Source organism: Trachypithecus francoisi, unplaced genomic scaffold (assembly GCF_009764315.1).
Source record: "Trachypithecus francoisi isolate TF-2019V2 unplaced genomic scaffold, Tfra_2.0 Lachesis_group4, whole genome shotgun sequence".
NCBI classification, from domain to species: Eukaryota; Metazoa; Chordata; class Mammalia; order Primates; family Cercopithecidae; genus Trachypithecus; species Trachypithecus francoisi.
In genome coordinates, this window is record NW_022681469.1 from 26166371 (window position 1) to 27319803 (window position 1153433).

Sequence of the window (1153433 nt, forward strand, 5' to 3'; positions counted from 1 at the left end):
GTAGTCACGTGTCCTCGACTTCTTGGGCTGAGAAATGGACAATGTGTGGTTCTTCACTTGCTGTCTTCCAGCCTGCAGGTATAATTGCTTTTGCCAGAAACCCACATTTCAGTGAGCTGTAGGAGGCGACCCTTTTGAGATTTAAGAATTAAAGCAATAAAATTTCAGTTAAATTAGGAGGAATAGTTCAAGAGATCTATTGTACAACATGCTGACTATGGTTAATAATGCAATAATGTATCTTGAAATAATTTTTTTAAAGAATTAGCATTTGAACAATTGAAAAGGCAGCAGTAACTTGCTGTGCTTCAAACCAAGTGAGTTAGAAAATAGTCTGTTTAGAGTTACTCCTCTTGAAAGGCTAATGTTGTGAATGAATGAGTTGATAACTCATTCATATCTCACTGCTCTCCTCCTGGCTTCCTCTCCCAAGTTTTCTCAGTCTCTGCTTCCTCCTCTCTTCTCTGCCATCTTCATCCCCTCCTCTAACCTCCTCTGTGTGTTTACACTTTTCTCAGCCTCTCTGGCCTCCCTCCAGAGAAGCAGTGACAACGGAGTGCACAGTGCATCCTCCTGAGTGCAGAGTCCTGGGCCCTTGACCCAGCTGTGCTCCATTTGTCAGTGGGGACAAGTCACCTCTCTCTGGTCTCTCACTGTACAGTGGCCTGCACTGGGTCCTTTCCATTATGATTTGTGTTTTTTGATGCTTCCCTTCTTTTCTCCTCCATCCTCTTAAATCTTTTAGTCCTGTATTTAGTACTTCCTCTCATTTAGTAATTTCTTATTCTTACAGTTCTTATAAACTGGGTAAGTGGAATTTACCATTAAATTCCATTAAATTCTCTAAATGAAAACTATATTTGTGTTTCTTTCTCTGTACCCTTGATGGTACTTTTTCTACAGTCTTTGGTCCCCATTCGATTTTTGTTCTCCATCAGTGCCCTGAGGGATGTACTCTGTGGGCAGGCTGCATCTAATCTTGGAAGTCATCTTAGGACACGTAGCCCATTTGTGCTGATGACACCCACAGTCCAAACCACCCCCAGAATAGGGGACGTGGTGCGGGTGCTCCGAGGCCTGCACCGGCCAGTGAAGAATTCACGTTCTGGCTCAGGAGTCCACGGTTTAGTTTAAAACCGTCTTCCAGGCATCTGTTTTAGCTTCTTCCTCCCAGCCATTAAGAGCATGTGGAATGGAGCAGATTTCAGTTTTTACTCTCCTTCCATTGACCCACTTGATTTTGAGGTACCAACAATAACTGAAGCAACATAAAGGAAATAGAGGAGGGGGAGAAGGACCCATTTACTGACCATAAAGTAGAATGCTGGCTCATGGTGATCAAGGCTGTGCCTGGAGGGGACTGGATGTGATTCCCAGAAGCTCCTTTCACTCTCTAGGGGCTTTTCTTTCTCCTTTTTTTTTTTTTGAGACAGAATCTGGCTCTGCCACCCAGGCTGGAGTCTTGGCTCACTGCAACCTCCACCTCCTGGGTTCAAGCAATTCTCGTGCCTCAGCCTCCCAAGTAACTGAGACCACAGACATGTGCCACCACGCCAGGCTAATTTTTATATTTTTAGTAGAGATGGGGTTTCACCATGTTGGACAGGCTGGTCTGGAACTCCTGATCTCAAGTGATCTGCCTGCCTTGGCCTCCCAAAGTGCTGGGATTACAGGCATGAGCCACTGCACCTGGTCTTTAGGTACTCATTCTGACTGTACCATATATGAAAAGTCACTTTTAGTTATTCCACTGTAGGTGAGTCAGAGCTGTATCTGTTTTACAGTCATCCCCAGCCTGCGCATGACCCAGGGAGACTGGAGTGGTTGGTGATTTTTCAAGCTCAGTGAAATGGGAAACTTCAAGGCCCTCCTTGGGTACTGGGAGGTTGGCCCTGCCCATCTCCCCTGGACGAGCTCTGCTGCTCCTGGATAGCACTGCTTTATCCACAATGGAGGATCGGACTGGTAAACAAAAGACAAAGTAGATTTGTTCTCCCGTACCCAGAATGAGAGTCATCTTCCTCACCCAAAAAGGTTCCTTATGCTAGGAATTTTAGCCAAAGCACCAGACAGCCTCCGGAACTTTCAATTCCATTACCTTAAGCCCAGAGTCATTGGATCCTGGCTTTGGGAGAAAAACGACCAACCACCTAATTCATTCTCCTACCTCCAGGCTGATGTTTGAATGGAGATGGTGGAATTTTCTATTTCATGTTGTGCTCTCTCTCCTCTTGTCCCTCTAGCCTCAATATTGCTGGCAGAGCCCCTAAGAAGAGTTGATTTGCTTTAGTTTATGGGGAGAAAGCAAAAATCCCCCAAATCAAAGGTATCTTCCACTTTTCCTACCCTTCCTACTAGATTTATGGTCATCTCTAGATCGTGATAATATCCCCTTGTATTTCAGGGGACAAGCCTATGTTAAATCCAGATGTTTGTATTCAGAAAATATGGTCATCAAATTGATGCTTTTCAGTTAAGGAAGTTGGAAACTGAAACAATTTCAGTCCCTGCAACTCCTCAAACCAAGTCAATTCTGTGGCAAAGAGCTTTGCTTCAGTTTGATAGAGTACTTCAAAACTCTTGTGGTGATTTGGATTAGGTGAGGCCTCTAGACTCTTCAAAGGCTTTCCCATGCAGAAAAACTTTACTTACCTACCACTCCGCCCTGCACTCCCTGGCAGATAGTCTCTCTCCTGGGAGGATGCTTATCAGGCAGGCAGTGGCCATTGTCCCTTTGTTGAGAGGCCAGTCTGCTTCGAATATAACCTTGCCTTCAAAGTAAATTACATTTCTCTGATGGCTTTGAAATGCAAACATGGAAGCTGGAGGTCAGTGGTCAGTTGCAGGCGCTTAGCTGTGCGCCTTTCTTCCCAGACTTGCCCCAGCACAGAGCAGCCTGCCAGGGCTGGAGTCCAAGTGGCTCATACTTGGGGAGCCTCCTGCAGAGTCCTTTTCCCTGTCAGGTCTGCCCATCAGCCAAGCTACTGCTGGGCCCTCCTCACTGCCCACAGCACAGGTTGAAAGCCTCTGCTCACTCTCTCTCTCTGCCCCTCCTTGCAAATATATAAAGTCGAGGTCGAGGGCCAGATGACTGGGGCCAACTGCCTATTATCTGCTGCCTGTGCAGTCCAAGGGATGAGGGAAAAATCATTTTCTTCATTTCATAGCCACAGGCCATGTTTCTCAGTCAGCATCAAACTGGCAAAGCCATGCCAGCCTGCACATTTTAGCTTGACTTTGCATCTCCCTAAGGTAATGCGCATCCTGGTCTCAGAAGCATGACCAGGAAGTCATTGAAAACAGTATTCAGCCTCCAGTTGAAGTGGCATTGTTGTTTTATTTCAAGCTTGGAAGGCAGGCTGCGGAGCAGGGGCTGGGAACTCCACTTCAGCAGAGGGTGAATAGGATGTCGGGTAACCTGCTGGCAGGAGTTTATTTTCAGTCACCTCCGTGTTCTTAAAATGCCTTTGCAGCAGCTGCATGTTAAATGTGAACCCAAAATAAAAGAGCCCACACTCTTCACCCTCAGGTGCTTAACACAGAACTTAGACGTATCAGTGACTAAGGCGGAAGGTATTTTTCTTCTATGGGAAATGAATATATCAGTGAAGTTAGATGTTATATTTTAGAAGCAGAAGAGGGGTTATGAATCACCACTAAGGTGATGATGTCTCAGGAACATCAGAAGTTTATTGTCCTGAGTTTTTATAACCACTTTCAACTTCCTCCTCATTAAAGGAGAAGCTTGTTCATTGCCTATGGCTCAGCATGGACCACTTAGCTCACCACTCCTGCCTTATCTGGTTCCCCTGAGAAGGGGTTTTTAGCCACAGTACCGTGTCACACTGGCATTGCCTGAATCATTGCCTGAATTCAGCATAGCCTCTGTGCACCGGGTACTGTTGCAGGTGTCAGGGATATCGTGGTGAACAGGACAGACAAGGTCCAGACCTCATAGGTTGTACATGCTGGGGGGAAGAAACCATAACCATGTGATGTCTGGTAGTGATGAGTGATATGTGAGATACGAATGGGTAAAGGAATGGAGCGCTCAGGGAGGGGGAATAGAGGTCTGTGAGGGTGCTGTGCTACTTTAGATTAGGTGGTGAAAACACAGCTATAAGGTGGTCACATCTGAGTAGATTCTTGAATGTAGTGAGAGAACTAGAAGCCAGGTATGGTGTCATGTGCCTGTAGTCCCAGCTACCAGGAGGCTGAGATGGGAGGATTGCTTGAGCTGGGGAGTTCGAGGCTGCAGTGCACTATGATCATGCCTGTGAACAACCACCGCAATCCAGATGGGGCAACATAGGGAGATACCATCTTTAAAAAGGGGAAAAAAGATCCAAGCGAAGTGCATTCCAGCTTGGAGAGCAGTAAGCACAAAGGTCCTGGGGCAGAAGCTTGAAGTTTCATGGGTTAGGGGAGCAGTAAGGAGGTCTTCATGGCCCTAGCAGAGTGAAAAAGGCCCATTGCTCTGGGATGTGGGTTGACGGAGGTAAATCAGAGCTGGAACAGGCAGGACCTTTTTGTCTTTGATTTGAATTTTATTCTGAGTGCAATGAAAAACTATTGGAGGGTTTTCTGCCAGGCTGTCAATGTGATTGACATTTACAAAAGTCCACTGTAGGCTGGGTGCAGTGGCTCATGCCTGTAGTAGTGCTTTGGGAGGCTAAGGTGGGAAGATCGTTAGGCCAGCCAACACAGTGAGACCCAATCTCTAAAAGAAATTTTTTTCAATAAAAAAATTAGCCAGATGTAGTGACACACACCTGTAATCCAGCTACTCGGGAGGCTGAGGCTGGAGGATTGCTTGAGCCCAGGAGGTCCAGACTGTAGTGAAGTATGATGGCACCACTGCATTCCAGCCTGGGTGACAGCAAGACTCAGTCTCAAAATATCCAACCAACCAAACAAAAAAAAAACACTCTGGTTGCTGTATAAAGAACTAAAGAACTATCCAAAGTATAAAAGCGAGGCGAATATTAGGAGGCTATTACATTAACGATCCAAGCAGGAAGTGGTGACCCGGACTAGAGTGATAGCGTGGAAAAAGTGAGAAGTCGGATTTAGGAGACACGTAGACGTAGATAGACCCAACAAGACAGCCTACTGCATTAGATGTGGGACATCAGGGAGAGAGGAATAAAATGTAAGGACCCCAAGATTTGCCTGAGCAACTACTGAATGGTACTGCCATGTATTGAGATGGAGACACTTAACATCTACAAGAGTGGGAGCGGTGTGGGCAGGAAGCAGAGCTTCCGTTTTGATCATGTTAAGTTTAATATGTAATTTATGACCCCTAGTAGAGATGGCTGTGCAGGCCTTTGGATGTATGTCTGGGGCTAGAGAGAAGATTTCAGGTCCTCGTCAAGACGGCATGGAGCCTTGGCACTGGCCTTGGATGTGCTTGCCTATGGGATGAGTTTGTAAAGAGGAGAGGGCTGGGACAGCTCCAGCTCTCTAACACTGGGAAGCTCAGGAAGAGGGAGAGGAGCTGGCCAAGAGCAATGTGAGAGAATGGCCACTGAGGTGAGAGACAAACCAACGCAGACATAGAGACCAAGGGAAGGGAGCGTTTCAAGAAAGGGGGAATGGCCAGCTGCACTAAATGCTACTGATGGGTTGAGAAAGATGACAGCAGAATTAGCCAGTGAATTTGGCAACATGAAAGTCACTTGATGAGCAGGTGGTGACTGGGGAAAATGAAAGCCTGGTCAGAATGGGATTGAAGAAAGAATGAGTTTGGAAAATGAAGACAGTGAGAAGCAGCAAAACTTTTTTTTTTTTAAGGCAGTGTCTTGCTCTGCCACCCAAGCTGGAGTGCAGTAGTACAATCTTGGCTCACTGCAACCTCCGCCTCCTGCATTCCAGTGATTCTCATGCCTCCGCCTCCCAAGTAGCTGGGACTACAGGCATGCGCCACCACACGCAACTAATTTTCATATTTTTCAGTAGAGACATGGTTTCACCATGTTAAACAGGCTGGTCTTGAACTCCTGACCTCAAGTTATCCATCTGCCTCGGCCTCCCAAAGTGCTGAGATTACAGGCATGAGTCACCACACCCAGTCAGCAGCAGCATTTTTAAGAAGTTTTGCTTAAAGGGAGAGTAGAGAGGGAAGTAGGTAGAAGAGATGTGGGCTCCTAGGGAGATTTCTTTTTAAGATTGAAGATAGAGCCCATTTTATAAGGAAAAAAGCAGAAAAAGAGGATAAGTTCAGGGGAAAGTCCTTGAGTAGGCTAACAGGCTGGGATCTAGCCTTAAACAGAGCAGGGAGAGTTTATCCATTGTAAATAGGAGGAAAGTTCAGTTTATGAGCACAGATGCAGGCAGGCTGGTGGATGGTCCTGAGAGGATGAGGTCATTCTCTTCTGATGGTTTCCATTTTCTGATCAGCCATGTGGCGTATCCCAAGTTAATGTTTGCTAGCAATAATTAAAAGTAACTGAGTGCCTTCCTTTTCTCACTGCCTTTCTTCCTTCCTGAATAACTCAGTCCAAAAGCCCTTAGGTAGAGCCAAGCAAGGTGGGCCCCCACACAGGGGATGAGAGTGGTGGCGGCCAAGACTGGGATGCCTGAGCCTGAGCAGGAAGAGAAGGGTGTCCGTTCGTGGTAGGACTAGAACCTGAGTGATGGGAGGAGGGTGGTTATGTTGTCTGGGGGAAGAAGGGTGGCTGTAGCAGTGGAAGAGTGATGACATACAGAGGACACTGATCTAATAATAAACATTGAGGATAATGAGAGCCAGGTTTCTTATTGTCAGATAAGAAAGTTACAAACATGGAAAGGGAGAAATTAAAATGACCTCTGTAGCGCGGGCTTGGAATTGGAGATATTGAAGTGAAATTGTGGTGATAGATAGATACTGAAACAAATACATATATGAATGCATGCATATTTATATGTATCTATTCATACTCATATTATGCACATATGTATGTATGAATGTACATTCATTCAGATATTCCTTAGATCTGTCATTGAGAGGAGCTGGGAGCAACAGCATTCTAATAGCAGTGAGCTCACCATATGCCCAGATCTTCGATCTAACCACCATCCTTCACTAGAAGGAACAATGACTTCTTGAAGAAATGGCTAAGCCCTAGGTAGGAAAAAATACAAGATGAGAACGTACCAAAAGGGCAGTGCCATCTTGAAGGGGCTGTCACTGGCCGCAACTTGGGCAGATTTAACCCCAACTGAGTGACAAAGGAAGGGTCCAAACTGATACCATGGGTCCATGCTAATGTAATAAATAATGAATAAATAACTGGGGAAAGTAGAAAGCGTTCCCTTAGTATAGAATGCAAACTAATAAATGCTAAAGGAATGATAGAATTGTGAAATTATTATTTGACAACCACCATAGTAATAATTCAGCCAAGAAACATCAATTGGATGTTAAAACTAGGGGGGTACTTACTCTTCTGAGAAACAGGATGGATGTTTACATGTTAAATTCCCTTCCAACTTACGAACTACAAAACTAAACAGAGTAAATTCTTACAAAGAAGAAACCTAAGAGACATCACCAAAATCAAGTGATCAACATTAACATGACCAGGAATGGGCCACATCAAAATGTGATAGGATGCAGTGAGAACACAGCAGCAGCGCTTCTGAGACCATCCCACCAAAAGGATAGTTCAAGAAAGGGGACTAGCGTGAATCTAATCATAAGGAAAACATCAGACACGCCCGAGGGAGGCCCAGTCTACAAAATAGCTGGCCTGTACCTTCTGAAGTGTCAAAATCATGAAAGTCAAGGGAAAAACTCTCAAAGAACTGGTCCAAATTGAAGAAAACTAAAGAGACACAATGAAATACTCTACGTGACCCTGGACTGGATCCTTTTGCTATCAAAGACATCACTGGGACAATTGCCAGAACGTGAACAGTGTCTGTAGATTCGATGATAGTAATATAGCAATGTTATTTATTTGCTTATTTTGAGGATTGTATGGTTGTTATAGAGGAGATTGCTCTTTTGGGGAGTATTTAGGGCTGATGGGGTATCATTTTGGCAATTCACTCTCAAATGGTTCAGGAAGAAAAGTTTGTACTATTCTTGAAACTTTTCCATAAGTTTAAAAGCATTTCAAAATAAAAAAGAATTATATGTTTTAAAAAGCAGCAAAGGTAAAAGAAATTTACTTTAAAAATGAATTGAATAGCTATGACATTCTTAAAGAGCTAGAAGGGAAGACTTGCTCTACTAGAATCATTATAAAGTTACCACAATTAAGAGAGTGAAATGATATGGAATTGATGGATGGGACAGAATAGAGAGTTCAGAAACTGACCTATGCATATGTGGTTGGTTGATTTATGATGAAGTTTGTGCTTCAGGTCAGAGGGGAAAGAATGGCCTTTAAAAAAAAAAATGGTGCCAGCTCAGTTGGATATCCCCATGGAAAAAGAGGAAAACTAGACCCTCTCTTACTCCATACTTGAAAGTCAATCTCAACTGGAGTATCATTTAAATGAGTAAACACCAAAGCTTCTAGAATATAGTATAGAAGAATAGTTCCATGACCTCAGTGTAAGGAACTATTTCTTAAACAGCATGCAAAAAACGCTACCCTTAAGGGAAAAGACTGATAAATTGTATTCCTTTAAAACGGAGAATTTTTGTTCATCAGGACATTATGAAGAGAATGAAAAGGCAAGCCTTAAGAGGAAGATATTTGTGAAACAGCCAACAAAAGGTCATATCCAGAATATATAAAAAAGGCCTATAAATCAGTAAGAAAAAGACAGCTAAATAGAAGAAAGAGCAAGAGACTGAAATAAGCACCTCACACAAAAAAAACGCAAATAAATGACCAATAAGCATATGAAATGTACTCCATGGAACTGCTAATTAGGGAATGCAAATTAAATTCACAACGAGATGCTACCATTTATCCTCCAACGTGGCAAAAATGTAAAAGATGGAAAATACTGGGCGTTGTCAAGGATATGAAACAACTCGCTTCTAATACATTGCTGGTAAGATTACAAATTGGTACAGCCCATTTGGGAAATGATTTGACATTTTCTATGAAAGCCAAATCTATACATAAATTATGACTCAGCAATACCATTTCTAGGTACATACTTAATGTTCAGTAGCATTATTCATACTAGCTACAGAGTAGAAACAACCAAGTGTGCATCATAGTAAAACTGATTAAATATATTGAGGCATCTGGACTATGATGCAATCATGGATGACTGATTTATGGCTACACATAAAAACACAGACGATTCTTACAGTGTTGAGCCAAAGAAGTCAAATACTAAAGAATGAATATTGTGTAATTGCATTCATATAAATTTTAAGGCAGAAAAATGATAGTTTTTAGAGATGAATGCTTATGTAGTAAAAGTTATGAGAAGTAAGGAAGTGTTACTATACTATATACGGACGGCAGTTACCTTTCTTGGGGTTGGAGGGCGTCCTGATTGGAAAGGGACAGTAATGGGACTTCTAGGGTCCTGCTACTATTCTGTCTCTTTGCCTGAGTGGTGAATGGGTATATTTCATTTATGTTATCTGTACCTTGGTTTTCTGTACTTTACTGTGTGTTTTATACTTCAGAATAAAAAGGATTCAAAATAAATTCAAACAGGTTCAGGGTGATTCCTATGACAAAGTCATTTCCACTCCCTTGATAATACCTACCAGGAACTGACATTTGTTGAGGAGTATTCTGCACCAGGCACTGTATTAAACATTTCAATATCTCCTGTTGCCATCTGGGCACGGTGGCTCACACCTGTAATCCCAGCACTTTGGGAGGCCGAGACAGGTGGATCACTTGAGGTCAAGAGTTCGAGATCAGCCTGGCCAACATGGCAAAACCCTGTCTCTACTAAAAATACAAAAATTAGCCAGGCATGGTGGTGTGCACCTGTAATCCCAACTACTCGGGAGACTGAGGCAGGAGAATTGCTTCAACCCCGGAAATGGAGGTTTCGGTGAGCCAAGATTACACTACTGCACTCCAGCCTGGGTGACAGAGTGAGACTCCATCTCAAAAAAAAAACTCCTATTGCAATAATCCTATAAATTAGGTATTTTTATTATTCCCATTTTGCAGGTAAGAAAACTGAGGCTTGGAGGGATTAAATAACCTGCTAAGGATCATACAGTGCGTAAACAACCCAATCGGCCCTCCCCAGAAGTCTGGCTCTTAACTACTGCATGAGCTCCTCTCTATCCAAGCCCCACCTCGATACTAGATCTTTAGGACAACCGTTGTTATAAACCTCCAAGTTTCCCCCATCCCCACAGTGTCTAGTACAGTGCGTTTGTACAGGACAAGCCTTCAATAAATGTTGAGCTGAGTGAAGGAATAAAAGCCCCATTATTTTCATCAGCTTTCTCTCATGTACTGGGTGCGGTAGCACAAAGTATCTTGTCTGTGCAAAGTTACTGAGATTTTGAGCAGAGGAAAAATAACTGGAGAACCTCCTGCCTGTGGCTGATGCTAATTTTGCTCACTGGGGTCTGTCAGGCAAATTCCCCACTTCCTCTTTTGCTTTCCCTGCGCTCCAAGACATCTGCCTAACTCCGTGGTGTTCCCCCGCTCGGCCTGCCACCCAGGAAGTGGTAGAGGGGGAGTCACAGCCGGGCTGTGCGCGCGTGCACTGCTTCTGTCTCCGGAAGGTCCCAGGTGCAACCACTCAGCAGGCCCCAGGTGGGCCACTAGGGTGCAGGGCACAGAGCCCAGCCATTCTAAATAAATCTCCTAAGTCCATGTGATTGCTGGGTTTCCAAGGTCTCCTGAGGCAAAAAGATTTTGGAAGGAAAGTGACTGTTGGTCTGAAACTTTCAGGCCCTAGTCAGTGGAGATTTGTTACTTGTACACTGGCTTTGGAGCTGGAGCTGCTCATGAATGCAGATACAGAGCAGATGGGTGGGGCTCCACGTAAGGTCACCAGCTCAGCCTTTGAGCCTGCCTTTGCTAAGCATCCTCTTCCTGTTGCTAGTAGATTAAAAATAAACAACTGCAGAAAGGAGAAAATCAAACTTTGAGAACTCTACACATTCTCTCCTGAACATTTTTTGTTTTGTTTTGTTTTGTTTTGTATTTTTGAGACAGAGTCTCGCTCTGTCGCCCAGGCTAGAGTGCAGTGGCACAGTCTTGGCTCACTGCAACCTCCACCTCCCAGGTTCAAGCGATTCTCCTGTTTCAGCCTCCTGAACAGCTGAGATTACAGGTGCCTGCCACCACACCTAGCTATGGACATTTTTTTAAGAGACAGAGTCTTGCTTTGTCACCCAGGCTGAAGTGCAGTGGTACGATCATAGCTCACTGCAGCTTCAAACTCCTGGCCTCAAGCAGCTCTGCTGCCTCAGCCTCCCAAAGCGCTGGGATTATAGGTGTGAGGCACCATGCAGTGCCCCTTGCTGGATTCAACCATAATTTCAAGTTGCCCAAAACAGCTGTTTATTTATAATTCTCCTGCCTATCCCTCAACTCTCCCCAACTGACTCCTCTACCTCTTGACTTTATGACACCCCACTCATCCACCACATGTTTGTGTCATCTGGGCTTAAAGTCTAAGGTTCATGGACTCCCCCACTCACCCACCTGATCTTTCCAGCCCTCGGATACCATCCATTTGGCCCAGACAGCCTTTTAGAGCCAGGAGAACTTGGGTCAATTCTTGGTTTTATAGACAGTTTAAAGCCACAAAAATAATGTCCTTAAAGTGAGGATTACTAGGCACTTTAAAGGTTATAGGCAGTCTGTAATATCCTTCAGGAAGATCACTATAAATCTGCAGAGGATGGTATAAAAGGGTCAAGTCTCTTCCAGTTCTTTTTTCCGTAATATCTTGCCCTAGACAGTAGTAAATAATGGTCTCTGTGGCTTATCCAAGTGTTAATATCTTCCTTAGTGACAGACCTTCAGTTTGTCCAAGTAGCAGATGGACAAGTCTTTCAGGGTAAAGGAGATCCCCTTCCCAGACCCAGGGATAAATTCTGGTTAACTTAAACCAATCGTAGTAATTTAACTTCACTTGCCAGTGATTGGCTCAGGAGTGGGCATGTGACATGATTCTGGCCAATGAGGTGTGAAGGAAGTCTGCCCAGTGCTTCTGGGAAAGTTAAACGGCGACAGGAGTGATGCCAGGTTCTGTTTCCCCTGATGGCCTTTGCTATGTGAGTGTACAAGATCTGGAGCTTTGGTAGACACCTTGTGAACATGGAGTGACGGGTCTGAGGACAGAAACTAAGATATGGCAGATGGGAAGAATCTATGGGTTTTTTTGTTTGTTTGTTGTTTTTTTGTATTGTTGAGCTGCTGAATTAATCAGTTAAAACTGTTCTACCGTTAGACTTCTTATTACAAGAGGCAATACATTTTTTCTTTTTATTATGTTGGATTGGGTTTGCTGTTATTGTTAGCTGAAACCTCCTAACTGATACATCTGCGTTTAACAAAGAGGTGCTCTCCCTCTCTCACTCCTGTTCTCTTTCCATCATTAGGGAGCCAACTTCAGGCTAGCAGGGACATGGGTTTTTAGCGATGTCTTCATAATCTCTTACCGGAATCCCTTTCTCATCAAATGCCTGGTCAAGGTTAAGCTTCTAATTTCTAGTCATGGAATAGAACAGTGTTGAATGAAGAAGTCCTCAGCCAGGCGTATCAGAATCACATGGCAATGGGAAAGGATCTGAATAGACATTTCTCCGAAGAAAATATACAAATGGCCAATAAGCATATGAAAAGATGTCCAACATCACTAATCATTAGGGAAATATGAATTAAAACTTCAATGAAACACCAATTCACAACCACTAAGAGGGCTATGATTTTTAAGAAAAAAGAACAATAAGTGCTGGTGAAGACATGGGAAAGTTAGAACTCTCATACATTGCTGGTAGGAATGTGAAATGACACCACAGCCTGGCAGTTCCTTAAAAGGTTGAACATGGAGTTACCATATGACCCAGCAATTCTACATCTAGGAATATGCCCAGGAGAAATGAAAACATAGTTTTATACAAAAATTGTACACAAATGTTGACAGTAGCATTATTCATGATAGCTGACAAGTGGAAACAATCCAAATCTCCATCAACAAATGAATAAATAAATGTGGTATATCCATACAATCAAATATTATTTAACAAAAAGGAATGGAGGTCTGATGCATGCTACAACATGGGTGAGCCTCAAAAACATTATGCTAAGTGAAAAGCCACTCACAGAAAGACCACGTATTATATAGTTCCATTTATATGAAATGACCAGAACAGGCAAATCCACAGAAATAGAAAGAGAATGAGTGGTTGGCTAGGGGTTAAGAGAAATGAGGAATGACTGCTAAAGGTTTTCTTTTTTGTGTAAAGAAAATGTTCTAAAATTAGATTGTGGTGATTAATTGCACAACTCTGAACATACTAAAAACCATCAATTTCTGCTTTTTTTTTTTTTTAATTGAGACAAGTCTTGCTTTGTTGCCCAGGCTGGAGTACAGTGGCATGATCACGGCCCACTGCAGCCTCAACTTGCCAGGTTTAATCTATCCACCTGCCTCAGCCTCTGAGTAGCTTGGACTATAGGTGTGAGCCACCACATCCAGCTAATTTTAATATTTTTTTGTAGAGATGGAGTCTTACCATGTTGCCCAGGTTGGTATTTGTACACTTTAAATGGTTGAATTTTATAATATATGAATGCTATTTCAATAAAGATGTTTTTAAAAAGAAACATGATTAAACCATTTTTGCTTTCTGAATTTACAAGAATTGGAAACTCTATTAACTTGTTAAAAATCAACAGTATAGGCCAAAACAATTGCTATATAGGATAATAATAAATGTTACTTCTATGCATTTAACAAAAACCTCACATAGCACCTGGGGAGTTTCCCTGGCATCACCTGAGACCTATAGATATGACCTGGAGTGAGGTCTGGGAGTGAACAGCTCAAGTTCGCCAAGTTCATGCTCAAGTTCATGCTCAAGAACAGCTTAAGTTCATGCTCAAGTTCGCCAACCAAGCACCCAGAGGGAAGTTCTCGACTTCAGAATAGTGGCTCTCAACCAATAGAGGTATTTATTTTTCAGGAAGAATGCTGAGTGTTACCTAAAACTGTACAAGAATCCATGGTTACAGCAGAGTCTGAGAGTCAGAAAGACCTTTTTCTTATTTATGTACTTATACATAATAATTATTGATACATACTAACTGTACACATAATTGTACATATTTATGGGGTATCTGTGATGTTTGAACAGGACTTATTTTGACGCTGGGTGCAGGGCTCACGCCTGTAATCCCAGCAGTTTGGAGGCAGAGGGGAGCGTATCACCTGAAGTTATGAGTTCGAGAACAGCCTGGCCAACATGGTGAAACTCCATCTCTACTAAAAATACAAAAAATTACCTGGACGTGGTGGTGGGCGTCTGTAATCCAAGCTACTCGGGAGGCTGAGGCAGGAGAATCGCTTGAACCCTGGAGGCGGAGGTTGCACTGAGCTGAGGTCACACCATTGTACTCCAGCCTGGGCAACAAGAGCAAAACTCATCTCAAAAAAAAAAAAAAGAACTTATTTTGAATTCTTACTCTTAACCTGAAAGCTGTGTCAACTGTGGATAGTTACTCAAACCTCTTCAAGTCTGTTTCATAATCTGTAAAATGGGGATAAGAAGATCACCCCAAGGGGCTGATGTAATAAGACTTAAAAATTTGAAGTGCTTTGTACCACGTCTGGCACCTAGTAAGCTTTTATCCGAGTGACATGAAGGAGTCAACATTCTACAGTCTGTCCTGATATCAATTTAAGTCTTAGGAAAACATTGAATTTGAAGTATGTGAGCCCAAGGGCACACACAAATGCCTTTATTGAACTACTAGTCATATGGTGAGGTCCTTAGAACATAAGCCCCGTGAGAGCAAGGCTCTGCTTCGGGCTCTGTGCAGTGTCGTCAGTGTCTGGAGGTTAGTTGGTTCTTAAATATTTGTTGTGTGCATGAGAGGCATAGGGTTTTTCAGCAGTTGCAAGTGAATGTTCCGAGTCCCCTGCACTATGAGCAGCTCCATCTGCCATCTGCCTCCGACTGTGGACCCCTGTTGTATTAGTCTGGGATGCCGTAACAAAGTACCATGCACTGAGTGACTAAAACAACAGACATTTATTTCTCACAGTTCTGGAGGCTGGAACTGCAGCCAATTTGGTTCCTGGTGAGAGCGCCCTTCTGGGCTTGCAGACGCCTGGTTTTCCGCAGTGTCCTCACATGCAGAGAAACAGCTCCTTCTTTTCCTCTTCTTATGACGCCAATAAGCCACCGTGAGGCTGCAATGACCTTATGTAACCCTGATTACCTCTCACAGTCCCCATCTCTAAATACCATGCCATTGTGGGGTCAGAGCTTCAACTTGTGCATATGGAGGGGGCACCCCTCCTCCTGCTGCAGCTCACCAGCCAGTATCTGTGTTGCTTCCGACCTCCCCACCCCACCTGTCAGGACCAGCCTTTCGGCTCCTGCCCACTCCTCCTGTCCCCCGGGAGTGTCCAGCCCTGTTCAGCCTTTGTCTGTATTAGGGGACCTGTTGATGCTGGCCATCTGTGCTGTGCCCTACTCACTGACCCAGGATCGTTCTAGACCAACCTGGAGTAGGCACTCTGAGTACAGCCTCACCTCAGTCCTTATTCAAAGATGAATAAGGACTATAAAAGTCTTATTCATAGTAAATAAGTTCTGTAAAATGCCACCCAGGAAAATGCCAGCAAATGTAGAAACAGCTTTGAAAAAGAAGACTTTTGCTCCCATCATGGTAGGACCAAGATGTTTGCTAGAACAGTTGGCATGCCAGGCTTTCCCGGCTGGCAACATGCTCCAGATTGCATGGCCTTTCCCACGGCACAGCCCCGTCTCATTTGCGGGAGATTATCGCTACCATCTGAAGTCCACCCTTGTGCCTCCTGGGCCTGAAGAAACTGGCCTCAACTCTTTCCTCTGCCAGTGGCATTCATGAACATGCATGGATTTCCAACCCACCTCGTGTGGCTGGCTCTTGCCTGGGCTTCTAACCTCTCCCTCCACAGATTGTTTGCATTCTCTCTTAGAGCTGGTGTTTCTCGCACCTCCCAAATTAGTATCATCTGTGAATTTCATCGCTCACTGTTTACCCCGCTTCTCCCTGCTCATTAGCGGGGCTGGAAGAGGAAGATGCTCTCCTTTGCGGCAGGAGAGAGACAGCTCTGAGCTGCTGTGAGCCCTGAGGGAGCTGCACCCAGTGCAAGAGCTGTAGGCCTCTGCTGAGATGGAGGCGGCGCCTGCTCTGGAAGAGAATGTCGGCGCTCTTTAGAAGCGGGTTGGGAGGCCGCAGCATCAGCTGAAGGTAAGGAGAGGATCTCCCTGGATCTCCAGGTGTCCTGGCCTTTCTTCTTGTGAAGAGCAGCTCTCCAGGCCTGAGCTGGGGGATCAGAGGCACCGTCACATCCCCCTGCTCCTGTCGGGGAGGCGAGAGGCCGTGTGTCGTGGCTCCTGTCGGGGAGGCGAGAGGCCGTGTGTCGTGGCTCCTGTCGGGAAGGCGAGAGGCCGTGTGTCCTCGCTCCTTGCTCAGCCCGGAGGCGCCCACTCAGCTAAGAATCTTTCTACCCTTTATGTCTTCATCAGGCCTTAGGTTTTTGTCGTTATATAGCTTGCCACTGTGTCTTTTGTTTTTGTTTGTTTGTTTGTTTTTTGAGATGGAGTCTTGCTCTGTCCCCCTCAGGCTGGAGTTCTTGGCTCACTGCAGCATCCGCCTCCCAGGTTCAAGCAATTCTGCTGCCTCAGCCTCCTGAGTAGCTGGGACTACAGGGGCGCACGCCACCACACCTGGGTAATTTTTGTATTTTTAGTAGAAACGGAGTTTCACCATATTGGCCAGGCTGGTCTCGAACTCCTGACCTCAGGTGATGTGCCTGCCTTGGCCTTCCAAAGTCCTGGGATTATAGGCATGAGCCACCATCCCCGGCAGCGACCTGTATCTTAATGCAGTTCTCTCTCGTTTTGAGACAGGGTCTTGCTCTCCCACCCAGGTGGGATCACAGTGGCCCCTTAATGCATTTCTCTCTGACTTTATTTCACTGATGTTAACACAAGGCTTGACAGAAGGTTAAAAAAAAAAAAAAAAAAAAAAAAAAATCTTCGAATGTTTGAGTGAAAAGCATCCACTAATAGTTCCACGAATCAACTTGCAGTCAATATGAGACCTGCAGTATTTCAAAACTGAGGAGTTTCAGACAAAAGCACAATTTGCATTTAAGTTGGACTGTCCAGTTTTTAAAATGAGGTTATGGCTGGGCGCAGTGGCTCAAGCCTGTAATCCCAGCACTTTGGGAGGCCGAGACGGGCGGATCACGAGGTCAGGAGATCGAGACCATCCTGGCTAACACGGTGAAACCTCGTCTCTACTAAAAATACCAATAAATAAATAAATAAATAAAATAAAATAAAATGAGGTTATATCAATTTCATGATTTTTTTTCAAAAACAAAACAGCTTTATTAAAATATAATTCTCATCCCATGCAGTCCAGCTCTCTCAAGTGTGCATTTCAATGTCTTGTAGGATATTCACAGGGTTGTTCAACCTTCACCACAATCTGATTTTAGAACATTTTCATCACCCCAAAAGAAACCCTACGGCCATTAGTCAGGCTCCATTTTACCCGTAGTCCTCATTCTTTGGCAACCACGGATCTCCTTTCTGTCTCTAGAGATTTGCCTGTTCTGTACATTTCATAGAAATGGAATCATAGGATATGTGGTTTTTCTGGGATTGGCTTCTCACACTTAGCATGGTGTTTTCAAGGTTGATCCAGGTGGTAGCATGCATCAGTCTTCATTCCTTTTTATTTCAAATAATACAGCATTGTGTGAATATATCACCTGTTGCTGTTGGTCGTTTAGATAGCTTCCACTTTTTGGCTGTTATGAATAATACCGCTGTGAACATTTGGGTATATGTTTTTGGGTGAACCTTAGTTTTCATTTCTCTTGAGTACATACTTAGGAGTAGAATTCCTGGGTCACATGGTACCTGTGCTTAAAAATTTGAGAAACTGCCAAACTGTTTTTCTTATGTATTTATTTTTATTAAAAAAGAGACAGGGTCTCACTATGTTGCCCTGGATGGTCTTGAACTCCTAAGCCCAAGCCATCCTCCCGCCTCGGCCTCCCAAGTGTTGGGATTACAGGTGTGCACCATTGCACCCAGCCTCAAACTGTTTTTTAAATGGCTATAGCATTTCACGTTGCCACTGGCAGTGTGGAGGATTCTAATTTCTCCACTTTCTCCTCAGTACTTACTGACCTTCTTTCTGATCTTAGCCATCCTAGTTGGTGTGAAGTGGTATTACATTGCAATTTTGGTTTACATTTCCTTGATGACTAATGAAGTTGAGCATCTTTTTACATGCTTATTAGCCATTTGTATATCTTCCTGGGAGAAATATCTATTCAGATCCCTTGCCCATTTGAAAAATTGGATTGTTAGCCAGGCATTTTGGGAGGCTGAGGTGGGTGGATCACTTGAGGTCAGGAGTTTGAGACCAGCCTGGCTAACATGGTGAAACTCTATCTCTTGTAAAAATACAAAAATTAGTCAGGCATGGTGGCATGCACCTGTAATCCCAGCTACTCCAGAGGCTGAGGCAGGAGAATCACTTGAACCTGGGAGGCAGAGGCTGCAGTGAGCTGAGATCACACCACTGCACTCCAGCCTGGGCAACGGAGCAAGACTCAGTCTCAGAAAAAAAAAAAAAAAAAATTGGATGTTTATCTTTGTACTGCTGTCATAAGCATTCTTTCTAGATTCTGGAAACAAATCCCTTATCAGAGCTAATGATTTGCAAACATTTTCTCCCATTTTGTGCATTGTCTTTTTGCTTTCTTGATGGTATCATTTGCAGCACAAAAGTTTTAAATTTTCTGAATTCCAATGTATCTATCTTTCCATTTTGCTCCTGGTTTTGGTATCACATCTAAGAAATCAAGGTCATGAAGTTTTATGCCTATATTTTCTTCTAAGAGTTTTATAGTTTTAGCTTTTACATTTAGCCTGTGATTTATTTTATGTTGATTTTTGTATATAAAGTGAGGGAGGAGTCTAACTTTATTTTTGTGTGTGTGTAATCTTCTTGAAATCACAAAAATAACTCGGACCCCTTTCTACTAATAGAATGCGCTGTCAGGTTGCATCTGGTGCCCTGGCCCATGTGCACCTCCCGGAGCACCTGAGGGCAAATGAGGTAGTACCTGAGATGTCATTTTGCAAGAGATGTGTGTGAAACTAAGAACTAAGCCACAGAGGGACCAGCTTTGGATCTGAACTGGCAGCATCCCTTTTGCAGCTGCCCATTCCTCTCCCGGGTAGTAAACTGGGGGCACCATTACACTGGGGGGCACTCTGGCCTTTTAAAAAAATATTGAAGGTGAAGTTGAGCCTTTGTGTTCTTGTTCTTGGCAGAACACTGCCTGGAAGACAGCCTACCTCCCGGGTGCTGTTCTGGGTGTCTCACCTGCATGCCCACAGCATTTAGGGTACTCGTGGCACTGCCCCACAGTCCCCTGGCTGCACATTCTCAACAGCCCCAACTCTGCTGGCCTCCCTCTTCCAGCGAGGAGGGTGGAGACAGCAAGGAGAGGATGGAGAGTGTGGGGGAGCAGTGTTGGGAGAGAGAAGCCAGTAGAGGAAGAAGATGGCAGGTGTGGAAGAGTGTGGAATAGACAAGGATTTTCAAGGAGCAAAGCAGAGGTAGAAGAGACAGGTACAGGCAGACATTGGACCTGTAATGCTCCTCTTCCTCCTTTCAGTGTCGGGCAAGATGACCAGACCATGGCACCTGTGCGCAGCCATGCTCTTCTCCACCAGGACTGCCCAAGCGGTGCTCATGTGTGTGTCGGGGGCAAATGGGGGCTCCCTGGGTGTGTGTCTTCCTTTCTGGCCCCGGCTTCCCCCTGGTGCCCCTGTGTCTCCCTCTTGCCCAGGTGGCCCTCATGCTGTGGGCATCCACCATGCTCCAGTTCTTCAGGGAGGCCCCCCACCAATCCTCACTGATTATCTGAGCAAGTCCTCTAAATCAGCTGTAGGTTATCCAAGCCAAGTGATGTATTTGCATTTTGGTTTATCAGGCTTCAAGGCTTTCACTTTGAAGGAACCAATGTAAGGGTCTGCAAGAGCCTCACTGGGTTGGGGAGGGAGGAACATAAGGTGGGAGAAGGGATATTTTCTCCTTGTTGCTCCAACTCACATAGGCCTTTCAGTCCCAGCACCTTGCTGTGAACCCAGATGGGCTAAGCGAGTCTGCCAGCCCCTGGGCAGTGGATCTTTCTGATGTGACCCCCCAGACTCCAGTTGCTGCCTTCATCACGAATCTGCCCCAACCCTCTTAGAGTTGAATGAGGACCCAGGACACTAGGGCTTCAGCCCTGCTGAGTCACAAGCCACCTGTGTGACCTTGGGAATTAATTTGCCACCACCAGGCCTCATCTGCTTGGACAACATGAGAGATTCAAACTGGAGCCTTCCCCTTCCCCAGTCCCCAGTCTGATTCCCATGACATCATTTTCCAGGCAAAGCTGATTGCCCTTAATTCCGCACTGGGTGTCCACAGCCAGTTCCTATTCCTGTGTGGATAGCTGTACCTTTCTCTTCCTCCATTGGCAGGGCCTCTGGGGCCTGCTTCCCTGTAACCCTTTAGATCTGTCAGGAGAGCCAGATGCTGGGCTCACATCTGGCTCAGCCTCTTACTGGCTCTGTGAAGTTGGGTAATTCATAAAACTTACCCTGCCTCAGTTTCCCCATCTATAAAAGGGGGATGATAGAAGGCCCCTCCTAGGGTTGTTGTGTGGATTAAATGAGTTGATCTTAAAGCTCGATGAACGGTGCGCTTGGTAAGGGTATACACATGAGTTCCCATGACCACTGCTGCCATGTTCTCTCTGTTTCCTGCCAATCCCTGTGTACTCTGGAGGTGTTGCAGAGAGTGTCCAATCACATTGCAGTCTTCTCCCTATACCCCCTTGTGAACCCGAGTTTCTAAAGATGGAGTCTGCTCTTTGTCACATCTCCTCTCTGATCTCCCTGGTCTCTGTCCTTCTCCCTGGGTCTTCAGTCCATACAGGGACATACAGAGGTCAGACCTGGGGCCTCAGTCTTGACATGTCTCTGGCCCAGAAATCTGCTTATTTAAAACCAGTCCTTCCACACCTACACAACCACTCTTTAGCCCATAGTTTTAAAAACCTTGCATTGCAGACGGACACGGTGGCTCACACCTGTAATCCCAGCACTTCGGGAGGCAGAGGTGGGTGGCTTGCCTGAGCTTAGGAGTTTGAGACCCACCTGACCAACATGGTGAAACCCCATCTCTTCTAAAAGTACGAAATTCCCTGAGCCTGGTGGCATGTGCCTATAATCCCAGCTACTCAGGAGGCTGAGGCAGGAGAATTGCTTGAACCCGGGAGGTGGAGGTTGCAGTGAGGCGAGATTGCGCCATTGCACTCCAGCCTGGGTGACAGAGCGAGACTCCATCTCAAAAACAAGCAAACAAAGAACCCTTGCATCGCAGGTTATAGCTACACACGGTAGACCACGCAGTGAGGTTTCCCACAGTCTTTCTCTCTCCTCAGCTCTCCCCATTCTCCTCTGCCTACTCTTTTATTACATCTAAACTGTGGGATGGCAGATTATTTTAAATTATTTGTTTTGTATTAGCTTATAAATGATATATATTTGTAAATTTGGGGAACACAGAATATGAGATTAAATAGAAATAAAAATTGGTGTTTTATCTACTAATCCTACAAGGGGAAATACATTTACATACGAACAATGACATGATTTAATAGTTTAAAGAGATTTAGTTAATAGAGCATCTTAAGTGACAAGTTTTAAGAGAGAAGTTGAATGTGGTTATTTGACAATGATTGTAGTTTTAATCAATTTCACTTCGGTGATCTTTTATTTCTCGCATAGTGAACAAGTGTTCAACATACTCTCAGTCATTTCTACTTCTTGCATCACCTTCTCTCTGGACCAAAATGTTGCTAGGAAAATCAGTTTTGTTGTCAAATGCTGAATTAAGCAAATTTATAACAACATCTTCATTGCAAAACTTCTCAGAGCCTTTCATTGCTAATATAATTGCCTAAGAAGGCAAGACTGTGTGTGGCATTACCCAAACACAACTATACAACAATCCTATATGAAAACAAAAAGAAAGAAGTATGTTTTAGCATCTTTCTAGGAGTCAGGGTTCCTTGGCATTCCATGTGGGAAACCCATTTTTATGTTAAGCCACCAAATGGTTCATTTCACATCCCAAAGCCAATAGCAGAGGCGTGGTACCATGTATGGTGTGGGGCTGAGTGGAGAGCAGCTTGTGGCTGTTACTGATCTCTGGGGAGCAAATCTAGGGTGAAAGAGAATGCTGGATGTGGCCTGGAATGCAGGGGTTCCCATTAACTCGGCGAGTTTGGTTACTCACAGCTGAGGCCGTTTCCCTGCCTATAAACCAAGGATAAGATCTGCCTCCCAGGGTTGTGAAGAATAAACATTACTTACGAAAGTGCTTAAATATAAATGCTCTTGACAAGTGATTTAAAGGAGTTGGTTAGTACAGGAACAGACCCCAAAATTGTAACCTTGCTAATATTGTGTTTTATCAACTTGACTTAGGCTTAGTGCCCCAGAATTCCCACACCTCTCCAACTGGGCGCATCACAGCCTGGCCCGTGGACCTCCTGGTGAGGAGCAGAGAAGTGCCAGCTCTGCAGTGCCCAGCCCCTCCCCAGCCCGCTCTGGGACCCACTCCCATTTGCACTGGGAGGCCGACTGCACCAGGACACTCCCTGCCGGGCCATGAGAGCTGCTGCTTGCCTGCACGGCCCATCAGAGTGGGTTGCTATAAAGCCTGGAGATCCCTCAGCATTCCCCCTCTCTGCACATATTCACTTCCCCTATGACCTTTTGCCCTGTGTCATAATGCAGCAGGAAAGCCCTCGCCAGAAGTCAGGGCCATGCCCTGGAACTTCTCAGCCTGCAGAACCATGAGCTAAATAAACCTCTTTTCTTTATAAAGTATCCAGTGGCAGGGTTTTTTTGTTTGTTTGTTTTTGTTTTGTTTTGTTTTTAAATAGCAACACAAAATGGACTAAGGCAGGAATTTTTAAGAAACAAAAGTGACTGCTTTTGCTATAAGCAGGCATTTAAGTTCAGCATGTGGAGCAGCTTTAGTGACGGCAAAACTGTTGGAGGCAGGGAAATAAGTCCCTTGGCTGGCAGTGCGAATCTTTGCTGGCCTGGTCCCTCTAGCACCAAGACTGTTCTTGACTCCACCAAAGAACCAAGGGTGAATCCTAGAACTGTAGGCTATATCTGATCCCACAGCATCACTCTTCCTGCATCTAGAAAGTTCCCTGCACATTCCTATAGGTAGAATGTGTACACAAACAATGACAGGTGCAGACAGGCGAGCCCACTAATTATCACCATCTGGATGAATAGACTGAAGTAAAAAAAAAAAAAAACCTATGTGATGAAATTTTCTCCTCTTTGTTTTCTTATTTCTGGTGGCTTAAATATTGTGTTTGGTTTAAATACAGACATGATCCGACCACAAACATTATGGGCGGAAAAGCCAACACAGCCGACTCCATAGAGAGACTGTTGCTTTCAGGTATGAAATAAAAATAGTGTTTGCTGCATCTCCAGGTGTTCCTGTCTCTTCTTGGCACGTGTCACCTCACTCCTCCGTAGGACTTCTCTGGCTAGTTTACTCCCATTTCAGAGAGGAGTAATTGGCAGAGGAGAGTTTAAAAGGCTCAAGGTCACAGCCAATAAGTGACAAAGTTGGGAAGAAAACCCACATGGCACATATTAGCTACAAGCAGGTCTAGCCTTGGTTCCTGAACCCAGAGGCAGGACTGGGAAGAAGGACTGGGTTCATGGCCCCCTAAATAAAGGAAGTGTGAAGGGAAGTCTGGGCCACTGGGCTAGTCTTTGTTCTGATGATGAAGAAGGAGCATTTGAAAGGTAATCATCTGTGCCAAGTGCGTTCCACTCCTGTGCTGTGTCTCCTGGCCCTTGGATACTAGGTGTCTCTGCCCTCATGGCTAACAGGTGGGAGAGAAAGTGCTGAGTTCAGCTGCCAGGACACCCTGGGGACAAGTGTCCCTGATCCACGGGACCCCTTCAGCATTTGGGAAGATGAGATTTTCATCTTGAACATCTGGTGTTGGCAGATTGGCAGGCTTTACGCTGTATCTCTGGGGGTCTGCACCTGGCCTCTCCCAGGGTCTGGAAGATGGTGGAGGTGAGACCGACCTCATCCTTGGGAAGTAAGTGAGTGTCAGTGGCCTGCTTGCCTCTTTTTTTTTTTGCAGCCTGAGATGAGAACCAGGACTGGTGCAGCTGTGGGGTGCTGGCAATGCCATTCTTGTCTACTAAGCACTGTGGATGCCATTGTTATCCACAGGGCACTGTGGCACTTGGAGATGAAACAGATGAAGTCCCTGCCTCCCTCGTCGAACTTCCCAGGGTAATGCTGGGCTGGAGGACACAGGGTCTGGGCCTGCTCAGGCAGGTTTTGTGGGAGCAGAGGGCAGAAAGGTCCTTTTGCTGCTGGGGGACATGGCTGAGGCAAGGTAAGGCAGAGGTGCGGCAGAGGCAATGGGCCTCTCTAGGCCTCTAGAACCAGACTCTGCAATGTCTGGAGCATGGTACCCCCCCACCCCAGGTGACTTATGGAATCTCTTTAGCTTCTTTTACATCTCTGTGACTTTTGCAGGGTTCAGATGGCATAAAGCTGTTGGACTGGCCAATTTCTTGGAGTCTCTTTGTTTCTGTGGGCAGGGTTGGCACCAGGTAACTCCCTATGAAAGCAGAAGCATCTCTTCTGCCACTGGTCTCTTTCGAGGTCAGGTCTTGGAGCCTTGTTAAAGGGCAAATGCCATCTGGCAATGTTATTATTTGTAATGCCTTAGTTCCTCTACAAAGTGAATTTGCTGCTTCCCTACCAGGACCCTGGGAGGACGAGACTTGGGACAGGTCCTGTGTTAGTGAGATGGGAGGTGGAGGAAAGGGAGCCGGGAAGGTACCCTGGCCATGTGCCCTGTTCCTAGTGGAGAAAGGGAATTTGCTAGAGGACCTGGGCAGATGGTCAGCTGGGTCTGGAAGAGTCCTCACGCCTTGTGGGTAGTTTCCAGTGTCTGCCCTTTGCGGGGACCAGGTCGCTGTGCCTATACCTTCTTACTCACCCCTACACCAAGGCCTGTTGGGCAGGATCCCTGCCACTCCTCACCCCTGCCTCCTGTGCACCATCTCTTGCCACGTCTGCCTCAGTCACCAACCCTAACCTCTGTGCCTGAAGCCCTGCTCTCTACAGTTGTGACCCTCCTAGGATATGGGAAAGTGGACGCAAGGCTCGAGCAGCCAAGGAACTCTGGGGTCTTCATTTGTAAACATAGGTGGCTTTGCCCCTCATCTTCACCTTGGGATGTGGCAACAAAGGCTCATTGATCTCTCTCTACTTTTCTCCTCCATAGAAGAAATCAGACAGGATGTAAGGATGAGGCTGGGCACAATGACTTATGTCTATAGTCCAAGCTGCTTGGTAGGCTGAGGTGGGAGGATCACTTGAGTCTAGGAATTTGAGGTGAGCCTGGACAACATAGCATGACCCCATTTCTAAAAAAAAAGAAAGAGAGAGAGAGAGAGAGAAATGTGAGGATAGAACTAATTTCCCTCACCCCCACCCTGCATATTGTAAAGGACAGAGGAACTGGCCACCAATGTTCCTGCCAGCATGAGTCCTTGGGCCTTGCCATGACATGTGGGCCAAAGAGGAATCTGAGTGTCAGAAATGTGTAGATTTTGTAAATTTGGTTAGTTGTTAGTTACCTCTTCTGACATAACAAACAGGGTAAGCCAGGCAGTTGGAAGAAAAGACATTTTAAAATAAGGGAAGATGCCACTGTCTGTTGAACTAGGGTTGCAATACACAGAAAGGAACAGATCGGCTCTTGCATTGAAGCAGATGGGATTCTGGGCTAAGCCCAGAATTGGGGTGAATCTCTGCATAAGTAAGTGTACCAGTGGTGAAGGCAGAAGGACAAGCCACAGCACCCCCGGTGGACCTGCCATCTCATTAGATGCCAGCCATGGGGAAGACAAGCATGCAGTCACCCCAGGTCCCTCTCCTGGTCCTGAGACAAGAAGCTTGCACTTTCGAAAGGACCAGTCAGAGTTAGGAATATGGTGGGTGGCTGTAGGGTGCTGCAGAGTTGAGCTGCACCCCCAGTACACCATAGAGGCCAAGTGTAGTGAAGAAACTAAGCTTACCCCTAGAGAGGTCTGGTCTTTGCCTTCTGCTACTGGGAGGTGACCCCTAGGCCCTTGGGATGTCCTGCCCAGTAAGAGTGTCTTTGTTACATGGGCACCTTGGCCACACTGGACAATGTGACTTATGCTGGGGGCTTTGGGCCAGCTGGTATCCCCTTGACCTCTGGAGGGGTTAGAGATTAAAAATCAGCCACATAGGAGGTCAACCATGGAGCCCCAGTAAAAACTCTGGACGCCAAGGCTCAGGTGAGGTTGGTAGTACTCCATACATATGTCACATACTGTTGCTTGGAGCAGTTAACACCATGCATGACTCCATGGGGAGAGGGTGATTGGAGCCTCCAGTGTGGAATTCTCCTGGAATCTTCCTTATGGCATCTTCCCTTGGCTAATTTTAATCTGTATCCTGTAGCTGTGATAAACCATAACTGTGAGCATAACAGCTTTTAGTGAGTTCCATGAGTCTGTCTAGTAAACTATCAAACCTATGGGTAGTCTTGAGAACCCCTCAACCCTTGCAGTTGGCGTCAGAATCGAGGGTGATCTTGCAGATGACTGAGATGCCTGTTTCTTCAATTACACAGGTGGGTAGAATCATTTGCCACCTGAACGCCTTTTTAATGCTGACTTATCTGATGAAGCGAACTGACCATGGACAGAGAAACTAGATTGAACATGAGAATCTAGGAAACAGTGCTTGGGACACAGACTTTTAGCAGCAGGCATCACAGAAGCTCCCCATGTGATGGGCCTTGGGAGCCTCCAGTGTGGTAACTACCTGAGCAAGCTGGGCTCTGGTGGAAGAACTCACGGCTCCCCGGATGAAGAGAAATCCTAAGTGAAATATGCGAGTTATGATGACCACAGTAGGTTCTTGTTTGAGGGGGGACTGATTTCCCTGTTGAAATGGGCACAGCATCTGGGTGGAATAGGGGTGGAAAGATTGGTTGGTAACAGGGAGTCAGAGAAGGAACAGATGATGAGTCAGAAGCCTAGGATTTTGATCCTAATATTGCTGCAAACTGGTCATGACCTTGGGGAGGTTAATGATATTGTGGGTCTCCTTATTTGGTGCCTTGAATGTGGGAGCCCATATAGTTGATGGGGCTATGGGGATATATTCAAGTAGGATCATGGAAGAGAATGTACAATTGGGTACCTTCTCTGCCAAAGGCATGCTGGGACTTGACTTAATGGAATAATCAGGGTTTTCCAAATAAAAAACATAATTTTGTTGCATTTTTTTTTTCCTTGAGACAGGATCTTGCTCTGTCACCCAGGCTGGAGTGTAGTGGCGCAATCATGGCTCACTGCAGCCTAGACCTCCCAGGCTCAAGAGATCCTTTTGCCTCAGCCTCCCTAATAGCTGGGACCACAGGCACTCACATACAACTAATTTTTTTTTTAATTTTTGTAGAGATGAGGTCTTGCTATGTTGCCCCGGCTGATCTCCTGGCCTCCAGCAATCTTCCCATCTCAGCCTCCTAAGTGCTGGGATTACAGGCATGAGAAACTGTGTCTGGCCCAATTTTGTTGCATCCTTGAGGCAAAATTTCTCCTTCTTCAAGAAACCTCAGTCTTTGCTACTAAGGCCTTCAACTGATTGGAGGGGGCTCCCCCACATCATGGAGGGTAGTCTGTTTTTGGTCAAAGTCTACTGAATTAAAATTAATCACATTTAGAAAATTATTTAAAAATCATAAAAATTCACGGCAACATTCAGAGTGGTGTTTGACCAAACAGCTGGGCACCATAACCTAGGCAGGTTGACACGTGAAATCCACCATCACACTCTTTCATTTAATGCCCACAGCAACAATGCAAAGCTGGCAGCATTAGGAATCCGCAGTGCCGAGGCTGGATCTGAGGCGGCTATGGCTTCATCTTCTCATGGTACCATGCTGTATCTTGTAGATGATCCTGAAGATTTCACAACAGGGAGACTTCAACTCTTTGTGACTCTCTTTCTCCCCCTGCAACTATCTTTATTATGGTTGACTCAACATAAGATGCTATCATAATCAGCAGAATTATAAAATTGCACCGGAGGTACCAAAATAGGCCATTTACCATGGATAATGACCCTCACATCATCAAACTTTAAAAATACACATGAAAGTTGTACAGTCTAGATGTTTATAAAATACATAGCTAAAAAGAAGATATGGGGTTGCCTCTTTGGGAGGCTGAGGCCGGCAGATTACTTGGGCTCAGGAGTTTGAGACCAGCCTGGGCAACATGGCAAAACCCTGTCTGGACAAAAAAATTACACAAATTAGCCAGGCGTGGTGACATGTGCCTGTAGTTCCAGCTACTTGGGGGGTTGAGGTGGGAGGATCGCTTGAACCCAAGAAGTCAAGGCGGCAGCGAGGTGGGATCACACCACCGCATTCCAGCTAGGGTGACAGGTAAGACTCTGTCTCCAAAAAAATAAAAAAAAGATATGGGGTTCCACAAGGAGGATTATATTACACAGTTAATACATGCAAATTAAAGAGCCATCCATGGAGAAGCCACAATGGCACAAAATTTTTTTTAAAGCAACCACAGATTCTATTTTTTCTACTCTTCCTACCCCAAAAGAGCTCCCAATGTTGGCCCCACCTCCCTTTTTGTTCCTTTGTTTCTTTTTAGCAGTCAGTGTAACGATGACAAGTCCTTGCATGGTCAAGTGACACACAGGTGGCCAAGTGGCCACAGCCACACCTGAAGATACATTTTCATCACTCCAATACCCCCTTTTCAAAGCAAGGTCATGATCTGCCAGTAGCCATGGCCTTGGCATTGTGTCTCCCTCTGACACTTACCAGCTACTTTGTAACCTATAAGTTTGAATCTCCGCTGAATGGTTCAGGGAAAGCCACCATTCCCTTAACAAAGTCTAGAAGACATTTGTGAGGTACCAGGCATTGGTAAGGACCGAGGCTAAATATGACTGAGACACAGACCTGTTTGAGTTGCTCGGTGTAGCCAATCTTGAGAAGATTATGGTACAATGAGCAAATGTTTGGAAAGTGCTTTTCATATTGTGAAATGTAAGCTCTAAGTTTTCACATGTTCATTGTAGACACTGATTGTGCACACTTCCCATGAGCCGATGAAAATGATATCATTGGCTTCATTGTCACTGTGGTAGTGACTACACATTGTGTTATTGTCAGCATTTATTTGCTTCAAGTTTTAAGAGGTATACTAATTGCTTAACCACTTGTAAAATCTAAGGAAATGCAGAAGAAATGCTAATGAAAAATGTGAACTGAGACTTCACAAAGATTTTCACCAAAGAAAGGAAGGAAAGATTAGGAATGAGGGGTGTCATTAGGCAGGATTGATTTTTTTAATGCCAGATGCTAAAAATCAAACTTTTACGAGTGGGGAGAAACACGGTGTGGAAAATGCTGCGACTGTGAACCTGGAGATTCCTCTCACGCCCCCATCACTCGTATTCCACTTGGGAAAATGCCTTCTTCTAGGAAGATAAGTTCTGTCGTTCAGTCATCCCATGATTGGAGAGGGACGGGGGCAAATTTCTGCCATCCATTCATCACCTGTAATGTCACAGATGATTCATTCTCAGGAAAGTTATATTTGGGCCCAAGGGTTGAAATTAGAAAAATAATGTTTTCACCCTGAAATGTATGAATAAATAAAACATATATTTTGCCCATGTAAAAGGATTATTATTCCTTGACCAGTGATTTTAAAGATATACCGATGGCAAGAAAATTAGTTTTCTCACTTCACATAGGCTCTAAAATAAAAGTGACCTGGAATTAAAACAAACAAACAAACAAACAAAAAACCCGAATGGTCCCCTGGAAGCCTAAATTTTGGCCTAGGAAGAGATCAAGGACAGTCTTTGTTCAGATGTCTTTTTAGCAACTATTTAGCATTCATATCCCCAATACTCTCCAAAAAGCTAGTTAAGTCTATTCCCTTTAGTTTAAAAAAAGTCTGTAACTGAGCTTTTAAAAAAAATATTTAAAGTTAAAAACCAAAATAGACTATGGACAAATAAGTTTTTGTTCATGTTCTGCCCCTACTTCTTTCTTCTGGGCCTCAGTTTCTTTATCTGTAAAATGGAGAGGTTGGAAATGTGTAGGTTTAATCTCTTCCTGTTCCTTCCAGATTCCCGAAATCACAGATTCCTCACATCATGACCTTTCCCCAGTGCCACTTAGATTGCTCAGGCCAGCGAAGCTGGGGAAATCACAGTTCATTTCATGAGCTCTGCCTGGAACCAAAGCTTTTTACTCTCCTTCCTCTCAGCAGGCCCTGGCTGTGCCCAGACTAGTGTGGGCAGGGATGGTAGGCAGGATTCTGGGGCCAGGCAGGGTCCGAGGGCTTACCTTCATCCCTGGTAAGTGCCTCAGAGACAAACATTTGGTGAGGAGGCAGGGGGATGTGTGGGAAAGGGGTTGCTATGGCAACCCCTGAAATGTGCAGGCTCCAGACCCATTGCCTGCCCCCTCTGGCCTGGTGCTGCTCCTAGAGGTCTTTTCGGATGGGAGGGGAACAAATGTTGGGAGTTACATGGGGATCTGAGTGCATTCCCAGAAATCCTCCTGCAGCCCCCAGCCTCACTACGGCTTCCAGAGGGGGGATCCAGCGCCAAGACACCATATAGCACATGCAAGCATGCTGCAGCCAAGAAACAGCTTCTCTGTGCCTCGCAGTCTGTCTACAAGGCTCAACTCGAAGCCCACCTGCTCCCTTCCTCTGGGCCCCTCAGTATGTTTGTCAGCACTGATGTGCATTATTTGTGTGTAAGTATTCATAAGGTTTCTCAGCTGTTGAAGCCTGAACGTCAACAGAGTAGTTAGCCTCGGTAGAAACTGTTTACATGGTAAGTCACGTGTTTAACTATGCATCAGTAGCATCAGAAGAAATTGCTGGAGGGGGCAGAGAGATCTGTGCTCCTGCATAAGCTATGGATAAACCAGGGGAGGGGAGGTCAGCGTGGGACTCACCCAGAGAAGCCAGAGAACTGAAGGAGAGAGAGAGAAAGTGGGAGGGAGTGGAGAGAAGGGAAGGGAAGAGGGGAAGAAAGAGGGTGTGTGGAGAGAGGGAGAGGAGGGAGAGTGACATTGAATCGTGAGATAAAAGATTAGCTGATGCTTTGGAAAGGAGGTAAGAAAATTAGCGGCAAAGACAGGTACAATTTAATTAGGCAAAAACTACATGTAAACAACACTTCCTAGCTACAGGAAGGAAACGATTTTGGTTTCAGTTCCTGAGCACTGGGGTCTCCAGGTCTCCTGTGCAGGGCAGGCTCTCTGCGTTTTTCTCTGAAGCCCCTTGCAGACCCTGTCTGCTGCTGTCTGCAGTGGCTGGGGGGAACTGTAATCCGCTTGAAATTCATGAACAAGTCCTCAGAATGGCCTCAACTGCTCCCTTTACTCTTCAATCCCCAAGCCTGTTCCTGCTGAAAAGATTTCTATTCTCTCAGCCTCTCTGCTGCCACGGAGCTGTCAATGCCAGCAGCTGTTGGGCCAGGGTATTCGTACACATGTGAGTTCATCACAGTTTGGTGTGTGCGTGGCCGAGCTGATGCCAGCTTGCTTCGTCTTCTTCCATTCTGTTCCTTCGGCTTTTTTCTCAGACTCCCTTGCTTGGAAGAAAGTTCTGGCAAGAGCCTATACGTATGATATGAAAACAAGATTCTGTGTATGCTATATATAGTTGTGCACAGGTGTTACATAAGAAATTCATGTGCTATGGGTGTGAAACGTGGTCAGAAGACCCAGATGCATAAATCTATTTATTCACAGCCACATGCATTTGTTTGCAAGTAACCTGGTGGTCCTGGTCCTGGTCTAGAGAATTACTTAGGACCATTCAAAATGAATCATACTTGTCAACATGTTCGAAAAGCCAATTAATGAAAAAAGAAAATGTCAAGTTGCTTCCAAATCAATCTAAGTAATATTTTTTAAAAATGCTCCCAATGAAAGTTATTTATGAGACAGTTCCTATCATTTTACACACACAAAGCTTTAATGGCTGTTGTCTGTGGGGGAAAAAAATTCAGATTCTGGCTGGTCATTCAGGGTGCTCCACTGTCTGCACCTAGGATTATTCATCTTTAAGGCTATGTTTGCCCCTGCTCCTGCCACAGAGCTTATTTTTTATTGTATCTTTTGACCATGTAAAAACATCAGTTTCTTGGACGTATATCATTGATATGCATGACCAGTTTGCAGATGGGCCAAGGCTGAGAGGGATAATGAACTTATTTATTCAACTAATGTTGAACACCTAGGCTGAGCTGGGCTTGGTTCTACCACTGGGCATGCAGCAGGGAAGGAAACAAAGTCCCCCTGTTCTCATGGAAAGCTTGTATGCTAGTGGGGAGACAGACCCATGTTCTGGAGGGGTAAGTGTTATGGAGAACCATCCTGACTGCAGAAAGGTGGCCTCTCCAGGAAGGTGGTCTGTGAGAGGAGACCTGTATAAAATGAAGGGGAGCATCTGCTGAGATTCAGGAGACGGGTGTTTTTGGGCAATAAGAGCAGCAGATGCAAAGTCTCAGAGGCAGGAGTATGCTGAGAATATTTGTGCAGCAGCAAGGAAGCCACGTGTGGCTGGGGTGGAGTGAGTGAGGGCAAGAATGGGGGGAGGTAAGGGCAGGGAGGCAGCTAAGGCCAGATCGTGCAGAGCGTTCTGGCCATGGTCATGATTTGGGATTTTACTCTGAGTGACATAGGATGCCACTGGCCGGTTTTGAGCAGACGAGAGGTGTGATTGACTGTGTCTCATGTGATGACTCTGGTTGCCACCTGCAGAGGAGGCTACTGTGAGGGTCAAGGGCAAAAGCTGGGAGACCCGTTAGGCAGTTATTCTAATAATCTAGATTAGGACTGCGATGGTTTAGACTAGCTGAGTGATAGAGGTGGTGAAAATAGTAGGATTCCGATGATACTTCGCAGGTAGAGTTGCAAGAATCTGTTATGGAATCAGATATGGAATGGAGAGGGGAGTCAGTAATTCTAAGAATTCTGGACTAAGCAATCAGGAACATTGGGACTAGAACCATTATTTATTGAGATGGGGAGTAGTCTGGGGAGGGGTGGAAAACCAAGGGTTCTATTTGAATAGGTTTAAATGAGGCCATCCATTGTGCTATGAAGATATTTAATAGGCAATTGTATTTATGAGTCTGAAATTCTGGGGAGAAGTTAGGACTTGAGAAATCATGTTGGGAGCTGTTCAGATGACTTTAGAGAGTGGGGGTAGGTAAAGAAGGGAGGAAGTCCAAGGATCCAGCAAAGAGTGAGAAGGAATGGCAGATGGAACAGGAGGAAACCGAGAGGGGTCTTCCTCTGAAGACAATGAAAGAAAGCATACCTGGGAGGAGGGAATGACCGACTCTGTCATTCTGTCATGTCATCACGGGAGGTCACTGATGGCAGTTTCAGTTGAGTGGCCCAATTGAAAGCCTGATTATAGTGGGTATTATGGATTGAAAATTGTATCCCCCAGAATTTATGGGTTGAAGCCCTGACTTCCACGTGATGGTATTTGGAGATGAGGGCTTTGTGTGCTGCTCCCACTGCTGCCTACACAAGTGGAGGAAAGGCCACGTGAAGATACAGAGAGAAGGTGACTGTCTGCAAGCCGGGAACAGAGCCCTCACCAGAAATTGAATGTGCTGGCACCATGACCTGAACTTGCAGCCTTCAGAACTGTGAGACAATAAATGTTTGCTGTTTAAGCCACCCAATCTGTGGTACTTTTTATGGCAGACTGAGGAGACTAATATGGTGGGCTAGGAGACAATGGAATAAAAGTGGCAACAGCTGGAATTAACAGATTTTGCTAGAAGAGTGTGATCAGGAGAGTTAGGAGAAAACATTGCTATATTCAGAATTTTGGCTTAGAAAGTTCCTAACGATTATGATCAGTTTAGTGGGAATCCACATGTTTGTTTGTTTGCTTGTTGGTTTGTTTTGAGGCAGAGTCTCATTCTATTGCCCAGGCTGGAATGCAGTGGCGTGACCATGGCTCACTGCAACCTGCATCTCCCAGGCTCAAGTCTTCTTCCCATCTCAGCTTCCTGAGTAGCAGGGACCACAGGCACATGCCACAATGCGTGGCTAATTTTTAAAATTTTTTTGTAGAGATGAGGTCTCGCTATGTTGCCAGGGCTTGTCTTGAACTCCTAGGCTCAAGCAATTCTCCTGCCATGGCCTCCCAAAGTGCTGGGATTATAGGTGCACCATTGCACTTAGCCCCACATGTAGGTTTAAATGGTAAAGTTTTTATGTGCAGGATTTGAAAGATGTGACTTCACAGAGTTCATGAGAAAAGGCCTGGGATTTATGGCCCTTCATGCAATATGAACAGTTGCACAACGAGGATGTCAGAAAGGCCACGTGGACCCTGGCTTTGGCTCCTGGAAGAAGCAGAGCATCTGGAGCAGTGGAATTACAGTGTCCCTAAGGGTCACCCTGCTGGAACATGATGAGTATGTTACTATGCTGAGCCCTATGCTTATAAAAGAGAAGGGTAAACCAGAGCACCTTTGGAGAAATTTTCCAATAGTAAAAATCTACTGAAGAATGAAAGGTGTTCAGCTTGGAGAAGACGCAGGAGGGAGAGATCTGTCTTCAACCGTTTGAAGCTTGTCACATGGAAGAGAGCTCATACTTACTTTTACAAATTGAGTATAGAAGGTAAGGGAGAAGTATTTCAGTTATCTATTTCTGGGTGATGAACTGCCCTGGAAATGGAGTGTCACAATTTTGTAGGTTGGCTAGGTGGTACTTCTGCTGGTTTTGTTTTGCCTGGGCTGACATGACTACATTCCCATTGTGATTGGCAAGGCTCTGGGCTCAGTTGAGTCCCTTGAACCATGAGGCCTTTCATTCTCAAGGAGGAAAATTTGGGCTTCTTTTGAATGGTGATGGCTGTGAGCCAAGAGTCTAAGCCCCCAAAACAGGACTTACCAAGCCTCTGCTTGCATCATGTTTGTTCCATTAGCTAAAATGAGTTGTATGGGCAAGCCTGTTGGTCAAGGTTGCAGACAACAGAAGGTTATGGATTCCACAGATGTGATTCAGTGGGGACCATTAGTGTAAAATCTACCATTGAGATATTTCAACTCAATATAAGAGAGAACTTTTAAGCAACTATAGCCATGCAATTAGCTACCTTGCGGAATAGTTGGTTCCCTGGTAGTAGAGATATCCCAACTTGAATTCATGTGTTCATTCTGCCACTCATTTAAGCATTTTATTAAATACCTATGTTGTGTGAGACACTGGGTTACCTACTATGGAGAATAAAAGATGGCTAGAATAAGGTCTGTGAACTTATGACTTTTACAGACCACTGAGAAAAATGGGGGTGAGGGAAGGAGTTATTGAGAGAGACTTGTAGGTAAAGTGCAGTGGGAGAGCAGAGAAGAGAGAGAACTTCTAGATGGAGTCGGGGTATGGAAAATAGAGACAGTCACTAACATCTTTACAGAAGAGATAATTTAGCAGAGGAAAGGGAAATCAACTAATTCCCAATGAGCTCTACTGTGTGCCAGGCACAGTTCCAAGCTCTGTATGAATATTTCACCCTTTAATCTTTATGACAACTGCATCATTCCCATTTAACAAGTGAGGACACTGGATCTCAGTATGTTTACACAAGAATTGTCAGACCTAGAACTTAAGTCTTGCTCTGGCTGGTCCGTGGTATATTCCTTGCAGGAAGCAAGGCTGTCTCCATAACATTACCATCTGCATTACAATTAAAAAATTTGAAAGTACTTCATATACAAAAGCTCATCCAAGTTGGTTTTTACAGTATGAGGAAACTGTTATCCTCATTTTATAACTGAAGAAACTGAAACTCAGAGATGTTGATTCAGACAGAGAGGGGGCTTTTGTGTTAACTCTTCTCTCTGCCTGGAATGCTGTTTTCCACAACTACGTGGTTGGCTCCCTCCTGTGATTCAGATCTCAGCTTGAATGTCACCTGCTCAGAGAAGTCTTCCCTGATCACCAAGCCCAATATGGCTCCCAAGTCTTTGACTCTCACATCATCCTATTTAAATTCTTTGTGTAGCACTTGTTACTGTTTAGATGATGTTTTTTTTTTCTTTTTTTAATTTCCTCAATTGATGATTGCCAATTTCCCCAGCTAGAAAATGAACTTCATTGGTAAAATATTTCAATTTTTTTTGTTTTTCAATGCTCAGCTTGATTGTAATTCCACAAATCAGATATGCATGTTATACTTTATGTAGTCATATTTCTTTTTATTTTCACACATTTACTATTTATATTGCTTAATAGTCATTCTTATATTTCACCATTTTTTCTAGTATCATTTTTCCTCTTCCTAAGGTACATATTTTAGTTCAGATATTCCTTTAGTGGAGGATTGTTGTAATGAACTTTTTGTATGTCTGAGAATAGCTTCATTTTTCCTTTTTTCTTGAAATATAGTTTCCATGCATATATTTAATACAATTCTCAGCTGGCAGTGATATTCTTTTTTCTTTCTTTCTTTCTTTTTTTTTTTTTTATTGAGAGGGACTCTCGCTCTGTCACCCATGCTGGAGTGCAGTGGTGCTATCTCAGCTCACTGTAACCTCCACCTCCTGGGTTCAAGCTATTCTCCTGCCTCAGCCTCCCCAGTAACGGGAATATAGGCACGTACCACCACCCCCCAGGTAATTTTTTTTTGGTATTTTTAGTAGAGACAGGGTTTCACCATGTTGGCCAGGATGGTCTCCATCTCCTGACCTCATGATCTTCCCACCTCGGCCTTCCAAAGTGCTGGGATTACCGGCGTGAGCCATCATGCCCGGCTGACAGTGATTTTCTCTTAGCGTTTTGAAGATGCCATTTTACTATTTTCTAGCTTTCATTGTTGCTGTGGAGGTCAGCTGTCAGTCTAATCTTTGTAATCTTGATTCCTTGAGTAGTGCTTTCCCCTCTTCTTTAAAAAACTCCCTGGCTGTTTCTAGGATCTTCTTTTTGACTTTGGTTTTCTACAATTTTATTATGATGTGTCTTGCTTGGAATTGGTTGGATTCCCTGAAACTGAGAAGCAGTGTTGATAGGTTTGGCTGTGTCCCCACCCAAATCTCACCTTGAAATATAATGATCCCCACATGTCAAGGGTGAGGCCAGGTGGAGATAATTGAATCATGGGCGTGGTTTCCCCCATACTGTTCTTGTGGTAGTGAATAAGTCTCACAAGAACTGATGGTTTTATAAATGGAAGTTTTCCTGCACAGATTCTCCCTTACCTTCTACCATGTAAGATGTGTCTTACTTCCCCTTTGCTTTCCACCACGATCATAAGGCCTCCCCAGCCATGTAGAACTGTGAGTCAATTAAACCTCTTTTCTTTATAAATTACTCAGTCCTGGGTATGTTTTTATTAGCAGCATGAGAACAATCTAATACAGACATCAACTCTGAAAAATTCGAAGCCATTATTCTTTCAAATATTTCTTCTTCCTTTTTCTCTCTATTTGCATCTTCTGGGACCCAATTATACTTGTGTTGCATCTTCTCATTCTTTCTTTCCTGTCTTTTTATCCCTTATTTATATTTTTCACCTTTTTCTCCCTGGTGCATTCTGGGTAATTTTCCAGCTATATCTTCCAGTTTGCCAGATATACTTTTGCTGTGTCTAATGTGCTGTTTAACCCATACAATGAGTTTTGAATTTAATTTATTATGATTTCACTTTAAGGAGTTATATTTGGTTCTTAAAACTATTTGGTTTGACTTTGATAATCTCTTGCTCCTTTGTAATATTATAAATTCCCTTTTATTTCTTTAACTATATGAAACTTATTTAAAATTCTTTATCTGATAATTCAATACTTGTAGGCTCTATGGGTCTGATTCTGCAATTTATTGTTTCTGCTGATTCTTACTCATGTTGGCTTGTTCCCATGCATGTAGGGATTTGCTCTTTATTTGTAAAAATTACAAGAGGTCTAAGTTGAGGGTTCATTCCTCCAGTGAGGATTTGTGTCATTTTTGCTAGATGCTTAGAGCACTATCTATCTGGGAACACTTTAAACTAAGTTTGGAGTTTTTTATTTTTACCTTCTGGACCCACAGGTGGTATGAATTCCAGCCTTGAAACCTTATAAATATTAGCTTGTGGTAGGAAATATTAGGTAAGATGTTTTTCTCCCTGCCACCTTCCTACTCTAAGGGCCAAGGCTGAGTCAGAAAAATCCTTTTTTGTAGGGCCGCTGAGGTGTCATTTCATGGGCATTCCTGCCAATAAAAGTCCCATTCTACTCAGGTCCTAGGATTTTTCTCCAGTCTCATATGTGTCTCTTATGTGTCATATATGCTTCTAGGCCATTAGGAAATCCAAGGATTTCCTAAAGGAAAATGCTTCTGTAGCTTACTTATCCCCATTGAATTTTATTTCCTTATAGTTATTTCCTCTGATTGTTTTCCTTATTCTCCTGCTAACTCAGCCATGATCTAAAAATATGTTTTATGTTTTGCCAGTATTTTGATGTTCTATACTGGGAAGGTGCTCTCTCCTTATTTAGTTCAACATATTGCCAGAAGCAAAAGCACCTATTCTTATTCCACACCACACTACTTTGCCTTCAAGCCCAACGAACACATTCAGAGATGTGGCTGAAAGTCATTTTTGTAGTGAGCAGTGTTACCAGCATCCTGTTCCCCTGTTGTTAGAATTTTCCTCTTTCTCCTAGCCCCTCTAACAGTAAAGAAAATCAAGAGTCTTGGTGTAAAATGAAGGGCCAATATAGCTGCATCATGAAAAGAAATGAGAAAAGAGGAATGAGAATAAGTTCGATATGTAGATTGGAATCAGATTGTGAAAGACTATTTGGGGGGCACTGGTTTTTATTCTGAGTCAACTGGGAAGCCATTGAAGGGTATTAAACAGGAGAGGGATGTGAACTAATTTTATTTAAAAAATACAAATGTGGATGACAAATTCTTAAAGAGCAGAAGTGGGAAAGGGAGACAGGTTAGAAGGCTACTGCAGGAGTGCAGATAAGAAAAGAGGTAGGTTGAGGTAGCATGGTAATCATGAGATGCAAAAATGTAGATGGGTTCATTATCTGTTGTTGTGTAACTAATTACCCCCAAATTTAGCAGCTTAAAACAATAAACACTTGTATCTCACAGTTTCTGAGGACTAAAAATCTAGGAGCAACTTAACTGGGTGTTTCTCAATCATTGTCTCTTATGATGTTGAATTGAATCATTGGCTGGGGCTGCAACCATCTCAAGGTTAAACTGGACTGAAGAATTCACTTCCAAGCTCACTTGTGTGATTATTGGAAGGCTCATTTCCTTGCTGGCTGTTGGCCAGAGGCTTTCATTCCCTGTCACGTGAGCAATCTTTTCCTAATCTAATCTCTAAGTGAGATGCCGTCAACTCGGCCACATGTTATTGGTCATGCAATTCAAACCCTTGTACAATGTGGGAGGGGACTACATGTGGATATCAGGAAGCAGGGCTCTTTGGGGGCCATCTTGAGGCTGCCTACCATAATGAATATGAAATCTACTTTGGTTGTAGAACAAACAAGACTTTACTCATGAATTTGTTGTGGAATATGAGGAAAAGGGAGGAGTCAAGGATGGCTTCTGGGTTTTTGGTTTGAGCTACTTACTACCATGGGAGCCACTGGAAGAGAAACATATTGGAAGCTGGGAGAAATCAAGGGTTGTATTTTCAACTTTGGAAGTCTGTGAAGCATTTTAGATGCCCAGTGAACATGTCAAGTAAGCAGTTTGAATGAATAATTCTGGAACTCAGGGGAGAGTTCAAACAGAAGATTAAATTTGGGAGTCATAGCCTGTGGATAGATTTAAAACCTAGGCACTGGACAAGATCACTGAATTGCAGTCATTCTCAAGCTTCGCTGCCTATTAAAAGCTTTAAAACATTCCAACACCAGGCCATTCTCCAAATCAATGAAATCAATACCTCTGGGGGTGGCACCCAGCCACGAGTATTTTTAAAGCTCCCTAGTGATTCTAATGTACAGCCAAGTATGAGGACCATTGACAAGGGAGAAAATGTCAATGAGAAGAGAAGGGATCCCGGGACTTCTTCATGTGTGGGAGGGTAGAGGATCATAGTGTTGCAGAGAGACAAAGTGATGGCAGAAGGCACAGCGTCTTTCACAGTACCTGAGAATTTGGTTGATCCTGTGGTTCGTGTGCTCTTGAACCATTGAATTCCACATACAGAGGTTATCATTTGTGGCCAATTAAGAGCATAGATAACCTTGGAATTTCAAAATGTAAAAAGTCGAATACATTGCTTCCATTTTGCAAGGCAATCAGACTTAATTAGACCCAACGTATTTACCAAGCATTCTTCTGGCCTTTTTAATTAGGGATGAAAGTGAAGCAATTTTGAATCTGACACTCTTTAAGAGTGGATGATTTTGTGCAAAGACGTGGCTGCATTCCAGCTGGAAGTTTCTGAATTCAGGCTGTAGAGGGAAAAGAGTAAGTACCCAGCCCAGTTTAACTTCAAGTTAACAATAATGTCTCAGTTTTTGCATGTGTAAAGATTTTGTGCACTTCATTGTTAAGTAGGTATTTGGAGATATTTTTCCATTTTTGGAGATTTGTGCATTTGAGAGATTCATTTTCTAATATCAAGGCCTCTATTTGCTACCCCGTTACCTCAAGCTTTTGCAGACTGGTGTACTTTGGTGAGCTAAGAGATCAATGGTTTACAGCTATGTTCTCAACCATTCTTCCTGAGATGTTGAAACTGTGATCTTGACCCCATTAATTTATTTTCCATGACTCTTGACTAACAAATTAAGCAGGTCAAATTTATAACTATTTATAAATAACAAGAAAATTATAACCTTGGGAAGTATATGGCATATTCCCTCATCCCATACCTGCACCTCATTGGGATATTTTAAAATATATGAATTTGTCTATGTTTTTGTTTATGATTAAGAGGATTGTTAAAGGAACCCCCAAATGCTCTATAGCTGGAGTTCAAAGACCTAGGTTCAAGATTTAGCTCTATCACCTCTTGGCTATAAGCCCTAAGGCAAGCTTTATCTTGTTAAACCTGTTTCTCTCTCTGTAAAATGAACTTGATCCTTTTCTTACCTCTTTCCTGAAGTCATTGTCCACGTTGAATGGGGCAACTTGCTTTGAGGAGTATAGAGAAATATGTGGATATAAACAGCCTTATCTTCCTGATGTGAGGACTTGCTGTCATCACCATTTCCCCTCTTCTGGGCATATGTACAAGCCATTCACCTGCTTTGGGCATCTGCTTCCTAGCCTTCTTGCCATCTGGCCTTTCCTTCCTTCCAAATCTCATGGCACAAACCTCATACCTCTTCACAAAGTCCTCTTTGATTAACCCCATCTCACCTGGATCGTCCTTGATGTTTTTCTCCAACACCAGAATATGATGTTCTCTTTAAATTAAATACCATATACTTGTGTGTTTCTGCCAGGTCTTCATTCTGGCTTTTCATTACATTGTTAGCTTTTGGAGGGCAGTGACTGGAGATTATTTCCCAGGTTTGCAGTGGGCATAAACAGCAAAGTTCTATTCATCAATGTGGACCACTAACTTGTCTTTATCTCCCACGTGCATTTCTCACTGATTTTCACCAATTAGCATTGCCCAGAAAGCAATCAAGTTTAGGATGTTTGTAGACATTTTCCTGCATGTATAACTCAGTCTTTTCCTTATTAAAGCAATGCCTGGCTCTCAAAGTTTTATTGGTATCAAAGTTTTAATTGGGTATCAGCCAGTGAGGGAGGGAGCAGAAGCATTCATTTTTGATTTTCATTCGCAGGAGTGTGTCTCCATCAGCACACCACCGAGATTTCAACATCTCTATCCTTCCTTCCCTCTCTTTCAAGTTGTTCCAAGCCCAGTGACATTCGAAGGGATGAGTCATTGTCTAAATGTGGAGGCTGTCATTCTGCCTGCACAACTGTGCTGGGTTGGGTACCATCCCAGTCTGTGATGGGAAGCATGGCTCTGACCTCACAGGGAAGAGAATTCTGAATGTAATCCTCTGTAAACTTAGAAGTGACATAAATCATGATTTGATCTTTTTTGGGGACTCAAGCTGATGCTCTGGGGATTTACATAATGAACAGACTGCTGCAGTGAGTAGAAATAACACCATTCTTGGAGACAGGAGACTTCAGTTGGAGTCTTGCTCTTGCACTCACTAGTTGTGTGACCTTGGGCAAGCCATGTTACCCCTCTGGACCTCAGAGAGGAAGCAGGTTAAACTGGATCATCTTAAAGTTAGTTTCCGTGAGGACCCAAAATTCTACTGAACGTTATAAGATAATGCGGACTCAATCAGCAAGGACTTTGTAATGTTTTCTTGGTCTCCTAATGTTTCTGCTGACCTGGAGAGGTGGTGGGGAGAGGGAGACTCTGGGAGTGACTTTCTGGATGTCTAGCAGATACATATGTAACAGGTTGTGAAAGGAAACCAGAAATGAGAGTGCAAATGGGAAAAGAGATGAAAGAAAAGTAGAAAAGAGGACGTTCTGTGTTTCCCTCCACACTGCCATCCCTCTGGTTAATTGTAGATTTCTGACTGCTTCCAAGCTGTCCAGGGTGCTTACTGATACCATGCAAGGCACAGGGTGTGAACTGCATCAGCCCCAATTCAGGACTGGGATGATCCCCCAAATCATTGAGTTTCAGGGACAAATATTTATGGGCATTCTGTCTACCCTGAGAGGCTAAACCCACTGACCTGGGACACTCAGGTGTCGAGCCCTAGCCCTAAGTTGTGACTTTCTTGGTTATTACTTGTCAGGGTTAGCGTTTCTTAAACCCACCTTCCGAAAGAAGTGTCTCATGACAAAACCAGCCTGGAAAATAGGCTGGGTTGGATGAAATCAAACAGATGTCTACATTTCAAGGTTTCTTAGAGTCTTTTATTGCTAAATGTATACTGCTAACATCTAAGAGGGGAGTATAATATGCAACATTTCCTAAACTTATTTGATCATGGAGACCCCTCCCCTCAACCTCAGCCTCTATTTATTTATTTATTTACAAGACTTCTGATAGACCTCTGAGAAGCAGCTTTTTGGGAACTACTGCTCTAAGTTGATGGCTGTCTAGAACGTTCCACCCCAAACCTCATCCCTTTGGGAGGTCAGTCCTGATTAAGTCCAGGAGGATGGATGAGTCAGGGCTGACAGTTCCATTCCTGGCACCATTCCTTTTTAATTAAAACCTGAAAACCAAGAAAGGAGATTGGATCACATGTTCAAACAAAGGCTACATGAGTCAAGAGAGTGTTCTACTGGGGATCCTGCATCCATATGACTTTCAAAGTCCCAGATGCTTTCCACAGAATGAAATAGTTAGAAGCGATTTCATCCACTCCTAGGCCCCACCACCACCCCCTGCCTTGCCCTCCCCAGGCTCCATCTGAGATGTCAGTCACCAGCCTGGCATTCCCAACAGGCCTGTTTGTGAGTGTCTCAGTGATAGGAAGCTTCCTGTATTCATGACATCTTTGAATGGCTCTGTTCAGTGAATGCCTTGCCATAGACAACTCCTCAAAAGAATTTTGCTGCCTGGGAGTGACTCTTTTCCCATTCATTTCTTAACAGATATTTATCGAGCACTTACAATGCGTAGGAAATAATGAGTGATCAAAGGTATAGACCAGTATCCTGACCTCAGGTTTAAGGAAGACATTTGCACAAAGAAATACGAGGGTGCTTATGGCTAGAGGCGAGAAGGTGCTGGGAATATCAGAGAAGGGAGAGACCAATTTCTGCTGAAGTACCCAGAGAAGCTTTCAAGAGCCGGCAGCCTCTGAACCACGCCTTGGGATGGCTCAGAGACTGGGTGTGGTGGTCAGGGAAGGGCATTAAAGATGGAAGGAGTAGCCATGGGAGGCAGGACTGGGGGCAGGTTCCCAGGTGTGCACACACGTGAGTTGCCGATTTGGGGATGATAAGCAATAGCATCAAGTGGCTTCAGTCCCAGGAGGATTGACTGGAAGCACACAGGGGTTTCTGCCAGGGCAGGGAAGCACTGGTGACTCCCAGAAGCAGCTGCTCATGAACGTCCTCTTTCAGGCCCTGCCCCAGGCCCCTGTATCCCTGTATGTCTCTGAACATGCAGGTTCCCAGGAGAGAGAGCAGGATGCCTGAGGGAGGGTCATGAGGCCACCTCTAGGGTCTGTTGCAAAAAGAAGGGGAGGGTGATAACGAAACATGTGAAAAGTGCTTAGAATGGTGCCAGGCATCTAAGAATTGCTAAATGATACAATGTAAAGCATATAAATTATGCTGAGCAGTAAAAGCAATACTCCCCCAGAAAGCATCTTATCAATCTGGAAGAATCAATCTGGAAGAATAGTTTGGGTCAAGGGTAAGGAGGGGTGTGTGGTGGGGGGAGGGAAAAGGGGATGGCAGTGAAGGCTTTCAGCACAGGGCAAAAGGGTCAAGGCAGCAAGATTCTTGGAGGGGCAGTGTGGGATGGACTGACAGTGGGGATCAGTAGAAGTGTTGTAGCCATCCTAGACTTAAGAGCGGGGTTAAGATCACAGGTGGCAGCAGGAATGGTTTGAGTGGAGATGGACGGGCCTTGTTCTAACTCTCTGCATGGTACCGTGTGAATCCCCTCACTGGACAAGGCTTTTGACCTTCCTGTAGTCTATTTTTGACCTCGGAGCTATCTGACCTGGTTTCTCGTATCAACCACAAATTTTGCCTGGTAGTGAAAGTGTTCAAGGATACTTAGCAGCCAAGGCTGGGGGTGCTCATGGTGGTGGGAGGGGCAATTCCAGGAAGAGAAGTGGACAGTGTGGGTTCCTGGGGCAGAGGTTCCCAAATGCCAGTCCATAGAGAGGTGCCATGAGACAGGTGGCAAAGCTTTCATCCTTCTCAGTAAAAGCCCTGGTGTAAGATTAGCAGCTGTCCTTCTGATGGGCCATCCTTAGCTTGGAAATTGTGCTCTTACTTTTCCTGTAGATATATTCAAATGTCCTATCCCTTCACACCACTCACTCATCTACACCTTCTCTCTCCTTTTTAAATAAAATAATGGTCAAAGTGGATGGTAGGAGATTTTCCTCCTTAATTGTCCTAACTTAGCAAAACAAAGAACTGACAATTCCCATTTTTAAGTTGTGTAAGTCTATGGATTCTAAAAGTCTGGGAAAATTGATGGCAGACTAGACACACAGGTTTATCTCTCCTCCCTCCCCATATCCATGAAGATGACAAAAGAAACAGGAAAAAGTCATAAAGGTTTAAGGCTTGGGAGGGCTACCACTGAGAGAGATCAGAAAAGTGAAGAATATATATACATATTTTGAGACGGAGTCTTGCTCTGTCACCCAGGAGTGCAGTGGCGTGATCTCGGCTCACTGCAACCTCTGCCTCCCGGGTTCAAATGATTCACATGCCTCAGCCTCAAGGTAGCTGGGATTACAGGTGTGCGCCATCACGCCCAGCTAATTTTTGTATTTTTAGTAGAGATCAGGTTTCGCCATGTTGGCCAGGCTGGTCTCAAACTCCTGACCTCGATGATTCACCCATCTTGGCCTCCTGAAATGCTGGGATTACAGGCGTGAGCCACCATGCCCGGCCAGAAGAGTGAAGTATTTCTGAAACGTACTTAGGTCAATGAATGCATGGGGAAGTAACATAAAAAGAAATATGAACAGCCAGAGAAGCATGGAAGTAGGCTCAGTTTTCCTAATAATTAAATGCAAATCAAAACAAAAATGAGATACCATTGTTTTGGTCTTATAGATTAGCAAATCTTTTGTCAGTCTGATAAAAATGCAGTGTTCTGTGTGGTCAGGATGCAGAGAAACTATCCTTTTCATAGGTTGATGTTTCATATGTAAGTTATGAACTTCTGAAGGGGAATTGGGTAATTGTCTGTCAAATAAACATATATAACACACCTTTTGGATTCAGCGATTCCACTCTCTTAACTGACTTTCAATTACCAAGCTCCCAGTTCCTTCGGTGACATGCTCTGATAGACGCCAGGAATGCACTAAAGGCTTCATAGAGTTTCTTGCCTTCTAAGAATCTACTCTATTTATTCCCAAACCTGTTGTACCTGGTGATCTTGCAATTTAATCACAATTATGTGAATCTGAAATCTGAGTGGAAGTGGTTTTTTTTTTAACTACAAATACTGTGTTGAATGTATTTTTTGGAGAAAAAATAGACTTTTTATGTTCAATAGTGTGGAGATGGTTGATTAATTCTGATTCATCCCTGAGATGAAATATTATTCTGCTAATAAAATTATGTTGTCAAAGGAAAAGCCAAGTGAAAACAAAAAAGATATATAATTATGTTTCAGTGGGATTCTGATGTTATAAATATACATATTGGTTTACAGTGCCTCTGGATGGTGGTAATACAAGTGATTTTCATTTTGTTCTTGATACTTATTTTCCAAATTTTATATAATGACTACGTATTACTTTAGTCATCATGAAAAGACATTTAAGAAACTTATTTTCTGAACATACATTGATAATAATCATAATAAAAAATTGCTAGTACATAGCTAATAAACTAGCAATCTCATGCAGGGGAAATAAAGAACTTCCATGAACTTGTTTTCAATAGAGCCCCTGGCCTACTCTCAAGACCAGAGTCACAGGACTATCAGCTACATTATTGGTTAATGGGAGACAAGACACGTATAGCTCAGGATAAGACCAGCTACTGAGATGAGGGGCAGAGGTGGTTAACGTGGGCTGGACACATTAGTTTAGAGGGGCCAGGAATGCAAATGTGAAATTTTGTATTCCAAATTTTCTTGGTCACTGACTCCTTTTGGTTTTAAATTGGGAAATATTTTATATATTAAAAAAAAAAAATCCAAAGACTATCTAATGAATACTGACACGGGAAATGTTCCCTTGGCCCCCTCGAAGGGCGTGACCCCACGGCACTGTCCAGGGGTGAATGTTAACAGCTCCTGAAGCCCCAGTGGGCGTGTGTTACTGCGTGCTCTTTTCGTTTGCTGTCTATGGGAGGCTTGTGTTAACCAGCTCAGTTAGACCCTCTACCTTGTTGCAAGCACAGAGAGCTTTCTGTATCCTGGATTCTTGCCTTGGTGTACCGGAAGGCTTGGATCACATGTGGGCTTGGAGAATGAGTGCAAAGTTTTATTGAGTGAAGTAGCTCTCCGCCCATGGGGCAGCCAGAAAGGCGATGGTTTTTCCCTGGAGTTGGGCCGCTCGGCGGCCCCGGCTCTCTTCCGATTGCCCCGGCTAAACTCTGCCTTGTCTCGCCGGTTGAGACCAGCCAGAGTGCGGGTGTCCGTCTGTTGGTGTGCTCTTCTGCTAGCATGCGTCCGTCGATGTCCGGCTGCTTGTCTTCTTCCGGCGATGTGTTCCTCTTACCATCCAGCAGCTTCTGTCTCTGCTTTGCTAGGGTCTCAGGTTTTTATAGGCCCAGGATGGGCGCGTGGAGAGCCAGGGTGGTCTTCGGAAATGCAACGTTTCGGGAAAAGGCAGAAGAGCCTGTCCTCACCTAGGTCTGTAGGGTAGAGCCCTAACCATGGACCACGCCCTCCTCTACCCAGCACTTCCCCTCCCTTCTTCCTTTCACTTAAAGGGACCATGCCCTTCCTTTCCCAGCACTCCTGTATCAATACTATGCATCTTCCTATCAGTTTAAGAAACAAAATATGTAAGTATAGTTGAAACCCACGATGGTTATCTTGTCCCAAGATGAAACAAGTGTTCTAACTTTGATGTTTTCATTTCCATGCATCATGTATTTATACGTTTAATACCTATACTTTTTTTTTTTTTTTTTTGAGACAGGATCTTCCTTGGTCGCCCAGGCAGGAGTGCTGTGGTAGGATCACAGCTCACTGCAACCTCAAACTCCTGGGATCAAGCGATCCTCCATCCTCAGTCTCCAGAGTAGCTGGGACTATAGGCATGAGCCACCACACCTGGCTAATTTTTAATTATTTTTGTAGAGATAGGGTCTTCCTATGTTGCCCAGGCTACTCTTGAACTCCTGGCCTCAAGTAGTCCTCTGGCCTTGGCCTCCAAGTAGCTGGGTTTACAGGCTACTGTAATCCCATGGAGCCACAGCATCTGGCCACATAAGTCCTTAATATCTCGCTTCGTGTCCTTTTAAATTTATATAAAGGTGTCATACTGCATATATCTGCCTGAAACTTTTTTTTTGTACAATGGATTCATGTTGATACATGTAAGCCCTAGGTTCCTTAATTTTGACAACTATGCATTTTTCCATTGTATCGTTATTTATGTATTCTGTTGATAAACATCTGTGTTGTTTCCAAGTCTTTTCCTGTTAAAAGCGAAGCTGTGATACACATTGTTATGCATTCAAGATTTTTTTCCCAGAAGAGTAGATTTTTAGGTGCTCTTACTATATATAAAAAAATTGGGCAAATTTGTGGGAAAATGGATATTTTAATGCACTATAGTAACTATTAATATTTCATTCTCTATATATGTGTTAAAACATCATGTTATATACTTTATGTATAATAAAATTAAAACAGAAAAAGAAGGAATAATCTTATATTTAAGCCCATAAAAATAAAAAACTGCGTGTGAAAAAGTTAATAGAAATTAAAAAGTAAATAAAACATTGGGTTCAAATGTAAGCAAATAACCAAGGTTTATATCTTTGTAACCCCCCCGCCCCCAAGTGTTTTTCTGCATCTGTGGAGGTGTTTATCTAACATTTTAAATTGTCTTCCTGATGATCCTGGACCTAGGCAGCTAATTTGATGGAAACTATGAGATGAGGTAAAGATTCTTATAAAGACCAATTCCTTAAAGTTTTTCAGAACATCACCCTCCAAGAGGGCATTTCAAAAGTCGCCTCCCACAGTCAGGGGGTTGGAAAAGAAGGCAGGTATTGTCACACGCTGCCAGTAATTCATCATGTGGTAAATAGTGATGTGTGAGCTGGAGGGTTGTGATAGCTAGGGACTGTTAGAGAAGAACTGAAGAACAGCATGCTTAGCACCGGGTTATTTGAACAATATATGATTATTATGGGCCAATGCCTGGGGCTTGGGTATATTTTTGTTAAGGTGAAATTTTCTTTGTAATAGAATTGGTTATAATGGGATTTGATCTCCATTCATCTCACTTCCCCGTTCTCCCTCTGGCTGCTTTGATTGCTCTTGCTGTCTTTGCAGCAGTCAACTCAGCATGTCTAAGGACCCAAGCATGCCTCTAATTTGTGACCAAAAGCTCTCCAATGGGGCTGTCCTCGTAAGACTTAGATCTCTTTGATTTACCAAACATTCATCCATCATTGATGGCCTCACTCAATCTGCCTTACAAAGTGTTTATTGTCTTACTTAGCTTGTCCCCCTCGGAACTCTCCTGGCCTGTTTAGACGCATCCTGGCTTGTCGCACATTATGGATGATGAACAGTTATGTTCTGGAGGGTTCTGAGGTTTCGCCCCTGGCCAGCGTGAGTGCTGTGTCTGTTTGGGCGGGGTAGCAGGCAATTAGAGGATGATGCTCATTTGCTTCCCATCCCAGGTTTTGAAAGGCACATCTGCCAGCCATCTTGTAAGAATGTTTGGAGTTAAATTGCTAAGTTTGACCAAGAAAAAGGGTGGGCGTGATGCAAGATGCAACCCACCAAATTGCCACTGCAGCCTACACAATTCAAAGGTCATGCCCCATGGGCACTGGTTTTCTTGGCCAATGTTTGTACAAATAAATCATTTCTCTTCTCCTGAGTTGCTGTGTTAAGTATGTTAAACATTGGCTGTATCCGCCTAATCAGTTTCTTCCCTTTCTTGTTCTGTACATAGGTTGATTCTGCAAGAAGGTGAAATGCAGGAAATTGTCTAATGGCATTTCACTTGATAGGTGGTAAAGGGCTCCTCACTAGACATGTTTCCTCAGCTGAAGGGCCTGTGATCCTACCATTCGTGGCCTCCAGGAAAATGTGAGGATCACGGTTGGGGAATGTAAATCGCCATCACTTTGATTAATTAATTAATTAGCTTAGCCAGAGGTTCAAGGCTCACAGAAATTGCAACACGATGATTATTCACTCAGAAAATTTTTCATAAAGAGGGGGCATGTGCTCTGTTAGGGACTAGTGATCCAAAGATATCGCCCACATCTTGCTGTGCTCTGCCCTAGGTAGGGGCATAGTCTAGGGGGTATGTTTGAAAGAGCACTGAACGGGTGGCTGTGGGCCTTGAATTCTGGTGGCAATCCTGTACCAGATCTGAGAGCTGATTGACCCAGGGAGCCTTTGAGGCCACCATTTCCACATCTTTATAGTGGGGAGAGGGTGGAATAGGATCTCTAAAGTCCCTTTTAAGTTTGCCTGCTGTGAGCACATAGGTATTTATTTTTCTTGGGTAGCTATTACATCTGTGTGGTTCACACATCAGTACAAAATGTCCTTCCTTCCCTGTGCCTCACCTGCTCCTCTCCCTACTCAAGCAGCCACCACTGGTGTTAGTTTATTATCCTTCAGAGATTTAAGAAATGTAAGTAAAAGCTAACACAAGTCTAAATTCTTTATCCCTCTTTCTTTTTCTTTTTTGAGATGGGGCCTTGCTCTGTTACCCAGGCTGGAGTGCAGTGGTACAAACCTGGCTTCCTGCAGCCTTGACCTCTTGGGCTCAAGTGATCTTCCCACCTTAGCCTCCCGGGTAGCTAGGACAACAGGCATGCACCATCATCCCTGCCTTATTTATGTATTTTGTAGAGATGGGGTCTCCCTATGTTGCCCAGGCTGGTCTTGAACTCCTAGGTTCAAGTGATCCTCCTGCCTTAGCCTCCCAAAGTGCTGGGATTACAGGCATGAGCCACCGTGCCCATCCCTCTCTTTCATCTAACATAAGATATGGCATACTGTAAACACTGTTCTACATCTTGCTTTTTCTCCACCAATTAACAATGTATCTTGAATCTTTCCATGTCAATATAGAGCTTCTTCAATTTTTTATATAGCTATATAGAATTCCATTGTACATATGTTCAATACTTTAACTAGTTCCCATACAGATGACAATTTGCCTGTTTCCATTCTTTTACTGCTATAAGCAATGCCAAAATGTATAAGGTTGTATTTATATCATTTTGCATGCTGCTAAGTGTGTCAGTAAGATAATTCCTAGAAGTGGAGTTTCTAGGTCAAAGATATACATTCTGGTAATTTTGAAACTGTGATCGATTTTTTTCATCTTTTTTTTCTGACATCACCTCTGACATCAAGTATATGTGGGGTTTCCAATACCAAGTCTCTGATTTTCCGGCACCAACTGTGTGTACAACCATTCAATTCAATTTTGACAATAACTACTGAAAGATTGCACTGGACTCCACAGGTTTAAGGCCTCAGTCCCACAAAGCTGCCCCCACTTCAGATGCTACCTACAAAGGAGATGGCTGGGCTACCCACACTTCTGCCTGGCCAACTGTAAATTCTGGGGTTTCTGCAATGCCCCCTTCCTTTGCCCCAGAATGGCTCACAGAACTCGAGAAAGTGCTTTACTACTATTTCTAGTTTATTATAAAGGATAGAAGTCAGGAACAATCAAATGGAAGTGACTTCCATGGTGGGAGTGGTGGGCAGAGCCCCTGAGTCCTCAAAGTGCCATTTCCTCAACACATCAGCGTGTTCACCAACCTGGAAGCTCCCAGGATCTCATCATTCAAGAGTCTTTAGAACCTTGTCTCCAGACCCCTCCCATCCTGGAGGTCAGAGTGGGGTGGGGATGGGGCTGAAAGCTCCCACCCTCTGATCACATGTTTGTTCTTTCTGGTGACCAGAACCATCCTGAAGCTATCTAGGGGCTTCACCTTGCGTCAACTCCGATGTGGCTGACAGGGGACTCCTACAAACAACAAAAGATACTCCTAACACTCTGAAAACCCCAAGGATTTTAGAAGCTGTGTGCCAAGAACTGGAGACACAGACCAAATGCACTTTTCTTTCCTTCCTCCCTCCCTCCCTCCCTCCCTCCCTCCCTCCTTCTCCTTCCTTCCTTCCTTCCTTCCTTCCTTCCTTCCTTCCTTCCTTCCTTCTTTCTTTCTTTCTTTCTTTTCTTTCCTTTCACAGCGTTTCACTCTTGTTCCCTAGGCTGGAGTGCAATGGCGCTATCTCGGCTCACCGTAACCTCTGCCTCCCCAGTTCAAGTGATTCTCCTGTCTCAGCCTCCCAAGTAGCTGAGATTACAGGCATGCGCCACCACGTCTGGCTAATTTTGTATTTTTAGTAGATACAGGGTTTCTCCATGTTGATCAGGCTGGTCTCAAACTCTTGACCTCAGGTGATCCACCTGCCTCAGCCTCCCAAACTGCTGGGATTACAGGTGTGAGCCACCGCACCCAGCCATGCTCTTTTTATTATAACACAGAAAGTTACAGTCAAAATATCCTAATAATCCCACTCCTACCATTAGTGAATTAGAGGGTCTGTTTCCCCACAGTTTTGTCCGCACTGTGTGTTATCACACTTCCAGTCTTTTGCCAACTTAAAAAAATATATTTTATTTATTTATTTATTTTTGCAGAAATGGGGTCTCACTATGTTGTGCAGGCTGGTCTCGAACTCCTGGCCTCAAGCCATCCTCCGGCCTTGGCCCCTCCAAAGTGCTGGGATTACAGGCCTGAGCCACTGTGCCCAGCCCTTTTGCCAACTTGATAGTGATAATGGGATCTCAGAGTAGTTTTCATTTGTGTTTCTTTTGTTCTGAATGAGGTTGAGCATCTTTTTACATATTGGTGAGCTGTCTACATTTTGAACAGGTAGGTTTTGAGGGGAGGAGAATGGAAGGATCCAGAACATTATACTCCTTATGGAAGCTGAGAGGAAGGGCTGTGGGGTCCCACAAATGGGAATATGCAAGGGTTAGATATGAACCGAAGGTCTCTGATTTTTTTCTTCCATGTTTTTATTAGAGTCAATCCCATTTGCTTCATCTACTGCCCACTCCAAGGTTCCAACCTGACCCCCTCTGGGTGAGCCAGTCACAGTTCCATTAGTAGGAGACCTCAGGCTTCCTGGAAGATCCTCCGAGATGAGGTTCCCTGGGCAAGCCCAAGTGACCCTGCCTAAAGCCCAGCTGAGAGCCTGGTTGCTGGTCACCACGTTCTGATGCCCTTTGAATAATTGAAATTCCAGGGCGAGGAGTGCCCAGGACCTCATCCAGTGCCTGTCTCCACCTCCCTCTTGACACCAGAAGGTGGCATTGCTATGGTTGCCCGGACCTTTGCACATTCAAGACAGGAGAAGAAAAATCCATAAGACTCTCCTGTCCTTGAAATAGTGGGAAGAGGAGAGAGAAGAAGGGAGAGAAAGGTGGTAACCTTGTCCTGGGGAGTGACAGTCGCTGTCAGCCCCGGCCAGTACAGATGGATTTGTGTCCAGAGACCCCACATCCCAGGATGTGTGGCTGCCAACAGGCTGATGCCTGAAGGGCTGTCCAGAGAGGGACATCCTCTGTGAAGCAGCAGAGGCAGAAATGTGACAATGTTTACTCTCCAAGAAAAAGGATTTAAACCATGCCCATCCTTCCTAACACACACGCCTCACTTCTCCTGTCTCCTTTCAAGAGGTTCTCCCAACTCCTGCTGCTTTAGTCTCTGAGGACTCCTCCACCTCAGTGGCCTCTTGGCAGGTCCCCTTTTCTTCATCCCCCTCAGCAAAGGCTGCTTAGAAGCAGGCACACTGGGAACCTTCTAGCATAAACCCAGTGGTGCAGGTGGAGGAAGGTCTGGAGGGTTGTGTGTGTTGCAGGCCGGGGTGAAGGGGCTGTGAGATCTGCTAAGACCAGGGAAGCCTGGTTCTCTTTGTAACTTAGGGACCCAGCTTCCGAGAGTGTTTGGTATACGTCCATTTTATGGCACTTGACTCTGCTTCCCTCTCTGTAAAATGGTTGTAAGTGTTCCTGTAGCCTCCTCATCTCTGGAAATGTTGAAAATCCCAAAGACTCAAGAATTCCAACCAGAAGACCTCAGATCTTCTCCAAGGAGCACAGTGGGCAGGTGTGGAGAACTGTCTTTTCCCTGAAGTTTGAATAATCCCGAGGCAGCGTGTACCCCCGGGCGGTGATAGATGGAGGTCCCCGGTGGCGGGCTCTCTTGACAGCAGCCTGCCCTGCGTCTGACGAGCAGCCAGCTCAGAATGAAGATAAAGCACCATGGGGCTTTGATGGATGATGGGCTCAGCTTCTCTTGAAATTGGTCTCTCAAAACAATATACAAACTAATACACAAATCAATGCAAAGTGTTTCAACTGCCAGGAAAACTCAGTCCATCTATCACACTTAAGAGAAAGTGGGGGCTGTGGCACTCGGCCATAGCGTGAGTCCCCAAGGCCCGGGGAAAGGGATGCTTGGTCCCCAGAAACTGATTGCGTGATTGAGCATGTCCCTCTTGAGCATGGACCCCAGGTTGTCTTGAAATGAGAAGTGGGAGGGAATTCTTGGCCTCATCATGCTGCAGGACTAGATGAGAGGGGCCAACGTGCCTTTGTTTCTCTGCTCCCCATTGGCCACTCATGGATGGGCTGAACCTTTGAGGGTAGCCATTGGCTCAGGTCCTATGGGAGGGTAGTAGCTCCAGGCTTTGAACTAGTGATGATGCACAAGTGCAGGTCATAACTCAAGGTGACTAAGAGCTGGGCAGCCTGGGGGTCGGCTAACGCACTTGGGTTCTCCGGAGTTGTTTGCAAGATGGTTGCTCCTCAGCATCCCTCCGGCCTGTTCCTCCTGCCTCTCCGCCCATCTGGGAGCTTCACGTTTCATTCTTCCCCTGACTTTTTTTTTTTTTTTTTGAGTTAGGGTCTCACTCTGTCACCAAGGCTCCAAGCTGGAGTGCAGTGGTGCAATCACAGCCTCATTGAGCCTTGATCTCCTTGCCTCAAGTGATCCTCCCACCTCTGCCTCCTGAGTAGCTGGGAATACAGGCACATGTCACCATCCCTGGCTAATTTTTTTAAAAAATTATTTTGTATAGAGATGGAGCCTTGCTATGTTGCCCAGACTGGTCTCAAACTCCTGACCTCAAGCAATCCTCCAGCCTTGGCCTCCCGAGTAGGTGGGACTATAGGGGCACACTACCATGCCTGGCAAATTTGTTTATTGTATTAAAAAAATTTGTTTTTGTAGACAGGATATCGCTATGTTGCCCAGGCTGCTCTTGACCTCCTGGCCTCAAGCGATCCTCCCACCTTGGCCTCCCAAAGTGTCCAGCCTCATTCTCTAAATAATGACACTATCTGCCTTGAGTTATGCATTCTTCCACTGAAATCAAGTTCTTAGATTTATACCAATCTTATTTACTCTAGAAACTTCTTAAAACTTACATATATATCATGCCTTGCAGGTTGCAAAATCTTTTCATGTACATGGTTAGTAGCAGCATCTCCATTTAACAGGAGAGGAGATTGAGGCTCAGAGCGGTTAAATGCCATGACCAGGCTGCCAGAAGGGAAAACCTGGTAGGAATTTAGGAAATGTGTTGCAGTTCCAAGCCCTGTTCACAGAAGCTGGCCTCTGGCATGGACTCTGTGCCTCCATCTGATATATTTCAGCTGTGTGTCCTCACCCAAATCTCATGTTGAAGTGTAATCCCCAGTGCCAGGGTGGGGTCTGGCGGGAGGTGTTTGGATCATGGGGGCAGCTCCCTCATGGCTTGGTGCTGTCTTTGTGATAGTTCTCAGGACATCTAGTCATTTAAAAGTATGTGGCACTTCACTGCCCCACCCTGCTCTCTCTCTCTCTTGCTCCTGCTTTTGCCGTGTGAAGTACCTGCTCCTGCTTCACCTTCTGCCATAAGTGAAAGCTCCATGAGGCCTCCTCAGAAGTAGAAGTCACTGTACTTCCTGTACAGCCTGCAGAACCATGAGCCAATTAAACCTCTGTTCTTATAAACTACCTAGTCTCTGGCTGGGCGCAGTGGCTGACACTTGTAATCGCAGCATTTTAGGAGGCCAAGGAGGATGGATCATTTGAGGTCAGGAGTTTGAGATCAGCCTGGCCAACATGGTGAAACCCCCATCTTTACTAAAAATACAAAAATTAGCCAGGTGTGGTGGTGGGCACCTGTAATCCCAGCTACTCAGGAGGCTGAGGCAGGCGAATCACTTGAATCCGGGAGGCGGAGGTTGCTGAGAGCCAAGATCACACCACTGCACTCTAGCTGGGCCAACAGAGTGAGACTCTGTCTCAAAACAAAAAACAAACAAACAAACAAAACATTATCCAGTCTCAGTTATTTCTTATAGCAATGCAAGAACAGCCTAATACACAGTCTTCCAAGGACTCCAAAGAAGCGTTAGAAACTCCATCCTTCCCTTCCATTGTTAGTTTCTGATCTCTTAGTGACACTAGCCATGTGGCACATGGTGGCCGGCATGAGCATCAGCTCCTGTTCTTTAGTGGACTGGCAGTTTGCCCAGAGTCAAAGATGATTACTTTTTAAGGATTTTCCCCCCATGACTAAAAAAATGAAAGAATAATCTTATCTGCAGCCTTCAGAATAAAGACATGACTGGAGGTCCCGGTAAAGGGATTCTGTAACTCACAGGGTCAGAAGATCTCCTAGATCTTACCCATCCTCCTACCTCCCTCCAGGCTGTATCCACAGCGCCCCAGCCAGGTCTGCGGCTGACTTACTTGTGGGCATTTCCAGGGAGACAGAGATGTCCTTCTTCCGGAGCTTATCCAAACGGAAGTTCATCTTAAATCCCTCCATCCACAATTTGGATCCATGGTCTTTAGTTGGTCTTTGTCCTAGTTACGGTGTCTCAAACCTGTGAAGCCATTCCTTGAACCTGTGGGCTGTTCTCTGCGCTATTGGGGTCACCCCTGACATGTGTGGTCGGTCCTGGATGTCCTGCTGTATTGAAGATATGAGCAAACTGGAGGCCTCTGGAGGGGTGAGCAGGACATGGACAGGACCCATCACCATGCTACATTGAGAACAATCCAACAATGTGCATCCTATAGAAAAGGGAGTTGAGTGATCAACTGGGGTTCAAAGGGGATACACTTAGGAAAAGGCAGGGATATGTGGGGATTAGGAGCATGAAGATGGGGAGCTTCTGGGAATGAGGCTGGAGGTCTCACACGGGCTTGGGCATTTGTTCCTGAGGGCAGTAGGGAGCCAGTGAAGGTCGGTGCATGGCAGTGGCCTATTTGGATGTTGAGGAGAGGTCAGCAGGTGGCCACATGGAGAAGGGGCTGGAGGAGACAAGGCTGAGGCAAAAAGCATCTTAGGAGACTGGAGCAAGGTCTGCCTGTACCTGAAGCAGAAGCTCATGGCTCTTCTGTTGCTGGAGAGAAGCTCTGGGGATTACACGGGCTCCTCCTATCCCTTGGAGGGCCTGATCTCAGAGGACAGGGTTGGGGGGGGGTGGGGGGGTGGGGGGTGGAGGGAGTTTGCTAGCTGACTCCCATGAGGGGAGGGGGCACGCTGCTCTTGCAGCAGATCACATTAGGTGTGGCCAAGGGTAGAACTGCTGTTGTCAGAGTGTCTCCCCTCGTGGTGCTATCTAGGCACTTATTCAAGCTTCTGGGCCTCAGGGCTTCTGGGAAGGCCAGGTCCCTAGGGTGGAAAATTCTAGGCTTACTTTAGGGAAAAGTCCCAGAATGGTCCCAGAGGAGCAGATAGCGGTGTTTCTAAACACCTGTTCCTTGTTTCTGTGGCTAGAAAAACAAACAAACAAAACCTCTTATCTTTGCAGGAAAATAGAAGGCAGAGACTCAAGGTCATTCCAGGAAAGCCTTTGTGGGTCACCGCTCTGGTCTGAGGAGTCAAGTTTCATTTAGCCCCAGAGGCCACAGCCATGCACTGCCGTAATAGAGTAGGGCTCCTGGAGGTTGAAGCCTTTCCCTCTACAGACTTAAACAAAATTACAGTAAGATACACATCACCTATTACCATCTTAACTATCTTTCATGTTCAGTTCAATAATGTTAAGTACATTCAAGTTGTTGCACAACCGTCACCAACATCCATCTTTGGAACTCATTTCACCTTGCAAAACTGAAGCTCTACTCCCATTGAAAAACAGCTCCCCGTAACTCCCAGCACTCTGGACCCTGACAACCACCCTCTAGCTTCTGTCTTTATGTACCTATTCTAGGTGCCCCACGTCAGTGTGTGATTTCACTTATATGAGGCACCTAGAATAAGTACATTTCACTTAGCAGAATGTCCTCAGGATTTATCCATGAGGTAGCCTGTGTCAGAATCTCCTTCCTTTTTAAGTCTGAATAGTATTCCATTGTGTGTATGGACCGTGTTTTGTTTATCCAGTCACCCATCAACACATATTTGGGCTGCTTCTGCCTTTTGGCTATTATGACGAATGCTGCTATGAACATGGGTGTGCAAACATCTCCTCGGGACTTTTCTTTTTCTTTTGGCTATATACCCAGAAATAGAATTGCAGGATCATATGGTAGTTCTATTTTTAATTTTTTGAGGAACACCCTGCTGCCTCCATAGTGGCTGCACCATTTTCCATTCCCACTAACAGCCACTGCAGCGTTTTTACGACATGCCTGTAAGCTACAAGGCCACCATGGGAGGCTAGAATGAAGACTGAGTTACAGCCACACCGGGCACATAATTCAAGCCTCAACCATACCACTGCACAGCCCTGGGGCCCCAGGGGAGCAGGGAGCCGTGGAATCTCCCAGCCAACTGTAGCTCAAAATTACTTTTGTTCAATTTCAGAGTCTTGGGTTTAAATATAAAAATTCCCCCTAAATGTCCATTTAAGGAACAATAAAAGTTTTGAATAAGCTTTCTCAGATCCAGGGCTATATACTCTTTATAGGGCCAATTGCTTCACTTCACGGTCTTTCTTCACTTCCTTTTTTTGTTTTGTTTTGTTTGTTTGTTTGAGACAGAGTCTTGCTCTGTCGCCTGACTGGAGTGCAGTGGCACGATCTCAGCTCACTGTAACCTCCACCTCCCGGGTTCAAGAGATGCTCCTGCCTCAGCTTCTTGAGTAGCTGGGATTACAGATGTCTGTCACCATGCCTGGCTAATTTTTGTATTTTTAGTGGAGACAGCGTTTCATCATGTTGGCCAGGCTGGTCTTGAACTCCTGATCTCAGTCAGGTGATCCACCCACCTTGACCTCCCAAAGTGCTGGGATTACAGGCGTGAGCCACTGCGCCCGGCACACTTCCTTTTCTTATTGGGAGGAATTTTGAAATGTCTCATTCTAAACAGGACTTTGTTTCTGGGGATCTCAAGATGCTATAAGGGCTTTTTGCTACCCTATTCTGTGAGATTACCCTGAAGTCAGAAGATGCAAGAACTAATATCCCTAGCTATGACTTCTCTAAAGGAGATGTAGATACAGTGACCCCTCATTGAGGTGCTGTCTTAGACTCTCCTCTCTGGGAACTGCGCACCTCACCCCAGGCCTCCAGTGGCCATGTGTCTGCTGTGTTTTCCTGTCTCTCTTGTTTAGCAAATTAGGGACTGACTACTGACCCACACTGAATACTTCATATTTTTCTGAAAATCTGGGTTGTGTCTATGGCAGTGGCCAGTGATCCAGCCAAATTCTACCCATCGCCTTCCTGTTTTTGTAAATAAAGGTTTATTAGAACACAGCCACACACCCATTTATTTGCAACTTGGCCGTGGCTGTTTTTGTGAAACAATGGTCAAGTTGAATAGTCATACCAGAGACTGCAAAATTCATAAAGCCAAAAATATTTTCTATCTGGCCTTTATGGAAATTTGCCAGCCCTTGGTCTAAGGAAATGTCAGTCTCTGTGCATGGCCAAACCAGTGTATGTGAACCCCCATGGCTGTTTTTGTGAAACAATGGTCAAGTTGAATAGTCATACCAGAGACTGCAAAATTCATAAAGCCAAAAATATTTTCTATCTGGCCTTTATGGAAATTTGCCAGCCCTTGGTCTAAGGAAATGTCAGTCTCTGTGCATGGCCAAACCAGTGTATGTGAACCCCCATTCGGAGGGGTAGCCACATTCTGCCATGTAGACAGAAGAGAAGAGATGAGAAAGTCAGTCTATAGGAAGAGAGACACAGGACACAGAGAGAGCTGGATTTGGGAGATGAGACATGGAGGCAAATCCTGATAGCTCCCGATTCCTCAGTCCAATAGCCTTTCTTTTTGTTTTGAGACTAGGTCTCACTCTGTCAACCAGGCTGGAATGCAGTGGTGCAATCATAGCTCACTGCAGTCTTGACCTCCTTGGGCTCAGGTGATCCTCCCCCGTCAGCCTCCCAAGTACCACAGGCACATGCCACTATGCTCAGGTAATTCTTGTGTAATTTTGTAGAGACTGGGCTTCGCCTTGTTGCCCAGGCTGGTCTCTAATTCCTGGGATCAAGTGATACCCCTGCCTCAGCCTCCCAAAGTGTTGGGATTATAGGCATGAACTACCGTGCCTGGCCTCTACACCCTTTCTAAAGGCTGTTGGGTTCCATTAGTTACTCCCAGTTCTTTATGATAAAATCACCTTTTTTCCTTAAGCTAGCTCAAATTCATTTCTGTTTTGGCAGTTAGAGTCCCCAGTAATACTCTGGGGAAGCTCTGTGCCTCTGTTACCCAAAGATCAGCGGTGGTTCAGCACATCAAAGCCTAGTCCAGGGCTGGCCTTACCTCCTTCCTTTCTTCTGAGCTGGTGAGTCAGAAGGAAGCAGGTGTGTGCAAAGTTGGCAGCTGAGCTGACACAGAGAAAAAGTTGTTGGCGAAGAGCTGGGGGTCAAAGCCCTGGTGCACGCCTCTTGCTCTTGACTGACAGCTACTACCTCCTCCCGGCAGGAGCTGAGGTGGCCTCCACACCTTGTGTGCTCCAGCAGCTGCAGTCAGGGGAATGCCAGAAGCTGCCAACCCTGGCCTTTGTACCCTTGAACTCTTTGAAACTGTTCTCTCAAGTCTACTTTGAATTTTCTTTAGTAACTTTTTAATAAAAACAGACCCAATGTAATGTTTAGCCTAACAGTTTTTGTACTGGCGGCCTCAGAAAGACAGATACAATGCTTGGCATATAGAAGAATGGTGTTTCTAGTTGGAATTTGTGGTAGACTTCAAATAAATTTTTAATGAGAACTTCTGGTTCAAAATGGTGGGCTGAGTACATGCTTTCACCTTTGTCACTTCTGAGTTGTCTATCATGGCAAAGAGATTGGGGAGGAAGATTGTCGAATGCAAGAAATCCCAACACATTTCTGGAAGATGGAATGAATGGGATTTTGATGCATGCAACTGTCTGGAAAAGGCATAACCTGGAATAAAAGTGGCACTGCAATGGATGTGGGAATTCATATGCTTGTTAGAAAGCAAAAAGGATTCTGGGCTCAGAGTTGGCAGGTATACTGGAACACAGGAGTGAGAAATAGGACTCACAAGCGGAAGGACGGTTAAAGGTTGCTATGGTTGGTATGACCCACGTATCATACTTTGGTACAGATAATCTGGTATCTGCTTCAAGATAAAATGTAAAAGGCATACTGTAAATTTAAATCAGCCCTCTGTGGAAGGCTAAGGCATCCAGTGCAGGTTTTGGTGGTCCAGGACAGAGCCCTCCATGTTCTGGCATTTGGGGAGTTCTTGGCTTGGTTTTTAAGTGAGAGCCTCATACATTCTTCCTAAAGCCAAAACCACCAGCATGCCACCAGGCAATATTTCACACCCCACGGAGAGCTCCTAATCAGGATTCTAAGGAAGAGACCTGCTGGGAAAAAAGAAAAATCTCTTGGGTTCCAACATAATGCAGAAAAGAAATCCTACATCAGCCACCTTGTCCAATTTCACTATGGAAGGACAACCAAGAACCACAAGAATTGGAGAAGAACCAGAAGCATGAAAGAGACAGAACAAGATAGACAAACTGACCCCACTGGGCACCAAGTCCATCTCCAAAAAAATCTTGTAATTTATATACTCAAATTCAGTGGTATATTACATCCATAAAACAAGCATAAGATGTAATGGAAAAGGAACAGAAAGAGAAAAAGAGATACTTCTTAGAGATTTAAAAAATCTTGATGACCAAAATTAAAAATGTTCAAAACAAGCTTGAAATGTAAAGTCAAGGGAATCTCTCAGAATGTAGAAAAGAAATATAAAAAGAAAAATAATAGTGGAGAAAAAGTAAGGGACATGAGAACTCATCCTTTAAGTCAAATATAAAATGAAGATCAATCCCAGAAAGAAAGAATAGAAAAAACGGAAATTAGCAAAGAAAGAGTAGAATAAAATTTATCAGGGCTGAAGAAGGACCTTAATTTTAAAAGGCCCCCAATATCCAGCATAGTAAATGGAAAAACAAAACAAAGCAAAGCAAAACAAATGACCCAATACTTAGACATTTTTCTGTAAAATTCTAGAGCACCAAAGACAACTGATAGATCCTACAATTTCCTAGAGAGACAGTGCAAGTTGTCTCAAAGACACTAAACTCAAACTGGCAATTGACTTTTCATCTGTAACCCTCCGTGTTAGAAGACAATACAAGAATGCCTTCAAAGTTCTGAGAGAATAGGACCTAACTTAAAAAAAACTTATTTACCCAGCCCAATTGTCAATCAAATATTAGGGCAAAATAAGGCCATTTAATTTCCTTATACCCTTTCTCGGGCAGTATCTGAGGTTGTATCCCAGCAGCATGGGGAAGTAAACAGAAGAAGAGAAAGACATGGAATCCAGGAGATAGGAGATCAGGTCCAATCCAGGAAAATAACTAAGGAGACCCCAGAGTAACAGCCAGACTGATCCTGGAGGACGACCAATCCAGACTGGAACAGAAGAGCAAAGTGTTGTACAAGGGGGAGTGAGAAGAAAGAGCACTCCTGTGGTAGGAATATCCTCTCAAGGATGGAACATCCTAAAACATGAAAAATGACCATTAGTCAAAGGAAAAAATGTGCTTGGAAGCACCTAGATAAACAAGAAGCTGTACCACAAAGTCAGTATCCCAATAAGCAAAATGTATCATGATTTTAAGCAATTGCTGGAATATAAGAAAGAAAACTCATTGAGCTTTATGCTGGGACGGCCATTATTCTTTGAGTGGCCTAAGGATTGCAATTTCAGATTTGTAGAAAGGAAATTGACACACTGGCCCCACTTGTTTGGGCAGAGCAACGTGTGTATTGTGATCATAATTGTTGCTAACAACAAACAACAACAACAACATTTAGAGTGCATCTATGGAAGCTCAGAGGATGGCATTGTAGTTACAGAATGCAAATGTTAATATCAGCATTTTAATGTGAAATTTATCTGACAGCAGGTTGGAGACAGAAGGGAGAAGGATGGGTAGGGGCATAAATACTCCCATCTTACCTGAAGGAGAATCAAAATACTGACTAAAGTTGATGGACACAATAAATGGAGGTACTGTTATTTAATGTTATAAAAGTAACTAAATATATCAATAAAAAATATGAAACCACACACATTGAGCTGGGTTTTAAAGGAGAACATTTTAAGTTGATAAACCAAGAAATGGAGTTATAAATACCATTTGGATTAAGGTAATCACCACCAACATGGCAGCTGGAAGATCAGGTGGGGCCAGGAGTGGCGTGAGCTCCAGCCTGGTCTCTGGCTGCAGTCAGCACCTTCTGCTTCCCCAAATGCACTAAGTAGTATCACTTTCTATTTGTGCATTGAGCAGAGCAAGGTTAGGGAGCATTATGTTATGGAACCTGACTGACCTTCACCTCCTTTTTCTCAGCTGATGTATGGTCTGTGCTTGTTGCCTGACACTTGTTTGCAGTAGAGACAGACATCTGTACCCCTCAAGGGTTCTGTGTGGTCCACAGTGGCCTACAGGATACTGGCAATCTGAATAGAGGTGGGGAACCCTTCAGACCCACGGAGGGCCTGCTATCTACCACCAAAATGTCTCTCCAGCCGGGCCTGGAGCAGCTGTGCGGTCCTCTGCCAGTGATGTCTGAGCCCTTGAGCAAGTTCCAGTCTCTTTGGGTTTCCCCAGTAGATCTTGGTGTGTGCTGCTGCTAGGGTTGTTTTTATGGTAAAGAGCCAACACACTTTAAGGAGGGAAAAAGGCAAGGTGTTCCGCTCAGTTAAAGTGTGTGGAAAAGTCAGTGAGAAGATGGTGCTGATGACACAAGCCTATGAAGCCCTCAAGTCACCTGCGGTGGCGGCCAGTCTTTTGCAGTTACAAATTCTGTATTTGGCAGCACTGAGTAAAAATCAGAACAGGCCAGGCCTTCACCTGAGGACACTGTAGACTTTTCTGGAAAAGGACAGAAAAACCAGCTCCGTGAACTTTCAGTTCACGGACAGACACTGTCACTCAAAGATGTATCAAAATCCCTCCAATCCTAAGTGACCGATTCAAAAAACATCTTAAAAGCATTTTAGAACAATGGAGAGCAACATCAGAAGAGAATGATGGACAGTTTGAATGAAAACACTCATCTTCAGGAAAGTCTAGAACTGCTTGCCAAAAAAACCGTGAGATGGGAGCAAAGAGTGCAGGAACTGAAGGAACAGAAAACCTTCTTGAAAACGCAAATGCGGGAATGAAATAGGTCATGGGTGATAAAGTGGGCCAGTGAACATCTCCGATAAAAACCTTGCTGAAGATCGTAGGTGTGCCTGTCTCTTTAGAGATCACATGGCTGATGGCAGCTTGAAATTAGAGAAAAAGAAGAAAGCAGAAAGAACTGGAGATCATCAGGTCTATCAGTTGCAAGCTGATTTGAAGAGACTCCTGGATGCTGTTAACTTAAATGTTTTCTTTAGAAGATTTGAAGGGAAAAAGAAAAAAAAATCCCAGAAATTATGTGAAGAAAATCAAATGAATGAAGAGCTTCCAGGACAAGCAAAGTCTCCAAACTGAGCAAGCATCTCTGCCGACTGAAAATTCACAGCTTCAAAGTGAGATTCAGAAGCTTCCCCTGGAACTTGAAATACATCAAGAACATGTAAGGCAACTTCAGAGAAAATCAACGGAAGAGGAAATATACTACCTAGAAACAGAGAAGAAACATTCTACAATGTATGCAGAAACATGAGCCATACATATTGGAAGTGCAACTTCTACAGATGATGGCTGAAGATATGGACAATGGGTTGGACAGAACCAGTTCCTTCTTTCTTACTTGTTTTTTTTTTTTTGTTTTGTTTTGTTTTTTTGAGACGGAGTCTCGCTCTGTCACCCAGGCTGTAGTGCAGTGGCACGATCTTGGCTCACTGCAACCTCTGCCTCCCAGGTTCAAGCGATTCTCCTGTCTTAGCCTCCCGAGTAGCTGGGACTGCAGGTGTGCGCCACCATGTCTGGCTAATTTTTGTATTTTTAATGGAGGCAGGGTTTCACCATGTTGGCCAGGCTGGTCTTGAACTCCGGACCTTGTGATCCACCTTCTTTGGCCTCCCAAAGTAATGGGATTACAGGTGTGAGCCACCATGCCTGGCCCAGTTCCTTCTTTCAAAGCCAGATTGTCTTCTGTGAGAAAAGTACTCCAGAAAGTTGGATGGGTAGCTCTGTCAACAGAAAGAAGTCTCAACAAGCTCAGAAAATAAAATGATCACAGCAAATATTGGCTAATGCTGTGTCTGAGTCCCAGCCTCTCCCTGGTGGCCCTTTTGCTCCACACGCAGCCCACGGAGGCCTGGAAATATCAGGGGAGGACCTGGGCCTGGAGGTCGCCCAGGAAACAGGAGGAGAAAGCTGTGGGAGTGCAGGGATCTAGGGTCACAGCTCAGTATCATTCAACCTTCCCATCAGCCAACCACAGCAAGACATTTGCCTGTGTTCTTGCAGTAAAAGTTTTGATGTATCTCTTAGAGTTTAACGCTTGCCATTTCGTGGATGGCATAGTTGCTTTCATTAAAATTTGATAGCATTAAGAGAAGAAACCGGGCGTGGTCACGTGCAGCCATAGTCCCAGCTACGCTGGAGGTTGAGGCAGGAGGGTCGCTTGAGCCCAGGAGGTGGAGGTTGCACTGAGTTGTGATTGCGTCTCTGGACTCCAGCCTGGGCAATGGAGAGAGACCCTGTTTCTAAAAAAAAAAAGGAAATAATCACCAAAAGAATTAAAAATGGATTGGACTTAGGAATTGCCTCTGGGAAGTGAAGTGGGCGAGAGTGCGGAGACCGCTGCTGTGCATGGAAGCTGGAGGAGCGACTAATCTGCATAGCCCTGGGGCTCATTTCCTCCCTTTGGAACACCTGGTCCAGCCAGGCCCAGCCTCAGCCCACCTCTTTGAGAATGATGAGTGCTCACGAGACCAGATACACTCTGTTGCTTCTCTGACTTGTAAATGTTCCATTAATAACCCCTATTGTATATTTACACAACGTGGTGCTAGCTGCTTATGCCTCCACACTCCCTTTGCACAACACAGCACTTGTGTATGATTTGCTTTGTTCCCGTATGCATGTCCTTTTGAGAAAAAAATAAAACTGTAAAAACCCGTTTATCGAATTTCTACCGTGTGGCAGGCATAGTACTGGGTACTGATGATTGGAGGGTAAACAATAATAGAAACAGAAATCCTTCTTGAATGATGGGAGATCTAAGGGCTGTGTTTCATAGAGCTTCACTAACACTCACAGAGGGATGTCTGTGAGTTCAACTCGCCTGTTCTCCCCACCCAGTACCCTCTGCCCTCCTGGGGAAGGAGCTCTTTAGTAAGGGTCTCAGGGCAAGGAGCTTCTAAGGTAACCACACTTTCCATTTGTGTACATCTTTGACCAGCCATGAAATTTCAGGTATCGGGTATATGCCATGGCAGGAGAAAGGGCTGGGGGTGGGGTCGTAGCCTTGAGAATATCCTGAAAATGGCAGGATGATAAAGCTGATGATATGCCCTTGAGTTTAGCTTTCACATTGAAGGAGGGATATGCAAGTTGATGGAAAAAACAGGATTTAGGTTTGCTTTTTTTATTTCTTTGAGATGGGGTCCTGTCTGTTGCCCAGGCTGGAGTGCAGTGGCATGATCATAGCTCATTGCAACCTGGAACTCCTGTGCTCAAGCAATCCTCCTGCCTCAGCTTCCCAAGTAGCTAGGAATGCAGATAAGATAGGAATAGATAGGAGTTCCTATCTACCACAACCAGCTAACTACAAACATTTATTTTTTGGTAGATGTGGGGTCTTGCTAAGTTGTCCAGGCTGATCTTGAATTCCTGACCTTAAGCAATCCTTTTGCCTTGGGCTTCTGAAGTGTTGGGGTTACAGATGTGAGCTACCACACCTGGCCTGCTTTTTAAAAATTGAGTGCCTTCCTATTTTTCTAAGCTTGAATGCCCTTTATAAAAACAAAAATAAAACAAACTTTAAAAACCCAACCATTTATTTTCATTCTAGAGTAGTTGACTCATCCGGGGTCAACAGGGCCAAAGTGATGAACTCAACCCCTGAGATCTGTGTTTCTGTGTTGCGATTGTTAGTTGTATCTCTGGAGGACAAGGACTTCCTATCTTATTTATCCTCAAACCTCTTGTGTTCAGAAGAGTTCCAGGCACATATGAAGGGCTCAAACAAACTATTGTTTAATACAAAGTAATTTGTAGTGTTTCTTACTTTTGTACCAAGCTAATACTAAAATCACAGATGTCAATAAATAATTCACTAATAAATGTGTTCTTAGTTATAAGATTTGGTCCTGAATACATAGACCATGTGGCCCATCCCCAAAGCTGAGTGGGTGAATGTTCAGAAGTGAGTTTGCCATGAGAGTGCAGAAATTTAGCTCAGCCCACCCTCCATGATAGGTGAAGCTACTCGAACACTGTCAGCAGACAGAGGAATAGCAAAACCATATATAAATTTATCAAAACAAGACAGCATCTATTTTATTGTCAATACCACTTCAAGAAAATTAATTTCCTGTGCGGTTTTTGTTTCTGTATTTTAGTGGTCGAATGTAGTGCCCAGCACACACTAAATAATGGTTTCCTTCATTCTCTCATTTTTGTCTTTTTGTTTTTTTCAGAAAGCCCCTGATTGATTAAATGTCTCCCTGCATATTGCCCTTAATCCTATGCTCTTTTCCCCCAACCCCCTCTTCAGCACCCGAGCGTTCTAATTTCATTGTGCAGGGAGCTGGCTTGAACCAAAACAAAGCAGCACATGAACCCAGTGCCAAGCAATATGGCACACGAGTGCCAGCTCCAAAGGATCTGCCAACTCAGGAGAGAAGAGGGGCTGGAGGCGGGGAGGCCATGGGTCAGGATGTGATGACAGGATTAGAAAGGACTTGGAAAGGGAGAGAGAGTCAAGCTGCTCTGTGCTCTGGACTTGGATGAAGCTGTCATGACAAAGTGATACGGTTTCCTACCCACCGTCTCCTGCTCTGATCCCAGCCACAAAGTTATAGAGAGGCATGGACAGAGTGTTTTATTACAGTTGAAAATGAAGTCCTTTTTTTTTTTTGGACCTTATGGGCTGCAGGAAAACTCTACCCTTTTAGTCCCCTGTTTTTCCTATCTGTAAAATGGGTCTCCTAATGCTTGCTGAGGAAGGCAAAGAAGTGTCTTCACAAGCACTAGCCTAACAAAACTGACCTTATCACCTGCGGCACAAAGAAATGAAAAGCCATGGCCAGGCCAGCTCCCTTCTTGACTGGGATCTAAACCTCTGTGGGGGAGGTAGCTGAGCTGCCTCCTGCTCAAAGGAGAGCCCTTCAGAGGGATGTTTTATGGACACTGCTGGAAACAGAGGATACAGTAAAACACAAAAGCAAGTGTTTTGAGCTAGAGATCCCATTCATTCTGCTTGACAGACGTAAATTACTCACCAGACACAGGCATTTCCCCTCATGGTCATCACCCAGTGAAAGGGAGCGCTTTTATTTTCTAAATGATATATGGATCCAATAAAATTATTATTACATCATCTCTACTGGCCATCACGACTCACAGTGGGAGAGCATTATGGGAAAATGAATGCTTCCTCTGGAATGGGGTATAGAGATGTGCGTGGGTGTGTGCGAGTGTGCGTGTTTGTGTAAAGATTTCTGACAGGAGATCGAGACCATCCTGGCTAACACGGTGAAACCCCATCTCTACTAAAAATACAAAAAAATTAGCCAGGCGTGGTGGTGGGCACCTGTAGTCCCAGCTACTCGGGAGGCTGAGGCAGGAGAATGGCGTGAACCCAAGAGGCGGAGCTCGCAGTGAGCCGCGATTGAGCCACTGCACTCCAGCCTGGGTGACAGAGCGAGACTCTGTCTCAAAAAAAAAAAAATATTTCTGACAGAGAAAGATGGGAAGTTGTATTAATATTAGTTGATTGAGCTCCAGCACTCACAGGCAAAACCAAGCATCTTTCCTGGGACCTTCCTCAGGGGGTCACTATGGAAATAAGATGCTATTAGGGAACAGCTTGGAAAGGATATAGTAGACCAAGGCCCCCAGGGCTCAAGGAGTGAGACTGAAGGGCTCTTGTCAGACTCAATATGTCTTCATTTTTTTTTTTTTTTTTTTCTGGGACAAGGTCTCACTCTGTCACCCGGGCTGAAGTATAGTGGTGCAATCATGGCTCACTGCAGCCTCGACCTCCCCAGGCTCAGGTGATCCTCCCACCTCAGCCTCCCAAGTAGCTGGGATTACAGGCACGTGCCACCTTGCCTGGCTAATTTTTTTGTTTGTTTGTTTTAGCTAGAGACAGGATTTTTCTATGTTGCCCAGGCTGGTCTTGTACTCCTGGGCTCAAGTGATCGTCTTACCTCAGCCTCCCAGAGTGCTAGGATTATAGGAATGAGCCACCATGCTTGGTCAGAATCTATAATGTTGAATTTAAGATATCTGATATTTGGTATATGCCATGGCAGTGGGGAAGGGCTAGAAATGGAGTAGTTCAGTGCAGGGCTCTCAGACCCCCAAAGCCTCAAATCATCTTGTATAGCAATCTAGGAGGAGAGCCTCCTTCAATCACGTAAAGATCACAGGAGACTGTCTTCTCCAGAGATAAGTTATCGATGGGCTAGTGACCTTGAGTCAAATTGAGTATGTGGAACTATGCCCCTTTATATTGACAGAGGGCTGAGATTTGGTAGCAAGGTGGAGTGGTGAGTGAGACCCCAAAGCTGAATAGCTCTAACCACCTCACCCCTGCAGGTGGCTGTGTCTGAGTCCTCAGTTACTCCCTGGGTCTTAGAAAGCTGAAGATATTAATAGAGGATTTCTCTGACTTCAGTGAGTCGGAGGGAACAGCTGCACCTGGGGAGTTTTTCCACTTGACGAGATGGACTGCTTCCCAAAGTGTCGTTGCAATCTGCCATGAAGGCTTGGCATACCTAGGAGCTCTGGGATAGAACACAACCACACAACCAAGCCTTGAATAGTTTCAGTGCTGGGTATCCCAAAAGGCAGACTAGTTGCACGCCCATGCACACACACACACACACACACACACACACTCACTCTCTTATAAGATGTTTAGATACTTGACAGTATGAACTAGTCATCCTAGGAAAAAATCGAAACCAGGCTGGACTTTCCTACCCTTATAGTTTAGTGCTATTTTTTTTTTTTTTGGAACTTCACATAACAGGGCTCAGTGTTTTGGGCCCTGGATAATTTGGATGCCTTGTACCCAGAGTTCCCTAAAGGGAGGGAACTCTGAGAAGTGCACTGTCCTCTTGGAGAAGCTTGGGCTCAGTGGGGTTGGGTGCAGCCTGGTGAGACATAAACATCACAGCGACCTTTGGGGCTCCTCATCTCCTGAATTCTCATGAACTCTTCTTATGTTCAAGTTTATACTTTTGAAATGCAATTTAGTAGGAAAAACTATACCCATACAAGTTTAGGTAAAGAAACCAGCAGTGATGTACTCTCCCAGCTCAGGTTAGGTGAATTCAACCTTGTAATACTTAAACTGCTGCACAGGGCTCTGTCCTTTTAGGACCCTGCCTGCCCCTCAGAGGGGAGCCAAGAGGAAGGATAGATGGCCATGGGGACCCCCACAGTCCATGGATCACTGACCATCAAGAATGTTGCTATGGGTTTCTCTAGGAAGAATGGGGGCCACCAGGCCCTGATAAAAGGAGTCTATACAAGATGTGAGGGTAGTAAATCTGTCCCAGGGAATATCAGCTTTCCAAACTAGACGTGATTGTTAGTTGAAAAAAGAAAAAAGAGTCCTAGAAGGTGGGGAGAGAGTTTCTCTAGACCAATACCAAATATATCTTTCAACAACGGCGGAAGTGTGATATTACTCTGATTTTGGTCCACAAGACACTCAGCTTTCATGGTCTTACACCGTCTCAACATATCTTAACTGCACCATAATGCTTGTCTCTCTCTCCTCAGACTCCAGCTCCATCCCCTTGAGGACAGTCTCCATAGTGGTTTCCATGTTCAATTCAGCTCCAAAGTCAGACGGAATCACGTTGTACCCCGGCTCCACCCCTTGCCACCAGTTCCTTATCCTCTTTCATCCTCAGTTTCCTCTTTTGTAAAGTGGAGATAATAATTGCCCCTACCTCCTTAGCCTAGCTAGCACCTGGCCTGCAGTTAAGTGTTTGATCAATATCTGCTGCTGTAATGCACTCATCATCACCATCATCATCATCATCATCATCATCATCATGTCAACTGGTTGAAGAGCCCCCTGGTGGTGGTGATTCTGGAAAGAGTATAGGTTCTCTGCGATCACAAATGCAAAATGAAAAAAACAACTCTTTGATTATAGAGACAGGCAAAAGCACCTGAATGCTGAAGGTGTGCCACCTCAGTGGTTGTGCTTAACTGACAGGCTCCATAATGGTGTGAACACTGCATGCCCCGGCTGTCTGTTTTGTGTCAAACTTAATCCTTATTTTCACAAACCCAAGACTGTTTCAGAAATGGTCTTTGTGGCCACCATGGGAAAGAACAATGCAGTTACCTGACAACCTGGCGGTTCCCTGGTGCTTACTGACGTTGCTTTGTTTTTTAGAATCACCTTAATAACATTCTAGAGATGGTAGGGAAGGGTGGAACTCTGAAAGAAGGAAACCAACAGGGCGTTAAAGGGCAGAGTAAGAGCTTGAGAAATCCATTATCCATTAACATTATCTTGGAAGTCAAGACTTAGAGATACCCCAGGATAAGTTTTCTTTCTCCACAACAGACGGTTAATTACCCTATAGCTAATTTGTGTGGTTATAAGAGTTTATTTGAAACAACGACAACTCATAGCTCCAGTAACCGAATGTCACTGGAGGAATTCCTTCTTCTGATCTCTCTGCGCCACATCAGCTTCACTGATAGAGGCTCACGCACTTCCAGTGGGCACTGAGACTCCCTCCCATCCTTACACAGGATGGTCCTGTCGGGGCGAATCCTGGCGAAGTCTACAAGATTCTTGTGTTCTTTCTGCCAGATGCCAGAGTCATCTGTGCTCTCCTCACTTCCTCTCTTAGCAACTATGGTCAGGCTAGTTTTAGACTCTGCAAACTCATTCATACGGAGAAGTAAGTGATTATCGATAATTAAATCCTTGCAGTATGGGTGCTTCATAAGTTGAGGCCATGTCTTCCTTTAAAGGCATGAGTCTATAAAGGCGGATTTTCAGGCCTCAGGTGCACATTGTGGCAGGGAAAATGTGTTGAAGAGTAGGTGATTTAGTGAAAGTTCTTCTCAGAATTGCTCCAAATCATACCACACAAGTGACCTTTTACTCTACCCCTGGTTTAAGGATATAGCAACAATTATAGTCTGTGGAAAGCCTACTACCTTAAGGAAAAAGGTTTAGAAAATGCAGTGGAATCTTATTGTCACACAGTAGACCCTTGACATTCTTAAAGGCTGTGGCCTTGGACCTTAGTGAATTACCAAATTTGAGAATGACATCAAGTCGTGTAATTTCTACCCCACAAGGTAATAAAGTATAATTGAAAAACCTAATGCCTCTTTCAGATCCATAATGGTTCTATAAATACAGCACTTGGGTAATTCATAAAGCCACTTTCTGGCCTAGACCATCATGTGATTAGTTAGACCTCTTCTCTTCCCTGCCATGCCAGCAGCTGCCTTTGTTTCCCACCCAGTTTCCCACAAAGAAGCACAGGCTTTATCACCTCCCATGTGCTCCATGACAAATGGAGAAGAACAAAGCCACCAGCCCAGTGCCCTGTCCTTACACCCGGCTCTGAGTACATGACCGTGCCTTGGCAACGTGACAAATGACTGCACATTGCGTGTCGTAAATTATGGGGTCATTCATGAATAGTTAAAACCATGAATGCGAAGCCCTTGAATGCCAACGGCCTTCCGGGCTGATATCATGGAAATGATTTTAACACTTGAGCTGGAGGCTGAGAGACATCATTGCGGGCCCCTCTCTTCACCGGGTGGAACATCTCCCCCTTTGTGATGTCCCCAGTCATGTGTATCTGGTGGCCTCTGTCTTCGTTTCTTAGGGCTGCTGTCATAAAGTGCCACAAACTGGGTAGAATGGCAGGAATTTGCTGTCTCACAGTTCTGGAGGCTGGAAGCCCAAAATTGGTGTCAGCAGGGCCAGGCTTCCCTGACCCTCGATATTTGTCCTTCTGTGACTGGCTTATTTTACCTAGGATAGTGCCCTAAGATCCTTCCCTGTTGCAGTGTTAGTGGGAAAGCAAAACTATGCAGCCACTGTGAAAAACAGTATGATGCTTCCTAAAAATATTAAAAATAGAATTGCCATGTGATGCTGCAATTCCACTTCTGGGTATAGACTCACAAGAACTGAAAGCAGGGTCTCAAGCAGGTGCTTGTCCACCCGTGATCACAGTGGTATTATTCACAACAGGCAAAAAGTGGAGGCAACCCAGGGGTCCAGGAGGCCAGGCACCAGGGAAGGAGCTGTTCCAGATTTCTCCTCTAGTTTCTGGAAGCCTCAGGTCTTCCTTGGCTAGAAGATGGCTGCTTCCTCCCTATCTCTTCACACCATCTTCCCTCAGTGTGTGTCTCTGTCTCCTTGCCTGGCATACTTTTTCATAAGGACACCAGTCATGTTGGTAATATTAAGAGCCCACCTACTCCAGTATGACCTTATCTTAATGAATTACATCTGCGATGATCCTATTTCCAAATAAGGTCACATTCTGAGGTACTGGGCGTGAGGATTTTAGTATTTTAGTATATCAATTTTGAGAGGATGCTATTCAACCTGTAACAACTGCATACACTTCCTTGACGCTTCTGCTGAGTGGTGAGGGGGCAGCTTTCAGGAGTCAAAAGAGTGATAAACACCTAGTCTACCTCATTCTTTACCCATCTCACCATACCACACACACTCACACACCTGGATGCTTTTAAAGAAGCTCTGGCACCTCACACCCATTAGGATGGCAGTTACCAAACACAACAACAACAACAGAAAGTAAATATTGGCAAAGATGTGGAGAAATTGCACTGTAGGTGGGAAAGCAAAATTGTGCAGCCACTGTGAAAAACTGTATGATGCTTCCTAAAAATATTAAAAATAGAATTACCGTGTGATGCCGCAATTCCACTTCTGGGTAAAGACCGAAAAGAACTGAAAGCAGGGTCTCAAACAGGTGCTTGTCCACCCATGATCATGGTGGTATTATTCACAACAGGCAAAAAGTGGAGGCAACCCAGGTGTCCAGCAACAGATGAATGGATGAACAAAACATGGTGCAGGTTGAGTAGCGGAAATGTGTGGGACCAGAGGGGCTTTTGACCATATTTTGGAGTCTGGAATATTTGCATATATGTAATGGAATATCTTGGAGATGGGACCCAAGTCTAAATTTAAAATTCATTTACATTTCATATATACCTTATACACACAGCCTGAAGGTAATTTTATACCATTTAATAATTTTGTGCATGAGGCCCAGCACAGTAGCTCATACCTGTAATCCCAGCACTTTGGGAGGCTGAGGTGGGCAGATCCCTTGAGGTCAGGAGTACAAGACCAGCCTGACCAACATGATGAAACCCCATCTCAAATAATAATACAAAAATTAGCCAGATGTAGTGGTGCATGCCTGTAGTCCCAGCTAACTCAGGAGGCTGAGCCAGGAGAATTACTTGAATCCGGGAAGTGGAGGTTGCAGTGAGCTGAGATCGTGCCACTGCACTGCAGCCTGGGTGACAGAGTGAGACCTTGTCTCAAAGGAAAAAAAAATTGTGCATGAAACAAGGTTTGTGTGCATTGACCCATCTGAAGGCAAAGGTGTCAGGTATGGAATTTTCGACTTGTGGTATTTTGTGGGTGCTCAAAAAGTTCAGATTTGAGGTTTTGGGATTAGAGATGCTCAACCTGTATTTACCTACAATGGGATATTCTTCAGCTTTCAAAGGGAAGAGAATTCTGACACATAATCCAACATGGATGGACCTTAGGGCACTATCCTAGGTAAAATAAGCCAGGCACAAAAGGACAAATATCATGTGATTCCACTTAAATGTGGTACATAGAATTGGCAAATTCATAGAGACAGAAAGGAGAGTGGTGGGTAACAGGGGTGGCTGGGGGGAGAAGGAGTGGGGATGGGGAGTTTTTTTTAATGGGGTATGGAGTTTCAGTTTTGAAAATTAAAAACAGTTCTGGAGATGGATGGTGGCAATGGCGACATAGCAATGTGAGTGCCACAGAGCTGCACAGTGAAATATGATTGAAGTGGTACATTTATAGTATGTGTGTTTTACCACGGTTTTCTAAAAAGAAGCTTCGGAGGTCATTTTTAAGAGTCCTCTGCAGCCAGGTGCAGTGACTCACACCTGTAATCCCAGCACTTTGGGAAGTTGAGGTGGGTAGATCACTTGAGGTCAGGAGTTTGAGACCAGCCTGGCCAACAGAGTGAAACCCCATCTCTACTAAAAAAATACAAACATTAACCAGGTGTGGTGCTGCCCACCTGTCATCCCTGCTACTCAAGAGGCTGAGGCACGAGAATCGCTTGAACCCAGGAGGCAGAGATTGCAGTGAGCTGAGATTGTGCCACTGCACTCCAGCCTGGGTGACAGAGTGAGACTCCATCTCAAAAACAAACAAACAAACAAACAAACAACCATCTGCTTGTGCCTGGCCCTGGGATTTCATGCAGGTCATTTTCCTTTTCCAGCATCAGTTTTCTCGTTTCCATATGGGAACTGTGTGTCCCCCAGTGCCTCCCAGGATGGACCTGGGACCTGCCAGGGAGCTCACCTCAGAAGAAGAGCCTTGCCCAGTGTGTCCAGAGGGCCATGGGCTCAGGGGGCCTTGAGTACTAATACTGGTGAAAACTGCTAGAAAATACGTGGGAGCCCAAAGCTGGGTGCTGAGGAGTTAAATGTGGTCGACTGGAACCGTCCTGAAAGGACAGCATTCATAGCCTAAGTCCTTTGGGGAGACTGGAGACAAGTGTTTTGCCCCATTTCCCTCTTCATATAAGGCTGTGTCCTTGGAGAGAAGGAATGTGATCACCCCAGGTCTGGCCAAGTCTCCATGGACCACAGGGAATTGGGAACCAGGACACCTTGGCTGTGCTGACAGCCCATCCATTATCTGGCTGGAATGAATGAGCAATGAAGTCAAAGCTGTCTAGGTTTCAAGATAAGTCTGTCCCTATTCTCTTTTGTTTCTGACACTGAGAGGACATAAGCCTCTTTTCAGGGGTTCCCTTCTAGAGCTGCTTTTCGGAGCCACAGAGCCTGGCTAGGTCCCACTCCAAGGATCCCGGGTGTTGTCTGCAGCTGAGCGATGTGGGTGAGAGAGAACGCAGAGCTGAAATCTAGGAAGTGCACTTTGTGGTTGGCACTCTTCCTCAACCTCAAGACTCTGCCTGCCAAGATAGATTTCACGTTTGCCTTCTTCAGCGTCTTTGTTTCTGTTCTCACTCTTCTCCTTTCATAACATTGCGACCAATAAAGTAGAAACCAGAGCAGACTCTGAGCCTGAGACCAGCACCTTCTTCAAAGGGAGTCCCGCCAACAGAAGGATTTTCTTGTTCTCTTAGAAGAAAAGTGCCCCCTCTAGTAAGGGTATGAGCCAAGAAGGAGCCAAGCATGAACTTGGGGTCAGTTAAACAATACTGACCAAAGCCATCAGCGAAAGCTGCCATTTTCCCTGTACAAAGCCAACATTGCTGTCCATGGGCTGTCTGCACTCACAGAGTATTTGTCTTGCCAAGAGGCTTGTGGCTTTGTTTCATCTACACTCAACTCCGTCCTCCTGGTGGCCGGAGGCCTGGGAGTCGTGGACAGGAACCAATCTAAAGTGCTCATGGGGTATCAAACATGGAGTCTCAGAGGGTAACTTCAATGATCCAACTTAAAGCAAGAAGGACCGTACCACTGATGGGGCACCTACTATGTGCTGGGGTTGTGGGAGGGGTGACACAGGACAATCTCATTTATTTCTCACAATAAGCCTTCCAAGTAGAACGGGTGGCCATCATTCTTACAGAGGAATCAACAGAAGTTCAGAGAGGCTAACCAAGGTACTGGAATCACCTAGGGGAGCTTTCAAATGTTCATGGACTATGCAACTTCAGAGTCAAAGTGAAAAAAATGCGGCCACTATTTTGGGAATTACTCCAAGAGAATTAAGCACTAGGAGAGGAGGGAGCACCTAAAATCCAGGGACACCATTCCTGGCATTTACAATCTTGGCCAAGGAGACCTTCTGGAAATCTTCAGTGATGGGCACATCTCTGCCCCTGGCAGAGGAGCTGCAAAGAGGCAAGCAAAGTAGTTGAAGGCAGCAGCAGCTTTTGGAACAAGTGAGTCATTTACAGAGGGGTGATTACAGAGCCCAGAGGAAATTCCTGGGTGCTTTTTGTGAGGGTGATGGAGGCCTGTGCGGTGCACAGAGGGCGTCTCTACCTGAGAGGAAGAGAAAATAGCAGAAATAAGTGCCCAAGTCTTCTCCTCACTCCCTCTACACATCCTTAATCATCCAGCTAAAAAAAAGAGATCTAATATTACTTAGACAAAGAAAAGCAACCCAGGCTTCCATTCCTATGTTTCTTCTTTCCCGACAGCTTGTGGAGTGCCTGCTGTTAAGGGCAGAAAAATATCACCCCATGCTCTAAAACACGACAAAAATTACCACCCTGTGACTGCTCCAGTCCTTGGCAGGTGAGCTCCAATGTTGGCAGACCAGGGTTTTTGGGAGTGCCAACTTTTGTGACAAAAATCACCAACAGAGGCACCAGTGATGGCTGAAGGAATTCACAGAGGCTCCCTGAGATGAGGTGGGGTGGGGCCCTGTCTTGTCCTCAGGATCCAGGCACATGGGCGCAGGAGCCACAGATAGCAGAATGGACAGGTCCAAGTCAAAGCAGAAGCTTGGGCAAGCAGAGGGCAGGGGTGAATGTGGACATTAAACCCTGCATAAGGCCAGGGGCCATGGCTCGTGCCTGGAATCGCAGCACTTTGGGAAGCTGAGACAGGAGGATCGCTTGAGCCCAGGAGTTTGAGACCAGCCTGGGTAACATAATGAGATCCCATCTGTACAAAATAAATTTTTTTTTTTTTGAGACGGAGTCTCGCTCTGTGGCCCAGGCTGGAGCGCAGTGGCCGGATCTCAGCTCACTGCAAGCTCCGCCTCCTGGGTTTATGCCATTCTCCTGCCTCAGCCTTCCGAGTAGCTGGGACTACAGGCGCCCGCCACCTCGCTTGGTTAGTTTTTTGTATTTTTTTAGTAGAGACGGGGTTTCACTGTGTTAGCCAGGATGGTCTCGATCTCCTGACCTCGTGATCCGCCCGTCTCGGCCTCCCAAAGTGCTGGGATCACAGGCTTGAGCCACCGCGCCCGGCCCAAAATAAATTTTAAAAAATTAGCTGGGTATGGTGGTGTACACCTATAGCCCTAGCTACTCAGAAGGCTGAGGTGAGGAGACTCACCTGAGGCCAGGAGTTTGAGACCAGCCTGGGCAACATAGGGAGACCCTATCTCTAAAAAATTTTTTTAAAAATTGGCTGGCTGAGGTGGCACATGCTTGTGGTCCCAGCTACTTAAGGGGCTGACGTGGGCCCAGTGTGGTGGCTCACGCCTGTAATCCCAGCACTTTGGGAGGCCGAGGTGGGTGGATTATGAGGTCAAGAGATCGAAACCATCCTGGCAAACATGGTGAAGCCATGTCTCTACTAAAAATACAAAAATTAGCTTGGCGTGGTGGCAGATACCTGTAATCCTAGCTGCTTGAGAGGCTGAGGCAGGAGAATTGCTTGAACCCAGGAGGCGGAGCTTGCAGTGAGCCAAGATCATGCCACTATATTTCAGCCTGGTGACAGAGTGAGACTCCAGCTCAAAAAAAACCCAAAACATATATATGTATACATATATATATATATTGCTTGGGCCTGGGAGGTCAACGCTGCAGTGAGCTATGATTGCACCACTATACTTCAGGTTGGGCAACAGAGTAAGACACTGTCTCAAACAAACAAACAAACAAACAAAAAAACCAACAAAAGCACAACCCTGCATAAGCTTAGAATCACAAATGTGGACAGCGCCGGCCAACAGCAGTGGTTGGCAAACTCTGGCTATGTGAAGGCCTGTATTTGTGCCACCCTTGACGAAGCATGGTTTCTACGTTTTTAGATACAGTAGTTGGAAAAAAAGAACAATATTTTGTGACAGGTAAAAGTGATACGAAATTTAAATTTTAGTGTCCATAATAAAGTTTTATTGACACACAGCTCATTTGTCTACATGGGCTGCGGCTGCTTTTGCTCTTCAATAGCAGGGTTGGGGTGACAGAGCCTATATGACCCAGAAAACCTAAAAGATGTACTATCTGGCCCTTCCCAAAAGAGTTCGTCGATCCCCGGCTAAGAGGGATTTAAATCCAAGCTCTGACACTTACAGGCTGGGTGACTTTGGGTCAGTTCTCTAACCTTTGTGAGTTTCAGGTTTCTCATCTATAAAATGAAGGAATAGTCATGCTTTTGCCATGTGGTTGGTGGAAGGGTTACCTGAGACAGCAGATGAAAAGAAAGCACTAAGCAGAGACCTGGGACAGAGCAAGCACTTGGTAAAAGTTTGCTTCTGTGATTCTGTTTGTCAGGCTTCTTAAGGAAAGAGTTTGACCCGTATGACAGAGACTGCAGGTCTGCTAACCCTATGACTTTTCACAATAGGCTACTTTAGAGGCCTGGAAAAGCTAAATATTTGCTCACTCAGTCTCTCTTGCATCCAGGGATAATCATATGATGCAATCTGGCCAATGAGATACACATGGAAGTCTGCTCTGAGTATCCTGGGAAAGCTTTTGCTTTCTTGATTTAAAAAAAGGCATGTCATGGCTGAGCTCCACCAATTTTTCTTCCTGCCTGGGCTATAGGTGTGATGTCTGGAGCTGGGGGAGCCATTTTGAGCCCATGAAAGCAACGGTCAATAGAATTATGAAGACTACTGACTCTGAAATCATTAAACTGCCAAGTCAATGTCATCAGCCACCTACTTTCAGACCTTTTGCTATTTAGAAAAATAAAACTCAATGTGTTTAAACTATTGTTAAGTTAGGCTTTCTAACTGAACGCATTTCTGACGGATACATCATTTTGGAAGTTGAGTGGGATTCAGAGGAGCTGTGGGTCATGGGGGAGGGCTTCTGCTTGAGGGAATCAGAAGTGACTGTTAGAAACAGGGATGTAAAGATGTACCTTTTGAGAAACTGAGTCACAGACACAGGCACAGAGATAAGAGATAGGAGCTCAGAGTTCTGATCAAGCTCAGTTTTGGCGAAGAGAAATTTCCTTGTCATGGCATAGCAGGGACAGGTGAAGAAGAGGTTTATTGCCTTTCCCCAGGGGAGCTGTTAGCGAAGAACAGGGCCTATCAGCATTCCCGAGGCTGCCTTAGAGGGATAGGGAGGTAATGAAAATATATTCTCTTAATTAAAATGTACGTATGTCTAGAAAACGTACTCGTTATATTCCTCCTTGGAGTAACTTAGCAGTCTGAGTGAAGTCTACACATTGGATCTAAGCAGTTCTAAATAAGGCAGCCGCAGTGGCACTTGGAGAAGGAGCATCACTTGGTCCAGGGAGAGGTGATGCTCCTTTGATTTGGCCTTGACCCACTTAGATTTCCAAGAGCATAAAATGGCATGGTCTGTGGGAGGGGAGTGTAAGAGTAACAGCCTCAACAGGGTGGGAAATAAGTTGTCACTTCTCCCTGGGCCAATCTGGGAAGGCTTTGTCAAGGAGGGGAGGTTTTGGTTTAAATTTATATATATATTTATATATATAATTATATATAATATATAAATTTACATATAAATATGTATATTATATTTTTAGCAGATGCATGTAAGTGCAGTGGCTCATGTCTGTAGTCCCATCTACTCAGGAAGCTGAGGCGGGAGGATGGCTTGAGCCCAGGAGTTCGAGGCTGCAGTGAGCTATGATCATGCCACTGCACTCCAGCCTGTGTGCCAGAGAAAGACACTCTCCATTAAAGAAAAAATCAGAGGTTTTAATATATTTTCTCTTTGGAGAGATAGTGTAAGTTTAGTATAGGATATATTTTAATACAGAGAAGTATAAAAAAGAAAGAAAAACCACCCTGAAATCCCCCATCCCACACCCCAGGCAACCATAGATCTCCCTCTGGGCAAATGAACATGTATAATGAGAAGTTTTACACAAATGAAATCCTATCACGCTGAATATGCTTTCTTTATATTTTCTCCTCTCGCTCTCTTGCACCCTATTTTTTATTTGTAGATTTTTTTTTTTGTATTGGTGACAATAGCTAGGAATCACTGTTTATATGATCCACGTCACATTCCTTTGCATGGCTCCCTTGGGGAGGGAATTGGGGGAACTATTGGAATGGTGGAAAGGGGTTGTCTGGCTGGAGTTGAAGCATGGGATGATGTAGTAAAAGTTCTTGATGGATTTTCTAGTAAAGATGTAGGTTAAATTGGAGACAAGAGGGAGGTTAAGAACATGGCACAAGTAGGTGATCATGGGAAGAGCTGCATAGCCTCCTCCTCCTTCTGACCGTCTAGAGCTCTCTCGGGGATCCGCTGGCTGGCTGGATGCCCTCCTGCACCTGAGCACAGTCCCTGACCCCTGCTGTGTTGGGCAGATGCCCCGCTGGTTGTCTGGCCTGCCCAAGGTGGACAGAAGTGAGCCACAGCACTCCACTCACCGCAGAGCACCGGGAGGCTGCATTGCCAACCAGGAAATGAAGTGCATAAATGATCCTGGCCTGAGAACCTGCCAGGTTAATTGGTCCAGGCACAGCCTCCCCAGTAAACAGGCCCTTCAGAAAACCATGGGGCAGCTTAGAAGCTCATTTTAGGGATGCAGAGCCAGAGCAAAACATATTAGAAAATAATTTCCTAGATTCTGTGCTGACGGGAGGTTACTATTTTGACATGTCAATATTCCTTCTGGCTAGTCATTGAATTTATTTTAATAGTGTTTTTTCTTATTTGTCTTTCGTTCACCCTTTACGTCTTCCTGTGAGTGTCATCAATGTGGCAGAATAGAACACTCTGTAGGAGCTTGGGTCTGGTGTCCACCTGGCTTTCCATCCTGGTGTCATTACCTACCTGCTGTGTGAGTGTGGGGAAGTTATTGGACTCTTCTGACCGTCAGTGTCTTCTTCTGTAAAATGAGGATATTAACAGTGCCTGCATCACACCGGTGCTTTGGCCATGCCTGTATTTCCATGACCTTACTTAAGTGCACACTTAAAGGAAGTGTCCAGCTGCCTGGATTCCAAGCACTCCCTCCCATCAGCCTCGCTTTTCAGCCTCAGGCAATGTGCAGATGATGATGGCTTGGCCTTGCTCTTTCTAACTGTGCTTGTTATTGGTACTTCTGGCTCGGAGAGCTCCTCAAAAATCGCTTTGGCTTAAATGCTTCCTACACACACCATGAGTGACAGAAGCGAATACAACCTTGTGGCTCAGGTCACCTCAGGACTTCAGCCTCAGCTTTGCTTGAATATGTTAATGAGGACCAGAAATAAAATTATAACTAGAAGTAGGAAGCAGGGAGCGAGAGTGAGAGCCGATGAAGTAGTGCACCACAAGCAGATGTGAGTGGGAGAAGAGATGGAGACCTCTCCCAAACAGCAGGGATGGTGGGAGGGAGAAGGTGCTGTCCTCCATCTGCCTCTACAGAGGCATGTGTCCCCGTGGCATGCCACGCATCAGTCCAGGCTGATGGCAAAGTGAGCTCCCAGTGTGCTGGGTCAGTGAGCCATCCTCCCGCTTTGGAAGTAAAATGCTGCTGGGAAGAGACCAGAGAGCCACAGGCTAGGCTCTGGGATCCCTGGACCGGCCGAGACCTTCGGCTCTGCATCTGTCTTTCCTTTCTTTTCTTTTCTTTTCCTTTCTTTTCTCTTCTTTTTTTTCTTTCTTTCCTTCTTTCTTTCTCTTTCTTCTTTCTTTCTTGTCTGCATCTTTCTTTCTTTCTACAGAGTCTCTCTGCATCTCTTTCTTTCTCTCCTTCCTTTCTCTCCTCTCTTTCTCTTTCTTCCTTTCTTTCCTTCCTTCTTCTCTCCTTTCCTTCTTCCTTCCTTCCTTCTTTCTCTCCTCTCTTTCTCTCTCTTTCTGTTCTCTCTCTCCTTCCTTCCTTCTTCCTTCTCTTCTCTTTCTTCTTTCTTTCTTGTCTGCATCTCTCTCTTTCTTTCTAGAGTCTCTTGCATCTCTTTCTTTCTCTCCTCTTCTTTCTTTCTTTCCTTCCTTTCTTCTCTCCTCTCTTTATTTCCTTCCTTCTCTCCTTTCCTTCCTTCCTTCTCTTCTCTTTTCTTTCTTTCTTCTTTCTTTCTTTCTTTCTTTCTTTCTTTCCTTCCTTCCTTCCTTCCTTCCTTCCTTCCTTCCTTCCTTCCTTCCTTCCTTCTTTTCTTCCTTCCTTCCTTCTTTCTTGTCTTGCTCTGTCACCCAGGCTGTAGTGCAGTGGCTCAATGCAACCCCCGCCTCCTGGGTTGAAGCGATTCTCCTGTCTCAGCCTCCTGAGTAGCTGCAACTACAGGTACATGCCACCACCCCCAGCTACTTTTTGTATTTTAGTAGAGACGGAGTTTCGCCATATTGGTCAGGCTGGTCTCGAACTCCTGACCTCAGCTAATCCACCCGCCTTGGCCTCCCAAAGTGCTGGGGTTAGAGGTGTGAGCCACCGTGCCTGGCCCCTCTGCATCCCTTTCCCTTCTCCTTGCACATTCTGGTGGCCTGAGAAAGCCAAAGAGACAGAACAGAGACATGGAGACAGAACAGGCAGAGCACCTAAGGTAGCTGACTGGCTGGTTGCCTGCTACCCAGCACCCCAATTTTTACCCAGCTGTGGCTTCCTGCCACCCCAGGCTGTTCCTCATGCCCCTAACTGCCTTCCTCCGCTGCCCTGCTTTCCTACCTACCTCTGGGGAAAAAGAGGAAAGCTTCTCTTGAAAAAAAAAAAAAAAAAAAAGAGTCCCAGTGGACTGGCTGTAAAGGATAGATTAAGATGAATACATTTCCTGTAAACTTCGAATAGGAAGTGCTCTCCTAGATTCAGAAAAGGCCCCCTGCCCCTCCACTCCCTGGTGGAGCTCCTGCCATGCCTTGCTGGGGATTTGTGGGTGGGTAGCACAGGGATGCTGCTCCTTTCCCCTCGCTCCTTCCCCCACTTCTCCCTCCTGCCCATAGCCAGACCTCAGGCTAAGTCCTCTGCTGGGCTTGAGAGCCTGGCAGGGCGGTTCTAACTGCAGCTGAGCTAGCTCATGGGAGAGAATTCTGGCAAAAGAGAGCAGAATAGATGCTACTGTTGAGAATGAGATCCCTCCTAGCTTGGAGTTCTATGATTCCATGAACAATGAGGCATGAAAAAACACATTCAGCTAATTTCCACCCTAAGAGCACCATTCCCATTATGGGTAACTGTAAACATGTAGCACATTTCAGAAAAGGGGGCCCGAGGTGGGGGAGGGGAGCTGAAGGGACTGAGCCACTTTTTTTTTTTTCCAGATTACAGGAACCTCAGCACTCTGGCTCAAGTAAGAACAGCCTGAACCAGCCACTGCTGGCAGTATTTCCTTTTGTCTTAAAAAATAAACCGAATTCACTTTTGAATAGAAAATAAGCATTAAACACAACACTTAATAACCTAAATTTTCATCCATTATTTGTCGATAAACGTACTTTTTATGTAGTTCTAATCACCGTGTACATAGTATTTTATGTTGCGTTTCCACTTAACATGATTTAGAATGTGTGTTTTCCACGTATTGACATAGACTGAGTCTTGCCATTAGGTAGCTGTATGAGAACCCATTACATTCAGACCCTTTAATTTGTTTCTCCAAGCTATTCCCCTATTGCTGGACATTTGGGTTGTCTCCAGTTTTCACCATTATAAATAGAACTGGCAGCGACATCTTAAGATGGAGCAATAATGATGAAGAGCTGAAATGTTGCTGACTGTATTTGCATTGGCAACCAAATTTAGAGAGAGCCTCAATATTGCGTCTTCCAAATGCGGGAGTAATTAAACAGCTGCCTTGAAGGATGGCTGGATGATTTATAGGCAACGAGATGCGTTCAGTGGGTTTGTCAGTATCCTGCGGCATTAAGGATACACTTGTTAATTATCTGTGGTTAATATGATAATTTAGGAAAAACAACACCTATTAAAGTTCTTCATTAGGCAAAAAGACTTCTCACTTTTGAACAAACAAAGCCTCCAAAATTAATGAGATTCACCTGTGATCTGTCACTGGGCAGAGAGAGCAAAGAGTCCCATTTTTCTTTAACTTCCTCACAATGTCCTGGGTCAGAAAGAGGCTCCCTCTTGGAAAATTTTGCCAGGCCCTGTCCCTGCCTCTGTGGCTGCCTCTTTATGGAGCCACCAAATTAACCGTTGTGGGACCAATTCGTTTTATCCAGGTGTCTTGACAAATTTTGCTCCGTCAGTGGAATTGAGAAACCTTTACCTACTCTCTCTGGGACTGAAATGGAGCAAGTAGTGGTATTCTTGTTTTGTAAGTGAGGAAACTGAGGCCCAGGTATGGTGAGTGGCTTGTCTGGGGTCCCAGAGCCAGGCAGGGGACAGACAGGGTGACTCAGGTCTCTTGCTTCCCCACCTGAGTTCCTAGCTTCCCTTCCTTCCCTACAATGTGCCCTCCCTCAGGGGGACTGCCAGACCAGGACCGAGAGCGATACAGAGATTCTTGGAGTGAGCAGAGAAAAAGGTAATCATATAATGTGATGCCGGAGACACTATCAGGAAGATCTGAGGAGAAATAACCTACTCTTTATACTTCAATAAGTATTGAATGTAACTCATGGTTGTATTCAATCACCGCTCCCGGGTGTCACCCAAGTCATCCTCCACTGCCCCTTCATATTTCATTTTGGCCTGGACAGTGCAAACTCCATTGAAGTCATCAAGAATAATTTTTATATATGGGGTCTCTGCTGAGCCAGCATCTTGCTGCATAGATTCCCAATTATCCTGTTTGGTGGGGGCAGGAGTCACAGGGTAAATGTGGAGAGAGCTCGCCTAGGCTGGAGGCTCTCTGAGAATCAGCCAGGTCTAGTTCCTCCATCCCCTGGCTCTCTCCTTTCAGGCAATACCAGCTCCTATTCCTGAGAAACACCAAGACCTCTCCACATGGTATCCCTTTGGAAGAGTTAGGAGGTGGGAAAGGACAGAACACAAATTGCTGTGTCCTGGAGTTTTTGTTCACTCTTCCATTTACTTTTCATAATGAACCTAAGAGGTCTGTATCAGAAGCCTTGTCATATGGGTGGTGAAGGGAAGGAAGGCTGGAAAGGGTTAAATCCCTACTCGAGCTCACACAGGGATTAAGTTGCAGAGGGGAGGATTTAAACTCAGATGCTCTTTTCATTTGCCACTGTTCCCTTCACCTCCACTGTCCTTGGTGACTCTGACATGGACTTGGCCCTTAGAGGGTGAGGAGGGGTGGGGATAGCATGGTGTCACAGTGGAAGCTACAGGGCAGTGGCAACTTAGGGTCCCTGGAGGGGCAGCAGTCCGCCACTAGCACCCAGGGATGATACCTGTGGGGTGACACATTGATGCTGGCTGTGGGCTCCGAGGACAATCAGGTTACTCCCTTTTACAAATTCACCTCCATCCGTGTCTGAGTGCTGAATTGACTCCAGGTGAAGTTGGAGTGATGGATCAGTCCTGGTTTTAAATTCCCACTGCTGCGTAGCTAAATGTGTGCCCCCAGATAAGCCCCTGACTTCTTTCAGAGCCTCAGTTTCCTTTGTGAATCTGACATGAATAACATTTGCATGGACTGTGTCCTTGGGTAGCTTGGAAGATCAACTCAAATGAGTAGGAAAGTGACTTGGAACCTGAAGCATCATTTTATGACAATGAAATAATGCCAGGGCTGAGACCAGTGATTACCTTTTCTTTCACAGCTGCCCCTTCCTTCCTGACAAGTGTGTCTACTGATATTTCCTTAAATAACCGTCTTGCCAGGGGTTTCCAAAGAGTGGTCCAGGGACCAACCGCATCAGACACAACAGAGGGTGCTGTGACAAATACAGATTGCCAGGCCCTACCCCAGACCAGAGCCTGGGGCAGTCGGGAGCCCAGGAATCTGCATTTTAATTAGGTCCCTGGATGATTCTTCTGTCTGGGCATTTGCCGTTCAACTTTCAACTCACTCACAGACCACCTCAGTTTCTCTTCTCTGAGACTTGGGAAAGAAGGGTTAAAGGGAACGAGTGGGTGTTTGTGTTCCTTTGTCTGGTTTTTGTAGGTGGCCAGCAGACTGTGAAAACCTTTGGCTAGGCTTGGCTCCCGCTTTGTGGAGACAACAATCCCTTAACCCCATGTATTTCCTTTTAGCTTGACAAATCAAACCAGTGTTTAGCTTGATCAAGCAAACCCATGCTAGCCCCTTGGCTCTCTCCTTTCAAAAGTGGGCTCAGCCTCTTTCCAGGAGAGGGGGTGCTGACTTGGGAAATGCTGATTTGGGCCCGGCGGTGTCTCAGGCTTGCCGTGTGATGTTGCCGAGCCCTTTGAATCTTTGTGTTTCAGGGCCTCACTCACAGTCAGGAGAAGTGCCTGGATCTGTCCAGTGATGCTTGGCTGGAGGACACAGCGCCCCTTGGTTTTGTGTGTTGGGCTTCCTGGGCTGTCAACACTAGTTTCCACCAAGTCTTCATCTTTCTCCTAAAGGGGAAGCCTTGTATAGTTGTGTGACTTGAGGGGTCCTTTCGTGGGTCAGAGGGGCCCCCACCCAGAATGCAGGTGTGGGTGCAATTTTTCACTTCCTGAACAGTGTCTGCCTGAAGTGCACACTTTGACTTCCAGTTTGGTGCATCCTACCTGCTTGGAGTCGAATTCAGCATAAAGGCTTGTTCTCAGACCCAGGCAGGGAGAGGATCAGGGAGGATGGGGAGGGTGAGGGGCAGAGGTTAGTGTTACTAAATGATCACCAGGACCTCTTTCTAAAGCAATTTGGACTCTCAGGCCTGGGCTTGCTGTGCACACCTCTGTGTGGGATTAGAATAGTCAAGAAAGTGGCAGAGTTTGCATCAGGTTCCTTTCTCCTTTTTAGATAGAGTCCTGCTGTCTCGCCTAGGTTGAATGCAGTGGTGCCATCATAGCTCATGCAACTTCGACCTCCCAGTCTCAAGTAATCCTCTTGCCTTGACCTCCTCAGTAGCTGGGACTACCGGCACGTGCCACCACACCCAGCTAATTACAATTTTTTTTTTGTTTTTGTAGAGACAAAGTCTTGCTATGTTACCCAGGCTAATTTTTTTTCTTTTCTTTTTGAGATGGAGTCTTACTCTTTCGCCTGGGGCGGAGTGCAATGGCACAATCTCCATTTGCTGCAGCTGCCGCCTCCCAGGTTCAAGCGATTCTCCTACCCCAGCCTCTCTAGTAGCTGGGATTACAGGGCCCTGCCACCATGCCTGGCTAATTTTTGTATTTTTTGTAGAGACAGGGTTTTGCCATGTTGACTAGGCTGGTCTTGAACTCCTGACCTCAGGTGATCCACCTGCCTTGGCCTCCCAAAGTGCTGGAATTATAGGCATGAGCCACCATGCCTGGCCTCCCAGGCTAGTTTTGAACTCCTGGGCTCAAGCCATCCTCCTGCCTTGGCCTCCCAATGTGCTGGAATTACAGGTGTGAGCCACCTCACCTGGCCTACACCAGGTCCTTGATCTGGCACTCCACCTAGGACTCAAGGAGGCAAGAACCAGGTCAGAGAAGAAAACAAATGCAGCTGCAAGAGGTTCAGCAGGGAATGAAGAAAGGCAGACATTGTCCCATCCTGGCTGGTGAAGAAGAGATTCCACTGTCTATCCATGTGAGTTAACCCCTAAGTTTCCAGGAGCACTGCTCCTTCCCAAAAGTCTCCCCTGAAGACCCTCTGCTGTGACCTGGCCACATACAGAAAGCCATCCCCACTGCTACCTCACTCACCACCAACTTCACCTCCTCTCTACATGCAAGTGACAGGCAGTGAGTGACAGATTTCAAGGCTGCCCTGGAAGGTGCGGCCAAAGGAGGGTTGATTTCATACTTCGCTTATTTCATCTTTCTCCACAGTCTGTACCCCATTCATCTTTCATTCACAATTCTCCTTTTTCACCCTTGACTGATCTGGTCCTTGCCTAATTCTAGAATCTATTTTTCCCTTCCTCTGCCCCCTGATCTGCCACTGAATTGCATCCATATTACTGTCTATTTCTATATTTCTTTTGCAATTCAGCCTTTTCTTCGCCTGTCATATCCTTTAAGGCACAGCGTGTGGGCTTGTGAATGGTGGTGAGTGCTGGGGCCACGCCTTCTGTCTCTCAGACACACCGAGACAAAGGTCCACCTCTAAGAAGCTTTGACCCACACAGTTTACTTCTTTAGTGGTTTTTTTTTCATCTGTAAAATTGGATGATCTGAGCTGATCATCTCAAAGCTCCCCTTTATCTTCAATATTAGTCACTTCTGTGGTTCAGGGCACTTCGTTGACGGCAAATATTCACTCTACCTATGCACAAAAATCTCTGCGTCTAATTTTATATTTCATGATGACTTGACCAGGCATCCAACCACCACCAGATCAATGTGGGCTTGGGGGATGTAACATATTGGCCCAAACCTAACATAAATCTAAGATAGCAGTGGCCAAAGACCCAAATGCTAAGTGTTTATTGATTATTTTGTTTATTATCCAAGTGCATGCTCCCATCCTCCTTTAGGGCATCCATGAATCTTAGCAGTAAATCTTGTTTATTACAGAGCGGGGACTAGAACCCGGACCTCAGGTCTGAATGAATGCTGGGGAGGTCCAGCTTGGCTCTGCGATGTTGGCAGGATGGACTCGTTCTGGGTCTCTTGCTTGCCAATTGGATGCGTTTGAGCACATTAGCCAAAGGGTCCCCTCTGAGTGGAGGCAGACCCACCCATTGTTTATAACTTGACAAGTTTATGGCCCTGCCAGAGCTGTCTGCCCAAACTGAGGGCCATCTGCTGCGACAGTTACTTCCCAGAGGCCCAGTAGACCTGGACTTGCCTTACCCGGGATATCACTCAATGGCCTTTCGTATCAGGACAAGTCTCCCCTCCATGAGGACTTGCAGTATGAATCTGTACTGGCTTTGGTCCTTTTCTGGGTCTCATCACTTACACTCCTTTTTGGAAATTGGCGGGATATAAAAAAATACATTTATAAACATATCCTGAATTTCACCAACACTTGTATATGCAGCCTGTACCCAACTATCATATTAGGCCGGTACGAGAGCCGTTGAGGTTTTTTGCCACTACTTTTATGACAAAAACCACAATTACTTTTGCACTAATCTGATACTGATTTACACACGACTTAAAGTTCTTCAGCTTGTTGGTTTCTCCCTTAAGTCTTGACTGAGAGACTCTCCTACTAGTTGTTAATGCCCCAAAGGACAGTTGTTTCCAATTTAAAAACCAAATTCTCTTGGTTGGGTGTGGTGGCTCACTGTCTGTAATCCCAGCACTTTGGGAGGCTGAGGCGGGTGGATCATGAGGTCAGGAGATCGAGACCATCCTGGCTAACATGGTGAAACACTGTCTCTACTAAAAATACAAAAAATTAGCCAGGCGTGGTGGCACGTACCTGTAGTCCCAGCTACTTGGAGGGCTAAGGCAGGAGAATCGTTTGAACCCAGGAAGCAGAAGTTGCAGTGAGCCGAGATCGCACCACTGCACTCCAGCCTGGGCGACAGAGTGAGACTCTGTCTCAAAAAAAAAAAAAAAAAAAGCAAACACAACAACAAAAAAACCCCCCAAAAAACCAAATCCTCAAATTAGCACAGAGCTGAATTTGTGAATATGCTTAACAAATGCTGCTAAATTTAGTTGAATACAAGATGATCACCCTGGGAGGAGAGGACGGAGAGGCCGAAATCTGGCCCCAGGTGAAACATCCAAGACCTCACCATTGCTTAGGAGGAGCGGATGTCTTCCTTCTTCTCATTGGTCCCTTCCTCTGCCCCTTCTCTTCCCACCTTGGCTCTACCAGAGGTTCTGAATGTCTTTTGGGAAAACAGTTCTTGATCTTACTGCTAATGAAAATGGATAATGTGTGAAAAATTGACCTTTCAGATGACTGGCTAACTGCTTTCAGTGTTAAAGAGATTTTCCAGATGGGAAAGAAAGGGAGATGAACAGCTAAGAGGTTGTTTCCTGGAAGTGGCCTTGACAGCATTTGAAGGCCACTGGGACTTTCATTCCTTCCACAAACCATTGTGAGTGCCTTTGGTGGGGAGAATGGGACAAGAGGAAAAGGGGTTGATTGAAGGGAGTTCCCATGGGAGTTGTGACCACACCCTTTCTTCTCACCTCTACTCTGAGGACTTGATGCTCCCTGGTCCCAGGTAAATGCCTTTTCCTGAAGTAGCTGATGTAGCAATTCTCTTTAGCATTCCCGAGAGATAGCGGTATGCCAGCTGTTACACTTGTTGGCTGCTTGAAATAGGCCAGAATGGGAATATTTACACTATGGAAATTGTCAAATGCTACAAATAAGATCTTTTTTTATTCTGAGAGTGTGTTTAGGTTTACCAGCACATCACTACCTGGAGAAAGAAAAATCATCTCATGTCCAGACATCACACCCAAGCCAATGAGTTTAGAATCTTTGTGTGTAGGGCCAAGGCATGCGTGGTTTTAAACTCTTCCCAGGTGATTCCAACGCACAACGCACAAAAAGTTGGATTCACTATTCCAATCGAATCCTTGCATTTTACATGGGAGGAATTGAGATCAAAGGGGTAAAGTGACTCCTCCCAATTCCAAGAGCTCCCAGGGAGCTAGCAACAATAAGCAGATCTTCCTCCAAAGAACTCCAGATGGCAGAGACTCACCTCTGTGCCATTTTGTCAGTTTTTTTTTTTTTTTTTTTTGCTGACCTCTCTTCTTCCACATTTTCTTCTTTCTGTCTCTTCCTGCCAGGTCCCGAACAGAGCTCTCTAGGAACTGCCACCTAAGATGTGCTCCTTCTCAAAAAAAAAAAAAAAAAAAAAATGTGTTCCTTGCCCTCAAAGTTAGGTTTTTCTGCGGGGAGAAGGTTACCAGAGGAAATAGTGGTAGAGACAGTTTGTGCTTGCATCCCCACGTGAGTGGTGCAGGATTTTCCATCTGAGTAGAGGGGCCCAGAACTGAACAGAGCTGTCACGAGAGAAAAAGTTGATGTTTGCTGCAGAAGATCAACAAATCACTTACATTCTACAAAGTCAGATAAACCAGTAGCCTGGTACTTCTTAGGGTTAGATCTGGGGACTCCCCTCGAAAACTTGCTGGTCGTTCTGCCTGAGGACAGCTCCCTTACCTTCTGGGCCATCAAGTGGCTGCAGAAGGCAGTGGGGGGCTCTCCCCCGAGGAGGGAATGAGTAATAAAAAGAGTTTACAGAATGCTTTCACAGGCATGATCTCATTTGGGTTGATGACCCTGGGGCTCTTGAAAGGAGAAGGAAGTGGGGGGCTTGGGAATTCAAATTGCATCTCCATTGTCTTGGGAAACCCTTTCCGGCAAATAGGAGTCAGCAAATCCCCACCTTGCCTGTCCCTCCTTCTCAGGCCAGGAGCATTTAGAACTAATTGAATCACTAGATTAGCTAATGCAGCCTCCATTAAGACCACGAGATCCCAGGGGAGAGGCCATTGAAGAGAAGCAGAAAGATCCACACTCAGCCCCAGCGCCATCCCAGCCCCCAACACCACCGCCTTAGTCTCAGTTTTCATTAAACCCCATGGACTGCCTGGGGCACTTCTTCAGACTCTCCTGTGGCTCTAGCATTTGAGGACAGGGCTGATTTATGCCCTCCGTTTATGCCAGTTCTTGATCCTAAGGAACAACAAGTATATAACAGATGGTGTGTATTCCTTCTCTGGATTTTCTTTTAAGGTAAGCTCTTCCTATTGGAGTTCTTGTCCTGTGTCCAAGAAGAATCATAAAGGAAATAGCTGACCGCCCAAAGTGCGTGAGGTGGTTTGCTAGAAGGATAGAGATAAAAACTCCAGTCTTTGTACTAATTTTTCTTTCCACCCAGACTGACAGCCTCTTCTCTATGAGGTGGGATGCTAGTTGGATTTTCTGTTATTCAGTCCAGTTATTAGATGTCCACCAGTCACTGTGCCAACAGCTGTTGGGGGACTACAGTAAGGAAGGTCATTGTGGTCCTGAACACCTGGAGCTGACTGCGCAGTGACTGGAGCAGGGTTACTCCATCCAAATTTGTGGGATGAATGGACTAAGGGGAATTGGCCGACCTGGGACAAATACTCCTTTTCTCAGGACTCCAAGGTGAATGGAAATCTCCAAAAATGGGATGGCAAATGTTGCCTAATGTATTTACTGTAGCTTTGTGAAGGCCAAGATCTTGCCCATTCCTTCTAGAGCCCTCTAACAGCATCTTATTCAAACTTGAGTCCTTTCTGTCCTTAAATCATCACCACTGTCCCACAATTAGTGCACACTGCCCATGCCCTGTACAGTAACGGGGTCCCCATCCTTCTTCTCCCAGCCCCCTTTCCCACCCCAGGGCACCTGCATGTCTGGGGAAGGGCACTTTGTCTGACTTTTAAATCTTCCCTTCCTCCACGTTCACGTTTTCTGTCTTCTCTCTGTCCTCTGTCCTCTCTACTGTTTGGGTTTCCTAGGAAGTGACGGGCTTGCTGCTGGGATGGAGTTTTACATGCCTGCTAAGGGCCCCTGCTGTCTAGCAGTCAGTGTTTTACTTTAATGATAAATTCCCTCAAAGAGGTTTGATATGTTTTTAAAAACAATAATGCTTTCGCCTCTTACCAGGAAAATATCTCATTGTGGAAAAAATTAGAAAAGACAGAAAAACACACACAAAATAGGAATATCATCTGCTACCATCCAGGAATAACTACTGTTGTCGTTTTGCAAAATTTCTTTCGAGTCTTTTAACTACACACACACATACACAGACACGTTTGTTAATATGTATTTATGCACATCTATATTTACGTATAGATTTACACATATATATGTACGTTGAGTGTATGCATATATGTATATATTAACAATAGCAAAACAAAAATGAGTTCAAACTTTGAAAGGTTTATTTTCAGAGAGAACAGTTCAAGCACAAACAGAGACAGCTACTCAATGATTATGGGGTGTTCTTTATGGCCGAGGTGACTCCACGCATGGGCAGCCCTGTCCCAGCCACCTCCGTGAATGTGGGCTGTGGTTGCAGCTCCAAGAACCCCTGTCCTATGGACACACTGGGTGGGTAGACAATCACCCTTGTGATTGTTTTGGTTTTCTCATCTGTAAAATGGGGAGAATAATGGTATCACTTCAGAAGGTTTGCATTGATATCTGAAAGCAGAGCCCAAGACAAGGAGTTGGTGTGGGTAGTGACCTAGGAATTTTCTTGGTCACGTTGTAAGCCAGGACTTCTAGCTAGCAATGCACCTCCCCACCTCCCTGTCAGTATTATAGCTTGTACCCACATTCAGTGGTTCCCAAGCTCTTGTCCTGTGTCCAAGAAGAATGAGGATACACTGACAGTTGAAGGGTGACAATGGGCGGAGAATAATTTTACTGAGCTATGGAACAGCTCTCAGTGGAGTGGGGATGCAGAGCTGGGGGGAGGCGATCCTTCACCCCCACAGTTGGGTGGTTTTTTCTCAGTGTGGCTGGGTTTGGGGTTTTTTATGGACTCAGAATGGGAAGTGTATGCTCACTGGTTTGTGAGTATGCAAAAAAGTTTAAAGTGAAGACATGACTCAAAGGTGGGCACAACAGTGTAGAAAACCAATTAGGAAAGAGTAGGTATATATAAAATAGGTGAAGAGTGGGGATCAATCAGAGGAAAGTGCACCAAATGGGAAGACAGGTTCTCAATCTGGCCCGTGGATTTGTCTTGTAGCTTGGCTTTCAGGCTTTAAGCTGTCTTCAGCTTGGTGGTGGGGTTTCACTGGGGACCCACCCCTACCTGCCTAGGCATTTGGCTGCCTTCTGCCGCCATCAGTAGTTTATTTGGGAGGTGACTCAAGAAGCTGGAGGGGGCAGCAGAGAAAAGCAAGGCCATGGAGTCTTGGTGTTGCTGGGGCTTCTCGAGCAACTTAGTGAGGATGCCCCGAATTGCCTTCCTAAGACTGAGAGACTGAGGCTTTTTCCCACTGGCTCCTGTCCTGTTTGGTTGATGTTGCCCTGGGGGCATGAACTCCCCTGTACTTCAGGCTGCTGCTGCTGCTTGCAGGTCTAACACATGGTGACAGAGAAAGCCCTGGGGGCAGAAGGAGGTGAGGCCAGCTGCGAGCCGCTAAAGTAGGACACTGTCAGTGGGGTGAGTCTGAGCCAGCCTGGAACTCTGCACTGCAGCTGTGGCTGGAATCAGAGGTGGGCCAAGGAGGGATGCGGGGCACTGGGTTTCTACTGTATTCCCTTAAAGATGGCTTTGGCCTCTGGAGTGAAAATCCTAGCATCCAATTAGAGGAGAGAAGAAGAGAGCCAGAGGCCAGAGGCTGGGGACACACACACACACACATACACACACCCTACCTCTCAGGAGGGGGATTTCAAGTCATAGATTTTCTGAGGTCTCTGGTTAGACAGAGAAAGCAAGGAGCCAGGTGGGAAGGAAAAAGAGACTTCTCAGGCCATTCAGCCTCTTGAACTAAAATCAGATTGCAGGGGAAAGAGGAGCTGTCTTGTCCCCTGCCTCCCGGGAGGAAGTGGCCCTGCCCTCACCCCAACATCCCACACCTCTCCCTTCCCCAGGAGAAGGCACACATTCAAATGCAGTGTGTGGGCAATGGGTGTGGCTGCCTGTCTACCACGTTCCTGGCTCTGGCCCAGGCAGCACTTTTTCAGATCTGCACATCTGTCCATAGCAAAGAGGTGTAGCAGCCTTGCATCTATGGCCTATTGCTGGGGCAAAGGCTTTATCCCTTAGCTCGTGACCAAATCAGAACCATTCAGGGCCTGAGCTTGTTCAGTTGTAAAATGGGCTCAAATTCAGAATAACATCATGACCCTCACACCCACATATCTCATCAAGGACACCTCTTCCCAAATCTGCATTCAGTAGCATCTCATTGGTAGCTTGAAATTGGCATAGTGGGAGTATTTACACCAGGTTAATGGGCAAATGCTACAAATCAGGACTTTTAAATTTGGAGATCCAGAGGTTAAATGTTTATCAGCACAGCACTGCCCTCTAGGAACTTTATCCATTCTGCAGGGGACTGGGAGATCATGTAAGAAAGCAGTGTGTGGATGGTAAAGTGCCCTTCACAGGCACTTTGATTCTGGGGGCAGCACTGGGCCTGCCAGAAGAAGCCACCATGGTCTCATCAGGCCAAGCCCCTTCAGACACCCTGGAGGTTTTGTCTGTTGCTGCTTCATTTTCAATGTGTGATTCCCAACCACTTAGCTGCCTTTTACAGCAATGGGCTGAAATGTCCCCTTGGTCTCTTGCTCCTTTCCTTATTCCTCCCGCCCCACCCGCCAGGAGCCTGCCTGCCACTGAATTGCCATGCCAGCAATTTTCTCAGCCGCTTAAAAGGCCATCAAGACAGCATCAAACTGCCTGTGCATGCTAAACCCAAACGCTTATGGAGCAGAGCCCAGAGTGGGATGCTAAATTGGATTCTATCAAATCAACATCAGCTGCGTGCAAGCCGCTGATAATGAAAGGCTCCTAACGATGGCGTTCATTGCTGTAAAGAGATGACTAAGAGCTAAGAATGGATGACTGTTGGCTCTTGCTGGGCTGGGAAGGAGGCACCGGGGAGAGGCTGTGGTGATAGACTATCCCTTGTGGATGCTGGCTGGAGAGGAGAGGAAGGAGGAGTCAGATAAGGGATGTTCTCCATTTTTGGAAGGGGGATGGATATAGGAGAGACATTCACGTTCTCCTTTGTATTTTACACACACACAGGACCCAGAAACACATTGAGATCATGAAGGTGGGTCCAGCCCAGATGTGGATATAGATTCTAACTTCTCATCCAGAAATCACTTTCTCTGCATTAACACCCCCTAACCCCTCAGTTCATGAACTCCTCAAGCCTGGATGGTCATTACTTAAAGGAGGGAGGAGAGGCAGAAGAGTGAGCCCAGCAATTTGTCTGGGGTCTCTCCTTTTCTGCTGACTCCTTCCCTGTGCTCCAGGTTGCAAGAGGGCACTTTCTCTACCTGGCATGTGTATTAGTTTCTGATTTCTGCTATAACAAATTCTCACACATGTAGGTTTAAAATGACAAATTTACTCTCCTGCAATTTTTAAGTCAGAGGTCTGACTTGGCTGTCACCAAGCGAAGCTGAGGGTGTGGTGGGGCTGAGGGCCTTTCTGGAGGCTTTAGGGGAGGGTGGTTTCTTTGCCTCTTCCATCTTGCAAAGGCCTCCCTCATTGCTTGACTCTTGGCTCTCTTCCTTCATCTTCAAAGCCAGCATTGCTGCATCTCTCGGACCCTTCTTCTATAGCTGCATCTCCCTCTGACTACAGCTGGGAAAAGTTCTCCACTTTTAAGGACTTGGGTCATTAGATGGGATCTACCTGGATGATCAAGGATACTCTCCTCTTCTTAATGGCCTTAACAGTAATCACATCTGCAGAGTCCCTTTTGCTATGTAAGGTGACATAGTCACCGATTCTGGGGATTAGCACATGGACATCTTTAGAGAGGGCCATCATTGCCTACCACAGCATGCAGAAATTGAAGGCTTGCTTCTCAGAGCCCCTTCATTTGGCTGAAATATCTGGTGACCAGGATAGAGCCAGTTGTGATCCACTTGGGTGGATCGACGGTAAGGAACCAGCATCTGTGGGTATCACTGCCATGGTCTGCACCAGCTGGGATGGAAGGAGAGAGAAGCTTGTTGGATGGGAGCTGCCTTGAATCTCTTTCCTGAAAACAATAATGCCAGTGATAGTGCTGCACATTGGACAATGCTTTATGGTTTTCAAAGCCACGTTGAAATAGGATAACATGCAGCTGGTTGGGCTGGAGGACAGTAGGTCCATGTTGCAGAGAGGAAAACTGGGACTCAAGTTGGGTCAGTGCTGTCCCCCAGTATCACTGATGGCTTTATGATGAGGGTCTAGTGTTTAATTTTTAGTCCAAGGCTCTGTTCAGCAGGAAAAAGCATCTAGAGATGGAGTCAGTAGATTGGCTGCGATAAGGGCTCAGCAGATCAGCCTGAGGGCTGCAAGGAACATCAGAGAGCAGAGAACAGTGTCCACCTCAGACTCCCTCGTGGTTCTCTGCTTTCTGCACTTCTGGCTCACTGCTGCAAGACGGGGTTTCAGTTGCTCTCTCATGGGGAAGGTTTGTGTACCACTAGTCACACTGTCTTGCTGGGTCCTGTATTCTGCAGTCACCCACTTGTGTTTGCAGGGCACTCGCCAGCCTAGTTTCTGCAAACATTGGTTGTGACCAGCCTGAGAACAGAATCTGGGGTCTCAGGTTCAACTTCGCCACCTTCTGATCAGCCAACTCTTGCCCGATGTTTAAAGGCGAGCCTATTGCAGGTCGCAGAATGGACTTGCTTGAGTCAGCAGACTCAGCCTTGCCACTTAGAGCCTTCTGGGCCCAATCACACTGACCTCTACTGATGCTGGTGAGCGTAGAGGCCTATGACATCACAGGAAGAAAAAGCATTGTCCTAGATATCTCATCTAGAGAGAAAATAGTTCTATCTCTAGTATCACATCTGCATTATTTTTTTCACCAATGCATTTATATTTTGGTTGGCAAGCTTTTATGAGTACAAACCACACTCTCCCATGTTGGACCCTTTGCCAGCATGTAGCCTGTCCACTAACTAGCTTGTACCCCATCCTCACCTCTACCCAGAGGCTGCAGCTACTCTGGTGAGGTACTCTGGTGTAACTTGCCCAAGACCACTGCTGCCAGACTCCAGAGCCGATTTCTCTCAACTCCTCTCCACGCTCCTTGGACCAGTTATTTTACTTGTTCAAGCCCTAATTTCTTCATCTGTAATATGGGGCAATAATAATTGCAAGTATTTATTAGGTTTTATGTATTGGGAACTGGGCTAATTGGAATGACACATAGTTTTCAGGTATAGCTCATTTAATTCTCACAACAACATGATGAGAATTAACGTTACATGTCAACTTGGCTGGGCCATGGTGCCCAGTTATTTTGTCAAACACCAGTCTGGATGTTACTGTGAAGGTATTTTTTTAAAGATGTGATTAACCTTTAAATCAGAAGACTTTGAGTAAAGCAGATTATCCTCCACAATGTGGGTGGGCCTCATCCAGTCAATTGATTTATGCCTCCAACATTTTATCTTGTTAGTTTCAGTCCATTGTTCTGGCCCAGACCTTTTTTTGAATCTTCACTCTGTCATCCAACATACTGGCTCTCCCATCTAGCTTTGGTTTGTCTATCAATTTGTTAAGCATGCCTCTTACGTCCCCACGTATCTGAGGATAAAATGTCAAAGAAGACAGACCCATTGTATGGTTCTTTGGGGAAATGGACAAGCCTCTTGTGACGCAGCACTAGGGGCTTCTTTAACGTAAGAGAAAAGACTCACGTCCCTCTAGAGGAAGGATTTCTGCCTCCAGACTGCCCTTGCACACACGTCTGCAACATCAGCTTCTGCCAGAACTTCCAGTCTACTGGTCTGCCCTGCAAATTTCAGACTTGCCAGTACCACAATCACATGAACCAACTCCTTAAAGTAAATCTTTCTCTTTCTCACCTATTGCTCTGCTTGTGTGGAAATCCCTAACTGATACAGACATTATGAGGCAGGGAATGTTATTATGTCAATGACGTAGATGAGGAGTGTTCCCCCACCCACGCTCTCCACGTTTCTCAGCCTCCCAGGTGCTGAGATGGGTCATGTGACTAGCCTGGCCAATGGAATGTGGGCAGAGTGACATAAGCCACTGCACCTGTCTTGGAATTCCCCCACCTCTTTGCACTTAGGCTGAATGGAGAAGACCCAGTGGAGGCCTCTGAGAAGGAGCCACTAGATGAGAAGCCTCAGTCCCCAAACCATCTATAGGAGGTCACCCGTGGGATTGGACTGTGACATGAGCAAGAAATAAGCCTTTATGGTATTTGGCCACTTAGGTTTTGAAGTCATTTGTTGTAGCAAATGGCCCACTCTGGCAATTCACTGTCCACTGTTGTCCAGGCAGGAGGGTGCAGCATCAGTGCTAAAACTCAAGTGTCCTGGCTTGTCTACCTGCTCCCTTCCCTGCACTGCAGCTGCCTGTGGTGTTGCTGGGAGGGTTAAATGAGGGGGTGTGTGGTAGGTGTGGCACTTGGTAGGCCCCTCATACATGATAATGATTAATGTAGCAAGGGTTTTATTTGAGGCGTGGATTTGTGGTGCCTCTTGTAGTATTGATGTGGACAAAATGGAGTAAAGTAGGCTGAATGATGGCTTCTTCAGTAGTTGAACAACTGTCCCCAAGAAGTGTTGGTTAACAAGCCAGTGTCAACCAGGAAGTCCCTAGTGCTGGGTCACAGGAGGTTTGTCCATTACGCCAAAGAACCCTACAATGTGTCTGTCTTCTTTGACATTTTATCCTCAGATATGTGGAGACATAAGAGGCATGCTTAACAAATTGATAGATGAAGCAAAGCCAGATGGGAGAGCTAATTTGTTGGATGACAGAGTGAAGATTCAAAAAAGGTCTGGGCAGGCCAGAACAACGGACTGAAACTAACAAGATAAAATGTAGGAGGGATAAATCAAAGTCTTCCCTTTAGTTCAAAAACTAACCAAATGAGGACGAATAAGGACAGGATGAGGGAGGCTTAATGCACTAGCTGCTCGTGGATGAAAGTCCTAGGGTTCTCATTGTCTATTAGCCTGTTATAAGTCAAGATACTGACACAGACTCTTTAAAGATGAAGGACACACAAGCTGCATTAATACAAGCATCATGCCCAGACCATAGTCATCCACTCAATAAATATATACTGATTGCTTCCTGTATGCTGGGCATTGCACTGAGTGCTAGGGATGGAGCAATGAATGAAACAGACCAACACTGCCCTCGTGCCTCATGCAGCTGACAGTTAGGGACAGAATTATCCTGGGACCTACACCCAGATGATAAAGGGCTTGAAAACCATGTGACATGAGGAGTAGTCCAAGGAACTAGTAATAATGAGATTTACAGAAGCTTCGGAAATATAAAGGGTCATCTCTTCTAACAAGTGCTATATACTTCAGAGGGACAAAGAGGACTGATGACTGAGAAAAGAGGGCTGAGCCTTGACCTAGGCACTGCCGATATTTGGTCTAGGAACTGTATTCTTGCTCTTTCAGTGACTCCTCACAACAGCTCTAGAAGGTAAATATGATTTCCTCATTTTGCAGATGAGAAGACAGAGTCTCAGAGAAGCTCATGTCATGTGGACATGCTCACAGAGCTGGCAAGTGGCTGAGAAAGGTTCCAAATCCTGTCTGTCTAAATTAAAAGCCCCAGGTCCTTTTCCATTCACCACCCCAATGCAGATTTCACCTTAGCTTGAGGAGGACGTTTCTAACAACTGCAGCGAAGCATAAATGGACCACCTTGTGCTTCCTGCACTAGAAGTGTTTTGGCAGAGGCTGAATAACAGTCTCCTGGGATTCCCCACAAGGGGTTTCTCCATCAGTGCCTGGGAGGTGGGTGGGGTGGGGGAGGGCAGGCTTGGGTGGCATAGCCTCTGTGCCTTCATCTCTGGCCTCACTGGCTACATTCCAACCACACTAAGCCCTGGGAGCTCCTTAAATAGGCCATCTTCTTTCCCGTGGTAAGGCCTTTTCACACACCAATCCCACCATCCACTTCCCATAGCTAACTTCTGCTCATCTTTCTGGCTTTAACAAAAACTTTACTTTCTGCAGGAAGTTTTTCCTGATGCTTGACACTGGGTTAGATGCCCCTCTTAGAGGCCGTCCTGGCATCCTGCCTATGCTGTCCATGGAGCATGCAGCACGCTCCTCCTGCTGCCTGGCTCGATGTCTGTCTGAATTTCCCTGAGGAAAGGGAAATTCCCTGAGGGTCTGCCTCGATTCTGTCCTGTCCTCAGTTTCTAGCACACAGTAGGCACTCAAGAAAGGCTCAAAGAATTCCTGACATCCTCTAAGATCCGGCAATTATTTTGGTGCCCTGGGAATGGCCAACGTCCACTGGGTTTTCACCTTGCCTCCTGCCTTCTCAGCGCTTGGCCATGCCTGGGACAAGGCTGGATGGGTCACAGTGGGATGTGCAGTGGGGATGGGCCAGACAGCAGCGGCCACTGGCCCCAACCCTGCAGGCTTCTCTACTGTGCTGGAATCCAGGTGAGTGATGGCCGTGGAGCCAGGTCTGGCAGAGGAAGGGTAGTGAGCTTCCCCACTGACCTCAGCGATTACCCGGGCCTCTGTAGACTCTGGGCCGCCTGGCATTTCCTCCCTCTCCCAGTATCCCCAGGGCCCTGGCCTCTTTGAATGTGGGAGCTGCAACTCATTATTCCTTCCTCCGTGCGTCCGCGGCTTAACTTCCTGACCAGGAGGCAGCAGGGAGAGAAGGGGTTAATGATGAGTGGGGAGGTGGAGGAAGGGAGGATGATGTCAGCCAAGCTGCAAGGCAGAGACTAAAGCCCCTAATTGCTCTTTTCCTTCTTGTCAGAAGTGCAGTGGGTGACTCCATAGTTACTGTAATAAAGGCCCGTGGACAGGGAAGGCGGCCCACTAATGAGAGGGCCATTGTTCAGTGAAGAGGGAAGCAGGAGACAGGCCCATGGGACCAGAGCCCTGCTCCCCAAAGGGAAGATGGAGAAAGTCCCTGAGTCACCTGGCCTGGGCCATGGGTGGGATCATGCAGGTTGTGGTCAAGTTGCATTTTAAATGTCTTCAGCATAGAGCAGCTGGTCCTGTCTGTGACATAACAGACTTCCAGGACCTCACTGGGAGAATGATCTGAGGGAAAGAGACTGGGTCCTGATGGCTGTGTTATTTGGTTAGCAAGTGGGATGACTTCCTTCAGGCGGCAGGTTTTGAGAAGCTGTTATGTTTGCAGGGAATCACCCTGAATATGGGGTCACTCCATCTTCTGTAATAAACATGTCCTGATTACTCTCAATTGAGCAATTCTTCCAGAACCTACCTTAGTATCAGAGATTTCCAGGAGCAGGAGGGAGGGCTGTCCATCCACCCATAACTAGTTTTGTTTGATTGTTTGTTTGTTTGTTTGTTTGTTTTTAGCAATGCAGAGGGATTACTCCATGTCCTTGCCAGGCTACGTATGGTACGGAGGCTCTGCCACTTCCTCAGTGCCCGGCAGGCCGAGGATTTGGTGGACACTGTCACACAACTATGCATGGGCATCCCCTCAGCCAGTTCATTTCCATGTTCCTGAGAGGATCCTGTACAGAGCTGTTGAGTTTGAGTCCCCACCCTTGACTATCCGCATCTGAATTGTCATCTTCTCTCTCCTCCCCTTGGAAAACTTGCTTCCTGCCTTCTGCAGGAAAGCTACCCAGATCAACAACATGTGGTCTGTCTGTGCAATGGAATATTACTCAACCTTTAAAAGGAAGGAAATCCTAGCTGGGTGTGATGGCATGCCTCTATAGTTCCTGCTACTTGGGAGGCTGAGGTGGGAGGATCACTTGAGCCCAGGAGGTCAAGGTGGCAGTGAGTCATGATCGTGCCATTGCATGATCACACTTCAGCCTGGGCAGGAGAGTGAGACCCTATCTCACAAAAAAAAAAAAAAGGAAGGAAATTTTGATACATGCTACAACATGAATGAAACTTGGGGACATTCTGTGAAGTAAAATAAGCCAGTCTCAAAAAAGCAAATACTGAAAGATGCGACTCATATGAGGTCCCTCGAGTAGTCAGATCAACAGAGACGGAAAGTAGAATGGAGGTTGCCAGGGACTGGGGGCGGAGAGTGGAGAGTTAGTGGAGTAATGAGCATAGAGTTTCAGTCTGGGAAAACGAACAGAGTTCTGGCAATGGCTGCCCAACATCGTGAATGTATTTAATACCACTGGACTGTATACTTAAAAGTGGTTAAGATCATAAATTTTATGGTGTGCTTATTTTGGCACAATAAAAAAAGTCTTCCTGACTTCTCTCTCCCTTCTCTAAACATCTATAGAACCTGCCTCTTGAACCTCCCAAAGGAGAAGCCTTGCCCCTTCTTCTAGATTGTGGTCGTTTCAGAGACTGTGTCTTGAATTCACTACAGGGCTGAGTACTTAGTATTCAGGACATACTTGCTGCATTGGGTTAAATGGAATTCACATCTGCATCCTCACCAGAAATCCAGACTTTTCACTTTGGGTGCTTGGGGTGGCCCAAGTTTATACCAAACAAGTTGAACTGCTTAAGTACTTATTAAGGCTCCTGGAACTCCAGTACCTAGAGCTACCATAGAATAGGAAAACATGATGTCATTTCAGGAGCAGAGGCCACATGAGGACAGGAAGGAGGGCCAAGGTATGGTCCCCAGCTGTATCTTCCAAGGCCAGGTCTGTGAGGAAGTGGTGCTGTGGTTAGGCAGCTTTGGGAAGTGGCACAAGCCAGGTTGATACAGCAGGAATTCTCTGATCCTTTCAATATGAGTGTGCCGAGAGACCCACGTGGTGTGTGCTGCTTTGCACATGCGTATCACCCCAGAGTCCCTTTAGGGAAAACCATCTCCCAGGAGCTGGGCTTCATGGATCAGCCTCAGGGAACTTCCTGCGTGTGGGCTCCCTATAGAAGACTGAAGGGCCCACACATCCTTACATTGGATCAGGCCCTGGAGGACTGAACCTCTTGGGCTTGCCCAGGTCCTCCCCTTACCCTTCTTGGTGCCACCTGGTCATCCTGTCCCGGCTCACACCCTCACACACCCTTACAACAGGAGCTGTAGGCTCTGCCCATGTCGAGGGCAGCCTCTTCCTGCTCCCAGCCCTATCCCTTCCCATCTGAAGGCTCATTTATCTTGTCTTTTGTGCTTCTTCTGTTTCCTTTTGAACCCTACTCTGGCCCAAGGGCTATAATTTATTAACAATCCCACATCTCCACCCCGCTGCTCTGAGTCACTGATCCCATCCATATTCAGTCGTGCATTATTTAAATCTGGAAAATGTTCTGGGCTTGAAATGAACAGGGAGAGACTCATTAATATGGGTCCTGTAGATGTATTTTTTCCAACTCTTTGGAACTTCAGAGGGCTCTGCGACCATTATCCCAAATAGTTCTTTCTTCCTTTGAAGAGCAGAGGCCCACAGGCGGCCCATTGCGTTGATGGGGGGAGGGCTGTGGCTGTGGCATCGCAGTCGGTACCAACCCCGCCACACAGGGAGGGCTGCGGGGAAGTGGGGATCGGCATGTGGGTTCTGGCTGCCCATGCTGTCCCAGGGAGTCTCTTCCTCTCTCTGGGCCTGGTGTCCTCTTCTGTAAAGTGAGGCATCAGCCACATGGCCTCCCAGGTCCCTCCGAGTTGCTCATGTGCACTGTGAAATGCATCCCTGCCTCTCTGTCGCACTGAAGAGGAAAAGAGTTAAAGCCAAGCAAATCACACTTGTCGACTCATATATCTTTCAAACACCTCTTACAAGTCAAAAGAGCAGACCGATCACAAAGTGAGTTCATCCTTTTAAATCATTTCGCTGCAATGGGAAACCTGAGAATGCCCAATGCAGAAACTGTTTAAATCCATTGTGTTTATATAGCAACTTTATTTGCAAAGTGCTTGAAATACATTTTCATATTTGGTCTTTGCAGTCTATTTACAGAAGGTGTGTTGAGGAGAGTGACTATTGCAGTTTACAGATCAGGCACTGAAGCCCAGAGAGATGAAATGCCTTCCTCTAAGCCACCAAGCTGCACAGTGGCAGGGGGCTGTGACATGGACTCAACATTTCCTGGAAATTTCTCCACCAGGATACCCCCCAGGTTCTTGGGCTTCACCTGATAAGTAGAACCATCTCTTTCTCTCCCAAGCCTTGTCCTCTTCCTGGTCAGTCCCACCCAGGCTCATCTAGGCCAAAATCTGGTCACCAGCCTCACTTTTGGGACTTTGTCGTAATCCACATCCAATCAAGCACCAACTCGTTCTCCTAAGAATTCCCTAAAACCTTTCCCTTTTCTACACTCTAAAGTCAACTGCCCTCTGTCAGACCTCCATTGTGCCTCAACTCATGTGGACTGGGCCTTTTTTTTTTTTTTTTTTTTTTTTTAATCACAGCTTCCTAACTAGTCTCCTTGTTCCCAGGCTCCCTCAAACCCCTTCTCCAAAAATGCAAATCTGGCCACATCCACCTTCTTCCCCGCTCTTCCCACACTAGTTTGAAGCCCTTCATTGGCACTCATGATTTATGGAATAGCCTGTGTTTTCTAGCATGGTGTCTGGGAATGGCTGATCTCATCTGGTCCATCTATCTGCACCACACCTTATGTTTTCCTAATATTGGGCCAACAGTAATTCTCTTAATAAGCCATACAATTTTCTGCCTCCATGCTTTGGCTTGTGCTGTTTTCTCTGCCTCGAACAACCAGTGCAGTCCTGTTCGCCACTTCTTGGCTAATTCCTGGTCCTAATCTTTCGAGACTCAGCTCACGTGATGCCATGTGGCTGGATTAGGTGCCATGCTCTGGGTTAAATCTAATCGTTAGATTAAATCGTTAAATTAAATCGTCTAATACCCTGTACCCATTTCCAACATGGAATCTTCTGTGTTATAGGTAGAAATGATCTGTTTACCTATTTATCTCCACGGTAAAACTTCTGTTTTTTTCAGAGCAGGAACAAAATCTTCCTCATTTTTATAGCTTCAGTGCTACAGCTACAAAGCAGAACAAAGTATGTGTGTGGTAGGGTTTGAAGGAAAATACTATCTTTGATTTTATTCTCAGAGTTGTGGAAGGGGAGAAAATGCCTAAGGATGTAGGGTGTCCTAGTAAAGATGTTGTTTCTTCTTCTTTGTGCTGATCCTGGGGGCCTCTACCTAAGATACTTCACTGAGGTATAGATGCTTGGTCAAGGTCAACCATATCTGTTCAACACTGTCTCTAGTTCTGAGTCCAAGACTGTAACTCCAGCCCTAAAAAGAGCTATTTACTTGGTTTAGAGGAAACTTCTATTCCAAAGCCACAGATGTTCCAGTGATCCTCAGCAGTCATCTTGGAAATTACTGTCACTGGCTCACAAGGAAGAGCTGGTGACAGGTCATGCAGAGACCAAGGCAAACCCATTCTTTCGCCTTGTACAGGGGAGGAGAGAAAACTCCAAGGAAGCCTTCAGCATCACTGTTTGCTTCCCAGCAGTGGTGGTGGAGGAAGGGGAGGTCAGAGGGCAAGTACCATTTCAGGGAAACGTGTCTGTTTGTGTGTGTGTGTGTGTGAGAGAGAGATCCTTGTTTCCTCTGCTGCCTAGGGAGACTGAATAAGTGTTGGGACAGAGATGGGCAACAGCCAAGGTTGACCAGAAGTCAACCCCTGACCAATTGGCTTTCCCTCCCACGAGGACACTTCATCCCTGTCTAATCCATGGGCCTAACAAAGCAATCACTGTCTCCTACTGTTTCAATCTTTTACTCAATCACTTAATGATTTCTCAGGTCTGGGTGGCATGGCCACAGCCCTGTATTAACACAGAGAATAATTACCCACCCTATTCCTTGCAACTGTGCCTCCTATTTACTGCCCTTAAAAAGACCAAATTCCACCCCTCTTCTTGATGTGGGCATAAAAAGGACCTCGGCCTCTTATCACTGTCTGGGGCCTTGGAGCAGCCAGCCATAAACTGCAATATCTGCTCGTTTATTCCTGTTCATTCAATTGGCTCCAAATTGTGCTGAACGAATTCTTGGGCTATAGAAGAAGCTGTGCAGGCCTATTTTCATTAGCGTGGACACTGAGCAGAGAGAGAGGGAGAGAAAAGAGGAAAGGAGAGGGCACTGCAGCTGGGATTTTCTCTTCTCCCCACCCCTACCTTGCCCCTCAGCTCTTCTGGGCACACATTGCCCCTCTTTGCAGGAAACAGGCCACTCCAGCATGCCTGTGCCTGAGCCTTCTGCTGAGAACCCCGGGTCTTATTGACACAGACTCACCCCCATTAAATGTATAACTTAATGACTCCATGATAGGAGGGAGAGCCAAACCTGTCCTCCCCTCTGGCCAAGCTGTACTTGTTGGAGAAGATGGCGCTATCTGGCCATCTTTTTATCTTTCCCAGGGAGCTGGAGAAACTTGGTCAAGGGGAGACAGGGTCCCAGTGTGGCCAGTTGAGCAGGGATGCAGGATCAGCTCCACAATGATCTTAATGCATTGATATAGTTTGGATCTGTGTCCCAACCAAATCTCATGTTCAACTGTAATCTTCAGTGTTGGAGGAAGGGCCTGGTGGGAGGTGACTAGATCATGGGAGTGGTTTCTCATGAATAGTTTAGTGCCATCCTCTTGGTACTGTTCTTGGGATAGTGAGTGATCTTGGAAGATCTAATTGTTTAAAAGTGTGTAGCACCTCCTCCGTCTCTTTCTTGCTCCTGCTCCTTCCATGGGAGATGCCTCTTCCACCTTCACCTTCTGCCATGATTGTAAGCTTCCTGAGGCCTCCCCAGAAGCAGATGCCTGTGTAATGTTTCCTGTACAGCCTGCAGAACCATGAGTCAATTAAATCTTTTCTCTTTATAAATTAGCCAGTCTCAGGTAGTTCTTTATAGCAAGGCAAAAGTGGCCTGATATACACATTGATGATTTTCCCCTCTTGTCATCAACACTGTCCCCATAGGACCACCTCATCCCAGCACCCTGGGACTGAAAGGATTCTGAGGTCAAGACATTTGGTTTCCCTGCCCTGTGTTCTTTCTTGATTTCCTGCCTACTGCGTTTACAGTTTGGAAGTTCTGAGGGAGTATGACCTGAATCTTCCTTATATAACGAAAGCCTGTTTCTTTTTTTGTTTGTCTTCCCTTGGGGCGTCCGTGCCTATAACTCTTTTGAAACTGGAAGTCATTTATGAAAGTCTTGTCTCATTTTCCTCAGCCTCATGTTCTCCAGGCCAAACCTTCCCAATTCCAAGAGTCCCAGCATTATGTAACTTAAGAGTCAGAAGGATGCCTGTTAAACCAACCCTCCCACTTGACTTTATTACCCCTTCTACACATAAGTGACTTCCTTCAGATCCTGCCCAATTTAGCTGCAAGATTTTTAAAAATGTGGGTGGTCCACTTCTATTTCTAATAGCCCATTTGGTTCTGAGGGGCGGAAATGAGTACTTTAAAGAGGGGTTCTTGGTCTTTCCAGCTTTTTTCCTAGGTAAGTACTGGGATGGAAAAACATTAACCTGACTTCATTTTTCTCTTTCCCTAAGGACAGGGCAAAGGGGACAAGGTTTAGTAGGACTGTGGGTTTTCAGCATCCAGTTCCCACATTTCAGCTTCAGGAAGGAGGCCTGCCCAGAGGAGGTGGGGTGTGGTAGAAAGAGTAATTGGTTTGTGTCCAGGATGCATGGATTCTAGCTACAATTCTCCCAACTGTAGCTGGGTAACCTTGAACAAGTTGATTTACTTCTGTGGGCCTCAGCTTCTCTGTCTATAAAGTGAGGAAATTGGAGAGAAGGAATTCTAAAGTCCTCTCTAGTTCTGACATTTCTGAGTGAAGAGCCCTGTAGAGGAATGACCAGAGGGTGAGGGACACTGGCGATCCAGGACAGTGCTGCTGAAGACACCTGGGCCAAATGAGGCTCCAATGAAATAAGCAAGAGAATGTGATGGATGGGAAACAGGGTGGTGGTATTGACTCAGAGGGCTGGTGCAAGATGTGTGGTGTGGGTGGTCAGGCCCATGTGTGCTGGGGAGTGTCAATCTCCTTTTTGTTCTTCTAGAAACTCCTGCACCCATCCATGGTGCTCTTCATAGCATTGACCTCCATCTTTCTCCTGTACCCATAGCTCATGTTTGAAGTAGGTTGCTTCAGATTTTTCAGATCATCCGAGAACTGCTGTGTTTTCCAGAGTTTCTCTCCATCTGGTCAGTCGACTGGCAAAGAAACCCATCTAAAGGCTAGGATCATCTCACAGATAGTTTAAAAAAACCTGCCAGCTTCAAGCCAGCCTTTTCTAACAAAAGAATCCAATAACCAATATTTCCCACTGCTTTTTCTCTACTAATGCTATGGAAATAGTGCATTAGATACAGGAGCTGGAGTGGTTTGAAGAAGGATAAAGAATCTATTTTTCTGTGTCTGTAAACATTTTCTCCTTGAAATCTTTGACATGGTTGGGTGTTTGAATGCCTTGGGCCCTTGCAAGCGGAGTGTCCACTGTAGCAGGCTCCTTCTTCCCGGGCTCAGCCAATTGCCCCAGCTAACAGAGAAAATGTAGCTTTCTTGTAGTGATGGACGCTGGAGCAGGCTTGGAGCCCTGCAGCCTGCCAGATAGTGCCGGGTAGTGCCACCATCCGAAACAAGCTCCAGAGGCAAAGGCAGGGGAGAGAGCAGGTTGACTCATGGTCATGTCCCAGAGCCATAAGATTTCCAGGCAGCTGAGCCAGCTTTGGCTGGACAGTCAGGAGCAAGGCCTGGCCAGAGGGCTGAGGGTGGCATTTCTGGTCCCTAGTCTCCGCGGCATGCTCTGGGCATTTTGGCTCAGGACTGTTAGGGCAAGCTGCTTTGTCAGTGTCCCCAGAGCATTGGCCTTCTCTCTCCTTTTCCCCGAGAACATTCTGCCAACTACCAACATTGCAAAAGACTGAGCACAGATGAATCCTTCTGTAGTTTCCTGGTGTCTGAATCAATGGAGCTCACATGATATGTGACCTTGAACAAATGTTCTTGTTTTTTGTAAAGTTTTTCTAAAGTGAGGCCATCTCATCCCTGGCTGCTGCCTGCATCCCCTCTCTGCACAGTACAGAAAGGGTCATGGGCCTGGAGTGAGGCATCTGGGTTTCAGTTTCAGTTTCTGTTTTAACAATGCCACATAATAGCAAACTTGTGACGTCAAGCAACACGTTTAACCTCTATAAGCTTCCATTTCTTCATCTGTGAGATGGGTTTAATATTTGCCGTGACTGTAGGGTTTTGGAATCAAATGAGTTAACAGTGCTTTGCAAGAGGTGAAGATCTGTACAAGGGTAAAGTAGTGCTAATGATACAGACATGTGTAGCAAGTTTCATGTGAAATCCTTTGACATCATCATCAGAAACGATGTGTATAGGGGAGTGGCCACTGGAAGTGCTGTGTTGAGCAAGGAGATGAGCCTGTCAGACCATAGTGCTCAGAGCTCCATGCCATCGTCATTCACTTAACCATCTGAGAAATGATGAATCACTGGGGCTGCCCAAGCCCTTACTTGATATTCCTCAAGCCATGATTATGAGGACATTTTGGGGAAGACAGAAGAGAAGAGAATAGGGAAGGACCATGAAGTGAGGAGGGCAGGAGCCCAGGCTTCTAGGTCCTGGAGATTGGCACCATCTAGTCCCTATCCTGGTGATCTTCCAAATCCATCAGCAGCTTCTCCAGGCAGGCCTTAAGCTACAGTGGTAGGATTCACTTCTTAAAAAGGCTTGTTCACTTCTTAAAAAGGGAACTAACTGAGTCATGGGAACCATCAAGATTTTGACTAGGGTTGACCAACTTTGAGCTAATTCATTGGAGAAAGTCTCATGGGTTGTGGATATTTCATGTGAAAAAAGAACCAAGCTAAGGGCCTGTGCATGAACAGAGTTGCTTTTTAAGACATTATAGTGTTGCTAGTGCCGTGATAGTGCCTGCCTTTGCCTTTGCATTCAAGTGTGTCTAGGCCTGATCTATATCACATGGATAGGTATCTAGATTATCCTTTAAAATATTCTGAGATAGGAGATTCCAAAATTGCCCTTGGCAAGCTCTATAAGTATTAGCAAATTTAGCAATACAAAGGTCTGGATCCACATCTCATTTCCTACTGTAGAAGAGGATATTCTTGAGTTTCCAGGAAGCGAGAAATAAAGTTTATTGACCTCTCTTTGAAGATATACTATTATTTTTATTGAAATTTGTTCTCAAGTCTATTAATGCCAAGAGTTGTGAAGGGTCTGAGATTTTACTTTACTTAAAATGTAATAGTTAGCCTGTTATTGTTCAAGTTGGTGGAAGACATGAGATTCCTGGATCAGAGATGAAAAGCTTTATTACTCACAGCAAAAGCAGTAGCCAGGTTGTCAGCTTATTTGTGTTGGTTCCCCGGACCCAGTTCCCACAAGGTGGGAATGAAGATGGCCAGATAACAGCTGTACACAGAACAAGTTTTATTGTAAGAGAGAAATCCTGAGCTTAGAGAATCCAAATCTTTTCTAATGGCAGTAAACATTCCTGTTCTTCACTCTGGAGTGAGACCCCGTCTCTATCTTCCAGGGATGTTTGCTATAGAAATACTCTTGAAAAGATAATCTAGAACATAAGATAACACCTTGCTTTCAAGACATGCAAAAAGCTGAGTCCTATGGAGAAGTGTCTCCCAATATTGATCAGTTTTACTATGTTTAGGTGAGCAAATTCCAATTTCTTTAACCTTTTTCCCTGGGCTCTATTTCCCCACCCCTTCATTTGTTGGGCATTTATCCCCAGTGGTGCTCCATAGCTATTTTTGGGTCCTGTGGTTTCTTGCCTCTTAGGCAGCACCATCCAGACAGACCCTCTACTCTTCTGTAGGAGACTTCCACAGAAGAAGTTTACCTCCTTGTTCAAGGGTCCCCAAGGAAACTGCACCTGGAAGGTGCATTGCCATCATCTCTTCTGTTCTAGAAAGATGAAGACAAATTGCAGGCAATTCAGAGAAAAGTAACTTAGGTGATTAGGGGTGATGTCAGGGGAAAGATGAAAAGAACTGCACAGGCAAGCATCTGCTCATGTTGTGTTGAAGAAATTGGAGAAAGAGGATGTAGGGATGCTTCCAGTGCCTGAGCCGATCAGGCTCAGAGTACCTTTCAGGATACAGATATCTCTGACTCTCTTCCTCCCTAGCTTGGCCTCTTTGTGGATCTGTTTCCTTTTTCATAAAACAGGGATGAAAAGGATGCATTGTTGTTGGAGGTTAAAAGACATACTATGTATTTATAATCATCTAGAATAGTGCCAGGCACATAGGAAGAGCTCAAGTAATGCCTCGTGTTTTTGGAACACAGAAAATTCGAGCTAGAAAGAATCTTAGCCTCATATTCAGCTTCTCAGTCTACAGAGGAGGAAACTGAAGCTCAGAGACAGAGGTGACGGATCCATGGACACAACACTAGCTACAGGAAGACTATGACTAGCCCCAAATTCATCCTTTCTTTAAGACAAGATAATATATTATGGCTCCCTGTCATTTTAAAGGTGTTTTAATGGTTAATGTCCAGACAGTGAGCAAAAGTGGCACATATTTATTAGGCTTCAAGTTCTCCTTCTGAGTTTCTTTAGAGAGGGTAAGCGTGTTGGTGGTAGCTTTTCTGAGATGAAATGTAGCCTTCTCATTACAAAGGCCTACTGCTGAAGCTCACCTTCTTACTCTGGGTGTTAACACTATGGCTAAATGCATATGGGCTTTTACAACAACTTCGGGTGTTGACACCATGACTGGATACATGTGGGCTTTTTATTCTGGAGGCTGAGTAGAGGCAGCCACCAGCTCCTTAATTTCCAAGTTATCTTGTAGGTGTCTGTGGGTGTGGGTGAGAAAATGTACTCTAACTTCCCAAAAATAAATTAAGCTTCCTCTTGCAACATACATGAAGGATGCCAATACTTTTAACTTCTAAGTGATCTTACATTTTTTTCAATCAAGATACATTGATTAAACAATGATTATTATTCTATCTTATGTTAATCAAAATTTAACTGCCAATCAGAGCTTCTGATCAGTAAAATACCATTGCCATCCTACTGGGTTGACATAATTCTACGCCATATATTGAAACATAATTTTTTTTTAGTGTGCCTGGGCAAACCTGTCTCTAATACAAATTTCTGTTTCATTTTTGGAAATATTGAAAGATGTCGAAATAGTCCCATTATTACTTTCAGGAAGCGCTAGGGACTGCCACCATGAACCATAGGGTCAAGAAGCTAGGAGGGATCTCAAATAATCTAGTCAAATGTCTGGCATTTACAGAAGGAACAGAGGCCCAGGGACTGGGTAATGACCCCAAAACACGGGCAGAGGCCTCTTGGAGTGGCTTTGTATTAGTTCGTTCGCATGCTGCTAGTAAAGATATACCCAAGACTGGGTAATTTACAAAGGAAAGAGGTTTACTTGACTCACAGTTCACATGGCTAGGGAGGCCTCACAATCATGGCAGAAGAGCAAGGGACATCTTACATGGCAGCAGGCAAGAGAGAGCTCATGCAGGGGAACCCCCCTTTATAAAACTGTCAGATCTTGTGAGACTTATTCACTATCATGAGAACAGCACAGGAAACACCCACCCCCATGATTCCATTACCTCTCACTGGGCCCCTCCCATGACATGTGGGAGCTACAATTCAAGATGAGATTTGGGTGGGTACACAACCAAACCATATCAGGCCTTCCCAGCTCTACTGATGTCCCTCATTCCTGAGAATGACTGCAGTATAGGGGGAGGCCTCAGGGCCACATCTGGGCTGTCATTCCTCCTGACCTAGACCCCAGAGATAGCAGGTTTTCTCTCCTGGCCTCCAGCTGAGCTTATCAGTCTCTTTCTCAAGAGTTTGACATTTGACACAGGGACTCAGGCTGAAGGTTTCTTGAGGGTAGGTCTTTGAAGGGTGGCACAATTGGAAGGAAGTCCATGCTCTCCTAATGCTGAGTGCTGGAGCCAGTGTCATGTCCTCCCTTCACGTATCTTGGTTGTCCAACTCTTTCTTCAATTTCATACACCAGGGGCCTTCCAATAAATTTTTCATAAAAAATAAAAGATCATTTAGAGCTGGTTTCTGTTACTGGTTACCAAAAGAACTTCAACTAAAAGGATAAAGAATTAGTAAATAGCAATATTATACCTAGAATCCAGGTCTCATGATTTTCAATCTAATGCTCTTTCTGGCACAGCATGCTGCCACTCAGAAAAATCCATAAAGTCTTGATATAACTCATGCTTTGAGTGATATAATAATTATTAGACAATGAAAATTCTAGGGGGAAAAATGCAACCTTTTTTGGAATCTTTATTGAAAGCTCTTTTTCAAAGTATGAGATGGAAAAAACAAAAGTCACATATATACCTACATACTTGATTGCATTAAACTAGAATAATGAATTCAGTTTACTTTAAAATGAGATATTATTACACAATCTCTAGGGTAGATTTATCACACCATTAATATACAAAATAGAAAGACATTCTCTGAGTTTTGAAATATCTTTCACTGGTATGTTTGATACTGCCACCTGGTTTTCTGTGAGTTCCTAGAGGGATGCAAATGAGTATGCTCCTATAGACAAATGAATATGCTTCTTTTCAAGGTTGTGAATGAAAAAATAAGGATCTTCTATTTTACTCCTGCCCCTTTTTATGAATAGAGAAACCAAGGCATTGAAGCTGATTTAATTGCTTGAGGTCCACTGAGAGGAGGCAGTGGAGGGGTCAAAGGAGGAACTAGAATTAAAACCCACATGCTTACTGCTTTCTAAGCTTGGGTTTAGCTTCTGAAGTGAATTTTGAATGAAAGGAGAATGATGGCTTAGTTTGTGTATTACATATCTTTATACCTCCCCATGCCTACCATGTAAACAGGCACCTAATCAATATTGACAGAAAGATGAATAGAGGGAGGGAGAGGAAACAAAAAGGAGGATGAAAGAAAAGTAGGAAATAGGGAGGGAAGAAACACAAAGCTACCGATATGGTTTGGATTTGTGTCCCTGCCCAAATCTCATGTTGAATTGTGATCCCCAGTGTTGGAGGAGGAGCCTGGTGGGAGGTGATTATATCATGGGGGCAGATTTCCCCCTTGCTGTTCTCGTGATACTGAGTGAGTTCTCACGAGATCTGGTTGTTTAGAAGTGTGTAGCACCTCTCCCTGCTCTCTCTTCCTCTTTCTTTGGCCTGCTTCCCCTTTGCCTTCTGCCTTGATTGAAAGTTTCCTGAAGATTCCTCACCCATGCTTCCTGGACAGCCTGCAGAACCCTGAGCCAATTAAACCTCTTTTCTTCATAAATTACCCAGTCCCAGGTAGTTCTTTATAGCAATGTGAGAACACACTAATACAGCTACTGAGCTGGAGAGTGTTAAAGGAGAGCTTATTTAAAAACTGCCCCAGAAGTCCTGAGGACACATGTCCCGGTTAAGCTATGAGGCAGACAAGTTGGGAAACCTGTAGCCATACTGGCTGGAATGGGGATTCATATGTGTAGAAAGGGAAAAGATGCAGAATAGAGGAAAGAGAATCAAAAGAAAGCAAAAGATGAAGAAGTTGAGGTTGACTTTTGAGGAGCAGCTGTGCGGTGCATGGTGAGCTCCCTGTCCTTCTCCACTGCTGGGCTCTCTAGCTCCCTCTGGTTATTGGCCCCCTCCTCGCTCAAGGTGCCTACTCCTCTCCTGTTTTTGATCAAAGCCAGCCTCCAGGAAGCGGAGGCACATTCACAGCTGAATAAAACACTGACCTCTTTTTAAAGTGTTACCAAGACATTTGCATTTTAGCAGATTTAAATCTTGAGCTACAGAAATGAATTTGTAATGACGCAGTTTGTGTCATCAGCTGGTGGACTGGCAAAGTTTCACTTGGTGCCCCGAAATGAATCCCACTGAATGACTCTCACTGCTCAAGTCCTGCTTCTTCCCCAAATGCTCTTCCTCTTCCTACTTCCTGACTCAGCCCTCCTCCATGCACCTGGGCCCCACTTGTCTTCCATCTGCTCGGTTTCCTCCGCGCTTACCACTTGACTGGTAAGCCAAGTGTTAAGGAGTTCTAGTCCCAAGTGCACACACAGGAAGAAATTATGCACTGCATCCAAAAGGGGGTGTGTGTTATTCCTGCAGAATATGTGGCTTGTGCTTTGGGCCCAGGGTGGCATGTCCCCACTCCCTGAGATGTAATTTGTGCTCACCAGTGTCACAGGCTGGCCCATGCCGTGCCAAGAAAGTTTAGGTAAACAGGGGTAAGGAGGGAAATATGGAGATGGTTTGAGGCAGATGAAAATAAGAAAGATTAATGGATGAGGAGGGGTCCATTTGGCCACAGTGATTTGATGCCATACTCACAGATGTCCACCAGGAGCAGTGTTTCCTAGAGGGTTCCTGTATTAGGGTTCTGTAAAGGGACATAACTAATATGATATATGGATATATGAAGGGGAGAATTGACTCACACGACCACAAGGTGAAGTCCCCCACAATAAACCGTCTGCAAGCTGAGGAGCCAGGAAGCGTGTCCAAGTCCCCAAACCTCAAAAGTAGGGAAGCCAACAGTGCAGCCTTCAGTCTGTGGCCAAAGGTCCAAGAGCCCCTGACAAATCACTGACATGAGTCCAAGTGTCCAAAGGCTGAAGAACTTGGAGTCTGATGTTCAAGGGCAGGGAGCATCCAGCACAGGAGAAAGATGAAGGCCAGCAGACTTAGCAAGTCAGCTAATTCCACCTTCTTCTGCCTGCTTTATTCTAGCCAGCCTGGCAGCTGATTAGATGGTGTCCACCCAGATTGAGGGTGGGTCTGCCTCTCCAGTCCACTGACTCAAATGTTAATCTCCTTTGCCAACACCCTCACAGACGCACCCAGGAACAGTACTTTGCATTATTCAATCTAATCAAGTTGACACTCAATACTAACCATCACAGTTACTGTTTGGTGATCTGGGACCAGGGCCATTAGGACCCAATGGGAATCATTTGAATTTCACAGTTAGAAGGTTGAATGAATGGAGAACTTTAAGGGCAAGCAGTGTAGTTTAAAGGTATGAATAAACTGTGTGTGTGTGTGTGTGTGTGTGTGTGTATGTGTATGTGTATGTGTGTTTTCCAAATTGGTGGGAGACTAGCAGTTAAGACTTTGTTGAAGAGATCACTGTATCAAGAAACTGACATTTTAATAAATCCAGATCAGCTTCTGTTTCAACCATTCTGAATGCTCTGCTGTGGGTCTGAAATTAGAGCTTTTAAGGACCCATTGTACCCATTCTTTCATCTCTTGATGCCTCAGTTTCCCTTCCAAAGGACCATTTCATTATTGACATGCCTTCAGTTTTCTTTTGCCTTATCAACCATGCAGCAAAAACAATTTAAATTCATGCCTTAGTAAAATTGCAAATTACTTTGGGTAATGGACCTCCTGGGTCAAAATAGCAAATGATAAGCCTGTAAATGTCAATGTTCTGTCTACTGTATAAAGCTGGGCTCCAGAGGGAGGTGGTTTGGTTGGGTTCCCACTCAACTCAGGTCCACTTACAACTCTGAGCTCCTCTGTTTTGGGATGAAGGGAACGAGGTTTTCTACTGAGAGGGGAATCTATTGGAGATTCTCCTTCCTTAAAGGAAGGTTCTGGGGTGCACCATCAAGCCTGACGAACCAGCTGCTAGGGTTTTCTATCCTCCTAGGACTGGGTGGTGCAGTTGCAGCCTGCGCCTTGGCGGACCCTGGGTGAGTTGCTGGTGTTGGGATCTTAGCAGGAGAGGAAGCAGACAAGAAGAGCCCAGCACGGATGCTTGTGAGCAGGAAGAGGCAATAGTATCTGCCAAGTTGATAAAGAGTAATGCGCGGATCTTGAAATCGCTGAAAGTGCAGAGGGAGGGGCCCTCCGAGAGGGAGAGAGAGCACAATGTCCCACCAGGGAAGCCGCAGCACTTCCTCTCTGGTTTGATTCCCGTTATGCATGTCAGACAGACTTACTCAGAGAAAGAAGGGGGTGGAGGGGAGTAGAAAATCAATTGTTTTTCATATTTATTGATCTCTTTCAATGAATCGCTGTGGTAATGGAGTGGGAGGGGAGAAAGGGTCAGCTCCAAAGGGTGAGTAACCATCCACTTTGGCACTGGGAATGTCAGGAGCCCACTGAGGGTGCTGGGTGAGAAACTGCCACTGTGTCCCCAAGAGGCTGTGGGAGGGGCAAGGCTCAAGTCTACCCAGGGTTGGGGGAAGGACCTGAACATGCCTGTTTAAATATTTGGGGTTGGAGATTCATCCAGATGAGTTAGAGTACTCCACCCCCGTGTTAGAAAATATACACATCTAATTGCAGAACAGATTGCCACAGAAAAGAGTACATTAGTAGAAAGGTATGTAATTTCATGAGAGCATAGCAAACATTCCAATCTTTTCTCCACATATGGTTTATGTAGTTATGATAGAACTTACATGTACAATATCATATCTTGCTTTGTTTGCTTATCAATAAGTTGCATTTGCTACACTATTAAAAGTTCTTTAGAACATCCTTTAAGTAGGACTTTTTTTTGCTATAAAATAACAAATGACCATTACAGAAAATTTGGAATATATAAAAAATATAAAAAAAGAAGTAGAAGTATTCAAAATTTTACCACCTAGAAATGACTCCTGATGATAGTTTAGTATATTTCATTCTAAGCTGTTTTCTGTACATGTATATATAGTATATTTACCTCCATGAAATTTTGATCATTATATATATACATATATATATATTATATATATATATTATGTTCTACTCTTTCACTTATGTGATCAAATCATTTCACCTTTCCAGGTTGGGGATGGCTCAGTTGACAGGAGGATTTTTAATGTTCATGTAATATTCTGTCATATATGTCCAACAGTCTTTACCGGATTGGTCTTATTACTTCCAGTGTTTGGGTTGTAATAAACAACACAGTGATGGCTTTTTTACATCTATCTTTAACCTCTTCTCTCAGTACCTAGAAAATACTATTTTTATGGAGATGGAGCTGGATTTCCCCTCAGCTTCAGGTAGAAACTCCACTTTCCCTGGCCTGCTGAAACCTGGCCCATGCAAAGTTTCTAAACTTGGCTCAGAACCTGCTGAAAGCCTCTGGTGGTGGTTACCCCTCACTGACAACCCTCATTTTTTTTTTCTTTTTTTCAGTTTAGTTTAGCGTTTTTCTAGAGCTTTCTGTCTAATAGAGCAATACATATGTGGCTCTTCAGACTCAAATTAATTCAAATCAAGCAAAATTAGAAACTCGGTTTCCTGGTCACACTAACTACATTTCAGGTGCTCCAGAGACATACATGGCTACCATATTGGACATAAAATCATGGAGCATTTCCATTGTGGCAGAAAATTCTATGGGAAAGTTACCCTGGGCACTTCTGATTGACTTGTCTGGGGGTCTCTCTGAGTTTTGGGGGCTGTCAGTCTCTACTTGCAATCCCCTTCCACCATCTTCTCGGACAGACCCATATTTCAGTCTTCTCTATGCCTGCTTAATACCTAATTTTTGCATCTAAGTTGCAGCTTAGAGCAGGTTCTTTTTGTCTCTGGGTGAGTAAGAATTTACCCAGAGATCCAAATGATAAAAGCACAAGTAGGCTTTTCTAGTGCTACCTCCTCAGACTCAATGAGGAAGAAAATGGATATTCCTAGCCAAAAAAGGAAGTTAGCGGAGGTGGCATCTCACCTCTCCAAGCTGGGGGGCGCTCAGCTGACAGAAAGGGTGAGCTGTTGTTCCTATAGTCACCACTCTTAGAGGGCTGGAGCCTTTCTTCTCAGCACAAGGGAGGGCTAGAGCTTCTGTCAGTGTCTTCCAGGAAGGTTTCACAGCAGCAGCTGGGGCAGAGCAAGGCCATCAGTCACCACTTCCCCTTTATATAGGACTGGCCAGGTGTTGTCAGACTCTGATAGCATGTGGCAAGCAAGCAGGTATCGAGGGCCCTGGGAGACCATGTGTTCAGCAGTGAGCAAGTCGCTTAAACACACCAGGGTGTTGAGAAGGATAGGGCGGGACACAAGCTTCACACCAACGCTCGTGAAAAACAGAGCTCCAAGCCATTTACATTCACATTTCAATCATGGTGCCAGGATCCAAATTCAGACTGTTGCGGTCTAAGCAGATGGCATCAGCCAGGTGTATAGAAAGGCCTACAGGCTTTAATTACTTGGGGGGCGTATTAGTCTGTTCTCACTCTGCTAATAAAGACAAAGCTGAGAATGGGTAATTTATAAAGGGAAGAGGTTTAATGAACTCACTGTTCCACATGGCTGGGGAGGCCTCACAATCATGGCGGAAGATGAAGGAGAAGCAAAGTCGTATCTTACATGGCGGCAAGCAAGAGAAAACATGCTCAGGGGAACTCCCCTGTATAGAACCATCACATCTTGTAAAACTTATTCACTATCACAAAAACAGCATGGGAAAGACCTACCCCCAAGATTCAGTTACCTCCCACTGGGTCCCTCTCATGATACGTGGGAATTGTGGGAGCTACAATTCAGAATGAGATTTGGGTTGGGACATAGCCAAACCATATAAAGGGGACAGTCTAGTGGCCAAAGAAAGTCTAATTACAAAGTAAGATTTGTTTGGGAGGCAGATTCTAGACCTCAGAAGAGATTGTATTGAAGGCTCCTCCCAAGACAGGTCCTTGTCCCTTGTCCACTGCCTCTTCTCAGAAGACAGCAGCACTGTGGGGAAGGAAATGGAGATTACTTGTCCAAGAGGAAGTGAAGGAAGGAGACATTCTCCAGGACTCAGGTTAGCTCCTAGAGTCTTAGCTCTGTCAAAGTGAGAGCAAGAGCCAAGTTTGTCCTGCTCAGTGACCAGTCCTCAGGGCGGGCACATGGTAGATGCTCCATAATTTTTGGTAAATGAATGAATAAAAATGATTTTATAATTTGAATTGATCTGGCCTTAATCAATCTCAACATGCCCCCAAAGGGCAAATGTATTTCAGGGAAGATAATGAGATTTGGGACCAGAGATGGCTTTCCCTCACATTCTTTCTTAGTATTTTAAATTTTAGTATATAATATTTAATAAATTTATTAATAAGTATATGTAGAGTCTATATAACAATGTAACATATAAAGCATACTAATGAAACACACACTGCTGAAGCCGCCACCCAAATTAAAAATCAGAGTTTTACCAATAAGATAGATGCTGTCTGCATTGTCCTCCCCCAACAGATTCCATGGCCCTGCTCTTGCATGAAAACAACCACTATTTTGAATTTTATGTTTATCGTTCCCTGAACTTTTAAAATACCATTTCACCTCCTCATCTGTGTGAATTATTAAGCAATATGTTGTTTCATTCTGCTTGATTTTGAGTTTAAAAAAGACATATTGATGATAGTCCTTTGAAACTTGCTTTTTATTCAACATTATGTTCCTAAGATTATCCTTGTGTCTATATTTACATTCACTTTTCACCGTCACCTAATTTTCCATTGTGTGAAGATACCAGACTTACTATGCACTCTCTCACTGATGGGCGTGTCGGTTGTTTCAGGCTTTTGATGGGAACATTATGGTTGTGGATATCTTGCATATGACTCTGGGTACACATGTGTGAGAATTTCTCTAGGATGTGTACCTGGAGTGGAATCACTCACCCTATGGTAGATGCAATTTTAACTTTCAAGGTGTTTCCATATTATTTTCCAGAATGCCTGAATATACTCCTGACAAAATAATTATACTTATACTTCTGACATAAGAATCCCCATGTCTCCACATCCTCACCACCACTTGTTACTCTCGAGTTTCTTAATTTTTGCCAATATATTGAGTATGATATTATGCTCCTAATTTATATTCTCCTGACTATTAATGAAATTGACCTTCTCTTCATATTTCCTCTCTTTAGTTTTGTTGTTCGTATTTCCTCTCTTTAGTGGCATCCTTTCTCATACCTTTTGCTCTTTTTCTTTTGGGTTTTGTCTTTTCTTTGACTTTTTTTTTTGAGATGGAGTCTCGCTCTGTTGCCCAGGCTGGAGGGCAGTGGCCGGATCTCAGCCCACTGCAAGCTCTGTCTCCGCCATTCTCCTGCCTCAGCCTCCTGAGTAGCTGGGACTACAGGCGCCCGCCACCTCTCCTGGCTAGTTTTTTGTATTTTTTTGTAGAGATGGGGTTTCACCATGTTAGCCAGAATGGTCTTGATCTCCTGATCTCGTGATCCGCCCGTCTGGGCCTCCCAAAGTGCTGGGATTACAGGCTTGAGCCACCGCGCCTGGGCTTCTTTGACTTTTAAGAATTATTTCTGTGTTCTAGATACTAATCCTTGGGTGATTAAATATCTTTTCAATGTTTTCTCCAGTTGCTATTTACTTATTTAATGGTATCTTTTGATACCTCAAAATTCTTCTTCCTTTTTGAACAGAAGTTCTTGATTTTAGAGTAGTCAACATGTATCAATCTTTTCTTTTTGTGTTTTAAGAATCTCTTTCTGATTTTGAGTTTGTAAAAATACTCCTCTATCTTATCTTCTAAATGTTTCAAAAATTTTGGCTTTTTGTATTTAAGTCTTCAAGGCACCTGGAATTGATTTTTATGTGATATAAGAGTAGTGATTCACACATTTCCCTGGGTATCCCATTGGGATATCCAGTGGAGTATCTTTGTGTGGATAGACAATTGTCTTGGCACCATTTATTTAAATTAATCCTATCGCCAGTGACCCAAAAGTCACTTCTATATCAAGAATATGGGTCTACCTAATAAATCTTGAAATCTGGTAAGGCGAGTCCCTTATTTCATTATTCTTGAGTGTCTTTCTTTCATTCTTAATCTGGAGGAAAGATGGCAGTTCCCGTGCCCAAGGTCATAAATAGCAGGGACTTAGAACTCTGACAGTTTGTGTGTGATGCTTGTTTATGAGGGCTGCACCAAGTAGACTATGCCAAAAACATCTGTCTGTGATGCTGAAGTCCCCAATTCAATGTAGGAAATTCCGAGTCTCTTTTAGCCTTGGGCTATACTTTCAATATCCTTCTAAGTGCTGAATTCCTAAGACAGCGAAACCATCTGACAGGAATGTTAGGGTTTACCCAAGGACAGGATATCAGTGTTTGGCTTGTAAACCAGATGCGGTGGATGTGACAGTCCCGGGAGGGAAGCAGCATGGTCTCAGGATGGCTTGCAGCTGGTAGTACCATCCTGTCACACATTAGGAAGAGAAAATGAAGCAGAAGAAAAATGCTGCCTGAAATGTTCTCAGCAAAGCACTTTTCCATCAAAGCCTCTGCTTCTTGACAAACAGACTCTGAGATGCATCTAGGAATATCTCTGATGTAGAAAAATACAAGGTCAGAGACACGTTGGGTGTGGGAAGAGTCCATTTACTCATCTATACAATCGCTATTTTTTATTGAGTGCCTACTATGTGCCAAGCACTATTCTATGGGCTGGGATTCAGCCTTGAAGAAAACAGACAAGTTGCTGATGTTCGAATGGGGGAGAGCAGACACTAAACAGCTAAACCAACGAGCCAGATAATCTTACCTATGAATAACAGTTATCTAGAAAGGAAAACTGCATGATGCTCAGGGAAGGATTCTTTGGGGTGGTATGAATGGCAGGAAGTGGCAGCCTTGGCACAATCTGCTGTTTAACTTAGTCCTTCAACAAAGGCAGCTCAATAGAGCAGCTGGACTGAGGTGTTGTCACCTCTGCTCCCTTATCTTGCAGAGGCCTGGAGTTTTCTTCCATGCTCTTGGAGGTGGTCTTTCACTCACCAGTCTCACACCCTATCCCCCATCCAATCCCTCCTGTGGACTGTGGCGGCCTCCTTAGAGAGCTGCTGCCTGACACTTGCTCTTCAGAACTGCCATTGTGTTCTTCCTGACCAGCCCTATCTGCATGAGCTGTGGGACCATGTGCCCTCGGCTGCCCCAGCCAACCTGGCCTTTCCTGTTTTGCAGTGATGTACCAGGCTGTCTGGGGATTCAGGCTCCATTGCTGGGGCTGTCCTTGACCCATCTGGTGCAGAGAGCTCAGAAACAGAAGCCAGGGGACCTAGGTTCTCATCCTAACTTGCTGTGTGACCTCGGTTAAGCCTGTCTGGACTCCCATCTATAAAATGACAGTTTGTGTGTGATGCTTGTTTATGCACTAGTGGTTCTCTAACTGTTCTGTGGGATCCAGGTCTTTTCTCTCTGCAGAAGTGATTCAAATTTTATCCAAAAACTATTTTTATGGCTGTAATAGAAAAAACAAAACTCCAATGGGTTATACGCCAAATATCAATAGTTTAAAACCCAACATGTTAATTTGTTTTGCTAGGCAAACTCGTTTTTGCACAGCTCTTAGAATAAATCTCTTATTGCCATCTGTGTGTGTGTGCATATATATATGTAAGCTATTTATTAAAATGTCATTGATTTGGATGCTTGTAACTCAGTTCTTATTTGGCATGCCTGCACCTAATAAACAGTACCAGCAAGTGCATGACTACAGTGCATACCTTCCCTGAGCAACTCACCGCCAGGTCCGTGCTAGCAGCATGTTCTCAGTGAACATTGTAATATAGCCTGGGCCTGGCTTTTTTTTTTTTTTTTTTAAAGTTAAATGTTTTAGTTGGAAAGAACCTTACATTTACAGAAAAGTTGTCACGATAGTAGAGAGTTCCTGTATATTCTTCACCAGCCTCCCCTAATGTTAACCTTTTACATACCCCTCATTGCATTGGCAGAGGAGGGGAATTAATATTGGTAAAATACTGTTACCCAAATTACAGACTTCATTCAGATTGTCACCAGCTCTTCTACTACTGTTTCCAGTCCCCTCCAGGGTCCCACGTGGCATTTAGTTGTCAGGTCTTCTTAGTCTCCTCCAGTCTGTGATGGCTTTCCAGTCTTGTTTTTCATGACCTTGACACCTTAGAAGAGTGCTGGTCATGTATTTTGTAGAATCCCTCTCAATTTGGGTCTGTCTTGTGGATTCTCATGATTAGACTGGGGTTATGCATTCCAGAACCCAGTCTAATCATGAGATGCAGACTGCATGGAGATCTTAATGCATGGAGATCTTGCCCACGAGTAGCGTGACCCAGTCAGCGTTATGGAACACAGCCCAATCAGACCAGTATTTCCCCTCTGTAGCTGGATTGAGGAGGGAACATGGGGACTGAAACCTTGAATGCTTCTGCTTTAATTACCCCGAAAAGGTAAAAAGCATTGGGTGGAGGAGCCCCCTCATTAGGGATCACTGGGGATACTGAGCAGCATTACTGTTGAGAGTGTGAAGGCAGAGGAAAGCTGAGATACAGCTCTTAGTGATGTCCCTTGGCTGAAGCCCCATGGGAAATGGCCAAATTCTATATTTCATATCACTGAAAAATTGGTAAGAGTTGGAAAAGAGGAAGGTTCTGTAAGTCACTGGTCTCACTAATCAGGAATTATTGATACTGTCAGAAATGGAAAGCGTATCTGTGCTTAGAAGGACATATATGAAGTGTGAGTGTGTAAGTGGATGCATATGTGTGTGTGTGACATGGTGTGTGTATGTGAGTGTATGTGTGAGTGCATATGTGTGTATATGACACTGAGTTTGTGAGTTTGTGTGTGTGCATGAGTGTATATGTGAGTATATATGTGACTGTGTGTGTGAGTGTATGTGTGTTTGTGGGTGTATGACTGTGTGTTCATGAGTGTTTATGTGAGTATATATGTGACTGTGTGAATGTGTATGTAAGTGTGTGTGTGAGTGTATGACAGTGTGTGTTCGTGAGCGTATATGGGAGAATGTGGATATGTGTGTGAGTGTATGTGTGTGTATGTGTGTATATGACAGTGTGTTTATGAGTGTATATTTTGGATGTATGTGTATGTTTGTGACTGTGTGTGAGTGTATATGTGTGTACATGATAGCGTTTGTGAGTGTATATGTATGCGTGTAATTGCGTGTGTGTGAGTGTATGTGAGTATATGTGTGACTGTGTGTGTGTGAGTGTATGTGTGAGTATATGTGTGACTGTGTGTGTGAGTGTATGTGTGAGTATATGTGTATATGACAGTGTGAGTGTATAACAGTGTGTGTTTGTGAGTGTATATGTGAGTATATGTGTGACTGTGTGTATATGTGAGTGTATGTGTGAGTGTATATGTGTATTTGATAATGTGACTGTGTGTACGACAGTGTGTGTTTGTGAGTGTATATGTGAGTATACGTGTGACTGTGTGTATATGTGTGTATATGTGAGTGTATATGTGTATATGGTAGTGTGAGTGTGTACGACAGTGTGTGTTTGTGAGTGTATATGTGAGTATACGTGTGACTGTGTGTATATGTGAGTGTATGTGTGAGTGTATATGTTTATATGATAGTGTGAGTGTATGACAGTGTTTGTGAGTGTATATGTGAGTATATGTGTGACTGTGTGTGTATGTGAGTGTGTGTGTGTGTGTATGTGTGTGTATTTGATAGCATGTGGGTGTGAGTGTATGACAGCATGTGTTTGTGAATGTATATGTGCATGACTGCATGTGTGTGTATGTTAGTGTATGTGTGAGTGTATATGTGTGTACATGATAGCATGTGGGTGTTTGTGAGTGTATGACAGCGTGTGTTTGTGAATGTATATGTATGTGTGTGACTGTGTGTGTATGTTAGTGTATGTGTGAGTGTATATGTGTGTATATGATAGCATGTGGGTGTTTGTGTTTGTGAATGTATATGTATGTGTGTGACTGTGTGTATGTTAGTGTATGTGTGAGTGTATATGTGTATATATGATAGCATGTGGGTGTTTGTGAGTGTATGACAGCGTGTCTTTGTGAATGTATATGTATGTGTGTGCCTGTATGTGTGTGTATGCCAGTGTATGTGTGAGTGTATATGTGTGTACATGATAGCATGTGGGTGTTTGTGAGTGTATGACAGCATGTGTTTGTGAATGTATATGTATGTGTGTGACTGTATGTATGTGTGTATGTTAGTGTATGTGTGAGTGTATATGTGTGTATATGATAGCATGTGGGTGTTTGTGAGTGTATGACAGCGTGTGTTTGTGAATGTATACGTATGTGTGTGACTGTGTGTGTATGTTGGTGTATGTGTGAGTGTATATGATAGCATGTGGGTGTTTGTGAGTGTATGACAGCGTGTGTTTGTGAATGTATATGTGTGTGTGACTGTGTGTGTGTATGTTGTGTATGTGTGAGTGCATGTGTGTGTATATGATAGCATGTGGGTGTTTGTGAGTGTGTGACAATGTGTGTTTGTGAATGTATATGTGTGTGTGTGACTGCGTGTGTGTGTATGTTGGTGTATGTGTGAGTGTAGATGTGTGTATATGATAGCATGTGGGTGTGAGTGTATGACAGCGTGTGTTTGTGGATGTATATGTATGTGACTGCGTGTGTGTATGTTGGTGTACGTGTGAGTGTATGTATGTGTATATGATAGCATGTGTTTGTGAGTGTATAACAGTGTGTGTTCATATGTGTGGCTGTGTGTCTGTGAGACTGTAGAACCAGCATGTGGCTTGGGAATTGGGTCCTAGGTCCAGCCTAGTTTCATGCATTCAACAACTCTACATCTCAATTTCCTCTTTCGTATGATGAACCCACCGGTAGAGCTCAGACTGAGTGGTCTAAACAACAGGCATTGATTTCCCAAAGTTCTGGGGGCTAGGAAGGCCAGGAGCAAGGTATCAGTAGGACTGGTTCCTGGTAAGGGCCCTCTTGCTGGCTAGCAGACGGCCACCTTCTCACTGTGTCCTCACAGGGCAGAGAGAGCACTCTGGTCTCTCTTCCTCTTCTCATAAGGACACTAATTCCATCACTGGGACCCTGCTCTCATGACCGTATCTAAACCTGAACACCTCCCAAAGGCCCCATCTCCAAATATCATCACATTGGAGATTAGGGCTTCAACACAGGAAATTTAGGGAGCCAGAAACATTCAGTCCATAACAGGGAGGGAATACAAAAGAGACTTCCCATGAGCCCAGGTGTTCTGAGTGGAACAGACTGAGAGTGGAGGAGGAGCTTGGTGAGTCCAGTCCTTCAGCTGTATCCTTGGATGACTCATCCCCAGAGAGTCCATAGCTCTTCCAGGGAAGAAAACATCAAGGGGCTGACAGAGGGGAGATTAGCCTGTTCTATGAAGCTTGTCACCTTAATGGCCTGATGAAAGGAGGTGACAGAGATAGATCAGAATAATACCGTTGATCACTTAATGGATTGCCACTATCATTAACAGCCTTAATTAGTCCATAATATACTGTACCTCCACAGCAAGTGCCACTGTTAGAAATGGAAATCAGGCCAGCCGCTGGGGCGGCAAGCAACAGGAATGCAAATGTCCACCACCCCTCAGATCCACACAAAGCCTTCTGACCTTGGAATTCAAGGTACTGGCTCAAGCACAAAATTCACCCTGGGTTTCTAATCAAGCCTGTCTTTGGCTCCTCTCTCTTTACAGTCCTGTTCTCTTCCTCACTGCTCTGACCAATCATTGTAGCTCTTACTGCTTTCACTTCCCTTGATGGTAATGCCACCTTACGTGTGCACATCACTTTGCACTCTTCCCAACTTGTGTCTGTGAGACTGTGGAACCGGCAGCAGCTTGGGAATTGGGTCCTAGTTCCAGCCTAGTTTCATGCATTCAACAACTCTACATCTCAATTTCCTTACTCATAGGATGAGCCCCTACCAGTGGGCCATAGCAGCCCCAGCTGCCCAAAATGCGCTCCTAGTATTCTTATGGAAACTGTGTATTAGTCCATTTTCAAACTGCTATAAAGAAATAACCAAGACTGGATAATTTATAATGAAAAGAGGTTTAATTGACTCACAGTTCCACATGGCTTGGGAGGCCTCAAGAAACTTACAATCATGGCAGAAAGGGAAGCTGGCACCTTCTTCACAAGGCAGCAGGAGAGAGAGTGCACGTGAAGGAGGAGCTGTCAAACACTTGTAAAACCATCAAATCTCATGAGAACTCACTATCATGAGAACAGCACGAGGGAAACTGCCCCCATGATCCAATCACCTCCCACCAGTCTACTCCCTCGATACGTGGGGATTATGAGGATTACAATTCAGGATGAGATTTGGGTGGGGACACAGAGCCAAACCATATCAGACTGGGACCATGAAATGAGGGCAAAGGAAGCAGCTGCATGAGACTTGGCATCTGGTTACAGTGTAGGTTCTTAATGGGCATCCTTAGTAACAGATGGCTCGCCCCTGTGGCCCATGCTCAGCTCTGCAAACTAAGCTGACACACCTGAGAAGGCATCCCAGTACTTCCTGACCCAGAGGCACTGGGTGTGGTCCTAACCTGAGGGGAAACATCTGTTGGTCTCTCCAGTACCCTCAGGCTCTCAGCTGGGCCCATCTCTCTTGACCTGTACCTGAGCTGGGCACACAGGGTTGGCAGTTGGTTTGGGAAGTATAAGCGAGAGAGGGAGGTGGACCTTGAGATTTTTGTCAGATGAGGAGACTTAGAACCAAACCTCCCCGTGGTTCAGTCTGCCACTGGGAGCCAGAAAGGGTGTCTTCTTGTCAAAGGTCCTAATAAAGCACTTTCTCTGCCTCTCAGATATTGATTCATCATCTTTAAATTTTGGACAGGGCATGCACATCATATACTCTTTCCAACCACAGATTGGCTGCCGTTATTTCCTTCATCATCTTCCTCTTTAAATATATCATGAAGGAATTACAGTGGCTGGGACCATCTATTTCCCTGGAACCAATGCTGAAAGGGGGCTGGGATAACGAATGTCCTATTAGAGTAAAGTAATGTTCTCCCCTGAACTGAAATGTGCCTTTCTGGTCACCCAGCCCCTTTGATGATGAAGAGGCAGGAAGCAGTGGAGTGCTGTCTGTGGAGTGAGAAGGAGGACGCTAGGGAGAACCTCCAGGCAGAAGAGCCATGGGGTAGCCAGGAACACAGGCCATGACCAAGTTTATGGTTTGCTTTGGTGCCAGAGATTCTTGAGCAAGATGAAGGGCATATTTCTTGGTTGTGATAGTGATAGTGAATGTTTCTCGAGTGCTAACCATTTATCAAGTGTTAAGCCAAGATTTCAAGATAAGCCTAAGCACCTTGCAACCATCCCATGAGGTGGGCGTTGCTACTGTCTCCATTGTACCATGAGGGGAGGTTAAGTCACCTGCCAGGGAGACAAAATCATAGATGTGGGGTTTGAACTAAGCTTTGCTGGACTCCAGAGCCCTTTGCTCACTCACTCCTCTAGGCCACTGCCTTTCAAACACTTTTGGCTGCAACCCACCATAAGAAATATGTTTTACCTGTGACCCACTGTCCACACACGCATTTGAAATTAAACATTTTCACAAAATAATACTAATTTTTACTAGTGTGTGATATATTCTGACTTTTGAAAATTTCCATTCTTTTTTTTCTAAGAGACAGGATCTCCTTTTACTTAGGCTGGAGTGTAGTGGTGCAATCTTAGATCACTGCAGCCTCAAACTCCTGGGCTCAAGCAGTCCTCCTGCCTCAGCCTCCCCAGTAGCAGGAATTACAAGCATGGGCCATAACACCTGGGTAATTAAAAAAATTTTTTTTTGTAGAGATGGGATCTTGCTGTGTTGCTGAGACTGGTCTTGAACTCCCGTCGTCAAACAATCTTCACCTTGGCCTCTCAAAATCCTGGGATTACAGGTGTGCTCCACCTCGCCAGGCCCTCATTCTTTTTAAAAAAGGCTTGTTGGATTCACCACATTGATTTCACAACTTACTGGTGGATTGTGAACCCTCAGTTTGGAAACCCTTCCCCTTGGTGCCTGCGAAAGTCGTTTTAACCACAAAGAGCAGTTCTAATATGGCCTCTGAGACTGGGCTGGAATTTCTAGGAGGAGAGAATTTCCCCAGCTTGATTATGCAGCATTTGGGTCTGGGGCAGACTCCAGAGGCTGCTTCGTGTGGAGTGGGGGCTGGGGGCAGGTGAGCCAGCACATCTGGCAGCTGGAATTAAGACACGCTTTGCTGTGTTTCATGTGTGTTAGGGCACTTGTGGGGGCTCTGAACTTGCATGTGAAGATTCCTGCCCTTGAGGAGTTTATGATCTTTCTCAAAGAGCATCTCTGTGTGAAACAGCAGAAAAACAATACCAGACAGAAGGAATCCTGCAGGAAACTGAAGGAACATGGAGGAGCTTCATCATTACCTGTTCACACGCAAGCCTTCCCCCAAACAGAGCCACAGTCTTATATGAGCTGCCCTTCTACTTAAAACATCTTTCTTCTCCCTCCTCCTCCTCCTCCTCCTGCAGGACTAAAAAGATTCAATGGCAGACCATTGAAAGTCTCCCTCCCACCCTGTCCCCAGTCACCTAATACTCTTCTCTGGAGGTCACCAGCCCTTTTAGTTGATTGTGTATCCTTCAAGAAATAGTCTAGCACATATAAGCATGTGTAAATTAATTTTTTAACACAAATTGTATCATTTCATACTCACTGTTTTGCATCTAGCACTTTCTATCTAGCACATTTTGTATCTAGCACTTAATTTGTCTTGGAGACGCGGTGGCTCAAGCCTGTAATCCCAGCACTTTGGGAGGCCGAGACGGGCGGATCACGAGGTCAGGAGATCGAGACCACCCTGGCTAATACGGTGAAACCCCGTCTCTACTAAAAATACAAAAACTAGCCGGGCGAGGTGGCGGGCGCCTGTAGTCCCAGCTACTTGGGAGGCTGAGGCAGGAGAATGGCGGAACCCAGGAGGCGGAGCTTGCAGTGAGCTGAGATCTGGCCACTGCACTCCAGTCCGGGCGACAGAGCGAGACCCGCCTCAAAAAAAAAAAAAATTGTCTTGGAGAGCACTGCATAGAATACAGAGTTCCATGTTGGTTTTTTTGAACTTTCTAAAATTCTGTTTGGGTAAACCGTAGTTTCTTTAACCAGCCACTTATGGATGAAACATTGAGATTATCTGTAATCTTTTGCTGTTATAAAAACTGAAGCAGACTTTTTTGAAGATGGCCGAATAGGAACAGCTCCAGTCTCCAACTCCCAGCGCGAGTAACACAGAAGACCGGTGATTTCTGCATTTTCAACTGAGGTACTGGGGTCATCTCTCTAGGGAGTGCCGGACAATCGGTGCTGGTCAGCTGCTGCAGCCTGACCAGCGTGAGCTGAAGCAGGGCGAGGCATCGCCTCACCTGGAAGCGCAAGGGGGAAGGAAATCCGTTTTCCTAGCCAGGGGAACTGAGACACATAACACCTGGAAAATCGCGTAACTCCCACCCCAATACTGCGCTTTAAGGAAACAGGCACACCAGGAGAATATATCCCACACCTGGCCGGGAGGGTCCCACGCCCACGAGCCTCCTCACTGCTAACACAGCCGTCTGCGGGGATCTATCCGCAAGGCAGCAGCGAGGCTGGGGGAGGGGCGCCCGCCATTGCTGAGGCTTAAGTAGGTAAACAAAGCCGCTGGGAAGCTCGAACTGGGTGGAGCTCACAGCAGCTCAAGGAAACCTGCCTGTCTCTGTAGACTCCACCTCTGGGGACAGCCCACAGCTGAGGTCCATAGGGAAAGCAGCGGGGGCTGTGCAGGGGGAACGACTCTGTCTGACAGCTTTGGGGAGAGCCGTGGATCTCCCAACGCGGAGGTTGAGATCCGAGAACGGACAGACTGCCTGCTCAGGTGGGTCCCTGACCCCTGAGTAGCCTAGCTGGGAGACATCCCCCACTAGGGGCAGTCTGACACCCCACACCTCACAGGGTGGAGTCATCCCTGAGAGGAAACTTCCAAAGGAAGAATCAGACAGGTACACTCACTGCTCAGCAATATTCTATCTTTGGCAACCTCTGCTGCTGATACCCAGGCAAACAGGGTCTGGAGTGGACCTCAAGCAATCTCCAACAGACCAACAGACAGTCCTTCTGACTGTCAGAGGGAAAACTATCAAACAGGAAGGACACCTATACCAAAACCCCTTCAGTACGTCACCATCATCAAAGACCAGAGAGAGATAAAACCACAAAGATGGGGAAAAAGCAGGGCAGAAAAGCTGGAAATTCAAAAAATAAGAGCGCATCTCCCCCTGCAAAGGAGCGCAGCCCATCGCCAGCAACGGATCAAAGCTGTCAGAGAATGACTTTGACGAGATGAGAGAAGAAGGCTTCAGTCCATCAAACTTCTCAGAGCTAAAGGAGGAATTACGTACCCAGCGCAAAGAAACTAAAAATCTTGAAAAAAAGTGGAAGAATTGACAGCTAGACTAATTAATGCAGAGAAGATCATAAACGAAATGACAGAGATGAAAACCATGACACGAGAAATACGTGACAAATGCACAAGCTTCAGTAACCGACTCGATCAACTGGAAGAAAGAGTATCAGCGATTGAGGATCAAATGAATGAAATGAAGCGAGAAGAGAAAACCAAAAGAAAAAAGAAGAAAAAAAAATGACAAAGCCTGCAAGAAGTATGGGATTATGTAAAAAGACCAAATCTACGTCTGATTGGGGTGCCTGAAAGTGAGGGGAAAATGGAACCAAGTTGGAAAACACTCTTCAGGATATCATCCAGGAGAACTTCCCCACCTAGTAGGGCAGGCCAACATTCAAATTCAGGAAATACAGAGAACGCCACAAATACTCCTCCAGAAGAGCAACTCCAAGACACATAATTGCCAGATTCACCAAAGTTGAAATGAAGGAAAAAATCTTAAGGGCAGCCAGAGAGAAAGGTCGGGTTACCCACAAAGGGAAGCCCATCAGACTAACAGCAGATCTCTCTACAAGCCAGAAGAGAGTGGGGGCCAATATTCAACGTTCTTAAAGAAAAGAATTTTCAACCCAGAATTTCATATCCAGCCAAACTAAGTTTCATCAGTGAAGGAGAAATAAAATCCTTTACAGATAAGCAAATGCTTAGAGATTTTGTCACCACCAGGCCTGCCTTACAGAGACCCTGAAGGAAGCCCTAAACATGGAAAGGAACAACCGGTACCAGCCATTGCAAAAACATGCCAAAATGTAAAGACCATCGAGGCTAGGAAGAAACTGCATCAACTAATGAGCAAAATAACCAGTTAATATCATAATGACAGGATCAAGTTCACACATAACAATATTAACCTTAATGTAAATGGACTAAATGCTCCAATTAAAAGACACAGACTGGCAAACTGGATAAAGAGTCAAGACCCATCAGTCTGCTGTATTCAGGAGACCCATCTCACATGCAGAGACATACATAGGCTCAAAATAAAGGGATGGAGAAAGATCTACCAAGCAAATGGAGAACAAAAAAAAGCAGGGGTTGCAATCCTAGTCTCTGATAAAACAGACTTTAAACCATCAAAGATCAAAAGAGACAAAGAAGGCCATTACATAATGGTAAAGGGATCAATTCAACAGGAAGAGCTAACTCTCCTAAATATATATGCACCCAATACAGGAGCACCCAGATTCATAAAGCAAGTCCTTAGAGACCTACAAAGAGACTTAGACTCCCATACAATAATAATGGAGATTTCAACACTCCACTGTCAACATTAGACAGATCAACGAGACAGAAAGTTAACAAGGATATCCAGGAATTGAACTCATCTCTGCACCAAGCGGACCTAATAGACATCTATAGAACTCTCCACCCCAAATCAACAGAATATACATTCTTCTCAGCACCACATCGCACTTATTCCAAAATTGACCACATAATTGGAAGTAAAGCACTCCTCAGCAAATGTACAAGAACAGAAATTATAACAAACTGTCTCTCAGACCACAGTGCAATCAAACTAGAACTCAGGACTAAGAAACTCAATCAAAACCGCTCAACTACATGGAAACTGAATAACCTGCTCCTGAATGACTACTGGGTACATACACGATGAAAGCAGAAATAAAGATGTTCTTTGAAACCAATGAGAACAAAGATACAACATACCAGAATCTCTGGACACATTTAAAGCAGTGTGTAGAGGGAAATTTATAGCACTAAATGCCCACAAGAGAAAGCAGGAAAGATCTAAAATTGACACTTTAACATCACAATTAAAAGAACTAGAGAGGCAAGAGCAAACACATTCAAAAGCTAGCAGAAGGCAAGAAATAACTAAGATCAGAGCAGAACTGAAGGAGATAGAGTCACAAAAAACCCTCCAAAAAATCAAAATCCAGGAGTTGGTTTTTTGAAAAGATCAACAAAATTGACAGACCGCTAGCAAGACTAATAAAGAAGAAAGAGAGAGGAATCAAATAGACGCAATAAAAATGATAAAGGGATATCACCACCGACCCCACAGAAATACAAACAACCATCAGAGAATACTATAAATGCCTCTACGCAAATCGACTAGAAAATCTAGAAGAAATGGATAATTTCCTGGACACTTACACTCTCCCAAGACTGAACCAGGAAGAAGTTGAATCCCTGAATAGACCAATAACAGGCTCTGAAATTGAGGCAACAATTAATAGCCTACCCACGAAAAAAAGTCCAGGACCAGATGGATTCACAGCTGAATTCTACCAGAGGTACAAGGAGGAGCTGGTACCATTCCTTCTGAAACTATTCCAATCAATAGAAAAAGAGGGAATCCTCCCTAACTCATTTTATGAGGCCAACATCATCCTGATACCAAAGCCTGGCAGAGACACAACAAAAAAAGAGAATTTAGACCAATATCCCTGATGAACATCGATGCAAAAATCTCAAAAATACTGGCAAACCGGATTCAGCAGCACATCAAAAAGCTTATCCACCATGATCAAGTGGGCTTCATCCCTGGGATGCAAGGCTGGTTCAACATTCGCAAATCAATAAACGTAATCCAGCATATAAACAGAACCAAAGACAAGAACCACATGATTATCTCAATAGATGCAGAAAAGGCTTTTGACAAAATTCAACAGCCCTTATGCTAAAAACGCTCAATAATTCGGTATTGATGGAACGTACCTCAAAATATAAGAGCTATTTACGACAAACCCACAGCTAATATCATACTGAATGGGCAAAAACTGGAAAAATTCCCTTTGAAAACTGGCACAAGACAGGGATGCCCTCTCTCACCACTCCTATTCAACATAGTGTTGGAAGTTCTGGCTAGGGCAATCAGGCAAGAGAAAGAAATCAAGGGTATCCAGTTAGGAAAAGAAGAAGTCAAATTGTCCCTGTTTGCAGATGACATGATTGTATATTTAGAAAACCCCCATCGTCTCAGCCCAAAATCTCCTTAAGCTGATAAGCAACTTCAGCAAAGTCTCAGGATACAAAATTAATGTGCAAAAATCACAAGCATTCTTATACACCAGTAACAGACAAGCAGAGAGCCAAGTCAGGAGAACTTCCATTCACAATTGCTTCAAAGAGAATAAAATACCTAGGAATCCAGCTTACAAGGGATGTAAAGGACCTCTTCAAGGAGAACTACAAACCACTGCTCAGTGAAATCAAAGAGGACACAAACAAATGGAAGAACATACCATGCTCATGGATAGGAAGAATCAATATCGTGAAAATGGCCATACTGCCCAAGGTTATTTATAGATTCAATGCCATCCCCATCAAGCTACCAATGAGTTTCTTCACAGAATTGGAAAAAACTGCTTTAAAGTTCATATGGAACCAAAAAGAGCCCGCATTGCCAAGACAATCCTAGGTCAAAGGACAAAGCTGGAGGCGTCACGCTACCTGACTTCAAACTATACTACAAGGCTACAGTAACCAAAACAGCATGGTACTGGTACCACAACAGAGAAATAGACCAGTGGAACAGAACAGAGTCCTCAGAAATAATACCACACATCTACAGCCATCTGATCTTTGACAAACCTGACAAAAACAAGAAATGGGGAAAGGATTCCCTATTTAATAAATGGTGCTGGGAAAATTGGCTAGCCACAAGTAGAAAGCTGAAACTGGATCCTTTCCTTACCCCTTATACGAAAATTAATTCAAGATGGATTAGAGACTTAAATGTTAGACCTAATACCATAAAACCCTAGAAGAAAATCTAGGTAGTACCATTCAGGACATAGGCATGGGCAAGGACTTCATGTCTAAAACACCAAAAGCAACGGCAGCAAAAGCCAAAATTGACAAATGGGATCTCATTAAACTAAAGAGCTTTGCACAGCAAAAGAAACTACCATCAGAGTGAACAGGCAACCTACAGAATGGGAGAAATTTTTGCACCTACTCATCTGACAAGGGCTAATATCCAGAATCTACAAAGAACTCAAACAAATATACAAGAAAAAACAAACAACCCCATCAAAAAGTGGGGAAAGGATATGAACAGACATTTCTCAAAAGAAGACATCCATACAGCCAACAGACACATGAAAAAATGCTCATCATCACTCGCCATCAGAGAAATGCAAATCAAAACCACAATGAGATACCATCTCACACCAGTTAGAATGGCAATCATTAAGAAGTCAGGAAACAATAGATGTTGGAGAGGATGTGGAGAAATAGGAACACTTTTACACTGTTGGTGGGATTGTAAACTAGTTCAACCATTATGGAAAACAGTATGGCGATTCCTCAAGGATCTAGAACTAGATGTACCATATGACCCAGCCATCCCACTACTGGTATATACCCAAAGGATTATAAATTACTCTACTACAAAGACACATGCACACGTATGTTTATTGCGGCACTATCACAATAGCAAAGACTTGGAATCAACCCAAATGTCCATCTGTGACAGACTGGATTAAGAAAATGTGGCACATATACACCATGGAATACTATGTAGCCATCAAAAAGGATGAGTTTGCGTCCTTTGTAGGGACATGGATGCAGCTGGAAACCATCATTCTTAGCAAACTATCACAAGAAGAGAAAACCAAACACCGCATGTTCTCACTCATAGGTGGGAACTGAACAATGAGATCACTTGGACTCGGGAAGGGAACATCAAACACTGGGGCCTATCATGGGGAGGGGGGAGGAGGGAGGGATTGCACTGGGGAGTTATACATGATATAAACGTTATGCACATGTACCCTAGAACTTAAAGTATAATAAAAAGAAAAAAAGAAAAAAAAAAAAAAAAAAACTGAAGCAGTGAGCAACCTCCTTGCACTCTGGGATGGCCTAGACGTGGTGAGGTGGGCCCAGGAAGGCATTTGCCTGTATCCCTGCTCTGTGCCCTCCCGTGCCCCCCATCCCTCACCCTCAACTTCAAGTCTGTCTGCCTCTTCCCTAGTTTCTGTCTGCTACCTCCAGGACCCTGTGCATGCTGTTCCTTCTCCTTGGAATATCCCTTCTCCCTGGCTGACTCCTAACTCACCTTCTGGGGTCAGCTTGAGAAATCCTTTCTTAGGGGCAACTCTGTTCATCCCAGCATTCTGTAGACTTGTGATCAATCACTTAATACTATACAGGGTGACCCTAAGGTTTGTATGCTGTTGGGAATTTTAATATGTTTATTTCTATAATACAAACAATCTGCAAGAAGGAAAAGAGAGGAAATTTAATCATAATTTACTATATTTAATTACCGAAATGTTGGCTTTCGACATATCCAGCATCATTTTAGATATATTTGGATAGAACCATTCCGTATAGTGAAGGGTTTATTACCTAGAAAATTAAAGAAAGAAATTAGAACAAATGAATCATTAAAAATTTCATTGAAATCTTGAGTAAATTCATTCTCTGTCACACTTTGCAATTTGCTTATATATTATATAGAAGTGAATTTATTAAAAACTCAAACTGCACAAGAATTACATGGATATCCTAATTTATTTATTTATTTATTTATTTTTTACCATATTTCATCTAAAACACACACACTTTTCCCCACATTTAACATTTCTGAAAGGGGGATGTGTCTCACTGTTAAATGCTATTTTATGATGCTGTGGGTTGGACAAGAGCGTTGACTGCTGTGATCATTGTCTGAGCATGCACAGACTTGGTCATGGGTGCTTATGTTGTCATCCCTCCAATGGATTTAGGTGCATGATTGACATTGCATATCTGGGGTGTAGTTTATATTTAAAATACCTTTTAAAAAACAATATTACTCTAATTTGGTACCAAAACAAAAAGTTTATATAGAAAGAAAACAGAACAGCAGGGTGTCAATTTGATGCTAGCAAGCAAAGCAAATTTTTTATCATTTGAAAGTAAAAGATCACTATTCTCTTGCAAAGTAACAACAAAATGCTTTACAAGACTAGTAGCCTGAATTGTGTCCCCCTTAAATTCACATGTTGAAGCTCTAACCCCCAATGTGACTGTATTTCAAAATAAGGCCTTTGCGGAGGTAATTAAGGTTAAATAAGGTCATATGGATAGACCCCTCATCCAACATGACTGGTGTCCTTACAAGAAGAAGAGATACCAGGGATGTGTGAGCACAGAGGAAAGGCCATGTGAGGATGCAGCAGGAAGGTGACCATTTGCAAGTCAAGGAGAAGGCCTCAGGAGAAACCAAAGCTGCCTGCACCTTGATCTTGAACTTCGTTCTCCAGAATTGTGAGAAAATGAAAAGCTCTGTTGTTTAAGCTACCCAGGCTGTGGTATTTTGTTATGTCAGCCTAAGCAGATTAACATAAGGACAAAGAAAGAAAGAGTTCACAAGGAGATGAAGCTATGTTACAGTTACATTAGTTTGCAAGAATTGTGTATCACAGGCAAGCATGGAAGCATCAACATCCATTTGCATGATGAATGTCAAGAACTTGGAAGAAAGTCTTGGAAGCAATAGCGGAGCACACTTTTAGGAAATATGACCTCATCCATCATCCATCCAGGGTGCCATTTTCAAGTCTGAGTTGGAAAGTGATTCAGAAGACTTCGACACTGACTAAGAAGTTTTAGGGATAGTGTAATTAATTTATTTTGCTTTTATTCCCCTTTTTGCCTGTATAAGAGCAAGGCAAACTAAATGATTCTAAAAGAGTTTTTCAATGAATCTAAAAGTTGTAAGTGACCAGAAGTAATTGTGTTTAATTGGCAGTGCCCCCCGCCCTTTTTTTTTCTTCAGCAGACATAAGGCAATGGTGTGTCACAAAGTCAATAGTGTCCTGGATTTGATGAAACTTGGTGTAAACATGGTGTATTGGTCAGCTTGGGCTGCCATAACAAAATATTGCAGATTGGGTAACTGAAAAACATTGATTTTTCTCATACTCTTGGAAACCGTAAGTTCACGATCGAGGAGCCAGCATATGTGGTTTCTGGTGACGGCTCTCTTTCTCGCTTGCAGATGGCTGCCTTTTCTCTGTGTGCTCTCTTAACCCCTTTTCTTTGTACATGCAGAGATAGCAAGCTCTGGTCTTTCTTCCTTTTCTTATAAGGACACCAGTCACATGACCTCATTTAATCTTATTACCTCCCCAAAGGCCCTATCTCCAAATACAGTCACATTGGGCTTAGGGCCTCAACAAATTAATTTTAGGGGGATGCGATGCATTCTGTAACCTATGGTTATTTAGTGTAAGTTTTTCCTACCAACTGAAAAATCCGTGAAAGCCACAACTTCTTTGATTGTCGGTTCTATGCTGATCACGTCTTCTCTGGTCACTGTGTACCTCAGCACCCAGCACATGGTCTGGCACGCAGTAGATACTCCATGAACATCTGTTGGCTCACTGCAATCTCTTCCTGATCCTCTGCAAGAACAGAGCACCATTTCTGCTTTGGGAAGTAATAACAGAGATCTTTCATATATGCTTCAGACGCTGGTGTCAAGGTCAAATCCTGTCTTGGTTGTAATTACTTATCATAAGTGATAGTGCAATGCTAGAATGTTGGAGCTCTGCAGTCCTTAGAAATCTAGCCGAATCCCCTCAACTCACAGATGAGGAACTTGGGCAGTGTTCTTACCCCAAGCCAGTTAGAGAAAGGGCTGGGGCTGGAGCTTGGGTCTCCTCTGTGGTGCCCTTTCTACCCATGACTCTGATCAGTGGTCTGGAAAGTTACAAGTGTCACATGGAACTGGGTGCCGTGGCTTTTAAGACTTTTACAATTTGAGTATAGAAGCCAGGAAATTTATCATTGGAAAAATTGCATGCATTTTTTTCCTAGCTATAGATGAAAACTTTAACATTATTTTGGAGAAGATTAATCCTTTGTTCTGCAAGACCCCTTGAATGGCCCCTTTGGTTCCACCCATGCTGGAGAACTGGGTGGGGGTTGGCAGGGGCAGTGTTGACTCAACGCAGAGGTAAAGCCTGGAAAGATAAATGTTCTTTTTAGGAACATTTTACTACTGGTGATTGTGGGGGCGCATGGTTCTTGGCAGGGCTTCAGGGAATGAGGGACAAGCTGAGTGGCAAATATTATATTTTACTTTGCCTGAATTCTTGCTTTTTCTTATACACACAATGATGTCAGTGTATTCATGGTCATGATGGTGAGAGATCGGGGAGGTTGGGAGATGCTTTCAGGAAAATAGAAACAGAGAGAGGACACAAGAGCATGAGGTTTGATCTTCCCTTTGCACTGGAAGTGGAAACTGAGGCACAGGCTACCCTGCTATAGAAAATTAGCACAAAGGTCTAAGGACTGGAAGAATTGTCACTGTCCCTTTTAAATGAGAAGCCCTGGATCTGGGCACCCGGGATGTGGAGGAGATGGATCAGCACTGAATCTCAGGCAGAGAAGCTATTCTGGGTCCACTGACCTGGGTTATAAGGTCTGGGGGCCCCAGGCTCGGCACCATGAAGGGTGTTTTCAGTCCATCCTTGGATGGTGAACTTTGATATGACCCGGATGCTGCAGAGTTGCTGCTCTGGGACGTCAACCCCTAGAGCACCATGTGAGGGGTGCCCACTAGAACTGGGAAGTGCTCGACACTTGGGTGTAATTCCTGAGGACCTTAGAGATTTCTGGAGACTTGAAAAGATAAGATGTCTTGTGATTAAGCAGACTGGGGCTCAGAGTCATTGCTCTTTGTACGTTGAATGTCAGTGAGCATTTGTCCCCACAGGCTAAGACATTCTGGTTAGACACACACAGAGCATCTCTTGCTCCCTCTAAGCTCAAAATGCTTCCTTACCATTATTATTATTATTTTTTATTTCATGTGATCAAGGTAAAAAGGGTAAAAGAGAATGAAGATGTGATAGCCCAGAAACCATGGGTACAAATGGTCAGCATTTTTTTTTCTTTTTTCTGTTTTTTGAGATAGAGTCTTGCTCTGTCACCCAGGCTGGAGTGCAGTGGTGCAATCTTGGCTCACTGCAATCTCTACCACCTGGGTTCAAGTGATTTTCCTGCCTTAGCATCCAGAGTAGCTGGGATTACAGGCACGGACCACCACCCCGTTAATTTTTGTATTTTCAGTAGACATGGGATTTCACCATGTTGGCCAGGCTGGTCTCGAACTCCTGACCTTAAGTGATCTGCCTGCCTCAGCCTCCCAGAATGCTGGGATTACAGGTGTCAGCCACCATGCCTGACCCTGGCATTTTCTTGTATAGGAGTTTTACCAAGATTGTCTCAGTCTTCCAACCATCCTAGGCCTAGACCTGCTATGATGTGTGTTGATCTGCTCATGACCTCATGGGGTAAGCAGTGATGGGGACAGGGCTGTGCCTGGCATGACAGCTGCCCGTGATAGAGGGACAGATATGGGGAAACCAAACCACAGTCTCTCTTGCACACACAGCTGTGTAGGGAGGAGGCTGTGCACTGGGAGGGGAGGCTCCGTCATGGCAGACCCTGGGGGTGGATGAGAGCCCAGGCTTCAGCCTGGGCCCTGGTCAAAAGCTGTCAGGAAGCACTGCTATGAAAGACAGTGGAGCCCAGCTGACTGGGGGGCTGTGGGCAGACTCTAGTACTGTTGGAGGCCAGCAAACTCCTGCTTAGTATCTATTTTTGGATTTAGGAGTTGGAACCAAGGTAGAAAACTTTATAGTGGGGAGAAAGAAACTGAGCCACCGTAGAAGCTTCCTGTCTCAGGATGAGTTCAGGATCTGGGCAGGGAGTGGAGGATGGAAGTCTCTGTAGTCAGCCCATCGGAGATGGGGAGGCAAAGGTGTGAGAGATGAGGCAAAGCCTCCCACCTGCGGTTTTGGGATGTCTTGTCCTCATTTTCAGTTATTTGCTTGTTGATGGATTTTCTGCTGGAGTAACTACATCACAGGTGGGGAAACTGAGGCATAGGACGAGCCAATGCTAAAGCTGCCAAGGGTTTCTCATAGACTTGGAAGACAAGCATGGCTTCTGTCAGTCTTCCAGAATTTTCTTAGGCAGGAGCTGGGACGAGGGGCAGCTGAAAGCAAGTCTGGGGGCATCTTTGCTAATATTTTATTCCCAGTTAAAGAGTACTTCAAGTGTCTGAGAACGTCGTGTGGCCTTCCTCTTGTGCAGGTTGTGGAAAATTGCATTCTCCTGTGCTCAAGGCAACTAAGGAGAGCCTGGTATGTGCAGGACCCTGCTCTGGTATCTTTGTCAATTCCCCTGTGACAGCTGCAGATTCAGAGACCACACTTCAATTATGGACCCAGCAGGTGAAGGGGTGCTTGGACAGGGCCATCACGTATCGAGGAGGTAATTCATCCTTTTCATAGCCACGGAAAGGGGAAGGTGTGAATACAAATTGTGGTCCTGGTCTGAGAGTGGGATGGGGGATGAGGAACGGGAGAGGTGATAGACAGAGAAAGAGAAGGGTGAGGGAGCTGAGAGCCAATGGAATGATCAAAAGGCTCTTTGGGAATGGACTTGTAGAACCAGCTATCTCTGCATTCCCTCTCGCTCATCCTTGTCATTCCAAGCATTTCTACAAAGCACTGTTTAGGCATCAAACAATACCAAGAAGACTTGAGGCAATAGCTTCCTGGGAGGGAGCTCGTGCATGTTGGGGAAGGTGGATAGAGCAGAATTCTTCTTGAGTCCCTCCCCACCTCCTGCATCCTTTGCATGCAGCTAGCTGTGGTCTCTGCAGCCTCATTCAAATAGCAAAGGTGAGGGCTGGCTTGGGTTTGCCCAAGGGAGACGAGAATGATTCAGTGCCTGAGGCCAGTGGCATTTTGGGAAGAGAATGAAGCTCAGAGAACTGCTAGGCTGGGAAGTTCTTTCTCTGCTCAAACAAGGCCACCTTATTGCAGTGCAGTGGGGGAAGCATGTGGGGTGGCATCATATGAAATCTGACCTTCTATGGCTTTACATGAATCTGGAAGGGCAACAGCAGAGCAGGGTTTTGGCAGGTGACTGGCTGCTACTGCCTGGGCCTTGTATGGCTGGGCTTTGAAGCCCACTTGCTTCAGGGCATTTGAGCATTTGTATAGCAACCACGGGATGGAGCCGAGAGTGTGGGACAACAGCCAATCTATCACTCCTGGGGGATATTCCTTGATGAGGTCTCTGGAGCTCACAGATTCTTGGAAAACCATACTCTAGAAGCCCCATACCTGGAACATCAGACTATAGGGGATCTCCCAACCCATGTGGCTGGAAGTCCGGGATGCTGGTGCCTCAGCTTCCCTGCTTGACTTGGGGTAGCCCCTTCTCTCCTCTGCCCCCTGCCTGGTTTCTTGTGGTCCCTAATTCCTAGGCTCCTGCACTCTCAGAAGCCTCTTGGCTAAGGAGCTTTACTGGCATTTGGCTATGAAACCTTCAGTTTGCTTGGAGTTTTGTGCAGAGCTGAGCCAACCTGGGTGTTAGATGGGAGGCTTTGAACTGAAAGTTTCTTGCGCTCATTTTCCATCCTTATTGCAAGATGGTGGATGCTTTCCTCACACCTCCGTCTGCACATTGGAGTCTTTTGAAGGGGATGCCCACTCCTGAAGCTCTCTACCCTCTGAGTTCTGTTGAGAGGGCTTCTCCTAACAGATCCCTGGAGCCTCCTCCTCCATCCCCCAGCCTCCTGGAAGAGTTGCATCCTATCTTGGCTGCCTGCAGATAAATACTTGCCATTAATTTACCTATTTCAAGTTCAATAACCTGGCCCTTGGAAAATTCCTGTGTTGTTAAGTATTAAACATGGAATTTTCTGATGCTGTTGCGTGATTTTGCATCTTCTGGGGTTAGTTGGGGATTTGAGTCCAGCCTGATAGAGGCATGGGGCAAGGTGCAGGGCCGTGGGGTCATAAACAGCTCGTCCTAGGGAGCTGAGGAATTGTCACGGTATTTCTTACTCTTCAGTCCTCCAGGAAACCTCTTAGCAATGTCAGCTCACATTGTTTTTTCCTTCTAATTGCTGGGAACTTTGTGTGTTCTAGCTCTTGGTTATTTTGAATCTAATACTGTATTTTGTCTTAGAATGTTTCATCCTGTGGGTGTATCATCCAGCCAATTTACAAGCTCCTGGGGACAGGCGCTATATCCCTAAATCCAAGTATACAGTTCAAAAAAATCTATTCAAGTTCTTACTCTGTGCCAGGTGCTGTGCTGGCATTGAGAGTGCAAAACTAAGTATGCTATGACCTTTGACCCCAAGGAGGAAGCAATGGACACATGACTTCAGCAGAGCACAGTGACTGTATTAGGGTTCTCTAGAGGGATAGAACTAATAGGATAGGTATATATATAAAGGGAAGTTCATTAAGTATTAACTCACACCATCACAAGGTCCCACAATAGGCTGTCTGCAAGCTGGGGAGCAAGGAGAGCGAGTCCAAGTCCCCAAACTGAAGAGTTTGGAGTCCAGTGTTCGAGGGCAGGAAGCATCCAGCACAGGAGAAAGATATAGGCTGGGAGGCTAGGCCAGTCTCGTCTTTTCATGTTTTTCTGCCGGCTTTATATTCTAGCTGCACTGGCAGCTGATTAGATGGTGCCCACCCAGATTAAGGGTGGACCTGCCTTTCCCAGCCCACTGACTCAAATGTTAATCTCCTTTGGCCACACCCTCACAGACAGACCCAGAATCAATATTTTGCATCCTTCAAAGCTGAGACTCAGTATTAACCATCACAGAGGCCATCATGACAAGGCATGCATGCACATCCACACGTCCCAGACTACATGAGAGGTGGTGACCAGAGGGGGATCTCAGAGAGGCTCCTTGAGAAGGTGAGACCTGAGTGAGGCCTGCAAGAGTGAATAGAATTAGGTGGAAAAGGGAGAGGGCAATATTCAGAGACAGCAGCATGTACAAAGGCCCAGGGGCACTTGTTCAGTAATCTAGAGGAAGGTCTATGTTTCTGGAGTATTGAATTTAAGGCAAAGAATGGGATAGGATGGTGTGGATAAGTATAGCTTTCTGTATGTGTGTGTGTGTAGTGTGTGTGTGTGTTGGCACAGTGCTGCTGTGTGTGTGTGTGTGTGTGTGTTTTGTGCCAGACCCCTACTTACTTCAGTAGGGATGGAACCATGTTAGAGAGGCCAAAGAATAGACCTGGAGCCAGTGAATGAGACATAGGGTTTGTTGTGGCCTTACATACGCATAGACTAGTGGCAGTGGGCTGGACAGGAGAACTGCTGTTTGTAAAAAGCATGCAGTTTATATAGCATTTTCACTTAGCACCCTCCAGCCAGGAACCTCCACCTAGCAACCTCCGTTTAACCCTAAATAAAGGACCTTGATGCCCTGTGTGCCCTGCATTCTAAGGAATGGGCCAAGGGTTTAGATGACCCTCATAGATAAGGAATGAGGCTCCAGGCTGGCCACTCCTGGATTTCTTAGCTTGGAACTCCAAAACCAGCACTCTTCTTAGACCACAGGGCCAGTCTCAGGGTATGCTTAAGTTATTGCTGTCAGATGCATCTGTCATGCACTGTGTGTTTATTACTGTCAGGTGCAACTGCCACGCACTGTGTTTTTGTGTGTGTGTGTGTGGTACAGTGCAGTGCATGCGCGCACGCGCGTGTGTGTGTGTGTGTGATGTGCTGGAATTGCTGTATGTGCTTAGTGGGAGAGCCCAACCTGATTCCTTGGGTGACAAGGGAGAAGATTCTGATGGGAGGAGATGAATCACAGGTTTGCATTTCCGAAAACTCAGTCTGGAGAAAGATGGACAGGCCTTGGGGACATGGAACGAAGCTACTTCAGTGGTCCACCAAAAAGATGATGAGGGTCAGAGTTAGGGAAACAGCTGGGGGAAAACGTGAAAAATACTTCGGAGATAAAATGGTCTGGACCAGATCCTTACCTTTAACTATTCAGTGCCTGAATATATCCTTGATGACACAGTAGACTGAGACAGGAACAATCCGCACAAGAATGAGAACCTTGGTGGGGCGCGGTGGCTCATGCCTGTAATCCCACCACTTTGGAAGGTCGAGGAAGGTGGATCACAAGGTCAGGAAATTGAGACCATCCTCGCCAATATGGTGAAACCCTGTCTTTACTAAAAATACAAAAATTAGCCTGGTGTGGTGATGGGTGCCTGTAATCCCAGCTACTCAGGAGGCTGAGGCAGGGGAATCGCTTGAACCTGGGAAGTGGAGGTTGCACTGAGCCGAGATCGCACCACTGGACTCTAGCCTGGTGACAGAGTGAGACCCCGTCTCAAAAAAAAAAAAAAAAAAAAAGAGAGAGAGAGAGAGAACTTCAAGCCCCACTGTTTTCTCAATCACCTGGAGCAAATTGTGTTTGTCCTCCTCTGTCTCAGGCAATTTTAGATCTTTGTTGTCTGCAGCCCACTCAGAACACTGGCTTCATTGATTTAATTTCTCTCTCCCCATCTCTTCACCCACCTCCCCCTATATACTGACTGCCCTTGACCCAGGAATATTTTGAGTTGAAGGGAGTGTGGAAAGCCTGATTAGGATGGAGGATGCCTTGGATAAGAACAGACACAGATTTTCCCTCCTTGTGATGTTCCCAGGGTTGAAGCTGGAGTTCTGTCTGCCCACCTTCCACTCCATGTCAGCCTAGAGACTCAACTCTGTGTCCTGAGAACACAGAGATTAGAAGAGCTAATCTCTGGCACCAAATGCTGTAAAAGGACCACAGTGGGTCCCAGATAGTTTCCACTGGTCTTCAGCAAAATGGGGAAAATGTGGAGGCTCTCATATTTTTCATAAGTCTAAATTTACTCCGTTTTAAGTTTCTGCTTTTATCCTGAGATTATCTTCTTCCCATCTTGTGGTGTTAACAAGTCATTTAAAAAATGAAATGATAGGGATAACGGGATTTATTTTTAATGTGCTTATTTGGCAAAATATAAACTTGGCAATTTTGTGTTTATCTACCCTCCCCCAAATTATTTTGAAATTTTCTTGGCAGGTGAAATCTCAGAGCCTGGGAGCTGTTGCGATAGATGCTACATTTCTATCCTGGGAGGTAGATAATGAGTAAGAGCCTAACTCTGGAACCAGGCACATCTAAGCTCACACTCAGCTCCAGCATTTGCTCACTGTGTGATGACTTCTGGGCTTCAGGTTCCTGATCTGTAAAGTGGGAATAATATAGTAGCTACTTTATAGGGTTGTGAGGATCAAATGAGTTAATGTGTATCCTCTATTATTACTTCTAAAGAGTTCTATTACATGTATCATTTTCTTGTCTACCATGAGCTCTAATTTCAGAAATTCTACCCAAGAATTCTACCCAAGACTGCTCTTCCTTCACTATTTTTTTTTTTTTTTTTTGAGATGGAGTCTAGTTCTGTTGCTTAGGCTGGAGTGCAGTGGTGTAATCTCGGCTTGCTGCAATCTCTGCCTCCCGGGTTCAAGTAATTCTCCTGCCTCAGCCTCCTGAGTAGCTGTGATTCCAGGTGTGTGCCACCATGCCTGGCTAATTTTTGTATTTTTAGTGGAGATGGGGTTTCACCATGTTGGCCAGGCTGATCTTGAACTCCTGACCTCAGGTTATCCACCTGCCTTGGCCTCCCAAAGTGCTGGGATTACAGGCATGAGCTACCATGCCTGATCTTCCTCCACTAATTAATCCAATCTCTCTCATATTTCTTCAGCATTTAGAGTTTTGATGAAAGGTATAAGTAGAAAAGAAAGGAATTGAAAGGAGAGTGCTTAAAGTTGGAACATCTGACTATGTCCCTTAGTGTAAGATCAGCTCTACTTTCAAGCATGTAGCTTCTTGGCTTGGACACGTAGCATAGATTTAATCATCCCAGAAATAATGAGGAGAGGTGGGTGAGGAGCAGACGAGACCATGGGGTTTGGGGAGGGTCTATGGAGTTGAGTGTCAGGGTGAAGATATTTTAGTGAAAGGCTCATTCAGGGACATAGCTACCCTGGGATCTCAGGGTAAAAGATCAGATAAGAGCATTTGGAAAAGCTTCCAGTCTGGGGTACCATCTAGAGCAGACACTCACTAGACAATGTGCTCATTCCTCCCTCTAGAGCTTGGCTTAGCTAAATGGTCTACTGGAAATGCCATATCTCCCCACTCCCCATCCAAAAAATACCCTTCCTACAAGATTATTCAGTTCAGGTGATTCATTAAACACTTGTTAAGTATATTATCTTCTAGGAACCAGCTACTGGGCCCAGTTTTCAGGACTCAATAGGACTAAGGCACCTTAAGAGTAAGGGCTGTGCCTCTTAAACTGTATGTGTCTCATGGATACACAAAGTAATGAGATAAATTGATCAGTTTTTCAAAGCATCAATTTGAGTTGAAGATTGAAGAAAGAAAGTAAAGGAAAGCAATTTAAATGCCAAGTAATTTAAACTAATATTCTTATTTTAAAACAAACAGATCCATTATGGAACAGGGGCAAAATTTGCATGTATTTAAAAAATAAAATGTAAGATTTCAAAGAAATTTTACGCAAGTGGTTGAGTCTTTTGGATTACATCCCAGACACTTGGGAATACACACGTTAATTATCTGCCACTATGGGTGCTCTGGTTTAAAAGTCTGAAAATTCTTTCTGTGTGTCATGGGAAGAAGTTGAAGGGTTTTAGTTAGGGAAGAGTCACAATAAAGGTTGCAGTTTAACAATGTCACTCTTGAGGAATACCAGGTAAACTTACAGATCAAACACTTAATTTATTTCTACTCCCTCCAAAAACTCCGCTGACATGACCATGAAGAGTCAAATAAAAAAGCAAAAAACAAACAAACAAACAAACAAAAAACCCAAAATGGACAAACAATGTTTACAAAATTGAGGAAGCTGGAAAAACAACGGGCACATGACAAATGACTTAGCAGTGCAGAGAAAGTTAAAACTCTGCTGGGGAAAAACCAAGAATCAAAGTGATTTGCAGAAAGAACCAGAAGTCAGAAGCAATAGAGTCTGAAGTTTTCTGTTATAGACTGTGTGCTATGGACATTGAATTGTGTTTTCCCCAAACTCATATGTTGAAGCCCAATCCCCAGTGTGACTGTAGTTGTAGATAGGGCCTTTAGGAGACAAGTAAGGCTAAATGAGGTCATAAGGGTGTGGTCCTAATCTGATAGGAGTAGTATCCTTATAAGAACAGACACCAGGCTGGTTGTGGTGGCTCATGCCTGTAATCCCAGCACTTTGGAAGGCCGAGGTGGGCGGATCACAAGGTCAGGAGATTGAGACCATCCTGGCTAAAACAGTGAAATCCCATCTCTACTAAAAATATGAAAAAATTAGCTGGGCATGGTGGTGGGCGCCTGTAGTCCCAGCTACTCAGGAGGCTGAGGCAGGAGAATGGTGTGAACTTGGGAGGTGGAGCTTGCAGTGAGCCGAGATTGCACCATTGCACTCCAGTCTGGGCAACAGAGTGAGACTCCATCTTAAAAAAAAAAAAAAGAGAGAGAGAGAGACACCAGAGAACACTGTCTCTCCATGCATGCACAGAAGGAACACCATGTGAGGACATAGTGAGAAGGCGGCCATCTGCAAGACAGGAAGAGAGCCCTTACTGAAAATCGAATTGGCCAGAACACTGATCTTAGTTTTCTAGCCTCCAGAACTGTGAGAAAATAAATTTCTGTTGTTTAAACTCAGTCCATATTTTGTTATGGCAGCCCAAGCTAAGATACTGGCTGGCAATAGGAGAAACAGTCAGAAGTTGTTATAAGGAGCAGTTGGACTCATGGTTCCCAATCCTCAGTATGCATCAGTTTCACCTAGAAGAGTTAAAAAATATGCAGGTCAGGACCTCGCCACAGAAACTCAGAGGTAATGGTTCAGGAGAGGGTCTAGGCATCAGTTTTTTAAACTGTTTCCCAGGAGATCCTAATGTGCACTCAGCATTAGACTAACAGAATAGACCCTACCAGATGCCCTTTACAAGTCTGCATACTCAGGTATCTGTCTGTGACTTTAGTGCAGGAATGAAGATTTCCTCTCTAGAGAAGTCACACCAGAGAGTCTCTAGACTCAGAGTCATCAGATAAAATTGACGGTGAGGTTGAGTTAAAACCAATTTACTGAGGCCTCTTATTCCCCTTCTTCCATTCAGCTTTGCAGAATGCTGGTAGTTAGGTTTATTTGTCCAAGGCAGGAGTTCTAAGTATTCCTCTCTGAGGAATACATTCCATCCAAGAGAAAAGCTCTAAAGGTATTACCACTTGGGGTCCCCTTACAAAAGGGCCTGGGCATACCTGATCAATCAATAGTGAGGTTAACTAGCAGAAAAGACAGTGACAGAGCTTTCAATCAGCATTTGAGTGCCTCACTCTTGAACATAAATAGACAGCCAAGAACATAAGACAGCTGAAGAAATATTTTTAACATGAGACAGAATTTGAACCAAGCAAATCAGAAGGAACTCAGAAGAAATGAATGCGAGGCGTAGTGTACAAGGAAAACAAAAAATATCCTCATGATGAAAATGCTTTGAGATGTAAGACAGAATACTACATTCATAAAACAATAATAGAAGGTTGTAAAACAAGGAGTTTCAGAGAACAAGATCACATAAATTAAAAATAAGAGAACAGAAATAACTCTTAACAAAAAAAGTTACAAGATAGAGTTGAGGAAAGTCTAGAAATTAGATCAAATTAACTTAGAGACTGAAATGGAAGAGAAAAATAAAGAAAATCCAGGAGATCCAAAAAATAAAAGATGTTTTGAAAAAGAGAAGAGAGGAAATGAGGGAAAGAGAGAGAAGACATTTTTAGAAACAAACCCACAAAAAAGGCATGTTCAAAGAATATGAGTTTCCAGACTAAAATGATCTGTTGAATGTTCAGCATAATGAAGGAGAAAAAAACACTCTAGCAGAAAATATTATGAATTTTCAAAATGCTGTATAAAGAGCCTAAAAGCTGAGAGACAGAGAGAAAAACAGGGAGAGCAAGAGAGAAATACAAAGGAGCAGGAGTCAACACAGCATGGGTCTTCTTATCAACAACATTAAAAGTTGGAAGACTGTGGAGCCATGTCTTCGGAATTCTGAGAGAAAATGCTTTTGAACCTAGAATTTTATACCCAGCCAAACTACCTCGAGTACAAAGATAAAATAAATTTTTAGGAAGGCAGGTCTCAAAATATTACTGCCTGTATACTCTTTACAGGAAGCTGTTAGAAAATGTGTTCCACAAGGATGAGGACTATTGAGCAGGATTAGAAGGCTTCTGTCCATATTGGAAAAGGAGGAGAGAGAGCTTCAGGAGGAATGTTGCCAAGGAGAAAAATATTAAATGGATTGAACACCAGCTGTGTTTAAACATATTGAGAAGAAATGTTCTGGTGGAGGGTTTGGAGAGATATTAGTGAGAGTATCTGAGTCCATTCTAGTTGCTATAACAAAATACTTTAGATGGGGTTATTTATAAAGAACAGACATTTATGCAACCACAGTCTGGAGGCTGGGAAGTCCAACATCAGGGTGCCAGTGGATTCATTGTTTGGTGATGGCTGTTCTCTGCTTCAAAGATGGTGCCTTCTTGCTGAGTCCTCATATGGTAGAAGGAACAAATATTGTGCCTTCACATGGTAGAAGGGATGAAGGGCAAAAGGACCTAGTGAACTCACTTGAACACTTTTATAAAGGCACTAATCCCATTTATAAGGGCAAAGCCCTCGTGACGTAATCACTTCCTCCTAATTCTGTCATGTTGGGTCTTAATTCCAGCATAAGAATTTGTGTGTGTGGGACACATACATTCAAATGATAGAACTGAGGGCTACATAAAAACTAAGCAAATAAGACAATCAGGGAAAACAAACAAGCAAAACTGTACAGGAAAATAAATGTAATCATAGTATACACCATGGATCAGCTGTGAATAATGTTATATAGAATCAAAACAACAAAAGCCATGAAAATTGTGATATAAGAATCTCAGGAGAATGAAGACTGGAAAAGTGTGTGTGTGTAAAAGATCTAAACCTTCATCTTTGATAATAGGAAGTTGACAGATATCTAAAACTGAAAAGCATCAACAAACAGAAGCATAAGCATTTTATTTAGAAATGTAAAAATAAATGGCAGAAGGTGATGGGATGGGTGTTGGGAAGGATTACCATTCTTCCTTGTGAACCATGAGTTATATTTGGTTTCATAAACTGTAGTACTTTAATAAAACTAAAAGTTAAACTACAGAGATTGGAAATATAACTTTTGGAGATATTCAGAGGTGGGATTGATGAAGGGTTGAGCCAAGGTAGAGCAGGTAGTCAGGAGACATTGAAATTTTCTTGTCATCATAGATTGGATCCCAGCATGCAGCCTTTTTATTAAGGAGGGTCCTTGGGATCAACATCTGTGAAAGGAAATGGACAGAGTACCATGTTGTTCTGTGATACAGGCTCACTTGCATTCTCAGATGACCCCATAGGGTGCTCCAGAGCTAAATCCTGGGTTGGGCTGAGATGCATGCACCTTGAGTAAGACAGTTCTCTGCAGCTGAAGCAATCCCATTATGGATTGACAGATGTGTTAGGTCATTCTTGCACTGATATAAAGAAACACTGATATAAAGGTAATTCATAAAGAAAAGATGTTTAATTGTCCCATGGTTCTGCAGTCTTCTAGAGAGGGCTCAGGGAGCTTTTACACATGATGGAAAGCAAAGTGGAAGCAGGCACATTACATGGCCAGAGCAGGAGCAAGAGAGATATGGGGAGATGCTGCACACTTTTAAATGACCAGATCTCACGAGGGTTCACTCATGATCACAAGGACAGCACCAAAGGGATGGTGCTAACCCACTCATGAAAAATCTATCTTTGTGATCCAATCACCTCCCACCAGGCCCAACCTCCAATACTGGGGATTACAATTCAACATGATATTTGGGCAGGGGCAGATATCCAAACTATAGCAATAGCTGAAGGCTGAGCACTGACAGCACTCCCAAAGCTGAGGCAAAAGTCCTTCAGGCTAAATTGAGAGGGAATCTGGGCTGTGCATGACAGTGTCCACTACAGTAGGTAAAAAATGATGATGTGACAAGGACTTGACCTAGTTTGTGGCAATGGGAATGTGGAGGAGGGAATAGATTTCAGAGGTACTTAGAAGGTTAAGTCTACAAGGCCTACTTGATTGGTGGTGGTGAGTGAAAGGAAGGAGAGTGAATTGGGATCATCTGGTATACCACCAGTTTTCTTGCTTGTAAGGCTAGGTTCACAGAAAGAGGGTATATAAGGGTAAGGGTGATGAATTCAGTTTGGGATAAACTGAATAGAGAGGCCTGTTGGGGGAGAAGACCTGCTTAAAGCTTCTATTTCAGACCACTCAGATCTTTTCTCTTAATTACTGATGACTTTGTTTTCTGAATTCCACAATCGAACCCTGAAATACATTTCCTACAAGAATGTAAACTCCATGAGGGCAGGATTTTTGTCTGTCTTGGTCTTTGCTGTATCCCAGTCCCTAGGGGAGACCCTGGTATGAAGTATGCAGCAATATGTGGATATTTGTTGTTGATATAGTGTGATGTTCTCATATCACTTCTTTGTGTCTGACTTCCTCAATGAGAGTGCAAGTCTTTTGCAGTTATAGTATGAAAATTATTTTACTCCTCTACACCCTATAGCACCCAGCACAGTGCTGGCACACATGTGCCAAATGCTTGAGAATGAATGGATTGAGGAAGGCCAGGGAATCTCAGGCCTCTAACTGCCTAGGACTCCACACACCCTACCCTGCCTCCCAGACCTGCCTTCTGTGATGGTCTCTCTGGTACTTGATGTGACAGATGCTCTACAGGATCTGTGTGAATGGTGTGAAAAGATGGTACCTAGAGCGAGGGGGAAATCCCCTTGAAATATTGCACAATTAACCAGTTTTATTGGAGATGAACTCACATTATGTACATTAGCAGGGTAGGGAGGTAGTTGTTGAATTTTAAGGACACAAATGTCAGAATGTCAGAAGAGGAGAGTTAGGGATCCTTCATAATTCTGCTCCTTCAGGATCCAGCACTGTGCTGGGCTGGAGGGGCTTTCATCATATGGTTGCATGACCCTCAACCCAGAGAGGCTTGATTTGGCACTCTCCACCTCTCCTGGGCTGAAGTCATCAGTATGTACCCCATCAGGGGGTTTAGGTTCTTTCAAATTGCCTAGCCCTCACTTTTGAGATGGAAAAAGTAAGTAGAGGACAAGTTTGAAGAACAAAGAAGAAAAAATCATGAAGGCCAAATAGATGTCTTTATTTTTGGGGCTCAGAGTCCTGTGGGTGAAAATGCATTCACAGCATTGGCCATTTGTGGGGAAGAGTTATTCTATCTACTTTATACAAGGAGAATAAATTGGGCAATCTAGAAGCAGAAGAAAGTCCAAGGACTTGGGTGGTTTGTTCTCTCTTACCCAGGACCCTTTGTACACATGCTTCCTGTTCAGACTTGAGGACTTAGAGGTAGGTGAACTTTTGAGATTTATGGTGACATTGATTCTAAGGGTTGTGGCAGGTGGTGGGGAGCCTAAATAGGGCAGCCTTTGCAAAATTTGCTGGTGGGGCTGGTGTTTAACCCTAAGTTTACTGAACACTAAATCAGCAATCTGTGAGTTAATGTGGACCAAGTTTATGACTAATACCAGGACCCAGGAACTGTGGTTTTCAAGCTCATGCTTCCCCTTCCAAGATTGAGTAGCCCCCAGATGTGACTTTTCATATGAAGTAGGATTTGGGCTTTGAGTTGGTTTCTAGGTCATGAGGATGAGTTTGTGCTGATCTGCTCATTCTCTCTATTCTTCCCGCACACACACCCCCATGTGACCTCTGGCATAAACATTTAGACTATTTGGCATGGGCTCTGTGATCTATGCTCATGAGCAAGGATCACCTTTCTCAGTGTGAAGAGACAGAACCTATAGCCATGGGAGCTAACCAACCAGGCATGTGCTTATGGCCAGGGACTGGAGCCTGTATATGCTTTGCATGTTGCTGTGATCTTAATGAATAGTATACTGCCATCACCATGGGTACTACCATTATGATGGCAGCATCAGAGTCTCAGCAGTGAGGGTAGGATAAAGAGCCCTGGTACTTGGAACCTGAAGATGTGGTTCCAGTCTTGCAACTGCTTTGGGACTAGCTTTGTGGCACTGAGCATGTCACCTAATCTCTCTGAAATTCTGTTTCTATTAAATGACAATCTATCTTGACTACATCATAGGAGGTTCTGAATATTGAATGAGACAATATAAGGGAAAGTGCTATACAAACTGTGAAGTGCTATGTGGCCAATATGCTGTGACTATTACTGATGGCAATGCAAAGACTAAGCTTCCTTTATTCTTTCATTCCCCTGATATTAAGTGCCTCATATGTGATGGATACCAAGACAGGTACTAGGAGTACAACAGGCCAAAAGCAACTAAGCAGCACGGCTTTATGATCCAACGTTAAGATTTCCAGGTTCACATTTGGTGGTCTGCCACCTTTGGGTGAGGTGCTGTACACCCTGGGGGTTGCTTCCTGCTAGACCTTTGGATGGGTCACCTGTAAAGGCCTTTGGAGTGGTTGTTTTTAAACTGTTCTCTGTAGAGCCCCAGGGTCCCAGGGAGAAACTCACATGGGTATGGGGTAGAGCAAACAGGAGGGACTCTAGGCCCTCCTTCCCCTGTCTTCAGCCAGGCCTGCTCTCCTTTGACTGCTTTATATGATTGTTTGAAAACTGCTGCTATGGTGGAAGAAGCTGGACAGTCTGGCTCCTTGATCTTTTCTAACTTTTGCAGTGACTTATGGGTCAGTCCTTTTTAAAGTCCATTTCCTCCTCACTGTTCCCAGGGCAGCCAGAGGCATAGACTGCTGTCATTATTGGAAAGTAATCAGGGTATGAAGACCTTAATTTTAGTTTTTCTTTTTTTTTTTTTTGAGATGGAATTTTGCTCTTGTCACCCAGGCTGGAGTACAATGGTGTGATCTCGCCTCACTTCAACCTCCACCTCCTGGGTTCAAGTGATTCTCCTGCCTCAGCCTCCCGAGTACCTGGGATTACAGGCATGTGCTGCCACGCCCGGCTAATTTTTGTATTTTTAGTAGAGATGGGATTTCACCATGTTGGCCATGGCTGACCTCCAGACCTCAGGTGATCTGCCTGCCTCCACCACCCAAAGTACTGGGATTACAGTTGTGAGCCACCATGCCCTGCCAATTTTAGTTCTTATACCCAATGGGGAAGGGGCTGGGAGAGTCACCTGGAGAGGTGGGTTGGTTTCCTTTCACAGCCATGGAACAATAGTCTGCACAAATAGCTTTGACAGCCACCTGGCTGGGCAGCCGTGCTTCATGAGAAATGCTGGGCATGACTCTACCTCGGGCAACTTCTCCATGCCACAGAAAGTCAACTTCAACAGGTAACCTGGTAACCTTATGGTAGATTCACCCCTGGCCCTGAGCTCGAGGGCAGCTTCCTAACAGCAAATGGCATTTTAAATAGTCTTTGACCTTGGATGAAACAATTCTGCAGCATCTAGACTCTCTGCAGTAATTGACTCTGATGGCTGACAGGACATTTCCAAGGGAACAGGGTCCCCCAAGCCTGAAGCACTGACCAACAGCTGGAGTCATCTGGGAAGTAGTTCTTAGGTCACAGTGAGGACCAGAAAATGGAAGAAATCTCTTTTTTAGCTAACTTGTGACATAGGCCAGGGATTTTTTTTTTTTTTCCTTCAGATAGCTCCTAATTCTTTAGACAGTTTCTAAGATGGAGTATTTTGTGCTGGGAGGTATACCTATATGCACAGGATGACTCCCTGATTATTTTCCCAATGTTTTTATAGCATCTGCAATAATCTGAATGAGCTAATCCTCACTACAATACTGGTGGCTGCTGTAATAATAATAAATAACCCCACAAATGCTTGAATAGGAGAGAAATTTGATTCTTGCTCACATTAAACCCAAAGCACGTGATCAGGATTGGCGAATAGATCTTTTTCAAGTGGTGACCTAAGGACTCAGGCATCTTTCCTCTTTCCTCTGTATTTCTGCCATCCTCAATGTGTGGCTTCTAGGTTCATCATGCTTGTTTATATCCAGCCAGTGGAAGGGAGGACAGCATGGAAGATTGTATGTGGAAGGTTTTTATAGGCCAGTCCTGGAAGCAGTACATATCGCTCCATTTACATTTCAATGGCTAGAACCCAGTAACAAGTCTCTACCCAACCACCGAGAAGTCTGGGAAACACAGTCTAGCTGTGTGCCCAAGGAGAAGAGATTTGGAGGATAACTAGCTGTCTCTGCTACTACTATCCACTTAGGTAAAGTCTCCCTATTTATGCGGAGAAGAGGGCAAGAAATAGAGTAAGGAAAATTATCTTAAATAGCAGCAATGTAGTTGACTTTCCACATTCAGATACTCCTGGGCAAAATAAAACAACAGTGGGAAATCGTCTTCACTCATCCAATTTGAAATGATTTTTAAGTTTGGTGATGATGGCAGAGGTTTAGGAAAACTGGTTCTCTCATACCTTGTTTGTGGGAAAGTAAATTGGTGCAGCCACTTCAGAATACTATTTATCAGTATTTACGGCAATTTTAAGTGCTCATGTCCTTTGACCCAGCAATTTCATTTCTCATTATTTTTTCCTAGAGTAACACTTGCCCATGTATATGGTGGGGCTCAAATAAGATAGATTTGAAGCAATGTATAAAAACCAAGAGATTGGCCAGGTACGGTGGCTCATGCCTGTAATCCCAGCACTTTGGGGGGCTGAGGTGGGCAGATCATGAGGTCAAAAGATGGAGACCATCCTGGCCAACATGGTGAAACCCCGTCTCTGTTAAAAATACAAAAATTAGCTGGGCATGGTGGCATGTGCCTGTAGTCCCAGCTACTTGGGAGGCTGAGGCAGAAGAATCACTTGAACCAAGGAGCCGGAGGTTGCAGTGAGCCAAGATTGTGCCATTGCACTCCAGCCTGGGTGACATAGTGAGACTCCATCTAAAAAAAAAAAAAAAAAAAACCAAGAGATTAAAAACCACCTGAATGACCAGCAGTAAGGGACTAGGTAAGTAAACTCTGGTTCACTTGAATTATAGAATAGCATGGAATGGTGCTATGGACTGAATGCTTTTGTCTCCCTAAAATTCATATGTTGAAGCCCTAGTGTGATGGTATTTGTGGGTGGAGCCTTGGGGATGTGATTAACTCATGAGGGTCGAGCCCTCGTGAATGAAATTTGTGCCCTTATAAGAAAAGACATGAGAGAGATGATCTGTCTGCCCTGCGAGGATACAGCGAGCAGGAGGCCGTCTGCAAACCAGGAAGCAGGCCTTTACTGGAAACTAAATTGGTCGGAACCTGGGTCTTGAACTTTCAGCCACCAGACCTGTGAGAAATAAATGTCTGTTGCTTAGCCACCCAGTTGATGCTATTCTGTGATAGCAGCCTGAACTAAGACAAATGGTTAAAAATATAGGGTAGAGTTATATGAGTGGATGTGGAAAGGGCTTTAAGACACATTCCAAAGGAAAACAGCAAGTAGCAGAGCAAAAGGTATCATATTACATCATTTATAGAAATAATAGTGACAGCAAGACAAAAACTACAAATCTCTCTAAGTACATATATATTTACATACATCAAAGCACAGGGAAGAGTCTGGAAGGTTATAAACCAGGGCAATGTTGTTACCTTGGGAGAGAGGACTGGGTTTGACATGGTAGTTAAGGAGACTTGAGATTTTACTGTTTGGATTTTAATAACCCTAAAGCATCCTCAATGTACTACTTATATAATTAAAAACAGATTAATAAAAATAAAGATGTTAAATAAAATAAATTTTAAAACTCAAATATTTTGGACTTTGCAAATATAAATACCAATGGCGTTTATCATGTTTTGTTATTATGTTAATGTTTTAAGACCTTGAACAAAGAAACACAAACTAAGCAAAACAAGAACCCTCTCAGAAATCCTAATCAGAGGCAGGCCACTTATCCAGGGTGTCTTCAGAAATCTCAAGAGTAGGTGAGATTATGAGAACATGCATACTGAGTGTGTCATGACATCTTTCAAGACCAGTAGGTGATCATGTGACCCTGTAGCCTTAAACATAGTACTATCAAAAAAGAGCTTATTAAGAAAAATGGGCCGGGCATGGTGGCTCACACCTGTAATCCCAGCACTTTGGGAGGCTGAAGTGGGTGGATCACAAGGTCAGGAGATCAGGACCATCCTGGCTAACACGGTGAAACCCCATTTCCACTAAAAATACAAAAAAAAATTAGCCAGGCGTGGTGGCGGATGCCTGTAGTCTCAGCTACTGGGGAGGCTGAGGTAGGAGAATGGCATGAACCCGGGAGGCGGAGCTTGCAGTGAGCCGAGATCGCATCACTGCACTCCAGCCTGGGCAACAGAGCGAGACTCTGTCTCGAAAACAAAAAAAGAAAAATGGACCACAAGTAGTCCTGCTGTTATCTAGTACCTCTCCAGTTATGTTCCAGTAGTTTGATAGTTGGAGTGAGATTGGTTCTATAGCTAAAATCAAGTAGTTGGTCACACATCTTTGTTTAGCTTCTAGAATATGCCATACGCTAACCCGGAACTGAAATGGAGCCATGAATAAGACAGTCATTGCCACTTTGCTCATGGGGCTTGTAATCTAGAGATATTTTCCTAATTAATACAAAACATTTAGTCAATTCATAGAATTTTCTGTTTACATTTTTTCTTCCATAGATGTTTCCTTTGATTTTTGATTTGCTTACATACCAGCAAGCACAAATGACAACAGCAATAAAGCTGATAAGTATTAACAGAAAATAAGTATTAATAGTAGCAAATAAGTATTAACAGAAAAATTCAGAAATCACTTTTCATGTTTAATCTGACAGTTAATCTTTTTGGACAGGTAAGCATGGTTGTGATATTATATTTCATATATATGATATAATCTTCTTGGCCCCATTTAAAATGGTTGATTTGTATGTGGAATTTAAAATATCTCATGGGGACCAGCCAGAGAATGTCATGATTTCCAGGCTTGATACTATCTGGAAAAGTTTGAGAAACATACGTATATACTTGGCTCTTTTTAAGGGTTGGTTTTCCTAAGGATTCAAAACAGGCGGAAATCTTGGTTAAGAAGGTTTTTTGGGATTTACACTTCGCTGACATTTTCCCACTGTTCTGAGTCATTTCCTTCTGAGCCACAGCTTGTCTAGTTACCAGGCAGTGTCTGGGTCATAGAAATACAGTCTAATGAATTTTAAAAATTTCCAAATAATTTCTGTCCTCTTCTTGCATTTTTTAATTTCATAATGTCCACAGTGATACTTCTGAAATCTACTTTTCTTTCCTATCCACTTCTCTCATGGAGTCCAGGCTACCAGAAATCACTTTCTATGTTTAATTTGACAGTTAATCTTTTTGGACAGGCATGCATGGTTGTGATATTATATTTCATGTATATAATATAATCTTCTTGTCTATAATTAAAATTGTTGATTTGTAAATGGAATTTAAAATATTTCATGGGGACTATACAGAGAATGTCATGATTCTGTCCTCCCAACATAAACCTTCTGCTACTTTTCTCTCTCCTCCTTGCCTCACAATCTTGCATTACAAAAGCCCAAAGCACTTGTCTGGCCTGAATGAGCCTGGTCTAGAGAAGGAGGAGGAAAAACGGAGAGGCAGACAAAGTTAGGCAGAGCTAGAGGGAAGCAGGGAGTGAAAGGTAGAGAACAGTCAGAGGTTAATTATGATTATCTTTTCACATAATCATTTGTGAAATAGTTCACTTGGTCAACACATATTTATTAAGAACATACCAAGTGCCAGGGCCTGGAGATACATTAATAAACAGACATGGCCTCTGCCTTCATGAAGCTTCCCCTAATGGGACTTAGAGAGGAGTAAGCAGGTATTCACACAGCACCGTGATGAATGCTGAAGAACAGCAGTGCAGGAGTTCATGGGCCATGGTGAGGTAGGAGGAAAAGCTTCCTGAAGAAGGCCACATGGCTTGCTAGGAAGCCAGAGGCTGCTAGGTGTCCACTAATATTCCTTTAATAATAGCACCTAAATTTAGCTGACCAATGGCTGCCCAGCTAGGGACTACATTTCCCAGGCTCCCTTGCAACTGAATTTGGCCATATGACTTAATTCTGGCCCATGAGACCTCAACAGGAATGATGTGGGCAACTTCTGGTTTGCACCCATAAGATGAAGGGTCTGCCTTCCTGCTCTGATTCCTGTCTGGAAAGTGGGCCTGGAGGTGGTAACTGGAGCAGCCACCTTAGACAGTGAGAAGGAAGCTCAATGGTAAAGGTGGCAGAGGAGAAAGAATGAAGCAGAAACAATATTGTTGAGCAGAGTTGCCCTACCAGCCCAAGACCTGCAGATAAAAATATTCTATCTGGTATAAACTACTCTTATTTAGTTTCTATTCTGGTAGCTGGACAAATATTTTAGGTCATATATCAGGTTTAAGAGAGAGTTTTGAATTTCTAATCTCTTCTTATCCACTTGGGATCCCACAGTTTAATTCAGTAGCAGTCCTTGGATCAACCAGTCTGGGAGGCATTTGGGAAATGGGTTGTCAGTGTTTTAGATTTCATGGGAGGAAGCCTCAGTGATGTAGATACTCTTCCAATTTAATTACTGTGAAAATTTCTAAGAGACAGTGATTACTGCCTTATTTGCTGAAAGAATGGCCTGAAGGAAAAGAATTTATGTATTTGGTCTGAAATCAAACTCCTTACTATTAGGAAGACATAGGACACGCAGAAATGGAATACAGAGGCATTTTTCACTCTCTAGCTTGGAGCTCTTTAGCCCAGGGTTCAGGGATGGTCTCGGGATAAGAGTGGAAAGTGCCCTTCAGTTCCTGGAGCAAGTCTACCCACATCGTGCCTTCCTGTTCAGTCTTCAGACTCTGAGCCATTTCTTACATTTTGACCCCATCCCTCAAACCACCCTGTGCTTTTCCTCCATGGCACTGTGGCTCCCTGTCACTACTGAGAAGCGCCCTCTCAGTGTGACAACTGAGAGGGAGCAAGCCCAAGGTGGCACTCGGGTTCTTTTTTTTTTTTTTTTTTTTTTTGAGACGGAGTCTCACTCTGTAACCCAGGCTGGAGTGCAGTGGCGCGATCTCCGCTCACTGCAAGCTCCACCTCCCAGGTTCACGCCCTTCTCCTGCCTCAGCCTCCCGAGTAGCTGGGACTACAGGCGCCCGCCACCACGCCCGGCTAATTTTTTTTTTTTTGCATTTTTAGTAGAGACGGGGTTTCACCGTGTTAGCCAGGATAGTCTCGATCTCCTGACCTTGTGATCCGCCTGCCTCATCCTCTCAAAGTGCCGGGATTACAGGCGTGAGTCGGGTTCTTTACAAATAGGATCAGTCAAGAGAAGCTAGGTTGTGCTGATGTAATGAAACCCCTCAGATCTCAAATCCAACATGGCTGCTCACTTTATCCACTCAAGTCACCCTGGATGACTATCTTGACTCCACCATCCAACATGAGGCTTCAGGCTTCGTTGTGGTGAGAGGAGAGAGGGCATGGGAAGTTCTTGCTGCTCCCAATCAGAAGGGACCCATTTGCTGGACAGAGCAAGTCATGCAGCCACTCCTGACTTCATGGATTGGAGAGTAGGGTCCTCCTGTCTGTCTGGAAAGGAAGGGCAACTGGAAGGGTCAAAGAGCTGCACAGTCTACCATAGAGATGACCCGTGAAAGGGCTGGCGGGCAAACACCGTGTCTTCAAACAGGTGCATATTCCAGGAGACGCACAAGAGGATCCACTGGGTGCAGGAAGAACATAATAGAATGTTGAATTGTATTTATTCTTTATCTTCTCCTTTTACAGTTTCTATATTTTAAGTATGTCCATTACATCCACTATAATGTCTATTTATAGTATAAATAATGTTAGACATGTAGTTTATGTGATTATAATTTATAAATAAATGTGTATATACTGGGGGTGGATGCTCAAAAAGTTTTATGGATGAGGCAAGCAATTAAAAATGTTTGGAGGCCACTGGGCTGGAGAACAGGACCCAGAGCCTCTTAGATTGTATAAGTGCTGAGGGCTCTTAGGAAACAAGGCTCCTGCAGTCCTTGACCTCAAGTGACTCAGTTTCCTTGGCTATGAAATTCCCATCATGATTCCCTTTGCGGAAGCTTTTAGGATCAATACCCCAAAGGTCCTTAGAGAACAGGCTGAGACAGGATAGGCAGGTAGGGTAGACAGAGGAGGCTGAATACATTTTCTCCTCTCTTGCCTGCAGCCAGCAAATGCAGAAGCACTGCGAAGAGGCAACATGCTTTTTAAACTGTGCATGGCACATATAGTGGGTGTGTGGGGCGCATGGTTACTGTCTGTGTGTCAGGTAGAGAACGCAGCCTTGGACTGGAGAGCCAAGGGAAAGCATGACCAGGGAGTCTGGGCGTTATCTGCCATTGCTTTTCCTGGTGTGGCTGGAAATTTTTGAGGGATCCACTCCAAGGGAAGAGTGTTGCTAGCTGAGTCTGGCTGATTTGGGGATAGGGAGAAAGCAGGTGGTGGGGCGGGGGGCGGGAGAGAGAGAGAGAGAGAGAGAGAGATCCTTTATCTGTCAAAAAGTGTATTAGGTCTCCAGAGGGGAGACAGAGGGGAGAGGGGAGAGGGGAAAGGGGAGAGGGGAGAGGGAGGGATAGAGGTGGGGAGAAGGAGCGAATGCATGCATGTGTGTGTGCATGTGCATGAGTGTGTGTGTGCACCCACGTGCACGTTGCTGAAAGCTGATGTGGACAGAGTCTGTTAGTTTTTCTTCCTCTGGTTCAAATGAAGTCTCTCAGTTTTGGAACGTGGAAAGTGTCACTTCCCTGCTCACTCCAATGGCCCGCAGAAGGAAAGAAGAGCAGGGAGGGGAGTAGGAGCAGGGAATAAGGTAGCAGGTGCTACCGGGTGCGGAAAGGAGAAAAAGTGTCGGAAGACAGATCCCGAAGTGAACACCGGAAGTGACTCTTCATTGCGTCCAGAGCCCTCAACCAAAGGCTGCAACCCCGAGCTCTAGGGACGCCGAGGCCGCACACTGCGGGCCGCCTGCGGTGGCGGGAGCAGCTCCAGCCCCCCTCCCCTCCGCTAGGGGCGCGGGCTGCAGAAGTCCTTATGGCGGCAGTCCAGGCAGACAGGACGCGCGTGGGGTTCGTGCTGCACAGGCATCAGTTTCCCTTAGGGCCCTGCCCCCTCTGCCACCACTCCCCTCTCTGTGAAGGACATCATCACTTTCCCAGCTACAGGCTCAAAACCTCAGCCATCTCCCGAACCCCCCTCCCGCTCCACCGGTGGCCAAAGCCCTGGAATCTCAGCTCTCCCAGATCCCTCCCTTCCCGCCCCCATGCCGGGTCCCTAGGTCGGGAGGCAAAACCACAGTGCGTCCTAAAGCCCTGTGCTGATGGTATTAGGACCTTCTAAATCTTTTGTTCTATGGAAGAGAAACCAGCGTTCTAAAAGAGGGCGAGGGCTGGGAGGAGAGAGATTGATTACAGTTTAAGGGCAAGGGACATCTTGGGAAGCCAGGAGGCAGGATTTCAGAAGAGGCTCCGGAAGGGTCTGGAACTTGGAAGCCAGCGGGACACAGGCGACCTTCCCAGACACTCCTCCATCTCCGCCTCTCTGCACATCTGCTTCCTCCTTCTCTGCAGCTTGCTTTTCTCCGCGGCTCAGTTCCGTGGTGGGAGGTGTCTCCGGCATTTCCCAAGTATTTACATCTCCTCCATTCAAGAGACCTGAATAAACTGAACTAGTACCAAATTTCTTGGAAATTTCTCATTAGTCAAATTGGGCCAGGTGCCTCTGTCCCGTCAGCTGTGTGGCCAGGCAGTCAGAGCGCTACACACAGCTGTGGTTGCTGGGGCCCGTGTCTGTGCCTGCCAGCCTTGCCTGGGCACCCTCCCTGTGGGTCTGGCATTTATAAACCTCTGCTCCAATAGCACTCCTTGAGGCTTCAGTGCCTCCCCACCTTTGTGCTTTATTTCCATCAACTTACATGCTGAAAACAATATTAAATATGCTTGTTTCAACTTTACCCGCTGTCTGCTGCATCCTGCTGTCTTTCAGGGTGGGCCTGCTCAAGCCCACTCCCGCTATGGCACTAGACCTGTCCAGTATGAGGGCCTCTAGCCACATGTGGCTACCGAGAACTCGAAATGTGGCTAGTCTGAATTGAGATGTGCAGTAAGTCGATCAAACATTAGATTTTTAGCATTTAGAAAAAAGAGTGTAAAATATCTCAGGAATCGTTTATATTGTTGATCTGTTGGAATAACATTTTGGATATCCAAAATATTGGGTTAAAGAAATAAAATGTAATTTTAAAAAGTTAATTTTACCCGGTTTTACTTCTCTAGTGTGGCTACTAGAAAAATATGACTCTCATTACGTTTCTACAGGATAGCACTGGGTGAAAGCATATTCTCAGCAAAGGCCTGGGCTTTCTCACTTACTTCCTTTACTCAAGCTGTTCCTCCCTCCAGAAGGTCTCCCCATCTTCCACCTATGCAACTCCTATGCATCCAGCAAAACCTCCTTCTAATGTTGCCCTTTGAAGCCCCATGCCCACAGGCAGAAGTAACCTTCCCACCTTCAGAACTGTGGAACTTTTTTTCTTTTCCTTTTTTTTTCCTGGATTTAAAAATACACTCCTAGCACACTTTACATGTAATTATTAAAATATATTTTATCTTCTGTATTATATTGTAGGTCCTTGTGGCCATATTTTATTTTTTTATTCCAGGTATAGATAGCCAACAAATGCATATCACTGACTTGGAAATATTAAGTCTGTGCAAGAATATCACCCATGCTACTTTGCGTTTGTCCTGGTCTGTATTCCAGTTTTCTCCATCACCTCCTCGTCCACTCACTGACACACCACAGGTGCACACTGTCTCACCCCCATTGCCATATCCACTCCGCCACCAAATAATGGCACTTTCCTGTGCCAGGAGCTGGTGGAATATGGGTGAACACCGGTGAATAAAAAGACCAGGTGAATAAAAAGCCACAATCTAATGGGGAGAGTGATAATTAAAAAGCAAATAGACCCGCATGGACTTATGAACTGTGATATGGAGGATTCAGAGGAGGTGCCAGTGGGGGAGGGCAGGTTTATTTAGATTCATGGTCAATTGGTGGCAATGACCTTTAAGTAGAAGCTGGTGGGATGAGGAGGCAGCTATGTACAGAGCAGAGGAGGAGAGGCCCAGGCTGAGAATCTGATGCGAGAAGATCCCAAGATGGACAAGTGCAAGGTGTGCTAAGCCTAGGGAGGGAGGAGGAAAGCTGCATGAGACCAAAGGGCATTTTCTCTGCAGTCCAGCCTTTGTGTGCATGAGAGGAATCACTAGTAGGTCAATTTCCTCTCTGTCTTCTGAGTTTACTCTTTGGAACTTCAGAAGCATCATGGACTACACTGGGCTCTTAACCTCTTTTCAACAAAGCATAAAGATTAAGTCCATTTTTTTCTCATAGTGTTACATCTAGGTGACCGTGTAATATAGTAAATGTATATATATTTTTATGAAGATCATGTGTATAATCTCATTTTGATGCCCTTTTGATATAAATCAATGCTTCTCACTCACGGTTGATTTTGTCTTCCATGAGACATTGGGCTATGCCTAGAGACAGTTTGGGTTGTCACAACTGCTTGGGTGGGGTGTGTTGCTACTGGCATCCAGTGGATAGTGGTCAGGGATGCTGCAAAATATCTAATACACAAGACAGGCCCTCCCTGCACCCAATAAAGAATTATTTGCCCAAAATGTCAATAGTGCTGAGAGGGAGAAAGAGTCAGGATGAGGACTTTTTTTTTTTTTTGAGATGGAGTCTCTTTCTGTTGCCCAGGCTGGAGTACAGTGGTGCGATCTCCTCTCACTGCAACCTCTGCCTCCTGAGTTCAAGCGATCCTCCTGCCTCAGCTTCCCAAGTAGCTGGGATTACAGCTGTACACCACCACACCTGACTGCTTTTTGTATTTTTTAGTAGAGACAGGGGTTTCAGCATGTTGGCCAGGCTGGTCTCGAACTCCTCACCTCAAGTGATCTGCCCACTTTGGTTTTCCAAAGTGCTGGAATTACAGGCATGAGCCACCGCTCCTGGCCTGGATGAACACATTCTTGTGATAGGTAGAAAGTTGAATCTGTGACAGAGACTGCCAGATGCTACGTCACATCTGTTGTTCCTTCCATTCTTAGTAAAAGAAGCCCAATTTTTTTCAAGGTCACACAATGCATGCAGCTAACAGGTGCTATATCCCAGTGTCCTCTGCAGTTAGGTGTGGCCATGTGACTAAGTCCTGGCCACTGAGATGTAAGCGGACATGTGCTATCCTTTGGGAAGGTTGCTAAAATGGAGTTGACCTGGCATGCATTGCTGTCAAGGGGGCATTTTGCTCTTGTTTTTCTGATTTCCTGCTCCCTAGAAGGTGGTGTAATAGCAGGAGCTCAAAACAGCCATATTGACATACTGATGACCTTGAGAATGGAAGCCGTGAAGCAGCCTTGAGGTGACCTTGAAGATGGCAGAGCACAAAGTCAGCAGCCTTGGTCTCCAATGACTTCATGGAGCCCCTGGACTCTTTCCCTCCCTCCAGGCTTTTTTAGGTGAAAGAATGTGCCCTGCCTGTTAAAACTTCTGTTACTTTAGTTGCTTGTAATATGCAGCTGTGTCTATTTTTAGCTGAGAGCGTCACGGTCACAGAGAAGGCTGAAGGTCTAAGGCCCTTTCTACTGGTTCTCACTACAGGTATCAGCACTCCTCTTTTGGTACTGGTCTCCCTTGCTAAATTGTCAGCCTCAGACACAATTTTCAAATTCTAGGCCAGACTCTACCTGTGGGGAGATTTGTGTGTAGCCCATCTTGCAGGATCATGCCCCAGGTTGTTTAATAAATTCCACCACCTTTGGGTGCACATTATGGCACTGGCACAGCATAGTAGCCTCGCTGCCCTCTGATCTTTCTTGGAGACATTCAGAAGCTGTGAAGGAGCTGGGTACTGAGGAGTGTGCACCGGGCTTGGCCCCACTGCTGTCACTTTTGAAGTCTGAAGTTCTGTGTCGGAGCGTGGATTTGGAAGCGTTAAGATATGTTTGCCAAAGGCTGGAGTTTTGATGTGGAGTGGAGAAAGAGCTGTTACTTTGAGGGGGAGAAAAACACCTTTCATTTCTTTAGGGAAAGATAAGTAATGCAACTTTGCAGTTTCTCACTTCTCATCTTCTGGGGAGCAGATGTTTCTTAAGGAATGGCAGGTCCAGAGGCGACATATTTAAGTTCGCAAACACCACACATTTAGATGTTAGACATTTCAGTGTTGCTAAAGAAAACCACCAAACGAAACAGCCAACTCTCCCTCTTAGTTTGTCAAAGAGAGACTTTTAAAAATTCACTTGGCTGCTGGCTGGGGGGACCGGCTCACTTGCCAGTCTCAGAGATGGGGGAAGGGGGTGACTGTGTGAGTGGGGTTGGGGAGACCAGTGATTGGAGGAGAAGGGATATGGGGGTGCCTGGGTACACAGAGGAGCCTCCCTTCCTTGTGGGGACAAACAGGGAACCGCTCCATGGGCCAGGCACCTTCCTGCTCATCCACGTTACAAATGGCGAACATCTGCTCCTCCAAGAGGCAGTATCATGGCACTCAAGGGGGAATCCACCCCTGTGTTATGTGGGCAGTTATCTCCTAAGATGCTTTCTCCAGGAGACAGAAACTAGGAGAAGAGGAGCCTTAGGTAAATGAATGGAAAGGATTCCTTCAGATAAGAATGAATGACACCTGGGTTTTAAATGATGCACTTTTGGTTGAACAAATGGCTTCTCTTAGCCTGATGACCCTCTTCCCATGCATGCACATATTAGTTTTGAAGACATTGTTGGGGCTGAATGTTAGGGGAGGTTGCTGCAGAGAGCAGAGAGAGGGAGTTTTAAGCAGCTGTATTCTAGCTATGGTCTGAATAAGATGAAATTCAGCCTTTTATTTTTAGCAGGGATTGGGGGACCAGGAAGAACCTTCTAGAGGGGACTGAAGAGCTTCTTTTGGAGGATGAGGATGAGAAGGTTAGGGAGGCCCTCCAAACACCTGCCAGTGCAGCAGCAGCAACAGCAGAGCAGTCCTGCTGCACACAGCATAACTCCACTTCCCAGTCTCAGAGGCTCCTACTGCCAGTGCTCTGGTGGAGAAACTGAGGCCCAGAGGTTGTAATGACTTTTTTCCCATCTTCCCAGAAATTCCCTAGGAGGAGTAGGGCCAGCCTGGGGCTCCTGGCATCTCGTATAAGGGTTTTGTCTGCATGATTGCTTTGCCTTCATTATATCACTTTCTGCTCGGGTTCTTGGAAGTGTTCCATAAATGCCCGCTGTGTGAAGCTCTTTCTTAAAATAGGAAGAGGATAAACTCATCTAAAGGAAGGGAAGGACCTTGTGAAGAGAGCTGGGCATAATTACAACTCACCCTGGTTTCACTAGTTCAAGCAGGCAGATGGTGGATAGAACTGAAGCCAGATAATTTGCACTTACCAAATTAGCACCCGTCTGTTAGTCTGGAGAAATGGGAAAAAAAATGGGCATCTCTCTTTTCACCATATAAGGTAAATAAAAGCCAGTGTTCATGGAGTGTTGGCCCTACAGGATGCAGAGTCAATGCTGTCCCAGCTAGTGCTCTACAGCCCATAGGCTTCCCCCTCCCACTGCCAATGGGGGGGCAGCCCAGTGTAGAGGGAAAAACTTAGGCCTGGGAGTCAGACAGCCAGAGGTTCAAATCTTAGCTCTGGTACTTACTAGTTGTGTGGTCTTGGGGAACTTAACACCAGAGAGGCTGTTTATTCACCTATAAAGTGAGGATAATAATATCTATTAGTCTAATCAGTAAATAAAAGTAAGTGAGCAGGTTGTAGTTGGCCATCTGCAGTGATAGCTCATTGGTAATGGCCACCAACCCCCATTCAGTCATCACATACATATGACCATAGCCACAAGAAGGGTGGTGGAAGGGACTAAGGGGAAGGCTGGTCCAGGGCAAATTCCCCATCACTCCAGGACATTGCCCACAAACCATATGCTCTTGTGGTCGGCCATATGTGAAAGAAGGATGAGGCTTTTACTCTGCAGGACTTACAACCACATGATGGAGCAACTCACATACTTCTAAGCAGCCATGGACACATTTTGGAAACAGTTTGTCACTGACCACTCTTTCCACCAACTATTACTGAGTGACCCTACTCAAAGTCAGGCACTGCTCTGGCATTGAAAAGACTGGCTCTGCACTCAAGAAATTGTAAATCTGGGAGGGAAGGGAGATACACAAATGTAATTATTACAAAACATGTAAAATGCTATAATCAAGGTGTGATGAATCCCACTGGGAATGAGACGGAGATGGCTGTGGGATGTCACTCATGTGGACACTGAACTGGGCCTTTAGGGATGAGGGGTATTTCAGCAGGTAGTGATGGGGTAGGAAGGGCCCCCCAGGTAGAGAAACAACATGTAAGCAAGGTCTCAGGGGTGGCAGTGCCTGGCTCTCCCAGAGAGAGTGAGCAACACAGGGTGACCAGTGTCAGTCCCACCTGGGCATGGCAGAGCAGGGCTGCATCTGACCCTGAAGGGCCCTTTCTGAGTTTGAATGTGGGCCTTGAGACAAGGAGAGTTTTTAGTCAGTGGAGTGAGTAATCCCTGAGGGTTGCAGTTTGGGAAGATCCATCTGGCTGTACCAGAGAGAATGGACCACGAGAGGCAAGAGTGGAGGCAGTGAGACCAGTTTTTAGGCTATTGCAGGAGTGCGGGGGTGGGGGATGGGGGGAGGGGTTGAATGGAAGCAGTGGCAGAAGGAATGGATTGAAGTCCCCATAAGAGGAGAGACTGGGCAAACTTGGTGATGAATTGACCACAGGGCAAGTGTCAGAGGGCCAAGGGTGAATGCCTTATGACTTTCTTGGGCAGTTAGAATCTTGGGCCAGCTTTCTCTGAGAGCACTTTCATTGTAATGCTTGCAGTGTACTTCTCCTTTGCCATTGGACTGAGTGTTCCTTGAATGCAGTGACTCTGTGTTATTCATTCTACCTGTAGCCCTCATGCTAATACAGAGTACGGTCCCAACAAGCATAGAATTAATATGTTTGTGAATAAATGAATGAACTATTTATTCTGCCTTTTACTGCACACTCCTGCCTGGAGAGTGTGTGCCCAGTTGGCTTCTTACAGGTCTCAGCATGGGGTCTCATTATCCCCATGGAATAATGAGGATAATGGCGGTGATGGTGGTGATGTGATAGTGATGAGGATGATGGCGGTGACGGTGGGGATGGTGATAGTGATGAGGATGATGGTGGTGATGATGGTGATGGTGATAGTGATGATGATGATGGTGGTGATGGTGGTGATGGCGGTGATGGTGATACTGATGATGATGATGGCAGTGATGGTGGTGATGGTGATAGTGATAAGGATGATGGCAGTGATGGTGTTGATGGTGATAGTGATGAGGATGATGGTGGTGATGGTGATAGCAATGAGAATGATGGTGGTGATGATGGTGATGGTGATAGTGATGATGATGATGGCAGTGATGCTGGTGATGTTGACACTGATGATGATGATGGCAGTGATGGTGATAGTGATGATGATGATGATTGTGGTGATGGTGGTGATGGTAATACTGATGATGATGATGATGGCAGTGATGGTGATAGTGATGATGATGATGATGATTGCGGTGATGGTGGTGATGGTGATAGTGATGAGGATGATGGTGGTGATGGTGGTGATGGTGATAGTGATGAGGATGATGGTGGTGATGGTGTTGATGGTGATAGTGATGAGGATGATGGTGGTGATGATGGTGATGGTGATAGTGATGAGGATGATGGTGGTGATGGTGTTGATGGTGATAGTGATGAGGATGATGGTGGTGATGATGGTGATGGTGATAGTGATGAGGGCGATGGCAGTGATGGTGGTGATGGTGATACCAATGATGATGATGGGAATGATGGTGGTGATAGTGATACAGATGATGATAATGGCAGTGATGGTGATAGTGATGATGATGATGGTGGTGGTAATGGTGATAGTGATAATGTGATGCTGCTCCCCTTCCTCTTTCTAGAACATAATGCTTCTGTTCTGAATTTCCTTGGGGACTGCAGGAGGCCTAATTAACTAATGTGAGGAAAGTGATTTGATTGACACTTCTAGGCTGCAAAAAGGTATAGGCTTAGGGAACATCTTCTTTACACAGTGATCATTGCTCTTATAGCCCCTCATGAGGGGCCCCATTAAGGTGCTTCTATCAAAGGTAGATAAAACTCCAATCCCTTTAGCCTGGTTATTACATTTCAGAACTATCCATCTCTCCATCTATAAAGTTTTCCCTAGATTTCTCATTTGCTCAGTATGGATTTGCAACTGCTCTTCTGTTGTGCTCTGGGCTGCTCCTGGCTAGTTGCAAGGAGCCCTGGCTGCCCTCGGGGAGGCAAGAGGAGATCCAGGCTGGTGAGCAGTGAGGCAGGAGGGAGAGAAGGGGGAAGGAAAGAGAGAGGCTGCTTTTCCTTAGACAACTTGAGTCATACTGGCAATTGCTCTAGAATTTGAAACCATGCTCAGAAGGCATGTCTTCTGGTTGTATGTGCAGGTCAGCCTCTGGGAACTGGAATGCTCTGGGCATGGGTTTTCTGGTTAACTGTGGATTATTGAAAATCTTTTGTTTTGGTTAGACTCGTTAAACTTTTTCAAAGGCTTCTGTTCATTTTCCTTCCTCAGATGTTTGAATGTTGAACATTATTTACTTTTGATTTGGTGGTTTAGAAAGCATCCAGGATCATGATTCAGAAACCCCATTCTAAAAAGGCCAGTTTTTATTTTGCTTGACCATAGGTGTGGAAGGCTCAGGGGACTGTGTGAATCTCACTTCGGGATGCATTCCCGATGTTGTTTGTCTAAATTCTAGATATCAGCTTGTTTCTTGTGATTTGCTTCTACTGAAATTTAAGGCAGAGAATTCTAAATATGTGAGAGCTCAAGCTGCTTTCTGATGAATGACATTTTTGCCGTATATCAGGTGTTCCCTCCTCCCTAGTTTTTCTCAGGCTTAAAGTGAGGGGTGACCCTGTGAATCTAGAGAGTTATATGTAAGACTGCGTGGAATGGGATCTTAGCTCTGCCGTTTCCTAACCGTGTGACCTTGAATAAAATGACTTATCTTCCCCATGCTACATCCTCTTCATCAATAAAATGTGGATAAGAACAGTGCCAAACTCATAAGTTGTGAGAATTAAATGAGATGGTTCCTGTGGAGTGCTCAGCATGGGGCCTGCACATTTGTTAATTTTATTGTGAGTGCTGAGGACACTTGCCTTTTAAAAGTACTGCTTTTTAGGTTGATGCTGAGCCTGGACTGGTGTGCACTGCTAGGACTGGAGTCAATAAAGGAAGAGCCATCAAGGGCTGGGACAAGAGGGAAGTGCAGGACCAGGAGAGTTGAGTCCCAGGGAGAGACTGTGGCTAGGGGCAGAGTCTGGTGCAAGCAGAGTTGTATCTAGGGGACAAGACTGAGATATGTCACCGTCTGCACATGGAAACAGAGGTATGTCGTGGTCCCTGCGCCTGTAGAGAGAAATGGCTTATCAAATGAATGAATTATTGAATAATGATAAGTTTAGTTCAAAGTAGTTGTAGAAGGAGATATAGATAGGGAAGATGTCCAGTGAGTAATTATATCAAGTCAGATAGTTGGCTGGGCAGAGGTGGGGTGAGGCAGGAGAACCTGTGGCATCCCTTGGCAAATTCTTGTGTATTACATAAGTTGGTGTTTACTGTTTATTGAAAAACCACTGTTTACCAGATTATTAAGACTCTTTTCTATTTCATGTAACAAAACCAGCACAAGCTGATTTTCACAAGACAGGGAACCTTATTTTGAGGATGCAAGGGTCTGAGTTTCATGGAAGCCAGGGGCAGAGATGAATTAGAAGCAGAGCCTTGAATGATATCTACCCTGTGTCTCCTGTTTCCTCTCTGTATATCTATGTTCCTCTTCTCTCTCTGCATTTGAAGACTAGCTCCTCCCATTGTTCCAGGCTGGTTGGCAGAGCACAGGGTCCCCATCAGCTCCTGAGCTAGTGGGAGTTCATGGGCCACTATCCAGAGAGAGACTGATTTCTCTCAGCACTCATCCAGTGCAGAATCTTGGGGAAATGCACACATATTGGCCTGGCTTGTGTTAGGTGCCACCTCCCCACCACCCCAGAACACAGAGGGGTAGTGGAGTCAGGTACCTTAGCACCCACCCCTGCAACACAGGGAACTTCACAGAAGAGGGGTATGGACAGTGTTGGGCACAGCTGGGCAAATAACCCAATCGGATAGTCTGCTAGGCACTTTAGGCATGTTATCTTTTAAATCCTCACCACAACCTTGCAAAACATGCATTAACTTTCCCAATAAGGCACCACCAATACATAGTGGATGCAGGGTTTTAATTTAGATCTGTTTGAAACAAAGAACCCCACCCCAGATTAAGTTATTTGCTCAAGGCCAGAATTAATTGGTAGCTAAATATGCACTCATCAGCGTGATACAGTTTTTAAAATACAAAACCACACCCAAGGAAGAAGTATAAATAGAAACCAGTCCTCACAGCTGGGAGTCTAATATACCTGGTTGAAGTCCAATATCTGACTCCCAAGTCCTAAGGTTGGCCCTGCCCTTTTGCACGCTGTATGAGGTGGCTCCTGGGGAATGCAGACCCCCTCCCATAGCAGAATCTGTACTTTCAGCAGTGGCTTCTCTACTCAACATGTTTACCTGTGAGACTGAATCCTGGCCTGCAGGTGGTCAAAAAAGCTGATACATATTAGAGGCTGGGCTCATCCACTTCTTCCTGCAGGGAAAGCTGGTACCAGAATCCTCTTAGGGGAGGTCAATGAATCTTTTGCTTAGAGACCAGACACAATCACTGTCTGGATTATCTGCAACTCAGGGCTGCCGAGTAGCTGGGCAGAAGTGATTTACGGAGGAATAGTTCCCGACAAGGGACTCTGGTGACCTTATAAACCAAGAGACTGAAGCAGCTCGGCTTCTCTCTTCCCAGGGTGGAATTAATTCCACCTTAATCTCTGCAGTCCATTTGATATTTTTTTTTTTCAATAAAGAGAATACAGATCCCAGCAGTCTATGCTGCTTCTTGGAGACATTTAAACGACCAATCTCATTAGTGTGGGAGCTTCTTCAAGGAAAATTGAAACCAGCAAACTGGCTATGAGAAGAATAGAAACATAGTATGGAAAGGAAGAAAAATAGGGAAATTTGTAAAGGCTTTTATTTCCAGGCTAACAGCTCTTTTCTGGGTACTTTTGGTATTTCTTTCATTTTTTAATTGATTGATGGGTTGTAAGTGGTTGATAGGCATACTTATTGGAAAGTTTTGGTTATGGTAGGGGAGAAGTTCTCTTTCTTTTTCCGTGTTTCTTTTGGTTCATAGAATTGTACTAATACTTCCTGATGGCATTAGGGAGCTCTTTCCACTTCTCAGTGACTCCTCCATGGGTAGAGGAGAATCCACTGAAAGGTGAGACAGTGAGTCTGACAACCTTCTCACCATGCCTGTGTCTCTTCACGGTGCAGATCTGTATCATGGCTGATTCTCATGTCTCTGGTCCCCTCTCTTCCCTGGCTAAGATGGGAGGCAGGTCATTGTCATCCCTGGTAACTATTTTGATGGCTCGGTAAATGTCTTTTCTGCAAGCTCAAACCTTCCTTGTGTGGGAGGATCAGGGTTGCGGCTTGGAAAGAAAGACTGGAAAGCTTGTTGGGGTCTTGAGTGTAAACTTTTCTCCTGGTCACAAAAGCAAATATTTTTATTCAGTTTAACTCAGGTGATTTTGAAGTTGATTTTGAGAAGAACATGCTGAGAAACTCCCCATAACAACAAGGAAACCACAGGGCCATAAAGAAGCCGGTAGACAGAGACAACATGGTCTCTTGATCGTATAGGTTACAGAGCATGCAGCTGTCATCTGGGAAGCTTGCTCTGGACTGAGCTCCAAACCTCCCTGCAAAACCATGACTGAGAGAGTGGACTCCAAATGACAACTCATGAAGGAGGCGAAATAGCCCCTTGAGAGTCAAGCTCATTAGCCACAAAGAGTGGACAAAGTTCTCATATTTTGGTTCAATGGTCTTTGACCTTGAAAAGAACAGGGAGTCTAATTACCTCACTAGCTAGAGAGTCAAACCTGAGAAAAATCATACCAGAGTCTGAAAAATTTGAGGCTTACTTGGATTTTTCCCAGGCGGTCACTAGAACTGAAAATTATTCGGTGTTTACATGAGTAAACCTAGATTCTTCTATGAAGAACCTTTGGGACCAGCCCTCATTGATTTAGAAGAGGCAAATTTGTCCAACAAATTGAGATCTGAGTAAGAATGAGAGACAAATCTTAGTCTCAGCTCCCACACTGCTTTCCCCATGTGTGAAACGGGGATTTTAACATCAACTTCTTTCTTAGATCTTTGTTGTGTGTGCAAGGACATCTTTCAGAAAAGGATCAACATGTGCCCACTGAATCAATTACTAATCTAATTCTGTTCTAATCATTTAATATGTTCAGCCACATGTGACAGAAACCTCCATCTCGCCACCATAGAAAAAGACCCCAAACTGTGCCTTAAACAACAAAGGAGTTCTTTCATAAAGAAGTTCAAAGACATTTACATAGAAGGATAAAAACCCACCAACAAAGCAAGATCATAGGAGTGAGTAGAGGAACCTACCCTACCAGACTTTAAGACATATTAGAAACATGTGGTAGCAAAAACTGAGGTGGTCAGGCAAGAACAGCCAAAAAAATCAATGGAACAGAGTCAGTATAGGGAGTAAATACCCAGTTAAGATGAATTATGAATGATTGAGGGAAAGATGAATTATTTAATTAACAGATTTGGCTAAATCTACTTACCATACAGAGAATCATTAAACCAGTGCCCTACCTAATGCCACATATAAAGGTGACCTAGAGATGGATTAAAGACCTAAATAGGAAGGACTAAACTGTAAGGTTAAAAGAAGATTTCCTTTGAGACCTAGGATAAAGGATAACTTCTTTTTTTTTTTTTTTTGAGGCAGAGTCTCGCTCTGTTGCCCAGGCTGGAGTGCAGTGGCGCCATCTCGGCTCACTGCAAGCTCCGCCTCCCGGGTTCACGCCATTCTCCTGCCTCAGCCTCCCGAGAAGCTGGGACTACAGGCGCTGCTACCATGCCCGGCTAATTTTTTGTATTTTTAGTAGAGATGGGGTTTCACCATGTTAGCCAGGATGGTCTGGATCTCCTGACCTCGTGATCCGCCAATCTCGGCCTCCCAAAGTGCTGGGATTACAGGCGTGAGCCACCGCGCCTGGCCTGGATAAAGGATAACTTCTTAAATGGAATTTTAAAAGTGCAAAATATAAGGAAAAAAGTATTTTATTTAACCATAATCGTATCAAAATCCAGGATTTCTATTGGATGAAGGATACCATGGACAGTAAACAGAGCTGATGACAATTGGGAGAAGATATTTTACTGTGTTTAAAACTGACAGAGCACTATTATTTAGAATTCACAGGAAATTCTTGCAAATCAACAAGCAAAAGATGAGAACTCCAAATGAAACATGGACAAAGGTTATGAACAGGTAACTTATAAAAGAGGAAACCTGAACAACTAACAAGTATATGCAGAAATAATCCAAATCTCTTTAAAATGCAAATTAAAATGTTACTTTAATGTAGTAAACTGACAAAAATGTGGAGGTTGGATAATATTTGTTGAGGTTGTAGGAATATGGAAAATCTCATGCCAATAAGAATATATATTTTGGCCAGGCACAGTGGCTCAGGTCTGTAATTCCAGCACTTTGAGAGGCCAAGGCTGGCAGATCATGAGGTCAGGAGTTTGAGACCAGCCTGGCCAACATAGTGAAACCTCGCCTCTACTAAAAATACAAAAATTAGATGGGAGTGGTGGCGGGCACCTGTAGTCCCAGCTACTCAGGAGGCCGAGGCAGAAGAATCTCTTGAATCCAGGAAGCGGATGTTGCAGTGAGTTGAGATCATACCACTGCACTCCAGCCTGGGTGACAGAGCAAGACTCCATCTCAAAACAACAACAACAACAATAATAATAATAATAATAATAATAATAATAAAGAATATATATTTTGTTGTAGACATTCTGAAGGGCAACATAGCACAAGTTAGTCACATGTATTTGTTAACCATATGACCCAGAGATTCCATTCCTGAGTATATATTCCAAAGGTGCCTAATGGGATTGTACCCAGGTGCAAATCTGGGTGCCTATCAATGGGCAGTAACAAATGTAAAATGTGGTAGAAGCACACAATGGAGTGCTATTGAGAAGTTAAAAATTACAGATTGGATATATACATATTATATATAGAGAGAGAGAGAGCGCAACATGGATGGATTCTCAGAACTTAATATTGAGTGAAAACAATAAGGGACAGAATGAAGCATATGACATTATATACGTATGTAAATTAAAATTCTATATGCATGAAATATATACGCATTTTACAAAAATGCATATAAACAAAAGACCCCCATTAACCTTATCAGAATGGTAGTCAGTGGTCAAAGTAACAGGATTGGGAAAGAGAAATAAAAGGGAATAAATAAATACATGATTAAATGATGAATGAATGAATGAATGAATGGAGAGAGACAATGCTTGATTGAACGTGTCATGAACTAAGAGTATGGTTGACTCAATTCTCTGGCCTAAAGCCTAGTAAAATAGAAAAGAAAAAAGGGATGATTAAATATGGCCACTAGGTCTTACAATTTAGTAAAAGGACATAGACATATTTCATTTAAAGAGTAGGATGGAATTATTGAGATACTTTGGAACAATTCTGCTTGTGATAGAACAGTGACACAAATGATGATGTAGTGACTTCTACCTGAGTGGGGGCTCGGGAAATGAGAAGTGGTCTTGCAGAGGAGACAACAAACTATTGGGGGAGACTGGCATGAACAGAAATAATATAATTCAGAGAATGATAGGGAAAAATTCAAAGTGAATTATAAAAATAAATACAATGGGAATGCAAGGAAAGTCACGATAATTCTACAGAGAGAATTGAGGAACACACCTTGATCCTGAGCTAAGCCCATAACACCGGGCTGGTGACTCAGGCAATCAGTCTGGGGTCACATCTAGGTCCAGAAATGGCTGCTGACTTTAGCAGACTCTGCACGGAAGCTCAGATCAAAGCTCTGCACAATTGTACTCCCGATGTAGTTAGTGTGACCTGAGAACCAATCAAACAATTAGTAATAAAATATAGACTTCCATTCTGCTTCCTCAGTGAGGAGGTGAATCATTTTAAAACCAGGTTCCAATGCTGTTTTTTTTGTTTTGTTTTTGTTTTTTCAGGACCATGGCATTTAGATTCTGTTTCCAAGGTTGTAGATGTAATGAGATGATTTATCATGGAAAATTATTGCATGATCATCAAAAAGTAATGAAAGTTGTCACAACCTTCCTTCTTAATGGTATTTTTCCCTGACCTCCTTCTCCCTACCCCAATGAGCTCTAGGGCTCTAGCATGGAGCCAACCCAGGGATCTGATACTATTTAATTCATGCAAGCAGTCAACCATAAATGCATTTTTCAGAAGTAAAGACAACTTCTGCAACTTTTTAATTAAAGCATAAAAGCCCTTAATTAAAGAGACATAAATTACTGAGAAACCTTTAAATCTTCATAATCTTTTGTGGCATTGTATGTGTGTTTCTTGCTGTGCTCACTACAATCACAAAGGCAGCAGAGTCCAGAAAGGGACAGCACTGTTCTCCAGTGTCCTGGAGCAGTGGCTTGGCAGGACCAGGCATTCAGTGGCTATGTCATGGTGGAGGTGCTGGTGTGGACCCTGCACTCAGTGGAGAGAGGCCCAGAAGACCTTAGAGCAGGAACATCCAGCCCTGCTTTTGTCTTAATCTCAGCCCACACTCAGAGTGTTTGGTAGGTCAAGATGGCAGTCATTTCTAGGGGATAGAGGGACAAGTCAAACAACTCCAGGAAGAAGCAATCAGACAAATCAAGAATATACAACATTTATAAAACTGTCAGCCTGGGTTCATCAAAAAATCAGTGTCATGAAAGAAAAAAGTTGGAGGGCTGTACTGAATTAAAAGAGACTCAACAGACACTACAACCAAATACAATGTGTGACTTTTGATTGGATCTTGGTAATTGTGAAAAAAAATTCTATAAAAATATATTTCTTAAGATGATGGAAAAATTGAATAGGGACTTGATGTTAGATAATATAATGGAATATTATTAATTTTATTATACACAATAATGGTATTGAAGGTATGTAGGATAATGTTTTATTCTCAAGAGAGGTTTGCTGAAGGGTCTAGAAGTGAAATTTCATGATGTCTACAAATGTGACAAGATGATAACAATTGTTGGGTATAGGTGGAGGGCACCTAGTGTTCATTTTATTAATCTCAAACAGTTTATATATATTTGAAGCAACTTTGTCTTAACACTTGGGGGGAGAAAGAATGGCAACTTCTTTGTAACTTCTATTTGATCTTCCTCTACATGTGGGTCACCAGTGTATTGAGTGAACGAGAATCAGGTTGGGCCAGTATATCTGGACAAGGTTTCCTCTCTTGTGACTTAGTGCCTGGGTATTGCGAAAGTACCCCTTTTCCAGGTTTTAAAATAATATGGGCTTTAAGAACAAGGTAATTATTCAGGTCTTCCCTCTGGAGCACTCGTCGCTGATCCACCCGTATCTGAGGATTTAAAACTTATGAGCACAGAAGTCCTCGTTCTCCTGGAGCTCCCAGTCTAGCATGGGAGATAGATGAATAGTTAGGCAGTTAGTCCCCATGAGGCATCATCCCTTGCAGAGGCTTCTGACACCTGTGTCATCAAGTTTGCCATGATGCCTGGTGACCCTCCAATATTGGTGATACTATGCTGCTTCTTTCTCTGTTTAAAGATAGACATCAAGGGCATCATATACATCTCAAAGTGGTGTTTATTGTTCTATGTGGCATTGGACATCACTGCTGGGTGCTGGGGGTCTCTGTGGGAAGATGGGGAAGTGGCAGGTCATGGAAGCTTTCACATGGTTGGGTCCACTGTGGAACTTGAGATGGTGACTAGGTCTAGAATGGGACCGAGTCTCCGGGATCTAACAGGATCTAAGCCTGGCAAAGCTATCTATCTATCTGTCTGTCTGTCTATCTATCTATCTATCTATCTATCTCTCTCTCTATCCACCCATCCATCTATCTATCTAGCATCTATCATCTATCTAATCTCTGTCTGAATGGAGACACCACTGGACTAGACCCAGAAATCTCTGTACTTTCTAGCTCGTGTGTGAAGTAGCCACCTTCTCCCAGGGCTCAGTGCCTGAAGAAGCAGAGTGGAATTGTGTGGAATGGAGTCCAGCAGGGTCCCATCAAGAGACCAGCCTATCCATGCAGCTGGAGAAGAAAATGTCCCCCATGCAGTCTTCCCTAAATTTTGAACCGTTCTTTGTCAAAACTGAAAACGGCTTTAATTTAGAGAGTGAGAGCTGGAGGGACCTCAGAGATCGCACCATGGCTTTCAAAGGGTGCTGCCACAAAGTTGTGGGACTCTGAGAAAGTTCAAATGGAAGTCAAGACTCAAACAGTTTGAAAACTGCAAGTCAAGTCCATCCTACTCACCTTATAGAAAATGAGCCTATTAGTTTCCTAGGATTGCCGTAATGAAGTACCACAAACCGAGTGGCTTGGCAGAAATCTGTTTCACAGTTCTGGAGGCTGGAAGTCTGAGATCAAGGTGTCTGCAGGGTTGTGCTCCCACTGAGGGCACCAGGGGAGGCTTGTTTCAAGCCTTTCTCTTAGCTTCTGGTAGTTCCTTGACTTGAGACAGAATAACTCCTTATGGAAAACATGGTATTCTCCCTGTATGGGTGTCTGTGTCCAAATTTCCCCTTTTTGTAAAGACACCGGTCATGTTGGATTAGGGTCCCATGCTCCTCCAGTATGAGCTCCTCTTAATGAATTGCATCTGTAATGTTCCTAATTCCCAAAAAGTTACATTCTGAGGTATTGGTGGTGACCACTTTAACATATGAATTTTGGGAGAGACACAATTCAGCCCATAACAACGAGTAGAGAGGCATAGACTTACCTTAGCTCAAGTAGCCTTGCCTGGTCATGGCCCCATGCCTGGGTCTGGGTCTCTTGGTCCATCACCTGGAGCTCCCTTCATCATTGCAAACTGCTTCCCACCTGATGCTCGAGCTGAACAACAATGCCCAGGCACACTTTTCTCAGCCCTAGCATAGGAATCACTTGCCAGTATTGGGGTGCCCTCATTCAACCTCTTTTTATGAGTGCCTGATCTCCCATTTGGGGAATCCCCTATTGTATGGCCCTTCCATGGCAGGCTGCACTTGTTTCCCTCTCTGCGGATTGAAAGGGCAGACCCTCTTTCTCCTGTCTTCAGGGAGCCCATGTGGATACATGCCTTAGGCTGAGCCAGTGAGACCTGCTGCCTGCAACTTGGTCCCTGGAATGCGCGATGGCATGACGTGGAGGCCACATTCGGGTCTCAGTGCTGCAGCCACACCTGCACCCACCTGTCCTGTAAAGTGGCCTCGTGGGGCCTCCTCCCTAGTCATCCTCCAGGACTCCCTTTCTTCTTGCTTTTGCAAGTCCCTGATGTCCTTTTAGTAAGTTCCATCTTTGCCTAGGAAACACAGATGGCATCCATTTCTGTGACGGACACACCCAGGGTGTCACGGCTTACCTGGGGTGGTGTCACAAAATTAATTTTAATTTTAGGATGAGCCAGGACAAATCATGAGACCCTAAAGATAACAAATGATCATTATGTGGATTTTTTTTTTTCCTGAGACCTGAGACCTGTTCTCTGAGGGTCGGACTAACCCAACCAGCTTGGAGCTGGGGTAGGCAGGGAGAGGAGCTAATTTAGATTCCACATCAGCCCACGCTGCGTGTCAGTTGTGTGGGTAAACAGCTTCCCCACTGGCAGAACACCAGGCCCAGCGATTTTATCTTGTTAAAACTGAGCCTAAACAAAACAGATAAGCGTTATATCATCCTCACGAATTAGTCCACCTCTGGTTTATCTTCTGAGAGGCTTGCCACCCTGTCATTTGTATCACTGTAAACATAGGTTGGGTAGATCACTCTTAACTAATTTAATTTGCTTTCAAATGTATATGTGTGGGGGGGACCTCCCTTAAACCGAATTATCTGGAAAAATAGCATCAAGGTGGGTGAAGAAATGCAGGTGGCAAAACAGGGTCTTGGTTTTTTTTTTTTTTTTTGCTTCTGGAAAAAAAAAAACCACCTAGGGGTTTATTTTTGATTAAATGCCTTAGCCTTGCTTTGGTATTTATCTTTCTGTGGCAGCCCCTGATCTAGTCACAATGTGTAATTCCATTAGCATTATCTCTCCATTCATTTGAGAGGGGCTTCAGCCTGGACAGCCATGGCATAAAAGGGCTACAGTGTTCCGGAGGCTTATTTCTTATTTCTGCAGCAAGTTTATTCCTTTATCGGCAGCTCGTTTAAAGGGAGCTAAAGGGGACCCCGTCAAATCGTTAAACGAGAATTTAATGTGGGTTTTTAAAGGCAAACCCAAAAGCTTTACAGAAAAAAAAAAAAAAAGGTTAAATTAAATAAATGAACAATGGCCCACAGCAAGCATAACTGATGGCTGAGGATAATGCGGACGGGCCTCAGATTTATGAAGGAGGTTTTATCTTTGTGCTTTTAATGAGAAGAGTGATTTTGATCGGGTGTCAGGACTCCTGGGTGCATTCTAGCTGAGCCGCCAAGTGACCTCATGACTCTGTTTCTCTCCCTGCACCGCACTCCCATCTTTGTCTCTTGTCCACCGCAGAGGTGATGCTGGGAGGAAGAAAGAGAGGCTCTTTCTAAAGGGCTTTGAGTAGCTGCAAAGGAAGATGAGGGCAGATGGAATGTAGATACTGGCAATTCTCATTTGTCCATGCTAATGGGAGGCAGGGTTCCCAGGGAGAAATGAATTGCACAGAGAATGCCCAGACCTTGAATTTTAACTCTCCCTTCCCCGAGGGGCCTTTCACCTCATGGGCTTGTGGGTCACCTCTCTGGCTGGCTTTGCTTCTCCTTCCCTCCTTGCTGTTGTTCACCCCTTCACAGAAGTTCCCACCAGCCAAGACATATAGGGAAGATGAACAGCAGGTGGGAAAGAGGAGAAGATGCTGGGGGTTGAGGTAGCTATGTGATAATAGCTCCCGGGAGCTGCTTGTAGGACGCAGCGCCTGTAATCCTGTTTTCTGGGACAGGGATTTGAGGTGCCAAAAGAGTACATAACACTCAGCATTCTGAGAATGGAGTTGGGAGGGACTGTGACAGATGCCGACCCTTGCCATTAAAAATGGCAACACTAATGCATCTGAAAGGGAGATGGGGACAGCTGAAGACCCAATATGCTCCCAGTCCTGTGCTAAGTTCTTTATATGTGTTATGTTTTTAAGGAAGTGTTTCCAAGCTTACAAATAAAATCTGGATCCTTATCAGTAAATTTTTTGAGCATTTCCAACATATACACATGTATGTATTTATAAGTTATATACATTCTATTGTTGTAATGCATTATGTATTTTATATGCATAACTGTATATATTTTAAAAGAATGAGAAAAATAAATAGAAATAGAAGTTACAATACTTTTTTCCCTGCATTCTTGTGGAGTCACGGGCAGACACTAGGTGCTCAGAATTCACTCTGGCAATTCGTGCTCTTCACATCCTGCTTGACAGAGAAATATTGTCACTTCCACTGTATGGATGAAGAACTGTGGTGAAGATTGTTTGAGTGATTTGATCAGAACTGGGACAGTAATCCATGTCTTCTGAGTCCATCACAGTGCATTCTCTTTTTCTTCCCTCTTGTCCCCAACATGGTCCCTGTGTTTCTGTGGCCCAATCTTCCCTCCATCCCCTGTTCCATGGCTCCCCATGTTGATTGCATCTGCGGGGGATGACACCTTGACTCTTGATTAGTCCAAATCAGTGTTAGTGATCCCATGCTTACTTTCCAGATGCTCATTTTCCCAGCCTCCCTTGCAGCTTGGAGTGGCCAATTCTGGCCAATCAGACATGCAGGAGCACTCTGAGAGGTTTCACTTGCTGTCAGAAGGGAGCACTGGGAAGGAGATGCAGAGAAAGTAGGAAGAGAGACTGAGTCCTTGATAACCTCACTGAGTCCCTGAACCAAGCCAGGAGCCACCTACCTCCAGACTGCTCTCCTGAGATATTAAATGTCTTACCGCTTGAGTAGCTAGATGAGTGTGATGGTTAATACTGAGTGCCAACTTGACAGGACTAAAGGATGCAAGGTATTGTTCCTGAGTGTGTTTGTTAGGGTGTTGTCAAAGGAGATGAAGATTTGAGTCAGTTGGACTAGGAGAGGCACAATCCACCCTCAATCTGGGTGGGTACCAGCTAATCAGCTGCCAGCACAACCAGAACATAAAGCAGGCAGAAGAACGTGGAAAGGCTAGACTGGCCTAGTCTTCCAGCCTACATATTTCTCCTGTGCTGGATGCTTCCTGCCCTCAAACATCAGACTCCAAGCTCTTCAGATTTTGGACTCTTGGACCTTTCACTACAGATTGGAGGCTGTACTGCCCGCTTCCCTACTTTTGAGGTTTTGGGACTCAGCCTGGCTTCCTTGCTTCTCAGCTTGCAGACGGCCTATTGTGAAACTTCACCCTGTGATCGTGTGAGTCAATACTCCTTAATAAACTCCCCTTTATATATACATCTATCCAATTAGTTCTGTCCCTCTGGAGAACACTGACTAACACAATAGGCATTTTGTTACTTGCAGACAAAGGCCTTTTTAACTGACTTAGTCTTTATTCTAATCAGCACCTTCCGTCCTCAGTTCATTTCCTCAGTTACCTTCTATGCCTGTGCCTCAGTTAACTTTTGTGGAACCAGGCTTGGTTCACACGGCATAAGAAGTCAGATGACCCAGAGGTCTTTTTAGAGCTATAATATATTTTCCTAACTCTTTTCTGTGTTATCTTTCCCAATTGTATTACCATGTGTGGATTTGTGTGTTCTGTTTCTTTCCCTTGCATAGTTCTACCCACACTGATCCTTTCATGGTTCTTTGGAACCGAGTATTTTCCCTTCTCTGTGTCCCACCTGGAACTGAGTATTTTCCCTCCTCCGTGACCCAGCTCACAGCCTTTGCACAGCCACTCCTCTGTTTCGTCTTCTCTCATCTGCTGGCTCTTTCTTTTTCTTCCAGTCTCAGTTCAGACGTCATCACCTCAAGGATGTCATTCCTAGCCTGTGTGTCTCCACTCTTCACAACACCATGTTTTAATTTTCTTCATGTAAATTACCACTGCAAGAAGTCCTATTGCTAGTTTGTTTCACTCATTACATCTCATCCCCATTCAGAATGTACGCTGCACAAGAACAACCTTGTCTGCTTTGATCTCCACTTTATCTGCAGCACCTAGAGCAGTGCTTGGTACACACTAGGAGCTCACAGTGTATTTTCATAACAAATGAGTAAAAGAAAGAATGACTAGATATGAGGTGACTACTCACCTGAGTCCTTGGTTTTCTTCCTCAAGGGTATATTTGAGTGTTTATAAATGGGGATACTAAAAGCTAGAACAATCAGAGCTTCCTGGGCAACATGCTAGTTAAATAATATGCTATCATCAACTTTCTATAACTTAAAATCTTAACTTAGAAGAACATATATAACCATTACTATTTCTTACTGAGATGAGTCTTATTTTTAAAACATTGTAACAGCAGAGACAATATTAATAAAAATACATAGTTATAATAAATATAGTGTTATGATCAGAATCAAGAAGAATTGCATTCTAAATCGACACTGTCTCCCTTACAATCCCACACTACTGGGAGAATACTTATATCTTAGCATTAACAACAGACTACGACAGTTATTTGTTTGCTGTTTTGTCCCCTATTCACCTGAAAACCTCTAAGGGTAGCAACTATGGCTGAAACAGCTTTGGTCTGCAGCATGGTGACATATGGCAGGCATTCCGTAAATGTTTTTTTTCAATGGATGATTCTAAACATGATATGAGTTACATAAAATATCCTGTTGGTATATTTTGCTCTACAATTACAATGAAATTTTCTAAAATAAAAAATCTTTATCATCCCATGAAAATCTATACTATCTCTTTTGGTTGTTTGAATATACCTTTATTATTGTCATAATCACTCCTTCCTTCCTCTCTCTATTTCTTTCTCTCTCTCTTCCCTACCTCTTTCCTCCTTTTCTTCCTTCTCTCCCTCCTTTCTTCTTTCCTCCCTCTCTTCCTCCCTCCCTCCCTTCCTTTTTCCTTCCTTCCTTCCTCTTTCTTTCTTCTCTCTTTTTTTCTTTTTCTTTCTTTCTCTCTCTCTTCTTTCTTCTCTTTCTTTCTTTCTTTCTTTCCTCTTTCCTTTCTTTCTTCTTGCTTTTTCTTTCTCTTTCTTCTTTCTTTTCTCTCTTTCTTGCTTTTCCTTTTTGCTTCCTCTCTTTCCCCTCACTTCCTCCCTCCCTTCCTTCCTTCCTCTTTCTCTCTTTTTCTTTCTTCTTTTTTCTTTCTTTTTTATTCTTTATTCTTTCTTTCTTTCCTTCCTTCCTTCTTTCTTTCTTTTCTCTCTTTCCTTCTTTCTTTTCCTTTTTTCTTCCTCTCTTTCCCCTCCTTTCCTTCCTCCCTCCCTCCCTCCCTTCCTTCCTTCCTCTTTCTCTCTCTCTTTCTTTCTTTGTCTTCTCTTTCTTTCTTTCTTTCCTTCTTTCTTTTCTCTCTTTCTTTCTCTTCCTTTTTTCTTCCTCTCTTTCTCCTTCCTTCCTTCCTTCTTTCCTTCCTTCCTTCCTTCCTACCTTCCTTCTTTCCTTCCTTCCTTCCTCAAGGTGTGTTCTCTTCTGTAGTTTCTATGCCTGAATACGCATGAAGAATTAGGAGGGAAATTATGATCATGCCTGAAAGATGTTGATAAAGCCACCAGAGAGGAAAATACAGGTGCTTTAGTTTTATTTTCAGGAGAAGAAAATGATGGCAGTGTTGATAATACTGATTGCAGTACAGAAGGAAGCATAATTGGGAATGGTAAAGAGTTTAGATAAAATTTGGAACTCCTGCAGAAGAAGCAGCACACATTCTTTCACAGACAGGTGCATTGATGATAGAATAATTTCTCCCAAGGGAGAGATGAGAATGCCATTGTTCAGGTCATTTAAGACAAACTAGAGGAGGAAAAAGCAGTCATTATTTTAGTTTGAAGAATGTCCACAGTGTAGTTAGGCATAGGACAAAAACCTGTCCAGCCCCCAGGTTTACAGTCCATGGGATGAGATGATACTACCTGACACTGAGTTCATCACCTGAGGCTTCTTTGGGACATTAAGATCTCTGTCCTAGTTTTCAGGACCTTATTAACTGTTGAAGGCTTCAGAGGGTTAAGGGGGTAGGAAGGGAGAAATGGAAAGGGTCCCCCAAGGAAAGGGAGAGACCACCTAGTGAAAAGGGAGACAAAAGGAATCTGGACATAGAACAAAGAAAGACTGGGAACTCTGGGGAGTGTGGAATGGGAAGAAGATTTGAAAACCAAAGAGAAAAATAAACAAAAATTCAGAGCCCTGGATTATGTGAATATCCAGTAGGCAAAAGGAACATGGAAGATAAATTCATATGGACCAGCACCAAGTGGAAGATGGTGTATCTGGTGAACGAGGTGTACAGTGCAGAGTGGGAAGAGGCAGGGTTTAATTGAGTTCTGTGCCTGCTCCTTCCCTTCGTCCCGTCTTTGGCCTTAAGTTTCTGGCTTCATCCTTGACTTCTCTCCTTAGTAATGGTCTTGGGTGGGATATTGGTTCTCTTCCCAATGAATTACCCCCAAAGAATTCCAGTTCAACCTAATAAATATCTACTGAGTCAATGCAAAGCCTACGGCACCATAGGGCATACAATGATAAATACAGAATGAAAAACATCTCAAACCTCTAGAGATATCAGAAGTCATTCAATCCAAACTCTAGTCTTCACTTGACCATCCCCTGGTTTCTGCCTGACCACACAAAGTGATGGAGAACTCACTACCACTCAAGGAAATTTATTTTATCTTTAGAGAACTCTATTAGAAAGATATTCCTCACATTGAGCCAAAATATGTCTAAATAAGATAAGTTCCATTCTCTGATCCTACTTTCACATCTTGATGTTACACAGAAGGAATGCAGCAGCTCTTCTCTTTGACAGCCCTTCAAATATTTGAAGCTGTTATGTTCCCTTGAGCCTTACTTCTCAAAGCTGAACATCACCAGTTACTTTGATTGTTTCAAATTAATTCCCTTCTGGGCTCGGCCACTCTCTCCTGAATGTGCTCAAACTTATCATAAAGTGCTTAAAGTGTGGGGCCTTGAGCTCTATACAATAATGCAGGTATAGTCTACCTACCTCAAAGTTGAGCAGGACTGCTTCCTTTGGGACTCCATTCTCTTTCAATACAGCTTGCGTTCCCTTGACTTTGGCAATCTTTCACTATTGATTCATATTGAGCTTATTGTCAACTTCAGCTCATACTTGTTTTTGGTTTGAGACAAGGTGTCACTCTGTCACCCAGGATGGAGTGCTGTGGTGCAATCACGGCTCACTGCAGCCTGGACCTCCTGCCTAGGCTCAAACGATCCTCCCACCTCAGCCTCCTGAGTAGCTAGGACTACAGGCACATGCCATCACACCCAGCTAATTAATTTTGTTGTTGTTGTTGTTGTTGTTAGAGATGGAATCTCACTCTGTCACCGAGGTTGGAGTACAGTGGCACCATCTCGGCTCGCTGCAACCTCTGCCTCTCGGGTTCAAGTGGTTCTCCTGCCTCAGCCTCCTGAGTAGCTGGGACTACAGGTGCCCACCACCACGCCTGGCTAATTTTTTTGGTATTTTTAGTACAGAAGGGGCTTCACCATGTTGCCCAGGCTGGTCTTGAACTCCTGAGCTCAAGAAATCTACTTGCCTTGGCCTCCCCAGTTCTGGGATCATAGGTGTGAGCCACCGTGCCTGGCCTGAGAGTGCCATATATTTTCAAACGTAAATCTGCTAAGCTCTCTCACCTTTTTCATTCCTTAGAATGGTACCTCAAGGTAACACCAGAATGTCCTGTCAACACCCAGAATGCCTGACATTCGGCAAAAGTTTCTTTTTCTTTAAGATGGAGCAGAATTGTCAATACTCACATTTAATATGTTTCTTTTATTGCAATCATAGACAAATTTGATGACCATGTCTCCTCTATCATTATCCAAGTCATTAGTAAATGTGTTGAATAGGATTAATCTGAGAACAGAGCTCTGACATATACCCTAAGAAAACCTTCCTTCATGTTGTCTTTGATGCATTAATGAACATCTTTGGGGTTTAACCATTGAGTCAATTAATTCACCAGCCTACATTGCCTGGTGTTCTACAAGGATTTTATTAAAGAGTCTATTAAATGCCTTGATTCAGTTCAGATATTCTCTCTTACGTTTCCTTGATCTAAAAGCCTCACAGCCTTGTTAAGTCAGAGAGCAAGACCAGCCTAACCAAGTTTGTTCTTTGTAATTGCTATGGACTAAATGTGTTATCCCACTCCCAATTCGTATGTTGAAGCCCTAACCCCCCAAGTTGGGGCCTTTGGAGGTAATTAGGTTTAGATGAGGTCATGAGGGTAGAGCCCCCGCCCCTGATGGATAGAGTCCTTATAAAAAGAGAAAGAGTCGTTTGAGATCTCTCTCTGCTTGAATGAACCAAGGAAGAACCATCTGAGGACATAAACCAGAAAGGAGCCATCACCAAGAACCTGACCATGTTGGCCTCATCTCAGACTTCCAGCCTCCAGAATCATAAGAAAAAACGTTTGTTGTTAAGGCCACCCAGAGAGTGGTATTTCATAATAGCAGCCCCAAATGATAAAGATGGTGATTTCAGACTTACTCCTAGTGATCAATCACATCTTTTTCTAAATAATCACATACCTATCTTTTAGTGATCCAGTGGTCACTTTGGGGGCCACGCTCATTTGTTTGTGTTTTTCAGAACTCACATTATTTTCCCCTTTTGCAAAACTGGAATGCCATTTGCCTGTCTCTGGTCTTTCTTTGTCTCTCCCTACACAGTTCCTGATAACATTAATAACAATATGGAGCTTTTGACCATTGCTATCTAAATGTTTCCTGGCATCATCCTATTTTTGGCCTGTACCATGTCTGAGTGTTAGTTTCCATGAGTTTACTGACTCCAGTGTAGAAGGGTATTTCCTTTGACTTGATCTAAAGCTGCTTGCTTTAGCATGGAAAGGAGGTGCTGGAGCATCTCTGGAATCCCCCTATAATCAATCTAGTGCCAAACAGAAGTTCTCTGGCCAAGTAGGATACTGGCTGGTCTTTAGGAAATGAGAGATGAAGTCTCATTCTCTGGGACATTTACCGGATCATGCCTAGGCAGACAGGCTGCTGTGTAACCTTCATGGCAGCCCACAAAAGAGGAGCAACAGGGTGCATCTAGTAGGAAACTAGAACAAAGGCAAACTCGAATATGTTACAGATGGGGTGGAGGAGTGGTTGGCTGGATTTGAGAAGAGCGAGCGAGCAGAGGACTGGCGGTGTGAGAAAGATGTTTTTAGTAGCAGTATTTTTTTGTTCATTTTCAACTAGCTTTTTGAAAAATGGAGAATGTAGTACTTGCACGTGGTAAAATGTCAAAAAGAATAAAGAATATACAATAAATTAAGAAAATACATATCGTTCTCTCACTCTGAGGTTTCTGCTGTTTTTTGTGTATCCTTCCAAAATGTCCTATGTATGTACAAGCCTATTTTGTATATTCAAAATATGCAAAGATATACACGAATACACCGTTCTGCATTGTGCTGTTGCTTTTCAGAGCAGCATACATAGATTTACTTCATTTTGTTTTCATTTTGTTTTACATCTGCACCATGTTCTGTTGTATGGATATATGGTAATTTTAACAGCAGTGCTTTGAGGAAATGAAAACAGAATTTCTGCCAAACCCAAGGCATTAATCTTAAGTTTGAGGTGGAGGGAGTAAATGACAGGTGTTACCAGATGTATATTTCAAGCTTCTTATGCACCTGTGGGTCACATCAACATGCCTTGCCTCAGTTTACCTAGCAGGAAAAGAATAACGATTTGATTTTAGTGTCAAAAACCACAAGTAAAGGCTTCTTACCTGTAGGACTTGGAAAGAACAGCTAATAGAAAGATTCCATATTAATATTTTCTTATAATCAGAAGATGGGGTACGCACAGAAAGAAACTCTTATTCTGACCCTGAACTGGGCTGATGCAGTTCATGTATCTGATGGGTTCCTATGAACAATTATTTGAGAACTGGGCAGGCCTGGGCTGACCTACCTTATCTAGGCCCATCATTGGACCTGCCAGAAGTGTACTGGAAGGTGTTTAACAATCAGCCCTCCACAAAAACAAAAGTCCCGATTTGTAGCATGTGCCAATTTCCATGGTGCAAATACATCCACAGTGGCTGATTTCCAGCTGCTGGCCTGGCATCGCTGGCTGCAAAGTTGGGGAGAGATGGCACGATTGGCCCTCCCCAAGCCTCATGTGCTACCACACACCTCTGTGGACTTCAGGTTTCGAGGGTGCCTGCTCTCTCTGGACTCCACAAGGGACACCTCACAGCTGTGAAGGTTACAGTCAGCAGGGGTGCATTAGGAGAAAGCCCTTTAAAAATAGAGGAAGAATATTGGGCCTAGCCAGGAAAATGGAGCCAGAAGGAGAATGCGGCCAGGCCGCAGAGTCCTGGAGGCAGACACTAAAGTGGGGAGAGGTCACCTTGGGCCTAAACCCTGTCCTCAGAATCCCCAAGGCAACTGACTGCGGCTGTCTTTCTCTACTTCGCATAGGCACCACTGTCCCTTCATTCTTCTTCCTCTTTGCCTCTTTCTTCCCTTCTTCTTTTGTCCTAACCCTTGTATATGCCTTGGACTTGCTGATAGCCTACAGGCTCCAGTGAGCTCTCTGGAAGCTGCTGAGGGCACAGGAGAGAAGGTGATATGAGAAGTTCTCAAGGAGAATGGTGTGTAGGGAAAGTGGACGATTAGCTTTCAATCACATCTCGCTTCTAGTCTCTTTTTATACTACCTGCCATCTATGGGAAGCATCCTTGGGCCTCCCTCCTGCCCTGTGGTGCAGCACGGGTCAGGATCAGATGTAGGGAATGCTTTCTGCACCACTAGGCCTGGTGCTTGGCAGGTGCAAGGCCTCACCCTGGAACCCCATTCAACCTCACCTCTCTGGCAGAGGCAGGTGCCAGACAGCTTGTGAAAGTGAACAGGACCTGGCACAACTTTCTGCCTCTCTCTTGAATGTCTCTGATGGCCAATACCCTGGAACTGAACTGATGATGGCCCATCTCAGGTGAGTGCTGGATTTCAGTATTCTGTATGTGGATGCTTTCAAGCCTCTTCACTGGGTTTTCTCATTTCCGTGTAACACACAGATGTACTAAGAGGCTTAACCCAGGAGCTCTGAAGGGAGTGACTGGCAGGACATCTATTGGTGCCCAGTCCTGACCAGCATGAGAGACTATCATGCATCAAGCATGCCCCTCTTTGTCCTTCTCATTCTAAAGCCAAGTGGGCTCAGATAATAAGCTTAAGAGGTTAATGAGGTCAAGGTCAGAGGAATGATATCTTCCCTGCAAATCACTGTATTTGTTGTCTGTTACTGCATACCAAATCCCTGGTATAAATCCATATCTTATCTCTGCTCCATGATGTCTGAGACCTCAGTTGGAAGCTTCTGAAGGCTGAAATCATCTGAGGGCTGAACTGGGGCTGTGATGGGCTTCTAGGGTGGCTTGTTCATGGGGATGGCAAGCTGGCACTGGTTGGTTGTGGGTAGGCTCAGTTTCTCACCACATGGCAGGTCCAAGGGCCTCAAGAGACCAAGCTGGAAGCTAAAATGTCTTTTTTTTGACCTAGCCTTGGACACTGTCACTTCTTGGTCAGTTAAGTCAGCTCTGATTCAGTGTGGGAGCAGACTGCATGAGGGCATGAATACCTCTGGTTGAGAGTCACTGGGGCCATTTTGGAGGCTGGCAACCACAGTCACTTAGAACAGCTTACACTCAGACCACCTGGCAACCATCTTGTAAATGTGTTACCAGGCAAAAGCCTTCAACCCATCAGCACAAATCCGTCTTCATCACAAGGAAAACAACCTGAGGCCTTTCTGTTGTGTGCACCGCAGTCTGAGGGGCCAAGTGACTCATTTAAACCAGGCAGTGCTGAGAGAGAGGCACCATGTGGGAGACATGAACTGTATCCAGTCCTTGGAATTCAGGCATACTATGGGATCTTATGCCTCCCAGGACTTAACCCCCAGAAGTGTTACACTGAGGTATTTCTCCTTTCTTGTTGTAGCAAGACATGGCTTTGGCCAGATCTGGGACTCTGTTGTTTCTGGCCAATGGAGTTAGGTCACGTCACCTCCCTCCCTCCATCTCCCCTTACCTCACAATATCCTCTAACTTCTGGTTTCTGTGGTTAAAAAGACAAGTTTTGTTGTTGTTGTTGTTGTTGTTAGTTGAAAGAGAAGGAAGCATTCTGGAGAGGGGGCAATGGATGAAATGGTCTGGGGAAGAAGGGGGGTAAGACTCGGACCATGGGAGGCATGGGAGTTGTTTTGGCGCCCAGAGGATCAAGATCCACAGTGTGTGTGTGTAGGAGGAGAGGGGTGTCCTCCCTACTTAAACACCAATCCCCTGGTGTGGCTTGGAAAGCCATGGCACTGCAGCAGAGCTTGCCATGTCCAGCAGTGCAGCCTCATGGAGGTGCCCTTACAGAGGGCAACCACAGAGCTGGCAATGCAGAGATGTCCTTCCATCAAATGGCTCATGGGCAGTGGGTTTCCAAGAGGGTACTCGTGGTGAATGAAGTGGTCAGACTTGTTCCTAAGCACAGGGGGTCTCTGACATAATGGGAAGAGACAGGGAGGGGTTTCTCAGTGGTGGCCAAAGTCTTATCTGAGCAGAAAAGGCTGGGAGTTGAGATTCGGATGTTAATATCTCTGTGCTCATTTGCACCCACATGCTAGGGAAGCCTGGAACAGTTGGGTCTCCTAAGAACACCCAGCCACCAATTTCAACCTACTAGTAGGCACTGTGGTGACACAAGGATGTTCCTCCCCTCATCTTCCTCGAAAGGCAGTCACTTCTCCTTTCTGCTTTACTGTTCCGTGGTCCAGTCTCGAAGACAGAACCCTTGGCTTAGAGGCCCACTTAGTCCTTTAGGAGACAGAGGGAAGAATAAGTTAGTTTGAATGGATTGAGAATCTTGAGAGCTGCTGCCCAATGCCTTGAAGTGGCAGCATTCAAAAAGGATGCAGATTAAAGCCTGCTGGAGTGTGCTGCGGACATCTGGTGACACATGCAGAAAGCAGGGGCCAGAGGGGACCCTGGCCTCACCCTTGTCACTGCAGAAGTCTCCTCTTGCCTCCTCTGCTGAACCGTGGGATACTGATGATATTTCTGCTGTCCTGCAGGTGGCGCCACAATTTAGGTTTTTAAGCTGCTGCCTGCCTGCCTGTGGTTTCTGTCCAGTGCAAGGTACAAGACCCAGCCATGAGGGCAGCTCTTGGGGAAAAGGAAGTGTCTCTCTAGCACCACCAGGCTCTGGTGATTTATTTAACGAGCAAATCTAGCTTTTATCAACTTAAATAGCAGCACTGTTCCTAGGCTAATAAAATGGTGGTAGTTAAGTGAAGGGAAATTTAAGGGTTTCTTCTCCTCTTTCCTATTAAGCCGGTCCTTTTATTCAGCTGTGAGAGATGAACCAATACTTTTTCTGTCTAAACCCAGCAATAAACCCCAACCCAAGTCCCACAAACATAGCTTCTTTAGAAAACAGGACTCTCTGAAGCAATATGCCATTTAGCTTCTCCCTCTTGTGGCTGTGGGTCCAGGCAATGACATAACCAGCTTCATGACCAGGCAAGGGACAGAGGGAGTGACTCGCAGCGCCATTGTCAGTAGGGGACAGCTAGATGGTCCTACTTGTGTCTCCCTTAGCCCTCATCAGTTGGAGGGGGTAGAAGAGGTGTGAGAGCCAAAAGAACTTGTACTTAATGCAGAAACACATTTTGAACTGTGGTAAGGTCCTGCCTTTGCCTGTGTGTTTATTCATGGGGTGGGGACAAGATAGCAGAAGGCCTACCCTCATTGTATCATTCTATTTGAAAACAAAAAAGATACATTTGTCTGGAAAGTGACCCTAATTCCCTACATGTGTTTTGTACCTACCTTTGAGTTTCAAAGCACATTAATAAGATGGTATATCCTTTGAATGTCATTGCAACTCTAAGGGGCAAATGTGTCAAATGAGAGATGAAGTATCATTGAGAGGACGTGACCTGCTCCAAATTATAAAGCCGATGACAGGACCAGAAGTAGGACACGTGTCTTCTAACTTCCAATGTAGAGGCTCTACTCATCCCACCCCATTCCATTCTCCTAACTTAAGGGAGTCAATCCAATGGACCATCACTGAAAAAAAAAAAAAACCCTCTACTGTGGCTAATTTGACCCTTTCTGCTCCTCCTTCCGATAATATGATAACTGTCCCCTTCAGTATGCCTTTCACCGTGTTATTCAGTGAAAGGAAAGCAGGGAAAAGGCAATTTGAGATATGGCCCCATTAACAACGGAGAGCTGGCTGGGCCCCTCACCTGCCCATAGCTGGTCCAGCTTTTTGCTGTATGTCTTCCCTGTCATCTGGCTCTGTTATTACTCTTCAGGCACCACATGGCATTCATTTCTCTGAATGAAAATAAATGACACCACACACTAGGCAGGAGATAAAGAATAATAAACACATTTTATTTGCCACCTCTGAAAAAAAAAAAAAAGAAAAAGGTCTTTGACTTCCCATCTATCCATCAGGAAATGGACCTGGAACTCAAGCCATATTCACACACACACACACACACACATACAAACACACACACGCCTGATACGAGGAGGAAAAAGACAATCAGATTATATTAAAAATACATGCCAGAATGACTGAGAATGGAGACAGAGCTGTTTTCTCACCTTCCCCCCTTCCTTTCAGCATTTCATGGCATACAGAGTGGCCAACAGCTATTCAGAAGGAGTACCCCTGCCCTGCTTTTATGGCATACAGAGTGGCCAACAGATATTCAGAAGGAGTACCCCCTGCCCTGCTTTTATTGAACAATATTCCTTAAGTAACCTGTTAGGGACTTCCATGGGGCTATCTGGGCTCTCACTTCTGGGAATGGACTGTGATGGTCCCATGCAGCAATTTTAAAAGGGGCACCTAGAAGCAGTGCCAGGATCAGGTGATGCAAACCTTACATGGATCCGGGGGTGAGGGGGCCTCCTTCGATTTTGTATCCTCAGTGCCCGGCTGGCCTCATGCTAATCCCAGTCTTGCACAGAGAAACATTTGGCCCTCGGCTTCCTCCACCCCAGAAGGATGTCCAAGAGGCAGTAGCATTGAGTGATTTTGTTATGTGTGTCTCTGGACTTCTGAAACTAACCTGATATTGTGTGCTTTATCTAGAGTCTGGGATTCAGGGTTTCTGGGAAGAGTGGAGCCAGATCAATGTATTCACGTGAGCTTAATAAGATAACTCCTTGCTGCTTTCTGGGCCATGCAATACTTAGCAGAGAACCAGAGACTAAAAGGGCTCCACGCTGTCTCCTGGAATATCCTTTAACCAAAGAATCAAACATCTGGTTTACTCCTCATTCTGGCTTGGTTCATCTTCTCATTGGTGAGAGCAAAGTTTCAATGGGGTCCTCTATGGGTGGGCCAAGCCTGACCTACATGTGCTGCTCACCTTGGGGCTTATTTAAACGATCATCTCACAGTTCCTTTCAAAGGCTCCCCAATTCACACAACTTTGATTTCTGTGAGAATATAACCCATATAGGGAGGTATAGGAATTTATGCCATTATCAATCATGTCCACCTAATAAGGAGGCTCTGAGATGTTTTGATGGGAGGGACAGTAATGGGCAGGGAGTTGCTGGGTGTGAGGACAGGGAAAACTAAAGAAGGGACAGGAGAGAGGAGGCCAAGAGCCATTGACTCCTTTAGAGGGTCGTCCTTGATGGTTGCCTATCCCAGGGAATGCCTACTGGACACTGCTGAAGGTGCCACTTCCCTGAGACTATGGTGGGAGCGGGGATGAGGATGAGGGAGGTATGCACAGAGTTGCAATAACAGGTGTGGGAATCCCTTTGGGTTCTCTTGGTGGGTGGGCCCATTCCTAACGGGATCTAGGCAGAGGTTTGGGAGGTAGTGCCACCCACTCCCCATCTCCACTGCCTAAACCAGAACCACATGGTAATTTCTTTCTTTGGACTTCAGAAACCACCCTGATGTTGGCATGGTCTGTTTTGGATGTAGTCTAGGATCTAGGGTTTCAGAGAAGAGAGGAGCCAGGAGAGCCGCTCAGTATAAACATGACTGGAAAAGTCAGGTTACCAAGTCAGCTCTGGGGCACTGACCACTCATGTTCTCTCGTGCAGGCCTTGTGCCCTCAGTGTCCTCGGCCTCCCTGGGTGCCATGTGGGGGTGACTTGGTGGGGTGTTGGGAGGGGTTCTGAGTAGGAATGGGTGTATGCCTCGGCGTCAGTGTGCGTTCGTGTCAGCCCTGAGCACCTGAGGGTCCCTCCGACGGCCAGCGCCCAGAGCTGCACCTTCCGATGCGGCTGGGTGCCTCCCTCTGAGCGCGCGCCTTGCGCCCGGGTCACCCATGTATGCCCCTCTCTCCGCCCCACATCACCACCGCCAGGGTGGCTCTGTGCGGGCCGAGGGGACCCAGGGGGGTGTCGGCAAACATTGGTAGGGCGAGAGCCGGCGAGCCAGGCGGCGGCGGGTGGGAGAGTGTAGGGAGGCGCCCCCTGCCCCCTCTGCCGGCAGCTCTCCCTCGGTCTAGATGTCAGCCGCGAGCTCCGAGCCAGCGAGAGCGAGCCAGAGAGGGAGCGGCGGCGGGCGGCGGGCGGCGGGCGGCGGGCGGCGGGGAGGAGAGGAGGCGAGGCGAGGGAGGGAGGAAGGGAAGCAGGGAGGGCGGGAGGGAGGAGAGGAGGACCCAGAGAGCGCCAGGCAGCTGGAGTTTTTGCAGCGCTTGGCCGGGCTTCAATGCACAGCAGCAGCGAGCTGCGGCGGCAGCAGGCAGCCCGGGAGCTCCGGCGGCGGCCGAGCCAGCGGCGGCCCCGCTCCCTGCCCCCTGCAAACTTTGCTAGCAGCCTGCCCGGGGGGCCGGGGGCGCGCCCGGGAGGCCCGGCTCGGCCCGCGGCCGAGCTCTCCGCTGCCGCAGCGCCAGCCGCCGCCGCCACCACCGCCGCAGCCCCGAGCCTCCCCGGAGAGCAGCCGGTGGCTCCCGAGGCCCCCCAGCCCCGGCCCCAGGGCACTGCCCGGCGAATCCTCCGGCAAGGGTGGGGGCTGCAGCGGCGCGGCCGGCCGCGGGCTTCCGGGGGGCGGCCGCCGCTACCCAGAGAGGAGCGCAGAGGCGCCGAGAGCGCTCCCCGGCGGGTCCCCCGCGCACTCGCCGCGCCCGGGCAGCGGCCCGACCGGGCGAGCATGGGCGGCGCGGAGTGACGCCGCTGTGCCCGCTTGGCATCAAGGACATTCAGCCCGCGGGGGTGGGGACGAAGGGGGGCAGCCCCGCGTCGCCACCGCAGCCCCCGAGAGCCGCCGCCGCTGCTCAGACTCCGGGGCTGGGTGGAGGAAAGGGGTGTTCGGAATCGATCCCCATTTTCCGACCTTTTTGTTGGACATTACGCCCACCTTGGACGCCGCAAGAGGAGCTGTCAAGCCCCGCAGGCTCTGATTCGGCGCCCTCCGCGTTCCTGGGTTGCTCCCGGCTTCCCTGTGCCTCGGTGGAGTATTTGCGTTCGGGGCTGGGGCTGGAGGAGGCAGCCACACGCGCGCACACGCACACGTTCAGAGGAGGGCGAGAGGCAGCGGCATAGGCTCCATCTGCAGTGTCAATGCGGCGCTCCCGCTGAAGGAGGGAAACGCGGCGCGTCCAGGTAAGGAGCCGGCCAGCCGGGGAGCGGGGCCGGGCGGGCGGTGAGGGCAGCGCGGTCGGAGAGACCCGGGCCGGGCCGGCCCGGGAGTCTTCGGTGCCCTGGAGCCAGCCCGCGGCACACGCACACATACACACGCAGGCACACACACAGATCCACACCGGCACACACGGCGCTCGCGCACCTGCCCACGTCCCACCTGGACGCCCGCGGAGGTGCAGCGGCCGGAGCAGGGATTTCCCGGGTGCGTTCTCCTCTCACGCTCCCGGACTCAGACTTCTCTTTCCCGGGACTTTTGGGGTGGGATTCTGTGTATTCCCAGCTCTGCCTCCCACCCGAAGAGGTTGAGGGAGCGATTTTTTAGCTCCCAGCCCCTTTCATCCCTACCTGGGCTTTAAAACGGGAGAAGTCCTGGGAGGTCTCCGGAGACCCACCCAGTGTCATCGCGGCCCCGTGGCCTTTGGACACCCTGGGATTTCAACGGGAGACAGAACCACAGATATTCGGACGCCTATTTGGAGAGAGTGATGGCCCAACGCGTGGAGAGGAGGCCACATAGGCGGTTGGGGCTGCAGTTCTGTAGGGCGGCGCATATGGAACAGACACTGCGTTTCCCCAGTAAGAGGCAGCACAAACGCCTTTCTGAAGCATGGCACTGCTTCCCCGGGAATGCGCCGAGATTTCAGACAGAAAGCGGCTTAAAGCATCGCCGCGTATGTTGCTTGTCTAGGGAAGGTACGGGGGTCAGATCCTCCTTAAAAGGTATGACCTTATTCACAGCCTCCGTCCCTGCTTAGCAACAAGCAGACAGGGCTTGGAGACACAGGACTTGGGTCCCCTCTCACCTCCCTACCCTTCCTTGGCACATGGGGCTGCTTTCCCCGGTGCCTCCGGCTGGCGAACACCTGTCACATGCCTTTCGAGGTGTGTGTCTGAGAAAGATAACTAGAAATGGGAAGCAGGAGGGGTGTAGTTCTCCAAAAGAGGAGGCTTCCCTCCCTCACGACCGCAGCGGGCGGCGGTGCCCACTGGAGGAGGCAAAGTATTCATGGGTCTGCCAGCTTCCCCCAGAGCCCAGGGCTGCTCCGAGTGTAGAATCACTCCACAGAAGCCCGTTCTTTAAGGTCCTATTTCCCGAAAGCATTTTCATTCTTGTTCTCTCTGGCTGGAGTTTCACAGGCTGCTCGGTTTAACTTTTTCTGGAGGAGGTGGGAAGTGTCTGGGGTTCTAAGAGGCTTTTCCATAGTTCCCTTCTTGGGGTCTAAGAGCAACTCATTTAGGGTCTCAGTTGTCATAGGGAGAAGAACATGAGCTCCAAAACAAATTTGGAATTGAATATACATGTACAAGCTCCTGTGTTTCTGGAGCTGTCCCTTTGAGGTACCTTTCTGGGCAACCTGATCATATCATTCTCCCCCAGAACTGAATAAGCTTGTACCCTCTGTCCAAGATCATGTGTTCAGAGTATCCCACAAACCCACCAGTGGAGAAAATATGTTAGGAGTCTTCCAGAACATGATGGGAGAGGAGCAAACATTCTTTTGAACAAGGAGGCCTCAGTGCTAGGCTCAGAATTTGGGTTGTTTTTGTAAATCCTGAAGATGGGGGCTGAATGAAAGGGCTTTTTCAGCACCCTGACTCCGCTATTTCCAAACTTTTTTCAGCTCCTGCAAAGGTCTCTGGCTAGGCTGGGGAGAAGCGCAGACGCCCCGGGAGGGAGATTGTATTCCCGCTGTGTGCTGTGTGAGCTGCCCTTTGATTGACTGAAAAGCGTAGATGGAATAAAGCAAATCTCTCACAATGGGGAGACCCCAGTAGGGGGAAGAAACCTTATTTGCTTTTTAAGCATGGTGGGCGTGTGCACACACATACACACCCAAGATATATACCCACATGCGTTCTCAGAGTCTGGCTAAACGTGGTCAGGTCCCCCAGCCATGTGTGACAATGGGGTCCACTTCTGTCTTCCGGGCTGTGGAAGAAATGGAACATTTCTCCCCACATGCCCCTCGAGGGCGTGGACAGGTAGGTCCCACCTACGTGTACAGCAGCACATGGTTTGCAATAGAAATAATGAGCTCCAGCAACAGTGGGTGCCTCCCAGGTAAACAGTCCCTCGTGAGACCTGGAAGAGGCAAAGGGATAAGGTACAGGATCTTCCTGAAATGTCTGCATCTTCCCTGCAGACCTCCACTCCTTTCTCCGCTTTCCTCCCTACCCTCTTTCCTTTCTCATGTATTTGCAGCCTCAGGATCCATCATTTTAATGCAAAGCCAGCAGTCATTATGCTGGTTATAAGCTAAACATCTGGGTTCAAACAATCTCCGCACTTTCTGCACTTAGCATTAGGTACCAATTTGGTTTCTAGGACAAGGCAGGCATTAATTAACATCTCTGTAAAGCGGAGTATATATCACATTTTCCTGGCTGTCTTGCCCAGCCCTGGAGCATGCCATGCTGTCATTCACCCTCTCTGCCACTCTTCTGTGCCCTTCCTTTTAAGTTCTCTGAGGTTTTTCTCACTGGGAAGGGATTCACACTAGAAAAACTCCAGCCATGAATGCTTCTTTTCAGCAGACCCTCACTGCCTGGTAGATGGTGCTTAAGGCAGCTCTCCTGTGAGCACTAGGTGTGGGTCACCTGCAAGCTGCTCCTTCTTGCCCAATCACACCCTCCTGGGACTCTCCTCTGTCCTCCCAGGACTTCACCCTGGATGCCCACGGGGACACTGCAGACATTTCCGGAGGACTCCAAGGCAGTCAACTTGTTTCCTTTCTCCTTCTCTGTGCCTTTCTGTTGCCTGCTGCTGCTACTCCCTGCAGACAGGGAAATCTGCACGGCAGAGTCTGCCTACATACACTTGGCCTCGGGATCCTTTTCATCACAATGAGGGCTGCTGGGAATGAAGTGGGGGCTTTCTAGGATGGCAGCAGTCCTGAAGTGGGAGAGAGCTAAAGGGGCTGGGTCATTAACCGCTCTTGGTTCATAGTTATCATCAGGCTTTGATGCAAAGAAATCGCAGCGGATCTCTCTACTTCTAGCCAGCTAGGGGGCATTTCTTAGCTGCTTCTCCCCATCCTCACCTAGAGAAGGCATACGCAGACAATGAACATCAGAGACTTGTTGGAGTGGCTCTGTGGTGGGTTACAAGGGGGCGGCAGCAATACAGAAAACACGACCATGATCTTGGCTGTCATTAGACTATGCAACAGATGTGCCAGTGTCTCTTCTCTTCTTATTTGTGTCTGGTGCTACCCAATGTGAAACTGGCTCAGACCCTGGGCTGTTGAGTAGGTTCATTTCCCTCCCTTGACACCTCCCTTCCTCTCCCTCCAACCCCCACTTCTCCGCCCCCACCATTTGCTAATCTACCTCTTGGCTTTGTGCGCACATCCGCCAGCCCATTCGCCCTCAAATTTGCGGCACTCCAAGAAATCAATATAACATGAATTTAACGACAGCTGGATGATTAAGTGTTATTTATATTTAAGAGCGGCATTTTAAAAAGACGTATCACTAATAAATCAAACGGCTGTTTGGGAGATGCACGTGATTAGGATAATTGGCCTATAGGCTCTATCGAGCTGTGCTTGGTCCCCACAGGGCCCCGTGGACAGGACACTGTCTCCTTAAAAGCTGCAAGCTCCATTGCTCCCTCCCGGGACTCCCACCTGATCCCCTCTAGCTGCCCAGACTTTCTCTTTCTTCTTTCACGTTGTCCTCACTGCTCAGGCTGTACCATTCAAGTTGTGGTAGGAAGGTGGAGCCTGTAGGGAGACTGAAGGGGGCTCTGCTGCTAAGTGGTAAGAGATGGATCTTGAAACGAAAGACAGGCAGGAGTCCTGATTCCCACAGCCCAGGCGTGTTCCTGAAGGAGGAGGCTGCTTCCCTGCATGGTATAGAGCAGCCTGGAAGAAAAGCTTCCTGAGTCCCTGTGTAAGTCTGTGCAAGCCCCCACACCCCTGCCCTGTCCTGTGGCATCAGCCTCCCAAGGGAAGAGGCTGTGAGGATATTAGTATTGGTTTCAGTTCTTGTAAAAACAATGGAATGAAAGATGATAATTAATGAAGATGGTGGCCAATATTTATTGAGCACTCATTTGGGCTAGGCACCATTTAAGTAGTCTGCCTCATAACAACCCAGATAGGCTATTACCGTCCCCATTTCCTCCAGGAGGAAACTGAGATGCAGGAGGTTAAAGACTTTGTCCCAGATCACACAGCCACTTAGTGAGGGAGCCAAGTCTCACTTGTGAGCAGTCTGACCTTTCTCCTCATCACTGTGCTGGTTGCCTCCTTAGAATATATGTGTTCACTGTATTGCTGCCCCTTTGGGAGGTTTATGGGTGAGGGCTTAGGAGGAAGTTTAGAATATCTGGTCCTAGTCTCTTGCACTACCTCTGTGATGCCAGGCAAATGTATTTATTCATTGAGCCTCGATTTCCCCATGCATCGAGGGGGATGCGTCTTCTCTTTGGCTGTTGGTAGGTTATAAAATTGCATGGATCATTCTAGCAGAGTGCCCAGGTCCTGAGGGTGACTGTCACCCCATTTGGCAATTCCCATTTTCTCCCAGGAAAAAATAAGGAGTGAATGAACTAATTGAGTGAAGCCCCATCTTTACTTTAGACTCTACGAGGCTCCAATTCTGATAGGAGTCTCGTTCTCCCTGCTGACTGCTTCAAATTGCTAGTATTGTGGAATCAGCATTTTCTCATTTCATCTTTAAAGTAGCTGTGCAAGGTAGGTATTGTTTGTTCCCATTTTGATAGCATAGAAACTAAGGCTGAGAAGAGAGTTTAGGTGAGATGTCTAAGGCCCCAGGTTGCTAAGGGACGGATGGTTTTTTCACTCTTGGGCAAAGATTCTTACCATTACACCACTCACGGTAGGTGCTTGACATTTGTTCAGTCATGCATTTATTACTCCTAGAGTTTCTGACTTTAGGATCCAGAAGCAGGGAAGAAATCTGTGCCTGGGGACATCATGCCATGCTGGGTGCCTGGATCCTATGGTGGTTGGAGCAGAGACTCATCAGATGTTGGTGCCAATGGACCATGTCGGAGGATAGCCATCTGTAGCACTTAGAGGAATTTTGATAGGTCCCCATTTGCATGAAGAAAATAATTCAGACCTGAGATGGTGCAGGCTGAGACAAGGCATCAGGAATTATATCCTGATGCCAAAAGGTGTGGGTGTGAATCCCTGAAGGAGTCCATGGGCCTGGTTGGGTTCTGTCCCAATCCAAAGCCAGGGCTAAGCTCAGTCCCTCTGGTCCAAACGTTTTAGGAAAAATCCACAAGTGAGGCACTTTGATTACTTGCTTTTTTTCTTCTTCTTCTTTTTCTCCAAAAGACACACTTTTATTCCATGCATTATTTCTTTGACTTCTCTACACTGTGAGGTGAGTGAAGGTTGTGTCCAACTTGAGGTGGCTAGAAGGGGTGTACCTGGAATTTCATCACCTCCCCTCTGAGGCAGCAGCAGGAATGAGTGGATAAAACACTGGCAGGTAACGTCCTGTGCAAACTGAAACCAACAGGTGTTGGCGAGATCTCAGGCATCCTCTCTTTTCCTTCTGAGCTTGGATCTTCCCCTTCCCCTCTATGGTGTTTCCTCCATGAACCAGGATTCGCAACAGCAAATTGGATTTGGGGATGTTTTGTCACTCCAACACAAAACAGATCACTAGCTAAGAGGATAGAGCCTCCTCAGTCAATGCGCTGAACATAGCCTCACTGAATTAATTCCCAAGATCTTACAGTGTAGAGTATTTTCATTATGAAGTGCGAGGAGAGAAGCAGTTGAGGAAGAGGTCACTGGAAATTTAGAAAAGGAAAACCATGGCAGTTGAAAGGCTTTCCTGGTCTTTGCTCAAGATCAGTTCCTTATCTGACATACTCACTGAACTCCTCTCGAATGAGCACAGCTGGATTTCCCTTTTGGTAGTGTAGAGGCTCAAACTAGAAGGTGAACCAATCATTCCTTGGCTTTGGCCCAGAGGCCAAGAGGAAAGAAGTAAGCAAGGCATAGCTGGTGGATTGCTTCCGTCCTTGTGGCAGGGTTAGAGAGTGAGAGGAGACAGTAGCAGACTTCCGGATGTGCAACTGAAGAAGCAGCCTGCCTGGAATGTCAGCTAACGTTGCTAGAGTCAGTTGGAGTTCATTTTCTTCCTCTCCATCTCAGACCTGCTTTCCTGAAAGTAATACTTAAAATAGAGCAGAGTTTCCCAAAGTATATGCTGTGGGGGAATGAAAAGGCATTACATACAAAAAAGTTTCCACAGTCAAATAAGTTTGCAAAACCCTGGATGTAAAGCAAAGCTGAAGTTACTCCTTGCTGCAGGACTTCTCAGATCCTTTAATATACTCACATGGATTGCGAAATCACAAAAGTAGATATATTGTATAGTAGACCTGGAATCCACTGAGAAACACTGAACTAAGACAGGCACTTTCCTATGTCTACTCTCACATGTGAATAAAGAGGTGGCTTCTACAGTGAAAATTTCCACTGAACCTTTGCATTACGTAAACCAAGTACTGGATTCTGGTGATTGTGTAAGCATTAGGTTCTCAAGCAGAATTGTGCCAGGCAGGTAGAGAGGCCATCTCTGGCCTCAGCATTTGCTCAGCCTTCTTTAGAGCCTATCCTGCCCCTTGTCTTTCCAAGGAAAGAGACAGCTACTTAGGCACATGTCCATTTTCTTAGGTTCCTAGATGATTCCCCTTGCTTAAAAACTACTGTTGTGGAAAAAACTAGGCTTTGGATACAGATAATGTAGAAAACTCTAACTAAAGCGTCTTGGGAAAAATCATTTTATATTTCAGTTTATTGTTTATAAAATGAGGAGGTTAGTCTAGATTGATGATTAAACATATTTTAATATGTATACAGTGAAAGTCTTTGCTCCAGTGAAATTTTATATGGAATTCCAATGCACAGAACAGATGCAAGCAGGACTATTCTTGTCGAACCTATGGAAAGCCTGAGCCTTGCCCCCTCTGCCTGTCTGTCCTTCACCCTAGTCACAGCCTGGGTTCCCTAGAAAGTAGAGCTCAAGGCAGAAGCTGTGTGTTACCACTTTATTGAGAGGTGGGGTCCCAGGGAAGCAAAAGTGAAGCAAAGGAGGACAGGTAGGGAAGGAAGAAGAACAAATAGTGTGTTACCAAGCTGGCCCTGGCTTCCCAGTGAAAAGCAGCTGGTGGCTCAGTCACTCAGGAGGTATCCAGGGAAGCCTGGTGTGAACACTATATCTCAGAATAGTCTGTGGTGGGGAGGCACAGCCAGCAGTTAATCCACGGGTCCTTCTGGTCTGCTGTAGCTCACTGGTCACAGGTCAGCCCACGAGGCATCAGTCAACTCCTCTCACTTTGGGGTTGGGATACCAGGTCAAGCTAGAGCCTCTGTGGGTCAAGCCCTGGGGCTGGGGTTTCCTTAGCTCTCCCTGCAGTAGGTATGTCAGAGTTACCCCTGCAGGAGCTCAACCTTTGCCTCTGAAGGAAGAAAAGACAGCAAGAACTTTAGGATCAGAGGAATGGCAGAAAGCATCACTGGGGCCTCTCTTGTCCGTTAGATACTGACCCTGTCTTCCTCCCTAAATCCGTATGCTTGCCCCTAACCACTGATTGATGTGAGCAACTCACTGACTTAGAGACGTGGGTCTGCGTTAGGGCATCTGCCTGAGCGTTGCGGCTTCTAGAGGGTAGGGTCAGCCCCTGCTTCAAGGAGTGTCTTGTTTAATCAAGAGCTCAATTCATACTTTTTAATAATGGTGAAGAAGCTGCTACTGGCAGTGGCAATGATAACAAGGGGAACAGGAAAATGACTGCAGCTCAGAATTGGGGTGGGATGGCGTGATGTCAGGCGAGATTCTGCAGATTTGGGCAGATACATAAATTGGGAGTCTGGGATAATAGTTTCCATGCAAGGAACATAAAGTTCTTCAGAACAGTGTCAGATGGCAAGACAGGGCAGGGTACTCCAATTAGGAGCCCCAGAATTCACAAGTCTATGTCAACGCTAGCTGACGACACTGTGGGTTATCCAATTTAAACCCCAAATAGAAACCACATGAAGAATGGGTGCCAATCCGATATCTGGAGACTTTTCTAATGTTTTGGGACGTCTTAAACAACAGCGAGCCTTCCGCATAGTGGTGTGTGACTACCTCAGGGACAGCATGGCTGCTGGGAAGCAGGGAGAGGTAGTAATGACCTCTGCCACCCCCCTAGTTTTCAGAAATAATGAAAGCATTGAAATATAATGCAACAGGGGACATTTCTGCATAAACTATTTCCTATAAGTCATTGCCTTTAGCTAATCCTGCCCCTCATCAACATTTTTTACTACTCCTGTGCTTTGAAGGCCCTTTAGGGTCAGGCTGGGCAGAGGACTGATGGTCATGCTGTGCTTGTGACCTCTTTCCAGCTCTCTTGTCCATTAGATACTGACCCTGTCTTCCTCCCTAAATGCACTTGCCCCTAACCACTGATTGATGTGAGCAACTCACCGACCTAGAGACGTGGGCCTGCATTAGGGTGTCTGCCTGAGAGTTGCAGCTCCCAGAAGGTAGGGTCAGCCCCTGCTTCAAGCAGTTTTTGGTTTAATCAGTAACTCAATTCATGCTTTTTAATAATGGTGAAGAAGCTGCTACTGGCAGTGGCAATGAAAACAATGGGAATCATGTATTTCCTTATACTTTAGGTTGAGAGGGACCATTTCTTACTTATTGTATACTCAGTGCCCAACCCAGAGCCTATCTTACTGGAAGCAATGAATAAATATTTGCTGTAAAAATAGAAGGAATAAATGGAGCAGGATAAGGTGGAGAAGAATGACTTTAAACATATCAATACTAGGGAAGTGTGAACCAGGCTAATATGGTGGGTTCTTGCTCTGCAGCAGGAACAGAGCAGGGATCACATCAAGTCAGGCTGACTGGCTATTCTAGAGGATTCAGATGAATCCAGATGGGTGCAGGCTGAGCCCCTCAGTCACCCTCCAGCATCCTGGGTCATAATGGTCAGGGACAGGTAGGTGCAGTGGTCTTGCTCATGGATGCACATGGAATTAAATTATTTCTCTCTGTGCAAAACTCATTACGGGTTTAGGCGCTGATAGATTGGGGGGAAGACCAAGCTGAGTTTAGCAGAACATTCCAAAGACTAGTCTATAAAATCCTCCATGGAAAAAACATTCTGTGATCAAGTAAGTTTTGCAAGCATCCTCTCTTTGGTCCTCTTCATGGAGATGCACAAGGGCAAATTAAAGGCGAAGAAGACCTGTTTTTGGGAAACCTATTTATTCTTCGCCCACTGCTTTTCAGGTTATTGGGCCATGGGGATCCCTTTATGTGGGTATATTCAAGCCTATTCATGTCTCCTGGAAAGAGGGTTCCCTAGAAAGGCATTTGGGGAGATGGTGGCCTTCAACCGGAAGCTTTCAAGTTTTGGTTTACTTCAGAGGTGAAAAAACCGGAAGAATGAATTCACTGTACTGATGAAATAGGGACTTGCAGGGACTTGTGGCCCCAACTTTCAGAGGCACTGCCTGCCTCTTGTCCTTGTCATTTGCTTTTGAGACTCCCAGAAATGACTGCGAATTCTCATAAAACTTTAGCGACCATGGCCTTGCGATCTGCCTTCAGGTGTGTATTTCATAAAGAAACCATTTCAAGAAGTGTGAATGCCACTCTGACAGGTTTGTGGACATGTTTCCCACAAGTGGCACTTTTTGGTTGCACATAACAGATCAAGATGGATGTTTGCAAAATATGTGAGTAATGACATTCACCTTCTCAATTTTTTTTTCTCCAGCTATACTTCTTGAATAAGAGGCTTCAATATAACTGACAAAGATAAATGTTCTTTATCAAATTAACAAAGGAAGCTTGAGTTATTAAGACACATCTCCCTAAACTTTGGATAGTTGAAACAATTTTCTCTTGGGAAAAGAAAACTTTGCCATCCAAGAAAGGGCTGAGGATTTCTTTTTTTTTTTTTTTTTTCTAATTAGACTGTAAATCCATGGTTTCCACCACTGGGTAGTGACCTGGGAGTGAAGTTAGGCATTTCCCATGGAAAGCATTTTCACCACCTGGCATTCATCTAACACAGGTAATGATTGTGTGTGTGTGTGTGTGTGTGTGTGTGTGTGTGCGCGTGTGAGAGAGAGAGAGAGAGAGAGAGTGGGAGTGTGTATGTAGGTTGGGGTAAAAGGGGGTACCCTCTCAGTGGTATTTGGGTTTGAATCACTTGGGGACACTGGTAATTCACGTGCCCAATTATAGGGCCCCCCCATGCTTGGTACAGGCACGGTCCTCCTTTCCAGAGTGAATAACAGTTGCTAACACACACTAACAAAATTCCCCTGACGCCCATTCATAAAGCATTGCACTGGTGATTCTATCAGCATTAAACTGTTTGGTGACTGAGCTTAGAATTATAGGAATCGGAGAAATGAATTAGCAGTAAATCAAGTCCCAGCTGAGTTCGAACCCAACTGCAGTGAGTTTTAAATTAAAAATATCTTGCTATGATGAAGCAGTTATAAGTCAAGCACTGGAGTTCTGTCGCTCTTGACTTGGGAGAAGTGTGGCAGCCACCCTTTGAAAGGAAAACCCTGACAACAGCTTGTATTGATTCCCAGCCATGCTGGGAAATTGCCATTTCATTTCTTCTTCATAAACTGTTGACTTTCATTTTTTTTCAAAAAAAGGAATCCTATTTGCAGGGATACAGCAGGGCTCTGGGAGGAAGACAGGTGGGAGAGGGCTCAGGCCTACGGGGGACTATTCATGGCATTCTCTTTGGTCCTCAGGAAGAGTCCTGCTGAAGGGGAATCTGGGTCTGCGGGTGTCATGTGGTTTGTTTCCCTGCTCGGACCATATGTGATTCTTCTTTCTGGAGGATCTGTACAAAAAACAACAAAGAGAACACTTCAAGGAAGCTGCAAGACTGTCGTGTTGCAGTGACAATTGCGGTATAATAGGAAATCATTTATGTAAGTTACAGTGCCCTCTGAATGGAGCTTGTCAGAAATGTGGCTACGGTCTTTCCAGGCTTATTTTTGTTTCTTCCTGCAAAATAATCCTGAGGTTTTCATTTTCAGAGCAATTGAAGAAATATTATGTACTGGCCAGGGAATACAGAAACTGAGCTTCTAATCCTAGGTCTGCTGAATGTCTTTCAGCGAGTGCCCTCTCTGGGCTAGGCCTCAATTTGTCCTCTTTAAATCCAGGAATAAACCCTTGCTGTTTCACACCTGCAGCCCAGGAGGTGAGGATGAATGTGGCCTTGCATATTAAAGAGTTGGGTGAGCATCAGAAGAAAGAGTCTATTTACACACAAGGTCAAAGAAAATCAAGACAAAGAGAATGAAAACTGAGCTTAGGCCTCTCATCACACCTTTATTAGCTCCCGTGTGTTTGCTGAGCTGGCGAGGAGGTGTGAGTGATAAAAGCCACATGCAGAGGGTCAGAAAGGAGAATGTAGTAGGGATGGCAGGAGACAGTGGCAGGGAATGGTCAGTACAGGAGTCCAGAGGCCTGGGTCCCTGGGGAAATCTCTATCCTGGCAGTAGTAGGTTCAATTGGGGACTGCAGAAAAAGAAAAGGGTTCGTAACATCCCTCGATGCCTACATTTCACTAAGCTCCATGCACATATATTTGCATATTTTAGTAAGAGAGGTTGATATGATGTTATGAAATATTTAATCAATTAATTGATCAAGCAATTAGTCAATTCAAGCAATATTTATTGAGTGCCTACTATGTGCTAGGCACTATGTGAGAATTTGTGTAGAGATGAAAGACCTACTTCTGCCAGGAGGGAGTTCATGGCTAGTGTGTCAACAACATATGTGGGAATAGAGAATTTACATGCAATGTGACAGGAAGTGAGATTGGGGCATGAAGAGGGTGCTCTGGGAATAGGAAGAGAGGAACCCATCCAGTTATGAAAAGCAGGACATGAAGAAGGGCTCCTGGAGAAGGAGGAGGAGGAGCAAGAAGAGGGGGAAGAGGAGGAGGGGAGAAGGAGGAAGAGGAGGAGGGGAAGGAGGAGGAGGAGAAGGACGAGGGGAGAAAGGAAGAGGAGGATGAGAGAGAAGGATGAGGAGACGGAGGAGGAGGAGCAAAGGGAGGAGAAGGAGGAGGAGGAGAAAGAAGAGGTGGAAGATGAAGAGGAGGAGAAAGGAGGAAGAGGAGGAGGAGGAGAAAGAGGAGGAGAAGGAGGAGGAGGAGAAAGAGGAGGAGAGGAAGGAGGAGGAGGACGAACGAGGAGGAGGAGGAGAAGGAGGAAGCGGAGGAGGAGACGGAGGAGGAGAAGGGAGAGAGAAGGGAAGGAGAAGGAGTAGGAGGACAAAGAGGAGGAGGAGAAGGAGGAGGAGGAGGAGGAGAAAGATGAAGAGAAGGAAGAGCAGGAGAAGGGGGAGGAGAAAGAGGAGGAGAAAGAGGAGGAGAAGGAAGAGGACGAGAAGGAGGAGAAGGAAGAGAAGGAAGAGAAGGAGGAGGAGGGGATGAGGAGGAGAGGGAGGAGGAGGAGGAGGAGAAGGAGAAGGAGGAGGAGAAGGAGGAGGAGAAGGAGAAGGATAAGGAGGAGGAGAAGAGGAGGAGGAAGGAGGAGGGAGGAGGAGGAGGAGAGAAAGAGGAGGAGAAGGAGGAGGAGGAGAAGGAGGAGGAGGAGAAGGAGGAGGAGGAGAAGAGGAGAGGAGAAGGAGAAGGGAGAGGGGAAGAAGGAGAATGAGGAGGGAAGGAGGAGGAGGAGGAGGAAGGAGAAAGAGGAGGAGGAGAAGGAGAAGGAGGAGGAGGAGAAGGAGGAGGAGGAGAAGGAGGAGGAGTAGGAGGAGGAGGAGAAGGAGAGGAGGAGAAGGAGGAGGAGGAGAGAAGGAGAGAAGGAGGAGGAGGAGGAGAAGGAGGAGAAGGAGGAGGAGGAGGAGAAGGAGAAGGAGGAGAGGAGGAGGAGGAGGAAGGAGGAGAAGGAGGAAGAGGAGGAGGAGAAGGAGGAAGAGGAGGAGAAGGAGAAGGGAGGAGGAGGAGGAGGAGAAGGAGGGAAGGAGGAAGAGGAGGAGGAGAAGGAGGAGGGGAGGAGAAGGAGGAGGAGGAGAAGGAGGAGGGAGGAGAAGGAGGAGGAGGAGGAGGAAAGGAGGAGGAGGAGGAGGAGAAGGAGAAGAGGAGGAGGAGAAGAAGAAGGAGGAGGAGGAGGAGGAGGAGAGAGGAGGAGGAGGAGAAGGAGAAGAAGGAGGAGGAGGAGAAGGAGGGAAGAAGGAGAAGAAAGAGGAGGAGAAGGAGGAGGAGGGAAGGAGAAAGAGGAGGAGGAGGAGAAGGAGAAAGAGGAAGGAGGAGGAGAAGGAGGAGGAGGAGGAGAAGGAGGAGGAGGAGGAGGAGAGGAGAAGGAGGAGGAGGAGGAGAAGGAGGAGAGAAGGAGAAAGAGGAGGAGAAGGAGGGGAGGAGAAGGAGAAAGAGGAGGAAAAGGGGAGGAGGAGGAGAAGGAGGAGGAGGAGAAGAGGAAGAGGAGGAAAGGAGGAGAGGAGGAGAAGGAGGAGGAGGAGAAGGAGAGGAGGAAGGAGGAGGAGAGGGAGGAGGAGGAGAAGGAGGAGGAGGAGAAGGAGGAGGAGGAGGAAGGAGGAGGAGGAGAGGAGGAGGAGAAGGAGGAGGAGGAGGGGAGGAGGAGAGAAGGAGAAGAGGAGGAGAAGGAGAGGAGGAAAGGAGGAGGAGGAGAAGGAGGAGGAGAAGGAGGAGGAGAAGGAGGAGAGGAGGAGGAGGAGAAGGAGGAGGAGGAGAAGGAGGAGGAGAAGGAGGGAGGAGGGAAGGAGGGGAGGAGAAGGAGGAGGAGGAAAGGAGGAGGAGGAGAAGGAGGAGGAGGAGGAGGAGGGAAGGAGGAGGAGGAGAAGGAGGAGGAGGAGAAGGAGGAGGAGGAGGAGGGGAGGAGGAGGAGGAGGAGGAGGAGGAGGAGGAGGAGGAGAGGAGGAGGAGGAGAAGGAGGAGGAGGAGGAGGAGGGAGGAGGAGGAGGAGAAGGAGGAGAAGGAGGAGGAGAAAGAGGAGGAGGGAGGAGAAGGAGGAGGAGGAGAAGGAGGAGGAGGAGAAGGAGGAGGAGGAGAGGTAGAAGGAGAAGGAGGAGGGGGAGAAGGAGGAGGAGGAGAGGGAGGAGGAGGAGGAGAGGGAGGAGGAGGAGGAGAGAGACGAGAGGAGGAGAGGGAGGAGGAGAAGGAGGAGAAGATGGAGGAGGAGGAAGAGGAGAAGATGGAAGAGGAGGAAGAGGAGAAGATGGAGGAGGAGAAGAGGGAGGAGGAAGAAGAGGAGGAGGAAAAGGAGGAGGAGGAGAAGGAGGAGAGGAATATGGAGGAGGAGGAGAGGAGGAGAAGGAGGAGGAGAAAGAGGAGGAGGAGAAGAAGGAGGAGGAGAAGAAGGAAGAGGAGGAAGAGAGGAGAAGGAGAAGAAGGAGGAGAAGAAAGAGGAGAAGGAAAAGGAGGAGGAGAAGAAGGAGGAAGAGGAGGAGGTGAAGGAGGAGGAGGAGGAAGAAGAGGGGTATCCAGTTGAGTTTTAGAGGATATTTTGAAGGCTCCCTCAGATTGGCTTTGTGAACTCATAAGCAGAGGTCCCACGTGGAGGAAGTAGCACAGAGAGGTGAGAGCACAGCCCTCGGGGTCTGCAGGAGTTCAAGGCAGAGGTGGGAAGTGGGGCAAGGGGCAACATGGCAGAGGCTGCACCAGGACCAGTATCAGTGTCCAGCTAAGTGATTTATCCATCAGCAGCAGTCAGGCCTGGGGATCTCCAGGAAGAGAATCAACAAGACCAGATTTGTACTGTGCAAGGTTAAGCGGGGGCCATGTGGAGAATAACTGGAAGTGGGCTATTGCAGTAAATCAAAGCATCCTGAGCTGGGACTGATCAAAGGTGGTGGCAAAGGAGTGAAAGGGGCTGATCTAAGAAGTACATCATAAGAGTTAGCGCTGACAGATGGTGGATATGGCGGTGAAGGTGGTAGGCAGCAAAGAATGGGCAGTGGGGCTGTCCTGCAGGTGTCCTGCCTAAGCAGCTGATGGGAGATGATGCCATTCATGGAGCTGGAGAAATCTGGACTGAGGCAGGTTGTGGCGGAAGTGGTGGGGCAGGAGTACTGCATTCTTTTCTGGACAAGGTGAATTGAGGCACATGTGGATTTGCAGGTGGAAGTGACCAGGAGGCCGGTGGATAGAAGGCTCTTGTGTCCCTGGCAGCTTCAACTTCATGCTTACCTAGTGCTGTTTCCTTCTGGACCCAGTTGCAGACTTAGGAGTTCCTTTTGGGATCTGGCGGAAACTTGACAAAGAAGCAAGAAGATCCACATAGAGATTCTTTCATTTTTCAAGTAGTTCATGTTTCGATGTAAACATACTGTCTTGGACAATGTACTTGAAATTATTCTGAAAGCATCCCAAGTATTCACTTTCCCTTAGGAGAGTCCCACTACTTTCCAGTGGAAAAAGAACGATCCCTGGAGGTTGAGTAGCACCCAGAGTGCTACTTATGGAGCAAGCTTGGAACAGAGCACACCTGGGCCACTGTTCTGCTTGTTCCCTTCCTTGTCACATGCCTCCAACTTCAATGAGTGCATGCTCAAACCAGTATGGTCTAGGGAAATGAACTCCACCATGAACTAAGAGATTGGTAATTAAAATATTGACCTTGCCCATTAGGAATAATATCCTGTTGGCCTAATCCCACATTCTGGTTGGTCCAGAGTGTCCAACCAGACACTCTGGCTTGGTCCAGGAGTGTCAAGTGTCAAGGAAAAATTTTTATGATTGGAATGCCTTTATGTGGGGCAATCCCTCTCCAGGTTCTGCCCCCTGTTTCTTATATCTTTGCTTCACACATCTATGATGAAGGTATTTTTAAAATTCCAGACACAGTCTAGGGCTTAGTAAAACTCAAGCACTATCTGTTCTCTCTCTCTCCAATACATGGAGAAAAAATGAATGGGTTAGCATATTAGTGTCAGATGCTTTGCATTTTGCAGGGGAGCTTTATAATTTAGTGGTCTTCATTGTTGTAGGAGGTGTAGATAAGGGCTCCTGTGTTCCATTACAGAGTTCATGCCATAGGAACTGCAGAGAACAGGCCATTGGTTTGAGCAGTGCTAGAGAGGGATATGCCCAACTCCTTCAAGTCTTCCCAGATGCTTTCAACCCTCTGTGCTGCTGTGGAAGGTAGTGAGACTAGGGGATGGGGAGAGGTCCGAGACAGTGCTGGGCCTCTGACTAGCCCGGGCATCATTTAGACCTGTTCTTCCAGACTGAGGGACCCCGGGATTTCAGGCCCAAAGAGTGTCTTTACCTGCAAAATTGCAGTACAACATCAAGTGAAACAATGCATCTACCCTCTTCTCTGGATTACTTCTGGGTATCTCAGAGCTGCTAATAAAATTGGCTTGTGCTTTGGGCTGTCTTGTGGGGAGAAACAGGGGGCAGGGTAAATGTTTTTGAGCCCTAACCTTTCAAAAACCCCACAGAGGTGGCAGGATTTCTGCTCTTTCCTTCTCAAGCCTCTTTTCCCAGCCCTTGCACATTTTATCAACTGCTCTCGGCATGTAATACATTTATGGAGCTGCACTTTTAGTCTCAGAGAATTCAGCAGCTTCTCCCAGTTTATCTGGTGGCACATTGTTTCCTTACTAGGAGGCAGAGGGCAGGGCCTGGGGCTTTAAGAAGGAAAGTAACCTAACTGCAGTGATCTGTGGTCAGCACTGGAATAGAGCAGTTGATGCCATGGGGTTGTCCTTGTTACATCCCCTCACCATGCCCCTGTCCACTGCAGCTGAGGCCTTTGGGATTGGTGAGCTGAGACCTCTCCAAGGCTGTCTCAGAGCCTGCAACAAAGGTAGGGAATCCCTACGCTTTCCCCTTTTCTTGTACCACCTTCTTACATTTCATTTTAGAGACTACCTACTGACCTGAAGGCATCAGATGTCCTCAAAGGGGCTGCTGGCTTTATGCTTGGATGAGAAGATCTAAGAAAGGAGGCAAAGGCGAAAGAGGCAGGATACTGACCATGTGCATGATGTCAAATTGGACAAAGAATCTTGGCTGTCATTGGCTCCAGGCCGAGTGTTGGGGGTGTGGAGGAGAGAGAGTGAGCTTTGCTAAACCCAGGCCTAATTGCATGAAGTTGCTGTAGCTCATTTCACTCTCCTTTGTTCCTTCTCCCAATACTAGCAAGACCGAAGCCTTCTTGGCAAATACTTAAAAATAAACTAATTAAATAATTTTTCTAAACTGTATTTATAGTTCTGGCAATCATTATTGAGTGAAATGGTATTTTATTTACATCTAGGATTTGTGGCAATGTAATAGAAGTTCTCCTGTTTTAATTTGATGATGCTCATTTTTGGAATGTTCTAAAGAGTGTTTATAAAAAAGCTTACAGAATATCACATGACCAAATATAGAAAATTCGCTTTGAAAATATGTCATTTATCCAGCACATACTGTTTTGAAAGAATGGCATTTTCACTTAAAACTTATATTTGAAAACTTAAAAATATTGCTAGGCATGGAACAGCATGTTAACCAGGTAAAAAATTTTACAAGTAGACTTAGTCACATGCCAGGTCTGGGCATTTTTGTGTGCAGACAGTAGTATACAGAGAGACTTCCTGAAAACTCAGCCTGCCAAGAATTTCCTGGTAATATATGATTTATTGGCTTGTATTTTCAGTATTTATATCTCATATCCCCACTTAATTGCAAGCTTCTTGAAAGCAGGTATTGTCTTAGACACATTTGCAGTTCCCTTTGGACCCAGCATAAGGTTATTTGATTGTCTCTCTCTCTCCCTACCTTAAACTTGGTTTTCTGAGCTTGAAAAGAGAAGTATTTGAATGGTCGGACAGTAGAGGGCATACACATCCTGAAACAGCTGTGGATCTACAGGAAGTGGGAAGTAGCTTCCTGAGGAAGTCTGCAGGCAGTGATGTCCATGTTTTGGTGTTTATTCTTCCATATGATTATCATTTTTCACCAGCTGATGGTAAACAGAGCACTCAATGAGTTGGTCTCTAGACCACGGATGTACCATATTGCTTAGTGGGCACAGAGGAGCTGCAGATAACATCCTTTCCAAAATGAAAACTCCATTAAACTTGGCTAACTTCCTGTTGTCTTTGCTCAAAAGGTCCGAAGGTTTTGCAAAGGTAAAAACTTAAAAAAAAAAAGGTAAATTCAAGGAAAATTCAAGGAGATAAAGAGATTTTTATTCAAGGGCACACACAGTTGCTCCTTGATAATTGATTGCCTATCTTTATGTACCCCCTCCTCCCATTTCCTCCATCTTCTGTGAAGAAAATCTTAAGTTGTAGGTTTTGATAAACTCTCCTCCCACCTCTTTTGTCTGAGCCAAACATCCTGGCTGTGCTGGCAAGTTGGGAGCCTTTGCAGGGGATGGGAACAACTCAACTTCAGTAGCACGTGATAGCGGGTTCTTTCTCTTTTAACTGCTTTGCACATTGATGGAGAGCTCATTGCTGATCATGGTACAGGTAGGTCTGACTCCACATCTGATTTTGTGCAGGTCACCATCTACAGGAGGTGTAGATAGCAAAGCCCAATGTCAAAATTCATCCATGTGGCAGGGTTTCTGGGCAGCCCTTTAAGATCTTAGGGCAGTCCCCATCCCACTGCTGGTTCATAACCAGTGGGTCTCTAAGCTTCTCCCACGCTCATTATATGTGTGTCTTCTACTACCTTCTGCCACCTGGTACTTTATCCATTAACATTTTTTGAAGCCTAAAATTTGAATTTTTGTTTGTCACATTCAATTTCTTTTGGGGGGTCCAGTTTTGACCTGTTTCAGGCTGCTAAGATAGTCTTAAACTTTGTGTCATCCTCATCAATGGGTTGAGCCTTACTCTACTATTAAATGACTTCTCTCATATTATCTCATTTGACCTTCACAAGTCCTGGAATCTGTCAGTTGCAAATTTGATAAATGTGACTCTCAGTCTTCATTCAACTTACTGATAAAAGTATGAAACAGCACAGCACCAAGGACAGAACCCTTTGATGTGGCATTTTCTGAAGAGCTTCACTTTTGGGTTTGACAAATAACCATTGATTCACTTTCTTTAGGCTCCCGAAGCAGGGGAGCACCCAGGACCCAGGATAGACTTTGGAGGCACACAGATCTGGCACTGCAACCCAACTTATGCCAAATTGACCACGCCCGATGGGCAGATTGTGTGGGGACTCATTTCCAATGATTATAGGCAGGTGAGAGCTATGGGCCTTCTCCTCCACAACCTTCCTACAAAAGCAAGTTGCAGACTCAATTCTACCCTACCTACCATTCTTTGTTAGTAACCAGGCACAGAAATAGCCATACAGCCTGTTTTTGAAGCTCAGTGTGGATCCTGCTCTCTGCCTCAACTAGTGTCCCTGGAAGGGTCTAAAGATTTGCTGATATAGCAGGTCACCTCAACCCTGCAGGTGGACAGCCAGAGGACACGAGGGGCATGCAGCAGGCAGAGGCTCCCTCTCTGGCCCCAGGGTGTGGTAAAAATGTTGTCAGTTTCTGCAAGTATCAGGAAGTGAGAAAGTTTGAGAGGCACTGACTTAGTAACTCTGACAAGTTTATTTCAAGGAAGATTTATTTGAGGCAGATGTGGCAATGTGGTTGCAGGTTTCGGCTCACCTTCTAGTGGGATTAGAGGACAGCATCCTTTGAGAGATGAAATAGACCCTAGTAAGACCCCTAGGCCAAGAATGGAGCCACAAAGGGCTCTAGGCTTGCCAGATTCTTGTGCCCAAAGGGCAGAGATGCCTGGATGGCATTTCTAACCAATTATGCATATTCGACACTGCTTCATTTCTCGTTGATAAATTGTTTCCAACATCTCTTATGCTTTTTAACAAACAGTATAGACTCTGATGCAAGGCTTTCAAAGGCTAAGTCACCGGCCCTGGTTAGTTACAATACTTCAGATGCTGACTAACCATCCTTGGGTAAGGACTGGAACTAACTTACATTATACTACTCTGTTTAAGCTGGAGCATTTTAAAGTAATTTACAGACATCATCAAGCCTTGGCCACTCAGCTGTGTGGCATCAGCATGTTACCTGTCTTCTCTGTTGTTCAGTGTCCTTATCATTAAAAGAATAAATTAAGGGACTACTCTAACAATTAAGTGACATAATACATGGGAAATAGCTTGCACACTGCTTGACACATATTAAATACTCAATAAATGGAGAGGTGATATTATTGAAAATTGTTGCCTGTTCTTCAGATTCCTAAAGCTTGTCAGTTCTACTACTTGCCACCCTGTGTTGGATTAAAACACTTCAGTTTTCTTGGTTTATAAATAGTCATATCTGTTTCTAACACTGGGCTTCAACAAGTCTACTGCCTTGAGGTTCTATAAGCAAACGGGAAGGGAAGAAGAGCAGGTGGCTGGTCCCATTGCATTAATTCTGGCTCTCTGTCAGAGTATGACCTCTTAAAAAAAGATTTAAAAATATTTGTAGGGATTCCTTTATTTTTGGAAGACTCCGAATTTTCTCAGAGTCTAGATTTAACAGCCACATTTATATATTCAATCTGTGCTCAGATCAGCCATCCACATGTAAACATACATTATTTTTATAGGACCTGGAGTGATATCTTAGATAATGTGCTTTCTTGCCAGGCCATGGTGATAGTTACTGTTTTTCTTTTCTTTTATTTATTTATTTTTTTTCAGGTTTACCACCCAAGACTCTGAATTTGGTGTAGGGAGAGCAGATAGGAGACTCTTGGCTCAAAGCAGTGGCTAACCATTAGTGAGTAATTATTGCCTGGAGCCTACTTGATAATTATGCCAAGCATTGCAGGATGGGGCATCTGCTAATGTTTGCCTGCAACAAAGTCAGAAAGCTGAAGTGGTCCATCAGAGACCAGAGAGGTGTGTTCAGTGTACATGTTATTTGCATACTTGGATGTCCTCACCTGCCTCCAACAGGGGATATTTATGAGCACAGCCCATCTCAGCTGTCTTCAGCCCCAGGCCCTGGTTTCCTGGAGAGATAGCCTTAAACTGGCGAGTAAGGGCCTCTGAGATTCTCCTGTGTGATTTTCATCATGTACAGCCAGCCAGCCAATCAGAACCCTCTGCCCTGAGGTATCCTGGTTCAGAGCATGCTCGATTCTTCCAGGCACCTTAGCTTTGAAATCAGTGAAATCTCTGCATGATGACGGACGATTAAGCTGGAAACATTGCATTATTCCCAGAACACTCTGGCTGAGAGAGGAAAGACTCACTGGTTGACTGTGGAGAAAGGTGATTTGCCACTGTGGAGAGGGAACAAAAGCTCTGAGAGTCTGGAAACGGAGTGTGTCAGTGTATTTTGAAGATGATGAGACCTCTGTGAGCAGAGTCCTGCTCTGGTCTTGTGGAGATGGTCTTTCCACAGCATAGCACATCATGGGGAGATTTGCCATTGCTTCTCTGTCCCCTAAAGGAAAAGGGGCACCTCATTGTTACACTGTTCCCCAAGGGTCCTTGTCACTGCCATCCTCTACTGTTCAGCCCATCTACAGAATGCAAAAGAGGGACCAGATATTCTGTGCCATTGCTTGAGTGTGTGTCCTGATATTTTTGGGTTGAAAATAGTCATATATCTACATCTATATCTATCTCCAAATGGGTACTCTTGGGCAAAATTGAGAAGTAGTTGAATTTTGCCCCTAGTACTTGGGCATCTCCTCTCTATCTCTCTTTCTTTCTTTAGATAGGGCTTTTGGCGCTATACACTGTAGTGTGTATACCTGTGAGCTGGGAGCAAATAAGGGCTGAAATTCTGCTCATGTTTTATTGGCCAAGGCTTGGTGTATCTCTTTGCTCAGGAAGGGTTGCCCTTTTCTTGCCCCAAGATGCCTTCTGTTTACCAACTTCTGTTTACCAAGTTCTGGCCAACCAGAGAGGACAGCACTCCCTAATTCTCAGTAAATAGCCATGTAGACCAGTGGGGACCCTGTTGTTTGCACCCTCTCCACTCTCTTCTGTTTAGCCTTGGGCCACAGAAAAACAGAGGTGATGGAGGAGGTACACTAAGGTGTAGGTTGTTGAAAGAGAAAGCATGATGCTTGACCCAAAGAAACCATGTTCCAATGGTGGACTTTCAGCATGTCAGTGGAGGGAGTAAGATGTGGACGGTGCAGCGGGGCTTTGCTAGAACCTCTCAAACCAGACAGGAAAGTCCTATGTGTGGTCATTCTCTAGGTGCCTGTGCTTCAGATTGAGCTCGGGGACAGCTGTCTCTGGCCCCTCTTTTGCATTTCATTTTCATGTACCCTGCCAGGAAGCTCTCCCCCTGGGCTGATGACTGTCACCCCTTGGCTTTTCTGATGGGTCTGGGGAACCTTTTCTCATGGGTCTGGGGAATGGGGAGATCCTTCTGACTGTGTTATGAGCCTCCTGGGGGCAAAATACCATTCACAGTAATGTGGAAAATAGCCTAAGGACTGCTGAGAGCTGCCTCCTGCCATGTCCCCACACTTCCTTTATGTGTATGCTCCCTGTCATTCCAGGAAATGCTGACCTCTGGGTGAGCAGGTTGCAGGCCACGCCTGAGGCTGGCAGAAACGTATCTCAGGACGCATCTGCGAGGCTTCCAGATCATCCGTGTGTGGATGCCGTGCAAGAGCTAGGCTTTCAGAGCGGCAGGTTTTCTGCCTTTGAGGTCCGCCCAGAGAGACTGGCTTTTCCAGCAACCAGAATTAGGAGGAGCTTCAGTTTCATGGCATGGGAGCCCACAGCACCCCAGAATCCCCAGCCAAGCGTTCTAACTGCTAACAAGCCAATCCCCTGCCTCCTGGCAGAATCACCCCTAAGAGGGCTTGTGATGGGCAGTACTGGTCCCAAGACAAAATTTTTTTTGAGTTTCTTTTATCCTAACACAACTTCCACTTCAACTAGCATCACTGAGCTGGCTTTGGGGTGAGGGTCTCAGTCACAGAATTGATTTTATACAGAAGGGCATTTCTCCTGATATTAATCTTTAGGGAAATGAAAGCCTACTTTTATTCTGTCCAGTGTTTTGTGGTCCAAAGCGGATGTGTCTCCAGATGAAGGAAATGGAGTATCAATGCTAATTTGAGATCCAATGAGCAGCGGCTCAGGTAATCAGATACCACTTCAGCTGGAAACCTCACACCTGCAGGACTTTTTCTTCTCACCTTCCAGAGCCTTCTAGCTATGAGGTGTGCTACAGGAAATTGGGAGCTGATGAAGAAGCGGGCTGCCCCATTCCCACTCCCAGGGCTGCCTGTAGAGAGTCCAGGCCCTTCACTTCCCAGTGCCTACCATCTTGGGGCAAAGGTACTTACAGCTACTGCTTGTGAACCAGAATTTTTGAAGGGGGGTAAGACTAAGAGCCCCAAACAAATAACTCCCACTGTGGCTTCTTTTTGACCAAGTGTTTGCTGAGAACTAAATCAACTCTCCTAAGTGTGTTCTTTCTCAGTATTTTAAATCAAGGTCTAGGAGTCAGGGCTTTAGCACTGAGGTTCCGGGTAACTCTGCCAGCTATGATCCTGGACACCATGGCTTTTCCTGCCCCAATTAATGTCTTCCTTGCTCATTATATTAACTCTCACCAGGAGCTTTCCTGTCAAAGGAAGGAGGCGGAGCGAGCACTTAGCTTTCCATCTACTGTCAACTTCGGCTGCATCTTGGCTGCATGTGCGGCATTGATTTTACATGTCTCTCCTCAGCAAACCTGCTAATAAGATTATTTTTCCCTCCTCTCCTTCCTCCCACCCCCTTCAACCTGGCCCCGACTCCTGGTCAGACCTTGATTACATGTCTCATTGATTCCATTCAGCTATTTATTAATACACTAATTAGTATGTTCATTTAAAGGAGAGTGACACCGCTTTTTAAAAATAGATGTACAGAGGTGTAGGTTAATGGAAATCTCTGTTTATTTAACATTGATGTCTGCTGTGAAGAGGATTAGTTTTGGATGTTAAAAGGACACAGGGGTTTTTCTGGGGCTTAAATCACTTTAGCTGACAGTCAGTAACACCCTTTGAAAGGTGACACCTAGAATCATGTTTCATTTTCCTTCAGTGATCATAGACACTCCAGTATTGGGGTGGGGAAACTAGAGGGCAACTGAGAGGGTACAGTACAGGGCTGGTGGTATTAAGTCTGTTGCAGACAGCTCTGATTGTGTATGGGGACTGGCTGGTCCTTACAGCCTCCAGCAAGGTGTACTCACTACTCTGGCTATAGGACCTGACTGGCATTTTGTAATGAAAAGTTTGTGAATGGAAAAGCATTGCTTTTCTATTATAGCCTTGTTCTTTTTGTTCTTGAGTTGCTCACTATTAATCATGGCCAGTTAATTCTGTAACAAACCACCTCTGTTCAATATGGGTTAGTATGTGGGGGGATTTTGCTCCATGCAGTCATTCAGGAGCCCAGGTTCCTTCCATGTTGTGGCTCCACCATCCTGTTGAGGGCTTCTCAATTTCCCACTGGCTCTTCTGTATCTGGTCAAGAAAGAAAGGAAGAGAAAATGTGTGAAGAAAGCTGCTGAGTGCTCTGGGGACCTGGGTGTGCACCTACGCTCTCTGTCTCCAAGTTCGGTGTGCTGGGACTGTACTTTGAGTGTTGGGGAATTGTCAGGAGGCTGCTGCTGTGGTCCAAGGGAGAAATGATGAGGACTGGGCGTGGAGTACTAAATGGAAGGGAAGGCAGAGGCCCAGAAGTGGGTCTTGGTGAGAATTAGATGAGGCAGCTGAGGGGCACGGAGGACTGAGTGGGTGCTTATGCTCTAGCAAAGGGAGAGAATGCAGGAAAAGGAACAGGTGTGGAAGACCTGATGGGGCCTGTTTTTGAGGAGCTGGGTTTGAAGTGTCTATGGGACAGCATGGAGATATACTGGGTGTGTGAGTGGCCAGGAGGTCAGGGGGAGACCAGGATTAAGGTCTGCACTGCAAATTGGATGAGGGGCTATAGGTGCAGATGTGGTCATTGCAGCCCAATGGGGTGGGAGGACGATTAGGGTCATCAGCAGCAGAGGAGCTGGACTCTTCCTTTCCTCCTCCCACTGAGTCTTTCAGACAGAAGCCTTGAGGGAGAGGAGGACGGGGGAGGTTAATTGTGTATAGCAGACCTCGGTGCCTTGCAAATACAAAATAAAGTCATATTTTGGTTAAAACTCAAATTATAATGATTTTTTAAATTAGCTGAGCTGCACTCAGATCCTCTTTAAGTGTCTACTAATTGCCTCCTGCAGCTGAAGAAATGCTGACCCCTCCCTCTCATTGCTATTCTCCCTGTTATTCCAAGCCTGGAAGAAGTCCTTCCCCAGATTCCTTCCAGCACAAAGAGATCAGGCTGTATGTTTGAATCCAACCTTTTTTGATGGGTCAAGGATAGTAAAGGAAACGCAGAGAGTAACTTAACACTTCTTCAAAAGGTAGCCGCTGTAGGTATCTCCAGGCTTAAACCTGTCCTCACTTGTGGGTACCTCATGCCCCACCCCTGGGCATCCTGCTCCCTAGAGGAAGGGCAGGCTCACCACTATGCTGTGGGGTCGGGGGTACTCTGAGTTGCAATGAAGACCCACATTCCAGCCCTCATTGTCTTCCTAGGGAACGTTCACTTCCTTCAGGGTAAACCTTACCCTTGGGCAGCAGGTGGGGTATCGCCCTAGCCTTAAGGCACCCACAGAGCAACCACAGCAGAATAAGGTTACAACCCCAAAGTCTGCGTTGGTGCTCCAAACTGCAACTGGATCCTGGGCTCAACCTCTACTTTCTTGTAAAGTGAGGATCTCACCCACCTGCGCTGTCTTCTTCTGCCTAATTTTTAAACTATAGCTCTACCTTTCTCTACCTAATGTTCAAACTGTGGTTTGAACTATAACTCGTCTGCCGGTCTACAAAAATAAGCTGAGCATTCTAAAGTCATTTTAAGAAGAAAATCCCAACCCCCATGCTGTTCCCCAAGCAAACAAACAAACAAACAAACAACTCACCCTAAGGAAATATTAAAGATATAGCAGTAACTTAACTCAAATAGCAATTGACATGACTGCTGAGGAATCCTGCCCACATTTGATGTACTTTGCCATTTTCTAGAACACTAAGGAGGGTAATGACTCAGGCAAATGACCCTCCCAGAAGCAAAGAAATCTGTCCCCAGGAAGATTTTAGGATCCACTCACTTTTAAGGTTTTTCCTGCATTGATGGTTCCAGCTTTCAAAAATCTTGGGAGGGTCCAAATGTATCAGTGTCACCGGGGTTGGGACCCAGGATTTTTTTAAGTTCCCCAGGTGAGTCTCATGAGTAGCCAAGTTCGGAATAATTTCCAGTGTCTGAACTAAGTGGTTCAGGTCCTACCAAGACACCTCAAAGGGTGTGAGTAGTTAATCAATAGTTTGCACGAGGGGAAATTAGCTTCCCTGGGATTCCTGTTTTCTTAGGTGGGATAATGATAGGGGTGTTATCGGAAGAGGGTCCTGATCCAGACCCCAACAGAGGTTTCTTGGACCTCACACAAGAAAGAATTCAGGGCAAGTCCATAGAGTAAAGTGAAAGCAAGTTTATTAAGAAAGTAAAGGAATAAAAAAATGGCTACTCCATAGGCAGAGCAGTAGGATGAGTTGCTTGACCAAGTATACTTACAGTTATTTCTGGATGATATGCTAAACAAGGGGTGGATTATTCATGAGATTTCTGGAAAAGGGGCAGAGATTTCCTGGAACTGAGGGTTCCTCCCTTTTTTTAGACCATATAGGGAAACTTGTGGATGTTGCCATGGCATTTGTAAATTGTCATGGTGTTGGCATGAGTGTCTTTTACCAGGATACTGTATTATAATTAGCATGTAACGAGCAGTGGGGATGACCGGAGGTCACTTTCATCACCATCTTGGTTTTGGTGAGTTTTGGCCAGCTTCTTCTCCGCATCCTGTTTTATCAGCAAGGTCTTTATGACCTGTATCTTGTGCCAACCCCTATCTCATCCTGTGATTAAGAATGCCTAACCTTCTGGGAATGTAGCCCAGTAGGACCCAGCCTCAGTTTACCCATCCCCTATTCAAGATGGAGTTGCTCTGGTTCAAACACCTCTGACAGGGGTACATTTTACTCTGGAAACTAAGAAATAACAGATTAAGGTTTAATAGCTACATTGGGTATTTATTGGAACTTTTAGGAGAAACCTTGGTCTTGGTCTCGGATGAGAACACGCCTTACCTTGGGTCAGAGCACATTTCTCTTGGCCTGGGGCTAGGAACAGAGAACTCAGACTGCCTGGCAGCCTCTCTCACTGTTATCAGTGTTGTCTACCTCCAAGTCCCACTCCTGGGCTCTCTCCACCAAGCAAAACCCCCAAATGCATACAAAATGGTAGGACATTTTTAAAAAAGCAAATAAATAACTACCTTACTTGCACTTGAAATTGCCCTAGGCTCATCTGCTTATCATAAAAATCCTTTCTCAGTCATCTTGCAATAAGAATTAAACTCTACTCTGTTGATTTGTGACAAGGGCTAGGGGAGTCTAGAACTCCGCTTCCTACTATGGCAACTAAGTGCTGTTCAACAAGCAGGACTCCCCAAACCCCTCACCAACCCCACCAGATTTGGGATGTGGCATTCCTAGAAACTCTTTTGAGGCTTTCCAAAGCCAGGCTTTGTCTCTCTTCACTCTCTCCCCACTTGCAGCCCTGGAGTGAAGCCACCAATTCAAAGGACTCTGTGTGGCTGGGTGTTTTCTTCAGTTTCACGTTTTGTTCGACAGCATTAGATCTGCTCGTGTTCAGACTCCCCAGGGCCTGTGTGTGCGTCACTGAAGGCTTTCTGTCCTAATTTGGTCATAGTGGTCTTGGGATCTGTAGTTGTGGCTACAAAGAGAGGTGCTTTCTGCTTTCTTGCCATCCCCAGGGCTCTTTTGCAAGCTGCTGCATGAAGCTGAAATACAGAGCAGTCCAAAGAATAAAAATCTAGGCCACCAACAAACTCTCTTGTTGCCTCCACAGACCCTGATTCGATTCTCCCGGTAGGTATATTTTTGGGGTTCTGATGGCTTTGACCGCCTCCCTGTTTTCTCTGTGGTTCTGGTTTGCCTGGCTGTTGGAACGTCTGTCCTTTGATTCTTCTGCATAGTAGGCCAGAGTTGGAATCCCTGGTATAGTTCTGCACCCTACCAGGATATCCCAGGAGGAGCTCCAGACAGCTCCCAGCCTCTACTCTTGACTCCTACTACCCACTGTATCCTTACCCATGCCTGCATGCATTCAGGAGCATTGTAGCAAAGAAATAGATGCAACCACATTGGCATGGAGGGGATGCTTGTTAAGTAACATACAAAGACCTAGAAACTTAAGCAGAGATGTAGGTGTGGGAACGTTTAAGAAAGAACACACTGTAGGCTTCAAGGTAAAGACTCCGAAATCAGATTAAGGTTCAATTCACATCCCACCACTTTGTAGTTTGGACAAGGTACTTAAATCTCCTTGAGACAGTGACTTCATCTGTAAGAGGGGGGTGACGATGCCTTCCTTACAGATTACGTGAGATGACGTGTGTGAAGTGGTCAGCATCAGTACTGGGCCCAGAGCAAGCATCATTGAAGAGCACAGCCTATTGTATCTTCCTTTTGAAAAGCATTTTTCACTTTAAATTCTCTCTGTGAACTGGAATCAGGGGAAATATCACCATGGAGCTAGCTTGCTGTAATTCAGTTTACTATTTCAAGAGAGGAAGTATTTAAAACATAGATGTATTTTTCAGGCCACTTGTAACAAATTAGCATCCTTTTGGGCTCCCTTTCCTGGAATAGTGAAACCAGATGGGCCAGTTTGGCATTTGACTTGCATATTTTCATTTTGTGAATCTCAGGGGTTGGACCCATGGTTCCTAAGCCTTGCTTGTCCTCAGATTCACCTAAGGAACTTTTGAAAGTTACAGATTCCCTGCCCTCCTTCCAGACTGATGTAACCAGAATCGACCAGGGTGTTAGGGGCAAGGGTGGGGATGGAGAACCTTCTCAAAAGAGGCTTAAGGTGGATCTGATAATCAATCAGTTTTGTCAGTCCAAAACAAGATCACTGTTCACTAGTGGGGCATTTGTTTCAAGCATTTCCATTAATGCTGTTTCTTCTCCCCTCTGCTCTCCAGTGTACTATTAAAAAAGCTTAGCACTCAAGGGATCACCAGCACCTGCCCCCTTCTGTTCCTGAGTCTCAGTGAGTGTCTGGTTGTGAATTAACGGTGCCCACTGCTTTTGGCCACATGGATATATTAGATTCTGGAGATATGCTTACAAATGGCTTTCACCAGAGTTCTACTTTCTTTGGACTTAAAAAATTTGGTTGGTGCATTGGGATTTTTAGTCTCTCAGTTCCTACATCCCAACGGGGTAGCATATTGAACCGCTAAGACTGTCAAAGCAAGAGGGAAGATGCAGACCATATGAAAGGGATCCCTAATACTTGTCCCTTCTTAGATGCTGCATTTTTTGTGGTCCTGGAGGCATCTATTCCTGCATTTCCACATCCTAGCCCTTTTTCTGCTATGCTGCCATTGTTTTTCATTCTGAGGATTAGTTTTGGGAGTAGGTGAGCTACTATTCCTTAAGCTCTAGCTAGAGGCAAAGATCCCAAGTACTTGGGTGGTGGCCAGAACATCACAGAGGGGAACCAGATGTAGGTCAGGCTTGTCAAATGCACCCTTCTGTGCACCATCTGGGGTTGGTATTCAAGCCAGTCCCCTGTTGGACTCACTAGTGATGACCGTGGTTATCAAAGGTGACTGACAACTCAGCACTGGTCAGTTTTGGGAGTTGGTTTGCAACTGCGGGTCCCCTTCTTAGCTTTGAATGTGCACACTTATCCTATCAGTCAGCAGGAATACACCCAGCCGCCTCCTGCAGGGTCCAGGCCCACGGGTGCCTGATGACTTTGTGGTGGATGATGTCAGTTGATCAGTCAAACCTCTCCCTACTCCAGCAACACTGAGTTTTTCTTAGCCTCCTCTATCCTATTACACTTCTTAACACCTTAGTTCCGAATTTTCTTAATCCTCACTTTTTTTTCCTTTCCTGCGAAAAACAAATGAAAGTCATCCACTCACTGTTTTGCTTTCTTCTGGAATAAAGGCATTTGGAGAGGAAAAGTGAGCACGTTTATAGGGAGGATTCTCTTTGGGGCTGTGTCATGAGAGAAAAACCTTGGGTCAACCCATCGCCCTGCCTTTGGGTGGCAAATGTGTAAGGATTATTTGACTAGAAAGGGATGCCTGGCTTGTTTTTCTCATCCCAGCTCTCTCAGTTCAATAATTCAGCAAGTATTTATAGTGTGTTTTTATGAGCCAGGCATTGTGCCAGGTGCTGGGGGTTTGGTGTGAGTGGCAGACATGGTCCTACCCACAGGGAGCCGAGAGTCTATCCCTGGGACGCTTTTGTTCAACCTCATTCTGCTTTGATAGGTTTCCCAGGCCTCTACCCAAACCTACGTCCTGACTTCCACTGGGATAAATTAAAACTGCCCACAGGAGCGTGTGAAGTAACTGCAGGAGGTAGGGTCCTTTTGAGAGAATTAGTAGGAGCTTTCTTGGGACAGACAATAGGAGCCCAGAGGACACTGGGGGAGGGGTGGTTATCCTCTTAAACTCCAGGTCTGAAGCGGGAAAGGAGTCTTGGGATAGACCAGGGAGAAAAAAAATACATTGGCGTTTTGCAGATCTTATTACTTTGGTGTAGACAATAAGAAAGGCAAAAGCAAACAGGTTGTGTGGTGAGCTTTGCCTGGTGTGGCTGTACTACTCCCCTCTATTGTAGCACAGGTCCAGTTCAGATCAATGTCAACATCAGTCGTTTATTTATGAAATTAATATAGGCCCTTCCCCAAGTTACATTTTACTTTTAATTTATTTCATCTCCAAGATCTTTGCAGTGAAAGCGAAAGTTTTCTATTTTTATTTTTTACAGGTACCTACTTTTGACATTCACTCATATCCATGGAAGGGAGGAAAAATATATGTAGTACACGACAGACATCTAGGCCGAGAAAGCCATCGTTATTTAAAGGTTTACATTTCCACTCCATTCAGACCCTACCTAAAAACCTGGGAACTTAACCCTAATGGGCACCTTTTCATTACTCAGTAGAACCAATAGTGAGAATCCTAGGAGCCCCCATGGATCACCTGTCACATAGTGACAGGGTGTGCCCCCCTCACCCTCTGCACACTTAAGTCTATTTCTGTGTGCTCCCTTCTTTTCTATGGAACTTCCTGGCTTGTATTCCAATGCTCCAGGACCTCTATTACTAACAAGTGGCTCTGGGAGCTTTCTCCTTCTCCAAAACAAGAATTGTGCTGTCAGCCAATTTCACTTAGAGAATCTCTAATATCACAAAATGGGTTGCTCTCTGACTCTCCAAGAGGTTATCCCACCTGCCTGACTGTAGTGACACCATATCTAGATGTATTCCATGGTAGGTTCTCTATTCTCAAATGAAATCATCTCTCCTCTGGGAGGTTTTTGGGTTGGAGAGTGGCCACTGTCACTTATTTGAAACTGAGACCTTTACTTTGAGCTGTCTCGTGATTAAAGGAGGATGGGTGGGTTGTGGCTTAGCCCTCATGATCTCTTTCCCTTGTCTAAGCTACCCATGTTCAAAACCTCAATGTCATCTTTGATTCTTCTTTCTCTTTCAATCTCAGTCTCAGTTAATGGGCAAATCATATCATTTAACTTTTCTCCCTCTGTCCTTCATCTGGTTTTCTTTCCATATTCTGATTTCTGTCCCATCTTCTAGTTGGTGTGCCTCACTCATGAAATAACCCTGGACTTCCCATCTTTCCCTGTCTTCCTAGTGTTGCTGCCAGCATAGCCCTAGCTCAGATAGTTTGCCTTCTTCTCTGAAGTTTGATAAAAGGGGTCAACTCTCCTTCCTAATTTTGGTCTCATCCCCCTCTAATCAGTTTGGCATATAAGTGTCCGATTCATCTTCCTCAAGTATAGCTCCCCAGGAGAATTCCTTTGCTTGAGAATCGTCAATGGCTCCCCATAGCTTATCAAAGATCCTTCCTTTTTAGCCTAGCATGCAAGTTTATCCTTGTTTTGGAATTGGCCTGTTGTTTGGGTTTATCTTTCATGTCATCCCAAAAGCAAATCCAATGTTCCAGTCAAATCAAATACCAGCTGGGAGATTTTTGCTTCTGGTAAAGGCAGACTAGCTAATTCAATTGACTGACCTTCCTACTGATAAAAATTCAGAAAGTGGAGAAGATATTTTCAAAAACAAGCTTGAAGACACACGAAAGCTAGTAAGGTGGTAAATATTGATAGGGCCACATTTTGGAAGAAGCTGGAAATCCAGAGGTTAACTAATCAGAGGGATTAGACTTTTGCTGGCTTCTAAAGAGGCAGCTGAGGGTCTAAGCATTGCATTTGACAGCATCAGGGCATTCGAGGACACAAGCTGGAGTTCAGGGCCTATTAAGCATGGGAACATTTTGGGTTGAAACTACAAGTAAACCAGCTTTTGCAAGTTGTGAAGTCAGGCTTTGAATCCCTTGAGTAGCTAAGAAAAATGACAATTTCTGAAATGGGATTAATGTTACACTGTGTTGCAAGTCAGTTACCTGGTAGAAGCAACAATACTACCTGGAGGAAGATACCTTATCTTAGTCATCATATTATTTCTACAAATAAATCTTTGAATACAATGTCTAGCATGTAATCAAAGATAAGCTGGCACACAAGGAAATAAGTCAACATGACCAAGAACCAGCAGAAATAATAGATTCATGGGTTTCCTGGATAATTTCCAATGCAATTATCAGACCATGGATTTAAAATAACCGTGCTTACTATTTTCAAGTAGAAATAAGACAAGATTACAAGTTTTGGCAGCAAACTAGAAACTATAAAAATGACATAGTAGATTTCAAACAAGAACCAAAAAGAAATCCTGGAACTGAAAAAATACAACAACTGAAATTAACAGTTCAATGGAGATATTTTAAATAATTTAGAAATAGCTGAAGAGATAAATAATGAAGTAGGGCAGGGGGCAAATGAAATCATCCAAAATGAAGTATAATAAATACAGAAAACTTAGGTAAGAGACATCGAGGATACAGTGAGAATAGTCTTTATCTATTCAATTGGATTTCTACAAAGAAAGAAAAAAATGAAGAAGTATTATTTGAAGAGGTAATGGCTATGAATTTTCTAAAACAAGGAGAAAATATCAACACAGAGATTCAAGAAGGTCTGTAAACTCCAAGCAGGATAAATAAGAAGAAATCCACATTCAGACCTGTCACAATACAAACATAGAAAATTGAAGACACATTGTAGTATTTGTTATTTCCTGAGCAAGTCTTTAATTTTCTTGCATCTGTACCTTGGTCTATACTATTTCCCCACCCCCTCATCTTCATCTGTCCAGATGTTACCCATTATTTACCAAGCTTTATCTGATAATCCTCCTGTCTTTACCTCCAACTGGATTTATAATTAAAATTATCAGTAAAAACTTAATGTCAACCATATTAATCCTACTTGTTTGACTACTGCTATCATTATTAAGTGCTTACTTAGTTCCAGGCATTGTCCTGGGCACCTGTCATATATTATTTCTTTTAATTCTCATAAAACTCAGCAGAGATTATTACACAAGAAAACTCAGAGACCACCCACCTCTCCTCTGAACTTGTCTAGCATTTTACCTGTCATGTACACCTATTTCATTTCTTTAAAAGCACCTCTTCTTCTAGACATGTATTCGATTTTCCTGGAAGCATTATAATTTGTATGTAAAGCCCATTTCATCTAGAGGAAGTGAGTAGCAACTGGTTTGGCTCATGCATAGTAGGTGTTCATTCATTTGTTGAGTGAGTGTCTCACATGGCTTACCTGGCTTGTCCCTGAGATGCCTTAAATGCCTGCGGATCTGTTAAAATCTGAGCGGATGCACCAATGGAAACTGAGCCCATCCCCACACCTTATCATCTCTGCCTGCCTTAGCGGCTCCCGTTCACACGTTAAATTGAAAGCAGCAACCCATGCTCTATTTAAAGTGTCCTCGAAAATGGTACTGAAGTGTGTAACACAGCTATTTCACTGACATGGGCAAGGTATTTATGGAGAAGTTGTTTTTCTTTTGGATAGGGGGCTTTATAACCAGAAGCCATTATATGACACCTATGTGGATGTCAAAAGGAAAACAACGAAAAAACCTCTACTAGTTACTTCCATCTCTATCAAGACATAATCTCCCTGGTTATTTTCTCTATCAAGCCGTCTCTCTTCCATCAGCATCCAAAGATCACAAAATACAACCTGGGGCCAGTAAAGTTGAAGCAGGAATTGTCCAGAGCAGAAAGAATAATTGCGGTTTTCACCATTAGCATTCCAGCAGCACCGGCTATCTCTGGGTTTGTTCACCAGCTCAGCTTGACAGCTTAATGGTTTGCGGGGCAAGGAACATTTTAGCACAGTCAGTTGCTACTCTTATGGGGAGGGGGAAGCTGGTGAAAGCACTAGGTAGGAGTCTCTAGAGAAAGGGGCTATGTATGGGAAGAGAGGTGTTAAGTTAGGGGAAATGACCAACTTCATCCAAGCCACATTTCATCCAGTGCTTTGGGAAACCTGTGAATCGTGCATGCTTTTGTGTGCTGCTGTTACTTTTCTCCCCTCTGGTTCTCTGTCTGGCACTTTTTCCTTGGGCATCCTTTGAAATAAATCTTTATTGATTCTACTTATTAAATTCACTCCTGGCATTTTTGACAGCTAGGATTGTTAAGTTTCTGAACAGTACCAACATTCTCCTCTCATCCTTACCTCCCTCTCCCTTTCTGAGTAAAAATTAATAAATAGCACAAAGTTTTAAAGAACAGGCCACACTACACCTTCTGCTCTCTTGACCCAACATCCATTTCCTGTATGAGCTTTGGGGAAATTTGGGGAATTCCTATGAATACCGTGTTGGAAAATGTTTGCCTGGGTCCCTGGAGCTGGAGATCTAGCACAGGTTTGGTAAGGGGTGATCGGAGCCAGGGCAATTGAAGCAACTGCATGTTAAATGAGATTTGAAGCAATTGCGTGTTAAATAAGACAATGAAATGTCTCGAGTGAAAGCTGGTCCTCACAGCACCCACAGTAGGACTTGAGCAGGAAACGTGTCCCATGAGACTTCCAGCCCTCCACTGTAATTGTTGTGATTGTTTAGTGGATTCTGCAGGCAGAGACATGGTGCATGCTGTGGATAGCTCTGAAACTCTGGGGTGATCAGTGTTTCTCAGTGGAGATGCCACCGGCATTGTAAGTAGGATGCTTCTTCATTCTGCAGAGCCATCTTACACAGTGCAGGAGGAGCATTCCTGACCCTCTGGATCCTAAAAGCCAAGAGCACTCAGTCAACCACAAAGCCTCCATACATTTCTAGATGCCCATGGGGAAGGGAAATGGCCCCATAGGAGAACTTTTGCAAGTCAGAGAGAAGGAAGGGCATTGTTAACACCTTGCCTTCAGTTAACACTGTACCATTCTCTGGGGAATGGCCATTAAGATACCTTTGATAGCTGAGTGACCTTGAACAGTTCCTTTCGAAAACTCTCTAAGCCTTCACTGAGGTCCTTGATAGTTGCCTGGTGATCGTAGAACTCATCTCTTAGGTTTTTAGGAAGATCAATATTAGCAAATATTTATAAGTGCTTACAATTTGCTAAGCACATTATATGCAGGGTCTCATTTAATCTTTGTAACCAACAACCCTATGAAATAGGTTCCATCATCATTCCCGTTTAACACATGATGAAACTGATCCCACCTTAAGATGCAAAGACTTACGTGTATTACTCAAGGTTGTGCAGCTAGCCGGACTATAACATAGGTCAGTGGCTTTTCAAACTTCAGTGTGCTCCAGAACCTCCTGGAGGGCTAGGAAAAATCAGATTGCCAGAACTCAGCTCCAGAATTTCTGATTTTTGTAGGTCTGAAGTGAGCCTGAGATTTACAGTTCTAATAAGTTCCCAGGTGTTGCTGCTCTGGGGACCAATTGCAACTTGAGAACCACTGACTGGAGCCCTCCGATTCATAACTGCCAGTAATTTGGAATGTACTGTGAGCTCTGGGAAGACAGGTGGAGGGTCTGTCCCTCTCCCCATGTACACACAGCACACTCATCACGGGATACTGTATGGCTCTACGTGGCCTTGGACAGGGCACAGTCTTTGTGGCAGGGACAGAGTCTCACTTGGGTTGTACTCCACTGTCAATCTCTTGAGACTCCCTGTGTCTCACAGCCCTGGGATGGAGATGCGGGGTCCTAATTAGGCACAAATATGTCCTGGGGCCTTGTAGTAGGAGAGAGAAGAGCAAGGTGGGTGAGGGGGTGGCAGCAGTCACAGGGAAACAGGTGGGGGCTGGGAGGTTAAAAAGTCATAGAAGATGTGAGTTATTACAGGATCTGAAACCTGTATTCAGGAGCTTTAATTATTTCTACTGTGTTTGTGTTTTCTGTGACTATCAGATTTTCATTCTCTGCTTTTCACAATGTCAACTTGGGCAAACAGGAGCCAGGGAAAGGGATTTTCTTTCCCTCATGCTTGGGGCAGGATGTTAGGGGAACAACGTCTCCCTCTGGTTGGTCATGATGGCCACAGCTGGAATCAAAGTGAGGGGAGTCCGTAGAGAAGGGACAAGGGGTGGGGCAGCAGCCTACAGCGTCCTGGCTCTCTCGGCCTGGAGGTACTTCCAGTCGTAAAATGATACACACTGCTTGTCATGTGCAGGGGCAGATGCTAGGTACCTTATCATAATTGTGAGGGAAGGATTCTACTTTGGAAATCCATTTTATAGATAAAGTAAGTCTGAGAGATTCAGAAATTTGAGAGGTTTACACAATGAGCAAATGACAGAGCCAGGCTTGGAGTCCAGGGCAGCCTTAGGTATAGCCGGCACCCTTAATGCTTTTGCAGTAATGCTCACTTACAATCTTGGTGCTTGCTCTGTCAGAATTCCTGACGCTGGGGATACTTCAGTTCCATTCACCTTGCCCGGAAGCAGGTATTCCCTTCCTGTGAAGCTGGCGATGCTCCAGGCTTCAGACTGCCTCTACCTAAGACCTTGCCGGTGAACTTGTGCTGATCATATAACCTCATGCGGTCTGAGTGTCCCCGCTTAGGGAGCACCAGGACTCCTTTCCTCGCTTGCTGGGCTGCTGCGTGGACACTGACATGTCTCTGTGCTCATGAGAGGAAGGTGGTATAGGTGCTTATGGAAGCAGGCAAGGGCTCCACTGCCACCCTGTGTCTGCAAGCCTGGTACACGTTTCTCCTCCATGTGGGTGGCGGCATTGGGAGGACTGGAGACAGGGAAGCAAGAGAGGATAGAGATTGTCTGAGCCTTTTCTCGGAGGAATTGAAATGTGAGCAGGTTTGGGGTCAGGCAGGATCAGTGAAGCTCTGCATTTCACAGAGGAGTTGCTCTGTGCTGGGGGATTTTCCCCTCTGCTGGTTTGATAAATGATCCCAGGCTGGGTGTCCAGGCTGAGCATGCGGGTTGTCATGGCCCCCACTGCCCGTGCACTTCTCCATGAAATTGACAACAGAAGGTCATGGCTTGAAGAAGGGCTTGATCCAGATAAAGACTTTCTTTTTTTAAGAATTTCCCAGCTCCCATTCTTACCCAAGGCTTTGCTGTCATTGTGGATTTGACACCTCACTCTCAGAGGGCCTGGCTTCACTTCTCTCTTCCTGTCTGGCCTTCCTCACTCCCACTTCCGTGCAGCACAGTAGAGCATGTTGAGTAGATGCCTCCCACTCTCTTCGGGGTCTGGTCAGGCACACGTGCCTTAGTCCCGAGACACCCTGCAGTTCTGCTTCTGGTGTTTGTCTCTAACTAGGGAATCCTAGCTAAAGCCCTTAAAGAGGGTCTTAACTTTTTTGAAATAGGACCTTGGGTGCTGAAAATGGCCCCTTCAGGGCAACGTATGGACTTAAAGGATTAAGGCTCCTTCCCAAGAGGCTACTTTCATTGTGTCAGGCCAAAAAAGAACCACCAAATCTTATCATTAGATTGTTAATTCCATCCAAAGTTTTCATTTGTTGAGTGCTTGGTAGGTGCCACACACAGCCAAGAGCTCATTTTAGGCATTGCTTGCTCCAACCTCCTGCCCTAGCGGGAATTCTTGTGCACAGGAAAAGGGCACCTGGCTGCTGCCTGGATATGTCTGGGGTAGCTTGACCCATTGCCAGGCTGGCCTTATGGACGGTGAGGTCTCAGAGAGGATCAAGATCTCATCTTCTGACCTCCACTTGAAGGCCCTGCTTCTGCCCTTTGAAAGAAGCCAGAGAGAAAGCTCGCTCCTCCAGGCAGCAACCCCCAAGTGCAGTTTATACATAACCTGTCGCTTCAAGGCTTCCTGGACTTCTCTAGTTGCTTGCTTCCTTGCCATCTTTTAAATCAGCTTAATGCCCCTGGGAGGAAGGTCAACTTAGCAACACTCCTTGGTAAGAAGCAGAGGCTGACACAGAGTGGAGACTCAGCAGTTCGTTCTCAAAATAACCTGCTTTTCTTCAGAAATACTTTCCTCATGACTATCTCTTTCTGCCCTGACTTTTTGGAGTTGGGACTTTTGAGTTGTCAAAGTCAGCCACCTCTTTAGGACAGCATCTCCTCGCTTGGGGGTGGCGTATGAGTCGCTGCCACTGCCTTAGCTGCAGGCACCAGGCAACTCCATGGCTGGCTCTAGGATTACAGCCTGCTGTCCTCTCTCGGCAGCTCCTTGTGGCTGGGTCCTCTGGGCTGATTTGCCCAAGGACTGGCTGCCTAATTAATCTCCAGGTGTCTGGAGCAGCCTATATCTGGCAGGTTTACTCAGAGGAGAAGCTTGGCTGTGCCATGTGGGGGCCCTGCAGGGGCTGAAGGAAGCTTTGTTCAGAAGCCTCCTTCTCCTTCCTTCTGCACCACTGAAGTCCTCGTTCTATTTGTTGAGACCTCGATGTGTCAGTGGGGTGCATGCAGAGGCGGAGGTAGATTTAGGGACAGGAATTTAGTCTTTGCCCTCTGTAATGCACAACTTCTCCCTTGGTCTTTTGCAAGAGTCAAGACTGGGATAAAAGGATAAAAATTAGTCACAGGTGGCCGGGCGCGGTGGCTCAAGCCTGTAATCCCAGCACTTTGGGAGGCCGAGACGGGCGGATCACGAGGTCAGGAGATCAAGACCATCCTGGCTAACACGGTGAAACCCCGTCTCTACTAAAAAATACAAAAACTAGCCGGGCGTGGTGGCGGGCGCCTGTAGTCCCAGCTACTCGGGAGGCTGAGGCAGGAGAATGGCGTGAACCTGGGAAGCGGAGCTTGCAGTGAGCTGAGATCCGGCCACTGTACTCCAGCCTGGGTGACAGCGAGACTCCGTCTCAAAAAAAAAAAATTAGTCACAGGGAACAACAGGAAGACAAACTGAACTTACTAGGGAGAGCAATATAACACAGTAATGATGGCAATAATAACTGCAAACACAAATACAGCAGCTACTATGTGTACAGCACTGTTTGAAGCATTTACATTATTAACTCATTTAATCTTCACAAAAGCCTCATGCAGTATATCCTATTATAACCCTATTTTACACACGAGGGCCCGAGGTTTGGAGAGTAACTCGTCCAAGGTCATAAGACAGAGGTAAGTTTTTCTCCAAGTTTGGCACGGCCACTTGCTGTGGGAAGCAGAAGAGAGGTGGGGAGCAGAGTCTTGACTTTGAGTCTAGGCTGCAGCCTTTAAAATGATCTACTCTCTGTGAACCCCAGTTTTTCCCTCTGTCTAATGGTAATAAGACCTACCTTGTAGGGTTGTGGTGGGGATTAATGGAGATGATGGGGTCAAGTGTACAGCCCCGTGCCTGGCCTGTGGTAAGTTCTCCGTAATTAGCTCCTGTTGTGCAGGGGAAGACGCCTTGGTTTTTTAATCATCGGGAAAAGATCCTGCCTGTGTGGCCTGCAGAGGGGATCTTGGCCAAGGTATAAGGCATGAGTCTGGGAACAAAAGGACCGGGGTTCTATTCTCTTGGGGTCACACTTTCCTTTTGGTTTTCTTAGTGAATTGGTGGGTCAGTGAGGTGTGGGGTATGGGGCGGCTGCCATTGAGGTACATGAGATGAATCAGGGTCCTGAATACCAAGGGACCCCTTTCCTTTGCTCTGGAGCCCCAACTCGGCAGCTGATACGAGGAAGAGGGTAGGATGGAAGATAAGCTCGTTGACCTCAGCCACAAAAGGCCATTACCAAGAGCTGGGTCTTGAGGTTCCTGAGTGTGGTCCCCGCTTGCTCTTCTCCCGTGGAAACCCACCAACCAGACCACAGCCCATTCTCTGCCTCTGCAAGCCAGGAGAACCCTCAACAAAGTCAGGGAATGGCGTTTGGTCTCTGATGTTTTTGGCATGTGCCTCCATCCATTGGGCATTGTCTCTAAGTAAATCAGCGCTCACTGGAAGGTTCATCATTAATGATGGTGAATATAAATCCAGATATCAGAATAGTCTTCTTCATAATTTTGATTTCTTTTTTCTTTGGAGATGGGTTGATTTCTGGTCTGATGAGTTGGTCCTGCAGCTTGTAATATGGACGATGAAGAGCTATACTAGGCTGTGAAGGATCACATCTTCATTTTCTTATTGATTACCAGTGCCTGCATTATTTATGTGTTACATTCTATCCATATTCTCCTGATAGGAAGCCCTTAAAGCCACTTGCCTACTTTTTAAAACACTGGATTATTGAAGTGAAATAATTCAGTAAATCATAAGTTTCCTGAATTGGCTCAGGTATACTGTCATATCTTGCTAAATACCGATGGCAGACTAAGGAATGAGGGCACCGTGTCAGCCTCAGCATCATGGCGCTGTCTGCTCTCAGACACCTACAGGACCCACGCCCCGCAACACACCAGCCGGTCATGGCATCCATTCTCTATATCAAATATTAATAGAGCTGTTATATTTCAGTCTTTTGAGATACAAATAGATTTAAATAGAAGTTCTAGTATTTTCTTTCCATAGCCCTTCTTTTGGAGACCACTAAAATAAAAGGCTTTGGGTGCCAGCCAACCCAGTGTTCATCCCATTTGCTCCAACTTCTGACTGCTTTCAGGCTAGAGGCTCTTCGTGCCTCCTCACCCCATTCCGCCACTACTGAATCTGTGCACACACAACACTCGTGGGTAGGCCCCCGTGGATAGGGCCCCTGGAGCCAGGTTCTCAGTCTCTGCATCAGGCTTAGATATGTGGATGCGAGGGTAGGGAGGGCTAGGGTGGAAGGAACCTCAGGTCTCTCACTTGGCTCCTCTCACTTGGAAGTTGCTGCTATTTCGTGGGGCCTGCCACAGAGGGGAGAGGGTCTAATGGTGGAAGTAGTTAGTAGGGGCGGTGACCCTGAGGCTGGTGACTTGGGGAGACTTGGAGCAGAGTCAGGGAAGATCTGGAATTGCTGATTGGATTTCTCACCAGGTATCCCTGCTCCAGCCAAGCTGTCTTGTATCCTCTCCTTGTTGAAGCTGACCGGTTTTCTATTTCAGTGTGAGTTCCTGCTCCCCTCCCCTCTCTACTACGACACACGCTCAAGCTGCGGCTTCCTCTTCACTGGTCTTTTCTTTCTTCCTCTTTACTGGCCTTTTCTTTTCTTCCTCTTTACTGGCCTTGGGAGTTCTCATAAAGCAGCCATTTTATTTCCCTTTCTTCAGCCTTCGCTCAGCCACCAAGGAATGTCTCTGAATCTCATTGCCTTGTTGCCTGATGACTTGTTAACATAATAATAATAATAATAATAATAATATCCTTATTCTGTCCTTTAGAGCAACCCCACAGGGGTCTGGTTCTGTGGGAAGTGGTCCCAAACCAGAGTTCTTGGTTCTTTTTCGTGTGTGTGTGTGTGTGTGTGTGTGACGGAGTCTTGCTCTGTCGCCCAGGCTGGAGTCCTGCGGCGGGATCTGGGCTCACTGCAAGCTCTGCCTTCTGGGTTCACACCATTTTCCTGCGTCAGCCTCACAGGTAGCTGGGACTACAGGCACCAGCCACCATGCCTGGCTAATTTTTTTGTATTTTTAGTAGAGACAGGTTTTCACCATGTTAGCCAGGATGGTCTTGATCTCCTGACCTCGTGATCCACCCGCCTTGGCCTCCCAAAGTGCTGGGATTACAGGCATAAGCCACCTGACCCGGCCGAGTTCTTGGTTCTAAGATGAGAGGATGAGGTGGCCTTGTTCAAGGAGGTGGGTTGGTGTGGGATGGGTGATGGCTCCAAGGTGGGCGGTGAAGGGAGGAAGGGCTGGGTGCTGGCAGCAGGCACAGAAGGGAGAGCAGAGCTCTCTGGTCCTGCAGCCTCTGTGCTCAAGAAGCGCAGCTTCCACTGATCAGAGCTCCCGGAGGTGGGCAGGGCAGCTTCAGCTTTTAGACTAGCAGAGCAAAAGGAGAACAGAGGCCCAGAGCATCAAATAGAGAAAAATGGCTTTCTTGTGGAGCCAAGGTTTTTTGTTTTAAGTAAGCACAGGGGAGTCCTGATATGGACGAGAATCTTTGAATTATTGGAAGATGCTTGGGATGGAAAATTGGGCTTATGCTGGCCTCTGTGGATTCCGAGGAACCCTTTGAACAGGGGGGTGTCTGGAGACAAGTTGATTCTTTTCATGTTGGGGGTCTTGCACCTCTCCAATTCCTGAGTTTGTGTTCCACCCAAGGATTTGGCTACCTACGACAGGACCTCAGAGCACTGCAAGGGCGGCTCTAGGGGGAAATTTAAGGTGACACAGTGCTGATCATTTGTTCCTCCTACTTTGAGTGGGTGTTTACCCTGAGCTGAGTACTGTGTGTGAAACTGAAAATAAGAAATATATCTTCACCTTAATGGGGTTTCCTTAGCAGGAAAGGGAATACAGGTATAAACGTTATGGCAAGTGCAAAGTAGAACATGATAACGATAATGTATATACAGGTTCTATTATTCTGGAAATTAAGGGAAGGACAGAAATCCCTTTGGTTTGGAAGTTAGGAGGGATTTGTGGTGGTAGCACTCAGTTCCACTGATGTCCCTACTTATTCCTCATCGCAGCCTACAAGGAAGATCCTACTGTCCTCTCTGTTTTATGCTCAAAGAAACTGAGGCCTAGAGGGAATAAATAGTCTCAGGTCACATTTGTAAGTGTAGAGTTGGGGAAGGAAGGAGGAAAAAGGAATCTCAGGTAAAGGAAACAACTAGGTGAAGTTGTGACAACAGGAAAGCACAGGACATGCTTGGGCATTAGAGAGTAGTTCTGTTAGAGTGGAAACCATGAAGCCAGATGATGGAGGTCTTTGAATACAACATTAAGTCTGTCCCTCACTGTGTAGGCAATAGGGAGCCATTGAAGGTTCTTGAGTAGGAGAGTGGCATGATCAGAGAAGACAAATGGTTTGGAAAGAGGAGAATCTGGAGCTGTATAGAACATTAGAGGTGATGGTAACAAAACACAGGATGGATAATGCATTGTGCACAGAGAATGGTATGAGGTCATATTTTTCAAACAAGGCAGGAAAGAAAATTTTCTTTCACTTGCATAAGAGGCAACTGATTTCATAAGAATAAAAAAGAAGTGGCCCATATTCTAGTTCTTCCCATCTGCATCCACATGTTTGTAACTGGAAACTTCCTAGAAATGCAGACTCTCATATCCCACTCCAGACCTGTGGAACCTGCGTTGATGAAAGGCCACCAGGTGATTCTGAAGCATGGTCAGGTTTTAGATTCCACTGTGACAGAGTCCTGACCCCCAAATGAGGCTCTAGTTATTATTGTCCCATCCTTTTTCTGTCTTCTTACTGCATTTCTTTGGCACAAATGCCAGTTAGTTTTTTAGATCACTCTAATGCCAGTTTGTTGGAATGGGTAAAAACGTCTTTTATGTCTTCAGACCTGTGTTGGCTTTGAGGGAGGTTGTGCCAAGTTGGCACCTGGAAGCATCCGGATCACTGGAGGGATGGCTTTATGCTGTGAAAAAAGCTTTGGACTGAGGCTCTAGGCCCAGCCAATGACTAACCCCTTTTGTGGTTCTAGGATTTACAATGTCAGATTTTGAGTTACAGCATCTGTAAAATGTGGACAATAATGAGATTCTGTATATTAGTGATTCTCAAAGTGTCATCCCTGGGCTATGAGTGTTACCTGGAAACTCGTTAAGAATGCAAATTACTGAGCCCTGCTCAAGACCCACCAAATCAAGATGAGCTCCAGGTGAGAACCACTCCAGGTAAGAATCAGCTCAGGTGATTCTGATGCACCGTTAAGTTAGAGAACCGCTGCTGTTTGTTAAGAATAACTGCTGCTTGTCATAGCACTCAAAAGTTCAGGCTCTTAACTGAACTAGATTTTGGCTCTATTACAGCGGTTCTAAAACTTGACCATGCTTCAGAATCACCTGGCAGTCTTATCTACACAGCTTCCATAGGTCTGGAGTGAGGTCTGAGAATCTGCATTTCTAGGAAGTTACCAGATGAGAAAGATTATTCTATTACATACTAACTTTGTGGTCTTGGACAGATTTCCTGCTCTCCGTGACTCAGTTTCCTCATCTATAAAATAAAGATCATAATAGTGTCTACCTTATAGACTATTAAGATAAATAGAATAATTAATTCATGTAGAGTTCTTAGTGCATGATAGCTTCATAAGCCTTTTTCTTGTTATTAATCTATAACATGTTTTACAAATACAGACAGTAATTGTGAGAGTTGGGTGGCAGAGAACTACAGTGTGTCTGTATTTAAAAATTCTTGTGGTGGTAGAGTACATAAAACATAAAATTTTCCATTTTAACCATTTTAAGTGTAAAATTCAGTGGCATTAATTACACTCTTGATGTTGTGTAACTAACGTTGTCATCCATCTGCAGAACTTTGTCATCATCCCCAGCTGAAACTCTGTTGCCATTAATAACTCCCCATTCTCTTCTCCTCCCAGCTCTGGGTAACCAGTGTTCTACTTTCTGTGTAGGAATTTGCCTGTTGTAGAGATTCAGATAAGTAGATTCTTACAATATTTGTCCTTTTATGGCTGGCTTATTTTACTTAGCATAGTATTTTTAAGGTTCATTCATTTGTAGCACATATCAAAACTTCATTCTTTATATGGCCAAATAATATTCCAGTGTGAGGATATATAACATTTCGTTTATTCTTTCATCTGTTGATAGACACTTGGGTTGTTTCTATCTTTTAACTCTTGAACGTTGTCTGCAATGAACATTGTTGTGCAAATATCTGTTTGAATTTCTGTTTTGGAATATACCTAGGAGTGGAATTGCTGGATCATGTGGTAATTCTGTTTAGCTTTTTGAGAAATCACCAAATAGTTTTCCACAGTAGCTGAATAAACCATTTTACACTTTGACTGGCAATATCCAAGAGTTCCTATTTCTTCACATCTTCACCAATGCTTGTTACCTTCGAGTTTCTTGATTACAGCCATTCTAGTGGATGTGAAATTGTATTTTGTTGTAGTTTTGGTTTGCATTTCCCTAATGGCTAATGAAATGCATATTGGCCATTTATATATCTTCTTTAGAGAAATGTGTCTTTAAGTCATTTGCTCATTTTCAACCTGGTTTATCTATTTGTTGTTGAGTTGTAGAAATTCTTTATGTATTCTAGATATTAGACTCTTATCAGATAGTTGATTTGCAAATATGCTGTCTCTTTATGTTTGTTGCCATTTGGGTCTATTTTTAAATACAATTTTGTTGAGATATAATTGCTATTCCATAAACTGCATGTTTAGACATTTGAGCGAGTTTTGACCTGTGAAGCCATCACTACAATCAAGGTAATGGGCATATCCATCACCCCAGAAGTTTCCTCATGGCCCTTGGGTAGTCCTTCCTCCTGCGCTTCCTCTCTATGTCTATTAATAATAATGATCTAAATACCCTGGAATTGACACAGAAGCATGATGAGAAGATTCCCAGTCTGGGGCTCCGGAGATCAGACCCCGAGTGCCCTGACTTTCTTGCCAACAGATGCGTGATTTTGAACCCTGGGCCTGCTTCCTCATCTGCACGTGACAGGGTTTGGCTATCAGTGGTTCTCATCCACTCTGGCCACATATAAGAATACCCATTTGGGAAGCTTTTAAAATATATTGATGTCTGCCCTAGACCTTTTAGACCAGAGTTTCTGGGGGTGGGATGCTGAAATCTGTGTTTTTAAAAAAGCTCTCCCAGTGAATCCAATGCATAGTAAGTTGAGAAGATTTCCAACACAGCCTTCACATCCCAAATTCCATGATTTCTATAACACCTTGTATTTTTCATACTGATTTAATTTTATTCTTTCAAAAACACCACGAGGTGGGTAAGAAAGACGTAGCTCATTTAAAGACATGAAAGTAAGTATGCAGAGTAGGGAGGATTTGAGGAGATGTGAGGTAGAGTGGGGATGAGAAGGTAGCAGGTGTTTTCTGCTATTTCTGTTATTCCTTTTGATTGCTGTTAAGCAAGATGACACCAACCTGCATTGGAAGACAGCCAGTGGCTGCCAGGTAGGGCCTTCTGGGGTGGGGTTATTATGGACTGGGGCTGGCTTTGCTGGTGTGTGCACAGATTCTCAGGACTAACTCATTCTAGTCCCAAGGATATTGATATTTAAGATAAAATACCATCTTATTCATTGCTGGTGAATGGCGGTTGCTGTCCTAGACACCCTTCATAGTCTTCATGGTAGCAAGGGATCATCAGCGAGCACAGCTGTAGCCTGAGGGATTAGTGGGTGAGTCAGTGAGATGCTTTCACCTTGGGTAGGACCCAGTGATGGTGTGAACCATAAGTGAACGGTGGCCTCACACAAGAAGACCCAGGTTGGGCAGCTCCAAGATTGGTCATTCAGCAGCTCCCCTGCATCATCCTACTCATGGCACTTCCCTTCTCTCTGTTCAGCCATTGCAGGCACATCATTGGTGCCTCCCTCATGGGCACAAGAAGTCTGCCACAGTTTCAGGCATTGTAAGCAGGTGGACAAGTAAGTAAGAGAGGTGCTCCCTCACATGTGTCTCTTTTAAAGAGCAATAAAATTACATTCCTGATTCCCCTGGTAGGCTTCCCATTCCATCTCATTCTTCAGGCTTGGGTGGCATGGCTGTTCCTAAACCCATCACTGGCAGGGGAAAGGAGACCCGCATGATTGGCTTAATCCAATCACGACTGTTGGTTGGGGCTGGGAATCATTGGCTTATTCCAATCATGGCTGCCCGCTTCTGGGGTGCAGCCATGTGTGGAGGGTGAACTCCTGAATACAGTTGAAATATTCCAGTAAGAAAGATACATTGGTGGGTTAGCTGCTCCTTGGGGGAGCATGGATTGGGACCAGGAGGCTGGGTGTTCTTGAGAACAATGTCATCTGCACCGTGGAGAAGCCTTGTGTCCAACTGCTGCCCCTCCTGGGAGTTCACCTTCCTGGTGAGTCAACCACAGCTCTCTCTCCCTGGCTGGCATGAGATTAAGAACCAAGTGCTCATGCTGTTTACTCTGTTCTCTGAGCCGACCACCCCGAGTTGGTTAATACCTTCTTTATTTGAGCTGTTTAGATTATAGCCTTCTTAAGTTATATTCTTGTCCTGGGGAAGAAACCTTGTCGCCCTGATTGGGCTTCACTTCCCCGCTCTTTCAGTGGAGACCTGGGGACACCTTGCCCTTGTAAGGTGGTTTCTGCAGGTATCTGGTGCTTCCATGCGGATGTCTTGATTGTTACTAAATTAACTCTCAGAAGGTCACCTTATCTCCTTGTTCCAGGGGCTCTGTTCTCTTGCCTCTGTGTGCAGGCTCTATCAGTTACCTCTCAGGGCTGTTGGAAGATGCTCTTCAGATTGGATCAGGAGGGCACGTGCCTGGAGGTTGAGTCTGGCATGTGGGCAGTATGCTGGCAGGTGGCATGGGGAGTCTGTCTGGGCAAATACAAATATGACTGTAATGCAGTTGGGTGTCAATTCAGCTGGGAATACAGGTTATTGGTCCATTGCCTCATCGATTTTTGCAGGCTGAGTGTTTGCCTCATTGATTTTTCACTTTGGACTGAATCTTGTTCGTCCGTTCACTAGAGATTGCTTCATTTCTTTCCAATCCTTTTTTTTTTTTTTTTTTTGAGTCTGTTTCACACTGTGCTGCCCTTACTCACTGTAGGTTCCTAGGAAAATCTCTGTGATGTGGAGAAAGGCATTTAGCCTCTTTAAGCTTCACTTTCCTCATCTGCTCAATGGGGATGGTAATTCCTGCCTAAAATGCCTATAAGCTTTGAAGGCAGTTGGGTACCTGGGAGAGTAGCTCCTGAGAGGCGGATGGCAAGATTTTCTCAGTAACGGAATTCTTACCTTGCTGAGCAAAATAAAACTCAGACTCTAGACTTGGCAATGGAGGAAGAACCTCTACTTGAGGAGGTGCTGAGGTCCTGCAGCCTCAGCTCTTGTCTAAAGATTTCAATTTCTCTCCCAGTAACTGCAGCTTTGGCCACGTTGGGTCCAGAGAATGGAATGCTTCTTCCCAATAATCTACATCCTAAGTTGGGATTTACAACTGTCCATTAATTTCTAAGAGCATGGCTAACATAAGGCTAGACATTTAACAGATTTTATCCGGGGCCTGGGGGTGATAAAAGTGAAATAAATAGAGTTACCATAACAAGTCAATGGGCTTTCCAAGTTATGGTTTATTTTGCTTCATCGGTGTCTCTTGTAGAGTGGCCCTGTTTCATACCCATTGTGCCACCATGGGGGCAGGGTCTGTCTTTGACCACTAGCCAGACCCTCAAGACCCCTTAGAGTTTAGGCATGAAGACTATGCACCAGAGAGGGATGGGAGGTCCCTGTCCTACCTGTGAAGGTGTGCCGTCAGTCCTAGTGACCTCTTTGGGAGCCACCTGGATGACTGCCACCATAAATGTTCACCTTCTTCTTGAGAAGCCATGTCCAACCCTCACAAGCATAGCCTTACCCTATAGGGCAGGACAGAAGAGTCATTATCCCCAAATAAAACAGCAGCCCCAACAGGGGTTCCAGGAGTATGTGCACTACAGGCAGCAAGGAAGTGAGCCATTCAGGCAGGGCACCTTAGAAGTTGAATCAGCAATTTGGGTGTGAGGATTGGTGGGGCCCTAGAGTCTGGGAATGAGCTAGGAGTTGATGAAAGAGAAACCTACACTTTGTTCAGATAGACTTATTTTATCCTTCCTCCTTTCTCTACATTTTTTCTGTCAGATTTCTTATAATCAGAGAAAATTGTGGCCTCTCTCATCTGTGCTAAGAGGATCAGGAGAAGGCAGTTGTCACAGGCAGGCAGGCATCTGCCAGGAGATTAATGGGAGGGCTGCTGTGTCTCCATGGGGCCATGGTGATGGAGGATGCAATGTGTTACATGCATGAGCCTTCAGTGGGAAGGGAAGATCAAGGAATGCAGTCTATACCAGTCACTCTCGTTGCTTCTCCTCACCTAGAGATTTGCCTTCCAGACCTAAATCTTGAGAGCTTGGGTTTTTGTTTCAGTAAGTGAAGCAAATTGCTTTAAGTTTCTCAATTTGCTTGACAGGGTTTTTATAAAGATTCAGTGAGACAGTAGATGTGAAAGTCCTTTGAGGAATGGAAACCAACATGCCAGTATTTCCCAAGGTGTGTACCATGGAACAGTGTTCCCAGAGGTCATAATAGGGATTCAGCAAGAAAAGCTTCCTTGGTCAAACAAGTTTGAGAAACCCTGGTTCACAAACCTTCCATGGGTTTGCTTATCAAAGCACGACCTCTCAGGACTTTTAGTGAACTGACATGCATCATGGCTCCCCAGGAGGGTGATGCAGTGTTGCCCATACTTGCTTAATAGGGGACCTTTTCAGGGCAGAGCCTTGGGAGGGACTGGTGTTCTTCTCAGTGCTACATTATTATAATCCTGTGGGTCTGAAGATGCAGGTTGGTGAAAGGGACATGTTTTCACCCAATAAGGCTTGACAGACATTTGTTCACAAGTTTTCTCTAGGTCTTCCCTTTCTCATCTGTGTCCATGAACTGGCAACTATAAACAGGAGTTACTTAAAACCCAGAAGTGTCTGATGCCCCCGCAAAATGGATCTTTATTAAAAAGCATCTTACATGCCTGTAATCCCAGCATTTTGTGAGACTGAGGTGGGAGGATTGTTGGAGTCCAGGAATTCGAGACCAGCCTGGGCAGCATACTGAGACTCAACTCTACAAAAATTTAAAAATTTAGCCAGGTGTAGCAGCCTGTGCCTGTCGTCCCAGCTACCCAGAAGGCTGAGGTGGGAGGATTGTCTGAGCCCAAGAGTTAGAGGCTGCCGTGAGCCGTGATTATGCCACTGCACTCCAGCCTTGGTGACAGTGAGACCGTGTCTCTCAAAAACAAAAACAAAAAAACACCTTGTTGTCTACATGTTACCACATGAATGAACCTTGAGGACATTATGCTAGGTGAAAGCAGCCGGACACAAAGGAAAAAGACTGCATGATCCCACTCATATGAGGTACATAGGATAGTTAAATTCATAGACATAGAAAGTAGAATGGAGGTTGCCAGGGGTGGGGGGTGAGGGCATGGGGAGTTGGTGTTTGATGCATACAGGGTTTCAGTTTGGGAAGGTGAAATGGCTCTGGATGGCAGCGATGGTTGCACCATGACATGGATATACTTAACGCCACTGAACTGTATGCTTAAAAATTGTGAAAATTGTAACTTTTATGTAATGTGTATTTTATCACGAGTTTTAAACATGTTAATATGCTTTTTAAAAAAAGTCTTGCCCTTAGTCTGAGTTACTTTGATTTCAGCCTAATTTCCTTGAGACTGGCCTTTAGCCCTTCACTGGTTTATGTAACAGAGTACCCAGGACACTCTTTATGACTTGAGAGAAGAGAGGGCTCCTTGCTAAGAGGTATATGATCAATGCTATTTCCCCTTTTCATTTTCAATCCTTTAATGTTATTAACTTTGGTTGGGAACTGATGAAGTTTATAAAGTAGTCTGTACTGCATAAGCATCTGTAATTTCCCTTTGGTAAAATGGAAGTTTTGCAGTGGTAGTTCTTCCTTCACAAAAAATAAGCATCAAATTATAGGTTCCTAGGTAAAATACTTTCATTGACATCTCCTTCTTCCAGCCAAGGACCCTTGGTACAATCTCTGCATCTACCCAGGGCCCATCCCAGTTACAAGGTCCCCATCTCTATGGGGCTTTTTGCAGGATTAGGTTGGTATCTTAGCCTCACTTCATTGTAATTATTGAGAATCAGCTTCTCATCCAGAGAATGAGGATGACATTAGCATCCTCCTGGGAGTATTTACATGAGATGCCTTCTGCAGAACACACAGTGTGGTTCTCTGTGAGTCACCTCCGTTGATTGTTCTCTTGAGCATCAACCTGGGCCGGGTGGGCCCTCTGGACAACCTCACCCTTGACATCCTAAAAAGAACTCTTGCCTTCTCTGCTCCCCTGCCTGATTTCCCCATATCAGTTAAGTGGTACCAGCACCCACCCAGACCCTCAATCCAAAAATCAAGGAGGTGTGACTAAGTGCCTCTCTTCCACCCCCCTCATTTCCATCATCACCAGCAACCCCTGCTGGAGCAACCAGTCTTGTTTAATGACACTGTCACCTGAGTCAGGCTGCTGTCTCTCCTCAGTGAACTCCTCTTGCACCCAAAAACTGTTCTCCAGATAGCAGCCAGACTGAGCTTGCAAGCCATAGACCCTGACTATGTCATTCCCTTGCTTAGAAGTTTTTCATGGCTTTTCTGCCATTTGGAATATACCCTCCAGCATCCGCTGTCTCTTTTCTCTCCCACCCCATCACCCATCCTTCCATGCTCATCTGGGCCTTCCAGCCCCTCGGCCTTCTGCCTTTTCCGTGCGAAGTCTGCTTCAGTGTCTTTGCATTTACATTTCCTTTGGCCTGGAAAGCTCCTCTCCCAAATCTTTGCATGACTGGCTCCCCCTGGCCATTCAGTCCCCCTGCAAGCGTCACCTCAGAGATATTAACTGTGGCTATTCCAACTACAGAAGCCAGGGTTGGTCTCTCTGAGGTCATGCTTGCAACAGTTATCTTGTAGCAAATGACTTTCCTTCTTTTTTGTTTTAGGTTTTGACACTATCTGAAAATAGTTATTTTTCTTGTTTATTGTGTTTCCTCACTGTTGAATGTAAACTCCTTGAGACCAAAAACTTTGTTGTCTTACTCATTGCTGTACCCCCAGAATGCAGATTCCCGGTGTGGAGTCTAGGGAGCTGAATAAGTGTTGGTGAATGAATGCATGAAGACATGGGCCATCTTCCCTGCCTGCTGGTTAGCTTCCTCAGACTAGCACTTGGCCCTCGAGAGCTTGCCCAATGGTGCCACCTCCTTGAGCTCCATGGTGCATAAGTTTTCAAGGCCTACCAAGGTGACAGGCCAGAACAGGTTAGAAGGCTTTTCTCTCTTCCCAGTTAACATCTGTGCATTTATCATGGGCCTTCTAGACCAGTTTCCCTTCCCACTTTTGCTATACAATCCCCAGTGATGACACTGGTGAGTGACTTTGGGGTTTGTTTATTTATTTATTTTGAGATAGAGTCTCCCTCTGCCACCCAGGCTGGAGTGCAGTGGCACGATCTCAGCTCACTGCAACCTCTGCCTCCTGGGCACAAGTGATCTTCCTGCCTTAACCTCCTGAGTAGCTGGAACTGCAGGTATGTGCCACCATGCCTGGCTAATTTTTGTATTTTTTGTAAAGATGGGGTTTCACCAGATTGCCCAGGCTAATCTCGAACTCCCAGGCTCAAGCAGTTTGCCTGCCTCAGCCTCCTAAAGTATTGGGATTACAGGCGTGAGCCACGATGCCCAGCCAACTTTGGAGTTTATTAGGAAAGTATCAGATCAACAGAAGACCTGAGGTGTAGACAGAAGAAAGGTATGACTTTGGGCAAGTTAATGAGATTCTGTGACACCCAAAGTCACGCCTCAGCAATAATCCTAATGGGTTGGGTTGGGATGGTCCTGTATGTTTGAAGCCATTAGTGGTTTATTGCCTATGAAGGAGCTTAGAGAAGGCAAAGTGTTCCACCAATGAGAGGTGGTGATGGTTGTGTTGATGATGGAGTTTCGGGTGGCGTAAGAGGAGGAGGGCAGTGGGAGCTGGCAGGTGTTGTCCCCTCTGCATGGAGCATGCTGTGTTTCTGTCCATGGAACTGACCCACAGAGTGGATTCAGAAGAGCTACTGAGTCTACTGAAAGGCCTCCTGGGTCTTGCAGGGGATCTGACCCTTTATCACACCTCAGTCCACCTCATGGCCTCTCTTTCCCCATGGACACACAGCAGGTCCTGAAAGGGGGATGTCAGCAGCATCCAACATGAATCCCTCCTCTGCCTGGCCCTGCCCTGGGCCCTCCACCAACATGCTTCTTTCTGTATTCCTGTCACCTGAAAAAGGAAGAGGGCATGACCAAGTCATAGGGATGCCATGGGAGAGAACCTGTTATGTCAAGAGTATTGGTGAGAGGGCCTGGTGTTGATTTCAGGGGTAGAGGTTGGATTGTTGAGGACACATCTACCTTACAGTCACGGGTACCTGAGAGGATGGCATCCCCGGTGCCTCACCCGTCTGTGACCAGCTTTGTGAAGTTGGGGAGGAAAGGGATGAGACTTCCTGCTCCTTGCCCATGTGTTGCTGGCACAAACACAGAGTTAGGGTGAGGTTTCATCACAGTACAGGGGTGAGGGGAAAATGAGCTGGGAGATGGGGGTGTGTTAGTTAATTTGGAATCATTGCCAGAAACTGCACATCTCCTTGGCCATTTGACTCACAGGTGTGTGCCCAGTGGGAGAGGCAGGATGACTCGGAGACTGGGACCCAGAGCCTTAAAGCACGTGTTAATTCTTGGGAGTAAGGAATGAGTGAGTGGGCCCAAAACAATCTCTTTACGATGTATGACATGTTCTTCTGGCATGTACAGTATATATTACACTTGTTACTTGATCAATACTAAATATTTCTTAAATTTAGTGTTGTCATAGTGATAGAGATTATTTCCAAACTTTATGCCCTAAAATCCTCTATTCTGCTACCCCCTTACATATTCTCAGGTAGTAGTGCCTGGCTCCAAAACTTTGTTGCAGTCATTCTGAATTTTTTTTTTTTTTTTTTTTTAAGGAGCAAATATAGCTCTGTTCAGCTTCCGGCTGCAGCGGAGATTTCTGCCAAGATTTTCGGCACACAGCTGAAATATGTTTTGTATTTTATGAGCTTTGGCTCATCGTGGAATTAAATAGCACTAATTACATGAATATAGACCAGCAAGGGAGACAACTGTTCACTTCCTGATTTTCCGGGGAATTGAGAAAGAAGAGAGGGGGTACAGGGACAAGAGGGGCCTGGAGTGAGGCGCTCCCACTAGATGTTGGTGACAACAGAAGCACTGTCATTTGGCTGAGTGAGCTCCAAATAGCACGCTCCCCCGCAGTGCCAACGTTTGGTGGGATTATGGGATTCCTCGAGTGAAGGCTCTGTGGGGCTAGAAGGTAGGTGGCTGAGCTGTTGGGGAGGCTGTGACAGGGGCTGGTGGGGGTGGCCAGGCCTTTTAGGAGTGGAGGGGTGGCCGGAGAGTTGCTGAGGCTCAAGGATCTGAGTGTATGGACTCTCGACTTGGTTTTTCCAGAACTTTGCGTGTATTATTATCATTTCTAAACCCACTGACTGTTTTTACAGTTAGAAAAGTTTAGCTAGAGATTCCACACCAGTCTGCGGAAGGGAATATTTCCATTTCTTTTTCTTGCTAAGGGTAGGAAATGAAATGGGTCAGATTATGCTGGCAGAGTCAACCCGTCGAGGGGTCTAAATGAAGCCCGTGGGTGGGCGGGGGAGTTTCAATGCTTGGAAGCCTCCTGCTGGCCTCCTGCTGTGGACTGAGGTCCTCAGAGGCCGGAAGAAGCAAAGGCCCTTCCTGGAAAGATCAACTTGTTTGTCAGGCTCAGTGAAATGGACCAACACCTGAGTTGCTAAGAATGTGCTTGGTCCTTTTTATCTGAGGGAGAAAATAGACTCCAAAGCGTGTGACTTATGTCCACTTAACAGATGAGTACCCAGAGTTCTCTGAGGGCAGGCTGTGGAATTCAACCCTGGCAGGCGCTCCTGAGGCTCCCCACAACCTAGATTCAGGCAGCTAAAAAGGCAACTTAAGCAAAGATGCAAAGAGTCTTTGGAGAGAAACTTCAGCACCAGCTTTTTGTCTCCCAGTGAACACCACCCCCGGATGTTGTAATCATCACATCACGTGGCTCTGCCCTGCACCTCCACAAAGGCCGTTTGTGGAAACTTCCCAGCCTCAATGATGGCCTGTGTTCTGTGAAGCCACAACATTTCACTCTCACTTCTGGATTTAGCACAAGAAGAAACTGGGTGATCTCTCTTCCCCGTCCTATTTCCAGAAACACCATTTTACAGATGGGGAAACTGAGGCAACAAGAAAGAAGGGCTGTCACTTAGCAGGACTGTCTGGTTAGAATGACCATTCCTGATGCCTATAGTATCCTCGGCCATGGCGATTCTGAGAGGAGGCTTTTATGGGTGACACTGGCTGGTGCATGACTGGCTGTGAGCTAAGAACATCCCACTTCTTCCCTTGACCATGAAAGGAGAGCAAGGAGCTCATTTGGGTGAAGACCACTGAATGTGGTTTTGCCTACTGGGGCCAGGCCAGAGCAGCTGGAGAGGCTACAGGGAGTGTAGGTTAGAGTGGCAGGCAGGGATGCAGTGAGCCTTCTGTCCTGATGAAAATGTCAGCTGGGCAAGCCTCAGGCCACATGCATGAAACAGGGATTCCTGGAGAGGTGACTATCCCCAGCCTGTGGTGACCCCCAAGCCCCTTTTCTGTGGCCACAATGTCCACCCAGGTCTTGAGGCAGCAGAAGTGACAGCAAGTCTCCCTTTGCTGCAGCTTAGCCACTTTCCATGGTGTCCCCCCATTTCTGTGCACTCAGAGGCCAGTGGATCCCTTTGGAGACCAGGAGCCAGCACCCGTGGACAGACCCTGGATAGAGTGTTCCTCATGGGCTGGGTAGGAGACAGTGATCACATAGGTGCCAGGCTGTGCCATTTTGTAGAGCAGGTGTTGACACCAACTCCAGCTGGGGCATCGGACTCCAAATTCCTGGCTGGACTGTTTATTTAAGTGAGATGCTGGAAAGAAGTTGAGGATTCTATCCTCCCCAAGTCAGGATCCTATTGAGAGTGCTGTGTTTTTAAAGTCTCGCTGTCACACTTGGAGTAAAGAAAGCCATTTCCTAGCGACTCCCCCGCCCCGAGGCACAGTGCCTGGAATCTCAAGGCGATCTCCACGAGATAATGGAGAGTTTCACATGGGGCTGCCTGGGCCTTGGCTAGAGCTCCTGCTCGACTCTGCTGGGAATGGCAGACTTGGCCAGGGAGATGTGGTTTTGTACCCTGAGGGAACACCCTCCAGGCCAAGGACAAGAAGTCCTGGGGGAGGGAAAGGAAGGAGGGCATGGAAACCATGGATAAACGCCTCAGAGGTCCAGCTGGGACCTGATCTCTGAATGGAGAGGCTCACAGGCTCAGCCTCCTGCAGAGGCTTCTTCCAGGCTGGGTCCAAAGGCTCTGTCCATGGTAATCACGTCTCCTCAGCTCCTTTTAATAAACTAGGAAGTAAGGATGAAGGGAGCCCTGCGTAACTGAGCTTGGTGCTGGATTTCCCCGGGACCGGGCTTGTTGCCTGGCGGCGCCAAGACTCTACATCAGTGCCTGGCCCTCTATCGCTCCCTCTTCCCCATCTTTTATACTTTTCTCTAGCCCTCCCACTAGTCATCAGTTTCACAGTTCCCATCTCTCAGAATAGAAGCAGAGGCAGAGGGAAGCACACTGGAAGGAGGGCTCCCATGGCCCCTGCTGGACTGCTGCTTTCTGACCGCACGAAGCCCCACCCACATTGAGACTGTCCAAAGCCAGCAGTGACCTTCTCTTGGGAAAACAGTTGCTTTGACTTGACTTTTCCCCCTAGTGGTAGTGATGGGTTGTGCTGTGTCAACCCTACCCTCTGGCTCTTTCCTTTGATGAATGTGGCACTCATTTCTGAGATAGCCAGCAACAAGGGACAGGGGTGACAGTGAAGGCCGGGACGGATGGAGCTGCAGTGAGGTGGCCAAGTACATGGGGTCAGTTGTCTATCATGGGCCCCAGACTGTAGTGAGCTGCATGATTGGGCCCTAGATGGGTATAAATAGAATTCTCCAGGGAGAGATGTAAAATAATTCATGGCTCCTACTTCTAGAATCCAAGAGTTGAAAGTAAAAACAATGCAGACATGAAAAAATACCAATGTTACTGAAGATGCTATTCTGAATGCATGGATTGCGGATTGGGGTAGAAATCTACAAATAGTGTGTGTCCATTTTGTTTGCATGGATCAATGAGTGTTTAGAGTTTCTTAGATGAAATGGAAATGAGGCCTGTTGCTGCTCCCCAACTCCCTCACTGCCCTCAGCTGCACACACACTTGCCTCCCTGGGCCCCAAACTTGGAAATGGCCATCGAGCAGGAAGATTTCTCTATCCTGTATATGTTAGCTTGGACGTCTCCTCTCTCTCTGGGCTTGGCTATTTGCCATCTGGCTTTGGGAATAAGGGAGGGGGATGCTGACATCTAAAGAGAGCTCTTCCTAGGGCCGGAGCCTGATGTACCACAAAGAACAGAGACCTGCAGCCCCCCAGCGTTAGGTTTGAATCCCAGCTCTGAGTTGCAGTGAGCTTGCTATGTTTCTGCCTGTGAGTTAGGGTGAGGCTAACTGTTGTCATACACAAATCCACAGTTTCAGTATTATCACAGTAAAGGTTTCTTTTTTGTCTGATGTTCCTGGTTGGTACACAGATCTTTCATCTTGAGGCTCCACCATCCTATAGGGCATCAGGGTCCTTTTTATCCAGCTGGGTGGTGAAAGAAACTGTAGAGAAGACACACTTATTTCTTCCCTGCTTTGGCATGGAAATGTTACCATAACCTTGCTATTCACGCAGTCACACCTGAATACCATGTGGAAATGGAGAGGCTGGGAAATGTCATCCATCGCTGGTGGCCACCTCTCGCTGACTTCACACCATCAGCCTCATGCATAGAGAAGAGCATGTTTTTTGTGAAAAGTTAGCTTCCTGTTCCCAACCCACCTACACAATTGAGATGAAATGACCTGTTGTACAGTGTTGTAGGAAGGACTAAGGGAGATGATGAAGTTCTGGGTTTCTAATAGGAGCTGGGAAGGGGAGGGTCTGCAGAGCTTGCCAGTGGGACAGCTAGAGGGGCCTCAGCCCCTGGAGAGCAGGGACACTGTTTTTTTGTTTTTGTTTTTGTTTTTGTTTTTTTTTTTGAGATGGAGTCTTGCTCTTTCACCCAGGCTGGAGTGCGGTGGCGCGATCTTGGCTCTCCGCTGCAACCTCTGCCTCCCGAGTTCAAGTGATTCTCCTGCCTCAGCCTCCCGAGTAGCTGGGACTACAGGCATGTGCCACCATGCCCAGCTAATTTTTCTTTTCTTTTTTTTTTTTTTTTAGTAGATAAGGGGTTTCACCATATTGGCTAGGCTGGTCTCAAATTCCTGACCTCAAGTGATCCGCCTGCCTCGGCCTCCCAAAGTGCTGGGATTACAGGCATGAGTCACTGCTCCCGGCAGGGACACTGTTTTTTGCTCTGGAATGTATCTACCCTTTGCACCCAGCCCAGAACTCCTTATGTGGTATGTACTCCATCAATAGTCATTGGCTGAATACATGAGTGCATGCTGACTTCTAGCAACTGGCATCTCCTGCATTGTGGCTGTTTTCTGTTGTTGTCTGTTTTCTATCTGCAATTTTATTTTCAGGCTCAGCTTCTTCTATTCAACCAGGTCCATACTGATTTCCTTTGCTGCATAGGACGATGGGTCTCAAAGTCCAGTTTGCTAACACAAGACAACTTTTTATGATATTCCAGCTGGATCGGTTGGTCTCTATGTAAATCATATATGAAAGATGTAGTTTCTCTGATGCATTTGAACTCATGTTTTAAAAGGAAAAAATGGAGTATTTTAAGTATTTATAAGCCCTGGTATAGAAGAGGGTACAGCCACTTTTTTTTTTTTTTTTGAGACAGAGTCTCGCTCTGTCACCCAGGCTGGAGTGCTGTGGCCGGATCTCAGCTCACTGCAAGCTCTGCCTCTCGGGTTCACGCCATTCTCCTGCCTCAGCCTCCCGGGTAGCTGGGACTATAGGCGCCGCCACCTCGCCCGGCTAGTTTTTTTGTAGTTTTTAGTAGAGACGGGGTTTCACCGTGTTAGTCAGGATGGTCTCGATCTCCTGACCTCGTGATCTGCCCATCTCGGCCTCCCAAAGTGCTGGGATTACAGGCTTGAGCCACCGTGCCTGGCCGGGTACAGCCACTTTTTTAGATTGGTCCCTGTTTGAACTGACTGGCTCAAAAATTTACTTGAAGCACCAAGATTTACTTTGTACTTTAGCCGTACGTGATACCCACTGCCATCTCATATACTCTGCTATGGAGCATTCCTTCATTCATTTATTCACATGTTTCCAAACATCTATTATATACCTACTGTGTTTCAGGCTCTGAGCTTGGAACTGGAGAAAAGAGGGGTAAAATATAATCCTTGTCCTCAAGGAGCTCACATTTTTAGACTAGGGGATAGCATCAATGCATAAATATAACAGAGTTTGTAAAATGTGAGACTCTGGTGGCACTGGTTCCTGCACTAATATATAGTAGGGGCGTCTTAGACCAGTGGCTTGATCACACATGCACACACACTCAAACGTCACCTGGGGTTATGCCTCACTGTATGTAAAACCGTAGTTTATCTCTATGGGCAGTGTAAGGCACAGATCTGTTTGGCTTGCTCACTTGAACCTATGGAATAATAGTGTATTAAAGAGGTTGTGGTGGGAGACACTATACTCTTTGGGATTTTTCTCTGTGTGGGTTAGGATTCTTATATTAGCAAGTGCCAGAAAACCAAACCCAAACTGGCTTCTGCAAAAGGGGAATTTTTTTTTGAAAGTACAGGCATAGAGCTGGTTTCAGTGGACACAATTGAGACATTTATAGGATGTCGTCAGGCCTGGGACATAGTACTCTCTATCCTTTGGCTTAGTTCTGCTCTTCTCACTACGTTGGCTTCATTCTTCCAGGCTCCTGTCCCCTGCTCCCACCCCTGTGATTACAAGATGGCACCAGCAGTTCTTAGGCCCTTGCTTCTTCACGGTCACATCTGGTGGAAGAGCTAGAACTTTCTCCCACAGTATCCCCATCCAAAGCCTGTTGCTTGTCAGAGACCTGATTTAACCCGTTTCTCATTGCTGAGCCAATCACTCTGCCGTCCCCACCCCTGTTCTGTGCTGAGTGGCTCAGGCTGTGAACCACAGGTGGAGTCAATTCTAGCAGAAGTGTTTGGGCTGAGAGAGGGCAAAGGCACAGATGCCCAGAGGATAAAGGAATGACAGCAAAAACAATAGGTATGCACTGTCTCTGAAAGTGTGCTTCAAACTTTTTTGACCATGACTGTATCAGTTGGGCTTCTTCAAAGAAAACAGAACCAAGAGGATATATGTGTGTTTGTGCATGTGTGTGTATGTGTGTGTCCGTGTAGAGACAGAGAGATTGATTTAAGGAATTGGTTCACACAATTTTGGAGGCACCAGGTTCAAAACCTGTAGGGTAGGCCTGTAGATGGGAGACTCAGAGAAGAGCCAATGTTTTATCCAAGTCCAAAGGCCATCTGCTGGTGGAGTTTCCTCTTGCTCAGAGGAGGCCAGTCTTTTGTTCTATTCATGACCTTCAACCGATTGGATGAGGCCCACCCACATTATAGAGGGCATTCTGCTTTACTCAAAATCCACTGCTTTAAATGTTAATCTTATGCCGAGACACCCTCCCAGAAACTTCCAGAATAATGTTTGATCAACTATCTGTGCACTGTGGCCCAGCCAAGTTGACAAATAAAATTAATCATCCCAGGGACCCAGTTACATCACACATATTTACACCACACTCAATATGTACTTTGCTATATGGGTGGGTAAAAAAAAGTCTCACCAAACAGTGCTTATCTTTTCTATGTGACATACTAATATTTTCTCTTCTATTTTATTTCATTGAGAAGAGCACCTGGTCAGGTGTGGTGGTTCACGCCTATAATCCAAGCACTCTAGGAGGCCGAGGCAGGCAGATCACTTGAGGTCAAGAGTTCGAGACCAGCCTGACCCAACATAGTGAAACCCCATCTCTACTAAAAGTACAAAAATTAGCCAGGCATGGTGGTGGGCACCTGTAATCCCAGCTACTTGGGAGGCTGAGGCAGGAGAATCACTTGAACCCCTGGGAGGCGGAGGTTGCAGTGAGCCCAGATCACACCACTGCATTCCAGCCTGGTGACAGAGGGAGACTTCATCTCAAAAAGAAAGCACCTGAGACTCACCTAGTTCATGGTGTGTTGTGACGTGAATGTTGAAGTGCTATCCTAGGACACATTTTCTGAGAATCCTATTACCCCATAGCAAAAGGTCTGAGGACCAGGCCTCTGTCCAAGGGGCCAGGGAATGTATTGTGAATAACCAAGTGAGGCCTGAAGAGCTCAGCTCTCCAATGTCCAAAGTGACTGTGTATGACCTCCGCCAAGACCTGTACTTGTTCATGCCTTGGTTTCCTTATTTATAGAGGGCATACTTATAAATACCTCATCTACCTAACAGGATTGTCATGAACAAGAAATGCAGAACAAGGTAATATCCATGAAAACACTTTGTAAACTCTACAGTAATTTCACAGGGTAATTGCTATTTTAAACGACTCTGTAATAACTTTCCTTTCTACCACTCAGGAATCTGAGAGGATGGTGCTATTTCATGAAAATTAGTTTCAGTTCTTTGAAACTTGCTGCCTAAAACAAAGACAGCCCCAATTTCTTTAATCAAAATGATGATCAGCCTCTATAAATGAGTCCCATCTCCCACGAGACTACTCAGAATTAAAATCTGATTTCAAAGAAGGGAAAACTGTGGCGTGTTTGGGTTGGGTTTGGGGGGTCTTTCAGTTCTCCTGCCTTCTTACCCACCCTCCGTAGTTCAATGAATCCTTTGCGGCAATCATGAAGCTTATTTGGTCCCGTTACTTGCCTTTAAGAATCAGAGTTGGGCCGAATGTAATTTCCAATACTTGGTTTTGACACTACCTAAATGGTGACTTGAGAGCGAAATGGTGGGTAGGTTCTGAAATTGGGGTGGAGGTTTCCTAGGTTGGGGTTACCGCTTACAAGAATTGACGTCCTGAAAGGGAAACCCCCCTGGAAACTCTTGCTTTGCCAGATTGGATCAGCCTTAGACAGCTCGGGGAGGCAGGGGGCTGGTGGCTCTGCATATCTGTGTGTCCCAAGCTGGGGAGGGGTCACCTCTGTGGTGGTGCCTTGTGGGGTCTTTGGTGAGGCAAGCTGGAGCTCACATCTTATTTTCCCCCTTTCTCTTCCATTTCTCTTATTTGTTTCCTAATCAGTCCCTTTCTTGGTGTGTAAAATGAGAGGCTGGTTATTCCCAGTACATGTTATTGTTTCTGTGGGCCCCCCTCCTCTCTGGGTATAGTAATCTCACCATCCCCAGATGAGGCGATAAGTGTTTGAGATGCATAACTGTGTCTCATTTCAGTGCCTAATAGAAGATGCAGAATGAGCCATGGCACCTTTCTGCTCAGTAAATTCATAATTATAGGATTCTTCGTCTCGCCTCCTGCAGACTAGAGAGCTGTTGATTGGCCATGGGTCCATGTGTGTGTACAGTAAGGCAGGTTGTGGGGCAGGCACACTTTCTCCAGCATATGGCACGTTGTGATACAGAGACTGTGCAAAGTTCCCTCCTCAGAAAAGTTGGTGGCTGAGCCCCGACCTGCACCTGCCTGTCTGAAAGGGGGATTATCAGCCCTCTGGAATTTGGTTGTTGGCAGAGATGCTTTGAGAGCCCTGTTAGCCAGCAGAGCATATGGTGCCCAAAGAGCAGTCTCTTTCAGACAAAGGCTGGAAGCAGCTGCTGGAGTGAGTTCACATAAAGTCAGAAGAGAGGCCGGGGTGGTGGAAAGAGTATGGGACGGACAGTGTGAGACCCGATCTTACACCATCTTCAACTCAATGTGTGACCTCTTGCAATTTCATCTGACCTCTTGGATTTCAACGTCCTTGTCTCTAAAATCAGGGATTGGGAAACACTAAACTGGATTATCCCTTTCAGATAAAAAAGTATAGATTCGTCTTTGATAGGAATTTGACTTTGCACAAGAAATTCAAGATGAACCATCTTGACTCTTCATCACTCATCTTGAGATGTACCACCGAGTACCATCTCATTATCATAATCCTAATCTTTCTAATCCTATTTTAATCTTGCTAACGATAACAATGACAGCAACTATCATTTCCTAAGCACTTAACTGTGCTGGGCAGAGGCTCTATGTGGCTGCTGCTTTACAGTCATTAATACTTTCAGAGGTAAATCACAGAACTCACCTGATTGGTGTTATCTACCAGCTTAGCCCCTGAGGGTCAGAGAGGACTTTGTTTTTCTCCTGATACTGGTAGGTGATATCCCAGGATTTCTGTTTGGGGCTTACATGAGTTAACAAGGGCTTCTAAGTGCTCTGTCTTCTGGGCTCTGGAATTGTGCATTTCTAGAAAAGTATGGATTTTGCAGTGATTGAAACCTGGACTTCAAACCCAGTTCTACTATGTATTAACCAGTGTCCTTGCAGAGCTAAAATTTCCTCACCCGAAACAGGAATAAGACAATTCTGACCCCAGGGAACAGTAGTGAGGATTACGTGAGCCAAGCTATGTGAAAGTGTTTGCATGGGCTCTGGGGTGCAGTAAATGCTCCACAGATATTCCTCTATGCTTCCAGCCCCTCTTTCTGCCAATCAGGAAATAGTTGTTGAGCCTCCTCTATAGGTCCAGCTATGAATGTGTTGACAAGCCAGACAGACCAGCCCTGCCCTTGTGGTGCTCACAGACCCTCAGCTCCAAACTCTCCTTCTGCAAAGGCTAAGGCTAAATGGAAAGAGAGAGGCTCCTCTCTGGGGCCTTTGCTCTTTTCCTCTACAATTTCATTTCTTTCTTCAACACTTTGCCTTTCAGTCTTAACTTGCCAGTGATATCCTGGCAAGGCTGAAGCTCTCTCTTTTCAGCCTCATCTTCCACCTGATTCATTTGTGAACTGTGTTCTCCAGACATACGCTTCCATGTACACACCCTCATGTGATATGCCCATGCTTCTGCTATGTAGGCCCCTCCCCTAGAAGGCCTTTCCCTTCGTGCTCTGCCTGTCTTCTCCAAGTTCACGGCTCAGCCCAAATTCCATGCCCTCCCCAAGGCCTCCTGCAGCCTGCTCCTTGCTCTCTCTCACCCCAACTTAGAAGTCTTCTTCCTCCTAGGAACTTCCAAAGCACTCTCTTGTATGCCACGTGACTTTTCATCATGCGCATCAGTTCAGGTTCTGGTGGTATTGGCCTGATGTGACTACGTGTTCTTTGAGAGTCTGATCCTTGGGCCCCACAGCATCTCACACATTTTGTGCGTGTTCTGAGCAAACATTGACCACATAGGTGAATGAATGAAGGCCCTTGGCTTGCAGCACCGCTCTTGGTTGTGGTGTGCTCCACTAACCAGTCTTCCTCCTCGGATATTGACTGGAGAAGACCTGTGCTTTTCATTAGTTTGCTGACTGACAATGCAAAGTCTTGATTTGGTTTTCTTCCTTCTTCTCTTGGTTTCCATCTAACCTAGTGTTTGCTCCCTGTTGGGGAATTTTCTATTGCTTAGTGGTCTACCTCTTCTCATTCTCCACTTTTGAGGTGTTTGGGGGTGAATGAGAAAAATTCCGCAGAGCTGAGATACCCCCAGATAGGATGTTGGCTATTCCTGCCCTGAATTCTCCCAAACTGGAAGAAACATAAAGCTGTCCAATGGGAACACACACAGGAAGCATCTTGAGTAGAAAGAGACCCTCAGGATGAGAGGTGATCTTGTTCCCTGGGGAGTTTTGTATTTGTTTGTTTATTTATTTGCTTGACCGATTATTAAAGCATTTTTTCTCTCCCTTTAATGAAAACCTCTCAGAGGAGGCCCTGCTAGGGGAGGAAGCCAAGATCTGCCTTGTTAAAATGACATTAGGGCTCAGGGCTGGGCAGCGAACCCACAGGACCTGGTTGCCACCGCAGTGTGAAGAGACTGAGGATGTGGGTTTTTAATTTGGCCTCTTCATTCAGCAGAGGAGGCACAGAGGAAAGTTTCTCCTGCAGTAGTAGGTACGGACACAGATAACCAGAGGTAGTGGCTGTAATGGACACAGATAACCAGAGGTAGTGGCTGTAATGGACAGCCCCCACAAAGGGATCAACCTTAACTGTTCTGCTGCGTTTCACAGGGACCACGGTATAGCCCCATCTGTGCAAGGCTGGGGTGAACTGAGATGGTTTAGCAGTTAAGATTGTGAACCTGTGCACATTTACACTACTCATATTTGGAGCTACTCTACCACTTAAAGCTGTGCAAGTTACATGACTTCCCTAAGCTTGCTTTCCTTAGCTGTAAAATGTGGATACAATTGGATGTACTTTGGAGGTCTACCAGTCAGGGTCCCAGCAGGTAAGAGACAGCACACACAAATTTTGTCCTTTGAGAAAAAGTTAATAAAGAGGCTGTTCATAAAAGTGTCGCTCTTATCCTTTCCCCACTTTTTGATGGGGTTGTTTGTTTTTTTCTTGTATATTTGTTTGAGTTCTTTGTAGATTCTGGATATTAGCCCTTTGTCAGATGAGTAGATTGCAAAAATTTTCTCCCATTCTGTAGGTTGCCTGTTCACTCTGATGGTAGTTTCTTTTGCTGTGCAAAAGCTCTTTAGTTTAATTAGATCCCATTTGTCAATTTTGGCTTTTGCTGCCATTGCTTTTGGTGTTTTAGACATGAAGTCCTTGCCCATGCCTATGTCCTGAATGGTACTACCTAGATTTTCTTCTAGGGTTTTTATGGTATTAGGTCTAACATTTAAGTCTCTAATCCATCTTGAATTAATTTTCGTATAAGGGGTAAGGATATGAACAGACATTTCTCAAAAGAAGACAACCATACAGCCAACAGACACATGAAAAAATGCTCGTCATCACTCGCTATCAGAGAAATGCAAATCAAAACCACAATGAGATACCATCTCACACCAGTTAGAATGGCAATCATTAAGAAGTCAGGAAACAATAGATGTTGGAGAGGATGTGGAGAAATAGGAACACTTTTACACTGTTGGTGGGATTGTAAACTAGTTCAACCATTATGGAAAACAGTATGGCGATTCCTCAAGGATCTAGAACTAGATGTACCATATGACCCAGCCATCCCACTACTGGGTATATACCCAAAGGATTATAAATTACTCTACTACAAAGACACATGCACACGTATGTTTATTGCGGCACTATTCACAATAGCAAAGACTTGGAATCAACCCAAATGTCCATCTGTGACAGACTGGATTAAGAAAATGTGGCACATATACACCATGGAATACTATGCAGCCATCAAAAAGGATGAGTTTGCGTCCTTGTAGGGACATGGATGCAGCTGGAAACCATCATTCTTAGCAAACTATCACAAGAAGAGAAAACCAAACACCGCATGTTCTCACTCATAGGTGGGAACTGAACAATGAGATCACTTGGACTCGGGAAGGGGAACATCACACACTGGGGCCTATCAGGGGGAGGGGGGAGGAGGGAGGGATTGCATTGGGGAGTTATACATGATATAAACGTTATGCACATGTACCCTAGAACTTAAAGTATAATAAAAAAAAATTAAAAAAAAAAAAGTGTCTCTCTTTAAGAGGCAGTGTAGTATGGGGGGATAGTAATAGTGAGGTCCCCATTACCACCTCTACGGCCAGATGGGGTCCAGCAGGAAGTGGTTCACAGAGCCTGGAGATGGAGAAACTGTGTGCAGAGGCCTGCTGTGGGAAACATGGGACAAAGCTTGCAGCCAGTGCAGGCAGTCCCGCCTCCTGCCCTCCCTCCCTCCCTCTTCTCCTGCAGCCAGTCTTTGCGGATGCTGCCTGCTGGTGGCACCTGACCCGGGTGACAGTGCTGGACAGTGTCTGACACAAATTCAGGCACTCAGTAGATAATGGCTGTTGATCATGATCATCATCATCATCACTGCTATTATTATCATGTCATTATCATCACCACCATTATCATTACTGATGTGTCCTCCTGGGGCCGCTGCCAGCCGGCTCTGACTGTGTCACATGCCTGTGGTGGGGGTCGACTCAGTCAGCCTCCAGCACCCCCCCAGTGCAGTTCTGCTCAGTGTGTGCAGAACATTTTGAAAGTCCAGGCAGACAAGCTGTGGGGTGAAATGAAGCTGCTGGTGCTGTTATCCAGCTCATAGTCTTTCCTTTTTCCAGTAGGGGAGACTGCATTGCTGAGTCCTGGCCCTCTGAGGGGACGACCGTGCCTGAGTGCTGCTGTGCCACTGGGACCCGCCTCTGCCATGAAAGCCATGCCCTGGAACTGGACCTGCCTGCTCTCCCACCTCCTCATGGTGGGTATGGGCTCCTCCACTCTGCTCACCCGGCAGCCAGCCCCGCTGTCCCAGAAGCAGCGGTCATTTGTCACATTCCGAGGGGAGCCCACCGAGGGTTTCAATCACCTGGTGGTGGATGAGAGGACAGGACACATTTACTTGGGGGCTGTCAATCGGATTTACAAGCTCTCCAGCGACCTGAAGGTCCTGGTGACGCATGAGACAGGGCCAGACGAGGACAACCCCAAGTGTTACCCACCCCGCATCGTCCAGACCTGCAATGAGCCTCTGACCACCACCAACAATGTCAACAAGATGCTCCTCATAGACTACAAGGAGAACAGGCTGATTGCCTGTGGGAGCCTGTACCAAGGCATCTGCAAGCTGCTGAGGCTGGAGGACCTCTTCAAGCTGGGGGAGCCTTATCATAAGAAGGAGCACTATCTGTCAGGCGTCAACGAGAGCGGCTCGGTCTTTGGAGTAATCGTCTCCTACAGCAACCTGGATGACAAGCTGTTCATTGCCACGGCAGTGGATGGGAAGCCTGAGTATTTTCCCACCATCTCTAGCCGGAAACTGACCAAGAACTCTGAGGCGGATGGCATGTTTGCGTACGTCTTCCATGATGAGTTTGTGGCCTCGATGATTAAGATCCCTTCGGACACCTTCACCATCATCCCTGACTTTGACATCTACTATGTCTATGGTTTTAGCAGTGGCAACTTTGTCTACTTTTTGACCCTCCAACCTGAGATGGTGTCTCCACCAGGTTCCACCACCAAGGAGCAGGTGTATACATCCAAGCTCGTGAGGCTTTGCAAGGAGGACACAGCCTTCAACTCCTATGTAGAGGTGCCCATTGGCTGTGAGCGCAGCGGGGTGGAGTACCGCCTGCTGCAGGCTGCCTACCTGTCCAAAGCAGGGGCCATGCTTGGCAGGACCCTTGGAGTCCATCCAGATGATGACCTGCTCTTCACCGTCTTCTCCAAGGGTCAGAAGCGGAAAATGAAATCCCTGGATGAGTCAGCCCTGTGCATCTTCATCTTGAAGCAGATCAATGATCGCATTAAGGAGCGGCTGCAGTCCTGTTACCGGGGTGAGGGCACGCTGGACCTGGCCTGGCTAAAGGTGAAGGACATCCCCTGCAGCAGTGCGGTGAGTCCAGGGAGGGCTGTGGGCGGGGATGGTTGGGAGTGTAGGATGAGAACCCCAGCCTTGTAGCCCCCATGGGGTGTGTATCATCCTCCCCCTTTTGCAGATGAGGCGAGTATATCCCATCCCATTTCTGAGTCTCATTGGACCCAGAGTGTCACCAAACATTCTGCAACTATGACATTGAGTGTATAAGAGTCAGAGTGGGAACTAAAACATAAATTCCCTTCAGAGTACTCTCCTCTGCCCCATATTGGCTCACTGGTTATGAGGGGGAGTGCTGGAAATAGGTAGGAATTGTGTCAAATGGATGTCGTAGGGACTGGGCATGACTGGAGTCTAGATCACAGTGTGCTGTAGTGCAAGATGTGTACACACCCTTTGTATTCACCAAGCCTGCAAATAACCTTCCTAGGAGCTTAGAATAAAACCACAGGGTAGGGGAAGAGGAGAATGTGAGGAGTCATCCTATATTTGAGATAGATATGGAATTTCAGGAGAGGTGTGTTTTTAGCCCTTTGTATGTCTTTAGGAAATGCTAAAATGAGAGCATAGTCAGGTAAGAGTGCAGTGAACACATAGAGAAAGCAAAGCTAACTTAGAAAAGGGATGGGAAGGGACAAATCGTGTTTGTTGAGCATCTTCTGTGTGCACAGTGCCTTAGAGGAGACGTGAGAAAGTCAGGAAGCAGCCCAAGAGCAGCATGGGACAATGGGAGAGCTGTGGGGAACCAGAGGGAGAGCAGGAGAAGGGTTGGCTTAGGGGTCTTCGCATGGCTTGTGGGTATGGCCTTGCTGGGTGACCCCAGGTGAAGCAGGGGACACAGACTCTTGCCTGTCATAGCCTAGCTCATGTGTACTGCACCATGAAAAGCATCAGCCTTCTTGTGGCTGGACTCTGTTCCTCTTCACAGTGGTCCTGTTTGTTCACAATCATTCTTTGGGTGACTTGGAAGGCTCAGCTATCAGCATCTTCTGTGCTCTTGTCCTTTTCCTTTTGTAACTGTGCATTTTAAAGATTATGAACCTACTTTGAGAACATCAATTCTGTGATTTTAATTTGGGGAGAAGAAGAAAGGAAAATGTATCCATCAGACAGAGTACACATCCATACTGATGTGATTCTTGACCCCTTAAACTTTGGTGGAGTTCCATATTAGGAAATGTATTTTGGTTGTTTAAAAAAGCATTAGTTTCCTTTCATAAAGTATAACTATATGCCAGGCAGATCTCAGAGGGGACTGGCACCCTCCCCAGCCAGAGTGTAGAGAGGCCATCACTCCAGTTTGGGATTTGGGTTGGAGGTAGGGAAGAGGGAGGAGAAAGATGGTGCCCTGGCATTAAGCTCAGACTGTTTTCCACTGTCAAGTCTTCCAGGCACTGGGCCGGCTGAAACTAAAAGATGTCATCTCTTCTTGGAGGTTTTGAAAAGCCAGGAGTCCCCTGATATCACAAAGGAAACAGGAAAGGTACTGTGGACCAAGCAGGGCAGGCAAAAGTTGACAAATCAGAGCCAGACCAGAGAATGGAGGGGACTCCACTGTATCTACTGAGCCTTCCTAGCAGGTGACTTAACCTTTGGGAATGCCTCCTGGAGCCCTCTGTTTAGGGCAGTAGTGGAGCCACTTAAGAGAGTCCAAGAGACAGGGCTATGAACTTGTGGGGGCATGGAATGCTCCCAGATGAAGGCAGGTAATGATAGAGGCTGTGCTGGAAATATGTCTATTATGCACTCAAACATGGGTCTGTGGTGAGATGTATTAGAATGTTGGTGTTCAGAAGGCCCTTCGAGAGCCTTGGCCTAAAACTTCATTTTACATTGAGCACCTTGAGACTCAGCAAGGTGAATGAATTGCCCAAGGTCACACATCTTAGGAGTGAGTGACAGAGCCAGCAATTGAAGAGAATCCCCCTTACCTGTAGGACACCCACACATGCATACATGTAATAAATTCCCCACGAGCATGCACACATATGCAGGCCTGTTAGAAGATGGCAAGTTTAGGCCATGTACTTACTAAACAACAACTAGTTCTTTTGAGACCAGAGGGGTTGGCAATCTCTGACAGTTTCCTGTAGAAAACTTGCTTCAAATCCTGACTTTCTGGGTGATGCTCTTGGGAGAAAAATCAACTTGCCCATGGGCAAGTGTTCATGCTGCCCTTGCTTCCTGCCACAATACAAAAAGCCAAGTTTATCATGGAAGTCTGCAGAGCTGCAGGTCCTAACACCGTGTGGTGGCCTTGGAGAGAACAGAGGGGAAACAGCTTTGCAAGACAGACTAATGCCAGGATGGGGAGTAATGGAGCCAGATAACAAGCTTTTGATTTTTCTTTTAATTAGCCCTTTCAAGTTACAGGCAAGTTCAGGGCCGAGAGTAGAAAGGAGGAGGCCAGAAACTCTGCACAGGGCTGGGGCTGTCTCTCCAGCCAGTCTGAGAAAGGCCAGGCTGCCGTTTAATGCACAGTATCAGTTTCCTTTGATTTGGCAGATACCTGAGTTCCTTTGCTCCAGCATTCATTTGGAGTCAGCTCAGACCACATGTGTTTCATGCAACATCAGCCAGGCCAGGCTCTGTGTTGCCACGATGGCACCATTTGCAAACCCAGCTCTTCCTCAACCCATTTACAAGGTTGTTGGGTTAGTTTTCCTGTTCCCTTCCTGCCTAGAGGTGGAGGATGAACAAGATGGACTCTGGAGTTTTTTTTGTCACGGAGTCTGACACTCCCTTGAGCCCTGTGAAGTGGGAACTCAGTCCCAGATGACCTCTGTCCTGTGGTGTTCCTGTTGTAGGAAGATGGCAGAGGGCAGGGCAAGGCCCAGGAGGTTGGCTTTTAGGACTTGTGTTTTGTAGGGCAAGGGGTCCCCTGTGGGTTTTATCATAGTTGCAACTCTAAAAACTTGAAGAAGGGATTTGACTAGCAACGAATGTCGACTGTGATCCAGGCTGTACCAGCTCTGTAAGTTAGAATGCTCCTCCCATGGGGCTCTTCAGGCTTTTCTAGCCCTTTTTACATCCTGAGACCCATATTCTTCCCCTTGAACTCATGCCTCCAGAACTCAGAGCGGGGATCCACGTAACTCCTGGGTCACCTGCCTCCTTCACAAGGTCCCAGCACCTGCTTTGGCTGTGTTCATTCAGGGGATAGGAAGGAATGGGAAGAAAAACTCCTACTACAAGGCCCCTCGTGCCAGGAAGCATCCACAGAGCACTGGGCAGGCCGAGGCCTGAGGGCTGGGCAGAGGGAAAAGTCTTGGGCCATGGGGGTGGAACCTGCTGACCCACAGCCTCCAGAGAGCTCGACGGTGCCTCAACTTCAGGTGAATCATGTAACGCTGGCCATGCTCCCATCGGAGATGAGGGCTGGTTGGTCAGGAGTGGCCTCCTCATGGGAATGTGTTGCTGTGGACATAAACAGGCCTGTTACAAATGCACGTCCCTGAATGGGCACCAGGTGTGGAAACTGGGGAAACAGCTGGGGCTTTCTGGTGTCAGTGGAGGGTGTGGGAGCAGCAGCTTCCACCTTTGCCCTCTGAGCCGTGCTTTACCCCTGTCCTGGCTTTCTCCAGCCTGGGTGGAGAGGGGTCTCCCAAAACAAGTGGGTTAGTATCTGCAAGTAACTCTAAGGATCTCATGAGGACACGGGTATGAGGGGGGTCCTAGAGGGTCTGTCAGGGCCCCAATTTGTCTTGGGACTCAGAAGACTAGAGGTTAAGCTAATGAGCACTCATGTGGGGAATGGCAGTGATTTCATTTCTGTTTCTGTGGCTTATCCTTGGTGCATCTCTATCCTCAGCCCCTTTGGAAGGCTGCCATCCAGGCTCCCTGAGACCGCCTGTCTGCAGAGCATGTGACAGACAGTAAGGCTGAGGAGCCCACACCTGTGACCTCTGTCATGTGCCAGGGCCTTATGCGGGAGAAGGTGATGGCTCTCTGTCCTTCTCTGGGGGGGACCTGACAGTCCTGACTTGGAGTGGGCAGCTGGCTGGAGAAGATGCTGGGTTTAACCAAGCACCTGGCATCTCAGAATTCCCCAGGCATAGGGTTATCTATACCTTCTCTCCTTTCTTCAGCCTTCTGGGGCAACCTCATCCAACACTAATGAACTAACGCCTCCAAATAAACTAATGAATGGTGAAACATGTATGGAGCCCTAGGAAAGGGTTTGGCAACGCACTCCCTCCTGGTGGATATCAAGCATCGTGGAATGGCATCTGTCTCCAGGAACCCACACAGTGGAGGCGAGAGATGCACACCAGCAGGTCATTATGGCCTGGGTGATGGGAACGATGGCTGTGGTCATGGGAGTGACTGTCATTCACTCCACTTCATTCTTCCCTGACTTTGAAACCAATTGAGCCATGGGTAAGGGAGTCAGATAGTCTCGGCCATAGTACCGATTAGGTGGTGTGGAGAAAGGTGGCATGCAGTAGGTGCAGAAATCAGCTTCTCAATCTCCCTGTCAAGCTTTGACCTGAGTGTCCTTCAACTAGAAAATCTGGGTCCTTGGAGCAGAAACTATTATCCAGCATCACTGACTCACACCTGTCAAACCCCAGTAGTGGGAGCAGAGGGCAGAGGCTTTCCGCCTGTCTGGAAATAACACACTGGAGTTTGCATGGTACTTGATGGTTAACAAGGGCTTTCACACACCTTTTCTTCTCCTGACACTACTGTAGGATAATGGAAGGGCAGGCATCCTCTGCAGTGGAGGGAACAGAGGAACAGAAAACTCAAGTGTTTCACTCAAGGTCATGTCATTAGTAAACTGAAAGCTGTTCTGTATCCTAATTCTCAGCTTGGTGCTCTTCCCGTGGTGTTTCACAAGAGTGTTCTAGCGGTGTCCGGAGTAGGCAGTTCATGGTGCCGGGATTGTCTGATATTGGGGGGTAGTTGTGATCCGGAGCCCTAGAGTGCTGAGCACCAGTGGAAGTTCCCAGTCACTGCGAGGCAAGAAAACCTCTCACCTTTCCAGAAACCTCTCGTTGAGAACCATTGTGAGACCCAGCTTCCACTTGACTCTGGGGTTTACCCACCAGCCCTGTGCAGTCCCACAAGGGCCACACAGGCACAGGAGATGGAGCTTTTCCTTTTTAACTCAAAGCTCCCCTTCCTGCACTGCTGTGTGCATGACTGGGTGGTGACAGAGGTCTCCTTCCACGTGCCATTCCTTTGACTCACTGGTTTCCTAGGCATGGCAGTCCTGAGCAGGAGACAGGGTCACCCCCTTGGACTCGGGCTGGCCTCACGTCCCAGTCTGGATGGTCACTGAGGTTGATGTGGCGCCTGAGATCCTGAAACTCCACGAAAGTGAGCATCCGGAATGGCCAGGCAGGCATCCCAGGCTCCGGGGCCTGGCTTCTGCAGGTCTTCTTGGGGTGTTTTCTTTTCCCTGTCAGCAGGAAGCACAGGGCTCAGACTCGAGGGGGTTGTATCCGGTTGTTTATGGCATTAGACAAGGCTTGCTCTTTCTGCTCAGCTCTTGTCCTCTCTAGACCGGGAACTCCTCCTCTTCCCTGCACCACCCCTCCTCTCTCATCTCCACTACACTTGCCACACACACCGTGGCCCATGCCACACTCATGTCCCAATAAATGCACGCATCAAAAATCTCACACAGTGGTCTGAGTGCCCACCTCTCATGGCCCATGACCCTGTACTCCAGATTTCTTATTTAGCACTGGGTGCCTGACATATCACAGCCCCAATCTTTATAGAATCAAGTCTTCCCACTCTCTCTTGGAGATGGCTCCTGTCTCAGGTATTTAGGTGAAAGGCCCACCCACCTGCCTCTTTTTGGCCAGCAGAGTTTGCAGTGAAAGACCCATAGTGTGCATGCATGGTGCTTTGTGTGACAGGTGGCTGAACCCTGGGGGATATGCTGGGTTTGGCAGGAGCAAAGTTAAGGCTGGCTTCCTAGGCTGGATGTACTCCCCCAGGATGCCCACCCTGGAGGCCACTGGGTCAGTGGGGAGTGAGGCAGGACCCAGGAGTCACACAGACTGAATTTTAACACAGACGGTTGCCAGGAGAGCTCAGCACAGAGTTAGGGTTGAGGATGTGGGGTCTCACAATACTAAGAGGTGGACTGCATGTCATGAGCCCAAGCACAGTGGTGTGCACACCTGTAGCACACCCACGTGCACACACCCATTCTCTCTGTCCTTGATGTCTGTCCTCCTCATTGCTGTCTGTCTGTTGCTTTCTCTGCTTCTCTCCTCTTGCTCACTCACTCACACTCCTGGTGCACAGTCCTCTCTTAGCCTTTCTCTGTCTCCCTCTTTCTGTGACTTGTTCTCCCTCACCCCACACACTCTGCTCAGCAGCAAGTACAGTGAGATTCCTCTCTCTCACACACACACACACACACGCCTCATGCAGTATGAGATAGTCCTGCCAAAATGGGAAGCCGGACCTCTTGTTCAATGGGCACATAGACCAGCCCTACTTAACAATCCAGATCTGGATTTCTGGGCCTTCCTTTCGATTCCTGTCATCCTCACAGGGTGGCGTCTTGGCCGGGTTACTGGTCTGGGAGTCAGGATCTTTGGATCTCAGCCAGTCCCAGTTTGTGAGATGTCACTGGGCAAGCAGTTTCCCTCTTGCTTTGAATCACACATTTTATCTTCAAGAAGGAGATGATAAAAAAGTATCCTTTTAATAAAGAGTATGGAAGCTCATAAGGAAAGAGAAATATACAGATCTTAATAGACACACACAGTCCCTTATATTCATAGGACACTCTAACATCTTCATAGTGTCATCCTGTGTCTCCTCCTTTAGTTGTAATAACCACCCAAGGGGACAGAAAGGGGCATAATAATACTGCAGTGATTTCATGCTTAGAATTTTTTTTCTTCACCAATACCTGCTTTTGAGAGATTTGGGCTGTGCTTAAATCAGGTGTGATGTTTGGTATCTCAGGCCCTAGGATGTGCTCCAATTGCCTTTATTATTATTATTTCCCCGTTCCCCTTCCCCTCCTCTTCCTCTTCCTCCTCCTCCTCTTCCTCCTCCTCCTCTTCCTCCTCCTCCTCCTCTTCCTCCTCCTCCTCTTCCTCCTCCTCCTTCTTCTTCTTTTGAGACAGTGTTTCACTCTTGTTGCCCAGGCTGGAGTGCAATGGCACGATCTTGGCCCACTGCAACCCCTACCTCTCAGGTTCAAGCGATTCTCCTGCCTCAGCCTCCCGAGTAGCTGGGATTATGGGTGCCCGCCATCACGACTGGCTAATTTTTGTATTTTTAGTAGAGACAGGGTTTCACCATGCTGGCCAAACTGATTTCAAACTCCTGACAGGTGATCCACCCACCTCAGCCTCCCTCCAATTGCCTTCCTTTCTATATAGCGCAGATTACGAATGATAAGAGAATGCATTTGGACAACAAGACACGTTTTGAGCCAGTGCTTGCTGCTGTTACCTTCATGTGTCCCTCAGTTTTGTAAGGTGGAAGGGAAGGACTGCACATCACCACCTCAGGCTTGTTTCTTTTATCAAGAAAGTCAGTGGAGAGAAGGAAAAAGAGACAACTGAGAGAGCTGTTCTCCATCCAGCCTCTCAATTTACATGTTTTCCCTAGTGTGTGTGGCCCTATGGGCATGAAATGGGGTCAGTGGGAGAGAAGCAGCCCACTCCCTTCCCTGGTCTCTGTGTCATTACTGTGTCTCTGTCAGTGTTCCAAAATATAATGGGATTTGTTCAACTGATTTATCCCGCATGCAGGCAACATTACCCAGACCCACACCCAGACCCAAGGAGCAAGAGAGGAAGATACATGGCCATGAGAGTGGGGCTAATAAAATTTATTTCCACTAACGAGGGAATGACCTACCCCATAACTCAGCCTGGGGAGCAGGGCCACTGCTTCCCAGCACCCACCAGAAAACACACAAACTTAATCATCATGGCGTTCCTCACTTCAATGACAGCCCTTGTGGCAGCTGAGGCTGCCTGTCACAGACTCTGGGAGGGAGAGTAGGATTTGGGATTGATGGACTGGTGGCATGGGATTTATCTGCCCCTGACAGGTAGCCACTGGGGTTCTCTGGAGCTAAACTACAAAAGGAGAGAGGTGGCATCCCAGTAGGTTTTGGTTGTTACCATTCGCAACGCTGAGACGCTTCCCTGGGATTTCCCATGGGTCTGGTATTGGTTGCTAAACCAGCCCCCAGTGATAATGCCGTCTGCAGAATTACAATTCTCTTGGTAACTAGCCTAGAGCTCTGGCCTGTCCAGACTATCCCCAGGTCATTGTGCCATGGCCCTATCTGGTTCTCAGAGAGAAGAACATGAGGCTCTTGGCAACTAAGCTAATGAGGAGAAGGTTATGGGTTCAACTCTTAGGATTCTGAGCTGAAGCTTGTCTTTGGCTGCTATGCTCAGCAACACCTAGAAGGGGTGCATTGCTACAGCTCACTATTGGTTACAGCCTGGCCTGCAGAATGTGTGCTTGGCTTAATGCCCCTCTCCAGGGAAAACTGCTCAATTTAGTGACATTAGTTCTCTATTAGAAGGATAGTTTGTTTTCATGATGAATGGAAGATCACTTAGATATCTGGTGGGCTTGGGCCACAGATGGTCCCAAAACACACATAGAAACTTCAAAATGAGTATTGAAAGAAGCATTGCTTTTAGCAAATGGCTTTCATCATTCCATAGGTAGTTAAATGCATTCATTTAATAAATATTTGCACCAAAATCCCCAGCCCCACCTCCTAAAACACAATGACTTTCTATCCTGTTTTCTGGTCTGCTCTCCTCCTTTTTGAGATGCCCAGAAGCAAAGCTCTTGGTTCTTGAGAACTGGGGCCATATGATAGTCCCCATTTATCCTTGGGAGATGCATTCCAAGTCCCCCAGTGGATGCCTGAAACCGCAGATAGTCCCGAACCCTATATATACTGTGTTTTTTCCTATGCATACTGTCATGGTTTGGCTATGTCCCCATCCAAATCTCATCTTGAATTCCCATGTGTTGTGGGAGGGACCTGGTAGGAGGTAATTAAATCATGGGGTCAGGTCTTTCCCATGCTATTTTTGTGATACTGAATAAGTCTTATGAGATCTGAGGGTATTATAAGGGAGTGTTTCCCTGCACAAGCTCTCTCTTTTTGCCTGCTGCCATCCGTGTAAGACATGACTTGCTCCTCCTTGCCCTCTGCCATGACTGTGAGGCCTCCCCAGCCATGTGGAAATGTAAGTCCATCAAACTTTTTCTTCCAAGTCTCAGGTATGTTTCTATCTGCAGTGTGAAAATGGACTAATACACATACATACCTATAATGAAGCTTAACTTATCAATTAGGCACAATAAAAGATGAACAGTAATAATAATCATAAAATAGAACAGTTGTAACAATGTACTATAGTAAAAGTTGTGTGGACATTATCTCCTCTCTCTCTCAAAAATTTCTTATTGTGCTCTACTCTGCTATTTTTGGACAACAGTTGATCTGAAGCTGCAGTAACTGAAACCATGGAAAGTGAAGCCAAGGATCGGGGGAACTGCTGTAATTTGTTGGGTTGTTTTTCCAACCCCAAGACACTTTTCTATAAGCCCCTGCAATGATGGGTTTGTCTAACTGGGTTATTGTGACTGTGGCTTGCTGGCTCTCCCTCTGTTTCTCTTATACATTCGTTTTCCCTATAATCTCATTGAAAAAGACACCAGAAAGAATCATTCTGAGATGAAGCATTAGTAACTGAGTGTATGAGCCCTCACTCCAGCACTTTTTCCATGGCCTGTGCTCACAATCAGGGTGCAGGCGTCAACTTTCACCTGTTATAGGATTTCTCTGGCTTGCTTTCAAGAGACTTCAATCTCATAGGGCCAGTGTGGGTCATGTGCCTGAAGGTCACGTGTCTGAAGGCAGACCTTCCAGGGAGGGCTAGAAGTCATAAAAGAGAAAGTTTAGGCATTAGAGTGAAGCAATCAGAGGACTGGATAGTCAGGTCTTTTTGATTTCTTCTTTGTTACAGAACTCATCACTCAAGCATATGGAAATATCTTATAGAATAATAGCCTTTCTGAGGAGCTAAACCTAAGCCCACTAGAGACTCCCAGAGATATTTCTACCTCCCTGTGGACACTCTCCACTTACCTCTACCCCTGAGGAGGTAGTGGGGAGTAAACAGTGTCATCTCAAGGGGTGGATGCATTTTGTGTATTTATGAATACCTTACGGGTCAGCCGTCATATTTAAGATATGGTTCCCAATAAGTGGGTGATCATTATCTCCCTGTACTGCAGAGCTTTACAACTGGAGCCTGCATTTAGACATGAGCTATTACAGCTTATCTGATCAATATCTCCCTTTAAAAAGAAATCCCACATGTGTAATTCACTGATTCCCCATTTCCAGTGGAGGTGTGCTATGGTCAGCTCCTAGGATATGTGTATGTGTGTGCGTATGTGTGTGTGCGCGCACATGTGCATAAGTGTAATTAATGGGAAGAAATTTAGGGCTGCTCAACATGAAGAATGTAAAGACCTTTTCTTTTCTGTATCAATAGGCAGCTCATGGGCTTCCCTTCCCTTTTTCTCCTAACTTGAATTTCTTTTCAAAATGTCAGCTCTCACTTTCCTTTGGGATGCACAGACCCAGGAAAGGAAGAAGCCCAGCTTGGGTGAGTGGTCAGGGGCCTCCTTGGGAGGGGAGAGTTGGTTGATTCTGGTTTCTGGAGATGGCAGAGCACTCATCCTTCTTGCTGCGAAAAGAAGTGGACACGTAGGCTCTTCCCCAGCAGTCCCCTGCTTCCTCTGATCCTGGAATAGATTGTCTTTGGGACCACCCTCTAGCAACCCCAGAGGAAACCCCTGCTTAAGATCAGTTTTTTGGCCAGGTGCGGTGGCTCATGCCTGTAATCCCAGCATTTTTGGAGGCCAAGGAGGGCAGATCGTGAGGTCAGGAGTTCAAGACCAGCCTGGCCAACATAGAGAAACCCTGTCTCTACTAAAAATAAAAAACAATTAGCTGGGTGTGGTGGCAGGTGCCTGTAATCCCAGGTACTCGAGAGGTTGAGGCAGGAGAATTGCTTGAACCTGGCAGGTGGAGGTTGCAGTGAGCCAAGATTGTGCCACTGCACTGCACCCTCGCAACAGAGCAAGACTCCGTCTTAAAAAAAAAAAAAAAAAAAAAAAAACAGGTTTTTCTGTTTTGTTTTGTTTTGTTTTTTTCTGTCACCAGGAATTTGGGGCTTTGGTACCTATTTTCTCAGCAACCTGATAGGTAACTAGGGGAGGCACCTCACTCTCCAGGCTCTAGTGTCCCCTTCTGTAAAATGGGGCTGTTGGATTTTATAATCCTGAATTATTTTCCACATCTGAAATATGATGTGCAAAAGAAGGGCAGAATACTGTTTCATAAGCCAGAGAACTTGGACGTGATCCCAGACCTCGCCTCGAGCCCAAACCTCGCCTCTTCCTCAAAGTCATGCCTGCTCCCCAAGGCAGTTGGTGGCCCACTCTCTGGACTCCCCCCAGGCACATAACTGAAGCAAGGCCCAGATAGCTTTGTCCAGTCATGGCCCAGGTCTGTCCATCCCTGCACTGGGAAAGAGGCAGTTCTTTGGGGCAGGAACTGAGACTTTTTCATCTTTATATTCTTAGGGGCTCACCTGGTGCTTGGGGCTTAGTAGGTTTTTCATAAATGTTCTTAAGCAAATTAGTAAGTAAGGAAAAGTAAATAGCATTGTCTTCATCTAGTGCCTGTTTCCCTTGCTGAACGCAGGGAGTTCCAATAGTCCAAGGAACCAAAGGTTTGCTGGAAAAACATTGGTCTAAAGATCCGGTTGGCCCCACCATGGGTGAGCTTGGGAAAATCTCTGATGTCTTCTTACCCCATGCAATGGACAGGAGTGGGGGCTTCCCAGCTGTGGAGGAGCATGAGGCTAGATAATACTTTTCCATTCAGGAAGGGCAGGAGAGCTGGTTTCTCCAGATGAGAGAAATCTTCTCTCTCCTGGACCATAGGAGTTGCCCACAGAGTAATGGGAACACCAGAACTGATTTTGTCTTCCATCCTGGGACTCAGAGATGGCTGCTGCTGCCCCAGAGCAGCAGGGCAGGTACATAGGTGGCTGGAGGAGTTGGGTGCATGGCACATCCCTGCTGGTCACCTGGTCTGCCTCTTCAGGAGCAGCTCAGGATGTTTGTAAACAGTGGTAAGATGGCAGCCTGTGGCTATGGAAGAGACTGTGTCCCAGAGCTAAGCTAATTGGCCCACGGGGGATGGACCTGCTGACCTTCACCTCATTAGCACTGCATTTGGGCCACTGAGCTCTGGCTTGGTTCTGACCTTTCCATAATAAGGACTCAATGTGAGGTTTCTGCAAAGGTGGGGCAAGCCAGGGCCGGGGCTAAAACAGCTTCGCTTGGCAGAGGAGGTGCAATCAGAACTCACGCCAAGGGCTGTGCAGGCTGGGGTCAGGGGAGGATTTGGGGATCAGGGGTCCACCCCGCCTCATCACCTGCGACCTTCAAGATGGATTGGTGTGGCTGTCAGAGTGGGTGATAGTTGGTTCCTTAAGAGTGTGTCATTGAGGTCTAGGGTTGGGGGTGATGTCTAGGGTTCTTGAGGAGATCCCCCCACTGTTCCCCAGGTCTACCTCCTCCTCCAGCCCTTCCCAGGGAGTCTCCATAGAGACCACTGAACACTTCTGGGGTCCTTGGGCAGTGGCTTTGCAGCTCTGCCCCCCGAGCCTGTGGAACTGCTGGAGGAAGGACACTGTCTGCATTTAAAATCCCCTTTTCATGGAGATGATAGAGTTTTTCAGAGTGCCAGTCTCTCTGCAGAGTGGGAGCAATTTCCCTGTAATTGGTAAAGTAACCGTAACTGCTCTGTCATTTGTATGTGGCGACACGTAATTGCACGGTAACCTTTGCCGCGGTGCACGAGGGAAGCGCTGTAAGCTATTAGGTTGTAATTCGGAGTGTCAGCTCCAGCTCCCCACGCCACATCCACCACTGCCTGTGTGGCAGCCCCTGGGGAGGCTGCTGTGGGGGCTGTCTGCATCCAGGTCCAGCTCAGGGTCCTGCTCCCGAGTGCGGATGCTAGGCACATGCTGTGTTCTGTAGTGCCCTCAGCTAGGAAGGGCCCTCCATGGTGATCTAGGCCAGTGCTTCTCAAACCTTAGCAAGAGGATGTTGGAATCACCTGGTGGGGTGTGAAGATGAAGATGTCTGAGCCCCCATCCAAGACTTTTTAATCCAATATGTCTGGGGTGGAGCTCAAGAATGTGCATTTCTAATGAATAACATTCAGTCTTCTGGATCTGAGACCATTCCCCAGCTCCTGCATTCAATTTTGTGACCAAATGTCTATCTGATTCTGAAAGATCTTTGGGAAGAACTACCTTTGCTATTTCATCTTCACAACATTAGCCCCTTTAATCTTGATGACACCTCTGAGATAGATACCATGAATTTCCTCAAAGATGCTGAGACCCACAAAGGTCATCTGACCATTTAATGACAACAAACAATAAGAGTGAACACTCCCATAGAACTGACTGTCAAACATTGTTCTATATGTTTTAAATTATTTAATCCTCACTACAGTACTATAAAGTATGTACTATTGTTATAATCCCCATTCTACAGGTAACAAATTAAGGTACAGAGAGGTTAAGTGACTTGCTCAAGGTCACACAGGATTAAGTGGCAGAGTTGGGATTCAAACCTAACAGTTCTGGTTCAGTACTGTTAGCCACTGTGAAACTCAGGCTTTTATTTATCCCTTCTATCCACTCATCCATCCATCCATCCATCTACCCATCCACCCACCCACCTATCCATCCACTTATCCATCCATCCATTTAATATACATATATTAGCCTACTATGAGCCAGGCACTAAGCTAGGGGTACAAAGATGCATAAAACACGGTCCCTGTCCTTGAGCTCATAGTCCTTGGAGCACAGTGGATCAGCCATCTTAATTTGCACCCCATGCATTCTATGAGGACATTTGAGCCAGTGAAAAAAAGATCCAGGGTCCTCCAGATAGGGATCCAGACAGTGTGGCCCTCTCAGGGCTTCTGGGTCTGTCCACAGGGTTGTCCAGATGGGTTCCATATACATTCTCATGTAATGGGCCCTTATTTCCTTTCCTTGTGAGAGTAGAGTTGCTCTCTAATAAACAAGTGTTATCATAACCATGGCCAAATATTTTGTGTATTTGTGGAGTGACAGGAGGCCAGCCTGGGCCTAGGGCACGACTGGGCTCCTGATCATAGCAGAGTCCGGACCTGGCTCCTCTGGCTGTGGCTCTAATCTCACTGTTAATGGGGCCCAGGGGAAGGCCCAGCCAGGGCTGGAGCAAACACTGTCTCCCCCCATCACCCGGGGGCTCAGGAAGCCACCGCAACCCTCACCTGTTGAAGGCTTTCACCAATTAGCCTCCCCTTCTTGGGCCCAGGCGGCCCTGGCATCTGTTCCCTGCATGTCCACCTCCCAGGTCTGCAGGCCCTGGGGACCCTCCCTCCTCCTGCTTCAGGTACTGTCATTAGCTGGTGGTTTCCTCAGACCCAGCAATGCATACCGTGTTTGCAGTGCATGCTGTGGTTGAGAGGCATGCTAGGGCCACGCCCTGCAGCCATTCTACCCCTGTTCCAGGCAGGATTTCTATACACGAAAAATCAACATGAAATATCTTCCATTGAAGTGCTTCCCAGCTCACCAGGTGCCTTCACTCCTACAAGCTTACCCACTCTATAGCCAAGGAAAGTCAGGTTAGAGAACAGTAGGAGCAAGTTGTGCAATTGGGAAGCAGCTGAGCTGCCATTTGAACCCAAGTTTTTCCACTGTTTCAATCTTAAAAATCCCTCCCCCATCACCCCAGCTTCGAGGCAACAAAGAGCAGGGCCACCTGCTGCCACAGCTGGGGGACCTCAGCAATCATGCAGACCTGGGTGGTGCTTGGTCAAAGGCCTCAATGGCACCTGTATCACATTCAGAGAGAGAAGCCAAGCCATGGGGAAACTTAGGGAGAAAGCTGTCATTATCCCAGATCTCGCCTGGGCTTCTTGCTGCATGAGGTTCTTCAGAGGAAGACAGTCACAGGTCCCTGACTTTCTGGTGAGTGAATGATGTCACCGGCCAAATGTATACTCTCTTTTTGTACATGGCTGTTGATGTGCTTGTGTTGTGCCCAGCCAAGGGGAAGAATTGTATTCAGTAATCCTGACCACTCAGAAATGCCATTTTGGGAGCTGAGAGGCCTGAAGCCTCCTCGGGCTAATGAGGCCTATGTTTGTGGCAGAGGTGGTGGGGAACTGTGAAACATGGACTCCCTTTCTCCCTGCCTCAGTGTCCCCACCCTGTGCAGTGTGAACAACCATTCAGCCATATCTACTGGGAAAATGGATCATAACGGGCGATGTACAGACTTTGCGATGGCAGAGGTCCCTGCAGCACAGCTTAGGCCTGAGAAAGTCGGGGATGCGAAATCTTTGTGAACCAGAAGCGGGAACATTCAAGGGCCACGAGGACGTCTAGCACCCTAGGCTGCCGTCGGAAGGCCTGGCAGGTTGTTGTGGTCATATCCAGCAGGGACAGGGCATCTTCTCCCCTTTGCCTGGATTTGTCCTTCCTCTCTTCTACTCCTCCCTTTAACTCTCTGCCTCCTGTCTCCTTCCCCATCTCCTTATTTAGGGAAGAATGGTAAAGATTAGACTAAATCTTGAATACTCCCTTGTAAATTTGACTCCTATAATTTTTTGTTTGTTTGTTTAGTAGAGACAGGGTCGGTCTCGAACTCCTGACCTCAGATGATCTGCCTGCCTCTGGCGGGATTACAGGCATGAGCCACCATGCCTGGCCAATAATTTAATTTTTCTTTTTCTTTTCTTTTTTTTTTAAAGGGAAGGGGAGAGAGTTGTGTTTGGCCTGGGCTGGTGGACCAGGCCATGCAAGAGAGGCCAGAGGCTATCAAAGGCCTGGAGAGCAGACGTCTGATCTGCACGAGGCCTGCTCAGGCTCGCCCATGCTCTCTCCCCATTTTCACTCTGGCTGTCCCTACCCTGTAGGAAGAAGGGGAACGGTCAGAGAGGCTTCCGATGTTCAGCAGGTTGCCTTCTTTGGAGGGACAGTGCCCGCACCTCTTCTGGGAGGGAGTGGAGGAGCCAGCTGGGGCCGGGTGAACACCTGTGGCCTGGTTTCACACACTCCCTGGCAAGAGCCTGCCTGCTGTTCTCCAGATGCCCTTTCCTTTGGCCAGATTGAAGCCTTTAAAAAAGTGACACCTTGTATTTTATTTCACCCCTTTCTCTGCAAAGTCCAAAGACGTTTACGGGCACGAGTGCAATAGCCTTTATGGTAGCCCATCAAAAAGCATGGATTGTTTCCGTCATCTTTATAGAGCAGAAAATAAAAGCACAGGAAAATGGAGTGACTCTTCTGAGACCACACAGTCCTTCCAAGACACGGTGGAGAATCCACCCCAGAGGGGTGTGTGCCAGACCCAAGCTGCCTGTGGGGAGTGCTGAGGGCTTTTCACCAGCTACTGCCGGGGTCGTCACCACTCCCCAGCACCACAGAGCCCAGGTGAGACCCTGTTTCATGGGGGACCTGATGGCCTGGTATAAAAAAGGGAGATTCCACTGGAAATACAGTGGGGGAACTGGCCCCAAAGCTTCCTGACTTCTGAACTTATACTTCCTGGAGTCAGGAGCAAGTGAGTCAGGGTCAGTGTCTCACAGGATATCTGGAGAATATTCTGTTTAAGGAACACTAGTAGGTGTCCCAGTCAAAATGGTTTAGCGGCTGGGTGCAGGGGCTCACACCTGTAATCCCAGCACTTCGGGAGGCTGAGGGTGGTGGTTACTTGAGCCCAGGGGTTTGAGACCAGCCTGGGTAACATGATGAAATCCCGTCTCTACAAAAAATACAAAAATTTAGCCAGGCATGGTGGCACATGCTTATGGTCCCAGCTACTCGGGAGGCTGAAGCAGGAGGATCGCTTGAGCCTGGGAAGTCAAGGCTGCAGTGAGCCATTATCATGTCACTGCACTCCAGCCTGGGTGACAGACTGAGACCCTGTCTAAAAAAGAAAAAGAAAAGAAAAAAGGTTCAGAGAATAAAATGTTTAGGAGAGGCTGAGATAAGGTTAAACATATTTTTTCTTAAAAATACTTTTCAGACCTTTCACGTAACTAATCGTTATGAATCTCTTAGATGGTGTTAAAAGGCTTTCTAGAAATATGCCTGCAGAGTCCTTTTGTGTAGAGCATATCGGGGACCTGGGTTTCCATGGATGGCACTTTGGGAAGTGCTGGTATAGGCATGGCAGGGCCAGGGCTGCCCCTCTTCACAATGCTGTAAAAGAGACAGGGAGCCTGGGATCGGAGCGCATAAAGCACCAGCTGTGGCACATTGAGTTGAATCAGCACCTTCCTTCCCCCACTGCTCCTTTCCCCAGCTGACTGCCCGCACATGGCTCTGTTGTGATAGTGCTACTTACATGCTAATGTTTTCCGTTCCCTAGTCTACACTTTTGAGTCCTCATGTGTGTGTCTGCTCAAGATATGGAGACCACATCCCTTTTCTGTATAGATACGAAGACCACATTCCTCTTTGTGTATAGATACGGAGACCACATCCCTCTTGCGCCTGAGCAGAGTGGCCTGGAGCCCCTGCTCATCTGGGCTGACCCAGGGCTTTTCCACCTGAGGATGATGATGATAATAATGATGGACAAAGCTCCCAAGATGGCGCTGGGAGGGGTTGGAGAAGAGGCAGAGACACAGATTATGGGGAAAGGAGACCTGGGATCTGTGTTTTTTGCCATGTCCCTGCACCTGCCCACTCAGGTCATTCTTTACAGGTCACCTAGTTTCTCTGGAGTGATGTTTTTCATGTAAAAAGGAGGGATTGTTACCAGATGATTCATCTCTAAGGATTCTTCTACCTCCATAGTTTCCTGACTTAATATCTCTGCCAATTTCCCTGACGCTCCCTTCTAATTTTTCTCTTTTTAAAATTTTCAGCTCTTAACCATTGATGATAACTTCTGTGGCCTGGACATGAATGCCCCTCTGGGAGTGTCCGACATGGTGCGTGGGATTCCCGTCTTCACGGAGGACAGGGACCGCATGACGTCTGTCATCGCATATGTCTACAAGAATCACTCTCTGGCCTTTGTGGGCACCAAAAGTGGCAAGCTGAAGAAGGTAGGAATGAAGTGCAGTCCTTTTGGTTACTGTGAAGACAGTCTGACCCTCCTGGGCTGGAAATTATGTCTTTTCGCTACCTTGGGCGTGTGGGCAGGTGATACTGTTTGAGCTAAGGAGATATGCTGCCGTTGAGGTCACGATGATCATCTTATCCTTTCTCTGCCTCCGTGCTGAGGTTGCGGGGTGAGTGTGTGGATTCACCTCCTCCCTAGAACTGGTGTGCACATGAGAGGTGTCAGACCAGCCTTGCAGCATTGTTCTAAATGGCACATACTGTGTTCAATTTGGGCTTGTGCCTTTAAGGCAAAGGCTTTACTAGGTCTGAGCAACTGGGGAAGGTGGGCAGAGGGAAAGAACAGGCCTGTTCCCCTTGCTCCAGCCCTTCTGGCTGCTGCATCATCTGGAATGCATTCAGGGAACAGAGGGAGGAAAGCGCAGACCTGTTAAAGTTGCAAATGGGGCCCAGAGCCAAGTTGTGGGCTGAGAAAACCACGGGTGCAATGGGAGCATGGAAATTGCTTCTGGTGAGGTCAAATGGTATGATCTAGGGACCTGACGTTTCCCCTGCACTTTCGGAAGCTGGCAAGTTCTGGGGTCCTGGGCGATCTTGGCTCATCAGTTGTGTTGGGAGCAGTCATCCACCGTGGGTTGTTCTGTGCTCAGGCTTCTCATCTCATGAGTTGGAGCTGGCCCTACAGCACATGTCCTTCTTGATTGGGTTAAAAGCCCTTCTAAGATGGTAGGCAGGAGGTCCTGTTTCCTGTTGGCCAATAATTGCATTTTAGTCCTTTCCCAGGAAATATTGGTGATTTCATGTGGAGCTCTTGCTTGTTTATTTTGGCTTCTCTTGGAGTTCTCTGGACATTGTGTGATTCAGATTGGGTGAAGAGGCACTGCCTGATTGAAACTGAGCCTTAATCCCTCCATTTCCCTTTGCTGTATTTCTGGCTGCTAGCTCTGGATGGTCAAGAGGAAATGTTCCAGGCATATTTAGAGGACTATGCCTATTTTACCATCCCACAGTGTAACAGCCCAGCAATCATTTCTGTTGGCATCTCTGTGGACTGGTGGTGTGTCTGGAATAGGAGCATGCGGAGGACAAGAGGCGGGTACCCCGGAGTGTGTTTGTGACTTGGGAACTTGTGTGTGGAGTGATTCTACAGGTGATGACTGGGAAAGAAAACAATGAGCACTGGGGAAACATCATGGTACTCTGCAAGAATGGTGTCCGTGAGGTACCATGCAGCTGGCGCTGCCTAGGAGGAAGTAACCGCCTAATTTGAGTGGAACACCTTCAGTGTCGCAACCAAAAACAGCAAAACACATCTTTAAGAATTGTATTTCATAATTCACTGCAAATAATTCTATTTCATACTTCCTTTCTGTGAAGAAAATGGTAAACACAATGGAATCTTTTCTTGCTGCCTCGGACTCCTCATGAGCTTTGCTCACATAATGAACTGAGTTTTGCAGATACTCAGGGAAGATGCTGCGAGGTTTGGGCATGTTGTCCTCACACAGCTCCTATGTCTGATTGTTGCCACCTTCCCGGGTCTTCCTCTTATGCACTTGGCCACTCATCACTTCCAGTTGCTGCCAGGAATCCTGGTTGACTTCAGCACCTTTCCTCCTCCCTCATTCTGCAGCTTCCAGCTTTGGTGGGTTAGGAAACCAGATTGCCAAGCTTACTGAAATTGTGTCTGACAAGCGTCAGTCCACACTGAGGAGAGAAGTGTGTGAGCTTTTGGTCAGGGACTTCAGATGGCTCGATTCTTCAGTAGGATTCGGCAAGTTTGGTCTGCTGGAAAAGTGAATTCTAAATACGGGGGACATTACTATGTACAATTCATGCACTGAGACCTGCTTTGCCTGCTTCATTGGGTGAATGAGCACTATTGAGAGTAAATAAGTCAGCAAGGCAGTATGGGGGATGCTTTAAGTCTTTTCTCTAGTGAGCTCAGTCTCAGTGCAATGGAGAAGCTAACTTCCTGCCTTGCCCTAAAAGAGTCCTACTCACTGAATTTCCTACCAGCTGCCAGAGGACCATTTACTAGCTGGCAGGATGGAGTAGACCCTGCATGAGGATTTGTGTGTGTGTGTGTGTGTGTGTGTGTGTGTGTGTGATTGTCTGAGCTGGTTGGGCAGTGAATGTTATCAATGAAATGAACATTGAGAGTTCAGTGCACTGCACATAACAAAACAGTTATTTTCTCTTGGAAAAAGGAAGGTGTTTCCTGTCCATGGATGCATTGTAAACCCAAGACAGTCAACTTGCATTTTTGTGCTGTTGGTCCAAGGCTGGGTTGAGGCATCTGGTGGCTGGTGCTCTCTCACCTGTGGAAGCCTGTCCAAATCTGTTTCCCGACAGGGAGGTCAATCGAGTGCAGCACTGTGAGTGTGGAATCAGGACACCACCAGGAGCCTGGGCCAGCAAGGCGCTCAGAGACGACCCTCCCGAGGCAGGTGAGGACAGAGCCCAGCAGTCAGTCAGGCAGGCAGTGACAGGCAACACATACAACAAGAACCTGGGGCTTCATAAACTGTGACTGGCATTCCCATCTTTTACTTTGGTGGGTTGGTGTAAGAACAGTTCTGTTTCAGCCACCTGGGATATTCTGTCTAATTTCCAGAGCAGCGATGGGGCTGGTGAGGCATAAACGTTTCAAAGGTAAGAGCGCAAGGGTCAGTTGTGGGGAATGAGCCTTCAGTCCTCCTGGGGAAAGGCAGGCCATGGGGCGGGGCGGGCGGGGGGGGGGGGGCAAACTTTCTGCTCTGCAGGCTCAGAGTGGCAGCCTTTTAATGGTTTTGCTCACGTCCAGCTCCCGTGCCTGCAGACTCAGCACAGCTGGCCCAAGGGAACAGTCTGAGTTGGGAAAGGAAGGCTGGGCCGCCGAGTCTGTTGTTTGAAATAATAAAAAGCAAAAGTGGCCCGTTTATTTATTTTTTTTCTGAACAATAGAATTCCCCACCCCCGCTCACTCACTAAGCACCACTCCCCTTTCCTTGTAATAATTCCGACTCGCTTTTCCCAGAGGTTATCAGGACCACAGTCACCTTTTGGGCAGAGGCCCAGCCATGACAAGTTGTGAAGCTGCAGGAGGATTTTGCTGGAAGTTTTGCAAGCCACTGAGGCCAGGGCATGAAAATAATGGAAATCATACTGTAGCCATAATTATAGAGTTGGTTTCTCTGAGCCCTGTAATAATCTCCTGTGTGTATCAAGGCTTTACGGTATGACAAGAGACTGGAAATGGGGGTAGGTGGTCAGGAGACAGCTTGGGGAGATGCTAAGAGTAAGGGTGTTTGCTGTGGGTTTCAGGGGTCCAGGAGCTAGACTGAGCTATCTGTGGGCTGCCCTCAAAATTACTGACTTTTTATTTTGCTTGAAAGGCATGAGTCCCAATCATTTGCAACCTTGTCTTTGACGACTGTGATTTCACTCCTTTGGTGCACACATCACATGAAGCAGGGGGAAAGGAGATGAGGAAAGTACCAATTTAGATGTCTTTGATGTTTTCTGATATGTGTGTGTTGTCATGGTATTGGCAGCCTCTTCCTGTGGTGAACTTTAAGGGTATGTGTGTAAAGAAATATGACCTATAAATGCTACAGTCATGAGTAGGTGTCTAGGAACTTAGCAATAACCTACAGACTGTTAATATTTCCACTATAGGTAAAACTCGTAAGGCAAATGCCATCTTGACTGGCTTTAGGGCCAAGCAAACCTAAACCTTTGGCTTGAATTGGGACAATCAGCTCAGTGTTGTCTCCGAAGCACAAGATTTCTTCACAAGAATATTTCTGCTGAAATCCTTTCCCTCTCTCTCTTTCTCTGCCTCTTGCTTTCCTTTCACTAAGCGATCATTTTTATGGCTGCTGTTCAGTGGTGAATTACTGCCTGACATTAGTGGGAGAGACTAATGTTCATTGTGAACCAAAACATCATAAACTTCCACTTGAGGTGCGATTGCTCCTCTCGCTGGTGATTGCATCTTCCCTGGATGTTTTTGCTAGGTTAAACTGTTCACACCTAAGAGGGTGGAGCGCTGTATGGATGTTGGTTAAGTCTGGCTGGCCTTGCTATTAGCCTGTTGTAGGACATGCATCCATGTGTCTGTGCACAGACGAATCCATACCAGCCTCTCTGAGTAGGAACTGGGTGCACATTCCCATGGAGAGGAGATAGGAGTATACAGTACAAAAATCATTCTTATTGGGAATTGTCATGTAGATTAATTTAATCTTCCTAAATTTTTTTGCTTGAGCCTGTTTTAAAATTAATTTGCTTGTGTTCCCTAGACCCTCAGCATAGGTCCACAAGGGGAATCACCCAGGAGTGGATTGGAATGGAGGGAGACCCACCTGGGGTGAACATTGCTTCTCAGGAACAGATGCTGTGTGTGTGCCTTCAGTGCTCGAGTCACAAAGCAATATCAGATCAGAGAGTCCAGCCCCTGCTTTCTTGCTTCCTAAATGTACCTGGGAATTCTTCCTAAAATTACTCTGGAAATTTGAATCCACTTTAACTAAAAATAAATATTCATAGCACAGAAAGCCCTGCAGGTGGATGGAAGTGTCAGGATATCAAATGGAGATACAATGTTGGAACACCAAATAGAACAGGAACCTGTGGTTAGGGCAGAGGGCATGTGTATTTGATATAGGGTTCAGTCAGGTAGTTCTGTTGTGCTATATGTTTCTCCAGCCCAAGCTGCCATGGGCTCATGTGTGATTGATCACAAGCAGAAAGGGAAAGAAATGCAGAAGCATCAGGGCTGACCGATTTCCATGACAGGGAAAGACCATCTATTTGCTATATTGTGTGTGCATTTTCCATCCCTGGTTTTGCAAATGTTAAACCTGCATAGACCTTACCCTGTGGGTTGTGTGAAGGGGAGGCTGAGGTTGAAGAGCTCCAGGCAGAAGATCCCACAGGTGTACCAGCAGTGCCACCCTCCCTCCTCTGATTTCACGTTCAACCACACACAGACAGTATTCTGTCGTTAGTCTTTCCAGCCTGAGATTTCTAAGACTGGCCCTTCAGACTGACCTTGCCTCAGACCAGTGCATGCTCTTCTCAAGGGCCTTCCTCCCACCTCGTTTCAATCTCTTCTGCTGTGTTTTAAGCTTTCTTCCCAAGTTGAACTCAGTTGATAAGAAGAGCAACTAAGCTGGTTGATGTCCTCTTGGACATATTTTATATTCTTCAACGCTATTAAGCCCTCAGTCAATCACCCTTTTGATGTAAGTGTGGCCACACTGGCCCCTTTTCTTATCTTTTTCCATTTCTCACTATACTGCCCTTGGGCCCACCCACCTTCCCTGCATGTCCCTGGGGGATCTCGAGTGGTTCCTCTGTGCTAACCTGAATAAGCCCAGGGAAGTATTTTCATCATGAAGTTTCTGCTGCAGCCAATAGCGAGGCACTGTTGCATTCTCCTCCTGGCTTCCTCCTGAAACACACATTGAGATCCTAGCAAAGAGTTTCTCAGGAACACTTGTCATTCTGTTTTCCAAGTGATCATTGCTGGTGCACATGATTTAAAGAGATCGTCTTAAATGAGCTTTGCCAATTCAAGATTTATTGATACATGTGCCACTTTTTTGAATCATATGTGTGTATATACACACGTTGGTATAGAAAGATCCTGATCATAAATTAAAATGCAAACATATTAAAATTGAAGAAAGTGCTACAGAAACACCCCAAATCATAGAGCACATTCAGTCAGCTGATACACAAATGTCAGACACACTAGAGGAATTTATCCAGTGACACATGCAATTGAAGTAAAATATTGTGCTTTACAAGAACATATCATTAAAATGAAAACTAGCAGCATATCAGGAGTCTGGCCATGTAACCAAGACAACAAAGATAGGAAAGGATGAAAGACATGATGTACAGAGGAAGAGGGAGGAGGCAGAGGCAAGAAGAGGGAATGAGCCGCCAACCATAAGTGGTCCTTTTAGTGCTGGGCTCACACCTGCTAGACTCTGGATGGGAGGAGAATAGAATCTTGAAGTCTCCCAGAGAGGGTAGAGTCAGAGGAGGTCTTTGTTACCAGCAATTGCTATGATTTCCTCAGCCACTTTGATGGGGAAGGCAGTGGCAGTTGGAATGATTCACAGGTCACCAGTTGATGTTCTGACTGGGGGTCTGCTGAGAGTCCATACTTAGGGAACTTCCTGGGAATGTATCCACTGGGCTTGCTTATTGGTGATATCATGGTGCTGCTTTTCCCAGCAGTTCTGGCTTCTCATGGAAGTATGCATGGTGACTTTAAAAGAGGTCTCCTGGCCGGACGCAGTGGCTCACGCCTGTAATCCAAGCACTTTGGGAGGCTGAGGCAGGAAGATCATGAGGCCAGGAGTTCAAGACCAGGATGACCAACATGGTGAAACCCCGTCTCTACTAAAAATACAAAAATTAGCCGGGCATGGTGGCGCGTACCCGTAATCCCAGCTATTCAGGACGCTGAGGCAGGAGAATCACTTGAACCCAGGAGGCAGAGGTTGCAGTGAGCCAAGATCACGCCATTGCACTCCAGCCTGGTCAACAGAGCAAGACTCCATCTCAAAAACAAACAAAAAAAGGTTTCTTCAAAGCTCCCACACTCACTCCATACCTTCTCTCCTGGCCCATGAGACGCAGGTGTATTAGTTATCAATTGCCGTGAACTACTCCAGAACTTAGAGGCTTTGAACAACACTTATTATCATACATACAGTTTCTGTGGTTCTGGAACCTGGGCATGGCTCAGCTGGGTCCTCTGGCTTAGGGTCAAGGTGTTGGCTAGGGCTGCAGTCATCCCAAGGCTAAAGACAGGAATGGGGAAGAGTCTACCTCCAGTGTCACTCCCAGGTTTGTTGGCAAGCTTCAGGTCCTCACTTGAGAGATCCCTGCATTGCCATGTGGGCCCCCCATGAGGCCACCTACACAACAATGTGTGAAGCAGCAGGCTTCTCTAGAAGGATGTCTGAGAGATGGGGGCGAGAAAGAGGCTGAGTAAGGTGCAGGCCTTTGTCATTTTGAAACTTGGTTTCAGAAGTGACACCCCATCCCCTTTGCTGTATTCTGTCTTAGAAGCCAGCCACCGGGTCCAGCTCACACTCCAGGAGGGGGCTCTATAGGTCATGAGCACCCAGAGGTGGGGATCACTGGGGGCCATGTTGGAGGCTGCCTTCTACACGAGTGCTTTGTTTCTCAGCCATTGAGGGGACTTGAACCCATACTTTCAAACTTCAAGTTCACTTTTGGTAGCATGGAAAAGGACACAGCCTTCCTCAGGAACACCAGTGGCCCAGGCACTGAATCCTGTCTTTTGACTTGTGGCTTTGATTGTGCAAACACAGTAGAGAATCCAGAGGATAAACAGGAGGCTGTGAAGCAGTTGCCACACACACAGGACCAGGGGTGAGGAAGCTTCCTCAACAAGGTGGCCTGGGGGCTCAGTAGGCAGTCCCAGGTGCTCTGTTCATCTAGAGAGAGGGCAGTGCTCGATGATGGACCAAAGACACTTAGATTTTGAATCAGTAGTTGCTGAGAACTCTGTGTGTCCATGGAGAATCCATATCTTCTGCCTTTGGTCTCTGTGGGGAAGCCCCCAGCATCTTAGGAAGGGGTCGTTTTCTTAGTGCTTAGGGCTGGCAGAAAAGAGGTGATGCAGAGGAAACTACCAAGCTTTGAACACCGTGTAGGCACCAGGATTGTTCTAGATGTTTTCACATGTTACTTACATTGATTGTTACGTGTAATCCTCAATTTTTTTTTTTTTTGAGGAGATGTTACACCTTCCATGTAAAATGGAGGAAAGGGGTTGGGTAACTCCCCAGAGGTCACACGGTCTAATCTGAGGTTGTCCTGGACCTGTATAGAGTAATATCATGGACTCTACCTAAGGCCTGGCTCCTGGGCTGTACGGTAGGTCCCCTCCCCAATGGAGGGAGGAGGTGGTGGCTGGGCCTCTGGTACCTGCCCCGGAGCCTGTTGCTCAGAACCTTCCTTTCATTCACTCTGTCCCTGCCCTGGCTCAGGTCCTGATGTCCATGCTAGGGTGGTTGAAACTGATTTTCCCCTCTTTAATCCATCTTCCTGGGATGGATTAAAGAGGGGAGCACTTTAGGGACAGGAAAATCAGTTTGGATGGATCCTAGATGGCAGATTCAGCTTCCTAAAGCAGTTCCAATCCTCTCACCCTTGTCACTAAGAAAAACAAAACTGGACTTGTCTCACCCACCCTTCCGTAGACCCTTGCCTGTAGTTCTGCCTGTGTGGAAGTGGCCCTAACATGCTGAGGACTCAGGTCCCCTACTCAGCCATTCAGCCTCAGCTGGCTGCCTCGGCCTTCACGTTTTGAGTCCTCAAGGGCCCTGGCTAAATTTAAATACCAAGAAAGAGGCTCCCACCTGAGAAACGGGAGGGGACTCCTGCCTCCGTGGCTATTCTCACATCACCAACCTGCCTCCATGGGCAATTTCCTTCTCCGAGGGCAATTATGCCGGAGCTCAGATCCCACAGCCGAGTGGGAGGCGGCCATGGGGAGGGCAGGAGGTTTTGTGGGAGGCAGCCGAGCTATGCTTTTCCACTTACCCCTGGCATGCTGCCTGGGACAGACTGGGCCTATCTTTGTCTTGGTTTCTCACTGGAATTGTCCCTCCTAGAGCCTATGGGACTGTATGCTGTGGTTCTGGGTGATTTTTCCTGTGATGGGTTATCCATGGTCCCTCTCTTGACCCATGTGGAGGATGGCAGCTTCTCCCTAATCACGGGTCATTATTGCTTTGCAAGCGCTCTGGAGCGGAGGGCCTAATGAGCCAGTCTCCTTCTTACTCCCGGTCACCTGGAGCACCTGTCGCCACCAGCACATCCAATCTTCTTTTTCCTTCTAAGTGTCTAGCCCCTAAACCTGAGCTTCTCGGCTCTTCTCACAATCCTTTGCCTACTTTCCTCACTTTCACCCGCTCCATTCTTACCTTTTCCTTCCTGTCACTCTGTAGTATTGTACTTTTAACTTCACTTTCACCCCCTCCATTCTTACCTTTTCCTTCCTGTCACTCTGTAGTATTGTACTTTTAACTTCACTTTCACCCCCTCCATTCTTACCTTTTCCTTCCTGTCACTCTGTAGTATTGTACTTTTAACTTAGTGAAGATGTGTTCGCAAATGTTATCTTGACCAATTAATTTGCTCAGGATGATGTGGAGTTAGGAAGGCCAGAGGCAGTGTTGGCTTTGCTATTTCTTTATAGATATGGGGACTTGGGGGAATAGTATGATTGGATGGGAGGTTAGGGAGACTACTTCAGAAGTGTGCATAGTTCTTTATATAGTCAAACCTCTTTTTAAAAAAATGCAAAGAGACCAGGACCAGTGGCTCATGCCTGTAATCTCAGTACTTTGGGAGGCCGAGGTGGGTGGATCACTTCAGGCCAGGGGTTCGAGACCAGCCTGAGCAACACGACAAAACCCTGTTTCTACTAAAAATAGAAAAATAAACAAAAAGAAAAATTAGCTGGGTGTGATGGTACATGTCTGTAGTCCCAGCTACTCCAGAGGCTGAGGCAGGAGAGTCGCTTGAACCCAGGAGGTGGAGGTTGCAGTGAGCCGAGATTGTGCCACTGCACTCCAGCCAGGGCAACAGAGTGAGATCCTGTCTCAAAAAGAATGATTAATAAATAAAATAAAAGAATACAAAGAATCTACAAAGAGCAATCCTCTTTCCCCCTAAACCACTCCTGTCCGCCCACTGCAGGCAGCATTCTCTCCATCGCCCATTGTGGGGTCCCAGGCTCACTAAGGTGCGGGCAGAAGGCTGTATTCCCCATGCCCTGTGTTGTGGCACAGCTGCATGGGGACCCAGCTCTATTTTGTTGGCTTACTGGGTTTCCCTTATGAGTCCTTTTAGGAAAGGCTCTCCACTTACCCCTGGCCTGCTCCCTGGGACAGACTGGGCCTATCTTTGTCTTGGTTTCTCACTGGAATTGTCCCTCCTATGGCCTATGGGACTGGGTGCCATGTGGCTCCAAAGGTTGCATCTGTGAGAAGTGGGTGTTGGTTTGGGGTTTTACCCCACCTCACAGGCTCTCCCTTCTTTGGGGTTGCCCTCTGACACTTCCAGTGCCTCGCCTAGTCCCAGTTTTCCTTTCGGGAACTTTTTTTTTTCCCCCAAAGAGATAGGGTCTTGCTCTGTCACCCAGACCAGAGTGAAGAGGTGCTATCCTGTCTCACTACAGCCTCAAACTTCTGGGTTCAAGTGATCTGCCTGTCTCAGTCTCCCGAGTAGCTGGGACTACAGGTATGTGCCACCATGCTCCACTAATTTTTAACATTTTTTATAGAGGTGGGATCTTGGATCTTGCTATATTGCCCAGTCTGGTCTTAAACTCATGACCTCAAGCAATCCTCCCACCTCGGCCTCCCAAAATTCTGAGATGTATGAGCTACCATGTCTGGTCATGGGACATTGTTTGAGCTGCCTTCCAAAAAGTTTCTCCCCTCCTGGAGAAGGCTTCTGAGGCTTTGGTGGCAAGGAGGTTGGAAGGAAAGAGATGGGTTGTCTTTCTGCTTAACCACTTTTACCTTCCCACCAAGATATGAGTATTCTGGGGCTGGAGGTGGCTAAATTTGGGTGTTCCCAGGTATTGTTGGACCTGAGAGGCCAGAATGATGTTGAAACCACCTGATGAGCTGCCCTTATTATTGCATCCAAAACTTAAACCAAATCCTACTGTGTTCCAGGTATTCCCATGGGAGTCGTAGATACAAATTGCCATTTTGGCCTCCAGGCAGGAGATCATATATGGGTGCCTTATATACATTGTGGTTTTTTAAAATAATGAAAATGATTAGATATCTTCAGTCTACCTTTAAAAATCTGTAAGTCAATACATTCTTTACCTTGGTCTTTCTGCAACAGACCAACATTTCCTCCAGTGATAATTCAGCTCTGTCCCTTTTGTTCTTCCTTCCCCTGCAGAGCATAAAACTTATCCATGATTTTCTGTCTGAAACAGGATTCCTCTACTACAAGTATCTCTTGTGAAGGGTAAACAGAATTTTTTAAATGTTGCATGTAATTATAACCATATTTTAAATGCATCAGGTTAGCATACCTGGAATATTTTATTTTATTTAATCTTTATGATCAAAGTTGTCCTGGACCTTTCCCCAGACATACCAGGCTTGGGAGAGAAAAATATATCTTAAACCTCACTTAGAGAATGAATCTTTTTTAGATCCAGAGAGGTTTAGTTAGGCAGTGTTGGCTTATGCCCTAGGTGGGCCTGAACTTGTACACTGTTGACCTTAAGTAGAGCTAGAGTGGCAGCTGGGGACCCTAGAGGTTCTGTGACCTAGGAAGGGCCATGGCTGGAGGGAGGCTGACAGTACTGATGGCTTCCCTGCCTCAACCAGGCTGTGGGCTTCTTTATCTCATTTTGGGTAGGAAATGTGGATTCATTGTAGGAAACTAATGAATCTCTTTCTAAAATGGAGAATTATTTTCTAAAATTAATAGCCTCATAATGTATCCATTTTATAAATTCGGTTTTTATTTAGTCACATTTTTATTACCCCAAAAATTACAGGTGATAGAAGCTTTCAACATTGTAGCTGAGATGTTTTTCTGAAAGGAATTTGTTCATTTTCTTCACATAGAAAATGTAGTTCATTAACATAGCTGGATCTATTTCCCCAGTGTGTTTACACCTTCTTCCAATTAAACTGAAGGTGCCCCCACAGTACTGCCCCGAAGGTAACAAGTGCTGAATAAAAAAAGGTATTTGAAGATGGGCCACTGGAGCTTTAGGGTCTTCTAGTGCCTGTGTGCACATGTGTGTGTATCAGCTAGCTTAGACTACATTATGTTGCAGTAACAAATGACCCCCAAGTTTCAGTGGCTTACAACAACAACAATGAAGGCTATTTTCAACTCATGTTCATGTGCACCCTGGGCTGGCTGCAGCCCTCCTCCATGTTATTTATCTGGGAGACTTGGAAGGGCAGCCCCTGTCTGGGACATGTTGATCTCATGGCCAAAGGAAAAGAGAGATGGCAGAACCGTGCCATGGTTGTTAAAGCTACTGCTTGGTGGTGGCCCATGTTGTTACCACTCCCATTTGACTGGCCCAGCCAAAGTGAATGGTGTGGAAAATATAACCTTGCCTGGAGTCTTGGGAGGGGGCTGGTGTGTATGTATGCAGGGAGGTGGGAGAGAAGAGCCATGAATATTTTGTGGATAATTCTGTCCATACAGTTTACCATAAGGATTATTTTTGTGAACATCAACATTCAGTCAAGAACTATCTTCTTGGTCATCTAAAATGCACTAAATGCTTCTTGCCTTAAAGAGCTTGTGATCTCGTCTTTGCTCAGTGTTGGAGAAGATGTGCAAAACCTATAGGATATGGCTGATTTTATGTCATCAACCCCAGATATAATATTGGAGATTTTTAAAAAACTAAATCCTCTCTCAGATGATTTTCCTCTGATTTAATTTTTTCCTCCTAAAACTGAAACTGAAATTATTCCTTATCTTTCATTAGTCAGGCTCTGAATGTTTGTATCTCCCCAAAATTAGTTTTGTTAAGAGTAAGGGCACTTTTCTACTTAAATACAATGATTAGATTGTGTTCAGCAGATGTCTCTTGGATAATTAAATTACCCAAATTTATGGAAGCATTTCTTTTACCTATAATTAAATAGTTTCCAAATCAATTTTTCCTAAGTAATTTAAGCTCCAGAGATTCCCCCACTTTCCCTCTGAACCCACCCTGCCAACCATGGGTTCCAAAAATTCACTCTGGACACAGGCAGGATATTGCCCATTAAATTCCATTTCTCAGGACAAGGAACTCAAAGTTGTCTACTGACTCAAAACAAGCTCACATGCCTTCTTGTCAGGGTTTCCTGCCAGCCTGCTCTGGAAAAGGCAGGAGACTTGCAGAGTCAGAATCCTGAGTGGAGGAACCATCCTGCAGATTGCACTGAAAAACATTGATTTTTATCTCTCAAAGTCATTTTGTAGACTGCCAAGTTTTTGGCCAACGTGTCTCAAACTTGCATTGTATTGATGATGCCTGGGGAATGCATGTTATGATACCCGTAACTGGGTACCATAATATGTATTTTCATGGCTGAGCTGGTGACAGCAATTGCGGGGGCCTTGACAATCTCAGAAAGCTCATAAGGAGTTGGCCGGGTGCTATGATGCTAGGAGGGGCACTTTGATTCTGTCTAAGCTCTTCACCTTCTATTTTCAGGTAGATAAGATATATTCACACATGCCTGGCTCTGTATCCCCTCTCCATACACACATCCATAGTCATAAACACGCACATACACCCAGCTGACACACACACCTGTGTTCACCCATGCACAGGGAGGCACCCACACATGCCAGCATAGGAACTGGCAGAACCTTCTTTGCACTCAAGCCTGGGGCTGCTCCCGCTGGTCTCCGCATTCTTGGATGGAGCATCCACTTCCCTCATGTTCTCTCTGGGAGATCAGCAGCACACCGTCTAATCAGTTTACCTCTGACTCACCCGCTTTGGCTTCAGGATGATGACAGAGCGGAGCTATTTAGCTGTCAAACGCCCTGACCATTGCCCAGATGGACAGTGCCTCAACCACCAGAGTGGCTTCTTTCTCCTCTGGGTGTGGGGAAATCAGTCTCCCAGCTGCTTTTTTTTAAGTGCTCCTTGCATCTGCCTTCAATTTTCATGTTAATGCCTCTTGCTTGCTGACCTCGCTTCCCGGCAGCCAGCCTAAGTGTGAGTTCCATAATTAGCTTAGTGATAATTTAATCTCTCTGCCTTAAATCTGATGGTTTCTGAGGGAGTTGGGTCAGGGGAAGGAGGACCTTTATTTCTCTCTTGACCTGTGCTTTTGTCTGGATTCTTGTTCTGTGTGGGGGCAGGGGCAGAAGGAAGCAGTGGGATTGGGGGATGCCGTGACAGAGCGGTCCCTGGCATCGAGGGTAGATGCCGGGCAGGAAGCTGAAATGAAGTTCATCTCTATCTCTAACATTTTCTCTCTTAGGGGGGTACCGTTTCTTTGTCCTCATTTCCCCCTAAAGCTGTGAAGGCATTTAAGTGTGGGCATATAAAGAGCTCTAAGATGCTTGGAGCTGGGGGGCAGCTTGAAAATGGGAAATCAATGTGCTTCCTCCACTGGTCATGATGACCATTCTCGCAAGCCCAAGGAGGGCTGGGAGGGGCCACGGGAGCCACTGTGGGCCACCCCGCTGCCTCTCACTCCTGCTCCTAGGTACCCCTGCAATCTTTATGCCCAGGTGTCTGCCCTGGTCTGTGTCTGAGGCCATCCATCCCTCTAAACTGTTAGGAGCCAGGCCTGGGTGTGGCTTAAAATCTTGGAACTGACATCCAGGAGATCTTAACTTTGTTGCTGGCTGCACTTCTGATTTGGGACAAATTCTTTATCCACCCGTGTGTCACCTTTGGAGTAATGAGCATATTAATGTATGCACCCTCCCTCCATCTCTCTTATGAATGAGCTGAGGGTAGTGAGATTTCACATTTATAGAACTTTCTTTAATTCACCCAGGAGGAAAAAGTTAAAACAAATTAAGAAGATGGCAAGGATCCATAAGACTTTCTGTGTTTAAAAAACTTCTAAGAAGAGTCTTCAGACTCACAGATGCAAATAGCCGTGTGAGCCGAGGCAAGGTAGAAATGCAGAGGGGGGCAGGTCTCCAGAGGTGGGGCTCTGCAGGGGAAACAGCAGATGCTCCAAATAGATGCACTGACCAGTTCTGATGGGATTTAATTTTGTGTGTGTGTGTGTGTGTGTGTGTACGTACACATGTGCTCAATATCTCTTTGGGAGAACTTCGGAAACCCCAATGAAGAAGGTGAGATGTAATTCATCAGAGCCACCCTTGGCTACTCACTGAGTCCCTATAACATGTGCGGTGCTGTAATTGGGGTGAATAACCTGGGTGAGGAAAAGCAGGACAGGCGGGGCAGGCTCAGCTCTGCAAGGCTTAGGTTCCCTCCTAATACCTCCTGCAGGCTGGAAACAGGGGCTTTGATTTATGAGCTCACTTTTAATGAAAAGAACTGCAGAAAAAAAAAATCTCACGTTGCCTCTACAGGATAAACGTTTTACAATCTAAACTAATTTTGTATCTTTCCCAAACGCCCCAGTGCTGCAGGTGGTGTGTGTGTGTGTGTGTGTGTGAGAGAGAGAGAGAGAGAGAGAGAGGGAGAGAGAGAGAGATCGATTTGACCTTGGCTCGGCCTTGTGGATCTGACCCCGTAAGGATTCTGTGCTCCCACTGCTAATGCTGCCTCTGCCCTTCGAGCCCTGCTGCACAGCCCTAATGCCTCCTACTAGGTGTTTATTATATTGTCCTGTTTTTTGTTGTTGTTGTTGTTGTTTTTTTTTTTGCCATTTCTATCTGCAGCTTTCTCTAAAGTCTTCACTTGAAGAGATGCTGTCAGTTCTGTTCTAAGCTGCTTGTTGAACTTTCTTTCCTTTAACCACAATAATGTTCATGCTGTCTTTGGTGGGAGAGATTTTATTTTGGTGGCCACCCCAAATTCTCAGTACATTTTAATTTTTTTTTTTTTTTTTTTTGAGACGGAGTCTTGCACATTTTAATTTCTCTGACAACCCCTCATTACGTTCCCTTGGCACTTCCCAGTATGGAATTTATTAGCCTCCCAGCCCTTGTTCTCGGGGAGCTGATCTTCTCTAATATGACTGAAACTGACACAGGAGTGGCCCTGGTGTGCTTGAGTATAAACCTGGCCTTTTTCACATGACAATATTTATTTGCCATCACTATCCATCCCCATTAGCAGTGTGATACCAACCACTCTTTTTGGTGGGCCCTGCCTTCTGTAAGTACCTATGTTTATTTGGCATTTAGAAATGTATTTATTTCTTTGTGAGAGGTGTCATGTCTGCTTCTCATAGTTATTTTCATACCTTCCTTCGTCATAAAGGTTCGTGGGATGCTGTCCATTAGCTACAGAAGCAGGAGAGAGGGGTCCCCATTCCAGCAAGGACCTGCCGCCACTGCCCTCCTGAGACTGCTTTTGGGAAGCACTGGGGGAGCCGCTGGGGCCTCTTTGCTCCAGGAACAGGAGGGAGAATCTGACCACCAGACACACTAAGAAACTGCAGGGAAACTGACCAGCAAAAGTCTCCAGCTAAGGAAGCTAGAAAACCAACTTCAGAGCCATGGAGAGGCAGCTTGAGCCAGTGGCAAGATTTGGGGTTTGCACCTAGTGGCAGGTTCTCATCTTTTTCTGCCACTGACTCACTGAAAGAGACAAGGGATCCTTGCCTCCCTTTGCAGGGATTTGGTCTTATTTTCAGTAAATAAGAGGGAATGTGCCCCACCCTCTCTACCTTCTGCCTGCTGCTGCATTTATAAATACTCTGCCATGTAACGTCCTGATGTAGGCCTGACAGGGGAAGCTGTAACTCCACAATGAGAATGTTTCATACTGTTTGCCACTCATCTCAAACGAAGTGTGTCCGTATGTGGACCTGTCCTGGAACTTCAGCTCACTGTGCCTGGTGTCGTGGGGGACTCGGAGGAGAGCAGACCCACCAGCCTGTTCCCCGCTGGCCACGCACTCACCATCACCTGTACCTGCTCCTTGTGGTCTTGGTGTTCCCTTTTGGTGAGCTGAGAGAGGGGCCCTGTGCCTTTCACCTACATTATGGGACTAGCAGTGACATCCTCTTCCCAGCTCGTCCAAGTGATGTTTCCCTGAGCCCTGGGGCTGTTCTGCAAGATGAGATCATCGGTGCTAAATCTGTCTCTGCTGACAGCCTGGAATTGGGTTCCACAGCCCCAGCAGGTTTGGGAGGCTTTCGGCTGGGGGCGAGTCCTGCGCACTGCCCTGGCTCCTGCCATCGCCCCTGCTGCTGTCTGTTGAGAGAGACTTCCGTCTTCCTCTGCAATTCTTACCTCCCTCTTTTCAGCTCCCAGTTTCCTTGTTCTAAAGAGTTGCTTTTGTGCCCAAGGAGGGAATTAAAAATATGATAATCATAAGGGAAGCCACGGTAGATATGAAGAATCCAGCAGAATATAGATAATTGATGCTCTTGTGCAACTGACCAGAGCAAATTAAGAAACAAGCAGAATCCAATAAGGAAAATATTTCTGAGCAAGAAAAGATCCAGATTTTCATGCTGAAAGACCTTGCTAGGCCCCAAGAAAAATAAATGAAGATATGGGGGAAAAAAGTATCAGGGCAAAATTTTTTTATTTTCATGATCAAAAAGCAAGTATGCAGGAAAATAAATTGAATTTGAAGAGGAAAGAAAGGTCAGGGTGGGCTCAGATTCCTCAGACTTCTGAGGCTTGTAGATGATAATGGAGCGTGGTTACAAGCAAACTTTACAGAGTGTTTTCTGCGCAATACAAGTTCCGAGAAATACTCCATCGGAAAACTGTTTTGGCTTTTGTTTGTTTGATCAAACAAGTTTATGAGATGCTGCAGGTGTGTCTTCTTTTGGGCAATTCAATAAAGCTCACTCAATGTATTTTAAAATTCTGAGAAAACAAGCCGGAAAGCATACCCAGTTCTGGTAAGAAAGGCTGTGGCCCTGCTTGTTGGTTCTTGCGTGTACTGTTGTTTGGCATGGAAAGTGAGGTGGCTGGTGTTTTACAAGTCCACGTGTGGGGAAGTGGGTGAAGGCGGAATCAGAGTTTGAAAGAGCACCCCTCCTCCTCCTCCCACTCCAAGGCATCTGTGGTCTATCCTTCTGACAAGTGATGTTTGGAACTCGAAGGGCCCTAGGGGTTAGAAACAAGATCTGGAAGGCCCCTCCCCAAAGATGTCCACATCCTAATCCTCAGAACTTGTGAATAGGTTACCTAACATGGCAAAAGGGACTTGGCAGATATCATGAAGTTAAGAACCTTGAAAAAGAGAGATGAGCCTGGACTATCCAGGTAGGCACACTCAAAGCACATGAGTCCTTAAAAGCAGAGAACTTTTCCCGGCCATGGTCAGCAGGAGAGAGACATGACTATGAAAGAAAGGCCAGAAACTTATATCACTGCTGGCTTTGAAGATGGAGGAAGAGAACTGTAGCCAAGGAATGTAGGTGGCCTTTAGAAGGTGGAAAAGAAATAGATTAGGAAATAGATTATCTCCTAGAACCTCCAAAAAGGGATGAGCTCCTGGAAAGGCATGAAGACCTGCCAGTGCCTGGATTAGCCCAGTGAGACCCAAGGCAGATTTTTGACCTATAGAACTATGACATAGCTTGGATACGAGTCCCTGCCCAAATCTCATGTTGAATTGTAATCCTCAGTATTGGAGGTGGGGCCTTGGGGGATGTGATTAAATCATGGGGTGGATTTCTCATGAATGGTTTAGTACCATCCCCTTGGTGAGGTTTTTGTGATAGTGAGAGAGTTCTCTCGAGATCTGGTTGTTTAAAGGTGTGTGGCACCTCCCCATCTCTTGCTGCTGCCTTATCCATGTGACGTGCCTGCTCTTGATTCACCTTCTGCCATGACTGTAAGCTTCCTGAGGCCTGCCCAGAGCTGAGCAGATGTACAGCCCGCAGGACCATGAGCCAATTACACCTCTTTTCTTTATAAAGTATCCAGCCTCCAGTGTTTCATTATAGCAAGTGGAGATTCTTCTAAAGCATCTGCAAAATTGTTTGGGGATAGGTGTGAAGTTTGGGGGATGGCATTTTGGGACCAGATAGGGCCACTTAGAGGCCCACATCCAAAGAGAAGGTGAGAAAGTTTGTACAAAGACTGACAATCCCACCAAACTTTGTCATCATTCCCAACTAGAGCACTTCAAGCCCTCTGATCCAAGCCAGATGGGGTGAGGACAGGCCCCCCATGTTTCTGAGCCCAGTGAACTCTACTGGTCAAAACAACTGTCAGCTCTCCCTCTTGGATATTTATTGAGAGGAGCCCTCTGTAAACTTCTCAGTGTCATTTACTTTATTTGAGGTTTCATTATATACAGAGTTTCTTCCCCTTGGTTTTGGAAGACGTTTGGGCATAAAAAACTTCTGGGAAGTTCATCTTTGTCTTAACTGGACAAGGCGGAGAGGCTTTTGGTGGCTCTGGCATGGGGAGCAGCTACTAGAGCCCAGTGAGAAGATCTGCCACTGAACCCGACAGTATGCACGGCCAGTTGTGACAGTGGCAAATGGTGTCCTCTCTCCCTAAGGGGAGTCACCACCCACCTTAGTTGTTTACTGGTCAAGAGAAACCATGACTGACCAGGCTTATGTTCTTGTGTGTTGTTTCTGTTTTCCTCCGATAATTTCTTGGCACCACTGCCATCTTCCGCTTAACAGTTCCTGTTGAGCAGGATGTGATTTTAGGCAGTGTGTGATGATCAAATAAGGAAAAAATGGTCTTTCTATTCTTGGAGATTTTAGGTAGACAGAAAAATTAGAATGGACGAATGCATTGAGAAACCACAGAGGTATATTGGGATGAAGACCATGGGCTACTTTCTCACTGAAAGGGCATGTTCTTTGCTTGGCTTTGCAAAGCATCCAAATGGAGCCGTGTTTCAGGAAGACTAAGAGCTCCAGAATCAAATTTTTGAAAGTCAGTTTTCAATTCCAGGGTTGAAAAATAGAACTCACTTCCAGCAACCAGGTGAGTCATCAGCTGAGGTTGGGTCTGCTGCAAAAGTGGAAATCACTTCCAATCAGTCAGGGCTGAGGGGAGGAAGAGAGAGAATGGAAAATGAGAAAACAGTGAGCAACTACTCCATGGTGAACCTTGTGCTATCACTGTTTTACACATGTACGGTCTAAGACCCTCACAACAACCCTGCTAGGTGAGGATTTTTGCTCCAATTTATTGTAAAGAAACTTACACCCAGGGAGGTAAGGTACTTCTTTGTCCACAGACTCCAAAACCCATGCCCTTGTACTATACCATGACATTGTGACACTCCTCCCTTTTGGATCAAAAATATTCTTTTTTTGTTGGTGTGCATTTCAGAGCTCAATTTAGTTTCCCTACCATATACCCAGCTCTGTGGGGGTTAGTCTGGGGGATATGTGGAGACTGAGGCTCCAGAGAGGAAGCATTTGGTGCTAACGTCTCAGGTTGCCCTCCAGGCTGGAAGCTTTCAAGCATTCCACAGGCTATGTTCTGTGCTTCAGAGTGGGCCTTTTCTCAGTGCCTGTTGAAATTCCTAGACTCTCACCCCAGACTTCTATACTTATAGGATTGAGCTCCATTTCAAGTGGGCCTGTGAAAATGAACAGCTGATGTGTTACATAATTCCTTCTCTCCTTAAATGTGTGTATGTAACAGTCGTGCATAAATATTGTGTGTATTTTGTGTGTCGAAGGGAGGGAGGTGTTCCTGGAAAAGTGGAGGAGGACCTGTCTGCCATTTTGGATAACTTATTTCAAAGCATTCTTCTCTCTTTCTCCTCATCTCATTCTACTCCTACTTCTGCAGGGAGAGTGAGAGGGCCACAGAGCAGTGTTCTAAAAAGGGATGATAGAAGCATTGCCTGCCCCTTCGACTGCCTCTTCTAGTTTTTCACCATAAGGCTGAGACTTCCCCACCTGACCTCAGCTCTTTGGATTATTGAGATGAGAATGTTTTCCTTGGCTGGGCGCGGTGGCTCAAGCCTGTAATCCCAGCACTTTGGGAGGCCGAGACGGGCGGATCACAAGGTCAGGAGATTGAGACCATCCTGGCTAACACGGTGAAACCCCGTCTCTACTAAAAAATACAAAAAACTAGCCAGGCGAGGTGGCAGGTGCCTGTAGTCCCAGCTACTCGGGAGGCTGAGGCAGGAGAATGGCATAAACCTGGGAAGCAGAGCTTGCAGTGAGCTGAGATCCGGCCACAGCACTCCAGCCCGGGCAACAGAGCGAGACTCCGTCTCAAAAAAAAAAAAAAAAAAAGAGAATGTTTTCCTTCAGGGTTCACTGGGATTGAGTGTGCAAACTAATAACATTATTAGGAAAAATTATTGATATAGAATACGTATGGTATATGTATAAGCACCAATTTACAAAATGGTAACTGGGGACAATTTCTAAATCGTGTCCTCTAAATATGAATTATATTTCAAGTTTTCAACAATATCATCTCTCTGTGTGTATATGTGTGTATGTGTGTGTATGTGGGTGTGTGTTGTTTAAAGCCTTGGCAGTTTGAATGTAAGATTTGTCTATCTCTATTGTAATTACTTGAGGTTTATCTTAGGCCCAGCTGATACCAGGTTACAGGGTTTTTTGTTTTTGTTTTTGTTTTTGTTTTTGGTAAAACTTTCTCTTTTTCCAGAGAGCTAAGGACTGGAGGGGTTTCTTCTAACTCAGTCACATCAGGATGGATTGGGGAGTGCAGCTAGCTGTACCCAAGGAACCACCCAGTGAGCCAGCTGGAGCTGTGTGCATGTGTGTGCAAGTGTGAGAGCCATGTGCAGTTACTGCTGATGGCATTGGAGGGGACAGGTGTTTCATTAAGAGAGATTTGGAACATGTTGGCATTCCAAAGTGAGCCAGCAAAAGGATCCCACAGGCAAGAAGTGTGCTCCTCGGTAGTGCTGCCATCCAGGGATGGTCTGTTTCACCACTTGGACACCAGCGTCCTGACTGATGAGATTATTTGAAGTATTAGAAAGACTGAAACAACTTACTCCCATAACACCTATGGGAATATTCTCTTGGGCCATCATGGGAATGGGCTGGGAGCCTGGGTCCCTAGGTTCAATGCCTTTTAATTTTGTGATCTTTGGCAGCTACTTTTCCCTCTCTCTGTGTGTTAATTTCCCACCTTTGAATTGAAGACCAGAAAATGTACTTGGGACAGGATATGCTTGAGATATGTGCTGGGACATGATGCCCAGCTGAGAGGTGGGAACTTTGAGGAAGTTTTTGGTGAGTACCATTGGTGCGTGGACCAGTTTTCAGAGCCTAGGATGGGAGGGTCAAGTTGTATGAAGCAGTATAGTAACGAGGCCAAGGTCTTTCACATGTCCCCTGCAGGAGGATAGCAAATACCTCTGGCCCGCGGTCTCAGGCAGAGCCCTGAGCTCTTGCCTAATGGGTCACCTTGGCTGTGAGGACTGGGACTGACTCAGGAAAATAAGACAAACTCACCCCTCAATATAGGTCAGTTACCCTCACACCTCTTTTGGCCCCAAGGTCAGCCACTCTACAGAGCTGTAGAGATGACCCCAGAGAGGTGGGCTAGGAGCTCCTCATCTTATTTTGTGACTTGATGAATTGGGAGGCAGGCAGCTTCAGGGGCTGTGGACTCTCAGTCCCCATCCCACCAGTGACTTCTCAGTCCATCTGAGGCTTTTCCATGTGTGGAGCAAGTAGTGTGCAGTTTACCTGATGGGGCTGCTTAAGGAATCGCTAATGATCATGCAGGGCAGCTAAGGCATAGTGGCCATGGCAGCTTCTCTAGGAGGTTAGAAAATATTCTAGTCAGGTGGCTTCCCTTGGCAGGAGTCTCCTGCTAATCACCCAGAAAGCCCAAGATCCTTTGAACAGGCAATTGCAACTATGGTCCTACATTATTTAAGTTTCTTGATAGATGGCTCTGCAAATCTGCTTAAAGAATACAGGGGGAGAACTTAGAAAATGCTTAAAAAATTAGGAAGAAAATGGAGAGAGAAGAGAAAAGATGGAAGTGGAGAGACTGCCCCCGAGGGAGGGGGTTACACATAGAGAAAATTGCTGTGGGGGTGCTGTTTGCATCCCACTGCCACCAGGGGAACTTCATCCACCCACCTCCATCCTTGCATCTTGGGAGGGCTGGACCCAATGGGACTCAGCGTGAAGGGGATTTCCCCACGGCTGCTCCAGCCAACACTGACTGCAGGCTTACCAAGTGTAGACGCTGCTCTGTGTGATTTACATCTGCTAACTCTTTCAACCCTCAGAACAGCCCCACAAAGTAGGTATGCTTACCATTGTTGAGGACACTCAAGGAAACTGAGGTCCAGACAGGATAAAGAGCTAACCCAAGGCCACATGACTCAGGCTCTGGAGGCAGGATTTGAATGCAGGGCTTGACTCCTGGCTCCAGAGCCCGTACTTGTCCTCATCATGCCCTGTTGGGCTCAGGCTGAGCCAAGTGTGGTCATCCATGACTCCTGCCCGAGACCTACAGCCTCCAAGAAATGTCAGACATTGTCCCTCCTGCATATTTGCCCCTTTCACACTGGCCCTCTCTCTTGGATCCTTCTTGCTCTAAGATCTTTCAGAGCCAAGCAATGATAGATGACCCCTTTCTGTCTAGCTGGCTGATGGCTTCCAACTTCTCCGTCTCTGAGGGGAGAAGCTGAGCTGAGGGGCTTCAGCTTGCTGGCCTCTTGATGTTTCCCAAGTTGAAACCAGGCCCCTGACCTGCGTGGGTGCCTGGCACAGTGGCTTGTGTTGCCCACGTGCTTTTGAATCTCTTCGAAGGGAATGTTCTCTGGCTCTAGGCAGGTGTCTCTGTTTCCCTAGCCTCCTCTTTTTCCAAAAATGCGTTTCCAAAAATACAGATGGGCCTCTGTGTGCTCTTCCAGCCCCTCTCTCCTCCAGTTCTGCAGGAAGAGTGGTCTCCTCTGGGTCTTTCTGCTTTCTTTCCTTCCCACCAAACCTGCTGCCTGTGTCCCCTTCCAAGTTTGTGATTACATGTTGCTCACTTGGGCTCATCTGGCCTGAGCTGACATTCCCAGGCCCCATGATCCTGGGATGACAGCACATGGGAGAGGAAGAAGGGCTTTTTCCAAGAAACAGAAAATTCCGTGTACTTAGGTTTGGTAGCCACATGCCCAGAGAGATTCTGGATGGTGTTACTATTGGACTACATTTTCCCACTAGGAATAAAACATGGTCGTTATTTGGATGGGTCCTTAGGTGACTTCACTCCAATCCAAGGACCAAGGTAAGGTCCCCTTTCCCTGGATTCTTATAAGCCTCAGGAACAAAGATTGTAAAACTTTTTAGAATTTAGAGAGAGAAACTTTTTTTCATATCAAATCTTACATGGAAGCCAAACATTAAACTGATAAAAATCATTTCAGGTTGAGGGTGTACATTGGCAGGTATGAAGTGATTTCAGAGCTTCCCTCTCAGTTTTCTCAATGTTCTCCAAAAACTCCTAGGACACCTCGGGGGAGCTCAGGGGGCCCAATGCCGCACAGCTAGAGGCCCCACCCTCCACACTGCCTGGTGGGTGGTCCAGACTGAATTGTTAAATCACCCTGTCTATGGGCTGTGTGTCCAGTTGTTGGGGTGAGGTCTGGGGAGTGGGGAATGCGAGTGGTGGAGGGAATGAAAGGAGGGAGGGAACCTTCCAGTGCCTCACCATTCACCCTCCCCATAGATGGCACCTGGGCTCCCTGGGACTGGGTCAGGCTCTGAGTGACAGCCGTTGAAGAGAAGCCAGCCTCCAGGAAATTTCTCCAGTGTGACTGGGCATCCTGTCTCCTAGCCAAATGTATCAGATCTTTGAGGAAAACAGGCTTCTGGCCAGGCCAGCCTCATCCTTAGGAAGAGCTGTTTCCATCTGAGGAATCTTTTTGTAGACAGGTGCTGGCCCTTGAAGGGTAGGTCCTCTGAGCTTGCGCCATAGAATGCCTGCACCACTGACATCCTTTAGTCCTGCTGAGGGGAGGGGCTAACTCCTGGTAATTTTCATTTTGCTGATCAATGAAGGTTGTTGTACTGGCAAATGCCACCTGTATCACTACTACAGATTCTTAGGGACCTGCCCTCACATGTGAATCTCGGGTTACATTTTGCAAAGCCGTTTCATGAATTTTGCAAAGCATTTTGACACATTTTTCACATATTTCACATATTTTGCAAAGTCCTTTCACTGTATTTCAATGCACGCCCACCTGAGAGGCAGGTGCTGAGAGTCTTACTTTACAGATAAGCAATCAGCTTAAAGAGGTTTCCTGACTCAGGCAAGGTCACAAAACTGGTTAGTGCCAGAGTGGAGACCTAACAATCAAATCTCATTCCAAGCCGGATGGTATGTCGCCATGCCACAGGGGCCTTCTGGTGGTATATCTGGTGACTGAGGACAAAAGAGGAGTAAGACAATGGCAGACTCTTAATTTCTAGCAGGTTCTCTGCAACTTCCTCCTGAATCACCCTAATATTCCCGCTTACCTCCCCACCCTTCCCTGGTGAGACAGAGCAGGACTCTTCCAGAGAGCAGATTTCCATTGTTATTTTTCGCATCTCAGCACCACGTGTATTGCTATTTTTATCCTGTACTAGAAACTATTAAGTGGGTAGAAATGTTAATTGGTATTATTACAGCAAACTGTGTCCTAGTAACATTGCAATTCAGAGGTAAGCTTCCCACTCCCCTCCCCTGCCTTTGAGGCAAAGATAGGGATTTTATTCATTTTGCTGACAGCCAGCCCTGGTTTCCTAGGCTGGCGCCTGGCCTGTGGGGAGAAGTACTTGGGACTCTGACATGTATTGGACATGCTCCTGGGCCTCTGCTCTGTGGCTAGTTTATGAGGGAAGGAAGTGTCGGGGGGAGTGGAATAGCGATTAATTTAGTTCTGTTTTATCCACCGACGCTGGACTGGAAGGAATAAGATGTCTGCTCAGGTAGCCCTCATGAGGGGTGACTTGCAGGGTCTTTGTGAAAGAATCTGGGGCATGTGCATTCACGGTCCAGCTGAAAGTAAGAGACCGTGGCCCTCATGGTGCGTCCCTGTAAGCCAGAGGGAAGAATGAGCAGATTAAAAAATAATAGCAGTGAAGTTCACACAAGTTCTGCCTAACTTCCAGAAGGAAGGGGACACATTATTATTAGAGATTCAACCAACGGGCTGGTTTCTAACCCTGGCAGCTTGCCTTCCCAGCTATGGAACCTTAAGCAAGTCTCTTATCCTCTCTGGCATCAGTTTTCTCATCTGTGAAATGGGCTAAAAATACTTACATCTCTGGGTTGTTGTTACAATTACACTGCACAAAGCACACAGTAAGGGCTCTGGAAATTAAAGCTTAATAGTGATTTTTTTTTTTTCATCATGTGCTCTAAGAATTCTGAGGGCTGAGTGTGCGCTGGTAGATGGAAAATCCAGTTTCCAATCCAGCAGCATCCACTGACTGCTCAAACCCAACCTGCGCTTGATAATACCTTCCAAATCCTCTCTGGGCCTTCTTCCTTCCGTGGGAAGAATAATCGGCTTGATTTCATGGTACCCTACAACTTTTATTTTTTATAATGTTGATTGTTTTTAAAGAATTATTATAGGCTGGGCGTGGTGGCTCACGTCTGTAATCTCAGCACTTTGAGAGGCTGATAGGGGTGGATCATCTGAGGTGAGGAATTAGAGACCAACCTGGCTAACATGGTGAAACCCCGTTTCTACTAAAAATACAGAAGTTAGCTGGGCTTGGTGGTGTGTACCTGTAATCTCAGCTACTCAGGAGGCTGAGGCAGGAGAATCACTTGAACCTGGCAGGCGGAAGTTGCAGTGAGCGGAGATTGCACCATTGCACTCCAGCCTGGGCAAAAAGAGCAAATCTCGGTCCTCCCACCAAAAAAAAATTATTGTAGAAATGCATGTTTGTGGAAAATATAAAACAAGAATAAACAAGAAAAAAACCTGAAATTCTACCATCTTCAAAAAATTATTAATGCTGGGCATGGTGGCTCATGCCAGTGAATACCAAAGACTTGGGAGGTTGAGGTGGGAGGATCACTTGAGGCCAGGAATTTGAGGGCAGCCTGGGCAACATAGTGAGACCCTGTCTGTACAAAATAATAATAATAATAATTAATTTTTTAAAATAAAAAAGATACTTGAGTATATCTCTATGCCTTTTTCTCTATGAACATGTACCTTAAATATAGACAAAGTTGAGATTATATATATGTACATATTATGTTTTTGTCTCTACTTTTTATTGTGAACATTCCCCTGTGTGATTAAATATCCTTCAAACATGGTTTTTAGTGGCAGCCTAATATTTCATAGCACAATCCTTGTTTTTCTGTTTTTTGTCTTTAAGCTTTCTGGTTTTCTTTTTGATGCATTTACTTCTTATTTCCTTTTTATCACTTGTTAATTATGCTCTGAGGGTTGGATTTTCTCTGCTTTCCTTCCTTCTGGTGGTTTGGAAAGTATTCATCCTATTTTAACCTAATAGTGGTTACCCTTAAGTTTTTGAAAGCACATTTAAACCTACATTCCCTAAGGCATCAAAGTTAAGAATTAAACAGTATGATTTTATGTCCTTCTCTTCCCCCACTCCCAATTTTTATTAATATGATCTAGGTTTTAAGACTTGTATTAATTATTTTTATATTATGATAATTTCAACATTGATTCATCCCTTTCAAACACTGTTTTTGACGTCTCTACTATGTTATAATTGAAATTATACTAAGTATTTGGACAACTTTAACAGCTTTTCATTGCTCATAGATCTGTAACATTGCAAATTTTCCACCTGTGGGTTCTTAATTTTGATTTGTCTCCTTAACGGCATTTGCCGTTAAGACTTTTTTTCCCCCATAAAGGGGATAATATTTAAGCCCTTGGATATCTGAGACTGTTATTCTGTTAACCTTAAATGTAAATGGAGACTTGACTGAATATTTTTCTCTTCCTCAAAGTTGTTGAAATGACTCCATTGTCTCAGAGCAATGAATACAGGAGAGGAGCCTGAGGCCCATTGGATTTTGATTCCTTTGTAGGTAATCTTTTCATTTACTTTGTCTGAAGGTTTATAGAATTTTCTCCGCATATCAGAAACATTTATCAGGATATGGATGTGTGTGGACTTAATTTCTTTTGCCTTGGATTTAAATATGTTCTTTCAATCTGTAGCCTCCAGTTTTCAATGCAGGAAAGGCTTTTATTATCACTATTATTATTATCATTCTCATCAAGATGTCTGCTCTGTGCTGTTTTGTCTTTGGAGGGTTCCTTGTGTATACGTGTTGGGGTGTCTGGTTTTGTGGTCCAGATCTTATTTTGTTTTCCTCACTGTCATCTGATTTCTGAGAAAGCTTTTCAAGTGCGTCTGTCACTTTCTTTTTTGCAGTGAGGTTCCTGCTTCTTATAGTGAGGTTTTAACTTCAGCCATTCACGCAACCTTACCTGACTGCAGCTCCTTCCCTCTGGAGCAGAGGAAGAGGCCAGATTCAGTCCCACGCCCTCATTTACATATTGTTTCTGTTTAGGGAGGCTTTGTTGTACACACACCATGTGGTCTCAAAGCCGTGCATATTTCTTGCCTAGCCTTTTAATGGAAAAGTTTGCTGACCTCTGCCTCAGATGCTATTTACTTTGATTTTTTCAGACAAAAGTCCTCTTGAATCTTACTGAAAAACAAAGTTTCCCAGACATTTTCTTTCTTTTTTCCTTTTGGTAAATCTATCTCATAGAAAAATATTTCTTGTGATCATCCTCATCTCTTTTATTTTTTACTTTTTGGGGCTGCAATATCTTTCTGCTTGCTTGGTTGCTTGCTTCTGTTTGTTCAGCCTTACAAAGAGAGGCTGTGCGCAGAGGTACCATGAGTCTAAGAGAGAATAGTGTGAACACCTTTCTGAAACATGTAGATTCTGCTCCCATCCCCCCTCTGCTTTTGTTTTACTGAAAAACCAAAATCATCCTTGTGGGGGGTGATGTGTGTGATTAGCAGAGGGTAGGATTCATTCTTGGACAGTAAAGGAAAGACAGGGAGAAACTGAGGCTCAGAGAGGCTGTGACTACATATGCTCAATTTTTGAATTGAAATGCCGCCTGCTAGGTTTGACTTCTCCAGTCCCACATTTCTCAGCTGGCGGCCTGATCTCCAGTTGTCCTGACTTGATTTGGCTGCCAGCTGGCCAAACATCACCCAAGGTTCTTTGCCACCTGAAGCTCTGGGAAGCCTATGATGCTGTCCCTTGAGAAGTGGACCCCACAGAGTCGCAGGAGAGAAGGGTGGGCACACAGCTCATTTTCTCCATGCAGTTATTTTTGAAAATATTTAGAGAAATTACGATTTGAGGCTTTTGTTTGTTTGTTTGTTGTTTTTTGAGACAGTGTCTGAGTCTGACACCCAGGCTGGAGTGCAGTGGCATCATCATGGCTCACTGCAGCCTCAATCGCCCGGGCTCAAGGAATCCTCCCACCTCAGCCTCCCAAAGTAGCTGGGACTCCAGGTGTGTACCACCATGCCTGGCTAAATTTTTAAAAAATTTTTGGTAGAGACAGGGTCTCATTATGTTGCCTAGGCTGGTCTCAAACTCACGGGCTCAAGCGATCCCCTCAACTCGGCCTCCCAAAATGCGGGCATTACCGGAGTGAGCCACAGTACCCAGTCAAATGGAATTTAAACTGTTGTATCTGAATTGTACACAGTCATAAGTATTTTTGCTATTGGTTGCCATCGTGACAGCGTTGGGTACTCGTATTATATGCTAGTGTATAGGTTAATTATAGGAGGGGCATGGGGAAGAGAAGGGGCGGGGTGGAGACACTCTTTTTGTACACAGTGAATTTAAAAAATCAGTTACTTTCACAATTTAGTCAAGTCCAATTATCTACACTTCTGGAAGGGAGGTGTGATGTGGATCATAGAAACCAGAAGGTAATTTAAACGTTATTTTCACTTTGTTTTGGGATATTGTATATTAGGATCAAGGGAGCCTCCCCACTTCAGATCAGGCTCCCTGCCCCCGGCACCCCCGCTCCACCGCCCCCCAGCAGATTTCCCTTCTGGTCTGTGCCTGCTTGGGCTGGTGTTGAAACAAGCCCAGATTTGCTGAAACGCTGCCCGTGGGCCTGAATATCTGGGGGAGCAGGAATATGAATTGAAAATGCCCAAGGGAAATAAACCACACACAAAGCCGAGACCTGGACCACTTCCGGCATCTCTAACCTCCTAATGTGCTGGCCCTGGAAGAAGCCACAAAATCAAATTGACTGTAACCTGCTCACCACTCTTTGGTCTTTCCCTGGGTTCCTCTCCTACTGCCATTCCATTTGCATCCAGCTCTTCTTGACTGACAGATTATGACCAAGAAGGCTGTATTTCAAATAAGAAAAGGGGCGGGAGATCGTTTCCCCGAATGTAAGGTCTTGTTGGTGTTAAAATTAACAGTGATAACTATTACTGTTCCTCCAGTTCTTACCTTCTGCTTCTTCATGCAATTTTTAAATTAGGGGTTCTGGTTCAGAAAACTGTCTGCTCAGGGGAATTGATCCTCAGAGCTACCATCTTTGTTCAGACAGCGGCCCAAAGGGTCCAAATGCTCCACGGCTGGAAGCAGGAGGAAGAGCGCGGGCTCTGGTTCGGTCGTGCCCTGTAAAGACACACGGTTTACCTAGACCTACGTAGATGTGTGTATTTATACTGCCTAAGCTGCATATTTCAGGCTGTAATTGCATCCTGTGTCCCCACAATATTATAGACATGAAGGGAAAATGAGGGCTTTGCACATTCCCAGAGATGTAATTATGGTAATAGGCAAACCTCATTTGCAGTGCTTGTCCCGTTAGGCATTTCGCCCAGCTCTCCACTGCACACAGCTTGGGAGTGGATGGGCTTGGCAGAGGGACTGTTTCCAAACTTGGGTTTCTTGGGTAACTTTTTATTGCACTGTCATATTCAAGCAGCAACGTGCGTATGTCCTAAGTGTACACCTTGGTGAGTTTTCACATGCTAAACTCCTCCATGTTGCCTGTACTGAAACCAATAAATAGAACATTCCCATGCCCCAGAAGTCCCTTTCTATTTCCTCCCTCCAGGGACAGACACCATCCTGACCTCTCACAGCACAGATGTGCCTTGCCTGCTTTCTGCTTGATATGCCTGGAATCCTGCGGTCCATACTCTCTTGTCTCTTTTGCTCTACTTAAGTTTGTGACAGAGACCCAGCTCACTCTGGGCATCTGTAGTTTGTTCGTTCTTATTCCCGTGTAGCATTCCGTTGTGTGGATACACCAACATTGACTTTTCCATGTTATTGCTGATGAACATTTGAATGACTTTCAGTTTTTGCCTTCCATGAACAGTGCTGCCCTTGATACTCTCATGCAGGTCTTCTGGTGACCATATATAATCACATTTCTTCTGGCAATACACCTAGGAGTGAAATTGCTGGGTCACGGCGTGTATGCCGCTTTGGGTAGACCCTGCCAAGCATATACTAGATATTTTAAAAAGACTTTTGGGTTCCGGTAGTCTGGTTGATATCCTCACCAGAAAATATCAGGAAGGGGATACCTTGTCGTTCTTAGACTGCATGGTGTAGTGGGTTTTGGAAGGAGATACACCTGGGTATATTCACTCAATGAGTATGTCTCGAGTGCCCACTGTTCTAAATGACAGGATGTGTTAGTTTCCTATGGCTGCTGTAACAAATTACCCCAAACTTGGTGGCTTCAAACGGCACAGATTTATTCTCTTACAGCTCTGGGGGTCAGAAGTCCAAAACAGGATTCGCTGGCCTGAAACCAAGGTGCACACAAGGCCACATTCCTGCTGGAGGCTCCAGAGGGGAGTTCATTGCCTTGTCTTTTCCATCCTCTGGGGCTGCATTCCTTGGCTCATAGCTCCTTTTTGCATCTTCAAGGCCAGCGGCATAGCATCTTTAAATCTCTCTGCTCTGTCTTCACCCTGCCTCCCTCTCTGTGTAGTAAAGTCTCCCTCTATCCTCTTATAAGTGTCCCTCTTAAAAGGATACTTGCAATTGCATTTAGGATCTACCAGATAATTTAGGGTAATCTCCTTCATCTCAAGGTCCTCAACTCAATCACATCTGCAAAGTCTCTTGCTCTAGAAGGTAACATATAAGGTAGCATTCTGAGGTCCCAGGGATTAGTACATGGGTGTCTTTGAGGACCATTATCTGGCCAACCACACCGGGAGGTATTGTCTCTCCATTTTCACCATGTCATCCTTGGAACTTGCCTTCATGAAACATCACAAATGGCACCACAAGCTGCTTAGTTGTTTAGCTCCTCTCTGTGATTCTTTTTTTTTTGAGACGGAGTCTCGCTCTGCCGCCCAGGCTGGAGTGCAGTGGCCAGATCTCAGCTCACTGCAAGCTCCGCCTCCCGGGGTCACGCCATTCTCCTGCCTCAGCCTTCCGAGTAGCTGGGACTACAGGCGCCCGCCACGTCGCCCGGCTAGTTTTTTGTATTTTTAGTAGAGACGGGGTTTCACCATGTTAACCAGGATCATCTCAATCTCCTGACCTCGTGATCCGCCCGCCTCGGCCTCCCAAAGTGCTGGGATTACAGGCTTGAGCCACCGCGCCCGGCCTCTCTGTGATTCTTATTACATTGTGAGGGAAGGTTGATGGATGCAATGGGGGATGTATGCTTAAAAGATAGATGACTTAAGATTTGTTTCATCAAATGGTCATTTACTTTCAGCAGTAACGAAGACTCTAAAATGGATAGGAAGAAAAATCCAGTGCAGTGTGGGATCTTGGATTGGATCCTGGAATGGCAAATGGACATTAGTGGAAAAACTGATGAATTCCAAATATAAGCCTACAGTTTGGTTAACAGTACAATGTTAATTTTGTTACAGTAATTGTACCATGGTTACGCGTAACATGTTAACACACAAGGGGAAGCTGGGTGCGGAATATACAGGAATCTCTGGATTAACTTTGCAATTGTGCTATAAATCTAAGATTGCTTTAAAATAGAAAGTTAAAAAGAATACAAGGTACTCACTGAAGTACCAGAGGAAAAGCTCCAGATTCCTTACGTTTATGTGACATGGGAGACAGGGTTCGGTGTTGTCAGAATGAGTTTAGATCTGAAAGGTAATCATGAGGTTTTAAAAAATACAGAACCATTAAAGTGTAAATGGAAACTGGGGAACGTGAGACAAATCAGATGGTGTCAGTTATCTCTATGGGGATGTAGGAACCAGTTCCATCCGAGGTCTCCCAGGCGGGCTGGGCTGAGGGTGGTCCTTGGGCATGAATGGAGAGGAAGCCCTGCCCTCAGTCTTTCTGATTGATTCGTCAACTCCTCCCTAGCCCTCCTCCCCTCCCCTCCTCTGCCCTCCTCTCTTCCTGGCCCATCCTTGGCTCAGTCTGTTAAGGGCTCCCCAGTGGCTGCCGGCTCGCAGCTGAGTCGTTATCTTCTTGTCACACACTTATCTGGGCACGGTTAGAGCTCCATAATAAAATTTGTCACTGACTTTAATCCCATCACTGTCCAGACCCGGTTGATTAGTCCCTCTGGTTGTTTTGGCTTAGTTGTGTACCTCCAGCCTCTTCTAGGAAATTGGTTGAGATGGAAGTTCAGAGTGTGCTCTTGGCCTTACAAAAAGAGAACAGGGGCTGGGCGCAGTGGCTCACGCCTGTAATCCTAGCACTTCAGTAGGCCAAGGCAGGTGGATTGCCTGAGCTCAAAAGTTCAAGACCAGCCTGGGCAACACAGTGAAACCCCCCTCTCTACTAAAATATAAAAAATTAACCAGGCATGGTGGCGGGCACCTGTAGTCCCAGCTACTCGGGAGGCTAAGGCAGGAGAATCGCTTGACCCAGGAGACAGAATTTGCAGTGAGCTGAGGTTGTGCCACTGCACTCCAGCCTGGGTGACAGAGTGACACTACATCTCCAAAAAAAAGAAGAAAAAAAAGTAGAACAGAGGAGATGCGAAGAGGGACCTCCAAACATGTCTACCAGAAATATATAAAACGGTTTTGTCTCCCTCCTGCCCTCCCAGCGGCCCCTGTCAGGCCCATCAGGGCCAGACGCAGAAGAGGGGCACCTTCTCTCATCCATGCTGTGAGCTGCAGAAGGCTGGCCTCACCTGCATTCTCCCGACAACTTCGCATGCCCCACATCTTCCTCCCAGGCCTCCGGAGATGGGCGGAGGGGTTGATGGTTAGGTCTGGGCAGGGGAGCAGAGGGACCGAGACTGTCAGTCAGGTCACTGGGAGCCAGGCACCCACACTCTCAGACTGGCTGAGGACCATCTGGGCCCCACTCCCCCGCCCCTTCGCTAGGCCACATGGAGCACCCTGGCAGGCTTCTCTGCTTGTATCACTCTTCACAGCTGCACGCTTGATGCACAATTTCGAAGCCCAGAAAGAAAGGGTGTGTGTGGAGAATGCAAAGGGAGGATTCTCCAAGGAGCATTTTCACTCAGCAAACTTACTGCAGGGGCTCCCCACAGACAGGAAGACTGTGCTTGTGTGTGTCACCCAGGGTCTGCATGCAGGCATATGTGTGAGTGAGTGCATTGGGGTTTAGCGTGTCTCCAGGTGTCAATCCGAGCGGCCCTCACTCTGTATGTGTGTGTGTGTGTCATATACTTCGGCACACTTGAAAGTGGCCTGGCCCTTTCTTCCTTCTCATGTTCTGCTTGCTGCACACCTGATAGCTTCCTCTCTGTCATTCCCTCTGTACCATCCTGAGAGCCAGGTGCCCCTCCCTGCCCCTGAAGTTGAACCTGTTTTCTGCAAATACGTGTTTTGTCTCAGCTCCATGGTTTTCCATCCTTGGGCTGTCTGGGCTTCATGTTTTATTTTCAGGCATCTGCCAGGAGGGAGGCAAACACTGGAACAGCCACAGTGCTGGCCACAGGTACCTGCCAGTGTGTTTGAGTACAAACAGCACCCAGGCGAGGCTGCGGGCTGACGGCCGGGGCTGCCTGTTTCTCTGATGTCTCCCCACCTCCTCAGTCAGGGCAGTACCTCTACAGCTTCAGGCCCCCACCCAGGGCAGGGATGCACAGAACCTGCTCCTCTTGGCCAGCACTGGCCCCATCGAGGATGCTGCAGGAGCTGTGGGAAGGTGGACAGCCCACCGTGGGATAGGAAGAGATCTGGATGAGTTTGCTAAGGCTGCCATAGCACAGTACCACAGACTGGATGGCTCCCACATTTATTCCCTCCATCTCCTGGTGACTGGATGCCCAGGATCAGGGTATAGGCAGGGCTGTTTTCTCCTAAGTCTTCTCTCTTTGGCTGTCTTCTCCTTGTGTCCTCACATGGCCTTTCCTCTGTACCTACTGGTGTCCAAATTTCCTCTTCTTATAAGGACACCAGTCAGTTTGCATTAAGGTCCACCCTGGTGATCTCATTTTAACTGAATGACCTCTTTAAAGATGCTATCTCCAAATACAGTCACATTCAGAGATACTGGGGGTTGGGACTTCAATATATGAATTTGTGGAAAGGCAGTGACACGGTTGCGGGGGCACACTTCAGCTCAGAACAACGTCCTTTCTGTGCCCTACTCTACTTGGCCTCCTTTTGTAGAGCCATTTCCCAGCCAGCTTCTTGTTAAAGCCAAGAAGTGCCCCTCACAGAACCCAAGCCCCTTTTCTTGCGTGGGTGATAAGGCAGCTTTTGGTTTTGTGGTTTGCAAATTAATTGCAAAGAAAATGGAGAGGTTTGTTGTCGTTGTTAAGAAAAAGGCAATGCAGAAGCAGGAACAAGCACTTTGAGATGAGACTTAAGAGTCATGTGGCCTTGATCAAATGGCTTCACCCCTCTGCACACGTTTTGTCTATACGATGGGGCTGTTGTGAGGATTGGGGTGAAAGGTGTATCAGATGCTCAGGACAGCGCCCGACACGCAATGGGTGCTCAAAGCTTACTTGCTTCCTTTGCTTTCATTGACAGCATTGATGCTGCTGCCATTCCTGCACAGGAAAGTCTGCTGACAACAGACACACTAAATCCATTGGGCTGCTTGGCTGCTGCCCACACCAGAGAGCAGGGACAAGGGTGTGCTCAGCATGTGGCACAAACCTCATTCTGCTCTTTCAAAATAAACCACACCCTGATGTCCTTTCTGCTGATGGTGGGTCAAAGACCACATCTCTGGATACAAATGCTTATGATAGTCACTGAAAGTGATGTGAGGTCTCAAGGGGGAACTTGGAATTTGAAAACACTCATTGGCTGAGTGCGCTGGCTCATGCCTGTAATCCCAGCACTTTAAGAGGCTGACGTGGGCAGGTCATGAGCTTAGGAGATTGAGACCTTCCTGGCCAACATGGTGAAACCCCATCTCTACTAAAAATACAAAAACTAGCTGGGCATGGTGGCACGTGCCTGTAATCCCAAATATTCAGGAGGCTGAGGCAGGATAGTCACTTGAACCAGGGAGTTGGAGGTTGCAGTGAGCCAAGATCACACCACTGCACTCCAGCCTGGTGACAGAGCGAGACTCTGTCTTGAAGGAAAAAAAAAAAAGCCCTCATTGTGGGCAAAGGATGCAATGGAAAACTGGAATTCTTTTTCCTTCCAGGGACTGTTTTCAGACCTGAATGTGAATCGGGATCACCTGGGGAGCTTGTTGAAACACACCCCTACAGTTTCTGAATCAATAGAGCTAGGGTGAGATCCCAAAAGCGGTATTTCTCGCAAGTGCTGAGTGATGCAGCTGTGGCTAGTCCTAGGGCCATGACTGGAGAACCATGGCCCTGCAGTCTGAGTCCCATGTGGGGTCTGTGTCACCTTTCTCTCCAGCCTTGCCTGTCTTTGCTGACCTCCTGCCTGCCTGATCTGACTTCTCTCTCTTCTTGGGAGAAGGGCAGTTTTGTTGACTCACCTCCATCCTCTCCCTGATTGACATAGGATTTGCGTCTGTTCATGGGCAACTGTTTTTTTGGTCCTTATCCTTCTCTCCTCCTTTTCCTCCACTTCTCTTGTCATTTTGGTGCCTCTACATAATTCCCCATGACCAAAAAGTAGAACGTGGTGCATAGCTCCCTAACTGTTGCCTGCAGTGACCCCAATTAGGAGGAGGCAGATGCAGAAGGAGCATCTTTGCCACTGCCATCCTCATCTCCTGAACCCCCAGGTGCCTCTACCACAACACATATCCATTCCCTGGTCCCAATTCCCTAATCACTTTGCCAGAGTAAATAATTGCTGGTGCATGGTGACCCAAGGTCATAGCCGATGGAGGAATGTAATTAGGACCTGCATTTCTGACCATCTTGGGAACTGTCTTGCAGCTGATGTGTTTCTCTCAGCCCTTGCACTGATGCTCATATCCAACCCCACCACTCCTCTTTGAAGACCAGAGAGCTTGGGTTGGAAAAGAGTTGCTCATGAACAGATGGCCATATTGCCTTTCTTTGCATCTCTCTCCACAGAAGCGAGAGGGTAGAGAATCAAGCCCCCAGGGAGCTGGGAGCTGGACCCTTACACCTTTCAGATCATATCTTTTAGTGTGTGAGGGCTCACTAATGAGCTTTGCAGGGAGAGATTTGAGACTAGAAACTCACGCTATGCCGTGTTTTTTTGGATTTTGCAAGAACTCATGGCTACCATCGCTTTCCTTGTGTTGGAGACATTACTTCTTCTTTTCCTGGCCTTCTGAGCCCTGCTAACATGTACTTGGTAGAGATGGGTATGCCACAGGCTCCCTGGGTTGAAAAGGGCTGAAGTGACTTGGCATGCATCCTGATGGGTGGGACGCTAATGTGGGAGGCAGAAGCCTGACCTTTTATTCCTGTCTCTTCCATCTCTCCATGCTGGAACGATTTCTCTATTAAATGCATGGTGCTAGGATGCCTTACTGGGGGAGAGGATGACAGATACAGGCTTTTGATTTCCTTTGGAATTATCCTCCTGGTCAAAGCAGGAGGAGGAAAACATCTTCTTGCCTCTACTCTGACTCCCATGGCTAAGCCAGACTTGAGACAAAAATAAAACCAAAAGAAAAGGGCAAGAAACTCTTGTGTGTCCTTCTAGCATCCCTTTGTGGAATGAGAGAGGACTCTTGGGGAAGGAAGAGGGCAAGGAGTATAATACAATATTTTGGTGTCTGATACTTTGAGCCTCCTTTTGAGAAGAACTTCCAGACAGCCTGAAGGGAGCAGAAGTTTTATTGATTGAAGAAAGATGGGAATCATTGGCTGTCATGTCTAGGAGGGCCTGCCTACCAATGAACTTGCCCCTCCCACACAGCCCCATCCCATCCCTGTGCCAATCACTCCTGGGCCACTGGGGCAGCTTAGGAGTGTGAGCTTTGTCTCTTCCAGGGGCCAGCACTGCCCTCTCTTTTTGGATTCCCATGGGGTCCATGGACCAAGCTCGTGCATCCTTCTAGAAAGACTCTCTATGTGCAGGGATGTTTCCTTGACAGCTCAGCTCACTGCCATTTACCCACTAGGCCCATCAGGCAGGGCTGAAAACAGAGTACAGGAGACTCACAAAGGAAAAGGCCTTTCCTTGCTGGACATCAGTGCAGGCAAGCCCTTATTTTGATTTGGGACCAGGCTTCTGTCCAATCCTATTTCCCCAACTTCATGAGTACTGGGCCCATCTGCCCTTGCGGATATACTTCCCCAAATACTCCCTAAGCTGCTCAGCACATTGGCTCTTGGTGGTGAAGGGGATACTGATGTGAAGTCAGTGGCCACTGCTGCCTCCAACCCTTTTCCTGTGATAACCTCAAGAGGCCTCAGGGCAAGGATGCAGGAAAGAGGAGGCCCAGGGTGTAGACTTTAGCCAGAAGGATTGGAGTACAACCCAGCCACTCCTTAAGATGAGATGCTCATGACGGGAAGACCTCTGGATCAGTGTGGATGAGGCCTCAGCTGTGAAGGGTGGGCCCTTAGTCCTTTGTGGTCTAGACTTACTGCACCTGGCCTCATGCTCCTTCCTTAGACATAGTCTTCCATGAGGCATAGCAGTCAAGTGCCATTTTCACAAAAGTGCCTGGAGGTTAGTGAGTAACTAGGACTTCTGTGTTTGTACTACTTGAAGGTGTGGCTACAGAAGAAAGGGTGAGCTGGAATTTTTCTCTGCTTGAATCATCTTTCTGGGCTCCTTAGCCTTGGGTCAAAGATTCCATCCCTGCAGAGGACCTTGAGCCATAAAACAAGAGGACTAAGGACTGACTCATCCATGTGGGCCTCCTGGGCCTCCGACTTGCTCAGGGAGCTCAAGGCCACAGTGGAACAAAGTGCTCCCTCATGGACATACAGAAATACTCCAGAATCTCAGAGAGAGAGAGAGGGCTGAAGAGGCCCACAAAGGGGGCTAGGAGTCCCTGGGGGCACTCAGCTGACTCCTTGGCCATTGTTCCTATAGCAGGCCAAGCAGGTTCCTCTGCTCCAAGAATTCTGGAGTGATGCCACCCTTGACTTCAGTTGAGGGCAGGGTCCTGGCCTTTCCAGCCTTACCAGTCCACCCTCCTCAGTAACTGAGTGACCAAGGAGTTGGGGAGGAGGAGTGAAGTGAACATGATCACTGGCTGCTGATAGAACAGTAATGAGATTAATGGCTCTTAGAGCTCTCTCATTAACAGTGGAAACGGTGTGTCAGAGGCATTTACAGTATTGGTTCTCAAGACGTCAGCCCAGGACACACAGAGCTAATCGCGTGTCCCGCCTACCTCTGAGCAAAGACTTACCTGCTTCCTTGGAGGAGCACTCCCTCCCATTTTGAAACTTCATGTATGAGGTTTCATACCTCCTTCATAGCTGAGGAGGAGTAGAGGCCACGGTTTTGATGTGGTTGCTTCTGAGATCCACAAACACAGCACTATGTGGCTGCATTAGATTCCAGAAAGAGCCATAGCCTCCTGGACCCACCTGCCGATCCTGTCTCTCCTAGTAAGTTTGGTGTGAGCCTGAGCAAGTTGCATGGCTTCTGTGGGTATCAGTGTGCTCACCTGTATCTGGAGGGGTCCTATAGAGCAGTCATCTTCCTTCCTGGAGGACAGAGGGGACTCAAGAAATGAAAAATAGGAGCTGGTATCCAGGAAGGAAATGGACAGTGTGACTGGGAGAGGCATTTCATCAGAGGCCATTAGCCCAGGGCCCCCAGAGGGGCTGTCAGAGCCTCTGAACTCTGTAAGGTTGTCTGTAAAACAATGGATGAAGGAGCATTTTCCAAAATCTTTGAGAAGATTCTCAGAGAGGTCTTGGTTCCCCCAAGGTGAACATCCACTGCCAACTTAGGGTGGATGTTGTCTGGACTTCTGCCACTAGGTTGGGGAGGATGGGCCTCTCTGTTGAGTCAGTGCCCCAGCCCAGCAAACCTGGGCTTTCGTACAGGGTACTGAAGGCTTTTTGCCTCTGGTTCTGAATGAAGCTGTCAGGAAAGAGAGAAGCAGGACCAATGGTGGCAGTCGTGTGTGACAGAGGATCCAGAAAAGGACAGGTTTCCAAATGAGGTAGCTCTGCCTCCTCACCCCTTTATGGGAGTAGAGCTGGTGCCATGTGACCAGGATCTGTCCATGCATCTCTTTGGGCATGGTTTCCCTGAAATGGATCATCTGCAGTGGGAAACACTGATTGAGTTGGGGGTTTAGAGAACATGGTTCCTCCTGGCTTCTGAGTCCACCTCTGAATGTGGACATGGTGGGCCACCAACTTCATTGTCTTGACCTGACTAGACTTTGGATTGTTTCAATTTGGGTTCATCAAGGTGTGCAGTTGAATGTTGTCAGGGGCCAAGTTACCAGCTTACTAAGAACCCAAATCCCAAAGCACGTGGATCTGAGTAAGAGGCCAGGAGAACTGTGGAGAAAGAAGCGAAGACAGTCAACTGGACCATACAGCAATGAGTAGAGCCAGGGGTATGAGCTCAAGATAACTTATAAGGTCATGTGTATGCCTAATCAGTGTCTATTGGTCTAGCCAGCCAGCCAAGCAGCTCATTTTTACCTCTTAGAAAAGGAATTTGAAAAGTCTTAATGTCTGATCATAAGCCAGTGGTTTGCCACCAGTTCAGTTCAATTCAAAGTGATTCAATTAATAAACCAACATTTTATTAATTACCTGTTGTAACATCAATATCTTACCAGGTACAACAATGGTTATATAAGAAAAGAAAGGCACAATCCCTGATTTTGATGAGCTCTACAGTTAACTGTTGTCTGGTATAGATATTTCTACACAAGAAATCTCTAGAGACAAATAGAACTGGGCTATGTATAAATGTGCATATAGAATTCAGTCCGTGGTTCAGAGCTCTTTGCTGGTTCTTCCTGCTCTGACTCACGACTTCTGAGAAATGATAGGATCCAAAGTTCTGTCTCTTTAGTTTTCTCCACTTTAGGTCTGAGAACATGAAACGATAACTACTTTCCTTAGAGAAGAAATAACATATAGATGCAGAGGGAATAAGATATTTCCTGGTTAGGAAAGAAGGAAAGGAAAGGTGATTGTTTAGAGTTTGCTTTTCCCAGGATACTGAAGAATATGGATTCCCTGACTTGCCTCCACCTCGCCCTCCTCACCCCACCCTTTCTATGCCTCTCCCTCTATGTTGATCACGTGACTGGGCACCCTCTTCATGAAACTCTTGGCTCTGCAGAAAAAAGAAGCCCTGATGTATAGCATATGCCAATTTCTATGGTGTAAATACTTCTGCCCTGGTGTTCTCAAACTACCAATAGTTCAACAACTGGATCACAAACTTCCTAAAAATGTAATAACCAGCTATTGTGAGCTGGCAGTGGCCACTCTAGTATACCTCTGTGAGTCATCTTCTCCTTGTGGAACTGGCCACCACTGACCACTTCACAGGACACTGGGCCTATTCCTCATTGACAAAATGGAAGCTTCCATAAAATACCAACTTGGACACCCACTGGTCAGCACCCACTGGGAATGGGAAGTTCTGGGAGGAAAATGTAGCTTTGTCTGGAACCTAGTACTCCAGTGTACTTATCAGAGAAATAAGTTAGAAGGTGTGAGAGAGGCTATATGTGTTTGTTTGAGGTGTTTGTAGTTGTTGTTGTTGTTGTTTACGACAAGATCTCAGTCTGTTGCCCAGGCTGGAGTGCAGTGCCATCATCTTGGCTCACTGCAACCTCTGTCTCCTGGGTTTAAGCAATCCTCCTACCTCAGCCTCCTAAGTAGCTGGGACCACAGGCACACGCCCCTACACCTGGCTAATTTTATTTTTTAAATTTTTTATTTTTTATTTTTTTGGTAGAGACGGGCTTCACCATGTTGCCCCGGCTGGTCTTAAACTTCTGTACTCAAGCGATCGACCCACCAAAGTGTTGGGATTACAAGTATGAGCCACTGTGTCTGGCATGAGTTCTTAAACTTAGGAGAGATGCTCACCTTCCTACGATGTACTGTGTGGTGTGGACAGAAGACTGACTTAGATGACCTCTGGGGATTATTAAGTCCCATTTTAGAAAACTGATCATTCTATGAAGTCTTCTGATGGATTAAGAGATGAGAGGTCCTCTGTCTGCAACATGGTATCCCAGTCTGCTTCCCACCTCTATCTCTGAGTTCATTTGGTCTTCCTCATAATCCTCTTTCTCCTCCACAAGAGGTCCAATTACCCCAGCTGTGGCTGAAAACATCAGTACTTAGGAGATCAAAACTCACCTGGTCCCACTTCCCAGGACATTTTCCACAGTTTTCCCCTCCTCCCCTTCCCATTGAGAATCTTGAGGGACTGAGGTGTGCATATCCATCAATCGGTTAATGGGGACAGAGTCTAGAGGGCACTGAGTTCTGACACAGTGAGAGCGCTGAGAGCAGGAAGGAGGGGATGAGTTCCAATTCCGTTTATTCAGGTGATGCGCTATTCCACTCTGGGCTCTGGTGGGAGCCTGGTGAGCCAGCTCCAAGCCTCTAAGGGGAAATCAACCAGAAATGTCAGTCAGGCAGTGGAGCGGGGCCAGAAAAATCAGTGCTGAATTTCAGACATCAGGAGGGCAAGAGAGGGGATAGGAGGATGAAATGAGAGCATTTGTTTGCAATTCTAATATAACAAATCAGCAGATCACTGGGCAAAGATGTCTATTGAAAATGCGCATTATGGATGTGGGTGGATGGGGAGAGGAAGGGAGGATGGAAGGTCCAGGCACAGGCCTGTCAAGGAATTCAAAGGTGTGTGTGTCTGCTGCAGGCCTGCTGCAAAGGGGGAATGGTGCCAAAAAACAGCTAGCTCTAGGCTGGAATCCCAAATCTACCGCTTACTAGTTGTATGGCCTCAGACTCATTACCTTAGCTTGTTGACCCTCTATTTCCTCCTCTGTAAAATGGAACCCTTGGGAATTCGGATGGGGTAGGGTTTCTGTGAGGATACAATGAGGCAACATAGTTACCTGGATAGTTGAGTGGGTGCCAAGGCAAGGGCACCCACTCGGCTGTGGCAAGGAGAGGGCTTTGAAGATCCCAGAGACAAAAATCAGGATGGTGTGGGGTGTGAGCTGCCGCAGACAAGTCTCTGTGTCTGCTCCAGAAATCACATAGGAGGAGGAGCAGGTGGCAGACTGGGAATATTAACCTACACGTGGAAGGGTGGATGTGATTGGCTAAGCCAGGATGTTCATGAGAACCAGTCTTAAGGGGATGCCTTTTAACACATCTGACAGTGCTGGTTTTCAGTTTCTCCTGCACATCCAGAAAAATGATTTTGCTTGTATGGTCTACTGACGGTGACCAGCAGAGCACTCAGGTGTGGGGAAAGTGGACAGGGTGCATGGTTGCACACCCACAGGTTGGCACAGGTTCACACAAATCCCACACACCCTCCCACACCAACACACGCACACTCCTTAACACAGATGTGCACCAGGCTGCCTGGGGTTACTGGAACTTAGGTACCCTTTACATGTTCATTAGATGACACCTGCCATTCAAACTGCTTAAAGGACAGAACTAGGTCCTCTTTGTCACGAAAGTAGTTATGTTTAGCCAGGCACAGTGGCTTACATCTGTAATCCCAGTACTTTGGGATGTTGAGGCAGGTGGATCGAGAGTTCGAGATCAGCCTCTCCAACACCGTGAAACCCCATCTCTACTAAGAATACAAAAATTAGCTGGGCATGGTGGCACATGCCTGTAATCCCAGCTACTCTAGAGGCTGAGGGAGGAGAATCGCTTGTACCCAGGAGGAGGAGGTTGCAGTGAGCCGAGATGGTGCCATTGTGCTCTACCCTGGGAGACAAGAGCGGAGACTCCCTCTCAAAAAAGAAAGAAGTTACTTTCTGATAACAACACCTGAGCCAAAGGGCATCGTTAAAAGGATGAGAAGGTGTCTGATTTAATTTCCAAATTTGAAGGACAGGAGTAAGTGTGGACTAGAGTTTCGAGACCAAAGACTTTCAGATTCTAGAAGAGTATTCATGAAGGCTGAAATTCGGCAAGATAATGTTCTTAAGTTGGTCTCCAGGTTTTCAATCAGGCTCAGTTTGCAAGCCAGGCATTTGCAGAGAAAGAACAAAGGCAGGGGGATCCCACCCAGTTCACTGAGCTGGGTGTGGCTTTATTGGCCAGTGTTTTAGCACTGAATGGCAGCGGGGGAGCCAAAGGAATCCATGGCCCTCCTCTGCTCGCTGATGGAATTGGTGTATTATTGTGTTGCTTGGAGTGGAAGTGCACATTTTTTGAAAAGAAGTCATGCCAGAAATGTTTTAATTTGAGAGAAGTACCAATTTAGAAAATGATGGGGAACCCTGGAGATGCCACATGTTGGTCTTTGGAAATTTTCTCTGCTGAATCCTTCAGTAGCAATATTTTCACTTCTGTGTAATAAGGAAAGGATGCAGACGTGAGGTTAATGAAGAGGGAAGTGTCTAAAGGAAGATCGAGTCCAGGGCAATCCAGGGGAACATGGTCACGACCAAGCGCAGTGTCAGCTCATCGTCTTTATTTGTATTGACTGATCACGTGCCAGGAAATGGACAACAGGCCCGGTGGCAGCTGGAATTGACTCTAGAAACATCTGGGAGGAGAGGGCAGAGAGATCACAGTCATGAAACCATCAGTTTCTTGTTTGCACTGAGGAAAGAAAGGCTATACAGAGTATCGGCAGACTTGAGTTCTAGAAAGCAAATTGCCCCGTTGATTCAAACTTCAGGCAGTATGACTGCTCTCTCTGAAGGTTTGGGACTTTGGAACCAGATGGAGAGCAGCCCAGAAGCCAGGAAAGCTCCTGCAAAGAGAATGGGGTGCAACAAGGATGGTACTGCTGATTAGATTTGCCTTGGCTGTAGGAACACGGCCACAAAAAGGAAGGACACAAAAAGGAAGGAAAGCCTCCAAACATCAGCAAAGGAACATCCCTCAGTTGGGCAAAACTTCTTGTTCCCCAAGAGAATCTGAGGGAGCTAGGCCCCTGAAGACACCAGGAGTGGGAAAAGCACGGAGAGGTCTGGCTGTCTGCATGATTATACAGTGATCTCAGGCTTCCGTTGGTTGGTCTCCTTCACGATAAAACCAGTAGGATGGAAGCTGATGCAGCACGGGCTGGGGTAAGCAGAGCCGACACTATTTGTCAGCAACCCATAGGACCCTACTGGTGCCATCCCATCAAATGCCAGCCAGCCCTGGGCACAGCATAGGGGTTTGACCTCTCAGGCCCTGCCAGCCCCAACAACCAATCCCTTGAAGTCTGCTAGATCAGGGCAAGGTAAATCACAGAGACAGGAAAATCAGGGGCCAGAAGGTATTGCTGACACGGGCAGCTTGGTTCCTTGTTTAATGCCTGACCCTGTGAGCTCAGGTTGGCCTGGGACTGTTTTTCGTCTTGGTCAGTGTTCCACATCTGGTGCTTAGCCCAGGGCCTGGGCACAGAGCACACTTAAGTGGGGACATTTCCAGAGGGGGACTTCTCTGAGTGATAACATTTGGGAGGACAAAGGTCAGCAAAAGAAAAAAGAAAAAGAACAGAAAGAACCCCATGGAGAAGCAGCAGATTGGAATCTAGAAAGAACACGTAGGTGGTGGGGAAAGTTGCCCGTTCAAGAAAAGTAAGAATCTTGAGGCATTCCCAAGAAAAAAGGGAGTGGAAAGGACATCTGTTAAAACTTCTGAAAGTGGGATGGGGGTTGGGAGACGCCTCATTTCCATCTTTACAGGCTTCTCCTCTTTCTTGTTTCAGTGCTTGCTGGCATCAAGCAGTAACTTCATACACAATTTATATACAACCCAAAGGCTCATCCCAGCTCCTGGCATCAGGGACCTCTGTAGCCCTGACACAAGAATCCAGGCTGGTGACACTGACTATGTTCCCTTAATCTTCCACTCTTTGTCCCTGACTGATAACTCATTCTCTGCCCTTTGAGATCTGGATTAATCCTTTCTTTATTGTCTCTGGAGTGCCTGGGCGTCCCTGAAGGCATGTGATCATTAAGGACTTGGGGCTCCTCCCAAATAGGGTGAGCACATGGTTCTCCAGCCTCAGAAGATCTACGCCCTTGTCTTGCCCCTGGCTGTGATCAACGGGTGACTTGAGGTCAGGAGTGTCACTCTTGCGTGTGATTTTGAGCACTGGTGGCATGCCACTTCACAAAGCTGTTGGCACTACTTACCCTGAAGGGCCTCTCCAAAGTGAAGCCCCAGCAGACCTCTGGCCTCATTAAGCTGAGTCTACCTTTGGGATCATCCTTCTCTGATATTCAGTCTTTGCTGGCCTTGGGCAAATCACTCTTTGTGAGACCTTCATTTCCCTGACTGGCAGCCAAGGAATAGGATTATTATTTGACTGAATAGATTTTTAAAATGTGGTACAGTCATGATTTTTAAAAATATAAATATAATATGAAATGTAAAAAGGCATGAAAGAGACTCCAAATGCAGGGTTTAAAAAATAATTCCATTCATTACTACCTAGAAACACTGAGCTTAGTGCAATGAGCACATGGAAATGCTAGGTCCTATCGCCTCAGGATCTATGGGCAATGTCCTGTGCTTCGGATCACAGTGTGCTCCTAGCTAGGGAACATCAGTGGGGGTTAAGAGAATTTTGTTATTATTCTCAATTCAATGCAGTGAGCATTTATGGAGGATATGTTATCGTCCAGGCAGTGTGCTGGACACTGCCAACCAGAAAGAACTCATTATGACCTAAGGAGCTATCAGCCTCCCCTTACTGGTCAATCTTCCAAAATACTAAAAAGGGAAGCATCTTGTCCGAGATCCCTTAACAAGTTCGGTGACAAAGGCGAGTTTAAAAATCACCTACCTATAGAATTTACCTTTTGTTGCAATGCAGGTGTGATGCAGTCACATTGGGCGGGAGCTAGCAGGAAGAGACTGAGTTAGGAGACTTCAGTTCTAGCTCTATTTCTGATGGGAACTCACCATGCAAATTTGTGGTTTACCATGCTGTTCCTATATTATATTTGAAGAAGCTGAGTTTTCAACACCCTAAGCCTTGGTTTTTTTTATATGTAAAATGGAAATAATAATACTTACTTTGCATGGATTTTAGCAAATAAAATGTGAGAATAACTATCATATTATTTTGGAAAAATAAGTTCATAGCAGCCTTGACTTTGCTTTTAGAAGCAGATGTTGTCCTGTTCATCAACCTTATTTGCTCCTCATCCCCTTCTCTACCAGGTGCCCAAGCGAAACTTTGTAGATCCCAGCAGGGTTTCTGCAAAGAGAATCAGATGCAATTTTTAAAAACATTTTACTTGTGGGCAAAAATCCCATAACAGCAGCTAGGCCTTGACCCCGTCTGGTTGACTCTTTTCACAAATAAGTGTTTGATAATCACCCTTCGTGGTAAAATATTTGATTTATTCTATGTCAGTTATTTGGAGGGCCCTTAAAAAAAACTGCAAAAGCATTCGCTAGCAGCTTTAGGGAAGGGGAGGAAAGAACAGGAAGAATTATGAACACACACCCTTGGAATCGTTATCATATTAAACCTGTGTTCCTTGAGAGTATGGATTTTCTGATGCAGTTGGATCTCTTGCCTCTGGACAATGAAACTGGTATCCTCTGCCACAGAATAAATTACCTGTCAGGCTCTTTTAAGCAGTTTCAGGATGGTTAGTTTGAAGACAGCAGCCCACGCTGGAGAAGGCAGACAGGGCTGGGTGTGAGGAGAGTGTGCTTTCGAAAGTTGCTGGTTGCATGTCGTAGTGTTATTTGCTGTGTCATGTTGATGGGGTGCGATTTGACAGCTGCATGGGAGAGGTAGCAACCTCAAAGAATTGAGAAGCACCTTCCAGGTGTTTGTCTGTGCAAGGCAGGGGGAAGGTAAACCAAGTCTCCCTTTTTCAACACAGGGATCCTGGCATTCTCCTGCAGGTTGAAGCTCAAAATTTGTTTGTGTTGCCTCACTTGTGGGGAAATGGGAGAACATAATTGACCCTATTATGAAGATAAATTTGTGTTCTATGGCAGTATGGTACAAGCCCATGCAGACCTCTCTCTCTCACACACACACACACACGCACACATGTGTGCACATGCAAAATAAGGTTTTCCAGTAGCCAGAAGCATTTATCCTAATTCCATAAAGCTTTACAAAGCGCCATGCTGCTCATTCACCATTGGGAAATTTTTGAGGTCAGGAACCGGGTGCTTCTCTCTCCAGTCATGCCCTAGTCAGCAGGGCCTAGAGGACCATGGGTACAGAGGAAACTGTGCTAGGGCCTTTAGGGAAAGGGAAAAGAAAGCAGAAATAATTAGGACCACAAACTTTGGTTGGCCACCTGTTGTGTGAACCTCTTAATTCAGGTCTTGCCCCTTGAGTTCAGATCTTACCCCCTAAACCAGTGGTTTGCACATGTTTTGGTTCCAAAAGCTATTTGAGCAGCAGAAAATGCCTGTCCTTGTCCCACAAAGATCCCTAGGAAAATGTGTCACCTAAGGTGACTGGGGGTAGCTATGCATGGATATACACATTTTATGTGTATATGTATATGCGTATGTATATATGCATATGTGTGTATATGCATGCATGTGTATGTACGGGTATATGTGTGTATATGTATATCCATGTATACCTGTGTGTATACCTGTATGTATAATATGAATAACCAAGTAAATTGCTTGTTCATGTATTCTAAAGTGTAGATGGCCACACATTCTGAGAGACCAGTTTGCAGATAGCCGGGAGAATTTTCAGAATCCCCCGGGGATGGCTTCATTGGCTGGGACGGGCCTCTGTGGTTGCAGAGCCCGAGCAAGGTGGGCTTGTTGCACCTGTGGGCCACGTGTCTGAAGCTCCGGCACCTGCCAGCTGCACTGCAAGTGTCAGGGCGGCTGGATCTGGCTGAGACTATTTTCTGCTTCTCAATTGCCTCCAGGCCTGAGGAAAAAAATGAGAACTGCAGTTTGTGAATGATACCAGGGTTGCTGAATGAACCAGGGACTGTTGACATTCTTGCCAATTGTAAAGCACATTATACACGGTAATAATTGCAGGTTAATACTTGCTGCCTGTGATGGAGTTTAAAAGGGACGTGACAGTTCATCTCAATGTGGGTTGAAGAATTAATACATCCACGTGTTTCATATAAACCTGTGAAAGTCCATCGACGACTTTCTGTCTAGCAGTGGGCAGTTGATATGGAATAAATCTTTTTGTTTTGATATGTTGACAATCAACTATAAGGATGATTGAAAAAAAAAAGCTATTAGACCAAGAACAGAATTGTCAATATTAAGCACATCTAAAACTCCACAGAACTGTAATTTTTAAAAACAGCTATTGGGGTGTTAATAGGTGCAGGGCGTTAGGCTAAGCCAGCCTAATTGCCAGCAAGTGGCAAAAATAGAATACTCCCATAGTCTAATATCAAAGTCCTTGCTTTACCATGACACTACGGGATACTTTTAAATATATGTTAGACTAATACTGAGATTATCCAGTTAGAATGATCATCCTATGTTGATACTCAGTGTGTGGTTGAGAAGTTAGCCATTCCCTGTTTAACTGGGTAATATGAACAATGGCTTTCTTGCAAATAATAATGTTATGTATCAACCTACCCTATTTTTGCTATGTCATTTTAGACCTGAGCTCATGGGGAATGTCAAATAATAATAAACCGAATTAGTATTTATGGAGCACTTACTACATGCCAGGCCCTACGTCCCATGGTTTATCATGGATTATGTCATCAAAGCAACCCTGTACTGTTATCTACACCTCATAGATGAGGACATTGAAGCTCTAAGTGGTCATATACTCTAAAGCTGGTATTTTAACCAGAATCTGTGGGCCTAACCACCCTTTAACCCAATTTATAAATGTGCTTCAAACCCACACACATGCTTGTACACCTGTAAGTCGTGCTGAGGTTTTCCTGCGTAGGGTGTACCAGAGACACACTTCTCAAAAGCTCCATCCTCCCAGAACCACAACCACACACAACCACACACAACCACACACTGGATACAGTTCCTGCCCCTCCTGTTGGCTTTCCTTCCTGCCTGGTCTCTACGGAACCCATGGGCGTAATCTTAGCTCAAGTTAATCTTACTTTTCCCTCCTCCCACCTCTTCACCTCTCTTTCTCAGTGGAGACAGTGGTTTCCACTTAATGTGGAGGGAATCACATGGGCTTGTCAGGCTGCCCTCTGCAATCACATGACCCTCCTGCTGCTGACAGTCTGCATTGTGTGTACTCATGTTGCTGTGGTCACCACCTCTGGGTTTTGCTGTATCTTCAGGTGGTGTGTATTTAGTGGTCTGGGGCCAACCTGGGGTGGGAGAAACAAAGGAGAGTTTCACTGAAAATAGGAGAGGCTAAAGAGGCCAATGAGAGCGCAACAAGCTAAGGATCTCTTGGTGCGGAGGGTACAGGGCTGGTGGCTTTTTCTGTTTTTTTTTTTTTTTTTCCTCAGATGGAGCTCTCCTTCCATTTGTGATCCCGAGCTTCACATAGCCACATGCACAACCCCCTAACTCTCACACATACACCCACACATCACCAGTGATCTCAGCTTCATTTGTAAGGATGTGTGTGTCTATGCACGTGCTTGCAGGCAAACATGCACAAACACGTGTGGTCGCATCCCTCCCTGTTAGATGTCTGCCCCTCAGGAGTCAATTTCTTCGGATACTTTAAGGGGTTGCACTTAGGACCATGAGGGGAGGCAGCTGGCATAGGCCTGGACTTTTCAGGGTCTTTCTATGCACCAGGTTCTGACTATTGCACTTCTGATTCTCTTTGAAGAGCAAAGTGGATGCCCTGTATTAGTTGGTGGGGCACCTGAATTGGATTCTCTTCTCCAGGGCATCAGTTTGCAGCTGTTTTCATCTGAGGACTCAGGGAACAAAGGAAAAGAAAATCTAAGGATACTCCCTGGGCATGCTCCTTCCCATCCATGTTTTGGGGCTGAGGTCAACATGGGCATGATCCCTGAGCAAGGCGTGGGTATGTGGCGATGGAGCATCTGTAGGGCATTGCAGCAGGGAAGCCCAGTCATATCCAAGTCAGACGGCTCCACGTGCTCCTGCAGGGGTGGCATCTGAGCTGGCCAATAGTCCGAGTGTCCTGGAGCCCTGAAGCAGCCTGCATTGAGTGGGGTATAACTGCTGTGAAGCCACTAACAGGGACTGCATCCCAGCTTGAGGGAGGTGCTGGGGATTTTAATAGGTCATTCCTAGCTTGTGGCAAACATCTTTCAGCTTCTCCTTTCCCCTCTCTCATCACTGACCTTTTCACTATCTCTGTCCTGTGTTGATTGTGGGTTTTCCTTGTCTCTTGGCTCAGCAGCCATCACTGAAATTCAGAGCCCTGATTTTCCATGTAGTAACTTGGAGGAGGAGTATGCAAAGGGACTTTTCTTTGCATTTCTCCAACGATTGGAAATTGAGGGACAGGTCATCTTGCTTTGATTGGGATCTCCCACTGCATTGGTTCCTTCTGCTGTTTCCGTTTGCAGTGAAGGTGCAGGTGGAGGAAGGGAGTTCCTAAGCTGGCTGGCCCTGTCTCATTGCTCATAACCTATGGGGCAAGGCTTCCGCCGCCTGGCTCCAGGATGGCTGGGCGAAGTAATTATCCTGGATAGTGGCATGGTGTTCGTTGCCATGGCTTTACCTCATCACTCCCCATTTTTCACTCTAGCTGCTTAAAATATAAACCAGACCTGTTGTCCCCACAGACGGACTCCCTTCAGAGTGGGACGGAGTGTGCAGCATGTCATATGTCATTTGATTTGCAACGTGTTTGGGTGATTGCCAGATGAATACAGGAAGAAGGAGAGTGCAGCCTGGAGTGTGCAGGGGGATGTGTGGCTTTCCAGGGACAGAGTCTCCAGGCTGACACCTGACCCAGCAGGTGAGTTTGACAAGTTGCCAGCCTCTGAGGTCTCATATGAGGATTGGAAGAAAACCTAGAAGTCACCCATCATTTTCTGGGAACTTGAGAAGTCCGTGGGGAGCAGGGTGGGGGGGTGTCCCTAAGCCAGAAGCCTCTAATTTAGAGAATATTAGCACAATTCTTCTCTCTATCCCAACAATTTGCTGAGAAATTGTTGGAAGCTGCTAGTACCTACTTCTGGCTGGGTGCTGATCCTGGCCTTTGCTTCACAGGGTTTATCCTTGGACTACAAAGCTTAGAGCTTTACAGGGAAAGAGAGAAGAGAGGAAGTGGGCACTCCAATGTGTAGGAAGGGGAAGGGAGATGGGCTCAGTGGACGTGCCGTGGATGGTCACACTCACACACTGGCTGCAGCCTGTCTTGAGTCATGTGGGTGCTCAGAGGCTCACCAACACAAAGACAAGTGTCGCCGGACACAGGTGGCTCCAGCAAACATCCACAGACAACCCCCCGAACGTCCGGCTGCATCTCTAACTCCTTCCTTTCACTCTCCACTTTCTTCAACACTCCTCATTGTTCTTTCTCACCTCCCCTGTGAGCCTCACTCCTCCTTTGCCCTCTCTTCTCTTTGTAGGAGATTGGGGTGGTCGGAGGATGGTGGTGGTCCTCCAGGCTGCTTGGGAGCCCCCTGGCTGGAGGCCATTTCTGGGTCTGCAGGCTCCATCCACGGGGCTGATTAGAACAGGCTGCAGTCTGAGCAACTGTATTAAGGAGTGGTTGTCATGGAAACAGGCTCTTGATGTTGTCTAGATTCCAGAATCTCTCTCCTCTCCCCACCTCGGTTATTTTCTTTCCTCCCTTGTTTTTTCCCCTGGGGCTATGGGTACATGTTCAGTAGGAGTTTGTGGACCCACAGCTGACACTGAAGACTGCAGATCTCAGCCGGCTCCACGATGCAACCATTCTAAATGAGGATATGGGTCTGTGTGGCCAGGAAGCCCGAGGCAAGTCACACGTACTTCCTGCTCGAGTCCTAGAGATATAGGCTGATGTGTCCAGATGCCAGAAGCACAGACTGATGCCCCAACAAGTGTTCTTTATGCGTAAAGAAGGGCTGGGGAGAGTGGAGCAGACTGGGAACTTGTATCTCAGCCCTGTCTCTTCCCAGGGTGGCCCCAGAGCAGAGACCTGGAAAGAGGGTTGAGCCTCTGGACTTGGGTGAAAAATTAGAGTGGAGACTTTGTTAATCACCACTGACAAGGCTAGTGTTTCATCCATACAAGAGACTAATCCTCTAACTCTCTACACCTGTATCCATCAAGGCCATGCCAGCTTATGCAGCTGAAGGTGGTCAGAACAAAGCAGAGCTCACTGTTCCACACTTAGGATAACATCATTCATGGGCTGTGTGCCTTGGTGTCCCCAAATTAGGCAAAATGGGGTTCATGTTCTTTGATCTGACTACATTCATCCCAAGGAAGTTACGTGGCTAAAAAGAGATAGCAGATGGCAAGCTCCTTGGAAAGAAGCAAGTATTATACAAAGAAAAGAAATAGTTGTAGTTGGGAATCTACTTTAAGATAGACTTGAAACAGCGTGACTTAAGAAAAGCCACAAACTGATTTGTGTCTTGAGGGAAACTAAACTTCTAAGTTTGAATTTTGCTAAACCTCAGGGAGAGACAGTATAGCATGCACAGAGTGTTCACCTACCTCTCTGCCCTCCTTGCCTCCCACCGTGGGCAGCTGGGACAGGCATGGCAGAGATGCCAACCAAGATGGATAAGGTGAGCTGGGCCCCAGGGACAGCAATGCGGGTACCCTATGGTGGCCAGAAAACCGTGGAACCAGGAGCTGGGTGCACACTGTGGCCAAAAGAGAGGTTGGAAAGCCAGTGCCGGGAGTGCCAAATCTGATGCCAGTGAGGGCACTGGGGATAGAGAAGGAGAGACAAAAGCAAAGTGTCAGAAACTGAGGAAATAGGAATGGAAAGGAAGGGTAACCAAAGTCGGGAGGTATCCCTGGAGTCAGGCAAAGCTGTGCAGTGGTGGGCAGGTCAGCCTGGTTTCAAGGCCCAGCTTGGAGCAGTTTCATAGTAATGGCGCCTAGTAGGTGCTGAACATGCTTTTATTGATGGGCTGACACTGGTTCATCCATCTCTAGGGATTGGGGTCATCAACTTTTCCTTCTGTGAATCCTTAGCCTGGTGTTAGCATGTTGGGCACTTTTGTTTCTAATTTCCCTCCTCTGCCTACTCTACTGAATGGAATGAGGGTATGGAGGGAATTTTCCAATATGGTGATTCTTTCTAGAATCCTGAGAGGTGCCAGATGAGGTTAGGAAGTCAGGGCTGACCTGAGTCCTTTTATCTCCTTGCTCAGGGGGTCTCGGGTATCACAGGTGTCACAGGTCAGGTCTTCTGTTTTGGGCCTCTCCTTCTAAGTGGTAAATTGTGCATCTCTCTAGGTAGGAAATCATAAAAGATAAGATGGTGTCCAGCTGGTTCTTTTCTGAGAACAGAGAGGAAGCTTCATGCACAAGCTAGCTACTCTCTTTCTTTCAGTGGTGTTTGTGCTGTCTCCAAAGGGAAATGGACGCTGAGCACAAGCCTCAGAAAAACACCCTATTTTAGAATAGTTCTGCTGTGACGATGGCCACATGTTTTCTCTTGCAGTTGTGTTTTATTGAATGTTTTTTACTTCCAGCCGCCTGTGTTTGGCACTAACGAGCAAGGGTGACACTGAAGCCTTTGCTGGGTGTGTAGGGTAGAAGGCTTCCTGTCCACTTCAGGGACTCCCAAAGCATGTTTTTGGTATCACTTTGTTACTATGACAAAAGGTGACATCAAACCAGTGGCTGTAGGAACAGGTAACATCACAGAGTTGTCAAAAGCGGTGAGTGATCTCATAGTCAAAAATATTGATTTTTCCTCCCAAGTTTTACTCTAGTAAGGGAACATTTATAGAATTTAGGAAATTAAATATAGTTCCTACATTTTCCAACCCAGTCAGGTGCTTTAATCTAGTCATGTTTGTTGCCCCTGTTGCCCATTTGGTGTGGGTGTCAACCAGGACTAGACAGAAATATCATATGTGTAAGAGTCACTGTAATGCACAAGTATAATGAGAAACACTTACAATGGTGGGATGGTAATGCATACAAGAGACATGGTAGCTCCCACAGTATACTGTACTTGTTTGTAGAGATGCTGTGGGAAAAAAATACTAAAAGGGACTCGAAAGCCCTAGGTTTCAGTTTAGGCAATGTCATTTCTAGTGGTGTGTTTTTGGAAAGATCCTTTACTTTTTGGGGCTTTGTCTATGTGATAAGTGAACCTACTTCAGGGGGATGTTGTAAAAACTAGATGAGAGAATAAAAGTGAATGCACTATCCAAATGCAAACTGCTTTTAACAATACTGTTTTCTTATGACATGTTCCCACAGCCTCCTTCTTACCCATTTCCTCAGTTTTTCCATCTGTTAAATAGTCCTTCCCCACACCCCATCAACAAGCAGAACTCCTCCCCTTCTCTCCTTCACATTAGTGAAGAAAGAATAATAGATGTGAAAATCTTTGAGTTCCTTGGAACCAAGGAGTGGGATAAATACCCTATATTGATTATGATGATTATATCTGGGACTAGAAAAATATGATTGCCTGGTTGCCAGTAGCAACCAGACGGCAATGCAGGAGTAGGAAGTTGAGCTGCGTTGTGTGGAGAGCTTCCCTGAGCACAGAAACACATTTATTTTCTTCTTTTTCTCAAATCCCCATTCCTGCTCTCTTGGGCTGGCATTCTTGCTTTTGGGAGACTGGTCACTCACAAATGGGATTCGAAAGGAGTTGCAGAGAGGACTAACTAAAAGCTTCTTAGGGAATGACCTGAGTGACTGGTGAGTCTTCCGTCACCAGTTCTTGTCCCCCTTTAGATGTAGAGATGGGATATCCAGCTTCCTGGAGTGAGGAGGGTGGGCTGTAATTGGACCAGGGAAGAGAAGAGACCGCTATTGTGGAGAAACACAGAACCCCCATGCAAAGGAAGACAGAGGAGCCATCTAAAAAGATGTGGGGGAGAGTCACCACGGAGGCTATGGGTAGGGAGTATGCAGAGGCTCTGAGCCTGGTTAAAACCACTTCCACCTAAGCAGAAACCGAGGTCTCAGGCAGGCATCAGTTATGAGAGGCAAGGTCCCATCCTCGTCTCAGGTGTGAGCAACCATTTCTCCAAATTCCAGATTCCTCTGTCTTTATGCCAGAGGTCCCAGGCACTGGGCCACAGTCGGTGCTGAACACACATTATCTCACGTACCCTCATTTAACTGATGTCCTTATTTACATAGTCACATGGCCAGGGAGCACCGAGGCCAAGACCAGAGCTCATGGCTGCCTGGATGCAGGGCCTGTGCTGTCTCTGCCAAGATGCTGATCATGTTCCTAGCAGGTCAGAGCCCTAAATCTTGAGCATGAAGGTTCCCAAAAGTGAGCCCTCTTGCAGGTCAGATGTCTTGCAGTCAGAGGTCTTGGCTTGAATGCTGTGATACTCCTGTGTTCTAAGACATTCAACTTCTAAGGCATTTAACTTCTGAGTCAGGTCTTCCCCTGCCTTCCTCCTTCCCTCTCACAGTGTTGGGGCTGTGAGTTTTCTGTTGAGCACATTAACTTGCCTGACAGAGGTCCCCACATGGAGCTGCACATTTCTGGTTGTTGGTTGCCACTAGCTGGCTGAGGAGTGATGAGGAGGGTGTATGTCAGCTTCCTGAGGATGTGTGTGCCTCACCACCCACGATTGGGAGGGGGAGAGGGGAGGTTGGGCGGGGAGATTGTGGACTGTGGTCAGCTGCCCTTCCACCTCTCTGGCAGAAACAAGCTTCTCTGACGTGACTGGAACTTCTGGCCAATTGACAGAATTTGACCAGGATTAGCAAATGTCTATTCAGAATTTGCTCTGTGCGGGGCATGAGGGTAAGCACTTTGCTTATTTAACCACATCTCAGCTTCACATGGAACTTAGGAGATGATGACTCCATTTTATTGCCTCTGTTTTACAGATGGGGAAACTGGGTTCTAGAAAGGACTGATCATTTACAGGGAGTAAGTGCTGGAGTTGGACTTGAGCCCAGTTTATCTGACTCCTAGTCTACACTCATAACCACGAATCACTTTACAAGTCCCACCTCCTCCCGCTGGCCCGCAGCCACTCTTCTGCTCCGCCCAGTGGTATGGCCGAGGCTGCCTGCTCCTGTCCTAGTTTAGGGTTTCTTTAAAGGGACTCCTTGCTTATTCCAGTCCTGACGTGCTCTGCCACCATGTTCACTTTCTTAATCTCATTGCCACCCAACCATCTTTGCTCAAAAGATTCGATGCCCTCCTACCACCTACAGATGTTTAAACTCCTTTGCCTGAGTTACTTGGCCCTGAACAATTTCTAGATTGTTAGCACTCAAGCTATTATTCCTCAAAAGGCGTGAAGACTGCAACCTCGGCTATCCATGTTCTTATAGACACCATCATGCCTTGCTAGTTGTTCTTTCTGGCTGGAATTTTTCTCTCCTCTTTCTCTATGCCCCAACTGTGCATACCCTAATCCCACTCATCTTGTCAGGCTTAGCTCAACTGCCCCCTCTGTCATTGGCCCTTTCTTGGCTTCCTCAGCTGGACCTAATTCTCCCTCCTCCCTGCTTGCATAGGGTTTGATCTGCCTTATGCTACTTAACCATTTCCCTCTTGCACATTGATTTTCTAATTCACTCAGCATTTCCTGAGCTTCTCCTGTGTGCCTCATGCAGTACTGGGTGCTGGGTGCAGAAGAGGAGTAACGTCCCCACTGTCAGGGTACTAACTGCATAGAGAGACTTGGTGTCTGTATGTATCTGATATCCTGTGCCTGATTTTCCTCTGGTATGGTGCCAGGGTAGGCATTAACTCAATATACTGGTTTTGAATGAATGAAGATGCTTGTACTCCCTATTGCTAAATGGAGAGGCAGTAGGAGAAGACAGTGGTAAGTTGGGTTGTGCTGCATAGAAACTCAGGATGTTGGTCTCTTATTACCTTATATGCCACAAATACCCTCTGCATAGAGAGGGGCAAATTGAGACATAGTTCCTCTTCCATATCCTTCTGGGAAGTGATTGTTTGCCCATCTGAGGAAAGCTGTCATCCAGCTGCCCAACCTGCTCCTGGGGACTGGGTTCTCACAGGCATCAGAGGTGTCTTGAGCAAACCTTGTAGGATGATTTCCTGAGGGCTTTCGTGGTTGGTAATAGCCTGGCCTACCATTGCAATGTGACCTAGCAAAGACTGACCATCAAGCCTTGTTCTAAATACCATGCTGGGTTTATGGAGTCAAGGGATGGTTAAACTCTGGGTATGGAATAATCAGAGATGCACAAAGTCTTCTAGCAACATCCTAGAGCAACAGTCAGCAAACTCCAACCCATGGGCTGGATCTTGTTTGCCACTTGTTTTTATAGCTCACAAGTGAAGAATGATTTTTATGTTTTGAAATGGTTGAAAAAAATCAAAGGAAGAATAATATATCATGGCATGTGAAAATAATATGAAATTCAAGTTCCTGAGTCTGCAAATACAGTTTTGCTAGAACACAGCCATGCTTACCTGTTTATATATGGTCTGTGCCTGCTTTCATGCTGTGATGGCAAAGTTGAGTTGTTGCATCAGAGACTGCATGGCCCACAAAACTTAAACTATTTCTTATCTGACCCTTTCTGGGAAAAGTTTGCCCACCCTTACGCTAGAGGACAAAGTTCTTCCTATACCCATCCATTTTGGTCAAGAAGGTAGAATTTCCCAGCTGTCCAGTGGGTAGGACCAGTGATTTCTAACCCAGGCACCAAAGGCAGAAGTTAAGGAGCCTGCACATGGACAAAGTGTTGGCCTGGGGCTTGGAGTCCTGAGTTCTGTTGGTTTGGGGCAAGATCTTTTCTCTCTTGGTCTTTCTCATCTTGACAGTGAGAAGTTTGGGCTGCATGATCTTGAAGGGGGACATGGTTGTCTAGTCTACATGGCTATTCCACGGAGGGGTCTGCTTTGCGTGAGGACTTTCTGAGCCATCCTTTGAGGCCCTGAGCTGGAGGCAGCCCCCAGCTGACCTGTAGGCAGACATAGGAGTGCCTTTGTCCTCCCCACTTTCCTTCAGGGTCTCAGCCTTTGCACTCCGAAAGCTTTCCAGAAGTACCATCTTTTCCTCACATTGGTCCCTGTTTGGACTCAGTCAAACTTTTTTTTTTTCCCCCCTGAAGTGCCTGAGATCTAGGAGAACTGTAATTATGTAATTCTTCCTCGTTATCTTTTCTAATTGTTCTCAGAGCTGTTTCCTAAACTGATTGGAAACAATTGCAGACAGGGAATGGAGTGGGAGGTAGGCGAGGACCTGGCAGCTGGCCAGAGCTTGGCTGTCTGATGGAGGCAACGTCTTGGCAGTGGGTGCAAGGGCCGGGACAGAGGGGACCACCAGGGGCCAGGCTGCCCCACACGGTTTCTGTGTCTGAGCAGCAGAGGTAGCAGGAAGGAAACACTCATTGAGGTGTTGGAAGCTTCGGTTTAATCACCCCAAAATAATAAATCTCCCTTCTGCTCTCGGGCCCTAGAGATCCCGCTGTTTTCCCTTTCTCTGCTGACGCTGGTAGAGCTCCCTGGGGATTGCGCCAGGGGCCAACAGGGAGCAAGGTCCTCACCTCCTGGCATCAGATTGTTTGTGTTTTCTTAACAGAACAAAAATTGCAACTCTTGAGCCTTCCACCACCCCCAGAAGGCCAGGAGAGCCAGAGTGGGAGAGCATAGGGACTTCCCACTGATTTGATCCTGAGTGGGTAGAATGGAGTCCCTCCTATGAGATCTTTGGGAAAGCATCAAAGGTGCTGGCTCTTTGGGCCAGAGCCCCAGGAAAGGGATGCTCCTGGGATGTCCTTGCTGTTAGGAATTTGTCCCCTAGCTGCATGGTTCTCTGGTGGGGGCTGGCAGAAGGCAGCTCATGCAGGGCACTTGAGGTACATGGGGCCTTCCATGTCACCTGGAGGCTTTCCTGCAGTGTCCCTTGGTTTTCCTGTCTGTGCTGATGTCCTCCCCTCCCCCATGCCTCTTCTCTCCTACTTTGCAGAAGCATATGGATTTTCTAGCAAGGGGAGAGGAGAGGGGATGCCCACCTTGCCTATTGTCCACAGGTTCTCCCTGCACATCCACACCATCTCTTTAACATTCCCAAGAACCCTCTGAGGCATGGAGATGGTCACTCCCATTTTCCTTTTGCAAAAACATTTGCAAAGGAAGGATCACACTGGATTCCGCAGGCATGTATGAAGCACGTAGTGCGTGATGGGTTCTAGAGAAGGCATCGGGCAGGAGAATGGAGTAAGACAGAGCCCCTTCCCAAGGACCAGACTCTCCAAGATCACAGGGACAGTCAGACCATGACGAGCTGGTGTGCAAAGCCCAGCGGGTCTGACCCCAAAGCTCTTTCCGCCAGCCCCCGAAGCTGCCAGTTAAGATGGATACTTGTTAGGCTGAAAGCTGCACCACTCACTTAGAGGAGCTAGCCCAGCTTCAATTTTTTTCCGGTTGAAGGTGAGGACCCCCACAATCGTCACCCATGAGTTTATGACTGGGTATATGGGGGCCTGTCCATTCTGCTGTGTAATTATTTCTCTTCCCTCTTTCCCAGCCTCTGGAACCAGAGAGGGGAGAAAAAAGGAAGTGTGTGAGGGGTTCTGGTGGGGCACTGTGGACCCTAAGGTCACTCCACTTTGGTCTTCTACCTGGAGCATCCCAGCTCCCCTGGCTGTTTTTAAGGTCATGAATCCTTCCAGCCCCACACGCAGATCCTGCCCTCAGTCAACCTCCTGGAGCTCGGATGTCCAGTGGGCCATTTCTTTGAAGGCTTTAAGGTCTGGGGTCAGGAGCAGGAAGAGGCCCCAAAGTCTTTTTACTCCCGGAAGCTCTTCCCACTGCCCTGGCAAAAGAGACAGCATTGCAGTGTCTCAGCCGGTTGCCCTGCTAGGTTGCTCAAATCTCCCACCACTTTTAAAGTTTATGCATTTCTTCGGCAGGGGTCACTGACTAGTGTTGGGGAAGAATCCCCTCCTGGGCCCCGTTTCGTGTTTTGTGTGCTGAGCTTGGTCCCGAGGGCATACAGGTGAGTGGATCCAGCTCTGTCCTGTGGGACTCTAGTGGCTACTGCCCTAGGTCAGCATTTCTCAGCTTTTTAAAAATCACCTTTTCCCCCTTGGAGAAAAGTTAAATTTAATTTAAATTATCTTTAATGAGATGACATGTGAATTTACTGAGTAATACTGACCTTTGGAGGGCCACAGATCATTATATCTAAGTTTTTTTTTTTTGCCCTCTAATTTTCACCCTCTGGGGAGTACTCTTGCACCCATTGAGAATGCATGTTCTGGGCTTTCCAGAGGACTATATGTTTTGAAACTCTCTGTAATTTCTCCAAACTCTCACTTAAGCTATAGAAAGGAGGGTCTCAGTGGATGAAGAATGTGCCTCCCAGGACTTTAGATGGTATTAAATCTGCTACTACAGCAAATTTGCCTCGGTGTTTCTGGGCCTCCAAGTTTCCGTGTATAAAATACAAACACCTGCTGCTGCCCCTTCAACCAACAGGGAGGCCACACCTAGTGTCAGGTGGGCGTGACACTGAGCTGGGGTTGGGCAGACATGACAGCGCTGGCCACACTGTGTGCCTTACACAGAGGTGGAGACAAGACATCTTTACTGTCCTCTTCCTACCCTAACTTCTGCCAGCAACCCAGCCCGTGCAGGTGTCCCTGGGGGAGAGGATCCCCGCCCCCATCACCTTAGCCACTCTGCTGGGTCATCAATGGGGGTCATTGAAGGGCTGATGAGCCATGGAGGTGGGCTCTGCAGGATGACGGAGGCCCTGTGCAGTTGCTCTGGACATCTTCTCTTGCTTGGCCGTGCTTCTTGACACTCCCCCAGTTATACACTGAGCTCCCCCTGGGAGAGGCCCTCTTGCCCCTTTTCAGAGGCAGGAATGAATCTACAGCAGTGGCAGAGGCTGGGAGGAACCAGAAACTGCGTGGTGCCACCTTCCTCCTGAACGAGGCACCACAGAGTCCTGGGCCTGCTATTTATGGACAGTTTTCTCAGTTTCAGAGCCAGGGAGTTGGGGCCACTGAGCAGGGTCAGGGAGCCTGGGCAGGAGGCCTGAGGGCTGCAGAAGCCCCTGTCTGCCTCCATTGGAACTGTCTGATGGAGGTACCATGTTCAAGAGCAGGCCAGAGCCCCCAGCTCCCGCCCCCACCTCGATGGAGAGTGTAATAGGAAGCACAAATGAGAAACAGCCTTCTGGAATTTTGCTTTGGTTTCTTTCTCTCAGTTTCCTCAGTTTCTTCTCTGTTTTCCCAGTCCTTCTCCTCTCTCTTTGTCCTCTGCCCTTGTCTTCCTCCTTGTATGATTTTCTGGCTGTGTGGCCCTGTCTGCCTGCCTGTCTGCCTCCCTGTATGCCTCTTCTAAGGCAGGTACCCCTGACTGCGGCAAGTCAGGGCCCGAGGTGGGGAGAGGTGGGGATCTGAGGAGGGAGGGTGAGGAAGGGGAGGAGGAACCAGGAGGGGCCTGGGGTTCCGGAACACAGACATTAACCCTTTCCTGGCCTAAGGACGTCATTCAGCCTTCCCCTCCCCTTTCCCACCAAGGTCATAAAATCCGTTTCTTACTTTCACCAATTCCCCTGTCAGTGCCAGAAACACACAATTAGCTTTAAAAGTGTCTCCAAGCTGTGGCCAGTTAGAAATTTATGACTTTTTTTTTTTTTTTAAAGCTTTCCTTTAAAGTGGCTAATTAGGTGTATTTCTCCAATGGTAATTTTAAAAATGCTAATTGGTCTGCACTCTGGAAGGAGGAGAAAAATCTTTCCCCCTTATTATCTTGGCACTAGGGAGACATAGACGAGATTGACATGGCCCGAGCCTCCAAGGAGAGAGGCTAGGTGCCTGCTCTTTTACAGACTTGGCAGTGTGGAGGAGCCAGGACTGGTTTTCTGTGTTTCAGACAGTGGCCTCGCCAAGGGGATGTGGCACAGTGGGGCTGGAGAGGGCAGCTGGGGTAGGGCGGGAAAGCGATTGGCTCACCCACCCGGGTGCCATGGTGCTGACACCCGGCAGAGGGATGGCATTCCTGGGAGGATGGGTGAGCTGGAGGATGTGTGGAGGGCACACCCTGGTCGGGACTCGGCTGTAGCATGAGATTTGATAGCTGCCAAACCACACATTAGCAGAACCTCCCTTTTTTTCCTATTTACTTATGTATAAAATTTTTATTGATATGTTTTGTTTTGGTACATGTATGTAATGTGTAACCATCAGATCAGGGTCATTGGGATATGCATCACCCCAAACATTGATGTGAGAATTTGCCATTTGGGGGAGGCTGTTTCTGCCAGGGACAATTATAAATGGAATTGAAAGGGGACAGCATCCAGGGTATATACTGTCCTTACATGTGGGAGGGGCAGGTCACAGGGAGCCCTGGGCAGGAATGAGGCTGGGAAAGGAGCCCTGGCCTGGGGGGTTCTACTGACCTCCTGACTTGCTAGGCAGGGTAGGGGTTCCACCAAGATTTTGGTCCCCCCAGAAGGATGGAGACGACCTCAGCCTGGTTGGACGTCCACAAGGAGCGGTGCCCCCTCCACTCTCTTGTGGGCCTGGGCCAGGGCTCTCCAGCTGACTCCCTTCTCAGCGCCTTCAGCCATAGAGTATCTTGGGACTTGGCATGAGTTTCCTAGATCTTCCTCTTTTCCAAAAGTTGCTCAAAGTTGGAGCAAAACCCAGGCCAGGGACCGGGGGCAGCCCAGCAGCACGAGCATGTGAATCCACAACCCGTGTTTCCAAGACATGGGTCTGATGTTGGGTGAGGGGCTCCCTGCTCCTCTTCTTGGGGCTGGGGAGTCACTCAGACCCAGGCAAGGAGGAGGCATGGGCTCATTCATTTCAACGTCTCAGCTGTCTCTGTGGGAAAGCTGAAGTGGGGATAGAATCAAGGGCCTCAGGTGACCCCTGCGTGGTTAGAGGCAAAGGGCATGTTCTGGGAGCTGGTCCAGAGGGGAGGGCAGCCCTGGAGGGCATTGACCTCCGTGCAGTCCTGTCTGGTACAAGGGGGCCTGGTGAGGAGTGGGACATTCTCTTAGAATGCCGTTGCTTTCTCCTTGTGGCCCTGATGCTAGTGGCTGTAGTGTGGCCATCCCCCTGTGTTGCTATGTGAGTAACGCAATTACGAAGACACAAAACAGGGATGAATAAAAACATTCTGCAGGAGAGAGAAGGGGAGGGAGGACCAGTCACAATCAGCTCCGTTGTTATCAGATCATTTCAGGGAGGAGTCGAATTCCAGACAGGGAGCCCAGTTCCCTTTAAAACCCTGTGCTGTTGTGGAAGGGAGGAGTGATGAACAATTAAACAGATTCCTCAGCTTGTTTGTCGAAATGAGCTTTTATTAAGGATGTCACTTCATCTCTTGGCTTCATGACCGTCTCTAGAAAAGCTGGATGGACATGTGACTGATATTCTGACCCCAAATCTCTGCAGCTCTCTGCAACTTCCCTGAATTGCTCACAGACTCAGTTTATCCATCAGCAAAATGGGAAGAGGGAAACCCCTTCATTCTCTCTGCTGCAGTGTGACAGATTCTTGGGAGCCCTGAGGGAGGACAGAACAGAGTCTAGATCCTGGCTTTCCACTTCCCGTTGAGTGGATTTGGGCACGTCCTTTCACTATGTAAGCTCTGGCAGGTTGGGAAGAGTTAACTGAAATAACAACATGAGTTGTGCAAAATAGAAATATGGACTCAATCTGATTGATGTAAAAATGAAAGATGAGCCATGCAAAGTGCCCAGCACTGTGCTGGGAATGCAGAGCCTCCGCAGGGCAGATATGATTTCTTTGCTACCCCTCCTGGCTAATTCCATGGTGTGTGCACAGGAGGAGACTGGAGAGGATGAACACAGCTCAGGAGTCGTGTAACAAATTCCGTGCCACCCCAAGGGGCTAGCGGGGCAGGGATGATGAATGTTCTTAATCAGAACCTGCCACACCATCCATTCTGCTCTCCCTTGACTCTCTGCCTCTGATGAGGTGGAGAAGCCTGGCTTCCCCGGTTGTGGAAGGCTTTGCTTGGCAGATCTCACCTCCAGAGGTTTCCCGAGGTGCTAGGCCAGCTCGTTTGTCCATCTTCTGGGGTTATCCAGAGTTACTTAATCTTTATGATCCTCTGCCCAATGGGGTAATAATACCCCCTTTATAGGGATATTATGAGGATTAAGAGAGATTATGTATGGCCAGGAGCTCCTGGAACAGGGCCTGGGCCTGGAAAGTGCTCAGCAAATGTTACTTCCCTTCTCTTTGCAAACCTAATAGCCAATAAACTGGCAACTGGACGTCTGACTAAGCACTTCGCGAATTAGCTTCAGTCATAAAGGAGACAGAAGGGGAACAAGAGCCAGGCCAATTAGATATGGCCAACACGAATCTGTCTCTGGATGAATTACTGCTGGGCAGTTAGGATGGCCCCTATTAGAATGGCTGCTTGGAAGAGTAGCACGTTCATGGATTTTGGAGGTCGGCAGCCATACTTTTAATCTTGGGTAAGCTACATATCCTTCTGTGCTTCTCTGTGTGTGCACATACATGGGAAGAATTAAATGCCCTTGTGACTGTAGAAACTCTGGAAGGACACAGTAGATCCCCAATAGACGTTCATCTTCTCCCCTCTTGCTCTCTGAGGTGGGAGATCAGTTTGGTCTGAGTAAGTCACCCATTGTTCTGCAGGAAGTCAGATTCTTTGCATCCCATCCATGCAGAGCCATACAGGGTGGAGGAGGGTACTGGGCTCACACGTTCACCCTTGTTTTCCAGCTTCTAGGGTGGGGCTTGTGTAAGACATAGACTCAGACCATTCGGTAACCAACTGAGCAAATCATTCTCAGAGTATGACCATTTTTCTGTGACTACAGGTGTCTATTTGACAATGACTTCCCTGTGAAAGGCTCAGGGCACTTTGAAGACATTACCTCATTGTTGGGAGAATTTTAGAGGCATCATTTGATCTATTTCAGAGCCAAGGAGGGTGAAGAATACAGAAAGACACTGGCTTGCCAGGGTTGCAGTGAAGCAGTGATGTATTTGACATCTCAGTTCTAAGCCGGGGTTCCCACTGCGGTACTCTTGGTAACTAAATTGGTGTCTCCAAAAAGAGGTTCTGGGATTCTCTTGGGGATCTCTAGGGTTCATTTGGGATACTAAGACTAGACTGTGACCCTGGAAAACATTATTAATTGGGATAATAATAATAATTACCATTTTGAGCACTAAGTTGTAAGTTTTGTGTTTGATATTTTATATCTTTCATCTTATTTCTTTTTCACAACAGTCGTTATATAGATGGTAGTTATTTTCGTTTTGTAACTGAAGCTCTGGTCAAAAATTTTAGCAATAAAGTAAAGAAGCAGCTAAGACTTAAATTCAGGGATGTCAGCCCAAATAAAGCCCATTCGGTCTCCCTGACACATAGTAGAGAAGTCAGAGAGGGTAAGCAGGACGGAGGAATTTTCTAGGGGCAGAGTGATGATAAGAGGATGGAGTGAGCTCCATTCTTGGTATTGTTGGGGGAGAGATGAAGAGAGTTTGTTGTCAATGTTGTCATATGTCAAAACTCCTCTTATATTCTAGGACAATTTGGGACCCACCTTTTTAAAGTGAGTGTTCTCTTATTTAGCCTTTAAAAAAAGGACATTCTGACACATGCTACAATGTAGACGAACCTCAAAAACATGAGGTTTGAGTGAAATAAGCCAGACACAAAAGGACAAATGCTGTATGATTCCATTTACGTAAAATACCTGGAGTAGTCAAATTCATAAAGACAGAAAGTAAAATGGTAGTTGCCAGGAGCTAGGGGACAGGGGAATGGGGTCTTAGTATTTAGCAGGGACAGAGTTTCAGTTTGGGAAGATGAAAAAGTTCTGAAGATGGATGGCAGTTGTATTAGTCCGTTTTCACGCTGCTGATAAAGACATACCCGAGACTGGGCAATTTACAAAAGAAAGAGGTTTGTTGGACTTACACACATGGCTGGGGAGACCTCAAAATCATGGTGGAAGGTGAAAGGCATGTCTCACATGGCAGCAGACAAGAGAAGAGAGCTCGTGCAGAAAAACTCCTGTTTTTAAAACCATCAGATCTTGTGACACTCATTCACTATCATGAGAACCGCATAGGAGAGACTTACCCCCATGATGCAATTACCTCCAACCGTGTCCTTCCCACAACACATGGGAATTCAAGATGAGATTTGAGTGGGGACCCAGCCAAACCATATCAGTGGTGATGGTTGCACAACAATGGGAATGTTCTTAACACCACTTAACTCTACACTTAAAAATGGTTAAAATGGCAAATTTTAAAAGAAGTTGAGTGTTCTTCCTATTCAGGTGTGTGAAGGCAAAGAGCATTTTGTTGGACAGTGGCACCTGTGGGGCAGGTGGGAGCCCTGTGGCTTTAGTTAGCTGAGGAGGCTGTGGAGGCTGGAGCCTGAAGCTAGGTACCAAGAAGCACCAGAGGATGAGCCCAGCAATAGATTCTTTGCGTGAGCCAAGAAAGTATTAGAAAGGACAGAGGCTTTCTCGCTGTCCTCTGGACCAGCAACTCAGGAATCTATTGGATCACAGTCCCAAGGGTAGACAAGCAAAGAGACATTTCAAGGCAGAGTGAGAAACGTGTGATACAAGAAGTGTATCCTCTTGGAGGACATAGTTCAGGGGACAGAGACCATCAATTAAATACATTAGAATTCATGCTCTAATACAGAGGCACAGGAGCTATGTGGACTTGACCTTGACTCATGGGCAGCTGTGGAAGAGGTTATTGAGGCTCCCCTCACTCCCACATATTTGTGGATGCCAGAAGCCTTGAAGAGAAGGACTGGCAACATGCTGGAAGCATTGGTTGATGTGGTGTGGTCTAGTGGGTGATAAACTCTGGCTCCCAGGGCAAATCCAGATTACCCCTGATTTTGTACAGCCCATGAGCTAGGGATTTTTTTCTCCATATTTAATGGTTAAAAAAAAAAAAAAAAAGGCTATGTCATAGCCCATGAAAGTGACATGAAATTTGAATTTTACTGTACATAAGTAAAGTTGTGTTGGAACACAGCCACATTCATTTGTTTATGTATTGTCTGTGGCTGCTGTCATGCTACAACGGAAACGTTGAGTGGTTGTGACAGAGACCATATGGCCTGCAAAGCTGAGAATATTTCTTATCTGGCCTTTACAGAAAAGTTTGCTGGCCCCTGGTCTAGTCCAGTATTTTTTCAAACTGTGGGTCACAGCAGCCAGTCATGAATCAACTTAGTGGAACATGACCAGAATTCAAACAAGAAAAATAGAAGAATGGACAGAAACTATCAGAGTGTATTGTTTATTATAAGGCTGTGTTTCTCCTCAAACATTTTCTTATTTCCTTTAACTTTTATTTCAATTAAGTATGTATGTGTATTCTTGGTCATGAGCTGAATTATTTATCTTACTTATGGGTCTCAACCAAAAAAGTTGGAAAGCTACTTGTCTAGGTGAACCTAGGAAATTTCTAGTTGTTCACTCAGTTATCTGGGATGAAATTTGCATGCAGGCTGCTCAGCTACCTGTGCTCAAGGGAGCAGTTCTCTATTCCTGCAGCCCAGATCCAAGCTAAACTGGTGGGTACAAGATTCTCTACTGCATTTCTCTCCCTGAAATAACGGTGGTTACCTCTGCCCAGGACAGAATGCCTGGCCCCAGGTAGAACCCTTTCCTTGTTCTCACCCAATTTTCTCCCACTTAAAGAGGAAGGTTTCCATTTTCCCACTGGAAGTGAATGAGGAATGTTCACTTCCAGGCAGGAAGAGAAAAAGAAGCAAGTCCCAGGACCAAGGACACAGAGCTCCCTTCCCAACCCTTTGATTGACAGCTAATACTCAGTGACAAGAGACGGCACCCGTGCAAGGTGACAAGAAGTGAGATCCGAGAAGGCTCTGTGTTTACAAACATATTGCCAAAAGTGTCACGGATACAATTGAAAAACATCGATAGCGAACGATGGGAACAAATCACTGGCCCCAGTCATTAAAAAAGAAAGTGAATCCAGGCCTGGAGGAAGTGAAGGGGAAGAATCTGTAGAGGATGGGAGCATGGTTACACCCTCTGCCCTCTCACTTCTTCCCCTCCTGCTTACTCTTTGTTCTTCTTCCCATAGCCCCTGCTCTGCACCTCTGCTCATCACTGCCAGTTGCCCCCTTTACAATGGAAAGAAAACCATTGATTTCTACAAAGCCTCTGCCTTGGTCTTAGAGGAGGAATCTGAGCAGAGCTCCCTGCTTTCCTCTTCCTTTCTCCAGGCTGTGCCCCGATGCCTGTTGAATTTCAAGCAGTGACTTTGTGAACCAGTTCTTAGCTAAGCTTCATGTTCTCACAAGGCATCCCTCCACACAGGGCATTAGGATGTGATGTGCTTTGTCTGAGCAGGGGGTTCTAGGACTTGAGAGCTAAGCTTGGTTGGATCCATCTTGGTCTGGAAAGTTTTGGGAGACCAAGGAACTATGTTCAGCAAGAAGTTTTGACCCTGATATTATGGTAGAAAACAGAGTGTGGAAAACAGGAGCAATCACAACTCCAAAAATTTGAGGTGAATTTGCTGCTGGAGTCTGAGGGACTGCAGTAGACATCGTGGAGAAACTTGGGGGAGGGATGAATGAACTTTGATGGATGGAGAGTAGAACCTTCCTGAGTTCAGGTCACTTTAGAGCCTGGGAAAGTGGTGGAATCCTTCTTTTAAAAAATGAGATAAAACATACAGCAGCAGCAAGAAGGACAGTGCTCGTGCCAGAGCTGCAGAAGGGTCTAGAAGGACTCAGCAAAGGGTTGGGGTTGGCTCAATGCTGGGCTGTGGATGGTCATTAAGACTCAGTGCCCAGAATGCTGGTTCTAAATCAATTCAAAAAGTCTTCCACAGGAGGAATAATGAATTAGAAGTGTTTTGTCCAAATAAACCAAAATGACCTAAGAAGAGACTTTAGAGGACAGATATCAGGTGGTTGCAGAGAAAGCAATTTCCCCACAAAACTAACGAGGTAGATAGGGGGCCCAGAGAGAAGGAGAACAGAGACCCAAGGACCAAGGAATAAACCAGCTTTCCTGGGACAAAACAACAGCAGCCCGGGCAGAAACCAGAGTAACAGATTGGGCATTGTTTGATCTCCTGCTCCTTCTCTCTCCCTCTGTCTCTCCCTCTCCCCCTCTGTCTCTCCCTCTCCCCTTCTCCCCCACCTCTCCCCCTTTCTCTCTCTCTCTCTTCTGTCTTTTTCTCTCTCTCTCCTTCTCTCTCTTCCTCACACGCATATATACATTCATTCATTAATCTATTGTGTTGCTTATTTATTTTGTGCAAGGCATTTTTCTGTACACTGGGAATTCAGATTTAAAAGATATAGAAATAAAATCTCTGCCCTCAAGGAATTTGTGAACTAAAGCATTACCTCATTCCTTATCTACTGGACAAAGTCTATATCCTGAGATTTTTCACTGAGTCTCAAAACAATTGCGTCATTTAAGTGACTGAATATGTGGTTTGAGGGAACAACCATGAAGCAAGGGTCTAGGAAGAAGCAGAGGAGGCAGCCCCGATCCAAAGCGCAGGCCCCATGACACAGGGAGCACACTTGGCCATGGTGACAATAATGTCATGGCAGGTAGGAGAAGATGCCTAAGAACCTTCAGGCAAGGAGCCCCTTCTGCCATTTCATCTCTGGCTGTCAGAGGCTCCCCCACAGCCCTGGTCGGTGGTAAGTGAGCTGTCAGGAGGATGGATTAGCCTCATGCAGTGAGGTAGGTAGTGATCTTTGAGGCCAGGGGGAAGCAGGAGTCCCTGTAGAGTAGGCATAAACTTAGCTTAAGAGAGTGTGAATTTCTGGTGCAGACAAGAAGGCAGTCAGCAACATTCTCTTGCAGGACTTAAACCCCATCTTTGTCCTGGTATATAGTCATGGCAGGATATAGTCACTTCTATTTTTTTGCTAGAATATGAAATGCAGTTGAATTTTTCTACATGCTGAGATGTTTTCCATTTTTAGTAGCTTGTAGAGAAGCAACTGTGAGTTTGTGATGAACAGTATGGGGGTGGACACTAGTCCATAAAGTGGTTAAAGGACTGTTAGGTGTCATCCAACCACTCTTCCATCCAGCCAAACATCCATTGGTTTACTCAAGGAGTATTTACTGAGATTGAATAGGGAAGAGAGTCCTACAGGGCTGCTTCCCAAGCTCCAGGTTTGCCATTTATCTTTTCAATTGCTGCTATTATACAAATGTTCAGTGTCTCATTCTTGGACAGCCCTGTGCCATAATAAGAAAGGAAGACAGCAATAGGGCTAGTGATTTACCTGTTAGGAGTCATAATAGTGTGAAGATGTGTTGGAAATCACCTCTGAGTACTCTGATATTTTCTGTGCACATCTCAGAAGGGATCAAGGATGAGAATAATGGGAAGAACCCAGAGTGACAGGCTAGGTGGGATGAGAAGAGCCTTCGACATAACTGGCCATGTGACCTGGGCCATTGGCCTCCCCAGTTGTCACTGGTCTTATTGTAATGTATGAAAAGAGGTTGAATATATGCTAATCTCCAAGGCCCCTTCCTTCTGTGGCATTTCATGAAGTCTCACTTGTTAATAACAGCAACCAATTGATCCGTGTCGTGCTGCCCTAGGTTCTCCTTTTTGCTTCTCACCCTTTTCTTGTCCTTTCTAAATGTGAACAGCTCACAAATTGATGCCATCCTTCCTCCAGCTGCTGGTTATCCTGAAGAGTGTTTCCATTTGCCAACATCTAGCCTTATACTCTAACCAGTGTTACCCAATGCATTTTCAGTAACAATGGCAGTATTCACATCTGCACTAGTCATTCTGGTGGCCACCAACCACATGAGACTACTGAGCACTTGAAATGTGGCTAGTAGGACTAAGGAACTAGATTTTACGTTTTACCTAATTTAAATTTAATTTAACTTTAAAGAACCATGAGTAGTTGGTTATCAGACAGCATAACTATAATCTGTTCTTTCCCCAATGCTCTCTGGTCTATATCAAACTTATCTGTTCATTTCTTCCTAAATCATTGGTTAAATTTGGTATCTGTAGTGAAATTTCTTTGGCTGGAATTCTCTTGACCACTTACTAGCTGCAGAACCTTGGGCAGTTTACTTAACCTATCCAGATCTCAATTTCCTCACCTGTAAAATGCAGGTACTGATAGTCCTACTTTGTGGGATTGCTGTACTGATGAAGATAATGAATATAAAGCACTTAGCACGGTCCCTGCCACTTTGTGTTGATAAAGGTTAGCTGAGACAGAGGAGGAGAAAGAGGGAGAGAGGGAAATGTATTTCCACTATCTGTCTCCTATTAGAGTTAAGTCTTGCAGGCTGACTATCTAACCTGTAGTGTTACTAGTTAGCATATGGAGACAAAACTGTCTCCCAGGGCCCACATGTGTATCTTTTTTATTTGAGTCTTATCTCTTTGTCAACCACTCCTGATACCTCTGTTCCCTGCACCAGAGCAGATACAAATCTCCTAACAGCAGCTGCACTGACACAAGCTGAGGGTCTGTATCCCTGGTCTCTCACACTCATACATGTGAACATACCCATGCACACACACACGTCTTATAAAGCAGACAGACCTGCGATCTCATTCCTTCAGACATCTGTGTCTTCTGGCTGTGGCTCCTCCCCCTTTGGGTGATGGGGAGCAGGGCGATGACCCCATTAATTCCAGGCAGGCCCTTGTTGCTCTGCAGGCCTCCAACTCCCTTCGGACCTCCCCTCTGGCCAACTTGATCTCCCAAGTGACGTCTCTCAATCCTGCCCCAGGAATCAGATGTCTAAATAGCAAATGAAAGATTAATGCCAGTGGCCAAGATTAGGGTGTGAATAATTTAAAGGGCAGAATAAGAGCCAGCTCTGCTTACCAGCACGGCTGCCTGGTAGAGGTCGGGGAAAGGGTAGGGGCCTGTATAGGGCCAAGGATAGGAGGTTGTGCATTCCCATGGATTGATTTGGGAGAGGATTTGTTGTCCTTGGCATTGGGAAGAATTTGTAGTTACAACCAGGAAATGGATCCTTTGGCATTCTTATCAATATAGGGATGGTGGGTTCCACGAGGTGTGTGGGAGGATTTCGTGTGAGTGCCATGTTTCCATGGAACTCATAGCACATCCTATGCCTCTCATGATCAGGATGCCTCTCACCAGTATCTCTGTTCTTGTTGCCACCTTGAACCCGTTGGGCTATAGGAATCCACATGACTGGGGACTGGGGGCTGATGAATTAGCCACTCCCACAAGCAGTGGAGCACTTTCTGGGGTTATGGGATTTGAGGTGAGGAGTGGCCAGTTATTTGTGAAATGAGCAGATCTTTTACAGAGAATATGGCTCTTGTCCAGGCATAAAACCTCTGTGTGGATATTTTTTTCTCCCCTCCCTAGCATCTCGGTCACCTCTCTGCCACCCCAGCCTCCTCTTAGGTTTACCACAGTCTCTCCTCTGATGGTTTGGGGTTTGATAAATATTTTCCTCTCTGGAAGTCTTTAGCAGTGCAGCAAAAAGGTTACATGATGGATTCTCCCCATCACTTAATTGAAGCCATAAAAAATGAAAAGAGAGTTTCCAATAAACCAAACCATTATTCACTGGTGGATGGAGAGGGGATCCCAGAACCAGGACCTGGGAGGCACAGCTGGGAAGCCCTCCAGCTGACTGTCTATTATGATTATTAATCACAACAGCAACAGGGTTCATCTGCACCGAGCTTCTTAATGAACTTGGACTCGTGTCCTTACAAGGTTGTAGCCATCACAGCAACCAGGGCTTTTCCATTTAAAATCCCTGAAAGCTTAGTTGACTTTGGATGGATGTCCAAGTGGGTGCATATGTCCCAGGGCTCCCCCAAATTATGAGATATGTGTAGTCGTATCTAGGCCCGAATAGTGGAAGAGAGATAGCTCTAACTGCCATGACTGGGAGACTTGTGTAGTGACTAGCAGTGTAAGAGTATGGCTGGTGGCTGAGTGCATACCTTTTTTTGTGAGCATAGCTTGATGGCTGCATATTGTGAATGGGGTGTTGAGAGTTTTGTTTACAAGATGGTTGATATGGGGGTGGGAGTGAGGAGTGTGTATGGTGGTAGTGGGTGTATATACTCTAAAATAGCATCATCTCTGTGTGGATTCCATAACATTTGGGTTTCCAGGTGTATCACAAGTAGGAAGACCCTAGAATTTATTGTCCAAACTGGAGGAGTTTTAAAAGTAAAAGAGGGCATTGCTAATATTTTGCCTGGGCCACACACATAAAGCAGCACCATATTTCAGGCAGCCAGGACCATGGGGTAACTCCATTTACAAGGCATCATTGAATTGCTTAGGTGTGTGTTCCATTGTGTTTTGCTCTGAGTTGGGTTTAGGTTGAGGCCTGTCTGTTGGTGCCTAGAGGAGTGGCAGAGGGTGCCTCCTTGGTGGCAGAATAATCGTGACATCTGCCACATGGTGGAAAAACAGCCCCATGGCTCCAGGGTCAGAGATGTGCTGGTTGTGTGCCCCTGTCTTGATGCTGGGGGACTTTGGTGTTCACTCCAGGAGTTACTAGAGACAGTGAAGCAAACCCCTGGGCTGCTCCAGGGAAGGAGGTAAAGACCCCATCGAGGAAATCTTCAGAGTTGTTTCCAGGCTTTACTGTGTGCCCTGGGGCCACTGTGCAGCGAGTCGGGAGGCAGACTCTGCTCTAGTATGATTAGGTCTGTCCTAGATTTGCCTGGGCCTCAGTTTATCTCTATGTAACACTCAGGGAAGAATAGTATCTAGTAATGAGAGTGTTAATGCTTGAGACAGTGTCAGGAATGAACTGTATAAGAACAGCACGCCTTCTTTTCCATTTTCCTTGCTCTTTCTCTCCCCATCCCCATCCTTACCATTCTTTTATAAAGTGACTTTGCTTCTAAAGACCTCAGATCTTTGTTCCCTAGTCACTAATCTCTACACATCAGCAATAGTTTACCTCCGTCATGGCACCCCTGAGGTTTAGGAGGAAAGGAGAGGGGTCATCCTTCCAAAGCTTGGCCAGCGTGTCCTGCATGGAAGTCCTTCCCTGGTGCTCCAGGCCCTGGTTTTCTCTCAAGCTCACCCTGGGATCCACAGCAGGCAGTGAGCTCTCTGGAATAACACCTACAAGAATTGTGTCCTGGCTGCTTTCTCCAGAGGTCCTCTCCCACCTCCTCTCTGAAAACAAAGAACTTCCCCATGCTGCCAGTTTAGATGTAAACAGAAATTAATCCATCTGTGCCAAACCTCAACATGTCACCTGATCCTTATCACTGCCTCATAATCGCCTCCAAGGAAGATCTTATTATATTAAAAAGCAATTGCCCTCTATGCTGGTAACACTAATAGATTTTTGTGTGATATTTATACAGGATTTTGTTGTCAGCTCACGAGATGCTATTCCCTTCCTTCTGCCTCTTTCCTGCCCCCTTCATCTTTGCCCAAGTCTCCTATCATTTCAGTTTCCTGCAGGTCTCTGTCTGCAAGGCGATCAGCTCCATGAGGGCAATGCACCTGTCTTCTTAACTGTTGTATTGTCAGCATGGGAAACATGCTTGGTGCATAGTAGGCATACCATTTCATCCAGCCACTTCATTCATTCATTCATTCAACAGATGGAGCTGAGGTCTAGAGGGGGAGATACACCAAACACCAAACAAATAAATAAAATAATAGACAGTTATCAGTGCTTTGAAATAAGTAGGTTTTTGAAATAGAGGATAATCAAGTTTTGGAGGTCTACTGAGAATGAAAGGCTGGAATGTTTGCTCTGAGACATCAAGAATGTGAGGAGCAGAGGTTGGCTGAAGAGTGTTCTAAGGCGAGGACACAGTCTTACTTGGGAGTTGTGAAGTAGAGAACAAATTCGGCACCTTTGAGGACCTGAGAAAGGCTTCCTGTGAACAGACCTTCATGAAGGGAGGCAGAGGGCATTGGTCAAGTTTGGAGGGGCAGGCAGGAGCTAGGCCATTTCAGAAATGTCTGGGGTGGTCAGAGCATTCAGGGATGTGATCATGTGATTGGATGTAGAATTTGGGATCCTTCACACTCCAAGCATAAATATCAATGTAAATGAGAGACCAAGCCCTTAGGAAGTCTGTGGTGTGGAAATGCAAGGTGAAGTTGGTGAAGAGTGGAATTTGAACTGGGGATGCCAGAATTTCTGGGCCTTTTCTTCTCTTTCACACTGACTGACACTCATTTCCTCGTGTCCTTCTGTTCCTCAATGTTTACTGAGATTATGTCAACATAAACATGGAATTTGGACTCAGATGGTGGCAGAACTTGAAATCAGGACCTAGCTGAAGCCTTGTGATAAGTTGAAAAGACCCAGGTTTCATAAACAGCCACAATCGTTAACAATGGCAATGACAGTGCATTTTTGCCTTCTGGGCTCTTTGGTGTCAGTAAATTCAAAGCAGTTTAAATTGAAGATAGATTTGACGGCAAGAGCCAAGCCCATAACACACCCTTCATCAGCTATGGTCTTGTCAATGACTCATCAGAAGTAGCTGCTGATGAGGGATTCCGGGGTGAAGCCGGAACAGGGTGGCGAGGTGCCAGAGCCCAATCTGATTGCTGGAAGGTACCCATTCAGAGTCTGGGGAAACGTAACCTGCACAGAGAATCACTCAGCTCCAAGAGAACTTAGGCCTTCATCTGCAGTGAGGGAAGAGATAGGAGAGTTGTTTGGAAACATGGAGCCACTCATTAATTAGAAATTGAATGTCCCCCTTTCTCTGCCAGCTCTGAATACATTAAAGTGAAAACATGAGATCAGGCACGTTCCTTTCGTTCTCTATTTCTAAACATTCCTTGCATTAAAACCCTCATGTTTCTTTATTCCATGACAGCCGGATCATGTCATGGGCAAACATAATCGGGATGATGGCCAGGGTACCAGAACTTTTTCTAAAAGATGCTGCTGAGGACTGGTGCTTGCTGCACAGGCTGGTATCTCCTGGGGCTCACGTCTGAGGTTTGGGTTCCTGGTGGAGTTTCCACCTAGAATGGATGGGGGACGGACAGATGGGTGGATGCACCGTCAGAAGGGGAGCTAGCTGGAGTGGAGGCAGGTTTGTGGCACCTTCCATACCTCCTGATGGAGATGAGTAAAAGCATAAATGATAGTGGCCTTCCCCACCAGGGCCTTGGGGAGGGGGGTGATTGCATGCCTGTTTTTGGCAAAGTTCTTGGAGAAAGGCAGCCTAGACAGACAAAAGTTTTATTATCAAAAGGCAGCACTTGCTAACCCTCCTCCCTCCATGACACCAGCCTCTCTGGTTGTCAGCTCATAAATGTGTCTCCCAGTTACACAGCACACGATGTAATCCTGTCAGATCTCCTCACTGCCCATTGGGATGGAGTTGGCAGTTCTAACAGTTATCCCTGTGGAGGGGGGAAGGCTAGGCTGGGGTCTGTTCTCAGCTGTGTGAGTGACAAGGCAGCTTCGTGTCTCTGTGCTTCCTTCTCCCCTTGGACGAAGTCAGGAAAAGCGTCTCTCCTTCCTGTTCCTTCTGAAGGTGCCATGTGTGAAAGGTACTTCAGAAGCTCAGATGGAAGGCACTGTGCTGCTTCTGGGGTTCTACAGTGCTGGCTCAGAGGGTCTCAGTCCTGTCTGTAAAGAGGAACTGTGAATGCTGAGAATAGCACGTGGGGCCACGGGGAGGTAGAGACAGTTTCCCTTTCCTGCTTGTTTGCCCAAAACTGTTGCCATCCCCCAACTTTCACCCCCTAGAAGCAGGAGGGAGAGCATGAGGATCCAAGCCTAAACTCGTCCTTATTACATTTCAGCCATCGTGGTTATCCCATGCAACTACAGTCAGCTTCTCTCAACCTAAGGGACTCAATTCGAAAGAGGGAGCAGGGAGATTCAAAATATTTAAACTTCAAGGGCACAAAGCCTCAATGCTGGGTGAAGAGTCTAGGGGCCCCCTGCCAGGCCAGTCGTTAACCCTTTAGGTGACACATCTTAGGGAGGTCATTGGGGGATCTCCCAGAGGACGAGCCAGCCTGCTGAGACTACAGGGGAAGTATCCGAAGGTGATGGCAATTTACCAACTAGTGTGGAAACATTTCAGTATTTTATCTTCCATCCATCCTGGTGCATGCTGGATGAATATCAGGTCTAGAAACAAGTCATATTTTCTCTGAACTGTGGGAAAGATGGCCAAGGTCCAGGGGAGAGAGACAATCCCATGTAATTATCAAATCATGGAATTCCACTGTGAAAGAGTGAAAAATCCAATTAACCCCCTCATCCAGGGTGGGGAGTTGGTTCAACGTGTGGATTCTCATTTCCCCTCCCCTGTGAACCACTCAACCACTCTGGCATGATCGAAGGAGGGACAGACTTTCAAGGGGTGACAGACAATGTCCTTGAGGAAATGGAACTGGAAACCATGAGACCATCAGACGATTTGTGAGGTGATGCCCCATGCTCATAACGGACAAAAAGAATCCCATGGAGTTCGGTCAAGGGGAGACGTCGGGGGGCAGGAGCTGCCATGGGGGTTATAGGACATGGGATCTGTCCTGCAGTGCCTGTGTGAGCCACCAAGCCATCTACTGCAGTACCCTGGAAGGTCAGATCCAGCTGGGGCCTGGATGGAGGCACAGAGCTGAGCCCCCACCTCCCTAACCTGGATTTCTGGCATCACAGGGCAGCTGCCAGCGACCCCATTAATCTGGATGTTTGGCTCCAGATGTCCAATCCCAAGGACATCAAGTCAGCATTTTTCTCTGCAGACTCTAAAAGAACAGCTGCATCTTCTAGAAGACCATCCAAGTTCACGACTTCTTAGGATGATTACAGTGTTTTACTTGTAGCATAGTTACGTCTCTTGGACCCCTTTTTGAGATCCCATTCTCAAACACAGGGGGATGGTATTTCAAGACACAGAATGTGAGAGCAGAGAGGGTTTTAGAGATCATGTGATCCAACACATTCCTCCTTGAGATGATGACATGGGGTGGGGGCGGGGAGGGAGGCAGGCAGAGAGGGCACTTCCCTGCAGTCATCTGCAGAGGTAGTGGAAGAGATGTGACTGGATCTCCTTTTGTAAATAATATGTTTTTAGCTGGGTGCAGTGACTCATGCCTGTAATCCCAGCACTTTGGGAGGTCGAGGCTGGTGGATCTCTTGAGGTCAGGAGTTCAAGACCAGCCTGGCCAGCATGGCAAACCCCCTCGCTACTAAAAATAGAAAAAAATTAGCTGGGTGTGTTGGCACGTGCCTGTAGTCCCAGCTACTCATGAGGCTGAGGCAGGAGAATCGCTTAAACCCGAGTGGCAGAGGTTGCAGTGAGTCGAGATTACACCACTGCACTCCAGCCTGGGTGACAGCGAGACTGTCTCAAAATAAATAAATAAATTTTTAAAAAGTGTTTTTGTGTTCAAAGCTAAAAAAGAATTGAAAAATACTTGTTTATTTAAAAAATTTAGAAATCTGTAAGAAATGTAAAAACTGCACACCCAGAATTCCACCACCTGCGGCTATCATTAATCTTGCCTTTTAATTTTTTATGTTAATCATTTTCTGTAGATAAGATTATACTATGTATCTCATTTTTTCCTGCCTATTCAGTGAACCTTGTAACTCAACTAACTTCCCCACTTGTAAACTCTTCATAATTTTAAACATCTGCTTAATATTCTATTATGCACATACATTGTAGTTTACTTGCCCACTCCCCTACTGTTTTATATTTGTTAGTTCTCATTTTCTAATTATAAATAATGCTAATATGAAAATTATTGTGCATAAAGGTCTTTTTTTTAAATCCCTGTATTTCAGACTATTTCCTTTGCTAGAGTCCCAGAAGCGGTATTTCTAGGCCAGAGGGTATGAACACGTTAAAGATTGACTATCTGTTACTCAATTGTTTTCCAAAAGTATTGTTCCAATTTATGTTCCCACTAGAAAGCTATGAACTTTTATTAAATCTTTGCTAATGTGGTAGACACTTCTTGGTTCCGATGCATAAAATCTGTGTGTTCTAAGTTCAAGTTCTGTGACATAGCAGAGATAGTGATATGAATAAACAGTTTCGTTTAACATTCTTGAAAATTCAACAAAGCCCTGTATCCACCTTGGATAGCAAAAGGATTGGCCCCATTTAGCCCAACTGACTAGGACAAGCCCCTCAAACTGATGCCTACCTCCAGACCAGGAGGAATGTATTGACATAGTCCCAGGAATAAAAATAAAACAAAGCAGGTTGGTTTCCAGGGGGCATGCTGGGATGTAGGACCTGAGCAGCCAATGTACTTGTGTGCATATGTGTGCATGTGTGTATTTGTGTGTTGGCATACATGCATGTTTGTGTGCATGTGCATGTGTGCATGTGTGCATGCATGCAGGATGCATCTACATCCCTGGAGGAAATCCAGAGTGCTGGATCAATGGACTCAAACACACTTCTCACACTAGAAAATGGGCGTCATACACCTCTCTGTGAAAATCACCAGAGGGGCTCATTTGGCTACTCTGATGATCCACGCCAGTCCATCTCAGCCCTGCTGTTCAGGGGGCCTCCAAGTCCCGGGGGTGGGGTGTCCCAGAAAGGGTTGGGCCTTTTCAGCCTGGCTTAAGGAGATAGCCAGCTGAGATAATGAGCCCCTGCTCATTTTTAGGGCAATCTGGCAGGCAGGACCACCAGAACAAATGAGAGTGTCAATATCCATCTTTGCAGATGCATCAGTCAGGGCCATCAGTGTAGCTATTTCTAGAATGCCCCTCTCTCCCAGACTCCATAAGGCAGATGAGGACATGGGGGATGAAGCATTCTTATGAAAGCTGAAATCCCACTTGGGCTTGTTTCCCTTATCGTTAGAAAAGGGGTAAATGAGGCCTAGAAAGTTGAATTTTCCCCTAAAAATGATCACCTACTCCCTTTTGATTCTCTTGGTGCCCACTCAACCTTTTCTGCAAATGCAGAGTTGGAGAAGTGCAAGGACATTAGAGATTTGAACTTGGCCCTTCTTACCTTCATTCACAGAGAGGTTGCGTGGCTCCTAGGAGACAGGTCACTCAAATTCTAGCCCTCACTCTAGCAATCCATGTGGCTCCAGGTGAGTCACAAATGTCCCTGGGTCATGGCTCTTCTAACCTGTGAAACAGGAGGCTGGATGAGGTAAATCCTGGACCTTTTTTTTTTTTTTCAGTTTTATGAATTTGAGATATTATAAAAATCAAATATGCCTAAACAAGTGATATTTGGCTAGAAGGCAGCAGATGCTCTGAATCTAGGAGGCCAAAGGGGAAGCCCTATTCCTTTCAGTCATATGGTCAAGAGGCTCCTGGGTTCCCTATAGCATCCAAAGATGATGGGAGAGTTCAAGGTGAACAACAGGTGAGTTAGAACGCGCTCTGGTTTACTCAATTCCTAAAAATCTCACAAGTGAGGAAATAAGCTGCGGTTGGAGTAGCTGAGTAACTGACTCCAAATTTGAAGAAGTTCTTGGAGTGCGTGATTGACTTATCTAATGTCAGCTTCATTCATGGGCCACGGAAAAAATACTCAGACCATTGTGTGGCAGGAGGGTATGCTATCCCTTTCAAATGAGCCAACTTCTGTCTGGGCTGAGAATTAGTCATTGGAAGGATACAGAAATCCTTCTCTGTGAAGAGGTCCATGGATCTGAAAAGTCATTTTAACCCTGCAGTGTAAGCCTGGAGATACTTGGACTCTGACTTGGTCAGGCAGTCTGTCCCTTTGCAAAATGGGATTTCTGCCTGCATTGAGGCCATATTGAGTCATTGTCACTTCCCTCCCACTCAAACGGTGCTTTCCAAGCCAGGGGGCCACAAACTCATTGTGTAGCTTTAAGTCAATTTAGTGTGCTGTGGCCAACCTTTTTAAAAATGGAATAGACTAAGGAAAATATCTGAGTGCATTGCAGGTAGCAAGGGGAAGACTTCCTTTCCTGAAATGTGTTGTTTTATCCTGGGTTTCAGTGTAAGATCTGGGTAGGCCTCCAGCAAAACAATTTTTACAACTGCCCTAAAGGATGGGGAACCTGAGGTCTAAGGAATCCAGATGCTCTCTGCACATCCTCACAATGTATATTTTGTGCCACATGGGTATGTGTAGTGAAAACCAGAAATACCACCTGGTTCTGCAAGTGATGGGCTGTGGGGCCTGTGGACATCCACTCAGCCCAGTGTCACCTGGCTTTGCAGCCTGGGCTCCAGATGGAGGAGACCTGATAAGCTGACATCTCCTCCCCTGGGAGGACTGAGAGCTGTCACCCATCTTTCCAAGACTGGCAGTAACCAGGACTCTCCATTTCCTGTTACCCCTGCTTCTCTGGGAAGAAGGAGCAGGGAAGTTTAATCAAGGAAGAGTGAGATCAGAGAGAAAAGGGAGTGGCTGGCTCAGCATCTCATGGTGAGTCCAGTGTGGCAGGTATGGAATCACAGTTCCTAGGATTTCCTAAGTAGGAGCAGCTGTAGACACAGCCTAAGTCTGCCTTATCAGTGTACAAGGAACCCAAAACTCTGCATTGCTGTAGCCCATTTCAAACCAGACTTTTAATCACCAAGGCCCAGGCTCCACTGCCCTGCCTCCTGCTTTTGGTCAAGCAGGGAGCACCATGTTTTAGCAAACAGCTTCTGAGAGCTATGGAGTGGAAAACATACATCCCTCAGAAGAGAATGTGTCCGACACACACACACATGCATACGTGCACATACACACACACATGCACACACACACCCATACCCTCTCAGCTGCCCTCCCTTATTTTTCTGAAACAATGGATCCCCCTGATGTTATTTTAAAGTACAATGTCAGACTCAGGTCCTTCACAACAAGGAGGACCAGCCCGGGGAAGCCAGTGGGGACACTGGGGTGACAGGAAGGTAGTAGCACCCCACCCTGTGCAATACTCCCCCTGCAGCTTCATCCTTCCACCCTCTATACCTTCTGGTCTCCTGGATCACAGGGAGAATAATAATAATCGTAGTAGTAGGCATCAGAATAATAATCACAATCTACACCAGCTTGGCACTGTTCTAAGAACTTTACATGAATTATCTCAATCTCTATACCCCTATCAGGTGGTGCTGTTACTGTCACAGCACCCCTTTAACAGGGGACAAAACTTGGGAAAGTTAAATAATGTGGTCACATTGCTCATTAGGATTCCAATCCAGCAGTCTTACTTGGGAGTTCATTCTTAATCACTACCCTGTAGCGTGTCACCTGGTACATTGCCAGGTCCATGTAACAGGGACACTGTGACACCAGCAAGCCATGTTGGTCATGTGGTCATCCTGTTCTGCCACCCAGTGGGAGGCCACCTGCCCACTGCCCCCTGGCTCTGGGCCTGCGAGGGCTGGTTGGTGACAGTGGTGGCGGGTGGCCCCCTGGCTCTGGGTCTGCGAGGGCTGGTTGATGACAGTGGTGGAGGGTGGCCTCCTGGCCCTGGGCCTGTGAGGGCTGGTTGGTGACAGTGGTGGAGGAGACCCAGCAGCCTCCTCCTCTGCCTCACAAAGGCTGAGGGGGCTGCATATCGTCCTGGTTGGGGTTTGAGTGATGAAGTCGCTGGGGGCAGTCTCCCATATTCTAGGAAAAGGGGTCTTTGGAAAGCTTTCTTGGGACATTTCCTGGAGTTGTGTTGGGCGGGCCCGTCAGAGCTGGTGGCATTGTGTGTAGCCTCACATCAGCCTCCTGGAGGGTTAGAGGTTCAGCCTTCTCATGGAGCTATTTAGGGTCAAGGCCTCTGGGTTAATTCCTCACTGGGCTCTGACCCATCCTGTGTTATGGCGGTGCTTGGAGACCCGTGGAAACAGAAGTGAAAGAAAGAAAGTCTTGTCTCCTGGCACCCACAGAGCCTGGGTGAATCTCTGCTCCCCAGAACAGCAGGACCAACTACAAACCCCTTATCCCGCTCTGAACTTCCCTGTTGCACTTCCTGAGTCCTGCCCCTTGTGAATGGAGCATGTCTGATGCAGACTCTCCTGGCTGCCCTGGGGACTGAGAAGGGGTTTGTTTGTAAGGGTGACTGAACACCAAAAGTCTGCAAGTGGGTCCAGTTGGCCATTTTCTCCCTCCTGATCCCTCAGGTTCTGTCCCCAATGTCAGCCCCCAAACACCCTCTTCCCCCTTCTCTGCCTCTTCCCTCCCACCCCACAAAGTGAAGCCACAAACCTGCATTTTGGAGTCGGCAGGCAGATTCCTCCGTCATCACTTTGCGTGGGGTGGGAGGAGGTTGGAGAGAGAGAGTGGAGAAAAAGCCAGGCCAGGCAGGGGAAAAAAGTCCCAATTTAAACCCAGGCCAATTTGGGAATTCAGCTGACACAGCAAGCAAACGCGATCAGTAAGAAGTGAGAGGGAGATGATTTATGTTTTGCGCCTGAGGATCCACGGAAGACTTTCAGGTGTCATTAGGGCCCCCCAGTGATCTTTAGCAGCAATGAGGGCCCCCTCCCCTCACCCACCTGCCTGGTTTTAGGCTCATGCTGCCAGCTCCTCCCCTGAGTAGGGGAGATCTTAAAAGCCTCTCTCCCTTGCCTGACTTCTCTTTTTCAACTTTCACATTTGGATGAAAATGGGACACTGGCATTCCCAAGAGAGAACATGATTGAGTGCTGGGCTCCTGAGAGGGCAGTGCATTGCCAGCATAGGATGCTTGGGTTTGGAACCTCCATGCCCTTCCCTGCTGCTTTTGGGGGCCAAACATAGCAGGGGTCAGGGCCTCTGAGTCTGGGGCGAGGACCTGGGTTCTGTGTAGTGGGAGAGATCATCTTCTCTCATCTTCCTGCTCCAAGCACTGTGTCCTGGGATGTTGGCATGGAAGGGGCTGCCCAGCCTGCCCTCTCTGGCTCTGAACCACACAGAGAGCCGAAGCAACGCAGCTGGCCAAGAAGAGATGCTCGAGCTTAGCTGCGGGAGAAGAGAGATCCAGTTATTACATATTTGCATGGTGGCGGTGGGTCAGCTGAGTGTTTTGCGTTTTGTTAATGAGCTCTTCAACATTAGCTCTCTGGATTGAGGGTCAATGGGTGGGCGTGCTCAGCACAAGAAATGAAGCAACTGGGTCAAGGACACACAGTTTCTGGCCACGCTAGGGGTGGCATTCCCAGCCAGACCTGTCTCATGCAAAGTGATGGTGCTGTGGTAATAATGTAGGAGGTGCTTCTCCTGGTCCTCGGATGCCTCCTTGTTAAACCTGATTGATCCAATGGACTGAGCGGCTCAGGAGCAGCCTGCCCTTTGCTCTGCATACCCTGCAATGGCAGTGGCCAGTGCTACAAAGTGAGAAAGCAGGCTTTGAGAGGGGAGCTGTGTTTTTGGCAGAGAGGATTTCCTGCAATAAGATGATTAGCCAGCCGCCCCTCCCACAGTGGCAGCCTGCAGCAGCACACTGCCCCTCTCCACTGTGTATATGTTGGATTAACTAATAACAGGAAAAAGTAAAGAGATGTTCTCCAAGGCATTTAGAACTTGGACTTGAGTATCTTAAAGCCCTTTCTCCACCTTTACAATGGAGCCCCTCTGCCTTGCGAGGGTGGCTTCCTCCTGTTAGGTGAGTGCCCCAAGTTACTTTTTATAGCTTTCTGTCTCCCCGTCTACCGTCAGAATGTCTGTCACTTGTCACTTCTCACTGTTGTCACTGATCCTGTCTGATGCAGCTCTCCTGCTGCCATTTAATTTGTTCTTTTTAATTTACTATGGGCTTGGAAACAGATACTCAAGCTTATTAGACTTGTGTATAAAATAAGAATAAAGAGGTGTTGCATGATTACTCCAGGGACCTGCTAAGTCAAGTGCATTTGCTTTGGTATGTAGGCTTGAGATTTCTATTTTACTGTTTCCCAGGTCATTTCTGGTATTTTCTAGCACCTGGCTGTGTTCTCGACTGGGGAATCTAAGGCTAGTTGAAGTGCAGTCAGACAAAGTGACATGAACCATGAAAAGGACTGCTTACTTTTATACCCATCAATACTATATTCTGAAGCCTCTCCAGCATCTCCCTCTTTTGCTTCTCTGAGAGATGCCAAGTGCCTTCTGGGGAATTGGCTTTTTGCTGAAAATTGCTGTTGGTAATTTGCAGGGACTTAGAGCTGGTTCAGGTGTTTGAAAAGATCCACTCTTCTAAGCAGAGGGATACAGCCAGTTTTTTATGAGAAGTTTTATCCATCTTCACTCCTCAGCTGTCCCCAAGTTCAGTTCTTCCCCTCCTCCCCAGCATGGCCACACCATCTCTGAGCCCTTCTTTATTGGCTTAGAGGGCACTTTCCCTTCCTTGAATTCTCCAATTCTGCCCCGTCCTGGTTAAATCCCACTTCACCATGAAGCCTTCCCTCATCCTACATGAATTTCTCCAACCTTTTGCATCTGTTCAGCAGTTCACTGATTTACTCCACAGGTATTTATGAAGCCTTTGGTACTATATCACATCTGTTTTTGGATTTCGTGTGTGTGTCCCACCTTCCTCCATGAGCAGAGGTTCTCAGCCTAGGCTTCACGTTACAATCACCTGGGGAGCTTTTAAAACTCTGATGCTCAGGCTGCACCCTAGTCCCATTAAATCAGACCCTGGAAGCACATTTTTTTAACTTTGCCTTTTGAGATAATCCTGGATTTGCATGCAATTGCAATAAATTGTACAGAGGTATTCCTGTACCCTTCACTCAGTTCTCCCTTCCACATGGCAACATTTTGCATAACTATAGTACAATATCACAAATGGAAAATTGACTGGTACAACCCACCAAGCTTATCCATTCAGATTTCACCAGTTTTTGCATTGGTGGGTGTGTATTTAGTCCTGTGCAATTTTATCACATGTGTAGATATGTGCCAGCCAAAGGTCTCTCCCTTTTCCACAGGTCCTGGAGACCTGATTTGAGATCGTGCATGTCAGGTAGCTGGAGTCCTCTTCTGGCCTGCTTGCACAGATAGCTATTTGCAGGGCTTGGGAATGAAATTGAAAATAGACCAAACAATGTGACAGTTTTCTCCTGCTATTTTTTCTTCCACGAACAGAATGTTCAGCATTATTTTTTTCTCTTTGTGCAATATTGCAAGTGAGAAATAATCTGATTGGAATGCTGGCTTATGCTGTTTATAAGCCTGCAGTCTCCCGCAAGCTGTGCACAGGGAGCTTTCCCGAGGAGGACATCTAGGGACTTGCAGGATGAAAGGTTTGGGGAGTCTCTTCCGCCACACCCAAAATCCTGGTGAGGCTAGGAAGGAAATGCATGGCATGCATATGGATGGTACCCCTAGAGGCTTCTCTTTTTCCTGGGATTGTTCTCATGCATTTTGCCTGAAAACCATCAAGGAGTGGCCTGGCCCATTCACACAGGGCCTGGGAAGGAAGGGTGAGCATGTCTGAGGCTGGGGTACATTATGTCTCAGATTTTGTCTGCTGAACAGTGGGGAGGAGAGATGAGGACCTTAAGCTACCTGCTTGATTTTGTGAAATGTATGGAATTTGAGGCCTGAGATGGACAGGCTGTAGAGAACACAAGAGCCTGGGTGACAGGTGGGTCGCAGGACAGGATACTCTTCTGCATCCTCCTAGGGACTCCTTCCTAACCTCAAGAGAGGGGACAGAAAAGCATCATAATTGTCAGTATCACATGGGAACTTAGAGAAAGTGGAGTCCTTTATTTCCTGAGAGACTTTAATCTGAGGATGTTAATTCCTTCCTTTTTTTTAAGAAACACGTATGGATCACTCACTCTGTGCCTGGTATGAAGCTTGGTATTGGGGCACAAAGCTAACAAACACAAAGACAGACTAGGCATTTGTCTGTTTAGATGTGGATGAATTTTATTTTATTTTTTCTCCTGGGGTAGGAGGTGAACTGGGTGGGGCAAGGGAGGAAGTTGATTATTTTGATTTATTCCAATTTACGAATGCCCAGAAGATGTAGGTATGGGACAATCTGATCACAAAAGTCACATTCCTCCCCTTTCATGCCCATGAAAGTATTCTAGATCTCGGTTGGATTGTTAGTTACACAGGTGAAGGCATTTGTCAAAAACTCATCAAAGTGTGCACTGAAGATCTGCACATTTCACTGTGTGTAAATTTCACCTTAAAGAAATCACACTCCAAACAGAAATGGAAAAGAAGCAGTGAAGCCACAGTTAAGAGCAGTCCACTTTCATCAGGAATAAAACCTGATTTTGAAATTTCGTTCTAACAACATTTTCAGATGCCAGAGCCCACTACAATGAATATACCTGTGGCCCTGCAGCTCTGCCCTCCAAAGCACAGACGTGTGACCTTCAGCAAACTCACTGCAGCCCTGCCCGGGTGTGCCTGTTTCTGCTTCAGGAACACCCCTCCCAGACCCCACTAGGACCAGCGTGGTCCTGCCTCCCCTGTGAAGCCTCTCTTGATCTCTCCAGTCAGCCAAAGTGATCTTTCCTTTTTTTGCTTCACCTGCATTGACTGCCTTAATATAATGTGACTCTTATTATTCAGAACCTTTCATTCACATTTACTAAATAAGCCAGCACATATAAAGAGTGCAGAACAGTGCCTGCCACAAAATAAATGCTCAAGAAGTGATCATGACTGTTTTTGTTGTTGCTATGTTTTATGCTTATCAGTCCCTTTGTAAGTCTTTGGCTGACATACAAGCTGATAAGTCTTGTGGGGACTGGGTTGTGTCCCTTTGGTGACCAGTGTGATGCTGAGCACTTGCGCCCATTTGAATCCATTGGAATCTGCAAAACCGTGTGTAAATAAATACTCCAGGCAAACTTGAAGCCCGTGGGTGTAATAGAGACATGACTGAGGGAAATTCTAGCAGGGACTTAAATGCAGCACCAATCAGATGGCATGGGATGGGAGGGGATGCCCAGGATTCTAAGATCCTTATCCAGCCCTGCTATTGAGAGGCCTTGAGAAAAACCTGGTGCCAGGGCCAGCTGAGGAGTGGATGTGGCAGCCACAAAGGCCATCTTTGTGGACAGCCTTTAGAATCTCCTGTGGGTGTCCTGAGGTAGGGTAATAAGATGCCACTTGATGACAACAGCCCTGCCTTTCAAAGTGACACTTGGCAAAGGGGCATCATGACAATGACACCTGCTCATCAGCCCTGTCCACCTCGAGTTGGCGAGGGCTGGGCCACCATGCTCATTAGGTCGGCATGTGTCCCCACCAGCCTGCCGGCAGCTGATGCTCATTAATCCTGGAGCCCCGAGCCTACTGGGCCGAAAGAGGCTGAGCTTTTAGAGCCATTTATGGCAATGGCCTCAGTGAGTGCTGCTAGATTGATTTATAATTGGGCTGAGGAGCCTCCCTGCGTCCCCGGAGCCCAGGCTCTTAAACTGGGCCAGCCCGGGAGGGTGGTTTTGGCTCACTGGCTTTGTGAAAAGGACAAATGCAGAGCTGGGGTTCCCATCAGACCCAGCATGGACGGCATCTCCACAGAGCTGACTCCTGCACACCCAGGGCCCTCCTGGCTTAGCCGCCTTGGACATGTGGTTCCTTGTTGGGGCACCAAATAGAACCTGTGATAGTGAGGATGTGGGCTCTTCGGGAGAGCAGAACACTCGACAAGGTCTTCCTGGCCAGCTTTGGGATCAGTCCTCTGAAGTCATAACAGTTTCGCAGGAGAATATTAATAATGAAAATGGCAGATTATATTTAGTGTCTGCTTTACATCTGCTTGGCATTGATCTAAAGGTGTCAAATGGATCATCTCATTCAATGAAGCAAGAACTATTACCAGGCCTCTTTGGCAGATAAGGAAACTGAGGCACCAAGGGTTACATAACTTGCTCAGGGACACACCGTACTAGAGGCAGAGCATGACTTTGGACTAGGTAGCTTAGCTTGGGGCTTTGGTGCCTTTGCTTTCTGCTGCTCCAGGCACGGGACTTGGCATTCCCAGCCTAAGCAATGGGTCTGATGGATTGCCAGAGATCCTGGGAGCCTCCATATTGAAATGGCAGTGCCCAGGGTGATGAAAGAGAAGGTGACTGGCAGTCAGAAGACTGGAATTCCAATTTCCTTCTGGCCGCTAAGCAGTCATATGATTTTAGGTATATCACCTTTCTCCCCTGTGCCCTTTCGTCAGATAGGCATACTGTCCTTAGTTGTTGCTTTTAAATAAGGATATCGGCCCACAATAGATATTAAAACACTGAGAAAATAATTAATAATGATGACTGTGACTGCCCTTGGCCCAGTAGGAAGGCCCCCAGCATAGGTCGAGAGCTTGAAGGAGAACATCGTATTTCAGGTGGTAGAGACAGTGGCCTTTTGACAGTCTAGGAGCTGCTTCATCCTTTGCCAGGATGAATCCCTGGTTCTCTCTGTTGCTGTCTTTCTGTGTCCTGTGGAATTTCACAGATTTGGGGGAAACTGATGTCTACTCACCTCTTTGGGTTTTTTCTTTTTCCCGGCATGGGACTCTCATGAGTGTGTGGTAAATAAAGCACCTGATGCCACCTCGTTCCCCTAATTCTTCCTACTACCTGCTCTCCACTTCCCCTTGTGTCTGTTTCTCTCCTTCTGCTGGTTCACTGTCATCTCAGTACCCAAACTGTGCACCCAACTGGCTTCATTGCTGCAGGTTTCAGATTAGCTCGAGTGATGGTGGCGCTTTTTACGGCAACAGAAGCTGCTGATGCATAATTCAACAAACAATCCAGAATTGCATCAGAATCCAAATTACTCACATCAGAAGGATCTTGATGTTAAACACTGTCTCTTAAAAACCAACTTCATTCATGCTGGTTCCTGTGCTTTTGTCTTCTAGTATTTGTAAAATTTGGGGGAAGACTGAGATGTGGAGAAGACTTTTAGCCTAAAACGGATGGCTGGGTATCCCTGCAGAGAATGCGGGTGGTATGATGTCCCCAGCCCCCATCCCTGGGCCAGCTGTCAGAGTGGCAGCTGTCTGTGTCTGGATCTTGGGGCAGGATTTCCCTAGGCCCCAGGCAGGTGTAGGGCAGGGTCGCCCCCGGAGGCTCTGGTTCCCACACCAAGGCAGGGTCTTTCCCTAAAGAAGCCAGCATCCTGCTTTACTCTGGAGAGGCTGCACTGCACCGTGGTTAAGAGTGCACAGGCTTTGGGAGAAGCCTCCTCAGGTTCAAAGTCTGGCCCTGCTGGCCAGGTGCGGTGGCTCACACCTGTAATCCCAGCACACTGGGAGACTGAGGCGAGTGGATCACTTGAGGCCAGGAGTTTGAAACCAGCCCCATCTCATGGTGAAACCCCGTCCTCTACCAAAAATACAAAAAATTAGCTGGCCATGGTTGCACACACCTGGAATTCCAGCTACTTGGGAGGCTGAGGCATGAGGATTGCTTGAACCTGGGAGGCAGAGGTTGTAGCAAGCTGAGATTGTGCCACTGCACTCCATCCTGGGTGACAGGGGTGACTCCATCTCAAAAAAAAATAAAAAATAAAAAACCCCAAAACCAAAGACTGCCCCTGCCACTAATCAGTTGTTTGACCTTAGGCATGCTACTTAACCTCTCTGTGACTTAGCTTCCTTATCTATCAAGTGTGGATAAAAATAGGATGTGGTAAATAAAGCACCTTATTTGGAATCAGGCTGCTAACTGGCTTCATCATTTGTTTCCCGGCCATGGGGACGCTGGTCATTCCTTCTAGAGCAAGTGGTTATGGATTGCACTTGCATCTGGGCTTCTTGCTTTTTCTGGGAGGCAAAGAAAGTCAACTGTTTATCTTACAGTGCTATTGTGAAAATTAGAGTTAATATATATGAGTGCTACATACGTGTTGGCTATTCGTCTCTTTCAGAAACTTCCATAGATACCTAGGGAACCCATAGGTCTCCCCGTTCCTTTTATGAACTCCCCAGTTTTTGAAGCATGACATCTACTCTTCAGTATCTGGACTGAGTCCCCAGAGTCCTTTCTGCCCATCCATGGTGGGGATATCCCAGGGGGCTGGCTGAAGGCTTTCTCTTGATGTGATCACTTTGATCACTGGCTCCCCATCTCTAGGGTGCATTTACCCTAAGCCTACTTTGGTTCAGCTGCGTGTCCTAGGAAGCCCCCAGGCAACATCACTGTCTTTCTCCAGTGAGGCTTAAAGGATCCAAAATTTATAGCTCACCAAACTATGGCAGCTCTTGGGATACCAGTTGCCCATAATTTGCGAGAAAACAAAACACCCCCAAACAATGAAAGCTTTCTGTGTCTTGAACATGTGTACAGGCAGAGGTATAATGGGAGAAACACTCATTTGGAATCAGGCTGCTAACTGGCTTCGTTATTTGTTTCCCAGCCATGGAGGCCCTGGTCATTCCTTCTAGAGTGAGTGGTTATAGATTACATTTGCATCTGGGCTTCTTGCTTTTTCTGGGAGGCAAAGAAAGTCAAGTAATATTCTCCCCTCTTTATAAGAGGCTAATTGAGGATCCCAGCTTCCAGGCTGTCTGTTTATCAGAGGCAGCCTGCATGGGTGCCAGGGTTTAACTGACTGTAGATTCCCTCTGGTTCTGCCCAGCAGCATGTCAGGGGCCACATGGCCAGACATGAGATACACAGGTGGGATACACATGCCAGCCTCCCTGTGATACTTCAAATAGGACTTTGTGCCCCCCACTCAGTGCTACATCATCAAATTTATCGGGCTGACACCCCCTCTCAGCAGGACTCTCTCTGGGGTCCCTCCCAAGGTTTCCATTGATTTCTTCCTCTTACAGTGCCTCAGACTCTAAAGAAAGTGCTTATTCATCTTGTCCCCACTCCTCATCTTCCTTTCTGCCTGAAAGGCCACCAGCCAGCCCCTTGTCCTCAGCCATGCCAACTAGCCCCCATAAAACTCGTGGTCCTGTTATCCTGCAACAGGCGCAAACCGGTGATTTCTAGGAACCTGGAGGGCAGGCTGTGACTTCCACTCAAGTCTAAACCTACACCTGAATGCTTAATTGAGTGTTTCCCCCATTATTTCCAGGAGTGGAAAGTGGGTTATTTGGTCAATAGCTCTCCTAGCTGTTTATCAGCAGCTGTGGTGGCTACCCGTTTGCTGTAAGACGGCAGAGAGATGCAGCTTCACTTGTGCTGGAGTGTGCAGCCACACCTACCCCAGAAAGGCAGAACTACATCTGCACGTGATGAGGCTCAGGATCCCTGAAGGCTGAGAATCCCCAGGGCTGGTCCCAGAGCTCACCTGACTGGTGGATCAGAGCCACAGATGGCCTCAGAGAATTCTGGCAAAGCAGAGGGATATTTTAAGTAGGGGAAGAATGGCAGGAGCTCAGAGCAGGACTGCACACACAGTGGGTGGACCAGCAGCTTCCTCATGACTAGAATCCCAGGGCAGGGGTAGTGGGAAAAAGTGGGGAAAAGTTCTTCGTAGAATCTCATGATTTCTTCCTGGGTTCATTCATGCCCCTGGACTCACACTAACTTGGTTTTAATTTCATGTTGTGTGCAATGTGACTTCTAAAAGATGGCTAATCTTAGCACAGAGAGGTGAAGGAGTTTACCCAAAATCACACAGCAGGTTAACAGCAGAGTAGAAGTGAAAACCCAGTTTTCTTTTCTTTCAAAGCAGTATTTGCACTTCTGACAGCTAGAATCACAGACTCAGACAACAGGGACACCCAGGGTCAGAGAGGTGAAGTGACTTGCCCGAAGTCATACAGCCTATTTGTGGCAGAGCTGGGACTAGAACCCAGGTTCCTAACTCAATCTAGTGTTTGTTTCACTTCTCACTCCTGATCACATTCTCTGGTCCCTTCACCTGCTCCCCTCATTAGCTAGGGAGGAGGGACCCTCCTAGGGACTGGCATCTGCTGGTGCCATCTGCACCAAATCGGCTTGGGTGTCTCGAGGGGGTAGGACAGAGGCAGCCCTACTGGCTGGGCACTGCTTCAGAGGAAACTCGGCCCCATCCCGGCCCAGGGGCTGAATGCAAGAGCAAGCTTTGCATGAGCACAAACTGTTCCCTTCCCCCTCTCCCATGTGTCCTGGGTCTTGGCCAGGGCTTGGAGAAAAAAAAAGAAATCTGGATGGCGGCTAGCCAGGCAGACTCCGAGGTTGTCAGAGGATTGGGGGAGGTCAGGCAGAGATGCCAGTTAACATGAAAAAAAAAAAAAAAGAGGGTGGGGTGCAAATTAGTGGTCTGCGTCTCAACACCACTGTGCCTGGAATCTTTAATAGGTCTTGTCGTAAGTTGGCAGAAGAGCCTGGATTGTTACACAGCCCCACTTCTGAGTCAAGCCTGGGTTCTGCTGCCATGCTCTGAAGATGGCTCAGTGTCCTGGTGCCGCCCCGCTCTGCCGGTTTCATCCAGGCTGAACTTCAAGCCTTTAAATGTCCAGTTTCTCTCTTACATGGAGTCAGAGGCCTCTTCTTTGGATTCCCACCCTCCTCTCCACTTCCCTTGTCATGTCTGCTTACTCTTCTGCCTCTCCTCCTAGCCTAGGAGTTTCGAGAGAACAGGGACTATGTCTTGCTGCACTCTGTATTCTCAGTGCTTAGCACAGTGTTGTGTAGTGTTAAGCTCACTAAATATTTCTCAGATGAATGAATGAGTGAATGAATGAATGAATGAATGTGTAGGTAACAAAATTCGGACTTGAGTGATGAGCTTGTTGGGAGGGAGGGTGCTCCCATGGTAATCAGCCATGCCCAAATCCAGGTTCATATGTGGGGCTGTTTGCTCTTGACTCCTTAGTTGGACACCCAGGTTAAAGCCAATGCACCCTCTCTGGATCATGGGTTCTTGGGGTAAAGCCCATTCACTGCCTTAGGTGCTGGGCTGATAATCAGATGAGAGACACAGTCTGGCAGGGGAGTGGGATTTATCACCCGCTGTAGGAACCCAGAATGGGGAGTGGGAGAATCTTCTTGGGTGGGTGGGGCTGGGGTCAGTGGTGCTGATAGAGGTGAGCATGAGCTAGGCCTTGGAGGATAAGTGAACATTTCCAACGAAAAGGATGAGGAACAGCATGAGAAAATTCGGAGGAGGAAACAGACAACTGGTATGGGGAACTGTAATAGTTTTATTTGGCTGGGGCATGGGGTAGGGTGGGATGGGGTAGGGCATGGATACAGAGGAAGCTGTGAAGCGCCTTCATGCCAACTGGAGGAGATCCTCTGCTGTGGGGTCTGGGTGCTCAGATGGACACAGGGAGGCGACATCTTCTAGGGCTGCTGGGTTTTGTGAATGATCACACCTGTTTTGTCTCCTGGCCAGCCTGGGGTTCAACAGGACTCCAGTGTCTGTGTCCACTCACTGGTTTGAGATGCCTGGACCTGCACAATGACCAGGACGGCTGTGCCTCACAGGATTGCTGTAGCCTCCAACAGTGGCCCCTTCTCCTCAGGACAGCCTAGGAGAGGCTGAAGCCTGGCTGTTGCCACAGTAACTGCCAAGCAGGGCACACAGCAATGTGTGATGCTCAGCTCTGCACTGTACCTCGCTGCAGAAGAGCACTGAGGCCAGACAGCAACTGCCAGAGCCTCTGGGGCACCTGGCTACCTGCCTGGAGCATCACCCACCAGGGGTGAGCCTCCTGCCAGCTTGGAGTATCATGACTATGAACCCAGGAGACCTGGGAAACTCAGGGAGTGGCAGCCCTGGAAAGATTGTGAGGACAGATTGGGAGAAACAATGTCTGCACTTTTCAGAGAGCATCTGAAAGACAGGCCAGGGCCTTCTGATAGCAGGTGCACATTTACAGACCGCATGAAGGCTAGTTAACTTTGTTGCCTCCGTGATACCCTTCCATTCCTCCATTTCTTCATACGTACACTTATTAGTGTAAATAAATATTTTTAAAGTGCCCATGATGTCCTTGGCACATGGATGCTGCCCTCCAGGAAATTACGTTCTAGGAGGACAGAAATATCAATGAGTAATTCCCATGCACACTAACGTCTGCTTCTTCCAGGAATCTTTTTTTTTTGAGACCGAGTTTCACTTTTGTTGTCCAGGCTGGAGTGCAATGGTGTGATCTCAGCTCACTGCAACCTCTGCCTCGCAGGGTCGAGTGATTCTCCTGCCTCAGCCTCCCGAGTAGCTGGGATTACAGGCACCTGCCACCGTGCCTGGCTAATGTTTCATATTTTTAGTAGAGATGGGGTTTCACCATGTTGGCCAGGCTGGTCTTGAACTCCTGACCTCAGGTGATCCACCCATCTCAGCCTCCCAAAGTGCTGGGATTACAAGCGTAAGCCACCAAGCCCAGCCATTCCAGGAATCTTTTACTGATGCTCCAGAGCCTTGTGCCCTCCAAAGACTGTGGAGTCTGCCTCAGTGGCCTTCCTGGCCTCTGACTACTGGATGGCCTGGACAGTGAGGACCCCAGCAGGAGACTAGTGGGGTGGAAAGGATAGAGGTTGGAGATTAATTCACACTAGTTCCCCACCTTTAGCACTCCGCTCCCACCCACTGTCCACCACTGCTAGGTAGCCTGGGATTGGCTGTGTCCTCTACCTAAGATCACTTCTCAAAGTGATCTGCCCTACGCGATTCTCCTTTCAGCTTCCAATAACCATCCCCATTCCTTGCTCCCTCAGGCTAAAGGGTTATAAGGGTGCTTTACTTTTGCTAGCCCTGGGATCCTGCATTATCCCTTGAGGTTGCCCATTAGTTCACATGGGTGAACCAGAGAAGAAATTGGAACCTATCAGCACAAGCTGTCCCTAGTAACAGAAGACAAATGCAAGGAGGTTCTACTTCTTCTTCAACATGCTTTGCCAGTCACTATGGGGGAGATCAAGTAAGGGAAGGGAAGTGGGTTCCCCTAGCCCCAGTTCTCCTGCCCTGAGCCTGATGCTAGGCGTTGCATTTCCCATGTCACCTACCTGATGCCACCTTGCAGCGTGGCCACACACACACACACACACGCATGCACACACGTGCACATGCCTGCTCCTGCCAGCCACTGGTACTCTTCCATCCTCCTGGCTGGGCACAGAATCTCCTTTCCAATAATGCTAACTGGCATTGAGGCTAAGCAGAAACTAGATTCCATCATCCCTTTGCTTTGCTCAAAAGGAAAAGGATGGGGTAAAAGGGAAACTCCCTAAGACTATGGTGCTGTGGTACAGGGAGAAATAACTAGAGTTTGCTCTCTGCATTCCTTCCCATCCACTGCCTTCTGTGCTTACCAGCTTTTGAGTCACCAGCAAAGAATTTCCTGTCTTATTACAGACATCATTTTTCAACATTAAAAGCACAAAAGGAGAAAGGAAAAGCCTTAGCCCAGCTTGTGCCCAACCAATGTGAGGAAGTACAAGCTCCTTGGGACTTTCAAGGAGTGTGAGTAACTGCTGAAAGGCAGGGTGTGGCTGGGCATGTCTCAGGAAACACTGAGGAGGATGGTTGGTGGGCAGAAGGGGGCTGGGACTCATGGGACAGAGAAGCAGGGGCCATGCTGCGGCACATCCTGGGGCTTACTTTGCCAGAGAGAGAAGTTAATGATGGCTGTGTTTTCAGTGGGGGCCTTTTCTTTTTTATTGTTATTATGTTTTATTTATTATACTTCAAGTATAATCCCACCCTGAATTCTACAACCCAAAGGTTGAGACAGTTTCTGTCTTATCCACCCTTGAAGCCAATGTCATCCCAACTTGAGGCCCCAACCCCTCTTAGGACCCCTGGGAGAAGTAATTGGGTGAAACTCTTCATATGTACTTATTCTCCAAAATGTTGAACAGCTGGAACCCCTTAGTTGGATTGGTAAAAATACATGGTCAGGACCACAGAAAAGACATTAATAAGGAGCCTTTTTTTCTGAACCAAAATTGTTAGTTAGGGTAGACTATTACAATATAATAATGAGTACAAAATTATCACTGTGGTGGAATATCTGGTGACTGGGACTAATATGAATGATTGACTTACATATTCATTTTCTTGTGTTAATCTCAGGCAGGGACACAATCTGGCTGGGTGACTCTGGACGAGACACTTAACCATGGGGGTCATCAGTTTCCAGGGTCTCCCCAGCTCTGTGTATTGGTGATTTTGGGTGGAAGGGGAGAGAACTCCTATGGAAGTCAGACTGAAGTGATGGTCACAGTGCAGATGGGACAGGAATAGGGAGGACAGGTGTAGGAGAGTGCTCCGAAAGGGAACCAGGGCCCCCACCTGCACCCTGAGATAGAAGTCTCTTACGAATCTGTACATATTCCTTGTGATTTCCTTTCAACTGTACTGAGGGGGCTGTGACTTCTCTCCTAACTTGTGTGCAGGTTGAATGTTTTAATTAAGATCTGGGCTGCTGGTCGGTGTGAATCGATTGAAGTGGGTCTGCAGTCCCGTACAGAAGCAGAGACACGCTGCAGGAAGGAGGTGCAGAAAGAGACCCTGGGGAGCTTCCAGCCTCTCTGGCTCTATGCTGGAGACAGAGCGGGGTACAGAGAGCCCTTAATGGCCAAGCAGATTAGGAACATGGTTCCAGCTGAGGGCATAAAGCCCTGGTGAATGATAATCAGACTTGCAGCCAGTCAACCAGCTAAGCAGACAAGATCTAAATAAACATCCTGCTATCTCTGCTTGGGCCACGATCTCTATTACAGAATCAAGTTGTCCCCTCCAGCACCCTGACCTTGGGCTCTCTGCTTCATCCTGGTACAATGCCCATTTCCCAATATTGGATTCATAAATGTCTCTCGCCCTTTGTGCTCACTCTCCTGAGCTCCCTTTGGATCTGGCAAGTGAGTGCCGTCATTCTCTGGTAGCTTCTGAACCATAGAGTTACCTGGCGACAGATGAGCTATCCAGCTTTCTTAGCTTTTTTTCTTCATTCTTGCCCGTTACTTAACTCCCATAAAACATTTCAGCCTGCAGACCCTGCCAATTTTTACACCCCCTCTTCTCTCCAACTTAGTTAAGGCACTTCAACGTTGAGTATCTCCTTTACTCAAAGACGTTGTGAAGGTTGGATGAGAAGAAAACATGATCTATTAGCTCAGAAGCCTGGTCTATTCTAGCACATCTCAAACTTTCACATGCACACAAATTGCCTGGGAATTTTATGCAAAGGCAGATTTTTATTCAATAGGTTTGAGGTAGGACCTGAGATTCTGCATTTCTTGCAAGTTTGCAGGTAATGATGATCTTGGTCCTTGAACCACACATTGAGTGGCAAGGATCTAGACCAGTGCAATTCAGAATATACTCTGTGAACAAGTTGTTAGTGGTCTGTGCTGAGATAGGTACAGACATTGAGAGTGAGCATTTAGAAATCTGTATAGCAATTTGATATTGATGCAACATCCCAGTGCTTAGTCAATGCATTTGTATTTTGCAGCTTTAAGTTTCACTCTTCTAGTAATTTGTTCTTCTAGTATTTGACAAAAGTATCTATCTACAATAGATGGGAAATTTTACAGACTGGCCCTTCAAAACAGTTTGAGAAGCCCTGGCCTATGTGACATGTGATGTGCTTTGCAGTCCCTGAGATTCTCTGGTGCTCTGCAGCTTGTGAACACAAGTGTCCTGTCTTTGGGGGCAACCCTGGGGAACATGATCCCTGCTGAGGCTCTCAAATCAGGTCCCTAGAATATCCTCATCCCACCTGTTTTCCAGGTTCCATGTTTTCTTTCCACGACAGAATCCTGGGTATTTCAGACTACGGTTTAACGTACCAAGGGGATATGCTAGGAAAGGCAGACCAAAAAGAGAGGCAGCCAGAGAGCCTCTGAGCCTGTGGCCCCAGAGGTGTCCACCCCAAGCCTGGGCAGCCTGTTCCCTTCCCCACTAAGCAGGATTTTACTTTAATGTAGTATCACCTGCCCCACTTCTGAGAAAGAAAAAGCCAGGCTGCAAAACAAGCCAGTGAGAAGGCTTCCTGCCTTGTATGCCCACAGGGGAGGGCTGGGTGTTAATGAACCCAAGTGCAGTCATAACAGGAATGAGACCAGCTGGAGCCCGCCCGTGTTTGACCAGCGGTCATTTGGCAGGATCCAGACTGCTGGGGGAGTGGTCAGAGACACAAACACAGCCCGGTGTTCTCCCTGCAGAAGCTGTCTTTGTTGTTCTTGGACCACTGTGGGCCAGGACTGGTGGGGATGACACTGGGGATGCAGGGCTGGCAGGATTCCTTTCAAACTCACTCCTTTTCTTCCCAGCTTGTTTCGATGCTGGGCAGCTCATGGGGCCCCTCTATCAATGGACTGATTGGTTTTATATTCCGCCCTCCTGAGCTGGAGGTAATCCCTCAAAGATCACTGCTCTGTGGAACATCATGCCATCTTTACTAAATACTAATTAAGTTTAACAATCACAGAGAAAAGGGGCTGATATTGAATAACCATGTGTTGAATGATCTTCTTCCGTCCTTTGGAAATCAGTCACTTCAGTGTTCAAAAACAATGTGATTTCAGCTAGGTTCAGATTTAATTGAGTGGATAGATTTTGATTTGTGCTTATGATTTACTGAATGACCCTAAGCTGCTTTATCTTTTAATTTGTGCAAATTATTAGTGAGGGGCAAGATTGGCCACAGGAGGGCTTGTCACTGAGAATGTGTGTGTGTGTGCATGCGTGCATGCCTGCGTGTGTGTGCGGGCGCGCATGCGCATGCATGCTGACCTTTAGATAAAAAGTGATACTTGGTAAGGTGGGGCTTTGAGGTTGTTCTTTCAGGTATATAGGCGAGGCATCCTGTCCTGATCATTTCCCTTACTGTCTAAGACACGTGCCACCATACAGCTTGCTGAGCCAGGTGCCTGGGGCCGGGTGTAACATCCATGACCAGGGAACAGAAGTAAAGTTGTTTGGTTGACCCAGGATTTGGACTCCAACTGTGGCCCCGTTAGTTCTGCTCCATAGCCATTGAGGCTCTTAATACATTTTGTAATACATATTTACTGTATTTCAGTAAATATGTATTACAGTGCTGTAATACGTATTTGCTGTAAATGGAAAGGAGAAGGGGAATAAGGGGCCTTGTGGGCACATCTTGTGCATCATGGTCTAAGTCTGCTAAGGTTTCATCTTGTCCAGATGCCTGGTACCAGCCTCTGCCCTACCCTTGAGCTACAGACGGGACCCCGATCCCACAGAGCAGCAGTGACTCTGGAAGTCCTGTTCTCCAGCTGTTCATCAAACTGAGAAAAACTTCAGAGCTGTGTAGGCTTGTTTAGTGTGTTGTCAGCCTTGGATATTGAAAAATGGAAACAGATGAGACACATCTACCTCCCTGTGACCCCAGCCATACATCATAGCTCATGTTCTGCCACCCCAGGTCCTTAGGGAAAAAAGACTTTGGAGAATGTGTCTCTGCTTAGCTTGGCTAGGTAGCTGGTCTCTTTTCCCTAGCCCAAGCATCCCATGGGTACTCTTGGACAATGGAGTGTAGGCATGTTTGACTCTTGTGGTGTTATCACTTGTAAATGTCAGTGAAACTAACTGATTCTCCCATTGGAATATAGTTATCTCTTGGACCTGGTCTATTTCTTTCCTGATATATGATAGGATAACCTCATGCTCATTTACCCACTTCTGCAGCCAAGTCACCTGGCCACTGTGTGTGTGTGTGTGTGTGTGTGTGTGTGTGTATGCTCATCTGTGTTTAAAGGTGTGTGTGCATACACAGGGCAGAGAGGATGGAGCCCACCTTACCGCAGCATCATGTAATTAACTCAGTGCTCAGAACCATCCCAGCCTCTGCAGGAAGAGAAAAGGAAGCCAGCAGTGCCTGCTGAGCTGATCATATGTGCAAAAGCTCTGTTGGCATCTGGTTTAGGAGAGCACCCCAAAAAAGTTAATTGGTGTTGTTCAGTCTCCTTTCCTTAAGACTATGGTTACAACCAAGCATGAGCAGTGTCTCCTGCATGGCCACTATCCAGCACGATTCCGTAATTCTCCCATAAAGCCAGTGGGGAGGAGGAGGTGAGTGGCGAAGGGAGTGGGAACACTTGGTGTCATGTGCTCCCATCATTTCTACTAGCTTACTGGGAAATAAAGTGTAGTCAAGAGTGTAGGAAGGCAAGATGTAAAATTAGAGACTGGTACTAATCTGGTTACCTGAAAACAAGTGGAAGTGCTGTAGATTTGTTCTGTTGCTGAGAACCACCACACTAAACTTTGTGTAGTTCCTGGAGGATGCACAACAGTGTAATTCTCTTTAGGGTGTGCCACAGGTTCCTGGCCTATAGGAGGGAATGAATCAGGAGGGCTCTTGAGAACCTTCATCTGTGTGCTTGCTCCGGAAGTGAGTCCCAAAGCTGGAGATTTAGTGAGAGCAGGCATGCCCTCTGTGTCTGACTGTGTGTATTCTGGAGGCAGAGGTTTGTAACAGGCCATGTGCACCTGCATAGGGATGGGTAAAACAGGGACTTTGAAAGAGTTGAAAAGCATTATAAACAGTTGTTCAGAAACGAGTCCCAGGAGTTCCACATGAAACTGGCTCTGTGTGCATTGAAACATGGCTGTTGGGAATTCTCACTGGTCCAACACCCCTGCAAAACAATGTGTAAGTATTTAGGAAGACTTGAAAGTAGTTGAATCCTTTGAACTACTGACAATTTTTTAAAGAATCAATTCTAATTTGTTTTAAGAGTAATAATCACCAAGATACACATTTCAGGATTTATTTAGCCTATCAAAAATTGGAATCGATATATATACTCACTTAGAGGGGAATGGTTAGGTAGATTTGGTATATTTATGTAGTCATTGAAAACTTAGTTTATAAAGGCCAATCTTGTAACTGATTCTTGTGTGATAACATTCAATGAAAAAGCATGAGACAATTAGAAAGCATGATACAATGAATAAAATAAAAACCAGAAAGAGAACCACCAAAATGCTAACAGTAGTTGTGCTTGGAACATGGGACGAGGTGGGGTTTATTTATTGTTTTCTATTTATTTACATTTTTTTCTTAATTTTCTTTAATGAGCATTTATTACTTTTGTATTGGAAAAAATAAATTTTGAAAAATAGAATCCCAGGGAATGCTTTAGGTAGCATTTAAGTCTGAGGGTGAAGATGCTTTGAAATATCCGTGTCCAACCCCGGTGTGTGCAGCCAGCCAGCTAATTAACTCAGCAGCGAGGGGGTCTTTTTTCAAGTGGGTTGTACGGTTTGCTTGGTGGCTTGGCCATCTCACAATACATGCCATGAGTAGGCTTCAGAGAGAGGGAGCATGGATGGAGGGATCAATACAAGCCTTTCCCCACTGCTGGGATAAACCTGACTGCCAACAGGAATGTATTAAGGGGTTTTCTACAGAGGATACACCCTGCCTTAAACTAAAGATGATACAGAAGAAGTACAAAGGAAAATTGTTGCCCATAAGAACTTGTATTCCTATTTAAGGATGAGACGCTAAGACATAGACATGCAAAAAAGTTCATGAGCATCATATATAACTACATTTGTGTATGCATATACTTGTGTGTGTTTATGTATGTATATATAAATATACACATGCACACCCACACATATATATACACTCACATACACATACTGCAAATACTCTCTCAAATGTATTGGTAGCTCAATATATAGACAATATATAATTGGGCAATGGAAAATAAGCACTTGTTACACTGTGTTAGTAGCATTGTCTTTGAATACAAAGGACAGTGTATCATTGCTGATCATTTTGATAGCGATAACAATTATTGCAGACCATGCCAGTGCCAATACTCTGTTATTAACGAGCTGATGATGTAGCAATCTCCATTTGCAAAATGCCACACATGACAATTTAAAAATCTTGATCCTTTCGTTAAAATTGACTGTGTATGCTTAGGGTGAAAGGCTGGTGGAGGTTTGAGGTCCCTGCCACGGGGACCTCATATTTGGTTCTCATTTGAATCCCTTCCGGTGAGCTTGAACAGCCATCCTCATTTTACCAAGGAAGAAACTGAGATTTGAGTAGGCTGCATGAGAGCCTGAAGCCAGCAGGGGCTGTGATTCTTGTGTCTACCCTGCACCCCTCAGCTGGTCAAATATTATCCAAGCAGGCAAGGCAAACAACCATGAAGGGCTCATACTGGAGCCTGGAATGCATCTTTCTGACTCCTGCAATTGGCTGTGCTCTTAACCCTCTTCCCGCTTCCTCTTCTCTGGGCTTCAGGGAAAGAAGGAGACATCCTCAGCCTGTATGCTTTGTCCAAGAGGACAAAGGCAGGTGACCTATTAGAAAGCACATCTAGTGGTCTATCCTATACCCAGCCCAGAAAAGTCCCCCAGCTTTCTTTTCTCCCCTCTCCCTTGTATTGTATCATCCCCTGTGGCTTTTTCTGTGCTTTTTTTCCCCCTCCTCTCTCTCAAAGCAAGCAAACAGGAGTGTGAATAATTGATTGAGAGAAACTGGAATGACTAACAGTTCTGGTGGGAATCGTCTCTCACGTCAGGAAGCCTGCGGGGGTGCACAGATGACGACCAGACGCCTCTAGCTCCTGCCCTGGAGGGATTGTGGGCTGCAGGGGGTGCCCACCAGGCCCTGTGGCACCTGGCTGTGTCTGGACCCTGCTCAGGGCTCCTGGTGCTCTCCATTAAAGCCTCGGCCCTGGGCAAATGTTGCAGGATCTTGAAAAGTCCTCTGTTCCAATCTGATTTGAATCACACCAGATATCCACTCCGCATTCATCCCAAATGTGTGAGTGTATGTGAAGTAGAACTAGGGGTATAAATTCTTTGCCTTATTAATATCCATGCCAGATGTTTCCAGACCGTGTTCCTCTCAACTGGAATGTCGCTTGAAATTTAAATAGCTGTTTTTCAATAAAAGATTATCTGGTCAAATTTGAGAAATGCTACATAGCCTCCTCTTAGAGATTCACTGCATGCTTAGGTAAATTAAAACACCTGAGAAGTCTAGAAGATTTTTTTTCAGCTGCGTTTGTTTTCTTCAAACTTATTTGACCGTTTGACATTTTGAATCTCTTCTTTTTTATCTTATATCTTGTAGGACACTGTCTCAAGTATACAATTTAGGAAAATACTATTCTGTGCATCTCTGCTCCCTACCTCATATCTAGAAGGGACAAGATCAGACTGGAGATGTGAGTTTGAATCCTGTCTCTGCCTCATGTCAGCTGTCAGACCTTGCAGGAATCTCTGAGCCTCAGTTTCCCCATCTATAACAAGGATACAACCAAACTAACCAGTCCTCAATTTGCCAGCGCTGCCTATTGCAGATAACAGTGCCCAGCAGAGTGCTTGTGATCTTGGAGATGCTCTATAATCTTGTATTGAAACTGATTGTAGTCCGTGGTAGATAAAATTACCTTGTAGCTAAGCAGAACAGATTCAGATCCGTTTCAGAAACATGAGTCTCTAACTCAGGAGATTTCCACAACTGTCTTTTGTAACCTGACCTTATTCTTGTGTTTAACCTTGGCACTGGGAAGTTCTTCCTGGTATCTTGCCTAATTTACTAGAGTTGGTGTTAATGCTATTTCCCCCTAAGGCATGGCTCTTGGACCAGTATCACCTGAGAATATGATAGACATAGACCCAGAGTTACTGAGGCAGGTGCTCTGAGTTGGGGACCAGCAATCGGTGCTTTAGCAAGTTCTTTGGGTGATAGGGTTTGGAAACTACTGCTCTAAAGTGTCATCTGTTTTGATTTTGCCAAGCACAATCTGAACTCCCACGAGGCCCTGCTCCTGATACTTTAAATCTGTCCTGTCTCTTTTTCTGCCTCCCCATGGAGGACTGCTGTCTATTTTCTGGGTTCCTGGAAGATTGGCAAGTTTAAATCAGGATTATGAAATTATTTGAGAATGGCAATCTTCCCTACTTTAGGAACACCCCAGGAGATGAAAGGCCACGTTATATTATCTTCTCCCTCAGTGCCTTGGTCCTTCTGTCTGGGCGGATTCTCTGATTCCACCCATCTGCTTCCACAGCCATGTCAGGGACCAAGCAGGGTGAGCCAAGAGGGCCACAGTACTGCAGTGGAGGAAAAACAGGCTCCCCGGGGGAGAAGTGTTAGATAAATATGCCTCCTTGTTATCACCACCAGGGCCTGGTGCTGCCCTTTGCACATGATCACAATGCTGCAAATTCCACAGGCTGCTCTCTACAGGGAGTTGAGCCATGGATAACAACTGTTGGGAGGGTTATTTCTTTGGTGTTTTGATTCGTTAAAAAAGTTATCTGTAGTTCCTGGAAGCCCCAAGGGGAGGGGCTGCTTCTACTCCTAGAATCCCATATGGGGCCAGTTTCAGCATCTCAAGCAATTCTCAAGCCATACATAAGCCAACACCATTATAAAATGTGGTGAGCCCTGCCTCTGTTGTATTAAGCCACTGTTATATTATGAGGGGCAGGGGCGGTGAGGGGTGACAGTGGTGGCAAGTCCAAGAACATATGAAGCCCAAGAACATACCTTTGACTAGTAAAGGCCAGACAAGAATTAAGTAACTGGTCCCTGCTGCAAAGGCCTTGAAATCTAGAGATGGTGTGTACACCAAAAAGGGTAAAGTTTGGATGTTATCTTTCATTGTTTTTGAAATTTGCAGAGTGACTGTGAAGAGCTATAGTGTGAGATTCTGGAAGCCTTGGTTTAAGATTGGCTCTGTCACTGGTGGTTTGCAACCTTGAACAAGATTATTTCTTTGTTCATTCTTTTACTCTTTCCTTCAACATTTGACTGATGTTGATGATGCTCTTGCCACTATGCTGGTTGCTCAGAGTACATTATACATCAAAGAGTAGAATCACAGCCCTGTCCTTAAGTAGCCCACAGTCTGAGGTGGGAGGTACTTGTAAATAGATCACAGTACAGAGAGCAAAGGCTTCCATGGAGGTATGCAAGGTCCATGGGGATCTGTAAGACAGAGCCTCAGGTGCTTTGGAGAAAGGAATGCTTCTCAGACAAGGCTTTGACATGCTGCCTCCATTTCTTTCCCTCCTCCAGGGGTTTTGTAAAAGCCAGGTCATATCAACCTAGTCCTGGTTCTCCCTTGCATGTTAGGCTCCCATATGAGGAAGGACATGAGACACTGCCTGGTGTAATCACCCTTTGGATGCTAACGTACCAACTCCCATAACACACACCCACCGTTGCCCACACACAACAACCAAGCCACTTGTCTCGCCTCCACTTGAATATCTCTGATCATGGGGAATTTTGTACCAAATGTTATGCCATCTGTTATAAATAAAAGATCTGGCCGAGCACGGTGGCTCATGCCTGTAATTCCAGCACTTTGAGAGGCTGAGGTGGGCGGATCACCTGAAATCAGGAGTTCAAGACCAGCCTGGCCAACATGGTGAAACCCTGTATCCACAAAAAAATACAAAAATTAGATGGGCATGGTGGTGTGCGCTTAATCCCAGCTACTCAGGAGGCTGAGGCAGGAGAATCGCTTGAGCCCAGGAGGCAGAGGTTGCAGTGAGCCAAGATTGCACCATTGCACTCCAGCTTGGGCAACAAAGAGTGAGACTCCATTTCAAAAAAAAAAAAAAAACAAAAACCAGATCTAATGCCCATTTCAGAATTGTCTTGGCTGTCATTGGTTTAAAGTAGACTAAATCTCAACTAGCAGAACCTCCTGATACCATTGAGTGAAATTTCAAATCTTAGCAGCTCAAAGAATATCAGAGGTGGGAGGGACTTTTCGATAATCATTCTCATTCTCATTCTCTTTCTTTGAACCTCATTTTGCATAGGAGAGATCGCAGACCCAGGTGAAATGACTGGAGGAAGTTAATCATCTGCCGTGGCTGCTATCCGTGAAACTTCTTGGAATGTCTAGTATTTTTAGGGAACTAGGAGCTCATAAGAACACCTTAGGGATAGACAGAGTCCTCAGAACTATGACATGCTAGGGGAGAGGGGACAACCCAGGACCCAGCTTGCTTTAGGCCTTTCTAATCTTTAGGGATTGTTGCCTAGTAGAGAACTTTGGCATCAACCAATGGCTCAAGAAATAATCACCCAGGACATACCATGTGCCAGCCATGTGCCAGGGGCGGTGAGAAGCTGGAGCTCTGAATTAAATACTCCTACTCTTTTATCTAAAGCACATCTTAAGTTTTCAATGGGAGGAATCACTATTTCCACGACTTGAGAACACTAGACCACTGACCCACAGAGCAACAATCATTCTGCAGCATGAAACGCCAAGCTGCCATGGCTAGTGCTCCCTTCCAGGTACTGTCAGGACTCTTGAGAATAACATATGTGTTTCTCACAGAAACAAGATAATTGGGGAATAGCATAGATGGTTTCACCAGGAGCGTGTGATGGTCGAGTGGGGTGGGTGATGGAACCTCTATGGTGCTCTTCCTATCCTCACTCCCAATATCTGGGGGAACAGTGCTATGTCAGCAGAAGTTGGAGGATTGCTCCTGAAAGCCCCATCCATTGTCTCTCCCACACCACAGTTTCAGCTCGTGGCCTCCAGTAGAATGTGGGTGTGTGTTGCCGTTCTTTTCTCTTGTGCCAGGCTGTGCTGTGAGAAACAGCACTCTCCCCTGTCATCCATCCTGGCTCTTTCCTCTCCTCAGCACCAGGTCTCTGCATTTCAGTTGTTACCCCGGGCCATAGCTTCCTGCTCACATGTATCTTCCGGAGAGCAAAGGATTTGCAAGTGGGCAGCAAAACCTAGCTACCGAGTTGGTGCTGGTGGCCACTGAGGGGCACAAGGAAATCAAATGGTCTCTCCAAGCAGAAAGGTGGGGAGGAGGCTCCTATGGACCCATGAGGGATGTCGTAGAAGGGGAGGCTGTGGTACCCCATCTTCTGTGCTGCCCAATCAGATGTGTGGGTACCACAGAGATGGGAGAGGATGTCACATCTTGCACCTTAGTTTTCCTACTGCACAGAGGAGTTGATCCTTCCAGCTCTCTCCTTTGTTTTCTTTTTTGTTTGTTTGTTTTCTTTTTTTCTTTTGAGTTTGTAGAAGACTGTGTCTGGAAAAGCTCTGGGCTTATCAGGGAAACACATTCTGTACAGGCCATTCTAGGGGAGGCTATAAAAAGGAGGCAAAGGTCATTTGACTTGGAAAAATGATCTTTACTATTGAAATCATTTAAAGCAATTTTTGCTAGGAAAAGGAGAGGACTTATTTATTTGGGAATCTGGATTTTTTCCAACTGGGTCCCAGAAAACAAGGCTGCTGGGCTGATATTTCATAACACAAGCATCTCATATTCTCTGGCTTTTCCTAAATAGCCTTTTCTAGCAGAGAGAAAGAGAGAGAGAGAGAGAGAGAGATCCAATTGCCTCATAGAAAACATCTGGGGAATCTAGTGTAGGATTTCTTTTTCTGTATTTTGTTTTTACACATTTCATGAGCCTGGGAAAGGAGTTTTTGCTGGTGTTCACGTTTGAAGAAGAGTGAGCAATGCAGGAAGATAAGTTTGTCCATAAGAAAACATTGCCATAGGCAGGATTTGGCTCCTCCTGCTAAAAGCAGAGAGGATTAACCCTGCCTGGCTCCCAAGGTTGACCTGGGAAGACAGAGAGGATCAAGGAGTACTGGGTGCAGGTGGGGCCAGGTAGGAGTTATGGCTGCCTCGTGTCCTTTCTAGGACAGTCACAGGGACAATTTCTTCTGGGTCCAAATCCAGGCCAAAGCCACCATCAGGGCCTGCTGCATGAAATTAAAGGTGGTGGGCGCTGCCTCCACTGCAGGGCAGAGAAATCAGGAGACCTGCAAAGGCCTTCTCTCCTGCCCAAACAGTGATTGATCAGGGCTCCTGAGAAATGGTTATTGCTGAGCAAATCACTTCCTGGGAGTGGAGATTTAACAGCAGCAATTTTATTTCCTTATGGTTGCCTCTTGCTGAAAGTGCCTTGCCTAACATCACTGTTTATAGTTGCTGAGTTTGTAGGGCCTTAAAAAAAAAATCCTTTAAAGGAAGTATTTGGAGAGCTGAGTCAATTGTAAATGAGGAGAGACAGATACTCAATCAGGATGCAGTGGTCACAGGGACCCCAGCATCTTGCTCCTCCATGGAGGAGTGATAGAGACACGGATTTCTTCCTCCCTCCCCTGTATCCTTGGCTGGGGATCCTTCACCTTATGGAGCAATAGATGCTTTCCCCTTAGTGTATGAACTCCAAGGACTTTTGGCAAAGTTGGTACAGTCCCTGGGCCAATGCTGGGATCTCTGGTGATGATTGTTGAGACCTTTTCACATCGCCATAGCTCTCCACAGTCTTCAGAGGAGCAGCGCTTTGAGAACCTTATTGAAATTTTATTCTGACAGCAACACCATGGGGCAGATGCTACAGGTGGGGCTGTTTCAAATTTGCAGATGGAGAAGCTGAGTCCCCTGAGGTGAAGGCGTTGGTCTAAGGTCATGCCAATGGCACTGGGACTCAAACCCTACTGTCTGCTGTTTTCTGTTCTGGCTGGACTGGAAGGAAATATTGCTCCCTGCTCTGCTTGGCTCCTATTTGCCTTTTTCCTTTCTGAATTCCACATAAGCTCTCCCTCACTTAATTCTTCATGCTGGCAGTCCCCACTTGTGCTTAGCTCCCCCACACGCCATGCTGTTTCCCGCCCCGCTGACTGAACACATGTTGCTCTGCCTACAGTGTCTTCCCCACCATTATGACTACTCTAGGAGCTCTTTCTCAGCTCAGATGTCACCTCTTCCAGTAAACCTTTTTTGATCTGTCCTTCCTATCCTCCTCTTCCCCAGGTAGACGGAATCACTCCCTTTCCTGGACTGCTACTGGGTCCTTTAGCATGTCCATGTTGGCATGGATCACACTGCGCTGTGGTTATTTAATCAACTGCCTGTCTTTCTTACTGAGTTCTGCATGAGACCCTTTAGGGCAGGAACATCAACAATTTGTCTTTGGGTCTCCAGTGCCACACACAAAATGTCCACATGCTATTTGCTTTTGAGTGGGATTGGGTCTGAGGAGCCTAGTCCATGTGGCATTATTTTTGAGCCTTTTCTACCTGTTGGGGGACAACCGGGTTTCTGGATCCTAAGGAAGATGTCTGTGTGAATTTCATGATGTCCCAAATCCTTCTGAGGGCTGGGTGGGGTGGAGTTAAGGGGAAGGACCAAGATGACATGGAAGATGTGTAAGCACTGGCCACGTGGGCTTGGAAAGCCCAACCAGCCTCTGCCCGACTAGGTTTCTTTCCTACTCTGGCCCTACCCAAGCCTCTACTAGTAGGACAAGCCTCTACCAGCAGGACTCAAAATCCCAGCTAAAGTGTCTGTCTTGGAAAAAGGCATGTAGATGAAATGAGGACATCAGCCTCAGAGGCCTTGCTAACATGAGCTTGGGATACCCAGGATGAGAATGGGGAGTGTGGGGACAGCCTCGCCTTTCTCGGTCTTCTCACACACAGACTTGTGCACCTTGTCCATCAGACCTCTGACACCTTGAAAAGGACCCACACAGAGCTTGTCCCACAGCAGACAGGGTGGTTGTAACTGACTCTGGATGGCTTATCCCTCACATAATTTTTCCTATAGAAAGCTGGAATGCTTTTCTGGCTTTAAGAGTGAGTTTGTTGGAGTTGCTAGTGAAATTGCTAGATAAAAATTATATGCTCTCTGTTGGTACAAGTGCCTCACACTGATTCATATTGCTAGTCATGACTTTTCTGTTTGTCTTGGGGGCAATGCTGGCAAAACAGGAGTTTGGTAGAGCTAGAAACTGTGGTTAGGATTCGAGGGTTCAACAAGTGGTGACTCTTTGGCAATCATGGAATAATAGCCCACAACCTACATCAGCTCCTGGGACCCACAGGTACTCTGTGTGTGTTCCTGTCTGAAGACGTTCTGATGGATGCATTTTGATACCCACTAGTAGCTTCTAATTACCAGCTGCTCACTCTTACCTTCCCTCCAGCCTTCTGCTGGTGTAGGCCTGGCATCTCCCAACAGCTAGGCTTTGACACCCTGCTTGTTTTGTGAAGGAGCCTGTCGTATGGTATTAAGGCAAGGTGGATCAACCCCTCAGAACTGAGAGCCAGACCCTGGATAGAATTGTATGTGACAGGAGAGATGAATTTATCAACATCAGCGGCTCCTAATGAACACAATCTCCTGGTGCTAATGGGAACCGTAAGGAGTTAGGCGTGGATGAAGGCCACGGAGGCTTTCAAATGCAAATGTCCCTAATCAATCACATATTGTGACTCATCACTTACTCCTTTGGTCCACTTTTAATAAAGACGAGGATGAGCTTCTCTGTCCAAACGGGAATGAACGGGAGCCAAGCTGCCATCTTCACTTGGCCCAGGTCAGCATAAAATGGCTCATGATTACTCTCAGATGTGCAGCAACTTGTGTGTTGCTGGACTGGCAGTTCTGCAATCAATCCCAGCTGCTGGACTGGAGGGTGGGGAGCCCCTGGCCACCTGAGCCTCAGGTTGGAATCTCTCTTATATTCCCATTAAATACAAGGCCCCACCACATGGGAGAGTTTAAAGGGAAAATGAGATTGTATTAAAGCCAGGAGACCTCCCTGATAGAACAGAAAACCTAATAAGGGCAGTAAGATTTCTTATCTCTGATGAAAGTTCTCCATTCTCCCAGATTCCTCTCTTTTGTTGTCACTATATTGCTTCTCCTCCACCGCTGCATTTCCATGGGCACCTCATCATTTAAAGTCACTGCTAAAAAGCCAAAAATTAGTAGCCACACCATCCAAGAGCTGTTTTCCCCCAACAAAGGCCCAGCGGTTTAGAGCGTATTTGTTTTACAGTTTGAATATGGTGACTTCAGTAGGTTCCCCAGCTTTAGAGCATTGATGGGATCTGGATTTCCAGTGGAAAATAAGACAAGCCAGAAAAATGTGAGGAGCTGATGGCCAGACACACAAAATCTAACCTTTCCTGCTGCCACTCTGCTGGTTTCACTAACTGTGTGCACATCCAGAACTAGGGAGGCCTGGCACCAATCGTGAGGCACTAAGGCCTGGAAGTCTGTCCTTTTCCTTCCCTTCCCTTCCTCTTGACTTCTCCAGACCTTGGAGAGAACATTGTAAGACTGGGTCCTCTGGGAAAAGGTGTACTTGGAGTCCCTGGTTGCTGGGGCTAAAGGTGGACTTAGCAATGAAGTTCACCCAGAGACTCATGGGCAGCCAGGGCTTGTCTTGCCTGCTCTCTTGGTTTTATCATTACTTCTGCTGCCTGACCACATAATGCCCTGGCCATCTCAAAGCTTGGAATTAGTGCCCATGCAAAACAGGAATAATGATATTTACCAACCACATAGTATTTTGAAGATTAAAAGGGATAATGGATGGTAAGCCCTCAGCAAAGTGCCTGGCACATAGTAAGTACTCAATAAATGTTTGGCATTATATAGTTGGCATTGCATTAAATTATTTTATGTTTTTGTTAACAAATGCTGGAGAAATGCCAGTTTTTGAGGCACTTCCCTGCTCTCCATGCCAGGCCCTCTGCTGAACCCACAGACAAAGATTATCTTCTGTAAGCCTCCCAACTTTCCCTATTTATAGGTGAGAAAGTTGAGGCTTCTAGATGTTGCACAAAATCATACTGTTGGTGAGTGACAGAGCCAGAATTTCTTTTATTGATATTTATGCAGTACCTATTTTATATCAGACACTACTAGATGCTGGAGATTTGAACCTTTGTGGGTTTGATTCTAAAAGGCTTCATCTCTCTAATGCATCATGCTGGTTTCCAGTGTGTGAGGTATGGGAGAGGGTGAGTAACATCTGACCTTGGAGGTAATGAAGATAGAGAGGACACGTTGCTTGGCGTAGGGGCTTCCACTCCTGCTTGAAGGCTGTTATGCAGTAGCTAAGCTGATGCCACTGGGAGGAAGGATCTGCATGGGTCCACCTGACCTCCTTCAGAGGACTGTCATCCACAAATCCTAAGGGAACAGGAGGGACCCCTTCAATGAAGAAGAAACTGCTTGAGTAAACAGGGCCCAGGCCACACCACATGTGTGATCCGTGTAGTGATACTGAATGCTATACAGTTTATTCTGGGAAAAATTAAACATCAAAACAGCAGAGCCACTCAAAGTTATCATCTCCGACTTGGTTTTAGCCATTTGTTTCTGCTTCTTTTGGATTAGAAAATTGAAGCTCATTGCTGGAAGGGGTGATACCTTTGTTCAATACCTCATCCCGCAGCCCTAATGCAGTGGCACATGACATGTCACGTGACATAAATCTTTCCCAAAGCATTCTCATGTGCCCGACCACCTTAGTACAGCTGGTGGGAGTGTGGGTGATGCATTGATTGATAGGAGACAAGCCAGGCTGGGACAAAAATAATGCAGGTGTCAATCCAGAGGCAATGGCCAACAATCATTAATCAGAGTGGTGGCACAGATAATCAAAAGATCGTGTCTTTTTGGCTTTGGATGCATGATTGCAGTTTTTCACATCAGGCTTACCTTCCCAATCAAGTTTCCTCAGAGTTTTTTCTCAGTATGTTTTCATGGATTAAAGCAGTCTTCAGTGATTGGGTGTGGCCCAGACTGAGAGTGTGTGTGTGTGTGTGTGTGTGTGTGTGTGTGTGTGTGTGTGTGTGTCAGGAGGCAGGGGCAGATCAGAGAGACCCAACCATGGGCCTTGATAAATGAGTTACTGTCCCTGATGCCTTCTCTTTAATTCATCCCTTTCAAGGACGTCTGTGAAAATCTCTGGCCACTGTCTCCGTCCCCACCCGAGTTTAAGGCTCCCTCCCGAGTGGCTGCCTCCCTTCCAGGCTCACTGCGGCTTTGGTTTTAGCCATCAGGCCCCTTGGTGCCCCAGTTTTATGAACTCCTAGGGGGAGGATTAATATTCTATCCCAAGGCTTTATTCAGGGAACTGTGTCCAGAAATACGCTGCTACATCTAAAAAATACTGACATCATTGGCAAGAAACTCTCACAAGAAGTGATTTGAGATTAGGGAGATACAGGAATAGCTGTAAGATTCCAAAAGGTAGAGAAGAGGTAGCTGAAGATGGTGGGCCACTTTCTTTGAGGGTCTTGGGTCGTCTCAGAGGGTCTCCTGGAACAGTTTTTGGTAAGCTCCTTCCTTGCCCACTCAAATATCCCAGTCTTAACTTCCCATATTCTTTTATCTGTGCCTTCTCTATACATAACATGGAGCCAAAAGACTTAAAACCTGGTTCATGATTTCCACCTTCACACTCTTAATCCCCACCCCCATTTCCCTCTCTACCCCAAACTGTCTCCCCAGCCCAACCACGGGGCACGCGTGTCTGCAGATCAGCCCTAATCTGGAAGCATGCCTTCCCATTCCACATTCTCCTTCTCTGGGATCTCCTTTCACTCTTCTTGTGCCCCCCTCACCTCTGTCTCTGCCCACCAGCGTGACTATCCGCATGTGGCCCACACTGATTCAGATGCTCATGCCAACCAGGCATCAGCTCTCCCTGCCTGCCATAGGTACAAATGCAGCCTTACTGGGGACCCTCGGGGCAAAAGTGAGTTGTTGACTCCTGGGACGTGATATGCCCACACAGGAACACAGTTTTGCCTGACGGCAGAGGGTTGCCTAGCTCAGTCACACCCGTCAATATCTAGGGGCTGGAGCAGGCGGGGAAAGGGGTGATAAGAAGGAGTCAACAGAATACAGGAAAAGAATCTGCTCACTGCTCCTCTGCACGAGTTTGTTATACATAGACATTTATTAGTGATACGATTGGAATAGAAGTAGGTGAAACACACACACAGAGTCCAGGAGAGCCGGCACCATTAAATACAGGCAGAACAAGGCTAGTTTTATTAACCAAATACAGATAAAGGATATTTTTATGTATGCATCCAAATACAAATGGATAATTTTATAAAAGTTGTTTGCCAGCATTAATAATTCTAAATAAGGCCAGGAGAGCATCACCAAAGGCTGTGGGCTGGACATTCTCCAGCATTTGAGAGGCCACGTCCAAGTCAAGAAACCATGGCACCTCTGGCTTGCAAGGCCTGTGGCCTTCCCAGTAGTCCCATCCCCAGCTGGCTGCCTCTACTTCCCTTGTGTCTCATCCAGGGCGGCATCTGTGATAACACAGTGATGGGCAGCCTCTCTGCATCCACCCACCAGAATAGCACTTTGGGAGGAGTGCACCTAGATTTTCTATACTCAGAGCTAAGACTGGGAAGGAAGAACACCCAAGTTGACTCTTTTTTTTTTTTTTTTTTTTTTTTTTGAGGCGGAGTCTCGCTCTGTCGCCCAGACTGGAGTGCAGTGGCGCAACCTCGGCTCACTGCAAGCTCCGCCTCCCGGTTCACGCCATTCTCCTGCCTCAGCCTCCGAGTAGCTGGGACTACAGGCGCCCGCCACCTCGCCCGGCTAGTTTTTGTATTTTTTAGTAGAGACGGGGTTTCACCATGTTAGCCAGGATGGTCTCGATCTCCTGACCTCGTGATCCGCCCGTCTCGGCCTCCCAAAGTGCTGGGATTACAGGCTTGAGCCACCGCGCCCGGCCCCAAGTTGACTCTTGCCTCTTCCACATTAAATGCTGGAGTCCTCCTTGCAAGGGAGCTCAAACCTGCTGTCAGGGGCCACACTGCATACCTTTATTTTTGAGATGAAGTCTTGCTCTGTCACCCAGGCTGGAGTACAGTGGAGCGATCTTGGCTCACTGCAAGCTCCGCCTCCTGGGTTCATGCTATTCTCCTGCCTCAGCCTCCCGAGTAGCTGGGACTACAGGCGCCTGCCACCTCGCCCGGCTAATTTTTTGTAGTTTTAGTAGAGACGGGGTTTCACCATGTTAACCAGGATGGTCTCGATCTCCTGACCTTGTGATCCACCCGCTTCGGCCTCCCAAAGTGCTGGGATTATAGGCAGGAGCCACCGCACCCAGCCACATAGCATCTTTTTATACCTACTTCTCAGGGGACCATAATGGACAGATTAGGAATCAAAAGCACTCCTCTATAGGGTGTCTATAAAAATTCCCTTTCTTTGATGAGCTCTTTGTTCAAAGTGATGGTTTCAGGGCAGACATGAAGTGCCTGCTTTTTGGTGAAGTCTACTGAGGGATGTCCTTCTCTGTCAACACAGGTGGTCGGTGCCTCTCTTTTTGGTGTATGTTATGCCCACTGGGGGCTCTTCCATTCTCTCCATACAGCCCCTGGCTGCTTCCATTAGCTGAGCCAGTGCAGGCATTAGTCTGCTCTCCTTGGAAGGCTCCTTGGGGTGGCAGCGGAGAAACTGGGGCATCGACCAGCACTCCCTCAGTTCTCACCAGGCTTGGGGACTCCTCCCTTCACCTCCTTTCCGGGAAGCCATGTCCTGTCAGTTTTGCTGAGAAGGTGAAAAATGCTTATGATATCAGCAAGGGGTCTGGTGATGCGTCTTAGCAGGTTTCTGGTGCCTGGTTGGCTCTGGGGGCCTGAGAATCAAAGGAGGGGCTTAGGCCACTCAGCTTAGTCCTGTCTCTGCTGCTGATTTTGCCTGAGGGGAAGAGAAAGTTGAAAGGAGCTGTCTTGGTCAAATGGCAGAGGCATTAGGGATTATCTCAACTCCTGTGAAAGGGCTGGGAGAGGCTCTGGGTTCTGAGCAACCAGACACATCAGGCCAGGCAGATCCAAGCAGGAAAACTCAAATGCGGAGGTGTGCAGCAGGATGGAGAAATGGCATCGTCTGAATTATGGGAGGGTGGATGGAAAAGAGGACTGCAGGGGAAGCCCCTTCAGGTGGTGCTGACAGTGGTAAACATTTTCAGAGTGCTATGTGAGGTGAATGCAGACACCCGCTGCAGATGCAATGTGGGTTCCCAAGGTCATCGCCTGAAATCCAATGTCACCACATGGCTGGCGGCTGGTGACTGCAAATTTCACCTGGCAACCATGTGCTTTGGGAGGGCTGAGCTGCCTTCCTTCAGGGCGGGACCCGGCTCCTCAGCAGACGTCTGCTTGTCACTTCTCCTCAGCCCCAGCCTCATCTGCGACTGTTGATGGGGACGGGCATGGTGCCCAGAGCAGGTGTATTTGAGCCCAGCAGGACGGGCCACACCTGTGTGTCCATCAGGTGCTGTGAGCCGCAGTGCAGGCAGCTGAGGGCCCCGCCCTAGACGCTCTAGGTGTCAGCCTGGGCAGACAGAGGGTGACAGGAGAAACCACAGCCCACCCCCTCCTCTTGTCCCCAGGTCAGTGGGGGTTCCCGCCAGCTGGACTTAGGCTCAGACAGCTGCTCCTCTGGATGCCTGGCAGGCCCAGGAGCTGCTGGCAGGAAGGAGAGCAACAGGGAGCCAGGGTTTATGTGGGTGCAGCCGCATCCCTCCCCACCCGGCTCTCTCCTCCCATGTCTCCTTGTTGCTTTTCTTTTCTCTCACACCTTAGTAGTTGATCAAATAGTTAACTTAAGTGAAAAACACTAACCGAAATAGAATATTCAAATAAGCTGCTGTTCCACTCACTCTAAATGCCCTTCGTTCTCCCTTCTTATGGAGGCAACACTGCCCCTCCTTTGATCACGCTTGGCATTGACATTGGCCCCAATCAACACCCTGCTGTTCAGCCCATTTCCAAGACATTCTTCTCTCTTGCCGACTGCACCCATGGTGCGTGGGTGTTTTCTATGTCATCACAGAACGCTCCTTTCTACACCCCCTGTGATCTCTGCCCTCCGTCAGGCCTGGAACATTAAGAGAAAAGTGTCACAGTAGGAAGACAGAGGGCTTTGACAAGCAGAATTGAAGTTCTACCGCTGACACCTGGGGAAACCTGGGCTAGCTATTTGGCCTTCCTGGTCCTCCGCTCTCTTATCTAATAAGTACCTGCACCGCGGGTCTGTTGTGAGGGCTCAACTCAAGTCAGTTCAGTTAAAGCGTCTGGCTCCTGGTGGCTGTTCCATCCCTGCAGGTGCCCTTTGCTGCTCTGTCCTTCTCGTTCTCTGTTGGTCTTCATGGATGCTCCCCAGAGACACACTGCTCCAACCTGTGGTCAGCTGTATCAGCCAGATGTATCCTTCCTCTGGACCGTGTCATCTCTAGTGATGTCCCCTGCATGAGAGGGGGACTTATTATTAGTTTTATTATGTACTCGTGATTCTTCCGGGTTTCTCCATCTTCTTGTGTGTTGCGTTCATCACCCCCCCTCCCCACCCCACTCCTCACCTGCATCCTTCATCCTTTCTTCCCAATACCTCCATCCACCTTTCTTCTTCCAGGCTCCAAAGCAGTTCCTTCTGCATCTCCCTCCTTCCCTGCCACCTCGCCCCCAGGTATGTATCCTTTTTGAGGGTGGTACACCGCCCACTTGCTGTCACGCCTGAAGAGTTCAGTGTATGGTGATCCTTTGGAAATACCTCTTTGGTCATAGTCCATGACAGAGCTGCTAGGCCACCATCCTTAGCAGTCTCTGGATCTAGGCAAGGGAGTCTATGTGGCCACCACAGCCCAGCCCAGGGGCTACTCACCTGAGCATTTTCACTTCTATTTCTTGAACATAGCCAATGTAGTTAATGATTTGCAACTTGCAGTTACTCTATATCCACATGTAGAACCCATGTTTTGCAAGGGTTTCATTTCCAGGTAATCTTAGATATCTCTTTCTTAGCTTATTTGAAGCTCTCACCAGCCAGGTACAGTGGCTCGTGCCTGTAATCCAAGCACTCTGGGAGACCGAAGCTGGAGGAGTTTGAGACTAGCCTGGACAACATAGTGAGAGCCCGTCTCTACAAAAATAACAACGACAACAAAAATTAGCTGGAGATGGTGGCAAGTGCTTGTGGTTCCAGCTACTCAGAAGGCTGAGGTGGGAGGATCACTTGATCCCAAGAGTTTGAAGCTGCAATGAGCTATGATTGTACCACTGCACTCCAGCCTGGACAACAGAGCAAGACTCTGTCTCAAAAAAGTTTTTTTTTTTTTAAATAATAAAAACAAAAAATTAAAGCTCTCATCATCATATTCCAACAGCAGATGCCAATTATTCTTTCAACTAATTTTTCCAGGGTAAATTATAAATGGCCCTTTGCTGGGATTTCTTTTCCACAACATCAGTCATTCCCCTTCTTCCCAAATAGTTACATTTTATTTCCCAAAGAGCCCCTACTTCGAGGTGGCCAAGAGAAAGAAACACTTCTTATTTAATTCTCTCTCTCTTTTTTTTTTTTAATTGAGACAGAATCTCACTCTGTTGCCCAGTCTGGAGTGCAGTGGCACGATCTCGGCTCACTGCAACCTCTGCATCCTGAGTTCAAGCGATTCTTCTGCCTTAGCCTCCCGAGTATCTGGGACTACAGGCATTGTGCCACCACGCTCAGCTAATTTTTGTATTTTTAGTAGAGATGGGGTTTCACCATGTTGGCCAGGCTGGTCTCGAACTCCTGACCTTGTGATCTCCCTGCCTCAGCCTCCCAAAGTGCTGGGATTACAGGCGTGAACCACCACGCCCGGCCTCTCTCTTTTTTTAATGGTAGGAAAATCAAGACTCAGAAAGCACAGGGTCTATTACCCTAAAAGACAGACCCTCTTGGTCCTGAAAATGAGAAAAGAATGGAGGCTCTCACCTCTGGCTCCTGCACAATGTTTTCTGGAACTCTGAATGTACTGTGTGTGTTACAGGAGGTAACTCGCCATCATCCCCAGCTTCATGATTGGATTACAGATTTCTTCCAATTTCTCTTAATATGGAGCTCCCTGTAACCAGACAGTCCTATTGTGACAAGTTCACGGCTTGTAACTCATCTCACTGTTTCTCTGAAGGAGTTCCCAAGCTCCCTGAAAGATAGGAAGGCACCCCAGGAACTGTGAAGGCAAAGGAGTCCCATCTCCTGTGGTTAGCGACGTGAAAGCAGAGGAGGCAGGACACCCAGATTTCCTCTTCACAATGTGCTTTGCTAGCTCACTTTTTAACATTCTCAAAGGAATTGAGTTTCCGTAATTTCCTCAGGGATCTGGGTTTCTATCTAAGAGCACTTGGCAGAGGAAAGATTTACTTGCTGATGCCTGTCTTCTCTTTCTGAAGCTCCTCTTCTGTGCTCTCGGTTTCAGGAGCCCTGGATTTGCACTTCACTTCTCCCCTCTGCCTCGTGTAAAATTGCCTTCCTTTTCTTTTCTGGTTTTCCTATCCATCAGCCACAGTTCCAGAGTCATGGATCCACTGAACCACAAGTCATTCCAGAAATGAAACTGTACAACTTTTATTTTAGAGACGAGGAAACTGAGCCCCCAAAGGGGGAGGGTCTTGCTGAAGACAGAGGTGAGCCTAGAATCCAGTTTTCTGACTTTCAGCCTAACCCCACTCACCATCACACTCTTGCCCCATGCATGAGTGCGCACATGTGCACAAGTACACACACACACACACACGGGCCATAGGAAAGACCCGGGGAGCAGGGCCTGGAAACCCCTGGAGAGACACCTTCTCCAGTGTACTCAAGGGACCATTATTCACTAGTGCTTTTGATTGACTCACTACAGAGCTCTCTCAGCTTATTGATGGAGCAGTTAAATGAACCAGACATAGACTTCAATGAGATGAGCCCTTAAGTTTGTTTCCTAGACCTTCAAATTTGGTGAGAAGCCATTGCTATCCCAGAAATGCCCAAATCCAGCTCTTGGGAGCCCTGGTAGGGAAGGCATTCATGAGGACGGACGTCTGTCAGGGAGGGTTTGGTGCAGTCTTCCCCAGGGAGGGAGGACATCTCCATTGGCATGGACGGTAACCCTGAGAGCTTACATTGTGCTTTTAGGTGCCAGGCTCCTGATATTATTAACTGAGATAAAGCAGGCGTTCTTGTTTTCTCCAGTTAACAGATGAAGAATATGAGAATTAAGTGACGTAGTTACTGTAATAATTCACCTAAATTCACACACTAGACGTATCAGCCCTGGGAGTCAAACTGGGTTTTTCCCATCCCAGAGCCCACTTAGCTTAACCACAGGACTGAACTACGAACATAGTGAGAAAAAGGAATCGTCATTCTCCACATTCCCTCAGCAAGACCACAGAATGGGAATTTTTGGTGATAAGGAAAATTCCTGATAATTTGGGATGGTTTCACTAATGTCCAGTCCAGGCAGAAAGGGGGCTAAATGACCTTCCTTTAAGTCCAGTGACTTCTTGACAACTTTTTGGAGAAAGGAAGAGTCTGTCAAGCTGGCTGCCACTCTCAGATGTCAACAGTGCCCTAGGTTGGGCCGCATCCAGGCAGCGCAGCCTCTTAATGGCTGTGAGCTGGCATGAAACCACTGCCCCAGCGCGGAGAGGACAAGCAGTCTAAAGCTTTGTGCTCTGGCAGGCTAGCTCTGATCTTGCTAGCTGCCAGGGCTTTGGGGAACAAAGAAAGGCAATGAGTTTCTTTCTTGTTAGCCCATTATTTGAAAGCTGAGTTTCTATCCAAATATCCTGTCATTTGCTCCGTATGACAAAGTCTGGACACCAATATGTCATAACCAAAATGTGAATGGCTTCCTCCCACCATGTCTGCCCATCCCTCCCCATTGTTCCCTCCCCACACCCAGCCCCGCCTTTCCCACAAAGGGGTCTGCATTCCAGAGGGCAGCATCTGAGCCTTCCCCCTGCCCAGGGAAACATTGCTGCCGATGAGTGAGAATGTTCTTCCCCACTAGAGCACTGGTCCTGGCCCAGGGACCACACCAGGCAAGTGACAAAGGGGATGGATTCAAGCTATTGCTGCTCCACCCTGGTGCTCTGCTGAGCAAGACAGCCACAGGCAGCAGGAGGGGAGGGCAATTTGCCATGTGCCCTTGGCCAGGCTCAGGCCATACCTGGATGACTTCAACTTGAATTTCTCCAACCTTTATCTCTTTGTGACCCTTCAACTTCTCTATAAAGTTTTTCAAACAGGCATTACTAATTGAAATGTAAGAACAGATGGTGGCACTATGATGGTTCCTCAAAAAATTAAATATAGAATTACTATATGATCCAGCAGTTACACTTCTGGGTCATGCCCAAAAGAATTGAAAGCAGGAGCTCAAACAGATATACAACCATATTCACAGTAGAATTATCCACAAAAGCCAAAAGATGGAAGCAACCCAAATGTCCATCAACAGATGAATGGATAAACAAATGTGGTCTATCCATATAATATAATGGAATATTATTCAGCCTTAAAAAGAAAGGAAATGCTGATATGTGCTACAACATGGATGAACCTTGAAGACATATGCTAAGTGAAATAAGCAAGATACAGAAGGACAAATACTGTATGATTCCGCTCATATGAGGTTCCTAGAGTTGTCAAACTCCTAGAGATAGGAAGTATAATGATGGTAGCCAGAGGCTAGGGGAAGGGGAGAATGGGGAGTTGTTTAATGGATTCAGAGTTGCAGTTTGGGAAGATAAAATAGTTCTGGGGGCTGGGTGCAGTGGCTCATGCCTGCAATCCCATCATTTTTGGGAGGCTGAGATGGGTGGATCACTTGAGGTCAAGAGTTCGAGACCAGCCTGGCCAATATAGTGAAACCCCATCTCTACTAAAAATGCAATAATTAGCCAGGCATGGTGGCGCACACCTGTAGTCCCAGCTACTTGGAAGGCTGAGGTAGGAAAATCGCTTGAAGCTGGGAGGCAGAGGTTGCAGTGAGCTGAGATTGCGGCATTGCACTCCAGCCTGGGTGACAGTGAGACTCCATTTCATAAACAAATAAATGAATAAATAAATAAAGTTTTGAAGATAGATGGTGGTAATGGATACATAGCAGTGTGAATGTACTTAATGACACTGAACTTTACACTTAAAAATAGCTAAAATGGTAAGTTTTATGCTATGTATATTTTACTACAATAAAAGAGGTAGCATGCATGCATGTTCCACAAATTGCAAAATTCATATACATACATGAATTTTCCTGTTATTATTATTTTTAATGATAGGGCACCTGTGACTCAGAAAAGATCTATGTCTTTCCCAAAGTCATGGTTTGTAGTCTGACTTCAAGTCAAGTGTTCTTTTAAGTGTACCAGCTTGGCATAAACATAACATGTGATACCAGGACTTTCTTCTAACCCTTATGGCAGACATCAGTTAATGGGTCACTATCTGACTAAGTGCAAATTCAACCCCATAGTCATTCTTAACACAGCACTATAGGAAGTCTCTATCAATCAGTCAGAGTTAGCGTGCAAGTTGCAGCTTACTCCCACCTCTGCGCTTCTAGCATTTGCATCGGTTTCTTAATCTGGGTGCCCCTGATTTATCACTATTTTGTGTGAAGTTTTGAAGATGCATGAGACTGGTGTAGAAAGCGTGTGGTCCTCCTTGGAGAGCAAGGGGGCTAGTCACACCAATTCCCAACCCAGAAATGAGTGCTTGTGGTCTTGTCTCATTTGAATATTGCTATCTCAAGCCACCTCTCTGAGCTTGTAGCAGCCCTACCACATCAATAGTATCCCTCCCTGCAGATGGGTCTACAGCAAACCCACTGAAGATGGAAGTATGAACTGGAGGCCTCTCTATCTTGCTCTTCCCATCTTGGCCTTACTTGACCATGTATCAGGGCCTCTAAATGGTCTCATGACTTAAGTGGGCCCAGGAGACGGGAGAGGGCCTATGATTAAGAGAATCCCTGGTGGCTGTAGTGGCCTTGGAAACCCTCTCTTATTACATGCTGCAGATTTTCATTTGTGGATTGCCTGGGCTTAATAGCTATTCGTACCTCACTTTAGATCCAGTTGAGTTATTGATGGAAGTGAAGGAAAGAAAGGGAACAAGATTAGTATCAATTTTTCTTCTTCTTTTCCTTTTTCAAATGTTCTTTTCTTTGAAAGATCAAAGGAGGGCCAAATAGAACTTTTTTTCACGCACGCGTGCACACACACACACGCAGCCACACCACCACCATAATAGAACCCAGGAGGGAAAATTCCAGCAAACAAAATTGTTCTCAGACATCTTTTTATTTTTCCTTTCAGTGGCTTTGATTTAGTCCCCTGGCTTTAATCAAAGTGTTCAAGGAGGCACAGAAATGATTTTGTTAAACAAATTTCTGGCCTCACTCCCTCTTCCTGCTCTAACCTTTCCTCCTTCCATCCCACTCTCCACATTTTTAAATTTTTCTTATATTAATGTGGGTTGGAAAAAAAGTTCTCTTAGCAAAAGAGAAAGTAAGGACTGGGGAGAATCTTATTTTCCAAACTAATAACTGGTTGCGATCCAGCCTCTGCAGCTGACATACTAATCTCCAAACTTGGTAGTCCCTTTCCTCCTTCCTTCTTTACTAAATTCATCCATCACTCTGGGCACAATAAATAAAAGACTCAATAAGCAAATCAATCAATGCATCATTTTCTGTAGCTCATGAGGTACCTACAGTGCAACACATGTGGGCTCTGTTCTCCAAGCAGTGAGTGTGCACACAAGGCATCGTAGACCTGCAGGGGCCTTTGAAGAGGCTGGCTTCTGTCACTGGGCTGGCACAGTGGGACAGTCCTCATGATTGTTATCTCCCAACCTGGGACACTTCTCTCTCTCCTAGCTCTTCCTAGTTTTCCCTGGAAGGTACCCCATGAGTTCACATCTGGAGCAGAGCAGCAACCCATCCCCTAGGGCTCATTACAGCTGAGTCCTTGGGGAAGGGGATGGCACGGAGGACGATCCATGTTAAGGCCAGTATCTTCAAACAGACTGTCAGGCAGCTGGAAGTAATACAATCAATTTTACTCATCTCTTGGCTCCATTTACCATGCATTCTACAAATATTTAGTGAGCTCCTATGCCAGGTTAAGAACAAAGCCACCACCAGGGATAAAATGTGCATTCAGCAGATGTGGCCCCCATCTTCAAGCAGAATGCACTCAGGAGACTTGAGGTGGGAGAAGAACAAGACAGGGGCTATCCAGGGTGCTGTGCAGGACTGGGTATGCTAAAGCCAGCCCAATACAGGGGGCAGTACCCACTGTCTCTCTCTACAAGCATACAGGCCTCTGTGCCATCTTCTGAGCTCTGAGGTTGACAGAGGCACTGGACACCCTACAACAACTTTACAGGGAGGTTTGGGGCCTCTTCTTCCAAATAGGCCCATTTTTATCTTTTTGTTGTTGTCGAAAGAAACATCATTCAGCTCAGAGGTCACTGCAAGACCTGTCATGATATATTCTTGCTAAGGAAAGAATAGAACAGGACCCTTACTGTTTGGTAACCCCATAGTCCTAAAGAGAAACTGAGTATCTGATCTGTGTTTTTAGTGAGCGCCACCTTTGCTGTGATCGTCATAATCTCCTGTCTTGGTGCAATGGGATAGGCAGAGATGATGCCTGGGACCTGGCGTGGATGAATAATTGACAGAGCATATTCTCCTAAGCTGTCTTGGGGTTCATTAGGAAGGCCTGAGGGACAACAAGAGCTCTCACGGCAGCTACATGTGGATGAGGGACAGGCCCACCTGGAGGTCCTGACTTCTTGGTCTCTCCCACCCTCTGAGATCGTGTTTCTTAGTGACTGCCTGGCAGAAAGGTAAGCTCAGGGAGAGAAAGTGCTCATACCTTTAAGGTACATAGCAATGGTCCCGGGAGCTGTGTAATCTGGTAGGATAAGAAAAAGGATGTTGTGTCTTTAACATCAGGTCCCTAAAGGGAATATATTTGTTAAACATTATAATTACCCTTCAGCCGCTGAACTCCATGGCAAATGAGAACTCAACAGCAATTGAGAACTATATAGCAATTGAAACCACACTGAGGCCCATTACTGTTTCTCAAATGATGCTTTCATTTAGATAAGACAGGCAATTATGCATCTTGATTAGGTCACTGCTCCCAAGGGGATAAGGTATTTTTCAGGATTTCCCTCCTCCCTGTAAATAATGCCCTAGAACTACATCCAGTCTCTCAAATATCCTTTTTTCTCTCTAGATATAGATAATGAAATAAAAACTTAGATACAAAGACAGACATACACACATAGACACATGCAGGCAAAGCTCTATTTTTATCTCTCTTGTCTTAACACTTAGGAGCATTGAGATGTGTGAGTCTTTGTGGCCAGGGTGGGAGAGATCAGAAATAATAATTTAAGACCTTAGGTATACATTTTTCTTTATTTTACAAAATATTTTTACATGTATTGTTTCTTTTTATTACTGCTGCAGTCAAATTAAGTGAACAGAACAGGTATTAGGAGCCTTGACAGCCAGGCATCGTGGCTCGTGCCTGTAATCCCAGCACTTTGGGAGGCCGTGGCAGGTGTATCACTTGAGGTCAGGAGTTCGAGACCTGCCTGGCCAATATGGTGAAACCCGTCTCTACTAAAACTACAAAAATCCGGCATGGTGGTATGTACCTGTGGTTCCAGCTCCTTAGGAGGCTGAGGCAGGAGAATCGCTTGACTCTGAAGGTACAGGTTGCAGTAAGCCAAGATTGAGCCACTGTACTGCAGCCTGTGTGACAGAGCAAGACTCCATCTCAGGAAAGAAAAAAAAAAGCAACCTTGACTTTTTCCTTCTGAAATAGGAGAGGGCTGGACATAAAAAACAAAACTCTCAGGTGCCTTCCAGGTCTAACTCTGAGTCTCTTTGTATTACCTGTTTACAGAGGAGAAAACTAAGACAGGAAGGTTGAATGGCTTTCTCAGGGCTACCTCACTAGTCAGGCCATTGGTCTGGGTCTAGAGCCCAGGTGGTCTGATTCTGGTGCTTTTTCCTCTATATGATTCTAAGCCCTTCAGTGGATTCTCCTTGCATCCATGATAAAATCAAGTGCCCCTTATGTATCCTTCAAGATCCTGACTTTTCCAGGCCTTGCCTTGTCTGGCCCTGCCTGTTTTCAATCTTCAAATCTCAATCACCCTGCTCTGTCCTGAGCAAGGCCACCCTAGCCCTGCCTATGAGATTGTGCCCAGTGACACTTGCCCATAACGCATTCATCTTTTCTTCACAGAACTTGACATAGATGTAATTATATACTCACTTGTAAAAGTTGTTTTAAAAAGCTTGTTTTTATCCCTTTATTCCTAGCACCTACCCAAGTCACTGTCATACAGTAGGCATCAACTTAATATTTGTTGAATGAACACATGCATTAAGGAATTAACTGTGAGTAAATAATGGCCTGGAACCTCTACATGGCCATACCCAAAGATTCTATATGGCTAATTACTTCCAAGTAATTTAATAAAACACAGTCATATCCTCATTCCGTTTTCTTCTCCACCAACCCTCTCCTCCAAATTACTTGGCCATTTGAAAGCTGCTGCTCTCTAGCTGTACTGGCAGGCAATACCTTTTCTTAAAACTTTGCTCTCCCCAAAAAGAGTGTGGGTACACTGTGTCAGGCTCACTTGTTAGTAGAAAGGGCAGCCTTTGTAGACAAGTGAACTTGAATCTCCAGCCCCACCCTGGTTTCAGATGAGAAACCTGAGTCACACACGCTTGCTACAGAGGACAAATATCTGGGCTGAATTGGACATGGGGAACAAAAAGGATTTGTATATTTCAAAATATCTGGATAATTAAATAAACTTCTCAATTCCCTTCCAGATAGTTGATGCCACATAGATGCAGCCACAGAAAGACTTCGTTTTGGACTCTAAAAAACAAGTTAGCAGTGGCAGTGGAATTTGAATCTTGTTCACAAATCCTCATCTCCATTGAGACACACTGGCTGGGAAAAAAATATATTGTTGTCCTTTCCCCTGAATGGAGTGTTCTGTGTCTAACAACCTCCTGCTTTCTGGCATGGATTTCTCTGTAATTCCTTTCTCTGACTTTGGCCTAACAAAATCCTTCACTTTAACTTGGGCTCAGCCCAGCGCTGGTATTTATTTACTAGAGTTGCCTGCGGAGTTCTAAGACCACCAGGTGTATGCACAAATCTATAAAAACACAATGCAATTTCCAAACACTGCAGTAAACTCCCCCTAAAGAGTCTGCTATCTTCGGGGAGGTTAGACTGAAAAGAAGGTTTGTGTTGGCGGCAAAGAGAAGGCTGAGTGGCTTTCTACAAATTGAATGAGGACGGACCTTAATTCCTCTTAGGAAAAGTTCTGAACCCCTCACATGCCTGAGATGGGATGTCAGAGACTCCGGCGGATCCTATCTTCATGGCAACCAGGGGAAAGACAACACCCTGCCATGCAGGGATTTTGGCATCTTGGTCTCTTAAGATTCCAAACTGGACATGGATTCGGGACCAAACTATTGCACTACTCTGGGGGGCACTATTTACAATGAACAAATGAATTGATACTCTCATTTGGCTGAGACAAGAGCAGTTTTCCTTGAGACATGCACTCCTGATGACGAGAAGACTGTGCAAGAAACCTTTTGCTGAGGTGGATTGGGAAGGCAAGAAGGATGTAAAGGAAAGAAGGAGGGCAAGTGAAATGCAGGGCACAGAGCTTGGCACTCAGTATTCAGTGCTCTCAGCTGAGCAGGCTGGCTCTTCAGCCCCTCCTCTGTTTACTCCATGTGCCCTGCAAAGATTATCATTTCCTATGGCTGCCATGAAAAAGGTGGGAAAATTCTGCTGTTTTTGGACGAAGATGGTGTCTCTGGCCACATGTACATTTTTTTAGGTTCTTGTGTCTAGAAGAGACTCTGGCTGGTCAACATTCCTTAGCCGACACCCATCTCTCCATTTGGACACCACACCTCTCATAGGCAGAGACGTTGCCTCTAATGTTGAAGCCCTTTGGAAACAGGTGGTTTCACAACCTTCCTTAGGAATCCTTCCCCAGACCCCTCTGTCTTCTTCATCCTTCAATGAGAATCCCTCAGGGAGTATTTTTGGCTCTCTAACACATGTTCCTTCCTCAGAGAAGGAAGGCTGACTTCCATTTCTCATATGAGAGCCACCCATGGAGAGAAATAACTCTTATGAAGTCCTGCCTCCAACTTCTGTTTCGATTAGAATTTTGATGGGCTCTCTATCTGATCTTTAGCAATCCTTTTTGTTTTCCCCTGTACTTCTCAGAACTTGCTTAATAGAGGGAACCAATATTGCCTGGACTAGAAAAAGAAACCCTTTGCTGAGGTGGATTGCTCTGGCAAAGGGTTAGGTCCATAATACTCCTGCCCTAGCCTTACTTCTGTTTTGGTGGACAACAGCGGTGGATGCAGATCTGACCTTGGGAAACGACCAAAGCGGGTAGTAAAGGGAGGACATCCTTGCAAGGGTTTGCCCTTATATGGCACTCTTTGTTCAGCACAGGAGTGAGAATATGGGAATCTTCAAAACACGAACCTTCTAGTCTTGTTTTTTAACAACAGCATTGACCAAATGCAGAAAGTTCATCTTGAACATCACTGTTTATAAACGGCTCAGCAATGTTTACCATGGTTATAATTGGTATCATTAAGCTTATGTGACATTATTAATGCAGCTGATTAAATTACTATAAACCCAACTTTGCCATTTACACAAACAGCTGTATCTGAGCTTCAGGCTTTCCCATTTGAGCACCTGGGAAGAAAAACAGACCCACTGGTGGGCCCAGTTGGGAAGCAAATGGAACCCCAGCTGCTTCTCACTGATCTGCTAGGTAGAGCTTCTAGGAGGATCTGTCTCAATATATCTTCACCTTGTATGAGTAAAGTGGTTTCCCTTTCTAAAGCATTGCTTCAAAACTGGACATCGCAAGTCCATTAATGTATGTTCAAAAGGAGCATAAATATCTCCCCTCTTGCTCTCCTATCCCCAAACCCCTCCTCCCTCTTCCCCTTAAACCTGCATCAGTTGCCCACTGATATGTTGGGGTCATTTCTCAGCCTTGTCCTACTATAGAAATCTACTCTCTGTCATATAACAAACTGGTACCTTCTTACCTCCTCGTACACTTCACAAAATGAATACTCCCTCCTTCTGGAAACACTTTTCTCTGTTGGCGTCGTATGATCTCCATTTCTCTCCTTCTCTCTCCCTCCCTAAAGCCTCTTGATTTTCTCCCTTCCCCCTCTCCCTCTACCCCTCCTCCTCACCTCCTCCCTCTCTCCCTAGACATAGGCAGAGGGATTTATATGCCTATTTGTAATTGCTTGCCTCATCCCACACTAGGATACAAACTACACGAGAAAAGGGATTTTCTCCTATTTGTGGCTGCATCTCTTGTTCCTAGGACAGTGCCAGGCACATGGTTAGTACCAGGTAAATATTAATTGGCTGAATGGGAGAGTCTGCCGAGCACCCAATTGTCTCATTTGTCCAGACTTGTGATGAAAGTGGGGATCACTCTGGCTGCACTTTTTGCTCACAGCCAGTGGGGCTGGCCCCTTTCAGCTAATGGAATCTGATGTCAGCTGTCTTGGGGGATTTATCAGTTAGGATGTTTCGGTTGCAACTAACAGAGACTGACTCAGGTTATCTTAAATCAAAAAGGGAATTTATGGGGAAGGATATTGAGGCCTCCCAGAATTGATGGCTATCTGGAGGAACAGACTTGGACGAAGTTCAGGAATTGGTACATGGGAAGCTGGAAGGGTGATAACCATCTCTTAGCAGGAAGCATCATCCCTGCAGTGACTCACCACAGACATCCTGAAGAGTGTGTAAGCATCCTTCCTTACCAGTGCATCACCTGCTGGAGATCCAAAGGCTTGGGAGCAAGTGTTCATGAACCAGCCCAGGGCCCTGACTACTAGAGGCAGGAAGAGGGGGCATCTAGCTCTTTGAACTTCCAAAGTGGGGGCACTTGGTCCTGCCTGAAACCAAGATCTTCCCTCGTGGAGGGTTACACCTAAGGAAAGAGTGCTTGGATCCTGGACACCCCTAAAATAAGACCAGTAGAAGAAAGCAGGCATTTGCCTCATCTTTTATGAATTGTGTTTCAAAACCACTAGACTCATGTATGCTCGTGCTGAAAAGGGGCTCAGGCACCTTCTCCACATTTTCCTGGGGCTGTCAGCAAGTTGCCTCCCATAGGGCCCTTGTGAAAATTCCCACCACTTCTCTAATTCTCTGCCTTTGCCATATTTCTACGTGCTGGTTGCTACGTGGAGGGAGGAGCTAGAGCATCTTCCTTTTTGAAGAAAAAATCCCTCTCCAAGAGCTTTCCCTGTCCTGATTAATTAGAGCCATCTGCAGGGCAGGGGTACATTAGGACACTCACACGTGGACAGACAAGCACATCCAAGAGCCATTCACCAAGAAGCCTGCCCCTTCTCCAGTGACCTACCTACATTTGTGCTAAATAGCACTGATGATAATGATGATGCATTATGATCAAAAGTTATTTTTATGAAAGACTCCTGCCTACCACCCTCTGCCATCAGAATAGTCTATTCCCTGATGGGGAAAGAAGAACTGTAGTAGACTAGGAGCAGAAGTGGGAATATAAAACACTTTGACTCCAGATAACTGAGCCCTAAAGAGTTTAGACCCCAGTGGGTTTCAAATAAAAACTCCTCCTGGCTAAATTGTGAGGACCGTGAGTTCACAGGGATACATGTTTGTGGATTTGAGCTCATTCCTGATTTAAACCCCTTAATATGCACAGGCTCAGTGTGCAGTGTGTGTGCACATGCACACACACACACACACACACATACACACACACAGTGCTGGTGCCCCAGGCTTACAGGCATACACACTTCTGGCTGTAATGATTCAGATGCCGTTAATCCAAACCCTCCAGGACAGCTGCTCCTTTGATGTCCCCTTGGGGGAACATTCCAGGAGGTCCCACTCTTACTGATGTGGAACTCTCTGGGGGTCAGTGAGCAATGAGGACATGTGTTGGGGGTTGGAAGGGAGAAGAAAACCCTGGGCTCAGGCTCCATGAGGAAAACAGATCTGACTTGAAAAGAATTCGGACTTTCAGGGGTTGCAAAGCTTTCAAGAAGCACAGCAGACTTCATTAATACCAGACTGTGAGGACCTTCCCTACAGAAAGCAAGGCAACTGACACCTCATTGCAGGGCTGGATAAGATACTGCTTGCCCCCCACCTCAAGTTGTCGCCATAATAAATGGGGGAAATTTATGCTTTCTCTGCCTCTCAACCATAGAACCAAGTCATTTATAGACTTGTTGGGTCAAATAAGAACAGCAGAGGAAGCTAATGCAGGGATGAAATAAATTATGCTTGTGTTTTTTTGTTTTGTTTTGTAATGAAGTTTTCTTCCAGCTTCAGAAAAGTCAATATCCCAAATACACAGAACTTGCCAAACAGATATTTCAAGATGTGATAATACATATTAGGAGGAGAAACTTCCTAGTGAATACAGAAAGAAATACAGTTTGTAAATTTCAGCTTTACAAGCAACTTTTCTAACATAAATATATATAGTATAGAACCCAGTACACAAATCTGTGATTAAGTAATAATGGTAAAATTATAGCAATTGGCAATGCACTGATGCTAAGTTGATACCATAACAAGTAGTCCTCAAATATGATTTAATAAAGGAATAAGCACATATTTAAGAATGGATCTAAGAACAACTTAGAAAGTAATCACAAAAAGTGTTCTGGGATGGAGCCATAAAAACTGGGCCAATAAATCTCAGCCAGCCAACCAGACATTCTGTTATTTGATAAAACTAATAATGCAAAACTTATTGCTATAGCAGAAACGTCATAAAAATGTAGTAAAAATAAACAAGCACATGGCTCTGGCAGAAGAGCTAAAAACAAGCGTGGAAATTGAAGACATCAAAGTATAGCCAAGAAACATCTTGGCAAGTGGGAGCAGGCGATGTTCACATATATTAGTGGAAAATGTTAAGGAATTTGGGAGTTTTTTTCATGTTTGAGCAATATTTTGGGAAGTGATATTTCATACATACTTGTCTCTGTACCAAGATATTTCCCCTCCCAAGATTATTTTGTAACGTACTTGACTGGTGAGGTCTGATGCCTTTTGGTAGAAAAATTTGAAATTTGTACAGCAAAGGGGAGAAGGCACTAAACGTTATTAAGCCTCCTACTCGCCACCTTACCTGTATTATCCCAATTAATTCTCAAAGCAATCCCAAGTGGAAGGAAAGTGTGTTCCTATTTTACATGGGAGGATGCTGCAGCTTTGAGAAGTTGGTCACAAGTATCTGGAAACTGTCACCAGCCCCAAGAGTGTTCGCTTCCCCATTTTGTGTGAACTTTTCCCCATATCCCTCCTCTATTCAGCTTCTACCACCTGCCCCTGAGGGTCTTTCAAGGATTGACCAGGCAGGGGATGGGAGGAGATTCAGAGGTCAAGGTAAACTCTGCTCCAACCCCAAGTCCTCCTCTTCCTCACTGTCCCATGAAACACCCCTGCACCTCTCACTGCCAATCTCATCCACAGTGGCTTGGAGGCAGGAGCGGTGAGGCTGGCCTCCCTCCTGGGGACTCTACTCACAGTCTGAAGTCTGCTGCCCAGCCTGGGCAGGCACCCACAGCTCTGCACCTCCTACAGCCACCGAGGACCGGAAGCCAGCCAGGCAGGGATGGGCACACGTAGGCGAGAGGGGGTCCTGCTTTGGCCTCTGGGCTCTTATCAAAGGAGGAGGAGGAAAACAGCTGTGTTTTGGATCTGAAGGGGTTACAGGGCCTGCTCAGCCCCTGGGATGGCAGCCAGCAGGGGAAGTGGGGAAGCTGTGAGGAGAATAGTAAGTTTCTCCTTGCAGGGACCCTATTCCAGCTGAATGCAGCCTCCTCGCCCTTAAATCCAATTAAAGGCCGATATTATGTCAGTGGAAATGTATGCCAATCCTAATATAGTCTAATAAGCCTTAAAATAGCACTCTGTAAAGCCCTGTGGTTTAATTTGATTCGCAGCCTAATAACAGGCTTAATAAGAGGGAATTGGCCCCCTTTTATTTTCCAACTGGTCTCTGCATGCTCTTTTCTTCTTTTCTTTCTTTGTCTCCTTTTTCTCTTTCTCTGGAGCTCTGTGGAATGACCAAGCAAGGCGGGAGTGAGCAGGAGGTGGGCGCATCTTCCCCCACCTTGCTTCCAGCTCAGAGGCCTGGCACCTGCTACCTGAGTGTGGTTCTGGGATGTAGCAGGGACTCCAGGTCCTTGGCTGGGTCCTACATGTGACTTGACTCCTGGTGCACATGGACAAGGTGCTTCCTGTTGGCTTTGTTGCCTTCCGTTGTAAAGGAGAAGGTAAATGGGAGGTACCTCAAGGCACGTATCTTGGGCATGCACCTTTGGATGAGAGAGGCCTCATCACTTTCTTCCTGGGCCTTGGGTCTCCCTTCCCAGGATGTTGGAGCCAACGGCCATTTTCACACACCCTCTGCTAGAGATGATGGGGTGGCCAGCCATGGGCAAGTCTTATCAACACAATCTGGAAACTGAATCCGCTTTATGGAACTTTGAATCAATTCTTTGGAAGGACAAAGGATTCTCAAACATTTAAAAAGCAGAGTTTTTGAATTTAAAGTACTCTTAAAGAAACAGCTTTAATGAGATATTCACATTTGGTATAATTCACCTATTTAAAGAGTACAAGTCAATGGCTTCTGCAATTCAGTAGCTTTTACTATAATTATAGAGTTGCACAACCATGACCACAATCAATTTTAAAACATTCTTATCGCTGCAAAAAGAAACCCCACATTCCTTAGCCATCTCCCTCTCCAGCTCCACATGGCCCCCAGCCCTAGGTAGCCACTAATCTATCTTTCTCTATACATTTGTCTATTCTGGACATTGCATATAAATGGAATCTTACATGTAGCCTTTTGTGTCTGGCTTCTTTCTCACTCAGCACAATGCTTTCTAGGTCAGTACTTCATTCCTTTGCCTTGCCACTAATATTCCATTGTATGGATATACCACATTTTATTTACCCATTCTTTATTTGATGGACTTTTGGTTTGTTTCCTTTTTTGGCTATTCTGAATAATGCTGCTATGAACATTTGTATACACGTTTTTGTCTGGATGTATGTTTTCATTTCTCTTGCATGTATTTCAAGGAGTGGAATTTTGGGATCATATAGTAAATCTATTTCACCACTTGAGAAGGTGCCAGACTGTTTTCCAAAGCAGCTACCTCACTTCCATTCCCACCAGCGATGTGTGAGGGTTCCAATTGCTGCACACCCTCGTCAACACTTGTCATTTTCTATCCTTTACTCTAGCCATCCCAGCGGGTGGGAAATGGCATCTCCTGCTCATTGAGGCTATGATTTGCATTTCTCTGAATGGAGTTAGTGTATTCTTTTATTTTTTATTTTTTTTAGTTTTTGAGACAGACTCTCACTCTGTTGCACAGGCTGGAGTGCAGTGACACGATCTTGGCTCACTGCAGCCTCCGCCTCTCTGGTTCAAGCAATTCTCATGCCTCAGCCTCCCACATAGCTGGGACTACAGGTACACACCACCATGCTCGGCTAACTTTTGTATTTTTTAGTAGAGATGAGGGTTTCACCAGGTTGGCTAGGCTGGTCTTGAAATCCTGACCTCAAGTGATCTGCCCACCTCAGCCTCCCAAAGTGGTGGGTTTACAGGTGTGAGCCACTGCACCTGACCCTGAGTTAATGTATTCTTGATCTGAACTGGTCTGCGAGTTAATAAACAATGAAAACAGAATATAAATCTCAGCTGTGGTGATGATTAGCCAGATCATCTTGAACCCCTTACTTCTCCGAATCTTAACTTCTGGCTTTGTGAACAGGAGGTTGGGATTTCGACGATTCACTAAGACAATGTGGGGAATGGCTTACAAGGGGGAGGGCTGCAGCATACATTCATTTCCTTCCCTTCACCTGGTCCTGATGTGTATGCCTCCATTTTCAGGACGGTGCAATGGGAATGATATTTACTCCTGTGCCATCAATTTTTCAACAAGGTCAGAAGAAAAAATATACTTTAAAAAAAATGGACAGTGATGATGGGTTGAGTTGGGACAAAGGAAAAGGGCATTTGATGGCAAGATACGGAAATTGGAGTTTTAATTTCTTCTATTAATAAGCAGCAAGCAGTGAAAAGCAACATGATACCCATCTTCAGTAGAAGAGGGTTATGATGGGGAGGAGAGTGACCAGCTGTTCCTGATCTCCACGAAGGACATCAGAAGGGAAAATGCATTTAAACTGTGGGAAGCAGCCTGTAGCTTAGTTATTAGGATGAGCTCCTTTGCTGTCAGGGTCATGAAACATTGGAATGGGAATTTATCAAGTTTCCTGTCCCTGATGGCCTTTCCAAATATGATCAACTGCATCTAGGAGTGGGAATGAGATGCCCTGAGGCAGCTCTGTCCAGCACAAAAATGCTGCAATTCCTAGCATTGGCCCCCCCTTGGTAGCCCTCCCCGTGTGGCCCTCTGCACACACCAGGCAGGGTTGCAGCCACTCCTCCGTCCCCACCAGCCACCCACCCCCACACCCTGTTTTGGCTGGACCCAGTTGCTCCCTCCTCTTTCCCTCAATGCTGTGGGGGAGATGCTGCTCTTCTCTATTTCAGTAGTGAATGACGTGGCTTCTATACATAGCACGGCTTATAACTTCTTTGGCAGCTCCTGGGTTGAAAGGTGCTGTTAAGAGAAAGGGAGGGGAAAAAAGAGCTAAATTACCCTTTTATTTATTTATTTTAAAAAAAAATCTTTCAAGAAAAGCTCAAACATGTGGTCCTTTACTTCAATTGCTCACTGAGACCGTTACAATCCTTGACCCATCTTTCGGAGTTGGATGGCTACCAGTGTCTTACCGAGGAGCAAACAGAAGTACACATGGGGAGCATAGAGGGGAGACTCAGACTTGGAACGCTGCTCCCATTAGGAGCTCTGCCTCTGTCCATTCAGTGTGCAGTAGGGATGGTGGTGGCTTCCTCAACAAAAATTCTTTCCACCTTTCTCCCATAGCATAGTAACCAGGAAGTGTAATAAGAATTACCTCCACCCCTAGGACCTGAGGTGGGCTCCTATTGGCCTGAGCTAACTAGAGTGATTCTCTGCACTCCAGGGTTTGGCCAAAATACTTCTAAACCAATTGGTCCAGATGTCCCCTGACCCCAGGGGCTGGGGTCGCCCCCACCCTAATTTCTGGCTGTGCTTATTTTGCTTCCTATTGGTTACCAGGAACCTAAATATTGATCCCCACAGCCCTGGAAGATGCCAGGAGGGGGGTGGGGCAGCCAGAGCCTCAGGCCATGTGCTTGCAGCTGGGAACAACCTCTCCATTGACCTCAGCCTGTTGTACAAATACTGTGATCTTTCTGTGTCGTGATGTGGAAAGGTTTGGAGTGAGGACAGACCTTCCTTCATGCATTCACTCACAAACTGTTGGATTTGTTGGCTGTGTCCTTGGACTGGGCTTCCCTCAAGCATGCAGGAGAAATGCTAGTGACATCTTAGGTCTTAAGTCTGTGGGTCCCTGTTCCTAAGGCAAACCCTAGGAGGTAGGTATTGTTATGATTTCTGTATAGAAGATTAGGAAAGATTGTTAGGATCTCTGTGTAGAAGATTAGGAGGCAAAGAAGTTAAGGGATTTGGGCAAGGTTATTCAGTTAGTGAGCGGAAAGGCCACAGTTTTAACCCAGGCAGTCCAGCTTCATTACCCTAATCTTTCCAACTGAGTGATGGGTGGGTAGGGAGAAGGAAGGCCAGGTTGATATCTGATACCTCCTGCCCCATTGATCACTTCTCCAGCACCAGCCTAAGGAGTAACTGGGAGGAAAACGGAATGTTTTCTTCCTTTCCTCTCATCCTTTCTCCCACAGCTGTCCCAGAAGAGCCATCCCTGGAAAGGTGCTCAAACCACAGAGCCCAGGCCTCTCTGCAGGGAAAATCTGGTTACAATGAACATGCTGGTAGCATGAAAGTGCCCAGAAGAGCAGCTGCTGCAGGAAACACTGTAGAAAAGGGGAGAAGGAGAAAGTGAAGCCAGTGGAAGATATAAAGATAGCCCCAGACTGAGTTAGAAAGTATGGGTTTAGATCTGGGCTCTACCACCATTTCTGTGATCATGGCCACCTGCCTTCCCTCCCCAGACCTCCAAGGTGGCTTGCAGACTCTTCTTGGAGCACACAACTGCTTTTCCCCCTCTGTGACCAACTCAACACTAGACTCTCAGACTGCCTCTCCTTTTGTGACCCAGCTACCACTTCCTACCAAACGATCTTGGACAGTTCTTTGGGCAGCCAACACTCTCCTCCAAAAATACCTCTTCACTGAGCTGGCATTGATTTGGTCAGTTTCTTGGTTGGTTCCCCGATCCTTTTGTTCCCTTTTACCCATCCCACATCAACTGTAATGCATGCCTGCGTTCAAACAGGCTCGCCCTTGTGGGAATCCAAACTTCCTGACAGATGCACCCTCCTTTCGTGCCTTGCTTAGTTTTCAGGTGATGAAAGTGGCCTTGGCCTGGGTGGTTGTCATGGAGACACATCGCAGCTTCCCGCCTCATATGGGCCCTTGAGCTCTTCCCAGCAACCTCTCTGGGCTAGAAAAGGAAGAAAGGTCTGGCTTTGCCCTCTGTGTCTCATTTTTTTGGGGGAAGGGATTCAGCTGAGAGTGCTTTGATGCTATTTAATCCAAGTTATTCCACTGGGGAGAGGGAAATGGGCTAGCAAAAAATCCAGGTGGTTTTTCTATTTGCCTTAGTGTATTAGCTAATTATCTCAAGTGGCAATCAGAGAAAGAAGAAAAAAAATGGAATCAGAGTAACATCCATGTTATTTATATTTTATCATCTTTGCCAAGCTCAGCAAAGGGATGCAGTTTTCTTTATTTCTCTGACCCTTCATCGAATGTCATCCTCTCACTACTGATCAAATCTCACTGCCTATTGATATCAACATCAAAAGTACCTCACCTTTTCATTCAAGGCTCTGAATAGACAGCTCATCAATAATATCTACCTGAACCTCTGCCGAGTATACTTTCTGTAGGAGCCTGGACTCATCCAAATGTCTAGTAAAGTGTGTGTATACGTGTAATTTCTCCAGAACTCATCTCTAAGCATCTCAAAAGATTTTAAATAGTACCTTACCTAATTCTAACCATTTTTACTAGAAGACCTCCTGCTACAGTGGGCAGATGGGGAAAACTGAAGTATAAACTATAAATGAAGGATGCTGTGTTCTTTTGTGGAATCCAATAAATTAAACAGGTTTAAATCTAGTAGGAAAAACAATGTAGGTTTCCTGCTGCTCTGTGGCCTTTCCAGCATGTTTGGAAGGCAGGGCTAGCACAAAAATTCTGCTACAGCATTTACTTTATAGAGAGAAGAGTGTAATTAGCAGTGGATAAGGAGCCTGCTAAACCCACGTTTTATTTTTGCTTCCTCCGTTACTGACTTGGGTAGGTCACTTAATATTTTTGACCTTTGCTTTTATTTTGTTTTCTTTAAACACTGAGTTAAAATACCTACCTGCTTTCCTGGTGGTGGACCAAAGATGTGAAGAGACTTTGTACCCATAAGGCATGCTAAGTTTCATTAAAGCTATGACATATCTCATTTAGTCCTTGCACCCATCCTATGAAGTTAGCATTATTTTATGAGGCTCCGAGACATCAAACAAGTGCCCAAAGTCACACAGATAGCAAGCAGCAGTATCTGGACCAGGGTATGCTTGTCAGTAGCCCACAGCTGTCTGTGGGAAGAAGGTTAAGTCAGTGCTGAGAAAGACCCAGGGGGAAGGTCATTTCAAGGTCATCCCAACAAACAGCCTGCTGTACCAGCTCTGGAATGATATGCTGCTTCAGTGACCACAGCTGATAGGAGCCTTGTAGCTCATGCAGCAGATGGGGAAAGAGGAGAACAGGATAGGGTGGGAGAGGAGAAACAGTGGAGGAGAATGGGGGAGTCATGTGAACGGCTGTGCTGGCCTGGGAGAGGGATGGGTAATGTGCCATGGTGAGGTCCTTTGAGCCAAGAGAAAATGTGTGTCTTTATCTTTGTCTGTACAATTTATGGTCCAGCTGGGCTCTTTCGTGAGGTTGGGGATGTTCTGCCAATGCCAGAAGAGTTACTCTTGGGGTGAGACACTGGATCCCCTGGGGCCCTGCCAGGAGCATAATGTCATTGTGGTTATTGGAGGGGAGTTCCCAACTGGGGTTGGCTGCTACAGCCCAGAAGATTTAGGGAGCACAACTCTATGGAGTTCCCAGAGCAACCAAATGACCTGACCTCATGTATGTTAGAACCATGGATTATATCATTTCCTTCCCCACTAGTCAGGATGACAGTAACATAGCAAGCTAGGTAGTTGTTATAGTTGTGGATGAGATGTAACGTTTTTTCTGCAGGAGAGATCAATGTGCTGGGTACATCTGAGCTTTCTTGACTTTAGAAAATAGGCAAGAATAAAGTATTAATGCTTAATGCACATATGGTATGTACGGATTATTATAGTTCACCATTGTTCAGATGATTTCTTGGAGTTAATAATTTACTGAGATTAATGACGATCTTTGGAGTGTTGATTTAACAGAAAACCTTGTTAACAAACTTTGTGCAGTTGTGTGTGCTTTGGTGGTTCCAATGTTTGCCAAAGTAACCAGCCTTAATGTGTTAAGAGTCTAGACTTTATGCCCAAATGTTATTATTTATCACTCTGCTCATCAATGGATTTCCTACTTTCACACCTACACCCATCCCCCAAAGATCTAAAGATCTATGCTCTAAAATGTATGTATGTGTTAATTCATTTCACCAACATCTACCAATTGCTGGCACCTAGTCTGTTGGGGAAAATAGGTATTTTTTACAACTTTCTGGTGAGAAAACTGAGCTAAGTTGCTCTCAAGGGCACTGCTAGTACACAGCAACCCTCATTCCTCTACTGGGGTGGGGAAAGGTCCTACCTGCTATGACATGTGTTACTTTGGGTTTAGACACAGGATGCCTGCAAGACTTGCAGATATGATTATTCCCTAGTTCCACCGAGAGGCAAGACCATTTCAACTGATCTCTTCCTTGACATTTAATTAAATTGTAGTACAGAAGTGACATGACAGCATTTTGAGGACAAAGATAGAAATAGAAGATGTTTTGATGAACAGCAGTTGGAAATCTGCATCAAACTCTGCATGTAGATAATGGAACAACTTAAAGAAGGGAAGAGGAAGGAGGAAGCTAAACCTCCAGGAAGTTTAAAGGAGGACCGCCAGAGGGAAAGGGGAGGGATGTGCCCTCATTGGACAGGTGCTGGTAGTGACTATTTCTGGGTGCAGGAAGTAGGTAAGGCACATGCAGTTGCTCCACAAGACCCCACACCTGCTCTGCAGGGGTGAAAACCCTAAGGTAGCCCTTCATTGCACTGGTCCCACCCTTGCCTCTGGGGAGCTCAAAGTTTTTCTGAGTTTTTTGTCTTGTGAAAAAAGAAAACCCAAATTTCAATAGTCCTTAATCATATGATAGCACATGTAGAAAATGATAATATCTGTGGGGCACATTGAGATTGCACACAGTGGCAGGCGACTGCCACCCCAAGGGCTAAGGGGAAGAAAAAATCCATGTCTTGACACACCCATGGCTCATTCATGGCTCCCCTTCTGTGCTGTGGACAGTTGAGGTGAGCTCATTAATGAAAGGACTGGTGCTTTCCAGAAGGCATTTAACCTGTTCTACATGCAGGAAACAATGGCACTGGTGTCATCCTCATAAGACACAGTAATTTAAGTTGGCCATTAGGTACTAGGGGCATTATGGGCAGGAGTGGTGAGTGTGGGGTGGCAGTTATATATCTAAGAGAGGTAGTACCTGCTTGTGCACTTAACTTTTTTCTTTCTTTCTTTTTTTTTTTTTTTTTTTTAGACAGTCTCACTCTGTCACCTAGGCTGGGGTAAAGCAACATGATTTCAGCTCACTGAAACCTCCACCTTCTGGGTTCAAGCAATTCTCATGCCTCAGCCTCCCAAGTAGCTAGGATTATAGGTGTGCGCCACCATGCCCAGCTCATTTTTGTATTTTGTAGAGATGCGGTTTCAGGCTGGGCGCGGTTGCTCAAGCCTGTAATCCCAGCACTTTGGGAGGCCGAGACGGGCGGATCACGAGGTCAGGAGATCGAGACCATCCTGGCTAACACGGTGAAACCCCGTCTCTACTAAAAAAAATACAAAAAGCTAGCCGGGCGAGGTGGCGGGCGCCTGTAGTCCTAGCTACTCGGGAGGCTGAGGCAGGAGAATGGCGTAAACCCGGGAGGCGGAGCTTGCAGTGAGCTGAGATCTGGCCACTGCACTCCAGCCTGGGCGACAGAGCAGACTCCGTCTCAAAAAAAAAAAATACAAAAAACTAGCCGGGCGTGGTGGCGGGCACCTGTAGTCCCAGCTACTCTGGAGGCTGAGGCAGGAGAATGGTGTGAACCCGGGAGGCGGAGCTTGCAGTGAGCCGAGATCGCACCACTGCACTCCAGTCTGGGCGACACAGCGAGACTCCGTCTCAAAAAAAAAAACAAAAGAGATGCGGTTTCACCATGTTGGCCAGGCTGGTCTCGAACTCCTGACCTCAAGTGATCTGCCCGCGTTGGTCTCTCAAAGTGCTGGGTTTACAGGTGTGAGGCACGGCACCCGGCCACATTGAGTGTTCTAAGGGAAGCCAAGTCTTATTTTCTTCTGAGCCTCAGTTTCCCACTTGTGACTTTAAGCCAGAGGGCTCTGGATGGATGGTTCTTCCCTTTTCAAAGGGCACAAGTTGCAGAAGGCCTCCTGAAAGAACAGTGCAATACTGATTATGAAATGCTCCATTGGAAAAAGACTTTCCAGACAGAAACTAGAATGGTGGTTGCCAGGGCCTTGGAGGAGGGGAATGGGGAGCAGTTATTTAATGAGTGTGGAGTTTCAGTTTTGAAAGATGAAATGAGTTCCATGGCTGAATGGATGGTGGTGATGGTTGCACAACAATGTGAATATTCTTAACACTGCTCAGCCACACATTTAAAAATGATTAAGATGGTCAGTTTTATGTTAGGCACATTTCACCGCAATTTAAAATTATTAAAAGGAGATTTTCCATGGAAGGATCTCACCCAGTCTAATTTTTATCATTTCAAAGTAGCTTCCTTCTTCCTTTTGTAGTGGGTTTTCCTAACCTTAAAAAAAAAACTTAACTGTTGAATTGATCTTCCATACTAGAACTTTGGACACTTCTTACTTTTTCCTAGGGCTTGGTCTTGGAAAGGGACTTCTGCCAGATGCTAGTATCCCCCAGTCCTTGTGTAAATATCTTTTTTTCTTTCTTTCTTTTTTAATCTTTTTTTTTTTTTTTTTGAGACAGAGTCTTACTCTATTGCCCAGGCTGGAGTGCGGTGGTGCACTCTTGGCTCACTGCAACCTCCATCTCCCGGGTTCAAAACAATTCTCCCACCTCAGCCTCCTGAGTAGCTAGGATTACAGGTCCTCACCACCATGCCCGGCTAATTTTTATAGTTTTAGTAGAGACGGGATTTCAGGATTTCGCCATGTTGGCAAGGCTGGTCTCGAACTCCTGACCTCAGGTGATCTACCCACCTCAGCCTCCCAAAGTGCTGGGATTACAGGCATGAGCCACCATGCCTGGCCTCGTGTAAGTATCTTCTGAGGGAAAACATATAGTGGCCCAGGGAGGCTTACTCAGCTCCCTTCTCCTTAAGCCAGCTTGCAATGGTCAGAAGTCAGGCCACACTCTGGCCTGCGAGGTGACCTGCAGGATTGCTGGCCTCTCACCTGTGCCCAGGAACATCTTTGAGCTAGAGAAACAAGAGGCAGAATTCTTGCTTGGGGTTATGCTTTCAGGTTTATTAAAACGCACCCTTTCTACGGTGTGATATTTTTAAGCCCAGCTTAATTTATAATAACAATCACAGAAGTTTCTTATTTTATAGCCAAGATGAATCTGTTTGTAACGCATTATATTCACAGAACCTTTATTGGACTAAGCATACTACTATGGTTCATGAATTCTCTTGTTATTATCAGCATTGTTATTCATACCTTTATCCAACTTCATTATTTTTTTATCTAGTTGCCTTTTTCCTTACTTTTTAGTAATGTGTTACAGGCTTTATTTTTATTTATAATCATAAATTCCCTAACAGCAGGAAATACTTTTTCTGAACGTTGTGGGGAGGAAGAATAGTAAGAGATAGAGTTGGCCTAGGTGGTCTCCTTCAAGCCAGATTGATGCCAGAAGAAGATCCATGATGGACTGGTTCATTCATGTCACCCCCTGCCTCACTTGATGCCAGTGCTTAGGCCATTAAGATCCATTTTAAATGGTTAAAAATGGGGCAATGGTGTCACCCAAAAGCATGTTGGAATCCCATTTTGACTAAGTCAATAGCCTGTATGAGTTTGGTAAAGTTGCTATCTACATCTTATTTTCCTCATTAAGATAATAGCACCGTCTTGCATATGAAATCTAGGTAGTTTACATTTATATAACTGTCATTCAGTAAACACTCAACACATGTTAACTATTGTTGTTTTATCTTCCTCAGGGAATTTATAATCTAGAGAAAGAATTCAACCCTAAAATACCCAGAACTATGCTGTAAAGGGACAGGGTAAGGGCCATGAGGAGGAAGAAATGGAATGTGAGGACCAGCCCAGACAGGGTAGTAGGGCTGGGGCCAAGTGGCTACCTCCCAGGCAGCAGAGACCACATCAGCCCAGGCCTAGAATTAGAAGGTATGCATGTGCTGACCAAGAAGAATCAGGCCAAAGCTCTGGTCCATGCAGGAAGGAAGGATATGAGCCTGGAAATACTGGTTGGGGCCATTCTGGGAAGGGCTTGAATGCCATTGTAAGGAATTGAGATGTTACTATATATTAACAATTCTAAGACACATTTTTCCCTCACAATCTAACATCTCTGAAATTGAATGCTTCTTACAATCAATGTATTGTCATAGCTAATTGCCAGCCTTTTTTTCTTTCTTAGTAGTACATAAAATTATAGTGTACTGTACAATTGGTGCCTTAGATTAGATAAAATATGGTGTGTTAAAAGCTGCAAGACCCAAGGGTTGGAGAAAACTTCATGTTGCTATTGTTTCTGTGCCATTCTAGTAACTTGTTCAGTGTTAGTAAGTAAATGCCCAATTATCCTCAGATATAATTCAGTTCTGATAGAGGACATGAGACTCCCCAACTCTTAGCAGTCATTCAGGGGTAGGGCCTGGATAGTGGTCAGTCCTAACACTCATGTCCCCTCCAAGACTGGCTCTATCTGTGCATAACTGCTATGGGTTCTGCAGGATGAGTTAAGAACCTAGGAAGAGACCAGATGTGGTGGCTCATGCCTGTAATCATAGCACTTTGGGAGGCTAAGGCAGGCAGATCACCTGAGGGTGTGAATTCGAGACCAGCCTGGCCAACATGGTGAAACCCTGTCTCTAATAAAAATACAAAAATACAAAAAAATACAAAATTTAGTGAGGTGTGGTGGTCTGTGATCCCAGCTACTCAGGAGGCTGAGGCGCAAGAATCTCTTGAACCTGGGAGGCAGAGGTTGCAGTGAGCTGAGATTGCATCACTGCACTCTAGCCTGGGCATGAGTCTCTGTCTCAAAAGAAAAAAAAAGAAGAAGAACCTAGGCAGAAAACTGGACTTGCAGGATGGGTAATGCTTCAGAGAGAGGTCCTTTATTGTTTCCAATTTCCCAGTTCTTTTGTGGTCTTTCCCATCTCTTTTATGTCCTCTCCTTCTCCATTATTTCCCTCTTTTCTGCTTCTCTCCATTGAGTAAAGCTGTCCTTGGGGTACACTAAATCCATGGCTCGCTCTTCAGTAGGGACAGGGACAGGAAGGTAGAAGGTGACAGAGGATCTGGAGATTCCACTAACTGATGCTCAGAAGTATCTGAGGTCATTTACATCCGGGTGCCACAGAAGCCTCGCCCCTCCTTGGTGGACCAGGGTTGGTTGCCTAGCAACAGTGCCCTCTGCTCTTTTCACACATCCTCTTCAGCATCTTCTGTATCTTGTTTTCTTTCAGACCAGTCCATGAGGTTGAGTTTTATCCAGTTTTAAACTTTAATAAGCAATATAGTGAAGAGGGGTGAGAGGAGTGTTTGGTACAATTTTCCTTAGACCCTCAACCCTTTAACTCCAACCAGGACACTAAGGATGTAGGTGGAGTCTGATCCCCTGAGTCTCTGTCTCAGCTGCCACAGACTCCCTCAGGAACTGGTCAAAAGCAAAGGTTGTGAATGAGACCTAGAGAATGTGGGGAAAAAAAAATGAGATCTGTTGGGCCCATAATTCTACAATATACCCATTTCCCTGCTATGGCTAGCTAGGTAGGGAAGCGGAGTGAATATTTTCAGTCTGGATCTATATTGTCTTACATACTGCGTGTGTAGATTACAGTGTCTTTGGCTAAAAATATCTTCATTATTAGGTTCAGCTTCTGTGCTAGGTCCTTTTAGATAAGAACCATTAGAGACCTTTTTATAAAGAAACTTCCAGTCAAAATCAAATATTCTATAATCTAATCATAATAAGTCCTGAATGCAGGCATGCTAGGTCACTTGTCACCTAAACTAAGTGTGGGGGCCCCTGAGTATTCCATCCTAACCTAAAAAGATGGAAAATTCAGGCCTAAACATTTACAATTATTGTATCCAGGACGGGGCAAGGAGAGAGAGCGAGCAGGGGGAGAGAGGTTATATTAAGGTTTATTCATTTATTTGCATAGGAGAAAATGCATTCATAATTGCTACTTTTCACAAAATGGAACACTCTTTTCCCTTTTTATTGATGCCTTGCATATGGCAGGTACACAATAAATACCTTGGAAAGGAGAAATGGAAGGAATCGCTAGTTCAATGATTTTATTAAAACAAATCTTTTCATGTGATAAAATTTGGAAAACTGCTCTGCAGAACATGTGACTGAGAACTGGTGTTAAATTTAAGTTGCAAGATTTATTTCCAGAGATAAACTTTCATGTCATCTTTACTGGCCTGGTGTGGTAAGAAACATTAGAAGGGGGATGAGGCAGTATAGGCCAAGTCACATCTCTGGCATAGTGTCGTAACTTACAAAATGAGAGGTGGGTAGAAAAATCTCTAACATTTAGGCTGGCTCAAAGGTTCTGTGATTTCAGATGATAATCATTATGTTTTGCCGAGTCTCAGTTTGTGTGGTCTGTAAAATGGCAAGAATGACACTTGCCCTGTAATTTACTAGCTGAATCATCACCTGAGCCAGAAGAGGCCTGTGGGGGCCTTCTCTTTCCCAGGCTCCTGGCCATTCTGGAAGAAGCTGCGTCTCATCTTGGATGGATCCATGGGCTTCCATTCCTCCTCTTCAGTCATCACAGTTCCCTGAAAGGAACTGTCATAGAAAACAGTGCTAAGTGGTCTGTGTCATCTCGCCAGCAGTGAGATGAGCCATCCTTCCTCCATAACTTTAGGATACTGCTGCAGCCCAGAAATTTGTCTTCCTGGAGAAGAAAAGAACCACTTTCCTGTCCAGAGGATGGGTGCCCGATGAGGGAAGTGGGTGGTTGGGGTTGTCAGTTTCCACAGTTACTATTTGAGGGCAGGTCCTGTCTTTTATTCAGTGCTGCATCCCCACAGACCACCGTCTACCTCCTGATATTTATAATGTGGTCACTAAGTAATTATTTATTGAATGTTGAGCATTGTGACTCTTACAAGACATTCCAGGCTAGATTAGAAGATATCTGACTGTCTATAGAACATCCTCATATGATTTGAAGGGTGAAAATGTTAATCACTGTGTAAATATCTGAGTAATTACTGCACTGGCAGCATTTTTGAGACAATTTGTCCTGAAAGCATGGAGCAACTCATTTTTACTGACATCACATTACATCTAGACTTAATAGTTGGCTGGCTTTGACAACATCAGAGGTATTCTTTTTTGTGTGCCGTTTTTCATAAATGCAAGATTGACATTTGCCTTTCATCAGTGGATTTCAAAACATCTTGGAGTCATAGGTTTGGGGGGCTCACTGACCCACTGAAGTGTCATTAACACATTTAGAGGCCGAGAGGAATTTGAGTCTGTTCATGGCTCCTGTGCCGGTGGCAGAACTAGTGTGGACCCAGTTCTCCTGACTCCTGATCCAGTGCTTTTTACAAAACACACAATAGCCTTCCATCCTGTAGTCCTTTCAGAAATTGGAAATTTTAAGAGCACACCCTCAGCACAGTACGCATCTAAGAATATGAGTTTCATAGAGGATGAAAGTCATAGTGAATTTCAGAGAGGACCCTGCCCAAGTTGAGAGTGAGTATATAACAGCGTTCTACAGTGTAGATATCAGAGTGTGACAGCAACTGCCTTTCCCACCACAAGAGAAGATGAACTGAAATTGCTCCAGGAAAAACTTAGAGCAGACAGTCAGCAGAACTTCCTTGTTCTTCTGTAACTGGGCTGGGCAAAGGCAAATCCCATCAATCTGTGACTCACTCAGCTACTGGGAGTGGCTTTCTGTTTTCTCCAAAAGTTCAAGAAAAGGCTCTTTAGTGAGCAAGGCACATTTTACCCAGCCTAGAAATATGTTACAAGGAGAGCCTCATACCCCCTTAAGCTCATTATGCCCTGCTCTTTTTTTGAACATCGTCTGGTTGTGTCATTTTGGATAAAGCCAAGCCTGCCAAAACTACTGAAGCTACCTTGGCTGTGTTTTCTCAGCAATAGGAAGAGAATGCTCCAACATTTAACATCTAGGTTGTAAACATTGTTTCTCAGAAATCGGCTTAACTTTCTGTAAGTGGGATGCAGTTGACTACAAATTCCAGGAGGGCTTTATTGGTGGCATTTATATGAAAGACAATAAAGCACAGCCCTCTCCATATGACTTCCCATTTCTACACCTGTGTTGAGCAAGTATGAATGTGCACAACACAGGTATATGTGTGCTGCTTTAGACATGTATTTCTGTGCATGCATCTGAGTATTCATGTGCACAATTTTATGTGCTTCCACAGCCACGGGGCATGTGTGAACATGGGAAGTGTATATGAACATGCACGTACATGTGACCATTGCCGGTTTTTATTTGCACATCACCCACAGCTGCACACATGCACAGGTATCTATAGCACATTTGCAAGCGTCCATTCTATTTTTGTTCATGCCACTTTCCCTGCCTTTATGGGGGAGAAATTGTTGAATGTTGGCAATGCAATAAAGAGAAACTGATTTCAATGGAATGTTCCTTTGCCCTGCAGACACATTGCCACCGCTTTTATGCAGCACATTACACTGTGGTGAAATTTAGTTAATTTTATGGTTTGTTATTACAACAGCAGAGTGGATTGAGAGAGGCAGCTTTTGTTGGCTCCAAGTTCCAGATTTCCTGGGTGTGATGGGAGTGAACAGAGCAGGAAGCTAGAAGTGGTAGGAAACAAAGTCCACGCAGAAGCAGAGTGACTGTTTCAAGTGCCTTTTAACTACAAGAGTTAGTTAATTAGTCAGCAGAGGCTTGGCTGCTACCCTCATGGAGTGGATAATTTGGTCAAGGGCATCAGAGGAACATTCACAGAACAATGAGAAAGCAACCAGTTGCTCAAGTGTTTTTGCTGAAAAGTAAGATGTTTTGGTAAAGAGAGCTTTGCAGCCTGAATGTTCTGTGTTCAAATCCCAGCTTTGCTAGTGATTCGCTCCTTTGTCTCTGAACTTAGCTTCTACGTGTATAGAGTGGCGGGTAGTGGTGGCCACCCTCTGAAGTTCTGGAACCAAGCACCTAGCACATAGTAGATGCTCTGTAAGTGCTCCTTCCTCATCTCCCTTGTTGCATAGGAAAACTCTTCTGTTCTGCAATATCTGTAGAGGAGAGAGAAAGGCAAAGCAGGTGGGGTTTTGAGATCAGGCTAAGTACCAAGTGGGAAGAGGTTATGGATGCACATAATAGTACCCATAATTTCTGAAACCCCATATCAGGATATACAATGTGAACACTTTGGAAGGACTACTCTGGAAAAACCAGGACAAAGATGTGTGTTGCCTGGATCAGATGCTCAGCACCTTGACTCGGGATGTGACTAAAACCCATTAGCTCATTAGGAGTTAAGCCATCAGTCACTGAATGAAGCAAAGCTATTAACATTCTTATTTATACTACTAATGAAGCTAATTAAATCTTAAATCCAGAAACAGAGTTGGTGTGGACTAGAATACTTAGAGAGCAGAAGCTGTTTCCCAAAGAACATGGCTTTCCTTGTTATTCTTCTCAGCTGGGGCCTTGAATCTTGCCATACATGGTAGGGCAAGCAGATGACAGAGAATATGTCAGCTCTGCTATCATTCCTCTAAGTTCTGGCAACTTCTTTCTCAGACTGGGAGGCTGTTCATCTCTCTACTGATGGTTCCTTCATTCTCAGCATACAGTAGCCCAGCAACTCTGGTGGTCTTGCCAAATGGCATGTGCTGGTTGGGGGAGACCACCAGCAGGCACCCACTTCCCTCCTAGAATTGGAAAAAAGTTTTGAGACAAGGTGGCAACACAGAGGACAGACCTGCAGATCCAGGCACATGAGTCAGCTTTAGTTCTTCATTGAGTCAGTCTCTCATCTTTGGTAATGTGTTCTCTGGAAGTCTCCTTGATTTTTCCTGTCTTCGAAGACCTCTAGGAGCATGGAGATGCCATGAACTCATACTCACTGATGGCTTGAATAAGAACAAACAATGATATCTTTGTTTCTTGAGTAGAAACTCATTATTTCATGGATAATGTTAGAACTCATCCATTTAATATAGGATGACCTTGAGCTTTAAAGCTGAAAACCGGGGGGGGGGGGGGGGGGGGGGTTCTGTTTTGGCCCAGGGAGCCCCAGAATGAAAATTCTTGAAAATTAGCAAACAAGGCTGACTCATTGAAGGGGAATGAACTCTTGTGATTTGGGGCAGTGGGAAGAGGAGGTAGGGCTTGGGAACAAACAACCTCTGACAGAGAACACAGGCTTCTGAGTCATATCATTATAGAATAGTTAGATTTTAGCAGCCATTAAACCATACCCCTTATTACAGAAAAGGGACACTGTTTATTTAGTGTCCTCCCTCCAGAATCAAAATGTTCATATTGTTCATCATCCCTAGAATCCTAACTTCTGATATAGCTCATGAGCCCTATGACGGTTGCTGTACGAAACTGTTCGGCTATGAAGACTACGCTTAGAGAATAAAGTGTTGGGAGTCACTAAACAATAGATTTGAGTGAAATACAAACAATATATTTCGTACAAAGGTGATAAATGGTCAAAAGATTAAGGAACAACAAGTTTGACTTCACAATACAGTTATGCCAAATATAAATTTTTTAAAAATTATTTGAAAGCAGTCAGGATTTTCACAGAGCTTAGAGTCATCATCCAAATATTAACCTGTCAATGTAGATAGGCTGACATTCTCAGTAATTGAAAGAACAGCAAAAGCAACTTACAGTCCTGCATTTTGAATGAAAGTGTTTGATCATCTTCTGGTTAGACCCTGGGGATAGTCTTCTGTTATGGTGCCATTCAATGCCAATGTTCTGGGCACTGGGTGGTGAGGTGCCTGAGGGCAGGTTGGTAGAAATATAAGGAAAAACGTTTCATCGCTAGTCCAACTATTATCCACAAGAATGGGAGAAGGGCGTTAGAGGCCACCATTCTCCCTCGTTGTTTAACCCATGAAGTTCAGTCCTGATTCTGGCCCAGATACCATATGCCGGCCCTGAATTGTGACTTCCTCATTGTTTGCAATCACCACAGAATCTGCAGTGTCTCTTTCTAGAGTAAGAAAAACGTCTCAGCTGGGCACCTGTAAGCCGGGCACCTGTAATCCCAGCGCTTTGGGAGGCTGAGGAGGGAAGTTCTCTTAAGGCCAGGAGTTTGAGACCAGCCTGGGCAACATAGTGAGATACCATCTCTACGAAAAATAAAAAATTAACTGGGTGTAGTGGTGCATGCCTGTGGTCCCAGCTACTTGGGAGGCTGAGGCAGGAGGATCATGTGAGCCTGGGAGGTTGAGGCTGCAGTGAACTGTGACTGGGCCACTGCACTCCAGCCTGGGAAACAAAGTGAGACCCTGTTTCAAAAAAAAAAAAAGAAGGAAGGAAGGAAAGAAAGAGAGAAAGGAAAAGCGAAAAGAAAAGAAATCTGAAATCTTATAAAGCAGCAGGAGACACCTCTGTTTGAACATAATCATGAGACTTCTCTGTGCAGAAACATGACTATTTCCCCCTCCCTACAGCTTCTGTATTTTACACTGGGCTACAGAGTTCCATTAAGGAGATTACATATAGTGTAAAACAAAGAAGTTACAGATGTTATAAAATCATCACAATTGTTAAACACATTTAATAAGCATAACAACAGCAGCTATGTATGTGTACAAAACACTGCTTTGTTCAAAGGACATTATAGACAGGGAGAATTAGGTCTTCCAGGACCCTGGAGAAGAAGGTAAGTTCTCCCTGTGTTGAAAGAAGAGAAAAAAATCAGCAGGGCCAGTGGTTGGAATGACTCCCTCCCGCTCAAAGCGTTGCTGGCAGTGTTTATAAGACAAGGCCCGTGACAAAGCTTTGGAAGTGTCTTATCCCCACAGGACCCTTGGGAATTGGGGCCTGGAGCTGATTTTCCTCACAGAAGGGGAACGATGTCTCTTTCTCAGGGCTGTCTCCTGGGGTGCCCCAAACCTTAACTCTCATCTTTTGGCAGCCCTGCCTTCTGGTAGAAACACCCCTCCAAACCCAGACACCTCCTGGATTGCACCCCACAGTGGCTGCGTTCCTCCAGCAGCTGAGAAGTGGGCACAATTAAGAGCACCATTGCAGCTCCCAGTGGGACTGTCAGCAGCAGCAGGCACCTGGGAGGAGGCCCAGGTGCCTCCCGTCGCACTTCCCCTGGCGCTGGCCCTGGCCTAGGTTACTCATGGTTGCTTGGTGCTAGTTACTACCTTCCCACCTCCCCACCTCCCTCTTTCTCCTCCTGGCTGAAGATGCATGGGAGCTCCAGCTCAGAGCTGGGAGCAGGTGTGGCATGGCGGAGAGCTGGGAGAGCCCATTATTACTCTGCACACATGTGCCAAATTGTCACTGGGTGGCAGTCCCTTAACAAGTCCCAGTTCCGGAGACTTCTTCCCACAAACCCCCCACTAACCATGCCCAGGGATGGCCGCTGCAGGGCAACAAGTTGATGGGGAGGAGTCAGAGAGCTGCTATCTCAGTTTCCGACCACAGCATCGGAAACCAGGAATGTCCTTTTGAGCACATCTCATCCAATGACTTTTAAATTGCGGGGTGAGACCCATTAATGTGTCATGAAAGCAGTTTAGTGGGTTGTAAACAGCATTTTATTTTAGAGTGAGTGAGAGAGAACAAGAAAGAGAGAGAAGGGAAAATATCAGAGTTCATGTCATAGATAAGTGGAATTTTACTTCTGTTGTCTATAAACATGGATGTCCTGTCTTTTTTTTTTTTGGGAGACAGGGTCTTACTCTGTCGCTCATGCTAGAGTGCAGTGGCATGATCATGGCTCACTGCAGCCTCCAGCTCCTGGGCTTAAGCGATCCTTCTACTGTAGACTTCTGAGTAGCTTGGACTACAGGCCCTTGCCATCACACCTGGCTAATTTTTGTATTCTTTTTTTTAGGAAGTGGAGTCTCACTATGTTGACAGGCTGGTCTTGAACTTCTGGCCTCAAGCAGTCCTCCTGCCTTGGCCTCCCAAAATGCTGAGATTATAGGCATGAGCCACCACACCCAGCCCATAGAATAATACTGGAATAAATTATTCCCGTGAGGAATTTAGGAATCCCAGTCCCTCAGATAAGATTTTGGCCAACTTCCCATAGATAATTCCTGCCCTTCCCACTGGCTTCCCTAGCTCACACCCTCTCAGCCAGCCGGGACAAGGCTCAAGTTAAACAAGACCTGGTAGAGATGTTCTTGCTTGCAAACATAGCTGTGAAGACCAGTAGTCAAAAAAGGACAGTAGGGGAGAAGAAACGTACTGATTTCAGGGTGGACAGGTCCCAGAAACACTATAGGAAAAGCCTGTGACCCTGGTAGTGCATTGCCCAAAATTTCAACTGAAACAATGTCCATTCCCTGGCCTAAATGTCTCAGGCTTCTTTCCACACTCAAAGTGGGCACCATGGGTTCCTTCCACTCCCTTTACAGGTACGAGAAGGCAGAGGAAAGAGGCAGAATTCCAGATGGCTTCAGAATGTTCCCTTAGTGAACAATGACTTTATTGTTAATGAAATGTGGGTGTTTGAAGGGAATTCAGAAGTCGTGTATTCAGAGTCTGCATTTTACATTGACGATATACACATTGTCCATGAAAGTTCAGTGCCTTGCCAAAGGTTGCCCAGATGCCTGTAGCTCAGCAGGGTCTAGGACCCAGATCTCAACACTCAAGAGCCCCTTCCACTTTCTCACGGATGCATACATGTCTCTAGCCACAGCAGTGGCTGTAGAATGGGGAGGACGGGAGCAAGAGTCCCCATCCTATAGAGCCCTCCCTGTACCTCACAGGGCACACTAGTTCTGCCCATCACCTCTTTCAACCATGGTGCTTGGGACATGTGAGACAGAGAGCTGGTGCTTTGGGATCCCTGGAAAGGTGGCCTGGAAGGAAAGCCCGAGAGCAATAGCCACCATTATAATTATTATGAGAAAAATACTGTACACTTGAGGTTATTATTAGATGCAACGGCTGAGTGAGCTGTTCACTTGGACCTAATAGAAAATTGCTCCTGACCACTCCCCATAACCACAGGATCTGGAGGAAAGCGATTGACAGAGATGCTGTCACCTTCCCTGGGAATTGACATGGGCAAGCCTCAGACCTGATGCCCCAGGTCCCTGAGCAGCAGACCCGTGTGTCTTGCTCCTTCCTGGGCCGGTGGCTCTGAGTGGGAAGAGTGGGTAGAGGTTGCAGAACAGGCTGCAGGCCCTGATTACCCTTAGTAGAGGCAAACTCTCTGTCCTTGGCAAAGGTGAGGCTGTGTGCAGCCGTGTTTCAGCCCCTCTGCCAGCCCCAGCTGGCAAGGTTCAGGGGCCAAGGCAGAGAGAGGTTCCCATATCCATCTTCCTCCCGCTCTCAGCTGAGCCCATTAGGAATGTATCGCTGCCTCCTGATTGCTCTTCTGTGCTATTAATTTGTGGTTGTATTAATTCCTGCTGTTATTATACAGCTAGGTGATGCAGAACAAAGCTGCTCATTAACATGGCGGAAGAGTTGTTGCTACTGCCAGGGTTGAGCGGCCCCTCCCCGCTGTCCCATCCCACCCTCACTCTCGGAATAGTCTTGACATGAATGGAGCCCTGAATCTTGAAAAATGACTGGCAGGCTTGGAAGTCAAAGGTGACCAGGGAGGTTACAGTAAAAGAAGTAACTTTGCTTTGTTACTGCCCTTGGTCAGCCTTCTTTATTTAGAAAAACATATTTATTCTGCTCGTAAGCAGCACCTATAACCCCTAATGACAGGTGTTGCTTTTGTGATAAGTAGGGATACATGGTACACATTCACCAGGTGACTGCCAGGGTCAGTGGTGTTGTCTGTGACCTTGGACATGTCCATCCTTGTGAGTCCAGTAGATTCAAGATCAAACCCATAGTGCAGCTGGGACACTCAGCCATTGACCAGCCATGTCATTTTCCTAAGAGTTCCCATTTGGGCCACTTCCCTCCTACAACCAGATGCAGGCACAGTTGGGGGTTGGGAAGGATCCCCAGTACAATGCCCTGGCTTGGCCAATTTCTTTACATTTTCACATTTTAAAGTGTGCTGTAAAGAAGTACTCAGGAATCCTACAGGACAGAAGACGAGTTTTATTTTTAATGCTTGAGGACCTTTTCCGCCCTATCTCTGTTTCTGTCCCTTCTGGATCACTCACTGGTGATCAGGTTATATTTCACTCTGAGTGATTCTGATGGTTACTCTGCCACCGTGAGCAACCGATTAAGTCACTGCTGGTATCCCAGAGGTCTCCTGATGTAAGGTGGCCAGCACTGCGAGGGACTCTCCCTCCAGCTCCAGCTTCTTCCCACCATGTCCCTACTCAGCTTCAGCCAAACTGAGCACCTCACTGCCACCACACAATCCAGGTCCTTCCCACCTGTGCGGCTCTGCACAGGCTGTGCCTTAAACTAGTCTGTTCCCTCTCTGTTCCATCTTCAGAATGCCCACTCATTCCCTAGAAACCAGCCCAGGGAAATCTGCCCTGTGCTCCTCCCTTTGCCTCCTGCATGTCCATGGCACCTTCTGGTTTCAGCCCGCTCTCAACACACAATGGAGAGCACGCTTCTAAAGAGTTAAGGTCTCTCAGACGTGATATGTGGTGCCCAGGACAGCACCTGGCTTCCTCTAAGCTCAAAAAATACCTGTTACTAAATGATGGAATCCTCCCTATTTTGTAACCAGAAAATCTTAATCACGGGGCTCAGAATGACCAGGCCTAGGTCAGCAGATAAAGATTCAGTGGCAGCAGGACTAGAACTCAGGAGCCTTCATTTCTTTGTGGGCCCCCACGAGTCGTCAGTATCACCAGATTTCCCGAGGGCCTCCGGAGACTAGGAGTCAACCTGTTTGTTTCCTCTTTGTTCTTATATCCCTTCAGAATGACTGGCACAAAGGACTTGTGAGTTATTATTTTGATAATTTAAAGAAATCCAAAGGAGCTGGAGGCCCATGATGCAGATGAAGAAAAGCAGCTGGAACTGGCTGCTGGCTCTCAGGCAGTGCAGCCACAATTAAGGCTGATGCTTAATCAATTCTCCCTGGTTTCTGCACAGGCAGTGTGTGACAACCGCTGGACCCCTGGGGCCCTGGCAGGCACAGGGCTGAGCACCCTTGGGCAGAGTCCTGGGGGGCACAAAGAGGAGGCACCCACTCTCTTCCTGTAAAAACGGGGAAACACACATATAAAGATATAAAAATTCCTTCCAAGAGCCAGAGACAGGGAGAGGGCGAGCATTCCCAGAGATGACAGGGAGACCCCAGAGCAGTCTGGGGTGAGTGCTAGAAGGGTAAGGCTGGAGCTGGAATCAAGAGACAGATTGCACCTACAGGAAGGTGTGCAGTGGGGGCATTTGGACTTTTCCTAGAGATTTCTTTTATGGGCTGACACAAAGATGTCCTTTGGGTAGCAGTTCCCAAACTTGGGGGTGCATCCACATCACCTGGAGTGCTCCTTGAAGCACAGATGGTTGAGCTCCACCCCCAGATGTTCTGATCCAGTAGGTCTGGAGGGAGTCCGAGAATCTGCATTTTGAAAAAGTGATGTCGATGTGCCGGAACCACGGTTTGAGAACCACAGCCTCAGAACAAGCAAACCCAGCTTCCCCAGGAACCCAGACCTTGTGAACATGAGGCCAGATGGGGCATCCTTGGTGGCCGAGCCTTGAGAAGATGCCCCCTCCTCATCTTCAGTGGTCTCTCCCTCTTAGAGTTGCCATGAGCAGGACAGGAAATCATGCTTGCAGAGCACCTGTGGTACCTGGCAGAGGAAGTGATCAGTAGAGTACTGGGGACTCCTGGAGTGTGCACAGGTCTTTCTGATCCCACCTGGTTTGCCAGGGCCTGGAAATCCTGCAGGGCAACTCCTGGGCAGAGACCAAGCCCATGCTCTCCTGCTCTGCTTTCCAGTTTCGCCACCATGACGTCCTCTTTAAGGAGTGATTACCCTTTATTTCTCCAAGGTGAGGAATCTGTTGAACCTCATGGCCCTGGTCATAATTGCTCCCAGAGTCAACAGTCCAGGCCCTCTGATTCTTGCATCTGATTCCGCTGGAATAGAGGTGGTAGAGGTGTGGGGCAGGGGCAGGGGCAGGAGGCCCCCCTGCTCCTGTTAGCCCCAGGCATCGTGCACAGAATGCCCTTTTTGTCCAGCCCTCCTCCAAGCCCATGTGCCTCAGTGATGTCACAGTGGAGACTTGGTAGGAGGAAGACCGTGGGGTGGGGGAGGGTGACACAGGCCGAGAAGATCAGAAATGCAGCTGAGAAGGTGGCTCAAAATAGCTCATGGAGAACAGGCTTCTGCTTGACAGGCTGACGAGGATGTGCCTGGAGCCAACACTCCTCTTTGAATGCTCTGTCTCCTTCTAATTATGGATCTGTCAGGAGGAAGAGAAGCCAGTGCCCGCCCGACCCAGTGACCCCTTCCCTTAACGTGGAAACAGGGAGGCAATGCTCAGTCCCCATTAACAGGGTCAGATGCCTAAAGGAAAATGGGCTGCCAGAGTGGAACTGGGAAGACAGTTCAAAGGCAGTGCTCTGTCCATCCAGCCACTCTTTCCATGGGGACTGGAAGTTCTCTTTGCACCCTGCCACTGGTTTCCTTCTAGATGTGCAGAGGAGCTCACCTGTGTCCCCACACAGGGCGACTCTTCCTCTTCTCAAGGACCAATGGGAAGGACTGGAACCTTCTCCTCATCCAGCGATGGGGGAGGAGGCTGGTGGAGGGAGGACTTGCTGAAAATCTCTCTGCCACTGAGACTGGCTTCATGTCCCTTCTTCATACACGGGGCACAATGGACCATGTGCTCTGCTCTGTTTTAGAGATTTGTTAACTCACATATGAAGAATTTTATGAAAGGATTTCAATTTGATATACTTTGATGAATAAATCATACAGGATCCAGATGTGACCTTCCTCACACAGTATTCACCTCTGTGTTCAAGGACCCAGGGCATAGCAGAACCTTGATGCATATTTTGCATGGGGTGTTATAAGGGTGACAAATGAAATTCACTCAGAGGACCTAGCTTCCAGGCAGACAAGTTATATATGGATCTTATTCTGGAGGAAGAACCTGCCGCTTCAGAAGGTTTGGGGGTAGGGGTGAGAATGGGAGACGCCATATGTTATATAATTTTGTAACAAGCAATTATGACCTTCCCTGAACCTTCGAGTTAAAGTTTATCTTTAAAAATCTATGTATTTAATCTTAATTTTCACAAGTAACCTATTTCTCAGTACTTCTGACCCTTAGATGGCAGCCTCCCCTGGAAATGTCAAATTATGGGATGCTCTAGGCATGAGCAGACCCAAGGGACCATCTTTGGATGGTGGACTCAGAGCCTGGGGTTACAAAGCTGCCCACCTTCCCTCCCTTCCTCCCCCTCCCCCCTCTTTTTTGGCTTCCTTTTCTCCCTTTTTCCTTTCTTCCTTTCCCGTCTCTCACTCTCTCCTTCTTTTCCTTCTCACATTTCTTTCTCACTCCTTTCTTCCTACCCTCCCTCCTTTCTTCTCTCCCTCCCTCTTTTCCTCCTTCCTCTCTTCTCTCTTTTTCTTCCTTCCCTCCCTCCTTCCCTTCCTTCCTTTCTCACTCTGTTTCTCCTTTCCTCCTTCCCTCCTTTCCTCCTTCTTTCTCTCCCTTTCTTTCCTCTCTCCCTCCCTCCTTCTTTCCCCATTCTCTTCCTGCCACAACACTTAACTGAGTACCAGCTCTGAGCCAGGCACGGGGCACAGACACTGTGAGGAGTGAGACAGACATGACTCCTGCCTTTAGGGAGGTTCTAGTTTCTATTGGGGGAAACACACACTAAATAAACAGCTATAACTTCAGGTTGTGTTATTGAAAAAAAAAAAAAGATAACACTGGGTAAGGGCACAGAGATGTGTTAGAGGAATGGGAACCATCGGCACTGGGAGTCAGGGAAGGCCTCTCTGAGATGCCATGGGAGTGCGAGGCCTGCGGGAAGTGAGGGGGCAGCCTTGCGAGGTTCTCTAGGAGAGCATGTGAGTGGGCAGAACAGCCCTGATGCAGGGGCTGGCAGAGGAGGCACAGTGAGAAGGCAAAGGTGGGGGTGGGCAGGAAATGAGCAGAGGCAAGAGTAGGATAGAGACAGGGCCAGACCATGCAGGCCACGGGAGCACCAAGGGTCACCATTCAAGGGCATCAGGGCATCTGATTCCACGTGGATTCTACCAAAACCCAGGAACAATAGGATGGTGTGTATGTGTGTCTTCATTTATTTATGTACATAAAGAGATTTGTTGTAAAGAATTGGCTCACAGGATTATGGAGACTGGGAAGTTCCCTGATTTGGAGTTGGCAAGGTGAGGAGCCAGGGACGTCAATGGTGTGAGTTCCAGCCTGAGTCCAAGTTCAAGGCAGAAGAAGACCAACGTCCCTACTGGAAGACAGGCAGGCAGAGTTAGAGAATTCTCCCTTCCTCTACCTTTTTATTCTATTTGGGCCCTCAGTGAATTGGTAGAGGCCCACCCTCACTGGGAAGGCAGTCTGCTGCACTCCTCCAGCCACTCAAATGTGCATCTCATCTGAAAGACCTTCACAGGTGCACTCAGAATAACATTTAGCCAGCTATCTGGGCACCCTGCGGCCCAGTCAGGTTGACACATAGGATTAAGGATCACACAAGGTCTGTACAGCGGGTAGGAAGGGCTACTGTGTCCTGGCTGTCAGCTGTGTTGGAATCCACTGCCTGGTGGGCCAGGGGCCCTGCAAGGTCCATGCCCACCCTCCCCTTTACATGGTTCCCTGTAGTGCCAAGAATGACCCACTGGGCTTGCGTGTGTCACTTTCCTAGGGTTGCTATAATACAACACTGTAAAATGGGTGGCTTGGGGCATTAGGAGTTTATTCTCTCGCAGTCCTGGAGGCTAGAAGTCTGAAATTAAGGTGTCAGCAGGGCCATGTTCCTTGAGACTCCGTGTAGAACCCTTCCTTGCCTCTCCTTTGTGCTGGTAGTGGCCAGCCATCCTTGGCTTGCAGCTTCATCACTCCAGTCTCTGCCTCCATCACTACATGGCATTTTCCTCTTCTGTCTCCATTGCCACATGGCATTTTCCTCTTCTTTTAAGGACACCAGTGATACGGTGTAGACTCCACACTAATCAATTCCTCTTATCTTGATTATTTCTGCAAATATTCTATTTCCAAATCAAGTCACATTCACAGGCACTGGGGCATAGGATCTCAGCATATCTATTCAGGGGACACAGTTCAACCTGCAACAACTATTTTTCTGAGATGCCCTTGGGTGCTAGAGACTTGTCCAGAGGGGCCCTGATTATTCAAATGGCAAGAATTCTACTCTTGCCTTTCAGCTATTAACAAACTCACTAATTGTGGATGGCCCTGTATCCAGAAGCTTCTTCAAAGCTCTGAGGCATCCTCATTCACACCCCAGGTCCAGGGGAACTGTTAGGCACCCTAGAAGCCACTTGAGAGTTGGGTGGTAAAATTTGAGCCACAGAATGAGGATTTATTTTTTTTTCTGAACCAAGCTAACAGTTACCCAGAAGAATAAACCAGTATGAGGAGCCCGGAGGTGAAGGCAGCTGGAGGCAAGTGTCCGACGCGCTACAAGATTCTGGTGGTGGTTTGTCAGCCAGAGGATGCTGCCAAAATTCCATCTGGAGAAGAGGAGGCTGCTCTCCTCTGTTTTGTGCTTTTCAGGGGGCTTGTGTTCTTGATTTTAATCATTGTGGATTCTGCATTCTATAACCCATTACCCAACACTCAGATACCTTTCCAGACACCTGTATTTTATACTGTATTTTGTCGAAATTCAGTTGTCATCCCGTTTCTGATGTCCCTACCTTTCTGCAGCATGCAGAGAATCCTAGAATAAACTCTGGCCTCAGGCATCACTGCCATTCACCCTAGGGAAAGGATGTTTAATCTGCAAAATTATTTTAAACTTATCTGAAGAGGCTCTCCAATGCTTAGCCTTTTTAATAGCCGACTCTCATTCCCTTCCCAATGCAAAGAAGAGGGAGATTTATTCTGGCCAGTTTATCCCAAGTAAATCTTGGGTATCTCAATTTTACATTTTAACGAGAAACAAGCACTTTATAATAGCTGCTCAGATTAAACTCCAACATACTCTCAAACCATTAACCTGAAGGAACTGTAACGATAAATTAAACATATTAATGAAGCTGTATTACAAGCTCAAAATGTGTTAGGTAAATTGTAGCATTATTAACAACCAACTTGACTTCTCACAATCTATCATTGGGGGGAAAATGAACTGAAACAGTGATTACATGACATGCAAACTCTGCCACAATAAATAAACACAAAAATGTTTGTTACTGGGAAATGCAAATCTGCTGGGTCATTTTCATGGGAGTGTCAAACCTGGCAGATCTTTTACATTTGTCTCTTTTTCCTCTCTCATTCTCCCTTCACTCCTGTCTGCTTTCTCTTCTTCTTCCCTTCTCATTCATTCCCTTCACTTTCTTGGAAGGATCTTGGCACCCGGTTTTGGGTTCACTGGTCAATATCCTTGTCTGCAGGTCTCTGCTAAGTTTTTAGATAGAGCCTGATTTTTGTAAACAGGATAAATTGCTCCAGGGCCCTCCTTACCCACTGTTTGCCTGTCTCTGATGATCCCTGCCTAGCTCAGTATGGTCCAGGACCATCTCCATCCTTAGGCTTATTTTGTGATGATTTGTAGCCAAATTAGTTGGCACCTCATGTAGAATTGCATCATTTCTGCTTGGAGGAGCCACAGAGACATGAGGCCCTCACTTCCACACAAGGAAGCTGAGGCACAGAGGGTGGTGTATCTTTCCTGCAGCCACCCAGATACTTACACAGTGAGAAAAAGAAATCAAACCTGCAGGTCTTCTCCACATGACAGATCTGTACATTATATCACAGATTTCTCAATCTTGGGTTCAGATTGTTTTGCAGAACCTGGAAGCATGGCTATAGTCTAAGGACAGTCAACATCATAGTGGCCTGGAAGTGGAACATTCACCCTTGGCCTGGGAGAGTCTTGTCAGAAGACTCCCTGGCATGGTAACACCTTGCACAGCACAGCCATGAAGTAGGAGGAAGACCTAGTAGACCTATTTTGGAGGGAGAGTGCCTAGAATTGTCCTGAGATATTTTAGGTAGATCCAGGTCAGGCCTCCTGGGTTGGGGTTTTGTTGTTGAAGGCTTTGTTTTTACCACTTTCTCTTAGGCTGTAGAGGTAATAATGCCTAACTCCTCAGATCACTCGAAGGATTAGATGAGATGATGCAAGTACAATCCACTTTGTAAAATGAAAACCTAATGGACTGTGTAGCCTCATGGCTGTTACTACTGGCACATCAACACACCCATGTCTCTCAGTCCTTCGGTCTCCTGTGCCCACCAGGGTATCTGTTTAGTTTCATGAATCATCTGCTGGCACCCAGCAATGCACATGTACAGGTGATTGAAGGTCTGGTGGTGGGGAGAGGGCAAAAGGGAAGACAGGCTGGACAAGGTGAACTCATGGGGATCACAGTTCAGTGGTCACCTGAGTTATGAGTCTCTCCCCCAACAGATCTTTTCCCTCTGTGAATTTCCATTATGTCACCCAGTATATTTCATCTGTGCTAAAGGAGAATACACTGATACAAATGCGCACCACCCCTCCCCAACCCTTGTATTTCTGATGTTAAAGGCCTCTCTGGCTTACATTGCCTAGAGGGGACCCAGTGAGATAGTGGATCAACTGTCCTGTTTAAAATCTGAACAGATCTCTAAGTCACAGGAAGCTGAACCCCAGAACAGTGGTGTCCAAACCTGGTTTTGTGACATCCCTTTCTTCCTGAGCATCTCTGGTTGTTTCAAAGAGTGACCCAATGATCTCCTAAATTTCCAAAGCAAAATAAGTCACAGTAGTTTAAAAATACATACAGCACAGGAGGTGCTTAAGAAGAAGAGATGAGTGTCTCCAACTAAATGAGTGGTAGTGACAGAGCAACTCACCTCCTATGTGGCCAGGTACTTTTTGGGGTTTGAAACTAGAGAATGTTGAAATTGCACCAGGACATTTAGCCATGCTACCTTCTCGCTGTGTGGGATAAAGAATGGAGCCACAGCTTCTTAAAACCTGATGCGACATCTAGGAGACAGAGAGGAAAAAGGCAGTCCTTCTGGCTGGGCACAGAGGCTCACGCCGTAATCCCAACACTTTGGGAGTCCAAGGCGGGTAGATCACTTGAGGCCAGGAGTTCGAGACCATCCTGGCTAACATGGTGAAACCCTGCCTCTACTAAAATACAAAAAAAATTAGCCAGACATGGTGACACATGCCTGTAATCCCAGCTACTTGGGAGGGAGAGGCACAAGAATCACCTGAACCCAAGAACAGAGGCTGCAGTGAGCTGAGTTTGCACCATTGCTCTCCAGACTGAGTGACGGAGTGAGACTCTGTTTAAAAAAAAAAAAAAAAAAAGACAGCCCTTTTAGGGAAATTGAACTCTAGCCTTGGTCTATCTGGTTTCCAGACCCAATGGAAAGCGTGTCTCAGATCCGAGTGCCTGCATGCAAAGATTTCCAGATTTCTCTGGCACATTCCTTTTCCAACCCTTTTGCTTACCATGTTTATTTTTACTGTTCTTTTTTTTCTCACTACTATTCTACTGTAATCATGCCCAATTTGGTGATTGGGACAAAAAAGGCATGGAATCTGGGTTGTAACTTGCCCAGATACTCTGCTAGTTTCTGCCTTCTTCTAGGGGTAGAGTTTAGGACTTCCGATGCCTCCTCCTCCCCACACAGGCTTCCCTCCTCCCCAGAAACTCGGAACTCTCCTGGGAGGCTGGCCACCTCCCAGGCACACACCTCCCAGGCCTCATGTGCTGGCATACAGGCTCCCCAGCACATGCACCTTGGCCGTCTCCAAAGGGCCTCCTTTGTGCCCATCCCCACCCTCAACCACAGACACATCTTTAAAACCTTGTCTTGAATGTTCACTAGACTCTAACATGTGTCCACGTGTCCCCCAGGGCTCCCTCCTGCCTGGCTCTCTGCCTCCTGCAGGTCTGTCTGCTCATTGCGCCGACACAGCAAACACACATGGCGCACCAACATTTCAGCTCAGTGTTGCTTTGAACAAGGCCTTCCAGGGGATCAGAAACGTGGACAGCAGATGTCAGAGGTGACCCACCGTCTGCTGTTTATGGGAGTTGCTCATTCCCTGGGTCAGGGAATGTGTACAGAGACTGTCACAGCCGGTGCAATGAGCATCCAAGAGGTTGTCACTGGTATCTCCCTGGGAATTGGATCATGATTTTAAAAAAAGAAAAGAAAAGAAAAAAAAGCTTGCCTAGAACACAGACACGCTAGGGTAACTGTAGATCTTACGTTCACACACACCCTGGGCTTGACATGCTTGCCTTCAGCAGCTTGGCAGACAGAAAAATAAGTTTGTTTTCTGTGTGATCAGAGTTAACTTAACCAACCCCTGCCAAGCTCTTCTCTTTGTCAGGAGAAAGAGTTGGAGGGAGGTGAGGGCATGCAAGTAAGCGTGAGGGGGCGGCAGAGGTGAGAGCCAGGTGAGGAGAGACAGCCAGAGAAAAACAGTGGTGGGGAGCTGGCCGGTGAGTGTGGAACCAGGTGACGTGCCAGGCATCTGACAGCCGTCAAGGAAGGGCAGCTGGCAAGGGATTGCCAGGAACCGGAGGGCAAAAAAACAGGGAGATTTGGGGCAAAAAAGACAGAGTTGGTGGCTGGAACTTACTGGGGATGCCCTTGTGAGTCCTTCTTCAGGAGCAGTCATTCTCAAAGTTTGGGATGCATCCAGACCACCTGTAGAGCTTATTTAATATAGATTGCTGGCTTCACCCCTGGAGTTTCTGATTCTATAGGTCTGCACAAGGCTAGAGATTTGGCATTTCTAACAAGTTCCCAGATGCTGCTGGTCCGGAGCCCAAACTCTGAGAACCACTGCACTCAGGGAAGCCCAGCTGACTTGCTTTAAGCTCTTCCAATATGGCATCCACCAAGAGCACAACCTTTATTCATGGGAAAGGTCATTCAGTGCTTGGAGAAGCGCTGAGACCCTGCTCTCCGCTCTCCAGGCAGGAGGTAAGAAGTGAAAGCGGAATCTATGGTTCATAGGGTGTTGCGGGTTGAACTGTATCTCCCCAAAGGGGATGCTGAAGTCCCAACCTCTGATACCTGTGCATGTGACGTTATTTGTAAATAGGGTCTTTGCGGATGTGATCAAGTTAGGATGAAGGATGGGCCTTAATCCAGTGACTGGTGTCTTCATGAGAGAAAGGAATGGGAAATTTAGACAGAGTGACCCGGGCCATGTGAAGACAAAGGCAGAGATTGGAGTGAGCTAAGGAACAGCAAGCACTGCCAGCAGTCACTGGAGGTGGGAAGAGGCAATGAAGGATTCAGTCCTGCCAACCCCTTGATTCCAGACTTCTAATCTCCAGAGCTGTAACAGAATACATATCTGTTATTTTATGACACCCAGTTTGTGATCACCTGTTGTGGCACCCCCAGCAAATGAATACACTGGGTTTTCAGGGTTCGTTTGCGTTGCCATCTTAAAAGCACCCGGTATGACCACTGTGGGTAGGTCTTGTGTCATGCTGACTTTCAAGGGAGATGCCTGTTCTCTCCACATGTCTGTGGGTGCAGCTCTAGGTTGCTTGACTGTGGAGACGTTCACCAGGGGCAGTCCAACTCAGGTGTCTGAGAAGGCAGGGGTGGAGAGCATGGGAGAGGCGTGGAAGCATGGCACTGCCCTGCAGAACTCCAGCAGAGCCCCATGACTGGGAAGGAAGCAGGTGGAGAGCATAAGAGAGGTATGGAAGCATGGCGCTGCCCTGCACGGCTCCAGCAAAGCCCCATGGCTGGGAAGGCAGGGTGAGGCACTGTGCATTTCATGAGCTTACACCAAATAAAAGAAAGGTTAGGATGACGGGGAGGCAGTGTGAGAAAACCAGCTTCTAGAGCAGGCAGTCCGGTGATCTCAGAGCACCAGGAAATTAGCATAAGGAAACAGCAAAATGGTCCCTTAAGAATGCACGGCCGAAACTTCATGGTAGAGGAGTGCAGCTGCAATGTGTTTGAAGAGTAGGAAACAGGTGGAGAGAATTATAAATTACAAGGAACCCTGAGCACAGATCTAGGATGAAGCCCTCATCACAGCACCTGGAATATGCTAGTTTGCTATTGCTTAATTGGAGTTCCCTGGGGACTGCATGGGATTCACCAGTAGCACTTATTCAAAATGCACGTTCCTGGGCTCCACCTCAGCCACGTTGCGTGAGAGTCTCAGGGGACAGGGCCTGGGAAGCTGCATTTTCACAAGCTCTGCAGGGGTTTTATGCTAAGTCTGAAAACCATACAGCATGTGCTTAGTAAACCTTAGTAGGTTTCCCCCTTTCTAGATTAAATTAGGGGAAATAAGAATGGAAGAGAGAAGGTTTCAGAAGAGCCTTTCGATGGCTCTCCTCCATATCGCCTTGCCCAGGACCTCTCTATGTGGGCCACCTTGGGGTGCATGTGGACAGGCCTTCCCTTCCATGGTTAGACCAATCCAGACAAGCGCTGCCGGGCCAGGCATCACAGGACTGTAGTCACCCGACTGTCGCAGCACTGCCACCTGCTGGCTGCAAGAGAAAATGCAGAATTCAACAGCGAGTCCACGCTTGTTAAAGACCAGCTTCAGAACACACATGCAGACGCCCATGCACACACATATCTACATACACACCACCGAACAGAGCCCCTCCGACCCTGGCTAGACCACAGCAGCATCTGTGATTTCACCTGTGTAACAACTACAGATGCATTCGATTTCTCCCTTCAGGGACAGATGAGATTGGAGTGGGGGAGAAGAATTGGAAAAAAAAAAAAAAAAAAAAAAAGTGCATGATGATCACCAGAGGCTCTGAAAAGACTTCCTCTTCCCTCCTTCCTTCCTGTTTTCCGGTAAACACAGGAGGTAAAGATGTTGTGCAGTTGTGGAAACGCTCACTCTGCAGGGGGTAGGGAGGGAGAGTCCCGCAGCTGAGGCATCCTTTGGCTCCCAGCCCTGGGGAAGGAGAGAGAAAGGAGGGAGGTGAGGGAGGGAGCCAGGAGGCTGGAGAAGCCGACCCTGCCCCAGCTCAGCGCTCCCAAGTGTCCAAAGCAAGTGAGCACATACTGATATCATCCCCTTTCCTCGATACTCTGGGTTCTGGGCAGTATTGTGCTCTTTTATGCCTCAGTTTCCCCTTTAGTGAGCCGATGGGGCTGCCAGAGGGTCAGACCCAGGTGTGATCTCTGGTGCTCAGAAGAGTGAGAGTGTCCACATGAATCACCTCTCTGGCTAGGAAGGGCTCCAACTCCCTCCCCCTGCAACCAGAGCCCTGAGAGGCATGCTGCCCCTCCCTCTCCGCTCCAGTCCCCCTGCCTGCAGGCCTGCTTGTTGTGTGGGATGAACTGCTGAGATTGCCTTGTCTCAGTTCATGACCTTATGTCAAAACCACTTGGGATTGAGTTTCTTTGACCGGGTTACTCAGGTCTTCAGGGAAAATGGATTACAGCCTTTCCCAGGAGGCACAGATTCTTGTGTGCTCTCAGAGAATGTTCTCTGGCCTGCAAACTGTGCCTGCCTGGCCTCTACCCTTGCCCTGTCTGGCTCTTGTTCTCCACTCCCTGCTCTTGGATTTCTTCCCTACCCATTTCTGAAGTTGCCTGGCCAGGTGTAACCTGAGCCAGCTGAGGGAGGGAGCAAGCTGAGAAGCTCCCTACAACTGGTGTTACACAATGCTATGCTGACTTTTGCTTGTGCTGCTCCACTTTGCTCTTGTTGCACACAACCTGGTCATGGTAAACTCATGGCAGCTTTGCAAGGACACACAAATGGTCACTGCATGCCACAGAATGAAAGCAATCAGGGAAGACTTTGGATCCTATGCTAGTGAATCCCAGACCAGTAAATCCAACTAGTTCAGTCTAACTCAAGTCAACCAATTTCATCCAATTCAACATAACACAACCCAATCCAACCCCATCCAATGCAACCCAATCCAATTCAGTGGAACTGAACACAACACAACCCAATCCAATCAAATTCAACCCAATCTAACTCAACTCAATCTAATTCAATACAATGCAACACAACCCAATCCAATCAAATTCAACCCAACACAACACAACCCAACCCAACTCAATCCAATTCAGCACAACCTAACTCAACCCAATTCAATCCAATCCAGCCCAACCCAACCCAACCCAATCCAATCTAACATGATACAGCACAACACACACAACCCAACCCAATCCAATTACATTTAATCCAACGCAACTTAACCCAGCCCAATTCAATTCAACACAACACAATCCAGTCCAATCCAATTCAACCCAACCCAATCCAGTCAATCCAATCTAACACAACACAACACACACAACCCAATTTAACACAACCCAACCTAATCCAATCCAACACAACACAACACAGCCCAACCTAACCCAATGCAGCACAATACAACTCAATCCAACCCAACCCCAGCACAACACAACTAGGCTCAAGCAACAGGCAGTCTTATAACACCCTGTTTTACTCATCTCACCCTGCATTGATAAAACTGGAGAGGTGGGGGACTAAATGGTGTACTTTTCTTGTGAGACCCCAGTCTGTTATTTTAAAAGAAGTGGGTGCCAGGATACTGTGTTAAGGACCACAGTTTCAGAAGTGAAGAGACCTAATGAAGCTACAGTGGTGTCATGAATTTGGAGAGTCATTTCTCATCCAGGCTTTTGTTCTTCATCTGCTGGGGAGCTATGGCCTAAGGACAATTCCCAAACCCAGCTCACAATACTACTGGGAGGACACACTGAAATAATGTACATAAAAATCCTTTTCAAAGTTTGAGGCACCAAGCTATTACGGATTAAGTACTTTATAGGCTCGTGTTAAATCTATGTCTTAAAATCTTAGTCTGGAAGTTTGTGAGAGTTTAGGGTCTCTATCCCATAGTGACTTTATCAGTAAAGTGCTAAAATTAAATGTTGTTCCTAAGTCCACCGTTTTCCATGAGTTTAAGTTGCTTGATTGAATTCAAGTTAAGAACTTCAAGGTTTCCGCAAACTCTGGTTGGAGAGCTTGCTGCAAGTAAATGTATTGTTCCCTTAACCCAAACACAAAAAGTTGACTAGAAGAGAACTGGGAGAATGTGGACAACTCAATATAATCCACCTCCCAACACAACATAGGGAGGCTTATGGTGATGGAGTTGCATTTTTTAGTTTAGTCATTTGAAGCAATAAGTAGGTGTTCACCTTTGTTAAAGGAATGACAATGCCCCTCTTCAAGGGCATAGCAGTTTTTCCAAGTTGAAAAGTGGGGTATGCTTTGCTTATTATCTCCAATTTACAAAAGTCAGATCATGTCAGTTCCCCATCCTGGAAACATACAACACTCCCCCTCTGTGTACAGGTTAAAACCCAGCTTTTTGAAAGACATTCAAGGGTCTTTCGCACCTGCACCCAACCTACCACTTTGGGCTTCCCTCCCACCATGTCCCCGTGAGGCATATGCCGTGACCACAGCTGATTACCCTACACTGCACACACACAGCACTTTCCTCCATCTCTGCCTTTGCTCATGCCAGCTTGCCTAGGACATATTCTTCCTCGTGGCTCCTGCTATTTGAGTCACATTCCTCCTAACAATCAGCTAACATTGCCACTCTTCTGGGAAGTGTACTCCTCAGAATTGACCACTGCTTCCTCAACCTGGTCACCAGAATGGAAGCCAATCATTTGAATGTGCTGCACTTGGGAGGGGCGTGAGGTGTGGGCCAAGGTATATTGGGTTTTAACCAGATCTGATTGAAAATGAGATCTAGCATTTGTTAGCTATAATCTAATTTTGAGCATCATGTAGCCCATCTGAGTCTTAGTTTGTTCATGGATACAACATGAATACAAATAATCATCCTCCTTCCTTCACTGGAATCGTGGTTTGTTTATTCAATAAAGTTAGTTGTGTCCCTACTATGTGCAGTGTGAATTAAATTTAGAAAGTCAACTTGAAACTGCCTTGTAAATTGTGTTATGAATCTTGTTTTGGACAAGAAGTCTTTGCGGGTTGAAACCAGTCAAATTCAATTTGAAACTTCTGCATTTCTGGGTGAGATTTTACACAGTAGGTGCTCAACTCATGTTCAGCAATGGAGTGAACTACAGAAAACAAGCCTCCCAGAGGTCACACAGAGCAGACCAGTGTGAAAGCCCCTCTGGTTCTGTTTCCCAGGCCCCAGTAGCAGAAATGTCTCCCTTGCTCATAGATCCTCCCCCTGGCTCACTTAGGTGCCAAATGGAAAAGTCAAGGAAGAAAGTGCCACAGAGGAAGAGTACAGTATTCCATTGGATAACTTGCTTAGGAGGGTGGATAAGATTATCCTTAATAATCTGACACTTTTATTTATGGAGTGTCTGTGATAAAAACCCTCCAAAGTGCTTGCAGTCCATTGGAGGAGAGGAAATAATTACCTGCTTAGAAATCTGAGAGGAAGTTAAGTGACGCAAGACAATTTTGTTGCTGACTTCTTTTTTGTCTTACAACACAACAAACTGGCATGATCAGAGCCCTGCTGGACTGAGGAGGAACAAAGAAGTCTTTCCATCATGCCTGTTCCTGGTCTACCTTGAGGATGGCAAGTAAAGTGGCTGGAAGTACAGTTAGTGAACTCCAGCGTGCAGACCCGGGGCAGTTCTGATACAGGACACAGGGTCTGGTGATGTGGAACCTCCGTGAGGACCTCTTTTGGAACCTCAGAGTAACAACCTGTAAAATCTCAGTTTTTTTCTTGATATTCTCCAACCCTCAGCTCTCCTACCCTTTCCTTCCTCCCTTCCTCTCTTCCTCCCTTCCTCTCTTCCTCCCTTTCCTACTTTCCGTGGCCTCCCTTTCCAGACTCTGATGGGGGTGCACCATGGAAGGCCCCAAGAAGCAGAAGGGAACCAGCGACCCCTGGTGGTGGGCATTGGCGTGAGGCCGACTAAACGCTCTGACCCAAGGGGAAGGTCTGGGGGGAAAAGGGGCCACACTGCACACTCAACCCTTAGAGTGCTTCATTTTGCTTTAAGTCTTAGGTCAGCATGGGAAATAAACCCCGCTATTTTTTAAATAATGGTAGATATTTCTGGATTTTTAAATTGACATAGACTTTGGAAAGAAGTTCCTGAACCAGCCCTAAGCAAAAATTGAGAGAATTTTGGTGCAAAATGAGACTTTTGTTTGGTTCCGTGAAACTGTTTAACACAAAGAAAAGTTCCTCAGATACTAAAATTGAAGGATCCTGGTGATGGTGCAGAGAAGGTGATTAAATTGGTGTGTCTTTCCTGTGCTCCTCAAAATGACTACCTATTCATTTGTAAGTTTATGTTGGGTCGTGCATGGAGCCTGTTTCAGCTGCTGGGATGGGAAGTGGGAGAACATTCTATTTCTCAACTGAGCGAGCGCTCTGTAGTGTCTGGGGGCAATGTGAAGGCAAGTAGGAAAAAGTAATTTGTGTTCTTCCCTTTCCCTGGCACTTTTCCAATCTGTATTCTGTAATCTACGGAATGTCTGACATGACCCTCAGAGACAGGGTAGGAGGGCCAGCCTGCTATGGTGGTCATCTAAATTCTGGCTCTGGGAAATGATTTGATATCATGATTTCACAATCCACCTCTAAAATGACAGTGACTCAATTGTCCTAAGCAATGACTTTCTGCCAAAGCACCAGTCCTGAATGTCCAAAAACAATCAGGGGGCCCATCGGCCACACTCCCACCAGTGACATTCAGCAGATCTCAGACCCGCACTTCTTTCCACCCACATGGCATTCCCTTCAACTTGCTCCTTGGGCCCGCCATTCCCTGGGCCACCCAGGTGTGAAATGCAGAGTTGTCTCTCATTCTTCAAGCCCCATTTCTTTCTCCCTCTATCCTTACCCTCTATTCCAACTGCCTTTTGGCTAGACCAAGATAAGCACCACAGTCCTTTACTGTCACCCTACTTCTAGTCTCTCCCTGTCCACACCATGTAATATAAGAGAGTATGTTCCAGGCACATGCAACTTCCTATAGCAAAAAGGTTCAGGAAGGAAAATTATTTCCAAACCAGTCTCAGACTCCCACCATCCAATACATTTTATCCCTTAACATGTCCTTGAAACATATTAAATAATATTACTTTAAATGCATTTCATAAAGAAGGCTTTGTGTAACCGTTACTAGCTTAATATTGACTCTAGGCTTGAGGAAAAGTGATGGGGACATAGGTACAGTGAGGTAGGCAGAGAGGGAGGTTGGAGCTCAGGACCACCCCCATGTGCATCCAGATGGCAGCTGCAGACAGAGGTCCAGGTCCAGGTCCAGCTCCTGTCTCAAGACCATCAAAAAAGAATGCAGTGCCCCTCAAATCTCAGTGCAGAGATTCACAGGAGAGTAAGCCTTCCCTCTCTCTTTTGCCAGTGACTTAGCTGTGCAACATCAGTTGCCAGAGGTGTGTCATGAGTCAGTGAGTAGCCATGGACCCCCCCCCATGTTAATAAGTGCTAACTGTAGTTTAGCTCTGATTGTGTGCTGAGCAGTATGCTAAATACTTTTCATCTACTAACTCATTAAATCTTCACGTCAGCTGATAGTGATAGGTACTGTTATTATCTGCATTTTCCAAATGAGGAAACCAGGGGTTAGAGAAATTGACTCATTTCCCAAAGGTCATGTAGCTAGGTCCTGGCAGAACTGGGTAGGAGCCCTTTTAATGGCCTCTGGAACCCATGCTTTTAATCACTACATTGTTAATTTATTGGGCAAACGTAAAAACGAATGCTTTGACAGCGTAAGTGCTGGCCAAATGGATAAATGGATATATTACTATTGTATGTCAATATACCATTAGCATATTATATTAACATATTGATCATTAATATTAATATACCATCCCCTGCCTCTTGTTCTTAGTGACTTCCCCACTGGGCTCAGTTTTCACATCTGAAACATGGGGAGAGGCAACTCCCAGAGGACCAGAACCAGTGGCTGTGGGTTTTTGCTCAGTGCCTCGGAGCTGGGAGATCAATAGTTTAATTGCTGTGAAACACATGGGCCTCGATGATGCCGCATAAATAATTGTATAACTGTGGCCAGTGATGGAGAGAATGGTTTTCCAATATCTTATTTTAAAATGGATTTCTCTGCAACTAACTCCACAGGCTTCTGGCGGAAGGAGTAACTCGTACAGGCACTTATTATTATTATTTTTTTTTCCTTCAAGGCACTTTGGCTCTGGTGCCTCCCTCACTGGGATTAAAGGTCACCCATCTGATTGGAGGAGGATGTCTTTAGGCCCCTCAACTGAGGGCAGGGGTGGCTTAAAGCTGGGGCTCTGTGGTTTTTCCTGGGATGAGGGTGGTCAAAAGCCCCTTTGTGATCTCCCAGCCAAGCTCTCTCCTGGCCCCAGGGCCCCCAGCTTTCTGCATCTGTGCATTCCAGCTCTGTCTGGTGATGTCATCCCCAGACAGGGATGCCCTTCTCAGCTCCAGCATTCTAAGCCCGGGGAAGGCTGTCCTCACAGTCTCTTTGGGAACAGATTTTCTGACTGTAAACTATTCACATGCCTCACCCCAGGCTTCATGAATTCCTAGGTCCTCATTTGTGATAGTTCCAAGTGTTTCTTTCCCAGAGTAGCTGCTGTTTTTAAAAAGTAAGATGTGGGCAGTATCTGTGCTGGAGAGATGTGTGGGATGGGGAGGGGAAGGATTCAGTAAGGGGTGGTGATCTGTGAGATAGCCCTCAGTGAGGCCCACTCTTTAAAGAAGCTCTAGTAATGTTTTTTTTTGCTGGTGACACTGAACATTACAGTGCCTACTCTTAGAAGAATTGGTGCTGAGTACAGATTTGAAGCCAGAAAATGTAAACTGCAGTGTGGGGCTCCACTTACTGGCTAGTGAGCTTGGGTAAGATGAATAACACGTAGCCCCTGCAGTCAAGAAGCTCCTAGGGAGTGGGGAAGACAGTGAACGCTCATGACCTAGTGTAGCAATGCGTGTAAGTGCCATGAGCAAGGTGTGCAGGAAGTGCCACTGGAGCCCACGGGAGACACCAAATCATACCGGGAGACTCTGGGGACAGTTCTGAGACTCTCAGTTTTCCCTGAGCTGGATCTTGGGTAATGTCACATGCATCTCTCACTTCCTTCCGACCCTCATTTAGGACACACACACACACACACACACACACACAATTATCCTAGATAGCCCAGGAACTGGGGCTACTTTGAAATCCTGGTATGGATCCCAACTGAGCAAATCTGGAATCCCCTCCTGTTCTAGGGCTTTGCAAAATGCACTGACATTGCAAAATGAAACTCCATCATTTCGGCCAGAAGCCAGGCAGCACCACTCTGACCAGCGTGTGCTTCCCAAGGGGACGAGGAGTGGATGGAGGGAGATGTCCCAGCCTTGTTGAAGTTGTGTCCTCTGCCTTCTGGGAAGCTGCACCTCTGCCCCTTGTAATAGGTGAACATGAGCTGTTCTTAGCCTCTCTCACACACATGGCTGTCCTTGGATGGCAGCCTCAGTGTCTCTTGAAAGGGCTGGTGCCCCAATAGCCTGATGAGGCTGCAGGCGAAGAACCTAGAGCAGAGCCCAGAAGGGAGAGCAGATGTTGAGGTAATATGCACTTGTCTGATGCTCCCTGGGTTATTTATTTGTCAAGGAAATTGCAAAACAGTGCTTGGGGGCTGAGCAACAGACCCATGGGGCTTCCTGCAGACAGCATGATGATGGGGGCCATATAGGGCTGGCTGCTGCAGATGCCCTTAGTGCTAGAAAGAGGCTTGGTGGTCCTATAAGGACAGAACATCAAAGAAATGCAAGCTTGGAAGATAGTCTCTGAGGTTGCTGGGACCCTTCTGATCTCTTTCCAATGTTAATGGGACTCATGTGTTCATTTGTTAATTTACTAAACATCTATTAAGCAACTGGTGTTCCCAGAGCTACCAGGGAGCCTTGCTAGGGGAAGCTGTGCTCTGCTGCACCATCATCACCATCACATGATCTCCTCTTCATCTTCATATTGGCTTACTGGGCACAGCTACATATTAACTAGCCACAACTCACAGGCAAGTCCATATTTTGTGAGCATGTATCAGGTGCTGCACTGAGAGCATATCAGAATTCACCTGATGAGATCCTCATGGCAGCTCTAAGCTCTGAATTCTGAGACCCGTATTTCAGCTGAGGATACCAGGCAAGTCTGAAAAGTCCCGCCTGAAGTTGCAATATCCATAATCGACAGAATCAGGGGAGCTTGGTTGCCTGCACAGCCCCAGGCTTAAGCTCTATACCACTGACCTGCCCTCAAGATGTTGACACACTCATGGCTAAAACAAAACATGCTCAAAACATGACAGGAATGTTAGGAATAGGCTTCCACGCCCTAAGTGCCTGCACCCAGAACCGAGGCTGCACACGAGGTGAGAGGGCGATCGGAGTGGGCAGGTGTTACGGAAAAAGGCCTCAGAGGAGTGACCAGGGGCAAGTCCAGAGGGACTGATGGGCATGGCCTGGCTGAAAGGAAGCAGAGAGTCAATGGAAGGAAAGGGAAGAGGGGACGAAATGGTATGAACAGGACTGTAGGTGGAGAACTGAACTGAGTCCTGGGGGAAACAGAAAAGTATTTACCTCTGCAAAGAAGGGCAAGAGGGATGACTGGGGACTGCCCACCATGCCCTGGGTGGTCAGTGTCCAGCAGTTGTTGATCTGATGAGGAGGGAGATGAGGCATGTTCCTGAAATTGGGAAAGAGTCAAGAGGAGGCCTTAGCTTATAGGGGAGCTGCTCTGGGGTGATGGTGACAGCTGGTAAATCTGGGATGTGAAAGGAGAGGGAGGTGAAGCTGTGTCTGAGGCTGCAATGAAGGCCCCCTTTGCTAGCACGATTGACTTATTGAGTCTCTGCTCCGTGCCGAGCTCTGTGCTAGTAGCTCCCTTCCTCCGAGTTAGGACCTGGACGACTCCTGGAGGTGCGGTAGCAGCTCACACAGGAGTCCCTGGATTCCCTGGCTTCTCTCTACTTCTGTTTTCTTTGGGCCTCCAGCTGGACAGGGGTTTTCTCCTGGTTCTGTTGTAGCTGCACGAAGCACCTGCTGGATCCCACTCCGTAGGAGGCCAGATTTCCAGCAGGAGAGGAACATGGATTGTGCCAGCCCCAACATCCTTGCGCACCTGTTCCTAGTCCTCATTGTCTCAGGAATCAACCCCTTTGTCATTGCAACAGGTGTGTGGGCAGAGAGGCGAGGAGGGAGCCTCTCCAGGTGTGGGGGCAGAGATGAATATGGCTCGTCCAAGCTGTAGGATGAGGCAATAGAGGCATGTGGATGAGGAGCTGGTGGTCCTGGGTTCTGGCCTGCCTCTCTGTGCCTGATACCCTGCAGGGCCACTGACGCTGCTTTTGGAGACTGGCCCTGCTTCTCCCCGGCATCTTTCCAGCCCCTCCTCTGCGCTGCATCTTCCCTGGGTCCTCAGAGATGCTGCATCTCTCAACGAGGCTGGGCTGTGGTTCTGCACTCCCCCTTCTGAGCTTGGTCAGACCATAGGCATGAAACTGCTTTCCTCTTCCTCCGTAAAGTCGTTGGCTTTCTGAATCTCTCCTGAGTTAAAGCAGACTCAGCGTTTCCTGGACAATTCCTGTAGCTTCAGGGCAGCCATGAGAAGGTCTCTGGGTCCACGATGGTGGAATGTCAATCTGTACAATTCATCCTAAAGAGCACAGACTCTTTAGTCCTGGTTCCCTGCCCTCTATTGACTTCAGACAGCCCAGAGCTAAGCTATGGGTCCTCTTCTGTCTCTCCTGCCCTTAGGTGAACTTGTCAGATGTTGGGAGTCCGATCTGCAGGCCACATCTTCCAGCCTCTTTATCTACTGCACATATAGAAACCTTCTAACCTCTTTATAACAGGGTCGTGCTCTCAGTGGGCTTGGATGAAAATCATAGAGATCCCTTCATTTGAATAATAATCATTGCACATTAATCATTGCTAATATTTATCAAAGCCCCCTCACTCTGCTAAGTATTATTCATGCTTGAGACATTATCATACTTGCCCAATAATGGTAACAATGAGGTATTGTTATTATTTCTGTTTTTCATGTGAGGAAAGTGATAGGAAAGTTTAGTAGATTGCCTGAGGCTGCACAGTTCCTAAGTGTCAGAATTGGGAGTCACGCTGTTTGCACCACTCCTGCGCTGCCGGTGCACCCCAGCTCAGGACTCTGGCCTTTTGCAACATAGATGAGCGTGGTCCATCTGCCAGGTGTCAGAAGGAGCTGATGCGTGTCAAGTGCATGGAATGGTATGGGGTACATGGCAGGTGGTGAATAACTATTTATTCATGGAAACTTGTTTTCTTAGGGATGGGAGTTGCCCAGGCTCCTTTCTAACAAGAGGCACACGGGAAATGGCCAACCAAGATTTTAGGGTGCAGGCTATCCAAAGAAGTGGTGGCTCTGGGGTCACGGGGTGGCTGACCTACCAAGGTTTCAAACCTGTAACTTTAGCACACAGTGCTCTCTGGTGTCTCTGGGAATGGTACAATCAATGAAGCTGTTTCAAAATATTCCACATGTGAAATATGCTGGTTTGAACCTTTTCCTGGTGTGTTCTTTATATCAGTCCTATTGATTTCCCTTTTTATTTCTTCAGCATCTTTCTCTTCTGGAGTCATAGCTTGTTCTTTGTGTCACCACTCAAACAGGTAGGGAAGGTTTGGAGGCCATTATCCCTGGTTTCTTTTTGGTGTGGACATCGCAGGGCAAGACGCTCCTAATGGCAGCATAGAAATCATTATTTGGCTCTGAGAATGTGTGTAATGGGAGACCCAAAGGGACCGATTGTCCCGGCAGTGTTTGGTAACACGGCGCGGGATTCGTGCACACACGTTGCCTGTCTAATTAATTACTGTTTACACTCTTGCAGTTCCCTTTGCATCCTCTTTCTCCTGGCTGGAATCAGGAAATCAAAACAAAATGCCTCATGGAGCTATTCTGGGGCAGCTTAAGCAGCATGAACACAGAAGCAGGGTTTACACCCACCTTCCAAGCCCTGAGACTAAAGGCAGGAAGGCATGGATGTGGCGTCAAACAGTCCACCCTGCTGGCGAAACAGGGCACCTACTGGCCACGTGGGCCTGGCTGGGCAGTTTCTGCTTCACTTTTGCTGTAGAATCTCCCAGTTACAGTGAGGGAAAGCCCCTAACTGGTTCCCTCACTGTAAAATAGGGGAAATCTACACCATGAGGCTGAAGAAACACAAAGATAATTACTTTGAGTGTTTTCATTCATACATTTATTCAACAAATGGTTATCGAGCACCTACTCTGTGGCACGGTTCAAGGGTCTGAGATACATCCCTTGATAAAGATTTCTGCTCCCGTGGTGTGTATGGTCTAGCAAGGGCATAAACAATAACCATCATAATAAATGCAGGACACAGTACGTCAGAAGGGAACAAGTGCTGTGAAAAAAAGCAAAAGCAGAATGGGGAGAGGGGATTGGAAATCCAGGGGAGAGGCAGGAGGGAATAATTTTAAAAAGCAAAAGCCCTAGGGAAGATGCGAGGTGCTTCTATGACTGCAGTCTTATTCTCAGATGCCCTTGGTGTGGGGTTGTAGGGATATTGGCAGTGAGGGCCTGGGGTGTGAGGAGCTCCTCTGCTGGAGAGTCTGATGGGAACTGAGAAATCCTCCAGTCCACCAGCCTGCAAACTAGGCAGCTCTTCCACAAGGAAGGGCCCCTTTCTGAAGACATTTAACCCACAACCAGCCAGTTGCCAAGATACTCAGACCTCATGCCCATATTCTCATCTATCTTCCTGCCAGCCTGCTGCAACCTTCCCAGCTCCTCTTTGTCCCAGACAGTTGTATCACCTGCCCTCTCTCCCTTTTCACAGAATTAGAAAGGGAAGGTTCTAGAGATTGTGTTTGAGCTGAGATGTGGCCCCATCTTCAGAGCCAGAGGGTGTACATGTGTATACATGTGTGTGCGCACATGTCTGTGAGTGTGCGTGTGTGTCTCCTGGTTCTAGCTGTGGCAACTCAGACCCAGAATCAGCTTCTCAGGCCACTCATTCATTCAACAATGAGTACCTACCCTGTGCCTGATTCTGGCATTCTTTGTTGTGGTAATTCTTCCTTTCAGGTGTGGAGTGATAGTGACGAGGCCTACATCATTTAGAACCTGTGGGTGCAACTGAGTAGACTGCATATCTATGATCCAAATGGCTCACAGTTTGCTCCCTCCTGAGAGACATCATACTGCTGTTGTGTGCCAGAGATACGGATCCTGGTCACTTATTGCTTGCCAAAGATCTTTGTTGCTACTTTTGCCTCCTTGGGAGCCAGGTCAGAGCCAGGAGAGAGACCCAGGACAGCTAGGAGAGCTGAAGTCATGTGCTCAAGGCTTCTAAGAGGAGCCAAATCTGGCCCCCTTTCTTCCCTTCTTCAGCTCCTCACCTATCCCTGCCTGCCCCGATGAGGTCTCCCTTGTGCAAACTGACTGGTTTGCATTTTGTTGCAAGGGATCTCCTTCCAATTCTGGGCAGTTCAAGGCCTAACTCTGGCTCTGGCATGGCTGGAACATGGGGCACCTCTCCATAAGCCCTCCACCACTGGCCCTGTGGGCAAGGCGTGACCTCCTTCCGTCCTGACCACCAGCTGGTTTGCCACGTGCCTCTGTGTTGGAGGTTTGAGGGTCTAGGTGGGGAATTAAGATTGGCCCTGGGACATATGCTTCCAGGTTTGCTCTGTTCCCCTCTCCATCTACAGTTCCAGCTCTATTTCCCTGCTTGCTGGATAAGACCCCGCCCTTGAATTCTTATAATTGGGTCCAGCTCCCAAATCTCAAAGGTGTAGACCTCCACTAGGAAGTTTGGGGAGGATGTGAAGGGATAGAGGAAAGGGAGAGTGCAGAGGTGGCCTGCATCTTTAGAGATGAATAGCACTGTTTGCTCATTAGGGAGATTAGTCCAAGCAAGACGGCAGCCAGAACGCTCTAGTGCAAGCATCTGCCTGCTATTGGGAGACTATATTTATTGTTCAATCCTTCAGTGGATGTAAATAAACAGCCCGGCCCAGATAATGTTCCAATAAACAAACAAGCAGCTGCCAGGAGCTCCCTGGATGGCTGACCTTTGAGGAGGCCATGCTGCTGATGTTTCAATAGCAGTCTGTCTGGCAGTGCAGAGACTCACCATGCCAGGGATGGAGATAGGTGGCAGTGCCTGCTGATGGATCGGCAGGGGGCCAACGGGGCTGGAGGAAAGGGTCTGGCTGCCTTGGAAGATCTCGGGCTGGGGACTGAGTAGCTGGGGATGTGGATGCCTGGATACCCAGAGTAGAGGGTGTGTGTGTGTGTGTGTGTGTGTGTGTTCTTGGTAAGCTGCATGTACTGTGGAGTAGTGCAGTACACATTGAACGCTGTAGTGGAGGTTTCTGTGTGGCACAGGTGAGATGATGCTCAGTCCTTATGTGCTCATGTGACCTCACCGGTTGTTAATGTTGAAAAGCATCTATGCAATTGGTAGTCAGTTGCTGCCCCCAGCCCCAGATGCCCACCACTGTCTGGATGTTCCACTCATCACCACTCTCTCCCAGGGCAGTATTACTTGGTGCAGTTAAGAGTCCCCAAGAATCCCCTCCCTTAGCAATGATTCTGGCTGACTGGTTGGTTCCCTCCCACGAGCAGGGGTACCAGGGATCCTGCTGCACAGGAGGTGTGCCCAGAGTGTGGGAAGAGAAGGCATGGGTGCATCAAATGAACCTGGATTAGAATGAGGCCCATGCGGCAGCATTCTGACTTGATGGGGACCATACAGTTTATTGGAGCATACGGCCCAAGAATGCCCAGAAAGTAAGGACTGTGGGGCACACTGCACTGTGCCGTAGCTCAAAGGTCCCTGGGAGACACAAAGGGATTGCAGCAGAGGACACGGGGAGGGAGGGTCGGGTGGGGTTGGGGGTGGTTGCAAAATCTCAATGGAGCATGCCTCCAGGGGGATAGTCACCAAACCAAATTATTAGCAAGGTCACTTGGTGAGTGCAGAATCAAAACACAGGGAAGAGAATAGTCTAGAATTGTGCTGTCCAATATGGTAGCCTCTGGCCACACAGGAAGCACCTGAAACATGGCTGTTCCAAACTGAGCTGTGCTGTAAGTGTAACATGCACCTCAGGAGGCAAAGGTTTAGTTAGTATGAGGAAAAGCAGGTAAAATGTCTCAATAATAATTTTAATAATTTTTATTCTTGTAGACATGCTAACATGATCATATTTGGGGTATATTGGGTCAGATTAAACATATTATGAAAATTAATTTTACCTGTTTGTTGTTGTTGTTGTTTTGAGACAGAGTCTCGCTCTGTTGCCCAGGCTGGAGGGCAGTGGTGCGATCTCTGCTCACTGCAAGCTCCGCCTTCCGGATTCACGCCATTCTCCTGCCTAAGCCTCCCAAGTAGCTGGGACTACAGGCACCCGCCACCATGCCTGGCTAATTTTTTGTATTTTTGGTAGAGATGGGGTTTCACCATGTTAGCCAGGATGGTCTCGATCTCCTGACCTCATGATCTGCCCGCCTTGGCCTCCCAAAGTGCTGGGAATTTTACCTGTTTTTTAAAATTTGGCCACTACTAGAAAATTCTGAATGACATATGTGACCCACATTTGTGGCTTATACTATCTTCCATTGTCTAGTGCTGTTCCGGAACATTCTACTGGGGCTGAGGCAAGGCCTGCAGGGGCACCCCTCCCTACCACAGAGGACACAGTGGTTCTCTGATCTGCTCTAGTCTCTCTCTCTCCTCAAGATGATGCTGCAGAAAGATGATCAAATTCTTCCCCTTGGACACCCTTTTTCCAATTTTTACTCTAACCCTCCTGTCAGTATGTTATGACTTTATGAAATCTATTAGTCCTGCTAATTTTGCTACTTCAGATCCGTCTTCCTACTGATGTAAAAGATTTCGTCCCCTAAGGTGGCTTTGAGTAAATTTCATGTTACCTGTTATGTGTTGTATTAGTCAAGCTCTCATCACTGGCAGCGCCATATTGGTAGTTCTAGGTCATGATGCTGCCTGCCCACTAGCCTCACCTGGAGCTGGGCTCATCATCCCTGGTTAAACTCCAGTTGGCCAGATCTCCTGAGAAGAACAAAGAGAGGCCTTTGAACACCCCTCTGCCATAACATTTGCCACTGGGCATTATTTGTGTGAAATCTGAGCCCTCCAGGAGACAGGCCTCCTGGAAGGCAGGGCTGGCACTTACCACCTCTCCTCTCCAGAAGGAGAGGCCCTGGAACAATGGGCATTCATCAGACGCATGGTGGGTGTGGGATGTGTCGTTCTGTCAAAGGACACACAGGATCAGGGTGTGGTTTCCTCCTTAGTGTCATCCTCAGAGATTAACATCTTCCAAACACCGAATGTGCCTTTGTGACCCGTGATTGTTTTCTTTACATGTTTTTTTTTTTGTTTTTTTTTTTGAGAGAGAGTCTCGCTCTATCACCAGGCTGGAGTGCAGTGGCACCATCTCAGCTGAGTGCAACCTCCACCTCCTGGGTTTAAGTAATTTTCCTGTCTCAGCCTCCTGAGTAGCTGGGACTATAGGCGCCCACGACCACGCCTAGCTAATTTTTGTGATTTTAGTAGAGACGGGGTTTCACCATATTGGCCCGGGTGGTCTCAATCTCTTGATTTGGTGATCCGCCCATCTTGGCCTCCCAAAGTGTTGGGATTACAGGCTTGAGCCACAGCGTCCGGCCAGTTTCTTTACATTTTCTACCAAAAAAAAAAAAAAAATCAACTTCTGTTTTCATCCTTTCTCATTATTTAGGTGATCCACAAGTATCTATACTATGTAAAATAAGAAATCTAGGCTGGGCCTGCTGGCTCACATCTGTAATCCCAGCACTTTGGGAGGCTGAGGCGGGCAGATTACGAGGTCAGGAGTTTGAGAACAGCCTGGCAAATATGGCGAAACCCCGTCTCCACTAAAAATACAAAAATTAGCCAGGCATGGGGATAGGTAACTGTAATCCCAGCTACTCAGGAGGCTGAGGCAGGAGAGTTGCTAGAACCCAGGAGGCAGAGGTTACAGTGAGCTGAGATCGTGCCATTGCACTCCAGCCTAGGCAACAAGAGCAAGAATTTGTCTGAAAACAAAAACAAACAAACAAACAAAAAAAGAAATCTAATTTGTTCAAGCTGTCATGTTATAAGTGTTGGGGTGTCCTCTGCATTGATGACTGAACCATGGTCACTGGTCAGTGTGTCTCCTTTCATCTCAACTATTTCTTTCTGGCTTGGGTTGTCTTTCCTAGGCTGTTCTTGAGTTGCAGGCATCTGGATTGTGTTCCTACCTTATGAGGGATGAACTGAATGTGATCTCGTATGTTCAGGTGAACTTGACCAAGATGATGGCTCTGCTAGTCTGTTTTTCTATGAAATCTTACTTAAATGCTACCTACCATTTTGTTGGCCTTTTGGCTGCCTGAGTATTGGGAGTAGTAAATGGTGGCTTTGATCCCTTCCTCAATCCTGACTCTTACCTCGATTATAACTAGCAGCTCAGATATTAGAGACTGTGGTTGTTTTACATTTATTCAGTAATTACTTACTAAGCACCAACCACGTATCAGGGATTGCGCTGAGTACAGCAGGCATGACCTCTTCCTTGGGAGACTCATGGTCCCAGGGCTATTTGCCCACGTGGCAACTGTCAGCCCTGCAGAGGGTGGACCATTTTTTTTGTAGTTCACCTTTGTTGTTGGACTTCTTGCTGTCCCAAAGAGTTTACAATCATTTGTACATTTTCCTGCTGCCTCCTCCAGGCCATTTATAAAAAATATTAAATGAGATTAGTCAAAACACTAGTTACTTCTCCATGCACAAACCTGTCTTTTCCTGTCTCTGAGTCAGTTCTCTCTCTGCATGGCCAAACTGCCCGAAGTCCCACGGAGACTCATTATTTTTAAATACCTTTTCATGTGGAACCTTGTCAAAGGCTTCTGGAAAATCTAAATAGCTAAGAGACAAGCACTGAGCTAGGAATCAGGAGACCTGGATTCTAGTCTTATATGCCATTGGTTTATCATCGAACTTGGGGCAAGTCACAGAACAGCCTCCATCTCAGCTGCTTCATCAGGAAGATGAGAATGATTATTCTGGCAATCAACATCATAAAAATTTTACAACCATCAGCTGAGACAGTGTTATTTAAGAATGCTTTGCAAGGTATAAAGCAAAAATATAAGGGATCATTATTTAGAAAATTTACAATAGCATCTTCATTCATATGCAGGTTTCTCTCCCAGAAAAACTGCAGTAGATAAAGACATGGCTCCTCCAGCACCCCTGGGGTGATGCTTGTTTAAAATCAACTCCTTTGACGTCTTGAAGGAATGCAGGTTTACATAAACAATAGTGCCGGGTTCAGTGTGAGCCTTTGGTGTAGTGTGTGAACTCATAGAAGCATGACCACTGGAATCAATCAGACCCTGGTATGGGTGCAGCCTGTGCCATCCGCCAGATGTGTGACCTTAATCAAGTTATTTAACATTTTTCATGCCACACCTGTAAATGGGGACAATATTAATGCTTACTTTACTGAGTTCTGAGATTTAAATAAGAAAATAAATATATGTAAAATGCCTACCATTGTCCCAGACCCATAGTGGCCACTCAATAAATAGCAGCTTTTGTTCTATTTGTCTATGTTAAGGGTCCAAGAGCCAGCAGCTGGTCCATTCTATCTAAATTTTTGGATTGCCCGTCAAACATTCAGTAAATTCCACCATAAATTCCTTTATCCATGTCCTGTGTGAATTTTTTCAACAGATGAATAAATAATGCTTTTCTTTGGTTTTCTGAAAAGTTGTTGGAGGGTGAGGTGGGAAAAGAGAGAAAGAGCCTTTCCAATTACATATTTCCCACTGGCAGAGTGCAGAGGGTGGGGACTTAGCTACATCCAGCCTCCTTGCAGAAGGCCAGGCCTATGGAAACTTGTCCGATTGGTGCTTCCTTGTCCACCCCTCTGTCCCTCCCCCAAGTCATCTGGTTTCCTTTGATGTCCAGCCACACCCAGCAAACCCCTCATCCTCAGGAGCAGGGAAGTTGGAGTCGAAAGATAAAGGAGACTGCTCAGGCACTGAATGTAATTTCATTTGGGGATCAGGCCAAGGGGCACTGGATGGGGCTTAGTTCCGCCAGCACTCCCCCGGGGACCCTGCTCTGGCCGACGGTGGCCTGAGGGGGCTGGAGACCGGCCAGGGCATTCAGTATCGTTCTCTGCTTCTGCTCCAGGGGCACCTCCCCGCTGGGGATGAAGCTTGGCTGGGCCAGGGGCCAAGGCCATCATTACACAGTCAGACTTGGGTGGTAATCCCAATTGGTTTTGCACAAACTCCTGTTTCATCCAGATTAGGAAAGGACCTGGCCAGTGTGGACATCTGGTGGCTTGGGGATGGGCACAGAAGAAGGAGGGCTCTGGGAATCAGAGGCATTTCCATTTTAAATACTAACCATGACTCCTTTAACTGTTGTTTTCATGGGCTTAATGGGAAATTAGCAAAGTGGAATCTGAACTACATTTATTTATTTATTCTTTTTTAGAATAAATATTTGTCAAGCTCAAGTGTTTGAGCACCAAAATCAAGAGTGACTAGAGAAAGTCTCAGGAATTGTAGAGACTAGAGACAGACCCTCTGCCCCCTGCCTTTAGGTGGCTGCCACTGGGAGACACATGGGAAACCCTCTGGGAGCAAGGACTCTCATGTAACTGGTGGTAGGAAAAGCATGGACTTCCAGAGTCAAACTGAATTCTAATTATCTCCCCAGATTTTATTGCACAGGCCAGTTGTTTAATGTACCTGGGTATCATTTTTCTCATCTATTATCAGTGCATCCGTTAGGACTTTTGATGTTGCAAAAAAAACCTTTGTATTACTTTAACATAAAGAAAATATCTGGAGTAACTAGAAAGTCCCAATGTCAGGCAGGCTTTGGGGTTACTTTGATTCAGTGGCTCAGCAATGTCACCAAAGACCAATTTTTTCCCGTCTCTGTGCTTGACCTGCCCTGGTTCCAGCTCCCTTCCTTGTTAGGAGAGGGCTGCCCACAGATCTTTGAGCTCCAAGTTCACTTTACCCCTTTGAAAGTTAGGAAATATGGTCTCTTCTCTCTACCATGAGTCCCTGCTTTGCTCTGATTCACGTTGATTGACTTGAGCCTATTTTCTCTTAATCACTGTGGCAGAGAGTAAGATCAAGCTGGTTTGTTTGTGCTCATCATGGACAACCTGGGAAGCAGGGAGTGGGTTCAATCCCACCCAAAAGGTGGGAGAGGGTGGAATGGATGCTGGAGGGGCACATGAGCTGTGATGAATGAACATTAAACCCACGGGATTGAGAGGATTACACCAGTAGAGAATTATGTGCAAAACCATCTCCCAGTACCTGATGTCCACGAAGCTTAAAAATAACACTTAAAAGGAAATTTAAAAAATCAGAGTCCAGAACAAACCTAAAATCAAGCAAATAAACCACAAAATAACCTGATATTAGAGTTCATGGACTCAAGAGAAATGAAAGGTGGGAGCCTTCTGGGGGACCTGGTGTGGTCAGTTGTCATTAATGTGGTGTTCTTTCTGTAATTTAGTTCCTCAGAATGCCTCTTTTATTCTCCTTGATCTTGTGAGAGGTTAAAAATTACACATTAAAAATTAAAAATGAGAGTGCCTAATGGGAATATTTGGAATATATTCTTTTTCCTTAGCTTTATTGTTGAAATCTCTAAAATTACACTATGTGTATCTTACAGTCCTGTGTGTGGCAGGGAAGTGTGGTGATGCCCTAGCTCTCGCCTAACCACACTCTCAATAGTATTTGTTCCTGATTTATGGGAGTGGTGTTATTAGCACTCACTGTGCAGTGGTCATGTTGGGTCTATGCATTCAAACACAGGATGGTTCCAGAGACCTTGGCCAACATCCAGAGGCCAGACGAGCATCATGTAGGGTTGTAAAGCTCATGTCTTTTCTAGGTTAGTTCTCATTCATGGGGCATGTGGGCAGAAGTCTTCTTTCCATTGTCTCTAAGCTGTCCCAGCATTTCTAGGAAGAACTTGTGGATGGCCGGGGAAGATCTACTCAGCTGAGTGTTTGCAGAAGGTTGTGGATGACTCATGCCTGAAGCACATTTTCCTGTAATTCCCTCACCCCTTCCCTGGGGACGTGAACAAAAATCTCTAGAAGGTTTCAGGACCTAATGTTATAAGTATAAGCCACTATTTCAATGCCAAAAAGAGACCCTTAGTGTGAAACCTTTGGGGTTGGCCCCCTGCCTGGTTCCCCTTCAAGGTACAGCAATGACATCTGGGTAGCAGTTCCCTTCCTTACACTGACATGTTTTTCTGCTAACAAATGCAGCAAATAATATCGCCTTTCCAATGCAGGGTGACACTCTGATCTGAGGCAGCTTCAATTACATGTTGTTCCTCCAAGCCTCAGAGCCTCATCTTTTTCTCCAAAGACCAGCAAGGAAGGCATCAAATGCTTGAGCCTGAGGCAGAGGGAACCAGGGAGATCAAGACTGGATTCTTGGTGAAGCCCAGCTTGGTCCCCAGCTTCCCTCTCTGCCACTCCCATCCTGAGGCCCTTGGTGAGCTTATGTCACTCCACTCCTTGGCTTTAGCCTGTGAGCACTGTAGAGACAGAACTCATGCCCTCTCCCTCGGCTGTTGACAGGGTCTCTGGCTGAAGTTTGACTGCGGGCAGGGCAGGATCTGAACTCACATTGACTCTCCTCCTTTTCTCCACAGATCCGGGTGGATGGACCCAGGGGCAATGCTCTCCAGTATGAGACGGTGCAGGTGGTGGATCCTGGCCCAGTCCTCCGGGATATGGCCTTCTCCAAGGACCACGAGCAACTCTACATCATGTCAGAGAGGCAGGTAAGGCTCTTTGGGCTCTGCTAGATGTTTGTCTTACAGCTAAATACTAGCCTGTGGCTCAGTACAAACCTTAGGAGGCCAGCTGCAGAGAGGTGATTTGATTTATTTGGCGCAGTGTGTATCTTTTCAGTTTTGCTGCCTGGGGACTGAGGCTTGGTGTTCTGAAACAGGAAAGAAACATTTAAAATATCAAAATATTGGAGACTAGAACAAATCCACTAACTTCAAAATCATGTGTATACGTTCAGGGCCAACATTTGCTTCCTTTTGAAGAAATGTCATACAGATGTCCAAATTGTGGGTCCAGATTTCCCTATACAAAATGTGATCTCCTACCAAAGTCACCTTCCTGGCCCCCAGAAGCCTGTGGGAGGCAAGGATTTATTGCCAGAAGAGCCTAGTTAAGGGAACACCATGGTCAGGACCCAGAAAACAGTCTGTGTGGTGAGATACGATGAGGTAGGGCACGGCCTGAACTTTTGTGTGTACATACAACTCTTTGTGGAAACTCCAGCAAATGCCACGGAGCGTGCCTGAGACGAACAGATATGGTGCAGGTTTACTGATGCTGAGTAGGAAGTAGAAAACCTGGGCTTGGTTCTCAAACTGAGCTGAGAAGGAATTAAGTTTTTATGGAGTCCCTGAGCTCAGGCCAGGAGCCATATATCTGCAGCAGGCCAAGGAAGGGCTTTCACGTTGGACATCCATGTATTTAAGGGTATTTCCTGGAGTCCTCTAATTCACTGCCTGGAGTGGTCCACCCCACAACACACAGCCCACCCCAAGTGTGGTGCAGCACCACCGTACCTCTGCCCTGTGGCCTCTCTGGAGGATGGGTCATTCCCTGGAGCTGTCCCTCCAGCCCATGAATATGTCTGCGTTAGCTCTGAGTGGCAGCAGCAGCCATGAGGGGGCAGATCTCTCCTCTTTTTCATCCTTGTCAGCGTGGCCTGAACTCTCTGGAGGACCCTGCTAACAGAGTCTGGATTGTTCTGCCTGGACCCTCTCGGCATTGTGGGGGAGATGAATTCCACATTATGCCACCCACGGGGCTTGTGCATTATGCCTTAGCAGTCACAGGAGCTCTGCCCTCCCCAAGAGCTCGATGACATCTTCTCTTGGTGTCGGACTCCCCGTTCTCCCAACTTTAGCCACACTGGGATCCATTGTGCCCTGGTTGAGGCTGCCACAGCTTGGGAATGGTCTCATTCCCAAGGTGGGGTGGAAAGTGGAGTATTTTTTCCTGGGAGGAGAGACTACCAAGATGGAGCCTGCAGCTGGGCACAAGGCTTCCCATTTGTCTACATTCCTTGCTTTTATAACAGCTTCCAAACTCCCCACTCCCAGCCCACCTCTGAGGCCCTAGGAGCTGAGGGGAAGCAGCCTTCCTTGGTGGCATGAATCGTCTGGAGAAGATCTTCACAAGGCATTGAATATTCAGGATTTCTTGCCTGATCTGAAAGCCAGCATTTCTGAACCTGGGACTTAAAACATAAGAGGACTTTCAAAGATGGAAAATATAAACGGAGCCAGGTGCAGTGTCTTGCACCTATAATCCCAGCTGCTTGGGAGGCCGAGGCAGGAAGATTGCTGGAAGGCCAGGAGTTCAAGGCCAGCCTAGGCAATATAGCAAGACTTCGTCTCTAAAAAAATAAAGAGAAATTTAAAAAAAAGCATAAGCTGATAATACGAGTTATCAGCCCCCTCTGAGAACTGAGTCAGGATTCTGAGCATTACTCCTTCCCTGGAGGGGCCCTTCTGAATCCTTGTTCACCTCCTTGTCCTCAGCTAGTTCCCCTTGGATGGGTAATGTGGTCAGTACCCATTCAGGCTTGGCAATGAGGCACCCTGAGAGCTCCATATTATGGACACATTGGAAAGGAAGGCAGGAATGAATAGAGCCAGGGCATTCATCCATTCCAGGGCTGCTCCACACGGATGGGGAGACTGGCCTGCCACCCAAATGACCATTTCAAAGCCCTAACACCTGGGCTGACAGTGGTCTCCACTGGACTTGTGGATTCTTGGTGGAGATTTGTAGAACAGTGCAATGATTAAGTCCACAGGTGTTGCCATTGGAATGACTGAGCATGCATCTTAAATCTCATTTACTAAATGTAGTCTCTGATAAGTTCCTAACCTCCTTAAGATTCAGCATTCTTTACTGTCCTATGTAGGTGACAATAATATCAGATAGTTTTGTTCCAAGAATTGAATGAGATATGCATATAATAAACTTAGAACTATGGCTGGCACAGAGTAAGTGCTTGTTAAATGGAGACACTCTTGTTTTTAGGACTCTGTGACAGGAGTTTCCAGACACTGACTGTGCTTACAGTCAGGCAAGGACTGGTATTGAGATTCTAGATGGTCCATCTGGGTTGGAGCACAGCAGCCCAGGTGAGGCCAAGGTAGGCAGGGAGCAAAAATCCAGTCCCAGGGGAGAGCCCATGAGGAACCCAGGCCTGCTTGACAGACTGGGCACGTGGAATAGAGCTCAGGGCCAAGCAGCTTGGTGAATATACCTAGGTATTTTCCAGACCTAGGGCATCAGGACTAATTCTAGCCTCCTTCAGGTAGTGGGTCTCCCTCAGCCATGATGGATCAGAACACTTTGCACACCGCGTCTGCAGGCTAAGGGCATAGCTTGGCCATGATGTCAGCGCGGCCTGGAAAGCATTTTCCTTTCTTATCTGACTAATTTTTCCTTGTCCTTCAAAACTTAGCTTGACTGTCACATTCTTCATTGGGTTATTCCTGGCCTGCAGTTAGACAAGTCTGTAGTAGCCCTTGTCAGACCAGGCTGTGATGATGACTTCCTTGTCTCTGTTGCCACCAGCAGCTTGAGAGCATCCCATGCCTTGCCAGCCTAAATCTCACGTAATAGGCCCCTCATAATTTTTTAATGAATGAGTCCCCAGTGCCTTCATTGAACCAGAATTGGAAGAGAAAGGTGCCAACACAAATAACCTATTGCTTCAGTTAATTTCAAAGCTCAAACTTAAGTAACTGAAAGATTAACTGAAGCCTGATCTTACTCTCTGCCACAGAGAGTAAGGGTGGGATTGAACCCACTCCCTGCTTCCCAGGTTGTCTGTGACGAGCACAAACAAACCAGCCTGATCTTACTCTCTGCCACAGAGAGTAAGATGGAAAGAGAGAAGTTCAGATAAAGGAAGCACCTCCTGTGTGTCAGTAATCTATCACTCGTATTCATTGGCTAGGGCTGCCATAACAAAATAGCACAGACTGGGGAGCTTAAACAACAGAAATTTGTTTTCTCCCAGCTTTGGATGTTGGAAGTCCAGGATCACAGTGTCAGCAGGGCTGTGTTTTCTGAGGCCTGTCTCCCTGGCTTGCAGATGGCTACCTTCTCACTATGTCCTCACATGGCCTTTCCTCTGGGAGCAAAGCCCTGGTGTTTCTCTGTGTGTCCTACTCACCTCTTCTTCTAAGAGCACCAGTCAGATTGGATTAGGGCCTCTTTCTATCAGCCTTATTGTAACATAAACACCTTGATATGGTTTTACTGTGTGCCACCCAAATGTCATCTTGAATTGTAGCTCCCATAATTACCTTGTGTCATGGGAGGGACCCTGTGGGTGGTAATTGAATCATGCAGGCAGGTCTTTCCCATGCTGCTCTCATGACAGTGAATACGTTCCATGAGGATGGATGGTTTTCTAAGGGGAGTTCCCCTGCACATGCTCTCTTGCCTGCTGCCATGTAAGACATGGCTTTGCTCCTCATTTGCCTTCCACCATGATTGTGAGGCCTCCCCAGCCATGTGGAACTGTGAGTCCATTAAACCTTTCTCCTTTATAGATCACCCAGTCTCAGGTATATTTTTATTAGCAGAGTGAGAACGGACTGATACACACCTTTTTGAAGAACCCATCTCCAAATACAGCCATATGCCGAAGTGCTGAAGGTTAGGGCTTCAATGTGTGAGTTTTGGGGAGAAACAATTTAGCCCGTTACGTCACTGTCATGACTTTTGCCCTGTCCTATTATTTTACATTATGTTTTTGTTTTAACTTACGGTTTCAACTTGGATACCTACTTTAACTGTCTCTTAAATAGTATTATTATGGATCTAACACGTCAGTCATATATAATATGACTAATGTACTTACAAATCACACAGAACTATTAAAATTATTAAAACTCCGTGTCTGCATCCACACAAAATCTATCTGTGTGTTGCTTTGGGAACCACTGATATATTGGCTGTAGCTTGGGTTTTGACGTCTGAAGACCTAGATTCAAGACCCAGACCTATCCTCCACTGGCTGATGACCCTGGACAAGTCAATCAGCTTCTTTGAGTCTCACTTTTCTCATCTGTAAAATGAAGATAATCATGATAATCTTCTTCCATCGAAGAGCTCAAATAACACAAGAGACACATCTAGTAACTTTCAGATCGTTATTTTTTTTCTTCACGTGAAGTGAAGACCTAAATATTCCTGAAAGATGTGAGTTAACAACATTACATACCAATGAGTTAGTCCAGGGGTCAACAGACTTTTTCTCTAAGGGGTCAGATAGTGAATAGTGTAGGGTTTGTTGACCATATGGTTTCTGTTGCCATTATTCAACTTTGCTGTTGTAACACAAAAGCAGCCATAGATAACATCTAAACAAATGGGGACGACTATCTGCCAATAAAACTTTGTTCACAAAAACAGGTGAAGAGCAGTGGTTTTGCAATCTCTGAGTCAGTCCTATAATGAAAATGTGTTAGATGATGACCCTGGCATTGGAGATGGTGGAGTTACTGTGTACAGGTCACTCAAAGAAGTGTGGGGAGAAAATTCCTCAGCCTGTTAGAATGGACCCCAGCGCCACATATCCAACTGCTGCCTGACATCTCCACTTGGACATCTGGTAGATATATCTTCACTTAACATGTCTAAAGCCAAATTCCTCATTGACCTTCCCAGCACTCCTCACCTGTAGTCTTCTCTAACTCAGATGATAGGGATGATGGCAGATGATGGCAACTATGCCATTCAAGCTAAAAATCTTAGAGTTATCTTTGATTCCTTTCTTTATCCCTTACCCCACATCCAGTGTGTCAGGACATTCTACAGACTCTACAAAAATATTTCCAGAATATGGCTATTTCTCACCACTTCATTGTTACCTACCTGGATTGAACCCCCATGGTCTCTTGCCTGAATATTTGCAATAGCCCTCTAGCTATTCTCTCTGTTTCCACCTTTGTCTTTCCAGTCTTTTCTCCATGCAGCAGTTAATCTTCAAAAGTTTGAGTTAGATAGTGTCATTCCTCTGTTCAAATCCTTTCAATGGCCAAAGTGCCTGTGAAGACCTACCAGGCCTTATATGCTCTGTCCTCATGAGATGTCCAAGCTCATCACCTGCCACTCTCCCACCTCCCCTACTCTGCAGGGCCAGGGTGGGAGAGAGTGCCCTGGACACAGAGATGTCCTCTGTGATGCTTCTGCAATATGGCAGGCTCCTGCTTCAGAATCTTTGTCCTGGTTGTTCCTCTTTGCCTGGAATTCTCTGCAGGTATCTGCCTCCCCTGAGTACTACAGGTAAAACACTAGATTGCTTTCCACCCACACTCATAAACTCCCAATCTCCTCTCCTGGGTCTGTTTTTATCCATCGCACTTAGTCTCTTCTTATTTGCTATATGATTCTTATAATTGTTCTGTATTATATGTCTTCCTCATTTAAAATGTAAACTCCATGAGAATATAAATTTTTGTTTTTTAGTCTTTTTAGTTTACTTGTGTGTCACAGACCCCCAGAACAGCACTGACACCTAATAAATACTCAATACACATTTGTTGAATGAGTGACTGAATGGATCTGGGCTCAAGAGAGCTGTGGTTTCAATTCTGCTGCTCTGGCTGCTCCTATAACTGAAGACTAAAATCTACCATGAAACATACTAGCATCTGTATTCCCAGATCTTAGTGGAAGAGTGTCCTAAACATATGGTAGGGTGGCAATCTGGATGATAATCCAAGAGGTTTATATTGGATTGAAGGGCACATTTTCTAACAGGGATCACTGTATAAAAAAGCGGTGGTAGAAAATGGTGTGCTTTATGCTGTCCATTCTTACATACCAGCCTCTTTCTTCTCTGATCTTTTTGGGATCTGCAGCAGGGCAGTGGCCTAAAGGACCTTTTGGTCCTGGTGTTGTGTTCAATACAATGATAGGTGATATGGCTTGGCTGTGTCCCCACCCAAATCTCATCTTGAATTGTAGCTCCCATAATTCCCAAGTATTGTGGGAGGGGCCTGGTGAAAGGTAATTGAATCATGGGGGTGGTTTCCCCCTTGCTGTTCTCGTGTAGTAAATAAATCTCACAAGATCTGATGGTTTTGTATTTGCTTGGCTCTCATTCTCTCTTGCCTGTCGCCATATAAGATATGCCTTTCCCCTTCTGCCATGATTGTGACGCCTCCCCAGCCACATGGAAATCTGAGTTCATTAAACCTCTTTTTCTTTATAAATTACCCAGTCTCAGGTATGTTTTTATCAGCAGCGTGAAAACGGGCTAATACAACAGGTAAAGAGAGAGCAGAGATGAGCAACTGAATCAGGAGGCTTGTGATTGCTTTCCAAGTTAACAGAATGGGTGTTCATGGACCCCTCCTACCATCAGGGGCATCTCATCACTCTCAGCGTAAGGCCCAAGCTCCTGGCATGGCCCTCAGACCCATTCTGTGGCTCCTCTCCACCTCTGCAAGCTCATTTTGTGGCCCTGGCCCCTGGCTCTCTGTGCACCAGCAAACAGGCCTCCATCTGTCCCTGAGCCTAGCTCCTTCCTGCTGCAGAACTTGCATGCTCACTGTTTCCTCTGCTGTGACAACTCTCTGGCTTTTCCTGTGGCTGGTTCCTCCTCATGCCTGTGGTTTTTGCTCAAATATTGTGTCCTCAGAGAGGTCTCCACTGGCCACCCTACATAAATGTCCCTCATCCTGGCATCTTGACTTCTTCCTATTAAGTCTTTTTGTTTACTCACTTCTGCTGCCCACCACAGTATGAAAATTACCTGTTTATTTCCCACTTATATGCATTAGCATATAAGTTCCTGGGGAGCAGGGACCTTATCTCTCTTGTATCTAGCAGGTAGAGGAAGACCTCATCCAGAGAAGGGGCCGGGTATATTCTTGTAGAGTTAATATGAGTGAATGAGCTTTGGACTTCATCTCTTTGTGATGAAGAGCAACTTTTCTTTGAAAGCACTCTGATTTTGGTGAGGCTGGGACCTCCTGCCTGGAGATAATGCCTAAAGACTTAAATAGAGATAGCAGGATTCTGAGTTTTGTTAAGAACCAGATAACTGTGATTCAGTCAGCAACCCAGCAAGCTCTAGGGTGTTACCTCTGCCCCTGAGGAATGTTCCTCTTTATCATTTGTTGGGCAGCAGCTGCTCTCTCTTCTAAACACTCCTTCATCCCTTCTTGTCCCTAGTTTCTTTGTGGATGGAGATGCTGGTTTCTGCCACCTCCAGCCTCCCTCTGATTTATATGATACCACGCTGGGGGACACAGAGTGCAGAAAAAAGGCATTTGACAGTCAGGGGAAATATTTCACATCATATTTTAGTAGTTGTGAAATAGTTAATGAATCCATAGTTAAAGAAGTATCCGGAGAGATCAACTAACTTTGACTCCCCACTGCTGTTTGAAACTCTCCTTGGGGCCGAGTGTGGTGGCTCACGCCTGAAATCCCAGCACTTTGGGAGGCCGAGGCGGGCAGGTCATCTGAGGTTAGGAGTTTGAGACCAGCCTGGCCAACATGGTGAAACCCATCTCTACTAAAGATACAAAAAATCAGCTGAGCCTGGTGGCACGCACCTGTAATCCCAAAAACTTGGGAGGATGAGGCAGAAGAACCACTCCAACCTGGGAGGCGGAGGTTTCAGTGAGCTCAGATCACGCCACCGCACTCCAGCCTGTGTGACCTAGTGAGACTCTGACTCAAAAAATAAATAAATAAATAAACAAACTCTCCTTGGGTTCCAGTGTTCCTCATTCCATATGCTGAAAGAGGCCAGCTCTTGGCATGTGGTAGGATGAACGGATGGTAAAGAGGATGAATGAATGGCCAGCTCTTGACAAGCAGGGTAGGATTATATGACTAATGGAGGTAGAGAATGGAGTGTGTGTGTGTGTGTCTCTGTGTGTGTGTGTACATATGTGCATATCCCTGCACACAAATGCTACACATTTTCTGGCTCTGTCACCCATTCCCTCAGCACCTCTTTCATTCAATATTCAACAAATGTTTACGGAGCACCTGCTCTGAGCCAAGCATTCTTCTAGGTTACCAGGAATTCCATGGGGAGCAATACAGTCGAAGTCCTTATCCTTATAGGCCTTACATTCTGGGCAGAGAGAGAGCTAGTGAATGAGAGAATGAGGGAATGAATGAATGGCTTAGATCAGGTAATAGTGAACAGAGTGAAAAATTAAACCGACTCAGGTGGAATAAGGTGATGTCCAGAAGAGTGGAGGTGAGTGCTCTTTTAAAGACAGTTGTCAGGGAAATTCTCCAAGGAGGGAACTTTTGAGCAAAAAGCAGAAGAGAGTGAAGTGGTGCGAGGGGACTGTCTGGGGAGAAGTGGTCTAGGCGGAGGGAACAGCAAGCACAGAGGCCAGAGACGGGCAGGTGACTTGTGTTTTTGAGGACACCGGACGGGCTGCCAGGAGGGGAGAAAGGGCAAAGTGGTGAGTGAGGCAGCTGAAGACAGAGGCCAGCTCAGGTCACTCCAGCCTCCATGTGCACCTGTGAAATGGGGATTTAGTAAACAGTATTGATCTCCTGGAGTGAGCGAGGATTCAATGAGATATTCCAGGTAAAAGAGCTTAGGTCAGAAAGGACATTCAGCAAACGTTAGCTATTAGATTATTTGCAAATTACATAGTTCTGCAGGCTGGATATGGTTTCTCTTATCATGGACACGTGGATCCCTCTGTGAGCTCGTGCAGCAAGTGCTGTGTTGTGTGTACACTTCTGCTTGGAGTGTATGAGTGTGCACTGTGAAGTGTCAGTGTCATTTTGTCATGATTTAACTGTCTCTTTCAGAGCCATGTTACATTTCTCTCTGTCTCTTTTCTTTCTTCTGCATGATTCTGAATCTTTCTCTGCTGTGTGTGCACATGCACACCCACCCCTTCCCCTGTGTCTATCCCTGTCTGTGTGTCTCTGTTAGCCTCCTTCTTGCTTTGTGTGTGCATGCCTGTGTATGAGTGTGGTGTGTATTTACTAAAATTCCAGTAACCCCGAGGGAATGTCTATACACACTGAAACCAATGTGATAAAAACCTGCCAAGCCAATGGGAGGGAGGTGAGAGGAAATGTCAGTGAGGCAGATAAATGAGAAGATGAGGTGGCAAAGCTGGGACCGTCCTTGTTCTTGGGTGCCCTGGAGTGACCTCCACCAGGGGAGAAGCAGCTGTCCCCCAGACAAGGCGAGTATCTTCTTTGATAGGCCCAGAGGAAGTGGCAGATTTCTCAGTGAATTTCAATGTCGCTGCTTCTGCACATACCAGCCCTTGCCTGCCTGGAAGCCAGAAGCCTCAAACACATATTTCCGCTTTGGGGATCTGTTTCAGCCATGTTTGGACCAAAGCCATCTTTTATGATGTCCTTTGTTTTACTGACTCCTCTTCACAGTGGATCTGCTTCCAGGTGCTGGGGGACTCTTGCAGCCTGTCCTCCTGAGCTGCTGGTGCTCAAGTCCTTGCTATAAAGCAGGATGCGGATCCTGTGGGGTCTGAGGAGGTGGGCCTGGAGGTGAGTCCCCTGCCCATAGGCATTGCCCAGGATGGCAGCCTTGCCTGGCTCCTTCCAGCATAAACCAGTAGTGAAGTGGCGAGAGCCACCTTGCTTTATAGCATATTACTCAGGCCTGATTCATTCATTCGTTCAGGAAACACAGACCAACCTGGGCAACATAGAGAGACACTGTCTCTAATTTTTTTTTTTTTTAATTAGCTGGACACTGTGGCTCATACCTGTATTCCCAGCACTTTGAGAGGCCAAGGTAGAAGGATTTATTGAGGGCAGGAGTTTGAGACCAGCCCGGGCAACATGTCAAAACCCCATCTCTACAAAAAATTTAAAAATTAGCCAGATGTGGTGGTGTCCACCTGTAGTCCCAGCTACTCAGGAGGTTGAGGCAGGGGGATCACTTGAGCCTAGGAGGCTGAGGCTGCAGTGAGCCGTGGTCACGCCACTGGACTCCAGCCTGGGCAACAGAGGGAGATGGCTTCTCTAAAAATACAAATAAATAAAAATAAAGTTTTTTTCAAAAAGAAACATTCTTTAAGCTCCCTCCTACTATGTGCCAAGTACCAGTCAAGGCATTGGGAATACAACCATGAAGAAACAGTGACATATCCCTATGATTTTAGCAAAAGGAAGCAGCGAAGAAGGAACCAACCTAAGAAATAATCAGAGATTATTTATGGTGATAAACACTCCAGGAAAAGGAAATCAAGTGGATTAAGTAGAGTCAGGATCCTTGTGGGGGCAAAAGGGTTGCATTTTCAAATAGAGAGGCCAGATGGGCATACAAGAGGAGAAGGGGAGGCCTGTCCATGTTGTCCTGTCCCTTTCCTTCTTCTATTTATTTGCAAGTTCTTTGTTTGGGGTTGTGAAATTGAAAGATGGTGAAGCTAGCCTCTCTGGAGGGTAGAAGTGAGAGGAGGCATCGTGATTGTTTTTTACCATGCTGTGAGCTTCAGAAGGAGCCATAGTTCAATGGGGAGGTGGTACCATGGTCTAAGAAAGGGCGGCATCGCTTGAGGCTTGGGACCCTGAAGTGGATGGTGCCTCCACCAGGGACCCCCATGTGATGAAGGAGTCATTACTGTTTCTTTGTGCCTCAGTGTCCATCCCTGTCTCCACCCTGCCTCCCAGGATGTTCTGAGGGAGGTGACGTGAAGTCTGGCAGTCTGGGAGGTCTATAGACATTGATTTGGTAGAAGATGCTGTTGTGAAGATACTGTCTCCAGCCAAAGGTGCTGGGCTCCTGCGAAAATAATTCCTATTCTCAACACTGGGTCTGTGGGCATGTCTCACGTGAGGTGCACTGGATGGTGATGCAGCCGTCTCTCTGCCATCCTGTCTGCCCCTGCAGGGGCCAAGCTGTACACTCCCGTTAGTGTTTGGATGGCTGACACGGTGACAAGACCATGTGGACGTTTGCTCCTGGCACCCAGGCTGGCCTGTGTCTGATAGCTCCTGTGAGAGCGAAGTTGAAGCACAGGGCTGAGGAATGAGTGACAGGAAATGGAGCCACCTCAGACATTCACAAAAACAGAAAAGCTGTCTCAGTGTTTCACCCAATTTCACTCAGGTGAGAGCCTTCCCATTTGTCTGGAACAGATTCTGAAGGTTCCAGAATGTCATTATTGAGATAGTCCCACTTTCCACTTCATTCTTGGTCAAGGTACAGGATGTCTCCATTTTACCACAGCAGAAATGGAGGAACCAGAGGGGAAGTGACTTCCCTCCCTCATTTCCTACAGTCAGTAGGTGCTGAATTGTCCACTGCACCCTAAAACCTTAGGCCTGGAAAATGCTGCTGGCTTATCTGGTGCAACACACTCCTACTGCACTTTCCTTCTGCGATCAGTGTGGAAACTGAAGCACAGAGGAGGGAGCGGGTCATCCAGATTCAACAGCAGTTTGGGAGAGGAGCTGAGCTTGAATCCAGGGTTCAGCTCCTTCTGCAATGCCTTCCCCAGCCCCCTCTTCCAATGAGGAACAGGGAGCTCTCTGTGAGAGGAAGAGATACTATTCATCGTCTTGACTTCCCAGTAAAAAGTGATGCACCCCACTCTCAGATGTCGGAACCTGCTGTAGAAGGCAGAAGGACTCTCTGAGGATGGGGTAATGGAGCAGTGCAGGTGTGATCAGGACTCAGAACCCACCTCGGCCCCATGAAGGACGTCCCTTGGTTTACTTCTCCTTTGTTGTAGCCTGACGCAAGGTGGGACAAGAGCCCCTTTGCAACTTTTAGGGCATCTTGGGGTACATGGAGCCCTGGGCAGCACCAGCCCCACCTCACAGAGGGAGTAGGCAGGGAAGCAGCCCATCACTCCCACTGTTCTTTTCTGACAGATGTGTTTCTACGTGGTCACTGGTGTAGGCAAAAGTCTCTGACATCTGAATATGATCACCACAGTGGCCTAGCATCTCTCAGACAGACCATGGGGGTGACCAGAAAGCACAAGCATGTGCAGGATGGAGGCCACAGGGGGGTCATTAATAGACCACAGACTTGGCTTTTCATACCTGTCCTTAGTACTCACCAGCTGTGCCACCTGGAGTCACTCACTCGGGCAGTTCATGCTTTGGTTTCTTATGTAGAAAATGAAAGTGATGATAACTCTCTTTCAGTGCTTTTAGGATTGAAGTTAATATATGTAAAGTACCTAGCATGTAGTAGGAAGTTGTGGTTGCTGTCATCATTATCATTATTCTTATTACTATTAGAAAATGTATTGTTAATCCTAGCACTTTGGGAGACTGAGGCGGGCAGATTGCCTGAACTCAGGAGTTTGAGACCAGCCTGGACAACATGGTGAAACCCCATCTCTACTGAAAATACAAAAAGTTAGCCAGGCCTTATCGTGCATGCCTGTAGTCTCAGCTACCTGGAAGGCTAAGGCATGAGAATCACTTGAACCCAGGCAGCAGAGGTTGCAGTGAGCCGAGATCATGCCACTTTACTGCAGCTTAGGGGACAGAGTGAGACTCTATGTCCAAAAAAAAAAAAAAAAAAAAAAAAAAAAAAAAAAAAAACCTTGTTAGGGTCAGGGAAGCCTGGACAAACCACTGCTTGGTGGCTAAAGGTCAGTCGAGCTCCAGGCACCAGCTACCCAGGATTCTGTGCTTCCCCCATCTATCTCAAAGCCCCTGGAAAGTACTCAGGCAGACACTCCCTTCGTAGTAAGGAGCACTGCCTTCCAGGGGATGGAGGGCCTGGGAGGCTGCAGTCTCCCACCCTAATCAGAGAGACCTATGTTGCCTCTGGATTTTTCTCTGTAACCCTGCTTCCACTCCGGGGAAGAAGTCTGAATCCATTTGAGTCCAACCTCATTGGATATATGAAGTTGTCACAGATTGGGCAGCTGAAGAAACTTTTGGTCCCTCATCTTCCAGAACTTCTAGAGCAGAGGGAAAACTGGCTCATTTTCCTTCTTTCTGCCCCAGAATAGGGAAGAGCTATGATGTGGAGGTAGAGCAGGGATGGGTGAGGGAGGATGTGGAGCGGAAGGAAAGCTGAGGAAACCCAAGGGCCAGTGGTTAAGGAAAGCGCTGGCAGCTCTCTAATCCTGAACTCCATTAATCATCTGTCTCCGGCAGTTGCCCTGACAGTCACAGCACCTTCTCCTAACTTAGCACCGGTGTCCTGGTACTTTCGGGGCACTCTAAGTGCCATTTTTAAAGACAACCACCCATCATCGTCCACTTAGCAGTACATAAGGAGACTCCACAGGGTGGATAGACAGGACTAGGGCTGCTTCTCTTCCAGCTTCTAGCTCCTCTCCCACCATGTCTGTTTAGTAAGCGCCACTGCATGCCCTGCACAGAGCCAGTCCCTGTGCACAATAAGAGAAGGGCCGAGGGAAGGCTCTGTTCTGGAAGCTCTGCAGTGGTAAAGTGAGAGCAAACTCCAGCTTGAAGCGTGTTGAAAAGAGTGTGGTCCTACTGTGGAAATTGCTCCAGAAATGCAACTTTCTTGTGGTATTAGGGATCAGGGAAGAAAAAGACATCAGTTTGAAGGGCACATTCTCTTCACGTTTTTGAGTGAGGTCATTACAAGGACTCTGGTCTGGAGGCTGGAGCCTTTGGGGTCTTTCTTAAGACTACCACTGATCCTCACTTGTGGGTGGGGGGTGGGCCTTGACGACCTCACCCCTCTCAACAGGCCAGGTATTGGTAGAAGTGGACTCACACCATTCCAACCCACTTCCCTGTTCCCTAGGGATGGTATCCTAATGGAAATGGTTAAATTCCATGAGCACTGATTGACTTGCTTTTGAGTTCTGTGAAAAACAGACCAGAAATGTTGATACTTAAGTAAATTTTACACTCCGTTTGAATATCAATGGGACATTTTCAAAAGTAAATAGATGCACATTAATTTATGCCCTTGTTCAAGATGACTAGTTAGCATTAATGATGTCACATGACTTTATTAAATGCAATATAGGTATAAAAGGGTAAATTACAAATGGCATTTATTTACATATCTCATATGAGTCTTTCAAGTGCATTTCAGATATTACAAGCAGACAATGGAGACATCAATTTGAAACTGACTCAGAGACATATGCGATGGTTTTGAAGATATGCACAATGGCTGAGGGGAAATTATCTGAATACTTATTTAGACAAAGTCCAGAAAAACAATGAAGGGGTGGAGGAACGGGTAGAGAATATATCCTTCTCCAAAAGGATTCCAGCTGATGCCGAAGGCTATCCAGTTACAGGCTGTATGGCTTGAAGGTGGGTCAGGGCTAGAATCACAACTCTGCTGCCAGATTCTGGCACTGCCACTTGGCTTTGGACAAGTTATTTAATCTCCGGGTATTTCAGTTTCTTCATCAGCAAAATGGGAATATCCTAGTGCCCATTGGCTGAGTGGTTACAATGAATAAATAAGAAAGTGCACATAAAATTCTTAGTGCATTGCCTGGCACATAATGACGACTCAGTGAGGGTTAGCTTTCATCTCTATGATTTTCAGTATGCTGGTGACTATTACAAGAATGTCTATGTTTCATTGAAAAGAAACCACCTATGCCAGGTGTGGTGGCTCACTCCTGTAATCCCAGCACTTTGGGAGGCTGAGGTGGGCAGATCATCTGAGGTCGGGAGTTCAAGACCAGCCTGGCCAACATGATGAAACTCCGTCTCTACTAAAAATTCAAAAATTAGCCAGGCGTGGTGGTGTGTGCCTGTAGTCCCAGCTACTTGGGCAGCTGAGGCAGGAGAATTGCTTGAATCTGGGATGGGGAAGTCTCAGAAAAGAAAATAAATAAATAAATCCACCTGTAATATTTTTCTTCCAACATTCATAAACTCACTCCTGTATCCTCTGGGGCATTTTAGGTTTTTTTTGGCACCAAGAGTGACAGAGAGCAGACCAGGAGGCCTCCATCGGCCCCACTCCCAGTTGGCTGTGGCCTCATAGTCTGAGTCCGCAGGTTCCAAGGCCCTTTGGGTGTTCTAGTGGACTGAAGTGCCCAACCCCCTTCCTTGAGACATGGCCTTTGGCTAGGGCCACTACTCACACCTGAGATCACCTTCAGTGGGAGAGGAAGGCCCTCTGGAGAAAGTTTTATTCCCTCAAAGCACCTTTTAATCCACAGGCTGGGAGGTAAATGTTCACTTTCATTTAAGTGTGGGGCTCTAAAGAGACAAATGATATTCTTGTGAAGCGTGACATGTGTAGACCTCCCACTAGTCCTTGCCTTGGTCCAGATTTAAGCATGTTAGTCCAGCATTTCCCAAACTTTATTTCTTAGAACCAAAATTCTGCAGGATTTTTTTTTTTTTTAAAACAAAAGCTTTCTTTAGTCAAATATGTTTGAGCAGATCTGAGTTGAGCGGATGTATAGATATACAGAGATGTTTAGAGATAGGGTCTCACTCTGCCACCCAGGCTGGAGTACAGTGGTGCCATCATAGCTCACTGTAACCTTGAAGTCGTAAGCCCAAATGATCCTCCCACCTCAGCCTCTGGAGTAGTTGGGACCACAGGTGCCATTTCTCTGTAAGCTAAATTTTTAACAATTTTGTGTAGAGATGAGGTCTTGCTGTCTTGTGCAGACTGGGCTCCATCTGGGCTTAAGTGATCCTCCTGCCTTGACCTCCCACAGCACTGGGATTACAGGCATGAGCCACTGTGCCCAGCCCTTGAGTTAAGTGGATATCTTGACTATAGCATTTTATAGTGCACTTAATATGCTAATGGGTATTATGAATCTCTGAGCTATGAGAGGGATGACAAATGACAAATGTAGGAAGTAGTATCTCCCAAAGTCATTTGGCCACAGAACTCACGTTACCAGGAGTACCTAGAATGATCTGTGCATTGTGGAACCTTCACTGGGAAAGACTTAACTATCTTTTCCCAGCTCTCCTGGTTTCCTCTACCTTTTCCTTGGCCAGTCTCTCTGGCTGTAGGCCTGACCCCAGTTACTCTTTTGTGTGTGTGCTGTTCTGTCGTGAGCACAGGCCGAGTTCTTCTTGGTCTTCATTCTTGCGATTTGGGGAACAGAGGGTTCTCTTCATCAATCAGATTCTCAGGGTTACCCCTTGAAGTCCGGGCAGCTGTTGCCTTTGAGTCTAACTGACATCTGGCTCGCTCATGCTCACACAAATGCCCAGGATCGTATCTCTCTATCCTAGGTCTGTGGAACCTTCCTCACCTCTGAGCTTAGTCCATGATCTCAGTCTCTAATTCACTGTTCTTTTCTAAAAGGCACACATTTTATTACTATTATTAAAAGTTTACCTCCTACTGCTGCCAGTTACATAGTTCTCAGTGAGAACTCATATATCACTTTGCATCTTCTCAGATGTTCTTAATTTAGGAGCCATTGTTTATTGTCAAATATTTATTACTCTGTCTTCCACAATTAAAGTTGAATGCTAACTGGGCATGGTGGCTCATGCCTGTAATCCTAGCACTCTGGGAGTCCGAGGCCGGTGAATTGCTTGAACCCAAGGGTTCAAGGCCAGCCTGGGCAATGTGGTGAAACCCCGTCTCTACAAAAATTAGCTGTGTGTGGCGGTGAGCGCCTATAGGTCCCAGCTACTTGGGGGGCTGAGGTGGGAGGGTCACTGGAGCCCAGGAGATTGAGCCTGCAGTGAGCTGTGATGGTGCCACTGCACTCCAGTCTGGGTGACAGAGCAAAACCCTTTTCAAAAAATAAATAAATAAAATTAAGTTGAATGCTGATGACCCAATATCCCCAACTTCACAATAATCTAGGGGAAGCTATTTATTTAGTGTTTTGTTCCAGAATATCAGAGACCAAACTCTAAAACACTGAGCTCCCTTTTGCCTCTTTAGTGTTATGCATTTTGATGCCAAGGGCTGCTAAGAAGGAACATTCTCCAATGGTGCAAGGGGGAAACTGTTAGAACTATTGCTTTTTTTTTTTTTTTTTTCTGAGACAAGGTCTGGCCCTATCACCCAGGCTGGAGTGCAGTGGTACAATCGTGGCTCACTGCAACTTCTGCCTCCCAGGTTCAAGCCATCCTTCACCTCAGCCACCCTAGTAGCTGAGACTATATGTGTGCATCAGGGCATACAGGGTAGTCTCGAGGCATCACCACACCCAACTAATTTTTGTATTTTTTGTAGTGATGGGGTTTCTCCATGTTGCCCAGGCTGGCCTCAAACTCATGAACTCAAGCAATCCACCTGCCTTGGTCTCCCAAAGTGCTGGGATTGCAGGCGTGAGCCATTGCACCTGGCCTATAACTTAAAAAAAAAAAATTTATTTAAAAGAAGAAATCTGGTTTTACTTGTGTTCAATATAGAGTTGATGCTAGCTAGTGTCTGCCTCCCTTGCTCTATGCATCAGTCATTCGTGCATTAGAGAGGCACAGAGATGCTGGGAACCCTACATCTTGGGGGGCTTGACACTGGCATCCTCGCTGGCTGAGTCAGTTTCAACATACTACAACAAATTTGCAATTTATGTGTGACAGATATTATCAATGTTATAAAAACAATCCTTTAAATAAAATCTTTATAATACTTTGCAATGATGTACAAGTGACCATGGAAATTTTTTGTGCAACACAGAGGTCTGCTGCTTATGGAAACATAATAATTAATCATTTTTCTTTTAAAAGAACCAAAATGTCCCACATTTGCTGATCTTTTCACTTCTGACAAGCAGCTGTCAGAGTATGCCACTTTGCTGGTAACTTTGAAAAAATAAACACATAATCTTTCCCTCCAATATAAAGGTAATACATTCAAAATGGGTAAGAAAGTAAGTACTTTCAGAAGGATTTATGGCATGGGGAGATCATTTGGGGAGAAAAGAAAAATGTTTGGAAATATTTTCATCATTATGTGATTTTGTTGCCGATAATGAGTAAATGTGACACCTTAAAAATTCGTATCTTAAAACTTTCAAAACTTGGAAACAGAATCTCCTACCTGCTTAAAAATCTTCCAAATGAAGAGTTTCAGAGAATTTTGACCCCTTTGTTTAAAAAGTATAAAAATTCAGCGCCCTCCAATTAGTTGAAAGAGCTGATTGACATTAGAGAAGATGGAAATCTAGTAGCTGAATTTCAACAACAGTTCTTCACATAATTGGTGCATGAGGCTGAAAAAGAAAAGTATCTTGATTTATTCAGCATAGCCAACAACGCACTTTTCTGCATCTCTGCATCTATGTGAGGTGTCCTTTTCAGTTATGACAGCCATTAAAACAAAGTATGGAAATAAATTGAACCTTAGACCTTAGAGCCTTGTATCACTAAGTGCTAAACGAATGTGTTAAACAATAATAAAGCCAATTCCAGCACATCACTCTTACCATTATAATAATTTTCTTGGTGATAGTAAAATGTTTTGTATCACTCCTTTATAAAATCAAATACAAATTGAGATGCTATTTTGTCTTTATCTCACTTCACTTCCTAATTTTTTAAAGGTTTGATAGTGCTATGATGCTAATGAGCAGAGCATATATATTGTTTGTAAATAAATATATGTGCATTGTAGATGCATGCTCAAAGAATTTTTTTACTATGAAGTGTGCAGTCAAAATAAGTTAGAGACCTCTGGCTATTGGAGTATATAAACTTGCAGCTTCTTTATAAATGAACTTTACCTCAATCTCTGAATTTCACTTTTCTGTTACCTTATAAAACAATCTCTTTTGTACCAAGAGTTGGTTGTGTAGACTCAGCTCGAAGTCTATAGAACCCACGGTGCAAAGGAGTGGGTAGAGTGGGTGTGGTCAGTTTGTATTCCTTGGTAATTTACCCAATGCCTTCTAGACGTTTCTGTTCTTTTCCTGAGGAACAGATGGAAGATTCTCTCTGAGAGTCACTATAGGAATTTGAGATGGTGCTGACAGATATGAAATCCCCAGACAGGCAGAGAGCATTATCAAGGCTATGGCCATTAATGCTGGCAGGGAAGATTCTTGTATAAATGTGGCCAGAATGACTGTGGAGCTTGAGAGCAGTTTTCACGGATATGAATCTGTCAGCATAGGGTTTGCCTTTTCTCATTATGTCTCCCATTTCTCATTCATTTCTCCCTTTTTCTCATTTAATTTCCATTTTTTCCTTTATCCCCTCCACTTTTTTTGGTATTTCTCGCAGCTTCTTCCTTATTTTTATCTCAATCTCTCAATCTCTTGTCTCATTCTTTGTCTCCACATTCACCTTCCATTCTCCCAGCCTTTGAGGAGGGAAGGGGAGCTGGAATAGGGTCAAGCCAGTGTTTTTCAAACTGCTGGTCATGACACATTAGTGGGTCGAGAAATCAATTTAGTGGGTCATGAAACCAATTTAAAGGGTCATGACCAGAATTTTTTTTTAATGGAATAGAATAAAGTCAAATAGAATAGTGGCCATCAAACATAGTAAGGATAACTACTATTTGTGAAACTATATATGGACATGTATGTATGCCCTGAGTTGCAATGTAAAACATATCTCTTTCCATGAGTCATGGTCAAAATGAAAGTCACTAACCTAGGGAAGAATGCCTTGTATAAACTGGCAATATGTTGACTTCAGCTTTGGGCATCTGGCTCCCATTTCAAGCCATGCTAATGTCATCATCTCTCCCTCCACTAGTTTTTAAGTGATTTCTCAATCTCAACAACTTGCCTTCTACAGTTATTTGTTGACGGTTTACTGTGGTGGCTATGGAGCAGTAGGTAAAGTATTAAACACAGAGTAAAGCTAACTGGATTCAAGTTCTTGACTTGTGAGACCATGACTTCCAAGTCTCAATTTTCTCTTTTTTCTTCATTGAGACAGACTCTCACTCTGTTGCCCAGGCCGAGTGCAGTGGTATGATCATGGCCCACTGCAGCCTCGACCCCACCAGGCTCAAGCAACCCTCCCACCTCAGCCTCCCAAGTAGCTGAGAACTATAGGCACATACCACCATGCCTGGCTATTCTTTGTTTTAAATTTTTGATAGAGATAGGGTCTCACTATGTTACCTGCGCTGGTCTCAAACTCCTGAACTCAAGTGATCCTTCCACCTTGGCATCCCAAAGTGCTGGAATTACAGGTGTGAGCCACCATGCCCAGCCTTAATTTTCTCATGTGTAGAGCAGATCAGTGCTTTCCAACCTGTCAGTATGTTAAGACACACATGGAAAATGAATGTATTTGTGTAGCTAGCCCGAGTGATGGAGGTCCCCTAATGACCAGAGGGAATGAGGTATTTTCCAGCTGCCCTAATGGCTGAAAGTTTCACTTTGGTGGCACACCTTGGCCCATCACAGTGTGCACCACTCACCAGTCAGGAAGCACTTGCCAGCTCACCACAATGGACTCTGTAGGTCTAGAAATCTTTGTCCCTGTAACTTTGTGCATATGTCTTCATGCTAGAACATCCAAAGATGCACAAGACAAGCTCTATACCCTCTGGGAGCTTACTATTCAGTCATTGTTATCACCACCTGCAGTTTGCAAGAGACACAGTGTGGTACAGCCAGCTGTGTCACGATCAGCCTTCCTTTGCAGTGGCCTCTCCTTGCCTGAAGCCCTGACATGTGAAAGTTTCTTTTATCTCCTTGGGAGCTGAATACAACCCCTGAACTACCTTGAAGTCTTGATATTTCTTAGTTATAGACATAAACCTCAGGTAAATCAAGATGAGAGGGACAGACTCCAATGGTTCTCCAAATACCAGATTCTTCTGCATTCACTGTGAGCATCAAAGGGGAAAAAACTAATTACTACTTTTCTAAAGAGCTGAGCATGGGTGGATATGCCCTTGATAGTGGCCAGCAGATATGCTTCTTGCAAACCATTCTCCCCATGCAGCCGCTGGCAAGTGTCTCTCCTAGGGCCTTCGCTGCCCTGAGGACCCCTGCCTCGGGCCATTAGTGAAGAGGCTGGTTGTTATTAACTAGTTGGCATTGACTGATGACACGAAGGCTTTTTATGGCCACGCATGGGCAGGTGGTAGGCACTTAGTTGACCCTTGGAATTTGGAGTTTATTCTGCCATGAAAACAAAGAAATAAAGAAATGAACAGAAGCCTCCCATAGTTAGACACACTGGTTAGAGACAGCCCAACAGCCTGAGCTGCCCCCATCCAGCAGAATCTACCTCCCAGTCCCTTGTCTCAGGCTCTGGCACAGCCCCTCTTCAGGCCTCTAAAATGAGAAGGCAGATTCTTTCCCTTTTACTGCCCTCTAAAGTCTGGCGCCATGCAAAAAGATAGTGTCTGTGCATTATCTTGCACACTGGAGAAAATTCTGAAATTCAGGTTGTATGTAAGAGGCTATTTCTTGACATGTGTTCATAGAACAGATTGTATGTTATTTGGCCACAGGAACTTTCTGCATAGAGAATAACTCTTTTCACATGTTCTACATTTGTGTACTTTGTCAAGTCATATTTGATATTTTTAAAAGTGAGGTACACTTGTTATTAATTGACATCCCTCTAACTCAATTCAACAGGCACTATTTTTCACCCAGTAGAGAGGCTGGCAAGCAGCAATCCCAGTCTGATCAACCACCTGGTTTTGGAAATAAAGTTGTATTGGAACTTGGTCACACCCATTCATTTACATGTGTGGTCTGCGGTTGCTTTGGCCACAACAGTAGAGTTGCATAGTTGAGACAGAGACCATATGGCCTCTGCAAAGTCTAAAATATATATGCTATATGCTATCTGGCCTTTCTTAGAAAATAGTGTGGTTTCTCCTGTCCTGCTAGGTATTAAGCCTCAAGGTCAGGGAAGAAAAGGGGTAGGAAACAAACAAGTCTATGGCAAGGTCCTTGTCCTAAGAGAGGTTACAGGTTTATTGGAGAGAAGAGTCTGAAACACAAAGCATAAACCGCCAACAGTTTCTCATTTTCTGGGCAGCCACATGGTGTGTGTCCTCCCTCCTGAGCCTCTGCTTTCATCCTGCCATCTGTTCAGGACACCATGGGACTCATCTCCCCAGGGAAATCCTGTGCATGATTCAAAGCCTGTGTCCTATACTGAGTCATCCTCACACTCATCCTCCAGACTGCACTCTCCTGCAGGGCAGACACCAGGGCTTATAATTGGCTTGCAGCCCTCACGGGACCTGCATGGTGGTTGGTGCCGTGCCAATACTCGTAAGCATCTGGTGCATTTAAATGAATCTTCACACTGATTTAGGGAAGGTGGGAGGAACTTACATGAAATGACCTTTTCTTCACCAGTTAAAAAAAAAAATTTCCAGTTGGAGCCTGGGTCAAACTCCTGAGATCCAACTTCCCCCACTTAAGCAGTGCCAAGGATTCCCTGAATAAATAAACCATTCTAGTAATTGACTTCTAAGCAACCCAGTGTTTCCAGAGAATATCCAGACAAAAATGTTTGCCTTCTAGGAAAAAGGGGCCAAGTGACTCCTTCCTCTCCTGCTTCCTCACTAATATCTTCTCAATCCCACCATCTTACAAAAGAAAATTCTTTAAAAACCAAAATGAGAACAGTAATTTTATGCGACAGGAGTATTTATATGGCTGTTCTTCCCATGATGAATCCATCTAGGGGCTCAGCAGCTCCCTCAGATGCCAATTCATAAATCAGAAAATGCTATTACCCACTGGCCATAAACACAGAGCCCACCCCCAACACAGAGGACTCATTGCAGAAGCAGGAGCCCCGTTTCCAGGGCAGAAGTGAGTTCAGAAAATCCACCTGGCTGTCTAGAGAGAGGAAAAAATGTCTTTTCTTTGATAAATAATCAGTCTTTTCTTCCTCTCCATTCTTTTTCCCCTAGAAATATGTAGAGTTAATGGCACGGATATATGCCATTCCACAGAAATAATAATAACAGGGCTAACCAGATTGCAGCAGGGCAAAGGGGAAGAGTGGGAACAGCAAGAAGCCCGAAGATTTCTGGGGAAACTTTTTCTATTAGCTTAAATGCAGTTCATGAATAAGCTGCTTAGGAAAGACTCAGGGAGAGTCCTGCTTTGTGGGCACTCCTCCTGGAGGCACCCATCAACAACAGGCAGGGCGCCAAGGGAAAGGGTGGGGAAGGAGGGGGTCATTGCAGAAAAGGCTGGGAGTAGGAGGAAGTCGCTGGGTTTGCTTGTGATTCCACTAATGATATTCTATACTTTATTTTCCATCTCAATGGGTATGTGTTAGAAGCAGGAGCAGACAGAGAGCTGAAAGAGAAGCAAAGAGGAGAGAGAATGAGAAGGAATATGGCAGGAAAACTCTTCTGGGGGTGTGAACAGTTTTAGAAAGTCCCCACTCATATTCCTTTGACAGAGTGGAGAGGCAGCAGTGGACCAAACAGGCTATGCTCATGCATTTATGTAGCTTACATTCTGGAGGGGACAGGGATAGACAATAAACACAGCAGAGAATAAATAACCAAGACAGCTTCTTCCAGCAATAAGTGCTATAATGGAATAACACAGAGTCACATGACAGAAACTGGGACTAAGGGTTGCAGGGAGGGGCCAGTTCAGACTAGGTGGCCCAGGAAGCTCTTTCTGAATAAATGACATGAGAGCTGGCCACTGCATGTCTTCAAAGAGAACATTCTAGACAGAGGGAACAGCAACAGAAAAGACTTGGAAGCAAGATGCACTTGGTATATGCAAATAACAAAATATAGTCACTGCAGAGAGGGAAAATGGGAGCAAAAGAAAGCCCATGCTGACATGCATGAGAGTCACATGTCACATGCATGGGGGTGACAGCCCTGGGGTCACTCCAATAGAGCTAGAGGAGTGCTAGACCCAGGTGCTGGGGACTCATTTCCATCTAATCCATCCAGAATAACAGCAATCAGGGAGGCATGCAAAAGAAGAGGTCCCTTGCTCCTTTGTTTGTTTCTGGGACTGGCCTATCTCTGTGGTAAAACAGCAACAGTATGAGAGCTGATAGTTATAGAGTGCTTAGTATAATATGATTCTGGCAGTGTTTGGGTGGTTTTTGGTTTTGGTCTTTTGCCAGCTTTACTGAGGTATAATGTGCATCTGATTACCAATATTAAGTGTCTGGTTTTATGGTAGTGATGGACTAGTTCTGGATGTTGTTTGTGGTGGTGGTTTCATGAAACTAGACATGTAATAAAATAACATAGAACTATACCCACATTTTAAAGAAATGTCAATTTCTTGATTTGATAGTATACTAAGATTTTGTAAAATGTAACCATTGGGGGAAGCTGGGTGTAGGGTATGTGGAACATCTCTGTACTATCTTTACAACTTCCTGCAGTTCTATAACTGCTTCAAAATAAAAATATTTTAAACAATTAGAAGACAAAATCAATTTAAAATGTGAAAGAAAAGAAGAAAATGTTTAATTATGTTCCAATAATAATTATAGAGAAGAGTCACTACTGGATGCAAAATTGTGGGCAACAATTTGAGGAGAAACTGGATATTTGCATAGTCTCAAAGTATTGACCCTGAATATTTATTAACTACAAGGTAAAATAATTACTTTATAGGGTAGAAACCTGGCAGAAACCATCTTAGCCAATTGATCGAAGTTAATATCATCAGTAACAAGACTTGACGACATCATGACAATTTGATATGATGCACTGAGGCTGGGTGCTATGGCTCTCACCTGTAATCCCAACACTTTGGGAGGCTAAGGTAGGAGGATTAGTTGAGGCCAGGAGTTCAAGACCAGCCTGGGTGACATAGTGAGACCCTCTCTCTTAAAAAAAAATGCACTGAGAAGAGCACAATATCACTTCTGTGGTATTCTTGCCAAAAATATATGACTCATTCTAATCACGTGAAAACCTCAGACAATCCCAAATTGACAGGCATTTTACAAAATTACTAACTAGTACTCATCAAAAGTGTCAAAGTCATAAAGATGATGAAGGATTGAGAACTTGGTAGAAATGAGAGATGATGAGGTTACAAAGGAGTTATAACAACTAAATGGAATGGGGGACCCTGGAAAAGAATAAGAAATTAAATAGAACTGGTGAAATTAGAATAAGGCCTAGAGCTCAGGTCATGGTATTGTACCAATGTTAATGTCCTGGTTTTGAGCATAGGACATGGTTATATATGCTCTTAACATTAGGAAAAGCTAGGAGAAGGGGATATAGAAGCTCTTTCTACTATTTGTGCAACTTTTTTGTAAGTCCAAAATTATTTATATTCTAAGACCTATTGATTTTGAAATATATATATATACACACACACATATTAGTGTAATTACCACTACACTTGTGATATAAATATTGCCATCACTCCACACAATTCTTTTATGCCCCTTTGCTGTCAGTCTTCTCTCCCTGTCTCCAGCACCTAGAAATCACTGACCATAGTTTTTCTGTCACCATAGTTTTGCCTTTTCTAGAATTTCCTAGAAACGGAATTACACAATACATAGTCTTTTGTATTGGCTTCTTTCACTCAACACGGTGTTTTTAACATTTATCCATGTTGTTGCCCCTTTGTTACTGCTGAGCAGTATTCTATGGCATGGGGGAACCTCAGTGTACCCATTCACCAATTGAATAATATTTGAGCTGTTTCTAGTTCAAATTTTAAATAAAGCTCCTATAAACACTCTCACCCAGGTTTTTACATGAGCATAAGTTCTCATTTCCTCAAGTGAGACTTCCAGACTTTAGTTGCTGCTTAAAGCCCCTTCAGCACTTTAAAAGCTGGAGGTTGTCTCTTTCCATTTTTTATTTTTGTAGATAGATGAGAGCTGGTGTTACAGAGTTCTCCCCATTTTATAAACAGGGAGAAAGAAGCTGAAGTCTTATAGCAAGTTGTGGCTCTGGAGAGGAAACTCATCTAGGGAGTCCTAGGTTCTCAGCCAACACTATGACCATCAGCTTCTCTGATCTACCTCCCCTCTCCTCTTTGCCTCTAAGCTGAATTACCATGCAGCATACTACCCCAGCAGATAACTAAGTGAGGATCTTGCTATTCATCAATATAGCTTCCCTTATATTCTAGAATCAGGGTCAGAAGAAAAGTTGAGCAGTACATAGTTGAGGTCAGTCAGCAAGGCTGGTTGCAATTCTCAAGGTTGAAATAGCCTATAATGTGACAGGAGAGGTGTATGTGTGTGTGTGTGTGTGTGTGTGTGTGTGTGTTCAAAACCAATGAGGCATGAATTAAAGTGTTCCAGTTCCAAACAAAGAGTTTCCAGTGTGAGCTTAGTGTATTATATTTTTCCCCAATGTTAGGTTACAATGCTTCCACTTTCAACAATTCCAGAAACAACAGACATCACTCAGAGTGGATGACGTCTGCTCCATGAAGATGAAGGCTATGTAGGGATCATCTTCATGACCATTTTATGATTGCTCCATACAGGCAAATGCATTTGTTCAATTATTCATTTGTCAAACATTTGATGAATACCTACTAGGTAGTAGATATGGCTTTAGGATAGAGAGTTACAGAGTTAAATAAAACACAGCCTGCCCTTCAAAGCATTCATGATTATTGAAAGCTGACATGTAAAGACATAAATGACAATATAATGAATTAAGTGTGACAACTGAAGTGAATACATTATGGAGAGGTAACATGGAGAATGAATGATGAAGAAGGTTCTTAAGGAGGCAAAATATGAGCTGGGTTTCAAGGATGAATAGGATTTTGCTGAGAAAACCAGAGAGAATAAGGATATTTAAGGCAGAAGGAGCAGCATTACAAAGTCATAGGAAACTTTGAAACATTGTGGTGTCTTAAGGGAAGCGATAAGAAGTGTAATGTTGCTGGGACATAAATTGAGATGAGAGACTGGTGAAGACTGAAGAGCTGGGCAACAATTGTATCATCCTGTATTCTAGTATCATGCTAAAAGAACCCCTGGATTTTACTCTTTAAACAATAGAGACCAACTGACTTGATTTAAGCAGGAATGAAACTATGCAAGACTTGATTGTCAAGCAGATCAAACAGATCATTCTGGTGACAAAATAGTGAGTAAATAAGAACTAGGAAATCCAGGGCTAGGGAGACCAAGGAAGAAGTTTTTGTGATCCACTGCCAGGGGCTTATTTAATTTAATCTTCACAGCAGTGCTTATAAAAATTAATTGTTTTTATTTCCATTTTACAGATGAGAAACTGAGAAGTTTGTAATGTACTTGTAAAGCCACGATTTGAATAGTTCCATCAAAATTAAGGTCATGATTTAAGGCTGTAGAAATGGAGACAAAGGTATAGGTTAAGAGATATTGATCAGGTTAAATAGCATTGATGATAACAGAATGCAGGGAAGCCTGAAGGACATAAAATGTGTTTGCGAAGATTCCTGGAGTTCTTGGCCATTAGAAATTAGTTGTATGTTGATGCACTGACTCAAGTGAGATATGCAGAAAAAAAATCTACCTAAACCCTCATGTGTTTCCCCTCCTGGTAACAAGTGTCTTCCACCTGTGCTCTGATCCCTAATTCCTTCAAGCATACATGGGACTTTCTGTCCAAATTTTCAAAATCTTGTGTTTCTTCTTATTGTCTGTTTTTTCAGCTCTACCTTCAATGAAACTCAAGTTTTATTTTTCTCTTTTAAACTACAGCTTTGTTTCTTTTCTTTACCACTACATAATTTGAGTCTGTAGTTTAGAGTTTCTACTTTCATTTTTCCACCTCTCTTTCCCCAACCCTCTGTAATCTGGTTTTTCCAATGAAGCTACTCTTGAAAAGGTAGCCTGTGACCTCCTGTTGACCACATCCCATGGTCTCTGTTGAATTCTCATCCTCTTTGACGTCTGCTTGATAGTTACCTCCATCATTTCATGACAGTGATGTTGACCTTGGCTTCTCTATACTTAGAACTCTGATTATCAGAAATTCAACATGGATTCTTTGATCATTTAAGAGGCAGTGGAGAAATGGACTTCTATACCAAAGAGGTGCCTCAGCCTCTGGAAATATTTCCTTCTTAGCTTTCCCAAATAAAGCTATGTACCAGTCACCTCTGGGGTGGAGGGAGGGGACATTGTCAGGTATGTTTCTTGTTTTTTTGTTTTGTTTTGTTTTTTTCCTAAGTGACTAAACTTCCTGGTTTCCCTATCTATTTATTTGATGTCTTTGATAGCAGTGTAAGGTTTTATTGTGATGGTCATGTTTTTTAGACATCCAGATGAATAACTTAGTATATTAAGATGAGGTAGGATAGATTAGGATAAGCTTCAAAAATTCGGGAGCTTTAACACATAACATTTTATTTCTCTTTCATTCAAAGTTTACTATGGATCTGACAGATCTTCCAAGGAGGATCCTTTCCAGGTGGGCACTTAGGAATTGAGGCTAATTCCCTCTTGTGGCTTTGCTGTCTCAAACATGGTCAATATTATTGTTGCTATGGGGGGAAAAGGAGCTGACTGGTCACACAGTGACTTCAGTCTTTTGGTGCAGCAGTTATACATTTCACTTTTACTTACATTACACTAGATAGTCATATGGCCTCACATAACTGCAAGGGGGTAAGGAAGCTCCATTTCTATGTCTCAGAAAAAAATAAGAACCAGATATAAGTGAGTACTACTCATCTCCACTGCATTGAAAAGTTTCAAAAAACATTTTTCTATAATTCTCTAGTGATGGAACAAGTACTCATTCAGCTTTATATTGGTCATAGATGGTTGAGCAGCAACTCTACTCAGAGCCAGGAGAAAACATTCATTCATATTGTGTAGGCACTTTAAATGATAAAATTCTTTGGTTCTGTATTTCAGCACCAGAACTTGAGGACAGCTCCTCTGCATTGTAAATGATTCTGCCAGTACATCAGGTTTATTAGCTGTACTGATTTCCTGAATTTTCATAGAGGTATTGACATATATACAGCATAAAATATTGCAATTAAAATAATTCTTGCTCTCATTCCTCTATCCCACAAATTTGAGCAATTTCTTTGATGAGCAGGGACAGAATGTCAAAATGCCATTCTAAGTGGTTGGCAAGTCCATCTAAATTTTAAGGAACCACCTTTACTTTCTGAACTTATGAGGCTGCACTGCCTTTCACCCTAATGAAACTGCGAAGTAATTTTGGAATCATGGGGGAAAGTCTGGCTCTAGCCCTCGGGGGATATATTGAATAACTTGCTTCTTGCTGACCTCAATCAGTCTATAATTTCTAGACTTTTTAAGCTATTATCTGTGAATTTCTCCCTCTCTCTGGGTTCTTATTTGGAAACTATTCCCGTGGTACATATAACTTAAGGAGTCACAGGCATGGCAATTGTTACTAAAAGAAATTCACATGTGGCAGCTCTTTCCATACGTGGTATGGAAATTAATAAGCATTTATTTTATGGCAAAATAAAAATAAAACTGTAGGTAGGGCTACGTCCTTGTTTCTTCATATATACATGTCTCTTTACATATAGTGGTTTCTCTCCAAGTAAGTATTTAGGACGATGAGTTTAGTTCTTAGAAACCTGAGGGTGAACCGAATGGATTCTGAGCATGCTGGTGTTTTTTATTATTCTTGTCAACCCCTCAAGCACGTTTATTTGTGATTTCCCATTAAAAGTAGGGGCCTCAGCACTGACTTTCCATAATGTACTAGGGACAGCTCCCTCTCCCCTCTGCAGGACTTCCTGTTTGCCTCATTCCTTTCTCTTCTCTCTAGCAATAGCAATATCAGACATCCCAGCAGCGTGTTCCTGTTCATCCAAACCTGGCAGCCACTCAGGGAAAAGGACAACAAAATGAAGCCACATTCCCAGAAAAAGATAAAAATAAAATAAAACCTGCAGAGGGATATGTTTTTGGAAGGGCAACAGTTGGCAGAAAAAAAAAAGTCTTTTTTTGGCAGAAAAAAAATCAATGTGTTAGAGTCCCAGCACTGGGTCAGCTTTTTGTTATTTCTACAATAAGATTGCATCTGCACCTTCAGATCCTGCTGGCCATTTCAGACATGCCTAACCTGTCATCAAAACACTACCCAGTTCTGAAGAGAGCTGATGCGGTGCCCCGTGCCACTGTAGGCATCATGAGCAGCGTCCTTTCACTCTCATCTGGTCTGTAATGTTTGCTCCCCAGTCTGGTGGAGCTGTGGGGAACGCTGTGGTGGGAGGGGGGATGGTGGGGAGAGGCAGGGGGTCTATAGGACCTCTTTCTGCTCAAATTTGCTGTGAACCTAAAACTGCTCTAAAAGTCTATTCAAAAATAGTTTAAGTTAGAAAACAGGCAGTATACGACTCTTTTATCATTCCTTTAATGAATACACCTACATTCAAATGTCCTTCTTTGCTCTCATACCGCCAAATCTGACGTACCCAGGGGGCATAGAAGAATAGGAAGGAGAGAGCTGCCACCAATACTGGCAGCTGCAAAGGTTGAGGGACCCAATGTGGAGAACCAGAGGTGGGGGAGGACACATGTGTCCAGTGTCATGTGGACACATTCCAAATATGAAGACCACAAGCTAATAGAATAATAATACTTTGTTTTTATATAGCCCCCCCCCCCACATTTTGGAGGTATTCCAAGTGCCTTGCCAACTGAGACTCTCACCAGCCCTAAATGAAGTGCTACCCTGTCCCCTTGCTAGAAGCAGGGACAGCCGAGGCATCAGTAAGTGGGACTCAGGAAAGGTGACATGATACTCCTTCCCCACACCACACATTCACCAGGAAGGCCAGCAGTTGACATGCCACAAACATTCCTTGGTCAACTGAGGAAGCAACAGATGCTATTTAAGAAAAGAGGTCTGTGATCTGTCATCCAGGAAGCCTGGCAGCTTTCCTCCTCTCGAGGCACCAGCAGTCTGAGATGTCATGTGGGAGTAGATCAGTCCATAGGCACCTACGCTGTTCACATGAAGCATTTAGCTCTCTCTCTTAGCAGCCTGTGGGGTGATCCCCTGTGCTCCTATGTAAATAAGACCCATGCCCCTCCCACCAGCCACACTCCAACTAGCCTTGCTTCAGGTAATTTTTCATAAGTGTTTCATGAGCAGACCAGTGATTCAAACAAAATTTCAAACTCATGATGAAACTGGATGAGGGTAAAATAAAGAATTGCACAGAGTGGGCAGGGAGCCAGTCTTATATTTGGGATTGAGGAAAGTGAGGCAAAGAGGAAACTGTCATGCATGGTATTTCCATGGTGCTGTAGTTTCACGCTCTGATACCTTAAAGCAAAGAAGCTAGGGGCAAGCCTAAAGTAGTTTTACCTGCATGCATTCCTCTGTGTAATAAATTACTTTCTTAAGAGACAAGCGCAATCATGACAGGATAGGGAGTTCTGTGCCAGCCACATTGTATCTCAAGGCCCTGCAAACCATGGAGTGGCACTAGAGGCTGGCAAGTTCATAAATAACCCTCCCAGTCTATTGCATTTTTAATCACGGTGTGCACCATGATCACTAATGGCACTTGCTTATGGGACAAAGCTCCAGTATTTATCTTGTTTTAATTATATTAGAAAGCAGTGATATTCAATTAGCCAACTAATCAAGCAAGCCAATCAATACTGGTCCTGGCAGGATTCTCCATTGCCCGGCTTATTGTTCTGGGTGGCAGTGCGTGCATTACAGTCAGATGGAGTTAACTCTTGATGGCCAAGGTCCTGCTGCTGAGAAGTAGGCAGAAGCAAGGAAGCCAGAATTCAACTCTCAAACATGGGCAGAAACCCCACGGGTTCTTTCCTTTGCTTTATTACGGTGAGGACTTGCAACAGCCTCCATTTGGTTTGAGGTGTTATTTGTTCTACATAGTATGCCCATTTTCCAAATACATATAAAAAACAATTTCCCTGCATTCTGAGGATTGAAGAGCCGAGATTCCATATCATATAATAAGCCAATGGCAGAGCTCTAAGTTTTGAGCTGACAGAGAATCTAAATACCATGAGATGAGGGCATGATGTTTCCAAGGATTGCCATGTGGTTCCCAGCCCCACCATGTAGCTTAACAGCAGTAGATCACCCTAGAAAGCCTCTACCATGATTATTTGGGGCATGTGTGTCTAGATTCATGATAAGCTGGAAGATGTACTAAGTCAAGGTCAGAGCTGCTCTAGGGCTGAGGGCTCTGTGAGCTGGGCACACCCCTCTCCCCATTCACATGTGTCCAAGGACACCTGGTTTTAAGACTGTGTGGTTGGTTGTCCAAGGCTAGGAAGTGGTTGTTGACCAGAGAGGAAAGTGTTCCCCCTGGGCTATGCTCTTTATTCTTCATCCTCATCAGGCTCCTCCTACAGACACACCTGAACATAAACACGCGCATAACAACCCCACTTCCCAAGGTGAACTGATGACTGACATTTGCTCAGGGTTTCCTAGTTACCTGATTATTTTTCCTCATTTAAGAGGCAAGAGATAGTGTGAATTTGCTCCTGGATGCTCCTTACTTGGGTGGTTATGTATTCATCAGACCCCAAGCCTTGAGACGGTTTCATGAATTCCCACCCTTCACAGAGCTAAAGGTCTCAACTGGAACCTCTGTAGATGGTCTGCTGCTAGATGGGGATGGCATTGGAAAAGGAGAAACTATCCAGATAAGATGGGATTCAAGGATGCCCACCATTAGCTCACAACGCCCTAGCAAGTAGCATGGCCCATACACAAGATTAATCTCTTTGAAGCCCAGTCACTTTATTCCAAAATGGAAATAGTTCTGTTTGATGACCAGACTGTACCCTAGAAATGTCTTTTCAAATGTATTAAAGCTCTCAAGACATCCTTGGATGGAAAGTAGAAATCACTTGGTACAGCCAGGTCGATGCATATGCAGAAGGCCAGTAAGCATGTTGCTGGTTGGAGAAACCACCCAAGTTCTCAAGCTCTTGCACCTCTGTGGGCAGCTGACTCCCTGATACTTCAGATAAGCTAAGACTCAAAATCTAATTCCTGAAGTGCAGCTATCTGAATCCAAGTGAGTATGTGGAAAAAATGAGACATTTCACAGAGAGATAGATTAAAAGGAAAAGAATCTTAAGACTGCTATAGTTTCCAAACATTTGATGAGCTTCAATTCATTAAGAGTTTCGTAGGCTTGTTAATTTCATAAGAGCAAATGGGGCCCTAATGTCAGACAACAATCAGTAATTTGAAGGGGGTGAAAAAGAATAAGAAGTAAAACAGTCATTACCTAGCACAATGTTTAATCAAAAGACACTAGGAACTTTCAACTTCACAATAATGTTTTAAAAGGTTGGGGATTTCAAATGCACACAGTCTTTGACTCTGGCTGGCAGGCTGGAAAAATGGACATAGTTGTGATCATTGATTGTGATGGATTTTTAAAGTTCAGCTCCTCACCCTCCCCCACACACACCCAAACACACAGACACATACACCACACATACACACACACACACACACACGCTTATCCCAACCCTTCTTTTTTTCCCTAGAGCTGGATTTCGTTTGGGTTCCAGCCCAGTGAACATAGGGAAACAAGGCTTTATCATGGGATTTGATGTCTGCTGAGCCACACATTGATACTGAGTCAACTTTTTCTTGATTCTGAGCCATTTTAGAACTCCTCTTTTCTAATGACTTTTTCTTATTCCCACCCATCCCTTTTCATGGTAGTTAGGACCTGTGTGCACCTCCGTTTCCCCTGCTCTTCAGCATTGAGGGTGTGACCATGTGGTCTGTGGATTCCCCAGGCCCTTTAGGACCCCAATCCTGCACTGGCTGCTGGCTTCTAGATAACTGCCCAGAATGTTAGTACCCACGTGTGTGGCTGGTAGGGTCATAGTGCACAGTACCTGCAGTTGAGCCCTGTCCTATTCTTCAGGGACTACCCAGGTTCACATGTATATCTGCTAGGGTCTGTATACACTCGCTTCTGCTACACAGAGTATTCAGTTTGAGATTCAGAGATTCATAAATACCTAGGAAGGACCCCACTGATCTTGTCTGCCTGAATCCTGGCTCAATTCTTTGCCCAGGACTGAAAATGACCCCAATCCTATCTTCTTGCTGTTCTCCTGCCACCTGATCCTTCCCACGCACACCCTGCGTATTGCTACCCAATTCCTAATTGTTCGATTCATGATGCCAATTGACCGTTCAATTGAATAAATGAATAATGGTTCCAAAGGCTTCTCTTCAACTTTTAAGGTGCTGCATTGCCTGACCTGGCCAATATAGCACAGTACTTAGCCTGGGATAGACACCCAGCAAATGCTTGATAATTGGTAAGCAAAATAGTGTTTTTAAAAGTGTGGAAACAACCTGTTTCAATCTAGATGCTTTAGAATGCTTTTTAAACCTGGACAATCAGGCAGGACCCAGCTGACCCCAAAGCACAATTCAAACTCAACACCCAGAGTTTCTCAATGTTATGAACCTGGTATATGTTGTGGTTGGGACTCAAACCCAGGTCTCTTCAGCGCTCTTCCCACTCACTGTATCTAACCGCTTCCTGTGGCCTGCCATTGCTTGTTGCATTTGTCCTTGTTTAAAAGCTGATTGTATCTACTTCTGGGATCAAGTTTCTCTATTAGCATTAAAAGGCACAGACAGGGCTGGGCTCGGTGACTCACGCCTATAGTCCCAGCCCTTTGGGAGGCTGAGGCAGATCACTTGAGGTCAGGAATCTGAAACCAGCCTGGCCAACATGGTGAAACCCCACCTCTACTAAAAATACAAAAATTAGCTGGGTGTGACGGCAGATGGTGCCTATAATCCCAACTACTTGGGAGGCTAAGGCGGGAGGATCAGTTGAGCCCAGGAGGTGGAGGTTGCAGTGAGCCGAGACTGCGCCATTGCACTCCAGGCTGAGTGACACAGTGAGACTCCGTCTAAACAAACAAATAAACAAAAAACAACAACAAAAAAACACAAGGAGGACAGACAGTATTTCCCAGAGCCAAATGAAGCCTAAAGAGCAGGTGGGGTAGCTCAGGCCATTAGGAGCCCAGCATGGCCTGTGGTTTAGGTGGTATTATAAACCCTGCTCCCCCTGTGTATAGCAGAGGTAGCAGAGTGGCCACAAAAGCAAGCGCTGCCTACTTTTAAGTGTCTCTGCAAACCAGGGCATATGAGGCCTCATTTGCAGAAAAAAAATGAGTTAGGTGTAAGTTGGGGAAATTCAAGGTCAAAGCCAGGTTTGGACTGAATTATTAGGTACTACTCCCCAAGCCCCACACCAGACAGTTGACCCCACAATAATTTCTGGGCCCTGCAGGCTGCATCTCCCTAAAGATAAAAGCAATTTTAGTACCTGCTGCAGAGAACATGGAGCAAACTCCAGGGGAGAGGGTTCTGATGGGATATGGATTCCTTCATAACAATTACTACACGCACCAGAGCTTTCAATTTAATTAAACCAATTCTTCAGCTTTGGGATCCATCTCTGGGCTCAGTTGCTTTTCTTCTTTCTTTTCATTCTTTCTTTTTTATAATGTTCTTGCTTCTTCAGTCTTGTATCTGAGTGCAGCAGGATATCTGAAATAATGACGAGCGGATGAACAAAAAAGGAGAAATGATTTCTCTTCTGGTGCCTTAATGGAAGGCAGTGAAAGAACTGAATCAAGAAGTTAATAGTTACTATCATTTATGCACCCTAGAAAGCTTGATACGGCGAACTCTAAATTATCTTTGCTAATGGTACAGTAGTAGCAAATGAAATGATGCCATGGATCTGTTTAGTACTTGCTATTTCCCAAGCGATTTTCCACACAATCTCTCATTGAACCTACCCAGCAACTCCTTGAAGTTGGCACCATTATCTAATGTGACAGATGAGAAAGGTTAAATTACTTCTCAAAAATCACCCAGCCGATATGTGGCAGTCAGCTCTCAAATCCAGGCCTTTTGATTTTGAGTCCAATGCCCCATAAACAATCCTAAAATCTCGTCTGGGGTGTTACTTTCAATTTTCTCTCCCACAAAATCAATGCACACAATGGACAATTTGCTAGGTTTTAAGTGTCAGCTCCACTCCATCTTCTAGCTATGGGTAAAGGCTTCCAAACCAGAACTAGTGTGTGACAAGTTCTTAGAACAACCCAGGTGGGGTTTCTTACCCCTACTTTACAGTGAAGAAGCTGAGACTCGGAGACACTCGTAACTCAGCCCAGACGTGTCTCTAGCAAATGGTAGGCTGCTGCCCCAGCCTGCTCTGATGGGGTGCCGTGGGGCTGCTGGTTTGCAGGGTAGAAGTGCTGCAGACGCTTGCCTCCTGGTAAGCCTGTGCAGGGTGGTGGTGTGTGTGGATGGGATGGCCAGAACACATTTGGCATGGCCAGTTCTGGAGTCCCTACCCCACTGGTGGTGGGCCAGCCACACCAGGTTGCTTTCCACAGAAGTGTTCCCGTTTTGCATCTCTGCGAACTAGATGGATATGAGGAAGAACAGGAAAGTTGTGGGTACCCAGGGAAGAAGCTCAGCCTCCCACTCTCATCTGGACTTGTGTTTTCCTCAGTGGTCCTGTGCAGGCTGCCTGAATGTAAGGCTCAGGGGTCCAGACTTAACATAAAGTACTGGAAGCTTACGAGGGGTCACATGCCATAAGGAAGTGGGGCTTCGACTGCACTAGTAAAAGAAATTGGTTCCACTTAGCCACCCAGTATTTGTGGCTTCCTGCCCCCAGCTGTATCCAAACCTTGGGTTGTGGTGTTATGCAGAGTTGTGTGAACTTGAACCACTGACCTTAGGGAGTCGTGAGTGACAAGTGGTCTCTAGGGTCTGGCAGTCTGCTGATGCTTTGACCCCTTAGACCCAGCATCTCCGCCTTCCTCCCCAGCCTCCCCACTGAACTCAAGCCAGCAGAGGAGCTCTCCCTTCCCCCGAAATGCCATGTGAAGCAGATGGTGCCTCTCTCCTTAGTGCACATAAGGAATAACCCTAACAACAATATTAATTGATCAGTTAATTAATTTAAAGTTCTCATTGCCATGGGAACCCGACGTACATAACACTGTGCTGTCTCCTAGTAAGTGGGCTGGGAGAGGCAGGTTCACCCCATTTATCTGTGCCACCAGCTCTTTCCTACCTGCAGCCATGGGGCCACCTTGAAGGACAGTCCCACTCCCCTCTTTACCCCCTCCATGGAAAGGGGAAAAGGCCCATCAAGGTTTGCTGTCAAAGGGTCCACTGAAAATCAAGTTACAACCAGCAAAATGTGTTTCAGAGCATCTGGCCTCCAATCCATCAGCCCAGGACATCATTAATAACCCACAGCCTAATGACGGAGATGAATATTGGAGCAGGGAGCAGAGGGGTGGCAGCCCCTGAGCATCAAGGCGGAGGGAGAGAGTGACTTATGAGCTTGGTTCCAGGTGTAACCTTCTCCCCACCACCAAGCCGGGCCAGAATGATTTATTGATACAGTAAACGGATTTTTATAATTAAAATTGATTTTCAGTTTTAGCCTGGTCTGCAAGAGCTGGGTCAAGTTCAAGAAGGGAAAGGGGGGCAAGCCAGAGAAAGGAAGGGAAGTGTACTCTCAATTTCCCATATATCTTGGATTGTTAGAGCAGGAAGGAGCCTCTCATTTTACAGATGAGAAAACAGCAGCCCTGAGAGGTTGATCCATTTGGTCAACCTCTGCTGGTGAAGTAAGGCAGAGCTGAGATTGGTTTTGGGTCTCCTGGATCTCTGAGATACACTCATTTCCCTGGGACTGTGTGTGTAGATGCTCACAGAGCCACAGTATACTGTTGTGCAGGTTGCTCACTGCACAAGGACTCCTCGCTAAGGGGCTGAGTAGGGGCTGAAATCTAGCCATGTCTTGTGCGCTAGGGCGGAGTGGCTGCTACTCAGAGGATGTGTCAAAGGCACCATCTGAAACCATTTCTTTTGGTGGACTGCTTGAGACTGGCCAGCAGCTGCCCGGATCCTCAAGGGCTGTGCCCATCTGACCCACTCCCTTCATTCAGTGCCTGGAGGCTATGCTGGGGATGTTTATTGACAGCCCCTAGTGGGCTTTGCTGCGGACAGTGTAAATACCCTGGGGTGTGGTGTGTCCAGCCCAGTGTCATTCATCAGGCAGAGATGGTGACACTGGCAGTGGCAGTGGCAGACACTAATTGATAAATAGTGTGGGTGTGTCTGCATATTCACACACAGATGGACCTGGGCACATCTGGATTGCACTGGAGCTGCTGGCACTCCCACATGTGCACACACTGCTCTTGCTCAGTCCCTGCAGGAAAAGCACAGCTAGGAGAGAGAAAGTGAGTTTATGTCCATTGCCAAATTTCACTGAGCAACGTTTTTCTGTTCTAGCCCACCGCGGGCATCATAGCCACAGGGCTCTGCGTCCTCCGCCACCTCTGGCTCTCCACATTGGGTCCCTCAGCTTTTGCAGCAGCCCCAGTACCTGTGGCAGTTCTGCTCCTTCCCCTTCTTCCACATCCCCTGGGCATGTCAGATTTGGCTGTATGAGAGCAAGGAAAGACATTTGAATGTAGGTGTATTCATTAAGGGAATGATAAAAGAGTAGTATACTGCCTGTTTTCTAACTTACTATTTTTGAATAGACAATTTTTTAGAGCAGTTTTAGGTTCATAGCAAATTTGAGCAGAAAGAGGTCCTATAGACCCCCTACCTCCTCCCACTGTCCCCCCACAATCAACATCCCCAACCGGGTGATCCCTTTGTTACAATCAATGAACCCACGTTGGCATATCATTATCACCCAGAGTCCACAGTTTTCGGTGGGGCTTACTCTGAGGTTGTACATTCTATGGGTTTGGACAAATAAAGGTATCCACCATTATGATATCATACGGAGTGGTTTCACTGCCCTAAAAATCCTCTGTGCTCTGCCCATTCATCCGTCTCCACTCCCCCAACCCTGTCCAACCCCTGCAGTCTGACCCTGCAGACTCTCTGTAGATGGAGGGTCCATCCGAGCTTTCTGTGCCATTCATTTAGGGTTCCCTAAGAACTCTAAACCGTGAAGTGGCTCAATACTGTCTGCTAGGGTGGAGGAGGGACCTCTTTGGAAGTGAAGTCACCAGGAGATGTCAAGAATGCTCCCAGTTCTTTGTTTTTGTAATTACCATGGCACACAAGCAATAAATTAGGACAACAGTACCAATAAACACAGTTTAATGTTGCATCAAACCCTTTAATAAGTCATGTCTGATTCTATTTAATGATGTTATTCTTATTATTTTTCTTCAAATTGGGTGTAACTGGCAAACACATAGCATAAATGTCTGCACTGAGTGGTTATATCCAATAAGAGTTTGGATTAGGCAACTAAGTTTTCACCCAACTCTGGGATTCTTTGGTCGTGTAATTAGGTTAGTGCAGCCAACCTTTGCTTTCATAGTTATTTTTGTCTGCTTCCCAGGTGTTTTCTTGGATCTGAGGTCTGAATTGGTGTGGGTGGTTTCTCCAAGCATCACAAAAGGTCTAAGCATAGCTCCTACAGAATCGTGCACATGAGTGTCACAGGGACACTGATCACAGGGGACAGGAAGGAGGAGAGTGGAGAGAAAGGAGAAAAGGCCAGCCCCAAAGGCAGGGGCTGTGGTCAGGCAGGGTCCCCTGTTCCTGGAGTCATTGGGAATACAGGTCTTTCACTTCTGCTCCTTGACTCTGCTCCCAAAAACAAGCCTGCAGCAGCCACTGCCAGGAATGGCCTGATGTCAGCCCATTCATGCTGAAGTATGAGTGAGAGAGAGCCCACTAGGCAATTTTTGATAAAGAACGAAAGCAGGAAGAAGAAAAGGGAAAATCGAATGGAGTGCTGAGGCATGCAAAGTTAACCTTTCATACCCTGTGGTGTTACCAATGCCACCCTTTGCTCAGACCCCAGCCCGCCTTTCATTGACGCAGCAGCTATTTGGTCTGCACTGTTTTCAGATTCCCTTCACTCCTTGAAGAAGCATTGGCCAGGGAAGCACCAGGGGTGGGGAGGCCCTCTCTAGGCTTTGCTGAGTCTCAGTGACCCGACATGAGGGCAGACCAGGGTGGCCTTCCAGGCCAGGGCTCTTGTAGAGAGTAGATGGACACTATGGGGTGGAGCTTTCTCTCCAACTTTTCTGCCTTCAATGACCCCTTTCCAGCTACCCCATCCACCTCAGAGAGCTGGCTTTATTAAGGCCCATGCTAGCCAAAGATGCCTTAGCGTGTCAATGGTTTTGCTGGATTCTCCCTTGGCAGGACCAGGGTGAATGGCACAGAAAGCTGAGATAGACCCTTCCAATTCCTCCATCTACAGACAGTCTGCAAGGTCAGACTGATTCTTCAGCATAGCTGGAAAGTTCCCTCGGAAAACATGGGCCTAGGAAGCCCATGAACTTCCCTTCGAATCTACAGGGCCACAGCTGAGCATCTGACAGGGTCTCTGTGTCAGAACTAACGGCCCGCTCAGTTCTAGCAGCCTGGGAGACCTGTGAAGTTCAGGTTGTCCTGAAGAATTGGGCCACTGATGGGCTCCTGCTGCTCTGTGTCCCCAGACCATACCCTTGGCCCCAAGACAGGATGTGGATTCCCTACCAAACTACAGGCAGCAGTTGCCTCAGGATGTGGCCAGCCCTGAAGTCTGCAGCCCCTGGAGCCAGTGAAACAATTCCATAATTGGTAAAGTCTCATGAAGTCAGACATACCAGCCCCTGCTGGGTTGGGCCAGAGTGACATTGCACCAACACACTGAGCGATTGTCTAGAATCCTGCCAGGCCCCAGATGATAGAGAGCCTTATTTGGAGATGTGTGTCATGTAGAAGGAGACAGACCTTGTGAGGGAAACATGTTGGCCAAAGAGTGATTATAAGATATATTTGAATGGAAATGCTCCAAGCCAAACTCTGCCTTCATCATTGTCCATGATGTTTGGGGCAACTTGCCTCTGCAATCAATTAGGCAGCTGCTGCTCATCATGGGGGAGCTACAGTCACCTGGCCCCTGCAAGTGAGGGGACTGGAGTGAAGAAAGGAGGCTGCACCATGCCACAGAGCAGCCGTTGGTCACAGACACCTTGTGTTAGGGACCTGGCACTGCCACTCACTGGCTATGTGACCTTGAACAAGTTGCTTAACCCCTCCCAACCTGTGTCTTCATCTGTAAACTGGAGGCTGTCATCCCTGAGCTGGCTACCTCACCAGATTGTGGTCACAGGCAATCGTGGCTGTGAAATTGCTTATGAATGGGGAAGCCTTGTACAGCTGTCCAGTGTCATCGCTATGCTCGCCCCCACCCTGTCCCTGTGCCCCATAGCCTTCCACCTGCCGTATTGCTCAGATTCCAGGGCAAAATGCATAATCCTCAAATCACTAACTCCTCTGCTCTCTATGGTCAAGGCCAGTTGTCCCAAACCCAGCCCGTTAACAGGGTCATGGGTGGGGGAATGAGCGGAGCAGTACAGGGCTTTGAGAAAATACAGATGCCCACCTCCTGGGAATTTTGATTTTGCTGCTCAGAGCTTGGCCCAGGCATCAGCATTTTAAGGTTCTACTGTTGATTCTGATGCTCAGTGAAGTTCAGAGTCAATTAACCTAGACTCCAAATTCCTGCCTTTCCCTCCTCCTTAGCACCTTGTAAGTGCCTTGATTCTCCCCTTAAACTGTGAGCATCCCTGAGGGGTGTCCCACAACTCAGCAAGCAGTGGCATGGTGAGCTTGCCTGGGGAGGCACACAATCCAAACCAGACCCCACTGTGCCCCAGACTCTGGTCCAAGTTAAGCTCTATTCCCAGCAATATCCAAAGTAGGCTTAATGGAGGAGAAAAGCATTAGAAAATGAATTGCACGTATGGCATGCTACCTGCCCTGAATTGTCACATCCATTTTCTTGCTACTGCCTCAGTCCTGTATCCTGCAGGTTTGTTTGCAAACTCAGCAAATGCCCCATGTTTAATTGTGTCTGGAGGCTACATCCTCATGTCCCTGTCACAGCAGGGGTTGCTGGATTCTGTGCCAAATACCACCATGCTGGGCCTTACTGCCTGACCCTGGCCTTCCAGACGTGCCGTGCCAACTCATGTCCCAACATGCCAGCACGCAGCACGGCCTCTTGTGCTTGGCGAGGAGCCAGCATGATCTCCTATCCCAGACCCACAGCGCACTTGTGGTTATGCCTGTTCACAGAGGTCAGGGGAGACCCTGATTGAATAAAGAGCACAGATAACCCTGGCTTCATTTCATCAGATAGTTGGAAGTGTTCCCTGTCTTTTCTTAACTTTTCCAGGTGCTGGGGCAATAAAGTTTACTTGCCTGGGTTTTCCTCTTTTCCTTCCTATACTATTCAAGAGCAGAGCAAAAGGTCTCAGAATAGCTGAAGAGAGGAGAGAAAGAGACAGGGGACTGGTTGGAAAGTTCTGGGGCTGGCTGTGTGGCCAAAGCCCTATTGATAGGGAGGGGTTTTTTAGGCCTGGGGACCACAGGGCATCACCCAGTGGAGTCAGTGGTCAGGTTAGGAATAAGACCGTGAGGTCCCATCACAGGTTCTCTTCAGTTCTGACTCCTTTTCCAGCACTTACTTTTAAGGTAACTGAGGGCTGAAGTATTCAGCGATCACAGGGACACATCTGGAAACCTTTAAAGTTGAATTTTAAAATGGAACTTTGCATTAAGGGGAATGTTGTCTGTCTCAGGAAAAGCAAACCCAAAAGATGAGTTGGCCCTGGTGGTCATGCCTATAAGGACAGATGCTGGGTGTTAGGTGTGGATGGTCTAGGACTGTGTTGAGTGTTTTACATGTATTATATCATTTAATCTGCATAGCTTTCGGAGGCTTGAGAATATTGAGTGCACCTGACGAAGCTCTTAAGTGACCGAGTTAAGATCTGAGCATCAGCTCTTGGACTGCACAGTCCAGGTCCCAGCAGCAGCAGGTCCCAGGTCCCCTGTGACCCACAGACTCCTGGCTAACATTCAGTTACTAAGAGCCTCCACCTCTCTGCTGCCCCTCCCTGTGGGCTGCTACACTTTTAGATCCTTCTCCCAGGTTCTCCATCTACTGAGCTTGTCTGTCATAGGCAATGGCATTTTGGTATTGGGAGTTGTCTGTTGCTGTAACAGAGGCCTGAATGGACAGAAAGAGGGTGGCTGAGACTCCTGGCCTTTCCCCAGGCCGTCCACCCTGTGAATGGGCCCAAAGTAGCCTCCTCCCACCCCATCTCCACCCCAGGGCCAGCAATTATTTCTGAGCTCACTGAACCCCTAGTCTAAATATAGGTCTAATAGATATTTCTCATTTCAGAATGGGGAATCTATTCTGAGTCTTAGTTGGATATAGATCAGACTCCCCAGATGCACAAAATGTGAAATGGATGCATTACTCCTGCCACCACCACCGCTCACCCCTTGAAAATGAACTTCCTAATGGAAAGTAACTGGCCCGCTACTACAGTCCAGTGGGGTCAGCTCCTGGCAGATGGAAGTGGGAAGCTCTGCCTTACATCTGCAGCCTAGAAAGAATGAAGGCTGGCACGGCGCAGCTGGGTCTCCCCACTGTCCTTCCTGTCCCACCCAGAGAAATGCAAGGAGGGACATTGCTGAGCACTGACAACAGAATTTAATCGTCACCTAATAGGGGGTATATTTACTACTCCCTTTATGCATAGGAGGAAACCGAGGCTCAAAGACACACTTTTGACAAGTGGCTGAGCCAGGAGTTGAATCTAGGACTTCAGAAGTCTGTGCTTTCTCCATTCTCTCAGAGACGATGTGCACACAACCCTTTACTCACCCTCACAATTGTTTATATTAATGATAAATAGAAATGGTTGCAGTAAACTCTAGTGGTTTCATAATTCATCATTAGAAGTTGTGACAATTTCCTTTCTTAGAATTCAAAGTATATTTCAGATTGATATCACTGTACTTTTTCAAGATCACAAGAGCTAGGGAAAGGGCAGAGCTGAGGGTCCCTATCACACAGATAGATGAAGTAACCAAGATGAGAATAAAATTGAGGGAGATCCTGGAGTGAGACTCCTGGAGATTTTTCTAGCCATATGATAGTTATGATGGACTCTTCCGGCTAGAAAGGACGATAGAGATCAATTTATGTTGAACACTGAAAGCTAGACAGATGAAGACAATTGCTAAGGGCTTGCAGCAAGTGAGGAACAGGTCAAGGATTACAGCCCAGGTCCTAGGACCCCCAGCCCAGTGATGTCCCAGCATACCATGACTCCTCCACATGGAAACTAAACTGATGCAAACATAGTGCGTGATAGCATCTGCACATGTTGGGGCTATAGGCAGAGGTGCCCTGATCCTCGCCCAGTAACTTTTGTGGAGAGATGGTGTCTTCTCCATGTTGGGTGGAAATGGTGTGAGTTTTCTGCCGGAAGCTTCTGGGTGGGCAGGTGACATCACTGAATAAGTGCATTGCCAAACAATGACTTTCCCACCCAATATGGGATAGTTAATTTTATAAGGAGAAAACTCCCCCATGGCCCAGGGCTCACTTCCAGGGTGCTGCTGGTCAGAAGGTGAACCACGAGGGAGAGACCAAGCAACCAAGAGCCCTTTCCATAGTTCCAGAATATTAGAAATCTTGTGGGTATAAAGAAAAGTTGGGCCAGGTGTGGTGGTTCATGACTGTAATCCCAGCACTTTGGGAGGCCAAGGCAGTCAGATCCCTTGAGATCAGGAGTTCAAGACCAGCCTGGCTAATATGGCGAACCCCTATCTCTACAAAAAAGAAATACAAAAAATATATTAGCTGGGCATGGTGGTGTGTGTCTGTAGTCTCAGCTACTCAGGAGGCTGAGGTGGGATAATTGCTTGAACTTAGGAGGCAGAAGTTGCAGTGAGCCGAGATCGCGCCTCTGCACTCCAGCCTGGGTGACAGAGTGAGACTCTGTCTCAAAAAAAAAAAAAGAAAAGAAAAGAAAAAAGAAAAATTCAAGCTGTCACCCTAAAATAAATTTTGAGCTGCACAGTTAATTTAGTTTAAAAGACTAAAGGTTAAAGCATCCTTAAACTATTATTTTAATTTCCCAAGTCTATAATACCCTGTCTGTGAAAAATTCAAACTCCCCAAAGTTAACCACTGTTAGCAGATAGTAGGTATCTGCTAGATATCTGCTAGGTATCTCTCTAGAAGTTATTCTTTGCACAAGGTTCGCATATATATGTGTACACAGCTGCACAGTTGTCTTTTGAAAACAAACATTGAGTCTTAATATACCCTTTTTATAAAATTTGTTTTTTTTAACTCAAAGATGAATCATAGGCATTCATCCATCTGATACATACAGACTATTATCTTAGAGTGTAGATGTGCCATGATTTCTTTAGCCAGCCCCCTGTGGATGGATCTGTTGTTTCCAAACAGTCATTACTACATACAAAGTCACAGTGAATATCCACAGCCAACCACAGGTGTCTAGGTGCTAGTATTACTGCAGGAAAGATTCCAAGAGGAAGACTTGCTGGGTCATTTTAGGTTTTAGTAATAACTGCCAAATTACTCCTAAAAATGGTTGCACTAATCTAAACCCTCACCGACAGTGTCTAAGGCATAAAACCCTTTTAGAGCCCGGGCGTGGTGGCTCACGCCTATAATCCCAGCACTTTGGGAGGCCAAGGCAGGTGGATCACGAGGTCAGGAGATCGAGACCATCCTGGTGAAACCCTGTCTCTACTAAAAATACAAAAAATTAGCAGGGCGTGGTGGCATGTGCCTGTAGTCCCAGCTACTCAGGAGGCTGAGGCAGGAGAATCGCTTGAACTCAGGAAGCGGAGGTTGCAATGAGCCACAATCAGGCCACTGAACTCCAGCCTGGGCGACAGAGTGAGACTCCATCTCAAGACAAAAAACACCTTTTAGAATGCTGTCATTTTAACAATTGTCCTTTCATATTTGAAGAATTACTGGAAGATGCCCTCAAAGCCATATCTCCTAATGAAGAAGCTACATTTTGCCTGTGTAGGCAAAGATGACCTGTGTCCAGGGTGACCCAGACATAAGAGGGCCCTCTTCACCTTTCCTGAGCAGCAGGCTGGGCCCTGATTCCAAAATGGGAACTCATGTAAGTTCGGGAGAGTAGGTGGGTACCTTGAGATAGGAGATAGGATGGAAGGAAGATGATTTAGAATTCCTTGGGTCATCTGTTATCTCTGCCTCCTTTTTAATCCAGTAGCACCTGGTCTCCTGAGAGTGGGGCCCCATGTTGATGGACCTAGAAGGTTCTCCTTCAGGAATATCAGTTTCCAACCATTTGAGCACCATGATTTTCCCAGAGTCAAATCCCTTTTTGAAAAAAGATGTTTGTTTCCCAGCCAGAGAAGCCTCATACCCAGCCTTGGTTTCCTGAGGGGAAAGATGTGTTTATTTGCAAACATGCTCCTGTGGTCCAGAACACTTCTGCCCATAGTTGTGTACAAATGCCACTCCTGTGCTGAGACATGCACATCTGGGCACACCCCCTTGGGCTGCTGTGCACTCATTCACAAAATGTATCATTTACACACACTGTTTTTTTGTGGTTTGAATAGCTAGAGCATTGCTGGGGGTGCTGGTCAGCAGAGCCCTTACTAGAAGGAAGTCAGGGAGAAGGGTCAGGTGCTGGATGGAGAAAGGAGTACCCACCCAGCCTGCCCTGCCACTTCCCACAAGGAGCCAGTGCCAGCCAGCTAGGGAGCCTCAGCATATGCCTGGGGACTAGCTTGGCTCCACTGCCTGGGCCGGGAGTTAGGTGTCACCGTGCCAGCCCCTCCCCGCCTTCTTTTTGGCTGCAGGAACAAAGGCTCCCATTGAGCAGGCTGTGCTTGGGAAACACACAACAGCAGGTTCCCGGTCCCAGTTCAGAAGGGGCCATCGTCTTTGTCTGTGTCATTTGCTAAAAGATGGGCTGGAACAGGAGCAGCACTTTGATCCCCAGGACAACAGCCCCTTTCCACCTGCTGGGCTTGGTGATGGGGAGGGAGGCTTGCATTTTCCTCCAGGATATGGGGCCGTGAGGCTCTGCCCCTGCTTCAGCCCTGACCTAAAGACTGGGTCAAGAATGAGCATCTTGGCCAGGAGTCCGTATCTAGGGACTGGGTATCAAATGAAGAGTGTTGGTAACCATGTAGCCTTGGACAAATCCCTGCAGCAACTGAGCTTCAACTGAAAAATGAGAGGATTGGCAGCTAGAATGTTTCCAAGGTCCCGTTGGCTTGTTAACTGTGTGAATGCCAGAACACTCCTGTCATCCTCCATTCCTTTGCACCTCCATGTTGGCGGGGCTGCTCTGGGACTGCAGTCTCCTCTATGAAAGGCATGGGATCTGCCTAGCTAGAGAAACTCACACATTGCAACCCCACAGTCCTGGAAGTCAGGAAGTCGGGCCTCCTGAGCCTGTATGCGAATGTGAGCATGAGAGCTCAGAGAAGGAGAGGATTTAACCTTTACACTAGGAGATTAATCTGTGGCAATAATCTAGAAATGATAGGTTTTAGAGTAGAGCCAAGATTGTCAAATCAGTGAGCTCCAGGGGATTCTTGGAGTATGCACAAGTGTAACAGGAACCACATTCATTCATTCACTTATTTATTGATGAGTGCATGCAAACATTCATTTACTTTTCTCATTTACTGCGCATGAGCTGAGTACTAGGTGTAGTGGAGTGAAGAGAGATGACTTTGCACCACCCATCACAGGGGCATTTTATCGGAGGAAGATGCTGGAACAACAGAGTTGCCGTTAGCATAACACTAACACATTCATATGTGTCATCCCAATTGATCTTCGAAACAACCCATCAGGGTGCTTAGATGAGGAAACAGAGGCTTGATGAAGTTAAATAAGTTGTCCAAGTCACACAGTCCTGGCAGATCCAGGATCCAAACCCAGGTCTGTTTTTCCCCCAGATCTCTGCTTCTCACTTGTCCCTGAGATAAAACTATTTCAAACTCTATTTTTCTCCCTAACCACATTTGAAGGAGTAAGAAAACTTCCTGGAGGAGGAGGCTGTGCTGAGACCAATTGTCATTCTCTCTTTAGGGCTGCTACTTGGTGATCTGCCCATAGCGGGGGACTCCTCAGCCCCTGAACTCAGCCAAACCTTCCTGATAGTATAGTAAGTAGCCTGCAATGCTGTGAAGTTTTCAACACAGGACCTGTGTTCAGCAGAGGGACCAGAGGTTTCTCAATCCCCTGTACTATGTTCCAGGAACCAGTGGTGTCTAGCAGGCCCGAGAGTGGGCTCCAGCCCCCAGCTTCATTTCGATTTCCACCTTTGCCACCACCCTGCTGCATGACCTTGGGCAAGCTGCTCAGCCCCCCTGGGCTATGGCTTTTCCATCTGTGCAGCAGGGAAGCGGATCACTCTCCCACTTGGCGAGGGCTCTGGCTAATAACAATCACGTGCCATTGCAGCGCAGCCCACACTGGGAAGCCTGAGGATGGGGTGATTTCTCGAGGCTCTGCAGAAAGCACACTGAGAGCTCCTTGCCCAGCTTCCCAGCTACTGCCGTTTGCTAATGAGGACCAACATATGTTGATGATTCCGGCGTCGGCACTCGCTCCTTGGCTGTCCGAGTTCCTGGAGCAAACTGGCTTCCTATTAGGCATTTATTCTTATTAATAGCAACAAATTGCAGCCCTCCGCAACATCTGCTACTTTTCGTTTACAAGAAGCTTCCCAAATCATTTGTATCGGTAGCATTTTGTGACCAATTATTTGAGGCAGAGCAGAACTGGATCCCCCTAATCTGAAAGTGAATCAAGTGAGGCATGAAAAATGGGAATGTTTTGTTCAAGGTCACCCAGACACACAGAATAGATTACAGTTTGGAATCCCAGCTCCCCAACCCTCATGCCCTGTGGCAGTTGCCTTTGCTATTCTAAATATCGTCGGCCTTGACCCCAGAGGTCCTGCCTAGAGGCAGGTAGGGATAGTGGTGGTAGCCAAGGCCGCTGCTCTTGACCCTGTGCCTCTGTCTGCCCTCAGGTGAGGCCCCAGCTGGATTAGCCCCATGGCCCAAGCACCAGCAGGAGGAATTGCAAAGCTCAAGGCAAACCATTCCCAAGGAGCTTTTACTGCTGCCAAGTAGAAAAAAAATCATTTTCTGACACTGGGGCAGCCAGATGGCCACTACGGGGGGTCTGAAGCACATCTGTACTTCTGGTCAGCTGACCACATCTGGAGGGCTACATTGTCTTTCCAGAGTCGTCTTCAGCCCTTTGCTTAGGGGCTAGACTTTCCTGAGATCAAGAGATCTATGACCATAGAATTAAGAGAGCATGGCCAGCATGGGAGGTACTGAGAAGGGCCATTTATCATGTCAGACCCGGCTTTCAATAATTTCTGAACTCATACCAGGTACATATGCCCTTAATGTTTGCATGATCTATTTGAAGCACAGGTGGTAAGAAGCAACCACACTGCAGCCTTCCCCCTCCTCCATTTGACTGATCTCTCCTCTCTCCCTCTCATGGGACTTTTACATCGTGGTGTAACTTTTTGTCCAGCACCTGTGTATCAGCTAGCTATTGCCATAATAAAGCTTTGTAACAAACCAACTCAAAACTCAGTTGTATACAATAGACATGAATCCTCACACTCATGGCTCTACAAAGCAATTGCATGTCAGCTCCCTAAGCTCAACTCGGCTGGGCAGTTCTGCTTCAAGCTGCTGCATCAGCCAGGGTTGTCTCCTGGCTATAGGTTGGGCTCAGTTCTCTCTCCATGTGGGTTCCTTTGGGGCCCAGGCTGAAGAGGAAACAGCTATTTTGGGAAGCTCTTCTCATGGCAATGACAGAAGCACAGAAGGCAAAGATGAGCATATAAGCACATCTGAAGCATTAATTTGTCTCAAGTTTCCTACCATTCCATTGGGCAATCAAGTCCTGAGGCCATGCCCAAAAGCCAAGAAGTGGGAAAATGCATGCCACTTCTCTGTTCACCATGAGGCCATGGGGTGGAGATATAAAAGTCTTTTTAGGGGGTGAGGAATTGGGACTGATAATACAATCTGCTACAGCCTGGGACCAGCCTCCTGGCATCTGCCTTTCTTACCAGTTAGCTAGGTTCAGAAACACGTGCCACCTTTGAGCAAAGAGAACAGGAGTGACAGGGTTCCAGGCATGTGAAGTGACTTGAAATAAGCACAGCTTCTTGAGCCACTGCTCAGCCACAAATTGCAGCCCTGGTGGTGAGGGCCTTGGAGCCATCACAGGGAGACTCCACAAAACCTTTGTGTGGTCCCTGGCCAGCAGAAATAAAGCTTGGAAAGGCAGCCAGTGGTGACCAAAGGAAATAAAGGCTGGTGGAGAGGCTTTGAGGAGCTCCCTAAGACCAAGCCACCAAGACCCATGTGTATTACTGAGCTAAGAATTTGTCAGAAAAGGACTAACTTTTCTCAACTCTACTTCCTCTGCTCGGGGACAGTGGCAAGGAAGGACAGCATGATGTACAGCACCAAGTGCGGCATCTGCACGGCTTGACAGTTCCCCCAGCAGCCTCTTGGAGTGTCTTAATGGGTCATCTTGCCTCTTTTTTTCTTTCTTTTTTGACAATTTTGAAGGAAATTGGGTACTTAAGAAACCTTTTGGACATTTAAATTAACTCCAACCATCAGGCTCAGTGTAGCCATCCTTGCATTAGCATCCAATTATAAGAGTAGAAATGGAGTAATAACTCACATTTTGACCAGAATGTCAAATGCTTAAACAAATTAGAGATACACACAGAGACTGCATGCTATATGTATGGAACATTTCTGAATGTAATCAGCAGAACAGCAGGCACCCTTCAGAATGTGAGCAACAGGCAGAGTGGGACCCTATTGCCAGAGGAAAGCATCTTTTGAAATATCAGGGAAACCACGCGGGAGTTGGGCAGTGGGGGCCAGGACTCAGAAGCTGTAAGAATTCCTCCAGCTGCCATGGAGGACCCCCAGGCTCCCAGGTCCCCAAGCAATGGGCTCAGCTCATCAGATGGAGAAACTTACGAAGACCAAGGCCATGACTTAAAATCTGATGTGGGACCCTTTGCTCTCTTCTCAGTCATTCATTGCCTTCCTATGCTAGGCCATTGTTTTGTAAATTTGTGGCCTTTGGAACTGAACAGGTTAGGAAGATGATGATGATGGTGAGGATGATGATGATGATGATGATTGCATGTACAACAGCAAATGATCATTCTATTTACAATTATTTAAAACCAAACCAAACTACATTATATTATTTAAGGAAGCTTACCTTGGTGGCAAAAGGATAAAACCAACCAGATTCCCAGAAAGGTGATCTAGGGGGAAATGAAGTATAAATGGGGAAGGGCACACAAGTGATTTCTGGCCATAACTGTGAATGAAAAATACCAAAGCAGAGGTTGAGCAACAGCAGGATAATTTTCTAAAATCAGAGGCCATTTGACCTCGTGTGAGTTATTTGAATTGGGAGCTCCTCGTTTAGGCCTTTTGGAATGGGTGGGAGGTAAGGAAAATTTCCAGGAAGAACAAGGCTATGGCATTATTTTTCCAAGTCAGGAAACAGGTATCCAGACCTTGAGAATGACAGAGCCAGTTATGTAATGATACATGATAGGAGACATTTATCCAAAACCCTTTGCCTATTTGAGATTACATTGAAAAGAGTAGCAATGCCTATCTTTTGACTGAAAGATCTCAGAATGTTTCATAAACATGATTGTATTAGTCTACCAGCAAAAGCTGTGCCCCTTTGACCCAAGGAGCTAAGCAGAGAACAGGTGTTTTCATATCCATGCTGTCATGCTGAAGATGAAGTAATTTGTGAAGTCCACTCAAAAGGATTATTTCAATTTTTTTATTGTGGTAAAATACATATAACAAAAATTCAGTGTTAATTATTTCTAAGTGTGCATTTGTAAGTACACTCACATTGTGGTGCAAGCGTCACCACCCTCCATCTTCTGAACTTTTGCATCTGCCCAAACAGAAAGTCTTTGCCCATTAAAGAGTAACTCCTTATTCCTCCCTTCCCCAGTCTCTGGCAACCACCATCCTGCTTTCTGTCACTATAAATCTGACTACTCTAGGCACCTCACATAAGCAGAATCAGGCAGTATTTGTCCTTTTATGTCTGGCTTATTTCACTTAGCATCATGTCCTCGAGGTTCATCCATGTTGTAGCATGTGTCAGAATTTCCTACCTTTTTAAGCCTGAATAATATTCCATTATATGGATATACCACATATTGTTGCTTCATTAATCTGTGAATGGACATTTGGGTTGCTTCCATCTTTTGGCTATTGTGAGTAATTCCACTATGAACCTGAGTGTGCAAATGTGTCTTTGAGATCCTGCTTTCATTTGTTTTGCTTGTGTACCCAGAAGCAAAATTGCTGGATCATATAGTAATTCTGTTTAACTTTTGAGGAACTGCTAAACTGCCTGATAGGTTTTTGCACAAAGCCAGACAATGTCCCGAGACAATGTTATGCAGACCCTACCCTAACCCTGTGCCCAATCCTTCTCCCCAAGCACAGCTTATGCACACATGGAGGTCCCCAGTGGTGATGGGGCTCCCATCTCTAGAAGCAGCAAAGGTGAAGCTGCAGCCACATCCATTAACATGTTTGCTAGAGTCTTGTGACCAAGGGACAGACCTCAATATTCTGTGGTCTCTGATACAAATCTATCATTATGGTAGCTTAGGTCATGTCACCATCTGATTTGTTCTCCAAACAGAAGTCCCTCCCCCACCCCATTACTTTCTTTTTTCACCTCTTCCTGTGGTCTGAATTCCCTCACTCAGTTAATTAGCATGCCTGGCACTGCAGCTTAAGACCTTAATCAGCGTGGGGTGGTTTTAATTAATCGTGTGGCTCTGCATCTGGAGTGGTTTGTGTTCCAGGGTCAGGAGAGGAGTTGGAGATGGGGGTTGGGAGAGGCAGCTTTGTATGGTGTAAGGCTGAGTGGCAAGTCTAGGTATTTGGGGAGAAAGAATCATAGAGGCAAGGTGGCTCAGAAGCCATCTGGCCACCTGTGCAACGTACTAGCAAGGTGTGGATGGTAACTGGGGACATGAGGGAATACATTTATACTGAGCTAAGTGGTTGGACTAAATCCAGTTTTCAAAAGTGATTGAAAGTATTAGAAAAACTTCTGATGCTTTGCAGAATTAACCATGGGGTAGAGAGTGAGACAAAGCAATGATAGAGATGGAGAGGTGTGCAGCCAGCCTGGGAGGCCTTGGCCATGCTAGAGACTATTGCCTGATGGTGGAGCCTGGGAGATTTCCCTGGTTCTGTCCTTCCTTGGGAAGGTCCTGGCAAGGTGAAGGAGGTGGCACCTAGCTTTCAAATGATGGTAACCTTTCTACTTGGACTGTCAGAATCCTGTTGACTCCCCAATTTGAATGTCCACACTTTAAAAAGAGTGGAGAAAACCTAGATCAAGTTCAGAAGAGAGTCATAAAAAATGATTACATCATAAATATAACTATTCTGTAAGGACAGACTAAAGGCAGTTGGGTTGTTTACCTTCAAGATGAGAAAGCTCTAGATGCCTGGATGATTGTCACCAAGAGAATGTTTTCTTGAAGGTGGACCGAGTGCCATTGTTAATACACGTCCAGGAAAACCATACAAGTGAGATGAGGTTGACCCAAGAGACTTTGTCAGAGCATTAACAAGGAGCTTAGGATGTTAGGACTGAAAGGGAATTTGGAACTAACCTGCCCAGTTCCTCATTTCTCAGATCATCAAAAAGAAGCCCAGAGAGAGATTTGTCCAAGTTTACCCAAGAAACTGGGGGGCAGAACTGTGGCTGGAACCCAAGGCTCATAATACCCGTGCAGGACTTGTGTCAGGGCTTATGATACCAGTGCAGGACTTGTGTCCCTGTCTCACGTGGACCCACCTACATGAAAAGCTAAGAAAAGCAGACAGTTGTTCCAGAAGCTAGTAAAGATAGTGAACAAGTCCTGAAAATGAGATAACTCCGGATTTCATCTAAAGTGTGGAACAATGAATGGTTTAGGGGCAAATATCATAGTTCAAGGAGGAAATGACGCTATCAAGGTATTAAAAAAGAAAAGTTCTCCCAGGTCTGTTGAACTCCCGACAGAGTTCCTGAGGCCTCAGAAGAGTAGTTTTCTGGGATGTAGGGGAGAGGTAAGTGACAGTACAAGGAGGATTGGGATATTGATAAAAAGGATAGCAGCGATCCATCATAGCCATCACTTATAAAGTGCCAGACCATTTATAAAACCATTGCGTGGTCTGTGCTTTGGGAAACTGAATTGGGGTGGGGGTCGGGGAGGGGGGATTTTTATCTCCAGTTAAGCCAGAATTTGAACCTAGCTCTGAGGGCTCTTGCATTCTTTCAAACCCAACAAAAAATGACTCATGTTTAAAATCAAGAGGAGGGACTTGACAATTCCAGGGTATGGACATTATTAAACACCAGTTTCAAAATATTTTAAGAATCTGAATGCAAAGATTTTTGAGAATTTCACGTTCACCAAGGAGCTGGCTCTTGACTTGATGTGGAACATTCCGGAACCTGCGGCCACATTCCATCCAAGGTGGATTATAGAACTTGTCAATAGGAGAAACTGGGGAAGACGGTAATTAAGTTTAAAGCAAGAAAATGTTTTTGATTGAGCAAGGCATGATTTTCTGTTTAAGCCCATGCAAAATATGGAGTGCTAGACAAGCAGCTGGAACATATGAAAACATTATTGTGTACTTATGGTTCCCAAATTTCACCATTTATGGCCCCTTTTATTATTTTTTCCCTCTGTGCATTATGTTTTGAAAGATTCTGACTACTAAACAAACTGCATTTATTAAGTAATAACATATTTCCTATTTTTAATATGAGATGTACATCACTGAATATGAATAAAAAACATAAAACAGCAACAATTCAATTTCCATTAGGCTTTGGGAAATATTGAAAATAGCTTGTGGACCTCATTACCACTCATGAATTCCTAGGAGTCCAGGTACTTTGGGTTAGGCGTCACTCTTTATATGCTTACATAACTAGCATGTCTATGCTCACTTAAGGAGTGAGAAGAGAAATTAAAGACACAACAGGAAGAGGGCAAATTCTTGGCTGGTGTGGAGCCAGTGTGGGTAATTCATAAGGAACTAATTGTTAAGGTTAATTAGTAGGATAGGAAGGTCGTATGTAGGCAGACTCCAGGCACAGCCCATGCAGATTACATGAGCAATAATAAAAGAAAAGATAAAATTCCAAATGTGCAAAAAGACATCTGAGAAGGTGGAGGAAGGGCCACCAAGGTCAAGGTCACTGCCGTCAGAATGGGAGAAGGAGGCTAAAAGGTTGCTTGAAATAAGTGAGAACGCAGTGTGGTCATTAAGAACTCTCAGTGTGTACTTTGGAGAACAAAAAGATGCATAAAGGGAATAAGAAAGTTGAGGGAAAAGAGATCATGTGGGATTTGGAATTAATTATTAATTAATTCCAAAAGAGAGTTGGAGACTAATTGAGCAGCTCTGGTGCCAGTTTGCCTGTGCGTGAGTTACAAGTAGCCCCTGCCAAGCGGACATCATTTTACAGAGGCACATGCCCCATAAAACAGCAGGGGAAACACTGCCTCTGCATTTGCTCATGTAACAGAGAGGGTTCAGCCAGGTCAGCGCAGTTTATAGTTTTCAGTGCCTGTTGTCTGGTGGCGAGAAATTAAAAAGGACGGCCACATCAAATTCTCTTAGCTCAAGCTGAAACATCAAGTAGGATTCTCCATTGAGATGAAAAGGTATCCCAAATGGAAAAGGATGATGTAAAATTAAAAAAAAAAAAAACTTTTTGTAAAGAAGAAACTGGCAAAACAGAGAATAAAGACCAAGGCTATAAAAAGAAAATAAAAACTCTGTTTGATCCAGTGTGTCATTATTGAGTACCTACTATGTAGCAGGTGCTGGCAAGTCATGTAAAGAGACATCAAGGCAAAGCTACATTGGAGAACAAAGAAATTCAAAAGATATTTAAGAGCATGCAGGAAATGGAAGCATTTGGGCTAAGCAAAAATGTCATGTGGAACATTTTACATTAGCAGGCGGCTGGTGAAAGCTAATATAAAGTTTTGGGTTGGAGAGGAAGCCTCTAGTCATGAAAAGAGTGTGGGTAGGAGGAGAAATAGCAGCAGATGCTCTTTGAAAGCACCATAGTGAAAGCTTTTAGAGCCAGTTGGCCAACATTATGAGAAAGAAAGAGCGGGTAAGTAACAGCTACAGAGTGAGCTTATGATATCTTGGTAAATGGCAAGGAGGAAGAGAAAGAGAAGGGTCTTGGTCTCAGGCTAAATGCTCTCTGGAGCAACAACAATGATGAAACGTGAAGGAGGACTGGAAAGAAAGGGAAACACTATAGAAAAAGAGAAATGATGAGGGAGTGAGAATGACCATTTGCACTTATTAAATTGATAGGAAATAAATACATGATGAATTGGCCATTTGTAGAGATATTTGGGGGTTTCAGAGGTAGAAAACTTGAAACGAATGCTGTAAATATCTTTTCTAACAACTTAGTATGGACTGTATGGAGTCTGTATTCATGGAGACTGCTAAGAAAATAATATGGCTGCTTGTCTCCCTGGATGCATATGTGGCCACCTACTCAAACATAATCACTCAAGGTCCTTTCCCACACTGGGCTGCAAGCACCTTCATGCTCCTGCAGCATTTCAGGTGATCCACTTGATATTTAGAGCAGCATCTCTTCTGGTACACTACTGGGTGTTCTGCAAGAACTTGACCACTTTCTCCCTGCCCTGCTATCCTAGCTCACCAGAGTCCCTGTGGAGTCCTGTGGTCAGTATCGGAGCTGCGGCGAGTGCCTTGGCTCAGGCGACCCCCACTGTGGCTGGTGTGTGCTACACAACACGTGAGTACCATGGGGAGGCTGACTCCTGCCTCCCACTTCCTCCTGGTAATTCCCTTCCTCCACTTCTCTGTCATCACTGCCTTTCCCTTTGATCCGTCTTTTCTCCTCATCTTCCTTGCTCTTCCTTCCTAGCATCCTTTCCAAATTTTATCTCCCTTCCTTTGTTCTTTCTGACTTCTCTTTAAATTTGCCAAATTCCCTTAAGAAATATATGGCAATGGCGGCATGGGAATGATGATGGGTCAGAATATAGTTGTCACGCTGGGTATAATCATACACTGGAGGGCGGGAAGAAGCAGGATTCCTGGACTTTCCTGACTGTGGCTTACTGGGCTGGAGACTGACTTTCCAGGCCTGAACACCAGGAAGAAGGCATTGGATATTTTTTTCTCCAGCTTCATACTGGCCACGAAATCATGAACAAGATATATGCTGTCCCTTTAGTGATTCCACATCTCCTTAACATCTCCTTCAACATCTCTATAGGATTTTCTGGTTTGGATCCACAGTTAAAGTGTGTAGCACCTGAGGACCCTCCCACTGCTGTCAAACACCCATCAGCTGGCTGTGAGTGCACTTGGGCTAGAGTCACTGGGTCAGTAAAGCCTGGCCTGAGTGCTGGCCACTTGCCAACATGCCTCCTTTTGTGTGGCTCCATTTTATTCTGTAGAAGAGGGAAGAAGGCAATGGCATTATAGTGGAGGTAAACGGTAAATAAACCAAGGGGCAGGAATAGGGCTCAAACAACCAGAAAGCTGAAGGCTTTTCTTTGGGGATCTGAAGACCCTTGCCATCAATACCTGGAGAAGCCAACAATGGTTGGACCTCACTCTGATGAAATTTGGTTCCAGTCCAGCTGTTGTTGTTTCTGGCCAACACCTGAAATGTGCCACTTTGTAAGCTGGATCCAAACACTATAAATTAAGAAGAAAACTTTATTCTTCCTACTAAGAACCTGAACTACATGTGACCAATAACATTTACCAATAATTTTCAAGTATAAGAAGATAGGGGTAGGATCTTGTCTTCTCCCCTCCCCTTTGCAAAGAGTGCCTCTAAAAGTTAGAAACACCCTCTTAAACTCGAATACATCTCTGGGTGGCAGTCTCAGGCATAATGAGTCCTTGAGTTCCTTAGGGGAAGGTCTGACATCCCTCAGGTAAGTTATAGTGGAAAAAAGTCAAGAACCACTGAGCTACACTGAAGTATACATAACTCAGTCTACAGCCATGCCACCCTGAATGTGCCCGATCTTGTCTGAAATATACATAACTCACAGACAGATCAGAAACTATGCACTCAAGTGTATAGAAAGGTTGCATGGTAACAGAGCAGGGCATCCTAGGAGTGGCCAGCATAGAAGAGGATGGCAGAGGTTGCGTTCAGAATGCAGATTGGCTCAGATCAGACCAGAAGAGTTTCCTGAATGATACCTTGCAAGGCAGACAGGGGACAGTTTTCTTTGTGTCACCCAGTGAGGCCTCTCAGGAAGAGACTGTGCTCTAAACTCATTGCCTTACTTGGGAGCCTTGACTGCCCTGTTTTCTGCTTGGTTTAGGATAGCTCTGCAGTCCTGGCATGGGGCTTTCTTACCTGGCATAATTCAAAGACAGTCAGAAAATCTGGTCCATCCCTGACACTCTATGCCCAGTGGCAGTTTCCATGTCAGCTTTGGTCTCTGCCCACAATGCTGTCCCAGCCCCACAGAGCATGGAGCCCTGTGAACAGAGAGGCTCCAAAGCTTAGAGAAGGCACCAGAGGGGCTGTGAGAACCCCTACCTCCCATCCCCAGGGCTGCAAGGTAAGCAGACATGAGAGGAGGGGGCAGAAGACAGTACTTCCTGTATGGCCTCAGTTTCACCTTCTGTAACATCATACCTGCCTCCTGTCATGTAGAAGAAAACAGGGATGGATAGAGGCCAAGGTGAAGTCTAGGTGGTTTGTGAAAGGGGCCCTCAGCCTGCATGGGGAAACCAGCTGCTCCATTCTCAGCATGGCATAAAAACAGCCACGGACATGAATTTTGGGCACCTGCCCCCAAGTCCAGACTCCTCATCCCAGCTCCTCCTCTGTGAATTGGACATGGTGACACCTATCTCTCCCCTGCCTCACTGAGTCACTGGTGAATCAAATGAGATGGTACGAGGACCAGTGCCTAGTGGGCTGTGGAGCACTGGGAAATGTAGTGTAGGGTGGGGCAGGAATGTTGACAAGGCTGGGGAAGGACTGCGAGCTCGTGATGGCCCGCCTCTTGTGACTCTGCTGATCCCTGGTGACTTTCCAGATGTCTCTACTTTAACTGCATGCTTCTCTTCCTGGGGGGTTCCCAGCCTTTGTCTAAATGGTGGGTGTTCCTGCTAGATCCTCCTCACCCCTTTAGTCTGGTGACATGTTTTATTCCAACACTTGCATGTCTTATTCATGTTTCCATGTAGCACCAGCCCTTGTTAAGCTCTCAGAATGTAGGAGCTGTGCAAATGTTGCTCTCTTTATGGTCATCATTGTCTGCTGCTCCTGCTGCTGGCACCTCCTTGCTCAAGAAGCCACAGTGGAGCCAGCGAGTTGAAGCACTGGGGGACACTGGGAAGATTACTGGAGTGGAAATCGGTGGACTCAAGTTCACATGCCTTGGAAACTTGTTGCGGGGCTTTAAGCAAGTGCAGTCAGTTCTCATTGCACATGGTAGATATGTTCCATAAAGTCGCCGGAACACACAGTTAGTGAATACCTAGCCACTGCTCCTAGGAGAAATACAGGGTTAGGTTCCTGGGAGCCTCTGGTCACATTTTCATCAACAAATCCATCTATAACCTTGTTTTGTGTGTGTTTTTGTTTAAAGACATCTTACTTAATATATATCATTGATTCATTAAGGTTGACCTCACTGCCAACAGCACTGTAACACATACCTGAAGAAGGCTTATCCAACACAGCTATTTTCTCCATAAGGTACACCATGGCCTTCTTGCACTCAAGATCATTAGACAGCCCTTTAGCACTACATTCGGGTACTATTTTAAACAGAAAAATCACCTGCAAAATTAGAAAAATGTGGCACTAAATAGGGCTTGAAGAGGACACTTGTTTATAGAGCGAGAGCTAAAACAAGAAGCTGAGGCTGCCTCGTCCCACCTCAGCTGGCAGCATGTGTGCCAGATCACTCAAATTTTTCAGTGCCCTGTGCGTGTCCACAGGTACTGATTTTTGTCACAAATAAACATTAGCAGTTAGTTGAATTTGCAAGAAGATTCCACGATAACTCTGTATGTCAGAAACTTGGCATCCTTGTTTCAAAGAGGGAGAGCAGTACCTTCTCAGTGGTGGCACGAGGATAAAAGGAGGTGATTGATATAGGATGTTACAGAATTCCAAGATGCTCTACCAGGGCAAGGTGCTGTCATTTGTAACCTTGAGCCTCCTGGTTATGTCCATAACTTGATGAAGGCAGACACAGGTATAAGAGTTGTACCAATGTATCTGGTAAAGCCCAACTCTTCCAGGAGGACAAAGCTCAAGAGCCTCCATAGGCCAAGGCTGCCTGCCCACTGAGACACTCAGTAAATCCATCCTCCCTCCCTCTCAGCGTTATGACCAAGAAGAGCCGCCTGGCCCACATAGGGCCACATCCTTTTCAACTGTAAGAAGGTGGGAGAAGAATCTTGTCTTCCCCCGCTCCCTTGCAAAGAGTGCCTCTAAAAGTTAAAAAGACCCTCTTAAACTCGAATACGTCCTTGCTACAAGAGCAGGCACCCTCCCCATCTCTGAGTGGCAGTCTCAGGCATGAGTGCTTGAGTTCCTTATGGGAAAGTCTGAAATCCCTCAGGTATGGATTTCTGAGGTCCTGAAATCCAGGTTCTAAAATCCGGTCGTGGATAAGTAGAGTAGGTCCCTGGATTTCTAAGATGTTTTTAGTAAAGGTACAATTTTAGATTTAGATGGAATCAGATGCACAGATCTTAAGTGTACAGCTTGAAAGCTTTGACAAAGGCAAACAACACCCCTGTAATCCACATGTCTATCAAGATATAGAACACTTTCTTTATCCAGAGAGCTCTCTCCTTCTTCTTCCCAGTGGGCCTTTCTTCCCTAGTTCCTCAGGTTCAGGTCAAAGCCAGATATTGCTCCTCCTTATCTGCCCTCCCTTTCACTTTTCGTGAGAGTAAACTGGACATCCATGGCTTGGAGAGACACATGAGGAAGTGGACTCAGCAGGAGAGAAAGGAGAAGGCTGGTGGCTGGCAGTTCAGTGCAGGAGACTGAGGGCAGCCAGAGAGAGCCTATGGATGCTTGCTCTGAAAAGCATCAATTTTCTAGGGAGTCAAGTGGAAAGAGTGGGAGGTTTAATTGCTTCCAGGGAGTGCTGTGTCCACACTCACAAATTTGTCCGCAGATCTCTCAGACCTGCCCTTCTCCCTCCGTGCCCAGCAGTGTGCCAGGCTCAGTGATATGAAGGCAACTCTGTTAGGTCATCTCTGCCCTAAAGCTTTTGGGGAACCAGGCCTTGGATTCAGGGTGGGAGTTTACTGGAATCAATGCATTTGTTCAGCCCCCACCATGGGCAAGACCCCGTGCCAAGTGACTCAGTCACTTGCTAAGTGGCCTCAGCAAGCCTGATCTTCACTGAGGAAGACCAGAACAGCAGGAAAAGGGTTCCTCGAGGTGTCAAGAGAAATTCATTTTCTCAGTCATTTTTGCCAACTTTCCCCATGGTTGGAGTGAGTGAGGTGGTGGTAGCATCAGGAAGAGAAGGGCAGCAGATGGGTGTATGAGAGACAGAGACAGACAGCCAGCAAGAGAAGAAGAGGGAAAAGACAGAGAGAGGGGTTGAGAGTGAACACAAGTGACTGAGCTGTGCAAGGGCAGGGCCTCTGTAAATGGGTGGCTCATGTGGCTCAATGGGCTGTTTGTAGCAGCAAGGTCACAGGTGGGTTGCCCAAAATATGCTTAAGAAAGGTTCATGTAATTTAAATACTCTCTCTTGTTACTCTCAATTGTCATGAAGCACTCACCTGCCAACCTGGTAGTACACAGGGTCACTCAGTCGCTCTCTTTTGCAGCCCCTGACCCTGGCCCACAGGCTTGCCCATCTCTGATGGCAATGACAGCTTCAATAATGCTGAGTATTGAGGTGGCCCTGAGTTTTGAGCCTTTATTCCTTGTTCCTGAGCTGACCCATTCTGACTTGGGTGAAGGTAAAGGAAAGCCTTCGCCCTATCACAGCTATCTCCCATCCTGGGCCAGAAACATTTTCTCCAGTGACCAGGCTTGGCAGGTCCCCAACCCCCCCCCCGCCCCCATCTTCCCCTCCCATGGCTTCATGCCCAATCAAAAAAGCCTGTCTCAGTCTCGGCAGGTAATGAGATCCTGCCCAGCAGACCCAGCCGCATCGATTGGCCCAGACGTTACCTTTCTTAAGAAAAGTCATCAGCGTCACTCCTGGGAGGCTCATGTAACCCAAGACATCTCAGGGGAAGGATAAGATCAGCTTTTCTAAAGTCTCCCTCTCACCCCCTCATGACCCTACCTCTTCCCATATTTCTTCTGTTGAAAGAATGCCCTCCTCTGGATAGGCTGGCAGGGGTTACTTTTCAGGAGGCATTCCTATTCTTTTCTATATGGTTTCTTCCAAGATGGCGAGAGTGGAAAGACAAGAAAGGCACTGCTTTTCAGAGCAGAAAAGAAGAGTTACAACTTAGTTACAACTAAGGACCTGTCTATGAACAGACCCAGTCTGGGTTTAGTTTCTTCAGCTCTAATTTCATAGCCATGCTATGAAAATTAAGGGAGAGGACCTGCATGAAACCCCTCGCTGGGCCTACAATGCAGCAGGCCCTCATGCCTGAAGTGGCCTAAATGGCCATGACTGTGGGAGCAAAGGCTGGAGTTGGACCCCAGTGCCTCCTCCTGGCCCCCCTCCCCTTCCATTCCTCTCCCTCCCAGGACTGGAGGGCTGTGGCTGGTGCTGGAGCCAGCCTACTGTTGGGAAGTCTTCCTCCCCTTGGAAGGCTTCAACCAGCCATGCCAATGTCCACTTAATGACACACAAGCTGATTGCAAAATGCAAGCCCTGCTTTGCTTCACCCAGGCATATCTCACAGCCTTGCTGTCTCCTTTTTTAAACCTATATTCAAAGGCTACTTAACACTAATCTTCTAGGTCAATGATCTCTCCTAGGGCTGCTTGCACAGGGCCTACACAGTCATGAGGAATGGTTGGTGTCCACTTCCACCCAGCAAACTCCTTGCAGTCTGTGCAAGGAGGTTTTTCTTGACTCTTTGCCAAAAAACTATCAGCCTCTGATCCAAAGGAATGAATCCCAGACTAGATACTAGTACATTGGAATTTTCCTCTCCACGGCTTAGCAGAGACATAGTATGACTTAAGGAAATGGGCCTTTTCTTTTTTAAACATGCCCCCTGCCGCCCCCAGCCCCCAATACACACACACACACACACACACACACACACACACACAAAACACATGTTTCATGACCAGAGAATGATAAGTTAAAAATGACATCTTCCCATATGAATTAAAAAAGCCCTGTGGTCTGCTCAAGCTCTCAATGTCCCTCCCAGTCTAATGACTTGGATCCCTGTGGACAACCTGAGGAGCTGGCCTACCTGTGAGGCTTCACTCCAGACATACACACCACACCCATCTTCCAGCATTCACACACTGCATTCAGTCACGCTGCACTGGGCCACATAGGATGGAGCAGCCCAGCCTGCACAGAGCAAAGTGCTTCCCTGCACCAAGCCTACTGGACTTGGTGACATGAATGGACATGAAGACACCAGGCTGTTGGATAAAGTATAGTGTAAAGCTGATGAGAATCAACTGGAGTCATCGTTGGAATGTGTCTCAGGTAATAGGCAGTGTTCTCCTTTTTACTGACTAGATTAGAAAGAGAATGGATTCGCCTGTGGCGATGCCTTTGCTGTCTCCTTTTTCCCTTCTCCTGCCTTTCCCTCCCTCTCCCTCCCTCCACTCCTGCTCTGCTCCACACCTGTTCTTTACTAACCTCTCCTCAACCTTAGTAGAAAATTAATAGGCCCTAATAGAGCTAGCCACTGATGAAGAAAAGAGAAAGACAAGCCGATTTCACTTTCTCTTTTGGCAACTGCTACATGTAATTTGGTTTGGTTTGGGATCATCTGGAAAAAATGAACATTTCCAGGTCCTTTTTACCTCTCATCTAAGGTTTTGTTCAATAGACTGTTCATTCAAAGCATGGCTACCAAGGTCAGAATCCAGTCAGGGACCCAGGGCAGAACATGGCTCCTCAGTGCAGGCTGCAAGCCCAGCATCTGAGCTAATTGTGGTGGGACAGGATGCCTTGGTTGCCATATAAGCCCAGAAAGGTTCTTGGGCCTCCACTTAACCCCTGAACCTGCTGGTTTCTGCTAAGTTCTATGCCCTCTTCCTGTAGGGGAGGCATGGATAAATCTGATTCAGGTGCTTCTTAGGTAAATTTTGGGTCTTTAGAGATGGCAAAGGACCATGGGTCCATTTGCCAGCACCTGATGGCAGAGGGAAAATTACAGTAGAATCTTGGGCTTCCTATCTTGGGATTCATCCTAAGTATTTACATGGCACAACCCAAATACTTCAAGTTCCATGAGACCGTGGTGTCAGTCACTGGATGCTAGAATTGTAACATTGAAAGGACTCACCTGGTCTACCCCTACGTATAAGGAACCTCTTTCACATCCACCTGCCTAGGAAGGATCCTGTACTGGCTACTCCACTTCCTCCAGGCCACACACATCTATCCATTACTGTGGTCATTCTCAAGGAGGACAAGGATTATGAATTATGAATTATAGTCTCTTCCCTTGTCAGTGTCCCCAGATGTGATGACAATGGCCAAAGCTTCCAATAATCTTCTAGTTGAGTAGGCATTTTCAATTCTCTTAACTTTTCTATTAGGTCCGCTGGGGAAGGCCCTCACCCTGCCCCCTTCTTTTTCAATCTTCTCAATTCTAAGCACAGATGGTGCACCTTAAGCATAGGTCATGGCCAATGTGAAAAGTTAAGGATTGGGGATCATCCGCAGGGAGAAATAAGGAGGAAGCTCTGATGTCTAAGCCTGGTAAACACGTGCTGGAGAGCCCAGGAAGATCGACCCAGCATCGGCCTCTCCAAGCTTGGAAGCTCACTCAGGCTGGACTCACAGATAGCCCTGTTTCCAAATTGAAATTTGTTTGCCTGGCCAGCGGCACTGGGAGTTAATATTTCTATCGCTGTATTTGGGAATTAATTTCTAGAGCACTTAATCACCACCTCTCTCCCTCTCCCTCACCCCCTTCCTTCCTTCATTCCTCTCCCTTCTAATTTTCCACTTGGCTGGGAATTCTCCAGCAGTGAAAGTTCAGGCTTACGGGAGGGCGGAGGTAGCTGCTTCATTAGAGAGGATAATCTCATTGGAACCACTGGCTTGAATAATAACCCCTTCCAGGGACCCTAGGGCCTTTCTCCCCAAGGGCTTTTTGTACCTTTGATCTAAGACTGGAGAAGATGAACTGCAGAGAAGTGGAATGAGGAAGAGAGGTCAGAGGAGGTTAGCAGGGAGGGACTCCAGCTCTGAGGGTCTGATGTATCGTCTTGGGGTCAGCTTCCTGCTGGCCATCTGAAGGTTTGTATTTGGAGCGGGAGTGACATTGGCATGCAAAGAAGAATGTCAGAAAACTCCAAGTCACACAGCATATGCACTATCTAAATTCGTATCAGCTCCTGTTTTCCTACCTGGGAAACGGATGAAGTAGGGGATTCCTTCATGTCAAGGGGCCTGTACAGTGGAGCTGAGGGACATGCTTTAGGAGTACCTGAAGCCTCTTGGAAGGAAACATCTAAGCCACTACCCCTGCCTCTCAGGTGATGAAATAACAATTTGCTCTGGTTTCCAGCTCTGGTCTGGGCTGTTGGGAATCACAGTCCTAGAAAAGCCGAAGTCCATTCCCTTGACAGACCCCAGAAGAAACCAGCAGGAATTCATGCCTCCCCTTCCATTATCCTATCATATTTAAGGTCAATTGTCTGTGCTTTTGGACATTTGTAGCCTCCACCCTCATGAGTCCTGGAGGATAGTAGAAATGTCAAAACATCTCTGGCTCTGACCTTACACTTGACTTTCCACTAAGATAGCTGAGTTGTCAGTACCCTTTGACAGCTATTAAGAAAACAGAGCTATGATCCAGACCATTCTTTTAGTCTTTTCTCCCTCCTGGTCTCTGGGCTGTCCTTTTCCTTTATTAAGAGGAAAAGTACTGCAGTCCTGCCTTTCTTTTGTCTTTGATTTGCCCCAAGGGCCAGTCATGGAGAAGATCTGTGATTCTCTGGGCGGGGCATGGTGGCTCACGCCTGTAATCCCAGCACTCTAGGAGGCAGAGATGAGTGGATTGCTTTAGCTCGGGAGTTTGAGACCAGCCTGGGCAACATGGTAAAACTGGTCTCTACCAAAAAAATACAAGTTAGTTGGGCATGGTGGTGTGTGCCTGTAGTCCCAGCTACTTGGGAGGCTGAGGTGGGAGGATGGCTTGAGCCCAGGAGGTGGAGTTTGCAGAGAGCTGAGATTATGCCACTGCATTCCAGCCTGGGCTACCGAGCCAGACCCTAAAAATAAAAAACACTCATTCTAAAAATAAATAACAAATAAAAAATAAAATCAAATAAATCTGTGGTTCTACATCAGCTACAGTTTGGAGAGGTCAAATGAGGATGTCAGAGAAAGGATAAGATGATAATACTAGCTAACATTTATGAGGGCTTACTATGAGCTACGCCCTGTCCTTAATGCTTTACTCACATAATCTCATTTAATCCTCATAATAACCTTATTAGGTAGTTACTGTTTTGTCCCCATTGTATAGATGAGAAAGCTGAGGCACCAAGATGTTAAGTAATTTGCCCAAGATTATACAGTTAAATGTGATATTTAAAATTGTAAATTACAGGTGGCTTCCCTGTAAAACCTAAAATTGGGGGATGGTGATGAGTAGTTCCTTTGGCGCTCTCAGGAGCAGTGACAAGATGCAACCACATGAACTTTGGAAGCAGCAAGCAATGCAGGTAGAACTTGTCCTGAGATCCCCTGAGCAAACACCTGTGTGCCACCCCTCCCTCCCTACCCCTGGAAGAGAGATGGAGTCCTGTCTTTTCTATCCAAACCTCTATTTGGTAACTCCAGGTGATGTTTGGCCTGGAAACAGCTCTGCTTTTCCCTCTCTTCATAATTTAATCAAAGACATTTTTCAGACCTACTGATTGCTCTTAGAAATAGGAACTTCAAAGTTGGGGAGTCAGTGAATAATTTAAGCCCGTACTAGCTCTCTGGGTCTGCTGTTAATGGGAGTAATAACACTATTAATAGCTATGTCAGTGCAGACACTCTGGAAAAGTCCATAACATTAGCTTAATGGCTGAAGGTAATGGAGTCCTCGCAGAGGAGCTGGCCTGGTAAATTAACTTCCAAGTCTTTTAGGCAGACGCTCTTGTTGCCATCGGTCAGCTGGAGCAGCAAGGAAGTGCCACGGGGATGACCACACTCACTCCTGATCCTTCACTCCTGGGAGGCTGTTTCCTAGAAGCACCCTGGAGAATTTATCTTCATCCAACAAGTTGCAATAACACTCAAAGTGCATCCCAGTGCCAGGCAGAAACAGCGATTAGCCTAGACAAAAAGATCGAGGGGAAAATGTTTGAATTGCCCTAAGGACACGAAGAGGGCACCAGGATGGTGAGGAGAACCGGCTTAGTCTGCAGCAGGGGTCTGCCCCTCACTCCTCAGTCTGGAAGCTTCAGGAGATAGAGCTCCATAGTGGAGCATAGGCTGCAGGGTGCGTCTGTGTCCCAACACGTTCTGACAAGGTGGGGTTTGTTGCAGCATTGTTATGAGACTTAAACGCTAGGCAATGTAAACCCCATATCATGTGCCTATTAATAAGCGCTCGTACCTCGCAGCCATAAATGTACTGTTCAGGGTTGTTTTTCACTTTCGCATTGCACATCCAATCTACTTTGAAGTCCTGTATTCTGTCCCTGTGTCCCTCCATTTATCCCATCCTTAGAGGAACAGCTTCAGTCCATGGCCTTCAGTGAGTTTTCCTTCATTTGCTAGATTCTCCTCTCAGGCTCTCCACCCAGGCTGTCATTCTTGCTGTGGCCAAAAGTGGGAGGAGAAACCCCCATAGCTTTCCCTAAGCCTGAGTTACCCCAAGAGCAGCTCAGGGTATCCAGGTGCCCCCTTCCCTCATCTCCTTGCCCCACACCATACCTGTCTGCTTCCTGAGACAGTTGTTCCCTCCCCAAGTCTCCCTCCCCAAGGCTCCCTCCCCATGTAGATTCCCTATCCCTGACTGTCCTGTGTCCTAATAAACTCCTTGCCTGGGGCTCCCTCCTGCCCTGCAACAGCTCCTGACATCTTCCTTCCTCTGCAAAATCTTATCTCTTTAATCAAAAGAGATCAGCAACTCTGGAGTGACTTCCCTGCTCTCATCTTCTCTCATCATGTCCCTCTTGAGAACCCTGCTTGACCCCACCCCACAATAAAATCTGTAGTCCAGAGTTTCCAAATCGTGACCACTTGGTGAAGCCCTATGTTCACAAAGTTCACCTGAGTTGGATTAAATACTGCTCCCTGAAATTCAGATACCTCTGTGCAGTGACCTCAAGTGATGCCTGCATTTGGGGGAGGTCCATGATTTTCATATGCATCTTTCACAAACCTTCATCAGCTAGGACTGCAAGGTCACACTGGTCATGGTCCACCTGTGACACCATACATTTTGTACAACACAGAGCACTGAAGAGTAACAGCAAACCTTAGATAGAGCCAGGATTCTGATCCAGAGCAAGCTTTTAACTACAGTTTTTAGCTCCTTTGATCCTTCCTTCCCTCTCTCTCACCTGCCTACTTGAGAGGATTCCAAAATAAATCAAACATAGCTGCTTTTTTTTTGAGAAGCTCCTACTTGGTAGAAGAGGGCTGTACTTAGCCCAATAATTGTCATATAATCTAAGAAGTTCCAGACTTCTTAAAGTAGGAGACTCCAAGGTGCTATGAGATCCTAAGAGGAAGCTCTTCACTTTGCCTAGGGTGGGAAGGAGAGATTGTAGGTGCATTTTGAGCCATGACTGGAAGAAAAAGTAGGAACTGGACAGGTGGAGAAGTGAGGAGAGGGAAGTCCAGCAGAAGAACTGGCATGTTCAAAGGCAAGGAGGTGTATTTTCTATATGAAGAAAACGAATCTCAGGTTGCCTAAGGAGGGGAAGGGAATGGCAAGGCCTAAGGATGTGCAGAGAGGGTGAATAGATAGAACTGTGCGATTCCTTATATGAGTTTGGAGAGGATGAGTAGAGTTAGGATGACTCTCAAGTTTCTGCCTTTGGCAAGAAGTGATTGGAATTGCCATCTTTTCTACATTTGGGAATGATGGAGGAGGACCAGGCTTGAGGAAGGACACAAAAAGTTTAGCTGCAGGCGCATTGAGTTTGGACACATACTGGGAGCTGCTGGAAATGCCTGACCTCAGCATCCGGACCTCCCTGGACCAAGTGGCCATCTCCTGAGTAACTCGAGGTTATGTCCTTCCTAGTTGCACCCGGAAGGAGCGGTGTGAGCGGTCCAAGGAGCCCCGCAGGTTTGCCTCAGAGATGAAGCAGTGTGTCCGGCTGACGGTCCATCCCAACAATATCTCCGTCTCTCAGTACAACGTTCTGGTAAGGGTTGTGGGGGTTGGGGTAGGGTCCAGGGATGCAAGGCAAACTCTCTCCTACCAAAAAGTGCCTTAGCCCAAGGCCTCTCTGGAGGACTGGGCCAAGCCTGGCCAGCAGAAGCAGCTTGAGAGAAGGGTACAGGATATCAAAGAATTAAGTGTCCATGGGGGGATGCAAGAAGGGGACAGGGACAGAACTATTGGGGAAGAGACTCTATTTATAAAGAGTAGAAAGGCAGGGAGCACCAGCACCAAAAATGATCAAAGGTGACAAAAGGTGTTGGGAATGATATCTTCAACTATAAAATGGGAAAGATGCATGTAGAGAGAGAGAAAGGGGCACAGGTGACTTCCAAGTTCTAGCACTGGGCACTTGGTGGTTGGTGTTTCTGTTTTTCCAAAATAGGGCCTAATGGGAGAGGTGCTCCATCAGCCACACCTCAGTCCTGCCCGATGTTCTCTCACCACGAAAATCCCCTCAGCATTCTTGTTTCCTGGGGCCAAATCCATTTCGATCCTAATGAGGTTTCTTTTGTCTCTGTCTCTTTGCATCTCACCACGGCCTCTGTGCTGCTCTCCTAATAACTTGAGTCTCTTCTCCATGTTAATATTGCCCCTTGCTTGTCTTTGCTTTGCCTGTGATCTCTCTCGCTCTCCCACTTTCTTTTTTTATTCCATACCTGTCCTTTTCCCATTTCACCCTCCTCCTTCTCTCCCCCTGCCTGGCTGTTCACAGCTGGTCCTGGAGACTTACAATGTCCCGGAGTTGTCAGCTGGCGTCAACTGCACCTTTGAGGACCTGTCAGAGATGGATGGGCTGGTGGTGGGCAATCAGATCCAGTGCTACTCCCCTGCAGCCAAGGAAGTGCCCCGGATCATCACAGAGAACGGTGAGCATCCCGGAGGCACAGCTGAGTGGCACGTCTTCCTCCTGGCTAGATGAGGAGAATTCAGGACAGATGTGGGGGAATTGGGGGAGCCTACAGGCAGGGGAGGGTCAGAGGAAGGGGCATGGGTTGGTGGGTGTGTTATGGGAAGAGGGAGATGAAATCTCCCTCCGCTGTCCTTGGCATTGACTGTTACAGCCCTTCTGTGTCAGCCTTAGGTTAGCCCCCAAGAGTCACCCTCATCCTGGGCAAGGAGCAGCTGCAGAGCGGGTGGGGAGGGGCAGGCCAGGACAGCGGTTAAGTTCAACCTGCTCCACTGGCTTGGCAGGTCAGTGGAGGAGGCCACTGAGCAGGTGCAGGGATGCTCACATGGCCGGTCTCTGACCCTGGACCACTGCCTTCCCTATTCTGCCCTCCTGGGTCTCCCCAGAGCTTCCTGTTATTGGGAGCAAGCTGCCCCAGGAAAGACAGCAGTGGGCAGAGGCTCCATGCTGGTGAGGGACAGGCCCAGCCTGGGCAGATTGATTCCATGTTGTCCCTCCCATTTGGGCTTGTCACATTTGTTCGGAGCTGATTGATTAATGAGGCTCTCAGGGAAGGCAAAGAACAAGGCTTGAAGTGGGGGCCTAGGGTCAGGGTTGTGAATTAAACATGGGCTGCAGCTCCTCCCTGGCGCCAGCTGAGGATTCCAGGGTCTCCCACCCCGGTGGAGCCCTGAGCACCCCCAGAGGAGGTAGTGTCAGAACAGGGGCTCTCTTTACAAAGATGGGGAATGAGCTCATGCATACACACACATACATGCAAAACCTCTTGTGCAGTTTGTGGTAGCATTCCTAGAAGTCTACATATGTGTTTCTTCTGGTTATGAATCAATTTTGTGAGTCTGGCCAGGATATCAGGCATGTGAATGCACCTTTGAATTCCTGGCAGTGTGCATCTGTGTGTGTACACGTGGAAGAGGGGAAGTGATACAGTGGGCAGGGAGAATAGACTAGAACTGCCCTCTGCAGCTGCTCTCAGGATTGTCCTGGGACTGGATCTGCTGGGTCAGAGCCCTGTTAAGGCAACAGCACCCTGGGGAGCAGGCTCCCTTTTCCAGCATGTGTCACTGGTCAGGGAATCCTTGACTTGGGGCCTCAGCGTTCTCCGACCCCTCAGCCATCTCTCCTCGTAGGGGACCACCATGTCGTACAGCTGCAGCTCAAGTCAAAGGAGACTGGCATGACCTTCGCCAGCACCAGCTTTGTCTTCTACAATTGCAGCGTCCACAATTCGTAAGTGGCCCTTGCCTTACCCCACTTCCTGTTCCTGGGGTCAAGGTTCATCCAAAGATCAGAAAACCCCATCACTGTTCCCAGGGAATCACCATTTAGAAGCCCCAGAGGAGATCTCCTTCACCCTCTCTCCTCTGGTACCCACAGGGTTAATGGAAAGAGACTAGAAGAGCAGAGAGTGAGAACTTAGGGAGTGGGGCTCTCCACATCCCTAGCGCATACATCTTCCCTGACATCAGTCATTCTAACTCAATTCCATCTCCACCATCTGTTGTGGGATGGTGCATCCCACGTGAAGAACAGAGAGCAAGCTGCATGGGCAGAGGAGGGATCTGAGGGAGAGAGGCCCTGATGTGTATCCAGGACGGGGGCAAGTGGTCTAACCACTCAATCGCATGCTCAGCTCCCCACAGGCCCCTCAGGCTAGGTGGGGACAGTCTGGTAAGGGCCAAAGGGAGGCAGAAAGGTATGGGGTTGGGAGACTCTGGCTCAGGGGTCAGGAAGACTGACTCCAGCTCCAGCTTTGTTTGACTTAAGCATCTAACTTCCAGTGGCAGGTGGGGAGGGCAGAGACTCTGGCTCTGCAGCCAGACCAACTGGGAAGGTCAACCATTCTGTGCCCCAGTGTCCTCTATCAACAGGGAAATCGTAGTGCTCCTTCCAAGGGTGTCACGCAAATATTTACCAACTGACATGGCAGGAGCACTGTCCCATCAGGCAGTCATTGGCTGGGATGCTGTGCTTGGCTGCTAGCCCTGAATATCAGCTCTACCTACCCCACAGGACAGCCACAAGGGGTAAAAGGGCCATGCTAAGGAGAAGCATTTACAGCCATGTCTGGCCCAGTGTTTAGGCACCACACGTGTTCTTGCTATTATTAGATTATCTTTTCTTTATCAAATGATGGGGTTGGACCAGGTTGTGAATGGGCCAGCCTGTTTTTCTTTTCACCATAGAAACCTAAACTGAAAGTAGGTGTGGATGCCCAATGTACAGAATAGATGGAAGCAGGAGCTTCTCTAATTAAAGATTGGGGGGCCTGGAACCCTTCTAGGAGCCCCACAAAACTACACATTCTCCAAAGGAGCTCTATGGCATCCCCAGAGTTCCACAGAGCAAACTGTGGAACCTGACCTCAAAAAACCCTGCTTGCTTTAACACACTCCTGTTCTGCAATCCATTCATGACATGACAAGAGACACTGGGGATCTAGGCTAGTGGAATTTTAGGGTCTATTGATCTGCTTATGGTAGCTGTGAGTCTAGAGCTTAGCTCTCTTTGGGGCCCCAAGTAAGAAGGCATCCAGCCCTCCCAGACAAAAATGAGTTGCTCTAGCCCTGGGACTCTCCTCTTGCCTCCTGTGACAGAGCTGTCCCTGTCTTTACCAGACAGAGCTGTCCCTGTCTTTACCACTCGGTGGCCTAATCCCTCCATCCTCCCTTTCCTCTCTGGGGAAGCAGAGTAAATAAGTGAAATCATGTGTGAAGCTTCCATTAAGCCCATAAAATGATTTTAAGCATCTCCTATGTGCAAGGGAATGTGTTACTCATTAGACACGGTGGAGTCAAAAATCAATGCAACACAAAGACTCAATCCTTACCCTCCAGGAGTTGATGGCCTGTGGACTAGTAGAGGAGCCGGACAGGTAATGGTGAGATATGACACAAGATGGCTAGGACTGTCCCAGAGATTTCAGCCAAGAGATTCACTAGAGAAGGGCCCAGGGTGACCAGCTCTTCCTTGGTCAAGCAGGTAGTCAGGTGGTAGAAAGAAGAAATGGTGCTCTGGAGGGAGGGATGGCTTGTGGGGAAAGTGTGGCCTATTCATGGCCAAAGCAACAAACCTGCATTGGGGGCAGTGGTCATCAACACCGTGAAGGACATAGCCTGTATGGAGAGGCATTTGAGTCTGGAAAAAGGAACCATGTTGGGCTTTTAAGCAGTCAGGAGCTCCTATAAAATTGCCTTGGTTTCCTGGGGTAAAGGTGAGGGATGGGGTTGCCAACCACGGAGGAGCCATCGTAGTGAGTGAGCAGCCTCAGTCACTTCCTCCTGAGGCAGGGTCCCGGTGGCTTCTCAGCAGCAGAGACCCAGAGTCCATTTGAATACAAACCTAATCTTCTGTTTACCCCAACTCTGAGGTCTCTCTACACAAGCCCTCTGCTCCAGACCTTATCATTCCCTCTTTTGAAAAGGAGGATGTTATCCCATGGAGATGGAGGAGGGCTAATTTGGCCTTGGGGGACCAGGGTTGTCAGCTACATATGGGAAAGGAAGGAAACCAGAGACCATTAGCTTCCTGAGGTCTTGGGGAGTAAAGGGATAGATGTGCATAAGATCTGCCCTTGCTGCGCATTTCACGGTGGTTTCTCTGAATACTAAAAATGTTTTGCTAGATCCTAGAGACTCAGGCCCTCTGCTCTGGGCTCATCCAGGTTCTTAGATTTGTGCCTCCCTTCCTCTGTGCCCAGGTGCCTGTCCTGCGTGGAGAGTCCATACCGCTGCCACTGGTGTAAATACCGGCATGTCTGCACCCATGACCCCAAGACTTGCTCCTTCCAGGAAGGCCGAGTAAAGCTGCCCGAGGTAGGTCCCCGGCAGCCAGAGTGGTGAGTGCCTCTTGTTGTGAGCATGGGACACAGAAGAGAGACATTCCCTTAAGAGGACAAACCAAAGGAAAACCATGCAGGACCAACCCCTTCCTCCTGGCTCTTAAGGGTCCACTTTATAAAAGCTGGAAATATGCCAAACTCTGTGCTGGGACTGTGGGTTCTGGATCAGCCCTGGAGATTCTGTTACAGACAAAGGTGTATTCCAGGTCATTCCAGCAAGAAAGATCCTCCACACACCAGATGGGTCCTAGAAAGATTCCAAAGAGGTGGGCGTGTTAGTGTGTCCTAGAAATAATTGTGGGTACACAGCAGGACTGTGTCCAGACTCCTCAGCTATTCCTCAGGGCACTGTTGACAGAGGAGAACTGCGGCCCCCAAAGAGGGCAAGTTGAGTAAAAGGGAGAGAGATGAGAATAAAAAAATGGTCAACTTGTGAGCTAGAGCAGTGGTTTTCAAAGCATGGTTCCCAGACTAGCAGAATCTGCATCAGCTAAGAACTTGCTAGAAATACAAAGTCTTCTGTTCCAGCCTAGGCCAACTGAATGAGAAGCTCTGGGGGCAGAGTGCAGCAACTTGGGCTTCAACAGGCCATTTGGGCTTCAACAGGCCCTCCCTGTGGTTCTGATGCTCGGACCAGGTTGAAGAATCACTGAGATACTGTAGGCTAAAATGTGACCTTTCTATTTCCTCTGAAGTTTTATTCTTCTTGAACATTCATCCTCACTGCACCAAAAATACTTTCTGCCTATGCTGTTATCTCTCTTAGAATGTCAGAGTGTGGGCAAGGACTTCAGGGATAACAGGTATACCTCTGGAAAAGTCTGTTGTTCAAACATGACAGTGTTTCTTGCACTCTCTCAGCCAGCACTGGACTCAGCAGGCTCCAGCACCTTCACCCCCACCCCTAGTCTTGGGTGTATCTTTCAGATCCCTTTACACACCACACAGGTGTCATGACCATGTGGCCAGCACCACAGCTGTGAGAGAAGGGACCTGTCCAGGTGCAGGAAGCATAGGGGATTTTGTGGGGGAAGGGGGCAGGAGGGGCATTGAGAGAACATACAGGCCCATCAAATGCCCTCCCCATTCCAGACTCATACCCCACTAAGAATCCCACCTTTGGCCAAACCCTCATGGCAGGAGAGAAGCTCTCTTTTATCTGAGGCTGAAAGGGAAGGTCAATGTACAACCCATGCTAACATCTGCTGCATGGGCCTCCCCTAGCATGGTGGGTACGACTGCATTGTGCTTAGCCATCAGAAAATCCAGGCCCAAATCCCATTTTTCCCAAGTCTCGATGGCTGAGCAGGAGTTCTATAGGTGGACAGTAAGAAAGGTGATTCATTTTAGAAGTAAAAGCAAGGAGTGGAGACGTTGTCAGGGGAGAGGATGGTCATGATTGAGTAACAGACAAGGGGAGCAAACAAGAAAGAAAGAGTAGAAATTTGAAAATCTTCATTAAGATAATGAAATGACTAGGGACCTTTGGAAGCCTCCACATAGCTCAAATGTTTTGATTGCATTTTGTTCTTGGGCTTCTTTGCTAGATAAAACCTTTGCTAGATACACTAGTCTGGAAAGCTGGTGAGAGGCTGAAAACCTTTGTCTCAGCTCCCATGAAGTTCCTTGCAAGTTTCAGACAGAAATAAGAAGAGATTATGAAAGCCTCAGACAAAAGACCAACTCCCTCTCCATGGGAATCTGTTCATGCCTGGAAATGGCTACTATGGATTCACAGTCAGGAAAAGAGACCCTGTCCCTTTATAGGGAAAGGGAGGAGAGTGGTTGCACCTTGGATTTTATGTAGGAGTGTGAATCTCATACTTATGTGTCAGTTCTCTACTTTAAAAAGACAACATAGATATAAAGGTAATAAGAGCGATGTGAGTCAGACAGCAAGGGAATGTCCTTGATAAAAGGCTGTACAGTCTCATCAGCCTGGCTGGGCCTGTCTTGGGGTGTGGTTTCATGAGCAGAAGGACTGGTTGACCCAGCAAGGCTGGGGACAGGGATGTGAAAAGAATCCTTTTCTTGTTCTGGTCTGAAACCTGCAAATAATTTGATGGGAGTTGAGACAAAGTGGTTCTCAGCTTCTCTCCAGCTTTCCAGACTGCCGTGTTTGGCAGAGGTTCTGTGTGTGGACAGGCCCAAGAGTAAACTGAAAGCAAAAACAATTGAGCTAGCTGGTGGATTCTGAAGGCCTCTAATCATTTAATTACCTTGCAGGAAGCTTTTGAATTTCTGCTTTTTCTTTCTTGTTTGCTCTTCTTGTACCAAATTTCTTTCTTTTAAGTATAGAAGAGGAGTCTCCTTCTGTTGCTCAGAAAGAGGGGAAAAGAACCAGAAGAGAATAAAATAAGGCCAGGCATAGTAATCCCAGCACTTTGGGAGGCCAAGGTGTGAGGATCACTTGAGCCCAGGAGTTCAAGACCAGTCTGGGCAACATAGTAAACTCTCCCCAGTAGAAAAATATTTTTATTTTTTTCTACAAAAAATTAAAATAAGTAAGTAAGTAAGCTGGGCATGGTGTTGCATGTCTGTAGTCCCAGCTACTTGAGAGGCTGAGATGGGAGGATTGCTTGAGCCTGGGAGATTGAGGCTACAGTGAGCCACGAGCAAGTCACTACACTCTAGCCTGGGCAACAGAACAAGATCCTGTTTCCAAAAAAAAAAAGAAAAAAAAAGTGGGTGGGGGAAGAAGAATAAAATAAGAGCCCACCGTCTTTCCCGGGGCAATGCAGAGATTTTAGAGGAATGATGGCTTCAAGTACCCAGACTCCAAGCCAGTTGGGACACCCCTCAATACCTGACACAAGCAAAGACTGCCACGGATTCACAGCATCTCAGAGGATGGGATGCCAGGGCCACAGAGAAAGGAACTAGTCTGGGGAAAGTGGCCCAGAGAAGGATATGGAGCTGTATGTACTAAGCTCTTGCTGCCACACTGACATCCTCTCCATTTCCCGTGAGCCATGGTACGGTGAGCCTGGCGGGCCATGGCAGGGAGCGGCTCTGGGGTAGTTTGGAATCGCCCATGCCTCCTTTGTCACATGGAATACATTTTGGCTCCTCTTTACCTTGGATGTTTATTTATTCTAAGAAAAAGAAGCTCTACTGGGGTGTTTCTGGTCCAGGCTTGGAGGTTGCATTCTACCCAGCTCAATTCCAGGGCCATTTTGAGTGTCAGCACAGAGGTGAACCAGAGTTGGCCACCTGGTGATGGTTGTTGTAGCATCTTCCTAGTGAATGTGGCAAAGAGGAAACAAGAAGTATGTGTGGACTCCTGACTGACTCCAGCCACGTGGGGTCAGTGAAAGGGGGTCATTGTCCTCAGAACTCAAAAGACAGTTCCTGGCTGCTAGTGTAAATATGAGGATTTTTTTATGTTGTTGTTTGATTGTTTGCTCTATTTTTACATTCTACATGTGCTTATTTTAGCAATGTACAGTCATGGGCTGCTTATTGTTGGGGATACCTTCTGAGAAATGTGTAATTAGGCAATTTTGTCATTGTGCAAACATCATAGGGTGTACTTTCACAAACTTACATGCTGTAGCTTACTGCAAACCTAGGCTACATGGCCTAGCCTATTGATCCTAGGCTACACACCTGTGCAGCAGGTAACTGTACTGAATACTGCAGCCAATTATAACACAATGGGAAGTATTCGGGTATCTAAACACATCTGAACACAGAAAAAGCATGGTAAAACTACAATATTATAATCTTATGAGACTTCTGTCCTATATATAGTTTGTCATTGACCGAAGCATCCTTATGTGGAACATTACCATATATGTTTCTGGGAAGAGATAGTAGCAGGAGTAAGGGGTAAAAAGAAAACTACCCAATTAAAAGGTGATTTTGTGGAAGCCTGCAGAAACCTGTGTGCTGTCACTACTCTAGGGGAAGAGCTTACTGACAGCACGGTACTCTGAAGTTTTGCTATAATTTAACTGTTCATTCTTCATTACCCTAAGCATTTCAGCCACACTCGAGGCATTGTGAGAGGTTTAAAGGTGAAAAAGATCTATGGAGATCTGTGTTTAGAGATCTATAAAATTAGGCCATTGGTCTACATCGTCTCTAAAGTTCTGTCATTGTAAGTAGAAAGAAGCTGGAAAGTCCCCAAGATAAATCCATGCCCAAAAAGTGGTCGGGGGGCTGGCAATTATAGGGTGACTGTCAAGTCAAGGCTTAGGTCAACCATCTTTACCTAACAGGGTGACCCATACCCTCAGGACCTGCAGTTCCACTGAACATCCAGCCCAAGGCCCACCCTCTTGGAATGAAGGTATACCCAGGCCCTGGTGACTCCTCTGGAAATCTCTGGGATTTTCATTTCCTTTTACCCTTTGAGTGAGGGGATGCAGACAGTGTCCTTTTGTTAGCTAAGAGTGAGGCTGACAGGTGGCTTTTCATCTACCCGGCACCATCTTGCATCTCAGGAATGCTTTCATCTGTGTGTCTTCCATTTCAACAGTAGCTTTGTTGACTATCAGGGATATTGAATTACCTTTTTTTTCCCTGAACAAAGAATGCGTTCAGGTGAAGTTATTGGTCTGGAACAGAGAACTAGTCAATCGTTGTTGTTATTATATTAATGGCAAGTATTCCACCATAATTACAATTATTAGAAATAGAATGCCCAATAACATATGCTGTTTATGGTAACTATATTCCAGTTACAAGGAATGATTTTGTTTCAACTAATGATGGCATTGTGATAACAGCCCTGGGCCTTCAGATCAGCTGCCAGAGCCTTGGGTAGCCATTAACAAAGCCATGCCCACCCCTCTACTGAGCAGGAGCAGCCACTGGTCCCCAGGTGGCTTCAGAATCCATCCCCAGCTCCTCCACAGGCCAACCTGGACCTCCCATCAGGCACACACACTTAATGATGATGCTTGAGGAACAAAGGTGAACTTCTTGCAAAAGCAAATGCATTGGCAAGAATTTGTCCCTGATGGACTATTTTGTTGTTTTTTCTCATCTAAACTGAAAAGCAAAGTGAGTTGCTGCTGAAGCTGTATTCTCTGGGCACCAGACTAGAGAGGCTTTGCAAGGAGGGTGAAGCACATCTGGCCTCCAGGTGTGCAGGCTCACCGAGGAGGCTCCCAGGAATGCCTCTCCTCTTGAAGTTCAACCAGCCTGCCTACTCCAGAGAATAGTTGTAAGATCAGAGGAGGCAAAATGAATTCTATTTGATTTGCAAAACTGTGTTTGAAAGCTTCTCCCAACATCCCCTAATACCCCAACACCCTGAAAAGAAACTCAGAGCCAGGATGAAATCTGGTATCAAAAGGATCAAGTCTTCTCCAGGACCCAACAAGATTGAGAAAGTCCTAGCTCACGGGCTGCTGCTTGCCCCTGGTACTGAAATAAGCCCCATGCCCTGAAACAGGAGCAGAGCAAGGGCATTGACCCACTGACTGGACTCTGGAGGGAAATCACCAACCCACTCTGTCAGCAATTCTGCTTCCCTTCTTGCAGGGAAGGCATTCCTGGGATCCAACCCAAGGGAACAAAACCACGCCTGCCATGCCTTTCACCCTCCTGTGGAAAAAAAAAAAAAAAGCAAATCCAGCTACAGAACATGCTCCCCACCCATGCACCACCCCCACTCCAGGTATTCAATTACTGGGTTGCCATTCCTCTAGACCACTGCACTTTCCATCAATCTTGCCTGCCCCTCCCCACTTCAGGTTATGGGTATTTCCTTTTTATATTATTACTTTGCTCTCTCTATAAACCAGCCTGTCGTAGATCACACTAATGGCATTATAAACTTGGGGAACAGCAAGAAAATATATGATGCATTACATTTTTGGGCACCATGGTTCTGAGAAGGTGAGTATAAATTTGGGGGGTTGGTTGGGGTTAGGGCTGGCTTGTCTTTGGGACTAATGAAGGCTGAGGTGACTTGGACGGAGGAGAGGTGATCTGTAAATCATTTTTTCCTTAGCTGCCCACCAGGTCCCTGTTCTTCCCTAGAGCTCTGTTTTCCCCAGTCTTGCTGTAACAATAGGAGAATTAGAGCCCTCATTTTGTAAACACACTGAGGGCTATCAATTCAAGGGCCTATCACCCCCATCTGCAGGCAGCACCAGCCCTGAAAGCAGGCTTTTCTCTCCCAGCTAGGCTGCATTCTTTATATCCTTGTTCAATTATTTAAATATGCAATGAAACCTCTGTATAAAGCAGTCACTAATGTGCTGGACATGGCGGATAGAAAGTCATCGTTCTCGCTTTTATACTTTGACTTTGTGTTCCTGTCCTCTGCAATTAGCAGTGCGATTTGTATTTTGTGTGCATATCAGTGGAGACCAAAATGTTCATGGGGCTGGACAGTTGACCTTCGTCACCTCCTGAATGCCAGGCCTTTAAAGGTGTGCTTGTGCCTCGAGCCACTGCCACTTCCAAACCCCCTGCATTCTTAGAACTGCAGAATGTAGCCACAGGCAAAACAGCCTCCGAGGGAGTCTGGTTCTTCTGGCATGCATGTGTCTCCATAGAATCTTGTTAAATACAGGTGTTTTCCATCCTCCAAAAGCTGGCCCTTTCAAATGGTAGTTCAGAGAAATGGCCTCCTTCAAAAGAGAAGGGCAGTATGTTTTTGAGGAGTTTTGGATGGAAGCTGGATAATCATCTGTGGATAAAGGTCAGTATGGTGATTGGGTGAAAATACTGTGCTCATCATTGTCATGAGCACCGAGTGAGGTAAATAGTGTCCTTAGTGTCTTTATCTAGAACACGGGAGTGATCTTTGTGTGTGTGTGTGTGTGTCTGAAACAATATAGTACATGGAAAATATGTGGAAGGGGATGGAGGTAGTGGAATTGACACTGAATTGAATGCTTGTACCAAGTTAACCATGTCAATTAGAATCACAGCAGTATCCCATGCTGCCTGTCAGAGCCAGTTACTCAACTGGACAACCATACCAAGTTGCAACATACCAATTATTAAAATATTAAAACATGTCCCTGCTGATAGGTGAAGAGCCACCCCTCGGAGGCCCACTTCCCCTATACCTCCAGTATTCATTCATTGGCTCATTGAATGCCACATTTTGAGCTAGTTTTGCAGGTGTGATTATCGCATTTTAGAGGTGGGAAAACTGAGCTTCAAAAAGATCATACAGTTCTATATCCCAGATTATCAGCTGGGATATTAATAGAACTAGGACTAAAAGGAAAACAAACTGTTCTTCTCTATACTTAACAGCAAATGCGTGGGGCTTTTTTCTACACCAAGCAATTCTCCAATCCTCGATGCTACCCAAGAAACCACTTGGGTAGCCTAGAACTCAACTCATTTCTGACACTACCTGCCCAGAGTGAGCATTGGCTCTCACAAGTTAAAGGGCTCAGTCTGACAAGACTGTCCCCATTCCAGATGCCAATTGCAAGTCTGAGGTTGTCCCCTGCAGTTCTGACCCACCAGTTATAAGTCAGGGGTTCCCACAATCCCCTCCTCAGATTGGATAATTTGTTATAACAGGTCACAAAACTTGGGGAAGCATTTACTTACATTTACTAGTTTCTTTTAAAGGGTGTTGCAAAGGATACAGACAAACAGCTGGATGCAGCAGTGCCTAGAGCAAGGTGTGGGAAGGGGCACTGAACTTCCTTGTCCTCTCTGGGCACCACTCCCTCAGCATCGCCATCTGTTCACCCCCAGGGAAGCTCTCCAAACCCCTTCACTTAGGGTGTTGATGGAGGTTGCTTTATGTAGACAGTTGAACTCAGTCACCAGCCCCTCTCCCTTCCCCAGAGGAGAGGGCTGAAGTGCCACCCACTAATTACATGTGTGGATCCTCTGGCAACATACCCCCATCCTCCAGGAGTCACCTCATGAACATAAATTCAGGTATAGTGGAAAAGGGCGTACTGTGAATAACAAAAGATGCTCCTTTTCACCCAGTCATTCAGAAAACTCCAAAGGTTTTAGAAGCACCGTACCAGCAGCCAGAGGAAAAGACCCAATATATATTTCTGATGTCACAATATTCCAGGGACTACACAATTCATTGAATCCAAACCAACCTCTTCATTTTATGGGTAAAGAGACCCAGAGGGTTTGAGGGGCTTGCCCAAGGCCAAATGGCTGGCAGATCTCCTGTCTCAGGACACATGGAACGTGCAACTTCACGATGTCACTTCCCAGAAGCAGAGGCTGCTGTTCGGGGAGCAGTGGCCAGAACTGGGACCTCCCTGCCAGTCCCCCTGGTGTTTGGGACACTTAGAGCTATTTAAGTTAGGCAAGCTTATCCTAAGATGTGAGGCCCAGAGGACTGGAATAAGTTGGGTGGGAACTGCTGGGGTATTTGCAGAAAATTGCATGGAGGCAGGAGCAAAGGAGATGGGTCTTTTGGAAATGAGGTGGGAAAAGGGAGCAGATGAGGGACAAGATGCCGGCTAGGTTGGGAGGAAAGGACAAACATTTGCTGAATGTCTGCTCACTCTAGGCCAGATGCTTTATATATGTTAGTTTATGGAATCCCCAAAATGGTCATTTGGAAGAGGAATTTTCAATCCCTATTCATCGTTAAGCCAAGCAATGATGACAGGACTTGTTCAAGACTCTGAAACTAGAGGGGGAGGAGGGAGACAGACTTACTCTCATAGTTACAGGATTCCCAGCCAGACTCCTGCTGGGTGATGAGCCTTCAAGGTGAAGATAAAGGTCTGGGTGCCCTGAGTCCCTGGGCCATGAAACAGGGCCTCAGACTCACGCCCTGGAGGAATATGAAAGTTTCTCTGAAGTTTCCCTGGAGTGTCAGATCTGTAGGTGATTTTGTATCTGGAATCTCAGCACAAGGCAGGTCAGGATCTGGGATGCTGGGGTGGGAGGAAGGGGCAGGGTGGTGGAAGTGGTCCCTTCATGCCTTGTTGCCTAGGGAGAAATTGCCATTTTACATTTCAATTAAGAGGGACACTGGGGTCAATCAGCAGCGCCACTAGAGGGAAATGTGCCCAGCCCAGCCCTGGGCCTCTCCAATTATTATTAATGAACTTACTCTCAGAGCTGCCAACCTTTTTATATGCAAACTAGGCCTTTATGGGGCTACTTATAATCAGGACTCATTAGAGAACTCATCACAAGTCTCACTAAAAATCTTACAGGGGACGTGGGAGAGAGGCATTTGCTGTTGCCCATGTCCTGGACAAGAACAGTCCAGCCCCCAGGCAGGGCTCCAGCCCAGCTCCAGAGGGTTTTACAGCTCCAAGTCCCCTGGACTTCAGAGGGACCCTGGCTGACTGACCAGCCCATCCTGAGGTGGTCCTGCCCGTTGCTGGGAACTTGCCTCTTTCATGAAGGGCAGAAACTTGGTGACTCAGGCAGTTGGCATCTGAGTTCTTCAGCTACCAGCTCATCTGCTGATACTGAGCCCTTCTTTCACCTCTCCTCGCCTCAGTTTCTCCTTTGCAAAATAGATGGGGTCCATGAGGGTAGTCAGAGGATTCTGAGATTCTAGTACCCTCAGTGCCTCATTTCTGGGTGGCAACATGTGGATGCGGGAGGTTGAGGGAAGAGGTTCCGGGGCCTCCTGGCTCTCACTCCCAGAGCGACCAGACCCAACTCCCTCCAGAGACTGGCAGGAGGGAGAGTCAGGCTCCTTCCTGCTTCAGGGGAGGGGAAGCTGCCCAGGGCTCAGGCAGAGGGAGGGTGGAGTCAAGTGGAGCCTGGACTCACAGCAACCCCACTCTCAAGGATCTGCTCTCCTTGAGCTGCCAATATCACTCTCCTCCTACTCCAGCTCTGATCTCCATCTTTTCCACAAATTGCTTCTTTCCTTTGTGTCTCACATTCCCACGTTGCTAGAGCAGGGACTGAGGGAGCGGCTGTGGTAGGCACACAGGATGGAGCTGCTAAGACTCTCCACAGGTGGCTACCTGGCGTCTCCAGAGACCCACACGCTGTAGAGCCTCAGACCACACGCAAGGTGAAGGCTAAGACCAAGGCCCCTGTCCTCTTCCTGCTGGCCCACCTCCCTGCTGCTTCTCTTCATTGTTTTAGAATGGTGGCAAAAAACACATATCATAACATTTACCGTCTGAACTGGTTTTAAGGATACGGTTCAATGGCGTTAAGTACATTTCACATTGTTGTACAGCTGTCACCACCATCCCCAACTGAGGTGGTGTTCCTGTCAAACAACTACCCATCCTGCCTCCCCTTAGACATCACCATTCTGCTTTCTGTCTCTATGAATTTGACTGCTCAAGGGACCTCCTACAAGTGGAACCCTGCAGTATTTGCCTTTCTGTAGCTGGGTTGTTTCACTTAGCATAACGTCCCCAAGCTTCATCCATGTTATAGCAGAGTTTCCTCCCTTTTCAAGGCTGAGTAATATTCCATTGTATGAATAGGTCACATTTTGTTTATCCATTCATTCCTCAGTGAACACCTGGGTTGCTTCTGCCTTTTGGCTGTTGTGAATGATGCTGTTGTGAACATGGGTGTGCAGATTTCTGAGTCTCTGTTTTCAGTTCCTCTGGGCATGTAAACCCAGGAGTGGAATTTCTGGATCTGCAGTTCCTCTTTTAGCTGTACCTCAGGATAAAGGTGTGAGCAGCCTGTAGGGGCATGGGAGGAAGGATTAGTTTAATGGGCCTGGGACACTCCCATGAAGAAAGGCTCCACTGCTGGTCCATCTGTGGACCGTGGTCTTGCTCCTCCAGCTTCTTCTCTGTCTCCTAGCTTCCCTTATAGCTTTCTCTCTCCCTTTCTTGCTTCCATTTCCCCTGCCTCTCTTTCCCTCCTCTTTTCTTGTTGGATGATCAGAAAGGATAGAGGGAACAACCACTCCAAATCATGGAATCATGATGGGTTAAGATGAACAGGGCCTTGGAGTCCCGCTCAACTAATAGATAAGGAAATTGAGTTTCAAATGTGCTCAGAGTCCCAGAGCTCATCAGCAGCTCAGGGGTACTAGAGCTAGCTCAAGCCTTCTCCCTCTGAACCTAAGTCTTGTTATGGTATAGCTTGTAATGGCACAGAGATATTTGGCTCATGTTTGCTCTGGGACCTGGGAGGGACAGCTGCCAGTTGCCTAACTACCTGGAACCCCTCCTTTCCACCATTCCTCAGTGGCTTCCTTTCTGCCTTACTCTGCTAAGGACAAGTGTTAAGGTGGGGGAGAGAAGCCTCTGCTGAGAGTTGGTGGTGAGCCCATGACAAAGCACGCTCAGAAAGAATATGTGCATCATGCTTTTGATGATCAACCTGCCCAGGAGCCATCTGTCTTGGCATGCCCCAGACAGTGCCACAGATGGAGGAATCTGGGGGATGGTGGGACCTGCCTGGCACAGGGGATGCCCAGGCCATGCTTGTGTTATGGAAGGCCTCACGCCTGCCCACATCCATCAGCAGGAGCTACAATACTGACTGTCCTCCACCCAGCTCCTGAGAATACAGCAACACACCAGCTCCTACTACTCAACTGGGCAGAGCACCCACCCTCCTTCTTCTGACCTCCTTATGTCCCCAGTCCTCCCTAGACAAAGCCGATAGCCCCAGGAAAAAGGGGCCCAGTGATTCACTGTCTCCATCCTAAAGGCCATCTGGGTTCCTGTGGCTCCAGGGCTAAGTATGCCCATTGCTAGCATCTAGAAAGAGCTCAGAGTGTTTCTACTCTGAGAGGCATTTCTTTGGGGCCAGGGCATCCTAAAGCTTGGTCAGAAGCTTCTGGATTTATAAAGCCTCTGGGGCCCATTCCAGAACATTCTCAAACATCAGATTCAGCCCACATAGGGAAGGCCCTCCCAGCCCCCCTGCTACAGTCAAGACTCACATTCCAGGGACAGAGCAGGGCCCAGGGCTTTGCCTCTCTGTGGAGATTCTCACATGGTCTATCCATCCCAATTCTTGACAGCCTGGAACTTAGCAGGCAAAGAGATAATCAGTCCGCAGTGGCGGTGGGGAGGCCTAGCCAGCAGAGGCAGTCTCTAGTAGGGTAGAAGGGTGCCATGAGGAGGCTACAGGAGTGTCAGAGAATTCGGATTGCATAAGGAAGGTATTCAGGGAACCCAAAGAGGGTGGGGACCACCTCAAGATATGACACTAGGACCCCAGATTCCTCAGTTTCATTTTTGTCCTCAGTGCATTGCCCACTGGGTGGGCACGAACACCTCAGGGGTCACCTGTGGGTGTGTCCGTGGAAGGGTGGAGACAGGGAAAGTCCGGATTATGTGTGCAGAGGTCCTTGCTCTTTTGGTTTCCTGGCTGCCCAGCCTGAGCCATGCCCTCTGTCCCCAGGACTGCCCCCAGCTGCTGCGAGTGGACAAGATCCTGGTGCCTGTGGAGGTGATCAAGCCTATCACACTGAAGGCCAAGAACCTCCCCCAGCCCCAGTCTGGGCAGCGTGGCTACGAATGCATCCTCAACATCCAGGGCAGCGAGCAGCGGGTGCCCGCTCTGCGCTTCAACAGCTCCAGCGTACAGTGCCAGAACACCTCTGTGAGTCACCCAACCCTGCCCACCGCCAAACCAGGCCCCAGCCCCGCCCACATCACTGTCATTTTCTAGGAGCCAAATCAGCTCAGTCCTGCAGTCATTTCCTCAACATGCACAAAACTGCCACCTGCTTCCGCCATGCCTGCTGGCACATCCCAGCCCCACAACACCTGCCCCAGCAACGTGCTGGGTTCTGAGGTCACCCAGGGCCTGGCCGTAGTTGTAAATGTTTGTAAAGGTTGTCCATGCAAGACAGGATTAGAAGGGATATTGGACCAGCCGTGGAGCTGTGAGCCCTGTTTGTGGGCAGATGCTGGGCTCCAGGAAGCTTCATGTCCATCCTCTTTCCTGAGAAGCTCTGAAAGCCCTGTGCCCTGCCTTCTCAACAAGCCCCAAAGACATCCCACCACCTTCACATCTACATAGAGGCTGTTTCTCAGCAGAGAAGGCTTCTGAGACAGACCAAGCTTTGGCAGGAGGAAACAACAAAAGGGAAGGAGCTGGCCAGGAGCGTGCTGCTTAGATCAGCACAAACCTTGCCCAATGTGTAGCAAATCCACACTAAGCCCAAGCCCTGTCAATGAGTGGTCAGCAGCCCCCAGGCTGCTGCCAGCTGTCTACCTCATTCCTAGATACCCCACAGTGAACCCCACCTGTGTATCACCTTTCCTGCCCACTTCCCTTGGCACCTGCCATGTTGCCTTTCCAGCTACTGCTCTGGTCTCTCTCTGACTTTCTGGGCTCCCTTCTTTGTGCCCAGATGCTCAGAGACAAACACTAGACACATAGATTCAGAACATTTTCAAGTCATAGAAACTTTAAAGTTTGTCTTCACTGCACAAAAGAGAAAGCGGAGGCCTGGAAGCAGGGGCAGATCTAGATTTGTGGGATGAGACATACCATTTGGAGACCTTCTTTAAGACCGAAGTATAAGTAGTACAAAATTAGATACGTAGGCCTTAAAAGGGGCTGTGTGTGCGAGTGTAGGCCCAGAAGCTGAAGCTCTATTCACTTTGGGGTAATGCATCCCAAAATGTGCCAGAAGGTAAGTGACTTGCTCAGGGTCACACAACTAGTGAGTGGCAGAGGTGGCCTGGATTTGAGGGCCCCTCTTGTGTCACACTGCTTCCCATGTATTCTTCTAGTTGCTCCTGGGCACTTACATACAGTGTCTGTATTTGGAGATGTGATGTGTGACCAGGAAAGTCCCAGACGAAGGATTTCGTGGGACACCCCACTCTTCCTGCAGGAAGTAGTCCAGGGGGAAATGGAGCCCAGAGAATCCTACACAATTGCCCTAGGTCACTCAGCATTACAGGGATAGAGCTGGTCGCTGCTCTCACAACCTCTGAAACCCCAGATGTTGTTCCCACGGCATCCCGTGTGCCCATCCCCCTCCTGCCCTGGTGGCCAAGCTATTTTTCAGATTTCTGCAGCACTCCAGATTAAATCTGCAAACAAAGGAGATATTAAACACCTCCTGTTTCCCCATAAATTCTGAGTTCAAGCAGATCAGCCCCAAGGGTTTGACTCAAGTCATTCTCTCCAAAACAAGACGCTCCCTATAGAAAGAGACCTGCATCTGGGCCTCACATTTGACTCTGCAGAAGGCTGGTGAGGATCTCAAACCGTGAAGAAAACAGCCTTGTTTCTTCAGAGAAGCTGCCCCAAGGATCTGGGGATGTCAGGAGGGTGGATAGAGCCTGCGGTCCTCAGATGGCTGTGCCCTCAGTTCCCCAAGAGAGGGACACGAGTGTCATAAAACTGGGCCCCATGGCCTGGGCTTTGGTTGACTCTCTTAATAGACAAAGATACTCCAGACAACAGCGTGAGTTGTCTTCTAGACCCCTTGGTCAGAAGTTCTTTTGTGCCCTGGGGACTAACTTTAGCTTCCAAGAAGCTCACTGGGACCCTCTGCCATTCTGTTGATTGCCAGAATTGGAAGTAGATTGTGTTGAAATGTCCTCAGCATTTCCCAGGCCAAGAGCTGCCTGACCAAATGAGTCCTTAGCCATCACAGGGAACTCCCCAAACATGGGTGCGAAATCAGAGCCTCCTGGGAACAAGAGCACAAACAGGGTCTCAGCAGCGCCAGGCAGGTGAGTGCTGTCTCCTCCTTCATGGTGTCCCTATGGGGTACCTGGTGCTGGCATCCTGGTCAGCACCCATGGGAAAAGGAAGGGAACGACTGGGCTCCAGTGTGCACACTGTCAGATGTTGAATCCTTGGACCTCAAGAAATCAGCAAGTGACATAGCTCCACCCCTGGGAATTTCACATCTGGAAGCCTGATATCCCAGGACACAGTGGTCAGTTCTACTTCCAGCCCCTGTTGGCACTGGAGCTGGAGGCCTGGAAGCTGCGATTCCCTTCACCAAGGAGAGAACCTGAGACTGAAGCTCTTGGCCTGTGCCCTGCCCGCAACTCGGGACCTGAGGAGAGCTCCCGCTGTGCTCTGGCCCTCTGGAGTTCAGAGCTGCAGCCTCCCCATCCACCATGAGCCAGGTGTAGGTGCCCCCAGGTCACTGCTTCCAAAGCAGCTCAGCTGACTTTGCCTCCATGACTTTTTAATTTTGACACCATTAGTTGTAGGAGAGGTGATTTCTCTACCATTTTAAAGTCTGATTAAAAAAAAAAAAGGCAACAGGAGGGATACCCCTCAGATAGTAGAATGTAGGAGGAGTCCCCTCTGCTTCCTAGGACTCACTAGAATCACATAGTTCTGGAGGGCTCAGCTCTGCCATTTCCCAGGAGCCTCTCTTTTCATGGGGGACAGTGGAATCCCAGTTTAAATGCTGGTCTGGGTCAGGTTGCTGCTTGCCATCAAGCGATTTCCATCAAACATCTTTGCGGTCATGATCGGAGCAACCCTCCCCCACCATAGTTACAGAAAACAGGGTACCTTCAGGCAAGAATAGACCTGAGAGAGTATCTACTTAATCCTGTTACGGATGAGGTCTCCAAGGCCCAGAGAGGGCAAGCAACCATCTCCAGATCACATAGCAAGTAAGGCACAAATTGAGAACTTGAATCCAGTTTTATAACATAACCCCTAATCACAGGTTGAGCAAAGAACAGCAGCGAAGGGCACTTTCTACCGCAGCTTTGGTGTTATTCCTGGGAGTATGGTCTGATCAGCCTCAAAGAGGATTGTGTGGAAGAAGAAATTATTTCATTTCCTAAATCCATGAACAATCAAAACAGCATTGGACAAGGGATCTAACAAAGAAATCCATGAGTTTGTGATGGCAGAAGGAGGTGGGTGATAAATTAGTCTCAGAGGAGAGCAGAGAAAAAAGAAGAGAATCCAGTGTGGGAGTGACACTGGGCTGGGGTGGTGGAGCCACTTCCAACCCCATTATGCGGGGACAGGCCTTGAGCCAATGGCTGCAGCCCCCAGGGGCTGGTGGGAGGAGGACAGAGCGGACTCACAGGTAGCAGTTGAGGGGAAGCAACTGTAGGTATTCGTGGCCTGCTTTAGACCAAGGCTCTAGGAAAATGTCAAGTGCTGCTAATAATAGTGCATGGCCACCAGCTCTCAGAGGCTGCCAATCACGCCAGTGAGTGGGCTGCAAAGGGCATCTGGCTGGCTGAAGTGCTGGTCGTGAGGGCCGGCGCCAGGCCCAGCTTCCGCAGACTCATGTGGGCCTCTGGTTTTCTCTTGGCACCGTCATTTACCACGTGCAAAACAGGGATGGGGAGCAACAGGAAGAGAACTTGCCCCCTTTCTACTTTACTGGGACACAGCTGAAAAGGGGTCAGCAGAGCCCTCTGGACTAGAGATGGACACAGGGTACATACCAGCTTCTTGTGTAGCATTAGGTTGTTGAGATTTGTTTGCCCAAATGATAGAACTTTCCGGCAAAATATCTCAGATCTCGGGACAAGGGACTGGCTGGAGGAAAGAATGTCTCAGTTATATCGAGGTCTCATTTTTGCTTTAGAAGTAGAAGCTGAGGTTCACACTTTCCCAAGGTAATGGGGAAAGTCATCCATTAGCCCAGCATGGTGTGCCAGACCTTGATTGAGACACTTAACCTCCCAGCCTCCAGGAGCCTGGAGCCTGTCCTCCCCGGGCTCTGAGCTTTGTGCAGATTAACTGCCCGCTGATTACAGAGAGCTATATAAATGCTAAGTGGAGTGGAGATGGGGGGATCCTGGGGGATGGGAGCCTGCGGTCCAGGCTCCCAGCTGTCTGCAGAGGCAGAGAGGCTCCGTCTGCCATGCCCACCCCTTTCCCCTACCCTGCCCCAGGCACATTGCAGGTCATCCACAGGAGAGAGAGCCTCCAGGAACAATGGAAACTTCCCCAGAGACAGATGGGGGCTTGGGGGGAGCACATGGGGTTAATGATTTCTCTAATATTTCATAGTTGTGATCCCAGGATTGGGGGAGAGAAAGAAATGCCCAGCACGTGTGATCCTAATGTCTTTTTTATTTTCAATTTCTTCAAAGAGAAAATTCATGCTTGCACACATGCACACACACACATACCAGAACACATAAGCACATAAGCATTCTCATATGCATACATCCCATACATATTAAGGGTCTGGCACAGAAACACTCAATGCATGGCTGCTATTATTTTTCTGCACAAACATAAACATAGGCAACACGACTCGCCAGGGAGGGAGTTAGAACTCTGGACACATAGACTAAAATACAAAATCACATTTGAGTGCTTAGACTATGTGACAGATACTATGCTTAGAGCATGCTGTGCATGATCTTGAATCCTTACCCCAATCCAAGGAGATGTGAACTGCTTTGAATTCCCACTTTACCAATGGGGAAACTAAGACGTGGATTATCTGCTCACTTCACACAGCTGGTCACTGGCAGAACCACTTTGTGGAACTGTGTGTGTCTGTGTGTCTATGTGCATGTGCATTTATGGACACAGATAACATGGAGATGTGTGCTAACCTCTTCTCGTCAGCATGCACATAAACACATTTGTGTACACAGATGCTCACATGCATACGTATGTAGGATTCTTTGCCTTCCTCTCTGTGGGATGTCAGGTCCTTCCTGAGAGGGGGCTTGAGGATTGATTCATCTTTGGCTAACACACTCCTGGTCACCACCTGCTGCTTCCACTTTGTGTCCTGGCCAGACCCAGGCCCGAAAGCAGAAGCCAGGCTCCCATTCTGACATAGCCACTGCCAGTATCCCTCCTAAAGGTCAGAGCTCTGCCCGCCCCAGCACTGCCTCCAGGTGATCAAATGGTGCTCAGCTTGGGGTGGAACAGCCAGCCCTGCCCAGGGTCATCCAGACAGCAGTTTGAAGCCTGTGGGGATCACCTTTCCCCACTGGGACCTTCAAGGGGAGAGATGGGAAGGATGGGAAGAAATTGAATGTGGCTGGAGGAGGGAATTGGAAGCCTGAAAGTTTCTCTCTCTCTCTCTCTCTCTCTCACACACACACACACACACACACAGAAGGAGGGAGGAAGGGAGGGAGGTCATCCCCCTCTTATACCCTTCTCCCTCCACAGGGACAGTCCATCTACCTCCCTACTTCTAACAGACTGCAGAGATTCTCTAACTTTTTAATCAGCACCAGAATCACAGGGTAGTTCTCAAAATGCTCCCCATCTCCAGAGATTCCAGTCTGGCAGATCTGGGATGGGCCCTGGAATCTGCATTTTAGTAGGCCCCCGGGTGGTTCTGATGAAGGAGTCCATAGACCACACTAAGAACCACCAGTCTAAAGTAGAAGAGGTTTTCAGAAAACTTAGGACCACCCAGCCTGACCCAGCTGCAGAGACAACCTCTGGGGGAGTTGATGATTGAGTTCTCTGATGATCAAAGTCTCCACTGTGGATTTTGCAGGGCTAGGAACCTTTGCTTTACTCTGTGAGCTTGGACCCTGGCCCTGGCCCCAGAGCCATTGTTCACAAGACATATTCAACGAGGGGGATGCAGTGCATCCATTGTGGGACAAACAACGAACGTGGCCCTCTGGCCACGGCACACGTCGCCAGGGAGGGAGTTAGAACTCTGGACACTAGGGCAGAGCCCGAAGTGACTGGAGGCACGTCCTCCTGCGGTTGCTGTATGAGGGCAATGTCAAGTCACAGTTTTTTCTCATGGAAGCACATTCCGTAACTCAGGAATTTAGGGCGATTTCCTGCACTGAGGATTATAACGTCTCCTTTAGAAGCTCCTACAAACAGGGTGCAGACCTGTCCCTGCCCAGAGGCAGAGGTGTGGACAGTAGCCCTCTGAGATTCTTCTCAGATGTGTTTTCCCATGTCCTGTGGCCACCCTCCCTCTCCATGAAGGTGCCATGGCCCACTTGGAGGAGGGAGCCTCAGCAGCCTCCCGTGATATCCGTCAACATCACCCTAGCGAAGCCCTCCAAATTTTTAATTCAAATTAAATTTGAATTAAAAGAGCCCACGAGTTCTGCAAACATAACTTCAAACCTGGTCCTCTGGACTAACCTCTTTCAACAAATTGCCAGGCCTCAGCCCCTCCTATGCAGAAAATCTGTCTCAATTCCATTCCTCCATCCCACCCCATGTGGCGAGCAGAGTCGGGTGGAATAATGAGAAAATCACCAGGTAGGGGTTGGAAATTGCTGCCCAGGGTGGGCTCTAAGTTCCTCTGCTAACCCTCTTTCTCTGGGGACTGAGACGGGTCTGCTATGGGAAGGCAGACTAGGGACCATCATGTCTGGGGACTGCCCCCTCCACCAGCATCTTCAAGCCAGCACTTCCCTCTTCTCTCCACCCTTCACCTCCTATCTCTTAGCCAGGCAGGGGAGCAGGACCCTGAGGGGCCCTCCAAGGACAGGAGCACAACAGGAATCTGGGCGTGAGCCTGGCTTTGAGCTAGTGACTACTTGCAGCATCCAGGCCCAGATTCCCATATTTGCCCTCCAGAGTCCTCAGGATTTCCCCCCTCACCAACAAGCTCCCATCTAGTCCTCTTTTCTGTTAACCTCTGCCTCTCATCCCCCAAGGGTGTAGCCCCCTCATTTCTTAGTCTCTGTAACCACCATCTTGCCTGGGAGGTGATCACCCCTCCCCAGGTCTTTGGAAAAGCATCCACCTAACCTGGACATTTCCTGGAAATTAGAGTTCCCCAACCTAATTGCAGACTTGGGAGGGCCTAGGGACCAGGGTTTTCCTGGGCAGCCCAGGAGGAAGTGGACTCTTCCCTCAGTTTTACCTCTCAGGAAAGCCCAGGGGGTGGGAACAGGCCTCCCGCCTGAGACCCACAGGAGATGAGCTAGTGGCTTGCTCCCATCTGCCCCTTGAGCTGGCATCCACAGGGGCATGCTTGGAGGCCTGGCCCACCCCTGTGTTATCTTCCACTCCCTCTAATATACACTTCCCCACCTGTACCCACATGTGCCTGCGCATACTTGTGTGCACACAGGTAGACACAGGCACAGTTTTGGCAAGTCCTTAGCTCATGAGCTCTTAACAGCCCTAGGCTGATCCTTTGGGCCCTCTCTAGAACTCTCTGTGACCCCACTTTCTTCTTTCCTCCTCCTCGACCTGGCTGCAGTATTCTTATGAAGGGATGGAGATCAACAACCTGCCCGTGGAGTTGACAGTCGTGTGGAATGGGCATTTCAACATTGACAACCCAGCTCAGAATAAAGGTGTGGAAGGGCTGGAGCCTGGCAGGGGAGGGAGGGGAAGGGATGGGGTAGAGAGGGAAGGAGCCGCCCTGCATTCTCGCAGGTGTCATTCTGCCCCCGTCTCCTGGTGGCTGTCCCTCTCCCTCTGAGTCCCTCCTTCACAGCCTCTCCACCATCTGTGCTTCTCCGTTACTTCTTGAGCATGGGGTCTGTACAGCTTGACCTGGGCTGGTGGCTTCTGGGAGGAGGTGGCATGTAGAGGACTTCCTGGGAAGGGCTGCTGAGTGCTGAGTGAACAGAGTTCCCAGAGCTTCCCATTTCAGTCCCTCTGCTCTGGCCTGGACTTTCTTTCTGGTTCTTTTTTGCATCAGAACGGCTAAGGGGGCAAAGCTGCCTTTGTGCCCCATTGCCCCAGGCTGGGACTGCACTCTTTGTCCCTCTCTGGGCCCCTCCTGTCCCCACTGCCGTTCCCAAGCACCCCTTGCCCTTGCCCTTCCCCTCTGCAGTTCACCTCTATAAGTGTGGAGCCATGCGAGAGAGCTGCGGGCTGTGCCTCAAGGCTGACCCAGACTTCGCATGTGGCTGGTGCCAGAGTCCAGGCCAGTGTACCCTGCGCCAGCACTGCCCTGCCCAAGAGAGCCGGTGGCTGGAGCTGTCTGGTGCCAACAGCAAGTGCACGAACCCCCGCATCACAGAGGTAAGCCGGGGTCGGGCCTCCTGCTCCAAATGGACAGGCTCCAGACTGCTGCGCCACACCCTAGGGAAACTCTGCCCAGCCGTGGTGTCAGTCACCCAGTGGTCACCGGGTGGACTTGGTTGCTCCTCCTGGCTGGGTGATGACCTAGTTTTCCTTCATGGCTTCCCTGGAAGCGTAGGCTTGGATCAGAGACTCTTGTTGGGGCTCAATTGTCCTGTTGGAATCTCCAAGGAGCTGGGTCAGGAAGGACTCAGTCCTTGCCAGCCCCTTCCTTTGTCTCTAAGAGCCTCGGTGGCAAGGCCTGAAGTTCCACTGGTGGCACCCTCACCAAGTGTCAGCCCATGATTGGCGGTTGCAAGGGCGTTGGGGCACAGCCCGGCTCTGGGGAAGTGAAGAAGGTCACGAGAGAAGCCTTCGAACTCTGCCAAAACAAGCCCTGAGCTGTAAGATGGAGCACAGTTTAGGGGGACCAATGGGACACAGGCCATGGAGTGAAGACCCAGGGAGGAACACAAGGAAGAGCTAAACATGCAGACACTGGGTCCCAGAGAACAGGGTTTGAATCCAGGCTCCACCAGCTGTTTGCTGGGTACCTAGGTGTGGCTACTATCTCTACACCTCACCTTCCTCACATGTGTGGTGGGCCTCAGCATCCCACTTACACGGGAGTTGGAAGAATTTCATGCGCACCTGCAGGCAAGATACCTCACTCCCGGCCCAGCGCATGGGGATCTCACCAGGCTCCTCCTCACTCATCATCATTGATAAAATCATTCCCAGGGATGTCTAAGCCAAGGAAATCACTGCCCCTGGAGTTAAGTAGTCCTGTCTCTTCTCCTCCAACTCCTCTACTCTTCCAGCATGGCCAGAGTCCCTTGCTCCCTCTTAAAATAAAAAAGAGGGCTGCATCTCTCTCTCCACATGCTCCTCCCCCGTGGCACCATGGCATCTGTGCCTCCAGCTCAGGGCTGAGCACACAGTAGGTGCTCAATACCTCTTTACCATTGAGGATGCTGGTCAGGATTATGAAGCAGCTGGAAGAGGGGGAAGGAGAGAAGATAAAGACTCAAGTCTCTGCCTCAGTGAACAGTGAGGACGAACTGGTACCAGGCTTTGTGCACAGTTTCACAAATGCACACAGTATATGATCACTTAACAGGGGCAGGCAAAAATATAGGCCATATATTTGTGTAATGGCTAATAGTTGCACTGCACCTTTATACCCCTTACCTTGTCCAAACAACCACCTGTTCTATTGGAGTCCCAGAGCTGCTGTCACAAGGTACTGCAGACTAGGCAGCTTGTATGACAGAAATGGATCATCCTGTAGTTCAGGAGGTAGACAGTTAAGGTCAAGGTTTTAGCAGGGTCGGTTCCTCTTGAGGACTGTGAGGGAAGCATCTGTTCCCCATCTCTCTCCTTGGCTTGGAGATGACCATCTTCTCCCTGTGTGGCTTCCCATCATCTTCTCTCTGTGAATTTCTCTGTGGCCAAATTTCCCTTTTTCATTAGATCATATTGTACCAAAGCCCATCCTAATGGTCGCCTTCAAATTTAATTGCCTCTGTAAAGACCCTGTCTTCAAATAAGGACACATTCTGAGACACTGAGGCTAGGACTTCTCCCTGTGACTTTGGTGGAATCACAGTTCAAACCCGTAATGTCTCCCAAGGCCAGGGTTATCATCAGGTTATTATTCTCTTCTAGACGGAGGCTAATGCTCAGAGAGGCACACATACTCTAACCAAAGTGTCGGTAACATGGTCCTGAATCCCAGGTCTCCTGAGTAATGTTCTCCTGGGTTATTGTTCTCTTCCACTACAATGGTGAGACTTCACACCTCCACTCACAAATTGTGCATGTGCACCAGGGATGTGTGAAAGCAAGATTATTGGGTTTTGTGGATGAACAGCCTCACCCAGCAAAGCAGCCCCTTGGGGTGGCCCTCAAAATGTGCCCCATGCTTCAGATCCTTTATCTTCCACCTTCCTGGCTGTACAGGCTCTGAGAGTTTCTCTCAGTCCCCACTTCAGTCTCTTGCATGGTAGGAATCTAAACAGTGATTCTCAGACTTGGAAGAAATATTTGCAGAATTAACCTACAGAATGATCTGGGATAGGAGGACAGCTGGACCTCTCCTCTCCCCACTACCCCCAACCCCACACTGGGGCCCATGTCCTCCCTTCCCAGTCCCCACCCCTCACCCTCACGCCTCCTCTGTGGAACGGCTCCTCCCAGAGCCCTCAACAAGAAACCAACCCAGGGGGCTGCTGTGTATGGCAGTGTGTCTGGTGCTATCGGTGGAACTTGCTTTCTTCTTGGCCTGGGTCCAAGAAAATCACAGGGAGGAGATGGCAAATTAAACAAATCTCCCTGTGACAGAGGCTATTTACTGCCTCCATACTGGTATTGGCCCTAGGGGAACCCGGGGAACTAAGAAGTGGGCCAGAGATAAAATTCCTTTTTCAGTATGACAAGCTAGGGCTAGAATATCATGGGGACACCACTGCCAGGTGCCAGTGGCACTTTGGGGACTGGCCAGGCAGACACTTGGGAAGAACACAGACTCTCCCTCCAACTTTCCCCATGTCTGTCCACGTCCCTCTCATAGAAATGGGCCTATGTCTCCACGGAAGCTGTTTTTCCACTGCAATGGGAATACACTTATACACAGGCTCACACCCTGCATGCGCTCACTCACAATCACACCCACCCTTATGGGGATGTGTAGGAGATGGGAGATAGCTTGACTGTGGCAGGTAAGCCGTCTCACCTGGAGAAGTTGCCACTTGGTGGGGAGGGCAGCACAGCCTAGTTTCTTCTGCTTCCTCCTCCTTTCACCCTCACCGCAGGTTGGAATTCCCACTTGTGGCCCTGCAGGGTTGAGGAGAGTCGGATATGCTGGAAAGGAATAGAGATAGAATCTCTGGGCTCCTTCCATTCTAATCCTGCTGACATTGGCTAAGGTCCAGTTGCTGGTGCTCATAGGTGCCAGGAATGGAAGCACGCCCTTCTCTGGCCCATGAAACGACAGGATGAGATTGTGTTAACTGTACAGCCCCCACCTCAAAGCAGGCACTTGGATGTTGAGTCCTCACATTGTAATCATGGGTTTTTTGACATGGATTTAGGAGAGAAAGCCAGTACACTTTGACCTGTGTACGAGGATAAAATTTAAATAAAACCTGAATCCATGTGGTACCAGGCCAAACAACAAAGGCAAAGGAGTTGTGACAAATGCTGATAATAATTCCAGAAAGATGTTTGGACAGTTGTAGGTTTTATTACAGTGACAATGCAAGACATAAAGATTGTAATGTTACTGAAAATCCCACAAGGAGGAGTGAGACAGACCTGCTCCTAGAGACTCAGGATCGGAGGAGGAGGGGGCTGGGAGTGGGAAGGATGAGGGACAGGCACAAAGAATTGTTGCCATGTAAGTGTCACAAAGAAGGTATTTTGGAATTTAAGTGGAGAGAGGAAGAACACAGGGTTGTGGGGCAGTGTCATTTGAGAAGTGTCTTGAGAGGTGGGTAGGGTCACATACGCATAGAGGGCTCTGGGTGGATAGCAGGGGTTTTTATTTTCCTTGAGAGTAGAATCAACACAAGCAAATGCTAGAAGGCATGAATCCCAGTTTTCTATGAATCACCCAGTAGCATTGCTGGTCACGTTCCATCCCCTCCTCTCTTCTTCTATGAAATGGGAAGATGTACCATAGGCTTTGAATATTGCTCCTAGGGACACACACAAACACGGACTGTTTTCCTAGAAGCTGCTATGCATTGATTACCACAGGCTTTGGGTGCCCTTGGGGACTTCGAGCCACTCAGGGACTCTGGGGCAGACGAGAGAAGAGCCAGCAGCCTCTCCTGGCCTCATCAACAAGTGAGTGATGGCAGTATCTTGGTGTCTGTCTAATTACTTCTCTTCCTCCCTCTAGATAATCCCAGTGACAGGCCCCCGGGAAGGGGGCACCAAGGTCACTATCCGAGGGGAGAACCTGGGCCTGGAATTTCGCGACATCGCCTCCCATGTCAAGGTGGCTGGTGTGGAGTGCAGCCCTTTGGTGGATGGTTACATCCCTGCAGAACAGTAAGTGAAGTTGCCCAAAGCACAGGAGGAACAGGGGAGGGAAGATAGCTTAGTATTAAGGATATTCTGGTCAGCAACTAGGTGCAAGTCAGAGCTTGTGGGGGAAGGAGAATCACCCTAATATTCTAGAGTTGGAGGGTGGACTCCCACAACTCCCTGCCTGCTCAGCTAGCTAGCTGCCATACTGGGGAAAGTGTAGAGAGGAAAAGGAGAAATAGCTGGGAGAGCAAGGTGACTGTTACCTACTTGGGGTATAAGGCTGCATGGAAGGAAGGGAGACAAAACAAAAAGAAAATCTGCAAGAGAAGTGTAAGTCCAATTCCTTCTGCTGTCCCCAACTTCCCACTCACATCCCCCCCCAGCACTGATCCTGTGCTACTCTCTGTGGAAACTGATGATGAAATTCACACCCACTCTCAGGCTTGTGGGTGCCTTAGATTATTTTTCTCTTTGAAAGTCTGCTGGCCCACTGAATAGGTCATTCAACAAATGACCTTGAACTGTAACCCATCTAGTAGAGGAGGTTCGTGAATCATGCATGGCCTTGTAAATAAGTAAGCACCATCTTCCAGCCCAACAAACACAACTATGAAAATGTTTACCAGCACTATAGAATCTATATTCCATACCGTCTTTGTTGAACCTCCTGGAGTGAAATCTTGTCACTTGTGCTGTATGCATAAATTATTGACACTTTGCAAGGGCTCCCCTAGGTATGTGAGTACAGTTTCCATTTCTGCTCCTGGGTCTTGCCTAGGTTTACTGATTCTGAACCATCACTACTGCCATCCTCAATTCCTCCTGATTTCCATGAGGTCTCCCCAAGATGCTCATAGCAGATCAGATGGTTTAAGGATCTAGTCTTGGTAGGACTCACCTCTATGATCCATCATCAGTTAGTTACCAAAAGATCTTTCTATGGCTCTTTCAACTTTCTGACACCTTTCTGGAATGAAACCAAACTAGGCCACTGCTAATATATTGTGATTTGAGGAATTTTAAAATATCCTACTTTGGATTTACATACCCAGATATCAAAAGTATTATGAAGCCACATGATTAAAATAATGTGATACCAGTTAGATCAGTAAAGTAAGATAGAGGACCCAGAAAAAGAATGCTGATGCATACAAATTTAGTTTGTAATAGAGGTGATATTTCAAATCACCCAAGGAAAGATCATTCAATAATTGATGCTGGTTAACTCCCTGGAAAAAGCACAATAGCAGATCCTTATTCCACATTATACACCAAAATAAATTCCAGATGGATTAAAGAGTTACGTTTAAAAAATGAAACTGTGAAAGGATTAGAAGAAAATGCAGGTGGAAATTTACTTGATTTCAAGAAGGCGAACTTGTGAAAAGTATAACTGCAACAGAGGAAATTATAAAGAAAAAGATTAGGGGATTTGAGTACTTAAAACCTTAAAACTTGTGTATCAAAAATCATTGCAAGCAAAATAAAAATGTGAATGATAAACTGGGAGTCTGGTTACATCCTATTACAGTTAATAAATACTTTTTCTTTATATATAAAGAGCTTTTATAAATAAAAGGCAAAGATCACAAAATGATCAAAGAGCATGAACGTACAATTTATGAGATTAAAAAAGAACCAAAAGTCATACGAAAAATAAATGTTTAACGCCAGTAGTAATCAATGAAATGCAAATTAAAACACTAGGGAGTGGTTTGTGAAAGTTAATGCCCAGTGCAGGAGAGGTGTGAGAAGTAGCTGACTCCTTCACTCATGGTGCAAGGGGAAATTGGGACAAACTTTCTGGAAGGAGATTTGGAAATGTGGGTCAAAGGCCTTTAGCCTGGCCATCACACTTCTAGAACTTTCTCTAAATAACCAGAATACACAACTATTTATTTTCAAGAATGCTTATTTCAGCCTTATTTTTTTTTTTTTTTTTTTTTTTTTTGAGACGGAGTCTTGCTCTGCCGCCCAGGCTGGAGTGCAGTGGCCGGCTCTCAGCTCACTGCAAGCTCCGCCTCCCGGGTTCACGCCATTCTCCTGTCTCAGCCTCCCGAGTAGCTGGGACTACAGGCGCCCGCCTCGTCGCCCGGCTAGTTTTTTGTATTTTTTAGTAGAGACGGGGTTTCGCCGTATTAGCCAGGATGGTCTCGATCTCCTGACCTCGTGATCCGCCCGTCTCGGCCTCCCAAAGTGCTGGGATTACAGGCTTGAGCCACCGCGCCCGGCCAGCCTTATTTATAATAGTAAAAACTCAGAAGTGATTTACATGTGTAAAAACAGGGAATTCATCAATTCAGTAAATTATTGTATAAGCACAGGAAAGAAAACTACACAGCCATTAAATCTGATATTATAGAAGAATCATGACCAGGCATATACTCAAAGTATATTAAGTGAGAACACAGGTTCTTGGAACACAGGTTACAAGCATAATACAGAGTTTCGAATCAGTTTTGTAAAAGAAAATTAAGACTGGCTACAGTCTTAAACGTTAACATTGGATATTTCACGTGGGTGCAAGGCAGTGTGGCATGGTACATAGGCAAGAACTTGGACTTTACAAGGAGATTCCTGGGACTGGAGCCCTGTCTCTGCCACTTACTAACTGGGTGAATGTAAGCAAGTTGCTCAACATTTTATTTGCCTCAGTTTCTTCGTTTATAAAATGAGGATAATAATGGCATCTACCCCATGGTCTTATGGAAAATTACATTCTCAATGGTGCAACTGGGGGGTATGTAAGTATGACAAGTGCTTTCACGTACTTTCTATTTTTTTTAAACACCAAACATGCATTAATTATGTGATCTGGATAGCAAGGTATTACTTGTTCTGGAACCTTACTCAAAAGTTGTTTCTAAGAGAAACATAAAACATAGAAGCCACAAAGTAAAAGAACAACCAACTTAACCACACAGGTGCTTTTAAACTTTAGTGTGGCAAAAGACATTGGAACCACAGTTGAAAGATGACAAGCAAGGAGAAAATCATTGCAATATTTATAACAGACAAAAGTTAATACTCCTAATTCAGACAATCTATCAGCAAGAAAGACGGCTTTACCAGAAAAGTCAAAGGAAAGGCCATATGAGATTTTAAAAACACACCCATGTGAAAAAATATAAAACCTCACTCATAATTTGTGAAATTAAAATTAAAATTAAAGTGAGATTCCCCCCCTCCCCCGCCATTGGATTGTTCATATCTGGTGTTGGCGAAAGAGCAGACCATCGATAGAAGTGCATAGTCTAGACTTCTTGGAACATTATTTGGCTCTACCTACCAAATATTAAATACGCAAACTGACCCAACAGTTTCCTTCCTTAGAAATCTATCCTACTATACAGTGCCTAAGGATGTGTGTGTCAGTTGGTTCATTTTGCAGAATAATTTGGAGCAGCAGAAAAATCAGGACAACTAAACGTTCATCAATAGGAAGATGGTTGTGTAAGTGATAGTGCAGTCATCAGAGGAGGCACTGTGAGGCTGCTGAAAAGAAAAATGTCAAGCTGTGTCTGTAGAGATGGGAAGGAAGGTCCACGCTATTGTGCTGAGCAAAAACGGAAGTGTTGATAGCAGTGGAGATGTTATGTTTTGCTTTTATTTTAAAAAACACATATATCTTTCCTTACGTATGTATGTTTACAAGTGTAATTGTATATATATGTAAAAACACATTTATGCTTATGTGTGCCTGCATATGAAATACAAATATAAATATACATATGTGTGTATGTGTATGCAAAGATATCTATTGGGCAAGTTGCCTAACTTTCCTTTGCCCCAGTTTCTTCATTTGTAAAATACATATACATAGATATATATACACATATATATTTATATATCATGCCTGCAAAGATATATATATATATATACACACACACTTAAGTTTTAAGTATATATATAGTTTTAAGTTTTAAGAAGAATGAGGCACTCACTTTTTACTGCCATACTCTGTACTGTTTGACTGTTGGATTATTTTTAAAAAGGTATAAACAAATTTTGTAATCAAAGCAATAAAAATTTTTAGAAAGGAAAAAGTTCACACACGCATACACACACACATATACATACTCACTCAATTATCCCCTCACCCGGCCTGGAACCTGGGGCTGACTGGGAAGCAAAAGCACTTCACTGAGGCAGCCCAATCATTGGGAGCAGAAAGCTCCCAGGTGGGGACCAGAAAACCTTAGGTCGCTCCAAGTTCTGGTTTGACTTCCTGCAGCCCTTGGGTAAGTCACTTTGCCTCTCTGGACTCTGCCAGTCCTATTCCCCAAGGGTTTTGGCTAGAACATGCCCGCCAGTCTAGTTGACAACTGAGTAGATAATCATGAATTAGACATTGAACATCTAGAGTCATAACAAAGGGACCCTCTTCCAGGCTCGCTCAAAGGAGATCCCATAGGTCAAGTTTCCTCACTGCCTGACGATTAAGGAGAAGACCCTGCTAGGAGGAATTAGGATATGTTCTCCTTCCTCCCCTACCTGGCCATCTCTGAGATCCTACTGTGGAGAAAGGGACCTGGGTAGGTGCTGTGGGGTGCAGGGTCTTGGCTGGAAGTCCTGTGACCCATGGAATTTCTTCTATCCTCCCTGCAGGATCGTGTGTGAGATGGGGGAGGCCAAGCCCAGCCAGCACGCAGGCTTCGTGGAGATCTGCGTGGCTGTGTGTCGGCCTGAATTCATGGCCCGGTCCTCGCAGCTCTATTACTTCATGGTGAGTCTTGACCAGCAGTGATCTGGCTGGGTAAAGGCCACAGAGCTCATTACCATGATTGATGGGCCCCTCTAGAGCTCTGTGGGCAAACGCAGGGCAAGGGCCTGCCCTGCAACCTCCCTCAGTTCATGAGAATCCTGTCTGTTAGTGAGTGAGAACACAGCCTTTGAAGTCTGGAAGACCTGGATTCAAATCCAGACTTTGCTGTGCCTGGCTGTGTGGTTTCAAGTAAGATGCTTTAGCTCTCAGGACCCAGAGTCCCCACATGGGTACATGGCAGTGTGGCACGGTAGGCAGGCAAGAGCTTGGACTTCACAAGGCAACTCCTGGGCTTTGATCCCTGGCTCTTCCACTTACTAACTGGGTGAACATGGGCAAATTGCTCAACATTTTGTTTTTGCCTCAGTTTCTTCATTTATAAAATGAGGATAATAATAGTATCAACCCCATGATCTTGTGGAAAATTACATCAATGTATTTATGACTTCTAGTATCATTTGTTTTATTATTTCTGTGGTTGCCACCATTGCTTCCGTTTTCTGGCCTGTCCCTGCACACTCATGGCCCATTGTGCCATCCTATCGCCCTCACACTTCTCCCTCACCCCAATGCCTTAGTCTGTTTACTGCTGCTATAGAAGAATGTCTGAGACTGGGTAATTGGTAGAGATGAGTCATTTATTTGATTCCTTATTCTGGAGGCTGAGAAGTCCAAGATCTAGGGGCTGCATCTGGCAAGTGCCTTCTTACTGCATCACCTCATGGCAGAAAGTGAAAAGTCAGGAGACTACATGCAAGAGAGCAAGAGCAGAGAGGGTGGAACTCCCTTTCATAACAAACCCCCTCTTTCATAATAAGCATATTCCTGTGATAGTAACATTAATCCATTCATGAGGGCAGAGCCCTTGTGAACTAATCACCTCTTAAAAGTCCAACATCTCAACACTGTTTAATTGGGGATTAAACTTTCAAGACATGACTTTGGAAGATGCATTCAAACCATAGCACCCACTCACCATTATCCCTATTTCATGACCTCATTAACCCCTGCCCACCACTCACCTGCATACCCAATGCATTTCCCTCTACCCACACCATTGCCCCCACCTCTCTCACCCTACCACCCCTTTCCCCATTCCATGGCCTCTCTGAGGATCTCTTCCCAGTCCTCAAATTCCTTCCTGCCTGGAACCTCTCATCAAAGGCTGGCTGACAAGTAGTTCTATGGGACAGAGGCTTTTGGAATCTCTCAGCCTTGTGATTATGGCGATGGTGGAGACATGAACATACTCCCTGCCGCTCACACCCATCATTTTAAAAACTAAACTTCTCAGATTAATGACAGCTGTAGTGGTATAATTTCCTCATGATTCTGAGCTGCTTTTGGAAGCTGGAAGCCTGAAGTGATGGATTTTATACCTGGCCATCAAATGCCCTGAAATATGTCATAGGGAATTTGGCATTCATTCTCTTTCCTCTCTCTCTCCCTCTTTCCTCCTTTTCCCCCCTTGCCTCCCTCTCTCTCTCCTTCCTTGTTCTCTCCCTTCCTTCCTTCCTTGATCCCTTTCTCCCTCCCTTCCTTTCTTCCTCCTTTCTTTGCTTCCTTCCTTCCTCCCTTCCTCCTTATCTCATCTTCCTCCCTCCTCCTTCCTTCTTCAACTGACAGCCATTGATCGCCTTACACAATGCCTCTCACTAGATTATTTAATGAGTGCTTGTTTAATTGAGTTGGATTTTATGACTTGATGGTTCTGTCTGTGGGGGTTAGGATGAGGAATAAGTTCCAACACAGCATCTCCCTCAGGAGGCCCACAGTCTAGAAGGGGAGGTGAAAGCAACTGAGCTCAAGTACTTGACACAGACTTGAATGTGGTCAGGGCCAAACCTTAGAGAAACATGAGTGTAGTGCGGCACCATGACTGGGACTGCAGCTGCATCTGCTCCACCTCTGCTCTCTGAGGGCCAAACACCCCCTGGATGCAGTTGGCTGTCACTGAATGCACATGGGAATTCATAAAATGAGAATAACATGCACATATAATGGGGTTCATGGAAGAGTCATTTTCCTTATCTGTTTAGGATTTGAACCTGCCACCTTCTCCTGAAAACATATGACAGAATTTCCAAGGGGAACCCAGTAGACATTAAGACAACTAATGAGAAATGTATATATATTTGTATATAAAGTATGCATATATGTGTGTGTGTGTGTGTGTGTGTGTATGTATGTAGTATATGATATAGACATAGAGACAGAGGGGGAGAGAGAGAGAGAGAGAGAGAGATGGAAAGAGGAGGGATGACGTTCGCCAGGTATTTCCTAAAATTGGGCAAGAAATCTGGCTTTGAAATTTCCTGGCAGCCAAAGTAAAATGGGAGGAAACTGCTGCATGGCCAAAGCAAGCACTGGACTTCCTTGGCCAGCCACTGCCCAGAGCAGCTTTCCATCCTGAGGTTCTTGGCAGTGATCCTGAATGATAAAGTGGACAGGGCTAGAGCCACCTCCAACTTATTAAGCTGATGCTTCTTTTGAACCTTAGCTGCCTCTGCCCTGCATCCCCAGTCAGGCCCCTCACTCCTGTGGCTCAATCAAGGCCACCACCACCTGGCTGTCCAGCCATCATCTCCTTGTGGCCCACCCAGGCTGTCAGCTCCCATAAACAGTGCTTCCTCCTCTCTTGCCCATTCCCATCAGTGGTCCATCCCCTAGGCCTGCAATCCTGCTGGGCTGTGGCTCAGCATCCCTTCATTCCTGACATCAATCCATCACCATGTCCTGGAGTCTTCCTTTTCCCATTCTCTTTGCCATAACAATGGCCTCCTTAAATCCTTCCCTTGCTTTTCTCTGTTGTAATCCGTCTACCATCATGTCAGCTTCCACCTTGAGAAGAGCCAAGGCTCCCCCTCCCTGTAAGACATTGTCCAGGCTCCTCTATCTGCTTCCCCGTTCAATCCTATGTTGCCAGCCTTTGCATTGTCTGCCACCTTGCCTTCTCTGTCTCCTTCTCCTGGTTGCACGAGCCATATCCCCCTTATTCGTCAAAGCTGTGCTCAGGACCCTGTCCTCGGTCTGTGAATGCACAGGCCTGAGCTGTGGATACCCACAGGCCCTGCGCCCCACCCCACTTCTTGGGACTCCAGACATCTGCCTGCATCACACCACTCAGGGGGTCCTCTTTGCGCCCTGCTCCTCTTATCAAACCAATCTGTCTTGGGAGCTACTTGCCTTGGCCAGCCACCTGCCCAGAGCAGGGTTCCTTGGCAGGGACCCTGGAGGACACAGTGGACAGGGCGAAATTCACCTCTGCCTCATTAAGCTGATGCTTCCTTTAAGACTCTCTGCCTCTGCTCTGCATTTCCAGCCAGGCCCCCACTGCTGAGGCTCCATCAAAGATCAGCCCAGGACCCTCCTTTCTTTGGGAGCCCCACAGTGCATAGGCAGCAGTAAACCTCCCAACACAGGAGAGTCTCCTGGGGCGGGACGGGCATTAAACAAAATGCCCTGGACCTCTCCCTGCCTCCTGCCAGGACTAATTAAATCCAATGCTACAGATCCTGGGTAATTCTGAGATGCAAGCTGAGCTGAGGCCCCCTGACCTAGGAGAAAGGGCGTTTCCTGTGTGGCTCCCGTGTGCCAATGCACTCAGCTCTCTGCTTTTGTTCTTATAATGAGCCTGTGTGCTACACATTGGAAAGTCCCATCTGCCCTCAGGAAGGGCCCAGTCTTGCCTGTGTGATTGTTCCTACCCTGCAGAGGGGTGTGATTGAATTTAGGGTATTAAGGGAGGCTTCCTAGAAGAAGCTGGAGGGAAAGATGGGATTTGTATAATACAAATAGAATATAATTTTCCATGTGGATCTGAAGTGGTGGGAGGCTGTTCCCAGCATAAGGTCTGACAAGGTAGTACACCAAAAGATGGGAACAGGAGGGAGAGGGAAGAGGGTGGGTGGTGAGGAGGAGAGGCTGAAGCAGAGGCAGGTCAGAGCAGATGACAGAGGTTGCCTCAGGCAAATATGCATTGGTCTGGTGGGTCCCTGCAGCTGAAAGATTTGTGTTATTTTTCTACTTAAGGGACATCTTTGAGGAATGGTTCTGGTGCCACATGTTCACTTGGGAAGACTTTTAGGGAGGAGAAATAGTGCTAGAGACCTTGGTCTCTTTCTCTGGCCCCTTGCATTTAAGGGTTGCGTCATTGAGGCCCACCCCCATTCCTCGCACAGAGTTTCTAGGGATTCCAGGTGGGAGTGAGGGACGGAGGTCCCCATGAGTCTCCGCAGGGGTTGAGAAGGGACAGAACCCCGTCTATCACACTTTCCAGAGTCTCCGAGCCCTCATGACCTTCTCGTCTACCAGGAAGCTTACAGGTGTACTCTTTGGGCCCTACACAGAAGTCCCTAGCTCCTCTGGAGTTCTGAGACAGCCAGGAAACTCTTTCCCCAGGACTTGGGGCATGTTGGAGAGATGTTTTTTAGTACCAAGGCTAGAGGGAAGACTTGTCCTCTCCGACAATCAGGCCAGACTCCAATGTGTGGGTTTATTCACCAAAAACCAAATGCCAAGGCCAAGGGGCCCCAGATTAGCACTCTGGGCTGTCACTAGCTGTTCCTAAAGGTCTCCATGCAGTGAATGCTTTCCCCCTTCCCTCCACCTCCATTCCAAGTGAAGGAGGTGGCAAATAATGCAGAATTTGATTTCCCGTGCAAACTCACCATGAAATATTTATGAAGCATGGCTTGAATAATTAATAGCTTCTCACAACTCTAAAACATGTATCCATAACATCCTGTCCCCACCAGTGAGCCCCTTGATAGTGCCCCAGCAACACCTGCAGGAATTACTGACTTCCACCGCTTTTAAGAACCCTCACCCACAGGCTGCCAGGGAGCACCAATCCCCATCTATTTTAACTTCCCTGAGTTCAACTCTGTCTCTCTAGGACCATCCCTGCATCGAAGCCTGTGTGTACAATCTTTCTCTCTCTCTCTCTCTGTCTCTGTCTCTGTCTCTCTCTCTCTTTCTTTCTCTCTCTCTCCTTTCCTCTCTGGGAAATGTTGGTGGGGTTCCTTTAAGGTGGGGCACAAGTACCATTTGAAGAGGTACTGCAAGTTACAGAACAAGAAAACTCCCAGGAGCCTTGGAGATCACCACTTTTTGGCTCAGCCCCTTGATTTTGTTGACGAGAGAGGTGAAATGTCTTGTCCAGAGTCACACAGCGAGATCCAGGCAGAGCTGAGAAAGGAGGGCTCTTTCCGCAGCCTCACCCAACCCTCTTCCTGGTCTCCAGTTGAGCCAAAATGACAAGCTATTCCTTGGCTTGGCTCATGTTACAGGGATGCTAGACCTGGGATCCAGAGACAGGGTGCTGGGACCTGGTGAGGCAGGTCAGGAACTGTGGTCTGTGTGTCTCCCCACCTGTGTGCCCTGATCCTGGACCTGGAGGCGCATGTGCCAGGTGATAGGGAAGCTCTGGAGCTTCCCTATCAAAGCTTCTCCAAGGGGAGGTTGTCAGCCTGCTCCGAGGAACTGGGAGGGTTGACTTTTGGTGCTGAATTCTTTAAGGAGGAGGTAGCTGGGGAAGGGAGAGAGAAATCTTCATTTAAATGCAGATACAGACTTCTCACCTGGGACTGAGGAAAGTTTTTCCATTAAAATGCTAATGAAAGAACAAACTGCAACTCCAAATCCCCAGCTGTCAAGAGCTTTTTTCTGCCCTGCCCCCAACCCGGACCTCTCACTGGTCCCATTCTGGCAGAGGGCTGGGGGCAGCCCTTGAAAGCAACTGACTCTTTTCTGCTTCTCTCTCTGAGTTTCCCTGGGGCTCTCACTTCCCATTGCTCTGCCACTAGGTGCTTTGGGCAGCTCTTTGTAGAGACCTGTGGGAGAGACAGTTTACCACCCAAGAACAGAGCTGTAGGTTGGAAAGGGGTTGAGAACTGGAGCTCTGGGGTCAGATCTCAGTTATGCCATTTTTTTAGCTCTGTGACCTTAGAAAACTAAGTTAACGTCTCTAAATCTCTTCTGTAAAATAATAATGCCTACTTTATAGAATTGATTGGTGATTAAATTATATATGTATGTGTATAGGTATATACATATAATATGTATACATATACATATTATATTATATAATTATATATATGTATAATTATGAAGACATACAATCTGACACTTAAAAATAAGTACATGGCAACTATTAGTATTATTAGTACTAAGGTAGGTATGCAAACTCTCAGGGTCTGGAACATTACCTATCCATACAAGCCTAAGAAAACTGTCCTGGTTCTCTGGGAGACTATTACCAAAGATTCCAGAAAGCTGCTTGGGGGAGTGGGGTGCTGCCTCATGCCTGCCCAGAAGCCTCCTCCACCCCTTCCCAGTTGTGTCTCAGGCCACATTCTTTCTACACAGACACTGACTCTCTCAGATCTGAAGCCCAGCCGGGGGCCCATGTCCGGGGGGACCCAAGTGACCATCACAGGCACCAACCTGAATGCCGGAAGCAATGTGGTGGTGATGTTCGGGAAGCAGCCCTGTCTCTTCCACAGGTAACTCACAGGGCCCCTTTCTGCAGCACCAGAGGGGGAAAGGTTAGACAGGTAAATCACTTCAGGGTAGTTTTGTTTTTATTGCAGAGAGCTGGGAGGGTGTAACCGCCTGGCAGTTTCTTCTTGCCAGCTGCACAGATAGAGCCAATTTCCTGAGACAGCGTTATTGCAATAGAGAAAGAATTTAGTCAATACAGAGCCAGCTAAATGGGAGATGGGAGTTGCATGATTCAAATCAGCCTCCCTGGAAATTTGGAGACTAGGATTTTTTAAAAGATAATTTGGCAGGCAGGGGGTTAGGGAGTGGGGAATGCTGATTTGTTGAGTTGGAGATGAAATTGTATAAAGTTGAACCAGGATTTTCTTGCTGTCTTCAGTTCATGGGTGGGATCGCAGAACTAGTTGAGCCACATTACTGGTCTGGGTGGTACCAGCTTGTCAATCAGAATTCAGGATCTGAAAAGTATCTCCAACAGTGATCTGAGGTTTTACAACAGTGATGTTATCCATAGGAGCAATTGGGAACATCTGGATTCTTGTGGCCTCTGGTTGCTTATGTGCCTCCTGTGTCATCATTTTTGATCTTGTGGCTAATTTGTTAGTTTTTCAAAGGTGGGCTCTCTGGTCCCCAGGGAAAGAGCCTGGGTTTGTTTAAGGAAAACCCCAGGGTTTGTTTAAGGAAAAGGCTGTTATCATCTTTGTTACAAAGTTAAACTATAAACTAAATTCCTCCTATAGTTAGCTTGGTCTGCGCCCAGGAATGGACAAGGGTAGCTTGGAGGTGAAAAGCAAGATAGGGTCCATTAGGTCAGACTTGCACTGTGATAATTTTTCTATGTCAGACTTTCCTCACTGCCATAATTTTTGCAAAGGTGGTTTCAATCACCTTATGGCTTGGAAGTACTCCTCCTGCCTAACAAAGTGGATATGCTCTTTGGGAGAGAATTTGGGCTCAGTCTGGAGACCTGTCTGCCCTCCCTTCCCTGGATGGGCCCCATATGCTTCATGGCCCATCAGTTAACCCTGGTGACCCCATAGCACCCACTCTGCAGAACCCTAGGGTACCCCAGAATGCAATTTGGAATCTACAACTAAAGCCCATTCACCAGGGTCAGATCCACTCTGGGAGCTGCAGAGCCAGTTGGACCTTCTCAGAGATGATAGGCACAGCAACCCAGTGTCTGAGGTTGAGCCTACAAGGCCAGGTGACCCTGGTCCCACTGTGCAGTCCCAGAAGGGCACACCTGCCGTGAACTGGAGCCTAGAGGGTAAGAGCAAGGCAGGAGGTGCATTCAGTGAAGGACACTAGGCAAAGTGGCTGGAGATGTTCCTTCAGCTGGCCTAAGATTCTCTAGAGAGAGGATTTTCCCTGAGAGAGCTATGCTGAGGGTTGTGACAATTCCCAAGTCAGACCTGGCCAGGCCTGGCATCAGTAGTGTTAAAGAAACAATTATTCTGACACTTGTTAAAATGACGAGAAAGACTTAGGACGATTGCAATTGATGTCAAGACTACTGCAACAGGGGAAACAGATGGGGCTCAACTCCAAATACTACAAAGACAGCAGGGGGTTTATAGCCAATGAGCAGTATAAGGGGCTCAGTGAATGAAAAATCACTAAGAGGAAACATCAAGGTAGGTAGACTCCTGCTAAACCAATTTAACATGATTCTTGCTGAAGGCAGGCCAGGGTGATCAGATATCAAGTATGGGAGGATTCTCCCCAAACAGACTTAGCCAGATTCTTGCTAAAAAACGAGCCTAGACAGGCCAAAGACAGGCCAGGGATGAGGCCTGGTTGAAAAGAGGGCTCAGAGGAACCTGTCTAAAGTTTGGCCAAGGAGAGAGTCTTTGTCACTGGATCTCCAGCTTTCTATCTGAGAGCACCCACCCATGGCCTCTGAGCACCCTGACATGCAGGGAGCAGTGTGGGAGGGCCCAAACTCAGGACCTCTATCCTCCTTAACACCAGGCACCCAATGCTGTGTCTTCCTGCCCTCCAGGCGATCTCCATCCTACATTGTCTGCAACACCACATCCTCAGATGAGGTGCTAGAGATGAAGGTGTCGGTGCAGGTGGACAGGGCCAAGATCCACCAGGACCTGGTCTTTCAGTATGTGGAAGACCCCACCATCGTGCGGATTGAACCAGAATGGAGCATCGTCAGGTAGGAGCTGGCCCAAGTAGACCTTAATGCTCCTGCATCTCTGTTTCCCTTCCCTGACTCTCGAAAGCCAAGGAGAGTTCTGGGGGCCCAGTTCTACTTGGGGAACTGATAAACTGGAATTGGTTCCAAATACCCCCAAATCAGACCTTCCTACTGTGGCTCCCTCCTTCCACTGAGAGCAACTCTGTGCCAAACCCAGCCTGGAGGCCAAGCTCCTATAATAGCAAGAACCCACCTTCCCCAGTTCTGGGACAGGCACTGTGCTAGAGGCCATGTCCTCATGCTGCAGTGACTGCTGGGGGTGCCAGGCTACTCTTCTCACTTCTGGTAGACATAGGTGCTAATCCTGGTCCCACCTTCAGGCTGAGGGGTGTGGAAGAAGGAGTTAGATCAGGCCTGACTACTCCTTGTAGTCAGCTTACGTGGGGGAAGCTGTGTCCTGAGCCTGGAGGCCCCATCCAGATACCCATCCTCTCTGCTCCTGGCTGCCTGCTTACATTTCTCCTCCCCTCTGCTGCAACCTCCTCAGGGGTAGAGTTTAGGTCTTGTTCCCTGCTTTTTCCCAGTGCCCAGCCAGATGCACTGAACACCTGTCTCAGAGGGAAGGGACCAGGCATTGGAATGTTGGTATAGAAAGGCCCTGGGGCAGGGACTTGGGGACCTTCATTTACCTTGAGCAAATTGGTATTCTTCCTGGGCCTCTGCCTATTCAGCGATTCATCCAGGGATTTTGAAATCCCAGGATCTCTAGGGTCCCTGGAGTGGTATGTCTCCCATCAGAGGAGAAGGGGTAGGCACATGGCATGAGTCTGCCTTTCCAGGCCCTGGATAGCACATGGGAATGAGAAGATGCTACAGAGGGCACCCCATGCAAGGCTCACAGAGCTCACTGGGGAATCACTGTAATAGGGGCAGCGTGGGAAGGGTCTCAGCCCAGCTCCACTGCTTACCAGCCCGGTGACCTTAACAGTTATCTCACCTCCCTAGGGCCAGAGTCCCTCATCTGTCCACTCTCGCATAGGCAGCTGAGAGACTGAAGTGAGATGCACATGCACAGGGCAGTGCCTGGCTCAGCCCCCTCCCCCTGCCCCTGCTGGGTCCAGGCCTCTCACTGTCTGCTTCAGTTCTCAGGGGTGTGGGGCTGGGGGAGTGAGCAGGAAGTACATGTAGAAGTGGTCTCCCCAGGCTGAGGCAGAGAGCAGGAATGTGTCCAGTCCAGGGAACAATCTTTTTTTAATCCAGAGATCGGCAAACTCCAGTCTGTGGGCTGAATCTGGCTAGCCACCTGCTTTTGTAAATAAAGTTTTATTGGCGCACGGCCATGCTCATTCATACATGTATTGTCTATAGCTGCTTTCTCACTATAACAGCAGAGTTGAGTAACTGCGACAGGGACCATATGGCCTGTAAAGCCTACAATATTTACTATCTGGTCCTTTACAGAAAGAGCTTGCCACCCCCTGCCTTAAGCCCAAAAGAAAGACAGCCTTTGCCTGCTGAGATGAGATTTGGCCGTCCTCAGCAGTTACTCTATAAGGCCCAAACCTTCTGAGCTTTAGCCATGACCTTAAGGCAGATGAAGACCAGAAGGCACAGAGGGGAAGGTCGTCTGTAGAAAGCCATACCAGGATTTGGCCCCAGGAAGTTGATGCAGCCCTTTGTGACTTGGTCAGCAAACTTTGCAACTCTCTGTGAAATTCACAGCCTGGTATAATTCAGTTCTTCTTTGTGTCATCCTCATAGAAATAGAGGTGTCACCCTTGCTGGCACTCAGCTGCCATTCCTGCATCATGCTCCCACTAGGAGGGAGGATGGAGACAGACATGTTCTGGGTCTGCCAGCCAGCTCCAGGGCTTTTCTTTAAGTTAATCAAGTCTGAGGATGGGGTGAGGCTCTGCTCTTACGAGCCGCCTGGGTTACTTGTGAACAGTGATGGTGGGCGTTTGATAAATGTCTGTTGAATTGGTGATTGAGAGGACTGGGAAGATGGCTACACACCGTAAGGTCATTTACAGCACTGTCATGTGTGCAGGAGCCTCTCTGAGTTTCAAAGGAATCTTCCTCTGTGTGTGCACACACGTGTGTGTTTGTGTGTGTGTGTGTGCGCCTGCGAGCAAGGAGAGAGGGGGAAGCAACTGGCAATATGAAGACAGGCAGATGGATAGATGGGTGGAAATGAATGTGGGTGTGTGTGTCAAGGATTCTTTACTCATCAACTTATAGCTAATTAACTTGCTAAAGCCTGTTTTAGATAGCAGGATTCTTCTCGAAGATGCTCCTTTGATTGGGGATCAGGTTATTTCTCATTTTTCTTTGAGTAGCTCCCCAGAGGACACAGTCCACTACAGTACTGCCCACCACTTTATGTCCACTTCTCAGCTGCCCTAAGGATGGGCACTGATGTCCAGGTTTCTTTTGAAAAGCGACACAAGATGAAGCTCATAAGCCCTCCCTGTCAGCAGTCCTGTGTCCTCCCTGTCAGTGGTCCTGTGCCACCCCAGGGTGCAGGAGACCCGAGTCCCAGAGCATTTCTCACTTGCATTCACATTTGCATTCATGGACCCTCTGCCTTTCCCAGATCTCAGCCTGATCAAAGCCTCCAACATGGAAACTTGTAAAATGATTGCCCTGGGGGAGCAGACTGTGCTCAGCCCCTGGAGGATGTGGTGGGTACAATCTGGAGTGAGGCTTTCATGAGGCCAAAGCTAATGTTTAAAAAGTCCCAAGATTGGCAAGACCAGGGGAAGGATGGAGGAAGAGACACCAAGGGGTTGCAGAGAAGCAGCTGGCACAAATCAAAAGGTCTTGGAGAGCTAAGGGGGCTGTGCTGTTGACTGGGCCTCCACAGGGGTCCATGCTCCAAACAAACTCAGCAAAGGATGGCCACAGACATCTGGTCATTACTGTCCTCCCCTTGGCTGCCAAGATGCTCGTCCTCATTACTATGCAGTCAGCTTGTCATCCTTGTCCCCATGAACATTACCCTGCTGCCTGGTTGTCACTGTCCTTATTGTTGTAGCTCAGTCAGTCATCATTGTAGTGTGCCATTGCTCTTCCTGAACTTATGATTTACACGCCTCCTTCTTTCTTCCTGCTCAGTGGAAACACACCCATCGCCGTATGGGGGACCCACCTGGACCTCATACAGAACCCCCAGATCCGTGCCAAGCATGGAGGGAAGGAGCACATCAATGTGAGTGCAGGGTTGATGGGGTTCATGGAGGTTACCTACACGAACGTGTGGGTCTTCCCAAGTACTGAGGTGACTTCCTGCCCATACACTGATAACCCATAGCCTGTGACACCCTTGAATACTTGGATAGTGGGATGGGGGAGAAGACATAAGGGTATTTTTACTTCTTAGGGTACAGGCATGGAGGAGCAATTACTTTTGGGGTTCCCGGGGTTTTACACCTTTACTCTTTCATTCTTCCAACCCTAGCCATTGCCACACCCACTACAGGCAAAACCGGAGCTGGGTGCAAGCTATAGAGCCTATTCCTTGAGGGCCCAATTGTGTGGTCCTGACTCATCTCTAATCCTCTTGTCAACCCCATGCTATCCGATGACATCCAGGGAGGCCTGGTACATGCACTGGGGCTGTGGGTATGTGGAGATATTGCATAGGCTCTGCCCTGTGGCTCCTCCCACAGATCTGTGAGGTTCTGAACGCTACTGAGATGACCTGCCAGGCGCCCGCCCTTGCTTTGGGTCCTGACCATCAGTCAGACCTGACAGAGAGGCCTGAGGAGTTTGGCTTCATCCTGGACAACGTCCAGTCTCTGCTCATCCTCAACAAGACCAACTTCACCTACTATCCCAACCCAGTGTTTGAGGCCTTTGGTCCCTCAGGAATCCTGGAGCTCAAGCCTGGCACGCCCATCATCCTAAAGGTGGAGTGAGGGTGGTAGGAGGTGGGGGTGGGGAAAGGAGGGGCTGCTGCATGGAAGGGGATGTTCAAGTCGTAGACTCCAGTCACTTTTTTCAACCGGCATCTCTTGCAGAGGTTGCAGTGTAGCCCAGAGTGTGATAAATGTTCTCTCTGAGTTTGTACTAGGAAGAAAACTCTCTTTATGGGCCGGTTCTATCCAGGGAAGGCAGATGCACCTTGGCTATTTGACTCTCAAGCTTTTATTGTCCTGAAAGTCCAAGTACTGGTAGGTCAGGCTCACTGCTTCCTCTGAGGAAGCCTTGTGCGAACCGCAGCATAGGGCCTCCTTTGGAACATGGGTCACAAGTTAATTAAAGCTCATGACAACTTGAATCAATCGGTAGTGACTGACTCCAACTCTGCATCGAGAAGGATTCTGAGGCTGCATTTGGCATAAGCTGAAAGGAGTACTTTGATAACTGATTACTCACTGGGAGGAAGAGGCAATGGTAGTAGTCGTGCCACGAATACTTTTTGCACTTATTACCAAAGGTGGCTTCTTCACCAGCAGGATAGGACCTCCAGGTGGGAGGATGTGAGAGCCAGCTGGTAGCTGTGGTCCTCACTCTGCCATGGGAACTGGGGCTTTCCTATCTGTACAGGGCAAGAACCTGATCCCGCCCGTGGCTGGGGGCAATGTGAAGCTGAACTACACTGTGCTGGTTGGGGAGAAGCCATGCACCGTGACCGTATCAGATGTCCAGCTGCTCTGCGAGTCCCCCAACCTCATCGGCAGGCACAAAGTGATGGTGAGACTGGGAGAACCCCATCCCGGATGGAGTGGGCACTAGGGATGTGGATGTGAGCGGCCCAGCTCTGTCTCAGGCCACCAGGGCTTTCCAAGAGGAGATTCTGGCCCACAAATAACTTTTCCTCTAGCTACCCCCCACCCCAAGTTCTTTCTTCATGTCCCCTTTTGAGCTTCTCTTTTCTGTATTGTCATTCTTTCCATGCTGGCTGGTGCAACAATAAGGAAAATGCAAAACAGCATTAAATAGTTGCTAAATCATCTGCAACAAACAAGAAAGCCTTCAAGGAGAAGGCCGTTGCTGGCCCACGGAAGTCTGTAATATCTTAATATCATGTTCTGTGCTTCCGTTGTCCACCCTTAGAATGGGCATAATTCTTAGGGGATCTAGTCATTGGTGGCAGACTGTGTTTAGGTCCCAGTTGTGTGCTGTTTTCTTATGAAGATGACAAAACTCGCTCCTGAATAAGAGGAGGTGAGGTTTTTCCAGTTGCTGGTGAGCTCTGTTAAGCTGTGTCTGTCCCTGCTCCCAGCCCCCCATGTCCTCTTGTCTATTTTGACACCAGTGATTGGTCTCCTTTCCCTCATCCTGCCCTGGTCACCAGTTCCTGGGTGACATGGGACTGTTGCCAAAGCTGCTGTGTCCCCACACCCAGCTCCCTCTTGCCCGGTGTGCCCCCAGGCCCGTGTCGGTGGCATGGAGTACTCCCCGGGGATGGTGTACATCGCCCCGGACAGCCCGCTCAGCCTGCCTGCCATCGTCAGCATCGCGGTGGCTGGCGGCCTCCTCATCATCTTCATCGTGGCCGTGCTCATCGCCTATAAACGCAAGTCCCGCGAAAGTGACCTCACGCTGAAGCGGCTGCAGATGCAGATGGACAACCTGGAGTCCCGTGTGGCCCTGGAGTGCAAGGAAGGTACTGAATGGCCCCGTGCTGGAGGCTGTGTGTGTGTGTGTGCACATCTGTGTATGTGTATGTATATGTTTCATATACAAACAAGCAGGCTGGGCAGCAGTGGGCAGTGCTAGAGGCTAGCGGTGTGTATGTCTGTGTGAATGTGTGTGTGCATGTGTGTGTGTGTGCACTTCTGTGTGTGTATGTATGTTTCATATACGAGCGAGCAGGCTGGACTGCAGTGAGCAGTGCTGGAGGCTGTGTGTGTGTGTGTGTGTGTGTGTATGTGCGTGTGTGTGTGTGTATGTGTGTGTATATGTTTCATATACAAGCAAGCAGGCCGGGCAGCTGTGAGCAGTGCTGGAGGCTGTGTGTGTGTGTGTGTATTCATGTGTTTCATTTACAAGCAAGCAGGCCAGGCAGCTGTGGGCAATGCTGGAGACTGTGCATCCTACCTGCAAAGCCTCTCACTCTATAGTTCCTATACCTGTGTCCCAGACCACACCCAAGCAGGCCCTATCCTGGCAACACCAGAGAAGCCAAGGCCTCCTTGCCCTCTCCTTGAAGGTGTCAGATTAGGATCATTCTGCACCCCACTAGAGCAGCCTCCAGACCTGGAATCCTGGCTGAATGGGTTTTGCACTCTACTCAAGGGGAGATCTGGGGGTGTCTTAACATGACGCATTTCAGCAATCTTCAGCTTTCTTCCTCTAGCAGGCAGGTAAGGCTGTAGGGCTGATCTGTGATTTAGAAGGAAGGGTGTTTCACAGCTTGTATTAAAAAAATGACAAACACCACCATAAAGTGAAATCAGCTGCACTAAATCCAAGAAGGAAATTTAGGAGTCAGACTCTTGTAACCCCCAGGATATCATTTTGTGACTCACCCTGGGAGGATCTGAGCTGGTTCTTTGCTGTAGATTTATACATGGAGTAAATCCAGCCCCGTACCTGGGGCTCTCACTTCACACCGATTCCCACCAGGGCAGCCACAGCTCTTTTTGATGGGGAAGTGGATCCTTTCCATCCCCTCTCTACATCCTTCAGATGTCAACACAGCATCCGTCTTGTGGGACCGTTAATTACTGCCTTTTATTATATTTACGCTGCTTAATTTTTTTCTCCACAATGTACTCTTTCCTCTAATTAGGTGTAGTGATTAGAATCTCTTTTATGTGTGGCAGGCACGCTGCTTTGAATGTTGGAAGCGCTTGGTGACTTAAAGGAAAGCTGCAGACTGATAAAAAGCCAACCCCCCCTTCTCCTCCCTGTGGGCTGAGCACCCCAACTGGGAGGGGGCAGCTGAGGGGAGCTCCCGCCCAGGATTGTCAGCTGAGGCCCCAGGAGGAAACCTTGGCTTCAGACTTTAGGGACAAGCTATGCTGTGCACGTAGGAAGATGGGTCCTTACAGCAAAGGACTTGTCAGACTAGCCACAGAAACACTTTGCAGGGTGCCCAGAGCCAGCTGCTGAACGATTACAGGGCTGCACTGGTCCAAGCCAAGGGATCTCCTTGAAGACTTCACAGCCAGCCAGGACGTCCTCTACACAAACTCAGAAGACACCAGGCCCTTCATGGGCCTGAGCTTCTGATATATAAACATACCCATGTATTTGCAAACACTTCCACACATGCCCACACACACTCACTGACATACACTTATGGACTAACACATACATTCACATGTCCATATGCATGCACACTCACATACACTCACTTGTGCACTCACATACATGCCCACACACACTGACATACTCACACACTCATGCTTTCACATACATACACTCACTGACATACACTCATGTGCTCACACGCTCATGTACTCACGTTCCTACACACACACTGACATATACTCACACACACTTGCACACTCACACACATGCACTCAACTCACATGCATGCACACACTGACATGCCCACATATTAATGCACTCACATTCACAAGTGCTTGGCACACATAGACTCATGCACTCACACATGCATACACACAGACATACACTCACATTCATAACACTCACATTCATACTTGCATACACACCAACACACACATATGCACTCACACTGACATGCATGCACACTCATGCAGTCACACACACATATACACTGAGACACACACGCAGGCACTCACATTCACACACATACACACTCATGGACATACATTCATTCACACCCATGCATTCACCTTCACACACGCATACACACTCACTGACATTTACACTCACACATGCCTACACACTGACATACACACCCTCATGCACTTATGCTCACACACTGTCATACATACTCCCTGACATGCTCACACACTGTCACACTCACACACTCTGACATACACACTCAGACAAGTGCCCACACACCCACACCTATGCTCATGCACATGTTCCCACACTCTCCTATAAGCATACACACCCATGTTCCTCACTCAGGACATACATGAGTGTTCCCCAGGGGTTTGGGTGATAGCACATGCCAAAAACACATGCACACACACTTTGGCGCAGGCTCCACTTGGATGCATTTGGGTTCTATACTGTCGAAGTCAGGCTACATATCAAAAACCCCTGTGTCTGTGTGGCCAGTGCAGAGGTGCAGGGGTGCAGGGAGAGAGGAGCAGCAGGAGAGGTTGCAGAGGCCTCTCAAGGTGGCACCCTCTTGGCTCTCTCAAACAAGCAGTCTTGGTATTCTCCTGGCACAGAAAGCCAAAATTTGAGGGCCTGAAGTCTGCTCTGCAGTGTGGAGCTCCACTCAACTCATGGGCAAGGGCGAGACCGGGGTCCCGTAGACAGTTCCTAGAGTGGCTGTGTTGTGTTTCTGTGATCATCATAGCTCACTGGGCGCTGGGCTTGCTTTTTGAGGCTCTAGAGCCACATTGGGCTTGTTCATCCCTTCTGAGTTCACAAAATATTTTCTCCCTATTTTTGAGATTATGTAAATAGAAAGAAATATTTTTTAGTAGTCAATGCCCACTGGCTGTTCTTTGCCAGCATGTGTTAATCCGTCCTGGTTGTCCATGTGCATGCATGCACGCATATGTGTGTGTGCACACACCAAAGAGAAAGGCAGAGCAGGGAAGGGCTGGGTGCCTCACCCCTGAGTACCCCTGTGGCAGAGGGTGGCCCTGGGGGAGGATGTTCTCAGAACAAAGTATGGTGACAGATTTGGCGCTATGTAACAGCCTCAGGCTGTACTGCATGCTCACTTTCCTGGGGGGTCTTGCCACTCTGTTCATCTGGATACCTGAGCTGCCACCACACACAGCAGTGCCCATATGCAGGTCATAATTCACCATCAAGTAGCATCACCTTGAGGAAGGAAGGGCAGAGAAATACCTTGCCTATTTATACAGAAGGACTATATGAGTGTGGCTGAGCCTCCATCTCTGCCCCGTTTGGAGGTCTGATGGCTCTCATGAGCTGCATGGTCCAGACTTGTGTCTTTAAACTTGTTTTCCTTTATCAGAAGTTGTTCTTGTCATCTTATAAGGAAATCTATTGTAAAACACAGCATCAGGAATGGACACTTACTCATGGTACCTCTCCCTTCTCTTACTCATCCCTCTACATCCCCCTCCACAGCATATTTTGCAAACCAAAGCCCTTCATCTTCAGGTAGGGAGTCTCTCCTGGCCCAGCAGCAGCACAGATCTGTGGACAGCCTCACCCACCATCCCTCATCACTCACACTTTGGAAAGGTTTTAGCCCCAATACAAGGTTTCTTGCACTACATCTTTCTCCCATGCTAATGCAGTTCATCCCAATCCCAGCTAAGTAAACAGCATCTCCAGTTATTCCTGCCTATCGTGGTCCATTGCTCATGTCTCCTAGGGGCTTGGGTAAGGGTTCTGAGCATTCTGAGATGGAGGTGACTCCTGGGGCCTCCCCATCCAGCCATCTCACAGGCTTCTCTTCGTGCCAGCCTTTGCCGAGCTCCAGACGGACATCCATGAGCTGACCAGTGACCTGGATGGAGCCGGGATTCCCTTCCTGGACTACAGAACCTATACCATGCGGGTGCTGTTCCCAGGAATTGAAGACCACCCTGTCCTCCGGGACCTCGAGGTGAGAAGCAGTGCTCCATCCTGGTGTTAGAGCAGGGGAGTGTGTTGGTGATCTTCAAGTCCAGCCCCTCTTTCAGAGGTGAGAAAGCTAAGGCCAGGGAGAGGACACAACTTGCTCAAGGTCCCCCAGCTTGTCAGCATCAGCCCATCCCTCTGGAAGAGGTGGGGCCAAGCCAGGGAACCTTGGAACAGAGATGTGAGTAGGGCTTCGGATCTTAGAGGGTCATGGAGCCCTTTCAGGATAGAATGGAAGTAGTTGATGTCCCTCTCCCCAGAAAAAAATACATATGCACAGAAACAAGAAACATGGCAAATACATTGGGGAACCTCAGGGACCTTTGGTTAAGGGTCCATGAAGTAGGCGATTTGACTCATGTAGTTGGTACTCAATATATAAGGGATTTACCACTTAGTGCTTAATTGGAAAAGGTAAACGACGCGTTGGGAAGTGGGGTGGAAATGTGAATGAGAAATCATAACCCTCTCTTCTACCAGCAGGGACCTCATCTTTTGAACACTTTATCCCACTTACTGTCTAGCATGGTATCTGGCTTATGTGTCTATTCATATTATACTTTGTTCTGAAAGGGCTTTGGAATGGCTTACAGAGATAAATACCAGAGAAAAGTGAAACATATAAATGAGAAAAGACCAGGACAGAATAATAATCCTAAGGAGTAATCAGTATGAATTGACTGTTACTAACATCTTAGCACAGTTTAAGCACTTTGCATGCATTCATTTATTTCACCTCCCAAGAAGCCTCTGCAGTAAGTAAGGCCATTATACAGGTGATAAAACTAAGGGGCCAGAGTTCAGTGGTTGCCTGGGACCACAGAGCTGGTGGGGGCCGAAGGGAGATTTGAGCTCAGGCATTTAGATGTCAGTGTCTTCAGTCCCAACAACAGGCCTCGGTGCTGGACTTCTGGGGAGCTATGTCAGTGACCTGCCTTATAGGTGTGGATGGATCAAAAATCTACAGCCAAAGCAACAATGCAAACTAAGATTAATTCCAAGGTTTACATTGTCCATAAAATAAAAACAGACCCATCACTCGGGAGTTGTGTGGGTTTGCAGGTACCGACACCTGAAGGAATGTCTAAGCGGGCTCTCCAAGGGAATGTAGTAGGCTGTGTACCTCTGCAGCAAATGTGAGAAGTCCAGAGGGGCATTTGTGGCACACACATTTCTCCATACTTGCTTGTTGCATGAAGCATGCGCTTGTGTGTGTTTCTATATTGAGGGCATGGGCTTTTCTATCTGGAGGAGGCTCCCTTTGGCTCCTCAGCTGATAGATACCAAGAGACACTTTCAGAAGTTGGAGGTGACGGTCTCTATGTCCTCATTGTCAAGGTACCTTTTCTTTCTGTTTATATGTATGTATATGTGCATGCATGTATACATGTATCCCATGCATAAATAAAAACATAACGTGTATCCTGATACTTTTATCCATCCATTTCCTTTGTCTTGCTCCTGGTCTTTCCTCCTCCCCCAGTCCCACTCATTTTTCCCTTCCTTTTATTTTTCTCCAGCTTCACCTTTGTTTGCTTCAAATTACCAGGATTCTCTTAGGGCCCTGGAGAGTATGCAAATTCCTGTTTAAAGTGAGACATGAGAGGGACAAGAAGATAAGACCATTGTGTGCACACATGTATGTGTGATTGGATGTGTAGACTGTGCGTGTGCCTTATTTATCTTTGTAGTTCTAACTTCCAGCAGAGTAGAGTGCCTGGCACATAGTGGGCATGTGGGAAGTGGTAAATGATTGAATAAATGAGTGTCTGTGTGTTTGGCTGAGTTAAGGTGGAAATGGGGTTGTAGGAAGGGAAATTATGTCTAAACATTCCCATACTACTCTGTGGATGGGATGGAATAATCTAAATAAGAATGCAGTGAGGACAAGTATATAAAGTTATTCTCCTTTCTTCATGAGTTCAGAATTCCAAATCTAAGTAGGTTTCCTTTAAAGATGTAACTTGTAAGTTGGATTTTCCGAGAACTTTTACTGACCTGCATTAGCCTGGAGCTATGTGAGATCCAGCCTTCTATGTGAAACTGAAGGATTGTGTGTGGATCACTGTTTTCTTATTTTTTTCCAACCCCTTCTTGCCCCTGAAGTAGTTTCTCCCCCTTGGTGTTCTGAATATGGAAACAAGTCATTGATTAATCCAAACCAGTATTTCCCAACCCTTTCAGCCACTGAGGTTCCTGCTCACCTCTGGAAGTGTGAAGAAGGAGGTGTCCTCTTGCTTCAGGCTGTCCTGGAGGGGAGGTCACCCAGTCCCGTCACGTAGGGCTCTCTGGGTTAAATCCAGGCCTTCAAGAAAGGTGCTTCTCAGGCACTAGTCATGTAGCAACCCTTTAAAATACAGAGCAATCTTCCACTCCCAATTTCAACCTATCATTGGCTCCTAAACTCTAACCTATTGGGTTACAATTAAAATTTACTATCCAGTTTTATACTCACAGACTTCAACTAAATTAGAGAACCATCTGGTGAATAAAGACAGTCTTGTTTCAGAGTAGCGTTTGCTTGGGCTGGGGAAGGTGGCAGGCAACAATGAGGAACTGTTTTGGATACTCCTTACAAAGACACTTCACTTCCATCTCCTTCCTTCATAAAGTGGGGAGAAAATTCCTACCTCCCACACCCCAAAACACTGTCCTGATGCACTAGATGTCTGGGAAACTCTTGGAGGAAAGGGATCCCTGGAAAGCAGTCCAGGGAGTCTGAAAGGCAGGTAATAAAACTGTCACCATTTAAGTGTGCATGGAGCATGCCAAGCACTTTACATACATTATCTTATTTAATGTTCATAAAACATTATGACATAGACACTCATATTCTCATTTTATAGGAGAGGCACTAGAGCCCTGAGGTGATGGAGTTTTCCTCCACCTACAAGTCACTGTGGTCTCTCTGCTTCTAAAACCCTTGCTGCTGAATAGGATGCTATTTCGCTGTAGGTGGCTTTGCTAAAATCTTCCTTCCCAGGACCCCGGACCTCTTCCCAGGAGGCATGTGCATTTTGCACGCAGAAAAAGGGCAGCCTCGCAAGAAGCCCAGAGTGTATCCTCACACCAAGTGTGCTATCTGGCCAACCCATGTCCTCTTCCACCTCTCTAAATGCCATAGTGCTAAACCTTCTGGTGACTGCCCTCCCTTAGCCAGCCAGTCTGAACTGGTGGGAGGCCCTGCATGGGAAAGCTTTACAGAGATGTCCGAGTTGGCTTTCAGACAGCTCTCAAGCCCAGGGGTAGGGCTAGACATGGTGAAAGATGGGGAGGACGAACGGGCACTTGGGAGCCAAACAAGTTTGGGTTTTGTAATCCAACTCTGCCTGTCATGAGATAGGCTGCCTTGGAATAGCTGCGATAGCTTCTCTGAGAGATTGTTCACTCAATTTTGCAAGATCATTAGAAAAATTCATTGGAACAATGTGTGTAATGTGCCAGGCACTGTGCATTGCACATGGTGGGTGCCCAAGAAATGACATTATCTACTATTATTAGAACAAGCTGTAGAACTGCTCTTCTGCGTAATTTGAAGGACAGCGGCATGTATGTGACGGGAGTGGTCACAGAGTTGGAAGACAGATAAATGGGGCAATGGAGGCCTGGGCTGATGGTAAGGTAAGGCTGTCCTTCCCTTATCAGCCCCCAGTGGAGGGGAGAACTGGGGGAGGCAGGCATGAAGAAAGCAGAGGCTAGTCCCACCTCTGGAGGTGAGGGGTTCGCCAGCAGGGGCTGTGGCCTGCTGTAGCCTGCTTGTCTCTGGCTGTTCCCATCTGTCTCCTGAGAACTGGCCCTCCAAGGACCAGCACCATAGTGAGAGAAATGAAAATGGACCTGATTTGGAAACACACACGTTTCCTATAGCTTCCAGATCCATAGGAGCTACTGATACCCGGCAAGTTGGAGGTTTCAATGGGAACCCTTCTGTGCAGGGTGCAGGGCTGGCTCACAGAGTTCTCGCTGTAGAAGGGATCTCAGGACTCGCTGGGGCTGGCCTCCTGGTTGAAATTCTCAGGACAGGGCCTGGGTCTGATTGAACCTGGCCTCCTGCCAGTGGCTTGCCCTGAGCCTGGAACACAGGGAATTGGTCATGAGGATCATGAATGTTCTGCCACCCTGTGACTTTGGTTAAACAAGGCTTTCTCTGGCCATCTCCATTTTTCCCAGTTTAAAACCTCAAGAGTAGAGCAGGGGAATGTAGCTGCTCTTTAGGAGCTGGGCTGTGCATCAGCTTTTCATACACCCTCTCCTTTCAATTCACATCATGGTCCCTGGAGATGGTGGAACGAGGTGCCAAGTGCCTGGATTCATGACCTCCCTCCACCCTTTTCTGTCTTGGGGCTTTGTGAAGCTCCTTATCTTCACAGAGTCCCTCATGGGGATTATAACAAACCTACCTTTTTGGTGCTGTGTGCATTAAGTGGGTCAGTCTTTCTAAAGTACATAGAATAGCAGTGTGGAGTTAGATCTATATCAATATTAGCTATCATTATGTTCATTTTGCTGGTGAAGAAACTGAGTCACTAAGGGCCCTAGGAAATGACTGTGACAGAATTAAACCCAAGTGTGACCGACTCTGAAACCAGGCTTGTTACTGCTGTATACATGACACTCTTTCTCAAAGAACTAGAGTATCCACCCCCTCGGGGAGACAGAGCCCTCAAGGTGTGGCTCCGAAGGCACCTCCCCAGGCCATCCCTCCCACTCCCTGCCTCCTCCAGTGCCCCACTTCAGGAGACACACCCTGCACTGTTCTCGGAAGCTCCCCCTTGGGGGCAGATCCTATAGCTGACTTTTTAAGTAAGTTTTTTAGTTTAACAGAAGCATGCATACAAATCTTGCACAAATTGTCAGCGTGCAGCTTGATGACTTTTCCCCAAGTGAACATGCCCATTAAGCCGGCGCCCATCAAGCCGGCACCCATCAAGCCAGCACCAAGCAGAACACGGTCAGTCCCCCAGGAGTCCCAGGGTGCCCCCTTTTAGTTACAGCCACCCCCTAGAGCAGCCATTTATCTACAGCCATTGATTATTTTATCTGCTTTTTAAATCTTTATTTAAATGGTATTCTATGAAGACTATGCCCTCTTTAGCATCTGGCTTTTTTCATCCAGTACATTTGCAGGACCCATCCTGTTATTATATGTAGTGATAGGTCATTCATTCTCGTTGCTGTGTGGTATCCATTGGGTGGAATACACCACAGTTCTTCCATCTGTTCTCTTGTTGCTGGACATCTGAGTGTTTCCAGTTTGGAGCTATTACTGACAGGATTGCCATGCACACCCTTGGACATCTCAGAGGTGGATCTTCCGTACCTACCTGAGTTGTTGACTCATGTTTGCTGGGTGAATGGCACACCCTTGCAGGGATCTCCCAATGAACAGACAATGGAGGCAGGAAGATAAGACCGTCTTCTTCCTCTTCCCTTGGATAGAGCAGGGTCTTAGAAAGAGTCCCTAAGAAAACAGCAAATGCTAGAGTTAGAAAATTCTTTAGAGATGGTTGGGCTCAATCTTCCCTTTTTATCATGTGGATAAACTTAGGCCCCCAGAGAAGGAAAGAGACTTACCCAATGTTACCCAGCAAGGTGGTATCAGAATCCACGTGAAACCCAGATGTCCTGACTCTGAGGCCACTGGTGTATCAACAGCACCCCTAGGGCTGAAGACGGGTGGGCATTAGGTTAGTCCCAGGCTTAGGGCTGGGGATTCTCAGGGTGTAAACCATGACAGCCCTGGGCACCTGGAATTCCCCACAGGGACTGTGAGGTGCTTTGCCATGGCACAGGGGCCCTCATCAACTCTGCGTCACCATCAGGGAAGAGCTCTGGAGTCTGGCCGAAGTGAGTGCCATCCCAGCCCCGCCATTTACTAACCATGTGATGCTCTCTCTGTGCTTCAATTGATTCGTCTCTAAACTAGAGGCTGCAATCGAGGTTAATCAGATACTTAACTCAGTGCTAAGGGCTTGACAGCATTAGCCAGGTGAACTGTGGCTTAATTGGTGGGTGAGAGGGTCATGGGTATGGGCACAGCCATCCCATGGGGAGGTCACTGAGCTCCCCACCCTGCCAATGGCATCACGACCCCTAGGTCTCTCTGCAGGTCCCGGGCTACCGGCAGGAGCGTGTGGAGAAAGGCCTGAAGCTCTTCGCGCAGCTCATCAACAACAAGGTGTTCCTGCTGTCCTTCATCCGCACGCTTGAGTCCCAGCGTAGCTTCTCCATGCGCGACCGTGGCAACGTGGCCTCGCTCATCATGACCGTGCTGCAGAGCAAGCTGGAGTATGCCACTGATGTGCTGAAGCAGCTGCTGGCCGACCTCATAGACAAGAACCTGGAGAGCAAGAACCACCCCAAGCTGCTGCTCAGGAGGTGAGGGTGCAGTCTGGGGCACCCTGCTCCAGCCCAGTCATGCACCTGGCTCACCATGCCTTGCAGGGAGACTGGGGTAGAGCTCCTAGGAGAGCAGTCACGTTCCTAAGTTCAAGGCACTAACTAGCCCAGAGCCAGGGCTACATTGCAGGCTCCCTGAGAAGAACCTGTCCACTGTCCTCAGGAGTCGAGGATGCATGGACTTGTTGGCTCACCCTCTTGTTCTCTTGCCCCTATGTCAAATCTCCATTTTTCCTACTCTGCCCTTCTACTTAATCTTGACCCTGTCTACTGCAATCTCCTCTCATGGAATCTTCAGAGGTCACTTAGACCATCCTCTGGCCTTATCTAAGTCCAAAGTTGGATTAGGAGAGAAGACTTGTGGCCTCATGCCATCAGGTGGCAGGGGGCAGCATCAGGAGCACACTGGAGCTTGTTAGAAAAGCAGAATCACAGACCAGGTACAGTGGCTTATGCCTGTGATCCCAACAATTTGGGAGACCAAGGCAGGAGGATCTCTTGAGGCCAGGAGTTCAAGACCAGCCTGGACAACATAGCAGGCAACATAGACCTCATCTCTACAAAAATTTTAAATATAAAAATTAGCCATGCATGGTGGTGTACAACTATACATTTCCAGCTATTCTGGAGGCTAGGACAGGAGGATCTTTTAAGCCCTGGAGTTTGAGCCTGCAGTAAGCCATGATCTCACCACTGCACTCCAGCCTGGGCAACAGAGCAAGACCCTGTTTCTAAATAAATAAATAAATAAGTGTAGAATTTCAGGCCCTCCCAGACCCACTGAATCAGAATCTACATTTTAACAAGGAACCCAGGTTATCCCAATCCATATTAAAGTTTGAGAAGCACTGAAGGAAAGTCCTTTGGTGATGTCTCACCCAGTGCAGCCCAGCGAGTGTTTCCTGGCACCTGCTATAGGCTCTAAATGGGACTAGAGTCCACCACTCAACACCCTGGAGGCCTCAGACTGGACACTGTTGAAACCTTAAAGGTCCCATGTAAAGACATAACCTTATCCTGTGACTTTGGCCTTATAGGAACTAGAAACTGTCTCACTCTATCAGCGCTTCTGTTTGAACTTTCTGTGCACCCTACGGCCATTTCTCCTCTAGGCCATTATTCCACTACCTTTGGCCTTGGCATATCTGAAGTTAGAAAACTCCCACATCATGTCATTTTGTCTAGCCATCTGCCTAGACCACTCATGTGCTGTCTGCCTGTCCCTCAGACTTCCATCTTTGGTCTCTGGGTCTAAGGCTAGGCTTCAGTGGTTCCCACTTGGTCCAGCAGATAGATTTGGCTTTCAGAAGTGTTTACTTCAGGATTTTTCCTGGAGCAGTGGGCATTTGCCTGCACAGCTGCAAAAGTCTGCTGCATATAAGAGCCAGCACACAGCTTTGGAAACAGCAAGGTAGATCATTTTGATTTTTGTTTTACTTTCACCATGCAGCCACCCACTGGCGTAATTCTAGGGTTGCCACTGCCTGCCAGAGCTCCCACTGACAACTTCCCGGCGTGCTCTCGCTCTGCCTCTGTGTCTCCCCACCTTTGTTTTCCATTCCTGTTCTCCTGGATGCTCTTGCTTCCTTCTGCTCTCCTTTCCTTTTCTTCTTCTTGCTCGTGGCTGCCTACCTCCTTTCAATATTCTTCCTTCTTTTCTCTTCCCAGCTTCATTTTGTGCTGGCAGCCTCCCAACTACCTTGGGATTTTAGTTATTAGCATTTTCTGGCAATTGCAACTTTAAACTCTATCCAGACATACCTGGATGGGCTGGTTTCTCTCTGGAACTGGCCACATACTTAGTGCAAGTTTGAATGTAATTTGTTTTCTCTAAATGGATGCAACCAAGAATGTCCTTGGGCTTACTGCACTGCTGCTGCATCTTCACCTCCAAAGTAAAGGAGTAGATGGGCTTGTGTTGTAGCATGAAAGACACAAGTTAGACTCAAGAATGAACTTTCTGTCATTGCAAATGAAACTCTAGAAGGGCTCCCAAGGGAAGTTCCAACGGATGTGGAAGCGTTCGCCATAGGACAGTTTGTTTGTTTGTTTGTTTGTTTGTTTGTTTGTGTTTGAGACAGAGTCTCACTCTGTTGCCAGGCTGGAGTGCAGTGGCAAGATCTTGGCTCACTGCAACCTCCACCTCCTGAGTTCAAGCGATTCTCTTGCCTCAGCCTCTCGAGTAGCTGGGGCTACAGGCACGTGCTATCATGCCCGGCTAATTTTTGTGTTTTTAGTAGAGATGGGGTTTCACCATGTTGGCCAGGATGGTCTTGATCTCTTGACCTCATGGTCTGCCTGCCTTGGCCTCCCAACGTGCTGGGATTACAGGCGTGAGCCACCGCACTCAGCCGCAATAGGACAGTTTTGACACAACTTGGGATGAGCTGGGTGTATGGCTTTATGCTGCTGTGAATACCAGGAGCCTTTAGCTCAGGTTGTAGGCTCAGTTTGGCCATCTGGCCTTCTGACATGGACTCTTCCCCTGCCACCTTTATTCCTATTCCCTGCCAAATTGGTACCTCCCCAGGAATTTGGGATTCTTTTTTTTTTTTTCACCCAAAAGAACACAACTAGCCCATAAAGTTCTCTAAGGTTATACTATTTAATAGGATAGCTTTGAGCCACATGTGACTATTTACATCTAAATTAGTTAAAAATAAATACAAGTCCAGGGTCAGTTCCTCAGACATGCTGCCACATTTCAAGTGCTCAGTAGCTTCGTGTGGCTGGTGGCTGCCATATTAGACGGCACAGGTAGAGAACATTTACATCATCACAGAATGTGCGATTGGTCAGCGGTGCTCTAAGGTATTCCAGCCAAAAACCCTCCCACAGCCTGACGCCCAAAATGTCATCTTCCAGCTTTGTAGGAAAAGCTTGTCTTACCATTATGGGGGCGTCTAGGAGTCCATGAAAGTCTTATATTCATTAGGATCTCAAGATTTGGCCTAAACGCTAGAAGCAGCAAGATCAATGCACAATTCCTCCCCAGCCCTTCCCAGCCTGCGGGCTCTGACTAGCTGCTTCTTTCTTTGTCTTGTTCTGCTGGTTCCCTCGGTGACTGCTGACAGGACTGAGTCAGTGGCTGAGAAGATGCTGACCAATTGGTTCACTTTCCTCCTCTACAAGTTCCTCAAGGTAGGGTTGGATGTGGACGTGTTTCTGGTCCTGCCTCGTTCATTCTCTGCAACATGACTGGGGATCCCTCCACAACCCCCAGTTCTCCCTTACTGGGCCTGGCTCTTATAACCCCACAAGAAATGGAATCCATCCTTATCATGGACTGTCTAGGAAAACAGAGGCCTGCAGTCCATCATAGCTCCAAAGACACAGTCTTCCTGAGGCTAGTTTCCTCCCTCCTGGCGAGGGATAGATGAACCCTGAGAGGCCCTGCATGGTCCCTAAAGCTGAATCCCTCTTTGAAGCTAAAAACAATTTGCCCATTATTTCTCTGCTTTTCCTCTTCCCTCTCCCAGCCCCAGACTTACTGAGTTTGATAAGGGCCCCGGGCCAGTGCAGAAGCCGCATGTTGCGGCAGATAAGCCAGGGATGCGCCTGGGAGGTGGAAGAGGCTCAGCTTCTAATTATTAACTTATGTTCTAAGGAGTTCGTGCCACCCAGGACTGACCTCTGCCTTTGGATGGGGCCTCTGAGAGAGCGGGGTTTGGCGGGGAGGAGGAGCTGAGAGGAGGGCTGGGGGGGGAGGGGAGGGGAGCGGGGGAGGAAGAAAGAGCCCTGGAGAGGCAGCAGTAGGAAAGGAGAAATGGGCAGAATGGGAAAAGACCCTGTGATCCAAAGAGCCAGGAGGAATGCCAGCCTGAAGGATGAGGAGTTGGAGAGAAGATTAAAGAGCTGAGTATAAAAGCAGGTGGGGGCAGGCGGAGGGACTTGGCAGGGGATGGAAGCCGCCCTTTGGAGAGGCAGGAACTGGGGGTGCACTCCAATGTTCCAGGAGCTGCTCCCAATGAGGTTCTTCTCACCTCCAGGAGTGTGCTGGGGAGCCCCTCTTCTCTCTGTTCTGTGCCATCAAGCAGCAGATGGAGAAGGGCCCCATCGACGCCATCACGGGTGAAGCCCGCTACTCCTTGAGCGAGGACAAGCTCATCCGCCAGCAGATTGACTACAAAACCCTGGTGAGCCCACCCATCTGTTTCCCCTGGGGCTTTGACAGGCGGGCTTCGGTCCTGGGTAGCCCTGCTCAGCAGAGGGGATGGTAGAAAGGCTGAACGGTCGCCTCTCCAGGTGTGTCTGCTGTGTGGGCCCAGCCAGGTGCTCCCCCTGTGTCTATCACCCCAGACTTCCTCTGTTCTTTTTCACCAGGGCATTCGGATTTGGGGACCAATAGCTCAGACACATTTGGGTGACGCTTCAGCCAATGAACTGGGGGTTTCCGGCCATACCAGTTATAGGGTCATAACCCTTGACCCAGGTGAACTCCTCTTCTGTCCTCCCAGCTTAGAGTCAACACTTTACAGCAGAGGTCCGTGCAGGCAGAGAGTGGGGGACAGAGAGGAAAGGAAGCTAGAAAGAGTTCCTCATAGTTCTGAAGCCCACACTGCCTTCTGCTCTAAGTTCAAATACAACTGTGACCCTAGCTGTATAATACAAAGCCAAGGTGGCCTGGTGGTGCAAGGCATTTGCCGAAGGAACATGGGGATCGCCTCCGTTAAGGTCAGGTTCCCTCACCTGACAAAAACAGCTACGCTAGGAGGCACCAAGGCTCAGCATTCAAGAGCATGGCCTTTGGGATCAGACAGACCTGTATTTGAGCCCCGACTCTGCCTTCGACCAACAGGGTGAATTGGGGCAGGTCCCCAATCCCTCTGAGTTTTGGTGTCTTTATTGGGAAAAATGAGAACACCAACAGAACCGACTAAAGTGGAGATAATCCTAGTTGTTCACAGTGAAGTTGTGCAGGGGATCCAATGGGACAAGATGAGCAGGTGGTGAAGCCCATGTCATACTCATGCCCTAGTGCTTGGTCACACAGGCCCCGCCTGCCTCTCCCCACTGTGACCGTGCGTCCACTCGCTGCTCACTGTCTTTTTAAACCCAGGGAGCTCACTCTCAGGATGTTTTGGAGATCATTGTGATCTCCAGCCAGCCCTTTCTCTCTGAGAAAGAGAGGACATGGAAGGATAGAGTATGAAAAGATAAAAGCTGAGTGTTGGGGGTGATATGCAAGTGGCACCCAAGAATGGAAGGAAAAGAGACAGAAGGGAATGATGAGGACGGGGAACAGACGGAGGTTCAAATGCAGAGGAAGCCACAGCAGGCCGGGGCATGGTAGGACTGGGAGGGAGTATGATTCCCGGACGACCCCTCCAACTGCTCTGAGTTGAGGGCAAATTCCAGACCCTGTGGCCAGCTGGGGAGACGGTTCCCACCTCTGAACAAAGCCATCCCTACTGGCTGGGAAGACTGCGACCGTGATCCACCTATCCAACTCTCATTTTCCAAAAGCCCCAGGAATCCCAGTAGACATCGGAACAGATTTGTGGGGATTGGCTTCCTTATGAAGATTCAAAGGAGCAGCCTGTGAACGAGGCCCCTGCTTCCTGGCAGTTACCGTCTGCTTGGAAGGAGAGAGAGAGAGGCTCCGATTAAAATGGAAAAGGGGGAAAAACCCTTCCAAAAATAGAGACCCGAATGGATTTCTTAATGAGATACAACTACTGCGTAAATGTCTTCCACCCCATCTTCCCCGTTCCACTCCCTTTCTTTCCTGTCTCCTCAGCACCTTCCCAATATTGAATCCAACACAATGAGTTGTAATCATGTTCTATCCCCAGATTGCAGCCTTTGTTCCAGAGGCCACAGTAGTGCTAGTGCACTGAGCTGATTTCAGGTGCCACAACTTAAAGAGAATGTGAGGACATTGGAGTGGTTCAGGGACCAGTATCCATTTAGGTGGGAACACCTGGGGACAGGAGCAGTGAGGAGAGAGGAAAGGAACTGTGGTTTTTTTGCCTGGAGAAGAAACAGCCACAGGGAGCTTTAATAGCCACCTTCAGGCCTGGGGAAGGTATTTGCACATGTGCAGGGGAGCAGCCCTTTCAGGGTGTGGGTGGACAGCAAGAAATCGTGCAGGACGGCAGCATACAGGGCGTGCAGACTCCAAAGAGCAGGCCAAATACAAAGATAGGGAGTCCTGGGACTCGGCGGTGGCTGGAGGATCCCAGAGTGCTATGGGCCTGCTAAGAGTAGCCTTGTCTTGGGCAGGAGAGATAACCACAGAGAGGCTCTAAGAGGCTTGTGGGGAGAGTGAGTGTACCACTTTGCAGTCAGGTGTGCCTCCTAGGGGTTTAGTGATTTATTGGATTGATGCTGGAGCTTGGACTGGTGTGGCCAAGGACCCTGCTAGTGGGAGTGCCCCAGTACCAACATCAGCAACATCTGGGTGCTAGAGTGCAAGATGCCTACCTACAAGCTCACTAGAACACTAGGTGCCCATGTGGAAGCCTGGAGCCAGGCAATACTAGATGCCTACCTGGTAGCCTGCAAGATCACTAATTGCCGGCCTGGGAGCCTGCTGGATCACTAGATGCCCACCTGGGAGCCTGCCAGAGTGCTAGGTGTCTGCCCGGGAGCCTGCTGGAGTTCTAGACATGCACCTGGAAGCCTGCAAGAGCACTAGATGCCCACCGGGGAACCTAGGAGCATTAGCTAGTTGCCTGGGAACCTGGAAAAATGGAGAATCTCAGGCCCCATCCCAGACCTCCTAGATCAGAATTTGTATCTCAACAAAGCCCCCACGTGCTTGTATGCACATTAGTGTTTGAGAGGCAGTTCCCTGGCAGAGAAATCACGAGGCAGCTTGTTCACAAACTAGCCAAGGAGCATGGGGGAAGGGAACCTGTGGGTGGAGTTCTGGCTTGGCCAGTGGCCAGGGGCTCTGTCCTTCTGTAGGGCCACTGTTTCCACTTTAGAGCGCCAACTCCTGCCCTGAAGTGCACCATGGAGTTGTTCTCATGAGGCCATGCTGAACTCCTGCAGCAACTAGAAATGCCAGGAGATTACATTTAGGTGGCCGCCTCTGCCTCATGAGTCCCTCAGAGGAGGGAGCCCAGAGCAAACCATGTTGCTGTCTTGGGAAGGCTAAGCTGCCCCACCAGGGCCCAGAGGACAGGACAGCACAGCAGGGGCTGCCAGGACAGCCCAATGGTCAGGCTTTCCTCGGCTGTGGAGCAGAGGGAAGGGGCCAGAAGACTCTTAGAAGGAGGGGAGAGCTGGGAGGAGGCACACGTGGAGTATTCAGGGCAGAGGTCTCTCCACCATTGTTTTCAGGTTAGAGCATTTTGAGGGTGAGAGTTTGGTTTTATAGATTTCAGGGGTTTTTTTTTTCTTCCCCTTCTTAATGGAATAAGCATGTTTCCATTGGAGCTCATAGCAGTCTAGTTGCTAATGAAAGACAGGTGCCCAGAGCCCAGGGTTCTGATTGCCACCACATGGAGCAAGAAGGGGGTGGAGTGGGAGAGAGACTGGTGTCTGGCTCTGCAAACCAGATAGGACAATTGGGAAATGCTTATGGGGCACAGAGGGAGTGAAATTTCCAAGAAGAAGAGAGACTCACAGAGGGCTTCCTGGCAGCAGGGCCCGAGGGAGAGTTCAGGAGCCCAGAAGGGGAGGGCCAGTTGGCATCAGTACCCCTAGGATGCCCAGCCTCTCTGCCCTGGATCTTGTGCCCTCACTTATTCCAGTACCCACAGCACCCACCCCCATTCCCCACCAGTCCGCCCAGGAGCCCACATGGTGCCGTCGATGTAGAAATATCCCACTGTGAGAACGGCAAGAGACGAAAAGCCTTGTTCTTTTTAAAGGAAAAGCCCAGAACTTTTTCAAGGAAAAAATAAAAATAAAAAGATAGTTTGGTGAAGCAGAGTTTTAACTTTTCCTACTAGTTCCAAACAGAGAAATGGAAGCCCTGAACTATGCAGTCACCTCTTCCCCCAATACAGGGGTTCAAGTTCAGGGCCAGGAAAGAATCTCAGGTGTCTTGAACCTGCAATCTTTAAAGGGCATCTTTTTATTTTTAAAGAATACATTAAGTGTCTTATAGATTTGCCAACCTCTAATCAGGCGAATGAAACCTTCACAAAATCGAAGCTTATGAAATCTTTGGAGAAAGAAGCCAGATTCCTATTAGTTCTGTGTGTGAGTGTGCATCCGAGAAGGAGTGACAAGAAGGAGACAGACACACATGGATGGACAGGGGGTTTCAGAGGTGGGCGAGGGTCTGGGTGTGCCGCTGCGACACTGCCTCCTGTGTGCATGTGAGAGAGATAGCACGTGTGCATGGATGCTTTGGTGTCTGTTCTGTTGCAAATTTCCCCCTCACTGCTTCCACATGCTTGGGCATTGTCCCTTTGAAAAATCAGGATTTTAATGAAGTTTGTTCTGACAAGGAGTGAAGTGTGCAGCTTGCACTCCCTCAAGGACATTGAAGCCAAGGCATTGTCCTGCCTACCCGAACAGGAAAGGGCAGTGGGCTTGGTGGGATCACAGATAGCCTGGAGCCACCCTACGCCTCCCCAGCCAATCCTGGAGAGGGGGAGCCGTTTAGGACGGGATCCCAGGGTGCTGCTGGGAATCTAGGAACTTTTCCTGCTACCCCATTTCATATCCTCCTCTCCCCACCTTTCCTTCAGGTCCTGAGCTGTGTCAGCCCAGACAATGCCAACAGCCCCGAGGTCCCAGTAAAGATCCTCAACTGTGACACCATCACTCAGGTCAAGGAGAAGATTCTGGATGCCATCTTTAAGAATGTGCCTTGCTCCCACCGGCCCAAAGCTGCAGATATGGATCTGGGTGAGTAGGCTGTCCACCCAGGGGCTGTCCTTGTGGCTGGTCCTGAACACACCTCACCTTCTCCTGTCAGCAGAGGCAGGGCTGGGGTAGAGATCCAAGGTGGAGAATCACTGGCTGGAGAGAGTCAGGCATGCCCGGACCCCCGAGGAGCCCATGGGGTTGCCTTCCTGGACTGCTTGGAATTGACCAGAGCTGGTCTGTGAACAGTTTGCAGAGAGGAGGCCACGAGTCACTTGGTAGTCTGTCAGTAATCTGCCTGGCAGGATATGCCTCTGGGGTCCTTTGAATAGCAGAGGGGTGGGAAATGAAGGAGTCATATCTGGAAAGAAAGGGATTTAAGGGCAGAGTCCGCTAGTCTGAGCTCCTGCGTCCCAAGGTCCTGCCACTACCTCTGTTGTCACCCGAGGCTCTTCCCTTCCACTCAGTTCCGTGGCTATAATTTTTGCTGAATACCTACAGCTTGAGGGAGCTGGATCAGTGATAGAGAATGGAGAGAAAGTATAGGGAAAATGAGATATGACAGCCTGCTGGGGAGAAGGATGACATTTTAACTCAATGTTCCATGAATAGATCTCCCAGCCTCTATAAACAAGAGCATGCTGGTTAGGGCCACCTGTACTTAGAGCCAGTTATGGTTTGCATAAGCATTTCATAGTATGCTATCTGGGGGAAATCCTCATGGGGAGCCCCAGGATCTGAAGAGGCCTGTGGGGAAGAGAGGTGGTTCCAGCATTGTGAGCCAGCATCAAGCACATCTAGATTTGAGTCCTGGTGCCTCCAAATCCTAGCTGTGTGACCCTGGTCAAGTAACCTGTGTGTATGCCTTAGTTTCCTAGCTGTAAATGAAGATAATCATAGTGCCTGCCTTGTAGTAAGAATTCAGTGAGATCATGCATGTAAAAGCCTCTTTAATGCAGTGTGTGGTCCATCATACACATTCAGTAAGTATTGGCTGCTGCTGTCACTGATTATGAGGATAATATAAGGATACTGAGTGTGCCTGTTTGTTGATGCTGGGCATGGAAGGAGAAGCACTGATGTGTGTATATGCTCGTATCTGGAGATTCCTGGCAACATAGTGGTGGGAGGACCCCTCAGACGCCTCTAATCCATCCATCTGGCCTCTAAGCTGGCTTTGGCTAAGCCATCCAAGACAGACGGGCGTCTATGCTATTTTCTAGAATCCAGAGGGAATTTTCATCGCCTCCCACTGCTTCACCCCACTCCCTCTGAATTCTGATGCCTAAAGATTCTTAGGATCAGGAAGTTGTAGCAACTCCTCTAAATTCTCACTTCTTCATTTAACCCCATCTTCTCTCTCTTGGCTCTTGGCTGAAGGTGTTTGGCCCTGTGCTCTGAGCTTGGATGCTGAGGGAGGGACATTGGGTGAACATGTGTCTCCCTCCACTGTGGAGGTGTCTCTGAGTATGCTGTTTCTGGGACACAGAGGAAGCCCATATGTGATGTGGTGGGGAGGGGTGTGAGTGTGTGCTCATGTGTGTGCCCTTAGAGTCAGACCAGACCTATGTGTCTGTGTGCATTTGATTTGCTTTTGCTGCCATGAAGATCCCACAGACTCACAGGGTGAAGGAATCTGTTATGGCCCAGTGGGAGACAGAACAGTTCCTGGAAGGAGGATTTTTGTGTTCCCCACGTCCAAACAATTGAGTGGGATACGCCTTAAAGGGTTTTTCCAGGGAGAATTGAGTTTGGTAGTGGAACCAGCTAGCACCCACTGTTCCTTTGTTTTATCTGTGGGCATCTTCAGCTTTGCAGGGTCCTTAATGCAATTCAGGTGGGAGGAGAGTCCACACAGAGTGGGACCAAGAGGGAGAGCTGTGCTAGGAGCAGGCTCCTTCATGCTGGAAGCTGAGATTGCAAAGGTGTGCCAGAACACAGAAGGAGCACCTGCATGCAGCTGCATGAGGAGATGTATGCTTCTGTGCTTAAGAATAGGTGATCTCCCATGGAGGGGCTCACAGAAGGCAGCCCCGTGAGCTTCGTCCTGAGAGTCCCTTAAATCACTCCCTTAAAAAGCCTGGGAGCACAAGCCCAGCAAAGCAAGTCTTTTATGGGATGCAGAGCCTCCTGAAGCCAGAGTTCTAGACTATCTGGAGTGGAAACAGCAGCAGCAGACAAAGCAGGCGCAGTCGCTCCTGCCATCCACCATGACGAAAGGAAGCCCAAGGGCAGCTCTGCAACAAGGGCCTGCCCAAGGGTGGCTGGTCTCCGCAGCTAGAGGCTGCACAAGCCAGGGAAAGGCTACCCACTTCCAAGGGGAAACAGGTCTCCAGTGCTCACCGTGACTGTTCAAGCTCCAGGCACCCAAACAAACAGAGGTGATCCCTCTGCCATCACATTTGCTGCTGGGCCACACCTGGAGAAATAAGCTCCCCACAGCAGGGACAGATAACAGGGAGAAGCAAAGAGAGGCCTGGGGCAGTTTGAACCTTAGGGCCCCCTCTCACTGGGAAGGGGCATCTCGCTGAGCTGCTCAGCAACGTCTCCCTGCTCAACCATGATGGATGCTCTTCTGAGAAGTTCCCTTTTTTCCTTTTAAATCCAGTGTTTGGAGCTGCCCGCAAAGCTCTAGGCTTCTTCTTACCAAAGCTAGATTGCATCGCAAGAAAAATGGGGCCTGCTGAGAGACCCAAATGCTTTTTCCACACCGTTCAATCACAGCCCCCAAGAGGAGAGAAAGGCAAGGAAAGTTGTTCCCATCATGTAGGTGAAAGTGCTTTGAAAGCCTAAGAGCAATTTACAAGGGTAAGGTGTGACTATTTATGCCAATAGGACGCATAGCACATTGGCGCTCACTCAGCCCCAAGTGCTGGACAGGGCCAAGACAGCACAGTATGGCCCCCGACTTTCTCCCCCTACCCGCTGTGCTTTCTTCTCCCACTGCTGAGGGCATCCAGCAAAGGTTGCCTTCCCTCTCCTGATGCCCAGCCCCTGGCACGGCAGGAGCACCCATCCCAGGCCAGCTCAGCAGGAAGCAAAGACATTTGGCACCACCCTGTCATTGTCCCAAGTAAATCCAGCCCAACCCTCCCCACTCTTGCTTGGCTTTTGGCTCCTGCCTTTCATCATCGCTGTGGCCCCTGGCTTTGCCTAACTGCTCACTCCTGACATGTCTATTCATTGCTCCTCAGAGCTCTCCCACTCCTCTCCCTCTACTCCCTCACCAGACTTGTCCAGGCATTAAGGAGCTAAGATGGGAAACCACAGTAGTAAGGGTTCTCCAAAGAACTAGAACCAACAAGGGTTGTGTGCGTGCGTGTATGCGTGCGTGCATGTGCGTGTGTCTAGAAACAGAAAGAGAGATTCATTTTAAAGAGGTGGTCACACGATTATGGAAGCTGGCAAGTCGAAAATCTGCAGGGTTGGCTGGCAGGCTGGAGACCCAGGGAGGAGGCGACATTGCAGTTCAAGTCTGAAGGCCATCTGCTGGCAGAATTCCCACTTTCTCAAGGGAGGTCAATCTTTGGTTCCAGTCAGGACTTCAACTGATTGGATGGGGCCTACATTATGGAGAGAAATCTGCTTTATTCAAAATCCCCCCCGGTATAAATGTTAATCTCATAGAAAGACACCCTCACAGAAACATCTCGAATACTGTGTGACCAAATATCTGGGCACCGTGGCCCAGCCAAGTTGACATGTAGAATTAACTATCCCCGGAACCGCAGGGCCCACCTTCGCTGCAATCTGTTGGAAGCTGGGGAAGGAAAGCGACCACAGCGGGAGGAGCTGGGACTGAGGCAGAGCTCTAAGGCACAGTGCCCAGGTAGCACTCCCCCTGCTACCCGTGAGGCTGTCCCCACAAGCAGGTTTACGTCCCTTTCCACTCACAGGTATCTGGGCAGGGTAGGTACCTGTTTGCCTCACTTAACTCTTCGACAAACATGAGAAGATCCTACCCTGTGGCCAGCTCTGTGCCAGGCATGGAGATGCCAAAGTGCCTAGGAGAAGTTATCCGCTTCTTAGCAGACTAGCAGAGACAGGACATTTTTCTGTCTGAACTAAGGAGCTCTTTTTCCTCCTCCCTTCACTCCTCAAGGGAAATCATTGGTGCCATTCTTTCCCCTGCACAGATAGAGAATCTGCAGCTCAGAGAAGCACAGTGCCTGGGCCCAGGTACACAGCAGGGAGGTGGAGAGAACTCCGATTCCCTTCACACGCAGTCTCCTCTGCGGCCCCCATTTCCTCTCCCTTCTGCCACTGTCCATGACCTCCAGAGATTCCTGTAGTTTAATGCAAATGCTCTATCAATAGCCCCAGAACTCCACCATCCTCTCTCTGTCTTGCGGCTCAAGTCGAGCGAGCTGAAAGGATATATTTTTTCAAATAAGTAATTCCTGTAGGCAATAAAAAGATACACTATCTTCTGAGTGAAATATAAAGAGTTCACAGCAGCTGTCTCCCCAGTTTGCATTTTCCTCTGCACCTGATGGGAAGGACAGATAAAGATAATGGGATTTTTCTTTCTTTTTTATTTCACCTCCCTCTCTCCCTGGAAGGTGGAAATGTAACAAATTGGATTGTGAGTGTGTCTGTCCTTTGTGCTTGGTGCCTGGAGCAGGGCATCCGGCTGCCGGGCAGAGCTGCTGCGAGAGAGGTCAGAGCTAGCAATCTTCTCTTGGTGCCATGCATATGAATGCCAGGGTCACCTTTCCTCCTTCCCACTGACACCACCTGCCTTCTAAACTCTTCTTTGACCCACCACACCACCTGGAGTCATGCCAGAGCCCTGTGTTCCACATTCAAGAATATCTACTAAGTTCTAGCTTGTCTCTCTCAAATCAGGAAGTGGGGCACAGCGTGCCTTTGCCTTTCACTCTCCAGGCATCCCTAAATAGCAACAACTGACCAGTGCACAGCACTTTACAGTTTACAAAGATCTAGTACCTTCACTGCAAAGAATGCACTTCTATTCAGGAACTTCTTCTTTTAAGCACCAGATGTCATAGTTCAATCATGTTATATTTGGGAACTTGCTGTCACAATAATTTTTTTTTTAACAGAACATTTTTAGAGGGTCACCCCTCCTGCTCCCAGGTGAATTTTCTGGCCTTTTTAGCAGATACACTCTGATCTTCTCTTGGCTCTCCTAGCTCTTCTCTGGTGCCTGCTCCCAGCACTTCAGCTTGGCCAGATGTTGAAGGTCTCAGGGCTCTCCGCCAGGTGTTTCCTTGGGGCTCCCTGCTGACAGGCATGCAGAGCCATAGAATCTTGCCTCCTCCTCCAGCCTCCTTCTTGGCCCAAGGTTTGGAGGGTGGAGTGGGCCCTGTGCAGGGCTGGTGTGTGCTTCTAGTGAGAACCTGTTCGCAGTGCCCCCAAGGTAAGGAAAGGTGGCAGGGGTGAAAGTCCAGGCATGTGGTCATGAAGGTTGTCCTGGGTAAACTGTGCGGGTCGATTTTGCTGGCTCTGCCTAGCCTAGTTGGTGCCTCCTTCCACCCTTGCCTTTCTTCAGCAGCCCTTCCTGAAGCTTCCTGGGATGGGTCTGAGGAGAGATGATGATAGGAAGACTGGAAGGGGAGTTAATGCAAAGCCTGAAGGGTCCCCAGCCTGGGGTAAAAGGAGGTGCATGTGCACACGTGTGTGCGCATGTGTGTGTGCGCATGTGTGTGCATCTGTGTGCGTGTGTGTGTGCATGTGTGTGTGCCTGTGTGTGTGTGCGCATGTGTGTGTGTGTGTGCATGTGTGGGTGCCCTTGCACCCACCTGCATATCTACACTGTGAGGGCCAGCACTACAGGGTGCTGTGCACCCTGGGGAGAGTTTGCCTCTTAGCATGGCACCCACTGGTGGGTAGGGGACTCTTCAAGAGTCAGACCAGTGGGGTCCTCCATGCCAGCATCTCCTTCCAGGTTGGCCTGTGGAGGATCTCAGCTTCCCACTGCCAATTACATGGATCTCCACACACTTGGAGGCAAGCCGGGTTCCCTCTACCTCCCCTTCCTAGAGACTCTGCAAGCACAACCTGGCCATCTTCTGAACATCCCTGAAACCCACACCCCTAAGCATCCCTAAAACACATCTCCACAGCCATCTCCTGAGCGTCCCTGAAACCCGCCCTTCCACACTGGCTTAGCTTGGGTCCTCACTGCTACTTCTGCTTTGAACAAAGGTGGCCATCCGGGCAGGGATCATGCCTCTTTGTCCCTCTAATAATGCTCTCCTCTCCTTATCCCCTCTCTGCTCTGTCTTGATGGCCTCAGCTCAGTCCCAGACACCTTGGCAAGGCATGCTGGATCTTTCTTAACTCAGGTCCTGACCTCCCTACACCTCTCCAGCCTCTCCTTTCAACTTTCTCCTGCTTAGACTCGTCGATCTCTAGAACTGTGGCATGAGTGTCACCTTTGAACCAGAACACTTATCCCCCTGGCCAGCCAGCAAACGCCCACTCATCCTTCACAATTTAACCTGGGCAGCCCTTTCCCACCAGCTCCTTGTAGCTCTTCCTCCCTGTCTCACCCCTGCCCTGACCACTGGGCTCTTGCACAGCCCCTCCACACAAGAAGTCTTCAACGGCAAGGGTTTATGTTTTACTCTGTTTTCTTGTTTAACTACCTCTCATGCCCAACTGGCAGTGCCCAGCACACTGGGGGCACAGAGTAAGTGTTCTTTGATGAATGAGTGAGCATGGAGCTGCAACACCTCCTGGACCTGGGTTCTCACCATGGAGACTGCGTCTTGTGAGATGGGACTCTAGGTGTCCTCTTTTGTAGGAGCAGGTGTTTGTGAGGAGTCACTCTGCCCCAGGATTTGCTTCAGCCCTCTCTGAGCTCAGCATCTCATAGCATTTGGTGCCTGGGAGGTATTTTCCGGCTTCTCACTGTGCCCTATGGGCAGGCAAAAGGCCAAAAGGCTCAGCCTTCATGGGAGGACTCTGGTCATTGGCTGAGCTGTGACATTGCCTCTTGACTAGTCCTAATGTGGTCACCTCCTACGGAGCAAGGTAGAGAATCAAAAGAGAGATATTTTTAGTGATATTTTTATAGGCAAGACAGAAGGAGCCCATCTGGTGAAAAGAGGGCTGGACCAAGCACTGGGGGACCTGGGTTCTATTTATTTTCATTACTGTTATTAAAACTAAGCACACATTGAATATGCAACAAAGCACAAAATTAGATACCGCCCTCACAGAGGGCCTCCTGAGGCTGATTCAGCCAGCCGTGCACACCATGAGAGGACTAGGGTGCTGGCCTTCATATCTAAGGTGGCAGGGCTGTCTCATCCTCAGCTCACTCAACCTGACCTTGAGATCTTTACTTCTGGGGTGGGGATGAGATTTTATGAGCCCAGCCATGCAGCTCAGGAGAGGGCACTGTTCCTGGGCTAGAGGGAAGCCACCTGCGATGGCCTTTGACCTTGGCTTTTCCAGGCCCCTGCTTTACTCAACAGAGCTCTATGGCTCAGACTTCTATTGAGAGAAGGTCAGGAAGTTGTAACAAGAGCACTCCAGAAAGCTGAGCCCATACCCACTATCTGATCTTCTTGAGATATTTTGTGATGAGTCTAGGGAAAATAGAGACCATAACTGGCCTGAAGAAGGGGTTTCAGGAAAGGAAGGAGGGCAGGTAAGTATGGAAGTGAAAGTGGGTTCTGGCCAACAGGGTAAAAGTAAGGAATTTGGGCCGAGAAGAGTGACATTAAGGGTGGGCTTTCCTTGTCAGCCTACTTGAATTATTCTGTGCCAGGGAATATGGGGCTGCCCACCAGTTATACTCCACCCTCTCTCCTCCATTCTGTGTTCAGCTGGGTGGTCTACCTGTGATCCTTTCTCCTTTCCTGAAAGCCTCAGGAATGGAGCTGCCTATACCTGCTGCCCATCCCTCTGGGCTCTCTTTCATCAGGACTAGGTTGTAGATGCTACAAAGCAATAATTTCAACTACTACTTTCTTCTTCTCCTTCTCCTTCTTCCTCTTCCTTTTCTCCCCCTTCCCCTTCTTCTCTTTCTCCTCCTCCTCTTCCTCCTTCTTCTTCCTCTTCCTCCTCCTCCTCTTCTTCCTCCTCTTATTCTTCCTCTTCTCCTTCCTTCTCTTCTTCTTTCTCCTTTCTTCTTCTTCTTTCACCTTTCTGATATTTCAGAAAAAAAAGCACATAGTAAGCAATTTTTTTTTCTGTCTAGGAGATAGCAAAACAATAGGCTTGAGTGATCTAAAAGTAAGCTAAGTGTACTCCTTGATTTCAGCCCCCTCTCTGTATATTGGCTTTTGGGGGAACATTCCTGACTTTTTGAGATAAGTCCCAAGGAGACATGACTATCTACCCAGTCTTTTTGGATAGGGGCACGGAGGTAGGTAGACTCTCATTCTCATTCTCATAATTTCTGGGAATGACTCAGGCAGGGTTGTTGAGTATGGCCGCCCAGGCTGTGCACTGCACAGCTCGAAGGGGAATTGTACATCATGGAAGAAAACCTGCCCTGGCACCCAGAATCAGTCACCAACTGTCATTGCCTAATACACCAGACCATGTAGTTTATTCGGATGCTCCTGAGATGTGCTACAATTCTTTATCAGCAAGGAGTACCAGTGCAGCTGCTAAGCTAGAGGGCTGTCTGTCCACTGGCACCTTCTCCTTCTAGTCCTAGCAAGCCCCATAGTCACTTCAGTGGAGGAGACTCCCTTGGGGCCCAGCCAGAGGACTTAGTGTCCAGAGCTGAGTTCATTGCATCCCTCTCCCTAGCCCAAATGTGAGGAAAGCAGAAGCTGGCTCCCTTTTGTGTTGTGCCTTACAGCTGTTCCTCCACCCCATGCAGCCTCTGACTTAACCAGGTGCCGCTCACTATGCAAGCAGGGGAAACTCACTGCCATATACTCCCCAACCCAGACTGGTGTCTGCCAGCATCCAACTGCACAGCACATCAGCTCTCTGGCCAGCTTGGAGAGATTCCTCTTCCTTTGCTCCAACCACTCAAAAGTGCATGCATGCATACCTCCATAAAATAACAAAACAAAACAAAAAAATTCAAGAAACAACACAATAGCAAGCAAAAATGCTAGTGACCAGATACCTCAGTGAGGCATTTTCCCCTTTGCCCATTAGCCTAACTGCCCCAGACCATAATCACCATGAGCAATCCCAGCTGTGACATCCACCGGACTAAGGGATGGATGGTCCCCAGAGACTTCCAGTGAACAAGCATATAGTCCCTATGCTTTCATTCCTTTGACCACCTGACATGAAGCTAAGCTCTAAATTAGGCAGCAGGGAAGCCCCAGGGACTACAGCCCCAGGGACTGGAGGCAAGGGGCTTAGATTTTAGAAGCATCTCTGTTATTCCAAAGGGCGTGCCATCTGTGAAATGGGATTGGCAGCACAGACCACAACAAATGCACAATGCAGGGAGGAATTGGTGCTCTCTGCCACGAATGTGGCTGGTTGTGGACCAGCCTTGGCAGGAGGGAAACGAGGAAGAGAATCTGAACATGTGGCTCTGTGAGACATAGGAAGAAATCCCTGGTGGGTCAAGCAGTGACTGCCAGGCCACTTAATCCAACAACTAACCATACTCTGAATGAGCCCAGCGTTCTTTGCACATTTCAGAAGTATCAGCATCTGAGAGGCATTGAGCAGGATCTGGGCTGCCTGGAAACCAAATGTTTGGCTTGTTGGCTGGAACACATGTTGCATTTGAATTTAAGAGGCTGTTTCTCCTTTCTGGTGTGTGTCCATGAGAATGGTATGTGTGCGTGCATGAGCTCATACATGTGTGTGCTGCATGAATGTATGTGTGTCTGACATGCACATGGATTTTCATGCGTGTACATTTGAGATAGGAATGTGCACTTCTGCACCTACACGTGATTTGTACCAAGTATGGTGGTGGGGGTTTGGCTGATGAGAAACAGCCTCCCATTTCCCCATGTGTGATCCATCAGTAAGCTCCTATATTGTAGGTGTTTGGGCCCATGAGAATAATATGGGGATGTAAGTATATCCTTGTAACATCAAATAATTACGTGTTGGATAGATTACAATGTTGATATCATTTCATCAACTTTGTGGGGAAGGGGACGTTCATGGGCATGAGAATGGGTTTTGCTGATTTTTTCCACACTCTTTGACCCAATCTCCCTGACAAGGGTGACACACCTGCCAGTTTCACCCTATGGCATGCACCCCTGGAGCAGATCTGGGGCTGTTCAGTGACTGAGCCTACAGCCTTGATTTCATCAGCTCTAAGAGCTTCCAATCAAGCAAACAATCCATGCTACCACAACTGTGCCACTTTGCATTTGCCTCGTGCTTTGTCAAAGCTTAGTGTTTTATTATGTGCCTCTTTTGTTTGGCTAATACTTTTTGAGCATCTACTTTTTACAGATGTAGCCATTCCTAGCAAGCAGATGAGCAGGGGTGGGTAAGCCCCATTTTGGTCACATAGTTTGTTGGGATCAGAACCAGAACTGGAACTCAGGGCCTCTCTGCGTTGAGAGCTTTGGCGCTCCATCTTCACAGGAGCATGTGCTAGTACTTACAATGGATACACCCTTGAGCTAGCACTGTGTAGGTTACCTACACAGGGGTCCTCAGCTTCCCCACAGGAGAGGTCAGAGGGCCTCTCTGAGATGCCACTGCTCTCTTGGCAGAGTGGCGACAAGGAAGTGGGGCAAGGATGATCTTGCAGGATGAAGACATCACCACCAAGATTGAGAATGATTGGAAACGACTGAACACACTGGCCCACTACCAGGTGAGAGGAGTGTGGAAAGGGGAGGAGCTAGCCAACTACAAGTCCCTTACCCTGGAAATCATTGCCCTGGAATAACAGGGCTAGACAGCAAGCCCCTCAACAGCACTCCATGTTCCCTTAGTGCTCCAGAGGAAATTGATGTCTCCCAGCCAAGAAACCAGGGAACCCTGACCTCTTTGGAGATAACATGCTGACATGCACACTTTCTGCAGGGCACGGGCGGAGTCCCTAAGGAAGGCCCTCCTGAGAAGTTCCTCTGGGCATTTAAGGCTGGGTCATGTTCTAGGGAAGCACTGGGACTGAGAATGCTAGGGAGGAGCTCTTGCCAGAAGTTACTCCAAGAGAAGCCACAAAATAGAACACTAGTCAGTATCCAGAACTGTGTCTTGTTTTGCTCCAAGGAAAGCTGACAGCCTCTAAAGTCCCCTAGTTCTCCAGCAAGGCACCAATTGCCCCTTAGTGCCAAGTTCATCCTGATTTGTCCTTATTTCCTGGAGTGGCAGAGCTGCTGTGCCCAGGCCCTGAGAAGCTTTTTTCCTGTAGGTGCCAGATGGTTCCGTGGTGGCATTAGTGTCCAAGCAGGTGACAGCCTATAACGCAGTGAACAACTCCACCGTCTCCAGGACCTCAGCGAGTAAATATGGTAAGATCCTACCGAGTGTCCTGGGGAGGCCCAGGTGTCCTGAGCAGCTGTTGTCATGACAGCAGCATAGCCAGAAGGCAGGAGACTCTTGGAGAGGGGAGATGGGGCATCAGACAGGCTGACCATCAGGGAAGAGAGCCAGGTGGGGGAAGAGGCCCCTGGTTTCAGTCCATCACTCTGATGCATAAGCGAGACCTTCATTCATGAGCAAAAGAGTAAAGCCAACTTTCATGGATGTCTTCCAGGCTGTAAGATGCCATTCCTTGTGTGATAGCTATTATCTCACATCATGTTCATAACAATCTAGTGAATTAAATAATTATTATTTCCCCCTATTATGCAGATTAGTACATTATAACTCAGGTGCACAGAGGCTAAATGATTTGTAAAAGCCACTGTTATTTTGCAGTGGAGTGCAGGTACAGACCAGGTGCAAAGCTCTGCAGTGTTGGGGAGAGGGTGCTGGAGGTGGGATAGAAGCCAGAAGGAGCCCTGTTCTGCCCTATCTGTGTGCTTTGGGGCTAGTCATCTGACCACTATGAGCCTTGGTTATTTATTTACTTACCAGAAGAAGAGATTGAAAAATCTACTGACTGAACAGGGTCATTCTAGATAATAAATAGATGAATACAGAGAATAGTTCCTGCATACAGTAGGACCGCCCTTTCATTTTCCCGCTCAGTACTCATTTTGCAACACTTCACAAATACTGGTAGGAGTTTCAGCAAATAAACAGGAATAATTTGGCACAGGCCAGAGGGGAGGACAGACGAAGGTGAGCAGGTTACCAGGCGATTACTCATCCGATCAGCGGTTATTAAGGGAGACAGGCTACCTGCTCTTAAGTGTGTACTTAATTGGCTGCACAGAACTCATCCTGAGACATGACTTGAGAACTCTAACAAGGAAAAGCATTAAACAAGTACAGGCTTATATTTTTTACAAATTGAATAATTAAGGGTTGACACGATGCAGAGTACAGGAAGGAGGGAGAGATCTGAGTGGGTAGAATTAGCCACAGATAGTTTCCTGGAGGTGGTGAGAAAGGCATCCCAGTTTCAGGGAATGCACGAAACCAAGGCGAGGCGACAGCACCGGCCAATGGCAGGAATGATCAGACAGTCATTGGCTTCCACCAGAGCGAGGGATGCATGGTAAGGTGATGGGCTAAGGCCTTGTGGCCTCACATACGTTGGGGGTGATCCTTGCCTCGGCAGAAAACATGATCCGGTACACGGGCAGCCCTGACAGCCTCCGCTCACGGACACCTATGATCACTCCTGACCTGGAGAGTGGAGTCAAGATGTGGCATCTAGTGAAGAACCATGAGCACGGAGACCAGAAGGAGGGGGACCGGGGGAGCAAGATGGTGTCTGAAATCTACCTGACCCGACTCCTAGCCACTAAGGTATCAGACTTGAGCACTGGGTGCAGGGAGCCTGGAGGCTATGGAGAGGGACTTCGTCAGCCCACAGAAATGCCAGAGTAGCCAGTACCCAGCATTCGTGCTGGTGCCGGCTCTATTATCCACCCCAGGAGGCATTGCTGATCAGCCCCTGTACCGAACCTCAGAATCCTTCTCAATCCAGCGCTCCAGGCAAACCCCACCAATACATCGGTGTTGGCATGCAATCTGAAGATTTGTTTCTATCCCTTCTCCATGCCCTTCTGAAATGCTGAGACCCTGCCTCTTTTCACATTCTTCTGCCATGCCTTATAAAAGAATGGTTTCTTCTCTGGGGTGTCCTCTACAATCTCAAGTGGGGGAAGTCAGGGCTCCATCAGTGACTTCTCAGGCACCATTTCTTTTTTTCTTTTCTTTTTTTTTTTGTTTTTGAGACAGAGTCTTGTTCTGTCACCCAGGCTGGAGTGCAGTGGTGCAATCTCTGCTCACTGCAACCTCCTCCTCCCAGGTTCAAGCAATCCTCCTGCCTCAACCTCCCAAGTAGCTGAAACTACAGGGATGCACCACCATGCCTGGCTGAAATTTTTTTTTTTTTTTTTTTTTGTATTTTTAGTAGAGTGGGGTTTCACCATGTTGGCCAGGCTGGTCTTAAACTCCTGGCTTCAAATGATAAGCCTGCCTCTGCCTCTGACTCCCAAAACCTGGGATTACAAGTGTGAGCCACTGTGCCTGACCCCAGGCACCATTTGTAATCCTGGTTCTGGGGACATTGCTTACCTGCAGTGCTAGTCTTTCACTCCTGAGACTGGGCTCAGCTCTGCTCTCTGCAGAGCCAAGTGAGTCACTGTTCATTAGCCAGTGTGAGTAATGCCCAAACAAAACCAGCAGATTGTGTTTGTCTGTTCTAACCAAGTGAGTGTTCATTAGCATTTGTGAAAAGTGCTAAAATAACACTGCCAGAGGGTGTCAACCAAACCGTGTTGTTGGCAGAGGAAGCCTTACGTAGGTCCAGTCATCAGTGTTATATCTCTTTTCCATGTGCAGGGGAAATTTAAAGCTGTTAGAGACAAATGAAATGGGAAAGATGATTTAATGCATGGACATACCCAATTTCACCCAAGCGAAGTGGACTGTATACCATCCTCTCCTGCCTAGGTCTGTGAGGCAGGTTTTAAAAGCCATCCTCAGAACTACATGAGTTGAGCTGTGTCTGAACATATCCCACCTCTCCAGGGCACACTGCAGAAGTTTGTGGATGACCTCTTTGAGACCATCTTCAGCACGGCACACCGTGGCTCTGCCCTGCCCCTGGCCATCAAGTACATGTTTGACTTCCTGGATGAGCAGGCTGATAAGCATGGCATTCATGACCCACACGTCCGCCATACTTGGAAGAGCAATTGGTGAGTGAAGGGAGCGCAGGGGGCACATCAGGAGCCCTGGGCCCACCCAGCCTCGAGTCAATGGTGGTGGGACTCTGGGCCTCCAGGAGAAGGGCTGGCCAGAGTCTGTTTTCATCAGCAGGGATTCTGAGCAGGCACATTCTCTGGTCCTCCCCATCCACTCTTCCTAGATTTTTGTGCTCATTCCCTCTTTCACTTCCTCTAGTAAAATCTGTCTGTGCATCTTTCTTTCCTATCACTTAGTCAGTTAACAAACATTTATTGAACCAGCTGAAGAAGCAAGAAATAATATGTCAAATGTCACGGCCAGGACACTGTCCCATCCAAGTACCTCCTGGGTGCCTGTGATTATGCTAGACACTGAGGATCATGAGCTAATCAGACATGGCCCCAGCCCTCTATGAACCAACACATGAGGGTGAGAGGCAAGGAAGTCTGCTGGTGTGGGACAAATGCTATGGAAGATGGAGGATGTGTCATGTGCAACCAGATCTTAGAAGGGCAGTGTCTAACAGTGACTGGCAAGCAGTTTTGAAACACACCTCGGAACCAATCAGGTGAACAAAGGGCATTCCTATTCTGTTCAAGCAGTTGCTCTCTTCCCATAACCTCCTTTTCCAAGCTCTGTGTGGTGAAGAGATCTGCCCTTAACCACTATGTCTTCCTTTGAGACAACAGGATTCTCCAAGTACTAACTGACACTCTAGGTGTTCTCCTCTATGATCCCCTCTGTCCTTTTAGCATGGAGCATCCTTCCTTTCACTTGTGAGTAATTTGTATTTGAGGTTGAAATTTCAAGATCTCACATCAGTATTCAGCACTTAGTGTGGAACCTTGTGTAAAGCTGGGTCTCAGTAATTATTGATGAGATGCAGAGCCAAGGTGGTCTCTGGTTGAGAGCTCTACCTGAGGCAAAGCTGGCTTATCCTTTGTCCCATCAGTTCCAGAACTGCCTCCCTGTAGCTTCTCCATGGTGCCTGTCCCAGGCTCTTCTTCCCCAGATCATTTTTCTGAGGCAGTGTGGGCCTGTTGCCCAGCACCGACAACTGCTAGGATGGGCAAGGCATTAGGACTCAGCCAAGCACCCTGGCACCTAGCCCCAGGCCCCAAAGCAATGCACAGATGAAGGCAGAAGTCAAGCTTTGGTACCAAAACTGTGTTAAATGTGGTATGCTCTGGCTCCTCATCCTCTTCACCGGGAGAAGAGACTATCCCTGCTGAATATGAAAAACCAGGCAGGAACCAAGGTTGAGGCCACAAGACTGAAGCCTGGGGTTTGCTCCCACATTAACTCCTGGTGAGAGAAGACCTTCATCCCGGGGTTCTTCCAAACTTTCTGAAATAAGACTCAAAAATCTAGATTGCTCACTCAGTGTAGCAAAACTGGGTGATGCGATTTCCTCCTTTGAAAGCTGTGCAGGGTCTAATATCTCCCAGGACCTGCCTCTAGGTAAGATGCATTTAACTCTCCTAGACTTCTAGACTTCTTGGCATGACTATTGGGAACTGTTCGGTGGGGCATGTCCCCAGCCTACTAATCTGCTTCTGTCAGTGAGTCTTCCTACTTACTGCCTCCATTGAATGTTAGCAGCCTTCAGGAGATGGGAAAAAAAGGCTCTGCCCAGAACTTCTCTTGATCCTAGCTGGAGAAAGTTGTGTCTTTCTAAACATTTCTACCTGCTTTTAGTAGCACATTGCAGGAATATCACCTATAATGGTATCCATACCGTTTATTTTCACCCCGTCCCTCCTGCTGGGTGGAGGACACCTCCAGGGGTGCCATAATGTCCTTGGAGTAGAGCCACATCCTTCTTGGATCCCAGCTCTTCCAAGTACTCAGGTCTGAGCAAAGGAAACCCCAGGAAGTAGACAGTCCTGCTAGGCTCAAGTTCTCCCATCAAAGGACACTTTCCCCCAACCCAGACTTGATCTGTTGCTATGCTGAGCAAGACACAGTAAGTCTGGGAATTTTAAGATCTGCATATTGACTTGGAGTTAATTGTCTCTGATTGAAAAGTGATTATTTTTTTATTCCTGGCCCAAGGTGTAACCCACCCTCTCCCCACCCTCTTCTTCCACAGTTCCCTACCTCTTCTCTTTTAAATAAACCTCCTGCTCATTTAGCCTGAGTGGCTGCAATCAACCAGAGATTAGTGCCACCACTAATGTTAATAATATGCTAATATTTCATTAGGCGGGAGCCTCGGGTAGGTGCTGTGGCTTCCCTGTTTGCTGTACCTGTCAGCAAAACTGGCTTGAGGACCAGAGAGCATAGGGGAGGAAAAACCAGCAGAGCAAATGTGGACTCCCAGAGTCCCTATTCCTGGGTGCAACTTCTGGAACAACAGGAAGATGTGAATAGAGACTTCGTTAGCTGAGAAGTCGTGAGTCCTCCATTCAGGGCTCTGACCCCAGCTGTCAGGAAGCCTGGGCAGCTGGAGTGACCCCTGCTTTCACCTGGGTGTTGTGGCTCTCTGAGTTTTTCTGGACACCATCCCATTATTTCCTATTAGAGATTTCCAGGGATGGAGCAAACACCGTCAAACATTGTCAGACCTCAATGCTGCCTGCCTGAGTCCCGCCCTGCATACTTTGTAGGAACTTAATAGATCCTTTTCGACTGATTGGCAGTCTTGAGCATTAGGTTTTCCTGTATTAATAGCATTTGTTATTTGTACCTGCTGGCTGCTGGGAGATAGAACAAGTATAGAAATATTGTACTGGTTCTGTTGAAATGATGTAATTCAAAGAGTTTAAGTTCTAAGAAGCAAGCCAAGCACATAATGAACATTCTTACTGTTACCATCAGTGAGAACAACCACCAAAACAACAATAAAACATCAGGGGAAATGGCAGGAGGCAGGGGTGGGAGCAGAGGGAAGGAAGTAAGCAATCCCTTGCATGGTGCCTAGTCCTCTTTCCCACCTGCATCCCAGCAGGCTGGTTGGAAGCCGTAGGATTAGAGCCCACAGGGATGGCTACAGCCAAAAGGGGCAGAAGGCAGTGTCTCCCAGTGTCCCAGGATTGGGACACTTTAAGCAACAGGTTAACAGTAGCAGACTGCAGGGCACACTTTTCCCTCTTTGTCTTTGTTGATGCAGATTTCCTGTGTGCAACCCATCCTCCACCCCATTCCTCCAGGCCTCACCCTGCTAAGAAACACACAGGCCTGGCATGGTGGCTCATGCCTTGTAATCCCAACACTTTGGGATGCCGAGGTGGGCAGATCAACTGAGGAGTTCAAGATCAGCCTGGCCAACGTGATGAAACCCCATCATACTAAAAATATAAAAATTAGCCGAGTGTGGTGATGGGTGATTGTAATCCCAGCTACTCAGGAGGCTGAGGCAGAAGAATCACTTGAACCCGGGAGACTGAGGTTGCAGTGAGCTGAGATCGCCCTACTGCACTCCAGCCTGGGTGACTGAGCAAAACTCCATCAAAAGAAAGAGAGAGAGAGAGAGAAAGAAAGAGAAAGAGAAGGCAAGGCAAGGCAGAGCAGGGCAGGGCAAGAGAAGGGAAGAAAGGGAAGGAAAGAAAGAAAGACTTACACAAGTTTTAAAACTCCCACCATCAAGTGCCCCCTTTGTGAAGGCATTCTGGACACTGCCCTCTGGGTAGACTTGATGATTCCCTTGGTCCCATGTGGGACCCTACACATCTCTGGTCCTAGCACCAACAGTCTTCCCGGCATGTAGTCGGTTTCATGTCTGCCTTTCCATGAACCCATCACAATGCAGACTTCTTGAGAGCAGAGGATGTGTCTCATTCATCACTGTATCCCCAATTGCAAGCACAGTTCCTGGTGGGCAGGAGGTGCCAACCGGAAGAAGCAGGGAAGGGAAGGAGGGAATACGATGGGGCCCATGAGGTGGGTGAATGTGGGTTTTCAAGCATGCCAGCTTAGAAATGAAAAATCCAGTCAGCTACACAGTACTTCTCAGCCCCAGTAGGAGTAGGCTGAGAGGCCCAGGCAGGGAGGAAGGGTGTGACTTCTGCCAAGTCATACAGTAGATGGCAGAGCGTCAGATACGAAGCCTAGATTCCAAGCAATTCCTTAAAGTTTGCCAACTGGATACTCTTGTATCAGGCTTAGGAGCAGACAGACAGAGAGTTAGAAATTCCACTTTATAACACACATCAAAGCTGCCTTTTAGGCCAAAGGGAAGATGATGAGCCCTGCCACCAAGTCTGGGTATCAAGTCCTCTCAAGTACCTACCAAGATTGTATCTCTGGATGAATTATTCAGCCTTGGCAGTTCTCAGTTTCCTGGAAGGTAAATTGGGGCCCTGCAGACCTGCCTTATCTCCCTTCCTGGGCACATCCCATCCTCAGCATAGAGAAGGCTCTTAAGTTCTATTAGTTCACCAGGCTTCTCTCCTTCTCCAGAGACCCCTCCTACCCACGCCGCAGCCCCACTGCGCCGTCTCCCCTGACTGTCTGCCTCTTCTTTCCACGCAGCCTGCCCCTGCGGTTTTGGGTCAACATGATCAAGAACCCGCAGTTTGTGTTTGACATCCATAAAAACAGCATCACAGACGCCTGCCTCTCTGTGGTGGCTCAGACCTTCATGGACTCTTGCTCCACGTCAGAGCACCGGCTGGGCAAGGACTCGCCCTCCAACAAGCTGCTGTATGCCAAGGACATCCCCAGCTACAAGAACTGGGTGGAGAGGTGAGTGCTGGGCCATGGAGCCAAGTCAGGGCCCCTTGCTGGAGCCAGCAGCTTCCTCCACAAAAGGTCCCCTCCCGTCAAAAACCAGCTGCACTTCCAGATGAGTCATTCACAAAGCCTGATCCTGCCACTGCAACACCCACACCCCCACGTCCCAGTGCTCCTGTCCCCTGAAACCAGAATAGGAAAACGTGGCCAGAGGTTGCTATGGTAGCTCTGCTTCCCTGGATAACAGGCCCTGGAGCCTAGTGGCTGAAATGCCTTCTAGGCCCAGACAGGGGATGTGGCTCCTAGCTCTAATCTTCACCTCCCACCCCCCCAAAAATAAATAAAAACTGTCATCATAAGACTTCAAGGGGCCAGACTACATCATTGCTGCAGAAAAGGCTGGAGGCCTCTACCCATCTGCTCCCGTCTGGCTGGCAGTTCCCAGCATTCGGTGGGGATGTTTTTGTCACTGTCTGAACAGCTTCTCCCTCTCCCAGCCCCTTGCCTCTCATGTGAGCTCTTAATGCCCTGGGTCTTGCAGTGTTGTGATCAAATCCCAGTGTCCTGCAGAGCTCTCGTGACTGAAGGTCTCCCTGTGAGCTGCAGGGCTGGGCTCTTCCTAGGGCGGCGCTGACTCATGGTGAAGAAGGTTAATGGTTTGTCTGAGCCACATCAGCTCCATACGCCAAGCACCTGAACTAAGCAACCAGCTGAAGCTTTATTTATTCATCACAGCAGCCCTGTACTAGGGAGAGGACAGGAACTGTAAGCTCCTTTTATGCCATGAAGGTGAAGAAATATACATGCAGAATGGCTAAGTAATCTGCCTAAGGTGATTTAAGGGACTAAGATGAAACTAGATCCCAAACCTCTTAGCTGACTCCCAAATAACCTTCCTACCTCTTTGCATTACCTTCAGACAGGACCTCTGCCAACCCATATGGTGCCTCTGTATGGTTTAAGAAAGATGCCCCTTCCTACAGAATGAGGTAACCCCACACCGAGTGTGTGGTTTGCTGAGTGATGGGCTTTGTCAGCCCTAGCTCGTCCTCTTGTCCAAGTACCTTTGTGCAGGGAGTAACCAGCACAACTCTACATGGCAGTCCTGCATTTAGACTTTCTCTTTATTCCAAGTAGCTTAAATATAAGAAACCTAGAGGGAAGCTCAGATTTGGTGCCTTTTTGAAGAGTAAAAGAGTTCAGAAGATGTGCTTGACTTGGTGACAAAATGAACTTTATCATTTTGCCTATGATAGAGACAGCCTCTGTCTTTATACTTGAAAATTGCCTTCCCTTATAAAAAGGAAATAACTAAGAGGGAGTAGAGTCCTGGCCACCTCAGTGCATTAGTGTCACTGAAAGGGTTTGATTTTGTTTTTCCCTGTCCCCTCTGCTCTGTGATACCCTCTCCTCCTTTCCTATTGATGCAGGTGGTGGACATGCCACCTCGGCTGTCCAAAAGGAAACTAACTCTTTTGTCCTAGTGTCTGATTATGTCTGAGTCATCTAGATGTGTTCTCACCTCCTGCTACGTAGACAGTGGCTCACTCTTCCAACAATAGAGCTGCCAGGACCGGGCCCCCAGCCCCTCCCGTGTGGGCAGCCAATTCTTTAGCAGGGAGAGGGGAAAGAGGCAGCAGCTGGGCTGTTGGTCATCCCTGTGCCACAGTGTCATTGTGATAGCGCCCCAGGCAGGGAGCGGGGGGGAACCAGGGTTGTGAAGGGCTGGGAACATTTGTGAAGTGTCTGCATAAAGGACACTTCCCAGAAACAGGCTGCGTAGTCAGAGCTGAGGCTCATGCATGCATGGGCTGAGCAAGTGGTCTCCTTTCTGCTTGGTGCTCAATGAGATTTGTGCCATGCGGCTGCTGCAGGTCGCAAGTAAACTCAGTCCATTGGGTTATTTTTAGGAGTGATTTGATGGTTTCCATTTCTTATCCCGCTTGTTTCTTAGCAACCACTGACACTCTCAAGAAAGTCATTCACTCACTTGAGGCCCCAAATCTTTTCTCCTTTCTGGGACCAGGGTACAAAGACAGACAGATCAAGAAAACAGCACGGACAGGGCTGAAGTCAAGCCCAGAGTGCTGCTTCACTTGGTGATGGAGGGACAAGTCCACTCCCATTCCCAGAGGAGTTATCCTCTGAGCTTGTCTGGCTCCCTTGAGGGAAAAGTAAAGTCTGGCAGGGCAGACCTCACCTGGTACCACAGCACACCTGATCTCCCACCTCCCCATTCCAAGGACATTGAGAGCCTGCAGTTGAGGATGATGGTAGAGTGACCTGGCCACGGCTTGTTCACTTCTGAATCTGCTTGCCTGCTGTTGGTCAAATGGAGACAGTCCTCCCAGGACTTAGAGGCTCACTGCTGTGGAGCGTGCCCTGCACATATTTGGGGAAGGTGTTCTGTACCATCACAACTAAAAAATAGGGCTTACCCTGCCTGGTCCTCTCTTCAGAGCAGGTGAAAAAGGGAAGCATATAAATTCAGTAAGCCTCAATAACTCTTGGTTGAACAGCATAAGATGATTCTGCCAGTATGTTGAGTCTTCTAGAAATTCCTTATCTAGCCTCTCACTCATCTTTTCATCTATCCTCCCACCCATCCCCCACTCATCCTTCCATCTAGTCTCCCACAAGTCTTCCCACCTGTCCTCTCACCCATCTTTGAGCCCATCCTCCCACCCATCCTCTCACCATCCTCCCACCATGCTCCCATCTGCCCTCCCTTCTCTCCTCTCACTCATTCTCTTACCCATCCTCTAACCCATCCTCCTGTCTGTCCTCCCATCCATTCTCCTACCTGCCCTCCCTTCTCTCCTCTCACTCATTCTCTTACCCATCCTCTGACCCATCCTCCTGCCTGTCCTCCCATCCATCCTCCCACCTGCCCTCCCTTCTCTCCTGTCACTCATTTTCTTACCCATCCTCTGACCCATCCTCCTGTCTGTCCTCCCATCCATCCTCCCACCTGCTCTCACTCCTGTCCTGCCATCTATTTTTCCATCTCTTCTCCCATCTCTCCTCCCACCCATCCTTCTACCTGTGTCTTCCCTCCCACCATCTCCCCACCCATCCTCCCCTCCCATTCCTGCCTCCAAGTATCTTGTAATAATGGTGGTTGGTAGGCCCACTGTGGATTCCCAGTATTCACTCTCCTCATATAAGAATTTGAACTTTTGCTTGTGGCCAAATCTGGAAAAAGGGAGAAGAGTCTGTTGGTTTCCAATTAGCAGTTAACTGCTACCCTCATCTTACAGATGAAACCCAACAGTGTCATCACTATGAAGTGGTGTGTTGTGATCAGTTGTAGTTTTTGTGTCATTACCAGTAGCAATACGTTGCACACTTTAGTAGTGATTTCTTCCAATTTTAACTTGGAAGAGTTGAAAGGTCATTCTTGCAGCAACATTGGCCTCACTCACTTGCCATCAGTCAGCTTTTAAGAAGTAAGTATAATGGAGTCGCAGCAGGCCACTGGGGTTTGGACTAGAATGTGCCACACATTTGAATGTCATCTATCATGTGTGTCACGGCACGAAAAAGGTTAAGAATTTTAAATATTTAAATATGCCTCCTATGGAAACCATCCAGTCAAATACATAAAATGGTGACAGCTCACCCTGGGAGCAATACTAGAGGTGAGATATAGACATTTCATTAACATATTCATTAATTCATGGGTCAAACATTAATGGTATCCATCACGAGTGAGTTGGGTACTTGAAATGCATTGAACTTGACCCTTTCTTTGCAGCTCCTGTGGTCAGGGAGACCACACAGACAAATGCTCAGCAGAGCCCACGAGCATCATAGTGGGGAACTCAGGGTGTGGGGCCTCTTTCTGCTGGGCCCAGAGAGACCCTCCCGTGATTCACAGAGGAAAAGACTTTTGTGCAGGTTCTTGAAAGGTACATATTGGGGATATCAGAGCATCAGGCTGGAAATATCTTTCACTCCTGCATCTTCATCCTCGAGGTATGTGGAGGGATGCCAACACTGTGTTCTTTCCAAAGAGTTTAGGGCACTGGAGACCATCTTCCCAATCACTACAGAGCTATCCTAAAGGCAGGTATTAGATACTCACGGTCACTGTCTGGGCCCAGGATTTCTGCTGGCATCCCACTACCCCATAGAAATCCACAGACTAGGACCCTGCAGACTGGCCAACAGTGGAGGATGCAGCTCTGTGGGGTGTTAATCTTTATGGCCTCCCCCAGAGGCTTGATGTCAGGACCTCGGGGGTGCTGGCCTCCTCTGTGCTGTGAGCAGGTCTGCAAAGAGAACCAGGGAAGGCCAGTGGTGGGACCAGCTCCTTCTTAGCAGGTCAGGCTTGGGGCAGCTCGGAGGGGTCCTGAAGGACTTCCTGGAGATGGGCTCACTTGCAGGCAGAACGCCCACAGGAGCGAGTTCAAGCACAGGGTCCCAGGCTCCCTTTTCCCTTCCTCAGTGCACAGCCAGCAGATGAGAATGCTTGTTTAAAGTTCCTTAACAGGGCTTAATTATGTTCTTCCCAATCAATAAGGCTTCCCAGTGGAGGAGCCCAGCACAGGGGCCAGCACAACAGGAGCGAGAAGGAAGCAAGTTTCACCCGGCAGAGGTAGTACCACATGAGTCGGCATCAGGCACAAGGTGCTTGCTAGGGAGTGGGAGTGGGGGAGCAGGAGGGGTCAAGACAGCATTGGCAAAGCCCTGCAGAGAAGAGGGGACCACTTAGCAGCAGGCAGACTTGGGATCAAAAACAGAGTAGACTGTCAGCAAGACTTAAGCCCCACACCCACAGACGTTGGGCTGTCAGTGGCCACTCAGCTCAGCTGATTTAGAACTTGCTGAAGATGAGGTCATGCAGTTGGCCCACCTGTCACTAGTGTGTGACCACAGACATGCCCTGGTTTGAGCCAGCCTCCCCAGTGCAAAGGTGACAGGAAAGAGACAGGAGCTGCCCAGCAAGGACCTGACCTCGCAGAGAGGATGACATATTCAGGAGAGGCACATCACCCAGTAACTCTAGATGAGATGGTCAGGGCCCCAGCCCTGTCCTATCCTACTCTCAACTCCCTGCCCTCCACCCCAGCAGCTCTCTCTGTCTTTCTCACACACACATATATACTTCTAGATATTCTCTTTGGGGAAATGGATAGGGCTTTTAGTGTGCTGCCATGAGGCAAGCCACTGTGAAGGCACAGAGTGCTGGGCTTCTGTTGTTTCCCCTAGCAATGGTCCCTTCACTGCAGACACGGTGGCCCCTAACCTAGGATTCCTTACACCTCAGGGACTATAAAGGCAGCAAGAAGGTCCCTGGCACTGTTTGCAAAAAGCCTGACAGAGCCACCTGCCTACTGTGATAAGTTCCACAGCTGGTGAGAGAAATAACAGGAGTCTTTGCTTTTGGTGATTGTTATGTCCTTTCCACGGGAACCTGGGTTTTTCACCTGGTCAGAGGCTCTGATTGTGTACAGGTGACAGGGTATACCTGTCTGGTGGAAGCTTGGAACTCAGCTGAGTTACCAGAGTTGCATGGCTGGCTGCTGGCCATGGTACCAAAAGTGAGTGAGGTTATTTGTTCATGCTTTTTACCAATACAGCCTGTGAAGATAGCCCTTTACTTGACAAACTAGACATGGGATCCCTAAGGGGACAGTGACACAAATCTCCTTGGGAATGGCAAGGTTGGGAGCTACTACTGAAATCTCTAGTCTCCCACTATAAAATGGAACATTGGCATTTATTGCATTCCAGAAATGATGACAGTGAATCGAGTCTCGCTGTAATTGTATACCTGGAATGTCATTAAATTACTCAGAGCCCTGTGTCCTAAGGTACCTAAGGATGTGTTTTGGGGCGGGTGATAGGCCTTGAAGAGAACAGGCTCTTCTGGGGATGGAGCAAAGAAAGCAAAATGAAACAGGAAGGGGTACTGGGCCCTGGGGAAGGTGGAAGAGGGGCGGGGAATGGAAGAAGATGTGAAGGATGGAAATCCAAATGAGACAGGGGCAGGGCAGCCTGTCTGAGTAGCCAGGCTGCTCTGAGAAAGGCCATGTTATCACCCTTGGTCTTGTTGCCTATCTCAGGCTCCTGCCCAGCCAAAATGCTGCCAGTTCAACAAAGCAGTTGACAAAATGTCTGGTATGTGGCCAGGGGAGTCCCTTCTGACCAGCCCCTTCCCTTGCCAGGGAGCACAGCTGTCATCTCCTTCCCTCTGCCTCCCCATTTTTCAGACAGAACAACAGATCTGCAATCCCAGTACCACTCAGAGCAGGGAAGCCATTCCAGCCCTCACTAGCCCAGGGATGCTGTGGGGCAAATTGAGCTGTCATTCCATTGCAGGCCCTTGAGCTGATGACTGGGACAGTATAGGAAAACCATCTCTGCTAGTCTTCACCCACCTCCTGGGCACTGATGGGAACAGTTGGAGGTCAGGGAAATAGCACAAGACTGAAGGGGTCCGGGTTGGAGAAGTGAAGGATAGGGCTGGGGTACAGAGGGAGACTGTCCCAGAGCCTCTGACCAAGATTCGAGTTCTGAGAACTCCCAGGGTCTGTCACTGTCACCAATGCTTGTACAACCCTGAGAGTGAGTGTCTTTCCTTAAACTTGGTGTCTAGGTGCCTTTCTTGATGCACCCTAATCCCTGCCCTGGAGACTGTCCTCCCCCATCCCCTCTGATACTAGGTTTCAGGTTTACTTTCTCCAGCATGGCAGCCACAGGGACTTGGCATGGGCTGGATTGGGCTAGGCTGAGCCGGGCCACCACAAGGCTTTGAAGTTTATGATGCCCCCCTATCATTGTAGTTACCTCTTCTCTTTTATGCAGTCCACAAGCCCAAAAGTGCATAGGAGAGGGTGAGAAGTGGCTGTCTTTGGGGGCACTGAGGCCTTTCAGTTCCTCATTAAGAAACTGCACAACTCCCCTCTGGCGGGGGAGTTGGGGTTTGGTGCATAAAATGTCAAATTGCAGAAATTAAAAATGTAAATGCTGGCATCTAATTAACCAGTTGACAGCAGTGCACAGCTGCAAGTGACAGTGACTGATTGCCTTCTGCCAGTCTCTCCCCTAGCAGCCTCAGCGCTGCCTCCTCCCATTGAGCCCCCAGAGAGCGGAGGACATCAGAGAAGAGCAACCGCTCGGAAGAGCCTTTGGGCCCTGCTGGAGGAGATCCCTTGCATCTGTGGAAGGGGCGTTAGAGAAACTCAAGACAGTCTAGACCTCTCTGTGTGGTAGCTGAGAGCAAAGAGCATGCCCGAGGTTGGGCCCCTCTGGCTCTTGGTTCCTCTCCTGTCTGCCCTTAGACAATGTCTTGGCCACTCCCCAAATCCCTTCCCTCTATGACTCCTGCATCCAGAGCTGTAGAGGGCTCTTCCTGGTTTGGACCCAGCAACCCAGATGAGAGAGAGACCACAGTGGTCCCCAGGTGGTCACAGTGCAGGTACCCACTACCTGGAGTGCACGCTGAGCTCATGGCCCCAGACACGGTGCTGGGAGCATCCATCTCTCCTGTACTCCAAATGCATGACTCCAGCTTCTCCCTACTTCCATCCCTCCACAGGTATTACTCTGACATAGGGAAGATGCCAGCCATTAGCGACCAAGACATGAACGCATACCTGGCTGAGCAGTCCCGGATGCACATGAATGAGTTCAACACCATGAGTGCACTCTCAGAGATCTTCTCCTATGTGGGCAAATACAGCGAAGAGGTAAGCTTTGCCCTGCTCCAGGCCCATTGGGATGGAAGGGGGCAGAGAATGAAGACAACCCTGCATGCCTCCACGTAAGAGAACATCATCACAGACACCTCCACCTCTGCTGGGGGAACCACCACTGAGGACTTGGGGCTGTGTTCCAAAGGCTGGAATGCTAGAAACTCTCCATCCCATAAATTCTGCATTCATCCCTGTGCTTCTTAGATATATAAATAAGTACCTATTTCTTTTATATTGTCTTTTTTAATTCTTATTTTCTCTCCAGTATTTCTTCTTTTTTATGTTTTCCACATCCCTCTGTGATCTAACTCTCTTTAAACAGGCACCTCCCCACTCCTATGGGCAGGCTATATGGAATGGCATGGTATGGTATGATATGGTGTAGACTCGAATAGAAACAGAATAGACTAGAAATGAAACAGAAGTGAGTCAAAACAGAATGGAATGGACTGGACTGGACTGGACTGGAATGGAATGGAATAGAATAGGATGGAATAGAATAGAATAGAATAGAACAGAACAGAACAGAACAGAACAGAATAGAACAGGAGAAATATAATGTGTTTTTCATTGTTGTGTTCCCTCACTGGAAAATCCCACCTAGGGTCATTGCCACTATAGACAAGCCTTCTTTCTGGCCAGTGCCATGATGCTATGGGAGTTTTCTTGGCTATGCATGGGGCCAGGAGCAGCTTGGAGAGAGAGGCCCCTCAGACATCTTCTGATCAGCCCAGGAAGCCCAGGAAGGGAGCAGCCCAGGAAGACACAGGCATGTTCAGGGGCATACACAGCACTGCTGGGTAAGAGGAGGCCTGTCTTCCTGGGCTTCTAGTCAGCTCTCTTGCCCTGGGCCTGGCCATCCTTGGAATCCAAATTCCCTGCATCTGAGCAGCAGCATAGCCACCTTCTCTGAGTAGAGGGTAGTAAGAGAAGCTGAAGCTCGTGCCCCGAGTTCTCTATCTCCTCCCATCCTCATTACTTAAGGAGAGTCCAGGAACCCCTGGTTAAAGAAGCTGACCCAGCAGGCCCAGGGCCTGGAGGCCTGCAGGCCATGAACAGCCTAATTCCGTGGCCCTTAAGTCATGGGAAAGCCAGTGCTGACTCCATTAGGGGAGGGACCCTGATGGCAGTCTGCAGCTGAGTACTGGTCTGGGACAGAGTTTTCCCGTCTGTGGCAATGCAACGTAATAAGGATGCTGTAGTGTGCACCAGTGTAAGCTTCCAACCATCTCATCTCAGAAAGGATTCTCTGTTAGTCTGCAACTACAACGGTCTACCTTGGTGTTTAAATAACCCATCTTTTATGAAATGATGGTGTGTACAAATGACAGTTTTTGGCCAGCTCTATCTTGCCTCCCCATTTAAAGAAACATTAACTGGGTCATGAAATCCAAAGCCCTGGGTGCCTCCCTTGAGCCTTCAGCCTCCTTCTCATCCCCTTACCCTCCCTTCTTATCCCTGCCCCCTCAAACAGCAACATCAGTAGGTTCCACCCAATTGTCTAGTGCCTCTGGCAGGGCCGGCCTTGTGTTGACGGTGCTCACAGATATTATCTGACATCCTGTCCCCTGGAGGTGGATTAGTCATTCCTACATTAACAGTTGAGGACGTTGAGTGTTCAGACAGGTTACCTGTTTGGCCTCAGATCACCCAGCTAGCAACTGGAAAAGCCTTTACTCAATCCCTCATCTCCTGAGTCTGAGTAAAATTCTAACACATTTTTCATTATAGGCCACAGTTATTGGCTGTCATTGTCCTCTGCTAACTGCCTGCCCTCAGAAAAGGCTTTGGTAGACATTATCCATTAGGTGTTAATGACCAGGAAAGCTTGTAGTCTTAATCTTCTAGTGATATTTGTTTTTTAACAGGCAAAGTGAAAACAAATGACTTTCTAAATGTAGAATCTGGGGCCCCAGGGAGCTGATGGGGAGGATTTTTATGTCTGTGGGAGGAAGGGTGGGATGTCTTAACATCCATGAAATCACATTCCGGCTCCATGCTGAGCACTACACATTTCCATGGGATATGGAACTAGCTGCTGTCTAACCTGCAGGTAACTGCAGCAACTCGGCACAGGCGTCTTCAGCAGAGTTTCTGCCCTCTGTCTACCATCTTTTGTAGCCAGTAGAATGCACAGTCATTCAGACATGACCATGTGTGCTGGCATCCTGTGCGCACTGCCATGCTGATGCCCCCATACTGTGCCTGCCACACCTTCCCACCCGTGCTGCCCAGGCCTCCTCCTACCCAGCAGTGTCCAGTGTGCCCCTGCACATGCCTGTGGCTTCCTGGGCTTCTGACCACATCCACACCATCTTTGTGCCTCCTAAGAACACAGACCTATACAGATGAACAAGTAACCTCCCCGTTCTTGGCCCTTCCACAGATCCTTGGACCTCTGGACCACGATGACCAGTGTGGGAAGCAGAAACTGGCCTACAAACTAGAACAAGTCATAACCCTCATGAGCTTAGACAGCTGAGAACCGTCCTTCCAGGGCCGCCCTGGAGGGGGACACACCAAGCCGTGCCTCAGTCTAGATTATCATCTTTACCAAGTGCAAGTTCCGACTGGCATCAGCAGCATCCCCTGAGCAGCGCTGTTTCTTTCTCTCTCTCTGCCTCTTTGTTTCTCCCTCCTTCCTGGATCTCTTCTCTTCCAGTTGCTCTGCCAACACAGTTGGACCAAGCCACTGACCCTCAGTCCAAGAATGACCAGGCCCACGGCAAGGGAACTGACCAGAAGATGTCAGAGGGTCCTCTCTCTCCCAGCTGCTCCTGACCCTGTGCATGTCAGCAGCAGGATGAGGAGCCAAGGACAGGGGACGTATCTGTGCTGCTACGTCGCCTTCCACTTTGGCAGCCGCCGCTTCGGTCTGAGCTTTGGCCTAGAGAAGAGGCAAGGAAGTAGTTCAGTGTTATCTTCACTGGGAAGACATCGCCTGGCTCTCCGTTCCCACAGTTCCATCTCCAGTGGTTCAGCCAGTGGTCTGATCGCTTTGCAGCTGTGAGAAGAAAAGCCACACCTCCTGCATGTGGCTGGAGCAGGACATGTGTGAGCAGCTGGGAGGTGCTTCTTGAGGCTCCCTCTCCCTCGCTGGGATGGCGTCCAGAGGCTTCCTGTCCTCTTCCAGGTCTCTAGAGGGACCTGCCTGCCCTGCCTGCTCCCCGCCAGTAGAAAGCCAGGCAGGAGAAAGAATAGCAGTTACATTCCACCATGGAGATGCTCCTAACCTTTTCATCTGAATCCTAGCAGCAGAAACGTAACACAGTGGGGAGAAAAGGAAAGAGAGTTGCGTCTACCCTGGAAGCAGAATTTGTTGTTTTCCATTTACCCCCAAATTCAAATGAGTCACGATCATAATCATAGGTCTAGTCCATTACCAGAGCCCTGAGTGCTGTCAAGAGAAAGCATCTATCTCCACCCTCCTTTGTCACCCTTCATCAAGGGTCAACATGAAATGCAGAGTGCATCTAGGAGATTCTACCTCCAGCCATCTCCATGGCTCCATCCCCACCATCCTTCCTGAGAACTCCATAGACAGCTGGGGCCAACAGCCTAGTCCCTGTTCCCTCTGCAGAATCTGGTGCCATTGCTATGCAGATGACTTTGTCACTGGGCTGTCCAGACCTCTTTGGGAATGATTTCATCAACATCTCAGCTGTCTCTTTCATCATTCTTCTTCCTCATCTCTTCAGCAGTCATCCTTGAAAGAAACAGACTTAAGCACAGCCTCACAGAGACCACCCAAAATGCCAGCCAACCTCAGCCTCCAGCTTGTCAGGTCTGGGAGGGACAAAGAATCGAGCCGATGGGCCTGGCTGGAATTGAGAAGAGGGACATACAAATGACCTCGGCCTTGACATCCATCTCCCCATCTGTTCTTATATCTACAGATGCACCATTTTAGCCAGGCAGGCAAATGTGTGCCTAGAAATGGATACTAGGTAAGCTAGAGAATATGGGGAGAAATGGTCTAATGGAGGGTTTTAGGAACCTTGCATCCGAAGGAGACCTTAGGTGCTGTCTGGTCCGGTCTCCCACCCTAAGCAGGAGTCTCTGTTGGCACCTCTGCTCTGGAGTTGTTCACCACTATGGGAGGCAAGGAGAAACATCATCTTAGGTGAGGTTAAGGAGAAGGATTCACAGTCTTGCCTTCACTCCCCAAACATCAGACATCGTTCCTTGTCACCCACTCAGAATGAGCCCCACTTGGGGAAGAAACCACACCATCTCCAGCAAAGTCCATGGAGCATCCGGTACTTTTAAGAACACTTGCCCCTTTGGATATGAATATGTGCACGTGTGTGAGCGCATGTGCATGCGTGTGTGTCTGCCCCAGGTGTAGGCAGAAAGCGCAAAAGGATTCCTTGTCCTTTGTAGGAGGATTTTTGGTGTTCCTCTTCTCTTTCCCCTTGCTCATCCATTCATCCTGCAGCTTCAGGACATTTCAACCCTTGCTTTCTATGCTGAGAACTGGTGGGTGGAAGGAGAGGTCACTTGTCCATAGGAAATCAGGGTGGTCACCTGCCGAGGCCTGGACCTTGGCACAGGGCATCATGTGACATCGCAAAGGACAGATGGTGGAAAAGACATGAGCAACCAGACATGAGCAACCTAACGAGAAGAGGAAAATGGGAAACGATGCACTGGAAGAAAAAATAACCAAAGGTTTTGGCAAGTGCGGTACCAGGTGGAAAATCTTGGATTTTTCTATCCTTGATCATTTTATTCCCTCCCAAGAAGTTACGGGACCTGGAAGGCCAGAAAGGGTACATGTGGAAGACGGTCTGAGGAAGTACCTCAGTCACTAAAATATTTTTGCACATATGAAGGGTTGGGGAGGAAAGAGACACAAACATATTTAACACAGATTTGCTGGATGGAAGCTGCGTGTGTGAACGTGTGTATGAGTGAGTGCTTTTTTTTTTTTTTTTTTGCACAGTTGAGAAAAAATCGAACAAGCAGAAAAAAAAACAGACTCATAACGGTTCTGCTGAAGCTTTTATTTTTTACCAGATGATTATTGTTATTGTTACTTTCGCGGTACAGGACTTTATTTTTTTTTTCCATGTTTTTGTTGTTATAAGAAAACCTTCAAACACCTCAGAGAAATAGAAAGGTTAGGAAGAAAGAGGAGACAAGGACAGACAAGTTTTCTGGCTGTCCCCATTTCTCCTGGGGAGGGGTTTGGGACCGGTTTGACTTTAATCGGTGGGTGGGTTGTTTCAGTCGCTCTGTTTGCCGCAGTCCCCGTGGCCTGCTTGGGGACTGAGAAATCCGAGCCAGGTATCCAGAGCCACAGCCCATCTTGCTTATAAAAATTATGTTTTCTTTTGCTGTTTGTTTTCCATTTCTTCCATTTGGATTCTTGTGCACATGTGATATGTTTAAAAGCAAAGACAGGCAACATTGTCGAAAAGCTGTTCTTGCCCCCCATCCGCCACCCAAACCTATTTTCCAAACTCCCCCAGGGATCTTCCTCCTCCCCATGGCAGAGCAAATATCCAGGGGCTGCCCAGGTGGCTTGCAGGCTCCCAGAGAAAGGAATTGGGCCAACTTGGTCCTGTGGGATGGAGGCCCCCTCATGGCCTCCCTCTAGGCAAAGTTAATTTGTTGAGTCTTGGGCAGAGAGAAGGCGAGAAAAGGCCATCTCCCTCACCTTTCCCTCCACCTCACCCCCTGTACCCTCCCAGGGAAAAAGGTACCAGACTGAGTCATCGAAATCACTGACAAAGTTTAGGTGGGGATTTTGCATGTTGGAGAGAGAAGGGCTTAAGGTAGCAGGGAAGGAGGGGACTTTGTGGGGTCCTAAATTTTAAGGAATAAGTAGAGGAAGACAAGAAAGAGAGCTGTAGGCTGGTCATTTCTCCCGGGCACGAGTCCCCCAGATATAGCTTTTGCCCATTCTTTGTCCTTCCCCATAAGGAGAGAGCCTGACAGTTCTTGGTAGCTGCAAATAATAGTGCCACTAAGTGAAGGCGGCCATTGTGCCAGTTACTTCCTCAGGAAAATATTTTCTTGCCTTCTTTCAATATGGTTTTAAATTTGGGGACAGAGGATAACCCAAGTGTCCCACAGGCCAAGGTACGTTCCAATGGCAGCATGACCCCTGCATCCAAAGTCAGCCCCTAGAGCCGCCCCCTTGTGCACCCACAGCCTGGTAAGTGAGCTTGGGTGCTTGCAAGGAGCTACAGGTGAAAGAGAAGTCATTTTAAATAAATCCCAAAGTTTGAGGCAGACTGTCTAGAACTGTTCCCAGGGAGAAGCAGGAGTTACCCCCAGGAAAGGTCTCTGACCTGGTCCCCTCAGGCCCAGCTACCTGCGCCCACCAGGAGTGATGGTTGATGTACTGGCCCAGCATCTCCACCTCCCCCATGCAACCAGGTCCCCAGTACCCGTGTCTCCCGTTGCACGTCTGGCTTCTGCCTGTGTTCCTCCTGCCACGAGCATCCTCCCTGTCCCTCCCCATTCCACCCTGTCTCTCCTGCACGCATAGCCTCTGTCCCAGGGCCATTTATCCACTTGAGTACAGGAGCTGCTCAGACCTCTCAGCCCAGCCCTCTGTGACTGCCCCAGCCCCGTCCCACCCCACCCAAAGCTGCCTTCCTGGCTGTGGGGGGCTCCCTCATCTGGTCAAGGCCCTATGGGTCCCCATCTGAGGATCCACAAGTTATGACTTCTCAAATGACCACCACTGCAAGAGGCATCCTCACCACTGTTTCCAGAGCCGTGAACGATGCTGTGATGAGCCCAGGTCTCAGCACCACCCTCTGTGACCTAAAAAGAAAAGCTCAATTTCCATCTGTCATCTTTCCCAGGACCAAGGGGACACAGTAATGTGAAGTCAAATACTTAACCAAGCATAGGGCCAGTATTATCAATCAAGGACAAACCTCCCACCTCACAGACAGCTGAGCAGTGAGGGAAAGACAGACACAGGTAGGAAGGTGCTCTGCAGGCACAAGGCCCAGAGATGCTCCTCTCCGGGAACTTCCCCTGCTCCTTCCAGGAACAGTGAACCCGGTGAGCAGCCCCAGCCAACTCTTCAAGGCCATCAAGGGGTCTTTCTGTGAATGACTCACCTCCAGGAGCTCAGCCGACCCCCAGAGAAGACCCACCCCAGGCAGCTCAGTGCCCTGGCTTCTCCCCATGCCCCAAATTCCCCTAGCCATCCCTCCTGGTCCTCGTCTACATCAAGGGTCTCTTCCCCTCTTCCTGCCAGCTCCCAGGACAGGTGACTGGGAGGCCTTGACCCCTCAGCCTCTTCCTTTAAAAAACAAAACAAAACTGTGGGCCATTTATTTAGGATTTTGGAGTTGTTTGGTTTTTGTTTGTATATTTTAAGAGTTTGAGAGTAAGAAGGGAGCCCTGCTATGGATGTTAAATCCAAATTACTTGGTTGGTGGGAGCCAAACCCATGACTTACAAGAGGATGAGGAGAACCTCAGAGGACAGGAGGAGCCTCCCGCATTAAAAAAAAAAAAAAAAAAAAAAAAAAAAAGGGTCAGGACATTCCCTGGATGAGGACAATGCTAGGGGTGGCATCTCACATGGCTGCTGCTATTCCTGGTGCTTCCCCACACTTTTGACAGATGGAGTCCTTCTCCTCCCTCCTCCTGCCACCTCACCCTACAGGCATTCTCTGTATAGGAAACATGAGCCTTGTTTTACAGAATGGGGGGCTGAGACACAGCCCCAGGTAACACTGACACAGCTCTCGAGAGAGGCTGGGACACTCTGCAAACCTCTCCTCATGGTGCTGAGGGTGGCATGCTCTCGACAGGAAACCTAAATGACCACTCCTCTCATTTGGAAGGTAATCTACTGCAGTAAAAGTTTCAGACATGCAAGAGAGAGGTTTTTTAATACTATAAATTTTTGCTCCCCCATAAAATTATTTTTTTATTAGAGGGAGTATCCAAGTTGTAAAAATATATAGAATTTTTTGGTTGTAAAAGAAATACATACTCATTAGGATCCCAATTAAATTCCTTGAGTAGACTGGTGACTACCAGAAAGCAAAGCAAAGTTAAACAAAACGAAACAAAATCCTTCATATACAAAAAGAACTTTCTGTTTGTATTGGCAGAGGTAGTGAGGTAGGATGAAAATCCTGGGTTGGGGGAACCTCACCCCCTTTGATGTCTATGCTTGGCTCTCTGGGTTGCCCCTGGTACTGCTGAATCCTATATATCTCTTATTAGCTTTCCTCAGACTTTAGGGAGGCTCTGTTAGGGATGGGTCATAGGAAGACCCAAGTTTTCCCTCCACCAGGATTGCAAAAGTAAGTAGACTTGGTCTATGCAGCTCATCTTCCACCAATTTCTTTATGTGGAATTAGAACTTCCTTTGTTAGTATCTTTGATCTTTTGACTCAAGCACATTTTGGAAGGGCTCCCTTACAAGAGTAGAATTTAAAACAGAGGATACAGTTAAAGAGCAACCCAAAGGGCACTTAAGAAACTGAGACCACTTCACCAAACAGGACTAAGGAATGCTTTCATGCACAGAGGTCAGTCGCAATCCAGACACAGGGTGAAGATGGGATACACCTGCTCATCTTCTCTCCTCCTTCCCTCTCCCTCCCCGATGTTCTTGTTAGCTTGTTGGCTTGCTAGACTTTCTGTTCTTTACAATGAAAAGCTAGCTTACCTCAAATAATCTTGTTTCCATTTGGAAACCAATGATTGTGTTTTAGAATGGACGACCCTCCCCTCACCACTCCCTACCTTGGCCTGGTGTCCTTGAGACGTGCAGTCTTTGCTTAGTCGTGTGTTGGCTGCTTTGAGCAGGAACAAGGCCCCCAGGCCCCGAGGTGGGAAGGAATGATTGGATGCTGCTGCCCTCCTCCCCACTTTAGCATGTAGGGGCCAGTCCATCTCTTCCAGCAGGGTCCTGCCGAGTTACCATGGCAACCAGCAACTCCAGGGTACCGCAACAGACAATGGCTCAGTGAGCCGACATGTGGGGGTGATGCAGGGGTTTTGGCCCGGCCAGATGACCCAGAATTGAGCTTCCAATGCTAGAGGAGAAGGGAAGAAACAAGATGGATGAATGATTTAAGGAACCGGCAGGAGTCTGAGTCACATAGAGAAGCCATTGAAGGAGTTAGGGCACGTTATCTCTGTTCCAGTCACCCCCTTCCAGCCCCATCCCACTTCTGTTTCAAACTAAAGCTCCCACCTCGAACACTGGCCCTTTGTTAGAACAAAGCAAAACATATCTTTAGACAACAGTGTTAAAATGAGCCTCAAATATATATGGATGAGATCTCTAAGAAGAGGGTCTTCTGGTTTTGATTTTTAAAGAAGAGTATCCTAGTAAGATATTAAAAAAAAGATTTAAAAAAGTTTTTAAAAAGGAAACCTATGCTATTTAAATTGGAGCCCAGTTGTAACTTGGTAAAGGCAAGCTTCTGTACCTTTGTTATAATTAATTGTATACCTGTGTATGTAAATATAAGGCATTCCTATTTTGCAGTTCAGAACAAAAAAAAACTTATTTGTAATATAGAATAAAGTTTATTAAAAAACAATAAAAATGCAGTTTGGGATTTTGGGTCCTTCTCTATGTGACTGGCTGGGAGGGGCTGGGAGAGAAGGCTGGCTATAAGATGGCAACAGCTTCCAGCATGCAGACACATGTCTGGTACCTTCTCTCTGCAGTTGTGTGACATCTAAACTCAACCGCCAGAGATGCTTCCTTCTGCTTAAGACTCTGTTCTCAGTTGCAAGGCAGCCATCCTGAGGTGGCAACACTTCAAGCCAGGGACAATAAACATGTTACCAGTCAGTGCTGTCAGGAGACAACGCTTTCCTACATAGCCCAGTCAGTCCCAGAATCCCTCTCAATGCAGCCCTCCAGAAACTTGCTACTTGCCCATTAGAGTTGGCTCTGGGGATGACACAAGCATTGCCATCCCTGCTTCAGGTCTTCCATGGCAAGCGACACCTTTGTGACCAATGATTCTATCAGCCCCCACTTCCCCTGGTATGTTGATGGAGAGTGAAGATCTTGAATCCAACTGTGTTCCTGGGGTAGAGTGGGTTAGGGAGAAAAAGAGAATGAAAAGGGTGGCAGTGAGGAGGGCCAGAAGGAAGGAGCCCATGCCGCTGCCTGCCTTGCACGCCCATTTAAGGCCCACGCTGCTCAGAGGTGGGGGGCGGGGAGCCAGTGCAGCTGGCATGGCACAGAGAGCCCTGGTCCAGGAACCAGGACCTCTGCAGGTTCTGCTGTTGGCTCACCTGGCCACCTTCGGCAGATCCGTCCACCTTTTAAGCCTCGGGTCAGCAGTTGGAGGACAGTGGGCTGAATGACTCCATGAATATTCCAGTGTCCTTCTTATTCAAAGGAAAAGCCATGAGAGAAGCGAATTAGGAGAGAAGCAGGATAAAGAACAGGAGGCAGAAACATGGAAGGGGGAAGACTCAGGAGGGAAGCAAGAAAGGAAGGAGGAGTGCGGGGTGGGGACAAGAGGGGGGGTGAGGCAGATGCTAGGGGCACAACTGCTGATGTAACTTCAGGCAAATTCCACCCTCCTGCCCCCACCCACCCACCATCCCATAGGCCCCTTCAGCCTTCACACCCTGAGATGTGCATGGGGAAGAATTCACCCAGGATGGGACCCCTGGAAGGCACAGAGAGAAGGGTCAGGAAGTAGCCTGGGGAATGTCCACAAGGGTCCTTCCTGGCTTTGCCTTCAGCACTGTCTCACCTTCCAGAGGCGATTTCTTCTGAGATACTAAGGAGCTCCTGAGGAGAGAGCATCCCTCAGTCTGAGATAGAGAAGCCACGGCCTCTGGAGGCACCATCAGCATGGCCACAGGACGATGTACGGCGTGGAGTGACTGTCGAATGGACGGGGCACCTGTGAGGGAAAACCGAGGTCCCTGGCTCAAGACCTAGAACAAACCGAATGGATTGAAATCAACCAGAGTGGTAGTTGGTTTTTTTTTGGTTTTTTTTTGTTTTTTCTCTTGGTAGATCAGGTTTACAAGGAAAGTATAGTTCAGGAATAGGAAGGAGATGTTCTTCCCTTCTCCTAAATAAAGACTCAGGTTGGGTGGGGACAGTGATGTCACTCTGAAGGTGCACATTGAGACTGAACAACGAAGTTTCCACCAGGGCCTCAGATTCCCTTACCTATCTGAGCTCAAACTTTGTCAGAACCAACCACCATGACCTTGAGCAGGTTGCTTCTCTTGTATTTTGTTTACTTAGCCACAAAATAAAGATGGTTCTAATTGTACTACAAAGCCCAGAAGATTGGGGCAGGTCGATTTACACAACCGAAATGAAAAAGACCCCATATGCTATGTAGGTTCATACATGCATGCAGTGTTATTATTAGTCATAAAAATGATATTCTAGGCCGGGCGCGGTGGCTCAAGCCTGTAATCCCAGCACTTTGGGAGGCCGAGACGGGTGGATCACGAGGTCAGGAGATCGAGACCATCCTGGCTAACACAGTGAAACCCTGTCTCTACTAAAAATACAAAAAACTAGCCGGGCGCGGTGGCGGGCGCCTGTAGTCCCAGCTACTCGGGAGGCTGAGGCAGGAGAATGGCATAAACCCGGGAGGCAGAGCTTGCAGTGAGCTGAGGTCCGGCCACTGTACTCCAGCCTGGGCGAGAGAGCGAGACTCTGTCTCAAAAAAAAAAAAAAAAAAAAAAAAAAAAAAAAATGATATTCTACAGGCAGAGCATGGTGGCTCATGCCTGTAATTTCAACACTTTGGGAGGCTAAGGTGGGCAGATCACTTGAGGTGAGGAGTTCGAGACTAGCCTGGCCAACATGGTAAAACCCCATCTCTACTAAAAATACAAAAATTAGCCTGGCGTGGTGGTAGGCGCCTGTAATCCCAGCTACTCAGGAGGCTGAGGCAGGAGAATCACTTGAACCCAGGAGGCAGAGGTTGCAGTGAGCTGAGATCGCCCCACTGCACTCCAGCCTGGGGGACAGAGCAAGACTCCATCTCACAAAACAAAACAAAACAGATACTGTACAAAGAAGAGTGGGCCCATCCTGGAGCTTTAATAACAAATTTAGAATAATGCCTCATTTACCCATTGCAAAATAAGTAAATATCTAACACCTTATGAAATCGTTTACTTTTTGTGGTCATTAGACTATGAGATCTTTGATTTTTTTCCCCCAAGACAGAGTCCTGCTTTATTGCCTAGTTGGAGTGCAGTGGCATGATCTTGGCTCACTGCAACCTCCACCTCCTGGGTTCAAGCAAATCTCGTACCTCAGCCTCCCAGGTAGCTGGGATTACAGGTGTGTGCCACCAGGCCCAGTTTTTTTTTTTTGTATTTTTAGTAGAGATAGGGTTTCACCATATTGACCAGCCTGGTCTTGAACTCCTCACCTCAAGTGATTACTCTCCGTCGCCCTCTCAAAGTGCTGGGATTATAGGCATGAGCCATCGTGCCCAGCTGACTGTGAGATCCTTAAAGGCAGAGACCACATCTCAGTTGAATTTATTACCCCAGCTTAGCACAGTGACCCGCTCAGAGAGAGTGCTCAATCAACTATGAATGGAGGGAGAGAGGGACAGAAAGCAAGACTCAGTGAAAGCAATCAGCTACAAAGTTGGCCACTGGGTTGTCTCCCAACTGTGACTCCATTACGCTTGCCCTCTCCTATGAATGGTTTATCTTTAGAAAACTAATTCCTTGAGTTGCAGCTAGTGGCTATCTTTTACAAGTAAAGAGAGATGGTGTTGTAGTCAAAACCTCTCCCTGGGTTAGCAGAGCTGCTCCTAACTGAGCAGAGTAAATGGAGGCAGATGCAGGACACTTCTGCACCATCACTTTCTCTAAACCTGCCTCACTTTTCTCTTAGCAGAACTCCTACCTTGAACACTGAGCCAGAGCCTGCAGGGCTGCTGAGGGTATCCACTAAAGCCAAGGCTCATGAATGATGTTGGACCCAGGCAGAGGAGGTAGGGCCCAGGCAGAGGAGGTTAGACCCAGGCATAGGAATATCTGGTAGGTTATATCACAGTTCAACAATAGCTATTTCCCCTTCTTGAAGGAGTACAGTTTCCCACCCCAATAAAGTTCAGCTGACCCAGCAACTTGGTTTGGGCCAATGGAATATGAGTGCTACTGGTGTGGTCACTTGTAATACTCCAGAGAGCAGCAGCCTGAATCACAGAGTGAGGACAATGACAGCATAGAGCAAAGCCACTGGATGATACCATGGTTGTGTAGTATGAGTAAAAAATAAAACTTTGCTCCTTTAAGTCACTAAGGTACGAGGCTGTTTGTTACTGCTGCATAGCCAAGACTATCTTGACTGCTATAGGGTACAAGGGATTTAACCTAATAGGTGGCCCCTCAGTTCATAATGAATGTATGAAATTTCACATTTCACCTATGGAGAAGTATTCTTTTGACCTAAAGCCTTCTTTAAAAAGGACACTGTTGACTATTTACACTCAGTATGAATCATTTTGTGGAAGGTCCTAATTTTCCTGAACTAGCTTTGGGTCAGATTAGGGAAGAAAGGGAAGATTAAAGAGGAGAAGAGGTGGAAAAAGGCAGTGCAAATCTACAGAGTTAGGAAAGAAGGAAGTGGAAGGAGGGGAAGTATCGAGGAGAGAAATGGGGAGGATTTGGAAGGTGAGAGAAAGGACCTGCCTTTTGCCAACTCTGTGCCAGGCATGTGCTGCCTGGTTCCCACACCACCTGCTGTGGTGAAGAGTTTTCAGGCCCAAGTGAAAGTCATGGCATTAACATCCCACAGTGCCCTAGGAGAAACTATTTATTATCTAGGAATGAATACAACCAAGGTTGTTTAAAAATATAACCTATAGTTTTCTATATGCCTTGGTTTTGATCAATGATCAATTTACCAGGAAAACAGAGAACCCATCCTTAGCGGATACAGACCATATCCGCTTCTGCTTTGGTTTGCCTGCTGTTTTGTGAATTTCTGTGGGCAACACAGGCTGGAAATGCCACTGACTCAGAGCTGTGTGAGCAGCCCACCTGTGCAGACAGCTAGGACTTCTACTCCTAGGACCCGTTCTCCATCCCCCTTTTGTATCTGGAATATACTGTCTACATAGTGTGATGGTGAAGACCATGGCCTGGTTCAGACTCTGCCCTTCTCTGGCCAGTTTTTACCTGGAGTTCCTAGCTGTCTCTAAATCATGGCTTCCTCACCTGTAAAGATGAGAATAATAATGCAGGGCTGCTGAGGATATCCTCATACAGTTCTCGTGAGGATCAAGTGAGGCAAGGATTACAAAGCACTTAGAGCAGGTCCTGCCACCTGTAAGTTTGTGACAGATGGTAGCTTTTACTATTGTGTAGCAGGCTGCCGAAAACTCCACATATGATCTCTCTAACCCTTGCTCATGGGACAACACCAAGCACATAGTAGTTGCCCTATAAATGTTTTGTAAATGAACGAGTAAAGTAGGTACAAGAATTTCTCAACTGCCCAAGTCTTGAAATACACATGTAAATAGAACATAGCTTTCCAAAAAAGTACAAACATAGATAACTAAAAATTATAAGAGCCTGATTTCCCCCGAAAAGCAGAGGTAAGACAAGGGTTTGTGAGCAGGGGGCTTATTTTGGGAAGCGATCCTGAGGAAGAGGAGTGGAAGGTAGGGAAGTGAGGACAAGCCAGTTCTAGGGGATATTTTCAAGCTGGGCCTCACTGTGGGGGGCCGGGACTCTGACCCCTCTTGGACCTTCTAGTAATGTAGAATGTGTCTCAGAAACCATCCACTGGCTCCCACTCCCCACTGCAGAAAGCTTGCCCCTGGGCTGTTTATTCCTAACACTTCTAAGTTTGCAAGTGAGTTGGAAAAACTGAGTGGTTTCTCCCAGGCACCCCCGCCCCCCATGGTAGGAGCAGAGGAGCCCTGGGGCAAGAGGTAAGGAAAGTGCAGTGTCCCTGAAGCAGACACTATGAGGCTCCATGTGCATGCCACCTGGTTGCTGTGGCAACAGCTGGGGTGGAAAGGCGGGTCCAGAGGGTGTGTGACCGAGTGCAAGGGAAGTCTACAACACAATGTGTAATCCTTTAAAACCCTTCATTCTAGATTAGTAAGATTAAAGTAATTTCAAAAACTTTTTTTTTGGTAAGAGTCCCCAGTTCTTTTCTTCTACCTCTTCATTTTTCTACTACTTTCATCACCGGCTACAGTGATTGCCTTTTCTCCTCCTTTCCATTATTCACAACAAAGCCAAGTTTTTGTTCCACCTTGAAAGTTATGACATATGGGAGATAAGTAAAGGATGTCAAGGTGACCCTGACTCATGGATGTTGGTGAGGGCTGGACAAGCCCATTGGTTCTGTGACTCATCAAATTCACACATGACTTCTGGGGTGGGACATGATACTATTTAACCTTTCCCAGCACTGTCTGCCTTTCTCGGCTGTGCCATCCAATTAGCACCTCATCTTGGGTGGCCTTAGCCTTTCATTGCCTGTAATGCACCACTCAGCACTTTATTTTAATAGAATCAATGCTGATATGTGATAATTTTATCCCGTAATAATTTCACCTTTTTATGTCCTGTCTCCTTGACTCAGAAATAGACCAGGCCTTCTATTTCTTTGATTCTGAACTCAATGCTGGATACACAGTAATTAGATGAATGCTCAAGTTTTACACGAACTGTGTATGTCTTTATTACTCATTCAAACATGTCAGCCCATTAACAAAACTCCCGCAGGGGTGTAATAATTATGAAATCCAGTTATTAATATTTTTTACCAACTTTCAGTCATGTATAGGGCGTAGATTTCACTCCCCCTGCCCCACTAATTTTATTGCTTTGAAGGTATATTTGCCAAGGTACAAGGATGAAACAAAGTTTACTTAAATATAAGCATTTGATGTCTAGGCCTCCATTCATACCCTCACCCTCTGCAGCTCTGCAAATATCAGGACTGGTCTGACTATGATTCAAGGTCTCCGTGCATAAAGTAGGGAAATATCTGCACTTAATGAGCTTTTACTTGACTTAGAATCTCCTTCTCCATCTCTTGGCAGGAGGACACCTAGTCCATCTAGGAAGAGGGTTAACATTTCCAGTTTTTCAGGGTCATCAGTTCTGTCTACAATAATCAGTGCATAGGAATTCATGCAGTGGATCATGATTTACCTTATGGAGAAACATCTCCTGAACTAGATAAGATCAACAGCTTCGGGCCATCAGTATTTGAACCTTAGGAGAGCTTTTAGAGACCCACCCTCCCTTGCAAAAGTTCAGCTTACTACTCATTTATCTCTGCAGCCCCCTCATCACCTATGTTCCAAAGATATGAATGAATAGGCCTGTCCAACCAAATGTCATTGACCATTGTTTTCTTTATAGCACTGGGCCACAAGACCAGGTATGTAAAGAAGATCATGTAATAAAATCAAGCTGATACTGAAGGCAAGTTTTTCCTAAGTGATCTTAGTCTGCTGTAGTCTATCAATTTAAAAAAAAAATTAGGTCCCTTAGAAAATGGGATGTTGATAAGATACTTGGAAGAGATAAAGAAGACAATACAAGCGTTGGGTGAGATTGTAAACCCTGATTTCCAATTACCCCTTGTCCAAGAGTCATCACCTCCCAGGACACAAAAGGATTTCCTCAGACAGATGATGTCTGTGTCACTCACATACATTACTTGCATTCAATTCTCAGGATCCAGTTCTAGTCTACAGTTACCATTATTGTACCCATTTTATAGATAAATACACTGAGACTTAAAACAATAGTTGAACTCCAGTTCCACAAATGGAAAGTGATAGAGATCATAGAGCGGGGTTGTAAGCCCAGGTTTCTCTGATTCCAAAACCTACCCTCTTAATGATTGTGCTGAACTACGACAAACAATAAACAAGTCTCCCTCTGTCTCTATTTCTCTTTTACTGATGGATGGATTATCATCATAGTGTTACTGGAAAGGGGTCCCAATCCACACCCCAAGATAGGGTTCTTGGATCTTGTGCAAGAAAGAATTCAGGGCAAATCCCTAAAGTGAAAGCAAGTTTATTAGGAAAGTAAAAGAATAAAGAATGGCTACTCCATAGAGCAGCCCTGCGGGCTGCTGGTTGCCTATTTTTATGGTTATTTCTTGACGATATGTTGAACAAGGGGTGGATTATTCATGCCTCCCCCTTTTAGACCACATAGGGTAACTTCCTGATGTTGCCATGGCATTTGTAAACTGTCTTGGTGCTGATGGGAGTGTAGCAGTGAGGACAACCAGAGGTCACCCTCGTGGCCACCTTGGTTTTAGTGGGGTTTAGCCGACTTCTTTACTGCAATCTGTTTTATCAGCAAGATCTTTATGACCTGTATTTTGTGCTGACCTCCTATCTCATCCTGTGACTTAGAATGCCTTAACTGTCTTGGAATGCAGCCTGATAGGCCTCAGCCTCATTTCACCCAGCCCCTATTCAAGAGGGAGTTGCTCTGGTTCAAACACCTCTGACAATAGCAAAGGACATTGTAGAGAAAATGACTAGGGATAGGCATTGGGTTGCAACTGCAAGCTATAGCAGGGAGAGAAGAATAGAAAGTGAGGGGATTCCGCCAGCAGATTTAGGGACTGCTGTGCACAGGATGGGGCACCAGGCAGCCATGCTTGTGGGATGCACTGCAGATACAGAGGGATCTGGATTTAAGTCTCCAGTACAGTACTTAGCATGTGTGTGTGGCTGGAGAGAAGTTGATTTTGATCACTTTGCCTCACTCCCCTCATCTGTGAAGTGGAAATAATTTGTGACAAGTTGTGGGGATTCAGCATGATGAAGTGCACCACGCCTGACTCACAGTCAGAGCTCCTCAGGAAAGGCAGCTTTGTTTTTTTCTTTCGTTTTTGAGGCGGAGTCTTGTTCTGTCCCCCAGGCTGGAGTGCAGTGGCGCAAAAGGCAGCTCTTTTACAGTGCCTCACTGACTTGCCATTAGAACCCACTTCCTGGGGCCTTTTCTTCATCCTGGACATGCCGGAGGCCACAGCTGGGGCCAGCAGGGAGGTGGGCATATGGGTAACAAACCTCTCCTCTGGCCATAGGCATATCTTCCCCACCTGCAGGAAGACCCCAGCTCCTTCAGCGAACCATTTGCCCTCAGGCTGTGAGCTCTTCTGAGGCCTCAGGAGTATCTATCTGTCAGGTCCCTGAGGAGAGGTTGGCGGACACCATTTTGTAAAGTGGCAAACTAGAGACATGGCCCTGACAAGGAAGTGGTAGCAGGGTGTCTTCATGCTACCCCACCCCACCCAGGAGGGGTCTAGTGTGTGTCCTTGCTGTGCGGTTCCACAGCACCCCGTGGAATGGGTCACTCACGCAAGCCTTCTATCCGGCAGCTCAGCTCACCTCTTCAGCCTCAGCTCCTTGTCACTCTGACAAGTCTCACAGAATCCCTAACACAGAGGCCTGGCTGCCCACACCTAGCTCAAAAACATTGCCTCGGCCTCCCTTCATGCTCCCCTGAGGCCTCTGCCAGGTCAGCCTCTCATTGCTGGCACCCAGATTGGCCTTCCCTGGGGGCCCTGCATGACAGCTGAGGCCAGGCTGGAGGAAAGAGCAGGCCCTAGTGAGTTATGAGGCTGTAATTCCATCAAGGGCTTCTGGAGAGATCGTAAACTCATGTCCCAAGTCTCCTCGGTCCCAGAGCCCGTTTTCTCCTCAGAGTGATTTATGAGCCTATAATTCTGAGATGGGACTGCTTCTTATTTCACATAATCCAAATATTTTCATAAAGCAGCATCTTTCTTTCTCCTGGCCTCTAGTTTTCTTCTTCTGAGCTAAAGAGCTGCAACAGCGTCGTCTAGTGGCTGAACCCCAGGGTGGGCCCCCTGGTGGAATCACCCATCACACCCCTTTTGAGATGGCTGTGGAAACCCAAGTCATGCCTGAAACCAAGTGGATATGGAGGGCCTCTCTGGGGGTTCTGGGACATGCAGATATGAGCCAAGAGGGATTTACACAGCTTTGATTTCTGCGTCATTAGTTGACAAGCATTTGCCGGCCTCCACTTGTGTGGTGCTCTCTGTAGACCCTGTGAGCCGCATTGCCAAGCCCAAGCTCCTTGCTGTGGCCATATTTCTGCCCTTCACATGCCAAAGACCATGTGTGACTGTGGTCACCCTCAACAAGGCCCCGCCTGGCCCAACACACCACCCTGAGGCCAATGGAACATAACGTTTATTACCTGACATTACAGCTTCTATGTACACTTTTAATGTCAGTCTCTTGCACTGGAACATGATAAGCTCCACGATTGTGGGGATGTTGCTTGGTTGGGCTCTCCTGTATTATCTAGCCCCAAGCAGAAGTATTTGTTGAGTAAAGCATGAAGGAGAGAGCCAATGAGTGATATGTGAGGCAGCTGGGTGGTCCACAGCATTGGCCTCAATAGATGACAGAGACACACAGGCTTGCTGGGGACATCCAAGTCCCAAGCTTGAGCATCAGTGGTGGTAGGGCTGGTATAGACACTTTCCTGCCATTTTTCCCTTTTCTCCAGCTTTCCTTTGGGTGGAGGCCCATAGTCAGGGGTTTCACAGAAGGAGAAATAAGTGAAAATTCTTGGAGCTCACACTGGAATGGGGCCAGAGAGTGGGACCTCTGAATGGTAATCATCCTACCAACTGTGCCAAAGGCCCCTTCTCAGCCTGCTAAGTGCCTTTCATGGGAGGCTACCATGGTGATGTGCCATTACTGCAGCCGGAGGACCTCTGCCCTGGGATAGAGACAACGACTAGGACTGCAGCTATGTGAGTAGAAGCTGCTCTCTAGCCCAGACCCTCTCTGGGACCCGGCTCTTCCTCCCCTCCCTCCCTGCTTCCTGACTTCTACCCGTGCACGGCTTTTCCCTTTAAGATCTGCTCACGTTCTCCTCAGTGGTGGCTGGTAACTATGGAAACTACAATTAGGCTGTTTTGCTCCATGTCTCTAAAAATTGCCAAGTGCAGGCAGCAGCAGCCCCTGACTTATGACAGGCCCCACCCAAGCTCTTCTGCAGATTCTTTTAGGACACTCTCTTTGCTGGGCCAAAGACTACCTGTGAAGAAGGGCCAGTCTCTCTTCTTAGACATTTCCAATTCATCACAGTTCAATGTTTTTGTAAATGCAATGAAAACATATTAGAAATGAAATGGAAAAAAGATATACAACATTCAAGTCCCATTAATTGTGACAAATTTAATAGACATAAGATTACTCATTAAAATTGCCACACAAAGTTTTTCAAAATTGCTCTCCATGTTTGTACTAAATTATCCTAGGTCAGCACCAGTGTGTAGACAGGCTCCAGGCCCCGGACCATCCTTTGAATAGCTCTAGTCTAGAGTCACACCTAGGGCCAGGCCTGCTGACCTTGTCCAGCTGGGGCCTGTACCCAAGGATGCCTCAAAGTGAAAGGCGGGGCTTCTCTACGGGCCTCTGACAATCTACAGAAATGTCTGCACTTGACTTGAGCAAAACTGTATGATGGAAGCAGCTGCAGAGGCTTGGTCATGCCTGGAAGTCCTCCCCAACAGCCAGGAATCTGCATCGCATCTGGTGGCACAGGACAGAGGTAACTTAGAGGGGACCTCAGTGATCCTGCGCTGTGCCACAATTCACCAAATAACCCTACTGCTTTCTTTATGCCTTCTACCAAAAGAAAGGTTACCGTTTGTATAAACTAGATGGACATTCATCTTTTTTTTAACCTGATCTCTGAGTTTCCTTCCCATTTTATAAAATTGAAGTACACTTTTTTTTTGTACACTAAAGCACATACATGTTAAGAATACAGGCCAGGGTGGGGTGATTCACACCTGTAATTCTAGCGCTTTGGGAGCTCAGGCAGGAGGATCACTTGAGGCTAGGAGTTTGAGATAAGCCTGGGAAATATAATGAGACATTATCTCAAAAAAACCTTTTTTTTTTTAGCCAGGTGTAGTGGCATATGCCTGCAGTCCTAGCTACTTGGGAGGTTAAGGTAGGAGGATCACTTGAGCCCAGGAGTTCAAGGTTACAGTAAGCTGTAATTGCACCACTGAACTCCAGCCTAGGTGACAAAATGAGACCCTATCTCAAAAAAAAATAAAAAGAAATAAAGAAAAGGTGGGAGGGAAGGAGGGAGGAAGGACGGACGAAGAATTTTTACACATTAATACCACTTAGATCAAAATATAGAAAACTGGCCAGGCCAGTAACCCCAGCACTCTGAGAGGCCAAGGTGGGCAGATAACTTGAGCTCAGGGGTTCAAGACCAGCTTGGGCAACATGGTGAAACCGTCTCTACCAAAAATACAAAAAATTTAGCTGGGTTTCATTGTGTGTGCCCATAGTCCCAGCAACATGGGAGGCTGAAATGAAAGAATTGCTTGAGCCTGGGAGGCGGAGGTTGCTGTGAGCAGAGCCTGAGGGACAGAGTGAGAACTCCTCTCAAAAAAAAATAAATAGAAAATCTCCATCACCTCCCCCTAAAAATTCCCTTATGCCTCTTCCTAGTAAATACTGACTCTCCCACCCCACCCCGCAAGCTAACTACTATTCTGATTTCTATCACCATAAGTTAGTTTTATACGGACTTTGCATAAATAGGATCAAATAGTGTGCACTCTAGTTTTTTATGTCTTTCATTCAATGTAACGTCTGTGAGATTGACCTGTGTTGTGGGCTGGTGTCACTGGGCTCTTTCTTAATTCGCGTTGTATTCTATTGCATCTGTGAACACTCCTGTAGAGCATTTTTAGTGCACATAGATTTCATTTCCTTCAGGCAAATATCTAATAGGGGAATTGCTAGATCACAGAGTTGGCATATGTTTAGGTTTTTAAGCAGACACTGTCACATAGTTTTCCAAAGTGACTGAACAAATTGACACTTCCATCAGCAACGTGCTGCTTGGAATTCTGGTTGCTCCCCATCTCTGCCACACTTGATTTTATCAGTCCTTTTCACATTAGCCATTCTAGTGGATGGGTAATGCTACCTCATCATGGTTTTAATTCACATTTCTCTGATAAATCATGATGTAAAGGACCTTTTCACGTGATTGTTGGCCACCTGGGTATTCTCTTTCAAAAAGTACCTTAACTCTTTCATCCTTTTAAAAAAATTGGTTTCCTTACCGGATGTGTGACTCATAGCTTCTTCTAGTCCTCAGATTGACTGTTTACTTTCTACATGATGACTTTTGATGAAAGAAAGCTATTATTTTCACATAGTCCAATGTAGCCATCACTCCCTCCATTTATGGGCAGTGTTTTTTCTGTTCTGTTTAAATACTTTTTGCAATACTCCTAAGATTATAAAGATATTCTTTCTGTTTTCTCCCAGATACTTTATCTCTCACATATGTCTACAATCCACCTAAATTAATTTTTGCGTATGTTGTGAGGTAGAAGATGCAGCTCATTTGTTTTGCCATTTGGGTATCAACGACTCCAGTACTACTTATTAAAAAGACCATGTTTTCTGCACTTAATTGTGGTAGATTCTTTGTTGTAAATCTTGTGACCATAAATCTGTGGGTCTTTTTCTGAATTCTTTATTCTGTTTTATTGATTGGTCTATTTGTCTCTCCTTGAGCCAGTATCATACTGTCTTAATTACCATAACCCTGTAGTAAGTTTCAAAAATCTTTTAATTTTTCTCATCAATGGTTTACAGTTTCCAGTGTAGAGATCTTGCACATCTTTTATTGGAGTTATTCAATGCTACTGCAAATATAATTTTTTATTATGGTAAGAAATATATAACATAATATTTACTATCTTAGCCATTTTAAGTGTATAGTGCAGTTGGATAACTATATGCATATTGCTGTGAAATGGATCTCTAGAACTTTTTAATCTTGCATAACTGAAACTCTATATGCACTGAACAATAGTTCTCCATCTCTTTTCATCCTCTCATTCCTGGTAACCATTCTACTTTCTGTTTCTATGGCTCTATTTTAGATACCTTGCATAAGTAGGGTTACGAAGTATTTGTCTTTCTGTGACTGACTCATTTCACTTAGCATAATGTCCTCAAGGTTCATCCATGTTGTAATGTATGACAGCAGGATTTTCTTCTACTTCTCTTTTTCTTTTTCTTTCTTTTTTTTTTTTTTTTGGAAATAGAGTAGAGTCTTGGTCTGTCACCCAGGCTAGAGTGCAGTGGTACGATCTCAGCTCACTGCAACCTCTGCCTCCTGGGTTCAAGTGATTCTCCTGCCTCAGCCTCCTGAGTAGCTAGGACTACAGGAATGCACCACCATGCCTAGCTAATTTTTTGTATTTTTAGTAGAGATGGGGCTTCACCATGTTGGCCATGCTGGTCTTGAACTGCTGACTTCAAGCAATCTGCCCCCCTCAGCCTCCCGAAGTACTGGGATTACAGGCGTGAGCCACTGCGCCAGGCAGATTTTCTTAATTTTTAATGCCAGATAATAGTCCATTGTATGTCTATGCCACATTTTCTTTATCCATTCATCCATCAATGGAAATTATGGTTGCTTTCACCTCTTGGCTATTGTAAATAATGCTGCAATAAACATGGATATACAAGTATCTTTTTGAGATCCTGTTTTCAATTTTTTTTTTTTATTATACTTTAAGTTCTAGGGTACATGTGCATAACGTGCAGGTTTGTTACATATGTATACTTGTGCCATGTTGGTGTGCTGCACCCATCAACTCGTCAGCACCCATCAATTCATCATTTATATCAGGTATAACTCCCAGTGCAATCCCTCCCCCCTCCCCCTCCCCATGATAGGCCCCAGTGTGTGATGTTCCCCTTCCCGAGTCCAAGTGATCTCATTGTTCAGTTCCCACCTATGAGTGAGAACATGTGGTGTTTGGTTTTCTCTTCTTGTGATAGTTTGCTAAGAATGATGGTTTCCAGCTGCATCCATGTCCCTACAAAGGACGCAAACTCATCCTTTTTTATGGCTGCATAGTATTCCATGGTGTATATGTGCCACATTTTCTTAATCCAGTCTGTCACAGATGGACATTTGGTTGATTCCAAGTCTTTGCTATTGTGAATAGTGCCGCAATAAACATACGTGTGCATGTGTCTTTGTAGTAGAATAATTTATAATCCTTTGGGTATATACCCAGTAGTGGGATGGCTGGGTCATATGGTACATCTAGTTCTAGATCCTTGAGGAATTGCCATACTGTTTTCCATAATGGTTGAACTAGTCTACAATCCCACCAACAGTGTAAAAGTATTCCTATTTCTCCACATCCTCTCCAGCACCTGTTGTTTCCTGACTTTTTAATGATTGCCATTCTAACTGGTGTGAGATGGTATCTCATTGTGGTTTTGATTTGCATTTCTCTGATGGCGAGTGATGATGAGCATTTTTTCATGTGTCTGTTGGCTGTATGAATGTCTTCTTTTGAGAAATGTCTGTTCATATCCTTTGCCCACTTTTTGATGGGGTTGTTTTTTCTTGTATATTTGTTTGAGTTCTTTGTAGATTCTGGATATTAGCCCTTTGTCAGATGAGTAGATTGCAAAAATTTTCTCCCATTCTGTAGGTTGCCTGTTCACTCTGGTGGTAGTTTCTTTTGCTGTGCAGAAGCTCTTTAGTTTAATTAGATCCCATGTGTCAATTTTGGCTTTTGCTGCTGTTGCTTTTGGTGTTTTAGACATGAAGTCCTTGCCCATGCCTATGTCCTGAATGGTACTACCTAGATTTTCTTCTAGGGTTTTTATGGTATTAGGTCTAACATTTAAGTCTCTAATCTTGAATTAATCTTCATATAAGGAATAAGGAAAGGATCCAGTTTCAGCTTTCTACTTACGGCTAGCCAATTTTCCCAGCACCATTTATTAAATAGGGAATCCTTTCCCCATTTCTTGTTTCTCTCAGGTTTGTCAAAGATCAGATGGCTGTAGATGTGTGGTATTATTTCTGAGGACTCTGTTCTGTTCCATTGGTCTATATCTCTGTTTTTGGTACCAGTACCATGCTGTTTTGGTTACTGCAGCCTTGTAGTATAGTTTGAAGTCAGGTAGCGTGACACCTCCAGCTTTGTCCTTTTGACTTAGGATTGTCTTGGCAATGCGGGCTCTTTTTTGGTTCCATATGAACTTTAAAGCAGTTTTTTCCAATTCTGTGAAGAAAGTCATTGGTAGCTTGATGGGGATGGCATTGAATCTATAAATAACCTTGGGCAGTATGGCCATTTTCACGATATTGATTCTTCCTATCCATGAGCATGGTATGTTCTTCCATTTGTTTGTGTCCTCTTTGATTTCACTGAGCAGTGGTTTGTAGTTCTCCTTGAAGAGGTCCTTTACATCCCTTGTAAGTTGGATTCCTAGGTATTTTATTCTCTTTGAAGCAATTGTGAATGGAAGTTCATTCATGATTTGGCTCTCTGTTTGTCTGTTACTGGTGTATAAGAATGCTTGTGATTTTTGCACATTAATTTTGTATCCTGAGACCCTGTTTTCAATTCTTGTGAATATATACCCAGAAATGGGATTGCTGGGTCATATGGTAATTCTAACTTTGATTTTTTTGAGGAACCTGTATACTGTTTATCATAGCAGCAGCACCATTTTATATTTCCTATCAATAAATAGCATTTTAGAAATCTCACCATCCGTTTGTTGCTGTAACTAGAAATACAATTAGCATTTTGTCTATCAACCTTGCATATACTGATAATTGCTAAATTCAGTTTTTAATAGTTTGTAGATTCATTGGGATTGTCTATGTATACAATCATGACATCTGTGAATCAAGATGGCTTTACTGGTTCATTTCCAATATGTACATATTTTATTTCTTTTTCTTGCCTTATTGAAATAGTGAGGACCTCTACCACAATGTTGAACAGAAGTGGAGATCGGGTACATCTTTGTCCTTTTCCTAAGTTTACAAAATTTCCCACTCCATGAGCCTTGTTGAGAAACAGAGCCTGCCTCCTACCTAGGAGCTGAAATGCCAGATTCTTATTTTCCTGACTTTCTTTGCAGCTAAGGCATCAATTCAGCCAGTATCCCCATGGGAAACAGAGGGCAGATTCATTGAGATGGGATTCTGAAGAGAAGGTAACAAAGGACTATTCATAGAGAAGCAGGCAGGATTAAGGGAACCAATAAGGGATGTCAAGGCATTCAGAGACTAACAGTAGTAGGAAGCAACTTCCATGCCCATACCTGGAAGGGGCAAGGTGAGAAAATGGTGTTACTCAAGGCTTGTGAGTTTGGAGCCCTAGAAGAGGACCACTCAACAGGAGCTGAAATCTTGGAAAGAAACAGGTACTGCCAGAAAAGCTGCCCTGAGTTAGAAGGAACTAAGTAGGGACAGAAATACCCTGGCTCCTCTCTTCTCTCATCCTCCAATCTCCTACTGGTACCTCCCATTGCTCCAACCAAATGGAAACCCAAGAGCAAGGGAGCCTGGGTGGAGCAGTCCATGGAGATTAGCCCCTGGGGCATGAGAAGGCTAGACAAGGATGTGGAATAAGTGGGAGTGGGAAGCTGATGGGGATAACTGGCGTAGGCATGAACATGTGATCAAGGCTTGGCTAATCAGATGCATCCTTCGCAGACCACACATCAGAAGCGAGTGGTACAAATAAGCAGCAACCAAGAGGATTTGTTCAGGTCATAGCAACAGGGACAGCACAGCGTCCAGGATGGGGGCCAGCAGTGTCATGAGGGCAAGTGAAGCATCTGTTGTAGCAATTCTGCAAGCTACCCAGTATCTGTTCAACAGCCTCCTCTTCTGTTTAAATTAGCCAGAGTTAAATTAGCTTTATTGCAGCTAAGAATGCGATGGAAACATGCCCCTGTGTTGGGTAACTTATCTCCATGCTGAAAATATTTTTTAAAACCTCACACTCTACCCCCTGATTCATACAACATTTACTGGTTATCCCACATGATCCCAGCCTAGGCCAAGACATCTCTATCATGCCTTGCTATATGTCCTGCAAGAGGTGAAGGAGGCTGTGTTTTAGGGATTGTTAAGGCCACAAGATAAATATGGACCATCTTTCTTAGCATTTTACTTTAGAATTTTACTTTAAAATGTTTCAAGAAAAATTAAGTAAATTTGCTAATACAAAAATTATACAGAAATAATCACATATATTATGGAATTGAGTGCAAAACTTGCTGGACTTCTCAAAGCAAAATTGAAGCCTTCAAAGAATTTCCAGGCATATGATTGTTCACAACTTGATACAAAATGTTAAGAAGAAGCATATTAGAGTCTCTGATCCCTCTGCCTGTGTTGTGGAAGATCTCTCCAGAACATCAAATTGCTTTGGGAATCTAGATTCCCCTTCAAAACACTACTGATAGAAAAAACAGCTAGTTATAATCTAACCATTAGAATTTAAATGCAAGTGCTGTATTTGAAATGGAAGAGCCTAATTGATGTTCCTTTATAATTTTATTAATGTATTTTAAAAGGCTCAGTGAGAGTCTTGTGCTGAGCAGCCTGACCCTTGAATGCTGGGCTTCTATACATAATGACAATAACCTTTGGCTGCTACCAACGGGGCAACACCCACCTGGCCCCTGTATTAGTGAAGGTTCTCCAGAGAAACAGAACCAATAGGTTTATTACAAGGAATTGGCTCACATGACCATGGAGATGAGGAGCTCTAAGATCTGCAGTCAACAAGCTGGAGATCCAGGAGTGCCTATCTGTCGCTCCAGTCCAAAAGCCAGCAGGCTTGGGAGCCAAGAGAGGCAGATGTTTCTGTTTGAGTTCCAAGGCAGGAAAAGACCAAGGGTCCAGCTCAAGGCAGCCAGCTGAGCATTGGTGTTCCCCTGTACTCAGCCCTTTTGTTCTATTCAGGTCTTCAATTGATTGAATGAGGCCCAGTCACATCAGGGAGTGTGGCCAATGCACTTTACTCAGTCTACAGGTTCAAATGTGAATCCCATCCAGAAACACCCTCACAGACACATCTAGAGTAAGGCTTGGCCACATGTCTGGGCACCCATGACCTAGTCAAGTGGACACATAAAATGAACCACACAGCCCTATAAATACAGAAGTCCCAGTGGCCCCCTTCCCCATGCAGCCTGGAGAGGCAGCAGGACCCACAGCTAATCTAGGCTGCCTTTCATGTACCAGCCAAGACCCCCGGTAGAAGTGCCGTTTCTCCCCTGAACCCTGGAGGTCAAATCTTCCGTAAGCACTGTAGGCTGCCAAACAAGGCTCATCCCTTCCTCTCCACCACCAGGGTGAGGCCTGGGGTGACCCACTCATCCCAGTTCACCCACGCCTTTCCTGGTTTTAGCACTGCAAGTTTCGTGTCCTGGCAATCCAAGGCAAACCAGGCTATTTGGCCACCCTAATGCAGCCTGATCCTGAAGGTGAGACGCTGCCAACCTTTATATCCCTCTGGGCAGAGGACCCTTTCCTTTCTTCCTCCTTGGTATAGGGAAAAGAGGTGGGAACATGAAAGCTTGCTTTCTCACACCAGCTTGGTCTATGTTGTAAGTCTAAGGCCCAGTCATTTCAAGTAAAAAGAATAAGCTCTTAGTACTACCTCTAGACCTAAGAAGTTGGTTCTTAACCAAAGAAACCTAGTCAATGAGGCAGAAACAGTGTGTGCTCCAGCTCCCTGACCATCTCCCTCAAGGACAAAACTGGTGCAGGCTTTTTGGGCTGGAGGCGACATGATAATTGTTCCCCAGGATCCTCCTAAGGTCTGCTGGTTCTTAGGATTTTGCAGGGGGTTCTCAAAGTGCTCTCACATTAGTACCTGCTTTATGGGATCCTTCCAACCAAACATAACCCTGAACAGAAGTTCAATGTTGATATTCTCATCAAAGAATATTTATCCTGTGCCAAGGGAGCTTCAGAGCCATGCAGTGTTTATCAAAAAAGGTTTGGTTCCTGGTCTCCCTCGACTCCCCCCATACAACCCCAATCCTACCCCAAGACACCACCACCACCAGACACACACTGAATAGGGCTCTGAGCAAAGCAGGGGAGAGGGGGTGAGAGTGAGAGACAGAGCAAGTTGATGACTTGTTTTCCCCTCTTTCTCTTTGATCTCAGATAATTTGGGGGCTGTTATATTATTGCTGTTGGTTTTTGTGTTTTCACAAATAGGATGTTGCCTGCTTGCACTCAGAGGCTCTCAACAAAGGGAAGACAGAAACCTGTGAATATACAATGAAGGCAGAAAATGTATCTGGCTCTTGTCTGTCTGGTGAGCCCACTGGGATGGAGTTGATGCTGGGCCATGCGGGAGCTAGGGAGCGGCCTGAAAGGAGATGCTTATGTCCAGCCTTCTTGCTGTGATGGAATTGTATCTTCCCCCTGTCCTGATCTGTACCACATTCTTGGGGTGATAGATATAATTGATTATTAACTGTTGCTGTTGTTGTTCTTATTGAAAGGCAATACACGTACATGGTGCCCAATTCAAGAGGCACAAAAGGGTCTCCATTCTACTCATGTCCGCAGCCCTCACTTCCCTTCCCCAGAGGCAGCCAACACCATCGACTATCTTTTCTCCTTGCAGAGACAGCCTTTGAGCACTTTGTGATGCAATGATCCAGCTGATGTTTGCAGCAGACACAGGCTTGAATTCAATAAACAATTGCTTGCAGATCCAAAGCCTGTCCAGCCACATGACAAAACCCCAGAAGCAGGGGTATTTTTGTGAGAGTTTTTTTATTTTTTTGGTGGTGCAGGGGCAAGAACATGGAAGGCAGGGAGAGTCTATCGTCTCAAAGGAAAAAATAACAGTACCATAAGGAAAGAGAGAGAGAGGTAGGACAAGAGAGCAAGATGGAGAGGAGAGAGACTGCTCTGTATTGAAGCACTCTATCATCTCAGCTCTCTCCCAAGGCATGATTCTGGAGTGTGAGTGTGCTGCTGCTTCCCAGGGACTGAGCTGGCATTGGCAAAGGACAGGCAGAAGCCATCCTACCATTGGTCCAGGCCTGGCATGCCTCCCCTCCAGCAGTGACTTCCCCACCTCTGTGCTGGGGAGCTAATTCACATGGCACTTCTAGAAAACTTGGAATTGTCTGAAAGTTTCTTCTCTTATTTATTTATTTATTTATTTAGAGACATAGTTTCGCTCTTGTTGCCCAAGCTCCGCCTCCCAGGTTCAAGGGATTCTCCTGCCCCAACTTCCAGAGTAGCTGAATTTACAGGCATACGCCACCACGCCCAGCTACTTTTCTGTATTTTTAGTAGAGATGAGGTTTCACCATGTTGGCCAGGCTGCTCTTGAACTCCTGACCTCAGGTGATCCACCTGCCTCGGCCTCCCAAAGCACTGGGATTACAGGCCTGAGCCACCGTGCCCAGCCTATTTTTTAAAAATAGAATGATTGCATCAACTAGAATCTCTTTCTATACAATTTTATGGAAAGTCTAACTTTTGTCTTCTGGAATCAAGCTAACAGCCTGCATGGGCAGGTGGGGTGGGAGGGAGGTATTGAATAAGGGTAACTCTCCAATCATGGACATGAGGGCAAGCAGTCATCTGGGGCAAAGCCAATGGGAGAGAACCCCCTACCCCAGCTCTCACCAGTGGGAAGTGCAGAAATGTGGGATGGGATGCAAGAGGTTCATTGAGGCCAGTCCTGCCCCTGCTGCCAGCTCGGGGCACTCTCCTAGCAGAGGATATGACCTGAGAGACAGCCAGGAAAGATAATCTTGCCCTCAACTCAACTTCTCATCAACCCAGCAAGAAGGAAAGTTGTCTGCACCCCGTCTCCCACCCAGACAAGGCTTTTCCAAAGAGGCTGTGACACAGAATCAGCATTTGCTTTGCATTCCCATTAAATATAGAATTTTCACTGTTCCGGGTGTAGAACATACTAGACCATAGAAGGCCTGGACTTTGCCCTTCAGAGCTTATGGTACAACTAAATAGATCATAAACATGGTAAAAGTTAAACAGATGACCTGGCTGCACTTTGATGGTAGCAGAAAGAAGTGCTACAAGACAGTTCATGATGAATTGCTAAATGAACAGAAAAGGTATCATTGCCATAGGAACTCCACAGATGGAGCAGACAGCAAAATCTCTTCAGAGAAGCTGAGATTTGAGCTGCATCTTAGAGGGTGGATAAGTTACACAGAGAATATAGAAGGTTATTGAACCCATCAGAGAAAATCAGCAGTCACTCAGAGCTCAGAAAACCCGTCCCGCTGCTTGGCCATAGACACTCAGGCCCTGACATCTGGGAGAATCAAGACATTGTCCAAGGTCAACAGTTGAGGCAGGTCTAATATTAGAGCCTTTGCTTCCTGCTTGACCCCAGTCATGGCCTCTGGGGTCTTCCTCTCTCCCTTTGCCTCGTGGTGTTCCATCACCTGTCCCCGGTGGTGGAGGGACAGGTGGAAAGATTTTCAGCAAAGCCCTAGTGTGGGTCTCTGGGGTCTTTCCTCGGATCACCTCTCTCCCTTAGGAGAGGCCCTCAGCCTCCCTCTTTCCTCCCACTCGCCAACGGCTGGGTAGCATACACTCTTTGTGCTGCTCCCTCTTCCTTCGTGTGCTCCCTCACATCCAGGCGTGGGGGCGCAGAAAGCAAGAGACACAGGAGAAAATTGCTGCTCATGTTCCCTCGCCTCCCTGCATTGGAGCTGTCTAAATACATGTGAGAGAGCCCAGCTCCGCCAGGCTCAGAGAAATCTGGCTGTCTCTGGTGGCTGTTCACGCCCCCTCCTCTGTCTCCAGGGCAACCCCTCCCTGGAGGTACAACAGAAGGTACCCTGCTCCAGAAAGCCAGGGAGGCTAGTGGGGGCAGGATCGCAGAAGGGAGACTGGAGCCCGCCCGGTCTCTAGTGAGGGCCAGAAAGCCTCCTCCTGTTTCGATAGCTGGCTATGCCTCAGAAAGGTGGAACACAGGCCCAGAGACCCTGAAAGGGAGCTGGGATTCTCTGGAGAACAGCATTTTGGGAAACAAGTTACTAAAATCAAATGGACCCAATAGAAAGAAAAAAACAAAACTAGCTCACAGCCACCCCTCCCACTGACTTCCAAGTGAGATCCTGAGCAGAAGTGACAAGATCCAGGAGGTGCGCACAGGCTCCGCTCTCCTGAAGTCACACAAGAGGACACACAGATTCCTGGGGCTGGGGGAGTCAAGCCATGGTCACCCAGGCCTCCTTGATTCACAGACCCAAACAGAAGGGAGGCCAGCACAGGACGGAGCCTTGCCAGTGGCTGTGTCCACCCCTGCAGAGGTGAGGGGTGAGGAGCCTTACAGCAACTGGGCCAGGGCAGCCCCCATGCCTACCTCCCCAGCTTGGCATTACCCTCGAGGCTGCCTCCCACTCATGAGATCAAGATCTTCTGCTCTCCGAACCCCACCCCCTCCCCCAGGCCTCTCAGAGGTATTCCCCTACCAGGCTTTGGCCCCCTGGACTGTCGAGCATCCTGTTGAGAGTAGGCATGGAGCTGTCGGGTCACATGCTGCACCCCAATAAATCAGTGGTCTGGTCCCAGCTGTGCCTATGTCAGCTTGTTAGCCTGGCATAGATTACCATATAAATTGGATTTTTACTGCCATTCCATTTTACTTTCTTAATTTACCTGTTTTACTTCCCTCAGCCCTGGTGAGTCTTTTTCTCAAAGCTCTTCTATTCAGGGGGAAGATACATCCTTTCTGTCTGGACTCCAGGTCCACTCCGCCGAGCCAGAATTTTTCTCTTCTCACCCATCTGATCCAAAATGGTGATGCCTCTGGATCGGGCCCACAGAATTTCTCTGAGTTAGGCTGACGTGTCATTCTCAATTTTGAAAGTAGCCCCTCCAAGACATGGTGGTGTGGTTTTTGTTTGTTTCATTCTGTTTTAAATACCTGCAGTCTATTTTGACCTTGCCATCCTACTGGTCCTCTTCTCAGCTTGAATGGGTTTCTTGGTGGAAACCATAGCATGGGCGAACACATCAAACCAATCGCATCTCAGGTACTTTGCCCTACACAGACTCAGCTTCCCTCGAATGAGGAATCATCAGTGAGCAGAAGGATTTTTGCCCCCGTTAGTCCCTTCATCTCTCCAGCCCCACCCAAGCCGTCTCGCTGCAGCAACTCACTGCAAACCATCTCTGCTGCAAGAAAAGGAAAACGGCTCTGAAGCTGGCAGAAAGAGGGAATGGGCAATGATATGGTCTGGCTGTTCTCCCCTCAGATCTCATCGTGAATTGTAGCTCCCATAATTCTTACGTGTCGTGGGAGGGACCTGTGGGAGATGATTGAATCATGGGGGGCGGTTTCCCCCATACTGTTCTTGTGGTAGTAAGTCTCATGAGATCTGATGATTTTATAAGGTGTTTTCCCTTTCACTTGGCTCTCATTCTCCCTGTCACCATGTAAGATGTGCCTTTTGCCTTCTGCTGTGATTGTGAGGCCTCCCCAGCCATGTGGAACTGTGAGACCATTAAACCTCTTTTTTTAAATAAATTACCCAGTCTCAGGTATGTCTTTATCAGCAGCGTGAAAATTGACTAATACAGGCAAGAAGCGGAATATAATAAATACCAGGCTCTGATGATTCCTGTTCAATTCCTCGTCTTTTCCAGGCTGCCAAGGACTTTCACTGCCTCATGGAAAGATTGAGAACTGATGCTCAGTCCCAGCCCCTTAGCATGACTCACAGATCCAGTAAGGCAAGGCCTTCCCCTTGCCTGCTGCCTGCCCTTCCCTACGCCACCAGCCAGGAGATGCAGATGGCCGAGTCTAGGAGTGCGGGTCCATGAAGGGAGCTTCAGCCCTGATCAAAGAATGTCAGGCTCTCAAGTCAGTAGCTTTTTATCTTGCTCACTATTGAACAGCCAAATCAATTCTTTCTTTTTTGCAACAACTTCCACTCTCACTCTGATCAGCTCACAGCTGGTGGAGAGAGGTGCTTTTCTCTCGAGGCCACCTCCACGGTCTCGGTTGGCGTTTCTTAGAAAAAGGAGGAGAGGACTCCAACTGCTTGTGACTGTTTTGGTATCAAGAGTTATGGTCCCAGGGAAGCCACTGAACAAAAACGTCTCTAGAAACAGAACAATTAATATGCTCTAGGGGAGAGATTCACCTTAAAGTAAGAGAAGACAAAGGAAGGGGCTGGGAAGAAGGAACTGTCTTTGAGTGTTTACCTTGTGCAAAGTGTCAGGAAAGACAACTTGTACATACTATAAAAATAGTGGTTTTTACTCCATCAGTTCATCGCCCCTCTCTTACCCCTCAAACTTCTGGTCATCCAGACCCGCCTCTGTTCATCCCCACTGCCCCCACAACTCCCTCTATCCCTCACAACCACCTGCCCTCTCACTACCCCTGCACACACATAAACTCCAAAGGAAAAAATGTTCAGCCAGATTCTCACATCTTTTTTGATGCAATCAGGAGAATAGGTGGATAGAATCAGAGAGGTTAGAGGTGAGGGGAAGCAGGAAGATCTGAGCCAGAAAGGCTAAGATCCTTTACGTATTAAAAAAAAAGAAAAGCTAGAAAAGAGAGAGAGTGAGAAAACTAAAAAGGAGAGAGTTTGGGGATTTGTTTGTAGGTTCTGGAGAGATACAAAATAGACAAGAATTAATTGAACAGAAACAAAGTGCTCTCGATAATTGCTATGGGTTTGGGATTGTGTTAAACATTAAGAGATGCTCTTTGAGAGATACAAGTAAAGCCTGAAATTCCTTCTATATTGCCACTTTGCTGATGTCTTTCTGTACCTTTTTACATGCAATTCTGTACAGAGACTGAGCTGTAAACATCCACAATTATTCAGGTGACATAACAAGCTCATTTTGGATCTAAGATGCAAACTGTATGTAAAAATTTCAAACTTTATTCTAGACTTGAGTCAAGAGCACAGAGCACAACTTCTCCATGACAACCCAGCTACTAGGGTCACATCTCCAAAGGGATACAGGAGAGTCAGACACTAGCCAGAGGGGCAGAGCAGTTACCTTAAGTGAATCTGAACAGGCCAGACATTGGCATTCTCTCACTGCCTAGCAAGGATTCCAGTTTCTTAGTAGAGTCAGTTTTTGTTGTTGTTGTTGTTTCTTGAGACAGGGTCTCATTCTGTCGTCCAGGCTGGACCAGGCTGGCTCACTGCAACCTCTGCCTCCCAGGTCCAAGCGATTCCCGTCTCAGCCTCCTGAGTAGCTGGGATTATAGGCATGCGCCACGACACCCAGCTAATTTTTTGTATTTTAGTAGAGATGGGGTTTCACCATGTTGGCCTGGCTGGTCTCGAACTCCTGAGCTCAGGCAATCCGCTGGCTTTGGCCTCCCAAAGTGCTAGGATTACAGGCGTGAGCCACCGCACCTGGCTAGAGTCAGTTTTATTGAGGTTAGGATGAAAACTAATTTCTCAGCTTCATAAAGGATATTTTTTGAAGTATCTTGATTGGGTGATCTCACATGATGCCACCTGGAACATTCTGTTCGAAACCCTGCGTTCTCCTGCAAGTTGTAACGCTGCCTTCACAGCATCTCCCTGATTTCTCTGACTTTGAGGCTACACTGAATGAGCCACTTGGGGCCTTGGGGTTTATTTTGGTTCCAGGTACATTTATCCCTTAATGAGATTAAGAAGCAGTTTTGTCTTCAGTGTCTGTTGTTGGTACTTGATGCTTTAAAATAAAATGTTGGCATCTGACCCTTTTGAATCCAGTGAAACTGGGATAGTTATGAATTTAAAAACAGTTTCAGCAGTGATATGCATAAACGAAAATAATTAGGAAAAGACTTCTGTCTTCCTTCAAGTTGCCCCATCTTATTCTTGTCCCCACATTTTATAATGAAAAAAAGTCACACATAATGCAAAGTTGACAGGATTTTACAGTGAACACACATCTCCCCACCAACTAAATTCTTCCATTAACACTTTCCTAGATGTGCATTTTCATGTTCCTGTCCATCTGCACATCCCTCTATCCATTCGTCACCCCGTCCTATTTTTGATGCATTTTAAAGTAAATTACAGGCATTACCACACTTCTCCCTAAATACTCTAGCATGGATATCATCAACTGGATTTCAAGATTTGTTACAGATTTCCTTTATTTTGAGGTATAATTTACATATGATAAAATGCACACATCTTAAGAGTACATTTGCTAAATGTTGACAAATGCAGATACCTGTTGCAACCCAAATCTACATGAAGATACAGAACTTTGCCAACACTCTAAAAAATTCTCTAATGGCCTTTCTTCAGGAATTCTCTCCCCTACTCCCCGATACCTCAAGGCAACCACCTTCCTGACTTTTTCTGCAATAGACTCTTAGTCTGTTCTAGAACTTTATATAAATAGAACCACACTTCATTTTAATTGCAAAATAAGCTAACCTGTAGCCCCATTCAGTGTAAGCAATACTTAAGTATTGTTCCTTGCCTGGATCTAGAAAATGGGGAGTTTGCTTACTCCCTATAAAGATCAGAGTTATCTGATCATCAGTGCTTATGCTGGATGGTTTTGTGGAGCTGTCCAGTACAAAAGAGGCCTGTGAGAACATAGGGAATGTCTAGGTTGAATGAGCCTCATGGTGGCTCCCCATAGCCCTTCCCTAATTAATTAGCATCTGGATCTTCCAGAGACCCAAGGGTCTTCTTGGGTACAGTTGTGCTCAAGTTTAGGAATCAGGGTACACAAGCCACTTGGGCTCGTGGAAACCCAGCCTGGATCCTATTTGCTTTATCTGTTCACCATGGAGGACTGTGGGCATTCCACCTTGGGTTCTCGGTCCTTTAATCTGAACTAAGGTGGGAGAGCCCTGCAGCATTTGTAACTAGGGAGAGATGCCTTATTCTCCCCATGCTCACTGTAGGAGGGATCAGCCCAAGGAAGGCGTTGTTGACCTTGTTTGTCGCATAAGACCACCCACCAGCACAGGATGGGAAGCAGAGGGAAGTGAACAGACCAAGTTCTGAAATGTGCTCATCAATGCAATCTGTCCTCTGAACATTTTTGCAGCAAGTGAGCGGCAGGATGCAACTGAGTGGAAGAAACTAATCAACTAGCTTGGCTGACAGCATTAAAGGTGGGAGAAGAGGCATCCAGATGGCAGTGCCAAGGCTACACAGACATGTCAGGGCAGGATGCTCTGCCTCAGATGCAGAGGGCTATCAGCTGAGATAGTCACATTTCCTCCCTGTGCATGGATTTTTCCATCAGCCACTATGGCCATGAGTTTCAGCACTGTGGAGCTCTAAGATGATGAAGATAGTGGTGGCGGCAGTGGTGGTGGTGATGGTGGTGGTGATGATGACGATCATCATCATATGGGGATTAAGGAGAAGATGCTGAAGAACAGAGTATTCATACTCTGAGAGAACATATTCCAATCTTTTCCAGTACAGCCGCAGATTTATGGAACACCTACTTTGTTGTAAATGGCGTTTGGTACTATGGGTTCTAAGAAGATTCAGAGAGCTCACTGAATAGAGGTGCACTGTCCACGTGAGCCTGGCCAGCCCATGCCAGGTCTTAATCATCCTGCTATAAAGTGAAGATTTTTTTGGAAATTCCTATGCCTGTATCTCAGAGGTGGATAAGACTGGATATCCACAGTAGAAGTTAAGCCAGGGGAGTGTAAATGTTAACCCACATGGGCAATGACGGGGAGCAGGAAGGAGGAAGATGAAGAGGAAAAGGAGCAGGACAGAGCTAATTGAAATTAGCCTAATGTTTATAAATATTAAGGCCCAGATCTTGCTTTAATAGGACCGCAGGTGCAGAGATTGCTAAAGAGAAGAGTCCACAGGTTCAGAGTTTCTGATGTGGAGCTAATAAGAATGCTAATAGAGGTAATTAGAGACCAATTGATTAGTAAGGATGAATAGAGGAGTGTCATGGGTTGCTATGCATTAAAGTTCTAGGACTATGTATCCTGGAGGCATGAACCACATGGTGAAAGCCCCAGCTTCACAAGATAGAGTGGTGAGGCTGGGAGTCCCACACACACAATGAGAATGTGAAATAAACCTGCAGCAGTTGGCAGGTGAGGACGCACCAGCAACTTTACATAGAGGCCAAGGGCAAGTCAGTGGGAGACCAAAGAAGATAATATTTTTTTCTATGTCCTTTTGGCTATACATTCCCAACTTTGATCCTGGGATCTCTGGATATTCATTCAACAAATATACAATGACTTTGTATGCTGTCCCAGGAAGTACTCTGTCCTAATCTAATTGAAGAATAGCACTTTACTTTCTTCCTATTTCCCTATCTGATTTATTTCCCCCTTCTCCTTTCAGAAGACAGTGCACAAAACAGAAAACAAAAGGAGCCTGATTATTTAAAAACTAAGGCAAGAGGAAGGGAAGAGTGGAATAGGCATTTCCCTGCTTCCTGTGCCCTGGATTCATAATAAATGTACACATGACAACTGTCCTCAAGGAAATTACTATCAAAGGTCAGGCTAAGAAATAAACTGGATGAATCAAAAGTGTTTCAGATATGGCATATGAGATAGAAAATAATGGACTGCTCCAAGTAAATATGTCAAGGCCATGAATTGATCTTAGCCTTCCATGGTATCCGTCTCAATTAAGAACCCTGTAGGAAAACTTTCTTGAGGATTTACCCATGACCTCACCTATTTCTACCTTTTTTTTCTTTTTTCCTTTTTTTTTTTTTTTTTTTTGAGATGGAGTCTCATTCTGTCACCCAGGCTGGAGTGCAGTGGCATGATCTTGGCTCACTGCAACCTCCACCTCCCAGGTTCAAGCTATTCTCCTGCCTTGGCCTCCTGAGTAGCTGGGATTACAGGTGCATGCCACCACCCCTGGCTAATTTTTGTTTTTAGTAGAGATGGGGTTTCGCCATGTTGGTCAGGCTGATCTCGAACTCCTGACCTCATGATCCGCCCGCCTCAACCTCCCAAAGTGCTGGGATTACAGGCTTGAGCTACTTCACCTGGCCCTATTTCTACCTTTCTTCACCCAAGTCCTAATCTCATGCTGTCTCTGCTCCTGATTTCATCTCTCCGCTATCACACTCCTTCCAGCACTGTCCAGGACTCTCCTTCCCTTAGTGGAAAACCCTAGAGAGGTCCCCACACATGTGCCTCCTGGCTCCCTGTCATCCCAACCCTAGGACAGCTGTTCAGGTGAAGTCTCACCCCAGAAAGAGCCCTGAATCATCAAGACTTGGATCACCGCGTGACACAACTATATGTTTCAAAGGGCAGAACCATGCAGAAACAGCCAAAACAGGGCTCAGCCCTGGCTATGCCCACAGAGTGTCAGCTGCACTCAGTTCACATGGTCCTGGCCCTGGATGACAAAGCCAGGTTTGCCTTCCCCAGGATCCTCATGGCCTGACCATAAAATGGCTTGTTGAGCTTATGTTGGTCATCGTGCCTCATCTACCTGTCCATTTCTCTGTTGTTGTTTCTTGCTCCCAGAACACTCAGAAGCAGAGGCTGGGAGGCAGAGGAGACTCTAAGCTGGGTACCCCTGCACTCCCAGCAGCTGCAGTTCAGAGCACATTGCCTTCCTTGACAATTGAAAGGGCAGGAACTGTCAGATCCCAGGTTTCTGTGCTCAGTGAAGCATTGCCAATTAAGTCTCTCTGGAGGCATTGCCTCTGTGGAGAGCCACTTGCAAGAGGGCTGGGTCTCCAGGGATGGAAAAAAGGATCCCCTATCTGGAGAGGCTGAGGGGTTCAGCTTCACATAAGGGATGCTGGGGATGCTAGTGTTTTCCTTGGGCTTTCCTACAGATGCTGGAGCTGATATAAAAACTCACCTTCTTCCAGGCATTTGGAGCCCTAACCAACCACATCCTTTCTAACCTCACAAACACACAGACTCATACACATGCACATGAATGCACACACATATGCACACATGCACACACACCAGCCTCCACTGTCCTAACAGGTGCCATTATCCCCAATAGTACCTCCCTACCTGAGACATTCACAAGACCACTGCCCAATAAAAAGCTATGAAGTAACTTCAAAACCTCGTTGTGCCACCAGGTCTCCATTACACTTTGCTTATCCACATCAACATCATCTTTCTCATAGAGGTGGCTCCTAAAGGGCCTTGACAGGGCTTTACATTGGGGACCTCAGTGCCTGTTCAAGTCAACTCACAATTATTCTAATGGAGCAAATGGATGATCCAGTCCTAAAAGAGAACATCCTCCCAAATCACTGCTAATTGGATTTTAAACGTGTGATGGGATTTTGTGGCAGATGCTTTGCTTAATATGAAAAACGGTTTCAATTCCCTGATTCACAGTGGCTCTTGGGATGAGGTTAGGGAGAAGGCAGGCATTTGCACAGGTGTGCTGAGAAGAGGGAAGGAAGCCCGGCTGGGACAAAAAGAAGCCCGGGGGACCATTTTCCAGGAGACCAGTAGGGGTTGATAGTGTTTGCTTCTTTCCCACAGGAGCCCAAAGACAGGGACCCTCCCACCTAGAAGAGGGAGCTGGAGGCTCAAGGGGAGGCTGGAGGCTGAGGGTTTTCCCCTTGTGCATGAAGTCGGGAGCTCATGGGGTTGAACAGAGTTTGGGGAGCCACAGCAGCAAATCCAGAGAGGACGTCGGAAATGAGCTCTTCCGACCACTTTGTGCACAGATGAGGACATCCATGCTAGAGAGGTCAGGACATGATGAAGCTAACACGGTCAGTGAGCACAAGGGCCAGGCTGGGTCTCGGACCTCCAAGCTGCCCTCTGGAGCTCCTTCCACCACACCCCACAGACGTGCAGTGCATGGTCTCGCCCCAGCAAAATACCCGTGGTAGAAGCCTCTCTTAATGTGACAAGTGGAAAAGGCAGGTAGAAGCCCCAGGGCCATGAATAAGCTCCTCTTTTCTCCTTTGTACAGAGGGTCCTATGTGGCCACATCCACACATGCTCCAGGCCCAGCACGGCCAGTGGGAATGGGACCCGTAAGAATTTTGGAAAAGAGAGTCCCTGATTTCCTAGAATTGTCTGTGCATTGCCTCATTCCCTCCCACATGCCACCTCTGTCACTGTCCAATCCTCATCAGGCTGTGGGCTCCCCAAGGGCAGGGACCATGCACAGCTCTCTTTGATAACTCTGAGCCCTAAACCAATGAATTACACATACAGGTATTGGATATATACTCAATCAAGCTGTACTGGATTAACTGGTCAACAGCAACTGGCTCTGAAGTGACTTGGATACGTAAACGGTGGCAGCAGTACAGGGAAATGGAGAGACAGCCCGTAGGCCGGGCTGCAAGGACAAAGAAAGAGATTAAAGGGCTGGGTTCATAGTGAGGGCATGGCCTCATGTGAGGGCCAATGCCAATTCTAAGAAAATACATGTAAAATGTTCACAGGAATTTATAGGATACCTATATGCCCATGTGTACTCTAGAGAGGCTGCAGGTTGATTTACAAGAACACGGTTGTAGCTTTGGAGAGCCGTGTGGCCTCCAGATCAAAGGAATGCAAGGGCTGCAGTGCGCCTCTTGAGAAAGCTCAGAAATTAAGAAATACTGGGGCTGAGAGGGACGTCAGAAGTCACCTGGTGAACCCCTCCACCTACAGATGAGAGACTGCCGGCGAGAGAAGAGAGGCAGAGAGGGAGGACATGAGGCCTGGACAGGAGCCCAGTTCCCTGTGACCACCTCAGCAGCTGCTCCCTGCCCTGCTCCATGGTGCTCCTTGAAGATAAGGCTCAGTGTGCCACTGGACTCTTGAGCTCCTAAGCGCTCAGCTATGGAATGTGTGGAGACTTCCCTGGATCACAGCGAAGTGGCCACCTAACAATCCCATGAAACTTGGATAGCGAAACAGCGGGATCCAAGCCAGACTTCAGGAGAAAGCAAAGATGATTGGAAAGGCTCAGGATCCTCTTTTCTCTCCAATGTCCCCTCCTGGATTCCTCTAACTCACTGGCCCTTACCCCCACTGACCCTCAAAATCTGCTACACAAACAGAAATAACAGAGGGGAAGTAAACCGTGTATGTGGACAGAGCAAGAGAGTGTGGAAGAGGGTGAATTCAGAAGACCCTTAGAAAAGGTTTATTCAGCCAACAACGGTGCCCAAGGCTGTGCCAAGGACAGGGGGTCTCAGTGGGAACAAATGGGGTTCCTCTGCACTGGAGGCTTTCCCCTTCAGGGCCTTTCACTCCCTCCTCCCTTTCTGGCCTGGAGACAGAAATGCAAAGTCCTTTCCCATGGAACAACTCACAGGGGCAGGGTGGCGGGTCAGGGGCTGTGCAGCCAGCGAAAGGGGTCCCTAACATGTCCTTCCTCCCGGTGCAGCTACCGGCCTCCGCTCTGCCTAGCACAGCTCCCTCCAAACCCAGCAGGACTCCCAGATCACAGCCAGCAAGAGGAGCCCACCTTGAAGCTAACAGGTGTGACCAGCTGCAGATCCTCCTGGGACTCTCAAGGCCAGAGAGCAGATGGGACTCCAAGGTGAAGGGCAGAGGTCCTCAGGTGGGTGAAGTGTGCGACAGGTGAGCAGATTCCTGGAGGCAGGCTGGCGTTAGGAAGCCTCTCCCCTCTGGGACTGCACTGTTCACAGGGCAGGTGTGGTTGCTGCCACCTCATCCTTCCACCTGTGTCACTGCTGCCTTCGGGGGATGCAGCAGAGAGTGGCAGAAAGAGCACTGGACACGGAACTCTGTGGATATGAGATCTAATCCCAGCTCCAGCCCCTACCAGCTGTGTGACCTTGACCTTGAGCAAGACTTGCACCCTCTTTAAGCCTCAAACTCTTCATCTGCAAAATGAAGATAATACCTTCTTCCTCCCTCAGCTTCCTGCGGAGGATAAAGGGAATCACTGAAACAGATGCAGCTGAGATCTTTGGCCCATGAAAGGTGCTCAGTGAGTGTTTCATTTCCTTTGTCTTCCTTTCGTGGCCTCTGGAAGGCTTAGCTGTTGCCCTTGGGAGCCCCTTTTCCAAACTATGACATCATGGGGAAAGAGGGGAGGAAGCAAATAATAACAGAGAGTTCACAACAAGGGAGCCACCATGCCAAAAGGTTTATAAGGATCTCTGTAACTCTCTGGATACAGTTTGTGAGTGAGGAAGCTATGATTCTGCCTTTCAACAGCTAGTAAGAGGGAGGAGATGAGTACTTAAGGAAGAAATCGTGCACAAATAGAAAGGAGACTATTGCATCTGGGCTGTTCCATGGACCTAGTCCTGTGTCTGGGCTCTGTGTGTGAACAGAGGGTGGGGAACAAGAGGCACGCTGGTTACCTCTGCACCTCTGCTGACTGGGCTGGGATTGAGCACGTTTGATGATAAATATTTGTGATGAAAATTACCTAATGAGCTACAAGATGATTATCTAGCACCAAAATAGTATTATCATAAATGTTACAGATTAAATTAGGCTGGCTTTGCTAAATCAAACAAATAATAAGAGTAATTGAAATTCTAATAAACCAAAGGATTCCAGACCACTTGGTTCCTCAAGATGTTCTCATTGATTTAGGTATTTGCTTTGGACTATGTGGGTTAGAGATGAAAACACTGATCTGGTCATCTGTCAGTCCAATTGTTTTAATGAACTTCTACCCAGGAGTGAAGTGAATGTGTGTGTTGAGTGTGGTCTAAACTAGGGAAGTACCTGCAGTTATTCTAGTTCCACATCTCACAGTGACTTCTGGCTTTGGTTCTTTGGCAAAATGATATCATTCTTTACTTTTAACTTGCGGACATAGATTTTAACTTTTGACATTTTATCCATAGTTTCAGAGAAGACCATTTTCTTTGGGGACTGGCTGAAGTGAATGAGATGGTTTTCTTTATCATCATTAAAATGTTGAAGCTCTACTTCAAATAATGTATTATAGAAGAAACTGGTCTTCTTCTTTCAATTACGGGGAGATCACCCTTTCTCTTTTTGGTCTTTCAATTCAGCCACTGTTTGAAATAATCAATATTTTCAAACAAAAGCACTTAGACATTTTCATTTGCACCAGCACAGAACTGAATTGAAAAAATCATTTTTGAAACTGAAGGCTTTTGTTAGGATGATCGTGTGGAGACTGTGCTCTGTACTTACTACACCATTTCTGCTTTCTAAACACACAAAGGAAAACCATATTTCCCAGTCTCCCTTGCAGTAAGGCCAGTGCCACATGAATGAGTTCTACCAATAGGATGAATGGACATGAATGAATGAGCTCTACCAATAGGATGAATGGACGCGATGCAAGACATTTCTAGGCCTGATCCTCTACCACAGTTACCTTAGAGGTCATGTGTTTCAGACGTTGTGTCTGCAAGATGAAGACTTAAGTGAAAACCTTTGTACACTCAACACTAACCACTAACACAATTATGCAACAGTATTTCAGATTCAGCTACCATTTGTAGAGCTTTGTCCATGTTACAGGTAATAACATATCTGAAGATGTTCTCTATGTCTACCCTTATCACAAAATAATCTGACCTTCTTTCCAATTCTGGCCACACATTTTGGTCAAGAAATCAATCATCTCGTTTGTTTTTACAATATCTTATCAAGAACTTATTCCTTTGATAAGTCAATTGGCAATAAAGAAATAAAGCTGGCCAGCGCAGTGACTCACACCTGTAATCCCAACACTTTGGGAGGCCGAGGCGGGCGGATAACGAGGTCAGGAGATCGAGACCATCCTGGGTAACACAGTGAAACCCCATCTCTACTAAAACTACAAAAAATTAGTCGCACATGGTGGCAGGTGTCTGTAGTCCCAGCTACTCAGGAGGTTGAGGCTGGAGAATGGAGTGAACTCGGGAGGCAGAGCTTGCAGTAAGCCGAGATTGCACCACTGCATGCCAGCCTGGGTGACAGAGCGGGACTCCATCTCAAAAATGAAAAAGAAAGAAAAGGAAAGAAAAGAAATAAAGCTTTAACTTTAGTAATGAGACACCAACTATTGGCTTAGGGCATCTCTTGCTCTAATTTTCACAACAATCTAATGGATAAATATGATCATCCCCATTTTACAGATAATAATTTAACTTCTTTGAGACTCGAATAAGTTAAATAACTTGTCTTAGTTAAATAACTTGTTGACATAACTAGGCAAATAAAAAGAAGCCAGGGTTTAAACCCAGACTTTCTAATTTCGTGCTTTTATTTAAAACAAAAACAAAAACACTACACTGTCTCTTGACTGTAGGATGAAAAAAAAGAAGAATTTACAACATGATGTGAAGGGTGTCTTTTATGTGTCTTCAAGCCAGACCAGCCTCAGGCTGAAGATAAAGAAATGAGCAAAAGTAATCCCTGCCTTGGAGGAGCTCACATGGAGACAAGTCAGATCTTTGTTTTTAATTGACGTTGTTTTTTAGAGCAGTTTTAGGTTTACAGAAAAATTGAGCGGAAAGTACAGAGAGCTTCCATATACCCCTCCTTGTCCATCCTATTAGTAATATCTTGCACTGATGTGGTGTATTTGTTACAACTGATGAGACAAAATTGATACATTATACATTTTTATTTTGCACGAATTTATTCCCATACAATATTCTAAAAACACCCCTTGGTTTGTGTGTAAATTCTTTCCCTTCATTTTTAAATTGCCTTATAACAACTGATTTCTTGCTTTTCTTTTTTTTAATTTTTTTTCATTTGGGCTATTCTCTGAAATCTGCCTTTTTTTTTTTTCAGGAAAAAGAGAGAGATAAAAACGCTGTGTCCAGAGGACAGGGTGGAGAAAAAAAAGACAAAAATAAACAAAGCATCAAATATGAAGATTCTCACAGATAATGCATTTATAAACACACAAATGATTACAACAAAGACAGCCATGATGAATGGGTATATACATATGTACACATATATATGTACAAATCCTTGCCCAGCAACCAGCTATGGCATCTAGGGAGCTAAGGCCAGTCTTTGCATTTGCCCTTCTCCACAGCACCCCTTGTTTTGGGGTTTCATGGAGTACATGAAGCTCCCACAGCTCCTTGGGGGCTTGGCAGGGGATATTGAGATGAGAGGGTCTTGGCTCGCAGAAAAGGGAGAGGAAGGATCCAGGAAAACCATAACCGACACTTCTAAGCCACCCTTGACTACCCTGGGCATCTTGGCCCATTGGGAACCACATCATAGCCCTTGTCCCTTTACAGATAAAAATGAGATCTATTTCCCACCCAAACCTCCTTCTTCCAGAGCAGGTAGGAAGTAAGGAGAGATCATGAGGGGAAGAAAATGGCTCCCAGGGGTTGGGGTACATGAGAAACCTTTGTTCTTTTGCAGGCAAGAGCAGAAGAGGAAGCTGGCTGCATTAGGGTTCCCTTCTGTCTGATATTGGGGAAGGCTAGCCGCTAGTCCTCCATAGGCCCAAACCTTGAGGAAAAGGAGGGTAGGGGGTCAGTGCTAACACTTGACATTTCTATGAAGTCACGGCAAATTCCTCCCTGGAGCACCAAGCCCCAATTTTAAAGCTTTGCTTGGGCAGGGAGGCTTCTGGATGACACCACCATCTCGGTGCTCCTGGGCCAGCCAGGAGGGCTGATGTTCCTTTTGGAGAGAGGTAGAGAATGAGGATGAAGATGGAACCCTTTAAAGGAAGACCATGCCTCAAGTCTAAGGATGGAGCCAGCACCTGTCAAGGATGGGGAGGACTTTTCCCAGCAAGAGGAGCTGGAGAAAGAAGAGACTAGAACGTCTTTCCCCTCTTCCCAGTAACAAGCAGCTTGCCAGGTGCTCACCTGGAGGGCGCTGGTGGTGACAGTGAGACAGATGTCCTTATGATGCCCCACTGCCTTGCAGGGAGTCAAGTCAAGGGACCCTGGGATGGAAGGTTGGTTGCTGTCCCTATCCTGGGAGGATACTGCAGGGGACTGGATGGGTGGTGGCTAAGGCTGCTACTGCTATGTCTGGGAGGCCTGGGCCTGAGCCACTGCTGCTGTCACTGCCACCTGCCGGTGCTGCTGGAGATCAGAAGGGCTGTGTTTGTGCCTGTGTTTTCTAAGGGATGTTTCAGATGGACATGCCTGACTGCAGAGAGGTGGGTGTCCTCCTTGGTGTGCTTCACTGTAGCCTAGACAGGTACCCCTCTATGAGGCTACATCCACGTATGCTGGATGATAGCTGTGACACTTGGAGGGCTAGTGTCTGCTGCGCTGCTGTGTGTGAGACAGTGAGCTAGAGAGTGTGAAGGCCTTCTCACATCCCAGGGGCACATGCACATGGGCCATCCCTGGCCTGGATCTGTGTGTGCTGCTGGGGGTGGGAAGGCCCCTGGCAGGTGGAGCAGTGGTATGGTTTGGCCCTGAGTGAATACAGAGTTACTGGAGGGGTAGCAGCTGCTGGTGAAGGTCCTGGAGGAATGTGGAACCTGTGGGGCTTACCTTGGTATGGGGCTTGGAGCATGTCAGCATCTCTAACTTCCAGTAGAATGTTAGTGAACACACTGGCACCTCCATAAGATGATGTCAGCATTTTCCAGAAGCCCTTTTATTGTATAAAGCAGGGTACACCCAAGGTCATATAGTAAGTTCGTGATAGAGCTGAGATCTGAATCCAGGAGCCCAAGGCTCTGTCCATTTCCTTTTGCCACAGTTCCCTTCACTCTCATAGGTCATGCCATCTTTCTTTCTGATGGTCATCATTCTCCTTAGGGAAGAGGGCCTAAGGCTCATTTATCTCAGGCAGCCCTGTTACCAGCACTGCCACTTCTTTTGGCCCTGTGTGTGGGCAGGGGGTGGGGTGGGGTATAGGAGATAAGAAACCACACTGCCACCTCCAACACTTTCTACCTCCCTCCCATTAGGCTGATACCGTCTTCTTGGAGAGGTCAAGAACCACCTGCAGGGCTTGTGAGGCAGAGGGAGGAGCAAAGACAATCATGGGAAGCCAGATGTGGAGGGTCAGAGCCAATCAGGCTGTGGCCCAAAGAGAACCTGAGGGCACCAGACTGGCAGGGGTCCACCCTGTGAACAGCATAGGGATCACCAGGATGCATAGGCTAAGCTGCTCTGACTTGGCCTCTATCCACACCCATTCTGAGGGCAGGAAGGGTCCAGGGCCCAGGGGCAGGTGCTGCCAGTGGGGCAGAACGGAGAGATGGAGCTTTATGTTCTCCATGAAACCCCAAAACAAGGGGTGCTGTGGAGAAGGGAGCCTTCAGGGCAAATGCAAAGACTGGCCTTAGCTCCCTAGATGCCATGGTTGGCTGCTGGACAAGGATTTGTACATATATATGTATACACATGTATACATCCACTCATCATGGCTGTCTTTGTTGTAACCATTTCTGTGTTTATAAATGCATTATCTCTGAGAATCTTCATATTTGATGTTTTATTTATTTTTGTCTTTTGTTTTTTTTCCTCCAGTCTGTCCTCGGGACACAGCATTTTTATCTCTCTTTTTTTTTTCCCCTTAAAAAAAGGCCACAGCTGGGGAGGACTCAGCCTTTATTCTGCTGACAAGCATGGTGTTCTCAATCAGCCCTGGGATGGTGGGGATGGAAGGCCAGACATACAGGTTAGGACTGAAGTGGGAGTCTTCCATTCTATCATCTCTCTCTTCTTCCTGTCCTCTTATTCCTTCTCCTGTCCAGGACTCTAGAACTTCATTGCAATGACTGCTGTGGAGACGCCAGGGCCAGAGACAGAGTGCAGGAGGGTCAGCGTTTGCTAGAAGCAGTGCTGCAGTGCGTGCTACTGAAAACCCCAATTCCTCCACACCCACTCCCTTGGGCGCACTGGACAGGAAAGAGTGGAGGAAACACAGTACATTATTATGAATGAAAGCTCACAGTTAACATTGGGGCTCACACTCCTTTTGTTGTACATTCTATGGGTTTGGACAAAGGTATGAGGGTACCTTTTCACCACTACCATTCTATACAGAGCTGTCCCACTGGAGTGGGAATCAGAGAAAGGGTTCATGAAGTCTAAATATAGTTTGGACTTTAAAAATGGATAGAGGGCAGGCACGATGGCTCACACCTATAATTCCAACACTTTAGGAAGCCAAGGTAGGAGGATCACATGAGCCTAGGAGTTCGAGAGCAGCCTGGGAAACAAAGTGAGATCCTGTCTCTAATATAGATAGATATAGATATATAGATATATGGTTACAGTGGTGTGCACCTGTAATTCTAGCTACTTGGGAGGCTGAGGCAGGAGGATCCCTTGAGCTCAAGAGTTAGAGGCTGCAGTGAGCTATGGTGGAGTCAATGTACTCCAACCTGGGCAACAGAGCAAGACCCTGTCTCAGAAAAAAAAAGAAAAAAAGGTGGGGATCAGATTTTCAGAGAGACCACGAACCACAAATGAAACCAAAGAAGAAAGAATGTACAAGACATTATTTGACAGATAGTGGGTATGTCACTCTGTTTTAACCAGAGGCTCATTTTTGGAAAGATGACACTGAGAGTGAACACTAATTGGCACTCTTATATGCCAGGCAACTGATAAACATTTTATATGATTTCATTTAATCCACAGCATAATTTATAATATAGGTATTACTGGTAGAGGGTCTTCACTGCAAGTTGTCCACGTTCTTGGCGTTTTGAACAAAGAATTGGGCAAATTGCACAACAAAGCAAGGAAAGAATGAAGCAATGAAAGAACAGAAGCAGGGATTTATTGAAAATGAAAGTACACTCCACAGTGCCGGAGCAGGCCCGAGTGACAGCTCAAGAGCCCAGATACGAATCTTCTCGGAACCAAATACCTCCAAGTGGTTTCCCATTGGCCACTTCATGCTTACCTCACGTAAATGAAGTGGCGGCCTGCAATCAGTCTGACTGGTTGCAGAAAGCAGCCTATCAGAGGCTGAAGCGAAGTTACAAAGGTCACAATCCTGTGCAAACCAATCAGAGGCTAAGGTGAAGTTACAAAGTTGCACTTCTATCCAAATGAAGATTCCACCTGCAATCAGTCTGATCGGTTGCCAACAGCCAATTTCCCATCTGCTAGGTAGAAAAGGGGGGGGTTTGCAAAAGGAGTAGCCTCTGTTCCTTTGTTACTTAGGTGCGGAAGGTTAGGCTTTCCTTTCAATTTGGTTCCAGGAAGTCCATGTGACACAGCCTTAGGTTCCCTGCCTCCAGATCCTATTTTCCTGCCTCATAGGTGTCATCAATACCATTTTAAATTAACAGGTATACAAATTAAAGCTTGGAAGGGGTTTTAAAAACGTTTGCAAGGTGACACAGCAGGTATTCGGAAGATCTGGGCTGCAAAGTTGGGCAGAATGAGTCCAGAGTTCTTTGTCTCAGAAACTACACTATAATCCCTGCATGCTAAAACCAAAATCAGACAGCAGATAAGTGAAAAAGGTAAATCGGGAGCTGTTTGAGATTGAATTGGGTATCACACCAGGCTAAATAATTGTTTTCTTTCAGCAACATGGTTTTCAAGAAACGTATATACAAGTATTTTGTTTTAGTAGTTGAGACCAGGAAGCCAGGATAGGTATGGATTTATAGAACCTTGTCTATTTCATAATAGCTCATCAAGTGAATAAAAACCAAAATGCTATTTAGGGGAAGGACCTGAGAAAACCCTACTGGGGGACTTTGTCTTGAAGATGATCTGTCAAGTAACCCAAAGAGAGTCAGAGAGCTAAGGAAAAACCAGTAAGAGGTCCCTGACATCATTCACATGCTGGCCCAGAAAGGTCTGGGCATGAGATGGTGGCTGTAGGGATTGAAGTAAAAGGGAAGTTATGGCAGGAAATGTGAAGGAAGAATTGAGCAGTCCTGGGGATGAGGGAAACGTGTGGCGGGGTTAAGGTAACTGGAGGAATGATGAAACTATGTTTAGAAATCCTAAAGGTCAGAGGAGGGGATAGTGTCAGAGAGAACACAAGCTGGGATTTAAACTCTTGGACACCATCTGGCCAGGGACAATCTGGTGACACTGTCCAGAAGAGTTGGAAATAAAGTCTCGACTTTGACAAAAGGGTCAACTGTAGCGTTCCGGATCTGAGCATCGCCTCCACAATACAAACGAGGAGTGCATGAGTGAAACCAGAGAGGGGAAAAGAATGATAGCATGATACAGCAGGGATGGAGAGGGACACTCAGAAAGGTGGCAGGAGGATCAGGTGGGCAGGCCTGAGCCTGGGAGTAAGAGTTCCAGAGGGAAGATTGAGGCACACTTGTAGGCTACACTGCCATGAGACTGGAGGGGACGGAGGCTAGGACAAGGCCTTTGGGGTCACAAACTGGAGATCACAGAGCAGAGGAGAAGGAAGAAGCAGCAGCCTTGGAGTGGGAGCGGCATCAGGGCTGTGGAAGCAAAGACAGAACGTGCCTTTCCTCGGGCACTGAAGGCCCAAGAGGACAGATGTGCTCAAAGCTCTTGTTCAGACGCCAAGGGGACACACGACATCAGAGCTCAGTGACTGTGAGGACTAGACCCAAGCAGCTGACTCCAACGGGCAGGAAGAAGAGCTGGTCCCCCAGAGCCCCCAAACACACTGCAGAAAGTGCTGTGGTGGTAACAGCTGCCGCCTCCAGAGAGGAACACCTGGGGGTATGGGGTTGGGGAGGGAGACCGACTCCATGTATATTTTGACTTTCATACCATATACGAGTATTAGCCATTTGAACAAATGAAGCATTAAAAATAGTAACAGATGGAAGAAGTATTGATTTGGACCAAGACCAGGGCTAAAAGGAGTTAGGGAGCTCCAGGGGAAACAGGTTAGGACTGTGAATGTCAACAGAATCCCACGCACGGAGCCTGGCTCAGCCAGTCTGCCGTGTGTACACACACAAGCATCCATACACAAGTTAGAGGTGGGAAAGCAGTTTTTTCCTCTGAGTAGAGAACATGCAGGAGGCTTAGATCCTGAGATCTGGCTCTACTTTTAATTCCTTCATGAGTTGTAGCAAGAAAAATCAATCAGAAGCAAAGACGAGGCTCCTTCTCCTTTTTCTTCTTTGTCTTTTGGTCTTTTATTCCCTCCTTTTTATTTTTTATTTTTTTAAGGTCTTGATATCATATGCAGTGGATTTAACAAAGTATTAAGAGCCGGTTTTATTTTTTATTGGAAAGAAATGTTAGTTTAACATCAGCCCAAGGAGAACATAATTAGGAAAGCAAATCAGTTTCCAGGAATGATCAAATGGTACATTTCAAAACAGATGGTAATGATTTAGGGATTATCCACTGGCTTTGGGTGTTTCATGCTAGTGTTCACCTCCATCAGCTCTACTAACCAGGAAGTAACTGTGGAATCCATAAAATCCTTTAAAGCAAATTCAACACTCCCAGCAGTCACCCAAAGCCTAGTTTTTCCCCATGGGATTGAATGTACTGTTGTCCATTGTTTGTGTACTCAGAGGGGACAAATGTTAGAGTCAGTACTCAGCATCAGGTTGTCAGAATCTGGGGATAGTTTTCTTTGAAACTCATTCTGTGCTCTCACTCTGTCACCGTCCACACATGTGTGTGCACACACACAGCAAGTGTGAGAGATGATAATATCCCAGGGTAATATCATTGCTGAGTATAGGTGTTAATAATTCAGTTACTCTCTTCAAGCCCAAGTCGATGTCTTACAGCACAACTGAGCCCCAGTCCCACACAAACAGGAAGCCAGCTTTGCTTGGAATGATTGGTTGCTGCTTTTTGCTCCCTTAGATATTTCAAGTTCCAGGAGTCTCTTGAGTTCTAGAGTTAAGTTATTGAAATGGGAGAAAAAGCCAGTGACAGAAAAGGTAACAACCTATGGGCTGGATTCTGCCAGGAGCTCAGAGCTGGGTGCAGGAGCTGGACTGCAGACAGCATCTCACTCATTGTTTCTGTTTTCTGATGCCATCATGGCAGCCTCATAGAGCAAGGGAAGTAAGCTGGCCAAGTCCGGGGCAGAGTGGGGCTCCAGGAGGAGAGGGCAGGAGGCTGAGCTCAGGCTGCACTTTACTCTGGTAAGGGCACCAGGAGCACACGCTTCAGTGGTCAAGTCCAATACAAGGCAGGTGGTCAGGCAAAGATATTGTGCATTCTGAGTGTAAGAGGCAGTCCTGGACATGCAGTTTGTGGACTAGAAGTTTCAGAATTTAAGGACTTTCCAAAACTTTGCAGAAACAATCCAGCAGCCTGTTTGACAGTGTAGACCTGTCCTGAACACTTCGGGATGCTTGTTCATCCTCTACACCAAATTCACTTCTCACTCACCAAATGTGCCTGGAATGCTTTAGGATAAAGAGGCTCAAAGTACTATGGGAGCTTCAGAGAAGGGGCCATTAACTCTGCCTGGGAATTCTGGGCAAGGCTGCAGTTTGACCTCATGGCTCCTGGAGGATTTTCTGGCAGCAGGAACAAGTGTCTGACAATTGCCTCTGAAATGAGCTCAGAAATCCAGAAACAAGCCTTTCTCTTGAGAATTAAGCCTTATTTGGGCATAATTAGGCTTCTGTGTTTGGAGTACCCAGGCTGCGTGTAGGGCAATCTGCTTCTTTGGATGACTCCACCAACTGGAGAGAAACCAAGTACCTTTCACAACCCAGGCAGCAGGATCAGGACGTGGGATGTTTTGCACATTCCAGGAGCCCTTCTGGCATAAGAACATTGGAGAGAAAGAATTCACTAATTCTTTCTCTGGCGTCCAGACAGGATCTTGCACTCTGAAAACTCTGGCCCACCATGATAGTAGGCAGCAATGGGAAATGGGTCAGAGAGAATGACTTATCTTCCTCCTCAGGAAGCCTGCACAGCATCACAATGCCTATCTCTTCTAGGTGATCTTGATTTACTAAGAGTTCTAGATTCCAAAATGGTCCCATACATACAGCCCAGGAGAAAGGAGCTGTACCAGACACACTGCAATTTGAGCTTTAACTGTCCCACTAAAGCTTGTCAGCTGTGTGTTCCCTACAGGAGTGCTTCCCTCTCTGCAAAGAGAAAGAATTAAAGACTCTCCTTCCAGTAAGAGGATCACAACGGCCTTTAGCACACACTTCTGCCCTAGCTGTGTGTGCCACTGAAGCAAAACCAACCTCCTGCCAGAGGGTGCCTGGCAAGAGGTCAGCAGCAAGATAAGCCAGCCCAGGATTACTGGATCCAGGTGTGGACAAGGGTGGATCAGAAGCAAGGCCAGGAAAGCAATTCAAGAGGGCAGGAAACATCTGGAAGGTTCATGCCTCCCTGAAGGGCTTTGAGGGATGGATGTTGTCCTGTCTGGTATCAGGAAGCAGGGCTCTAGCCATGAGCTCCAAAGAGCTGGTACAGAACTGTCTCTGGGGATTGAATGGACCAAGCCCAGAGGCCAGTAACTGAAGCCAGGGAATAAAGTCAGAGTGGGAGAAGAAAGGGCAATTAGACGCTGCGTTGGTTTGGAAAACTACTGGGCTAGGACCAAGATTATAACTTAATAGTCCAATATAACAACAATGGTAAACATAAGGGGCTCATTCTTCTAACATTCAACAATCTTGCTATGCTCCAGGGGTACAGATAAATAAAACTATTCCCTTATGGCAAGGAGCTCACAGAAAGTTGGAGGAAAACAGCCCTGTAAACTCAACATTTTAACAGAGCAACTGGAATGCTTTAGGATAAAGAGGCTCAAAGTTCCATGGGAGCTTCATGGAAGGGGCCATTGACTCTGCCTGGGGAAGGCTGCACAGAGATGGAGACATTTTGAACTGCGTTTTGAATGATGAATACCAGGTTCCTCGGTTGGAAAGAGAGGCAGGCGTTCCAAACAGAACAGACAGAATACCATGGGCAAAAGCAGAGCTCTGTGTAGGACTGTGGCACGTCATCAGAGTATGGAGCATTGGTGTGAGGGGTCCTTAGAGGAGAAGCAGAGGGCCAGGGGGAGGTGGGGAGGGAAGAGAGATGACAGGACCAAATCAGGGAGAGTCAGCATAGCTGGTCTGAATGTGGACCTGACCCACAGATGGCAAGGGGCCGCTGAGAGTCTGTTGACATTGATTAGGCTTCTTTGGTTATAAGCAACAGAAACAAGATCTCACTGAAGCAAGAAAAAAGCATGTCATAGAGGGAAAACAGGTGGTTCCCACACCTGATGGAGAATGGGGAGTGTAGGGAAGGGACTGGAATCAGGGCGGGACTGGAATCCGGGCTGGACTGGACTGCAGACAGCAGGAACAGGCCACAATGTCTTCAAGGAGCTGTTGCCCCCAGGACAAGTCAATTTCACCATACTCCACTGGCCAGCCACCGTCCAGGGAAGAGTTTGACACAGGACTGGGGTCACATGCCCGCCTCCTGGTTGGCAGTCTTACCAAGATCATCCACTGTGGGTGGTGCTTCCCCAAAAGGAAATCAGGGTTCTAGAACCAGAAGAAGGGGATTGACACAGGTGCTGCCAGAGCTTGATACTTGTGTGCTTCTAGTCTTTAAGCCAGAAAATGACAAACACACAGGGCAGGGACCAGCTAACTTTTTCTATAAATGGCCAGAGAGTAAATATTTTCAGCCTTGTGGGTCATATGGTCTCTAAGGCAGCTACTCAACTTGGCTGTTATAGCCCAAAGCAGACAGACCACACATAGACCAATGTCTTTACTGCATGCCAGGAAAGCTATATTAATAAAAACATACAGTGGGCCCAATTGACCCCTGGTTTAGAGCCATATTAGGGCATAAGAGAAATACAGAAGGTTAGGAAACCGAAAGGAAAGAGACCAAACCAGAAACTGGTCTGTCTATAAAACTACGTCCTGGCCAGACGCGGTGGCTCACGCCTGTAATCCCAGCATTTTGGGAGGCCAAGGTGGGCGGATTGCCTGAGCTCAGGAGTTTGAGACCAGCCTAGGCAACACGGTGAACTCCCATCTCTACTAAAATACAAAAAAATTAGCCAGGCATGGTGGCATGTGCCTGTAGTCCCAGCTACTTGGAAGGCTGAGGCAGGAGAAATGCTTGAACCCAGGAGGCAGAAGTTGCAGTGAGCCAAGATCGCGCCACTGTACTCCAGCCTGGGTGACAGAGTGAGAGAGACTCGGTCTCAAAAAAAAAAAAAAAAATCCTATGGGCTGTCGTGCTAAGTGCGGCAAAGCTTTACAAACTTCCTTTTCACAAGCATTAAGTTCTGTTTCTTCATGCATTCAACTTGTTTCTTAATTGTTTGTTTCCGAAGTGGGTTCTATTTGTTCAGTGTGTTTTGTAAGCCCTTCATCCTGGCAAAGGTAGCTGCAGTTCTCCTCAGCAGGATACCAGGCATGTATTGACTGTTTTTTGAAAAAATGGCACTGTAACCACAAGTTTCCCGGTGTGGTACACCTGTATTTATTGGAGTCAATTTTTAGAAATACAACAATACAACTGCTTCCACACTTTCTGGGTTGCTGTTTTACTCCCTGCTTGCAACCCTCAGAGCCTTTGTCGGCACTGCTCTAAGTCATGACAGCTCGGGCAAGAAGTGGCTGGAACGCAGAGATGGTATTCACAACCGTGGCCAGGCAAAAGCCTAGCCCTCTTTTGTAATCACCTCTTCGGTGTGAGGCAATATGCTGTGAATTAGTGTGTTCCAGGCCCAGAGTGGTAACATATGGTATCTCTGCTCATTCTACATTAAATCCTGACATTTTGCAGCTGTCAAGATAAAGCTGTTTATATGAGTAACATTGTAGTTTGTTTATAGGGAAATAATGTGTAGTAAGTTATGATTAATCAAGGTGTCTCAAATCTGCTGGAGGCTTCTAAATAGATTTGTTTTCACTGCCATGCTTTTTGTCTCCTAAATCAGGGGTTTAGTTGCCCCCCACCTCCTTTGTCCGGCTCCTGTTTGTGGTCTTGTCCCCTGTGAGATGGATGAAGAGTGAAGCCAGGCCACAGAGAAGCAAGAAAACTCAGGATACAGCATGGGCTAGGTGACAGGAAGGACTCACCTGAACTCTTCCAAAGCCCAGAAAGCTCATCAGAGAGCCGCTGTCTTCTTCATTCCAGTATCTCTGTGTTTGGAACCCAGATCTCCAATAGCCCATCTTCCTGAGGATTTGCGAGTAGGTGTCCAAGGCTCCTGCAGGACATACAGTCCATTTAGTTTTGATTTTCTGGGGTCCAAGAGGTCGTGGGGCCTTGAGGCAGTACAGATTTGAGGGGTCTCAAGTTCTAGAGATCATAGGAACTCCTTGTGTCTGTAGTTCTGGGTTCGAATGTCCTCTCTGGAGGATAATTACTTGGAACTCCAGACTCCTAAAAGTGGGGAAGACCCTTAATGAAGTCTTGCAGAACCTTCCTCCTATAGCAAGATTCCTTCAGCATGGCCAACAGCTGGTCTCAGGCCACTGCCTACTCTCTTTTGACAGGGAAAAGCAAGGTAACTTCTAAGATTGGGGAAGTTCAAAAACTGGGAGGAAATCTACCTCTAACCTTATGCTACATCCATCCTAGTTTTGCCCTCAAGAACAACTTGGAACTGACTGATTGATGTTCCACACAAAAATCCTTCATATCTTGGTTGACAGCCACCATCCCCTCTACAGGCCAAGCCTCACAGCTCTTAGAAGTAATTCTTGCAAGGTCTAGTTCCCCTCCACTCCAGCCACACTCCCCCAGCACCTGCTGGCTTGTTTTTATTCACGGGGAAGGTGGGCTCAGAATGGACCCATCTCAATTGTCCAAGCTGACTGAAAGCACCAGCTGATCTCTCTCCCTCTTTTTAGTCCCTTCTGAGGCTCACCATGGAGACGTGGTCTGATGCCAGTGTGAGTAATAGAGGTCTTAGAATAATCATCATCACTACCAGCCCTGACATTTCTATAGAACTTCTTAACATTTTCAAAGTACTTTCCCTTTGTTCAGGTGCAATTATCCTGCCAACGCAGCATCTCGGCACCAGAGTATCTCTCAAGCACTAGGTATGCTTATTCTGTGCCTGGGAGCCAAATGTGCAGACATTGTTCCAAAATGAATATTTGCATGCATGGATGCACACTTGGATCTACACACATGCGCATCTCTCTGTGCTGCGCATGCAGCGATCCCTGTCCCTAAGCTGGTCACATGGTGAAGTGACAACCAGCAGTCCAGACCACTAAGTGGAGTTTGACCTGTGGACTGGAAGACGCACACATCAGACATGTTCCCCCAGCTCTGCTGGTGGTGCAGCAGAGAGGACCAGCTGCCTCTTTGGCCATGGAGGCAGAGCCAGCAGTCGCAGGAAGAGGAAGGAAGCTGCTGCGGCATCACATGCCTGCTGCCTCCCGTGCCTTCCAGGGCACACAGGAGGCAGCTGGTTGGAAGGCAGCAAGAGGAGAGGCAGGGAAGGTAGGAGCTTGCTGCTGAGAGAGCAGGGTGAGTCCACGGTTGGGGAAGGGATGTCAGATCATCACCCGACTCCTTTTCAGCACATCGCCTGCCCTCCCCAAAGTACTCGCTCCTTGGCTGTGCTTCCAGAAGTGTCCACTGGGAATGATCTAGGAAAGGACAGATAGTCCTAAGGGGAGTCCAAAGAGATCCCCCCAGGTCAGCACAGAGGGGAGGTAATGAAGCCACTGGGAAAGCCTGGGCAGGATGGTGCAGAGGGGCAGAAAGAGCATGGGGACGGTTTTGAGAGCAGTCCGCCCAGAGAGGTAGGTTAACAGACCTTGCCAGGGCACAGTGGTAGAGCTTAGATTGGAAGATACTGAGTTCAGCATCACTAAGCCCTCCCTCCTGAGGTCCAGAGGGTCTCCCAGTCATTTTGTCTCCTTAACCAGCGAGCTTAAAGATCCCCTCTAATCTTGCCATGTGGCAAACAGAGAGAAGCACCAAGCATCCCCTTTCATAGGTGAAAGGACATAGGAAAGACAAAGTAAGGGGTCAAGGACACCTCGCAAGGGCCACAGGACACAGGAAGAAAGGGCTATGGCAGAGGGCAGTGCCTTCTGAAAAGGAACAGGCAAATAGGCAAAGAAGGAAACCCAATCAGGAAATGCACTCTCTCCCTGCCCCCGCCACTGCCCCACCTCCCTCTTCCTGCAGAGACAGCAGAGCGAGCCTCTTGTCGGAAATTAATATTGCACGGGACAGTTAATCAAAGCTGAACCACTCCCCCACCCCAGTGAGTGAGTGGTGTTTGGAGCAGAGCTGACAGCCTGGCAGATGAAGGAACAGAGGCGACCCCTCCCGCTGCCAGAGTCCACCTGCAGTGGGGAGGGGGCTGCAGGGGGAAGCACACAGCCAATTTCTCCCCATAAAAAATGATATGAGGTGAAAAACCATTTACTGCACATTAGGATCCACAGTTGGACCATTTGTATGTTTTACTGGGATGGTTATGTCACTAAATGAAGCCTGAAAAATCCATCATGGGCGGGGAGCCTGACAGTGGCCCGGTCATGGAAGGGGAGCTGGTAGGGGATAGCTGGGCAGGAGAGGAGGAAAGGGAAGGGCTGCCCTTTGTTGCTTTTGTGGGGGAACCCACATCTGGACGCTGTCCTTTAGGTCACTCAGTTTCACAGCGGAGGGTCTCATGAACCACCCGTCACCTCTGCAGTTAGTTGCCTTCTTAAATAAAAAGCTCGGAGGGTCCCTGTACCCCAGTCCTTCTTTGCATCTTCTGGGAATGCACTAATCTGATACCTGCCATTCAACAAGCAACTTTTAATTAAATACCAGTCTGCTGGGCACTGATGTGGGGACCCAGAGGTGACAACAGTCCTGTCCTGGCCATCGCCGATCAGGACCTTCCTTCTCCAGCCCTTGAGCCTCCATCAAGCCCCACTTGTTAGAGAATGAAGCCACTAAGAAGCACCTTGAAGGGTGGGGTGGCAGGTAGTGGGGGGAGTGGAATATGGTGGGAGGGAAGTGTGCAAATGTCACTTGATCTATTAATCAGGAGCCTTGTTAATTAAACTGGAGCCAGCCATCTGAAATGCCAATTCTAACTTTAGTTGCCTGCCTTTATCTCTCCCCTTGCCTCCGAGCAGAGGCGAGGCCTCAGCAGCCTCTGGCCTTAGCAAACTAATTGGCCCCACGTGGTGGGATTCCAGGGGTGGAGCACCTTCCCGGCCTCCCCATCATACCACTGACCCCTGTCATACATACCTCTTCAATCCCAGAGCCCAGGGAGCCAAGACCAAGTGTCTGGCCCAAGTTCCTTATTATACAGGTGAGGAAACTGAGGCCTGGTACTAGAACTCTCTTCTCCTTATTCCCAGTTTACTCCTCCATGTCCTGCTGCTGCTTTAGACCCAAGCTATGCAAACACAAAGGCACCCCTCATCCCTCTGTCATCTTCCCTGACCACTACTGTATGGCTCTACCACACTGGTCACAAGAAGTAGGATGGGGCTCAGGGCTTTGCTAGTACACAGAGTATTCTGATCTCAGCCTCCAGCTCCACCACCTCTACTTCCCTTTTCAAATTACACGGTCCCTTGGCACCGCCAAATGGTGAAATAAGGACATCAACTGTGGGGACTAGTATAACACAAGAAATTCCAGGTGCGTAAATAAGAGGGCCAGGAATGTCACCGGATGTCGGGGGGTAGATGGACTGATGAGAGCACCTGTCTGGATTCCCAGAAGCATAAACTGCCTTGAGGTGGCTGGAGGACAGGACGAAAAGGACAACCGATGAAGGAACTGGGAACAATGCGTGGCAGCCAAGTGGACTGGTGTGACGCTGGTTTTGTTACAAGTTCATCTGAGGACAAACCAGACACTGCCTTTACATGGAATTGACTCTGCCGTTCAATTCATCTTTCCAGGTGGAGGAAATGGATTCCAGAAGGAAAACTCCTGCATAGCAGGCAGCACGGATGTGGCGTGCCCAGTCCTGACACATGCAATGTCCCGCGGAGTGAGAGTGAGACATGACTCTCCTGGGGGCCTGAGCCCGAGGAGATTGTCCACAGCACAGGAAGCAGGCCCCAGGTCCAGGGGTGGCCTGGCGCGGGGCAGGCACACAGATTCAGGCACTACACGGCCTTGATTTAAATCTCACTTCTGCTGCTTACTCGAAATTGACCTTGAGCAATTTCATTAACCTCTCCCTCAGTTTTCCCATCTGTGAAATGGAGATGTTAATAACATCACCTTGTAAAGCTGTCTAAGAGTTTGGTAGATGAATATTTGGAAGTGTTTAGAACAGTGCCTGGCATAGAAAATGCTATAGAAGTGTTCAATAAACTAAATAAGTCTGATATAACCAAGAAAAGCCCTGAGCCTGGTGCAGTGGCTCACACCTGTAATCCCAACACTTTGGGAAGCCGAGGCAGAAGGATCACTCGAGCCCAGGAGTTCAAGACCAGCCAGGCCAACATAGGGAGACCCTGTCTCTACAAAATACTAAAACAAATCAGCTAGCTATGGTGGCATGTGCCTGTAGTCCCAGCTACTCAGGAGGCTGAGGTAGGATCACCTGAGCCCAGGAGGCTGAGGTTGCAGTGGGCTGAGACTATGCCATTACACTCCAGCCTGGGTGACAGGAAGAAAAGAAAAAAGGAGAGGGGAGGGAAGGGTGGAGGGAAGGGTGGAGGGAAGGGTGGAGGGAGGTGGGAGGGAAGGTGGGAGGAAGGGTGGAGGGAGGTGGGGGGATGGTGGAGGAAGGTGGGGGGATGGTGGGGGAGGTGGGGGGATGGTGGATGGAGAGGGAGGGAGGGGGAAAGAAGGAAGGTGAGGGAAGGGGAGGAGGAGGGGGGAAGGGGAGGAGGAGGGGGGAGTGGACAGGGAGGGGAAAGGGGAGGGGAAAGGGAAGGGGAAAGAGAAGGGGGGAAGGACGGGGGAGAGTGAGGCCTGAAATAAAGACAGGAATGTTTTTCAACTAGGCATTTCTTTATGGATAACACTGGAAAGGAGTGAAGAGGACAACCACCCTCGCACTCTGTGAGTGACATGGGTGTTCTCATGGCCCCCAGCTCCTGCCATGTATGTGCAGGCGTACTCCGTGACCTAAGGATGTTGCTTATGAAATAAGTTCCTATGACATGCATCTGATTTCTTATTCGATTTCAGGATAAAATTAGGGTTGTGTCTGTTAAGGGGAAAATGTGCCCTCAAATACAAGAAACTCCCTAGAGAAAGCCTGTTAAAAATCACATATTTAAAAGAACATCAATATTTTTCTGACAGAGTATTAGTGACAATAAATAAATTGCCAAATAGGACTGCAGACTAGCAGGACAGTTCAGTATTTGAATGACAGTTTAAGGTCTCATGGGAAATAGCAGTGACAGCTGAACATGTCACCAATGATGTGGCCTCAATTGTCTCTCAATATATGAGAGGCTTCTGCTGGGAGAGGCAGTCAGGCCAAGGACGGCCAGGCAGGGAAGGTCAAGGCTGGGAGAATGGGCCACCCACTGTGGAGGCTGCCTGCAGCCCAGAGCCCTCTGTCTAGGTAGGGCAGAAAACAAGGTCTAGGAGTGGGACAGAAGAGCCAAGGTCAAGGTATGTCCAGACTGTTGTCAATGAGCCAGAGGCTGACCTGAGTGGAGACCCAGGATGCTATGATAAGACTTCTGGAGACAGATGGTGTTTGCATCAGGGGGACATTCAGGCCACTTAGTAGGGATGATGAGGGGAAATCCAAGAAACTGGACCCAGCTCTGGGAAATAAATGAGGCAAAGAAGTTAGGAGTCCAGGGCTCAGGGGTAGGGCCCAACTGCTGCCATGAGGAGAAAGGAGGAGGAAAAAGGCATGAGGATCCCAAAGGATGGGGCAGTAGGTTGTTTCCAAACTCTCCCAGGCAGTGGGGCAAGGGCCCTTCATAAGAAGTATATACTCCTTGGTCCGAACTCAGGGCAGCAGAATGGTCAGGACTGGTATAGATGGGGAGAGAGATGTATTGGTTGAACCCTCAAGTCTTAGCACTTCTCACAGAAGTCACAGTGGCCTAATATACAGCATTGTCATAGCTTAAAGTCTGCTCCTGGGACTCTCCAGAAGTAGTTGTCTTTTAGAAATACACAGATCACCCTGGAGATGCAGAAATCTAGCCCAAGGCTAACAGCCCTGACACCGTGCAGGAGAACAAATACTGGAACCCACTGTGGACAAAATAGGGCATGACTTCCCAAACCACCTGGCCTAGGGCACTTGAACCAGAGTCTTTCTACATCATATTGACTTAGCAAGAATGTGAGACATAATTAGCTTACCCCTGATCCACAAACCTTGCTGACAGACATTGTTTTAAAATGTTCTGTGAACACAAAACTGTTTATGAAGTTTTGGTGGGGAGAGAGGTAGAAGACATTGATTACAGACCATCACCACGTATGTATTTCATGTTTCAATTTTTCACAATAACCATGTTACGTTTATGATTCAAAGGTATGTTAGGCCGGGCATGATGGCTCACACCTGTAATCCCAGCACTTTGGGAGGCCAAGGTAGGTGGATCACCTAAGGTCAGCAATTCAAGACTAGCCTGACCAACATGGCAAAACCCCATCTCTACTAAAAATACAAAAATTAGCCGAGCGCTGTGGCAGGTGCCTATAGTCCCAGCTACTCGGGAGGCTAAGGCAAGAGAATCGCTTGAACCCAGGAGGCAGAGGTTGCAGTGAGCTGAGATTGTGCCACTGCACTCCAGCCTGGGCAACAGAGTGAGACTCAATCTCAAAAAAAATTAAAAAATAAAAAAATGAAAAATAAAAGGTATGTTAAAATAGAATGTCTTACGGAAAGTCATTTAGGACTTTTGGAAAATAACTTCTGGAAGCTTCTGTAGGAGTCTGTTCATAAGAGTTTCTGGTGATTTTGCACCATTGGAACAGTTGCTGTACCCAGAAAGGAGAGTTTGTAATAGGCAGCTGTAGAGGGAAGCTCCTCCTTGTCTCTCTAACTCACCCCAGGAATTAAGAACTTCTAGCCCTGCTGAGCTGTTAGGAGAACCCTGCCCCTCCAGTGAGTCCCTCCTACTCTGAAAGACAGTGGTCAATGACTGGACAAGCAGGCTTCACATCTCCTGGGATCAGTTCATCTTCTCCCAGCAGAGTTACCTTGTTTAAGATGGTGCACACCTCGGGCCTCTCTCCCTGTCTGGGGTCCCTGTCTGAGTTGGACAGGCAAAGGCGGGATCTTTGCCTTAAGGTCTAGAATTGGGGGAAAGTATTTGGAAGACATGTCCTTGGATCCACTTTTTTTTTTTCCTAATCCAGCTTTGCCAAAGATTAATCTAATCAAAAAAATATCTCTACCTCATGTCTGGTCTATTTCTGAAGGGATTCAGAACTCACAAATAACAACATCAACACAATGACAACTAACACTTATTGAGTTCTTACCAGAGGCCAGACATGGTGCTAAGTACTCTACATGGTTTGGGTTTTGTGTTTTGTTGTTTTTTTTTATTTCAATTTCATTAGAAACTAACACAGAGACCCCAGGATGAAGGCTGGTGACAGCAAAGCTGGGATTCACATCCAGGCTGACTTCACAGCCCACAATCTTCAACAGCAGCCACTAGAGTGGGTGATTTCACTCTCCTCCTGCTTCATGGGAAGGCAGTCTGTCTGTCTCCCAGGAATGGCTGGGACAGATGGCCAGTACAGGTGGAGCTCACCATAGGACAATGCTCAGATCATAGCAGAAAGTGGGAATGGGATAAGGGCAGGGTAAACAAGGACCAGGACAGGTGTCCACCTGGCCAAGTAACCAGAGGTGAGGTGTGCAGTAGCCTGGGGGTAGGCGGGGGGCAGGCAAGCCCAAGCAATGATTCCCAAGAGAGTTACACCGAGGCAGCCCATGGGAGAAGCTTGGAGGAACCCCTCAGGGATTCCTCCAGCTTGGAGCTCAGACTCATTCTATTGGCTTTAACCCATTCCTTAAGCCAATAAGTTTATTAAAATACCCTCATTTCCCTTTGCCATGTTTGGTCATAAAATTGTAGACATTAGAACTATAAAGCTTAGAGAGTTATTTAACTCTCTGGTCTTAGAGATGAGTAAATGGGACTAGAAAGGTGAATAAACTACCTAAGGTCACAAAACTATGTGGTGACAGAACCTGGTTGCAAACCCAAGCATTCCTCCTCCCCCTCCAGGGCTCTTCCCATAGCATCATCATAAGGCTCGGGATTCTGGTCCTATCAACCTTTATGGAAATCTACTTTGGGTTAGACACTGTGATAAATGTCAATGTCTGGCCTGGAGTTGATTTCCAATCTCAGCTACAGACTTACAATGGGGTCATGAGATTGAACCCATGTTGCAAGCTGCACATTGGGCTCTCTGGAGCAGTAAACATCTCTCTTAAAACTTTCAGGTTATAAACAGATGACAGAAGGTGTGACAGAGGAATACAGGATTGATTTTCTATGTCAACAGCAACTCCTAATTTGTATACTCTCTAATAGCCAATATTTCGTACTTTGAGAGACATCTATTCTAGCAATATAAGATGATTTTACCCCCTCCCTCCTCTCCCCTATGTAGCCCTTAGACTGAAAAAAGGCCTTTGAGTTCAAAAATCATCCCAAGGTCACAGAGCAAGCCAAAGGCATGACAGACTTAGAACGCTGTGCCCCAAATCCAAATTCCCAGGTCTCTAGTGTTAAGCCCCTCTCACATTACCTCACTCTGCATAGATTTCTGTCATGATAATAGAAAAGATCACTCAATCAGGAACTTTGTGTCACTAGAATAAGGAAAGGATATGGGTCTCAGCCCCAGGAAGGCCAGTGCAGGCAGATAGAGGTGCAAGGAGAACTACAAGTGCAAGTGTCACTAGGCCAGGTGGTACTGATTTCACCAAGGCTCTATTTGCAGCTACAAACGAAGACCCCAAACTCTGTCCCTCCTGTCATCCAAGCCTCCCTGCTGTTCTTTTAACAGAAGCATTTTCCTGCCTTCCTCTCCTCCTTCCAAAAAACCTCACAAATATGTTGTGTGAAATATCAGAACTAATTAGACCAAATGGTGTTCATATCTGTCATTGGTTTTTCTGGGGGGAGAGCTGCCTATGTCGTGGAGGGAGAGTTTATTAACTAATTAAGGGCAGTATTTAGCAGGAAGAATACCCTGATCCTGTAGGAAAGAACTATGGGAGGACAGGAGAGGGCTCTTGGATGGGCCAATTAAGAAAAACCAAGAATAGAGATAAAGACACAGAGAGAGTGGACCCAGAAGATGGTGTGGGAGAGAGGCAGGAGCAAGATGGAGATAGCATAGCAGGCAGTGAGTTCCACAGTTTGTACAGTCAAAATAGGACACTTTGCACATAAGTATAAGTGCATTTACCATTCCAATCATAAAGTACTATAGGAAGGAGGAGGCAGTTTGTCCACAGTCGTATTTAGTTGTTAATGCTACTGTTACACAACCAACAGCAGAGATCACATCTTATTTTCTTAATATTTCTTAGCTCTCAGCAGAATACGTAGTATTGGTAGTTACCCAAACATTTGGACTGGAATATGGTAGAGGAAGAAGAGGAAACATTTACATGAGCCTAATTTATGCCAGAGACAATCTAGGACCTTTTAGTATGTTTTTTCTCTTTGAGGAATATCTGAATAGAAGTAACAGATAAAGAACCGAAGGATGCTGAAGGATAAAGAAGACTCCAGAAGAACTTTCAGCTGCCTTCATAAATTCAAAATACTATCATGTGAAAAACAGAATGGATTAATTCCAGGAGATCAAACTAGGATTAATTGGTGGAAGGTATCATGAGGTAGACATTGATTCAAAATAAAGAAGAACGTTTTAATGATTAGAACTATTCAAGAAATGAAACAGGCTATCTGGTGAGAAGGGAGAGGGTGGGGTGGCACCCATCTTCCTGCATGTTAGACCCAAGGCTATGGGGCGTCAAGCAGAGGTGCTTGAAAGGAATTTCTGCAGTGGGAGGAATGCTTAAGTTCCCTTAAACATTGGGATTCAATGAACCCGGTAGATTTTGAGCTGTAGCAGGCTGCATTTCAGTTGCATACAATGAAGAGTATTCTCCCTGCAGAAGCAATAGGGCAAGACGCTGAGAAAGTCTGAAACTTTCTTCATGCAGAAGTCTTTAGAAATGGGAAGAGGCAAAACAGGAATCCTTCTGGGAATATCTTGCATGGCCCCCATACAAGGTGGGGTGTACTGGTGCATAGGAATGCTAGAGTTCTGCCTCATTCTCACTCCCTTTGCAACACCCACTGTTAAAAGGCAAAGGCATCATTTCGGAGAACTAAGGAGCCAAAGACACATTTTGTTCAATGGCTCTGATTTGCTCTTGTCCACACTTTGGCCATGGTCTCTTCCCATGCATTTACCCAGGCCTGTGTCTCTATTCCTGAGAGAACCTTCTGATCCTTCCACTGATCCTCCACTGATCCCCAGACCCATCTGAATTCAGTGGTGAGCTCTGAAGCAGCACAGAAAATGGATGATGCTTGGGGAGGGAGAGAGGATGAGGTGGAGGCAGCTTGAGGCAGTGCTAAAATCGTGAGTCAGCCTCTGGATGGTCCAGGCTCCATGTCTAGCTCTGCCACTCACTAGGTATGTGGGACCTCGCTGGCCTCAGTTCACTCATCTATAAAGGACATGAGTCCAGGCACAGTGGTTCACACCTGTAATCCTAGCACTTTGGGAAGCCAAGGCTGGCAGATCACTTGAGGCCTGGAGTTCAAGACCAGCCTGGCCAACATGGTGAAACCCCGTCTCTACTAAAAATACAAAAAAAAAAAAAAAAAATTGCCAGGTGTGGTGGTGCATGCCTGTAGTCCCAGCTACTTCGGAGGCTGAGGCAGGAGAATTGCTCGAACCTGGGAGGCGGAGATTGCAGTGAGCTGAGATCACACCACTACACTCCAGCTTGAGTGACAGAGCAAGACTTTGTCTTGAAAACTGAAATAAAATAAAGGAGATGATACTGCTACTTAGCACATAGGACTGGTGTGAGCACAGTATGAATTCCTATCCTAAAATAACAGCTAGGAGGTGAATGCCGTTCACGGTGAGTACTTGGTGAGTGGCCTGGTCCAGGACAGCCCTTGCATTCTTTCCATGAAACTGACACCCACTGCCCTTGAAGGAGAAAAAGGAGAGCCACAGTATTCAAGGACAGCAGTAAGACCTGCATCAAGTGGCTGAAATGCTGTGTGTACAGGACCATGCAGAGAGTGGCAACAGTTCAAACAAACCTAATTTTAAAGAAGAAACCAGAACAAGGAGTGATGGCAGGAAGATCAGAGCCAAATTTTCCCTGGGAATTGGGGGTGTCTGCGTGCCATTTATTTGACGACTGTCCTTGCTAAGGGGTCACCTAGCCTCTCCACTGTGGGCGGCTGAGGAGGCTCCTGCTGGGCTCCACTCTGGCTGCTCTGAGGGCCCAATGCAGCCATCCCCCGGGCTCTTCGCCAGCAACGGTTTTTCTCCTAAGAACTTTTAAGCACCTCCAAGACAGACTTTGTAACTCATATAATGGATGGGAGAGCTGAGACAGGCAGCTTCAACTTGCTCAAAGTCACAGCGTGAGTCTGCATTGGGCCCGAGGCCAGAACTTCCACTCCCCATGCTGTCCCGAGGTTCCCCCGCCAGGACCCTGCTCCCGTCTGCCAGTCTGCTTCACTGCCACCCCCAACATGCATTTCTCTAGTCTAATAAGGCTGCCCCTGCTCTTTGGCTCTGCTTACTTTAATATACACATAGATTACAGCTACATTAAAGGAGCCTGCAAATACCAAAGCAGAACTAAAGCAATTATTATAATGCAGCCTTAACAGCAGCTGTAATGAGACAGAATTAAAAATGTGCCAGCATAATCACAATTCACTGTTCCCAGTGACCTTCCAGAACCGCTTTCATTTGGAAAGTAACATCCAGTCCTGAACTGTCAGATGGAAGAGAAAAATTCAATTGTGCCTCCCCATGTGGCCAGGTCCCTGGCTACCAGATCTAGCTCTTCCATACAAAGGCATCCGTCCCCCGGCCTCTGCTATGTGGTATTAGCCATTTGCTCAGTGGGGCGCAGGGGGAAGGCTGGGTGCTCCTTTGATGGTACCAAGGCTGGCTTATTTCTCTCCTTCTTTGTCACTGGATCTGCCTGTTTCACACTGAAGCAAATTCCAGTCTGATCCCCATGGTGCCCGGCTCATGGCATGCACTATGTGTTACAGACAATACCACCTCACACTTAATATTATTTCCGCTGATCCCCACAATAACCCTGAAAAGTTGGCTCTATCATTTTCCCTATTTTATGACCAAATAAACAAAGACTTATGGAAGGTAAATAACCACTCAAAGCCACACCTAGTGGGCAGGAAAGCCAGGACTCCAATCCCTGTCTTCAGACTCCAGACCACAAATTCTTATCCTGATTTTATGGAGCTAATATTCTAATAGAAGCAAAAGAGAAATCAATTTGAATTGGTCTTACATGACTTCATTTTGATGCAAGGGGCAAGGCAGGGGAGGGGAAAGTGGAGGGTGAAATGAGGGAAGGAGACAGAAAGCACAGCCCACCTGGAGAGGCCATTCCTGCCAGTGAGTCATGGGCATCCACATAGCAGAAGCATTTAATCATCTCTCTTCCTCTGGTTCAGAGGAGAGAACAGAAATAAGAAGGCAAAGTGCCCGGAGATGAAGGAGCCAGTAGGGGAAAATGTAGAGAAGGGAGGGGCTCCCCTCCCCGAGGATGCTCAGGAGGAAACACTCACACTCAGAGATTTTGCCCAGCCTGCCCCAAGACCAAACCAAGCCTCTAGTTCCTCCACCAAAGGCAAACCTGGCCACATCCTTCAGAGCATGCTCAGTTCCCTCAAGAGACAGAGATAGGGAAGTTCCCAGCACTTTATTAGCACTTGCTTTCCCAGAATTGCCTTAACATCTCTCCATGTGAGATGGTTTCCATCTCGCCCAGCTGGACCAGGAACAGGCACAGGGAAGATGAGTGAGGAAGAGGAGACAGCTCCTCTATCTTCCTCCCAGCCAAGCTAGGCTGTGGCTCTGGGCAGCCAGCCTTTCTTCTTCCCCAAGCTGCAGACTGGTGGAGCCCTACAGCTCTGGTGCTGAGGACAATGACCTGAGAATTCTGGCTCTAGAAGCCCCACAGCCTCGAATATCTTCTGATGTGTTGCGCCAATGTTGGGAGGTCAGAATGTCTTTAACCAGCGAGACTGGGCCTCCAGACAGGGTCTTGAGCCCCAACCTTCAACAACTACCAAAATCCTGTTCACCACCCCACCTAATGAACTTCAAGAACCATGGCCTCCACCCCCTGGAGTGAGCAATGGTAATGAAGCATCTTAGAGTTTGACAACAATAGCAGGTAGATTTATGCCATTTCCAGGAATCTGGCTCTACAAGGTCATTATGAAACTCAACTATTTGTCATACCAGGATTGCTGGTCCCCAATATGTCCTGCGTCCCCGGTAGGCAGGGCCTCAGAATCCAACTGCAAATGATGGCATCACCGCTTGTCTTTGCTGGGAATAAGAGTCATTAAGAGAAGCCACCTCTACTTCTTTCTTAGGGGCTGCCATCACCCATATGAAAGTCCCACCTCCACCGCCATTCCCATTTTATAGAGACAGACGTGTGTCTGATTCTGAGACTCAAGTAGAGTAGGATGATGTGCAATAGTTACTGCTATTGTAAAAAAGTGGGGAGGGGAAGTCTGGGAAAGCCTGGGAGGGCAGAGTGTCCCCAGGAATAGAAGCCCCTACTCCTCCTGAGTGATGGGACAGACAGGACCATGGCCATGGTAGGTCTCACTCCCAACTTCCAGACCAAGATGAGCTTTCTTAGAAGCCTGAGATCTTGGGAATACAAACACGAAGGGATGAGGAACGAATGAGAAAAGAAATGGGGGAAGTGACTGAGGATTTTCTTGTCTACTTTCCAACTTGCACAAGGAAGTTTGACCTCTGGAGGCAAATGGGGGTCTTCACTATGGCGGTGAGTGGGGTGTCTATGGGAGCACTTGACTTTGAGTCTGCAGCACCAACTGTGGCAGTCCCAGCTATGATGTCAATAGTCCACTAAGACAGGACTCTGATGACTCACCTTTCTTCATAGAAATCATATTCAAAACCCAAGTTTTAAAGACACGGAAGAGACCTGAGAGCATTGACTCCAAAAAAAAAAAAAAAAAGTGTCCTACACAGAAAGAATCTGATACCTGTTCTAAAAATTCACACATGAGGGAACAAACAAGCAGCGCATTGGAAGGACCTATCCTAGGCTGGGAGCTGGGCCACTCAACGCCTCCCACCCGCCCACCTCTGTGGGCATGCATTGGTTTTCAGGACACGGAGGTGTAGGCAGTGCCTGCCAGCCCCCTCTTCTCCCACCCCAGGCGCTAATGAGATGCAGGGAGGGGTCTGCAGCCTGGATGGAGTGGCTTGCAATTTTTGTTGCTGTTGTTTTTGAAAATGTCTTTCTCTAGTCCTCTGCCAACAGCTTGTTAGCACATGGTTTGGGCTCCCAAGATGGTATGATGCCTTGCCTCAGCCCCCAAGGGGGTATTCTCAGGACATGTGTCCACAGTGTCCCCAAACAGATGCTCTGGGGCCTCTCTAGCAGTACCTGTCACGTGGGCACAAAACTCCCCAGGTCCCATGTCCAGGGAGCCAGGTTTTAAAGCATAGCCGCCACCCTAAGTTTCTTTTTCCATCTGTCTTGCAAAGGTGTGAATGGATTTGACAGAGGACAAGGAAGGAGAGAAAAAGGAGAGAAATTAACTGTACCTCCTAGTATCGCATCACTGTTACCACCCTCCCTGCCCAGTCCCCACCCCTAAGACACAAATTCTTGCTTTCATACAGGCAGCCAACCACTAAGGACAAAAGAACAAGCCAGGCAAAAGCATGACCCCTATGATGTGTATGTCTAGAAATAGTCAAGAGATTGGGCTTCTGGTCTCAATTCTGTACCAAACTAGCTGACATTAGGCCAGGTACTTCATTTCTCTGAACTTGAGAGTCCTTCTTCCCAGGGTTAGTCGTCCATACTTTTCCAGAAAAGCACAATGGCTATTGCAGGTCACCTATAACTAAACACTAAGGCCTACCCCAGGCTATTCATTCACAGGAGGCTGGCAAGAAATGGGATTTATTATATTAATAGATGTGGGGAGCAGAGGCAAAGACGTAGGCTTTACAGGGATGAGATTCCTGACCTTAGCCCACCAGCAGCATGATCAAGAGCTGCCCAACCACTGGGGTCTAACTTGCATTTGTTTCTCTCCTTGGTTTATAAAGTCCCCAAATTCGTATTTCCGTGTCTCAAACAAGCTGCAATTTACTTGTCACGTGCTTCATGGCCCACCCTCATGTGACATCTCCCTAAAGCAGCACGTTCTTTATCCAGAATCGATTTCTGGATGGCTCCAGGTCAGATCCACATCATCCTCCTCTGAATCCACAGCCCTTGCTGTTTGAACTTCTCACTTAACATTCATCTCATGCGGCCTTATGTTGGTATTTAATTTTTTATGTTTCCTCTCAGCTAGATTGTTCTGTTTGTCATAAAGCAACGATGTGCTTTATTCAGAAGTAATGGGGAGGTTGATGGGTTTTTTGCCCTAAGTATATTTTTTCTAATATTTGTTTTGATGCATTAATTTTGTTTTGTTGGTACTTGCAGAGTATGCCATTCTTCATTCCTTCTACTTTCAAACTTTCTGTGTCTGTCTTGCAAAGGTGTGAATTGATTTGACAGAGGATAAGGAAGGAGGGGAAAATGAGAGGAATTAGCTGTGCCCTGATGCTACCATATCACAATCCACACACACACACACACACACACACACACACACATTTGTATTTTACAGGCAACCAGACATGTGCCAAAATATAACGTAGCCAAAGCACTAAGGCCAAAAGAACAAGCTCTATTTTACATGTTTCTTATAAATTGTACTTCTTATACCCAAACTTGGAGTTTCTATCTTTAAAAAGGCAAGTTTAATCTATTCTGTTTATTATGATTGCTGATGTGTTTTGATTCATTTCTATCATCTTGTTTTGTGTTTCATAATTGTTTGAAGAGAAACTCTTTGGTGGGTTTCTCATGCTTCTTTGTCTCTTGCTGGGCATGCCAACAAGGCAAGGATCTGACTGCTCACCTGGGTCATTTCTCAGGGTTGCATTTGCACCAAGAACCCTTGCAAACTGAGGTGATGTCTCCCTTTGGGACCCAGAGAAGGCTCACTGTCTGCTATGAAAGAGGTGGATTTCCCAAGTTTAGTCTTCATTTGGCAGCAACACAAACCCATTACACATGCAACATCCATTACACGTGTCACCCCCATGGGACTTAGCAGGCAAGGGGAACTGGAGCACATGTGATGCTTATGGTGGTTTCTGTGTATATTAAAGTCCTTTGACCCAGACATCACATGCCTTCTGACAGCATCCATGAAACAGTAACAGGCTAATTTATTAGCTTGGAAGTAGGGTAAAATCAAACTCCAGCTTCTTCACAGACTCAACAATAATGACCATGATTGTTTTCTCCTTATTTCCTCATATCATGCCTCTGATGATCAGAGTGATTCTTTATTTTCAGCCTCACCTATTTTAAAAGTTATGCATCATATTTATTTTCTTTTAATGGTTAACATTAAATTAAGCACACCTGACTCTAAAAAGTTTAAAATTAAATATCTTTATCCTTTTCCAGATAAGAAAACTGCTTCCCATGCCCCACCCTCATGCTCATCTTCCATGTTACTTTTTATTATTCAACATTTTAATGTTGCTTTTAATCTACTTTTGTTGTTCTTGTTACAGTCACTGCATATTTAGTTATCAAAAAGTTCATCTTTTCACTGTTATGTTTCTCATAATTGCTTCTGACATTCTACACCTTCCACCCGGTACAGTGTCCACCTCACCAAAATGTATTCTCTAGTCAGTCTTTCAACTAGTAAGAGCTGTGAGTAATACATTCCCTTGGAATATATTTGTATTAAAATGCTTTTTTCCTCATTTTTAAATAAGTGTTGAGTTAGAATTCAAACTTTAAGGTGTTAGTTATTGACCTACAGCAATTTGAAGGTGTATTTCCTATCGTTATATATTTTTGCTGATGATAAATTTGCTTTTAGTTGAATTGTCTTCCTTTGAGGTAATCTGACTTTTATCTGTGGAACTTTTTACAATATTTTTCCTAGTGTATATCTACAAAGTAGATATATATACTTTACTTTTACTTCTTCTTAGAAGCTGATATTTTTCCATTTAAAAATTTAAATGTCCAATTCTGGAAAACTCTCAGCCATATCTTTTCAAATATTGTCTCTTTAATGTATACTCTGTTATCTTCTCCTGGTACTTGATTAGACATATTTTGACCTTAGTATTTTAACTATATATTTGTTAAGCTCTCTTTCATATTTTCTATTTCAATTTCTGAGTGATACTATCAATATATCTTCGTCATTAATTTTGTCTTTGACCGTATCTAATATACTACTTTACACATACAATAATTTTTTGTAATATCATTTTTATTTCTAGAAGTAGTATTTGCCTAAAGTTCCAAATTCATTTCTGTGTATTCCACCCTTTCTTGTCATTCTTATTCATCATTTAAAATTTTTAAACATAGTTTAGTTATAATCTATTTTCCCTAGATCTTGGAATGCTAATTATCCTATTTGTTGCTGCTTCTAAGTGTCCCTCATCACACCTTGTATTTGTCATAGTTTCTCATTTTTATTAGGAGTTCTTCAGTGGAGTTAATTTCCTTTGGGAATCTCATTTCCTCTCTATGAATGGTGGTGACATCTCTCTTTATAAGACTTTTCTTTGCCTCTGCTAACACCCCACTGGTTTTACCAGTTCTGGACCAATATGTTAGTTTCTAGGCATTACCTATGTAGTATGAATTTGTGCAGGTAGTGCAGGCTTAAATTTCAAATTTCTGCTATATGACTCTCTCCCACCCAAGTCCTACATGGACAGCAAACTTTCTTGAAACTTTCCTAAACAGATTTTCTGAGTTTTTCTAATCCCCTCAGAGGCTCCTAACTATGCCAGTGGGCATTTATCCCTGCCTCTTAACTCATCTACATTTGAGGGCTTAAGTTCTGTCCTTGGGTGGACATGAACATCCCAATATGAGAAATTAGGCCTATGTCTGAGTGCGAAACTCTCTTTAGGCTGTTATGGTCTCAGCTCCCACAAACACCCTGGCTTAAGTTCCTGCTTCATCACTGATGCTGGGACATTCTCTCTCTTTCCTCAGAGCTCTCTGTGTCCTTGAATTTATTTTTGCTATACTGCATGCAGATTTATATACATTTGGATGGAAGGAACGTTTTTCCATATCCATGCAGTCTGCCGTATTGAACTGGAAGTCCTCAAATTGTAAACTAAGGACAGGAACCATGTCTCATTCTCATCCTTCATGTAGTATATGCCTGCACTCTAGAGCCTGGCCCTCAAAATTGGAGCTTAAAAAGAGTTGGCCATAATCTCAGGGTCTCATGGTAGGAGCTTTGTTAACTAGATCATGGTACAACAATGCAATGGAATGGGGTGCAGCCATTTTAAAAGATATTGTGGGAAATTTGTAAATGATATGGGGAAATGTCAATATCACTTTTAAGTGTAAAAGACAGGTTAGAAAATAGTATGCACTGTCCTATTATATAGAAAACAGACTAGAAGAAAAATACACTAAAATGTTAAAACCATTAAATCCCTGAAAAGGAAAGTATGGGCCATTCTTATTTTCTTTTTTGATTTGTATTTCCTAGCGCTAACATTATTTCTTGTATAATATATGTGATGAATATAAAGTTCACCACAACACTCAGGGTGCAAGTCCTGTGTCCCAAGTGTCCTATGACACTCAAGTCCATTTTCATGCTGCTGATAAAGACATACCTAGACTGGGCAGTTTACAAAGAAAAGAAGTTTAATGCAGAACTAACAGCCTCATGTGGTTTGGGAAGCCCTGCAATCGTGGTGGAAGGTGAAAGGCATGTCTCACATGGCAAGCAGATGAGAAGAGAGCTTGTACAAGAAAAGTTCCCCTTATAATAACTGTCAGATCTCATGAGACTTACTATCATGAGAACTGCACAAGAAACACCTGTCCTCATGATTCAATTACCTCCCACTGGGTCCCTGCCACAATATGTGGAAATTCAAGATGAGATATGGGTGGGAACACAGTTAAACCATATCATTCCACTCTGGCCCCTCCAAAATCTCAGGTCCTCACATTTCAAAACCAATCATGCCTTCCCAACAGCCCTCAAAGCCTTAACTCATTTCAGCATTAATCACAAGTCCACAGACCAAAGTCTGATCCAAGACAAGGCAAATCCCTTCTGCCTATAAGCCTATAAAATCAAAAGCAAGTTAGTTACTTCCTAGATACAATGGGGGTACAGGCATTGGAAAAATACAGCCATTCCAAATAGAAATTGGCCAAAACAAAGTGTCTACAGGCCCCATGCAAATCCAAAATCCAGCAAGGCAGTCAAATCTTAAAGCTCCAAGATTATCCCCTTTGACTCTATGTCTCACATCCGAGTCATGCTCATGTGAGAGGTGGGTTCCCAGAGTTTCTGCATGAGGACCCTGCTCCTGCAACAAACTTCTGCCTGGGAATCCAGGCATTTCCATACATCTTCTGAAATCTAGGGAGAGATTCCCAAACCCCAGTTCTTGGCTTCTGTGCTTTTGCAGGCTCACCACCATGTGGAAGTTGCCAAGACTTGAGGCTTGCACCCTCTGAAGCCACGGCCTGAACTCTACATTGGCCCCTTTCAGTCGTGGCTGGGACACAGGGCACCAAGTCCCTAGGCTATACACAGCATGGGGACCCTGGGCCCAGCCCACAAAACCATTTTTTTTCTCCTAGGCCTCCAGGCATATGATAGGAGAGGCTGCTGTGAAGACCCCTGACATATTCTGGAGTCATTTTCCCCATTGTCTTGGGGATTAACATTTGGCTCCTCATTATGCAAATTTCTGCAGCCAGCTTGACTTTCTCCTCAGAAAATGGGATTTTCTTTTCTACTGCATTATCAGGCTACACATTTTCCTAACTTTTTGTTCTGCTTATAAAACTGAAAGTCTTTAGCAGCACTCAAGTTACCTCTTGAATGCTTTGCTGCTTAGAAATTTCTTCTGCCAGATACCCTAAATCATCTCTCTCAAGTTCGAAGTTCCACAAATCTCTAGGGCAGGGGCAAAAATGCTGCCAGTCTCTTTGCTAAAATATAACGAGAGTCACCTCTGCTCCAGTTCTCAACAAGTTCCTCATTTCCATCTGAGACCACTTCAGCCTGGACTTTATTGTCCATTTTGCATCAGCATTTTGGGCAAAGCCATTCAACAAGTCTCTAGGAAGTTCCAAACTTTCCCAATTTTCCCTGTCTTCTTCTGAGCTCTCTAAACTGTTCCAACACCCACCTGTTACCCAGTTCCAAAGTTGTTTCCACATTTTTGGTATCTTTCCAGCAGCACCCACTCTACTGGTACCCATTTACTGTATTAGTCTGTTTTCATACTGCTGATAAAGACATACCTGAGATTGGGCAATTTACAAAGGAAAGAGGTTTAATGGAGAACTCACAGTCCCACGTGGCTGGGGAAGTCTCACAATCATGGCAGAAGGTGAAAGGCACATCCCACATGGTGGCAGACAAGAGAAGAGAGCTTGTGCAGGGAAATAGCCCCTTATAATAACCATCAGATCTCAAGAAACTTACTATCATGAGAATAGCACAGGAAAGATCTGGCCCCATGATTCAGTTACCTCCCACCTGGTCCCTCCCACAACATGTGGGAATTCAAGATGAGATTTGGGTGGGGACGCAGCCAAGCCATATCAATATTCCAAGTAAGTTAAAACTTGGTAAAATCCCAAATGCCAATAAGTAGAGAATCTATGATATTCTTTTGATTTTCTTCCTTCTCGGAACCTTGGTGGGCTTACACTGTCTCAAAGGAACGTCCATTTGACATCCACACCCAGATGGAAAGGTTACTGCTTTCTGAGTAGTCTGAAGCTGCCCCACTTCTCTTTGTCTTGCAAGAATGCTCTTCAGCACTGGGCCTGCCCAGGCTGGCAGTTGCCCATGGGTCCCTTGTCATGGTGCCTGCTTGATCCAGGTTCTCATGGTAGCCATCGGGGTTACCAAGGGCACTCCCTGCCTAGAATCCCTCTTCAGGTTCCACCCCCACCTTAGTTATGAGCCCTACATGCTCTAGGGGCCCAAGTGCTGTGCCATGCTCCTGGGTCTAGTGGGATTTTGGCGTCAGCCACACACTATACACAAGCCTTCCCCTCCACTACTCTGGGCTCTTCCTCATTAGTCTATGTTCCTTTTTTCCTCAAGCTATTTCTGGACCCTCATTACCCTTACTGACACCAGGCCTTGATGGGAAACTCTTTACTCTATTCTTGACAGGTCTCTCTGGCTTTGACTTTCAGGAAGTAGGGATTGGGGTGTCTGTCCTCCCCACCCAGAAGGTCCTCTGTGCTTCTTTGGAAAACCAAGTCAAGTTCGTCAGTGACTAGCTTTCCCAATTCCTGTAAAGGTATATTTGCTTGGGTTGTAAGAGGTATTTTGATACCCTGACTACAGAAAAGTGGTTTTCTACCGTCTATAAAATTGCCCAATTTAGAGGGTAACTCAGGTAGCCCTATGCTAGGCTAAGAAAGACAGCATTTCTTATATGCATATATACCCCCTATAGATAAGAGCCTTACCTAGGAGAGAAGTCAGGTGGTATTGAGGTCTGGCCCAGACTCCAGCATCACCTGCCTGCTCAATGAAGACCAGGGAGCCAGGTGAAAACTGGTAGTTTAGATTCTCCCTGTGGCAATGTCCTTCTTTGCCTAGCTCCACTTTTGGCTATTTTTGTTTCCTGAAGCATCCTCCAAGCAGAGCTCAATTAAAACTAGGGGTGAGGAACACAGGAGGGAATGGGGAAGGAGATCCATAGAAGGCCCTGGAACCCTTTTGTCTTTTTCTCCACCTCTCTTCATTCCCCTTCCACCCCCAACTCTTGTGAAGTCAGGGAGGGGCAGCCACGGAGCAGGTGGCCCTGGCTGGTGCCTGGGTTGGTGGCAGGTTGGGTGGGAGGATGCTTGTCAGCATATGGGCCAAGGGAACACATGGCCCTGAGTTCCTGGGGACAGGAGGGGAACAGGCAGGAGCAGATGAACTGCTAAGCAACAGGGTTGGTGATTTCAGCCAGAGAACTTTCCAACAATAAGAAATAAGGGACAGCAGCCAGTCGGGGAGCTGGGGAAGGGAGGCTGAGGGACTCGGTTGCCCATCTCTGCACAATGGTATCTGTGTTTATTTTCTTTTAAAAGTAAAATGTTATTCTCCCTGGAAGCTTTTGCTTTTCCCAACTTGCAGAGCTGAAAACAATAGGAAACCATCAATACAGTCTTCCCCCTCCCTAGGGGATGCATTCATGAAGTTCCTCACACTCACATTTAAATTATTTCTTGGCTACAGGAGGCACAATGGCTGAACTTCAACATGAGATCAACATACCGGGATGGAGCTGCTGCCAAGTTTTAAAAATAGCACAGAAGGAAACATATACCAGAGGGCCAACAGCGGTTGCTTCCGGGTGATAGGATTATGGATGATTGTTTTCTCCTTCTTTATATTTTTTTGTACTTCTCATGTTTTTAACATGTGCAGATACTGTCATGTGATTTTTAAAAGCTAAAAACAGACAAGGGCAACACACTTTCATAAAAGAACAAAACATACAGACTGATATGCCCAGAACCTATCATGTGGCAGAATCTAGGGTAGATCTTTATGTCTGTTGTTTGATTTGGCATCAAATATCCTGTGAGATTGGTTGTATCCCTTGTACAGATGAAGAAACTGAGTCCCAGGGTAGTTAATGAGCTTATCCAAGATGACACAAGTGGAAACTGGTAAAATGAGATTTCAACCCAGGTATGTCTGCCACCAGGCTGTATACTGGGGTGACAGATACTGTCCATGTATCTCTCGTGACTAGGTTGCTTCTTCTTGTATAGCTAAGTTCATGTTGAAAGGGCCAGGCTAAAGAATCAAAGAGACACAGGGAAAAGCCCACTTCTGAATGTCAACAAGGCAATGCTTGCAATAGTTCAGACATCTGCTGATGTCTGAACTATCGATGATGAACATCATTCAGACACAAAGCTGAATTTTTCACACTGGTTAATTAGTTGGTAACTAATGTTCCATTAGTTCGGGAACTCAATTTATCATCAAAATTGTGTTTCATTGTACATTTTATCTTTTCCTCAAACATAGAGATAAGGATAGTGGGTATAACAGTAACAGGCTCTTGAATGAGGGATATTATAGGAACAGAGACTAGTTGGTCCTTACATTGGAGTAAACCCTCACAGGACACGCATCTTGCCTCCTCTCCAACACACACTGGGGAAAAGAGTTGGTAAGGAGACGGGCTCAAGGAGTCCTTTTCTATTTAGATTCCTTCATCTCACTACTGATACTCTTCACTGTTCCACACCATTTTCCCTGTTAATTTAGGGGTCTTCAGCCTGTGTTCTCTGGTCCATAGATAGGGTTTTACGGATTCCATGAACCCACTGAAATGTATGCCACCATCACATTTGTGCGTGTTGATGTGTGCAACTGTGTGTGTAGGGGATCTGCAGTTTTCACCAAATTCTCAGAAATGTGGAGAATCCCTACCATAACACATATTCCTTCTCCTCATCCTGGTCTTGCCTATTCCCACCTCTCATGCCTGCTTTCTCTTTCATCACTCCCCACCCCTTCCTCATTCTATCTCTTTGCCTCCTCTTCCCCTGAATACTGCTTTCCTTCCCTGCCTCCCTCTCCTCTTCTTCCCCCTCCTCTCACTGGAATTCCTCTCCCCTTTGTCACCCCTGGCTGTGGTCTCCAGTCAGCCTGACCTTCACTTCCACATTCAGCAAGATTCAGCCCCTACCAGGCAATCTCTGGCCAGACATGGGAACCATAAGCGCCATCATCAGACAGCCTGGTAATTTTCTTATTGTTTATTCTCAAGAAGGCAATTTGGCTGCAGCTGAGCTGCAGAGGCCCTGGAGCCTGGTCACAGTCTCACATGTCAGCAGAAGGAATTAAGAGGTCGCCAAGAAGAGAAGCCAGGAGCCTGTTGCACCCACTCAGCACCCACTCCCTGCTCTGTTGTGCACCCCACTGGCTTCTTGCCCCTTTAGGGGAGCAGTCGGTTGTTACAAGCCCCATCCCACTCCCACCCATGAAAGAGATGGGCTCAAACTGGAAAGCTTTTAGGATCTGCATAAGGCATTACCTAGAACAAGGCAGGACAGACTCTAGATCATTTCTTATGGGGTGCAATAATTAGACAGTGATTTCATGTTGTCAAGTCACTCTAACAGCTTTGTGGCTTCAAACATGCCCAAAGACCCATCCATCCCACCCCAGCCTACCTAGGTCCCAGTCCAAACTAGAAGAAAGCAAAAGGAGAGAAGGCAATGATGGTTAACACTTGTTCAGATCATTTCAGCCAATATTCCTTGCCTATTGGGTATTGGATGTTGGAGCAATCCAGTAATGAATAAACAAATATCTACATTGAACTCATTTCCTCTTTAGTGGGAAGAAGTGGTGTTAGTCCATTTTCACGTCACTAATAGAGACATACCCAAGACTGGGTAATTTGTACCCAGGAAAGAGGTTTAATGGACTCACAGTTCCACATGGCTGGGGAGACCTTACAATCATGGCAGAAGGCAAGGGGGAGTAAGTCACATCTTACATGGATGGTAGCAGGCAAAGAAAGAACGTGTGCAGGGAGTCTCCCCCTTATAGAAACCATCAGATCCTGAGAGTTATTCTCTATCGTGAGAACAGCATGGGGAAGACCCATCCTCATGATTCAATTACCTCTTATGGGGTTCCTCCCACAATTCAAGATGAGATTTGGGTGGGGACAGAGCAAAACCATATCAAGTGGCTAATGCTGCATGTTTAATGAAGAGTCAGGAGACAAGAGCAACTGACACAAAGAGGGCAAAGGATGGATGGTGGGAAGTGAAACCAGGAGTCGGTGGGACTGGACCCTGCAGAGCCATATGGACCTTGGATAAACTCATAGGATCCACTCCTGCTGCTATGCCCACAGTTCAGCATGGGTGCCTCCACCCTAGGCTTTCACAATCTTTCAACACAAACACCCTCCACCTAGAAAGTTTTGCTTCTCTTAATTCAAAGTCCCAAGAGAGGAAGTCTAGCTGCTGAGCCTAGCTGGTGGCCAGGCTTCACCAAATCAGGCTCAGGTCCTCTGAGTAGGGGTTTGGTGTGGACTGGCCACCCCATCCTTGTTATGGGCTCTGACTGATCAGGCAGTGACAGACATCCTATTAGAGGAAACTCTGAATGGGGCCTGGACTACTAATAGGATCCAAGCAGTCAGTTCAGGGACAGAATGAGAGAATCTCCCATTTTTCTCTCTCAATGGGAGAAAGTATCTCCCTCTGTTCCCCATTCTGCTGTAATACCCTAATGTCACTTGTTGGAAGGGACATTGGAAAAGGGCAGAAAGTCCTTTGTACATTGTTTGCGGGCAGTTTGATCCTAGTGAAGGATGATAATAGACGGGGGTAGTGGGTGGAATCTGCATTTGTCAATTTGCTTGAAATTACAAGGATAACACCTTCAGATGGATGTGGATGATTCAGAATCCTGATTTGCTGAATCTCCCTCACCACCCCCCCAAAAAAACCTCAATAACGAAAAGCAAAATCTTTTCTGCTTCTGATTATGGGGTCTCTAACAACCCTTGTCTCTGAGTTTTCCTGTGTGACACACAGTGATTTTCTAAGCATCCAGGAAAAACTTTTGTGAACCCTGGTATTGAGTTCTGATCCTAATTTTCTCTGCTGAGAAATGGCACGGCCTCCTGCCACTTATACTATGCCATCTGACCCTCAGAAGCCTTTGCAGGCCAAAAACAAGAGACAGCCTTCCAGCACAGGGGAGTGGGTTCATGCAGGTCATGTACCAGGCTAAGTCACTCCTGCTGCTCCTGGGCCTGGGACCCGGAAGGGCATCCTTATCCTGGACCCCTGCAGAGATCACAGAGAGAAAGTCTGAGTAGGTCAGCACCAGGACAATTGCCACCATCTGTCCTCTTGCCTCCCTGGAGCCCCTCAAATCCACGCTGTCCTTGATCTCCCTCCAGCAGTCCATGCCCTTATGTCCAGTGCCAGAAAATCCATCACTTGCTGCTCTGGTCTTTACTGAATCTTAATTTCCAAGTGTCAGGAAATCTCATTTTCTCTATGATGGAGTTCATGTCTCCTTTTGTGAAGGGAGCTGGACTCAAATGTCAGAAATAGTATTCCTCTTTTTTTAGTACAACAGCCAGGGTCTGTTTCTGCTTTCGTCCTTTGGCAAGAATGGAGCCTGGATGAATAATGGTGGAAATGAAGGCAAATACACAGAAGCCTGGCTGTGTCCCACTGTCAGATTTAAATACTAGCTGTGCTGCCCAGCTCTTCCCACCCACCTGGGTGTCTGGACCTACCCCACTGTGCTCTTCTTGTTTACAGTCAAGCCCAGTGATCAGAACTCCAGCTGCTGAAAAGAACAAAGCCACAGAATAAGGAGCTGAAGCTGGCAGGTGCCCATAGGACAGGATGGGTCTTTGGATACAGTTCCCTGCATCGCACAGGCCCAGCTCTGGCCAAACAGAAAGATGTTTACCCTCATGTCTCTAGCCTTCCTCTCTTGCAACCTTCCTGGCTGACTCCTCAGAACAAGGAAGATCTTGACTTCTGTGATATCCAACCTGTACTAATGCATCCTCATGTAACACGCAACTGTGCTGGCTGTCTGCATTTTAAAAATGTGATCACTGAGTATTGAAAGATTCACTTTATCTCTTATTAAAGGAACTGTGAGATAAGACAGGGAGGAAAAGAGAAAACTCCTTCCTCCATAGTAAGGTATTGAGCGGTCCACACAGGGCTGCAGGGAGGATGGAGAAGGGCTAACGGGGTAGGGTGAAGGTGTCCTGGAATACCCGGAACCTTGTCCCTGGGGAGCAGTGAGAGGAAGGGGTGCCCAGCTCTTGTTTTTAATAATCCTTTGTAGTTTTTATAATAATGAGATGGTTGTCAAGAATTGTGAAGGGCCAGGTGTGGTGGCTCGTGGCTTATGCCTGTAATCCCAGCACTTTGGGAGGCTGAGGCAGGAGGATCGCTTGAGCTCAGGAGTTTGAGACCAGCCTGGACAACATAGTGAGACCCCGCCCCCCGCTTCAATACAAATAAAAAAAATTAACTGAGCATGGTGATGCATGCCTGTAGTTCCAGCTACTAAGGAGACTGAGGTGAAAGGATTGGTTGAGCCCAGGAGATTGAAGCTGCAGTGAGCTATGATGGCACCACTGCAATCCAGCCTGGAGGACAGAGCAAGACCTTGTCTTTGAGGAAAAAACTTAAAAATTGAAGATTGAAGTGTATGAGGTTTTGCCCTCCCTGCAAGCTAACCAGTTAACTTGCCACAACTTCATGGGTGCTGGCAGAAGACCTGAGGTATTCTAGGTGAGAGATAAAGGGCTCTCTTATTAATAGCAATAGCCAGGATGTCACCATTTGCACCAGGTCCCCAAGGCTCAATTTCCACAGGAATAAAGACGGCTATATGACACACAATCAGTGGATTGAGTCACAGAAGAAAATCCTGACAACTGGGAAACTCGAATCAAGTGCTATCAGGCAATTATTAGCCTGTTGTAATCCATTCTAAACCTATCTGACCTTTGTCCTAGAGGGAGACATAATCATTATACTGGACAGTAAATCAGCCTTCCCCTTTTCTCTGCAGAGAAAAACTATCTCTATCTTCCAAAGGTGTTTCCTATATAAAAATCATTCAAAAGATGTTTCAGAACAAAAGTAATCAGTAACTCTGCATGCAAGATATACAGAAAAACAAGAGATCCGATGAGAACCATCTCCCAATAATGGTTACACAGTGAATGGCTTCAGTGAAAACTTCTACTACAAGTAATGTCAATAAATAATATTGGGGAACTGACAGTATGAGCAGAAAGAAGCTAAAACATCACCGGGTATATGAATATAAAATCAAACATAGGCTTATAAGTGCAGTGGTTCCCCTTGGTGTCTATAACCAGACAATACAGTAACAATTATGCACAGCAGGAAGGATAGGCCAGATAAACCTTTCAAGGGTTGCATTTCATCATAGAGCATTTACACTACATCACTTGATATGGCCCCACAGACCACTGGGGCTGTGTTCATTTTTTTCCAATATCTTTTCATTATTCAGATTACATCATTTCAGTTGATTTATCTTCAAGTTCAATAACTTTTTCTTTTCTCATTCCAATCCACTGCTAAGCCCATCCAGTGAATTTTCTAAATCAGATCTACTTTTTTAGTTCTAGCATTTCTATTTGGTTCTTTTTTTTTTTTTCCTTTTTCATTTCTGTGCTGCAATTCCTCATCTGTTCATTAGAATCATATTTGACTTCAAGTTCTTATACATTTTGCATTTACTGTGTTGGGTTATTTCTCTCTGGACTGCTTTTCCTCTTGGCTGTGGGTTATATTTTCCTGTTTCTTCCATGTCTGCTAGTTTTTTATTCTGTGCCAGGCATTGAGAGTGATACATTGCAGAATCTTTGATTCTTCTTTCTCCGAAGAGTGTTCTTTTCATTCTAGCAGTGACTTCTATTGACTGGACTCAAACTCCAAATCCTGTGTCTCCTGCAGGGGGCAGCACCCGAAATCTCTGCTCAGTTCTTTCAACCTTCCAGTTGCACTTTTTGCTGGGGTCCTTGGTGCCAAATTTAGGGGTCCTCCAAGAAGTTGGTCAAAGTTTATATGTAGATTTTTGGGCTCCTTCTCCTCTGGACCCCTCCTTTGAGATTTCCATCATGCCTTTGTAGTTGTTCTGGCTACCGTGAACTCTGTCTCCTGATGCTGCAAGCAGTGCTTCTTTGCTTCTGCCAGGACTCCAGCTCTACCTCAGGTTGAGTGCCTGGTAGTGGCCTAGGGACTAAGCCATAAATGTGAATCTCTCCCGGCACAGTTCCCTACTTTCAAGAGTAAACCCCCCTCTAACCATGCCTGTCTTTGATTACTTCCCAACTTCTTCAAATTGTTATATATAAATATATATATGTGTGTGTATATATATACACATATATATATACATTTTTTAAAACTCGTGCACGAGTTAGTCTACTACAAGTTGTTTTATCGCTACAGAGAAGTGGAACCATTCCTTATCGTGCTTTCGAATCCGTTTCTTTCACCACTGTACTGTTAAAATGCTATACATTATTCCATCATATTGGCCATTATATTAAACAAAACTTATGTAACACTTAACAACCGGTAGACATTTAAGGTGTTTCCAGCTTTTGATACAATAAAATTTGTGGTTTCCAGAGTCAGGAGTTTCCACTGCAGGAATTGCACAAGATAATTCCTTTTGTTTGCTGGGAAACATACATATTAGTACCTCTTTTTGTTTCTACTTAACCCAACTTTTAACATATCTATTTCATATGTTTACAAGTTATATATTATTATGATGCTACAAGTAATTTATTAAAAATATATAGATAGATTAGAGTACATGCTTAATTTTACTTAGCTATTTTTTACTGATCGGGATATATGACTTTAAAGTCTGGAGGGTACTATTATGAATAATGCTTTAATGAGTATATATATTTGGCATAATACTTATTATTTACTCAAGAAATTTACTCAGAGGTAGAATTGCTAGATCAAAATATGCACATATTTTTAAAATTTCTGATTCATAGCATCAATATTTCAACTAATTCTCCAGAAAGGTTGTACCAATGCACCCTCAAAGCTGCAGAATGTGAGAATACTCTCACATTCATAATCTGCTAACACTGACTATAGTTAGTGGAGTTTTTAATCCCATATTTAAAAGTTTTATAGATGAATAACAATATCTCAGTTTAATGAGAACATCCTCCTCTACTCACGGAGTTGAACATTTTTCATATACTAACTGTATTAAATTTCCTTTTAAATTGCCTGTTTATTTCCTTTGCTTTTTTCTATTAAAATAATTCATCTTTTATTTAAAAATTAATTTAGGAGCTCTTTTTATAGTAAATATGTTCATCTTTTGTTTGATATGAATGTTACAAAAATGTTTTTCAGCTTATTATTTGCCTCTTTATTTGCTGATATTTTCACATATACAATGCATTAATGTCATCAAATTTATCATTTTCTTCATGGTTGATGCCTTTTGAATTATACAATCATTCCACACCCTAAGATTATATAACAATTTTTATTTTAGGATATTTACATTGAAATCTTTAATTCACCTAGAATTTGTCATGATAAATTATCCAAAATAGAAATTGTATGATATATTAGAATCTTATATATATATTTGGGATTATTTCTGGGTATTTACTGAAATTCATTGATCTGTTCAACTACTATGTTACTATTGCAATCCTCTAACTTTTATAATTGAATAATACGTTCTAACGTGGGACATTACATTTCAAGAACATTGACAAACCAGAAAGCACTCAAAAGTGGAACTAGAAAACCATTTCATGTGATAAATATTTTTTAAAACTAAGAATGTTTAACTTTGAGAAGAGAGGACTCAATTCCTGTCAAAAGTAGGAATTCAATAAGTAACCTAAAGGGATACATCACAGCTATTTTTCAAATAGTTAAAGATCTGTTATATGGATTGGAATAGATCTGAGTGACTCTAGAGGATACAACTAGGGAAAATGGGTGGAAATTACTAGAGGAAAAATTTGGCTCATTAAAGAGCTTTTCTAACAACCACAGTTGTTTAGCAAGAAAACAGGCTGTCATGAAGGAGGGTGGGGTAGGAGCAGGCTTCTCTTTGCTGGAAAAGTTAAAAAATAGGCAACTAATTTTTCAAGGATGCAATGAAGAGGACGCGTGCAACAAATAACGGACTAGGCTACGTAGGCACATTCATACTCTAAAATCCTGGTATCTATGATCTTGCTATCCTAAAAAATCAGTGTCATAACTTCATTAACATCGAGCCCTAGCCAGTGAAGAGTCGGTATTGAGAAGTCCTAAAGAGACTGTAGAAGCTGTGGTTCACTTTTCCTTTGCCTATGAGGTAGTGGGTGCAGGGCTATAGCTGGAATGCAGGATATAAGGAAATAGAAATTTAATGGATGCCCACACAACCCTCATTTTTGCTTAACCTTTTAGGTTTGACTCAGAGTGTCCTGTGGCACAAGGGTATATTTCCCCTAACAAGAAAAAAGTGGTCCAGGGTCCTGGGTCTCATTTTCATCCCGCTTCTGCAGACACCAAAGCACTGAGCAAAGATATGCTCTGTCCCCTATTCACCTCCATAGGATATGGAGAAGAGAATTTTCCTTTAATGCCTCAGTAAAATATTCCAAGGTCCTGAGAGCTATCCTATTTAAATGCAAATGTTTATCTATTATTTATCCCCTGACTTTTGGAGAGAAGGTGTTTCAGTCTTGCTAAGAAGAGAGGAAGAGCTTTGAAGCAGTCCTCTTTGGGCTGGATTTCCCTGGGAATAAGCAGTGGCCAAGAACAGGACAGTAGAAGTATTGTCCTCTAGGGCTGAGGAACAGTATGTCTGAGAACACTGGCTTAGTGAGTATCCAGCCACCTAAGCAGTCTGGCTACTGTCCTCTGAAGACCCACAGTTCTCATTTCATTAAGGGCATGGGTAGATGGAGAAAGCATCATAGTAGGTTACAATCTCCATAGTCCATCAGATGACTAGCTTTGCAGGACACAAATAAATACTTTGTGGACATAAAATATGAGGCAGAGACTGGACAGTACAAGATGTTACAAACTATTAAAATTGATACAATTAAGCATGAAAATATAAATGAAGAAGTACATGGGCCTTATGAACATAATATTGAATGAAAAAAGCCAGACACAAAAGAGCTCTGTATGAATCCATTTATATAAAATTTTAAGGCAAGCAAACTAATTTATGGGGATTTGAAGTCATGATAATGGTTATCTTTCAGGAAGGGCCAGTGGTAGTGCCTGGAGGGGGTCCCAGGGGCCTTGGGGATGCTGGCAATGTTCTGTTCTTAATCTGAGTGCTGGTTGCTTGAGTGTACACAGTATGTGAAAAATTCATTGAGTTATACATTATGTACTCTTTTCTGTACATGTTGTTGTTTTAAAAATTCAAAGCAAGAAGAGAACGGTAAGTTGGCACTTCTTGGCACCATTCCAAGGGCTCCCGCGTGTTTGTGTCATTTAATTCTCCTAACATGTGAAGTAAGTGATGTTTTCTTCATTTTTTTTTTTCCCCAGCAGGGGTTATGGTAGCACTGAGAGATGACAGAATAGGGTAGTAGCACATTGCTGACAAGTCTGAGCAAACCTGGGTCTACCAGACTTAAATCCAAAGCTCAAGTTCTCACCAAATATTTACAAAAGATGGAGCAAAGTTATAACCCCAGAACCAAGGAGAGGAGAGTCAGCATTTAGACCCTCTCTAGGATTTTAACTACAATCCATGATCCCAAGGAGACCTTGCGAGTCAGGAAAGAATCTGTGTCCCCAGGGTCGTGGTGGGTTCTAAGTTACTTAGGGATCCCTCGTAGGCTTTCTGCAACATTCAAAATTCACTTTTGGGGTCTTCTATCATCAGCCTACAGGAACCACAGCTGAGTCACAGTGTTTCACGGACTCCTCCCAAGGCCAAAGTAAGGGAAGAGAGATGGGGGAGAAAATGCAGGTGAACTGTTCCATTTCAGACACCTAATCAGATCAGTTAGGCATAAACATGGGCCTCAGACAAAACTAAATTATGGCTTCTTCATTTCCCAGGGGAAAGTTCTTTGCCCCAGGCTTTAGGAAACTGTTCCAGCAGCTACTGATGTTGGTATATTCAGAAGATATTACTTTCCTGGCCAGGGGCCATCTCCCTGTGCTCCTATAGCTCCAAAACCCTGAAGGTGCCATCAGGGCTCCCTCCCCTCAGCCTGACAGAGACATCGTTTCCGCACAGAACAGCAAGACTAGCCCTTGCTGCTCTTGTCACCTGGGCCCTGGTGTAGGACGGTTTGTGTTCTTCCTGGGAATATTTCATTGCAGGGACCATGTCCTGGGTTCACCATGCCCCTTTCACTGTCCTGGAAACATGGGAAGACTGCATTTCCAAGCTTCTTTGGAATTAAGTTGGAGCCATATGACTAGTTGTGACCATTGGTCTATGAGGGAAATTAGGTGCATGTAACTTCTGGGCCAAATCATCAAGGAGAGACTGAGTTCGCCACACACTTAATTCCCTTTCTCTAAAGATGTGGATGACACGTGTCCCAGAGGCTGGGCAAGGTTCAAGTGACCAGCATTCTCAAGTCACCTTACAGAAGGAAGTAGCCTTGGAAATGGGCAGTCGTTGACTTAGAGAAATAAACTGTTATGTGCAAACCACTGAGATATTTTCCCCCACAACATAACTTAGTGCAATCTAATACAAAGTTCCCTTAACTTTGCTTATACCCTCTCTAGGAACCAGCCAAAAACTTGGGAAATAGACACCCTAAAGTCTTTCCCCTCTTTCCCATTTTTTTCTCTTAATATGTTTCTCTCCTACTCTACATAAATATCATCTGGAGATAGTCCCTGGGAACCAGTGTCCTAAGCCCACCTGTTCAGGAAACTAATCAGATTTTAAGACTCAGTTGGAGCTGGCTGGTCTTGGTGGTGGTGATAGTGGTGTTGGCAGTGAGAGCGGTGGTGTGTATATGTGAGAAAGAGTATTTTTGTTATTTGGGAAATGCGGTGGTAATATTATAGCACTGGCTCACAAACCACTCTCAGGAATCTGATGTTGCCAGGTATGCCTGAGAATGAGCTATGTCAGAGGGAATCAGCTTTTCCTTGGGGGCTGACTGGTTCTGTGGCTTTCTTTTGGGGATAGTCCTACCACAGAGATAAAAAACATGTTGGTTCCCTTCAACTTCCAGCTGTGAGAAAAAGAGGAGCATCAAGATTCTTCGCAAGTCTGATTTGAACATCCTCCAGTGGAAACTCTCTTAGCACCTCACTGACATTCTGGAAAGTGTGCATGGATCCTATTCAGGTCCTCTTCTTAGTTTCTGGGCAAAAATAAATAAATAAATCAAATCTGGCAAATCTCTAGCTAGGTAGTCATACCAGCAGTGAGTGGGTTTGAAAGTCAAGAGAGGAAGAATGCCTGGCTCAACAGGTAGGGTGGGGCCAGGATAGATAGGATGCAAGAAAGCAGAAGCTTCCCAGAGTTTGAACCCAAGTCTATGTTAGCATGTTCAGAATTTCTGGAAGAAAATTCTGAAAGAACAATAGATAATCACACCGTATTTTCTGTTCAGTCGTTTCTGAGGTCAAAGAAGAAGGCAGCATCCATAAAACAAATAAACTAAAATTACTGACAAAATTTGCTTTGGAAACAGAAACTATTCACCATAATAACAATGCTTCACATTTTAAAATAGTCATCTGCCTTTCCTTCAAAGATTGTTCGCATGTCTTTATTATATCTTATCCTTACAGCTATGCTATCTGGTAGACATAGTAAAAATGAAGGGCAAAATAGGAACTAGTGTTTACCTGGTCTCTAATATTGCCAAGCACTGTGCACAAGACAAACAAGGTCATTTAATCCTTACATACATTTCATGAGAAATATTATCTCTAGTTGTAAATTAAGAAATTAGGGCTCAGAAAGGATATCTCGTCCACTGTCACCTAAGTCATCATGGCAATACTCAGATTCCAACTGTCATGGTTTTAATGTGTTCCCCAAAATGTATGCATTCGATGGCTGGGCACGGTGACTCATGCCTGTAATCCCAGCACTTTGGGAGGCTGAGGGTGGATCACGAGGTCAGTCCAAGACCAACCTGGCCAGCATGGTGAAACCCCATCTCTACTAAAAACACAAAAATTAGCTGGGTGTGGTGGCACACACCTGTAGTCTCAGCTACTCAGGAGGCTGGGGCAGGGGAATCGCTTGAACCCGGGAGGCAGAGGTTGCAGTGAGCTGAGATCATGCCACTGCGCTCCAGCCTGGCGACAGAGTGAGACTCCGCCATAGGAAAAAAAAAAAAAAAAAGTATGCATTTGAAACTTAATTCTGATACAACAGGGTTTGAGGTGGGGCCTAATGAGAAGCAATTAGGCCATGATGGCTCTGCCCACATGAATAAATTAAAGCCATTATTGTGGGAGTGTGGTCATTACCACAGGAGTGGGTTCCTTGCAAAAGGATGAGTTCCTCCCCATCATCAGGTGCCAGACCGTTGATGTTGGACTTACCAGCCTCTAGAAATCTGAGCCAATAAATTTCTGTTCATTGTAAATTACCCCATCTGTGGCATTCTGTTACAGCATCACAAAATGGACTAAGACATCCTGCCAAATATATATAACCTCAAAGCCCATTTTTTTAATGGACAGTATTGTGTTCATTGACCAATGTCATAGAACAAATCAGTGGTGGAATCAGGCCCAGGAACAAGTTCTGCTAAGAGCCTTGATACCTAATTCTGAACTCTACTGGGTAAGCCATTGTGCATAATAGCATCTTATTGTAAACAAAACATGCTTATTCATTGCCACCCAAATAAAATCCACAGTGCACAATAGTGGAGGGCAAGCACCTACCTGCCTCCCACTGTTCCCCCACCCTGCACCTACTCTAATACCCAAGCAAGCTCCAAGGTACAAAGCAAAGATGTTTTAAGAGCAGGTACATCAAACTATGTGCCAGAACCCAGTTTTTAAGATTATACCAATGACACCCTCCTGTTTTACTATTTAAGTTCAGAAACGTTAGAATTAGAGAATAAAGTTGCTATTTTAAGTTAAGGATTTGTTCCCTGATTATTTCCCAAGTTCATTTGAGATGGCTATGAAATGAGATAGTGTATGAAATAGGATAATGGAGGGGAAAAAAGCACATACAAAAGGATCAGACAAATAGAGATTATCAAGCACTTGAAATGAGTTAATTATCACTGCTGAGACTAAAATTTAGCTGCATTTCCTAGCAGGTAATGCGTAAAAAGGAAACACAGTTCTCATTATCTAATGATAATAATTTTTAAATAATTAATTAGCTTTTAAAATCATGTTATGAGTGTCTCTTGGTGTGTGTGTGTGTGAGTGTGAGTGAGAGAGTGAGAGAGAGAGAGAGAGACTGATTTCAAGGAGAAATGTACCTTGCGCTTATTTATCTGTAAGAAACAATAGAAACTTTAGGTATTATTCTTTCTTCCCTCTCTCCTTCACTCTTTTCCTTCCTTACTTTCTTCCTCCTCCTTCTCCTGCTTCTTTGCTTTAAAAATATAGAAAAGTATAAAGAATAATAATTATGCACTCAACACCCCAAACTAATTTGTGCCTTATTTTGTAACATAAAATAAATAGAATCAGTCTAGGTGAAATGGAAGCTTCTTCTCTTATCATTTTCAATTCCATTTTCTATCCTCTCTTCCAAGGTACTATTACTATCATTAATTCAGTGTGAATTTTTTAAAATCTTATTTTTTGTATTATATAAAATACAATCCAAATATATATATAGTATTATTAAATTGTGTGTTATTTGCATGAACGGGATAGTATTGAGCACAGCATCCTGCAACTTACATTTTTCACTTGATATTATGCTTCTATTCATGCTGATACACACAGATCCAGTTAATTCATTTTACTTGCTAAATAATATTCAATTATATGACTATATCACAATGTATTTATTTCATTATTTACTGGACATGTTTGTTTCTCATTTTTCAGCATTGCAATCAAATTTACTATGGATATTCTTGTATCTGGCAGTTTGAACACATGTTAGGGAATACTCCTTAGCATTAATATCTGGATATGGAATCATATGTCTATTTTAAATTTCTTTAGATTGCAGACAACAGAATCCACTATAGCTTGTTTAAGAAAAAGAAAAGGCTTAATGAAATGATCTTGGATGTTGATACGATTTGCCTGTGTCCCCACTCAAATCTCGTCTTGAATTACAGTTCCCATAATTCCCATGTGTCATGGGAGGGACCTGATAGAAGAAGGTGAAAGGTACTTGAATCATGGGGGCAGTTTCCTCCATGCTATTCCCGTGATAGTGAATAAGTTCTCATGAGATCTGACGGCTTTACAAGGGGCTTTCCCCTTCACTCAGCTCTCATTTCTTCTCCTTCCTGCCACACTGTGAAGAAAAACATTGTATGTATGTACATTGATTGTGTGTTTCCTGAAGCCTCCCTAGCCATGTTGAACTGTGTGAGTCAATTAAATCTCTTTCCTTTATAAATTACACAGTCTCAGGTATTTCCTTATAGTAGTGAGAGAACAGACTAATAAAGACGGCCTATAAAAATTCTGGGAAGACCAGAGAAGTAGGCTGGAACAACATTGCCAGGGATGTTCTTGATTAGAAAAATACTTCAATAAATGACAGGATTGTTCTCATAGAAACACCAAAGTTGCTACTTAGAAACGAAGACTCTTTGGCCTGGACACCAGAAATTTGAGTTCTGCTGTCACAGAAAAACTGGATAACTTTCTTCCCTACCATTTTGTAATGCCTGCTTTATCAAATATCAAAGACTCATATATGCTTGGATCTGTGTTTGGACCCTCTATTATGTTCTATGGATCTAATTGTTTATTCCTACAGCAATACTACATTGATTTAATTATTATAGCTTAATATGCTTTTATATTCAGGAAAGCAAATCTCTCTTCTTTTTCAGAATTATTTTGACTGTACATTTATTTTACATGAATTTTAGAATCAATTTGTCAAGTCTGAAGATTGTGTAGCAATTTTTAGTATATTGACATTGAATTTATAACCTAATTTTGGGAGAATTAATGTATTTATAATAAGATTTTCCCATCCACACACATGGTCTAATCCTCCAGTTATTCAATTCTTATTACATTACTTAAATTCTTATACTTACTTTATTCTAATTATTCACAGGTAGCATTTAGGAATTTTTTGGCTATTGTTAACACATCTCTTTTAATTTAAGCTTTCTAATATGCTTAATACTGATGTGTGGCACATTGTAAGTCTAGATATGTTGATCTTCTGTCTTACAAAACTAAATTTTAAAAATATTGACAGCTTTTCCACAAGTCATTTTTTAATTGAAAATCAAGTATTACATAAGTAATAATTACATCTTCAGCTTTCATTTTGTGTGTGTGTTTAACCGCGTTTGTTAGAACCTTAAGCACAATGTTGACACGTGGCATGATTGATAGTGGGCATTCTTGTCTTCTTTCTTCAAGTGAATGTTTTCAATATTTTATAATTAATTATAATATTTGCTATAAGTAATAGATGGCCATTATTAGGTTGAGGCCTTATTCTTAATTTGCTAAAAGTTTTTTGTTAAATTATGAATGAGTATTGAGTTTTATCCAACCATTTTTCTGCATCTATTGAAATAATACATTTTTTTCTCATAATGTTTCTAAAGAAAATAGACTGACTGTCATAGCCAGGATGGAATAATATTAGATTTTTAGCACTGGAAGAATCCTGAAATATCATCCAGTGTTCTTAGTGGGACACCATTGGCCTTTGGAGCTAGGAAGAGTATTGTTTATCCCACATAGTATAGCAAGGCTGGCAAGCCTGGCTGCCACTCACTAAAAACCAGATGCGGCCGGGCTCGGTGGCTCAAGCCTGTAATCCCAGCACTTTGGGAGGCCGAGATGGGCAGATCACGAGGTCAGGAGATCGAGACCATCCTGGCTAACATGGTGAAACCCCGTCTCTACTAAAAAAAATACAAAAAACTAGCCGGGTGAGGTGGCGGGCGCCTGTGGTCCCAGCTACTCGGGAGGCTGAGGCAGGAGAATGGCGTAAACCCAGGGGGCGGAGCTTGCAGTGAGCTGAGATCTGGCCACTGCACTCCAGCCTGGGCGACAGAGCAAGACTCTGTCTCAAAAAAAAAAAAAAAAAAAAAAAAAAAAACAACCAGATGCACCCTTTAAGTCATCTGGAAATCAAGATGCCCCCACATATTTGCAAGGGTCTCCAGAAGGTGCCACTATGTCACTTTGACATCCCAAGGATCCAGAGATCTAGAAGATCTAGATCTAGAAGCCTGCAGGGTCTTGTCCTCAACCTGGGAATTACTAAATTTTTCCTTTAGACTTCACTAAAGAGTTTTTATGATGCTACACTGCTGTGAAATCTTCACTCCCACACTTCTCATCTTTGTTGAAGGGTTAAGTTATTCCAATTCGTTCTCATTTTCTTTTGTTCCTGCCCTAGGCAATCCTGCTGAGGATCTCTATTTTCCCTCATCATAAACAATCTGTCTCTTCTCCTCACTCCTGCTTCCTGTTCTCTGGAGAACGGTGCCTGACATGACACCAGACAGCCCACCAGGAGTCTTCTTTGATCTATAGATCTTAGTAAGAGAAGGGGGTGTGTAAATCAGGCTGGCTGGGGAAGTAGACCAAGTCATCCTCTCAGCAATGAGGACTGGCTAGAGACAGCCCAAGTCCAACATGGACTTCTTTTGGTACCTAAAGGAGGAACATTTGAATCACAGAAGCAAGCAACTAGAAGATAAGTTAGAAATTATTCCAACACTTCCTCAATATAAAATCTAGCATGACAATTTCCTAAGTTTCAACTAATTTTTTATAGTCATGAAATAAACAAGAATTGTCAATGAAGAAGAGAGAAAAAATAGAGTTCATAAACTCCTTAAAAATTTACCCTGATGGACAGCGTGGCACAAAAGATACTCTTCTCCTGCCACCTACTAGCTGTGTGACCTGGTACAAGTGGCCTAGCTTCCCTGAGCCTCATTCTACTCCTTTCTAAAATGAAGATGAGGAAAACCATGTGGTGAGGACAAAAACAACGTGCATATGGCAGGTGCTCAATAAATGATAGCTAGTGTTATCTTTCCTGGGAACTCAAGATCGTGTAGACAGCTCCTGTGTCTGCCATTTCTAGCCAGTGCTTTAGTAGGGACCAATCCTAGCAAAGATTACATTCCAGAATAAATCAAATTAGAACTTCAAAAAGTCTTGCCTGGTCAGTGAGGCAGAAGGGAAAGCTATCATCAGTTTCTTTATTGAAGACCTCACAGGAGAGACTGCAGGAAATGTAATCCATTCATTCATTCATTCCTTCATTCATTCATTTATTCATTCCAGGAAGGGAATGGAAGCAAGAATACACAAATGCCGAAGAGCTCTTGCATGTTAAAACCATGCCCTATCCCAAGGACAATGACAGGAAAGTCAGCAAATAAGAAATATGGCTGGCCTATTAACAAATTTAAAATTAGCAATTTTAAATTTATTAAAATTAGCAATTTAAAATTTGCAAATAAAAATAATGTCATTTTTCCACCTAAGAATGAGTCAATGATTTTTAAAATGAGAGTTCTCAGTGCTTGTGAGCGTGTGGGAAATGATCACTCTCAAGATTGGAGGTGGGAATTCAAATTGATGAAACCCTGTGGCTGGGCAGGAAAAGTGGGTGCAGGGGGGAGGGGATGGTACAGCAGGGGCTGCCTGGCCCCCAGCGCCTCTGGACTGGCTCCACCCAAGTCTATCTGCTCTGCCCCAAATAAATCCTCTCAACCCAGAAAAAATGTTCATTTGCTTTGACCTCACAGCCTCATTTCTGGAGATTTATCCTTGAAAGTAACAATGGGGTATGCAAAACATATAGCTATAATGATGTTCTTCACAGCTCTGTTTGTAATATTTAAACACTGGCAGCCACCTAAATGACAGCAATGGGCGCTTGGCTGAGGTGGCTGCACAGCACGGAATCTCAGAGGCTCCAGAGCCAGAAACAGCAGGGTCAGGTTCAAATTCCAGCTCCTCTACTCACTGCCTGTGTGACCTTGAGCAAAACATTGCCTCCAAACCTGTTTTCTTACCTATAGAAAGCGGATGATAATAATAGTATTTACCTCATAGAAATGTGGCGAGGAATAAATTAGATGATGTGTGTAAAATGTAGCCCATAGGAAGTGTTTTATACGTGTTTTCTATTATTAAATAAATTATACTATAATCATGATCAAATTCATTACAAACATAAAAAGGATGTTGTAGAAAACTATCTAATGACACTGGGAAATGTTTATGGATATTGTTATGTGCAAGAAAGTTATATTACTGCAGGATATCCATTTTTGCTAAAAAATATATTTTTCAGAGGGGAAAAAAGGTGAAATAATCTTTACATCAAAATGCTAACCATGGTTATTTCTGACTGATGGAGTTATAGGGGATTTTTGTTTTATTTGGGTTTTTCTATATTTGCCAATTTATCCTTAAAAGTAGGGAGGTGGAAAGAGGGTGCCATCAATAACGTGACTTTCCTTGCTGTCTAGGTTAATTATAATTGTTCATTATAAATATGCAACAATAATTGTGTTTGTCTATAATGATGCTGTAGAAAATGGAGATGGAGAATGGTGTCCTACAAAATTCCCAGCAAAGTGTCCCTGTTTTATCCCCTTCATGGAAGAAAATAGCCTAAGAAACTCCCCATTCCGAAGGACAGCAGGTTCCCCACCCTGTGAGACATCCTAGGGGACCTCACCTGTGTCTGTGGGTGCCACCTACAGCATGAATGTAGGCAAAGGAAAGAGAATACAAGGGACTGGGGGCCAAGGAGGCTGTAGCTCTCGGTGGTCCCCTTTCTTTACATCTCCCCTTCCACCTTCCTTCCCCTGGACCTTGTCTTCCTCTTCGGCTGCTGCTGTTTTTTGTTCAACTTGCCCAGAGTCCACCATTTCCCCACTGTGTAAAGTTTTGATGTGTGCCTCTTGACTATTGGATCTCTCCGGGCAGAACAAAGAGAATAGAATCCCCCCTGGAGGCAACTTGGCCCCAGTTTACCATAAAGGAAGGTCCCAGGCAGGACTGGCAATTTGCTAGCTAGGCTCCTTCCAAGTCAGGCCAGACCAGGCTGAGAGAGAGAGAGAGAGAGAAAAAAAAAAAAAAGGCAAAAAGAAGAGTGGAGGCACATCCTTTCCCTTGGGCAAAGGAAAAAGAAGATGGGTCTGAGAACCCCTGAAATGAAGTCAAGTGGCCTTCTTTCTTCTCACTAGATCCACCCTCTCATCCCCCAAGGAAATAACATTTTTCATGAGCACAGAGAGATGGGGACCAGTTACACATAAATGGCATGCAGTAGTAGTTTTCGGAGTTTGGTTGCTTTAGTCCAGAGGCCATGGGTGGGCGAAGAGTTCTCGTCATTTCCATGGACCCCATCATTGTTATTTAGCATTTATATTGCATGGCTATAACCACAGGGTGCCTCCCAATCACATTTAAAAATTATTTGTGGAGCCAGCTACCTGCAATTACTCCTCAGCCTATTCCTGGGTATTTGCATACTCCAGGATGGCTTTGTGAGGAAGATTTTCTAGGTGATTAACCCCTGACTCAATGATGTTCCTAAAGAACTGTGAATTGGGGTGATGCCAAGAGATTAATAGGAAGCCTCTCTCCCCTGTCTATAAAACAAAAAATAGTGATATTTGCTAACTTGCCAAAACCACAAGACTACAGGTAATAAATTAATGAGATTATCTGAGAAAGACTTGAAAGACTCCTAAAGAGAGGTATTTTAAAGCACAGAGAGGTTTTAGGCCCAGTTCCATCGGACTGCAAAGCAATGCTCTTGTAGACGCACTGTACCACCTTGGAAATAAATGTGGTTTCCAGATTAAGCCTGCTGACAGGTCCTAGGGGACTCCAGCTGGCATGACTGCATTGTAGCCACAGCCTTGATTTTTTCAGCTTTGAACACTTTGAAAGGACAAAATGTCCCTTCCTGTTCCATCTCTACTCAAGACTGTTGATTCCCACCTGCTCAATCCTTGTCATTTCTCAGTTTCAGGGAAAAGAGTCACAAGGGATGTTGTTTGTGAATAAAAGTGGGAAAGAGAAAAGGTACTCAGCAGAGCTACATGGGGGCCAAAGGCAGCCCTTCTATGGTGTGAGGAGCCTGTCACTCTTCCCTCCTTGGCCCCACCTGCTTTCCAGCATTGGCTGGAATGTGAAGCAGACACTAAGCATCCCACTTATAAAAGACTCTTTCCTCTCAGTGGGAGATGCGTCTTTTGTTCTCTAAATGCAAAGCATTTTGGACTCATTCAGGACTCTCAATGACCCTACCTGGGGCACCTCAGGAGTGAGTCATAAGCTGTGTTTGACTAATTGAATTAGGACCTGTCAGTCATCAGTTATGCTAGAAATACACTGTGAGCTGGATGAAGCTTCCTTGGAAAATAATGGGCTATGCAAAGTGGATACAGGGCATTGAGACAGAAGAGATAAAGAAAGGTGCAGGCAGAGTGGCAGGGGCATATGTGGTCTCTAGGGAGGCAGACACACCCACCCATTGTCACAAGGCACTCTCTCACTCCCGCTCTCTCTTGCTCTCTCTCTCTCTCTCCTTGCACCAGATTTTTCAGAAATCAGGCCAAAGCTATTTTAAACATTGTGATTACAGTAAGAGAATGAGCATGGGCAATGCACCTGAGAGTGGGTGCAGGACAGGTGGGTGGGTGGAGACCCATGCTGGGCAATTTTGATTCAAGGTGCTGAGAAATATGATGGTAGAGCAAGCTCCCATTCCTCAGGGCCCCCATAACAAATTCCCTGTTGCCAGAGAGGAATTTCCCATCATCCTCTCCTCCTCTTGTCAACGGCTGGCACTGTCTGTGCTAGAAGGCAGGCTGACAAGGTTAAGGGGAGAGAAGATCTGATATGCTATCATGCTTCCCAGGTCCGTGACAGGCAGGCTTGTGTGGAGTGGGCCCATGGCTTTCCTCTGCTTCCCTTTCCAAATAACCCCCCAGTGTGCCTCAGACAGTTCTGCCAATCAGAGACAGAGATAAGAAGGTGACTCCGAGTCCTCTTCCCAGAGCCTAAGCCTCAAAGGCAATTATTTATGGGAGCTCTTGGGTGTCTGTCAACCTCCAGTCTAGGGCTTGCACTAGAACCACATGGAAGCTGCCACTGCAGCGTGGAATGCACTCTGCAGAGCCAGGTGGGGTTGGGGTAGCTCTTACACATACCCTCTGCACCATGTCAGTCACATCATCCCCATCATTGACAAGGCATGGCCATCAAAAGGGTCATGTCCATCACTGAAACTGCTGCGTGTGAGTCTGTGGATGGGGGGCTCTTGGTCTCCTCAAGCTAAAGGGTCCACACTGCCACTCCCACCCCAGATCATCTGGACCAGTGCTACTCAATGTGTGTATCCGGACCCATATACAAATTGCTTGTTACTGGTCCACAGCGAGGTCAGTGCTGAAATTGAGAGTAAGCATTTTGAAACTTTTATAGTAATCTAATAGGGTAATCTAATGTGTTTATCCCTAATAATAAAAAAGGGGATTTGCATGTTTATATTTGTTGTTTTATTTCCCCACAAATACATTCTAAAGAATACATTTTTAATAAAAACACGTATTTAATAAAATATTCTGTAACACATAAACAGATATTTTAAAGTCATTCAACAACAAATTGCAAAAGAAAAACTCTGTTCCGTCATCCAAGACAGTCTGAGAAGCACAGATCTAGTTGCAATCCACTGCTCCAAGAATTGGCATCTAAGACACCAGGCTGTGGACTAGTTGTTTTTTTTTCTTAGGCATTCTGAGAAACAGCAAGAGGCAGAGGCAGAAGAGAGAGAAAGAGAGAGAGAGTAGAAGAGGGAAAGGAGAAAGAGTGAGGCAGGCTGATGGACAGAGAAAAAGTCCCTCCTTCCGGTATAGCCTCTTTCATCTGAAACTGGAAATTCCACATTCCAATACAGTGATACTAAATCTAGTCCTTTCTGACATCCTTTCCTAAGATTATGGTTATGGAGCAAGTCAAAATGAAGGCAGTACACTGACAACATAACCTCTCTGGGTGGCTGCCCACCTAGAACGACACAGAGCAGAGCACAGACATGCCCAACACTGAAAACACATCCTTATGGACTGCCCCAGCACCCTCTCTCCTCCACGCTTCTAGTCTAGATGTTCTCGCTTAAGAATTTAAAAAGAGACCATAACCCAAACTTCTGCTATAATTCCCGCCGAGCAAGACGCCCTGCAGAAATTTTTCAGCTCAGGCAGGATACCCAGTGATTAAGAACAAGGGCATCACAGTCAAACTTACTTGAGTTCTGGCTCCTGTTCTCCCTACCTAGGTGACTTTGGGCACACCACTGACTTCATTAAACTTCAGTGTCTGCATCTAATAGAGATAACAATGCCTAATATTTACTGAGTATTATACTATATGCTTGATACTGGCTATCTGCTTTATCTGGAAAATCTCAAATAATTTTTTGAGATAGATACTTCTATCCCTGTTTTTCAGGTGAGGAAACCGAGGCTTTGAGAGGGTAATAGCTTGCCAAGTTTACACAATGAGTAAAAATCAGGACTCATTATTATGCACTCTGCTTCCCAGCGCTGTTTAATTAATATAAGGTACCACCACACTATCTAATTCACAGGATGGCTGTGAAGATAAGATAATGCACTTATCACAATGCTTTGCTAGATATTCATTGCTATGGCTTTTGACATTCTTTTCCTAGGGCTTTCTTGGGGCCTCTGAATGTCCCTCAGCTTCAAGGCTACAACCTAGAGCAGCAAAAGCTTGGCAGGCTCCAGAAGGAACTGAGCCAGGGTTTCCTTGGCAGGTGGCCCAGCCTGCACATCCTTCAATAGTCCAGGGTCTCCTACAAGTATGCCAACATCAAATCACAGGCTCAGAAGCAAATCTCAATAGTTACTCAATTTCAGGCTCTAAAGCTCTTTTCGTCTTGCACTTTTAACATCAGCTACAAAGTTCTCCCAGGTTTCCTGCTTCTGGATCCTTCCACTGAATCTTTTTAAATGCTAAGCCCCTCTCTGCAGAATATCGTTAAATGTCAACTATGAAAAGAGGGGAGTAGAGCCAAAGGGTAGGGAAGAAATCTGGGGAGATTGCCTGACTCTCAGTAAGTATTTATTCCCACTTGGTGAGTCAGTGTTTGAGCCAGAACTCTCCCCTGGGCTTCCCAAGGAGGATTTTTCAATGCTAGGCGATGGAAAGGCTGAATGCCAACTTCTTCCCAGCCATGCCCCTGAAAACCCTTGGAAATCTCAGATCTTGCTAATAGGTTCAGGGCTGACTCTATGTTGAGCAAGCTGACCTTGTTTCTCTAATCCGTACACTACACAACAGAGTAAGTATTATTATTCTCATTTTAGAGATAAGGAAACTGAGGCTACAGGCGTTAAGTCACTGGTCTAGGGCCATACGGCCAGTGAGTCAGAACTTGAGCCAGGTCTATTTAGCACTGGTGTCTGAGCTCTTTCTCTCCAAAGGCCCTGTGATTTCTCCTACTGGGACAGGACCCTAGACCTCTAATAGGACTGAGATGCCTTTCCTCCATCCCTCTTCCCTGGTCACCTGGACCAGCATATCATCATATGGTCCTCATGAATTCTAACTTCTACACACCACCCTATCAGAGTGGAAGTGGGCTCCTTTTACAATTTCCTTTTTTTTTTTTTTGAGATGGAGTCTTGCTCTTTCACTCAGGCTGGAGTGCAATGGCACTATCTGGGCTCACTGCAACCTCCGCCTCCCAGGTTCAAGAGATTCTTCTGCCTCAGCCTCCTGAGTAGCCGGGATTACAGGCACCCGCTACCACCATGCCCAGCTAATTTTTGTATTTTTAAGTACAGACAGGGTTTCGCCATGTTGTTCAGGCTAGTCTCAAACTCCTGACCTCAGGTGATCCACCCACTTCAGCCTCCCAAAGTGCTGGGATTACATGCATAAGCCACCGCACCAGGCCACAATTTCCTCTTTCATTTATTTTATTTCTAAGGTGGTTATATGGAGAGGAAAAGATAATCTCATTCACTAGGCTGATGCAGCATGATTGGAGCCCTTGTTTATGAGGTTCTTAGCAGTTTCCCAGTTTATCAGAGGGACTCAAACCCTGTTGGAGGTACCCTCAGCATAGCTTTGTTCTAGGTTTATAGGTCTTGAGAGACACTGAGTGGGAAAATGTCATATCCCTTGTCTCTCAGGGGTTGGTGAAAGGAACATGGCGATGAGATGAGACACAGTCAATCCAAGTCTCCGGGTAATTGTTTTCCATGTCAATGATGGCACAGTGACTCACGGTGCCACCTGCATCAGAATCTCGTTGAGGGCTTGCTAAAGCAGACTCTGGGGCCACAGCCCACCTCTAAATCACAATGCGATCTGCAACAGAGTTCAGGAAAAGTCCTAGGTTCCATGTGATTCTGATTGGGAAAGTTGTCCAACCTCTTGTGCTTTATTTCTCTTATATTATAAAATATGAATAATAATAGTACCTAGCTCCTAAGATGCGGAAAAGAGACAGAAAGAAAATGCTTATCTGTGGGAGTGAAAGTGTTCTAAGCATCCCTGCTTCAGAGCCCTCCAATCCAAGGTTTCACTATAGTGCCTAGATATGGTAAGTATTTAAGAAATGACTTGGTTTGCTACTGCAAGCTGGGAAAATGGAAAAAACTCACTGACGATGTCATTAGTGAAGGAGAGTGAGTAGAGGGTCAAAGTCTTTCTAACTCTAAGCAATCAGTCAACAAACATGTAGCAAGCATCCAGTACAAGCCCAACATCACGGAGCAACCAAAGTTTTTACCTGTAGCATCTTAATTCAGAGTAGAGGAGATGAGAAAAAAAAAATAACGCAAGGTTAAAGAAAATAAGAATTAACTAAAGAACAAGACAATCATTAAAAGATGCCTCATGTTCATTTATTCATTCAGCATATATATTCATTAATTTCCTATTGTGTGCCATGGACTTTACTAGAAACTGAAGATACAAGGGTGAATACATGGTCTCTCCCTCAAGATACTTAAAGTCTAGAGAAAGAGGCAGATGAGCAAATCAATGTTCATGATTAATTTACTTTCTTCTGGCCATGAGTATTGACAAAGGATAAGTTTCACAGTATTTGAAATACTTCCTTCAGAGCCTAAGAGATCAGCTCTAATACTTTAAGCAGGAAGGCATTCGAAGTCTGGTTCCTGGTCTCAGAGAATTTAGAGCTCCAGATTCAAAGTCTAGAGATGAATATACTAAGTGGATCACTATCAAAGTAGTAACAGCAGACAGTTTTGAAATCTTATCTAAAGGTACCTGTGAAGTCTGAAAACACAAGTAAATCTGCTCTAAATTGTTTACCACAATCCATAGGAGGGGGAAATAGGGAAAAGACCCAACCCACCTTTAAAAACCACAATAAAGCAGGAAGGTAGAGATGAGAGAATCAAATCACATCCCTGCTTTCTGCAAAGCTCATTGCCTTGGTTCCTTGATGAGAGGAATAGCACCTGTTTATTCACTGCTATAGAGCCAGCACCTAGCAGACTGCCTGGGTTGGTGGCCAGGGTCACTGGTGTCTAATCAATAATTGCTGAATTAATCAATGAAAGAATTGATGATGCAGTTGTTCAGACAGAGTACAAAATACTCAGTATGTAGCCAACCATCAGACCAGTGAATTTGTGGCAGATAGCTCTTTTTAGGTCTCTGTCTTCTCTGAGCTCTAGACTTGTGTATCCAACTGTCTATTTGTCAACTCCTCTCAGCTGCTGCAAAGTCACCTCAAACTCAGAAGGAATGGACTCATGATCATTCCTTGCACATGCTTTCCTAGGGCTGCACATCTCCATGAATGCCACCAACTTAGCCCTGTGACAGAAGCCAGAAACCAAGGGCACATGACTTTACAGCCCTCTCCCCATTCCTTCCCACTCTTCCATCCCTTGGTGCTATCCATTCACATCCTAAAATTTCCTTAAATCCAGCCCCTGCCATTGTTCTAATCCCTGCTAGTATCTTTCTCCTGGGCTAATTCCATTGTCTCCCACTCATCTATCTTCATCCTCTCTCCCTAGCATCTCTCTACCTTGCCTTTGCCTCTACCCGCATCACTCCTTATTTCCATCTTCACATTGCTAACACTTTCTCATCCATCAGATCGCAGAGAAACCTGCCCTCATCTTCTTGACTAGGGCAAGGCTGTCTGTGATAAGCTCTAGCTAACTTCACTTTCATGACATTAGTCACAGCTGCAGTTTTACAGTCCCCTGTATAGTGGCCCGTGGCAGGCTTCCTAACCCAGAATGGCCAGCTACATCCATGCATCTAGTAGCATGGAAGATGGTAGAAGGAATAGTTAGGAATTCAGCTTAAGCAAAAGTGTTTGGGGCAAGAAAGAGAAAGAAAACAATCATTTTGTGCTGCAAAAGTCTTCAGGGTTAGGAAAGGCCACTGGTTTGCTTGACTCATGGGAGGTGCCTAGACTCAGAAGCTGCCAGCACCCAGTTAACTACCATCAGTGAGCAAAGCAGGTGCAGGGGAAATGAGAGGGGCACCCTGGAAAGCTCGTGCCTTCCTGAAAGGCAGCTCCAGCTGACTGCTGCCTTGTGGGAACATCAGGCCCGTGTGATCAGGTCCGGATTTATTTTTTCAAAAGTCTGAAATCAAAATTCTTGGTTATATCTCCTGAATTTTAAATGCTGGCAAATAATTCAAAATTTTTTAAAAAGTGATAGTCAAATAAAATGTATCTATGGTTCCAGTTTCTGTATGCAGACTTCAGTTTGCCATCTCTACATTAAATTATTTCTCTATTATTCCTACCCTAGCTCTACACAGCCTTATAATCAATTCCTCTTCTGCCCCTCCAAGGGCTTCATATAAACCAGACCTGCTCTGGCTGCCGGTTTGCAGCGCATTAAGCTCCTTAACTCATTTCTCAGTGGATTCATCCCGACTTGTCCCTCTCTTCCCAGCCCTCTCTGCTGCAAATTTCATGCTAGACTCTTTACCAGGTTATAATGATCTCTTAGGTCTAGTCATCACCTATTCATAAATGTCTTTTTCTTTAAAACAACTTTTTAAAAGAGCCTTAGCAGTGGGTTCTCTGAAGCGCCAGAGTCTATCCTGCCTCTCCACTCTGTCCCAACCTCCTCCATCATCATCTTTCTCTACCCTCAGTCCTCTTCTGAGCACTCTCTAAACCCAGAAACCCAGGTCGCTGAGAAACACAGTTTGAAAACTGCTGTCCCATTCATCCACCCAAAGATTAGCACTTGAAAATAGCTGTCAAAGACCAGACCAGTGGGCCAGGTGAGGTGGCTCACACCTGTAATCCAGGACAAAGCGGGAGGATGGCTTGATGCTAGAAGTTTGAGATCAGCCTACACAATGTAGTGACACTCTGTCTCTACAAAAAAAAAAAAAAAAAAGTCAGTTGTAGCAGTGTGCAGTCCCAGCTACTTGAGAGACTGAGGCGGGAGGATTGTTTGAGCCCAGGAGTTTGAGGTTGCAGTGAGCCATGATTGTACCACTGCACTCTAGCTTGGGAGGCAGAGCAAGACCCTGTCTCTAAAAAAATAACGAAATTAAATTAAATTAAAATTTTGAAAAATTTAAAAGGATAGGCCACTAGAAACAAGACTCCTTACAGCATGAAATCAGATATCTTCAAATACCACCATCCTGTAAGTCCAACAGGAGGGATGCCACCGCTTAGAGGTCAGTAGAGCCCCAAATGGGAGTCTTGGCTGGACACAGATGGTGCCCACCCATGGAGATGGGAGCCAGCAAAAGAGAAAAGGGAGAGGCTCTACCCTGCCTGGTATCTGGATGTCAACCCCTACAGGTGTTAAATTGCCCCTTCTGCGCAGCCTAAGCCCTCCTTTTTCCTCCTCTACTCCTCATCTCTGAGGATGGCACCACTTGGTCACCATGTCTGACGTGTGACACACCACACTGAAACAGTCAATCCCCAAGTCTGTGGTTTTCATTGCTTGGTATCCTTGAAATCCATCACCTTTTCTCCATCCTCACTGACAATCTTAGCCCAGGTGTGTCCCATGCCACAGCCACGCAGGACTGCTGGTGTTTCCTCACAGCATATGCAAGCTCCCTTTCACTTCATGTCATCACAGATACTATTGCAACTGCCTCCAAAGTCCCCTTCCTCCTGTTTTCATCAGCTTGGTAACTCTTCCTGGTCCTTCGAGTTTAGCTAAAGGGTCTGATTCTGCAGAAAGTCTTTCCTAACTTCCCATACCAACTCTTCTTTTCCTTGCTTCCTTCACTACACTCTTGGATATTGTTATCAGATTCTTATCCCATAATCCTGCAATATCCTGTCTCTCTGCATCTTCTACACTATACCGTGAGCAACTCTTTTTTTTTTTTTTTTTTTTTTTTTTTTTTTTTTTTTTTTTTTTTTTTGAGCAGAGTCTCGCTTTGTCGCCCAGACTGGAGTGCAGTGGCCAGATCTCAGCTCACTGCAAGCTCTGCCTCCCGGGTTTACACCATTCTCCTGCCTCAGCCTCCCGAGTAGCTGGGACTACAGGCGCCCGCCACCTCGCCCGGCTAGTTTTTGTATTTTTAGTAGAGACGGGGTTTCACCGTGTTAGCCAGGATGGTCTCGATCTCCTGACCTCGTGATCCGCCCGTCTCGGCCTCCCAAAGTGCTAGGATTACAGGCTTGAGCCACCGCGCCCGGCCTACCGTGAGCAACTCTAAGGCAGGGACCATTCCTTTGACTCAAACTGGAAGCCCAGTGCCTAGCACAGAGTAGGTACTTGCTGTAAGTGTGTTGAATGAATGACTGAAGTGTTCTAACCTTCACTTGCACTGAGGGTCTGCAGATTTCAAACAGTCCCTTTCTCAGCACACACGGCTTATTTTTAGCATTAGTGGTTTATCTCCCAGTGAAATTTGGTGCCAGCTGTGGTCACCTGTTTGATTGCTCTCTGAGCTCTGCCTTTAACTAGAAATTAATTTGGATTACTTAAGCTTTCCTTGCCCAGCGGAGAAACTCCGGCTGGGTAAATCCAAAGCTGCTGGCGATTTTTCCTTTTCTGTTTAATCTCCTTCTCTCATGCACTAACTCTAATTTTGTGCTTTCTGGCTTTCTCCCCCCCCTTCAGTGCCCATTTTTAATCTGCCACATCTGACCCTTCACAGATGTTAACTCACCTCGGTTCTTTCACTTTCTCATCTGTTCATTCACTTCAGGGAAACTGAGGCTAGCCTTGCCAAGGGACCCAGCCACATCACTCTGGGGCATCTCTGACAATGGGAACCAGAAGTAAGAAATCCTAAACCCCAGTCTGTTGCCCTGTCAGCCAGATGCTGAGGAGGGTCAGAAATTTTAAAGGCCAACTCTTTGCCCAGACGTTCTGACCATCAGCAATGCAGGCACAGAACATGGCAGAGCAGATGGGAATGGGCACAGAACCTGGCCCCCACACCAAGCTCTCTTTTTGGCAAGACTATGTCCATTCCTACCCAGGGTCCCCTAATGCCCTCTGCCTAATCAGGGACTGCTTTCACTCTCCAGCTGGCCAGAGAAGATTGTTGTGCCCACTGTCTGAGAGCCAAAACAGAATTTATTCCAGTCATGAATGCCTACTTCTCTCCCACCACCCCACCACATCAGCCTTCTGTCCTGCTCTCTTGGCAACAGACTGTCCACACCCCACACTGTCTCCAAAACAAGACTGGCTAGTCTCTATTGAGAAAGGGAGGGCTGGAGTGGGGGCACCTACTGATCCCACAGAGGACTAAGAGCTGGCACTTTAGGAAAACCAGAGACAAAATGTCTGGTAAGTTCTCAGGGCACTGGACAGGGCAGTTGGGCCTTTATGAGGAATCACTGATTTCTCTAAAGACAGCCTTAAGATACTAAATTAAATATCAGCAAGTTTCTTATCATCGTGAACCTGAATCTGCTATATTTTAAATTTCTACCCATTGGCTTTAATTTTGTAAAATGTTAACCCATCTTAATTTGGATGCTATAATCCTTAAGTGCATCTAAGAAAGCATTAAAAAAAATCATCTACTTCAGATGGTTGACTTATCTTGGACTTTTGTGGAGCTGTGCTTGCCTGTCTGTGCACCATACGTGTCTTCAAATCTGGATAGAAACTGTCTCCTTCTTGATTTGTATTCTTTGTTCTAACATTTTGAAATTTTTTAAATAATGTTAATAATGTTTTTTGTTTTTGTTTGAGAAAGTCTCATTCCATCACCCAGGCTAGAGTGCAATGGTGCAATCTCAGCTCACTGCAACTTCCACCCACCAGGTTCAAGCGATTCTTGGGCCTTAGCCTCCTGAGTAGCTGGAATTACAGGTACGCCACCACAACTGACTAATTTTTGTATTTTTTGTAGAAATGGGGTTTCACCATGTTGGCCAGGCTGATCTCGAACTCCTAACCTCAAGTGATCCACCTGCCTTGGCCTCCCAAAGTGCTAGGATTACGGGCATGAACCACCATGCCAGGCCCCCCTTTTTTTTTTTTGTAATGAAAGCAATACGTATTCACTACAGAAATTTGGGGCTGAATGTAGTGTCTCACGCCCATAATCCCAACACTTTGGCAGGCCAAGGCAGGAGGATTGCTTGAGCCCAGGAACTTGAGACTAGCTCATATACCAAAGCAAGACCCTGTCTCTACCAAAAAAAAAAAAAAAAGTTTAAAAACTAGCCAGGCATGGTGGTACATGCCTGTAGTCCCAGCTGGGAGGGATGGGGCAGGGGGAATCCCTTGACCCCAGGAGTTTGAGGCTGAAGTGAGCTATGATCATACCACTGCACTCCAGCCTAAGGGACCAAATGAGAGTCTGTCAAACAAAGAAAGGGAGGGAAGAAAGGGAGGGAGGGAAGAAAGGGAGGGAGGGAAGAAAGGGAGGGAGGGGAGGGAAGAAAGGGAGGGAGGGAAGAAAGGGAGGGAGGAGGGAAGAAAGGGAGGGAAGAAGGGAGGGAAGGGAGGGAGGGAAGAGAGGGAGGGAAGAAGAAAGGGAGGGAAGGGAGGGAGGAAGGGAGGGAAGAAAGGGAGGGAAGAAAGGGAGGGAGAAGGGAGGGAGGGAAGAAAGGGAGGGAAGAAGGGAGGGAGGGAAGAAGGGAGGGAGGGAGAAGGGAGGGAGGAAGGAAGGGAGGGAAGAAGGGAGGGAAGAAGGGAGGGAGGGAGGAAGAAAGGGAGGGAGGGAAGAAAGGGAGGGAGGGAAGAAGGGAGGGAGGGAGGGAAGAAAGGGAGGGAAGAAAGGAGGGAGGGAGGGAGGGAAGAAGGGGGGAGGAAAGAAAGGAGGGAGGGAGGAAAGGGAGGGGAGGAAAGGGAGGGAGGGAGGGAGGGAGGAAAGGGAGGGAGGAGGGAGGAAAGGGAGGGAGGGAGGGAGGGAGGAAAGGGAGGGAGAGGAGGGGAGGGAGAGGAGGGAGGGAGGGAGGAAAGGGAGGGAGGGAGGAAAGGGAGGGAGGGAGGGAGGAAAGGGAGGGAGGGAGGAAAGAAAGGAGGGAGGAAAGAAAGGGAGGAGGGAGGGAGGAAAGGGAGGGGAGGAAAGGGAGGGAGGGAGGGAGGGAGGAAAGAAAGGGAGGAGGGGGGAGGGAGGAAGAAAGAAAGGGAGGGAGGGAGGGAGGGAGGAAAGAAAGGGAGGGAGGGAGGGAGGAGGAAAGAAAGGGAGGGAGGGAGGGAGGGAGGAAAGAAAGGAGGGAGGGAGGGAGGGAGGAAAGGAGGGAGGGAGGGAGGGAGGGAGGAAAGAAAGGGAGGGAGGGAGGGAGGAAAGAAAGGGAGGGAGGGAGGGAGGAAGGAAAGGGAGGGAGAAGGGAGGGAGGGAGGAAAGGGAGGGAGGAAGGGAGGGAGGAAAGAAAGGGAGGGAGGGAGGGAGGAAAGAAAGGGAGGAGGGAGGGAGGAAGAAAGGGAGGGAGGGAGGGAGAAAGGGAGGGAGGGAGGGAGGGAAAAAGGGAGGGAGGGAGGGAGGAAAGAAAGGGAGGGAGGAAGGAAAGGGAGGGAGGAAAGAAAGGAGGGAGGAGGGAGGGAGGGAGGAAAGGGAGGGAGGGAGGAAGGGAGGGAGGGAGGAAAGGAGGGAGGGAGGAAAGGGAGGGAGGGAGGAAGGGAGGAGGGAGGGAGGAAAGGGAGGGAGGAAGGAGGGAGGAGGAAAGAAAGGGAGGGAGGGAGGAAAGAAAGGGAGGGAGGGAGGGAGGAAAGAAAGGGAGGGAGGGGGGAGGAAGAAAGGGAGGGAGGGAGGGAGGGAGGAAAGAAAGGGGGAGGGAGGGAGGGAGGGAGGAAAGAAGGGAGGGAGGGAGGGAGGGAGGGAGGAAAGAAAGGAAGGGAGGGAGGACTGGGAGAGAACAGGAAATAACTCCAAAACATTTGGCAAGGAAATAAAGAGTGATTTTATTTTAAATTTCTTTTGTTGGGTTTCTTTGATGTTGGGGTGAAAAATTATATTACAAAAGAGGCTTGTTTTCCATTTGCATTTCATCTTTTGCAAGTTGTCTACCAAGTTATCTGCCCAGTTTTCTAATGGAAAATTTATCTTTTTTTCTTGGTTTGTGAGAACTCTGTCTATATTAAATACATTAATTCTTTATCTTCTATTTTGCAAAAACAAAAACAAAAACAAAACCTCTCTAGGCTTTTCAGCTTTTATTTTTTTATGGTAGTTTTCACATATGAAGCTTAAGGTGTATCTGGTTAATTCTATGTATTTTCTAAAGGATTTCTTTTTCTATCACCTTCTGCCTAGCTCCCCTCCCAGCTGGGACTGTTACCCCTTTAGGTCTGCCCATAAAGGTGAGCTGGGCAGGGGGTCTTCCCTAACCACACATCCTAGTCCCATCCCAACATCTTTTATCCTCCTACATTCAAAGGTAAATTCTAGGAGGGCAAAAACTTCTGTTTTGTTCTCAGGCATAACTGCAGTGCCTGGAAGAAATAAACAGTTGTTGAAAACATGAACGGGTGGATAGAAGAGAATCAGAACTCTCCTGCCCCAGTTATAGTGGGTCCTTCTCATCCCTCCCTGTCCCCAGTACCTGCACCATATGCAGTCCCCACTATGTTTGCTTCTACCTGGTCCATCCATATCCAGGGAGTCATTGCCCAGTGCAATTTATAAGCTCAAAGCTACTGGGCGCATTACCTAGACAAAGAAGTGTGGTGCTTAGAGACTGCAAAGATCCTTTGAGTTATTCAGCCTCCCTTCTACTTGGCTCTGTGGTTAATTTATGCCATTGGCTCGGACAGCTCTGGGGAGCAGCCCTGAGGATCCCTGCGGAGCAGGGCCTTCTGCATTTCTCCCCTGAATATTGTTTTAAAATGACTTGGAGCAAACAGAAAGCAGGAAACAGATTTTCTTTAATGGTCAGCAGAGAGATGGCAAGAGGAACACAGCTAACTGTATTCAATTTACTAACCACGAAAATAATATTCCAGATGCCATGACAGTTAATTTTTAGACTTCAGAATAATTTTTTAAAGGAATTATTGGCCAGGCATGGTGCCTTACACCTGTAATCCCAGTACTTTGGGAGGCCAAGGCGGAAGAATTGCTTGAGCCCAGGAATTTGAGACCAGCTTGGGAAACACAGGGAGACCTCATCTGTGATGGTTAATACTGAGTGTCAGCTTCATTGGATTGAAGGATGCAAAGTATTGATCCAGGGTGTGTCTGTGAGGGTGCTGCCAAAGGAGATTAATATCTGAGTCAGTGGGCACCATCTAATCAGCTGCCAGTGAATATAAAGCAAGCAGAAAAATGTGAAAAGGCTAGACTGGCCTAGCCTCCCAGCCTACATCTTTCTCCCATGCTGGATGCTTCCTTCTCCTCAAACATTGGACTGCAAGTTCTTCAGTTCAGGGACTCAGACTGGCTCTCTTTCTCCTCAGTTTGCAGACCACCTATTGTGGGACATTGTAATTGTGTGAGTTAATACTTAATAAACTCCCCGATGTATATATATCTATTATATTAGTTCTCTCCCTCTAGAGAACCCTAACATACCATCTCTACAAAAAAAAATTAAATTAACTGGATACGTTGGCATGAGAGCCTGTGGTTCCAGCTACTTGAGAGGCTGAGGTAGAAGGATCACTTGAGCCCAGCAGGTCTAAGCTGCTATGATCCATAATCACACCTCTGCATTCCAGCCTGGGCAACAGAGTGATCTTGTCTCAGAAAAATAAAAAACAGAACAGAACAGAAAACAAAAGAAAAGGAAGGAAGGAAGGAACAGGGGAGGGGAGGGGAGGGGAGGGGAGGGATTATTTAACTTAAAAACAAAGCAAACAGAAAACTAACCCGGACTTCATTCTGCAGCATCTATCTAAACTGAATGAAAAAAGTTCACAAAAACTAGGCCCTAGTGGGTGATATTTGAGCAATGTTTTTAATAATTCTTAAAGCACTGTTTCATATATGAGAGCAGCAGTCATATGAAGTAGGGATTATTTTCATCTCCATTTGATAGATGAGGATCAGAGAGGTTAAGCAACTTGCCTAAAAGCACGCATTACTAAGTAGAGGAGTCACCAATTCCAGTTTTTATACTAATATCAAATAGCTGAATACAAAAGTCCATGGCCTCTGGTACACCACTCTGCAAATAAGTTCCTGTAAAGTGAATGTTTTTATGTGGATCATAAGGTTCTGCAATATCAAATCCAATCCAGAGGAAAGGATGTGTGGCTACTCCTAGTGATTTGGCAGATGTTTATTTAGCACCTATTTGAGTGGTGCAGATGCTCCACACTGTGAGAATACCATGATCAATCACACTGAAAGCATGCTTTCAAAGACCTTAGTCTTGTTGAAAAGATGGCATGAGTGGAAACAGAAATATGCACTTTGACATGGATGTAAAAGATTGATCAGTTAAAATGAGTTTCCGGGTATAAGATCATGTAAGCATTTGGAGTTTATAGAAAGGAATTGTCAGCTTCCCTATCATTTTAACTAAAGTATCTAAACTAATTTTAGTTCTGAAAATAGAGAAATTCTAGCTTCATGCTTGTCTATAAGTATTCAAGACAGTAAGCAATTTATCCATGCTAAATTGGAAGGAACAAGCAGGATTTGTAAATTCTCCTTTTATTTGTATTTAAAGAGGGAGATTCAATTTATTCCAAATTTATTATCCATAAGTAGATAGAATTTGTCCCCTGCTCCAATCTAGTTTTGAAAGATTATAGGAAATTATAGAGGAAATACATAAAATATACTGACCATGAGCTCGAATGGAGCAGGAAAATGGAGAAAAAAGGGTCTCTCATTGTTGCCTGAGAGTCACCATGGTTGTGTACAAACCTAACTATAAGGCAAGATCGTAATTAATCCCCACCCCAACTTCCAAAGCTTCGAGAATATCAGATAAACCCCTGCAGCACACTATGCCAGAAGGAGTAAAAGCTAAGTGATAAAAATGCTACCATAGGCCGGGCGCGGTGGCTCAAGCCTGTAATCCCAGCACTTTGGGAGGCCGAGACGGGCGGATCATGAGGTCAGGAGATCGAGACTATCCTGGCTAACATGGTGAAACCCCGTCTCTACTAAAAAATACAAAAAACTAGCCGGGCGAGGTGGCAGGCATCTGTAGTCCCAGCTACTCGGGAGGCTGAGGCAGGAGAATGGCATGAACCCGGGAGGCGGAGCTTGCAGTGAGCCGAGATAGCGCCCACTGCGCTCCAGCCTGGGCAACAGAGCGAGACTCCGTCTCAAAAAAAAAAAAAAAAAAATGCTACCATAAATCTTCTTAAAGTGCCCTTCTGCCATGGGCTCCCCATATTCCTGCTCCCCATCCCTTTCCAGCTCCTGCATCTAACTCTTCTGGAATTTTTTTTTAAAGGTATTTCTACTATCTAGTAGATACGTGGACCTGGATAGGGATAAAAATTGGTGACCTTGATTTGGCAATACCTATCAAATGTTTAAAACCTTCATACCTTTTGACTCCAAATTAATACTCTTAGGAATTTGCCTAAAAGAAATAGTCAACAATGAATATAAATACATATATGCAAGTATTATGTAAAATAATTTAAAAATTTAAACTTAAATAGGTATAAATGTTGACCTTAAGTATGCTCTGCCAATACATTGAATTGAAAGTAATATAGAAGATATACAAGAAAAGATTAATAGAATTTACCATATAAAAATACAAAAAAAAAAGGGCAAAAAATAACATTTACAAAATCAGAAGACAAACGAGTAAAATATTTGCAACATATATGACAGGCAAGCTAATTTATTTGATATAAAAAGAGCTCTTTAAAATTAACAAAAAGAAAATCTAATAAATATTGACCAATAACCAAGATGCTCAATGTTACACAGTTAAAGAAATGTAAACTATATTAGTAGCTACATTCCATTTTTCTTCTGTAATAAAGACAAAATAGTATCCAATTATGACCAGAATTTAGAGAAAAATCTGTTCTCATTATTTGGTAGAAGTATAATTTGATGCACTCTCTTTAAAAGATAATTTGATAATCTACCAAAATGTGAAATTCTTAAATGTTTCTACTAATGTATCCTTGTACACATATTTACACAAGTGGATTAAAATGTATACATAGGATATTTACAGCAGTGTTGTTTATAATATCAAAAACCTGGAACAAAATAAATTACGGCACACCCACACAATGGAATACTATGCTGTTGTTAGGCAGAATGAGCTAACTGTATATATACTGATAGAGAAGGCATCATTCAACATAGATGGATACTTATGATAAGTAAAGGAAAGTTAAAGAATATTAAGTGTAAATAATTCCATCTGCAATACACACACACACACACACACACACACACATACATCTTTTTCCACATAAGCACAGAAAACTTCTTAGAAGATATGAAAGAGATATGAATAGTGGTGACTTCCAAAGAATACAACTTAAGGGTAAGGGAGATTTTATACTTTATTTCTTAACATTCTGAACTATTTGATTTTTTTCTTTCAACATAATTTTTAAAAACACTAGCATGAACCATTCATTGAGCCATTATTAATCACTAACTCTCTTCCAGGAATTGCTTACATGCTGGGGACACAGTGGTGAGCAGGAAGACACTATCTTTTCTCAAGCGGTAAATAACAACATGAAAAGACTCTTACAATAGAGGGAGGGAGACTATGGTCACAGGGAGAATGGTCTGACCTTAAAAGCGTCAGGCAGAAAGAGGCTTTTTTTTTTTTTTGAGGTGAAGTCTTACTCTGTTGCCCAGGCTGGAGTACAGTGGCGCTATCTCAGCTCACTGCAACTTCCACCTCCCAGGTTCAAGTGATTCTCCTGCCTCAGCCTCTCCAGTAGCTGGGACTCTACAGGTGCACACCACCACGCCTGGCTAATTTTTGTATTTTTTATTTTTAGTAGAGATAGGGTTTCACTATATTGGCCAGGCTGGTCTTGAACTCCTGACCCTGTGATCCACCCACCTTGGCAGAGGCTTAACTTTTACAAGGAGGAATAAACAAGAACGGGTATGACGGCATTATCAGACAGTTGAAGAAAGACTTTTTCTTTGTTGTTGCCCTATTTTCAGGAGGGATCCTGAAGTGGGGCTATTTCTCTGGGTCAAGTTTCAGTGGCCTGTGGGGAGAGGAGAAGCATAACTAAAGTTTGACCAAGACAAGTTAGTGGGTATTTTGTCAGATTTATCAGTAGGAATCAATAGTCCAGCTGATCATGTTGACACCAGACCCTGGTCTGTGTCTGGGTCATTCATAGGTAAATGAGGGGATTTATCCATGAATCTTATCTCCGCCACATTGGAAATGTTTGTTCTTTTCAGTAAGCCACTTCCAGAACACAAAGGAAATAGGTGATTTCTTAGCCATGGCTGTTTTCCAGAAGGATGGGGCTCAGGAAGAGTTTAACACCATCAAGGACAATCACAGCCCTCAAAAAACTTTAACTGGGGGAGGAGAGATTTATAAATTAAACCATCAAATAATAGAATCAATAATAAACAAAAGTTAAATAACTGCTTTAAGATGCTTTCACAATGACTGCTGGGCCCGGAGGAGGCTGTGTCAAGTCCACATTTAGCTCCGTGGCTTTGCAGTTTCAAACATGCATCTGTATCTGTCCAGGACTAGAGATCACTGTAATAGAACAGATGGCACCGAAATGGACCTGATTATGTACAAAGATGTAGGATTCATTGCAGCTCAATGAGGGAAGGAAAGGATTACCCAATAAATGGTGTTAGGACAATTAACTACCAATTTGAAGAAACAGTAATTTCAAAATCTCACTTCATGTATGCACTGAAATAAATTCCAGTTGGGTGGAAGTTAAATGTTTTCATTCGAAACATCAAAATCTCAGAAAGAAGTAGAATTAGATATTCTCCCAACCTTTAGAGGAAAAAGAACTTTAGGCCAGGCGCAGTGGCTCATGTCTGTAATCCTAGCACTCTGGGAGGCCGAGATGGGCAGATCACTTGAGGTCAAGAGTTTGAGACCAGCCTGGACAACATGGTGTAAACCCGTCTCCACCAAAAAACACAAAAATTGTTGGGCATGTGGCGCGTGCCTGTAGTCCCAGCTACTCAGGAGGCTGAGGCAGGAGAATTAATTGAACCTGGGAGGCAGAAGTTGCAGTGAACCAAGATTGTGCCACTGCACTCCAGCCTGGGAGACAGAGGAAGACTCCATCGCATTAAAAAAAAAAAAAAAAAAAAAAGCAAATTTATAAGTTTAGAAAAATGTATGGCATAAAAAGAAAGGGTAAGTTCCATAGGTTTGATTACCAAAAAAAAGGAAAATACAAAACCAAACAGCAAACAAAAAAAGTTTCTGCCAACATAACAAATAGGCACTACGTTTAATATTTAAGATCTAATCTATATTGCTCAGAAAAAAGTTAGGACTCTAAAATATCAATGGGCAAAATATACTCACAAAAGAAGCACTGTAACTAGCAAAAAAAGATTTGAGATGTTTGGTTCCCAGAGAATAAGAATGTAAATTAAAATACCAAGGTATCATTTTCCTCCAGTATTAGGTTGGTGCAAAAGTAATTGCGGTTTTTGCCATTTAAAAGTAATGGCAAAAACCGCAATTACTTTTGCACCAACCTAATAAATTGCTATAAACATAAAAATAATAATTGCCATAAACTTAAAAATAATACCTCTGGGGCTTCTGTTTCTGGTTAGGATATAGAAAGCCACAGGTGAAGGCCAGGCGTGCTGGCTCATGTCTGTAATCCCAGCACTATGGGAGGCCAAGGCAGGATCACTGCAGGTCAGGAGTTTGAGACCAGCCTTTGCCTAGAGATGGTGAAAGCCCATCTCTACTAAAAATACAAAATTAGCCTGGCATGGTGGCATACACCTGTAGTCCCAGTTACTGGGGAGGCTGAGGCAGAAGAGTAGTTTGAACCCAGGAGGTGGAAGTTGCAGTGAGTCGAGATTACACCACTGCACTCCAGCCTGGGCAATAGAGCAAGATTTCATCAGAAAATTAAGAAAAGAAAGAAGAGAAAGAAAGACAGAAAGAAAGGAGGGAGGGAGGGAAAGGAAGGAAAGAACAAAGGGAAGGGAAGGGAAGGGAAGGAAAGAACAAAGGGAAGGGAAAGAAAGAACAAAGGGAAGGGAAGGGAAGGGAAGGAAAGAACAAAGGGAAGGGAAGGGAAGGAAAGAACAAAGGGAAGGGAAGGGAAGGAAAGAACAAAGGGAAGGGAAGGGAAGGGAAGGAAAGAACAAAGGGAAGGGAAGGGAAGGGAAGGAAAGAACAAAGGGAAGGGAAGGGAAGGGAAGAACGAAGGGAAGGGAAGGGAAAAACAAAGGGAAGGGAACGGAAGGACAAAGGGAAGGGAAGGGAAGGGAAGAACAAAGGGAGGGGAAGGGAAGGAAAGAACAAACGGAAGGGAAGGGAAGGAAAGAACAAAGGGAAGGGAAGGGAAGGGAAGGGAAGGGAAGGAAAGGAAAGAACAAAGGGAAGGGAAGGGAAGGGGAAGAAAGCAACCGATTAGAATCCCCAAAAGCCCTAGCAACAGAGCCTGTCTACTCCTGCTACATACCAATGCTTTCTCACAGTCCTTCCTCAAGTGCAAAGGGACAATAGGCCAAAGGCTAAAGTCAAGGCAGGAGAACTGAGAAAATCATCTTAAGGTACAGAGGACCTTCCCCAAGTGAGAGACAGTGGTTTGCTAAAGGCTGGGTACAGGAAAAGAGAGCTGAGAAAAATCCCTTACGGGACATAAGTGCAGCACAGTGGCCTTCCTAAGAGTGAAAGCAGGGCCCAAGGGTGGAGAGAGGTCTCCCAAGTTGCAAAAACCCAGGAGCAGGACCCCAAACCCAACCTGGCAGTTGTCTGCAAAGCACAAAGAAAGAAAACCCTCCCATGGTTCAGAGAGCTGGCAACAGGGCTATAAAGCATCAAAAGAATTTTTGTTTTGTTTTTTTAAGTCTCGCTAGTGCTCAGATCCCAAGCCCTGATGAAAGGATAGCCCTGATACCATTCTCAAACCATTCAAAGTCAGTGGTGAACTGGATCAAACTGGATCAAACCCTGCTCAAATATAACTTTTCATTGACTCAGACTTTTTTGTTGTTGTTTTTTGAGACACTCTCGCCCAGGCTGGAGTGCAATGGCAGGATCTTAGTTCACTGCAGCCTCTGACTCCCAGGTAGCTGGGATTACAGGCATGTGCCACCACGCCCAGCAAATTTTTGTATTTTTAGTAGAGATGAGGTTTCACCATGTTGGCCAGGCTGGTCTTGAACTCATGACCTCAGGTGATCCGCCTGCCTCGGCCTCCCAAAGTGGTAGGATTACAGGCATGAGCCACCAGGACCTGGCTTCAGTCTTTCATGCTAACAGCCTGATCAAAGAGACATAACCTTTTTTCTTTTCTTTTTTTTTTTTTTTGAGATAGAGTCTTACTCTGTCACCCAGGCTAGAACACAGTGGCGCGATTTCATCTCACTGTAACCTCCACCTCCCAGGTTCAAGCAAGTTTCTCGTCTCAGCCTCCTGAGTAGCTGAGACTACAGGCATGTGCCACCACACTCAGCTAATTTTTGTATTTTTAGTAGAGGCAGGGTTTCCCCATGTTGGGCAGGCTGGTCTCTAACTTCTGACCTCAGGTGATCTGCCCACCTCAGCCTCCCAAAGTGCTGGCATTACAGGCGTGAGCCACCACTCCCAGCCAACATAATCTTTAATGTGGGCAAACATACATTAAATATATTAAAGAATTCACTTACATGAAGAATCTAAAAAAAATCAAACTCATTAATATAGTAGAATGGTGGTGACCAGAGGCTTTGGTGAGAGTTAGGGGGATTAACGTGATGTTAGTCAAAAGACACAAAATTTTAGTGAGGCAGGAGGAATAAGTTTGAGATCTATTGTACAAGATGGTAACTATAGTTAATAACAGTGTACTGTATTTTTGAAAATTGTTAAGAAAGTAGATTTTAAGTGTTTTCACCATAAGATATGGTAAGCATATGAAATAAAGTATATGTTAATTAGCTTGATTTAGCCATTTCACAATGTTTACATATTTCAAAACATTATACTGTACACAATATGTGTGTGTGTATATATACACACCATTTTTAGTTGTCCATTTTTATTTTTAAAATTTTTTTATTCCCATAGGTTTTGGGAAACAGGTGGTATTTGGTTACATGAGTAAGTTCTTTAGTGGTGATTTGTGAGATTTTGGTGCACCTATCACCTGAGTAGTATACACTGAACCCAATTTGTAGCCTTTTATCCCTCACTCCCTTCCTACCATTTCCCTCTGAGTCCCCAAAGTCCACTATGTATGCCTTTGCATCCTCATAGCTTAGCTCCCACTTATGAGTGAGAAAATATAATGTTTGGTTTTCCAGGCCTAAGTTATCTCACTTAGAATAATAGTCTCCAATCCCATCCAGGTTGCTGCAAATGCCATTAATTCATTCGTTTTTATGGCTGAGTATCCACACCAATATCTTATTTTTATTTTTGTATTATGGCCATTCTTGTAGGAGTAAGGTGGTATCACATTGTGGTTTTGATTTGCATTTCCTTGATCATTAGTGATGTTGAGCTTTTTTTCACATGTTTCTTGGCCATTTGCATATCTTCTAACAAAACAGAAAACTACAGACTAATATCCCTGATGAACATAGATGCAAAAATCCCTAACAAAATACTAGCTAACTGAATCCAACAACATATCAAAAAGATAATCCACCATAATCAAGTGGGTTTCATAGCAGGGATGCAGGGATGGTTTAACATATGCAAGTCAATAAATGTGATACACCACATAAACACAACTAAAAGCAAAAATCACATGATCATCTCAATAGATACAGAAAAAGCATTTGACAAAATCCAGCATCCCCTTATGGTTAAAACCCTCAGCAAAATCGGCATACAAGGGACATAATGTAATAAAAGCCATCTACGACAAACCCACAGCCAACACAACACTGAATGGGGAAAAGTTTAAAGCACTCCCTCTGAGAACTGGGACAAGACAAGTATGCCCACTCTCACCACTTCTATTCAACATAGTACTGGAAGTGCTAGCCAGACAAGAGAAAGAAAAGAGGAAATCAAATTGTTGCTGTTTGCTGATGATATAATTGCATGTCTAGAAAACCCTAAAGACTCCTCCAAAAAGCTCCTATAACTGATAAGTGAATTCAGCAGTTTCAGGATACAACATTAATGTACACAAATCAGCAGTTCTGCTATACACTGACAGCAACCAAGCTGAGAATCAAATCAAGAACTCAAGCACTTTTACAATAGCTGCAAATAAAATACTTAGGAATATACCTAACCAAAAAGGTGAAAGACTTCTACAAGGAAAATTACAAAACAAGGCTGAAAGAAATCATAGATGACACAAATAGAAATACATCTCATGGTCATGGATGGGTGGACTCAATATTGTGAAAATAGCCATACTGCCAAGAGCAATCTACAAATTCAATGCAATTCCCATCAAAATAACATCATTCTTCACAGAAGTAGAAAAAAAATCCTAAAATTCATATGGAACCAAAAAAGAGCCCACATAGCCAAAGCAAGGCTAAGCAAAAACAACAAATCTGGAGGCATCACATTGCCTGATTTCAAACTATACTATAAGGCCATCGTCACCAAAACAGCATGGTACTGGTATAAAAATAGGCACATACCCCAGTGTAACAGAATAGAGCTCAGAAATAAACCCAAATGCTCAGAGCTGACTGATCTTTCACAAAGCAAACAAAAACATAAAATGGGGAAAGGACGCCCTATTCAACAACTGGTGCTGGGATAACTGGCTAGCTACATGTAGGAGAATGAAACTGGATCCTCATCTCTCACCTTATATAAAAATCAACTCAAGATGGATCAAGGACTTAAATCTAAGACCTGAAACTATAAAAATTCTAGAAGATAACATCTGAAAAACCCTTCTAGATGTTGGCTTAGGCAAGGATTTCACAACCAAGAACCCAGAAGCAAATGCAATAAAAACAAAGATAAGTGGGACTTAATTAAACTAAAGAGTTTTTGCATGGCAAAAGAACAGTCAGCAGAGTACACAGACAACCCACAGAGTGGGAGAAAATTCACAATCTATACATCTGACAAAGGACTAATATCCAGAATCTACAACAAATTCAAACAAATTAGCAAGAAAAAGACAATCTCATCAAAAAGTGGGCTAAGGACATGAATAGAAAATTCTCAAAAGAAGATAATTGTCCATTTTTAAAATGCATAAATTTTTAAAAAGAGTCTGGGGAAAAGAAGTACAATATGTGTGAATAAATGGAGAGTTTTAGCAGAGATGGGAACTATTTAAAACATTAAATGGCCATGTTATTAATTTTTTTAAAAAACAAATTGTTTAAAACAACAATTATAATAACGAATTATAGAGTTTGGAGTATATGTAGCAACGAAACATATGACAACAGGAGCAAGAGGAGGGGAGTGAGGTAAAAATACAACCAAGGACCCACTTTACTTCCATGCTACCTCCACTGGAGCAGGTGCTGGTATCTGTGGCTGAAAGACCTGAAGATGGATCACATCGCAGGACTGTTTATGCATACTACCCAGTGCCAGCCAAGAGCCCAGTAGCTCCACTGGGTGGTTAGACCCAGAAGAACAAACACAATCATTCCAATTTGGCTCTCAGGAAGCCCCATTCCCAGAAGAAGGGGAAGAACACCACATCAAAGGAGCACCCCCATGGGACAAAAGAATCTGAACAGCAGCCCTTGAGTCCCAGATCTTCCCTCTGACCTAGTGTACCCAAATGAGATGGAACCAGAAAAACACCTCTGGTAATATGACAAAATAAGGTCCTTAACCACCCTCAAAAGATCACACCAGCTCACCAGCAATGGATTCAAACCAAGATGAAATCTTTTTTTTTTTTATTTTGAGACTGAGTCTCGCTCTGTCGCCCAGGCTGGAGTGCAGTGGCGGGATCTCAGCTCACTGCAAGCTCCGCCTCCCGAGTTCACGCTATTCTCCTGCCTCAGCCTCCCGAGTAGCTGGGACTACAGGCGCCCGCCAGCTCGCCCAGCTATTTTTTTGTATTTTTTAGTAGAGACGGGTTTCACTGTGTTAGCCAGGATGGTCTTGATCTCCTGACCTCGTGATCCGCCCGTCTCGGCCTCCCAAAGTGCTGGGATTACAGGCTTGAGCCACCGCGCCCGGCCAAGATGAAATCTTTGAATTGCCAAAAAAAAAAAAAATTCAGGAGGCCAATTATTAAGCTAATCAAAGATGCACCAGAGAAAGGTGAACTCCAACTTAAAGAAATAAAAAACATGATACAGGATATAAAATGAAAAATCTTCAGTGAAATAGATAGCATAAATAAAAAACAATCACAACTTCTGGAAAGCACGGACACACTTAGATAAATGCAAAATGTACTGGAAAGTCTCAGCAGTAGAATCGAGCAAGGAGAGGAAAGAACTTCAGAGCTCAAAGACAAGGCGTTTGAATTAACCTAATCCATCAAATACAAAGAAAAAAGAATTTTAAAAAATGAACAAAGCCTCCAAGAAGTTTGGGACTATGTTAAATGCCCAAATCTAAGAATAATTCATGTTCCCAAAGAAGAGAAATCTAAAAGTCTGGAAAACATATTGAGGGAATAATCAAGGAAAACCTCCCCAGCCTTGCCAGAGATCTAGACATCCAAATACAAGAAGCTCAAAGACCACCTGGAAAATTCATCACAAAAAGATCATCGCATAGGCACATAGTCATCAGGTTATCTAAAGTCAAGACAAAAGAATGTTAAGAGCTGTGAGGCAAAGCATCAGGTAACCTATAAACAAAAACACCATCAGTTTAACAGAAGGTTTCTCAGCAGAAACCCTAGAAACCCTACAAGCTTAGAAGGGATTGGGGTCTTTCAGCCTCCTTAAACAAAATAATTATCAGCCATGAATTTTGTATCCAACAAAACTAAACTTCATAAATGAAGGAAAGATACAGACTTATCCAGACAAACAGATGCTGACAGAATTCGCCACTACCAAGCCAGCACTACAGGAACTGCTAAAATGAGCTCTAAATCTTAAAACAAATCCTCAAAATACAACAAAATAGAACCTCCTTAAAGCATAAATCTCACAGGACCTATATAACAATAACACAATGAAAAAAAAGGTATTCGGGCAACAAAGAGCACAATGAATAGAATAATACCTCACATCTCAATACTAACATTGAATGTAAATAGCCTAAATGCTCCACTTAAAAGATACAGAATGGCAGAAAGGATAAGAATTCACCAACCACATTTCTGCTGTCTTCAGGAGACTCACCCAACACATAAAGACTCACATAAATACAAGGTAAAGGGGTGGAAAAAGATATTCCATGCAAATGGACACCAAAAGTGAACAGGAGTAGCTATTCTTATACCAGACAAAACAAACTTTAAGGCAACAGCAGTTCAAAAAGACAAAGAGGGACATTATATAATGATAAAAAGATTAGTCCAACAGGAAAATATCACAATCCTAAATATATGCACCTAACACTGGAGCTCCCAAATTTATAAAACAATCACTACTAGACCTAAGAAATGAGATAGATAGCAACACAATAATGTCAGGGAACTTCACAGCAATAATGTCAGGGGACTTGACAACAACAATGTCAGGGGACTGACAGCACTAGACAGGTCATCAAGACAGAAAGTCAACAAAGAAACAATGCTACTGTGTGTGGTATTGGCATGATAGACAAATAGATAAACTGAATAGAATAGAAAGTTCAAAACCGGACCAAGATATATTCAGTCAGTTAATTTTCAATCAAGTTGCCAGGTCAATTTGAAGGGGAAAGAATTACCTTTTGAGCAAATTGTGCTGAAACTCCTGAATATTCCTCAAGATAAAAAGATCTTCAATCCTTACCTCACTCTCCACATGAAAATCAATTTGAGATTTGACAAAAATCTAAATATAGAAGCTGTAAATATGAAGCCTCTAAAAGCAAGCACAGAAAAACATCTTTCCAACCTTAGGACAGCAAAGATTCCCTAGGACACAAAAAGGATTAATCTTAAGATTCAAAAATTGGTAAATGAGAGTACATAAAAGTTAAAAATTTCTTATCAAAGACAGTATTGATAAAATGAATAGGCAAGCCATCAGCTGGGAAATAATATTCTCCATATATTTGAAAAAGAAATTGCATCCAGAATATATAAACTCTTGAAAGTTTATAACAAAAAGACAACTCAATTTAAAAGCATGTTTTATAATTTTTTAAAGGGAATATCCAATAAGTGTATAAAAAGCAAGTTTAAAAGGGGTTCAACATTATCAGTCATCAGGAAAAAATACATATATATATACACATATATATGATATGATTTCCCTCCTACTAGAATGACTAAAATAAAACATATTGGCAATTTCAAATTTTGGCAAAGATGTGGAGCAACTGAAACTCTTATATACCTCTGATTGACATGTAAAATGCACAACCAATCTGGATATTCATATAAAATTAGAATACATCTATCCTCTGTCCCAGATATTACATGTTGAGGTATTTACCCCAGAGAAATGAAAACGTATGTCACAAAAAAAAATAGAAAATATTTTTCAATTGTATATAGATGTTTATAACAGCTTTATTTGTAAGAGCCTAAAATTTGAAACAACTCAAATGCTCAACAGGAGAATGGATACACTGGTATATTTACACAATAGAAAACTACTCAAAGAAAGGAATAAACCACTGATACATATAAAAAATATGTATCAATCTTAATAACATTGTGTTGTACAAAAATAAAATCTAGACAAAAAGAATGTGTTTATTGGATTCCTTTCATATGAAGTCCAGGAACAAGCAAAAGAAATCTATGATGATAAAACTACATTAAAATCTAACATTGGATAATAAACAAAATGTGATAAATCTACTTTGTGGAATATATTTAAGCCATTAAAATTATATGTATGAAGATTATATAACATGCTGAGGACATATTTATACTGTAATCTTTTACATTCCTATATATATAGATGCTCCCAACACAAAGAAACAATCAATGTTTAAGGTAATAGATATTCCAATTACCCTGATTTGATCATTACACTCACATTGTATGCATGTATCAAAATATCACAAGTACCCCAGAAAGACATACAATCATTATGTATCAATTTTTTAAATTAATTTAAAAATACATACAAAAAGATACTAGAAGGAAATAAACCATAATGATAAATTGTTCTTGTGTTGGTTTTGTAGGGTTATTTCTTTCTTTTCAGTTTGGTCATTTAAACTTTAATATTTTTCTTTTTAAAAATATTCATTTTTTCAGTTTTTTCCTTGATATTTTTCTAATATTATATTTTTCTATTCAAGAATAAGGTATTTCCCTGATTATTCATGTATCATTTATGCCCTTCAGTCATTTTCTCCTTTGTTTAAATTGGTTTTTTACAGCACAAGAAATCCATGACTCAATTTTCATTATTTTTCATATGCAGTCCTTCCTCAGTATCCAAAGGGAATTGGTTCTAGGATTCTCATCAATACCAAAATTTACAAAATTTACTTCGATCAATACCAAAATTTACTCTTATATAAAATGTCATAGTATTTGTGTATAACCTATACTCATCCTCCCATATAATTTAACTAATTTCTAGATTATTTATATACCTAACACAATGTTAATACTATGTAAGTAGTTATTTCATAATTATTTTAATTGTATTATTTTTCAAAATGTATTTTTTTATTATGTTTCCCAACTATTTCAATCTAAGTTTGGTTGAATCCATGGATGTAGAATCTATAGACATGCAGGGCCAACTGCATATAAAAGGAACTCTGTTTTACCCAATAGTTCTTAATTTCTAGAAAATAAATTTTTAACTGGGTTTTAATTTATGAATATAATAAATGGAATAGACCTTTCCAGTGACTCAATACTCATGCCTACAGATCAAGTCATCATGTGTAAGAAAATGTTATATTATTAGTGGAAAAAATTAAATAGATTTACTTTGAAAACATCTGAAAATATTAACAGTGTTATTCCCTGGGCAGTGAGATAAGGCTAATTTCCTTTGCCTTGCCTTTTTCCCACAGTGAACATGTATTATTTTATGGTAAAAATAAATGGCAAAATTAAATCCTCATTTCAGGCTGAAGCCCTCCCAAAGCCCTGGGCCAACCCTGATCCCCACCAGGGGCAGGAAAACGCAGAGTTCCCTAGGCCTGAAACTTGCATCTCCCTCATGATAGTCTCCGACTTAATGCTCTACTTCTGGTCACCAGGCCTTCAACTTCCTCTTCCTGGCTACTCCCTGGACCTTAATAACCTGAAACTCTGGAGATTCCTCTTCTGGCTCTCAGCCTTGCTCCTACCAGACCCACTGTCCACACAGCCATTGTGGGGAATCGCTTTGTGCAGCTAGTGCGCGAAGTCCAGTAAGTGCAGGAAGCAGGGACCCTCAGACTGGCTCTCCTACTTGGTTGGTGCCTGGGCTCCTTGGTGTCACGCAGGCAGCTAGACCAATAGCTCCACCTACCTTCCCTCCCCTAAGCCCCAGCACCAAGAGATTGCTGAGCCATCACAGCTCCTGTTCCTGCCAGACCTTTATTAACCATGACAAGGGTTTGGAAAGCCTGTGAAACATCATAATCTCTCCTGTCTCCCTGTAGAAGCAAATAGAGTTAAAAGAGGCTGTGAGGGTGGAGTGGTGGCAGATGCGTCCCTGGAGAGCCCGACTCCAGCCAGCCTTTCTCCCTGAATGTGTCTCCCCCTCTCGGCTCAGATCTTCTCGCAGGAGTCTGGCCAAACCTACTGAAGAGGAGCTAAAGAGGTGACTGCAAATTGAAACGAACATGCTGCTGAAAAGAATTCAGAGCAGTGACAAATCGCTTTATGGGGCCCCAGCGTATTACAGACAGCTGAGGACTCTCTCCCCATGCACCAGAGTATAAACTCGAGATATGCGTTCCTCACCCCTCCCTCCTCCTAACCCCAGGAGTACTTCAAAACAGGGAGAATGACCAAGCCCAAAGAGGAGAGGAAAGGAATCACTCAAATTAGAGGGAATCTCATTAAAATATGACTCTTCACTAGCTATCCAATCACTGATTGACTTTTCCTCCTCAGTTTAATTTTGACGCTGATGTCTTGATTAATTAACTCTGTCACCAGAGCCCCAGGGTGCCACAGAAGGACTCACCAGGAGTTTCCTTCTCTGGGTTCCAGTCAGTTTGACAGGTAGGCTCTCCCTGGCCAGCTCCATGGGTAATGGCCTGAACCCATCCTGGTCCCTTGAGGATACACTGAGACACACTGTAATTCTCTAACCACTAGCCATGGGGCCCAACTAGCAAGACAGTCAGAAAGCCTAGATTATTGCTCTCCTTCTCTGACAGCATAATAAATTCCCTTCTCTCTACATTCTTATACGTATAGGAAGTTCATCAGGGAGACTGTGGCCAGTGGGAGAGATGGATCACCAGTGTTTCTGGATATGCCACTTGGGAAATCATTTGTTCACTCACTCATTCAGTCATCCAGGGACTATTTGCTTGTAGCTGCTCTCTGCTAGACCAGGAGGGCAGAGAGTTCAAAAGAAGTATAAATTATAGGTCCTACACTTGAAACATTTATGGTTTTAGTTGAAAAGGCGTGATCTTCTCTTACAAAAACAAGTCAAGATTTGGTGTTCTGAAGAAAATCTCAAGGTGAGGGAAGCCCATTTTCTTGAATATTATTGGCCATGTTTCCCCTCATCACTTCTGGGACCCTCCGGCATATCTGAACGGTACACTGAGGAACCACAGTGGGGCCACCGCCGAGTGGAGCTTTGGGAGAAGACAAAAGGCCCAAGTTCTCTCCGTCTGCCTGGCTTTCTACATCTCCTCTCCTGAAATGAGGGGATAAGGGAGCAGCAGAACATGTTCTAGGGAAGAGAAGCTCCCATTTCACCTCCTCCCCACTCCACCCCACAGAGGACGACAAATCCATGCTGGCTGATTGTTTTGCCAGGGCCAAACTGGGACATGGAGTCACGCTGCCCTAACAGTGGACTGGGCTCTGCCTCCTGGTCTACACTGCACTGGGGATGCTTTGACAGGGTGCTTCCTATTCTTCCTTCGCTTCAGCTTATGTAGCAGAATGGTGTTCTGCCCCAAGACCCACTCCCCTTGAGCAAGCCCAGTCATCTTGTCGTCTTCTCTCCCTTCCACATAGGAAAGAAAGATTTCATGACCTGACATTGACTTTTTATGTAAACAGCCTGTGTGGGGATGGAGAGAAACACATAAGCCACAAGTGTGACTGCTTCCTACAGGCTTACAAAAGCCCTCTGATTTGGGGCTGGGGGTCCACCCTAAGTAACAATCAAGTGCCGTTTTGTTTCCCTTTTGCAATTTTCATCTTATACATCTTTCTCTAGGAGATTCACAATGAGGAGCGCTGTGATCTTCTGCAGGATCTTAGTATTCCAGGGTCTTCTGTCCAAAGGTCATCCAGGAGTTCCTGGTCCCCTCTACAAATGGACAGCCTAGGAGACCAGACTAGGGCCAAATCACTCACCCGTGTGTGTCTCACCCAGGCACACTGTGGGCCCATCCTGACAGTATCCCCAGGCACACTGTGGGCCTGTCCTGAAGGTATTTCCAGGACTCTGCCCTAATGGAACTTCCTTGCCATGTGCTCAGTATCTTAGACAACCCTTTCTAGAATTTATTTCATCTCTTATTTTTATTCATCTATTTTTAACCTACCTTGCAATCAACATTAATGCACTCTGGTTAAAACACACACACACACACACACACACACACAACCCTAATGCCTTTCAGTACTACTTAGAATAAAATCTGATCTCCCTCACCATAGCCTATATGGCACATTAATTGTATTGTTGATCTCAACATCTCTAGCTCCTCTCTGTGGGAAAATTATACATTCAGACACCAATGACATCACACTTGGCTGTATAATTTGCTTTGGCCAATGGGATTGGCAACATCCACTTCCATGCAGACACTTTAAGGCCATTACGTGGTCCTCCACTTTCTCTTTTCCCTCTTCCAGAACACCAGAAATGTCTCAGATAGAAGCTGTTCCCTCTGCTTGAGTCCTGTAGTGGAGAAAGTGTGTAACTGACTCACAATGGACCTGCAGGATGAGTGATAAGTAAATGTCTTCATTGTATGCTGCTGAAATTTGAGGGTCATATATCATCATGTGCTTTAGCCTAATCTGAATTACAGTTTTCTGCAATGTGATCTAACCCTGACCACTTCTCCAATCTTATGTCCTACTTTCCACCCCCTCACCTGCTCCACACCACACACTCTGATCTGTCTCTAAACACAAGCTTGTTCTCACCTCAAAACCTTTGCACGTGCTGTTCCCTCTGCCTGGAATGCTTTTCCCTGACATTTTCAACTGGCTGGTTCTTTTCACTATTGAGATCTTGGTTCAAATGTTACCTTCCTAAGAAAGGCCTTTTTTGAACCCATATCTAAGGTAATTTCCCACTCACTTTCTCTCACATTTTCCTGTTTTGTTTTGCTTTTGTTCCTGGGTTCGTTTCCCTTACTGGAAAGACAATTTATGAGAGTACAGACCTTATTCATCATATTTAATGCTCTATCTCCAGACACTAGAAAGTCATCTGATAGACAATAAATATGCATATACTAAATGAATCTCTCTCCTAAATTTTAAACCCATTTCAACCTCCAACTAGATACATTTTCCTGGAAGTCCTCACACTCAACAAATATGAAGCAGAATTGATAATTCTGTCCTCTCGTCCCTTAACCCCACCTCCTATTCACCCTGTGTTCCCTGATGGACACTGCCCAAATCAGAAACCCCAGGGAATATTCCCTTCCCCTCTCCCTGACCTCCCCCACCCTCAGTCACCAGGCTGATTGTCTCTTTAAATCTCTCTCCAATCCAATCCGCTTCGTCTCCATTACCATGCACCTGCCCTCACTCAGACCCTCATCATCCCTTGCCTGGATTATCACAATCTTTGCAGAACAGGGTTCCTTGTTTCCAATTTTCTCCTCTCCCATCTGTGCAGCACACTGCCACCAGAATTATCTTTCTAAAATCTAATCATGTCACTCCCCCGTTTAGAAGGATTTCAAATGAGCTGCAGGATAAAACTTAACTCCTTGGAAGCTGGGCCATACCTTTGCTTTTTTGGTCCTGCCAGCTCCGACTCCCAGCACCTCTCCCACCCCTGTCTGCCCCTTGCCCCATTCAGCCATGCTGAAGCAGAGCAGCAGGTCCAATACAGGTTGGCACTCATTGTTGCCTCTCCCTGCGATGCCCTGCTCCCTGCTAACACCCTGCTCTAACCACACACACACACACACACACACTCCCACAGCACCCACCTACTGAGAGCTTTCTCTGCTACACAATCTGGATCATCCCAGTCTCCATCACTCCCTCTGTGTAGCCTTTCCTGATCCTCCCCTTTCCTCCTCCTGTAAAAATCAGAATGCTGTAATTATGATTACCAACCTTCTTTCACCTTCAACACTTTGTGCAAACCTCTTATCACATGGTTTGGGTAAAGGTTTGTCTCCTCCACAAGGCTGTGTGTTCCTTCAGTGCTCACACAACCTTTCCTGACGGAGCCCCGAGCATGTCACACAATGCTTGATAGATAGTATGTGCTTGATAAATCTTGCACTAGTAAGTGGATGGATAAAATAGATGGTATTAGGTATAAGGAGCATCTGATGGGCTAATTATATTACAAGCTGGAACACAGGTTTGCATGATATGACCAGGAAAAGAATGCAAATGATAGTTAGTGGGGCCAACCCTTAGTCTCACAAACAATTCTATCCTAATTAACCGACCCTACAAAGTGAACACCCGCCTGGTATAACAGGAAGAGAACCAGGATTTGAGGAGCCCTACGGACTCATTTGACTCTAACCCTTACTTGCACTTTGACCTTAGGTACAGCTCTTAAATGCTGTGGCCCAGACATTCTCATCTACTGCTTATACAGCTTTTCCCCACATGTATCTTATAAGAAAGGGCTTTACCAATGTTTCTCCCATTTTACATATTCTAAAAGAGGAATTAAGTGATGTCCCCAAACCACACAATTAGTAAGTGACAAAGTTACAACTTGAACCCAGGGTCTCTGTTTCTAAATTCTGTGCCCTCCTCGCTCCACTAGGTTGACTTTCCCTCAAATGACAGTGGTTGTAAGGAGATTACCTCCCTGTTCCCACAGCCTTTGAAACGCTCTGGTTTCAATACTCTCTTTACCCGGGGTTGCCTTTAATCACTTCTCCCACCTCAATTCTCAGTCTCCAAGCACCTATTAGGGCAAGCCTCAGGGAGAGTGAGTCAGGGGCCCTGACTCCTCACCTGGAAATGGAGGTTTCCCTCAAACTGGAGGCAGTAAGATCCTCAGCAGAGCCCGTCAAAAATGCACACTGTGATTTTAGGAAAATTATCTTCCAACTGAATGCTATGTGAGGCCCAAAATAGCCCCTCCAGCCTTCCTGCTTATTTCTAAAATGCAGTTCTTAACAGCAATGATGGCACCTGTGGGGAGGGAGAAAGGGGATTTAGGCTGAGAGTTGGTTTCATGTCACCTAAAAGGATTATTTTACACCATCAGAAAGATAATTCTCCTCCTACTGGGGGAGAATGGATTAGGTCTTTCCTTCAGATAGTACTTCATGAAAAGATTATTTGAAGATTATAGGACAAAATGGATACATTTGACAACATCTGCTAGGGCCAGGTTCTTTAGTTATCTGCAAAATGGTCATTATTTATGCAATTAGCAGATTGCTTGCTCTGGTGCTCATCTAGAGGCACACAACATGTGTGCAAGCAGCCTCTAGATGAGCACCAAAAATCCTGTTATGCGTTTCCTTCCCCATCTCCTACCATTGTTAACCAAGACATAAAACGCCACCACCTCCAAGAGGCCTTCCCTGATCTCTCCATCCAGGAGTAGCTACTCTTTCCTCCAGACTCCTGCCTCTCTCTTTGAAGTTCTCATCACGCTCTGCTTTGTGAAGAGCTCTACCTGCGTGAGCCTTCTCCGCCTGGACCAGAGGCTTCCTCCCACATTGTCACTCAACCCCCATCAGGCCTTGCACAGAATAAGCAGTGAGAAGTGGAAAAGCCTCTCTGTGCACCAGCGAGGCTATGGAGGAAGGAGGGTCTCAGAGGCCTCTGCTGGGGAGGCACTCTGCAGACCTGAATCACGCCATATTGTTGTTGCCCACACAAGGGCTTTGAGGGCCGAGAACACATGGTGCAGTTTGCCTCCAGGAAACACTGCTGGCCACAGCATCTTGGTCAAATGCCCCGGGACTCATGCTGCTCACTTATTTTATGGTGAGGCAGTTTGGAGAAAAGTATTGAGGAGTGATCCTGGATTGTGGGTCTGAACACCTCTTGGGCATGGGACAACAGGAGCACGTCTGGCCTTACTCGGAGCTCCAGAAAGCTGTCTTCTGAATCTGCAGAAATCTGTGACTAGCACCCATATTTGTTCATACCAATGCCATCTCCAGTGGCTACTGACTCTTCCAGTCTCTCCCCCACCAATCCTGTCCCAACCACACTGAACTAATGCCAGTTCCCAGGCCTCACACCCTTCCCTGAATCCAGAGTCAGCACACACAGTTTCTTCTGCTTGCACTGCCCTCCCCTCTCCTTCTCCATACCCTGAATTCCCCTTACACTCTTTTAGACTCAACTCAGATGTCTCCTCTTGTATGAAGCCTTTCCTGAAGACTCTACGTGGATTCAGGGCATCCTTATTTTCCTAGTATCCATTGTCTGAGTGCCTAAGCCTGAGGTATGGAAATGCAAAAAGCACCATAATCGGAAAACATCCACTAATAAATGGCCACTCCTAATAAGTACTTAACAAACAATTTATTGAGCACCCATTTTGCCCCAGGCCCTGATCACAACAATGAATCAAATACAAATTTCCTCACCCAAGTGCAGCTTGCATTCTAGGGAGGATGGGGAGAAGGGACATGGAAACTCAGTAAACATAAAAATGAGTAAATGATACAATATGATAGAAGTTGCTAGGTGTGTGCAAAAAGGAGAAAAATAGAACAAGGTAAAGATGATGGAGAATATTGAGGAAGATAGGGAAAGGCTAGTCAGGACAAGCTGCATTAAGAAGGTGAGATTCAACCAAAGACTGAAAGGGATAGAGGAGGAGCCCAGCGGATGTCAGTAGGAAAAACATTTCCTGCAAGGAACAGTTAGGGTGGGCAGCAGTGAGCTGTGACCTGGGGGTCAAATTCAACCTGCCACGAATTTTTAGATGACCCACCAGCTAAGACTGGTTCTTACATTTTTAAACAATTGGCAGAAATCAAAAGAAGTGTAATATTTTATGACATATAAAAACTACATGAAATTCCAACTTCTGTGTCCATAAATAAGGTTGTGTTAGAACATAGCCACACTCATTCACTCATGTATTGTCCGTGGCTGCTTTTGCACTGCCACGGCAGAGCTGAATAGCTGGGAAAGAGACTCTACGACCCACAAAACCTAAAATATTTGCTATCTGGCCCTTTACAGAAAAAGTGTAGATCAAAGGCCCTAGGGCAGAAGCAGGAATAACAAGGAGAAATTGTGGCTGGAACAAACAGGAGTGATGGATGGGAAAGAGGACATAGTGTGGATAGGCTAGAGAAGCAGATCATGGAAGGTCTTTTAGACCATTTGGTTTTAACCTGGGTAATGGGGAACCATGGCGAGATTCGGATCAGAGGAGTCACATTTTTTTTACTTATGTTTTAAGAGAATGGCTTTGGCTGTTCTGTTGGGAATCGGCTATTATGTTAGGGGGCTATTGCCGTTATTCCGGCAAGAAAGGACAGTGGCTCAGACCGGGGTGATGGTGCTCAATGTGGGTGATAAGAAGTGCTCCAGTTCTGTATATGTGTCAAACACAGAGCAAATAGAATTTCCTGATGGTTTGGATTTGCGATGTGAGAAAGAGAGAAATCAAGGACTCTAAGACTTGGGCATGAGCAGTTGAAAAGTGGACCAGGCACCGAATCCCATTTCAGCATGGTAGGTTAGAAGTGTGTGATAGACAAGCCAGTGGTGATGTCGAATTGTGGTTGGAGAAATGAGTCTGGAGTTCAGAAGACAGACCTAGCTGAAGACATCAATTTGGGAGTTGTAAGCATAAAAGTGGTATTTTAATCTCCCAGGAAGTGCACATAGAAAGAGAAGAGGACCAAGGACTGAGCCTTGGACGGACCAGCTTTAAGAAGCCAGAGAGAAAAGGGAGGAAGCAGCAGAGTACACAAAAAGGAGTGTCCAATGAAGGGGTTGAAAACAAGACCGGAGAGGTGTCTGGAAGCCAGGCAGAGAAACTATCCATCTGATAGATCTATACACGTGGAAAACCTGCATCCAGGAAAAGGGAGAGATTATCTGTGCTGAATGCTGCTGCTGTGTAAGTAAGGTGAGGTCCGAGAGGTGATCACTACATTTAGCAACATGGAGGCATGGAGGAGCTCTACAAGCACAGGTTTGCTGGGGAGACTGGGGTGAGAACTGATTGAATGAGAGAGCGTGGGGAAAAGAGGAACTGAAGACTCTAGGTCTGGGCAACTCTTGTGAGGAGATTTACTGCAAAGAGGAAAAAGGAAATGGAATGTCAACTGGAGAGGAAGGGCATGTTGATGAGAATGATCTAGTATAGAGTGAAACATTGATGCCAGGGTAGAGAGGAGGGTTATTCCAGAGCAGATGAGGCTGGAAGAAACTAGTGCACCCATGCATAAGCCATGGGAAGTCCTCACTCCTTGTGTATTTCCAGCACCCATCCGTGCCCATGCTCACCATGTAAGGGGCTTCGTGTCACTCTGTTCAAACTTCTTTATTCATTCATTCATTCAGTTGACTTTTACTGTATGGCCTCCATGTACCTGGTTCTGTTCTAGGCACTCAGTGTACACACCAGGGAGCAAGTCTGATGGTCTCTGTTCTTTTGTAGGTTACACGCTAGTGGAGAAGGCTGGTAGGGTAACTGAACATCCTGTGTCCAACAGGCTCAGAAAAACGGGGCACTTAATGTCTCATATAGTGAAAGTCCAGATAAATGTTCACAGTTATGTCATTATTCTGGCCTTAATCAGAATGCATTACCACTTTCTACTTATCTATTTCTACACTGACGGTGATGTTCTTTAAAGGTATAATATTTATAACTCCAACACCTACTACTAAAGTTTCTGACACAGGAAAGGAGGATTTAAAATATTTGAGTGAATACATAAGACCCAAGAGACAGAGAAAATCCTCTCTTGAAATTCCTCTATAATATTCAGCCATTTTGGTTACCAAGCTACACTTTCAAATGCAAAACCTCCCTGTGATGTTTAACCTCTGCAAACAGTTATCCATGCTGAAGCATGAATTAGTTTCCTCAGATACCTTTAAGAACAACCAGCTGAGACTGAGTGTTTCTTATCGATTGCATTTTTCCATGAAGTGAGATGAAGCGGAGATCTGGGAAGGATAATTTGGAAACTGAGGCACCAAAGGGAACATAGGACTAGGTATCCTGATCCAGTGGTTGGTCCTGGTGACAGCATGAGGACACCAAATAAAATTGGAGGGGACTTTGGACGGGAAAGACACAAGAAGGAGCTCAAAGGGAGAAAAGAGGTGAAGAGCTCCTGAATTTGAGGACACAGCTTACCTGAGACAGGGCCACTGGGAGCACCCCAGTCCTGCACAGCTAACTCAGTGGAGGCCTGAGGCTGATTGTCCTGAGCTTCATCCCAAGCCACCAGGGGGCTCCTGACACAAGTCAGAGCCTTCTCTCCAGGCCAGGAAACAAAGCTTCGCATTACAAATCGGTCTTGCCAATTGTTTTAATTAAGAGGCCGTGTACCTCTGACTAATTTTCTACTCTTGCCGACTTTCCCATCAGCATGTATATTTGGCATCATGCAAAAGCTGCTTACCTCTAAATGACTTGTGCTCTTTCTGTTTTTCTTTCTTTTGTTTAGAGACAGGGTCTCGTTCTGTTACCCAGGCTGGAATGCAGTGGTACAATCATAGCTCACTGCAGCCTTGAACTCCTGGGCTCAAGTGATCCTCCCTCCTCAGCCTCTCGAATAGCTGGGACTGCATGCCATGCTATGGTTTGTTTGTTTTTGTAGAAATAGGGGTCTCACCATATTGCCTAGGCTGATCTCAATCTCCCGGCCTCAAAAAATCCCCCCACCTCGGCCTCCCAAAATGCTCGGATTACAGGTGTGAGTCATTGCACCCAGTATATATATATATATATATGTGCGCATGTGTGTATGTATGTGTGTGTGTATATATGTGTATATGTGTGTGTATATATGTATATACGTGTATATATGTATATATGTGTATATGTGTGAGTGTGTGTGTGTGTGTATTTTTTTTTTTTTTTTTTTGAGATGGAGTCTCCCTCTGTCGCCCAGGGTAGAATGCAGTGGCGCCATCTTGGCTAACTGCAAGCTCCACCTCCTGGGTTCATGTCGTTCTCCTGCCTCAGCCTCCTGAGAAGCTGGGACTACAGGTGCCCGCCACCACACCCAGCTAATTTTTTTTTATTTTTAGTAGATACTGGGTTTCACCATGTTAGCAAGGATGGTCTCAATCTCCTGACCTCGTGATCTGCCCACCTTGGCCTCCCAGTGTTGGGATAACAGGCGTGAGCCACTGCACCTGGCCCACCCAGCCTATATTTCTGAAGACAGGCTGTAAAGGAGACATACCGCGAAAACGACTTTACAACAGCCAAGAAGGTGCAGAAATTGGTATTTAATCTTACTCTTATTTCTGAGTAATGTTTTTACTTTCTATTTTTAGATTAAGAGTTCTAAATAGTTTAAAGTAAGGGGAATAGTTTTTACATTGTACTTTCTGGGCTTGTATATAGAGTTAACTTATAAGTTGAGATCTCGTCATGATGCTGCTTTCCACACAAGATCATGTCACCCTGGACCCCTCTGACTGGGGAGTTAACTGCTAAGGCCACCAAAGGAGCTCATTCTCCTAAGATTTAAACTATGACCATGCTGTTTGGATACCAAGGAGGGCCACGTCATAGCTGATGAGGTACGGGGCAAGACCGTGATCAGAAGACCCAACTAGGTCTGAAGTCACCTCCATGATTACTACTTGCATGACCTTTAGCCCGTGCTTAACTCCCAGAGTCCCAGGGCTTGTTTCCAGATTTGTCATTGTAAAATATACATTACGTAATATTTAACTATTAGTAAGTGTACAATTCAGTGGCACCACATTCACAATACTGTGTTACCGTCACTATGATCTATAACTTTTATCATCTTCAACAAAAATTCTGTACTCATAAAACAATAACTCCCCGCTCTCCCTCCTGTGATTCCCGATAAACTCTAATGCACTTTGTTTCTAGGCATTTGCCTATTCTAGGTACTTCATATAAGGGGAATCATACGATGGCTGTATGGTGTAGTTTGTGTCTGGCTTATTTCGCTTAGCATCATGTCCTCAAGGTTCACCCATGTTATAGCACCTGTCAGAATTCCTTTCCTTTTTAAGGCTGAATAATATTCCATTGTGTGAATAGATCACATTTTGTCTATCCGTTCATCTGTCAATAGACACTTGGGCTATAAACAAATGCTTGAGTACTGTGAAGAATGCTGCTAGCAACAATGGTGTACAAATATCTGTTCAAGTCCCTGCTTTCCATTCTTTTAGATATGTACCTGAGTGGAATTTCTGGGTCATATAGTATTAAGTAGTACTATGTTTAATCTTTTGAGGAATTTTCCAACTGTTTTCTATTGTGACAGCACCATTTTATTTCTTTTTATTTTGAGACAAAGCCTCACTCTGTCACCCAGACTGGAGTGCGATGGCACAATCTTGGCTCACTGCAACCTCTGCCACCCAGGCTCAAGAAATTCTCCTGCCTCAGTCTCCCGAACAGCGGGAATTACAGGTGTGCCACCACACCCGGCTAATTTTTGTATTTTTAGTAAAGACAGGGTTTTACCGTATTGGCCAGGCTGGTCTCAAACTCTTGGCCTGCCCATCTTGGCCTCCCAAAGGCAACAACATTTGATATTCCCACCAAAATGCACAAAGATTCCAATTTCTCCATTTTCTCACCAGTACTATTTTCTGTTGTTTTTATAATCATCCTAGGTGTGAAGTGATATCTCTTTGTAGTTTTGTTTTGCGTCTCCCTAATAACTGATGATGTACAGAACCTTTTCTGAGTCCATCTTTTTATATCTAAAAAAATAAGTGTATTAGCCCATTTTTGTGTTGCTGATAAAGACATACCCAAGACTGGGTAAATTATAAAGAAAAAGAGGTTTAATGGACTCATAATTTCACGTGGCTGGGGAGGCCTCACAATCATGGCCAAAGAGGAAAGTCACATCTTACATGGTGACAGACAAGCGAAAATGAGAGCCAAGAGAAAGGGGAAACCCCTTATAAAACCATCAGCTCCCGTGAGACTTATTCACGACCACAAGAACAGTGTGAGGGAAACAGCCTCTCTGATTCAATTATCTCCCACCAGATCCCTCCCATAACATGTGGGAATTATGGGAGCTGCAATTCAAGGTGAGATTTGGGTGGGGATACAGCCAAACTGTATCAATAATGATAACAAATATCTACTCTGCTTGCCTCAGGAGTTGATGGGAAGGGTATTTGACTCAGAGATATGAACAGATTTGCAACACTCTATGCAAGTTATTAATAAGATGATGCTTCCACATGAGGCATTGATTTATATCGTTTACTCCAAGGTTTAGATGCTTTTATACAACAGTACAACTGCACAATGCAGAGCAGTGGTGAGAGATGACAGATACCTCATTTTCACTGCAGTCCTAGCCACTTCCACAACTTCAATGATTGAGGGAGGGAGTGCTGGTGATGCCCTCTCAGCGGTATTTTCCAGCTGTTTATGGGGCTCCTAACCTGAATGCTATCTGCCTCCCTTAGTTGCTGCTCCAAAGCTATTGAATGAAAGTGGATCTTAAAAAGATTTCATGGCTGGGCGTGGTGGCTCACGTGGGTGGATCACAAGGTCAAGAGATCGAGACCATCCTGGCTAACATGGTGAAACCCCACCTCTACTAAAAATACAAAAAATTAGCCGGGGGTGGTGGCAGGCGCCTGTAGTCTCAGCTACTCGGGAGGCTGAGGTAGGAGAATGGAGTGAACCTGGGAGGCGGAGCTTGCAGTGAGCCGAGATGGCACCACTGCACTCCAACCTGGGAGACACAGCGAGATTCCGTCTCAAAAAAAAAAAAAAAAAAAAAAAGATTTCATAATTTTTTCTAAGCACACCTGTGTGTGGATTCAACCTTGTGGTTTTAGAAGTTCTAAGCCACCATTACCAATCCAGCACTCTGGCTACATGGACCAATAAGAATTTTATATTCTAGCTTATGAGGCCACAGTAACAGTAATGACTCATATTTCACTGGCTACAGCTCATTCAGAGGCTCAGAACCCTGTCAAATTCCTCTGGGCAAGTGTTTTAGAAATACACTCACCCAAGAATCATCTCCACCCCATGCTCCCTTTATGGTGCTTTGACTGAGGTAAAAGTAGAGAGAGTGTCCCACTTCTCTATTCTGGATACCCGAGAACCAACGCAGTGCCCTTGACCTCACAGAGACCTTCAGGAGAACTGACACATGAGCTCTGTCCACACCTCTGTTTCTCACAGACTCCCATCTATGGGTCAGGGAGGGATAGACCCCAGCTGTCTCCTACAACCCCCTCCCTCCTACTTGGGCTCCTCGGGCCCCTCTGCCCTTACTCATCCACTCTACTCTGCCTAAGGTGGCCGGCCCCTTGACCCATCTCCATTCTAGAATGACCAGCTAGGAATGCTACAAGGGCACACAAAAGCCACAATCACAGGTTCCAGAGTCAAAACAACCTGGGGTTTAGTCACAGCTGCGCTACTTACAAACTCTATGACCTTGGCCATGTGACTTAACCTTCATAGGCCTGTTTCCTCAAATGTGAGCTGGGAATAAGCATGCTTTTTTTTTTTTTCTACAGAGTCATATTGAGAATTAAAGGAGACGATGTGTAGAATGCATTTAGGATAGCAACAGGTATATGACATGGTGCCATATATGTTATCTAGGTTTATTCTTATTTTTTTCTTGCAATTGCTCCATGACTTAATCCAATCGTTTTTTTCTTTTTTTCTTTTTTTCGAGATGGGGTCTCACTCTGTCACCCAAGCTGGAGTACAGTGGCACAGTCTCACTTCACTGCAGCCTCCACCTGTCAGGTTCAAACAATTCTCCTGCCTCAGCTTCCTGAGTAGCTGGGACTACAGGCATGTGCCAATATGCCTGGCATTTTTTTTCTTTTTTTTTTTTGCATTTTTAGTAGAGACAGGGTTTTCACCATGCTGGCCAGGCTAGTCTCAAACTCCTGACCTTGTGATCTGCCCTCCTCGGCCTCCCAAAGTGCTGGGATTACAGGCTTGAGCCACCGCGCCTGGCCCTAAATCCAACCAATTCTTATCACTTTCACCATTAATAGCTCAGACTAAGTCCCCACCATCTCATATCAGATTTCTATGAGCCTCCTTACTTTATTCCTGCCTCCCTATGGTGAACCTACTGAAACAGAACGAATCTCTCTGAATGTGTACTCAGTCATATCTGTCCTCTGCTTGAAACTCTCAGCACATTACATTCAAGCCAGCCTGGTCCCCACCACCCCTGCCTGGTCCTGAACCATCTCCCCAGCCTCTGTCCACCTGTCCCTGGCCATCTTGCTTTTTCCAGGGACACTATTATCTATACTCCTTCACAGCCTTTACACCTGCTGCCTGGAAGATGTCTGTATCCTTTTTGTCTGTGCTCAAATGTGATCCATTGTGTCCTTCCTTGTCCACTTTATCTACAATAGGCACCCCTCTCCCAGTGGCACTGTCTCCTTACCCTGCTTTAATCTCTCCATAGTGCTTACACTGTGACATTATACTAGCAATGTGTGTATTTGTTAATTATCCATCTAAACTAGTAGTCTCCTACGGGTACTCTCTATCTCTTTAGCCTGCTTCATTTGTCTTCATAGTACTTACCATCACCAGATATATTAATTTTTGTTTTCAAAAATTATTTATAGGCTGTGCTCACGCCTGTAATCCCAGCACTTTGGGAGGTTGAGGTGGGTGGAACACTTGAGGTCAGGAGTTCAAGACCAGTCTGAACAACATGGTGAAACCCCATCTCTACTAAAAATACAAAAATTAGCCAGGCATGGTGGTGCATGCCTGTAATCCCAGCTACTCAGGAGTCTGAGGCAGGAGAATCACTTAAACCTGGGAGAATCACTTGAACCTCTGTCTCAAAAAAGAAAAAAATATTCTAGTCTTTCTGTCTCCATTAGAATGCAGGCTCTCTAAGAACAGAAACTTTGTTTTACTTACTTTTCTAACTTCAGTACCTAACCAGTGGTTATTAAGTAACAGGCATTCAGGAAACATTTGTTGCATCAATGAATAAGTCCATGCCACTTTCAGTCTTCTTTCTGAAACACAAGTGACCTCTCTGGACCCAGCGAGGAAGGAAGGCCCCATATCCTTGTCTTCCACATCCCACTTGCCCTAAATGTGAGAAGTCAGGGGCTGGTTCTCCACTGTGATGGGTAGGCCCTCTAATCTCCAGGCACCAGCAATCTATGTTTATTTAAACTCAACATGGCTGTTACAGAAGAGCTGGTGAGAACATTCACTGCTTGTTGGGGGGCTCCAAGTTCACAGTCACAGTTACCAGACCCAGAGGTGAGCTGTCCACACATGCATTTTCTTCCCAAGATCTCCAGCCCAGCCCTCACATGCAGCCTCCACTGGGTGGGGGACACCTGAGCTGACAGCAGCCATGGACCAGAGGACCTTTCCTTGGAGTTGGGAGAGCCCACTGTGGCATAAAGAGCGGAAGCCACAAGGCTGCCTGTTACCTCTCTCGGCTCAGGACAAAATGCCTGCCCACCACCCGCAAGCCCCACAACCACCCATCTCTTCTGAAGCTGCTCTTGGATTTGGTGTCAGTTCTCCTCTTCCAAGTATACCACAGGACTGTGTCCTTCACTGTTGGCCAGTTCAGGCCTCTTCTGCCTTTTCATGTGGAGCTATCAACACAACGCACTCATTTAAGTCACTATTTTAAGTCAAACAAATTGCTACTTCTCTGTTCATGTAGTAAAATATATATAACATGCAGCTTGCCATTTTAACCATTTTTAAGTGTACAGTTCAGTGGCATTACAGATATTCATGTTGTTGTACAACCATCACCACCATTCATCTCCAGAAACTTTCATCTCCCCAAACAGAAGCTCTGCCCCCTTAAACAACTCCCCACTCCTCCCCTCTCCCAGGAGCCCCTGGCAACTGCAATGCTACTTTGTCTCTATGAATTTCACTACTCTATGTACCTCATATGAATGGAATTGCACAGTATTTGTCCTTTTGTGTCTTAACATAATGTCCTCAAAGTTTATCCACGTTGTAGCATGTATCAGAATTTCCTTCCTTTTTAAGGCTGAATAATATTTGAATGCAGGATACACCACATTTTGTTATCCATTCATCCATTAATTGACTTTTGGCTATTTGAATAATGCTGCTATGAACATCGGAGCATTAAATACCAGTTCAAGTCCCTGCATTCAATTCTTTTGGGTATATATGCAGAAATGGAATTGATAAATCATATGGTAATTCTATGCACTGTACAATTTTTTTGAGAAACAGCTATACTGTTTTCCATAGCAGCAGCACAGTATTACCTTCCCAGCAGCATTGTGCAAGGGATCCAATATTTCCACGTCTTTACCAACACTTGTTATTTTCTGCCTTGTTTGTTTATAAAGGCCATCCCTAATGGGTGTGATGTGGTATCTCACCGTGGTTTTAACTTGCATTGTCCTAAGGATTAGTGATGTTGTATTAGTCTATTTTGCATTGTTATAAATGAATACCTGAGGCTGGGTGATTTATAAAGAAAAGAGGTTATTTGGCTCATAGTCCTGCAGTCTGTATAAGCATGCCACCTGCATCTGCTCAGCTTCTGGTGAGACCTCAGCAAGCTTACAATCATACAATCATGGCAGAAGGCGAAGGGAGAGCTGGCACATCACAAGGCAAGAGAGGGAGCAAGAGAGAGAGGGAGGCGAGCCATGCTCTTTTAAACAACCAGCTCTCACATGAACTCAGAGTAAGGACTCATTCATTACTGCAAGGATAGCGCCAAGACATTCATGAGTTATCTGCCCCCATGACCCAAACATCTCCCACTAAGCCCACCTCCAACATTGGCAGTCACATTTCAACATGAGATTTGGAGGAGACAAAACATCCAAACCACATCAGGCGCTGAGCTTCTTTTCATGTTTATCGCCCATGCAAAATGCCACTTTACTCTTGTAAGAAAAATTGTAACAAAATTTCTTACAGCCTAACAACCTACAGAAATACAGAAGACTTACAGTCTAACTTGGCCCCACTGAACACATCTGGCTTCGTTTTGTTCTCCCAGCTTCACAAATCTCTCTCCTTCTAATCCAAAAGAGTTGTTGTAACAGATATTCCAGGACTTTGCATTTCATCACACTGCACACAGCCTCTTAATACTTGACCTGATTGTTGCTTCCTTTTAGGTTCCTATAACATAACCCAAAACCTCTTCAAATGTCTTCCTTGAGGCATCTCAAGGACAGCCCATCCAACCTACCTCTTTCTTCTGGTTCCACTTGTCACTTCCTCATTCATTATCTTCAGCTGTTATAGCAGTTCACCTCTTTCATCAACACTTTTCACAATGTCTAACTCCTCGTTTCCCACTCTTATTCTTTAAATCAGTTCATTCTGGTTGGTCTCCCTCATTTGAGCACTTCTGCTCAAATTGTCTGGTTTGTTCAGCTCTGTGGTCAGAGCCAATGTCTAGTCTCTGCCCTTGATCTGTCAACCTCATTTAGCTGAGACAACAATGTCTTCCTTACTGACATAAGTCGACCTGCCCTTGGGTTCCCTTCATCTACCCTGGTCACTTCTCAGTCTTATTTCTTTATCTGTCCTCCAAATGTTAGCATCTCACAGGACTCAGCTTGCACTCTTCTCTCTACACATTCTCTCCCTAGGTGATATATATACATTCCCACTGCTTTCAATGTCATCCATAATTTGATGACCCCCCATATTTAGATCTATAATCCACATTGCTCCTCTGAGTTTCAGACTCACATATACAATTGCCTCCTTAAAATGGCCCATTTGGATATTCCATAGGCACTTTCAAGTTAATAAAGCAAGTGTCCAATCCTTGATTTTGCCCCTCAAATTCTCAGCCTTCTCCATCTCTGTAAATGGTACCACTATTCACACAATTGTCTGAATAAGAAAATGAGACTGCCTCTTTGATTCTGATCTCTCTGCCCTCAATTCAATCCATTACCAATGCCTGTTGTTTCTACCTTCAAAATATTTGACTTCATCCACTTCTCTTCTGTTCCGTTCCAAATACTATGACCCACACTATCACCATCTTTCAAATGGATGGCCATGATGGTCTCCTCATTGGATGTCTCAGCTTCTGCTCTTTACCCCTCCAGTCTAGTTTCTCAATAAAAATCAGTTAATGGGACACCCCTTCCTAAACCATTTAACGACTTCCCATTGTGCCTCAAATACAATACAAATGTTTTATCATAGGTCAGTAACTCCTAAATGATCCAGACCCTGACTACTGCTCCACACTCATCTTGGCTGCTATCTCCTCCCCACTGTACTCCAGCCACACCAACCTCCCTTCCCCTTAAACATACAGCACATCCCCACCTCATGGCCTTTGCTCACTCTCATTCTTTTGCATAGCAATGCATGTCCCCACCTTTCCCATGGCTGATTCCTTTTCATCCCTCCAAACTCAGTTAAATGTTACCTTTCTAAGGATGCTTCATTTATCACCACCTATATTTTCTATTTCTGCACTCTAGTAATTGCTTTCATAACGTGTATTACAATTTGTGTTCTGTTGATCACTTTAAAATATTTTTTACAACTTCTTAGTGTCAGACACTATGCTAGGCCCAGGGGATGCAGTTGTGAGTGAAATGTGATATAGCCTGTAATCTCCTGGAGATTTTAGTGCAATATGTAAACATTTTAGTGTAATATGTAAGCACATGTTAATTATTTAAAAGATCGCAAGTGTGGGTATATAATATAAAGTGGCATGAGTACTAAGAAGACATTTCTATTTCAAAATATAATTAAGCTAGCACTTGACCGGGATGCCAGTTGTCTTCCCCCAGAGAAGTGAGGCTTCCACTGGCATCTGAAGGACTAGTAGGAGCTGACCAGTCAAAGGGAATGGGGTAGCTTTCCAGGCAGAAGAAAGGACACATGCAGTGACACTTCAGCAGGAGGGAGAAAAGCGCTTGAAAGGCCAGGTTGGCAGTTGCTCAGAGAAAGAAGCAGAGAGTGGTGCATCATGAGGCTGGAGAGCTAGGCCAGGCAACACCATGCCAGGCCTTGTAGACCATGATGAGAAACTTGGTCTAATTCCAGGAAGAAAAGGAAGCTGTTCAAAGTTGTTAAGTAGGGGGTGGGTGGGAGGTGAGGAGTCACACGATTATATTTACTTTTTAGATTATTTCAACTACACTGGAAAACAGTTTGGAGAGACCACAGAAGTGCCACAAAACCAATAAGTCAGCTTTTATGGTGGTCTAGGGGAGAACTGATGGGAGCTTGGATTGGAGGGGTAGCAGTGGAGATAGAAAGAGGTGGATAGATCGGGAAGATATTTAGAAATCAAATCAATATAAATTTGCAATGGATTAAATATAGATAGGGAAGACAAAGGAAGTTTCAAGGATAACTCTTACATTTCTGATTTTAAAAACTGAATGGATTGCAGTACAACTCACTGAACAGGGCAAACTGAAAAAGAAAAACAGAAAATGAGACATGAGCCAGGAAGAGAGTCCCGGTGGGGCGTCATGCATCTGGTCTTACACATTCTGTGAGGCGACTTTGAGAAATGCAAGTAGAAACATAGTAGGATTCAGAACAGCAGTGATATACTGGACGGGGGTCAAGCACCCACAAGAGAGGCATGAGCTGAAGATACGATTTCAGGATCCATTGAATATATATATTCATCTCAAATTGTTTTTTTTTTTTTTTTAATTTTTGGGGCAACTCATTGGTGAGTCATGAAACCCATTTTACAGGTCCTGACCAGCTTTTTCTAAAAAAGAAAAAGGAAAGAACAGATATGAGTATTGCTTACTTTTGTTGGTTTTCTATGTATGTATGCATGTATTGGGTCCCCATGTAGAAATCTATTCTTACCACAGGTTCATGTTGTTTAATAAAAACATGAATGCTACTGATGGAGATGAAGACCAAAGCTGTGGGTCACCTGAGGTGGGAGGTTAGATTAAGATAAGAAGAGAACCCAGGACTAAGCCCCAAGGAACCCCAGAAACTAATTACTGAACAAAGCAGGACGAGCCTGCAAGGGAGAGTGAAGAAGAGACACTCCCCAAGGAAACCAGGAACATGCCATGTCCCTGCACCAGGGCAGAGACTGTTCTATAGGGCAGCGGTCCCCAGCCTTTTTGGCACCAGAAACCAGTTTTGTGGAAGACAACATCAGGCATTAGATTCTCATAAGGAGCACGCAACCTAGATTTCTCTCATGTGCAGTTCACAATAGGGTTCTTGCTCCTATGAGAATCTAATGCCGCTGCTGATCTGTCAGGAGGCAGAGCTCAGAAGGTAATGCTGGCTCCCTCTGCCACTCACCTCCTGCTGTGCAGCCCTGTTCCTAACAGGCCACAGACTGGTAACAGTCCATGGCCCAGGGGTTGTGGACCCCTGCTATAGGGAAGCAGTGATGATTAGCAACAGCAGCTATAAGGTTGAGTAAAATAAAAACTGAAAAATGACTACTGGATCCTTAGATACTCTAGAAAAAGCCATTTAGGTGGACTTGTGAGGACGGAAGCCAGGGTAGTGTGGGTTGAGGGTTGGTAAGTAGGGAAACTGAAGCAAAGAGCACAGACAACCTCTTTATAGCAACCCGGTGGAAAAGGAAGAGAGAGAACAGTATGATGGTAGCTGTGATTGCTACCATCTTGGTGGGGCCAAGATTGCTGCCGGGTGTTTTATTTTGTTGTGTGTGTTTTACTAGCTTAAGCTGTAAACACTTGGCAATGTTTAATACTCAGATGAATGACCTGATTAAGACAAAACATATTAAATGTGCAGGAAACAGAAGGAATATTTCATAGTCACAATTCCTGAGAAAAGAGGGGAAAAGGGGCAGGTAGGTTTTGGAGCACAGATGGGCTGTCTGACCTTAGATGGGTCAGCATAGATATAAAGATAAGACATGGAGCAAGTTCCTTTTTGGGAGCTCCAGTTTTACCTGTGAATGAAGATTCTAGACCAATGCCATCCAACAGAACCTTAGGCAATGACGGCAATATTCTCTATCTGTGCCATCCAATATAAGAGCCACTACCCACATGTGGCTATTGACACTTGAAGTGTGGCAAATGGAATAAGAAATTTAATTTTCAATTTTCTCTAAATGAGTATGAATATAAATAGGCACATGTGGCTGTGGGCTGCTACACTGGACAGCACAGGCTCAAGAGCAAATACAGAGGTAGTGGCAGGGCACAGTTGGAGGAGAATAGAAAGAGCTTGAAGTGGTCATCCCAGAAAGTGAAGTGAGACACACAGAAGGACCTCAGGAGAAAGCTGAGCCTCCTTTAAACATTGATGATGGACTTATGGTGATGTCAATCCACCCTGTGGTGTAACTTTTTCCAGCAGCATTCATTTGCTGTGTTGCTAGTAAAGAGAAAAGGAACAAAAGAACTCATGTGGGTTTTCCTTTTTTGAATGAGATAATGAAAGGACAGAAGGTCAAGGGAACTTAGGAAATGGATTAGAATGTTTCAGAAAGCATGAACCAAAACCACATAAAGAAACAGGTGAAATAGAAGATGTTTGATTGGAAGGGTAAGTAGCCAAGGACCCAGGTGAAGATAAAGTGTTATAGGAGAAGCAGTTTAAGAATAAGCAGAGGCCAGTCATGGTGGCTCACACCTGTAATCCCAGCACTTTGGGAGGCTGAGGTGGTTGTATCACAAGCTCAAGCTCAAGACCAACTTGCTGAACCCCCCCCCCCGTCTCTACTAAAATTACAAAAAGTAGCCAAGCATGGTGGTGCACTCCTGTAATCCCAGCTACTCAGGAGGCTGAGGAAGAGAATGGCTTGAACCTGGGAGGTGGAGGTTGCAGTGAGCAGAGACTGTGCCACTGCACTCCAGCCTGGGCAGCAATATAATGAGACACCATCTCAAAAAAAAAAAAAAAAAAACCCAGATTCAGTGGGGGTGTGGGGGGTGGTTCCAAGATGGCCGAATAGGAACATCTCCAGCCTCCAGGTCCTAGCATGAGTGACACAGAAGATGGGTGATTTCTGCATTTCCAACTGAGATACCGGGTTCATCTCACTGGGGCATGTCAGAGAGTGGGTGCAAGACAGTGGGTGTAGCCCACCGAGCTAGATCCAAAGCAGGGCGAGGCATCACCTCACCCAGGAAGCACAAGGGGGAAGAGAATTCCCTTTCCCAGCCAAGGGAAACTGTGACACACAACACTTGGAAAATTGGGTCACTCCCACCCTAATACTGTGCTTTACCAAGGGTCTTAGCAAACGGCACACCGGGAGATTATATCCTGCACCTGGCTCAGAGGGTCCCATGCCCACAGAGCCTCCTTCATTGCTAGCACAGCAGTCTGAGATCTAACTGCAAGGCAGCAGCGAAGCTGGGGGAGGGGCGCCCGCCATTGCTGAGGTTTGAGTAGGTAAACAAAGCAACCAGGAAGCTCAAACTGGGTGGAGCACACCTCAGCTCAAGGAGGCCTGCCTGCCTCTGTAGACTCCACCACTGGGGACAGGGCATAGCCAAACAAAAGGCAGCAGAAACCACTGCAGATTTAAATGTCCCTGTCTGACAGCTTTGAAGAGAGTAGTGGTTCTCCCAGCATGGAGTTTCAGATCTGAGAACAGACAGACTGCCCACTCAAGTGGGTCCATGATCCCCGAGTAGCCAAACTAGGAGATACTCCCCACTAGGGGCAGACTAACACCTCACACTGCCATGTACCCCTCTGAGACAAAGCTTCTAGAGGAACAATCAGGCAGCAACATTTGCTGTTCAGCAATATTCACTCTTCTGCAGCCTCTGCTGCTGACATCCAGGCAAACAGGGTCTGGAGTGGACCTCCAGCAAACTCCAACAGACCTGCAGCTGAGGGTCCTGACTGTTAGAAGGAAAACTAACAGACAGAAAGGACATCCACACCAAGACCCCATCTGTATGTTCACCATCAAAGACCAAAGGTAGATAAAACCACAGAGATCAGGAAAAAAACAGAGCAGAAAAGCTGAAAATTCTAAAAATTAGAGTGCCTCTCCCCCTCCAAAGGAATGCAGCTCCTCGCCAGCAACGGAACAAAGCTAGACAGAGAATGACTTTGAGGAGTTGAGAGAAGAAGGCTTCAGACGATCAAACTTCTCTGAGCTAAAGGAGGAAGTTTGAACCCATCGCAAAGAAGCTAAAAACCTTGAAAAAAGATTTGACAAATGGCTAACTAGAATAACCAGTGTAGAGTAGTCCTTAAATGACCTGATAGAGCTGAAAACCATGACACGAGAACTACGTGACAAATGCACAAGCTTCAGTAACCAACTCGATCAACTGGAAGAAAGGGTATCAGTGATTGAAAATCAAATGGATGAAATGAAGTGAGAAGAGAAGTTTAGAGAAAAGAGAGTAAAAAGAAACAAACAAAGCCTCCAAGAAATATGGGACTACATGAAAAGACCAAATCTATGTCTGATCAGTATACCTGAAAGTGACGGGGAGAATGGAACCAAGTTGGAAAACACTCTTCAGGATATTATCCAGGAGAACTTCCCCAACCTAGCAAGGCAGGCCAACACTCAAATTCAGGAAATACAGAGAATGCCACAAAGATACTCCTCGAGGAGAGCAACTCCAAGACACATAATTGTCAGATTCACCAAAGTTGAAATGAAGGAAAAAATGTTAAGGGCAGCCAGAGAGAAAGGTCTGGTTGCCCACAAAGGGAAGCCCATCAGACTAACAGCAGATCTCTTGGCAGAAACTCTACAAGCCAGAAGAGAGTGGGGGCCAATATTCAACATTCTTAAAAGAATTTTCAACCCAGAATTTCATATCCAGCCAAACTAAGTTTCATAAGTGAAGGAGAAATAAAATCTTTTAAAGACAAGCAATGCTGAGAGATTTTGTCACCACCAGGCTTGCCCTAAAAGAGCTCCTGAAGGAAGCACTAAACATGGAAAGGAATAACCGGTACCAGCCACTGCAAAAACATGCCAAAATGTAAAGACCATCGATGCTAGGAAGAAACTGCATCAACTAACAAGCAAAATAACCAGCTAACATAATGACAGGATCAAGTTCACAAATAACAATATTAACCTTAAATGTAAATGGACTAAATGCTCCAATTAAAAGACACAGACTGGCAAATTGGATAGAGTCAAGACCCGAGATAGGCATGCAAGATGGCCGAATAGGAACAGCTCCAGCCTCCAGCTCCCAGCATGAGCGACACAGAAGATGGGTGATTTCTGCATTTTCAACTGAGGTGCAGACCGACACCTCACATGGCAGGGTACACCCCTGAGACAAAGCTTCCAGAGCAAGAATCAGACAGCAACACTCGCTGTTCAGCAATATTCTATCTTCTGCAGCCTCCGCTGCTGATACCCAGGCAAACAGGGTCTGGAGTGGAACCCAAGCAAACTCCAACAGACCTACAGCTGACAGTCCTGACTGTTAGACGGAAAACTAACAGAAAGGACACCCACACCAAAACCCCATCAGTACGTCACCATCATCAAAGATCAAAGGCAGATAAAACCTCAAAGATGGGGAAAAAGTAGTGCAGAAAAGCTGGAAATTCAAAAAATCAGAGCGCATCTCCCCCTCCAAAGGAATGCAGCTCGTCGCCAGCAATGGAACAAAGCTGGACGGAGAATGACTTTGACGAGCTGAGAGAAGTCTTCAGTCGATCAAACTTCTCAGAGCTAAAGGAGGAACTACGTAACCAGAGCAAAGAAACTAAAAACCTTGAAAAAAGAATGGAGGAATGGATAACTAGAATAATCAATGCAGAGAAGACCTTAAGAGAACTGATAGAGATGAAAACCATGACACGAGAAATACGTGACAAATGCACAAGCTTCAGTAACCAACTCAATCAACTGGAAGAAAGAGTATCAGAGATTGAAGATCAAATGAATGAAATGAAGCGAGAAGAGAAGTGTAGAGAAAAAAGTAAAAAGAAATGAACAAAGCCTCCAAGAAATATGGGATTATGTGAAAAGACCAAATCTACATCTGATTGGTGTGCCTGAAAGTGATGGGGAAAATGGAACCAAGTTGGAAAACACTCTTCAGGATATCGTCCAGGAGAACTTTCCCAACCTAGCAAGGCAGGCCAACATTCAAATTCAGGAAATACAGAGAATGCCACAAAGATACTCCTCGAGAAGAGCAACTCCAAGACACATAATTGTCAGATTCACCAAAGTTGAAATGAAGGAAAAAATGTTAAGGGCAGCCAGAGAGAAAGGTCGGGTTACACACAAAGGGAAACCCATCAGACTAACAGCAGATCTCTCGGCAGAAACTCTCCAAGCCAGAAGAGAGTGGGAGCCAATATTCAACATTCTCAAAGAATTTTCAACCCAGAATTTCATATCCAGCCAAACTAAGTTTCATAAGTGAAGGAGAAATAAAATCCTTTACAGATAAGCAAATGCTTAGAGATTTTGTCACCACCAGGTCTGCCCTACAAGAGATCCTGAAGGAAGCACTAAACATGGAAAGGAACAACAGGTACCAGCCATTGCAAAAACATGCCAAAATGTAAAGACCATCAATGCTAGGAAGAAACTGCATCAACTAGTGGGCAAAATAGCCAGCTAATATCATAATGACAGGATCAAGTTCACACATAACAATATTAACCTTAAATGTAAATGTCCAATTAAAGGACACAGACTGGCAAATTGGATAAAGAGTCAAGACCCATCAGTTTGCTGTATTCAGGAGACCCATCTCACATGCAGAGACACACATAGGCTCAAAATAAAGAGATGGAGGAAGATCTACCAAGCAAATGGAAAACAAAAAAAAGCAGGGGTTGCAATACTAGTCTCTGATAAAACAGACTTTAAACCATCAAAGATCAAAAGAGACAAAGAAGCCATTACATAATGGTAAAGGGATCAATTCATCAGGAAGAGCTAACTATCCTAAATATATATGCACCCAATACAGGAGCACCCAGATTCATAAAGCAAATCCTTAGAGACTTACAAAGAGACTTAGACTCCCATACAATAATAATGGGAGACTTCAACACTCCACTGTCAACATTAGACAGATCAATAAGACAGAAAGTCAACAAGGATATCCAGGAATTGAACTCAACTCTGCACCAAGCAGACCTAATAGACACCTACAGAACTCTCCACCCCAAATCAACAGAATATACATTCTTCTCAGCACCACATTGCACTTATTCCAAAATTGACCACATCGTTGGAAGTAAAGCACTCCTCAGCAAACATAAAAGAACAGAAATTATAACAAACTGTCTCTCAGACCACAGTGAAACCAAACTAGAACTCAGGACTAAGAAACTCAATCAAAACCGCTCAACTACATGGAAACTGAACAACCTGCTCCTGAATGACTACTGGGTACATAACGAAATGAAGGCAGAAATAAAGATGTTCTTTGGAACCAATGAGAACAAAGATACAACATACCAGAATCTCTGGGACACATTTAAAGCAGTGTGTAGAGGGAAATTTATAGCACTAAATGCCCACAAGAGAAAGCAGGAAAGATCTATAATTGACACCCTAACATCACAATTAAAAGAACTAGAGAAGCAAGAGCAAACACATTCAAAAGCTAGCAGAAGGCAAGAAATAACTAAGATCAGAGCAGAACTGAAGGAGATACAGACACAAAAAACCCTCCAAAAAAAATCAATGAATCCAAGAGCTGGTTTTTTGAAAAGAACAAAATTGATAGACTGCTAGCAAGACTAATGAAGAAAAGAGAGAAGAATCAAATAGACACAATAAAAAATGATAAAGGGGATATCACTACCGACCCCACAGAAATACAAACTACCATCAGAGAATACTATAAACACTTCTATGCAAATAAACTAGAAAACCTAGAAGAAATGGATAATTTCCTGGACACTTACACTCTCCCAAGACTAAAACAGGAAGAAGTTGAATCCCTGAATAGACCAATAGCAGGCTCTGAAATTGAGGCAATAATTAATAGCCTACCAACCCAAAAAAAGTCCAGGACCAGACGGATTCACAGCCGAATTCTACCAGAGGTACAAGGAGGAGTTGGTACCATTCCTTCTGAAACTATTCCAATCAATAGAAAAAGAGGGAATCCTCCCTAATTCATTTTATGAGACCAACATCATCCTGATACCAAAGCCTGGCAGAGACACAACAAAAAAAGAGAATTTCAGACCAATATCCCTGATGAACACTGATGCAAAAATCCTCAATAAAATACTGGCAAACCGAATCTAGCAGCACATCAAAAAGCTTATCCACCATGATCAAGTGGGCTTCATCCCTGGGATGCAAGGCTGGTTCAACATTCACAAATCAATAAATGTAACCCAGCATATAAACAGAATCAAAAACAAAAACCACATGATTATCTCAATAGATGCAGAAAAGGTCTTTGACAAAATTCAACAGCCCTTCATGCTAAAAACTCTCAAATTCAATAATGATGGAACGTATCTCAAAATAATAAGAGCTATTTATGACAAACTCACAGCCAATATCATACTGAATGGGCAAAAACTGGAAGCATTCCCCTTGAAAACTGGCACAAGACAGGGATGCCCTCTCTCACCACTCCTATTCAACATAGTGTTGGAAGTTCTGGCCAGAGCAATCAGGCAGGAGAAAGAAATAAAGGATATTCAATTAGGAAAAGAGGAAGTCAAATTGTCCTGTTTGCAGATGACATGATTGTATATTTAGAAAACCCCATCATCTCAGACCATCTATTGCCTCTCAAGTTGATAAGCAACTTCAGCAAAGTCTCAGGATACAAAATTAATGTGCAAAAATCACAAGCATTCTTATACATCAATGACAGGCAGACAGCCAAATCATGAGTGAACTCCCATTCACAATTGCTTCAAAGAGAATAAAATACCTAGGAATCAAACTTACAAGGGATGTGAAGGACCTCTTCAAGGAGAACTACAAACCACTGCTCAATGAAATAAAAGAGGACACAAACAAATGGAAGAACATTCCATGCTCATGGATAGGAAGAATCAATATCATGAAAATGGCCATACTGTCCAAGGTAATTTATAGATTCAATGCCATCCCCATTAAGCTACCAATGACTTTCTTCACAGAATTGGAAAAAACTACTTTAAAGTTCATATGGAACCAAAAAAAAGAGCCAAAAGAATCCTAAGCCAAAAGAACAAAGCTGGAGGCATCACGCTACCTGACTTCAAACTATACTACAAGGCTACAGTAACCAAAACAGCATGGTACTGGTACCAAAACAGAGATATACACCAATCACCAATGGAACAGAACAGAGCCCTCAGAAATAATACCACACATCTATAACCATCTGATCTTTGACAAACCTGACCAAAACAAGAAATGGGAAAATGATTCCCTATTTAATAAATGATACTGGGAAAACTGGCTAGCCATATGGAGAAAGCTGAAACTGGATCCCTTCCTTACACCTTATACAAAAATTAATTCAAGATGGATTAGAGATTTAAATGTTAGACCTCAAACCATCAAAACCCTAGAAGAAAACCTAGGCAATACCATTCAGGACATAGGCATGGGCAAGGACTTCATGTCTAAAACACCAAAAGCAACGGCAACAAAAGCCAAAATTGACAAATGGGATCTAATTAAAGAGCTTCTGCACAGCAAAAGAAACTACCATCAGAGTGAACAGGCAACCTACAGAATGGGAGAAAATTTTGCAATCTACTCATCAGACAAAGGGCTAATATCCAGAACCTACAAAGAACTCAAACAAATTTACAAGAAAAAACAACCCCATCAAAAACTGGGCAAAGGATATGAACAGACACTTCTCAAAAGAAGACATTTATGCAGCCAACAGACACATGAAAAAATGCTCATCATCGCTGGCCATCAGAGAAATGCAAATCAAAACCGCAACGAGATACCATCACCAGTTAGAATGGTGATCATTAAAAAGTCAGGAAACAACAGGTGCTGGAGAGGATGTGGAGAAATAGGAACACTTTTACACTGTTGGTGGGATTGTAAACTAGTTCAACCATTGTGGAAGACAGTGTGGAGATTCCTCAAGGATCTATAACTAGGAATACCATTTGACCCAGCCATCCCATTACTGGGCACATACCCAAAGGATTATAAATCATGCTGCTATAAAGACACATGCACAGGTATGTTTATTGTGGCAATATTCACAATAGCAAAGACTTGAAACCAACCCAAATGTCCATCAATGACAGACTGGATTAACAAAATGTGGCACATATACACCATGGAATACTATGCAGCCATAAAAAAAGATGAGTTCATGTCCTTTGTAGGTACATGGATGCAGTTGGAAACCATCATTCTCAGCAAACTATTGCAGGAACAGAAAACCAAACACCACATGTTCTCACTCATAGGTGGGAACTGAACAATGAGAATACTTGGACACAGGAAAGGGAACATCACACACTGGGGCCTATTGTGGGGTGTGGAGACGGAGGGAAGGTTAGCATTAGGAGATGTACCTAATGGGTGCAGCACCCCAACATGGCACACGTGTACCTATGTAACAAACCTGCACATTGTACACATGTACCCTAGAACATAAAGTATAATTTTTTTAAAAAGCAGCAGTAGGAAAGGGAGGATGAGACATTGTAGGGTGTTCATTCAGTCATCAAATATTCACTGAGCACTGAACAAGTGTCAGACTCTATTTTGAGTACTAGAAATGTAGCAGTGCACAAAGAGGTTACAAATCTGTCTTCACAGAGCCTAAATTCTTGTTGGAGCAAGGTGGACAAAATAAAATGTATATTGCATCCATGATTAGTGCTAAAGAGGAAAAATGAAAAAGGCAAGTGAGCTAGAAACTTTCAGTGGTTCAAATTGTGTGCTAGGGTAGCCAGGGAATGCATCACTGAGATCTTTGAGTAAAGATCTAAAGGAAGAGTGCCAGTTATGATTTGATGGCCTCTTACCTACCAATCCACTCTTTATTACCAGCTCTGCAACAGTGGGGATGAGCCCTTTTAGCACTGTTCCTTTGCAGTTAGCACAATATTAAGCTTTGTCACTGGAATGTGAGCGGTGGGGGTGGACACAGTAGGAGGAAGGCACCTCTATTCCTAGTTCTGGTGTGGTCATTTAGTCAATATGTAGCAGGGGTGTTTTGTTTTTCTGTAGCTCCCTTGTGGCACCAGCATGTGCCCCTTCCCAAGGGTAGCTTCCTTTGACATCCCTTCAGGTAACTTCACAATGGAAATCTGATGGTGGGACACTTTCTGTGAATGGCTTCCTCAGGCCAGCCTTGCCCAGTTGGCTTTGCAGCAGAGTGCCAAAGGCTTGGTAATTCTTGCCTGGCTTCACAGTACCCCTGTGGACAGATGTGCACTGACTTCTGAAGGGAAGTACCTCTATGTGGATGGTTTTCCCTAGAGCTCCAGATGGTGGACTTCTAGTGATTCCCACCAGTCTGTACCTCAATGAGTTTATCTGACACACAGCGAGCCATAGACATTCTCACTGAAGTCTGATCTCAGTCCTAGAAGTGGTGGTTGCTCCCTATGTCTGCTATTCTTTTAGAGTTCTCTTTCACTTAACTATTTACTTACTTTACCCATCTCTTCCTCACTCTAGCAATCCCTGATCGCTCTAATCCTGTTAATGTTTACACTTAATTGTCCGTGTTTATATTATATGACCTGTCTCCTGATTGGACCCTGACCGATACAAGATGTGAAGGAGTGGACCATGTGGTTATCTGAGGAAAGAGTGTTCCAGGTGGAGGGAACTGAAATGCAAAGACTATAAGACAGTGGAATTCATGGCCAAAGTGGATGGAGCAGAGTGAACAAGGGAGAGAATGACAGCAGGTGAAGTCAAAGAGGTAAAAGAGAGCCATTGAAGTAAATCTGACTTTTTTGGGGGTAAAAAACTTCAGAAGTTTTGGAGCAGAGAAAAGGCTGACCTTACATTTTAGGAGGATCACTCTTGGTGCTGTGTTAAGAATATGCTGGTGGGGGACAAATGTAGCAGAGAGACTAGTCAGGAAGCTACTGCAAGAATTCAAGTGAAGCAGAACAGTGATTTGCTCTAGGATGGGGGCAACAGTAGTGGTGAGAAGTAGCTGGATGCTAGCTCAACCTTGAAGGTAGAATCACTAGAACTTTTCTGACAACTTGAATGCCTGGATATGCATTTTAAAAGGAATCAAGGTTAACTCTATGATGCTGAGTCTGGGGAACTGAAAGAATGGAGTTTACCTTTAGCTGAGATGGAAAATCTGTGGGAGGAGTACGTTTGGGGGAAAATCCCTAGCTCTGTTCTGACTTTGTAGGTTGGAGGTAACTTTTAGAACACTTAAGAGGCGGTAAGGTAAGGATTTCTAAAGACAGTCAGGGCTGAAGTAAAAAATGTTGAGCCATCAGCATATGTATGATGCCTTAGTCCTTTCCTGCTGGCATAAAATATCACAGACCTGGTAATTTGTAAAGAACAGAAAAATATTTCTCACGTTCTGGAGATTGGAAGGTCCAAAATCAAGGTGCTGACAGGGTTGGTGTCTGATGAGGGGCCAGTCTCTGCTCCCAAGATGGTGCTTTAAATGGTGTGTCTTCACACAGCAGAAGGTGGAAGGGCAATAGAGGAGCCTAGCTGGTTCCTTTGAGGTCTTTTATAAGAGTCGTAATCCCATTCATGAGGGTGCTGCCTCTTAATACTATCACATTGGGTCTTAGCTCCCAACATAATGAATTTTGGAGGGACACATATATTCCAACCATAGCAGATGGTATTTAAAGTCAATAGGATTAAATGAGATTACCCTGAGAGTGAGTAAGTTTATAAAGAGAAAAGCCCTGAGCACTAGGCCCTGGGACATTCCAAGGTTTAGAGGACAGGAAGGTGGGAGAAGCCAGTAAGGGAGACTGACAGACCAGTGAGGAAGAAAGAAAACCAGAAGAAACATGTGTCCTAGAAGCCAAGAGAAAACAAAATGCTTCAAGGAGGAGAGAGTTAAGAACCAAATTAAATACATCTGGTAGGTCTGGTTAGATGACAACTGAGGATGACCATTGGAATGGCAACCTGGACATCATCAGTGACCTTGGAAATATTAGTTTCCATAGAATGGAAAAGGCTCGAGGGGGAGTTTGGGAGAGAATAGGAGGAGAAATACTGGGACCAGTGAGTATAGACAAGTTTTCTAGGAGTTTTGCTATAAAGAGAAGGAAATAGAGTGGTAGCTGGAGGGGAGAATGGGGCCAAGAGTAGATTAGGGGTTTTTTTTAAATGGAAGAAATAGCAACATGTATGAATGCTGTCAGCATGGTAAGCATCATGCAGAAATAAAATAGAGGAAATCAAAATCATTAATCCAGGAGACTATGGTGAAAACTGCTGTAACAGTGCCCTTGGGTAGGAGAGAGGGGATGGGGTCAAGGCCTCTGTGGAAGGGTTGGTCTAAGGCTGAACCAGGACCTGCTCCTCTGTAGTGGCCAGAAAGAAGACAGGATTGTGGGTAGATTAGGTCAGGATGCTGGTTGGAGCTTTTGAACATTCTTTGCAGATTGTGCTAATTTTCTCAATAAAACAAGAAGAAAACTCATCAGCAGAGAGTAGGGGTGGGGTGGGATGTTGGAAGATTGAGAAGAGGGGAGGAAGCACAGAATGGTCATTTGAGAGGAGGGGAGCAAGTGGGCCAGAGATGTGCAGGGAATTGCTAGGGGTATTAGGGCTCCACATAAGCTTGGCGACCAAATATTTAAAATGACTTTGAATAATAGGAATTTTGAAGGTGGGGCAGATTTAAGCCTATGCTTGTAGGAATGAGTGGTTGAAGTGGAATGAGGACATCATTTGACACTATGACTCTTTACTGGTTAATCTCCAGAGCAAGGACCATGACTCTCTTTCACCATTGAGTACAGTGCCTGCCACAAAGTAGGTGCTAAATAAGCATTTGCTAAAATACAAGTATTTCATAAATTACCGAGTATTTAATACATGACATTAAGCCCTCTCCAACTTCTCACATCTTCCTGTCATTGATCTTCTCCCTAACTCTTAAGGTTACTTAAGAGTTCAAGTCACACTGAAAATGCATCTGCATTTATGGATGATAACAGTAGTTTCTCAGCAAAGAAACTCAAAGACCTATATTATGTGTAAAGTTAGGAAAGGGGCTATTCATTCTGGTCCCAACTTTGATAATACAAAACTCTTTTCTATAGGTCTTTTATTTACCAAAGTATGTTCACAATGATTCTCTCCTCTCACCTTGGGAATCATCCTGAGACAGAGTATCATCCCTATCTCACAGACGAGGAAAGTGAAGCCATTATGTTCCTGGGTCACTGGGCTAGTTAGAAATTCAAACAGTAGTGCCTGGCCCACACCCCAGGCTGCATAGGCTGTTGATCTTGGAAGGTCACATGATTTTGCTGCTGCTTATGACCACACTGGCTTTTTAAATGTCTGCTCTCTCTCCCACTCTGGTATCGACCCCACTATAATCTCTTTTTCACTCCTTTCCAGCTTCCCTCCAGTGATATGTCTCAGGCCTGGGTATAAGGGTTAAAAAATGTCCCTATCTCACTCCAGATCTCAGGAACAGAGTTGATTTGTACATGTAACAAGTCAGCAGCTCAAAACTCAGCCAGTCATGACTCAAAATTCTTTATAAGAAGCCAAGCTTCTTGGAGTGCACGCCCTGGGGCACCTGGCCTCAACTCCCGCCTCCCATCCAAGGGTGTGGATATTTACCAACATCCATTCTTTCCCTGAGATCAGAGCCTAAATACTTCTCACCATTTTCAGAGTGATCACTAAGATGTGGGGACACCACTGTAGGCACCACACATATTGTTTTTATTCTTTTACAGTGAAAACACTCCAAAAACAGTATTTTTACCCGTATTTTACACAGGAGGAAATTGATGCCTGGGGAGGTTAGAACTTGCTCAAGATTGCTCAGCAAGTAACTGACAGGGCTGAGACTGGGTCCCAGGTCTGAAGACAAAGTCTGTGCTTTAAACTGCTTTTATACTGTCTCTCAATCCCTTGCTGAAGAACACAACAGGAGTGACTTCCAGACCAAAATACAGATTTTAACGAGCCTCTCCTGCCCTCACTAAAATTATGGCAGAGTCAGTTTCCTCTAAAGCCACATCTCAACCCAACCTTGACAGGAGAAAAGATCAACATAGGAAGGGTAGGTCACAGGGGCTGGGGACAAGTGATGGAAATGCTAATGTGCCTGCCACACAGGTGGGAGTGGAAAAGAGGGGGGTGGGCAGGGAAAGCAGGAACCAGGTACTGTGGTCCAGGACTACCATGAGGAAGGCAGAAAACAGGAGTTGGAATCCCTGAAAGGGAAGGGACACTCCCAGTCTCTTCTTCCAATGAGCTCGCATCCACTTTCTTTCTCCAAATAGGCTGCGTAGTATTTGCTACCCAGTGCAGTAATTTATCTACTGCCTACCGGCCCCACTAGGCCCTAGCTCATGACTTCCAACAAATCATTCCACTTCCTCTAAGTGGTCTTGCTATGCCTGATGGCTACCTGGATCATTCTTCTTAGACTAGGCTACCATTCAAAATTGAACTGACAAAGAGCAGGAATAGATGGAGAGGGAAGTTTGCTTGGCAGGACTGTGAAGAACCACCCCAGTGGGGTACCATCCAGGTAATTTTAGGCTCTCTCAGGTACCCAGGCAGGGAAGAAAAGGACTATTAAAATCAAATTTTGCTTACTTTCCCCAGTATACATTTCTATGAAAAAAAAAAAAAAACTTGCATCATCTTTTAAGCAAACACACGCATTTGATTCCTTTTCCTTTAAACTTAAACCACATGACCTCAAATTACATTATTTTCCACAACTGTTTTTATCTTTGAAAATTTCTACAATGTGTATATTCCATTTATAATGAGGGGGGAAGAATTCCATTTTCACTTGTTTTTAAGGGACAAGCTAGAAATAAGATGGCCAAGAAGGTAATGAAATTGTCTGTAGGCAGTAAGAAAGACAGCCTCCTGCAGAAACGCCTCCCCCAGGTTGGAATTCCGCTCACTGGTGAGTCCAGAAGTCATAAGAGCAGATGCTGTGGTAGCAGTTTGGATCATTAGTGTGAATGTGCTGGGGACTGTGCTATGCTCAGAGGTTGCAGGAAAGATATTGGGCTGGTTCTAGGAGCTGGGAAGAGCAATTTCACTCATCTCGAGCTACTTAGCAAGGAGAGAATTAACCCACATGGGGAGTCAGCATATGATTGAGTGAAATTAATCCTTCCCTGGCACTCAAAGCCTCTTTAAGAAGTTGCTTTTCCTTTGAAGAAGAGTGGTGGATTTCCAGACATCACAAGGGAAACGTGCTGTATTTAAAGAACATATATGTTCCTGAAAAGTCGTTTTCATAAATTAAATTTTCATATACCAAATCCTACTTTTCCAGACTTTATTATTAAATCAAGAAATCTTCTTCAGAGAATATAGTCAATCCACTTGGGAATAGAGCAGAAGTGACATGCAGCACACTTTTATAACATTATGCTTTATTAAAAAAAAAAACTCTCAAAATAAGTTACAAGAGATAAGTTTCTCAAAATAAGTCACAAAATATAAGTAGCCAGAAATATTTGCTTCCTTAGCTAAACAGCTTTGTGGGCCAAAGGAAACCCAATGACCTGGAAAAAAAAAAAAAACTGAAAGGTCCGTAGAAGAGTTGTCTAAAAACCCAGTGTGTTTGGACATTAAGATATTGTCTCTTAGCTTCACACCTACCCTTTTATTCTCTTCTCAGATCTCTGGAAACCAACTTTGTACTTTGCCAACTGGATCCCTGTTAGCCCAGGAATAGGAAGTGCTGAAGAGAGGCTGGGTGGCTAGAGGAGAAAGTATGACTTGATTCTTCCTGTTCCTGTCAGTGTCACCACCCCAGTCAGCGTTCTCCATTCTGCAAGGGGCAGCTGGTTCTAGTTTCCATTTCTTCCCATGCTCCTAGAACTCATCTCATCATGACCCTTGCAATGGTAGATTAGCGCAAGGGTGTACCAGCTCAACAGAATTTCAGGAATTATGAGCTAATTTTAAGCACAGTTATAATTTACAATTACATATACTTATTTTATTGTTCTGTTAGGGTTGCTGTAACAAAGTACCACAGATTGGGTGATTTAAATAGAAATGTGTTGTCTCACAGTTCTAAAGGCTAGAAGTCTAAGATCAACTCGTCAGCAGGGTTGGTTACTCCTGAGGCTGTGAGACAGAATCTGTTCAATGACTCTCTCCTTGCTTCCGGTTGCTTCCTGGAAATCTTTGGCATTCCTTGGCTGTAGAAGCATCACTCTGAACTATGCCTTGGGTTTCAAAGACATTTTCCCTGTGTGCATTAGTGTGTCTGTCTCCAAATTTCCCCTTTTCATAAAGACACCAGTTGTATTGCAGTAAGCTCCTAATGACCACATTGTAACTTGATCACCTTTATAGTGAAGACGCTATCTCCAAATCATCTCATATTCTGAGGTACTGGGGGTGAGGACTCCAACATACCTTTTGGGGGAACAATTTAACCCATAACACTTACAATTAAATTCTATTAAAAAAATATAGAGAGGGGGAACAGACAACGTTTGCTAGTGACTAGAGAAGCAGCAGGAGGGTGCGGCTGTAAAGAAGCACAAGGAAGTTCCTTTGGTGATGGGACAGGTTTCCATCTATATTGTTGTGGTTCTACAAATGTGATGTCATAGAATTATACACAAAGACATAAAGAAATGAGTACATGCAAAAAATGGTCAATTACAAGTCTGTAATCAAAGTACTTGGATTGTGCCAACCTATTTTCTAGTTTTGGTCATGTACAGATGCCACTATTGGGGGAAGGTGGATGATGGGTATGGGGTACTCTTCTTGTGACTCCTTCTAAGCCTATGATTATTTCAAAATACAAAATATTTTTTAAAACCAACAAAGATAATACTCATTACTTCCTAATTATTTTACATTTTACTATCAAATACACTGTCAGCCTAGCTGTGCAGGTCCCTTCTTCTGAGCTCCTACCTCTTTTCTCTGTTCCTCAGCCCTGGGAATGGCAGCTGTTTTTCTGCAGTTATATCTCCATGCCACCTCAGTGTTTCCTCTTTGCTTCTTCAGTTATCCTATACCAATTTAAATAAATCCTTATATCTGTGAATTATGTTTGTTTTCCTGACCAGTCCCTAATACAGTCAACACAAATGTTCTCCAAATCATCTATGTGGCTTACAAGCTATTTTTAAGTCTTTCTTAAAACTAGAAAAGGCCCAGACCTCCATGCCTCTTCTGATTATCACAGGCTTTTATTTTGGAAAATTGATATTCCCCCTAAGAAGGGATGTCAGGAAGCAAAGTTTCTGTTGACCCTGAAGTAGTACAGGCAACAGGCAGCTATACAGCCCAGATCTGTGATTGTGATTATAAAGCAATCTCAGCAATTTTTTTTTTTTTTTTTTGAGACAGGGTCTCATTATCAACCAGTACAGTAGTTTGATCAGAGCTCACTACAGCCTCAACCTCCTGGGCCCACGTGATCCTCTCACCTCAGCTTCCTTTGCAGCTGGAACTACAGGTGCACACTACCACATCCAGCTATTTTTGTTTTATTTGTATTTGTAGAGATAAGGTCTCTGTTGCCTAGACTGGTCTTGAACTCCTGGGCTCAAACAATCCACCTCAGCCCCCCAAAGTTCTGGGATTACAGCTATGAGCCACCAATTTTTACTTGCTTATTTTTTGAGACAGTCTCTTGCTCTGTGGCCCAGGCTGGAATGCAGAGGTACAGTCTCAGCTCACTGTAACCTCTGTCTCCTAGGTTCAAGCAATTCTCATTCCTCAGTCTCCCAAGGAGTTGAAACTACAGGTATGTGTCACCACACCCAACTAATTTTTGTATTTTTAGTACAGGTGGGGTTTTGCCATGTTGGCCAAGCTGGTCTCAAACTCCTGGCCTCAAGCCATCCACCCACTTTCAGCCTCCCAAAGTGCTGGGATTATAGGCATGAGCCATGGTGCTTGGCCCACTTTTTTAAAATGATTTCTCCGCTGATTGTAAAGGTAATCCATGCTCATATAGTATATTACAATAAGTATAAATAAATGAACATATAATCCCAGCATTCAGAGAGATTTCTGTTGATACTGATGTATTTTCTCCCATAAGTCTTGTGATATAACTTGTATTTGTTTATACATGTATTCTTTAAAATATGTCAAATGAAAATGGATAATGCTGCGTTAAGATATTTATCAATAACTGTTCTTCCCCCAGTTTGAATTGTTTGAATTCCCCGTTTGAACTATTTCAATCCACTGATAAATATAGACGTCAGATACTGATGGGAATATCAACCTTAATGCTTGCAGGAAAAGCTTTGTGAATATGGCTGGGATTTGTGGCCAAATAAGCTTTCTCATTTTCATCCCATTCCTACTTCAGTCCTGAGAACGGGGTTCTGAAGGCAGACATTTTACCATTCAGCTGCAAGTAAGATGATTGACTGATGTATCCTTTGATTCCCCAGAGGAGGGACAGAGTAGAAGGCAGGTCTGGATCCACCTGTGAGCTCAGGAATGGAGGCAGGAGCACAGCACTTCCCACCTGTGTCGTAGACCTCTCTCCAGCAGACAGACCTGTTCACTGGGGACCAGCCAGTACATACTTAAACTCCCCCAAAAAGAGTGAGGAGCAGTAGGAGTCCAATCCCAATATCTCACCAGCCAAGAACATTATTCCTTCTCTTTTGCAGAGAAGTGGGTGAGACAAAATGAAAAAAGCTGAATGGGTTTGCGTGCCAAAAGTTCTCCTCTTAGAAACACAAGACCTAAGGAATAGGAAAGCCCCTCAGGGATGCTGTTTGTATCTTGTTCTTTTTAAGTAATGCTGTATTGTAAGCATCTATCAGTCATCAAAATATCCTTAAAACATGATTTTGTACTTTTGTTAACATAAAATAATACAGTCTTTGTAGAAATTTGAGAAAGAAGGCAAGCTACAAGAAGAAAATGAGAAGCATAGTAATCCTGCCATCCAAAAATAACCAGTGCTACATTTTGGCATCAATCCTTCTAATGTTTGTTCTATGTATGTGTACACATTTGTCCCAACTGAATTACATAGCACATATTGTTTTGTAACATGTTTTTCATTTAATGTTTCTAAAACATCTTTATATATTTTCCCACTTGTCTATTGCTGTGTAACAAACTACATCAAAACTTCATGGTTTAAGACAATAATTTATTTTGTTTATGATTCTGTGGATTGGAGCCCAGCCACATTCAATGAGATGGAGAAATGGATTCCAGCCCTTGAAGGCAAGCAGCAGGGTCACACTACAGAAGAGCGTGTGGAATGGAAGAAATTTTCACAGCCTTCTTTGGAGAATACAGTATGCTACTTATGTTATTAAAGTCTTCATAACTGCAATGGCTGAATATTCTAATTAAAAATGTATCATCATTGATTTAACGAATTTCAATTTGTGGAAACTTTAGAAACAATATTACAAACACCTTTATGATCAATATTCTTCTACAAAAGACTATCTGCACCTCTGAAAATTTTTTATTAGGTTAACTATTAAAAGCAGAATTATCAGGTGATACACAGTTAAAACTACCTCATACAAATGGCCAAATTTCCAGAGAAACCCTTATTTAGATCCAGTTCACTTAAAAATGTTTTACTCTTTGAAAGAAAAATATTCCCATCAATACTCTTTAAAAATACTGTTGACAATTGTCATCTATTATTTTTACAGATAGTTTTTGAATGTGAATGAAATTTCCACTGAAATTTGTATTGGAGTTTAATTAAACCTATAAATGAACCTGGGATGAAGTGGCCTGTCTAAACCATTTGGTCTTGTGGTCCAGATGTCTTCTACCCTGATCTTTTATACTCATTGGGAGAAATTTATAATATTCATGATTGAATGAATTTTAGCATTTTACACTTTGTCATTGCTTGAGGAGGAGCTCTTTCCCTGCTATACACTTGAACTGATTAACAATGTGTAATTGGGTAAGCAATTGTTTTATATATCTATACGTGTTCAGCCAGCTTTCTAAATTCTTATTTATTCTAATAGTTTTTAGCTGATTCTGTTAGGCTTTCTGGGTAGACAATCATTAACAGCAAATAGTGAGACTTCAGATCTCCTTTCCAGTAGCCCTTATTTCTGTTCCCTATCTTTTTGCATTGGCTGGAATATTCAAGACAATATCAGTAGCATAGTGAGAATAGGTATTTTATCTTATTCCTGATTTTAATGAAAATATATTTAAAGGTGTTTCCCCATTAAATGATATATTGTTTAAAATATTCCTTACCATTTAAAAAAAAATCCTCTAATTTCAGTTTATTTAGAATTGGTATGTATTTTTTTCTGAAGTGACTTTTAGCCCTCCACTGAGATCATGTGGATTTTTACCATAGATTTACCAATATATTTCATAATATTAAATGATTCTTACATTCCTGAAATAATCCAATAAAATCATAATGAATTGGCCTTCTCATACACTTAAAACTTATAGCATTTTATTTAGAAATTTTGTGCTTTTATACATAGTGAGAATGGTTTGTAATTTTGTATTTTATGTCCTCTCCCTCAAAGTGTTACAGAATTTTTGGAGGTTCTTACTCTACCATTTCAGAAGTTTCTCCATCTTTACCCCTAATTTGTTTGATTGAGACCTGTATCTTTATCTTAAAAAACTGAAGAGATAATTTGAGGCTTCTCAAAGTGCTGTCTTTTCAGAGAGTAATTTGCATTTGCTTCAGTCAGGAGGCAAAAAAACTGTCAATCCCAGATCACTATAATCCAATAGTGGTGAGGTGATTAAAGCCAAGCTTCAATCCTTTCAAGGGACAGGCTATTCCTGGTTCACCTTTACTCCAGTGATGTGTCCATTCACAGCCTTTACCCAAATCATGGAGTTTTATCAGGGACCCCATCCCTGAGAGACTCCTGGTCCCCCTAAGTCTGCTGAAAGTCCTGCTCAGCATCTTAGCACCTCCGCTCATCTTCTGGCATTGGAAGATGCTCTTAGGAGAAAACTGGCCAAAAGATCCAAGCTCTCCCCCATGCGTTTCCCTCTTCTCACGGAGCTTGGCCCAATAATTCTTGATTGATTTCTATTTCATCTGATACTTTCAAATATGCTTTTAAAATATATTTCGTCTCGCTTTTCTAGTCACCCTCAGCTGGAGAATGGGTTTGAACCGCCAAGCCAGTGACTACCGGAAAGAGCACGTCAGCCATCACATCTGCAGGAAGCACGAAACAAGAGATGGCGGGAGAGGGATGCACCTCCCAGCTGAGTCGCACACATTTGCAAAACCTTTTCAGGTGGTCCACACAACACTCCTGCTTGTACCTCATTGGCCAGAATGTAGTCCCAGGGCCACTCCTGGCTTCAAGGAAGGCAAAAGACTTTTAGCACAACATATTGCCTAAATAAAATCTGGGTTTTATTGCTAAGAAAAAAAGAGGAGAGTGGCTATTGAGTAAGCAGCAGAGTCTCTGCCACATTCCTCGTCTATAAAATGGAAATATTAATACCTAACTTATGGAATTGATGTGACTATTAAAGGATATAATGCAGGTAAATGTCTTAGCACAGTGCCAGAGTGGACATTTGATCAATATTAGCAGCAATATTTATTGCTATATAGTAATTTGACTATAATAGACTATTATATGACAAACAGGAAAAAGAAACAATCGTTTAACTTCCTTTTTCTAGTTTCACAGTTACCTGAAGCCCCGTATAAATTCACTCAGATAAACTTAGGAATGAAATTTCTACTATCATTGTTTTGTTTCAAATAATGGAGTATTTGCTTAGTATAGAATAGCTGTTTATAAATCTAGCAAATTAATAGGTATTAAAACCATGTAATTACACTCTGGATTTTCTTGCACTGTCCACATTTCTACACAGCTTCATTAACTTCAATCTAACAAATGTATAAATAAATGTAATTTACTTTTTATGCCTTTGTAAGATCCACATCCTATTAATGCAACACACACTTCAGCACAAATCCTTTTGTCAGATAAAGCTTCTGATTTTTAGTTGGAAATATATAGGTATTGGCATTCTTATAATAGCTTCTGTATGATATTTGGAGATGTTCTGAGAGTTCTTTGCCCTTATTTTTACCTTTTACCACAACCACACCCAGTGTTATACATATGGGTATGGATAAATTATAAGGGGTCACAGAACTTTTCATTCAAGCAGCCACAACAAAATACACTATGGTATCCACCTTCCTCCAGGGATCAGATATGAGTGAGGTAGTAAGTGTACGTGTGTGCATGTGTGTGTGTGTGCATGCATGGATGTATGTTGGAACCCCAGCACGGCAACAGTGTCACTGCTGGTGATTATCAGAAGAAAAATTACCAGAGAGACACAAATTAATTACTTTATTATGCAGTGAGAATAAGAAGCTGAAAGTTGTTTCAGCAAATTCTATTTTTAAGCAAATAATTATTGGGTTTCCAATACTCTAAATTAATTCTCCTCAAGACTTTCCTTAAGTCTCCCTCTTTGAACTCCAGTGGCTGGCAAAGAATTGCAGCTGGCTTTGGGATGGGCTTTGGATTTCATTTGTAATTATTTTTTTCAACCATGCTATCCTCAAAATGAAATCTCCTCAGCAGTGTTTTTCTTCCCCCAGTAATTAGGATTGGTTGTATTAAGTCATTCACAATTTTTCCCCCTTATTTTACAAAAGGTAGTATTCAATAATATAAAGATTAAAAAAAAAAAAAAAGAACTTGGGGCTAGGCACAATGACTCATGCCTGTAATCTCAGAACTTTGGGAGGCTGAGGCAGAAGGATCACTTCAAGTCAGGAGTTCAAGACCAGCCTGAGCAACATAGTGAGACCCTGTCTCTACAAAAGAGAAAATAAAAATAAGCCTGGCATAGAGGTACACACCTATAGGAAGATCACTTGAGCCTCAGGCTGTCAAGGCTGCAGTGAGCTGTGATCATACCACTGCACTCTAGCCTGGGCAACAGAGCAGGCCACTGTCAAAAAAAAAAAAAATAACTTGGAACCAAGTCTAAGACCAGGTTATGCCACCTCACTGGTTTTGTGACCTTGGATATTATATTAATCTGGGTTTGCCAAAGAAATAGGATATATTTATATATATATATATATTATATATTATATATTTTTATATATGTTTATATATTATATATTTTTATATGTGTTTATATATTATATATTATATATTTTTATATATTATGTATTTATATAAATATATCCTATTTCTTTGGAGAACCCAGAATATATATGTAGTGTAAGGAATGGACTCAGCAGTTATGGAGACTGAGAAGTCCCAAGATCTACAGTTTGCAAGCTGAGACCCAGAAAAGATAATGGTATCATTCCAGTCCGAATTCAAAGGCCCAAGAACCAAGAAAGTCAATGGTCTTAAGTTCCAATCCAAGTCCTAGTCCAAAGACGGGAGGACCAATGTCCCAGCTCAAAGAAGTCAGGTAGAGAGCGAATTTTCTCTCAGCATTTTGTTCTATTGAAGCCTTCAAATATGTATATGAGGCCCACCCACATTGGGAAAGACAATCAGCTTCACTCAGTCGATAAACTTAAGTGTTACCCTCATCTAGAAACATCATGACAGACACACCCCAAGTAATGTTTAACCAAATATCTAGGCACTGTATAGCCCAATCAAGTTGACACCTAAAATTAATCATCAAAGGTATACCATGTTATGGCTTCACCTGTGCTGAAGAAGCGAGATAAGTATGTTAGCACTTTTGAAACTAAGAAGTACTGGATACACTTATTATGTATTGTTAAAATGGCCAAAAATGGCAACAAATAGCTAGCTACATAATAAGCATTATAATGGCTCCCATTTTTAGGACATTTTGAGGATTTATAATATGCTTGGCACTGACCTAAGGGCTTTACATACATTAATTTATTCAACCTTCACAATAACCCTTTGAGGTAAAGATTAGAGTTTCTCTGATTTACCCTTTAGCTACAGGAAGGTTAAATAACTTGACCAAGATCACAGAACTAGCAGGTGGCAGAGCCCAGTTTCAAACCCAGATATTTTGGATCTATAGTCCATGCTCTAACAGCCACACACCATCATCTGCCTGAGGCTAGTGGGGATGACAACCAGTCCAAAGGCCTGAACACGTCTGCTCACTTCTCTAGCCCTTTGCTTTTCAGCAGTGGTGTCAGGCATCCCTTTAAAGCATCCTAAAGATATCCTAATGCAGAGATGGTTAGAAACATGGCCAATTTTAACGAGAGGATACTCAAGATGGAGAGAAAAGGCAGAGAGGTCTGGGCATGAATAACTCATTGGGGTGTGGGTAGAATGGTTAGAACTAGGCTAGTGAATCATTGCCCATCAATCCACCATCAACCCATGCCCCCCAAGGTGGGGATATCACTCAGGGTGATAACTTCCAATTCTTAGATTATTTTATCTGGTCACCAGCAGAATCTGAGAAGATGGAGAAATAGGGTTGGTGAAATTTCGTAAGGGGAAGTAGAGAGAGGGAGGTCTGAGTGGAGGAACAGATGCTCAGTGGACCAGGCAGGGGTCCCCTGAGGGCAGGTTTACTGGTCAGTGGGCAGCATAAGAGCTCTATGGTCTGAAGAATGCCTATGTGAGATGAGCTCAGAGGTGGTGGTGGGCAGAGCAAGGGGACTCAGACAGCCATTGTCCACTGCAAGATCTTGTCTCTGCCACATCCAATAAGCACGATGTTCATAATTCCATTAGCAAGAGTTGTTAGATTTTGCAGAGACTGGCTCCTGTGCATAGTAGGGTTTGTGGGAGGCTGAGGAGGGGACAAGGACAGAGCACAGGCAGGGCCAGGGTCTGTAAATGACCTCGGCAAATCAGGTGCCTCACTGAACTACCATTGACCCATCTATAAACTAGAGAGAATAATCCCAGCCTGGTTCATCTCACATGGTAGTCGTGAGAAACAACCGAGACAATGTGTAAATAGCATCTGGGAGAGCCAACGAAGACACCCCTCCAGGTGCCTGGACTCTGGGGCATCGCATTTCTGGCTTGCCAAACCTCAACTTTGCTCACAACTTTTCAACTTGAAACCAGAATAGAGGGGCAACCAAGCAAGCAAAGCACGATGTGCATGCAAAATCACCTTGTTTGATCTCAAAGTCGAGGCGGCCAAAACCACGTAATGGAGCCTCTGCAACCTCTGGAAATTTGATCTCATTCAAGGACGGTGTTCAATAGAAGAAGTGTTCCTGGGCCCCCGGCAGTTCAAAACCTTGGCTAGATTGGCAAATATTTCAGCAGGAGGTTAGCAAAATTGATGTCAACTTAAATGAGCCTCCTCTGTGGTGCTGCAGAGGTCCATGTTTGCACTGCAATATTTTCCATTACTATGTAAAGAAGAGAGTGTCCCAGCACATCATCAGTGCAGGCTTTCATAGTAAGTGCCTGACAAAGGGGTGGGCCAAACATAGAAAGCAGTGCTCAGAGGCAGTGGTAACACAGCCGAAGCTGGTAACGCTGGGAGACTTGGGGAAGCATTTCCAGGCTAGAGACTGCATTTCTGCAGCCTCATGAGGACCCTCAGCCAGCAAAGCAGCAACACAGCAAAGTGCATGAGCCCAGGCAGACCTGGTTCAAATCCCACAGTGCCAGGATTTGTGTAAACTTGAGACAGTGAACTTGAGTCACCATTGCCTCACTTACATGAAATTAGTAAAATAAGCCTATTCCTAACCCTGATTCCCACTTTCCTCTGGACTAGATAATGGACAGATATCTGAATGATGTGATGATCAAGCAGATGATGGTTGTATGCAGCCTAGTCTATAGGACATGCTCAGTCATTCCTGGTGCCTTTGCCTGTCCCCACTCAGACCGCTGAATTATATTAGAAGTGATTTCTGACAAGTAACTTATAGTCTGATTTTTAACAAGGTAAAGACTGGGAGGCTTTAATGCTGGCTACCCTAGAGAGCCTCCACCACAGGGAAGAGCTGCTAAGTGTGTGTGCTGATGGCCAGTGACAGAGCCCAGGCGGTCCTGAGCATCTTACTCTGTGCCTTCGACTCTTTTCCTTGATCTGAGGAACAAAGCCTGAAGGAGAAATAGAGGAGGACCAGGAGGTTAATGAATCAGTGGGCTCCAGCTCCCAAGACCTGGAAACACTAGAGATTGGTGTTAAACATCAGGTGACAGAGGTCTCAAGAGAATCTTCAGCAGAGTCTCTGCCCCCAGGGCTCACAGTGTGCAGAAAGTGCCAAGTGGTGGGAATGGACAAGCCCTGGCAGGCCAGGGACATCAATAGAAGGAATTCCACCTCACGGCCCATCATAGACCACTCCGTGTCTCATAGCTCCTTTGCCTCCCATGGCACAGTGCTTGATGTTTACAAGTGAGCCCCATGGAAAAAAGGGTAAATCAGTGGGAGTGAGGAGATGGGGGTGCAGGTTGGGGCAGAGAACTAGAGCCTATGCACATAACAAAATAATTCATTTAAATGGCATAGCATTGATGAAAGTCATTAGGTAGCTGTGTGTATGTGTGTTGTGTCTGTCCTCAGTTGCCGAGGTCTCTGGGGGAAGGAATCTTGCCTCATTCCTGTCTGCAGTCCCACAGGGACTAGAACATATTAAGTATAAAAATCAGTATTTTGAAAGAATACGTGAATGAACAAATTAAAGAAGCTCCCAGAGTCAATGTGTGGGCTGTGTCCAAGTGATTAGCCTCTTGAAAGAGGTCAGAGACCCAGCAAATGTGGAGAAAAGCAACAGGGAGGCCACTCCTTTGGCCCTCTGGTTACTATACCTGACTCCAGTCTCTCTCCTCCTGGTCTTTTCTGCCCACCACTTTCCAGGACTCGTCCGTCTGCAACACTGCTTGATCCTGAATCTCCCTGCCTGAGTGCCTTCTATGGTTCCCTATTGCTCTCAGCATCAAAATCCTCTCATGACTTTTAAGCCTTTGCATTCTCCACCCACAAGCCTCTCCTTGCCGTTCACCGGCCACTCATTCCAGCCAGCTGCTCCCACTGACCATCATCACTCCTGCTCCCCTCTCCTTGTTTCCTGACCAAACCCAAACAGTCTCCAGGGATCAAGACCCATGTAACAGCTCCAGCTGTTAAGGACCTGTTTTGAAACCTCCAGGCTTCCAATTCCGGCCATGCCATTTAGCAAGGTCAGATTGCAGGTCCTTATTCCCTGGGTTAATCCTGTCTCACCAATGAGACTATTAATTCCAAGAGGAGAGGGAAGCATGTCTACTCTGACCCCACTACCCAGCTTGCAACTGGCTGATAAATCAATTATTACAAATTATTGTAATTATAATTGTAATGATTATACTTGTATATTATATAATTGTATATATAATTGTAATAAGTATATAATTGTAATAAATTATAATTATAATAAAGTATTGTAATAATTATAATACATTATTGTAAAATAATTTATTAAAGTCAATTTTAAAAGCCCTTCTGGGCTTCAGGCACAGGGATGGTGAAGACTGGGTAACATATCTGAATGTGATGATTAAGCGGGATGATGGGTGTGGCCTGTCCTGAGGAGGGAGACAGGGACCCCATTAGGCAAAAATGATGCAGAGTGGTCAGTGCTCAGGTGGAGTTGGACGTCGGGGAGACACCAAGCTCATTCCACAAAACTTGCAAAGCCTGGTTTTCCCAAGGAGGTGATGGCCGAGAAAACCCCTCCCTCCCTGACCCAGATCAAACCAAAACTCACCTTTCTCCATCCCACTGGGTTCATGATTCTCATCTCCCTGATAGATTTGGCCAGGTTACTTACATCTCTGGGCCTCTATAACCTCATTTGTAAAATAATTTTAACAAACCTAATCCTGATCCTAATCCAGTCTCTAACCTTAATGGGATGATGAACTGCTAGCAGGACTATGGGATGTTTAAGCTGGATAAAGCCTATCCTACATGCAGGACATAAGTGTCCATCATTATTGGTTCCTTTGCCCTTCCCTGCTCTGACCACAGACCTTAAGTTTGGGGACCCAGGCTTCTCTTGGAGCTCAGTGTTATTGTTAGTTGAACTTGTCCTGAGAGCAGTTAGCAGTTTCTCAGCTAAGCAGATACTTAAATATATGGAGGTCTACCTCTAATTTACCTGATGAGAAACCTCTTCAGCAGACTGTAATGCCTGAGAATCTCCAGAAAGGAGATTTCAGGCACACCTGCAGAAGTGTCAGGGACTTGATGTAAGTATGTCTAACCCTCCTAAAAGTCATGAGAGTGGTTATTGCCCCTATTTAACAGATAAGAAAACTGCAGTTTCTAGAGGTCAAGTGTCTCAAGACCTCACAACAAGTCAGTGGAAGAGCTGGGGTTTCAGTTTCTCTCCGAGTGCAGGAAAACTCCAGTGGAGTCACTCTTCTAGCCAGGATCATTTAGGAGTAAGGGGAGGGCAGTGGACTGATGAGGACCTTTTAGTGACTCTTAGGTCATATTCAGGGAGGCATCAATTCTGTCATTTCGCTGCTTTCTTGTAAGACTTTAGGTAAATTACATTTCTCCTCTGTGGACCTCAGGCTGGTTTATTTTTTAAAGTCCTAACTTTTTATGGCTAAGATAGACCTAGATGGGAAGGAGTTTGAGGCAAGAAGGGGCAATTTCAGATAAATGATCTCCCTATCAGCACCAACCTTATAGGAGTCTCCATGGATTCCGCTAGTTTGAATACAAATCACATTTCTCACTTCCAGAACCAGTTTCCCTAAAGCCATCATCCAAGTCAAACCCTGAGCCCTACTTCCTGCCTTTGCAATCCATGCCTTTGTGAATCACCAGTGCTCCCCGAGTTCTTCTGCTCGTTAGCTGGTCAGACCCCACTGCCTGCCTGCCCCAAGGACCATCATCAGCATTGAGAAGGAATCCAAAAAAGAGCAGTATGGCATGTTAGCACTGGGAGGCACTCAGAGACCACCTACGGTCCCCTCCTTTTACAGGTGAGGAGACAGGCCTTGCAGGAGCTAAGAGACTCCCCACAGCTCCACAAATACCAGCTGCGAAGCCGCCCACACACGTGCTCCTAGGCTCTTACTGTCTGACGGTGGATCACGACTCCATGGAAATTAGATGGATCAGCAGGCAGTGGCAATTGAATGTAGTGGGCTACAGGCGTGGGGGCTGTCAGGAAAAACAGTGCTCAGAGTGATCAAAAAATGTTTCCTGAAATAAATGTGTGGTGAAGCCGGCATTGAAGAATGTAAAGAACATGGAGAACTTTGCTTGAAGACTTTGAAGCAGAAATACGTCTCAGAAATTGTGGCACAGAACATTGTTTGTGGCTAGTTGTCTATGCCAATATCTGATCTCCCTTTCTTCCTCAAAAATAGATTTCCTGATTTTTCGCCACTAGGTACATGAATACCTAGAGTAAGAACAACATTTCCCAGCCTCCTTTGCAGCCAGGTATGGCTAAATGACTAAGTTTTGGCCAATGAGATTTAATATGAAAGTGCTGTGTGCAACTCCCAGGAAGCTTCTGTAAAGAAATGAGCATGCCCTTCTCCCTTCCTTTCTTTTTTCACCACTGGAATGCAGATGTGATGACTGGACCCTCAGCAGATACCCCGGGCCATGAGGCAGCATGTTAAGGCTGGCAGAGCTGCAACATAGCATGCTCTTGTCAAAATAACACTAGTTTGGAATGGCCTACTACCAGCTTCTTTACATTAGAGGTATGAACTTCTGACTTAAGTCACTTATAGCTGTCTTTTTCCCCCAAACTGAACCTAATTCTAGCTAATTCAGAGATAGAAAAGAAATAAATTCAGAACCCCCTAGGAAAATCCAGAAACCTGAAAGAGGAGCTGGTCTTGCAGGGAGTTGAAGTGAATGGAGAAGAATCACTGACATTCTGGTGGATTTGGTGGATGTTTTAAGAGATTTGTTGTATTAGTCTGTTTTCACACTGCTGATAAAGACATACCCATGACGGGGCAATTCACAAAATAAAACAGTGTATTGGACTTACAGTTTCGCATGGCTGGGGAGGCCTCACAATTATGGCAGAAGGCAAGGAAGAACAAATCACTTCTTAGGCGGATGGCAGCAGGCAAAGAAAGCTTGTGCAGAGACACTCCCGTTCTTAAACCCATCAGATCTCGTGAGATCCATTTACTATCACGAGAACAGCATTGAAAAGACCTGCCCCCATGATTCAATCATCTCCCACGAGGTACCTCCCACAACACGTGGGAGTTATAAGAGCTACAAGATGAGATTTGGGTGGGGAGACAAAGCCAAACCATATCACCAGTGGTTCGCACATTTGAGTGTGCATCAGCATCACCTGGAGAGTCTTTTCAAACACAGACTGCTGGGCCCCAACCCCAGAGTCTCTGATTCCATTAGCTTGGGGTGGGCCCTGAAAATGTGCATTTGTAATGAGTTAGTAGGTTGCTGATGCTGCTGGTTCAGGGGACCAAACTTGAAGAACCATTGTTCTAGGCTCTTCAAAGACACTTACCCCAACTCAGTTTTCTTGCGTGAGCCTCAGCTTTGTGGCTCTAACAAGGAGATATGATTTTCAGCTGCTTTCAAAGACCAGGGAATGTGGGGAGGCGGGAAGGGTCTGAACAACAGCTTGGGCAAGCTGAGCATCCAGCAAAGAGAAGATTTGTGATGCAAATGATTTACTGGTGTTCAGCTGGGAGCAGAAGGGATTTCAATATGGTGAGCCAAATTGAATTCATTACCTGACAATTAGCTCTAAATTAATGCAAGACTGTGCCGTCTGAATGTGCTATAAGGGAGAAGGTCCCTGACAGCTTGAGATGGGCAGGATCTGAGACATCAGTCTTGGCTGGATTCAGAGAGAGCTTTTTTCCAGCTTGCCTGTGTATTCTGAGCTCAGAGAATGGCCAACACCCCACTCAGACACCCTTTCCAATTGCACTCCCTCTAGGTTTAGTCCTCATTAACCCAGCCATATTCCATCCAGGATGGACTTGGTCTCCTCTGCCCTGACACCTCCAGGTTTGCTTCTCAAGAGACTGCCTTTTGCTTGCACATGGGCTGGCTGCTAATTCTCTTACAGTGAGATGCTGTAGAATGAAACTCATTATGTTTTATAGGAGCAAACTGTTAGCATTGTGTGAGTATATTTGACCTCCTCAAGTGGCAGTTGTAAATCCCTGGAGGATAGAAATTATTTTCCTTCTTTCTTTAGTTAATTATCTCCCCTACTTTTTCCCTCCCCTCCCTTTCCCCTACCTTCCTCCATCACTTTCCCACAGGGCTCCTGATGTAGTAGACAGAGGAGTATGACCGTAATGAATGATGACCTGCAGTTTGAGCATCCTTGGGACTTCATTTATTTATTCATTAAACATTATGTGCCAGGATACAGGTCATCATGGCCTCTGTCCACATAAAATTCATAGGCTAGTCTAAGAGACAGGCAACTGAGGAGTTAAAAATCAGACCTTAGGGTCCTAGGGCATGTATGTGGAGTAGGGGCACAGGGCACTCTGCAGAGAATCCTCTAAGCATTCTAGCTGGCCGTGTGGATCTTCTTTCCCCTTCCCAGGACAAGCCTCAGGGCTGCCAGCTGCCTACAGCTCCCACCCTCTGCTGAGGATGCAAAGACGTCACTGTCTGGGGTTGGCTCTGAAACATCAAGGTAAGGAAGGCAAAGAAATGATGGGGAACAGGAGGACCACAGGGGCTAGATCTGCCCCTTCTCCCTTAAATATCCTGCAGCCCAAATACCCCTCAAAGCCCCTTCCAGTGGGAATCTTTCCTTCCCCAATACCACCTTCTAGCAAGTTCAATAACCTCATATTTACATCCTTGATAAAACTCTTTTAAAGTCTGTTGACAGTTTCCCTTGGTTCGGACAAATGGCCCCCAGTTTTTTTCTCTTCTCATTTGGCATTGTTGAACTGTCACGCAGAGGGAAGACAGCCAAGTCCGTTTCCACCCATTGGTCAGATTCTCTCAAAAATAATTAGATTATTTGTGGAATGAATCTGCATTTAAAAAAATTAAGAGATACCGGCTGGGCGCGGTGGCTCAAGCCTGTAATCCCAGCACTTTGGGAGGCTGAGACGGGCGGATCACGAGGTCAGGAGATCGAGACCATCCTGGCTAACACGGTGAAACCCCGTCTCTACTAAAAATACAAAAAACTAGCCGGGCGAGGTGGTGAGCGCTTGTAGTCCCAGCTACTCCGGAGGCTGAGGCAGGAGAATGGTGTAAACCCGGGAGGCAGAGCTTGCAGTGAGCTGAGATCCAGCCACTGCACTCCAGCCGGGGCGACAGAGCAAGACTCCGTCTCAAAAAAAAAAAAAAAAAAAAAAATTAAGAGATACCAAATGACATTTGCATAGCGCTTTACAAAATGCTGTAGCTTTCACCTTTTATTTGGTTTCCCTGATCATTCTTGGAATTCCCCCCAGTTTTACAGAAGAGCAGTAAATGTCATGGACCAAGGCCTGAGCTCTGGCCTTTGGCTCCCCAGTCCGGTGCTCTTCCCAGTAGACCCTCCCTCTTTACTAGGTGCAGCAGATAATGTCCACATGACACAGACTCAAAAAAATGTGTATGTGCATGTGTGTCTGCATGTCAGCCTCAACCTTCCACCCACCTTCTCCACCACTGCCATCACACCTGCCATTCCTGGGTCAGAGTTGCCAAGGAGAATTAAAACGTTATGCTCAGGGGTTTGTCTGTATCAGCCAGAGTTCCCCAGAGAAACAGAACCAGCAGGAGTGGTGTGTGTGTGTGTGTGTGTGTGTGTGTGTGTGTGTGTGTGTATAAAATATTTACTTTTTATTTATTTTGAGGAATTGGTTTATGTGATTTTAGAGTTGGCAAGTATGAAAGCTGCAGGGCAGGCTGGAAACTCAGGCAGGAATTCATGCTGCAGTCTTGAGGCAGAATTTCTTCTTTCCTGGAAAAACTTTAGTTTTTGCTCTTAAAGCCTTCAACCAATTGGATCAGGCGCCACCACATGATAGAGGGCAATCTCCATCAGTTGAAGTGAGCTGACAGTAGATGTTAACCACATCTATGAAACACCATGGTTAGTGTCTAATATTGCAACCTTACCAAGCTGACACATACAGATGACCATCCCATCATGTCCAGTTGCTGGTGATACCAGCTAGAAGGCATGAGGCAGAAGAGTTTGGGGTAGACAGAAGTATCCCTTCTAATCAGAAACCCAGAGATAGGATGCCAGGAAAGGGAGCATTCCCCACATGAGACTCAGGGAAAGGGTGACTACTTCGGTCCCATCCTGCCAGGAATTTGAGAGGTGCATTCCTGCCAGAGAGGGAGTCTGAATAAAACTCCTCTACCCAGAGCACAGGCCCTGCACCCTCCCACGGCAGCTTCTGTGGCGTGCGTTCCGACCAGCTCTGCTCAAAGACTTCTGTGCTAGCAAGAAGGTGGGGTCACATCATGGCATCAGGATTCAAACACCATCAGGAGCCAGGGATGGGATACGTGAAGGGCTGGGAGCTGTGGCCAGAAGCAAACTGGACGGGGACACTTTGTCCACAAGCACCTGACAGTCATCTTTGAAATCACAGCAGGAACAAGGCGCCTCAGAGAGCTGGGGGTCACCAGTCTGCCACCTTACTTGGAGGTAATGAAGGCCGCAGCCTGAGAGCCACAAGTGCTGAGTCACAGAGTCCGTGGAGAGATTCTGCAGATACAAAGAAAATGAGAAAAATACCTGATACCAACTAGGCTCAAAGACCCCAACACCTGCTCTCCATCTACAGCCCCTCTCAAATCCTGGAGCACTGATGAGCTCAGTCCTCACACTAATCCTCACCCTCCTGGAAAACAGTAACCCCAGGATTGATTTTTCCTGATTAAATTATTTCGTAAGTTTGATAAATAACACCTGCCCTATTCTATGGCTTTCCTCTGACTCTGTTTATTAAACAACGCTTGAGATTTTTCTTCTTGCATGATAGGTACTAAAGGCACAAAATTCAAACTCATCATATCGAGGGGAGGGCTCCAGCCATCCGTGGCTTTGCACCAGGCAGTGAGTGACGTTTTATTTGCCAAGGGCTGAGCAAGGCCAGGAACTGAGGCAGCACAGCTTTAATGGAAAGAGATTTGGTTCTGGAGTCACACCTGGGAGTCATCCTGGTGCAACCTCAGCCCCTGTGTGACCTTTGGCAAGGACTTAACCTTCATAAGCCTCAGCATGAAAATCGTCTGAAAACAGGGTTTTCCCATCCATAAAATGAGAATTGTTGAGGCATCCATAGTATGGAAAAGAACCTTTGAAAGTGTAAAGTGCACATGAACACAGGAGTTAACCCACTCTCCAACCTGTTTATAAATCCCTCCTGAGCCTTGTCACCACACCACCTCAGGCAGTCCCTGCTTTGGGACTAGCGTGGGTTACTGGTGCTGTGTCATACACCACCACAAATGCATCAGCTTTTTTTTTTTTTTTTGCATCAGCTTTTTTTTTATTTTGGAGGTGGAGCCTCACTATGTCGCCCAGGCTGGAGTGCAGTGGCATTATCTTGGCTCACTGCAACCTCCACCTCCCTTGTTCAAGCAATTCTCCTGCCTTGGCTCTCAAGTAGCTGCGATTGCAGGCGCCTGCCACCTGGTTGATTTTTGTATTTTTAGTAAAGACGAGGTTTCTCCATGTTGGCCAGGTGGTCTCGAAGTCCTGACCTCAGGTGATTCGCCCTCCTCGACCTCCCAAAGTGCTGGGATTACAGGCATGAGCCACCATGCCCAGCCATGCATCAGCATTTTAAACAACCTTTTTTTATGCTCAAGGATTCTGCTGGTCAAGAATTTGAACAAGGTGTATTAGTCTGTTTTCACACTGCTAGAAAGAAATATCCAAGACTGAGTAATCTATGAAGGAAAGAAGTTTAATTAACTCACAATTCTGCATGGCTGGGAAGGCCTCAGGAAACTTACAATCATGGCAGAAGGTGAAGGAGAAGCAAGTACTTTCTTCACAAGGCGGCAGGAAAAGGAGAGAGTGAAGGAGGAACTGCCAAACACTTAATAAAGCCATCAGATCTCATAAGAACTCACTCATGATCATAAGAATAGCATGAGGGAAATCACCCCCATGATCCAATCACCTCCCACCAGGTCCCTCCTTTAACACGTGGGGATTACAATCAGAGATGCAATTTGAGTGGGGACGCAGAGCCAAACCGTATCACAGGATGAGGCAAGAATTGCTTCTCTCTGCTCCACAATGTCTGAGGGCTCAGATGGAAAGAGTCAAAGGCTGGGGTGACTCAGTGACTACCTACTGGAATCATCCAAAGACCTATTCATTGACACACCTGGCTGTTGGCTGAGGCATCACCTGGGGTTGTTGGCTACAACACCTCCACATGGCCTCTCCACATGATTGCTTGGGCTTCCTCATAACATGGTGGCTGGATTCCAAGAACAAGTGTCCCAACAGAGCCAAGTGGAAAATGTATTGCCGTTTGTTTATTTATTTATTTATTTATTGAGATGGAGCTTTGCTCTTGTTGCCCAGGCTGGAGTGCAATGGCATGATCTCAGCTCACAGCAACTTCCGCCTCCCGGGTTCAAGTGATTCTCTTGTCTCAGCCTCCTGAGTGGCTGGGATTACAGTCATGTGCCACCACGCCTGGCTAATTTTGTATTTTGAGTAGAGACAGGGCTTCTCCCTGTCTTGAACTCCCAACCTCAGGTGATCCACCCGTCTCAGCCTCTCAAAGTGCTGGGATTACAGGCATGAGCCATCATGCCCAGCCTAATGTATTGCCTTTTATGACCTAGTCTCTGAAGTCCCATAGCATCACTTCAGCTATAACTGCATATCCACTCAGATTCATGGGAAGAAATACAGGTCCTACCTCTAGATGGAAAGTCCCACTGTAAGAATAACATGTGGGATGGAAGATAGTGTTGCAGTCATTTTTGGAAAATTCAATCTGCCATCAGGTCTGAGTCATTAAATGAATGAAAAAGCTGGCAAGTTAGAATTTTGAACCAGGAATGGAACTTGGCGGATGTTGTCTCCCCCATTCCTGGTCATTTCTGGCTCCAGATGCCCACTGAGATCAGCACAAGTTGTACCCATATCAGGAAATCTGACCGAGGCAAAGTTCAAACCACCAAGTCTTCTAAGGAAAGAGAAGGACAGACTGCCCTTTCCTCCCACACCTGACCTCCCTGCCTCCTTGGAGACCTAAGCTTGTCTCGGTATTTATGTCTCCCCATTTTCCAGAATGATTCCCGCCTCCCATCCTATGGGCAGTGCTCCCCAGGGTCTGCAGCTCTGGGGTGTTTGTAGCACACCCTGCTACTTGGGAACTTACTGCAAATGCAGAATCTCCACCCCACCCTAGACCTACAGAACCTGCATTTGAACAAGATCCACAAGTACTTCTTATGCTTACTGAAGTCGCTGCAGCACCAGAGTAGGGGAAAGAGAACCTGGTTTGAAAGCTGTCACTGGGCTTCAATTCTAATTCTAGCTTTGCCCACTTATTAGCTGGACAAAACCATGCAAGTTATTTAACCTCTCTGGGCCTCAGTTTCCATAATATGTAAATTTGGTATGATGACAGCTGTCTCAGTGTATGTGTATGTGTGTTTGAGAGAGAGACAGAGACAGAAACAGAGAAAGACAGAGAGAGAGGGAGTGATTTTTCCTCCCAAGGCAGAGAACCAACACGTTTCAACTCTAAAGGCCAGGCACCACTGTCAACCCCACCCTGCAGGCTGGAGATCTCTCCCACAGCCTCTTCCTGCTGTGGGGTCCATCAGGAGGCTGTGGTGGTCCGTGAAAATGGTGAGCAGCTACTGCTGCAGGGAGACAGCAAGGCAAACCTTTCCTCTGGAGTGGCCAAAGCAGGAGGCTCAGGGAGTCCCCTCCCAGGAGAGAGCTGTCTCTCTGAAAGGCAAGGGGGTCTTAGGAAGCCTGCTCGCCTTTGGAGATGTTATTATTTCTAACAGAGACTGTTTATCACCCACTTACAGGAGTTTTGACTGGGGCTTTTTGTCACCCTTTAGACTCTGGAAATTAGGTCAGTCCCCTCCAGAATTTACTTGAGCCGGGAAACCTGACTTGCGGGGGCAGCAAAGGGGCCCCACCAGCGGGCTTAGGCAGGATTCACAGAACCACAGTCCTTGTGCCCAGGGCAGTCACAGAGGTCACCTCAGCTCTCCCTGCCATGACAACAGCCACTGATGCCAAGGCCTGCCAGGCTCCAGGTGTGTCTGTGGGGATGGGGGAGGGCCTTAAGTAAAAATCGTACATCAGTATCATCCCGGAAAGCAGGAGGAGGACAGGGAGAAATGTTAACAGGATCGTTAAATATTCAGTCCCTCTAAGCCTTTATTCAAAATGTTCTCAAGAATGATCTCATCCTTCCCTGATGCTGCAAGCTGTGAAGTAAGCTTGGGTCCCACTATATCAATACCAATAGCTGGAAGTCCTTCCTAACGTCTAACTTAAAGACTTACTGCTGTAAGTATCTGCAACTAGCTTCTCCCAGCACCTTGAACATAATGAGTTTTCTGTAAATGCATGGTGCATTGTTGCTCTGAAAGACTGTCCCCCAAGGGAGGCAGAGAAAAATCTCTTCATAGCTTTCCGGCTTTCCTGGCAGGTCTAGTTTCCTTAAGGCTAGACAGCCCAGGTGTGCTAAGGGTCTTACTAGGCCCACTGGCCTCCTCCCCACAAGAGTCCAGACAGATGATCAATGCTGAAATTGTGCTTCACAACTGGGCACAAAGCTGTGGGGACATTTGATTTTCTTTTCCCAAAGGAAACTGACATTGAGGTGCCTCATTGAAGTAGAAATAAAAACTAGGGAAATACTGCATCACAGATATCAGGGACTCTCTAGCAGGAAATTTGTTTCAGAAGAAGATCTGGCTGCTGATCCTCAGGGTAACCAAGCCTCGGTTTGTCTTCTGTACTGTGGCCTTTCTGCGAACGTATAATATGTCTGTTTGTTTAGTTGTCCTGCAAAGTTCAGGCAAATCTAGGTAATTGTATAGATACTGTTCTCCAGTTATTTATTAACACATTTCAAAACATTTCTGCAGAATGTGCTGGTGCTATAGCAGGCATCTCCTCGGAGCCTAGCATCTGCAGGCAGGATTGAGTGTCCTGGGACGGGTCATCTCCGCGTCCTTGGAGCAGGGACACAGAGGTCCTCACTCAGCGTCTTCTGAATCACTATGTGGCTGCAGGCCAAGTCTCTTTCCCAGCACAGCCACACCCTGCTGGAAATGAGAGGCAACGGAGGAAGCTGATTCAGTGAAGTTGTGGAGCTTAGGAGCAAGGAGGAGGGGCTGACAGCAGAGCAGACCTTGAAGGCAGATGCCCCAGGAAGGGAGTGGGGAAAGAGCAGGCCTCCTCCATGCCACCTGGCTAATCTAGAGTCACCTAATCTGGGTAATACAGATGAGTTCTGATGATGAGATCCCCACATAACCAGACTGGGAGAAGCCCAGCCCCACAGCCTGGGGTTGTGACTGGCATGGCTACAAAGGCAAAAGGTTTCCCTGAAGATTTTCTCTCAGCCCGTACAGATCTGGGTCTGGCTTTGGAGTTGAAGGCAAAGATTGAGGGGTCTCTAATAGTGGGGTGGGGGTCCTCAGGCCCCTGTCTCTGTGGGAAAAACATGGAGGACTTGCTAAACTTTGATCCCAGACTGTGGACTGATTACAGGCTACCATGGGAATGGACCAGATTAACCAGCAGAAGGGGTCAGTATCTGACCTGTGGCTGACGAGGTCCCTGGATGCCTCACCAGGAAAAGCCAGCCTTCACCTTCCTGGAAATTCCCCCGTGCTTTCTAATCACAACGTAGCTGCTCAGTGTCTCAGTTCCTCCCGGGAGGATTATCTATCATTTTAGCATGCCAGCACCCTGTCAAACCCATCTATTCATACAAATGTGCTAATAGGAGAGCCTCCTTTTTCTTCCAGAAGCTTCTGTCACAGGCAGAGGAGGACAGAAAAAAAAGGACAGGAGGGGGAAATGGGAGAGGAGCAGCCTGCAGCATTAGGGACCCACATTGCAGTGATTGAGAGGAGAGAACAGAGGGAATCATGGCAGATCCATGAAGGTGGTGTTTACGACAGATGGGGTCCTGCAAGGGAACACTCTGCTCATCAATGCAGAGGCAGATAACTAACATATCTGCAAGAGGACCAGCTCCTGGGAGCCATCCTGTGAGGTACTATGAAATTCTCATATGTCATTTCACATGTCTGTATATTTGAGTCTGCATGTGGGGTGATGGAGGTGAAAAATGTTTACACTACCCGCCACAAAGAATTCCTATCCAAGATGTGCCTGTGGAAGTTACCAGAACCTCCCACCATCCCTCCTGGCCTGCCCCAACCTCTCCCTCCTGAGTGATGACCCTGCTCTGCCTTTTCCCATTCCCCAATCAAAATTCCAAGATCTAGGGCCTCCAACTCCATTTCCACCCATAACTCTCCTTAGGAACTGCCTTCCAGGGGGCCCTGTTAGAGCCAGCTCATGTAAACAGTAAATGGAGTCACTCAGCAGCAGCTGGCAAGTGTTTTCAATGAGTTGGAAAATCAGGTTGAAGGTATCGTGAAATATGGTGCTTATAGAGAGACCCAGATGCATGGGCTAAGTACTTTGTGATTAGGCCTGCCTTACCCATTCCACCCTCCAGCCCCGCCTCTTTACCCTCCTTCTTTCCTTCTCCAGAGTTTTTAAAGTTAAAATGTGCCTGGGTATTTTATTAATATCTTGTAAGAGAAGCTTCTTCAAGCAAGTGGTTCTTTGCCTTGGGGGTCAATGTGATCTTTTTTGTACATGTGTATAGCAGGATATGTTGGCTTGTAAATGTGCGTGAGTTTCTGAGTGTAAGTGCTGAATAAATGTTTATTGATGATGCCTACCTATGCAATCTACATGGTGCTTGTATTTCTATTGCATGTGCATTTGCACATCATATCCATACAGAGAGAGAGAGAGAGAGAGAGAGAGAGCCTTGCTTCCAGAGCCATACATGCTCTATTTTCAGTTTCTGAATGTCCTAAGAGGTTATATCCTGTCTACATGGATGGACTGAGAGCACACTTGGATTTCTATCAAGATATGTTCTCCTAATTCACCAGAACCCCCACTTCCTGCCCATCGCCTACACACAGCATCCCACGCCATGTAGTGCAGGGAAACACATTCCTCAAAGCTCAGCTGCCCACCTCTGAGCAGGTGCAAACCCACCCGTTGCATCCTCCCATCCACCCTTTTTCCCCTCTGACTCTGCTCTCCTAAATGGTCTCTCTTTCCTCCCTACCTCCTCCTCCTTCATTTCCCTTCTCCAGAGAGGCAGAGGTTAGGTATGCTTGACCAGGATTCACCAAGTGCAGACATCAAAACAGTAAAGGGATGTGGACACCATCTCTGACCTCTCGTTTCATGACGGGCTAACGGAGGCTCAGGGATGCTGAAGGATTTCTCCCTGTGTGCCCAAGGTAGGTCACAGAAGAGCCTGCGCCAGAGCCTGTGTTTTCCCAGCCTTTCCCACAACCTGGCCCCCGGTGGAGGAAGCGCTTCCGCTCCACCGACCCCTGCCTCCCACATCAGAGGTGCCGCACCCAGTGAGTGTGGCCAACCAAGACCACCAGGCGGTGAAATGAGTCACCTCGACTGTCTCTAGGATGGAAACTTGGTAGGGAGTCTGGTTCCTGTGAGCAGGAGGAACGCGAGATGAGAGGCAGGAGGACCGACCCTGCTGCTCTCGGGCTCTCTGTGACTTCACAGAGGACAACTTTGGCCCCTCCCCGCCCAGCTCTGGCAGGTGCACCTCAATGGACTCTGTCCAACAGGCGGAGTCCATGGAAAGGAAGGACAAGATGATGTAAGCATGAGATCCCAGATGCTGGCCCTGGAAGGGTTTTAGGGACCATGTTCTCATTCAGTGTCCTTGCATTATACAGAAACTGGGCACATAGAGGCTCCAGGACTGGCCAATTTGCCACCGGGACCGGTCCCAGGCTTTGCACTCCCAGAGTGCTGTCCCATTCACAAATCCTCGCCGTCCATTCCTTTTTGGAGTGAGTTCTGGTGGCACTCCTATAGGAACAGCGTGTGGGGAGACCTAGGTGTGGCCTGGCCTCAGGTGAGGACACCATCCAGGTGACCCGGCCGCTGCGTCCCTGCTCTTTGTGCCACACCCCAAGTCCCTTTGCTTCCCGGAGATGGAACAGGTGACAGGGGCGCACGGAGGAAGCGGGCCTGGGGACACACGGTGTGCCGAGCTCTTTTGTCCACCTGGGTCGCCCTCCGCAAAGCCACTGCTCCCGGCTTCCCGCGCCAGTCCCCAAGCAGCCTGCAGTTGGCGAGGAAGGGGCTGCGGCCGCGCGGTTCCTTCTCCAAGGACAGGCGCGCCCTCTGCTGCTAGAACGAAGAAGCGCGAGCCTGGCCCGGCTCAGAGCCCGAGCTTGGAACCCGCCGCCGCGCCCACCCACCAGAGAAGCCGGCTTAGTAAGGCCTGCCGCCGCTAAAGCATCCAGAGCCCTTTCCCTTTCCAGGGTGCTCTGACTCAGACAGAAGGGTATAGAACCTGGGAGAAGGAAGAGGGGCCGCCTGAACTCTGTGAGGAAAGGGAGAGGATCCTTGCATTTGGGATTTAGGACAAAATCCTTGCATTTGGGATTTAGGTCAAAATAGTTACATTTGGGATTTAGGCTCCTTCCCCATCCTTTGTCCTCTCCACGAAGCTCCTCTCACCTCAACCACCAAACTGTGCCCATGAAGTGAATGGCCCATTAAGGAGTCTGTGGGAGCCGCAGTGTCTGGAGATTTCACTCGGCCATCTCTTGAGCCCTGCGAGAAGTTTTAAAATGTTCACTTTGGCAACTTCGAGCTTGGTTCAAAGCATGGTGTCTCCGCAGGAAGAGTACAGGACTGGGAATGAGGCCTCCTGGAATCTGGTTCCATTTCAACTATTCTTTTCCCCTGTGCTAAGTCACATGTCCTCTCTGTGGCTCAGTTTCCTGACCTATTACATGGGCCTCTCATGTCCTGGAAAATTCACTGAGATACCAGATATGCTACAGCATTAGCAAGCGGTAGTGCCACTGCCCTGCTCTGGCTGGGTTGTCTCTCCCTGGAAATTGGCAGTGGTAAGAGAAGGGTGGAGACAGAGCCTCTGGCCATCTCCCCTGCTCCTCACCCCTGCTGGGACTCCCACTGTGCAGTATTTCCCTCTCATCTCTGGACAATCCCACGGACTCCTTCCTTCAGGCAAACCACCCCCAAGGATGTGCAAATAAAAATGCTGTTGGTGGTGGGGGCAACATATTCAGTGAAAATCCACCAAGGACACTGGCTGGGGCTGGAGCAGGATGGGGGTGAGGGGAATACTGCTCGAGGAAAGCGGGAGGGACCGGGGAAGAGGTCCCCGGACAGCACCAGCTGGAGGGTCCTAGCATGGGGCCTTGGAGGCAGCAGGGAAAGGAAGCCTCTCTGATTTTAGAATGTCCGTGGAGCCAGCCCTGAGTTGCTTCCCTTGTCAGATCACAAGCATAGGCTTTGGGAAGAACTGGTGAACAAACTATAAGGTGGCATTCTCCTTGTGCCTAGGACAGCTACTGACCCCCTCAGCCTCACCTCATCCAGAAATTGGGGGTGTAAAACCTACCCCAGTGCAAGTAACTCGCTTCACTCAGTAAGCAGCACAGAAGTGCACAAAATTATTGTTGTTGTTGTTATCATGATTATCGTGGTCCTATCAGGCCTAACCCTCTTATTTTCTGCATGATGTTCCCTTACTTGAATTTCTGTTTCCTCATCAACAAAAGTCATGTTTGTCCCTCCTTAGTTTTGGGGGTTGTGGTGGGGAGGAGGAAAAAGGCAACGCAGGTGCATCAGCAGAGGAATGTCCCTGAGGGACCCGAAATACTATTATTGAAGGCTAAATGTTCCGTGGCTAAAAGCTGCTGTAGCGATCTTTGCATCCACTTGATTTGAATGGGCACATTACTGTAATGTCCCAGTGCTGCAGTCAACACAGGGAAGGTTGAGCTATTTGTAACAAGATGCATGAGCAGCATAAAGATCAAATGGTGGAATAGAACGCATCTGGCTCACCTGAGAAAACAGGGCTAGTGGCTTTGAATATGGCTGGAGTCCATCCATGACCGCCTGCCTCAGAAACACTGCCTGGGGCTTCCTGTAGGGAGGACTGAAGAGACAGGAGCAGGTGGAAAAACAAGGCAAGTGTGAGGAGGAGAGAGACAAAGACAAGCCACTGGACACCGTGAAAGAGAATCTAGTCACAATTCCAGCTCCAAGGGCATTATGGATGCTAAGAGTCCCGTCCTCCACCTGCAGCTCTGAGAATACCGCCTGTCCTCTAGCAAGCTTTCTCCAAACCCTCATATCTGGACCGAGCTCCTCATTCTTGGTGTCAAGCCGTTCAGGTGAGCAGCTCCAGGCTATTTCTCCTCCTGCGCTCCCATCTACAGGGACAGAGCATGCCACCACTGCAGGTCTCCAAGGCTCCATTTGGAACAGGGGTGATGGGGCGATTGATGTCCTAGAAGGACTAGGGAGGTAGCAGGAGATGGAAACTGGACAGGCTGGACAAAAACACTTGCAGACCCTGATCAGCATGCCGTCCAGGCCAGCACTGCCTTTTAGCTCATCTCCATTGTCCTCCATCAGCTCCTCCCCAGAACTTCATTTGAAACTAATATTGGGAAGGGTCTGGGAGGAATGTCATTTGGCTGAAATTGAACCCCCCATGGGATGGCCAAACACTCATCCTCCTTTTTCTTTTCCTTCCAAACCCTGGGAGAGTCTCTGGGTCTTGTTTTGTTATCTGCAGATTAAGATCAGGAGTTCAGGCTCTGTAAGGACCCTACTCACTTCTACCTGGTGACCTGCATAACTCACACCCTCTCCTGACATCACATGTGGCATGGATGGGGTTATTTGTGCCTAGTGTGCTGTAAGGTTAGGGCTGACAGACAAAAGTACCAAAGTACATGGGGAACACTCACGCTCAGTGTTCAGTCCTATTTCTCAGCCTCGTCTCCACACGTGCTGTCCCTTTGCCCTCCTCAAAGCAAGGCCGGTGCCTTTGAGCACTGACATTCTGATGGCTGCCTCCGCCCTCCTCACCCTCCCACTTAGCACAGGAGAACTTCCTCCCAGCTCCCCCTCACCACACTGGCTGCTTTATGCCATTCTTTTTTATTATTATGGCAAAATATGCATAACTTATTTTTTATCATTTTAACCATTTGTCAGCATACGATTTGGTGACATTAAGTGCATTCACAATATTGTGTAACCATCACCACGGTCTCATCATCCCCAGTACAAACTCTGTACCCATCCCCAGATAACCTCTAATCTACTTTGTCTCTATGAATTTCACTATTTTAGGTTTCTCTTATAAATGGAATATGCAGTATTTGTCCTTCTGTGTCTGGCGTATTTAGCCTAGTGCGATGTTTTCAAAAAGTCTATCCATGCTGTAGCATATATAAAAATTTCCTTTCTTTTGATGACTAAATAACATGTCATGGAATGGGTATACCACAGTTTACTTACCCATTCGTCCATCGATGCACACACGGGTTGCTTCTACCTTTTGGCTGTTGTGAATAATGCTGCTATGAACATTTATGTGCAAATATCCCTGCCTTCAATTTTTTTCAGGATCTACCTACCAGTAGGACTGCCAGATCCTATGGTAATTTTGTGTTTACATTTTTGAAGAGCTGCCAAACTATTCACAGAGGTTGTACCATTTTGTATTCCCACCAGCATTGTATGGCGGTTCCAGTTTCTCCACGTCTTCACTAACACTTGTTATCTTGTTTCTGGATTATAGCCCCCCTAGTAAGTGTAAAATGGCTTCTTCTTAACTCCCCTCAACACCCAAGATCTTTGTACTTTTGTCTGTCAGCCCTAACCTTACAGCACACTAGGCACAAATAACCCAGTTGAAGGCTGAAGGCTCCTTAAGGCCAGGTTCTATTGTCCACAGGCCACCAGGCGGGGCCCAAGGGTGGCGTGTCAGTGGGAATAGCCAGTGTCTCCATGAACCAGTTTTGGTCACAGTTGTCTGCCTTAGACTGGAAGGTCCCGAACCCAGCTGTCAGTCCTCCCTGGCAGAACCTGGGATGCCCAATGACTTAATAGTGGTGTTTGAGGAATAGGGAGAAAAACAAATGAAAGAGGATGTTTTTTAAACTGGAGGACACTGAGACTAAAAAGACAGGACCCAAAGAGTGAAATGGGAGAGGAGAAAGATTGAAGGAGAGAACTAATCCCAGAATCCAATCTCCAGCGAGGCAGATTCTGCAAGCTCCTTGGCAGTGCCTGATTCTGATGCCTCGTGGATCCGAGCTGGGAAATTGAAGAGATGGTGCAGCCCAGCTCCATGCCTCCTTCACTACGAGTCACCTGCAGGGGGCTGAGGGGCACAGCTTCCCCTGGGGCTCTGCTGGGTTCCAAGGAGCCTGGGTGCCCCCAGTAATTTCAGTTGGGGCCTCAGCAGGCTGTCCAGCCATTGTCAAGACAGCTGTAGCTCTGGACATTGCCAAGGGAGCTTCTCATTACCAGGCCCTGGAGGGCTGCAGGCTGCCCCAGGAGAGGCGCCCTTGGGGACTTGGCCACAGTGGAACCTGTGTGATCCTGCTAAACAGTCAGTGGCTTTGTCCCTGCTTCTTCATGTCCAGACAGCCATGGGAAAAGCAAAAGAGATGCTCAGAAGCTCACTAACAAGGTGGAATAAGGGAGATGAATGGAGACAGCCAGAAAGTCCAGAGAGAAGACTGAGAGTGAGCACACACTAGGGCAAAGGGGGAATGGAGAACACTGATCAAAGGTAAATCCAGTGTGTAGGTCTAAATTGCGATGCTTTCCCCTCTCTGGCACCTTCTCACTCCCTCTTTTCTCATCTCTCTCCCAGTTACTATCAAAGGAAAATTTATGAAGGGCTCGAGGCATTGGATATTCCCTGTATTTCAATCTAACTTTTTGCAATCTCCAGTGAACAGCTCGGCTGCCTCTTCCTGTCAGGGAATTTAAATTGCAGATGGGATGGTGAACCTGTGCCCAGAGCAGGAGCAGCCCCTCTGGTGAGCACCAGCATTGCTTAGCAACTAGGCCTGGAAGAACTTTAAGAAGTAGCAGAAAGTTCCACTCTGGAAAGTGCCCTTGAGCCAGGGCATCTCCTGGGAACAGGGAAGGAGTATCCCAGAAAGAAATAGCAGCGAAGCAAGAGATCTGCTCACTCCAGGGTCAGGGGTATGGCCAGGGGGTATAGTCAGCACCACTATGCTCCGTCACCATTGAGTGTGTCCTTCGCCAAGGGACAGAATGCCTTCCAGCCTCCATGTAGTTTTTGACATTCATTGTTTTGGAGAGAGATTTCAAATGCATGGTATCTTCCCCTCACACTCACACACCAACAGCAAGTAGAAATGGAAATGAATAATCCCAACACTCTAACACACACACAACATGCACACACACACTGATACGGTTTGGCTGTGTCCCCACCCGAATCTCATCTTGAATTATAACTCCCACAATTCCCATGTGTCATGAGAGGCACCCAATAGGAGGTAACTGAATCATGGGGCTGGGTCTTTCCCGTGCTGTTCTTGTGACAGTGAATGAGTCTCATGCTATCTGATGGTTTTATAAAGGGGAGTTCCTCTGCACAGGTTCTCTTCTCTTGTCTGTCACCACGTGAGAGGTGCCTTTCACCTTCTGCCACGATTGTGAGGCCTCCCCAACCACGTGGAACTGTGAGTCCATTAAACTTCTTTCTTTTGTAAATTTCCCGGTCTTGGGTATGTCTTTATCAGCAGCGTGAAAACAGACTAATACACAGACATAATCACAAGCTGAGATAGGTAAGCACTTATGCTACTGAAAACAAAATGCCAGCAAATACCCACAGCAGGTCAAAAGGAACAAACCATTAAATCTGCTCCTTTTCCCAGCTCAGTTCTTGGGACAGTGTTTCTTTAATTATGGCCTTCCCTCAAAAAAATATTTGCTACATTTAGCATCCTAGTCTGAAAGGCAAAAATGTCCCAACTATGCTTGAGGCCATCATTAAGGCACATGCTTTTACAGTGGAGCTTGAACAACATGGGTTTGAACCGCACAAGACCACTTAGACGTGAATTTTCTTTCAACTCTGCCACCCTAAGACAGCAAGACCAACTCTTTCCATTCCTCAACATGAAGATAACAAGGATGAAAATGTTATGATGACGAATAGTAAATATATTTTCTCTTCCTTAAGGTTTTCTTAATCACAGTATCTTTCCTCTAGCTTACTTTATTGTAAAAACACAGTATAACATACAAAACGTTTTATTCAACTATTTATGTCATTTGTAAGGTTTCCAGTCCATAGTAGACTTTTAGTAGTTAAGGTTTTAGGGAATCGAAAGTCATTCTTGGATATTCAACTATGTGGGCGTGTTCAGCACCCCTAAACCCCGTATTGTTCAAGGGCCAATTGTACTTAAATAATTGGCTTGAAAATAAAAATGTAAATAGTAGTTCAGTGTGAATGTTTGGCAAAGTCTGCAGATTCTGGTGTTCCATCAACTTGGAACTATGACGTACCTTACACACAGTCACAGAAAAACACCCCCAAGTCAGACACACCCAACAACTCCTGGCCTGTGTCTATAAGAAAGCTAGTATATTTTCTGGGTTCCTGTTTTGGTTTGAATCATGTCTTACCTAAAAAGGATACATTGAATTCCTGATCCCCAGTACAACAGAATGTGCATTTATTTGGAAATAGGGTCATCACAGATGTAACTAATTAAGATGCGGTCATACTGGAGTGTACTAATACAGTTCTATTAGTGCATTCTCATGCTGCTAATAAAGACATACCCAAGACTGGGTAATTTATAAAGGGAAGAGATGTAATTAGCTCACAGTTCCACATGGCTGGGGAGACCTCACAATCATGTTGGAAGGCAAGGAGGAGCAAAGTGATGTCTTACATGGCAGCAAGCAAGAGGGCATATGCAGGGGAACTCTCCTTGATAAAACCACCAGATCTCATGCGACTTATTCACTCTCACAAGAACAACACGGGAAAATCCTGCCCCTATGATTCAATTACTTCTCACCGGGTCCCTCCCAGAACACATGGGGATTATGGGAGCTACAGTTCAAAATGAGATTTGGGTGGGGACACAGCCAAACCATATCAACTGTCATGTGAAGATTCAGGGACACAAGGAGAACTCCATGTGAAGATGAAGGCAAGATTGGAGTCATGCAGCTGCTGCAACACCAAAGATTAGCAGCAACTCAGAGTGTGGCCCTGCCAACACCATGATTTCAGACTTCTGGCCTCCAGAATTGTGAAACAACAGAATTCTGCTGTTTTAGGCCACCCAGTTTCACCCTAGAAAACACACACAGTCCCTTTTTGTTATTCTGTGGGAGGATCCAGGAAGGTCCTGTTTACGGACGGTGACAACTTGCTGTGGGATAGAAATGAGTCTGCAGAGGAGAGAGCTGGCCTTGCAGGTTGAGCTTCTGGACACAGATGCTCAGATGGAGTTTGAAGGATTGAAAATCTTTGTGACTTGGGGCAGAGAAATTGATATTGACTTTTTGGTTAAACTGTTATTTTTCATTAAAAGTTTGCTCGATAGACAGTTCGTGGCCCTTGAGTGGAACGTGGGGAAGCAGTGCTTTTCAGAGGGCTCAGGCTGATGCAGGGCCCAGCACCTTTGCCCTCATCTTGCTCAGATGCTGCCTGTTGCAGCTGTTAGCTTGTCCTGCTTCTGCAGGGGAAGGAACATACTCCAGGGCTGGTACCCTCCTATCTCCCTGTCTGTATCCCATAGAGTGCTATGCACTTAATAGGCGCTCAGCAAATGTGTGGCGAATCAGATGCATGGGGCATAAAGTATAAAAATCATGATCTGCTCAAATACTCCTAGTGAAGCACCTATTGAATTAGCACTCAAATCCATTCATTTCTGAATTATTATTATTGCTGTATTACAAATTCCCCGTTTGACCTAGGAACAATCCTGTTTTTCCTTTTGAGTCATTCAGAGTATTGTATTTGCATAAAGCTAAAGTACCTGACTTTATCTTCCTGGAAATTCCACGAGGTAGTGTGGTGGGTTTGATTACCTCACAGCTGAGAGACTGAGCTAAGTATGGGATCTGAGTTCTGACTGGCAAGGAAAGCTGCAAGGGGTGTGGGCTGAGAGTTGGAAGAAGATGGTTCTAGACTTGCTCACTGGATGTGCAAGTGACTTCACCCCATGACAGGGTATCAGAGGTACCAACCTGTTAAATGAAGGCATCAACAGCTTAACCATTCTGCATAGCACTCTTTGACCTGCTATCTCCCCACTGTGGTAGACAGAAAAGTGCCACTGAGATTCCCCATTTCTGTGGTCAGTAGAGACCCTCCCCTCCCCACCTCACAACGGACAGCTCCTTCAAGGCCAGCTTCAACTGAGCCACATCAGGGATCTGAGAGAGGCACAGGCGTCAGAGGCCTGGTCATTTTGTCCTGATGGGCAATTCACACTCCAAAACTTCCGAGGCTTTTGGGGGCCTGTGTGACAGACTCAATTCAGCTTCTGCCTTTTCTCAGTCCTACTTCTTCCCCTTCTTTTCAGAGGTATTGATCCCTTACAACATCTCACAGACCAAACTCCATCCCAGCATCTGTATCCAGAAGGCACACCTTGCGACACCAAGTGTATTAGTCGGTTCTCACACTGCTAATAAAGACATACCCGAGACTGGTAATTTATTGATAAATGAAAGAGGTTTAGTGGACCCACAGTTCCAAATGGCTGGGGGGGCCTCACAATCATGGTGGAAGGCAAAGGAGAAGCAAAGGCACGTCTTACACGGAGGCAGGCAAAAGAGCATGTGCAGGGGTAGCACCCTTTATAAAACCTTCGGATCTCATGAGACTTATTCACTATCACAAGAACAGCATGGGAAAAGAAAGACCCGCCCCATGATTCAAATACTTCCCTCCAGGTCTTTCCCACAACCTGTGGGGACTAAGGGAGCTACAATTCAAGATGAGATTTGGGTGGGGACACAGCCAAACTATATCACCAAGTCTCTCCTCTGCACACTTTTTCAAAAGTTGTGATTAAATAGATATAGCATAAAATGTACCATTGTAACCATTTTTAAGTATACAGTTCAGTGGCATTAAGTACATTCCCCTTGTTCTGCAACTGTCACCACCATCCATCTCCAGAACTTTTTCATCTTCCCAACTGGAAGCTCCACACTCACTAAACAACAGCTCCCCATTCCCCCCTCCCCCTGGTCCCTGGTAACTTCTTTTCTACTTTCTGTCTTCGTTATTTCGCCCATTCTAGATATCTCATATAAGTGGAATCATACAGTGTTTGCCCTTTTGTGACTAGTTTATTTTATCTAGCTTGTCTTCAAGGTTCATCCATGTTGTAGCATGTGTCATGGTTTCCTTCTTTGTAAAGTCTGGATAACAATTCCGCATGTGTACTTACCACGTTTTGTTTATTCATTCCCACATCAGTGGACACTTGGACACTTGAGTTGCTTCCACTTTCCGGCTATTGTAAATAATGCTGTGCAGACTTATTTCATCTCACGCCAACTACCCCCTTATACAGATGGGCCTTCCTAGCCTCTTTCAGGATGACCAAGAGCTAAGAGGAAAGGCAGGCATATTCAGAGTTTCCCAATCATGGGATCAAGAGGGGCAATTGTTCCAGCCCCTCACTGCCTCAATGTGATTAGTTGGGCAGTGTCCTGAGACCAGATGCAAGCAAACAGACAAGGCCATATTTGCTTTCCAAGGAGAAAACAAGGTACACAAGATGCACACGTGAATGACAGAAAAGCCCTGGGCCAATCCAGGAAAGATTCATGCTCCTGCATCCTTTCTGGGATCTCTTTCCCCACAACACTGTCTGGGATATTCCTTGGAGGGGTAAACAGGAGGTGAGCATCCCACTCTGGGCTTTGTCTTGTCCTGTATCCCACTTTGCACTAGCCAGGGGGAGCCCAGGAAGGTTGATATGTTACAAATAATAATCCCTGACCCGAAAAAGAAATGATTGAATGCAGTCATGCAACAGCAGCTTTTTGGATGCCTAATGTGTGCTAGGCTCAGTGCTAGGCATATGCCACCTAGCTATCGAGGTTACCCTTCCAAGAGCTGAGGAACCCCCAGTGTAGGTCTCCAAATATAATGGGGCAGTCCCAACTAAGCACAAGACAAATGCCCAAGGGCGCTGTCCTCTCTGGGATGTGAACTCTGCTCCCGCTCCGAAGACCTGCGCTCCTTGAGTTTCAGAGCAGTTCCCCATCCATTCACGCATCCATCCATTCATTCCACAGTTATCTTCTCTTCTGCCAGATGCTGTTCTGGGGAAGCAAATGCCTGTCCAAGAATGGTGAAGAATGCAGCCCAAATGGATAAAAAAAATGCATACACGCACGCACACACACATACAGAGAATAAAAATATTGCTCAGTGATGAAGATGTGCCCTCATCTCAAAACTATAAAATAGAGCCTCTGACCAACTCCCGTAGGAGGAGAAGCACACCTCATGCCCTGCCCGCACCGGGTCAGCAGTCAGCAGGTGTGGGAGTGCTTTCTCTGGCTGCTCTCTCTGTAGGAGACCTTGGGTTGAACAGCCATGAGTCAGTCCCTACCTTCAGAGGGTCCCTCAACTGCATCCCTTAGCACCAAGTGGCCCCTAATGAAGACTTGAGGCCACCCATCCAAACATGATCTTAGTTGTCAGTTGTCACTCAGGAACGAAAAAACCCAAACTGAAGGCACGTGTGCTCTCCTTCTGTGCTAGAGAGCTCACTGCCTGTCACAAGCCAGATTATGATGTATAGGAATAATAAGGCTCCTTGAATTACCCATTAAGTGCTGTCAGCAAATCACATGATTTCTTTTTTAATATTGTAAATATCTGGCCCCTGGAAAATGATGATGATGCTATCTCCACTCAGCTAGATGATAAACAGAGTTCCTGTGCCAGGGAGCCACCGCCCGTCCTCCAGGGTTGTCTCAGAAAAGGCAAGGAAGGATGAGGAGAGGCTCCTGTGGTTTTGAGCTTCAACTCCCATCTTCATCTGGCACAAACGCCCCTACACTGCACCTCCCTCCAGCCAATGTTCCCTGGCTTTCCTGACAGCATGGCTGAGGCATAAATGCCACTTCCTTTGGGTGGCCTTCTCTGACTGCCTTACCTAAACAGGCACCTTGCACTGTTCACCCTCCAAGCACCTGCTTTATCATTCCCAGCATTACACCTGTTTGCTTGTTTAATGCATCACTTATTAAACAATAAGCTCTGTGAGGGCTGCCTTGTTAATTATTCAACCCACAGTGCCTAGCACATTGTAGGGCACATAGTATGACCCCAGTAACCACTTGTTAAGTAACTTAATACTCAGTAAACACTGCTTGACAGATCCACACTTCCTAGAACAGTCAGTGCTTCTCAAACCTCATCGTGCATCAGATCACCTAGAGGATTTGTTAAGCCACAGATTACTAGACCCCACCCTTAGTGTCTGGTGCAGTAGGTCTGGGTGGGGCCTGTGGATTTGTATCTCCAGCAACATCCAAGGTGATGACAACGTTTCTGGTACAGGGGACTCACTTTGAGAATCACATCCCTGAGAACTGCTCATAAATGCAGACACTCACTTTCTGCTCTCCTGCCTTCTGGGCGTATTTATCAGAGCTGTCCATGTGACTCTAAGTGACAGATGCAAAACACGGGGTTCTTCAGATCCAGTTTGTCCAAACTGAATAAAAGTATTCTTATCCCTAATAGTGGGAAGGTAACTTGAGGCCAGTAGATGCAAAGTGAGGTGAGTTGCTCAGCAAGTCCTGGCAGATACAGCACAGAACTCTGCGTACCAGATACACAGTTTCCTGTTCCAATCACTGAGCTGCACTTTTCTGACACCAACTGTAGAAATGAGTTGGCTTCCAAGTGGCTTATTAGAGAACAAATTATTCCCTGTTTTTCTACTCTTTCCATGTGAGTTAATCTGCAAGTCTAAAGTCCAAGCAGGTGCCAGAGTTATTCCTGCAACTGGCACCAAATTGCATTCAGAAAGCACAATTAGCAGTTCATTAATGTGCCTCAGAATGGGATAATCTACATTTTACCCAAAGACAGCCTCCATCCCCACTGCACTTTACCCTAATGTGCCAACATACAGGTTGCCTGGCTAACCGGGCCTTTGCACATCCCACCATTTGCCAGGTGACAGTCCTTACCTATTCACTGGACCAGAGGAGGAAGGACCCACCCTCTGCAGTTCAGGATCCAAGAAGCACTCTATTCATCTTTTCTTCTTCTTCTCTTCTTCTTCTTTTTCTTCTTCTTCCTTCTTCTTTTCCTCCTCCTTTCTGCTTCTTCTTCTTTTCCTCCTCCTCTTCCTCTTCCTCCTTCTTCTTTTCCTTCTCCTCCTCCTCCTTCTTTTTCCTTCTTCCTCCTCCTCCTCTTTCTTCTTTCTCTTCCTCTTCCCCTTCCTTCCTTTCTTCCTTCCTTCCTTCTTTCTTTCCTTCATTCCTTCCTTCCTTCCTATTCCTTCCCTGCTTAAACTATTCAGTCTGCAAACCATTAGGGAGACCTAAAAGAGCAGGCACCTGTGCCAGAGCAGAGGGGAGATGCAGTGGCCCACAGAGGTGTTGTAGACCAACAGTATATTGAGGCTGAGGCTGTGACAGAGGAATGAGAGGGTGACTAGAGCTGAACCAAGCATGGTGTGTGGGGCTCCATGGAGATGAGGAGCTTGGGCAGCATGAGACAATGAGCGTGGAGTGTGGAGACCTGAGGAGTCGGGAGGGCTTCTGCCTTAGGTCAGAGGACAGCCGAGCACAGGCTAGAGACAAAATTGCATGAGGAGGGCATCTATGCCAGGAAGGAGTGATGGCAGCAATGGAAGATTGGTGACACATAGGGAGATTTATCAATTAAGGAAATATGTTCAAGATGACTAGAGCCAGGATTCCTGCTGGCAGTGAAGGGAACCACAAATATAAAATGGAAAAAAAAAATCTAAAGTGAATCCTGAGGTGTTAGAATTTATAGTATATATGTGAACTTGGGATTTTTAATAAATAGACAAATCAATATGTAAATATGAATGCAACTTTATGTGTACACATACCTACATGTAAACATACATATACATATTTCTTCACTCTGTCCCCCAAGAGGGCCTGAGGGACACTCCAACACCAATGATCACATCTAACCTCCTGGATCTGGGTTTCTAAATAGCATTCTTCTCTACAAGGAAGCAGGACTCTCCAGGCTGGTGCAGGAAAGTACAAGATGAGCCTGGAATGTCTCGTTGTGCCAGAAGTAAAGACGTACTCAAAGTGTGAAGGCAAGATGAGAAAAGCACACAGAAGCCTGCCTGGAGGGACTCCTACTGGCCAACTCAGAGGCAAACAGAGCAAAAAAAATAAATAATGAAGATCATAGGTTACAATCCATTGAACAAGATATAAAACATGAGCTCATGCCGATAAAAATAGATAAGTGAACAAGGCTGGTCTCCAAGTATCTCCACACATGATTACTTACAAAAAGTAGCTTAATGGTGGAAATGCCTGGCAAACACTACCGCAAGCAAGTAATCAAAGTCAGCATCCCTCATTCCAAGACAAAACAGAATCGTGCGCCGCCTGATAACATGTGATGAGAAGTTTCTGTGAAACTCTTGCCAAAGATGTATGGTCTGAAATTAATCGTGAGGAAATGTCCTACAAAGCCAAAGTGAGGGGCATGCATTAAAACAGTTGGCCGGTAGTCTTCAAAAGTATCCAGATCCCAAGCATTCAGGAAAGACTAGGGAACTATTCCAGATGGAAGGACACTATAGAGACGAGACAAGTAAATACAGTGTGGGATCTTGGACTAGAACCTTTTGCTATAAAGATTATTCCTGGGGCAACTGGCACAACGTGAATGGGGGCTGAGGATTCAATCAGTTCCTTTCCTGCCTTTGATGGTTGTCTTCCGGTCACATAAGAGCATGTCTTTGTTGATAGGATACGTAAACTAAAGTATTCAAGGGTGATAGACATCAGTTCAGCAACATACTCTGAAATAGTTCTAGAAAAAGAACGATGTTTTGCTGTATTTACAGCTCTTCTTTATGAATGAGATTGTTTGAAAAACACCATTTAAAAAGCTGTGACTGTGATGCCCAGTAAAAGACTTCAGTCTCCTTCAGCCCACATTATCTGTCCATGCTTGCGATGAGCTCAGTCTGCTTAGAGATGCTAAGTGAGTCAGCCTCACACCACGGTGCTGAGGTCATCACAGTCATGCCCACCATCTAAAATATCCTGCATGGAAGAGGGAATTAAGGAGGAGACTGGTGGACTCCATGCCCTTCTGGAGCCCTGCATTGATTTCAGGAAGGATTCAGGACACAAGAATTGGGAAGATAGACGTCTCTATCACGTTGGCATTGGGTGTGTGGTCACAAGAGCAATGTCCCGACTTCCGGTCTCATGTCTGGCCCCCACAGGTGCTCTGCTCTCAGAGGTATACCCTGGGAAGCTTCTGCCTCCTCCTCTTCCATGTGAGGAAGGCTGACAGAGCAGGGCTGTCTATCCTGGAGCATGGGTTGAAAGAAGGGGCGTGTTCCTCTCAGGGCTTGGAGCTCCTGTCTAGGACAAGAAGCCCTTCCAAGGAAAAGAAGCCTCTTCCCATGTAGTTCTGAGTCTACTTCTGTCACCATAGTGCAAACACAGCAAAAAGAGACTCATGTGCACCCAGGAAAGCGTGCTCAGGGTAGTGAAGGATCTGAAAACCATGTCATGAGAAGTGAAATCAGGTGAGATGGAGCATCTGTCTTCAAGTATGTGAGGTAGTGGCTCATGGGAGACACTAGACCTATCTTGTATAGCTCCCGATTAAGAACTAAAACCAACAGTGGGCAATGGAAGGAAGTGTAGTTCAGCCCCACATAAGGAAAGAGCTTTCCAACACTGGCTGTCTCCAAAATGTCCCAGGTAGCCCACGCAGCCTGAGACCCTAGAAGTAGGCAAGCAGACCCTGAAAGACCACCTGCAAGGGCTGCTGCAACGATGTTCAGACCAGACTATCCTGATGTAGATCAACTTCAGCCTCTAGGAAAAGGAGCCAGAGATTCAGTGAGCAGAGCAAAAATGGAGAATATTGGTCTTTGCTTATGCCAACAGGCTGGCCCAACAAACCAGCACAGCCTCTACTCTTCCCAGCAGCACACCGTCTGCCACCCAGCCCAACATTTCCAACATTCAATGTGAATAAGTGTCAAATTCCATGGTCAGGGTTTCTAAGAAATGCCCAGAACTTCATGGTACCTTGGATAACTTACATACAAGACTCACTGGTCCCAGATTCCTGTGCCTCACCATCAGCACCACAGAGGTTACCCCTAAGTCCAGCTTGACCGCAGATCGACATGTTTATAGCAAAAGGACCCAGTCCAAAGTCCTCTGGCCTCTTGCAAAGGTGAGATGGGGCGTCTGCATGATGAACGCTTAGCCTCATCCTTCCATCATCAGTTTCCCTTACTTCCACCCTTGACCCTTCATCCCTTCCACATCATACAGGTGAGTAAGGAACAGGCGTAAGTGGAACAGAAAAGCCATTCTCTCCTTCCCACTTCACCAAGAGTTGGTGATGAAGACAAAAGGTCATCTCAGCTCCTAGAGAGAAACAGTAAGGTGTTCTGAGTCTAGTTATCATCACGATTCACTTGGAGGCAAAGATAAAGCCAACACTGAATGTTTTAGACTTTTCCCTGAAAGTTGTAATCCACTGAAGGGTCTGTCATATACATATATATGGTATGGTTTCAAATTTACATTCATTGTTCCCACTGAACTTAATAAAAGAAGGAGACATGGTGATTTTAAGTCAGAGAAGGGGACTTTCCTGTAGCACATGGAGAAGATGTTAAAGCTTATTGAGTCATCATATGGGACACATTATTCTCCAGGGGCCTAAATAAAGAATCAGAGCAGTGAGATCTTATTCAGGATTTGATATTTCAATTTCCCAAGGAACATTCTTCCTGTTGAATTTGCAGCTTGGATGCAATGCTAAGCAGACCCATTGGCCATCCCCTCCCATCTCCACACTCTCACTAAGAGTTTTAAGGAAAACCAGTTAAGATTTATTAAACATTTTTATTATTCAACGTATATCGCACTCACATCCATTTGCACAAGTCACTTTTACATAACTCATGTATTCACATCACATATTATTAGCAACTTCATTTTAGTGTCTGCAAGTTTACCTAGTAGCAAAGTCCAAAGTTGAGAACAACTGACAACTAGATCTAGAAATACATATATATTTTTATTTCTGGAAACTCTGCTTACTTCACTTAAGTGTTGTTTCTGCTGCACTGCATGCTGCATGGTACTGCTCACTAATAACCCCTCTCTGTGGCATCATCTGCCCGTGGTGGAAAAGCCAGCAAACATGCCCTGGGCAAAAGCAGGCACAAGCAGACAAGTGTGCTGGACTGGCCGTCCCAAGACCTGGCATCCATGTTGTCTCTGCTGCTAACTCACTAGGTACCTTGGGAAAATCCCCTTAAATTCCTCTTCCTCGGGAATCCAATCTTTTCTATTTACTTCACAGAGTAATGGGGAAGAAACATCAAGATAATGAATGTGAAAGTGCTCAGAAAAATAGGAAGTGTCTTCAACCTATAAAGTTAAGCCTCTGTCATTAGGATCAGGTTCAGAAAATGAGGTCTGAACACAGGGCTGTAAAGCAGGCAGGTTCTGAGACACGCCTAACTCCATGCCTCATTTTACAGGTAAGAGCACCATGGGGTACACATCACAGCTACTCACAGGACAGCAGTGGGGCCAGTCAGGTTTCGATGGGACACTAGAAACCCCAACCCATACTCAGATGCCCACCCAGTGGCCATCTAGCTGCCGCTTGATTACCTTTGTAGACCAGGAGCTCACCTCCTCAAAGGCAGCCCCTTTCACCTTTGAAAGGCTTAAAGTGCTTAGGAAACTTTACCAAAACACGAGGAAGGGGAAGAAATTATGGTGGCCTTATCAGAGAAATGCAAATCAAAACCACAATGAGATACCATCTCACACCAGTTAGAATGGCGGTCATTAAAAAGTCAGGAAACAACAGATGCTGGAGAGGATGTGGAGAAATAGGAACTCTTTTACACTGTTGGTGGTACTGTAAACTAGTTCAACCATTGTGGAAGACAGTGTGGCGATTCCTCAAGGATCTAGAACCAGAAATACCATTTGACCCAGCCATCCCATTACTGGGTAGATACCCAAATGATTATAAATGCTGCTATAAAGACACGTGCACACATATGTTTATTGCAGCACTAGTCACAATAGCAAAGACTTGGAACCAACTCAAATGTCCATCAATGATAAACTGGATTAAGAAAATGTGGCACATATGCCATGGAATACTATGCAGCCATAAAAAGGATGAGTTCATGTCCTTTGTAGGGACATGGATGCAGCTGGAAACCATCATTCTCAGCAAACTATCACAAGGACAGAAAACCAAACACTGCATGTTCTCACTCATAGGTGGGAATTGAACAATGAGAACACTTGGACACAGGAAGGGGAACATCACACACCAGGGTCTTTTGTAGGGTGATGGGAGGGGGAAGGGATAGCATTAGGAGATATACCTAATGTAAATGACGAGTTAATGGGTGCAGGACACCAACATGTCACATGTATACATATGTAACAAAGCTGCATGTTGTGCACATGTACCCTAGAACTTCAAGTATCATTTAAAAAAAAAAAAGAAAGAAATTATGGTGGCCTTTTCTCTTCTAATAATTGGTGTCACTGGTGCTAAAGCAGCCCCACAGATTGTATCTACCCCCTTTCCTATACAATGTTCATTGAGTCCACATGTGTTCCCTATGACACTTTTCTTCTCCAGCCTGTGCATCCCTACTTTCTTGGTTCCCACCTCACTTCAGTCTCTGTCATCCTGGTTACCCTGCAATCAGCATACTTGAATTTGTCCATAACTGGCTCCCAGCTCCTCTCCCATGTGGCCATCTTGTCTTTGGCTATTAACAACCTGTATGTTCAGGAACTCATCTGTCACCTTCCTTTTAAGCAGCTACTGTCCACAGCTCTTTAATTCCACAGTAAGCCTGGGTGTCAGGCCTGGACAAGGAGAGCTCCACCTGCTCCTCATACATGATTGATACCTAGCAGAAGACAACAACCTTGGAACAACCCAGGAAGGTGGACCCAGAGTCTGAGGCTTGGCTGGGGCACTGGTCAGGGGCCCCCACTCCAGCAAGGAAGCCCCCTACATATGGAGAAGGCATAAAGAGAGGCCCGTTGCCATGGTGACTGTCAGGCAGCCTAGCCTGCCTGAAGTCTGTGAGGAAAGGCTCTGGGAAGGATCGTAGTGAGATGCAGGAATTCACCCAAACCACTACCAACCCTCCAGGGGCATTTACTGAATCAAGCAGTGCCTGGGCTGTTTCAGTTGTGATCCAGAGAGGAGGATTGGGCAGGGCTGGCATAATCCATTCCACAGGAGGGAAGGAGGCCTTCAAGGGGGGGGTGTGTGTGTGTGTGTGTGTGTGTGTATGTGTATGTGCATCTGTGCATGTGTGTGTGCATGTTTGTGTGTGTGCAACTGTGTGTGCACCTGTGCATGTGTGTGTGCATGTTTATGTTTGTGCTTGTGTGTGCATGTGTGTGTACCTGTGCATGTGTGTGTGCGTGTGTGTGCCTATGTGTGTTGACACATTGAACTGACACAGCATTGTTTTCTCCTTGGGCAAAGCCTCTTTCTTCAGGCGCCACAGTTATGTGAAGCATCTTGGAGCAGCTGGGGGGATATGAGTAAGGCTGAGGGAGTCATTTCTCCTCCATGCCCCCAGAGCGCTCTGCCCACACCTCCATTAGCACTAATTATATTGTGCTCTAATTCTCTGTTTACACGTCTGGCTCTTCCACCAGAGCAGCTCCAGTGCAGGGGCTGCATCTTCTTTTTATATCCCTGATTCCTAGGACCATTCTTGGCATATAGTAGGTGTTCATTAAGGGTTGCCTGAGTAAACAAATGAATCTCTGCCAAGGACAGAATCGGAGTGTTCTGACTTAAAATGGCAGCGTGTGAGATTGAGGTTCAAATCTCACAACAGCTTTATGCAGTTCCTGCCATGTGTAGGATACTGTGCTAGGCATACAGCCTCATCTTCAGGGACATCACATTCAGTGACAGGGACAAGGCAGTCGGCCATCATATTTGTAGGCTCAAATACCCAATTACCCAACATATTTGTAGGCTCATTACAAATTCTCTTTATTAACCAGTCATTCCTTCCTGGGACTATAGAAAGCCTTTATTTGTTGACCTGTTTCTTGTCACTGTCAATACTTGAATGTAATGACATTGTATCTCTTTTAAAAGATTTCATAATTCAAATTTTTCACTAATTCAGACCACGTTTCCACAAATTAGTCTGAATTAAAGAAGTTTGGTTGTGCTAGGTTGACCCATAAGAAATTGATGCTATTCAACCATTTTTGACCTAGAAAAATGACAATTTTATATGGTTCAATCTAATACGTTTCTTTTCTGGTACCCCTTTCCAATGAACTAAAATCATTCTTTATTTCCATGTTTTCCTCCTATGGTATTTTAAAGATAAAAGTAGAAGAGTGGGATTGACTGCCACAGCCCCCAACCACCTGCCCCTCAGTTCACAACTACAGAAACTGCAGACCTGTTGGGCACGAACTTAGCAGCCAGAGATGGGTGATGAGTGCCAGGCAATGACAGAACTGGGAGAGGAACCCAGAAGACCAACCACCAGGGTGCCTGCTTGATAGGTTACCAAGGAAAGGCCTGGGCTTATTTCATGTTTATTTCGTTGTTTCTAATTTACGTACAGTCCAACTACTCTTTTTCATGCATAGGTTTATGCATTTTGACAAATGCATAGACTTGTGTAACTGCAATGAAGATAGAAAACAGTTCCATCATTGGTCAGTTTTTTGTTTGTTTGTTGTTTTTAAATAATCGCTTTTATCTTACCTGGTTCCTTTTTTATTTTATATCCACTTTAGTGGAGACATGCAACTGAAAACTGAGTGCATTTCTTATAATAGCCTCATCAGATTTATCCGGCCTTTAAGTCCCATTTGACGTTTCAGAGCAAGAGGAGAAGGGAAAGGAAGCAGTAGGATGAGATTTGGCACCAAGTTACATTGAGAGAAGAGTAGTGTTTTTCTCTAGATTCCCCATCTCTGATCAGAAGGACATACCAGCCAGGGAGGGAATCCTGTGAGGATAAACTTTGCCATGCATCCCAGGTGCACTGCTGGAGAATTATGCCTAATTCCAATTCTATCAAAGAGTCTATCAATCTCTGTTTCTGCTGGTCACCAAACGTTGCCTCCTCTCCTCCCACCCATGCATTCCCTAGCATTTCAAGTAAGCAGAAAATTGATCAATCACTTGTAAATAAACTTAAATATAATGGACAAATTATTATTATTTAGGGAAGCTTTTGAAATATTTTTATATGAATAAATATCTTTCCGAAAGAATGGTTTTAAACCATAATGGATGGAATTTGTACATTCACATCAGGGTTGTTCTTTGAAACATTCCTGTAGGATGTTGTTGGCTTATTTCAAGTTTGCTATTACCCAAAACATTGTTTGAACTTTGCTTCTGAAACTGCCTCCAGAATCAGTATACAAGACATATAAGAAAACCAGCCTTCTTTTTCAAGTCACATATATTTCCATCAAGTATATTTTCCTCTTCCTGGATATTTATGAGAGCTGCTCTCCACTGATTTTCATTAACCTAATGTCCAACCTTAAGGTCAGGAATAGAGCAGTCAAACATCATTAATTTGGAATCCACTATTTTGGAATAAGAAATAGTTCAGACAAGTAAACTTCAACCATACAATTGCTTTCTTTGAAAGAAGGATTTGTTAAGCAAACTAATCATATATGCAAATCAAAAGGCAACTATTTAAAGCTACTCAAAAGAATAAACTGAATTGAATAAGCATTCTCAAGTACATACACCCTATATTAAAGCATCCTTTACCCAACATATCTGTAGGCTCATTATACACTGTCTTTATTAACCAGTCATTCCTTCATGGGACTGTAGAAAGCCTTTCTTTGTTGACCTGTTTCCTGTCACTGTCAATACTTGAATGTAATGACATTGTATCTCTTTTAAAAGATTTCATAATTCAAATTTTTCACTAATTCAGACCAAGTTTCCACAAATTAGTCTGAATTAAAGAAGTTTGAGTGTACTAGGTTGACCCATACGAAATTGGTGCTATTCAACCATTTTTGACCTAGAGAAATGACAATTTTACATGGTTCAGCCTAATACATTTCTTTTCTGGTGCCCCTTTCCAAGGAACTAAAAGCATTCTTTATTTCCATGCTTTCCTCCTATGGTATTTTAAAGATAAAAGTAGAAGAGTGGGATTGACTGCCACAGCCCCCAACCACCTGCCCCTCAGTTCACAAGTACAGAAACTGGGAGATTTAACAGAAGAAGAAAATCATTCAAAACACAACTGCTGCTTTTTTTTTTTTTTTTTTTTGCTGTACAGAGCTTTTAATTTAATGTGGTCCTACCTGTTTATTTTTGTTTTTGTTGCCTGAGCTTTTGGTGTTATTTCCATATAATCATTGCCAAGACCTATGTCACAAAGCTTTCCTGTATGTGTTCTAGGAGTTTTAGGGTTTCAGGTTTCATATTTAAGTCTTTAATCCATTTTGAGTTGATATTTATGTATGGTGTAAGATAAGGGTCCAATTTCATTCCTTTGTGTGTGAATATCCTGTTTTCCCAATACCATTTATTCAAGAGACTATCCTTTCCCCCTTGTGTGTCCTTGGCACTCTTGCGGAAAATCAGTTGACCATATACATGTGGATTTATTTCTGGGTTCTCTGTTCTGTTCCATTGGTCTAGATGTCTGTTCTTATGCAAGTACAATACTGTTTTTATTACTGTGGCTTTGTAATATATTTTGAAATCAGGAAATATGATGCCTTCAGCTTTGTTCTCCTTTCTCAAGATTAGTTTGGCTATTCATGGTCTTTTGGGGTTTTACACGAACTGTAGAATTTTGCCTCTATTTCTGTAAAAAATTATTGGAATTTTTATAGGTATTTGCATTGAATATGTAGATTTATAGATTTATTTGTACAGTAGAAACACTTTAACAATATTAAATCTTTCCATCCATGAACACAGGTCTTTCTTGGTTGTGTCTTCTTTAACTTCTTTGTCACTATTTTAGAGTTTTCAGTTGACAAGTCTTTCATCTCTTTAATTAAATTTATACCTAAGGCCAGGTGTGGTGGTTCATGCCTGTAACCCCAGCACTTTGGGAGGCCAAGGCGGGCAGATCACCTGAGGTCAGGAGTTTGAGACCATCCTGGCTAATATAGTGAAACCCCATCTCTACTAAAAATACAAAAAACTAGCTGAGAGTGGTAGTATGCACCTGTAAACCCAGCTACTCGTGGTGGGGCTGAGACAGGAGAATTGCTTGAACCTAGGAGGTGGAGGTTGCGTTGAGCCAAGATCACAGCACTGCACTCCAGCCTACGTGACAGAGTGAGACTCTGTCTCAAAAAAAAAAAAAAAAAATTATACTTAAGTATTTTATTCCTTTTGGAGCTATTGTAGGTAGAATTGTTTTCCTAATTTCTTTTTCAGATAGTTCATTGTTAATGTATAGAAATGCAAGAATCAACAGAGTAAAAAGGCAACCCACGAAATGGGAGAAAATATTTGCAAACCATATCTCTTATATAGAGTTAATCTCCAAAATATATTGAACTCCTACAACTCAATCACACACAAAAAAATAACAATACAATTTTTAAAAGGCTAGGGACTTGGATAAACATTTCTCCAAAAAAACATACAAATGGTCAACAGATACATGAAAAATACTCAACATTACCAATAACCGGGGAAATGCAAATCAAAACTACAATGAGACATCTATCTCCTCACATTGTCAGAATGGCTATTGTCTGAAAATAAAAATAAAAAATACACAGTGCTAGTGAAAATGTAAGAGAACTTGAAACCCTTGCACACTATTGGTGGGAATACAAAATGGTGCAACCACCATGAAGAACAGTTTGGAGGTTCCTCACGAAATCAAAAATAAACTACCATATGGCTTAGCAATCCCACTTCTGTTTATCTATCCAAAAGAATTAAAATCAAAATCTCGGCCGGGCGCGGTGGCTCACGTCTGTAATCCCAGCACTTTGGGAGGCCAAGGCGCGCGGATCACAAAGTCAGGAGTTCAAGACCAGCCTGACCAACATGGTGAAACCCCTTTTCTACTAAAAATACAAAAGTTAGCCAGGCACCGTGGCACATGCCTGTAGTCCCAGCTACTTGGGAGGCTGAGGCAGGAGAACTGCTTGAACCTGGGAGGTGGAGGTTGCAATGAGGCAAGATTGCATCATTGCACTCCAGCCTGGGCAATAGAGCGAGACTCCATCTCAAAAAAGAAAAAAAAAATCTCAAAGAGATACTAGCACTCTTATGCTCATTATAGCATTATTCTCAATAATCACGATGTGGAAACAGCCTAAATGTCCATCTATGGATAAATGGATAAAGAAACTGTGATATATATAAGAATGAAATAGTATTTAGCCTTTAAAAAGAAGGAAACTCTGCAATATGTGACTGCAGCATGCAATATGAGTGAACCTTAAGGACATTATGCTACATGAAATAAGCCAGTCGCAGAAAGTACACAAATCATGTGTCCCTCCACTTACATGAAGTATCTAAAATAGTCAAATTCACAGAATCAAAGAGTGCAGTGATGGTTGCCAGGAGCTGGGGTTGGTGGCAGCCAGGGGGGAAGGAAGAAATGGGGAGTTACTAATAAGAGGCATAACATTTCAATTGAGCAAAATGAATAAGCTCTAGAGATCTGCTGTATGACAATGCACCTACAGTCAACAACACCATATTGTACATTTAAAAATGTGTGAAGAAGGTAGATCTCATGTTAAGTGTTCTCACCACAATGAAACAAAAATTTAGAAAGCACACACAACTGCTACAAACTGGGCATAAAAGAGTACTATATCCAGAATAAATAGAACTTAAAGCTGCTTCCCCATCGTCCACACTCCCACCCTCTGCTTTAGACCTGTTTGCCCTGAGAAGTCGGTTGGGCAATCTAAAACTCGCTTCAGGGACAAAATACATCCTTCCTGTCCATAAGTATAATCCACTTGAGCCCAAGAGATTCTGACCGTGTGAAGTAAAATTCCAACCTAAAACTTCCTAAAGGACTGGGGATGAGAGGAGAGGAAATTAAAGTTTAATAGAATGGAACCTCGGAAAACAGACAAATGCAAATTAGTAGAGAGAAGCAGAAATTCTTCTCATTTTTAAAAGCCTCTTCATTAACTTATTTTATAGCATTCTGAGAATTTGTTTAAGGAATGCAGGGATGTGTAGATTCGAGAGTGCAAGAATGACTCTTCTCTGCCTCTGGAAAGGAAATGGATTTGCACTGTAGCAAGAAGTATTACTGATGAGTATGAAAAACTTCCTGGATTGTGAAGGAGGGGGATAGCATCACACCGTGAACTTTCTTTGTCTGGAGGTATTACAGTAGAGGAGCCCACTTGGAGAGATTGGGATTAATTTTGTCTTTATTCGACATTGTCTTCCTCTGCCAGAGTCCCCTGTGGCTGGATTGTAGATTAGTCCCCATGGCCACATTGGGGCTCTTTGAAGTAGCTATGGCCACTGGGAAGAATGAAAATGAGCATCAGACAGTAGATTCCTCTGCAGAGCTGGGGAGCTCCATCCAGCCAAGAAGACTCTTCTCCCATAAAGACCCTCTTACGGGAGTCATGCGATGTTGCTGCTTGCAACCTCTTCCGACACATATGCTTCCTGAAACAGAGAGGGAGGAAGAGCTACCTGAAAATGTCTCCTCTGCAGTGTGAGGTGGAGGAATGTAGGAGGAATGATGTATGCTTAGTTTACTTTTAAGCAAGTGACATACAGACATGGAGAAAGAAAATGCAAGATAGGTTTGAAGCTGCAACCTTTCTCGGGGGAGCTGCTAGGAAAGGGGCTCTCCACGAGGCAGCTCCATTTCCCTATGCCCTGTGTTACACAGGGGTAGCACTCCCCACTCCTGTAAAGCCAGACAAACCTGCCACTTGAATCCCCATTTCCCGGTGACTTGGGCACACAGTGGCAGTATATGGCAATAGAATTAATGTGACTCTAAAGTAATTTGAAAATGGCAAGAGTAGCAAATTATCACATGAAAATGCAAATTGTTCCTTATCTGGACTGTTCCATAGATGCTATGATTCATCACTGAGTGTTCAGCTGTATTTCCAAGTAAGATCTCAGTGAGAGGGTAGAAAGGCAGGGCTGAGGCACGTTCTGCCTGGAGAGATTTATAGCTCCTTTTATCCTGATGTAAAGTACACGAAGTTGGGAGGGAATATTAAACCTATAAAATCTCAGTCTATCATGGAGTCCTTATTTGAGGAGGGCCAAAGGACACATAAGCACACACTTAAATCCTCCAAAATTTCCTCTCCCCAGACGTGCATATACCTCGTAGAAAATTCACTCTTCACTTTACCTTCTTACCTGAGTCAAGGCAAATTATTCTATCCATCCATCCACCCATCCACCCACCTACACATCCATCCATCTACCCATTCATCTATCCAGAGTTTCTTTCATATATTTACTAATTTTTAGTGGGTATATTGGCGAATCCATTAAGCCCTTACTGCTGGCCACAGTCACAGTTTCTGATTACGAAAAGAGATCCAAACGAGCTTTTTTTTTTTTTTTTTTTTTAACTTTCTCTTTTGCTAACATTTGTAGCGGATGCTTGTTAAAGAGGAGATGCTAAACTTGAGACCTGCATCAGAGCCCAGTGTGTGAATGAAAAGCAATTGTCTAAAAGCTGGAACCCAAAGGAAGACATCCCTTAGCCGGGTCAGGAGGTAATACTCACCTAGTGCTTTCTGAGTGCCAGTGCAGTTCTAAGTGTTTTATGAATACTGATTTATTTACTGGGATCAGAAAATGAGTGTCACCCTAAGTGAAAGTCACTGGCAGGTCACACTTCCACTTCTGGCAACTATTAATATCATGGAGAAAAATCCCTTAAGCTCAGGATATGTCCTGAGGGAGCCAAATCTAGGGTCTTTTGCAGAGTCTCTGCACATCCTAGTGTTGGTCAAAGTAGGCTCCAGGAGACTGCCACAGAATGGATGGCCTCCCCAACCTCCCCCTGTTCCCACATATCCTTGCATCTCTTTCTTGCAATCTGGGGAGCCTGACCGTAAGCGACTATCCAAAAGGCTGTTCCACTAATGACTTCCTGAGCGACAGTGCTGCTGGAACAAAGAGTTCCTGCATGGGAAAGGTGGGCAGCAACCCTGCAAAGGGAGCCTGGGGCTACTGTCAACTGGAGCCTTTACAGCAAAGTTCCCCCACCCCACAGGCTGCAGATGGGTAAGAACCGGGCTGTACAGCAGGAGGTGAGTGGAGGGTAGGTGAGCAAGCATTACTTCCCAAGCTCCACCTCCTGTCAGATCAGCAGCAGCATTAGATTCTCATAGGAAGGTGAGCTCTTTTGTGAACTCGGCTTCTGAGATTCCAAGGAAGAGATACAAGGATATCTGGGAATATGGGGAGGTCAGGGAAGCCACCCATTCTGTGGCAGTCTCCTGGAGTCTACTTTGACCCACACTAGAGGTCAAAACACTATTCCAGGCCTCTCTCCTAGCTTCTGGCAGATTCTTGGCTTGTGGAAGCCGAGCTCCAATCTTCATATGGTATTCTCGCCTGACTCTAGCATGACTTCATCTTTTTTTTTTTTTTTTTTTTTTTTTTGAGACGGAGTCTTGCTCTGTCGCCGGGGCTGGAGTGCAGTGGCCGGATCTCAGCTCACTGCAAGCTCCGCCTCCCGGTTCACGCCATTCTCCTGCCTCAGCCTCCCGAGTAGCTGGGACTACAGACGCCCGCCACCTCGCCCGGCTAGTTTTTTGTATTTTTAGTAGAGACGGGGTTTCACAGTGTTCGCCAGGATGGTCTCGATCTCCTGACGTCGTGATCCGCCCGTCTCGGCCTCCCAAAGTGCTGGGATTACAGGCTTGAGCCACCGCGCCCGGCCATGACTTCATCTTAAGGAACTACATCTGCAAGGACTCTATTTCCAAATAAGGTGCCAGTCTCAAGTGCTGGGGGTTAGGACTTCAACTTATCAATGGGGACACAATGCAATCCCATAACACAAGCTACGGGATTTGGACTTTACAACAAACTGTCACAGGACTGCAGCCTCCAATTTGGCCTTTCAAAAGCGTATAAAATGTGGCCTTTCAAAAGCCCCCTACTGCCAATGTCTAAAAACAATAACGAGAGGCTATGTCAGAGGCTTCCCAACCCTGCTTCCTCTGAACATTACAGCAGGGAAGACACCATAGCTGGTATTTCCAAAGCTCAGATGCCACTGTCAGAGTTGCTTCAAGCATCCTTGTCATACTTCCCACCTCTTGGTCCCTTTGACATGTAGTTTCAGGAGAGGCACAAAATTACTCTTTTTCCTAAACACCCTGGCTGTCTTCCCAGATGAAGCTGCACAGAGGGGTTTTGAGTGTTTGGCCATCCTTCTCATGCAGACAGACACAACCCTCCCAGACTTCTGCATGTTCCACTTCAGCCCTCTACCCCCAAGGGCTGCCCTGTATATATCAATAGTTTTCTACAACAGGAGAAGCGGAGAGCTGGGAGTGACCATATGTAGAAGGCCACCTAAGACTTAACAGCATCTAAACCAAGCAGAGAAGGCACCTGGTTCAGATGCTGCTAAAGATAAACTACATCTTTAATGAGATATAATTTACATACAATAAATTTCATCAAATTTTAGCATATAACTCAGCACATTTTGACAAATATACATGGGTGTGTAACCACCACTACAGTCATGACACAGTATTTGTATTCCTTGTGCTTCTTTTCAGTCAATATTCTCCTCCTCCCTCCCTGGCAACCACTGATGTGCTTTCTGCTGCCATAGTTTTGGCTTCTTTAGAAGGTCACATAAATGAAATGATTAGCTATGGAGTCTTTTGTGCCTCGTCTTCCTTCATTTTGGATCACGTTTTTGAGATACTTCATGTTGCTTATACCAGTAGCTCATTTCTTTTCACTGCCGAATGGTATTCCATTATGTTCATTTGCCACAGTTTGTTTATCCATTTACTTGTCATTAGACATGAGGGTTATTTCCAACTTGGGTCCAATAAGAATACAATTGCTCATACTGGCGAACACTGTGAAACCCCGTCTTTACTAGATATACAAAAAAACTAGCTAGGCATGGTGGTGGGCACCTGTTGTCCCAGCTACTCAGGAGGCTGAGGCAGGAGAATGGCATGAACCTGGGAAGCGGAGCTTGCAGTGAGCGGAGATCGCGCCACTGCACTCCAGCCTGGGCGACAGAGCAAGACTCCATCTCAAAAAAAAAAAAAAAAGGAATACAACTGCTATGAGCATTTGAGTATGTCTTTGGGCTGACCTATATTTTCATTCCTCTCAAGTAAGTACCTAGGAGTGGGATTTCTGGGTGGAATAGCAAAACTGTATTTAACTTTTTAAAAACTGCCGCTGGGCTTGATGACTCACACCTGTTATCCCAGCACTTTGGGAGGCTGAGGCAAACGGATCACTTGAGGTCAGGAGTTTGAGACCAGCCTGGCCAACATGGCGAAACCCCGGGTCTACTAAAAATAAAAAAAGTTAGCCAGGCATGTGCCTGTAATCCCAGCTACTTGGGAGGCTGAGGCAGGAGAATTGCTTGAACTGGGAGGCGGAGGTTGCAGTGAGCTGAGTTCATGCCACCGCACTCCAGCCTGGGTGATAGAGCGAGACTGGGTCTCAAAAAAAAAAAAAGAAAAAGAGAAAGAAAGAAACTGCCAAACTGCTTCCCAAAGTGGCTGTGCTGAGTGCTTTGCTGCACTTTGCTGAGTGCTGCTGCATTCTCACCAGCAAGGTATGACAGTTCACGTTGCTGCACATCTCCATCAAAACCTAAAATCATCAGTTCTTTAAATGTTAGTGATAGTGGTAGCTCATTGCAGCATTAATTTGCATTTCCCTAATGAGTAATAATGTTGATCATCTTTTCATGTGCTCATTTGCTATTTATATATCTTCTTTGGTGACATGACTGTTTAAATCTTTGCCCATTTTTTATCATGGTGTTTGTCTTATTAATCAGTTTTAAGGATTCTGATCCATGAACATAATACATATCTCCGTTTATTTAAGTCTTTCTTAATTTCTTTCGCAATGTTTTATATTTTTCAGTGTGAACGCCTTGCACATTATTTCTTGCACTTGAAAAGAATATGCAGTCTGCTCTTGTTGGGTAAAATGTTTTATAAATATTAATGAGCTCAAGTTTGCTAATCATGTTTATGACCTCTAGATACTTGCAGATTTTTTTGTAGAATTGCTCTATAAATTTTTTGAGAGAGGACTATCGAAGTCTCCAACTGTAACTGTGGGTTTTTCTATTTATTCTTTCAGTTCTATCAGTTTTGCTTTGTGTATTTTGAATCTTTATGTTTAGGTATATATGCATTAAGGAATTTTATGCCTCATGGTGAATTGACCCCTTTTATCATTATATAATGCCCTTCTTTATCTCTGGTAATTTTTCTCATCCTGAAGTCTGATTTGTCTCATATTAATAAAGCCACATAAGCTTTCTTTGTCTTAGTGTTAGCATAGCATGTTTTTTCTATACTTTTACTTTTAACCTCTCTTTGTCTTTGTATTTGAAGTGGGTTTCTTATAGGTAATATGTAGTGGGTTTTGTTTTTTTATATCCAATCTGACAATTCTTTTATTTGGAATGTTTAGACCATTTACATTTAATGTAATTATTTGTATGATTAAATTTAAATCTACCATATTATTATTTGTTTTGTTTTGTTTTATTTGTTTGTTTTTTTGAGATGGAATCTCGCTGTATCGCCCAGGCTGGAATGCAGTGGCACAATCACGGCTCACTGCAAGCTCCGCCTGCCGGGTTCACACCATTCTCTTGCCTCAGCCTCCCGAGTAGCTGGGACTACAGGTGCCCGCCACCATGCCCGGCTAATTTTTTGTATTTTTAGTAGAGACGGGGTTTCACTGTGTTAGCCAGGATGGTCTCGATCTCCTGACCTTGTGATCCACCTGCCTTGGCCTCCCAAAGTGCTGGGATTACAGGCGTGAGCCACCACGCCCGGCCTTATTATTTGTTTTCTATTTATCTCATATGTTCTTTTTTTCTTGTTTTTCCATTTTTTTCTTACTGTATTTTTAGGACACCATTTTATCTCCAATATTAGCTATACTCTCTTTGTTTCATTTCTTTAGTGATTATTCTGGGGTCTATTAATTTATCCCAGTCTGCATTCTCACATATAGTGTAAGAATCTTACAGTAGTATATTTCTATTTCTTCCTACTATCTCTTTGTGCTGTTATCATACATTTATTTCACCCAATAAACCATAAGTTACATTGCTATTATTTTTATGTAAAACAATTAATTACTAAGTCATGCATTTAAAAATAAGAAAGAATTTGTTTTATATCCACCCATATATTTAGTACTTGGAGAACTCTTCATTCCTCTGCATAGATCTAAATTTTCATCTGTTCTCATATTTCTTCTACCTAAAGAACTTACTTTTTTTTTTCCAGTTCTGGTGTGCTGTGATATATTCTCTCACCTTTTGTTTGTCTGAAAATGTTTTCATTTCACCTTCATTTTAAAAGATATTTTTAACACCAATGAGAATGAGACTCTGTTTCAAAAGAAAAAAAAAAGGAACTAATGAGCAATATTAAGTCTTTTACTCTTATCTGATGTATCTGGGGAAAACAAACACATAAATAAATAAAATATATTTTTGCTAGGGATAGAATTCTAGGTGGAGAACTGTTTTTTGTTGTTGTTGTTGTTGTTGTTTTTCCATCATACCTTGAAATGTTGCTCCATTATCTTCTGGTTTGCTTAGTTTATGACAAGAAGTCTGCTATAATTTTATCTTTGCCCCTTTGTACAGAGCATGTTTTTGGCTACTTTTACAATTTCCTGATTATCTCTGGCTTTTAGCAATTTGATTATAATGTGCCTTGATGTAATTTTCTTTATGCTTTTTCAACTTTGGTTTTATTGATATTGTTGGATCTATAGGTTCAAATTTTTCATCAAATTTAGAAAATTTTTGGCAGTTATTTCTGGAAATATTTTTCTCTCCTACCCTTTTCTTCTCTCCTTCTGTAATTACAATTACATGCAATAGGCCACTTAATATTATACCACAGGTCATGCACAATTCTGTTTCTTTTTTTAAGTTTTTTTCTCCTGTGCCTAATTTTGAATTATTTCTATGCTATTTATTTATTTATTTGAGATGGGGTCTTGCTCTGTCGCCCAGGCTGGAGTTCAGTGGCACAATCTTGGCTTACTGCAACCTCTGCCTCCCAGATTCCAGTGATTCTCCTGCTTTACCCTCCTGGGTAGCTGGGATTACAGGCGCACCCCACCACGCCTGGCTAACTTTTGTATTTTTGGTAGAGGCAGGGTTTCACCATGTTGGTCAAGCTGGTCTCCAATTCCTTACCTCAGGTGATCCGCCCACCTCGGCCTCCCAAAGTTTTGGGATTACAGGCATGAGCCACCATGCCCAGCCTATGCTAGTACTTTAAGTTCACTGATATTTACTTCTGTAGCATCTTATCCACTGTCAATTCCACCCAGTGTATTTTTCATTTCAGTTGTTGTGTTTTTCATCTCTAAAAGTTTCACTTGGCCTTTTTTTATATCTTCTATTTCTCTCCTCTCCTACTCATATGTTCTTTCTTGGATATACAGACCGTTTTTATAATTCTTTTAATATCTTCGTCTGCTAATTCCATATCTTTGTAATGTCAGAGTCTTTTTCTACAAACTGATTTTTCCCTCAGTTGTTCATCTTATTTTCTTGCTTCTTCCAATGGCTTGTAATTATATGTGTGTTGCATGTTGCTCTCATACACAGTTTAGTTACCCAAAGTCAGTAGAATATTTTTGAGGCTTGCTTTTAAACTTTGTTGGGGCAGGTCCAGAACAACCATCGGTCTAGGGTTGTTTTGGTTCTACTACTGAGGAATGCTCTTCTGAGGATTCCACTCCATGTCTTATTTATTAGGAGATCTTTCCACTCTAGCTGGTGGGTATATGAATTATTCCCACCCTTCTGTGAGCTCTAGCAACTGTTTAGTCCACTGCTTTCTACCGGGTTTTCCCCCACCGTGGTGAGTTTCCTTTCGTGCATGTGCTAATCAGTACTTAGCCCAAGCTTCAAGAAGACATTGCTACAGATTGTTAGAGATTGCTCTCTGGGCAAGTCCATTCCATCCTCTGTGCTACTCTGCCCTGCAAATTCAAGTTACCTTTTTCTCCCCAAATTCTGATACCTGTCTTCTCAAGTGAACAAGATTACCAAGCCACATTTTTCTCCCCGCACTGTCACCTCACACAGTGGCTTAGAAACTGCCTCCAGGATTAGGCAGGTACAATCCTAGTACTCGCCTCCTTCGTTTTCTTTATCTTAGAGCTCACACTCCTGCACTACCTGCTGTCTGACGTCTGTAAACTATTGTTTCATGCATTTTGTTTTGATTGTTTAGTTGTTTAAAGCGAGAACATAAATCCCATCCAAGTTACTCTATTGTGGCTGTTTGGTAGAAGTCAGTATCTATATGGAATTTTAAAGGATAGATTTCCCCATTTCCCTCACTGATCTATCCTGCTATCCCATTTAACCTCACTATTATTCCTTTCCAACCGCCGTATTTTGGATCTATTGGAAGGGGCTTGGCACAGATACAGTGTTCAGGATACTGCTAGGGCTTAGCCTCAAGCATGCACTCTCCAGGCAGCAGAAGAATGGAAATTCAGCTGGCCTTAATACAATGGTCCCTTAATTTCTTATCACAGAGAAATGTGTATTTGGCCAAATGATCTGAGCCTAATCAGTGGGGATGCCAAACAGAGCCCTGTACTAGAAGGAACCTAGTCGTCAAGGTAGGAAGAGATGGAGCGGGGAAGGAGTGATGCCCGTGGCATCTGGGGAGGGGGAACTAGAACTGAATTCTAGTTCCATTCTGCTGCTTAGTGGCAGTGTTCATTTGGGCATGTTACTGAGTTCAGTTTTCTCATGTGGATGACTTTGAAGTCTCCTTCTAATTTTAACAGTTTATGCTCCTAGAACTTGATCGTAGTCTCTTTCCATCAGCTTTTCCACATAGGTAAGTTATGCACGCATTCTTCTCTGTTCCCTGATCCTGAACACTGCCACCCATTAGTTCTCATTACGGCTGCAGAGGGTCTTCTGGGTTGAGGGGGCCCCCGTATGACCTCAATGCTGGGCCATTATCTTCCTGGGCTCAACTCTTCCTTTATTTCTTCAAAAGGACATATATGTGTCATCTCATTTGCCAGATTCTTCTTTCCCATTTGCCATCACATAGAAATGCATGTTCCAAATCCCTGGTAACTCCAACCCTGACAACTGCAGTCTTCCCTTCCCTCCCCAAATGCAACAGGCATCACTCCTTCCCCACTCCATCTGTTCCTACCTTGACAACTACCTGCTGGATGCTGTGATAGTCACTGCACAACAGCTCTGGGCCTGGCATCAGGAGAAGAGGAATAGAATAGGGTCCAACAAGGGCTGGTAAGATTCTTGTACAATAACAATCCCTATATCAAATGTGTTCATGCTCCAGCAATTAAGCCCGGAGAACTCATTCCATTCCCAGTGGAAATTTAGTGAAAAAACCCTTAGGATACAGACATTCATCTCTGACTCTGACCACTCCATCCCTGGGTGACCTTCCTTCTGTGGATATTGTTTCTCTCCTATCTAAAATAGGGTACACCATTGCTGGGCCCTCCATGACTCAGCGTTGTTGATAGGGCCAATAAGATCATAATGGCGAGGACAGAGTTTGCTGGATGCAAGGAGGCAGCATCAGTGCTGAGATAATTAGCTTTTCTGTACTGATGAGCTGCAAATGCACACACAGGAACTTTCTTTTCAGGCTTTCAGGCTGTTAAAAGATACTGTGATTTCCCAGTTCACCCCTAGAGTTTCTTTGTGTTGTCCTGAAGAAAAAGAGAGGGAAAGGGGGGGCAGGTTTACTCCACAGTTGCTATTTTAGTATCCAGAAGAGTCAGCCTTGTTGATTGCAGAGAGATAGTTATCTCTTTCAGGGCTCAGTGAAGGTCACCTTCAAATCTTTTTTATAAGCCAGAGGCTCCTTTTTCCCTTGTGCTCAGTCAATGCAAACCCTGGGACAGTGGAGTCAAAAGTGGGTGGAAGGGGCACTGTGCAGCAGAAGCCCTGAGAGCTAAGAGAAGAACTCGGTTCTCTTGGTAGGAGAGAAGGAGGAAAAGGAACAGGTGAGAGGGATGTTTAATGCCACTCCCCACAGTACAATATAATAGATGTCTGCTAGGAATCTAACTGAGAAGTCATTTTTAATAATGCAGATAAGGACATAATTAATGCCCTTATCTGCACCGGATCTCCCCCAGGAAGACAACAGGATAACTGGGAGGGAAGGGTTATAGATTCAGAGTCGTAGCTCTTCTATGGGTGCCTGTGATTAGGATGCAGCCACTGTCTAGGGGGCCAGGGCTAAGGAAGGGAAGGGAGCCATCAGAAGGATTCTCAGAGATGTGACACCGGTTGCAGGAGTTACATCTATTAAAGGAGTTAATAGATGTAATTCACTTAGCATAGAGTCTAGCGCATTCTCAACACTGCAGGAGTAGAAGCAAAGGGGGTTTTCAAATACTCATTCAGCCCCTCATAGCTGTAGCAGGAGGGGCAGAGAGTGTATCACACAAGAGACACACAGAGATACCTCCATAGAGGAAAAGCTTCCTGTGACAAAAGTCATCATCAGCCACCCTAGAATCCAGACCCTCATTCCAACACCTGTGTGAAACAAGAGACCAGAGTGATGCTATCTCCAAGGGCAATCTAAGCCAGGCTGCTCCTTGTAATCTGGTCTCATTCCTATCCTTTGCCCCCTCTCCACATGTCTCCCTGTTCTTCCTTTCCCAGGTTTCCTGGATGTCACCCACATCCACCCCTGCACCAAGACAAATCATACAGGGCCAGGCTCTCCCGAGAAGGCCTTTGCAGACTGCTGCTGGCCTCCCAGCAAGTGCTGCATCTCTGCGAGTCACTGAGCATGCCGGGACCCCCTGAAGAGACAGCTTTGAAATGGGATCATTTTCTTCCTGGAAGCAAATGGGTGTTTCCTCAAGACCCTATTTCTACATGAAAGTATGAGAAATTCCATCTCTGAAGCTCCCAGTGAGGCCAGACATCGTGTTGGGGTGGGGACAGGATGTTGACAAGAGTCAAATCTAGAACACTGCGCTTTTACGCCCTCATTTCACCCGGTGTCTCTGGGCCTGGCCTCTGGGAGCTATTTGTGATGTGTGGGATGAGTGCATGCGCCAGAAAGTATTTGTGTATGAGTTCAAATTTATGTGCTCACCTTGCCCCTTGGGGTATTACTGGCCTTCAAGTTTGATGCCTTTGGAAGCTGAGTCCTCTCCCATCCTTTCAATCAAATTCAACCTTGCTGCAGTAATCTGTCTTTAACAACTCCCACTGCAAGTCAATAAAATGTCAATTTAGTTCTCCTTTTGTTAAATCTTAAATCTGTGTAACACCTCTCCTTTCCTTTGCTTGTTAAGTGCAGCTCATGTTTACCTCCCCCAGCATCTCCCAGCCTCCTCAGTAGAGGCACCTGCCCTTGAGCACAGGAGCAGATATGCTCACTCAGATGGGAGTCAGCAGAGGGGCCTGGAGACAGGGGGACCTGAAAAATGGAACAACCAGCTATCTCTAGTTTTCTTCTATTCTTGGAAACCCTGAGCAAACCAGCCTTCTTTAGGACCACTAAAGTCCTTGATTTTCCCAAGCTTGCTTTTCAAGTGGGCAGTAGTGAAGTGAACAGTACTGCATAGGCATTAGGAATGAGACTTTGACTCAAAACCCAGCACCACCACTTACTAGCTCTATGGCCTGGGACAATTATTTAACTTTTCTGGATCTCAGTTTCCTTATCTGTCTAACGGGATAACAATATCCTCATTGCCTACATAGGCTGATTAAAGGAGTTAATAAATGTAATGCACTTAGCACAGAGTCTAGCACATTCTCAACACTGTATACCTGTTTGCCATGATTTATTATTTTCTGGTTTCTTATCCTCTATCTTCTCTCCAGTAATTCAGTTTCCTCCATTGGAACTACATCTTCTCCACTGGGTACAGCCTGAGGGATAAATAACTAGAACCTCTCCCTTTTCCAGACAACGAAAGGGTGCCTAATGCAAGCGATGCATAGGATGCCCTTTCTGGAATTTGAATCTTGAGCATAGGCATAGACTGAAAACAATTGGCTGCAGCTGCATCTTGACCAGGTTCATCCTAATTGGCCACCACTATGTGGTAGCTGCTTCTGGGCCCCGGATGCAGCCTTTGTTCTTGCCTGTCCCCAATCCCATTTCTCCCTTCCATGCTGGGAGCTCCCTTTAGGAGAATTAACCAGTTTGTTTCCTTTGTTTGCAATCAAAGAATCTTCATGCATATGGAAGGAGTTCAGGGTTCACCTGTCTTCATGAACCAGGGCTTCTATCCTACCATCTCCTGCCTCCTTCCCTGTACCCTCTCACTCCACCTGCTTTCTGACCCCTTCTCTTATGTTTTGCAAGGCAAAGAGAAGCTAGAGGAGAAGAAGAGAGAGTCCCAAGAAGTCTAGGCAAAGAGGAAGAAACATCAAGAACATCAAGCAGTGATTCTTTCCTTGGGTTTGGTGTGCCAGCCCTCCACCCGACTCCACACTTCCCTGGCTCCATTTCCCCTTCAGCAGCCTCCCTCCTCTCAGTGAAGAACTCCTTTGTGTTAATGGCCACAAATGCGGCAGAAAGAGAAGCAGGAAAAGGACAAGGTAGCTCTGACATCAGCCACAAACTGCAGGCCTCAGCATCCAGCAACATCATGCTGAAAGCAAGCTGCTCCCTGCTTCTGCCCTTCATGCTGCCTGAGCTGAGCATCTCACTAAACCTGCATTCCAATCAGCCCAGTCCACCTAGAGGATTCCTCTGGGAGGCAGGCTCACTTGCCAAAAGTAACTTGGCCAAGGTTTGATTGATTGGAAGCCAAATCAACATTTGGCAAGATGAAATTGATGAATGTACTTTCTGCAAATTGAGTTTTGGTGAATTTACCCAGAGCCCCTGTGCCCAGAACCACATTCAGAGAATCAACACTTAAAAAAAAATTCAGGGTGTCCCAAGAGTCTGTTCCAAGGGGAAGGCTAGAGAGGTAGATAGGGAGGTCACCTGACATTTGGGAATCACCTACTCTGTTCCAGGAGCCTTATGGACACGATCTCATTTCATCCTCCACACCCAGCCCATGAGCTAGGAACAATTCACTTTATATGCGGGAAACCTAAGGCTTGAGAAGTAAATGACTTGCCCTCATTCTCTACCTTCAGAGGTACAGACCTTTCTTTATGTCCTTCAATCTCCTTTTTAGCCATCTCTTTCCCCACCTCAGGCCAGGCCAGGGAAGAGTGGTCCAGCCAGAAAGAAATCACTCTAGAAACCCACAGAGTCATGCAGAGGCCAGCATTTAGGCTGTAATCCTGCAACTCACCCATATTCAATCCAGGCCCCCATCTCTTCCATTTGGCAATCAAACAGTGAAGAAGAAAACTGATGTTCTGGGAGGGTCTGCTGTGTGACATTGTCACACATACTTGTTTACATAGTCTCCTCTCTTTGAGGCCAGGGCTCCCAGCAGTGCATAGCTCACCTAGGGTCACATAACTCCCAAGTGGTGGTGACAAGTTGCCCCAGCAGTAATATCACTTGCTTTCCTGCTAGTAGCATTTGTGCCCATATGTCAAGACTTGTTTAAGTCTGCACCTCAATGTTACAGGTAAGTAAATGAAGGCTCAAAGAGGGGCAGCCCGTGGTTGGCTTGGTGTCCCAACAAAGCAAGCCTTTGAGTTCCCTGATGGAGCATGGGACATTTGAACCTTTGGTCTTCCTGGCCTAAGATGTGGTCTTTATCGCCGAAATTCTAAGAACTGTGGGCTTGCCTGTTGCCAAATTACCCTCTAGGACCATGGCTCCTCCAAGCCCACTACAGAATCCAGCTGAAGCTTTAAATTATGTCAGCCTGTGGAAGTATCTAAGGTAAGTGATTGATGGGCTGCTGTCAGAGAAAGCAGAATGGACCAAGCTCAAAGATCTGATAGGCAGCTGTACCACACTTTCCTGAAATGCAAACCCCACCCGAACGCCACCAGCCTCCAGATTTCAGCAGCATTACTACCCATCAAGGACTGCTTAATTTGCCTTCAACATCCGAAGGCTGTCAGCAGGGAGGGCACTGCCAATTAGTCCATCAGTGAGTGAGATCAGATGTAAGGTTGTAATTGCCCCGGGACCCATATAAAAGTATCAACATTCTGTAGGAGGGTGAGAGACCCAAGAGTTTGGAGCAAAGAGAGATTCTGACTCTAAGAGAAATGGCAGTCGTAAGCTGAGAAGAGCAAATACATAATTATTTTAGCTCCTGGATGTCCTAGTATTAAGGAAACTGGGTCCTATAAATTCCTTCTCTTCAATACCTCCCAAATTCCTTATCTCCTTCCCTTTCCCATGGCCACCCCTTAGCTCTTGTCTACTCTGGTAGTAATGCAGAGCAGGTGAGCCCCTAATGGGGCTTAGCAAGGGAAGTTTCTTAGTTTTGCCCAGGGAAGAATTAAAGGGCAAGCCGCAGTAGAAGAAAACAGCTTTACTGAAGCAGTGTTATAATTGTGGTGGTTTTAGTTCCATGACTGCTCCTGCACAGCACGGTGACCCCATAGGCAAAGAGTAGCATCTCAGGGCAGTTTTGCAGTCATATTTATACCTATTTAATTACATGTAGATTAAGGGGCAGTTTATGCAGAAATTTCTAGGGAAGGGGTAGTAACATTTGGGTCATTGGGTCATTGCCATGGAAAGGGTCAATAACTCCAAGTGTTGCCATGGCAATGGTAAACCTACATGGCACACTGGGGTGTGTCTTATGGAAAGCTGCTTCTGCCTCAGCCCTGTTTTAGCTAATCCTCAGTTTGGTCTGCTCTCTGAGGTCTGCTTCCAGAGTTGAGTCCCACTTCCTACCTCAGCAAGAGTATATCAATAGCCTCCTAAAGCCTCTTTCTGTCTTGACTATTGCTCCTTCCAGTTCATCTTTCACATGCCAACAGGGTGATTTGTCTAAAATGAAGTCCACCTAAAATGTCATTCACTTAGGGCACAGGTCTCTAAATTGGCATGCATATACTCAAGAATACACAAGACGCATTGGGGTGTAGGAGGAAAATAAGACGACATATATTTTCATTCATTTTTCTAAAAACTAATTATAAAGAATTTGAGTTTTCCTAATATGTAATACACGTAATATGTGTCTTGACATTGGCAACCCTGTTCAGTCCAGGAGGTGTCATGAGGGGAAAATGGGGGCTCCACAACAAGGGGATTAACAGCAGTGTCCTCATTCAATCTTTCAGGGTCAGATTTTTCCTCTCATGTACCTCAGTGGCACTGAGTCAGATTATTCAGAATTCATGATGCATAAAGGCTTCTCATGGGTCATTTATTCATTTATGTATGTATCTACTTTTCACTATCTGATAAGCACCTGTAAATCAACCATCCATCCTGAAGACTAGGACCTTGGCAAAAACTTTCATCTCGCTACATGCCCATTCTCCTGCCCAGCCTCCTGTTTCCACCACCCAAAGCAGCCACCATCCTGAACCACAAGTCTATTGTTCCTTTACTTCCTTTGAATATAATGTTGACTCATCTATATGTATTCCTTAAAAGTATACATTTTTATTTTAGTTGTTTTTACCATTATAAAAAGGGCTTATGCTGCATGCAATATTCTGAGTCTTTTCTTCCCCCACTTAATAAAACTTTGCTAAGATTCATTCACATTGCTACATTGCATAGTTTCATTCATTTTTACTGCTATGTAATATTCCTTTGTGTGACTTTACCACAATTTATTCATCCACTCTCCTCTTCATAAGAACTTAGGTGGTTTTTATTAATAGATAAAAATAAAAATTTATTTTAAAATTTAAATGGAAATGCAAAGATCCAAAAATAGCCAAGACAATCTTAAAATATATGTATATTCTCCAAAAAGACTCATATACATAATTTAAAAGGAACATCAAAATTCAATAAGGATAAGACAAATAATCCAATAGAAAATAAGAAAGACTCAAACTTCATGAAAAAAATCTAAGTGGCCAATAAATACACAAAAAATGCTCAACCTCATTAATCTTCAAAGAAACATAAAAGTACCATAGTAAGATATGACCTCACACCTAACACAATGGTAAAAAAGTAGAATGACTGATAATACTAAGTGTTGGTGAGGATGTGGAAAAACTGGAACTCTCAAGACTTGCTGGTGAGAGAATAAATTGGTAGGACCACTTTGGAAAACCGGCATTATCTACAAAGTTGAACGTACACATTGTAGTCCCTGCTTACCCAAGGGTTTGGCTTTCCACAGTTTCACTTTCCACCATTTTAGTTACCCATGGTCAGCCAAGGTCTGAAATAGGTGAGTATGGCACAATAAAATAATATATTTTGAGGAAGAAAGACTACATTCAGATAACTTTTATTGAAGTATAATGTTATAATTGTTCTTTTTTTCATTAGTTGTAGTTAATCTCTTACTATGACTAATTTATAAATTTAACTATATCACAGGTATGTAGGTATAGGAAAAAATATAGTATATATAGGGCTAGCTCTATCCATCGTTTCAGGCATCCACTGGGGGTCTTGGAACATACCCTCCACAGATAAGAAGGGACTACTACTGTATACTCTATGATCCAGCAATTTTACTACTAGATATATAGCCAAAGGAAATGTATACATACACAAACTAAAAGACATGTGTAGGAATTTTTATAAAAGCACTATTTATCATAGTTCAGTGCCAATTATAAATTTAGCTCCAAGTACATACATACTATATGTATATATACACATACACATTCTTCAGCATACCTACATCAGGATATAAAAGAGACTGGAATTCACCTCTCCTCAGCAAGATGTACGGCAAAAGTATTTCTAAGTACAGTGGGCTACAGAGAGCATTCCTATCCCCCATAGGAAAAAACTGATTGTGTTTCTAGAACTTCTACCTGGGGATCCAGTGCTAAATATTCACTCATCACCAGAATTTTCTTTAAATGAAAAGATTTGTATTTTGGATTTTAGATATTCAGCATGGGATTAATCATGATCCTAGTTATGACTCAATGCCAACGTTGTTTCACATATACCCCACTTTTTTACTCACTCATTCATTCATTTATTCATGCATGCATTCATTTTTTTTTCACTATCTGTTTTTGTCCATTTGTGTTGCTATAAAGGAATGTTTGAAACTGGATAATTTACAAAGAAAAGAGGTTTCTCTGTCTTGCAGTTCTGCAGGCTGTACAAGAAGCATGGAGCCAGCATCTGCTTCTGATGAGGGCCTCAGGCTACTTCCACTCATAGTGGAAGGGGAAGGGGAAGGGAAGCTGGCTTGTGTAGGGATTACATGGCAAGAGAGGAAGCGAAAGAGAGAGAGAGAGAGAAAAGGCAGGTGCCAGGTTCTTTTAAACAACCAACTCTCATGTAAACTAATAGAGCAAGAGCTCACTCACCCCATCCCCAGGAGGAGATTAATCTACTCATGAGGGATCCACCCCCATAACACAAACACCTCCCATTAGGCCCCACCTCCAACACTGGGATCAAATTTCAATATGAGGTTTGTTGTAACGAACATCCAGTCTATAGCACCAACCAACTCAAAATCTAGAACAATACGAACAGTATGTCTGCATGTTCCTCTGCTATTCTGGCCCTCTGCCTTGGCTCTCACCACCTCTGCCAGGGGTAATAATTACACTAAACCTTTTGCTTTTCTTTCCTTTGCTTTATTTTTCAGTTGTATCACCAAGATATGTATGCCTATGTCACCTATTTTTTAGTTGCAATTTTGAAGTTTGATGTGTGTAGACTTCTAGAACTTGTGTTTTCCCACTCCCTATGTTCTAAGATTCACCCATATGGCTACATGTAGTTTACTCCTTTCCATTTCCCATGCTGTAAAATATTCCATTTGGTGAAGATGTCATTATTTATTTATTCTTCTCTCCATGGACTTTTGGGTTGTGCTATGGACAGTCTTGTTCAAGTCCTAACCCCTCTCCCTTCTCACTCTGGTTGTTACAGCAACATTAGTTTTGGGGCATGGATTTTTGGAAAGATGGTAAAAATACTCATCATCATCATCATCATGTGATGGTGATAGCTGATATTTGTCTGAAGTGTTACCTGTTACAAGGAACTTTTATCAACATTATCTAATTGGATAGACTCCAAGAACAGGCAGGCCTGTCACAGGGTTAGGAAACAACCAAATCCACGTCCTTTAGATCTTGTTTCCTGTGTTACTCTGACCCACTCTGGAGCCTTGGGCTTGATTGGCATTTCTCTCACCGTAAAGCCTAGTTTCATCACAATACATAATTAAAACTGGGTGGGATGTCTAAGAAAACTGAGACATTGAAAAAGGCTATCAGAGGGCAGCCAGGCCTAGTATCACCCAAAGTTTTTTTTCCTAGTCTCCAGCCAAAAGCCAGAGCCTCCATGACTGTGGGAGGCCAGGGGCTGCCCAGGAGATAGAATTTTCCCCACTACCATCCACTACTGGTCCTCCTAGGATGAGAGTCAGTCATCTTTGACTCTTCCAGGCAGTCTGCCTCTCCCAGTTCCCATGTTACCCCTGGTGAAGCCAGGCTCACTTGGTGGCACAATGCCAGCATTCTCCACTCCCCATCCCTATCACTGAATAATGAATACCAGCTAAGTGTTGAGCAAGTGCCAGTGAACTTCTAGCAAATATTCCCCCTGGAGCTTGGATCAATAACACTTAGCTGCTTCTTTTCAGCCGGGAAAGGGGGCAGCAGGAAACCCATCCTGAACCTTTCCCTCAGGGACAGGCTGTCTGACATCCCTAAGCCCACCCTCAGGGGCTCTTGATTTTCCAGTGCAGAAGTGAAGACTTGTGTCCACAGGAGACTAATTACCCTCCTTCCTCAGCCCCTGTTCCCCAAACATTCCCGTGGAATGTGATTGTTAAGCTCCATCTCCAAGAAAGGGCTCTTTCCCTGGGAGCTCTGCTTGGGTAGTCTATGAGAGCTAAGGGGACACTGTGTTCTGGATTCAGGGGTGGTCACCAGCCATCTCATAACCTTGAGCTGCATAGTTTGGGATTAGAGAGGAATAGAAGAAAAGAGAAGGTGTTTTACACATGTACATCAATTCGATGGCCTTGGCCATGCTCCATGTCTAGTCTAGGCACTGTCAACTCCAGCCTGGTTCTGAGAATCACATCTTTGTTCTTAGAAATCTTGCAGAGTTGAGAGAATAACGACAACCAGTACTCACAAAGTGCCTCTTTTGTTCCAGGCTCTGTTTCAAGCCCTTGGCTCTAACTCATTGCATCCCATAGTAACTCATGAGGTACAGGCTATCATCTCCACTTTAGAGACAAGGACGTTGAAACGTGAAGAGGTGAAGTGACTTGTCCAGAGTTACAAGGCTAGGAAGCATGAAGCCAGGGCCTTGTCCCAGGCCACCTAGATCTAGAATACATTGTCTGGACCACTCCACTAAGCCATTTCCATGACACCTCACCCCTGGGCTAGAACAGGAGCTCTGGAGGCAGATGTTCCTGGCTCTGAATCCAGCTGTTACTTACAAATGACGTGATAGGTACATTTCCCAACCTTTCTACTTTTCTGAGTCGAGTCTCCCTTTCCTAATGTAAAAAACTGAGATAATACTCAGCTCAAAGTGTTGTTGTAAAAATAAAAATTCAATAAACTACAGAGCTGATGTTCAATAGGTATTTATTTCTTCATTGAGGGACTGAGGCGCCTTACTCTTCTTTGCAGAGGCAGGCCTCCTGGCCTGGTCTGGAAAGCCTTGGCCCACATTTGAGGTTCTGGCATCACCTCCCTGGCCTGGTATCAGGTTGTTTTTCCCAGGTTCCTCTTCTTGACACTTTCCCAATATCCCAGCCCCCTTCAAGAGTGGAGAGTTAAATCACTTCCTTCCCCTGGCCCTGCCGGCCTCTATTACTCCCGCCAATCTCCCAGGCCACAGCGGATGCCTGCCAAGGTAGACTTTTAAAGCCATTCCCCAAATACTGGCAGGGGCTATGTCCTCCTCAAGGAAGGCTTGACCACACCATCTGGAAACACTGCTTTGCTGATGGCACAGCTTAGATCTGTGGCCATATAAGCTTTTCAAAATGGCATTCCCCCCTCCACATGAGTTAAATGTCTCACTTGGTCACAGTAGACCTGGCACACTGGTTATAACAAACCACCCCAAGCCTAATGACATCCTACAACAGTAATCATGTATCATCTCATGGTTTAGGTGAGTCAGGAATTCAGATGGGCAGGGGAGGATGTCTTGCCTCTGCTCTGTGATGTCTGGGGCCTCAACTGGAGCACATGAGGGCTGGGGGGCTGGAGTCATCTGAAGGTTTGACCAGGGCTGGAAGATATGCTCTCAAGGTGGTTCATTCATATGGCTGATGAGTCAGTGCTGGCAATTTTCTTCCTCTCCACGTGGGCCTCTGCACAGGGCTACTAGAGTGGTGTATGAGTTTGCTAGAGCTGCCATAACAAAGCACCACAGACCAGGTGGCTTAAACAACAGAAATTTATTTTCTTACAATACTGGAAGCTAGAAGTCTAAGCTCAATGTATCAGCAGGGTTGTTTCTTCTGAGGCCTCCCTCCTTGGCTTGTGGAGGACCACCTATTCCCTGTGTCTTCTCACAGTCTTCCCTCTGTGCATGTCTGTATCCTAATCTTCTCTTCTTATACAAATACCAGTCATATTGGACTATGGCAAATGCTTAAAGACCTCATTTTATCTTAATCACCTCTCTAAAGTTCCTATATCCAAATATAGTCACATTCTGAAACACTCGGGATTAGGATTTCAACATATGAATTTGGGGAGATACAGTTTACCCCATAACAAGTATCCTCATGAAATGGTGGCTGGCTTCCCCCAGAATGAATGTTCCAGGAATATTGGGTGGCTGCTGTCATGTCTTCTATGAGTGGGTTCAGAAGCCACACAACACCAATTCTGTGCTATCCTACTGGCTTCACAGATCAACCCTATTTAGTGTGGCAGGATGCCACAAGATGACATATGTTCTGGGAAGTGAGGATCCGGGAGGGCAGCCTGGAAATGAGCTACCACCACACCCAGGCAAACAAATGCCTCCCACATTCACCACACACCAGAAGAGAAGCCCACCCTGAAAGAGAAAGTCCAGAAGCACAAAGCCTCTTCTTGTGCTCAGCAGCAAGGCAGGTGGCTCCAGAGGCATATGGAGAAAGAAGGTGGCCACATTCTTCTCAAACTACCATCTCTGGGGAGGAGAAGTTTTACTCCCTCCATGGAAACCTGGGGCTAGCATCCCAGATTTAAAGAGAGGTTCCAGTCTGGTCCTGGGTTTGCTCCACCTCCCCTGTTGTATAACTGCACGGTGCCCCTACAATGGACACCACCAAGAGGACACAGATGGAAAAGATGAGTAGGATAACTGTCGTGCACAAGGAGCTTACAGCGTACATGGCACAGAACAAGTGCACAAAATAATAACTCACAAGTTAGACTGTGATTGTTAATTCCTAGAGCACGTGAGACTATATGTGTAGCAGAGGAGGGGAAGGTTTCACTCCTTTGTTCTTAGTAGATGTGACTTAAAAGCAGAACCCTGGTATTCCTTCTCCCTTATCTGATTAATCAGCAGAAATAGAGAATCACAGTCAAGCCAGCATCTGCTACTGGTGATCATAAGGTCAAAGGTCTGTGTCTGGGACCCCAGATGATTTGCAGTTCATTTACTGAGTCCTCACTGGGAGTGTGTCCATGAAGACATGGATCAGCTGAAGACCATGTGCCTCATGACTGCCGGCCTTCTCCAAGCAGATGTGGCCTTCTGATTGGCCTAGTGCTGAGGTCCTAAAATATTGGGTCCTGCCTTTGAGTCCTGGGCAGGGCTGCCTCTCCTCCCCTTTTCATGTACCCCTCAGTCTACACACCAGAATAGCCAGTTCTCCTCAGCCAGTTTCCCCATCACCTTCCTCCTAATCGAAAACTCACCTGGCCCAAGTTTTGGGGACAAAAGGGGAAAAGAGCTCATCCTGAAATGTTGCTTTCTCTTCCTCAAAATCTTTGGGACTGACTAAAAGTTCGTTCATCCCCGCCCTACTAGAGAGTGGGGGGATTCCTCCAGTCCCAGCTGGCCCCACCTCCCAGTCACCTCATCCATCATCCTGACAGGTGGGCCCTGGAGAGAAGCTATAAGCAGGACAGGGGTAATTAGGATCCATTAAAGAGATGAGGCTGAGCTGCAGGGGGGACCATTCATTCCACAGCACCCTCTTCTAAATGGGGCTGTCAGCCATGCAGAGCTTGCTCCTGTGAGTTCCTGGGGAGGCTATGGCAACCGGGTAAAGAGCATCTTGAAGACATGGAGGCCTGGAGATGAGGCAGGGGCCATCAGCCAGCATTCCTGCAGAGAAGGCAGGGGGCAGAGAAGGGGATAACAGAACCCACCCCCAACCCCCACCAGCAGGGTCTCATGTAGGGGTTTGTTTGTGAGCCAAGTCCTCAGCTTATGACTCCACACTCTGCAGTCCAGGCTGCTTTCCATGGCCTCCCTGCGCATCCCAGCCCAGGGCAAGACTACATCTCAAAATAAAATAAAATTAAATTTAAATTTAAAGTAAAAACAAGCATTGGACCTAAGATGGGAGCACTCCTCCTCTTGCTCTCTTGCTTTTGGGAAGGCCATGCCCTGCCTATGGAGTGGCCATTCCTTTGTTTCTTTACTTCTCAAATAAACTCGCTTTCACTTTATTCTGTGGACTCACCCCAAAATCTTTCTTGCATGAGATCCAAGAATCATCTCTTGGGACCTGGATTGGGACTGCTTTCCAGTAATATTTTGAATATAATTTAGTGTACTTAATGTAGGCACAAATGTGATCTGAAATACGTTAGTTGGGTCTTTAGTAGGATTTTCTCTTTCTTTTCTATCTTCCTTCCTTCCTTCCTTCCTCCCTCCCTCCCTCCCTCCCTCCCTCCCTCCCTCCCTCCCTCCCTCCCTCCTCCCTCCCTCCTCCCTCCCTCCCTCTCTCTCTCTCTCTCTCTCTCTCTCTCTCTCTCTCTCTCTCCTCTCTCTCTCTCTCTCTTTCTTTCTTTCTTGACTGGGGATACCCAGTTCCATTATGTCTGACCAGGTCATTTCTGAAAGGACTAGAAAACATCATGTGTGAACCCCACAAACAGTAGCCCAGGACCCTTGGAGAAGCCACCTATTGCCTCCTCTTTTCCAAGACCCCCGCAGAGCAGAACGAGTGAAGCTCGAATGTTGGGGGCCTTCCGTCTGGTCGGCCTACTGCAAGGTCTGTGCTTGCTTTGCCTTCGTTGCTATTGTTTTCAGTCAAGGCAGCAGTTAAGCCCACATTAAGAACAAATGAGAGAGGCCAATTACTAATGTGCTGAGGGGAAAAAAAACCCATAAATAATTGTACTGAGGTTTGATGTTAAATATAAGGAGGACTAATAATTCAGACAGGCAGAAACTCTTGAATCTACCACAAAACTCCCCAAGGCACAATGGCAGCAAATGGCCACACATTTGCATAATAGCTTTCTTGTTGTTCTCTTTGTTCTTTTTGTTGCTTCAACTAATTGCGTTTAAGCACCCTGTTATTTCCTTCATTCCTCTGAAAGGAGCCAGCCCCAGTGATCCATACAATGGTAACTTTCACCAGCACAATACTGTTGTTATACACTTATAAATTGAGGAATCTGAAAAGAAAAAAAGCTCTGTATCAAAATAGCCCCAGGACCTCTCCTTTGATTCAATTTGTTGTGCATGCTTTTCTCCAGGGCTGGATTCACAGGTGGGCCACCTGCACCCCTACGCAGCTGTCCCATGCTAGCTGGTGCCCTGTGGTTAGAAAGGCCCTGCTTGGTTTAATGCTCGGCTGTCACTGTATAGAATTGCTCAATACTTTTTAATAAGGGGCCCCACGTTTTCATTTAGCATTGGCCTTGCAAACTATCTATGCTTCTCACTCTGAGTCAGATCTGGCTGGGATAGTGCCTAACTCCAACGGCAAAGTAGACGTCATGTGGTGAAGTCTCCCAAGAGTCCAACAGCCATCCCATTTCTGCCTCCTCTAGTATTCATTTATATAAGTCACCCAGCACCCTTGATGGCCATGACTCATGGAAAAGGGAAAATTCATTTCCCCAGGACACAATCTGACACCAAACTTCCTGAGCTCAGCTTGCAATTTATCTGGAACCAAAAAAAAAGCACAAAGATCTCTGTCTGGATGGGACTTTTAATTGTTGAAGTCACTTCCTTTGTGGAGAAGCGTGGATGAGTTGAAGAGGTGTTTCCCTGGTCCTAGGGATTCTAATGTTCCCACTAAAAGGAGCATGGGAATGCCCTACACCTGCTGTTATTCCTGCTTCCTTCCCACTTTTGCATCTTTCAAGGTAATCATTAATCTATTCCCACAACAAACATTACCATATTACTCCAGGCTGTCCTGGGCATCAGGGATCCAAGTGTAAACGAGAGAGACTCAGTCTCTGCCATCATGGATCTCATGGTCCCATCTCAAATGAGACCCAAATGCCATCGCCATGTCCACAGGCATGGGAGGACTAACTCTCACATTCTAGTCTTGGAGCCTATTGCTATTCCACTAGGAATAGCTGCTCCTTCTTCCTACCAATGCATGTCTGACTCACTTGATCACCAGAGTCCAGCTTGAAGTAGATTTCTACCAGAAGTCCTTCCCTGATCACTGCCCTAGGCCACTCCACTCAGCTGCCTCTATGCTGTACCCACTGGGGACTCAAGTGTTTCCAGGACACTCTGTGTTTTTCAGTTGCTATAAATAATGTAGGTGTCTTAGCCTGAGAGGAGATTCTAACAGATCTGAAGTCTGTTTTGCTCCCTACCTTTATGACTGTGCCTGATGTAGCAAGTACTGTTTGTTGCCCACACGAATCTATTGCCCTCTTCCTGGCCAGTAGAAACCAATTTTGTTTCCATATTGACACTTTCCTTTGAGTCCTTCTGCTGAGGATGGTTGACTTTATCTCTAGCCACTTCCCAGGAGGGTGAGACATGGATATTGATTGGTCTATGGTGATCCCGTTCTCTTTCCTACCATTGGTTTAAAAAGGGTCATGAGACCTCATCTTGATCAATGATACATAAGAGAAATGATGGATGGTTTCTACAGAAAAGATTTCCAATCGATAGAAAGAAACTCAGGAGAGGAAATGGTTCCTTCTCTTCAGTTGGATTAGTGTCATGTTCACATAGGACACCTAGAACTATGTATGGCAGCCACCTTGTGACCGGGAGAGACAACACCAACAGGTTGAAGCTGACGATGAACAATGATGGTGTTCTTGATGAGGTAATTAGATAGACATTAACCAACCTGGTCCCACCCTACCTACTTCCAGGATTCTGGCCATGTAACTTTAATATTTTTATCACTTAATATACATTATTTCGGTTTTCTGTTCTTTGTAGCTGAAAGCGTTCTAAATGATAAGAATTTTGCCTGTAATAGGTGTGCTTTGTGGATTTTGCCTAATTAAATGTTGGAAACAGGGTGTGCAGGGTCTGCCCTTGGAACAGGCTAACTAGACTTCCTGTAAGGAATGTGAGTGGTCTAACAGAAAAAGAATATAGGCATTCCAATGCTTCTGAGGGCCAGTTCTGATTTTATGCCTGACTATGACTTTGATAGTTGGGAATGTGGGAAATTAAGACATTAAGGAGTAAAAGTCTTGACTTTAGTTGCATCACAAACTAAAGAAACTCAGTCTAGAGCACTGACTTCGTGTAGAAGTAAAATTCCAAGTAGATCTCCATCTACTTCCTCTGGCTGGGGGGCACTTGCTTCTTTCTGTAAGTGATCAAATTTAAAGAAAATATTGTTTCTTGGGTTAAAAATCTGCTATTACCCAGGTTACTGAGTTCTGTAATTAAGACCTGATCTTTTCCCCTGGGGAGTGCATGAGTGATGAATTTAGCAGCTATGCATACCTTCTCCTCACCCAGCACCCAGTTCTCAAATTCAGCCAGCTGAATTACACAGTGAAATTTTAGGAATATCTGTGTAGTCTAAAATTATACCATCTAGGGCTAATAAAATCTGGAATTCCATTATGAGACATTCATTCTTTTGGCTATATGTCTATAAAAGTCACTAAAATCCAACCATCCCTATTTAGGAGTAGCCCCTTTTCTTGAGCACAAATAGGATATAGAAAATGGGGCAGAGGACAATTTCCTGGGATGAGCTTATTGTTAAAGAATTGAACAGATTTATACAGAAGAACCTTGGTGCACTAAAGACAAACTTTTCTTATGTCTCAATTTTACTTGGAAATAATGACAATCTTCACGGAAGGAGCAGCACATGCATTTGCCCACTGTAACATGGATCCGTTCACAACTGTGAAGATAGAAGGATATGAAGATCAGAAAGAAGCAAGTGGCCCCCACGCAGAGGAAGTAGATGGAGGTCTGAAGTGACAGTGCTTTAACAGTGTATGCAGGCCAGGCACAGTGGCTCACACCTACAATCCCAGCACTTTGGGAGGCTGAGGTGGGTGGGTTGCTTGAGCCCAGGAGTTTCAGACCAGCCTAGACAACATGGCAAAAACCTCGCCTCTACTTTAAAAAATACAAAAATTAGCCAGGTGTGGTGATGCACGCCTATGGTCCCAGCTACCCAGAAGGTTGATGCTGCAGTGAGCCACTGCACTCCAGCCTGGGCTACAGGAATGAGACCCTGTTTAAAACAAACAAACAAACAAAAAAAACCCTATGTGAAAGATCATTATTCCAATGGCCAAGGCTTCTGTACTGTTTGTGCTAAAACAGACTGTTATTGCATGTATTGAAAGCCACCAGTTTCAGCCTAAAAACTTCTGAAATGATCATTGGAGATAAGAGCAGAAGTCAACAATCAAACAACCTATAGCCCAGGTAGTTGAAGTGCTTAAAATTCAGGTTCACTATTATGAAGAGGGTAATGCTCCATTGGTCAGTCATAAAGTTGTACAGGATTCACTAACTGTCTCGAATGAAGTACAAACTGTAAAGGAGTTTATTAAAATCAGAGAATGCAGGAAAGGAGTATCAAACAGCAATTAGTAAAAACTATCAAACGATGTCAGATGCCACATTAAAGGCCTTGCACTGGCAGCTACCCGTTACCTGCACCAAAATTGATGAGAACAAGATACTCAGCTACAAGAATGGCAAAGAAATGCAGAAGACTTAAAGGCTGAATGTAGGATTCTTCTGTATGTGGAAAGACAAAGATTCGACGTGTGGTCGTATGACAAGTAAGTGATTTATAAACAAGAGTGATATTTTGCTAGGGCTTCCAAAGTTAATGGATTTTCTAGCCTCGTGGAATACTGTTGAACCTCTAGCATTGTCTTGATTCTTTTCTATTCTCTGCCTTGTAATTTTCTGTTATCACTATATCCATGTGTGAATCTGTTGTTGTTGTTAATTCTGCCACATTTAATGTTGGAAAGCGACATCTAATCTGAAGTCACTTACTGTTTAGAAAATTTTCTTAGCTGTGAAGCCCTGTTACTGATTTAGACAAGGTGTGATGTTCATTACTTTTCTACTGCTATTCTTCCAAGAACTTCTGGGACTTCAGTGGTTTTTACCGCTCCACCAACAGCTAAAGAGGTATTGCTACAAGCTATAGCTAAATGGAAGACACATTCATCCTTCTTCTACTTTCATCTTCATTTATAGCATCTTGTAACTGTTGATTTCCAAAGTTTGGATTGGGGCTTTTCAGGTCCTTTATGGAGGGCAAAGGAAGTTTTCTGGAAATTCCATTATAGCCAGCTTCTCCGGGGAACTTGTTTTTAAATCCCAAGACTTGAACCACCTTCCCTGCAAATGGACATGTCTGCTTTCTTCCCCTCTGTCATTGTCTCCTTCCCACCTAGTACCATTGTAGTTATAGACGTCTGCACTCTTAGAAGAGTTTTATTCACTTATTTTTTTTAAAGCTCAAGAACTGCTGACATACTGTGGATATAGAAGTATAAAACTTGAAAAATCCAGATGTTGAAGGAAAAACAGGTATCTTCTGCTTTAATACTTTGTGGCAGGATTGTACTGTAAGCAAAATAATCAAACAACTATGCACATCACAAATAAAAAATAAAAATGAACCAAAGTGAAAAGGGTAGCTTCCAGGTAGTATCTTCCTATTGTAACCTGTTATTTAAGGGAATACTAGCAATTTCTTTCAAATAGGATGTAAAACATTCTAAATTACTCTTCCTCAGTCCTGCCTGCCAAGAACTCAGATGTAACTGTGATACAGCAACCCTTCCCAGGTATTTTGGCAGGTACATGTATGATCTCAGAATACACAGGTAACATAGATATGATATAACAACTCACAATGGTGAATTCATTTACATTGTTCACACTTCTATGACCAAGTCCTAAAGGAAGGTCAGTTTTTTTAAAAAGAAAAACAAGTAGTGCCTTCCTACCAATCTCCAAATGCATGTCAAAAAAGAAGGGTATTTTTGTTTCAACTTCATTTTTGCTCAGTAATACAGTCAAGTCAGAGTTTGTTTCCAAGTAACCCATTGAGCTGTGTAAGCATTTTTGTTTATTTCAAATACAATATGTTTACATTATTTGTCATTCACACTATCCATCCATACCACATTATCTTCTGTATCAGGTAGTCCAGTAGAAACATATGTGTTTTGTTCTAAAGAAAAGCAGTTTTTACTGTCAGTAGCTGCCAACTTCTCCTGCTTGAAGGCCTCACTCTTGCCTTACCCTGCCATGAATGTTCTGCCTTTCTCGGTTGCCATGACCATTGACCTATTCTCTGCCCTAGTGTAGATTTTGGCTGACTCTGCTGTCCAGTGTACCTTTTTGTTTGCCCAATTAAAAGGTTCTGAGTTGGTGAAGGGGAAAGAGAAGGCATAAGGAGGCCTGGAAGCATGGGCCTGGCAATGAATAAGACCCATTTCTTGCCAGGCACCATGGCTCATACCTGTAATCCCAGCAGTTTGGGAGGCCGAGGCGGGTGGATCACTTGAGGTCAGGAGTTTGGGGCCAGCCTGGCCAACATGGCGAAACCCCATCTCTACTAAAAAAAAAAATGCAAAAATTAGCTGGGTGTGGTGGCGGGTGTCTGTAATCCCAGCTACTCAGGAGGCTGAGGCATGAGAATCGCTTGAACTGGGGAGGCAGAAGTTGCAGTGAGCCAAGATCACGCCACTGCACTCCAGCCTGGATGACAAAGCAAGACTGTGTTAAAAACAACAACAACAACAACAAAAAAAAAACGATTTCTTCTGTTCTCCCAGAAAAAGGAAGAACACCACCACCAACAAAATCACCTTGACTAATGTAATGGAGTGCCCAAAACACTGTGGGCTGCCCAGAAGGAAGGAGAAGTTCACAAATGTAGCAGCCTTCTTCAGCATCCCTCTAGCTGCAGGAAAACAAGGAAGCCTTTGGCTGTGGGTTGTATTTCTTCTGCATTTCCACGTCTCACTCATGGCTTTCTACCAAGAAAGTCTAGCTGCAAAAGACCTGTGAGAGGGGCTCACTGAAAGGGCATGACTGTTGCCAAGGAGACCAAAGAACAGTGAGGGGAGACACAGGCTCCTCTGTCCACTGTTAAACCTTCATAAGGGAAGGAAAGACAGAGAGAAAGTGCAGGCAGCGTAGTGGACCATTCCACCCTCCATCCAGGCAGGCCACAGACAGGTCCCTTCGTGGAGACTCTCCCATACAAAATTGCCACCCAATTCACCTCAGCGGCCTGTCCCCAAAGTGGTATTCATGCTGTATCTAGACAATTCAGCTTGTGGAATGCATTTTAAAGGTAGAGAAATCAAAGCCTGGCCATGATTTGACCGTAGTGAGTCAGTGACTGCTGTGTATCTTTCAATGGCAGCTTTTCAGAGACCACAGAACAGAGGGGAAGGGCTTGACAAGCAGGTGCCCCCATGCTAGGAGACCAGCCTCAATACTGAGCCAGAGGTCTGGCTAGGCCACCTGTGCATTCCCAAACTCTGGTGGCACTTTCTGCCCTGGGGAAGGCTGCTGGAACCCACCCTGCAGGGAGCTACCTCAGGGGGTCACTCTTCCTATTTTAGCTCCATGAGACTGAGTGCCCTTGGCTTCTCGCCCAGCTCCTATATAGCACCAGTGAGCCCCTAGGGGTTGTGGCCTTCCTGCCTTCTTCCCAACCTAAGGTCCCTGGTGGATTTCTAGCCTCTAAGAAGCACAACTTGAGAGTGGAAGGATCCTGGGTCCTATAGCTTTCAAGTAATATCTGGGGTGTTGCAATAAAACAGTGCTGTCCAATAGAACTCTCTGTGATGATGGAAATGTTCCCTGTCTATGTTGTCCAGTACATAGCCACCAGTCACATGTGGCCATGGAGCACTCGCAATGTGGCTAGTGCCACTGAGAAACTGAATTTTTAACTTTACTGAATTTTAGTTAATTAAAATTTAAACTCAGAGAGCTGCATGTGGCCAGTGGCTAAGGCACTGGACAGAGCAGGGAAGGATAAGGCCTCCCACAGGTGGTATCCATGGATACCAAGCAATGGGTGATAATGTGATCTCCCTTCCCCACCAGCCCCTCCTTGAGAGGAAAACACTGAGGGAAGATGGCACTTCTTGGGGGAAATCAGAAGTTCCTCTTCGCTATATGTCCTTTCCTGCTAAAAGTTCCATGCGTCAGTGAGCTAAACAAACCCTGAAACATGTAGAGAAAGCAATGCCTAGGCACCTGTGTCAGCACAACAGACAGGAAGGGGGCCACAGGGCTGGGGGAACACTCTCTGCAGGCCTGGAGAACTGAGAGCCTGGAACCCCACCACTTTCCAGTAAAGTCTTGAAGAAATTTGATGTTGTAGGAAAGATGGAGGTAATAATTGAACATGTATACATACTTTGGGGTGTATATGAATTGAAACTGTGCTCACTCTCTGTTTTGGGGAGCCTTGCTGTGGGGCCATCTCCCAGGTTGAAACCTTGTGGTAATAAGTTTCTTCTGTTTTTTCCTAAGTGCCTGGGTTGGGGTCTGAGTCCGACTTTCCTTCTGTCACACCACGTCAAGGTAGGGAGAGGAACCAGCATATTCGTGTCTAGGCAGTTCTGTAATCTTCAGAGCAAACAGAGTGATCAGCTTCTTATTTTCACTGAGCTCAGGTCATTACCTTTATGATTTTAGGAGATTGTTTCAGGAAGAAGCCCGGGTATTTGGCAGACAATAAATGTGAGGCACACAATCCAGGCAAACAGAGCTGCAAGGATGCACCATGATTGCTGAGGGAGCCAGGCAGCATGACTGGACTCATCACTTCTCTACCCTAAACCTGTACCTTGTTTGTACTCCTCATCTCTAGAAGATAACCTCCTATCCACTCACTCTAGAGAGAAACCTGGCAGGGCTCACCACAGACACCCTTTTCCCTTATCCCACATCAAATTAGTCACCAAGCCCTGTTGATTCTAAGCTAGAAATGTCTCCAAGTTCCCCTCATCCTGGCCTTCACTGTCACCATGGGGGTCCTTGCTGCTTCTCACCTGGGGCCCCACCTGTGTCTGATTCCCATATCTCCCCACTCAGTCCATCCTTCATCACTGGCCAGAAGCACCAGGCTAAAACTTAAGCTATATGGTGCCTATCACTCCTCTGCTAAATCTGAGTTCCATTTAGCCTAAAGGATGATGTCAGCACTACTCTGTGTGACAGGAAAGGACTCTAAGGAGCTGTCCCCAGGGTCTCTATCCAGTCTAACCTCAAACAGGTCTGCCTGCATGGACTCACACTGCAGTGGACTCTGCCTTCTCAATCCTGGTCTTGATACGTGCCATCCCCTCTATTCAGAGGCTCTTTTCCTAACAAACTCCCATTCAATCTTCAACAAGTAGCTCTAGCACCCTGTCTGCCATGAAGGGTCTTTGGGATGCAAGTGGAATTGGATGCTCTCTTCTCTCTGCTCCACAAACCTCCAGTGTAGATTGTGATTTGCTTTTTTGTTCCAAAGTCTGTCTCTCTTTTAGACTGTGAGCTCCAAGCCCCACAATGCCTATGACTATGGCATCTAAGTCATTTCTATCCCCCTGTTGCTCTGCACATGCCTCGGATATAAAGGAACTAGATGGGTGGATGGATGGATGGATGGATGGATAAATGGATGGATGGGTGGGTGGATGAGTGGATGCATGAGGGGTTGGGGAAGTGGATCAATGGATGGATGAATGGATGAGTGGAGGCACAGGGAGCTGGAGGGGTGATGGAAGGATGGATGGATGGACAAACAAATGAATAAAAAATAGTTTTCATAGACTAAAACCAGGCAGGAGACTCTAAAGGTTAACTTGTATTAGCAGCAGGGTGTAGGAAAGCCAGAACTACGGTCAGGAAGGTGAGCCAGATTTCTGGAGTCCCAAGTGACTAAGGGAGAACCCACAGGGAGATACAAGCCTTCAACCTGACTCAGGCAAAGAGAAGGCATGGCGTGAGTAGGAATCCCCTGAGAGGGTGGAAATGAAGGGGCTGGGAAGAAAGTGGCAGCCAAATAATAAATGCTGAAGAGTCAGCTATGGGGTCTGTTAACCCAAGAGGGGCTGTATGCCAAGAAGTTCAAGAACTGTGTAGATTGGAGACAACCAGGACCACTGCCCACCCCAGAGAATCCGAAATCAAGTCCTAGAGTATTCAAGTCCTGTGTGCACACCAATACCATTCAGAGGAGAGAGTTTTGCCAGAGTCCCCACTAAGGAAAAGTGCTGAGGAGAGAGGGTGGTGACAGAGTGAAGGAACACCTGAGGGAAAATATCTGAGGGTCGAAGTTGTTGAATAGCAAGACGCTTACATGGTTTCAATGTATCTCCCTGACAAGTTACTTGTCAATTACAAAAGAAAAGAAAACCATAACACAGAGTAATCTGGCAGATGCCAATTTAACCAAGAGACTGAAGTTGATGTCTTCAACGATGAGACAGACCCCCATCTTTGCTTCCTGATATGAGGCTTCCCCATGGCGCAGCATTCCTAACCCAGCGGAAACCTCAGACAAGTCCAAACCCAGGGACATTATGCAAATTAACTGGCCTATACTCTTAAAAAATGTCAAGGTCATGAAAAACAAAAAAAGGCTGAGGAACTATTTTAAATTAAAGGAAAACAAAGAAACACCATTACAACAGCAACGTGTGATCCTGGATTGGATTCTGAACAACCCCCCAAATTGCTATAATGAACATTATTGGGACCACTGGTGAAGCTGGACTGTGGATTGTAGATTAGCTGACAATAATCACATAAGTGTGAAATGCCTTGATTTCAATACTTGTAACGAGGTTTTGGAAGAGAATGTCCTTGCTCTTAGGAAATATGTACTAAATTATTAAAGAGTAAAGGGACTTTATGTAGGGAAGTTACTCTCAAGGGGTTCAGAAAACCAATGATATCTTCAGAGAGAGAATAATACAGCAAATGAGGCGAAAGACTAACAATGAGCGAATCTGGTAGCATAAGGGCATTCTTTGTACTTTTCTTTTAAAAATCTTTAAGTTTGAAATTCTTTCAAAATAAAAAGTGAAAATGCAAAAGGATCTGAAGGAAGAGCGTTTGACCTCGAGGGAGAATTGTAAAGGACCAACCCAAATTCCTCTTGCAGTAACTGGGATCAAGACTTCAGTTTAGGCCCTCAACAAGGGATGACAAAAGAGCAAAGCTGTTTTTCCTAAACTCCACTTCTTCCAGAGTCTGAAAAACACTTATTTTTATCTCTTTGCCTGCCTCCTCCCCATATTTCAGAATCTCCCCCACAGCCAGTTTCTATTCAGATAGGAAGCCAGTATTGAAATCTGTCTCCCTACAAGTCACTCCATGAGGCCCTGGGATGTAAAGATGAAGAAGGAACTATTCTGCAGGATTCAGATGTCTGATGAGAGAGAAGGAAACATGAGTAGCTAGTCTCATAAAATGCTGAGACAGCTGCACACGGTACCATTGGGAAACAGAGGCACAATGTCCGGAAAGGAGACTCCAGGAAGAGGCATGGGGGTGACACTACAGCTGGGTGTAGTGTCGCCAGTTAGGTGGGAGAGAAAGGAGGCTAAGGGGCAGTAGCATTTTCTAAAGGTTCAAAATGAGAAAAATCTCAGAAGAATTCCAGGGCCAGGCTTATTCTGGGAATACCCAATATCCAGTGGAAATGGAGGTTATAAATAGCAGGAATAGTAAAATCCTAGGTAGGGGCCAGACCACAGAGATTTTATCTACATGCCAGTGCCTGAGCAAAGGACGGCCCATGATGTAAGAGAGTAATGTGATCAGATGTGATTTGCTCTAGAAAATTCCAGCTGCCATATGAAAAATGGTTGGAGGCAAGACAGGAGACAGGCAGCATAGTTAGGAGGTGGTGACAGTGATGAAGCTTGCAAGGATGAGGCAGGCCAGGACTTACACAGTCCCTGGGTGTGAGTGTCTCCATAAATTTCTTTTTTTATTTAATTTTTATTTTTTTATTATACTTTAAGTTCTAGGGTACATGTGCACAATGTGCACGTTTGTTACATAGGTATATATGTGCCATGTTGGTTTGCTGAACCCATAAACTCATCATTTACATTAGGTATTTCTCCTAATGCTATCCCTCTCCCAGCCCCTCAACCCCCGACAGGCCCTGGTGTGTGATGTTCCCTGCCCTGTGTCCATGTGTTCTCATTGTTCAATTCCTACCTATGAGTCAGAACATGTGGTGTTTGGTGTTCTGTCCTTCTGATAGTTTGCTCAGAATTATGGTTTCCAGCTTCATCCATGTCCCTGCAAAGGACATGAACTCATCCATTTTTATGGCTGCATAGTATTCCATGGTGTATGTGCCATATTTTCTTGATCCAGTCTATCATTGGTGGACATTTGGGTTGGTTCCAAGTCTTTGCTATTGCGAATAGTGCCGCAGTAAACATATGTGTGCATGTGTCTTCGTAGTAGCATGATTTATAATCCTTTGGGTATATAGCAAGTAATGGGTCAAATGGTATTTCTAGTTCTAGATCCTTGAGAAATCACCACACTGTCTTCCACAATGGTTGAACTAATTTACACTCCCACCAACAGTGTAAAACCGTTCTTATTTCTCCTCATCCTCTCCAGCATCTGTTGTTTCCTGACTTTCAATGCCTAACTGGCATGAGATGGTATCTCATTGTGGTTTCGATTTGCATTTCTCTGATGACCAGTGATGATGAGCATTTTTTCATGTGTCTGTTGGTTGCATAAATGTCTTCTTTTGAGAAGTATCTGTTCATATCCTTTGCCTGCTTTTTGATGGCATTGTTTTTTTTTTTCTTGTACAGTTGTTTAAGTTATTTGTAGTTTCTGGATATTAACCCTTTGTCAGATGAGTAGATTGCAAAAATTTTCTCCTATTCTGTAGGTGGCCTGTTCACTCTGATGGTAGATTCTTTTGCCATGCAGAAGCTCCTTAATTAGATCCCATTTGTCTATTTTGTCTTTTGTTGCCATTGCTTTTGGTGTTTTAGTCATGAAGTCCTTGCCCATGCCTATATCCTGAATGGTATTGCCTAGGTCTTCTCCTAGAGTTTTCATGGTTTTAGGTCTAACATTTAAATCTTTAATCCATCTTGAATTAATTTTTGTATAAGGTGTAAGGAAGGGATCCAGTTTCAGCTTTCTACACATGGCTAGTGAGTTTTCCCACACCATTTATTAAATAGGGAATCCTTTCCCCATTTCTTGTTTTTGTCAGGTGTGTCAAAGATTAGATGGTTGTAGATGTGTGGTGTTATCTCTGAGGCCTCTGTTCTATTCCATTGGTCTATATATCTGTTTTGGTACCAGTACCATGTTGTTTTGGTTACTGTAGCCTTGTAGTACAGTTTGAAGTCAGGTAGCATGATCCTCCAGCTTTGTTCTTTTTGTTTAGGATTGTCTTGGCAATGTGGGCTCTTTGTTGGTTCCATATGAACTTTAAAGTAGTTTTATCAAATTCTGTGAAGAAAGTCATTGGTAGCTTGATGGGAATGTCATTGAACCTTTAAATTACCTTGGGCAGTATGGCCATTTTCATGATATTGATTCTTCCTATCCATGAGCATGGAAAGTTTTTCCATTTGTTTGTTTCCTCTTTTATTTCGTTGAGCAGTGGTTTGTAGTTCTCCTTGAAGAGGTCCTTCACATCCCTTATAGGTTGGATTCCTAGGTATTTTATTCTCTTTGTAGCAGTCGTGAATGGGAGTTCACTCATGATTTGGCTGTTTGCCTGTTACTGGTGTATAGGAATGCTTGTGATTTTTGCATATTGATTTTTGTATCCTGGAGTGTCTCCACAAATTTTACACCCTGGGCACCTCATTTACCTCATCCTAGTCCAGCCCTGGGGAGCAGAGGAGCCATTTATGCAAGTGGTAGGATCCTCAAGATGCAGTGATTATGGGTATGGGGATGACATGGAGGGACAGAGAGGATAGTTTAGGGAGACTTCTTGGTCCTGGAGACAGGGGTTTGCACAGTGAGAAGTACAAAGGAGATCTAATAACGTTCAATTAATAGAGTGGGAGCAGATACCAACTTCCTCTGGGCAAAGGCCCAGACTAGCACTCCTGAGCTGACTGGACTCCCCCACTAATGAGGATGCTAACCAGGGCACCTCTCCCTCCCTGTAGGGGTCAGCCTAGTTGGCCTGCCTAGGACAGCGTTTGCCAGTTGGCCAATTATTGTTGAACGAAGAGGAACTTCCAGGGGTCTGATTTGCTGGCCTCCCCCACTTGTAGGACAGCAGTCAAGAAGTGCTCCCAGGCCCCCTGGGAGGTTGGCCCTAATCCTCGTCCAATGACCAGCCCCAAGCACAGCCCTTAGCTTTCATTGTAAGCACAACTGTTGTGAAAGACCCAAATCTTCCTTCTCCCAAGGGCTAGAGAGGTGGAGATAATGCTTTTTATTCCACAGATGGGACATCTGAAAATAAAGGGATGTCTTGGTCTGTTCTGGCTGCTATAACAAAATACTGTAAATTGGGAGGATTATTAACAACAGAAATCTATTGCTCACAGTTCCGGAGGCTGAGAAGTCCAAGATCAAAGAAGATTCGGCATCTGGTGAGGGCTCATTTTCTGGCTCATAGAAGGCACCTTTTTGTAGGGACCTACATGACAGAAGGAGTGAATGAGCTCTCTGTGACCTCTTTTATATGAGCACAATCCCATTCATGAGGTTTCCACTCTAAAGGCCTAATCACCTCCCAAAGGCTCCACTTCTTAATACCATCACCTTGGGGGTTAGGATTTCAACAAATCCATCCTGGAGATGGGATACATAAACAACCAGCCCATTGCAAGAACTTACCCAAGGTCCTATAGGACATTTGCCTTCTAGTTTTTTGTTTCTGGTACTTAAGCTTTGACCATAGAGTGGCTTGTTACATTAGCTAATATTTTTTAGCTATCTTACATCTTATAATCATGTGTATGTTGTTTCTCTGATCAGGATGTCTGTCCTTCAGAATTAGGGACAACATTGTCATTATTTATCCTTAACTCTATATCACAGATGAAAGAGGAAGAGCTTCTAGAAGCTCTGATTGAATGCAAGGTACTAATAAAAGAAAGCTTGAAATGTTTTTTCTGACACATTATTTTACATAAGACTAGTGCTTGTAACATTGAAGAGGACATTCAGGCCCCTAAATGTTACATGGATTACCCAAATTCACATAATTGACAAGTTCAGGACCTGGGTCTGCTGATTTCTACTCAAGGGCTCTTCCCATCACACCAGGGACCATGGGGAGGCACACAGAGCCCTTGGGAAGTGCAGGGACTCTGGTTTCAAGCCACCTGCTTCACTTGCCCAGCTTTGTGACCTTGGGCAGGTAGCTGAAGCTCTCTGTATCTCAGTTTCTGACATCTCAACCAAAGCAGGGAAGGTGATGACATTTGCCTCAGAAAACTATTTTGAGAATCAGAGGAGCTAATACAGAACTCAGCAACATTTGTGTTCATACTTCCTGGGCACACAGCTGAACCGGCGCTTCTCAAGTTTTTTTTTTTTTAGATGGAGTCTCACTCTGTTGCCCAGGCTGGAGTGCAGTGGTGCAATCTCAGCTCACTGCAACTTCTGCCTCTGGGGTTCAAATGATTCTCCCACCTCAGCCTCCTGAGTAGCAAGGATTACAGGTGCACGGCACCACACCCAGTTAAGTTTTGTATTTTTAGTAGAGATGGGGTTTTGCCACACTGGCCAGGCTGGTCCCGAACTCCTGACCTCAGGTCATCCACCCACCTCAGCCTCCCAAAGTGCTGGGATTACAGGCATGTGCCACCACGCCCAGTCTCTCAAACCTTCATGTGCACGAGTCACCTGGGAATCTTGTTAAAATGCACATTCCCTCTTAGCGGATTGGCATGGGGGCCTGAGATTCTGCATTTCTATTAAGCTCACAGATTATGTTGATGCTGCCGGTTGGGGGACCACGCTTTGAGTGCAGGGAGGAAAAATAACAGAAAAACTTGCCCATCCTTCAGCCATATAACAGAACACATTTCTGCTACTTAAAATGATGCTCCATTTGTTGATGTGGAAGTATGCTAACTGAGCAGATGTAGAAAAGACGTAGAATAGAATTTCATATTGTTTAAATATAGCTAGATAAATAGAATAATAGCATTTATCAGATAGGAGAAAGAGAACGGGAGGGAGAATGAGACAGGGAAAGGAGAGGGAGAGGGAAGGAGAGGGAGGAGGGAGAGGAGAATGAAAAAGTTACATAAAAAGTACTGACAGTGGTTATCTCTGGGGGATGGAATTGCAGCTCTTTTTTTTCCCTTATAAGTATTTGAATTTTCCCATTTTCTACTATAGCCATGCATTTCTTTTATAATGTGAAAAAAGTTATTTTCATCTTTAAATGAACTCTAAATATACATTCATTTATCTGCCTAAAATGCATTCACTTATAGCCCTCCCTGTAAACAAGGTGGTAGTTCCAGTTGGGGGGTCCTTGGGTGCCCCCATAGGGAGTACCCAAGTTGTTGGCCCTTTGGAAAGGGATGTGACAAGGGTCAGGCAACAGCTGTGAAAAACCTCAGCCCAGGCTCCTCAGAAAGATGCTCCGAGCATCCAGGGCCATGTGAGCTGTCCATCCTAGCCACTGGCTGTACAGCTTGTGGGCCACGAGCAACAGGACAAGAGGTAACCCTGAGCCTTGGGATGGGGCCAAACACTGTAGCTGAGATAACATGTGACTTAGGGGGAGGGAGCAGCACCTGCTGACATCTCTGACTGACAGGCCCCTTCGATCTGATCTGTGTTCCTGCCATGTCCCCTGGCTTCTCCCCAGGGCTCTTTCTCTCTGCACTACATTGTTTTATTCTCCCTCCTCCTCTCTTCTAAATAAAATTTAAGTCCTTAAGACACTGTCCTTAATAAATCCTCCCTTCTTATCCCACAGGGACACACAGCACCCTGATTATTTTAGTTTTTCTTTTTTCTTTTTTCTTTTTTTTTTTTTTTTTTTTGACGGAGTCTCGCTCTGTGGCCCAGGATGGAGTGCAGTGGCGAGATCTCGGCTCACTGCAAGCTCCGCCTCCTGGATTCATGCCATTCTCCTGCCTCAGCCTTCCAAACAGCTGGGACTGCAAGCGCCTGCCACCACACCTGGCTAATTTTTGTATTTTTAGTAGAGACGGGGTTTCACCGTGTTAGCCAGGATGATCTCGATCTCCTGACCTCGTGATCCGCCTGCCTCAGCCTCCCAAAGTGCTGGGATTACAGGCGTGAGCCACCGCACCTGGCCTATTTTAGCTTTTCAAATGGGAAAACAAATAGGGCAGAATAGGGACCCACAGTGGGCCCCACAGCAGACAGCATCAGAGTCAGACTAACAGCCTGGAGATCTGGTTTCTGGGAAGCGATTCCCTAACCTTATTTCTCTTATGCCTTTGAGAACCGAAACCCAGACCCTGCTGCAGGGTTTGGTAAGCAGAGGTCTAAAGGAGTGAAACATGCATCCAGGAGCATATGGACTTTGCCCAATCCTGCACCACAGCTCCATGAACACACAGCCTTCCACTGTGAGTCCAGGGCCACCAGCCAGACCCGTGGTCAAATGGGGATTATCACCTGGGGGAGGCAGAGCTGCAGGAACAAATAGACACAAGGCATTCAGCGGCCTAAAGAATAAGAAGTCTATTTCCCTCTTACGTGATAGTCTAGATGGGTTTCCAAGTTGAAAGCACAGCTCTGCTCCACGTAGTCATTCAGAGCTCAAGCCACCAGCTGCTCTACCAGCTTCAGTGTGTGGGTTCTAAGGCTTCCCTGGGAATGGGCATTTCAACCAGCCAGAGGGAAAAAGGACACAGAGGAGATGGGGGAGGTTTTGACAGGCCAGGTGTGGAGGGGGCACTCATCATTTCTGTTCGTGTTCTATGATTAGATCTCAGACCCACGGCCCAATCTAACATCAGAGGAGGGAAATTATTCTAGTGGTATGCCCTGGAAGAAGAGGACATGAGTTTTGACGGACAGGCAGCAGTCTCCACCAAATTTTATTACCTTGAGTCAGACTCCAGATTTCAGGGTCATAAACAATTATTGAACACCTACTGCGTACCAGGCACACAGTACAAGGAACTAGAGACCCAAAGATGAATAAGGCACAGTTCCTGCCCTTGAGGGGTTCATATGCAGAAGAGGTCCTCACTGTGGGCAGTGACTGAAACCTACATCACAGGATTTGGGAATGAGAAAATACAGCCAACCCAGGCGCCTCCTATGCTCCGCATTTGCAACGAAGAAAATAACAAGGGATTTGTGCTTCATGGGCATGCAAACAAGGACTAATAAAGTCCACAGGTGATAAATTGGTGCATAGATGTGCAGGTAGAGTGCCCCAGACCAAGTATGCATGTGTTTGAATGTGTGCATGTGTCTGTGAGCACATATGCATGTGCTGGAGTGTATGGGTGTGTAAGAAAGAGAGGATTAAATTATATTTAGGACTAGCCAACATCTTCAACTAACATGATCATTTCCTTCTATTCTGAATTCCAAAGGGCTGCATTATCCTGGTCTAGAAGTTTAAGTACGGTAGCTGCAAATGAACTTTATTTCTCCTTTTATAATAATATTCCTTCTTATTCTTAGATTTTCCCTCAGGATGATTTAATTCCATTCCACAAAGTTTAATAAAAACGTATCCCATCACCCTCTAACCCAAAGTCTCAGCCTCTTGTTGTCCCTCAATTCTTCAGCACAGTGGTCTAAGTAGAGCACAGTGATCAGTCGTCCGGGTACAAGAAGAATGTCCCAGCCTCCAAGGGAGCTGAAAGGAGAGCCCTCTGGCCTGGTGGATTCTCAAAGACCAGACACACAGCCCTCCCTGGCAAAGGGTTCCCAGCCCACATCAGAACTGGCTGGGATGGAACCATTTCCACGGTGCAGGCAAGCAGACAGCAGTAGGTGGTTTTCTGTACAGAAACAGAAGATGCTAAGGTGTAGGAAAATAGGAAGGAACGGCCCAAGCAAATGGAAAACATTGCACACCTTAGCAAAGTCAGGGGAGTTGGACGTCCTGAGATGAGGCAGGGGCAGCAGACCTGGTCTGGAGGAGCAGCCTGCAGAGGGACAACCAAAGGGGTAGTTAGAAGCTGATGGGTCCATGAGCTTCCGACATTTTAGCCAGACAGGAAGATCTGAGGCATTTGGTTCCAAAGCTGGAGTGGAGCCTACCACAAGTCAGGAGGAGCACTTCCCAACTACAGTGCCCCCAGGGAGACGCTGTGTTCACCATCTCCTACAGTCATCTCCAGGTAGTTCCACTCTGTCCCTGGGAAAAGAGGACTACTGCACAGGCTCCAGCCTGCAAAATTTAGAGTGGCCGCCACTTACTCCTTCTGCAAGGGAGAACTTTGCTGGCCAGCATCACACCAGCCTGCAGTCCTCCTCCTGCTCCCAGGCTAAGAATCAGAGAAATGATGGGACAAGGGCACAGCCACCCTTCAGGGGTCAACCAGGTGGTGCCAAACTTGCCCTGAGTCTTGCTGCAGTGGGAGAAAGAGAGAAATCCATAGTCGTAGTAAGGACAATACACAAGCAATCGTGATGATTCTCCCACCTGCACAGGGCTTTATATTTAGCAGAGCCCCTTCCTTTCTGTTGTCACCACCCATGGCCCTGGGTGGAGACACTGGGAAGGCTCCATCCTTCGTTTGGGGGATCACCCCCACTGGCAGAAGGAAATGGGCAGCACAGGGCCTGGCCCCTGTTTCCACAACTTGCACTGGTGAATGTTGGGCAGCTGCGTCCTTCCCATTTGCTGGCATGAGCACTATCCGTGATGGCCCCTGCCTTGGGAGGAGACACTGTCAAGGCTCCCTGGTGCCAGAGGCATCCTCAGAGGACATTCAGCCACTGCCCCTGCCTCTGGGAAAGACAGGCAGCCCCTGAGTCATTGCGGGCAGATGGGAGCCTGTCCTATTTTTTCAAAATATCCACAAGACACGGTACCATCTGCTTAGGTAGTCAAAGGTGTATGACGATCTGACAAGGCCAAACAGGAAACTGTTACAGCACCATTTATGGCTGGGATCAGCAATCTGTGCGAATGAAAGAATCCCTTTTATCTGAACAGCATTTTTTAGTTTACCAGGTACTTTCTGAGGAGCTTTCTAGTTTTCTAAAGACTTACCTGTGACACTTCTTAAAGGAGCGCTACTTTTTAAATATGGGCCTTATCTCTAGGAATGAATGAGTAGTCTTGGATGTGACCTGGGTGTTTGTAGTTTTAAAAAGACCCACAGGTGATCCGGATGCACATCCAGAAGGCGATCCCTGGTGGGCACCATCTCCTTACTCCTCATGGCTGCCCTGAAAGATAGGACATCCCCTGGTCGGCCTGATTTGCTGATGAGAAAACTGAGGCTCAGGACACTGAAGACGCTTGTCCGGGGAAACACCATTAGCTAAGACCCCCGTCCAGGTCTTCTGAGCACCGGTCAGTGCTCCTTCATCTCCTCCTACTGTCCGTCATCAACAGGATGGAAGGAAGCTCCCCTGTTCAAAAACATACCTCCAAGGTGGGTGGGACCTCTGAGTCATCCATGTGCTAATTAATTTAACATGCTCTCATAGTGCTTTGTAACGTCAGCCATCAAGCTTCTACATCATTGTGAGGGAAAGAAAGGAGGTAATCCTCATAAACCATGAGCAATGTCAACTGAAGACCAGCTCCATCCAAGTGGTACGTACACGTTGAAGCTGTTTAAGGTAGTTTCCAGACTTTCTTGGTAATAAAAACCACCTGAGACACTCAAACTGCAAATTCTTTTCTTAAAAATATTTTTAGAATGTGTTTTTAAAGACTGGATCAGGATCTCCAGCAGAGGGGATAAAGAAACTACAGCTCTAACAGGTGGCTTGATGATTCCCATCCTCACAGAACTTTGAGGGAAATTGCTCCAGGACAGTGGTTCTCTACAGGGGAAGGTGGTTGCTGAAGCATGGCAGGGCTCCAACTCAGCACTCTCTTCTTAAAAGTTGTCCTTGAGTCATTTCTGGGTGGCAAGAAAATCCATCTAAAGTAGTTTCTCAACCTCGGCACTGCTGACATTTGGGCAGGTGAATTCCTTGCCATGGGGGACTGTCCTGCATTGTAGGGTATGTAACTGCAGCCCTGGCCTCTCTCACCAGATGCCAGAAGCACTGCCTATTCAGTTGTGGCAACCAAAAATATTTTCAGATGTTGCCACATGACCTGGTGGGCAAAGTCATCCCCTGTGGAAAACAGATGGGGTCTAGTGGAAAGGATGGTCTAGTGGAAAGGATGGGGGCTCAGGTGTAGACAGTCCTGGTGGTCTCAGGTCAGTTCTGCTATGACCCTCTTTGTGTGATGAGGCTGTACACACGACTCCCTAAGGCCTCAATTCCTTCATCTGCAAAAAAGGGAGAAAGTCTGTCTTGCAGCAATGTTGCAAAGACAGATTCTGATGCAGAATGCAAGGGTTCTAACTTCCTTAGTACAAGGCACCTAAAGGTGGGGAGAATTAGTCACAATTCCCCTGAAGCTTCTGGGATTAATCCAACAATTAACTCCATAGAGGCTGCTTCCTCGACTCTGCCACCAAAGCAGATGCCCACCTGAGCAACCATTCTGGAATTACCTTATGGCATTGACTTTCTCTGCCACTTTGTGGGTTGTCTCTACTGGCCCTCATTTCCCTCTACTCTTCCCTGCAAAGAGGGAGAGGGGGAGAGCAAGAGAGAACCACACAGCCCTTCATAAACAAGTCATTGGAGGTCAGGGCATTCTCCAAGACCAGAGGGGTATGCGCATGTTGAAGTGCTCTGTGCATGTTGAAGTGGAATGCGCATGTTGAAGTGGTCCATGCATGTTGAAGTGGTCCATACTTGTTGAAGTGGTATGCACGTGTTGAACTGGTCTGTGCATGTTGAAGTAGTCTGTGCATGTTGAAGTGGAATGCATATGTTGAAGTGGTATGCGCATGTTGAAGTGGTCCGTGCATGTTGAAGTGGTATGCGCATGTTGAAATGGTATGAGCATGTTGAAGTGGTATGTGCATGTTGAAATGATACGAGCATGTCAAAGTGGTCCATGCACATTGAAGCAGTCTGTGCATGTTGACATGGTATGTGCATTTGAAGTGGTATGAGCATGTTGTGAAGTGCTCTGTGCATGTTGGAGTGATATGCACACGTTGACATGGTCCGTGCATGTTGAAGTGGTAGGTGTATGTTGAAGTGGTATGTGCATGTTGACATGATAGGTGCATGTTGAAATGGCCATGTATGTTGAAGTGGTATGCGTATGTTGAAGTGACCTGTGCATGTTGAAGTGGTATGTGCATGTTGAAGTTGTATGCGTGTGTTGAAGTGGTAGGCGCATGCTGAAATGGTGATACATGTTGAAGTGGTAAGTGCATGTTGAAGTGGTCTGTGCATGTTGAAGTGGTTTACATATGTTGAAGTGATCCATGCATGTTGAAGTGGTCTGTGCATGTTGAAGTGGTATGCGCATGTTGAAGTGGTCCATGCATGTTGAAGTGGTCTGTGCATGTTGAAGTGGTATGCACATGTTGAAGTAGTCTGCGCATGATGAAGTGGTATGCACATGTTGACATGGTCCGTGCATGTTGAAGTGGTAGGTGCATGTTGAAATGGCCATGCATGTTGAAGTGGAATGCGCCTGTTGAAGTGGAATGCGCATGTTGAAGTGGTCTCTGCATGTTGAAGTGGTATATGCATGTTGAAGTGCTATGCGCATGTTGAAGTGGTCCATGCATGTTGAAGTGTTCTGTGCATGTTGAAGTGATATGCACATGTTGACATGGTCCATGCATGTTGAAGTGGTCTGTGCATGTTGAAGTGGTATGCGCATGTCAACATGGTCCGTGTATGTTGAAGTGGTAGGTGCGTGTTGAAGTGGTATGTGCATGTTGATGTGGTGGATGCCTGTTGAAATGGCCATGCATGTTGAAGTGGAATGCACAAGTTGAAGTGGTCCATGCATATTGAAGTGGTATGTGCATGTTGAAGTGATATGCACATGTTGACACGGTCCATGCAGGTTGAAGTGGTCTGTGCATGTTGACATGGTATGTGCACGTTGATGTGGTCCATGCATGTTGAAGTGCTCTGTGCATGTTGAAGTGGTATGCACATGTTGACATGGTCTATGCATTTTGAAGTGGTGGGTGCATGTTGAAGTGGTATGCACATGTTGACATGGTCCGTATATGTTGAAGTGGTAGGTGCATGTTGAAGTGGTATGTGCATGTTGAAGTGATATGTGCATGTTGACGTGGTCCATGCATGTTGAAGTGGTCTGTGCATGTTGAAGTGGTATGTGCATGTTGATGTAGTCCCTGCAAGTTGAAGTGATCCATGCATGTTGAAGTGTTTTGCGCATGTTGACATGGTCCATGCATGTTGAAGTGGTCTGTGCACGCTGAAGTGGTATGAGCATGTTGACGTAGTCCCTGCAAGTTGAAGTGGTCCATGCATATTGAAGTGGTCTGCACATGTTGACATAGTCCGTGCATGTGGAAGTGGTCTGCGCATGTTGACATGGTCCGTGCATGTTGAAGTGGTCTGTGCATGTTGAAGTGGTAGGGGCATGTTGAAGTGATACGTGCATGTTGAAGTGGTCTGTGCATTCTCACTTTCATCTCCAAAACCCTTTCATAGAGCTTAACAACAGCACACAGGGTAAACCTCCAACAAAAATTCTTTGTAAACATATGTTTTCAGCTCCAGGTAATAATACCCTCCATGCTTGTACTAGAGTGATAAAAAGGCGTCTAGACAAAGGTGTACTTTCCTGGCGTTAAATAAACAGCCTTTCAGTAGAGCCTGGTTAGAGGTTTGATGTTTTTCTGGAGAGGGTACCTGGGGACCAGGCTTTCCTTAATAGGTTAAGAGCTACATACTACACAAGTGACCCTCAATTGATACAGGGTGTATAAAGACAGAGCTTGTCTTAATAATAGTCTTAACTTACATCAATCATGCCATGGACCAGACTCAAGTATGAGTGCTTCACCCACTTACTTCTCACAACGATGCTATAAAATTGGTACTGTTGTTATCACCATTGTAGATGAGGAAACTGAGGCACAGAGAGGTTAAGCATAAGAAGGAAGGATATGTCCATAGCCAGTGAGTGGCTAAACAAGAAGTCAAAGCCAAGGAGTCCAGGCATCTGGAGGGGAGGAACGGAGTCATGTTAATTCGATTTCAGCCCCTCCCAACTCCTACTAAACTGAACACACAGAATGTACCCTCTTGCGTTAATCAAGCATTCCAAAAACGAGAAGTTCTGTGGACGAGTGGAAAGAACATGAATTTGAAAGTCAAGTTAATTCCTCCATCTGTGTGACCCTGCATAAGTTACTTAACTTCTTTATTAAGCCCTAGTTTATTCAACTGTAAAAATGTGAACACACCTCACACAATTATTTTAAGGGAAATAAAATGAGGTCGTGTTCATCACACAACACCTGGCACAGAGCTGGCCACTTGGCAGTTCCTCAGCAAATGTTTCTTCTCTTCCCTCTTCCTCATTTCTTGTTGAAGACCTTGTCATTGACTCCTGGACAGTGAGAAATCCTTCTCTCATGTCAGAAATCATCCCCCAATCCAGGGGTTTAGTGGAAGACAAACTAGTATTTATACTTGATCGAATTCAGGTTGACTGACACACACAACAAGGGGCTTATTATCCTCTGTGTTAAATTTGGCCCCACATCCTTCTTTTAACCTATATTTGAGCATCTACCATATGCCAGAATGTTCTAAGCCATGGGATACCTCAGTGAACAAAACAGAAATGGGTCACCTTGCAGGGTATGCTTTCTAAACATGACCACTGATTACTGTCTACAGGATCAGATTTACATGTGTTCTATTCCAAGGACAATTCAGGTCATATGGTGTGACTGGAGGGGACTTGATAACCACCCTCCAAAGCCTGATTACCACACTACGAGTAATTCTCTTGGTTTGGGGATGGCATTCTATGGCATTGCCTCACATTAAGCCATCAACGGTCATTAACCTGCAGGAGTGAATTTATCCAGAGGATCCAGGTTCACACTGTATCTCCCCAGCCCCATCCTTTCAGATTCTAGATCTAGTGATTCTCTGAGCTCTGCGGTGTAGCTCCTGCACAGCAAAATGCCTGTTTCACCATTTTCTATCATGTGAGGTGGGGAGGATGTCAGGAAAGGGGACAGAATGCAGAACTTCTGCATTCCTACTTTGAAACAGGTCTGTGACTTGTCACTCCTCTGCCTCAGTCTCATTCCTATTCCTAAAACTGTGCAAGAGCTTGGGCAGAGGAGTTGCCCTATTGCTGCGAAACAGATATTAAGTTCTAGAAACCAGCCATCTTTGGAAAACTCCGTGCCTCGCTCTGCTGTCTCCGGATGTCATGGATACAGAGAGGAGTCATTCTTTGCCTTGGGGAGAGAGAGAGATTGAATCTAGAGACATCACATGGATCATCTTAGCAGCATCTACTATATTAAAAAAGAAAGAAAAAACACCCCACCAGAGAGGCAGCAGCCAAATTAATTGTTTTCCTGATTAACAAAACACAATTAAGCCCCAAATGCTGCTGCTTGAGGGAAGGTCATTTGCAGTTTTTTTCCAGACACCGTTCTGGCCACAGAGCAATGACAACTTCATTCTGATCCCTGCAAGAGGGGCCAAGAGAGAAATAATGCCACAAACTTATTATGACCGTGCTGTCTAATTCCTCTCCAGGGAAGCCAGACCCTACATCAGCCTGAGTGCGGGATACAAAGGCAGACAGGAGTGTTGTCACTAAACAGCAGTGACAGCAGCTTCAAAGGACCATGTGCAAACTAGGGTGATGAAGCGAAAGGGCGAGGGTAGCAGAGGCCATGGGGAAGACTGTTGGCTCCTGCAGGGCAGGGGTCCTAAAAGTCCAATGACCTAGAACTGCTCCTTGTGGAAACAAGCTAGCCTCTCAATGCAGTTATGGAATTGGGAAGGAAAGAAAGGAGGGATGCGGGCAAGTGGAGAGGAAGCAAGGAAGTTTATAATTGAGGTGACTTTATGAAACCGCATACTGGAGAACTGAAGCATAATTCTGTTTGTTTGTTTGTTTTGGAGGCGGGGATCTCACTCCCATCACCCAGGCTGAAGTTCAGTGGTATGATCACAGCTCACTGCAACTTCAACCTACCAGGCTCAGGTGATCCTCCCACCTCAGCCTCTCCAGTCGTTGAGACTACAGGCATGCACCACCACATCTGGCTAAGTTTTTGTATTCTTAGTAGAAATGGGGTTTTGCCATGCTGGCCAGGTTGGTCTTGAACTCCTGGGCTCAGGGGTATCCACCCACCTCAGCCTCCCAAAGTGCTGGGTTTACAGGGATGACCCATCATGCCCAGCCCATAATTCCAGTTTTTTGGGGTGTTTTTTTTTTTAGACAAGAGTCTTCCTCTGTCACCCAGGCTGGATTGCAGTGGCACAATCTCGGCTCATTGCAGTCTCTGCCTCCCAGGGTCAAATGATGCTTGTGCCTCAGCCTCCCCAGTAACTGGGATTACAGGTGTGCACCACCAAACTCGGCTAATTTTTGTATTTTTTAGTAGAGATGGAGTTCCACTGTGTTGGTCAGGCTGATCTCGAACTCCTGGCCTCAAGTGATCTGCCTGCCTTGGCCTCCCAAAGTGCTGGGATTACAGGTGTGAGTCCCCGCACCAGGCCTAATTCCCAGTTTTGAAGGTACAGTAATAAGAGTAAGAATGCCTCCCATGGTCACCTGCCTACAGTATTCCAGGCCCCCTGCTGAACGCTTGCTATCCAGAACCTCGTTTCACCTTCCCAACAATCCTGCCCATTTTACATATAAGCAAATTCATGAAAGTTGAGTAACTTGTCCTAGGTCACAGCCAATAAGTAGAGTTGCACCCACATCTCTCCAACCCATATTGTCCGCCACAAAGTCTGAGAGGCAATTTTCTCTGAAGCCACTCACCTGGGGCAGCACTAACAGTCACCGAGGCAGGGCTGAATGCAGTGTGGCCCACTGCTCCCTTCTGTATCACCAGCCCCTCTCTGCCAGTCAAGGGCTTCCAGGGAGACACATCAAAGCAACAGTGAAACCCCTGACCTTAGGATAAAATGCCCTGAAGAGTCGCCTTGCTGTCCACTCTCATGTCTCTAATGTTGAAGGTGCCCGTCTACCTATACCATGAAGCTGTGGGGTACAAGGCAGGAGAGATGGGGGAGGGATGAGGGTGGCAGATGGAGCTCAGGTCTTCAATCAAAGACAACCAGGCAGTGCCCCAGCTCCACAATCCTGGACAAATCCTGACCTTTCTACCACCGTTCCTCATTGGCAAACCTCCCTAAGCCATTGCAAAGATTAGGGGTAAGTTATATAAAGCACTTTGTACATACAGGCTCTCAATAAAGAAGGGTTAGGATGGAGATTAGATGAAGATGTAACCAAAACTGCAAGACATGTCTGGAACAATTTGCCTTCATCCAGAAGGAATGGGTGGAGGCAAAGCTCAAGCTACACAAACAGCAGGAACCTGCTTCCCTCTGGTGTCTTCCCTCTCCCCTCACCTCCTCCACAGACAGCTGCCATTCAAGGGAACTCCAAGAAAGGCCAAAGGGTCTTGCCAAGGGGTCTTGTTAGAAGCCACCCTCCCATAGACTCTATGGCCTGGGGATCATTTTGTGTAGTGTCACTGACAAGGTTTGGTTGTGTCCCCACCAAAATCTCATCTTGAATTGTACACCCCATAACTCCCACATGTTGTGGGAGGGACTCAGTGGGAGTTTATTGAATTAGAGGAGTGGTTTCCCCATACTATTCTCATGGTAGTGAGTCAGTCTCATGAGGTCTGATGGTTTTATAAGGGGTTTCCCCTGTCTCTTGGCTCTCATTCTCTCTTGCCTGCCACAATGTAAGATGTGCCTTTTGCCTTCTACCATGACTGTGAGGCCTCCCCAGCAACGTGGAACTGTGAATCCATCAAACCTCTTTTTTTAAATCAATTACCCAGTCTCAGGTATGTCTTTATTACCAACAAGAAAACGGCCTAATATAGTGACCAATCTATTTTTTGTCACATATGGAGCAGTCTAGGCATTGTTCAGTTGAGATCCCAGGAAACACTGTGCTGGATGAATATCTTGACATTTTCTTACCTGGTGACTCAGTCTCCCCTAATGAAAAGTGAAGATCATTATCTCTACCCATTTCTCTCCATTCATTGACATTATGAATATACAGGAGAAAACTCTGGAAATATTCAAAGAACCATTAGAAAGCTGGTAGGACCATAGGAAGTCTTGGAGAAAGATTTCTCTCCTTGGAGGACTAGGAGAATATCTCTGTTCTAAGGGCTCAGTGGGGGAGATCCCAGCCTCGAGTTCCCTCTGTACCATTGCATCAATGCACTGCATAGCCCCAATTTCCCTCCCTAAATCTCAACCAGCCTGTCTACCAAATAAACCAGGTGAGTGAATACAAACATGAAACAGGCTGCTGGCTAGTATATCATTGCCACTGTCAATCCCACCCAGGATCTGGAGCAGAGGGGAAGGAGCATCACATTGGGATGTGCAGGCATTTCCAGCCACACAGGAACACAGACCACTGCGGCCTCCTATAAAAGCCACACTCTGCCTTTATTACTGTCTGGTGCCTTGCATCTTGGAGGGGTACTTCCTGCAAGTGGGAGCCCAACATGGGCTGTGTCTAGGAGCCACGGACTCAAGAAGTCCGGGTCAAGGAAGGACCCAATAAAGGGAGGTGAATGGCCCCAAACCATGCATCAGCCTTCCAGTGATGAAATGACTTGAGACAAGGGGACCACCTGTCCAGGGGTACCCCGGGAGCCACAAGATGGGAGAACCTGGTCTGACCTCCATTAGTGTCTTAGGGGCCTGGGCAGCAGGGTTTTTTCTGCCAGGCCTTTCTTTCTCAGAAGCCAGGCTGGGGCCTGCTCGGCTGAGACTCCGGGTCCTTCAAGAGTCAAGGCTGCCTTGTTTGGATTTTTATTGAGCTCACTCACTTCTCCCTGGGGCTCAGTGCAGACCAGACATCATGTCCCACCCCCTTGCTCTGCCTCCTCTCCTCCCCCTGCCTGACTGTAAAGAGAGACCCTCCTCCTGGTGACCTCTAACCTCCTCCCAGGGAGCATGCCCACGCTTTATGCTCTGAGATGAGGGGCCACAGTTACTCCTCACGGGAGGAGACACAGGTTACATTCCAGAAATAATAGGTCCTCATGTCCATGGAGGTTTATGTACTTTACAGAGTACATTTCACATCCACTCTCTCATTTAATTTGTGCATTCAATTAGCAGATATTTATTGAGGGCATATGACATGCTGAGTGCTGCCCTAAGCAATGAGCATGCAGTGGAGAACATGATAGATGAAGACCCTATTCTCACAGGGCTTAGGCTGAGAGACAAGCAACAAACAAGGAAAGGAACAAGATACTTTTAGATAATGATAAGAGAGCCCAAGAAGCCAGTTATGGTAAAGGCAAAGCATGGGATTTTGTGAGTCTATTGTGGGGAGCAGGTGGTATCTCTATACATAGGGTGGTCAAGACCTCTCTAAGCAGGCGACATTCATGAGCAGAGCCCTAAATGATGAAAGGGGCCAACTCTGATGCTCTGAGAAACTATGCAGATGGGAAACAGCAAGGATTAAGATTCTGGGGCAGAAATGAACTTGGAATGTTTGCAGGACAATGACAGGCTGCTGTGGGTGAGAGTGGAGGAGGGGAGGGGAGGGGAGGCGGGAGGTCAGTGGTGTCCAGAGCCCATGGATCTGGGAAGCAGACAGAGCAGACCTGAACCCCTATGGTTGTGTATGTTTTGCAGGTGAGAAATGTGAAGGGGGTCCAGTCACTCGGCCATATGAATTTGACGTTGGAACTTCCACTAGTACACAGTTCTCCAGACTCGGGGTCTTGTGCACTCTCCTGAACCAGCTGCCTCCATGGAGCATGGCTGTCAGGCAGGAGCTCATCTGTCTCCACCCTTTTGAGGCAGAAGCCACTCCCTCCATGTTCACACCACTAGGTACTATCTGTCCCTCTGGCCTCTGAGGATTTGCATTCATTCATTCACTCAACAAATATTTGCTGAAGACCCACTATGTGTCAGGGCTCTTTCTAGCAGCTGGAGATACCGCAGTGAATAAAATAGACAAAATCCCTCCCCCGACAGTGGAGCTAACAGTTAAGTAAGGGGAGATAGAAACCAAGCAAATAAATATTTGTAAAATAAGTTAAATGGTGAAAAGTGCTATGGAGAAAAACAAGAAGGAAAAGGAAGATAGAAAACACAGGCTTTTGGGGTTCGACATAATAGGAGAAGACCTCATGGAGATGATGTCTGCACAAAGAGCTAAAGAAAGGGAGAAAGGAGCCACACAACTCCCTAGGAGAAGAGCATTCCTGGCAGAGGAAACAGCAAATGCAATGCCCTGAGTAGGGAGGCTGTTGAGGAGTTTGAGAATCTCTGATGGTATGAGATAGATAGATAGATAGATAGATAGATAGATAGATAGATAGATAGATAGATGTTTGGATAGACAGACAGACGGATGGATAGGCAAATTGACAGATAGATGGATAGATAGATCAATAGATTGATAGATGATAGAGATAGATTAGATAGATAGATGTTTGGATAGGCAGACAGACAGATGGATGGGCAGACTGACAGACGTATGGATAGATAGATCGATAGATGATAGAGATAGATAGATAGATAGATAGATAGACAGACAGACAGACAGACAGACAGACAGACAGACAGATAGATAGATAGATAGATAGATAGATAGATAGATAGACAGACAGACAGATAGACAGATGTTTGGATAGGCAGACAGGCAGACGGATGGATGGGCGGATTGACAGACGGATGGATAGATAGATCGATAGATGATAGAGGATAGATAGATAGATAGATGAGTTTTCATTCATGGTTCCTGGCTCAACTCTCACAGCCCTTGTTATAATGTTGGACACTTTAAGCCAGCCTTAGAAAACAGAATCACAAATACACACACACACACACACACACCCCTTCTCCTGTCCCCTTTCACCTGCTCCTTCTCCTCCCCAGGGCTGGAATCTTCCCCCACCTTTCTGTCTTGGAGCTGGCAATAAGAAATTCTCTGACCTATCTTGTCTGATTGAAGATCCTGAGACCTTCATTTCAGAAGGCGTCCTGCCCCACACCCAGAGGCTCAGAGGAATCTGGACAGGCCTCACTGGGTTTCCCCACTCAGTCTATTTGTATTAAATCACACCCTTTTTCTCCAATCACATTTCTATATGGTTGTGAATCATGCCTATCCAAAGAAGTCTACATAAAAGACCTAAGAGTGCAGGATTGGGGAAGTTTCCTGATAGCTGAACACATGGAGGTTCTTGGAGGCTGCCACTCCCAGACAGGGCATGGAAGCTCTATGCCCCTTCCCCCACACCTCTCCCTGTGCATCTCTTCATCTGTATCCTTTGCAATATCCTTTATAATAAACCAGTAAATGTAAGTGTGTCCCTGAGTTCTGTGAGCTACTCTAGAAGTTAGCCCCCAAGGTGGAGAATCCCTGATTTGTAGTTGAGAACCCCTAATACGCAGAAGCACAGGTAAAACAACCTGTGCAGTTCACACTGAAAGTTGTTGGGGGAGCAGTCTTGGGGACTGAGCCCTCACCCATGGGATCTGATGCTATCTCCAGGTAGATAGCATCAGAGTGGTATTGGACTGGAGGACACCCAGCTGGTGCCACTGCAGGATTGATTGCTTGCTTGTTGGTGAGAAGAAATCCCCATCCGCTTGGTCACAGAAGGCTTCTGTTCATTGTTGAGTGAAAGAATGGAAAAAAGCCCTTGGAGTGTTTTTTCCACTCAAAGAAACACGGCAAGGAGGCAGTGTAGCTGGGGAGGAATAAGCAAGGGAAGAGGCACTGGGGACCTGGAATATGCCACACCATATGCCCTCCAGCCCAGGCTCCAGTCCCATGGAGGAAGGACCCTGCAGGCATCACTGACCCTACATGCTCCTCGCCGATCCAGGGCTCACTATCCAAAGACCTCAGCTGCATAGACAACCTCTGAGAGCCAGATTTGGAGCAGGCCAAGTTCCCAGTGAAGAAAACATGGAGGTTTTAACAGGAAATGACATAAAGTGAAGAACTCCAGACTCTCTCAGCTAGAGCTGCGTTGCAAGAGTGAAAAAGCATCACAGGCCTCTCAGCTTCATCTTAGCTCTCTACATATTTTATGTGTTAAATAACAGCCAGAACTTAACGAAAGCTAGTTACATAAATTTGGAGAAAACAGCAACAAAGCACTTCTCATAACACAAGACATCAGCTCTTTTATTGTTTCATTGCTCTTGGCATGAAAGTGAGTTACTGAGAGCAGGTACTTCAGAAGGATACATAATTTTGGTATTTTTCACCTTACCATCAGGAGTACTGACTCAATAGATCATTTGCTGTTAACAAAAAAAAAAATGACCCACGTCCAATCTCCTTTTTTCCCTGTTGCCTTTTTAAAACTAATTCAACAGTCGTCAACTGACAGGGTGATGCTCACCTTTACCCACAGCTGTTGAAAACAGACTGCTGCTAGATTCTAGACCCTTGAAGGTTCCACCTAGAAAGTTATACAAGGCTTTGTGCAGTGTAGAAGGTCAAAGTCCATTGTAATGAACTCCAAGGAGATGTAGCCATATGTGGTGAGGTCACAGTGGAGCAGTACAGCCTTGTTGCTAAAACCGATGGTCTGGGCCAGATGCAGTGGCTCATGCCTATAATCCCAGCACTTTGGGTGGCCGAGGCAGGCGGATCACCTGAGGTTGGGAGTTCAAAACCAGCCTGACCAACAAAGAGAAACCCCATCTCTACTAAAAATACAAAAAATTAGCCGGACATAATGGTGCATGCCTATAATCCCAGCTACTCAGGAGACTGAAGAAGGAGAGTCAATTGAACCTGGGAGGCGGAAGTTGCAGTGAGCCAAGATTGCGCCATTGCACCCCAACTTGGGCAACAGGAGAAAAACTCCATCTCAAAAAAAAAAAGAAAAAGAAAAAGAAATCTACGGTGTGGAGTTGGACATCTTGGGCTCAAATCCCAGTTCTACTACTTACAGTTTGAGTTTCAACCATGCAAAAGCATCTTATGCCAAGTGACTTCATTCTAGCTCTTCAGAGATTTTATGCATCAAACCACAGCCAGATTGTAATGAAAGTTGTCAACCTAGGACAAGCAACTTAATGCAAGCCTCAGTTTTCTCATCCACAAAATGGGTATAGCAATGTTATCTACCTCAAAGAAGGGTTGAGATGTTAAACAAAAGAACCATTGAAAAAAATTTGCATGGAAACTGCTCTATAAAAGTAAGTTACCACCATTAAATTTTCATTAAAATACTGGAAATGAGTGGGCTAATCAGCTAGAATTGGGTGTGTTTGTGGTTATAATGAAATCCAGAGACATGGTCAGTGAACTAAAATAAAATTGGCTTCTGCACCTAGGCCTCCTATATCACTTACCAAGAGCTCCTAGCATCACTTACCAAGAGCTGCCTCAGTCGTTATCTCGCCCTGAGCCCTCCCAATCCTTTCTCTGTGAAACGGCTTAGACTCCATGCCCTATGAGGTCCCTTCTGGCTCTGTTGCATGTCTCTAAACAGAGCTGGAACCACATGGGGGGAAGGATGATTACAGGAGGGCCTACACTGTCTGCCCTTTCCTGGAAGAGAGGACAACCCCCTCTTGCAATTGATCACCTTACCCTTGGCTGGCCAATGTTCCTCAGATTCACATTCTTCCCTTCTGTGTGAGGCTGCCCCAGTTTTCCTTGGTGGGAAGTGAGGAGCTAGGATTATGAGATGAGGACCTCGCACATGTACACGCACATATACATTCACAGGCACATGTGTTCACACACACATGCACACCTCTTGTGTCTGATGCCTCAGTTGCATAGAACAGGATGATTTAAGTCCTCTCTGGTGGCAGCATCTGCACCAGCTGCTGCATCCAGTGGAAGATGCTGTTAAATCTCCCACAAATTGTCTAGAGATGGAGAACATCTGGATTCCTGGCAGGAGGATGAGAGAGAAAGCAGTTCTACTCCACACCCTATCCCTTGCTCAAAGTGATTCTCTTTCTCAGTGTTCTCCAATCCAGACACTTTGGCCAAACAGTCTGGTGCATGGGCCCAGCTGCAATGAAGCCTGGAAGTGTGAGGCCTGGGCCCCTGAGTAGCAGAAAATCTGGGATGAACTGTTCACTCAACAAGGTAGAATCCAGAGGCTGTGCTTGCTGGCTGAGTCCTGGACTCCATCTCACAGTCATTTCTACCAACCTCCCGATGCCTCAGTTTTCCTAGTTGGGTTTCATACCAACTACTCAAGCAGTACGTTGTGAAGTGTGAAAATGGTTCAGAGAACCAATTCCAAACCTCCAGATGAGGAAATCAGAACCTGCCATTTGAGTGCCTTGGCACCCAGGCTAATCTACCACATTCAGCTCCAGGCTTCAAACACAAACAGCTCCCCAGGGCACTCTGCTCATCACTCCTCCGGGGCACCCTTGGATGGAACTTCAGACCTTTTCTGAACAGTATGCCTGGCAGCTCCTTCCATAATGACCCTCCCAGTCCAATACCTGCAGGATCCCCTGCTTGAAAGAGACCCTCTTCCACTCCCCATTTCCCAGGCATGCCAGGAACCAGAGGGGGCTCTACCATATAAGCTGATAAATCTCCTAGTTCTGCTCCCTTACTTAATAGACAAACATTTCTTCCTTGTTTCTCCATGTCCACTGTAGCCTCTGGGAGCCCAGGGCCCTCAGAAGCTTCCATCCAGCAAGCAGGGAGAGTCTGGGAGCCCAGGAGGCTGCCTCCATGGCCACCACATCATCTGGGGCAAATCAACCCAATTCCTCTCTGCTTCAGTTTCCGCGTCTGTAAAATATAGACAACGATCTCCTGCCTGCCTGACCCCAAGGGATGTTTTGGAAAGCAAAATGAAGGTACTTTGGGTAGAAAGTATTTAAATGTAAGTTGTTTGTAAAGTTTGGGGCTTGTCTGTTTGTTGCACTCAATTTAAGAACTCTTATTTTGCATTAATTCCTGTGAGATTATTTTGGATGAGAACAAGCCCTCTTTCTGGGGCTCACGATCCTATTGGAGGAGGTTAAAGAACCAGAGAAAAGTAGTAGGACTAAGGAAAATAACAAAACAACACAAGCTGAAACAAACAAACAAAAAGCCCCTCTGGAATCCAGAGACCCTGAGTCTTCCGAACATCCCTGACAAAGCTCTTCCTCTCTCTGTTACCTTCATCATGGGAGAGGTGACAGCTTGCAGGTATAAACTCCCTGCCCAAATGGCCCCTATAGTATTTAACCCTTTTCCCTATCACTCTGCTTATAGTTCCGGAACTTGAACAAAAAGCTAAGAAAATAAGAATATATAAAATAGTCAAATCTATCTCACCAGCTCATGAGTGTCAGCTAAGAGAGCACAGTTAAGGTACTCACTGAAATCCTACAGGCTTCTGGATTGTGAATGATACCTTTCTCAAACTAAAAGGTACTTTCAGAGAAGAAATGATGGCCGGGCGTGGTGGCTCACCCCTGTAATCCCAGCACTTTGGGAGGCCAAGGCAGGCTCCTCACCTCAGGTCAGGAGTTCAAGACAAACATGGCCAACATGGTGAAACCCCATCTGTACTAAAAATACAAAAATTAACCAGATGTGGTGGTACTTGCCTGTAATCCCAGCTACTTGGGAGGCTGAGGCAGGAGAATCATTTGAACCCAGGAAGCAGAGGTTGCAGTGAGCCGAGATTGCGCCACTGTACTCCAGCCTTGGCGACAGAGTAAAACTCGGTCTCAAAAAAAAAAAAAAGAAAGAAAGAAAGAAAAGAAAGAAAATTATGAGGATGATGATGATGATGAGAAGCCACTTTTGGTACCATAGTTTATTGAGCATCTCACGTGTGCTATGAACTTTCCATGTTTTAATTCTAAGCCTAACATCAGCCTTATAAGGCTGATGGTATTATTAGTTTGAGGAGCACTTCTCAAACTTCAGCATCTACCAGAATCACCTGGGGGACTTCAAAAACCCAAATTGCTGAGCCCTACTCAAGAGTTGACCATTTAGTAGGTCTGGGGTACAGCCCAAGAATTTGTATTTCTAACAAGTTACCAAATGATGCTGATATTGCTGCTTAGGACACCGTGCTTGGAGAGCCACTGAGTTAGGTGTTCAAAGGAGGTATCATAAAAATTAGGTCATCTACCTATAGTCAAACCATTTAAAAACATCTGAGCTGAGATTCAGACCTAAGTCTGCTGATGCCAAGCCTTGCACCTGTACCTTGGAGCCTCATTGTCTCCTGAAGCTGAACCCCCTGCAGTTATCTAGAATCTGAAGCTTTTTGAAGAAGGTTTGAGGACAGAGCAAAGGAAAACAAGGCCAGATGTGTGAGACTTGGTAGAGGCCTGGGACTGCTTCAGAGGAATTCTGCAGACAGGAAAGGTTAACAGAAGTCACCCTGGATGCTTTGTTTCTATGCCCCGTTCCACCTCTAACCAGATGTGGTCCTCACAGACCATTTCAGGTCTGAAATTCCAAGAGGTCAATCCACAAACTTGCCACAGGTGACCTCTGAAACCCACTCCAATACCGTGGGACTGAATCTAAACTTTAATGAAGTCACTCGAACTGGTTGCTGTGACTCAGTTTCCTTGTTTATTAAAAAGGAGAGTGATTTCTGTCACCCCAAGGTCCCAGCTTGACTGTGTAAACAAGTGGTGCTAACAAATAAATGCCCAGTGCTCACAGCTCTTTCATAATGGGTGTTCTATAAACACCAGCCGCCATCACTATTATTGGTGAGGTGGAGCACTCTGCAAACTGGGAGGTTTGCAAAGCAATTTCTAAACATACTTCTCATTGTTGATGTTGGCAAGAGCTTTAAAACATTCCTGGATGCAAGCATTTCCTGCAGATTTTAACTCTGTTCTCTCTCCTAAAAGTTTGATTTGAGGAAAAAAAAATGAGAACCATTTTACTTAGTGGTTCTCTCATTTCAATAGCTCCATCTCCTGGTCCCTGCATCTCTGTCTCTGCCACCACTAAACACCATGTCAACAAACATTAATTCAAAGTAAATTAGGTTTTTAAAAATAGCGAGACATCTGCATATAATGTTGTTTTATCATTACAATTAGGCAAATTGTTTTATAGCAAATGCAAAATTATTTCAGGGGGACTTTATTCCACATAAGACAAACAGGGCTGGGCAGGCCCCAGGCACGCGGCTGCACCCTGCACCTTGTCCATCCAGCAGGGCTACTGGAAGCAGAAGGGGACTCTGGAAGCTGCACGGTTGCTTGGCTTTCATTGAGTTCATAGCCCTGTGACCCTGACTCTGTGTGAGGTAATTCCCATCTCTTAGAATCCAGCCTGTAGCTGGTAGAATCCATCTGTGCTCGAGAAGGGTCTCGAGACACAAATCTCCACCCGAGAGGAAGGTATTTACTCTACCCATGGAAGGCACTGGCCTGCTCCTGAATCCTGGGGAGCAGGTATTTCTCTTCACTCTGCCCCAGATTATGCTTTTGAAAATCCAAAGGCAGTTCTCAGAGTCAATCACATAGAGAGAAGGGGAAAGATCATGTCCCTATAAGTGCCACCTGATAAATGTCTTCTTCATTGTAGCCCCAAGAAAAAAGAGTTACTATTCCTTCACAAAGAGGCATCTTTCTTAAATCATATAATGAGATTTGTGCAATCCATTCTATTCCCCTTTTTTGCCTTAGTTGCTAGACATCTCAACACTCAAGTATTCGATTGCAGTCATTAACGGAGCTTAGATTTTTAGTGTTATTATCTCTGCTCCTTCTTCTATAGGGTTCTGAGCTTTTGTTTTGTGTCTTATTGAATGCATGCCATTTAAAGGAAATCAGGCTCAGAGTTAACATTAACCCTGCATTTCAGCAGGAATGGAAAGGACCTTATAACGTTTTTAGGAGCTGGAACTGGCCCAAATTCATTAATGAACTGAACCATAGACCAATATTCCTAACAGGGGGTCTCATGGTGGTAGAACCATTCCAAAAGGGAGGTGAGAAGAGAACTCTAATACTATTTATTGAGTGCCTACTCTGCCTCAGTCTCCTTAATTAACTTATTTCATGTAACTTGCACAAAAACCCTGTGAGATTGATTGAATCCTTCCCTATAATCCCCAGTTGCCTCATTTGTAATCTGGAAACAGGTTTCCTATTCAAGTTCTCATAATGAGTTAGTGGGGCTGAGATTAGATACAAGATATGTCTGACTTCAGAGCATATATCGGGCCACTGCTAGCTAATGTAGCACTTTTGTATGAACCCAAGAAAGGTGCCTCTGAGGGAGGACACAGTCGTACAGTGATGGGGACACTGCCTTCATGTAAATAGTACCTACGCTATAGAGAGGGCATTCTGCTTCATTCTCAGAAACAGCCCTGAGAGAGGCAGAAACTACTAATTCTCAACAAGACTTTTGTTCTTCTTTTCTTTCTGGGCCACAATACTGGGCCATATTTTCCAGTCCCTAGGCTTCTAGGTGGGACCATGTGACCACTCCTGTTGAATGGAAAGAGGGCAAGCATTATATATGTCATTCTCAGGCTGGGCACAGGGGCTCACGTCTGTAATCCCAGCACTTTGGGAGTCAAGGTGTGTGGGTCACCTGAGGTGAGGAGTTCAAGACCAGCCTGGCCAACATGGTGAAACCCCATCTCCACTAAAGTTACAAAAAATTACTGTGGTGGTATGGGCCTGTAATCCCAGCTACTTGGGAGGCTGAGGCAGGAGAATCACTTGAGCCTGGGAGACAGAGGTTGTAGTGAGCTGAGATCACACCACTGCACTCCAGCCTGGGCAACAGAATGAGACTCCATCTCAAAAAATAATAATAATTTTAAAAAATATGTCACTCCCAGCTTGGTCTGTTAACTCCTAGGCAATTCTCCACTCTCTCTCTTTCCCCATCCACTGACTGAGCAGAAAACTTTGAGGACTGGAAGAGGATAGAATCATGAATTGGAAGGACTCTTGAGTCCCTGAATGACCTTGTGGAGCAGAGCCCATTGTACCTGTTTCAAACTGGACTATGATATGAGTGACAAATATAATTGTATTGCATTTCAGCCTCTGATTTTTCAGGGTTCTTATGGTACTTGATTTGTCCTAATGCAAGCCCAAAACATCTTGCTTCCTTTTAACAATCTTGCCTAAAAAGATTCAAGTGACCGCTGGCTAAAAGCAATTGAAAAGTTTCTCATCCAAGAGAATGGAGACAGTGGGGAGATTATTTCATTTCCTTATTCCTCTAAATAAAATTCTCCATAAATCAGCTCCAATTGTTTATATCTGTTACTCCAAGCCCAACCTTCCAGAACATTTCAAGTTAACTCATTTTTCATGAGAGTTTCAGTCATACGTATGAGTCATAGAACCGTGGGGTATTAAAGCTGAAAGGCACCTCTGCAATAATTCTTGCAAATTTTGAAGATAAGAAAAATAAGGCCAAGATGTTTGGCTTCCCTGGGGTCCCAGAGTCAAGGCTGGCATCCAAGGCTCATGACCTCATGACTCTGGGTCCAGGGTTCTTTGCTCTCCCCAGTTGGATGGAAGCCATGCTCAAGCAGCTGAACACTATGAATGGACACAGCTCCTCCTGTAAACACTCCCTCAGAAAGAAGTGAGGGTGTTCACATTGAGGCAGTCCTATGGGTGGAAGCTGCTGGCACCCTCCACTGGACAGGTTGGGTATGTCCTCTGCTGCCCAGTCAGGTCCAAATTGCACAACTCTAAGTCAAAGTGATGGAGCTATGGCAACCATGTCTCCAGGTGTCCATGGCCATCATCAGTGCCTGTGTTAAAGCCTCTCTGAGATTGTGAGCTAGTCCCAGGCATGTCCCTGTGTTTTCCAGCTGATGGATCATGCTTCCTGAACAAATGTAATGTCACTTCAGTCAGGGACTCTGGAGTCTACTTTCTCACACTAAGAGCGGGGAGCACAGCTTCCCAAATCACAACAGCCCCTCTTCCTTCCTCTGGTTCACTGATGCTTTGAAAATAAAGAATGTTCCCTCTGAGGTCCCATCTCCTTTTTAAAAAGAAATTCAGTCTCCAGTTCTAGATTAAATTAGCATTTGCCCTCTCTAATTGTGTTTGCAGCTGCATCCCAATAGGAAAGAAAGGAAACCAAGAGAAAAATAGATAATAAAAGCCTCCTTCTAAATGAGGCTGGAGTGGAAAATGAGGAGCAGGACCGAGAGGCCAGTGGGCTTGTTCCAGCCTCTCTGCATGCTGCTTTGAACAAAAGCTTGCCAGGGAGAGAGTATGGTCTGGCAGTGGCCGGCTCACTGAACAGGGAAGCAGAGAGCAATTGTAATTCCACTCTTTATTCAAAAGGCAATTTTCTCCAAGACGTCCTGACACTGAGCCTCAATTTCCCCAGCTCTGAAAAGCAAGCGACTGAAAAACCATGGAATAAATGTCAGAAGTTACATTTCACCTCACCAGTTCACTTTGCAGAGGAGAAAACCCAGGCCCAGAGAGGGACAGGATTTGCCTAAAGTCACCCAGGTAATATGTGGCAGACGTCATCTGGTCTTCATTGCTCAGCCCCAAGCTCAGCCCTGCATCCTTTCCTTGCACAAGAAATGCCAAGAGACAATGGTCCCAGAAAGGGCTCAGAGTGAGGTTGTGAGTATTTCTTCCCCAGACACCTTTAAACAAAATAGCCCTCTACCAGCCTGGGTGCAGTCCTGTAAACAGAGAAACAGAATAAGAAACAAGGTTTTAGGAATCAGGAGTTTGGGTGTGCACTGAACATGGGCTGAGGAGCTGATGCTAGATGTTTTGGAAGAGCCTGGGGCTATAGATCAGGAGACGCTGGATTCTCAACTCAACTCAGCCATGAATAATGATCCTGACCTACCTGCTTCAGAAGATCATCATGATTTTCAAAAAATAGTATAATCCAAATTTTATTTTACTTCATTTTATTTGTAAAGAGGGAATCCTTGAGTGAATCTCATCCAGTTTCTTTGCTAGATTTTGGAACCATTTTAGAAGGCCAGAACTCAGAGACGTTAAATGGCATGAACTTTAGAACTCTACTTCCTAAGCCAATGCAATCTTTGCATTGCTTTCTCCAGATACTGGGGCACATGTAAGAAGTTGAAGCTCCACAAGCTCTCCAAGGCGTTCTCAATTAATAAAGGAGTCTCAGTGCTACAGAATTGGGGTCTGGGATGCTGCAGGGAACCAGTTATCCTTCCTTGCGACTCTGTGATGTATTTGACCCAAAGTCTCCTCCCATGGTGATTCCAAATCTAAATAGCAGTCGTTTAGTCAAAGCCTAAGTGCTCTCTCTAAAATCTAACATCAAGAATTATTCACAGACTTCTTGCTTTGAAACCACTGGGAGAATGTTTTGCAGATTCCAAGGCTTCACACCACTCACTGAATCACATCTTCAGATGTGAGCTCCAGGAAATTGATCCACATTTATCTATCCTGAACTAAGAGCTCCTTATGCATTTAAAATTAAATAAAACTAAATCTAAACACCTGAGCACCACCTGCAGGGCCCCATGGGAGCTCCCACCCTCAGCTCTCACCACTGCAGACACACTGGCATGCTTGTGTTCCTCATGCCAAGCTCATTCCTGCCTTGGGGCCTTTGCACTTATTTTCTCATCTTCCTGGAGCAATTCCCTTCCTGATATTTCCATAACTGGTTCCTCTTCATTATTTATAGAAGTGTTTGTTCAAGTGCCATCCTCTTCATTACTTAGGCCCCATGCAGTGCCTTTGAGATGTCTGTCTTGATCATCCTATCTAATACTACACCTCATCCGCCAAGTCCTTTTCTACCCCAAGAGCATCTTTGAAGACAGGACCTTTGTTTTGTTCTCTTCCACATGCCCAGCAACTACAGTAATATCTAACACATCATAGGTACTGAATAAACATTTGTTGAATGACTGAGTGAACAGCATTGCCCTGTTTTGATCTAAGATTCTCTTCTTTATCTGTTTACTGTTTACTTGTACATTACCTAACTCTCCCATAAGAATGACAGTTCCCTGAGACCTGAGTTCCTCCTCTATCATGTACCCACCATATCCTCAGTGCCTCCAATAGTATCTGACCTATAGTAGGTGTTCAATAAATAGTTGTTGAATGAATGGATGGATGAACTAATGCATGAGAATCCTTGAGCTGGGACCTCCATTTGGGTTGGGGACAAGGTGACTGTCTCAATTAACAAACATATTTCTAGTCACTGTTCAAGAAGTAGGGATAATTTTTTAAAGTATTAAAACATGTACCTTCCTCCAAAATTGCCCACAAAGTCATGAGGGGAAACAGAGGTATGAATGAAACCATTGCAAGTGCCTCAATATGGTGTGTATTAGTCCATTTTCACACTGCTATAAAGAATGCCACCTAAGACTGAGGTAATTTATAAAGAAAGGTTTAATTGACTCACAGTTCCACATGGCTGGGGAAGCCTCAGAAAACTTACAATGATGGCAGAAAGTGCAGGGAAACCAAGGCACATCTTACATGGTGGCAGGCAAGAGACCGTGCAGGAAAAACTGCCACTTTTAAAACATCAGATCTCATGAGAACTCCATCACTATCACAAGTACAGTAAGGGGGAAACCACTATCAGGCTTCAAATTTTCCAAACTTTTATGCTCTGCTTCCCCCTTTAAATATAAGTTCCAATTTCAAACCATTTCTTGGTGAGCACTATAACTGAATGCTTTCAGAATCAACCAGGTCACCTCTTGAATGCCCTGCTGCTTAGAAATTTCTTCTGCCAGATACCCTAAATCATCTCTTTCAGGTTCAAAGTTCAACAGATTTCTAAGGTAGGGACAAAATGATGCCAGTGTGTTTGCGAAAGCATAGCAAGAGTGACCTTTGCTCCAGTTTCCAGTAAGTTCCTCATCTCCATCTGAGACCACCTCAACCTGAACTTCATTATCCATATCAGCATTTCGGTCAAAACCATTCAACAAGTCTCTAGGAAGTTCCAAACTTTTCCACATCTTCCTCTCTTCTTCTGAGCCCTCCAAAGTGTTCCAACCTCTGCCCATCACCCAGTTTCAAAGTCACTTCCACATTTTCAGGTTATCCTTATAGCAGTACCGCACTCTTCCTGTACCAATTCTCTATATGAGTCCATTTTCAGACTGCTATAAAAAATACCACCCGAGACTGGGTAATTTGTAAAGAAAGGAGATTTAGTTGACTCACAGTTCCACATGGCTGGGGAGGTCTCAGGAAACTTACAGTTGTAGCAGAAGATGAAGAGGAAGCAAGGCATGGCTTACATGGCAGCAGGCAAGAGAGGGCACAGGAAAAACTGCCACTTTTAAAACCATCAGATCTCATGAGAACTCCCTCATTATTACCAGAACAGCATGGAGGAACCCGCCCCCATGATCCAATAACCTCCCACCAGGTCCCTCCTTCAGTATGTGGGGATTACAATTTGACAGGAGATTTGGGTAGGGACACAGAGCCAAGCCATATCATGGTGTAAACAAGATGTTTTAGAGCACAGAGCAAGAGGCCACCTCTAATCCAGACAACCAGGAAGTCTTCAGGGAAGATGTGATGTTTGAATCAAGCCTTAAACAAGGAAGTAAAATGAGAAAGTGGAGAAGTGGAAGAAGATGCTCAAAGAAGAAAGAGATTGAAGGCCAATGGCATGTTGAGGAAAGAGCTGGTGGTGGAGAGTGTGGGGACCAGGTGATGCTGAGAAACTAAATTTCAATCAATAGGCCAATGGTTCCCCAACTGTTCAAGTGGGAACAATCTCTCTCACTTTTAAAGGCTCCTTATAAATAAGTTTATGAAAATCAAATATTCATTCATACAGAATGAATAAACCCTTGAAGTCTTAAAAAAAATATAAAGCCCATACTTTACTCCAGAAACATGAAACAAAGGTCAGCAGCCACAATTCTGAAAGGAAATAATTTCTCTATGTTTCAGTGGCCATCATTTGATCATAAGTATATTTTAATTTGATTGATTAGAAAGCATAAGTATACTGAGAATAGCAGGAGGCAGCCAAACTCCTAGGTAGATAGGGGCCTAGGTGAAACCCCACCTTCAAGCCAAAAAAACAGCATGAAGGCTGAAAGACGGGACTGCTGATCCCAGAAAAAATCCAAGACTCAGATGAGAACTTATGTTCCTATTTGCCTGCCCCTCTCCTATTCTAGCCCATAAAATCCCCAGTCTCAGTCACACTAGGGGTACTTTCCCACCTTCAGGTAGGGTGACCACCCCTGTGTCCCCTCTCTGCTAAAAGCTGTTTCATCACTCAATAAAACTTCTCTTATTGCTCACTGTTTGATTGTCAGTGCATCCTCATTCTTCTTGGGTGGGGGACAAGAACTTGGGAACCAATGCACAAGCCAGACTCAGCCCCAGTGGGTGGGCTATCTCCTGCAAGAGGTAGCCTGGTTGAGCAAGATCTGGGTGGGGCATCACTGGCCAGAGGTCCTTGGCTTGCAAAGTGACCAAGAAAATCCTGTGTCAATACTACATACAAAAGGCTTTCTAAAAAATTAATAGATTATTTTTGAGGGAAGAAGTTTAGGTTTACACAAAAAAATGAGTGGAAAGTACAGAGAGTTTCCATAGATCCCCCCGTACCTGCCTTCCTTGGGTTCCCCTATTTTTAACATCTTGCATTAGTACAGCACATTTGTACAAGAGATGAGCCAATACGGATACATTATTATAAACCAAAGTCTGTGGTTTACATTAGGGCTCACTCTTCGTGTTGTATAGTCTATGGATTTTGAAGTGTATGTTGAATGTATCTACCATTATGGTATCATGCAGAATAATTGTTTTACTGCCCTAAAGATCCTCTGTGTTCTTTCTATTCATTCTTCCCTTCCTCCCCCTACCACAAAAAAACCTTTTTTTTTTTTTTTTTTTTTTTTTCTGAAACAGAGTCTCATTCTGTAGCCCAGGCTGGAGTACAATGGCATGACCTCGGCTCACTGCAAGCTCCGCCTCCCTGGTTCATGCCATTCTCCTGCCTCACCTCCTGAGTAGCTGGGACTACAGTTGCCTGCCATCACGCCCAGCTAATTCTTTTTTGTATTTTTAGTAGAGACAGGTTTTCACTGTGTTAGCCAGGATGGTCTTGATCTCCTGACCTCGTGATCCGCCCGTCTTGGCCTCCCAAAGTGCTGGGATTACAGGCGTGAGCCACTGCGCCTGGCCAAAAAAAGCTTTTTAAACCAATATTTTGTACTGTATTGATGACAACAGCATTTACCTGCATTGAAAAACAACGTGCATAATTTGTTGATAGTGTATGTGAGACTGTGTGTGAGACATGGGTTCCTGAGTCCCAGTTCTGGACAGTCCTCCACAGATTGGGAGCCACTGCTAAAGGTAATAAGGAGCCATAGAAGAATGTTGTGTAGAAGCTTACTAGGATGGGTTTGGGGTCTGGGACGTTAAACAGCAGCCTTGCAGACAGGGAAGATGAGATAGAGGGATCCATGAGGAGGCCACGTCACTTCTGGGTTCTCCAAGACGTGTCATCACCTCTGCACATGTTAGAGACATGATTTTATGAACAGAGGCACTAGTTTTGTCCACTTTGTCTCTTCACACCCACCCTAGTGCCGAAAAACAACAAACAATGATGCCCCAGAGATAAAGTGGAACCAAACCACAATTTCATGCTGATTTTCAACCATGGCATCCTGACCATCAGAACAGGAGAAACTCTGAAATGAATTGCATGCAGTGCTGCAAGTGGGGCTCTATGCTTTTCCAAACAACTAACATATTGGTGAACATCCTTCTAGACTTTTTCCTGTGTGTATTCGGATCACACTGCCATGTATCATTTTTTTTTTCACTCTCTATATTATTAACACTGCTATGTCACAAAATATTTTTCTAAAAACATGATTTTTAGCTGTCACATAATATTCCACTCTAGGAATGTCCCATCATTTACCATCCTCCCACAGATGGACACTTAGAGAGTCTCCAATATTTCACTATTATAAATAGCACTGGGATGCACATCCTTGTACATAAATCTCTGCACATCTCTGATGATTTCTTTGGGACAGATTCTTAGAAGTGTGAGTCCTAGAATGTTTGCCATTTTGATGGATTTTCCATCTCAGTGTTCCATCCTCCCTTGTGTCCTGATGGCAAAAGATAAATACCCGTGGAGGAATGCATGTGAAAAAAAAAGGAGCATTATCTGAGTGCTGGCAAACAAATCACAATGGAATAGAGACACAATTCCTGAGGGTTAATCTGAGTGATAGGCAAGGCTATTTATTTATTTACAGCATTTACCTGACTCCTTCTATCTAAAAGCGACTGACCAAGAACAAAAAGAATTAAAAGTATCACATGAAAAATGTCAGAGGGGGTAGGGAAGGAGAGATTGCCAAGACTGCAGTGACTTGGTTGTCTCAGACCCAAGAAGAACGAAAACAGGAAGAGCAAGGGAATTTTGCAGTCTCAGTTCCCCCTTCTGCTAGGGTTGCCAGAAAGTATACAAGTTGCCCAGTTCAATTTGAATTCCCCCCCAAAAAAGAATAATTTTTTAGTATAATTATATCCCATGCAATATTTGGGACATGCTTATCCTAAAAAGTACATTGCCGATTTGAAATTCTAAAGTAGTGGGTATGCTGGATTTTTATTTGCAACTCTACTTGCTGCACAATTATACACACCCCTAATTGCTGCATAATTATCACTGCACAATTTAATTGGCAACCCCACTTGCTGCACAATTATTGTAGACTAGCTATTATGAGAAGGTCAGCAGCGACACAGGTGGGGGAGGGGGTGAATGTGAATCGAGGTGACACATAATTTGGTACCCTGCAAAACTGAGAGCAATAGTTAAAGGAGCAGGGGCTGCAGCTTCTTACCAATGAGGGAGTTTATTTGGGGGAATCTCAGTCCAAGGATTCCTACCCTGGAGAAAGCAACAGAGCTATCCAGAGATACGGAGGTGGCTCTGACTGCAGCCTGCATGGGGCCTGGGTCTCTGGGTGTGTGCCACGATCACTGGGTGAGGAGCCAGAGAGGACATGCACAACTCAGGTAAGGGAAGGCTGTTTCCACTGCAATCTTTCCAGGTAGAATGTGAGCAAGCAGCTGAAGACAGGCTGGTGCCGCAGATCTGGAAAATGGTTCTCTCCCTGACCTCACTTTTGTCAACAAACTGCTTTGCTTTATGTAAAGGAGGGAGAAAAAAAGAAGGCTTGCTCTCATTACATACACACACACACACACAGAGCACCTTCCCCAGGTTGTGCCTCAGCAGTCCCTCGAACAATATGTTCTAAATTAATAGCATCAGGAGATAATGGTTTATAAAACAGGAGTTTGTATGCAACCAGGGGAAATGTTCAGCTCCTTATTATATAGCTATATATTTTTTGTAACCAGATTATGAGCAAACGAGGTTAAATGCAAACGCACATGCACACACACACGCACACAGATAAATAGGTTTCCATTTTCTGCTCCCTCAGACGCCCTCCTTTGGTTTTGTTTGGGCTATCACACATGCTTCCACTTTTCTGCTTGTCTGATGTTCCTGCTCACTGTATTTCTCCCCTCATTATTTTCTTCTCCTTTATTTCTTTCTATTTCTCTGCTTTCTTGGTTTTCTTATTATTCATTCTTTGTCTTCCTCTTTGAGGCAGGAAAATGGCTAAATCAAAAATAAATTTCAAATCATAAAATGTTAGGACTGGAAGTTATCTCAGATATCTAGATGGATATCCTTGTTTTGTAGACAAACTGATGCCCATGAAAGTAAAGAGACAGGCTGGGCACAGTGGCTTGTGCCTGTAATCCCAGCACTTTGAGAAGCCAAGGTGGGCAGATTACTTGAGGTCAGGAGTTTGAGACCACCCTAGCCAACATGATGAAGCCCCACCTGTATTAAAAATACAAAATTTAGCTGGGCATGATGGTGGGCTCCTGTAATTCCAGCTACTCAGGAGGCTGAAGCAAGAGAATTGCTTGAACCCAGGAGGTGGAGATTTCAGTGAGCTGAGATCAGGCTACTGAACTCCAGCCTGGGTGACAGAGCAAGACTCTGTCTCAAGAAAAAAAAAAAAAAGAAAGTAAAGAGACTTTGCCAAGGTAAGACCACAGTTTCTAGCACTTAGGTCTTGGGGATAATCTCCTCTCTCCAAGTTCAGTTCCCTTCACACTGTCTCAAGCTTTTCCTAGGATGTGACACCCTTGGATAGGTGGAGTAACCTTCTGATGTGGGGTGAATTAACTCCCCCAAAGAGATATGTCAACATCCTAGCCACTACCACCTGCCATGCCTGTGAAGGTGGCCTTATTTAGAAATATGATTTTAGCAGATGTAATTAAGTCAGGTCATACTAGAGTAGGGTGGGCCCTAAGATGAGGTCATACTGGAGTGGTGTGGGCCCTTAAATCCAGTGACTGGTGTCTTTATAAGAAGGCCCCGTGGGCCGGGTGCAGTGGCTCATGCCTGTAATTCCTGCACTTTGGGAGGGCGAGGCGGGTGGATCACCTGAGGTTAGGCATTCAAGACCAGCCTAGCCAGCATGGTGAGACCCCGTCTCTACTAAAAATATAAAACTTAGACAGGCATGGTGGCAGGCATCTGTAATCCCAGCTACTCGGGAGGCTGAGGCAGGAGAATCCCTTGAACTCCTGTGAGGTGGAAATTGCAATGAACTGAGATCTCGCCATTGTGCTCCAGCCTGGACAACAACAATGAAACTCCATCTCGAAAAAAAAGAGGCCCCATGAAAATACAGGCACACAGAGACAGAAGAAGAATACCATGTGGCAAGGGAGGCAGAGACTGCACCAACACAACTACAAGCCAAAGGATACCAAGGAGTGCCAGTGGCCACCAGAAGCCAGGAGGGGAACAAGGAACAGCTTCTGCCCCAGGGCCTCCTGCAGGAGCCAATCTTGCTGAAACCTTGATGGTGGATGTCTGCCCTCCAGAAATTTCTGCTGTTTTAAGCACCCAGGTTGTGGTACATTATTAAGGAAGTCACAAGAAACCAGTAGGCCTTCTCAGGCTGGCACAGCTACAGGCACTGACACAGAGACTACAGTGCAGGTGTGCAGACGGAGGGCCCAAGCTCTCTCCTCTCTTACGCGCTGCCTTGATATCCTGGAGAAAGGTACCTAATGAATATCTCACATGGCCAAGAGCTTAGGCCTGGTGTTGTTGGGATATGAAGCAGTGCAAGACACAGACCCTGCCTTCAAGACATTTCTGTAAGACTAAAATAAGGAAGGCCATCCTAAGAGATGGCTGCAGGGGTTCCAAGAAGGGGCCAGGCTGCCACTGCCCCAAATCAAATGATTGCTCAAACTGAAGCTCTATCTAGAGTAAACAGAGCAACCCCATACTTGCTGAATGGGGATCCTCCTGAGACCCAGCTTTGAGGGGAAGCAGACCCTCCAGGGATGCATGCTATGTTCCTGGTAGCCACCGCTTCAACATTCCTGAGAGCCGGCAGGAGCCCGAGCACTGGAAATTGGATCAGGGCTGTGTTCAAAGGCCTGCGCAGCCTGTCCTGCCACATGCCAGTGCTTGAGGAATCTAAACACTTGTCCCAGAGCTGGCCATTGTCTGACACAGTCCCTCTGGTACTTGACCCTGAGCAAGTGAAGAAGGGTGTGGAGGGACTTGGGGAGCAGTGAGGGCAATCTCCACCTTTCCCCTTGTCTCTGAGCTGGCTGAGCGCCCCTCCTTGAGCCTGAACACACCCCAGTCTTGCACTTCTGCCTGGCCTCTGAGCTCTGCAGAACTATTGACTCCCACTCAGAGCTACGGCACAGGGCCTGCCGGGCCAGGCCAGGCCAGAACCAGTGGCTTCCCAAGACCCAGAGGGAGCTTTCCTTCCTATAGGGTGTGAGAGGTCCTGCTCTGTTCCAGAATACAGTGGAAAATGGGGGGCAGACCAGGAGCTCTGGGGTCCTCTTCCATTTGGACTCCTAGTAAGTTGCCTGTTCTCAGATCCCAGAAAATTAAAATGTCCTTTATATTAATAACACGGGCAATAATCTGCTTTAGGTCTTGAATCCAAGCAGAATCAAGTCAGTGTAGCTCTCCCGGCAGACGCTGGTCTGTCTTGTTGATAATGAAGGAAGCAGAAGGGGATCAGAGGGGAAAACCAGGTTGGTCTGTGTAGTCAGAGGATTTGCAAGGGAAGGGGGGCTGGAATTAAAATTAAATATTAGGAAGTGGAGAAATCACATGTGAAAAGACAGGCCTGAAAGCGATTCAGGAATTGATGAAGCTAGAGAGAGAGAAAGAGGGAGAGAGAGCGTGCAAGAGAGAATGGCAGCTGGGTGGGCTGCTTAGTACATTATTAATCTGAAATCAGATTATAGCTTTCCCTCCTGAATTAATTCTGGGGAGAGTACATGGGGAGGGGGTGGGGGCTGCTGATAGCAGTGGGTTTTCCTTGAGTATTTATTTTTTAGTCTACTTTCTTGTAGTTTAGTTCTTGAGTTGAGGCTTTTCTAGATAGGGAGGGAGGTTGGTGAGCGATTAAGAGTTAAAGGGAAATAGCAGGAGGAATGATGAATAAAAGGAATCCTCTGTATGCAACTCAAGAGAAAGTCCAGGATCAGATTAGATTGCTTTTGCCCCATTTCTTGAATTAAAAGATCAAAAACAGGAACGTCTTTTTCTTTTTATCCAGAAAATGAGGTGTGCAAAAGAATGGTCTCTTCCCACAGTTTTAGTTTACACAGAGCATGTCCCTCCCAGTCAGTCCCGTGGGTGTCTCCTGGTTCCTCAGTTTGGGAGCAGTAGGATCTCCTTGAGATCCTCAAAGTGAGGTTTGAATATACCACATCATTGCTATTTTAAGGCAGACCATCCCAACCATGCCCCCCAACTTAGTGAAAACTCATCTACCTGTTTTCACATGATGTAGAGGAAAAAAAAAAAAAACAGAAGTAATTGTATTTATATGTGTAAAACCTGTCCCACAGCCAAGCAATTCTAATTGTCAGAAAGCCATCCCTTTCACACACTGAGCTTCCCAGTGACCTCATTGCTTTCACCCCTAGAGGTCTGCTCCCTTCTGGTTGGCGGCCACTCCCACAGAACATGGTGGCTGTCTTGCCCAGTGTGTTTCTCTGTGTTAAATCAGGCTGGATTCTTGACTCTTCCTTATATAGCATTTTCCAGATCTGTGGCCATCCTGGTTAGCTACAGTTTGCCCCTTTCCCCTTTAAAATACGGTCCCTGTAACAGAAACTGATAACAGAAACAGAAACAGAAACTGATTTTCCTCCCTTCGTCTTTCTTTCCTCTAATCCATTCTCTACACTGCCACTAGAGCAATTATTACAAAATACAGACCCCACCCAGTAACCCACTGCTGGGCAAAACGCTTCAACAGCTTCCACTGCCTACAAGAAAAATACTGCTACTCCCTAGCATCTTCCAGAGCCCCCTCTTTCCTCTGACGACTCCAACAGCCTAACCAGGGTCCTGGATCCATTATTACCCAGCCACTCCATAATCCATTCTCTATAGCAGGATTTATCATCTTCTCAAATTATATTCCTAAGGCCCAGTATTTTGAGAGGCTGAGATAAGAGAATCACTTGTGCCCAGGATTTTGAGACAAGCCTGGGCAACACAGCAAGACTCCATTTCTACAAAAAAAAATTAAAAGTTAGCGTGGTGGTGTGCACCTGTAGTCCCAGCTACTTGGGAGGTTGAAGTGGGAAGATTGCTTGAGCCAGGGAACTCAAGGCTGCAATGAGCTTTGATCTCACCACTGTACTCCAGCCTGGGTGATGGAGTGAGACCCTGTCTCTAAAAAAATAAAAATAAAAACAAAAACCAAGTATTGGCCGGGCGCAGTGGCTCACACCTATAATCCCAGCACACTGGGAGGCTGAGGCAGGCAGATCACAAGCTCAAGAGATCAAGACCATCCTGGCCAACATGGTGAAATCCCGTCTCTACTAAAAATACAAAAATTAGCCAGGTGTGGTGGCGTGCACCTATAATCCCAGCTACTTGGGAGGCTGAGACAGGAGAATTGCTTGAACCTGAGAGGCAGAGGTTGCAGTGAGCCAAGATCGTGCCAATGCACTCCAGACAGAGCGAGACTGCGTCTCAAAACAAAACAAAATCAAACAAACAAACAAAAAACACAAAGTATTACCCCTATTTACACCTCATTAATGAATCTCCGTTGTGCTTGGACAACAGAGCAACCCAAATTCCTTCCTAAACCCAACAAGGTCCTGCATAATGTGGCCTGTACCTGCCTCTCCAATACCTCTAACACTCCTCCTTACCCACACCCCAATTTCATTCCTTATTTCAGTTCACCCTCTTTCCTGCTGCACACCTTTCTCTCATGCTGTTCCCTCTGCCTGGAATGTGCTTCCCTCAATCCTCACATGGCCAGTTCCTTCTCATTACTCCTGCGTCAACTGGATGTCACCTCCTCAGAGAGGGCCCCCTTGACCACCATATGAAAATAGCATCCTCCCTCACCACACATACGTAACTTTAAATTACAGCACTAGATCAAATTTGTAACTTGAGGGTTGGCTTCTTTCTTGCCTATTTATCGTCTGACCCTCTCAATGGAATGTGACTTGCACAAACCAGAAACCATGAGAGTTTGTTCATCAGTTTATACCCAGTATCTCATCTCATATCTTGTGCATAGAAAATGCTCAAGAAAATATTTGTTGTTGAATGAATGAAGGTCTCAAATTCCAAATACCCTTATGTCCCATCCTCCTGATGTTCCACTCACTCCCTAAAATCCAGGTCAAGAATTCAATACAAAGTCATCTCTGACTTCAAGAAACAGAGGAGAGGTCACCATTCCTTCCATGCATGCAGGAAACAATAACTGGATGCCCAGTTGGTGCCATGCATGATGATAGACACTGAAAACCTGGGAATAAATCAACATGCATCCCTGGACCTCCAGGATCCTGCAGCCTAGTGGACGTACCATGGGAACAAACTCCCTAGGGTTTACCCTCTGCCTTAGGCTGCCTTGGGCCTGCTGCTCTGCCATGTTTGCATTCACACAAAAGACGTGTCTCACTCAAAAAAAAAAAAAAAAAAGCCCTCCCTGGAGAAAGCCCAGCTATTTATTGAGTGCCACCTGCCACATGGGTTAGTCCAGCCCCAGATTTTTCCTTTATGGCCAACCCCATTTCAACCACAGCTGATATCCCATCTGACCCTTCACAACTGTTGAGAAATGTGGGGCAATAAATCGCCATCCACTGGCCCAGCCTGGCTCCCTGCCACTGCACGGCAGCCGCCACCGCCTCTGCCTCCACACTTCAGAAGAAAGACTTTACAGGAGCCGCAGATGATGCCGAACTTCAATTAGGCCCTGCTGGCAAATTAGTCACGCAGGGTGACATTTTCCAATCATAGAACATTAGCATCCCCCCTAATTATGAAATTGTGGAGCTAACATGTTTGGGAGAAAATAAGACCAGTGTTCTCAGCATCACAAGTGTGTGTGTGCACACACACATGCACACACACACACACGCATACACATGCACAGGGGGCCATGGGACACTGCCATTTACCTCTCCCCTAACATTGTTTAAAGTTAACTTTGATGAAAGTTAAGAAAGAGATGAAAACCACATGAAGGAAATCCTTAAATCTCGGCAACTGTTTCTAAGAATTTCACAAAGAGAATTGCATAAAACAATGGCTGAAATACTGAGGGCATTAAACCAGGCTGAGATTAAACTCTCTGCTCTTTAGATTCAGGCCTGGAAGCTAAAAGCACTTACATGGGGATGGGATGTAAGTTTACCATGTTCTTGCTCTGTGACTTTGTGGAACTCCTGGAAACTGAGCTCTCCTCCCTCACCTAGAACTCATTCATTCAACAAAGACTTATTGAGTGTCCACTAGGTGCCAGGCACTGATGGAAGCACTCAGGATTCACGGTGTACAAGGAACTCTAATGCATATGTGCACACATGAACAATGATCAATGCTTACATAGCTTGGACAACACGAGGGTGTCAGGCAGCACAGCAGCGATGTTCATTACTCCGATGTTCGCCAGGCAGGACTGCTTGATGCAACTGCCTCTGGAGCTGTTCCTGCTTTGAAAGGCAGCTCTTCCCAGGTCAAGGTCTACCTTTAGCCACTCTTCCTCGCTGGGATCTCTCATAGCCAAGTATTCAATATATTTTGGTCACTAGAAAGGAATGAAGGTTTAGAGAGTATAAACATAGTCTTAAGCATATAAATAAGCAGATATAGGCAGTGTATTTCCATATTAAAGGCAAGAGAAATAGAGGATAAGTGATTTATGCAAAGTTAAACCAAGCTTATAGCAAAGTTATTATATATGTGTTTGCATACATATACACATATATACACACACTTACACATATGGATATATATGGGTATATTTTATTTATATATGTGGTATATTTATACATGTGTGTATGTGTGTGTGTGTGTGTGTGTTTTTATATACACTTACTTATTCTGTTTATCTCAGGGGTTTCTTGAAGGAGTAAATAAGTATGTAAATTCGCTACCAAAGGGTCTAGCACGTAGTAGGCATCCAGAAAGCATTAGCTATAATTGCTGTCTTTGCTTTATGACCGTTTGAATGTGATGACAAGCCAGGCTCCTCCACCCTGCACCATCTGGTACTGCGTTTCTGAAGGCTACATCTGCACTTGCAGCTCTACTAACATAAAGCCTGCAGCTTCATCATAACATGGCTGCCTGATCCAGCCTGGAGATGCCACCTGCCTCCTTTACAGTAGGAGCCACCCTATCCTATCCTATCCTATGGGTACCTTAGCAGGGCAGGGACAGCCACCATCATCATGCCTGCAAACCCAGCACTGTCTTCTGTCGAGCAAGTAAAATACAGTCACTCATTTGTATTCCCTTTTTGCCATGTCCTCCTTCCTCCCATCTGATGTCACCTGTCTATGCACACTCAATCAGGGGACAGACAACGATTGAAGCTGGAGACCACCCAGGAGCCCAGCATGCCAGGAGGCTGGCTGGAGCTATGTGCAATCAATCTCTTGTCTGTCCACTCTCCATTGCTCCAAGCACACTGGCTGTGGTTAAGAGCCAGCAATAGGACTTCTAGTCCAGTGTTCTTTGACTTATCACTCTCTCCCCTTCTGAGCTATATCCCAGACAGAGCCCAGTCCCCTCCCCATGGCATGCTGCCAGTCATGAAGACGTCACTGGAATGTCTCGTCTTTTATTTTTTTAATGCTGCTCCTTGTCGCCACAGATTGATCTGCCAGTTAAATATTTAGACATGCTCATCCGCCTTAGTCATAAAACACTGCTTGGCTTTGAGCAATGAGCAAGGAGGTACTGAGGCTGCAGCTATTCCCTGCCTGGGGCATGGGGAGAGATGGAGGCAATGACAAGAAGAGCGCTTCTACCCCTGGGTCTGCATATCTCTGCCAAAATCCAAGCAACTGAACTTGAGCAAGTTCAACACTTCACCTCCAGAGCTTGAGGGAGCTAATGGGGCAGTGGGTTCCTGTCTTAAGTGGCCAAGGTCATCAGTTCTGCTCAATCACATCCACTGGCCTGGCTCAGACAGTCCCATTCTGCCCCAGCCTTCCCAATTAGCAAATGGCCTTCCTGTCAGCTGGCTCATTTAATCCTCACAGTATCTGTAGGAAAGCTAAGAGTGCTGGTAACATGGCATGACACCCATTATCTCACTTAATTGTCACAACAATCCCCCATGAAATGGGAATTCTTGTCCCAATTTACAAGTGAGAAAGCTGACAGTCACAGAGGTTAAGTGAATGGTCAGCCCAAGGTCACTCAGGAGGGAGTGAGGGATCTACTACTAGAACGACCTCGACACCCATGTGAACTCAACGTGTTCTTTCCACCACACAGCCATAGACAGTCACCAAAGAGCCGTAGAAGGTCACCACCAAAGCAGACCCTCTGAATTAATTTGTTATCACCTTGGCCAAAACTCCCCATTATTCCTCTGTGAGTTCTGCAGAAGGTCAAAGTCCTTCCTGGGAAATATTGCTTGCCCCCTAATCATAGCAAGATATATAGGGCCAAAGGAATGGAACACCTGAGCTCCCTGCCTGAACTTCTGAACAAATAAACTATACGGCAATTTCAGAGCCATGGCCATCAAAGCCCAGGGGCCCTGTACCAGGCTGTCTGCAATAGCGTGAACTTCAGAATGTGGACCATCATTAGCAACTCTTCAAAGGCAGCCTATAAGGACCCTGGGCGACATAAGGGCAAGGTGGGCAAAGTGGGCCACAGAGAACAGTGTGATATGGAGGCTATTGGACACTCCCAAGCCCACAATGCCTCCAGCCCAGTGTTTCCTCTGACAGTGAAAAAGGTTTGCAAAGAAACCCTTCTTTTCATTCTTTTGTTTCAAAAATAAGCAGGTTCTCAGTCATCTAAGCAGTTGGCAATTGGGGAAGGGGTTGGGGTCTCGGGGACAGGGTATAGAGGCAGGGGCTGGAAGGTTGGAACTGTCCAACAGTCCAAGAAGCACAAGACAAGTTCTGCTTGAGACCAAAGACTTCAGCTAGAGAAGCAACCACTGCAGTGCCCAGCTTCTGCGGGGAACAGCCAGAGGAAAGCTAATGGTTATTGAATCTTACTTTCTCACTCTCCACTTGGAGAAATTGAGGCTTTGAGAGAATTTTAAATGCCTTCCAGGGGGTCACTTGGATTTCCTAAGTCCCAGCCAGCACTCACATTTGTCTCTGGAAAACCACCCCAGTGATTGATTACTATCTAGGAGATACTCCACGACTCCCCGAAGATACTAACGTGAGTATAAGAGTGAAGGTCACAGTCTTCGGTTATAGGAGTATTTGATCAAGGAAGAAAGAGAAGGAGAATGGAAAATGCTAAGAAAAAATAAAAATAAAAGATGCTGGATGGGTCTAAAAGGATCTACTTTGTCATTTTATACCTTTCCAATATGTGCGGTGGTCTATATTCAGGCATTAGAGTCTGCAATATTTATCTCTAGTGGCCACCCAGGTTACATGTTTGTCCAAAATTATACATCCTTAAGCTGAGTTTTTGTTAAAATGGTAAAGCAATAAAGCCATAATATTTTATGATGAGATCAGAGCGATACACCCAAAAAGCAGCATTTCACTCCCACCAACTTCTTCCTAAACCAGTCCAAAAGGAGCAGAATTGCATTTCCTCAGGATTCCCTCTTACTCATAGGTAAAGCCCCTCTAACTCTCCCCTCCTTATTGATATTTGTCTGCTGAGAAAAAAATGGAACTCTCTACCACCTCTCAGAAGCGGTGACCAGATTTCACAAGTTTCAAAAATATACTCAGAATAACACTTACATGATCCACCAAATTGGGCCTGGATCTTTAAGCCTCACCCTTCTAGAACATCTCAATAGCAGGGAGCTCATGAGAAATAGCAGCAAATCCCTTTTTCATTGCATTCATTGATTCCCAAGAGTCTAAAAGAGGGGTTCACCTACCTTACTCTTGGGATAAAACATGCTTCCTCAATTAGAGGAGAGCAAACCCTTCTGCTCACACTTTGAAGCACATCTCCACCCCACAGTAGCTCCTCCAAAATTGGTCAAAGCCTCACATTCATCAAGCCACATGGTGCCAGCAGGTAGGATGGCTGCATTGTAAAGTGACGCACATCGGGAGTACTTTTCTGTGCTGAATGGGTGAGTGGATTAGTCATGACTTTTTTGGCTACAAGTCTACAACAAAGCAATTTAAGATAAGAAGAAAGGTGAATTATTATAGCCACAATCCCGAGAGTGGAACCTAATGCAAGCCTATCTAGACCACGAATGTTATCAGGTATCTATCTATCTATCTACTAATCTATTGCTCCATCTCTCAAACTCCTTTTGCAACTCTTCCATCTCTCAACTCTGCTTTTCTCTGGGTGTTAGCTTCAACTTCTTTCTTACCATGTATGGTCCTCCTCCATGGCATGGACAGAGGCCTCAGGTGACTCTACATTTATAGCACTTCAGTTGGTAACAACCAAGAAGGAGGAAGACCTCCTCTTTCCCAGGTCCATGGATCAGCCTTGCTTGAGTCACATCCATGTTCCTGGATCAGTCAATGTGGCCATGGCCAGGCAGGAATGCAGATACTGTAACTGGTGGCCTCTACAAGAATGACAAGGAATGGAAGAGAGGCAGTCTCCCAAAAGAAATGGCAGTGCCATTGCCAGAAAAAAAGATAGGGACCAGTATATTGGATGTCCACATAGAAAGACAGGCTAGCTGTTCTTTCTTCATGAGACTAATTTTAAAAAGTGGACTCAGAAATTTCTACAGAAGGCCAGGTGTGGTGGCTCATGCTTGTAATCCCAACACCTTGGGAAGCCGAGGCAGGCAGATCGTCCAAGGTCAGGAGTTCGAGACCAGCCTGAATCAACATGGCAAAACCCTGTCTCTACTAAAAATGCCAAAATTAGCCAAGTATGGTGGTATATGCCTGTAATCCTGGCTACTCGAGAGGCTGAGGTAGGAGAATCACTTGAACCCAGGAGGCGGAGGTTGTAGTGAGCCAAGATTGCACCACTGCACTCCAGCCTGGGCAACAGAGCAAGACTCTGTCTCAACAAAAGAAAAAAAAGAAAGAAATTCCTACAGAATGTTTACATTCTAGATGTAAAGAATAGGAAATAGGAAGCTAAACTTGGGCCTCATGATCTCCAAACCAGATTTTCGCAGAGAAGGCTGGCCTTTGGAGTGTCAGGAGTTTTCCTAGCTACTAATGAAGTTGTAGGTTTTCCCATTTGACTCTTGTTCCCTGTGAATATCCTTCCTCAGTCAGGAGCCTTGAAGGAGATAAATGGTGGGAAATTGGATTCAGAGACAACATTTTATTCAAATCTCTGGCAATCTCTCAACTCTCTGTGCCCTGCCCCCTCTCTAAAAGTTCCTCTTGAACCCACACTTGTAAAGGCCAAATGGAAGAGATAAAGGAGGAAGACAGGGGAGAAGAGAATAAAGTAGGATGTGCAGTCAAGAGAGGTTGGCACATGCTCACAGCCGGGAGGCCAACTTCAAAATATGCTGAACAGAGTGCTGGAGTTTCTCCCCCATCGCACCCGCCTGCATGTCAGCAACATGCAAAGTCTGCACTGGGTGAGTCTTGCAGACTGTGGCTGATGATGTTGATGACAATAACGGATGACTCAGGGATGAACATTTTTTCCATCACTTGCCAGGTGAGTGACCTAGGGCAAGTTACTTAACATCTATGATCCTCAATTTCCACATCTGTAAAATGGGAATAGTGATTGTTACCAATCTCACAGAGTTGTCATGAAAATTGAATGAGATAATGCCTTAAAACAGGCAGGCACAGTGGTTCAAACCTGTAATCCTAACAGTTTGGGAGGCCAAGATGGTAGAATCACATGACCCCAGGATTTGAGACCAGCCTGGGCAGCACAGGGAGACTCTATCTCTACCAAAAAATTTAAAAGTTAGCCAGGTATGGTGGCATGTGCCTCTAGTCTCAGCTACTCAGGAAGTTGAGATAGAAGGATTACTTGAGCCTGGGAGATCAAGGCTGCAGGGAGCCATGACCATGCCACTGCACTCCAACCTGGGCAACAGAGCAAGACTTTGTCTCAAAAAAATTGCTTAGAACAGTACCTAGAACATGATAAACTCTCAACAAGTATTAGGTACACTGTTATCATTAGCAGCAAGATCTATGTTCAGTCTTCAAACTGAAAAAAAAAAAAGTGTCTCAATCATATATGCACTATTTTTCAAGTGTGTCATTTTCATGAATTAAATATAAACTCATTGATAATTGTTACTGAATACAGTGTACCCTACAGTAATTATGTATCTTCTCAATCAGTCAACATTCAGGTGCAGTTGCATTCAGGTGCAATCTCCCATGTTGAGATTCCTTTCTTCCAATTAAAAGAATCTTCATATTCAAAAAAAGTTGAGAAGTCCCAATATATATCACAATGTTGTCTCTACAGTGACTTCAACCCCAGAGAAGTCATGCCTCCAATGCAAAGTTTAGGACTTGATCTCTTACCTTTTCAAAGAAAGATGCTCTTTTTCTATTGCCCTTTGCTACTGTTGCTTGCAAAGAAATTAAGTAGAATTCATGGCATCAGCAAGCATTAAATATCCCCATCTGTCCTGCCTACCCTAGGAGTTTTGCGCACCTGGATTTTTCTCTCTTACCCATGATGGATGGCCAGGAGCCACACTGTCAGAATGACTTCCAATCCATAAATAGCTCTGCCATTTAGATGCCATGGGGATAACATTAATACCAAACACAAAGGCTAAATAAAAAGCCTTTAGCAACTGAATGGCCCTTAGATTTCAGAGTTATCGATCCAGTGGAGCCTGCTAAGTTATTATGGCTAAAGTTCTGCTCAGAGAAATCTGTGATCCTGAGAAAAGTTAGCAAAAGTCACAGTCACCTTTAACTACAAAGTGCAGTGAGAGGACTCCAGGGCAGCTAATTACCCCATCCACTCTGGCACATCCCAAAGGCTGTGTCCATTCCTCTGCATCTGGTCTGAGGAATGGCTCTGTGGCTCAGTTTCCCCAGATCAACAATAGTTCAAAATGTACAGTGCTTTTAACTTTTGATTTCAGTCTCACAACAACTCTCCCAGATGGGATGGACATTATGACATTTCTGTATCATAACAAACAAATTAAGAAACAAAAGGTCATGTGACTTTCCCAAGATCAAGTAATATGTGACGGACAGAGCTGGGATGAGAACGGCAGTCCCCATGTCCCCTCAGCTACTGAAGCCCCAGATTGGTTCCTGGAACCTGCAACTAGTTCTTTGCATCATCTCCTAAGGCCTTCTTTGATTGAGGGCTTAGACTCCATCTGGTGCTAGGAGTTGCTATCACCTAGAATAATTTATACTTCTTTCCCTTAATAACCTCCCCAACTTCAGGTCTGAAGTAAGTTTGTCATACTGCCTTAGGCTAACCGTTGAGCAAAAGCACTGGGGTGGCCACCAGCAAATGCTGCTTGGTGCAGGCTGGCACTCATGGGCAGAAGGGGCTGAATTTGCCTTGGTTCTCTAGCATCCTGCACAAAGCCATGCTGGGACTGGGTTGCAGGATCACAGGGGGTGAGATGGAGAGAGGGTGTGTCAGCAGAGGGACCCCACTCCCTACACCTTTACTTTTAGGGGACAAGCATGAGAGGGGCCATGGAAGTGAGGCAAAAACTGTCTGAGATTGGCTGCAAAATGTCCTGAGTTTGGGCACCAGCTGTTTACAGGAGTCACGGGAAGGCTAGCAGCCCTGCTTCTGGATGTAGGAGGCTGAGAAGTTGAGGGTGTGCAGCACCTCCTGCTGGAGGGGGCAGGGGAGCCCCGAGCCCTGCTAGCTTGTTACCAAGCTACCCGAAGAGATATTGGGGACAAACCGTCAGTGGCCAATACTGCTTGTTCCCCATATTTGCATTTTTGGACTGTCAGTCTCGCCCCATGGTGGGGGATAGAATAAGGAAGAAAGGGAACATAAAAGATCTCTCTAGGGCTCCAAGGCCATGTAAAGAAACCACAATACAAAGCCCACTCACCACAATGGCCCCTTCTCTGGGAGAAGTCCTGAAATGTGGCCATTGACCCCTCAGCCTTCACCATGGCTGCCTGATCCATTTGTACACCCCTAAGTAAATCTAGTTTAATCACATTTTCTTCCAACAGAAGATTTATCTTGTGGGATAGTGAGATCTCAAGAAATGTGAGAACGGGGTTGCATCATGGCAGGACAAGGTGATAAGGTCTAGGTTCTCCTATTGCGGGGTGTCCGGGCATGCCCCAGTTTTTCCTCTCTCTGAGTCTTGGTGGTTTCACGTGCTTCTTTGAGCCCATGAAATTCACCAGTGTTCCTTTAAAAATGCCCCTTTTGTTTAAGCCATCCAGAATTGATTTCTGCAGTTGCAGGGGCAGAGGAAGGATATCTTAATTAATATGCATGGAATAACTATTTTCAAACTCTTCTGTATTATACTCATATGTAAAACATCCTGAAGAAAAACACTTGGTTCCTTTCATGAATCTCTGCAACAAACCTTTTTAAAATTAAAAACCTTTTTACAATTAGCAGAGAACCATGATGTTCTGTAATTTTCATTAATGTAAAAGATATGTTGGTAGAGATAGAGAAGAAGATTGGATACAGAAAGGTTTGTTACAGGCTCAAAGACTCACTCCTTAAGGGAGTTTTCTCTCTGTTTGTAATAAGAGTGGGAGCAACCAAAGGAAGGCGGGAATAGAGTCTAGGGACAATAGCACCTGGTTGCAGGTTGGGAGAACCCAGGTTCAACTCCAAGCACCTCCCACCTCACTTGACCTTCAGGAGGCAGAGTGGGGCACAGGCTCTGCTGCCACTCCTCAGCCATGTGATCTTGTGCTGTTTCTAAGTCACAGCATCCTCACTGGCTGGCAGTAAGTAAGTGCTCAAAAAGCATTTGCAGCTGTTATTATTGTGTTATATTCTAGAACCACTCTCAATCAGATGGTTAGCTAGAGAAAAAGAGGGATGGGAAAGGTATTCTAGAAGCAAAACTTGGAGAAAATTTTTGAAAAATGGTTTGTTTTTGTGAAGGAGCTGTTATCCTCTAGAACTAATTAGAGAAATGATGAAACACTTAACACTTTGCCTCCGATAAATCATAAGCAGGGTTATTAGAAGGATCAGCAGGAGAGGAGTTAGAAGTGATTTTCCGAAAAACTGTACACCAGCCTAAGGACATTTTTGACACTTGAACCACCAAAAGAAAGTTAAGTGTTCTCCTTGAGTTGAGTAGGGAGACCAAGACGAGGCCACAGTGGTAATTAATGACCCAGGGGAATGAGATAAAAAGGTACTTAATTTGAAGACAGACATTTTTGTTTCTTTTAATATTGTTCTATATCATTTCCCTTGTTTTATCTCATAATTAAGAACTGTAGTTATATTGACAAAGGGTTATGTTTTTGAAGGAAAACTTAAAACGTTTGGCCAAATGCTACATTTCTATTTTATGCCAATAATAAGGGCGGTGGGGCTGGATTCAGAACTGGTTCTTTCCTGACTGTGATGACAGCACGGCAGTGGAGCAAGGTATGAGCTCAGGCCCTTCGTGGGGACCCTTGCCCTAACTCTGGGTGTCTTTTAGGTCGCTGTCGGAGAAACCTGCGTATATATTCCTGGTATTAAAAACGCTCCTCTCAAAGTGATGGCAATCAAAGTTGTTTTCAAAATAAAAATATTTACAAAGTGTTTTGTGAATAGCTCATTCTGTTGCTCAGAGGGCCTGATGGGGCCACAAGTGGAGCCTGGGCAGAAATTAGGAAAAGTCAAGGGCACTTAGCAAGAAGCCCAGTCCTTCCATAGCCCTGGATCCCATTGATGGGGCCCCAGTGGGGTTCAAACACCTGTATCCCCATTGACTTCACCTGTCTGGCAGCTGCAGCTTGAGCCTATGAGAAAACTCGTGTAGATCTGGATCCCATGGAAAACAGCTGAGACCTGCCTTTTCAGTTAACAAAAATCATTAATGAAGGTTTATTCCATGTTGAGGCTTAGACTGTAACAGTAATGATGCTAATTGTGCCAGTCTAAAAGCTCAGGCTCAAGCAGAGCCTTACATGTGTGCCCACCTGAGACTCCCTGTCCTTTCATTTGTATTTATCTTAATCTTGTTCATTATTGTGCCCCCTTAGGGTCTGTATGCCAAAACCAGGTTTCTGTGGCCTTAACAAACAGAATATGTTTCATTATCCTAATGCTATACAAATTTAAATAGAAAAGTGGGAAACAGAGAGGGAGCAAGCGTGTTGCACCTTGACAGCTGGTGTAGGTGCTGTAAATGGGCATTGGTGTGGGCTCTGAGCCTCTGGAGAGGGACAGCAGATGCTAACCTGCCTGTGACTGTGACTGCCTCATGCTGGGAAGAGACATGCCTGAGAGCTGGCTGCACACAAAGAAAGGGAGGCATCCACACGTGGAGCTGGCTCCAAGGAGAAGCCCTGCTGTTGGAGTCCTCACTCCTGCAAAGTTCTGAATGCTGGGTTAGTGACAATGGTTGTAACTTATGGGTGGGATGGAAAAGCTATTTTTAAAACTTCTCATTTGTGTAGCAGGAAAGTCCTTTGGCCTAAAGACCAAGAGCCAAAAGTCAATTGCAGCTGAGGCTACCAGATGTGACCCCAACAGAGCACTCAGAACAAAGAGAACCCGCCACCAAAGCTGAACAGAACTTTTCAGCTCTTTCTTCAACCCTTATGCGAAAAAGCATAAGCCAAGTAGAGCACCTGAAAATGTGACTGAGATGGAGAAGCGTGACTTTCTGGACTGGGTGCTGTGCAGCTTCGCAGGGCATTGGGGTTCAGAATCAGAATTTTTCCAGGATCCTGAAAAGCTATCACCAGCAAGCTATCACAGCCTTCCCAGACACAGAAGTAAAGCATCATAGATGGAAGGGGGTTCCTGACAGGTTAATGGCAGCACTCTCCCCAGCCCTCAACATGCACACACCCACTCGCTCTCCTCCCCTCCCCCCCCGGCCTCCTGCTAATGAGAACAGATTTATAAGGCTGCTCCTGGGAGAGCTGCTCAGCTGTCAACCTGGCTTCCCCCCAGCTTCTCCATGGGGCCTCCAGTTTCCAGGGCCGACAGGCAGGGTTTGACTCACTTAACATATGTATAGAGCTGACTACAGGCTGGACATGTGCAGGGTTCCCGGGACACAAAGAAGGCTGAGGCCCAACCACGGAGGAGCTCACCGCCAGTTGGGAGTCAGACATGCAGGCAAATAGTCATCATACAAGTCACAGCTGACTCGTACATGCCCCTGACAGGTCAGACAGTCCCATGAGGAGAAGGCTGTAGTTCAAGTTCCACGCAGGGGCTCCTCAAGATGGCCCCAAGCGAGCGAGCTTCACTCACCCCTGCACTTAGCCCCACTCAGCGTGAGCAATTTGTCCAGCAAGAAACTAAGAAGGGTGATGTCTCACATCTGTCTCCAAAGCACAGTTTTTCAAGTTGACACTAAAGCTAAAATTATGTATCAAAAAGAGACCCGGTGTAAATCGGTTCCATCAATTTGAGTGAATTTAGATGGATGAGTCTCCACTGGCACTGAGAAATAGAAGGCCTGCATGAGATGCTGAGGTCAAAGCAGACCTGCCACCACAGGCATCTCCCCATTTCTCAGAAAGGAAATAAAAAAAAACCAGCGCTATGGGCCATCCCTGCCTCCCTACCCCATCTCACAATGCTGTGTTCCCAGAGGATCCTTCCACAGTCGGCTTCTGCTCCAGCCTAAACTTCATTAATGTTGAGCACACAGAGATTGTTCTGAATGTGGGAGGCTGTGTCTTCACCTGAGATGGGAAGAAAGGGATGATTGATATGCTGTGTGTCTATTCCCCTGGGAGGGGAGAGGGAAGCAGCCCGGAGCCCTCCCCAGTGGCAGAGGTGGCAGGAAGAGCAGAGAGTTCAGGAAAGGCAGGCAATCAGCAGGGTGGACAGGCCACCTGCCACCAGGAGGCAGAGCCTCTCCCTTCCCCAACTTTGAGCCCCACCTCACCCGGACCTCCCTCTATCTGTCACAAAACCTCCTAGATTCTCAGAGACTTGATACAGCCATGCCAGGCCCCCAGATCACTCACCTACCACAGCTTTCTTCCAAAAGGTCCATTTCCTATCCCATTATCAACTTCACAATAACTTTGTCTCACATGAGTATGCCAAGAAGGGCCACTTTCCTGAGGAGGGGTGTTATCTTGTTTTATTGTCACAGCAAATCTGAGACATGGTGGACCTCGGTCTGGCCAAAGAGAAAACTGAGGCACAACAAGGAGGTTAATAAATTAAAATTATAAAATGAAATGAAACAACACTGCAGAGGCAGGACTAGAACCTAGGGCTCTAGACTCTAGCCCTTGGTGCTTCCCATGGCTGATCTTGCTTCTCCGCCCTCTTGTTGGGCTCATCTTGGATCCCTTTGCCTCCATCTTCCCCCGGAAGAACCTCAAAGACGGCTGAAGGTGGGACCCACATGACCATGCCAGTGCCCCACTGTTTATGAAGACCTTGTGGCTTTGTTCATGCTTTGCACATGGACTTGATGATGGCTGTGGGGTATTCTGCATATGAATGGACTAGGACAGAAACAACAGAGAAATGTGGCTCTGAGAAGAAGCTCAGCTCCAGAGGACAGGACAGTTAAGGTCTTGAGAATCATTTGGGATGGAGTGCACATTGCCTGAGGCTCTCAAACATCCTCAGGTCTGTGGGCAGCAGGGCAGTGGGGTGGGGCCTGGAGCAGCACAGTTTTAGGGAACAGTAAGTAGTCAGGGGTCCAGGTCAGGCCCTGCCTCCTGGTGTCCTTGTCTGCCAGCTGGGAAGCCATCTGCCCAGAAAGGTCTCTCCCCTCTTCTGGGCTGATTTCTAAAAATATGCAACTTAAAGACTCACCTGTGATTTTAGCATCCTACTCTCCCAAATCCCTAAATGGCTGAGCTCACCAAGTGGGGGAGGAGAAAAGATGGGGGTCACTGCAAGGCAGAAAGGGGCAGGAGATAAGCTGTGTGATGGCAAGCTGCCGAGAGCCCATCCTGTTCCGGGTCAAGATGCACCCCTCTCCCCCACCCCGCCGCGACTGGGCTGGACCAAGGTTGCGTAGTAGTTTTGCCCAACACTCTAAGGTCATGGCGGGGGTGGGGGGGGTTGGAACAGGACTGCTATGCCCAGGAAAGAGAAAGTGGGAGTCGAGACAGGACCCCCAGCCTGAAAGAACCAGATTATCTGACAGGAGACCAGGAAGCAACTCAGCCACGGAGGGGCAAGCATGATAAATTGTGGATCAGGGACCTGGTCACAGTGACCCGGAGAAGGGCCCACTCCTGCCAGCAGGACAGAAGGCTGGCGTGCTTACATCTAGAAACTTCTGGCCCAGGCTCTTTTGATCTCTGAGTGTAGCAGATGCTGCCAATGCCTTCCCTGTCCACAGCTCTTTGTCCTACCCCGGGGCCCCTAAAGACAATTTGTGTACAGTCAGTGGTCTCCTACCTCGCCCTGCTGAGATCATTCTCTGCCTGCAGAAGCTCACTGGGCTCCTTTTGGGAAAGATGGAGTGTCAAGGAGTTCATGCTCTGGGCAAGCCTCAACTGAGGTATAAACGCCCACCACCTTGCCCTCGGGAATGCAATTCCTAGTGTTGCTCCCACAGCCCCTCAGAGGGTTCCAGAGGAACAGAGCCCCAGGGGAGGGACTGACTCTACTCTGCATTGTCCCTTCTCCCTTGCTGGTCTCACTTCCCCACTTCCTCTGCATGCATCCTGGAATCACCGCCCAAACTCCTTGCACCAAAATCCTTGTCTCAGGGTTGGTTTGAGGGGGAAGGATTTAAACTAAGACACCTGTTATGAATTGAATTGTGTCCCCTAAAAAGATGCAGGTGTTGATGTCTTCACCCCCAGGACCTTGGAATGTGACCTTATTTGAAAATAGGGGGTGGGTGCGGTGGCTTACACCTGAAATCCCAGCACTTTGGCAGACCAAGGTGGGTGGATCACCTGAGGTCAGAAGTTCAAGACCAGCCTGGCCAATATGGTGAAATCTCGTCTCTACTAAAAATACAAAAATTAGCTAGGCATGGTGGCACACACCTGTAGTACCAGCTACTCAGGAGGCTGAGACATTACAATTGCTTGAACCTAGGAGGCGGAGGTTGCAGTGAACCAAGATCGCACCACTGCACTCCAGCCTGGGCGACAGAGTGAGACTCCATCTCGAAAAACAAATAAAGAAAGAAAGAAAAGAAAATAGGGCCATTGCAGATGTAATGGGTTAAGATGAGGTCATACTGGAGTAGGGTAGACTCTTAATCCAATACAACTGATGTCCTTATAAGAAAAGAAGAGACACACAGAAAACAGCATTGGATGAGAGAGGCAGAGATGCAATATCTGCCTCCCTGGGGACTGGGGTGATGTCTACAAACCAAGAAACACGGAGGATTGCCAGCAAACCCTAGAAGCTGGAAGAAGCAAGAAAGGATCCTCCCCCACTGGTTTCAGAGGGAGCACCTTGATTCCAGACTTTTGGCCTCCAGCACTGCAAGAGAATCAACGTCTGTTGCTATCAGCCACCTAGTTTGTGGAACTTTGCTATAGCGGCCCTGGGAAACTTATATAGAACCTGATGACAGTGTTTAGGTGCAGGCTAAACCTGAGTATGGGGTACAGTGACACGCACTGTGAAGGTGGGAGGGGAGTGTGGACCCCCTGAGATTGTCCATCCACTTCACAGCAGTTTTATGCACTAAGCAGGAGGACCCAGGCCTGCAACGGGCCCTGAGAAGCAAAGACAGCTGAGGCCTCGGGCGCCGGGGATCCTGCGGACTGTCTGCCTACCCTCCCCAATCCCACCTCCATCCCCCTTAAACCTAACACCACAATCCCTTACTGATATTAAAAACTGACAAGGAATTTTGCCAGCGGCACTAGCATTTTAATATTGAAAGGTTGTGAAATCTAATAAGAGCTACAAGGAGGTTGATGGGGATGGCATCATTTTTCCCCCTTCCAAGCTTCAATAGAACTGGGATTCAATAAGCAAATGTGACAGAATGTGTAATTTCCCCTTGATCCGCCATGGCCAGGCATTTCCTGTTTAATAACCTTAAGCCAGCGCACACCCCCCTCCTTGAGCGGCCTCCTCCCCGAACATCTCTCCTCTCCATCTTATCAGAATCATCCTTCATTTGAACGCAGCTCAGACTGGCACTTTGGTGGCACCTTATCACCGCTTGAAGACACAAAGGGAACAAGCTGAAATATTATTTTTCCCCTTTGTGGAAAGGTGTTAATGAGATCTTCCTGCCTTAGCCCTGGCTGAGGCGGCAGGAGATTCCTGATCTCAGCCCTTTCCGGTCAGATCTCAGCTTTAAAACCTGTCCATGAAAGAGGGGGTTCCTGGCCCACACCCAGCTCCCAGATGAGGGGAGGCTGAGACAAAATTTCCAGCTAGAAAGTGATGAGGAGTGGGAGGAGCCCACGCCTGACCTGGGAGGCTGGGCTCTGAGAGTCCTGGCTGGCCACAAACAGCTCCACATGTGATATTGACAGCAGGCACTCCTGGCTTCCTGGCCTTGCCTGCTGGAGCAGGAGAGGGCAGCAGAAGCTCCAGGGCGAGGTCTGGGATACAGAGTGAGAGGAGTCCTACAGCCTGCCATGGTCACCTGCCCCCAGCCTCATAGCAAGATGCAAGCCTAGGAGCACCAAAGCGGGTGTTCCGGGTGGGCTGGGGCTTCACAGAAACACAATCAAATCTGTAGAGTAAGCCAGATTTGCCAGACTTATCAGGAAAGAGATTTCTCTAGACACCAGCTGAGCATTGGAATAAGAAAGGTATTGTCACGTGTTGATTGTTGTCACTGCTGCTACACGGAGCATAGAGCAAGCACTTCCTCGGTGCTGGGCACACATTAAGACCACACATGCAAGGAAGGGTTAAGGGGGCACAGGTATGGACCTAGCCTTGGTATGGAAGAAGGGCTTAGTCCCCTAAACTCAGGAAGAAGGCAGGACAGGCGTGGACACAGACTCATTCTCAGGAAGGCAGAGGACTGATGAGTGAGGTCCCATCGACGGCCTCAGTGCTCTTCCTTATTTACCCCCCAAGGACACTTCCATTGCTAGGCCACAACCACCCTTTTCAAACTTGACCACCTCTTCCTTCTTCTCTCCTGGAGGACTTTATGCACCCAAGTGCCTGGAAGTTTCACTTGCTTCTCACCTGTTTGCCTCTGTCTTGGTCAGTTTGTCTAGATATTAGAGTAGAAAATAACTCAGAGGTATTTTAAGGAGGTCACATTTCAACCATGGGTTTTGAAAGTGTGACTATGGGCTGGGCGCAATGGCTTACGCCTGTAATCCCAGCACTTTGGGGGACCAAGGCAGGTGGATCACAAGGTCAGGAGTTCAAGACCAGCTTGGCCAATGTATTGAAACCCTGTCTCTACTAAAAATACAACAACAACAAAAAAATAGCCCAGCATGCTGGTACGTGCCTGTAGTCCCAGCTACTTAGGAGGCTGAGGCAGGAGGATCTCTTGAAACCAGGAGGTGAAGGTTGCAGTGAGCTGAGATCGCACCACTGCACTCCAGCCTGGGTGACAGAGTGAGACTGAAAGAAAGAGAGAGAGAGAGAGGAAGGAAGGAAGGAAGGAAGGAAGGAAGGAAGGAAGAAGGAAGGAAGGAGGAAGGAAGGAGGAAGGGAGGAAGGGAGGAAGGAAGAGAAAAAAGCAAGAAAGGAAGGAAGGAAGGAAGGAAAAGAAAGAAAGAAGGAAAGAAAGAGAGAGAAAGAAAGGAAAGGAAAAGATAAGAGAAAGGAAGGAAGGAGGAAGGGAGGAAGGAGGAAGGAGGAAGGAAGGAGGAAGGAAGGAAGGAAGGAAGGAAGGAAGGAGGAAGGAGGAAGGAAGGAGGAAGGGAGGAAGGAAGGAGGAAGGGAGGAAGGAAGGAGGAAGGGAGGAAGGAAGGAGGAAGGGAGGAAGGAAGGAGGAAGGGAGGAAGGAAGGAGGAAGGAAGGAAGAAAAGGTATAATGTTGCCGGGCAAGAAAGGAGAAGGTGGACCAGGCAGAGCAAATCTGTTGAATGAAGCAGATCCTGGAGCCTAGATATGCTTGGACTATTTGGGGACAGATCAAGGATCCTCAGGACAGTGAAGACAAGTTGAAACAACTGAGAAAGAAGGAGGCTGGAAAGGAGGGCTTGTTCTTTCTGGGAAAGGTCTTGAAAGCCACCCAAGAGAGATGAGCATGGGATCTAATGAGAATGGAGGTGAGGGGCCTTTGTAGGTTTTTAAAGCTCTCGAGTGACATAGCTGTTTTGTGTTTTTGAGCCATCACATTGCTAACGGTGCAAAAGAGGTACTGGAGGGTAGAGAGATTGCTTGAGCAGATGCTGCAGTGATCTAGCTCAGGGTTGGCAAGCTTTTCCTGTAAAGAGCCAAATAATAAGTATTTCAGGCTTTGCAGGCCATACTGCCTCTGTGGCAACTATGAAAATGAATAAGCATGGCCGTGCTCCAATAAAACTTTATTTACCAGAAAAGGCACCAGGCAGAATTTGGCCTGAGGACTACAGTTTGCCGACCTCTGGTCTAAGCCATAAAGAGATAGATCGAAAGTAAGGGATTCTGCCCTGCCTTAATGAGGTGCCCTATAAAGAGAGCAGAGCAGCTTGGGGGCAATGAAAGGCATAAAAAAGAAAGAATAGACTCATCAAAAATGATAAGGTAGTATTAGAGTCAAATTTGACCCAGACCTCTCCTCAGTCAGAAATGACGTCAAACAATAGATTTTTAAAGTGTCCCTACATGGTGCGTTTCCCTCCCTATTGCAGAAGTTAGGAAACTAAGACAGACCCTTGGGTAAGGAGGAGCATCTGCTGACCCACAGCTACCCAGGAGGTCAATCGCCAGGCAAGGAAAGTAAGGGGTGTCCCCTGGCTGCGAGTCCCCCAGAGCCCAGGCAAAGAAAGGCATCAAGAAAGCATGACATCCTTGTCTCCTGTTTCAGTTTTCTCAGGAGTGAGCCAAAGAGAGCATTGCTACTCCTCAGAAAGGAGATGTGAAGGCTGCAGTGTGAACGAGTCATTAACCATCCCTGATTCTTCCTGCAATCACCTCACTAAAGCCCAGAGAAAACACATTCTTTGTCCAAAGCTACGCGGCTTGCTCATTGTAGAACCAGAAATAAAACCCAGGGCCCTTCTCTCATTTCTGCGCTAATTTGGCTACACAACTTCTTCACCAAATAACAAAGGATGTGGGCCAAAAAATCAGAGCTGCTCGTTAAACGTATCTCAATCAGCACTCAAACACAGACACACACACAGAGCACACTCAAAAACATCTTGAATTTTTAAAAAGGAGTAAAAATTCCCCAGTTTCCACTGCTCCGAGTCCTCTTGAGCAGGAACAATAGAGCTTTTTCATTCTCTGCTGCACAAACCATCGTCATGAGGACTTGGTATTTACTCAGATAAACATAATCTGCCCTGGAATGGCAGCCGGCTTCTGCAGATCACCTGACTAATAACATTTGCAGTTGCTATGTTACTTCAGCTCCTCATTTGCCATCATTTGTTACTTGGAGTTCCTGGAATTCCCTGCAAAGCTGTGGGAGGCAGACGGGAAGCCACGCTGGCTTGGAGCAAGGTTTGCCAGGATTCCAATCACACCCTCCCCATTGATGGCCAAGCCAGGGCCCCCAGTGCTGGGTGGGGTGAACGGCAAGCTTCCTCTGTGCTTTCCCTGCTGGGTCTCTTCTCCTTGAGCCACAAAGAGAAGAGGATGCTAAAAGGGGTTTGACAGCCACAGAGACTGCCCCACGTGAATGGAATAAGGAGCTAGGGCATCCAGAAAGCACTCATTAAGGGTCATCTAATGTTTACTATCAGTAGCTAGAAAGCAAAGACAATGCAGTACCATGTAGAAGAACTAGATTTGGAGCCGGAAGACCTGGATTTGAATCCAGGCTCTACTAAGCAGCAGTTTGTCTTGGGCAGGTGTTTTGACCTCTTGGAGCCTCATTATAGATTTCTCATCTATAATGAGAACAGTATATACATACTTTCAGAGTTTTCTAGTGAGAGCAGAATGATATAATGTGTGAGTGAGCTTTTAGCAGTCCTGGTGCATGACAGGGTACAATATCACCGTTGGATCCTTCCTTTGTCCTACCTGCAGGAGGGCCTGGATGAGGGTTTGGCCCTCAATTTCCAAAGGGCTGGGAATGAAGAGCTAGAAGACAGTAATGACAGACAACAGCAGGAGAGACAACCACACAAGGACAGAAGCCAAGTACAGGGAACACACCAGGCAAGGGTGTCACAGGCCATGCTAGCGGGGCCAGGGCACTCTGCAATCTCTCTTCATTGCAACGAGTCAATGAAACTTGTTGAGAAAGGGAGTTTTCAGTTAAGCGTTGCCAGCACATACTATGGTCAAGTCAAGAGTGGGAAATTGTTGGAAAAGTGGTCAGAGAGAGAGCTGGGGGGCAAAACATGCTCAGTTTTCCTCTTGGCTGCTTTGATTCTATGCCAGGTGCAATCTCAGAAGAGGTCTCTTCCAGCCACGTCTTCTTCATCCATCTCTTTTGCAAATGGCTGAAAGGCAGGGAGGAGGATTTGAGAGCAGGAAGAATCTTCCTGCTCCCATTCCCCAGCTCTGGCAGTGCTAAACTTGTCCCAGTAATGGGAACTAGCCCATGTTCAGCAAAAAGGCTCCAGGCCATTCTGTGAAAGTAGATTACAATTATTCCTTGGTGCCTGTCCATGGGGGATTCGTTCCAGCACCTCGTATGAACACCAAAATCCACAGATGCTTAGGTCCCTTACACAAAATGGTGCAGTATTTGCATGTAACCTACACACATCCTTTAAATCATCTCTAAACCACTTACAATACCTAGTACAATGTAAATGCTATATAAATAGTTGTTATATTGTATTGTTTAGGGAATGACAAGAATAAAAAGTCTGCACTGTACAGATGCAAACCTCATAGGCTGAACCACGTTTTTGATCCACGATTGGTTGAATCTGTGCCTGTGGAATGGTGGATACAGAAGGCGGACTGTACACGGAGCTTTCCTGCAGGAATCTCTTTTATCCATATCCTTCTGCAGAGACTGCAGGGCCTCTGCCTGTATATATGCCTGTCACAATATTTGAGAAAAATATTCAAGGAAAAGTCCCTCTTCCAAGAGGAATATTATATTGTTTATGAGATAATTTACTTTAAAATACTTTGGCATAAACGACATGGGATGTATGTGGAACTGTCCCTTAGGTACCTTCAAGGTGGTCTGCATTTGAGACACCCTAAGCAGAACACTCCAGGACACTCAACCAGCACAGAGAGTCCCTGTTCAAAAAGCATCCCTTTCAGAGCTGATACGTAGCCTTCAAAATAGCAGTGTCAAAAATCTACTAGGTCAGTGTGCCACCTGAAAATGGGCATAAAATGAACAACTCTAACCATCAGCATCAGTGCCTGTGCCATGAACAATGGCATCACAACTGTTCTGACCAAGGTGATCTGAGCCACCCTCCAGATGTAGCTAGGGCTATAGCTGATGAAAGCTGTAATCTCATCCATGGCTTGGCAGAACATTACTATAACAAAGTCACACTCCCTCTTGTAGATGCTCCACACAAGATCACCATTATTCTGTGAACACATCCCTCCTTCTAGGTTTCTGCTAGCACCAGCCAGAGTTGAGAGCTCTGGCCACAGCCAGGTGCTCTGGTCCACTTGGTGGGAAACCCGGGCAGCTGAAGGTGCTCTAGAGTGTGATTTTTGGGCAAACACTGGAGTCAGCCTTGCTGCTTTAAATTCAACCCCACTGTTCATTAGCTGTGGGCCCTGGGGATATGGCTTAGACTCAGTGTCTCAGTTAATACATGAAAAGAGCTTAGAATCATGCTCAGCAAACAGAAAGTGCATTGTTAGTCAGCATTATTATTACCACCTCCTAGAGGAGAGCAGACTACCAGGTCATTGAAGTCCAAGGCACCAGGTTGTATGACAATAACCACGACTACCTTCTAATGAGCACCTTAATCACTGTAAGCACACTCTACCAGCTCCTTCACACGCATTAATTCCTTTAACCCTCACAACAACTCTTGGGGTGGTTATTATTAGCCCCATTTTGTGGGTGATGAAATCAAGGCTTAGAAAGATTAAGTAACTTGCTCCTTGTCATGTAACTTAAGGCAAGGGAATTAAGATATATACCAGGTCCTGTGTTACCCCAGAGCCTGGGTTCTTCCCTACCACAATGCCCCACCTCTTCCTAGGATGGCCAAGGTATTTCTGGGAGCACTTTGACTCTCAATGTTGACTTTTCTACCAAGGAGAGAAATCATGGATAATGGAATATCTAACCTCCTTGACAATTATGTTTCTCACTTTGCATTAACAAATTAGCAGTCCGGCCGGGCGCGGTGGCTCAAGCCTGTAATCCCAGCACTTTGGGAGGCCGAGACGGGCGGATCACGAGGTCAGGAGATCGAGACCATCCTGGCTAACATGGTGAAACCCCGTCTCTACTAAAAAATACAAAAAACTAGCCGGGCGAGGTGGCGGGCGCCTGTAGTCCCAGCTACTCGGGAGGCTGAGGCAGGAGAATGGCATAAACCTGGGAGGCAGTGAGCTGAGATCCGGCCACTGCACTCCAGCCTGGGCAACAGAGCGAGACTCCGTCTCAAAAAAAAAAAAAAAAAAAAAAAAAAAAAAAAACAAATTAGCAGTCGGGTTTATCAGTCCATCTCTTATTGAGAGACAGGACTAGCTGGATTTCCTAGGCCAACTAAGAATTCCTTTGCCTAGCAGGGGAAGGTGACCTCACCCACCTTTAAACACGGGGCTTGTAACTCAGCTCACATCCGACCAATCAGGTAGTAAAGAGGGCTCACTAAAATACCAATTAGGCTAAAAGCAGGAGGTAAAGAAACAGTCAAATCATCTATCATCTGAAAGCACCAGGGGAAGGGACAATGATTGTGATATAAACCCCAGGCATTTGAGCCAGGAATGGGCAATGCCCTTAGGGTCCCCTCCGATTGTGTGGGAGCTCTGTTTTCAACTCTATTAAATCTTGCAACTGCACACTCTTCTGGTCTGTGTTTGTTCCAGCTCGAGCTGAGCTTTTGCTCACTGTCCACCACTGCTAAATGCCGCCATCGCAGACCCACCATTGACTCCTACCCTTTTGGATCCAGCAGGGTGTCTGCTGCACTTCTGATCCAGCAAGGTGCCCATTGCCGCTCCTGATTGGGCTAGAAGCTTGCCATTGTTTCTGCATGGCTAAATGCCCAGGTTTGTCCTAATCAAGCTAAACACTAGTAGCTGGGTTCCACAGTGCTCTTTCATGACCCATGGCTTCTAATAGAGCTATAACACTCACTGCATGGCCCAAGGTTCCTTTCCTTGGAATCTGTGAGGCCAAGAACTCCAGGTCAGAGAACAAAAGCCTTGCCACCATCTTGGGAATGGCCCGCTACCATCTTGGGAGCTCTAAGAACGGTCTGGTAACATCTGGTGGCCTGTACGGGGATTCTCCAAAGTGGTGAGTAATATAGGATCACTTTTGCTTGTTATTCTGTCCTATCCTTCCTTAGAATCAGAGGAAATACCAGGCACCTGTTGGCCAGTTAAAAACAATTAGCGTGGCCACCAGATTTAAGACTCAGATGTTAGGCTTCCTAGGAAAAGGCTTTCTAACAACCTCCAATCCTTCTGGCTTGGGAGCATTGGTCTGCCTGGAACCAGCTTCGGCTTTCACAATGTCCTGGGGGAAGCCGAGGGCCAACTAGAGGCAGAAAGCTGTCGTTCCAAACTCCAGCATTGGCTGGTGGAGATCATGGCACAGCCAGAAGTCTCTACTCAACAGTCGCCCAACCATGTGCCCCCACCTCTCCTTCTGACCTATACCTCCTGGGTCCTGAGCACAACTTTCTTGAAAGTGTAGCCCCAAAATTCTCCTTACCTCTGAATCTACTTCCTCCAATCCCTGCCTCCTAGATACTAATGCTTCAGACTTTCACTTCCTCTCTCAAGTATTAGAGCAAGTTGTACCTCCAAAGGGATCTAGGGAAGCTCTACACTATGTCCTTAGGCATCTAGGCTATGAACCCAGGGAGTCTTATCCCCGGTGTCCCTCCCAATTTAGGTATACAGCTCTCAACATGGGCAGTTATGTGGGACCCATTCCCCACCACCCTTGCCAGGGCCCCAAATTTGTAAACGTCTAGGAGGATTGCTCTCCCATTATGTAAGATGTTCTCCCCCCAAATTTCTACCCAGCTTACCCCGCCTCTGCAATACAATCTCCAAGCCTTGGCTCCTTGGCCAGGGCCTTAGAACTGATGACCCAGTACTTTAACAACTGGAACTGGGTCTACGACAACATAATAGATCAGGATGAAAGTGAATTGAGTAAATTAAAGGGAGGCACATATTCCTATAGTGGCAAATGGAGGCAACAAGCAAATTTCCTTCCACTGTGTTCCCAAAATCCATCTACAGAGAGAGAAAGGAAAAGACAAAGGGACAAAGAGGGAGTCAGAGAGAAAGAGAAAAGGGAAAAGAAAGAAAGAATGCAGAGGGAGAGAGAAAAGAGGGGAAAGAGAGAGAGAAAGGCAGAGAGAAAGAGAAAAGAGAGAAAGACGCAGAGAAAGAAAGAGGGGAGAAAGAGAGAGAAAAAACAAAGAGGGGAAAGAGAGAGGAAGAAGCAAAGAGGGAGTCAAAGAGAGAAAGAAAGAGAGAGAGAAGTAGTAAAGGAAAAAAACAGTATACCCTATTCCTTTAAAAGCCAGAGTAAATTTAAAACCTCTAATTGATCATTGAAGGTCTTCTCCAGGACCCTATACACTCCAATACCAAACAAGGGCATAGCCCAAAAGCACTGAGACCACTGACAACCCATAGCCTTCCTATCAAAAATCCTTAACCCAGTAACCTGCGGATGGCCCAAATGCATTCAATCAGTAGCAGCAACTGCTTTGCTAACAGAAGAAAGTAGAAAAATAACTTTTAGAGGAAACCTCATTGCGAGCACACCTCACCAGTTCAGAACCATTCTAAGTAAAAAAAAAAAAAAGCAAAAAGGTAGCTTATTAACTGAAAAATCTTAAAGTATGGGGCTATTCTGTTAGAAAAAGGTGATTTAACATTATCCACTGAAAATTCCCTTAACCCAGCAGGTTGCCTAATGAGGGATTTAAATCTTAATTACCAAACCAAGGTCCGATCAGATCTAGGAGGAACTCCCTTCAGGACAGGATGATAGATGCCTCCTCCCAGGTGATTGACGGAAACACACACACACACACACAATGGGTATTCAGTAATTGATAGGGAAACTCTTGTAGAAGCAGAGTTAGGAAAATTGCCTAATAATTGGTCTGCTCAAACATGCAAGCTGTTTGCACTCAGCCAAGCCTTAAAGTACTTACAGATCAAAAACGTCTATCTCAATCCTCACTCAAAAGGTTACCTACACCCTCTCTGAAATGCATTTGCATAAGAACTGTTGTTTATGGGAATGCATCTTGATGGGGCAGCTGGATTATTATGAAATACTCAGGAAACCAGCCCAGCTCTAGAACTCACCGCTGAGTGCAAAGGCAACGTTGGGCATGCTGGTAAAGGACCACTAGAATCTGGCAGCCCGGACCCCTTTCTTTGTGGTCAATAAAGGTGGGAAAATAGGTGCAGGACTGCTACATCTGTGAGCGTAATGAATTCGATAAGCAGAGGTCCATAGGTGGTTACGCACCCTGGAAAGGAACTCACTCCTGAGCACAAAGGCAATGTTGGGCATGCTGGTAAAGGATCACTAGAATCCAGCATTGCAGGCCCCTTTCTTTGTGGTCAAGAGAGGTGGGAAAACAGGTGCAGGACTGCTACATTGGTGAGCATAACTAATTCGATAAGCAGAGGTCCATCAGTGGTTACGCACCCTGGAAAGGAATAAGCATTAGGACCATAGAGGACGCTCTAGGACTAATGCTCATCAGAAAATGACTGGGGTGCTGGCATCCCTATGTTCTTTTTTCAGATGGGAAACATTTCCCCCAAGGCAAAAATGTCCCTAAGATGTATTCTGGAGAATTCAACCCAGTCAGACTGTATGTACCTTTTTCCCTCTCACACTTGAAGCAAATTAAAATAGACCTAGGTAAATTCTCAGATAACCCTGATGGCTATACTGATGTTTTACAAGGGTTAGGACAATCCTTTGATCTGACATGGAGAGATACAATGTCACTGCTAGATCAGACACTAACCCCAAATGAGAGAAGTGCTACCATAACTACAGCCCGAGAGTTTGGCGATCTCTGGTATCTCAGTCAGGTCAATGATAGGATGACAACAGAGGAAAGAGAACGATTCCCCACAGGCCAGCAGGCAGTTCCCAGTGTTGACCCTCACTGGGATGCAGAATCAGAACATGGAGATTGTTGCCTCAGACATCTGCAAACTTGCATGCTAGAAGGACTAAGAAAACCAGGAAGAAACCTATAAATTATTCAATGATGTCCACTATAACACAGGGAAAGGAAGAAAATCCTAATGCCTTTCTGGAGAGACTAAGGGAGGCATTGAGGAAGCATACCTCTTTGTCATCTGACTCCACTGAAGGCCAACTAATCTTAAAGGATAAGTTTATCACTCAGTCAGCTGCAGACATTAGAAACAAACTTCAAAAGTCCGCCTTAGGCCTAGAGCAAACCTTAGAAACCCTATTGAACTTGGCAACCTCGGTTTTTTATAATAGAGATCAGGAGGAGCAGGCAGAATGGGACAAACGGGATTAAAAAAAAAAAAAAGGCCACCACTTTAGTCATGGCCCTCAGGCAAGCAGACTTTGGAGGCTGTGGAACGGGGAAAGGCTGGGCAAATTGAATGCCTAATAGGGCTTGCTTCCAGTGCAGTCTACGAGGATACTTTATAAAAGACTGTCCAGATAGAAATAAGCCGCCCCCTCCTCCGTGCCCCTTATGTCAAGGGAATCACTGGAAGGCCCACTGCCCCAGGAGACGAAGGTCCTCTGAGTCAGAAGCCACTAACCAGATGATCCAGCAGCAGGACTGAGGGTGCCCAGGGCAAGCACCAGCCCATGCCATCACCCTCACAGAGCCCCGGGTATGCTTGACCATTGAGGGCCAGGAGGTTAACTGTTTCCTGGACACTGGTGCAGTCTTCTCAGTGTTACTCTTCTGTCGCGGACAACTGTCCTCCAGATCTGTCACTATTCGTGGGGGTCCTAGGACAGGCAGTTACTAGATACTTCTCCCAGCCACTAAGCTGTGCCTGGGGAACTTTACTCTTTTCACATACCTTTCTAATTATGCCTGAAAGCCCCACTCCTTTGTTAGGGAGAGACATCCTAGCAAAACAGGGGCCATTATACACTAGAATTAGGAGAAGAAAAAAGGGTAAATATATATACAGACTCTAAGTATGCTTACCCAGTCCTCCATGCCCATGCAGCAATATGGAGAGAAAGGGAATTCCTAACTTCTGCGGGAACACCTATCAAACATCAGGAAGCCTTTAGGAGATTATTATTGGCTATACAGAAACCTAAAGAGGTGGCAGTCTTACACTGCCGGGGTCATCAGAAAAGGAAAGAAAAGGGAACTAGAAGGGAACTGCCAAGCGAATATTGAAGCCAAAAGAGCCACGAGGCAGGACCCTCCATTAGAAATGCTTATAGAAGGACCCATAGTATGGGGTAATCCCCTCTGGGAAACCAGTACTCAGCAGAAGAAATAGAATGGGGAACCTCACAAGGACATAGTTTCCTCCCCTCAGGATGGCTAACCACTGAAGAAGGAAAAATACTTTTGCCTACAGCTAACCAATGTAAATTACTTAAAACCCTTCACCAAACCTTTCACTTAGGCATTGATAGCACCCATCAGATGGCCAAATTATTATTTACTGGACCAGGCCTTTTCAAAACTATCAAGTAGATACTCAGGGCCTATGAAGTGTGCCAAAGAAATAATGCCTTGCGCTTCAGGCTTACATTTCAATCCCTGTATCTTTAATCTCCTTGTTAAGTTTGTCTCTTCCAGAATCGAAACTGTAAAACTACCAGTGGTTCTTCAAATGGAGTTCCAGATGCAGTCCATGACTAAGATCTACCGCGGACCCCCGGACTAGCCTGCTACCCCATGTTCTGATGTTAATCACATCGAAGGCACCCCTTCCGAGGAAATCGCAACTGCATGACCCCTACTACGCCCCAATTCAGTGGGAAGCAGTTAGAGCAGTCATCGGCCAACCTCCCCAACAGCACTTGGGTTTTCCTGTTGAGAGGGGGAACTGAGAGACAGGACTAGCTGGACTTCCTAGGCCAACTAAGAATTCCTTTGCCTAGCAGGGGAAGGTGACCGCACCCACCTTTAAACATGGGGCTTGTAACTCAGCTCACATCCGACCAATCAGGTAGTAAAGAGGGCTCACTAAAATACCAATTAGGCTAAAAGCAGGAGGTAAAGAAATAGTCAAATCATCTATCATCTGAGAGCACAGGGGGAGGGACAATGATTGGGATATAAACCCCAGGCATTAAAGCCAGGAATGGGCAACCCCCTTTGGGTCCCCTCCCATTGTATAGGAGCTCTGTTCTCAACTCTATTAAATCTTGCAACTGCACGCTCTTCTGGTCTGTGTTTATTCCAGCTTCAGCTGAGCTTTTGCTCGCTGTCCACCACTGCTGAATGCCGCCGTCGCAGACCTGCCATTGACTCCCACCCCTCTGGATCCGGCAAGGTGTCCACCGCACTTCTGATCCAGGGAGGTGCCCATTGCTGCTCCCAATCAGGCTAGAGGCTCACCACTGTTCCTGCATGGCTAAGTGCCTGGGTTCATCCTAATCAAGCTGAACACTAGTTGCTGGGTTCCATGGTTCTCTTCCATGATCCATGGCTTCTAATAGAGCTATAACACTCACCGCATGGCCCAAGGCTCCATTCCTTGGAATCTGTGAGGCCAAGAACCTCAGGTCAGAGAATAAAAGCCTTGCCGCCATCTTAGGAGTGGCTCACCACCATCTTGGGAGCTCTAAGAACAAAGACCATCCGGTAACATTATGACCTGGGTTGGGGTAGTGGTTAATGGCCTTAGATGCATGTTAGATTCACCTTTTAAAAATTCCAGTGCTCAGGGCACACCCTGGGCCAATTAAATCCAAATCTCAAGGACAGCTACCCAAGCATCAGTATTTTTTACAGCTCCCGAAGTGATGATAACGCATGTCAAGGTCATGACCACTGGATGAGGGTAAACAACAAGGTTGCATCTAACAAACTCCTGAAAAATTAAGCACCTGATCCTGAGACATTCTGAATCACCATGGCCATGCCTCTTGGACGAACAATAGCATCACCTCCCAGATCTCAGAAGGAAACTCTGGGAATGAACACTGGGCTCAAAACCGAGGCTTTTCTTCCCTCCCAGCAGAGAAAAGAATGGTTGGTGTGAAGTCTGGGCTCTCCCTCCACACCCCTTGTGAACAGCCCTCACGCACTGCCTCCAGACAGCTCACGCCAGGCTCCTTTATCCACCTCCCTGACTCATACAACACATTTGAATCTGGACATTTGGTTATTCTTCTCAAAATGAAGGATAGGGTTTTTGCCTGGGATATAATGAGTTGAATAAAATTTTATAGGTCTCTCTGGGAAGACTGAGTGTGGGTCTGGGGCCAGAGGGGGAGGGGCAGGCAGAGGGCAGATGGTAAGAGCTTAGGGGGTCTCTCCCCAGGGGCAGATAAAAAGGCTGAAGCAGAATTCCCGGAAGAATCAAAGGCAATCAGCAGATTAGCATACAAACTGCCTCCTCCCACGCCAGCTCCTGGCAGCCAAGCACCCATCAGGGGCAGCAGGCTCTTATCCCTGCAATAAATACTTAAGAAAGTTCGCTGAAGCCAAACCTCTCCAGAGGGCAGTGGGGAGGAGCTAGGGTCTCAGGATCCAGTAATGGTCCCAGAGAGGGCGATGAGGAGAGGGCAGGGGGTAGGTGGACAGGCATGGGGTTGGGAGAGGGGCCCAAGGTAGACATAGGAATGACATCAGTGCCCATGGGGGACCTGGGGAGGAATTAAGACACCATCTCCTCCACTCAGATGCTGGGGACACCGAACCTGTCACGCTCTCTTAGGGCAGCGTCTGCTTCTATAAAGTAGGGAGACAAAAGCTGCTTCCCAAAAGAAAATGCTGTAACAGTGCCGCATACAGTTCTCACTTCCAATAGCAAGTGACAGAGAGGAGACAGCATTTACGTGCCCCTCGACATAACAGAACTTTTTTTCTCTCTTTTTTGAGACAGCGTCTCACTCTGTCACCCAGGCTGGAGTGCAGTAGCACAATCTCAGCTCACTGCAACCTCTGCCTCCCAGGTTCAAGTGATTCTCCTGCCTCAGCCTCCTGAGTAGCTGGGACTACAGGCACATGCTACCATGCCTAATATTTGTATTTTTAGTAGGGACGGGGTCTCACCATGTTGGCCAGGCTGGTCTTGAACTCCTAACCTCATGATCCACCTGCCTCAGCCTCCCAAAGTGCTGGGATTAGAGGCATGAGCCACTGTGTCCAACCCAACTGAACTTTCTTTAGACAAATCTCTTCCTGACTCTAGGCTCTGACCTCTTGTTTCTTAGAGCACTTATTTAGCAAGCTTGCAATTATAAATTCTTTCTCTGCCTCTTTGAGAGGTAAATCTCTCCCAGCCTCTTGCTGGTTTTATAACCCAGGAATGTCTTTTTCAAGAACCTGGGAGCCATCCCTTTGAAATGTAATCATCAAGAAGAATAGGGCCCCTCTCTCCCTGTCTCTGTGAGAGGGTAGTAGCCTAACTTCCATATGGGACAATTAGCAAACACAGATGTTCCTTTCTCTTTCCCCTGCCCCATAAGACTTTTGCTCTGTGAAGCCTCAAGATAACTAGGAAATACCAGTGATTGAACTTTTAATGGTCCATATTCTACATAGAACAATGAGGACACTGAACAACTATTCACTGAAGTTGACATTTTTCTACCTGTGTTTGCCATATACCCACATTATCCCTTAAGTCCCTGCAGCTTGTCCCTGAGCCCAGTGGATGGGGAGCCCCCAGTAACCTACCAAAAGGTAGAAGCCTAGCTTATCCCATTTCTTAGCCTCTCTTGGAATCCTGGTGATGAGGAGGAGGAGTGAGTACCTCCCACGACCTTCATGGTGAGCCCAAAGCTCTGTCCTCACAGCTGCTGAGCCAGGCTCTACATGGCTATGCCCTTCACTTCATCCTCACCTCTCTTTGGATCCTTTATGCTTTGATACCACCCATACTGGACTACTGCTAAGATGACCTCAGTATCCATCTTTATCTCCAACTAGAAAGAAGATGTCTTGCTTTTCTCAGTCACACCACTGGCACCTTTAACGTGGTTTCATGGATCCCGAGGGAAATGTTTTCTTTGTATTTGACCAGACTGCCCTCTCCTTTCCAGAGGCAGGTATGGGGTGAGTGAGTTCAAGCAGAGCCTCTTATCATTCCCAGGGTACCTGGTCTTTCTTTGGCTTGGTCCATCCTACCACCAGATTCTTTCCTCCACATGATCACCCCACTCCCATAGCAGCACTCCACTGTCCCCTTCTGAAACCTGATTCTTTTTCAAGGCCCCTTTAGACCACCAAGCAAATCAGGGATTGTGACTAGGGAGAAATTGGGTTGGTTACCAGCAAGAGGGACTGCTGCAGGCCAAAGCTTCAGTCTCAGCTCACAGATACCTACTACCTGGACTGAGCCTTCTGCTCCTTTGAAGTCTACAGTAAAAAAAAAAAGATTTTCAAGGGCAGCTCACAGATTTGGTCATATGACTTCATTACCATATAACTTTCAGTCAATTATTATAGACTATCACTGTCCTTGTTGAGGTTGGGATTTTATGCATCCAGGAGTCCACCTGGATAAAAAACAAATACCTAGATTTTTAAGATATTTAATGGCAGGGTGGAAGACTAATAATGATTTAAATAGCTAATTTTATTTAGTACTTTCTATGTTTCAGCCACAAACTTCATTTGTTTTCAAAATATGTGGAAAAGAAAATTATGACTTTGAGAAGTTGGGCTATTTGCCCAAGCTCACACAATTAGGTGCTGAGGTCAAGATATAAACCCAGGTAGCCTCAACTCATAATCATTACACTCCGCCACCTCCTTATTACAAGGACATTTCATGACATTGAATTCATCCCTCCCATCAGAATCAACACACAACTTCTCATCATGTCTTTCTGAGCTATTTCTGCTGAGAGAACCAGCAGCATCAAAAGGATCCATTGTTTAGTTTATGTATTTCTCTGTGTTTTTAGAGACGGGGTCTCACTCTGTTGCCCAGGCCGGAGTGCTGTGATCATAGCTTACTGCAGCCCCAAACTCCTGGGCCCAAGCGATCTTTCTGCCTCAGCCTCCCAAGTAACCAGGACTATAGGCACCCACCACCCCCAACTAATTTTTTTGTTTTATTTTTTGTAGGGATGGGATCTCAGTATGTTACCCAGGTCTTGAACTCCTAGTCTCAAGTGATCCTCCTCCCTCAGCCTCCCAAAGTCCTGGGATTATAGGCATGCCACCATACGAGACCAGGATCCATTGTTTAATTGGACTCATCAAACAACAGACCATTGGTCTATTACTGGCATTGTATTGATTTGTTACTGCCACTCTATTTCAAAACATCTTATATCAACCATTTTACCATACCACAGTGACCACACAGCCTGGATTTTCCAGAGTAATCCAGATTTCAATATCATGACCTATTTTTTATATAAGCCACAAAACACTTAAGAAATTATATTATATTCATATGCAAAACAGCCCCTTACCCTTTGCCTCTTGCATCAACAAGGAGCCCAGATTCCTTCGTCAGACTTCCTTTTTCAAAACGTCTTGGGCTCTGAAAATATAGTCATGGTAGCCTGTGAACTCCTTCCTATCACGATGAGGTAGTTTTAACACACTTGCTCACGGCTGAGGCTAATTTACACTTTAGCCAAGTGATGGTGCCACGTGATGTCATCACCACAGCTGAGGCAGAGCCTCTCCCAGTCACAGTTCTGGTGTTTAATTAGCCTCCATCTTCCTACTGACTGCAACCATCATCACTGAGTCCATTCTTATTCATTATGGACTTCTGGTGGCATTACTGCAATTTCCCAGCAGCCCGATTTTCCCCCCTAGAGAACAGACAGCAGATTGTCATCAAGCACTGAAACAAGTCCTCATTACTCCTCATGTCATGCTGCTGTGCCTGGCACTGAGCCCTGCATCAACCAGGCCTGGTCAGACAGACTGGAGGCCTAATTGGTGCCAAGAACACATGTGGTCGGGCATTCTGTTGGTTCTGTAGTTTACAGACCGCACACACACTCCCACACCCTCACCCATCCCATACACATGTGTTTACACAGCCCTCCTCTGCAGCATGTCCAGGAAACATGGAAAATGACTTTGGCCAAGAGCCATGAAGACTAGCGGTTCCAAGTGATTGATTCTCAACTGAAGGCAGGTGGAAGGCAGAGATTTGCATCTTCTAATTATCCATCTCTTCCCTCCAGGTAACCTCTTGGCCATTGAGCCTGTAAGGGATGTCACCAGCTTCCTAAAATGTATCTCACTCTGCTGGATGAAGTAGGCTGCTCATGACATAAGGGTCATGGAATATGCGGGGTGGACTCCCTCCCTCTATTCAATAACTCAGCATTTTGGTATATTTAAAATTATCTAACTCTTTGCTTCTGAAATAAAAGGAAGTTTATGTGAAAATATATTAGCATGGTGAAAGTATTAAATAAAAGTCAAAGACTTTCAGTGTTAAAGGAAAAGACAGACAGGGTCCATGCCCTCCAGAGCAAGAGTTCCCCACCTGAGGAGTAGAGGGCAGAGGGTAGACACATGGTCTGGAGAGACAGCAGATTGAGACAAGTATGCCTTTATTTGGCCATCACCGATCCATCACACAATTTCAAGCAGGTCCACTTTCCACACACCAGTTGACATGTATGGCCAGGTAATGGAGCAAGACCACTACAAGCTGTCAGCAATGAGCTGGCAGTAATGAAGGCAAGGCCAGAAGGTGAGCGGGATGGTCAGAAACCCAGAAAGCAATAGCAAGATGTCAAAGCCATGTCTATGTGGTAGAGTGGAGTTCAGAACATGGCTGTGGTTAGACCAAGAGAGCAAAACAAGAGATGCCAAATCCAAGGAGGGTGTGAGAGTCAAAGTGGGCACATCCAAGCCCAAGCTGGCAGGAGCCAGCAGGAATGCAGGATACGGAGACTGAAGGAGGGAGCAATCCAAGTAAACCCCCGTGGAGTCACCAGTGGGGGTTCCACAATGGTAGTCCCTCCCATCCCCTCATAAGCAAGCATTTTCATGTGATGCTAATGTGCATCCTTTCATTTGTATACATTCCTGAAAAATGTGTACTGTGACTTTGTGAGCATGCATTTTCATTTATATAAATATTATTGTGCTATGGATCTGGTTCCCCTTTTCTTAACTCTTTTCAAGAAGCTCTCTGTATTTAAGATCCTTCCATGTTACTATGTGCATATCCAGCCCTCTGTTTCTAATCACTGTACAATAGTCCATAGCAAGCATCCACCATGCTGTACTGTGCCATCTCCTGGTGATGGAACCCAGATTGCCTCCAACTGCACCTTCCCCGCCAGCCTCATGAAACATGGGATTATGAGCACCCTCACGCATGCCACTACGGACCTGTGAAGGAACTGGGGGGGTTATGTGCCCTAAAGTGGAATTTGGGAGTCATATGGAAAATGTATTCTTAACAACTAAATCATGTGAGATGGTTCCAGAATGGTTGCACAGTCTACATGCCCACCAGCAGGGCAAGGTGATTCCTACGTCTAAGGATTCCCCATTGAAGTTCTGGGGCTCTGCCTTTTTCCATTTATCTCTTTCTGTGCCAGGGCACCTAATACCATTCAAACAGAAACTCCAAATGAGGGCAGTGCTCAACTTCTTCCCCAGGTGACCACAAAAATATTTTGAGACCCAATGCATGTTTGTGCAGTTCTTCTAGCTCCCACCTAAATGTTCTCTATTTATTCTCAGGATTTCAAAGGACAAAATAACCAAGGCATATTTTCAGGCAATATGTTTCTAGCATTCCCCAAGTCCTTTGACCTGCTGACTCCAATTGCCACCATCAATAGACACCCATAATAAAGTGACTGCTCAAGAATCTACACCGCATTAACCATAGCTGTGTTCATCTAATAAGATTCTGTGCCAGCACACTGTGATTTATATGGGTGTTTAACTTCCATATTTTGTTGTCTTTCTTCTGAGTTATCTTCTCATATCTCTTATTCTACCTTTGATTTTTTTTTCCTTGGATTTTTCTGCTCTCTTCTAATTAAATATGTGTATATGTGCATAACTGTGATAGATATAGATTGGACTCCACCTCTGCTGCCAAAAGGCATAAAGGCATAAAACTACATCTTGAATCTATAGCCCAGGGGCACACAGCTGTTCAGCTTGTCTCTTTTTGTTTTACCACTCTCCAGTTACATTCCCTCCTGCCTAAAGTGATACCATCCTGCCTAAAGGTGAAGAGCCAGTCACCGTTCTTCATTCCTTTTCACATCTTGAATCCGTCATTACAAATGGACTCACTGCAGAGGCTTCTGCATAGTCCGCACAGCCATTTTTCTTGGTTGTTTTTGTTCTTGATTTGAGACAGAGTTTCACTCTTGTTGCCCCGGCTGGAGTGCAGTGGCACGATCTCGGCTCACCGCAACCTCCACCCCCTGGGTTCAAGCGATTCTCTTGCCTCAGCCTCCCAAGTAGCTAGGATTACAGGCATGCACTACCACGCCTGGCTAATTTTGTATTTTTTAGTAAGGATAGGGTGTCTCCATGTTGGTCAGGCTGGTCTCGAACTCCCAACCTCTGGTGATAGGCCCTTCCTCGGCCTCCCAAAGTGCTGGGATTACAGACAGGAGCCACTGCACCCAGCCGATTCTTCCTGTTTTACACAGCAATAGGAGCCCATGATAGCCCAAGTGAAACCCATATTTTCCAGCATTTTTGAGACAGGGTCTTGCTCTGTCACCCAAGCTGGAGTGCAGTAGTACAATCACAGCTCACTGCAGCCTCAGTCTCCAGGCTCAATTGATCCTCCCACCTCAACCTCCCTACAGGCATGTGCCACCACGCCCAGCTAATTTTTGTATTTTTTGTAGAGACAGGGTTTTGCCATATTGCCCAGGCTGCTCTCAAACTCTTAAGCTCAAGCAATCTGCCTACCTCGGCCTCCCAAAGTGCTAGGATTACAGGTGTGAGCCACCGCACCCAGCTTATATTTCTCAGCTTTCTCGCAGATAGGTCTTGCCTTAGATGAAGGCATCTATGTAGCCATTCTTCCTTCTTCCAACCCTCACTGGCTGGAAATAAAATGTGATTATGAGAGCTAAAGCACCACCTCAGATCATGAGATGGACAGTGAGGGCGTTGTAAGGATGACAGAGGACATACAGGAAGGATCCCAGGTCTCTGCTGATAGTTGAACTACCGCAGAAGCCCTGGACTGCTTACCTGGCTTTTTTTTTTTTTTGAGACGGAGTCTCGCTCAGTTGCCCAGGCTGGAGTGCAGTGGTGCAATCTCGGCTCACTGCAAGCTCCACCTCCCAGGCTCACGCTATTCTCCTGCCTCAGCCTCCCCAGCAGCTGAGACTACAGGCGCCCGCCACCATGCCCGGCTAATTTTTTTGTATTTTTAGTAGAGACGGGGTTTCACCGTGTTAGCCAGGATGGTCTCGATCTCCTGACTTCATGATCCGCCCACCTCAGCCTCCCAAAGTGCTGGGATTACAGGCGTGAGCCACCGCGCCCAGCCTTACCTAGCATTTCAAATGGCAAAAATAAGCTTCTCCTTCTGTATGCCATTAATGTTATATATTAGCCTAGCCAGTACATATATGTTCCGGGGGCCAGCAAATGTTTTCCGTAGGAAATATTTTAGGCTTTTCAAGCCAAGATATTTCTGTTGCAGCTATTCACCTCTGCCCTCCTAGCACAAAGGTAGCCATAGACAATATGTAAAAAAATGAGTGTGGCTGTATTAAAACTGTATGTACAAAAAGACATTTATTGGGTTGGATTTGGCCCATAGGATACAGTTTGCCACCCCTCATACAGAGGATATGGGGTTTGTTTTTGTTTGTTTGTTTTTTGGTGGTGGTGTTTGAGATGGAGTCTCGCTCAATCGCTAGGCTGGAGTGCAATGGCACGATCTCGGCTCACTGCAAACTCTACCCCCCAGGTTCAAGCGATTCTCCTCCCTCAGCCTCCTGAGTAGCTGGGACTACAAGTGCGCACCACGCCCAGCTAATTTTTGTATTTTTAGTAGAGATGGGGTTTCACCATGTTGGCCAGGATGGTCTTGATCTCTTGACCTCGTGATCCACCTACTTCAGCCTCCCAAAGTGCTGGGATTACAGGTTTAAGCCACCGTGCTCAGCCAGGATATGTTTTTAAACTTTATGTCAATCCTATCATCACATTGTATGTATCCTTCTGCTACTTGCTTTCTTCATTCAGCATTGTGGGTTGGTTTTTTTCATTTTGTTTTGTTTTTGCTCTTCTCTATTTATGCATAATAGATGTACATAGTTTCAGGGTGCATATGATAATTTGATACATTCATATAATTTGTAAAGATCAAATCGTGGTGTACTTGAGAGATCACCTTAATCAATATCATGTTCTTGAGATCTATCCGTGTTACACATGTCAATTTTATTCAATCATTTCAGTTACTAGAAACTATAGTATTTGAATAAATGCTTCACTATTTATTCATTCATTCTCCGGTCGATGATCTTTCAGGTAGAAATAATTTGGTTTGTGGTCTTTCAGGTTGTTTCTAATTATTCATTTCCACAAACAGTGTTACAGCCCACACTCACAGGAATGCCTCCCAAGGCCTGTGTGACTTTCTGTAGAATTCACTCCTGGGAATGAAATTACTGTATTCACAGAGTATGTGCATTTCCAGCTTACTAGCAATTTCCAAACTTTCTCTCCACGACGGTACCAATTAAACCCTCCATCAGTATATGATGGCTCCCCTGGCTCCACGTTGTTACCCATACTTGCTATTTTCAGACTTCCTAAATTGTGTCAATCTGATCGGTCAGAAAACTATCTCACTGTGATTTTAATTTGCATTGCCTGTTTACTAAGGAGGTTGAGCACTTTCTCATGTATTCACGGGTCATTTAGGTTCCTCTTTATAAAATTCATTGGTAGGCTGGGCACGGTGGCTCACACCTGTAATCCCAGTACTTCGAGAGGCCAAGGCGGGCAGATCACCTGAGGTCGGGAGTTCAAGATGAGCCTGACCAACATGGAGAAACTCCAATTCTACTAAAAATACAAAATTAACCGGGCATGGTGGCGCATGCCTGTAATTCCAGCTACTCAGGAGGCTGAGGCAGGAGAATCGCTTGAACCCGGGAGGCAGAGGTTGCAGTGAGCCAAGATCGTGCCATTGCACTCCAGCCTGGGCAACAAGAGTGAAACTCCGTCTCAAAAAAAAAACAAAAGAAAAGAAAAAGAAAAAAAAAATCACTGGTAGTATCTTTTAGATTATTTGTAGTTTTCATGTTGATTTGTAAGTGATTGTCTCGTATTCTGGATACTAATTATTTATCTTTTGTAAGCTTTACAAATATCTTTATCAACTCTGTAACTTGATTTTTAATTCATGCTTCAATTGATGAATTTTTTAATTTTAATATAGTCAAACCTATCTAATTTCTTGTTTTAGTTACTGCTTCTGACATCTTAATAAGCCTTTCCTATTTCTAAGGTTATGAAGACATTCTCTTAGACTTTCCTCCAATGCTTTGAAGTTTTCCTTTGCACATTTAGGTCGTTTAATGTCCTAAAATCGATCTTAGTATAGGTTTCAAATAGAATTTTTTCCATTATAGATTACCAAGTTTTCCAGTGATGTTTGTTAAATAGCCCATGCATTCCTAACAGATTTGCAATGTACCTTGTCACATATCAAATGCCCATATATTCATGGTTTTATATCTGATACTGCTTTTCTATTCTTTTGATCTCTTTTTCATTTCCTGTGCCAATACCACACTGTCCTAATCATGATAGCTTTATAATAAGCCTTGATTTCTGGTAGATCAATTCCCTTGATTGTTGTTATTTTTCTTCAAAATTGACGACTTGGATATTCCTGTTCCTTTCTTTGCTCTCCGTAAAAAATTTTAGAATCTGCCCACCAGGTTCTATGAAAAAAGTTGTTAGGATTTTGCCTGTCATTGCATTCAATTTACAGATTCATCTAGAGATAATGACACCTTTGCAATACTGACTCTTCCTAATCACTCTGTCTCTTGCACTTCCACGGCATCAGAGGACAATAATTTGAGGCAAATTTATGGCCAGTTGAACTGCTGTAATCAAAGGTTGTTGATTAATGGTTCTGTGTCAATTCAGAGAAAAGTTCCCACTGCCTGGCTACAGGATTCTGTCCTTGACCTTGTCCTTTTGAAAATACCTGTCAATCAATCAGTCAGATTACAGCAACCTGATAGGGAGAGCACGTGCCACAGATGACATAATCAAAATTCACAATGATCTCAATAGTCTAGGCTGCTTGGCTGAAGCCCAGAAAATAACATTTAACAAGTATAAATGCAGAGCCCAGCAGCAATTTCTGAAATTCACTTGCACAAATGCCAAGAGGTTGCAGAGGGAGTACTGATTTGGCAGCAATTTATGTGAAAAGGATTTTGTGGCACAAGGGAGGCAGGTAGGTAGTCATTGATCACAAACCTAATATGAGGCAATAATATGATTTGGCCATTTAAAGAGCTAAGGCAAACTTATTAAAGTCAATATCCAGTTCGTGTGAATTACAGGCTCCCTGTACTCTGGTGTTATCTGATCATATCCACAGCACATGCTTCATCTTTGGATGCCACACCAACATATCTCAGAGCATCTAAAGAAGGGTGGACAACGTGGTGAGAGATTGTGAAAAGCTTTCAATCCAAGGTCCGGATAAAGAGGCATCCATGTTGTTATTGCTTCCATGGCAAAGCAACAAAGTAAACCACTGTCCAGCCTGTATAAGGGAATATTCTCTAACTTACGTTGAAGATGTCTCCAACAATGGAATGGTCAGGTGCATAGTAGTTAGTGAATTTCTGCTGTTAGAACCATTCCAGCAGGGGCTAAGAGAACATGTCCCAAATGTGTGGCATGAATAGGATGCCTGCTTTGGGTGGACTCCTTGGTAAGTGACCGTGGCTTTAAAATCATACATTTTTTTCTGCCTGGTCCAGCACAAACTTCTTCAATCATAAATATAAAGAAATAATACACAGGTAGGCAAAGGCAGGAACACACAGTGAATACAAAATGAGGAAGGATTTTGTCCAGATTAGGCCAGATTAGGAAGGATTTTGTCACCTTTTTTATTTTAAAAAAATGCATTTGTGAAATATTTCAAATATACAAAAAGCACAGAGAAAAACAAAACAAATATCTATGTCTCCATCAACAAGATTTAACCATTGCTATATTGTGCCATATTTGTTTAAGATTTTTTAAAAGAAATAAAACATTACAGATATGGTTAAAGTTACAGTACCTAGTCTAACCCATTTCCCATGAGAGACGATTCTCCTGAAGTTGGTATATATCCTTCTCACCCGCGTATTTGAGTCTTACTACACATTTCCGTTAAAGTATATAGTATTAAGTGTTTTTAAATTTTATAGGAATGGTTTTAGGCTATTTATAATATTCTACAACTTGCTTTCTTAGAAGACCATTATAAATAAGGCTGCAACAATCATCTTTGTACACATCTCCTTGTTTATACATGACTGTCTCAGAGTATATATACCTAGAAGTGAAATTGCTGAGTCCGAGTCACAGGTCTGAAATGTTACTAAATACTGCCTAATTGGTTGTACCCAGGAGTACTATAAAACAGTTTCCATTATCTCACATTCTAGCTGATATAGCAAACTTTCAAATTTTTGATAAACTGATTGGCATGAAATGGCATTTCATTGTGATTTGAGAGTTTCTGGCATTTCTGAATGCTAGGAAGATTGAATATTTTTCATATATTTATGGATTTGTGGAATTGTTCATATATTCTGGACATTTATCCTTGATTGATTATATACAGGTCAATATCTTCTTCTTTTTTTTTTTTTTTTTTGAGATGGAGTCTTGTTCTGTTGCCCAGGCTGAGTGCAGTGGCATGATCTCAGCTCAGTGCAACCTCCACCTCCCAGGTTCAAGCAATTCTCCTGTCTCAGCTTCCCGAGTAGCTGGGACAGGTACACACCATCATGTCTGGCTAGTTTTTGTATTTCTTTAGTAGAGACGGGGTTTCACCATATTGGTCAAGCTCATCTCAACTCCTGACCTCAGGTGATCCACCCGTCTCAGCCTCCCAAAGTGCTGGATTACAGGCATGAGCCACCATGCTCGGCCCAGGTTCTTCTACCTGTGACTTCATTTTCTTACTGGCTCCACTCTGATTCTCTTCTTATTCCCCACTGAGCACAAGTCACCTGCAATCTAGTATCTGCTGTCACTTATAAGGCATGATTTCACCAAGTAAGTCTTCGGGTGGTTGGTTGCTTGTTTTCATCTTTGGCATGAAACTTGCAATTCCAGGAACTTCCATGGGCAGTGCTTTTGTTTTTGGTGTGGGAGTTAGTTAGATGAAGTTGAGTTTATAATTGGGTCAGTTTTCACCCATTTAGTTGTTTAGATAAAACATTACATTACTTGTTTCATAATTAATAATGAATAGTTATCTAACAAATTAGAAGCAAAGTTTAAAGAAATGGGACACCAAGCACAAGTCATAGGCATTAATGACAACCTTGAGAAAAGCAATCGTTTATTCTACCTCTGGTTCTATTTTGTATGGGGATTAACCTTGAGTCATGCCAGCCTTCCCTGTTCAGCTTAATCACCAGAATTCTGACCTAAGGCTGCAGTCAGCACTGGTTGTACTAAGATTTCAGGTCAGCTGGGCTTACGGCAGGAAGGGCGAAAGGAGTCAAAGCCAAGAATTATTAGCTTCTTTCAATCGTCTTAGAACTTCTCTCCGTTCTTGCTTGGGGATCACTCTCCATTCCTTTTTTGCCCATCAGAGAGAGGTTACTACTGGCAACCAAGCTGCAAACTCATTCACTCATCCTGGTTCTAGGTAGCCTTCAATACGTGGGTTTGTTTTCTAACTTCTACAACCAAGCATTTAAACACCTGGTTCAGACTTCAAACACCACTTTTATCACACATTTTTCTTAAAGTAAATGTTTCTTAAGCATTCACTCTCTGAACATTTAAACTTACAATGTGAATGCAAAAATATATATATTATTTTATGGCCAAGAAGAATGATATCCCTTCTGCTCCCTGTCCCTATTCACAGATCAGAGTTGGCCACTAAGTAACACAGAGTCCTGCAAAGCCGCTGTCGCCTGATCTCAGCTCCCACCAGACCAGTTCTCCTCTTAATTTCTCCTTTCACCTTCCATCTTAACACTTAGCTTCCTTGTTGATTTCATAGTCCCGAAGACCCAGAGAAGGAGGGAGTCAAAGTAATACTTATATCTGATAACAAATTACAATGGATTAGGGACATTGCATGATAAATACCAAATAGATACAATCAACTGGGGCCACACAATGGGTCACCTGATTTTAACTATAACAAACAAAGCACTAAACACTTAGATCTACCCCAGCTGCAGATGAATTCTGAATGTCTGTCTCAAAGGTGTGCTGTAATCTTGAGAAATGAGCAAGAACATGGGACAAATTTCCATCACTGGGCATACAACCCAAAGAATCAACCCAATTCACGCAGTAGGGAAACACAGTAGGTGTTGACTAAACTCTTGGAATTTGGGGCCACTGTGCCCCTCTCTTTGGATTTCTCCATTGGGCCAAATGAGAGAGGCCTTCTGCCTCCACCCACAGAAGAGGGTGCTAATCTGCTGGGTCAGAGTCTGGGATCACCATCGAGCCATGTTCCCTGGAGGCCGGGTGACCTAACTGAAAGGTAATGGGAATGTACAGATATGCCCTCCTCTCCACCCAGACCAGATAAAGCTGGGTGGGCCAACCTTATCCATACAACTGCTTGGCTAAGCCCATGAAGCTCTAAGTGTTTTACAGGTGTTACTTTCACCTGCAAAACAGAAATAAACCATTGTTTCTCAAATGCAGGATGGTCCAGGAAACTATACCACCAGCCTCTGCTCTCCAGCTCCTGAGCCCTCCTCAGCCACTGCGGTGTCTGCTCCCTTGTCCCTCTCTTCCCAACTCCTACTGCTCCTCCCTCCTGGAGACCCAAGAACAAGTTCAAATTGTCCACCATTCTGGTGCAATTTGTTTGGGAATTGCTGTCCTAAACGACAGGGTTCTGATGAACAGAACTATTTAGCCTGACCCAGAAGCCATTGCTTAGGAATGAATGTTGAGTCCTAAGATAGCAGAGCAAGCCCCAGGGTGAGCAGGGGACCTCCTGAAAACCAGCAGAGCAGGGAGATCTTCTTCTCTCTTCTACTGTATTGATTTGCATTGGGTGCATTGTGTCACAGGCTACTTTGTAATGTATCATGTGCTATTTTTTATGTTATCCAGACATTTTGTAAAGTCCATGTCCTTGGACTATATCCTTGTGATATTATTCAGCCTTAAATGGGAAGGAAATTCTGACATATGCTACAACCTGGATGAACTTTAAGGACATTATGTTGGGGAAATAGGGAAATAGTCAAAAGGTACAAAGGTTCAGTTACACAGGATAAATAAGTTCTAGAGCGTCAAATCCATGGAAACAGAGAGTGAAATGGTGGTTGCCAGGGGATGGGGGAGAAGGAAGTGAGGAGCTATTGGATGGGTACAGAGTTTCAGTTTTGCAAGATGAAAAAGTTCTGGAGATTGGTTACACAACAATGTGAATATACTTAACACTACAGAATTATACACATAAAATTAAATTTTCTTATATGTGTTTCACCATAATTTTTAAAAAGAAAGTCCATGTCTTCTCTTTCCTTTGTAGATTCCCTAGTAATGCCTTCCACCATGCATACAAATGCACTGTCTTCATCAAAACATTTTTATCAGTCATTACAGGCATTTCCACCCCATTATCTTATTTAATGTAATGTAATTGTTACAGTAACCTTGATAGAGAAATATTGTAGCCCAATTAATAGATAAGGAAACTGAGGCTTGGTAACATTTATGTGACTTGCCCTCAGCTAATTGGAAACACAACTGGGGGAACACGGCTCTGCAATTCCAGATAAGCATGATTCCCAGTTGTTTTATTAACCTGGAGATCTGGAATTGAATTCTTTGGGGTTAGACTCAGAGGAAGTGTTTCAAAAGCTCCTCCAACATCAACAGCTGAGAATACAGATTCATATGTGACCAAGGTTCAAGAAGTGTGTGTGGGTGCATGTGTGTGTGTGTGTGCATGTGTGTGTGTGTGTGTGTGACTATTGCCAGAAAAAAAATTACCACTGTATGTGTAGGGAGGAAAAACCCACAAACTCTGAAGTCCCAAAGAAAGTACAATAGTTTTTCCTCGTACTTTGTTGGTGGGAATGTGAATTGATACGACCATTATGGAAAACAGCACAGAGGTTCCTCAAAAAACTAAAAATGGAATTACCATAAGAGCCAGCAATCCTACCTCTAGTCATATACTCAAAAGAAATAAAATAATTTCAAAGATAAATCTGCACTCCCCTGTTCATTTTTCAGCATCACTCACAATGGCCAATATATAAAAACAACCTAAGTGTCCATCAAAGGATGTGTGGATAAAGAAAATGGGGTGATAGTCACAATGGAATATTATTATTCAGCCTTAAAATGGAAGAAGGCCAGGCACAGTGGCTCCCACCTGTAATCCCAGCACTTTGGGAGGCCAAGGTGGGCGACTACTTGAGGTCAGGAGTTTGAGACCAGCCTGGCCAACATGGTGAAACTCCATCTCTATTAAAAATAAAAATTAGCAGGGCGTGGTGGCACACACCTGTCATCCCAGCTACTCAGGAGGCTGAGGCAGGAAAATTGCTTGAACCTGGAAGGCAGAGGTTTCAATGAGCCGAGATCATGCCATTGCACTCCAGCCTGGGAGACCGGCTAATCTCAATCAGCCTGGGAGACAGGCTGGTCTCAAAAAAAAAGGAAAAAAAAAAAAAGAAGGAAACCCTGCCATTTGTGACAACATAGATGAACCTGGAAGACATTGTACCAAGTGAAATAAGACAGTCACTGGAAGACAAACACTGCATGATCTCACATACATGTGTGTGGAATCTTAAACAGTCAAACTCCTAGAAGCAAAGGGTAGAGTAGTGGTTGCTAGGGGCCAGGTGGTTGGAGAAATGGGGAAATAGTCAAAGGGCACAAAGGTTCAGTTACACAGGATGAATAAGTTCTGGAGATCTAGTGGACAGCATGGTGACTGTAGTTAACAATATTCCATTGTATACTTAAAATTCGCTATGACGGTAGATTTTAAGTGTTCTCACCATACGCACATAAAAGTGGTAATAATGTGAAGTGATAGCTACGTAATTATCTTGATTGTGGTAATTATTTAAGAATATATACGGATATTAAAACATCACAATGTATGCCTTAAGTATATACAATCTTTGTCTGTCAAGGATACTTCAATAAAGCAGAAAACAAAAGAACAAAAAATATAATAGTTCTCAAACACAGACAAACAAGCCAGAGGCAGAACCAGCCTCAGAATTGGTTGTCATGGGCAACATAACACCATTCAGTCTCCACATCCTTGACTTGCATGTGGCTTGCTGTCCTTGGGCCTCGCAGCTGGAGGTATCTGAGCAAGGACCATGGCCAGAGAGGAGAGTCTGTCCTCAGGAAACGCATCCACCCCGAGGATAGAGACAACTCTGATGAGAAAGATCTGGGGCAGAGCTCCTCTCTGAGAAAGCAAAGGGCAGAGAAGGGAAGGCGAAGGGAAGTGCTGTGTGCGGGCCAGCAGATCATACTAGAAAGGACAGGAGTATGTGTGGCTTTGAAACCTGTATTCTTCTGAGGCCAACAATTCTGACAAAAAACGTGAGGCCACTGTTGCTGACAAGAGAGAGAAGGCAGCCCAGTCATGTCTCAGGGTCTCTGCTCATGTCATCACCCTGCATCCTTCCTCTACTATTTAAAGACAGGTGGTAGCATACAGGAAATTCTTTTTTTTTTTTTTTCATTAATGGTCTTTCCTTTAATATCTTGGTTTTCTCTAAACAAACAACATAACCCTCTGGCCCTCCTCTTTCTCCTGGGGTCTTTTCTCCCCACTTTCCCTTACTCTTATCCCTATTTTTGGTCTGCTCTCCTGATCTCCTGGACCCTGGGAGGAAACCATGTGGTTGGGCTGGAGAGGAGCAAGGAGATGGATGTCCCCACAGAATGAGAGAGGAATGGGGTTCAAGCTGTGCTGCATCCCTCCAGATCTTCTCCAGAGCCTTCCTGAGATGGGAAGAGGGAAAGCTTTTCCACTTCCAGCTAAACCCATTGCCTTCACATCCCAAAAGATGTCTTCTTGTCTCTCACTCAACAGCCAAACATACAAAATTCGGAAAAGTTGAGAGAATAGTAAAGCTGGAACATTTCAATCAACAAGCAAATATCTTTGCAATCCCTACCAAACCCATCCATAAGTCCTCACACTCAGCTTGGGTAGGAAATATATATTGTTCTGCTAAACATATTATCAATAAGTCGTATTAGCTAGGATCCAACTGGTGACCTTAGGCAAGTCACTAAACCTCTCTGATCCTCAGTTTCCCCATATGTGAAATTAGAGAAAGGGATGGAAGAGAAGGAGAATACCTCTCCTACCTTCCAGGGTCACATGAGATCACAGGTCTCTACAAAAGCTGTTGGAAAGGCCAGGTGAGGAACCCATCTCTTGCTTCTGAGCCACATTTCACCTCCATCCCACCATCAACCACCTCTTGAGGATATGTAAGTAACATTTCCCAGAGCCCTGTTTGTATGGGTAAGGGTTAGACACAGGGTAGAGGGGAGATAGGTTAGAAGGAGCCAAACACAAATCATTTCTGCAAATGTATGAGCATATTCAGCGTTTGTAATGAATGCCTGGGAGGTGTGATGCGTGTGCCTGTGCACTGCTGCTGGATCTCAGCTCTCCTCTTCCTGCCTGCATTCAGTTCCTGTCCCCTTCACTTCCTGTCATGCTCAGCTGACAGTAATATACACCACCTTTCAAGAAGGTTAGAAGAGGCCTGAGTGGACAGTTTTGAAGCCAGGGCACCAAGACAGGTGGCTCTGACAAGGGCGAGCAGAAGCCTGGCTGGGGAGACCCTGGAGGCCAGGAGCCCTCTGAAACCCCATCTGCAATCCTTTGTGTTTCAGGTAGGAGCAGTGTAGGAAGCCCTGCCCCATGGCAGGTCACATGGCAGCTATAACTTGTCCTTCTGTTTCTTTGCACTTTATGAAGGAGACCTCAACTGAACCCACAAAAATGACTTTTTCACAGCTATTGTTCCAACCAGCAGCCCTAGGGGGCTGGTGCGGTGGGCAGAGGTCTTGTGCTGCCTCATAAAAAACCACCTCAAGCCATAGCAGGATGTCTGCAACCCATGTTGGAGGCTGGTCAACCAAGAGATCATTGTCATTCAGGTCAACCAGTTAGTCATTCTGTTTACCTGTCAAATAAGGTCCCTAAACAAGTTCAGTTACAGTGTTAGACCCTTTTTTGCAAACTAAGAAGTATCAGGATCCCTCATCCCCACCCCCAGGAAGGAGGATATCCCTGTGTTGTTGAACCACCCTTACTCCTCTATGATTAGAATGGTTGGAGAACTGTAGGCCTCAGCTATGTACTTGATGGCATATTTGGCAGGGACCTAAAAGAAAAACAGGAATACCCCTGTATTAGTTTGTTCTCACACTGCTATAAAGAACTACCTGACACTGGATAATTTATGAAGAGGTTTAATTGACTCACAGGTCCGCAGGCTGTACAGGAAACAGTGCTGGGAGTCCTCAGGAAACTTACAATCACGGCAGAAGGTGAAAGGGAAACAAGTACTTCTTCACATGTCAGAGCAGGAGAGAGCGAGGGGGAAGTGCCACACACTTTTAAATCATCAGATCTCCTGAAAGCTCACTCTCACAAGGACAGCAAGGGAGAAATCTGCCCCCATGATCCGATCAGCTCCCACCAGGTCCCTCCCCCAACAATGGGAATTACAATTTGACATGAGATTTGGGTGTGGACACGGAGCCAAATCATATCAACCCCTCTCCGAGAAAAGATACTAGCTTTTTACTTTACCTGGTATTTAATTTACTTTAAATGCAGCATTTACTTTGTGCCTTGCTTTCTTGAGTGCTTTGCTTTTCATATATTAAGTACTTAATCCCCACTTAAGACCTCACCTCAACTTAGAGGTATCATATGAGTAGGAAGATCATGAGACATAAAGAAATGGCATCCCAAGCTTCTCGCCCAGTGGCAAGGCTGATGTATCTGAGGAGTGATGGATGAGAATGCCTGGATGAGACTATCCCTGAGCCCCCATAGATGATGCGTTGGCAGGAGCTGGCTCTGCCAATCTTGCCCACCCTTGGGGTACTATGATGGCAGTAGTTACAGGTTTGAGGACATGGATTTAGGGACATGTTGTGCCTTGTGGTGGATACAGCCTACATTGCCCCAGACTAAAGGCTGACTACCTGTGAAGAACCTGCTTCTAGCTCTGCACAAGATCCACGGGAGCCTAATTCTTCCTCAAGTTGCACTGAAACTCAACTCCTTAGGTGTCTATTGTTTTATGCTCCATTGGATTCCCATCTGCGGCAGGCAGCATATTGCACACTCGCGGAGGAGCATGCCTGTGCCTGACCTGCTGGGTCAGCCCTAAGCACCCTGAGCCAGGCAGTGTGGTGGCTGTGGAGGACTGGCAGTTGCTGCAAATCCAAAGCATGGAAGAAGAGTTATACTTCTAGTCTCAGGGTTCAAGATGCATGGACAGGTCCATGTCAAGGACAAGGTGATTAATAGAGCCCTGCTCTCGGCAGCCTGTGGGCACAGCAGGAGGGTCGGCTGACAGCAGCCCAAGGTTTTCTGCTACTGGTTTCTTTGTTTGAAGCTATAGCATCAAAGGTCTGCTGCCCAGACTCTGTCTGCCTGGCCAGCTGGTTGGCTGGTCCTGTGGATTGAGAGATCCTTACTGGAATAAGACCAGGTGCCATCATGATCAAATCCCTTGAGAACACAGGTTCTTAAACTTACAGGACATTACAAAATCACTCCTGGGGTTTGTTTAAATGTGCACTGCCCAGCTCCATCCTCAGTGATTTGAATTCAGTGAGTCTGGAGCAGTGCCCAGGAATTTGCGTCTTAATAGACATCCCAGGTAGTTGCGATGCAGGACCGTATTTTGAGAATGAAGCTGAGTTCCTTTGCTCTTCCAAATAGTCTGTGCACAAGCAACATCTGCAACATTAACTCAAAAGCTCAGGCCTCAGCCCTGATCTACTGAATCCCTACCAACAGTTTAGCAAGAGCCCCAGGTGACTGATTCCTCTGCACACTGCAATTTGAGAAGCACAGCTCTGGAGTAGGTTCTCAAACCAGCATGAATCTGTATCACCTGAAGGTCCTGTTAAAACCACAGATTGCTGGACCCCACTCCCAAAACTTCTGCTTCAGAAGGTCTGGTGTGGGGCAGATGCATTTATATCTCTAACGAGTTCCCAGGGTACACTGATGCTGCTGGTTCTGAGACCACACTTTGAGAACTACTGCTCTAGTCTAGCAGATTTTTTTTCCAGCCCTGCTTCATCGTGTCATCACCTGGGGAACTTTAAAAACAACTGCTCCCTGAGTCGTACATCCCAGAGGCTCTAATTTCATTAGTTTCCAGGCCCAGCCTGGACATCTGGATTTAGCAGTTCCCCCGGGTGATCTTATTGTGTAGATAAGATTGAGAACTATTGTTCTGGAGTCAGACAGCCTGGAGACAAATGCCAGCTGGTGGCCTGAGAAAAGTTACTTAACCTCCTTGAGCTTCAATTCCTTCCAGTAAAATATGGATGATAATTCTTACCTTTCAGAATTCATATGGAAATTCATGATATAATGAAAGTAAAGTATCAGGCATATAATAGGTGTTCGATTCATGTAACTTTATCCTCCCGTGACACTGTCTTCAAGGGGAGCCCCCATATCTCAGCACCTGACCCCCAAATTTCCTCTATTCAGCATACATTTACTGAGTTGTGCCTGCTATGTAACAAACACTCTTCCAGGTGCTAGGGATACAAAGGTGAAAAGACAATCCTTATTCAGGACCTTAAATTAAGTGATGAGCTTAAACTCAGGTGGGGGAGATAGGAAAAAAATTTTTTTTAATTAAACTTTAAAATGTGAAAGTTTATATGAACAAACAAGAGGCCAGATCTGGGGAGGAAAAAAAAAAGCATCTGGTTATGTAGGCAGTCACGGGTCAGGGAAAGCCTCTCTGAGAAGGTGCCATTTTTGCTGACCCCCAAGGGAAATAAAAGAGTCCTATCACAGTAGACCCCTCTGATTCTGGCATGAGAGTTGTCTGAACCAGCAATCCTGACATTGCTAGTGAAAGACACAGGTCTTACCCCAGACTCTGTCTCCTCTCAGCTGGCTGCAGCCAATGTCCCCTGATGGTGGCCATGGAAGAGGCCAATGCCAGTAGCACACACAAGTCCAGGCATTCTGACCCTTTCTAAGGCTGCCAAGCAGAACCAGACCAGAAGGACAATGGTTCCGTGGCCAGAGTCACCAAAGCCAGGGTCTTGTGGTTCTTCAACTACCACCTCAGTGCAACCCGTTACAATACAGGGATAAAAGTATGGCAGGATGTGCATGAAGTGCAAGGCCCACTTGAAGCAGTAGGATGGGTAGGTGGCTGAGAAGATGAGAGGGCAACGGAAAGGCAGGTGTGTTCATCCATTTTGTGTTGCTATAACAGAAGAACACAGACTGAGTAATTTACAAAGAAAATAAATGTATTTCTTACATTTCTGGAGGCTGGGAAGTCCAAGGTCACATTGCCTGCATCTGTCAAGAGCCTTCTTCTTGTATCTTCCATGGCAGGAGGCAAAAGAGCAAGACAGGGCTGAACTCACTTTCTAGTAAACTTGCTCCCACAATGACACTAACCCATTCATGAGAGCAGAACCCTCACAACCCAATCACCTAAGAGTCTCACCTCCTAATACTATCACAATGGCAATTAAATTTTATCACGAGTTTTGGAGAGGCCATTTGGACCATAGCAGCAGGCCAAAGCCTGCTCCTCCAACATGACAACCAACCACCCCATGGCCAGCTCAGTCCTGACATTTGGATTCAGCCTTCAGTTTGTCCACTCAAGATCATTTATCCAAAGCCTCAAGCCCAGTCATGGCCCTGGCAGGTACTGAGAAACAAAGAAGCCCTAGCACTCATTCAGAAGGCATGGATACAATCTACAGAGATGCTTAGAAACACAAGAGCTCAGACTAATGGCAAAGATAGACAGCAACATCTGGCAATAAACCAAGAAAACAGAGCATGAAAAAACATTGCATCCTGCCCACCCTGAAACCTCCACATACCTGGATGGCATCAAATATGTCTTTTCACCTTGTAGTCTACAGTCTTCCATGGGGGAAGACCCATTTAAAATGGGTCATTCAAATCCAGGTTGCAGTTGGTGCTCATTTTCCTATTAGCTCTGGAAGGTTTCCAGTACCTACACACCCCATTCACTGTCTGCCTGGAGAAGGACCTCATTCACCTGTCCATAATCCTAGCAGATGGAGATAGCATGGAAACTTAATTTATATACTTTATGGCGCCTCAAATATGTCAGCAAGCAATTCTTTCTCTATGTCTGTGGTTCACAAATATCTGTTGCTATCTCCCAAGTGCCTTAAGTACATCATCTCATTTAATTTAGTGTTTACAACAACTCTATATGATCGATATAATGATGCTCATTTTCCTGGTGAGTAAATTGAGACTCAGAGAGGTCAAGTGACTTGCCCAAGCTAACACATCTAGAGGTGGAAAGTCAGAATTTGAATTTCAGACAACCATACTCTTGCGCTGTCTCCATTGACCGACATGCTACATTGCCTCGCCTTCCCAGTGGGACTGCCTCTCCTCCACCTGGTATCTTCTGCAACATAGAGGGTTTAGGGAGGCAGAGGTCACCCTAAGAGCATATCCTCCACTCCAATGTAAACCTGATCTTTGAGCACCCTCGATCCTGCTTGAGACATGAGTTGGTTCATCCTCATCACCAACCCAGGGATATAGCCACAGATGCAAATAAAGTTACATTTTCCGACAGATACAAATGGATTTGTGTAAAGGCATCAGAACAAAGCTGCTCTGCTAAGCCCTCCATGAAGGTGCAAATTGCTAATCTGATTTAAATGTATCACTGGTTTGCTTAGGTCCCATCAAAAGGTTTGGATACAAGAGTCAAGGAATAATAAAAGTTTCTATATGAGCTCTACTCATATTTGAGCTTGAAATGAATTCTTAGTTGTTTGTTGTGGGAGCCAATTTCTGTATTTTAAAATGGGGTTGGCAAGCAAGACAAGGACAGGATAGAAAGGAACCAGTAAAATCAAGAGCAGGGATTAATTAAAGTCCTGGAGATTGCAACAAAGGAAGGAGGGTAATCACGCTTCTTCTAAGAAAGACAAGTTGGGGGATTATATATATATATATATACACACACACACACACATAAGTTTCTGGAAAAATAATTTAATTTTAACACCATCTCCACAAATCGACTGAGCTTATCTGTCTCCCATGGAAAGTAAAGATTGCCCTTTTTCTGGCCAGGGGGGAATCTCATTTCCCCTCTCCTTATCATTTATTAGAAATCAAAATATTGCTTCAAATAGATGTGTTTAATATTTCAGACTACGTAATGTGACCAGCACAAAAGGGCAGCTTCAGTAGGCAGGCTACAGAAGCTAGAGAGGAGATGAAAAATGACCCTGAATCACATGACCAAAGATTTCTCTCCGATCTATCCTTCCTCGTTCTGGGAGACTTGGCTTGTTGGCCATCGTTCATTCTTGAACTTCCTCCACTCTGAAAACGGGGAAGTAACTTGAAGATTTCCCTCCCCTACCCTGTGGTATAGAGGTATTGATTGCAATAGCCACTGTCTAAAGCAAATTTCCCTTTCCAAATGATTTTGGTCATACAGAAACTAAGATGTTTTCCCACTAAAAACACCACTGTATATAAGGCTGAAAATTCTGGCAAGAAAAAAACCTTAAGACTTAGGTCATATCTATTAGCCATGTGGTCCAAATTAGTGGCTTATTTTTCCTTTGTGGCATTTTTTATATCTTAGTCATTGGCAGCCACCTTCTCTCAACTCCTCTCACATCTAAAGATCTGGTGACACATTACATCCTAGACTTCCACTACCTCCCGTTTTCTTTATATTTAAAATGCCTGATGGAAGCTGGGTGTGGTGGTACACACCTATATTCCCAGCACTTTGGGAGGCCAAGGTGGGAGGATCGTTTGAGGCCAGGAGTTCAAGACCAGCCTGGGCAACGTGGCAAAATCCCATCTCTACAAAAAATGTAAAAATTAACCAAGCATGGTGGTGCGCATCTGTAATCCCAGCTACTTTTGATGCTGAGGTGAGAGGATCACCTGAGCCCGGGGAAGTCGAGGCCTCAGGAGCCACGATTGCATGACTGTCCTCCAACCTGGGTGACAGAGTGAGACCTTGTATCAAAAATTAATAATAAAAATAAAAATAAAAGGTCTGATGGAGCTAATTCATAGTATTGTGCATCACACGTGGCTATCTCCATTGAATACCTGATGAACCCCAGTCTCCAAACACCTTACATTCTAGACTCTCAAACAGGCAAAATGCAATCCCTCCACTTTATCAATTTGGCAGGTTTGAAATTCAGTGTGTCAGGTTTACCCATAATGAGGAACAACTCAACTCACCCAGATGATGTCATCAGTGTGAGGGATAGTGGCGATGCAGCTAACCCAATTACCAATTGTTCTGGATGTGCAAAGCACCGTGCGAATGCTAAGTCATAATGTTATGGCTTCATCTGAAAGATGTGCATATCACCCAGGAGCATCAGTAAGTCAGTAACATAATTTGCAATAAGTCATCATTAATTAACGCTAAATTACCAGGTCCTTCCTCGGGAAGCAGCATATTAAACTGACATTGGTATGTGAAGAGTTCATTATGGTTAATGCTATGAGAACACAAACTGAAGGACTTAATAGTGGATTAGAAGGTGTTTATGTCCAAACACCTCATGTAGGCCCGCAGCTGCCACACTCCAGCAAAGACATTAGCTCGTTGCTAAGGACAAACATGGGAGATGGGGAAATTTACATGAAGAGGTTCTCCCAGCATGGAGTAATGAGGTATTTGGAAGCGTTGAGAAAATATGAAAGAGCATGCTCACCCAGCCCTTCCCCTCATCCTTTCCCTCTTTCACACCATTTCCATGAGACAGAAGCAAGGAGCAAAGAGATATCAGCAGCAATGGGCCCCTGGGGCAGAGGGAGGGATCAGATTCACCTGGGGAATGGGAAGGCATGGATGTGGGGGAGGGTGGAATAGGATGGTGGGAAAACTCCTCTGGTGATTTCGTTGACCACCCCACATCCCCCTTCCCCACCTCACCAACTGTTATGGAGTGATTTTTGCCACGTTTAATGTTATTGCTTCAAATTGTAATGTGAAATGATCCTAAACAACATAAATTTGTGAGGCACATGGTTGTAAATCAACATTGCCATAGCTAATATAATCGCTAACCTATGTAGACATTATCATAAAAACAAAATGAAAGGGTGCACAGGGTACAATGCTGATGGTCCAACACCAGCACTTCTGTGGCTGTTAAACTCATTGCAAGAAAGGGATGCGAATCCCTGAACCACAGGAATTGGAATGCAGTGGCTACAGCCTTGGTGCACCTCCTTCATTCCCCAGAGTGAAGGTACCTAGTGGCAAGCACACTTTAGTACAAGTTTCCGTACTCAGTTGTAATAAGTCCTCATTCAAAAAGAGGCCCATAGTCCCAGCTACTCAGGAGGCTGAGGTGGGAGGATCAATTGAGCCCAGGAGTTCGAAGTTGCAGTGAGTTATGATTGCACCACTGCACTCCAGCCTTGGCTACAGAATGAGACTGTATCTCTTAGAAAAAAAAAAGACAGAAAAGAAAAGAAAGAAAATAATAAAAATAAAAAGGAGGACATTTCTTCTGCTACTAACAAAATATCAGCATAAAGACAAAGAGTGTGAAGTCTTTGGAGAGATATATTGTTTTTCATGCATTCGTTCACTCAACAAATATTTACTGAGCATTCTGATAACATTCAAGATACAAAAAAAGAGAGAGACCAAAAGGCTTATCCTCAAGGCACTCTCCTGCTAGCATGAAAGGGAATACAGTGCACAAATAGGCAATTAGTTATGAAATGGTGGAGGAGTAGAAGGATTCACAAGTTGTGCAGAGCAGATGGGGGTGGGGGAAGGAAAGTGACAGGGATGCCTCTCAGAAAAAAATATACATGGGCTGAGGATAATCTGGGAGGGGAGGCTAGGGCCATTCCAGGCAAAAGGAACCATCTAAGCACAGTCACAATCCTAGAGAAGAAAGCCCTTCCTACCACCAGCCCCATCCCTCCCAGCTAGAACAGACTGAACTATGATAGACACCAGATCCACACTAAGCCAACTGGTTTCCTCTTATAGGATGACCAGACTAAATGAGTCACCTGCCCTGAAACTTAAAACTCAAGTGTCCAGCCTGCCATTTGGAAACCACGTATTCAGAGGAGAGCAGAGAAGGGGGTCTCTAAAGAGAAGCAGGGGAGGGAAGTAAGCACACCGAGAAGGGCAGATCCAAGAAACCATGTGACCCCAATGCAGAAGGGAGGAGAATGAAGGTTTTCAGGCACAGCTTTAGACCTTCATGAGGCTCGGCGATTTTCATGGGCCATGACTTCCATGAAATACTCTCAATTCTTTTGAATAAAGTCCCCTTAATTTAAGACAGCTGGGCCAGCATTCTGGCTGGGGGGCACTGGCGAACAAGAGACACTGAAGGATCCTGGGTGGAAATGGGCTCTGCTGTACCCTAGCATACGGCAGTCACTGCAAGGGTGATCTCAGACCCACCCAAGTTAATCATCATCACCAGAAGTGAGAGGACTGCAAACAAACTGATTGGATCAAGGACAGCGGGGCTGGATTCACCAGGAGGTCTTCACACCTACTCATCAGCTTTTTATAAAGAAAAAATCTCTGAAGCACTTGCAGCTTCTCTGGAGAAAGACCAGAGATAAATGCATGGTGTTGTTAACAAAAGGGTCTTTCTCCTTTATTATAAAGCTATTGGAAAGGAATTGCTTTTCCAGGCCATAAGGGAGCTGCAGCCCAATCTCAACAGGTAACCTTGAAAATCAGACACAATAGCTGTCCCTTTTCTCAATTCTCTTTCTTCCCTTACTCACCATCCCTCCAAAAACACACTTATCCATTCACAGTCTTTTTCATGTAATGAGACTACCACCTCGTCCTCTGCATACTGAACAACCATGACTGTGGCTGGGCCAGACCCTGCCCTGTCTCATCAGTTCAGCATCCATCATGCTTGGCCTATGATGCCACTGAATTCTGGGTGGGAGGATGTGTGGCCAGGAAAGGCAGATGTCTTTCATGGCTCATAAGGAAGAGCCTTCCCGGTTAAAGGTTATGTATAGCACCCTGAGGAGTTCTGCTTTTGAAAGATCAAAGAAAAAGTCCCTCCTGGTACAGTACTATAATTTCTTCACAATTCTTTCTGTGGCAACAGGATGTTTGTGTCAATAAAACTGTGTTCAAGTATTTTGCATATGTATGGTCACTGGAATGCAACCCAAAGATCTAAGGAAGGACACAGATGAAGAAAAGGGAAACCACTGACATGAGGCAGATGAGGGTGCAAAAGAGGAAGGCATTAGATACATTCGCTTTGTAAAAATGGAGGCCAAAAACCAGGAGTGGGAATTGAGAAACAAGCATTTTCTTGGTATTCAAGGCTGCTTAGGGAAATCCCTGCCCTGGGGACAGAAGCAGCGGGAAACTATGCTCTCTGACTGTTTCCCCAACAAAAGAACTTCCTAATTCATCTGTGGAACCTGCTGTAGGACATAGGACTTCGAGGAGTCTTGGTTTCTGGAGAGCTCCTGAAATGCTTTCCCTATGAAATGGAGCTTGCAGAAGTAGCGGGACCACTGGAATGCTCTCTAGTCCTCCGAGCCCTAATAAAGTCTTCAGCAAGACTGAGACATAACAGCATCCCATCCTAACCTTTCATCCCAGGGATGTTCCAGAAGGCCGAGGCTTCCCCTGGGGACCACATCAGCTTTCTGGAACACAGGCATAGGGGCTTGGCATCTCACCAGCACATATTCAGATTCATTGGCATTTGGAGTTGAAAAGGACACTGGAATCACCAGGTGTAACCCTCTCCACGTCTCAGATAATATGACACCACAGGTTGAAACATTTCACTATCCTCTGGGGTTCTCCAGGAAGAAGCCATTTCTGTTTGCATTTAATACAGCTACGCTGACATTGTTAGAACCTAACTCCTCCTGTCCACCCGACCATACAGGAGGCACGGTTGCTGCACTTGAGCTCACCAACTATGCTAGAAGAGACTGGTACTTTGACCTAAACAAGTTATTCAGAATAGCTTCTTGGGTGACATGACCTCTTACAAGTTGTTTTGAAGGGAACCTGGGCTTCAAAAACAGCATTATATAGTCCCAGCTACTCGGTGAACCCACGAGGTCAAGGCTGCAGTGAGCCATGATCATGTCACTGCACTCCAGCCTAGGTGAGACAGCGAGACCCTGTTTCAAAAAATAGTAATAATAAATAATAATAATACAGTATTATCTGGGGAGACCACGTATTATTTGTTATCTATTGCCATGCAACAAATTACCTCCAAAACTTAGTGGCATAAAAAAACAAACTTTTAACATCTCACATTATCTGTGGGTCAGGAATTTGGGCATAGCTTAGCTGCACATACCTGCATGGCAACAGACACACTTCACAAACTAGGAAAATGAAGTCTCAGCAAAGAGCAACCTCTCTTCACTTGCATTGATGTATCACAAGACAATATGCACCCCTTGAGTCAGCTCCCACATGGATTTGCTTTCAGAGCACATTTTCTAAGTATTCAACAGTTTGTCAATAGAGAAACCAACTCTAGAGTGGTTTACAGGACTCCCAGGCAGTTCACGTAAATATTGCAAACTGCGAGGGGCGGAGCAAGATGGCTGAATAGGAACAGCTCCAGTCTCCAACTCCCAGCTCGAGTGACACAGAAGACCGGTGATTTCTGCATTTTCAACTGAGGTACTGGGGTCATCTCTCTAGGGAGTGCCAGACAATCAGTGCTGGTCAGCTGCTGCAGCCTGACCAGCGTGAGCTGAAGCAGGGCGAGGCATCACCTCACCTGGAAGCGCAAGGGGGAAGGAAATCCGTTTTCCTAGCCAGGGGAACTGAGACACACAACACCTGGAAAATCGGGTAACTCCCACCCCAATACTGCGCTTTAAGAAACAGGCACACCAGGAGAATATATCCCACACCTGGCCGGGAGGGTCCCACGCCCACGGAGCCTCCCTCACTGCTAACACAGCAGTCTGCTGCGATCTATCCGCAAGGCAGCAGCGAGGCTGGGGGAGGGGCGCCCGCCATTGCTGAGGCTTAAGTAGGTAACAAAGCCGCTGGGAAGCTCGAACTGGGTGGAGCTCACAGCAGCTCAAGGAAGCCTGCCTGTCTCTGTAGACTCCACCTCTGGGGACAGCCCACAGCTGAGGTCCAATAGGGGAAGCAGCGGGGCCGGTGCAGAGGCGAACGACTCTGTCTGACAGCTTTGGGGAGAGCCGTGGATCTCCCAACGTGGAGGTTGAGATCCGAGAACGGACAGACTGCCTGCTCAGGTGGGTCCCTGACCCCTGAGTAGCCTAGCTGGGAGCATCCCCCACTAGGGGCAGTCTGACACCCCACACCTCACAGGGTGGAGTCATCCCTGAGAGGAAACTTCCAAAGGAAGAATCAGACAGGTACACTCGCTGTTCAGCAATATTCTATCTTCGGCAACCTCTGCTGCTGATACCCAGGCAAACAGGGTCTGGAGTGGACCTCAAGCAATCTCCAACAGACCAACAGACAGTCCTTCTGACTGTCAGACGGAAAACTATCAAACAGGAAGGACACCTATACCAAAACTCCATCAGTACGTCACCATCATCAAAGACCAGAGACAGATAAAACCACAAAGATGGGGAAGAAGCAGGGCAGAAAAGCTGGAAATTCAAAAAATAAGAGCGCATCTCCCCCTGCAAAGGAGCGCAGCCCATCGCCAGCAACGGATCAAAGCTGGTCAGAGAATGACTTTGACGAGATGAGAGAAGAAGGCTTCAGTCCATCAAACTTCTCAGAGCTAAAGGAGGAATTACGTACCCAGCGCAAAGAAACTAAAAATCTTGAAAAAAGAGTGGAAGAATTGATAGCTAGAATAATTAATGCAGAGAAGATCATAAATGAAATGACAGAGATGAAAACCATGACACGAGAAATACGTGACAAATGCACAAGCTTCGGTAACCGACTCGATCAACTGGAAGAAAAAGTATCAGCGATTGAGGATCAAATGAATGAAATGAAGCGAGAAGAGAAACCAAAAGAAAAAAGAAGAAAAAGAAATGAACAAAGCCTGCAAGAAGTATGGGATTATGTAAAAAGACCAAATCTACGTCTGATTGGGGTGCCTGAAAGTGAGGGGGAAAATGGAACCAAGTTGGAAAACACTCTTCAGGATATCATCCAGGAGAACTTCCCCAACCTAGTAGGGCAGGCCAACATTCAAATTCGGGAAATACAGAGAACGCCACAAAGATATTCCTCAGAAGAGCAACTCCAAGACACATAATTGCCAGATTCACCAAAGTTGAAATGAAGGAAAAAATCTTAAGGGCAGCCAGAGAGAAAGGTCGGGTTACCCACAAAGGGAAGCCCATCAGACTAACAGCAGATCTCTCGGCAGAAACTCTACAAGCCAGAAGAGAGTGGGGGCCAATATTCAACGTTCTTAAAGAAAAGAATTTTCAACCCAGAATTTCATATCCAGCCAAACTAAGTTTCATCAGTGAAGGAGAAATAAAATCCTTTACAGATAAGCAAATGCTTAGAGATTTTGTCACCACCAGGCCTGCCTTACAAGAGACCCTGAAGGAAGCCCTAAACATGGAAAGGAACAACCCATACCAGCCATTGCAAAAACATGCCAAAATGTAAAGACCATCAAGGCTAGGAAGAAACTGCATCAACTAATGAGCAAAATAACCAGTTAATATCATAATGACAGGATCAAGTTCACACATAACAATATTAACCTTAAATGTAAATGGACTAAATGCTCCAATTAAAAGACACAGACTGGCAAACTGGATAAAGAGTCAAGACCCATCAGTCTGCTGTATTCAGGAGACCCATCTCACATGCACAGACATACATAGACTCAAAATAAAGGGATGGAGGAAGATCTACCAAGCAAATGGAGAACAAAAAAAAGCAGGGGTTGCAATCCTAGTCTCTGATAAAACAGACTTTAAACCATCAAAGATCAAAAGAGACAAAGAAGGCCATTACATAATGGTAAAGGGATCAATTCAACAGGAAGAGCTAACTATCCTAAATATATATGCACCCAATACAGGAGCACCCAGATTCATAAAGCAAGTCCTTAGAGACCTACAAAGAGACTTAGACTCCCATACAATAATAATGGGAGACTTCAACACTCCACTGTCAACATTAGACAGATCAACGAGACAGAAAGTTAACAAGGATATCCAGGAATTGAACTCATCTCTGCACCAAGCGGACCTAATAAACATCTATAGAACTCTCCACCCCAAATCAACAGAATATACATTCTTCTCAGCACCACATCGCACGTATTCCAAAATTGACCACATATTGGAAGTAAAGCACTCCTCAGCAAATGTACAAGAACAGAATTATAACAAACTGTCTCTCAGACCACAGTGCAATCAAACTAGAACTCAGGACTAAGAAACTCAATCAAAACCACTCAACTACATGGAAACTGAACAACCTGCTCCTGAATGACTACTGGGTACATAACGAAATGAAAGCAGAAATAAAGATGTTCTTTGAAACCAATGAGAACAAAGATACAACATACCAGAATCTCTGGGACACATTTAAAGCAGTGTGTAGAGGGAAATTATAGCACTAAATGCCCACAAGAGAAAGCAGGAAAGATCTAAAATTGACACTCTAACATCACAATTAAAAGAACTAGAGAGGCAAGAGCAAACACATTCAAAAGCTAGCAGAAGGCAAGAAATAACTAAGATCAGAGCAGAACTGAAGGAGATAGAGTCACAAAAAACCTCCAAAAAATCAATGAATCCAGGAGTTGGTTTTTTGAAAAGATCAACAAAATTGACACACCGCTAGCAAGACTAATAAAGAAGAAAAGAGAGAGGAATCAAATAGACGCAATAAAAAATGATAAAGGGGATATCACCACCGACCCCACAGAAATACAAACAACCATCAGAGAATACTATAAATGCCTCTACGCAAATCAACTAGAAAATCTAGAAGAAATGGATAATTTCCTGGACACTTACACTCTCCCAAGACTAAACCAGGAAGAAGTTGAATCCCTGAATAGACCAATAGCAGGCTCTGAAGTTGAGGCAACAATTAATAGCCTACCCACCAAAAAAAGTCCAGGACCAGATGGATTCACAGCTGAATTCTACCAGAGGTACAAGGAGGAGCTGGTACCATTCCTTCTGAAACTATTCCAATCAATAGAAAAAGAGGGAATCCTCCCTAACTCATTTTATGAGGCCAACATCATCCTGATACCAAAGCCTGGCAGAGACACAACAAAAAAAGAGAATTTTAGACCAATATCCCTGATGAACATCGATGCAAAAATTCTCAATAAAATACTGGCAAACCGGATTCAGCAGCACATCAAAAAGCTTATCCACCATGATCAAGTGGGCTTCATCCCTGGGATGCAAGGCTGGTTCAACATTCGCAAATCAATAAACGTAATCCAGCATATAAACAGAACCAAGACAAGAACCACATGATTATCTCAATAGATGCAGAAAAGGCTTTTGACAAAATTCAACAGCCCTTTATGCTAAAAACGCTCAATAAATTCGGTATTGATGGAACATACCTCAAAATAATAAGAGCTATTTACGACAAACCCACAGCTAATATCATACTGAATGGGGAAAAACTGGAAAAATTCCCTTTGAAAACTGGCACAAGACAGGGATGCCCTCTCTCACCACTCCTATTCAACATAGTGTTGGAAGTTCTGGCTAGGGCAATCAGGCAAGAGAAAGAAATCAAGGGTAACCAGTTAGGAAAAGAAGAAGTCAAATTGTCCCTGTTTGCAGATGACATGATGGTATATTTAGAAAACCCCATCGTCTCAGCCCAAAATCTCCTTAAGCTGATAAGCAACTTCAGCAAAGTCTCAGGATACAAAATTAATGTGCAAAAATCCCAAGCATTCTTATACACCAGTAACAGACAAGCAGAGAGCCAAATCAGGAATCAACTTCCATTCACAATTGCTTCAAAGAGAATAAAATACCTAGGAATCCAGCTTACAAGGATGTAAAGGACCTCTTCAAGGAGAACTACAAACCACTGCTCAGTGAAATCAAAGAGGACACAAACAAATGGAAGAACATACCATGCTCATGGATAGGAAGAATCAATATCGTGAAAATGGCCATACTGCCCAAGGTTATTTATAGATTCAATGCCATCCCCATCAAGCTACCAATGACTTTCTTCACAGAATTGGAAAAAACTGCTTTAAAGTTCATATGGAACCAAAAAAGAGCCCGCATTGCCAAGACAATCCTAGGTCAAAAGGACAAAGCTGGAGGCGTCACGCTACCTGACTTCAAACTATACTACAAGGCTACAGTAACCAAAACAGCATGGTACTGGTACCACAATAGAGAAATAGACCAATGGAACAGAACAGAGTCCTCAGAAATAATACCACACATCTACAGCCATCTGATCTTTGACAAACCTGAGAGAAACAAGAAATGGGGAAAGGATTCCCTATTTAATAAATGGTGCTGGGAAAATTGGCTAGCCATAAGTAGAAAGCTGAAACTGGATCCTTTCCTTACCCCTTATACGAAAATTAATTCAAGATGGATTAGAGACTTAAATGTTAGACCTAATACCATAAAAACCCTAGAAGAAAATCTAGGTAGTACCATTTAGGACATAGGCATGGGCAAGGACTTCATGTCTAAAACACCAAAAGCAACGGCAGCAAAAGCCAAAATTGACAAATGGGATCTAATTAAACTAAAGAGCTTTTGCACAGCAAAAGAAACTACCATCAGAGTGAACAGGCAACCTACAGAATGGGAGAACATTTTTGCAACCTACTCATCTGACAAAGGGCTAATATCCAAAATCTACAAAGAACTCAAACAAATATACAAGAAAAAAACAACCCCATCAAAAAGTGGGCAAAGGATGAACAGACATTTCTCAAAAGAAGACATCCATACAGCCAACAGACACATGAAAAAATGCTCATCATCACTCGCCATCAGAGAAATGCAAATCAAAACCACAATGAGATACCATCTCACACCAGTTAGAATGGCAATCATTAAGAAGTCAGGAAACAATAGATGTTGGAGAGAATGTGGAGAAATAGGAACACTTTTACACTGTTGGTGGGATTGTAAACTAGTTCAACCATTATGGAAAACAGTATGGCGATTCCTCAAGGATCTAGAACTAGATGTACCATATGACCCAGCCATCCCACTACTGGGATTTAAACCCAAAGGATTATAAATTACTCTACTACAAAGACACATGCACACGTATGTTTATTGCGGCACTATTCACAATAGCAAAGACTTGGAATCAACTCAAATGTCCATCTGTGACAGACTGGATTAAGAAAATGTGGCACATATACACCATGGAATACTATGCAGCCATCAAAAAGGATGAGTTTGCGTCCTTTGTAGGGACATGGATGCAGCTGGAAACCATCATTCTTAGCAAACTATCACAAGAAGAGAAAACCAAACACCGCATGTTCTCACTCATAGGTGGGAACTGAACAATGAGATCACTTGGACTCGGGAAGGGGAACATCACACACTGGGGCCTATCATGGGGAGGGGGAGGAGGGAGGGATTGCATTGGGGAGTTATACATGATATAAACGTTATGCACATGTACCCTAGAACTTAAAGTATAATAAAAAAAAAAAAGAAGAAGAAAACTAAAAGACAAACCTCCAAAATAAAATGAAAAAAGAGAATAATGGAAAAAAAAAAATATATTGCAAACTGCAAGTTTATACTGCCAACTCACTGCAGATACCCAGAAGAATAAGATTTTACAAGCTCTCTTTCCACAGGAAATCAGGCTGCAAATACTGAGTGATTATAGCTTGGATAATGCTGCCCCCTTTGATAGATGTAGCCTGAAGAAATGTCTTTCTTAATATATAAACGATTTTTTAATCATAAAGGTAATATGTGCTTATTATGGGGAATTCTGAAATTTCAAAAAATAGAGAGGAGAAAACAAAGTCATGTATAAATACTACACAAAGAGACAACTGAGGTTTGTGTTTGGTATATTTCCTTCTAATCTTTCTTCCATATCATATTATATATGTACATATAGAATATGTACATATGTGTATATATTACATATGAGTATGTATATCCATATACATATATGTATACACACATATATATTTGCATCTTTTACAAAATTGAAATAATACTTTTTGTTTTGCTTTTTTCACTTATTATTTGCAAGGGAGACATGGGAAAAGACTGCTAATGGGTACCCAATTTCTCTTTGGCGAGATAAAAATATATTAAAATTAGATTATGTTGCTAATTGTACAACTCTGAAAATATACTAAAAACATTGAACTATACACTTTGACCAGGTAAACTTTATGGTATGCAAATTACTTGTCAATAAAAGTTGTTTAAAAAAAAACCTTAGATCCCAGCACTTTGGGAGGCCGAGACAGGCGGATCACGAGGTCAGGAGATCAAGACCATCCTGGCTAACCCAGTGAAACCCCGTCTCTAGTAAAAAATACAAAAAACTAGCTGGGCGAGGTGGCAGGCGCCTGTAGTCCCAGCTACTTGGGAGGCTGAGGCAGGAGAATGGCGTAAACTCGGGAGGCGGAGTTTGCAGTGACCTGAGACCCGGCCACTGCACTCCAGCCTGGGTGACAGAGCGAGACTCCGTCTCAAAAAAAACAAAAAAAAAACCCTTAGTGAGATACTGTCACATACCTATCAGGATGGCTAATATTAGAATATTACTACATGGCTAATATTACTATATAGCCAACATTAGAATATTAGAATACTACTACATAACTATTAGAATGGCTGATATTAGAATGGCTGATAGGTGTAAAAACAAAAACAATTGATTTTCAAAACTTCAATTCCAAATACTAGTTAGGATATAAAGTAACTGGAACGCTGACAAAAATATAAAATGGTGCAGCCACTTTGGAAAACAGTTTGACAGTTTCTTCCAAAGTTAAACATGCACTTACCATACTATCCTATTCCTAGGAATTTACCCAAGAGAAATGCATGCATAGGTCCACACAAAAACCTATCCCTTGTGCAAATATTCATGGTAGCTTTAGTTACGTTAACCCCAAACTAGTAACAACAAAAATGTCCATCAATAGGAGAATGGACAGACAGAAACTCCCTCAAGCTTTGCCTCTTTTTATTTTTTCCTGTTTATTCAGCCTTTACAACAAAGCTGTATATCATATATTAAATAAAAATGTGATATATTTATTCAACAAAATACTATATAGCATTAAAAAGGAATTACCATTACAGGCAACAACACAGATGAATCTCAAAACCATTATGTTGAGTAAAAGAAGCTCTGCAGAAAAGACAAAATACCAGATTGTTCCATTGATATGAAACTCTAGAAGAGGGAACTCTAATCTGTCACAACAGAAAATGGATCAGTGGTTGCCGGGGTCTGAGAATGGGAAAAAGCAATTGAGTACAAAGGAGCATGAGGGAATTTTGGAGAACGATGATAAAACTTTGTGTCATGATTGTGGTGGTGGTTATATGGCTGTGAGCATTTTTCTAAACTCATCAAATTGTATACCAAACATTCTTAAATTTTATTATATGTAAATTATACCTCAATAAAGTTTTTCTCTAAAAATAAAAAACTCATCAAACTGTAAATTTGTAGGTGCATTTTTTGGTATATAAATTGTATCTCAATAAATTTGAGTTTTTAAAATGCACAAAATATATATTATATTGTGTTTATTTTCACAGGTCGTTAAATATTTTTCAAAAACACCCTAAATTGAACATTACACAGCTATTCTATTCAATGTTATAGATGTGCCACAACTTCATTAGCCATTATTGCTGAATACTTAGCAATGTTCTTTTTTTTCTTTTGCACTTAAAAAGCATTGTAATCAACATCTGCCTATATAAAACTTTGTCTAAGTTTCAGATTCATGAAAAGGGGACAATTGGGCCAAACAGCAAAAATATTTTCAAGGCTCTCAATACATGTGGAGCAATATTTTCTCAAAGTTGATTGCTTTTAACTGTGTGGGTAGGAAGAGAAAGAGGCTTGTTGCTGTTTCTCCAACTCCTCTGCTAGAAGAGAAGCCCTTTATGTGGATTCCCATGAAAGAAGCCTGGGGCTACAGAGGCCACCGGTTCTTGTTCCAGCACTATCAACTGCTTTGTAACTTTGAGTCATTTCCTCTTCTTTAAATACTGTCTTTTCTGGGCTGTATGGTGGCTCATGCCTATAATACCAGCACTTTGGGAAGCCAAAGCAGGAGGATTGCTTGAACCCAGGAGTTCAAGACCAGCCAGGGCAACATAGTGAGATCCTGTCTCTATAAAAAATAAGTAATAAATAAATACTGTGTTTTTAATCTCCAAAATGAGAATACTAACTTATGGTAGCCAAATATTTTTTGACAGGACATAAAAAAGCACTAACCATAAAATAAACAATAGATAATTGAACCTAAAAGCTTGCATTTATTCAAAGACATTATCAAGAAAAAAGGCAAACCACAGACTGGAAGAAGTTATTTTATAAAACATATATTGAACTCACGATTTATATAAAGAACCCTAAAAATAATCAGGAAAAAGGTGGGCAAAAGAACATGCAATTAAGCATGCACTTCACGCACACACACAAAGATTCATGTGGGTAACATGCAGATGAAAATGTGCTCAGTATCATTAGTTATATGGAAATGCAGATTAAAACCACTTGAGGTACCACTATATGTCCAACAGAATGGCTAACATTTAAAAGACTGACGACACCAATGTTTAGTGTGGAAACAGAGTAATTAGAACTCTTTCATTGTTGACAGGAGTGTGAAATGGTATAATCGCTTTGGAAAACTGGAAGTACCTACTAAGATTAAACATATATACCCTTGTGAGGTAGGAGATTCACAGGATTTGCTTTCTGAGCATCAATCAGGACCCTCCTGATAAAAATGGGTTGCAGTAAAGAAACGAAATGAAACCAGCAGATGGCAAGGGAAGTGACCTCTAGTTGCCCTCACTGCTCATTAGCATAAAGAAACTCCCACCAACACCATCACAGTTTACAAATGCCATGGCAATGACCCGGAAGTTACCTTATATAGTTCCAGTAACTTCCCCTACCCCTTTTCTAAAATATTCTGAACAATCTGTTCCTTAATTAACATATAATTAAAATAGATACAAATATAGTCAGCCAGCAATCCACAGGGGCTGCTGCTCTGCACTGCTACTGTTGCTGTTCACTGCTGCTGCTGCTCTTCCTCCTAGGGGCTGTCTGCTTATGAGATAGCTCTGCCCTATGGATGAAACAGTCACTTTGCTGTATGCTGATACTCTGGGCCACTCTGCCCTCCGCTGTCTATGAAGCAGCCACTCTACTGTACACTGTTGCTCTGAGAATCTTACTTTCTTTCACTGTCTGCTCACTATTGAATTCTTTCCTGAGCAAAGCCAAGAACCCTCCTGGGCTAAACCCCAATTTGGGGGTTCATCTGTATCACTTGGACTCAGCAATTTCACTCCTAGGTATACGCCCTAGGGATATAAATTAGTGCACAGGTGCACCAAGGCACATGCAAGAAATCTGATAGCAGTTTTATTTTTAATAGCCAAAGAGTTGAAAAGCCCAAATGTTCATGAACATAATAATAGATACTTGGTGGCATATCTATATAATGGAATGCTACTCAATAAGAAAAAACTAACTTCTGCTTTACGCAACAACCTGGATAAATATCTCCGACATAATGTTGAACAAAAGAGCTCAGATTCAAAAGAAAACAGATTAAATGATAAAATTTATATAAAGTTCAAGAACAAGCATCCATCTGTTCTTGGTGGTAGTAGAAGTCAGAATAACAATTACTTCTGGTATGGATGGCAGAGGTATTGACCAAGAAGAGGCACAATGGAACCTTCTGGGGGCATGGAATTGTTCTGCATCCTGCCCTTGATGGTTATTACAAAGGTGTGTATATATGTAAAACTTCATTCGTCTGTCTCCTTAAGATGTGTGCACTTTCCTATGTATATGCTATGCCTCAATAAAAATAAATGAAAATTAAATAAAATTAAAATATTGGACTAGATGATAACTAGAGTATTTCCAATCTTTTAGAGTCTCTTCACATTCTATCCTCTTTCCCTCTTTTCCTCTATTTCCCTTTTTCCCAAGCTCTCCCACTCTAAAAGCTTTAGTTAACACTGCGCTTGGAGAGTTCACACATCTGCATGTCTCCAGCCCCAAACCCATCAAAGAACATCTCATCTGGATTTGCCACCTCCTGCACCTCACCGACACCACAACTTGTCCAAAACAAAACTCATCTTCTTCTGCCTCCTTACCCTCACCCAGAGCAGGTACCAATCAGTGTGGCTCCCCAGCTGACAACAGTTTCCCCTTTTCCAGGATCAGTCCTAGTATGTGGGTGCGGGCTACCACAAAGCAAGCCTGTACACCATGCATATAACTCCAGGCCAGAGTTAACTGAACCAGAAAGAGACATCTCCACCAAGCTGGACTAGACTCCCTGTCCTGTGAATTTAAAGAACACACAATGAGGAAAGGACAGTCTCTTCAATAAATGATGTTGGGAAAACTGGATATTCACATGCAGAAGAATAAAATTAGGCTTTTTATTTTACACCATATACTAAAATCAACTCAAAATGGACTAACGGCTTAAAGATAAGACCTTAAACTGTAAAACTACTAGAAGAAAACACAAGGGAAAAGCTACACAACACTGATCTGGGCAATGATCTTTTGGATATAACCCCAACAAAGGCAAAAATAGACAAATGGGGTGGCATCAAACTGAAAAGCTTCTGCACAGCAAAGGAAACAATTAATAAAGTGAAGAGACAACCCACAGAATGGGAAGAAATGTTTGCAAACTGTACATCTAACAAGGTGTTATCAAAATATAGAAGGAACTCAAACAACTCAATGGCAAGAAAACAAATAACCCAATTAAATATGAGCAAAGGACCTAAATAGACATTTCTCAAAAGAAGACATACAAATGGCCAATAGATACATGAAAACATGCTCAGTATCACTAATCATTAGGGAAACACAAAATAAAAACACAATGACGTATCACCTTTCACCTGTTAGAATGGCTATTACCGAAAAGATGAAAGGTAACTGTTAGGGAAGATATGGGAAAATGGCAATTCTTTTTTTTTTTTTTTTTTTTGAGACGGAGTCTTGCTCTGCCGCCCAGGCTGGAGTGCTGTGGCCAGATCTCAGCTCACTGCAAGCTCCACCTCCCGGGTTTACGCCACTCTCCTGCCTCAGCCTCCCGAGTAGCTGGGACTACAGGCGCCCGCCACCTCGCCCAGCTAGTTTTTTGTATTTTTTAGTAGAGACAGGGTTTCACTGTGTTAGCCAGGATGGTCTCGATCTCCTGACCTCGTGATCCGCCCGCCTCGGCCTCCCAAAGTGCTGGGATTACAGGCTTGAGCCACCGCGCCCGGCTGGCAATTCTTATACATTGTGAGAATGTAAATTAGTTACGGCCATTATGGAAAATGGTTTGGAGGTTCCTCAAAAACACTAAAACTAGAATCACCATACAACCCAGTAATCCCACTTCTGGATATATAGTCAAAGGAACCGAAATCAATCTGTTGAGGGGAATATCTGCACTTTCATGCTCACTGCAGCCTTATTCACAGTAGCCAAGACAGGAAACAGCCTAAGTGTCACCACACGATCACATAAGTATACTACACGATCTCACTTACATGTGGAATCTAAGAAAGCATAACTCGTAGAAGTAAAGAGTAGAACAGTGGTTACCAGAAATAGGATGTTGTTCATCAAAGGATATAAAGTTTCAGATGGACAGGAGAAATAGGTTTCATGATTTATTGCACACCAGGGTGACTACACTCAATAATTATGTATTATATATGTCAAAATAACTAAGAGCATAAATTTCAAATGTCTCACCGTAAGAAAATGATGGGCAAGTAAGGTGATGGATATGTTAATTGGCTTGATTTAATTATGTCACATTGTACACATATATCAAAACAGCCCACTCAACCCCATAAATGTATACAATTATAGTTTGTCCAGCTCACACCTGTAATCCCAGCACTTTGGGAGGCTGAGGCAGGTGGATCACAAGGTCAGGAGTTCAAGACCAGCCTGGCCAACATGGTGAAACCCCATCTCTACTAAAAATACAAAAATTAGCTGTCCGTGGTGGCACATGCATGTAATCCCAGCTACTCAGAAGGCTGAGGCAGGAGAATTGCTTGAACCCGGGAGGCAGAGGTTGGAGTGAGCTGAGATCATACCATTGCGCTCCAGCCTGGGCAACAGAGCAAGACTCCATCTCAGGAAAAAAAAAAAAAGTTGCACTAAGAGCCACTGAAACAGACTCCTGTTTGATCTCTCTCTCCCTGCAGTCTCCTAATTCTCTAATTCATCCTTCACAGTTCTGTGAAAGGGGGCTTCCTAAAGCCCACTTCAAACCAGGCCATTGTACCATTCATGGACCTTTGCCAGCTCCCCATTAACTACTGGAGTATGAGTGCAGGCTCCTTAGTGTGGCAGTCAAGGCCCTCCACAATGGCCCAACTTCCCTTTATAGTTTCTGCTCTGATGCTCTCCTTCCTGCTTCTCCTAAGACCCATGCCTTGCCCCCTCCACTTGCACTAGACAACACACATGCTCCCCATAGATAGGTTCACATCTCTTGGCCTTTGCTAATGTTGTTCCCTTAGCTTAAATGTCGCACCCCACTCTTCCTGCCATCACTTCCTCTGTGGCCATGGAGACCTCACCCCTTTTTGGAGGCCCAGATAAAACACTAATGTGTGTAGGAAGCTTGTCCTCATTAGAATTCATCATCAGAGTATTTTATTCGTTCTTCTGGTGTGGGTGTGTCGTACCTGACCTTGAGGGACTATGATTTGCACCTGAATATGCTTATCTGGGAGCTAAAACTAGACTCTCTTTTCTACTCTATCCCTCCTTTCCACCATCAACCCTACCATAGAATCAGTGCTCAATAGTTGCATGAGGAATTTACATTTTCTGAAACTACCATGAAAAAAAAATGAAAATATAAAAGGAGGGATGACAGAGGCCAGTAGGGTGGGGTGAGGGGCAGGGGAAGTGGGAATGGATGGGGTGGAGAAAGTGAGGGGAACGTGGGAAGTGGTGGGGAGGGCACAGCAACCTAAGAGAAGGAAAGAACAAGGAACAGAGGAACAAAATCCTGAGGAAATGGAACTCTCTTCCCCTACAATTTTTTTTTTTTTTTTTTTTTTTTTTTTGAGACAGAGTCTCCCTTTGTCACCCAGGCGGGAGTGCAGTGGCACAATCTCGGCTAACTGCAACCTCCGCCTTTCTGGGTCCAGGCAATTCTTCTGCATCAGCCTCCTGAGAAGCTGGGACTACAGGTGCGTGCCACCATGCCTGGCTAATTTTTGCATTTTTAGTAGAGACAGGGTTTCACCGTATTGGCCAGGCTGGTCTTAAACTCTGGACCTCAGGTGATCTGCCTGCCTCGGCCTCCTAAAGTGCTGGGATTACAGGCATGAGCTACCGCGCTCGGCCCCATGATAATTTTTAAATCAAAAGGGATAAATGCTGACCAACTTATCCCTATCCAGGGTGCTTCTGGGTATGGAGATGAGACAAGGGGTAGATCCAAGGCTAAGAACAAGAGCATGGAAGACAGGCAAGAAGCTCCCGTTTCCCTAAGCCTGGCTCAGAAGCAGAGGGCACTTTAGCAGGGAACCTGCTACCTGTCCTGATGGACTGGTTTGCTTCCTACACCCAAGGGCATAGCAACTGGCTCTTTTAAACATCAGAAATGAAGCAAAAAGACAAATCTTTCCATGGTGTTGCCTCCCCTGGCAGAGAAATGATGGAGGTAAAAAGAAGAAGAATGGAAAGGTAAAGACAATCTGAATCTCTACAAAATGCCCACGAGGCCAAAAACTTCCAAGTGATGGACTGTCAGCAGCCTCAGCACCAATCTCCCTGGGAAGGGGGTTACAAAGTGAGAGTGAGAAGGGGGAAGAATCGAAGGGCTTTTTATAGCCCCTAATATCTCTTCTGACAGCAGCCTGCACAGCTTTCCTGTGCCAGGATGCCAGGAAGACGAATGGATTTGTCTTTCCGTTAAATACCATTACCCAGAGCACTGGGGAGAATGAAGAATGGGTTGCAAACTCACACCCAAGGTTCCATCTCTTTTCTCATAATTAACAAAAAGTCTACAGAAACAACTCTCATGTGTCCTCCTCAACCCATCCCCACCAACAACAACACACGTAACCTCAGAAAACAGGTAGCCCACTGAACTTCAGCAATCACCACCTAGCACCAGTGCCCAGCACACGGCGGGCCCTGAGGAGCTGAAGTTCAGCTCTATCAGCATGGTCAGGTCCACACGAGGTCAATAACCTACTCCAAGATCCATTAAGCCACTTGTAGGAGCCCATCATCTTAGGTGGGAAAACCCAGTAGCGTTTTCCATTAAGAAAAATAGCAAGGGTTTGCTCTTTGCTGTAGGTGCAAATGATTCTGCTTATTGATGGAACTCTCAGTTGCTTTAGTGATGTGAGCCATTCACAGGCATCAAAACAAAGGGAGAAAAACAAAAATCAGTAGTGGTCCCACCTCCAGTTTAAGGATACATTTAACAAAATATGGGCAAGATCTGTACATCGTAAATAACAAATACTGCTGTGAGAAATGTAGAAATGTCTTATGTCAAGTACTAGAACTAATACATGAATTTAGCAAGGTCATAAAATACAAAGTTAATATACAAAAATCAATTGTATTCTTCTATATTAGCAGCAACAATCAGAAAATGACATTTGAAAATAATTCTATTTACAGTAGTGCCATAAATACATAAAAACATAAAATACTAGGAATAAACCTAGTAAAAGTCATTTCAGACCCCCACACTGAAAACTACAAAACATTGTTGAAATAAATTAAATAAGACCTAAATAAATAGAGATATCCCACATTTGGTTTGGAACACTCAATCCTGTCAAGATATCAATTTTCCCCCAAACTAGTATACAGCATCAGTGCAATCCCAATTAAAATTCCAGCAGGCTTCCTTTGTGGAAATTGACAAACTGATTCTAAAATTCATATGGCAATTCAAAGGATCTAAAACAGTCAAAACAATTTAGAAAAACAAGAATAAACTCAGGGAATTTACGCTGACTGATTTCAAGGCTACAATAATCGAGGCAGTGTATATTAGTAAGGATGAACTTACAGAACTTATAGACCATGGACCGTAAGAGCAAGTCCAGGAATAGACCCATATATATATGGTTAATGAATTTTTTACAAGCTGACAACATAATTTTGTAGAGAAAGGATAATCTTTTTATAAATGGTCTGGGACAAATGGATACATATATGGAAAAAAATGAATGTTGACCTATCTCTTACATCATACAAACATTGACTTGAAATTGGTTGTAGACCTAAACATAAAACCTTAACTATAAAAATTTTAGAAGAAAATATAGGACAAAACTTTGCAACTTGGGATAGGCAAGTATTTCTTAGGATGCAAAAAGTATGAATATCAAAAGAAAAAAATCACAAATTTTAAACTTTGAAAGACATTATTAAGAAAATAAAAAGGCAAGCCACAGACTGGGAGAAACATTTGCTATATGTGTGTGTGTGTGTGTGTGTGTGTGTGTGTATCATATGTATAAATATAAATTTAAATTTAAATATACCCCAGAGGAACTTATTCAGAATCAAGAATCTTATTAATAAGAATAAGACAATTCAAGGCAAAAACAAAAAACAAAAAAAAGATACGCTACAAAAGAAAATATATGGATAGGCAATAAACAAATTAAAAGATGCTAGATAACATTAGTCATCAAAGAAATGCAAATTAAAATTAAATAGCACTACACACCCATAAGAATGGCTAAAATTTAAAAGCCTGAAAGTATCAACTATTGGCAAGAATTTGGTACAACTGGTACTCTCAGACATTGCTGGTAAGACTATAAAATGGATTAACCACTTTGGAAAATAATTAGGCATTTCTTGTAAACACACACTTTACCATAGGACCCATCAGTTTCATTCCTACATGTTTACCCAAGAGAATTGAAGATCTATATTCCCACAAAGTCTGCATGAGTATTTGTATTAATGGCAGCATATTCATAATGGCTAAAAACTGGAAATAACCCAAATGTCAACAACAGGTAACTAGCAAACACATTGTTGTATTTATTCCATACAATGAACACTACTCAGCAACAAGAAGGAATGTATACTGATCACACAACACCACGGATGATTCTCAAAAACATTTTGCTGCACAAAAGACATCAAAGTAAGATTACATTCACATAGAATTCTAGTAAAAGCAAAACCCATCTAAGTGACGGAAGGCAGATCAGTGGTTTCCTGGGCGAGGGAGAAGGGAATTGGCTGCAAAGAGGCATGAGGGAATTTTCTGGGTGATAAAAATGTCCTGTCTTGATTGCCCTGGTGATGGTTACACAAGTGTATACATTTGTCAAAACTCATCAGATCATACACTTAAAAGTGTTCATTACATTATATGCAAATTACACCTCAATGAATTCAATTAAAAAACACTGATGTGTGTTCCAGCCCCATAGATATTATTTAATTGGTCTGAGATGTATCCTGGGCATCAGAATTTTTAAAAATTCCTCCAAAGATCTCAACATCTGGCCAAAGTTGAGAAGCACTACTCTAGGCACTAAGCAACAAACTAAGTGGCCTAGTGTCCTGGGACACCAACAGAGGGCTGCTGGCTCTCTTGGTGTGAGCACAAGCCAATACTGGAAGTCACAGACTAACACCCACCAAGTCACAGGCCACAGTACCTGAGGCTCCTTTTGGTTTATCACCGATTCACATGACACTCTCCACAGAGCCAGGTCATGCTGTAGCATGGTGGTCATCACACAAGCACGTCTGCACTCCTGACACCAGGATCCAGGGCAGAGAGTGCCTTGAAAGACCCCTTATCTTGTTCAACAAGGCACCCAGGCAAGAGTCCCTCTGGTATGCAGCTGGGGACTTGCATGCCAGCATTGGCACTGGGGCCCAGATATGGTTCTAAATACACAGGATGGCCAGAGGGCCTAGGGTTTGGGAGGGGGCTCCCAAGTTGGGTACATGGTGGCTCTCTCCCCTGTAACCCGGTAGCAGACAAAGGAAAAGTGCCCACCAGGAGAGACCAGCTGTTAGAGGGTCATATTTGGGTCAACAGTCAGAAATCAAGTGGGCATCTCACAGCTAGAGTCCCAGGAGTCACTTTTCCATGCCTCCCTTTGCCATCTCTGAAGTGAATAGAAATGATTGTATTAGGTCTTGAATATTCATTTGTCAATGGTCACTGGCCTCTCCAAGGAGGAAGACTCTGTTTTCCTGGTGCTGATCAAATAGAGACCTCCTCAGAGCACAGCCATGAAACTCAGTAAAAATCCTTTTTCTCCTTGCTTTTGCCAGCGTTATAAGTTACCTGCCTGTTGACACTGCCAGAGCTGCTTCTCCACCCACCCTCTCTTGGGAGCCAGTCAAGGTGGCAGTAGGCCATGTGACATGGTTCAGCCCAACTTCACACCCCATACTCTCAAAGTGGGACAACTGCTACCCCAGATGCCCGGGTTAGAAGGCGCTTTCTGACTCCTACTAAATAAAGTCACCAACTTGGCGACACTAGATGCTGAGCCTCAATTACCAGGTATGGAGTGAGCATAATGACAACACAAAAAGGAATACAGTAGGGTGTCTGCCCTCAAGGAGCTCCTAGTCTGTAAGTGAACTGTGAGAAATAGACACATCTCATGATGTCCAACGGATCGAGGTCAGCACTAGGGAGACAGAATACAGACTGTGGGGTGCTCAGGGAAGAGCATGTAGCTCTGTAGTTGGGAGCCTCAATCTACATAGGGGCTTCCCTGTCTCTCATAGGATGAAATTCTTTTTTTTTTTTTTTTTTTTTTGTTGAGACGGAGTCTCGCTCTGTCGCCCAGGCTGGAGTGCAGTGGCCGGATCTCAGCTCACTGCAAGCTCCGCCTCCCGGGTTTACGCCATTCTCCTGCCTCAGCCTCCCGAGAAGCTGGGACTACAGGCGCCCGCCACCTCGCCCGGCTAGTTTTTTGTATTTTTAGTAGAGACGGGGTTTCACTGTGTTCGCCAGGATGGTCTCGATCTCCTGACCTCGTGATCCGCCCGTCTCGGCCTCCCAAAGTGCTGGGATTACAGGCTTGAGCCACCGCGCCCGGCCAGGATGAAATTCTTGAGCACGGAACCCACGGTACTCCATGGCCCCAAGTTGGCTGCCCCGCCCCTCCAGATATGCTACCTTAGGCCACCCTAAACCACTCCCAGGCACCTGACCATGATACTCCCTTCCCTCCATGACTTCCCCCATGCCCCTCCCTCTCCATAGGACATGAACACCTTTCTTCTCGTCTCTTCTGTGTCACTCTGAGATGTAGCATAGGGGGCCCCTCCTTTGTGCAGTCTTCCCCAATCCTCCTCACACAGATGCAGCAGAATCAGACTTCCCTTCTCTCTGTCTTATAACCCGCATACCTTCTTCTATTAGGGCAAGTGACTTTGGGCCTCTTTACATGTTGCCCCCACCCCCAGCCTGCCGCCTCCCTAGAAGTAGTAACTGTATTAATTTGCTTGCTTACTTTTCAACAAATGTTTAATGAAGACCTGCTCTGTGTCATGCACTGTTCTAAAGTCTCAAGAAAGAGGTCGGCAAGGTCCTCATTTCTCTGGAGCTTCTATTTAGTGGAGGATGGGGAGATGAGAGACTTCCTAACATAACCTGACTTTTTAAAAGCATAAGAGCGATGAGTACTCCATAGAATAGTATTTACAAACAAGGTAACCTCATAGAGGGTGACTGTATGACTACTTTAGAGTGGATGGTTACAGAAGGCCTCTCAGAGCAGGTGACATCTTAACAAAGGTGTGAATGACAGAGTTACCCACCCATTAAGAAAACTGGGGGGAGAGCTTTCCAGGTACAGAGAACAGCTAGAGCAAAGGCCCTGCGATGGACAGAATTGTGTCCCCCGCAAAATTTGTATGTTGAAACCCAACCCTTAGTGTTACTATATTTGGAGTAAGGAAATAATTCAGTAATCATGCTTAAGCTTAAATGAGGTCATAGGGCAGAGTCCTAATTTGATACGGGTACTGTCCTTATATGAGAAGATGCCAAAGAGTTGAGTGCTCACTCGCTCTCTCTCTCTCTCTCTCCTCCTCTACCCCAACGCCCCCCCCCAACTCCATCATGTGAGGGCACATTGGTGACCTACTATTTTAGTAGGTGCTCAATTAGAAAACCATTGAATAAATAGGGAATACAAGTAAAACTTTTCCTTTCAGAGAAGTCATTAACCCAATGTCCTCGATGAGCCAAACCTAAGTGGCATGTCAGCCTTTGAGTTTTAAATATTGTTTACTCTCTGGGTGAATGGTGGGTAGTTTTATTCCCCTCATCTTTTATTATCGGATAGAAATGTGTGTATAAGGTGAAATCCAAGTTCTTTTTTAAACCTTTCATTCTAAGGATCATTATAATCAAGGAGACAGGAAATCTCCAGATAAGAGGCAGTAGAAGGATGAATTGATAAGAAACTGCAACATTAAGGCATAGAGCTCCTGCATTTCCTCAGCAAAGAGAGACTGTGGAAACGTAGCCCCCTCTTCCACTTCCCAGAATGACAGGAGGTAAGCCTGGGCTAGTCCTCCTTGCCCTGAAGGGTTGGTGCTGACCCTGCCACCACCAAACACATTGCTTGTGGCCCTGAGCAAACTCTCTTCCTAACTCTATTTTCCCCCAAGGATTAGCTGATGCAAGGCTTTTGATAAACATTGGCTGATTTCAGTCACTTATATTCATTGCTCAATAAATAAAAGGGCAAGGATCAGCCTGAGATTTGGATAGTGGAGAAAAGTGTTCCTTTTACTTATTTAGACATAAAAGGGCCAAGAAGAGGAGTCATTGGCCACAGGCTCCCAGAAGGAGGCAGGAGGGAGCTGGGAGGAGTGGGCAAGACTTTCAGTTACCAGGGCCCTAATGTCAAACAAGGGCAGCCCAGGAAAGGGTTGAAGAAGATGGTGTCAAGAGTGGGCAGAGCACAGGTCGGGTCCCCCACGGGTGACGACTGTCAACGAAAAGAGTCAAACTCTGTAAAACATTTGAAGAGATTTATTCTGAGCTAAATATGAGTGACCATGGCCTGTGACACAGCTCTCAGGAGGTCCTGAGAACACGTGCCCAGAGTGGTCTGGGCAAGCTTGGTTTTATACATTTTAGAGAGGCATGAGACATCAATCCAATACACTTTAAGAAATGCATTGGTTTGGTACAGCAAGGTGGGACAACTCAAAGCAGGGGCTTCCAGGCTACAGGTGAGTTTAAACATTTTCTGGTTGACAACTGGTTGAGTTTGTCTAAAGACCTGGGATTAATAGAAAGGGAATGTTCTGGTTAAGCTAAAAGATTGTGGAGACCAAAGTTCTTTTGAAGCCTTATAGTGGCTGCCCTTAGAGACAATAGATGACAAATGTTTCCTATTCAGATCTTAGTTAATCTCTTCAGAATTGGGAGAATCTAAAAAAAAAAAAGAGAGAGAGAGAGAGATCTAGCTATGTTAATAGAGATTCTTTACAGATGCACATTTTCCCCTGCAAAGGACAGCTTGGCAGGGCCAGTTTTAAACATGGCAAAGAAACATGTTTCCAGGCAAAATATTTTTCTTTCTTATCTCATAATTTTATGCCAGAGTCAGGTTGGAAAGTCTCAATATATAGGGTTAAATAAAACCCATCTGATGAGAATTTATGATTTGTAGGGCCCGACTCCCCTGACCCCTTAGATAGGAATTAGAGCAAGATAGAAAAAAAATCCGAGTTTAGTCCTCATGGCAAAATGGAACAAGCCATTTGCTCACATGCTCTTTCCCATCTTTGGGATAATGGCATCAGGGATCAGATTACCTGGGCACAAACCGCACCTTTGCCATCTGAAAGCTGTGTGAACTTAGGAAAGTCACTTAACCTCTCTGTTGTCCGGTCACCTCATCTGTGAAATGGAGATAAAGTAATGTCACCTGATAGAATTATCATGAGGATAAATAAGTCAGTACATGCAAAGCACTTAGGTTACTGCCCGTCATAAAGGAAGCACTCAATAACCATTAGTTCTTCTTATCTTTGACATGCTGATAAAGGTATTTTCCCACACACCTAGCAGAGTGGTTTTTAAAATATTTTTTAAATAATAATAAGGTCATCATATATTTTGTTTTCTAAAATATTTTCATCTTATGATCTCATTTGAACTTTCCAGCAAATATATGATATTGAAATTTTAGATGCAAAAGTACTTTGGAATTGTAGGAGACTTGGTGAGTCACTTTTATTTTTTATTTTTTATTTATTTATTTTTTTGAGACAGGATCTTACTCTGTCACTCAGGCTGGAGTATAGTTGTGCAATCATTGCTCACTATAATCTCCCGTTCCTGGGCTCAAGTGATCCTTCCACCTCACCGTCCCCAGTAACTGGGACTACAGGCATGCACCACCATACTCGGCTAATTTTTATTTTTATTTTTAGTAGATATAGGGTCTCTCCATGTTGCCCAGGATGGTCTTGAACTCCTGGCCTTGTTGAGCCACTTCTAAGGAAAATTGGCTCAGACGTGCTTGTGGCAGCCTTAGTCAATGAGTTTCTTACCACCTGACTCCCCCTCTCCTGCCACTAGGAATTAGATCGGGGTGGGCACCTGATCCAATGACAGCCAATCCCTGGGCTGCACAGTAGTCTATATGGCAGCCTGGAGAAAAAAATCTGTTCAACAGAGTCATGCTAGGTTTATCAAAATCTCAAGTCTTAGAAATTTGAATTGAAACATAAAAGTTCTGGGAACATAAATCAGCACAATTACTTTGGGAGCAATATAGCAGTGTCTATTCAAATTTTAAAACATAATCTCTGACTCAACAATATTATTTTTGATATGTACCCTAAAGAAATATGTATCACATAAGCCGGGCGCAGTGACTCACGCCTGTAATCCCAGCACTGTGGGAGGCCGAGACGGGCAGATCACGAGGTCAGGAGATCGAGACCATCCTGGCTAACATGGTGAAACCCTGTCTCTACTAAAAATACAAAACCTAAATTAGCCAGGCGTGGTAGCGGACGCCTGTAATCCCAGCTACTCGAGAGGCTGAGGCAGGAGAATAGCGTGAACCCAGGAGGCGGAGCTTGCAGTGAGCCTAGATCACACCACTGTACTCCAGCCTGGGCGACAGAGCAAGAGTCCATCTCAAAAAAAAAAAGAAATATGTATCACAAAAAGACACATCCAAGGATGTTTTGCACCATTGCTTATTGACAAAGCTTAGAAATTTGGAAACAACCTAAATATCCACTGCAAATGACCAAATAAATTGTGATGTATCATTCAATAGAATGCAGAAGGATCACTTCAACCCAGAAGTTCAAGACCAGCGTGGGCAACATAGCAAGACCCTGTCTCTATAAAAAATAAATAATAAATAAACAAATAAATACTGTCTTTAAATTTCCAAAATGAGAATAGTAACTTACAGTAGCCAAATATTTTTTGACAGGACATAAAAAGCACTAACCATAAAATAAATAACTGGTAATTGGACATAAAAGCTCATGTTTACTCAAAGACATTATTAAGAGAAAAGGTAAACCACAGACTGGAAGAACTTATTTTATAAAATATATATTGAACTAAGGTTTTTTTGTTTGTTTGTTTGTTTGTTTAGACAGAATCTCACTCTGTCACCCAGGCTAGAGTGCAGTGGCACTATCTCGGCTCACTACAACCTCCACCTCCTGGGTTCAACCGATTCTCCTGCCTCAGCCTCCCAAGTAGCTGAGACTATACAGGCGTGTGCCACCATGCCCAGCTAAATTTTGTATTTTCAGTATTTTTAGTAGAGACGGGGTTTTGCCATGTTGGCCAGGCTGGTCTCGAACTCCTGACTTCAGGTGATCTACCCACCTTGGCCTACCAAAGTGCTGGGATTACAGGCGTGCACCACCACACCCGGCTAAATTTTGTATTTTTAGTAGAGACAGCGTTTTGCCATATTGGCCAGGCTGGTCTTGAACTCCTGACCTCGTGATCCACCTGCCTCGGCCTCCCAAAGTGCTGGGCTTACAGGCGTGAGCCACCGTGCCCAGCCAGAAGTAAGGATTTATATCAAGAATTCCTAAAAATAATTAGGGGAAAAAAGTGGGCAAAAGAACATGCAATTGAACATGTACTTCACACACACACACAAAGGTTCATGTGGATAACATGCAGATGAAAATGTGCTCAATATTGTCAGTGTCTGGCTTACTTTCTGTACTAGTTGCCATAAGCCAAGGCAAAGGATGTAGGAAGTAGAGCTAATGGAAAGGAAAGATGGTGAATCTGACTTTGGACATTTAGTGTCTGTGGAATACGCAGGGAAAGATGTACAACAGGCAAGTAGATGTGTGGATCCAGAGGCAAAGAAAGAGGTTTGGGTTTAAAAAGAGATATAACAGTAAAAGATATGGGAGAGGATGAGCTCACTTGAGGACACTGCCTTAAGTGAGAAGGAAGGAAAGCTTAGGAAATAATCCACTTTTTTTTTTTTTTTTTTTTTTTTTTTGGAGGGACGGAGTTTCACTGTTGTTGCCCAGGCTGGAGTGCAATGGCGTGATCTTGGCTCACTGCAACCTCCACCTTCCAGGTTCAAGCAATTCGCCTGCCTCAGCCTCCCTAGTAGCTGTGATTACAGGCACATGCCACCACGCCTGGCTAATTTTTGTATTTTTAGTAGAGACGGGGTTTTGCCATGTTGGTCAGGCTGGTCTTGAACTCCTGAACTCAAGTGATCCACCCACCTCGGCCTCGCAAAGTGCTGGGATTATAGGTGTGAGTCACCACACCCGGCCAAGAACCTGCATTTTCAAAAAGGACAGCAGGGAAGAGGCCTCAATAAGAGAGACTTTGAATTTTGAATGGCCAGAGGTTTACCCTGGGATGTCAACATTTAGTCAAAACAATCAGACAGTTGGGTAACAGAACCCTTGGGGTCTAAGCCTTTCAGGAGAACACTGAACTAGAAGTTCCTCTTTGGTTTCTAAAAGCCAGAAGATTCAGAAGTTCCAACTTTTCAGCTCCTGAAGATTTTGTGAACATGAATCAGGTCTCATGAAGCTTCTTAGAGAAGGATCAATATGCAATGAATACAGGTGATCTCAAGAGGCACAAGCCCAGAGGACTCCAACTGTCTAGCTTTGAGTACAAGATGCAGGAGACTTCTTAAACACAAAAGTGTTTCCCCTTCAACTCAGGATCAATACTACTCACTTTTACCCCATGGGCCAAATTTCTATGTATTTTTATTAAAAGGGAAGAAAATTCAAGCTTCAGAGTTGCAATTCACCTAAGTATAAGCCCTGAAGCTTCAGAACCACGACTAGGAAATTACCAGCTCACCTATCTTTAGCCTTGATTACTGGGGTCTTGACAGAATTTAGGAAGTAGAGCTGATGTGAAGGGAAGACGGAAAGTCTGATTTTAGACATTTAGAGTGTAAGGTGCCTGTAGGACACACAGGGGGTAGTTATACAACAGGATCCAGAGTTAAGAAAAGAGATCAGGATTAAACAGAAGACATATGATAGTAAAAGATAGGGGAAAGGATACTGGTTATTCCTGGAGATAATCGACAACAACTAATAGCCTCTAAAGTGTTATATGATTCAAAGTACATTCCACAATCTGTTCTTTTACCTTTTGAATCAGGAAGCAACCCGGTTAAAGTTTTTAGAAAGGGACAAGCAGGCTATTTTTCAAAAGAATGACAGGGCCTCTCTTCTGAACAGCTCAATTAAGAGGGTCAGGAAAAGGGAACGAGAAGGATGATGAACATGAAACCCTCATTGGTCTGGATCTAGGTCTCTGATATTGAAAACTGCACCCCATGCACATATCACCAACAATGGATCTGTCAGAATCCCCAGTAGCTGAAATGAGGCAGAACAGATGTGTGCCCTGGGCTTCCAAAAAGAAAATAATAATAATAATAACCCATGCATTAGATTTGGAATATGCTTTCAATGAATAAATATATGGAGATGATTAAAAGATGTACATGGCAAATAGCTGGCCAGACAGGCACTGACATGGATGTGCCATAGGCTTATATATTTATTTACAAAACACAATGTAATAGAAATGGACATCATACTTTGCATTTATATAGCAAGTATTTCTCCAAGGACCTCAAAGGATTCTACAGCCATTACTTGATTCATCCTTGTTACATGCTTGTAAAATGAAGGCGAGGCAAGGATTACTCATCCCATTTTATTAAAGAGGAAGCAGAAGCCCCAAGAGGATCCATGGGTTGGCCAAGGGCATACTGTGAGTCATTTATTTGCTCAAAATCATGTAGGGGCTGAAATTAGTCCCAAATTATCCTTACACCTGCTGATTTTTACCTGCAGACTTCTGTTTCTCAAGCTTGTGTTTGTGATTCAGGCCATCAAATGGGCAGTGTTAAAGGAAGGGTATAAACTGGGGAAGCGAAGAGGTTAGCAAGCATTTGGCATTTCACTTTTCCTTCAGTAGACAAATGCTTCTGCATTCTTATGGACAGGCACAGCAGTCTTCACAACCACGTGGAGACAATGTTCCTGTCATTGTTGCACTGGAACCAAGAGACATGGCTCCATGTTAATACTTGCCAGTTAATGACTGCCCACAATGCATGTTTGTTTTGTTTTCATTTGTCTTTTCCACATGCACATTTTTAATGTGCACTTTGTATTCATTATGTCATTTATCTTGCAACTACTATATGAGCTAGATATTTCCTTGCAAAATTAAGAGACAGGCTTAAAGAGATTAGATGCCTTGACCATGGTCACATAACAAACAAGTTTAGACTTGGGATTTGAGTGAATTTTTGCTGATTTGAATAGATGTGCACTTCTACCATGTTTTACCAATAGAACTTCACTTCCACACCCAACAGGGGTCCTACAGTCAGGCATAGCCTAGAGATGTATAAGAAAGCTCGGGCCAGCCTGTGTGCCTACCTCACACACATGTTCTGAATGACAGCCCAGGGTAAATGCAGAGATTATTCCATTCTCCCCAGACAAATACATGGGATACGGCCCCACCTCAGCCACTCTGATTGCCAGCATAGTTTGGGCCTTCCTGGTCCCAGATTCACACCTTGCATCTGACCCAAGCACAAGCTAGTGGCAGTGCCAGCTGAGCTTCATAAACAGGGGATGGAAAGGAAGAACAGTAACCTGGAAGCTACTCCAAGGTGCTCTTCTCCCACTTGCACTGACCACTACTAATTGGCATCTGAGTTCCAACCATCACTGGGCAGTAAGGGCAGGGTCTGTCTCCTGGGGGCGCCCATTCTTCACAGAGTGGAAAACTGAGGCTCACACATGTTCAAAGTTACCAAGGATATCAGAAAGGTGGAGACTAACCAGGGAATCAGACACCTCCTGCCCAGAGAGGCTGGCAGAGACGAGTGCATCTCAAACTCATCTCCAGGGATCTCTCCAATTCACTCAGAAGTTGGAGTCTCTGCTACTTCTTGGAGGTCAGGGGTCTGCAGAATGATGTGTCTTCATGCCAGGAATTCTTCCTCCCCATTTTACTGAACAGAGGGATGGCAGGGCTGCTCTTCTCAAAAGAGGAGAACAAAACCATGGCCCCTCCTGCCAAGCAGCGGTTTCCTCCCAGCTGTTCATGTAGATTTGCTGAGAGCTACATTCTCCCATATCAGCAAGCCCTTAATCAAGAGCCCACCCTGAAAAGAGAGATGCCAAAGAATTGGAAGTCACAGACCTAACCATGAGAAAGGACTCCAGACCAATCACTGGTCAACAGTGAAACCAAACACCATCTTGGTCCTGATGGAGGAAGGAATAAAACACAAAGACTCTTACACTCAGCCATCATTGGCTATTAGGAGAACCAGACCCTGACTCCTCTTCCTTCTCTAGGCTGAACTAAAGAGCTATTTTCCATCTCCCAGACACAGTTACTGAATGTGAAATATTTCAATATTCTGGCCTGGCTGAATGTCTATTATGGACTGAATGTTTGTGCCCCTGCAAAGTTCATGTGTGGAAACCCTACCCATCCCCTTGATGTGATGCTATTAAGAGCAGGAGCCTTTGGGAGGTGATTAGGATTAGAAGAGGTCATGAGTTTGGTGCCCTTGGAGTCACAAGAGAGCCTCAGCTCTCCACTGTCTCCTGGGGAGGATACAATAAAAGAAGCTGGCAATCTGCCCAGAAGAGAGCCCTCACCAGAACCCTGCCCTGCTGGCACCCTGATCTCAGACTTCCAGCCTCCAGAACTATGAAAAATGTTACAAATATCTGTTCTTCCTAAGTGACCCAGTTCGTGATGTTCTGTTGCAGCAGCCCGAATGGACTAAGACAGTGCTCCTCGACTGCTGAGGGGCCGCGTTCTCCCTTGGTGGCCTGTGTGGCCGAGCTGCACACAAAAAGCTCCTGAATGCCATTATTTTCATCAAAAGGGCAGGTGGTGCACTAATCACGTGGAGGTGCCACCATGGGTGCCTCTGTCGGCACCACCATCCCATACCCATCACCTTCACCACACCCTCAGCCTCCGTCGAGCTGGGGTGACAGAATGCTGAGATGGGAGAGGTCTTCCTCATGCAACAGCCAAACAACATCACCCCAACCCAGGCAAGTCCCAAAGGGAGTGTCCTGTCTGCCCCCATGAAGGGAAATGAGGGCCCTGCTTGTCCTGGACCACGGGGAACTGGAATGTGGAGAGGCAGAGAGAGCTGGATATTTCCGCATGGCAAGAGCAGGAGTTTTTCACTCTGAAGCCACCTGTGGTCCCCGGTCTCAGAGCCTCTCCAGGCCTGTTCCTTCTGCTCATTAGGTAAATGTGCCAACACAAGGAAAGAAATCAAGATCTATTTAGCTTTCCCCACCGGCCCTGTCAATCGTTCCGAGGAAGACAGTTCCTGCCACACAGCTCGGGAAATAGGCCCCAGAGGGCCAAGAAACAGTTCCATCCCGTAAATGTATTTACACAGCACAGTGCTTGTTCTTCACGTTTCGCCGGCAGCCCACCTCTCCCGAGTGCCCGGGGAAGTTTTATCACCTGGGAGGGCATGTGCCGCTGCTCCACCAAGACCCTCCTTGATCATCAGAACAGACAGATTGTGCAGAGACGCGGCCTCGCTTGGCGAGGTGAGGAAAGGCAGCTCCGGGGCTGACAGAAGGTTCTCCAGCCAACAGGAGCGGGCTGGGCCCGTGGCACCCACAGAACATTTCTGAACACTCACTGTGCTCCCTGGCTGGGGCTGCCTCCTCTGGCAGCTCTTCTCAAGATCAAGGGAGAGATGTGGGTTCTGGTTACAGCATCTTTGAAAAGGGTACCACTTGGAAATTTCGGGAACAGGCAGAAGTATGGGGGATCAAGATCAAGATCGGACGGGCAAGACTGCATTAAAAAGGCTACGCATTCCAGAGTTTTCAGAGCTGCAAGGGGAGTTCAAACACTATCCAGTCCTCTTGCCCATTGTACAGAGGAGAAAACTGAACTTCAGAGAAAATAAGAGTATATTCCACAGTAGTTAATAAGACCGAGGGCTTTGGAGCCAGTCTGAACTTGGTTGTAACCCCAGCTCTACAACTTGCTTACTCTATAACCTTGAATTTGATCTCCATAAGTCTCCATTTTCTCATTTGTAAAATGTATATGCGAAAATTTCCCTCATATGTTTTGTAAGATTCACGTGAGATAAGGAAGTAAATAAAGCACTTAGTGTAGGAATTGAACAATTTGTGGTAAACGTTATCATTATAATTATGTAATCTGGCCAAAGTCATCCACAGAATTCATATCCGAGGCAGAACTCAAATTCAGTTCTTTCAACTCCTAGAGCAGTGTTCACTTTCCAGTGATCAAAAAGACCTTCAAAGTGAAGTCACTTTCTTTATCATTTAGGAATTTCATTCATCTAGTAATACCAGTGGCTTAGAGAAATTAGGGTTGTATTCTCTTGTCAATCTAAATAACAAAAAGAAGTTCTCTAAAAGAAAAGGTGTTTGTTTGGGAATAGGCATTGCAATGGAAATACATATGCCATAGTAAACTGTGTGTGTATTCAGGGAAGACAAAGGTTTTTAAAGGAGAAAATGAGGAGAATTGCATAACTGTTTTGAAATAATTATCCTTGGCTACAAAGACCAATGACAAGGATGATGCCTGTCCGAGGTTAAACAGGCAGTTGCTGGGCAGATGTCCTTGCAGAAGGATTTTTTTGTGTAAAGCTGCAATGCCCTTTGCACAAGGTTGTGGTTTTTACAGTCTTCTGTGATACCTTTTGTTACCAGGCATATAAGCATGAGAAACCTCTCTACATAGCCTCTCTGGCCCTATTTGTTAGATTTTTCTTGATATTAATGACTCCATTTTCATCTTAACACCTTTCACACCCCCACATAAAGTAAAACCAAAGATAAGTAGTAGAGGATTGGTAAGGAAGCACCGTGAATCCAGACTTCTCTATTTTTCTACCAACCTGAGCTCTTTGTTTTTTATCTTCAAGGTCTCAAGATAGTTGCTGTGGCTCCAGCCATCGGGAGGAAATGGAGTGGAAGGGGCAATGGGGCATTCCTTTGAGTATAGTTATAGTTAGCCCCCTTTAAAAAGATTTCCTGGAAGCCCCATTCTGTGGTTTTTGCTTCTAATTGGAAGCCCTGGATGCAAGGAAAGTTGGACAATGCCTGATAAAGCTAGGGAATTATTTACAAAGAAGGGGAGAGTGAATACTGTAACAGCAATGAACAATCTTAGCCTTTCAGCCACACACTCTGAGATAATGGGGTGTCACCCTTCACATCTGCCTCCCACCCAGGACCTCTGGAGGAGTCTCTGAGTGTTCCCCATTTATGCTTGTGGCTGCCCAGTGTCCCAGCCTGGTCCAGGATCAGTGTCTTACTGCCCCACAGCACCTGGCCCATGCTTTGGCCCATGCCACTCACTGACAAGGACTTTGTGCAAAGGCAAAAGTGCACAAAGGAGGGGCTGCTGGAGGAGAGCCCTACCTTGCCCACAGCTTCCCTTGGTGCCTATGAATTTAGAGGATGAGTTCTTTTTTCTTCTGTGTAATTAGAGCCAATCTGAATAACACAGAGCAAATACCTTTGTGAGTCATTTTGTAAGGAAAATTTTGCCTCTTCTGCCCCAAACCCTCCAAAGGTACTCTGTTTCTCTCACAGTAAGAGCCAGAGTTCTTGTGCTGACCTGCCAGGCCATAGGAAATCTCCCCTAGGCACCTCTTTAGCTTCTCCCCTTTACTCTGCTCCTGACACCACAGGCTCCTTGCTGTTTCTCAAACACACCAGGACACTCCACGCTCCCAGGGCCTTAGCACTTGCTATTCTCTTGCCTGGAATGCTCTGTCCTTCGGCATCCAAATGGTTCCTCCTTCACCTCCTGTAAGGCTTTGTTTAAAGGTCATCTTCTTTTTTTTTTTTTTTTGAGATGGAGTCTTGCTCTGTTTCCCAGGCTTGGTGTGATCTCAGCTCACTACAACCTCCGCCTCCCAGGTTCAAGTGATTCTCCCACCTCCACCTCCCACGTAGCTGGGATTACAAGCATCTGCCATCATGCCCAGCTAATTTTTGTGTTTTTGTAGAGACGAGGTTGTACCATGTTGGCCAGGCTGGTCTTGAACTCCTGACCTCAGGTGATCCACCTGCCTTGGCCTCCCAAAGTACTGGGATTACAGGTGAGAGCCACTGCACCTGGCCAAATGTCACCTTCTCAATGAGGTTGCACTGACCACTCTTTAAAACCATAATTCCCTAGGCACGCCCAAACTCTCCTCTCACTTCCCATAGCACTCATCACCTCCTAACTTTCCATGCACTTCATTTATTTATGTTTGTCATATTGCTGTGTAAGGTGTTTCTTATGCCTATTTATTTGTATATTATGAGAGAAGAAAGTTCTGTCTGTTTGGTTTACAGTTGCACCCTCAGCATGTAAATAAAAGCCTGACGCACGAAGCCAATTTTTAAGTATCTGTTGAATAAGTGCACACATAAGCGTAGCTCAGTCTTGGGACAAATTAGAATCTCCAGTCAAAGAAGGAAATTGACAAAAAAGGAATAGATAAGTGTCTGAAGTAACCAGCAATAAAAAAAGAGCATCCATATAAAGTCAGATCAAGAAAATGGCCATCTTAGTGAAGACACAGAAAATTAATGATCTGGATTTATGGTACTGCTTTCTCACCCAGATGAGTAAACACAAGTAGCTATCCACTCTCTAGGTAATTGGTATCACACCCATTCAGAGGAAGGGGATGCTAAGACTCAGGAATGGCCAGTCCAGTATCTCCTATGGTCCTACTAAATGACCCAGCATCTTAGATCCTGACTCAAGAGACCACAGCCTAAAAGAAAATGGGCTTCTGTCCCAAACTGGCTGCCACCAGGACAATTGTTCATTTTCTTTCACCTTCAACTTTCTGTTGACTGTGTCCCCGCTCCTAAGCTGCTCATTTACTCTGTGGCTTCCACAGGCATCCCTTTACCTATGTGTGGGCACTTTTCAAAATAAGACTACCTTGTGACTGAAAGCAGTCAAAAGGACTTAATCAGAAAAGGAACAGCCATGCCCCCTCCCATTCCTATGCCTCAATACTCATATTTGAGGGGTGCCCAGGTGATGAGAGAATTAAATCTCTGTCCCTAAGTCAGCTAGAAATCGGTTTTTTCTTCTCTTGCTGAAAAATTAGAAAGTGACTTTAAAAATGCAATGCAGAGAAAGTAGTCTTTCTTTTCCTCTCTCCACTAACCATGGAAATATCCACTAGCAGAGCTTGATTAATGTTAAATATGACCTTTCGCAAAGTTTCTTGGCAGTTAATTTATGATACTTCCAGATTCTAATGTATCAGGCAGTGGCTGTTTATGCGCTTGATGAAGTAGTCTTTGTCCAGAGTTGATATGTTTTACCAGAACTTCTGTAGCTCGCTTTTCCTTTCTCTCTCTTGCTGTTTCAATCTTTCTTTCAGTCTAACTTTGTGCTTGGGTATTTAATCAATTTGACTGGGAAGAAAACATGAATATATTTATGAATTCTCAGTCCCTAAGTTGTCATGCACGCTGTATTAGCTTATTACTGTATCTCCAAGATAATTCTTTCCTCTCATCTCCCTACACCTGTGCTTTTGAGCACAGGGAGTTCAGGGAGATCTCAGCTCAACCAAAATTACTTTTAATGTTTGGTTTGCTACAAGAGCTGCTTTGAGGGTTTCTGTCTTGAACAGGTGTATCTTCTCTTTGCATCCTTATTGCTTTTGCCTTTATTCTTCACTGTCTCTAAAAAAAGAAATCTAGTGAACTAGATGTGAGCCCCAAGAGGTTGTTTCAACCCAAGAATGTAACTAAGCTTAATGAGTGGAGGAGAAGCCAACAAATGGGTGCCTGGATGCAAGGAACTCAGGATGCTTCACCTTAGAAAGTACGTGATGATAGTCAATTACTACATGAAAGTTTCAGGATATCAGAGATTTTAGCCTGTCTTTTCCAGAACCTAGAATGGTGCTTGGCACAGAGTAGTTGTACAATTTTTGTGGAAAGAAAGAAGGAAAGTGAGATATCAAGCAAGGGAAGGAAGACCACAGTCTCTAATACAATGACCCTTAAATCTTTTACTAGAGTTTGGTAAATGGCCCATGAGGCCATTTTTGGATTTTTATAATAAAAGCCTAGGGAACTGCCAGAATCTTCTTACCTTTCTTTTCTTTGCCACTACCTGAGAAACTGTTATAGGTGTTATAGGTGCTGAGAACACCTTTCCCTGAGTCCTGGAGCTCCCTCTATGCTGTCAAACCAGGTGTCTGCACTTGGACCAGCATCTTTAAATCTTTAAATGCATCACAAATGGCTTTACCTACAACAGTGAGGACAGGAAGAGGCCAGCAACCAGAGTACAGTGAAAGCTCCACTAAGTTGCATCAAAGGCCCAGGTGAAGCAGGAGAACATAGATTAATGAGAACTATGTGGTTACTCCAAAAATATTCTGCAACCTAGAGAAAGAGAAGGGGAAAGGGACAATTAAGTTTGCCCAAGGTTAGGAATCAGCCAAGTAGATGCAACATGAGCTCAAGAGGAAAAAGGAATGGGTGGGACCAGAAAAAAATGTGGGATTCAGGCTGTAAACAGAGGTGGAAGAAACCAAGGGCTGCATGGGCTCTGTTAGCATTTGGCCTACAAGTTTTATTTTACATTTGGAAATACATAAATCATTGATGAGATGTTTTCTTTTCTAGCCATTTGGGCATAAATTACACACATCCCAATTTTCTTTGTCCTGCCAAGGAGAAAACTGAATGGAGTCAGGCAGAGCTGCCATTCGCGTCACACACCTTTGGAGGCTACTCACACAGTGTGATAGTTGCATCTCAGGACTCTAGAGCAGTAAGCCTCACTTGTAGAGACAAAGAGATAGATGTCACTTCTACAGTGTGATTTGAAGGGCAACAGGAAACCTGTGTAGCCTCCCTACCCCATGCCTTCTGTCAACCTTCCATTGTGCCTAAAATTTCCCTATTATTCACTGCTTAGATTTACTGTACAGAAATGCTAATAAAGCACAAATGTTACCTGGAGGTGTCAAGCAGCTGAAGCAGTCCAAAAAACTTGAAAGTCGGACCAAGCTAGGGTCAGATCCCAGCTCTCACTCTATAGCAGTGGGATACCTGGCAAATTACTTAGCATCACAAAGACTCTCTATACTTATTTATAAAAATCTGAACTCTACCTACATTATAGGGTCATCATAAGGATAATTTGACTAACATGTATAGAGCAACCACCACAGAAACTGATACCTACTGGGGGCCCAAGAGATATTCCTTCTTTTTATCTTTATCTATGAAAACTAGCATGGTGGGAAAAGCACGAGACAAGAGTCAAGGACCATGGGTTCTAGTCCATGCTGTTCCACTAAGGAGCTGTGTGACCTTCTTAAAGTCACTTGATTTCTCTGGGCTTGAGTTTCCCAGGGGCCTGAACTGGATTTATTCATTCAAAAAATGTTATTGAGCTCCCAATATGTGCCCAGGAGCTGTTAATCTGCTTGCATGATGAATAAATGAACAAATGTGTGTGAAATCGTGGTAAGCAATAGACAGATAATTAAAATGTAGTCTTATGATGGAGAGGTCCTGGGTAGCTACTTCAGATGGAGCACTCAGGGAAGACCTGTGTAAGGGGGTGAATTTTATACTGAGGTCTCCAATGACAAGAAGGAGATAGCCATCAAAAGATCAAGGGGAGATGCTGTCCTGGCAGAGGAAACAGCAAATGCAGAGGCTCCCTCAAAAGAAGCAAGGTTGGATGACTTCCAAAGTCCTTTCTAGGACCAATAGCCCTTATCTTGTGTTTTCTGTGGTCAGGATATGCCTTTTGGATATGACACTAGGATAAGTCAATTGGCAGTCCTTTTATGGGCTGATCACTGTCAGTAAGAGGTAGATAGTGATACAGTTAGACTAGTTATGCTAGGGGCCAGCTGAGCAAGGGAAAATCATAATCCAGACTGGAAAGAGAAAAGTACAGCTAAAAAAGCAAAGACATCATTGGGCTATAAAGAATATTTAGAGACTGGGGCCAATTTCCTTTCAAAGCACCAAGCAGGCCCTTATCATAAGACAGTGACAGAGAAACAATGACAGAAGTTTGCTGCTTGGACAATTGGACACTTTTTTGAAGCCCCTTTACAGCAGCTGAAGAAGGGCAGAACTAAGTCAGGAAGAACATTCCTAGAAGAACTTAGAAATAAGGGTCTGGGCTAGGAATATTTTGGTCTCAGATGACAGAATAGATATTCATTCATTTACCTCATTCATTCACTCATTCAACAAATATTTATTGAGGACCCACTCTTCTAGGCCCTGCTCTTACAGCTGGAGCCATGGTATTAAAGAAAGCAGATAAAAATCCCTAGAAAAAGGCTGGGCACGGTGGCTCATGCCTGTAATCCCAGCACTTTGGGAGGCCAAGATGGGTGGATCACCTGAGGTCGGGAGTTCGAGACCAGCCTGACCCACATGGAGAAATTCCATCTCTACTTTAAAAAATACAAAATTAGCCAGGCTTGGTGGCACATGCCTATAATCCCAGCTACTTGGGAAGGCTGAGGCAGGAGAATCAGTTGAACCTGGGAGGTGGAGGTTGCAGCAAGCCGAAATCGCACCATTGCCCTCCAGCCTGGGCCACAAGAGCAAAACCTCTGTCTAAAAAAAAAAAAAATTCCCTAGAAAAGTCCTTACATTCTAGCAGGGAAGATAGATCTTGAGAGGTCAAGATCTTTAACCTGAACAAGCTTAGACCTTTTATTTGCTCTAAATATTGAGTGCCCAGTCTGTGCCTAGTGGTGGGTTAGTTGCTGGGTACTGTGCTGACCACACCTGGTCATGCAAACACGTAATAACGTATATTGATAGAGAGTTTTACTGCCCTCAAACCACTGATCTCCTTTCATCCTCATGCCACCCTACAAGCTCTCAAAGGCAAAGGGGTTTGCTCAGGCTCACCATGCTGAGCGTCTGGACTGCATCCCAGGTCATCTTGCAGTCTAGAGCTCTTTCAATTATATCACTTTGTTGCTTACTACAGCAGATGTTTTCATTTTGTTGAACTAACCTATATGCACCTTCCCAGACATTATATTGGAAGCAAGAACTGTGAAGAGGCAGGAGCTGAGAGAATTCACTGTGTTGATGTGTGGCAGCAGCTACTCCCAGGTTCCCAGGGCAGCATCCAGTGTTGGTGGTGTCTGCAAGGCAATCGCAGCATCAGTGTTGGGCTGCAGCAACAATGGTGTCTTCACTGCCTTAGTTTTGTTGCATGATTAGGAACATTGCTTCCAGGTGTATAGCCTACAATCCAGATACTCTAGGCTTCCTGAAGATATTCTGAACTACCAATATTCATTTTAGTAAATTCTTTTCTGTGTGTGCTTAAATCAACCAGATTGGGTTTATGTTGCCTGAAACTATACACTGTGACTGCTATGCTTACAAAATCCTTTGTCCTCATTTACTAGCAGGATAGGCAAAGTTTTCTTTCTTTTTTTTTTGAGACAGAGTCTCGCTCTGTTGCCCGGGCTGGAGTGCAGTGGCCGGATCTCAGCTCACTGCAAGCTCCGCATCCCGGGTTTACGCCATTCTCCAGCCTCAGCCTCCCGAGTAGCTGGGACTACAGACGCCCGCCACCTCGCCCAGCTAGTTTTTTGTATTTTTTAGTAGAGACGGGGTTTCACCGTGTTAGCCAGGATGGTCTCGATCCCCTGACCTCGTGATCTGCCCATCTCGTTCTCCCAAAGTGCTGGGATTACAGGCTTGAGCCACCGTGCCTGGCCAGGATAGGCAAAGTTTTCTACAGTTTAAAAAAAAAATCCCTAGTGGTTTAAAACAATATGGCTCCTCTCTTGCTCATAGTCCTTGTGCATCCCAGGTTGACTGGATTTTTCCAAATAAATGTTTAAATATTTTGAACTAAATGAAAATGAAAATACAACTGATCAAAATTTGTGGTATGCAGCAAAAATGGGGTTTTTAAGAAATTTTCTAACATTGAGTGCACACATTAAAAAAGAAAAAATATCTAAAATCAATCATTTAAGCTTCTACCTTAGGAAACTAAGGAGAAAATAGAAACGTAAACCCAAAGAAGCGCAATACAAAATAATAAAATTAGAGCAGAAATCAATGGAAGTCGAAACGAGAAATTAATAGAGAAAAATCAACAAAATCAAAAGCTAGTTTTTTCACAAGATCAGTAAAATTGATAAACCTCTAGTCAAGTTACAAATTACTATTATTGGAAATAAAAGAGGAGCTACTTCTACTGATCTCATGATCATTAAAAGCATAATAAAGGATAGTTTAAAAACATAAGAGCATAATCAAAAGCTAATTATTTTCAAAAGATGAGTAAAATTGATAAACCTCTAGTTAAACTGCAAATTACTAATATTAGAAATTAAAGAGGAGCTATTTCTACTGATCCTGTGAACATTAAAGGTATAATAAAGGAATATAAACAATTCTACATCTACAAATTTGATAAAATATATGAAATAGACCAATCCCTTGATGGGTATAAATTACTAATACTCACACAAGAAGAAACAGAATGTGAATAACCTATATCTATTGAAGAAACTGACTCAATAATTAATAGCCTTCTAAAAACAGAAAATACCAAGTCCAGATGGTTTTACTAGTGAATTCTACCAAACATTTAAGGGAGAAATTATACCGATTCTCTATGATCTCTTTCAGAAAATAGAAGCACACGGAATATTTTCTAACTCATCCTATGAGGTCAGCACTGTCCTAATACCAAAACAAACCAGAGAAAGACATTATAAGAAAGAAAAATTACAGGCCAATATTTTTCATGAACACTGATGTAAAAAATCTCAACCAAATATTGGCAAATCAAATCCAACAATGTAGAAAAAGAATTATACAGCATGACAAATGAGATTTATTCCAGGTATGCAAGGCTGGCTCAACATTCAAAAATTACTTCAGGCCGGGCGTGGTAGGTCATGCCTATAATCCCAGCACTTTGGGAGGCTGAGGCGGGCAGATTGCTTGAAGTCAGGAGTTCAAGACCAGCCTGGCCAACATGGTGAAACTCCGTCTCTACTAAAATACAAAAATTAGCCAGGCGTGGTGGTGTGTGCCTTTAATCCCAGCTATTTGGGAGGCTAAGGCAGGAGAATTGCTTGAACCTTGGGGGCGGAGGTTGCTGTGAGCCGAGATTGCGCCACTGCACTCCAGCCTGGGCGACACAGTGAGACTCAGTCTCAAAAAATAAATAAATAAACAAAAATCACTTCATGTAATCCATTATCTCAACAGGCTAAAGAAGAAAAATATACAATCATATCAATAGATGCAGAAAAAACATTTGACAAAGTCAAACACCCATTCATTATTTAAGGAAAAAAAATCAGTGGACTTGGAGTGGAAGAAAACGTCCTTACCTTAATAAAGAAAGTCGCCCGGCTATCCCCGAGGCCATTGAAGGTCAGCACAGTCGTGGTGTTCCCTGCACCGGCAGCCTACCTGACCCATCAGCAGAAGGTGTTGAGGCTTTAAAAGCGGACACTGCCACTATCATACTGAATGGGCAAAAACTGGAAGCATTCCCTTTGAAACCTGGCACAAGACAGGAATGCCCTCTCTCACCACTCCTATTCAACATAGTGTTGGAAGTTCTGGCCAGGGCAATCAGGCAAGAGAAAGAAATAAAGGGTATTCAATTAGGAAAAGAGGAAGTCAAATTGTCCTGTTTGCAGATGACATAATTATATATTTAGAAAACCCCATCGTCTCAGCCCAAAATCTCCTTAAGCTGATAAGCAACTTCAGCAAAGTCTCAGGATACAAAATCAACGTGCAAAAATCACAAACATTCTTATACACCAATAACAGAGAGGCAAATCATGAGTGAACTCCCATTCACAATTGCTTCAAATAGAATAAAATACCTAGGAATCAAACTTACAAGGGATGTGAAGGACCTCTTCAAGGAGAACTAAAAACCACTGCTCAATGAAATAAAAGAGGACACAAACAAATGGAAGAACATTCCATACTCACAGATAGGAAGAATCAATATCGTGAAAATGGCCATACTGCCTAAGGTAATTTATAGATTCAAGGCCATCCCCATTAAGCTACCAATGACTTTCTTCACAGAATTCGAAAAAACTACTTTAAAGTTCATATGGAACCAAAAAAGAGCCCACATTGCCAAGACAATGATAAGCCAAAAGAACAAAGCTGGAGGCATCACGCTACCTGACTTCAAACTATACTACAAGGCTACAGTAACCAAAACAGCATGGTACTGGTACCAAAACAGAGATATACACCAGTGGAACAGAACAGAGCCCTCAGAAATAATACCACACATCTACAATCATCTGATCTTTGACAAACCTGACCAAAACAAGAATTCTGTGTTTAGTAAATGGTGCTGAGAAAACTGGATAGCCATAAGTAGAAAGCTGAAACTGGATCCCTTCCTTACACCTTATACAAAAATTAATTCAAGATGGATTAGAGACTTAAATGTTAGACCTAAAACCGTAAAAACCCTAGAAGAAAACCTAGGCAATACCATTCAGAACATAGGCATGGGCAAGGAATTCATGTCTAAAACACCAAAAGCAATGGCAACAAAAGCCAGAATTGACAAACGGGATCTAATTAAACTAAAGAGCTTCTACACAGCAAAAGAAACTGCCATCAGAGTGAACAGGCAACCTACAGAATGGGAGAAAAATTTCTGCAGTCTGCTCATCTGACAAAGGGCTAATATCCAGAACCTACAAAGAACTCATACAAATTTACAAGAAAAAAAACAAACAACCCCATCAGAAAGTAGGCAAAGGATATGAACAGACACTTCTCAAAAGAAGACATTTATGCAGCCAACAGACACATGAAAAAATGCTCATCATCACTGGCCATCAGAGAAATACAAATCAAAACCACAATGAGATACCATTTCACACCAGTTAGAATGGAGATCATTAAAAAGTCAGGAAACAACAGGTGCTGGAGAGCATGTGGAGAAATAGGAACACTTTCACACTGTTGGTGGGACTGTAAACTAGTTCAACCATTGTGGAAGACAGTGTGGAGATTCCTCAAGGATCTAGAACTAGAGATACCATTTGACCTAGCCATCCCATTACTGGGTATATACCCAAAGGATTATAAATCATGCTGCTATAAAGACACACGCACACGTATGTTTACTGTGGCACTGTTCACAATAGCAAAGACTTGGAACCAACCCAAATGTCCATCAATGACAGACTGGATTAAGAAAATGTAGCACATATACACCATGGAATACTATGCAGCCATAACAAAGGATGAGTTCACGTCCTTTGTAGGGACATGGATGCAGCTGGAAACCATCATTCTCAGCAAACTATCGCAAGAATAGAAAACCAAACACTGCATGTTCTCACTCATAGGTGGGAATTGAACAATGAGAACACTTGGACACAGGAAGGGGAACATCACACACCAGGGCCTGTTGTGGGGTGGGAGGAAGCGGGAGGGATAGCATTAGGAGATAAACCTAATTTAATTGACAAGTTAATGGGTGCAGCACACCAACATGGCACATGTATACATATGTAACAAACCTGCACATTGTGCACATGTACCCTAGAACATACAGTATAATAAAAAAAATTAAAAAAAAAAAAAAAAGCAGGCGCTGCACCACCTCCAGTTGTGGTGCATCCAAAGCGACAAATACCAATACTTTGCTTATCTGATGAGAGCCTGGTTTGAAGAACATAAGAATGAAAAAGATATGATGAAGGCCACCCAGCTGCTGAAGGAGGCTGAGGAAGAATTCTGGTACTGTCAGCATCCACAGCCATACATCTTCCCTGACTCTCCTAGGGGTGCCTCTTATGTGACATATGAGTGCTACAAGGTACCAGAATGGTGCTTAGAAGACTGGCATCCTTCTGAGAAGGCAGTGTATCCTGATTACTTTGCCAAGAGAAAACGGTGGAAGAAACTGCGGAGCGAAAGCTGGAAATGAGAGGTTAAGCAGCTGCAGAAGCAAACGCCACCTGCCCAAAAGGAAGTTGATTTGCCCCCACTGTGGTGGCATATTGTGACCAGACCCCGGGAGCAGCCCATGTAGAGAGAGAGAGAGAGACCTCATCTTTCATGCTTATGCGTGAAATACATTACAGAACATACACTTGCTCTAATAAAAAATCAGTGAAATGGGGGGAAAAAAAAGAAAGCTTGCCAACCCCTACAGCTAGCATTATGTTTAATGATGAAACTAGATTGTTTCCCCTGAAAATCAGAAACAAGGAAAGGAGGTCTCCTCTCACCACCCTATCCAGCATCATACTAGAAGTCCTAGCTAAGATGATAAGATAAGAATAAAAAAATTCGCCGGGCGCGGTGGCTCAAGCCTGTAATCCCAGCACTTTGGGAGGCTGAGACGGGCGGATCACGAGGTCAGGAGATCGAGACCATCCTGGCTAACATGGTGTAACCCCGTCTCTACTAAAAATACAAAAAACTAGCCGGGCGAGGTGGCGGGCGCCTGTAGTCCCAGCTACTCTGGAGGCTGAGGCAGGAGAATGGCGTAAACCCGGGAGGCGGAGCTTGCAGTGAGCTGAGATCTGGCCACTGCACTCCAGCCCGGGCGACAGAGCAAGACCCCGTCTCAAAAAAAAAAAAAAAAAAAAAAAAAAAGAATAAAAAAATTAAACAGATAAGGAAGGAAGAAATAAAACTGTCTTTGTTTGCAAATGTGATGCTTGTCCATGTTGAAAATCCCAAAGAACTGACCAAAAAACAAAAAACAAAAACAAAAAAAGTCTTGAAATGAACAAGCAATTATAGCAAGATTGCAGGATACAAGGTTAATACAAAAAATTTAATTGCTTTCCTATATACCCACAAGGAAAAAAATGGATTATAAAATTAAAAATACATCATCTATGTCAGCACCAAAAAATTGAAATACTTAGGTTCTAATCTAATAAATAAAATAAATACAGAATCTATTTAGGGAAAACAAGTCTGATTAAAAAATCAAATATCTAAATAAATGGAAATGCATTCCATGTTGACGGATAGGAAGACCCAATATTGTTAAGATGTCAATTATTTCCAACTGATCTATAGATTGAATGTAATCTTGATCAAAATCCTAACAAGTTATTTTGTGAATATCAAAAAAAAGATTTAAAGTTTATATGGAAAGGCAAAAGACAAGATAATCAACACGATACTGAAAAAGAAGCACAAAGTCAAAAGGCTGATATTACCTGACTTTAACAGTGCTAATAAAGGTACAGTAATCAAGACAACACGATATTGGAGGAAGAATAGACAAATAAATCAGTGGAACATAAAAGAGTCCAAAACAGACCCATGCAAGACAGACCACCTATCTTTGACAAAGGAGCAAAGGAGATTCAATGAGGAAATAGTAGATTTTTAGGCAAAGCATGGTGTCTCACACATGTAATCCCAGCACTTTGGGAGGCTGAGATAGGAGGGTGGCTTGAGCCCAGGAGTTTGAGACCAGCCTGGGCAATATAGTAAGACTGTGTATCTACAAAGTTTTTTAATTAGCCAGGCATGGTAGTACATACCTGTAGTCCCAGCTACTCAGGAGGTTGATGTGAGAGAATCACTTGAGCCTGGGAGGCAGAGGCTGCAGTGAGCTGACACCACACCACTGCACCCAGCCTGGGCAACAGTCTAAGAATGTCTGAAAAAAAAAAAAAAAAAAAGATACTGTAGATTTTTAAATAAATGGTACTAAAACATTGGACATCCTTAGGAAAAGATTAATCTAGATACAGACCTTCCTTCTACTTTTCACAAAATATTACCTCAAAATGGATCATAGACCTGAATGTAAAACTATAAAACTTCTAGAAGATAATGTAGAAGAAAATCTAGGTGACCTTGAGTTTGGAGATGAGTTTTCAGATTAAAAAAAAAAAGAGCAATACATGAAAGAAAAATATTGGCAACTTAGATTTTATTCAAATTTAAAACTTCTGCTCTGCAAAAGATAGTTTTAAGAGAATGAAAAAATGAGCCAAAGACTGGAAGGATATATTCACAAAGCACATGTCTGATAAAGGCCTTGTAGCCAAAAGGGGAAAGAAAAAAACTCTCAAAACTCAATAATAAGAAAATAAACAACCCACTTTAAAAGCTGGCAAAAGACCTGAACAGATACCCCACCAAAAAAAGATACACAGATGACAAACAAGTATATGAATACATGCTCAACATCATATGTCATTAGAGAAGCGCAAGTTAAAACAACAATGAGATACCACTAAATACCTATTCTAATGGCAAAAAAAACCCTAATAATATCAAATATTGGCAAGAATATTATTCAGTGGCAATGCAAAATGGTGTGGCCACTTTGAAAGATAATCTGGTGGTTTCTTACAAGGCTTAAACACAGTATTGCCATACAATCCAACAATCGTACTCCTAGGTATTTATCCAACTGACTTGAAAACTTATGCCCACATAAAACCTACAAATGAATGTTTACAGCAGCTTTATTCATAATTGCCAAAAACTGGAAGCAACCAAGATGTAACTCAATAGGTGATTGGATAAGCAAACCATATTCTATACAACAAATATTATTCAGTGACAGGAAGAAAGTCCTATCAATCCATGAAAATATATGAAAGAAATTTAAATGTGTATTGCTAAGTGAAGCCAGTCTGAAAGGGATACATACTGTATGATTCCAACTATATGACATTCTGGAAAATGAAATACTATATAGACATTAAAAAGGTCAGTTGTTGCCAGGGATTCTGGGTAGGGGAGGGATTAGCAGGTGAAGCACAGGAGATTTTTAGAGCAGCAATAGGATTCTGTATACTATAATTATGGATATATGACATGCATTTGTTGGGACTCACAGAATTGCACAATGCAAATAGTGAACCTGTATGTAAACTATGAACTCTAGTTAATAATAATATATCAGTATTGGTTTATTAATTGTGACAAATATACTATACTAATGTATGATGTTAATAATAAGGTATATGTCAGTAGGGGAAATACAAGGAAATGCTGAACTATCTGCTCAATTCTTCTGTAAACCTTTTTTTTTAAGACAAAATCACGCTGTTATGCATTTTAGAGTGCAAATGCAGCAGCATGATCATAACTCACTAAAACTCCTGGTCTCAAGCAATCTTCCTGCCTCACCCTCCTGAATACCTAGGGCTACAGGCACATGCCACCACACCCAGCTAATTTTCTTTCCGTATTTTGTAGAGATGGGTCTTGCTATTTTGCCCAGACTGGTCTTAATCTCCTGGCCTCAAGGGATCCTCCCACCTCAGCTTCCCAAGGCACTGGAATTATAGGCATGAGCCAGTGTGTCTGGCCCTTCTGTAAATCTAAAACTGTGCTAAAAAATAAACTTCATTAATTAAAAAAAAAAAAACTTGATGGTTTAAAATAACAATGGTTTCTTTCTTGATCACACTTCATGTTCACGCCAGAATTGGCTGCTTTTTCCTTATTCAGAAAACTGGTACAGACTTATTCAGGGGCAGCCTGGTTGATGAAAATCTCATCTTGAATATCACCAGTCTTCATGAAAGAGTGGAGAAATCATTCAATGGTTCTTAAATATGATGTACCAGAGGAGGCACATTGCGTCTGCTCACATTTCATTACGAGTAAGTCATCCAGCCACACCTACCTTTAAGAGTGGTGGGAATGCAATTTTATCATGTCCCTAGAAAAAGAAAAATCCAAATTCTAGTCATTAGTCCTAATGACTACCACCCCTTTTTTCCTAGTTCCTTCTCCTGATCCAACGTTATCACCAGGACACTTGTGCACAGGACACTTTTGTGCCAGCACACAGAAAAACATTCTGGCTGCTCAGAGGCAGAGGCTCTCCAAGCCCACTGATCCCTGCTAGGGTCATTGACACATCTCAAGCAAGCTCCACCTGCTTAATTGCTTCTTCACTTTGAAAAACGTAGTGCTTTTATGAAGTTCTTCCTTGGCTTCATATCCTCAGTATTAATTTACAAGAGGGAAAAAGTCCAAAGAGAAACAGAAGAAACATTGGGAAAAGTATGCTTCAAAAATCCTTTGTAGGTAAGAAGATCAAGGACCTCCATACCAGCTTTCACTCCATTGAGTGTTGCTCAGCAAGGGGCTTGACCTGTCTCTTCACCTACCACCACAAAGGCCGATGGCAGGCTACAAAGGACACATCCATTGTAAAGAACTATAAAGTCTTGTTCTGTTCACAGTGGCCAAGAATACCTTGAGCATTCTAAAGCTGAGATGAGTGGAAGCAAAGTGTTAATAGGACTACTTGATTTGCATGTGACAAATTTAACTCAAACCAGCTTAAGCACAAAGACAACGATCTGGTCTGTGTAACCAAGAATTCCTGTCCAGATTCAGGAATTAATTTGAACAATATCATTAGATCTCAATCTCTCTGTCTCTCTCTCTCTCTCTCTTTCTCTTTTGCTTTTCTGAGTTGATTTTATTCTCAGGCAATTTTCTTCCACATGCTAAAAAATTGGCTTAGGGAGCAATATGGTTTGGCTGTGTCCCCACCCAAATCTCATCTTCAATTGTAGCTCCCATAATCCCCATGGGTCATGGGAGGGACCCGGTGGGAGGTAATTGAATCATGCCGGCAGGTTTTTCCCATGCTGAATAAAGGGCAGTTCCCTTGCACATGCTCTCTTGCCTGCTGCCATGTAAAACGTGTTCCTGTTCTTCCTTCACCTTCCACCATGATTGGGAGGCCTTCCCAGCCATGTGAAACTGCGAGTCCACTAAACCTCTTTTTCTTTATAAATTATCCAGTCTCAGGTATTTCTTGAGAGCAGTATGAAAATGGACTAATACAGGTAGTTAAATCTATCCCAAACTTTCAGAAAGTTAGCTCTTTCAGGAAGAGACAGACAGAGACAGAAGTACAGAGAAAGAAAGAAAACCTCTGCCACTGGTCCCAGCAAAGTCCTGGAAGAATGCTGAGGATTCTAGTTGATCAATCCCAGGTCACATAGGCCTCCTTGAACCAATTGCATGATCACTGTAACTCTGTCCCATAGGATCAATATGGAATAGACTTCTTGTTGGAAAAAGATGTTTACGTTTCCAGAGAAAAAGAGGAGAGGAGAGCTACAACTACCAGAGCCAACCACAGTAAGGGGACAGAATTAAGCAAGCACACAAGCATGTGCAAGCATGTACATACCCACATTCAGGTAGCCCTTCCATCATCAGACTGCCCATCTTAGAAACAGGTTATGGTTCCAGGATTGTCTAAGGCTGAAGACGATAGAACCGCTCCTCCAGAGCTATAGCCCTGCTGCCGTCCTCCACGAAGATGGAACTTGCCTGTGCATGCTCTTCCAGGGTCTCCCTGGTTGAACACCTCCCTTAGTAATTTGCATACCCACCTTGTGCCCCACAAGAGCCTGTGGTTATCTTGAGGAAAATAATGGTTTCTGTTTTTCTTTGCATTCCATCACGTGGTCCAGGGATAGTCATTCACCCAGTATTGAATGAATGTCTGTATCTCTGGATGCATAAATGGACAGAATAAAGAGCTTCTAAGAAAGTAGAAATATAGTCCCTGACTCTGGGATCTTTTCACTTTGTCAAGGACAATCAGAATACCTCTTAACACAACAGAACAGATTTAAATAAAAGCCACAAGAATAAATTAACTACATAAGATTTGAATCAGATAGTGATCAGAGGATGCCAAGTAAAAGTGTAAACAAAGTCAGGCTCCCACAGTTGTCAAGTGCACTTAGAGACAGCTTTTGCTTCTTATTATTTGTGCTCAAATCTTATTCGTGTCAGTAATGTGATTCTCAAATGGGAGGGACACATGGTGAATGCAGAGAGCAGCTTGGATTGGAAGGGCCCATGGTGCTTTGATTAGTACAGAGGAACAAACCCTAGGGCTCTGATTCCTGCCCAGGCCTAGAAAAGTCTACCCCTCTTTCCTGACCACCAGTATCCCACTAATCCCAACTGTCCTCCATCTGGGAGTAGGTAATTTCTCCATTTGCAAAGAGTAAGAGTCCTTCCCATCCTTCCTCCTCTGACATATGCAGACTACACATTAGCATGGTAATGTCTCATGCCATTAGTGAGTAACGTGCTGAATAATTAGGCTATGAAAATCTAACAGCAGGGATTTTTGTTGTATTAGCAATTTTCCATCCTATTGTGTTAATTTCATCTCATGTCAGCCAGCTTTCTAAGTAAACAATGATCACAGGCAGACATCAGTTCCCAGCACATTGTGCTGCTGTTGGTGACTTCACAGACCAGAAAATGGCTTAAGTTGTCTTTTGTCTTGCAGTCTCTGCCTTCTGTTGGTGTCACAAGATCTCTAGTCCCTGGTTTCTTATGACCCTAGAATATTCATTTCCTCTTTGTGTGTGTCTTTCTCTGCTTGTCTGTTCTCAATCTATCTCAATGTCCTTCTTGCTCATCTTTGTTTTTCTTCTCCCTCTTTTATGTCTTCTCCTCTCCAATACCTCTGTGTGCCTAACTGTAATGACATTGCACTTTTCAAAACCATGTTCTTTTCAAATAATTTTCACATCCATCTTGCATCTTCTGCCCCCACTTCATTTTTCCATATACCTTCTTTAATGTCTCTCACTTTCCTCCCCAATTCATCTGCTTTTCCTTCCACTTGACTGTCTTCTCACCATTCCTTCCTTCACCTCCTGTACTCTTCATTTGGCCTAGCTCCTGGAGTGCTATCTTTCAACCCCTCACCACCCTCCATCCCCATCCCTCCATACACACACACACACACACACACACACACACACAACTCATTTTCTCCTTCCTGCTCACCAAGATTCCTGGCTGACAGATGATTAATATTGGGCCCAGGCATGCTGGAAAGTTTAATGCTTTTTCTGTGATATCCCCACAGTCATCAAACATCAGCAAGTTTTTCCCAGAGCTGAGAAAAAGTTCTGTTACTTAATACGTTGCTGTTGTCCAAGTTACAAGAGCACCTGCCAAGTCCCTAAGAAAGATCATGGAGAAAGGTATTGGCAGCATTTACCTGGGTCACCACATGGGCAGAGCTGATGAAGAAGGATCATCCTTAATCAAAAGCTCCTCTTTCATTCTGTTCCTTTCTGTCTGACTCCAGGAGAGTAGGAACCTGGATTCCCCCAAGACAGGATCATGTTTACTGACTCTATCCAAATATCCAGGCCAAAGAACTAGAACAATGAGGTAATATCTCCTTCAAAAAAAGATATAGCTAAATGCCAATAACTCAAGCACTCAAACTATGCATCCACAGAAGACCAATGACCCAACAGGCTGCTGTCTGGGGCAGCAGTTTGGGACAAGCCAAAGCAATGTATAATTTTTATAATTAACCCACAAAACATAACATAGTTGCCCTTCCCGCTAAGGGGCATAAATATTGTCCCTTTGATTTCATTCACCCTTGCCTCCTCATCACTCAGCCACATTTCCCCACCCCTCCTCTATAATGCTCAACATGTACATGGCTATTTGATGTCTCAAAAAATCAACTGGCTTAATAAATGAGATTTTAGCTGGGTGCGGTGGCTCAAGCCTGTAATCCCAGCACTTTGGGAGGCCGAGATGGGCGGATCACGAGGTCAGGAGATTAAGACCATCCTGGCTAACACGGTGAAACCCCATCTCTACTAAAAAATACAAAAAAAAAAAAAAAAACTAGCCAGGCGAGGTGACGGGCACCTGTAGTCCCAGCTACTCAGGAGGCTGAGGCAGGAGAATGGTGTAAACCCGGGAGGCAGAGGTTGCAGTGAGCCGAGATCCGGCCACTGCACTCCAGCCTGGGCGACACAGCGAGACTCCGTCTCAAAAAAAAAATAAAAATAAAAATAAAAATAAAATAAATGAGATTTTAGCCCTACAAAGATTGTCATGACTCAGATGAAAAAGAGGGCCAGAAGAGGATACAAGAAGCTTTTGAAAAGCACCAAGGCCCAAAAGGATCTGAGGTATTTGCAAATCTGTCCCGTACCCACAATTGTGCAGCAGTGAGAATTACAAAAGAAATGGAAAATAATTTCCATGATCTCAAGAAAATGTTGATTAGACAAGAAAATAGGATTAACTCTTAGATTCTGTGAAATAAGCTACACATATAGCACAGGCATTTTAAAAGAGATAGCTAATGTAGCTCCATGAAATCAAAGGTGATTTAAGACAGATTTTGAACATTCCTTCGTAGAGAAATAAAACAATCAAAGCACAAATGTGGAAATGTGAATGGTCTGGAATCACAGAAAAGGCAGCTTTGCTGCTATGAGCAATGGAAACTACTCCACTGATGGGCACTTCCACCTGCTGTCCCAGCACAGCGACCTCACCAGCATCACGCCAGGACTGAACCACTGAAACCATTATGTTTAGTGCACAGTGAACCAATCTTAGAATAAGAAATGGGCAAGGCAATCTCACTTCTGCCACACCTTCTTCCTCTCAGCTCTCATCGCCTGTCCATATCAATATCCCGCATCAGACATACAGACAACTCCCCATACCGACTGCTGCACTAGCGAGAATCACCTCGCACAGACGCGTTCACCCTGCATTCAGCACATCAGCATTCAGCACCACGGCCAGCACCACGGCCAGCGCCTGAGGCAGCAGAAGGGAGCGAAACCCAGAAGGTGCAGCAGAAGGCCGGGCGCGGTGGCTCAAGCCTGTAATCCCAGCACTTTGGGAGGCCGAGACGGGCGGATCACAAGGTCAGGAGATCGAGACCATCCTGGCGAACACAGTGAAACCCCGTCTCTACTAAAAATACAAAAAACTAGCCGGGCGAGGTGGCGGGCGCCTGTAGTCCCAGCTACTTGGGAGGCTGAGCCAGGAGAATGGCCTGAACCCAGGAGGCGGAGCTTGCAGTGAGCTGAGATCCGGCCACTGTACTCCAGCCTGGGCGACAGAGCGAGACTCCGTCTCAAAAAAAAAAAAAAAAAAAGAAGGGGCAGCAGAAAATATAATCACTCTCTCAGCCATTTCTTTCTCTTGTTTCTGAAGCTCCTTCCCTCTGGGTCCATGCAGGGCTACTGCATCTGGGTATCCATAAAAATTGATTGTGTTGTACTAACATATTCTCTGATTAATTGGTAGGAGAAGAAAAGGGAAAGCACCCCTCCCCTCCCCTACATATGTGCATAGATCCCTCCTTCTCTAAGAAGCTGGCTGCCTTTGACAAATACTGGAAACTCCTTCCCACCTCCTGCCTTTTAATGACTAAGAGAGCAAGACCTGTAGTCAAGCTGTCTTCTCTAAGCTCGACCACATGGTAGCTGTGTAACCTTACTTAGGCAAGTCACCTGCAAAATGAAGATAAAAATAGTACCTATCTCATTGGCTTTGCTGTTATTATTGTTCATGATCAGTGCTATCATCTGGCAACACTGGTCACCTTGCTGTTGCTTGAACATACTCCTGCCTCAAAGTCTTTGCGTTCACTATTTCCTATGCTTAGAACCTTTCTCCAAAATAGCCATGTGGCTTGCTCCCTCACTTTCTTCCAACTATCAGTGAGAGTTTTCCTGGTTATACCCTATAGTACCTCTCTCTCCACCACTCCTTATGTCCCATTCCTGCTTTATTTTCGTTCCTAAAATGTATTACTTTCTGATGTACTAAATATTATTTTTATGTTTGTGTTTTCTCTATCCCCTTTTAGAATGTAAGCTCCATGAAGGCATGAATTACATTATGTTCACTTGTATCCCTCATGCCATTAAACAGTACCTGGCGTGTAACAGGTGTTCAAAAACACTGGGTGAATGCAGTGTTATTATTATTATCAAAATGATTATTCAAGGATGATTTTCTCTATTTTATACAGGAGCAAACTGAAACATTTAAAAAATGTGGCCCACCTATAAAGTGCAACCAGAAAATAATGAATTGAGAGCCAACCTTTCAATCTATTCCACCAGAGCAGCCCATAAGCTAACAAAGTATTCAAGATGCAGTTTGAGAGAAGTTCCCCATACCTTGAAGAGAGCCCTCGGGTAACCATTTTCAATCTCCTCCATCCCTCCCCAGAGCCCAGCCCAGGACCCTGTGGAGACTGCTGAAGGTTGGCAAAGCTCTAAGTCTTCCCTGGTCCAATGTACATCCCAGAAGGATCCAACTCCCATGGGTCTACCTGGCTTCAGGCCTCTGACATGGGGGTGAAAGCTAGGCAGCACTCAGCACTGAGAAGGCCATGCCACCAGTGTTCTGATACATCAGGGTTCATCTCAGCTTCTTCTCCTTCCAATAGAGTCTCATGCTCAGACTCATGCTCTTCCATCAGCCAGGAGGTTAGCAAGGTGAAGGGCACAGGGCAGGGATCATTCTGAATCTCTTGCAAAAAGAGTTTACTTCCAAAGTGGCCAAAGTCCCCAGTGGAATTTGCTGATGAAGTCCTTGCCTTAGAGTCAGGATTGAGGGAGGAGATGACCCTGATCCCAGGATGAGGTCGCATGAAAACCTCCTGCACCACAACTGTGCTAATGAAGAAGGGCCCCACTGGGGGACAGGAAATTCCAGATTTGTGCTGGTAAAGCCCACCTGAACAGTTATTTTTTTCCCAACACTGAGGCTTGCGGGTGAAATAAGAACACCCGAGACAAGACAGGTAAAGGAATAAATGAGAGATAGGAAACTCTGGTTCTGCTACAAGAAGGCTATTGAAATCAAGCTCAATTCCATAAAAGTGAGTCCTGTGAGAAACAGGAAGACAGAGTCACAAACCAGGTCACTATGCGTTAATGAAGAAGTCAAATGAGAACTTCTACAACACAAAAGTCACAGGCTCCACATCACACAAAAGAATGGCACACTGCAATTTGTACAGCACCAACCAGAGAGCTTGTTAAAAATGCAGAATGCCTGAGCTCCACCCCATACCTGCTGAATCAGGATCTCTGGGGCTGGGCCCAGGAATAGGCATTTTAACATCCTGCCCAAACAAGTTTTGTACACGCTGAGTTTTGTTTGTTTGTGGTGGTGGTGGTCGTTGTTGTTGTTGTTGTTGTTGTTGTTGTTGTTGTTTGAGACAGAGTTTCACTCTGTCACCCAGGCTAGAGTGCAGTGGCACAATCTTGGCTCACCACAACCTCTGCCCCACCAAGTTCAAGCCATTCTCCTGCCTCAGCCTCCCGAGTAGCTGGGATTACAGGAACACACCACCACACCTGGCTAATTTTTTATATTTTTGGTAGAGATGGGGTTTCACCATGTTGGCCAGGCTGATCTCAAACTCCTGACCTCAAGTGATCCACTCGCCTCAGCCTCCCAAAGTGCTGGGATTACAGGAATGAGCCACCACGCCCAGCCCATGCTGAGTTTTGGAAGCATAAATGCATTGTCCTGTTGAGGCACAGCAATTCAAATCACTCCAGCAAACCTTTGTGAGACCTTCCATGTTCTGGACTATCTGATAGTGGCTGGAGTTCCTGGCAGTTTGGTTGGGAAGAGGGGGTGACTTGGGTATCCTCTTATCCATACAATGGTCAAACAACAACAAAAACCTTCGGGAAGGCTGCAAAGAGCAGCCGAAAAGCTTCATGGATTGGGGCAAAAGAAGACAGGAGCTGCTGCCTGGTGTAGCAGAGAGGCCTGCAGAGTTAGAAATTGGCAAATTATCTGGCATTGGCCCTTAGGTCAGACTTGGATCTCATCCTTAGAGAACTAGGGTACACTCAATGTGGCTGATAGGTAGGTGGGAGGGAGAGGCCAGGTCACCCTGGGAGATTGGTACCAATCTTGTCCCACATCTCTCAACACATACATCGCTTTCAAATGTATCTCTTTCTTCTTTCCTACTCAGCTATGTAGAGAAGCACAGATGCACAGAAACTCGTGTGTGAAAGGAACTTAAAGGTCAGCCAGCTCAGGCCCCATCCAATATAGTCCTGATGTTTGTCTCTGTTATCCTTTTCTTTCCTGCTAAGTGTGAGGTCTACCCAGGTCACCCAAATAAGATACACACTTGTTTGCATTACTCAGCAGCAAAAAGGTTGTTGATCCATATTCTAGAGGCAGTAAAATCTGCAGTGAGGACCTGAATCTATCCAATGTCTGGCACCTAAATGGCTGACAGAGCTCCCCCACTTCCCCAGGAAGGACTAAAAGGACTATGTGGAAGTACAGCTTCCCCCGAAGTTCCTGGGGACATACTGTGTTTCTTTGGATTATTTTGACGTCCTTTAAGTGTGCTTTTAAACTTTGCTTCCCAAAAGGTACTAATACTACAAGTGGAGTCATTTCTGATTTTAGCTCATCACCTTTAGCCACTGTCATGAACCCAAGAGGCCTAAATTCAAGATCCTGTATTGTTAAGAAATTTCAATGAAGAAGCAATGGCTTGAGATTAAGAAACCTGCTTTAGCCATTGTCACTGCCATCTCCCCAGCCTCTGTATGTGAATCTGGAAAATGGGGCAGGTATGGCAGCTCCAATTTTGTCAAGGACAGTACATGAAACTATGCCTTCTCTACCATCAGAGCTCCCAGAAGAGAGTGGAATATGCATGCCAGGTGGTGTTATTAGTGACATACTCAGGTGCTTTCTACAGTTTGTGATTAGTACTAAAGGATAATAGTTAACTGTGTCACCTTCTCAAGACAACACCAAGCAGAAGGTCCTGGCATTAAATGAATGACCTGCTGCTCCCATCTTTATCTGGATTTTCAGCATTTGCACTGACTCACTGATGACAGCAGATAGTGCTCAGAGAGTTTGTTCCAAGAATATTAATTGGCTTCCCTATTCAGTGATGCTCATTTACTCACCCCACTCCCTCTCACTCTTGCTCTTTCGCTTTCTCTCTCTTTGTTGAGTTGACACAGGCAACAACTCCTCAAAAGCTGTTTCCTCAAAGCCACAACAGCAACAGGCAACAGCAGCCTCAAGAGCCTCAGAAGAGGCAGCAGTGTACAGCATCAAGAGCTTTGCTTCCCTTCGTTTCAGGAGGTGAGAGGAGCTACGCCAAGGAATGCAGAGGGACCTGGCTGCTCTAGAATCTCAGCTTTTCTCCAGGAGCCTGACACTGGGCACAGAGTTACCATGAGCACACACACCAAATAGGGTGGCTTCCAGCTGGCACAGGGAGTCGTACCCTCAGCACTGTTGAGAAGAGCCGAGGAAGGATGAGGCAGAGCCAGCTTCTGGCTAGAACTGAGATGCAGCCATGACAGGAGTAGGGGATTGGAAAGCCATAAGGCAGCATCATGCAATTGGACACAATCTCTAGCAAGGAAATCCATCTGTCCTTGAGACTCAGGGAGGGAGGATGCTTTACTGAAGGTCACAGAAAGATGGAAAGGAAGGGCCAAATGTTTCCAAAGGACTCAGGCTCTGCTTCAGAGAGTTGAAAAAAGAGCCCATAAATAAAGACAAGATATCAAAGTCAACAGATTTCTTCAGCTCTCTGGGCACTGCCTACCTGAGCTGTACTTCTGGACAAAGCACTCAATCAATGTTACAGTATATTGTAATATTATAGTATATAATATTTGGATACTGCATTAAGATTTGGAAAAGCCTCTGGAAAATGCTTTAAGTCTTCGTAGTTTTATGCAAGACTGCAGAGCCTGCTCCCCACTGATGCATCGCCTCTCGGTGCAAGTCCCACCACCACATCCCTGGGACACAGGGCCCCAGGAGAAGAAGCTCGGCCCCTCCTCCAGCCCAAATCTAGCCAAGGTTCGCCCTCTCCCCTCTCCCAGCAGGCACTCTGTTAAAATGCCTGAGACTCTGGCACCCAGAGCAAGAGGCAGAAAGAGAGCAGTGAAAGCGTCTCCGATAAGCAAGCATAGCAGACAGGGTGAACAGCAAACCCCCTGGAACCAGACAGCCTGGGTTCAAGAGCTGGCCCCATCTCCTGCTAGCTAGTGATTCTGGGACACAAGACTTAACCTCTGTTCTTCAGCTTCCCTATCCAGAAAACAGAGCTAGTAACAGCAGCACCTATCCTCTGACTGTGTTGAGGGGATTCAGTGAGAGTTGAAAGAGTCCTTAGTATGGTGCCTGACCCCTAGTGACTATTCAGTAAAAAACAGTGCACTAATACCATGGGGAAGGTGTGGTATTTATACGGGACAGGTGGAGGACTGTGGTCAAGGCAGCTGTTTTGAACTGTAGAAGTTCAAACCCACTCAATACAACTTGGCAAGGACAAGCCCATACTATACAAATTGGCTAATTTCCTGCAAAGAAATACCCCGGTGTGTAGAGAACAGGAATTCTTACACACTGTTGGTACAAATGTAAATTTGTATAACCATTATGGAAAACAGTATGGAGGTTCCTCAAAAAGCTAAAACAGAACTACCATAAGATCCAGCAATCCCACTACTGATATATATCCCAAGGAAAGAAAATCAGTAGACCAAAGAGACATCTACAGCCCCATGTTTACTGCCACTCTAGTCACAATAGCCAAGATATGGAATCAGCCTAAGTGTCCACCAGCAGATTAACGGATAAAGAAAATATGGTATATATCTACAAATAGACTATTATTCAGCTATCAAAAAACCATGAAATCTTGTCATTTGCAGCAACATGGATGAGCCCGGAGTACATTGTTGGTGAGATAAACCAAGCACAGAAAGATAAATACTCCATGTTCTCACTCATGTACAGCTAAAAAAAAAAAAAAGAAAAAAGAAAAAAGCTGATCTCATAGCAGAGAGTAAAAGAGAGTTTACCAGATGCTGAGAAGGGTAAGGAGGAGGGGCGGATAGGAAGAAGTTGGTTATGGGTTACAAAATGACCACTAGATGGGAGGAATAAGTTCTAGTGTACCATACCACTGTAGAGGGACCACAGTTAACAATAATTTATTGGATAGTGTCACATAAAGATGAGGCTTTTGAATGTGCCCAACACAGAGAAATTATCAATGTTTAAGATGATGGATATGCTAATTACCCTGATTTAATCATTCCACATTATATGTATCCAAATATTACTATGCACCCCATAAATATATGCAATGACTATGTGTCAATTTTTACTTCAATAATTTTTGAGGTACAAGTGGTTTGTTGTTACATAGATAAGTTCTCTAGTGGTAATTTCTGAGATTTTGGTGCACCCATCACCCCAGCAGTGTACACTGTACCCAGTAGGTAGTCTTTTATCCCTCGCCTTCCTCCCATCCTTCCCTGTGAGTCACTAAAGTCCATTATATTATTTTTATGCCTCTGCATCCTCATAGCTTAGCTCCCACTTATAAGTGAGAATATATGACATTTACTTTTCCATTCCTGAGTTACTTCACTTAGAATAATGGCCTCCAACTCCATCCAAGTTGCTGCAAAGGTCATTATTTCATTCCGTTTTATGGTTGAGTAGTTAGTACTCTATGGTGTGTATATATACCACATTTTCTTTATCCACTCATTGGTGGATCTCTCTGATCAACCAAGGAGTGAGATAAGGTCTCTTTCTGTCACTCAGGCTGGAGTGCAGTGGCACAATCACAACTCACAGCAGCCTCTACCTTCTGGGCTCAAACAATCCTCCCACCTCTGTCTCCCAAGTAGTTGGGAACACAGGTGCATGCCACCATACCTAGTTAATTTTTCTTATTTTTTGTAAATATGATGTCTCACCATGTTCTCCAGGCTGGAAAAATGTTTTTCAGGCTGGGCACAGTAGCTCACACCTGTAATCCCAGCACTTTGGGAGTTGGAGACCAGCCTGAGCAACATGGTAAGATCCTGTGTCTACAAAAAAATTAAAAATTAGCCAGGAGTGGTGGCGCATGCGTGTAGTCCCAGCTACTCCAGAGGCTGAGGAGGGAGGATCACTTGAACCCAGGAGGTCAAGGCTACAGTGAGCCATGATTGGGCCACTGCACTGCAACCTGGGCAACATAGTAAGACCATGTCTCTAAAAATAAATATAAATAAAATTTAAAATGTTTTTTAAAATCGCTGTGGACACACAACCCCCACTGATTTGAGGCTCCCATTCTCTTGCTGACATGTCCCTTCTTCCTCTGGTCATCTCTCTCTCTTTCTTTTTTTTTATTTTTTGTTTGTTTTTTCTTTTGAGACATGGTCTCACCCTGTTGCCCAAGCCGTAGTGCAGTGGCGCAATCTTGGCTTACTGCAACCTCCCCCTCCTGGGTTCAAGCGATTCTCCTGCCTCAGCCTCCCAAGTAGCTGATAATACAGGTACCCACCACCACCCCTGGCTAATTTTTGTATTTTTTTCTGTAGAGATGGGGTTCCATCACATTGGCCAGGCTGATCTCGAACTCCTGACCTGAAGTGATCCACCCGCCTCAGCCTCCCAAAGTGCTGGGATTACAGGCATGAGCCACTGTGCCCGGTTGTCTGGTCATCTCTTCTAAAGTCCCTGAGTCCTAGGCCAGAGGAGCCCTCTGTGTTCTCATAACCCCTTGGCTCCTTTGTGGAATGAGATTTGAGGAAACGCAGGCAGGAGAGGCAGGGGGCCTGCCTCTGCCCTCACTCCTCCTTCCCACACCCTGCGACTCTTCCTTCCCCACCTCCCACAGGTTCCTGTGACAGCTGTTGGGGTGAGAGCCAAGTTTTCTGCAGCCCCTGTCCCTCCCCTGCAGGCGCCCCTCCTTCCGTCCTGGGATCTCCCTCCTGAGCAGTCCCACACCCGTATTTGTTAAGCTGCGGAGGACACAGTAATTGCCCAGCAGAAAAACGGGTGCAGATATTAGGGAGCGCCGGGGCAAAGGCACTAAATGAGATTCTTGTTTTCCAAACAGAGCCCGAGATTTAATTACAGCCTTTCCAAGTGCTTATTAAAAACCCTTATTTTTTTCCTTATTGTTTTCCTGCATGGTGCATATTGAATCAGCCACTGCTGTTGTCTTGTTTTTGGAGCGTTCATAAAAAGAACCGATGTGGAAAATTGCAAACACAGATTGTACCCAAACAATACCTTCTCCCTTTGCTTTTCTTCCTCTTCTTTCTTCCCGCTGAATAACAACATGGGAGAGTGTTTTCCGTGCACATCCAAGCCCTCTCAAATAGCCAAAGGGGGTCTTTTCGGCACTCAGAGACCACTCCTCCACCCTTCTGAGAAATAGGAGCAGGCCAGAAGGAGCAGGAACCCATGTTCTGTGGGAAACAGGAGGAGACAGGTGCTCTGCAGAACTGCAATCATAGACCATCAAGGCCAAGAGGGCTCTCCGCAGAGTGGTCTCACCATCCCATCATGGGTGAGGAATCTACTTGAGCAGAGAGGTGAAATGATGGAGTCTAGACACAGCCAGTTCCTTCGTCTACTCGACTGGAGTGTCTTCTACTGAGGTGGCCCCCTTCATACTTCTGGCATTTGCACCCAGAAGGATATGTGGACTCTTCTTTTAACCCACACAGTTCCTCCTCTGGCAAGAGGGTTGGTCTCTCCAAGCCTCCCCCTTCTCACTGGCAGCATCCCATATTGATAATCAGCCGTGCTACCCCCAAGTAGCAATCCTGCTCCAAGAAGACCAGGTCCAGGGTCCCAGCCAGATGTGCTATCAACCAGGGACTCAAGTTTTTAACTGCCTGCTTACCTCTGAATGTTGCTGCCTCTCAGACAAACAAGGCTGTTTCCCAGCCTTTCTCAGAAAGTTTCCATAAGACAAAGTCCTAAGGAGGTACCTTAGGGACTCCTTAGAGGAAAGAGACTGGACCCCTTTGGGTGTCCTCAGGTCCTCACCAGAGCCTCCTCGCCATGAGCCATCCTCGCTGCCCTCCCCTGCTTGCCCAATTTGGATCTGGAATCCAGGCTCTAGAGGGGAGGCAGTTCCTCTCCCCATGCCATCTTTCCCCCCTGCTGCTCAATTGGCAGGAATGGTGGGGCACCAATTATTGCCAATTTGGAGGAGTGATGCCAGCTTGGGGAATGTGTCTTATTGAATACTGGTTAAAATTCTATTCCTCTTTCCTGTCTCCCACTCCTCATACCCCACACTAGCACCCAGTCTCCCAGTTTCCATTCTGCTCATTAGCTCAAGTTGCCCTTCTTGGGAAGGAGGGGCAGAACAGGGGTGATGGAGCTGGCACCCTCTATTCCAGCTCCCTGATAGGAACCCTGCTGAACCCAGTCTGCCACCCTCTGCTCAGGTTCCTCCTTGGTGAGGAAGGGTACTTGTGCTTAGATTACGAAGCCAAGACCTTGGCCATGTGATTCCAGAGAAGAATTCTTGGTTTCCTCCTAAATTTCATTTTTCTCTGTCCTTCCAATTCTATTTTTCAAGCTTACACAAAGTTGAGAGTTGAGGTGAGAGGAACTTTCCAAAGAGAAGGCAATTGGCAGATTCCTTCATGGCTCTCCCACCCCCTCACAGAGTGGATATCTAAAGTAGACCTCAAGGAGCCTCAAAATCCCACTGCTCCAGCATGCAGGGAACCTCACCCCTTGGGCTGTGAACCATACACAGGAGGCTGGGTGAAGTGTGGCAAGACCAATGAAAACCTAAAAAAGCTGATATTTCTGCTGAAACTCCCCAAGTCTACCCTCCCCAGCAGAATCATGGAACTTCAGAGCAAAAAAACTACGCCAAATGCCAAGGTTGATTTTCAATTTCAATTTCACCCTTCTGTCTCCAGAGCTGGCAAAGCTAAAAATGACACTTCCCAGAGCTTCTCATAGCTCAACTTGGATTCTGCTCATTAGCTGCATTTGCGCCAGATTTGGGGAGTGGGACCCAAAGGACGCCATCATCTCTCTGCAAAGGTGCAGTGGGACAATCAATGGTGGTTGTTGCTGGATTCCGGGGCCCATGGTCTTGTCACCAGCTTCAAGGGTGTGATGATGACAGTGGAGGCTACCACCCATGACAGCAGTTTTCTGACCGGTGGCTTTCAACTTCATTCTTCTGGCTCTTCCAGTGAACTTTGTAAAGATTTCATTCTCTGTATAAAATTATTTTCTGTTCAAAATACCTTGAGATATTTCTGTTTCCTGTTTTAAATCTTGACTGATACAGTCTCTGTATCCATTTTGCAGATGAAGTTCAAAGAAATGAAGTGACTTTCCCAAGGTCCCAGAGCAACTTAGAAGGCAGACCTGGTACCAGATTCAACTTTCCTCACTCTAACCCAGAGTGTATTCCACAGAAGAGTGAAGAAGAGAGTAGCTTTCCTTTTAAAACTCCCCTTCCTTTCTCCCAGAAGTCCACCTCCCCACCCCTAGCTCAGCAAGTGTGTGTGCATGTGAATGTGTGTGTAGACACACACAGGCATAGCCATAAATGTGCCCTGGCACAGACTAATGCAGTGTATCCCAATTTTGAAGTGTTCTGTCACTGGTACCACCAAAAGTCCAAGTGGCTCAGATTGACCTTGGTGCTGTGGCTCTATTAAACTTCTTTCGGGGAACAAGCTTTTATTTCATGGATGATTCAGAATCTCCGTTCAAAGGAAATTGATGTTTTGCCAGGCATTTTCCCCCTTGAGAGATGGCCAGAACTCACGGTAAGAACAGATAAAGACGATGTAAGTTAGCAGCTTCGAACAACAAATAAAATAGCTGAACCTGTGAGAAAAGTCTCTGAAGGTGATGCTGCTAAAAACTGTGTCTCATGGGGGAGCTGTTAATAGCCTGTCACATGGGGCCCCAGGGAGTGATCCACCAGCCGAAGTAAACTTATAGACGTGCTTCATTTCCACTGGCTCCCAGGAGTTCTGGATTTGGGCTTCCCAGCTGAACTCTGCTTGGGCCTGGTGAAGTTATGTCTAGGCCTTCGAGTTGGACAGAGCTTCTTTCTGAAGGGAAAATTCATTCCACCTTTATGGAAGGGGCAGTGGTCATTTGCTTAGCAAACAGTGAGGGCTATATGAAGGAAGAGGGGGAAATGGAAGTCCATTGGAAAGCAGAGTAATTGACCATCAGAAAGTCCGTTATTATTCCCTCTTCCTCCAGTTCTTTCCTGAATCTAAAATGTGTTGCATTAAAAGAATCGGCCTGGCCTGCTTTTAGAAGATTCCCCCACTCTACCAGCCCCTGGTGTAGGGCAGACCATCTTTCAGCCATTTCTTCCTTCTAAGCCCTCCACTGTCCTCTTTTCACACCCCACACTTGGTGAGCCCCAGAGTCATTTGTCCCCAAAGCCAACCTATCTAGCAGGCCAATTTATGGGAAAACTTTCATCAGACTTAAACAAAATGAAAAATAAAAATAAGGATAATTCAGGGGTGTGTGTGTGTGTGTGTGTCTGTGTGTGTGTGTGTAAGGTTGCCAACCTTCCTTTCTTGGGAAAATTATCCTTTATTCCTAGAATATTCCCTTCCAGGGAATAGTCCTTTTTCATGTTAAAATATCCCTTCTTTCACGAATTGGTAATAATAGTAATGGTGGTTTCGCTGTTGTTGCTGCTGCTGTTCTTTTAAGTTGGGGAGCAGGTTGTTTCTTTTCTTTTTCAACATTCTTGCTTGACAAAAGGTATCAGCTCCCTCCTGTTAGTCCTGGTTTGTTTGTTTGATTTTTACTGGTCTGTGCCAAGTGAAGACCTATGATATCTCGCATTTGCAAGACCCATGCAAAGGCCCCAGACAGGTTCCTCCTTCCTCTCCTCTTCCCTCCAATTTCTTTTCAACAGTGCAGCAGATGAGCCAGAACTTGGAGGCTAAGGGCTCTAGGCTGGCTACCAACCCTTCCTAAGACAGTCGTGGGGACCTGACATCCTGTTATGATCAGGAGAGCCACCTACCCACTATCCTCTACCAACTCTTTCCCAACATAAACCAATAGCTTTGATGTCAGCCCATTGAAAATCACATAAGTCTCTGACCCAGGGAAGCTTCAAATTGCTTTTAAAAGGCTACTGGTGAGTATATGAGATATGGTGTTCCATCTCAAAACCAAGCCTGTCCTCTCTTAAGAAGGCTATCAGCTCCAAGTGAGGCAAGTGCCAGCCCAGCAGATACAACACACACTTAGGACTAGCTTCCTCTTTGCCTCTGTGGAAGCCCCCCACTGCCTGCAAGGTTCCCTCGGCAGCTTCCTTCTGCCTCCAGCTTTATCCTGCTTGTGATTCAAATGCAAAATCAGCCAAAGAGAGGACCACTGTGAGAGCTGCTCCCTTCCTGGCACCACCACTGCTCCAGATGGGTGCTCACTGCCACCCAGTTCATGTGCAGGCTGCAGCCTCAAACCCTGCAGGCCTCCTCCCCAGCAGGACTCGCCCCCATCATCCGGGCACCTCAGGGCTACAGGAATGGGGTCTCCGTATAGAGGGGTCCCTGGCAGCTCAATGAGTTTTTCCTACCTTCACCTTGTGCCCAACCACGCCAGCAAGCTGCAGGGTCCCCCACTGTATACTTTTGTGATTCCCTAGGAGGTGAATTCGGCTGCTAGATCTTCTGGCCCTAGTTTCTTTTAATCTCACATACATATTAACTCATTTAATGTGTACTATTGTTCTTGACATTTTATAGATGGGAAAATAAGGCATGGAAAGATTAGGCCACACAACTCATAGCTGGGGGAGCTGGGATTTGAACCCAGCAATCTGACTCGAGAGTCCACGCCCTTAACCTCATAGTGTTACCCCTGTGCCTGACACACAAGGGTATCCTGAGACCCAGAAGTTTGGACAGAAGTAGGATCCAGGGAAAACAAAGATCAAGAACTTATCTCCTGCCAGGCCCCACATAAGTCCTGCCAAGAGATCTCTTAGAGTCTCAGGAATGTGGAAATAGCTCTGAAGCTCTATGAAAGCTGCTCGCCTGACCCAGGAAGCTGTGCTAAGCCCCTATTCATTCAACACCCTCTTGTAGTCAGTAAGAGCTTCACAAGGACACTAGGAAAACCCCTGGAGTCAGTTTAAGGCAGGACCCTGACACCTTCCTCACCGTCAAGGCCACCTTCCCAGACCCACCTCCTGACTTAACTCACTCTCCAGGGCACCCCCAGATGTCTCTGAGGCCCACCGAGTTTAGGGGACCACATGATAAGCAGTGGCCCATAGCAAGCCTCTGTGCAAATTATAAAAAGAAGCCTTTTGAGAGTGGACAAAGCCCTGTGGAAGCACCATGCGGTAAGCAGAATGAAATCTGCATTCGAGTCCCCACTAACCCCCCCAAATAGGTGCCTTCATGCAGTAAACAACTGTGTACTGCTTTGGAGGAAGAACATTCCAGGTGGAGGGAATAGCAAGAGCAAAGGACCGGAGCTTGGGAAAGTGCTTGGCACCTCCGAGGAACAGCAAGAGGTCCTGGTGGCTGGAGCAGAGGGAGCTGGGAGAGCAGTGAGAGGTGCTGGGGCTGAGTCATGCTGAGCTTTGAAAACCATCATGAAGGCTTCGGCTGTTCCCTGAGTGAGATGGGCCCACTGGAAGCTACTGGGCAGAGAAATGATGTCATCTGAGTTACATATTTTTAAAAGTCACTCAAGCTACTGTGTTGAAAATTGACATGGACCGGGCGCAGTGGCTCAAGCCTATAATCTCAGCACTTTGGGAGGCCGAGACGGGTGGATCACGAGGTCAGGAGATCGAGACCATCCTGGCTAACACAGTGAAACCCCATCTCTACTAAAAAATACAAAAAACTAGCCAGGCGAGGTGGCAGGCGTCTGTAGTCCCAGCTACTCGGGAGGCTGAGGCAGGAGAATGGAGTGAACCCGGGAGGCAGAGCTTGCAGTGAGCTGAGATCCGGCCACTGCACTCCAGCCTGGACGACAGAGAGAGACTCCGTCTCAAAAAAAAAAAGAAAAGAAAAGAAAATTGACATGGGAGGAAGACAAGAAAGCTGGGAGGCTTGTGCAGCCTCCAGCCATGAAATGCAGATGGCCTAGGCCAGGCAAGTGAAAAAGATGGGAAAGTGGTTGATATCTGAACCTGGATGATAGGATGTGGAGGATGAAAAAAGGAGTCAAGGAAGAATCAAAGATTTTAGGGCCTACGCAATAAAAAGGTAGAGTTGCCATTTATTGAAATCAGGAAATTGCAGGAGGAGCTGGTTTGGAATGGAAGATGAGGAATTTAAGTTTGGACATGTTAACTTTGGGGCCCCTTCAGATACCTAAATGGAGGTGTCAAATAGTCAGTTGGATAAAATTGACAACTGATAAAATATGGAAGTGGTCAGCATAGAGATTCTACTTAAAGCCATGACACTAGACGAAGTCACCAAGCGAGTAAGCACAGGGAGAGATGAGAACAGGAACTGAACCTTCAATGGCTGGAAGTTGGGAAGAGGAGGAGGAACTAATAAGAGTCTGAAAAGGAAAGGCCAGGCGCGGTGGCTCACTACTTTAATCCCAGCACTTTGGGAGGCCGAGGTGGGAGGATAACTTGAGGCCAGGAGTTTGAGATCAGCCTGGGCAACAGAGTGAGACCCCATTGCTACAAAAATGTTTGAGGCTGCAGTGAGCTATGATTGCACCATCCACTCCAGGCTGGGTGACAAAGTCAGACCCTATCTCTAAAAAAAAAAAAGAGAGAGAGAGAGAGTCTGAAAAGAAGCCACCAGCAAGGCAGGAGGTGTTCCAAAGCCAAGTCAAGTGTTTTGAAGAGGAGAAGTCAGTGCCCAATGCTGCTCACAGGTCAAGATGAAGATGAGGAAGAACACCTGCCATTGGACTTAGCTAATTTCCTGCCACTTATTCTCTGAATAGTCTTGGATGAGTTCATGTAACTCTGTAGGCACCATTTTCTCCATGGTGATAACATAATACCTGCCTTGTTGGATGCTTGTGATGAGCTGCTATGTTGAAAATAGAAAATAAAGTACCTGTCACCATGCCCAGCACAGGGCAAACACTCAATAAATGGTGGCTATGAGTAGAATTAGATATTCCTCTCATTGTTCTGCTCTTCTGTTCTTAAGATATCAAAAGAAAGAAATGAAGAGGAAGACAGATTATCTGTGGAAAGAGCTTCAGAGATCTTTTCTAGCTTCTTTTTCTCAGGCTTTGAAATGTCAGTCTAATGCTTTCCCACCAGGATGTCACCAAAGCCCTACGAGGGGTCTGATGATTAATAGGGAGACAAGCAGGGTATAACGCAACAGGGAGAATTCCAGCAGTGTCCGGGAATCTCACCACCACAGAAGGCACCATTGAAGCAGAGCAGTCATGAATAAGAATCAAGGTGGATGTGGAGGGAAGGGGGCAGGGAAGAAGCTCCCTTGGACTCTATCCTGGAAGTTTACTACTGCAGCTCCTGATGATATATGAAGCCCTCACAAACACTTATACACCATTGGTGCAAATGTAAATTAGGTCAGCCCCTGTGGAAAGCAGCTTGGAGATTTCAAAAAAAACAAAAAATAGCTACCTTTCAAGCCAGTAATCCCATTACCAGGTATCTGTCCAAATTGTTCTACCAAACAATTTAGAAAATAAATTGTTCTACCAAAAAGACCTGCATTCTGTGTTCATTGCAGCACTATTCATAATAGCAAAGACATGGAATCAACCTAGGTACCCATCAACAGAGGACTGGATAAAGAAAATGTGGTACATATACGCCATGGAGTACAACTCAGCCATAAAAAATAATGAAATCATGTGCTTTGCAGCAACATAGATATAGCTGGAGGCCATTATCCTAAGCCAATTATACAGAAAAGGAAAACAATATCTCACATGTTCCCACTTACAAGTGGGAGCTAAACATTGGGTACACATGAACATAAAGATGGGAACAAAAGACATCAAGAGCTCCTAAAGCGGGGAGGAAGGAAGGGGGCGAAGGCTGAAAAGAAGTCTCCTATTGGGTAATATGTTCACTATTTGGGCGATGGAATCAGCAGAAGCCCAAACCTCAGCATCATGCAACATCCCCTTGTAACAAACCTGCACATGCACCCCCCGTATCTAAAATTTAAATTTAAAAAAAAGCAGCCCTCACAGAGCTGACAGCCCCATGGTGACCATGACATTCTCAGTGGCAGCACTGAGGTATCCCTCATAAGCCCCCCAGCCCCTCCCAGAAAACTCCCTCCTGGGTGACAAAGCCCATCTGCCTGGGATCTGCCTGCTGCCTGCCCCTCCACAACTGCGGCACCTCCCTGCCCTTTGGATCTTAGATGGCAAGGCCACCATATACATCCTACATGGGGCCTTAAGACTTCCAGTTGCCTTAGTCACCATGACCCTCCTACTGGCTACCACCAGGTCAGAACTCAGACCTGCCTCCCCACAGGGCTGCCTGGCCTCACTGCCCAGCCTACCAGGGTGACGTGGTTGGGCATATAGGAAACAATTCTATTTTCCTCAGCTCTGTGTCAGAGTCACAATCTCCTTCACTCATCATCACTGCATGTTTGCCTCTATCACCTCCAATCTGCCAGGCCAAATCCAAGCACTCTTTGGGTTACCACGGCAACTCACTTTACAACTACATTTACCTTGACCCTAGAGCCAAGGGACTGAAGTCTAGGCTTGCAAATCTTTGGGGTGGCCATCAATGAAGCTAGCAAACAGGCTGGACATGGAGGTGAGATCACAGATAGAGGGGGCACTTGCCCTTCTTTGCTATTTCTGTGATAAAAAATTAGAGTGTGCAAATAAGAAACAGGACATTTTCAAATCTGTCTACTTTTCCCTGGTCCTGTCTGCCATTAGCCCAGTCCAGGCCATCAGTTTCTCTTCCCTGGACTAGGCCAGTGGCAAATAGGACTGGAGGAAAGGGAAGAGACTTCCTAATTGGTCCCGGACTCAAGGCCCTGTCCCTACCTTCCATTCTCCACCCAGAGCCAAGCATTGTTTTGTAGCTGGGAAATGAATTCTACCCTCCCCTGTGGGACACATGCCAGAAATGCCTCTTGTCCTCAAGATAAAGGCCCCTCAAGGTTCCAGGCCCTTTATGCTCAGGCTCTAGCCACCTTTCAGTGCCTGCTATCCCTTTATCCTCACCTCCTCAAACCCTGCTGTCTATGATCCCATCACCCTGAGCTTTCTCTCCTCTGCGCCTTTGCACATACAGTTCAATAATGGTTTGGCTCTGTCCCCACCCAAATCTCATCTTGAATTGTAGCTCTCATAATTCCCATGTGTCATGGGAGGGACCCAGTGGAAGGTAATTGAATCATGGGGCCAGGCCTTTCCCATGCTGTTCTCATGATAGTGAATAAATCTCACGAGATCTGATAGTTTTATAAAGGGGAATTCTTCTGCACATGCTCTCTCTTGCCTGCCACGTAAGATGTGACTTTGCTCTTCATTTGCCTGCTGCCATGATTGTGAGGTCTCCCCAGCCATGTGGAACTGTGAGTCAATTAAACCTCTTTCCTTTATAAATTACCCAGTCTCATGTATGTCTTTATTAGCAGCATGTGAACAGGTTGATACATTGTTCCCTCTGCCTAGGTTGCTCAGCCTCTTTGTCTAGTTAATTCCTACCCAGCCTTCAGGGCTCAGTTTAGTTTTCACTTAGTTATCCAGAAAGCCTTCTCTGATAGCCACCAGCAACTAGGCTGGATGCCTCAGAGTACCCTCCCATGGCCGCTTACCCATCCCCTCTTTGAAGCCATATCACCTGTACTCTGATTCTCTATGGGCTGTTCTGCCTTTCCACTGACTGTCAACTCTCTGAAGGCAGGGATGACTTGTTCTGCTCATATCTGTATCGCTAACACTAAGCCCCTGGGAGGACACAAGAGCCAAGGAGTTTAGTGTGTCAATGAACGAATGGGAAGATGAAAGGGAATCTCTGTATATGAAACTGTCAGTATATCATTTCAACTACAGAATGTTAGTGAAAGAGTTTACTGAGGGGGGGCGGAGCAAGATGGCCGAATAGGAACAGCTCCAGTCTCCAACTCCCAGCGCGAGTAACACAGAAGACCGGTGATTTCCGCATTTTCAACTGAGGTACTGGGGTCATCTCTCTAGGGAGTGCCGGACAATCGGTGCTGGTCAGCTGCTGCAGCCTGACCAGCGTGAGCTGAAGCAGGGCGAGGCATCGCCTCACCTGGAAGCGCAAGGGGGAAGGAAATCCGTTTTCCTAGCCAGGGGAACTGAGACACATAACACCTGGAAAATCGCGTAACTCCCACCCCAATACTGCGCTTTAAGGAAACAGGCACACCAGGAGAATATATCCCACACCTGGCCGGGAGGGTCCCACGCCCACGGAGCCTCCCTCACTGCTAACACAGCCGTCTGCGGCGATCTATCCGCAAGGCAGCAGCGAGGCTGGGGGAGGGGCGCCCGCCATTGCTGAGGCTTAAGTAGGTAAACAAAGCCGCTGGGAAGCTCGAACTGGGTGGAGCTCACAGCAGCTCAAGGAAACCTGCCTGTCTCTGTAGACTCCACCTCTGGGGACAGCCCACAGCTGAGGTCCAATAGGGAAAGCAGCGGGGGCGGTGCAGAGGCGAACGACTCTGTCTGACAGCTTTGGGGAGAGCCGTGGATCTCCCAACGCGGAGGTTGAGATCCGAGAACGGACAGACTGCCTGCTCAGGTGGGTCCCTGACCCCTGAGTAGCCTAGCTGGGAGACATCCCCCACTAGGGGCAGTCTGACACCCCACACCTCACAGGGTGGAGTCATCCCTGAGAGGAAACTTCCAAAGGAAGAATCAGACAGGTACACTCGCTGCTCAGCAATATTCTATCTTTGGCAACCTCTGCTGCTGATACCCAGGCAAACAGGGTCTGGAGTGGACCTCAAGCAATCTCCAACAGACCAACAGACAGTCCTTCTGACTGTCAGACGGAAAACTATCAAACAGGAAGGACACCTATACCAAAACCCCATCAGTACGTCACCATCATCAAAGACCAGAGACAGATAAAACCACAAAGATGGGGAAAAAGCAGGGCAGAAAAGCTGGAAATTCAAAAAATAAGAGCGCATCTCCCCCTGCAAAGGAGCGCAGCCCATCGCCAGCAACGGATCAAAGCTGGTCAGAGAATGACTTTGACGAGATGAGAGAAGAAGGCTTCAGTCCATCAAACTTCTCAGAGCTAAAGGAGGAATTACGTACCCAGCGCAAAGAAACTAAAAATCTTGAAAAAAAAGTGGAAGAATTGACAGCTAGACTAATTAATGCAGAGAAGATCATAAACGAAATGACAGAGATGAAAAACATGACACGAGAAATACGTGACAAATGCACAAGCTTCAGTAACCGACTCGATCAACTGGAAGAAAGAGTATCAGCGATTGAGGATCAAATGAATGAAATGAAGCGAGAAGAGAAACCAAAAGAAAAAAGAAGAAAAAGAAATGAACAAAGCCTGCAAGAAGTATGGGATTGTGTAAAAAGACCAAATCTACGTCTGATTGGGGTGCCTGAAAGTGAGGGGGAAAATGGAACCAAGTTGGAAAACACTCTTCAGGATATCATCCAGGAGAACTTCCCCAACCTAGTAGGGCAGGCCAACATTCAAATTCAGGAAATACAGAGAACGCCACAAAGATACTCCTCCAGAAGAGCAACTCCAAGACACATAATTGCCAGATTCACCAAAGTTGAAATGAAGGAAAAAATCTTAAGGGCAGCCAGAGAGAAAGGTCGGGTTACCCACAAAGGGAAGCCCATCAGACTAACAGCAGATCTCTCGGCAGAAACTCTACAAGCCAGAAGAGAGTGGGGGCCAATATTCAACGTTCTTAAAGAAAAGAATTTTCAACCCAGAATTTCATATCCAGCCAAACTAAGTTTCATCAGTGAAGGAGAAATAAAATCCTTTACAGATAAGCAAATGCTTAGAGATTTTGTCACCACCAGGCCTGCCTTACAAGAGACCCTGAAGGAAGCCCTAAACATGGAAAGGAACAACCGGTACCAGCCATTGCAAAAACATGCCAAAATGTAAAGACCATCGAGGCTAGGAAGAAACTGCATCAACTAATGAGCAAAATAACCAGTTAATATCATAATGACAGGATCAAGTTCACACATAACAATATTAACCTTAAATGTAAATGGACTAAATGCTCCAATTAAAAGACACAGACTGGCAAACTGGATCAAGAGTCAAGACCCATCAGTCTGCTGTATTCAGGAGACCCATCTCACATGCACAGACATACATAGGCTCAAAATAAAGGGATGGAGAAAGATCTACCAAGCAAATGGAGAACAAAAAAAAGCAGGGGTTGCAATCCTAGTCTCTGATAAAACAGACTTTAAACCATCAAAGATCAAAAGAGACAAAGAAGGCCATTACATAATGGTAAAGGGATCAATTCAACAGGAACAGCTAACTCTCCTAAATATATATGCACCCAATACAGGAGCACCCAGATTCATAAAGCAAGTCCTTAGAGACCTACAAAGAGACTTAGACTCCCATACAATAATAATGGGAGATTTCAACACTCCACTGTCAACATTAGACAGATCAACGAGACAGAAAGTTAACAAGGATATCCAGGAATTGAACTCATCTCTGCACCAAGCAGACCTAATAGACATCTATAGAACTCTCCACCCCAAATCAACAGAATATACATTCTTCTCAGCACCACATCGCACTTATTCCAAAATTGACCACATAATTGGAAGTAAAGCACTCCTCAGCAAATGTACAAGAACAGAAATTATAACAAACTGTCTCTCAGACCACAGTGCAATCAAACTAGAACTCAGGACTAAGAAACTCAATCAAAACCGCTCAACTACATGGAAACTGAATAACCTGCTCCTGAATGACTACTGGGTACATAACGAAATGAAAGCAGAAATAAAGATGTTCTTTGAAACCAATGAGAACAAAGATACAACATACCAGAATCTCTGGGACACATTTAAAGCAGTGTGTAGAGGGAAATTTATAGCACTAAATGCCCACAAGAGAAAGCAGGAAAGATCTAAAATTGACACTTTAACATCACAATTAAAAGAACTAGAGAGGCAAGAGCAAACACATTCAAAAGCTAGCAGAAGGCAAGAAATAACTAAGATCAGAGCAGAACTGAAGGAGATAGAGTCACAAAAAACCCTCCAAAAAATCAATGAATCCAGGAGTTGGTTTTTTGAAAAGATCAACAAAATTGACAGACCGCTAGCAAGACTAATAAAGAAGAAAAGAGAGAGGAATCAAATAGACGCAATAAAAAATGATAAAGGGGATATCACCACTGACCCCACAGAAATACAAACAACCATCAGAGAATACTATAAATGCCTCTACGCAAATCGACTAGAAAATCTAGAAGAAATGGATAATTTCCTGGACACTTACACTCTCCCAAGACTGAACCAGGAAGAAGTTGAATCCCTGAATAGACCAATAACAGGCTCTGAAATTGAGGCAACAATTAATAGCCTACTCACGAAAAAAAGTCCAGGACCAGATGGATTCACAGCTGAATTCTACCAGAGGTACAAGGAGGAGCTGGTACCATTCCTTCTGAAACTATTCCAATCAATAGAAAAAGAGGGAATCCTCCCTAACTCATTTTATGAGGCCAACATCATCCTGATACCAAAGCCTGGCAGAGACACAACAAAAAGAGAGAATTTTAGACCAATATCCCTGATGAACATCGATGCAAAAATTCTCAATAAAATACTGGCAAACCGGATTCAGCAGCACATCAAAAAGCTTATCCACCATGATCAAGTGGGCTTCATCCCTGGGATGCAAGGCTGGTTCAACATTCGCAAATCAATAAACGTAATCCAGCATATAAACAGAACCAAAGACAAGAACCACATGATTATCTCAATAGATGCAGAAAAGGCTTTTGACAAAATTCAACAGCCCTTTATGCTAAAAACGCTCAATAAATTCGGTATTGATGGAACGTACCTCAAAATAATAAGAGCTATTTATGACAAACCCACAGCTAATATCATACTGAATGGGCAAAAACTGGAAAAATTCCCTTTGAAAACTGGCACAAGACAGGGATGCCCTCTCTCACCACTCCTATTCAACATAGTGTTGGAAGTTCTGGCTAGGGCAATCAGGCAAGAGAAAGAAATCAAGGGTATCCAGTTAGGAAAAGAAGAAGTCAAATTGTCCCTGTTTGCAGATGACATGATTGTATATTTAGAAAAACCCATCGTCTCAGCCCAAAATCTCCTTAAGCTGATAAGCAACTTCAGCAAAGTCTCAGGATACAAAATTAATGTGCAAAAATCACAAGCATTCTTATACACCAGTAACAGACAAGCAGAGAGCCAAGTCAGGAATGAACTTCCATTCACAATTGCTTCAAAGAGAATAAAATACCTAGGAATCCAGCTTACAAGGGATGTAAAGGACCTCTTCAAGGAGAACTACAACCACTGCTCAGTGAAATCAAAGAGGACACAAACAAATGGAAGAACATACCATGCTCATGGATAGGAAGAATCAATATCGTGAAAATGGCCATACTGCCCAAGGTTATTTATAGATTCAATGCCATCCCCATCAAGCTACCAATGAGTTTCTTCACAGAATTGGAAAAAACTGCTTTAAAGTTCATATGGAACCAAAAAAGAGCCCGCATTGCCAAGACAATCCTAGGTCAAAAGGACAAAGCTGGAGGCGTCACGCTACCTGACTTCAAACTATACTACAAGGCTACAGTAACCAAAACAGCATGGTACTGGTACCACAACAGAGAATAGACCAGTGGAACAGAACAGAGTCCTCAGAAATAATACCACACATCTACAGCCATCTGATCTTTGACAAACCTGACAAAAACAAGAAATGGGGAAAGGATTCCCTATTTAATAAATGGTGCTGGGAAAATTGGCTAGCCACAAGTAGAAAGCTGAAACTGGATCCTTTCCTTACCCCTTATACGAAAATTAATTCAAGATGGATTAGAGACTTAAATGTTAGACCTAATACCATAAAAACCCTAGAAGAAAATCTAGGTAGTACCATTCAGGACATAGGCATGGGCAAGGACTTCATGTCTAAAACACCAAAAGCAACGGCAGCAAAAGCCAAAATTGACAAATGGGATCTCATTAAACTAAAGAGCTTTTGCACAGCAAAAGAAACTACCATCAGAGTGAACAGGCAACCTACAGAATGGGAGAAAATTTTTGCAACCTACTCATCTGACAAAGGGCTAATATCCAGAATCTACAAAGAACTCAAACAAATATACAAGAAAAAAACAAACAACCCCATCAAAAAGTGGGCAAAGGATATGAACAGACATTTCTCAAAAGAAGACATCCATACAGCCAACAGACACATGAAAAAATGCTCGTCATCACTCGCCATCAGAGAAATGCAAATCAAAACCACAATGAGATACCATCTCACACCAGTTAGAATGGCAATCATTAAGAAGTCAGGAAACAATAGATGTTGGAGAGGATGTGGAGAAATAGGAACACTTTTACACTGTTGGTGGGATTGTAAACTAGTTCAACCATTATGGAAAACAGTATGGCGATTCCTCAAGGATCTAGAACTAGATGTACCATATGACCCAGCCATCCCACTACTGGGTATATACCCAAAGGATTATAAATTACTCTACTACAAAGACACATGCACACGTATGTTTATTGCGGCACTATTCACAATAGCAAAGACTTGGAATCAACCCAAATGTCCATCTGTGACAGACTGGATTAAGAAAATGTGGCACATATACACCATGGAATACTATGCAGCCATCAAAAAGGATGAGTTTGCGTCCTTTGTAGGGACATGGATGCAGCTGGAAACCATCATTCTTAGCAAACTATCACAAGAAGAGAAAACCAAACACCGCATGTTCTCACTCATAGGTGGGAACTGAACAATGAGATCACTTGGACTCGGGAAGGGGAACATCACACACTGGGGCCTATCATGGGGAGGGGGGGGAGGAGGGAGGGATTGCATTGGGGAGTTATACATGATATAACGTTATGCACATGTACCCTAGAACTTAAAGTATAATAAAAATAAAAAAAGAAAAAAAAAAAACAAACAAAAAAAAAAAAAAAGAGTTTACTGAATGGTACTTCTCCAATTGCCTGGCTTGCAGAATCGCAGCAAAGGTCTTAAATCCAAAAATAATGGTATGAAGTGCTCCCTACATTCTTAAGGAAGCTGCCAGAAACTTATAAGAAGGCCTTCCCCCCAACTACAATTATACCTGCCTTCCCTAGGGAAGGGGAGGAAGAAGCTTCCCAGAATCAAAGTCAAGTGAAGGGGCTCCAATAGAACCCTTTGTAGAGACAGGGAGTGCCTGGATCTCATTCAATCCCAGCAGGAGGAGGCCTGCTGGGTCTTTCCCAGGTCCGTTTGGACATTTCTTCCCTACCACAGCAGCACTCTGAGAGGCCACGTCAAGCTGAGCAGAGGGAGGAGTCGAGCCCTGAACAGATGCAAGATTGAGAAGTGAGTTCTACACTCATGTAGACCAGGCTGCTTTTTAGTTCCTCAAAGGGTCTGGAAAGCCAGGGCTCTGTCTCAGATGTCATTAGGGCACAGGAAGGGAAATTCATCCTGGTGTCCTTGCATCCCTTTCAGGTCAAACTGTTCAATATATGAATTTCACCAGGAAAGAGGATTTGTGAATCATTTACATCTAGAGAAATAAGGCAGTTGGGGAATTGAATGAGGAAAAAGTTCTTCTCAAGCTCTGGAGATGAGTTTTTAGGACTCCACAAAGCCCTGGAAGAATCATTCTCCTCTTCTTCTCTCTGCCCCATCACTCCTCCTCCCTATGTTATTTCCCTGTTGTCTGGTTTTTTGGTTTTTGTTTTTTGTTTGGTTTTTAGTTTTTGTTTTGAGATGAGGGTCTCACTATGGTGCCCAAGCTAACCTTGAACTCCTGAGCTCAAGTACTCTTCTCATCTCAGTCTCCCAAGTGGCTGAGACAACAGGTGCACACTGTAGTGCAAATTTCGTCATAAAATGCTGCCACCCAGAACTACAGAAACTCCAGGGACACCCCAGTGGGTGTCCAAGGGGTGGCTCTGAGATGAGGTAGCTTGGCCCAGGGGCTGGGAGCCTCCCCTTGGGGCTACAGGCTGCAAGGCCAGGCCCCCTGAACTGCTCTAGATAGTGGGGTCCCAATCCTCTGGCTGGGCTGCAGGTGGTAAAGTCTGGCCCGCTTGTGGGAAATGGGGATAGGATTGGAAGAAGGAACTCCTGTATCCTGCATGGCTGCCTGGCTCTGGCCCTAGAGATGTCATCAGGCTATCTGTCCGGAGGAGTGGACAATGGAGCTGCTGAATTTAAAAATGGCCAAGCTCTGCACCTGGTTCCCCATGTTATTTTGATTATAAAATATGAAGCCTCTGGATGGAGATTCAGCATTAAAGTCAAGCATCCAAATGCTGAATCTACACCAATGCTACTTTCAAATAACCAGAGAAGAGGATACGAATGGGTGCAACATCTGGCTAAGATGTTTTCCTCCATTATTCATTAAAATGTGTGCTTCGGCATCCTGAAAGCACAGCATGTACCCAAAGGCAAAACAAGTCTGACTTAGCCAGCACACATGGTACCCCCAGCCCTGCCTGGCTTTGGACAAGAACACAGCTCACAGCTCTGAATCCTGAGATCGTATTTCTGCCCCAGCCAGAAAATCCAAGCAACCTACACAACAAACCCCAATCCGAGAGGAAAATTTAATTCCTCTTTGGTTCTTAAAATGATCTGGTTTTCTCTCTCCCCTCTTCCCTCTTCCATCTCCAGCTCCTTCATTCCAAGTATTTATGACATCATGACTCATTAACATTCTTCCCAGGGTATCTTTAATAAATATGTGGGGGGAACCTTTACTTGGATATTAAATATTAAATTTATAAGACGTATAATCCTAATTAAGTTGAATGTAGTCTTGTGCATTAAATTAGGAGAAAGAGAGAGGGTACAAAAGAGCACAGTGGACACCAAGAAGCCCAAGAATCTGGCTACAGAGCTTGGCCATTTTTAAATTCTAGCAGCTCCACCATCTACTCTTCTGGACAGATAGCCTGACAGCAACTCTACGGTCAGAGCCAGGCAGCCACTCAGGACACAGGAAGGATTTCCCCCTTCCAAGCCTATCCCCATTCCCCACAAGCAGGCCAGACTTTACCACCTGCAGCCCAGTCAAAGGAGTGGGACCCCAGCATCTAGAGCAGCTCAGGGGGCCTGGCCTTGCAGCCTGTAGCCCCAGGGAGAGGCCACCAGCCCCTGGTCCAAGCTACTTCATCTCAGAGCCACCCCCTGGACACCCACTGGGGTGCCCCTGGAGTTTCTGCAGTTGTGGGTGGCAGTATTTTATGATGGAACTTGCCCAAAGCATTTTCTCTGATTTAGGCCTCCTCTTCCCTGGCCTGTTTAATGGCGCCTAAAGGAATGTCCCTCCAGGGTATCCCTTTCCATGCCTCACACACACCTGGGATGGCCTGTGCCATCTCCTCTTCTTCCAAGAAAGCATCAAGCCCTGGGCTGTGCATGGTGGCTCATGCCTGTAATTCCAGCACTTTGGGTGGCCAAGGCACCAGGTCACTTGAGGTCAGGAGTTCCAGACCAGCCTGGCCAACTTGGTGAAACCCCATCTCTACTAAAAATACAAAAATTAGCTGGGTGTGGTGGCACGTGCCTGTAATCCTAGCTACTCGGGAGGCTGAGGTAGGAGAAGTGCTTGAACCCAGGAGGCAGAGGTTGCAGTGAACCATCTCAAAAAAAAAAAAAAAAAAAGCATTACACCCAGTTTCACTCTCATCTTTCTCACCCAGTATTTATTGAGTACCTATCATAGGCAGCTGTCTTTCCAATTCTACAAGGAACCTCAGAGTAAAAGGTGCCCTGCCCTCTCAAAGCCAGCCAGGCACAGGCTGCCTGTGAAGTCAAGAAGAAGGTGACCAGTTACTCCAGGATTATGGATTACCAGCCTCCTCCCCTGAGCCAGGGCCAGGTGGGAAAGGAAAAGATTCAGCTGGCAAATGTTCTGAGGAGGGGCTGTGGTACCTGCTTAGCTAAAGTTCTCACTGGTAGACACACTCAATTTCTGATGCCAGTTCAGAGCCCCTTGATAGGATGGAAGATGTAAAAAGGATAAGCCATGATTCTCACCCTCAGAAGGCATCTATTCTTGTTGCCTTGAGAATAAAGCAAGGCAGAAAGGAGTGATTGTTAAAATGTGCGGGACTAGGCAACCCCTGCCCTCTGCAGAGCCTCTCCTTATTTGCAAGAGTGCAAATAAGAACATGAGCAAAGGCCCCTGGCCCAGGGTCACCCCCAGCTCCTTCCTTCCCTTCCTTTTTCCACACCCTGTGGGGGCTTTGCACACATGTGTGTAGACAAGATGGTCCATACATCCAAGTCCCCACCCTACTCCTGCCAAATAGTTGTCCTCTGTGGTCACACACTTAACACCTGGCAGGGGACTGGGCATCACTTGGGCAGGAAATTCTGGTGTCTCAGGTACATGAACATAGTCTAGAAATACTGTGCCCTGTGGACAGGGGCCTGTTGCAAGGAGGGCCAGAGGGAAGCTTTCTAAAGCACAAGCCCGCAAGGCAGGAAGACAGCTTGAGGCCAGGAGTTCGAGAGCAGCCTGGGCAACATAGTGAGATCCCATCTTTACAAAAATAAAATAGAAAAATTAGCTGGGCATGGTGGCATGCACCTGTAGTCCCAGCTACTCAGGAGGCTGAGGCAGGAAAGTTGCTTGAGCCCAGGAGTCTGAGGTTATAGTGAACTATGACTGCAGCACTGCACTCCAGCCTGTCTCAAAACATGTCTCAAAAACAAAAATACCTGATAAAAGGTATTTGTCTCAAAACTTCAAAAACAATCAAAAACTTGTGGCAAACATAGCATAGGGGGCCTTTTTAATAATTCTTGCAGAAATTAGGACCGTAAGCCACTCTTAGTGGTACACGCCTGTAGTCCTAGCTACTTGGGAGGTTGAGGCAGAAGGATCACTTGAGCTCAGGAATTTGAGGCTACAGTGAGCTGTGATCATGTCACAGCACTCCAGCCTGGGTGACAGAGTGAGATCCTGTCTCTAAAAAAATAATAATAATAATATGTCACAAGCCCAGAAAGGAGTCTGGCTATCTGGCTCTAGGATGGTGCTAATGATGACTGCATGTGCTTCAGGAATTTGCAGCAGGGGCTCAGGGGAAGGGAGAAAGCTTCTAGGTGGAGGCGAATTAAGCAGAGTGTGCATAAGTGGGCAGAACCCAGAAAGACAGAGGGCACAGAGACATTCCAGAGAGGCCAGCTAGCGCAAAGGGGAAAACTGTAAACAGATATGACATCATCTGCTCACTCAGGGGTAAGGTTATATACTACGCAGGGAAGCATCACAGGACCGAGGAGCAGGACAGAGAGAACAAAGCAGTCTCCTTTCTGACATCTTCTAGTGCGCCAGTCACTGCTGGAGAAGAAATACTGATTTTGTGAAGAGAAGCCCTTACCTACCTGTGCCCTCGTGTGACTTTGCTGAGTCTGGCAGCTGCTTTCCTGCCAATCGATGGGAAGTGGCTACTGACTGATGCTAGCTTTCACTGGTAACAGGAAAGTCAACAGCCTCTGGCCCGTTCTGTGAAGGACAAAAGCAGAAAAGTGCTCAGAATCCTAAAAGGGGAAACAGATCAAAAGAAGGGTGGGACATCCAGGAGACAGAGACACGGGGTAATTAGCTGTTCTGCTCCCTAAAAGGTGGGACCTAGGCAGTCTTTGCTGCTCAGAGCCAGGTCAATGAGCAGCTGCTGCTGAGCTCAAAATAAAATTGAAAAACGGAGGAACTACCACCCTCTCTGGAGCAAGGGAATGCAGGAACAGCTCAGCTTGGATTAGGGCTTGAAGCTATGAAACCCAAAGAAAATGCCAATTTCTTAGCGCAGCAGAGGAAACAGGACTGGTCTGATATGGGATCAGGCTGGCTTTGGGGAGCTGGACCAACGCTCACAGAACTGAAGCTCTTCTGCAAAAGACACATGCAGGATGATGCATCTCTCCAGCACATCTGCAATGCCTGCCTGGAAGCCAACTGGGTAGACCTAGCGGTATGATTACAGCAATGTTTTATAAATATGCATGGAAAAACCTGGAAGGAAACACACCCAAGTGTTTACCATGGCTATCTCTAGGTCATGCAATTGTGGGTGACTTTTAATTTTCTAGTTAAAATGTGATCTATCTTCCCCATCAGAGCACCCCCTTAAATTATGTTATTATTCTGAAGAGTCTGCATGCTATCGATGCTTAAGCTTGCAAGCACTTGTTGCATTTGAAATGACCAGTCTGAAATCATGTCATCAATAACTTTCTATGAGATAGTCAGGAGAAGGCAGACACAGGCTGTGACCACAAGAACAGCTCCAGACAGACCCTCAGAGACAGAACGCTGGTGAATAGACATTGGGTCAGCTGGTCAATACCCTTGGAGCCATGCCCAGCTCTCTGCACCTGGAGATTGCAGGTGGAAATAGCACCAAGAAAGGAAGCCTTTGCCAAGAATGAGGACAAGCCAAGAAGTCCAAGAATGCAAAGCATCAGTCGTAAGAAGTTCCACCTGACAAGCTGACCTTCTGCCTAGGAAGGGCCTCTGATATATGGGGGCTACGGAGAGTGCGGAATTAAAGGGCTATGCGCAGATGAGTGGGGCACACTTGGGCCTGATGGGAGACAAAGCAATTAGCCTGGAAAAAAGACAGCAGGATATGTGGGTGGGAAGGCCTAACGCAGAGCCTAGCCTTTCCCAAGTTCATTGTCAGGGATGAGCTCATTTGAGTTGGGCTCCATCAGCTCGTGAAGACACCCAAGCCCTCTGGCATTTCCTCTATTGTCTGCATCCACTATGTTTGTTCATGTCTGGGGGGAGTTGGATTTCAGACTCCCAGGCTGGAAAGCTCAGGGATAACAGGATTAGAGCATTTCCTATGCCTTCAACACACGCATGCAGAGAATCACAGAAGGAAGGCGAGTTCACCCAGAGAAAGACCCCATCCCCTAGAGTCCCTTCACAGGAACATGTAAGCTGCCACTTTCAAAAGCCATGGCTTCTGGCTCCTCTCAGCAGCCCCTCCTTCATCTTCCAGCCCCCAAGAAGCAGCTTCAAGGTATAAGAGGGGCAGGGGTAGCATCAGAATTCTTTCTGACCATGCACACCAACCTCTGACCAAAGAACTGACTGGATGTCAATGGGTGGCACCCAAGTGGACAAGTCTGCCATGTCCCCTCCAGCATCAGAGATCACATGGTTGGTATACATCTTTGTCTTCATTCACTGCACAATTTTTTATTGAATAGCTAGTGCAGGGCCACAAGACAGACAAAGACAAGGTCACTACTGTCACAGAATTGCATCCTAGTGGGAGACAGAAAAAAAATACATAATAAGGACATAAGTTAGCAAAGTCTTATCTCCCCAACCTCTTAAGGTTAGAGTGTCCCAGGGCTCAATCCTTACACCACTTCTCTTTTCCATCTATACCCACTGATGACTCTCACACAAACGGCTTAGCCCAAGTGTTGTCTCAGAACTTGGACACTACCCAAATGTCTACTCAGTATTTCCATATGGAGATAGAGATACATAAAATATATCATATATATTATATGTATACATGTATATATGTGCTTATATATGTATACGTGTATTTATATATGTATATATGCATATGTGTACATATATGATGTATCATATATGCATATATCACATATATTTGTATATTATATAATGTATAATATATATATTTTATATAATATCTAAAATGATCTATAACACATAAAGTCAAATTTAATAAATTCAAAATTGAACTAATAATCTTCATAAATTCACTCCCCATATAAATTCCCATTTCAGTTAATGGCAATACATTCAGCTGCCCACGTCTAAAATCTTGAAGTCATTTTTGACTGGTCTCTTTTTACATATCCTATATCTAAGACGTTAAGAAATCTCACTGGTACTACCTACAGAATATATTCAGAATCCAGTCACCTGCAAGGAGGTGGAGCCTGTGGTGTGCTACGATTGTACTGCTGCACTCTAGCCTGGGCAACAGAGCAAGGGCAAGACTCTGTCTCAAAAAAAAAAAAAGAAAGAAAGAAAAGAAAAAGAATGCAGCCAGTGAACTCTACCCCACCACTATGATCCTGAACCAACCTACCACCTTCTCTCACCTGGATCATTGTGATGGCCTCATAAATGGTCTTTTTGCATTCACCCCTACCCCCACAGTCAGTTCATCACTCAGTAGCCAAAAGGATCCTGTATGGTAGGTGTCACATCTCAGGAATTGCCTGGGCGTGGACAGTCACTTGCAGGTGGCCATGCAAAGTGGGAGCGTCCGGGTCCTAACACTAAATCCTTTCGATAGGGTAGAATAGAGAATGGAGGAGTGCTTCTGCTATAGGGGTCAGGAGGAAAGGTTCTGTCCAGCAGGCAGCTCTGTATCCCAGGGGAACAACAACCTCTGGCAGGAGTCCAAGTAATAGTAAGTGAAGGAGAGTCCAAGGCAGGGAGATGAGATGTTCTAGGGGATGCTTGGCCGGTGATTCCCAGAAAGTAGGAGAGCAGCACAGAGAGGAAAGGGGACCCCACCACTGTCCTTAAGGAAGTGCTCAGGTCTCTGTTCTCAGTTTACTCCAACCCTGAAGAGAGCTCAAGACTCTCCTCTCTGCCTCTGTCTCAAGGACCAACAATCTAGACTGAGACCAAAGACACTATTAGGCCAATGTGATGGGAAGGACAGACACAGGAAAGGTAAAGTACTGACATGGGAAATTCTGACTCTCAACACTCTGGAATGCAAGGGTCTGAGCCTCTTGGCCCTTCCTTTAAGTGCTATGTGCATCTTGTTTCTTGACCTCCCAAGAGAACTGTTATAGTAAAATGGGCCAAGGACTTCCTTCCACCCCTTTTTCCATGCCCCACTCCCTAAACAAGAACCAAGGTGGGGCCAAGGGAAAGGAAATCTGGTTGGATGCAAGGGGACCTACCCCCTCTGTATGTGGTCTAAGTTGCTTTAGTAGAATCTGGGATTATACATAGAGCTTTAAGGCCAAATCATAACCTAGTGCATATTTGTGGGTTATATAGTTGATATGGTTTGGTTCTGTGTCCCCACCCAAATCTCACCTTGAATTGTAATAATCCCCACATTTCAAGGGCAGGACCAGATGGAGATAACTGAATCATGGGGGTGAGTTCCCCCATGCTGTTCTTGTGATAGTGAGTTCTTGTGAGAGCTGATGGTTTTATAAGGGGCTTCCCCCTTCACATGGGTCCCATTCTGTCTCCTGCTGCCCTGTGAAGAGGTGCCTTCCACCATGACTGTAAGTTTCCTAAGGCCTCCCCAGCCATGTGGAACTGTGAGTCAATGAAACCTCTTTTATTTATAAATTACCCAGTATCAAGTATTTCTTCATAGCAGTGTGAGAACAGACTAACGCAACAGTCAACATATATCCGCCTACAGAATCTGGCAGGGCAGAACATAGTTTGGCATTCTGACTAGCTCCTCTTCAGAGTCACAACTAATGTTTGCAGTATAAGGCATGATGTGTGCTTGGCCTGCCTATCTATTTAGAAGACTAGACTATAGGTAACGAGTCTGCGGCCTCCTATTTTTAGACAGTCATTGCCACATCCATTTGCACTAGTTTAAACTCCTCTCTAAAGCCCGAAATGCAAACACACAGACACCATAAGCCCCAGGTCCCAAGAGTCCATCTGTCTGCATCAGCAGTAGCCTGCCCACACCCACTCTCAATACCACCATCCATAGAGCGAACTCTGTGTCATTTTGCTCCTATCCTCAGCTCTAAGGCCATCCACGATCTTTCCTGCCTCCCCTTCCCATCCCTCCATCCCCTGGTTGCTGCTTCTTGGATTGCCCAGGGAGACAGTGTGCAGTCAACACCATCCCATACAGAAGCTGCCTGAGCATCATATCCTGAGCATCCTAGAAAGGAAATGTAGGTAGTGGGTTGAAGCTGGCAGCCACTCGCTCTGTTTTCTCTCAAATCCCCACTCTAGCTGCCTTGGAACTCTCTGATTAACTCCCACATTGGCTGGTAATTTATCAGTAAGCCTTGGCAGAGCCTCTGTATGGGAAGCTCTGGGATGCAGCCATGCTCTGCTGGGTGAGAATGGGAACGCCACAGAAGGGGGCTGCAGGTGGACAGCAAGTTACAAGAGTGCCCACTCCCAAGGCCTTTCACACCCAGCAAGGCTCTCTTTCTGGGCATGCAAACTCCTATGGATAGTTGTAATCATTTGCCCAAAGGGGTAGTACACTTCTAATGCATGTGTAGGTGTGTATATGTGTGTTCATGCATGTGGTAGAGGAGGGATCAGACATTGTTATTAACATCATTCAATATAATCACACTACACTGGGAAGTATCCAGCCTATGAACAAGTGTAGAATAAAAATGTCTATGTGTAGACTTAACCCAGGTCAGAAGTCACCAAAATAGAAGTAAACGGCCTTGCTATCCACTTGCGTTTTATTCTAGCCACCTATTTTTACCCTGGAAAAACAAAAGCATTCAGGTGGGGCATGGTGGCTCACGCCTGTAATCCCAGCACTTTGGGAGGCCGAGACTGATGGATCACTTGAGGCTAGGAGTTCGAGACCAGCCTGGCCAACAGGACGAAACCCCATCTCAACTGAAAATGCAACAATTAGCCTGGCATGGCAGCAAATGCCTGAATCCCAGCTACTCAGTAGGCTGAAGCAAGAGAATGGCTTCAGCCCAGGAAGTGGAGGCTGCAGTGAATTGAGATTGCACCACTGCACTCCAGCCTGGGCAACAGAGCGAGACTCTGTCTCAAATAAAAAAATAAAAAAGGAAAATAGAAAAATAAAAGCATTCTAATCAATTTGAGAACAATTGCTTGAGAACAATTTTTAGATTGGCTAAGACATTTTACTTATTGTTGTTCATGAGTGAGTGCAGGTTTGAAGGAACAGCAATTCATATGCTCTAGATCAGTGTATTCTTATTCTTTAACAATGATTAGCACTTTGTATCTGTGCATGAGAAAGAGACAAACATGACAAAGTTCTTGCCTTCACTATTTTCGGTCTTCAGAAACATCAGCTAAAACTTGCTTTTTATGCATATTCAAACCAGATATTGGACACCATGTAGATTCTTCCTAAAACAAGAATGAATTGACTTTAGTTTTTAGCAACGTGGCAGAAGAAATAGCCTCCTATTACCAAATACTAAGAAATGTTGGCCAGGCATGGTGGCTCACACCTGTAATCCCAGCACGTTGGGAGGCCAAGGCGGGCAGATCATCTGAGGTTGGGAGTTCGAGACCAGCCTGACCAACATAGAGAAACCCCGTCTCTACCAAAAATACAAAATTAGCCAGGCATGGTGGCACATGCCTGTAATCCCAGCTACTCAGGAAGGCTGAGGCAGGAGAATTGCTTGAACCCGGGAGGTGCTGGTTGTGGTGAGCCAAGATCCGCCATTGCACTCCAGCCTGGGCAACAAGAGTAAAACTCGGCCTCAAAAAAAAAAAGAAAGAAAGAAAGAAAGAAATGTTGGATAAAGTAAAACAAAAATCCTTTAAATGCATGGTTGATCTCATAGGAAAAGAAAATTCTTAGAGATAAAAACAAAAGGAAGCTGAACACTAGAGTGGGTAAGTGGTGCTGATGCAATGGCTGTGTTCAGAGCATTTTTTAAAAAGAAAGAAGTTTGGGTTTGAATAACCATATAGGGATGAGACACAAAGCCTCGAGACTGGATAAAATGGGGAGGCAGACCTAAAAAAACATGATCCTTGAAGTTTTATGGTCTTTGTGCAAAGGCAAAGTAAATGTATATATATATATATATACACACACACACACTGTCAAAGGGAGGTGGCACAGAAGCCCATTTGTCTGGACTGGGGATCTGGGTAGCCAAGAAACATCTTCTTAGCAATTTATAACCACAGGCCTGCCCTACACTATCTGCATTTTCTCAGAGCCTCACAATTAAGAAAGCCACATAAAAGCAGCCCCTTCTAGTAATGCCTTGAGCACAAGACAGAAACAAATGTAAACCATCTCTAGAAGGAATATACTCTTATATACGTTGCACAGAATACCACTAACAAAGCTCCATTAAATGACAGCTGGAACTCCCGAATTGCAAAACACATAAGGACAGAAGACAGTGAATGGGAGTTATAAGAAACAACAAATAACAGAATTTGACCCACAGAATTTTTAGTTAATAGAATTATTCAAGGCAGACTATAAAATCAAAAATGCAAATTCATTGGTAATATAAAAGAAAAGGTCAAAAACAAAAAAGGAGCAAGGTTTTTAAAGTGACATAAGATTTCTATAAAGAAATAATGTAGTTATTGGCCAGGCATGATGGCTCACAACTGTAATCACAGCACTTTGGGAGGCAGGCCAAGGCCGAATGATAGCTTGAGCCCAGGAGTTCAAGACTAGCCTAGACAACACAGTGAGACCCCATCTCTACAAATAATTTTTAAAAATTAGCTGGGCATGGCGGCACACACCTGTGGTCCCAGCTACTTGGGTGGCTGAGGTGGGAGGATTGCTTGAGCCTGGGAAACTGAGCTTGCAGTGAACAAAGATTGTGCCACCACACCCAGCTTGGGCAACAGAAAAAGACTCTGTCTCAAAAAAAAGTACAAAAAATAAGAAATAATAGTTATTACATTTTATAGAAATGTGGATAGATTTTCCTTCTTTAAAAAACAGCTTAAAATGCTATATTTTTTTTTTTAATTTTCTTTCTTTTATGTGTTTTTTTTTTTTTGAGACAGAGTTTCATTCTTGGTGACCAGACTTGAGTGCAGTGGCACGATCTCAGCTCACTGCAATCTCTGCCTTCTAGTTTCAAGTGATTCTCCCGCCTCAGCCTCCTGAGTAGCTGGGATTACAGGTGCCCGCCACCATGGCTGGCTAATTTTTGTATTTTTGATAGACACAGGGTTTCACCATGTTGGCCAGGCTGGTCTCGAACTCCTGACCTCGTGATCTGCCAGCCTCGGCCTCCCAAAGTGCTGGGATTAGAGGCGTGAGCCACCACACCCAGCCCACAGTCTTTTTTCTAAAAACCTCAAAAAGCTGACAACTAGGGGATTATCAGACCAAAATCTACGTGACAAAGAAAATCAAGAATCTTTAAGTGACATTTGTTCTGAAGACATTTGCCAAAGCAAAAGAACTTCAACCTTAAGTTTACTCAGCTTCACGAGGCTTGGGAGACAAAAGACAAAGTCCAAAGCCTGCCCAACATGGGGAATCTCACAGTGAATCTCTTTCCATAAGGTTGGGAGCCCAAAAAGCTATACCCTCAAAATACACTTTAAATAGAAATAAGCCCAGCCCACCCTCACGCTCTCAGGGGACCACATCAAAAGTTGCCTTGGTACAGAGAAGAGCAGGAATAAAACAGTAACAAAAAACCCTATTACTGAAAAATTGAAACCAGAAGTCAGATTTTTCAACCCATTTGAATGGCCCAAATAACTTCAAACAATAAATTCAGCTTAAAGAGAACTGGTATCAGTAGTGTTCTAAAGCATATGGAAGAAGTAAATGAAATCCTGTCTGCAAAAATGAACCTTCATCCTAGGCCTCAAAGAAATACCACGAATAAGTACCTATAAAAAATGTGCAGCTTAGCTGGGTGGGGTGGCTCATGCCTGTAATCCCAGCACTTTGGGATGTCTAGGCAGGCGAATCACTTGAGGTTGGGAGCTCAAGACAAGCCTGACCAACATGGAGAAATTCCATCTCTACTAAAAATACAAAATTAGCCAGGCATGGTGGCACATGCCTGCAATCCCAGCTACTCGGGAGGCTGAGGCAGAGAATCTCTTGAACCCAGAAGGCAGAGTCTGCAGTGAGCCGAGATTGTGCCATTGGACTCCAGCCTGGGTGACAGAGCGAGACTCCACCTCAAAAAAAAAAAAATTTTCAGCCAGCTTATAGTCAAAAATAACCAAGCACAAAAGCAAGCAACGCACCATGAATAAAAATAGCAGAAACAGATAGGCAAAGGCATTCATTGTACACTGAAATTACATGGTTAGATTATAAGACAATTGTGTAGTCTGTCTTTAAAGAAATACAAGGCAAGCTAAAAAAAAAAAAAAAAAAAAAACCCTGCAGGCAAACAGAAACTATTTACCAAACACCTAGGCAGATTTGAAAATGAACAAAGTTGAAATTTAAGAATTAAATATGAATTTGGGCAGAGCATGGTGGCTCATGCCTGTAATTTCAGCACTTTGGGAGGCTAAGGCAGGAGGATCACATGAGGCCAGGAGTTTTGAGACCAGCCTGGCCACACAGCAAGACCCTGTCTCTATAAATACGTTAATAATATGAATTAGAATTTAAAACTTGGGGTAGATTTAACAGTAATTTAGACAATCTACACAGAGAATTCAGGCCAGGCATGTTAGTTCATGCCCATAATCCCAGCATTTTGGGAGGCCGAGCTAAAAAAAAGCTAAAAAAAAATTTACTACAAACAACTCCATTATATCCTGAATACATATATATATATATACACACACACACATATATACATATATACACACATATATACATATATATGCATAATACATATATAATATTCATATATATATTTGGTTTTTTTGAGATGGAGTTTTGCTCTTGTTGCCCAGGCTGGAGTGTAACAGCGCAATCTCGGCTCACTGCAACTTCTGCCTCCCGGGTTCAAGCGATTCTCCTGCCTCAGCCTCCCGAGTAGCTGGGATTCCAGGGATGTGCCACCATGCCTGGCTAATTTTGTATTTTTAGTAGAGATGGGGTTTCTCTATGTTGGTTAGGCTGGTCTCGAACTCCTGACCTCAGGTGATCCCACTGCCTCGGCCTCCCAAAGTGCTGGGATTACAGGTGTGAGCCACCGTACCTGGCCCTTACATCTTTTTTTTTTTGAGACAGAGTCTCACTTTGTCACTCAGACTGGAATGCAGTGGCATTATCTTGGTTCCCCGCAATCTCCGCCTCCTGGGTTCAAGCAATTCTCATGTTTCGGCCTCCCAAGTAGCTAGGATTATAGGCAGCCACCACCACACCTGGCTAATTTTTGTATTTGCAGTAGAATTGGGGTTTCACCATGCTGGCCAGGTTGGTCTCAAACTTCTTCCTGCCTCAACCTCCCAAAATGCTAGGATTACAGGCATAAGCCACCGTGCCCAGTCTATATCTTTTTTTTTTTTTTTTTTTTAACGAATTTGTAGTTAAAAACCTTCCACCAAAGAAAACTCAAGGCCCAGATGTCCTCACAGGTGAATTTTTCCAAACATTAAATACAAAATCATATCAATTCTACACAAAAACTTCCAGCATATGCGAAGTGTATACAGAATACTTCCGGACTTATAAGACTAACATCACCTGCATATCAAAACCAGATGAAAACATTACAAGAAAAAGAAATTATAAACCAATACCCTTCATAAATATAGCTTCAAACATCTTTAACAAAACATTGACATGTCAGGTTCAAAATTAACAAAAATAACTCATCATAACCAAGTGGATTTATCCAAGAAATGCAAGATAGTTCAGCAACCAAAATTAGTCAATGTAACTCACCATATCAACAGGCTAAATCATTTCAACAAAAGCAGAAAAAGCCTTTGACAAGATTCAACATCCATTTATGATTTTCAAAATCAGCAAACTAGGAATAACAATGAACTTTCTCAATCTCATAAATGGCATCACTAGAATCATATATAATGGTGAAAGACTTTATAACATCATATTTTATTGGTGAAAGACCAAATGGTTTTTCTCCTAGTTTAGGATTAAGGCAAAAATATCCACTCTTACCACTCCTATCCAACATTATACTGGAGGCCCTAAGAAGTATAAAAGAAAAATAAATAAAGGCATATAGATTGGAGAGGAAGAAATTGCCTTTCTTTACTGACAATTTTTGGATAAAATGACCTGAAAAAAATCTATCAAAAACCTACTAGAAATAAGTGAGTTTGTCAAGGTTGTAGAATACAAGGCTAGTATAAAAAAAAAAAATCAATCTATTGCCATATACTACCAATGGAAACTAGAAATTATTATTATTATTATTATTTTTTGAGACAGAGTTTTGCTCTTATCACTCAGGCTGGAGTGCTATGACATGATCTCAGCTCACAGCAACCTCCGCCTCCCGGGTTCAAGTGATTCTGCTGCTACAGCCTCCCAAGTAGCTGGGATTACAGGTGCATACCACCAGCCCAGCTAATTTTTGTATTTTTAGTAGAGACAGGGTTTCACCATGTTGGCCAGGCTGGTCTTGAACTCCTGACCTCAGTGATCCACCCGCCTCGGCCTCCCAAAGTGCTAGGATTATAGGCGTGAGCCACTGCTCCCAGCCAAAACTAAATTTTTAAAATGCCATTTACAACCACACCAAAATACATAAGATACTTAGGTATAAGTCTTGAAAAATATGTGCAAGATCTGCCGGCTAAAAACCACAAACTACAAATGAAAGAAAATCAACTAAATAAATAGAGGATATATCATGTTCACGAATTGGAAGATTCAATATTGGTAGCCTGGCAGTTTTCCCCAAACTAATCTAGTGATTTAATATAATTTCAAGAAAATCCCAGCATAATTTTTATATAAATCAACAAACTGATTCTAAAATGTATATGGAAAGGCAAAAGAACTAGAATAGCCAAAACAGTTCTAGAAAAGAAGAGCAAAGTTGGAAGACTAACGTTACCTGATTTTCACACTTCCCATAAAGTTCTTGGAGTCAAGTCAGTGCAGTATTGAAGAAAAGATAGACATACAGATCAATGGAATAAATAGAGGGCCCAGAAATAGACCTACACATAAAAGGTGAATTGATTTTGACAAAGGTGAAAAGGTAATTTAATGGAGAGAGAACAGTCTTTTCAACAAATGGTGCTGGAACAACTGGATACTACATGCAAAAAAGTAAACCATTATTCATACCTTGCACCATATACAAAAATTAAAAATCCGGCTGGTGTGGTGGTTCATGCCTGTAATCCCAGCACTTTGGGAGGCCAAGGTGGGCAGATCACCTGAGGTCAGGTTGGTCAAGACTAGCCTGACCAACATGGTGAAACCCCATCTCTACTAAAAATACAAAATTAGCTGGGCATGGTAGTGCATGCTTGTAATCCCAACTACTCAGGAGGCTGACTGATGCAGGAGAATCACTTGAACCCAGAAGCCAGAGGTTGCAGTGAGCTGAGATTGTGCCGTTGCACTCCTGCCTGGGCTACAAGAACGAAACTCCATCTCAAAAAAGAATTAAAAATCGATAACAAACATAAATGTAAGAGCTAAAAGTGTAAAACTTCTAGAAGAAAAACTAAGAGAAAATCACTGTGACCTTAGATTAGGCAACAATTTCTTAGCTACAACACTAAAAGTACAATATTTGAGAGAAAATTAAGAAATCAGACTTTAGGCCGGCGCAGTGGCTCACGCCTGTAATCCCAGCACTTTGGGAGGCCGAGGTGGGCGGATCACGAGGTCAGGAGATCAAGACCATCCTGGCTAACACGGTGAAACCCCGCCTCTATTAAAAACACAAAAAATTAGCCAGGTGTGGTGGCAGGCGCCTGTTATCCCAGCTACTCGGGAGGCTGAGGCAGAATGGCGTGAATCCCGGAGGCGGAGCTTGCAGTGAGCCGAAATTGCGCCAATGCACTCCAGCCTGGGGGACAGAGCGAGACTCCGCTTCAAAAAAAAAAAAAAGAAAAAAAAAAAAAAAAAAAAGAAAAGAAAGAAATCAGACATTACCAAAATTTTAAATTTTTTCACTCTATGAAAGAGTGAAAATACAAACCACAAACTGGGAGAAATTTGCAAATCACATGCCTTATAATGACTTGCATTTAGATTATATTGAAAGTTCTCAAAACCCAACGATAATCAAACAACCCAACTTTTTTAATGGGCAAAAGATTTAAATATACATTTCACCAAAGAAGACATACAACTGGTAGGTAAACACATGAAAAGATGCCACAACATCATGAATCACTAGGCAAATGCAAATTAAAACCGCAATGAGGCCAGACACAGTGGCTCATGACTGCAATCCTAGCAATTTGGGAGGCCGAGGAGGGGAATCAATTGAGCCCAGGAGTTCGAGACCAGCCTGGGCAATATGCCAAGACCTCATCTCTACTAAAATTCAAAAAAATTAGCCAGGCATGGTGGCACACGCCTGCAGTCCTAGCTGCTTGGGAAGTAGAGGCTGCAGTGAGCCCTTATTATGCCACTGCACTCCAGCCTGGGCGACCAAAACACACACACACACACACAATGACATACCACTGCACACCTATTAAAATGACAAAAAGACAACCCCCCCCCCCCGGCCTCCTACCCTGCAACAAAAACACCTGACACAGCCACTTTAGACAACAGTTTGGCATTTCCTCATGAAGTTAAACATGCTCTTGCCCTATATAACCCAGGTATTTACCCAGATGAAATGAAAATCTATGCTTACAGAAAACCTACATGTAAATATTTATAGCAGCTTTATTCATAATATCCAAAACCTAGAATCTTTCTAAATGTCTTCCAGCTAGGAAATGGATAAGCAAACTATGGTAAATCTATACAATGATATACCACTCAGTAATAAAAAGAAATGAACCAGTGATACACACACCAATCTCACACATTGCACCATGTGAAAAAAGTCAGACTCAAAATGCTACATACTGTATTCTTCCAAATACAGTAGTTTTTTAAAAGCAAAACTATAGAAACAAAAAAATCAGTGGGTGGTAGGAGGAAGGGGAAGACTAGACTTCCCAGAGGCTCAGGGGAAATGTAGAGGATGATGAATTGATTCTATATTTTGAATGTACTGGTGGCTACACAACCATTTGCATCTATCAAAACTCAGAATCACAAACTAAAAAGGATGAATGTTACTATATGTGAGTTACTTGAATTTTAAAAATGAAAACTAGGAAAATGGCATTAATCATTTAGAAAGATGCGCAGCCTTGCTCACAAAGAGAAATGCAAACTAAACTGCCCTGAGGTACTATTTTTCACCTTTCAGACTGGCAAAAGCTCAAAAGTATGATAATATATCCTACAGGAAAGGCTGTGGAGAAACAGGCATTCTCACATACACCCCTATGGAAGTCAATTTGTCAATAATTAGCAAAATTACATATATATTTATTCTTTAATTCAGAAATCAATCTCAAAGAGACATTGGTAAAAATACAAAAAGACATACATAAGTCTATTCATTGAACAATCTTTATAAGAGCAAAAGCCTGGAAACAAACCATATATCCGTCATCAGAAGACTAGTTAAATATTCTATGGTACATTCACGAATAGACTTTATACAGCTGCCCAGAGGCATAATCCTATGTAGTGATCTCCAGGATATGTTGCTAAGTGAAAAAAGCTAGGCAGAGAAAAACACGTATGGTATGTTATCATTTTATCTAACAAAAAGTAGGGGGTTATAAAAATATATGCATTTTTGCCTATATTAAGAACAAATAATAGAAAGATACATTATTAAAATATTTCAATTGTTTCCTACAAGAGGAGCAAAGAAATACTGTGGGGGTAACAGGAATAGAAGTCAGGTTTTACTGAATATGTGAAACTGTATAAATGTTTTATATAATTATAAGAAAATTATAAAACAATCCCTAAAAATCAAATGCAGATTTACGTAAATGAATCTAACCTAAACTAACTTATGTCGTCTAGTTGGTGACACAAACACAAAAGAATCACCGAAATGGTTTAACTGAACAACCCTAGAGGGATATATGCTCAGGGCCAAGGAAAAAAAGACCAAAAAAATCTGAACTATTTATGGGGAAATCAAATGAGAAATGTTGTGGGTGTTGCAAACCAGGATTTTTGGTGTGGAAGAATGGAGGAGGTTAAGTGAAAGTCTGTAATCCTGAACTTCAACTCGAATTGAAAATACCAGTATAAACTCACGATGTATTACATATTTTTCTTTAGTTACATATTTTCTAACTCCGTTCACTGAAAAGGCTTAGAGACAATGACCAACCCATGGCAATGAACACCCTAGCACCCAGATTGTGGGATTCAAACACTATTCTTACTAAAATAAACCAGGACTCCCTGAAGAAATGGCTGACTCCAAGTCAAGGCATGACATGCTGTAGGATGGACAAACATCTTGTCATATGAGAAAGAAAGGGAGCTCTCAAAACCTACTAGGCTCATGTCAAAAAGGACTCAGTAGCAACCCATGGAGGATTACACTGGCCAAAGATGGAAAAATGTATATGTAAATAAGGAAAATAATGGCAGCAGATTGTCCCACATCAACTGTGTTTACACAGTTCATAATTCCTTGGTCACCTTTAGAGGACGCTAGGGAACCAAACTGCTATTTAGAAAACTGACAAAGGCAAAGAATTAGGCAATTATCTTAGCTCACTGCACTCCAGCATAATCAAATAGGTAAGGAAGGGAAGTTTCTCTTTGTAGAGATATTCCTGCTAATAAATGAAGAAGGAAGAAGGAACAATAGAATTATAATATCGCCATATTTTGTAGCCCCTAACGAATTAATATACCTAGGTAATGATCATCAATGTCAGCTAATATCACAAAAAGAGAGAGGTGTCAACTAATATCACAAAAAGAGATGGAAGTATGCAAAATAACCTGTCAGGAGTTCTTAAAAAGAAATCTTAATCTCAAATCAAGCTTCTAGATATAACTATTAATTTACAGGTAATCTAGGAATAAGAGGAGCATGTTGATTGATACAATAAGAATGAAATCGGCAAAGTCCAGACTGCAGGAAACCACAGAACAAACTACCCAGTTCTTTGGCAATCACAGAAAAAGAAGAAATGGAAGAGATCTAAGGGGCATATGAAAGACTTGCAATTAATTAGTGGGTCTTTACTGGCTCCTTATTCAAATGACAAAACTGTACGAGAGAGAGAGAACCAGAAAAAATAATACTGATAATATTAGTGAATTTTTAAATTTTAGGTGAAATAACAGTGTTGTCGTATTTTTTTAAAAAAAGAATTCTTATCATAGAGATACATTCTGAAAAAATAAAAATGAAATGATACAATGTCTTTTTTTTTCCAAAATAATCTGGAAAGACAGAGAAATGAGAGGAAGTTATAAATGAAACAAGATTAGCCATATTGAATCCAAGTGTGGGTACATGGGAGTTTGTTATATTTTAAAAAAAGAAAAAGTAAAGATGTGTTCAATCATCCTGTAAGAAGTTCAGAAAGGAGAAAAAAAGAAACATAAAACAGGTAGGACAAAAACACATGAAATATAAGAGTCCATATAAATCCAGATATGTTGCTAATTAAAATAAATGTGAAAGAAGTACATGCTCCAGTTAAAAAGTCAAATATTATCAATTAAATTCTATTATAGGCTGTCTTCAAGATATACCTCTAAAACATACGTTACATAAATATCAAAAGGAAAAGAATGAGAAACATATAGCATACAAATGTTAACCAAAAAAAAAAAAAAAACTATTGCAGGTATAATAATATCAGGCAAAACAAATTGATGATAAAGGATTTCTAGTGAAAAAGTGAGTTCCTTCATAATATAAAAAGTACAATTCATGAGAGAACTGTAACAATTTTAGACTTGAATGCATCTAATAACACAAACAATATGAAAAGCAAATTTGACAGATCCAGAAAGAAAAATATACAAATACACAAACATAATGGGGAATTTTAACGTATTTCTCTCAGTAACTTAGAATGAGCAAAAAAATCAATAAGAATAAGAAGAGATGGGCTGGGTGTAGTGGCTCAAGCCTGTAATCCCAACATTTTGGGAGGCCGAGGCAGACGGGTCATTTGAGGTCAGGAGTTTGAGACCAGCCTGGCCAACACGGCGAAACCTCATCTCCACTAAAATACAAAAAAAATTTGCCAGATGTAGTGGCACACGCCTGTAATCCCATCTACTCGTGAGGCTGAAGCACGAGAATAGCTTGAACCCAAGATGCAGAGATTGCAGCGAGCCGAGATCGTGCCACTGCACTCCGGCCTGGGCAACAGAGCAAGACTCTGTCTCCAAAAGAAAAAAAAAAAGAAGAGATGAACAATAAAATTAACAAACCTGGCCTAATGAACATATATGGAACAGTAAGTGCAAAAACCTCCATTTTCAAGCATATATGGAACATTTATAAAAACTGATAATTATAAAGTAGATTTGTATAATTTTCAAAATATTGAAATAATATACAGCATGTTCACTGATTAAAATGTGATTAATCCCAGTCTGGGCAACATGGTGAAACCTGGTCGTTACAAAAACTTAGCTGGGCATGGTGGTGCGCACCTGTGGTCCCAGCTACTCAGGAGGCTGAGGTGGGAGGATTACCTGATCCCAGGAGGCAGAGGTTGCAGTGAGCCGAGATTGCACCACTGTACTCCAGCCTGGCGACAGTGCAAGACTCCGCCAAAAAAAAAAAAAAAAAAAAGTGATTAGGCCAGAAGTGAATACAAAACAAATATAACTAAAAAAGTACCAAATGTTGGCCGGACGCGGTGGCTCACGCGTGTGATCCCAGCACTTTGGGAGGCCGAGGAGGGCAGATTACGGGGTCAGGAGATGGAGACCAGCCTGGCTAACATGGTGAAACCCTGTCTCTACTAAAAATACACACACAAAAAAATTAGCCGGGCATGATGGCACGTGCCTGTAGCCCAGATACTCGGGAGGCTGAAGCAGGAAAATCGTTTGAACCCGGGAGGCGGAGGTTGCAGTGAGCCGAGATTGCGCCACTGCACTCCAGCCTGGGTGACAGAGTAAGACTCAGTCTCAAAAAAAAAAAAAAAAAGAAAAGAAAAATACCAAATGTTTAGAAATTAAGAAACTAAGTTATAAATAATCTATAGGTCAAAAAGAAATTATTGCATAAATTAGAAAATATTTTGAAATGAAAATATTTTTACAATGAGAACACTACAAGTCAAAACTTCAGAAATTATACCAGAGGAAAATCTGTAGTCTTAAATGCACATATTAGATAATAAGAAAGGATGAAAACTTTATAACCACAAAATTGAAAGCCTAAATGAAATGGCCACTTTTCTAGCAAAATCTAGAAAAACTAACCCAAGAACAATAGAATAAACACTAATCATTAAAGTAATTAAACTCATTTGCAGGAAGAGGGGGAAGAGAGGGCTTTCTGGGCCATATCGTCTTACAAGGATATTCTACCAAAACCTCAAGAGAAAAACGCAATCTTACTCAAATTGTTTCAGAGAAGAAAATACATCAATGTATGAGTCTTTAAAATTTTTGATTCCAAAATCAGACAAAGATAGTAATAAGAAACATTTCAGACCAACCTCATTTATGAAAAATAGATGTAAAAAATGTTAAACAAAAATTTCTAACAAACAGAATCAAATCATGTTTAAAATAATAATACTATAATCAAGGCCATGTAACCATGTAAGATTTATTGCACAAGGGCAAGGAAAACTTAATACCAGAATATCTACTCATACAAGAAATCACATTAACAGAAGAAGATAGAAAAACTACATCATTAACTCAGTAGAGACAGACAATCTTTCGCTTAAAAATGCATTAGGAACTTATTAATCTAGAAATAGGAGGGATCTTAATAGCTACCAAAAACCTTATGCTTACAGTGAAATAGAAGTATTTATTTTTAAAATTAGGAACAAGGTAAGGATACTACTCTCCTTATTCTATTCAGCATTTTATTTGAAGTATAAAGCTACAATTATTCCAAAATAATATGATGTCTACATTGAAGGCCCAAGATGATTTTAAAATTAATTAAAATTTGTAAGCGAATTTAACAAACTTCTGGGATGAAAAATTATTATACAAAATTTAATTATAATCTATATACCACTATCAAAGGTAGAACATTTAATTTTTATAAATGTAATTTACAATAGCAAATCAAATTAGAAAGTATCTAAGAATAAATCTAACAATAGGTGTGCAAGACCTTTATTGATAAATTATTAAATACGTTTTAATGCCCTTTAAAACAAGAAATTAAAAAATAGAGTGCAATGGTAATGATCATGGCTCACTGCAGCCTCAACCTCCCTGGGCTCAAGTGATCCTCCCACCTCAGCACCCTCCAACCTCTATATCCCCTCCCTCCTCCTCACCCCTACTAGCTGTGACTACAGGCATGAGCTACCATGCCCAGTTAATTTTTTTTTTTTTTTTTTTTGAGATGGAGTCTCACTCTGTCACTCAGGCTGGAGTGCAGTGGCACGATCTCGGCTCACTGTAAGCTCCGTCTCTCAGGTTCAAGCCATTCTCCTGCCTCAGCCTCCCAAGTAGCTGGGACTACAGGCACCCACCACCATGTCCGGCTAATTTTTTTTTTTTTTTTTTTTTGAGAGACAGAGTCTCACTATATTGCCCAGGCTGATCTCAAACTCCTGGGCTTAAGCAATCCTCCTGCCACAGCCTCCCAAACTGCTGAGATTACAGGCATGAGCCACTGTGCCTAGCTTCTAATCCCATTTCATACCCATTAGACTGGCAAAAAAAAAAAATGACCCTACCAGATCCTGGCAATGATATGGTGCAACAGGAATTCCATATGGTGCTAGGAAAACCACTGTGGAGAGCGATTAACATGTAATCCATGATCCAGTCATTCCACTCCAAAATATGTCTCTGAAAAACTCTTCTACACACAATCAAGAAGTTTATAGAAGTGACTGTTGCAGCATTGTGTATAATAGTGAAAACCTGGAAATACCCTAAATGTCCATCAACAGACCTCGTCTCTACAAAAAATAAAGAAAATTTGGCTGGGTGCGGTGGCATGCACCTCTAGTCCCAGCACTTTGGGAGGCCAAGGTGGGTGGATTGCTTAAGTCCAGGAGTTCCAGACCAGCCTGGGCAACACAGCAAAACCTCGTCTCTACAAAAAAAAAAAAAAAAAAAAAAAAAATACAAAAATTAGCCAGATGTGGTGGCCTGCACTTGTGGTCCTAGCTACTTGGGAGGCTGAGGTCGGAGAATCACCTGAGCCTGGGAGGTCAAGGCTGCAGTGAGCCATGAGCCTGCCACTGTACTCCATCCAGCCTGGGTGACAGAATGAGAGCCTGTCTCAAAAAATAAATACACAAACAAAAAATAAACAAAATTAATGAGGTATGGTGGCATATGCCTGTTGTCGCAGCTACTTAGGAGGATGGCTTGAGCCTAGGAGGTCAAGGGTGAAGGGAGCCATGATCAAGCCAGTGCACTCCAGGCTGGGTGACAGAGCAAGAGCCTGTCTTAAAAAAAAAAAAAAAAGTACTATTTCATACCCACCAAAACTTCCTAATGCTATCCCTTTAGAATTACACCTTCCCTCCCCTCTACTCCCCACCATCCCTAACCTCTGTCATCCACTAATTTGTTTCCACTGTATACTTCTCTCACTTTGAAATTTTATGTAAACACAATGACACAATATACATCATTTTAAGATTGGCCATTTTCACTCAGAATAATGCCCCTTAGATCTACCCAAGTTGTTCCATGTATGAATAGTTCCTTTTCATTTCTGAGTAGTATTTCATGTAATATATGTACCACCATTTATTTAACTATTAGACTTTTGTAGAACATTTTGGTTGTTTCCAACCTTGAGGCTACTACAAACAAAGCTGCTGTGGACAATCATACAGAGGATTTATGTGAGCATAATTTTTTCATTTCTCTTGAACAAATCCCTAGGAGTATAATTGCTGGGATATATGGTAAGTGTATGGTTTTTCAAAGAAATCCATCAATTATTTTCTAGAGTGGTTATACCATTTAACTTTCCTATCAGCAATATGTGAGAGATCCTGCTTCTCTACATCCTCACCAGAATTTGGTATTATTATATTTTTTTATTTTAGCTATTCTGAGGAGTGTGTAGTGATATCTAATCATGACCCTAATTGCATTTCCCTGACAACTAGTGATACTGTACATTATTTCATGAGTATATTTCATGTGTGTATCTTTGGTGAAATGTCACCCCATGTCTTTTGCCTATTTCTTGTTTGTTTTTTTAGTGTTGAGTTTTGAGATTCCTTTATATAGTCTAGATATGAGTTCTTTATCAAATATGTGGCTTGTAAATATTTTCCTCCACTCTGTAGCTTGTCTTTTCATTCTCTTAACAAGGTCTTACACAGTGTAAAAGATTTTGATTTTAATGAAGTTCAATTTCTCAAGTTTTGATTTTTTTTCTTTTATGGATAGTGCTTTTCTTATCATTTCTAAGAATTCTAGAAGTCCCATATTTTCTTTTAAAGGTTTTATAATTTTATAGTTTACATTTAAATCTATAATCCATTTTTAGCTAATTTTTGTATAAGGTATAAGGTTGTAAAGTTAAGTCAAGCTATTTTAGATTTTTGGTAATGTTTTTTGGGTTGCATCTGTGTTTTTTTGGTTTGTTTGTTTTACCCATAGATACCTAATTGCTCCAGCACTATTTGTTGAAAAGACTGTACTTTTCCATTGAATTATTTTTGTATTTTTTTCAGAAATCAGTTGGCATGCAGGGTAGAAAGAAAGAAATTAAACTGTCCCAACTTGCAGATGACATGATTACCCATGCAGAAAATTCCAAGGAATTTACAACAAAAACTCCTAGAGCTAGTAAATGAGTTCAGCAAGGTCACAGAATATAGTATTAACATATGAAAATCAATTACATTTCCATATCCTACCAATGAATACATGGAAACCAAAATCAAAATTACAATGCCACTTATAATTGTTCAAAAATAAATAAAATATTTAGGTATAAATGTAGTCCTTTCTGACATCTTTCTGTACTGCCACAATGGTGTGCTTGAATGTCGTGGTTGATGCTCTCAAAAGCATCAATAATGCTGATGAAGCAAATGGCAGGGTCTTATTAGGCTGTGCTCCAAAGTCACTGTCCAGTTTCTAACTGCAATGGTGAAGCATGGTCACATTGGTGAATTTGAAATCACTGATTATCACAGAGCAGGGAAAATTGTTGCAAACCTCACAGACAGGCTAAATAAGTGTTGAGTGATCAGCCCCAAATGTGACATCCACCTCAAAGATCCAGAAAAATGGCAGAATAATCTGCTCCCACCCTGCCAGTTTGGTTTTATTATACTGACAACCTCAGCTGGCATCATGGACCATGAAGAAGGAAGCTGAAAACACACAGGAGGGAAAATCCTGGGATTCTTTTTCTAGAGACGTAATACATATTGACAAAATGCCTCAGAGACAGAAAAAAAATCTGAAAAAACTCCCAACATACACAGGAGTATGCTGAAAACTGCAAAACAATAATGAAAGAAATCAAACTGCAAAACAATAATGAAAGAAATCAAACACCTAATTAAAATGGAGAGACATACTACGTTCATGGATTGAAAAACTCAACATAGTAAAGATGTCAATTCTCCCCAAATTTATATACAGGTTTGATGCAATTGCTGTCAAAATCCTGGCAAAAAAGATGTATCAATGTTTTATAATCTTTTTTTTTTTTTTTAGAGGGAGTCTCACTCTGTCATCCAGGCTGGAGTGCAGTGGCGTGATCTCAGCTCACTGCAACCTCCACCTCCTGGGTTCAAGTGATTTTCCTGCCTCAGCCTCCTGAGAAACTGGGATTGAGCACAATTGAGCCACCACGCCTAGCTAATTTTTGTATTTTTAGTAGAGACAGGGTTTCACTATGTTGGCCAGGCTGGTCTTGAATGCCTGACCTCAAGTGATCCACCCATCTCAGCTTCCCAAAGTGCTGGAATCACAGGCATGAGCCACCACACCTAGCAATGTTTTACAATCTTAAAACACCTCTTAAATCAAACAGTGTTTACTGATTTCAACTGAAAGAATGTATGTATGCCTACATGTGTGTACATGTATGTGTATGTAAGTGTGGGATTAAGGTTTAATTCAATTCAGTAAAATACAACCCATCATTGGGCTTGGCCATTCATAGGAGGCGAACATGCCAAAAGTCTCTTCTGCCCATTATGCTCAGCTTATATGAGATACAAAATAGAATCACCTGTAAAACAAAGAAGTATGTGGATCACTATATATTACATCTTGCATCCAGAAACGCATTTCTTTGCCTTTTCTTCCTTCACCCTTGTCTGAGACCCACTTGGGAGCTGTCTTTCCCTTGCAGCTGCCTCTCAGAACAAAGCTGAGCACAGATGAGAACTTCAAGAAATACCAGAACTGACTCTTAATCTAGTCACTTTTTCCTTCACTTTCCTCTTGCCCTCTTCCAAACTAAGAGATATCCAATATCTACTTGGGTCAACTGAGATCCACACAGTGCTCCTCCCTTCATTTTACCCAGCCAAGAATGCTATTTATTCTTTTGTCTTCTTCAAACAGTTGTTCTCTGCTCCACATTCCCAGCAGCCCACCAGTGTCCCAGTCTGATTATGGAACACTCATTGATATTCACCACAGTACCCTTGTGCGTGTTTTCTCTAGCCACCGATGTGTCTAGACTTCCATGAATGTCAGCATTGAGAAAAGCAGGTTAAAAATCAGTCATTAGTCAATGAGGAGGGCACAGAGCTCTGAGGTGGAACCCTGAGCTATGTGGCTGAGTCCCCTCATCTGGAGTATTTGACTGTGGTGACTCACAAATCAGTGTGACACAAGATTCTATGAGAAAGTCAAATTCCATTAAACAGCTGCTCTTAGTAGTGATTGGAAATTTTGTTGGTTGATAATCCAAATGTAAATCACAGACTTAATTTCACACATTTCAATCCAGAAGTCTTGATGCTGTGTGAACACAGCCATGATTAGACTCTACTGAGTTCCACTGCTCTGCTAACTTCAAGGCAACTTGAAACACTCTACAATTGTGACATGGTACTCATGCCTAAAACACTGGCTCTGGCTTCACTGCCAATGGATAGGATGAACTGTAATTAACAAATCAATGAGTATTTACTGCCTGAGCACCCTCCGGTGCTCAGGTGTGCAGGTTCTGCACTAAGCACATTGGTAGACAAAAAGGCAAACAAGTTTTGGTCTCTCCTCTCCAAGATCTTACAATCTGATGGCAGAAAAAAAAAAGAGCTATCACATAAGAAACAACTGACAATGTCTTAAATAATGTACTGATATCTACATTCTGTAGGTAAGTTACAAGGAGAATAATCAGAATAAATGGCAATGTCAGGGAAGATTTCATGACCAGGGCAAGATTTTCACTGTGACTTTCAGATGCCTGGTGATGGGGTAGGTGGCAAGGAGAAGAGAAGCTGTTTGAAGCAGAAGGAACTTGCCAGCCCCACAAAGACAGGAAGCTTTCTAGCTAGCTGCTGTGCCCACCTGTGGAGCTACTTTGAGTGTCCCTTCCACAGCAAGTGGGTAGCATATGGAGATGACAGTCGCCCCAGCTGATCCATATGGATCCTTACCTCACTAGTTCTCCCCAGAACTTATGGGGACCAGTTGCTGATACCTCAGAAAATCACAATTTAATGAAAGAAGCATAGACTTGGGGGTAGGGCCAACTTAAGTTCCTTGCTTAGATGACCTCAAGCAAGGTACTTTTCCTCTCTAAGCTTTAGCCTTTTTATGTGCTAAATGGGACTAATAATGGTACCAAACTCATAGGATTGTTATGAAGAGTAAATAATGCATGCACACTGCCTGGAACATAATACATACTTTATAAAAAAGTAACTCTTGTCATTGTTTTATACAGTCAGTATTTGTGTAGATTTATCCATAATGGGTGTCCATTTCTTCCCACATCCTTATGCTTCTACCTGAGATCTTTTCCCTACTGTCTGGAGAGTTTTTAGTATTTCCTTTAGGGTAGGTCTGCTAGTAAATTCCCTATTTTTGTTTGCCCAAAAATGCTTCATTTCACCTTCACTTTTTTGTTTTTGTTTTTTGAGACAGAGTCTTGCCCTGTCACCCAAACTGGAGTGCAGTGGCCAGATCTCAGCTCACTGCAAGCTCCGCCTTTTGGATTCATGCCATTCTCCTGCCTCAGCCTCCCGAGTAGCTGGGACTATAGGTGCCCGCCACCTCGCCCAGCTAGTTTTTTGTATTTTTTAGTAGAGACGGGGTTTCACCGGGTTAGCCAGGATGGTCTCGATCTCCTGACCTTGTGATCCGCCCGTCTCGGCCTCCCAAAGTGCTGGGATTACAGGCTTGAGCTACCACGCCCGGCCTCACCTTCACTTTTGAAGGACATCTTCAATTAATGGATATAGAATTCTAGGTTAGCAATTACTTTCTTTCAGCACTTTGAAGATATCATTACATTGTCTTCTGGCTTCCATCATTTCCAGCGAGAAGTCAGCTGTTGATCTTACTGCTGTTTGTTTGAAAGTAATGTATATTTTCTCCTCTTTGATTGGTTTTAATATTTTTCTCTTTCTCTTTTGTTTCAGGCCATTTTATTAAGATGGGCCTAGATATATGGTTTTATTGTATTTATCCTGCTTGAGGTTCATGGTGCTTAATAAGCTCATGGCTTGATTTCTTGTCACTTTTGTAAAATTCTTGGTTGTTATTTTTTTCAAATATTGTTTCTGCTCTCTTATCTGTCTCATTTTCTGGGATTCCCATTGCACATATGATAGACCTTTTCACCATGTCCCTTCTATCTCTTAAACACCTTTCTGAATTTTCCATCTTTTTCTTTAGTCTGGATATTTTCTTCTGTCTTCAAGCTCCCTATTCTCTTCATGTGTGTTAAATCTGTTATAAAACTCATATTGTGTTGCATTTTTTGAGTTCTAGAATTTTTTGTTTGTTTGTTTATGGGTTCCAGTTCTTTCTTCTCTACCTTTTTTACTTCCTGAGTATGTTAATTATTTATTTTAAAGTTGATTTTTGATATTCTAAAATCTGTATCTACTGTGGGTTTATTTTTACTGTCTGTTTTTTCTCTACTTTTTTTGTCACATGGTCTTCTCTCTGGAGATGACTCATATACCTGAAGCCCAATGACACCACGATTATTTTCCAAACTATGTCCTTAACTCCACCTGCTACTCCACCCACTTTTCTGAATTTAATTCTCTCAATCGCTTTCCCTATCACGTGATGCTTGTATAGAATTCTAACAAGTTTATATTATGGTCCTTTAAACATAGAATTACAATGTGATACTTTTTTCCTCACAGCATCCAAAATGGCATTTGAGGATTTTGTGGCTTAACCTTCCAACCCTGCCTCTCACACATCCTACAATCCTACAAAGTTGAACTAGTCCTTATTGCTTGTTGCCCTGTATTTAGTCGCTCACTTTTTTCCTGTTTTTCTACACCACTACATATTTTAGAGTTATTTCCAGCATATGGAATCCCCCTTCTCTTGTATCTGCCTATCCAAATTCTATCATCTAAGTCCCAGATTAAGTGACATCCCCCTAAAAAGTAAACCCTGAATCTTCAGAGTTTGTATTAATCTCATCCTTCTCTGAGCACCCACAGCCTCCTATCTGAATGTCATTTATGTCCAGGTCTCATTTCCACCAGCAGCTAATTGAGGATGGTGGCAGGCAGCCATTGTTCCTCTCTTCTAAAGATCCTTTCTCCCTTCTAGGGTCATGGTTATATGCTCATCTGACTTTCCATTTAGGAACCACCTCTTCCCACTCTCAGATTGAATGTTTCTAGCAAAACTAACTTCCATCCCTGGCTCCAGGGCTAGGGATTGGTTCAGAGCTGGGACAACAAAACTTGGGAGCCTCAGCCATGGAACTTACGCTGGAAGGCAGGGATCCGAAGCTGAAAGGATGTCATGCTATATTTTTTTCTAACTAAAACACTGCAAAGTCTCCCATATCACTTAGAAGAGAAGTCTAGAATGTTCTATATACATCTTGTACTCCACCTCTCAACTGTGGTTTTTTTTTTTTTTTTTTTGAGACAGAGTCTCACTCTGTCACCCAGACTGAAATGCAGTGGCATGATCTTGGCTCACTGCAACCTCTGCCTCCCGGCTTCAAGCAATTCTCCTGCCTCAGCCTCCTGAGTAGCTGGGATTAGAGGCGCATGCCACAACGCCCAGCTAATTTTTTGTATTTTTGTAGAGACGGCGTTTCACTGTGTTATCCAGACTGGTCTCAAACTCCTGACCTTGTGATTCACCCACCTTTGCCTCCCCAAGTGCTGGAATTACAGACGTGAGCCACTGCGCCTGGCCTCAACTGCTTCTTTGACCTTTAACCCTATTATTCTCCTCACCTACTCTACTTCAGCCACACTGGTCACTTTGATATTCCTGAGACATGCCAGGCATAGCCCTGCCTTCATGCCTTTGCTCTATCTGCCTGGACCACGCTTCCTCAGACACCCATGTGGCTAACTCCAAATGATGACTTGAAGAAGTCTCTCTCCAAATCTCCTTTTATCGGCGAGACTTCCTCTGAATTCCCTATCTAATGCTGGCACTCACCATCACCACCTCACTATTCCTAATGCCCCTTTTTCTGCTCTGCTCTCTCTCTTTTCCAAATCACTTCCTCTTCCCAATGTATTCTTTAATGTGCTTATTCATACATTTACTTATGTAAACATCTAGTGTAAACACACACGAGAATCTAAGCTCATCAAGGGCAGGGATCTTTGTCCACTTTGTTGACTAGTATGTCTCAAGCCCTAGAACAGTCCCTGGCTCAGAGAAGGACTGCAGAAATCTCCATCAGCTGTGGCATCACTTGGAATCCCTCGTTTCCGTAAGCGTATCCCTGCACCCCACCTTTTATTTGGGTACTAGAAAGATGTTGATGTTCAGCTAAAGTGAGTGTCCTGTGAAAGTATCACCCCTTCACAGGCTTCTGTGGCCCCAGCGCACTTTTGCTGTCATGGGCAGGGATACCTCTTGCCTGAAGCCACCCTTTCCCATCATCCTCACTTTAGGAGAAATTCTATTAATCAGGCAAAGAAATCAAGTTGGGAAAACATGGACTTCCACTGGACTCTGGGAAGTTGAGATTGAGCTAAACAGAAACTCTAGGTAAAATATATCTATTGAATGCAGTAAAATAAATCTGGGAGCACAGTAAATCATAGTAAGCGCAAACGTGGTTCAAATGGCCTCCTGATGTCAAAATGTAAACGTTAACCAAAAATGTCAGGCTTTTGCACTTTGCAAGTCATTTTCATGTCTATATTTCACATTGTCTTCAAAACAACTCTAAGAAGTAAATCATGCCCATCTTTAGAGATAAGGAACTGATAATCACGGAGAAGGGAAGATGCACATAGAGCCATTCAGTCATATGGTGAGCCTGGGTTCAGGCTCAGCTGTCATAGAACAGTTTTTTTTTTTTTTGCTGGGTGTTTGAAGCCGTGGGGTGTGTGGCAGTGCACCCGGTGTCTTAAGACCACAATGCAGGTGTGATACGTCTCCACAAAGCATCAATTCTATCCCAATGTTCATAGAAATAAAAAATGTTATTCTTAGATTAAAACAAATGTGGATTTTGCATAAAGCACAATGCACAATATTTGCGTAAATTACTAAGATAAAAAAATTCAGCTTAAGACAAATGTCCATCCTTGCAGAAGTCAGCTTAGAGCTCTGTAGCACACTTTCGCCACCTCTACCTAGCTTTTACATTGGCCAGCTATGTGATTTTGGGCAAATTACTTAACGTCTCTTAAAGTCCCTAATTTTTCTCACCTGTGAAATGGAGTACTAATGCTTTCCTCATAAGTTTGTTATTATGAAGTTTAAATTAAGATACATAAGAGAAACCCCCAAAACAGAGCCTTACGCAGAAAAAAAAAAAATGAATGAAAACATTCATTTTCTTATCATTATTATCTTGGAATTTTTTTTCTTTCTTTTTTTGAGATGGAGTCTCGCTCTGTTACTCAGGCTGGAATGCAGTGGCGCAATCTCGGTTCACTGCAACCTAAGCCGCCTGGGTTCAAGTGATTCTCCTGCCTCAGCCTCCTTAGTAGCTGGGACTACAGGCATGTGCCAACATGCCTGGCTATTTTTTTGTATTTTTAGCAGAGACAGGATTTCACCATGTTAGTCAGGATGGCCTCAATCTCCTGACCTCGTGATCTGCCCGCCTCAGTCTCCCAAAGTGCTGGGATTAAAGGCATGAGCCACCGTGCCTGGCCTATGTTGGAATATTTTCTTTAAAAAAAAATATATAGAAGCCAAGAAGAAATCATCCCATTAAAGTCCCAAGCTCTTAATGTGTCCAGTTTAAGGTTTCACTTGAGAAGCAAGAACTGGAAAAGATTTACGGGATAGAAATTGCAAGAATGATTAGGGATTAAAAAGCAGAATGCTTGAGGAAAGTTTAAAGGAACCAGATTTTCTTTGAACTTGAGGTAGAAAGAGCTGAAAGAGACTTAAAAACAATGTTTGCAAAATAAAGAAAAGGGCCCAGCTGTTGTCCATCTCCACCAGAATGGAAGGGGACACTCTGACCTAGTTGGGGTTGAGGGTGGGGGGCTTGATTCGGCATCAGAGGAATCTGTGTGGCTATGAGAAATGTCAGAACCACTGAGAGAAAAGTGGAGTCATTTCCCTGCAAATTTCCTTGAAGGTTCTAAAAAACCCATCCAGGCACATGGGTGAGAACAAGCTGGTCTTTAAGCAGAAAGTACCGCCATCTGTGTAGTTGGTTTCCTGCACCATGAATTGGAATTTCCTGCATTATCTTCTCCTCTGAACCTGCCTGGCTGCTCCACATTTCTGTTTTACTTATTACTTTGCACAAAACTATTTGTGGTTCCTACCAGAGGATAAATGCTACCTGCAAGGCTTTTTCCTGGAAAGGAGTCATTAGCAGTGTCTAACACCGTAACTCCTTCAATGAGCTCCTGTCAATCGGGAGAACACTCAGGAAAGGGACACAGAACAAGTATGGGGTTTTTTGTTGTTATCGTTGTTTGTTTGAGACGGAGTCTCCTACTGTCACTAGGGCTGGAGTGCAGTGGCGAGATCCGGCTCTCTGCAACCTCCGCCTCCTGGGTTCAAGCAATTCTCCTGCCTCAGTCTCCCAAGTAGCTGGGATTATAGGTGCCTGCCACCATGACTGGCTAATTTTTTTGTATTTTTATTAGAGACGGGGCTTCACTATGTTGGCCAGGCTGGTCTCGAACACCTGACCTCATGATTCACCCACCTTGGCCTCCCAAAGTGCTAGGATTACAGGCGTGAGCCACCACACCTGGCCACAAGTATGTTTTTAAAGCTCAGACAAGAGAAAGGCAGGGCTGAAATGCCCAGCTTAGGATGACAAGGGTAGGGTGTGCTCAGTTTGCAAGGAACAGGCTGGAGGCATTGGAGGGGCCCTATCTTAAAGCAGGAAGATGAAGGGTAATTTCTCACCATCCACTGCTCATCCTGCTTTAAGCTGGCTCTGTCCCCTCAAGTGGGAGCCCCCTGCAGGCAGGGACTTTTTTATGTGGATGACTATTCCCAGGGCCTAGAAGAGCACATGGTCCCCCTCCCAGGCACATAGACAGGTCAGGTGCACACAGACATGCAGGCCTCCTCCCACAATCCACTGCAGGCACTTGGGCCAGTCGTGCAGTTGCAGCTGTGACATCAAGGTCCCTGGGGATCCAATCAGAGACTAACACTTCCAGACCCGAACTCAAGACTGCCTTATCCTCCCTCCACCTCTCTTCTCAGTACCATTCCCCTGACCCATCTGTCTGGTTTTCCCACTGCCTCTTCCCCAAGATGTGCCCCTCCTCTGTTTCTGTCTCTTTCCCTCTCTGGATCTGTCCCATCCCTTCCCCTGGATCTGGCCTGCCCCATCCACCTTGTCTCCTTCCCCAATCTTCCCCACCCTCTGTCCATCTCTGCCCCCTTCTTCCCCAGCTCTGCCACAGCTCTGCTCTCAGTCAGTTCTGCTTTTCCACATGCCCCTACTCGGCCCCCAGTGCTGGTCCTCTGTCCTCTGGCTCCATCCTACTCTCCCCTCTGTCTGTCCCCACATGTGGACCCACCACTGGTTCTCTTTAGGAGGGAGGAGTGGCTGGGTGCAGTGGCTCACACCTGTAATCCCAGAATTTTGTGAGGCCGAGGTGGGCAGATCACCTGAGGTCAGGAGTTCTAGACCAGCCTGGCCAACATGGTGAAACCCCCATCTCTACTAAAAATACCAAAAAAAAAAAAAAAAAATTAGCCAGGCACTGTGGCAGGCACCTGTAATCCCTACTACTTGGGAGGCTGAGGCAGGGGAATCACTTGAACCTGGAAGGCAGAGGTTGCAGTGAGCCAAGATGGCACTCTAGCCTGGGCGACAAAGCATAATAAATAAATCTCCAAACATAATAAATAAACAAATAATAAAATGGGAGGGAGGAGTGAGACTATTCCTAGGGCCCAAAAACACCCCTCCCTAACTGAGGGAGAGAGAATACACACCTGGTATGTAGCAGAGGCTCAATAATGTGTAATAAACCAGTAAGCGAATGAATGAACACTGCAGAATGAATAATTTAATAACAGTACACCTGGAAAGCTCAGGAGTGCAGAGAACAGAACCCTGGCATCCTCACCATAGGATCTTCTGCAGCATGGAGTACTTCTCAGGTGCGAGCAAACATTGTGTTCAGTACCTGTTTTCTGGGGAGAAGGAGCCTGCGAGAGAGACCTTGCATCACCCAGGAAAGCAAAGTAACCTCCAAGGCACAGGACAGGACTGGCCGTTGTTTCAGATGGCAGAGAGAACAATGGTGCTGAGGGGCTTGACCCCACCTTGAGGTCCCCCCTCAAAAACTCCCTCTAGGCGAAAAACAATAACAGAAACTCTAGATGCAGGTGAGTTTATCTTTCCTCAAGGGGTTGCAAGTTCCTGGAGACCCTGGGCCATACCCTTTGCAGTTGCGGGCACTGACCTGCTACATCACCCTGCAATGCTGCCAGATGCTGAGTCGGGGGGCCCCTCACTATGAATGGAACCTGGCACCTGCCTCCAGTCTCAATTCAGTGGCGCTGACAGCTATATCCTGAGGAGCCCAGGAATCCAGAAAGGGGGAATGGTTGAGCCCAGTGCAGAGGCTTCCAGAAGCTAGAGCAGCTGGGTGCCAGGGCTCATGTCAGGAGTTTGAGGGCGATGGGAGGTGGCTGAAGAGACAGTGGTGGGGGCACAGAGGACAGCCCCTCTGGTCCATGCAAGGTCAGGAGGGGCCTGGGTGGAGGCCAAGAGGCTGCCTCAAGGCCCGCTGGGTGGGTGCGCCCTTGTCATTGTTACTACCCGGGCTCAGCAGGGTACCCTAGAGGGCCCGGCCAGTGGGATCCACCTGCTGACTTTCCATCCCATCCTCTGCGTTCATCTGAGCCACACCCACGGTCCCCTCGTGTGTGACACAAGCAGCCCCTGAGGGCCACCTTGGCCTCCCCATTAGCATCACCAGGACACCTTCCCCCTCAATCCCTGCTGCCCAAAGGAAATCAACACGTGTTTCCAGGCCCGGCCGCCACAATGGCCCTGCCGCGTCAGGCCCTCTGCTCTTCGAGTGCGCGCACGCATCACAGGTCATTAAGACATTCTCGACCTGCGACCCGCAGGCACACACCCACTCATAGAGGTGGCCTCCTTGGAGCCCAGGACCGTGGCCCGTGGCCGGGAAGCACCGGGAGGGTCCCAGGCATGCAGTGCTACTGCCCCCTGCTGGCAGCTGCGGGAACACCACGGGCTGATGACAAGACAGAACACGCAAAAGCGCCTCCTCCCTTCCTCCGCTCAGCTTTACAACCGGGAACATTCAGGGTTGCGGCCCTCAGTGGGGACGTGGAACTGGCTGCAGCCAGAATAGTTCCCAGTTTGCGGAGAGGGAACGGGCAGCACAGAAAAGGAACGCAGGGGGAGGAGAGCGGAGAGACGGGAGCTCGCAAGCCAGCCTGAAGAGTAAGTGTATACACGCCCCTGCCATCTGTATTGCCCTTCCCAGGTTACAGAGGACGTTCATCTTCAGTGAACATCACAGCTCTTTCAGAGGACCCTGAGAGGCAGGGCAGGGCAGGTAGGGTTCCTTCTGTTTTGCCAACGAGATCATGGAAGCCCAAGGAGCTAGTATGCCTCAACTATAGTCACACAGCCAGGTGCTGGGTTGCACCCAGCATAGTGTCCACCTCCTTGTCCAGGGCTCTGATGTGTGATATTAAACAAGTGTTTCTGGGCCCCTGTGGTGGCCCCAGAGCATCTACAGTCATGAGATCTTGTTCTGACAAAATCTCCCTCTGCCCCCAGAGCTAGACCCAACCTGTTGCCTGGTGACAGGCAGGTGTGGGCGGGGGGAGGCTGGGTCTAACAATGGTCTGTATTCTCCATGACAGACTGGAGGACACATTAAGCAGAGATTAGCAGAGGTCTGAGAAAACAGAAGTACCATGGAGCACAGAGGTCCCGCCCCAGCGTAGCAGCTAGACAGCCCCTGGGATGCTGAGATGCTGAGCTAGCCTCCACAGCAAGGCTGGAGTTTGCATGGTTGCTCATTTAACCTTGAGCTCCTGTTGCTTTCCAAGTATCGAGGAAGAGCCAAGGTTCATAGATAAAAGCAGCCACGGCCGGGCGCAGTGGCTCACGCCTGTAATCCCAACACTTTGGGAGGCCGAGGCAGGTGGATCATCTGAAGTCAGGAGTTCCAGACCAGCCTGGCCAACATGGCAAAACCCCATCTCTACTAAAAATACAAAAATTAGCCAGGCATGGTGGTGGGCGCCTCTAATCCCAGCTACTCAGGAGGCTGAAGCAGAATTGCTTGAACCCGGGAGGCGGAGGTTGCAGTAAGCCAGTATCACACTACTGCACTCCAGCCTGGGTGACAGAGTGAGATTCCATCTCAAAAAAAAAAAAAAAAAAAAAAAAAGCAGCCACACTCCCTGGGCATGCCACAGGCTGGACTCCTTCTTTTGATAATGGAACCCTCTTCCTCCCTGGGGACAGATCATCTCAAGTCAGCCTCCCCAAACTTCTATCTGGCATCTCCTAGATTCTCCCTGTTCTTGTCTGATCTCCTACTGCCTCTGCCTTAACCATTGCCCAGACTCCCCTCCGCCTGTCCTGCCCTTCCCCAGGGCTAAGACCCCACCAGGGTCAAGGGCACAAATGGCCCTTCCAAGCAGGAGTAAACTGATTGGAGGAAGCAAACCCATTCTTCATCCCTGTCTCCAAGTCACCATAAGCGACAGCAAAATGCATCCTCTGCTCTAGACCCAGGAGCCGGTGACAAATGGAAGACTTGTTCTTCCTCTGGAAGTTTTTTTTAATGCTGAGAGAGGAAAGGAGGAATATTTATTAGTGCGGAAATGGGATTTGTCAGAGCCTGTGAACGCCCCCACACGTGTCTGTTCTCAAGGAAGAAGAAAGACAAGTTAAGGAATCCAAGACCCTTGTGAGCCATGAAGCAGTCTCTCCAGAAATAAAATGTGCACCCAAGCAGGGGCTCCAATCAAACATTTCCACCAGCTAGAAAAGGGAGCTGCCAGAGGAGAAAATCCAACCCTGCTCCTACCGCCACCCCCGGCCCTGCTGCAATGTGGACAGTCCACCCCGGCCCTCTCCCACCTGACCAAGTCCTGCCATCCTTCACCCCTCCCTGCTGCCCTAGGGCCAGAGGGGCTAAGGCAACTCAGATATAGGCTAATTCGGGCCCAGGGAATGCTTCCTGCAGAAGGCCTAACCTCACAGAGAGTTCTGGGGTCTTTACCCACTGTCCTCAGGTCAGGCCTGGGCAGCATTGAGCCTCGTGGCCTCCTCCCCCGCTCACTCCCTCATTCACTCAGGGACCGCCCTCCCTCCAGGCGCCAAGACAGTGCTGGGTCCCATGGGGAAAGAGAGATGAGTAAGACCCTGTCCTTTTCCCTCATCATGGCTGAAAAGGATGATGGGTGACCAAAAGTCACATTTCTGTGTCATGTTGCTGTGTCGTGAACTTTGACGCAGTGACCTCATCTCGGGCTCCAGGGTGACAGCTGGTTTCAGAGCTCCATTGCACAGAAGAAGAAACTGAGTCCCAGAGAGAGGAGCGGTGGCCCAGCCTTAGCCTCACCCACAGCCTGACCCACTCCACAGGCTTCCACACTCCTGACCACGGCTGAGCGGCAAGGCCGGTCCTTCGGCCATCGGGGGAGTGAATTTCATCCTCAAGACAGAGACACGACCACTGGCTGGGGTCCTCAGCTCTGAGGGTGTGGACTGCCACCCACAGTAGCTTCTCGCACAAACCAGAAGTCCCCTCCAAAAAGCAGGCACGACCGGAGGAGGGGACAGATAACCCCTGTTTCTGAAGGCTGAAGCAAAGTGGAGAAGTCAGGCGGCCTGAACCAGAGCTCAGAATTGTGGTCCTCGCTGGCGCTGTCCAGGAGGACCACCTTCAAAAGCCACTGTCTGCAAGAGTAACCCCACCCACAACTCCTGCTACACTCTGTATACCCCAGGGGCTGGAAATGTCCGTCTAAAGAAGCTTTCTTGAGGAGAAGAAGATTCTGGCCTAGCCTCGCCCTCTGAGATTCTCTCCGCGCCTTCCTGGCCACCCAATCCCCCAGGAGAAGCCAACAACCCCTGCCGCTCTGTGGCTGCAGCCATCCCAGCCTCATGTGTGGGTCTCTCCTGCCCTCTGGTGGACAGACCCCAGCAGTGCATCCTGCATAACCCAAATGCAATCACCTTTCCTCCCACAGCCTCTTCAATCTCTGTTCCTCTTTCCACAGGATCCTGTATCTGGGCCCTGCACCTCTAGGGCCATCCTGAAGGTAGGGGGTTGCTCTCTGCTCCCTCACTCCTCCTTTCTGACCACAGCATTCGGGGACCTTCTGACCTAGCATCCAGCTCCTTCTGCATAGCTGGTGCCCTGCCCCCGATGCTGCCGGGCCTCCCCTGCATGACCCCTTCTCCCTGGGTCTCCTTGCCTGGATCTCATCCCTGCTGTCTGCCTGCCAGTCTGGTCTCCTCCGCCACTGAAGGCTCTGATCATAGGTTAGGGGCTGACCTGGCCCTAGATGCCTGGCTGTGGCCACCAGCTTCAAGACTCTGGGCAGCCTGTTTCTGAGCCTCTGCTTCCTTGGGCTTGCTGGATTTGCTTGCTGGCCTTGATTCAACTGACTTCAATTTAACTGGCATTAACCAAGCAGCTCTGCTCTTTAGCAGACATTGCCCTAGGAACAAAGAGAATAACAGAGGTGAAGAGGCTGCGATTCAGTCTACCAGGGAAGGCAGCCACGGGCAAGAGGTACCCGACCAGAATGTGCTGGGTGCTGAGCCAGGAAGAGCATCTGAGGACAGCAGGGCCTGGGAGCCCCAGGGAAAGGATTCATGGGGAAAGTGACCTGAATCCTAGGCCGATGGGGGAGCAGGCTGCCCAGCACGGAGCAGAGGGGATGCTGGCTATGACAACCACCACCACTGAGCATGCCTTTACCTACGCTATTCTCACCTCACCCTAATGCTGAAGTTAAAGCTGATGTTATTATCCTGCTTTTGAAAGATAATAGAGCCTCAAAGCATTAGGGTAGCCGGCCCCGGGTCTCATCGCTAGCAAGTGATTTGAACCTGATGCCACGATCAAGGCACCCTTCTGTTGCTTCCCTAGCAGAAGGCAGAGCGTGAGCAAATGTATGGAGGTTGGAAGTGGCAGCCCACTCAGGAAAGGAGAGTGTTTCCAGGCAGGCTGAGACTGCGTCACGTGAGAGTGGGACCTGCACTCTCAGAGCCACACAGAGGGCAGATGAGGAGGGCAAGATGAGGGGGGCAGATGAGGGGGGCAGATGAGGAGGGCAAGATGAGGGGGGCAGATGAGGGGGCAGATGAGGAGGGCAAGATGAGGGGGGCAGATGAGGGGGGCAGATGAGGAGGGCAGATGAGGGGGGCAGATGGGGGGGCAGATGAGGAGGGCAGATGAGGGGGCAGATGAGGGGGGCAAGATGAGGGGGGCAAGATGAGGGGGGCAGATGAGGAGGGCAGATGAGGAGGGCAAGATGAGGGGGGCAGATGAGGGGGGCAGATGAGGGGGGCAGATGAGGGGGGCAAGATGAGGGGGGCAAGATGAGGGGGGCAGATGGGGAGGGCAGATGAGGAGGGCAAGATGAGGGGGGCAAGATGAGGGGGGCAGATGAGGAGGGCAGATGAGGGGGGCAAGATGAGGAGGGCAAGATGAGGGGGGCAGATGAGGGGGGCAGATGAGGGGGGCAAGATGAGGGGGGCAGATGAGGGGGGCAAGATGAGGAGGGCAGATGAGGGGGGCAGATGAGGGGGGCAGATGAGGGGGGCAAGATGAGGGGGGCAGATGAGGGGGGCAGATGAGGGGGGCAAGATGAGGAGGGCAAGATGAGGGGGGCAGATGAGGGGTGCAGATGAGGGGTGCAGATGAGGGGGGCAGATGAGGGGGGCAGATGAGGGGGGCAAGATGAGGGGGGCAAGATGAGGGGGGCAGATGAGGGGGGCAAGATGAGGAGGGCAGATGAGGAGGGCAGATGAGGGGGGCAGATGAGGGGGGCAGATGAGGGGGGCAAGATGAGGGGGGCAGATGGGGGGGCAGATGAGGGGGGCAGATGAGGGGGGCAGAGAGGGGGCAGATGAGGGGGCAGATGAGGGGGGCAGATGGGGGGGCAGATGAGGGGGGCAGATGAGGGCAGATGAGGGGGGCAGATGGGGGGGCAGATGAGGGGGGCAGATGAGGGGGGCAGATGAGGAGGGCAGATGAGGGGGCAGATGAGGGGGGCAGATGAGGGGGGCAAGATGAGGGGGCAGATGAGGGGGCAGATGAGGGCAGATGAGGGGGGCAAGATGAGGGGGCAGATGAGGGGGGCAGATGAGGGGGGCAGATGAGGGGGGCAGATGGGGGGGCAGATGAGGGGGGCAGATGAGGGCAGATGAGGGGGGCAGATGGGGGGGCAGATGAGGGGGGCAGAGAGGGGGCAGATGAGGAGGGCAGATGAGGGGGGCAGATGAGGGGGGCAGATGAGGGGTGGGTGACCACGTGGCCCTCATCATCCCTCTTTTTTTGTGAGACAGAGTCTCGCTCTGTCACCCAGGCTGGGGTGCAGTGGCGCAACCTCTGCTCACTGCAAGCTCCACATCCCAGGTTCAAGCAACTCTCCTGCCTCAGCCTCCCGAGTAGCTGGGATTACAAGCATGCACCACCACACCCAGCTAATTTTTTGTATTTTTTGTAGAGACGGGGTTTCACCGTATTAGCCAAGATGGTCTCGATCTCCTGACCTCGTGATCCGCCTGCCTTGGCCTCCCAAAGTGCTGGGATTACAGGTGTGAGCCACTGCACCCAGCCCTTCCCTCTTATTCTAAAAAAACCTTTGGTTTTTATCTTAGTTCTTGTTTACCCTAAATACAAACTATATTTCCTAGCCTTCCTCGCTGGTAGATGCGGCCATGTGGCTAGGGGTATGCGCGTAGAACCTATGTAAACAGCTTCCAGGTGACGCTTTGAAAGGAAAGAGAATGCCTCTGACACCTCTTCCTGCTGGCTGGGTTGCGGGCGAGATGGCAAGGGGCGCCGGCTCATGCAATCCAGGGCATGCCTCAGGAACAGCAGGGCCACAACACGGAAGATGTCACGCTGTCCTGGGAATGCTTATCATCAGGTGTTACTTGCATAAGAGAAATCTACTCCTCTCACGTGTAAGCCCTTATTTGGGTCTCTGCCACATCAGCTGAACCTGCATTCTAGCTAACATAAAAGCTATCACAGGGGTCTCAGTCAGACAGCAAAGTCGGAGGCTATGGAAGGGAAGGCGCAGGGGTGGGAGATCCTCAGATGCTGTGGAGACAACTCCAATAGGATTTGGCACGTGGTTGAATGTGGGCGGTGAGGAAGGAGGACTGGCAAGGCATGAAGTTGACAGCAGAATGGAGGTGTTTGAGACAGGCCATCCTCTTCTTTGTCATTTCACTTCTAGATCTCACCTTCTCCTATGTGCATCTCCCCTTCTTCAAGACCTCTCTTTTCCCTGGGTTCAAAAAATCCCTTGACCAAGACCTCTCCTGCTTCTGCCCCTCACCTGTGCTTCTCTTTGCTGGACACCACCTCCAGCCCTGCACCACCCAGCCTGACCACTTCAGTGTCTTTTATAGACTCTGCAAACAGCACCTCCCCACTGGAAGCTTCCCTGACTCCTTTGAGCTGGGTTAGGTCCTCAATCTCTGTGCTCCCTTCTGACTCAGCATGGACCCCACCAGGAGCTCCAGGAGGGCAGATACCTTCTCTTTTTTTTTTTTTTTTTTTTTTTAAGAGACTGGGTCTAGGCCAGGCCCAGTGGCTCATGCCTGTAATCCCAACACTTGGGAGGCTGAGGTGGGTGGATCACTTGAGGTCAAGAGTTCAAGACCAGCCTGGCCAATGTGGTAAAACCCCATCTCTGCTAAAACAAAAATTAGCCAGGCGAGGTGGTGCACACCTGTAGTCCCAGCTACTCAGGAGTCTGAGGCAGGAGAATTGCTTGAACCCGGGAGGCAGAGGTTGCAGTGAGCAGAGATCGCACCACTGCACTCCAGCCTGGGTGACAGGCCAAGACTCTGTCTCAAAAAAATAAGAGACTGGGTCTTATGCCGTCACCCAAGCTGGAGTGCAATGGCACATTTACAGCTCTCTGTAGCTCTATTTCCTGGGCTCCAGCCATCCTCCCACCTCAGCCCCCGAGTAGCTGAGACCACAGCAGTACACCACAGTGCCTAACTGACCATATTCACCTTTGGATCTCAATGTCTGGCATCCTGCCTGGCACATGATGGGCACCCAGGAAATGCCATTATCCAGGATTTTCCTTTATCCCTGCGCCTGGAAACCATCTCCTGGCTCCCCGTCACCATTCCCCCTCAGCAGGCTCCACCCACCTGAGTGGCAACACTTAGATGAAACAAAAGCAAACCAGTCAGTGTGGAGAAATGAAGCCTCTAGAAGTAAAGTCAGGTAGCTTTCTTCAGCCACCCTCACCACACTCTGCTTCAGAACTGCCATTATCAAAAGGTAACAGGTTTCCATAATCTTACTCCGCACTGGGGCAGAAAAACATGAAACACTTTCCCAAGGATGTTTAACTTGAAATCTTCCATACCTTAAAATTTAGGTACCATTTCAGAAATGATGCAGCCTTAGATGAAAGAAGACAAATGTCGCTATTTTATGGAGAGGAAGTTATGAAACACCACGCACGTCAAGTCTCCATATACCTTTTCCTCCTAATGCAACCAAATGATACCTTTATACCATTCAATCAAAGGCTCAGTAAGTCGGCACGGGGAGATGGGGCTGCAGCAGTCATCACCGATGTTTCTGGCAACCCCTGGCACCAATCTCCTGCATTCTAAATACATGAAAGGCTTCCTCAATTTCACTCTCCATCGTCATCAGCCACAAAAGATATTTATTGACTGCCTGTTATATGTGGGACATTTGCTAGGTACAAGGAAAGAAAACTTGAAATTTCCCAAAGATTTTGAAGGGGGAAAGATCTATACTTTAGAAGTAAGTTATCTGCCTCTTAAATGAGCCATGTGTATAAAAAAGGCAATTGCAGAGACTGTTACAGAGATGGTCTAGACTGTTATACATTGTCAGATTGCTCCGTGTGCAACGTTTGCCAAATACACAACAATGATGCCATCATAATCATTCAACAGCATGGTAACCTAATCGATGTGGGAGACAAAACCTTCCAAAGAGGATCTATAGCTCTTCTGATCCTCACCTGGCCCTGCCAATTACAGATGGGTAAAATATTTCCATGATCTCATTCTCCGTTTTACCATGAAAATGTGCAGACCGAATCTGTGTTTTGAAATCAAGAAGGTCTAAAAAGGGCTACTTATCTCCAAACGTAGTCGCACATAGATTTAAAACAAATGCAATGGCTTTAGGGAGGAAAAAGACAGAATTCTTTGAACACAAAAGCTCTGCATGCCTTTTTTAATGAGTTCAGAAAATGATAGAAACGTTATCGTCCTGCAAATGCTCCCTGAGTCATGGCAGCAGCGTGAAGCCTTTATCAGTCATTTCTTCACGTCTCTTTCCACATTCAAATCACTTAGCATCATTATTAGCAAGGATTACAATTTACATGATTGTACTCATCTGTGCAAGAAAACATGAAGGGAAGTTTCTCAATATTTTGAATCAGGTTTTATATATCTGACATGCACATTTTTTTTTTTTTTTAATTTGAGACGGAGTCTCACTCTGCCTCCCAGGCTGGAGTGCAGTGGCGCGATATCAGCTCACTGCAACCTCCGCCTCCCGGGTTCAAGAGATTCTCCTGCCTCAGCTTCCCGAGTAGCTGGAATTACAGGCACTTACCACCACGCCTGGCTAATTTTTGTATATTTAAATGGTTAAAATATATTTGTATATTAAATGGTTTCACCATTTTGGCCAGCCTGGTCTTGAACTCCTGACCTCGTGATCCACCCGCCTCAGCCTCCCAAAGTGCTGGGATTAGAGGCATGAACCACCGCGCCCGGCTGACATGCACCATTTCTATCAAATGTCTGTGTACTTTTTGTTAAATGTGGAGAAATAGGGTCTCTATTCCTTTTTAGTATGGAGGCTGAGAGAGACCAAAACCCAATTTCTTTATTCTAAAAGATGAGAGGGACCAGGCATGATGGCTCAAGGCTATAATCCTAGCACTTTGGGAGGCTTGAGGCAAGAGGATGGCTTGAGGCCAGAAGTTTGAGACTAGACTGAGCATCATAGCAAGACCCCATCTCTACAAAAATGAAATAAATAATTAGCTGAGCATGGTGACACATGCCTTTAGCCCTAGCTGCTCAGGAGGCTGAGGCAGGAGGATGGCTTGAGCCCAGGAGTTCAAGGCTGCAGTCAGCCATGACCACATCACTGCGCTCCAGTCTGGGTGACAAAGTGAGACCCTGTCTCTAAAAAATATTTAAAAATGAAAGATGAGAGGACTGAGGCCCAGGAAGGAGCATGAACTGTGATGCAAGGAACAGGGACAAGATTGCCTGGATGGGACGCTGAGACCTCACTCTGGATTTCCTGGGCACTGAGCTTCCCAAGCCCAACTTCTCATGGAACCAGTGGGTTTCCTTCCCGGCCTTCACCTACCCCTCGGCAGAGGAGCTGAAACTTCTCACAGCCCCAGGTCTCCAGGCGCTGAGCAGCTGGTATTCCCAGACAACTCTCTTTACAGCTGGCACTGAAAACCAGATGGCTCAGCACCCAGGCAGTGAGGTTTCCCTCCCCTGCCATCAGTTGGCCCCACCCTTGCCACACAGAAGCCAGACCCCAGGAGGTAAAGTCCTCCCAGTGGGATGCAAAGCCACTTTGTGCACCCAGCAGAGCACCTGGCCCAGGCAGGCCTCTTTGGGGATAAGGGATGGGGAAAGAGGGGTCTGCTGACTCAGCCTTGCAAGTTCTCCTTACCCATGTCCCCATCCCTAAAAGAACTTTATTCCTTAACATACCATGTAAGATTGTGGAATGTGTACCGAGCCCTGATGCACCAGTGGGCAGCAGAAGGCACCTCTCTGTGTGACTGTGGTGATCATCACAGAACTACGTTGTGCCATACAGAGCCAGTTAGCAACAATAGTTGGGAAGAAAACCCAGGCCTCAGACTCCCAAACTGCTACATTGTTATAACTTATCTCAAAACACTTCAGTATAGATGGTAATACATATAAACATGTATCACAGTTATACATGTACAGTCTAGGGGAAGTTATTTAACATTTGAAGTTCTTTAATGGGGAATACATACTCCTGGGGCAAACAGTTAGCATCTGAAATACTTTCATGAAAACCCCATACCCAAGAAGTAGCTGCTTAAAGCATTCCAACCAACTAGATTTCTGATTGACATGACAGCTTTTGTTAATTAGTATAACGGATGTTAGAAAGTATTTTCATTGCTGAAATGAGTGCAGTTCACGATGCACGGGTGGATAAATGTATTTCATAGGCATTCTCACCCGTGTGTGTGAGGCGGGGGATGGGGGTAAGAACCCACTGAACCCAGTTGCTTATGGCCTTTGGGATAGCAACCCAGGTCTTCTCCATTTGGCGATTATGGACGGTTGTCAGCTGATCCCAGCTAGAAAGTTAACTGAACCTTCTGCTCAAGCATTTCTTCATCTACCAGGGTATGCAAAGTGCTCCTAAGGGAAACCAAGAGTCAGGGACCTGGGACATCATGGAGCCTACATGAGTGGACTTCCTGACCTTTTTTGTGCCTGTTTGCTAATAAATTTTGTGCATGTAACAGAATTCGTTCTAAGATTTACTTCCACTGGAACATATCGTGAGATACAAACTGTAGTAGAAAAAAAAAAAAAAACTAAAACAAATCTATATTCCTCACCCATCTCTAAATAATATAAAGGACTGACACCAAACAAAAAGAACCTAAAATAGTGAATGACCTAATTGGCTTGGGCAAGTCTGCAACACCATTCACTGCTTTTTCTGCTAAACTATCCAGTCCACCATATCTTATGATGCATCACCCTCTTCAATGAGCAGAATCAAGATCCAAAATCACTTTAGCAAGCTGAAATGTGGACTTGAGTCATCAAGATGAAATTTCACAGAGGTAAATGTGAAATCCCAGAATCAGTGTGCAAACTGTCAATTGCAAAATTATAGGATGGGATGAGAGACTGGGTTTGCAGCAGACTTGTATCATAATCTCTGAATTATGGGTTTAATGGAAGTTTACGGAGTGAACAGGAAAAACTACTAAGTGTTCAGATGGCATCTAAAGTTCAAGGGAGAGAGCAATTTCACAGTGCTGTGCCCTCATCAAACCACATCTGGAATATGGTAATAAATTCTGGGTTCCATATTTTAAATCATTTTGACAAATGAGAATATATCCAAAGGAGAGTGACCAGGAAGATAAGGAGTCTTCAAATAATAAATCTCACTTAAATAAATAACTCATGAGATCTATCCTGGAAGAAAACACAAAAGAAAATACATTTCAACATCAAACAGTTGAGAGCTTGTGATGAAGAGAGTGTTTTGTAGACTAAGAGGTAAAAGATTTCATCTAAGTAGAACAGATAGCTAGAAGTGTCAAGTAATGTAAGGTGCTGACTATAGGATAATTTCTGTCTTATGCAGTAAGTATAGTCATCGCCATCATCGCCATTATCATCACCATCACCACCATCATCACCATCACCACCATCACCATCATCACCATCACCACCATCACCATCATCACCATCACCACCATCACCATCATCACCATCATTACCATCACCACCATCACCATCACCATCACCACCATCACCATCATCACCATCACCATCATCACCATCATCACCATCACCATCATCACCATCACCATCACCACCATCATCACCATCACCACCATCACCATCATCACCATCACCATCATCACCATCATCACCATCACCATCATCACCATCATCACCATCACCATCATCATCACCACCATCACCATCACCATCATCATCACCATCATCTTCACCATCATCAGCATCATCTTCGTCGTCATCACCATCATCACCATCCTCATTTTACAGATATGATATTAAGACTAAGACAAGTTAAATGACTCATCCCATATCACATTGCTCATAAGAAAGCCACTTCCAACACTGCCTTTCTATTATTTTTAATTCTCTAAGAAGCTATCTCTTTTCTCCTCTCTTCTTGACAAGAGTGAAGGGAATGTGAGTCAGGGGTCTACCTTGAGTCCTTCCTTTGCTGCTTCTCCCATGTAGCAATTGGTAAGATTATGGGCATTTATTTGTTCATTCATTCATTCATTTATTTGAGACAGAGTCACTCTATCACCCAGGCTGGTGCAGTGGCATGATCTCAGCTCACTGCAGCCTCTGCCTCCCAGGTTCAAACGATTCTCCTGCCTCAGCCTCCTGAGCAGCTGGAATTACAGGTGCCTGCCACCACACCCAGCTAATTTTTATAGTTTTAGTAGAGACGTGGTTTCTCCGTGTTGGCCAGGCTGGTCTCAAACTCATGACATCAAGTGATCCTCCCACCTCAGCCTCCCAAAGTGCTGGGATTGTAGGTGTGAGCCACCAAGCCCAGCTATGAGCTTTTATATTAGACAAATTCTTTAGGATCCAATCCCCAGTTCCGCTATTTATCACTCATGCAACCTAGGGCAAGTTACTTAGCCCCTCCCATCCTTAGCTTCTCACTCATAAGGTAGTGTTCATGAGAAGAAATTTCTCATGGAGTTCATTTGTGAACTGAGCTAAGGCACATACACCGCTGTGAAGGTGCCAAGGCACAGTAAACACACAATAAAAATTTGCCAATTGGCCAGGCGCGGTGGCTCACGCCTGTAATCCCAGCACTTTGGGAGGCCGAGGCAGGCGGATCACAAGGTCAAGAGATCGAGACTGTCCTGGCTAACACGGTGAAACCCCATCTCTACTAAAAATACAAAAATTAGCTGGGCATGGTGGTGGGTGCCCGTAGTCCCAGCTACTCAGGAGGCTGAGGCAGGAGAATGGCGTGAACTCGGGAGGCGGAGTTTGCAGTGAGCCGAGATCGCACCACTGTACTCCAGCCTGGGCGACAGAGCGAGACTCTGTCTTAAAAAAAAAAAAAAAAAAATTGCTAGTTATTGCCCACCTTTTCCATGCTGAGCATGTAAAGACACTGCAAGATCCACAGAGCTGATAATCTAGCTGCAAAGCCTTCTTCTTCCAGGAAGCCCGCCTCAAACAAATAACAGAGGGTCTGAAAACTTGGCAGGGGGTCTGTAGTACTGTCAGTCTCAAGGCTAATGAATTTCCATTCCAGATACTCAACTTCCAAAGGTACTACTCCCTAAATTGATCTTCCTGAAAATGTCTCCAGCAGAGGACTCTGCTCTCAAAATATCCCTTCTCCCACTTTATGAAAGAAAATCACACTTTTTCTCACCCACTCGGAACCTCACTGTATTTTTCACATCTTTATCTTCAGATGTGAAAACATCTGGGCATCAAACAAAAGAGCGGTTTTGAGGCATTGGTTTACAGGATGAGAAAATGAGTGACTCCATTTACTTTCTGCACCTCGCATGATTTTTCAGTTCTTTGCCTTCTGTGAAATTGAAGGAGAACTAATCAAATGGCTAACAGATAGATTGCTAAAAATAATTTTTGATGGTAGATCATGGTACAATTTTGGGCTTAAAAAGTTTAGAAGTTGGTCAGGCGCAGTGGCTCAAGCCTGTAGTCCCAGCACTTTGGGAGGCCAAGACAGGCGGATCACAAGGTCAGGAGATCAAGACCATCCTGGCTAACACGGTGAAACCCCGTCTCTACTATAAAATACAAAAACCTAGCCAGGCGAGGTGGCAGGTGCCTGTAGTCCCAGCTACTCGGGAGGCTGAGGCAGGAGAATGGTGTGAACCTGGGAGGCGGAGCTTGCAGTGAGCTGAGATCCGGCCACTGCACTCCAGCCTGGGCAACAGAGCGAGACTCCGTCTCAAAAAAAAAAAAAAAAAAAAGTGTAGAAGTTAAAGAATTGAATAACAGATGGGACAAAACTTCTTCCTTCTCCCTCTTATTTATGTGAATGAAGCTGTTAGGTGCTCACATCTATTAAAATAGAAGAGCAAAATGTATACTGAATCCTGTCTCATTCAAGCAATAAGCAATATTTGCTGATACATACTTAACCTAATGCCTCAGTCCCATTCATCTCAGGACAGGATACATTTCTATTTTCAAAATATTTAAGTATTTCTTTATCAAAATGTATTTGGTATTTTGATCAATAGCATAGCTGCAAAAATGATCCAGAAGAAATGTGTCCAACGCTGAAGTATTTATGGTCACAGAAAATAAAATTTAATTTTATAAACATTGGTGTATTGCTGAGAAGCATGAAACAATGATCAGTAAAACACATTTAAAGGCAAAATCAGAGTAAAATTATTCACCAGGAAGTGGTACAGAAAAAATGGGTTCCAAGAGGAAAATGATATAAAGTTTCCAACTTTTTTTTTTTTTTTTTTGAGACAGAGTTTTACTCTTGTTGCCCAGGTTGGAGTGCAATGGCCCAGTCTCAGCTCACTGCAACCTCCACCTCCTGGGTTCAAGCAATTCTCCTGCCTCAACCTCCCAAGTAGCTGGGATTACAGGCACCCTCCACCATGCCTGGCTAATTTTTGTATTTTTAGTAGAGACAAGGTTTCACCACATCAGTCAGGCTGGTCTTGAACTCCTGACCTCAGGCAATCTGCCCGCCTCAGCCTCCCAAAGTGCTGGGATTACAGGCGTGAGCCACTGTGGGCAGCCAAGTTTCCAACTTTTTAAGAAGTTATATTTTCATTTGTAATAAATGATGGTAGGTATCAAATCACTAACATATTTAGATTACTTTGAACACATTTTTAATGATGCAATAGCTTTATTTTTAAGTGAAAATATTTAATGTATGTTGGAAGTTATCTTTTGCAACTACTTTTATTTTGAAAATGTTTATAAAACTTTTTAAATGTGCTACAAGACTCATTGGTTTTCAGAACTATTTTAAGCAAAAGAAGGTAAAGACTACTGAGGTGGCTGCTGTTCATCTCTCCCAGAGAGACTGTCTACAGATTAACACAACCAATTCTGCTACTCTCTCCCCTTCTTCCCCATCAACACAGTAAGCATAGTTCTTATTCAGTAACAAGGAGGAGCTGGGAAACTTTAGATTCCAGAAAGATGAAGACAAAAATAACCCTCAAATTTCTAAAAATTTTGGAAAAATATAACAAAAAAAAATTTTTTTTTTTTGAGACAGAGTCTCACTCTGTCACCCAGGCTGGAGTGCAGTGGCACGATCTTGGCTCACTGCAAGCTCTGCCTCCCGGGTTCACACCATTCTCCTGCCTCAGCCTCCCAAGTAGCTGGGACTACAGGCACCCGCCACCATGCCCAGCTAATTTTTTGTATTTTTAGTAGAGATGGGGTTTCACCATGTTAACCAGGATGGTCTCGATCTCCTGACCTCGTGATCCACCCGCCTCGGCCTCCTAAAGTGCTGGGATTACAGGCATGAGATACCGCGCCCGGCCGAAAAAAATTTTTAATGTATAGCTAGCTGAGCTCTTGAGAAGAGGTAAGTCAGGAGATTCTCAGGTGCCAGAAACGAGGTGGGAACTGAAAGTAGGTTTAAGCTGACGCTATGGCTGATCTAGTTCATCTGAGGTCGTTCATCTGCCCTAGTTAAGTCTGAGCTGTTAATCTCAGTAACCAGCAGCTTCCTATACTCAAGTGTAGGAAATGAGATTTTGCATAGTACAAGGTGGGAAGTTAGCACTAAGATCCCTTAGCATGAACCAGAACTCTCAAAGAAATGTGACCTCAGCAGAAGGATGGATTCGAAAAATTCATTCACCAGGACAGGTGGACTCCAAGGAAATTTATCACTTCCTTCCTGGTTTATTAGAAAAGTCTCCCCTGAGAATTTTAGACAACAGGTTTACAACTTACAAGAGTTTGGGGTTTGGAATAATACCACCCTGTGGGTCTGGAAACCCCCAAGTAGGAAAATTAACATAAAATTGGTTCCATGGAAAGAGATAATCCAGGAAGCCCAGTGAGGCAAATGCAAAATTACTCTGAGGGCACCTGCACACACACCAGCCACAGGCAAAGCACCACTGAAAATGAGAGATCACCATCCAAACTTATAAGGAAATATCCACCATGAGCGAGAGTCTGCAGACAAAACCAACAAGAGTATCAAGACTCAAAAATTTCAGATAAAGAAAAAATTGACAGAGACTATAAAACAAGAATATCTAAGTAGACACAAAAGAAATAATTAAAAGTGGCTGTGCAGAAGCTCTTTAGTTTAATCAGATCCCATCTGTCTGTTTTGGCTTTTGTTGTCATTGCTTTTGGTGTGTGAATAGGCAACCTACAGAATGGGAGAAAACTTTTGTAATCTATCCATGTGACAAAGGGCTAATATCTGGAATCTACAAAGAACTTAAATAAATTTACAAGAAAAAAACAAGCAACCCCATCAGAAAGTGGGCAAGGATATGAACAGACACTTCTCAAAAGAAGACATTTATGCAGCCAACAGACATATGAAAAAAAGTTCATCATCATTGGTCATTAGAGAAATGTAAATCAAAACCACAATGAGATACCTTCTCATGCCAGTTAGAATGGCAATCATTAAAAAGTCAGGAAACAGATGCTGGAGAGGATGTGGAGAAATAGGAATGCTTTTACACTGTTGGTGGGAGTGTGAATTAGTTCAACCATTGTGGAAGACAGTGTGGAAATTCCTTAAGGATCTAGAACTAGAACTACCATTTGACCCAGCAATCCCATTACTGGGTAGATACCCAAAGGATTATAAATCACTCTACTATAAAGACACATGCACAAGTATGTTTATTGTGGCACTGTTCACAATAGCAAAGACTTGGAACCAACCCAAATGCCCATCAGTGATAGACTGGATAAAGAAAATGTGGCACATACACACCATGGGATACTATGCAGCCACAAAAAAGGATGAGTTCATGTCCTCTGCAGGGACATGGATGAAGCTGGAAACCATCATTCTCAGCAAACTAACACAAGAACAGAAAACCAAACACTGCATGTTCTCACTCATAAGTGGGAGTTGAACAATGAGAACAAATGGACACAGGGAGGGGAACATCACACACCGGGGCCTGTTGTGGGGTGGGAAGAGGTGGGAGGGATAGCATTAGGAGATATACCTAATTTAACTGACAAGTTAATGGGTGCAGCACACCAACATGGCACATGTATACATATGTAACAAACCTGCACATCCTGCACATGTATTCCAGAACTTAAAGTATAATTAAAAAAAAAAAAAAAGTGGCTGTGCATGGTGGCTCATACCTGTAATCCCAGCACTTTGGGAGGTCGAAGCAGGCGGATCACCTGAGGTCAGGTGACCATCCTGGCCAACATAGTGAAACCCGGTCTCTACTAAAAAATACAAAAATTGGCTGGGTGCGGTGGCTCACGCTTATAATCCCAGCACTTTGGGAGGCTGAGGCAGGCAGATCATGAGGTCAGGAGATCAAGACCATCCTGGCTAACACGGTGAAACCCTGTCTCTTCTAAAAACACAAATAATTAGCTGGGCGTAGTGGCACACGCCTGTAGTTCCAGCTACTTGGGAGGCTGAGGCAGGAGAATCACTTGAACCCAGGAGGCGGAGGTTGCAGTGAGCCGAGATCGCACCACTGCACTCCAGCCTGGGCGACAAGAGTGAGACGCTTGTCTCAAAAAAAAAGAAATAATTAAAAGTGTAAAGAGAACACACATCATGAAAGAAGAATGAACTATTTGGGGAATGATCCCAAAGAAAACTCAGGCCCAAATGATGGGAATTGCCTTTATACTGCCTTCTGTCTGGCAACTGTCAGGATCTTTAGTGAGATAGGACCCCCAAAAGTCTAGAGAATGTCCAGCCAGGCAAGTGGCAAGTGGCAAGCCAGACTGCTGCAAGCCTATCTGTGCTGTGCATATACCAAGCTGCATCAAAGTGATGCTTCCAGGAGGGCTGAATCACCCTGCACCTTGGAGCAAAGCCCAGTTTGGCCAAATGACCTTTCAGCAGACCCTTCCTAGAGTTACCTCTGTTGTTTGCAGAGTTAACAAGAAAATCAGTTGGTGTTGTACTGCCTTGCTTTTAAGCTCAACTGTGGGCTGGGCGCAGTGGCTCACGCCTGTAATCCCAACACTTTGGGAAGCTGAGGCAGGCAGATCACGTGAGGTCAGGAGTTCAAGACCAGCCTGGCCAACATGGTGAAACACTGTCTCTACTAAAAATACAAAAATTAACTGCCCGTGCTAGCATGCGCCTGTAATCCCAGCTACTCGGGAGGCTGAGGCAGGAGAATCGCTTGAACTCAGGAGGCAGAGGATCGTGCCACTGCACTCCAGCCTGGGCAATAGAGTGAGACTCCGTCTCCAAAAACAAAAGGATCAACCTTGGGGTGGGGCACAGATCAGTTTTCTGCAGAGAGAGTCATGATGCTAAGCCAGAAAGATACACCAAGACTCAGGAAACTGTTCTATCGTGTGGAGTCTGCAGAGAACAATTATAGACTCACAGGATGGTCAGACAGGAAGGGATCTTGGGCATCATCTTCTTAAACCTTTGTTTTCCATAAAAGGAAACAAGCTCAGAAAGGAGAAGTAATTTTCACTAGGCTGTACCCCAAGTTTGTGAAACAGATGAGGCTCAGACTTAGTGTCTCCAGCCCTGAACCTGCAGCAGAGCTGGCTGAAAGCAAGCCTGTGTGAGTGACCTGGCCTGCCTGGCCTGCCCTTTCTGTTTCCTCCCTTAGATGGAGCCCCTCCTCCTCCATCCACAGACTTCTAAGAGAGGAGCACAATCGGGTGTGGTTAAGATGGGCAGGAGGCAGGATGGGTTTCCCTCGTTAGTTGACGTAATTACCCTGCATGGGAGTAGAATTATATGAGAATTTTATTTTTGTGTCAATAGGGTTTGGTTGTGTCCTCACCCAAATCTCACCTTGAATTGTAATAATCCCCATGTGTCAAGGGTGGAGCCAAGTGGAGATAATTGAATCATGGCGGGGGGTGGTTTCCCTGATACTGTTCTTATGGTAGTGAATAAGTCTCACGAGTTCTGATGGCTGTATAAAGGGCAGTTCCCCTGCATATGCTCTCTTGCCTGCCACCAAGTAAGACGTGATGTTGCTTTTCCTTCGTCTTCCGCCATGATTGTGAGGCCTCCCCAGCCGTGTGTAACTGTGAGTCCATTAAATCACTTTTTCTTTATAAATTACCCGGTCTCAGGTATTTCTTCAGAGCAGTATGAAAATAGTCTAATGCAAATATACTGTCTTCAGGGGAAAATGAAATTCTGCTGATAAGACTTACTTCGGGTTGCATTGTAATAAAATAATCTCTAATGGTAAAACTTTAAGCAGGTACAACCTAAGAACAAGAAGAGACAAGGAAAAGATACAAGCACCCCTTTCCATACCTCAGCCCAAACTTAGGCCACCCCATGTAGCCTCTCAGTGAGCTAGCTCTAGTATAAGAACCCAAAAGGGAAGACTGGAAAGGGAAGAAAAGGACTAATCCATGCCTAGGAGGAGAAGCACCAGCCAGACAGCCTGCAGCAAGCCCACAGAAGATCTGGAAAAGAGCAAGGCTAATTTAGGCTTGGAACGTGACTCAGAGCCACCAGAAGCAGCTGTCACCCTGCTTATCCCCTTCCTGCCCTGCCTATCATTCACTCCCCCGGCTCCCTGCAAAAACCTCCTGCCTGTATGACAGGACCTGTTGGCTCCTAAGTGAGGGAGCAGCTCCTCTTCCCTTGGTGACACCTCTGTGTGGGCTCTCTAACCAACCATATGTTTGAGCATGCCACACAACCCAAGACAGTGAGGCTTGTTCCTTGGGGACCCTGGTGTTGGTGAGGGTGAACCTTCCCACCTGAGGAAGGAGGTGAATGTGAACTGCCTCATCCTACACGAATGACCTGGGGACAGCAGAGGGGACTCCACTGAACCCTTGGGTCAATTAGCCCGAAATTAAATTTAAAGGGCAATGACATGGAAATGAAGGATGGTCATTCCACTAAGAAGAGCAGATGCAGCACTGTGGTTAGGAGCACAGCCTCTGGTGTGCGACAGACCTGGGTCCTAGCGCTGCCGCTTTCTGCTCATGTGACTTCATGTAAATTACTCAGCTCTCCAAATTCCAGGTTCCTTATCTATAAAACAGGATAATAACAGCTACCCCAAGGAGTTACTGGGAGGATTAAACAAGACAGTGCATTAAAAGTACCCAGTTCTGTGTCTGCACGTTGTAGGTGCCTGATAAATGTTACTTCCTTTCTTCACCCTGGGCCAGATTACCAGTGAAGATATGAAGAATAAAAAATGGTGATTGCAGAGAAAAGTTACATACAAAGGGAAAACCCTGAAGACCCACATGAGGATGAGACCAGACAGGTCAAAAAGAAGGAACAGCAACAGGACTGAACAAAATCTTACCTCATTTCATTCTAGGACTCCAGAGTTTTGGGGTTTCAGGGATCCCTTGGCTTCTCTTCCCCTCAAATCCTCTTTTCCACCCAGGCGTGTCTGTCTGTATCTTTCACGAACTGATCTACCCAGGTGCCAAGACCTATGCCAGCCAAGCAAGAAGCTCCTGGCCCAGAAGGTGGTTGACTTAGCCTCCGCTCCATCCCTGCTGGGGATCCCCTTACCTTGTACCAAAACACTTTCCTGAATCCTGACACCTGGTTGCCCAAGCCCTTGGTCTGGGCCCCTGATGCGTCTTTTTTTCTCCAGGCTCCAAGTGTGCATTCCAGGCAGCTCTCAGCTGACCTGGCCTGGGCCTTCTTTGACCAGACCTTGGACACTCATTTCTCCCTGTCTCAGCTGACCTCTCTGATTTCAGACCTGCCAGGTTTTCAGTCTTCATTCAATCTGCCTAGATTCTCACTCTTCTTCCCTCCTTGACAGGTCTATCCCATTCTTGCCTGAGACCCAGGATGACAAGTAGCAACTCAAAGACCAACTGGAATCCAACGATGACCACTGCAGGGTAGGAGTCGAAGAAAAGAAAAGCTCTAAGTTATCTCTCCTGTAAGGAATAGCACTGTCTGAAGCAATTACTCTGGAAGGCAATTTGGCAATATCTAGGAAGGCCAAGGATGTGCACACCCCATCACTCAGAAGATTCATTCGTATTGGTCAGGATAGACTAGGACAGTGATACTGCTGTTAAAAGCAACTCACAGGCTGGGCATGGTGGTTCACACCTGTAATCCCAGCACTTTGGGAGGCCGAGGCGGGCAGATCACGAGGTCAGGAGATTGAGACCATCCTGGCTAACATGGTGAAACCCTGTCTCTACTAAAAATACCAAAACAAAAACAAAAACAAAAACAAATTAGCCAAATGTGGTGGTACGTGCCTGTAATCCCAGCTACTAGAGAGGCTGAGGCAGGAGAATCTCTTGAACCCAGGGGGCGGAGCTTGCAGTGAGCTGAGATTGCACCACTGCACTCCAGCCTAGGTGACAGAGCAAGACTCCATCTCAAAACAACAAACAAACAAACACACAAAAAACTCACAAATAATCAACAGTATAAGACAATGAGGGTTTATTTCTGCCTCATGCTGCTCATCTCTCACAGCTCAGCTGGAGTGTCTGTTTCACACTGTCCTCATGCGGGGACACAGGCTGATGGAGGCTCATTTTCTGCAACTTCAACAGTGACCATAGTAGGGAGAAGAAAAAGGCAACTTGCATACAGGCCCTGGGAGGCTTCAAATGCTCACATTCATTGGCCAAAGCAAGTCATATGGATGCTTCTATCTTCAAGCGCACGGAGAAATGCAACCCAAGGCACTCACCATGGGTTTCGCAGACAGCAAGCTGGTTAGTACTGGATAGATTTTCCCTTTTCCCAGCTAGAGGGGCAGTGCCCAGCTCGTCTTCCTGCACTGGTGTCTTCTTCCTCCCCCATCAGAGATGACTGTAACATCCCACAAAGCTCAAGGTCCTTAAACAGATCTGATAAGCCCAGCACCCCAAATCCAGACTGCCTAGCACCAAGCATCTTGTGTCTCCCCTGTAATAAAGCTACACTCTTATACTTTCCCTACAGAAAGACACTGCAGTGTGGAAGAAGCTTTCCACTGGAATGAACCCCCAGCCCTGAGGGCAGGTAGTCTGGCCCTGGCATCACCGAGACAGACTGCACGCATGAAGCCTTGCTAACCCTGGTCTTGTGAGTTTGTCCTTTTATAAAATAGCTCCTATTTCTTTATGCATGTCTTGTGACATTGTAGAATTCATTCAACATGACTTTTGCATGACCAATGTCAGACCTGAGCGACCCATCTGGCACAATAGCTAAGAAGAGAATCAGAACTACTGGTGAACAGCAATAATGACTCACACAGTCTAACCTCATTCAAAACCCAATATTTGGTCTACTCTTATTCCTGGATGGAAATATACTCTTCCTTTCTCAAGGGAGATAACTCAAAGGCCCCACCCCAACACAGCATCAAGCTTAAAGCCGAAGATATCAATTTTTCACAGTAATTTTTACATCAAAGTGATGAGTAGTTGTCTCTAGATCTTGAGTCAATGTCTCTTTATTAGAAGACTAAAAATATAAGCTGTCTTTGCCAATGTACCAATATTTAATATTGAAACATGGGACAAGAAAATGGCAGTAAACAATCCCATCCAAAAAAGAGAATAATGGGTCACAGCAATTCTGAAATCTCAGAGCATTCTTCCCCAGGGATAAAGTGTATTCTTGATTAGGTCTTGACTTCATCTCCTGGAACATTCTCTGCAGGCCTGAGCTTACCCTTCATCTTTGGCCACCATCTTTTCCACCATCTTTGGCCACAATTGCAGGGGAACCCGGAAGATATGCTCTCCTTACGGGCAGAGCATCCTCCTAAGCACATTGTCTGGAGAACTCAAAGTTTGTTCTGAGATTCAAATGAAGTCTAGATGAGGTCAGTGGTTCTTTGGCAGCATGTATAATTTTCTCAAAACCCTTAGTCTCTTATCATTTGATTCCAGGCAATGCTAGGGGTCAAGCTTCCTTTATAAATAAATCTCCTGTTAGCTATATTTCTTTACTTTCTTGCTACCATGCCACTCTAGATTTAATTGAAGGTATTTTGGTCCACACCCTTAATCTTTTTCCCTGGTACATTTTGTCTAATTGCTAGAACAGGGACCATTACTAAAAGATGCCTTAATACATCCAGAGATTTTTTTAATGGGTGTAACATCCATGGCTGTGATTTAATCCTTGCTTACAAAACTAAATTTTCTTTGTCTGTCCAAGCCTTTCTCAGTTTTATCTTTGACTGTTTGGAGATAAGAAGCATTTGCTTTTTCCAGCCCTAAAAGGAGTGTACATTGGCCAACTCTTTCCTGAACTCATCTCTTTCTTGTAATACCTTGCCAAGCATTGTCAAGAGTAAGTAACACACAATATTCTGCTGACCAAGTGCAGTGGCTCATGCCTGTAGTCCCAGCACTTTGGAAGGCCAAGGCAGGAGGATCGCTTGAGCCCAGGAATTCTAGACTAGCCTAAGCAACAGGGTGAAACCCTGTCTTTACAGAAAAAAAAAAAATTAGCCTGGTGTGGTATCATGCACCTGTGGTCCCAGCTACTTGGGAGGCTAAGGTGGGAGGATCACTTGAGCCTGGGAGGTCAAGGCTGCAGTGAACTGTGATTGTACCACTGCACTCCAGCCTGGATGACAGCATGAGACCTTGTCTCAAAACAATGACGACAACAAAATTCTGCTTTCCAGACTCTTTCCTAGATCTACAAGTTCATTAGGTAAATTATCAACCTCTCAAATTCCTACAAGTGCTGCTGTACATAATGTTTCTCCGCTGCGTAATGTGGGTGACTATTTCTCCAGCCTTCTGTGTGTTTTCTCACTGCACATCACACAGCACCTAAGCCAGCACCATGAACAAGTGTTTTGCTGAAGGAGTGCTGCTCTGCAGGTACTGATTTATGTTTCAGACAGAATGGAAGGTTATGCTGACTGAACAAGATAAACTAAATCTCAGGAGCTAAAATCAAGATAGATTTCTTCCTCATGCTATGTATCCATCATGGGTTAGCTAGGAGCAGAGCTCCATGCTGTTCTACCCACCAGAAGGAGGAGGACGCAGCCCCACCACCCAGATGAGTCAATCCCAGCACTTTGGGAGGGCAAGGCAGGAGGATTGTTTGAGCCTAGGAGTTCAAGACCAGCCTTGGCAACATAGGGAGACCTTGGGTCTACAAAAAATAAAAAATAAAAAATGAGTTGGGCATGTGGCTGCACAACTGTGGTCCCAGCTACTTGGGAGGCTGGGGTGGGAGGATCAGTTGAGTCTGGGATTGTGGCAGTAGGAAGGAAAGGGAGAATTGCATACTAGATCCTAAGAGCTTCCACCTGTGAGTGACATTTACCACCCCCACTTATATCTCATTGGTCAAAGATGTCACTTAGCTAGGTCTAACATCAAGGGGACAGGGAGTACAATTCTGTCTTGGGTCCAGCAAGAGGAAAAATGGAAATTTGGTACATGGTAAACAGCATCAATGATTGCCATTCAGCTTTAGATATATATCCTTGAGAGACTCACATATATATGACCAGGAAAACTCAACTACAAGCATGGTTCTTGATACATATTTTGTAACAGCAAAACATGGAGTGGGGACAACTGAAGTGTCCATCACTGAGACACTGGATTTTTTAAAATGTGGTATATTTGCATAATGATTTTTTTTTGAGAGGGAGTCTCACTCTGTTGCCCAGGCTGGAGTGTAGTGTTGTGATCTCAGCTAACTGCAACCTCCACTGCCTCCCAGTTTCAAGCGATTCTCCTGCCTCAGCCTCCCGAGTAGCTGGGATTATAGACACGTGCCACCACGCCCAGAAAATTTTTGTATTTTAGTAGAGATGGGGTTTTACCATGTTGTCCAGGCTGGTCTCAAACTCCCAGCCTCAAGAGATCCACCCACCTTGGCCTCCCAAAGTGCTGCGAGTACAGGTGTGAGCCACCATACCTGGCCCATAATGAAATATTTTTAACATTTTTAAATATAACATTGAGTGGAAAGGGCAATTTGTAGAATACAGCATGATGCTATTCATGTAAATTTGTAAATATGTACAGCATTATAACATAGTGCTCATAGAAGTACATGTAACTGTTGAATTGAACAAGCAGGGCTTATGGATATAATCATAAAGCAACTTTATTGTTCTCCATTAATGTTCCTTTAAATTTATTTAGTTAGGCATGTTCTTCCTTCACCCCAGAAAAGTTTAGGCAGTTCTATCCAATAAACAATGTCCTCCAGTTAATAAATAATGTTTTAATGTAATAATCATAACTTTTTACTTTATTTGGTTACTCCTTTTATCAGTCAATCTTTGCCATAACTATGCTACATAATAAACCAGCCCAAAGCTCAATGACCCACAGAAATAAGCTTCCATTTCTAGCTGGCAAGTCTGAGGGTCAGTGGAGTGGCTGCACTGATATGAGCTGGCTCAGCACTAAGCACGAGCTCCATTAGAAGAAGCTCCAGGTGTTGGCCAGGCATGGTGGCTCACACCTATAATCCCAGCGCTTTGGGAGGCTGAGGCGGGTGGATCACCTGAGGTCGAGAGTTTGAGACCAGCCTGAACAACATGGAGAAACCCCGTCTCTACTAAAAACACAAAATTAGCTGGGTATGGTGGCAGATGCCTGTAATCCCAGCTACTCGGGAAGCTGAGGCAGGAGAATTGCTTGAACCCGGGAGGTGAAGATTGCAGTGAGCCAAGATCACACCATTGCATTCCAACCTGGGCAACAAGAGTGAAACTCCATCTCAAAAAAAAAAAAAGAAGCAGCTCCAGGTGTCTTATTCTTTAGGAACACTGGTCTACCTGGGAAATGTTCTCTTGATGATGGCAGAGGCACAAGAGGAAAGTCTCCAGTGCAAGGGCACTGCAAGCCTCTATTCATGTGACACTAGCCCACAGCCCTCTGGCAAGTCACATGGCCAAGCCCAATACCAATGGGGTGGGAAAGTACACTCTACACTCTGCTCCGGGAGGGGAGGGAATGCTTACAAAATATGCAGCTCAGGCCAGCTACAGAGGAGCCAATCCAGTGGAGAAAGAGGCTGACTCCTCCCCCACCTTGCCAACCCTAGTTTCTGACCCCTCCAGATCAGAGAAGGGACAGGAAGGGAAAGGGGCAGGAAGTTCTTACTTGACCAATACTGGCATCAGCCTCTGTAGCCTAGGAAATGGTTAAAGGTGACTCTCATGGATGCTGCCATGAGTTTTCAGGGTCTTCAGGGATCTTTGGAGCTCCCAGTCTCCTGATAATGACCAGTGCATGTCTTATCCAGCTGGTCACTGACTCCCTCCACAGCCCTGAGAATCAGGAATGTCCCCAGCTTCTATCTGCAGAAGTCTCTTTATCCCTCTCCCCCAGGCCATCTTCTCCATGGGCTCTAGAAGATCCTATGCAGTGCTCTTGCACTCGAGACACAACTGGTCTCATGTTCTTCACTCTGGCAAACTATGGGAGTGCAGGGACCCCCAGTGAAGCCACCTACCTTGGTTCTACCTTTAAAGTAGCTGGTCAACCAGTGACCACCTTTATTAGTCCATAAAGATACTACCTGAGACTGGGTAATTTACAAACAAAAGAGGTTTAATTGCAGGGCAAGGTGTTCATGCCTGTAATCCCAGCACTTTGGGAGGTAGAGGTGGGTGGATCACCTGAAGTCGGGAGTTCATGACCAGCCTGACCAACATGGAGAAACCCTGTCTCTACTAAAAATACAAAATTAGCTGGGTGTGGTGGCGGGGGTAGTGCCTGTAATCCCCCTGTAATCCCAACTACTCAGGAGGCTGAGGCAGGAAAATCACTTGATCTAGGGAGGCAGAGGTTGCAGTGAGCCGAGATTGCACCATTGCACTCCAGCCGGGGTAAGAAGAGTGAAACTCCATCTCAAAAAAAAAAAAAGAAGTTTAACTGACTCATGGTTCTGCATGGCTGGAGAGGCCTCAGGAAACTTACAATCATGGCAGAAGATGAAGCAGAAGCAAGGTATGTCTTACATGGTGGTCAGAGAGAGAGAGAGAGAGAGAGAGAGAAGGGGAAAGCACCAGACATTTATCAAACAACCAGATCTCATGAGAACACACTCAGTATCACAAGAACAGTATGGGGAAAACAGCCCCCATGATCCAACCACCTCCCATCAGGTCCCTCGCTCAATACATGGGGATTACAATTTAGATTACAATTCAAGATGAGATTTGGGTGGGGGCACAGCCAAATCATATCATCACCCTTTAGATTTCTCAAGTGAAAGTCTGGCACTTGTCCCCTGAACACCCAAAAGTGCAGAGGATGCTCATCCAGGCTTGAGGTGGGGGAGGTAGGCCCTTCTGACCTCTCCCCTTTGGAGAGCATGCACCTTGGAGCTCACTAACAGGAGATGATGCCATACATCCTCCTCAAATCTCGAATCTCTGACTCATTTATACTCTCATGGTGGATGAGGGTTAGGGGTTGTTCAGCTGGTCTTCCTTCATAAATCCTCCAACAGGACCTCACTTCTCATCTATTGTCTGGGTGCCTCAGCTGGAACTTCCACTTTACCTGCCTTATTGATATACAAACCTTTGTAGTAATCATATAGAAACATAAGCGAGAAGGAAATACTCCAACATCAGGATAGTTGCTACATCCCTGGGGAGGAGAAGATGACAAGAAGGGCATCAGAGAGGGACAGAGAGGGTGCCCAGGATGGTGAATTTTATGTGTCAACTTGGCTGGGCCATGGCACCCAGATATTTCATGAAACATATTATTCTAGATGTTTCTGTGGAGATATTTTTTAGATGAGACAAACGTTTAAATCAGTAGGCATTGAGTACAGTGGGTCACCCCCTGCAACGTGGGTAGGCCTCAGCCAATCAGTTTGAAGGCCTGAGTAGAGCAAAGACTGACCTACCCCAACCAAGAGGGAATTCTGCCAAAAGACTGGCATTGTTTTTTGGTTTTGTTTGGTTTTTAGTTTACACAAAGGCAATTTATTCACAGCAAACAATTTGAGGAGTCCTGTTCACAAACAGTGAACACAGCAACCCTCCTTCTGGAAGATACTGTCAGAGCGGCTGGGGGTGATGTCCTCAATCTACCAGATCTTCATACGTGAGCGGGCGAGGGTTCGGGGGACCAACCACACTAGAATCCAGGAGTCTTGGTCCTATTTCCTCCTGTGGCCAGGAGCTTGATGTGTAAGGCAGTGATGCCCAGCTCCTTACCCCTCTGGACCACATCCTGAGCAGTCAACATGGCAGTACATGAGGAGGATTCATCTTGGTCAGCCTTCTCCTTCATCCCACCGGCCACATGGCAGGTGGTTCCTTGCCAGAAAGATCGGTGACATGGACAAAGGTGTCATTCAGGCTGCCTCAGGATTCAAACTGCAGCTCCTCCCTGGGTCAGCAGCCTGCTGGCCTATCCCAAAGATTTTCAATTTACTAGTTTCCACAATTGCCCGAGTCAAATCCTTGAGAGAGAGAGAGAGACCCTCTGATATGGTTTGGCTCTGTGTCCCCACCCAAATCTCTTCTCGAATTGTAATCTCCACATGTCAGAGGAGGGACCGGGTGGGAGGTGACTGGATCATGGGGGCAGATTTTCCCCATGATGTTCTCATGATAGTGAGTGAGTTCTCATGAGATCTGATGGTTTAAAGTGTGGCACTTCCCCCACTTCTCTCTCTCCTGCTCCACCATGGTAAAGATGTGCTTGCTTCTGCCATGACTGTAAGTTTCCTGAGGTCTCCTAACCATGCTTCCTGTTAAGCCTTTGGGACTGTAAATCAATTAAACCTCTTTTTAAGTAAATTCTCCAGTCTCAGGTAATTCTTTATAGCAGCATAAGAATGGACTAATACACCCTCTTTTTTTCTGTTTCTCTGGAGAACCCTAACTAATATAAGGACTTAACTATAGATGGACAAGGTGAGGCACGATGAGTATTACAGCTTGTAAAAGTTTTCTTTTTCTTTCTCTTTTGTTGTTAAAACCTGCACGGGCAGTTCCTGCCTTTTGTCACAGTGCATTTTATCCCTAGGTCAGGTTATGTTGCTGTTGGCCAAAGACTGCTTTGAGACAAATGCATTCCTGGAAACTACGTTGTAAATCCAATTGTCATAAAGCAGATTGAGCTTTCCCATGGAAACAATGTTACGTTGAAGAATAACAGCAGGACTAGTACCCTGCCCTTGCACAGAGCTTCATAGATCAAAAAGGACTTTCACATACACTGTTGCATTTACTCCTGGAAGGTAGCAATATGTTCTCTGCTTTTACAGAAGAAATTGAGGCACAAAGAAACAATTTGCTAGGGTCAGATGGTTAATAAAGGACCCAGCTGGGACTCAGTCCTCATTTGGTGGTCTTTCCAACTTCTTAACCACGCAAGGTCTCAGCTTCACACATAACAAAAAGTGTAACCATTGCAAAAATTCCAGAACTCCAGGCCCCCACAACTACAATTTTGCTCTTAAGACACACACATACACACACACACACACACACACACACACAAAACAGGTAAATGGGCATACTGATTCCTCAAGAGACCCCTGAACTATAAAGCAGACATTTAATATGTAAATAACCAGCACAAAGTTCCAGTGTGGTGGTTCACACCTGTAGTCCCAGCACTTTGGGAGGCCAAGGCAGGAAGATCACTTGAGCCCTGGAGTTTGAGACCAGCCTGGGCAACATGACAAAACCCTGTCTCTACAAAAAAATACCAAAATTAGCCAGGCATGGTGGTGCACACCTGTGATTCCAGCTACATAAGAGGCTGAGGTGGGAGAATTGCATCGAGGTTGCAGTGAGCTGTGTCTGTGCCACTGCACTCCAACCTGGGCAGCAGAGCAAGATCCTGTCTAAAAAAAAAAAAAAAAAAAAAAAAGCCTTGGACTTGGCTGGGTGCAGTGGCTCATGCCTGTAATCCCAGCACTTTGGGAGGCCGAGGTGGGTGGATCACAAGGTCAGGAGATTAAGACCACCCTGCCTAACACGGTGAAACCACATCTCTACTAGAAATACAAAAAATCAGCCGGGCGTAGTGGTGGACGCTTGTAGTCCCAGCTGCTGGGGAGGCTGAGGCAGGAGAATGGTGTGAACCCGGGAGGCGGAGTTTGCAGTGAGCCAAGATCGTGCCACTGCACTCCAGCCTGGGCGACAGAGAAAACAAAAAAAACAAAAAACCTTGGACTTGGCTTCTCCAGACCCCTTACTGGGAGGCACAGCCTTTGGCTGTGATGACACTCCTACTTTGATATCGCAGCTATACTATATTCTGCTCCACTAATAAATGCATATTTGGAAGCACCGCCCTTGTGAACCTCTGAACTTTCTTTAGAAATTGAGACCTGTTTAGTGGCAGGTGCAGTGCATCGCCACCGTTACAGGTGGAGTTATTTATTTTCCCCCAAAATTTTTGTGCTGAAGTTCTAACCCCCAGTACTTCAGCATGTAACCTTATTTGGAAAGCAGGTCATTGCAAATGGAACTAGTCGAGATGAGTCATACTAGAGTAGAGTGGGCCCCTAACCCAATACGACTTATAAAAAGGAGAAATTTAAACAGGGAGAACATGCAAAATTTGGAGTTATCCTTTCACAAACCAAGAACTAGCAGATGCTAGGAGGAAGATCTGGAACAGATCTCTCCCTGGTGCCTTCAGAGGGAGTGTGGCTCTGCCTACACCTTGATCTCAGACCTAGAAAGCCTCTAAATAAGTTTCTTTTTGTTAAGCCACCCAGTTTGTGGCACTGTATTATGGCAGCCTTAGCAGACTAATACGTGTGCAGCAAGCCCCCATTCTCTCCCTCTCCCACCTGCAACAAATGCTGCTGTCAGCTCAACTCTTGAATCCCTCGGTTCTCCCCCTCATCATTCTCCATGTGGGACCCTATGACTTTACCTCTCTTCTCCCCAAGCGAATGTGTTATCTTCTTAGCCAAAGCATTGCCACTTATTTGCAAAATACAAGTAGTTTGTCCACAGCATGGGAATTGTTTGCCCAGAGCCCTACATACTTGCTCTCTCATATGAAAGGAAAAATAAATCCTGGGGCCCCCAAATCACTAAGCTAAAGGGACAAGTCAAGCTGGAAACTGCTTAGGGCCAACCCGGTCCCATTCTATTCAAAGTCACCCCTCTGCTCACTGAGATAAATGCGTATCTGATTGCCTCCTTTGGAAAGGCTAATCAGAAACTCAAAAGAATGCAACCATTTGTTTCTTATCTACCCATGACCTGGAAGCCCCCTCCCTGCTTCGAGCCTCCCATCTTTGCTTCTAGTTGTCCTGCTTTTCCAGACCAAACCAATGTTCATCTTGCCTATGTTGATTGACATCTCATGTCTCCCTAGAATGTATGAAACCAAACTGTGCTCTGATCACCTCGGCCACGTGTCATGAGGACCTCCTGAGGCTGTGTCACAGGTGCGTGTCCTCAACTTTGGCAAAACACACTTTCTACATTAGCTGAGACCTGTCTCAGTTTTTCGGGGTTCACGCTAGAGAAGACATGGTGGCCAGCTTCAGAATCCCAAAGTTTCAGACAAGATGAAGCCTTAGAAGTCAGGTCTTTCAAGCCTTGCAATTTGCAGAAAAAGAACATGAGGACGAGGAAAGGGGGATCATTTTCCAAGGATCGCATGCATAGCTCATTAATATTAGGGGTGTGATGATGACCCAGGAGTTCTGACTCTCAACTCAGTGCCTTTTTATCTGTTCAATACTAGGTTTGCCTCCAGGGGTGACTCGTTACCAGCTGTCCTGATGTGCACCTCTCTTGCTCCTTAAAAGTGAATTGTTGGACACGCATGGTGGCTCATGCCTGTATTCTTAGCACTTTGAAAGGCTGAGGCAAGAGGATTGTTTGAGGCCAAGAGTTCGAGACCAACCTGGGCAACATAGCAAGACCCCCCCCATCTCTGTTTTAAAAAAAATAATTTTTAAAACAAATAAAGTGAATTGAATTTAGCATAGCAAACTTGGGCCAGGAGCAGTGGCTCATGCCTGTAATCTCAGCACTTTGGGAGGCCAGGTGGGGAGGATCACTTGAGGTCAGCAATTCAAGATCAGCCTGGGCAACATAGTGAGATCCCATGTCCACAAAATATTTAAAAAAAAATTAACAGGGCATAGTGGCACACACCTATGGTCCCAGCTACTTGGGAGGCTGAGGTGGGAGAATGGTTTGAACCTGGAAGATCAAGGCTGCAGTGAGCCATGATTACACCACTGCACTTCACCCTGGACAACAGAGCCAGATCCTGTCTCAAAAACAAAAAGAATAGCAACCTTGATTGAGTCATCTTTGTAACCCCCTTCAGCAGTCCTTCACTGTCTGAGTATTTTTGTTGTTGTTGTTGTTTGTTTGTTTGGAGAGACACGGTCTGGCTATCACCCAGGCTGGTTTCATTTAAACTACTAAGCTCAAGTGATCCTCCCCCTCAGCCTCCCGAGTAGTTGAGACAAGTACACAACACCACACCTGGCTGATTTTTAAAAAAATTATAGAGACAGAGTCTTGCTTTGTTTCTCTAGCTGGTCACCAACTCCTCACCTCAAGCTTTCCTCCCACCTCAGCCTACCAAAACCCTGGGGCTACCATCATGAACCACCATGCCTAGCCTAATAAATGTTTTAATTGGATTGATCAAAACATCCCTTTCTGTTCAAATCTAGAAGATCTATAGGGAATAAAACTCTAGGTCAGTGTTTCTCAAAGTGTGCCCAGGGGAACCCTTGCAAAACTTTTTTTTTTTTTTTTTTTGGAGAAGGAATCTTGCTCTGTCACCCTGGCTGGAGTGCAGTGGCGCGATCTCGGCTCAGTGGTCTGCAGTGGAGGCTGGGGACACAACTTAAAAATAAATTTTGCAGGCTGGGTGTGCTGGCTCACACCTGTAATCCCAGAACTTTGGGAGGCTCAGGTGGGTGGATCACCTGAGGTCAGGAGTTCGAGACCAGCCTGGCCAACATGACGAAACTCCATCTCTACTAAAAATACAAAAATTAGCCAGGCATGGTGGCAGGAGCCTGTAATCCCAGCTACTTGGGAGGCTGAGGCAGGAGAATCGCTTGAACCTGGGAGGCAGAGGTTGCTGTGAGCAGTGAGCCGGGATGGTGCCATTGCACTCCAGCCTTGGGCAACAAGAGTGAAACTCTGTCTCAAAAAAAAAAAAAAGAAAAGAAAAGAAACACAGACACCTGGGTACCACCCCAGAGACTAATTCAACTGGTCTGGAGTGCAGCCTGGGGCTGGGGGATTTTTAATAACCGCCCAGGTGACTCTCTGGGCAGGCAAGATTGAACCCACTGCACTAATGTTTTAAGACACTTGAGCATTCTGTGTAAAGAGAGTAAACAACTTGTCAGTTTGCTAGTACTCACACCACTTTTAAAACTCAAAGTTGCCAGGCACGGTGGCTCATGCCTATAATTACAGCACTTTCAGATGCCGAGGCAGGTGGATCACCTGAGGTCAGGAGTTCAAGACTAGCCTGGTCAACATGGCGAAAACTCATCTCTACTAAAAATACAAAAATTAGCCATGGGGGTGCCCGCCTGTAGTCCCAGCTACTCGGGAGGCTGAGATGGGAGAATCACTTGAACCTGGGAGGTGAAGGTTGCAGTGAGCCAAGATTGAACCACTGCACTTCAGCCTGGGCAAGAGAATGAGACTCAGTCTCAAAAAAAAAAAAAAAAAAAAAAAGTTCCATGTCCCAGGAACCTACTCAGTCCTGGACAAACCAGGACTATTGGTCAACCCAATAAGGAATGACATCTACGTGCAGTTAAAGATCAACAGGGGCCAGGTGTGGTGGTTCACTCTTGTAATCTCAGCACTTTGAGGTCAGGAGTTTGAGATCAGCCTGGCCAACATGGTAAAACCCCATCTCTACTAAAACTACAAAAAATTAGCCGGGCATGGTGGCATCGCTGAAATCCCAGTTACTCGGGAGGCTGAGGCAGGAGAATCACTTGAACCCTGGAGGCGGAGGTTGCAGTGAGTCCAAATCACACCACTACCCTCCAGCCTGGGTGATAGAGCAAGACTCCGTCTCAAAAAATATGGCCAGTCGCAATGGCTCATACCTGTAATCCCAGTACTTTGGGAGGCTGAGGCGGGTGGATCATGAGGTCAGGAGATGGAGACCATCCTGGCCAACGCAGTGAAACACCGTCTCTACTAAAAATACAAAAAAATTAGCCAGGCATGGTGGTGGGCACCTCTAGTCCCAGCTACTCAGGAGGCTGAGGCAGGAGAATGGAGGGAACCTGGGGGGCGGAGCTTGCAGCCAGCCGAGATGGTGCGACTGCACTCCAGCCTGGGCGACAGTGAGACTCCGTCTCATAAATAAATAAATAAGATTAACAGGGCACAAAAGTGCTGTGTTAGGAACTACGCAAAGGTGAGCCTGGTGTTTCTCAGTTGGAACGCCCCTCCCCAGCCCACCCAACTCTGGCTCTCTCCAGTTCTTTCCACGTAGAGAGTTCACAGGGAGTTGCAGTGTTCCTGCAGGGTGGTGGCTGCCCCTGCATCTCTAGTCCTGATTTCCTGACAATTCAGAAAGCATTTCCATGCTGGCCCAAAGTTTCTGTTTCCTGTTCCCTCCCACACTATTTTTAGATCCAGCAGACATTTCCTGCCTTGGCCTGTCCCACCCGCCTGGGTGTCTATCCCAGCCTCTGATATCAGGGTACATGCAGGGTGGACCTCAAAGATGAAGTATCTGATTCCAGGTCTGGGACCCTGGTGGCCAGGAGCAGCTTAGCACCCAGCAGTGATCCCCCCAGGCTAAGTTGCTTTCCTGGTTTACTTTGTAAGCTGTAAAATAGTAGTTTCTCAGGTCCTTTTCCTTCAGCCTGCCTATACCAAGCTCCCTGTGCCTTTATCCGTCAGTCTACAGCCTTAAAGGTGGACGAGCCCAACATGGTGGTATGTTGGCTGACTGTGCTACAACTTACTGCGAGCAGACAGCAAAGTTTCAGGCTTAAAGGTCTATCTGCAGCCTCCATTTTCCAAACACCTCCTGTTTGTCAGGCACTATTCTTGTCTCGTTAAAGCTCACCACAATCTTATGAGGTGGCAAAAGTCTTCATTTCCCAGATTAGAAACCTGAAGCTCAGAAAGGTAGACAACTCACCCCAAGGTGCACAGTGGCAGAGCCTCACCAAACTCCATTTCACCAACTGAAATGCCTCTATGTCAGCATTTTTCAGTCTTGTCTTTTCTTTTTGTAATCGCCCTCCTATGGAGCCTTTGTAGACATTTTTTCCCCTAATGCTCGCTCCTATATGCAACGTGAATACTACAAATAGACCACATATCAGCTTATGGACTGAATGTGTACCTATGCTTTATACATTTAAAAAATAAGAATTGGGCCAGGCACAGTGGCTCACACCTATAATCCCAACACTTTGGGAAGTTGAGGCAGGAAGATTGCTTGAAGCCAGGAGTTTGAAACCAGCCTGGGCAACATAGCAAGACCCCGTCTCTACAAAAAGTTTTTAAAATTAGCTAAGCATGTTGGCATGCACCTGTAGTCTCAGCTACTTGGGAGGTTAAGGTGGGAGGATCACTTGAGCCCAGGAATTTGAGGTTGCAGTGAGATCACTGTACTCCAGACTGGGCAACAGAGCAAGACCCCGTCTCTAAGGAAAAAAAAAAAGAAAGAAAGAAAAAACAGATTTTTTTACTCTTCAGGAGCCAATTTCATCCCCTTCGGGTGGTAAGACCCTTGTGGAGAATGCCAGCAGGGCTTGAAGTCTTACTGTTTTTTTTTTTTCTTGAGACAAGTCTCACTCTGTGGCCCAGGCTGGAGTGCCGTGGCACAATCTCTGCTCAGTGCAAGCTCCACCTCCTGGGTTCACACCATTCTCCTGCCTCAGCCTCCTGAGTAGCTGGGAATACAGTTGCCCGCCACCACGCCTGGCTAGTTTTTTTGTATTTTTAGTAGAGACGGGGTTTCACTGTGTTAGCCATGATGGTCTCCATCTCCCAACCTCGTGATCTACCCGCCTTGGCCTCCCAAAGTGCTGGGATTACAGGCGTGAGCCACCGCGCCCAGCCAAAGTCTTTTTTTTTTTTTTTTTGTCTTTTTTTTTTTTTTCCTTTTTGTGGAGAACGGGGTCTCGCTGTATTACCCAGGCAGGTCTCGAACTCCTGGGCTCAAGCTATCCTCCCGCCTCTGCCTCCCTGAGAGCTGGGATTCCAGGCATGAGCCACCGCGCCCGGCGCCAAAGTCTTACTGATTTATTTTTTTTGCAGCAGAGGCTGGTGGAGAAGAAGGTAAAACCATAGAGAAGTGTTTCCCAAACTGACATTCCCCAAACTGTAGTGTGGAGAGGTGGTTCCCAGGAAGGACTCCACAACCAAATGCACCTGAGAAATGCTGAATGCAACCCCCACTTTTGATTTTATCAAAACATCTGGGTAGCTACTTCAAAAACACTGTTTAACTATTTCTACAACTTAAATCATGTTTTACCAATATATCCTAATTTAAGTTGACTATCAATCTCATTTTTCTCATCTCATTTTTTCTCTCTCTGCATTTGAAATTTTCATAAATATTATAAAAATTAACTATAATATGGCATAAATATTAATTGTATTATAGTATAAATATTAATTCTATTATAACATATATATTAATTTTATAATATTGTGTTATGGTTATATTGATTATATATTATATATAATATTGTTATATTAATTATATTCTTAATATTATAAATTACCTTGAGTTAATGTTTATAGAACATCCTTTTGGAAATGAGCCATAGATACTCGGTCGCTTTGTTTCCCATGTCAGTCTTGCTGGTGACATTGGCCTGTTCAGGTGAATAAGCAGCTTTTTCTGTGGTCCAGTCAAGTCAGGCCAGTCAGACCAAGGAGCTATGACCGTCAACGCCAAGAGCACACAGCAGCCTCAGCCCACCTCGCTGTATTTCAGCCAGGTGCAGGCAGCAGGAACCCAAGAAAAGAAATACATCATGGCAACGTCATTAAACTCTCACTTTGTGCCAGACAGCAAAGCTGCCACTGGCAGGGCCCCACTGTCTCTGTGGGGGCCACTGCTGCCTTATGGGAGCCCACAGCGCGGAGCGTGCAGCCCTGGCCTCCTAGGTCCAGGGCAATCAGCAAAGGCGCCCAGCTGCTCTGAGAGCTCCTCTTCCCCAAGCAGCACCAGCCTGTTGCCTTGAAATCCCCTGCCCTGTCTCCACTCTCCTATCCCAGTCACGTTCTAAAAAAGGGGCCACACACCTGGCTTCCAGGAGCTTCATAGACCGATTGCATCAGAATCTCAGAGCATCAGAATGTGAGTTTCACACAGATGAGTCTGAAAAGACCCGTGTGTGTATTCCTGAAACACTAACTCCTAAAGGCCCCCATGTCAGAGGCTTTAGGGACCACAGCCTGTGTTCAGGTGAAACCCCTGATGGAGGCTTGTTGGAGAATTTATCTTGATGTGGCCTCTTAGCTGTAGTCAGGACCCTGGAGGGCAGGATGTGTTTGTTCATCTTTTTTGTCCCCAGTATCTAGCACAGTGCCAGGCATGTACTGCGTATTTAATGAATACTTGTTGCATCAGTAACCAAATGTACAAATGCATGAAGGAATCGTCGCGCGCTTAGGGCAGAGTTATCAGCCCAGGCAGCTCTGTCTAAAGGACCTGGGCCTGCTCTTTAGGGAGAAGGGATCAGTAGTTAAAACCAGAACAACACCTGGACAGCACATGTGCAATTACTCACAGCATTTGCTTTAATTGCTTAGTAAATCCACACAATGTAACTTTATGCGTCTCCAATAATTCCCTTGTTTGTTTTGAAAATCCTTAATAGAAAATAGGGCCGGGCGCGGTGGCTCAAGCCTGTAATCCCAGCACTTTGGGAGGCCCAGACGGGCGGATCATGAGGTCAGGAGATCGAGACCATCCTGGCTAACACGGTGAAACCCCGTCTCTACCGAAAATACAAAAAATTAGCCGGGCTTGGTGGTAGGCGCTTGTAGTCCCAGCTACTCGGGAGGCTGAGGCAGGAGAATGGCGTGAACCCGGGAGGTGGAGCTTGCAGTGAGCTGAGATTGCGCCACTGCACTCTAGCCTGGGCGACAGAATGAGATTCCATCTCAGAAAAAAAAAAGAAAGAAAGAAAGAAAGGAAGAAAAAAAGAAAATAGACAGCAGGTGAGTGTGCATGGAGTAGAAATGCCTGACTACTGACACCTGGCCACCTTTCCGGTGAACTGGCAGGGACGGAACCTGTGCTGGGATCCCGGAGGGGCGGCTCCACAATAGCCACCTGATTCTGAGGGGGTTGCAAGCTGGTCCTGTACCTATCCTGTCATGCATGAGGGGCCTGCAATCTGCCACATCCTGTCACAGCCCCCTCCTCATCCATGTCATCCTCACAACCATCCTGGGAGGCAGGCAGCCTTGGAGACTTCGCTCCCATTTACGCTGAGACGTTTGGGGAAACCCAGGAAGAAATCCGACCCCCTTGGTACAGAGGTGAGAGAAGGAGGTAGAGACAAGACGCTCAAGAGGAGAGACACAAGCAGAGAGGGGGACAAGGACCTATTCTTAAAAGAGGATGCGCCCAAGCCATGGCCGTGGTGAGACGCCCGGTCGCCCTTCCATGCTCGGCCACCAGGTGGCGGGCACAGGCCAACTAAGCCAGGCAGGGCTCAGGAGAAGCTGCCCAAAGGGCGGCTCAGGCAGAAGCAGCACTGCCAAGGTGGGAACATGCCCAGGAGGACACCGCGCAACACACACCCCACAACACACACAATGCATCCCAACACACACACTACACAACATACATACCCCAACACAACCCAACACACACCTCACAGCACACACAATGCATCCCAACACACACACTGCACAACATACATACCCCCAACACAACCCAACACACACCACACATATACACCCCAACACACACTACATACACCCCTACAACACATACCCCACAACACAATGTACCACATACCACACAATGCATGCCACACACCCCCCTATAATTCACACCCACAACATACACAACATACCACACACACCCACAACACACACAACGCTTCCCAACATCCACTACACAACACATATGCCCACAACACACATGCCCACAACACAAGCCAACACACATCACAAACACCCTTACAACACACATCCCACAACAGAATGGACCACATACCACACAACACACACCACACATACACACCACACACACCCCTACAACACACACCCCACAGCACAATGTACCACACAACTCATCACACATCCATACAACACACCCCACAACACACACACAACATACCATACAACACACATCACACACCCCACAACACACACAATGCATCCCAACACACACACTACACAACATACATACCCCAACACAACCCAACACACACCACACATACACACCACACACACCCCTACAACACATACCCACAACACAATGTACCACATACCACACAACACACACCACACATACACACCACACACACCCCTACAACACATACCCACAACACAATGTACCACATACCACACAACACACACCACACATACACACCACACACACCCCTACAACACACACCCCACAACACATACCACTATAGCAGATAAACACATCACACCACACACACGACACACAGCATACACACCCTACATATACAATACAGCTCCCACACACTACAGCACACACAACATATACCACAACAAACAACACATACGACACACACAAAACACACATCACACACACACACACCACACCTGCAGCAACTGCTCACTATCCCTCCACTTTGGGACATATTAGATTCTTCTGCCCCACTCCATACCCTGCTTATTCAGCCTCCAACCCCAAACCGCCCCCAGCAGCACTCCTCCCCTTTTTCTCCTGGTATCTACAAATTCCAAAGTGCTGTTCGTCATCTTTTCCCAAACACGCCTGCCCAGGCCTTTCCCTCCCACTGTCCCCGCACCTGCACTGTCCACTCCTCATGAGGGAAAAATGAAACCTCCCCCCAGCGGAACACTTTCTGCTTCACCAGGAGTTTTCCCACCTGCTTTCCTTTTGACCGTCTCAACCATCCTATGAGGAAATTATGAGGACTGCCATTAGATGAGTTGGAAAGCAGAGTCCAGGAGGCTGAACTCCTTGCCCATCCAGATGAGAGGACGGGGCCAGCTCTTCAGATCCCAGGGTGCACCTCTGCGACCCCCACATCCCACAGCCACACCCTGTGTTCCACTCTCCAGACACACACCTGTCACTGCAAAGAAGCCCAGGTGTGATGGGAGGGACAGGTGAGGGGAATCGAGGGTCACTGCCCAGAGGAGGCAGAGAGCCCCATTTCACAAGACTCCATCTGCTTTTCCAGAAGTTTCTACCCTGGGAAAGAGGCACTCACAACCAGAGCTGAATTCTCTAGGGCTGAATTCTCAGTCTTCTTTGCACAAAAGCGAAGAAGACTGAGAAAGTCACTTGCAACTTAGTGAACGGTCATTTCTGCTGGAATTTGTCCCGCGTGTTTATGACTCAGCACAGGGGCTCCAGGGACAAAAGTTCTCAACACCCTGGCCACATGAAATGGGAGCTGGGTCTCTGTGGGACTGAGACCCTCTCCCCCCATCCACAATTGCCAGCTTCAAGTTGTTTTAAATAAAACAGAGGGACCCAAACCTCCTTTTGGAGGCAAGAGGTAGCTGCATAAGCCCTGCCTGGATGCCATTTCTTCACCTGCATCCATAGCACCTTCAGGTGACTCCTGTAGGGATGTTAAGAAGCAGTAATTGAGGCTGGGCGCCATGGCTCACACCTGTAATCCCAGTGCTTTGGGAGGCCAAGGCAGGTGGATCACGAGGTCAGGAGTTGGAGACCAGCCTGGCCAACACCCTGTCTCTACTAAAGATACAAAAAAAGTAGCTGGGTATGGTGGCACGCACCTGTAATCCCAGCTACTCGGGAGGTTGGGGCAGGAGAATCGCTTGAACCTGGGAGGCGGAGATTGCAGTGAGCTGAGATCATGCCTCTGCACTCCAGCCTGGGCCACAGGGCGAGACTCCGCCTCAAAAAAAAAAAAAGCAGTAATTAGAACTGAACACCTAAGACAAGGGACAGGCAGAGAGTGGGGACGATTAACTCAGACACAGTGCAGGTCCTGGGGCTCAGGCCTCTTTCAGGTCAAACACTGTTTTCAGCCCCCAGGGGCCTTCCTGACTTCTAACATGGAGACCCTTGCAGTCCGAGCCCACTTTAGGGTGGCTCTCAGACTTTGGGGTGTGGACAGCTGCTCCTGGCCTTGGGGAGGCCTCTCTCAGGCTCAGCCTCCTGCCCAGAGCTAGGACTTAGGTGAGTCAAGTGAGCACCCAGGGCACAGATATGCAGGGCGCTTCCTCTCAGGGCAGGTATTGCACCCTGAGCACCTCACTGCCTCCTGCTAGCCCTGCTCCAAGCTACCCTTTCCCCTCCCATCCCTTCCTCCACCTCATGTGTCCATTTCTTCATCCAAAATATGGAGGCCACAAATCTCACACAGTGGGTGCAATGCCCAAATGACATGTCACCATTTCAAAAATGCATTGTTTATTCATTTTTCTTATTTCTATTTTTTGAAATGCTTCTCAAAGCAGTAGAGGTTCCCAACTGAATCCTTTGTTCAGAATGTGTAAACATGGCCAAGGAATGAGGGCTTGTTCTGGTGGAACCATGTTCTTGGGGGTCAGGGAGGCAGGAGGAACAAAGACCTTTTCCACCTGCAATGGAGTTTCCCAAAAGTGTGAGAACTTCCTAAAGACCGTTACCTAAGACGATAAAACAGTCCCCAGCGTTCAGTGGGTATGCAATAATGGCCAGTAACAGCTTAGTCTGAATCCAGGCTGGATACATCACACAATAGATGCGAGGTACCCCATGCTAAGATAACATGGGATAAGAAACTGTGGCCTCAGCCGGGCATGGTGGCCCACGCCTGTAATCCTGGCACTTTGGGAGGCCGAGGTGGATGGATCACCTGAGGTCAGGGGTTTGAGACCAGCTTGGCCAGCATGCTGAAACCCTCTCTCTAATAAAAATACAAAAATTGGCCGGGTGCAGTGGCTCACACCTGTAATTCCAGCACTTTGGGAGGCCGAGGCGGGTGGATCGCCTGAGGTCAGGAGTTCGAGACCAGCCTTGCCAACATGGTGAAACCCCATCTCTACTAAAAATACAAAGATTAGCCGGGCATGATGGCAGGCACCTGTAATCCCAGCTACTCAGGAAGCTGAGGCAGGAGAATCGCTTAAACCTAAGAGGTGGAGGTTGCAGTGAGCCAAGATCGCACGCTGCAAAAAAGAAAGAAAATGTCGTCTCTCCACACCACAGAACTGGATGCAGCTATGGAAAGGAAGGAAATGCAGCTATGGAAAGGAAGGAAACCTGCTACCTGCTACAACACAGAAGAACCTTGAGGTGAAGTGAATGATTACACATGTCCATGAAAAGATTCCCCTTACATAAGGGATCTAAAGAACTCAAACTCACAGCAACAGACAGTAGGATGGTGGTTGCCAGGGGCTGTGAGGAAGGGAAATGGGGAGTTGTTCTTTAATGGGTACCATTTTAGCTTTGCAAGATGAAAAGTTCTGGAGATTTGTTGTATGACAATGTAGGTATATGTAACACTACTGAACTGCACATGTGAAAATGGTTAGGAGGGTAAATTTTATGTTACGTGGTTTTTACTACAATTAAAAACAAATGAGGGCTGGGTGTGGTGGTTCACACCTATAATCCCAGCACTTTGGGAGGCTAAAGCGGGTGGATCACATGGTCAAGAGTTTGAGACTATCCTGGCCAACATGGTGAAACCCCATCTCTACTAAAAATACAAAAATTAGCCAGCCATGATGGCAGGAGCCTGTAGTCCCAGCTACTTGGGAAGCTGAGGCAGGAGAATTGCTTGAACCCAGGAGGCGGAGGTTGCAGTGAGCCGAGATTGCGCCATTTGCACTTCAGCCTGAGGGTCACAGAGAGACTCCATCTCAACAACAACAACAAAAAAAGGCCAGGTGTAGTGGCTCATGCCTATAATCCTAGTATGTTGAGAGGCTCAGGTAAGGTGGATGGCTTGAGCCCAGGAGTTCAAGACCAGCCTGGGCTATATAGGGAGACCCCACCCCCCACCCCTATCTCTACAAAATAATTAAAAATTAGCCAGGTATGGTGGCATGTGCCTGTAGTTCCAGCTACTCAGGAAGCCAAGGCGGAGGATCACTTGAGCCCAGGGAGCCAAGGCTGCAGAGGGCCATGATGACGCCCCTGCACTTTAGCCTGGGTGACAGGAGACTGCCTCTAAAATAAATAATATAAGCTAAGAATGAATGATGAATGAATGAACCTGAGTGAATGGTGACCCAAGCACAGAGTTCGAAATCTGAGACGGTGCAGCCGAGAGTATCCCTCCCTCCTCGGCCCCACAGTTTTGCCCAGCTGAGACCAAGTTTCCACAAACAACCAAGCCAGTTTCAAAGGGGAAAGGAAATCATAGGAACCAAGCGGAGGAGGTGGAAGGAGTTTGTTTACATGATTGTTGTAAGAATTTCTGAGTTCAAGGTTTGTCACATGCGCTGCGTTGAAGGCCGTTTTAGGCATCAACTCAGTGAATCCCTCCTTTCCAGGCACCTCCAACACAGCCCCCAAACTGCAGGCACCTGCTCAGTGCTGGGCACATGCTTGTCGAATAATTTTGTCTGAGACTTGGCCCCCACCACCCCACGCAGGCCTAAAGCACACATAGCCAGGGATCCCCGGCAGGATTCCAGTTCCAGAGTCCTCGGTAGCATCTACCCAGGGAGCAGCCAAGACAGCCAGCATCCCCGGTGACTGCACGCTTTCTGCCTACACCCTCCTGAAGCTACTGTACTCAAACGTGGCCTCGTCACCTGGATGTTAAGACAGCAAGAACCCTGGCAAGGTGGGAACAGAGTGGATCTATCAGGAAGACAAATGATGACGGCATTTCTGCGCCCGTGGGCAAAGGGCCTCTGTGAGACCTTGCATAGGCAACGTGTGTCAAGGCAGCCAGGGCTAGAGAGGGAGGCCAAGCACCATCGCCCATAGCCTGGTTCTACCACTTTAAAAGGAAATGCCTCCCCAGCTCATGATACATGGCAGGCACTTTGCACAACTTATCTGATTTTGTCCGGGTAACCACCCTGAAAGGTGGCTGCTAATGTTCCATCCCAGGAGGCTCCAAGTTGTTGACTGGCTTGCCAGAGGTCAGGCAACCAAGGAGAGGTGGTGGCAGGATGGGAAGTTAAGCCTGCCTCTGAGGAGGTAACTTCTGAGGAAGTTAAGCTAGCCTCTGAGGATGTCCAGCACGTCAGCAGTCAGCCACCGGTCCAGTGCCCCTGCGTAGGGACATCACCAACTCAGCTTCTCAGACCAGCTCAGGCTCAGCTCCTAAGAGCCTCCTCCTTACCCAACCTTCGGCATAGAAAGTGTTAACGTGAGAGTCACAGCCAGGCTCCTAACACCTGTTCCCCAACTCTCTGCATTTCCCAAACCCCACTGGTTTCCAAACCAGTCCTGGACCTGAATTCGTCACACACTTTTTTAAACTTGTAACTGTAAACGAACTTTTCCTTCCTGCCTTTCTAGCCTCAGATCACCCCAGTCTTTTGGAAAAAGTGACATCACACTTTGCATCCTTGCCTGTTGGTCAATTTCTTCTGTTTCAGCTCTGAGTTTTTGGCAATTCTTTCTCTTTTCTTCCCTTCCTTGGACTCTCCTTGTCAACCCTTCAATTGTTTTGTAATCCTCCTCAGAGCGTTCCTACTAGGAACATATTTACACTCCTCAATCTCTTGTTTTCACAGAAGAAATAACACAAAAGCAAACACCACAACCACCACAATCAAAGCAGCTAATTCCGAGCTCTGGGAGCAAGGCCTTTAAAGAATGGAGTCAGGTTTGATTTTGGGTGGGGGTGGGTCGGTGGAGGGTTAGGGCAGAGGAGGAGACATTCCTGGCTTAGGAGCAGGGAGTTTAGGGTTATCTCAAAATAATTGCACTTAAAAGTGGTTGCTTCACTTCAAAGGAGCTTTTAGGGCTGATGTGGGCTCTGGCCATCAGAGCCTGTCCGCTGAGCATGCAGTAAAAGTGTGAGAAAGAACAGAAGCAGGGCCCCACCCTCCATGCCACCCTGGGTCCCACACAGACAGCCAGCCTGTCAGGGCAGATTCTAGAGCTCTTTACAGGCATTACGGTGAATCTCACCTCCTCATGAGATAGCCTCTTTTGTGGCAAAGGGAGAAACTGAAGCAGAGGGCAGGTGGTACCAGTCCTCATGGAGCAACGAGGACTCTGGGCCACCCCGGGCCTATCTCCGTACTCCCTCCTCCCCCAACGACCCCTCACCAGGCTTCCTGCCTCACTTGGTGGCTTTCACACATGTCCCAGGCTGTGGGGGACAGTGGTGGTAGAAGAGGCTTCTGGAGAGACCCAGTGTCCAGCAGGGAGACCAGCATCATATGCACAACCCCCATGCCTCCGAAGGGCCAGGCCTCTAGGCTGATTCTCAAGAAGCAATTAGAAAAAGTAATGGTGAAAAGGCCGGGCGCGGTGGCTCAAGCCTGTAATCCCAGCACTTTGGGAGGCCGAGACGGGCGGATCACGAGGTCAGGAGATCGAGACCATCCTGGCTAACACAGTGAAACCCCGTCTCTACTAAAAATACAAAAAAACTAGCTGGGCGAGGTGGTGGGCACCTGTAGTCCCAGCTACTCGGGAGGCTGAGGCAGGAGAATGGCATAAACCCGGGAGGTGGAGCTTGCAGTGAGCTGAGATCTGGCCACTGCACTCCAGTCCAGGCGACAGAGCGAGACTCCACCTCAAAAAAAAAAAAAGAAAAGAAAAAGTAATGGTGGACAACCTTTAGTGAGCACTCACGCTACGGTTTTGGCTTTACATCAAGGGTGTTTTTCTCCTTTAAGCCTGCTCACCACCCAGTGAGGGAGCTGATCTAACCATCTCCAAAATTCAGACAGTGGTTCAACATCACCAAACATTAGGGAAAAATGAAAATAAAAACCACAACGAGGGCTGGGCACCACGGCTCACGCCTGTAGTCTCAGTGCTTCGGGAGGCTGAGGTGGGCAGATCACTTGAGTCCAGGAATTCGAGACCAGCCTGGGGACATGGTGAAACCCCATCTCTACTAAAAATACAAAAATTACCCAGGCATGATGACGCATGCCTGTAATCTCAGTTACTTAGGAGGCTGAGGCAGGAGGATCATTTGAGCTCGGGATGCAGAGGTTGCAGTGAGCTGAGATTGCACTCTTGTACTCCAGCTTGAGCAACAAGGTGAGACCCTGTTTCAAAGAAGAAAAAAAAAATCACAAGGAGATATCACTTCACACCCCGTAGGAGGCCATTATTAAAAAAAAAAAAAAAAAAAAAAAAAAGGCGGGCGCAGTGGCTCACACCTATAATCCCAGCAATTGGGAGGCCGAGGCAGGCAGATCACAAGGTCAGGAGATCAAGACCATCCTGGCTAACACGGTGAAACCCTGTCTCTACTAAAAATTCAAAAAATTAGCCGGGTGTGGTGGCGGTTTGCCTGTAGTCCCAGCTACTCGGGAGGCTGAGGCAGGAGAATGGCTTGAACCCGGGAGGCGGAGCTTGCAGTGAGCTGAGATCGTGCCACTGGACTCCAGCCTGGGCGACAGAGCGAGACTCTGTCTCAAAAAAAAAAAGTAAGAACTGTTGGCAAGGATGTGGAGAAGCTGGAAACTTGTGCACGGTTGTGGGATAGTAACATGACACAGGTGCTATGGAAACCAGCATGGTGGTTCTTCTAAATAGGTAAGTCATTCTCAGAAGAACACAAGGATTCATGAGAATATGCGTGGCTTCAGCTGTCTGTGCCCCAGTTTATGCATTTCGATCAATAAATGGAGTGAATTCTTTTAAATAAAAATAGAATGGCAATATGATCCAGCAATTCCACTTCTGGATAATACCCCAAATAATTGAAAGCTGGGACTCAAACCCCCGAGTTCATGGGAGCGTATTCATAATAGGCACGAGATGGAAGCCACCCAAATGTCCATCAATGGATAAATGGAAAACAAAATGTGGCATATTCATCCAATAGAATATTATTCTGCCTTCAAAACGAAGGGAATTCTTTTGGCCAGGTGCAGTGGCTCACACCTTTAATCCCAGCACTTTGGGAGGCTGAGGTGGGTGGATCACGAGGCCACGAGTTCAAGACCAGTCTAGCCAACATAGTGAAACCCCATCTCCGGTGGCTCAAGCCTGTAATCCTAGCACTTTGGGAGGCTGAGACAGGCGGATCACGGGGTCAGGAGATCGAGACTATCCTGGTTAACACGGTGAAACCCCGTCTCTACTAAAAAAATACAAACAAACTAGCCGGGCGAGGTGGTAGGTGCACGTATTCCCAGCTACTCAGGAGGCTGAGGCAGGAGAATGGCGTAAACCCGGGAGGCGGAGCTTGCAGTGAGCTGAGATCCGGCCACTGCACTCCAGCCTGGGCGACAGAGCGAGACTCCGTCTCAAAAAAAAAAAAAAAAAATACAAAAAATTAGCTGGGCGTGGTGGTGGGTGCCTGTAGTCCCAGCTCCTTGGGAGGCTGAGGCAGGAGAATGGTGTGAACCTGGCAGGTGGAGGTTGCAATGAACAGAGATGATGCCACTCCAGCCTGGGCAACAGAGTGAGACTCTGTCTCCACAAAAGAAAAAAAAAAGGCCGAGCGTGGTGGCTCATGCCTATAATCCCAGCACTTTGGGAGGCAGAGGCGGGAAGATCACTTGAGGTCAGGAGATCGAGACCAGCCTGGCCAACATGGTGAAACCTCGTCTCTTTTAAAAATACAAAAAGTAACCGGGTGTGGTGGTGGGCACCTGTAGTCCCAGCTACTCAGGAGGCTGAGGCAGGAGAATTGCTTGAACTCAGGAAGCGGAGCTTGCAGTGAGCCGAGATCATGCCACTGCACTCCAGCCTGGGTGACAGAAGGAGACTCTGTCTCAAAAAAAAAAAAAAAAAAAGATCTACCTGGGGTCAAAGCACCCGACTTCCAAAGGCTTCTGTAGAGTCAGCCACATTCCCTTGCTTGTGCCCTGGTAACCACAGCACACTTTTCCCAGCGACACTCCAGGCTCCTGTGCACTTGGTGGTTGGGGCATATGCACCTATTAATTCACGCCTATTTTTTGGGCACCTATGCACCAGGCTCTGTGCCAGGCACAGGGTATGAAGACGAATAAGACAGAACAGGTTCCTGTCCTCATGGTACTTATATTCTATGAGGAGAGACAGACAATAAATACATAAACAAATATCTGAGAAAATGACAGATCATAATGAGAATTGTTAAGGAAATAAACCACTGATAAGAAGGGAAATAAGGGAGTTTGGGAGGAGAGAGCAGGTGGCTTTAGCTGGGATTGTCAGGGAATGACCTTGTGAGGAGGGGACGTCTCAAATGGGGCCCACAGGTATTGCCAGCAGAGGATACAGTTTATCAAAGACGGAGGCAGGAACAAGCTCACCACGGTGAGAGAGAGGGGGCTAGAGTGGCTAACCCAGAGAGAAGGAGATGAGAAGGGGTAGGAGATGGAGATGGAGAAGCAGCAGGGCCAGGTTCTAAGGGGCCTTGGAGGGCTTGCTGAACAGTTTGAATTTTCTAAGGGCAATAGGAATAATTGAAGGGTTTCAAACAGGGAGGCATGGTGTTTGATTTTTGCTTTAGAAATAACTCATAGATGCAGCTTTTTTCTATGTGAAGTGAACTTGTCCCTGGGATGTCATCAAACCTCTGCTCTATCAGCGGGACTCAGGGCTCAAACCAGGATCTCTTGGAGTCTCCTGGATGGAGGCGTCCTGGCCCATGATACAAATGCACTCTATTCTCGGCCATGCGTGGTGGCTCATGCCTGTAATCCCAGCACTTTGGGAGGCAGAGGCGGGTGGATCACGAGGTCAGGAGTTCAAGACCAGCCTGGCCAAATTTGTGGAACCCCCCCGTCTCTGTTAAAAATACAAAAAAATTAGCCGGGAGTGGCAGCAGGCGCCTGTAATCCCAGCTACTCGGGAGGCTGAGGCAGAGAATTGCTTGAACCCGAGAGGTGGAGGTTGCAGTAAGCCGAGATCACGCCACTGCACTCCAGCCTGGGTGACAGAGTGAAACTCTGTCTCAAAAAAAAAAAAAAAATGCACTCTACCCAGATCTTCTGCATCTTTGTCCCCTAGGGCACACTGACCTTTCCATAAGGGCTCTCTCAGAAAGAAGAGGGCCTTGGAGACAGCACCATATCCGGGAGTAGCTGAGAAACACTCTGAACTGGCACGAAGGGCTAGGGGCTAGACCTGCTTTTCCCCAGCCTCCACATCCCCCATCTGTAATAGGGAACCAGTAGGGAGAGGGAGGAGGAAATCCCTGCTCATCTTTGCTGAATTATGACTTAAAGAGTCAGTGTAGGAAGGACGTGGGAATTAATTCCCTAAGTTACAAGGTGCCCTTTCTCTAAAAGGTGGAGTATTTTTAGATTCCTAAGCAGCTCAAGAGAGTCAGGAGCTGTTTACACACAAGACAGCTGAGACGCAGAGATGAAGGTTCTGAAGGCCCTAATCACTGACAGAACCACAAAGAGAACCTGGGTGTTCCCTTCCCGAGTGTGGCAGCCCCAGGGCCCCTGCGCCTGTCTATAAGCAGGAGCCTGTGCTCCCAGGATCGGCCAGCCTCATTATTACACCTGCTGTCACCCAAGGCCCACCCTGGACCTTCTGAACTCTCTATCAGCATCTAGCCCTGACATAATCCATCTCCATCTGCCCAAACTGTCAGAACTACGTGGCAGGTGGAGTGATGCTTTGCTTGACCACCACGATGGTTTACATTAAAATAACCCAGCTCCAGTTAGGCGGCCTGGATGGGGCTCCCTGTGTGCTCACACTCAGCTGATCATTCTCCCTTCTCTGAGCTTCAGTGTCCCTGTCTCTGGGATATCCTCGCTCTCTCCACTGCACCTCCTGCCATCCCTGTTTTCTGGTACCTACAATGGCCACCCCTTCAAAGTTGGGATAGCCAAGGCTTCATCTTCAGCCATCTGGTCCTCTCACCTCACGCTCCCCTGGACTGGAACCATCACCGCCTTCCTGAGGGGACCTGGCACCACCTCCAGCCCTAATCCAGCTCTGGGCTAAAGAGGCCAACTGGCTACAGAACCCCAACCCCCGTGACTGTCCTACAGACACAAAACTTAGCTTGACTGATGTCAAAATAATTACTTCCTTCCCCAAACTGGCTCCCTCTTCTGGGTTCCATCTCCTTAAATGCCATGGCATTTGGCAGCCAGACATTCACCCTCTCTGACGTCACCCATGCTCATTTCCCAGGGGAAGTGACGAGGTAGAAGAGTTCTCCTTTCAGCATGCCTCTCCCCACTGTCCTCTCACCATCGCCACCACCATGCCCAGCCCTCACTCAGGCATGTGGCTCTGTCACCTGGATGACCACAGTATATCTCAAATGGCCGCTAAGCTTCCGAGCCCTACCCGACACCAAATACCAGAGGTATTTCTCCAAATCATAGATCTATCCACACACGTTACTTCCTGATTCCAAAATCTTCCACGGTCCCCCACAGCCTCGGAGCCCTTCCTAATCCACTTTAACCACCTTTCAGAGGCTGCTCTCACATTCTGCAAAGCACCCTTCTCAGCAAGGCCACGTTTGTCGTTTCCAAACACACCACACACTTTTTACTCACTTTCTTCGTGCAATTCCTCTGCCTAAAATGAGAGTCCCTCCCTCCACTCCTACCACTAGGCAAAACCTAGACTCCATTCAGATGCCATCTCCAGTGAAGGGGCTTTCTCTGACCCTCTGTCCTAAGGGCTGCATCACCCTGGCTTTGTCTTTAGCCGCTGGGCTACGGTCCTTTGGGTGATGGTCCACTTCACCTGCCTGGGAGCTCCTGAATAAGGGCAGGTCCTGCCTCTGTATCACTGGCTCCTCTCAAGGTGCTAAGCACATCAGGTGCTCAGACATTGACAGAATTAGATTCATTCATACATTCATTCATTTATTCAGTCAACAAATAATTATTTACACCCCCTCTCTATGCAAAGCATAGTTTTAGGCACTGGGAGAGCAGAGGCGGGTGGTGGTGGTGTGCAAGGATGCTTGACCCAGAATCCACTAGAGAACTAAGATGTGCGGCCAGGCGCGGTGGATCATGCTTTAATCCCAGCACTTTGGGAGGCTGAGGTGGGCGGATCACCTGATGTCAGGAGTTTGAGACCAGCCTGACCAACACGGAGAAATCCTGTCTCTACTAAAAGTACAAAATTAGCCGGGCGTGGTGGTGCATGCCTGTAATCCCAGCTACTCGAGAGGCTGAGGCAGGAGAATCACTTGAACCCAGGAGGCAGAGGTTGCAGTGAGCGGAGATCATGCCATTGCACTCTAGCTCGGGCAACAAGAGGAAAACTCCATCTCAAAAAAAAAAAAATGTGCACACTCACACCTGTGCCACTTGACATGTGACCCATGGCACATACTTGACCCAGAATCTGCTAGATACCTAAGATGTGTACACTCATACCTG

General features: G+C 45.6%; 1 protein-coding gene, 3 long non-coding RNA genes, 1 other non-coding gene and 1 pseudogene across 9 annotated transcripts; 2 read left to right on the plus strand and 4 right to left on the minus strand.

Moving 5' to 3' along the window:
• Positions 1-28975: 28975 nt before the first annotated feature.
• LOC117073856 lies at positions 28976-29078 on the minus strand. Its single transcript, XR_004433406.1, has one exon. It is a non-coding gene; the product is annotated as a small nucleolar RNA SNORD46 (small nucleolar RNA).
• Positions 29079-126488: 97410 nt separating this feature from the next.
• Positions 126489-652644, plus strand: PLXNA4 (plexin A4). 4 transcript variants are annotated; one of them, XM_033192850.1, is made up of 32 exons: positions 201883-202800; positions 270312-271585; positions 289566-289748; positions 478944-479075; positions 535864-535964; positions 548561-548684; positions 549417-549570; positions 550742-550841; positions 553312-553426; positions 565717-565917; positions 573437-573533; positions 574019-574209; positions 578153-578304; positions 582892-583009; positions 589418-589554; positions 591558-591722; positions 594822-594915; positions 595376-595615; positions 596256-596402; positions 597084-597318; positions 601211-601353; positions 607477-607745; positions 610841-610907; positions 611756-611902; positions 616418-616577; positions 627176-627279; positions 627823-627922; positions 629140-629330; positions 630561-630730; positions 635193-635405; positions 642940-643090; positions 645483-652644. In XM_033192850.1, exons 2-32 carry the CDS (start codon positions 270398-270400, stop codon positions 645576-645578), a joined length of 5685 nt encoding a protein of 1894 aa, XP_033048741.1. In that variant the 5' UTR covers positions 201883-202800; positions 270312-270397; the 3' UTR covers positions 645579-652644. The 4 variants fall into 4 exon arrangements, with proteins under 4 accessions (XP_033048743.1, XP_033048741.1, XP_033048744.1 ...); XM_033192851.1 differs by lacking the exons at positions 201883-202800; positions 270312-271585 and adding an exon at positions 273075-273147 and having other exon boundaries at positions 645483-648449; XM_033192852.1 differs by lacking the exons at positions 201883-202800; positions 478944-479075; positions 535864-535964; ... (25 more) ...; positions 642940-643090; positions 645483-652644 and adding exons at positions 126489-126667; positions 129741-129856; positions 294051-294301.
• On the minus strand, positions 514458-517889 carry LOC117072549. The gene is made up of 3 exons (XR_004432838.1): positions 517850-517889; positions 517178-517390; positions 514458-514672 (listed from the first exon to the last, which is right to left on the minus strand). It is a non-coding gene; the product is annotated as an uncharacterized LOC117072549 (long non-coding RNA).
• Positions 652645-652984: 340 nt separating the features above from the next.
• Positions 652985-685608, minus strand: LOC117072890. The gene is made up of 4 exons (XR_004432998.1): positions 685347-685608; positions 653814-654000; positions 653344-653436; positions 652985-653131 (listed from the first exon to the last, which is right to left on the minus strand). It is a non-coding gene; the product is annotated as an uncharacterized LOC117072890 (long non-coding RNA).
• Positions 685609-939203: 253595 nt separating this feature from the next.
• LOC117073229 lies at positions 939204-957094 on the minus strand. 2 transcript variants are annotated; one of them, XR_004433176.1, is made up of 3 exons: positions 956974-957094; positions 945757-945930; positions 939204-939365 (listed from the first exon to the last, which is right to left on the minus strand). It is a non-coding gene; the product is annotated as an uncharacterized LOC117073229 (long non-coding RNA). The 2 variants fall into 2 exon arrangements; XR_004433175.1 differs by lacking the exon at positions 956974-957094 and adding an exon at positions 952973-953251.
• A 54649-nt stretch (positions 957095-1011743) lies between these two features.
• Positions 1011744-1032563, plus strand: LOC117072122 (annotated as a pseudogene).
• The last annotated feature ends 120870 nt before the right edge of the window (positions 1032564-1153433 follow it).

Coding starts and splice junctions, on each gene's coding strand:
- PLXNA4 (XM_033192850.1), top strand. CDS start 270,398: ATGAAAGCCATGCCCTGGAACTGGACCTGCCTGCTCTCCCACCTCCTC. Junction 479,076..535,863: donor ACATCATGTCAGAGAGGCAG/GTAAGGCTCTTT, acceptor CTGCTATCCTAG/CTCACCAGAGTCCCTGTGGA. Junction 635,406..642,939: donor TACAAGAACTGGGTGGAGAG/GTGAGTGCTGGG, acceptor ATCCCTCCACAG/GTATTACTCTGACATAGGGA.